This window comes from Dendrobates tinctorius, unplaced genomic scaffold (genome assembly GCF_039654945.1).
Source record: "Dendrobates tinctorius isolate UK_male_01 unplaced genomic scaffold, ASM3965494v1 ptg000081l, whole genome shotgun sequence".
Taxonomy (NCBI): domain Eukaryota; kingdom Metazoa; phylum Chordata; class Amphibia; order Anura; family Dendrobatidae; genus Dendrobates; species Dendrobates tinctorius.
The window spans coordinates 11,218,193-12,208,743 of NW_027361749.1; the positions used below are offsets into that span (position 1 = coordinate 11,218,193).

The following is a 990,551-nucleotide window of genomic DNA, read 5'->3' on the forward strand; positions in this document are numbered from 1 at the left end:
ATAAAGCATGTGGGAACATGATGCGGGGAACCTGGTTATGGTAAAACTTTTGGCTCTGCCACACAGGGATAGATTAGGTTAATGTGTTGGGGTGGTAGGCCAGTCTGAATAAATGCGTTTTCAGGACACGCTTAAAATTGTGGGGATTGGGGACTAATCGTATTGACCTGGGAAGTGCATTCCAAAGAATTGGTGCGGCACGTGTAAAGTCTTGGAGACGGGAGTGGGAGGTTCTGACTATTGAGGATGCTAATGCTAATTGGAGATCAGGAGTCACGTGCTCAGGTCCTTCTCCAGATCTCATTGGTCCATCTCAGATCTGAAAGCTTCCGGAAGGTCCCGGCTATAAAAGGGCTGCATGGCCACTCGGCCATGCGCTAGTATAGACTCTAATTGCTACTGTGTGAATGTTGATGGATGCATGGACTGCAAGTGACTCATTAAGATTCCCCTCCCTCTGATATTACGAGTGTGTATAGGGATTTAGTAATAAAGTCAGCGCCAGTCAGTGGCAAGCTATAGGCCACAGTACTCATCCACCACAGTGCTAGCGTCCGACAGTGTGCCTGCTTCCGGTCATTGTTGTATAGCGGCAGTGTCTGTCACCGCGCTGCAGTCAGCAGCTTCTCTTGGCATCCGCGGTTGCGACGCCACACGCACGGTAGGTCTAGACGGACGCTGACCCTGAGTCTGGGCCTAGTCCTGTGACCATATACAGTGCGTGCACACCGCTGAGACCTGTGAGGTCAACAGGCTCGGCATTTATGTTTATGCCTTAGGCGCCTCTGTGATTATAACAGAGCTCGCCAGCACTCGCGGGTGACGTTCAACCCGCGTGTACCATACCGCCATATTGTGCGTCTGCCATTATATAGCAGCAGTTTAATACCTCTGTGGACCCCGGGCGGCGAACGTACTTTCTGTTATTTAATATTTAGTGCGTTACGCCATCCCTAGCATGATTCAATATCTCGATCCGTTAGCCCCTTTCCCCCATGTTTTTTCTAGACCTATTTTCACCAACCAGAGCCTAGTCTATTCACTTTTGTCTCATTACTCCAAATCACCGTTTCCAATCTTGCAAAATCAAGAGGTTGTTTCTTATGAAAATATTGAAGTTGAGGCTTCTTCACTTTTTTTCGAGCCACCTTTCCAGACTTCTGTAACATGCGTCACATGGTGCTTACATGGACGTTTGTTATCTCACTATTACGAAGCATACGAGGCACCTCCACTGCCACGTTTGTTGTGTCAGAATTGACCTTGTGATGAGTCGACTTGTTTACTCCAATATTTTGCCTGGATGTCCACCTCTTGGTTTTTGAATGGATGGACGGACTTCATTTCTTATTCTTACAACTATCATGGCACTCACATGCAGTTTGGCAATTTTGTTGACCGAGAGACCACTATAAATGATCTAGATAATGCTGTTTTCTCTTTTCCTTATTACGGTACTTTTTTTCATGGCTGCTCCTTGATTTGAACCAGTGACCTTTTGCTTCACTGAACTATTAGGGAATGTGAGAGCAGGTTGTTATTTGTAGTATACAGGAAGAAAAAATGTTTTCCACCACCAGAAGAATAGTAATAATAGAGTGACATGAATAACATGACAAGAATCTGCACAGCTAATCGTATGCTAAATAACGTATTTTTTGGATTATAAGACGCACTTTTGTTCCCCCAAATTTTGGGGGAAAGTGAGGGGTGCGTCTTATAAACTGAATCTGTATGCTGCTGTGCTAAAGAGTAGGGTGGGGCGGCTCTGGCATGGTGTCAGGGGGCTGGGGTGGGCTGGCTGCGGGCTGCAGAGACAGCGGGTGGACACATGCTTCCACTCATTAGGCTCATGTAATATTCACTACACCCGCTGTCCATCACTTCGGTGCTGAAGCCGCGCCAAGTTGGTAGACAGGGAAGCGGCACATATTGCATGTGCCTGCACTCTCCCCCCCACTGCCCCGTCACTATATTCACCTTCTGATGCTGGATGCCGTGCTCCCAGCTCCCCAGTGGCTCTTCCTGTGTCTGTGCTGACATCCTCCTCCTGCAAGGGCGCGCAGCAGCTGCTCATTCAGGCACTTCATGGTAGCTTCTGTCATGATCCATGCTGGATTATGACAGGTTTTGAATAAGTAACCTTTTTTTCCTTTGAGCTGGTTGCGTGGAGTTGGTTTTGCCCCCGGTGGCCATTGGGGTTATTGCACGGTGGTGTCTTTTGTTCTAGTTTGCCCCCGGTGGTGGTTAGTGTTATTGTACATGATAATGAAGCAGGTGTGATTCCTTGGGTCCTGCCTATAAAGGTGTAGCAGGTGGTTTCACTCACTGTTGGTGATATTGCTCACTTCCAACCAAGACTGGTGAAGGAAGGAACTACAGAGAGCAGCTCAGGGGAGCTCTGGTGTAAAGTCTGGTGAAGGAAGGAATTACAGCGGTGTTCCTTGCAGCTCTGACAAAGCTTGGAGAAGTAGCAGCTATTCTGGAGGAAAGCTGCATTCTGGTGGTGGACTCTGTTGCTGGGAGCAATAGCAACAGAGCAAAGCTAAGTGGTGTTTCCCTGTTTGTATTTTTCCCTGGTGTGTATTAGTACAGCGGTGGGGCCAGTGCCTACACCACCCAGCTCCCTGGCAAGGGATAGGTGTAGGGTGTGCTAGGGTGACAGGTTCCGGCTCGTCGACAGGTGAGGAGCCTGTATAGGGAACGTTAGGAGTGTGAGGGACACTGACTCAGGGGAGTGCAGGAGGTCTCCACGTCCCAGTTCCCTATCGCAGGGCCCACCGTTGTAACGGTTTCCCCTTCCCCCATGTCTTGTTGTTTTAGTTACCAGCCTGCGGGTCGTGTCACACAGGACAGTTGCACATGTCATGTCTTGTTGTTTTAGTTTCCGACCTGCAGGTCGTGTCACACAGGACGGGTCCACGTGACAGCTTCAGGACCTTCCATGATGTGACCAATAGGACCTGCGGTCACGTGACTCCCAGTGTGCACTGCGAGTCACGTGACCGCAGGTCCTATTGGTCACGTGACAGAAGGTCCTGAAGCTACAATGAACTGCCTGAATGAGCAGCTGCTGCCGCACACCCTCGCAGGAGGAGGATGTCAGCACAGACCCTGGGGATATAGGGGAGAATATAGGGACGGGGGGCCCGTGTACATGCCAGCAGGGGGGAATATAGGGACGGGGGGCCCATGTGCATGCCAGCAAAGGGGAATATAGGGACGGGGGCTGTGTGCATACCAGCAGGGGGGCATATAGAGAAAGGGGGGCCATGTGAGTGCCAGCAGGGGGGCATATAGTGACCGGGGGGACCATATCCAGGATGTTATGGGGAGGCTATGTGCCAGTGTAGGGAGGGGGACCCCCACAGAGTGTCCGGGCCAGAACCAAGGGGACCGCCATCTGGGTTCCTAAGGGAACAGTACCCGGAGAGCAAAGGAGGAGAGTGGACTGCTGAGAATGACAGGACAGCAAGGGGAGGGGCGAGTATAAAAGGGACAGGGAGCACGCTGGGGAGTCAGTTGGCGGAACGGCAGACAGGAGGCAAGAGACTGTGGGAGTCTGAGAGAGCCAGAGTGACAGACTGTGACGAGAAAGGAGACCATCGGCAGAGGAGAGACTTACTGCGGTCTGCAGAGAGTGGGCGCCGTACCTACCAACAAGAGACTGTCGCTTCACTCCGATCCGGGGTCTCTTCCTGCCCACGGTGGACCGCAGCTCTTACCGCTGTACTTCAGCCTGTCGCGGCTGGTCCGCCACCCCTCGCAGCAGCTGCCGCTCCACTCCAGCCCGCAGCTGCGGCCTGCCCGCTGCCGCCCCACTTTATCATCGGCCGCAGTGGACGTCACCCCGCTGCAGTCGGCGGTTGGGGCCTACTCCTTCACCTAGGCCCAAGCCATCTGACGTCTCTTGCAAGCCTCAATTAATTGTCAGCTTTAATAATCTGACTCGTGCCCTGCAGGTTCTGCAGACAGCATTATATTCTTCTTTAGATATGCCTCCCTCTTTCCATTTTATAAACATTTCTTTCTTCCTTTTTATCATGTGCTTAAGTTCTATGTTCATCCATCCTGGTTTCCTTAAATGCTTCCTATTCTTCCCTCTTTTTGGAATTGTTAACGATTGTGCTTTGAGAATTTCATTTTTCAAGATTTCCCATCCTTCCTGGACATTTTTGTCCTTAAGGATATCCAGCCATTGGATCCCTCCAATTCTCTTTCTGAATCCCTTAAAATCTGCCTTTCTGAAATCTAACCTTGACGTCTGAGTCTTCAAAGGTCTTCCTCCTCTAGTTATTCAAAATTGTAAAATAGCATGGTCGCTACCTCCTAGGGTCCCAGCCACTTTTACCTCCTCAACCATTTCCTCCCTATTTATAAGGATTAGATCCAAGGTAGCAGTTCCCCTTGCTTTCTCCCCTATCTTTTGGAAGATAAAGTTGTCAGCAAGAGAGGAAAAGAATTTCCTTGACCTGTTAGTTTTGCCTGAGAGAGATTCCCAACAAATGTCTGGATAGTTGAAATCTCCCATGACAACTATGTCATATTTTTTTGGAGAACTCGGCCATTTGATGCATAAAGAGTTCATCCATATCTTCAGCTTGCACAGGCAGCCTGTGGTAAATGCCTATAATGGTGTCCTTTCCATTGTTCTGTCCTTGTATTCTTACCCAAACAGTTTCCACAGAACTCCCAGTCTCTGAAGCTTCAATCTCTGTGCAGATATACATGTTTCTAACATACAATGCGACACCTCCTCCTCGTTTATCAAGTCTGTTTCTAGCAAATAAGTTGTATCCTTCTAGCCTTGTATTCCAATCATGTGTATTGTCCCACCAAGTTTCAGTGATTCCAATGACATCATATTTCTTTTCCTGCGTTAGTAGTTCCAATTCTCCTTGTTTGTTGCCCATGCTTTGTCCATTAGTATTGAAACATTTTAGTTTGTTATTGGTTTCTCTTTTTCCAATATTTTTATTATTTAGATTCTTTCGTCTTTGTTCTTCCATTCCACTTCTAATAGCAGAGTTCTCAATAGCATTCGTCAGGTGTATGGCTTTTTCTGGCCTTTTGCTTCCCTTCCCGCATTGTTCGAGTTTAAAGCTCTCCTGATGAGTGTAGCAAGGCGACTTCCAAATACATGTTTTCCTGTCTTCGCAAGGTGCACCCCATCTCTAGCAAGTAGTCCATCGTATAGGTAATTCACTCCGTGATCCAGAAATCCAAATCCTTGCTGACGGCACCATCGACGTAGCCAGTTGTTCACTTGCAGAATCTTATTCCACCTCCTTGTTCCATGGCCATCCACTGGGAGGATGGAAGAGAAGACCACCTGCGCTCCCAATTTTTTCACTTTCTTACCTAAGTTTTCAAAGTCTCTGCAGATGATTTCCAGGTCGTTTCTTGCTGTGTCATTTGTCCCCACATGTATTAGCAGGAATGGATAGTCATCTGTAGGTCTGAAGAGTCCTGATATCCTGTCAGACACATCTTTAATTTTTGCACCTGGAAGACAGCACATTTCTCTTGAAGTTATATCCGGTCTGCAGATAGCGGCCTCTGTTCCTCTCAACAGGGAATCCCCCATGACCACCACTCTCCGTTTCTTCTTCACAACATTTTTCTCTCTCCATCCAGGATGACTTTGAGGGCGTACAAGGTTGCTGTTTGTGGGCAAAGTCTGATCCTGATGTATTTCTTCATCGTTCTCCTGTGTAAGAGCCTGGTACTGGTTCCTGAGCAGTATGGGTGCCGACTGCTTCCCGATACTCTTGCTTCTCTGGGTCACATTTTTCCATTCCTCTGTTTCTTCAGGTGCACTTCGAATTTCTTCTCTTTCTGTAACATGAAGAGATAATTCTGCTCTTTCTAAGAACTCTTCACCTTCCTTAATGATTTTCAATGTAGATAACCTCTCTTTGAGATTTTGCAACTTTTCCTCCAACAGGGACACAAGCTTGCATTTGTGGCATGTGAAGTTTGGCTTTTCCACTGGTAAGTCTGAACATGTAGCAAGAAATGCAGCTCACCAAATGGCTCCTGGCTTCTTCCATATTGTTATTATTAAAGAGATTTCAAAGCAATGAAAAATGAGACAAAGTTCGGCGCGCGGTTTACCGATTTCCTCTTTTCAGCTGCAACGGCCAAAATCCAGTGATCGTTGAGCTCGCGAAGACTCTTCACTTATCGCAGAAGGCACTGGAAATATGCAAATTATCTCCTCAGGGCTCTTCCCCCTATAGTAACCGGCCCTTGCCGGATTAGTCGTGTTCACTTTTAAAATGTTTGTTTGTGCAGAGTCCCTGCGAGGACAATAGCTGTTATTAATTTTTGGCTGCTTAGTATAGCCCTAGCGGCTTAAGTTCATAAAAGTTCTATAGCCAAAGTTCAATTCAGTCTCGCGTCTCGTCACTGCATCCTGCATACCTGCTGTTTACCTACATTTGGCGTAGTCGGCAGGATGCAGTCTCCGAGCGCGGACAACGACGCCCCAGACCAGGGCAGGGCCGTGAACTTGACAGACAGCGAGGGCCCCCACTCCAGCATTTCGTTGGGGGCTATGCTGAGCAACCTGCCTAGGTTTTCCGGTTCCAATACCATGCTATGGAGCTGGACAGAACGGATGCGGGAGCTCTTTCGGTTGCACCCGATGACTCCTGACCTGGAAGCCGAAGTAACTTTCATGGCCTTAGATGGGGAGGCTCAGAATTCAGTAATGTTGAGGCAACACCTTTGATAAAGTTTTACAGATTGTAAAACAGACCCATGGGGATCCAACTAATGTGGGAGAGTTAAGGACCCGGTTGTTCAGTCGGATGCAGGGAGAGGGGAAGACCATCACCCAATATATGAATGTCCTCCAAGAGTTGCATATGCCCATCGAAAGAAAGGACGGTGTAGGGGTAGGACCTATTGACATTACCCTACGTGACCTATTGGTGACTGGACTGCGGGACCCGTTAATAAAGCAGGCATTACGGGAGCAGGTCAGAATGAATCCCCGTTTAGACTTTTCAGAGGTGGGAAGTCAAGCACGCGCTCGAGAGCAAGAGCAGGGGATGGCGGTCCCCGTGGGAAAGGTCCGGAGTGTAGAGGCCTCCGTGAACGCTATTGAGGAGCCTCAATGGGTGGAGGAGATGAAACAAGAAGCCATGGAGCCATGCTACTCTGAGCGCTTGCCTCCTGGCATACTGGTGGCCCGTTCCCTGACCACAATGCAAAAAGGGACCGTCCTGGTGCGCTGCGTCAACCTTGAAGACCAAGACATCGTCCTGAAAGCTCGGACCGAACTGGCCAAGCTAGTAAGGCCTTTGGAAGAAGTGCTGCCAGCCCATGCGGTTCAAATGAGAGTGCAATCTGAGGACCCTTGGGAAGTAACTATCCGGACTCTACAGGCTACCGAAATCTCGACTCAAGAGAAGGGTCGAAACATCCTGGAACAGATGCAGGCCGAGCTCTCCGGACTAACTTCAGCTCAGCTTTCCCAGATAGTAACACTGCTCGGACAGTACCACGAGGTATTTGCTAGTCATGAGGAAGATTTTGGGTGTACCACCGCCATCACCCATAGAATTCCCACGGCAGGGGCGGCCCCCATCCGAGAATGATATCGACAGATTTTTCCACAACTCTACCAAGAGGTGAAAACTTTGCTGGCCCAAATGCTACGAAAGGGAGTTATTCGAGAAAGTCAAAGCCCCTGGGCGACCCCCATTGTGTTGGTTCGCAAAAAGATGGCACCGTACGATTCTGCCTGGACTATCGAAAGCTGAATGCTTGCACCATTAAAGACTCATACCCACTACCCTGAATAGAAGAATCCTTGTCCGCCTTGGGGAAGGAGATGTATTTTTCGACTTTGGACCTGGCCAGTCGGTACAGGCAGGTGCCCATGTCAGAAGAAAACAGGGCTAAGATGGCGTTCATACTGCCTATGGGACTATTTGAGTTCAATCGTATGCCGTTCGGACTGGCCAACACCCCGGGGACCTTTCAGCGGTTGATGGAGCTGTGTCTGGGAGATCTCAATTTGGAGGCCACATTGATATACTTAGGCGATATCATCATCTATGCTGCCACATTTGAGGACCACCTGAAGCGGTTGGGGCAGGTACTCGGCCGGCTACAAAAGTACGGGTTGAAGGTAAAACCCCAAAAATGCCACCTATTTCGCACCCAGATCGAATATCTGGGCCATGTCGTCTCGGCAGAGGGCGTAAGGCCGTCCCAGGAAAAGGTTGCTGTCATTCAGGGATGGCCTACCCCTGAGATGATATAAGACATGCGGGCCTTCCTGGGGTTGGCCGGATACTACCGTCGTTTCGTAAAGAATTTTGCATGTCGAGCTCGAGCCCTACACGACCTGCTGAAGGGGGCTCCCGCTGGGGCAAATGGACGAAAAATCCAGTGGCAACAACTTCAAGAAGAGGCCTTCCAAGACCTTAAGTCTGTGCTCTCGGATGCTCCGGTGTTAGCTTATGCGGATTTCTCGCAACCGTTCATCCTACACACTGACTGGAGTCTTCACGGGCTGGGGGCTGTGTTGTCACAAGTTCAAGGCGGCCGGGAGAGAGTGATCGCTTATGGAAGCCGCTCACTCCATGATTCTGAGCGCAACCCTGACAATTACAGCTCCTTTAAGCTCGAGCTCCTCGCAGTAGTGTGGGCCATGACGGAGCGCTTCGCAGAGTACCTGGCGGGTTCCGAAGTAGTGGTGCGGACCGACAACAACCCGCTGGCTCATTTGGAAAATGCCAAATTGGGGGCTCTGGAACAAAGATGGGTGGCCCATTTGACGAAATTCAACTATAAAATTATCTATAAAAGAGGGGCCGAGAATGTACACGCTGACGCCCTCTCCAGGATTCAACATACAACCCCAGGGAAGAGTCGAGACGATGAACTAGAAGGGGAAGAGATACCGATCTCCCTCACCACTGCCATGCTCACAGCTGCCACCCAAAAAGTACCTCCCTTGCTGGAGCAATCCCAGGATAAGTGGATCCAACAGCAGCAAGAAGACAAAGAAATTGGGCTTCTCCGGAAATGGGTAGCCGCTGGTAAACTGCCCACTGACTCCCAAAGACAGACTTTGACTCAGGACATGTCGCTGATGTTACGACAAGGGGAGAGGCTGGTTTTCCGAAAGGGATTATTGCATCGTAAAATGACATCACGAACAACATCTATGACTATTTGGCAGGTAGTTGCGCCCGGAGCCCAACTTAACGAACTGGCTCGAGAAGCCCAAGAAAAAAGGGCTCATTTCGGAGCTCAAAAGACCTTGCAATGGTTACCACAGATAATTTATCATCCACGCTTGCATGCTGTTGTGGACGAGACTTGCCGGACCTGTTGCCTATGCGAATTAGCTAAACCGCCCGCACAGCGAGCCTCAGTACAAACAACCGTGACCTCAGCGCCCCTCAAGCTTCTGACGGTGGATTACCTGACCATTGGTCCCGCATTCCAGGGGTATGAACACTGCCTCGTCATGGTAGACCATTTCACTAAGTTCGCTGTGGTCACCCCCACTTGAGACCAGACCGCGGAGTCGGCCTCCTCCGCAATTTGTAGAAACTTCGTGCATTGTAATATGCTACGCCCATGTATTTCCACCGACCCAAAACAACCTGAACCTGCTCCTCAGGTCTATGAACCATTGCCTGTGTTCTGGGACCCGGACGACGAAGAAGACTTCCCCACAATAACCAGGGGCTCTCTACTCAATGACAAACCAATTGACATAATTAGCCTGCCCGAACCAGCTAGCCCACCACTGGCCACCACCCCAGAAGACTCCACCCTAGTCAAACTAAGACGCTCCGAGCGGTCAACAGACGGCAAACCCCCTGACTGATACGAACAAAAACAACAAAACTGGCAACAAAAACTGACACCTCTGCAGACCAACCCAAGTATACTGAGGCCTTCACCCGAGGACTGGCGAGCATACAGGATGGGGGAGTGTAGGGAGGAGGACCCCCGCAGAGTGTCTGGGTCGGAACCAAGGGGACCGCCATCTGGGTTCGTAAGGAAACAGTACTTGGGGAGCAAAGGAGGAGAGTGGACTGCTGAGAGTGACAGGACAGCAAGGGGAGGGGCGAGTATAAAAGGGACAGGGGCCGCGCAGGGGAGTCAGTTGGCGGAACAGCAGACAGTAGGCAAGAGACTGTGGGAGTCTGAGAGAGCCAGAGTGACAGACTGTGATGAGAAAGGAGACCATCGGCAGAGGAGAGACTTACTGCGGCCTGCAGAGAGTGGGTGCCGTACCTACCAACAAGAGACTGTTGCTTCACGCCGATCCAGGGTCTCTTCTTGCCCACGGTGGTCCGCAGCTGTTACCGCTGTACTTCAGCCTGTCGTGGCTGGTCCGCCGCCCCTCACAGCTGCTGCCGCTCCACTCCAACCCGCGGCTGCGGCCTGCCCGCTGCCGCCCCACTTCAGCCCGCAGCTGCGGCTTCTTCATCATCGGCCGCAGTGGACATCACCCCGCTGCAGTCGGCGGTTGGGGCCTACTCCTTCGCCTAGTCCCAGGCCGTGCACGTGGCCTGCCAACCGTCACTCCTGGGAACTGCGACACAACCCTGCTTGGAGACTGGAGTCTCATTGAACTCGCTTACGATCAGAACCCTGCTGTTTCTACAGGGGGTCACCTCATCAAAGGACTTCCTCAGGGCCTGTTGTGCCCCATCTCCTCCTGGGCGCTGGGCACCCGAAGACTATGACAGATCCTCAGCAGCTGGGCCCAGCGGCTGCGACGCCAACGCAGCCTCATCAGAGATGCCGAGGGACGTCAGGACGGATAAGTGACACTATAAGAAATAAGGACCCGTAGTCGGCCATATCGCGGCCCTATAGTAACTGGTCCTTGCCAGATTAGTCGTGTTCACTTTTAAAATGTTTGTTTGTGCAGAGTCCCTGCGAGGACAATAGCTGTTATTAATTTTTGGCTGCTTAGTATAGCCCTAGTGGCTTAAATTCATAAAAGTTCTATAGCCAAAGTTCTTTTCAGTCTCGCCACTGCATCCTGCATACCTGCTGTTTACCTACACCAGCACAAGGGGGCAATGTGCCAGGATGGGGGTTATATAGATAACAGGGTGAGGGACATATATATGATTTGAAAGACGGTCACTGGCATTATAAGACACACCTTCATTTAACATGAAAAAAAAAATTCTAATTTTCTTCACCAAATTTGGGGGTGCGTCTTATAATCAGGTGCGTCTTATAAAGTGAAAAATACGGTAGTTGCAAGTCAAATTTATGTATGCGATAGCCAAGAAGATTGTCTATAAACTGATGGTAGTCTCAGATTATTGGATGGTGAGACATGGAGCCTGAAAGTCAAAAGTTCAAAACATTGTTACCCTTTTGCTTGTCAGTGTATAATGCACCCAGTGTCCATGTGCTTTTGTTACTTTCGTATAGTACTCAATTACCTACATCTTTATATACTTTATAGTGCACCTGTGCAAACAGGTAGTCATTCACTTCTTTGTTATATCAGCTTCTTATTGTAGCCCACAACAAACATAATAATATCCCACTGGCGAAAATTAATAAATTCATTTCTTGCACTAGTGCACTTTCTATAAACACCCGTGTTGTGTGGATGCCACTTAGGAACCACTATATTATGGAGTTTTATTCTTCGTTTTTGTATTAAGATGTGATATATCTGCTGCTTGCACTGCTGCACTTTATAAGTGGTCATAGACATTCTGTACCTTGGGCACACTGTGTACTTACTTTATATGCTGGATTCTTTGTTCCTGCGTCCCTCACACTAGAGGCATCTGTTTTCACCATTTGTTTGTTGTTAATGTTTTTTCTTAATAAAAGTATAATTTATTGAACCATGTTCATAGAGTTCACTGTATCCACCTAGTTTTCTACGATTGGGAATTATAATATGTGGCACTTTTTTTATTTACATTTAGCGTTCTAACGCTCTTATTTGGTTTGGAACTACTTTTCCATTTGATTTCGTAGTGCCTTAGTATGTAAGATCTTGTATCCTGATCCTGAGCTGAGCTAGGGAAAAATTTTAAAAAACGTTCTCTTTAGGGAATGTGCACATGACATCTGTTTCAGATTGTATTTGACCTGAAATCTGCAAGAAAAACACTTAAACTAATCCTAAAGAGAATGAACAAATGCTCTGCAATGTCATGATGCGTTGCTGTTCATATGATCAGTCTTTTAGAGCTTCATGTAACCACTTCAGGCCTTGAAAGCTGTGAAGCTGCTAAGGCTGGTTTCACACTTGCATTTTTTTGCGCTGTATTTTAGCGCTAAAAAACGCATGCGCTTTTTCCTCCTATATTTTGCATGGGATGCGCTTATGTGCGCATACACATGCGTTTGTATGCGTTTTTATGCGCATACTTTTTTTGTGGTGTGCGCTCGGGCGCACAAAATGCATCCTATTGCATTTTTTGGGCGCCCGACTTGCCTCGAAAAAACGCATGCGTGCGCAATGCATTTTTTTACAGCAAGACACCCATTGTAAGTCTATGGGTGCACATACGTGCGCATTGGCATGCTCATGTATGAGTTTTTTTGCGCATGCGTTTTTTTGTTGACCATTGGTTAGACAATGGAAATTAGGGGTTTGGGTTAGAGTTAGGGTTAGTTAAGGGGGTTTAGGGTTAGGGTTTGGGTTAGGGATAGTATGGTTTGGTTAAGGGTTAGGGTTAGTATGGTTTGGTTAAGGGTTAGGGTTAGTATGGTTTGGTTAAGGGTTAGGGTTAGGGTTAGTAAAGTCATGGTTTGGGTTAGTGTTAATCCTAACCCTATCTTGATTTTTTTGGTGAGGCCAAGTAATGTTGGAAAAAAACGCAAACGCGGTAAAAACACACTAAAAACGCATACAAACGCATAAAAACGCTGCGTTTTTTTCATGCATGCTCATAAAAATGCTTGAAAAAAACACAGCATTTGTATGCGTTTGTATGCGTTTTTTCCATGCGTTTTTTTGCTGGAAAAACGCGCTGCAAAAAAAGCAAGTGTGAAAGTAGCCTTAGTGAGGCTTAGGCCCATTTACTTGAGCATCAGCTGATGCTCATTCTCTGCATCAGAACAGACCACCCCCTAAACCGTACAGGTTTGCTTTGGTATTAGTTTCTATAAGTAAATCAAAAGTTGCTGAGAACAATGGTTGATAAAAGCTTAATCTTAGAGAACACCTTTAGTGTGTGTGCACATCTTTTAGCGTGGGTGTACCCACTGAGTTTTGGTAAGAGGAAAATGCCCAAGACACTCTGGCATATTTTGTCCTAAAGCGTCTTTTTCTGGCATTGTTTCAATACTATTTTTTGGTTGTTTTCAACAATGTTTTTTTTTTTTTTGGAACATTTTTATATAAACTATCGAGCAGCGGAAGCCGGCTAAAGAATAGACAGGTCACTTCCCTTACACTGTCAGCACACTTGTACTGGGGTCGCAGCAGTCTAAGGCACAATTATAATTAGCCTATGTTTCATATTTCTATGTTCACACCCTGTAAGGTCATTAAAGCATATAGTGAAGTTAAGGAGTACCAAGAGGGCGGACAGTGAGGTGCTCAGAGACCAAGCAGGATCCTTGACCAAACCATGACAGACACTGAATGTATTAAAAACAGTTTAATGTATTAACAGGTCTTCCAATATGGTGGTAATAAATGTGAAATGTTGCAATACATGAATAGGCAACAACAAACCCCAACCAGCACAACTTCCTCCACATTATAGTGAAATGTGGTGCACCAAGTCCTGTGTCGGCGCCTGCCCCCCACCTCCTCCCTATTTGTTGCAGTGTGGCACAATTCTCTCACACTCAGTATCTTCAGTGCTCACTACTGCGTTTTATCACACAGGCCCACTATACTTTTGCTTCCACCAAAGCAGCCCGGACAGGCATCTGCCCACTTATCCTGGTCACTGTCTCCTAACTGATTGTGGCATGATTTCAACGGCTCCTTAAAGGGGTTTTCCAAGAAACAAAAGTTGATTTTAATCAATACATCTTGGAATAATAATAATAACTTCCACAATTGGATGAGTTTAAATAAAATGTTCGTTTGCCAAGATAATCTTGTACTGTGTACTGTGTAATGGCTGTAAAACACAAAATTTGAGCTTGGTTTGAGTTGATACACATGCAGCATATAAATGCATGTTGACATTGGCCATAAAACCTAAAACCTGCAAAAGACAAAGTGAGCAAAAACCCTTCTGTAACTAAATAAGTAAAAGCAAAAGTGCATCTAAATAATACAGAGTTTTTAGTGATACTGTTTTTGATCAAAAGTAGCATGAAAGCTATCCCACCACGACACAGTAACTCTGTTCGGGATAGTCCTACACTGTCTAATATCAAAAACAGTATCACTAAAAACTCTATTATTTAGATGCGCTTTTGCTTTTACTTATTTAGTTACAGCAGGGTTTTTGCTCACTTTGTCTTTTGCAGGTTTTAGGTTTTATGGCCAATGTCAACATGCATTTATATGCTGCATGTGTATCAACTCAAACCAAGCTCAAATTTTGTGTTTTTCTTTGTATTTTTGCATTCTGTGCAAGCTGGGGTGTGGCCTCCCTCTCCTGAGCTGGAAATTGTATATAAAGCTTCCCCAGACTGGTGTCTACTGTTTGGGACCCAGTCCTTTTGTCTGCCCTTGTTCACACATTGAGGTCAACTTTGACACAAGGCAAGGTTTTTAATATTAGACAGTGTAGGTGTGGCGCCCCTGAGGCTTCAGTCTCCACAGAGGTACTGCACCTTCTCCTAAGGTGTAGTGCCCCACCATCCAGGTAGGCTGGGAACTCCTTTCCGCATTCCAACACCTGCACCCCACACCCAGGATAGTTCAGCAGGGACCCATCCATGCTTTATGCTGGAAAGGTCAGAGGGTGCCTTTTGTGGTCCCTGGCTTCGTAACATGAGAGGTGCTGGGGAGGCGGGTGGAGTTAGATATAAAAGAGTGGGAAGAGTGAAAGTTAGTGGTTAGTCGGTTAGAGGAGAGAGAAGAGAGAAGATGGGTGTCTGAGGGATGTGCTGCAGCAGGTCCCAGTGATCTGGGCTGCTGGCACGAGAAAGACCAGAGAAAGAGACTGATAAGATTGATAACCTAACCTTCCATAAATGAGATCGAACAGATCGGAACGAAGGAGAACAGAAGGACGGTGGGAAGCAGATTGAGAAAGAGAGAGAACCCTTCCAGTCCAGAGAGCGCAAAGGCCGGGGCCCGGTCCCCGAGGTTCATTGGATCTTTATGTCCGGCAACAGACACCGGAGGAGTAGTGAGCCGTTAACGCCTTGCTCCCATCATAGACTTGGGACACAACAGCAACTGAATAGAGAGCTGGGACACAGCGAGGAGTCCCCGAAGCAGGCTACAGCTGTCTGTCATACAAGTAAAGACTAGGAACAGCTAGAGAGAGGCATTCCAGGGTAACTAAGTACTGGAGTGCTTCGTACCTAAAGGCTAAAGGCGCTTTGGAGGAGTCGTTCAGTAAGGTACATGTTGGCGGAGTGTGGAAGAGAGAATCCTATCCTGCCTGGAGGTTGGCTGGAGCCCTGACCTGGAGAACACAGTACGGAGGCAGGCAGTTGTGTGAACTGCAAACAGTGAGTAAAGCTTTGGAACCGCATACTCTGGTGTTCTCCAGCTATTCCAGCACCACTACACCTGGGTACCAGCCTCCATACATTCTGCACCTCTCCTCATCCATTGCACCTACACTGCCCTGGGACTACAGCTCCACCTGTGGGGAGCTATACCATCTCTGCTGCACCACACCATCAGTCCCAGCGGATCTGTATGCAGCGTTGGCTCAACATCTTTCTTGCCAAACACCATGGGTGGCGTCACGAACTATCCATATAAACTTTAACACCATTAACATCACCGCCATTGATATTGGGCCCCCAGGGCCACGGACCGTGTCACCGCTGCTGTGACACATTCCCGCCTTGACAGCGGCCCGGTACCGAGTACCCCGCTGCCCTGGGTGTGTGAGGGCGACCCATAGGACTATCCCAAACAGAGTTACCGTGTAGTGGTGGGATAGCTTTCATGCTACTTTTGATCAAAAACAGTATCACTAAAAACTCTGTATTATTTAGATGCGCTTTTGCTTTTACTTATTTAGTTACAGCAAGGTTTTTGCTCACTTTGTCTTTTGCAGTTTTTATTTGTAATGGCTGTGTCTGACCATGCAGGAACATGGTCTGATCATACCACAGCTCCTGGGAAAAGGAGGAAGAATTACAGCGCTGGATCACAGCGGATTCTTTTTGTGAGGTAAAACATTTCCCCGCCTGTTTTTAAACAATGTTTTACTTTGGAAAGACTCATTTGTGATCCCATGCTGTAATGTCTGTATACTATTGTTTCCTTCTTTGCCTGGGAGATGTGGCATGATCAGAGCATGTTCCTGTACAGTCTGACACAGCCATTACACAGCACACAGCAGGGGCACATTTATAAGATTATCTCAGCACAGGAACATTTTATTTAATCACATTCAGTTGTGGAACTGATCATTATTCCAAGATTTATTGATTAAAATTAACTTTTTTTTCATGTGAAAACTCCTGTAAGTCCTGCCCCACTTTTTCCTTGCTGTTGGCTCTGTGCAGTAATCACCGTGTAGTCACTATTGTCATTCTCCAGGGAACAATGGAGTCTCTGGTTCTCACTAAGGCTGGTTTTACATTTGCGGATGGAGGGCTGTGGACTTCCTCCCTGAAGCCTCGCCCCCACCATGCCTCCTCTGGTTAGCTCCGCCTATTTCTGCATGTGGCTGCCTGCGGACTGCATACCCTATCTTTAACATTGGGTACGCAGGCCGTGCCGCAGTATGCGGATGCCGCCGCATGCGTCGTTTTGACGGTGCGGCGACCCACGTAGAACGCATCATGTTGGAATTTTATGCGGGCGCCGCATCGTCAATGTTAAAGATTGGGTACGCAGGCCGCCAGATGCAGAAATAGGTGGAGCTAACCAGAGGAGGCACGGCGGGGGAGGGGCTTCACGGAGGAAGTCCGCAGTCCTACGTCCGCAAATGTGAAACTAGCCTAACATTTGTCAGCTCTCCACTACGCAAAAAATCAAGGGGAACCTGATCCGGCCCCACAGAATATAACTTCCCTTAATGTGCAGTCTACCACCATTATACCTGCACATGTATCTATCCAAGGTGGTTTGTGTAAGATTTTACTTCCATACTGTGCTCTCAGTTGGACAGTATTTAACACATAAAAGCGTACTTTTGTATGTGCAGAATCCATAGCTCTCCATAACCCGACCCAAAGAGACAAATTCTATTAGCTTGCTCATATACTGAGTGAGCAGAATGATGTGAGGCTCATTGCTTATACAGACAGCTCAGGCTAAGTTATCTTGGTATCATGGCAACTCCATTGACTTTTGCCACATGACATCAGCCTCTAATAACGACACAGGAGACGGTCGAGCTACTGTTCGCAGTGCGAGTCACATAGTATCCCAGAGGCTGCAGAGCCACATGAAGCGTCACTGTACTGGGATGACACAAACACGTACACTCATGGGATTTCCACTCACTGTCCCGGGGTTAGAAAAAACCTCCTCACTGGCAGCTGTCCCTTATTTGTTGCTCCAATAAACAATAATTACGTCCCGAGCTAATGATGTCATTTTTTTTCTTTTTTAAGGCTCGACCCAGAGGGGTCTCCATGGAAACCCTGATTGAAATGAACCACCTGGATATGTCGCTCTCTGGATCACACATATAGTAATTCTGTTTCTCGCCTGCATGCAGCATGAGCGGCTCACAAGTGCTGTCCTACATCTCTTAATGGGACAATTGTGATATGTGTGATATAGGCGCCCAGTTGTCTCCACAGGAAAGTACAAAAATGTATAGTACATGGGGGTCTCACCAATGGACCTATCTTTCAGGGGAGAGGTATTCTGAATTCTTATTCATTTACATTGGAATTCTGAACTCCTCTTCACTCACAGAAATGTGTGTCAGGGCCCCTTATGCAAGAAAGGTGAAGGGCCCATTGGTGGGACTCATATCTACCATACATATATGACCTAGCCAGTGTAAGGGGGTGAGATAGAATTACCTCTTTGCATCCCATCTTCTATTTGTCTTTTATCTGTTGATGTTTACATTTGCTAATGTTAATAATGTCTATGATAAATGCCTGCGGTATTGCTACATAGTAATATGTATTATCGCTCACATTCATGGTACTGTCACATTTATACATGTGTTACCATTCTTTGGAGAACTGTATTATGTTGTATTGTGTTTCTTAGTGTCATATTGTATGTGATGTAATATGATGATGTGTACTGATGTTCATGTACAATTTAGGGTAAGTAAAGTGCATTCTTTTGGGACATTAGAGGAGAGCACTTTAATATATAGTTCTTATATATAGGGTAGGTGTAGTTCTTTTGTGGGCCACTAGATGGGGGCATACTAGTGTGCACTGTAGGTATAGCTTGTAGGATGTTTATAGGGGGTTAAGTCAGATGGGGCCAGGGTGCCCAAGTGTCCACATGGGCTATAGGCACGGATAGCTTGGCAGCCACGTAATGTTAAACCGCTGTAGCCCACGTTACCCACGGCCATTGTGTATCATAGCAGTGGGCCGGTACAGGAAAGGAAAGATGTGGTGACTTATCGCCTGGGGAGATGCCTTTAGGGCAGGAGTCAGGTGGACTGAGGAGATGAAGGAAGTTGGAGCTTCGACGAGAACGGTACAGACGGGCCGGATGCTTTACAAGAGGCAACCAAACCAGGTGACTGATAATTTTGAGTCCGAGGTGAAACAGGCAGAAGGAATTATCATCATGGCACGGTCAGGCCAGGAAGGAACTGTGGAGCAGTCTAGAATGGTCCGGTCCAGGGTGTACTGCACAGAAGCGACAGGCAAGCAGGGAAAGATGAGGAAACAAGTGAATGTCATGATATGCCAACCATGGATATAACGTGTGAAGTATTAAGTAAAGAGAATGTTCAAGTTATCCTGGACTGTGTCTCCATTACTGGGGGTCGCCTGAAAGAGGGGCCGTCATCTCCTGGGAAGTGCCCAGGGAAGTCTGAATTTGTAGATGCAGGTATGCTGAAGAGAAGAATACAGTTTTCTGTAGGTGAAGGACTGGACATAGATGTTACAGTATCTCAGGTCACGACTACAGTTCTGTCCTCCCCTTACACCTGCACGGTCCTGCTGAATCCTACTTTATATGGCAATAACAAATATGGCAGAGATATGATCTTAGGTGATCAAAGATGGAGCTTTAATTAAAATGGATGCATTGTGAATCTGGAGTAAATTGAATTTAACTATGTATTTTCCATATTTTCCCATAGTAATACATCTCAGCCTTGTAAAATATGAAGGAGTGAAATTCACCACAACATGGGCAGTCCGTGGCACTGTGAATCTCACATGATACCATAATTTAAAAGAGAAATGGGGGGATGGACATGGCCGTGGATCTCTCACAATGCGGAATTGTGAATCTGGTGGAAGCTGCATTTCACTACAGATCCTTCTCACAAAATGAGAATATCATCAAGAATCTAATTTATTTCAGTTCTTCAATACAAAAAGTGAAACACATATATTTACAAAAAGTGGAACTCATTATATAGAGTCATTACAAACAGAGTCATCTATTTCATGTGTTTATTTCTGTTAATGTTGATGATTATGGCTTACAGCCAATGAAAACCCAAAAGTCATTATCTCAGTAAACTAGAATACTTTATAACATCAGCTTGAAAAATTATTTTAAACCCTTTACTCCCAAGGGTGGTTTGCACGTTAATGACCGGGCCAATTTTTACAATTCTGACCACTGTCCCTTTATGAGGTAAAAACTCTGGAATGCTTACATGGATCCTGGTGATTCTGACATTGTTTTCTCGTGACAGATTGTACTTCATGTTAGTGGTAAAATTTAATTCATATAACTTGTGTTTATTTGTGAAAAAAAACGGAAATTTGGTGAAAATTTTGAAAATTTTGCAATTTTCCAAATTTGAATTTTATGCCCTTAAATCACAGATATGGCACACAAAATACTTAATAATTAACATTTCCCACATGTTTACTTTACATCAGTATAATTTTGGAACCAAAATTTTTTTTCGTTAGGAAGTTATAAGGGTTAAAAGTTGACCAGCGATTTCTCATTTTTACAACACCATTTTTTTTTTTTTGAGGGACCACATCACATTTGAAGTCACTTTGAGGGGTCTATATGATAGAAAATAAACAAAAGTGCTACCATTCTAAAAATTGCACCCCTGTGGTACTAAAAACCACATTTAAGAAATTTATTAACGATTCAGGTGCTTCACAGGAATTTTTTAAATGTTTAAAAAAAATGAACATTTAACTTTTTTTCACAAAAATATTAATTCAGGTCCAATTTTTTTTATTTTACCAAGGGTAACAGGAGAAATTGGACTGCAAAAGTTATGGTGCAATTTGTCCTGAGTATGCTAATACCCCATATGTGGGGGTAAACCACTGTTTGGGTGCATGGCAGAGCTCGGAAGGGAAGGATCGCTGTTTGACGCAAAATTGGCTGGAATTGTGATCGGGCGCCATGTCGCATTTGGAGAGCCCCTGATGTGCCTAAGCAGTGGAATCCCCCATAAGTGACCCCATTTTGAAAGCTAGACCTCCTAAGGAACGTATCTAGATGTGTGGTGAGCACTTTGAACCCCCAAGAGCTTCACAGAAGTTTATAAAGCCTGGGCACGAAAATAAAAAATCATATTTTTTCCACAAACATGATCTTTTAGTCCCCAATTTTTTTATTTTCCCAAGGGTAACAGGAGAAATTGGACCCCAAAAGTTGTTGTCCAATTTGTCCTGAGTACACTGGTACCCCATATGTGGGAGAAAACTATTGTATGGGCACACGTCGGGGTTCGGAAGGGAAGTAGTGATGTTTTGAAATGTAGACTTTGATGGAATGGTCTGCGGGTGTCATGTCATGTTTGGAGAACCCCTGATGTGCCTAAACTCTGGAAACCCCCCACAAGTGACCTCATTTTGGAAACTAGACTCCCAAGGAACTTATCTAGATGTGCGGTGAGAACTTGGAACCCCCAAGTGCTTCACAGAAGTTTATAACGTAGAGCCATAAAAATAAAAAAAATCATATTTTTTTCCAAAAAAATGATATTTTTGCCCCCAAATTTTTATTTTCTCAAGGGTAACAGGAGAAATTGGACCCCAAAAGTTGTTGTGAAATTTATTCTGAGTAGGCTGATACCCCATATGTGGGGGTCAACCACTGTTTGGGCGCATGGCAGAGCTTGGAAGGGAAGGAGCACCGTTTGACTTTTTCAACGGAGAATTGGCTGAAATTGAGATCAGACGCCATGTTGCATTTGGAGAGCCCCTGATGTGCCCAAACAGTGGAAAGCTCCCAATTCTAACTCCAACCCTAACCCCAACACACCCCTAACCCTAATCTCAGCCCTAACCCTAGACCTAACCCTAACCATAACGGGAAAATGGAAATAAATACATTTTTCAATTTTATTATTTTTCCCTAACTAAGGGTGATAAAAGGGGGTTTGATTTACTATTTCTGGCTGGTTTTTATGTTTGGCAGCTGTCACACGCTAAAAGACACTTTTTATTGTAAAAAAAAGTTTTTGCATCACCACATTTTAAGAACTATAATTTTTCCATATTTTGACCCACAGAGTCATGTGAGGTCTTATTTTTTGCAGGACGAGTTGACATTTTTATCGGTACCATTTTCGGGCACGTGACATTTTTTGATCGCATTTTATTCCGATTTTTGGGACACAGAATGAACAAAAACCAGCATTTCATGAATTTCTTTTGGGGGAGGCATTTATACCATTCCGTGTGTGGTAAAATTATAAAGCGGTTTTATTCTTCGGGTCAGTATGATTACAGCGATACCTCATTTATATTTCTTTATGCTTTGGCGCTTTTATACAATAAAAACAATTTTATATAAAAAATAATTATTTTTGCATCGCTTTGTTCTGCGAGCTATAACTTTTTAATTTTTTCGCTGATGACACTGTATTGTGGCTCGTTTTTTGCAGGACAAGATGAAGTTTTCAGCGGTACCATGTTTATTGATATTCGTCTTATTGATCGCGTGTTATTGCACTTTTTGGTCGGCAATATGATAAAGCATTGTTTCTTGCCCTGTTTCTTTTTTGAAGGGGTTCACTAAAAGGGTTAACTAGTGGGACAGTTTTATAGGGCGGGTCGTTACGGATGCGGCGATACTAAATATGTATACTTTTATTGTTTTTTTTATTTACAAATAAAAGAATTTGTTAGGTAATTTTTATTTATTTATTTAAGAATTTTTAAGAAATTATTTTTATACTTTTTTTTTTACTTTACAGTGATGTCCCCACCTGGGACAATATAATAAAGTGTCAGGCTTTGCAGTGCACTGTGTCAGATCAGCGATCTGACAGGCACTGCTGGAGGCACTGGGAAAGCCGCCTCCCTACAGGACCCCAAAGGCCCTTGTGGCCATATTGGATCCGGGGGCCTGCAGGGAGAAGGCTCTCGGAACAGCGCGATCACATCGCGCTGTTCCGAGGGTCTCAGGGAAGCATACAGGAACCCCCTCCCTGTGTGATTCTTCCCTATACCCTCGGTACACTGCGATCATGTTTGATCGCAGTGTGCCAGGGGTTAATGTGCCAGGGGCGGTCCGTAACCGCCCCTGGCACATAGTGCTGGGTGTCAGCTGTGATAATCAGCTGACACCCGGCCGCGATCAGTTGCGCTCCCTCCATGAGCGCAGCTGATCGCGTGTGATGTACTATTCCGTCCATGGGACTTAAGTCCCAGGTCACATGGACGGAATAGTATGTCCAATGTAAGGAAAGGGTTAAAATCCAAAATGTTGGCCTACTGAGTTCATTAAATGCGCTAAATACTTGGTCGGGCTCTTTTTGCATCAATTACTGCATCAATGCAGCGTGGCATGGAGGCGTTCAGCCAGTGGCACTGCTGAGGTGTTATGCAAGCCCAGGATGCTTTGATAGCAGCCTTCCGCTCATCTGCATTGTTGGGTCTGGTGTCTCTTCCTCTTGACAATATCCCATAGATTCTCTATGGGGTTAAGTTCAGGCCAATTTGCTGGCCAATCAAGCACAGTGATACTGTTCTTTTTAAACCAGGTATTGGCACTTTTGGCAGTGTGGCAACGTGCCAAGTCCTGCTGGAGAATGAGATTTCCATCTCCAGAAAGCTTGTTGATAGAGGGAAGCATGAATTGCTCTAAAATTTCCTGGTAGACAGCTGCGCTGACTTTGGTCTTGATAAAACACAGTGGGCCTACACCAGCAGATGACATGGCTCCCCAAACCATCACTGATTGTGGAAACTTCACACTAGACCACAAGTAGCTTGGATTTTGTGCCTCTCCACTCTACATCCAGAGTCTGGGACCTTGATTTCCAAATGAAATGTGTAGTGACCCAGTCCAGAGTATGTCTGTCCCTTTAAGTAATACTGAATTGTGAGTAGCTTCTGTACACTACTACTCACTCTCTAACTGGCTCTCTATTTGTAATTCTCCATTTCTAGTCACCTCCATTTTAGATGCAATGCATTTCTCGTTTGCTGTGTTCTATCACCATCAAATGGTGAAAGTGTACAATGACTGAATTATTGTTTTGTAAGGATCTGAGATGTGAATTCGGTCTCCCATTGGCCAGCTCCTAGTCACATGGTCAATAGGAGGAGCTGTTTTTCCAGACAAGTCTAGAATGTTCTTTAGTCTGAGGGATGCCTTCAGGGAGAGTAGAACACACGTGGAGGAGTTTTTTTACCTCAAGATCTCCTGCAGGCGTAAATGCCTAAGTTCCCTCTAACCTGTACAGACATCATTTTATTTCTGACAGGATTCACCACATCTAAAGTCTTTATGACAGGATTCACCACAGTTTCTACATTCACCTATAAGTACTTGTGCATGTGACGTGACACACTGTGGAGATAACCCCAAGTACAGGTCTGTAACCTCTAATTGCTGTGTCTACCTCGCTCTGTAAAATACCAAAAGACACTGACCAGTGCTCTTAAAGCTCCAGACCCCAATCAAATTTCAGCATCTAAGTGTAAACTGTAATTGCCGTGGACTACCCATGAGAGACTGTTCCTTATTTGTTCCAAGTTATAATTCCCGTTCCTGCTGAAGTAAAAGCAAAAAAGCCACTGTTATTCCCGAGACCAGTGTGTGTCATAATTCCTTCGGCTGCGGCCACCATGTAGGGGTGGATAGCAGGGAACGTTCATCCTGGTCATTACAAATGCAAAATTTACTTTCATCTGAAAACAACACCTTGGACCACTGAGCAACAGTCCAGTTCTTATTTTGCCTCGGCCCAGGTAAGGCCTGTTTCACACATCAGTTTTTTCCCATCAGTCAAGATCCGCCAATTTCTGTAAAAAACGGATCCGCCAAAAAAGGGCGGATCCGTTTTTTACACCCATAGACTTACATTATTGGCGGATCCTGACTGATGGTCGTCCGTCACACCCGTTATTGTACGGATCCGCCAAGATTTTAGCGGCTCCCAGGCGGATGAGACGGACCCTGCAACTTTTTTTGCAGTGACGGTCCGCTATTTTCACTCCGGGAGGCAATTTAACCCTTGACTACCATCCCGGGAGCCGCTAAAATCTCTCTCTCTCTCATCACGTCCATGCGAGATCCCGCCGTTTTCTTCTCGCGGCCATCTCTGCAATTCCGCGAAATCGCGCCGTTATCTTCTCACGGCCATCTCTGCAATGCCGCGAGATCACGCCGATCTCTTCTCGCGGCCATCTCTGCAATGCCGCGAAATCGCGCCCATCTCTTCTCGCGCCCATCTCTGCAATCGGGAGCGGGTTCCTTTAACTTCTAACCTTCCCCGGATCCATCCATCCGCCACTCCGGTGACACCTGTTGCTGTCAGTCCGCCTGCGGATCCGTTTTCCGCTATTTTGGCGGATTTCAACTGACCTTAAAAACTGATGTGTGAAACAGGCCTAAGACGTTTCTGGCATTGTCTATTGGTCATGAGTGGCTTGACACAGTGATTGAAATGGAAATTTCATTCTCCAGCAGGACTTGGCACCTGTCCACACTGCCAAAAGTACCAATACCTGGTTTAGAAACAACAGTATCACTGTGCTTAATTGGCCAGCAAACTCGCCTGACCTTAACCCCATAGAGAATCTATGGGGAATTGTCAAGAGGAAGAGGAAGAGACACCAGACCCAACAATGCAGATGAGCTGAAGGCTGCTATCAAAGCAACCTGGGCTTCCATAACACCTCAGCAGTGCCACAGACTGATTGCCTCCATGCCACACCGCATTGATACAGTAATTGATGCCAAAGGAGCCCCGACCAAGTATTGAGAGCATTTACTGAACATACATTTCAGTAGCCCAACATTTTGGATTTTAAAATATTTTTTCAAGCTCATGTTATGTAGTATTCTAATTTACTGAGATAATGACTTTTGGGTTTTCATTGGCTGTAAGCCATAATAATCAGCATTAACAGAAATAAACACTTGAAATAGATCACTCTGTCTGTAATGAGAATAAAACCTGTATAATCATGTTTAATGTTAAAAACACAAAAAAGGGGTATTAGGGTCCCTTGTCATGATTATTTACCCATTGTTCTTTGCATGAAAGTGGCACCATTTACCTTCCATTGTGTCACTTACTTTGGCCTTTTATTTTAAATCGCCAGTCTGTTCTGTTTCAGTTTCAGGCTAAAACTAACCATCTGACCGACTGGAATTTTTGTATATATTTGTCCTGTTCTCACTTATGTGTCTTTTGTATAAATAAATTTATATATACGAATTGGTTTGGACTCCATTGTTCTCCTCTAGAGATACTAATAGTTAGGTACTCTGGCTAGCTGGGACTAGAGCCAAGCCGAGTATTCATTTTGTTGGCAGTCAGCTGGGGAAGCTGAGCAGAGTGGATTGTGTTAGAGATGCAAGAGGAGACTGCACAGGTTGTGTTCACCAAACTGCAAGTATCATTGATTGCTATGGACAATAGCCGTTTTGTGTGACCAAACTGGGACTAGCTCAGCCATGTCTGAGACACTAATTAATGTGAGCCCACTGACCCTAAAGCAGGACCTGAATTGTCATCTGGTTGAGACCCCAATACTGCTTTGTCTTCATTGGAAAATGACTGTGATTTTTGTTATGTATGTGCCAGGAAAAAGCTGTTTTCATTTAATAAGCTGTGCAAAATTATGGAGTTCAATAGACCTCACACTGCTTTGGCATTGGAATCTGGTGCCAGTGTGAAATCTAGTGCCTACCTGAGGGCGTAAATCCCTACTATATATATATATATATATATATATATATATATATATACACACACACACACAGTATATGTGTGTATATGTACATTCTATCTTTACATCCTTGCATTCTTTGTTAACCCCCTTCCAACGTTGGGCATAATAATACGCCCATGTCAGACTCCTTCCCTTTGATGTGGGCTCCGGCGCTGAAAACCAAAAAAGAACCTAGACATGTTTGGTGTCTATGAAGTCGTAATGCCCTGGAGAATCATAATGGTAAGCCAGTTTTAGCATTTAGAGAACATGGTTAAAAAAAACTACTGTGGAATTGCACTTTTTTTTGCAATTTCACTGCACTTGGAATTTTTTTCTTGTTTTCCAGTACACAATATGTTAAAACCAATGGAGTCGTTCAAAAGTAAAGCTTGTGCCGCAAAAAACAAGCACTCTCATGGCTTAAAAAAGTTTTGGGTCTGGGAAGAAGGGGAGGAAAAAACAAAAATGCAAAAAATGGAAAATGGCCCAGAGGTTAAGGGGTTAAAGGGAACCTGTCAAGTCCCCCATGCCCTCCAACTCAGCAGCATTCACTTATTTATGAGTAAACTCTCCGCCTAACCATCCCTGTATAACGTTTTTCTGTAAAAATGAGGTTTAAAAAAGCATTTATATTGTCCCTGTTTTCTATGCTAATAGGGGCTTTGAGTAGTTGCTGGGGCGTTAGTTGCTCCAGAGTACTCGGCCCTCTTTCCATGTGATCACTCCCCTGTGGGCCTGATAACAATTTGTAGGAGCTATCGTCATCTCCAGCGTCTGCAAATCTCACGCACAAGCACCACTCATTTCGACAGCATCACTGCACCACCTCTACAGCTGGGTGTACGTTTCAGGGCTTTAGAGGCGCACTATGCAGTTCAGAAGATGGCTTCCGGTCATGCACAGTACACCTCTGAAGGCGGGAAGAATACACCTGGGTTTAGAGATGCAGTGAAGCTGATATGTGCAGTGCATGTGTGCAGATTTGCAGGAGCTTGCGAGGGCGACAGCTCCTATAAATTATGTTATCACGCCCACAGAGGCGTGATAACATGGAAAGAGGGCTGACTTAGTCTGGGGCAACTAACAATCCATGGACTCTAATAAGCATAAGAAACATTGCCAACATAAATCCTTTTTTTTAAACCTCATTTTTACAGAAATACCTTATAGAGGGACGGTTAAGCAGGGAATTTAATGAATGAATGCTGCTGGGTTGGAGGGCATGGTGGACCTGACAGGGTCCCTTTAAAGTGTTTGCATTTTTTATCTTCCTCGTAATGCTACACAGTGATGATCTGGCAGTAATTTGGTTAAAGGAGAAACAATGAAGCAAGAGCATTTTGGTTAGAGCATCATGCTAGAGAGGAGATTATTGCGTGGTTGACTATTACGAGCAGTTATTTAATACAATTAAAAAAACATTCTTTTGATGCATGCCATGATCTGTGAGGACCGCCACCATCTGATTACTGCATAAATAAACAAGGAGCTTTTATAAAGACTGAAAATTGGGATCAATGATCTCTATAAAATATGTATGGAAGTATTCACAGAGACCCGTGATGAGGAAGGATTCTAAGAGAACAACAGCGAACTAAAGTATGTGGTCATTAGATCCCTACCTGTCTTCGTTCTACACTTTCATCCATTCATTCATTTATTTTTACTAATATTTCTGTAGGTAATATTGATTAACTCCCAGTTGGTGTATTTTCCCGTAAGTGAATGAATTAATGATTTAAACTTTCTACTAAGATTTCATATTTGCGGAAACATTTTTTCACTTATACGCATTACTGTCAGACATATTGCAGTGTTTTATGCTTTACATCAGTTACTGATTGTGATAACAAGCATTTATCTGAATATAACATTAAATTCCAAAACATCTAGTCACTATGGATCACCCCCAGGGCTGTGGGATACTCGGTACCAGGCCGGTGTCTTAAAGGGATAGGTGGCGGTGACCCGGTCCATGACCCTGTGTGTCCATGTAAAATGGGTGAAATGTAGCTGAGTAGCTGAATAAAGGTTATAGGTAGATGATTTGTGACGCCACCTGTGGTGCTCGGCAAGGAAGGTGTTAAGCTGACGCTGCGGTGCTGATCCTCTGGGACAGAGGAGCAAAGATGTAGTAGCTCTCCACAGGCAGAGCTGTAGTCCCAGGGCAGTAGTAATAGGTTTTGAGGTAAATGGTGTAGTGTTAAGCACATAGATGTAGCAGTGCTGAGTGGGTTGCGCAGGAAGAAGGCGGTGACACAGCTGAGTGCAGTTCCAATTCTTTTACTCACGTTTCTGGCACAGACAGGTGCCCGCTTCAGTGCTGCTGCCTCCAGGTCAGGGACTCAGCCAATTCCCAGGCAGAAGGAATTAACCCTTCCAGCAATCCCTTTCATGTGCCTGTTCTGAATGTCTCCTTTCTAGCGTTAATATGAAGTACTTGTAGTTCTGAATTACACTCAAGTGCCTCCTTCTTGATGCTACTTAAGCTCCACTCGTATGACAGGTGGCTGTAGCCTGCTTCGGGGACTTCATCAATCATGTCCCGGCTCACGCACAAGTTGCCACTGTGTCTTCAAGTCTTTGGTGGAAATAGAGCGGTCTCAACTCCTATTCCTCCGGTTTCTGCTGCAAGATCATTAGTATGACAAACAGCCTTGGTGTCACGGTCTGTACTGTATTGGAGTCTATATTATTGCAACCACTAGGGGGCACAAAGGCAGATATCGTAGTCAGATGACAGCCGGTGTCGGTACACTGGAGAGGCAGTTCGGTAGCAGAGGATCAGCAGAAGGAAGCACTTGACTAGAGGCTGGAAGCACAATAATCTCACACTGCAGCAATCACAAGGCCAGGTTTATATAGGGCGTGTAATTAGCAATCAGAGGGCCAATTAGAGAACACAGGGTGGAGCCGATCAGGAACAACAGTCACTGGTATTTGGGTTTTAGCAAGGAGCTGTCCAGCTGGCTTGAATAGCTCAGGAGGTAGAGCTGCTGGGTCGTGAACAGGAGGTGTCATGATCCTAGGTGGATCTGACAGTTTAAATGCACAAAGTGAACTTTTTTTCCTTTGGCTTGGTGCCAAAGTGGGTTGATTGCCCCCGGTGGCCATTAGAATTATTACACGTGGTGTTTCATTCTAAGTTGCCCGGTGGTGGTGAGTGGTATCGCACCTTAGTTTTAGGGTTAATGTGCACGCAATTACAAATCAGGTGTTAGGCTCTATAAAAGGGAGCCAGGTGGGTTCAATCACTGTTGGTGATATTGTGTGTTAGTCATTCACAAGGAAGCCTGGGTGAAAGAAGGAGCTGAACATGAGTCCTGCACAGCCCAGCCAGAGGGGACGAGTGGCAGCTAGGTGGTCTGCAAGAAGGGCTGGCATGGCGTGGTGGAGTCACAGTTCATGGTGTTTGCAGGAAGTGCTTGCATGGCTTGGTGGAGTGACAACTATGGAGAGAGTTGCACTCAGCATGCGGGACTTGGTTGCTGAGAGCTGGACTCAAGCATGCTGGACTTTTTGGGCAGGACCTGAACTCATCTTTGGGACTCTGTTACTGGACAGCTGCAACTGGTGGTGGACTCTGCTCCAAGGCTACACTATGGTGAAGGATCCAGTTATGGTGATGGATCCGGGTGGAGGATAAGATGCACACAGGTGGTGGGCGCTGTTGCTAGGAGCGTACGCAACAGAGCAAAGCTAAGTGGTGTTTCCCCTGTTTTGTCATCTTTCCTCATGTGTGTTTTAGTGCAGTGGTGGGATTAGTTTCCGCACCGACCAATTCCCTAGTGAGGGTTTAGGTCAGGACAAGCTAGGGTTTTTAGGTTCCTGTTGCGCGCCCGGCATAGGGAACGTTAGGAGTGCAGGGACACTGGCTCAGGGGAGCTTAGGAGGTCTCCACTTCCCTATTCCCTATCGCAGGGCCCACCATTGTTAATGTTTCCCAGCTTTCCCTTATTGTTTAAATTCGCCTTACTGGAGGCGGGGTTTCCAGACTTGTATATACGTGTAATGTTTAAATTCGCCAGTTGGAGGCGGTGTATCCAGCTGCACGTGTTTATTCTTTAAATTCGCCCCACTGGAGGCGGTGTATCCAGGGTCACGTGTGTCATATGGGTTCGCCTAGCAGTACTCGCTGCGTCCAGACACACGTGACCGTGACAGGAGGTACTAGGTTCAATTCCTGACAGTACTCCCCTCCTTCCAGGATGATCTCAGGGCCTGTTTTATCTGGATATCTCCGGTGAAAGGCTTTTGTAAGTCTAGAAGCATGAACTTTGTCCTCTGGTTCCCAAGAATTTTCTTCCTGTCCGTAACCTTTCCATTGCACCAGATAATGTAAATTACCTCTAATTCTCCTAGAGTCCAGAATCCTCTCCACAATATGTTCTTCTTCATCAAGAACCTTTTCTGATGGAGGAGGTGGCTGAGTTCTTCCCGGAAATGGATTCTCACAGAATGGTTTGAGTAAGGATACATGGAATACTGGGTGAATTCTCAGATTACTAGGAAGTTTCAAACGGAAAGCAACTTGGTTAATTTGTGCCGAGATTTGAAAGGGTCCAATGAATCATTGACCCAATTTAGCAGATGGTACGTGAGTTTTTAAATTTTTAGTGGACAGCCAAACCTTGTCACCCACCTGAAAAGTAGGCGGGGCTCTCCGATGTCTATTTGCTGCTTTTTTATAGTCCTCCTGGGCCTTCTGCAACATCTCAATTAATTTCTTCTGAATCTCCTGCAAGTTTGCAAGTCTGTCGGTAACAGCAGGGATGGAAGTGTTAACTGGAAGGTTAGGAATCATCACTGGATGTAAGCCATAGTTAGCATAAAATGGACTTTGGGATGTAGAACTGGGTTTCGAATTGTTATAAGCAAATTCAGCTGTCGCTAAATAGTCCACCCAGTCATCTTGAAGGTATGAAATAAAGCAGCGGAGGTATTGTTCGAGAGTCTGGTTAGTCCTTTCCGTCTGACCGTTGGATTTAGGGTGGAATGCAGTAGACAAATTAACAGTCACTCCCAGAACTGTACAGAAGCTCTTCCAAAACCTCGATGTGAATTGCACCCCTCTGTCAGAGACTACATTGTCAGGAATTCCGTGCAGCCTAAATACTTCTGTAATCATTAATTCTACGGTTTGTTCTGCTGTAGGAATCCCTTTAGTTGGGATGAAGTGGGCCATTTTTGTGAGTTGATCCACCACAACAAGGATCACAGTCATCTCTTTAGAAGGAGGTAGATCCACGATAAAATCCATTGAGATTGATCCCCAAGGCCTGGATGGAATTGGAAGGGGTTGAAGAAGTCCTAACGGAGAAGATCATGGTGTCTTGCTTCGTGCGCATGTTAAGCAGGAGGAAACATACTTCTTCACATCGTTCGTACAACTAGGCCACCAAAATGATCGAAGCAGTAGTTCTTGGGTCTTCTTAACTCCAGGGTGTCCTGCGAGTTTAGAATCATGGACTAGTTTGAGAACTTACAGTCGCACAGCTCCAGGAACATATATTCTGTGGTTCAGCATCCAAAACCCATCCTTAAAAGAGAGATTGACATCCTTCTGGGGATGGTCAAGAAAAGGGTCATCTTGGTATCCATCTTTAATCTTGGTATAAAAAACTTTAGAGTCCAGTATTCCCCCAAAATTTTTAGGGTATAGAATGGTACCGTCAGAGTTTGACCCCTCCTGAGGTTCAGAAAAAATCCTGGACAGTGCATCAGCCTTGCCATTTTTTGATCCAGGCCGATAGGAAATTATAAAATTAAATCTGGAGAACAAGGCCCATCGTGCTTGTCTTGCAGACAATCTTTTAGCTGTATGGATGAACTCCAGATTCTTGTGGTCAGTGAGGACAGTCACTGGATGATTGGCACCTTCCAAAAGGTGTCTCCATTCGGAGAAGGCAGCTTTAATGGCTAACAGTTCTTTATTTCCGATATCATAGTTCCTTTCTGCAGATGACATGGTGTAAGAAAGAAAAGCACATGGGTGAAGCTGCATCTTGTCTCCAACTCTTTGAGATAACACGGCTCCTACCGCAGCGTCTGAGGCATCCACTTCCACAACAATAAAAAGGTATTAAAAAATAAACAAATTCTGTATAACTTGTCCATAAAAGTTCGATCTGTCAAAATGTAAAATTATTTAACCTCTACAATAAACATCATGAGGCAAAAAAATTTGAAACACCAGAATTGCCGGCTATTGCAAGAAGGGGAGGAATAAAAGCGCAAGAGCAAAAATTGACTGTGGCGGAAAGGGTTAAAGAAAACAATTCTATATGAAAGGTGGATTATAATCACCTATTCACATGAACACAGTCAGTGAGCTATTAATAACAGTTTTCAAGTTTAGTATTATTTTCAAATGCAATGACAACTTCAGAAGGCGGGAATGTTCCAGTGTGTTAATGTCATTCAATTTGGATCCTGCATGGTTATACTTAACTGAACAAACCTATCTACTATAACAATCTAGGTGACAAAATGTGTCGGTATTTTGTTGTACGTTACAGGAGTGCAAAATGTGCTGAAAAGTTAAAGATTTATCCAAAACATCATAACATTTTTAAAAGAGCAACCAATGTAATAAAAGCAATGATCAAACCGCCGATTGGATATGAAGCCAAGTACACAAAGACTAGTAGCAATGCAGGAGGGTACAGACAAGTGAACCAATTCACAGAACTCTGGTCCAGCGGCCACGTCTATAGTCCATGACTGCCAGACAGGAGCGTGTGAACATCCTCCTACTCGCCGGCATTCCAGAGCCTCTACTGACTAATAGACCTGGATCGACATCATGTGTTTGTTAATTATATGTTGATGGGCCTACAAATCTGTCCAGTAACCATGAACTTCTAAGCTGGCTGCTGGACCAGGGTACTGAGAATTGATTCACTCCACTCTACTGGTGAGTTATGTGTCTTCTAGTATTTTTTTTATTATGTTGATATGTTTGATAACCCTTTAATTAAAAAGGTTGGCCACTACTTTTTTTTTATTAATGACTTATTCTTTTTGTCAGTCTAAAGGCGTAGCTAAGGGTTCAGCTCACGATGGGGGCGAAACATCTGAGTGGGCCCCTAACTGGTAACTCTGATCACAACTATGGTGGCGCAGCCTAATTGTGGGTATAGGGGAAACTCAGCAGATTGGTAGCTAAGCTACTGGATAGACCATCAATAGCTGATCAGTGGAGGCGTGACTACTAGAGTTGAGCGAAACGGGTCGAAAAATTTCAAAAGTCGCTGACTTTTGACCCTAGGATGAGGTTGGCCACGAGGTCGGCGACTTACGCGCCAAAGTCGCGTTTCAAAAGTTTGTTTTGCGCTCTTTTTCAGCCAATCAGGATCCACGGACACTGTGGGCAACGTTATGACATAGGCAGGGGTCACCACCATCTTTCAGAAGGGCATGCAAGTGGTTGGCTTGCTTTGGTGGGCGTCACAGGGGTTATAAAAGGGCGTGCACGCCGACCGCCATCTTACTTCTGCCGATCTTAGCATAGGGAGAGGTTGCTGATTCTGTAGGGAGAGCGTTAGGCAGGGAAGAAGAAAAAAAAACTGCTTCTGCTGCTAGCGATTTTGCCTGTGCAACACACCAGTCACTGTGTGTGCAGTGCAAGGGGAGGCTATATTGTGGTGGATCAGCGGTGTTGGTTGTTAGGCTGCCTTCTAAGGCTTCCTGACAGCTGCATTGCTGTTTCCCCACTGCTCTGCAAACTGCTTTTTTAAAAGCAATCCCAATTTTTTTTTTTGTCCTGCTGAGGTACTGAGCGTGCATTTATTCACACCATACAGCGGTGTACGCTCCTCACACAGTACCGTGTAACGGCTGTTATCACAGCCACAGTGAAGTTATCTGTGTGTCACTGTGGAATGATAAGTGGAGGACTTGTTCCGTTCTTACAGACCTACACTCTAGGGAGATTCCTATTCTGCCCAATTCTACAATTCACTTTTTTTACACCTGTGCCATCGAGCCTGTGACGTAGCGCTCTGATATTCAGTGGGCCTCACACAATCCAAAAGTGTCCAGTGTCCACAAGTGTCTGCAGAAATTCAAAATCTCCCTTATCCTGTAGTCACTTTTTTCACACCTGCTGCATCGAGCCTGTGACATAGCGCTCTGATATTCAGTGGGCCTCACACAATCCAAGTGTCCAGTGTCTACAAGTGTCTGCAGAAATTCAAAATCTCCCTTATCCTGTAGTCACTTTTTTCACACCTGCTGCATCGAGCCTGTGACATAGCGCTCTGATATTCAGTGGGCCTCACACAATCCAAGTGTCCAGTGTCCACAAGTGTCTGCAGAAATTCAAAATCTCCCTTATCCTGTAGTCACTTTTTTCACACCTGTGCCATCGAGCCTGTGACATAGCGCTCTGATATTCAGTGGGCCTCACACAATCCAAGTGTCCAGTGTCCACAAGTGTCTGCAGAAATTCAAAATCTCCCTTATCCTGTAGTCACTTTTTTCACACCTGTGCCATCGAGCCTGTGACATAGCGCTCTGATATTCAGAGGGCCTCACACAATCCAAGTGTCCAGTGTCCACAAGTGTCTGCAGAAATTCAAAATCTCCCTTATCCTATAGTCACTTTTTTCACACCTGTGCCATCGAGCCTGTGACATAGTGCTCTGATATTCAGTGGGCCTCACACAATCCAAGTGTCCAGTGTCCACAAGTGTCTGCAGAAATTCAAAATCTCCCTTATCCTGTAGTCACTTTTTTCACACCTGTTGCATCGAGCCTGTGACATAGCGCTCTGATATTCAGTGGGCCTCACACAATCCAAGTGTCCAGTGTCCACAAGTGTCTGCAGAAAATCTAAATCTCCACTGTCCTATAGACACCTTGTACCTTGTTTTACATTACTATATAGTTTGTTGGATTTTGTCTACATTTCTACCAAAAATGAGGAAGGCTGGTGGAAGAGGCCGTGGAATTGGGCGTGGGTTGGCAGCTGGTAATGATGGTGTTGGTGGTGGATCTGATGGTAGTGGCAAAAGCAAAATAGGACCGAATGCAGGAGGTGTTGAGTCTGCGTCATCGTCTGGCTCCATAAGGCTTCAAAGGCTTAGTTTTCTAGGAGTTGGCAAACCGCTTTTAACGCCAGAGCATCAGGAAAAAGTTTTGTCTTACATTGCTGACTCAGCCTCCAGCTCTATCGCCTCCTCTTCTGAAGTTGTAAAAAGTAAAAGCAAAGAGTCGTCATTGGAGGCTCATGTTCATGAACCACACCTTTCCTTGTGTCCTTCACCCCAACCAAGATTGAAGGATGACGCAGGCCATACTACTGATTACTCCATGGAGCTGTTTTCACATACCATGCCTGGATTATCAAGTGAAATGGTGAATTACCCAGGCCAAGATGAATCTGACATGGAGTGCACTGATGCACAGCCGCTGATAGATGATTCTGCTGGTACATTCACTCAGAGCACTACATTGTCCTCGCAGTGTACAGAGCCAGATTCTGACCCTGATGAGACTCAGGTGCCCCTTCCCGCACACTATACCACCATACACGGTGACACAGAGGAAGGTGCACATGACATTGAAGAGGAGGTGATGGATGACCCAGTTGTTGACCCAGATTGGCATCCATTGGGGGAAGAGGGTGCTGCTTCCAATAGCTCAGATGAGGAGCATCCACAGCAGACATCGACATCGCAACAGCTGTTATCTGGCAGGCCCGGAGCACTCCAAAGACAGGTTCCAAAAATCAAAAGAGTTGCTGGACAGCTTGTCCAGAGGGTCAAAACATCACAGCGTGCTAGGCCGCAAAATGTCTGCTAAAGTAGGAAGAGTGCAGTGTGGCACTTTTTTGAACAAAATCCTCATGATCAGGCCAAGGTTATCTGTAAGAAGTGCGCAAAGACCTTTAGCCGAGGGAAAAATCTGAAAAATTTGAATACCAGTTGCATGCTTAGACATTTAACCAGCATGCACTTGCAAGCGTGGACACAACCCCAAACCTCAAGTGCCACATGTGCAACTGATCACAAAGAAGGTAGTCAGCAACGCTACATTGTTTCCCCCACTGTAAGCCCACCGGTTAGCACAGCAGCAAATGTTGAGGTGTCGTTGCAAGGCCACAGCAGTCAGGGAATCCCACTGTTATATCAACGAAATACTGAATCTAGGCCATCAGAAAGAACACCAACTCCATCACCATCATCAACCCTCTCTCAGTCCGCCCTGTCCACCGCTACTTCCACCATATGCAGCTCTCAAGTCCAGCTCACCCTCCCAGACACTATGAGTAGGTCAAGAAAGTACTCAGTCTCTCATCCGCGTACACTGGGTTTGAATGCCCACATTGCCAAACTAATCTCGTTTGAGATGATGCATTATCGGTTGGTGGAAAGCGCAGCTTTCCGCGAACTCATGGCCTATGCAGTACCACGCTATGACCTACCCAGTCGCCACTTCTTCTCTCGCAAAGCCATCCCAGCCCTCCACCATCATGTGAAAGACCGCATTGTCCATGCACTCAAGCAGTCAGTGAGTGGAAAGGTGCACCTCACAACTGATGCATGGTCCAGTCGGCATGGCCAGGGCCGTTACGTGTCCATCACTGCGCACTGGGTTAATGTGGTGGATGCAGGGTCCACAGGGGACAGCGGTGGTGGGACAGTGCTGCCTAGCCCACGGTATAGGAAACAGTTGGCTGTAGGCGTTCCACCCTCCTCCTCCTCCTCCAGAAGCGAAAGCTCGTCCACAGAGTGCAGTCGTACGAGCACTCCATCTGCAGCTGCCACTGTTGCACACGAGGTGTCCCCCTATCGAGCAGCTAGTGGAAAGCGTCAGCAGGCTGTGTTGCAGATGATGTGTTTGGGCAACAGACACACCGCCGAGGTGCTGGCCGAGTACTTGAAGCGACAAACTGAGTCATGGCTGGGCAGTGTACATCTTGAGGCAGGTAAGGTAGTTAGTGATAACGGCCGTAATTTTGTGGCAGCCATAGCCCTTTCAAAACTCAGCCACATACCTTGCTTGGCTCACACCTTGAACCTGGTGGTGTAGTGCTTCCTCAAAAATTATCCGGAGTTAACAGCCCTGCTCCATAAGGTGCGAAGACTGTGCGCGCACATCCGCCGGTCGCCTGTACACTCCGTTCGTATGCAGAAGCTGCAGCGATTGCTCCACCTTCCCAACCACCGCCTCATTATCGACATTGCAACAAGGTGGAACTCCACCCTGCACATGGTGGAGCGGCTGTGCGAGCAGAGGCAGGCCATAATGCATTTGTGGGAGGATACACGGCCAGGCACTTTGAGAGCAGACATGGAGTTGACAGGTGTGCAGTGGTCGAAGCTGAAAGACCTCTGTAAAGTCCTTCAGTGTTTTGAGGAATGCACACGGCTGGTAAGCGCAGACGACGCCATCCTAAGCATGGGCATCCCACTTATGCGTCTGCTCATGCAAACTTTGACGCACCTTAAGGAGCAGGCGTCTGCAGCCAATGTTGACGAGGAGGAAGAGGTGGAGGGAATCCTTGATGACATTCAGCCATTGTCTGCTCAGGGACCTCTCCTGGTCAAGTTGGAGGAAGAAGAGGAGGAGGAGGATGATGATGGGGATGATTACTTAGGGGAGGAGGATGCATCTCGTGGGGCAAGTGAAAATGTTGGCGTGGCAAGGTCTGGTACAGGGTTTGTGTGTGACTGGAGGGATTTGAATTTGCCAGAAAGTGCTCCTCCAACCAGCACTCGCAGTGCATCATTGACACCGGGAACATTGACCCACATGTCAGATTATGCCTTGCGGATCCTAAAAAGGGACCCCCGCATTGCCAAAATGATGAACGATGATGACTACTGGTTGGCCAGCATCCTGGATCCACGCTATAAAGGCAAATTACAAAACATCATGCCACAGGAGAACCTTGACCTAATATTGGCTAATAAACAAACAACTCTGGTAAATCGGTTGCTTGAGGCATTCCCAGCACACAGCAGCGGTGATGGTTCTCACATGAGCCGTACGGGCCGGGGGCAGCTTGGCAGAGGTGTTCATGGTGCACACAGCAGAAGTGGCGTTGGAGACAGGGGTTTCATGACAATGTTTTGGACTGATTTTTCAAGTACCGCTCACACAACTGGTAATACAGCATCGATGGAAAGTGACAGGAGACAGCAGTTGTCAACTATGGTTACAAACTACTTTTCCTCCCATATCGATGTTCTCCCACACAGGTCATTCCCCTTTGACTATTGGGCCGCTAAACTGGACACCTGGCCTGAATTGGCACAATATGCCTTACAGGAGCTCGCTTTCCCAGCTGCAAGTGTGCTATCGGAAAGAGTCTTCAGTGCAGCTGGATCAATCCTGACAGAAAAAAGGACCCGTCTGTCAACCCAAAATGTGGATGATCTAACCTTCATTAAAATGAACCATGCATGGGTTTCCAAGGATTTTGTCCCACCTTCCCCTGATGACACATAGGGTGACAGAAAAATGGCTTGCTTTGGTCCACCTCTTCCTGGGACTTGACCTATTTCGCCTTTTGCATCAGCTGAATGTCCAACATCAACATATGCCACTTTCTAAAACTCCCTAACTGTGCTGCCTCCCCCCCATGGCCGGGGTCACCACCTAGCGCACGACACCATGCGAGTGCCGTTGCCCTGGACAGGTGGGTAGGCCAACTCTTGGGCGCGGGCACTGGCACAGGGTCCCTCATAGTGCAATCAAGTGTCTCTGACGGTGGTGGTGCACACCCGCCATCAGACACACCGCCGTAATATGAGGGGCCCAGTGCCAGTACCGACGCCCACGAGTGGGCCCCCCTTGCTTGGGCAGGGCCCCAGCATTTGCAATCTTTACCTCTCCCTGCTCCTCCGCTGTGTAGTCTGGGCCGTCAAATCCATACTGTGCCTGATACCGTCTGAGCCTGCCTCCTGATGTATAGACATATATTTTGAATGTGTACGCTATCCATACATGTTATCCTGTGATACGGTACCCTTTCTCACCTTTGTGCAATCACGTGCAAGCCATACTGGGCCTAACACCATCTGAGCCTGCCTCCTGATGTATAGACATATCTTTTGAATGTGTATGCTATCCATACATGTTATCCGGGGATACGGTACCCTTTCTCACCTTTGTGCAATCACGTGCAAGCCATACTGGGCCTAACACCATCTGAGCCTGCCTCCTGATGTATAGGCATATCTTTTGAATGTGTACGCTATCCATACATGTTATCCGGGGATACGGTACCCTTTCTCACCTTTGTGCAATCACGTGCAAGCCATACTGGGCCTAACACCGTCTGAGCCTGCCTCCTGATGTATAGACATATATTTTGAATGTGTATGCTATCATACATGTTATCCGGGGATACGGTACCCTTTCTCACCTTTGTGCAATCACGTGCAAGCCATACTGGGCCTAACACCGTCTGAGCCTGCCTCCTGATGTATAGACATATATTTTGAATGTGTACGCTATCCATACATGTTATCCTGGGATACGGTACCCTTTCTCACCTTTGTGCAATCACGTGCAAGCCATACTGGGCCGAACACCATCTGAGCCTGCCTCCTGATGTATAGACATATCTTTTGAATGTGTACGCTATCCATACATGTTATCCGGGGATACGGTACTCTTTCTCACCTTTGTGCAATCACGTGCAAGCCATACTGGGCCTAACACCGTCTGAGCCTGCCTCCTGATGTATAGGCATATCTTTTGAATGTGTACGCTATCCATACATGTTATCCGGGGATACGGTACCCTTTCTCACCTTTGTGCAATCACGTGCAAGCCATACTGGGCCTAACACCGTCTGAGCCTGCCTCCTGATGTATAGACATATATTTTGAATGTGTACGCTATCCATACATGTTATCCGGGGATACGGTACCCTTTCTCACCTTTGTGCAATCACGTGCAAGCCATACTGGGCCTAACACCGTCTGAGCCTGCCTCCTGATGTATAGACATATATTTTGAATGTGTACGCTATCCTTACATGTTATCCTGGGATACGGTACCCTTTCTCACCTTTGTGCAATCACGTGCAAGCCATACTGGGCCGAACACCGTCTGAGCCTGCCTCCTGATGTATAGACATATCTTTTGAATGTGTATGCTATCCATACATGTTATCCGGGGATACGGTACCCTTTCTCACCTTTGTGCAATCACGTGCAAGCCATACTGGGCCTAACACCGTCTGAGCCGGCCTCCTGATGTATAGACATATCTTTTGAATGTGTACGCTATCCATACATGTTATCCGGGGATACGGTACCCTTTCTCACCTTTGTGCAATCACGTGTAATCCATACTGGGCATGAGAACGGCTGGCGAGCTGTTAAGCAAGCTACAGCACCTGTGGTTTGCACACGTAAGTTTTTCATTTTTTCAGGAATGACGGTTAGGCCTAATTCCGGAACTGCGGTTGACCTGCACTTACTGGGAAATCATCGTTCGCGGGTAATAATTGTAATCAGTGATCCCCATCACTAACGTTGTTCAGCGGGTTATCTGCACCTGTAAGCGACAAACGCTGGCCTTTTCAGTGTAGCGCACATGCAGCCACGGACATGTAAGGGCATGACACACCAGTTATTGGCCAATCTCATGTGCCAGAGCCTCACGTGTCCCTCTAGTAAGCCGGACTCTGACCGCGGGGCATGACCGAGTCTCGTTCGTTAACGGAATTAAGCTTGCAATGTGTGCATCTGTTCTGTAGCTGGCATGGTTGAGGTTTCCCAGGTGGAGTCGAATTTAACCGTAGGCTCCACTCCTGGTGGTGCCCTTCTGGACATTCCTTTAAGGTTCAGCTTTGCAACCATACTGCCCACGTAAAACAAACACTTTGCCTTCATGAACGCTGTTTGGAGGGTCATGACTCGTGGGAATAACGCCGCCCAATCAGTTAACCTGCTAGAGAGATCCTTCGTTGCTTCCAAGCATGACATCACACTCCCTAGGAGGAAGGTAATGCCACTGTGGCGACCGTACTCCTGGGGGCGACACAAGTGCACTGATGCCCAGCCACTGCTCGATGAATCTGCTGGTACATTGACCCAGACCACTATATTCCCCTCGCACGCTACACGGCCTGAATCTGACCCTGATGAAACTCAGGTTACCCTTCCCATATACAGTTCCATCTTACACGGTGACAAAGAGGAAGCTGCAGATGAAAGTGCAGGTTCGGCCCACCCGCCATCAGACACCACCGTACTATCAGGGGCCCTGTGCCAGTGCCGTCGCCAACGAGTGGGCCCCCCCTGCTTGCTCAGGATCACAGCACTTGCAAGGTTGAAATACTGTGCAGTGAGATGGAAGATGGGGATGACGAGGAGTCCAGACTAGTACAGGGATTCCCTAGCGAGGAGACTTATTTGATTGTTTTCAATGTTGGGACAGCAATTTTTGGGGAGCACTATACTCTGGAGAATGATAGATGGGGCCCACCATACACTGGAACATTCCAAAGGTGGACATCAGACACTGGAGCAGCATTTACAGGGCCCATTATACACTAGAGCATTAGAAATGGGGCCCATTATGTTTGGAGCATTATTTGGGCCCATAAGACAGTGGAGCTTCATCCATGGGGACCAACATATACTGTAGCATTATGTGGAGCTCATCATATACTGTTTCAAACATTATATGGGACCAATGATTCTGTATGGAGAAATAGATGGGCCTCGTCATGAGATGTAAAAAGTGAAGTATTTTTCATTGTACTATACCGCTATTTCTCTGCCGTATCGGAGCATGATGAGTTGTGGTATGTGTTAAAGGGGCGCTCTTTCGCCCAGGGCACATGAAAACCTGGAGCCAGCCCTACCCCCCCACAACTTTAGCCAAATAACCCCCATTTTTCAGTGCGTAACTTGTATTATGAAGTTAATTAAGGTTGACAAGCTTAAGTAAGAAGAATTGATGCTTTTGGCATTCAAATGGGCACTGTAGGTGTGTTTCCTGTCCTCCTCTCACTGCCGACTTTTATTCCCCATTGACTTACATTGGGTTTCGTGTTTCGGGACGACCCCGACTTTTCCCTATAATCGGCCGATCTTGCTCGACCCGACTTTTGGAAAAGTCGGGTTTCACGAAACGAAACTCGACCCTAAAAAACCAAAAGTCGCTCAACTCTAGTGACTACTATATTTCGGCAGCATCTGAGAACTCTCGGCAGCTGCCCCCGGTAACTGCTGATCAGTTGGCGTACCCGGTGTCGCCCCCCCAAGATCAGATATTGATGGCCTATCCTAAGGATTGGCCATCAATTAAAAAGAAGTGCCCAAACTTTTTAAGTGTTTTTAAAATCTTATTCATCTTTCGATAATTTCTTATAAATTAATCTATTATTTTGGGACAAAATATAGGTTTATATGTGCAGGTTGAGCCAAATTTATTACGACACTTAACCGCTTTGATTCATTTGCTACAGTGATCACTTTCACCAACTTCTATACGCCAATATCTCCTTTAGTATTTTCAAAGTAAATGTGTTGTTAACTTTGCAAAGAAAGTTTGAGAATATTGCTACAAATTTGATTTATATACAGTAATTTGTTCCGTTTTGATGTTTCATTATCTAGTGCTCTGTAACCCGGTCATGTCGGTGCAGTACATGCCGGCTGAGGTCTGTCTGTAAAGTTTCAGTGCTGCGCACATGTAAGCGGCAGTCTGCGGGTTAAATTAGTAGGCTGCCTTCACTCTTCAGGTACATGGGATGAGTAATGTTACCATGGAAACTAACTAACTGGCTGGAGGTACCGTGAACCACAAACTCTTCCCCACAATCTCTTTTTACTGTTCTAGTATATGCATAATAAATAATGGACCAAATGGAGTCCAATTAATCAGGCGCAGGAAGCACCTTCCACCACATCTGCTCATATATTCTCACATACATGAGCACATTCCAGTCTGCACCCCTGCTGTGGAACATTTTACTTTAAGACTCATTTGGGTGGCAAAAATGTTGTATTGGGTCGGCATAAATTATTGGCACTGACTAATCCTTGGTACTAATCACAATGCAATCAGAGACTAGTAAGGACAAATTTATGATCTGCATCCAAAACAGGTGTTGTCCAAGATCACAAGGATCTGAAGCAAGGTCGGGGGTAAACCTAATTTTCATGAAATATGATCAACAGCGGCACTGAATTTATTAAAGCTTTCGCCTCAATAAAATTTGAACCTCATCATGTCAAGTGCTAACTAGTGAAGATGTGCAGATACATTAGTATTTAGAAGACTCATCTGCTAGAGAGAGTCTTGATGTGAGTTTATTTTCCCCTTCACCATTGAGGTCTGATGAACTCCCTCTTCTGGTGAAGGAAGGTAGTGAGGCTGATTACCAAGCACCTGAGCATGATGATGACTGGGTGACTGGAATTGATGACTTGATATAAGGCAGCCGACGCCCTTCTGCCTTGCTGGTGATCTCTCTGAGGGATTCTAGGTGACCAGTCTGATTCCTGCTCCTCAAAAGCTAAGTTTTTTGCTCTGCTTTTTGCATTTGTGTTTTGGTTTTGTTTTGCCTTGTTTTTCTGGATTTCTGCCATTCCCTGCTGGGGTGAGCTGAATTCCTTTTTGCTCTGTCTTCAGAAAATACCTGAGTACTGATATAGTCTTTTGAAGCCTAGCGTCTTCAGGGCTTTTTTCCCTATCAGTCTGTTGGCTCTTGTGTTGATAGGGTTTTGGCGGATTGCAGACAGCAGCTTTTCTATCCTTTTCTATTTAGTTAGCTTGGGCCCCATCATTTGCTCAGCCTATCTTTCTATCTGTGTGAGTGTTTTTTCATCTTGCTTCACCGTCATTATATGTTGGGGGCTGCCTATTGCTTTGGGGTCTGCTCTGGGGCAGTTTAGATTTCCCTTTCTGTCTTTAGGCTATTTAGTTCTCCGGCTGTGATCGAGGGGTCTAGGGCACCATAGGAACACCCCACCGGCTACTGCTAGTTGTTGTTGATAGGTTCAGGGGTCTGCAATCCGATAGCTGCCAGCTTCTCTGGTTTTCTGGACTTAGCTAGTATTTCTGTTTTTGCCTCCTACGGTGACTCATTCATAACAGAGTCTCCTGGTAAATCATGGTCTCTGAAAATGAATGCAAAAAGCAACAACTCTACGGCTGCCTTATGGAAGAGTCAAGGATGCAAGAAAACTTTACGACAATACTGAGTGGGGCACCATGTAAGGAACCACGGACAATGCTGATACAGTGTAGGAGAGATTATACATGTACTATTTCCAATGCGCTTCAGTAAGTGCAGCTTTATGGGAAAGTGCTAATAATAATATTAATAATAATAATAAAAATAAATGTTATTTCTATAGCGCCGACATATTCCGCAGCACTTTACATTTCAGAGGGGACTTGTACAGACAATAGACATTACAGCATAACAATAATCACATAGATCTTAACAGATACCAAGAGGAATGAAGGCCCTGCTCGCAAGCTTACAATCTATGAGGAAAAATGGGAGACACGAAAGGTGGGTGGTAACAATTGCCCTGATTGTATTGACCAGCCATAATGTTAAGTGTGTAACAGTACGGACACAGAGGGCTAATGGATGCATAAAGCATGTGGGAACATGATACGTGGAACCTGGTTATGGTAAAACTTTTGGCTGTGCCTCACAGGGATAGTTAGGTTAATGTGTTGAGGCGGTAGGCCAGTCTGAATAAATGCATTTTCAGGGCACGCTTAAAATTGCGGGGTTTGGGGACTAATTGTATTGACCTGGGTAGTGCATTCCAAAGAATTGGCGCAGCACGTGTATAGTCTTGGAGACGGGAGTGGGAGGTTCTGATTATTGAGGATGCTAACCTCATATCATCAGCAGAACGGAGGGCGTGGGTAGGGTGGTATACTGAAACAAGGGAGGAGATGTAGGGTGGTGCTGAGCCATGGAGAGCTTTGTGGGTGAGGGTAATAAGTTTGTACTGGATTCTGGAGTGGATGGGTAGCCAGTGTAATGACTTGCACAAGGTAGAGGCGTCGGTGTAACGGTTGGCGAGTAATATGATCCTGGCTGCAGCATTCAAGACAGATTTGAGGGGGGAGAGTTTGGTAAGGGAGGGAGGGAGACCGATTAGAAGAGAGTTACAATAGTCCAGACGAGAATGAATAAGAGAAACAGTAAGAGTTTCTGCGGAGTCAAAAGTAAGAAAAGGTCGAATTCTAGAAATGTTTTTGAGGTGCAGGTGATGTGGATTTTTTGGTTGGGTGAAATTACCCCTGTGTGCACTGTGGCCTGTCCTGATTAGACAGAGTCTTATTGAGCGCTCAAGGAAGGAAAGACGCCACACATTGTTAGCAGCAATACCTTCTAGCAGAACTCTGGAAACTTTATTCATATTCATGGTCATGATCAGTTCGTATAAAGGAGTGGTTACTCATTAACATAAAGGCTTTACATCTTAGCTAATTGGTCAGTTTAAATGCATGAACATATATGGGTGTCCGACCTGGGGTTATTTAGACACCACATGATTTACTGTCCAGAGTCTTGCACTCGTCAGCAAGTCTCCAATATCGGCCGGACCATCTGGCCTTGCTTCCTCATTCCCTATGTCTGCTAGATATTTCTCAAGTCACAAGACAATGAGATGACTGGGTAGCAGGTTATTTCCACCAACTAGTTATAAGGTTCAAACTGTAATTATGTATCTGTGTGCATATAAGAATATATGAGAACATAAGTATATAGCAGTATAAGGAGTATATAGCCTATAGCAGGCAAGTGAGATCTATATGAAATACATATACATATATATTTCTATAACAATCCCCCCCTTAGATATCACTTGCCCTAAAATCCTGCTCCTGGCCCAAAGCGCTGCAACTCTTTTATGCTGCCAGTGGACTGACATATGCCTAGTGCATACATCCTCCTCTGTACAGACTTTCGCAAATAGGCGGTCAGGAGATCTGTCCCTAAAGGGGGTGTGGTGCAATGTAATCAAAGTCTCTTAGTTAGCAGTCTATGCAGTCAGTGCATGTGTATTCTCCATCAGGTAGGTAATTTATTCTGTCAGGTAGGTCATCCACAGCATCATTCCAGCTCAGGTGTGTCCTCTGGTATGAAGGCTTTTTTCTGCAATGCGGTGCGTGGATCCAGGTGGGGGTTCTCCCTCCAGGTTGGTGGCGTCAGCACTTGGTGAAGGGCCATCGGATCTGGGATCGAGTGCTTCTTTTTATGGACTTTTTTCACCAACACTCAGCAGTCTCCTTACTTCAGGGTGTGCATACCAGGCACCGAATCTGGACTTGGCAATGAAGGAGAGAAACTCAAGAATGGACATTAGCAAAATTCTTGATAAATTCAATTACACATGCAGACAAAGTATTATATTGCATAGTCAACTGCTAAGTGAAGAATACCCCTAAACTGGGTTTTTTACCCAAATAAAGTTTCACATTGGTGACAGCTTTTTTCTGAGCCTACGGGAGTGTCTAATGCCAGGGTTTGTCTGTCTCTTGGGCAAATTTTTTAGCATGCTGCTCTTAAGTGTCCCACCTAGTCTATGGTGTGGGATGGTGAGTAGTGTGTAGGCCTAAGTCTGACCCTACTGCTGATCAGGTCTCTTGTGTTAGGTTTGCTGTGTATGCGGGTCCCTGATCACTTGCTATTGCTTCTGGAAACCCCATATCTGCACACTATTTTTGAGAGTAGCTTCTTTGCAGTAGTCTTCGCCAACTGGTTCCTTACTGGGAAGTCTTCAGGCCAGATGATGTGGGGGAACTTTTCCCGCTTGTCCGATGTTAAATTTGTCGGTGGCTGAACAGCTGCTGGGAATCTTCGCTGTTGAGGTGTGAGTTGAGTCCAGTTAGGTCATTCATCTGTGTCTTCAATTCTGTGTGGGGGCCATGTGCCCATTGAACCACCGTAGGGTACACACTTTGAGATAGACTGGGTCTGTCTTGAGGTAGACATTTTGAGGTAGACGGTTTGAGGTAGACTAGGCCTGTCTTGAGGTAGACGTTTTGATGTAGACACTTTCTTGGAGCCCAGTGCTTTTGGCCTTCAGCATCCAGCTTTCCTTCTCCTCCTTCCGAGTCTGATCCTGTTACTTCTTGTACAGGTTTCAGGAAGTCATTTTGTCAGGTTTAGTGACTGGGTTGTGGTAATTGACATTCTCTGAGCTGATTGTGGGATTTTAGCTGAGGTTTCGTCTCTGTCCGCGCCTCCCTCTGTATGAAGACTCGGGTTAGACTGTGTCAGAGGAGGGCTTGGGACTCTTTGCATTGGTACCGATCCAGCCGACATTCTCCGGGGATGAGGGGGAAGGTCAAACTGTTGTAGCCTTGGGATGCCTTCGTACTCATGCAGCTCGTCTCAGGGAGTGTTGCCGTGGACTGCCAATCGTAGGACTGTGCTGGAGAAGAAGCTTCCCCACGAGAGGGTGGTGGAGGACAATCTTCTGGAATGTTCTCCATCAAATACGTCCTTTCTGGTAAAGGTGGGCACCATTCTTCTGCCTCAGAATTTATATCCACGTCAGAGTCTTCATCCTGGAAGTAATTCAGCTTGTTGGCTGGTGGAGAGGAGGCAGCACTTCTGTCCAATTCAGAGATGGCATCATCAACGGTTTTCCCATTGACTTCTGTTTGCCAGGTTTTCTCGTCTTCAGTCGTCATGTAGTAGCCGTCCGGCTCTACGACCTCTCCCATTTTCCATATTGTCTTCCTCCGGCTGCTTTTTTGGCTGCCACGTCTGCCATGTTGATGCCCCGTGTCTCTACTGTGTTCAGTTTTCCGTGTGCCTTGACCTTCAACACTGCCACCACTTTTAGTAGTTGAAAGGCGTTCAGCAGGTCTCTGATGGCTCCATGGTGCTTCACGGTCGATCCGCTTGCTGTGATGAAGTTTCTTGCAGCCCAGATGGGTCCGAAGTCGGGTGCCATGTCATGCGAGTACCTGGAAGTTTTTGTTCTTCGCAATCTGGCAGGTCTTTCGTCAGCTCTATTAGCTCCGCTTCTTGGGCTCTTGGGCTGACAACCTTCTGGACCATAGAATGTCTTGATTGCTGGTCGCTGCACATCCCATGTGGAACCTTCCTTCATCATCTGCAAAACTGGAGCCATCTACGGTATCTTGCAGATTTTTCATCTGAGGGTCCGTATCCGCATCCCCCTTGGGAGTGGGAGTAGAGACAGGTAATGGCTGAGAGCACTGAAGAGTGGTGCAGAGCAGCCTTGTCAGGAGGGCGTGTGCTGCGGGTATTGTTTTCATGCAGGAGGGCCCCCCCCTTGCAACTGGATCCAGGCCGGCTGAGAGGTAGTCTAGAGGCCTCTGGTTTTCCTCCTTGGTCAGGACGGGATGGCTTCTCGTACTTAGTGAGGCCTAGAGTTGGCGCAGAGACTATGAAGTCTTTCAGTTTCCTGTACGAGATGACGGTTGCAATGCGTTGATGCAATTGTACAGAGGCTGCATTAAGCCTGGAGCACCAGGGATCCAAGTTCTGTAGTACGAGACTAGACTAAGGAAGGCCTGCATCTTCGGAGTTGTTGAGGGAGCCAACTTCTCCTCCGCGGCCCTCCGGTCATCTGTCAAGTGTTTCGTCTAGTGGGCGATACGGTGTCTTCAGGAACTAGCTTTTGACACCACTGGACTCTGTTTTGCAGAACTTACGTTGCTGCTCCGTCAGGCAGAGTAGAGGAGGCATGGAAAGCGCTGTGCGGGTAGCGGTGTCGATGACTTCTGCATACTCCGCAATCCAGTTGATGGGGACGGAGGGCAATGCTCTGGCGAGCTGTGAAAGGCTGTTTCGGGCCCTCTTGGGCCTCACTGTCCATTTGTTCCGCAGCCCCCTTGTGCGTTTTCAGGAACTGGTCATCCAGGTGAGGGGGAACATTGAGGGGAGCTTTGGGCAGATCCATCACCGTGAGCACCGTTGCTGTGGCTGGCACGTTTGTCAGCAGAGTGTGCAGATCTGGCACAACTGGGGTTTCAAACACGGTTGCTTCGCTCACAGCCCTCAGGTTATGCACCATTCAATCTGGTCTGGTTCTCCTTTCACAGTCTTCCTCTTGATCGAGAGAAGCTGGGACCGCATGATGATTCCCATGGGTGAGGTGGCTCAATCTGGCCTTGCTCTTCACAGTGCCGTGAGTGACTCCCATCTTCTGGCACAGGGCTGGCAGGAAACCAAACCGTTTGCTGGGGTCCTTTTTTTTTCGTCAGAGGTGACGTTCAGCTGAGCTTTCTTGCTCTCACAGGGGGTCTTTTGCTGGGGCGTCTTCTTTACCAGCCAGCACAAGTTCCTTTCACCCAGCTTGATCTCAGGTCAGTATCTTGTTAATCAATTTGAGGAGCTGAGTGGCTGTCTTCTGGTCCAGGGCCTGGATTAACTTCAGGGAACACCTTCAGCAGTGCAGCCATTTCACGAAGCAGGTGTGGTCCCTCTGGGTTGAGAGTTTTCCTGGCCCATGTCAAAGTTCTTATGCCATTTCTTGAACAGCAGTTCCACTTAGACCTCCAGTTGGTCAGAGGCAGTTTAGCTCTGGGTGATGAGCTGCGGATGCTGGGCCTTCGGAGCGTCCGGGGTTGCAGACTTGAGTGACACCCGCACTGGCGCAACTTGAAGTCTCCCTTGGGCCATAGGCTTCTGGGTGCTATGTCCAGCACCTCCTTGGGTAGGCTTGCACCGGTTATTCGAGCGAGGCTCTTGTAGGGCCACCAGCATGACTGATTCTTCTTGGGTCTGAGGTGGAGAAGAGGTCAAGGTCACATCTTCATGGGACACTTTGGTCACCTTCAGTTCCTGCAGTAGGTCTGCGCTCATCAGGTGGGGTGGGCAGGTCTCCACCGTAAACTGGAACAGGATGGAGTGTCCTGGCAGTGTCCTCATGCTCAGGGGCTTGCAAGCTGGGGAACGTCTGTCTTGACCTTTAATCCCCATACAAGACACAGAGTGTTCTGATAGACTGGTGGGGTCGGGGATTTTCACTTCTGACTGCACCAGTGTCCACAAGGAAAGATATGACAGCCCCCAGTGATTTGAGGTATTGGGTCCACTGACAGGGTTTCACATGTCAGGGGCGTGACGTCTGGCGGACCTGGTTTTGCATCTGTCCTATGGACAGGGTTCTTCATTGTCTTCTGTGTTTCTTTCTTGGCCTATTCCTCTGCGTGATGACCTGGGCTGCCGGGGTGCTGTGCACTGGTTCTGGAAATGGCCAAGGTTGCCACAGTTGAAACACCTGACAGGTCTTCTGTCTCTGCAGGGTGGTTGCTCCTTCATGTCAGTGGCCATCACGGGAGGGCCTGTCCTCCATACTCCTAGGAGGGACTCAATTCTTCTGGCTACTGTAAGCAGGACATCTACTGCTATTGTCCTGTACTCAGGCCTGGCCACTATCAGTAGTTTCTTGATTAGTTCTCTTAGTCCATGCACAAAGGCCTGTGCCAACATTTGTCCGTGTACCTGATCATGAATAGTGAAGCCTAATATTTGGAATACTTGCCTCACTCTGCCATGAAACTCGTCTACAGACTCTGTCTCGGCTTGGCTCATGTTATGCAGGCTGAGTGCTTGTCTGGCGTTGGTTCACTCTCTAAGCTGTTCAATTAGCTTTGATCCTGATTCCCAGGAATGCACATCTAATTCTGATGGAAGCTTGAAGTGTTCCTTCATGATTGGCCAGAGTGTTTCACCTGCTTTAATCTCCATTATGGACCAGAGATCACTCCAGGTTGCAGCATATGTCTGCTGGCTCTGCTGCATTCTTCGGTAAAATGGCATGGGGTCCATATCTGGGTCTGGCGGGTTTTTTAGAATACTGAACACCTGACTAGGGGTGAAGGGCACATAGTGTAAGAGTTCTGGCTCTATCTGCCCCTGCCTTCTTGGTGTCTATGAGTTTCCCCTAGTACTATGCAGCATAATCTCCTCTTCATGTTCATCAGAGGAGGAACCGTGCCACTGTGTGATTGTCTTTCTGTGTGTGTATACTTCCCCCCCCTGAGACTGGAGCTCCGTGTGGCACATAGGATCTTCAGTCTCAGCAAGTGCAGTGTCTGATGGCCCACACCTCCCTTCTCCTATCTGTTGTATTGGGAGGGCACCTGTGTTGTCATGTGTGGGGGGTGATTCACTTTTATTCTCCCGGTGTCATAACTGTCTCCTTAGAGAGAGTGCCCTGTGGAACTAGGGACACCTCATTGTCTAGATCTGGCACTGGGCCAGCGGGTGACGATGAACTGAGAGGTGGGAGAGGAAAAGAAAGAGAGGGAAGATGTCCAGGTGTATTTGTGAGGACCTATCTGAGTGGGTCAAACTCCCCCGTTATAGGTCTACCATCAACCATAAACACAAATCTGTCACAATTTCCCACCAACTCTCCCACCCGGATGTTAGACACACAGGACCACAGTAGACACTTAGCTTATCCCAGGGTTTGGATTTGAGCGTGGACTTTTTAACACTACCTGGGTTTGGTGACCACACTGACCGGCTAGAGTTGCTGACCCGGACTGGGCACAGGGAACATTCAGGTAAGATAACTAGATTTTCTTACCTTACTTATGGAGTTGCGCAAATCTCCGTTCCCATGAGCCAAGACCTTGGCCGGCACCTCTGTCCTCTCTGGTCAGCAGGATCCCCGTGCGTTTTCGTCCACGGCCTTGAGTTGGGCGGCAATTGATGTGGATTTTTTGGTTGGGTGAATTTACCCCTGTGTGTTCTGTGGCCTGCCCTGATTAGACAGAGTCTTATTGAGTGCTCAAGGAAGGAAAGACGCCACACATTGTTAGCAGCAATACCTTCCAGCAGAACTCTGTAAACTTTATTCATATTCATGGTCATGATCAGTTCGTATAAAGGAGTGGTTACTCATTAACATAAAGGCTTTACATCTTAGCTAATTGGTCAGTTTAAATGCATGAACATATATGGGTGTCCGACCTGGGGTTATTTAGACACCACATGATTTACTGTCCGGAGTCTTGCACTCGTCAGCAAGTCTCCAATATTGGCCGGACCATCTGGCCTTGCTTCCTCATTCCCTATGTCTGCTAGGTATTTCTCAAGTCACAAGACAATGAGATGACTGGGTAGCAGGTTATTTCCACCAACTAGTTATAAGGTTCAAACTGTAAATATGTATCTGTGTGCATATAAGAATATATAAGAGTACATAAGTATATAGCAGTATATGGAGTATATAGCCTATAGCAGGCAAGTGAGATCTATATGAAATACATATACATATATATTTCCATAGCACAGGTAACAAGAGCGAGCCAGTGATCGTATGTGGGGGGCAAAGGAAAGCTCGGAATCAAGTATGACCCCAAGACAGGGGGCATGTTGCTGGGGACTAATAGTGGAACTACACACGGAAATGGCAATTTCGGGTATAGGTACATTAGTAGCTGGAGGAAACACAAATAGTTCAGTCATGTATTATATCTACATTTCGGCAAAATGCCATGTTTTACAACTCTGAAACAAGTAGAAAAAAATGTGATGGTCTGATATCTTTAAAGGGGTTTATCAAGAATGCAATTTTTTATTATTTTACGTTACTTATATTGCTTCATCACACTCCATAGCGCTTTACACACATTATCATTGCTGTCCCCATTGGGGCTCACCATCTAGATTCCCCATTAGTATGCCAAAGGAGTGCGGGAGGAAACCAGAGAAAACTCACGCAAACATGAGAACATACAAACTCCTTGCAGATGTGGTCCTTCCTGGAAATTGAACCCAGGACCCCAGCACTGCAAAGCAACAGTGCTAACCAGTGAGCCACCATGCTGCCCTAATTTTTGCATCTGTTTAAAAATTACAAACAAACAGATATTATTTACCTTCCGCACCATTAGCGCCGTTTCTCCCTCACTGCAGCGGTCTTTGAAGAGTAGCTGCAGTGGTGAGATTAAGACTACATCACTCTTGACAGTTGCAGTCAATCAATTGGCTTAACAGTCTCGTGTTGTATACCTCAGCATCACTGTGATTGGCTGCAGCGGCCACATGCACTGTAGCCATTATTAAAATACTGTAGCCTGTAGACAGAGATCATGACAGTGGTGGAGAGCCGGAACTGAATGCATCTATGTTATTTTTATACAGTTGCAGTTTATGGGGTCAAAAATGTAATCCTTGGAAAACCCATTGAAAGGGTTCTTCCTGTCCTAGCCTGGATTAATGATGCCATGCGGGCATGGGCAAAGGACATGGGGTATGGAAATGGTTCTATGGGATTTACAGAAACAGTGTAGGCTGGTTCTCTAGCCTCCCTCCAGCAACGGCCATTCCTTTGACAGAATTATTCCCATCTCAGCCATGTTTTTGGCCACCAGTAGGTGTGCCACCAATTTTACACCATTATCATCACAAGGCATTGGGTATATTAAAATCATTCACCGCTCTCTAAGACTTTATAAGGCAGAAGATAAAAATGAATGTTGAAAAATACATCAAAATACTGGATGGAAAATAACTACAGTCTGTAAGATAACTGTGATTTGTGAAGTTTATTTTCGTAGTGATCTAGACCTGAAGCCAAACATGCACAGAAATGGCTTAAACACAAAGTTAATATTCTGGAGTGGACAAGTCACAGTGTAGACTTTAATTCAATTGAGATTGTGCAGTTGAAACCTGCGGTTTAAGTTATGTTCTTTTTCATTTGGAACATGAATAATTTAGCAGTGCTGCTATGTAAGATGGCGATAGAGACCTATCCTCACAAACCTAAAGATCAACCTCACTTTTAGGGTATGTGCAGACGATCAGTAAATGCTGTGGGTTGGACGCTGTGTACTTGTGCAGCGTCCAACCGCAGTGGCCAGATGTTACAGTGTAGTGGATGGGATTTCAAGAAATCCACAGATGCACGCGGATCACCCGCAGAGACCGACATGTGATGCATCTCTCCAGACCACAGCATGTCAATTTCTGTTGCAGAGACGCTAGTCTCCGCAAGAGAATTTTCACCATTAGAATCTATTGGACGCGGTGAATCCACATGGTTCAGTGAACACATGCGGATTCACCTGCGTTCAATAGATGCGCTTTGGTCGAAGTGAACACGCGCTGCATCCAAAGCGCTGCCACTTCCGGATCGTGTGCACCCAGCCTATTGCTTGGTTTTTTGTTTTTTAGAAATTAACAGTAGAAATTAAGTTAGAAAATGCTATAGCATATCCTATTAGAGAAATATGGCTGTTTCCTTACTTTTCTATCATTTCATCTCTCTCTCCACTGATCATGTACTCTCAAAAACTTCTCTAGGCTCAGTATTTATAAGCTCAAACCAGGAGCGGAACAGTAAGGCCGGAGTCACACTAAACGTATTGAAAATCGGTCCAAGTCTCCCTGCCGAGAGTCGCAGGAGTGTAATGTGAGTGTCAAGAGAGTACAATCCGATTTCTCACACCTAGCATCCGATTTAAATCCGAATGCAGTGCGATTGCTATCCGACCGCAATTCGATTTGAACATGAGCCTTTACATACAGCAATTCTCTGCCATTTACACATCATCTTCAAAGGAAATATTCTTCAAAACACACACACACACATATATATATATTATATAGATAGATAGATATACCGCGTACAGTATAATCACAGAGTGACAGGTTAGGATAGAATAGATATAAACACATAGACTAGATATATATATATATATATGTCAGTGACACACACACACACATATATATATATATATATACACTGTGTTCCAAATTATTATGCAAAAAATATTTCCTATTTTCTCTAAATTACCTATATGAATTGCAGTCATTGTTATTTTACAGTCATCTAATATTCTAGTATAATTGCAATGTTTTTGTACAAACTGCCTATGAAAACAGGAGAGGGAGGACTGGGAGCTTGCATCGCATCCAAATGAAAACCACTTTGATCGAGGTTACAATAATCAAATTGTCAGCAATGCTTTCCATAAAGTGATGAACAAACCAAGGTTTACCAGTTTAAAGGAAAAATCCTCAGCTTGTGCTGATCATATGGTGACTTTTTCAACGCCATTCAGCCCCCAATTCAATCAAATTAAAGAAATTGTGAAAAAATATCTGCCCGTCACAAACCAAGACACTAAATTAAGACAAATCATACAATCTGGCTGCCGTTATGTTGCCCGAAGGGGAACTAGTTTGGCAAATTATCTTTCTCCCAGTCTTTTAAAATCACCAGAAAAAATTTGGACTTGGATTACTTCCACTGGATTTTACAAATGTGCTGGTTCCAGGTGCAATGTTTGCATACATGCAATAGACAAATCTAAATTTATTTTTTCATACCAAGGTTTTTCTCAACAAATCACATCTTTCATCAATTGTGACAGTCAGTTTGTCGTTTATTGCATTTGTTGCACAGAGTGTAAGATTCAGTATATCGGCTGTACTATACGCAAACTAAAAAAAAGAATAGCTGAACATATCAGAAATATAGAACAAAGAAACGCTTCCTATTCAGGAGCAGTAAAACACTTCGTTCATGCTCATCATAGCAATATGGATTCATTTGCCTTCTATGGTCTAGAAAAGGTTAAAACTCCTGCACGAGGTGGTGATAGACACAAGCTATTAAATATACGTGAAGCTTTTTGGATATTAAAATTAGACACTAAATCTCCAAACGGTATGAATTTCAGGAACGATTTGTTCTATATTTATTAATGAAATTTATGCACTTATTAGTTTTTTCTGTCAAAAATAATTTTACAGTGATCCGTATTTAGTTTATTTTGCGTATTTATTTTGTTATACTAGGAAAGCATAGAATTTATCTCATAGCTCCTATTTTATTCATATGTTTATCAAGCATTCTGCAATAGTTCCACCATTGATTGCTATGTGTTTACAACTCATTTTTTTTTTATTTATGTGCTAAAAATTCCATTTGATTGTCATCAAGTTTATATATTGCTTGTAGGCACTTATTCACACCTCTTGCATGGAACATTTTATTCCTGCGTATCTATAACTTATTTTTCAAGTCCAAAAAAACTTTTTCCCCTTTTTTTTTTTTTGTTTTTTTTGTTGACTAATTCTTTATATTGTTTGCAAGCACTCATTCATACTCTCTGCATGAAATATTTTATTATACGTGCAAAAAACTCCATTTGATTGTTATTAATTCCATATATTGTTTGTAGGTACCTATTTATACCTTTTGCATGGAACCACTCATTCCTGCGCATCTATAAATTATTTTTGAGGTGTAAAAAAAAAAAAAAAAAAATTCTTTTTGATTCTGACTAACTTTATATTGTCCATAGGCACTCATTCACACCTTTCGCATGGAATCATTCATTTCTGCGCAGAAAATCCATTTTCCATTGGAAGATTACCTTGGAGTTATTTAATTACTTTTAGATATATCCATTTATATTATTGTACCTTTTTTTTTTTCCTTGGGAATTTCAATCCTGGAGTGATCTGTATCATTGCAAGGAACCGTTCACTTTTCCTTTCATGTGTTGCCACTTTTTGTAATTAATTGCAAGCTTTGTGATTGGTTTGTAACCTGTATAAATTTTTCTATGCATATTGTTTTTATTTACCTATGACTAAGGGTGCCTTTGTGCACCGGAAACGCGTCAGGTGTTTTTTGCATTTTAATATGGCATATTAGCCTAATAAAGTTTTTTTTCCTTTATGCCGGTGTGCTGAACGAACTTTTTCTTCTTGTGTCTATGAAAACAGTATATTTTTAAAAAAAAGAAACACTCAAAATGCATGTTCCAAATTATTATGCACAGCAGAGTTTTCAACCTTTTTATTTTTATTTTGAACAAAAAAATGGTCAATTGTGAAATTATAAGCATTATCAGCTTATTACAAAATTAAATCAAACAGTTTTCAAGTCAAAACTTTATTCTAGGTGATGTTACATTTGCACATAGGACCCCTTGTTCGAAAGAAGCTTCTGAACTCTCTCGTCCATTGAATTTGTCAGTTTTTGGATGGTTTGTGCTTCAATTTCTTTGCATGTGGACAGAATACCCTCCCAGAGCTGTTGCTTAGATGTGAACTGCCTCCCGCCATCATAGACACTCCTTTTGATGATGCTCCAGAGGTTCTCAATGGGGTTGAGGTCAGGGGAAGTTGGTGGCCACACCATAAGTTTGTCCTCTTTTATGCCCATAGCACTCAGAGATACAGATGTGATTTGCAGCATGAGTCGGTGCATTATCATGCATGAAAATGATCTTGCTGCGGAAAGCACAGTTCTTCCTCTTGAACCATGGCAGGAAGTGCTGTTTTAGAAACGCCACATAGATTATGGAGTTCATCTTTACCCCTTCAGGGATCCTAAAGGGGCCGACAATCTCTCTCCCCATGATTCCAGCCCAAAACATTACTCCACCTCCTCTTTGTTGGAGCCTTAGCCGTGTTTTCATGGGGTGTCCATCAACCAGCCATCCTCCACTCCATCCATCTGGACCATCGAGCGTTGCACGGCACTCATCGGTGAACAAATCAGTTTGGAAGTCAGTCTTCATGTATCGTTTGGCCCACTGGAGCCGTTTCTGCTTGTGTGAAGTGGATAGAGGTGGTCGACAGGATGGCTTACGCACAGCTGCTAACCTCTGATGGACCCTGCATCTTGTTGTTCGGGGGATGCTGGAGGCACCAGCAGCTTCAAAAACTTGTCTGCTGCTATGACAAGGCATTTTTGCAGCTGCTCTTTTAACCTGACAAAATTGCCTGTTGGAAAGAGTCCTCAATTTTTCCTTATCAGCACGCACACGTGTGTGCTGGGAATCAGCTACATACTTCTTGATTGTGCGATGATCACGATGAAGTGTCTTGGCAATGTTGATTGTAGTCATGCCTTGACCTAAATACTCCACAATTTGTTGCTTCTCAGCAGCTGACACATCCTTTTTCTTTCCCTTTTTGGCAAAAAATGTAGGCTGCTTAATAATGTGGAACAGCCTTCTTAAGTAGTCTTGCCTTTATTTGGACACACCTTCCAAACTAATTTGCACAGGTATCTGCAATTGCTTTCAGTGATATCAAGAGCCCTGACACACATCACCATCAATGAGTTTAAATGACAAACAAAAAAATTCTAACCTTATCACTCCTAAACTCTTTTTGCATAATAATTTGGAACACAGTTTATATGTATTTATATTGCATAGATAGATAGAATAAAAGCCGGTGATTTTTCTGACATGTTCTATAAAATCACTGCAGGAGCCGACAGGAGAGAAGAGATGGATTACATACAGTAAATACAAATAGAATAGGTAGATATATATATGTCTGTGACAAATACAATTAGTAAAGTGTCTGTGCGAATTACTGTACATGTATTTAATTAATAAAAGATTATTTATCGGAAAAGAATGGTGTGGGCTCCCGCGCAATTTTCGTAACCAGCAATGGGAAAGCCGATGGCTGGGGGCAGATGTTTATAGCCTGGGAAAGGGGTAATACCCATGGAGCTTCCCAGTCTATTTATATCAGCCCACAACTGTATACTTAGCCTTTGCTGGCTATTAAAATGGTGGACTCCCCCCAAAAAATGACTTGGGGTCCCCCTATAACTAATAACCAGCAGAGACTATTCAGACAGCTACGGGCTGATATTAATAGCCTAGGAAGGGGCCATGGATGCTTGCCCCTCAGCTAAAAACATCAGCTCTCAGCCACCCCAGAAAAGGCGCATGTCTAAGATGCGCCAATTCTGGTACTTAGTTTCGCTCTGTAGCGGTGGCAAGTGGGGTGATAGTTGGGGGGTTGATGTCATCTTTCTATTGTCATGTGACACCAAGCCCCGAGGTTAGTAATGGAGACGCATCAATAAGACACCCCCAATACTAACTCCATAGTCACATTGTAAGAAAACACAAACACCAAGAAAAAAGTCCTTTAACCTCTTACTTACCGCTGACAGAATAGTACATCAGCGTTAGTATCCCATGCTTTGAGGTGGGCAACAGCGGTGAGCCCACCTCAAAGCCGCGACATGTCAGCTGTTATGAACAGCTGACATGTGCCCACAATAGGCGCGGACGGAATCGCGATCCGCCCGTGCCTACTAACTAGTGATCGGGGGTCAGCAACACATTGCCATGACAACCAGAGGTCTCATAGAGACCTCTATGGTTGTTGATGGCAGATTGCTATGAGCACCACCCTGTGGTCGGCGCTCATAGCAATGCAGTAAATCTGCTACATATAGATGATCTGAGCATCACCTATATGTAGCAGAGCCGATCAAGTATGGCATGCTTCTATCCTCCTAAGGAGGCTATTGAAGCATGCCAAAAGTTAAAAAAAAGTGTTTAAAAATTAAAAAAAATAAAAAATAAAAGTTTAAATTACCCCCCATTTGCCCCAATCAAAATAAAGCAATAAAAAAATCAAACCTACAAATATTTGGTATCACAATTGCCCGATCTATCAATAAAAAAAAGGATTAACCCGATAGCTAAACGGCGTAGCGAGAAAAAAAATCAAAACGCCAGAATTACGTTTTTTTGGTCAACGCGACATTGAATTAAGATGCAATAACGGGCAATCAAAAGAACGTATCTGCAAAAAAGTGGTATCATTAAAAACGTCAGCTCAGCATGCAGAAAATAATCCCTCACCCGACCCGAGATCACAAAAAATGGAGACGCTACGGGTCTCGGAAAATGGCGTAAATTTTTTACTCCAGAGATATGGGAGCTTAACTGAGCTTACTCCAGAGATTTGGGAGCAGAACGGAGCTTACTCCAAAGATTTGGGAGCAGAACGGACCTTACTCCAAAGATTTGGGAGCAGAACGGAGCTTACTCCAGAGATATGGGAGCAGAACTGAGCTTACTCCAGAGTTATGGGAACAGAACCGAGCTTACTACAGAAATATGGAAGCAGAACAGAGCTTACTTGAGACATATGGAGCAGAACTGAGCTTACTCCAGAGGTATTGGAGCAGAACCGAGCTTACTCCAGAGATCTGTGAGCAGAACCGAGCTCACTACAGAAATATGGGAGCAGAACAGAGCTTACTCCAGAGGTATTGGAGCAGAACCGAGCTTACTCCAGAGATCTGTGAGCAGAACCGAGCTCACTACAGAAATATGGGAGCAGAACTGAGCTTACTCCAGAGGTATTGGAGCAGAACCGAGCTTACTCCAGAGATCTGTGAGCAGAACCGAGCTCACTACAGAAATATGGGAGCAGAACAGAGCTTACTCCAGAGGTATTGGAGCAGAACCGAGCTTACTCCAGAGATCTGTGAGTAGAACCGAGCTCACTACAGAAATATGGGAGCAGAACAGAGCTTACTCCAGAGATATGGGAACAGAACCAAGCTTACTACAGAAATATGGAAGCAGAACAGAGCTTACTTGAGAGATATGGAGCAGAACTGAGCTTACTCCAGAGGTATTGGAGCAGAACCGAGCTTACTCCAGAGATCTGTGAGCAGAACCGAGCTCACTACAGAAATATGGGAGCAGAACAGAGCTTACTCCAGAGGTATTGGAGCAGAACTGAGCTTACTCCAGAGATCTGTGAGCAGAACCGAGCTCACTACAGAAATATGGGAGCAGAACTGAGCTTACTCCAGAGGTATTGGAGCAGAACCGAGCTTACTCCAGAGATCTGTGAGCAGAACCGAGCTCACTACAGAAATATGGGAGCAGAACAGAGCTTACTCCAGAGATATGGGAGCAGAACAGAGCTTACTCCAGAGATATGGGAGCAGAACAGAGCTTACTCCAAAGATTTGGGAGCAGAATGAAGCTTACTCCAGAGATTTGGGTGCAGAATGGAGCTTACTCCAGAGATATGGGAGCAGAAACGAGCTTACTACAAAGATTTCGGAGCAGAACTGAGATTACTCCAGAGATATGGATCAGAACGGAGAATACTCCAGAGATATGGGAGCAGAACGGAGCTTACTTAAGAGATATGGGCGCAAAACCAAGCTTACTACAGAGATATGAGAGCAGAACCGAGCTTACTACAGCGGTATGAGAGCAGAACCGAGCTTACTACAAAGATAAAGGAGCAAAACCGAGCTTACTACAAAGATAAGGGAGTAGAACCGTGCTTACTACAGAGATTTGGAGCAGAATTGAGCTTATTCCATAAATATGGGAGCAGAACAGAGCTTACCACAGAAACATGGGAGCAGAATCGAGCTTACTATAGAGATATGGGATATATATAGTATATATATATATATATATATATAGTGCGATGGCCCCAGTTCCCACCATAAATTTAGTGCGATGGCCCCAGTTGCCCATATATATAGTATGAAGGCCCAGTTCTCCCCACATATCTATTATGATGGCCCCAGTTCTCCCCACATATCTAGTATGATGGCCCTAGTTCTCCCCATATATAGAGTATGATGGCCCCAGTTCTCCTCACATATGTACAGTAGTATGATTGCCCCAGTTCTCCTCATATAAATAGTATGACGGCCTCAGTTTTCCCTTATATATATAGTATGATGGCCCCAGTTCTCCCCACATATCTATTACGATGGCCCCAGTTCTCCCCACATATCTATTATGATGGCCCCAGTTCTCCCATATATATAGTAGGATGGCCCCAGTTCTCCATATTAAAAATAATGAAGTTTATACTCACCTCATCCTGATTCCCGGCACTGCAGCCTCCATTTTCTCTTCCGGTCTGCAGAGCGGCATGAGACAATAATGTCATCACGCCACCAGTGTGAGCAAACTGAAGTCTCAGGAAGTTGCGGTGTGCAGCTTATGAGACAGACCAGGGCTTCCACTAGGAATTTCGGGGCCCCATACTGGCAAGATTTTCGGGTCCCTTGAGACTCCGCTCAGGTTCCACACCAGCTCAACCTCCACCGTCCCACCACCCACTCTTGGAAAAACCCAACTTCACCACCACATCCTCACCGATCAGATATTAACAGTTCCCATCAAACACCAGATCACATTCATAACCAGCAGCTTTTGTTCTGGCCAAATAAATTTTAAGCTGATACCACGACACGGTAGACTATTTGGGCCGGGCCCTACTCTACTCTAAACCATTAAAAATAAATATATATTGATGTATTTTTCTTTAAGGGAATGAGTCACATACATTTACATTTTTTTTAAACAACCATTAATACCACATGCAAGGGACAAATATAGTCACACAATGACCAGTCCACATATTACCATCACATAGTGACCGAATAATACCACATACAAGGAACAAATACTGCCACACCTTGGCGAGACCACATATTACCACCACATAGTGATCGAATAATACCACATACAAGGAACAAATACCGCCGCACCATGGCCAGACCACATATTACCACCACATAGTGACTGAATAATACCACATACAAGGAACAAATAGCGCCATACCATGACCAGACCACTCATTACCACCACATAGTGACTGAATACTACAATACTGATCATTAACTAAAAAAACCCACAATAATAAGTGCTATTGTATACAGGAACTCTGTATTTACTGTCAGTGTACAGGTAATATATTAATATTAATATTTATTTATATAGCGCCATTGATTCCATGGTGCTGTACATGAGAAATACAGTGATCACTGGTGACATTATACACAGGAGCTCTGTATATAGTGTAAGTTTACAAGTAATACAGGGATCACCAGTGACATTATACACAGGATCTCGGTATATAGGGTCAGTGTACAGGTAATACAGTGATCGCCAGTGACATTACACACAGGAGCTCTGTTTATAGTGTCAGTGTACAGGTAATAGAGCCTTAAGCCGTGACATTATGCACAGGACTGCTGTATATAGTATACAGTGTATGGTGTCAGTGTATAGGTAATAGTGATCACCAGTGACATCATACACAGGAGCTCTGTATAAAGTGTCAATGTATAGGTAATACAGAGATCACCGATGATAATGTACACAGGAACTCTGTATATAGTGTCAGTGTACAGGTAATATAATGATCACCACTGCCAGTGACATTATGCACAGGAGCTCTGTATATAGTATACAGTGTATAGTGTCAGTGTACAGGTAACACACTGACTCACCAGTGACCTCTCTAGCTGAAGTCCTTCATCTGTGCTTTTCTTTTTCATCCAGCACAGACCGCCATCACTTCTTACAGCCAGGACTTGTCTCTGCATAAAATAACACAGTTACCTAGAGCACCACTTACAGAGCACATTCCTCACTTTTTCCCTTTCTTCTACACTACACATCTGAATACAGAGGTGCACCCACAATCAATATATACTTGGTTATTATGCAACCCACCATTCCAAATATAAATTATAATCCACCATTGTGCACCCACTAACTATAAATAGCCACTTTCCCCATTTAATATATAAATTAATTAGCACCTGTTCTCTTTCCCCCAATGTACCTCCCGCTCTAACCCTACCCCCGATTCATTAAATTTACATGCCCCTCCCGCCTCAATTTATTGTCATGTCTTTCTCTCCCACCCTCTATTCATTATCAACTGCTCTACCCCACATTCAGTACATCATTTACTTCCTCACTCTCAAAATTCATTATTTGTTCTCCCCATAGATCATCATTTACTCTCCCCAGCCCCCACCTTCAATTAATCATTTGATCTCCTCACCCCCCACCTTCAATTAAATTGCTGTGCCCCATCACTCACACTGAATTCATCATTTGCAGTCCCTCGTCCTCTTCCCCACTTCATTATTTGCAGTCCCCTCACTTTAATTTGAAGTCCTCCTACTTCATCCATTGCAGTCCTCTATCACCCCTTCACTTCCTCTGCCATGCCCCGTCATCATTTGCAGCCCCCTATCCCCTTCCATTTCATCATGTGCAGGGAAGGGGACTGCACACTTCATCATGTGCAGTCCCTTTCCATCCCACTTCATCATGTGCAGTCCCCTTCCCGCCACTTCATCATGTGCAGTCCCCTTCCCCCCACTTCATCATGTGCAGTCCCCCTTACCCCCACTTCATTATGTGCAGTCCCCTTTACACCCCACTTCATCATGTGCAGTCACACTTTCCCCCCCACTTCATCATCTGCAGTCCCCCTTACCCTCCACTTCATGTGCAGCCCCATTCTCCCCGTCATCATGTGCAGTCACTCTTACCCCCACATCATCATGAGCAGTCCCCCTTAGCCCCCACTTCATCATGTGCAGCCCCACTCCCCCCATTTCATCATGTACAGCCCCACTCACCCCTTCATCATGTAAAGCCCCACTCATCCCCCTTCATCATGTACAGCCCCACTCACCCCCTTCATCATGTACAGCCCCACTCACACCCTTCATCATGTACAGCCCCACTCACACCCCTTCATCATGTACAGCCCCACTCAACCCCCTTCATCATGTACAGCCCCACTCACCCCTCTTCATCATGTACAGCCCCACTCACCCCCTTCATCATGTACAGCCCCACTCACCCCCTTCATCATGTACAGCCCCACTCAACCCCCTTCATCATGTACAGCCCCACTCACCCCCCGTCATCATGTAAAGCCCCACTCACCCTACTCCATCATGTACAGCGCCACTCACCCCCTTTATCATGTACAGCCCCACTCACCCCCCTTGATCATGTGCAGCCCCACTCACCCCTTCATCATATGCAGCCCCACTCACCCCACTCCATCATGTGCAGCCCCACTCACCCCCTTCATCATGTGCATCCCCACTCACCCTCTCACCCATTGAATTCATTTTATGAAGAAAAAAAGTCTTCCATACTTACCTCACAGCCGCTCCCCAGCAGCGCCTCTCTGCTTCCAGGGTCCGGTACATGTCGGTGTACGCGATGACGTCATTGTGCAGGCCCGACACCTGACCCGGAAGTACAGAGGGAGGGAGCGGGAGCTGCACAGCCATCAAGGTGACGGCCGTGGACAGCTCCTGGCCCAGGCATGATACACTGTGACACGGGTGGCCCTGTACAGGTGCTGGGGGAGCGGCTCAGGGGGCATTTGCCTCTCTGCCACTTGGCCCAGCCTGCCCCTGAAGGTATACCCAATTTACACCTTTGTGGCACAATAACAATCTGCCTGAAATTCTTAAATCGCAAGACTTTGCACACTGGTGGAAAATGGGTAATTATATTTATCATGTCTTAGAAGAAGGCACCTGTGACCCCTTTACCCCCGAGGGTGGTTTGCACGTTAATGACCGGGCCAATTTTTACAATTCTGACCACTGTCCATTTATAAGGTAATAACTCTGGAACTCTTCAACGGATCTTGGTGATTCTGAGGTTGTTTTTTCGTGACATATTGTACTTCACGTTTGTGGTAAAATTTCTTCGATAAAACTTGCGTCTATTTGTGTAAAAAATGTGAAAATATTAAATTGGCGCACTGCTAATCATACAGAGTAATTACGTGGGTGCAATTTAATGGTCAAACGTAGTAACAACCAGAACAAGGAAAAAGAAGACCATTATGATGAATGCACACCACAATTGTAATTTGTGGATAGAAAAAGCTTTATTGACAACACTGCATGAAAACATCTAAAAACAAAGGAACAAACCGCATGTGCCCTGCTCCTATATACAATAGATAATATACAAAATATGCAGCAGCCCTATATGGACCAGCAACCTGCATGAAAACAACATGTGCTAGAAGTTCATATGTATACCCACAATAGGAAGAGGGTCTAAGCCAGAGAAACCATGTGATAACCTGGATATACAAAAAATTGTATATATAAGTACAATAGTCAAGCAAAATTAATTACATTGCAGTAGACCCAAGAATACAATATACCGCACATGCTGTCTGCAGTAATTGAGCGCTCCTGAAAGAACCATCACAGCCTCATAGTGTGGCAAGAAGTGCCATGTATACAGAAAATATGTGACAACAGCACAAGGAAAAAAGTGCTGAACATATAAGACATGGTACAACCCGCATGCATCAAGGGTAATATGGTAGACAAAGATGGAAAGTAAAAGCACAGCAGTGCTTATGGAGAGGATGCGAGGTAGTCTGTGGGGCTCATGAGGAGTGCACCTCACATGTAAAGGAGCGAGTCACCAAGGTTCCATGCTGGAGGGCCCAGATGAAGGAGACAGTGCACAGAGGCGGAAGGACTGCTGTGCTTTTACTTTCCATCTTTGTCTACCATATTACCCTTGATGCATGCGGGTTGTACCATGTCTTATATGTTCAGCACTTTTTTTAATTTTTTTTCCTTGTGCTGTTGTCACCATGTTAGTATACTCTTGACATGGTATTACATGGGTATTATTGCCACTATTTAGTGCACATATTTTCTGTATACATGGCACTTCTTGCCACACTATCAGGCTGTGTTGGTTCTTTCAGGAGCGCTCAATTACTGCAGACAGCATGTGCGGTATATTGTATTCTTGGGTGTACTGCAATGTAATTAACTTTGCTTGACTATTGAACTTATATATTTCAATTTTTTGCATATCCAGGTTATCATATGGTTTCTCTGGTTTAGACCCTCTTCCTATTTTGGGTATATGGCCGGAGTCACACTAGCGATTAAATCGGACGAATGCAATGCGTTAAAAAATCGCATTGCATTCGTCCCAATGTTATTCTATGGTGCTGCTCACATCATGCATTTTTTTATCGGATCCGTTCCTCGGACCGAGACAATCGCAGCATGCTTCGATTGTCACCGATTTTCGGATCGGATTCACCAATGCAAGTCTATGGATGCGATTAAAAATCGCATTGAAAATGCACCACACGTGTGACTTGCGATTAAATCGCAAGACTTCTCCAGGTCAACAGGAAAGAGCATCAGGCATTGGCATTGGATGTCAATTTGATGCTTAGATGCGAATAAAATCGGTTCATCGCCGGAAAATGGGATGACAGACGGATCCCCGGACAAGAAATCTTTGTGCGATTTCGTACAGTTAAAATGGGACCGATTTTTTAATGGTTGTGTGTGACTCCAGCCTATATATGAACTTCTAGCACATGTTGTTTTCCTGCAGGTTGCTGGTCCATATAGGGCTGCTCCATATTTTGTATATTATCTATTGTATATAGGAGCAGGGCACATGCGGTTTGTTCCTTACCACTGTTTTTAGATGTTTTTATGCAGTGTTGTCAATAAAGCTTTTTCTATCCACAAATTACAATTGTGGTGTGCATTCATCATAGTGGTCTTCTTTTTCCTTGTTCTGGTTATTTGTGTAAAAAATGGAAATTTGGCGAAAATTTGGAAAATTATGCCCTTAAATCAGCACGATTTTGGAAATAAAAATTTTTTTGTTAGGAAGTTATAAGGGTTAAAACTGGACCAGTGATTTCTCATTTTTACAACAAGATTTACAAAACCTTTTTTTAGGGACCATCTCACATTTGAAGTCACTTTGAGGGGTCTATATGGGAGAAAATACCCAAAAGTGACACGATTCTAAAATCTACACCCATCAAGCTGATCAAAACCACATTCAAGAAGTTTATTAACCCTTCAGGTGTTTTAGGAGCAGAAGCAACATGGAAGGGAAAAATGAACATTTAAATTTTTGGTCACAAAAATGATCTTTTAGCAACTTTTTTTTATTTTCACAAGGGTAAAAGGAGAAAATGAACATATAAAATTGTTGTGCAATTTCTCCTGAGTACACTAATACCCCATATGTGGGGGGAACCACTGTATGGGCGCACGGCAAGGCTCGGAAGGGAAGGGGCGCCGTTTGACTTTTTCAAACTAAAATTGTCTGGAATTGAGATTGGAGGTCATGTCGCGCTTGGAGAGCCCCTGATGTGCCTAAAGAGTGGAAACACCACACAAGTGACCCCATTTTGGAAACAAGACCCCCTAAGGAACTTATCTAGATGTTCAGTGAGCACTTTGAACCTACAAGTGTTTCACTAAAGTTTATACTGCCCGGGCGTGAACATTTTTTTTTCCATAAAAATGATTTTTTTAATCTCCAAGGGTAACAGGAAAAATTGGACCCCAAAAGTTGGTGTCCAATTTGTCCTGAGTACGCTGATACCCCATTTGTGGTGGGAACCACTGTTTGGGCGCACGGCAGGGCTCGGAAGGAAAGGAGTGCCATTTGACTTTTTCAAACTAATATTGGCTGGAATTGAGATTGGACACCATGTCACGTTTAGAAAGCCCCTGATGTGCCTAAACAGTGGAAACCCCCCACAAGTGACCCCATTTTGGAAACTAGACACCCTAAGGAACTTATCCACTGTACGGTTGGAGGAGTTGATCAGAGAGATCAACGCCCCCTATGTTTTTGCTGTACCCCAGTACATAGTCCGGTTTGCTGACCTGTGTAGAGGTACCTTGTACAGTGCTGAGGGCGCTGCCATCACCGTATATGGTGGTAAGGAGAAGGGCATCCCTCTTGTCCTTGTACTTGATCACCAGCAGGTGGTCGCAACATTGGGCTCTGCTGTCACCCTTTCTGACCATCTGCCCAAGTAGTATTTTCAGGAGGCCTCTCTGATTTTTGCAGACAGTACCGCAGGCTGCGGTACCCCCACAGAGAGGGATTTGAAGAGTGGGATGCTGGTATGAAAGCTATCGGTGTAGAGGTGACAACCTTTGTCCAGCAGTGGGTGCACCAAATCCCACACAATTTTCCCACTCACTTCAAGGACAGGGGGGCACTCAGGGGGTTCAATCCTGGTATCCTTTCCTTCGGAAACTCTAAACTTGTGGGTTTACCCTGAGGTACTCTCACACAGTTTGTAGAGTTTAATTCCGTATCTGGCCCTCTTGCTGGGCAGGTATTGACGAAATCTGAGCCTTCCTATAAAATGAACTAAGGACTCATCCACGCAGATGTCCCTTTGAGGCACGTACACTTTAGCAACCTTTTTGTTGAAGTGTTCGATGACCGTCCGAACTTTGAACTGACAGTCAAATTTGGGGCCATCTCATGGGGGACACTGCTCATTATCGGTATAATGCAGGAATTTGTGGATGGTCTCAAAACGCATCCGAACCATGACCATTCAGAACACTGGAGTGTTGTATAAAATATCAACACTCCAATATTGTTGATTTTTTGGCTTCTTCAGGATCCCCATGTGAAGGACATGGCCCCAAAACTGCATCATTTCAACTGCGTCTACAGGAGACCAGTTAGAAAATGATGAACCGGGGCTTTGTGCCAAAAATTGACGAGCATATAAATTAGTTTGGTGGCTGGTGGTGCCAAACTTGATTCCTGATTCTGCCACAAAATCAGGAATCAGTGACTCGTAATTTTTGGGGGACGAGGTCCATACGGGGTCCGTAATGGGGTGGGTTGGTTCATCTTCTGGCCTGGGACATCCGCAGGACCCAAGGAGGAAGATGAGGAGGAGGAAGTGGAAGAGGATGAGGGTGAAGAATTAGAAAATTAAAGAAATGTGGGATCCTCTCCCTCGCTATCAGTGTCGGAGGCAAGGAAAACATATGCCTCCTCCAATGAATAGTGTTGTTGGGACGAACGTGACGAGCGGGACTTTTTTGTGAATATGGTACTTTGTGTGTACTTTATTTAAACCTGTATGTGTGTGTGGGGGGGGGGTGATAGTGATTCGTGTAAACTTTTATCTGAAAAGAAAAAGCTAAAAGAAAAAAAGGAAATGGGGAGTAAAAAATGCCTGTGAAAAGAAAAGTGTAAAACAGCAGGCACGTGCTCTGATAAGTGAACTGCGTCATCAAAGTATGGCACCTGCTGAATGTGTGCACAGAGGTGACGCAAAGGGGGGTGAAAAAGAAAACGAGCATGAGTGTTTATCGGTGAACTGCATCACCAGTCAACGCTCGACGGCTGCTAAATGTGCCCACAGAGTCAGTGCAAAGGGAGGTAAAAAAGAGGGGGGAAGGGGGACGCGCAGAGGTGGCACAAAAGGGGGAGGAGTAAAAAAAAGGGGAAAGAGAAGGAGGAAGGGGGTGGGGCGATTGGGGTGGATGAAGAGAGATCGGGCAGGGATCAGGGACTAACACTTACGGTTGTAGTCTCTCTTCTTTCTTCTGTCTTCAGCAGAGATTGTGGTGTCACAGGCTTCTGAGGCACCACAAGGCCCAGCACAGAAGCAGATCTGGTAGTGTGACCGCTCTGCAGGAATTCTCAGCTAGCATGAGGACCTACAGAGCAGTCACACACAGGTCAGAGACAGGTGATAGACACAGAGCAGTCATACTGCTGTTGTGACCTGTCATTGGTGGGATCGATGATCACAGCTCCAATTCTAGGCAGGTCTCCGGCAGGTCACCAGCAGGGCACAGCACGGTCACACCTCGACTGTGCCCTGTGATTGGCGCGATCGACGATTACATCGATCGCGCCCATCAGCAGCTGCAGGCCATGCTAGGCCTGTCCTAGGCACTGGCCTAAGAGCGGTGCTATTACAGCACTGATCCAAGCAGGTACCGGCAGGGCACAGAGCGATAGCACCGCTGCTGTGCCCTGCAATGGCTTGATAGATGTGATTGTCGATCGCACCAATATGAGCAATTTTGGCCAATGCCTGGCGTCACCAGGCACCGGCCTAGGATCGAGTACATCGGTACTCGATCCTAGCCTGGGAACTCACTGTTTCAGCCAATCTGATTGGCTGAAACAATGAGAAAGGCTGCGATTGGCTGTTAAGAATTGAACAGCCAATCAAAGCGATTGGGAGGCTGGGTGGGCGGGGACAACCTGTGGGATGCCGACATCATCTTCCTACAGGTACCATGGCGTCGGAATTTTAATGCGATCACCGCGACTTAAGTCGCAGTGTCACATTAAATTGCATGACGTACTATCCCGTCCCTGGTCAGACAGGCCCAGGTCACAAGGACGGGATAGTACATCAAATGTCAGAGAGGGGTTAAAAGTTGTGAACAACTACAATTAGATTTTAATCTGTCACATAACCAATTTTATAAGTATTTACAACTTCGGCACGCCTTTAATACACAAAATAAATAGACAACCCATAAGTATAAGTAACAGTTCCTTTATTGCGACGGTAATGGAAATATCTTCCTCTAGAGGGTTATCCCTCATTTATAAATACCTAATATCAAACTATCTGAAGTGATTCCCTACAGGACGCTCGAATAAATGGGCAGAGGATGTAGGTAACTTAGATGAAAGACAATGGAATACAGTTATGGAACTCACACCATATCTATCATTACATGAAGCACAAAGATTGTCACAATTGTATCTCATACATACGAAATATAGAGCTCATAGTTTCCTATGTAAAATAGGAATAAGATCGGATCACAGTTGCCCAAGGTGTAAAAGAGAAATTGCTCATTTAATGAACATGTTTTGGGAATGCCCAGTTCTGGGTAATTATTAGAAGGGGATACGTAAGCTAATTTATAAAATATATAATATCAACCCACATAATAAACCCTAAAATATGTATCCTTGGAATGTTAGAGGACAAAATGGATTTCAACCTGATACAAATAGGTATGTCCAGAATTTTATTTCAGGCCATAAATTTTGTAACTACCTGATGGAATCAAAGTGTACTTCCTTCATTATCAGAATTTAAAAATAGAATTAATTCCATAATCAGAATGGAGAGGTATATATAAGAAAAAAAAAACTACTATGCAGAAATATGAAAAAGTGTTGGACCAATGGTTGGATACTCCCGGGTTACCATCCACACAATTGCTCAGAGATAAAATGTCAGTCTTAGTGGTACCGACATAAGTATGATTAATGGCAATGAAGATTAAACTAAATTGACAGTACACGGTATTTTAAGACATGCAGTAAAGGATAAAGTACGTACCGCATTCAAGATTTTCAGTTGGGATCTGTGGCTGGGTGGATTATAGTTGGGGTATAACAAAGTATGTCTGTGTGTTGTTTTTTTATATAACTTTCTTTTTCTTCTTTTGTATGTAATATCTAAATGCCTGATTGTATTTATGTTTGAAAAAAAAAAGTTTGTTCAAAATTACTATTATTGTGAACAGTTGAGCAAGGTGAAAATGAAATGATCTCTAAAACGCCTAAAGTTAAAGATGACACATTCCTTTGTATTTTAGTTAAATATATACAGTATATGTTATCATATTTTACATTTTAGAAATTACAGAAAGGAAAATGGGCAAAGTTTGGGCACCCTTGGAGATTTGTGTGCTCTAATAACTTTTGCCAGGATTGCAAACCTTAATTAGCCTGTTGGGATTATGGCTTGTTCACTATTAGCGTTAGGAAAAGACAAGTGATGTAAATTTCCCAACTTTATTAAAAACCCATCCTCCTCTAACCTTGAGCCAAAAAACTGGTTAGAGGCCCACAAAGCAGGAGAAGGTTATATGAAAATAGCACAGCATTTTTGAGTTGCAAATACAGGTCCTGATCACCATAGTAGGCATCCTAGTGTTCAGAGAACAGGAAACACGGCGTCAGAGTGTAGGGCAATCACAAAAACAGGAGAAAATTCAACTCAACGAACTTGTGAACAAATTTCTTTTTTTATTCACCAGAAGTGCTCAGTGGAGGATAAAACAGAATCAGTGTTGCAAATTACATAATATGCGACATCAACGCGTTTCAGGTGTTTGTGCACCCTTATTCATGATTTACCCTTTTACCTCCCAAGGCTGTTTGCACCTTAATGAGAGCCCCTGATGTGCCTAAACAGTGGAAAGCCCTCACAAGTGACTCCATTTTGGAAACTAGACCCCTCAAGGAACTTATCTAGATAATAATAATCTTTATTTTTATATAGCGCTAACATATTCTGCAGCGCTTTACAGTTTGCACACAGATGTGTGGTGAGCACTTTGAACCTACAAGTGATTCACAGAAGTTTATAACGTAGATCCGCGAAAATAAAAAATTAATTTTTTTCCACAAAAATTGACTTTTCACCCAAATTTTTTTATTTTAACAAGTGTAACAGGAGAAATTGTACCCCAAACGTTGTTGTGCAATTTCTCCTGAGTACGTTGAGACCCCATTTGTGTGGGAAAACTACTGTTTGGGCACACGGCAGGGCTTGGAAAGGAAGGAGAACTGTTTGCATTTTTTAACCAAAAATTGCCTAGAATCGAGAGCGAATGCCATGTTGCGTTTTGAGAACCCTTGATGTGCCTAAACAGTAGAAACCCCCACAAGTGACCCCATTTTGGAAACTAGAGACCAAGAAAAGTAGTGTGCAAAAAAGGTCATGATCACCTACACAATAAAGGCAATAATAAGAAAAAATAACAATTTCTTATTAATACACACAAGACACACCAAAGAGACAAAATTTAAAAACAATTAAAAAAAAAGCCAAAGAATTGGCCCCATAGAAAAACCACCCAAGGTCCATGTGAGGACCTAAAGCTCACCTCCTCCAATGTGCTAGGCAATAGAAAACATGAACTGATCATGAATTAACACCTCTAGTTTGTAAACTACACATATAATGGCCATTATAATTTACACACATCCAATGTTATATTGACTATTGCACATAAGCACAAAAAACGTGCTGAAATGTAAAGAATCAAGAGCCAGTAGACTACAAACCAGTAAAATCAATGGATCAAATGCTCAAGGAATCATCAAGATGAACCTAATGCCAGCAAGATATAAAAAGGAGGGGGGAGAGAGTACCCCACTTGTATCGCCACCTGACAGCTTCCTCTGGAAGCCATGCTGCCAGGTGTCGATACGCGTGGGGTACTCTCTCCCCCCTCAAACCTCAAAACGTTTATGGGTCATGGCCATGCGGAACAGTTGAGTGTTATACAAAACGTCAACACTCCAATATTGCCGAAGTTCTGGCTTCCTCACTAACCCCATGTACAGAACCAGGCCCTAAAACATCAAAATTTCTACTGCATCTACAGGGGTCCAATTAGAAAATAATGAAGGGCAGTTTTGTGACAAAAATTGCTGGGAGTACAAATTTGTCTCGGCCACGATCAAGTTTACAAAATCCTCAGAGAAAAAGACTGAAAAAGTCTATTTCTGTAAGGCCGGTGGTGTCAAATTGAATTCCAGATTACACCACAAAATCAGGAATCTGTGGCTAATAGTCTTCGGGGGGGAGGTCCATACTGGGTCAGTAATGGCAGGCGCTGGTTTCTGTCGTATGGGTTCAGTATCACTTGAGGAAAATGATGTGTCGTAAAAATAAAGAAAGATGGTATTCTCTCCCTCCGTCAGTCTCGGAGGCAAGGAAAACTTATTGGAGAAAAAAGGATTTAGTTCAGCTCACTCCTCATTGATGCTGCAGCAAGGTCCGAGCAAGGACACGTCTCCACTTGGACGTCTTGGAATACTTCATAGAAAAAGGAAAGTCCAGCTCAAGGAGTAAAATCCAGAATTTTCTTTATTTATTTAATTAATAACGTTATTCTGAGTCTAAGAGCGTATACCGCTCGAAACGCGTACAGAACCTCTTGGGCACTTTCTGTGCGGCTATCCCATGTCAGGGTAAAAACCGCAATGATGACTATAGCAGCCATGCTTCTATTTTAATGAAATAAATAAAGAAATGTCACGCCGTTCTGTTTGTATTTGGTTGTCGGCGTGACAATGCATGTGTTTGCTTTAACCCCTTACTCCTTTCCCCCTAATTGAGCTGGAATACTGCTGGTGGGTCGCCCTCCCAGGGCTGTGGGGTACTCAGTACCGGGCGGGTATCAGTGGGATGTGTCACAGCGGCGGTGACCCGGACCGTGGCCCTGCGCGCCCAAGTAATAGGAAGATGTGAATGGTGGAATGTAGTTAGATGAATAGTTCGTGACGCCACCTGTGGTGCTCGGCAAGGGAGGTGTTAAGCCGACGCTGCAGGCAGATCCTCCGGACAGATGGTGTGGTGCAGCAATGATGTTATAGCCCTCCACAGGCAGGGCTGTTGTCCCAGGGCAGTGTAGATGTGGGTACACTTAGATGGTGTAGTGTCTGGAGCAGGGGATGTAGCAGTGCTAGGCGGACGGACGCAGGAAGGAATGGAGGACACCATGGCATGTAGTTTCAACGCTTTACTCACAGTCTGTAGTGCCCGCTTCCGTGCCGTGTCCTCCGGGTCAGGGACTCAGTCAACCTCCAGGCAAGATGGAAAGCTCCCTTCCACACTCCACCAACTTATGTGCCTTTTCTGAACGTCTCCTCTATAGCGCCTTTAAGTGTGAAGATCTCCTAGTACTGTGTTACACTCGAGTTCCTCCTGACAGATGTTCCCAAGAACTCTACTTGCACGGCGGACAGCTGTAGCCTGCTTCAGGGATTCTCTACTCCTGAATCCCGGCTCTCTATCCGTGTTGCTGTTGTGTCCTCAAGTCTTAGATGGGAGTAGTGCATTTACAGCCCACTACTCCACCGGTGTCTGCTGCAGAACCATTAGTGCCCATACAACCTCAGGGACCGGGCCCCGGCCTTGCGCTTAGAACTTCTAGGCAGGGTTCTTCCTCTAACCCACGTCCTCTATGTTCCCTTTCACTCCTACATTCTGTACTTGTCTTTCCCTTCTATGGAAGCTCAGGCTTCGGTTCAAGGTCCTTCTCCTTCTTTCCTTTCCTTTCCTTTCCCGTGCCAGCTTGCTCAGGTCACTGAGGCAGCTGTAGCACTCCTTCCTCCATTCCTCTTCCAGGGATCCCCACTCCTCTCCGAGTGGCTTCCTTCCTCACTGACCTCCTGTCAGACTCCACCTGAACTGAACCTCAATCCTGTAACCATCCCACTCTTTTATATGAATTCTCAACTTCATCCACCTCCCAGCACGTCTAGTGTTCCAAGCAGGGAACCACCAAAGGTGCTCTGCCTCTCTCTAAGCAAGGAGCCGCAATGTGGTTATGCTGAACTACTCTATTGTGTGGGGTGCGAGTGTTGGAGCATGGTCAGGAACCTCCAACTTACCTGGATGGTGGGGCACCACACCTTAGGAAAAGGTGCAGTACCTCTGTGGCGACTGAGCCTCAGGGGCACCACATACCCCCCGTTAAACACAGCACGTCCGCGGGCTGCAAGGTAAACAAAGTTGACAGTACAGGAACATACAAAATTTTTGCAATGCTGAACAAACATTTCTTATACTATACTTCCCAATATGTGAGGCACTCATTCTTGAACGTTGCAAACAATCCTTCATTTTCTATCTAAAATTCTAAGTCTAAAAGGTGTAATTTTTCATACTATACTCAATTCAAATTGCCATTATCTGCTACTCACTATCACTTCAGTATTCTTCATTTTTCCATCTCTAGTACACTTTTCTTTTTCTCTCTCTAGTGCACATTTTCTACTTTCTTTCAAGTGACAACCGTGATGCCTGGTTCATCATCTATATTTTCAATTCTTTATTCAAATCTCTAATCTCTGTATCAAAACATTCCTAATTCTATATAAAAGCCATTTCCTAGTTACCAATACTCTTATAAGATATATCATTATCAAATATTTCACAAACTTTTCAACAATTCTTGTAAGTGCTGGACACCGCTCCCAGCCGGGATCTCTTGCAGTGTCTTTGAGGTAGACGGAATCTTCGCAAAGTGTCCATATGTAAAACCAAGAGAGGGCACCTAAAGAGGTGCAACTATTTACAATTGCAGTTCTGGACCATTCAACGTTCATGATCTCCTCAGTTCAAATATAGAGGCTGCCAACAACACAGGGCAACTCTGGAAAAAAAAAAAAATTAACCATGAAGGTCAAAAATAGAACAAAAGGCACAACGGTGCAAATTAACCCTCCTGGGTTACGAGAGTTACTGTAAGTTATTAGTGCTAGTCCCCTCCTGGGGTTCTGGAAGCTGCTAATGGGGTACTGCTACCAGATGTAACACCCTGGGTATCTTCATTCTGCTGGTTATTTGCTAGTTCCAGTGCGCTGGTGCGTGGCCTAGCACCGAGGGATGCCACAGCTTGCTGGCGCTGATAGGCGACCATATGGGGACTCGGCAGCCAAGGGATCCCGAGGTCACTATCCCAAAGCGACCTACCCTCATCCAACCCGCGAAGATGCCGAATCATGCGCGCCTGTTACAGCCGCACCCTTCTCAGTGGAGACCTCCTCCACCTCCCCATTTCCGACAGTCCAGTGCCCCCAGCTGACTCTTCCAACTGCTCCATTTCAAGTTCCCGCAAGCCCGCCTCTGACAACGTGAAGTCGAGGGGAAACCCATTAGGAGGGCCGGGGTATATACCTGGTGCCTCTCGGAGGTGCGGTCTCTGCTCCGATGCAGGCATAGTGGCAGTGGACACTGCTTGGTGGGACACCGGGGACGGCGGTGGAGCTAACGGCAGCTCTAGGTCCGCGGGGGGTTCCTGTAGGGACCTGCGCAGCCACGTCAGGTCCGGACGGGGGCTTCTCTTCATCTATCTCAGCTCCCTGTGCTGTGTACAACTCCTCCGGTAGTAGCGGCAGGGAGGGAACAAAGTATGCTGCCGGTGGCGTGGCAGCGGCTCCAGGCTCCACAGGGTCTCCCTGGAAGAGGTCCGGTGCAGCAGCGGCGGGTACCGGTGTTGCGGGTACCGCAGGTGTAGGCCCCTCCTGGGCACGCTGCAGGTTCAATGTCCATAGCGCTTCCTGCCACAGTTGCAGGCGGCGCGTCAGCTGGGCAATTTCGTCCTCCAACTGCTGACGGTTCATCTCCACTACTGGGTTGGAGCCTTCAGCCATGGCGCCGGCGAGATCCACGTCCCCGTGCTCCGCAGGCCTCCTTCCATCTCCCTCCCAGATGGCGTTCTGGCGCTCTTCTCCCTCCTCTCTCGGCCCCTTTCCCGCCAATGGCTTCTGTCCCTCCTTCTTGGGGCGGAGTCTTCTTCCAGCTCCTCCATACCAAGCCAGTATAAGAACCCCTCGGGGGGTGGGCCATGTTGCTGTCACATAGTAATTCAGGCAGGGGAGGCCCAAGACTTTTCGCGGTCTTTTCCTAGGACCTCCCATCTCGTCACGCCCTTCTTCTCCACGCCAACGGCCATTTTTAATGTTCATTTCACAGTCTATTAAACTGGGTCTTCTGCACATTCTCAAAAGTTTTAAGTCCAACAAATCTTAGCCACACAGAACCCGATGGCATCGGGTCTCGTCATCCTGTTCGTGACGCCAAATTGGGTGACCCTCCCAGGGCCGTGGGGTACTCGGTATCGGGCTGGTATCAGTGGGATGTGTCACAGCGGCGGTGACCCGGACCATGGCCCTGGACGCCCAAGTAATAGGAAGATGTGAATGGTGGAATGTAGTTAGATGAATAGTTTGTGACGCCACCTGTGGTGTTTCACAAGGGAGGTGTTAAGCCAATGCTGCAGACAGATCCTCCGGGACAGATGGTGTGGTGCAGCAATGATGGTATAGCCCTCCACAGGCAGGGCCGTTGTCCCAGGGCAGTGTAGATGTGGGGACTGTTGTGAGCTCATTTTCTCGTTCACCTTTGATGTCTGATGGACTCCCTCTGCTGGTGAAAGGAGGTGGTGAAACTGATTTGGATGGGAGAAACCTGTCATCTGAACAGGTGGATTGCGATTGGACATCCGGAATCTCTGAGTGGATATAGGGCTGCCGACGCCCTGTAGGGTTGCTGGTGATTTCTCTGCTCTGAACTCTGGCCTCCAGTTCAGTTCCTGTCATCTGAAAGCTAAGTTTTGCTCTGTTATTGTTCCATGAGATTTTGTCTGATTTGCTTAGTTTTGTGTTCAGCCAGCCCCGGTTGGGGCTTTGCTGAATTTCCATTTTGTCCCTAATCGGTTAAATCTCTTTTGCTCTGTCTTCAGAATATATCGGAGTGCTGATATAGGGATTTTGAAGTCTAGTGACTTCAGGGCCGTTTTTCTTATCAGACGTGTTGGAACATTTTTGGTAGGGTTTTTGCGGATTGCAGCTAGCATCTTTTCTGTCCTTTCCTATCTAGTTAGTTGGGCCCCATCGTTTGCTCTGCATGTCTTTCTGTCTGTGTTTGTGTTTTCATCTGTTTTCACCGACAATACATGTTGGGGGCTGTCTATTGCTTTGGGGTCTGCTCTGGGGCAGTCTAGATTTCCCCTTTCTTCCTTTAGGCTTATTTAGCTCTCCGGCTGTGACGAGGTGTCTAGGATCACCGTAGGAACACTCCACGGCTACTGTTAGTTGTGTGAATAGGATCAGGGGTCTGCAATCCGTTAGCTACCAACCTCTCCGGTTTTCTGGACTTAGCTTGCATTTTTGCTTTTTCCTCCTCCGGTGACTCATTCATAACAGAATCACCAGCCATACCGCAGATTCTAGGGTACTCAACAGCAGGAAAGAATTGTAAAAAAAAAAAAAAAAAAGGTGTCAGAATTTTTTTTTTTAAGTATATTTTTCCTCTTTTTCTCTGGGGCCGTAGGAGGAATTTTTTCTTAATGGACATTAAGCAATTGTCTGATCGTGTGGAGCAGCTTACTGCTGAAGTGCTGGGAATTTCCGCCTGTCTTGCTCATTCACATGCTGCTGAACCAAAGATCCCTACTCCTGATGTGTTTTTTGGGGATCGGTCTAAATTTTTGAATTTTAAGAATAATTGTAAATTATTTTTTTTGCCTTGAAGCCTAGCTCATCGGGGAGCTCTGCGCAGCAAGTTAAAATTGTCATCTCTTTGCTGCGCGGCGATCCCCAGGATTGGGCGTTTTCTTTGACACCGGATGATCCTATTCTAACTAATGTTGGACGCATTTTTTCAAGCCTTGGGGTTGTTGTATGATGAACCTAATGCTATTGATCAAGCTGAAAAAGCCCTGTTGGCATTGAGCCAGGGTCAGGATTATGCAGAGTTGTACTGTCAAAAGTTCCAAAAGTGGGCGGTCCTTACTACCTGGAATGATGGTGCCTAGGCAGCTCTCTTTCGGAAGGGTTTGTCAGAAACTGTAAAAGATACTATGGTGGGATTTCCTGTTCCCTCTGGTCTTGACGATTTTATGTCATTAGCCATTCAGGTTGATCGGCGTTTACGTGAGCGTAAAATTACACGAGAAATGTTGCCACCTGTAGAACAAATGTCTGAACCTATGCAATGTGATAGAGTTTTTTCTAGGGCGCAACGTCAGGAGTTCAGAAGGCGTAATAAGCTGTGTTTTTTCTGTGGAGATGCCTCTCATATTATTTCTGTCTGTCCTAAACGAGAGAAATGTTTTGCATACACATTTGATGTGGGTGGTGTATAACCTAAGTTTCTTCTGGCAATTACTCTGATCTGCTCCCTGTCCACATTTTCCGCTAAGGCTTTTGTGGATTCAGGAGCGGCTCTGAACCTGATGGACTTGGATTTTGCTAAACGCTGTGGGTTTCCTATGACACCTCTGCAGACGCCTATCCCTTTGAGGGGTATTGATGCTACTCCTTTGGCGAAGAATAAGCCTCAGTTTTGGACCCAGGTGGTAATGCGGGTCGCCCCAGACCATCAAGAAAATTGCAGATTTTTGGTGTTGCATAATTTGCATGATACCATTTTTCTGGGGTTTCCCTGGTTGCAAATCCATAATCCAGTTTTGGATTGGAAATCTGTGTCTGTGGTGAGTTGGCGTTGTCGGTGTGCTCTTAGTGACGCTCCTGTTTTCTCCACCTCTCCCCAGTCGCATGATGTTCCTGACTATTTGGCTGATTTTTATGATGTATTTAGTGAGAATAAGTCTGCGTCTTTGCCTCCTCATAGGAGTTATGACTGTGCAATTGAGCTGAGCCCTGGGTGTAAATTTCCCAAGGGTCGACTTTTCATTTTATTTGTACCCGAGCACGAGGCTATGCGATCTTATATTAAGGAGTCGTTGGAGAAGGGTCATATTAGACCATCCTCTACACCCTTGGGTGCTGGGTTTTTTTTTGTGGCCAAGAAAGATGGTTCATTAAGGCCTTGTATTGACTATCGTTCCCTCAACAAAATTACTGTTAAATATCAGTATCCGTTACCCCTGATTTCTGATCTATTCTCCAGAGTTAAAGGTGCTTGCTGGTTTACCAAACTTGACCTCAGGGGGGCGTATAATCTTATTCGCATTAAGCATGGGGATGAATAGAAGACGGCTTTTAATACTCCGGAGGGACATTTTGAGTACCTGGTGATGCCTTTTGGGCTCACTAATGCCCCTTCTGTCTTCCAGTGCTTCATGAATGATATTTTCCGGGACTTTGTGGATAAATTTTTGATCATCTATCTGGATGATATTTTGATCTTTTCCAGGGATTTGGACTCTCATGTGGAACATGTTCGGACTGTGTTCCGGATTTTGAGGGAGAATTCCCTGTATGTTAAGGGATCGAAATGCCTTTTTGGTGTACAGAGGATTTCATTTTTGGGATTTATTTTGTCTCCGTCAACTATTGAAATGGACCCGGCCAAGGTACAGGCCATTTATGATTGGGTTCAGCCCACTTCTTTGAAGGCCCTCCAGAAGTTTTTTAGTTTTGCTAATTTTTATCGTAAATTTATAGCTAATTTTTCTGGTATTGCCAAACCATTGATTGATTTGACTAAGAAGGGTGCTGATGTGCTGAATTGGTCTCCAGAGGCTGTTTCTTCCTTTCAGGAGCTGAAGTGGAGGTTCACTTCTGCTCCAGTTTTGCGGCAACCTAATGTCTCACTCCCGTTTCAGGTAGAGGTGGACGCTTCTGAGATTGGTGCAGGAGCTGTTTTGTCCCAAAAAGATCCGGTAACATCTAAAATGAATCCCTGTGCTTTCTTTTCCCGAAAGTTCTCCCCATCTGAACGCAACTATGATGTGGGGAATTGGGAACTGTTAGCCATGAAATGGGCATTTGAGGAGTGGAGACATTGGCTGGAGGGATCTAGACATCAAGTCGTGGTCCTCACTGACCACAAGAATTTGATTTACCTTGAGTCGGCCAATTGCTTGAATCCTAGACAGGCTAGGTGGGCCTTGTTTTTCACACGTTTTGATTTTGTGGTCTCTTTTCTTCCAGGCACTAAGAATGTCAAGGCAGACGCCCTCTCTAGGAATTTCTTTGCTGATTCTCCTATTGTGACCAAGCCTACTACCATCTTAGGCGAGGGGGTAGTTCTTTCTGCCATCTAGCCCGATTTGAGACGTGCTCTGGAAGAGTTTCAGGAGGACAAACCTGAGCGTTGTCCCATTGGAAAATTGTATGTTCCTGACCAGTGGAGAAAGAGAGTAATGTCTGAAGTTCATTGCTCCGCATTGGCTGGTCATCCAGTTATTTTTGGTATTAGAGATTTGGTGAGTCGGTCTTTTTGGTGGCCCGCCTTATCTCGTGATGTCAGGAATTTTGTGCAGTCCTGTGGGACTTGCTCCCGGTCTAAACCTTGTTCTCGCTCTAGTGGGTTGTTGATGTCTTTGCCGGTGTCCAGGAGGCCATGGACCCATATTTCAATGGATTTTATTTCTGATCTGCCTGTCTCTCAGAGAATGACTGTTATCTGGGTGATTTGTGATAGATTCTCTAAGATGGTCCATCTTGTACCACTCCCTAAGTTGCCATCTTCCTCAGAGTTGGTGCCCTTGTTTTTGCAACAGGTGGTTCGCTTGCGTGGGATTCCTGAGAACATTGTATCTGACAGAGGAGGTCAGTTTGTCTTTAGATTTTGGAGGACTTTTTGTTCCAAGCTGGGAATTCAGTTGTCCTTCTCCTCTGCGTTTCACCCTCAGACCAATGGGCAGACGGAGAGAACAAACCAGACTTTGGAGTCTTATTTGAGATGTTTTATCTCTGCTGATCAGGATGATTGGGTCTCATTTTTGCCCTTGGCCGAATTTGCTTTAAATAATAGAGCTAGTTCTGCCACTTTGATGTCACCTTTTTTTTGTAACTTTGGGTTTCATCCTCGATTCTCTTCAGGGCAGGTGGAGTCTTCTGCCTGCCCAGGTGTTGACACTGTGGTGGAGAGAATGCACCAGATTTGGGACCAAGAGGTGGATAAGTTGTCTCTCTCCCAGGAAAAGGTCCAGCGGTTTTCCAACCGGCATAGGACCATTGGTCCCCGGTTTAAGGTGGGTGATATGGTTTGGTTGTCAACAAAGAATATCTCTATGAAGGTGGTTTCTCCAAAGTTTAAACCTAGATTTATTGGACCTTACAAGGTTTTGGAGATTCTTAATCCGGTCTCTTTTCGATTGGCTTTTCCGCTTACATTTAAGATCCATAACGTGTTTCATAAATCTCTGTTGAAGAGGTTTGTTGAGCCAGTAGTTCCTGTGGTGGCACCTCCTGACCCTGTATTGGTTGAAGGTAATGTGGAATATGAGGTTGAGAAGATACTGGATTCTCGTCTGGCTAGATGGAGACTCCAGTATTTGGTTAAGTGGAAGGGTTATGGCCAGGAGGATAATTCTTGGGTCTCTGCATCTGATATTCATGCCGAAAGATTGGTTCGTGCTTTTCATCGGGACCATCCTGATCGGCCTGGTGGCGTGGATGAGGGTTCGGTGACCCCTCCTCAAGGGGGAGGTACTGTTGTGAGCTCATTTTCTCGTTCACTTTTGATGTCCGATGGACTCCCTCTGCTGGTGAAAGGAGGTGGTGAAACTGATTTGGATGGGAGAAACCTGTCATCTGAACAGGTGGATTGCGATTGGACATCCGGAATCTCTGAGTGGATATAGGGCTGCCGACGCCCTGTAGGGTTGCTGGTGATTTCTCTGCTCTGAGCTCTGGCCTCCAGTTCAGTTCCTGTCATCTGAAAGCTAAGTTTTGCTCTGTTATTGTTCCATGAGATTTTGTCTGATTTGCTTAGTTTTGTGTTCAGCCAGCCCCACCGGGGCTTTGCTGAATTTCCATTTTGTCCCTGATCGGTTAAATCTCTTTTGCTCTGTCTTCGGAATATATCGGAGTGCTGATATAGGGATTTTGAAGTCTAGTGACTTCAGGGTTGTTTTTCTTATCAGACGTGTTGGGACATTTTTGGTAGGGTTTTTGCGGATTGCAGCTAGCATCTTTTCTGTCCTTTCCTATCTAGTTAGTTGGGCCCCATCATTTGCTCTGCCTGTCTTTCTGTCTGTGTTTGTGTTTTCATCTGTTTTCACCGACAATACATGTTGGGGGCTGTCTATTGCTTTGGGGTCTGCTCTGGGGCAGTCTAGATTTCCCCTTTCTTCCTTTAGGCTTATTTAGCTCTCTGGCTGTGACGAGGTGTCTAGGATCACCGTAGGAACACTCCACGGCTACTGTTAGTTGTGTGAATAGGATCAGGGGTCTGCAATCCGTTAGCTACCAACCTCTCCGGTTTTCTGGACTTAGCTTGCATTTTTGCTTTTTCCTCCTCCGGTGACTCATTCATAACAGAATCACCAGCCATACCGCAGATTCTAGGGTACTCAATAGCAGGAAAGAATTGTAAAAAAAAAAAAAAAAAGGTGTCAGAATTTTTTTTTTTAAGTATATTTTTCCTCTTTTTCTCTGGGGCCGTAGGAGGAATTTTTTCTTAATGGACATTAAGCAATTGTCTGATCGTGTGGAGCAGCTTACTGCTGAAGTGCGGGGAATTTCCGCCTGTCTTGCTCATTCACATGCTGCTGAACCAAAGATCCCTACTCCTGATGTGTTTTTTGGGGATCGGTCTAAATTTTTGAATTTTAAGAATAATTGTAAATTATTTCTTGCCTTGAAGCCTAGCTCATCGGGGAGCTCTGCGCAGCAAGTTAAAATTGTCATCTCTTTGCTGCGCGGCGATCCCCAGGATTGGGCGTTTTCTTTGACACCGGATGATCCTATTCTAACTAATGTTGGACGCATTTTTTCAAGCCTTGGGGTTGTTGTATAATGAACCTAATGCTATTGATCAAGTTGAAAAAGCCCTGTTGGCATTGAACCAGGGTCAGGATTATGCAGAGTTGTACTGTCAAAAGTTCCAAAAGTGGGCGGTCCTTACTACCTGGAATGATGGTGCCTTGGCAGCTCTCTTTCGGAAGGGTTTGTCAGAAACTGTAAAAGATACTATGGTGGGATTTCCTGTTCCCTCTGGTCTTGACGATTTTATGTCATTAGCCATTCAGGTTGATCGGCGTTTACGTGAGCGTAAAATTACATGAGAAATGTTGCCACCTGCAGAACAAATGTCTGAACCTATGCAATGTGATAGAGTTTTTTCTAGGGCGCAATGTCAGGAGTTCAGAAGGCGTAATAAGCTGTGTTTTTTCTGTGGAGATGCCTCTCATATTATTTCTGTCTGCCCTAAACGAGAGAAATGTTTTACACACACATTTGCTGTGGGTGGTGTATAACCTAAGTTTCTTCTGGCAATTACTCTGATCTGCTCCCTGTCCACATTTTCCGCTAAGGCTTTTGTGGATTCAGGAGCGGCTCTGCACCTGATGGACTTGGATTTTGCTAAACGCTGTGGGTTTCCTATGACACCTCTGCAGACGCCTATCCCTTTGAGGGGTATTGATGCTACTCCTTTGGCGAAGAATAAGCCTCAGTTTTGGACCCAGGTGGTAATGCGGGTCGCCCCAGACCATCAAGAAAATTGCAGATTTTTGGTGTTGCATAATTTGCATGATACCATTTTTCTGGGGTTTCCCTGGTTGCAAATCCATAATCCAGTTTTGGATTGGAAATCTGTGTCTGTGGTGAGTTGGCGTTGTCGGTGTGCTCTTAGTGACGCTCCTGTTTTCTCCACCTCTCCCCAGTCGCATGATGTTCCTGACTATTTGGCTGATTTTTATGATGTATTTAGTGAGAATAAGTCTGCGTCTTTGCCTCCTCATAGGAGTTATGACTGTGCAATTGAGCTGAGCCCTGGGTGTAAATTTCCCAAGGGTCGACTTTTCATTTTATCTGTACCCGAGCACGAGGCTATGCGATCTTATATTAAGGAGTCGTTGGAGAAGGGTCATATTAGACCATCCTCTACACCCTTGGGTGCTGGTTTTTTTTTTGTGGCCAAGAAAGATGGTTCATTAAGGCCTTGTATTGACTATCGTTCCCTCAACAAAATTACTGTTAAATATCAGTATCCGTTACCCCTGATTTCTGATCTATTCTCCAGAGTTAAAGGTGCTTGCTGGTTTACCAAACTTGACCTCAGGGGGGCGTATAATCTTATTCGCATTAAGCATGGGGATGAATAGAAGACGGCTTTTAATACTCCGGAGGGACATTTTGAGTACCTGGTGATGCCTTTTGGGCTCACTAATGCCCCTTCTGTCTTCCAGTGCTTCATGAATGATATTTTCCAGGACTTTGTGGATAAATTTTTGATCATCTATCTGGATGATATTTTGATCTTTTCCAGGGATTTGGACTCTCATGTGGAACATGTTCGGACTGTGTTCCGGATTTTGAGGGAGAATTCCCTGTATGTTAAGGGATCAAAATGCCTTTTTGGTGTACAGAGGATTTCATTTTTGGGATTTATTTTGTCTCTGTCAACTATTGAAATGGACCCGGCCAAGGTACAGGCCATTTATGATTGGGTTCAGCCCACTTCTTTGAAGGCCCTCCAGAAGTTTTTTAGTTTTGCTAATTTTTATCGTAAATTTATAGCTAATTTTTCTGGTATTGCCAAACCATTGATTGATTTGACTAAGAAGGGTGCTGATGTGCTGAATTGGTCTCCAGAGGCTGTTTCTTCCTTTCAGGAGCTGAAGTGGAGGTTCACTTCTGCTCCAGTTTTGTGGCAACCTAATGTCTCACTCCCGTTTCAGGTAGAGGTGGACGCTTCTGAGATTGGTGCAGGAGCTGTTTTGTCCCAAAAAGATCCGGTAACATCTAAAATGAATCCCTGTGCTTTCTTTTCCCGAAAGTTCTCCCCATCTGAACGCAACTATGATGTGGGGAATTGGGAACTGTTAGCCATGAAATGGGCATTTGAGGAGTGGAGACATTGGCTGGAGGGATCTAGACATCAAGTCGTGGTCCTCACTGACCACAAGAATTTGATTTACCTTGAGTCGGCCAATTGCTTGAATCCTAGACAGGCTAGGTGGGCCTTGTTTTTCACACGTTTTGATTTTGTGGTCTCTTTTCTTCCAGGCACTAAGAATGTCAAGGCAGACGCCCTCTCTAGGAATTTCTTTGCTGATTCTCCTATTGTGACCAAGCCTACTACCATCTTAGGCGAGGGGGTAGTTCTTTCTGCCATCTAGCCCGATTTGAGACGTGCTCTGGAAGAGTTTCAGGAGGACAAACCTGAGCGTTGTCCCATTGGAAAATTGTATGTTCCTGACCAGTGGAGAAAGAGAGTAATGTCTGAAGTTCATTGCTCCGCATTGGCTGGTCATCCAGTTATTTTTGGTATTAGAGATTTGGTGAGTCGGTCTTTTTGGTGGCCCGCCTTATCTCGTGATGTCAGGAATTTTGTGCAGTCCTGTGGGACTTGCTCCCGGTCTAAACCTTGTTCTCGCTCTAGTGGGTTGTTGATGCCTTTGCCGGTGTCCAGGAGGCCATGGACCCATATTTCAATGGATTTTATTTCTGATCTGCCTGTCTCTCAGAGAATGACTGTTATCTGGGTGATTTGTGATAGATTCTCTAAGATGGTCCATCTTGTACCACTCCCTAAGTTGCCATCTTCCTCAGAGTTGGTGCCCTTGTTTTTGCAACAGGTGGTTCGCTTGCGTGGGATTCCTGAGAACATTGTATCTGACAGAGGAGGTCAGTTTGTCTCTAGATTTTGGAGGACTTTTTGTTCCAAGCTGGGAATTCAGTTGTCCTTCTCCTCTGCGTTTCACCCTCAGACCAATGGGCAGACGGAGAGAACAAACCAGACTTTGGAGTCTTATTTGAGATGTTTTATCTCTGCTGATCAGGATGATTGGGTCTCATTTTTGCCCTTGGCCGAATTTGCTTTAAATAATAGAGCTAGTTCTGCCACTTTGATGTCACCTTTTTTTTGTAACTTTGGGTTTCATCCTCGATTCTCTTCAGGGCAGGTGGAGTCTTCTGCCTGCCCAGGTGTTGACACTGTGGTGGAGAGAATGCACCAGATTTGGGACCAAGAGGTGGATAAGTTGTCTCTCTCCCAGGAAAAGGTCCAGCGGTTTTCCAACCGGCATAGGACCATTGGTCCCCGGTTTAAGGTGGGTGATATGGTTTGGTTGTCAACAAAGAATATCTCTATGAAGGTGGTTTCTCCAAAGTTTAAACCTAGATTTATTGGACCTTACAAGATTTTGGAGATTCTTAATCCGGTCTCTTTTCAAGTGGCTTTTCCGCTTACATTTAAGATCCATAACGTGTTTCATAAATCTCTGTTGAAGAGGTTTGTTGAGCCAGTAGTTCCTGTGGTGGCACCTCCTGACCCTGTATTGGTTGAAGGTAATGTGGAATATGAGGTTGAGAAGATACTGGATTCTCGTCTGGCTAGATGGAGACTCCAGTATTTGGTTAAGTGGAAGGGTTATGGCCAGGAGGATAATTCTTGGGTCTCTGCATCTGATATTCATGCCGAAAGATTGGTTCGTGCTTTTCATCGGGACCATCCTGATCGGCCTGGTGGCGTGGATGAGGGTTCGGTGACCCCTCCTCAAGGGGGAGGTACTGTTGTGAGCTCATTTTCTCGTTCACTTTTGATGTCCGGTGGACTCCCTCTGCTGGTGAAAGGAGGTGGTGAAACTGATTTGGATGGGAGAAACCTGTCATCTGAACAGGTGGATTGCGATTGGACATCCGGAATCTCTGAGTGGATATAGGGCTGCCGACGCCCTGTAGGGTTGCTGGTGATTTCTCTGCTCTGAGCTCTGGCCTCCAGTTCAGTTCCTGTCATCTGAAAGCTAAGTTTTGCTCTGTTATTGTTCCATGAGATTTTGTCTGATTTGCTTAGTTTTGTGTTCAGCCAGCCCCGGTTGGGGCTTTGCTGAATTTCCATTTTGTCCCTGATCGGTTAAATCTCTTTTGCTCTGTCTTCGGAATATATCGGAGTGCTGATATAGGGATTTTGAAGTCTAGTGACTTCAGGGTTGTTTTTCTTATCAGACGTGTTGGGACATTTTTGGTAGGGTTTTTGCGGATTGCAGCTAGCATCTTTTCTGTCCTTTCCTATCTAGTTAGTTGGGCCCCATCGTTTGCTCTGCCTGTCTTTCTGTCTGTGTTTGTGTTTTCATCTGTTTTTACCGACAATACATGTTGGGGGCTGTCTATTGCTTTGGGGTCTGCTCTGGGGCAGTCTAGATTTCCCCTTTCTTCCTTTAGGCTTATTTAGCTCTCCGGCTGTGACGAGGTGTCTAGGATCACCGTAGGAACACTCCACGGCTACTGTTAGTTGTGTGAATAGGATCAGGGGTCTGCAATCCGTTAGCTACCAACCTCTCCGGTTTTCTGGACTTAGCTTGCATTTTTGCTTTTTCCTCCTCCGGTGACTCATTCATAACAGAATCACCAGCCATACCGCAGATTCTAGGGTACTCAATAGCAGGAAAGAATTGTAAAAAAAAAAAAAAAAGGTGTCAGAATTTTTTTTTTAAAGTATATTTTTCCTCTTTTTCTCTGGGGCCGTAGGAGGAATTTTTTCTTAATGGACATTAAGCAATTGTCTGATCGTGTGGAGCAGCTTACTGCTGAAGTGCGGGGAATTTCCGCCTGTCTTGCTCATTCACATGCTGCTGAACCAAAGATCCCTACTCCTGATGTGTTTTTTGGGGATCGGTCTAAATTTTTGAATTTTAAGAATAATTGTAAATTATTTCTTGCCTTGAAGCCTAGCTCATCGGGGAGCTCTGCGCAGCAAGTTAAAATTGTCATCTCTTTGCTGCGCGGCGATCCCCAGGATTGGGCGTTTTCTTTGACACCGGATGATCCTATTCTAACTAATGTTGGACGCATTTTTTCAAGCCTTGGGGTTGTTGTATGATGAACCTAATGCTATTGATCAAGCTGAAAAAGCCCTGTTGGCATTGAGCCAGGGTCAGGATTATGCAGAGTTGTACTGTCAAAAGTTCCAAAAGTGGGCGGTCCTTACTACCTGTTATGATGGTGCCTAGGCAGCTCTCTTTCGGAAGGGTTTGTCAGAAACTGTAAAAGATACTATGGTGGGATTTCCTGTTCCCTCTGGTCTTGACGATTTTATGTCATTAGCCATTCAGGTTGATCAGCGTTTACGTGAGCGTAAAATTACACGAGAAATGTTGCCACCTGTAGAACAAATGTCTGAACCTATGCAATGTGATAGAGTTTTTTCTAGGGCGCAACGTCAGGAGTTCAGAAGGCGTAATAAGCTGTGTTTTTTCTGTGGAGATGCCTCTCATATTATTTCTGTCTGCCCTAAACGAGAGAAACGTTTTGCACACACATTTGCTGTGGGTGGTGTATAACCTAAGTTTCTTCTGGCAATTACTCTGATCTGCTCCCTGTCCACATTTTCCGCTAAGGCTTTTGTAGATTCAGGAGCGGCTCTGAACCTGATGGACTTGGATTTTGCTAAATGCTGTGGGTTTCCTATGACACCTCTGCAGACGCCTATCCCTTTGAGGGGTATTGATGCTACTCCTTTGGCAAAGAATAAGCCTCAGTTTTGGACCCAGGTGGTAATGCGGGTCGCCCCAGACCATCAAGAAAATTGCAGATTTTTGGTGTTGCATAATTTGCATGATACCATTTTTCTGGGGTTTCCCTGGTTGCAAATCCATAATCCAGTTTTGGATTGGAAATCTGTGTCTGTGGTGAGTTGGCGTTGTCGGTGTGCTCTTAGTGACGTTCCTGTTTTCTCCACCTCTCCCCAGTCGCATGATGTTCCTGACTAGAGTTGAGCGATACCGTCCGATACTTCAAAGTATCGGATCGGAATGGATTGGCCGATCTTAAAAAAAAGTATCGGTATCGCCGATTCCGATACCGGAAGTCCCATTCAAGTCTATGGGACTTCCGGTATCGGAATAAGAAAAATCCTGTTTTTCCCTTGTACAGCCTCTCTGGGGTCTGTACGGGCCTTTCGGGGGGCTGTGCCGGCCTGCCAGGGGGTCTGTGCAGGCTCCGGTGGTCTGTGCAGGCCTGCCGGGGGGCTGTGCAGGCTCCGGTGGGCTGTGCCGGCCTGCCGGGGGGCTGTGCAGGCTCCGGTGGTCTGTGCCGGCCTGCCGGGGGGCTGTGCAGGCTCCGGTGGGCTGTGCCGGCCTGCCGGGGGGATGTGCCGGCCTGCCGGGGGGCTGTGCAGGCTTCGGGGGTCTGTGCAGGCATCGTCCGATGGGACTACAAGTCCCATCGGGCGATGCCTGCTACCATGACAGTGATTGACACATTAGCCAATGATGGGACAGTAGTAGTCCCATCATCCGGCTAATGTGTTGAATGTAAAAAAAAAAAAAAAAAATTACATGCTACATACATACAACATGCATACTACATACATGCTACATTCATACTACATACTACATACATGCTACATTCATACTACATATATACTACATGCAACATACATACTACATATATACTACATGCAACATACATACTACATATATACTACATGCATGCAACATGCATACTACATATATACTATATGCTACATACATACTACATATATGCTACATACATACTACATATATACTACATGCATGCTACATACATACTGCATGCTACATACATACTACATGCTACATACATACTACATATATGCTACATACATACTACATATATACTACATGCATGCTGCATACATACTGCATGCTACATACATACTACATGCTACATACATACCACATATATACTACATACTACATGCATGCTACATGCTACATACATACCACATACATACTACATACATACTACATGCTACATACATACTACATATATACTACATGCATGCTACATACATACTACATGCTACATACATACCACATATATACTACATACATACTACATGCTACATACATACTACATATATACTACATGCATGCTACATACATACTGCATGCTACATGCATGCTACATACATACTACATACATACTACATGCTACATACATACCACATATATACTACATACATACTACATACAATACATTCATACAATACATACATAGACATACAGTACATATAACATAGAGTAACATACTTACCAATACTTGTCACATTGTTCCCCGAAGCCATTGTCTTTTACGGAATAAATATTAACATAACAAACCACAAAAATACTCACCCACGATCCGAAGCAGTCCACGAGTGTGTCCCACGACGATCTTCGGTAGAGAACTGCAGCATCAGCTGTTGCTGCCGTTCTCTACGGGCTGCAGGAATCCAATGACGGAAGGTAGGTATCCTTCCGCACTGTATTCCTCCGCCACTTAAAAAAAAAAGTCCCTAGTTTCACTTTATGCCATTGCTGTGTGGGAAATTCCCACGCAGCAATGGCATAAAGTGAGACTAGGGACTTTTTTTTTTTTAAGTGGCGGAGGAATACAGTGCGGAAGGATACCTACCTTCCGTCATTGGATTCCTGCAGCCCGTAGAGAACGGCAGCATCAGCTGATGCTGCAGTTCTCTACCCAAGATCGTCGTGGGACACACTCGTGGACTGCTTCGGATCGTGGGTGAGTATTTTTGTGGTTTGTTATGTTAATATTTATTCCGTAAAAGACAATGGCTTCGGGGAACAATGTGACAAGTATTGGTCAGTATGTTACTCTATGTTATATGTACTGTATGTCTATGTATGTATTGTATGAATGTATTGTATGTAGTATGTATGTAGTATATATGTGGTATGTATGTAGCATGTAGTATGTATGTAGCATGCATGTAGTATATATGTAGTATGTATGTAGCATGTAGTATGTATGTAGTATGTATGTAGTATGTAGTATATATGTAGTATGTATGTAGCATGTAGTATGTATGTAGCATGCATGTAGCATGCATGTAGTATGTATGTAGTATGTATGTAGCATGCATGTAGTATGTATGTAGTATGTATGTAGTATGTATGTAGTATATATGTGTTATGTAGTATGTATGTATGTAGTATGTATGTAGTGTGTATGTAGCATGTAGTATGTATGTAGCATGCATGTAGTATGTATGTAGTATGTATGTAGTGTTTTTTTTTTTTTTTTTTTTTAACATTTAACACATTAGCCGGATGATGGGACTACTACTGTCCCATCATTGGCTAATGTGTCAATCACTGTCATGGTAGCAGGCATCGCCAGATGGGACTTGTAGTCCCATCGGACGATGCTTGCACAGACCCCTGGACATCAGCACAGTCCCCCGGCAGGCCGTCACAGCCCCCCGGCAGGCCGGTACAGACCCCCACAGGGTGCACAGACCACCGGCAGGCCGGCACAGCCCCCCGGCAGGCCGGTACAGACCCCCACAGGGTGCACAGACCACCGGCAGGCCGGCACAGCCCCCCGGCAGGCCGGTACAGACCCCGGGCAGTCCACACAGCCCCCCGGCAGGCCGGCACAGCCCCCCGGCAGGCCGGCAGAGACCCCCGGCAGGCCGGCAGAGACCCCCGGAAGGCCCGAAATGACGGCGCATCATGATGCGCACACACCGCGCATCATGACGACGTCAGGCTGTCAATCAACTTTGAACTTCCGATTCCGATGCCGACTTCCGATATTGAAAAAATATCGGAAGTCGGTATCGGAATTCCGATACAGCAAGTATCGGCCGATACCCGATACTTGCGGTATCGGAATGCTCAACACTATTCCTGACTATTTGGCTGATTTTTATGATGTATTTAGTGAGAATAAGTCTGCGTCTTTGCCTCCTCATAGGAGTTATGACTGTGCAATTGAGCTGAGCCCTGGGTGTAAATTTCCCAAGGGTCGACTTTTCATTTTATCTGTACCCGAGCACGAGGCTATGCGATCTTATATTAAGGAGTCGTTGGAGAAGGGTCATATTAGACCATCCTCTACACCCTTGGGTGCTGGGTTTTTTTTTTGTGGCCAAGAAAGATGGTTCATTAAGGCCTTGTATTGACTATCGTTCCCTCAACAAAATTACTGTTAAATATCAGTATCCGTTACCCCTGATTTCTGATCTATTCTCCAGAGTTAAAGGTGCTTGCTGGTTTACCAAACTTGACCTCAGGGGGGCGTATAATCTTATTCGCATTAAGCATGGGGATGAATAGAAGACGGCTTTTAATACTCCGGAGGGACATTTTGAGTACCTGGTGATGCCTTTTGGGCTCACTAATGCCCCTTCTGTCTTCCAGTGCTTCATGAATGATATTTTCCGGGACTTTGTGGATAAATTTTTGATCATCTATCTGGATGATATTTTGATCTTTTCCAGGGATTTGGACTCTCATGTGGAACATGTTCGGACTGTGTTCCGGATTTTGAGGGAGAATTCCCTGTATGTTAAGGGATCGAAATGCCTTTTTGGTGTACAGAGGATTTCATTTTTGGGATTTATTTTGTCTCCGTCAACTATTGAAATGGACCCGGCCAAGGTACAGGCCATTTATGATTGGGTTCAGCCCACTTCTTTGAAGGCCCTCCAGAAGTTTTTTAGTTTTGCTAATTTTTATCGTAAATTTATAGCTAATTTTTCTGGTATTGCCAAACCATTGATTGATTTGACTAAGAAGGGTGCTGATGTGCTGAATTGGTCTCCAGAGGCTGTTTCTTCCTTTCAGGAGCTGAAGTGGAGGTTCACTTCTGCTCCAGTTTTGCGGCAACCTAATGTCTCACTCCCGTTTCAGGTAGAGGTGGACGCTTCTGAGATTGGTGCAGGAGCTGTTTTGTCCCAAAAAGATCCGGTAACATCTAAAATGAATCCCTGTGCTTTCTTTTCCCGAAAGTTCTCCCCATCTGAACGCAACTATGATGTGGGGAATTGGGAACTGTTAGCCATGAAATGGGCATTTGAGGAGTGGAGACATTGGCTGGAGGGATCTAGACATCAAGTCGTGGTCCTCACTGACCACAAGAATTTGATTTAAGTTGAGTCGGCCAATTGCTTGAATCCTAGACAGGCTAGGTGGGCCTTGTTTTTCACACGTTTTGATTTTGTGGTCTCTTTTCTTCCAGGCACTAAGAATGTCAAGGCAGACGCCCTCTCTAGGAATTTCTTTGCTGATTCTCCTATTGTGACCAAGCCTACTACCATCTTAGGCGAGGGGGTAGTTCTTTCTGCCATCTAGCCCGATTTGAGACGTGCTCTGGAAGAGTTTCAGGAGGACAAACCTGAGCGTTGTCCCATTGGAAAATTGTATGTTCCTGACCAGTGGAGAAAGAGAGTAATGTCTGAAGTTCATTGCTCCGCATTGGCTGGTCATCCAGTTATTTTTGGTATTAGAGATTTGGTGAGTCGGTCTTTTTGGTGGCCCGCCTTATCTCGTGATGTCAGGAATTTTGTGCAGTCCTGTGGGACTTGCTCCCGGTCTAAACCTTGTTCTCGCTCTAGTGGGTTGTTGATGCCTTTGCCGGTGTCCAGGAGGCCATGGACCCATATTTCAATGGATTTTATTTCTGATCTGCCTGTCTCTCAGAGAATGACTGTTATCTGGGTGATTTGTGATAGATTCTCTAAGATGGTCCATCTTGTACCACTCCCTAAGTTGCCATCTTCCTCAGAGTTGGTGCCCTTGTTTTTGCAACAGGTGGTTCGCTTGCGTGGGATTCCTGAGAACATTGTATCTGACAGAGGAGGTCAGTTTGTCTTTAGATTTTGGAGGACTTTTTGTTCCAAGCTGGGAATTCAGTTGTCCTTCTCCTCTGCGTTTCACCCTCAGACCAATGGGCAGACGGAGAGAACAAACCAGACTTTGGAGTCTTATTTGAGATGTTTTATCTCTGCTGATCAGGATGATTGGGTCTCATTTTTGCCCTTGGCCGAATTTGCTTTAAATAATAGAGCTAGTTCTGCCACTTTGATGTCACCTTTTTTTTGTAACTTTGGGTTTCATCCTCGATTCTCTTCAGGGCAGGTGGAGTCTTCTGCCTGCCCAGGTGTTGACACTGTGGTGGAGAGAATGCACCAGATTTGGGACCAAGAGGTGAATAAGTTGTCTCTCTCCCAGGAAAAGGTCCAGCGGTTTTCCAACCGGCATAGGACCATTGGTCCCCGGTTTAAGGTGGGTGATATGGTTTGGTTGTCAACAAAGAATATCTCTATGAAGGTGGTTTCTCCAAAGTTTAAACCTAGATTTATTGGACCTTACAAGATTTTGGAGATTCATAATCCGGTCTCTTTTCGATTGGCTTTTCCGCTTACATTTAAGATCCATAACGTGTTTCATAAATCTCTGTTGAAGAGGTTTGTTGAGCCAGTAGTTCCTGTGGTGGCACCTCCTGACCCTGTATTGGTTGAAGGTAATGTGGAATATGAGGTTGAGAAGATACTGGATTCTCGCCTGGCTAGATGGAGACTCCAGTATTTGGTTAAGTGGAAGGGTTATGGCCAGGAGGATAATTCTTGGGTCTCTGCATCTGATATTCATGCCGAAAGATTGGTTCGTGCTTTTCATCGGGACTATCCTGATCGGCCTGGTGGCGTGGATGAGGGTTCGGTGACCCCTCCTCAAGGGGGAGGTACTGTTGTGAGCTCATTTTCTCATTCACTTTTGATGTCCGATGGACTCCCTCTGCTGGTGAAAGGAGGTGGTGAAACTGATTTGGATGGGAGAAACCTGTCATCTGAAAAGGTGGATTGCGATTGGACATCCGGAATCTCTGAGTGGATATAGGGCTGCCGACGCCCTGTAGGGTTGCTGGTGATTTCTCTGCTCTGAGCTCTGGCCTCCAGTTCAGTTCCTGTCATCTGAAAGCTAAGTTTTGCTCTGTTATTGTTCCATGAGATTTTGTCTGATTTGCTTAGTTTTGTGTTCAGCCAGCCCCACCGGGGCTTTGCTGAATTTCCATTTTGTCCCTGATCGGTTAAATCTCTTTTGCTCTGTCTTTGGAATATATCGGAGTGCTGATATAGGGATTTTGAAGTCTAGTGACTTCAGGGTTGTTTTTCTTATCAGACGTGTTGGGACATTTTTGGTAGGGTTTTTGCGGATTGCAGCTAGCATCTTTTCTGTCCTTTCCTATCTAGTTAGTTGGGCCCCATCGTTTGCTCTGCCTGTCTTTCTGTCTGTGTTTGTGTTTTCATCTGTTTTCACCGACAATACATGTTGGGGGCTGTCTATTGCTTTGGGGTCTGCTCTGGGGCAGTTTAAATTTCCCCTTTCTTTCTTTAGGCTTATTTAGCTCTCCGGCTGTGACGAGGTGTCTAGGATCACCGTAGGAACACTCCACAGCTACTGTTAGTTGTGTGAATAGGATCAGGGGTCTGCAATCCGTTAGCTACCAACCTCTCTGGTTTTCTGGACTTAGCTTGCATTTTTGTTTTTTCCTCCTCCAGTGACTCATTCATAACAGGGGACGGACGGACGCAGGAAGGAATGGAGGATACCAGGGCATGTAGCTCCAACTCTTTAGTCACAGTCTGTAGTGCCTGCTTCTGTGCCGTGTCCTCCGGGTCAGGGACTCAGTCAACCTCCAGGCAAGATGGAAAGCTCCCTTCCACACTCCGCCAACTTATGTGCCTTTTCTGAACGTCTCCTCTATAGCGCCTTTAAGTGTGAAGATCCCCTAGTACTGTGTTACACTGGAGTTCCTCCTGACAGATGTTCCCAAGAACTCTACTTGCATGGCAGACAGCTGTAGCCTGCTTCGGGGACTCTCTACTCCTGAATCCCAGCTCTCTATCCGTGTTGCTGTTGTGTCCTCAAGTCTTAGATGGGAGTAGTGCATTTACAGCCCACTACTCCACCGGTGTCTGCTGCAGAACCATTAGTGTCAATACAACATCAGGGACCGGGCCCCGGCCTTGCGCTTAGAACTTCTAGGCAGGGTTCTTCCTCTAACCCACGTCATCTGTGTTCCCTTTTACTCCTACGTTCCGTACTTGTCTTTCCCTTCTATGGAAGCTCAGGCTTCAGTTCAAGGTCTTTCTTCTTTCCTTTCCTTTCCTTTCCTTTCCCGTGCCAGCTGGCTCGGGTCACTGAGGCAGCTGCAGAACTCCTTCCTCCATCCCTCTTCCAGGGATCCCCACTCCTCTCCGAGTGGCTTCCTTCCTCACTGACCTCCTGTCAGACTCCACCTGAGCTGAACCTGAACTGAACCTCAATCCTGTAACCGTCCCACTCTTTTATATGAATTCTCAACTCCACCCACCTCCCAGCACGTCTAGTGTCCCAAGCACAGAACCACCAAAGGTGCTCTGCCTCTCTCTAAGCAAGGAGCCGCAATGTGGTTATGCTGAACTACTCTATTGTGTGGGGTGCGAGTGTTGGAGCGTGGTCAGGAGCCTCCAACTTACCTGGAAGGTGGGGCACCACACCTTAGGAGAAGGTGCAGTACCTCTGTGGCGACTGAGCCTCAGGGGCGCCACACTGGCTGTTACCTTTATGGAGCCTGCTCAGTTCCCTGCTCTGCTGCGTAGCTGCACATGTGTTGTTAGGTCTTTGCTTTGCTGCTTGACCATCCGCATGTGCGGTCCCTGGTGGCCGCTGTGGAAGCTGTCCGCAGGTTGTGAGGTCATTTGCAGCTGGTGCATGACTTTCCACGTGTGTCTTGGCTGGCAGCCATGGCCAGGTTCTCTAAGCTGCAGTTCCTGCACTTATTGTGCTGCAGTGGTTTCTGTGTGTGCTTAGGGCGTGCGCAGCCACACCTTCCCTGCTTTTATCAGGGTTAGTGTATGTGCTTGAAATGATGTTCCCAGCCAATTGCTGAGGGGCAGCTCCTTTATAAGCTGACCCTGCCCTATGGGTGGGGCCAGAGCTACTCACAACTCACAAAGCTCCTGGACTTTGCCATGTGTGTTATGAATGAGTCACCATAGGAGGCAAAAACAGAAATACTAGCTAAGTCCAGAAAACCAGAGAAGTTGGCAGCTATCGGATTGCAGACCCCTGAACCTAACAACAACAACTAGCAGTAGCCGTGGGGGGTTCCCACGGTGCCCTAGACCCCTCGATCACAGCCGGAGAACTACATAGCCTAAAGACAGAAAGGGAAAACTAAACTGCCCCAGAGAAGACCCCAAAGCAATAGGCAGCCCCCAACATATAATGACAGTGAAGCAAGATGAAAAAACACTCACACAGATAGAAAGATAGGCTGAGCAAATGATGGGGCCCAAGCTAACTAAATAGGACAGAATAGAAAAGCTGCTGTCTGCAATCCGCCAAAACCCTCTCAAAAACAAGAGCCAACAGACTGATAGGGAAAAAACTCTGAAGACGCTAGGCTTCAAAAAGACTATATCAGTACTCAGGTATTATCTGAAGACAGAGCAAAAAGGAATTCAGCTCACCCAGCAGGGAATGGCAGAAATCCAGAAAAACAAGGCAAAACAAAACCAAAACAGAAATGCAAAAAGTAGAGCAGAAAACTTAGCTTTTGAGGAGCAGGAATCAGACTGGTCTCCAAGAATCCCTCAGAGTAATCACCCGCAAGGCAGAAAGGCGTCGGCTGCCTTATATCAAGTCAGCAATCCCAGTCACCCAGTCATCATTATTCTGCTCAGGTGCTTTGTAATCAGCCTCACTACCTTCATTCACCAGAAGAGGGAGTTCATCAGACCTCAATGGTGAAGGGGAAAATGAACTCACAACAGTACCTCCCCCTTGAGGAGGGGTCACCGAACCCTCATCCACGCCACCAGGGCGATCAGGGTGAGCCCGATGAAAGGCACGCACCAATCTTTTGGCATGAATATCAGAGGCAGAGACCCAGGAATTATCCTCCTGACCATAACCCTTCCACTTAACCAAATACTGGAGTCTCCGTCTAGCCAGACGGGAATCCAGTATCTTCTCTACCTCATATTCCATGTTACCTTCAACTAATACAGGGTCGGGAGGTGCCACCCTAGGAACAACTGGTTCAACAAACCTCTTCAACAAGGACTTATGAAACACATTATGAATTTTAAATGTGACAGGAAGAGCCAAACGAAAAGAGACCGGATTAATAATCTCCAAAATCTTGTAAAGTCCAATAAATCTAGGCTTAAAGTTAGGAGAAGCCACCTTCATAGCGATATTTTTTGATGATAACCAAACCATATCACCAACCTTAAACTGGGGACCAATGGTCCTATGTCGGTTGGAAAACCGCTGGGCCTTTTCCTGGGAGAGAGATAACTTATCCACTACTTGGTCCCAGATCTGGTGCATTCTCTCCACCACAGTGTCAACACCTGGGCAGGCAGAAGGCTCCACCTGCCCTGAAGAAAATCGAGGATGAAACCCAAAGTTACAAAAAAAAGGTGACATCAAAGTGGCAGAACTAGCTCTATTATTTAAAGCAAATTCGGCCAAGGGCAAAAATGAAACCCAATCATCCTGATCAGCGGAAATAAAACATCTCAAATACGACTCCAAGGTCTGGTTTGTTCTCTCCGTCTGCCCATTGGTCTGAAGGTGAAAAGCAGAGGAGAAGGACAACTGAATTCCCAGCTTGGAACAGAAAGTCCTCCAAAATCTAGACACAAATTGAACTCCTCTGTCAGATACAATGTTCTCAGGAATCCCGTGCAAGCGAACCACCTGTTGCAAAAACAGGGGCACCAACTCAGAGGAAGATGGCAACTTAGGGAGTGGTACAAGATGAACCATCTTAGAGAACCTATCACAAATCACCCAAATGACAGTCATTCTCTGAGAGACAGGCATATCAGAGATGAAATCCATTGAAATATGGGTCAATGGCCTCCTGGGGACCGGCAAAGGCATCAACAACCCACTAGAGCGAGAACAAGGTTTAGACCGGGAGCAAGTCCCACAGGACTGCACAAAATTCCTGACATCACGAGACAAGGCAGGCCACCAAAAAGACCGACTCACCAGATCTCTAGTACCAAAAATACCTGGATGACCAGCCAATGCAGAGCAATGAACTTCAGACATCACTCTCTTCTTCCACTGGTCAGGAACATACAACTTTCCACTGGGACAACGCTCAGGTTTGTCCTCCTGGAACTCTTCCAGAGCACGTCTCAAATTGGGCGAGATGGCAGAAAGAACTACCCCTTCGCCTAAGATGGTAGCAGGCTTGGTCACCACAGGAGAATCAGCAAAGAAGCTCCTAGAGAGGGCGTCTGCCTTGACATTCTTAGTGCCAGGAAGAAAAGAGACCACAAAATCAAAACGTGTAAAAAACAAGGCCCACCTAGCATGTCTAGGGTTCAAGCGTTTGGCCGACTCCAGGTAAATCAAATTATTGTGGTCAGTGAGGACCACGACTTGGTGTTTAGCTCCCTCCAACCAATGTCTCCACTCCTCAAATGCCCATTTCATGGCTAACAGTTCCCGATTCCCCACATCATAGTTACGTTCAGATGGAGAGAACTTTCGGGAAAAGAAAGCACAGGGATTCATTTTAGATGTTACAGGATCCTTTTGGGACAAAACAGCTCCTGCACCAATCTCAGAAGCGTCCACCTCTACCTGGAATGGGAGTGAGACATCAGGTTGCCGCAAAACCGGGGCGGAGGTAAATCTTCGCTTCAGCTCCTGAAAGGAAGCAACAGCCTCCGGAGACCAATTCAACACATCAGCACCCTTCTAGTCAGATCAGTCAATGGCTTGGCAATACTAGAAAATTTTGCTATAAATTTCCGATAAAAATTAGCAAAACCCAAAAACTTCTGGAGGGCCTTCAAAGAGGTGGGCTGAACCCAATCATAAATGGCCTGTACCTTGGCCGGGTCCATTTCAATAGTTGACGGAGACAAAATAAATCCCAAAAATGAAATCCTTTGTACCCCAAAAAGGCATTTCGATCCTTTGACATACAGGGAATTCTCCCTCAAGATCCGGAACACAGTCCGAACATGTTCCACATGAGAATCCCAATCCTTGGAGAAGATCAAAATATCATCCAGATAGATAATCAAAAATGTATCCACAAAGTCTCGGAAAATGTCGTTCATAAAGCACTGGAAGACAGAAGGGGCATTAGTGAGCCTAAAAGGCATCACCAGGTACTCAAAATGTCCCTCCGGAGTATTAAACGCCGTCTTCCATTCATCCCCATGCTTAATGCGGATAAGATTATACGCCCCCCTGAGGTCAAGCTTGGTAAACCAGCAAGCACCTTTACCTCTGGAGAATAGATCCGAAATCAGGGGTAACGGATACTGATATTTAATAGTAATTTTGTTGAGGGCACGATAATCAATACAAGGCCTTAATGAACCATGCTTTTTGGCCACGAAAAAAAAAACGGCACCTAAGGGTGAAGAGGATGGTCTAATATGACCCTTCTCCAACGCCTCCTTAATATAGGATCACATAGCCTCGTACTCGGGTACAGATAAATTGAAGAGCCGACCCTTAGGAAATTTACACCCCGGGCTCAGTTCAATTGCACAGTCATAACTCCTACGAGGAGGCAAAGACGCAGACTCATTCTCACTAAATACATCATAAAAGTCCGCCAAATAGTCAGGAACATCATGCGACTGAGGAGAGGTGGAAAAAACCGGAGCCTCACTAAGGGCACACCGACAACCCCAACTCACCACAGACACAGATTTCCAATCCAAAACTGGATAATGAATTTGCAACCAGGGAAACCCCAGAACAATGGTATCATGCAAATTATGCAACACGAAAAATCTGCAATTTTCTTGATGGTCTGGGGCGACCCGCATTACCACCTGGGTCCAAAACTGAGGTTTATTTTTTGCCAAAGGAGTAGCATCAATCCCCCTCAAAGGGATAGGCGTCCGCAGAGGTGTCATCGGAAATCCACAACGTTTAGCAAAATCCAAGTCCATTAGATTCAGGGCTGCTCCCGAATCCACAAAAGCCTTGGCGGAAAATGTGGGCAGGGAGCAGATCAGAGTAATTGGCAGAAGAAACTTAGGTTGAACACCACCCACAGAAAACGTGTGTGCAAAACGTTTCTCTCGTTTAGGACAGACAGAAATAATATGCGAGGCATCTCCACAAAAAAAACACAGCTTATTACGCCTTCTTAACTCCTGATGTTGCTCCCTGGACAAAACTCTATCACATTGCATAGGTTCAGACACTTGTTCAACAGGTGGCAACACCTCTCGTGCAGTCCTGCGTTCACGTAAACGCCGATCAACCTGAATGGCTAATGACATAGAATCGTCAAGACCAGATGGGACAGGAAATCCCACAATAGTATCTTTTACGGCTTCTGACAAACCCTTCCGAAAGAGAGCTGCCATGGCATTATCATTCCAGGTAGTAAGGACAGCCCACTTTCGGATTTTTTGACAGTACAATTATGCAGAATCTCGACCCTGGCTCAATGCCAACAGGGTCTTTTCAGCCTGATCAATAGCATTAGGTTCATCATACAACAACCCCAAGGCTTGAAAAAATGCGTTCACATTAGTCAGAATAGGATCATCTGGTTTCAAAGAAAACGCCCAATCCTGGGGATCGCCATGCAGCAAAGAGATGACAATTTTAACCTGCTGCGCGGAGCTCCCTGACGAGTTAGGCTTCAAGGCAAAAAATAATTTACAATTATTTTTGAAATTCAAAAATTTAGACCGATCCCCAAAAACACATCAGGAGTAGGGATCTTTGGTTCAGCAGCATGTGAATGAGCAAGGTAGGCGGAAATTCCCCGCACTTACGCAGCGAGCTGCTCCACACGATCAGACAATTGCTTTATCTCCATTGAGAGAAAAAAAAATTCCCCCTACGGCCTCAGAGATATAGAGGAAAAAATATACACACTTTTTTTTTTTTTACAATTCTTTCCTGCTATTGAGTACCCTAGGATCTGCGGTATGGCGGGTGATTCTGTTATGAATGAGTCACCGTAGGAGGCAAAAACAGAAATACTAGCTAAGTCCAGAAAACCAGAGAAGTTGGCAGCTATCGGATTGCAGACCCCTGAACCTAACAACAACAACTAGCAGTAGCCGTGGGGGGTTCCTACGGTGCCCTAGACCCCTCGATCACAGCCGGAGAACTACATAGCCTAAAGACAGAAAGGGAAATCTAAACTGCCCCAGAGCAGACCCCAAAGCAATGGGCAGCCCCCAACATATAATGACGGTGAAGCAAGATGAAAAAACACTCACACAGATAGAAAGATCAGCTGAGCAAATGATGGGGCCCAAGCTAACTAAATAGGACAGAATAGAAAAGCTGTTGTCTGCAATCCGCCAAAACCCTCTCAAAAACAAGAGCCAACAGACTGATAGGGAAAAAAGCCCTGAAGACGCTAGGCTTCAAAAAGACTATATCAGAACTCAGGTATTATCTGAAGACAGAGCAAAAAGGAATTCAGCTCACCCAGCAGGGAAAGGCAGAAATCCAGAAAAACAAGGCAAAACAAAACCAAAACAGAAATGCAAAAAGTAGAGCAGAAAACTTAGCTTTTGAGGAGCAGGAATCAGACTGGTCTCCAAGAATCCCTCAGAGTAATCACCCGCAAGGCAGAAGGGCGTCGGCTGCCTTATATCCAGTCAGCAATCCCAGTCACCCAGTCATCATCATTCTGCTCAGGTGCTTTGTAATCAGCCTCACTACCTTCCTTCACCAGAAGAGGGAGTTCATCAGACCTCAATGGTGAAGGGGAAAATGAACTCACAACAGTACCTCCCCCTTGAGGAGGGGTCACCGAACCCTCATCCACGCCACCAGGGCGATCAGGGTGAGCCCGATGAAAGGCACGCACCAATCTTTTGGCATGAATATCAGAGGCAGAGACCCAGGAATTATCCTCCTGACCATAACCCTTCCACTTAACCAAATACTGGAGTCTCCGTCTAGCCAGACGGGAATCCAGTATCTTCTCTACCTCATATTCCATGTTACCTTCAACTAATACAGGGTCGGGAGGTGCCACCCTAGGAACAACTGGTTCAACAAACCTCTTCAACAAGGACTTATGAAACACATTATGAATTTTAAATGTGACAGGAAGAGCCAAACGAAAAGAGACCGGATTAATAATCTCCAAAATCTTCAATCCTCAATGGTGAAGGGGAAAATGAACTCACAACACATGTGTGTCTCGTGTCTGTGGACCTCGTCTGTCTCGGTTATGGTACCAAATTCCCTGCCTTGATTCCTGCTTTGTCCTGTTCCCTCGCCCTGCCCCGGAGGCAGCATATCCAGGCTTGAATCCTTGATCCTGTACGTATCCTGTACCTGACCATGTCTGAACTGTCTGCTATGTTGTGTTCCTGGAATCCATAGAATCATAGAATCATAGAATCATAGAATCGTAGAGTTGGAAGGGACCTCCTGGGCCATCTGGTCCAACCCCCTGCTCAAAGCAGGATTCTCTAAATCATCCCAGTTAGATGTCTGTCCAGCCTCTGTTTGAAGACTTCCATTGAAGGAGAACTCACCACTTCTCGTGGCAGCCTGTTCCACTCATTGATCACTCTAACTGTCAAAAAGTTTTTTCTAATATCTAATCTGTGTCTCCTCCCATTCAGCTTCATCCCATTGCTTCTAGTCTTTCCTTGTGCAAATGAGAATAAAGTTGATCCTTCTACAATGTGACAGCCCTTTAGATATTTGTAGACAGCTAATCCCTCTGTGTTTGGAGCCCTGCACCCAGTGACTCTGAGACTCTTGTAACCGGTGTTCCTGCTGAGCATCTACTATGCTGTGCTCTGACTACCATGCGGTGCTAGCTCCATGAAGGCCCAGTAATCCTGCGGTGTTAGCACTATCACGCTTGAGTTCCTTCCTAGGTCCGATGTCCGCAGCCTGATGACCGCTGCCTGGAGCTGGATGACTGCAGTGGTGCCGGTAGGTCGTGTTGGATGTCTGGAACCAAACGACTGATGTCTGCCGGTGACTCTGATGTCCTGTGGGTGACCCTGATGTCCTGCCTGCATCTGGATGACCTCGTGTGTCCTGATGACCTCATGTGTCCTGATGTCCTGATGACCTCATGTGTCCTGATGTCCTGATGACCTTGTGTGTCCTGATGTCCTGATGACCTCGTGTGTCCTGGTTTTGTCTATGTACTGTGACTTTACTTTAAGTAAACTTTACTTTATTTATACCTGAAGTTGTGCGGTGTCATCAAGTCCTGCATGTCCTTGTCCACATGCTCAGCTGCCACAGTATCCCAGTCACTGACCTTCCCTAGTTCGGGTAGGCCCGGGTCCCCCTCTGTGGTATAGAGGGTCGATATTGCGTCCCCGGGGGATGCCCACCCCCTCGCCATGGCGTGGAGGTGCCTGCTGGGCCGCGTCTGCGACTGCAGTCGTAACAAGAAAATTCTGGATTTTACTCCTTGAGCTGGACTTTTCTTTTTCTATGAAGGAAAACTTATGCCTCCTCTGCTGAGTACTGGGTTTGGGACAACTGGGATGACATTTTTTCACGTAAGTGGTGTACCAAATTTTATTCACGTGTGTGTGTGTGTGTGTGTGTGTGTGTGTGTGTGTGTGTGTGTGTGTGTGTGTGTGTGTGTGTGAGTATTTGGTGTAAACTTTTTTATTTAGAAGAGAAGAAAATCTAATCCTATCAGCTAATCAGAAATAATTTTTTTACTCTCTTTTCACACAAAAGAAAACCAAAACAAAAAAACAGCCGAAGGTCGATCAGTGATGTGTTGCTGATCAGCATTCGACAGCTGCAGGACGAATGCATGGATGTGATTCTATCCCTAACTAAATTCCGTAAAAAATATTGTAATAAACAATGATTACTACGATATATTTTTACTGTCCCTAATGTAAATTTTTTTTATTGTTTTTTTTAAAAAACAAAAACAAAACCCAACAACCAGAGATTGATCACTAATGTGCGTCAGTGATCAGCACTCGACGGCTGTAGGATGGACGCACAGATGATTCTTTTTTTCCACGCTGACAGTAACCCTATTCCTTTAAAACCACTACACCGATGCCTCTGTCCTGTGCCAGTCACTACCCTGGTTTCCCTTCCGATCCAGAGTTCAATATAAACTTATCACTCTCATCCACAAAACGTGCCATGGTTCAGCACCCCCTTACACCTCCCTCATCTTAGTCTATCACCCTATCCGTGGTCTCCGTTCTGCTAAAATCCTTCAATAATCTGAACTTCCCATTCCCGTCTCCAAGATTTCTCGTGTGCTGCACCAGTTGTTTAGAACACATTACCCAAGACAATTGAATCTGAACTTCCCATTCCCGTCTCCAAGATTTCTCGTGTGCTGTGCCAGTTGTTTAGAATGCACTACCCAGGACAATTCTATTACCATATTTTTTGGACTATACGATGCACCAGGACAGGTTGATGAGGGGAGCCTGCTGAGGGCAGGTTGCTGAGGGGAGGCTGCTGAGAGCAGGTTGATGAGGAGAGGCTGCTAAGGGAAGGTTGCTGTAAGGTGGATGCTGAGGGGAGGTGAGACTGCTGAGGGCAGGTTTCTGAGGGGAGGCTGCTGAGAGCAGGTTGTTGAGGTGAGGTTGCTGAGGACAGGTTGCTGTGAGGAGGATGCTGAGTTGTTGAAGGCAAGCTGTTTAGGGCAGGCTGCTGAAGACAGGTTTCTGAGGTGAGACTGCTGAGGGCTGGATGCTGAGGAGAGGCTGCTGAGGGAAAGCTGCTGAGGGCAGGCTGCTGAGGGGAGGATGCTGAGGGCAGGCTGCTGACGAGGTGGACAGGGTGGAAAGGCTGCAGCGGGCAAGGTGAGGCTGAGGTCATGGCGGGCAAGCTGAGGCAGTCATTAAGTCATTAGCTTCCTCTTGACTCGACGGCGGGCGCGGTGGTGTGTGAGTAAGTAACTTATGTCCATGTATTCATTTGTCCACCATTTTAGTACATGATTGTATGATACAATAATTCACTCCTCTTCACACTTCCAGCCCCCAACCAAAATCTATAAGCTACTGGATGATCCTGAGATGCTGCAGAACCAAATGCTCAATTAGAACATCAGGCAGCAGCGCTCAGGATCATCCAGTAGGTTATACATTTTGGTTGGGGGCTGGAAGTGGGGAGAGGAGAGAATGATTGATGCAAGTGGATGTATATGATTGGGAAACATCTTTATTATTCTATGGTAGTGTAATTATTGAAAGAGGAAAATTGGTCTGCACTCCAACTGCAGTGCATGGACTGGGCGTCGATCTCATGACTCACATCCTCATACATGTTGTGAGGCTGCGGAGTTCAGGTCACAGATCGGCGGCCAGTCCATCCACTGCAATCTGAGGGCAGACCAGTATTCACAGTCGGCTGAATGAGTCTTAAACGGGTTGTCCAGTCTAAATTCACAAGCCTGCAGTCCCTCTATGTGTCACTCTATGTGACTACAGGCTTGTGAATCGTACACACTGTGCGCTGTGAGGATTCACCGATGTCAGAGCCAGGAATGGTGGTCATGTGGCTGCAAAGACGCAAAATGCTATATAGGCGCAACCTCACTTCATATAGTTGCATTGTGAGAGGCTTTAGTCAGATTCTGGCTGGGAGTCTGCATGTCACCTCATTATCATAACAAGCAGGATTAAAATGATTACAATGAGAGATAACAGAATCCACCATTAACAGTATGTAGTGTCACAGCTCACCTCTTCTGCATTCCTGCACAATAACTTCTACATGTCACTAAACATGAGAACATGTATAGAAAACTCTCCCAAGCAAATAGAGTCCCCTACTGTCTAGTGATATATACATGCGTATGTCCAATGTCCATATCTCAAAAAAGGCAAGACAGCAGCTACCATAAATGTGCAGAAAACAGAATAAAATAATCTGTAATCACAAATACAGATTATACAAAAATGATCACAATCTGGTTTCAATTAGTTTAAAAAATATGTGACTAATTCCCTGAAAGAAAAATAAAGAAAAAAATACCTAAAAAGAGTATTGGATATTTTAACAAATATTTAATAGGTTAGAGTAGACTATGGCCTGGCCAAAAGAGTCTACCTTGTCGTGGTGGCGGCTTAGAAATTTTTTTTTCAAAACAAATGCTGCGGGCTATGTACAGTATGTGGTCCGGTGTTCGATGGGAAATGTTAATGAGTGATTGGTGTGGACCTGGTGCAGAAGTGGAGGTTTTCCAAGAGTGGACGGTGGGACTGTGGAAGGTTCAAGGGGTAGAGGCGGAGCTGGGGTGGAGGCGGACCTAAGGTGCAGGCGGACCTGAGGTGCAGATGGAACTGGGGCAGAGCCTGGGCAGAGTCTCAAGGGAGCCCTACCTCCATGCACTGTAACAGAAATGCTACTCCAGTCTTGAAAGATAACTTTTTCTGGTTCCTCGCTGAAAGCTCTGAGGAAAAATCGCACAAAAAGTACAGCAGCATCTTTAAATGCACAGTGGCAATAAGTGTTCATGAAATCACATCCAATTATTATAGTTATAAAAAGACTCAGATAGCTTTTATCAATCACACAAAAGTCTATTAGTTTACACTGCATGCTGGTCTGTATATAACAGATCAATGACATAGAAAACAGTGGCGACATCTCTGCAGAGACCGGCAGTCCTTGCATAGTACAGATCACTTAACAGCACCATCTTGTGGTCAATTCAAGAATGTGGTTTAGTTTGGAGAATTGTTTTTATTCCAGACATTGGTTAAATATTGTTACCATGAATAACATGACAATTCCTATGTACCTAAATACTTCATTTTCATATATATCATCTAAGATCTGTTACTTTTCAATCTGGGTTTTTTAAGTGCTAAACATGGACACAATATGATGAATGTATGTACAATGTACAGTATCAGTTCCAAATTGATTCTTATTCAACAATCCAATACAGCTGAGAGGATATGTGTATATGTGTCGGTCTCCTTTTTGAAGTCTAAGGGGGTCATTGGCTTGGCTATTTTAAAAACCCTGTGTATTATGGCTTCTGCCCTGAAGTGCATATGGTAGCAGTATGCATAGCACACTCTTCATTTTAGTTTCCAATTTAAAAAAGCTAATAATTTCTGCACAATATTCTTCTTTCAGTTCTTCTACACCACAAATATAGTCACCATTCCTTAAACGCTATGCCATAATCCCGCTGCCTGTCTTTCTTTCCCCGTTTGATTTTCCTCAGATATGGCTACTGCCAGATAGGCTTGGATAACAGTGTGGATAGTCTGTTCGCTGTCACTTTGTCATCCATTTTGTAGAAAAAGAAAATGAGGCTGTTACGGCCTTGAGTTCTTACCCATCTGTCTCCGCCCCCCAGCGCATCTCCGACATGGTCCCACGCCGCTCCCCGTCTATCTTCTCAGGGTCGCGGCGCGTCTGCGGTTCGCGCATGCTCGCTCGCGCTTCCCCCGCCACTGGGCTTCCTGGGAGGTTGTGACCTGTGGCCCCGCCCCATCATGGCGGCACCCACCGGGTATTTCTGCTTGGCGTCTCTACCGGTAAGACGCCTGTTTATCTAACGCGGTGGCGCTAGCATCCTTTGCTTGGTGTCATTCCTCGTCCTTAGGCCCCTTGTCTCTGCCTTGTCTGTCAGCCCTGTAACTCTGTCCTTGCCAGTCTGCCCTGTGTCTCAGCCTTGTCTGTCTGCCTGGCATCTTTGCCTTGTCTGTCAGCCCTGTGACTCTGCCATTGCTAGTCTGCCCTGTTTCTTAACCTTGCCTGTCTGCCCGGCATCTCTGCCTTGTCTGTCTGCCCGGCATCTCTGCCTTGCCTGTCAGCCCTGTGACTCTGCCTTGCCTGCCTGCCCTGTGTCTCTGCTGTACCTGCCAGCCCTGTGTCTATCAGTCTCATTTTGTCCTTCCTCTCTTTCAGCATCAAGCCCCTGCCAGCCCCAGGTCCTCCCACGTTCTGTCTTGCCTCCCGTAGTCCTCTGTTCTTGGTACCTACTGGCTCATATCTATACTATGTCCTCACCTTGCTCTTCCTCCTTATCTCTCCTGTGTTGCCCTAAGTCGCCCCTTTGGCTCCAGCCATTGTGGTTCCATCTCCTTTGAGCCTGCCCCTAACACTCCCTGTATAGGGGGTGGTCTTCACCTGGTCCACTCGCCCTCGGGGGCTCTGGAGCCACGACCCAGAGGGTCCACTTTCGGGTTTCTCCCTAGAACCCTTACAGTGGCACTGAAAACAGATGGAGGTATTGGCAGCATTAGGTTATGTGCCCAGTGCGTATGCAGAAAATTCCTGACTAAAAACCGGACTCCTTCCCAGGAAAAACGCGTTTTTACGTGTTTTTTTCCGAAGCATCCACATTCTCATAGAATATAGTTGGAAATGCGTTTTTTTTTTTCAGCAAAATTAATGAACATGCTGCATTTTTTTCCATGATGCGTTTTTTTGCGTGGAAAAAAAAACACATGATGTGCACAAAAATTGTGGAATGCATTATAAGAATGGGATGCTTAATGTTTGCGTTTTTTAAGTGTTTTTGCAGGGAAAAAAATGCTTTAAAAATGCGAAAAAAACACTTACGAGGGCACACAGCCTAACAGAGTGCATTAGGTATTGTGACTATAGCTCTAAGGCTACATGCACACATTGAGTATTTGGTGAGTTTTTTACCCCAGTATTTGTAAGCCAAAACCAGGAGTGGGTGAAAAATGCAGAAGTGGTGCCAATGTTTCTTCTATTATGCTTTTCCTCTGACGCGTTCCACTCCTGGTTTTGGCTTACAAATACTGGGGTAAAAAACTCACCAAATACTCAATGTGTGCAAGTGGTCCAAGGCCGATGTCACACTAACCGTATGAAAAATCGGTTCGAGTCTCCCTGCCGAGAGTCGCACGAGTGTAATGCAAGTGTCATGCGAGTACCATCCGATTTACATCTGAATGTAGTCCGATTGCTATCCAATTGCAATGCAATTTTAACATGAGCTTTTACATAGAGCAATTCTCTATGTCATTTACACATCGTTCTCAAAGGAAATATTCATCAAAACACACACACACATATACTGTATATATATATTACATAGATAGATAGAAGATAGAATAAAAGCCGGCAATTCAGCAGCCGCATAATGTAAAATAACAGCAGGAGCCGACAGGATAGAATAGATGGATTACGTACAGTAAATACACATAGAATAGGTAGATATACAGATGTCTGTGTCAATTACAATTAGTACAGTATGTGTGCAGCTTACTGAACATGTATTTAATTAATAAAAGAAAATTTTTCTGAAGAAAACGGTGTAGACTTTTGGGTAATTTTCGTAACCAGCAGAGGGAAAGCCGATGGCTGGGGGCTGATATTTATTGTCATGATCCAGGATGGGGTTTCGCTTTGGCCCGTCCTGGTCTGACTGGGGGTTAATTGTTCCGCCTCTCCCTGGCAGAGGGCGGCTATTTAATGCTCACTGGACCTAGGTCCGGTGTCAGTTATACTCCTGCCCTCGGCTGAGTTAGTTGACCTTGTGCGTATGTGTGCCTTGTGTCTGATATCTTGCTTGCTTGTTTGGTTTTGATCTGGTTCTGTCCCTGTTACGAGTTCTGCCTGTCCCTCTTGTACTGCGCTACCTCTAGTGTATGACTCTCTGCTTGTGACCCGACTTCTCTCTGCTCGTCCCCTTGGTACCGCGTCGCCCTCTTGTGTATGACCTTTGGCTTTGTCTGACCTCCGGTCTGTTTATCCCTCCTGTACCTCACTGTCCGTACTGTGTATGAACTCCGTTTTGCCTGACTCTGAGTTTTCTGTCTACTCTGAAAGCAGGATGCTAAGCCCCGCCCCCTTACAGTCACATTACCGTATCATCACTCAGGTCCTGTGCACCTATACTTTCTGGCTGTCCTGATCCCCAGGGGTCCCTACAGTGCGGGTGAGTCCCTGCTCAGCAGAGGCTGCACGCCGGTGCTGTCAGGATCCTGATATTTATAGCCTGGGAAGGGGGTAATACCCATGGAGCTTCCCAGGCTATTAATATCAGCTCACACAAATCCTAAAAAAATGACAGAGTCCCCCTATAATTAATAACCAGCAAAGGCTATGCAGACAGCTGTGGGCTGATATTAATAGCCTAGGAAGGTAAAATGGATACTCTCAGTCTCTAAGATGCGCCAATTCTGGCACTTAGCCTCGCTTATCCCACTTGTCCTGTAGCGGGGGGGTTGATATTGTCAGGTCAGGTGACATCAAGCCCTGAGGTTAGTAATTGAGAGGTATTAATAAGATGCCCCCATTACTAACCCCACATTGTATGAAAATACAGACACCCAGAAAAAAGTCCTTTAATTGAAAGAATGACAGACTCCTTTAATCTTAATTAAACCATACTTAGGAACTCGCCCATTCCCCCAACTCCCTTGTAATCTGCAAAAGAGTTAAAAATAAAAAACAACAATATTCCTCACCTTTCCACAGAGATGCTGCTATTCCACTTGTCCAACGACGGGTCTAGCTCTGCTACATCTAGATGGCAGCCTGTCATCCAGCAGAGACACTGAGCATCGTGTGCTCAGTATCTTCCTATGATTTCCTATTCCCCATCTGAGAGCACCTCGAGCGTGAGAAAGGTCTCCTGCTTGTGGTGCCGTCAGACAGGTACTGCAAGTTCACAGCCAATGAGCTCACTTCTCCTTTCTGACGTCAATGCAAGCACCGTGGGAAAATTTCTTCAAGGCTTTCTTCACATGTATGTTTTAATAACATTTTTTGGCTTGATATGTCTTGTGTTTTTATAAGCGTTTTTTGGGTGGCTAATTTTTACTCAGACATATTTTACATGTGTTTTCTTCTTGTATCTTTTAATTTAATATAGAAAATCCTATGTGAAAATGCATAAAAAGCCAGGCTTAGAACATGCTGCATACAAAAACATACTGTTCAACACCAGAAGAAGCACCATGCATGTTCCAGCGGTAATTTGCACATCTTTCTCTGGAACATGCATGTAGACGGGTCTTTGGGAGAAACTATATTTATCATATGATTTCAATAGACTTGTGGCAGTTGCTTATTGCACCACTGTTACCCGGAGTTTGATGTAATCATGATTTTGTTGTGTGCGGTATTGGATATTGATGTTCTTCCATTCTCTTCTTCCTCATTCTTGGACCACGATATTCTGCATGTCATTGTCATTTTAATTATATTTCAATAAAACTTGTTTTCTTTTCTTTGGTGGTTTGTGGCTACTCCATCAGTGGCGGTTTCTTCAGCTTTTGACACTTTATAGGAGCACTCCACTCCTTTATTATTTTTCACTTATTAGGGGGGACACTTAAATTGGATATGTTCCCAACCTGGATACAGTTTATGTGCTATAGAAATTTTTTGATAGTAAAAACATATGTTTGTATTGTGTTTTTCCCCTTAAACTTATACTGTAGATTCCAAATGGCCACAAAATGTTCAAAAAATAAAAGCTGGAAAACACAAGAGAAAACTTTTCTTAAAACACTGAGGCAAATGTATCAATTTTAGCAAATCCTTATTGCGGTCTTAAACTGCGCCATATTTATTGTAGTGATTCATGCTGTTTATAAATCTGGCGCATCTTTAGACTGTCTAGTCAAGGTTTATATCACCTGGTTAATTGAATACTGTCACGCTAAACAGCTAAGAAGGGGGATATAAGGAGAGCATAGACTTATCACCTACATAAAATAACATGGAAATAAAAATGCATGATAAAATATATTATAAAATATTAGCATAAAAAATGAATGAATAAAAAGTTTGCTTAAAACTGTGAAATACAAACAAGAAGGCAACTGTGTGACGTAATGAGGTAGATGATTGTAATAGTATATACTGGTATTAATAAACACCTGTACAGGGCAATACAAAATTTGCTTTAGGTAGGTCATGCCAGTAATAGTCCCCCAGGCAAATACTGCATATATTCAATGATCCATAGATGCTGGAGACTTAGTCGTCCAAAATTAGAAACCCCACTTTAATTTAATAGGAAAAAAATGATAAAGAAATAATACTGTGTGGAGGGTTTGTGTCAGAAGCCACGTACCTGATACCCCCGGTGAGTAAGTCTTTTGTGGAGTGCAGGCAAGCGGGGCTCGCGGCATCCGGAACGCAGGCAACAGCGAGATGTCACGGTCTCGAGGGATAACAAAGTCTCGCGGTCATTCGTGCAAAGGATCACAGGGACCGGAGCGTGGAGAGAGGCAGGATGGCTGAACGGGACGTCGGAAGGTGAGAATAACTATATTTTTTATTTTTTTAATTATTTTTTACACCTGATCGCTGGTCTCCCGCCTGTCACACACAGCGATGCGTGCTGGCCAGCGGGAGACCAGCGACCAAAGAAATGTCCAGAGGTTTCTTCCAGCGATCAGCGATACCGGCAGGGGGGCCGCTCGCTGATCGCTGTCACACACAGCGATCTCGCTGGTGAGATCGCTGTTACGTCACAAAAGTTGTGACTCAGCAGCGATCTCGCTACCGAGATCGCTTAGTGTGACGGGGCCTTTAGTATTTTAGCAGACTCAATATATGCCAAATTTTTATGGTCCGTGATCACAGTGACAGGATGAATAGCCCCCTCCAAAAAGTGCCTCCATTCTTTAAATGCCAACTTGATCGCCAGAAGTTCACTATTACCCACATCGTAATTTCTTTCGGCTGGAGAGAACTTCTTGGAAAAGAAGGCACATGGCAGGAGACTGGTCAAAGTGGCAGGTCCCTGGGACCCCACCTCAGAAGCGTCCACCTCTACAATAAAAGGCCTGGACACGTCTGGCTGCACCAGGATCAGAGCGGACATAAAGCATTTTTTCAGTACCAAAAAGGAGTCCTTGGCGGACGCAGACCAATTTTTTACATCCGCACCCTTGCGTGTAAGATCGGTGAGTGGTTTAACCACCTGTGAAAACCCCCTAATGAATTTCTGATAATAGTTAACGAATCCCAAGAAGCGCTGGAGATCCTTAAGATCCCGGGGTTGAACTCAGTTAACAATAGCCTGCACCTTCTTGAGATCCATGCAAAACCCCTCACAGGACACAATTAAACCCAAAAAAAGACAGTTCTTGTACAAAAAACGAACATTTCTCCAATTTGACGAACAATTGCTTTTCCCTGAGTCTTTAGAGAACTGTTCGTAAATATTGCAGATGAGAATGACTGTCAAAGGAATATATCAAAATGTCATCCAGATAAATAAAGTAAGAACAAAACGGCCTATAAGGTGAGCAAACACTACAATGATGAAGTTCTGGAAAATAGCGGGAGTGTTAGTAAGGCTGAACGGCATGACTAGATTCTCAAGAAGTCCCTTTGATGTGAGAAACGCTGTTTTCCACTTGTCCCCTGCCCAAACCCTTACCAGATTATAAGCCCCCGGAGATCAAGTATGGAGAACCATTTAACCCCTGAAAGCTCATTACACAAATCAGGGCTAAGGGGAAGAGGGTTTGTGTTTCTCACAGTTATCTTGTTGAGTTCCCGAAAGTTGAGGCAGGGACATAAACCGCCATCTTTTTTCTTTACAAAAAAGAACCCGGCAGCCACAGGAGAGATGGAAGGCCGTATATGCCCCTTGCGGAGGCTTTTCGCAATATACTCCTTCATGGCTAACCGCTCCGGGCCAGACAAATAAAACAGATGGGCTTTAGGCAGCTTAGCCCCTGGAACTAGCTCAATGGCACAATCAAAGGGTCTATGTGGAGGTAAGACCCCAGTCTCGATTTTGGAGAATATGTCTTAGAAATCCTTCAGGTACTCCGGAATACCCTCCAGACAGACAGACGACACAGACAGATTTTACAGGTTCAGCTGGTAATGCAGATTCACAACACAGGTTGACACAGTTAGGACCCCAATGAACAATCTCCCCCATCTCCCAATTGATGACTGGGTTATGGCATTGTAACCAGGGCATACCCAACACCAACCCGGCAGGCAGATTATCCAGGACAAAACAACTTGTCTTTTCAGCATGGCCTGAGCCCACCTTCAGTGAAAAGATCTCAGAGACATAGAGAATCCCTTCCTTGGTGAGGGGAGAGGAGTCAATGGCCACCACTTTGACAGGAGTCTTGAGTCTAACTCTCCCTATCTTGCATTGAGAAATTAAACAAGGGCTGATAAAGTTGATAGATGAACCGTAGCCCACAAAAGCTGTAGAAAAAGGACAACCGTCTACTAGCAGTTCCACTTGCAGCAACACTTTAGAGAATGAGGAAAAGTGTATCTGAGGGTCTGGGTAGTCTCCTCGACAACTACTCAGACCTAATCGTTTGACACCATCTTGGACGATGAAGGACAGGAGGGACAGTCTGTCTTCCAGTGTCCAGAACCTCCACAATAGAAGCACAACTGCTTCTCATGGCGCTGTCTCCTCTCCTTCTCCTTAAGAGTGACAGCGCCCACCTCCTTGGCCTCAGATGTGGGACCGGCTCCTCTTCCACTGGGGTACAACGGGACCTCTAATTGCATCACACTTTTTGCCCGCAGCCTGCGGTCCATATGGACAGCCTGCGACATAGCGTCCTCCAGGGAATCTGGTGGAGGATGGAGTGCTAGGGCATCTTTCAGACATTCAGACAGGCCTCTACAGAATAAGCCCCGGAGGGCAGCATCATCCCAAGAGACCTCAGCATCCCAGCATCTAAATTCTGAGCAAAACGACTCAGCTGGGTGCTTCCCCTGACACAAACTCATCACCATGTCCTCAGTCAGCTGCACCCGATCAGGGGCATTCGAAGGAAGAGAAAATGTCCAAGCCTGCGGTGCTCCCATTAACAGGGACATAACGACTCCCACCCTCTGACTTTCATTCCCAGAAGAGCGGGGTCTCAATGAAAAAATATCTTACACCCCTCTGTTCTGGCCTCTGAATAGGGCAAAGAATGTTTGTATTATATGCTGGGTTAACTATAGCACCATCTAGTGGTGGCTGAATTTATAGCAGTGCCTTTGATAGAATTTACAGTCTGTGACAGAAGCAATGCACATGGGATTGAAGCAATGCTTTGTGGGAAGGAAGCAATGTATTCTGGGACAAAGAAGGGCCATTTTGCTTCTGTGTATATCATAGGATGCATGTGTTTACCTGTCCTCCATCTTAACTCTCCAACTTGAGTTCATTATCCGGGTAAAGCATATCTGGTAAGCTTAATCTTTCTTACAATGCAGTGTGTGCAGAGAGTTTATCAGAAATGTAATTAGACACCTGTGTTTTCTATGTAGGTTGCATCACACTGAATGCTTCTGTATTTGTGTTAGCTGTAATCATCTGCCCAATACTTATGCATGTCATTTGTATTCTTACAGTTTTACCGCATGTTCTATACTCTTCACCAAATAAACAAGTTAGACTACAGAGAACTGTCTGCTTATTTTGGAAGACAGAGCTGTGGTTTATGCTGTATGCTGGCGTGCACAACGTGTCAGCATGCCTGAAGGCAGAACAGTAAAACAGATTGCCAGACGCCTGCGATAGTGAATTCAGGCTGTAAGGGACTGCTATCACCCAGACTGCTCCGCATACGGGTACTACAGCAGCCACCATATAGTCATTCTCAATCATGACAACTATAAGTGTTAGGGTCGGCGGAACGCACCAGATATAAATAATGGAAGGCGCGTTCGCCGCCCGGGGTCCACCGTGCGGTAGATGACAAGACCGCTGTTGGACAATGGCAGATACGCTAGAAGTGCGAAACAGCGCTCGGGTTAACGTCACCCGAGAGCCTGAGAGCGGACTCTGTTTAGTCACAGAGACGCCAAAGTATGAACTAGACGTAAAGGCTGAACCTGTTAGCTGCACAGGTCAGCCGGCGTGTGGCGTCGCAGCTGCGAACACCAAAAGCTGCTACTACTGCAGCGCGGCCGTAACTGAAGCCGCTAAGCGACGATGCCGGAGGAGCCGGGCACCGACGGACGCTAGTGTAGGTGAGGAAGGCTCAGTGGCGTGTAGCCTGCCACAATCTGGAGCTGACTAACCCAACATACTGTCACCATTCGTAATATCCGAGGGAAGGGGTTTCATAATAAGTCAGACACCAGTCCATGCATCCATCACCATACACACACAGCATAATATGCTACACTAGCGCATGGCCGAGCCGCCATGCAGGCTTTTTATAGCCATGCGCTTCCGGGACCTTCCAGTACTATAGGAAGGACCAATCAGATCCGACATAGGACCTTCACATGTGACCCCTGCTCTCCACTGAGAGGACAAGTTGCGGGCATGCCCAGTCGCACGGCGCGAGGACTTAGCCTCTAGAGCAGTTCCCTGCAAAGCAGGTTGCGTTATCATTGCTGCACCAGAGGTGGCAGCAACATCCAGGCTCACAGAACGAGTCTGCGGGGAATGCCTGGCTCGCCGAGATTGCTGAGCAGGAGTCCGAGCGGTCGGAGGAGAATGGGAGACCGCAGGATGTCTGGCTCTGGATTCCTGCTGTGCAGTGCCAGGAATCCGACGCCTAACATTACCCCCCCTCCCAGGGCCCCCCCCCCGCCGAGCCTCACTGCGCCCAAAGGCCGCGATCAGGAGCGGTGCGTGAATATTTTCCACCAGCTCCCAGGTCCGAGCCTCGGGCCCATGACCCTTAAAGTCCACCAAATAAAATTTTTTGCCACGGACAAACCTGCGCCCCACGATGGCGTTAACCTCAAACTCATCAGACGATAAGTCTGATGACCCGGCAGATGACTCAGAAAACCGGACCATGTGAACTGGTTTGAGGAGGGACACATGGAACACGTCCGAAATGGCCAAATGTGGAGGTAGAGCCAGGCGGTAGACCACCGAGCTAAGTCGCTCGAGGACCTTGAATGGTCCAATGTATCGCGGTGCGAACTTGGGAGACTCAACCCGCAGTTTAATGTTTCGGGTGGAGAGCCATACCATGTCGCCAGGGGAGAAGCTTGGCGCAGGCCGCCGATGCATGTCGGCGGACGCCCTCATCCTTTCTTTAGATGCCCGGATAGCATCCTGAGTGCGATCCCAAATGTCCCGGGCCTCCACTGCCCAGTCTGCCACCCTGGAGTCAGTGGAGGACACTGGCATCGGGACAGGGACACGTGGATGTTGGCCATAGTTTAGGAGAAAGGGCGTCTGACCAGTGGAATCAGCCACCGCATTGTTTAGGGCAAATTCTGCCCAAGGTAGCAAGGATGCCCAGTCATCCTGCCTGGCAGAGACAAAATGTCGTAAATAGGTGACCAAGGTCTGATTGGCTCTCTCGACCAAGCCATTCGTCTCGGGATGGTAAGCGGAGGATAGATTTAGCTCGATGCTGAGTAAACTGCAGAGCTCCCTCCAAAACCGAGACGCAAACTGGGGACCACGGTCACTCACGATTTTGTCCGGCATGCCATGTAGACGGAATACGTGTTTAATGAACAAGGTGGCCAGACCTCGAGCGGAAGGCAGGCGTGCGAGTGGCACCAGATGCACCATTTTGGAAAAATGGTCGGTGACCACCCAGATGACCGTACTGCCACCAGACTTGGGCAGGCCAACTATGAAGTCCATGCCAACCATCTCCCATGGTCTATCTGCCACTGGCAGGGGAAACAACAGCCCCGCCGGCCTCTGTCTAGAGGGTCTGTTCCGAGCACACGAAACACATGCCTGCACGTACTCCTTGACATCTCGAGCCATATGTGGCCACCAATATGACCTTGCCAGGAGTTCGGCGGTCCGTTTTTTACCAAAATGGCCACCCACTCTGGAGGCATGTGCCCAGGCGAGGACCTCCGGCCGTAGCTGAGGAGGCACCAAGGTCTTGCCCGGTGGTACCGACTCGAGCGCAACTGGAGCCACGGTCGTAAAACTCTCCGGCGGGAGAATTAACCGAGGCTCAGCTTCTCCTTCCTCCGCTGAGACCACTGAACGTGAGAGAGCATCCGCACGGACGTTCTTCTCTCCAGAGAGGTAGTGGAGGGTGAAGCGGAATCGTGAGAAGAAGAGCGACCACCTGGCCTGACGGGAATTCAGGCGTTGGGCCGTCTGTAGATAGACCAGGTTTTTATGGTCCGTATATACCAGAAAGGGAAACCGGGCTCCCTCCAGGAGATGTCTCCATTCAGAAAAAGCCAACTTCATGGCTAGCAGCTCCCTGTCGCCGATGGAGTAATTTTTCTCCGCCGGTGAGAAGGTCTTGGAATAGAAGAAGCAGGGGTGCTTCCGACCTTGAGCATCCTTTTGATAAAGGACTGCTCCTGCACCGACGGAAGAAGCGTCTACCTCAAGGATAAACGGCTTATCCACATCGGGACGATGTAATATGGGAGCGCCAGCAAAATGTGATTTTATAGCCGAGAAGGCCTTGGAGACATGTTCTGACCAAGCATTGGGGTTAGCTCCTTTCTTGGTGAGAGCAACCAAAGGAGCCACCAGTGTGGAAAAGTGTGGTATGAACTGGCGGTAGTAATTCACGAACCCCAAAAAGCGCTGCACCGCTTTGAGGGAATGGGGTTCCTGCCAGTCCATAACCGCTTGTAGTTTGGCCGGATCCATGGCCAGCCCCTGGGCCGAGATGATATAGCCCAGGAACGGCAAGGACTCCTGCTCAAACTGGCACTTCTCCAGCTTGGCAAATAACGAGTTCGCCCGCAGACGGTCAAAGACCCTGCAGACGTCTCTCCGGTGGGTGGTCAAATCTGGCGAAAAGATGAGTATGTCATCCAGATAGACCACCACCGAGGTAGAGAGCATGTCGCGGAAGACGTCGTTGACAAAATCTTGGAAGACAGCTGGGGCATTACAAAGGCCAAAGGGCATAACCAGGTATTCGTAATGGCCATCCCTGGTATTAAAAGCTGTCTTCCATTCGTCTCCTTCGCGAATGCGGATCAGGTTGTATGCACCCCGCAGATCTAGTTTAGTAAAGATCCGGGCCCCCCGCAACCTGTCAAATAACTCCGAGATCAACGGTAGGGGGTATTTGTTTTTAACCGTGATAGCATTGAGACCTCGGTAGTCGATGCAGGGGCGTAGCTCTCCGTTCTTCTTCTGTACGAAGAAGAACCCGGCACCAGCCGGTGACACCGATTTTCTGATGAAACCCCTAGCCAGGTTCTCCCGGATATACTGGGACATAGCCTCCGTCTCAGGGAGTGATAAAGGGTAAACACAGCCTCGGGGAGGCTCTGTGCCTGGCAGGAGATCAATCGGGCAATCATAGGAACGGTGCGGTGGGAGCGTCTCCGCAGACTTCTTAGAGAAGACGTCCGCGTAATGGTGGTAGGGTTTGGGGAGCGAGGAGAGATCCGCAGGCACTTCTGTGGAAGCCACCTGAACGCTGCCCCTCAGGCACCTTCCCTCACAGTCCTTGCCCCAGCCCAGTATCCTCCCTGAAGCCCAGTCAATATGCGGGGAGTGGCAACGAAGCCAGGGAACTCCGAGGAGCACCTGATCGATGCCATTGGGCATAATTAGCAGGGACAGAGTCTCCCGATGTGAGGATGAAATAGAGAGTCCGAGTGGGGCTGTCTGATGGGTCACCTGAGATGGTAACGGTGCCCCATTTACCACCCTGATGGTCAGAGGTTGGGGGAGTATCACCAGAGGGATAGCGTGTCTCTGGGCAAAAGTCGAGGACATAAAGTTCCCCTCGGCCCCGGAATCCAGGGTGACCTCTGCCTCCCAGGAGGAGGACCCACTATCTAATGTACCCCGGAACACCGGTTTGGGTGAAAAGGGTCCCACCTTGGATTGACCACCACCTACGGCCACTGAACGTGGTCGTCTTTTCGGCCGCTGAGGGCATGTGCCAGCCGAGTGGCCCAACTGTCGGCACTGATAACAGCGCACAGAGGTTCGCATCGGACGCAACTTAGTGCCGGTGCGAGACACCTCCATAGGCTCAAAGGAGAGGTGCTCCTGTGCGGGAAATTTCAGCGGCTCAGAAAAGGTGGGAGCCAAATTAACCCTACGTTTGGATTGCGCTCGTTCCAACCCGCGCTCCGTGTAGCGGAGATCAATGCGGGTGGAAACGGCGATCAACTCCTCCAAACTGGTGGGAATCTCCCTAGTAGCTAGAGCATCTTTTACGTGCTCAGCCAGGCCTCTCCAAAACACCGGGACCAACACTTTGTCCGGCCACTCTAACTCGGAAGCCAGTGTCCGAAACTGGACAGCATGATGGCTAACCGAAAGTGACCCTTGTGTTAAAGATAACAGTTGGAGAGCCGTATCGTGGGTGACCCGTGGTCCCAAGAAGACTTGCTTCAGAGCCGCGAGGAACTGAGCAGCCCCCTGTACCACGGGATCACCACGTTCCCACAATGGCGTGGCCCACTGTAATGCCCGGCCAGACAACAGAGAGACAATAAATCCCACCTTAGCACGCTCCGTAGGGAACCGTGCAGCCAGCAACTCCAGCTGGATGGAGCACTGACTAACGAATCCCCTACAGGAGGCACTATCACCCGAAAACTTATCGGGGAGCGGGAGGCGAGACATTGTCGGCAGGAGCAAAAGTGTGGGCGCACGTGAGACAGCCTCAGCGACTGTCTGAGCAGCAGCTAGCGCAGCATTCGCAGCTGAGTTGGTGCTCTCAATAGCCGCCAACCTGCTCTCCAGCTGCCGAATGTAGCGCTGCAGCTGCTGCACGTCTGCCATTGCCAGCCAGACCCTGGCGCTAGTGTAATGTTAGGGTCGGCGGAACGCACCAGATATAAATAATGGAAGGCGCGTTCGCCGCCCGGGGTCCACCGTGCGGTAGATGACAAGACCGCTGCTGGACAATGGCAGATACGCTAGAAGTGCGAAACAGCGCTCGGGTTAACGTCACCCGAGAGCCTGAGAGCGGACTCTGTTTAGTCACAGAGACGCCAAAGTATGAACTAGACGTAAAGGCTGAACCTGTTAGCTGCACAGGTCAGCCGGCGTGTGGCGTCGCAGCTGCGAACACCAAAAGCTGCTACTACTGCAGCGCGGCCGTAACTGAAGCCGCTAAGCGACGATGCCGGAGGAGCCGGGCACCGACGGACGCTAGTGTAGGTGAGGAAGGCTCAGTGGCGTGTAGCCTGCCACAATCTGGAGCTGACTAACCCAACATACTGTCACCATTCGTAATATCCGAGGGAAGGGGTTTCATAATAAGTCAGACACCAGTCCATGCATCCATCACCATACACACACAGCATAATATGCTACACTAGCGCATGGCCGAGCCGCCATGCAGGCTTTTTATAGCCATGCGCTTCCGGGACCTTCCAGTACTATAGGAAGGACCAATCAGATCCGACATAGGACCTTCACATGTGACCCCTGCTCTCCACTGAGAGGACAAGTTGCGGGCATGCCCAGTCGCACGGCGCGAGGACTTAGCCTCTAGAGCAGTTCCCTGCAAAGCAGGTTGCGTTATCATTGCTGCACCAGAGGTGGCAGCAACATCCAGGCTCACAGAACGAGTCTGCGGGGAATCCCTGGTTCGCCGAGATTGCTGAGCAGGAGTCCGAGCGGTCGGAGGAGAATGGGAGACCGCAGGATGTCTGGCTCTGGATTCCTGCTGTGCAGTGCCAGGAATCTGACGCCTAACAATAAGGGCATGTGCAATAGGATATTACATGATAAAACCACGTATGGCAAACTACGAAGGGACCCTACTGATGAATTCAATGGTAAACTTGAATGTATACTTAATGACGCATTTGAATCTGGTGTCATTTCAAAAAATGAAAAGAGATTCATGCTTCAAAAGACACCTACTATCCCCGTTTTCTATGCCCTACCAAAAGTGCATAAGGGGTTATCCCCTCTCAAGGGACGCCCCATTGTTTCGGGCCATGACTCTATTTCTCAAAATTGTGGCATCTATATAGACAAAGTATTACGTACATTTGTCACAGCTTTACTGTCGTACATTAGAGACACTTCAGATCTGTTACTTAAGATCGAAGATATGTCCCTTGATGACAATGTACTCCTAGCCTCTATTGATCTTGAGGCATTGTACAGTAGTATTATCCATAACATGGGATTGAAAGCAGTAGAATATTTTTTGAAGTCTAGGGGAGTACACTGTAATGCACACAGTAACTTTATCTGTATCTTGCTTGAATTTTTGTTGACACACACAACTATTTTCTGTTTGACGGCGTGTACTACCACCAGCTCAGGGGCACCGCGATGGGCAGCCCTTGTGCGCCCACGTATGCCAATATGCTCCTGGGCTGGTGGGAAGACACTGTCGTCTTTGGAGAGGACCAGACAGCCTGGTGGTGCCCCCAGATACAATTCTGGGGGCGCTACATAGATGACATAAATTTTTTGGATGGGGGACATGTCCTCCTTTAACAATTTTGTGCAAGAACTGAACCAGAATGATCTGGGTCTTAGGTTCACCTCAGAGGCCGATTCTGAATCCATCAATTTTCTGGACATCAACATTCAGAAAGGAGCTGAAGGCACGTTGGAAACTAAGATATTCAGGAAGCCATCCTCAACCAACAATTTGATGGATTGGGAGAGTAACCACCCATTGAGCTTACGCAAGGGCATTCCCAAAGGACAATATCTAAGGGTTAAAAGGAATTGCTCAAAACCATCGGGCTTTTATAGACAAGCTAGGGAGCTCAAGAATAGGTTTCTTGATAGAGGATACCCAGAGAAGGTTCTCCAAGATGCCTTCAAAGAGGTAGAATCATGCACAAGGAGTAATCTTTTACATTCCAAAGAAAAAGAGAAAGAAAGATATGTTTGTATCATTGCAACTATGATAGATGCTCCTGGAAGGTATGTAAAATAATCAGCAAACATTGGGGAAATTTAAATGCGGATAGTGAAATCTTGCGACCTATAGGAGGGGCAGATCTATTGGGGATCAATTAGTGCACAGCCTTTATACCCCACTACCTAAAAAGAACACTTGGCTAGACAGAAGATCTGTGGGAACCTTTAGGTGTGGAGCTTGTTCTTTTTTCAAGTTCATTGAAGTTGGGAAAGACTTTTGTAGTGTGTCCACAGGCAGAGTTTATCAAAACAGACACTTTGCCAATTGTAAGACAAGTGGGGTTATTTACCTACTCAAATGCTCATGCCCACTACATTATGTGGGCAAAACTAAGAGGGAACTAAGGAGATGGATCGGTGACCATGTGGGTGACATACGTCACGCCAGGGACACCCCAATCTCCAGGCATAATAGAGAAACACATCAGGGTGATCTGGACTCATTCTCATTTTGTGTTATTGAAGTTATCTCACCATCAATACGTCGAGGGGATTGGAATAAGAGAATCTTGCAAAAAGAATTAAGGTGGATTCATAGATTGGAGACAGTATCTCCAAAGGGTTTGAATGAACAAATACAATTCAATTGCTTCCTTTAAATACATGGTCTGCTATATGTCTTCTGTCTCTATTGCCTTTTTACCGCACTGGACCTTAGGATATATTTTCTTCCGCCCCATGTCTATCGGCCTGAAGTGGCCATCATGGTTATATCTGTTCCTAATGTAGGAATATTGTATCTTGGGTCTCCATAAAAACTATGGAGGAAATATCCTGCCACTATAGAGTATGATAAGTGATCTTGTCTGTCTTGGGATCATTAAATGCTACGTGAATGGTTATATTTTATAAGCAAGGGACAAACATTTTGGTAAACTATTTGTTAAATTACCACTCTATAAGGGGTCCTAATTATAATATCTAGATAATTGAGGCTTAAACCTTGTGAGAAGTATCAGCTACATCATACATCTTAATATGGTATATTTTCACAGAATAGAAGCTTAGAAGAGAAATATTGACTATTTATGTGCATTAACATATTCATTATATAGATCCTTGTTGTGCCACTGGGTTCATGGATTAGGGGTTGTGCAGGTGTAATAGACATCCACAGCCCAAATTTTGCTGTAACTGGGGACATGGATGGATAGATGGCCGGACAGGCGCACCTCTGTGATGCTTGGATTGTATGCATAACGTTAATGGACATGCGCAGATCGCGGTTTGAGTCCTCACATGCATGACGCTAATGGACATGCGCAGATTGCGGTTTGAGTCCGCACATGAGACGGGTATTGGCCTGGTGGGGACTCACTTCCGGTTCTGCGCACTTCAAGCAGGTATGACTCTGACTTCCGGTCCTGCGTACTTTAAGCAGGTATAACGCTGACATCTTAGTTCATGCGTAGTTCGTGATTTGAATCCTCACATGGGGCAGGTATGGGCATGGTGAGGACGCATTTCCGGTCCTGCGTACATCAAGGAGGTATGATGTTGACATTTCAGTCCATGCACAGTGGCGCTAAGAGGACTTGGACACCTCCCATCTGCGGTACTATCACACAGTAAGCAGTGTATACACATAGTGTGGCCATTGACACCTTGAAACCGAAAGCAAAACACAGCATCTAACGAGCTGACACGCATGCTGGATAATCAGCTTGTAACATCAGCTGTGACTCACCCTGAGCACTTTATAAAATGGCGGACAGCGGTCGCATACTCTGTGCATCATACCAATATAGGGGATTGTCCCAGACTATCAAACCGCATCCTCCATCACTGCATACAAAAGCTAAGAACTCCATTCTATTATTCTACTCCTGATGAACCTGGGAAGAGGGGAAACGCGTCGAGTTTACTTTTGGAGTCACGTTTGCTTGCTTTATTTGATCTATTATCAAGTTGTTCAATTCAATGATTACATGCAAACCTTACTTTTTGTATTATGGGCGAGCTATTTAAACCCCCTTATACTGTGAATCGCACGATTGCGTGCAAACCAGATCTCTATAGCTGGAGTCTATCTTTAAAGTGATGGTTGTTAATCTGCTCCAGAATTTAACATGCTGTGATATTAGGCACATGCAAACTATATTAATCTGAGATTATCTTATTTATTTTTGACTGGGTTATTTAGCCGTGTCTTGCTATAAACCGCATGATTACATACAAATTGTATTATTATACCCAAATGTTGTGTTTTGTTGTGGACATGTGCCGCTATTTTGACTGATGTATATAATGCAGGTTTGGTGAATTTTTCACAGGTTTAAGGTTTTTTTTTTGTTTTTGGTGTTTTATATACTATTACATTTACCAGTGTCTTGTGTGCCTCATACCTGAGGAGATATTGAGATTGGCTATTTGGTATCTGATACTCTCTTGGCAGACTTTTATATTTCCCTACTATACCTATATCACTGAACAAATTCTAATTTCATCCCAGGGGAGCGTTACTGAGTTTTTTATAGGTTCAGGAATCAGGGCATTAGATGTGTAGGATCCTCATCAGTATAGGTATCCCTAAGAAATAGATTTTACTATAGGGACTAAAAGGGATCTATTGATTTTTGACAACACACTAAATAGAAGAACATCTCTGAAGACAAGCCAAGAAGATTTCATCAAGACAAATCTCCTCTTTCTCACCTAGTTTTTCTATTTCTTATCACGTCCCTGCCACTATAGGGCCCTATAGGGGGTAGCAGGGAGAGCCGTCGTGGAGTGGGGGGGCCAATTGCGCAGGTCCTAGGGCTCCAACCTCCTCTGACAGGAAGGGACACACAGGCCACAGTAGGGACAGGCACCTCCCAATTGTGTTCATTCTTTTGGGTATGATGTTATACTAACTTTAGTGTTATTTAAGCTGTATTTTTGTAATAAAGTTTGACATTTTAAAGGTACATGAGATAACTGTGAGCCGTTGGATTTTGATCTCGTACCAAAACTACTTTTAGATACTGTGAGTCTACAGCAGCCACCATACAGCCGCAGGAGACAAGTCCAGGGCCCAGTAAAACAGATGCTAGGCGCCTGCGATAGTGAAAAAGACTTAAGGAGCCGCTGGTCGCAAGCGGTTGTTACCCGGGCAATACGGCACCGCTATCACCCAGACTGCTCTGCATACGGGTACTACAGCAGCCACCACACAGCCGCAGAGACAAGAGCCCAGGGCTCAGTAAAAGACCGCCGGTCGCACGTGGTGATTGCATAGACTGTACGGGACCACTAACAACCACACTGCTCCGCATACGGGTATCATATCAGCCACCATACAGCCTCAGAACGCTACTGCAGCCGCCAAGAAGTGCTACATCTTTCCCGCCATACATAGACTGTTTCCCACCAATATACTAAGCAGTACTCAGCTAAACGCACAATGTCTCGGAAAAGTACATCCTCACTAAAAACTTTCACAAGCAAGCTCCAGCAGGTCATCCTTAGCAGAGCAAGCTGCTGTTGCTCGCGCCGAGGCTGAGGCAGCCAAAGTGAGTTCCTCCTTCGCCGAACGAGAGATGCATCTCAAGCTGAGACAAGCAGATCAAGATACAGAAACCGCCCGTTTGCAGGCAGTGAGAGAGGCGGAAGCTGCACGCCTTCAAGCTGAAACCGCACATCTGCAGGCAGAGAGAGAGGCGGAAGCTGCACGCCTGCAAGCCAAAACTGCACGTCTGCAGGAAGAGAGGCGGAAGTTGCACGCTTGCAAGCCGAAACTGTACGTTTGCAGGCAGAGAGAGAAGCGGAAATTGCACGTTTGCAAGCAGAGCTAGAAAGACTTGCGGCAAACAAAGAGACAGCAGCTGCAATAGCTATAAAGCAGAGAATTTGGAAGCTATTAAAGATCCTGATTATGAAAGACGCAGCAACATTCCTGGACCAGATCTAGAGCAGCAAGATCCAGCGCAACGCGTCGCAGACTACATCCGTCAACATTCTGGCGTAGATGACAGCCCTGGTGCATCATATCGGTCAGCCCATGCTGATTACCAGCGATCCAACCCTGAGCTTCACTACCATAAGCGAGGAGACGTCCAGCACAAAGATGTCGACTACAGCTACCGTTCCACCGAAAAGAAGGTACAGCTTCCATCCCGCCTTAAAGAGACACCTTCTTCACCAACAAGGTACCGCACAGACTATCCGGAGTCACAAGCGTCTTACAGGTATGGTGATGCACCACACACTAGACATGACTATTACACACTGGCTCGTGCCAGTACTGGCAGAGCCATCAAGGACATTGCAAAGTTCCTTGCCCGCCAAGAACTGGTTACAAAGGGACTTGTAAAGTTCACTGACAAACCCGAGAACTATCGGTCATTGCGAGCCTCGTTCCAGAATGCCATTCATGGTCTGGACCTTTCTTGTAGTGAGGAGTTAGATCTCCTGGTACAGTGGCTCGGAAGCGAGCCAGTCGAGCATGCCAAAAGACTGAGAGACATTAATGTAAAGCATCCTCGCACAGCCCTACCTAAAGTGTGGGAAAGACTCGATGAATGCTATGGTTCAGTAGAAGTCATAGAGAATGCTTTATATAAAAGAATTGAGAATTTTTCTAAGATAGGACCTAAAGGTTATCTAAAGCTTAGAGAACTGAGAGATTTATTGAATGAGTTGCAGGTTGCTCAGCAGGAAGGAGACTTGCCCGGATTGGCATTCTTAAGGGCCTGTCACACTAAGCAATATCGCTAGCAATATCGCTATAACTTGTGACGTTATAGCGATATTGCTAGCGATATCGCTGTGTCTGATACTTACCTACGACCTCTCCCCCGCTGGCTATCGCTGATCGCGCTTGAACCTCCAGGACTGTTTCTCGTCGGCAGCGTCCTGTGGAGAGACGAGCAACGAGCGTGGAGCCGGGTGGGAGGACGCAGGATCGCCTAGTGTGACAGGTAAGTAGCGACCCCCGTCCCCAGCGATGTCGCTGGTGAGATCTGCCTGTGTGGCAGCTCACTAGCGACCACATAGCGATGTACCAGCGATCCTGACCGCATCATATCGCTGGTCGGGATCGCTTGTACATCGCTAAGTGTGACAGTACCTTTAGACACCGCTAAGGGTGTCAATCTGATAATACAGAAACTTCCTTACAACCTACAAGAAAAGTGGATTACATGTGGTTCAGAGTATAAACACAATCATAATGTATCATTTCCTCCTTTCACTGTATTTGTTGATTTTGTCACCAATCTAGGATTAGAAATTACCCTAGTTTTGATTTTACTCTGTCGTATTCCACTGACACTGGTGTCAAATCTAGTAAGACACCCGTGGCAGTCCACAAAACTAACATTGATCCACAGGCCCTTCTCACAAGGTGAATAAACCCCCTCCCAACAAGAGCAAACCTCAAGATGTCAGTAAATATTGTCCTCTACACAAGAAACCACATCCTCTACTAAAGTGCAGAGCCTTCAGGGAGAATTCTTTAGAGGATCACAAAGGTTTCGTCAAGGAGAACAACATCTGCTTCAAATGTTGTGCCACAACCTGTCACTTCACCAGGAACTGTGAAGCTAGCGTGAAATGTGCAGAATGCAGCAAAATGGATCACAATACAGCCTTGCACCTTGGATCACCTTTAACAGTGTTGTCGCAAGCAGAGGAGCGCGATGAGAAGCAGAAGGACACTGACGAAGACACCCCTGAGGTCAGCTCTAAATGTACTGAGATCTGTAGAGGACTCACAGGAGGAAGGTCCTGTTCAAAAATCTGCCTTGTCCGAGTTTATCCTGCAGGCCGCAAGGAAAAAGCCTTCAAGATTTTCTGCAATCCTGGATGACCAAAGTAACAGGTCTCTAGACAGGTCCATCTTCTTTGACAACTTCAGCATCGTAGGCCCTGGTTCTCCCTACACTCTGTGGACATGTTCAGGTACCATTGAGATGGCCGGGAGAAAAGCAACCGGCTACAAAGTGGAGTCCATAGATGGCCAGATCTGCCTATCATTACCGACCATCAGGCCCGGATTGGCCACTTACCCAACCGGGCATTTTCCCGCTGGGCCGCCATTTTCATGAAGTTATGGGCCACTTGCCGCTGCCGCTCTTTTTTCCTGCCGCCGGCCCTTTAAATTTTCTGGCAAGGCAGCAGGCAGCGGTGGTTAAAAACGTGCCGCAACGTGGTGACGCTGCACGTCGTCGGTCAACAAGGCCCCGCCCCCGGACCGCAGCAGGAGCAGGAGGAAACCTGCTCTGTCTCTGGCGGCCGCGGCCATTTTTAATTTGAGCGCGTGGCGTGGGCGACCCATGATGTGAGTGACTCAGGCGAGCGGCGCCGGCGAGCCTCCACTGTGCCAGCCATCCAAGAATTGCACACACACTGCACGATGTGAGAAGGTGGATGTCACCTGCGAGCTGGCTGGGCTGAGAGTAGCTTCTTAGATGAGGTCAGCAGAGCAGGGGGCCGGGGCAGGAGGTCTCTGGCATGGTAGGATCTTGCCTTGTTGTCGTGTCTGCAGTCGCTCTGAGGCATGGTGAGTTGATAATATTGCCCAGCTTAAAGCTTGACACAGATCGGGTCGCACTGTCAATGATGTCTGCAGTAATAGTGTAATATATAGCATGACATATTACACTGTAATAATAATAATAATAATAATCTTTATTTATATAGCGCCAACATATTCCGCAGCGCTTTACAGTTGAACAGTTTCAAACACAACAGTCATAAGTAACAACGTTAACAATACAATAATTAAAGCGAAATAAGACGACCCTGCTCGTAGAGCTTACAATCTACAATGAGGTGGGGGAGATACAAAGCACTGGTTTGTATTTACAATGATGTATTTACAATGACTGTCCAGCCATCTTCAGGGGGTGGGGGTTAGATGGAGATAGTGAATGGGCTACACACACACAAACATAACATGACTTTGATTACTGAATGTGATAGGCCGCTCTGAACAAATGTGTTTTGAGCGAGCGCCTAAAACTATGCAAATTGTGGATGGTCCTAATATCTTGGGGTAGAGCATTCCAGAGGATTGGCACAGCACGGGAGAAGTCTTGGAGTCGGGAGTGGGAGGTACGGATTAGGGCAGAGGTTAGTCGAAAGTCATTTGCAGAGCGCAGCGGTCGGTTAGGCCGATAGACAGAAATGAGGGAGGAGATGTAAGGGGGTGCCGCACTGTGGAGAGCTTTGTACACTGTATATAACATCCGATGTCTGTACACATAGTATAACATATATTAGGGATATAATATACTGTGTGCACAGACATCAAATGTTATATACAGAATAATATGTGACTGCTCTCATATCTGATGTCTGTAGCCACAGTATACAGTAGCGTAGCTACCATGGTGCAGCTTGTACGGTTGTCCCGGGCCCCTGCGCTCAGGGGGCCCATCCAGAGCTACACTGCCCTTACTGTAATTAATCAGCATGTACAATGCACCTACACAGTTAAAGGGAATCTGTCACGTCATTTTTCACATATAAGCTGCGGCCACCGCCATTAGGGGCTTATCGACAGCATTCTATAATGCTGTAGATAAGCCCCTGATGTAACCTGAAAGATAAGAAAAACAAGTTAGATTATACTCACCCAGAGGCGGTCCGGGTCTGATGGGTGTCGCAGATCTGGGTCCTTGCGATAACGTCCTCTTCCTTGCTTCGTGCCGCGCTCCTGCGTAGGAGTACTGATTTGCCCTGTTGAGGGCAGAGTAAAGTACTGCAGTGCGCAGGCGCTGGGCCTCTCTGACCTTTCCCAGCGCCTGCGCACTGCAGTACTTTGCTCTGCCCTCAACAGGGCAGAGATTTACGCTTGCGCAGGAGCCACAACAGAAGCAAGGAAGAGAACGTCATCGCATGAAGATGGGAGGCACCGGACCCGGACCGCGACACCCATCGGACCCGGACTGCATCGGACCGCCCCTGGGTGAGTATAATCTAACTTGTTTTTCTTATCTTTCAGGTTACATCGGGGGCTTATCTACAGCATTACAGAATGCTGTAGATAAGCCCCGAATGGTGGTGGCTGCAGCTTATATGCGAAGAATGAGGTGACAGGTTCCCTTTAAGCCCTGCAGTAGAGCAGGGAGACACGATCTTCCGGCACTACCGCTCTCTGTTCTGTAGATGTCAGATTGCTTTATGCCTCAGGTCTACAGAATGACGCACCCTGAGGATGTCAGAGTTCTGGTGCAGTGTTGTCACCATGCTGCGCCTGGACTCTTATGTTTGGTGCAGGAGTCGGTGCTGTTACAGCACATTGCCTTTCCACTGGATCCTGGGTTACAGAGTATATGATATTTTTTTTTAATTAAAACTTGTGGTGTCATGTGGGGGCATCATAAAAAATAGGGGAACCTTATACATAGTGTGAGGGACCCCAAAACTGTGTGGGAGCCATCATAAATTTTAAGAACTATTTCAGCAGCCATGATATAGCTTGTGGACTAATGCAGGGGCCATTATACAGTTAGGAGGCTAATTTGCGGGTTTCACTATACAGATTGGGAGCTCATGTGGGGGGCATTGCACAGTTTCAGGACTAATGCTGGGACCATTATACAATTTGGGAACTAATGTGGGGGAGCATTATACTGTACAGTTTGGGAGCTAATGTGGGGGCCATTATTCAGTTTGGGGACTAATTCAGGGACCATTATACAGTTTGGGGACTAATGCGGGGGCCATTATACAGTCTGAGGGTTACTGTGGGATTCATTATTCATTATTTTAGGGGAGCAGTGGGGACATCATGCTTTGTGTAGGGAAGCTGTGGGCCCTTCATACTTTGTATAGCGGAGCTGTTGGACCACCATACTGTGTATTGGGGAGCTGTAGGCCCACCATACTGTGAATTGGGGAGCTGTCGGACCATCATACTGTGTATTGAGGAGCTGTCAGACCACCATACTGTGATTGGGGAGCTGTCGAACCACCATACTGTGTATAGTGGAGCTGTGGAACCACTGTACTGTGTATAGTGGAGCTGTGGGCCCATCATATTGTATATAGTGGAGCTCTGCGACCACCGTACTGTGTATAGTGGAGCTGTGGAACCACTGTACTGTGCATAGTGGAGCTGTGGAACCACCGTACTGTGATTGGGGAGCTGTCGGATCACCATACTGTGTATAGTGTAGCTGTGGAACCACATACTGTGTACAGAGGAGCTGTGGGGGTGTCATACTGTGTATAGTGGAGCTGTGGAACCACCATATTGTATATAGTGGAGCTCTTGGACCACAATACTATGTATAGAGGAGCTGTGGGACCATTATGGTACTGTGTATAGTGGAGCTCTGGGACCACCATACTGTGTATTGTGGAGCTGTGGAACCACCGTACTGTGTATAGTGGAGCTGTGGGCCCATCATATAGTGTATAGTGGATCTCTGAGACCACCGTACTCTATAGGGGAGCTGTGGAACCACCATACTGTGTATAGTGGAGCTCTTGGACCACGATACTGTATATAGAGGAGGTGTGGGACTACCATTCTGTGTATAGTGGAGCTGTGGAACCAACCACTGTACTGTATATAGTGGAGCTGTGGTCTCATCATACTGTGTATAGTGAAGCTCTGGGACCACCGTACTATGTATAATGGAGCTGTGAAACCACCGTTCTGTGTATAGAGATGTGAAACCACCGTACTGTGATTGGGGAGCTGTGGGACCACCGTACTGTGTATAGTAGAGCTGTGGAACCACCGTACTGTGTATAGGGGAGCTGTGGGCCCATCATTCTGTGTAGAGGGCAGTTGTGGGAACATCATATTGTGTATAGAAGAACTGTGGGTGTATTAAACTGTATATAGGGGAGCAGTTTCCCTATCATAATGTATATAGAGGAGTTGTACATTGGGGACTACTGAGACATTAGTAGATGTTAAGTGGGCACTTAAGAAGCATAATTGTTATAGAAACACTCAGAATACAATGGCCATCATATGTGTACATAGCACATTATTACTTTCTTAGGGGAAAATGCAGATAATGTTTTCTAGGGCATTTGCACAGTGCATTAATATTTTCTAGGAGGGCAATATTACCATCTATAGGGCATAAAGGAGGCATTATTATGTGGGGCAGTAAGAGGGTTATTGTGCCATACAGCAGGTGCAGTAATAGGGACAGGGCAGAGTCTCAGTGTTGGGGTATCAGCAGGATGCAGCGCTAAGGTCCTGGGTTCAAATCAAGAGCAATAAATAGGACTGAGCTGTAATATTGGATACAGCTGTGACTATATGTTATACAGTCACCATGTGACAAGTGGGCCTGTGTACCTTCACATCCCAGGGCTGAATTTTAGTCCCAGTCCAGCCCTGCCGACCATCCTGGAGTGCAACCAGATTCCTGACAACAGGTCAAAAATACCTTCACGGGAGGTGGCGAGACATCACCCCCATCTAAAGCATATAGCCCACCTGATACCTGAGATGGATCCAGGAACCCCAATAGCTCTACTTCTGCGAAGAGATATACTACAAGTCCACAAGGCTAGAGAATGTATAAACAGCTCCAGGAACGCTCCGTACGCACAGAGGCACGACCTTGGATGGGTCATCATAGGAGACGTCTGCCTAGGAGGAGCACACAAGCCGGTCTTAGTCGACAGCATACTTACCAATACTCTTGAAAATGGACGTCCGTCTCTCTTCCAGCCATGTAAGTGTAGCTTCCTGGTAAAAGAATTGCCACACAATGTTCCTCTACCTTGTCCATTAGCTGATCCTTCCTGTGAAGACCACTCATTTGACGGCGACCAAGATCACATAGGGTGCACAGTTTTCCAAAGAACAAGACAGGACAACAAGGTAGCAATGTCCATAGAATACAGACTGTTTTTGGACATCATGGATCGAGAGATGGTAAGGGATGAGTCAAAGAGTTGGATGGCCCCTCTACCATTTAAACCCCAGAGGCAATACCCAACAACAGAGAACCTGTCTACGGTCGATTTGTCTCCCTCAAACGCAAATTTCAGAAGGAACCTGAAATGAGAGAGCATTTCTTTGCCTTCATGGAGAAAATACTTCAGAATAGCCATGCAGAAATTGCACCCGTACTTCAAGATTCCGAGGAATGTTGGTATCTACCCATTTTTCTCGTGTATCATCCTAAGAAACCAGGTCAGATAAGAGTAGTATTTGACTCAAGCGCCAGATATGAAGGTGTCTCGCTAAACAATGTATTTTTGTTTTGCCCAGACCTCAACAACAGACTTCTAGGAGTACTTCTTCACTTCCACAAAGATGCAGTGGCATTCATGGCTGACATACAAGAGATGTTTCATTGCTTCCTTGTCAAAAAAGAACATAGAAACTATGTTCTTCTGGTACCACGATAATGACCCCTACAAGGACATCGTGGAATATTGGATGAAAGTACATATCTTCGGGAATGGCCCTTCCCCTGCTGTCGCCATCTATGGTCTCAGACATTCAGCCAGAGAGGGCGAGGCAAATTACGGGTCGGATGTTAGATCGCTTGTGGAGAAGGATTTCTACGTGGACGACAGCTTTAAATCCACACCCACAAATGATTCGGCGGTCAGTCTCCTAAAGCGGACACAGGAAATGCTAGCTTTGTCCAACTTGAGGCTGCGCAAAATTGCTTCCAACAGCCAAAGAATGATGGCAGCTTTGCCCTCTCAAGATTACTCAACTGATCTAAAAGACTTTGATTTGGACACGGACTCCCTTCCCATGCAATGGAGCCTTGGTTTGCTCTGGGATTTGAAGAGAGATGCATTTACCTTTCGGATCAAGGAAGAAGAAATCCTTTCACACGTAGAGGCATCGTATCCGTGATAAACAGCCTGTATGATCCTCTAGGATTTGTAACCCCTGTAACTACAAGGTAAAATGATGTTGAGAGACTTCACCCAAGAGATGTCTGAATGGGATGATCTGCTTCCCACGGAGAAGAGAAATCTGTGGGTAAGATAGAAGAAATCTTTAGAAGCCAGTTGTCAGATCTTTATGTGGCACGACCATACGCTTCAGTGCCATCAACAGAAGTCAAGACTCAAAAGCTCTGTATCTTCTGCGATGCCTCAACCAAAGCGATTGCAGCAGTAGCATATCTGAAAACTACCGACATCAGGGATAAACGCCATGTAAGGCTTGTTATGAGCCGGACAAAACTAGCGCCAGTCCAGGAGCACACAATACCCAGACTGGAACTCTGTGCGGCTGTGCTAGCAGTAAAGTTAGCTGAACTTATCTTGACAGAAATTGACCTGGAAATCAAGGACGTTGAGTTCTACTCAGACAGCAAGGTAGTGCTCGGGTACATTTGCAACGAAACTCGACGCTTTTATGTTTATGTCAGCAATCGGGTGCTAAGGATCAGGAGATCCACTTGCCCTAAACAGTGTCCACACACCACAATCCTGCGGACCATGCAACTAGATCCATTGAATCTGGACACCTTAAGGACACAACCTGGTTTACAGGCCCTGCATTCTTATGCCGTTCAGTGTCTTACAGTGACAAATCAGACACCTTTGAACTGGTAGATCCAGATGCAGATGAAGAAATCCACCCTCAGGTATCTGCTCTAAGTACGGTGACTTCAGACAATCACCTCAAATCCCACCATTTCAACAGGTTTCCAATCTGGACCTCGCTTGTTCGTGCCATTGCTTGTTTAATTCATGTGGCTCAGTCTTACAAGTTAACACCACCCACCAGTCAGAAGTCTTGTAAAGGTTGGCACTACTGCAAGCACACCTTTACCGCTCCAAACCTGGAAAATGAAGTGGCATTAGTTAATGCCAAGCGGGGAGTGTTCTGCCCTCTGAATAGGGCAAAGAATGTTTGTATTATATGCTGGGTTAGTTATAGCATCATCTAGTGGTGGCTGAATTTATAGCAGTGTCTTTGATAGAATTTACAGTCTGTGACTTTAACAGATGCAATGCATATGGGATTGAAGCAATGCCTTGTGGGAAGGAAGCAATGTATTCCGGGACAAAGAAGGGCCATTTTGCTTCTGTGTATATCATAGGATGCATGTGTTTACCTGTCCTCCATCTTAACTCTCCAACTTGAGTTCATTATCTGGGTAAAGCATATCTGGTAAGCTTAATCTTTCTTACAATGCAGTGTGTGCAGAGAGTTTATCAGAGATGTAATTATACACCTGTGTTTTCTATGTAGGTTGCATCACACTGAATGCTTCTGTATTTGTGTTAGCTGTAATCATCTGCCCAATACTTATGCATGTCATTTGTATTCTTACAGTTTTACCACATGTTCTATACTCTTCACCAAATAAACAAGTTAGACTACAGAGAACAGTCTGCTTATTTTGGAAGACAGAGCTGTGGTTTATTCTGTTTGCTGGCGTGCACAACGTGTCAGCATGCCTGAAGACAGAACACCCTCCTTAAAGACTTTAAACTCCTTTTTATCTCCAGAAAAAGTGTCCGGCAACTTAACCGGGCATTCTGGGGAAATCAAAGTAACATCTTGAGCCCCCACCCCGTGCGTTCCTGAAGACAGAGCCCCCTGCACAGTGCTAGCTACCTGTTATTGGGACTGAACCAAAGTTTGTTGTTCCATATTCAGCTTTTTGAACATCTGATTCAGGTGCTTCATCTGCTCAGACAGGATTCTCAATGGGTCCATAATACCCCCAATCACCAAGGGAAACACTTATGGTCAGTTATAATGTCAGAAGCCGCGTACCTGATACCCCCCGGTGAGTAGGTCTTCTGTGGAGTGCAGGCAAGTGGGGCTTGCAGCGTATGGAACGGCATGCAACTGCCAAGGTACAGGACCTGCTGCACGTGACCGCAGGGGGGAGGGACCAAGGCAGCGCCAACCACTGGGTTCCAGGAGATGATAGCGGGAGACGGTGGAGTCCGACAGGACTACAGAGAGACCAAGTGAGTAAAGGACCGCCGGGTATGAGCGCCAGAAGCGGGGAGGGTAGTCAAGGCCAGGCTGATGTGTCAGAAACCAAGAGAGGCAAATAACAGTACTGGAGGGACAGGCAGAATGGGTAGTCTCAAAACACGCAGGAGTCAGGAACCAGACAAATCAACAGACAGTACCAAATCAGCAGACAAAACCACAATGGAGAAACGGATTGGGTAAAAACATCATACAAGAACACAGGCACAAGGCACAGGCATACAAGGGTCAACTAACTCAGCCGAGGGCAAAAGTATAACTGACAAGGAGCAAGGCCCCACAGAGGCTATAAAAGGCCCTCCCCAAGCCAGAGAGGCTACCAGCCTTAACCCCTGGAGCGCTGACCAAACAACTACAAAACAGGCCATGACAGTTTCAATCCTCGTCATCAGAGGGAGGATAGGAGCATGTCGGCGTCTTCAGCGCTCCTGCGAGCGTTAGAGTCCCTGCGGCACATTGTGACGCTGAAAGACTTCCTTGAAGGTGATGGAACCAGGGTGCTCCGGCTGGTAGCATCCCAGGTAAGCGGCCAAAAGAGTCAGTGGCCTGTGACGTCAGTTAAGTGGAATACAGAGTCCTGCAGTGTCCATTTGCCAATATCTACTACTTCATTAGTGTATGCTGGCTAGGAGCCGCAGGATGAATTTTAAAACTGGTACTGGTCACCCCCCCCCACTCAATTGCCACAACAAATCAAGGAAGAAAAAAAGAGGGATTTCTCTGTCTGAGAGAGTGGCATTGGATATTGGAGATCTATAGATAAAAATGTATATGATTATATTGTATATGTGTGCACCTTTGTTTGCAAAGAGAAAGATAAAATAAGTAAAAATAATATATATATATATATATATATATATGTGTGTGTGTAAAGGAGGAATTTGAATAATATAAGAATACAAAATGGAATTATTTGAGAATAATTTATAAACAAAAAAGGATCACATAATAGTGGTTAAACATTAATTTATTCCAACTTCCATTATACCAGAATGAGAGGCCTTTATGAATCACAAAACAGAAGACAAATCCAGCTCAACAAACTTGTGAACAAACTTCTTTCTTTATTCGCCAAAAGTGCTCAGCATTTAAAAATTTAAAGTGGTCTCAATACTTTCCTTACCCACTGTATCCACCCCACAATACTGAACACAAACCACATATTTAGATATGTTTAGGGCATCAAATGTTTGTTAAGAGTGTTTCTTTAAATGCCCAGAGATTCATTATACTGCACGTTCATAGACAATGCTGCAAGAAATACATTCATGTCCATATGTTGTGGCTGACGGTATATCAGCTATATTTTCATTCAGAAATGGAGAACTGAGAACTCCTCCTCGAATTGTAAGTAGACAACATATTTATCATTTTAATGTATTATCTATTGTATAATCTGTGACAGGTCCTGTTTAAAGCTGGAAGGCTAGGAGGCAAGTTGTTTGAATAAAATATTAGGTGACACATGGGACATGTTTAGCAGCAGGAATAATAAGTATACGTGGATCATGAAAGGCAGAAGTCCATGACAGATAAAGGAGAGCAGGACGAAGGTGGTATTTGGAGGAGGAGGCAGGAGCAAAATTTTACGTAAAGTCATAAATTTAAAAATAGTTTATGAATCATTGCAATCATTATAAAGGGATACAAAAGGAGCAATAGCTAAAATAAGGAAGAACCAAAACATGTTTTTTGTAGATGAATTAAAGTACAAACCTTGAAAGTTTAAGGCCGGAGTCACACACAACGAACAAAAAATAGGACCGTTTTTACGGACCAAAATCGCACAAATCTTTCATGAACAGTGATCCGTATGTCATCCGATTTAAAGGCAAGGATGTGATTTCGTTGCATCTAATCATCCGTTTGACATCCGTGTGACATCCGTCTGCTGAGATTTTCTCGCAGGCTTGCAAAATGGACATATACAGTTGTGGCCAAAAGTATTGACACCCCTGCAATTCTGTCAGATAATACTTCCTGAAAATGATTGCAAACACAAATTCTTTGGTATTATTATCTTCATTTAATTTGTCTTAAATGAAAAAACACAAAAAGAATTGTCCTAAAGCCAAATTGGATATAATTCCACACCAAACATAAAATAAAGGGTGGACAAAAGTATTGGCACTGTTCGAAAAATCATGTGATGCTTCTCTAATTTGTGTAATTAACAGCACCTGTAACTTACCTGTGGCACCTAACAGGTGTTGGCAATCACACTAAATCACACTTGCAGCCAGTTGACATGGATTAAAGTTGACTCAACCTCTGTCCTGTGTCCTTGTGAGTACCACATTGAGCATGGAGAAAAGAAAGAAGACCAAAGAACTGTCTGAGGACTTGAGAAACCAAATTGTGAGGAAGCATGAGCAATCTCAAGGCTACAAGTCCATCTCCAAAGACCTGAATGTTCCTGTGTCTACCGTGCGCAGTGTCATCAAGAAGTTTAAAGCCCATGGCACTGTGGCTAACCTCCCTAGATGTGGACGGAAAAGAAAAATTGACAAGAGATTTCAACGCAAGATTGTGCGGATGTTGGATAAAGAACCTCGACTTACATCCAAACAAGTTCAAGCTGCCCTGCAGTCCGAGGGTACAACAGTGTCAACCCGTACTATCCATCGGCATCTGAATGAAAAGGGACTGTATGGTAGGAGACCCAGGAAGACCCCACTTCTTACCCCAAGACATAAAAAAGCCAGGCTGGAGTTTGCCAAAACTTACCTGAAGAAGCCTAAAATGTTTTGGAAGAATGTTCTCTGGTCAGATGAGACAAAAGTAGAGCTTTTTGGGCAAAGGCATCAACATAGAGTTTACAGGAGAAAAAAAAGAGGCATTCAAAGAAAAGAACACAGTCCCTACAGTCAAACATGGCGGAGGTTCCCTGATGTTTTGGGGTTGCTTTGCTGCCTCTGGCACTGGACTGCTTGACCATGTGCATGGCATTATGAAGTCAGAAGACTACCAACAAGTTTTGCAGCATAATGTAGGGCCCAGTGTGAGAAAGCTGGGTCTCCCTCAGAGGTCATGGGTCTTCCAGCAGGACAATGACCCAAAACACACATCAAAAAGCACTAGAAAATGGTTTGAGAGAAAGCACTGGAGACTTCTAAGGTGGCCAGCAATGAGTCCAGACCTGAATCCCATAGAACACCTGTGGAGAGATCTAAAAATGGCAGTTTGGAGAAGGCACCCTTCAAGTATCAGGGACCTGGAGCAGTTTGCCAAAGACAAATGGTCTAAAATTCCATTCCAGCAGAGCATTGTAAGAAACTCATTGATGGTTACCGGAAGCGGTTGGTCGCAGTTATTTTGGCTAAAGGTTGTGCAACCAAGTATTAGGCTGAGGGGGCCAATACTTTTGTTTGACCCATTTTTGGAGCTTTGTGTGAAATGATCAATGTTTTGCTTTTTGCTTCATTCTCTTCAAAAAATCAAAGATCAAAAAATGTCACGTGCCCGAAAATGGTACCGATAAAAACGTCAACTCGTCCCGCAAAAAATAAGACCTCACATGACTCGGTGGGTCAAAATACGGAAAAATTATAGCTCTCAATATGTGGTGATGCAAAAACTATTTTTACAATAAAAAGCGTCTTTTAGCGTGCGACAGCTGCCAAACATAAAAACCGCCATAAATAGTAAATCAAACCCCCCGTTATCACCTCCTTAGTTAGGGAAAAATAATAAAATAAAAAAAATGTATTTATTTCCATTTTTCCATTAGGGTTAGGGCTAGGGTTAGGGCTAGGGCTAGGGTTAGGGCTAGGGCTAGGGTTAGGGTTAGGGTTAGGGCTAGGGTTAGGGTTAGGGCTAGGGTTAGGGCTTGGGTTAGGGCTTGGGTTAGGGCTGGGGCTGAGATTAGGGTTAGGGGTGTGTTGGGGTTCGGGTTGGAGTTAGAATTGGGGGTTTCCACTGCATGGGCACATCAGGGGCTCTCCAAATGCAACATTGCGTCTCATCTCAATTCCAGCCAATTCTGAGTTGAAAAAGTCATATGGTGCTCCTACCCTTCAAAGCTCTGCCATGCACCCAAACAGTGTTTTACCCCCACATGTAGGGTATCAGCCTACTCAGGACAAATTGCAAAACAATTTTTGGGGTCCAATTTCTCCTGTTACCCTTAGGAAACTAAAAAATTGGGGGCAAAAATATCATTTTTGTGGAAAAAAATGATTTTTTTATTTTCACGTCCGAGCGTTATAAACTTCTGTGAAGCACTTGGGGGTTCAAAGTGCTCACCACACATCTAGATAAGTTCCGTGGGGGGGTCTAGTGTCCAAAATGGGGTCACTTGTGGGGAGTTTCAATAGTTTAGGTACATCAGGGGCTCTCCAAACGCACATGACACCCGCAGACCATTCCATCAAAGTCTGCATTCCAAAACGTCACTGCTTCCCTTCCGAGCCCCGACGTGTGTCCATACAGTAGTTTTCTCCCACATATGGGGTGTCAGCGTACTCATGACAAATTGGAGAACAACTTTTGGGGTCCAATTTCTCCTGTTACCCTTGGGAAAATGAAAAAATTGGGGACTAATTGATCATGTTTGTGGAAAAAATACGATTTTTTTATTTTCATGCCCTGGCATTATAAACTTCTGTGAAGCCCTTGGGGGTTCAAAGTGCTCACCACACATCTAGATAAGTTCATTAGGGGTTCTCGTTTCCAAAATGGGGTCATTTGTGGGTGTTTCCACTGTTTAGGTACATTAGGGGCTCTCCAAAGGCAACATGACACCCGCAGACCATTCCATCAAAGTCTGCATTCCAAAACGTCACTACTTCCCTTCCGAGCCCTGACGTGTGTCCATACAGTAGTTTTCTCCCACATATGGGGTGTCAGCATACTCAGGACAAATTGGACAACAACTTTTGGGGTTCAATTTCTCCTGTTACCCTTGGGAAAATAAAAAAATTGGGGACTAATTGATCATGTTTGTGGAAAAAATACGATTTTTTTATTTTCATGCCCTGGCATTATAAACTTCTGTGAAGCCCTTAGGGGTTCAAAGTGCTCACCTCACATCTAGATAAGTTCCTTAGGGGGTCTAGTTTTCAAAATGGGGTCATTTGTGTGGGGTTTCCACTGTTTAGGTACATTAGGGGCTCTCCAAAGGCAACATGACACCCGCAGACCATTCCATCAATGTCTGCATTCCAAAACGTCACTACTTCCCTTCCGAGCCCCGATGTGTGCCCATACAGTAGTTTTCTCCCACATATGGGGTGTCAGCGTACTCAGGACAAATTGGACAACAACTTTTGGGGTTCAATTTCTCCTGTTACCCTTGGGAAAATAAAAAAATTGGGGACTAATTGATCATGTTTGTGGAAAAAATACGAATTTTTTATTTTCACGCCCGGGCGTTATAAACTTCTGTGAAGCACTGGGGGGTTCAAAGTGCTCACCACTCATCTAGATAAGTTCCTTGGGGGGTCTAGTTTACAAAATGGTGTCATTTGTGGGGGGTTTCCACTGTTTAGGTACATCAGGGGTTTTCCAATCGCGACATGGTGTCCGATCTCAATTCCAGCCAAAAACTTCAAATGGCGCTGCTTCCCTTCCGAGCTCTGCCATGCGCCCAAATAGTGGTTTACCCCCACATGTGGGGTATCAGCTTACTAAGGACAAATTGCACAATAACTTTTAGGGTGCTGTTACCCTTGGAAAAATAAGAATTGAGGGTGAAAAGATCATTTTTGTGGAAAAAATATGATTTTTTAATTGTACGGCTTTATGTTATAAACTTCTGCGAAGCCCTTGGGGGTTCAAAGTTCTCACCACACATCTAGATAAGTTCCTTAGGGGGTCTAGTTTCCAAAATGGTGTCATTTGTGGGGGGTTTCCACTGTTTTGGTACATCAGGGGTTTTCCAATCGCGACATGATGTCCAATCTCAATTCCAGCCAAAAACGTCAAATGGCGCTGCTTCCCTTCTGAGCTCTGCCATGCGCCCAAATAGTGGTTTACCCCCACATGTGGGGTATCAGCGTACTCAGGACAAATTGCACAATAACTTTTAGGGTCCTGTTACCCTTGGGAAAATAAAAATTGGGGTGAAAAGGTCATTTTTGTGGAAAAAATATGATTTTTTAATTGTACCGCTGTACGTTATAAACTTCTGTAAAGCCCTTGTGGGTTCAAAGTTCTCACCACATATCTAGATAAGTTCCTTGGGGGGTCTAGTTTCCAAAATGGGGTCACTTGGGGGGGGTTTCCACTGTTTAGGTACATCAGGGGCTCGCCAAACGTGACATGGCGTCCGATCTGAATTCCAGCCAATTTTGCATTGAAAAAGTCAAACGGCGCTCCTTCCATTCTGAGCTCTGCCATGTGCCAAAACAGTCGTTCCCCCCCATAAATCAGGTATCAGCGTACTCAGGACAAATTGCACAATAACTTTTGCAGTCCAATTTCTCCTGTTACCCTTGGTAAAATAAAAAAAATTGAACCTGAAGTATTTTTTTTGTGAAAAAAAGTTAGATGTTCATTTCTTTTTAAATATTCAAAAAAATTCCTGTGACGCACCTAATGGGTTAATAAACTTCTTGAATGTGGTTTTGAGCACCTTAAGGGGTGCAGTTTTTAGAATGGTGTCACTTTTGGGTATTTTCTATCATATAGACCCCTCAAAGTGGCTTCAAATGTGATGTGCTCCTAAAAATAAAATGGTGTTGTAAAAATGAGAAATCGCTGGTCAACTTTTAACCCTTATAACTTCCTAACAAAAAAAAATTTTGGTTCCAAAATTGTGCTGATGTAAAGTAAACATGTGGGAAATGTTAGTTATCAAGTTTTTTGTGTGCCGTATCTCTGTGATTTAAGGGCATAAAAATTCAAATTTGGAAAATTGCGAAATTTTCAAAATTTTTGCCAAATTTCTGTTTTTTTCACAAATAAACGCAAGTTATTTGAATGAAATTTTACCACTATCATGAAGTACAATATGTCACGAGAAAACATTGTCAGAATCACCGGGATCCATGGAAGCGTTCCAGAGTTATGACCTCATAAAGGTACAGTGGTCAGAATTGTAAAAATTGGCCCGGTCATGAACGTGCAAACCACCCTTGGGGGTGAAGGGGTTAATATTTCATATAGTTCTATATAGCAGAATAGCCGCTGAAACATTTGCCGGCTTTTGTAAAATCATTCCCCAACCCTACATGAAATGACACATGGTTTACATACAGTAAACCATTTCATTTCATGTCTTTCACTAGTAATTAGATGAGGGTTTGTGTGAAAAATTGGGGAGTTATAGGTGTTAATTTAAGGGGTTAATTCGTTGTAAAAAAATGCGCGGGCTCCCGCGGTAATTTGTCAACCAGAGAGGTAAAACAGGTCAGTGAGGGCAGATTTTAATAGCCTTGAGAGGGACCATTGTTTTTGGTCCCCCCCGGCTAAATCTGCCCCAGACACCCCAGAAAAGGCATATCTATAAGAAGTGCCTTTTCTGGCACTTATCCTCTCTATTCCCATTGCCCTGTAGAGGTGGCGAATTGGTTAATAACAAAGAGTAAATGTCACGATTCGATTGTAAGGTGACATTAAGCCGATTAATAATGGAGAGGTGTCAATAAGACACCGATCCATTATTAACCCTAGACTATGAAAGGGTTAAAAAAACACACACAGACATTAATTAAAAAGTCTTTTAAGGAAATAAAGACACAAAGTTTTTGACAAATTTTTATTGCTCTGCTATTCCAAAATTAAACCATGAGGACCAGTGATAATGCGACCAACCCCACTGTAAACTACTTCAGAATGAATTAGTTCAGCTCTGCGCAGCGTCACTTGCTGCCTGGAGATGAACTAATTACCGTGGGAAAGTTTCTGCTTCTTTTCCCACGCTCATTAGTTCACCTCAGGTCAGCCAGGGAAGTCCCCCCCCCCGCAGCCTCAGTGATGTCAGCGGGAGTCCCCGGCTGACCTGATGTGAACTGATGAGTGTGGGAAAAAAATCAGAAACTTTCCCATGCTAATTAATCTCCAGGCAGCCAGTGAGGCTGCGCAGACCTGAACTAATTAATTCTGAAGTAGTTTACAGTGGGGCTGGTCGCATTAGGACCGGTCCTCATTGTAAACTATTTAACCCCTTGTGAAGGATTACAACGTGGGACATGACTGAACAGCGGAGAGGTAAGGATATTGTTGATTTTTTTTGTTGCAGAGCATGGTTTAATTTTGGAATAGCAGAGCAATAAAAATTTGTCAAAAACTTGGTGCCTTTATTTCATTAAAAGACTTTTTAATTAACGTCTGTGTGTTTTTTACCCTTTCATAGTCTAGAGTTAATAATGGATCGGTGTCTTATTGACACCTCTCCATTATTAATCTGCTTAATGTCATCTTACAATCGAATGGTGACATTAACCCTTTGTTATTAACCCATTCGCCACCGCTACAGGGCAATGGGAATAGAGAGGATAAGTGCCAGAAAAGGTATTTCTTATAGATGCGCCTTTTCTGGGGTGTCTGGGGGCAAATTTTTTTAGCCAGGGGGGGGCCAAAAACAATGGTCCCTCTCAAGGCTATTAAAATCTGCCCTCACTCACATGCTTTACCTCTCTGGATGACAAATTACCGTGGGAGCCCACGCATTTTTTTACAACGAATTAACCCCTTAAATTAACACCTACAGCTCCCAAATTTTACACACAAACCCTCATCTAATTACTAGTGAAAGACATATAAAAAAACATGAAATGAAATGGTCTACTGTATGTAAACCATGTGTCATTTTATGTCGTGTTGGGGAATGATTTTACAAAAGCCGGCAATTGATTTTGCGGCTATTCTGCTATGTAGAACTCTATGAAATATAAATATATATATATATGTGTCTAAATGACACATATATATGTATTTTATGTGTCTATATCTATTCTTTCGTTTCTTTATTAAACCTGTCAGTGTGATTTTACTGTATTGCAAAATGAATTGCCGGCTTTTGGTAAAGGACACTGGGTGCGATTTTTTTATCGCATTGCACTCGTCCGATTTTCTCGCTAGTGTGACTTCGGTCTAAATGTTGATATTTTCTATCATAGAAATACTGACAAATGGAATTGATGTGCGAAATACAGAGTGAATTAGTTTAAAGTGAATGTCCACCCTTAAATTCTCTCTTTTTAATCTTAATATCATAAAGTTTCTATACTGATTAATTTCTGTACTAGTAGGGCTGATTCTATTGCTCTTCTAGACAGAATCATCTTCTTTATTATTGAGCACACTTTTACATTCTGCACATTAATATTCGGCCATGATCTAGAAGCTTGGCTAATTAGCCAAATGCCACTTAACAATGCTTTATCGATACCAATGAAGACCTTATGGCTTGATATTACTGGTGTTATGGCTAATATTTTATACCTTTTTTGATTTAGACATTTAGACAATTACACATATCTATACTTTTAGGAAAATTAAGACTTAAAAGTTATAGCAAAATGTATTTCCAAGAGATGTTCTCATGGCAGGGACAAAAGAATGTTTGTAGTTTTGTACTTATGATAAACGTGATACTTAGAGATGGAATGCGACTGTGACTTTGGATCTTTACTTGTGTTATCAACACCTGTGGGTTAGATAAGCAGGCGGAGAGAGGAGAGAATTCAAGACAGTGGAGTATCTTTTGTCACGGCTCCACCCCTCAGGGTGTCTGGGATGCAGTTAATAACAGCTCGGCCGTCCAATCTGGTACAAGGGCGTTCTGAAGCTATCAATACTTTGATTGACATCATGGACATCTAGTCTGGTTCAGGGGCGTGCTGAGCTGTCAGTGTGTTTTTTGACGGCTCGACTAGCCAATCGGTAACTGGGTGGCATCAGCAGTGTCCAGGTGTTCACTATTCCAGATAAATGCCGTGCTTACTTAACTGAGCAGCTTCTCCCAGACCACTGCCAGACATACATTCATCTCGTGAGGTTTGTGCATTGTGCTCCCTGTGCCTTGAGTTCTATATGCTTGATCTGTTGCCTGACCTTGGCCTTGGACTATGTTCTGACTATTCACCTGTTTAACCCCTTCAGCTCTCATCCATTATCCTCCCGGTACTCTGACCTTTGAACCTTATCTGACTACACTTTGGTCTCTTCCTTCTGTTCATGATGTACCCTCCAAGCTTCTGACCTTGGACTCCTTGACCACTCTGACTCACGGCATGGCCGTAAGAAGTAACTAGTGTCACATTACATCTGGCCCATAAGTTTTTCTTTTTCGCCTGTATGGATCCTGTTCACATGCTTTGTGACCAGGTGGCGAATTTGATGCAGATGACTCAGGATCTGACGAAGCACTGCCAGAGTCTGGAGTCATCGCAATATTAGTTGCAGAGTCAGATAAATACGATAACTTGATGAAGGCCTCCCATAGCGCCTCACTGCCGGCAGTGGCTGTGACGTCAGTACCCTCTATTGCACAGTTGGTCTCTCCTGAACCTGTCATATCCCGCTCTAATAAATTTTTGGGAGAGAAAGCCCAGTTTAGAGTATTCAGGGAGAGCTGTCAGTTATTTTTTACCCTGCGCCCCCGGTCATCAGGGGAGAAGTTCCAATGGGTGGGAATAATCAAGTCCCTACTGCGAGGGGGTCCTCAGATCTGGGAATTTTCTTTGTCCCCACAAGCCCCCGAACAGTTTTCCATTTATACGTTTTTGACAGTTTAGGTCTGATATATGACGAACCCGACAGAATCCAGGTCGCGGGAGGCTGAGATCATGAACCTGGCACAAAGGGGTCCCACAGCTGAGGACTACTGTACTGAGTTCCGGCAGTGGTCCACCAAAGTTCTATGGAACGATGCTGCTCTCAGGTGCCAGCTCCAAAGAGGCCTTTCCGAAACACTCAAAGATGCTCTAGTCTTCCATTGCGCCCCATGTTCTCTGATGGAGGCCATGACTCAGGCCATATGAATGGAGAATCCGCAAAAGACATGCTGAACAGCAGGCTGCATGTTATACTTCCCTGGAGCAGGTCCATTTACCCGAGGTTAGAGTTACCGGTCTTTGTGTTGCGGAGAAAAGACGGAGAAAAGATCTCTGACTCTATACTGTGGTCTCTCTGGACATTTTCTTAAGAATTGCCCAACTCATCCTCAAGCCACCAAACCATCGGGAGAGCGTCTGAGCCTGGGTGATGACTGAGGAGGTCACCCAGACTCCCAGGTACCTTTTTCTTCCTCTGATAAAGTACTGATAAATACGATGATTTCCTTCGAGAACCAGGTGTTATCAACATTGGCATTCATTGTCTGTGAATCTACTTCTAACTTTATTGATTCGGGGCTGGTTCTGTCACGTGCCCCGTCCTGTGTGACAAGGCCAGCAGGCCGGTAACTGATACAACAGGACGCGGCACGTGTAATTGTCCTATGTGACGCGGCCCGCAGGCCGGTAACTACTACAATAAGACAAGGGGAATAGGGAAAATCTGGGTAACAATAACAATGGTGGCCTTGCGATAGGGAGTCAGTTTCTCCACACTCCTAACGTTCTCTAGGCCGGTTCCGCACCGGGCGCCGATCAGGAACCTCAAAACCCTGACTCGCCCTGCACCTAAACCCTCACTAGGGAATTGGTCGGGGCGGAAACTAATCCCACCACTGCACTAAACACACATAAGGAAAAGTGACATAACAGGGGAACACCACTTAGCTTTGCTCTGTTGCTTACGCTCCCAGCAACAGAGCCCACCACCTGCGTGCATCTTTTCCTCCACCATGTCCATCATGTGGGTGCACTGTCCAGAAACGGATCTTCTCAGCACCATAGTGCAGCCTTGGAGCAAACAGAGTCCACACTTGCATGCAGCTGTCCAGAAACAGAGTCCTGCCAATGAGTCCAGCTTTTCTGCCAAAGAGTCCAGCATGCTTGAGTCCAGCTCTCAGCAACAACGTCCAGCATTTTGAGTGCAGCTCTACACCATAGCTGCCACTCCACCAATCCATGCACGAACTCCTTGCTGACACCATAACTGCGACTCCACCACACCATGCCAGCCCTCCTTGCAGACACCATAGCTGACACTCCCGGACTCTCACTGAGCTGCCCGTGACTCTCCTTTAGCTCCATCCTTCACCCAGGCTTGCTTGCAAATGAGGACCTTATCACCAACAGTGATTAACACACCTGATACTCTCTTATAGAGCACTCACACCTGTAACATAATTACTTGCACAAACTAAGGTAACCAGAGTGTAATGACCCTAATGGCCACCGGGGGGAAAACTACAACTGAAATTACCACAGTGCAATGACCCTAATGGCCACTGGGGGCAAAACCACCTTTGGCACACAGCCAAGGGAAAAAAAAGGTTACTTTGTGCATTTACTCTGTCAGATCCAACCTGGATCATGACAGGTTCTGAAGATAAGGTTAGGTACAGTTAGTTTAGAAAGACCCATTCAAATCATAGTCTTTGACAAGACACTGTTAGCTCACAATTTGGTCAAGAGAGCAACTGTGTATTTCACTCTCCAAGTGGGAGCACTCCACTCTGAATCCATCTCGTGTTTTGTTTTGGATAATTTACCTGTTGGATTGGTACTGGGGTTTCCATGGTTGCAGACTCACAATCCAGTTATTGATTGGTGTCGGAAGGAGATTGTGAAATGGAGTCCCAACTTTTCCAAGAAATGTCTACAAAATGTACAAATATGCTCCGCTAGTCTGGATGGTCTTCCGGGTACCTGAAGGACTTTGGAGATGTGTTCTCAGAGAAAGAGGCAGAGATACTACCTCCCCATAGTCCTTATGATTGTGCTATTGACCTTATTTCTAGCGCCAAACTGCCAAAAGCTCGCCTTTACAATTTGTTGGGGCCTGAGTGGGCAACCATGAAGGAATATGTTAATGAGAGTTTACTGAAGGGTCATATCCGTCATTCCTCCTCCCCTGTAGCTGCTGGATTTTTCTTTGTTAAAAAGAAAGATGGTGTTCTCCGTGCTTGCCTTGATTTCCAAGATCTAAACAAGATCATGGTTAAAAATACCTACCCACTTCCACTCATCCCCAACCTATATAATCAGCTTCTGGGGGCCAGGGTGTATTCTGAACTTGATCTTAGATGGGCTTACCATTTGATAAACATGCAGAAGGGTGATGAGTGGAAAACAGCGTTTTTAATGTCTGATGGTCTGTTTGAAAACCTTATATATAGAAAATATGGGGAAAGACAACCAAAACCCCAGGAAAATAGAGATAATAGCTGAAAAAAACCTGAGGCCAAATAAGATTTTAGATATACAGATATCGAGTGTGCAAATTTCTTTTATTCGTCAGTCACACAGACATCCCAACGTTTCGGCAAAACATGCCTTTTCGATTGTATTTTGTTTAGATAAATACCCTTGATAAAGGCATGTTTTGCCGAAACGTTGGGATGTCTGTGTGACTGACGAATAAAAGAAATTTGCATTCTCGATATCTGTATATCTAAAATCTTATTTGGCCTCAGGTTTTTTTCAGCTGTTTGAAAACCTTGTCATGCCTTTCGGATTATCTAATGCACCTGCTGTGTTTCAAAATTTTATGAATGATATTTTCTCTGATTGCATTGGAAGATTTATTGTAATATACCTCGATGACATTTTAATTTTCTTGCCAGACTTGGACACTCACAAGGAACGTGTCCATGTGGTGTTACAGAGACTGAAGGACAACTCTCTGTTTGCTAAATTAAAGAAATGTTTTTTTCTGTTGAAGAAGTCTCTTTCTTGGGGTTTATGTTGTCAGCAGAAGAGTTTAAGATGGACCTGGGAAGGTACAGGACATAATTGATGGGTTCAACCTCGTGATTTTAAGTCTTTGCAGCGTTTTCTGGGATTCGCCAACTATTATAGAAACTTTATCAAGGGTTTTCAGAAATTGCTAAACCATTTACTGACCTTACACATAAGGGGGCAAATCTCAAGGTTTGGTGCCATCATGGCTTTTGAAAGATTAAAAGAGTGTTTTATTTCCGCGCCCATTTTAATCCAACCTGAACTCCAAGAACCGTTCATTGTGGAGGTGGATACTTCGGAGATCGGAGTGGGGGCAGTCTATTTGCAGGGGCCCAAAACTCTGACTAATCTGCATCCATGTGCTTTTCTTCCTAAAAATTTTTCACCGGTTGAGAATCGGGAGTTACTTGCTGTCAAATTGGCCTTTGAGGAATGGAGGCATTTTTTGGAGGGGCGGTTCATCCAGTTACGGTGATCACAGATCAGATCACAAGAATTTAGCTTACACTGAATTGGCCAAAAGGTTGACTCCTAGACAAGCCAGATGGTCCTTGTTTTTCTCTCTATTTATTTTTTCTATTACATTCAGGCCTGGTTCTAAGAATGTGAAAGCTGATGCTTTATCTCGTAGTCTAGATTCTATTTCTCCTCAGAACCTCCATCATCCATTATTCCTCAGGGTATTGTGGTGTCTATGGTAACATCAGAGCTGGAAGAGGAGATTCATAAAGCCCAGTCGTTGGCTCCTTCTACTTCCCCAGAGTCCAAGTAATTTGTGCCTGTATACCTAAGATTGTGGGTGTTAAAGGAAATTCATGATTCCATATAAATGGTCATCGTGGGGTTACTGCCACAAGGAAAGCCATTGCTAGACTTTTTTGGTGGCCATCAATACATAAGAATATTAAGAATTTTGTATCTGCTTGTGAAGTCTGCGCACATGCCAAAGTCAGTCATAATCGGCCGGCTGGGGAATTGGCTCCATTGCCTATTCCAGAAAGACCATGAACTCATTTGTCCATGGATTTCATTACTGATTTGCCTCTGTTTGATGGGAAGACTGTTATTTGGGTGGTAGTTGATCGATTCAGCAAACAAGTTCATTTTGTTCCTTTGTCAGGATTTCGTAATGCAGAGACACTCTCCAGGTTGTTCTTCTCTCATAAGGAAGATTACATTGGATCCCTCTGAACATTGTGCCTGATAGGGGAGAACAATTTATGTCTAAATTTTGGAGAGCATTTTGCAATAAACTAGGGACTGACTTGCCATTTTCATCTGCTTATCACCATGAAACCAATGGTCAGAGTGAGAGGACAAATCAATCTTTGGAATAGATTTTAAGGTGCTTTGTGGCAGCATGACAGGAGGACTGGTCTTCGTTTTTACCTCTCGCTGAGTTTGCTTTCAACAGTCGAGTAAATCAAACTACCAGAACGTCACCATTTTTCTGTAATTATGGTTTTCATCCCCATTTTACCACATTTTCTAGGATTAGTTCTGAATGCCCTGGGGTAGAGGTTGCCGTGCAGAGACTTGGGGATGTCTGGAGGGAGGTTCAAAAGAATATTGGGACTGCTCAGATTCACCAAAAATGAAAGGCTGATAGAAGACGGTCGGTGGGTCCTGCTTTTAAGATTGGGGATAAGGTTTGGTTGGCGTCTAGGAACATTAAACTTAAAATGCCATCGGCGAGGTCGGGTCCAAAGTTCATTGGTCCATACGAGATCCTACAGGCGGTCAATCCTGTGGCATTTAAGTTAAACCTTCCACCATCCCTTCGTATTCCATAAATCCCTATTAATGGAGTATGTCCCTTCTGCATTGTCTGCCTCCTCTGATTTCAGTAGACGGTGGCCTGCAATATGAGGTTCAGAGGGTTGTGGATTCTCGGAGGGTCCGTAATTCTCTCCAGTACCTCATCCACCGGAGGGGATATGGACCACAGGAGAGATCCTGGGTCCCTGCTCAAGATGTGAAGGACAATCGGTTAGTCAGGGTCTTCCATCTAAAATTTCCTGGGAAGTCTGGGGGTCCAGTGACCCCCCTAGAAGAGGGGGTATTGTCATGGTTCCACCCCTCAGGGTGTCTGGGATGCAGTTACTGACAGCTCAGCCGTCCAATCTGGTACAGAGGTGTGCTAAAACTGTCTGTACTTTGATTGACAGCATGGCCATCCAGTCTGGTTCAGGGGCATGCTGAGCTGTCAGTGTGTATATTGACGGCTTCACTAGCCAATCAGTGACTCAGAGGCGTCGTCAGTCTCCAGGTGTTCACCATCCCTAGTAACTGCCATGCTTACTTTACTGAGCAGCTTCTCCCAGACCACTGCAAAACGTACATTCATCTTGTGAGGTTTGTGCGTTGTGCTCCCTGTGCCTTGAGTTCTTTATGCTTGATCTGTTGCCTGACCTAGGCCAACCCTTAAAAAGCAACCCCATAGCATTAGCCGTACTCCACCAAACTTTACAGTTGGAATAATGGAGCCAAACTTGTAACGTTCTCCTGGCATATCAAAAGACTGACCATCATTTTCAAACAGAAATCAGGTGTGAACAGGTGCTTACTAAAAGTGACCATCTCCATATATAACCAACAAATAAAGTAGCACTCTGTAACTCTATAGCATGCAAACATGACATTTGAATTGCACTACTGCTCTAGAAAGTATGAAAAATGGAGACTACTTAGAGCATAAATTGGCCAATTCATGTGTACCCAGCAGCCGCGAAAAGGCGATTCTCGTTGCTGGGAACCTGTCTAATGTGAATCTTCTCTTAGACTGAAGTCTACATTTATATAGACTTCATTTATATAGGAAGGTAGTATCCTGTTATATTTAAAAACACATGAGGCTGAGGTGTGGAATGCTCAGTCAGAAGGCCTATGTATGCAAATATCAAAAGAATGACCATCTCCATATACAGTATAACCAACAAAGTAGCACTCAGTAGCGCTATAGCATGCAAACATGAAATGTATAAAATTTGAATTCCATTACTGGACTAGAAAACATGAAAAATTGAGAATACTTCGCGCACAAATTGGCCAATTCTTATGTACCCGGCAGCCATGTATTTGATCACCTACCAGACAGCAAGAATTATGGTCTCACAGACCTGTTGGCTTTTCTTTAAGAAGCCCTCATACTCTGCACTCATTACCTGTATTAATTGCACCTATTTGAACTTGTTACTTGTATAAAAGCACCTGTCCACACACTTAATCAAATCACACTCCAACCTCTCCACCATGACCAAGACCAAAGAGTTGTCTAAGGAAACCTGGGACAAAATTATAGACCTGCACAAGGCTGGGATGGGCTACAGGAAAATAGGCAAGCAGCTTTGAGAGAAGACAACTGTTGGCACAATTGTTAGAAAATGGAAGAGACTCAGGATGACTGTCAATTTTCCGCTGTCTTGGAGTCCATGCACGATCTCACCTCGTGGAGTAAGCATGATTGTGAGAAAAGTCTGAAATCATCCCAGAACTACATGGGAGGACCTGGTCAATGACCTGAAGAGAGCTGGGATCACAATCTCAGTAACACACTATGGCGTCATGGATTAAAATCCTTCAAGGCACGGGAATTCCCCCTGCTCACACCAGCACATGTCCAGTCCCATTTGAAGTTCGCTAATGACCATCTGGATGATTCAGAGGGGGCACAAGATAAGATTATTTTGTGAGATGAGACCAAAATAGAACTTTTTGGTATCAACTCCACTCGCCGTTTTTGGAGGAAGAAGGATGCGTACAACCCCAAGAACACCATCCCAACAGTGAAGCATAGTGGTGGAAAAATCATACGTTCGGGGTGCTATTCTGAAAAGTGGACGAATGCACTGTATTGAAGGATGGGGTCATGGATGGGGTCATGTATCATGAGATTTTGGCCAACAACCTCCTTCCCTCAGTAAGAGCATTGAAGATGGGTCACAGCCTAGCTAGTCTCCAGATCTGAACCCAATATAAAATCTTTGGAGGGAGCTGAAACTCAATGTCACCAGTGACAGCCTGGAAACCTGAAAGATCAGGAGAAGATCTGTATGGAGGAGTGGGCCAAAATCCCTGCTGCAGTGTGTCCAAACTTGGTTAAGAGCTACAGGAAATGTCTGACCTCTGTAATTGCAAAGTTTTCTGTGGCAAATATTAAGTTCTCTTTTTTACTGTATCAAATACTTAGTTCATGCAATAAAAAGCAATTCAGTTATGTAAAAATCATACAATGTGATTTCCTGTTTTTTGTTTTTTTTTAAATTCTGTTTCTCGCAGTTGTAGTGTGCCTACAATAAAAATTACAGACAACTTAATTCTTTGTAGGTAGGGAAACTTGTAAAATCGGCAGTGTTTCAAATACTTTTTTCCCCACAGTAGGTGACCTCTCAGATTGAGCCTTTTCTTTTTGTTTCCATCTAGTTCAGATGCCATGATGACTTTTCACATCTACAACTATTCTCTCCAGATTCCCTTTTATACGGTCTTCTGCAGCACATCCTGATATAGTGCTCTTTAAAAATAACAGTTATTAAAATGCCCACTGCATAAAAAATATTGCTGACATTGTTATAGGGGTATTGTCCCACAACTCTGTATTAATGTCCCCAATAGAGTTGAGCGACTTTGGTCGGATCGGGTTTCATGAAACAAAATTTGTTTCAGATGAAACTGGTCCAACTAGGGCAAAAAAAGTCGGAGTTTCATCCGAAACCCGACCCCAATGCAAGTCACTGGGAAATAAAAGTCGGCATTGTGCGGATGACATTCATCCACTCAATGCCGACTTTTATTCCCCATTGACTTGCATTGGGGTCGGGTTTCGGACGAAACTCCGACTTTTTTTGCCCTAGTCGGACCAGTTTCATCTGAAACAAATTTTGTTTCATGAAACCCGATCCGACCAAAGTCGCTCAACTCTAGTCCCCAATCCTAGGCTCCTTCCTGGTATACATGGTCCCACCATCCTTCCATAAATGGCCCCACCATCTTAGTATACATGGCCCCACCATACTAGTGTTCATGCCTCCACTATCCTGTCATATATGGCTTATGTTGCCCCATCCTGCCTGGAATATATGGCCCCCCCATCCTGGTATATATGGCCCCCCCATCCTGATATACATGGCTACCCTATCCTGGTATAGATGCCCCCCATCCTGGTATAGATGGCCCTATTCTGGCTGATATATATGGCCCCCATCCTGATATATATGGCCCCATTCTGGCTGTTATATATGGCCCCTCATCCGGGTATATATGGCCCCATCCTGGCTGGTATAGATGATCTCCTATAAAGGTATAGAAGGCTCTCCATCCTGGTATAGATGGCCCCCCCATCCTGGTATAGATGCCCCCCATCCTTTTATAGATGGCTCTCCATCCTGGTATATATGGCCCCAATTACACCTCATAAGTACAAAAATATATGTATTCTACTCACCTTCCCTCTTCTCCTTCGCAGCGCGGCGTACTGTTTTGATGCCAGCAGCATGCCAGTACTGTTTTTGAGCCAACTTCAGCGTGTAACAGTGTGTGACATCACTGCCATATGCCCCCACATGCCGATGTCAGGTGCCAGAATATTCACTGCTCCCCACATCTGAGATTATGGGTGTGGGGAGCAGTAAATATTAATTTTTCTTAAAAGCGGACACACATGATCGCCTAGCCACTGCAGGAAGCCAGCGGCCGCAGCTGTCATATTTGCCCACTAATAAGGAAAGTGAATATTCATAGTTAGGAGAGCAGTGAAAATTCTTTTTCTAAAATAGCGGCCACACTGTTAGTCGGAGCCGCCGGCTCTCATCTCCTGTGACACTGCTTCTCATCCTCTGCCGCAGCCACTTCCCCCAAATAGCCACAGCTGGACTATCTTTTTTTTGCCCCCAAAAGTGTGCCCCCCTCAGGGGAACAGAGGGTAGGATCCTAGGCGGGTGTCTACCCTGCCTTCTCCTCATTCCAGCCCTGGGCTCATGCTGTACATAGGAGGCTATATGGGGCTCATGCTGCATACAGGAAGCTATGCAGGGCTCATACTGAATGCATGAGGATATGTGGGGGCTAATACTGAATGTAGGAGGCTGTTATGATTGAGTCACCGTAGGAGGAAAAATAGAAATGCTAGCTAAGTCCAGAAAACCCAGAGAAGTTGGCAGCTATCGGATTGCAGACCCCTGAACCTATCAACACAACTAGCAGTAGCCGTGGGGGGCTCCTACGATGCCCTAGGCCCCTCGATCACAGCCGGAGGACTACATAGCCTAAAGACAGAAAGGGAAATCTAAACTGCCCCAGAGCAGACCCCAAAGCAAAAGGCAGCCCCCCACATATAATGACGGTGAAGCAAGAAGAAAGGACAAAACACAGACAGAAAGATAGACTGAGCAAAGATGGGGCCCAAGCTAGCTTAGATAGGAAAGGACAGGAAGGCTGCTGTCTGCAATCCGTGAAAAACCCTATGAAAATAAGAGCCAACAAACTGACAGTAAAAAAAGCCCTGAAGACGCTAGGCTTCAAAAAAGGCTATGTCAGTACTCAGGAATATTCTGAAGACAGAGCAACAGGCAAAAGGAGATTCAGCTCACCCCAGCAGGGAATGGCAGAATCCAGAAAAGCAAGGAAAACAAAACACTAATGCAAAAAGGCAAAGCAGAAATCTTAGCTTTAGATGAGCAGGAATCAGACTGGTTTCCTAGAAGTCCACAGAGAAATCACCCGCAGGCCAGAAGGGCGTCGGCAGCCTTATATCCAGTCATTAACTCCACTCAGCCAGTCATCATCATCAGCCCCAGGTGTTTGACAATCAGGCTCACTACCTTTCTTCACCAGAAGAGGGAGTTCCTCGGGCCTCAGTAGTGAAGGGGAAAATGAACTCACAACAGTACCTCCCCCTTGAGGAGGGGTCACCGAACCCTCAACCACGCCACCAGGGCGATCAGGGTGAGCCCGATGAAAGGCACGCACCAATCTTTTGGCATGAATATCAGAGGCAGAGACCCAGGAATTATCCTCCTGACCATAACCCTTCCACTTAACCAAATACTGGAGTCTCCGTCTAGCCAGACAGGAATCCAGTACTTTCTCTACCTCATATTCCATGTTACCTTCAACCAATACAGGGTCTGGAGGTGCAACCCCCGAAACAACAGGTTCAACAAACCTCTTCAACAAAGATTTATGGAACACATTATGGATTTTAAATGTGACAGGAAGAGCCAAACGAAAAGAGACCGGATTAATAATCTACAAAATCTTGTAAGGTCCAATAAATCTAGGCTTAAACTTAGGAGAAGCCACCTTCATAGCAATATTTTTTGATGATAACCACACCATATCACCAACCTTAAACTGGGGACCAATGGTCCTATGTCGGTTGGAAAACCGCTGGGCCTTTTCCTGGGAGAGAGATAACTTATCCACCACTTGGTCCCAGATCTGGTGCATTCTCTCCACCACAGTGTCAACACCTGGGCAGGCAGAGGGCTCCACCTGCACTGAAAAAAATCGAGGATGAAACCCAAAGTTACAAAAAAAAGGTGACATCAAGGTGGCAGAACTAGCTCTATTATTTAAAGCAAATTCGGCCAAGGGCAAAAATGAAACCCAATCATCCTGATCAGCAGAAATAAAACATCTCAAATATGACTCCAAGGTCTGGTTTGTTCTCTCTGTCTGCCCATTGGTCTGAGGGTGAAAAGCAGAGGAGAAGGACAACTGAATTCCCAGCTTGGAACAGAAAGTTCTCCAAAATCTAGACACAAACTGGACTCCTCTGTCAGATACAATGTTCTCAGGAATCCCGTGCAAGCGAACCACCTGTTGTAAAAACAGGGGCACCAATTCAGAGGAAGACGGCAACTTAGGGAGTGGTACAAGATGAACCATCTTAGAGAACCTATCACAAATCACCCAAATAACAGTCATCCTTTGAGAGACAGGCATATCAGAGATGAAATCCATTGAAATATGGGTCCATGGCCTCTTGGGGACAGGCAAAGGCATCAACAACCCACAAGAGCGAGAACACGATTTAGACCGGGAGCACGTCCCACAGGACTGCACAAAATTCCTGACATCACGAGACAAGGAGGGCCACCAAAAAGACCGACTCACCAGATCTCTAGTACCAAAAATACCTGGATGACCAGCCAAAGCAGAGCAATGAACTTCAGACATCACTCTCTTCTTCCACTGGTCAGGAACATACAACTTTCCACTGGGACAATGCTCAGGTTTGTCCTCCTGGAACTCTTCCAGAGCACGTCTCAAATCGGGCGAGATGGCAGAAAGAACTACCCCTTCACCTAAGATGGTAGCAGGCTTGGTCACCACAGGAGAATCAGCAAAGAAGCTCCTAGAGAGGGCGTCAGCCTTGACATTCTTAGTTCCAGGAAGAAAAGAAACCACAAAATCAAAACGTGTAAAAAACAAGGCCCAACTAGCCTGTCTAGGGTTCAAGTGCTTAGCCGACTCTAGGTAAATCAAATTCTTGTGGTCAGTGAGGACCACGACTTGATGCTTAGCTCCCTCCAACCAATGTCTCCACTCCTCAAATGCCCATTTCATGGCTAACAGTTCCCGATTCCCCACATCATAGTTACGTTCAGATGGAGAGAACTTTCGGGAAAAGAAAGCACAGGGATTCATTTTAGATGTTACAGGATCCTTTTGGGATAAAACAGCTCCTGCACCAATCTCAGAAGCATCCACCTCTACCTGGAATGGAAGTGAGACATCAGGTTGCCGCAAAACCGCGGCGGAGGTGAATCTTCGCTTCAGCTCCTGAAAGGAAGCAACAGCCTCCGGAGACCAATTTAACACATCAGCACCTTTCTTAGTCAAATCAGTCAATGGCTTGGCAATACTAGAAAATTTTGCTATAAATTTCCGATAAAAATTAGCAAAATCCAAAAACTTCTGGAGGGCCTTCAAAGAAGTGGGCTGAACCCAATCGTAAATGGCCTGTACCTTGGCCGGGTCCATTTCAATAGTTGACGGGGACAAAATAAATCCCAAAAAAGAAATCCTCTGTACTCCAAAAAGGCATTTAGATCCTTTGACATACAGGGAATTCTCCCTCAAGATCCGGAACACAGTCCGAATATGTTCCACATGAGAATCCCAATCCTTGGAGAAGATCAAAATGTCATCCAGATAGATAATCAAAAATTTATCGACAAAATCTCGGAAAATATCGTTCATGAAGCACTGGAAGACAGAAGGGGCATTAGTGAGCCCAAAAGGCATCACCAGGTACTCAAAATGTCCCTCCGTAGTATTAAACGCCATCTTCCATTCATCCCCATGCTTAATGCGAATAAGATTATACGCCCCCCTGAGGTCAAGCTTGGTAAACCAGCAAGCACCTTTAACTCTGGAGAATAGATCAGAAATCAGGGGTAACGGATACTGATATTTAACAGTAATTTTGTTGAGAGCACGATAATCAATACAAGGTCTTAATGATCCATCCTTTTTGGCTACAAAAAAAAAAACGGCACCTAAGGGTGACGAGGATGGTCTAATATGACCCTTCTCCAACGCCTCCTTAATATAGGATCGCATAGCCTCGTGCTCGGGTACAGATAAATTGAAGAGCCGACCCTTGGGAAATTTACACCCCGGGCTCAGTTCAATTGCACAGTCATAACTCCTATGAGGAGGCAGAGACGCAGACTCATTCTCACTAAATACATCATAAAAGTCCGCCAAATAATCAGGAACATCATGCGACTGAGGAGAGGTGGAAAACACCAGAGCCTCACTAAAGGCACACCGACAACCCCAACTCACCACAGACACAGATTTCCAATCCAAAACTGGATTATGAATTTGTAACCAGGGAAACCCCAGAACAATAGTATCATGCAGATTATGTAACACCAAAAACCTGCAATTTTCTTGATGGTCTGGGGCGACCCGCATTACCACCTGGGTCCAAAACTGAGGTTTATTTTTAGCCAAAGGAGTAGCATCAATCCCCCTCAAAGGGATAGGCGTCTGCAGAGGTGTCATCAGAAATCCACAACGTTAAGCAAAATCCAAGTCCATTAGGTTTAGAGCTGCTCCCGAATCCACAAAAGCCTTGGCGGAAAATGTGGACAGGGAGCAGATCAGAGTAATAGCCAGAAGAAACTTAGGTTGAACACCACCAACAGAAAACGTGTGTGCAAGGCGTTTCTCGCGTTTAGGACAGACAGAAATAATATGCGAGGCATCTCCACAGAAAAAACACAACTTATTACGCCTTTTGAACTCCTGACGCTGCTCTCTGGAAAAAACTCTATCACATTGCATAGGTTCAGACATCTGTTCAACAGGTGGCAACACCTCTCGTGCAGCTCTGCGTTCGCGCAAACGCTGATCAACCTGAATGGCTAAAGACATAGAATCGTCAAGACCAGAGGGAACAGGAAATCCCACCATAGTATCTTTTACGGCTTCTGACAACCCCTTCCGAAAGAGAGCAGCCAAGGCATTATCATTCCAGGTAGTAAGTACTGCCCACTTTCGGAATTTTTGACAGTACAATTCTGCAGAATCACGACCCTGGTTCAATGCCAGCAGGGTCTTTTCAGCCTGATCAATGGCATTAGGTTCGTCATACAACAACCCCAAGGCCTGAAAAAATGCGTTCACATTAGTCAGCATAGGATCATCTGGTTTCAAAGAAAACGCCCAATCCTGGGGATCGCCACGCAGCAAAGAGATGACAATTTTAACCTGCTGCGCGGAGCTCCCTGACGAGTTAGGCTTCAAGGCAAAAAATAATTTACAATTATTTTTGAAATTCAAAAATTTAGACCGATCCCCAAAAAATACATCAGGTGTAGGAATCTTTGGTTCAGCAGCATGTGAATGAGCAAGGTAGGCGGAAATTCCCCGCACTTTCGCAGCGAGCTGCTCCACACGATCAGACAATTGCTTTATCTCCATTGAGAGGAAAAAAAAAAATTCCCCCTACGGCCTCAGAGATATAGAGGAAAAAATATACACCTTTTTTTTTTTTTTTTTTATACAATTCTTTCCTGCAATTGAGTACCCTAGGATCTGCGGTATGGCGGGTGATTTTGTTATGATTGAGTCACCGTAGGAGGAAAAATAGAAATGCTAGCTAAGTCCAGAAAACCCAGAGAAGTTGACAGCTATCGGATTGCAGACCCCTGAACCTATCAACACAACTAGCAGTAGCCGTGGGGGGCTCCTACGATGCCCTAGGCCCCTCGATCACAGCCGGAGGACTACATAGCCTAAAGACAGAAAGGGAAATCTAAACTGCCCCAGAGCAGACCCCAAAGCAAAAGGCAGCCCCCCACATATAATGACGGTGAAGCAAGAAGAAAGGACAAAACACAGACAGAAAGATAGACTGTTGTGAGTGCATGTTCCCCTCCGTCACTGAGGCCTGGTGAACTCCCTATTCTAGTGAAGGAAGGTAGTGAGCCTGATTATCAGGCACCTGGGACTAATGAAGACGATTGGCTGAGTGGAGTCACTGACTGGATTTAAGGCAGCCTATGCCCTTTCTGCCCTGCGGGTGATTTCTCTGTGGACTCTTGGACACCAGTCTGATTCCTGCTCTCCTAAAGCTAAGTTTTCTGTTTTGCCTTTTGCATCTAAGATTTGTTTTTGTTTTTCTTGCTTTTTGGATTCTGCCACTCCCTGCTGGAGTGTGCAGTGTTCCGTGAGCTCTGTCTTCTGAAAGTACCTGAGTGCTGATTTAGTTTTTGAAGCCTAGTTGCTTCAGGGCCATTTTTATTTCAGCTTGTTGGCTTTTGTCTCTGATAGGGTTTTGGCAGATTGCAGACAGCAGCCTTCCTATCCGTTCCTATCTAGGTAGTTTTTGGGCCCCGTCTTTGCTCAGCCTGTCTTTCTGTCTGTGTAAGTGTTTTCATCTTGCTTCACCGTCATTATATGTGGGGGGCTGCCTATTGCTTTGGGGTCTGCTCTGGGGCAGTTGGATTTCCCCTTTCCTTCTTTGGGCCTGTGTATCTCTCCGGCTGTGATCGAGGGGTCTAGGTCATCGTAGGAGCCCCCCATGGCTACTGCTAGTTGTGTTGATAGGTTCAGGGGTCTGCAATCTGATAGTTGCCAACTTCTCTGGTTTTCAGGACTTAGCTAGCATTTCTGTTTTTGCCTCCTACGGTGACTCAATCATAACAATAGACTGAGCAAAGATGGGGCCTAAGCTAGATTAGATAGGAAAGGACAGGAAGGCTGCTGTCTGCAATCCGTGAAAAACCCTATGAAAATAAGAGCCAACAAACTGACAGTAAAAAAAGCCCTGAAGACGCTAGGCTTCAAAAAAGGCTATGTCAGTACTCAGGAATATTCTGAAGACAGAGCAACAGGCAAAAGGAGATTCAGCTCACCCCAGCAGGGAATGGCAGAATCCAGAAAAGCAAGGAAAACAAAACACTAATGAAAAAAGGCAAAGCAGAAATCTTAGCTTTAGATGAGCAGGAATCAGACTGGTTTCCTAGAAGTCCACAGAGAAATCACCCGCAGGCCAGAAGGGCGTCGGCAGCCTTATATCCAGTCATTAACTCCGCTCAGCCAGTCATCATCATCAGCCCCAGGTGTTTGACAATCAGGCTCACTACCTTTCTTCACCAGAAGAGGGAGTTCCTTGGGCCTCAGTAGTGAAGGGGAAAATGAACTCACAACAGGAGGCTATGTTGGGTTCGCACTGTACATATGGAGACTATGAGGAGCTCACACTGTATATAAGCAGCCTATGTGGTGCTCACACTGTATATAGGGAGGTTATGTAGGGCTCTCACTGTATATAGGAGGCTACGTGGGGGCTCTTACAGTATATAGGGTGATGTCACCAAACTTAAATCTGCTCAATATTAAGAGATTCAATGAATATACATAATTATAATTAATATGTTAATAATAATATTGAGCATCATTAATTTCAGCCTATTGGTTCGGCCCTCCACAACAGTCACGGTCTCTCATGCGCTCCTTCAGCAAAATTAATTGCCCAATTCTGCTTTTACAGAATTACATACAAATTTAGCAAGCTCTTTGGATTATCCCTTGGTTTACAAACATTTGTAAAGATTAAAAACACATGTGACATGCACAACTGTGAACAAGTCAGTAAGACAATGTTCACACCACCCACTAACTGAGACACAACAAGAATACAGATTTGCAAAAATACTCTGCAGTAAAATATATGACAGTAATCAGCAAGTGCTGGATAACAAATACAGGGTATTTAGTCGATACGTTTTTTTTTGCAAAAAATGTATACCAAGCTGCTTCACCGCGTCAAGGTAACCCATATTGAAGCAGTCCCTATCTAATGTATTTAAAACCTGAACATCTGAACAGTGTCTAAAATGAACAGGATTCGGACAGGCGCTTCTTAGTATGGGCTTGTGGTGCAAGACAGCTCTTTTGTGCATGCCACACAAGAGAGGGGTGGGGTCTCTCAAACCATGCTAGGCAAGGAAAAAACGGATTAAAAACACATGTGACATGCACAAGTGTGAACAAGTCGGTAAGACAACGTTCACACCACCCACTAACTGAGACAAAACAAGAAAAGAGATTTGCAAATATACTCTGCAGTAAATTATATGACAGTAATCAGCAAGTGCTGGATAACAAATACAGGGTATTTAGTCGATACGTTTTTTTGCAAAAAAAAGTATACCAAGCTGCTTCACCGTGTCAAGGTAACCCATACTGAAGCAGTCCCTATCTAATGTATTTAAAACTTGAACATCTGAACAGTGTCTAAAATGAACAGGATTCGGACAGGCGCTTCTTAGTATGGGCTTGTGGTGCAAGACAGCTCTTTTGTGCATGCCACACAAAAGAGATGTGGGGTCTCCCAAACCATGCTAGGCAAGGAAAAAACAGATTAAAAACACACGTGACATGCACAAGTGTGAACAAGTCGGTAAGACAACGTTCACACCACCCACTAACTCCTTCAGGAAAATGAATTGCCCAATCCTGCTTTTACAGAATTACATACAAATTTAGCAAGCTCTTTGGATTATCCCTTGGTTTACAAACATTTGTAAAGGCAGACTACATAAATATTTTGGGGAATTATGAATTCTGAATATACAAACAATAACCTTTAATTGCTGAAACCGTATTACCACTAAATAAAAGCATCATGATTCTCATCAATGTATTATTATTTTTTTAATAATTATAAAAATATACATTGAGTTCTTGCTGTTGCTTTCAATAATGATGTTTAGTAAAGTGTAAAACAAGGGCTCTACGAATAAATGCTGATACAGTGTGATTCTAATATTGCTTAGTGGCTCTGAGTAATTGACAATTCTCAGAATTAAGTTCGCTGCATGACCCATATGTGGTCAGTGATTACAAAGCATTTAATCCATTTGGTAAGATGTTCATTGATTTTTTTTTCAATTGGGTAATTAAACTGACTCTCTACACATAACTAAACTGGGATCTGTGCAATTACAATGCTATACCACACACTAGAAGCCAGTGGTCTTTACCAAAGAAACTCTGCATATGGTTATCATCTTGTATGGCTGCTACCAAACATAGCTGTGGCTTTATTTATTTAAGCGTGGCTAAATAAAATGGGGATCCCATTATAACCGTGGACGTGCTGCTCCCATTCGCTTCCAAACTCCTGGAGCAGCACGTCCACGCTGAACTTTCCTTCCACCTCTCATCTAACTTGCTCTTTCACAATCTACAATCTGGCTTCTGTCCCCATCATTCCACTGAGGCTGCCCTGACCAAAATTACTAACAACCTACTTATAGCCAAAGCTAACGAACAATACTCTATACTCCTCCTTCTACACCTGTCCTCTGCTTTCGACACAGTTGACCACTGCCTCCTACTACAAATCCTCTCTTCCTTTGGCATCAAAGACCTTGTCCTATTCTGGACCTCCTCATACCTTTCCAACTGTACATTAAGCATCTCTCACTCCCACACTACCTCCTCGTCCCACCCTCTCTCTGTTGGAGTCCCCCCAAAGCTCTGTTCTAGCTCCCCTACTCTTCTCAATCTATACACTTGGCCTGGGACAATTCATAAAGTCCCATGGCTTCCAATACCACCTTTATGCTGATGACACTCAGATCTGGCCCAGACGTCACCTGTCTGCTGTCCAGAATCCCAGAATGTCTGTCAGCCATATCTCCTCCTCTCGCTTCCTCAAACTCAATGTGGACAATTCTGAACTCTTGATCTTTTCTCCATCTCACAGATCTTCCTTACATGGTCTATCTATCACAATAAATGACAAGAAAAACAAAAAAAACTGAACTGGAGTAGACTTGAATGACATGCATGATGTAAAAGCAAGTTCACACTGGCCATAAAAGCAAGCAAAACCAAAAGAAAAAGCAATGTGTGTATATACCCTAATGAAAATAAATAAGTAAAAAAGCAAGTGCATTAAATAACATAGGGTACTTGGTAAACACTATTTTGATCAAAAAAGTATAAAGCTGTCCCACCACGGCAAGGTGTACCCATTTGAGACAGTAACTACACTAATGGTTAAAACCTACCTAGTGTGAATAGTGGCAGAGTCTCTGGGTCCCAAACGGACACCCAGCTTCAGAGGGACTCCCACCTCTCATCTAACTTGCTTTTTGACAATCTACAATCTGGCTTCTGTCCCCATCATTCCACTGAGGCTGTGGGTCGCCCTCCCAGGGCTGTGGGGTACTCGGTACCGGGCCGGTGTCATCGGGATGTGTCACAGTGGCGGTGACCCGGTCCGTGGCCCTGGGCGCCCAAGTGATAGGAAGATGTGAATGGTGGAATGTAGTTAGATGAATAGTTCGTGACGCCACCTGTGGTGTTCAGCAAGGGAGGTGTTAAGCCGATGCTGCAGACAGATCCTCCGGGACAGATGGTGTGGTGCAGCAATGATGTTATAGCCCTCCACAGGCAGGGCTGTTGTCCCAGGGCAGTGTAGATGTGGAGACACTTAGATGGTGTAGTGTTTGGCGCAGAGGATGTAGCAGTGCCAGGTGGACGGACGCAGGAAGGAATGGAGGACACCAGGGCATGTAGTTCCAAAGCTTTACTCACAGTCTGTAGTGCCCACTTCTGTGCCGTGTCCTCCGGGTCAGGGACTCAGTCAACCTCTAGGCAAGATGGAATGCTCCCTTCCAACACTCCGCCAACTTATGTGCCTTTTCTGAACGTCTCCTCTATAGCGCCTTTAAGTGTGAAGATCTCCTAGAACTAAGTTACACTGGAGTTCATCCTGACCGATGTTCCCAAAAACTCTACTTGTACAGCAGACAGCTGTAGCCTGCTTCGGGGACTCTCTACTCCTGAGTCCTGGCTCTCTATCCGTGTTGCTGTTGTGCCCCCAAGTCTTAGATGGGACTAGTGCATTTACAGCCCACTACTCCACCGGTGTCTGCTGCAGAACCATTAGTGTCCATACAACCTCAGGGACCGGGCCCCGGCCTTGCGCTTAGAACTTCTAGGCAGGGTTCTTCCTCTAACCCATGTCCTCTGTGTTCCCTTTCACTCCTACGTTCCGTACTTGTCATTCCCTTCTATGGAAGCTAAGGCTTCGGTTCAATGTCTTTCTCCTTCTTTCCTTTCCCGTGCCAGCTGGCTCAGATCACTGAGGCAGCTGCAGCACTCCTTCCTCCATCCCTCCTCCAGGGATCCCCACTCCTCTCCGAGTGGCTTCCTCTCTCAGACTCCCCGTCTGACTGAACCTCAATCCTAAAACCTTCCCGCTCTTTTATGTGTATTCTCAATTCCACCCACCTCCCAGCACGTTTAGTGTTCCAAGCAGGGAACCACCAAAGGTGCTCTGCTTCTCTTTAAGCAAGGAACCGCAATGTGGTTTTGCTGAACTACTCTATTGTGTGGGGTGCGAGTGTTGGAGCATGGTCAGGAGCCTCCAATTTACCTGGATGGTGGGGCACCACACCTTAGGAGAAGGTGCAGTACCTCTGTGGCGACTGAGCCTCAGGGGCGCCACAGCTGCCCAGACCAAAATTACTAACAACCTACTTATAGCTAAAGCTAACGGACAATACTCTATACTCCTCCTTCTACACCTGTCCTCTGCTTTTGACACAGTTGACCACTGCCTCCTACTACAGATCCTCTCTTCCTTTGGCATCAAAGACCTTGTCCTATTCTGGATCTCCTCATATCTTTCCAACTGTACATTCAGCATCTCTCACTCCCACACTACCTCCTCGTCCCACCCTCTCTGTTGGAGTCACCCCAAGGCTCTGTTCTAGGACCCCTACTCTTCTCAATCTATACACTTGGCCTGGGACAACTCATAAAGTCCCATGGCTTCCAGTACCACCTTTATGCTGATGACACTCAGATCTGGCCCAGACGTCACCTGTCTGCTGTCCAGAATCCCAGAATGTCTGTCAGCCATATCTCCTTCTTCTCTCGCTTCCTCAAACTCAATGTGGACAAATCTGAACTCTTGATCTTTTCTCCATCTCACAGATCTTCCTTACATGATCTATCTATCACAATAAATGACATCACGCTTTCCCCCGTACAAGAAGTCCGCTGCCTCGGAGTAACCCTTGACTTTGCCCTGTCCTTTAAACCACGCATCCAAGCTCTTTCCACCTCCTGTCGCCTCCAGCTCAAAAATATTTCCAGAATCCGTCTTTTCCTCAACCCTCTCTACTAAAATTCTTGTGCATGCCCTCATCATCTCCCGCCTCGACTATTGCAACATCCTTTTCTGTGGCCTCCCTGCTAACATCCTCGCACCTCTCCAGTCCATCTTTAACTCTGCCGCCCAACTAATTCATCTCTCTCCTCGCTACTCCTCCGCTTCTCCCCTCTGCAAATCTCTTCACTGGCTCCCATTCCCTCAGCGTATCCAGTTCAAATTACTAATACTGACCTACAAAGCCATCCATTTCCTGTCTCCTCCATATATCTCTGAACTAATCTCCCGATATCTCCCCCCACGTAATCTCCTCTCCTCCCAAGACCTCCTTCTCTCCTCCGCACTTATTTGCTCCTCACCTAATCACTTCCAAGATGTCTCCTGAATATCCCCCATCCTCTGGAATTCTGTGCCCCAACACATCCAACTATCGACCACATTTGGATCCCTCAGACGGAACCTGAAAACCCGCCTCTTCAAGAAAGCCTACAGCCTGCAATGACCCCGCTGTCTCCTAACCACTACCGGAGCTACTGCAACCCCCCAACCTACTGTCTCCTTCCTCACCATCCTGTAGAATGTAAGCCTGCAAGGGCAGGGTCCTCTCTCCCCTCTATATCAGTCTGTCATTGTTAGTTTGTTTACTGTAAGTGATACCTGTAATTTGTATGTAACCCCTTCTCATGTACAGCACCATGGAATCAATGGTGCTATGTAAATAAATAATAATAATAGCCACTTTTCATTACATAAATAATACTGCCACATGTATACCCCAATGTGTAATGTAAGCAATACAAGAAAAGCAACAGAATAAATGGTTGCTATATAATGTTACGTGCATGCTGCATCTTTTAGATACTTGAGTACACAGCGCATTTTTGAGGCAGAGAACGCTTCATGAAAACATTGGCAGTGTTTTTCCTAAAGCCTCTTTTCTGACATCTTATTGGACGTCTTTTGCGATGGCGATTGGTGTTTGTTTTTTTATTAGCCGCCATAAGAATGGACTGGTCACTTCTAATAGCAGCTTCATGGATTTCAAAGCCAGAATTACTGTAGTTACAAAAGACTGAACCTTTTTTCAAGCAGTTTTGACAATGCAGTGACATATGTTCATGTTTTTAAGCACTTTTTCAGATGGGTTCTTGAAAAAAAACATTGTGTGCATATACCCTAAGCAATATGCATCTCTCATATTGGTAATGGACAGGCAGTGGCAGATTAAACCATATACCATGGGCACTTCCACAAAGTAAACACTCTCTTTTTCACTGCTGCACTACAATGTCTGTAATCCATAATGTTTTGATAGCCATTTTAAAGAGAACATGTCATGTTAAAAATTATATCTGATCTGCAGGTAGGATGCTACAGAGCAGTGTTCCTCAACTCCAGTCCTCAAGGGATGAGCGAAGCGAAACTGGAAAGTTTGTGGTCCGTACCACATTACCAAAACCCAAACACAGACTTTTACTGTACTTCTGAGTGGCTCCCCTGAGGGTTCAGTCGCCAGAGGTACTGCACCTCCTCCTGACGTGTGGTGCCCCACTACCCAGGTAAGATGGGGACACCTGACCAGACTCCAGCACCTGCATCCAGCATGGAAACCTTAGAAAAGCAGGGCACCCTCTATAACCCCTGCTTGGTTCATGAAGGGTGCTGGGAGGTGGGTGGAGCTTAGTTTGCACTAGAGAGGGGGGAAACTGACAGGAAGTTAGGTCAGTTCCCCAGAGGGGGAAGCAGAGAGAGGATGTTTATGCAGCAACCTCCTGTGAGCTGGAGCTGCTGGGAAGGAAAGGAAGTGAAAGATCAGTTCTTCAGAAGGGAAGATAGAAAAGGACGAAACGTGAGGAGGAGAGCTGGGGACTGGGGCTGGAGCAGAGCCCTTCTCTAAGTTTAATGCGCCAAAGGCCGGGCGCCGGTATCCGAGACTGTGTGAATACTAATGGTTCTACAGCAGAAACCGGAGGAATAGAAGTTGTGACCACTTTATTCCCACCTAAGACTCGATGACACAGTAGCAACGTGTGTGAGCCGGGACATGATTGTAAGGATTACCCGAAGAAGGCTACAGCTGCCTGTCATGCGAGTGGAGTTCTAAGTAACAGTAAGAAAGAGGAACTTGAGTGTACTTCATAACTACAAGTACTTCAGATTAGCGCTAGTAAGGAGACGTTCAGCAAAGGCACATACGGAAGGGAGTGCTGGAAGCGTGTGCTCCATCTGCCTGGGAGTTGGCTGAGCCCCTCACCTGGAGAAAACGGCACTGAAGCGGGCACCTGTGTATGCCAGAAACGTGAGTAAACCTTTGGAATTGCATTCAGCTGTGTCTCTGCCTTCTTCCTGCGTCATCTTTCAGCACTGCTACATCTCTGTGCCTAACCACTACACCATCTACCTCAACACCTACCACACCTGCCATGGGACTACAGCTCTGCCTGTAGAGAGCTATTACACCTCTGCTGCATCCCACCATCTGTCCCAGAGGATCTGCACTTCAACGCTGGTCACCTCTGACCAGATACCACAGGTGGCATCACGAACTTATCTATACATGTACTTTATTCCACCTATTTTACATGGACACCCAGGGCCACAGACTGGGTCACTGCCACCGCGACACTTTAAGACTCCGGCCTGGTACCGAGTGAGAACCCCTGGGGGTGATCCATCTGTTTTCCTGTTCGGGTTCGCCAGTCTAATAAAGCTTGTTGAAAGGCTGAGCACAGACAAAGAACATGCTTTTAGCTTGTGGGCACTTCTGGAGCCATCACAACCATGCCAAGTATAGGGATAGGATGCAGCTGGAGTGAGGGACAGATTCTGACTGCGCACTCTGCAAAAAACACACTGTGTGTACACTGCAACCCATATCTGCGGGAGTATTGTGCTAGTACTGTGATAAAAGCCACTGTGTATTCTCTGCAAACCCATCTGTGAGAGTACTGTGCTAAAATCCGTTGTGTGTGTACTCTGCCCCAACCTGGCCTGTGGGAGTACTGTCCCTTAATCCACTGTGTGTACTCTGCACCCCTCACCTGTAGGAGTACTGTCCTTTAAGCCATTGTGTGTACTCTGCACCCCTACCCCCGCATCAGGGAGTACTGTCATTTAAACTGCTGTGTGTACTCTACACCCTCCGCTTGCAGGAATACTGTCCTTGAAGCCACAGTGTGCACTCTGAAAAAAAACACTGTGTGTACTCTGCAACCCATATCTGTGGGAATACTGGACAAGTACTGTGAGAATTCTGTGCTAAAACCCATTGTGTGTACTCTGCACACCCCCGGCCTGTGGGAAAACTGTCCTTTAAGCCACTGTATTGTACTCTCACCAGTGTCTGCGATAGTATCATTTGCAACCAAAAGTTTTTATAATCTTCAACTGTTTTGGTGTGAGTGATGTGCATCTAAACATATTTTTGTACTATTATGCAACCATGTCTGTGATAGTACTGTGCCAAAAGCCTCTGTGTGCATTCTTTAACCCATATGTGTGACAGCACTTTGCCTTCAGTCACTGCATATACGCTACAACCCTGCCTGTGGGGGTACTGTGTCCCATTGTCTGGATGTGACATTTTAAATCAGCTTTCTCAGGGAAATGTGTAAACATGCTCTGTGGGTGAAATTTGATATCACCTGTGAGATAAATGTTTAAACATGCTCTGTGGATGAAATTTGTTATTAACTTCTGTGAGATAAATGTGGAAACATGCTCTGTGGTTGAAATTTGTTAAGACCTTCTGTGGGATAAATGTGGAAATGTGCTTTCTGGGTGAAATTTGTTAACAGCTTCTATGAGATAAATGTGGAATCCTGCTCTGTGGGTGAAATTTGTTATCAACTTCTGTGGGATAAATGTGGAAACATGCTCTGTGGGTGAAATTTGTTAAGACCTTCTGTGGGATAAATGTGGAAACGTGCTTACTGGGTGAAATTTGTTAACAGCTTCTGTGAGATAATTGTGGAAGATATTCTGTGGGTAAAATTTGTTATCAGTTTCTGTGTGCAAAATTTGTCCTCAGCTTGTCAGGACTTGAACCCAGCGGCTCTTGTGCAGCAGGCAGCAGCTCTTCCCTCTGAGCTGTTCAGCTCTCTGGACAGTTCCTTGCTAAACCAGAAACTAGAATCTGTGTGGCTCCCGATTTTCTCCATCGTGAGTTCTTGATTGTCTCCAATCCAAGTTCCTGATTGACTCAACCCTGTAATCTCCTGATTGAACATCCTACTTAAACTTGGCACTGTACTTCGTTCCTTGCAAGATTATTAAGCTCCCAGCCTTTAGTCTAGCTTCTTCCCACCTGCTGTTTATACTGCTGCTCTGTGTACTGACCTCTGGCTATATCCTGACTACATTACCTGCTTATCCTCCCGACTATACTGCTGCTCCATGTACCAACCTTTAGCTATATCCTCACTATGTTACCTGTTTATCCTCCCAACTATACTGCTGCTCCATGTACCGACCTCTGCCTATATCCTGATGACGCTGATGACGGTGCTACCTCTAGTCACTGCAATATCACTATTCCAACTCAGGTCAGTCCATAACATAACCTCTCTGGGGAATATGTGATAACATGCTTTGTGGGTGAAATTTGTTATTAGCTGTGTGTGCCTTAAAAATTATTTTACTCTACCTTTATGTCCCAGCATAAAGCTCATTAAAGGATTTAACTATTCTTTCCATTAACATAGCCTCTAAATTGTCATGAATGGCTATTTTTTCTTGCAAAATCAGCTGCTGACTCAGTTGAGAAGTGGTAAATTTGCTTGACTGCTGATTTCCTTAGATGTGGTACACGTTTCTCAAAATGTTTCCAGAATAGAACTGATTCTACATTATCCTTGTGTACTCTGCAACCGCACCTGTGGTCGTTTTGAGATTGGATAGCTGAGAGTACTTCCAGTTTCTTCACTTTGTGTTCCACCAGGTCCCCTCTTAATCATGGCCACAGTTCGAACAAACAGAAATATAGAAAAGGAGTGAAATTCCATTATCCCTTGCTGAAGTATTTAGGTGTGGTTGCCTGCTTTGAACACTATTTTTTTCAAGTGAAACACATCAGGGACCCGGAACCCTAACGCAACAGCATGGAGGAAGTGTCCCAAGGTAGAAGGGATGGGACTAGCAGTAGCAAACCTAGCGTCAGGCCACCAGCTTTATCCAGAATCAAACTATGAGCCTTTTATGTGCAGATGCTCTACTGTAAGTTACTGAAGATGAAGGTTTGGCTCTGTGAGTGAAATTTGTAATCTGCTTCTGTAGGGGTACTCTGTTCATGCTCTGTGGGTGAAATTTTTAACTGGACTACCAGTAACTCAATCCAAGGTCATATTAACAGCTTTTCATCAGTGGCATTTGTAACAAATGCTAATGGAGGAAACATTTTGAAGTTCTCGGGGTACTTTGCCACATTGTCTTGGTGTGAAATTTTTAACTATCTTTCTTAGGGAAATGTGAAAACATGCTCTGGGAGAAATTTGTTATCAGCTTCTGTGAGATAAATGTGGAAACATGATCTATGGTTGAAATTTTTAATCAGCTTTCTCGAGGAAATGTAGAAACTGTAACATCCCTGCCGGCATCACTGCATGGCTTTCCATCTCCAATCAGGCAGATACACCATCTTACTTACCATTCTGATCCATGCTGTGAGTTCTGTCCTCTGCCTGCTCCATGCTGTGGGCCTCATGTCTTTGCTTGCTGCATACTTCCTGGCTGTATGCTTGGGGCAGCGGCGCCGTTACTTCCTGAGTCTTATAGAGACAGTGTGCATGCCTCTAATTTGGCCCCAGCCTATTGCAAAGAGGTATCGGGTACTTAAGGTATTTCCACCCATAGGGAGATGCCTGAGCAACAAACTGTCAGTCTTTACTTTGCTGCTGAGTTGCCAGGTCCTGTCCGGTTTTCTGCCTCTCTGGGGGCTGCATACCCAGACCCATTTCTATGCTCTGTGTGTCTTGTGTTCCACCTCCCTGGGGGCTGCAGGCACAAGCCTGAAATCTTTGTCATGTACTTGGTCCCGTGTCTGTCCTTGTCTGTACTAAGAAGTCCGTTTCTTGTACCTGTTCATGTCCTTGCCTGTTTCCTTCCCTTCTCAGCTGTGTGTAGCCTTGTCTACTCCTTCTGCTCTGCTCTTCGCTCCACACCCTGAGGCTCTGCTCTTCACTCCGCATCCTTCTGCTTTGCTCTTCGCTCCGCACCCTGCGGCTCTGCTCTGCTCTCGCTCTGCACCTTGCGATTCGGCTCTGCTCCCGTTCCGTGTCTTATGGTTCCGGTCCCTCCAGTCTGAACTGGTTCATACCTGCCTCTTATCCTACCCGTGCCTGCCTGCCAGAGTGCCAGCTGTCCCTGCCTGCCAGAGTGCCAGCCGTGCCCATCTGCCTGCCAGAGTGCCAACTATGCTCACCTGCCTGCCAGAGTGCCAGCCATGCCCGCCTGCCTGCCAGAGTGCCAACCGTGCCTGACAAAGTGCCAGTCGTGCCGGTCTGTACTTGCCTGCACCTGTCATTAGTGTTCCGCCCCTAGTGGAATCAGTTGCTACAGCCAGACACCGCCCTGGAGTGGCACCTAGCAGGCACCTGCCGCTCAAGCCTGACCTCATCACTAGATGCTCCAGTGAACACCAAGGTAGCTGCTTAGTCACGCACCTCCAGGGTACATTACAGTCTGTTTGAAAAATCGGCACCTCACAGGCCCTCAACTGGCAGCTTCATTAAATAGTACACGCAAAACGCCAGTGTCAACGTCTACAGTGAAGAGGCGACTCCGAGATGATGGACTTCAGGGCAGAGTGGCAAAGAAAAAGCCATATCTGAGACTGGCTGAAAAAAGAAAAAGATTAATATGGGCAAAAGTACACTGACAGAGGAAGATTGGTAAAATGTGTTATGGACAGACGAATCCAAGTTTGAGGTGTTTGGATCGCACAGAAGAACTTTTGTGAGATGCAGAACAACTGAAAAGATGCTGAAAGAGTGCCTGACGCCATCTGTCAAGCATGGTGGCGGTAATGTGATGTTCTGGGGTTGCTTTGGCTGGGCTGTGAGCACAACCCACATCTGTGGACGTCAGGCCCTCAGACCATCCTCATGGAGTCAGTTTCTAACCATTTGTGCAGACACATGCACATTTGTGGCCTGCTGGAGGTCATTTTGTAGGGCTCTGGCAGTGCTCCTCCTGTTCCTCCTTACACAAAGGCTGAGGTAGCGGTCCTGCTGCTGGGTTCTTGCCCTCCTACGGCCCCCTCCACATCTCCTGGTGTACTGGCCTGTCTCCTGGTAGCGCCTCCAGTCTCTGGACACTACGCTGACAGACACAGCAAACCTTCTTGCCACAACTCGCATTGATGTGCCATCCTGGATGAGCTGCACTACCTGAGCCACTTGTGTGGGTTGTAGAGTCCGTCTCTGTTAGGAATCTGGGTTCTATGTTGCCTATGCGGGAATCCAGATTCTCACATTTGTCTCCAGAGGCTAAGTCCTTTTTTCCAACTTCTGAGCATGCCCACGGGACGAGCTCCCATTGGAGTTCAGGAGTCAGGTGCTCAGGTCCTGCTCCTGATTCCATTGGCTCAGCTCAGGGCTCTGGAGATTTCTGGCAGGTCCCGTACGCTATAAAAAGTGCGCATGGCCGCTATGCCATGCGCTAGTATTTTCATACTGCTGCTGAATGTATGGTGATGGATGCTTGGACTGGTGGCTGACTTATTATGAAACCCCTTCCCTCTGATATTACGACTGTGTGAGTGATTGGGCAGCCGCCAGTAGCAGCGCTAGCGTCAGCATGCTCCAGCTATTTCTGTCTCAGCAGCTAGCGTTCGGCATCGGGCCAGCGTTATCGCGGTGTCTCCGCTGAGGCCCCGTTCTCACCATGCTGCGTCTGCAGTTCCTCGAGCATTCGCAGTTGCGTCGTCTCGCACCTCTCTCTCATGGTAGGTCTAGACGGAGTTGTCCTGACGTCTAAGGCTACTCCTGTGACTATTTATACCATGTCTGCTCCGCTGGAGTCTGTGACCTAGAACAGACTCAGCGGTTTTGTATGCTTTAAGCGTGCAGCTCTGTGACTTTAACAGAGCTTGCTTTGGTGCACTCTGGGTGCAGTTAACCCCGTGCACATTAACGCCACAGTGCGCTGCCTCTCTAGCAGCGGTCATATCACCTGCCGCACGGTGGACCCCGAGTGGCGAAGGCACTTTAATTATTTATTTTTTTTAGTGCCTTCCGCCACTCCTAACGTAATACTAGCGCCAGGGTCTGGCTAGAGATGGCAGATCAGCAGCAGCTGTTACAGCTTGTGCGTCAGCTCGAGGCTCGTCTTGCCACCCTCGAGAGGTCTCTCGCAGCTGCGCAGGCCACAGATGCTGCTGTTCAGGCACTCACAGATGCCGTAGGGCGTATGTCCGTGTCCTCCCTTGTGCCGACAGTTACCCGCCTCCCGCTGCTCGAAAAATTTTCTGGGGATGGCGCCTCCTGCAGGGGTTTTATCAGCCAGTGCGCTATACACCTGGAGCTGCTGGCTGCGCAGTTTCCTACAGAGCGGGCTAAGGTGGCCTTCATTATCTCCCTACTGTCGGGCAAGGCTCTGGAATGGGCTACGCCTCTATGGGAACGTGGTGACCTCGAGATTCAGACTGCGGACAACTTGCTAACAGCCATCAAGCAAGTATTTCTCGGTCCTCGGGTCACGCACGATACGTCTCTGCAGCTGCTCGCCCTTACTCAGGGGTCGCTCTCGGTTAGCCAGTATGCCGTCCGTTTTCAGACACTGGCATCCGAGTTGGAATGGTCCGACAGAGCGCTTATCCCCGTTTTTTGGCGAGGTTTAGCAGATCACGTGAAGGATGCTCTCTCCACTAGAGAGATCCCCACCAGCTTGGAGGAGCTAATCTCCGTCTCCTCACGTATCGACCTCCGTTTTTCGGAGCGCGGTATGCAGCGGGCTCACTCCAAGTGAAGAGCTGTCTCAGCTCCTAAATTTTTTGTACCTCCTGAGCCCATGGAAGTGTCTCGTACCGATCTCAGATTCTGATCAGGAATCTATTTGCGGTTGTCACCATATATGTGCAGTTTCTCCGGAGACCAGCTCCCCGCAATGGTCAGAGTCTGAACCGGTCACTGAGACTTTTGTCCCTCCTCATCTTAGGGCTCAAGTTCTCACATGGGCGCATGCCTCCCATGCGCCTCAACATCGAGGTTACATGCAAATCTCGAAGCTCTTGGCTGGAGCGTATTGATGGTCTCATAGAGCTCGATATATTAAGAAGTTTATTTGGGCATGCACCCTGTGTGCTCGGGATAGCCTTCCCGAACGGAGTGTGGCTACGCCCGCCGTTACACGGCGGCCTTCTCCTAAAACTCCCACTCCTATTGTCTCCTGGGTGTCTCTCCTGAGACCTTGCGATCTCGTCTCCCCTGATCGGAAGGTTCAGGGAGGGGGGGGCCCTAGGAGGGGGGGTAATGTTAGGAATCTGGATTCTATGCTGCCTATGCGGAAATCCAGATTCTAACATTTGTCTCCGGAGGCCAAGTCCTTTTTTCCAACTTCTGAGCATGCCCACAGGACGAGCTCCCATTGGAGTTCAGGAGTCAGGTGCTCAGGTCCTGCTCCTGATTCCATTGGCTCAGCTCAGGGCTCTGGAGATTTCTGGCAGGTCCCGTACGCTAAGAAAAGTGCGCATGGCCGCTATGCCATGCGCTAGTATTTTCATACTGCTGCTGTATGTATGGTGATGGATGCTTGGACTGGTGGCTGACTTATGAAACCCCTTCCCTCTGATATTACGACTGTGTGAGTGATTTGGCAGCCGCCAGTAGCAGCGCTAGCGTCAGCGCGCTCCAGCTATTTCTGTCTCAGCAGCTAGCGTCCTGCATCGCGCCAGCGTTATCGCGGTGTCTCCGCTGAGGCCCCGTTCTCACCACGCTGCGTCTGCAGTTCCTCGAGCGTTCGCAGTTGCGACGTCTCGCACCTCTCTCTCACGGTAGGTCTAGACGGAGTTGTCCTGATGTCTAAGGCTACTCCTGTGATTATTTATACCGTGTCTGCTCCGCTGGAGTCTGTGACCTAGTACAGACTCAGCGGTTTTGTATGCTTTAAGTGTGCAGCTCTGTGACTTTAACAGAGCTTGCTTTGGTGCACTCTGGGTGCAGTTAACCCCATGCACATTAACGCCACAGTGCTCTGCCTCTCTAGCAGCGGTCATATCATCTGCCGCACGGTGGACCCCGAGTGGCGAAGGCACTTTAATTATTTATTTTTTTAGTGCCTTCTGCCACTCCTAACAGTCTCATGCTGCCACGAGTGTGAAAGCACAACCAACATTCAAAAGTTAAAAAAACATCAGCCAGAAAGCATTGGTACTGAGATGTGGTCTGTGGTCCCCACCTGCAGAACCACTCCTTTATTGAGGGTGTCTTGGTAATTGCCAATAATTTCCATCTGTTGTCTATTCCATTTGCACAACAGCTTGTGATATTGATTGGCAATCAGTGTTGCTTCCTAAGTGGACAGTTTGATTTCACAGAAGTTTGATCTACTTGGAGTTATATTCTGTTGTTTAAGTATTCCCTTTATTTTTTGAGCAGTGTATATACAGCATATATATATATATATATATATATATATATATATAGTGCTTGTCACAAAATTAGAATATCATTAAAAAGTTAATTTATTTCATTTCTTCAATACAAAAAGTGAAACTCATATATAATGCAGAGTAATTACAGAGTGATCTATTTCAAGTGTTTATTTCTGTTAATGTTGATGATTATGGCTTACAACCAATGAAAACCCAAAAGTCATTATCTCAGTAAATTAGAATACTTTATAACACCAGCTTGAAAAATGATTTTAAAATCCAAAATATTGGCCTACTGAAATGTATGTTCAGTAAATGCACTGCATACTTGGTCGGGGCTCCTTTTGCATCAATTACTGCATCAATGCGACGTGGCGTGGAGGCGATCAGCCTGTGGCACTGCTGAGGTGTTATGGAAGCCCAGGTTGCTTTGATAGCAGCCTTCAGCTCGTCTGTATTGTTGGGTCTGGTGTCTCTCATCTTCTACTTGACAATTCGCCATAGATTCTGTATGGGGTTAAGGTCAGGTGAGTTTGCTGGCCAATCAAGCACAATGATACTGTTGTTTTTAAGCCAGGTATTGGCACTTTTGGCAGTGTGGACAGATGGCAAGTCCTGCTGGAGAAAGAAATTTCCAGCCTCAAAAAGCTTGTCGGCAGAGGAAAGCATGAAGTGCTCTAAAATTTCCTGGTAGACGGCTGCGCTGACTTGGTCTTGATAAAACACAGTGGACCTACACCAGCAGATGACATGGCTCCCCAAACCAACACTGATTGTGGAAACTTCACACTAGACCTCCAGCAGCTTGAATTGTGGCCTCTCCACTCTTCCTCCAGACTCTGGAACCTTGATTTCCAAATGAAATGCAAAATTTACTTTTATCTGAAAACAACACCTTGGAACACTGAGCAACAGTCCAGTTCTTTTTCTCCATGGCCCAGGTAAGACACTTCTGGTGTTGTCTATTGTTAGGAACGGCGGAACGCACTAAATAAAAATATAAATAAGGGGCGTTCGCCGCTCGGGGTCCACCATGCGGTAGATGGTATAACCGCTGCTAGCTTGTGGCAGAGCAATATGGCGGAGGTGCGCACGGGGTTAACCTTCACCCAGGTGCACAGAACAGTCACTGTTTAGTCACAGAGATGCCACAGAACATAAAGTGCTGAGCCTGTTAGGGTCACAGGAACTCAGAGAAATAACACTCACGGTAAATGGTCACAGGAGTAGCCCAAGATGGCGGCACTAAGTCCTTCTAGACCTACAGTGTGTGTCCGTATGTATAGCGTCGCAGCCGCAAATGCTCAAGAGGGCTGCTATTGCAGCGCGGCATGGATACTGCCGCTCAACGACACCGCTATGGCGCAAGCGCAATGTCGGACACTAGCAGCTGTGGCTATGGAGCAATAGCGCGCTGGCGCTGGTACTGGCAATAACTCAATCCCTCACACAAGCGTTTTATCAAAGGGTAGGGGTTTCAAATGAGTCATTCACCAGATCATGCATCCATCCTCATTCACACAGCAGCAAGTATGACTATACTAGCGCATGGCGGAACAGCCATGCATGCCTTTTATAGCAGCCGGGAACTTCCGGGAGCTTCCAGATGTCCGAGATGGACCAATGAGATCTGGAGCGGGACCTAAGCACATGACTCCCGATCTCCAATGGGAGATCGTCTCATGAGCATGCTCAGAAGGCAGATGGAAGAACTTAGCCTCTGGAGAGATTTGCTGCAAGGCAATCTCCTCTGCAATCTCTTCTGCAGTAGATAAAGTGCAGGAGACTGCAGAATGTGAGGGTCTGGATTCCTGCATAGTAACCACAGAAATCTGACTCCTAACATCTATTGGGTATGAGTGGTTTGACACAAGGAATGCGACACTTGTAGCCCATGTCCTGGATACATCTGTGTGGTGGCTCTTGAAGCAATGACTCCAGCAGCAGTCCACTCCTTGTGAATATCCCCCACATTTTTGAATGGCCATTTCTTAACAATCCGTTCAAGGCTGTAGTTATCCCGGTTGCTTTTTATAGCACACTTTTTCCTTTCACTCAACTTTCCATTAATATGCTTGGATACAGCACTTTGTGAACAGCCAGCTTATTTAGCAAAGACATTTTGTGGCTTATCCTTCTTTTGGAGTGTGTCAGTTACTGCCTTCTGGACATCTGTCAAGTCAGCAGTCTTCCCCATGACTGTGGAGCCTATTAAAACAGACTAAGACACCTTTTTAACCCCTTTACCCCCAAGATTGGTTTGCACGTTAATGACCGGGACAATTTTTACAATTCTGACCACTGTCCCTTTATGAGGTAGTAACTCTGGAACTCATGGATCCCGGTGATTCTGACATTGTTTTCTCGTGACATATTGTACTTCATATTAGTGGTAACATTTTATTCATATAACGTGTGTTTATTTGTGAAAGAAAATGGAAATTTGGCGAAAATTGTGAAAATTACGCATTTTTCCAACTTTGATTTTTTTATGCCCTTAAATCACAGAGATATGGCACACAAAAAACTTAATAAATAACATTTCCCACATGTTTAATTTACATCAGCGCAACTTTGGAACCAACATTTTTTTTTGTTAGGAGGTTATAAGGGTTAAAAGTTGTCCAGCGATTTCTCATTTTTACAACACCATTTTATTTTTAGGAACCACATCACATTTGAAGTCACTTTGAGGGGTCTATATGATAGAAAATACCGAAAAGTGTCACCATTCTAAAAACTGCACCCCTCTAGGTGCTCAAAACCACATTCAAGAAGTTTATTAACCCTTCAGGTGCTTCACAGGAATTTTTTGAATGTTTTAAAAAAAAATGAACATTTTACTTTTTTTTCACAAAAAAATTACTTCAGGTCCAATTTTTTTTATTTTACCAAGGGTAACAAGAGAAATTGGATGGCAAAAGTCATTGTGCAATTTGTCCTGAGTACGCTGATACCTGATATGTGGTGGGGAACCACTGTTTCGGCACATGGCAGAGCTCAGAAGGGAAGGAGCGTCGTTTGACTTTTTTGACGCAAAATTGGCTGTAATTGAGATCGGACGCCATGTCACATTTGGAGAGCCCCTGATGTGCCTAAACAATGGAAACCCCCCCACAAGTAACCACATTTTGGAAACTAGACCCCCCAAGGAACTTATCTAGACATGTGGTGAGAACTTTGAACCCCCAAGGGCTTCACAGAAGTTTATAACGCCCGGGCGTGAAAATAAAAAAATCATATTTTTTCCACAAACATGATCTTTCAGTCCCCAATTTTTTTATTTTCCCAAGGGTAACAGGAGAAAATGGACCCCAAAAGTTGTTGTCCAATTTGTCCTGAGTAGGCTGATACCCCATATATGGGAGAAAACTACTGTATGGGCACACGTCGGGGCTTGGAAGGGAAGTAGTGACCTTTTGGAATGCAGACTTTGATGGAATGGTCTGCTGGTGTCATGTCGCACTTGGAGAATCTCTGATGTGCGTAAACTGTGGAAAGCCCCCCAAGAGTGACCCCATTTTGGAAACTAGGCCCCCAAAGGAACTTATCTAGATGTGTGGTGAGCACTTTGAACCCCCAAGTGCTTCACAGAAGTTTATAACGTAGAGCAATAAAAATAAAAAAAATCATGTTTTTTTCCACAAAAATGATATTTTTGCCCCCAATTTTTTATTTTCCCAAGGGTAACAGGAGAAATTGGACCCCAAAAACTGTTGTGCAATTTGTCCTGAGTAGGTTGATACCCCAAATGTGGGGTTAAACCACTGTTTGGGCGCATGGCAGAGCTTGGAAGGGAAGGAGCACAGTTTGACTTTTTCAACGCAGAATTGGCTGGAATTGAGATCAGACGCCATGTTGCGTTTGGAGAGCACCTGATGTGCCTAAACAGTGGAAACCCCCAATTCTAACTCCAACCCTAACCCCAACACACCCTTAACCCTAATCTCAGCCCTAACCCTATCCCTAACCCTAGCCCTAACACTAACCCTAGCCCTAATCCTAATGGGAAAATGGAAATAAATACATTTTTTTTAATTTTATTATTTTTCCCTAACTAAGAGGGTGATAAAGGGGGGTTTGATTTACTATTTTTAGCGGGGTTTTTTGTTTGGCAGCTGTCACATGCTAAAGGACGCTTTTTATTGTAAAAATAGTTTTTGCATCACTACATTTTGAGAGCTATAATTTTTCCAAATTTTGACCCACCGAGTTATGTCAGGTCTTATTTTTTTGGGACGAGTTGACGTTTTTATTGGTACCATTTTCGGGCACTTGACATTTTTTGATCGCTTTTTATTCCAATTTTTGGGACGCAGAATTAACAAAAACCAGCATTTCATGAATTTCTTTTGGGGGGTGCGTTTACACCGTTCCGTGAGGTAAAATTGATAAAGCAGTTTTATTCTTTGGGTCAGTATGATTATAGTGATACCTCATTTATGTCTTTTTTTATGTTTTGGCGCTTTTATGCACTGAAAACAATTTTATGTTAAATAATAATTATTTTTGCATCGCTTTATTCTGCGAGCTATAACTTTTTTTATTTTTTTGCTGATGATACTGTTTAGCAGCTCTTTCTTTGCGGGACAAGATGATGTTTTCAGCGATACCATGATTATTTATATCCGTCTTTTTGATCGCGCGTTATTGTACTTTTTGTTCGGCGGTATGATGATAAAGCATTGTTTTTTGCTTTGTTTTATTATTTTTATTTTTTAAGGGGTTCATTAAAGGGGTTAACTAGTGGGACAGTTTTATAGGGTGGGTCATTACGGAATCGGTGATACTAAATATGTGTACTTTTATTGTTTTGGGTGTTTTTATTTCCAAAAAATGAATTTATTAGGGAATATTTTTTATTTAAATTTATTTAGCGATTTTTTTATAAATTATTTTTACACATTTTTTTTTTACTTTATTTTATTGTCCCAGGGGGACATCACTGTAATGTGTCAGATCGCTGATCTGACAGTTTGGACAGCACCCTGTCAGATCACTCTGCACAGGCTTCCTCTGTGCCTGCTCTCTGCAGGCACTGAGGAAGCCGCCTCCCTGCAGGCCCCCGCTGCGCTGCTCCAGGGAAGAAGACCCTTGGAGCAGCGCACCACATCGCGCTGCTCTAGTGGTCTCAGGGAAGCACGAAGGGAGCCCCCTCCCTATGCTTCCCTAATCCCCCGGTACACTGCAATCATGTTTGATCGCAGTGTGACAGGGGTTAACGTGCCTGGGGCGGTCCGTGACCGCCCCTGACACACAGTGCCGGGTGTCAGATGTGATACTCAGCTGACACCTGGCCACGATCAGCGGCGCTCCCCCCCGGGGGAGCCACTGATCGATATGACGTACTATCCCGTTCATGGGAATTAAGTCCCAGGTCACATGGACAGGATAGTATGTCCAATGGCAGAAAGGGGTTAATGCTTAGGAAGCCTTTGCAAGTGTTTTTTGTTAATTATTATAATTTACTGAGATAATGACTTTTGGGTTTACATTGACTGTAAGCCATACTCATCAACATTAACAGAAAAAACACTTGAAATAGATCACTCCGTTTGTAATGACTCTATAGAATCAATCAATCAATCAAATTTATTATCGCCAAGTACATATTACATATATACAAGGAATTCTTTGTGGCAAAGAGGCAACATAATATATAACAACAGATACAACAAGTAACATCTAACAAGACAGATACAGTATATAGTCTACACATGACGATTTAATTGTTGAACAGAGAGTGGATAGAAGCTGTTCATATGGCGGTTGGTGCTGCATTTGGGGACTCTGAAGCGACGTCCTGAAGGGAGTAGTTGGAATGAGGAGTGTCCCGGGTGAGAGGGATCGGATGAATATATATGAGTTTCAATTTTTGTATTGAAGAACTGAAATAAATTAACTTGATGATATTCTAATTTTGTGAGAAGCACATATACAGCACTGGAAAAAATTAAGTGACCACTTTCAAATGTTGAGTTTGTCTGATTTTTCTCTTTATAGGTATATTTTTGAGTAAAATGTAAATTGTTCTTTTAGTCTATAAACTACTGACAACAGGTCTCCGAATTTCCAAGCAATAAATTTTGTATTTTTTCTCTGACAAAGAAAAATGGTCAAAATGAAAAAAAAAGCAATAGTGTTTTCAGACCTCAAATAATTCAAAGAAAACAAGCTCACAATCATTTAGAAACAACAATACTAATGGTTTAATTCAGGAAGAGTTTTTGTGGAATAACAATGATTTTTAAAAACAGCTTTCATGTGTCTTGGCATGCTTTCCACTAGTCTTTACTGATTCACACTATAGGAAAGGAAAAAAGCGCAAATAGGGTCTTATCTGAGAAACATGGTAAGAACCGTATTAAAATTCTACTCCATGATATAGGAGAGGTATAGCACAAGAAATTATCAGTCAGCTGCCGCACATCCAAAGTTCAAACCAGTGACCGCCGAGACATGTAGTTAAATGGAGCTTTTTTATGGATTCAGTGAACTGCTGAACATAACACACAATTACTCGTGCATTAGAAGATCGATGCTTTATTCATTTCTTTTTCCCAACGCGTTTCGAAGTGCAAATCACTTCTTCCTCAGGGGATGATGTACAGGATAAAATAGCGTAGCTTTACAAGTTAAATACACTTGACATTTGAAAAAAACTGGCGCCAATAGTCACATGTTTTTTAGAAAAAAGTCAAAGTTCATACTATGACGTATACACTTATCACATGATTAAAATCGATCATTCCATTTAAAATAACATTATTTCTTTATTACATTTGCAGATAAAATATGTATATTATGTATATCAAAAAATATATATCACAAAAACAAAGAAAAAGAAGACAAAAAAAGAAAAACGCGTTGGGAAAAAGAAATGAATAAAGCATCGATCTTCTAATGCACGAGTAATTGTGTGTTATGTTCAGCAGCGCACTGAATCCATAAAAAAGCTCCATTTAACTATATATTCCACTAGTCTTTCACACTGCTTCTGGCGCAAATATTAACACAGTTCTTCTTTGTTTGATGGCTTGTGACTATCCATCATCCTCTTGATTACATTCCAGAGGTTTTCAATGGGTTCTGGTCTGGAGAATGGGCTGGCCATGACAGGGTTTTGTTGTGGTGGTCTCTTAATTTTTTCCAGAGCCGTATATATACACTCCTCAACATTGCAATACCGAGAAGGAAAAGTAGTGGAATGAAGATTTTCTAAGAACTATTGAGAACAATGTTCTAAAGTGCGCAGACCACTTTTCACCTGGTAATGTCCGTTTATGTAGCAATTTTGGTTACTAATTTTCATCGTTATTAAATGAATTAGACATCTCCAAATGTCCTCAATTAGCTGTGTGTCTTATTCATCATTTATTACTGTCCCACACTCTGGTGTGCAAAAGTAAAAATGTTTGGGCCAATCTGTTTCTTGTCGTTTTGAGGGTGCTCAGATGCTAAAAAATATCTATTTTTAAGAATTAAATGTAAGTTTGAAAATATCGACAACAAAAATGTAGTAGTGTAGAATAGAGAACCAGGTTACAAGTGCTGCTGAAGCATAAGGAGGTTTGCGTGTGAAAAGAGAGAGGCTTCCCCGTGGCGGGCTGAGTGAGAGAGGTCCTGCACTGCGCCGCGAGCAGCGATACGCCACGCGGCAGTGATAAGGGTTGAGTGCAGTAAGGACCCAGGTAGCATCACCGAGCGTGCAGGTCATAGCATGCAGAGCGGGAGTTTGTTGGGAAAGGCTCCTGTCCGCAGAGCATAGATCCAGGACGTGCGCAGTAAAGACTCACAAGTACCAGCAGACGTGCAGGGAGACGCGCGCGGGGAAGAGTGTTGCAGTGCGGATATCCAGGTAACGCCGGCTTCTCAGAGGCACTTACGCCGATTGGAATATTGCAGATAGCTTCACTCTTCAGCTCTGCAGTTAGATGGACTAAGGGCTCAGTGGGCAAAACCGGTGACCGCCCACTGCCGCCAGAAGTGAGACCGTGTTTGGGGCGAGGATGCCTGAAGATGCTGCACCAGCCTCCGTTGGTATCTCACCACCTGTTAGACCTCCAGAGAGTAGCGGACAGCGGATCTACGATAAGTTAAACCTGATATAAAGACTGTATAGTTGAAGAGCAGTTGTACTGTTTATCCTGCTTCCCCTTTTCCCTGTTATCTCCCTGCAAGGAGTTTATTACTGCTAATTAAGTAAATAATAGTTAACCCCTGCTCCACGCCTCTGTGTCACTGCATCCAAGTACCGGTGTTACAGTAGCATTCATAGAGCTAGGGGTTTTGTTACAATACACCGGTAAGGTCTTTTTTATGGAGAAATTAGGTTTTATTGTATTTTAAGCTTGTGTCAGTCTGCGCTAAAAATGATGACTAGTAGTATGGTTCGCAATACCAGATTGGTAAAATAGTAATTGGCGGTCTTCAGTAATGGAGTGGCTTATTTGTATGCTGTGAAGTGTTGTATGGCTACTACGAGGGCTGATGTAGGTTTCTAGCATTTGTGGTTGGGTAAATGTAGTAAAGGTAATTTTTCAATTCCGCTGAGCACAAAAATTATTTGTATTTAAAAGTAAAATGGCAACTGTACTTAGATGACTAAACCATCCAGGAGTTCCGACATTTGTCATCTTCCATCACTTGTTCCAGTTACATTTATAAATTCATCATATGGTAAAAAATGACCCCTGGGTTCCATTATCCCGCTTGTGAATTAATAACATCAATTTGTGAAACCCGGCTTCCATGTGTATCTATGAATCATTCATTCTCTTATCCTTTTCTTTGGAGATGCAAAAGAATTTAAGTGCTGGGATAATATTGCTGGTATTTCTTTTTTTTCAATAATAAATACTGTGTTATTCTTTGCCCTATGCTTTATACTTGCAATTCATCATTATTTTTGGGATAGGATTTTTTTTTAATTTCAGTAAAACTAAGATTTATTTGTAAACTGATATTGTTAAGAAAATGTATTTAGAACATGTCTTGTAATTAGAAGCAGTCAGATGTGCGTATTTCTATCAATGTACTCAGCATTTTATTAGGACTATAAATACTGGCCCTTCCCTCGATTTCCTGGAACATTGAAGGGATTGTGTCAGCAGGTTTTTGAAACCTCATCTGAGAGCAGGCAAAGATACACTGATCCAGCGATGTGTCACTTAGATTACTGGATGCAGCAGTTCTAACACTATCGGAGATTTTAGATTTAGCAATGTAACATGGCTGAGAAAGCTAGCCCCGCCCACACCAGGCTCTCTGTATGCAAAGTCTATAGACAGTGAGCTGCTTATCATAGAAGAGGCAGAGCCGGACTTGCAAGGACTGGGCCAGTTAGCCACAGCAATGTTAGTCACAAGGTGATTAAAGCTTCAGTGTAAGTAAACAGCACACAGCCGAACATGTGACATATTGTTGACTTCAATGTTTTAATCCCTACCTCACGCTGTCCTCAGATTACATAGTAAAAACCTTCTGACAAATTCCTCAGGACATAGTATTATTTACCTCTGGAACTACAAGAGTCTTTATTGAGTTATGTCTGGTGGTTTATTAGTATTCATCATCTCATACATCTAGAGTGCCAACCTCCATGGTTTGGTTTCAGGGTGCATTAGGGACAATTAGTCCTTTTTTTGGCATCCTACCTTGGATTTATTTAGGTCTGGTTGCCCTTTATTAATAGGCCCATCCCCCTTCTATGTTTCTTTTAGAGCTTTTTTTGCAATTTTGTGCTTTAAATGAAAGTAATAAAAGTTATATTTTGGGGTTTATTCTATGTCGGTTGTTGACAGATTCACTTAAAAAAGAACCTATCATCAGGTTCATACTGCCCAAACCAACTTGGCGCTGATGGGATGGTTTTTAAGCTTTTGTCTGTTTAATGGCCAGTGTGAATATGCTCCTACACATTGCGTATATACTAGCCTATACTTCACCTCATTTGTGTCAGTTTTGGGTGAGTACTCTGTTTCAAATGGCTGCATTTTTCATCTAAGAACTTTTCTAATGTGGCATCTTTAGGGTAGAAGCATCTTATTAATAGTGGGTCGCCCTCCCAGGGCCGTGGGGTACTCGGTACCGGGCCGGTGTCAGGGGAATGTGTCACAGCAGCGGTGACCCGGTCCGTGGCCCTGGGCGCCCTAAAATCAGTGGAAGTTGTAATGTAATAGTTCGTGACGCCACCTGTGGTGCTCGGCAAGGGAGGTGTTAAGCCGACGCTGCAGACAGATCCTCTGGGACAGATGGTATGGTGCAGCAGTGATGGAATAGCCCTCCACTGGCAGGGCTGATGTCCCAGGGCAGTGTAGTTGTAATGGTTGTGGAAAGGCGCAGGCAGTGTAAAGGATGGTACCCAGATGTAGCAGTGCTGAGCGGGTTGGCGCAAGAATGAATGGAGGACACCGAGGCTTGCAGTTCCAAAGCTTTACTGACAGGGTACACAAGGGTGCCTGCCTCCGGGCCGTGTCCTCCGGGTCAGAGACTCAGCCAACCTCCAGGCCAGATGGAAAGCTCCTCTCCAACACTCCGCCAACATGTACCTTTCCTGAATGACTCCTCTATTGTGCCTTAAAGTATGAAGATCTCCAGTACTGTGGTACACAGGAGTTCCTCCTGTCAGATGATCCCAAGAACTCTACTCGTATGGCAGACAGCTGTAGCCTGCTTCTGGGACTCCCTTCTCCTGAGTCCCGGCTCTCTAATCAGTTGCTTTTGTGCCCCAAGTCTTTGATGGGAGTAGTGCATTTACAGCCAACTACTCCACCGGTGTCTGCTGCAGAACCATAAGTGTCCATACAACCTCGGGGACCGGGCCCCGGCCTTGCGCTGAGAACCTAGAGGCAGGGTTCCTCTTCCAACCCACGTCCTCTCTGTTCTCCTTACTCCTTCATTCCGTACTGGTTTTTCTCTCTCTTATGGAAGCTTAGGTTGCAGTTCTACGTCTTTCTCCTTCCTTTCCTTTTCCGTGCCAGCTGGCTCAGATCACTGAGGCAGCTGCAGCACTCCTTCCTCCATCCCTCCTTCCAGGGATCCCCACTCCTCCCGAGTGGCTTCCTTCCCGACTGACCTTCTGTCAGACTGACCTGTAATCCTACACTTTCCCACTCTTTTATATCTCTCAACTCCACCCACCTCCCAGCACATCCAGTGTTCCAAGCAGGGAACCACCAGAGGTGCTCTGCTACTCTCCAAGCACTGAGCCGCAATGTGGTTGTGCAGAACTACCCTGTTGTGTGGGGTGTGAGTGTTGGAGTGTGGAAAGGAGTTCCCACCTTACCTGGATGGTGGGGCACTACACCTTAGGAGAAGGTGCAGTACCTCTGTGGCGACTGAGTCTCAGGGGCGCCACATACTCCCCCGTTAAACACAGCACGTCCGCGGGCTGCAAGACAACAAAGTTGACAGTACAGGAACATACAAAATTTTAAAATGCTGCATAAACATTTCTTATACTAAACTTCCTAATATAGGAGGCATTGTTTCTTGAACGTTACAAACAATTCTTAATTAACTGTCTACATTTCAAGTCAAAAAGGTGCAATTTTTCATACTTTACGCAATTCTAAGTGTTGTTATCTGTGACTCACTATCACTCAAGTATTATTCAGCTTTCCTTCTCTAGTACACATTTCCTTTCTCTTTCTAGTGTACCTTTTCTATTCTCTTTCAAGTGACACCTGTGATACCTGGTTCACCATTCACATTTTCAACTCTTTATTTAAATCTCTCATATCAAAACATTTCTCACTCTATATAAAAGCCATTTCCTAGTTGCTACTATTCTCATAAGATACATCATTATCAAAAATACTTTGCATTAAAACTTTCAAAAATTATTCTTGTAAGTGCTGGACACCGCTCCCAGCCGGGATCTCTTACAGTGTCCCTTGAGGTAGACATCATCTTCGAAAAGTGTCCTTATGTAAAATCTTGACATCATCTTCGCAAAGTGTCCTTATGTAAAACCAAGAGAGGGCACCTAAAGAGGTGCAACTATTTACAATAAAAGTTTTGGATCATACAGCGTTCATGATCTCCTCAGTTCCAAATGCAGAAACGCTGTCAATCAAAACAGGGCAACTCTGGGAAAACCAAAAACTAAACCATGATATGGAAACAAAAGGCACAACGGTGCTAAATAAACCCTCCTGGGTCACGAGAGTTACAACTTATTTTTAATGCTGGTCCCCTCCTGGGGTTCTGGAAGCCGATTGAGAACTGCTACCAGATGTGGCATCTTCATCTTGATTTTGTCTACTTGCCATACGCATGTACTCTGCCTCCCAAAGGGTGAGATAGGGACTGGTCGGGGTAATGGAATGGGCCATAGAAACGTCCACTGCCTGTGGAGATGGCACATCTGCTACTTCCGATGGCTCTCCTGCTGCCGTTGGTGACTCAGCCGACACCGTCACTGGTTCCTCGGGGTCCGACTCTTCCGTGTCCATCGGGACTTCAGTCAGTGGTACCGCAGTTGGGGATCGTCGGCAGAGATCAACTGGGCCATCCCTATCCATGGGTTCCTTTCCCAAAGCTAGGGTCAACCCCGGGGCAGTATTCATACCTGGCGTTTCCAGCCACGGTTCCGGCTCGGTACCTGGTGGTAGATGGCTGCACCCGCGACTCCCGGGGTGACTGATGGGATGGGCCGCAGTTGGATCCATGCCGGGGCCCGGCCGGTCTCGGCCGGAGTTGCCGATGGGGGTCGGTACAGCCGTGCCCGGTCCAGGCGGGGACGCTGTCCTGGGCCTTCATTCTGCTCTAGCGTCCTCATATATCTTCTCCGAACGGGGCTCAGCCAATGACAGCATCGGGTGTGAGGTGGTGGCGGCCGCGGCTGAGGGTGTATCAGAGGTCGCAGCCTCTGCAGGGGCGGCCTGGGAGCGAGCGGCCTCTCCTCCCCCTGTTCTTCTGACTTCTCCTCTCTCTTCATCATGGCGTTCTGACGTTCTTCTTCCTGCCTCGGCCCCTTTCCCGCCACTGACTTCTTCTGCCCCTCCTTCCGGGGGCAGAATCTTCTTCCACCGCCTCCATACCGAGCCAGTATACGAACCCCTCAGGGAGTGGGCCATGTTGCTGTCGCATAGTAATTCAGGCAGGGGAGGCCCAAGACTCTTCGCGGTCTTTTCCTAGGACCTCCTATCTCTTCACGCCCTTCTTCTCCGCGCCAGTGGCCATTTTTATTATTCATGTCACAGTCCATTAAATTAGGTCTTCTGCACATTTTCAAAAGTTCAAAGTCCAACAAATCTCAGGCACACAGAACCCGATGGCATCGGGTCTCGTCATCCTGTTCGTGACGCCAAGTTAGGTCGCCCTCCTAGGGCCGTGGGGTACTCGGTACCGGGCCGGTGTCAGGGGAATGTGTCACAGCAGCGGTGACCCGGTCCGTGGCCCTGGGCGCCCTAAAATCAGTGGAAGTTGTAATATAATAGTTTGTGACGCCACCTGTGGTGCTCGGCAAGGGAGGTGTTAAGCCGACGCTGCAGACAGATCCTCTGGGACAGATGGTATGGTGCAGCAGTGATGGTATAGCCCTCCACAGGCAGGGACGATGTCCCAGGGCAGTGTAGTTGTAATGGCTGTGAAAAGGCGCAGGCAATGTAAAGGATGGTACCCAGATGTAGCGGTGCTGAGCGGGTTGGCGCAAGAATGAATGGAGGACACCGAAGCTTGCAGTTCCAAAGCTTTACTCACAGTCTGCGGTACACAAGGGTGCCTGCCTCCGGGCCGTGTCCTCTGGGTCAGAGACTCAGCTAACCTCCAGGCCAGATGGAAAGCTCCTCTCCAACACTCCGCCAACATGTACCTTTCCTGAATGACTCCTCTATTGCGCCTTAAAGTATGAAGATCTCCAGTACCGTGGTACACTGGAGTTCCTCCTGTCAAATGTTCCCAAGAACTCTACTCGTATGGCAGACAGCTGTAGCCTGCTTCGGGGACTCCCTTCTCCTGAGTCCCGGCTCTCTAATCAGTTGCTGTTGTGCCCCGAGTCTTAGATGGGAGTAGTGCATTTACAGCCAACTACTCCACCGGTGTCTGCTGCAGAACCATAAGTGTCCATACAACCTCAGGGACCGGGCCCCGGACTTGCACTGAGAACCTAGAGGCAGGGTTCCTCTTCCAACCCACGTCCTCTCTGTTCTCCTTACTCCTTCGTTCCCTACTGGTCTTTCTCTCTTATGGAAGCTTAGGTTGCAGTTCTACATCTTTCTCCTTATTTTCCTTTCCTGTGCCAGCTGGCTCAGATCACTGAGGCAGCTGCAGCACTCCTTCCTCCATCCCTCCTTCCAGGGATCCCCACTCCTCCCGAGTGGCTTCCTTCCCGACTGACCTTCTGTCAGACTGGCCTGTCATCCTACACTTTCCCACTCTTTTATATCTCTCAACTCCACCCACCTCCCAGCACATCCAGTGTTCCAAGCAGGTTACCACCAGAGGTGCTCTGCTACTCTCCAAGCACTGAGCCGCAATGTGGTTGTGCAGAACTACCCTGTTGTGTGGGGTGCGAGTGTTGGAGTGTGGAAAGGAGTTCCCACCTTACCTGGATGATGGGGCACTACACCTTAGGAGAAGGTGCAGTACCTCTGTGGCGACTGAGCCTCAGGGGCGCCACAATAGCGAAAACTTATTTCTTAAAAATGTTACTCAATTTGAATGAATGTGAATATCCCACCACAATCTGTTTAACTGTGACTCAGTAGAAAATAATAATGCTCTTCATTACTGCAGAAGGCACATTTTACTGTGCAAGTTGCACCATTTTCTTGCATTGTGCTTGATACGGAACGTCGCTTAGACCTAGACGTTTATCACTATGTCTATTACAGGTTGCATTAAGTGTCTGAATCATTCGGAGGAATCATTTTTTATTAGCTTAATGTTTTTTGTGTGTGTGTGTGTTTTTTCAGATTATGCAAAAACTGTGTTTGCATATAATATAATTTACATTATTGTTCATTTGATTTGGATATTAGCAACTTTGCTTAGTGTCATAACATAACTGACTGTGAAGAGGAATGTGTATTAATATGATTATGCATAAAAATGTAATGGCTTGTGTAGTCTTATGTCCTGCGGAAAGTAAAATTGTGTAACTAAACCATCTTGACTATGATGCCAACTATGCTGCTGGAATTTCAATAAGGCAAGCTTTTGCCCTAGATCTTTTGAAATTCTTTAATAATAGTGGTAATGGCTTAAAATCTCCAGAAGATTTCAGAGCAGAAGGCATCCAAGCAAAAACTGTACTCTGGCATTAGCGAATGACAGCAGGCGTGCTGGTACCTTGATTTGTGCTCTATGTGAAGAATAATATCCTATAGGAGCTTCACAGTCTGTTAGAAGAGGGCAACATGCAGCAGGTAGCAACATTAAAGGCAACCTGTCATATCCCCAAATGCAATTAACCTGCAGGTTAATAGCGTTACAATGCTGTCCTGCTGAAAGTGTGGCTACGGAAAGAGAATAAACTTTATTCCTCCAGCTTTCAGTCACAGAGGTGTACCCGAAGCGGCTACAGTCATCGCTCACAGCATTTTGAGCTGCAGCTATAAGCACGTTGACAGCTCCTGGAGGAGACCATGTGTGCAGAGCGAGCTGTTAATCAAGGTGCCGTGGCGTACTGACAAATTCCGTGAGCGCGATGGCAGTAGCCACTCTAGGCACGCCCTTATGACTGAAAGCCGGAGACTCACGAGATGAATAATGTCATTTTCTCCGAGTAGTTACATGTTCAGTAAGGCATCAGGACAGCATTGTAACAGCGTATAATCTTATATCTGCAGATTAATAGAACTTGGTGACAAGATAGATTTTATTAAAAATTCAAGGTTCGATAAGGAGTAAATTCAATCATTGCCAAACTAAAGCCGACTCCATGCAATATACACCATAAAATTGGTTCGGGTGGAGGACCATTATTTGGGGCTAGGAAGTGTCATTAACTATTCACACAGCAGTTGTACTCTCATTTAGCTCTTTGTCCATAATTGGTTTTCTTTCATAAATCACCCACAGATAGCAATAAACATGACAATAAATGTGGTAAGAGCCTATAGAGAATGGGATTATAGTGCATATGCCCTACATGCTGTACTTTATAAATCCAATAGGATGATCATGTAAAAAAAAGTGCAGATTCAACTAAATAAAGGAGAATTATTGATAAAAGAATTTATTCTTAATTGAAAATATTAAAAAGGTAGGACATACAGTTAAGCCAAATGGAGGGCATCACATATGAGCAAAGGGCACAAAATATATATAGATGCAAGAGATTATAAAACCCTTATCATGCAGGAGTAGTGCTATGATAACACTCAAATGACCCTAAGAAGTACTATAATGACAATTGAAATGTCTAAACCCAGGGGCACAAGAGGTGGCAATAATAACAATAAGTACATCCTATTGAAAAATAACAAAGTTGTATGAAAAAGGTATATGGATTGAAAGATTACCCATGCTGGAAGGTGTATGCCAAGTCCCCGATGTGCGTTTTGGCTCTATAACCTTCTCCTGGGGGAGTGGCTGTGCAAAATACCCAGCATCCATAAATATAAACATGTGGCCAATGGCATCAAGCATTTGTAAATTACAGATCATGTGGAAATGAAATGCCAGTGTGTATTGGCACATGAGAAAGCCGGCACCCACCCATCAATCCCATGATCAGAAGCGTCATGATGATGCCGTGAGCATGAAAGTCAGAGCAACGATGGGATTGATGGGTGAGTGCCAGCTTTTTTTCACAGGAAAGATATATATCTTTGTACCGTGTTAGTCAGTAGATAGAAGAATATTTAGAATTGAGAGTCCTCAGTGGTTGATACCTTTTAATGGCTAACTGAAAAGATGGTAACACATTGCAAGCTTTCGAGACTTCTCAGGTCTCTTCATCAGGCTGGACTAATACAATGATATTTTAATCATCTGGATGGAGTCTGAGTAACAGCTAAAGACATTCCACGAACAGATTAATCAATTTCATTCCACCATCAACTTAACACTCAACTATTCCAGCACTGAAATTAACTTTTTAGACACCATCATTAAGCTAAAGAACAATGAAATAGAGACATCCCTGTATCAGAAGCCAATCGACTGTCCAACATACCTTAAATGGGACAGTTTCCATCCAAACACATAAAAAACTCTATTGTCTACAGCCAAGCCATCAGATACAATCGTATATGTTCCAACCCCATGGATAGAGACAGACACCTTGGTCGCCTCAGAAAGACCTTTTTGAATAAGGGCTACCATCCAAGAACAATTGAAAACCAAATTACAAGGGCCACCAGAATGTCAAGGAATCACCTGCTACATTACAAAGCTAAAGAAGAAAATAACCGTGTGCCTCTAGTAGTCACTTACAACCCAAATCTGGAAGTGCTAAGGGGAGCTGCACGGAAATTACAATCTTTACTGCAAAAAGATGCCCGATTACAATCCATATTTCCAGACCCCCCACTGCTGTGTTTAGGCAGCCCCCAAATCTAAGAAGCATCATTGTCAGAAGCTCCCTGTCCTCTCCAACAGCTGCAGGAACCTTTCCTTGCAACCAGAAAAAATGCAAAACCTGTCCATTTACAATGGCAATGGACAAAATAAAGATCCCCAACTCACATCAGTTCTACAAGATCCCAGGTACTTTCAGCTGCGTCACATCTAATATGGTGTACTTAATTATTTGTAATGAGAAGAAAGTTCGTTCGGCACACCGGCATAAATGAAAAAAAAACTTTATTAGGCTAATATGCCATATTAAAATGCAAAAAACACCTGACGCGTTTCTGGTGCACAAAGGCACCCTTAGTCATAGGTAAATAAAAACAATATGCATAGAAAAATATATACAGGTTACAAACCAATCACAAAGCTTGCAATTAATTACAAAATGTGGCAACACATGAAAGGAAGAGTGAGCAGTTCCTTGCAATGATACAGATCACTCCAGGATTGAAGTTCCCAAGGAAGAAAAAAAAAAAAAAGAAAAAAAGAAAAGAAATCAATCAATCATACAGTCAAACATATAATTAGTTGATATTAGACAGATCATACTTGAATTTTATACAACTGGAGAATTTAATTGTACATAGAGAAGACTTTTTTTTTACAATAATATAAATGGATATATCTAAAAGTAATTAAATATCCAAAATGATCTTCCAATGGAAAATGGATTTTCTGCGCAGAAATAAATGATTCCATGCGCAGAAAATCCATTTTCCATTGGAAGATCATTTTGGAGTTATTTAATTACTTTTAGATATATCCATTTATATTATTGTAAAAAAAAATTTGTTCTCTATGTACAATTAAATTCTCCAGTTGTATAAAATTCAAGTATGATCTGTCTAATATCGACTAATTATATGTTTGACTGTATGATTGATTTATTTTCTTTTTTTTTTTTTTTCCTTGGGAACTTCAATCCTGGAGTGATCTGTATCATTGCAAGGAACCGCTCACTCTTCCTTTCATGTGTTGCCACTTTTTGTAATTAATTGCAAGCTTTGTGATTGGTTTGTAACCTGTATATATTTTTCTATGCATATTGTTTTTATTTACCTATGACTAAGGGTGCCTTTGTGCACCAGAAACACGTCAGGTGTTTTTTGCATTTTAATATGGCATATTAGCCAAATAAAGATTTTTTTTTTTTCATTTATGCCGGTGTGCCGAACGAACTTTCTTCTTCTTGTGGATATCTGCTGTGCTCACCAGCGAATTCGTGCACCCACCTGTGGATTAATGAACTCAGCCCAAAGTGGTTTTCATTTGGATGCGATGCAAGCTCCCAGTCCTCCCTCTCCTTAATTATTTGTACTAAATGTCCAACTGGGGGTCTGTATGTGGGGGAGATAGGGCAAAAACTGAGAACAAGGATGAATTCTCATCGTCACACAATACGAGAAAAAAGAATGGATCTACCTGTGACAAAACATTTTTGTATCCCTGGTCATAGCATGATGGACATTAAATTACTTGTATTAAAAGGAAACTTCAAGTCTCAGAGAGAGAGAGAAGAATCTCTGAGTACAAATTTATGAAAACGCTCGACACATTCAGTGCAGGTATTAATGTGTCGCATGGATTTATGTCTTTTTACATCAATTAAGGAATTTGCTCCTCAGACCTTCTGGGGTCATCACAACACAGAACCAGACCGCAATCAGAGGGCAATAAAACCTTCACACTGCTTATCTATGAACTGCTCCAATATTTATGCTTATCCCTCTCCCATAATGACTATTCCGCTTCACATCACTTGTCTTATCTATTGCGTTATTTCTGTGCTGTCTTGTGTATAAATATGTGATTCTTCAGATTTTGTATTAGTCTAGCCTGATGAAGAGACCTGAGGAGTCCGAAAGCTTGCAATGTGTTACCATCTTTTCAGTTAGCCATTAAAAGGTATTGTTACACCGCTCCGCCATACTCACCCGGCCTCCGCTCCCACGCCGCAGTCGCCCTCCGCTCCCACGCCGCAGCCTCTCTCCACCCGACGGCCGCGGCGGTCACCTGAGACAGACCCGCGACCGATGCCTTCCCTGCATGCTATGCGCATGCGCCATAGGCCGCGGCCGCGCCTCCTTCCTGCTTCTTATGCTCCGGCTGTGCCCTGACCCGGAAGCACATTTGGACCAATGGCTGACCTGACGGGGCCATATCAGGCCGCTTCCCCCTGAGGGAGGCGCCTGATCGTTGTGTTTCCTGACACTCTGGCCTCGCTCCATCGTGCACACTCTGCTCCTGCAGTTCCTGTCTCGGCTGCTCCTCACAGCAGCTTCTCAGTCCTGCTACCCGTGTTCCTGTCGTCCTACTCCAGTCCTGCCTTGTGTTTCTGCCGTCCTACTCCAGTCCTGCCTTCACTGTTCCTGCCGTCCTACTCCAGTCCTGCCTTGTGTTCCTGCCGTTCTACTCCAGTCCTGCCTTCACTGTTCCTGCCGTCCTACTCCAGTCCTGCCTTGTGTTCCTGCCGTCCTACTCCAGTCCTGCCTTCACTGTTCCTGCCGTCCTACTCCAGTCCTGCCTTGTGTTCCTGCCGTCCTACTCCAGTCCTGTCTTCAGTGCTCCTGCCGTCCTACTCCAGTCTCAGTCTTACTCCGGTCCATCCTGAGCCGCCCCTCTCGGTACCGGCTACCGTGGTACTCGAACCCCTGGGCCTGCTCCTAACGGTCCCTGTATAGGGGTCGGTTCCACCTGGCAGCTCGCCCGGGGTCCCTCGGTGCCACGGTCCAGAGGGTCCACTCTCGGAGCTCCCGCTCCTGACCACCCACGCTAACAGTACGATCAGGCCATGGACTCCGCCGGTACTACGGCTGCTACCCAGAAAGAGTTGCTATTTCTACGGGAGAATCAGGGGCGCATTATGTCAATCATGAAGTCGATGGACACCCGTTTGTCGGCCTTACAGGTGGCCGATCCTGGAAATGCCACTCAGCTGGCCAGTCTCCAACAGGAGCTGGGCCAGCAGCAAGATACTCAAACCCACATTTTGTCCTACATGGCCTCCTTTGATAGTCGCTTGTCGGCCCTCCAGGCTGCCGCTGCAGTGCCGACTCCTCCCCCTGCGTCTGCTGCTCATCCGACGCCCCGCCTCGCCAAGCCGCCTCGTTTCACCGGGGATCCCAAGCTCTGTAGGGGGTTCTTAAATCAGTGTAGTCTCCACTTTGAATGGCTGCCGCAGCAATATCCCTCGGACCGGGCCAAAGTGGCCTTCATCATGTCCCATCTGGAGGGAGAGGCCCTTTCTTGGGTAAACCCGCTCTGGGAACGTGACGACCCGGTCGTTTCGAGTCTCCCGGTTTTCCTGGATACGTTTCGTAAGGTTTTCGATGAGCCAGGCCGGTTAGCCTCTCTCACTGAGTCACTCTTTAACTTACACCAGGGCTCTCTCACGGTCGGACAGTACGCTATTCGCTTTCGCACTATTTCCTCTGAGCTCGGCTGGAATAACGCAGCTTTGGTGGGGGCATTCTGGCGCGGTCTTTCTAGTAAAATAAAGGATGAACTCGCTGGTCGAGATACCCCGTCCACCTTAGAGGACCTTATCTCGCTGGCTACCCGCATTGACCTGCGCTTCCTGGAGCGCGCTCGGGAGTCAGTGAGAGACAGGCGCTCCTCCAGGTCAGTTCCTCCTTTCACTCAGTCGGCCAGCTCACGTTCAGTCGGACCTTCTTCCCTCTCTTCGGGTGAGCCCATGCAGATAGATCATCTCAGGTTGGCCGAGTTACGTCAGAGAGAGAGACGGGAACAAGGTCTGTGCCTCTATTGCGGTCATTCGTCACACTATATCCACACCTGTCCTAAGAGACAGGGAAACGACTCCACCTAGGTCAGGTAAGAGAGGCCTTCCTAGGTGATGATGATGATTCCTCTCAACCCCTTACGATTTCTGTGCTTTTGGTTTCAGGAGGGAGGCGTGGTTCCGAGGTGGCCTACGTGGATTCGGGCTCAGCGGGTAACTTCATTCGGCCGGAAGAGGTAGACAAATACCAAATTCCTGTAGTCACTCTATCTAACCCAATTCAGATTGCCACCGTGGATGGCAAACCGCTACAGGTGACTGTCACCTTGGTCACTGAAGAGGTGGAATTGCAAATCGGAGCCTTACATCGAGAGAAGATAGCCTTTTACGTTTTACCTAAGCTCTCTCATGCCATTCTACTCGGTCTTCCATGGTTAAGGACTCATCAGCCTGTTCTCGACTGGTCTTCTGGGGAGATACTCCGCTGGGGGCACCCGTGCCAAGCTCGCTGTCTGACTCCTGTCCGCCTGGCGGCCGCTCCACGGTCACCTCCAGACCTCCCGGGTCTTCCTCCAGCTTACAGCTCCTACGCCGATGTTTTTGATAAGAAGGAAGCAGAGGTCCTCCCTCCACACCGGCCGTTTGACTGCCCAATTGAACTTGTTTCTGGTTCAACCCCCCCAAGGGGCAGAATCTACCCTCTGTCTCCCGTGGAGACCACCGCCATGTCCGAGTACATCCGAGAGAACCTCGCCAAAGGCTTTATACGGAAATCCTCTTCGCCCGCGGGAGCCGGGTTCTTCTTCGTCAAAAAGAAGGACGGGACTCTACGGCCATGCATTGACTATAGGGGCTTGAATGAGATTACCATCAAGAACAGGTACCCTCTTCCACTCATTCCGGAACTGTTTGACCGTCTCAGAGGGGCTCGGGTCTTTACCAAGCTGGACCTCAGAGGAGCCTACAATCTGGTCCGTATCCGTGCAGGTGACGAGTGGAAGACCGCTTTCAACACTCGAGATGGCCATTACGAGTACCTGGTCATGCCCTTCGGTCTTTGCAATGCTCCTGCAGTCTTTCAAGAGTTCGTCAACGAGATCTTCCGGGATCTCTTGTACTCCTGTGTGGTCGTTTTCTTAGACGACATCCTCGTCTTCTCGCCGGACCTCTCGTCCCACAGAAAGAGTGTCCGCCTGGTGCTTCAGCATCTTCGGGAGAACCGTCTGTATGCAAAGATCGAGAAATGTCTCTTCGAACAGACCTCTCTGCCATTTCTGGGATACATTATCTCCGACGCTGGTCTAAGGATGGATCCCGAGAAGTTGTCTGCCATCCTCAAATGGCCTCGCCCCGTCGGATTAAAGGCGATACAACGATTCCTCGGGTTCGCCAACTATTACCGGCAATTTGTCTCCCACTTCTCCGCGATCACAAGACCCATTTCTGTGCTCACCCGTAAAGGGTCTACTTCCAAGGATTGGTCTCCTGAGGCAGAGGAGGCCTTTCTGTCCCTAAAACGGGCTTTCTCCACGGCTCCGGTCCTGCATCGCCCTGAGAGCGATCGACCTTTTGTACTCGAGGTGGACGCTTCCTCGACTGGTGCCGGGGCGGTGCTGTCCCAGAGAACCGCCTCCGGTCGCCTGCACCCTTGTGGCTTCTTCTCGAAGGCCTTTTCTCCATCCGAGTGTAACTACTCGATCGGTGACCGGGAACTTTTGGCCATCAAGTTGGCCTTGGAGGAATGGCGCCACCTCCTGGAAGGAGCTGTCCATCCTTTTGTCATCTTCTCGGACCACAAGAATCTGGCCTATCTCCAGTCTGCCCAGAGACTAAACCCTCGCCAGGCCAGATGGTCTTTATTTTTTGCCCGATTTGATTTCGAGCTCCGATTCCGTCCCGGCAGCAAGAATTCCAAGGCCGACGCCCTGTCCAGGGTCTTCCAACCACACGAATCCACGGAGGAACCATCACATATCATTGATCCCACTAGGATCATCACCGTGGCTCCAGTGAACTGGCTTACTCCTCCGCCTGGCAAGACGCTTGTGCCAGACAATCTCAAGCAAAAGGTTCTTCTATGGGGGCACTCCTCCAAACTGGCCGGCCATGCCGGAACTAAGAAGACCCTTGATCTTATCAAACGTCACTACTGGTGGCCCTCACTTCGCCAAGATGTACTCGATTTTGTGGCTTCTTGTCCATCCTGTGCAAAGAACAAGGTACCACGGAGATCTCCGTCTGGCTTGTTGCTTCCGTTGCCTGTCCCTACGGTTCCTTGGGAGAACATCGCCATGGATTTCATCACCGACCTACCCTGCTCTGCGGGCTGCTCAGTCATTCTGGTGGTGGTGGATCGTTTTTCCAAGATGGCTCACTTCATCCCTCTGCCCGGTCTTCCCTCAGCGCCGGAGCTGGCCGAGATCTTCATTCATCAAGTCTTCAGGCTTCATGGACTACCTCGACGCATTGTGTCTGACCGAGGGGTTCAGTTTACCTCCAAGTTCTGGCGTTCGCTTTGTAAGCTTATGAACGTTTCCCTCGACTTCTCCTCGGCCTACCATCCACAGTCCAACGGACAAGTAGAGCGTACCAACCAGACGCTTACGGGATACTTACGCCACTTCTCTAACGCCCACCAGAACGATTGGGTCAGCTTACTCCCCTGGGCAGAGTTCGCTTATAACAACCATGCTGGTGAGTCTTCGGCCAAGTCTCCGTTTTTCATTGTTTTTGGCAGACATCCTGGTGTCCCTCTTCCGATAACCCCTGCCTCTGAGGTACCCGCGGCCAATGCCTTGTCCTCGGAATTTTCTAAGATTTGGGCTGAGACCAACACATCACTCAAGAGATCCGCTGATCAGATGAAGAACTATGCAGACAAAAAGAGGTTGGATTCTCCTCCGTATCGTGTTGGCGACAAGGTCTGGCTCTCCTCCAAATTCGTCCGACTAAAACTGCCCTCCTACAAGTTGGGTCCACGCTACATCGGTCCGTTTGAAATTCTGGGACGTATTAACGAAGTTGCCTACAAATTGAGGTTGCCTGCTTCGCTCCGGATCCCGAACACCTTTCACGTCTCTCTCCTGAAGCCTGTGGTGCTGAATCGTTTCCATTCCTCGCTTGATCTTGGTCCTCAGCCGGTGGGTGCCGACGACGTTTTTGAAGTGCAGGACATCCTCGCTGTGAAAAGGGTTAGAGGTAGGACTTTCTTTCTCGTTGATTGGAAGGGCTTTGGTCCTGAGGAGAGATCCTGGGAGCCTCGGGAGAATATTAATGCTCCCCGTATCCTCAAGAGGTTTCTTGTTAATCTCCGGGGGGGGCGGCTTAGGGGAGGGGGTACTGTTACACCGCTCCGCCATACTCACCCGGCCTCCGCTCCCACGCCGCAGTCGCCCTCCGCTCCCACGCCGCAGCCTCTCTCCACCCGACGGCCGCGGCGGTCACCTGAGACAGACCCGCGACCGATGCCTTCCCTGCATGCTATGCGCATGCGCCATAGGCCGCGGCCGCGCCTCCTTCCTGCTTCTTATGCTCCGGCTGTGCCCTGACCCGGAAGCACATTTGAACCAATGGCTGACCTGACGGGGCCATATCAGGCCGCTTCCCCCTGAGGGAGGCGCCTGATCGTTGTGTTTCCTGACACTCTGGCCTCGCTCCATCGTGCACACTCTGCTCCTGCAGTTCCTGTCTCGGCTGCTCCTCACAGCAGCTTCTCAGTCCTGCTACCCGTGTTCCTGTCGTCCTACTCCAGTCCTGCCTTGTGTTTCTGCCGTCCTACTCCAGTCCTGCCTTCACTGTTCCTGCCGTCCTACTCCAGTCCTGCCTTGTGTTCCTGCCGTTCTACTCCAGTCCTGCCTTCACTGTTCCTGCCGTCCTACTCCAGTCCTGCCTTGTGTTCCTGCCGTCCTACTCCAGTCCTGCCTCCACTGTTCCTGCCGTCCTACTCCAGTCCTGCCTTGTGTTCCTGCCGTCCTACTCCAGTCCTGTCTTCAGTGCTCCTGCCGTCCTACTCCAGTCTCAGTCTTACTCCGGTCCATCCTGAGCCGCCCCTCTCGGTACCGGCTACCGTGGTACTCAAACCCCTGGGCCTGCTCCTAACGGTCCCTGTATAGGGGTCGGTTCCACCTGGCAGCTCGCCCGGGGTCCCTCGGTGCCACGGTCCAGAGGGTCCACTCTCGGAGCTCCCGCTCCTGACCACCCACGCTAACAGGTATCAACCACTGAGGACTCTCAATTCTAAATATTCTTCTAGCTTTTTTTCATACACTCTTGTTATGCTTCAATAGGAAGCTCTTATTGTTATATTATTTTCAATAAAGATTAAATTCTTTTAGCAATAATTCTCCTTTATTTGGTTGTATCTGCACCTTTGCTGTATGATCCTCATATAACTTTTGGGGCATTACTATATGCATTAGTCTTTTATTTTGAGTACTAATGGGTTAATCTACTAAATATATTAGGCACAGTTATTTCTTTGTACTCGTACAAACTGCTTACATTCGTTCTGTAGAAATGCAATGCAGACACAGCCATATTAGTTTCAGATACATACTTGCTATATCACACATTAATTTATTTAGGGGAAAATATTTTCATGGCATTTAATATGGCCATAGTTTGTCAGGAAAATATAAATAGGGTGATGTGTGCTGCTATTTTGTGAACATTGAAAAGTTTAGGATCATCTGATCACAACGGATAGATCAGTGCAGTGGTTCTGGTATGTGACCTAATGAACATTGAAATCAGGCTCCTTATCGTGTACCTGACAATAAATGATAGTTGCATCAGCCAGACTTATAAGGCAAACATAAAATCCAGTTTATATATTTAGTATAAAACATGAAGAATGCAAATCACTCTATTCTCTCTTGCCAGTTAACCCCTCTTATAATGGGATTATGTGAATATCTATAGATGGGGCTGTACACTCTACTCTTGTCTTATATGAGGAAAGGTCATGTTTAATGACGCAGAAAGTCAGCCTGTCCTTGTAGCGTTTGTAGAGATGTGCAGAAAGGACCTAGCAGCAAACAGCACATGCCTTTATTGATCAGCACTGCAGCGACTAGAAATGTCAAAATGTCGTTGCTTTATGCTCCATTATGATTCATAGAGATTACTAATCATTTCTTTGAAATGAGAACATTTTAGTGTCTTGTTATTTTTTTTTTTGCCGTAGTCCTTAGGGACAATACATGGCTGTAAAAATTGCTCTTTGTTTTTTTTATCCCTGAACATGTCCTAATATCTTGAGAAATTACATGCAAATGAATTCTCTTTCAATGCCAGCAGGTGCCAGCTGACAAGAAGAACCAGCACCATCTAAACCCTTAATAAAGTACAGAAAAATGTATTTCCTATACATCATTATCAATCATTAACATTAGTTCAATGTCACCAGACATTTTGAGTTAACATTGTTTGAATGGGTCTGCTAAAAATGTAAAAAAAAAAAGGGATCCGCATATTACATTTACCCATGGAGCTTCCGAGGCTATTAATATCAGCTCAGATCTGTATACTTAGCCTTTTCTGATTATTAGAATGGGGGAACCCCCAAAAAAATGACATATAGTAGGTCCCCCTTTATTTAATAACCAGCAAAGGCTAGGCAGACAGCTGTGGGCTGATAGTAATAGTCTAGGAAAGGGTCATGGATATTGGCCCCGTCCAAGACTAAAAACATCAGCTCTCAGACACCCCAGAAATGGAGCATGCATAAGATGTGCCAATTCTGGAACTTAGCCTCGCTCTTCCTACTTACCATGGTATGGTGGCAAGTGGGGTGATAGTTTGGTGGGTTCATGTCACCTTTGTATTGTCAGGTGACATCAAGCCCAGAAGTTAGTAATGGAGAGTCATCTTTGAGACGCCCAAATTTCTAACCCCAAAAGTGATATTGCATAAAAAATACCCCTAATAAAGTCATTTCATTGAAAGAATGACACAGACTTTAATGAACTTAAATTAAACCATACTTTCATCATCGCCCAGTACACTGAGGCCAATGTCCCCTGTAACAGAATTAAAATAAACAACCATATTCCTCACCTGTCCACTGAGAAGATAACAATCCATTTGTCCTGTGATGCATCTAGCTCTGATACATCTAGATGGCAGTCTGCTTTGTTGTGTGATGCGACTATACAGCCTGCAATCCAGCATAGATACTGAGCTGTGCATGCTTGCTCCACTCAGTGCCTTGCGGTTAACTCCTTTTACCTCACTGACGTCGCTGCCTGTATGAGAAAGTTCACGGGTCCTGGGAGTTCGCAGCCTATGAACTCAATTCAACTCACTCACGTCAGTGAGAGTGCCGTTATAACTTTTCCCACGGCGCTCGCGATGCCGTCAGTAAGCCTGTGCTACCTCCATCTTTATCATGGGGCTGCTACCTCCTGCAATGCATTAACTCCTTAAGGACCAATGATGTACATAGCATGTCATGAGCAGGTGTCAATTTCCGCACCATGACGTGATATGTCCATCATGACTTTAAACGGTCACTGCGTGTAAACACATAGTGACAGTTTTGTGCCTATATCATCTTTCCCCGCACTCAGAGTGCTGTGATCGGTCAGTTAATCTGTATAGGTATAATGCATTGCAATGCTGGTGCATTGCAATGCATTATACCTGAGATCAAAGTGAAAAAAAGTAAAAAATCCCATAGGGACTAAGTACAAAAGTTAAAAAAAAGTTTTAAAAAATTGTTAATATATGTTTTTATAAAATTACATAATAATACGCCAATAAAAACACATTTTTATGTAAAAACTAAAAATAAGCAAAAAAAAGTTCACATATTTGGTATTGCCGCGTCCTTAATGACCCGATCTATAAAACTGTCGCACTAGTTAACAATTTCAGTGAACGCCGTGAAAAAATTTATAAACATGGCAAACTATGATTTTTCATCATACTTCTGGAAAAAACATGGTATTAAACCTGATAAAAAGTCGAATGTAAATAAAAATGCTTTGGGTGGAATCACACTAGCTATTTTAAAATTGGTCCGATTTTGATGCAGGAGAGTCGGATGAGTGTAATGTAAATGTCATGCGAGTGTCATGCATTTTTCATGCGAGTACAATCCAAGTTTTCACAACTAGCATCCGATTTACATCCGAATGCAGTACGATTTTACATAGAGAAATTCTTTAAATCATTTACACATCATTTTCAAAGGAAAAAATGATGAAAATTTCCCACGGTGCTCACGCTGACATCACATAGGTGAAGTGAGTTCACTGGCTGTGAACTCTCAGGACCTGTCTGATGGCACCATGACCAGGAGAACTTTCTCACGCTCGTGGTGCCCTCAAACAGGTAATAGAAGTTCAGTGGGAGACACTGAGCACACGGTGCTCAGTTTCTCTGCTGGATGACAGGCTGTATGGTCGTATCATGCAACCATGCAGCCTACCATTTAGATGTAGCAGAACTAGACCTGTCTTGGGACAAATGGATTATCATCTCTGCAGAAAGGGGAGGAATATTGTTTTATTTAGCGCCTTTGCACATGATGAGGACGTTGAGGGAATGGGACGAGGTCGCTGTTGCATCACAAAACTTGTGACTCAGCAGCGATCTCGCTAGCGATCTCGCTTAGTGTGAAGGGGGCTTTATTCTACCTCTTTCCATATATTGCCCCTCAGTGTCAGGAGTCAGATTTCTGCTCGTACTATGCAGGAATCTAGAGCCTCACATTCTGCAGTCTCCTGCTCATTGTCTACTGCAGAAGATATTGCAGAGGAAATTGCCTTGCAGCAACTCTCTCCGGAGGCTAAGTCCTTCTTTCCATCTTCTGAGCATGCTCGTGGAACGAGCCCCCATTGGTGTTCGGGAGTCAGGTGCTCAGGTCCTGCTCCTAATCCCATTGGTTCAGCTCAGAGTTCTGGAGACTTCTGGAAGGTCCCGTTTGCTATAAAAAGTGCGTATGGCTGTTCTGCCATTCGCTAGTATAGTCAATGGCGGATCTTAATAGGGGCGGATGGGGCGGTCGCCCCGGGCCCAAGGTTTTTTGGGGGCCCAGGGCAGTGGCGTATCCAGGGGGGGCAGGCAGCAGGGGGGCGCAGTCGAGCCGCCCAGCCGCCTAATGCAGCGGTCCGCAGTATGCCAGTAATTCTCTATCTTCCTCCCCCCCCCCGGCGGCTGTGTTCTGCCGCTACCAGTCCTGGGAGTCGGCGGTTCTCTGTGTCGGCTGTCAAGCTGACAGCCGACGGAGAGAAGGAGGCCGCGCCGACTCCCAGGCAGCAATTGTACTTGGCGTCTATAGACGCCAGTACAATTGAAGCTCTGACCGCCGGGTCAGAGCGACGTCAGCAGCGTGATCAGGTCATGTGATCACGCTGCTGACGTCACTCCCGGCGCCCAGAGCAAACGCTGGTGGTAAGTGTGCTCCTCTGTGGAGCTGAAGAACCACCGAAGATGGGGATGGGGGTTAATGAGCGGAGATGGGGGTTAATGAGTGGAGAGGGGGGTTAATGTGGGGGTGGGGGTTAATGAGTGGAGATGGGGGTTAATGAGTGGAGATGGGGGTTAATGAGTGGAGATGGGGATTAATGTGCGGGGGTTAATGAGGAGATGGGGATTAATGTGCGGGGGTTAATGAGTGGAGATGGGATTAATGTGGGGATGGGGGTTAATGAGTGGAGATGGGGGTTAATGAGTGGAGATGGGGGTTAATGAGTGGAGATGGGATTAATGTGGAGATGGGGGTTAATGTGTGGAGATGGGGGTTAATGAGTGGAGATGGGATTAATGTGGGGGTTAATGTGGGGATTGGGGTTAATGAGTGGAGATGGGGGTTAATGAGTGGAGATGGGGGTTAATGAGTGGAGATGGGGGATTAATGAGTGGAGATGGGGGTTAATGTGTGGAGGGGTTAATGAGTGGGGATGGGGGTTAATGTGTGGGGGGGATTTGGAGTGGGGGTACATAATGTGTGGGGGGATTTGGAGTGGGGGTACATAATGTGTGGGGGGATTTGGAGTGGGGGTACATAATGTGTGGGGGGATTTGGAGTGGGGGTACATAATGTGTGGGGGGATTTGGGAGTAGGGACGAGGGGTTATTGAGTGGGGATGGGGGGTACTTAATGTGTGTGGGGGATTGGGGATGGGGGGATTTGGAGTGGGGATGGTATTTAATGTATGTGGGGAGATTTGAGGACACAAAATGAAGAGTATGTATGAGGAAACAGTATGGGGGATGGGTGCAGACAGTATGGGGAGCGAATGGGTGAATGCATGTGGACACAGTATGGGGAGTCGGGGATATGTGTGAGCAGACAGTATAGAGAGTGAGGGGGTAAATATATGAGGAGACAGTATGAGGAAGGAGGGGAATAGTGTGAGGAGACAGTATATTGCAGATATTTGTATTTAGGGGCATTATAATGACACTTCTATCTTTAAGGGCATCGTGTGGAGATTTGCTGCAGAAGACCGTTGAAGATGTAAGTCTGCAGAGGCCGCTGTGGATGAGAAAACTCATCATGGGGTCTGGACAAGAAGAAGAAAAGGAGAACGACTCCAGAGATGACGTCATCTATAAGGTACCTGGATGTAAATATTATTTGTGATATTGACTAATTCTCATGTTTTTTATTTATGTCAGGAGCATTACAGGGGTTGTCCAGGTCTGTGCTGAGTCTGCAGACATTCTATGTGACTGCAGACTTCTGAATTCTCACAGTGCTCACTGAACGCTGTCAGGATTCTCTCGTGCTGGTAATTTACATACATGCGGTCACATGCTGACTAGACATGTGTGGCCTCACTCAATGAAAGTGAACGGAGCGAGGCCGGGCACGTCTAGTTGGAATGTGGCCAGAAGTATATAAATCACATACTTGTGTTGACATGACTGTACATCGGCAAGGGAGAATCCTAAAAGTGTGCAGTGCATTCGTTGTGAGAATTCAGAAGCTGCAATGTCAGGATTCAGCTCTGCAGGTTCCAGTACTCATCACATGGACACCTCACTTGACACGCTGTCAATTCCCGCACGGGGACCGCAGCGCTCAGGTGGGAAGAGGGGTACAGGGGCCCAGGTTTTATGAACAGCCCCGGGCCCATAGTCCACTTAATCCGCCACTGAGTATAGTCATACTTGCTGCTGTGTGTATGTTGATGGATGCATGATCTGGTGAATGACTCATTTGAAACCCCATTCCTATGATATTATGTCTGTGTGAGGGAATGAGTTATAGCCAGTATTAGCGCCAGCGTGCCATTGCTGCACAAGCACACCTGCTAGTGTCCAACATCGCGCCTGCGTTACTGCGGTGTTATCTTGCGGCAAGTCCCACGCCGCGCTGCTGTAGCAGCTTTAGTGTGCGTTCGCAGTTGCAACACTGTGCACACAAGTGTTTACGGTAGGTCTTGGCGGATGCAGTGCCGTCATCTTGAACAACTCCGGTGACCATTTACCGCTTATGTGCCGCTGAGTCTCTGTGCCTCTAACAGGCTCAGCGCAGTTATATTTTTTATTTGTATTAGCAGCTCTGTGAGTACAACAGAGATTGCTTTTGTGCACCTGTGTGATATCTAACCCTGTGCACACTACCGCCTGATTGCTCTGCCACCACCTAGCAGCGGTTCAAACATCTACTGCACGGTGGACCCTGAGTGGCGAACGCACTTTATTTATATTTTTTATTTAGTGCATTCCGCCACTCCTAACACTCAGGGAGTCCTTGCTATGCTAACCTTTTGTCCCCAGGTATGTACAGTATGGTTTGTGTTATCTGTTAAATTGCCCCAGTGTCCAGTAATTTGGCAATACCACAGTCCTGCCCTGTATTACTATGTATAAATATCATTGATGCTAAATATGAAGTGCTTACTATATTACATCGAAGCTACGCTAATGTAACGGGTTTCCCCAAAATTACAGAAGGAGGGGGTGCTATATTTGTCAGTACAGAATGTGCTCAGAGCAATTGTTCATTCCTTTCCCACACATCTTTCAAATGTGTTGCCTGCCGCAAGGTTGATTTTATTCTTTCAACAAAACATTGCTAGTAATTCATATTTACAAACATTGATGACAATTACAACTGGCATATAACTAAAGATGAGTATTTTTGTAAGCTAAGGCCTGTTTCACACTTCCGTTTTTGACCATCAGTCAAAATCCGCCGTTTTTGCAAAAAAAACGGATCCGCCATTTTTTTGGCGGATCCGTTTTTTTCCCCATTGACTTGCATTACCGGCAGATCTTGACGGATGGCCATCCGTTGGATCTGTTTTTTTGCAGATCCGTCAATTTTTTTGCGTCCGCCGAGATGCCTGAACGGACCATGTAACGTTTTTTGTACTGCAGGATCCGCATTTTTATACAGCGCATGCCCGGAGGAATGAAGTCAGGAGGAAATTTAACCCTGAAATCATTTCTTTCAGCCAGAGAAAAAATTCTCTCTCTCTCTCCAGCGGTTCCTTTAAAATTCTTCATGTCATCCGCTCAATGCCGACTTTTATTCCCCATTGACTTGCATTGGGGTCGGGTTTCGGACGAAACTCCGACTTTTTTTGCCCTAATCGGACCAGTTTCATCTGAAACAAATTTTGTTTCATGAAACCCGATCAGACCAAAGTCGCTCAACTCTACTAAACAGTATTTCGTATATAAAGCTCAAGTGTGTATGTATGTATGTGTGTATGTGTGTGTGTGTGTGTGTGTGTGTGTGTGTGTGTGTAGGAGGACCCCCATATAGTGATTGGGCCGAAACTAAGGGGAACGCCATCAGGGTTATTGAAGGAACCACATCAGGAGGATTACAAAGGGAGACATGCGACTGAAGTTGTCAGGGCAACAGGGGGCGGGGCTAGGGTAAAAGGAGCAGGGGGCGCGCTGCGGTGGCTGTTGGGAAAGTGTCATGTCGGACGCTGTTCACACCACAGCGTCCGGCAGGCAGAGGTAGTTCCACCTCCAGCCACTATAGACTCAGTGGCGCCGGCTTGATCTTCAGGCTCTCGGGGGTTAATCCTGCTGGAGACCAGGTTGGAAGGTTAGTCTTTAAATAGTCTTACTGGCATATGGGCGTCGCCGATTATAGCTTGTGTTTCATACCAAGTGGTTCCGTCTGGAGTGGAGGTGTTCAAGAGAGAGAGATTCATATCTGGTGTCGTATGATCCGTCGTTATCCTTTCTCCTTCCCATATTTGTGTTTAGTTGTGCCCTGTTCACATTACTGTTTATTCCTGTGTGTGTGTGGCGCAGTGCAGTTTAAGTTCTCCCTGTCTGTCATTATTTGTGTGGGAGCTTTGGTGGTGTGTCTCCTCACTGGGTGGAGGGTGGAGGGTTAAGTGCAGGGCTGAGCAGGAGATAAGGAAAGGTCGGAGGCTCAGGCATTTGCACCTTCAGCAAAAACCCTGGGTTGAGGGTCAGACAGGGTTTCCCCTAGTAAAAGGGACACCACAGGGGCCCCGGGTATTTCAGCCTTAGTTGAACTAAGCCCCCGTGACATTATAATCGGCCCACATTTTTTCAGGAGTCCATGGATCCATTAGATTCCATAACCCGCCAGTTGGCGGCGCTGTCCATACAGGTCTCCAAGTTGAAAGGGGCAGTTCAGCAGCAGGGCCTGGTAGTAGCAAAGGTGCAAACGGCATCTGCAGGTATCGGTGCAGAGCCGAAGTTTCCGCTGCCAGAACGATTTTCAGGCGATCGCAGCAAATTTGTCGTATTTCGGGAGGCCTGCAAATTATACTTCCGCATGCGGCCAATCTCCTCGGGTAATGAGGCCCAGCGAGTAGGGCTGGTGTTGTCATTACTGAGTGGTGACCCCCAAGCATGGGCATTTTCCTTACCAGCTGACTCTGCTACATTTCATTCGGTCGATAATGTTTTTTCTGCCCTCGGGCTCATTTACGATGACCCTGACCGACTGGCTCTAGCGGAATCTAAAATCCGCGCCCTCCGCCAGGGGGAGCGTTTGGCAGAAGACTATTGTTCGGAATTTCGCCGCTGGGCTGTAGACACACAGTGGAATGACCCAGCACTGCGGAGCCAGTTTATTCATGGAGTATCAGGGAGGGTGAAACAAGCCCTCCTGATGTATGAGACTCCGGCATCATTGGAGTCTGCCATGAGTTTGGTGATACGTATTGATCGCCGTTTTCGTCAGGGGGCACAGGAGACGCTACCTCTGGGGGAAAACAGAGGTGCAGGTGTGGTTGAAGTAGATGAGTCCCCTGAACTTATGCAGATTGCTGGCGTGGCACAGGTTCAGCCTCGCGCTCCGGGATTCCGGAAGCCCGGAGCATGTTTCTACTGTGGTAAAGGAGGTCATTATGTTAACGTTTGCCCGGTACTACCTAAGAGGGTCACACCGGCGGAAAACTGTTAAGCTCAGAGGGTATGGAGGAGACCCAACTGAGCGTATGCATATCCTCCATGATGGTATCTCAATGTATGCTCCCTGCCAAGGTTATTATCGCCGACAGAGAGCTACCTATATCAGTGTTTGTGGATAGCGGTTCCACCACCAATCTCATAGATGAGGAGTTAGCACACACCGCCGGGTTTAAGATCGAAAAACTTCCTCACCCCATACAGGTGGTGACCATTAATGCTGTTCCCCTCCCTCAAGGGGAGATTACTGAGTTTGTGGCAGAGGTGAAACTCCACATTGGGGTCCTACATTCTGAGTCGGTTACATGTAGGGTCCTCCGTAATCTCCCAGCTCAAATGGTCCTGGGTTTTCCATGGCTGTCCAGGCACAACCCGGTAATTGATTGGAAAACTCAGGACATAGTACAATGGAGTGGTTTCTGCCAAGACAATTGCTTGGCCACATGTGTGTCCGCCGTGACGCCCAGCCTGCCGGAGGCTTTGCAGGATTTCGCGGATGTTTTCTCTGAGAAGGGTTGCTCAGAACTGCCTCCACATAGAGCCTATGACTGTGCGATTAGGTTAAAACCCGGGGCCAAATTACCTAAGGCCAGGATGTTTAATATTTCTGGTCCTGAGAGACAGGCTCTGAAAGACTACATCGCGGAGAGTCTGAGCAAAGGTCACATCCGGCCTTCGTCCTCGCCTGTAGCCGCGGGGTTTTTCTTCATTAAGAAGAAAGATGGGGGTTACGCCCGTGTCTGGATTTCCGAGAGTTAAACCAGATTACTATCCGTGATCCCTACCCAATGCCGTTGATCCCGGATTTGTTCAACCAGGTAGCGGGGGCGAAATGGTTTTCCAAGCTGGACCTCAGGGGGGCGTATAACCTCATAAGGGTCCGTCAGGGGGATGAGTGGAAGACGGCGTTTAACACTCCTGAGGGTCATTTTGAGAGTCTGGTTATGCCGTTTGGGTTGACCACCGCGCCTGCCGTTTTCCAACATTTTATTAATGATGTATTTGCTCATGTCCTGGGGAGATTTGTGATTGTATACCTGGATGATATCCTCATTTATTCTAGCGATCGGGACACTCATTTGGAGCATGTTAGGCAGGTGTTACAGTTGCTCCGGGAGAACCAGCTCTATGCTAAGCTGGAAAAATGTTTATTTTTTGTCCAGGAGTTGCCCTTTTTGGGATATATTGTGTCCGCAGCCGGTTTTAAAATGGACACCGCTAAGGTGCAAGCGGTGCTGCAATGGGAGAGGCCGGAGAGTCTGAAAGCACTCCAGCGGTTCCTTGGGTTTGCGAATTATTATAGGAAATTTATAAAACACTTTTCGACTGTCGCCAAACCGCTCACGGACATGACAAAAAAGGGTGCCGATCTGGCGAACTGGCCTGAGGTGGCTATACGTGCATTTGAGCGTCTGAAGAATAGTTTTGCTTCAGCCCCCATTCTGGTGCAACCAGACGTGACTAAACCTTTTGTGGTAGAGGTTGATGCGTCGGAGGTGGGAGTGGGGGCAGTACTCTCTCAAGGCTCGTCCTTGAGCGAGATGCATCCATGCGCCTACTTCTCCAAGAAGCTGTCGCCGGCCGAACGGAATTATGATATCGGCAACAGGGAGTTGTTGGCCATCAAACTGGCTTTTGAGGAATGGCGACACTTCTTGGAGGGGGCGGCTCACCAGGTCACAGTTATCACTGACCATAAGAATCTGCTCTGCCTGGAGTCGGCCAAGCGTCTGTCTCCTAGGCAGGCTCGCTGGGCATTGTTTTTTACTCGTTTCAATTTTCTTGTGACGTACCGTCCCGGGGCTAAAAACACCAAGGCGGATGCTTTGTCTAGGTGTTTTCCGGGGGGAGAACCTCGGGAAGAGCCGGTACCCATCCTCCAGAAAGGGGTAGTGGTCTCGGCTCTCACGACTGAGGTAGAGGCGGAGATTGCCGAGGCCCAAGAGGAGGTACCACCAGGTCTTCCCACCAACAAATCATTTGTACCCCTGCATCTTCGGCTTAAGGTGTTGAAGGAACACCACGATTCGGTACTGGCTGGTCACCCAGGGGTGAAGGGCACCTTAGAGCTGGTATCGCGTCGTTTCTGGTGGCCCAAAATCCGGCAGGACGTGGTCTCGTACGTGGCAGCTTGCATCACGTGCGCTAGGGCTAAGTCACCCCGAACCCGTCCTGCTGGCACGCTACAGCCTCTGGGGGTACCCAATAGGCCATGAACAGAAATCTCCATGGATTTTATCACTGACTTGCCAGCCTCGGCAGGGAACACGGTCATCCTGGTGGTGGTTGACCGTTTTTCAAAGATGGCGCATTTTGTGGCGTTGTCTTCTTTGCCCAATGCTAAGACGTTGGCTCAGGTATTTGTGAAGGAGGTGGTCAGACTCCACGGAGTACCGTCTGACATAGTATCTGATAGGGGTACGCAATTTGTGGCGAGGTTTTGGAAAGCTTTTTGCTCAAGGTTGGGGATCAAGTTGTCACATTCATCGGCGTTTCATCCACAGTCTAATGGACAAACTGAGCGCATGAACCAAAATCTAGAACAGTATTTACGATGCTTTGTGTCCGACAACCAGGAGGAGTGGTCTACTTTCCTTCCTCTGGCCGAATTCGCGTTAAATAATCACCGCCAAGAGTCATCAGGAGAGTCTCCATTCTTTTGTGTGTACGGTCAACATCCTCAGTTTTGTACCTTACGTCAGGGTGACTCCGGGGGTGTCCCGGAGGAGGATCAGCTAGGAGCCCAATTGTCATCAGTCTGGAGGCGGGTGAAACAGCGTTTGTTGAGCATGAGTGCCAGGTACAAACGGGTGGCTGACAGTAGACGCGTGCCAGGTCCGGACCTGTGTGTGGGTGAATGGGTGTGGTTAGCTACGAAGAACATAAAACTCAAAATCCCATCTTTAAAACTGGGTCCAAGGTTTATTGGGCCTTTTAGGATTTCTGCCATCATTAACCCAGTGGCTTATCGGTTGGAACTTCCAGCGGTGTACAGAATACATAACGTTTTTCACAGGGCTTTATTGAAAAAGGTGGTAGGCTTGGTGGACACGACGCCGATGCCACCTCCAGTCATGGTGGATGGCGATTTAGAGTTCGAGGTCGCCAAGGTAGTGGACTCTCGAGTAGTACGCCGTACTCTTCAGTATTTGGTGCACTGGCGGGGGTATGGTCCGGAGGAGAGGTCTTGGGTTCCAGCCTCAGACATACATGCGGATCGGCTGGTCAGTTCTTTTCACCGTCGTCATCCGGACAAGCCGGGTCCTATGAGTCTTGAGGGCCCTGGGGTCCCTCGTAGAAGACGGGGTACTGTCATGTCGGACGCTGTTCACACCACAGCGTCCGGCAGGCAGAGGTAGTTCCACCTCCAGCCACTATAGACTCAGTGGCGCCGGCTTGATCTTCAGGCTCTCGGGGGTTAATCCTGCTGGAGACCAGGTTGGAAGGTTAGTCACGCCCACGGTCTTTAAATAGTCTTACTGGCATATGGGCGTCGCCGATTATAGCTTGTGTTTCATACCAAGTGGTTCCGTCTGGAGTGGAGGTGTTCAAGAGAGAGAGATTCATATCTGGTGTCGTATGATCCGTCGTTATCCTTTCTCCTTCCCATATTTGTGTTTAGTTGTGCCCTGTTCACATTACTGTTTATTCCTGTGTGTGTGTGTGGCGCAGTGCAGTTTAAGTTCTCCCTGTCTGTCATTATTTGTGTGGGAGCTTTGGTGGTGTGTCTCCTCACTGGGTGGAGGGTGGAGGGTTAAGTGCAGGGCTGAGCAGGAGATAAGGAAAGGTCGGAGGCTCAGGCATTTGCACCTTCAGCAAAAACCCTGGGTTGAGGGTCAGACAGGGTTTCCCCTAGTAAAAGGGACACCACAGGGGCCCCGGGTATTTCAGCCTTAGTTGAACTAAGCCCCCGTGACAGAAAGAGCGAGCGAAAAGGCATGAGGCAGGGTGACTTGCAGGGGCACCGAGAGGAGCCTGAGAGTAGAAAGCTGTGCATTGACCGACAAGAGAGATGTGAGAGACTGTTACCAGAGACTGCTCCCCGACCCCGTTCTGAGAGAATTATCCCTGCTGCCCCCCGCCTTGGTGGGTGAGGAACTTTACCTCAGGTTGTGGCCGTGAGTACACGTAACCAGGTCACAGAGGCCTGGACACTTCCCCCCAGCCTTCCCCCATCACGCCGACCCGGCCGTCACCGGCCTGAAGATACGCCACCTCGTCACAGGCGAGATTAAAGGCCCACTACCCCGGCTTTGGGAGAGACTCCTTGATAAAGGACGGCTACAGGTCATCTGGGGAACTGCGTCATCACCGCGCGCCACCATCATCGCTTTCTTCAGGGCCTGTTGCGCCCCACCAGCATCGCTTTCTTCAGGGCTTGTTGCGCCCCACCGGCATCGCTTTCTTCAGGGTCTGTTGCGCCCCACCGGCATCGCTTTCTTCAGGGCCTGTTGCGCTCTACCGGCATCGATTACTTCAGGGCCTGTTGCGCCCCATTGGCATCGCTTTCTTCAGGGCCTGTTGCGCCACATCGGCATCGCTTTCTTCAGGGCCTGTTGCGCCCCACCGACATCGCTTTCTTCAGGGCCTGTTGAGCCCCATTCCTTCCTGGAGTAGCGAGGCTTCAGGACAGCCGCCTCAGCGACCTCTATACGGCCGCGCTCACGAAACCAGCAGTCCCTGGAAGGCTAAGTGGCATTATAATCTTGTTAAGATTGTTGAGTCCCCTCGTGGACTGTTTGTTTTTGTCCTTAATTTATGCTTGTTCAGTCAAGCCCAGTGGCTACAGTTAGATAAAAGTTATTTCACAAACCACCATCCGTCTAGTGTCTCGTCACTGCATCCTGCAAACCTGCTCAACCCTACACTTGGCGTAGTCGGCAGGATGCAGTCCCCGAGCACAGACAGTAGTGCCCCAGATCAGGGTAGAGTTGTAAACTCCACAAATGAGGAGGGTCCCCGTATCAGTATATCCTTGGGGGCCATGCTGAACAACCTGCCTAGATTTTCCGGCTCCAATACTATGTTATGGAGCTGGACAGAGCGAATGCGGGGGCTCTTCCGGATGCATCCTATGACCCCTGATCTGGAGGCCGAGGTGGCACTCATGACACTGGATGGGGAGGTGCGGAGGTCTGTGATGTTGAAACCTCTGGGGAACCGCAACACGTTTGAAAAAGTGTTACAGATAGTAGAACAGACCCATGGGGACCCTACAGATGTGGGGGAGTTAAGAACCCATTTGTTTAGTCGGATGCAAGTAGAGGGGGAGACGATCACAGAGTATATGAATGTTCTCCAAGAATTGCATAATATGGCTATAGAAAGGAAAGACGGAGTAGGGGAAGGACCTGTTGACATTACCCTACATGATCTACTGGTGACTGGACTGCGAGATCCACTAATAAAGCAGGCATTACGGGAGCAGATCAGAATAAATCCTCAAATAGACTTTTCAGAAGTGGGAAGTCAGGCACGGGTACGAGAGCAAGAGCAAGGGATGGCGGTCCCCGTGGGGAAGGTCCGAGTTGTGGAGGTCTCCTCAAACGCAGGTGAGGAGCCTCAGTGGGTGGAGGAGATGAAGAAAGAATTGAATACTAAGGGCAAGTTGGCCGAAGTAAAGAAAAGAACCGAAACTGGGACTGGGCGACCTAGCTTTAATTTCGGCCCCTGGGGGCCACGTTCCCCGCGGGGGGGTCAGCCTATACCAGCTCGGTGTTATGAGTGTGGAGAACCAGGCCACTTCGCCCGTGAGTGTCCGCGGCGTGGGAGATACCCACCCCGGTGGCCATTAAACTAAAGGGCTCCGGGCTGGGGGGACGCCGCTCGGAGCCGAAAACCACAACTAGGGGTGGTGGAAGTCCCGAAGATTTGGTAGCAAAGTGTCCGGTAGTTTGGTCAGAAGTAGAGGGCCGGGCCGTCCGGTGTCTGGTGGACACGGGGTCACAAGTAACCACTATGCCCGCAGTGTACTTTCATCAAAACTTTCCGGAGGCAGCAAGGCCTCAGTGGGGGCCCATGATTAGACTAGTAGCCGCCAACCAACTGCCGGTCCCGGTTGCCGGGGTAGTGTCGGTCCAGGTGACGTTGTGCGGTAAACCCCTTGGCCGCAGAGGGGTGGTGCTGACTCAAGGAGAAGCTGATCAACGACACCCCGTCACCCTAGGCAAGAATATTTTAAAAGAGTTTGGTAACCTGTTGCTTAATGATCCCACACAAAAGATACTGAAGCAGTGGGGTTCTCGCACAGCTCAGGGACAGGTATTCCAGCAGCTGGTGCAAGGTGCGCAGGTGCATCAGGACTGCCAGGAGGGTGAGGCTCTGGGCAAGGTCATCGCGTCAGCGGCACCCCTGGTTGTGCTACCTCCTGGACAGACAGTGGTGGCCCTGCCAATTCGGGCCCCGATACCTTTGGAGGGCGTGGAGGTGCAGGTGGAGCCGTGTCACTCAGAGTACTTACCTCCTGGCATACTGATGGCCCGTTCCCTCGCTACGGTGCAAAAAGGAACCATCCTGGTACGCTGCGTTAACCTTGAAGACCGAGATACCATTCTGAAAGCACAGACTGTACTGGCCAAACTAGTAAAACCTTTAGAAGAAGTGCTGCCCGCTCCTGCGGTTCAATTACGAGTACACCCCGAGGATCCTTGGGAGGTAACAATACGAACCTTACAGGCCCACGAAGTCTCGACACAAGAGAAGGGCCGAAATATTTTGGAGCAGATGCAGGCTGAGCTTTCTGGACTAACTGCAGCCCAACTTTCACAAGTAAAAGCATTGCTGGGACAGTACCATGAAGTATTTGCTAGCCATGAGGACGACTTTGGGTGTACCACCGCCATCACTCATGAGATCCCCACAGCAGGAGCGGCCCCTATCCGAGAACGATATCGACAGATTCCGCCACAATTCTATCAAGAGGTGAAAACTTTGCTGGCCCAAATGCTGCAAAAAAGGGTGATACGGGAAAGTCAAAGCCCCTGGGCGGCCCCAATCGTGTTGGTCTGGAAGAAAGATGGTACACTACGATTCTGTGTGGATTATCGTAAATTAAATGCTTGCACTATTAAAGACTCATACCCATTGCCCCGTATAGAAGAATCCCTGTCTGCATTGGGCATGGCAATATATTTTTCAACCCTGGACTTGGCCAGTGGGTACTGGCAGGTGCCCATGTCAGAAGAGGACAGAGCTAAGACGGCGTTCATAATGCCCATGGGACTGTTTGAGTTTAATCGGATGCCATTCAGGCTGGCCAACGCCCCCGGGATCTTTCAGCGATTGATGGAGCGATGTCTAGGGGATCTCAATTTTGAGGCCACGTTGATCTACCTGGACGACATCATTGTCTATGCCGCCTCCTTCGAGGACCACCTGAAGCGGTTGGGACAGGTACTCAGCCGGCTGCAAAAGTACGGGTTGAAGGTGAAGCCTCAGAAAAATGCCACCTATTTCGCTCTCAGATTGAGTATCTGGGTCATGTCGTTTCAGCAGAGGGTGTGAGGCCATCCCGGGAGAAGATTGCTGCTATCCAAGAATGGCCTACCCCCGAGACGGTGAAAGACGTGCGGGCCTTTCTGGGGTTAGCTGGATATTACCGTCGTTTCGTAAAGAATTTTGCATGTCGAGCTCGAGCCCTGCATGACCTGCTGAAGGGGGCTCCCGCTGGGGCCAATGGGTGAAAAATCCAGTGGCAACACCCTCAGGAAGAGGCCTTCCGAGACCTCAAGGCTGCACTTTCGGATGCCCCAGTGTTGGCTTATGCGGATTTCTCTCAGCCGATCATCCTGCACACTGACGGGAGTCTTCACGGGCTGGGGGCTGTGTTGTCACAGATTCAGGATGGCCGGGAGAGGGTGATCGCATATGGAAGCCGTTCAATCCATGACTCCGAGCGTAACCCAGACAATTACAGCTCTTTTAAGCTCCAGCTCCTCGCAGTGGTGTGGGCTATGACGGAGAGATTCGCAGAGTACCTAGCGGGCTCCGAGGTGGTAGTGCGAACTGACAACAACCCACTGGCTCATTTGGAAAACGCCAAGTTGGGGGCTTTGGAGCAGCGATGGGTGGCCCGGATGGCGAAGTACAATTACAAGATTATTTACAAAAGACGGGCCGAGAATGTTCATGCAGATGCCCTCTCCATCCCGGATTCTACATACAACTCACGGACAGAATCGAGACGAAGAATTAGAAGGAGAGGAAATACCGTTCGCTCTTACCACTGCCGTGCTCACCAATGTTGATTCAAAAGTATCTTCCCCAGAGGCCCACAGGAGCATCCTGGAACAATCTCGGGATAAGTGGATACAACAACAACAAGAAGATGAAGAAGAAGTTGGACTTCTCCGGACATGGGTCGCTGCTGGTCAATTACCCTCTGATACTCAATGGCAAACTTTGACCCAAGACCTGTCACTGATGCTGCGACAATGGGAGAGACTGATTATCCGAAAGGGACTACTGTACCGTAAAATCACTGCGCAAACAACCTCAACGACTGTGTGGCAGGTGGTTACGCCCGGAGCTCAAATACACGAACTGGCTCGAGAGGCTCACGAAAAAGGGGCCCACTTTGGAGTCAAAAAGACTTTGCAATGGTTACAACAGAAAGTTTATCACCCACGCTTGTCGGCTGTTGTGGACGAAGTTTGCCGTATCTGCCGCTTATGTGAATTGGCCAAACCGCCCGCTCAGAGAGCCGCAACACAGACGATTGTGACTTCAGCACCCCTTGAGCTCCTGACGGTGGATTACCTGAACATTGGGCCCGCATTCCAGGGATACGAACACTGCCTCGTCATGGTGGATCATTTCACCAAGTTCGCTGTGGTCACCCCTACTTGAGACCAGACTGCGGAGTCGGCCGCCTCCGCAATTTGCAGAAAATTTAAACAAGTGTACGGCTGTCCTTAGCGTATACATTCCGACCAGGGATTATGTTTTTTGGGGAAAGTTATGGAGGAACTACATCATTTTTATGGGATTGACAAATCCCGGACCACACCATATCACCCGCAAGGGAATGGGGCTTGTGAGCGATTTAATCGAACATTGGTTCAAATGCTACGCACTCTGGAGAGTGACAAGAAAGCTCGTTGGCCTGAATATGTTTCTGAATTAGTAAGGGTTTATAATAATCGGGTACATCGAGTTGCAGGCTATACTCCTTATTCCCTGCTGTTTGGATGAGAGGGTAAAGGGATCACGGAGGTAGAGTTGGACCCCGAAGAGCCTCGGCCCTGGACCGGAGTGTCTTCTTGGGTCCGAAATAATCGCCACAGGCTGCAAACTCTTCACCGAATTGTACATACCAAACTTCAAGACTGGGAACACCCAGGGAAGAATACAACTTCCCCTCCTCATCTCCAAAGCGGGGACCGTGTGCTTGTACTGGATCAACGCCCCCAGAACAAACTGGAGTCATGTTGGGAAGAGAGTCCTTATCCGGTACAACGCCGTATCCATCCAGAAGGACCTGTGTACGAAATACGGCCCGAGCAGGATGAAACACTGCCCACCCGCATTGTGCATCGTAATATGTTACGCCTGTGTATTTCCACCGACCCGAAACAACTGGAACCCATCCCGTTGACATCCGAACCGGAGTCCATATGCTGGGACTCGGACGACGAGGATTTCCCTCCAGACCCCAAGGGCCCTCCACCCAATTATGAGCCAGTTGACACAATTAACCCGCCTGCATCATGCAGCCCACCGACATCCACCACCCCAGAAGATTCCACCCCAGTCGAACTTAGACGCTCCGAGCGGTCAACAGCCAGCAAACCCCCCGAACGGTATGAACAAGACCAGTTCCTATGGCAACGAATATTGACATCTTTACAGGCCAATCTCAATAGACTAACGCCCTCACCCGAGGACTGGCGAGCTTACAGGGTGGGAGAATGTGGGGAGGAGGACCCCCATATAGTGAGAGAAAAGGCAGGAGGCAGGGTGACTTGTAGGGACGCCGAGAGGAGCCTGAGAGTAGAAAGCTGCGCATTGACCGACAAGAGAGACGTGAGAGACTGTTACCAGAGACTGCTCCCCACCCCCGTTCTGAGAGAGTTATCCCCGCTGCCCCCCACCATGGTGGGAGAGGAACTTTACCTCAGGTTGTGGCCGTGACCAGGTCACAGAGGCCTGGACACTTCCCCCCAGCCTTCCCCCATCACACCAACCCGGCCGTCACCGGCCTGAAGATACGCCACCTCGTCACAGGCGAGATAAAAGGCCCACTACCTCGGCTTTGGGAGAGACTCCTTGATAAAGGATGGCTACAAGTCATCTGGGGAACTGCGTCATCACCGCGCGCCACCATCATCGCTTTCTTCAGGGCCTGTTGCGCCCCACCGGCATCGTTTTCTTCAGGGCCTGTTGCGCCCCACCGGCATCGCTTTCTTCAGGGCCTGTTGCGCCCCACCGGCATCGCTTTCTTCAGGGCCTGTTGCGCCCCACCGGCATCGCTTTCTTCAGGGCCTGTTGCGCCCCACCGACATCGCTTTCTTCAGGGCCTGTTGAGCCCCATTCCTTCCTGGAGTAGCGATGCTTCAGGACAGCCGCCTCAGCGACCTCTACGCGGCCGCGCTCACGAAACCAGCAGTCCCTGGAAAGCTAAGTGGCATTATAATCTTGTTAAGATTGTTGAGTCCCTGCGTGGACTGTTTTGTTTTTGTCCTTAATTTATGTGTGCTCAGCCAAGCCCAGTGGCTACAGTTAGATAAAAAGTTATTATCGCAGCTACAGCCACAAAATTAGGCACAGTCACACGTCTGGACCCCGAGAGTGTCCTAGGCTATGTTGTGAGGCGAAATTTTAACCCCGCGCGTTCCAATTCACCAAACAATTTTGCCCCTATCTACATAATGGGGAAAAAGTGTGTGTGTGTGTGTATCAAGGCTCGCCCCTCATTACGATGTCATAATGGTTGCCATGGCGACACTGATGTCATCATAGGTTGAAAGCCCCGCCGCTCATTATGATGTCATAATGGTTGACCATGGGATGGAGGATGTGTGATGGGTATATGGGCACTGGACTATGGGATGGAGGATATGTATGATGGGTATATGGGCACGGGACTATGGGATGGAGGATGTGTGATGGGTATATGGGCACTGGACTATGAGATGGAGGATATGTATGACGGGTATATGGCCACGGGACTATGGGATGGAGGATGTGTGATGGGTATATGGGCATGGGACTATGAGATGAAGGATGTGTGATGGGTATATGGGCACTTGACTATGGGATGGCGAATATGTATGATGGGTATGTGGGCACAGGACTATGGGATGGAGGATGTGTGATGGGTATATGGGCATGGGACTATGGGATGGAGGATCTGTGATGGGTATATGGGCACTCGACTATGGGATCGTGGATATGTATGATGGGTATATGGGCACGGGACTATGGGATGGAGGATAATTATAATTTTCTATAACTAACCACAGTTAGTTACTATGCCCGGGCAGCGCCGGGCTCTTCAGCTAGTACTTTATAAATCAAGACTCAATAAAATAATATATAAGCAGTGTTAAAATATAAATAAGGGTAAAGTCCAATATGTGCCAATACTAGGTTCCCTTAAGTATACCTTGTCTCATGCTAGACAAAGAATTATTTTGAGATTCACATTTATACTTCAGTGCTTACATTGTTCAGTACATGAAATGTCACAATTAGAGTTGAGCGACTTTTGTTTTTTTAGGGTCGAGTTTCGTTTCGTGAAACCCGACTTTTCCAAAAGTCGGGTCGAGCAAGATCGGCCGATTATAGGGAAAAGTCGGGGTCGTCCCGAAACACGAAACCCAATGTAAGTCAATGGGGAATAAAAGTCGGCAGTGAGAGGAGGACAGGAAACACACCTACAGTGCCCATTTGAATGCCAAAAGCATCAATTCTTCTTACTTAAGCTTGTCAACCTTAATTAACTTCATAATACAAGTTACGCACTGAAAAATGGGGGTTATTTGGCTAAAGTTGTGGGGGGGTATGGCTGGCTCCAGGTTTTCATGTGCCCTGGACGAAAGAGCGCCCCTTTAACACATACCACAACTCATCATGCTCCGATACGGCAGAGAAATAGCGGTATAGTACAATGAAAAATACTTCACTTTTTACATCTCATGACGAGGCCCATCTATTTCTCCATACAGAATCATTGGTCCCATATAATGTTTGAAACAGTATATGATGAGCTCCACATGATGCTACAGTATATGTTGGTCCCCATGGATGAAGCTCCACTGTCTTATGGGCCCAAATAATGCTCCAAACATAATGGGACCCATTTCTAATGCTCTAGTGGTGTATAATGGGCCCTGTAAATGCTGCTCCAGTGTCTGATGTCCACCTTTGGAATGTTCCAGTGTATGGTGGGCCCCATCTATCATTCTCCAGAGTATAGTGCTCCCCAAAAATTGCTGTCCCAACATTGAAAACAATCAAATAAGTCTCCTCGCTAGGGAATCCCTGTACTAGTCTGGACTCCTCGTCATCCCCATCTTCCATCTCACTGCACAGTATTTAAACCTTGCAAGTGTTGTGATCCTGAGCAAACGGGGGGGCCCACTCGTTGGCGACGGCACTGGCACAGGGCCCCTGATAGTACGGTGGTGTGTCTGATGGCGGGTGGGCCAAACCTGCACTTTCATCTGCAGCTTCCTCTTTGTCACCGTGTAAGATGGAACTGTATATGGGAAGGGTAACCTGAGTTTCATCAGGGTCAGATTCAGGCCGTGTAGCATGCGAGGGGAATATAGTGGTCTGGGTCAATGTACCAGCAGATTCATCGAGCAGTGGTTGGGCATCAGTGCACTTGTGTCGCCCCCAGGAGTACGGTCGCCACAGTGGCATTACCTTCCTCCTAGGGAGTGTGATGTCATGCTTGGGAGCAACGAAGGATCTCTCTAGCAGGTTAACTGATTGGGCAGCGTTATTCCCACGAGTAATGACCCTCCAAACAGCGTTCATGAAGGCAAAGTGTTTGTTTTACGTGGGCAGTATGGTTGCAAAGCTGAACCTTAAAGGAATGTCCAGAAGGGCACCACCAGGAGTGGAGCCTACGGTTAAATTCGACTCCACCTGGGAAACCTCAACCATGCCAGCTACAGAACAGATGCACACATTGCAAGCTTAATTCCGTTAACGAACGAGACTCCGTCATGCCCCGCGGTCCGAGTCCGGCTTACTAGAGGGACACGTGAGGCTCTGGCACATGAGAATGGCCAATAACTGGTGTGTCATGCCCTTACATGTCCGTGGCTGCATGTGCGCTACACTGAAAAGGACAGCGTTTGTCGCTTACAGGTGCAGATAACCCGCTGAACAACGTTAGTGATGGGGATCACTGATTATAATTATTACCCGCGAACGATGATTTCCCAGTAAGTGCAGGTCAACCGCAGTTCCGGAATTAGGCCTAACCGTCATTCCTGAAAAAATGAAAAACTTACGTGTGCAAACCACAGGTGCTGTAGCTTGCTTAACAGCTCGCCAGCCGTTCTCACGCCCAGTATGGATTACACGTGATTGCACAAAGGTGAGAAAGGGTACCGTATCCCCGGATAACATGTATGGATAGCGTACACATTCAAAAGATATGTCTATACATCAGGAGGCAGGCTCAAACGGTGTTAGGCCCAGTATGACTTGCACATGATTGCACAAAGGTGAGAAAGGGTACCGTATCCCAGGATAACATGTATGGATAGCGCACACATTCAAAAGATATGTCCATACATCAGGAGGCAGGCTCAGATGGTGTTAGGCCCAGTATGGCTTGCACATGATTGCACAAAGGTGAGAAAGGGTACCGTATCCCCAGATAACATGTATGGATAGCGTACACATTCAAAAGATATGTCCATACATCAGGAGGCAGGCTCAGACGGTGTTAGGACCAGTATGGCTTGCACGTGATTGCAAAAAGGTGAGAAAGGGTACCGTATCCCAGGATAACATGTATGGATAGCGTACACATTCAAAATATATGTCTATACATCAGGAGGCAGGCTCAGACGGTGTTAGGCCCAGTATGGCTTGCACGTGATTGCAAAAAGGTGAGAAAGGGTACCGTATCCCCGGATAACATGTATGGATAGCGTACACATTCAAAAGATATGTCTATACATCAGGAGGCAGGCTCAGACGGTGTTAGGCCCAGTATGGCTTGCACGTGATTGCACAAAGGTGAGAAAGGGTACCGTATCCCCGGATAACATGTATGGATAGCGTACACATTCAAAAGATATGTCTATACATCAGGAGGCAGGCTCAGACGGTGTTAGGCCCAGTATGGCTTGCACGTGATTGCACAAAGGTGAGAAAGGGTACCGTATCCCAGGATAACATGTATGGATAGCGTACACATTCAAAAGATATGTCTATACATCAGGAGGCAGGCTCAGACGGTGTTAGGCCCAGTATGGCTTGCACGTGATTGCACAAAGGTGAGAAAGGGTACCGTATCCCAGGATAACATGTATGGATAGCGTACACATTCAAAAGATATGTCTATACATCAGGAGGCAGGCTCAGACGGTGTTAGGCCCAGTATGGCTTGCACGTGATTGCACAAAGGTGAGAAAGGGTACCGTATCCCCGGATAACATGTATGGATAGCGTACACATTCAAAAGATATGTCTATACATCAGGAGGCAGGCTCAGACGGTGTTAGGACCAGTATGGCTTGCACGTGATTGCACAAAGGTGAGAAAGGGTACCGTATCCCAGGATAACATGTATGGATAGCGTACACATTCAAAATATATGTCTATATATCAGGAGGCAGGCTCAGACGGTGTTAAGCCCAGTATGGCTTGCACGTGATTGCACAAAGGTGAGAAAGGGTACCGTATCCCCGGATAACATGTATGGATAGCGTACACATGCAAAAGATATGTCTATACATCAGGAGGCAGGCTCAGACGGTGTTAGGCCCAGTATGGCTTGCACGTGATTGCACAAAGGTGAGAAAGGGTACCGTATCCCCGGATAACATGTATGGATAGTGTACACATTCAAGAGATATGTCTATACATCAGGAGGCAGGCTCAGACGGTGTTAGGCCCAGTATGGCTTGCACGTGATTGCACAAAGGTGAGAAAGGGTACCGTATCCCCGGATAACATGTATGGATAGCGTACACATTCAAAAGATATGTCTATACATCAGAAGGCAGGCTCAGACGGTGTTAGGCCCAGTATGGCTTGCACGTGATTGCACAAAGGTGAGAAAGGGTACCGTATCCCAGGATAACATGTATGGATAGCGTACACATTCAAAATATATGTCTATACATCAGGAGGCAGGCTCAGACGGTGTTAGGCCCAGTATGGCTTGCAAGTGATTGCACAAAGGTGAGAAAGGGTACCGTATCCCCGGATAACATGTATGGATAGCGTACACATTCAAAATATATGTCTATACATCAGGAGGCAGGCTCAGACGGTGTCAGGCACAGTATGGATTTGACGGCCCAGACTACACAGCGGAGGAGCAGGGAGAGGTAAAGATTGCAAATGCTGGGGCCCTGCCCAAGCAAGGGGGGCCCACTCATGGGCGTCGGTACTGGCACTGGGCCCCTCATAGTACGGCGGTGTGTCTGATGGCGGGTGTGCACCACCACTTGATTGCACTATGAGGGACCCTGTGCCAGTGCCCGCGCCCAAGAGTCGGCCTACCCACCTGTCCAGGGCAACGGCACTCGCACTGTGTCGTGCGCTTGGTGGTGACCCCGGCCATGGGAGGAGGCAGCACAGTTAGGGAGTTTTAGAAAGTGGCATATGTTGATGTTGGACATTCAGCTGATGTAAAAGGTGAAATAGGTCAAGTCCCAGGAAGAGGTGGACCAAAGCAAGCCATTTTTCTGTCACCCTATGTGTCATCAGGGGAAGGTGGGACAAAATCCTTGGAAACCCATGCATGGTTCATTTTAATGAAGGTTAGATCATCCACATTTTGGGTTGACAGACGGGTCCTTTTTTCTGTCAGGATTGATCCAGCTGCACTGAAGACTCTTTCCGATAGCACACTTGCAGCTGGGCAAGCGAGCTCCTGTAAGGCATATTGTGCCAATTCAGGCCAGGTGTCCAGTTTAGCGGCCCAATAGTCAAAGGGGAATGACCTGTGTGGGAGAACATCAATATGGGAGTAAAAGTAGTTTGTAACCATAGTTGACAACTGCTGTCTCCTGTCACTTTCCATCGATGCTGTATTACCAGTTGTGTGAGCGGTACTTGAAAAATCAGTCCACAACATTGTCATGAAACCCCTGTCTCCAACACCACTTCTGCTGTGTGCACCATGAACACCTCTGCCAAGCTGCCCCCGGCCCATACGGCTCGTGTGAGAACCATCACCGCTGCTGTGTGCTGGGAATGCCTCAAGCAACCGATTTACCAGAGTTGCTTGTTTATTAGCCAATATTAGGTCAAGGTTCTCCTGTGGCATGATGTTTTGTAATTTGCCTTTATAGCGTGGATCCAGGATGCTGGCCAACCAGTAGTCGTCATCGTTCATCATTTTGGCAATGCGGGGGTCCCTTTTTAGGATCCGCAAGGCATAATCTGACATGTGGGCCAATGTTCCCGGTGTCAATGATGCACTGCGAGTGCTGGTTGGAGGAGCACTTTCTGGCAAATCCACATCCCTCCAGTCACGCACAAACCCTGTACCAGACCTTGCCACGCCAACATTTTCACTTGCCCCACGAGATGCATCCTCCTCCCCTAAGTAATCATCCCCATCATCATCCTCCTCCTCCTCTTCTTCCTCCAACTCGTCCAGGAGAGGTCCCTGAGCAGACAATGGCTGAATGTCATCAAGGATTCCCTCCACCTCTTCCTCCTCGTCAACATTGGCTGCAGACGCCTGCTCCTTAAGGTGCGTCAAAGTTTGCATGAGCACACGCATAAGTGGGATGCTCATGCTTAGGATGGCGTCGTCTGCGCTTACCAGCCGTGTGCATTCCTCAAAACACTGAAGGACTTTACAGAGGTCTTTCAGCTTCGACCACTGCACACCTGTCAACTCCATGTCTGCTCTCAAAGTGCCTGGCCGTGTATCCTCCCACAAATGCATTATGGCCTGCCTCTGCTCGCACAGCCGCTCCACCATGTGCAGGGTGGAGTTCCACCTTGTTGCAATGTCGATAATGAGGCGGTGGTTGGGAAGGTGGAGCAATCGCTGCAGCTTCTGCATACGAACGGAGTGTACAGGCGACCGGCGGATGTGCGCGCACAGTCTTCGCACCTTATGGAGCAGGGCTGTTAACTCCGGATAATTTTTGAGGAAGCACTGCACCACCAGGTTCAAGGTGTGAGCCAAGCAAGGTATGTGGCTGAGTTTTGAAAGGGCTATGGCTGCCACAAAATTACGGCCGTTATCACTAACTACCTTGCCAGCCTCAAGATGTACACTGCCCAGCCATGACTCAGTTTGTCGCTTCAAGTACTCGGCCAGCACCTCGGCGGTGTGTCTGTCGCCGAAACACATCATCTGCAACACAGCCTGCTGACGCTTTCCACTAGCTGCTCGATAGGGGGACACCTCGTGTGCAACAGTGGCAGCTGCAGATGGAGTGCTCGTACGACTGCGCTCTGTGGACGAGCTTTCGCTTCTGGAGGAGGAGGAGGAGGGTGGAATGCCTACAGCCAACTGTTTCCTATACCGTGGGCTAGGCAGCACTGTCCCACCACCGCTGTCCCCTGTGGACCCTGCATCCACCACATTAACCCAGTGTGCAGTGATGGACACGTAACGGCCCTGGCCATGCCGACTGGACCATGCATCAGTTGTGAGGTGCACCTTTCCACTCACTGACTGCTTGAGTGCATGGACAATGCGGTCTTTCACATGATGGTGGAGGGCTGGGATGGCTTTGCGAGAGAAGAAGTGGCGACTGGGTAGGTCATAGCGTGGTACTGCATAGGCCATGAGTTCGCAGAAAGCTGCGCTTTCCACCAACCGATAGGGCATCATCTCAAACGAGATTAGTTTGGCAATCTGGGCGTTCAAACCCAGTGTACGCGGATGAGAGACTGAGTACTTTCTTGACCTACTCATAGTGTCTGGGAGGGTGAGCTGGACTTGAGAGCTGCATATGGTGGAAGTAGCGGTGGACAGGGCGGACTGAGAGAGGGTTGATGATGGTGATGGAGTTGGTGTTCTTTCTGATGGCCTAGATTCAGTATTTCGTTGATATAACAGTGGGATTCCCTGACTGCTGTGGCCTTGCAACGACACCTCAACATTTGCTGCTATGCTAACCGGTGGGCTTACAGTGGGGGAAACAATGTAGCGTTGCTGACTACCTTCTTTGTGATCAGTTGCACATGTGGCACTTGAGATTTGGTGTTGTGTCCACGCTTGCAAGTGCATGCTGGTTAAATGTCTAAGCATGCAACTGGTATTCAAATTTTTCAGATTTTTCCCTCGGCTAAAGGTCTTTGCGCACTTCTTACAGATAACCTTGGCCTGATCATGAGGATTTTGTTCAAAAAAGTGCCACACTGCACTCTTCCTACTTTGGCAGACATTTTACGGCCTAGCACGCTGTGATGTTTTGACCCTCTGGACAAGCTGTCCAGCAACTCTTTTGATTTTTGGAACCTGTCTTTGGAGTGCTCCGGGCCTGCCAGATAACAGCTGTTGCGATGTCGATGTCTGCTGTGGATGCTCCTCATCTGAGCTATTGGAAGCAGCACCCTCTTCCCCCAATGGATGCCAATCTGGGTCAACAACTGGGTCATCCATCACCTCCTCTTCAATATCATGTGCACCTTCCTCTGTGTCACCGTGTATGGTGGTATAGTGTGCAGGAAGGGGCACCTGAGTCTCATCAGGGTCAGAATCTGGCTCTGTACACTGCGAGGACAATGTAGTGCTCTGAGTGAATGTACCAGCAGAATCATCTATCAGCGGCTGTGCATCAGTGCACTCCATGTCAGATTCATCTTGGCCTGGGTAATTCACCATTTCACTTGATAATCCAGGCATGGTATGTGAAAACAGCTCCATGGAGTAATCAGTAGTATGGCCTGCGTCATCCTTCAATCTTGGTTGGGGTGAAGGACACAAGGAAAGGTGTGGTTCATGAACATGAGCCTCCAATGACGACTCAGTGCTTTTACTTTTTACAACTTCAGAAGAGGAGGCGATAGAGCTGGAGGCTGAGTCAGCAATGTAAGACAAAACTTTTTCCTGATGCTCTGGTGTTAAAAGCGGTTTGCCAACTCCTAGAAAACTAAGCCTTCAAAGCCTTATGGAGCCAGACGATGACGCAGGCTCAACACCTCCTGCATTCGGTCCTATTTTGCTTTTGCCACTACCATCAGATCCACCACCAACACCATCATTACCAGCTGCCAACCCCAGCCCAATTCCACGGCCTCTTCCACCAGCCTTCCTCATTTTTGGTAGAAATGTAGACAAAAACCAACAAACTATATAGTAATGTAAAACAAGGTACAAGGTGTCTATAGGACAGGGGAGATTTAGATTTTCTGCAGACACTTGTGGACACTGGACACTTGGATTGTGTGAGGCCCACTGAATATCAGAGCGCTATGTCACAGGCTCGATGCAACAGGTGTGAAAAAAGTGACTACAGGATAAGGGAGATTTTGAATTTCTGCAGACACTTGTGGACACTGGACACTTGGATTGTGTGAGGCCCACTGAATATCAGAGCGCTATGTCACAGGCTCGATGCAACAGGTGTGAAAAAAGTGACTACAGGATAAGGGAGATTTTGAATTTCTGCAGACACTTGTGGACACTGGACACTTTTGGATTGTGTGAGGCCCACTGAATATCAGAGCGCTATGTCACAGGCTCGATGGCACAGGTGTGAAAAAAGTGACTACAGGATAAGGGAGATTTTGAATTTCTGCAGACACTTGTGGACACTGGACACTTGGATTGTGTGAGGCCCACTGAATATCAGAGCGCTATGTCACAGGCTCGATGGCACAGGTGTGAAAAAAGTGACTACAGGATAAGGGAGATTTTGAATTTCTGCAGACACTTGTGGACACTGGACACTTGGATTGTGTGAGGCCCACTGAATATCAGAGAACTATGTCACAGGCTCGATGGCACAGGTGTGAAAAAAGTGACTACAGGATAAGGGAGATTTTGAATTTCTGCAGACACTTGTGGACACTGGACACTTGGATTGTGTGAGGCCCACTGAATATCAGAGCGCTATGTCACAGGCTCGATGCAGCAGGTGTGAAAAAAGTGACTACAGGATAAGGGAGATTTTGAATTTCTGCAGACACTTGTGGACACTGGACACTTGGATTGTGTGAGGCCCACTGAATATCAGAGCGCTATGTCACAGGCTCGATGCAGCAGGTGTGAAAAAAGTGACTACAGGATAAGGGAGATTTTGAATTTCTGCAGACACTTGTGGACACTGGACACTTTTGGATTGTGTGAGGCCCACTGAATATCAGAGCGCTATGTCACAGGCTCGATGCAGCAGGTGTGAAAAAAGTGACTACAGGATAAGGGAGATTTTGAATTTCTGCAGACACTTGTGGACACTGGACACTTTTGGATTGTGTGAGGCCCACTGAATATCAGAGCGCTATGTCACAGGCTCGATGGCACAGGTGTGAAAAAAGTGACTACAGGATAAGGGAGATTTTGAATTTCTGCAGACACTTGTGGACACTGGACACTTGGATTGTGTGAGGCCCACTGAATATCAGAGCGCTATGTCACAGGCTCGATGGCACAGGTGTGAAAAAAGTGACTACAGGATAAGGGAGATTTTGAATTTCTGCAGACACTTGTGGACACTGGACACTTTTGGATTGTGTGAGGCCCACTGAATATCAGAGCGCTATGTCACAGGCTCGATGGCACAGGTGTGAAAAAAGTGACTACAGGATAAGGGAGATTTTGAATTTCTGCAGACACTTGTGGACACTGGACACTTTTGGATTGTGTGAGGCCCACTGAATATCAGAGCGCTATGTCACAGGCTCGATGGCACAGGTGTGAAAAAAGTGACTACAGGATAAGGGAGATTTTGAATTTCTGCAGACACTTGTGGACACTGGACACTTTTGGATTGTGTGAGGCCCACTGAATATCAGAGCGCTATGTCACAGGCTCGATGGCACAGGTGTGAAATAAGTGAATTGTAGAATTGGGCAGAATAGGAATCTCCCTAGAGTGTAGGTCTGCAAGAACGGAACAAGTCCTCCACTTATCATTCCACAGTGACACACAGATAGCTTCACTGTGGCTGTGATAACAGCCGTTACACGGTACTGTGTGAGGAGCATACACCACTGTATGGTGTGAATAAATGCACGCTCAGTACCTCAGCAGGACAAAAAAAAAAATTGGGATTGCTTTTAAAAAAGCAGTTTGCAGAGCAGTGGGGAAACAGCAATGCAGCTGTCAGGAAGCCTTAGAAGGCAGCCTAACAACCTACACCGCTGATCCACCACAATATAGCCTCCCCTTGCACTGCACACACAGTGACTGGTGTGTTGCACAGGCAAAATCGCTAGCAGCAGAAGCAGTTTTTTTTTCTTCTTCCCTGCCTAACGCTCTCCCTACAGAATCAGCAACCTCTCCCTATGCTAAGATCGGCAGAAGTAAGATGGCGGTCGGCGTGCACGCCCTTTTATAACCCCTGTGACGCCCACCAAAGCAAGCCAATCACTTGCATGCCCTTCTGAAAGATGGTGGTGACTAGAGTTGAGCGATACCGTCCGATACTTCAAAGTATCGTATCGGATGGTATCGGCCGATCTTTAAAAAAAGTATCGGTATCGCCGATTCCGATACCGGAAGTCCCATTCAAGTCTATGGGACTTCCGGTATCGGAATAAGAAAAACCCTTTCCTGCCCTTGTACAGCCTCTCTGGGGTCTGTACGGGCCTTTCGGGGGGCTGTGCCGGCCTGCCAGGGGGTCTGTGCAGGCTCCGGTGGTCTGTGCCGGCCTGCCGGTGGTCTGTGCAGGCTCCGGGGGGCTGTGCCGGCCTGCCGGGGGGCTGTGCAGGCTCCAGGGGGCTGTGCCGGCCTGCCGGTGGTCTGTGCCGGCCTGCCGGTGGTCTGTGCAGGCTCCGGGGGTCTGTGCAGGCATCGTCCGATGGGACTACAAGTCCCATCGGGCGATGCCTGCTACCATGACAGTGATTGACACATTAGCCAATGATGGGACAGTAGTAGTCCCATCATCCGGCTAATGTGTTAAATGTAAAAAAAAAAAAAAAAAAATTACATGCTACATACATACAACATGCATACTACATACATGCTACATTCATACTACATACTACATACATGCTACATTCATACTACATAAATACTACATGCAACATACATACTACATATATACTACATGCATGCTACATACATACTGCATGCTACATACATACCACATATATACTACATACATACTACATGCATGCTACATGCATGCTACATGCTACATACATAACACATATATACTACATGCATGCTACATACATACTACATGCTACATACTACATATATACTACATGCATGCTACATACATACTACATGCTACATACTACATATATACTACATGCATGCTACATACATACTACATGCTACATACATACTACATATATACTACATGCATGCTACATACATACTACATGCTACATATATACTACATATATACTACATACATACTACATACATACTACATGCATGCTACATGCATGCTACATACATACCACATACATAACACATATATACTACATGCATGCTACATACATACTACATGCTACATACATACCATATACATACTACATGCATGCTACATACATACTACATGCTACATACATACTACATATATACTACATGCATGCTACATACATACTACATGCTACATACATACTACATATATACTACATGCATGCTACATACTACATGCTACATACATACTACATATATACTACATGCATGCTACATACATACTACATGCATGCTACATACATACTACATGCTACATACATACCACATACATACTACATATATACTACATGCATGCTACATACATACTGCATGCTACATGCATGCTACATACATACTACATACATACTACATGCTACATACATACCACATATATACTACATACATACAATACATTCATACAATACATACATAGACATACAGTACATATAACATAGAGTAACATACTTACCAATACTTGTCACATTGTTCCCCGAAGCCATTGTCTTTTCCGGAATAAATATTAACATAACAAACCACAAAAATACTCACCCACGATCCGAAGCAGTCCACGAGTGTGTCCCACGACGATCTTGGGTAGAGAACTGCAGCATCAGCTGTTGCTGCCGTTCTCTACGGGCTGCAGGAATCCAATGACGGAAGGTAGGTATCCTTCCGCACTGTATTCCTCCGCCACTTAAAAAAAAAAAAAAAGTCCCTAGTCTCACTTTATGCCATTGCTGTGTGGGAATTTCCCACGCAGCAATGGCATAAAGTGAGACTAGGGACTTTTTTTTTTTTTAAGTGGCGGAGGAATACAGTGCGGAAGGATACCTACCTTCCGTCATTGGATTCCTGCAGCCCGTAGAGAACGGCAGCATCATCTGATGCTGCCGTTCTCTACCCAAGATCGTCGTGGGACACACTCGTGGACTGCTTCGGATCGTGGGTGAGTATTTTTGTGGTTTGTTATGTTAATATTTATTCCGGAAAAGACAATGGCTTCGGGGAACAATGTGACAAGTATTGGTAAGTATGTTACTCTATGTTATATGTACTGTATGCCTATGAATGTATTGTATGTATGTAGTATATATGTGGTATGTATGTAGCATGTAGTATGTATGTAGTATGTATGTAGCATGCATGTAGCATGTAGTATGTATGTAGCATGCATGTAGTATATATGTAGTATGTATGTAGCATGCATGTAGTATATATGTAGTATGTATGTATCATGTATGTAGTATGTATGTGGTATGTATGTAGCATGTAGTATGTATGTAGCATGCATGTAGTATATATGTAGTATGTATGTAGCATGTAGTATGTATGTAGTATGTATGTAGTATGTATGTGGCATGTAGTATGTATGTAGCATGCATGCATGTAGTATGTATGTAGTATGTATGTAGTATGTAGCATGTATGTAGTATGTATGTGGTATGTATGTAGCATGTAGCATGCATGTAGTATGTATGTAGTATGTATGTAGCATGCATGTAGTATGTATGTAGCATGCATGTAGTATGTATGTAGTATGTATGTAGTATGTATGTAGCATGCAGTATGTATGTAGCATGTATGTAGTATGTATGTAGTATATATGTAGTATGTATGTAGCATGTAGTATGTATGTAGCATGTAGTATGTATGTAGCATGTAGTATGTATGTAGCATGCATGTAGTATGTATGTAGTATGTATGTAGTATATATGTAGTATGTATGTAGCATGTAGTATGTATGTAGCATGTAGTATGTATGTAGCATGTAGTATGTATGTAGCATGCATGTAGTATGTATGTAGCATGTAGTATGTATGTAGCATGCATGTAGTATGTATGTAGCATGTATGTAGTATATATGTAGTATGTATGTAGCATGCATGTAGTATGTATGTAGTATTTTTTTTTTTTTTTTTTTTTTTAACATTTAACACATTAGCCGGATGATGGGACTACTACTGTCCCATCATTGGCTAATGTGTCAATCACTGTCATGGTAGCAGGCATCGCCCGATGGGACTTGTAGTCCCATCGGACGATGCTTGCACAGACCCCCGGACATCAGCACAGCCCCCCGGCAGGCCGGCACAGCCCCCCGGCAGGCCGGTACAGACCCCCACAGGGTGCACAGACCACCGGCAGGCCGGCACAGCCCCCCGGCAGGCCGGTACAGACCCCCACAGGGTGCACAGACCACCGGCAGGCCGGCACAGCCCCCCGGCAGGCCGGTACAGACCCCGGGCAGTCCACACAGCCCCCCGGCAGGCCGGCACAGCCCCCCGGCAGGCCGGCAGAGACCCCCGGAAGGCCCGAAATGACGGCGCATCATGATGCGCACACACCGCGCATCATGATGACGTCAGTCTGTCAATCAACTTTGAACTTCAGTTTCCGATGCCGAATTCCGATATTGAAAAAATATCGGAAGTCGGTATCGGAATTCCGATACAGCAAGTATCGGCCGATACCCGATACTTGCGGTATCGGAATGCTCAACACTAGTGGTGACACCTGCCTATGTCATCACGTTGCCCACAGTGTCCGTGGATCCTGATTGGCTGAAAAAGAGCGCAAAACAAACTTTTGAAACGCGACTTTGGCGCGTAAGTCGCCGACCTCATGGCCGACCTCATCCTAGGGTTGGGTTTCGTTTCATGAAACCCGACTTTGCCAAAAGTCGGCGACTTTTGAAATTTTTCGACCCGTTTCGCTCAACTCTAGTCACAATATCTTTTTTTACAATGAGTTGAATAAATATCATGAGATTTATATTCATAAAATATCAAAAGGTAGCAGTTACTTGTCCAAAGTGTACAACACCTTAAAAATTAAAGCCCTGACTATTGGTTAATAATAATGGAGTGATTACTAGGGATGACCAAACCCGAACGGTAACGTTTGAGGCTCATACCGGACACCTAGCATCCAGTACTGAACCTCAAATACGGACTTCTACGCGTAAGTTGTTGCTACTGTTTGGGTTCACCAGCCTAATAAAGCTTGTTGATAGGGTACAGCACAGCCAATCAACACATTCTAAGATTGTGAGTACTTCCGGCTCAATTAAAGCTATGCCAAGTAGGCGCATATAAAGGCCAGATCATGTGTTGTGTCACCATTTTGACGCCTTGTGCCCTAACAGCCTGGTGTACAGTCCCATAAGTGCCTGGTGCATCGTACCCTCACAGCCTTGTGTAGAGTGCCCTAACAGCCTGGTACAACATGCTCATAATACAGGCTGGTGTATCATGTCCTTAATACACCCTGGTTCAGTGTGACCGTAATTCAGGCTGGTGCAGCGTGCCCATGATGAAGCCTGGTGCAGCGTGCCTGAAATACAGCCTGGTATAGCATGTCCGTAATAATGCCAGGTATAGCATGCCGTGGTACAGAGTAACAAGGTGGCATGAGGTGGTAGTCGCGGGTGAGTCTACTACAGCAGTCAGTCCACACCCCGGCCCCTTCCACATAAAACACAGACAGGACAGATACAGCCTCCAAGAGAGTTATCTCTTCTCCTCGATCACTGTAGTACAGGCATTCAGGATTCCAGGAACACAGTTATGATCCAACAAGGAAATTATTTGTGTACAAACGAGGAAGAAAAGAGTAAAAAATAGTAGTTGCAGTAAATCCAATAAAGGATCCTGCTCTGTCCCATAGCTAGTCACTGCAGTGTCAGCAGCAGTAGAAGTGGAGTTGTTTCAGTGGTCGGTATCTGGACGCTTATAGTCCCTTCGGCGGAGCACTCACAAAGTCCTGTTGCTCTCTTCACTGCCCATGGGTCCGGGGCAGCATTCCTCTCCCCTCCAGGGGAACCTTTGGCTCCTGTCACTGCTGAGCACCTGCCCAAGGCAAAGGCGACTGACTGGAAGCAGGAGCTTCCTGCCCCCTTTTCTGGCTGATAGACCAGTCCACATTTTAGCCCTTCCTGTCCCTGCCTCTAACATGTACAGGACAACACAATACAGTTCAACAGTTATACTTTACAGACTAAAAGAGACATCACACGTTGCATTAACACACATGGGAAATATTGCAAACACAGCACACTAATACATATCAATGTATAAATGGTACATCACATTTAACATATAGGTACCGCATAAAGTGCATGGGACCAGCACATGGGAGGGAGAGGCAGATGAGGGTACCTGCCACAACCTTACAACAGAATGGTGTAGCGTGCCCATAATAAAGCCTGGTGTAGTATTCCCGTAATACAACCAGGTGTTACATTCCTGTAATTCAGTGTTAGGCATCGGATTCCTGGCACTGCACAGCGGGAATCCAGAGCCAGATATCCTGCAGTCTCCCATTCTCCTCCGACCGCTCAGACTCCTGCTCAGCAATCTCGGCTAGCCAGGCATTTCCCTCAGACTCGTTCTGTGAGCCTGGATGTTGTTGCCACCTCTGGTGCAGCAATGGTGACGCAACCTGCTTTGCAGGGAACTGCTCCAGAGGCTAAGTCCTCATGCCGTGCTACTGGGCATGCCCGCAACTTGTCCTCTCAGTGGAGAGCAGGGGTCACATGTGCAGGTCCTATGTCGGATCTGATTGGTCCTTCCTATAGTACTGGAAGGTCCCGGAAGCGCATGGCTATAAAAAGCCCGCATGGCGGCTCGGCCATGCGCTAGTGTAGCATATTATGCTGTGTGTGTATGGTGATGGATGCATGGACTGGTGACTGACTTATTTGAAACCCCTTCCCTCGGTTAATACGAATGGTGACAGATTGTTGGGTAGTCAGCTCCAGATTGTGGCAAGCTACACGCCACTGTGCCTCCTGCACTGCACACTAGCGTCCGACGGTGCTCGGTCATTCCGGCGCCGTCGTTCAGCAGCCATAGTTATTGCCGCGCTGCGGTAGCAGCGTCCTTGGCGTCTGCGGTTGCAGCGTCACTCGCTGGGTATCCTGTGAAGTGAACAGGGCCAGCGTCCTCATACATTTCTATTGTGTTAGCGACTGTGTGTGAACAGAGCCGCTCTTAGCGTTCGGGTGACGTTAACCCGAGCGCAGTACCTCACCTTTTGGTGCATCCGCCATTACTCAGCAGCGGTCTTGTCACCTACCGCACGGTGGACCCCGGGCGGCGAACGCACCTCCTATTATTTATATATGGTGCGTTCCGCCGACCCTAACATTCAGTCTGGTGTAGCGTGCCCATAATAAAGATGGTGTGGTGTGCCCCAAGTCATGCAGCAGTCTGTTTTTTTGATGACTCTGCTGGCTGTAGTTCGGCAGCCCATCCACTTAGCCCTGCCCCAGAAGTGGAAAAGAATGAGTGCACTGATGTCCAACCACTTATGTTGCAGGATGAGTACATGAGAGGGCTAATGGACACGGTCAGCGGAGCACCGCAACACGTCTCAAAGGATAACAAAACACAACGTCTTTCTGCAATGCGCAGACTGGTAAGGAGGGCAAGGGTGAGAAGTGGGTGGAAGATAATGTGGGGGATGATGAGGTCCTAGACCCCGCATGGAGAAAGGCCATCCTAGTGACGTGCACAGTTTGGGGGAAGAGAAGGTGATCAGCGCAGCTAAAGAGGGAGCAGGGTGTGAAAACACAGCCGGCGGGCCTTAGTCAGTATGTCGTCTGCCGCTGCCCAACTCACCCAGGAAATGAGCAAACCAAAGCCATCTCAAAGGAGCTCCCTGGCGTGGCATTTCTTCAGTCAATGTACTGATGAGAAGACATGGGTGGTTTGCATGCTGTGCCATCAGAGCCTGAAGTAAAGCATAAATGTTCTGAACCTGAGCACCACCTGCATGACAAGGCATCTTATTTCCAAGCATGAGGTGCAGTGAAGTACACACCTTAATAAGCAAGACAGATCTGAGCCTCCTCTTGCTCCCTCTTCTGCTGCAGTCTTGACCTCTTCCTCCCGCTCATGGTCAACAGTGCCACCTGCTTCCCAGCAAAGATAGAACATGACAGCACCACTACCACCAGCAATATTACTGGGCATCTCAGCAATGTCCCATGGAAGTGTTCAACTCTTTATTCCCCAAACCCTCCAGAGAAATAGGAAATACCTCCCTACCCACCCACAAACCATGGTCCTAGATAACAGAATTTCAAAATTCATGTGTGGAGAGAAAAGGGCATAGAATTTCAGTAAAAGAACATCTCATCAATTATTAAGCATGAGGGTGGATCATTCATGCTTTGAGGTTGGGTAGGGTTCAGCAGGTTCGCAGGATGCAGTGACGAGGCACGAGACTGAGTGTGGTTTGTGGAAACAACTTTTATAAACTGTAGCCGCTGGGGCTATATTGAGCAAACAAAAGGGGTTAACAATAACCAGTCCACGCAGGGACTCAACAAACCTAACAACACTTTCTTATTATGGATGCGACTAACCCGGTTTGCCCGGGGTGCTATATTCCATGTATGACCAAACTGGGGGTCCTTATCTACTATAATAAACTTATCTTTCCAGGGGTCTGTCAGGTTCACAGGTGTGGCCGCGTAGAGGTCGCTGATGCGGCTGCCTTGACGCCTCGATACTCCAGGATGAAACTGGGCGCAACAGGCCCTGAAGAAACTATGCTGGTGGGGCGCAACAGTCCCTGAGGAAGCTATGACGGTGGGGCGCAACAGGCCCTGAAGAAACGATGACAGTGGGGCGCAACAGGCCCTGAAGAAACAATGCTGGTGGGGCGCAACAGGCCCTGAAGAAACGGTGACTATGGGGCGCAACAGGCCCTGAAGAAACGGTGACGGTGGGGCACAACAGGCCCTGAAGAAACGATGACGATGGGGCGCAACAGGCCCTGAAGAAACGGTACCGATGGGCGCGGTGATAACGCAGTCTCTAAATGTAACCGTTCACCAGTCTCTGCCCAGAGTCCCTCAGCAAACCAGACAGGGGCCTCTACTGCCGCCTGTAGCGAGGTGGCGCCCCCTGGGGCCTGTGATGACAGAGCTGCAGCTGTGGGAGAAGGCAGGGGGGCAGTGTCCTGACCGCTGTAAAGGAATAGTCTCTAGTCGCAGCGGTCAGTGGAGGTCGTGGACCTGTCACAGCAGGATGGGAAACAGCGGGGGCGGCTGTATGTGACCGTATGAGGGGAGCGGCCGCCGGTGCAAGGCTCTCACGTGTCACTAGTCGGTAAGTCTGTAGCTTTCCTTTCACAGGGCCCTGTCGGTCTCTCCACAACACACCGTCCGCTCCCACGGCTTCCTGTCTGTTGTCCTGCTCTCTGTCAACTGCCACTTCAGCGCGCCCCCTGCTCCTTCTACCCTTGCCCCGCCCCGTTTCCCTGACAACTTCAGTCAAGTCTCTCCCTTTACTGTTCTCCCAGTATCGTTCCCTCAGGAACCCTGATGGCGGTCCCCTGGGTACCTGCCCGGTCACTGCATGGGAGTCCTCCTCCCTACAGTTGTGTTGCAGCCAATGACACTGGGAACACTTCATGGATAGAGGGAAGAATGGATTCAATTACATTTCAACAAATTCTTGAAGCAAACAGAACACCATCTGTAAAAAAGCTGAAGTTGAAAAGAAGATGGCTTCTACGGTTCCATGACAATTGTGTACAAGATAATTGTGTACAGGCCAATTGTGTCCAAGGACAATTGTGTACAAGGACAATTGTGTACAGGGCAATCGCCTTGTACACAATTGCCTTGTACACAATTGTCATTGTACACAATTGGCCTGTACACAATTGTCTGTACACAATAGTCCGTACACAATTATCTTGTACACAATTGTCCTGTCACCGGCTTCTACATATTGATAATGATCCTAAACACACGTCAAAATCCACAATAGACTACATCAAAAGGAGCAAGCTGAAGGTTTTACAATGGCCCTCACAATTCCCTGATCTGACCATCATTGAAAATCTGTGACTAGACCTCAAAATAGCAGTCTGTGCAAGACAACCCAGGAATCTCACAGAATTGGAAGAATTTTCCAAAGAAGAATTGATGAAAATGCCTCAAACAAGAAATTAAAGACTCTTCTTTTGCAACAAAAAGCATTTACAAGCTGTGATACTTTCAAATCGGGGTGCTACTAGGTACTACCCATGCCAGGTTCCCATACTTTTGCATTGGCCCATTTTCCTTTTTGCACTTTTTAAAGTGCAAAAGATGAAAATACAGTATATAATGTATACAGACTGCTGTATATACAAAATATAGGCGATACATCTACTGATGTATATATGTGATACTGCAATTATACACAGCAGTAGCAGTATCGCCTATATATTGTACTAGCTGAAGAGCCCGGGCATGGTAACTAACTGTGGTTAGTTATAGCAAATTATATTTCCCCCTCGCACCTCTCATTTTTTCCCCCCAACTTCCCGTTATGAGCACAGTGGTGTAGTCCATGAGGCTCCTCCCTTTCCCTTGACATCGTGCCTCACAGGAGCAACTCCATTATAGACACGACGGAGCTAGATGTGGCCTGTGCCTGCCGCGCACTGATACTCTGAAAGCGGAGGCCCTGATTGTAGCTCTCAGCGGCTGGGACATCACAGCCGGTGAGTTTTGCAGAGTGGCTGTAAAGGTGAATGTTTCTCAGCCTGTGTGCGCTAATGACGTAGGTCGTGTGGACAGGGCTTTGCGTGTGTAGTACTGTGGCTATGCGGAGTGGGTGTGGCTTGATACACACACACACATACATACATACATATGTACATATAACATTATACAAAGATTTATAATGAATTGTGAGTGGGGAGGAGGCTGTATACAGATTTGAAATTAATTGAGGGTTGAGGACGCAAAGTCTCTAATAGCCTCCTCCCTCAATTTATTATACAGTTAAAACCAGAAGTTTACATACACTATATAAAAATACACATACGCATGTTTTTCTCAATATCTGACATGAAATCAGAATAAATGTTTCTCGCTTTAGGTCAGTTAGGATTTCCATAATTATTAATATTTGCCAAATGCCAGAATAATGAGAGATCGTTTTAAGGCATTTTTATTACTGCAAAGTCAAAAGTTTACATACACTAAGATTACTACGCCTTTAATCAATTCTGGATTGTCCATATGATATCATGTGCTTGGAAGCTTCTGTTTTTTGGCAACATCTTAGTTAATTAGAGACATACCTGTGGATGTATTTAAATGCACACCTGAAACACACTGCTTCTTTGTGTGGCCTCATGGAAAGTCACATGACCATATTGACCAAAAAATAAAAAAAGTTATGGCTCTGGGAAGAAGGGGAGCAAAAAACAAAGCGCAAAAACTGAAATACCCCTGGCCACTTAATAGTGGCTAATGGGTGCAGAAAATCTGCAACATCAAAAACTCACCAAAAGCTCTTTATGGGAACGTAGCTTTAACAGAACATTCTGATAATTTTGCAAGTTTAAATTCTCACTATCAGTTCTTGATGTGGCAGATTTTCTGAACTATTTCTGCACCGATCAAGCAAAATTGGTCACTTGAATCTTTTAAGAAATATGCAGTGTAAAAAACTCACCAAATGCGCATCGTGGAAACATAACTTTACATTTTCTATTGATATCTAACTTTAAGACTATGTGCACACGTATGCAGAAAATTTCTGCATGAAAACCGGACTCCTTCCCAGAAAGCGCGCGTTTTTTTCCGCGAGTTTTCCCGCACGTTTTCTGCGCGGTTTTTGTGCAAAAAAAGTGCATTTTTAATGCAGGTCTTTCCGGAGTAGTCCAAGCCTCATAGAAAATAGCTAGAAATGCAGAATTTTCCTCGTAATTGATGAGCATGCTGCGTTTTTTTCATGGAAAAAAATGCATCAATTTGCACAAAAAGTGCAGAATTCATTAAAAAGAATGGGATGCTTCTTTTAACCCCTTCACTACCAAGGGTGGTTTGCACGTTAACTACCGGGCCAATTTTTACAATTCTGACCACTGTACCTTTATGAGGTCATAACTCTGGAACGCTTTCATGGATCCCGGTGATTCTGACATTGTTTTCTCGTGACATATTGTACTTCATGTTAGTGGTAAAATTGCATTCAAATAACTTGCGTTTATTTGTGAAAAAAACGGAAATTTGGCGAAAATTTTGAAAATTTCGCAATTTTCCAACTTTGAATTTTTATGCCCTTAAATCACAGCGATACGGCACACAAAAATCTTAATACATAACATTTCCCACATGTTTACTTTACATCAGCACAATTTTGGAACCAAAATTTTTTTTTGTTAGGAAGTTATAAGGGTTAAAAATTGACCAGCGATTTCTCATTTTTGCAACACCATTTTATTTTTAGGGACCACTTCACATTTGAAGCCACTTTGAGGGGTCTATATGATAGAAAATACCCAAAAGTGACACCATTCTAAAAACTGCACCCCTTAAGGTGCTTAAAACCACATTCAAGAAGTTTATTAACCCTTTAGGTCCGTCACAGGAATTTTTTGAATATTAAAAAAAAAATGAACATTTAACTTTTTTTCACAAAAAAATACTTCAGGTTCAATTTTCTTTATTTTACCAAGGGTAACAGGAGAAATTGGACTGCAAAAGTTATTGTGCAATTTGTCCTGAGTACACTTATACCTGATATGTGGGGGGAACCACTGTTTCGGCGCATGGCAGAGCTCAGAATGGAAGGAGCGCCGTTTGACTTTTTCAATGCAAAATTGGCTGGAATTCAGATCAGACGCCATGTCACGTTTGGCGAGCCCCTGATGTACCTAAACAGTGGAAACCCCCCAAGTGACCCCATTTTGGAAACTAGACCCCCCAAGGAACTTATCTAGATATGTGGTGAGAACTTTGAACCCACAAGGGCTTCACAGAAGTTTATAACGTACAGCGGTACAATTAAAAAATCATATTTTTTCCACAAAAATGATCTTTTCACCCCCAATTTTTATTTTTCCAAGGGTAACAGGACCCTAAAAGTTATTGTGCAATTTGTCCTGAGTACGCTGATACCCCATATGTGGGTGTAAATGACTATTTGGGCGCATAGCAGAGCTCGGAAGGGAAGCAGCGCCATTTGACGTTTTTGGCTAGAATTGAGATCGGACACCATGTCGCGATTGGAAAACCCCTAATGTACCAAAACAGTGGAAACCCCCCACAAATGACACCATTTTGGAATCTAGACCCCCCAAGGAACTTATCTAGATGTGTGGTGAGAACTTTGAACCCCCAAGGGCTTCACAGAAGTTTATAACGTACAGCAGTACAATTAAAAAATCATATTTTTTCCACAAAAATGATCTTTTCACCCTCAATTCTTATTTTTCCAAAAGTAACAGGACCCTAAAAGATATTGTGCAATTTATCCTGAGTACGCTAATACCCCACATGTGGGTGTAAACCACTATTTGGGCGTATGGCAGAGCTCGGAAGGGAAGCAGCGCCATTTGATGTTTTTGGCTGGAATTGAGATTGGACACCATGTCGCGTTAGGAAAGCCCCTGATGTACCAAAACAGTAGAAACCCCCCACAAATGACACCATTTTGGAAACTAGACCCCCCAAGGAACTTATCTAGATGTGTGGTGAGCACTTTGAACCCCCCAGTGCTTCACTGAAGTTTATAACGTCCGGGCGTGAAAATAAAAAAATCGTATTTTTTCCACAAACATGATCTTTTAGTCCCCATTTTTTTATTTTCCCAAGGGTAACAGGAGAAATTGGACCCCAAAAGTTGTTGTCCAATTTGTCCTGAGTACGCTGATACCTCATATGTGGGAGAAAACTACTGTATGGGCACACGTCGGGGCTCGGAAGGGAAGTAGTGACGTTTTGGAATGCAGACTTTGATGGAATGGTCTGCGGGTGTCCTGTTGCGTTTGGAGAGCCCCTGATGTACCTAAACAGTGGAAACCCCCCACAAGTGACCCCATTTTGGAAACTAGACCCCCTAATGAACTTATCTAGATGTGTGGTGAGCACTTTGAACCCCCCAGTGCTTCACAGAAGTTTATAACTGCCGGGCGTGAAAATAAAAATATCGTATTTTTTCAACAAACATCATCTTTTAGTCCCCATTTTTTTATTTTCCCAAGGGTAACAGGAGAAATTGGACCCCAAAAGTTGTTGTCCAATTTGTCCTGAGTACACTGATACCTCATATGTTGGAGAAAACTACTGTATGGGCACACGTCGGGGCTCGGAAGGGAAGTAGTGACGTTTTGGAATGCAGACTTTGATGGATTGGTATGCGGGTGTCATGTGCGTTTGGAGAGCCCCTGATGTACCTAAACTATTGAAACTCCCCACAAGTGACCCCATTTTGGAAACTAGACCCCCCACGGAGCTTATCTAGATGTGTGGAGAGCACTTTGAACCCCCAAGTGCTTCACAGAAGTTTATAACGCCTGGGCGTGAAAATAAAAAAAACATTTTTTTCCGCAAAATTATATTTTTGCCCCCAATTTTTTATTTTCCTAAGGGTAACAGGAGAAATTGGACCCCAAAAGTTGTTTTGTAATTTGTCCTGGGTAGGCTGATACCCTACATGTGGGGGTAAAACACTGTTTGGGCACATGGCAGAGCTTGGAAGGGAAGGAGCACCATTTGACTTTTTCAACGCAGAATTGGCCGGAATTGAGATCAGACCCCATGTTGCCTTTGGAGAGCACCTGATGTGCCCAAACAGTGGAAACCCCCAATTATAACTCCAACCCTAACCTCAACACACCCCTAACCCTAATCTGAGCCCTAGCCCTAACCCTAGCCCTAACCCTAGCCCTAACCCTAACCCTAGCCCTAACCCTACCCTAACCCTAACCCTAGCGGGAAAATGGAAATAAATACATTTTCTTTTAGTTTTATTATTTTTCCCTAACTAAGGGGGTGATAATGGGGGGTTTGATTTACGATTTATTGCGGTTTTTATGTTTGGAGGCTGTCGCACGCTAAAAGACGCTTTTTATTGTAAAAATAGTTTTTGCATCACCACATATTGTGAGCTATAATTTTTCCGTATTTTGACCCACCGAGTCATGTGAGGTCTTATTTTTTGCGGGACGAGTTGACGTTTTTATTGGTACCATTTTCGGGCATGTGACATTTTTTGATCGCTTTTTATTCCGATTTTTGTGACGCAGAATGAACAAAAACCAGCGTTTCATGAATTTCTTTTGGGGGGTGTGTTTACACCGTTCCGCGTGCGGTAAAATTGATAATGCGTTTTTATTCTTCCGGTCAGTACGGTTACAGTGATACCTCATTTAGGTCGTTTTTTTATGTTTTGTCGGTTTTTTGCAATGAAAACAATTTTATATAAAAAATAATTATTTTTGTATCGCTTTATTCTGCGAGCTATAACTTTTTTATTTTTTTGCGGATGATGCTGTATGGCGGCTCGTTTTTTGCGGGACAAGATGACGTTTTCAGCGGTACCATGCATATTTATATGCGTCTATTTGATCGCGCGTTATTGCACTTTTTGTTCGGTGGTATGATAATAAATCATTATTTTTTGCTTCGTTTTTTATTTTTATTTTTTAAGGGGTTCGCTAAAGGGGTTAACTAATGGGACAGTTTTATAGGGCAGGTCATTACGGACGCGGCGATACCAAATATGTGTACTTTTATTGTTTTTGTTTTTTTTATTTTGAAAAAATGGATTTATTGGGGAATATTTTTTTTTTTTTTACTAATTTATTTAGCGATTTTTTTTTAAATTATTTTTAACACTTTTTTTTTTTTTTTTACTTTATTACCTTGTCCCAGGTGGGACATCGCTGATCTGTCACATCACAGATCACTGTGACAGATCAGCGATCTGTCACAGGCACTGCTGCAGACTTCCTCATGCCTGCGCTTTGCAGGCACTGAGGAAGCCAGCTTCCTCAGGCCCCCGTCGCCATCTTGGATCCGGGGGCCTGTAGGGAAAGAGCCCCCCGCAGCAGCGCTGCACATTGCACTGCCGTGGGGGGCTCAGGGAAGCACGGAGGGAGCCCCCTCCCTGCCGATGCTTCCCTTTAACCCCCGGTACACCGCGATCGCGTTTGATCGCGGTGTGCAAGGGGTTAACGTGTCGGGGGCGGTCCGTGACCGCCCCTGACACATTGTGCCGGGTGTCAGCTATGATAATTAGCTGACACTCGGCCGCGATCAGCGGCGCTCACCACGTGGGCGCTGCTGATCGCGATGACGTAATATTCCGTCCATGGTAATTAGGTCCATGGTCACATGGACGGAATATTACGTCAATTGTAGGTAAGGGGTTAAGCTTTTTTTTGTATAAACGCGAGAAAACCGCAAAAAAACGCATACGTGTGCACATACCCTAAGGCTTTGTTCCCACAATGAGTTTTTGAGGTTGCAGATTTTCTGTGCCACTTCTGCACCTATTAGGTAAAATAGTTTACTTGCATTTTTTTAGAAATACGCAGCATAAAACATCAACAAAAAGTAATTGTGGGAACATAGTCTTACCTTTTGTATTGATGTCTAATTTTAAGGCCACGTGCACACGTTCAGTATTTGGTCAGCATTTGACATCAGTATGTGTAAGCCGAAACCAGGAGTGGAACAATCAGAGGAAAGTATAAAAGACCTGTTGAAGCATGTGTAACGTGAAACAGCTGTAGTCTTTTTCCCTGCATGTTGCTCACGTACCTAGCCATCATACTGACCTTGTCCAACTAATTCAATAAAGGACTATGGTTTTTTAACGGATTCCAAGAGTGCTGCATTTTTCTTCATTTTTTGGCTTTGTACTACGTGTGGTGTCGTGCAAGCACCGGACTTACGGTTTTGAATATCACCCAGACGCCCGGATTTCAGACATCCATATCTCCACCAGTGAGTAGACTTTGCTTTAGTACCGTTTTGCTGTTTTTTTCTGTTTGCTGTATAATAGAAACACGTCACCACTTCTGTATTATTCACAAACTCTTGGTTTTGGCTTACAAAATACAGAGGTAAAATACTGACCAAATAATGAGGTAAACCACTGGCCAAATACTGAGGTCAAATACTGACCAAATACTGAGGTCAAATACTGACCAAATAATGAGGTAAAATACTGACCAAATAATGAGGTAAAATACTGACCAAATACTGAGGTAAAATACTGACCAAATACTGAGGTAAACCACTGGCCAAATACTGAGGTAAAATACTGACCAAATACTGAGGTAAAATACTGACCAAATAATGAGGTAAACCACTGGCCAAATACTGAGGTAAAATACTGACCAAATACTGAGGTAAAATACTGACCAAATACTGAGGTAAACCACTGGCCAAATACTGAGGTAAAATACTGACCAAATACTGAGGTAAAATACTGACCAAATAATGAGGTAAACCACTGGCCAAATACTGAGGTAAAATACTGACCAAATACTGAGGTAAAATACTGACCAAATAATGAGGTAAAAAACTGACCAGATACTGACCAAATAATGAAGTAAACCACTGGCCAAATACTGACCAAATACTGAGGTAAAATACTGACCAAATAATGAGGTAAAATACTGACCAAATACTGAGGTAAAATACTGACCAAATAATGAGGTAAACCACTGGCCAAATACTGAGGTAAAATACAGACCAAATACTGAGGTAAAATACTGACCAAATAATGAGGTAAACCACTGGCCAAATACTGAGGGAAAATACTGACCAAATAATGAGGTAAAAAACTGACCAAATACTGAGGTCAAATACTGGCCAAATACTGAGGTAAAAAACTGACAAAATACTGAGGTCAAATACTGACCAAATACTGAGGTAAACCACTGACCAAATACTGAGGTAAAATACTGACCAAATAATGAGGTAAACCACTGACCAAATACTGAGGTAAAATACTGACCAAATAATGAGGTAAACCACTGGCCAAATACTGAGGTAAAATACTGACCAAATAATGAGGTAAAATACTGACCAAATACTGACCAAATACTGAGGTAAAATACTGACCAAATAATGAGGTAAACCACTGGCCAAATACTGAGGTAAAATACTGACCAAATACTGAGGTATAATACTGACCAAATAATGAGGTAAAAAACTGACCAAATACTGAGGTCAAATACTGGCCAAATACTGAGGTAAAAAACTGACCAAATACTGAGGTCAAATACTGACCAAATACTGAGGTCAAATACTGACCAAATACTGAGGTAAAATACTGACCAAATAATGAGGTAAACCACTGACCAAATACTGAGGTAAAATACTGACCAAATAATGAGGTAAACCACTGGCCAAATACTGAGGTAAAATACTGACCAAATAATGAGGTAAACCACTGGCCAAATACTGAGGTAAACCACTGGCCAAATACTGAGGTAAAATACTGACCAAATACTGAGGTAAAATACTGACCAAATAATGAGGTAAAATACTGACCAAATACTGAGGTAAACCACTGGCCAAATACTGAGGTAAAATACTGACCAAATACTGAGGTAAAATACTGACCAAATAATGAGGTAAACCACTGGCCAAATACTGAGGTAAAATACTGACCAAATAATGAGGTAAAATACTGACCAAATAATGAGGTAAAATACTGGCCAAATACTGAGGTAAAATACTGACCAAATACTGAGGTAAAATACTGACCAAATAATGAGGTAAACCACTGGCCAAATACTGAGGTAAAATACTGACCAAATACTGAGGTAAAATACTGACCAAATAATGAGGTAAAAAACTGACCAGATACTGACCAAATAATGAAGTAAACCACTGGCCAAATACTGACCAAATACTGAGGTAAAATACTGACCAAATAATGAGGTAAAATACTGACCAAATACTGAGGTAAAATACTGACCAAATAATGAGGTAAACCACTGGCCAAATACTGAGGTAAAATACAGACCAAATACTGAGGTAAAATACTGACCAAATAATGAGGTAAACCACTGGCCAAATACTGAGGCAAAATACTGACCAAATAATGAGGTAAAAAACTGACCAAATACTGAGGTCAAATACTGGCCAAATACTGAGGTAAAAAACTGACCAAATACTGAGGTCAAATACTGACCAAATACTGAGGTAAACCACTGACCAAATACTGAGGTAAAATACTGACCAAATAATGAGGTAAACCACTGACCAAATACTGAGGTAAAATACTGACCAAATAATGAGGTAAACCACTGGCCAAATACTGAGGTAAAATACTGACCAAATAATGAGGTAAAATACTGACCAAATACTGACCAAATACTGAGGTAAAATACTGACCAAATAATGAGGTAAACCACTGGCCAAATACTGAGGTAAAATACTGACCAAATACTGAGGTATAATACTGACCAAATAATGAGGTAAAAAACTGACCAAATACTGAGGTCAAATACTGGCCAAATACTGAGGTAAAAAACTGACCAAATACTGAGGTCAAATACTGACCAAATACTGAGGTAAAATACTGACCAAATACTGAGGTAAAATACTGACCAAATAATGAGGTAAACCACTGGCCAAATACTGAGGTAAAATACTGACCAAATAATGAGGTAAACCACTGGCCAAATACTGAGGTAAAATACTGACCAAATAATGAGGTAAACCACTGGTCAAATACTGAGGTAAAATACTGACCAAATAATGAGGTAAAATACTGACCAAATACTGAGGTAAACCACTGACCAAATACTGAGGTAAAATACTGACCAAATAATGAGGTAAACCACTGGCCAAATACTGAGGTAAAATACTGACCAAATAATGAGGTAAAATACTGACCAAATAATGAGGTAAAATACTGGCCAAATACTGAGGTAAAATACTGACCAAATACTGAGGTAAAATACTGACCAAATAATGAGGTAAACCACTGGCCAAATACTGAGGTAAAATACTGACCAAATAATGAGGTAAAAAACTGACCAGATACTGACCAAATAATGAAGTAAACCACTGGCCAAATACTGACCAAATACTGAGGTAAAATACTGACCAAATAATGAGGTAAAATACTGACCAAATACTGAGGTAAAATACTGACCAAATAATGAGGTAAACCACTGGCCAAATACTGAGGTAAAATACAGACCAAATACTGAGGTAAAATACTGACCAAATAATGAGGTAAACCACTGGCCAAATACTGAGGCAAAATACTGACCAAATAATGAGGTAAAAAACTGACCAAATACTGAGGTCAAATACTGGCCAAATACTGAGGTAAAAACTGACCAAATACTGAGGTCAAATACTGACCAAATACTGAGGTAAACCACTGACCAAATACTGAGGTAAAATACTGACCAAATAATGAGGTAAACCACTGACCAAATACTGAGGTAAAATACTGACCAAATAATGAGGTAAACCACTGGCCAAATACTGAGGTAAAATACTGACCAAATAATGAGGTAAAATACTGACCAAATACTGACCAAATACTGAGGTAAAATACTGACCAAATAATGAGGTAAACCACTGGCCAAATACTGAGGTAAAATACTGACCAAATACTGAGGTATAATACTGACCAAATAATGAGGTAAAAAACTGACCAAATACTGAGGTCAAATACTGGCCAAATACTGAGGTAAAAAACTGACCAAATACTGAGGTCAAATACTGACCAAATACTGAGGTAAAATACTGACCAAATACTGAGGTAAAATACTGACCAAATAATGAGGTAAACCACTGGCCAAATACTGAGGTAAAATACTGACCAAATAATGAGGTAAACCACTGGCCAAATACTGAGGTAAAATACTGACCAAATAATGAGGTAAACCACTGGCCAAATACTGAGGTAAACCACTGGCCAAATACTGAGGTAAAATACTGACCAAATACTGAGGTAAAATACTGACCAAATAATGAGGTAAAATACTGACCAAATACTGAGGTAAACCACTGGCCAAATACTGAGGTAAAATACTGACCAAATACTGAGGTAAAATACTGACCAAATAATGAGGTAAACCACTGGCCAAATACTGAGGTAAAATACTGACCAAATAATGAGGTAAAATACTGACCAAATAATGAGGTAAAATACTGGCCAAATACTGAGGTAAAATACTGACCAAATACTGAGGTAAAATACTGACCAAATAATGAGGTAAACCACTGGCCAAATACTGAGGTAAAATACTGACCAAATAATGAGGTAAAAAACTGACCAGATACTGACCAAATAATGAAGTAAACCACTGGCCAAATACTGACCAAATACTGAGGTAAAATACTGACCAAATAATGAGGTAAAATACTGACCAAATACTGAGGTAAAATACTGACCAAATAATGAGGTAAACCACTGGCCAAATACTGAGGTAAAATACAGACCAAATACTGAGGTAAAATACTGACCAAATAATGAGGTAAACCACTGGCCAAATACTGAGGCAAAATACTGACCAAATAATGAGGTAAAAAACTGACCAAATACTGAGGTCAAATACTGGCCAAATACTGAGGTAAAAAACTGACCAAATACTGAGGTCAAATACTGACCAAATACTGAGGTAAACCACTGACCAAATACTGAGGTAAAATACTGACCAAATAATGAGGTAAACCACTGACCAAATACTGAGGTAAAATACTGACCAAATAATGAGGTAAACCACTGGCCAAATACTGAGGTAAAATACTGACCAAATAATGAGGTAAAATACTGACCAAATACTGACCAAATACTGAGGTAAAATACTGACCAAATAATGAGGTAAACCACTGGCCAAATACTGAGGTAAAATACTGACCAAATACTGAGGTATAATACTGAACAAATAATGAGGTAAAAAACTGACCAAATACTGAGGTCAAATACTGGCCAAATACTGAGGTAAAAAACTGACCAAATACTGAGGTCAAATACTGACCAAATACTGAGGTAAAATACTGACCAAATACTGAGGTAAAATACTGACCAAATAATGAGGTAAACCACTGGCCAAATACTGAGGTAAAATACTGACCAAATAATGAGGTAAACCACTGGCCAAATACTGAGGTAAAATACTGACCAAATAATGAGGTAAACCACTGGCCAAATACTGAGGTAAAATACTGACCAAATAATGAGGTAAACCACTGGTCAAATACTGAGGTAAAATACTGACCAAATAATCAGGCAAACCACTGGCCAAATACTGAGGTAAAATACTGACCAAATAATGAGGTAAAAAACTGACCAAATACTGAGGTCAAATACTGGCCAAATACTGAGGTAAAATACTGTCCAAATAATGAGGTAAAATACTGTCCAAATAATGAGGTAAACCACTGGCCAAATACTGAGGTAAAATACTGACCAAATAATGAGGTAAACCACTGGCCAAATACTGAGGTAAAATACTGACCAAATAATGAGGTAAACCACTGGCCAAATACTGAGGTAAAATACTGACCAAATAATCAGGTAAACCACTGGCCAAATACTGAGGTAAAATACTGACCAAATAATGAGGTAAAAAACTGACCAAATACTGAGGTCAAATACTGGCCAAATACTGAGGTAAAATACTGACCAAATAATGAGGTAAACCACTGGTCAAATACTGAGGTAAAATACTGACCAAATAATCAGGCAAACCACTGGCCAAATACTGAGGTAAAATACTGACCAAATAATGAGGTAAAAAACTGACCAAATACTGAGGTCAAATACTGGCCAAATACTGAGGTAAAATACTGTCCAAATAATGAGGTAAAATACTGTCCAAATAATGAGGTAAACCACTGGCCAAATACTGAGGTAAAATACTGACCAAATAATGAGGTAAACCACTGGCCAAATACTGAGGTAAAATACTGACCAAATACTGAGGTCAAATACTGACCAAATACTGAGGTAAAAAACTGACCAAATACTGAGGTCAAATACTGACCAAGTACTGAGGTAAAATACTGACCAAATAATGAGGTAAACCACTGGCCAAATACTGAGGTAAAAAACTGACCAAATACTGAGGTCAAATACTGACCAAATACTGAGGTAAAAAACTGACCAAATACTGAGGTCAAATACTGACCAAATACTGAGGTAAACCACTGACCAAATACTCTAACTCTTCTGCGATTTTTAGTCAGGGGGACATACCCAGCCTGCTGCCCTGGTAGGGAGGATATCCGTGCTGGGCTACCTGCACCTACACATACAGACTACATCTGCCTGCTACAATCCCCTTTTAGGCTAAGTGCACACGTACTTTTTTGCCCTGCGGATTTTTCAGCGCAGAATTGAAGAAATCCGCAGGTCAAATGACCTGCATTTTTCCTGCAGATTTCTTCCTTTTTTCTTGCGGTTTTTGTGCGGTTTTCCCCTGCGGATTTGGAGAATGGAGCAGGTGGAAAACCGCACAAAAGAAGTGACATGCTGCATATTTTGAACCACGAGAAAACCGTGCGGAAAAATCCGCAGCGTCTGCACAGCGGTTTTTTTTTTCTATTGATTAACATGCTACTGTACATCACAATGCGGATATGCAGCGTTTCTGCGTGGTAAAATCCGCTGCGGATCCGCTGGAAATCTACATCGTGTGCACATCAATCCCAGAAAGGCTGCAAAAAGCGTTCTGCATGTGGAGTGAGTGTGGCTTGATACACACACATGCTCAGTTTTATATATATAGATATACAAAAGTCTATATACATTATATAGGTGATACTTCTACTGGTGTTTATTATACATTATATACTGCTACAATACTACAATTATGCAGAAAAGTTCCAGTATCACCTACTATATATATTGTATATCCAGCAGTTGCAGTGTCACCTATATATTTCATATACAGCAGTTGCAGTATCATTTATATATTGTATATACAGCAGTCAATATTTATTATACAGGTAAAACTGACTGCTATATATACATTAAAACTGTTTCTATCTTGGGACTCATCCAGATCTCTGAGATGGAGAGGGAAGATGAAGAGCTGCAGTGCATCCAGCATCAGGTGTGTAGAGCAGAGGATCCCTGGGACTGTTGAGCAGAGTGCAAACTCCGCTAATGAAAAAAACTTTCTGGGGCGTGGCCTGACTGGCAATGGTGCTGGCTGCATAACTTGTGAGCTGCTCTAAATCGGTTCAAATAGATTCATTCCTCCTTCTCTCCTGGCTGGGGTTGTGAGTTTTACCTGCGTGCCTCCCAGGAACAAGATGACCAGAGGGAAAGCTGCTCAGCGTCCTTCTCCAGCCAAACTTACAGACTTCTTCCCCAGAGACAGCAGCATGGTGAAGGGGAAGATGGCAGCTTCCCCTGCCTCCACTTCTTCCCGCTCCTCCAGAAGAGCCTCAGTGGTGAACTCTGACTCGGCGCCGGACCAGTCAGACTTCCCGCTGACTAAGAAAACAATGCAGAGCCTGCTGGTCTCACTGAGAGCTTCTTTACAGGAGGATCTGAGAGGTATGCTGGCAGGGATCCGGGAGGACATAACGGCTATAGGGGACAGAACGGATCATTTAGAATCTAAAATGGCGGAGCTCACCAAGTCTCATAACGACCTTATAGACGCCCACTCTACTTTAGAAGATCACGTTAGTGGCCTTCAAACTAAAGTTACAGATTTGGAGGATTGGTCACGCCGTAATAATGTAAGGATTCGTGGAATCCCCGAGTCGGTACCAGATGGGGAGTTGTCAGAGTTTTTACAAGGTCTGTTATCTGAGGAGCTCCCTGAGACTGAATCGGCCAGTCTCATGGTGGATCGGGTCCACAGAGTGCCTAAGCCTAGATAGCTCGGAGCTGACATCCCACGTGATACCCTGGCCCGGTTACATTTCTTTAAGACTAAAGAAGCCTTCTTGTGAGCTCTGAGGAGACAGCCGGTTTTATCCCCAAGATATGCAGCCTTGTTGGTATTCCCGGATCTATCTGCAGGGACACTTGCAAAAAGAAAGGAATATGCTCCTCTCACTAAAGCTCTCAGAGATGCTGGAATAAAATACCGCTGGGGCTTTCCAGTCAGTCTCTCAGTTTCACACAACGGTGCCCTCCATGTTTGCCGGTCTCCTGCTCATCTAGCAAAACTGATGGAATCCTGGAACATTCTCCCACATTGTGAGGCTGCAGGTCACCCTCAAGATAATTCCCAGTTGGAAAAGATCTCAGAGGAATGGATCCAAACCTGAAGTTGAGAGCCAGCTCACTGTTGCTCAAGATCCTGGTCTATATTTTTTTTTCTTTCTTCACCAGCTGCCCCCAAGTTGGCTCAGTTTCATTTTTAGCCACCAGCTACCCCCTTTGTGGTGGTGGTGATACAGCTTCTTGTTAAAGCTGTCTATTTGACTGCATGTTTTCTTCATGTTATTTTTGCTAGCTTCTGCTCCTTTCCTTCTAGTTATCATGCTTTTTTTCCTCACCCACAGCTTCTCCATCTTCCTCTTCCATTTCCCTTCCTTCCTTCCTTCCTTCCTTCCTTCCGGTAACATAAATATTCTGCATGATCTGAAATGGGGTTAAAGTTCTTATCGTAGAACACTAAAGGGTTAAATTCCCCGGATAAGCGTAACATGTTATGGAATGAGGTTCACAAGTCAAAGTGTGATATTCTATGTCTACAGGAAACTCATCTGGTTGCAGCTTACAATTTCAGGCTCAACAATCGGTTGTTCCCTCATAATTTTCATGCCAACTTTAGTAAAAAGCGGGCTGGGGTTAGTATTTTTATTAAACATACAGTGGCGTTTAAGCTGGATTCTGTACATTCTGACTCAGAAGGCAGATTTCTGATTATAGTGTGCTCCCTGAACAATGTGAAATACACTCTGGCCGGGGTCTATGCTCCTAATATAAGGCAAATCGGATTTCTGCGGAAATTCCTAAAAATCCTGGACCAAACAGCTGTGGGTCATAAAGTAATCTGTGGAGATTTCAATATCCCTGTTTCAAAACAACTAGACTGTTCCGCTAATACTGCTCATAGGAAAGAAATTGGCCAGCTTTTAGCACAACATTACCTTCACGATGTTTGGAGATACACCCATGGTGAAGAAAGGGACTACACGTACTATTCTGCTAGATACTCCTCTTATAGCCGCATAGATTATTTTTTAGTGGATAGTAGCCTCCTGGCTGAGTGCTCGGAGTCTCAAATAGGAGTCATATCATGGTCTGACCATGCGCCCGTCTCCCTAACAATTAATGAGGGTCATAATTCCTCAATTTTTCATAGATGGAAAATAAATGATTCCTTGCTCTCTAAACAACATGTTTTACAAGAATTATCTGGGGGGTTATCAGAGTTTTTTCTTCACATAAGGCGGTAATTAGGGGAATTTTTATTAAAATTGCTGCTTGGGGAAAAAAAGAAAAGAGAACAGTTGACAGCAAATATTCTTGGTCAGATTCAAACCTTAGAATCACTAAATAAAACTGGCCCCTTACCCTCGCGCTCAGCCCAATTAAAAGAGCTAAGGTTACAGCTAAGGCAAATTCTTATCTTCAAATATGAAAAAAATCTTAGAGCTTTTAAAATCAAACATTACTCTTTGGGAGATAGAGCTGGTTCCATTTTAGCTAGGAGGGTCAAAAGTCGGGAAATGAAGTCCAGGATTGAATTTTTGCATACCCCAGAGGGCTCTATAATTAAAAATCCTATTCACATTGCAAATGCCTTTGCAGACTATTACCAGGGTCTTTACAATTTAAAAGATGACCCGTCCACCCCTCAGCCAACGAAACCTGCTATTGAGGCCTTCCTAAGTAAACTACACCTGCCTAGTCTGTCTCAAATGGACCTGGAGGTTCTAAATGCCCCCTTTTCTATAGAAGAAATCCATAAAACGGTCAAAGCTACAAAGACACACTCTGCTCCAGGCCCAGATGGATTTTCTAATTTATACTATAAACAATTTGTGGATCTCCTGGGTCCTTATTTGTGCAGGACTTTCACATACTGGCAAAATCAATCCTCGGTCGCCCCTTCCAATTTAGAAGTGATAATTACTACCCTCCCTAAGCCGGGGAAGCCCCCCACCTCTCCGGGGAACTTTCGCCCTATCTCACTGCTCAACTGTGACCTTAAAATATATGCAAAAATTTTGGCCTCTCGTTTACATAAGATCCTTCCCTCCTTGATAGCTCCAGATCAGGTGGGGTTTGTTGCCGGAAGGCAGTCTAAAGACGGGACTAGACGTTTGATTGACCTTATAGCTGTGATAGAGAGTAGGAGGGTCCCCAGTGTTCTCCTGTCCCTTGACGCCGAAAAAGCCTTTGATAGGGTGCCCTGGGGATTCCTAAAGAATGTTTTGGAGAAATTTGGATTTCGGGGACCAATTTTATCTGCAATTCTCTCCCTGTACTCCAATCCTAACGCTAAGGTTCTCGCTTCAGGGTTTGCCTCCCGTAGTTTTTCTATATCTAATGGTACCCGTCAGGGGTGCCCCCTTTCCCCAATAATTTTCGCTTTGGTGGTGGAGCCTCTGGCGGAGTACATTCGGTTGCATAAGGGTATCGTGGGGGTGGCAGTTGGTAAAGTTGATCATGTTGTGGGTCTGTATGCTGATGACATTATTATTTCCTGTTCTGATGTACAGAGTTCTTTAATATACTATCGGATCTTGAGGAATTTTCTGCTGTTTCATTTTATAAACTTAATGCAAATAAATCCCTAATTCTTCCCTTCTTTGTTCCCCGGGCTGAAAGGGAGAGGCTCGCCACATCCTTGCCATTTCGTTGGGTGGACCATAGTATTCCCTATTTGGGAATCCATCTTACAACAACTAAACAATTGGTAAGGAAAAATATCTCAGAACTGACCAAAGAATTTGGAAAAGAGCTCCCGTGCTTTTCTGCATTGCCTCTATCGTGGTTGGCCAGAATTCACGCTTTTAAAATGTTATTTCTCCCAAAGCTGATATACCTTTTTAGATGCCTCCCTTTGAAGATTCCGAGATACTCCCTGTCCGGTATACAAGGCCTTATCCGCAAATATATTTGGGCTGGGAAGAAATCTAGAATACCCCTTCAATCACTTCACCCCCCATTTGGGGAAGGCGGAATGGGTGTGCCTGATGTGGTAGCATAGCACACGGCGGCGGTTTTAGAGTCTGTCAGGGACTGGTGGAGAGAGACGGAGGATCATAGATGGCTGCAGATTGAGGGATTCCTAAGTCCACTAGGTTCAACAAAAAAACTGCTGGGGGCTTTGATTCAAAATCGGTTGGTCCCGCATTCCATACTGGGCACGGTCGAGACTGTGAGGTGGCACTGGAGGGATTGGTCATCGGAGCTTGTGGCCGGTCTGATTTGGAGGTTGCCCTTTATGGACGTTAGGGCTTGTGTTCCTGATGTTGACCTCAGGGCTTGGGATCAGTTGGGGTCCCTGCGTTTGTCAGATCTTTATGACAAGGGTTCCCTGTTACCTTTTCCTGAGCTGATGTCCAAATTCAACCATCCAAGGCAGGTTTTCTACCAATATCTTCAAATTAGACATTTCCTAAGCACTTTCCACCTGAGTTCCTCAGCATCAGGACATAGGTGTTTGGCAGACTTTCTATTGAAAGACTCACCACCGGTCAAGGGCTTGTCCTTATTATATCGCTACTTTGCTTCTGATATGGAGGGGAAGACACCAACATATATGACAAAATGGGAAAAAGAGCTGTCTCTCCCCTTGCCGCCTCGGCAGTGGCATGTGGGCTCCCGGATGGTCCTGGGGTCCTCCGCCTGCCTTAACCATTTGGAACAGATTAAGAAAGTACACATGGGTTCGTATAGGTGCCCAGCCCAGATAGCTAGGTTTGCGGAGGATTACTCTCCCCTCTGTTGGAAGGGTTGTGGCATGGTGGGGACAATAGGACATCTCTGGTGGTCTTGCCCTTTAATTCATAGTTTCAGGGGTCAGATCTTTGATCTACTGGTAGAGGTTTGTGAGACTAGACTCCCTCCCTCATCTCAAATGGGGATTTTACACATGGGCTTGGACGCTTTTCCTGCTCCCATTGCTCAATGCATCTCTCACATCCTAATCTCGGCCAGACAGTGTATCGCAGCTAGGTGGAGGTCCCCTGAAATTCCTGCTCTGGAGGAGGTGATTGCTAAAATCAACGTGCACTTCCACTATGAAACTCAATTAGCCAGCAGAGTCTCTTTGGCCTTAAAAATTCAAAAACGTTGGGCGATGTGGTCGGCCTCTGCCAGGGCCTCTCCCCCTCTAAAGTGGTGATAGCCTGCTCTTGTAATAGGTTGGACAGGTAGTTCCGTAACCGGTGGTTTAGAACAACTCTCTTTTTCTGTGCAATAAATGTACTTACTGTATTGTTGTAAGTTACCTCCCCGCCCCCCCCTTCCCCCTTTTCTTGCAATGTATGATGTTATGCCTTGTCTTGTTTTGTGCATTGCCTTTCTTGTTGTTTGAAAATTCAATAAAAATCTTTGGATTAAAAAAAAACAAACTTTCTGATGTTGGTACTGTCCAGCGTCAGATAGAGCACTGTGCGTGCCGTGGTGACACTTTAAAACTTTTGAATAAATGCTCTGTGTGCACATGCTCTCTCCCTTGCATGCGCTGACAAAGGATGCCGCGGTGCGCAAGGCGGCCTTGTCAGCGTGTGCAAGGGAGAGATCACACTCGCACAGGGCATTGGATCAAAAGTTTTAAAGGGACAGCAGCCCACTTTGCAGTTCAGAGCCGCTGGAATATGCTCGCCTTGGCAGATTGCCAGTCCAGGCCTGAATGATTGTGTCCATGGTCTCAAATGGATGTATATCTAAATGTACTATACAGTTATATTGGAATTAACTGCACCTTATGCTCAGTACTATAAGAAATACTTAAAATAATGAAAAATGCTCAAAGTATGCATGAAGTACTTTTTTTCCTGCAAAAAATGGGAAGTCATTGAAATCTGGCTGAGAATTGTGCCTTGTGTTATAAAAAGAAGCCAATTATGCAGATGAAAACTGAGCCTAGGGCAGTCCCAAGGAAATATGATGTAAAAAAATATATTGTGTAGGGGAATAAAAGGATTATACATTTCATAATTTATTTTACAATAATCAGAAAAGAAATTATTTGATCAATGTTCAGGAAGCCTTTAACGTATCAGAGATTATATGTATTGCATTGCTCTAGTCAGGCATTCTGCAGATAGTATAATGCACCCTATAATCCTCCATATAGTATAATGCTCTCCCCATAGTCCTCCATATAGTATAATGCTCTCCCCATAGTCCTTAGTCCTCCATACAGTATACTGGACTCCCCATAGTCCTTCATATAGTACACTTCACTCCCCATAATCCACCATACAGTATAATGCACTCTCCATAGTCCTCAATACAGTTAAATGCAGTCTCAATAGTCCTTTATATAGTATAATGCACCCCATAGTCCCCTATATAGTATAATGCTCTCTGTATAGTCCTCCACATAGTATACTTCACTCTCCATAGTCCTCCATATAGTATACACTCCCCTTAGTCATCCATAGAGTATACAGCAGTCCCCATAGTCCTCATTAGAGTATGCTACACTACCCATAGAACTATTAGCAAAGCCACAAAAGAAGACTAAAAGCCTCCAAAAATTCAAATTAAACCGCAGAAAAAAAGACAGCACAGCTTACCTGCCCAGATCTTGGAACAAATGCACTACAGGATGTAGCCAGCCCATATAGCAAGATGTTAGCAACACAGGTGCAAAATATTAGATCAACAACCACTCTCCACCTACGCATTCCTGGAGGGGGTGACTGCCCAGTATACACTTGCACAATAAAGGCCCGCATAGGGCGCTGTTCAAATAAGGGTACTGCTTAGTGTCTGGTTCACATCCTATTAGTCACGCCCCTAATTTTTGATTAGGCAGGCTGACCAGTACACTCTCAATGCATCCCAATGTGAACACCCCTCATACGAGACCAGAGCGGAGAAAAAGTTTTGGTGTTATCGTTCATATTCTCTGAAAAAAAAGACAAAGCAAACATTCAGCTGGGGTATGAAAACCTTTGAGCACAGCTGTACATGAAGGTACTGTTAGGAATGGCGGAAAGCACTAAATAAAAATATAAATAAAGTGCGTTCGCCGCTCGTGGTCCAAAGTGCGGTAGGTGGTATAACCGCTGCTAGACGGTGGCAGAGCAATATGGCGGAGGTGCGCACAGGGTTAGCCTTCACCCTGGTGCACAAAGCAGTCACTGTTTAGTCACAGAGATAGCAAAAACATAAAGTACTGAGCCTGTTAGGGGCACAGGAGCTCAGAGCAATAACACACACAGTAAGCGGTCACAGGAATAGCCCGAGATGGCGGCACTAAGTCCTTCTAGACCTACCGTGTGTGTCCAAGTATATAGCGTCGCAGCCGTGAACGCTCAAGTGGGCTGCTACTGCAGCGCGGCGTGAATACTGCCGCTCAACAACACTGCTATGGCGCAGGCGCAATGTCGGACGCTGGCAGCTGAGTATGGAGCAATAGCGCGCTGGCACTGGTAGTAACTCAATCCCTCACACAATCGTATTATCAAAGGGAAGGGGTTTCAAATGAGTCATTCACCAGATCTCATGCATCCATCAAACATTCACTCAGCAGCAAGTATGTCTGTACTAGCGCATGGCAGAACAGCCATGCGCGCCTTTTAGAGCAGCCGGGACCTTCCGCATGCCTCCAGATCTCTGAGATGGACAAATGAGATTTGGAGCAGGACCTGAGCACATGACTCCCAATCTCCAATGGGAGATCATCCCATGAGCATGCTCAGTAAGAGGAGAGAAGGCTTTAACCTCAGGAGAGATTTGCTGCAAGGCAATCTCCTCTGCAATCTCCTCTGCAGTGGACAAAGAGCAGGAGACTGCAGAATGTGAGGGTCTGCATTCCTGCATAGCGACCACAGAAACCTGACTCCTAACAGATACTGAATATATTGTTGGAACCTCAGGCCAAAATTTCCCCTGCCACCTTGTTAAAGGCCATTCCAGCATCTAGATTCATCAGCATTGAGGATGGTCATGATGTGTCTTGGGCAAGACTGTGGCTGCAAATGCCGGGCGTATATTGGCCACACTGCTCCATCCCTGGGTAAAGCCTGTCTGAGTCTCACACAGAAGGCCAGGCAACAACATTTGTAGACGGTTTGCTATGATCTTCACCAGGAGTTTATAATCATGGTTAAGCAGTGAGATTGGGCAGCATGATTGTGGCAATAATGAGTCTCTGTTAGGTTTAGGGATAACTATGGTGCGTGAGTATATTGATTGATAGAAGCCCCCTGAATGAAAGCTGCATTGAAATGGTTAATCAAAATGGGTACTAAGTCAGGGGATAGAATCTTATAATATTCAGCAGAGAGACCATCAGGGCCTGGGATCTTACCGTTGGATGGGTCTGTTATAGCTTATCTCGCTTCATCTTCCGTTATCATTGAGTCTAACATCACTTGTTATTCAGTGGTCAGGGATGGGAGATTAATCAAGCTAAAAAAAAACAGTTATTCGCCAGCAGGATGGAAGGGGAGGCTCTGTATAAAACCTCATAATAATCACTGAAAATTTGCGTGATCTCTAAACGGTCTGTCATCTGTGAGCCCATGACGAGATTTTGCAGTTTAATAACTGGCTTGTAGGGTTGCTTGTGTCTAGTTAGGGTAGCTAATAATTTGCCCATCTTATTTCCCCAGCAGTAAAATTTATTTAGGCTTAATTGGACCTGCCAGTGTGATTGGGAATGCATAAAAGAGTCCAGGAGATGTTTGGCCATAGAATAAGCTTGTTGTGCATTGGGGTTGGGGTCAGGGTGAACATCTTCTGAGTCTGAACAAGGGAGGTATGTAAAGCATTACATTTCTTTCTGTGTGCTTTCCTCCTATGACAGATAACCAATGATATCGCCTCTCATAACAGCCTTAGATGTGACAAAAGCATATTGTCAGTGTGGATAATGTTCTCATCTAGGAAGTCATTCCAGTGTAATTTAAGAAAGGCTTTGAAATCATCTGATTCTAACAGGTAGGACGGAATCTTCCAATGTTGGGTCTGGGGGCTTGGAACCGCTAAAATCAGGAACAGTGAAATAGGAGCATGTTCTGAGATCAGTATTGGGTGGATGCGGGAATCCTGATGTTGGGTAAATAGCTGTGTGCTAAGAGAAAGTAATCAATACAGGAGAAGGACTGATGGGTAAGAGATTGCCATGATACTCTCTAGCTGCGAAATCTGTCATTCTTCATGTGCCGTAGAGTGAAAGCTGTTCCATGAAGTATAGGAGGGAAGTGGTGGCTACTGAGGCCTGTGGAGAGGGCGAGGAATGGTCTAAGGAAGCACATTGTACTAAGATAGTCTCCTCATACTATTACCTGGTTAGGCCGAAGTCCCCAAAAAATCTGGAGAATCGATATGTAGAAGTAATGTTGGTCATGGTTAGGAGCATAGAGATTGACCAAGAAGTATATGGGTCGCCCTCCCAGGGCTGTGGGGTACTCGGTACCGGGCCGGTGTCAGTGGGATGTGTTACAGCAGCCGCGACCCGGTCCATGGCCCTGGGCGCCCAAGTCAATGGCGGAATGTATATGTAGTTAATAGTTTGTGACGCCACCTGTGGTGCTCGGCAAGGGAGGTGTTAAGCCGACGCTGCAGACAGATCCTCTGGGACAGATGGTGTGGTGCAGCAGTGATGGTATAGCCCTCCACAGGCAGGGCTGATGTCCCAGGGCAGTGTAGTTGTAGTGGTTGTGGAAAGGCTCAGGCAGTGTAAAAGATGGTACCCAGATGTAGCGGTGCTGAATGGGTTGGTGCGAGAATGAATGGAGGACACCAAGGCTTGCAGTTCCAAAGCTTTACTCAGTCTGCGGTACACAAGGGTGCCTGCCTCTGGGCCGTGTCCTCTGGGTCAGAGACTCATCCAACCTCCAGGCCAGATTGAAAGCTCCTCTCCAACACTCCGCCAACATGTACCTTTCCTGAACAACTCCTCTATTGCGCCTTAAGGTGTGAAGAGCTCCAGTACCGTGGTACTCTGGAGTTCCTCCTGTCAGATGTTCCTAACAACTCTACTCGTATGGCAGACAGCTGTAGCCTCTCTCGGGGACTCCCTTCTCCAGAGTCCTGACTCTCTACTATTCAGTTTCTGTTGTGCCCCAAGTCTTAGATGGGAGTAGTGCATTTACAGCCAACTACTCCACCGGTGTCTGCCGCAGAACCATAAGTGCCCATACAACCTCGGGGACCGGGCCCCGGCCTTGCACTGAGAACCTATAGGCAGGGTTCCTCTTCCAACCCACGTCTCCTTTCTGTTCTCCTACTCCTTCGTTCCGTACTGATCCTTCTCTCTCTTATGGAAGCTTAGGTTGCAGTTCTACGTCTTTCTCCTTCTGTTCCTTTCCCGTGCCAGCTGGCTCAGATCACTGAGGCAGCTGCAGCACTCCTTCCTCCATCACTTCTTCCAGGGATCCTCACTCCTGTCCGAGTGACTTCTTACCTGCCTGACCTTCTGCTAGACTGAACCTGTAATCCTACACTTTCCCACTCTTTTATATATCTAAACTCCACCCACCTCCCTACACATCCAGTGTTCCATGCAGGGAACCACCAGATGTGCTCTGCTACTCTCTAAGCACTGAGCCGCAATGTGGTTGTGCAGAACTACCCTGTTGTGTGGGGTGCGAGTGTTGGAGTGTGGAAAGGAGTTCCCACCTTACCTGGTTGGTTGGGCACTACACCTTAGGAGAAGGTGCAGTACCTCTGTGGTGACTGAGCCTCAGGGGCGCCACATACCCCCCGTTAAACACAGCATGTCCGTGGGCTGCAAGACAACAAAGTTGACAGTACAGGAACATACAAATTTTTTTTAATGCTGCATAAACAATTCTTATACTAAACTTCCTAGTGTAGGAGGTACTTATTTTTGAACGTTACAAACAATTCTTATTTAACTATCTAAATTTCAAGTCAAAAAGTGCAATTTTTCATTCTAAGTGCCATTATCTGTGACTCACTACCACTTCAGTATTATTCAGCTTTCCTTCTCTAGTACACGTTTTTTTATAATTTTTCTCTCTTCTAGACGCAAGACGCTGAGCGCAAGTACCTGGTCCGTCACCTGTCAGGTTCAATTCTTTATTCTCTATCAAAACATTTCTCACTCTATCTAAAAGCCATTTCTAAATTACTAATACTCTTATAAAACACATTATCAAATACTTTACAGTAAAACATTCAACAATTATTCTTTTAAGTGCTGGACACCGCTCCCAGCCGGGATGTCTTGCAGTGTCCTTTGAGGTAGACATCATCTTCGCAAAGTGTTTTTATGTAAAACCAAGAAAGGGCACCTAAAGAGGTGCAACTATTTACAATAAAAGTTATTGGATCACTCCAAGTTCATGATCGCTTAGTTCACTAGGAAGGCTGCCAGTTGCCGGATGGTGGCTTGACACTGGGCCCAGTTCTCCTCTTCCTCCCACTCTTCCTGGGACAGATCCAGGCTGGTATGGTACTGCGGCGCCACCTTCAGGGGTTCCGGTGTTCCCCCCGGGGACTGATGTCCCAGACCAGATCTAGCATGACCTGGCCAGCCGCTGCGACCGTGGTGCACCCCAGGGCCTTCCCAGTTGTCGGGACATCAGACGTACCTGGGGCCTCCTGGCGGTGTGGTCTCTGCTCCGGTGCAGCAGCGGCAGTCAACACAGATGTAGGCCCCTCCTGGGCGTGCGGCCTGCTCAGTGTCCATAGTGCTTCCTGCCTCAGTTGCAGGCGATGCGTCAGCTGGGCAATTTCGTCCTCCAGCTGCTGGCGGTTCATTTCCGAGATCGGGTCGGAGCCTTCAGCCATGGCGCCGGGGAGATCCGACTCAACCTCCGCGCGCTCTCCAGGCCTCCTTAACTCACTCTCCAAAATGGCGTTCTGGCGTCCTTCTTCCTGCCTCAGCCCCTTTTCCGCCACTGGCTTCTTCTGCCCCTCCTTCCGGGGGCGGCGTCTTCTTCCAGTGCCTCCATGCCAAGCCAGTATACGAACCCCTCGGGGGGTGGGCCATGTCGCTGTCACATAGTAATTCAGGCAGGAGAGGCCCAAGACTCTTTGCGGTCTTTTCCTAGGACCTCCTATCTCTTCACGCCCTTCTTCTCCGTGCCAGCAGCCATTTCCAATGTCCATTTCACAGTTCATCAAATCAGGTCTTCTGCACATTTTCAAAAGTATAAAGTCCAACAAATCCTAGGCACACAGAACCCTATGGCATCGGGTCTCGTCATCCTGTTTGTGATGCCAAAATTGGGTCGCCCTCCCAGGACTGTGGGGTACTCTGTACCGGGCCGGTGTCAGTGGGATGTGTCACAGCAGCGGCGACCCGGTCCATGGCCCTGGGCGCCCAAGTCAATGGCGGAATGTATATGTAGTTAATAGTTTGTGACGCCACCTGTGGTGCTCGGCAAGGGAGGTGTTAAGCCGACGCTGCAGACAGATCCTCTGGGACAGATGGTGTGGTGCAGCAGTGATGGTATAGCCCTCCACAGGCAGGGCTGATGTCCCAGGGCAGTGTAGTTGTAATGGTTGTGGAAAGGCACAGGCAGTGTAAAAGATGGTACCCAGATGTAGCGGTGCTGAATGGGTTGGCGCGAGAATGAATGGAGGACACCAAGGCTTGCAGTTCCAAAGCTTTACTCACAGTCTGCGGTACTCAAGGGTGCCTGCCTCCGGGCCGTGTCCTCCGGGTCAGAGACTCAGCCAACCTCCAGGCCAGATGGAAAGCTCCTCTCCAACACTCCACCAACATGTACCTTTCCTGAACGACTCCTCTATTGCGCCTTACGGTGTGAAGAGCTCCAGTACCGTGGTACTCTGGAGTTCCTCCTGTCAGATGTTCCTAACAACTCTACTCGTATGGCAGACAGCTGTAGCCTCTCTCGGGGACTCCCTTCTCCGGAATCCTGGCTCTCTATTCAGTTTCTGTTGTGCCCCAAGTCTTAGATGGGAGTAGTGCATTTACAGCCAACTACTCCACCGGTGTCTGCTGCAGAGTCATAAGTGTATATACAGCACTAGGATATCCACTTCCCAAATTGTTTAACCAGCCAATGGATAGAATAATTAAAATATACCTTTTATTGATTTTTATAAAATAAAGTGCAAGGTGCTCAAGTAACGTTAAACACAACAAAGAAGAACGCATAAATGAAAAAAGCTAGTATTGCCGTTTTTATTGGAAACCGGTGTCATGCCATCAGTATGTTCCCCACCTCCTCCTGATGAGGAGAGGGAAACTGGTATGCCATATTGGGGAACATACTGATGTCATGACACCGGTTTCCAATAAAAACGGCCAACGCTATGATATGATAAGCCTAGAGACTATTTTGAGAAATTCTTATGTCTTTTGAAAAGGTTGGTTGTTCTGGACTGATTTAAAATACCCAATGAATATGCTTGATAATTGGGATACTCAGTAACGATGGGCAATACTAGCTTTTTTCATTTATGCGTTCTTCTTTGTTGTGTTTAACGTTACTTGAGCACCTTGCACTTTATTTTATAAAAATCAATAAAAGGTATATTTTAATTATTCTATCCATTGGCTGGTTAGAGTCATAAGTGTCCATACAACCTCGGAGACCGGGCCCCGGCCTTGCGCTGAGAACCTATAGGCAGGGTTCCTCTTCCAACCCACGTCTCCTCTCTGTTCTCCTACTCCTTCTCTCTCTTATGGAAGCTTAAGTTGCAGTTCTACGTCTTTCTCCTTCTGTTCCTTTCCCGTGCCAGCTGGCTCAGATCACTGAGGCAGCTGCAGCACTCCTTCCTGCATCCCTTCTTCCAGGGATCCTCACTCCTGTCCGAGTGACTTCTTACCCGCCTGACCTTCTGCCAGACTGAACCTGTAATCCTACACTTTCCCACTCTTTTATATATCTAAACTCCACCCACCTCCCAACACATCCAGTGTTCCATGCAGGGAACCACCAGAGGTGCTCTGCTACTCTCTAAGCACTGAGCCGCAATGAGGTTGTGCAGAACTACCCTGTTGTGTGGGGTGCGAGTGTTGGAGTGTGGAAAGGAGTTCCCACCTTACCTGGATGGTGGGGCACTACACCTTAGATGAAGGTGCAGTACCTCTGTGGCGACTGAGCCTCAGGGGCGCCACATATATTTTGCCAGTTATTTCCACTTTCAAAATCAGATATCTACCCTGGCTATTGCTAATAGAATCTTGAATGGAACATGGCAGGCCCTTCTTAATAAGAATGGCTACTCTGCATGATAATGAAGTACTGTATGCAAGGCAGCATAGCAATTGCCTATCCAGGGTGCTAATAATTTACCAGGCTTGTCAGCCCTCCAATGTGCCCCTTGAAGAGAGATCACATCTGGCAAGAATCGTCTCAGATGGATTAAAACTTTTTTGCATTTAAGAGGAGTGTTAAGGCCCGCCACGTTCCATGACAAGAACCGCAAGTATGGTAAGGTGTAGGTGATGTTGGAGACTGGTGTCTAAGGTTTATCCTTCCTGGGTCCCAGGGCTAGGTTTGAGTAGTATACAGCAACAAGGTGTGTTCATCTCGTTCGGTCCCAGCGAGCCATAAACATGGACAAATATTAAAGGTGGGGAAAAGCATTGGAGTGTAAAAACAGTAAAAAACAGAGAAAACAATATACTTAACTTTACGAATTCGTGATAACAGCTCGCCAAGAATATACCAGGCGAGCCATGTCATCACCGAAGAGAATATTCCATTACGGAAACAACAGTCCCCCTACAATTAAAGATAGCATGTATAACAAGTGCTATAGATCATCCCACTGCGACATCTCCAGCACAACGGAATCTTCTCTCCACCACCTCTGGGTCTTCGTAAATAGTTACACAATTTCCATCTTGGACTTTCAGTTCAGCTGAGTAGAGTAGGTGAACACTACTGTTTTCTTGAATTCATAGACGACAAATAGGTACAAATGCCTTGCACGTTCTATCATCATTGAGTTTATACGAAGGTTCAACTGGAGGGCAGCAGGGAAATTTTGGTAAGGTATTCCATAAGACGTTCACCGCCCATTGACTCCGGGATACCCACAAAACGCAGATTGTTTTCCAAGTCCTCTAGCTTACCATGCATTTCTCGCTCTGTGGCTAGACTTTGTTGGAGATAGGTCCTCAGTTCTGTAAGCTGTTTTCCAGTGCTGCAATTTTTTGAGAATTGGTGTTAATTTGAGCCTTGGCTATAGTGATGGAAGCATGGAGAATGTCAAAACAGTTTGTCGAATAGTGGCATCAGTAGTTTGGAGACTTCTTGGACTACCAAAGCTTTGAGGGAACGTACCTCCTGCAGCACCATACATGTAAGGCGGATGTTGTGAAGGGTTAATAACCTCATTAATAGCAGGAAACGTGTATAAGTGTGGGTGTTAGGGACGGTGGAACGCCCTAAATAATAAATAATAGTGCGTTTGCCGCCCGGGGTCCACCGTGTAGAAGGGGTTACACTGCTGCTAGGTAATGGCGCGCACTCAATATGGTGGTATATCGCATGCGGGTTGAACGTCACCCGGTGTGCGCTGGGCGTACTCTGTTGACTCATAGAGGCGCCAAAGCAATAAACATAAATACCGAGCCTGTTGGACTCACAGGTCTCAGCGGAATGCACGCACGGTATATGGTCATAGGACTAGGGCCCAAGACACAGGGTCAGTGTCCGTCTAGCCCTACCGTGCGTGCGGTGTCGCTACAGCGGACGCCGACAAGTGCTGCTGCCTGCAGCGTGGCGACTGACACAGCCACTATACGACAATGCCAAGGAGGGGGTGCACTGTCGGACACTAGTTCTGTGGAGATATGCACTGTGGCCTGTAGCGTGCCACTGACTGGCACTGACTCTATGACTAAGTCCCTATCCACACACGTAATATCAGAGGGAGGGGAATCTTAATGAGTCATTCGCAGGTACATGCATCTGTCATCATTCACACAGGTAGCAACTAGAGTCTATACTAGTGCATGGCCGAGTGGCCATGCAAACCTTTTATAGCCGGGACCTTCCGGAAGCTTCCAGATCCCTGAGATGGACCAATCAGTTCTGGAGAAGGACCTGTGCATGTGACTCCCAATCTCCAATGGGAGATCATCTCGTGAGCATGCTCAGTGGAGCGATGGAAGGACAGCCTCTGGAGTGGCTTGCTGCTGATCAGCCTGAGCTGCTATTGTTGGCCCAGAGGTGGAAGCAACAGCCAGACCCACAGAGCTGGTCTGAGCAGAGTGTCGGGAACGACAGAGCTGCTGAGCAAGCTCCTCTGCAGTCGAAGGAGAGTGGGAGACTGCAGAATGTGAGGCTCTGGATTCCTTCTGTGCCGCTGCAGGAACCCGATGCTTAACATTACCCCCCCTCCTAGGCCGCCTCCCACCTAAGCCTTCCAATCCATCAAATAAAGTTTTTTGCCATGTACCACCCTGCGTCCCACAATGGCACTGACCTCAGACTCGTCTGAAGACAAGTCTGATGCCCCGGCAGATGACTCGTAAAATCGGGACATGTGAACAGGTTTGAGATGGGACACGTGGAAGGCGTCAGAGATGGCTAAGTCGCCAGAAGCAAAAGTTGGAGCGGGGCGCTGATGCGTGTCGGCAGGCGCATTCATTCTCTCTTTAGAGGCTAGAATGGCATGCGGGGTGCGACCTAAACTGTCGTGAATCAGGTTGCCCAGACTGCCACCGGCAGGGGATACCGTAACCCAGCCGGCCTCTGCTTAGAGTACCTGCTCCAAGCGCAAGAGGTGCATGCCTGAATGTATTTTTTAGTGTCCCGAGCCCTGTGCGGCCACCAATAAGACCTTGCCAGGAGTTCTGTGGTTCGCTTGTAGCCAAAGTGACCACCCACCCTGGACGCGTGTGCCCACACAAGAACCTTGAGCCGCAGGTGAGGCGGGACAAAGGTCTTGCCCGGCGGCACTGACTCGAGGACGACCGGAGCCACGGTTCTCAGATTCCCAGTGGGGGGGCTTGGAAAGATCTGCGGGCACCTCCACAGAGGCTACATGGACGCTGCCCCCATGCACCTTCAAACACAGCCCTTGCTCCATCCCAGTATTCTCCCCGAGGACCACTCTATATGAGGGGAATGGCAACGGAGCCAGGGAACCCCGAGGAGCACTTGGTCGATGCCCTCTGTCATAACGAGCAGAGACAGAGTTTCATGGTGAGATGGTGGAATTAAGAGCCTAAGAGGTGCTGTCTGGTGGGTAATCTGGGATGATAAGGTCAAACCTCTCCAGAACACAGGGACGAGGGTTTTATCAGGCCATTCCAGCTCGGAATCCAGTGTCCTGAAACGGACGGCGTACTGGCTGACCAACAGTGATCCCTGTAAAAAAGCAAGTAACTGGAGAGAAGTGTCGTGAGTGACCCGGGGCCCCAAAAAGACCTGCTTTAGAGACTTGAGAAACTGAGCTGCGCTCAGAACCATGGGGCTGCTGAGCCAGCTCCTCTGCGGTCGAAGGAGAATGGGAGACCGCAGAATGTGAGGCTCTGGATTCCTGCTGTGCCGCTGCAGGAACCCGATGCCTAACAGTGGGTATTTCTATGCATGGTGCTCATGCTAGATACTGAATAAATCAAGATGTTTTGAAAAGCTTTTTTCAAATCTTTCGTTATTTGCATATCATTCACATTTGTATCCATCTTGTTACCTCCATAATTCCACAACTTTTCCTGCTTGGTATTGTGACTTCAGTGTTGAGGAGTGTGTTATGAGGAGAATACTATCCTATTGAGTCATTTAGGCTTTTCTGTGTGTAGGTTTAAGTTTTGTGGACTGAACTAAAAAAGAAAATTTAAAAATCAGATTTCTAGAGCATAAAAGCACCATAGGGAATACATCTATTAAATATCGCATGTCCCGTCATTTTATAGAAAGACATCAGAGCAACTCATTTAATCTCAAACTGACAGGTTAGAAACATGTTCTTTCATTTTTGCCACAAGCCAAAAGATTTAAGATGTGGTGCCAATAAGAATTATAGTATGTCAGTTTAGACTAGAAGGGCTGAATGCAAGAATAGATGTTGGTATGTTCATCTAATAGTTTACTAATTTGTAGATATAAAACATTTCTTCACCCTAAAAAAGGGAAGAAAAAAAAAGAAAAATAGCTGCTACTAAATACAGAAAAGAGGTTAGCTTTATAATGTTTTTTAAATCTCTACTGCTTTGGTATTATGCACCCCCATAATCTGGCAGCCCTCCAGGACCACACAATCTTTGGATTTTTCTTCTCACCCTTTCAGATCTAGAAGCGCTTTAGCACTTTAATTTTGCATTAATGCAGCAGCATGGGGTCTTATTTGTTGCAGGGCAAATTGACAACATGTACCTCTGTTCTCATTATGGGAGATTGTGACATATTATGTCACTATTTCATTTCAAAAGCTAAGTCAACAACTAGACTTATTTCCTAAATAAATTCAGCCAAATTGAAGGTGCCCTCATTCCCAAAAGTCGTTTATTATTATCTGAGGTCTCTGTAGGCACCAAAATATAATAAATGAAGCTGAAGGAAGTGCTTAAAAATTAAGAAATGATTGTACTCCTGTCCCTCCCTTCTGGTGCTGAACAGGCCTCACACAGTAACATGGGCACATTGAACATGATTGATGTCAATGGCATCGGTTGCCACTGGCATGAGGCCTTGTTAGTGCTCAATAATTCAAAGACTAGAAGAAATGGGGGGAGGACTTGGGTGGGGAAACTATGGCAGCAGGACAGGTGAGGGGCATGCCTAGGACAGTTGTGTAAAAGATCATATTTTTTAACCCTCAAAAGAATTTCGCAAAATGGAGGCTGGCCGGCCGTAATTTTGCTGGTTTTGTGCAAATTAAATCCAAAAAATTTCAATATCACCAGAATCTGAAAGTTTTGGGAAAGTCATAATAAATTTGATTAATTCTGAACTGATTTTCTTATCTCTTTTAGTGTTGTGTTTTTTGTTAGTGCTGTGTTATAGTTTTATGCTTGCTTGTTTTTCAAAATGTAATACTCTCTAGCTGATGAATAATTTTGTATCATCTATAGAATCATAGAATCATAGAATGTTAGAGTTGGAAGGAACATCCAGGGTCATTGTGTCCAACCCACTGCTCAATGCAGGATTCACTAAATCATCCCAGACAGATGTCTGTCCAGCCTCTGTTTGAAAACTTCTATTGAAGGAGAACTCGCCACCGCTCGTGGCAGCCTGTTCCACTCATTGATCACCCTCACTGTCAAAAAGGTTTTTTTTCGAATATCTAACCTGTACCTTCTGTGATCTATTAGTATACCCAAGTCTTTTTCACACGTGCTGTTGCTTAGTTCTATTCCTCCCATTCTGTAGATGTAATTTTTGTTTTTCTTGCACAGATGTAGAATCTTGCATTTCTCCTTGTTAAATACCATTCTATTAGTGGCTACCCACTTAAGCTCAAGCTTATCTAGCTCCTTCTGAATCCTTTCTATGTCTTCTCTAGTGTTAGATATCCCTCCTAGCTTTGCATCGTTTGCAAGTTTGATTAGTTTACCTTCAGTACCCTTATCTAGATCATTTATAAAAATACAGCTGAAAAAAGAGCGGTACTCACTAAGTCGATTAAAAGTAAAGTCATTTATTCCATTCTTTGGGATATGGACAGGGTATGCAGGGAAACAGAGGAGTGCAGGGAGAAAAGGTGTGGATGTTTCACATTAATCCAACGCTTCTACGGGTCCAGGTGTGTAATTACTAAGGGTAAAGATGTAGAAGCATTATGCTTCAAATCACCTTTTCTTTTTTCAGTTGTGTTACACTATTTTTATTAGCTGAGCACCGTGTACCAGTCGAAATGCCACTAACAAATCACTAACTTTGGCTGTAACATAAATGCATAAATATCGGAGTTACTAGTGCCATGACAATTTCTCTATTTTTATCATTTATAAAAATATTGAACAACACTGCGCCGGGTCAGAGCCTTGTGGTACTCCACTTGAAACACTCTTTCAATTTGGATGTGCAACCATTGATCACCACTTTTTGAGTATGATGACTGAGCCAGTTATGAATCAACCTAACCATAGCTTTGTCAATTCCACACGTGGTCATTTTTTCAATAAGGATAGTATGAACTACTTAGCCAAATGCTTTGCTAAAGTCAAGATATACTGTATCTACTGCTTTTCTCTAATCCACCCAGTCAGTGATTCCATCATAGAAGGAAATTAGATTAGTCTGGACTGACTTGTTTGCTACAAACCCATGCTGGCTCTGGTTAATTACTGTATTCTTATCCAACTACTTACATACTATGTAATAATTTGTTCAAATATCTTTCCTGGTATAGAAGTAAGGCTCACTTGCCTGTCATTTCCAGGCTCCATCTTCTTTCCTTTTTTTTGAAGATAGGGACATTTGCCCTTCTACAATCTTCTGGGACTTCTGTTAGGCTACTTTCACACTTGCATTTTTTTTGCGCTGCGTGCGCAGTGCAAACGAGCATAAAAAACGCATCATGCGTTTTTTATGCGTTTTCTTGTGTTTTTGCGCATGGTTTATACAAAAAAATGCATGTTTTTTTTGCATTGACGTGTGCATGACTATGCACACATCAGCGCTCCCATAGACTATAATGTGTTTTTGGGTGAATTTCGTGCGCATTACGTGCGTTTTTTTGAGACAGGTCGGGTGCACAAAAAATGCAACAGGATGCATTTTGTGCACCCGGGCACACACTACAAAAAAACGCACGCGCATACAAGCGCGTACAAATGCATGACTATGCGCACCCATGTTAAGTACAGGGAAAAAAATGCATGCGCATTTATGCTCAAAAACGCAACGCAAAAAAAACGCAAGTGTGAAACCAGCCTTAGCCTGGATTTTTCAAAGATTCTGGAGAATGGTTGTGCAGTTTCCTCTACTCACTCATTCAGTACTCTAGGATGTAACTAATCTGGACCAGGAGATTTAAATTTATTTAAATTAGCTAAGTGTAACCGCACCATCTCTCTGTTTATAGAAAGTGTGGATTCTTTTATTCCTTCGATAGCTCTGTGAAGATCAATTGATGTTACAATTGCTTTCTCAGAGAACACAGATGCAAAATAACAATTTAAAAGTTTGGCCTTCTCAACATTATTTTTGACCACTTCACCCTTTTCATCCTATAAAAATCCTAATGCATCTTTGACTTTTCTTTTACTTTCGAGATACCCCCAAAATCATTTTTATTGCTTTTTATCTCCCTTGCAAGCTTCATTTCATTACTGGCCTTAGCTCTTCTTGATCTTGATTCCCTGCAGAGAGCATTATATTCTTCCTTAGATATGCCCGCTCTTTTCATTTACCATATTTTTCGGACTATAAGACGCATCGGACCATAAGACGCACGCCAAATTTTCAGAAGGAAAATATGGAAAAAAAATAATTGCGTCAACTGGGGGTCCATCTTACAGTCCAAATTCAACTTCCCGAGGGAAATCAGTAGCGCTGGTGGAGCTTAGTCACAGGGAGTGTTTGGTGGTCCAGCGATGATATGACTCCTTTCCCAGAATGGAGTGGCAGGTTCTGCAGTGCTCGTGATGCGGGGGCTCTGCCAACATTTTGTGAAAGCCTGGAGCCCCGCACATCCCCACTACTGCGATGCGGTGGCCTCCGGGAAAATGGCCGCCGGGACAGCGCAAGCGCAGATTGAGATCCCAAGATCTCAGGACAAAATCTCAACTGCTGAGATCTGAATCTGCGCATGCACCGCTTCCGGCAGCCATTTTCCTGGAGGCCACCCATCACAGCAATGGAAGTGTGAGGGCTACAGGTTTTCAGAAAATGTTGGCAGAACCGCTGCACCACTGCGCACCGCCAAATACTGCCACACCAGCCTGGGGAGTGTGATCATCGCCCTGCAGTGTCGGACCGCCACACAATCTCCCAAATCCTGCTGCCACCACACTACTTGCAAGTATATGCCGACTATAAGAAACACCCCCATTTAACAAGTTTTTAAGTTCTGTGTCCATCCATCCTGGTCTCTTTAAATCCTTCCAATTCTTCCTTCTTTTCAGGATTGTTACTGATTGTACAGTGAGAATTTAATTTAGCAAAATCTCCCATTCTTCTTGGACATTTCTGTCCTTTGGAATATCTAGTCATTGGACTTTTCCTACCCTCTTTCTGAGTCCATTAAAATCTGCCTGTCATGGGTTTTACCACAAAAAAGGAGCCTGAAGACAGCAGTGTCTGATTTCTCCTACTTCTGCACTGATTAGAAGCACTTCACCTTCATATTGAACAGTGGAAGTTTCTTTTAGCAGTGCAGGGGTTAATCTGCTCAGTTGCTAGCTCCTGGAAGCTTTCCTGCATTAAGGCTCAGCTGTTCACTGTTAGCCACTCCCATTTCCTATATGATCTGGGCCCTGGCTAGGACTCATTGTCAGAGTTAGCCTTTGCTGAACGGCTAGTGGTTGTTATTGGAAAAGACATTTGTGGGATTTATCTGTGAATGTTGCTAGGTTTTGAGTGTGTTATAATTCCCTTTCTTCTCCTACTTTAGGTTTAACCCCATTCTCCACTCCCTGGTGCATTCCTCTGTGGTCTGTGTGAGCATATTTGTATGTCTGGTATTTTTCGCTGTCCCTGTTCGTATTACCTTGTTAGTCTGGTTGGTGTATTACAGTACACTACTACTGCCCTCTTCCCTGGGTGGGGGAAGGGTACAGTTGAAGGGCGGATTCAGGAGCTAAGGCAAAAGGTACGTGGCCCCAGCATCTTCACCATCAGACATCAGAAGTGATCCGGGGAACAGGGTGAGCTAGGACATCCCTAGCGTTAGGGATAGAGAAGGAGCCCATGGTCCTGGGACACCCAACAACAGAGTCATAACAGTGCCTTTCTAAGTCCAACCTTAAAGGCCGAGTCCTCGCTAGTCTTCCTCCTCTTGCAATCCAAGATTTGAGGATAGCATGATCACTGTCTACTAAATTCCCAGCCAAATATACCTACTCAGCCATTTCTTCCCTGTTGCTAAGAGTTAGGTCCAAAATTGCAGATCCTCTTGTTCTCTCTTGCTAGTACCTGTCACTTATGTTTTTGTTTCTGTCACTGTGAATCTCCGCACCTTCTTTGAGTGCACCAAGGGAAGATCAGCTGCTGCTCCAATGTTTCAACCCAAGTTCCCTGTGTAAATCTACATCCCTGAACAGGAATTAAAAGGTGAAGGTCAGGAGTCAAAGTACCTAGCTAGTGAAAAGCTTGTTGAAAGCCCTATTTAGAGCTACCAGCAACCACACACAGAGCCACCATTAAGATTATCATGTGGTTTTCCAAATTCTTTGAAAAAACAAACTTTAAAACATACGCATTATAAACACATATTCTATGGAGCATCTTATGGGGCAGCATATGGGGCATAATCTATGGAGCATCTTATGTGGCAGCATATGGGGGCATAATCTATGGAGCATCTTTTGGGGTAGCATATGGGGGCATAATCTATGCAGCATCTTATGGGCAGCATATGTGGGCATAATCTATGGAGCATCTTATGGGGCAGCATATGGTGCATAATCTATGGAGCATCTTATGGGGCAGCATATGGTGCATAATCTATGGAGCATCATATGGGGCAGCATATGGTGCATAATCTATGGAGCAGCATATGGGGCATAATCTATGGAGCATCTTATGGGGCAGCATATGGGGGCATAATCTACAGAGCATCTTATGGGGCAGCATATGGGGGCATAATCTATGGAGCATCTTATGGGGGCATAATCTATGTAGCAGCATATGGGGCTTAATCTATGGAGCATCTTATGGGGCCATAACCTATATGGGGCATTTTATTCTTTGGAACATCTTATGGGGCCATTATTAACCTTTGTGCAGCATTATATGGGGCGTATTTTGTATGGAGCATTTATGGGGCCATCATGAACTGTATAGAGCATTATATGGGGCTCCTGATTCAATATGGAAATTCAGAAACATTTAACCTACTGATGTCTCAATTAATTTTACTTTAATTGGTATCTATTTTTATTTTTTAAATGTACCAATGTAGAGTCGGCGGGCCGAGCCGAGCTGGGGGGTGGTCCCTCTTCTTACCACGCAGAGACGAAACAGAGACAAGATGGAGGCAAGTTCAGGGTGCAACAGGTCCAAGTTTATTCACGCTCGCTGTCCTCCTGACGGCCTCAAAAGCACACTGTACTTTCTTCACCTCACGGCCCTCCGTTTCCAGAGCCGCTTCTCACACCATACTTTACACTAGGAATGTGTCCGTACACACCGTCCCCTCCTCACTCGTCCGTCACTGTGGCCGCCTTAGGCCCGTAAACCAACAGCGCTTCCACTGATCAGTCGTCATGTCAAATACGGTGTCTCACACCCAGTGCCTCGTCCCTTCTGCGGTTCTTCCTGTCAGGACCACCCCCCTGACGTTCTCTCTCCTCAGTCCCCCTGGTTTAGATTCTCCTCACAGCGCACAGACTGTCGCAGTCCTCCTGTCACTGGAGCTCCCCCTGGGGACTGGAACCTTCTGGAACCCTCCCTCAGTATTTATAGCTCTCCCGGTCCCCTGTCACTGTAACCCCGCCCCCAATGACCAACGGTTTCTAAAGCCCTAAGCTGTCGTCAAGTCCTTTGCTCAAACTCCTCCTTGCCATCTAATGGTCAACCCAGGGTACTGCACGTCCACTACACTTTCCTAGCTGTTTCCCCACTGTAATAACTGACACCTACCTACACTGTGCAAACCTTTCCTTCTTCACTCTGACTAGTCCGTCCGTCCGTCAGGTCACCTTCCCTACACCAGTAGCTGCTGCATTTTCCACCCTTGGCTCATACGCGAGTCAATAAGTTTTCCCAGTTTTTTGTGGAAAAACTAGGGGGGGGTTGGCTTATACTCAGGTCGGCTTATATGCGAGTATATATGGTATTAAATAACATTTAGCACATGTCTGCTTCACATTAGCATAATTTATAAAACATGCTTTTTATGTTAGGAAGGTAGAAGGGTTAAGAGTTCATCACACAACAAGATATGGCCTTACCAAAACCCTGTCTGATAACAAATGCACATACAGTTGTGGCCAAAAGTATTGACACCCCTGCAATTCTGTCAGATAATACTGAGTTTCTTCCTGAAAATGATTGCAAACACAAATTCTTTGGTATTATTATCTTCATTTACTTTGTCTTAAATGAAAAAACACAAAAAGAATTGTCCTAAAGCCAAATTGGATATAATTCCAAACCAAACATAAAAAAGAGGGTGGACAAAAGTATTGGCACTGTTCGAAAAATCATGTGATGCTTCTCTAATTTGTGTAATTAACAGCACCTGTAACTTACCTGTGGCACCTAACAGGTGTTGGCAATAACTAAATCACACTTGCAGCCAGTTGACATGGATTAAAGTTGACTCAACCTCTGTCCTGTGTCCTTGTGTGTACCACATTGAGCATGGAGAAAAAAAGAAGGCCAAAGAACTGTCTGAGGACTTGAGAAACCAAACTGTGAGGAAGCATGAGCAATCTCAAGGCTACAAGTCCATCTCCAAAGACCTGAATGTTCCTGTGTCTACCGTGCGCAGTGTCATCAAGAAGTTTAAAGCCCATGGCACTGTGGCTAACCTCCCTAGATGTGGACGGAAAAGAAAAATTGACAAGAGATTTCAACGCAAGATTGTGCGGATGTTGGATAAAGAACCTCGACTAACATCCAAACAAGTTCAAACTGCTCTGCAGTCCGAGGGTACAACAGTGTCAACCCGTACTATCCGTCGGCATCTGAATGAAAAGGGACTGTATGGTAGGAGACCCAGGAAGACCCCACTTCTTACCCCGAGACATAAAAAAGCCAGGCTGGAGTTTGCTAAAACTTACCTGAAAAAGCCTAAAACATTTTGGAAGAATGTTCTCTGGTCAGATGAGACAAAAGTAGAGCTTTTTGGGCAAAGGCATCAACATAGAGTTTACAGGAGAAAAAAAGAGGCTTTCAAAGAAAAGAACACGGTCCCTACAGTCAAACATTGCGGAGGTTCCCTGATGTTTTGGGGTTGCTTTGCTGTCTCTGGCACTGGACTGCTTGACCGTATGCATGGCATTATGAAGTCAGAAGACTACCAACAAATTTTGCAGCATAATGTAGGACCCAGTGTGAGAAAGCTGGGTCTCCCTCAGAAGTCATGGGTTTTCCAGCAGGGCAATGACCCAAAACACACTTCAAAAAGCACTAGAAAATGGTTTGAGAGAAAGCACTGGAGACTTCTAAGGTGGCCAGCAATGAGTCCAGACCTGAATCCCATAGAACACCTGTGGAAAGATCTAAAAATGGCAGTTTGGAGAAGGCACCCTTCAAATATCAGGGACCTGGAGCAGTTTGCCAAAGAAGAATGGTCTAAAATTCCAGCAGAGCATTGTAAGAAACTCATTGATGGTTACCGGAAGCGGTTGGTCGCAGTTATTTTGGCTAAAGGTTGTGCAACCAAGTATTAGGCTGAGGGTGCCAATACTTTTGTCTGGCCTATTTTTGGAGTTTTATGTGAAATGATCAATGTTTTGCTTTTTGCTTCATTCTCTTTTGTGTTTTTTCATTATAGACAAATTAAATAAAGATAATAATACCAAAGAATTTGTGTTTGCAATCATTTTCAGGAAGAATCTGAGTATTATCTGACAGAATTGCAGGGGTGTCAATACTTTTGGCCACAACTGTATAGCAGGATGCAGCAGGCCTCCACTAATAAAGGCAAGGGGCAGCTCAGGTGCAAACTACCGATAAAAACAACCACCCCACACCTAACAAACCATGGTGGTTTTGGCTGCCTAGTAGGAAAAATGCACATAGATAAGGCTTGCATAGGACGTCAGTCACACATATAAGTGTGATGCAAAGTGTCTGGCTTGCAACCTATTAATGACGCCCATAGTATCAGGCGGGCTGCTACAGCACTATAATATGCAACACACAGTGACAGACGCCTAAATAGACCAAGCCAACAGAAAGAGGCCCGACTGCATCCTGCAAAAAATGATATGATAAGTGCAAAAAATCAATGCATACAATGAGTACATTAAATGAGGTATTGGTTAATATTTTGGCCAAAATAGATAGAGCCTGCAAGCCAACGTCAAGGCTCCTCATAATATTGCAGGTCCCTAAGGTCGGGGTCCCACTGGCGAGGAATACGGCCGAGTGAGAGGCGCTAAAAGCACGCATTAGACACGGACCAATGATTCTCTATGGGGTCCTTCGCACCAGCCGTATATTTCTCATCCGTATTCTACGGTCCGTGCCAATCGCAGCATGTTGCGATTGTCAACGTACTACGGCCGTAGTACGCCAATGCAAGTCTATGGGTTCGCAAAAAATACGGATTACACACGGACCACACATGTGACTTGCGAGAAATATGCACCCGGTGTCTTTTAGCAAAGCCGGCAATTCAGTGCGCTATACAGTAAACTCACACTGACGGTTTTAATAAAGACACGAAAGAATAGATATAGACGCATAGAATATATATATATATATATATATATATATATGCATTCTATGTGTCTATATCTATTCTTTGGATTCTGTTAGAAACCCTGTCATAGGGCTCCATTATATGTCCATTTTGCAAGCCTGCGAGAAAACCTAGCCATACGGATTACATACGGATGCTTACATGCGCAAAATGCGCAACCACACCTTGATTACGGATGACCTACGGAGCACTGTTTAGGGGCCATTCATCCGTATTACGCATGTAAAATACTGACCGTATTTTGCGTCGGTTAGTGCAGTGGTCCCCAACCTTTTTTGCACCAGGGACCGGTTTCAAGCAAGACCATTCTTCCATGGCCCGGCAGGGCGGGGATGGAGGTGTGGCAGGGGCGGGGCTTTGGTCATAAGGGGGTGGGGCTATGGACGCGGTTGTAGTGTAGCAGTGCATACTTATAATTAAATAACATTTATAATGTGACTCAACTCACCATAGGTTTTGAATGAGTGCTCCATCACCCCCATCCTTGTCTGCTCCATCACCCCATCATTGCCTTCACCCCATCACTCCCTTCTCCCCATCATTGCCTTCACCCCATCACTCCCTTCTCCCCATCATTGCCTTCACCCCATCACTGCCGTCTCTCCATCATTACCTTCACCCCATCACTGCCGTCTCTCCATCATTGCCTTCACCCCATCACTGCCGTCTCACCATCATTACCTTCACCCCATCACTGCCGTCTCTCCATCATTGCCTTTAACCCATCACTGCCGTCTCTCCATCATTGCCTTCACCCCATCACTGCCGTCTCTCCATCATTGCCTTCACCCCATCACTGCCGTCTCTCCATCATTGCCTTCACCCCATCACTGCCGTCTCTCCATCATTCCCTTCACCCAATCACTGCCGTCTCTCCATCATTGCCTTCACCCCATCACTGCCGTCTCTCCATCATTGCCTTCACCCCATCACTGCCGTCTCTCCATCATTGCCTTCACCCCATCACTGCCGTCTCTCCATCACTGCCTTCACCCCATCACTCCCTTCTCCCCATCATTGCCTTCACCCCATCACTGCCGTCTCTCCATCATTGCCTTCACCCCATCACTGCCGTCTCTCCATCACTCCCATCAATGCCTTCTCTCCATCACCCCAGGCATCATGGCCTTCTCTCCCCATCACGGTCTTCTCCTCATGTCCCCATCTCCTCCAGGGCCAGGCTCCACCTACACAAACACACACACACACACACACACAGACATACATGTACACACACAGACAGACATACATACATATACACACACATTATATATACACACACACACACACACCACCTCTCACCTGTCCGCAGCATCGCCCGCGCTTCCTCGCTCTGACACAGCAGCGGCGCGCTCCTCTCTGTGTCAGTCAGAGACAGGAAGCGCGGGCGGCGGGCAGGAAGCTGGACGGGTCCTTGCAGCTCCGCTCCTGCTATTCCCTCTTGCAGGCAGCGGAGCTGCTTGGATCGCTCCCTGGCCGCCGCTACACGAGGGCAGTCAAGAATTGCTGCGCGCTGCCCCAGCCCCCGCTACGCCACTGACCGCCCCTGGCTCCCCTTTTGTCCGCGGACTGGCAAGGGCACTGCAGCGGCCCGGTGCTGGGCCGCGGACCAGCGGTTGGGGACCCCTGGGTTAGTATGACCCCGGCCTAACACTAATGTCAAAACAGCTAACATAGAAAAAGTTCAAAAAAACTCAACACAACAAGATATGGCCTTACCAAAACCCTGTCTGATGACAAATGCACATATAGCAGGATGCAGCGGGCCTCCACTAATAAAGTTTTTTTTTATTTTTTTATGTTAGCTGTTTTGACATTAGTGTTAGGGACCTGCAATATTATGAGGAGCCTTGACGTTGGCTTGCAGGCTCTATCTATTTTGGCTAAAATATTAACCAATACCCCATGTACTCATTGTATGCATTGATTTTTTGCACTTATCATATCATTTTTTGCAGGATGCAGTCGGGCCTCTTTCTGTTGGCTTGGTCTATTTAGGCGTCTGTCACTGTGTGTTGCATATTATAGTGCTGTAGCAGCCTGCCTGATAATACTATGGGCGTCATTAATAGGTTGCAAGCCAGACACTTTGCATCACACTTATATGAGTAACTGACGTCCTATGCAAGCCTTATCTATGTGCATTTTTCCTACTAGGCAGCCAACCCCACCATGGTTTGTTAGGTGTGGGGTGGTTGTTTTTATCAGTAGTTTGCACCTGAGCTGCCCCTTGCCTTTATTAGCGGAAGCCCGCTGCATCCTGCTATATGTGCATTTGTCATCAGACAGGGTTTTGGTAAGGCCATATCTTGTTGTGTGAGGTTTTTATGAATTTTTTCTATGTTAGCTGTTTTAAAAGTTTATCAGCAATTTCTAATTTTTCCAACTAAATTTACAAAAGCAAGTTTTTTTAGGGACCACATCGCATTTGAAGTGACTTTGTACAGCCTATATGTTAGAAGATACCCAATGGTGACCCCTGCAACCCGAAGTCTGTTTTTACCTTCGTGACCATTCCAAATTTTACAATTCTGCCCAGTGTCACTTTATGTGGTATAACTCTGGAACAGTTCAAAGAATCCCAGTGAATCTGAGATTTGTTTTTTGTTCATGACACATTGTACTTTATTTTACCAGTAAAATGTTGGACAAAATTGTTTGCGTATATTTGTGAAAAAAAAGAAATTTGTGAAAGTTTTGCAATTTTAAAACTTTCAATTTTTTATATCCTTAAACCAGTTATTCATGCTGCACAAAATAATTGATAAGTACAATTTCGCATATAAGGTATCTTCTTTACATCAACATCATTTTTTAGACTTTTTTTTTAGGAAGTTAGAAGGGATAAAATTTATCAGCAATTTCTAATTTTTCCAACAAAATTTACAGAACATGAGTGATGCGCTACAGGAGAGGCTTGCTGAATTTAAAGGGTCTAAGAGGAGCAATGTAATGCAGGATGAGGCTACTCAGAACTATTGAGGTTCTGCAGGAGTGTACTGATCGCGGTTGCAGAGGTTGCAATTGGGCCCAGCGGGTGAGGGGCCCTCCGCTGCCGGCACAAGCTTAAAATGGATGTGCATCCTCGGACACACATTCAACTGAAGTGTGTTGTGGCACAGAGATACGCTCGGTCCGTGTGCTGCAATTCATGCTGCAGGCCAATCAAAGACCAGCAGCTTAGGTTGGCATGCACGTGACTGGAGGTGCATTGCAGTGACATCATGTGCTCCCGTCACTTTCAGGCTGAAGTCAGCTGCCGGCTTCAGAAGAGAATGCCGTGTGGCAGGGGAGGGGAGGCAAGGTCAGTATAATCGCTTATTTCTTTTTGTATTCACTAAAGAACAAAGGCAGAATGGGGGACATATACCAGGATATGGGACATATATACCAGTATGGGGGATATATAGCAGGATGGGGTATAGGTATAAAAGAAAGGGACCCAGGATAAAGGACATATATGCCAGGATGGGAAATATACAGTCATGGCCAAAAGTATTGGCACCCTTAAAATTGTTTAAGAAAATGAAGTATTTCTCCCAGAAAATAATTGCAATTACACGTTTTGTTATATACATGTTTATTTCCTTTGTGTGTAATGGAACAACACAAAAAAATACAAAAAAGGACCTAATTTCACACCAAAAAAGGGTCGGACAAAATTGTTGGCACCCTTCCAAAATTATGGGTAAAGAACTTTGTATCAAGCATGTGATGCTCGTTCAAAATCACCTGTGGCAAGTAACAGGTATGGACAATATGAAAATCATACCTGAAACCATATAAAAAGGGGAGTGTTGTGAGTTCATTATCACCAGTTGTGAGTTCCCCTTCTGGACTCCCTCTGGTGGTGACGGGAGGTGGTGCGGCTGGTTTGATCGGTGGAGATCTGCCACCTGAGAATGAGGATGACGATTGGATCTCAGGATTCTCAGATTGGATTTAAGACAGCCGACGCCCTATTCAGTTGCTGGTGATTCCTTCTGGCTTGTCAGCTCTTGGTTTTCAGCTCTGTTCCAGTCATATAAAGCTAAGTTTTTCTGCTAATGTTCACACTTGATTTTGTTGGTCTATTCAGTTTTTTGTGTGGTCTGCCAGCCCCGGCTGGGGGCTGAGTTGAATTTCCCTCTTATCAGTATTTTGCCAATTGTTTTTTTGTCCCTTACTAGTTCGGTCTCTTTTTGCTCTGTTTCAGAATATTTCAGAGTGCTGATATAATGGGAGAAGTCTAGTGACTTCAGGGTTAATTTTGCTATCAGAAGTGTTGGACATTATTTTTGTAGGGTTTTTTGCAGGTTGCAGATAGTGCCTTCCCTTTCCTTTCCTGTCTAGTTAGTTTGGGCCCCATTATTTGCTCAGCCTATTTTCCTGCCTGTGTTTGTGCCTTCATCTTGTTTCACTGTCAATACATGTGTGGGGGCTATCTATTCCTTTGGGGTCTGCTCTGGGGCAGTTAGTTTTCCCTTTTCTTGCTTTAGGCTTATGTAGTATTCTGGCCGTGATGAGGCGTCTAGGTTCATCGTAGGCACGCTCCACGGCTACTGCTAGTTGTGTGGTCAGGGATCTGCAATCTGCATAGTTACCAACCACTCTGGTTTTCTGTGGCTTAGCTTGTTTGCTTTTTTCTCCACAGTGACCCATTCATAACAGAATCACAGCCATACCGCAGATTCTAGGGTACTCAAAAGCAGGAAAGAATTGTGAAAAAAAAAAACAGTGTCAGAATTTTTTTTTTTTTTATATGTATATTTTTTCCTCTTTTTCTTTGGGGCCGTAGGAGGATTTTTTTTTTCAAATGGAGATTAAGCAATTGTCTGATCGTGTGGAACAGCTCACTGCTGAAGTGCGGGGAATTTCCGCCTATCTCGCTCATTCACATGCTGCTGAACCAAGGATCCCTACTCCTGATGTGTTTTTGGGGATCGGTCTAAATTTTTGAATTTTAAGAATAATTGTAAATTATTTCTTGCCTTGAAGCCTAATTCATTGGGGAGCTCTGCGCAGCAGGTTAAAATTGTCATCTCTTTGCTGCGCGGCGATCTCCAGGATTGGGCATTTTCTTTGACACCTGAAGATCCTATTCTGACTAATGTGGATGCATTTTTTCAAGCCTTGGGGTTGTTGTATGATGAACCTAATGCTATTGATCAAGCTGAGAAAGCCCTATTGACATTGAACCAGGGTCAGGATTCTGCAGAGTTATACTGCCAAAAATTCCAAAAGTGGGCGGTCCTTACTACCTGGAATGATGGTGCCTTGGCAGCTCTCTTTCGGAAGGGTTTGTCAGAAACCGTAAAAGATACTATGGTGGGATTTTCTGTTCCCTCTGGTCTTGACGATTCTATGACATTAGCCATTCAAATTGATCGGCGTTTACGTGAATGCAAAACTACACAAGAGGAGTTGCCACCTTTTGGACAAATGTCTGAACCTATGCAATGTGATAGAGTTTTGTCTAGGGCGCAACGTCAGGAGTTTAGAAGGCATAATAAGCTGTGTTTTTTCTGTGGAGATGCCTCTCATATTTCTGTCTGCCCAAAACGAGAGAAACGTTTTGCACACACATTTGCTGTGGGCAGTATACAACCTAAGTTTCTTTTGGCAATTACACTGATCTGCTCCTTATCCACATTTTCCACGAAGGCTTTTGTGGATTCAGGAGCAGCATTGAATCTGATGGATTAGGACTTTGCTAAACGTTGTGGTTTTTCCATGACGCCTCTGCAGACGCCTATTCCTTTGAGGGGTATTGATGCTACTCCTTTGGCGGAGAATAAACCTCAGTTTTGGACCCAGGTGACGATGCGGGTTGCCCCAGACCACCAAGAAATTTTAAATTTTTGGTGCTGCATAATTTGCATGATACTATTGTTCTGGGTTTTTCTTGGTTGCAAGCTCATAATCCAGTTTTGGATTGGAAATCTGGGTCTGTGGTGAGTTGGGGTTGTCAGTGTGTTCTTAGGGACGCTCCTGTTTTCTCCACCTCTCCTCAGTCTCATGATATTCCTGATTATCTAGCCGATTTTTCTGATGTATTTAGTGAGAAAAAGTCTGCAGCTTTGCCTCCTCATAGGAGTTATGACTGTGTGCAATTGAGTTGATGCCTGGGTGTAAATTTCCCAAGGGTCGGCCTTTCAACTTATCAGTACCCGAACATGATGCTATGCGATCCTATATTAAGGAGTCATTAGAGAAGGGTCATATTAGACCATCCTCGTCACCTTTAGGTGCTGGGTTTTTTTTGTGGCCAAGAAAGATGGTTCATTAAGACCGTGTATTGATTATCATTCCCTTAACAAGATGATGGTTAAATATCAGTACCCGTTACCTCTGATGTCTGATTTATTCTCCAGAGTTAAAAGTGCCTGCTGGTTTACTAAGCTTGACCTCAGGGGGGCGTATAATCTTATTCGCATCAAGCACGGGGATGAATGGAAGACGGCGTTTAATACTCTGGAGGGACATTTTGAGTACCTGGTGATGCCTTTTGGGCTCACTAATGCCCCTTCTGTCTTCCAGTCCTTTATGAATATTTTCCGTGACTTTGTGGATAAATTTTTGATCATCTATCTGGATGATATTTTGATCTTTTCTAGTGATTGGGATTCTCATGTGGAACACATCCGGACTGTGTTCCGGATTTTGAGAGAGAATTCCCTGTTTGTTAAGGGATCGAAATGCCTCTTTGGTGTACAGAGGATTTCATTTTTGGGATTTATCTTGTCTCCATCGACTATTGATATGGACCCGGCCAAGGTACAGGCCATTTATGATTGGGTTCAGCCTACTTATTTGAAGGCCCTCCAGAAGTTTTTGGGTTTTGCTAATTTCTATCGTAAATTCATAGGTAATTTTTCTGGTATTGTCAAACCACTGACTGATCTGACCAAGAAGGTTGCTGATGTGCTGAATTGGTCTCCTGGGGCTATCTCAGCATTTCAGGAGCTTAAGCAGAAATTTACTTCAGCTCCAGTTTTACGGCAACCTGATGTCTCACTTCCATTTCAGGTGGAGGTAGATGCTTCAGAGATTGGTGCAGGAGCTTTTTTTGTCCCAAAAAGACCCTGTGACTTCTAAGATGAATCCCTGTGCCTTCTTTTCTCGAAAGTTCTCCCCATCTGAACACAACTATGACGTGGGGAATCGGGAATGGTTGGCCATGAAGTGGGCATTTGAGGAGTGGAGACATTGGTTGGAGGGAGCTAGACATCAAGTTGTGGTCCTCACCGATCACAAGAATTTGATTTATCTGGAGTCGGCCAAACGCTTGAATCCTAGACAGGCTAGATGGGCCTTGTTTTTCACGCGTTTTAATTTTGTGGTCTCTTCCGGGCACTAAGAATGTTAAGGCAGACGCCCTTTCTAGGAGTTTCTTTGCCGATTCTCTTAGTGTGACCGAGCCTACTACCATGCTAGGTGAGGGGGTAGTTCTTTCTGCCATTTCGCCCGACCTGGAGGAATTTCAGGAGGATAAACCTGAGCATTGCCCTATGGGAAAATTGTATGTTCCTGACCAGTGGAGAAAGAGAGTGATGTCTGAAATTCATTGCTCCGCATTGGCTGGTCTTCCAGGTATTTTTGGTACCAGAAATTTGGTGAGTCGGTCCTTTTGGCGGCCTGCCTTATCTCGTGACGTCAGGAATTTTGTACAGTCCTGTGGGACTTGTTCTCGGTCTAAACCCTGTTCTCGTTCTAGTGGGTTGCTGATGCCCTTGCCGGTGCCCAAGAGGCCATGGACCCATATCTCAATGGATTTTATTTCTGACCTTCTTGTCTCTCAGAGAATGACTTATCTGGGTGATTTGTGATAGATTTTTGAAGATGGTTCATCTTGTACCACTCCCAAAGATGCCATCTTCTGCTGAGTTGGTGCCCTTGCTTTTGCAACAGGTGGATCGGTTACATGGGATTCCTGAGAACATTGTGTCCGACAGAGGAGTCCAGTTTGTATCCAGATTCTGGAAAGCCTTTTGTTCCAATCTGGGAATTCAGTTATCCTTCTCCTCCGCGTTTCATCCCCAGACCAATGGACAGACTAAGAGCACAAACCAGACCTTGGCGTCTTATTTGAGATGTTTTATATCTGCTGATCAGGATGATTGGGTCTCATTTTTGCCCTTGGCCGAATTCGCGCTGAACAATAGAGCTAGTTCTGCCACTTTGATGTCACCCTTTTTCTGTAATTTTGGGTTTCATCCTCGGTTCTCTTCAGGGCAAGTGGAATCTTCGTCCTGCCCAGGTGTGGACACTGTGGTTAAGAGAATGCAGCAGATATGGGACCAAGTGGTGGATAAGTTGTCACTCTCTCAGGAAAAGGCCCAGCGATTTTCCAACCGGCATAGGACCATTGGTCCCCAGTTTAAAGTGGGTGATATGGTTTGGTTGTCGTCTAAGAATATTCCTATGAAGGTTGCATCTCCTAAATTTAAGCCAAGATTTATTGGACCTTATAAGATATTGGAAATTCTTAATCCTGTTTCGTTTCGATTGGCTCTTCCAGTTACGGTCAAGATCCATAACGTATTTCACAAATCTCTGTTGAAGAGGTTTGTTGAGCCAGTGGTTCCTATGGCAGCACCTCCTGACCCTGTGTTGGTCGAAAGGCAATGTGGAATATGAGGTAGAGAAAATATTGGATTCTCTTTTGGTTAGACGGAGACTCCAGTATTTGGTCAAATGGAAGGGTTATGGTCAGGAGGATAATTCTTGGGTCTCTGCCTCCGATATTCATGCCAATAGATTGGTTCGTGCTTTTCACCAGGCCCATCCTGATCGGCCTGTTGGCATGGATGAGGGTTCGGTGACCCCTTCCTCAAGGGGGGTTACTGTTGTGAGTTCATTCTCACCAGTTGTGAGTTCTCTTTCTGGACTCCCTCTGGTGGTGACGGGAGCTGGCGCGGCTGGTTTGATCGGTGGAGATCTGCCACCTAAGAATGAGGATGATGATTGGATCTCAGGATTCTCAGAATGGATTTAAGACAGCCAATGCCCTATTCAGTTGCTGGTGATTCCTTCTGGCTTGTCAGCTCTTGACTTTCAGCTCTGTTCCAGTCATCTAAAGCTAAGTTTTTCTGCTAATGTTCACACTTGATTTTGTTGGTCTATTCAGTTTTTTGTGTGGTCTGCCAGCCCCGGCTGGGGGCTGAGTTGAATTTTCCACTCTTATTTATCAGTATTTTGCCAATTGTTTTTTTTGTCCCTTACTAGTTCGGTCTCTTTTTGCTCTGTCTCAGAATATTTCAGAGTGCTGATATAGTGGGAGAAGTCTAGTGACTTCAGGGTTAATTTTGCTATCAGAAGTGTTGGACATTATTTTTGTAGGGTTTTTTGCAGGTTGCAGATAGTGCCTTCCCTTTCCTTTCCTGTCTAGTTAGTTTGGGCCCCATTATTTGCTCAGCCTATTTTCCTGCCTGTGTTTGTGCCTTCATCTTGTTTCACTGTCAATACATGTGTGGGGGCTATCTATTGCTTTGGGGTCTGCTCTGGGGCAGTGTTTTCCCTTTTCTTGCTTTAGGCTTATGTAGTCCTCCGGCCGTGACGAGGCGTCTAGGTTCATCGTAGGCACGCTCCACGGCTACTGCTAGTTGTGTGGTCAGGGATCTGCAATCTGCATAGTTACCAACCACTCTGGTTTTCTGTGGCTTAGCTTGTTTGCTTTTTTCTCCACGGTGACCCATTCATAACAGGGGAGAAGGTGACTCAGTCTTTGCATTGTGTATCTGTGTGTGCCACACTATGCATGGAGAACAGAAAGAGAAGAAGAGAACTGTCCGAGAACTTAACAACCAAAGTTTTTGAACAACATCAACAACCTCAAGGTCACAAGTACGTCTCCAGAGATCTTGATGTTCCTTTGTCCACAGTGCGCAACATAATCAAGAAGTTTACAACCCATGGCACTGTAGCTAATCTCCATGGACATGGACAGCAGAGAAAATTGATGAAAGGTTGCAATGCAGAATAGTCCGGATGTTGGATAAGCAGCCCCAATCAAGTTCTAAAGAAATTCAAGCTGTTCTGAAGGCTCAGGGTACATTAGTGTCAGTGCGAACTATCCGTCAGCATTTGAATAAAATTAAACACTATAGCAGGAGACCCAGGATGATACAGGGACTTAAAAAGTGAGACTGCAGTTTGCTAAAATGTTCATGAGTAAGCCAAAATCCTTCTGGGAAAGCATCTAGGTGGACAGAAGAAACAATGATAGAGCTTTTTGGTAAAGCACATCATTCTACTGTTTACCAAACACTTAATGAGGCCTACAAAGAAAAAGATACAGTTCCTACAGTCAACTATGGTGGTGGTTCAAAGTTGTTTTGGGTTTGTTTTGCTGCCGCTTCTACTGGGTGCCATGACTGTTGGCAAGCCATCATGAAATCTGAAGATTACCAAAGGATTTTTGGTTGCAATGTGGTGCCCAGTGTCATAAAACTGGGTTTTATGTCCTAGGTCATGCGTCTTGCAGTAGGAAGCACCCAGAAATGGATGGAAACAAAGTGCTGGAGAGTTCTGAAGTGGCCAGCAATGAGTATGGATCTAAATCTCATTGAACACATGTGGAGAGATGTTAAAATTGCTGTTGGCAGAAGGAACCATCAAATATAAGAGACCAGAGCAGTTGCAAAAGAAGAGTGGTGTAAAATTACAGTTGAGAGGTGTAAGAAATGTGTTGATGGTTATAGGAAGCGATTGATTTCAGTTATTTATTCCACAGGGTGTGCAACCAAATATTAAATTAAGGGTGACAACAATTTTGTCTGGCCCACTTTTGCATTTTTTTGTTAAATGATATCTGTGAGGACACAACATTTTATCTTAACTAACCAGATGTCTATTTTCAGTAAGCCAGGAGTTATTGACTGTTATCTATATGTTGACTTTTGAATTTGAAATGCAGGATAATTGAACAATGATGTTTGTTGATTATACATTGTCCAGGCCAGCTAGTTTGTTGACTTGCAAAACAGAGGAGGAAAAACTATGCAAATAGATTATGGTAAATAATCAAATACTGCAAGTTGATCTCATCACTATTCTTCGCTTTTTACCTGTGAATGATTGCTTCAAGAGTAGTTGTGGACTATAAAAAGGGGATATATGCCTCTGTGAGATAGGTAACCATATACATCTAGACAGCTAAGAGATCATGAGATCCAAAGAACCAGAGACTCTTTACAAGACAGCAGCTAAGACATATCATGGCTCCATCACGAGGACCACAGATTTGACATTCTACAGGATGTCAGATTAGGGAACCACTGCCTGGACTGTAAGAATAAAGATCTGCTCCATTGACCATCAATGAACCATGGATAAGTTTGGGGTAGTCAGGATTTGGACCCATTGATCACCTGAGCCCCATGGATACGTTTGGTAAAGCGAGGAATGGGACCCACCGATCACCTGGCTCCATGGAGATGTTCAGAGAAGCCAGGTTGTGACCCTCTGGTCAGCTGGCATTATACCTCAATGGACTGTCAGCTTCCTAAGCTTGTCGTTACCTCATCTCTGTGCATGTCACAGGTGTTTTAGTTGGCCCTGAAATATCTGAAGTCACAGCTGCTCTTATCTCTGCATTTCAGCGGAAGGGTGTGACTCTGTAATGTGCACCATCTTGGGTATTTTGCTGGGACTGTTCTATGTGTTATTTTCCTAATTTGTGGTTCAATAAAGTTTTACCCTCACACTATGATGTCTGAGTAGTATTATGCACACTGTAAAAGGGTATTCAGTGGGATAATCCCTGGTCCCATTACTCCACTTTATGGTGGCAGCGGTGGGATACTACTCAGCTCGGCGAATCTGGAGGAGATGCATGGGACTGGTTTTCTCAGACACCGTCCAGGGCTCCACAACCAGGGAGGTATACAGACAGACCCAGCAGATCGTGGATGATTCATGCACAGCAGGTTTCGGATGCCAATATGTCCAACCCCGCCAGCTCTGCCTTGGGAAGATGACCAGTGTGGATGTATAACCTCAATAAGAAATGGCAACCACAGGAGCTGTGTAAGTTTCTACGGATTGAAATCTCTGAAGCCACAGCTGCTCTCATCTCTGCGAGTCAGCGGAAGGGTGAGACTCTTTAATGTGCACCATCTTGGGTATTTTGCTGGGACTGTTCTATATGTTATTTCCTTGTTTTGTGGTTCAATAAAGTATTGTGGGATGGTTCATGCGGTTTCGACCAGTGGACTCGGAGCACCCACTGGCCTCCATGTCTCTACAATATCCAGTTTGCCTTTTTATCTTTTTTTTGTGTTGTTCCAATACACACAAAGGAAATAAAAATGTGTATAATAAAACGTGTATTTGCAATAATTTTCTGGGAGAAATACTTTCTGGAACAATTTCAAGTGTATCAACACTTTTGTCCATGACTGTACAATTGTTAAGGTTCCTACACTGTGACTGCCTTATCCACATGTATATATTCGGCTAATTCATAAAGATTTTCTGGAGCAAAGCATCTTAAAATATCTAAATTTTTTGGCACAAGTGGGTAGTACTTGGCGAGGCCTGTCCAGTAAATTCATTGAAATTTACAACACTTTATTGGCATAAATTCCGTTAGAAATGTAATTCCCTGACTGAAGTAACATTTCCGGCTGAAGCGCACAGCAGTAGTAAGATGCACCTAATTCATTAAAAGTATTGTGTTCTGTAACTATGTAACACCTGCACAGGGAACTGTCAGAGCATCTACCGGGATGCTGGAGCTTACACACTCTAAGAAGAGTTTTGCAGTGGCTGTTAAACAGGGACCTACAGACACTAATCGTTTTTCTCCTGAGTGGCAGAAGACTACAACTCCCAGGGATCCTTGTTCCAGTGAGATGATAGAAGAAGGGAGGAGGAGGGACATGGGGGAGGACGCTGTGGAGAAAGTGAAAGTAAATGTGCAGAGGAGAGAGAACGTGGCTGCTGCTGATTATGAGAGACAGAGTGGTGTGGATCCTGATTCCCCTAAGTTGTAGAGCGTGGGGGACCCCGTGGAGATACCTGTGTTGCTGGAGAGAGCAAAGATCCAGAGAGTCTGACCGGCACTCCCATCAGATAAAGGTCTAAATCCTGCAGCCCCCAGCTGGAGTTCAAAGAATCTTCCAGTCATTAGAGACACAGTGAGTGCCCTTATGAGACTTGTGGTTCTATCAGCGCTATTTACAGTGAGTACAAGGCAACATAAACTATTGACATCAATGTTCACCTAAGTGCACCCACGTTTGTTACTTTGCGCGCCAACATCCGCGGCAACTGGGCCCCAACTTTTGGACTGAGTAAATACAGAAGAGGGGGACTTTGCCACGTTATATTTGCAGGGTTGGAGTTTAATTAGACGGTGATGTGTATATGACTTCTATAGAGCACAGTTAATTGCATTGTATGTTTATTCCTTTAAACCTACCTCATTTCTGCTTTATAGCAATAAATCTGTTAAGCTGTTTTACTTTTGCTTCCTGAGTGTGTACCGTGCTGTGGCAGGGGTTTCCCGAATCAGCCCCTGGCAGAAGATAACAGTCCTTCTGCAGCCCAGAGACAGAGCTCCAATCAAGATTCGGGTGGAGGCACTGCGTACAAAAGAGGTGAGACCCTCTATAACACCCAGGGTACAGTGGTAGCCCTAAAGGGGTGTTACAGTGGAGGCACTGCTGAGATTTCAGAACTAACACAGGAGTATTTACTATGGAGACTTTAAAAAAGCAAGAAGGGTATTTGTGGTGCGAAGAGATTGGGGTTGCAGTTGAACAAAGCTTTGCAGTGAGTGGTGAGCTCCGTGATGCGTCTGATGAGGAGATACTGAAAATAGTTAACCGACTCACTGAACTTGCCCACCCTAAAGTGGTCGACCTCGGGAAAGAAAAAGGGGGACAATTACCCACAGCCCTGATCTCAACAGGGCAGATTTTAAGGAAAGAATATTTCCCATCCATGATAACCGTTTCCCCAGAGCATGGTAGACAATGGAAGATCACTTGGCCTATTGAGTCCGAAGTGGAGACCCGGCAACAGGGATCAACCACTCAGCCTAGAAAGACTAGTGTAAGTCTGCCCTCTACTCCATTTAGGGCCAGTCAGGAAGAGACAGCTGCCCCTGCTAATGTGCTTATGACAGCGATGGAAAAGTTAGTCAGTCAGTTCGCAAAGATGCAGCCAGAGGGGAACTACCGTCGCCTAAGAACTTTTTTGGGTGCCCTCCCCACCCCTGCTGGAGAAGAAGGCTATGATACTTGGAGGGATGTCACTTTGCTGTGCATAGAAGAGTGGCAGTGCACCGATGCTGTGAAGAAGCAGAGAATAGTAGAAAGTTTGAGGGGTACTGCTATGGAAGTGGTGCAGGCTGCTTGGCGGAGCAAGCCACAAGCAAGATATCCGACTATCTCTACCGACTAGACAAGCTGGTTCATAGAATAGTATCTAAAGGTGGAGTCTGTCCTAAAGAAGTTGATCAGTGTCATCTGGAACAAGTACTCCAAGGAGCTCTCACGCATGATCCAATTGCCCAGCGGATGAGGTCTTGTGATAGAGAGAAGATTCCTGGTTCTTTTCATGAGCTGCTTAAGGAAGTTCGCAAGGAGGAGGCTATTTTGGCAGAAAGAGAGAAGACATCCCCTCGGGTGACTACTGTTGCCCTGAAGCCAGCAGCCGACTGCCGAGAGATGGAACTGCTGACAGTCATCGAGAAACAGGGGGAGCAGATTACACAATTGTTATGTGCCCAGGCCAAGACAATACAGCAGCTACAAAATGCTGCAGCGGTAGCCGAGAAGAAAACCCTGGTTTCAGGAAGCGAGAATGATGACCTCTGTAGAGTAAAGAGTAGGAAACCAGAAGGGTGCTTTGTTTGTGGGACTCCAGACCATTTGGCTCGTCAGTGTCCGAAGAAGAGGAGCTCAAAGAACTCTTCATGTCTTCCCCATCACACTCAGTCAGAGGCAGTCAGAAAACGGGAAAGGGGGCCAGTAGAACCCCATACTGCGCCCCCATCATAAGCTAAGACCTACTCTACCGCCCCATCCATTAGTGCCTCATCAAACACACTGCCTGAAGGTTTAGTGGGACCAGCCCCACATGTCTCCGCATATATCAATGGTCAACCCTGTACAGTATTGCTGGATAGCGGATCTCAAGTGTCCATCATCTTCGAAGAATGGTATAAGAGATATTTGTCGTTTCGAGGTCAGAGTACCAGGGGGATAATGGATCAGAGCTGAAGAGGTTAAACAGGCGGATGATCAGAACGAAGTCCAAGGACAGGCAACAGATCAAGTATACAGAACTCAAGGTACAGGGAGCACAAACTGACTTGTGAAATGTACGTCTGGCAGTGGTCTGGGAGAAGCTGCTCAGTTATGTAGGCATGGCAATCAACCGGGATAGTGAACAGTTGGAGACAGCTGACGCCTCCCTGTCACAGATTGGCTAGTCGAGCTGTTAGTCAACACACTGACAGCTCAGCACGCCCCTGAACAAGATTGGATGGCCATGCTGTCATTCAAAACACTGACAGCTTCAGCACACCCCTGTACCGGATTGGACAGCTGAGCTGTCAGTAACTGCATCCCAGACACCCTGAGGGGTGGAACAGTGACAGTACCCCCTCTTCTAGGGGGGCCTCCGGACCCCCAGGCTTCCCAGGAAATTTTAGATGGAAGGCCCTGGCTAACCGATGGGCCTTTACATCTCGATCAGGGACTCAGGATCTCTCCTCTGGTCCGCATCCCCTCCAGTGGATGAGGTACTGGAGGGTGGGGGGAATTAGGGACTCCCCGGGAATCCACAACCCTCTGAATCTCATACTTCAGGCCACCGTCTACTGAAATCGGAGGACCTGGGGATGAGGGAGACAATGCAGAAGGGACATACTCCTTTAATAGGGATTTATGGAATATTTTTGGGATGCGAAGGTATGGAGGAAGCTTTAATCTAAATGCCACAGGATTGACGACTTCTAAGATATCTCATATGGACCAAAAAACTTTGGAACTAACTTCGCCAACGGCACTTTAAGTTTAATGTTCCTAGATGACAAACAAGCCTTATCCCCAATCTTAAAAGCAGGACTAACCGACTGTCTTCTATCGGCCTTTTGTTTTTGGCAAATCTGGGCAGTCCCAATATTCTTTTCAACCTCCTTCCTGACATTCCAAAGTCTCTGCACAGCGACCTCCACCCCAGGACATTCAGAAATAATCCTAGAATATTCACCAAAATGGGGATGAAAACGATAATTACAGAAGAATGGTGAGGTTCCGGTAGATTGATTTACTCCACTTTTGAAAGCAAACTCAGCGAGAGGTAAAAACGAAGATCAGTCCTTCTGTCGCGCTGCCACAAAGCACCTTCAAATTTGTTCCAAAGATTGATTTGTCCTCTCAGTCTGACCATTGGTTTCAGGGTGATAAGCAGATGAAAATGACAAGTCAATCCCTAGTTTATTGCAAAAAGCACTCCAAAATATTGAGACAAATTGTACTCCCCTATCAGACACAATGTTCAGAGGGATCCTATGTAATATTACAATATGAGAAATAAACAACCTAGAGAGTGTCTCTGCATTAGGTAATCCTGACAAAGGAACAAAATGAGCTTGTTTGCTGAATCGATCAACTACCACCCAGACAGCAGTCTTCCCATCAAAAATAGGCAAATCTGTAATAAAATTCATGGAGAAATGAGTCCATGGTCTTTCTGGAATAGGCAATTCCCCAGCTGGCTGGCTATGACTGACTTTGGCGCATGCGCAGACTTTACAAGCAGATATCAAATCTTTTGTAATAAACTGCAGGTGCTGAGGATGTCGCCACGGATCCGAGACAGACCAAGAGTTAAAGGTTTATTTACAGGGACTTTTCTCTCCACTCAGGGAGGAGCAGTAGGGGGTTAAATGTGACAGAGTAAACAGTAAAGCAGCAAAATGATACTAAAGAAAGCTATATAAAAGTTATGCAGAGTTGAAACGGTTAAACTAGGATTATTATAAATTATCAGTCCGGGGAAAGCATGATTGAAGGGTCTCATTCTCCCACGTTGGCACCGACAACAGCGGCGCTTGCAGTCGCTACAGTCTCTCCTCTGAATGAAGTTGGGGCCTCCAGGGGTTAAAGCAAGGAGCAGGGAGACGATGCGAACCTGAATCTCCCCTGCTCTGAGTCTCTGTATGATACCCCATCTGTCTCTCTGCAGGAACGATACTGCACAAACTATGAAGTCTCTTTACCACACTCAGGGGCTCAGTCTTGTCACTGCGTTCACAGGGACTGCGCGCTCGGGTCACTGTCTCGGCACTGTCAGGGGGAAAGTCTCCTCTGGTCACGGAGGCTACTGAGTCCACGTACTCACATACAGTGCTGTCAACGCCTTGTCCTTCAGTCCCAGTCCTTTGACAGGGAGTTCTCTATCTCTGGGAGCACGGTGCTGCAGCCTGCTCTATGTCTGGCGCGCTCTGGTCTGTCTGGTGCGCGCTGCTTTTGCACCGTTTCCCAGCACAGCTTCCTGTCCAGAACACCTTCCCTTTTGTCACAGCCCCCCACGGTCACATGGTTCAGTCGGTCCAGGCCAGAATGTCATCCCCCCCGGCAACCCTGCTGTCTGGCTAGGTGGTTCCGGATACATAGCAGAAGAGGTAACCCCTTTTAGGCTATTTTTCCTCTTCACCCCCTTACATTCCCACGCTCTTTTTGCTCAACATTCCAAGGGCGAGATTTTCTGTAGTTCCTGTTGACAGTTTTCCAGTCCCTGAACAACTTGTCGCCAGACAAATTGGTCTTGGTTAAAGCGAACGGGGGGTACACCAGTAGTTGAATGCTCAGAGTGTCACAAATCAGAAGGAGCAGCCGTGTCAATTGTTACGGGAGGAACCATGGCCTGAGTCGCTCCCAATGGATTGGCAGTTTCAGGCACAAGCCTCCCTTCCGTGCCCCTCGGAGGAAATTGGGAGTTTTCCTCGTCTTCAAAATCAATGTCAGTCAATGGAACTGCCTGTGGGGCAATAGGTACTTCTTGTTCCCGGTTAGGATCCTGAGACAGACACGACCGTAACATATTTCGGTGCAACGTACGTATAGGGGCTCCCTCTTCTGTTTCCGGCTGGACCTCATAGATGGGGCCTTTATCATTGACTTGACGTTTGACCCTGTAAGGGCCCTTCTCCCTACGGTACCCTAATTTGTTATGAGGGCGCTTTTCTCGCAGTAAAACTCGGTCTCTAGCCCGTAGAGTTGTCCCCCGTAGAGGAGTGACTTGAGGATGCTCCAGCTGAAACAAGATGCATGCAAACAAAGCAAAGCGTATAACATTAATAATGAAACATTAATTCCTGTTTCAGATTTAAACCATTTGGATAACACGTGTAAAGATTTAGCATTCAATATGCTTCCATGTCCAAGAGACATTTTCTGATATCAACATCCCTGGCATTAGCAGCTAATCACTCTATTCCAAAAATTTGCATTGAGGTGGTATCTTTGTTGTGCTGTGAAATAAAGTCTCTGGATGCATGGGAGATGGTACGATTTGTATTGAAAGTGTTGTATATATCTTTGAGATGTTCTGATGTACTTTTTTTCAGTTTTCATATAGTGCACCCCACATGCAATTTATTACATAGGGTACATTTTATAACAAATTACATGATCACTATTGCAATTGATGCATTGTTTGATATTAAATACTTGAGTTTGATTACTATTAAAAAAGGTTTTGATGACCGTTGCGAGGCGGCATATGCCGCATATATTTAGACAATATTTTAAAAAACCTTACAATCAAGCCAAGTGTGACGTTGTTCCATTCTGTTAGGAAAACTGAGGGATGAGATATTTCCCAAAGTTCTGGCCCTTTTAGGCCTCTTTCACACATCAGTTTTTTGCCGTCAGGAGCGATCCGGCTTTTTTTTGTAAAACCGGATCCGGCAAAATGCAATGCCCGATCCAGTTTTTCCCCATTGACTTGCATTAGCGCCGGATCGCGCCGGATGGCATTGCGTTTCATCCGTTTTTTGCCGGATCCGGCAACTTGTCTCATTCCGGCGTCTGGAAAAAACGGCTACTGTAACGTTTTTTGTCTCCGGCGAAAAAGCCGGAAGCGCCGGATCCGGTGCTTCCAGCTTTTTGCTACAATGAAAGTCTATGGGCGCCGGAATGCGCCGGATCCAGAAAAAGACGGATCCAGCCACCGGATCCGTTTTTTTAAGTCTGCGCATGCTCAGATCCAATTGTCCAGCCCCCAGGAAACAGATATAACCTGCTAGACGGATCCAGCAAAAAAACGGATCCGTTTCTACAGTTCTCCAAAATTTATGCCGGATCCGTTTTTTCTAAAAATAGCCGGATCCTGCCTGACGGCAAAAAACTGATGTGTGAAAGTAGCCTTAGCTACCACTTGGACACCAGGACCCAGGATTTGAGACATAGCCGCATCATCACACAACACTGGTAAATACTTCATAACTATATTTCTTATTCGATAGTATTGGCTTAACAATATAGTGTATATCAGCGGGGGCTCTATGTTACCCAAATCAAATTCTAGGATTTCAGCGAGTCGGGACAATAAAACTTAACCCTTATTAAACTGATAAAAACTTATCCTATATAAAGTGCAAGAAGTGCAAAAATGCTAGTGCGAAAAAAGGGCAAATAAAATTACAAGATGCAAGATACCACCATATGTTCTACAATACTGACAAAGAGAACTTGCCACAACATTAGTGATTCTGGGTTCTCTGTTTAGTCTGTTTATACCACTTTAGCAAAATGCTCAAATGTCACTTGCGATCCCCATTCTCGTTATGGGTTGCCTGTATAACGATTCAGTGTATTTCATGTCATCACAGTTAAACAATATCCTTTTAGGCAACTGTGCAATAAATTTCCATATGCATATATAAGTAGATTCTGTCCTAGGGAGGCACTTTATACCATTCGCTCCCCAGTGATCATATATCCATCAATATATGCTACCATACATGGATTAAATGGCGGTATTATTCATGCAACAAACTCTACAGGTACCATACAACACGGGACATTATTTCCTTGTATGTCCCATTCTTATAACATACAATTTTGCTCACTAAATAGAACATATGAATACATTTATGCCTTCTTTCAACATTCACTTTAAGGCATACGTTCTATTCTCATAGCGAGTCCTATACAGTGTTGGTAACGCATTGGGAGACACTATTCATAAAAGAGGCCACTTGGCAAGGCAATGGGCCATATGTACCGCTGAGGCTGGGACCCCCTGAACTCAACTGCAGGAATCGATGGCTACTACCGGTCCTTCACATGAGTATAATTTTGATAACACTGTATGGGACTCACTATGAGAATCGATAGAACGTATGCCTTAAAGTGAATGTTGAAAAAGGGCATAGATGTATTCATATTGTGGTGTAGTGACCACTGTGTCCACTAGGGGGCGCTGTGTGGGTATCCCAGGACAGGCGTATAAGCATTTCCAGTGTCCTGATAGGAGTAGGATGCTGAATGATCGTAATGTATCTCAAGGTGGGTGGCCTTGAGATGAAGGCTTGCTTATGTGCTGATCAGCAGAGCTGATCTTTCGTTCCAATGTGCCAGGGGTGTGTCTGAAAATACTGGTAGTAAAAGACTATGTGAGTGTGAAGGACCTTTGATGAAGTCATAGCTGTCATGATCCCAGTGCGGACTGGACCCGCACGTTTGGGGTTAATGTCTGGAGCCCAGTACTGGTGGACCTGTACTCCTGGGGTTAATGTTATGATCCCAGTGCAGGCTCTTACCTGCACACCTGGGGCTTATTATTGTGGCCTCTCCTTGGTTCGGAGAGAGCTTCTTATAGCCCCAGGAAGCGCCAATCCCTGTCAGTTATACTTTCGCCCTTGGCAGAGTGTGTTGACCCCTGAGTGTGTTTGTGCTGTGTTCTTGTTTGCCCGATACTTTGGTTTTGACTCGGTCTGTTCTCTGGATACTGCTTGTTGGATTCTGTTTTTGTACCTTCTATGTCTGTTTGGCTTTGACCGCTGCCTGGCCCCGACTATCCGTTCTGTCTCATCCTTGGTACTGTACTGCTATTTGTGTATGAACCCCGTTTGTCTGACCTGAGGATTCCTATAGTTGTGTCCTGCAGTACCTCTGCAGCAGGACGCTAAGCCCTGCCCCTTTCAGTCACATGACCGTAGGTCCTTTGCTGCTTGCTAACTTCAGCATCCCAGGTCCTGTCTGCCGGAGTTTTCCCCGCTGTAGCAGACACCGAGCCCCTCTGCAGTGTGGGTGAGTCCCTGTTCAGCCAAGGCTGTCCGCCGGCGCTGACCGGACCGTGATAATAGCCATGTGACCTGGTGGGCGTGGCTACGGACCATATAAGGTGGCCAGGGTAGGTCAAATGAGTGAATGCTTGGACCCGGTTGGTCCGTTGTGGAAGGTCCCGCTGGGACATAGGGCTTCCTGCCTGACAGCCCGTGAATGCTGTGAGTAATGGCTGCAAGCATCTGACAGTTCCCAGGGAGAGGGAATGAGCATCTGCAGTGAGCTGAAGCAGCCAAGAGGTAACCCTGACGGGGTGAGATATGTGTGTTGTGAGTTCATTTTTCCCTTCACCATTGAGGTCTGATGAACTCCCTCCACTGGTGAAGGAAGGTAGTGAGGCTGATTACCAAACACATGGGCAGCTAGATGATGACTGGGTGGCTGGAATTGAGGACTGGATATAAGGCTGCCGACGCCCTTCTTCCTGGCTGGTGATTTTCCTGCTGGATTCTTGGAGACCAGTCTGATTCCTGCATCTCAAAGCTAAGTTTTTCTGCTCTGCTTTGTACACTTCAGTTTTGTTTTTGTTCTGCCTTGTTTTTTGGGAGTTCTGCCATCCCCGGCCGGGGGTGAGCTGAATTCCATTTTTGTCTCTGATCTGTTGATCTTTTGCTCTGTCTTCAGAATATACCTGAGTGCTGATATAGTCTTTTGAAGCCTAGCATCTTCAGGGCCTGTTTTTCCTATCAGTCGGTTGGCTCATTTTGATAGGGATTTTGCGGATGGCAGACAGCAGCTTTCCTATCCTGTCCTATGTAGTTAGCTTGGGCCCCATCATTTGCTCAACCTATCTTTCTATCTGTGTTAGTGTTTTCATCTTGCTTCACCGTCATTATATGTTGGGGGCTGCCTATTGCTTTGGGGTCTACTCTGGGGCAGTTTAGTTTTTCCCCTTTCTGTCTTTAGGCTATTTAGTTCTCCGGCTGTGATCGAGGGGTCTAGGGCACCGTAGGAACCCCCCACGGCTACTGCTAGTTGTTGTGGATAGGTTCAGGGGTCTGCAATCCGATAGCTGCCAACCTCTCTGGTTTTTCTGGACTTAGCTGGTATTTTGTTTTTTCCTCCTTTGGTGACTCATCATAACATCTGTGAGGCTGAAGAGCCTGAGCACTGGACATTGCGTGACCTGTGTGATCACAGGCTTAACAGAGGGAAGCTCTGTCATGAACGCTATGCTGATTATATGAACTTTATGTTGCTGCTGTGGGTTTATGATGCCTGAATAAACCGCATGGATTGTTATTGTTTTATGGAAAACCCGTGCCGGATGTGATTATTTGGCTGCCAAGCGAGTGTCCCCAACCTTGAATGACAGCGGTACCTTACAATATGTTAAATTTAGTGAGCAAAATTATATGTTATAAGAATGGGACACACTAGGAAATAATTTCCCGTGTTGTATGGTACCTATAGAGTTTGTTACATGAATAATACTGTGACATATAGGGAATGACGTGCTACAAGAGATGACCCTCTGGGTCGTGGCACTGAAGCTCCCATGAGCGAGCGGACCAGGTGGAGCCGACCCCTATACAGGGATCATTAGGGGCATACCCGAGGGAGTCAAGTACCGCGACAGCAGGTACCAAGAGGGGCAGCTCTTGAGGGGTTGGTCTGAGCCTGGTCAGGGATGGGAAGACGGGGCCACTAAGACGGATGACCTGGACTGAGGCAAAGGCTCAGGAAACAGAATGGGACTGAGAGATCAGGACAGGTCAGATAGACCGGGCGGGGCAGGTAATCCGCACGGAGCGGGTAGCCAGAACAGAGCGGGTAGTCAGGAAGGAGCAGGTAGTCAGGACGGAGCGGGTAGTGAGGACGGAGTGGGTAGTGAGGACGAAGCGAGTAGTCAGGACAGGCCAGAATTAGCGTACAATATGCACACGGTAATCAGGCGCCTCCATTATGGAGGAGCCGCCTGATATACCCGGTGCTGGTGCCTGATTGGAGCGCTAACCCCTCTGGGAAGATGTAGAGAGGGTTAAGAGGGGAGAGGAGTCTGCGACCTTAGGCGCATGCAAGGGGCTGGAGCAGGCTGGATGCAGGGGGAAGAGGAGACACCACGCTGGATCCCCGGGCGGCAGGATGACAGGCAGGGGGAGCAGCGTGGCACGTGGAGTGGGGGGTAGAGAGGACCTGGGAGCGGCGGCAGCAGCAGCGGGCGCCGGCATGACAGTACCCCCCGTTTACGTCTCCCCCTCCTGAGGTTGGCCAAGAATTTGTTCAGAATGTGTGGAGCATTAACGTTCTCTCAAGGCTCCCAAGACCTCTCCTCAGGACTGGACCCTTTCCAATCGATAAGAAAGAAGGTCTTTCCCCTAACCCTCTTCATGGCCAGAATATCTCTTACTTCAAAAACATCGTCAGCCCCTATTGGCTGAGGAGTAACGGGAGGTGCAGGGCAATACCGGTTGAGGTTGACCGGTTTCAGAAGCGAGACGTGGAAAGTGTTAGGGACCCGAAGTGAAGCAGGCAACCTCAATTTATAAGCTACGTTGTTGATGCGTCCAACAATCTCAAAGGGACCGATGTACCGGGGACCCAGCTTGTAGGAAGGGATTTTCAAGCAAATATATTTGGTCGAAAGCCAGACTTTGTCGCCAGGATGGTATGGTGGAAGATCCCTCCGCCTTTTGTCTGCATGTCTTTTCATCCGGACTGCGGCCTGTACGAGGGCTTCTTTGGTCTCCCTCCAGACTTGGGAAAACTCCAGGGAGAGGGCATCAGCAGCGGGTACGCCAGAGGATGAAGACAAAGGAAGGGGTACACCCAGGTTCTAACCAGAGACCACAAAGAATGGGGACTTGGTGGCAGATCCACTAGAATGATGATTATGGGTGAACTCTACCCAAAGAAGAAGAGCTACCCAATTATCTTGATGGGCTTTAGAAAAGTTGCATACGTAAGAAGTCAGAACCTGATTAATTTGTTTGACTTTCCCGTTGGTCTGCGGATGATAGGCGGAGAAAAAATCCAGAGATATGCCCAAGAGCTTACAAAGCGTTCTCCAGAAACGGGAGGTAAACTGGACCCCTTGATCAGACACGATCCGCTGAGGAAGTCAGATTTTAGCCAATTCAGGGGCCGTGGGCAAAACAAGCAAAGGGACAAAATGGGCCATTTTTGAAAAACTATCAACTACCACTAAGATAGTTGTGCATCCGGAGGAGCGGGGCAAGTCAGTGACAAAATCCATGGCGATATGTTGCCAAGGAGCCTCGGGAACAGGCAAAGGATTTAGGAGGTCGGGAGGCAACCGTCTTGGTACATTGTTTCTTGTGCAGGTTGAGCAGGAGGCTACAAAATATGACACATCTTGATGGAGGGAAGGCCACCAGTAATAGCGGGAGAGAAGAGCGAGAGTCTTCTTGGTACCAACATGTCCTGCAATCTTGGAGTGTCCCCAGCGTAGCACTTCTACTCTTCTGTCTCGCGGAATGAAGGTCTTGACAGACGGGACAGGAAGAAGACTTATGGGAGCTACTGTAATGAATCTGGCAGGATTGATGAAATGCAAAGGGACCTCCTCCCCCTCTGGTGACTGCAGGGACCGGGAAAGCGCACCTGCCTTGGCATTTTTGTCACCGGGTCAAAAATGGGGCCTGAAGTCGAAATAAGAGAAAAACAACGACCACCTGGCTTGTCTGGAATTGAGTCTCTGAGCCGACTGAATATAGGCTAGGTTCTTGTGGTCAGTGAATATCATAAAGGGGTGGACAGCCCCTTCCATAAGATAATGCCACTCCTCCAGGGCCATCTTTATGGCCAGCAATTCTCGATCTCCATTTGTGTAATTGCATTCTGCGGAGGAAAACGACTTGGAGAAGAACCCACAAGGAACCAAGCGCCCTGAGGACGTCTTCTGGGAGAGAATCGCCCCGGCCCCCCATGGAGGAAGTGTCCACCTCTAGGACGAAAGGCCTACTGACCTCTGGCCGATGCAGAACAGGAGCTGTGGCAAAGGCCCGCTTCAGGGCGAGAAAGGCGTCCTCAGCTTCCGGAGGCCAAATGTTAGGTTTCACTCCCTTTCGGGTAAGGGCAGCGAGAGGCTTGGTTACTGAAGAGAAGTGAGGGACAAATTGCCTATAATAATTTGCGAAGCCCAAGAATCATTGGATGGCTTTAAATCCGACTGGACGCGGCCATTTGAACACGGCGGACAATTTCTCTGGATCCATCCTCAACCCAGAGTCCGTGAAAATATACCCCAAGAAGGGCAAGGAGGTCTGCTCAAACTGGCATTTCTCTATTTTAGCATTGAGTTGATTCTCCCATAGGTGTTGCAGGACCAGTCGAACACTCTTCCTGTGGGAGGGCAGATCGGGTGAAAAGATCAGGATGTCATCTAGATATACCACGACACGAGAACAGGAGATCCCGGAATATTTCATTAACAAATTCCTGGAAGACTGCCGAAGCATTACAAAGTCCAAAGGGCATGACCAAATATTCATAAAGGCCATCCCACTTGTTAAAGGTGGTCTTCCATTCGTCTCTGGCACGTATTCGGACCAAATTATAGGCCCCCCACAGATCTAGCTTGGTAAAGATCCGGGCCCCTCGCAGGCAGTCGAAAAGCTCAGGGATAAGTGGAAGAGGATACCTATTCTTGACCATGATATTTTTCAAGCCTCGGTAATCGATACAAGGTCGAAGGGATCCATCCTTCTTCCGGACAAAGAAAAAACCGGCCCCCGCAGGGGAAGACGATTTCCGGATGAAGCCCTTGGCTAAGTTCTCCGATGTAATCTGTTGTGGCTGAGGTTTCTTCCGGAGACAGTGGATAGGTTCTCCCCCTGGGAGGGGTGGCTCCAGGAATTAGCTCAATTGGGCAGTCGTAGGCCGAATGGGGAGGAAGGGTCTCTGCCTCCTTTTTATCGAAGACAGCCGCAAATGTCAATGGGTACTTGTTGAAGACTGGAACGGGTAACAGGCAGCAGACAGCGTTCATGGCAACAGTGACCCCAGCGAAGGACCTCCCCCGAGCGTCAATCAAGGACTGGCTCATGCGACCTGAGCCAGGGCAGGCCAAGGAGCAGGGCGTGAGATAAATTGGGCAAAACATAAAAGGCTATTTTTTCCTGATGCAGGGCTCCAATTTGCATCTCCAGTTCGAGTGTAACCATGATGATGGGCACGGGTAGCGGTTTGCCATCCACAGAGGTAATCATGCGTGGATCTTCAAGGGTTACAACTGGAAACCGGAACTTGTACACTTCTTCAAGCCGAATGAAGTTGCCAGCCGCACCCGAGCCCACATACACCTCCACAGATCTATGACCCCGACCTAGGACAATTAGAGCTGAAATAGTAAGGGGTAAAAAGGAATCAGAGTCACCTAGGGAGGCCTCTCTTACCTGGCCTAGGTGAAGGAGTTTCCCAGTCTCTCCAGACAGGAATGCAGAAAGTGGTTAGCTCCACTGCAATAGAGACACGAACCCTGCTCTAGTCTCTCCCTGCGCCACTGCTCAGACAATTTTACGCAGTCCACCTGCATAGGCTCCGCGGAAGAACTACTGGAAAGCTTGGTCGGACGAGGACTAGGAACTCTGTTAAACCTAGAGGGCCTCCTTTCCCTAATTGACTCGAGAGAGCGTTCCTGGAACCGTAAATCAATACGTGTGGCCAGGGATATAAGGCCCTCTAAAGTGGTGGGGGTGTCCTGACCAGCGAGCTTATCCTTTATCTTACCTGAATGCCCCCTCCAAAAGGCCCCTACCAATGCCTCATTATTCCACCCCAGCTCCGAGGATAGTGTTCGGAAGCGGATAGCATATTGTCCCACCGTAAGAGTTTCCTGTTGGAGATTGAAAAGGGACTCAGTGGTAGAAGCCAAGCGCCCTGGCTCATCAAAGACTCGACGGAAGGTGTCCAAGAAGGTTTGTATAATAGATACAACTGGGTTATCCCACTCCCACAGGGGGTTCACCCAAGCTAAAGCCTCCCCCTCGAGATGGGACACAATAAACGCCACCTTGGCTCGATCAGATGGATATTGCTGGGGCAAAAAGCTCAAAGTGTAGGTGGCACTGGTTCAGAAAGCCCCAACACAAATTGGGATCCCCGCTATACATAGGAGGCTTTCCCAAATGTGGCGGTGGGTGAGGTGCAGGGTCACTGAGCGGGGCAGAGGCCGCAGCAGAGGACTGGAGAGAAAGTAAACGGTCATCTTCGGAAGCCACGTAGCTCAGGATACAGGACTGAGTATCCCGCTGCTGCACGAGCTCCTGCTGGAGCCCTGCCAGCAGGGGAGCGTTCCCTGGATCGGAGGTCTGTATGGCAGACAGCCAGGTGTCCTTAGACTATAATGAAGGACATGATCCGGGTCTGATTCTCCCGCAAAAAGAGCAATTCTTTTGGGTTGCAGCTGATGTACCAGCGGAGTCCATGGCCTGATTACACTGTGACGTCTAGGGAATGAAGTGCTACGAGAGTGGACCCTCTGGGTCAGGGCACTGAATCTCCCATGAGCGAGCGGACCAGGTGGAGCCGACCCTTATACAGGGATTGCTAGGGGCAGAGCCGAGGGAGTCGAGTACTGCTACAGCTGGTACCAAGAGGGGCGGCTCAAGAGGGGTTGGACTGAGCCCGGCCGGGGCTGGGGAGATGGGGCCACCAAGACAGATGACCAGGATGGAGGCAAAGGCTCAGGAAACAGAATGGGACTGAGAGATCAGGACAGGTCAGATAGACCGGACGGGGCAGGTAATCCGCACGGAGCGGGTAGTCTGGACAGAGCAGGTAGTCAGGACGGAGCGGGTAGTCAGGACAGAGCAGGTAGTCAGGGCGGACCAGGTAGTCAGGATGGGCCAGAATTAGCGTACAATATGCACATGGTAATCAGGCGCCTCCATTATGGAGGAGCCGCCTTATATATCCTATGCTGGTGCCTGATTGGAGCGCTAACCCCTCCGGGAAGGTGCAGAGAGGGTTGAGGGGAGAGGAGCGCGCCCGCGACCTAAGGCGCATGCACGAGAAGCAGGGGGAAGAGGAGACACCACGCTGGATCCCCCAGGCGGCAGGATGACAGGCAGGGGGAGCAGCGCGGCGCGTGGGGCGGTGAGTGGGGGGCAGAGAGGAGGACCAGGGAGCGGCGGCAGCAGCAGCGGGTGCAGGCATGACAAATACCGCCATTTAATCCATATATGGTAGCATATATTGATGGATATATGATCACTGGGGAACGAATGGTATTGAGTGCCTCCCTAGGACAGAATCTACTTATATATGCATATGGAAATGTATTGCACAGTTGCCTAAAAGGATATTGTTTAACTGTGATGACATGAAATACACTGAATCGTTATACAGGCGACCCATAATGAGAATGGGGATCGCTAGTGACATTTGAGCATTTTGCTAAAGTGGTATAAACAGACTAAACAGAGAACCTAGAATCACTAATGTGGCAAGTCTTTGTCGTTATTGCAGAACATATGGCGGTATCTTACATCTTGTAATTTTATTTGCAATTTTTTCACATTAGCACTTTTTGCACTTCTTGCACTTTTTATATAGGATAAGTTTTTATCAGTTTAATAAAGGTTAAGTTTTATTATCCGCTTAACGATATAGACCGCAATTCTAATTTGGGTGGTGCATTGTGCCTGTTGCGTGGCGATGCAGCTGCATTAATTCACAATAGGTCTGTTATTTTGTTATTGTCTACAATTTTAGATGCTCTATCCAGAGTCCAAGTAGGATATCCCCTATTAGACAATCTTGCTTTACATTCCTCAATTTCCTTATTACATTCATTAGTGTTACTACAGTAGCGTTTAATACACGTGAATTCCCCCTCTGGTATTGCCTTGACAGTATGCCGGGGATGACCGCTGTAGGCGTGTAGAATAGTGTTGCCTGACATGGGCTTAAAATGAGTGGAGGTAGATGTATTGTGATGAGTTCCCTCTACAGTAGATTGAGATCCAAAAATGAAATATTGTGTTGATTGAATATATAATAATAATCTTTATTTTTATATAGCGCTAACATATTTTGCAGCGCTTTTACAGTTTGCACACATTATAAGTAAGAGAAAGATTGTACGGATTATTGTTGATGTACTGGACAAAATTCGGTATGGCAGACACATCGCCCCTCCAGATAAGGTGGAGGTCATTGATGTACTGTATTTGCCATACCAAAAGACGTCCAGCAAAAAGAGATTATTGACACTGTATCGATAATTTCCCAAAAGGACATAAGGTTCGTAAGGGAAGGCGAATATTTTACACACATTGAGACAACTTTGCATTGCAGAAAATAATTTTGAAGGTACATGAAGTAATTATGAGACATGAGGAATGAAATAAGATGTGTAATAAAGTTGCATGAAAATTATTTGTACCTGTGTACCTAAGATTGCGTCTGTGGCAGGAGTTTCATGATTCCTTTTTGAATGGTCATCCTGTAGTCACAGCTATGTGGAAAGCTTTCACTAGGATGTTTGGTGGCCATGTATAAATAATGAAATTGAAGAGTTTGTATCTGTTTGTGAAGTTTGCACATATATTAAAGTCTGCCATAACCGTCTGGCCTGGGAATTGGCTCCATTTCCAATTTTAGAAACACCATGGAATCATCTGTCCATGGATTTTCCCGTCTAGTTGGAAAACTGTTCTTTTGGTTAGTGGTTGACAGATTATGTAAACAAGCTAATTTTGTTCCTTTATCAGGGTTACCTAATGCTGAGATACTCTCCAGGTTTGTTTTTGTTGTCATATGTGAGGCTACTTTCACACTTGCGTTTTTTTGCGCTGCGTTTTTGCGCATAAATGTGCATGCGTTTTTTTTACTATATTTAACATGGGTGCGCATTGTCATGCGTTTGTATGCGCATGCGTTTTTTTGTAGTGTGCGCCCGGGCTCACAAAATGCATCCTGTTGCATTTTTTGTGCGTCCGACCTCTCTCAAAGCATGCGCACGCAATGCGCACGAAATTCACCCAAAATCCATTAAAGTCTATGGGAAAGCATGCGTTTTTTGCAAGAACCGTGCGCGAAAAAACAAGAAAACGCATTAAAAAGCATGATGGGTTTTTATGCGCGTTTGCACTGCGTACACAACGCAGCACAAAAAACGCAAGAGTGAAAGTAGCCTAAGATTGCATGGAATTCCTCTTAAAGGGAATCTGTCACCGCATTTGACCTATCTAAACTATTAATATGGACATATATGTCATAGAATGATGAAAAAAGTCCTATGTGTATGCCTCATCACAGCTGTCTCATTGTTGAGAAATTATCTTTTATCACTTTATATAAATGATCTCTTCAGGCTCTGGGGAGGATTGTGCCTGGAAAATAAATATGCCTCCAGAGATTATTTTACATGAAGGGGGAGTTACCAGTGTGAGACAAGTAACTAACACAGAACAAGAAAAACAAACTTTGTCTTCTTTCAAACATTTTTTGCATCTCTTGCTGTATTGCAAGAATATTGCAATATTTTAAACTGGAAGCTGAAGCCGAGAGGAACCTGCACATGTGTCAGTGATAATCAGAGTTCTGCAGTGAGATCAGGAGAGCAGAGAGCGGCCATCATACATCAAACTGGTAACTCCCTCTTTATGTAAAATAGGAGTTATCTTCCAGGCAGCGTCCTCCCCAGAGCCTGGAAGAGGTCATATATGTAAAGTGATAAAAATAGGTAATAGACCTACCGGTACTGATGTTTCCAGGAGTCCATCCTGACAGCACCACGGAGGACGTCCTCCTCCTCCTTACAGGGACAGGAAAAGCACACGAGAGGTTAAAAGGCCATGTCCCACCACCTCTCCCTCAGCGATTTAACAAGCACCACCACGTGGATAATGCAAGTTACAATTTAATGAAACAATCATATTACAGCATATGACAAGAAATAATCGTAAGATAACATAAATAGGGAGGGAACTACCCGTGCTGTCAGGATGGACTCCTGGAAACATCATTACCGGTAGGTCTAATACCTATTTTCCAGGACGTCCACCTGACAGCACCATGGAGAGTACCAAAGCACCTCCTCAGGGTGGGATTACCGCCTGGAGAACCTTTCTCCCAAATGCGGTCTGTTGACCAGATAACACATCAAGCTTATAGTGCTTACAGAATGTATTAAGATTGGCCCAGGTTGCTGCTCTACAGATTTGATCGACTAAGTCCCCCACCCGTTCTGCCCTTGAGGCCGATACTGCCGTTACATTGTCGGATAATATGCGAACGTGATGATTCCTCAGTACCGCCTGGTTTCGCCGCAGCGCTTCCCAGACCGCGTAGAGCTCTCTGAAATTGGAGGATCTGGCCCTGATGTCTACTGGCCATCTTCCCTGGAAGATCTTCCCTCCTATGAGGGCTCCCCATCCCCATGTACCGGCGTCTGTGGTGACTACCACGTATGGAGAGGTTGTCCATAGTATGCCCACCTGAAGGTTTCTGGGCTGTGTCCACCACCGTAAGGACTCCTTCACCTGTTCTGGCAGCCGTAAGGGTTTATCGAGCGACGCCTGCCTTCTGTCCCACTTTGCGAGGATCTCCCTCTGTAATGATCTCGAGTGGAACTGCGCCCACCGTCATGAGGCCCAAAACTTCCATTGCCTCTCTTATGGAGCCTTGCCGCTCCAACAGGTCTCCAACCCTGGCCTGAATAGATCTCTGCTTCCTCTCTGGTAGCCGGGATATTCTGCTGGCCAAGCCTAGAAGGACTCCGAGAAATACTTTCTTTGTCTCTGGCCTGAGGTCCGACTTCGTCCAATTGATCACCCAGCCGAGGGACTCCATTACGGTCGTTGCTCTGTTTCTGTCTCGAATGAGCGCTTCTTCTGATCTTGCCACCAGTAGGAAGTCGTCTAGATATGGAATGATCACGACACCTTGATCCCTCAGGTAGGCTACCATCTCCACCACCAGCTTTGTAAAGATTCTGGGAGCTGAAGCTAACCCAAATGGAAGGCACTGGAACTGGAAGTGGCAGGTCCAGGCTGGCAAACTGACCACAAACCTTAGTAGCCTCTGGGATGAGGGATGGATAGGGACCTGATAGTATGCCTTCTTTAGGTCTAGGGTGCACATGACTGCGATCCGGTCTATTAGGAGTATTGCGGATCGGATTGATTCCATCCGGAATCTCTTGTATCTGACCCAGGCATTTAGTGGCTTCAGGTTTATGATGGTGCGGGCCTCGCCGGATGGTTTTGTGATCGAGAACAGGGAAGAGTAATGCCCTCTCCCTCTTTCCGTCGGGGGAACTGGTACTATCGCTTTTGAGTTGACCATGTCCAGAAGATCCGTCCACATTGCGGAGTCCGCCGGGACAACGGTGGGGGTGATATATCTGTCGGGGGGAGGAGAGTAGAGCTTCATCATCAGGGCATGATGAAGTGAGCTGGGACAGCTCAGGAAACGCGTAGGCACCAATAAATTTCCTTGAATCATATTTACAGCAGCGCAGTGTGTCATTGCACCTTAAAGCCATCTTCACTTACAAGTCCTTGGACCCTGTGCAGACTGCAGCAGCTGTTTCATGCGTTTGTAGGTGTTGTGACCGAAGTTTCACAACCCTATCAGGTGAGTCTCTCCTTGCCTCACCATTACAATTGTGTTTTAAAGGTTTCACACAGTGGATGCGCCCTGTTTTGTTTCTTTTAGATCTAGATGTTGACACGAACAGGGAACCTTTGTTCCTCCCACCTTGGCTGTATGAGCTCCTATACGAGCCTCTATTGGACCTAGCCTGCCCCCTGAAGTCAGTCTGTCTCCTAGAGAAGGAGCCTGTCCGAAAGGACTGGGGCCGCTTGGGTTTTTCCTCTGGGAACCCTTTATTTTTGTCGGACACTAGCTCTAGAATGTTATCTAGGGCTGGACCAAATACCCTCAGGCCCAAGAAGGGGATGGCGTTTAGCTTTGTTTTAGAGGCGTTATCGCCCAACCAGGATTTAAGCCAGACTGCTCTTCGGGCTGCATTAGATAAGGAGCTGTTTCTGGCTGCAAACCTCACTGACTCCGCCGACGTATCCGACAGGCGGATTTCATAAGGGGAAGTGATGCTAGGATCTCTGATCTAGGGTTCTTGCTGGTTAGGTGCTCCTCCAACTGCCCCATCCACAAAAACATAGATCTGGCCACCGAGGTGGCTGCTATGTTGGCCCTAATAAGGGCCGCCGACGTCTCCCATGCTCTTTTAAACAAGACGTCCGCCTTCCTATCCATCGGGTCTCGGAGACTTGACGAGTCCTCAAATGGGATGGCCGTCTTCTTGGTAACCTTGGCTACTGGAACGTCTATTTTAGGGACTTCATCCCATGCCCGTGTTTCCTCGGGATCAAAAGGCAGTCTATTCTTAAAGTCTCGGGAGAGTATCAACCGACGTTCTGCCTCTTTCCACTCCTCTTGGACCATTGTCTTGATGTGCTCACTTACGGGGAACACGACCTGTCTCCGAGCCACCAGTCCTCCAAACATTAAGTCCTGTCTGGACTGCGGTTTAGGGATTTCCTCCATTTGCATAGTATTTCTGACTGCCTGGACCAACTTGTCCGTGTCCTCCAGTCTAAACAGGTACTTCCTGCCCTTATCCTGTCTATCCCCCAGGATCTCGCCTTCTTCCTCCTGATCTGAATCACGGAAGTCGGACTCCTCGCTAGGGCTTGCTTCCGAAAGTAGATCTGCTTCCCACCTTGGGTGCTTGCGGCTCGGCCCCGGGCTGGGGGACTGATGCCGTGCGAGGCTGGCTCTAGAGGCCTGGACTTCCTCCCTTATCAATGATCTCATCTCGGAAAGGAGGGATGGTTGTTCCTCGCCTATGATCCTTGAGGTACAGGGCCCGCTGTTATGAATGGGTCACCGAGGAGGAAAAAATAAACAACAAGCTAAGTCTCAGAAATCCAGAGAAGTTGGTAACTATGCAGATTGCAGATCCCTGAACTTAACCGCACAACTAGCAGTAGTCGTGGAGCGTTCCTACGATGTTCCTAGACGCCTCGTCACAACCGGAGAGCTACATAAGCCTAAAGCAGGAAAAGAGGAAAACTAACTGCCCCAGAGCAGACCCCAAAGGAAAGACAGCCCCCCACATGTATTGACAGTGAAATAAGATGAAATTACAAACAAAGGCAGGAAAATAGGCTGAGCAAACGATGGGGCCCGGCTAACTAAACAGGACAGGAAAGGAAAGACACTGTCTGCAATCTGCCAAAAAAACCTACAAAAATATTGTCCAACACTTCTGATAACAAAATTAGCCCTGAAGTCACTAGACTTCTACACCTATATCAGCACTCTAAAATATTCTGAGACAGAGCAAAATGAGGCCAATCCAATAAAGGACAAAAAGCAGCTTGGCAAATACTGATACATAGGAGTGGAAATTCAGCATAGCCCCAGCAGAGGCAGGCTGACCACACAAGAAACTGAACTGACCAACAAGCGCAAGTGTGAACAATAGCAAAAAACAAACTTAACTTGAGAAGACTGGAAGAGAGCTGAAGTCCAGGACCTGAGAAGCAGACTGAATCACCAGCACTAGGATAGGGCGTCGGCTGTCTTATATCCAGTCTGATACTCCAGAGATCCAATCATTATCTTCCTCATCAGGTGGCAGATAACTACCACTTAAACCAACCTCACTACCTCCTGTCACCACCAGAGGGAGAACGGGAGGGGAACTCTCAACTGGTGGAGCCGAAAATGAGTTCATAACAGCCCGCATAGGGTCTTGTTATAGGTGTCTGGCAGCTTTACCCTGCATACAGGGCATCAGACGGACTTGGAGGTGGCTTTAGCCGGGTCCTTCACCCCAGAGGGGGATTCTGCTGGGGTTCCCTTATCCTAATAATACAAGATGGGGTAACAGTCTCAGTCCCGGGCTACGGGAATGGGTATGGGGAGGGTGGTTTGCGCCATGCGCACTTACCCCTCCACCTGCCGGAGCATTTCCTTCCATCCTGCGCGATCTGTGCTTCCAGAGCGGTGCGGATCTCTAAGGCACGCGCTGGAATTCAAACCCGGCGTGAGACGTCACCGGACATGACGCGCGAACTCGCGCGATAGGCCGCCTCCTTCCACTTCCTGCCCGGGCTGCGCCTGTTCTCCTGCCGCCGGTGCCCGCTCGGCCAGCCGCCTGCGGGGAGCTGACCCCCGCCTGCTATGGCGGACTGCTGGAGCCGAAAGGCAGCCTTCCGTTCCTGTGCCGACCACGCTGTCTTCCTGTCAGTGCCCGTTCGGCCAGCCGCCTACGGGGAGCCGACCTTCGCCTGCTATGGTAGTGTATCCTGGAGCCGAGAGCCTCCCACAGGGAGGAACGGCTCCCTCCTGGAGCGTCGTCCTGCTCCTGGCCTTTGGAGCAGAGGGACTCCCCCCTCGGGGAATTTCGGCCCCGGGACCTCTTGACAGGGGAAGGATTGGACTGGCCGCACGATCCCCTGAGCCCCTCCGGTAAGTTCACAGCGGTCTCTCGTGTGTCCCTCCGTGCAGGGACAGGAAAACACTGAGGGAGAGGGGGTGGGACATGACCTTTTAACCTCTCGTATGCTTTACCTGTCCCTGTAAGGAGGAGGAGGACGTCCTCCATGGTGCTGTCAGGTGGACGTCCTGGAAAGATGATTTCTCGACAACGAGACATCTGATATGAGGCATACAAGGATAATTTTTTCAGCAGGCTATAACCGGTAAGCCCATATTAATCGTTTACATAGGTCAAATGTGGTGATAGATTCCCGTTAACCTTGTGTCTGATAGGAGAGAACAAATTGTCTCCAAATTCTGGAATGTTTTCTGTAAGAAACTGGGGATTGACTTGTCATTTTCCTCTGACTACCACCCTGAATCCAATGGTGTTTTGTTGTGGCTCAGCAGGAGGACTGGTCTTCGTTTTTACCCTTTGCTGCGTTCGTTTAACAGTCAAGTCAATCAGTCTACTGGAAGCTCACTTTTTTTGCAATTATGGTTTTCATCTCCATTTTGATGAATTTTAAAGGATAAGTTGTGAATGTCCTGGGGTGGAGGTCGCCACCCAGAAGCTTGGGGGTGTTTGGAGGGAGGTTCAGAAGAATATTGGGGCCGCTCAGATTCACCAAAAACAGATGGCTGATAGAAAATGTTCAGCGAGTCCTGTCTTTAAAGTATGTGGTAAGGTTTTGATGCCATCCAAAAATATTGAACTTCACACCTATCTTCGCCGACAGTACGTTAAGTTTATCGGTCCCTATGAGATTCTGTAACTGGTCAATCCAGTGGCTTTTAGGTTGAAGCTTCCTCCATCCCTTCAAATCCCTAATGTCTTCCAGAGGTCCCTGTTAAAGGAGTTTGTCTCCCTCATCCCCGCCTCCTCCAGTTTCTGCCAATGTATGCTGAGTTAGCAGTATTATTAGTGACAACCCAATCTCCCAATCTGAGTCAGGGCTATTTATCTTGCAAGCATTATCAGACTTTGCTAGTTGTAGCTTATCTCAAGTCGTGTGCGTTTGGTCTGTGCTCTAAGTTCCTGTTTTCTGATTTTTGTTGAACGAACTTGGACCTTGCCTTTGAACATCCATTTGCCTAGCCCATGTCTTGATCTGCTATGTTCTTTGAATTCTGACCCCAGACTTTGACCTGACTACGCCGTTGTCTCACCACTCTGTTTATGATGAGCTCTCTTGGTATCTGACCCCTAAATAATAATAATTTTATTTCTATAGCGCCAACATATTCCGCAGCACTTTAAATTTCAGAGGGGATTCTTAACTAACCTGACTCACAGCTTGTCCGTGTCACATATTCATTATATAGGAGACATTGGAGCTGGTAGAAATACATTACATAGGAGACACTGTGGCTGGTGCATATACATCATATAGTAGATTCTGGGGCTGGTGCACATACATCATATAGTAGATTCTGGGGCTGGTGCACATACATCACATAGGAGACACTGGGGCAGGTGCATATACATTACATAGTTACATAGGAGACAGTGTGGCAGGTGCATTTACATGACATAGGAGATGCTGAGGCTGGTTTATATACATTACATAGGAGACACTGTGGCTGGTGTATATACGTTACATAAACACTGGGACTGGTACATTAACACTGCATAAGAGACACTGTGGCTGGTGCATATACGTACATCACATAAGAGACACTGTGGCTGGTGCATATTATACGTACATCACATAAGAGACACTGTGGCTGGTGAATATTATTATTATTTATATAGCGTCATTAATTCCACGGTGCTGTACATGAGAGGGGGGGTTACATACAAAGTTATAAATATCATTAACAGTAAACAAATTTACAATGACAGACTGGTACAGAGGGGAGAGGACCCTGTCCTTGCTGACATACATTCTAACGGATAGTGAGGAAGAGACAGAAGGTCGGGGGTGCAGCAGCTCTGGTGGTTTTGAGGCAGCGGCTCAATATAATATACATCACATAGTAGACACTGGGTCTGGTCCATATAAATTACATAGGAAACAATGGGGCTGGTGCACATACTTTACATGCGAGACACTGGGGCTGGTGCACATACAGTACATTACGTAAGAGACACTGAGGCTGATGCACATGTATCTCATAGGAAACAATGGGACTACTGTCTACATCAGAAGGACAAGAGCGCAGAACGAACTAAGGCCGGTTTCACATTAGCGCTTTTTCAGCGCGCGCACGGCCGGGGGTAGCTCCGCCCCCGAGCCGGCTCTCTGCCCGGCGTGCCCGCCCCTTGCTTGTAGCGCCGCCTACTAGCGGACAGCGGCGCCTGCGATCGGCGCACCCTATCTTTAGCATAGGGTGCGCAGATCGTGCACAGGCCGTGCGCTAGTTGCGCTTTGACCTGCGCTGCGCACTTTTGACGGTGCGCCGTGCGCGCCAAAGTCAAACTTTTCGGATTTTGGCGCGCACGGCGCACCGTCAAAAGTGCGCAGCGCAGGTCAAAGCGCAGCTAGCGCACGATCTGCGCACCCTATGCTAAAGATAGGGTGCGCCGATCGCAGGCGCCGCTGTCCGCTAGTAGGCGGCGCTACAAGCAAGGGGCGGGCACGCCGGGCAGAGAGCCGGCTCGGGGGCGGAGCTACCCCCGGCCGTGCGTGCGCTGAAAAAGCGCTAATGTGAAACCGGCCTAACTCTGCTCACAAAGAATGCCCTAATGCTGACACTGGCTAGCATCAGGACGTAATGCTTCACTGCATGAATCACAGCATTCAGTAGTGAATGCTGCGTGCCCAAGCTTGCAGTGTAAAGGGAAATTAAAGAGCCAGCAGCCAGCAAAATGGGGCCATCCATTGGCGCAGGCCAACTTGACAGATCCCTGGTGTACCGGTCTACTGCGGGTGGACGACGGACTGCCAGCTTCCCGCATACCTCTGTGTTTGAAGGTGACTCACATCCTCAATCGGAGACTGTAACGTGCACAGGGCACAGTGAGAAGCAGGTGACTAGGTCAGAGCCCCTTAGCCAGAAACCTGCATACACCGTGGAGTGTACTCTCGTTCCCGCGATCCCTTATACTGGACTGAGCGCAGCTTGTGGCGTTTGGGAGCGTGGGAATCTCCCACAGCCTTCAAGGATCTCTCACCCTGCCCGTGGACTGGAACACCCCGTCTTCTACAGACACCACTGAGACGTCATGTGCCGCTGTTGTAAGTACCACCGTTGGAGAACCGAGACGTTGCAATCAAGAAGACTACAGACTGATAAGTTTGACCTTCTCCCCTCTATCAAACTCTAGTTCGTTCCTGCCCTGTCCTCCATCCTAACATACCCTGTTTCCTCACTCTCCCTGCATGGAGTATCCCTGTTAATAAAACCCTGTTAACTCTTGATCTGTCTCCTATCCGTGATGACATCCCACATTCCTGTGATTTCTACACACGTTGCGGTTTTGATGCATCTTTGTATGAAATGGGAAGTTTAAATGTGTCCAGTTTGGGGCATTTATTTCACTGCTAAACCTATTTAATCCTGCTTGGAATAACTGCAGTAAAAAGCTGAAACAATTGGCAAAACAGCCACAAAGATAACAAGGCACAAATTGGTGCGGGTGTGTTATTCAGACATACCATAACCGACCCAAAACCGCAATGTGTGAACAAATGAAGCCAAATGTGATTTCTGGGCTCTGCTACCTGGTGCCTCCATCACATGGGGCGTCCTGACCCCATGCTGATCCCATACACAGCCATTATTGTGCATGAGGAGGAAGGCGCGGTAATCAGCACCAGCTCCGCCGTGACGGGCTCCGGAGAGCGGGGTGTAGGCAGCGGTGCCGGGAGTCCTCGAGCTGCTGACATGACACCACAGAGATGCTCTCAGCCCAGTATCCTGCACTCCCCATTGGGCGGTGAGGAGAAGGCAGAGCCGCCTGCAGACGCAGCGCACTGTGCGTAAGACGCGTTGGTGAATACAAGGTGAGGCTGCACATAGCATGACGTACTCTGGCAGCCGGGCTGGGAGACGCAGAGACCGCAGCGGGGAGGGCGATGCAATAGGCAAAGTAAACAGAGAAGAGCGGCAGCAGTGTCGGCTGCTCCAGAGCCCGGACCATTGGATTAGGAGCCGTGAAGCCCGAGTGTAGGCAGAAGTGCAGAGCATGTCCCGGGAGCGGTGTCTGCGGCGTCCCCTGAGCGGTAAGGAGCGCGGCGCATACACGGTGACCTTCCTGCACGGGATCGCACAGGTGCACGGCGCTGAGCAGGCGGGGACAGGGAGGCAGCATCTCCGGTGTGTGCGAATGGCCGCTCATGGATTGCATTATCACAGCGGAGGGGTAACCCAGCCCCTGTGCCGGACGGGTGCTGCTCTGAGGTACATAATGCAGCCATAATGGGGAGTATATGAGGACAGGAATCTGGAGGTGGCCCTGAACCTCCCTGTGCCCCGCAACCCTAGTGTTCATCTCCTGCTTGACATCCGCTATTCTCCAGTCCAGACCGTATATAGACATTACTCCACACAGCCCGGAGCTGCCTGCTCTGTGCCTGCCCTGTGTGCCTGCCTGTGTCCCTGCTCTGTGCCTGCCCTGTGTGTCAGGCGTGGGGCCACAGCACGGGAGCACTGTGTGTGGGGGCCTCATGGAGATATATAGGGAAATGCTGGTTACATGGTCATATATGTGGGTATATGCTACATATAGCATCTGTGTGTATAGGTACATGCTATATATATAAACATGCTGTACACAGTTGTGTGTATGCTGTATATATGGTCTGTGTGTGTATATATGTGATGTGTGAATATACATGCTGGACATCCATTATATGTAGGTGGTTACGTGGTACTTGTATGGTTATTACATTGTATTTCTGTAGGTTCATGCTGTGTGTACTCGGTCCCTATATTGTATGTGTAGGTACTTGCTGGGTGTGTTTGTATGTAACATATATAGTGCGTGGATGCCTGCTGTGCACACGGTCATTATATCGTATATATGCAGGTACCGTACCTTGAGGATATACACTGTACAATGGATTTTGGGCTCCTATGTGTAATCCCTGTCATGTTTTGCCTAGATGTATCCAGTGTGTTTTTCATGTAGCTGTTTGTGCAGTTGGGTGATTCTCTCTGATGGGTCCGTATATGAGATCTATGTAGGTCAGTCTTGAGGCCATATACTATGCACATGATGGTGCGTGTGTAATCCCTGTAGTTTGGCTGGGTGTGTGTAGTCTCCATCTAGTATTGGCTCTGTACGTGTAGCACACACTACGAGCATCACAGTGGGCTAATGCAGGTGACGTCAGTGTAACAATGAGAATGGCTGGTTAGTATTACATCAGCGCCAGCTTCTCTTCGTGATGGATTTCTCTCTCCGCAGCCTTATACAAACACTTGACTATGAGTTTGTATTTGGGCTGGCATTGCATTCTATCACTGCTGGTATAGCAAGGATCCCCATCCTGTCCGCTGTCTGCTTATTAGCTGTGGCTATACACAGGGAAGAAGCAATGGTGAGTGCAGACCCTGCAGTGGCTTGCTACTCTGTATGCTTTGGTGGGAGTGGGGGCTGTCACCTGTGATTTAAGAGAGCGGCAGTGCATTGTCATGCTCCATGCACAATTATGTAATCCGGCTAGAATTTCACTTTTTGGAATCTATAGAGATTCTTATCTCTTATATGAATCATGGTGATATCATCTTATAGATGTATTTTTTTCCTTTATAGAATAGCTCATGTATTTCTTCACACATGCCATAGTGCAGTTTTGTTCACTACACCATATAATGGAGTATTTCTGTATCTAGGTCAGTCCTGTGTTCATAATGTACCGTAATTGAAAATTATGTTGGTTAAGGAATACGGTGTGAGACGTGTCGGGGATCACGTGGGCTGAACTGATTTTGCCATACAAAAACTGTTCTAGAAACCTTATATAATCTTTGAGAGGGCAGCCTTTATGATGGCTTCCTATATCAGGGATAAAGGATTGGTAAATGTGTAGGTTTCCAGAATTTTACTGTAGGCATTAAAGTAGCACAAGCTGCAGCATTTGTATCCTCAAACAATCAAGTACTATAAAAACATCAGTCAGCCGAATCGTATGGCTTTTGCAGATTTCACAAGCGTTAAAAAAAAAAAAATCCATTGCTGACTCTTTAGATCCTATCAAGTAAATAATTTTAGGATATATTAACACGTGCAGCTGAGGCTCTGTCCACATCACATTCCTGGTATATGACTATATGGAGGTAATGGCCCAAAAAATAAATATGCAGTGGACCATTGTATGGGTATATGGTCAGCTGCTCCTTTAGGAAAAAAAAGATAGGGCAGCACATCCCAATCCAGCCAAAATGTGCACAAATGTTTCACTTTCAAATATACACCAAACAATATATCAATTTTGGACACTTCCCCTTCACCCACTATTAAAATGTATCCCTCTGACAAAGATGCCTCTGCTGCACTGTTATTGTATCTGCCTAAGGCCGGGGTCACACTGACGAGGAATACGGACGAGTGAGAGGCGTTAAAAGTACGCATTACACACGGACAAATGATTCTCTATGGGTTTGCTCCCAACAGCCGTATATTTCTCGGCCATATTCTACGGTCCGTGCCAATCGCAGCATGCTGCGATTGTCAGCGTACTACGCGCGTAGTACGCCAGTGCAAGTCTATGGTTGCGCAAAAAGTACAGATTACACACGGACCAGACATGTGACTTGCGAGAAATACGCACCCGGTGTCTTTTAGCAAAGCCGGCAATTCAGTGCACGATACAGTAAACTCACACTGACAGTTTTAACAAAGAAACGAAAGAATAGATATATATACACACAGAATACATATATATGCATTCTATGTGTCTATATCTATTCTTTGGTTTCTGTTATAAACCCTGTCATAGGGCTCCATTATATGTCCATTTTGCAAGCCTGCGAGAGAATCTCCGCATACGGATGGTGACATGCCCAAAATACGCAACCACACCTTGCTTACGGATGACATACGGATCACTATTTAGGGGTCATTCATCCGTATTACGCCTGTAAACTACGGACCGTATTTTGCGTCGGTTAGTGTGACCCCGGCCTAAAAGATGGACACCTCCTTAAAGTAGAGTTCATATTCTGGACTCCATTTGAATGATCGTAGTCCATATTTACAATGGGAACCATTCTGAGTACAGCTTCTCTGGTATTCAGACGGAAACTCCAGAGTCAAAAACAAGGTAAAAAACGTAGTTTGAACCCTTCCTCGGAGATAATCAGTAGTAAATGCAATGTCTCGATGGCAGAAAATTTGTGCACATTTATTCTAAATTATTAATTGTGCAATACCCAGTCTTATAATTGTCTGAGGAGTTTTATACTGGTACCAATATTTATCACTGTTGCTGATGTTTGTAAGTAACAAAAACACTGAAACAAATGGAATACAACTCAACAGAGCTGCTAATGAAGTGCTGTAACAATTTGTCATCCGCTGATCCTTATGCTTTGGTGGAGAGCAAATAGTTTTTTACTATCTATGTTAATTGTGAGAGTGTTGCAGGCCAAAAATTCCAATAGAAGAAATAAAGGAAGGTCCGCAAATCCTTTATTGTACAATCAATTCAAGTTCATTCTCCTGTGGCTCAAATTGCACAAACATGGTCAGTCTGAATAGCAGTCCCTCACTCCCCACCATTGTAGACATGTAAGGATAGAAAAGATCTTCAAAGTGAAACGGCTCTGTAGTAATGTTCTGCCCCAGAAGAAGCTGTAACAGCGAAACCTGGGGTTGGGCACTTGCGAGCTGCAAGGACTTTTATATAATGTGTTGGGTTTTGTAATTGATATTGTGTATATAAAAACAAGTAATGTTCAATCATCCAAGTGTAAGGTCTGCTCACTATGGTATCACCGCTACTATATCCTTAGGAGTATAAAGGGCAATATTGGGAGTTTTAGTAAAGTTGCACTGGAGAACTACAAGAATCGGTGGACAGCCATTGCAACATAGCTGTTCCACTTTGGAAACCTTTTGTCCTTGCGTGTATACAAATATATGGTGGCTGAAAACTGCTATCCGGACAATGACCATTTGTGCGATGTGAGCCACAGGAGCGCAGACTGATCTCTAAAGAATTGAGTTCATGTATATTGGACAAGAATATTTGTTTATAAAACTGTACAGTGGAGCATGGATAAAAAAGTAAGCCGTAGAAGGTTTCTTTTTCGCAGATTGCGACGATACACAGTATATTCCACAGTATACCTATGTGGGGAAGGTTTGGCACCGATACTTTTATTTATCTCTCATTGTAACAAATTGGGTGACCAGTGATCTCTAGCGCTACGTGGTCTGCCAGTTGATGTGGTTCATAAACACTCTCACTTCTCGATAATACTGCTCACAGGCTATGTTCACACATGGCGCATTCTTGCAGTGTTTTTTACTTTAGCAAAAAATGTGTTGTATTGTACTAGCAAAGTAAATGAGCTTTCTGAAATCTCATTCATGCTGCTTTTTGTTTCCACTTTTTTTTTTTTTTTTGAAATCTGCAACATTCAAATGAATGGGGAAAAAACCACATACTGTGTGCATCGTTTTTCTTTCCATCACTCTGGTTATCGCTGCAGAAAAATCTGCAGAACAGTCACTGCGTAAGAATCATTCCCTCAAAGAAGGAATATTTAGAAATCAAGAAATGTCTCAAGCTGGCTAGTTATAACGGTGAGATTGTCTTACAGTAGCACACTCACATTAAATGAGCTCTTTACAACGAGCCATTGTTTCACTAATGTTTGTAAAGCAGACGGCATGGTTCCAGGCTTGGGTTATACAATGAGACTGAAGGAAAAAATTGAACACCGTGATTAAGAAGAGTGTCCCAGTACTGTATAGTGTACCGTATATGTTGGAAAGTCCGGTTTGTTTTGCGTGTATACGTCTGTATTGTCTATATCTATTTTAGAATGTTTTAGTTTTTATTCTTAAAGGGAATGTGTCCTCTGAAAATGATGTATTATTTAAATCAGTTTTTTGTGTTAAAATCAATCTTTAAATGTTTTTCTTTTTTGCTAATTTTTATATTTTAACCACTCTTTTCACATTAGAACACTAGAGCTTTTGTAGATTGAGACTTCTTGCAGTTTCAGGAAAACTACATGTAGATTAGCAGCCATAAACTGGCATCTAATAAGTGTGTGCAAAGCTCATTATGAAGGCAGGGGGAGCTGGTCTTGTGAACGGTCTTGCCTTACCAGCTGTATATAGAAGTGTTAACTGTCATTATAAAAAAGCATTTGATGATAATGAGACTGCTGAGCCCAAAAGGCCAGTGGGAAAATTGTCAGATGTCTATTTTTGTTTTTTTTCTATAGATCATGATATGAAAAAAAAAAAATGGCTAAACCATTAAGTAGATTTTAAGGGCTCATTCAGACGTCACATTTTTGTATACAAGTGCTATCCGTGCTTTTCATGGATAGCACTCGAACTTATACTAGTCAATAGGGCTGTTTGCATGTCCATGTTTTTTCCCCGAAGCAAGCAGTCTGCGCAAAATTGAGGAGAAATGTTCGATATTGATCCGAGTGTCAGATCGAAATCGGGAATGCAAGTCTATGGGTCCGTGAAAAAAACAAGCAGTACTCAGAGAACGTGCTGTGGGCTTATTATGTACAATGGAAAAGCCCCTTATAAAATAATTAAAACCCAAAAACTACAGCGCAACAAAATGTTTAAAATGTTATGTGAACAAATCTCAGTAAATGCCCCCATTCCTTATTGCTTGTTACTTTCCTCGTGCTTTGTACCAGACGTTCAGGTAAGATTTGATCCGTTTCGCTCCTGCTGTTCTTTTCTTCATCGCCAGCAGGGATCTTATATTTGGTGGCTGCTGTTTTAAACTTTATTTGAAAATCTTTTTGATTTAGTTTTAGCATCTTCATTTCCACATGACTGGAAAGTAGAATACATTTGTAAATTTTAAGTCTTCGTATGTAATCTAATATATCTGGAGTACATATAAAGTGGTCTTGTTTCGATATTGATCCGAGTGTCAGATCGAAATCGGGAATGCAAGTCTATGGGTCCGTGAAAAAAACAAGCAGTACTCAGAGAATGTGCTGTGGGCTTATTATTTACAATGGAAAAGCCCCTTATAAAATAATTAAAACCCAAAAACTACAGCGCAACAAAATGTTTAAAATGTTATGTGAACAAATCTCAGTAAATGCCCCCATTCCTTATTGCTTGTTACTTTCCTCGTGCTTTGTACCAGACGTTCAGGTAAGATTTGATCCGTTTCGCTCCTGCTGTTCTTTTCTTCATTGCCAGCAGGGATCTTATATTTGGTGGCTGCTGTTTTAAACTTTATTTGAAAATCTTTTTGATTTAGTTTTAGCATCTTCATTTCCACATGACTGGAAAGTAGAATACATTTGTAAATTTTAAGTCTTCGTATGTAATCTAATATATCTGGAGTACATATAAAGTGGTCTTGTTTCGTGTACAGAAAGCATCCAGTGTTTTGAATGCCTCATCTTAAAGGGACCCTGTCATCTGATTAATTTTGCCCAAACTTCAGGCTGCACAAGTTCGACATCAGCTGCTTTGTTGCAGCCAGGTATGTTTTACTAGGGAATGCAGTGTTTCATGGAAATAATACTGGATATAAGCTAACCTGTGCATCTAGAATGACTAGTCCTAGGCAAGTCTTTGGGGGCTTCTTCCCGCCCCCTCACCCTGACTGACGGGTCTCTCACTATGCACACACAGTGTCCTTTTTATCTAAGCAAATGTGTTAATATTAAATTTTTCAGTGTATGGGTATTAGAAGAGGTCTGAAAATAACACATGAATAATTAAGCTGCGTTCCAGTTCAGCCGGTGTGCGATGACAGGATTCCAATTAACTGTGTCGTATTGTGAAGTAAAAAGGCTCTTTGATAAGTTATGTTCTCGAGTAAACAGGCTTACATGTTACCATGGTCTAAAATAATTTTAGGTTTCGTATATATCTTTATTAAATGGCCATGGGTACATTTACATGAGGTTACATCGACTGTGCAGATTTTGCAGGACAAAATCTTCTTGTTGACCATCACTGGCAAATAGAAATCCTTTATGTCATTAAAGCAATTTTCCACTTGAAATAGAGTAGACCTCAAATGCTATTATGTGCCTAAAATAACACAGAGAGCAGGTATTCACCCTCCCCAGGTCTAGCGCCGGCTCTCCACCATTGCTCAGGTCTTGATGTGCTTGGAAACAGCATTTACGTCACGATCGCGCTCATCACCGCAGCAAATCACTGAGCTCAGCGGCTCATGCCTTCTACCACAACCAAGCTGATGAGCTCAGTGATTGCCTGCAGTGGTGATGCGCACTGTTGGTGTGTTGTCACTGCTGCAGCCCAAATGCCTATACCTAATTAGCAGCGTGGAGCCATCAGTGGACTTGAGGAGGGTGCGTACCTGCTCTCTTTGTTATTTTAGTTAATATAAGAGTGTTTGTGCTCCACTTTCCTTTAAGTGGAAAACCCCTTTCAAAAGGGCATGTTTGCGGCAGTAAAATAAGTTATACTCGCCTCCGGTGCCAGCACCGTTCCAGCGGTGTCTGCACTGGTTCTCTTGGGATTGGATGCAGGGCTCATGTGACATAAGACATAACAATCGGCCCTAGCTTCACTCTCTCTGCCTTTGGACATATCAGACATCAAGAGGAAGTCAGACCTGCGGCTGGTGACTCACTTCCTCTTGATGTCTGATACGTCCGAAGACAGGGAGAGAAAAACTAGCCCTGATTGAGTGCAGGACTCGCATGACATAACAATGTCAGCACTGGAGGGAAGTATAAGTGTTTTACTGGTGCAAATATGCTGATTGAGATGGGGTTGTCCGAGTAGTGGACAATCCCTTTAAGTAAGCATGTATGATGTGTTGAATTTGGTTGATCTTAAGCATAGTAAGGTATTCTGGTGAAATGTAAGAAATAAAGTTGTTTATTTTATACAGTTTTGCATATTAGATTGTATGTTTTCCATAAAATACAATGCTCTTTATTCAGGGTGATTTATTCCCTACTTAACCTGGAAAAATTGATGTAACTTCTAAAAGAGGCTGTCGACTGTACTGAAATTTGGAATGCAAATACTTTGGTTCATGAGATGGGAGAGTGCAGTGAACCACAGCTACAAGAAACATCCTCTTTCCAAGTGGCCTCGCCAACTTGTTGCCCCGTTATTGTCAGTGGTTCCAGACCTTCACCTATCGGTCTATTCGTGGAACACTGACAAAGCCTGGTTTCATGTATATGGCTATGACAGTTCACAAAATACTCATATTTGGGCAGCTGACAACCCCTTCGTGCGTCATCCATAAAAAGTTGGTATTTGGTGTACCATTTCCAGGAAGCGCATAATTGGCCCAAAATTTTTGAAGCAATAGTGACTACAGCGGTGTACAGGGAAATCTTCCAAACCTTCATCAGTCGGCTGGATGATGAGGAAATTAGAGTGGGCTACTTCTAACAGGATGGTGCAACGTGTCACACGTCGGTTGTCAGCATGACAGAGATTGAAGCCTTCTTTGATGTCAGAATAATCTCCAAGGTACTGTGGCCACCAAGAAGGCCCGATTTAACATTGCTGGATTTCTTTCCTTTGGGGCCATTTGAAAGGTCGGGTGTACAGTAACAAGTTATAAATATTACAGGCTCCCCGCCGAGGGAACATACTGCGAGAAATTCAGGCTATGACCCCAGACGTTCTGCAGAATACATTCAACAATATGCAACAGCGTGTGCAGGCGTGCGTGGATATGAACGGTGGACACCTGCTTTAAAACATAATTTTCTCATGAACCAAGGTGTGTGCCTTTCAGTACAATAAATCGTCTATTTTAGAAGTTACAGCAATTTTTCCAGGCAAAGTAGCGAGTGAATGAACCTAATAAAAACAAAATAGTGTTGATATATCAAACCTGATCACCAATCTCATCCAGATATGCATATGTAAATTATATATATTTTTATACATGCATATCTGGATAAGATTGGTGATTAGGTTTGATCTACTAAGACCTATATCAACACTATTTTGTTATATTCCATTGTAATTTAAAAGTAATATGGCCCCTCTTTATTCCAGCGGCTTGTTTTTATTCTGCTGCAGTAAAAATCCTACTTTGCAACTTGGCTCCCATTTGTGTGACACTATCGCTCTGTAGGCAGCCTGTATGTTTTCTGATGGCTAATTTGCTCAGAGAGTTATTCTTCATACAGTGCCTGATATCATTTGGAAATGGGTCATAAGCATATTGCTGCACAGGGTCACGACTACATGTATGAGCGATGCCGCCTACCAGTTCTGAGTGTTCTTCGTTATTTTATCTTTGTATCCGTATATTTTCCTTATAAGAATACTATATACTATATTCTGTATCGTATCCACGCTACAAACGTCTGTGAATATTCTGGCCAACATACTATTTTTACATGACGCCAAGCCACGCTTTGGCAGGGAATAGCTGTTCTTCTTAAAAGGTTTTTTCTAAGCTTGCGATTGGGCTCTCTTTAACCCAAGTGCAAACAAAATAAGTGCAGCATTTCTCAAGTCCTTTCTGAAAGGGCCTAAGTTCTCTGTCCTGTTCCCCAACCCTCCAAGCCAGATAGACTTGGAAAAGTGAGGTACAAGTGCCCACCATGCAATCTTGAAGTGGACCAGAAGAGTTTCCTTCCCTCTGCTGAGATTATTTTCCATTTTTGGAAAAATAGATTGAAATAAAGTGCAAAACTAAATTGTGCTCATGTAAATATTTAAAAAGCATCCTAGATGTTGGTTATAACTAAAAGGGATACAACTTAGAGCCCTCAGTATCTAATACATGCAATGGTAATTTTAATTGTTTCATGTTACAACTAATAAACATACAAAGCATTTGTCTGTGTCCCAGGGAATCCGTCTTCAACCACTTTCTCCTAATAATTCTGATAATGAGCCACTTGGCTGCAGCAGGAGCCTCCCCCCAATTCATTCCCTGTCTGCAATAGAACACAAATATTCGTGACTTATTGCCAAAGTTCCACCGCCTCAATTGTTCACCAGCAAAATATTGAAGAGATCTGCAGGAAATTAATGTAGGATCTTTACAAAACATATCTAAAGAGCATGTAAAAAGTCCTGAAGGCTAATAAACTATAAAGCAAGAGTATTTCCTGCTTATTTTCATCAGGCATTTCAGAATGTACTGTTCCTTAAAGACTATCCTTGTAAAGGATGGATATGCTACAGATTTTCTGTCTGGATTTCCACATGTAAAATCACTTAATAACTGTCTTGTTTATATGAAAGTGCCTACTGAGATAGCTGACAAGCATTGATGAGGACCACCCACTGGCCTGCTAACCATAGGGATAGAAATTTCAGTCAAATGAGTATAAGGTTATGTTTCCACACTGCGTACTTGCAGCGCTTTGGACGCAGCAGACACCCCGCTCCGCCCAAAGCGCCGCCCCCTGTTGTACACGCAGTGATTCCGAATGTGTTCACTGACCACATCCGGAATCACTGCATCATATCCATAGACCGGGTTGTTTATCTTGCGGAGACAGAGCGTCTTCACAAGATAAATAGACATGCTGCAGTCTTGAAACATGTGCCGCATGTCTGGTTATGCAGGGCCACCAGATGCAGCCCTGCACGCATAGTGGAGATGGGATTTCATAAAATCCCCTCCACTATGCTGTAACACCTGGACGCTGTGACTGTACGCAGCGTCCAATCCGCAGCAAATACTGAAGTATAACGCCACATGGAAACCTACCCTTAGGCTACTTTCACACTTGCGTTAGGAGGCGCAGCGCATGGCCGCCATGCAGCTCCTCCCCCTGCCGCGCCCCCTCCGGTCAGCGTCTCCTCCGGTCAGCGTCTCCTATTCGAGCATGGCTCTGCATACGACCTGCGTACCCTATCGTTAGCATTGGGTACGCAGGCCGTGCGCTGGTATGCTTTTGGGTATCGACATTTTGTAATGATTTATTATTGCACTAAACTTTGGCAAAACGCTAACTATGCAGCAAAGTTGTCAAACAGCATGAGCCACTTTTATAAACTTGGCTCATTGCAGACTCTACAGTCTTAGTTTAGTCTATTTTACATTACACGGGATTAGTAAATCTGCCCTGTTCTTTTGGCTGTAATTAAAAAAGCTTTTTAATGTTCAGAGTGTGCTGTTAATAGTTATGTTAACATCTCATCCCGTGATCTTATTAACAGAAAAAATTGCTAAGTGAGTCCAGCAGCCTTGATATTTTTCGGGAAGTTCTTACTTTTACTGCAGATATCAGGTATTGTTTTGGGATTGTATGAAACATGCCTAACATCCTACAATGTGATAACAATAAAATGTCCTTAACTCGCCTTTGAAATCCTTCTCCTCCTTTCAGCGCCACTTGCTTCAGATGTCCATGCCAGTCCTGGTCATGTGCCATACATCATTATTGACTGCTGCAACCAATCGCTACCCTCAGTGATTCTGACTACAAAGGGTAGTGATTGGATGCAGCAGTCACGAAAATTATGAGTGACTTGTGACCAACTGAAGGACTGGCGTAGACCACCAAAGTGGTGGCACTGGAAAGGAGTGGGATGTGGAAGAAAGATATACGGTAGTTATTTTTGTTACTACATTGCCTACTGTTATGCAAACTTCATTAAAGACACTTTCTTTTGATCCTCATTTGATTACTCGCAAAGGAAGAATTATTTGTGTCTAAATATCATTATGTAAGTAGAAACCTCTTATTACAAGGGGAACAACACTTTCCAGAGGACAGGTGGCCGCCTTCTAGTCGTATAAGCTACGGGCTGTACGTTCTGTTCATATTCTTATGAAATGCATATTAAAGCTACTACATTCAAGTATTGTGTTTCTCCGAAAATAAAACAGGGTCTTATGTTAGTTTTTGCTCCAAAAGATGGGTAGGGCTTATTTTCAAGTTAAGTCTAGTTTATATTTAAAGAACAACCAGATTTATTATTGAACAAAAAAATCAATATTTATTCAAATAAAATAATGTCATCACATTCTGGAACATCATAACTGGGCAAATCCTGAATTCCATCATGAATCTTGGGATCCTATTTTCTTCTTCCATGTACAATAATTTACTATTTACACAGGCTAACGAAGAACGATAGGGTTATTACAACCACTAGATCATTCTGTCCCAATACATATATTATCGGAAGCACATCTCATGTTTACACCGGGCAATGTGCTAATGAGAACAATGGTCCTGATTCTTTAGGACTGGCGTTGTGCAGGTCAGTTTTAATTATCGGTGCCGGTGGAGTAAGATGCACCTAATTCATTAAAATGGGCATTCCACTTAATTTAAATTAGGAATTTTAAAGGTGCCGTGTGCCTGTAGCAGAAATGTACATATACACTCATACACTGCACATACATAAGTGTGTGTGTGTATATTTATATATATTTACACACACACTGTCTAAGGAGCCATAAGATTTCTGCATCTGGTTACTCGAACCCTTGCATTGATTAGAACGGCTTCACATTCCTTTTAGCAAGGCAGGTTTTCCTTGCTCTGTTATTGCAATGGTTAATCAGTTCTGTCTATCTCTTGGAGCTCTCCCTCCTGAATTGTCTTAGCTGTTCTGTGTTGGCCACTCTCCTCTGGTATATATGCTCATCATTTGCACTTGGGAGTTGTCAGTGATAGTTTACCACTTCCTGGTTTGTATTTGAAGGAGAAGTTCAGTGTCTAGAGTAGGTGGAGTGATTTTTTTTTTTTTATTTCTGTTTTCAGTTGGTTTGTGTGTTTATCTCCCTATCCTCTACCCATTTAGTTTCTCCCTTATTCCCACTCAGTTGTTTTGTGAGTGTATTTGTATGATTGTAGTTTTCTTTTATCACTGTCTGTTTACCCCGTCTGGTTTGTGTTATCCTATACACTTCTGTCCCATACCTCCCTGGGTGGCTGAGGAAAGAGAAAAGAGCTAGTATCGGAGCATAGCAAGGTACAAGACCCCAGCTTCTCCATTATCTGGGGTAACCTGAGGGACAGGAATAATCTAGGGTTCCCCTAGTTTGAGGGACAGAGTAAGTGCACATTGACCTTAGCAATTATGTGACACACAATGCACATGCACAGGTATATACAAACACTTTATATACATACCAACCTGTCTTCTCTTCAGCGCTAGACTCCTGCACTCCTGCATCAGTATCCCAAAGAAATGCTAAGGGGCCCTAAGAGAGTGCGAACCCTGGCCGATTGCCCATTTTTAAAAACGTCAGCCCTGAAAGTGACTAGAGTTTATTTTTTGAGTTGGGTTTGTAGTTCAAGCATATTCCAAAAATGCTACAAAATCATGCTGGGACTTATTTTTGGGCAAACACTGTGTTTGTGAAAAAGCGGACATGTAATATAAAGAGAAAAATATTACTATAGTGTCAAGTCAATTTTAGAAGCTTTAGCATGCTTTTTCTGGAAGCTTATAATTTTCATTGTCAATATGGATAACCTCCTAAGAGTCCATAAATACAGAACAAAGAAGCAATTTCTAATCACTAGGAAAGCAATACCAGTGAGACTTCATTACATGTGTAATCTATGCCAGCCGGGACTTGCTGCATATTTAAGAAGTTTGGTGTAAGATTACTTTTGTCCTCCAATCCTATAAAATCTGTTGCGGTGATGACATTTTTTCTACACATCTGTGCACAATATTACAAGCTGCAGAGCAGGATTTTTATTGCTAAGGGTTTTTTAGAATGCCCAGCATAAGAGTAACCGATTGAGACATAATCCCTAGGAGGAAACAGCCTCTCTTGGCCTAAGGACCAGATGAATTGTTGTTTTTTTGTCTAAACTAAACTGAATTTTAATGCTCATACAAGATAATATTTGTTACTGATTTTTTTTTATGGAAGATGCAGGAAAAAATATAGTTTTCATTTTTATTTTATATTTTTTTTTTAAGATAACTTTTTGATGTAAGAATTCCTTATACGTTTTGCTTTATTGGGGCTGAACTCCAAATAATAAGCGGGTCTCCGTGACATGTTTTGTGAAACAACGTACTCTCCCCTAGAAACAAGTCTCAGTCAGTAACTTTGTTTTACAATTTATATGGGAACATTGCATTATTTATTTATTCCTGTGTAATCCATGAGAATAAAATAAATATATAAAATCAAAGAAACAAGGCAGTACATTATGAGACATTGGGTGCCTGCCGTTTTTTCTAGTTATGGCCATTTAACCCATTAACGTATTCGTTTATTACATTTTAAAAAAGCATTAGGCCCATTAATCATAGTTTGTTTTTTTTTACAATATTTTAATGAAATACTGTTAGAATTGTCACACAATTTCTGCACAACTTGTAGTTGCAAACAAATATTGTGACTTAGTTCTGACCAGTTCTGTCAACCTTTTTCTTACAAGTGGGCAGCATTTTTCTGGGTTTGGGTGTAGACTACATATTAATTCCAATATACGCCAAAAAAATAGCATCAATTATGACAAATGTACCCCAGTTCCTGACTGCAGTACATTTTACAGTGGCGCATGGCAGCTGAGAGATGCCCCAAATTCCTTAATAAATTTGGCGTATCTTAGGCAAGCCCTTCATCAAGATGGTTTTACAGAACACCGTGTTAGGGATGGGCGAACGTGAACTGTATAATTTGGGGTCCATACTGAACACCTTGTGTCTGTGCATGAAGCCTGAGCACTGACTTCTCCCTGCAATCCGTTACTGTTCGGGTTTGGCAGTCCGAGCATCCGGAGGGCATCATTAGAGGGTGGCAATGCAAGAAACTGAAGTAACTACAGCGCCACCCCCTATGATGTCCTTTTCCAGGAGGAGTGATAGACGCTGCAGGGAAGAAAGCATAGCATCACCCTCCTGTGACGTCCTGTTTGAGACTCCTGTCAAATTAAATATCACAGGAAGGCAAGTAAAACCACATTTAGTGATGAGCTAGATAGAAGTGTAAGTTATTTATTAATAAAGCTTATTGCAAAAGTGGTTAGGGTGTAAAGATAGATATTTAGAAAGTAAATTTTAGGCACTGTATCACCCTTTTAATATTAAAGACCTTTGATAGTTAGGGGCCCCAATTTTTCAGTGTGGGCCACAATTGTCCAGCTACACCATTAGTAAAACCCATCTGGTTTTTGCTGCACAGTTTGAGGCGACATGGCAAGAACTATGGCACAGCTGCCATGTGTACATTTACCCTAGGGCAGTGATGGCGAACCTTTCCGAGACCGAGTGCCGAAACGGAAACCCAAAATCCACTTATTTAACAGAAAGTGCCAATATGGCAATTTAACATCACATCACAGAAGACCTGCAAAATACGCTCTCTCACACTCACTCTCTCAAAATATATACATGCACGCACTGCCCCTCTGCAAAATCTATACCGATACACACACTCCCTCTGAATAAGCAGCCCCCCCCCCCAAAACTAAACTTAATACATTTAATGTCCAGCTCCTACTGGAGCTCTTGCCAGTGCACGCCCGCACTGTCTTTACTCCTCTTCGGCCCTGGAAGCAATGTAGCAGGTTGTCATTTGACAAGGTTTTGGTGAGGCTATTTTTGCAGATGTGTTTTTTTGAGTTTCTCTGTGTTAGCTGTTTTGAAATTAGTGTTAGGACTCGCCAGTTAATGGGGACCCTTGGCATTGGGTTGCGAGTTTATCTGTTTTGGCCAAAATAGTAACCAATACATAATTTAATGTATTTATCATGTGCATCATTTTTTCATCTTTTTATTACTTTTTTTTTTTTCATTTTTTTTGCTGGATGCAGCTAGGCCCCTTTATGTTGGCTTGGTTTTCTGTGTGGTTCATATATAGTGCTGGACAGCCCGCCTGCTAATACTATGGGCATGATCAATAGGCTGTTTATCCAGACACTTTGCATCACACTTACCTGTGTGACTGCGTCCTATTCAAGTCTTATCTGTGTGTATTTTTTCTACTAGGCAGCCGACCCCTCTGTGATTCAGGTGAGTGGGTGGTTCTCATCAGTAGAGTGCACCTGTGCTGCTTCAGCCTTTATCAATGGGGGCCTGCTGCTAGTGCATTTGACAAGGTTTTGGTGAGGCTATTTTTCATGATGTGTTTTTTTTGGGGTTTTTTTAGCTTCTCTGTTACCTGGGGCTGACAGCATCGCCGGGGGGCACATAGCTTCAGGGGACAGAGATCATATGGGAGCACAAATATCAGGGGGGCACAGGAATCACAGGGGGGCACATAGATCACAAAGGGGCACAAAGCTGGGAGCCACAGAGATCACAGGGGGGCATATAGCTGGGGGAGCAGAGAGATCACAGGGGGAACAGAGATCGCAGGAGGCACATAGCTGGGGGGCACAGAAATCAGAGGGGGACATATAGCTATGGGGCACAGAGATCACAAGGGCTATATAGCGGGGGGGCACATAGCTGAGGGGCACAGATCACCAGCGGAAAGGCACAGAGCTGCGTGCACAGAATCCACCAGCACACAGGCACAGAGCTGCTGGCACAGAGATCGCTCTGGACTCTCTGGCAACAGCAACCCGTCCAGGACGGGAGTGCATTGGGCGCTAATCCCTCCCACCCAGATGACGTCATCATTCATGCGTAGGCAGCGTTCTGTAATGAACGCTGTGCACTTGGAGGGTTAAAGGGCTGGCAGGATACGGCTGCAGACCAAGCATTGCGGACTCCGTGGACCTGCCCGCGGGCCGTATGAGAAGCCAGCGGGCCGGAGGTTCCCCACCCCTGGTTTAAATATATTAGTGTCTAAAAGACGCAAATACATTTGAACATCGGAAGGGAGTGGAGTGTGTGCGGCGGCAGGACTGGCATGCGTGCCCACAGAGAAGGCTCTGTGTTCCCCCTGTGGCACGCGTGTCATAGGTTCTCCATCACTGCCCTAGAGACTAATTCACACAAACATTTTTTGTCACCTTGTCTAAACTGAATACAGTCACATACTACAGTTATAACAGGCTGAGCTGTAATTGACAGCTTTTGTGCTTCTGATGTAGTGAAATTAGGGATTACTAGAAGCATCAAGTTCCTTTGATAGAGTAATAATTCCTTGTTATGACTTCAGTGACTTTCTGTGTGTCGTCTTCCTATAGCTACTGAGTGCCATCATTGTATCAGAAATGTGTTCCCTGTACCAATGTTCCAGTTTTTCTGAGCAGCATTTTACCTTAGTTTTGTGTGTGCAGTCATCAATCTAGTTTGTCCAGATGCAGTTTTTAGTCTATATGCAGCTTATAATGTTGGTACAGTTTTTTTCTTGGATGCATAAACGATCATTGAGGTTACATTTCACAGCAAGTTGGTCGAAAGTTATCTATGGAGACCCCAAAATATTAACGCATTTGGTTGAAGTATTGTGATTATATTCTATAATGAAAAAGTAACTGTGCATTTAAAGAGGCTATCTGGTCCAGACTGCTAAGTCTGCAGTCACTCTGTATGACTGCAGACTTAGAAATCCACCAGTTCACTCACTAGACTGGGCCTGGGCAGGAGTATGTATAATGCATACAAACCCCCTCCGGTCCCGGGGCAGAAATCGGTGAATCCCCCCAGCACACAGTGCATGCACTTGGGGGGGAGTCATAAGACTGCAGTCACATAAAGTGACTGCAGACTATCGATTTGGGACCAGAGAACCCCTTTAGTGTTTGATAAATTTTTGCTGTTATATCATAGTCTCAAATAGTGATGAGTGAACGTGCACCGATAAGGGTTAGCATATAAGCATGCTCGGATAACACGAGTGTCTTCAGCGTGCTCAAAAAATATGTTCAAGTCTCCACGCCTTCATGTGTCACGGCAGTTCGACAGTGGCAACACATACAGGGAATCCCTGCATGTGTAATGGCTATTAAACAGCCGCGAGACATGCAGGCACGGAAACTCGAGCATATTTTTTGAGAAACCCCGAAGACAGTTGGTTAGCACAGGAGCATGCTTAGATTACACCTTATCGGGCACGTTCGCTCAAACTAGTCTCAAAACATTCATTGCATTTTTAAAAGCTATTGACCCCTTTAACATGGAAAAAATGTTTTGTTTTTTTTACATGTTAGTGGTCTTTTTGTTAATAAAAATTACTCCCCTTTTTAAAAAAGACTGAGGAAGGTAAACTGAAGTATTTTCTATCCGTTGACTCTTAATGATGGATCAGTAAAAAAACAGCTGAAATGCTAAGTATTTCTTTCAATTTTCAACTGTTTTTAAAGAATCCCCATGGACTTCAATGCCTAAGTTTGGTCTGAATAACCCCCCATCATGGAGCTACATCATAAGTGTTCAGTTTAGTTACTTGATTTTATCTTTTTACATAAAGACTAGCAAATTTAAACACATTATTTTTTTCAAGACCACTTTCAACATTCGAGAGCGTGACTTGCCATCTGAGTCAGAAGTGAGTGAAAGACACGAGGAGGAGGCAGGAACATTTACAGAACTGTGATCAGGGACTGAAGAAGAAGAGCAGGCGGCCAGCAGTAGTCCTACTGTGGCCTTGGACACATCCCTCCCTGCGGCACCTATAACCACGCATGTCCTGCAGAAGAAAGAAGGCCCTCACCAACATCTTATGTCTATGATGAAGGTGTTGGTGCCTTTGGCCGATGCCTCGCCCTCAGTCTTTGCCAGGTCCCGGCTGAACTGAAACTCAGAACTCAATCGGCCATGCTTTTTATGTTGGAAGCTGTGATGCCTCCAAATGACCCCGAGGTTGTCTTCGACTTTTTTGAGCGGGATCATTTTAGGCGACAGAGCAATCCACCCTTTGTCACTTTCTTGGCCTCCTAGACAGCACCACCACTTGCCCCATAACCATATGATCATGGTGCAGGACCTTAGGCGCAAATGCCTTTCCGCCAACCAGAAGAAAGGTAGCGTCAAGGGTCAGAGTACCATGATAACAAAGAGGGACCAGGCACACATCGGCGTCAATGAGAGTACCCTCATGATCCAACATGTGGCCCAAGTGTCCAGGGGACCTATGACCCTCCACAGCCCTCCAAATACCATCCATCTTACACCCATGGCCTCTCTGCATCTTTGAATGTGACACCCCCACACCTACCTACCCACCATCATCCTTCCAATAGTCCCACCAGCCTGGCCTGATCACTCACATCCTATTATAATTTATAAGATTGAAATTTATGTTGTTTGTGAAGATAACAAACATTCATTTTCATAACGGCAGAGGTTTTTTTTTTTTTTCTTTTTAACAGTTTAAGTTTTTTTTTGCATAGTATGAAGTAAAAATTGCTTTGGAAAACAAGTGTCTGTGTTGTTTGAATTCACTACTCCAATTGGAGTGAACAATTTTAAAATATAACTTTTAATAGAAAATAAAGTGACTAAAAAATCTAATTGTTCACTGTGCTTATATTGATTTAATATGGAGATATCGAAAAGGATGATGCCTTGTTTGTGGGAAAGTTTTAACAGCAACACGCTGTATTTTAGTGGGCACAATTCATGTTATATTTGTTATTAATGCTGACTTAGTCGCTGCGGTTATTTATTAGATCCATATTCCTATATAGACGATGAAGAGATTTTAACAGCAACACACTGTATTTTAGTGGGCGCAATACATGCATCTTATTAATGTCTTTTAAGGATGTGCCATAAGTGCAGTAGATTAATTATCGGGATCCCCAGGAAGTGGGTATAATAGGAGTTGTACGGCGTATGTAAGCATTCCCATTTGCATCGGAACAAATGACACCCATGTGAGTCAAGAAAGCTCTACGCGTTTCATCATTATTTGTTGCTGCTATGATCGTCAGGGGCTAGCAGTCATCACCAGATTATTTGTTATTAATGATAGATAGTATGGGCATGGTTGCAGGCCATGTATGGCGGCCAAACTGGCGTGTATTTAAAAGGAGTCTGTCACCCCATTCTTGGCCTATAAGCTGCGGCCACAGCCATCAGGGGCTTATCTACAGCATTCTGTAATGCTGTAGATAAGCCCCCGATGTAACCTGAAAGAGAAGAAAAAAGAGTTAGATTATACTCACCCTGGCGTCCGGTCCGGCGCCTCCCATCTTCATACGATGATGTCCTCCTCCTTATTTCTCCCTCGGCTCCTGCGCAGGCGTACTATATCTGCCCTGTTGAGGTCAGAGTAAAGTACTGCAGTGCGTAGGTGCCGGGAAAGGTCAGAGAGGTCCTGCGCACTGCAGTACTTTACTCTACCCTCAACAAGGCAGAGAAAGTACGCCTGCGCAGGAGCCGAGGGAGAAGCAAGGAGGAGGATATCATCGTATAAAGATGGGAGGTGACGGACCGGACTGCAATATCCACCGCTTCTGCCCCCCGGTGAGTATAGTCTAACATGTTTTTCTTATCTTTCAGGTTTCATCTGGGGCTTATATACAGCATTGCAGAATGCTGTAGATAAACCCCTGATGGCGGTGGCCGCAGCTCATAGAGCAAAAATGGGGTGACAGATTCCCTTTAGGCTATGTGCACACGTATGCAGAAAATTTCTGCATGAAAACCGGACTCCTTCCCAGAAAACGCGCGTTTTTGCATAAAAAAGCGCGTTTTTTCCGGAGCGGCCCCAGTCTCATAGAAAATAGTTAGAAATGCAGATTTTTCCGCAAAATTAATGAGCATGCTGCGTTTTTTACTGCGATGCTTTTTTTCGCGGAAAAAACTCATCAATATGCACAAAAAGTGCAGAATTCATTAAAATGAATGGGATGCTTCTTTTAAGTGATTTTTAAGTGTTTTTGCCAGTAAGAGTGCGCACACTCTTAAAGGTGAGCTAGTCCCATCCTCTGCTGTCAGCGTTCTCATTTGCATCGGTGGTAGAGGTGCTGAACATGACCAGAAGCCTATCAATACGCTGGAATAGCAAGAGGGTCTCAAATTTGTTAGTCATGCAGGGAACCAAAAAGTTCTCCTAAATTTTACACATGGCAAATCATATGCTAGAGTTACATTTCACATGCTTCACCCCTCATTCAGTTAGTGTTCAGGGATTGTTAGGGGAGCGTCAGATGGCTCAGAAGCCGATACATCTCGTGTAGTAATTGCAAAGAGTTCCAGTCGTAATGTCATTGATATTATTACTGTAGTGCTATGTGTATGCCGTTCATCTGGCAAACAAAAAAAGCTGCGATAACTAAAATATCTGTGTTGTGATGGGGAAGCAGGTAAGCCGCAGTCGATAGAAGCAAAAGGTTAGGTTTCTCTTCTATGTGAGTGGAGCAAAGTAACGTCACCAAGTTATAAAATGCGCAAAAGTTCGATACTAGAATCATGATTGTGGTTATGAAGGATTTAATGTAATATGAAATATTATAAGGTTATTTATATTCACAGTGAACTATATTGTGTTTGATAGCACTTTTTTTTTTTCATTTTCCAAAAAAGGAAATACACAAATCATAATAAAAATAAACATATTTTGTACACAGTCTTGCACAATAAATTAAATATTTACATTATCGCCACATGTGGCTGAACCCTTTGGAAACCAAGAAAAAACTCAGACATAGATGATAGAAAGATATCTATTAGCTACCTATTATATAGATAGATACAAATTAGTGAAGGAGAGAGGCCAGCAGCAATGTCCTTTTAGTTATAGTGTACTCAAGAAAAAGACTCATCCAGACTAATCGAATAAGAAACCTCTACACCACAAAGAAGAAAATGGGACTTGTAGATCTTGCTGTAGTGTTATTTATTTTGATCCAGCAAGGATTCAAAACAGATATGGTCCACAGTTTCGACCAAGAGTGGTCTTTTTCAAGGACATCTCTGTGTAGCAAGAGCTGGGAACCAGGAAATTTATCCTTTAGTAATCTTCAAATTTCATAATGCCTTGCACCCAGTGCTAGAGGAAGCAGAACAACCCTAAAACATCTTTGAACATCCACCATTTTTGACTGTAGATACTGTGTTGTTTTCTTTGTAGGCTTCAATCTGTATTTGGCAGACAGCTTTTTGGTAAAGCACATCATTCTACTATCTTTGTCTCAACTGTCCACAAGGTTGGCTTATGCACGACCATTTTGGCAAACTGCAGTCTAGCTTTTTATGTCTCTGTGTCAGCAGTGGGTCCCCCTGGTTCTCCTGCCATAGTTTCATTCAAATGTTGACGGATAATTCACGCGGACACTGATGCACCCTGAACTCGCAGGACAGCTTTGATTTTCTTTGGAATCTGATTGGGGTTGCTTATTCACCATATGGAGTATTTTGTGTTGCAGCCTTTCACTAATTTTTCTCAGCCGTCCATGGAGATTAGCTACAGTGCCATAGGTCTGTAAACTTCTTGATTATGTTTGCACGATGGGCGAAGGAACATCAAGATCTCTGGAAATGAACTTGGAACCTTTGTATTGTTGATATTTTTCAATAATTTTGGATCTCAAGTCCTCAGACAGTTCTCTCATCTTTCTGTTCCCCATGCTTAGTGTGGCAGACACCCATTGTAAAGACTGAGGCAACTTCTCCCCTTTTTATCTGGTTTCAGGTGTGATTTTCATATTGCCCACACCTGTGACTTGCCACAAGTGAGTCTGAACGAGCATCACCTGCTTGAAACAAAGTTATTTTTCAAAATTGGGGGTATGGTGCAAATCAATTATATTTTTGGGTTTTGTGTGAAATTCTGTCCAATTTGCCCTTTTTTCTCTGTGTGTATTGGAACAATAAAAAAAAAAGGAAATAAACGTGTATAAACCAATTGTGTAATTGTAATTAATTTTCCTGGAGAAATACTTCATTTTTTGGAATAATAAATAAGGGTGCCAACACTATTGGCCATGACTTCAGATAGAATAGATAGATATCCTGTAGATATATAATTTCGCAACCTCCCTACATATTATACACTTGCACCCTTTAGTGCCTTTCATGTGAATTTTACTGTCCAGCTTTTTAGGCTTGTTTAATCAAATAAATGGAAAAAATGAATTATGGTTCCTCCTATATTAGGAAACCTACATATTTTAAAATTGCACCATTTAGTGCCTTTCATGTTGAGTTTATTCTACAACTTTTTATGCTTCTTTAACCTAATAAATAAATTAAAAAATGACTTGGGGTACCTACCCCCTTTTCTATGAAACCAGCAAAGGTACAGCAGAAAGGTGTGAACTGATAATAGCAATAATAATTTTATGTTTATGGCGCCAATATATTCCGCAGTGCTTTACAATTTAGAGGGCACTTGTACAGACATTAAAAAGAATTACATAATCACATAAATCAGCAGATTCCAAGAGGAGTGAGGGCCCTGCTCACAAGCTTAAAATCTAGGGGAGACAAGAAAGGTGGATGGTAACAATTGCTTGTATTGTACGGTCCGGCCATCAATGTAATAAAATGGGGTGTTCACGTATTGCTGCACGAACCGGTCACAAACCAGTATGTGTACGGACACAGAGGAATATTTAAATTAATAAAGGGGGTGAGAACAGATGATACGAGGCTCCTGGTTTTAAATACCATTTTATACGAGCAAAACAGGGATAGTTAGATAAATATGTTGAGGTAGTACGCCAGTCTGAAGAAATGCGCGTTTAGGACACGCTTAAAGCTGTAGATATTGGGCATTAATCTAATTATCCTGGGTAGTGCATTCAAAAGAACTGGCGCAGCACGCGAGAAGTCTTGGAGATGGGAGGTTCGTATTATTGAGGATGTTAATCTTAGGTCATTAGCAGGATGGAGGGCACAGGAAGGGTGGTAGACTGAGACAAGGGAGGAGATGTATGGTGGTGCTGAATCGTGGAGCGGTTTGCGGATGAGAGTGATACGTTTATATTGAACTCTGGAATGGATGGGTAACCAGTGCAATGACTGGTAAAGGCATCAGTGTAACAGTTGGTGAGGATTATAATCCTGGCCGCTACATTCAGCACAGATTGGAGAGGCGAGAGTTTAGTAAGAGGGAGACCGATTAGAACAATGTTACAATAGTCCAGACAAGAATGAATAAGAGTTGTAGTAAGAAAAGGTCAAATTCTAGAAATGTTTCTGAGATGTAGATGACAAGATCGAGCCAGTGACCGGATGTGAAGGGTGAATGAAAGATCTGAATCAAGTATGACCCCAAGACAATAACATGTTGCTGGGGAGTTATGGTATAGCCACACATGGAAATGGCAATTTCTGGCATATTTAGGTTGGTGTCAGGAGGAAACACAAGGAGTTCAGTTTTTGACAGGTTCAGTTTTAGATTGAGAGAGGACATTATGTTGGAGAAAGTGGTAAGACAATCACTGGTGTTTTGTAATAATGCAGGCATGATATCAGTAGAAGTGTATAAGTGGGTGTCATCAGCATAGTGATGGTACTGGAAACCAAATTTACTGATATTATCAGGCTGGGAAAGTCACTGGTTATTGGACCCTTCCCAGCCTAAAAATATCAGCCCACAGCCAGCCCAGAAGTGGAGCATCACATGAGATGCTCCAATTCTGGTGCTACACATTTGCCCTGGTGCATTGGAAATCCTGATAATGTTGCTTGGGTTTGATGTCAGCTGTGAATTGTCCAAAACCATAGCTGGCATCAAGCCCTGGTGTTAGTAATGGAGAGGTGTCTATAAGACACCCCCATTACTAACCTAGTACTAAATAGTAATAAAACACACATCCAAAATAGTTTATTTTAAAAATTACTTGACACTTTGCCTGGTTTATAGTTTTCTTAAAAAAAAAACAAAAAAAACATGCAGGTCCGACATAGTCCAGGGAACCTAACATAGTACACAAATGGAAACCTGAACCACATATAAAAAGAGAGCTAAAAACATCAATTTATTACCGTATATACTCTTGTAGAAGTCGAGATTTTCAGCACATTTTTTGTGCTGAAAATGCCCTCTCTTTTCATTTTTATTCCCTTAAATAAGAGTTGTGACCCAAAATGGTTAATAAATTAAATTTATTCGGACTCCCATGACAGCACCACGAGAGAGGGGATCCGCCCTTTAGGAACAGGAAACCTACAGATACAAAAAGGGCGGCACCTCTCCCACGCATCAGTTGGTTTCCTGTTCCTGAAGGGACGGGATCCTACAGAAGACCAGGATCCCAGGCCGGCCGGCCGATACAGGTAGCGGGGGGGTCTCCTACCTCGGCCTGGTGCGGATCCCTGGAAGACGCCACGGTGGCCCAGGATGGGTAGCACGGCGGTGGCGTAGTCAGGGAGCGGCGTCCGGAGGATGTCCGACTCCAGAATAAAGGCTGCCGCCGGTGAGTATGTTTCCCCCCCGGGGGCCCCCGGATCCGGCGGCGCTGGTGCGTTGGCCGGCGCGCTGCGGGGGACGCTGCGACCGGGGAGCGCGGTATCCCGAAGCTCCCGGGCGTCCCGCGTGACTTCCGGTCGGGCGGGGTCGCGGTGACGTCAGGGGGCGGCCGGAGGAGGTGCTTCCGGGTCGGCGGCGCCACTGCGCATGCGCGAGAAAAACAAGATGGCGGCGCCCATCGCAAACGCCGATGAGCGTCGGCTCTCCGGCCCGGTGCGGCGCCAGCTGGGGAAGGGAGCCCTATTAGGGGGGGAGGGGCGCGGCACGCATACTGCTGTCCGGAGGAGGGGTATATAGGCAGGACCCGGGCAGGGTGCCTTGCCTTGGCCACATTATTGCGAGCAGTAATGGAGAGCGAGCAGCGGCGGCAGCAGCAGCAGCAACGACGGCAGCAGCGACAAACATCTCTGCCGCCCCTGGATGACCTTCGGCAGGTCAAGCAGAAAAAGAAAGAGTCACGTGACAGTGAACGTGCGGGACGAAATGACCAGTCCAGCCATAAAAGCTCCTCTAAGCAGACAGGAGCATCGTCTGAGAAGAATCCCCCTCATCCGGTACTTGATAGTGGCACTGGTAAGTGATCTTCGTGAAAGTTCACTCAGTGATGGGGCCCCCCTTCTGTGCTTTATTCTAGGGGAAGAAGGCTTCAGGTAAAACTAAACACAGGGAATGCGCACTCTGTGCATGCCCATTACCGGACTCATGCCCCAAAAGATTGTGCCCCCCCTGTATTCAGCAGACAGTGGCGGAAGAGTCGCCCGCGGTAGCAGCGAGTTTGAGAGACATTGTTAGGGCAGAAATGAAGGAAACCCTAAAGTCACTGTCCCAGCCGGAAACTATAAAGGGCGGGGTCCCGGTGGAGTCCGATTCCTCGGCAGAATGGAGAAGTAGAGACTCCCAGGCTTCATCTCCCTCGTCCTCCTCAGAAGAAGAGGACTCTGGGCGGTTTTGTCTGCCTCTTGACCGGGTAGACAAGCTGGTCAAAGCAGTCAGAGGGACAATGGAAGTAGAGGAGCCTAAGCCCCAATTATCCATGCAGGATGTCATGTTCAGGGGGCTGGAGCAGAGGAAGCATAGAGTCTTCCCGTTAAATCAGAAGATCCAGGATCTAATCCACAGAGAGTGGAAAAAAACGGATAAAAGAGGGTCGCTACCACCAGCCCTCAAACGCAGATATCCCTTCGACGATCCGGCAGTAAATACTTGGGACAAGGCCCCCAAATTAGATGCGGCCATTGCAAAGGCATCGAAAAGATCCTCGCTGCCCTTTGAGGACATGGGATCCCTTAAAGATCCCCTAGACAGGAAGGCAGACACCTTCCTTAAGAATACTTGGGAGATGGCAGCCGGTTCCTTAAGACCAGCAGTGGCGTCAACATGCACAGCCAGGTCCATGATGGTCTGGTTGGACCAGTTGGAGTCACAATTAAAACAGGGTACGTCAAGACAAACAATTCTTGGGGCCCTACCAACAATCCAAGAGGGAGCAGCCTTCCTAGCAGATGCCTCGGCGGATGCAGTAAGAATGGCAGCCAGAGCAGCAGGTCTCTCTAATGCGGCTCGTAGAGCCCTGTGGCTAAAGTGCTGGCAGGGAGACATTCAAACCAGGGCGAAGCTTTGTACTATTCCGTGTGAGGGGTAATATTTGTTCGGCGCAGTCCTGGACGAACTGCTTGAGAAGGCTGGGGACGACAAGAAAAAATTCCCAAATCTCTGGCCTACATCCTACCGACGCCCATTTGGTAGAAGGAGATTCCGTCTGGGGAGAAGGCCCAATTCTTCGCCTACTAGAGACCGTCCCAGATGGGAAGATAGAAGGAGAAGAGGTACGGGCTACATGTTTAGACGCTCGTCTAGAGATCAAAAGAGACAGAATCAATGACTAGCAATTCCCGTGGGAGGTAGACTATCATCCTTCCTTCCGGCATGGTCACAGATTACAAATAGTGACTGGGTGCGCAATGTAATATCCACCGGGCTTAGATTGGAGTTTACCCAGGTCCCGCGGGATACCTTTAAATCCACTCCTTTAAGATCTTCACCCCTTGAACAAGCAGCTTTAGAAGCGGAGGTCTTGAGCCTATGCCAGAAAAACGTCTTGATAGAGGTTCCGGAAGCTGAGAGAGGAAGAGGGTTCTACTCTCCCTTATTCCTGATCCAAAAACCTGATAAGACATTTAGAACGATCATTAACTTACGTTTCCTTAATAAGTTTTTGGTGAACCGTACTTTTAAGATGGAGTCCATCAATACGACAATAAAAATATTGTTTAAAGGGTGTTTTATGGCAGTCATAGATTTGAAAGATGCGTACTATCATGTACCTATCCATGCAGACTTCCAGCAGTTCCTGAGGGTGGCGGTTTCAATAGACGGCACAGTCCGTCATTATCAATATAGAGCCCTTCCCTTTGGTCTCTCAGCAGCGCCCCGGGTATTTACAAAGATAGTGGCCGAAGTGATGGCGCATTTACGGGAGGTGGACATCCTGATTGTTCCATATTTGGATGATTTTTTAATTGTAGGAAAATCAGGGGGCCATTGTACATCCCAGATAGAAAGAGCTAAGTCCAGGTTAGAAAACCTCGGATGGATATTAAACTAGGAGAAATCCCGACTCCAGCCCTCAAAAATACAAAAGTTTCTAGGCTTACTATTAAATTCAGAAACTCAGCAGTGTCTGTTGCCATTGGATAAAATGCAAAAGATACAGCAGCAGGTTCTTCGGGCGGTTGATAATCCTTCTATGACCCTCAGACAGGCCATGTCCCTGTTGGGATCTCTAACCTCATGCATCCCAGCAGTTAGGTGGGCACAATTCCATACTAGAGCCCTTCAGAAGGATGTCCTATTTAATAGCAGGGCCTTAAGACACTCCTTACAAGGTCAACTGTTGCTAAGCCCCTCGACTGTCACATCGCTTAGATGGTGGCTCGATGATGAGAACCTAGCCTCAGGGGTGCCCTGGATAACGCAGATAACCCGTGTTATAACCACAGACGCTAGTCCCTTCGGTTGGGGGGCCCATATGGGGGACATAGTGGTACAGGGACAGTGGGATTCGGATTCGGAGATCTCATCCAACCAAAGAGAGCTATTGGCGATAGAGCAGGCAGTCAAAAAACTCATTATGTACCTACAGGGCCATCACGTGAGGATACTCTCGGACAACCAGGTAGCGGTAGCATATATCAACCACCAAGGTGGAACCCGCTCCGACGCCCTGATGCGGACAACAGAACGTCTCCTTCAAATAGCAGAGGGAAGTTTTCTATCTTTGACGGCGCTCCACATCAGAGGGAAAGACAACGTAAAGGCAGACTTTCTAAGCCGCAAGGCTCTAAAGCAAGGAGAATGGGCTTTGAACAGGGATATTTACCACCAGATTGTCCGCAGATGGGGTCGGCCAGAGGTAGACCTCTTTGCCACCAGAGAAAACAGAAAAGAAAAATCGTTCTGCTCTCTGAATCCCAGGGAAAATCCACTAGCAGTGGACGCCCTCCTGATAAGATGGAACTTTTCTCTGGCATACGCCTTCCCGCCATTAAATCTTCTACCTCTGGTAGTAAGGAAGATCAGGGAAGATCGGGCAAGAGTCATATTAATTGCCCCCTTTTGGCCCAGGAGGACCTGGTTTGCATGGTTGAGGACCATGTCTGGATGCGATCCCTGGGTGCTGCCGAACCTTCCGGATCTCCTCTACCAGGGGCCAGTCAGCCACCCACAAGTAGCGAGACTCCATTTGACGGCGTGGTCTTTGAAAGGTCACTGTTAGAGGATAGAGGGTTCTCCAAGAAGTTAATTGATACCCTCCTAAAAAGCAGGAAATTGACTACCACTAACATTTATGCTAGGACCTGGAAGTGATTCCTGTCCACCTTTCAGTTTGACGCCAGAGACGGAATTCCCACGAAACATATTCTGGAATTTCTCCAGAAGGGTCTCGAATTGGGTCTCTCCACAAGTACATTAAAAGTACAAGTTTCAGCCTTAGGGGCCTTGTTTGCATGTGATATTGTCAATAACTATTGGGTAGCAAGGTTCATCAAAGCAGCGGCTAGATCGAGACCCATACACAGACAGATGTGTACCTTGGGACTTAAATTTAGTCCTTACGGCCTTGACAGAAAAACCATTTGAACCTCTGGATTCGGCCTCATTAAAGATTATATCTCTTAAGGCAGCTTTTCTAGTGGCGATAACATCTGCACGTAGAGTGAGCGACATACAGGCACTTTCCAGATTGCCCCCTTACACAGAGTTCTTACAGGATAGAGTAATCCTATGGCCAGATCCAGCATACCTTCCCAAGGTAGCATCACAATTTCACAGGACACAAGAGATAGTTCTGCCTTCCTTCCTCCCTAATCCGACCAACCCTAAGGAGCAAAAACTTCAGGCATTAGATATTAGGAGATGCTTACTTAAATATTTAGCAGCCACGGATCCTTGGAAGAAGGAGAATGCATTATTCCTATCCTTCCAAGGTCCCAGGAAAGGTTGTAGGGTATCAAAACGCACATTAGCGAGGTGGATTAGGGAGGCTATCTCTCTTGCCTACACAGCAGGTGGAGGTCCGGCTCCGCAGAACCTGAGGGCGCATTCCACTCGTGCCATGGCATCATCTTGGGCAGAAAGATCTGGAGTGTCAATTGATCAGATATGTAAGGCGGCCACCTGGTCATCTCCTTCCACCTTTTTTAACCACTATCGATTAGATATGGGTGCCTCTTCAGATCTCACCTTCGGGCTAAGGGTGCTGCAGGCTGTAGTCCCGCCCTAAATTAGTTTACATCTCTGTAATTCTCTCGTGGTGCTGTCATGGGAGTCCGAATAAAGTATTAAGTTACGTACCGGTAACGGTATTTTTCGGAAGCCCATGACAGCACCCTTAGTTCCCTCCCTTGTTCACATATAGGGGTGCACTCCTTTAGAAGATTGTCCACAATTTACGGTATGTGGGAGATGGTGTAAAAAAATATATATATATTTCTGCTATATAGGGTAGATAGGTTGTATATATTATATGTTGTGTACTAACCATGGTAGCCTCTCAAGCTCTGTAAACCAACTGATGTGTGGGAGAGGTGCCGCCCTTTTTGTATCTGTAGGTTTCCTGTTCCTATAGGGCGGATCCCCTCTCTCGTGGTGCTGTCATGGGCTTCCGAAAAATACCGTTACCGGTACGTAACTTAATACTTTCCCACATGTCTACTTTACATTAGCACAATTTTTGAAACCTAATTTTTTTTGTTAGAAGGGTTAAAAGATGACCAGCGATTTCTCATTTTTCCAACAAAATTTTCCAAACCATTTTTTTAGGGACCATATCACACTTGAAGTGACTTTAAAGGGTCTTTATGACAGAAAGTACCCAAAAATGACACTATTCTAAAAACTGCACCCCCCTCAAGGTGCTCAAAACCACATTCAAGAACTTTATTAACCCTTCAGTTGCTTCACAGGAATTGAAGCTATGTGGAAGAGAAAATGAACATTTAATTTTTTTCACGAAAAAATTTACTTTAGACCCAAACTTTCTTTTTATATTTTCACAAGGCTAACAGGAGAAAATGGAACACAAAATTTATTGTGCAATTTCTCTTGAGCATGTCGATGCCTTATTTGTGGGGGAAATCTTGTGTTTAAGCGCACAGCTGGGCTCTGAAGGGAAGGAGCGCCATTTAACTTTTTGAATTTGCTGGAATAATTAGCTGACAACATGTTGAATTTGGAGAACCCCTGATGTACCTAAACAGTGGAAACCCCCCACAAGTGACCCCATTTTGGAAACCACACCCCTCAAGGATTTTATTTAGGGGTATAGTGAGCATTTTGAACTAACAGGTAGGACACAGAATTTGATAACATTAGGTTGTCATCTTAACTATGTCATCATTAGTGTTGAGAACAAGTGCTCACTACTCCAGTTTCTCAAGTAGCAAGCACTTGTGCTCAATAATAGCCATCATATTGTCATTTTTTTTTTTTTACTTTTGAAAAAACACAATTCCAACCCTAACAACAAAGAGTGGAAAAAGTAATAAAAAATATTTTAGAATTTTTATGTAACTAAGGGGGTGACAAAGGGGGGAATTTGATTTACTATTTTTTTTTTCTTTTGATCACTGTGATAGGTTCTGTCACAGTGATCATAAGGAACTGATAGGAAAAAATGTCCTGTTGTTGCTGGGTACTGGCCGGCAGACCACATGCGCCCACCATTTTTATTTATTTATTTATTTTTTCCAGGAAGATGATGCATAGTGCTGGTGGACGGTCAGGAGGGGCTCAGGGGGCATCATTTTCCTCTGACATATATTGATGTCATGTCAGAAGAGAAAATTCATTGTAACAGTGGGCACAATTTTTTTCGTAATCTGACCGTGATCATGTTCTCCAGAGTCTTGTCTACCCCGGTAGCCGGAGATTTTCAGACTCTGGGGGTGGTGCTACAGCCTTTTTTCCGATCGCCGTTTTAAAACGGCAATGAAGGATTAAGTACCCCTAGCGGTCGCCATTTTAATGCGTATCAGCGGTCGTTAAGGGGTTAAGCCGGGGGGCGAACATATCGTGTGTGTGTGCAACCTGGGCAGCTGCACAGGGGGCCCAAGGGATGAGGGGGCCCATTTCCACCTCCAAAGTAGGGGAAGTTGTGCATTTATATTGCTGCAAAAGGCCCTTATCCTGTCCTTGCGCAGAGGCTCTCTCCTGTTTGTCTGCTGGTGGTTTAAGCGTCTCAAGAATATTACCACATAAACACGAAGGTCAGAAGGTGAAAACTGGCTTTGGGATGACTGGGTTAATTGGCAGTGGGGTTTTTTATATTGCTATCTTTATTTTAAAAATTAGTAATCTTGCAATTGTCACGATGGCCCTTGGGGCTTTTTTAGACTCCTAATTTCTATCCTTTGAGGAAGAGTTTCCACCTTGGTTCCATATTATCGAAGGCAGGATTACACTGACAGGTAACAACCATATACAAAGCTGATAATACGAGCCACCATTCCCACTAGTGGTAACCCTGACCCTGCTCTCCCTCCGTTCACAATGACCTTTACCTTTTCACATACTCATTCGACCCTTAAATACAAACGATAGTGTGGAGATCCAACTAATGTGTCTAATGCAGGGCTGTGGAGTCGGTAAGCCAAACCTCTGATTCCGACTCCCCAATTTCCATGACACCGACTCCACCAAAATGGGCTCTGACTCAGTCTCCACAGCACTGGTCTAATGTACATATGGCACTTCCTAAAACTACAGGAAGGTAGAGTTAAAACTCGGCTGGATGTATGGGCACATATAGAAAAAAATTGAATTTGGGGGGGGCCACAAGTATGAAAATCACATGAGTGACGCAGCCATGTGATGACTGTTGGAACCTGCCGAGCTGAATCCTGACAGTGAGGAAATTACACGCTGTTAGGATTGGTATGCCACAGGGCTTAACATAGAGTGAGTGCAGACTCATCACAAACTTGGACAACCCCTTTAATGCTTCTAACAATTAAAAATATGAGAATTAGGATCACAAAAGCACTTGCATTCAGGTACCTTATAGATGACATTGTCTCTGGAGTTATGATTAGTAATGGGGTGCTCACTGTATAATGTTGGTGCTCAGGAGTAAAAGTAGCCAGATAAAAAATGTAAAAAACTCCGGCACTCAGTGAAAAAATTATTTTATTATGTGATAATTAATTCACAGTCCATCAGACCCAAAAAAGGAAAACAGATAATTTGTCAACATTTCGGCTTTAGAAAGCCTTTCTCAAGACATATCTGAAACAACATCAGTATAAATTTACTACATTGAAATATTGAAAGAACATTCCACAGAAAAATAAAATCCATCAATAGGTCAATGTTTAAGTCACATGTTATGCATTCATATGACATGTTTCATTCATGAAAAAAATACTAACACAAATGAAAACTAAACAACAAAAAGCGCATTCCTATTCTATTCCACTACCGAGGAGCCACCGTCCGTTAAAGCGATAGAATACATGCTGTGATGATTTCCTCTATTATTATTATTATTATTATTATTATTAAATATCCACATATATAGTCGTCATCAAGACAAATAAAAAAAAGGTAACTGGTATAATACCTGTGAGGGACAGGGTCCTAAATCCAATGTTGTGGAATTCACAAAAGTTCCACTTAATTCATATATGGAGATGCCATCATCTAATAAAAAGTATTAATTAGTATAATGTGCTGATATAGAGAAACAAAAATGTGTGGTCATGGCTAGATGAATTCCCACATAGTGTTATAGTGCTGACGGTAGAAAAAAGTCCCATTAATTAATTAATTAATGCGTCCGTGTCGGTAAACTACTTCTGGGGTAGGTGGCCGACGTGTGGGAGAGTGAACTGCGCAACTGTGGCCGAAGACTGACAGAAGGGGCCGAAAAACACCTCCGTGTCTTACCAGTGTATTCCGAAGCAGGGGCTGCACTGGGGATAGTGAACTGCGCAGGTGCGAGCCGAGAACTACCGGAAAAAGCCAAAAGTGCTTCTGTGCTTGTCGTTGCATTTCATGGCAGAGACTGCGCCTTCATGTCGTTATGGGGAAAAAGAGAAAGTGTATTAAGACTTGATAGGAAGAATTCATTGTGTTTATTTTAACAAATGAATGAATAAGTTCCATAAAGACTAATAGGATCTGAATAAGGACCATATAAAGGAAAAATACAACAAAATATCACATGATTAATATTAAGCTTAAAATATAAGCAAAATAATTAATATTTCATATAAAAAACTAATATACAGTATCTGCTGATGACTATTATGTGATCTGGGAAAAAAAGAAAACCATGTCACATACTCATTATATCACATAAACAATTTTATTCAATACTGTTAGGCTATGTGCACACGTAGTGGAACTCTCGCGGAAGTTACCGCGAGAATTCCGGAATTCCATTCCGCGGGAAAATCGCATTTTAAATTTCCGCGATTTTCCCACGGAAAAACTAGCGATTTGCAAGCGTAATTAGCTTGCAAAATGCTAGTGTTTTCCAAGCGATCTGGAGCATCGCTTGGAGAACTGATTGACAGGTTGGTCACACTCGTCAAACATAGTGTTTGACTAGTGTGACCAACTTTTTACTATTGAGGCTGCCTATGCAGCATCAGTAATAAATGATAAAATGTAAAAAATAATAAAAAAAAAATATTGTTATTCTCACCTTCCAGCGTCCCGCACAGCCTTCCCGCTTCTCTCCACGCTCCCGCTCCCAGTAATCCTTTGCACGAATGACCGCGAGACGTCATCGCGGTCATTCTCACAAAGGATTACTGGGACCGGGAACGTGGAGAGAGGCGGGAAGGCTGCGCGGGACGACGGAAGGTAAGAATAACAATATTTTTTATTTTAATTCTATTTTTACAGGGATATGGTACCCACAGCCCGGAGGACAGTTTCCTCTCTTCCGGACTGTGGGTACCATCCGCAAATGTTCTGCTTACTTTTCGCATGATGGGCACAGCCACATGCGGGAAGTAAGCGGAACGATGCAATCCGATTCCGCTAAATTAATGAGCATACTGCGTTTTTTACCGCTAAGCGATTCCGCCGCGGAAAAAAATGCAGCATTAGCACAGCATTGCGGAATCCCATAGGGTTGCATGGGATGCTTATTTTTCGCGGCAAAATCGCGCATTTAAAACCGCTGCGAAAAAAACCGCGACGTGTGAACTCAGCCTTACAATGCTGGTTATATTAGTAGAACACTGACTATGCGAAGTAAAAATGGGGATAGCACCCTAATATGACAAAAAGTAATGTACTCTACATAAAAATTAGTGGTACCCGCTCTCAATACTGATATGCTTCATACTCCCTGTTCAGCCCTAATGGTGTGAGTGTTTGCAGAGTAATGGAATGTTCTTTCAATATTTCACTGTAGTAAATTTTTACTGATGTTGATTCAGATATGTCTTGAGAAAGGCGTTATAAAGCCGAAACGTTGACAAATTATCTGTTTTCATTTTTGAGTCTGATGGACTGTGAATTAATTATCACATAATACAGAGATTTTTTTCACTTCGAGTGTCGGAGTTTTTTACATATTGTCTCTGGAGTTGTTCTCTTTCTTTTCTTCTTCATCTTACCCTTAGGGTGAGTGCACATAGTGCGGATTGTGCTGCGGATTTTTCAGCATGGATTTGCAGGTAAATCTGCAGGTAAAATAACCTGCGGTTTGCCCCTGCGTTTTGACACTTGTACCATGGAGCAGGTGTCAAACCGCTGCGGAATCTGCAGAAAGAATTGACATGCTGCGGATTTAAAACCGCGGAAAAATCCGCAGCATGTGCACTGCAGTTTTTAAATTCCATTCATTAACATTGTACTGTACATTGCTTGCGGATCCGCAGAGGCAAATCCGCTGTGGATCCGCAGCAGAATCCACACCGTGTGCACATACCCTTAGAGATAGCAATGTCATTATAATGCTCCTGATTGAAAATATCTGCCCTACACTGAGCCTCTGAATAAATTGGCCCATTACAGTAAATCTCCCCCAGGCCTGTTAGGCTTTGTGCCCACGTTGCGTTTTTTTTAATGCGTTTTTGCCGCTGTGGAAACGCTTAAAAAAACACTAATAAAACGCACCCCCATGCAATCCTATGGGATTCTGCAGTTGCTGTGCCCATGCTGCGGATTTTACCGCTGCGGAATCGCATAGCTGTAAAATCCGCAGCATGTTCATTATTTTTGCGGAATTGCAGCGATTCCTCCATAGGATTGCATTGAAACGCTCACTTTATGCATGTGGCTATGCCCACCATGCGTAAAGTGAGTGCTTCATGTGCGGGTGGTACCCAGGGTCTGGAGGAGAGGAGACTCTTCTCCATGTCCTGGGTACCATATCCCTGTAAAAAATAGAATTAAAATTAAAATATCGGGATATACTCACCTTTTGATGGCCCCCGGAGCTCTCCCGCAGCTCAGCCACGCTGTCAGCATCTTCCAGTCCCAGGAATGCATTGCACGAATCACCCCAGATGACGTCACAGTCGCGTGACCGCGACGTCATCTGAGGTGATTCTCGCAATGTATCCCTGGGAACGGAGCTTGCCGGCAGCGTCGCTGAGAGGCGGAACAAATCTGGGGGCCATCAGAAAGTGAGTATATCACTATTTTTTTTTTATTTTTTTTTTACATTCTATCTTTTACTACTGATGCTGCATAGGCAGCATCAGTAGTAAAAAGTTGGTCACACTTCTCAAGCGTTATGCTTGAGAAGTGTGACCAACCTGTCAATCACTTTCCAAGCAATGCTTCAGATCACTTGGAAAGTGCTAGCATTCTGCAAGCTAAAAATGCTTTCGAAACGCATGCGAATTCCGCATGCGTTTTACCCACGACGGGGAGTTGCAGAAATGCTGTGGACATTTCCGCAGCATTTCTGCAACGTGGGCACATAGCCTTATAGTAAGTCTCCCCCCAGGCAGTAAATAGCCCCCCCCACACACACACACAGTAACTACACACACACACACACACATACATACACACACACACACACACACACACACAGTAAATACACACACAGTAGATACCCTCACACATACAGTGAACACCACACACACAGTAATCACACACACCCTCCCAATCTTCATTGTCTTCAGCATCACTACCGTTGAGCACTTACCACCAATGTGCGCCTCTGGGTGCCGGCGAGTTACATCAGCAGTGTGATCATATGACCTGATCACATTGGTGGAGTCGCTCTGACCTGGTCTGAAAGACGCTAGTACAGTTGATTACTGGGAGCCTGCGCACTGCAGCTTCTCTGTGTTGGCTGTCAGCTTCACAGCTTGCACAGAGAACTGCCGACTCCCAGTCTGGGGGGTGACAGTTCAGCTGATATAAAACGCTGCCGTCAGCGGCCCCCTGGACCAGGCAGGCATCACCAAGGGGTCTACAGTGCCTTTGGGCCGCATGTGGCCCGCGGGCCGCGTGTTTGAGACCCATGGTCTAAAGAAAAGAAAAGCTCCAGTGGCCAGTGTGAAAATTGCAAGATTTCTATTGTTTTATTTTAATACAGATTTGGATATGTAAGGGAAAAAACACATTGGCAATAATGGTTAAAAACTACATTTAACAAAAAATCCCAGTTTAAACAAGAAGTCGTTTTCTGATTAAATCTTCTTCCTAATGTTTTCTATGAGGAATACAGAATATCTATGCATAACTAGGAAATGTTGCTTAAAAGGTGATGAAAATAGTCCATTTTCATATACATCATTGAGGCAGAAGGGTTCCTATCTCGGAAACTACTATGTGTCAACGTGAAAAAATGCAAACCATGAGCCATTCTCTATATTGCAAGCAGCAATACAGTCGCAGCGACTTTCCACTGACCAGTACCAATGTGCATACAATTTGCAATGAATTTCTAATACTATTATTGACAATTAAAGTTGCGCTTCCGTGATTTAGAAAAAATCTGTAACATAATACATAACACTCACCTCCCGATTCCCTGCAGCTCCTTTTCCAAAATTATCAGGAGCCCTGTTGGTCTCTTGTACTTCCTGTTCCAGACATCAGGAGAGTGGGAGAACTGTAACACATACTGTGTGTGTGTGTGTGTATATATATATATATATATATATATATATATATATATATATATATTATATATAATTTTTTTTTTTGTTTCAGGTCGGCTCACTCACCAGTCCCCCCAAGGTAGACACAGGAACACTGATATTAAAGTTACTAGGTGGTTTATTGCTGCATAAACCACAAAGCAAAGTAATAACAAAAAAAACAGCATTTCTGGAACAAACGAAAATAAAAAGTTCATACAAAAAATCCTCCCCAGCGTGGCGCCAGCCCTCTGGGACACAACACACTTCAGTTCCCACCGGAGCTTGAGTCTGGAGACTTCCCTCGTCCAAACACACAGCAGAGAAAAAAAATATCTGGACCTTTAACTGTGGCAACCACACCCTTGAGGTTGAGATATGATGAGTAGGCATCCCACCCACCTCTCACCTACTCAAAAAAACCCAAACCCTTGTAATGATTGGAGAGAAACGTATGGGTTTCAGATCACGGAAGAAAGCAATCTTCGTGACATTTACCTCCCCTCACATGCAGCGCCAGTGAGCCTGTCACAAAATGAATATATATGTTTGGGGTTGCTCACATCTGTTTTTATAAACAACAACCCGCATACGGTTGATGCATCACAAGGTTTTAAAAAAATGCATTTTATTTTATTTCTTAAGTTGGTTATTCTTAATAAGAGAAGAAACTCCCTGAAAACTGACAAGTGACAGACCACTGATACATGATAGTGAGGTCCTGTTATAGACATCAATTTACACCAAGTAGGTTAAATGAGAGATGAAGTTAAATGAAACATTTTTTGCTGATTGTTGATCATTTTGCATATTTAATTGTCATTAGTATAATTTGCTTCTATCCCTATCAATGTATTGTTTGTGTATCTGCAGATATTTATTTAGCCACATCTTTCCCTGCAGCTCTGTACACAGATTGTATTCACTTGCATCAGTGCAAACATTGAATGTCATAATGTACAATAATGGCTTCTGCAGTTTCCATGGAAATCTGGAAGAGTCCTAAGCATTCATCTAAGAAATCGTGTTCTTTGGTATGAAGAATTGTTAGTGATTTCTGCTTTATCTTGTCGTGATCGAATATGAATTACTCGTGATGGAGCCCCAATTATAGCAAGAGGGTGGCCAGAAAACATGAGAAACATAGGACCAGGATAAATGGTAGTCATCATTATGGTATATGTGAAGATCTGAGGTTGTGGATTGCATTAATCACCTAGGCAAGTTAATTATGCAATTAGTTTTATTTCTTTCATCCATGGTCACATAGCAATTCCTGGTAGATGGCCACCATGAGATACCCCCAGTCCACAAGATCCCAATCCAGAACTGGTAGTTCCACTACCCTCGTACCAGGCGATACCCACTCTCTTCCAACTTTTGTTTGACCCACAGGTTTTGTATCTTCCACAGGTATACTTTGCATTCACAGCCTTTGCGCCTCCAGATGACTCATACTACGACAGTAGCACATGTAACCAGCCAGAAACAACATATTGTACAGTCCCAAAAAGTACACAAGATGGTGCAAATTTCAGAGTCTCATCCTTATGCTGGCTCGTTGAGGATTATAATCTCTCTGAGTTTGGGGCATCCAGGGCCAACTACCCCAACCAGTAGCACACCGATTTTGGCGGGCATCCACAGAGAGGAGGTAACGGCAAGCTTTGGAGTCTGTCCGAGCAAAGTGAGTTATATCACCAGGTGACATGATTGTCCCAACCTGGGTTCTCCAAACGTCTTTGTGGATTCAGTGATGGGCATTGGGGCAGATCTGTATTCCTCCAGATGGAACCATGGTTCCCTTAGACTGTTCCTGAAGAGTGTCTCTACAATGGTAGCCAGAGCCTTTACACCCACAGCACCCATTCAGGATATTTTTCCACATGATTGAGGGGAGGTGAGGGAGGTAATCATTCATTATTCGCTTGTTCAATTAACTTGCATATTTGTTCTAAATTGTGTAGATTAGTAAACTGCAGTGGGCTGATGCAATAAGTAATCAGCAGGTAATCCACAAGTTTAACATACAAGAGTCTACGCATAGTCTCTTATGAAACACTGCCCCAATTGAGGCCTCTGAGACACTAACAAGTAATGGAAGGATTGCTTTACCTGATTACCAATCTTGTGTCTTGCCTTATGTATGCATAAGATCTGCCTCACACATCTACCTCTGCTTACTGTCACTGGATGAAAACCTTGATTTGTGAGGCTGAACACTTTCCAGGAGATATTTGTGCACCTTAACCTGACGATCGAGCAAATCTCTAATAAAACACAACAATAAGATCGACATAACTAGTTCTCCGTGCTGGAAAAAGTTGCATCCTTTAAAGCCATGGTCTCCACTCTACGTCCATGAGTCTAATAATCTTTAGCCTATGATCATCTCACAGTATACTTTGTTGCTATCTTCTGAATAGTTAGGCTGTGTGCACACGCTGCGGATTCCGCTGCGTTTCCGCAGCGGTTTTGGCCGCTGCGGACACGCAGCAGTTTTAGCTGCGGTGTACAGTACCATTCATTTGAATGGAAAAACAAAAAACGCTGTGCCGACGCTGCGGAAAAAAACGCGCGGATTTGCTGCGGTTTTGAATCCGCAGAAAGAATTGCATGTCAATTCTTTCTGCGGAAACCGCTGCGGGTTCCTATCTCCACCATTGTGGAGATAGTGAATCCGCAGGACCAAACCGCAGATAATCCGCAGGTCTTTGGACCTGCGGATTATCTGCGGTTTTTGCAAAATCCGTGCGGATTAATCCGCAGCGGAATCCGCAGCGTGTGCACACAGCCTTATCTTTGTCCTCGGTGTATTTTTCTAGACTGTGTGATTCTACCATAATGTGCAATATTATATTTATACACCTACATGAAAGGAATATATGTTAACCTTATCTTTTTTTTTTTTTTTTTATAAACTGTTTTTTTATTTGCTAAAGTTTTTTTTTTTTTTTTTTTTTTTTTTAAAACATAAACGTGAAAGGTTACATTTCAGGAAAAAGAAAAGAAAAAAGAAAATTCCTTTTCTATCAGATTTGACAAGACTTTTAGACAGGGGAGACGTAGGGAAAGGTAGGGAAGGGAAGGGCATGAAGGGGTGTTTGACACATTTTGCATACAACACATCTAATCAGCATATCAAGTTATGTAAACTGTGCTCACTGGCGGTTAAGTTCAGTTGTTCACAAAAAGGACCCAAGGTGACCATGTCCCTTGGTATTTTTCCAGCTGGAACCTTATCTTAAAGTCTACAGCAGCAATGTTTTATGTCTTGGTTATCCACCTAGTTAGTTCATTGATAAACAATATGATAAAGGCAAATACAGAAATTCTATAATATGCTTCGAAGGACAACTCTGTATGGTACCAAATACCATGTAAGAATAAAGGTGAGAGTCTTTGTTGCACAGTTGTCCAGGGTCTGTGCTCTGCTTCTTACGCCAGGCCCACTGAACTTTCTTGTGTTCCACATCTGGCTTTGCAAGTAGCCCAGCGTGCTCCCATGTGTTGAACTTCCTAGGCCTACACAAGGCCTTAAGACTTTTGGTATGTCTTTTAGCTTGTCTGTGCACAGTTCCCCTGTCCACAGGCTTAAGTACGTCTCCTGCCTGCCTGTGGTTTCCAGTCCCTAAGTTAAATATCTGTGGCTTTCAGTACCACTGCAAACTGCCTAGATTCTCTTGGACGTCTATCTTTAATAATAATAATAATAATAATAATAATAATCCTTATTTTTATATAGCGCTAACATATTCCGCAGCGCTTTACAGTTTTGCACACATTATCATCACTGTCCCCGATGGGGCTCACAATCTAAATTCCCTATTAGTATGTCTTTAGAATGTGGGAGGAAACCGGAGAACCCGGAGGAAACCCACGCAAACACGGGGAGAACATACAAACTCCTTGCAGATGTTGTCCTTGGTGGGATTCGAACCCAGGACCCCAGCGCTGCAAGGCTGCAGTGCTAACCACTGAGCCACCGTGCTGCCCAATCTTTCTGCGGCTTTCATGGTTTGCAGACTTTCTAGTTCCTCCAGAGTTCTGTCTGTTACCCGTTTCCCTGTTCCCAGTCTTCTAGGACCTTAGCTGTGTGTCCGCCAGCAGTATTTATTTAATAGTATTTAGACTTTCCTGTTTCTCTGAGTATTGTCTGCGTCTCCATGATGCCTATTGTCTGCCTGTGGCTTCCAGTCCTTGAGTCTACAGTATAGCTGTAGTCTTTGGTAACACTGCAATCTGCCTACGATCTTCTGTAATGATACAATGTTCCTGCGGTCTTCCATAACTCTGCTTGAGGTCTTTCATAACTCTGCTTGAGGTCTTCCATAACTCTGAAGTCTGCCTGTGGGCTGCTGTAACTCTGCAGTCTGCTTGCTGGCTTCCCTAAATCTGCAGTCTGCCTGTGGTGTTCAGTAACTCTGCACTCTGGCCGCAGTCTTCAGTAACTCTGCATTCTGGCTGCGGTCTACAATTTGCTGCACCAAAACCCATGTGCCTGCCCTGCCCAGACCTTGGGCTTATAGGATTCACCTCACTCAGGGACCCCCCTTCTCCATGTCAGTCTTAACACTCAAAGGTGTCTGTTGATAATAAGTAGTAGATGGCTGCCAGATCTTTACCCTCTGATTTTGTGTGCTGGGAATAATTATGTATAGCAGTTACAAGAGAAAAAAAAAAAAGAATTCTCTGGTAGGAGTCTTACACAGTTAGGAGGATCTGAAATGACCATCAAAGAAGTACACTTAATTGAAGGTGTAAAAGCAACGTATTTCGGGGGCCAACCCACTTCATCATCATTCATCACCGCTGAATAGTGTTTTAAATCTAACAAAGGGTACTGTCTGTCCACAAAATGCTTTTTTTTACCTTCAATCCTTCAATAATGAGTAAGGTACTTCTAAAATGATCATTTCAGAACCTCTTACTGTATAAAACGCCAACCAGAGAATTCCATTTTTTCCTTGCAACTATGGTGTGACCGAGATCGATATCTTAAAGGTCAATTCCTACCCTGCAGATTTGGTTGTGGAATGTGTTGCAACGGGCCCATTTGTCAGAACCAACCCCTTACAATGTAAGGCTTACATGAATGAAATTGATTTTTCAGTCATATAAATTTCTGCAGCAAAACCTGCATCATGCAAATGAACCTTTTTAGACTTTTTTTTTTTTCTCCCTTTACATATTACTGAAGTTGGCCATGCACGTTAACTAAAAATCAGCCATCTATCTAATACACATTAGAACAGGGGTCCCCAACCTGTGGCTCGCAAGCCCATCAATTGTGGCTCTCGGCTGTCTGGCAGCTTGGTGCATTAGCTCCAGTTCTAGCAAACGGGTATGAAGAGCACATATCAAAATGGTGAATTTTGTGAGTAGCCCTGCAAAGAAGAGCAGACCTGGATGCACATATACTGGTCTTGGGGGTTCAGAGAAAATTTAATTATGCTACGCTGGAGACAGGATGATACTACTGATCAGAGGATGTGCTTGAATTGTGCTGGGAGTGCTTGATGGGGAGGGTGCTGGGAACCCCGGAATCTTGGTATACTGCAGTAGTCCCTAATTTCTTTTTAAATATTTTTATTTAAGTTTTTCATAAAACTGGGAGGGGGAACAGAACAGGAAAGGGAAGGGGGAGGGAGAAGGGTAGTCCCTAACCTTTCTGACCTTGAGAGCCACATTCAGCTAAAGGCCCCATCACACATAAAGATGCACCAGCGATCCCGACAACGATACGACCTTGTCGGGATCGCTGGTGCATCGCTGCATGATCGCTGGTGAGTTGCCAAACAGGCAGCTTCACCAGCGATCAGCACCAGCGAGGACGCTGGTCTCTAAGGTAAATATCGGGTTACTAAGCGGCGCGCGTCACTTAGTTACCCGATGTGTACCTTAGAAACCTGCGTGCTCGCGCCGGGAGCTGCCAGCACGCAGGTTTCTAAGGTACACATCGGGTAACTAAGTGACGCGCGCCGCTTAGTAACCCTATATTTACCTTGGAGTCCAGCTCCCAGCTCCTGCTTAGAGCGCTGCGAGCCTCGCTGATCGTTGGCTCCCGCTGCCACACGCAGCGATGTGCGCTGGCTAGCGAGAGCGCAACAATGAAAAAATGGCCCAGGACGGTGCTGCACAATCAACGATACCCGGCGGGGGGGGCTGGTCGCTGATCCGTGTCACACACAGCGATCTTGCTGGCAAGATCGCTGTGGTGTCACAAAATCAGCGATCTCGCTAGCGAGATCGCTGTGTGTGACGGGGCCTTTAGAGAGAGGGCCGCGAGCCACATTCAGCACTGAGAGAGAGTCACAAGATACATCCAGCTCCCACCCCTTTCAAAGTAGTATCAACCAAAGCCCCCATTACAGGTGTAATGATAACCAAAGTTTTTCCACAGAAATCACTCCAAAGCAGTACACTGAGATCCGTTACCACAATACCCCAATTCAGTATTCTCCCATCAAGCACTCAAAACACACTGTCACATCCAGATTTTAGCACCTCCTCTAACAGGTAGTACCATCCTCCAGCGTACCATACCTAAAACATCTCTAAACCCCTGAGACCAGTAAAATGCATCCAGATCTGCCCTTCTGTGCAGGGCTTCTCACAAAATTCACCATTTTGAAATGTACTCTTCATACCTGTTTGCTAGACCAGGACCTAATGCACCAAGCTGGAAGACAGCCGCGAGCCACAATTCATGGGACCGCGAGCCACATATGGCTACCGAGCTACAGGTTGGGGACCACTGGTATACTGCTTCAGGGTGACTTCTGTTGAAAAGCTTTGGTTACAGTATATTCATTATTCCCATAATGAGGGCTTTGGTTACATTACTGTGATTAGGGCAGGATCTGGATGTGGTTCGCAACCCACTCTTGGAGCTGAATGTGGCTTGCGGCCTTCTCACTGAACTGAATGTGGCTCTCAAGATCAGAAAGGTTGAGGACCACTGCATTAGAACCACACTAAAAGGAGGAATGGATGTTTTGGACAATATGCCCAGTCATTTCTTCTTTCACTGAGTGCCAAATGAGGTAAGTGAGTATTTGACCATATCATAATTTTTATGCAGATTTTTTCCAAGCTGTATCAACTGTGGCAGGGCTAAGGGTCGTGTAATCGATGGGAGATATGTGCCTCATAAATGGCTTGTCTCTATAATGTAAGGCATAAGTAAAGCGTACCAGATATTATCATTGTTGTTATTTGAAGGACCTGTGGTGAGGTCACAGTCAGGTGACCAGTCAGCTGCTGAGTTCGTGGGTGTGGCTACAGCCTTATAATGTGGCCTGCTCCTGAACCAGGGAGTTGTGTGTGGGGAGGACTAAGCCTCCCATGTGTGCTGAGACTCCTGCTCTGAGTCTACAACTATGGACATTTTGTGTTATTTTTCCTGAGCTAAAGGCTACTTTTTGGTGTTACGTTGCCTTGTGCGTTTATGACGTGAATAAAGTGCAAGCACTGTTGAAGATCCTGTCTCATATTTGTCTCCCGCTGCACCTAAGCGAGCCACATCCCCACAATTGGTGGAGAATGCGGGCAGCGGTCCCAGCAGAGACTTGAGACAGTTGCTGCATGTCCTGGGTGAAGTTTGCAGCGGGGCAACAAGCACTGCCTGGAATCATGGAGGACCTGCTGAAACACCTGGTCCAGTCCCAGGCACTGCAGCAGGAAACCAACAAGCTGTTGTTACAGCAGATCCAGCAAAGCCAGCAAGAGCAGCGGCAGCAGTTCCAGCAGAGCCAGCAGGAACAACGCAGCAGATGCAGCTTCTGGCAACCGCCATCCAGGAGGGCAGGACGAGCGCCCCAACCCCAGGTCGGGCTGATGCCACCGACGTCGAGAAGGCGGTAAGACGCGCATTACAAAAAATGACCCCTGAGGATGATGTTGAGGCCTTCCTGACGGTGTTTGAAAGGGTGGCTGAGAGGGAAAAACTTCAGCCAGAGCGGTGGGCGGAGGTACTGGCCCCATACCTAACGAGGGAGCCCCAGAAGGCGTACTTTGACCTGACGGTACAAGATGCCAGAGAGTATCCCAAATTAAAAGCGGAAATTCTCGCCCGCTTGGGGGTAACAATGAATACCAGGGCACAGAGAGGTCATCGTTGGGCCTATCACCGAGACAAACCCCCGCGCTCCCAAATGTTTGACCTGTTGCACCTGGTCCAGAAATGGCTGCAGCCAGAGTCGGCTTCCCCGGCACAGATGGTACAGCGAGTTGCGATGGATCGGTTTGTGAATTCTCTGCCGAGACCTCTACAGACTTGGGTTGCCCAGGGTGATCCCCAAAATGCGGATGAACTGGTTGGGCTGGTCGAGAGATACCAGGGGATGGAAGGTTCCTTGGGGAAGCAGCCCATTCCGTATTGGGGGTCCCAGCAGGGGGCGGAGTCACAAAAAGGGGTGGTGCGTCCAAGGTCAAAAGGGGTGGGGGAGGCGGTGCCCATGGTCCCCTCGGGTGTTATTTGCTGGAAGTGTCATGGGCCAGGACATACAGTGCCTACAAGTAGTATTCAACCCCCTGCAGATTTAGCAGGTTTACACATTCGGAATTAACTTGGCATTGTGACATTTGGACTGTAGATCAGCCTGGAAGTGTGAAATGCACTGCAGCAAAAAAGAATGTTATTTCTTTGTTTAATTTTTTTTTAAATTGTGAAAAGTTTATTCAGAGGGTCATTTATTATTCAACCCCTCAAACCACCAGAATTCTGTTTGGTTCCCCTAAAGTATTAAGAAGTATTTCAGGCACAAAGAACAATGAGCTTCACATGTTTGGATTAATTATCTCTTTTTCCAGCCTTTTCTGACTATTTAAGACCCTCCCCAAACTTGTGAACAGCACTCATACATGGTCAACATGGGAAAGACAAAGGAGCATTCCAAGGCCATCAGAGACAAGATCGTGGAGGGTCACAAGGCTGGCAAGGGGTACAAAACCCTTTCCAAGGAGTTGGGCCTACCTGTCTCCACTGTTAGGAGCATCATCCGGAAGTGGAAGGCTTATGGAACTACTGTTAGCCTTCCACGGCCTGGACAGCCTTTGAAAGTCTCCTCCCGTGCCGAGGCCAGGCTTGTCTGAAGAGTCAAGGCTAACCCAAGGACAACAAGGAAGGAGCTCCAGGAAGATCTCATGGCAGTGGGGACATTGGTTTCAGTCAATACCATAAGTAACGTACTCCACCGCAATGGTCTCCGTTCCAGACGAGCCTGTAAGGTACCTTTACTTTCAAAGCGTCATGTCAAGGCTCGTCTACAGTTTGCTCATGATCACTTGGAGGACTCTGAGACAGACTGGTTCAAGGTTCTCTGGTCTGATGAGACCAAGATCGAGATCTTTGGTGCCAACCACACACGTGATGTTTGGAGACTGGATGGCACTGCATACGACCCCAAGAATACCATCCCTACAGTCAAGCATGGTGGTGGCAGCATCATGCTGTGGGGCTGTTTCTCAGCCAAGGGGCCTGGCCATCTGGTCCGCATCCATGGGAAGATGGATAGCATGGCCTACTTGGAGATTTTGGCCAAGAACCTCCGCTCCTCCATCAAGGATCTTAAGATGGGTCGTCATTTCATCTTTCAACAAGACAACGACCCAAAGCACACAGCCAAGAAAACCAAGGTCTGGTTCAAGAGGCAAAAAATCAAGGTGTTGGAGTGGCCTAGTCAGTCTCCTGACCTTAACCCAATTGAAAACTTGTGGAAGGAGCTCAAGATTAAAGTCCACATGAGACACCCAAAGAACCTAGATAACTTGGAGAAGGCCTGCATGGAGGAGTGGGCCAAGATAACTCCAGAGACCTGTGCCGGCCTGATCAGGTCTTATAAAAGATAATTATTAGCTGTAATTGCAAACAAGGGTTATTCCACAAAATATTAAACTTAGGGGTTGAATAATAATTGACCCACACTTGTATGTTTAAAATTTATTAAAATTTAACTGAGCAACATAACTTTTTGGTTTGTAAGATTTATGCATCTGTTAATAAATCCTGCTCTTGTGTGAAGTTTGAAGGCTCTAACTTATTTGCATCTTATCAAACCTGCTAAATCTGCAGGGGGTTGAATACTACTTGTAGGCACTGTATAGCGGCCCGTTGTCCCCAGACCACCGAGCAGATGGACTGCAGCATGGGACGCCGTAGTTCATACTACACATATCCAGCCTGCAGTGTGAACTCGCTACCTAACAAGGGGCCACAAGCGTGTCCCGTGAAGGAGAACGGTCGAGCAGTAATGGCGCTTCTGGACTCCGGGAGCTTGGTGACCCTTGTGAGGGCCAGTTTTCCTCTAAACATACTCCCGGGTAAAAAGATTGGTGTTCGGTGCATACATGGCGATGCAAAGGACTACCCTATGGCTAGGGTGAATATTGAAACGGCGCATGGCACCGAGTCGCATGAAGTTGGCGTTGTTCGAGACCTGTTGCATTCTATAATTATTGGCCGGGATTTCTGTCTGTTTTGGGATCTGTGGGGGGTGGGTTCTGAGTGTGCTAGCCAGAGCAAGGAACCAATCCACCCCACTGAGGTATCGCCACCACCAGACGCAGACGAGTTTCCTTTATGTGTCCTTGTTGGGGATGAAGAGGAAGGGTCCCCTGTACCTGACATCCCGGAGTTAGGAGTGGCCGGGGAGAATTTTGGGACTGCCCAACATAGGGACCCCACACTAAGGGAAGCCTTTAATAATGTCACATCATTAATGGGGTTGCACAAGAGCCGGGAGCAGACACAAGGTTTCCCCATTTTATGTTGAGTGGGGAATTGTTGTACCGGGTCACGAAAATAAGGGAGGAGGTGGCAGAGCAGTTAATCGTACCAGGCCCCTATAGACGAAAAGTGTTGGACATGGCCCATTCACACATCTTGGGGGGACACCTGGGGGTGGAAAAAACCCAGGAACGGATTGTACAGAGGTTCTATTGGCCTGGGTGTCACCGGGAAATTGTAAACTATTGCAGGTCCTGCCCGACATGTCAGTTAACTGCCCCCACATCTCATTTTCGGAACCCTCTTGTGCCACTGCCCATTATTGAGGTGCCATTTGAGAGAATTGCCATGGACTTGGTCGGTCCCTTAGTTAAATCAGCTCGGGGCCATCAGTATATATTAGTCATCCTGGACTATGCCACACGATATCCTGAGGCCATTCCCCTGAGAAACTCCTCCGCGAAGAGTATAGCCCGTGAGCTAGTCCATGTGTTTTCCCGGACGGGTTTGCCGAAGGAGATCCTGACCGACCAGGGGACACCTTTTATGAGCAAGGTGATGAGAGAATTGTGCAGAGTCTTGCAAATTTCCCAGTTGAGGACTTCAGTGTACCATCCGCAGTCAGATGGCCTTGTTGAGAGGTTTAACAAGACCCTGAAGAGCATGCTGAGAAAAGTCATAGAGGAAGATGGTAGAGACTGGGATTGTCTCTTACCGTATTTACTATTTTCTATCCGTGAAGTTCCCCAGGCCTCCACGGGGTTCTCCCCCTTCGAGCTTCTGTACGGCCGGCATCCGCGAGGTCTCCTAGATATAGCCAAGGAGACCTGGGAAGCCGAAGTCACGCCCCACAGAAGCGTCATTGAGCATGTGGCACTGATGCAGCAGAGGGTTGCGAAGGTGATGCCCATTGTTAAAGAACATCTCCGCCAGGCACAAGAGGCTCAGGCCAGGGTCTACAACCGGTCAGCCAGAGTGAGGCAGTTCAATCCGGGAGACCGAGTTCTCGTGCTAATCCCGACGGTGGAAAGTAAGTTCTTGGCCAAGTGGCAAGGGCCATATGAGGTGGTGGAGAAGCTGGGAGACGTAAACTACAAGATCCACCAACCCGGAAGACGGAAGCCATACCAGGTTTACCATGTTAACCTTATCAAGCCATGGCAAGATAGAGAGCCAGCGGTAACTCCGGGCTTGCTGGGCAACCTAGAAGGGGAGGTTGGAGCCGTTACCATAGCGGAGACTCTATCGAAGGCCCAGAAACAGCAGTGCCGGGAGTTACTCCAGAAAAACAGCGACCTGTTCTCAGAGTTGCCGGGGTGCAAGAAGGTGGTGGTGCACGAAATTCTTACCGAGCCACATGTGCGGGTGAACGTGAAACCCTATCGTATTCCTGAGGCCCGGCGAGAGGTAATCTCCAAGGAGGTGCAGCGTATGTTGAAGCTCGGGGTCATTGAGGAATCCAAGAGCGGCTGGTCGAGCCCGATTGTCCTGGTCCCAAAACCTGATGGTGAATGGAGGTTCTGCAACGATTACCGAAAGTTGAATGAGGTCTCCAAGTTCGACGCTTATCCCATGCCACGCGTTGATGAGCTCATCGAGAGACTTGGACCGGCCAGGTACATAACCACTTTGGATATGACAAAGGGATATTGGCAGATTCCCATGGCACAGGAAGCCAAAGAGAAGACGGCATTCTCCACACCAGATGGGTGCTTCCAGTATGTCCGGATGCCGTTTGGCCTACAGGGAGCTCCGGCAACCTTCCAGAGGGCGATGGATAGAATCCTTGCGCCTCATAAGCTATATGCTGCCGCATATCTGGATGATATCGTCATCTTTACCCCAGACTGGGAGACTCACCTGGAAAAGGTTCAAGCAGTGTTTGACGCTCTAAGAGAGGCGGGGTTTACAATAAACCCGAAGAAGTGTGCCTTGGGGAGAGAAGAAGCCAAGTACCTTGGATATGTAGTGGGGCGTGGCGAGATCAAACCCCAAATCAATAAAGTGGACGCAATTCAAACATGGCCGAGACCTCTGTCAAAGAAGCAAGTCAAAGCCTTCCTGGGGATTGTGGGATATTACAGGAGGTTCATCCCAAACTTCGCCACAATGGCTGCCCCTCTAACTGATCTGCTTAAGGGGACAAAGTCAGTGATGGTCAGCTGGTCCGAAGAAGCAGAGTCAGCCTTCCAAGAAATGAAGGGAGCTCTTTGCAAGCAACCCGTTTTGGTGGCCCCAGACTTTAAACGTGAATTTGTCCTCCAGACAGATGCCTCAGATGTCGGGGTAGGAGCAGTCCTCTCCCAAGAGATACGTGGGGAGGAACATCCTGTTCTCTACTTGAGTAGGAAGTTGACTTCTTGTGAGTGAAATTACTCAGTTGTAGAGAAGGAGTGTTTGGCCATAAAATGGGCATTGGACACATTACGGTACTACCTGGTGGGACGGAAGTTTAGGTTAATATCCGACCATGCCCCACTCAGGTGGATGAGGGAAACAAAGGCCAAGAATGCTAGGGTCACCCGCTGGTTCTTAGCCCTACAAGACTTCAGCTTCCATGTAGAGCATAGGGCCGGGAAGCTACATGGGAATGCCGATGCCCTCTCCAGAATCCCTTGCCTGGTAGGTGAAAGTGCCAAGCCCCATGACTTTAGGCAGAGGGGGGAGGTATGTGGCAGGGCTAAGGGTCGTGTAATCGATGGGAGATATGTGCCTCATAAATGGCTTGTCTCTATAATGTAAGGCATAAGTAAAGCGTACCAGATATTATTATTATTGTTGTTGTTTGAAGGACCTGTGGTGAGGTCACAGTCAGGTGACCAGTCAGCTGCTGAGTTCGTGGGTGTGGCTACAGCCTTATAATGTGGCCTGCTCCTGAACCAGGGAGTTGTGTGTGGGGAGGACTAAGTCTCCCATGTGTGCTGAGACTCCTGCTCTGAGTCTACAACTATGGACATTTTGTGTTATTTTTCCTGAGCTAAAGGCTACTTTTTGGTGTTACGTTGCCTTGTGCGTTTATGACGTGAATAAACCGCAAGCACTGTTGAAGATCCTGTCTCATATTTGTCTCCCGCTGCACCTAAGCGAGCCACATCCCCACACAACTTTAATGCTTATTGGATGAAGCATATCAGGTGATGTGCATTTGTTTAAAGGGAATCTGTCACCTATTTTTTCGCATATAAGATGCGGCCACCGCTATCAGGGGCTTTCTGTAATGCTGTGGATAAACCCCCAATGTAACCTAAAAGATAAGAAAAACGAGTTATATTATACTCACCCAGGGGCTGTCCGGGTCCGATGGGTGTCACGGTCCGGGTCCGGCGCCTCACATCTAGTGATGACGTTCTCTTCTTTGCTTCCCGTCGCGGCGCAGGCACTGTTGAGGGCAGAGCAGAATATTGCAGTGCGCAGATGCCGGACCTCTTTGACCTTTCCCGGCGTCTGCGCACTGCAGTACGTTTTTCTTATCTTTCAGGTTATATCGGAGGCTTATCTACAGCATTACAGAATGCTGTAGATAAGCCCCTGATGGTGGTGGCCGCATCTTATATGCGAAAAAATAGGTGACAGATTCCCTTTAATGAGGGACAGTGTGGCCTTAAGGGTACAATACCTTTAATTATGCACATCTTGATTATTAGTTAGCTTGTTTTTCTCAGGCAAAAGAGTGTTAACTGACTCTGAAAAATCAAACATGTTTACAAGTCTTACAGAGGATGCAGCACTCTTGAAATTGGTAAGATATTGGAGCATGATCACAAAACCATCAAAAGTCTTGTTGCAAATAGTAAACAGGGTTGTAAAAAATGTGTTCAGAAAAAGACGCATGTTGCCGTCCAAAGATTTCAGAAGAATCAAACATGAAACGACTGGGAACCCATTATCCTCCAGTGCTGTCATATTCCAGAACTGCAACTTCCTGGAGGCCCAGAAGTACAAGGTGTTTATTGCTCAGAGACATGGCGGAGGTAAAGAAGGCTGAAACCGACCACTACTGAATACACATTAGTTGAAATGTTAAGACTGGGTCAAGAAATAGCTGAAGACAGATTTATCAAAGGTTTCATGGACTAATGAGATGAGTGACTCTTGATGGACCAGATACATGGGCTTGTGTTTAGATTAGGAATGGGCACATACCTTTACCTTAAGATTATTTGCTCAATTTTAAGCACTTTGTTCACACCCAGTTTGCCCATGAAGCTGTGACAAGTATAACTCGCTCAGGTGTGCACGTACAGGAGATATTGCTTCAGCCTTGGACTATTTGACGGTTCATAGGAATGGCTTTGCCTAGATGACTAGTAACATGTAATTGGCAAACAGCACACTTGGTTGTGATTTTGTTTTTCAGACAACACGATGTCATACAGTTTAGGGACAATCCTAATGCTAAAGTTTTAGAATAATGGTTTGGTGGTGTTTAAGGGAGCCTAACCTACTGATGGGTTCCCCCTTTTTTTATTACATATTTTGGGCGTCAATGTTCAATCTTTTGTACATTAAAGGGAATGAGTCAACAGATTCATTCTCGCTGATCGATGAGCAGCAGGAATCGAACACTGGTAGCATTTCAGAATAACGCAATTTAGAAAAGCTTCTTCCTGCCTTGTTCCAGTTGACTGATTTTCTTCCTATGAGTGCACATCGGGAGAAACTTGTCAGTCATTTGAGACAAAGAGCAGTTGGCCAGGGACACATCTGAGAAACAAAGGCCCCAATTCACTAAAACTGCTGCCCACCTCTTAATGAATCAGGTGTGTTGTAAAAGTGACGTGTTCCTCTCTGCGCCTTGCCACATAGATTACTCCAGTTAGTGGCTACGGTAAGATTTGTGGCATAAGGTACACCGCAGCACCTCATGAATTAGATGAGCAGACACGGCCACACCTCTTCCTGCCTTAAGGGCATGTCACACTAAGAGATATCGCTAGCAATATCGCTATAACTAGTGACGTTATAGCGATATTGCTAGCGATATCTCTGTGTCTGATACTTACCAGCGACCGGCTCCCCCGCTGGTTATCGCTGATCGCGCGAGAACGTTCAGGACTGTTTCTCGTCGTCAGCTTCCTGTGGCGCTTCCTGCTGTGAGGACGAGCGACGCGTGGAGCCGGGCGGGAGGACGCAGGATCGCCTCGTCTGACAGGTAAGTAGCGACCCCCGACCCCTGCGATGTTGCTGGTGAGATCTGCCTGTGTGGCAGCTCACTAGCGACCACTTAGCGATGTACCAGCGATCCTGACCGCGTCATATCGCTGGTCGGGATCGCTGGTACACCGCTAAGTGTGACAGTACCTTTAGATCTGTGTTTTTTTTGGAGCTGGACGAAACTGGTGTGAAAACTTCAAAGGATAATTTTGCATATTTTAAAAACGACTTATGCCTGTTTTCTACCTTTAAAAGTTTAGATGAATTGGGGCAATAGGCCCTGATGGTTTTTGCAAAGTATGTTTACTCTGAAACACAGCAGCATTTCACTGGTGGCAGTCACGTAGCCTGTGCTTGATTCATGCTGCCCATTATTCAGGTAGCATGAATCTAATGACTGTCTCCCTTTAATACCCCTGGAAAGCCACCAGCAGGGCACATCGTTGCCTGATCTTCACTTTAATGAGCACTCTGGAAATTACTGAATAAGGCCACTGTGTAATGTGCATTTTTTTTCTCATTACTTTACTTCAGTTGTTAAGAGTTTAATTACTGATTACAATTTGTAAAGTTTCTGTCAAAATGGTAATTTTAGCGCACAGTATCAAATGTGTGGCTTCCGGCATAAAAACTTAGAGTGTAATATGTACACATTTCTAAAAGCTTAATGTGCCATCTGTAATTGTGCATTAAATTAGATTTGATGTTTGAACTTCATGAATATTTTTTGTTGTAATGAAGATTACTAGCGAAGCCTGTGAAAACCATTGTAGTTATTGTTACGTGGACTTAAAGTGAACCTGTCAAAATAAAGAAAAAAATGTGGTATCTGGGGGCAACTTCTATTAGTACATAGTAATTCATGCATGTTATTTTTTGTTTTAAGCATATACCACTTCCTGTAATACAAGTAAAAAAAAATTTTTTGTAGCAATTGATGGTAATGATATTCTGTTAAGGTACTGTAACACTTAGCGATGCACCAGCGATCCCGACCAGCGATATGACGCGGTCAGGATCGCTGGTGTATCGCTAAGTGGTCGCTAGTGAGCTGCCACACAGGCAGATCTCACCAGCGACATCGCAGAGGACGGGGATCGTTACTTACCTGTCACACTAGGCGATCCTGACGTCTTCCCACCCGGCTCCACGCTCGTCGCTCGTCTCCAGTCTCCACAGGAAGCCCAGCAGGAAGCCGACGACGAGAAACAGTCCTGGACGTTCTCGCGCGATCAGCGATAACCAGCGGGGGAGCCGGTCGGAGGTAAGTATCAGACACAGCGATATCGCTAGCAATATCGCTATAACGTCACAAGTTATAGCGATATTGCTAGCGATATCTCTTAGTGTGACAGGCCCTTTAGTCTAGAAGTGTTTGCAGTTTACCAGACATGAATAATCATGGCTTATTTCCTTAGGCCGATTTCACAAATCAGTTTTTTGGTTTGTGTTCTACTTTTGCAGATAGTTCACCGACCACACGTATTATGGTGGGTCCCAAATATAAAGCGAACTCGGAAGATGTGCCCTCACCTTGTGTCAAATGCCAGCTGTAATACGTAGCTGGCATCTGCCCATAATTATAGTGGCTGACTGCTGTAGTTAAGCCACTTAAATGCCATTGTCAATCTCTAACAGTATCACACCATAATTCCAGGAGTGGGATCAGTATGTAGTTCTCTTGTGAAGGCTTCTTCATGGCATTGTCCATGTGGTCTCCAGGACAATCTCTAGCTATCATTGTGTCGAGGAGAAAAGCAGGATGCATTGCTGAAGAGCCTCTATTGCTATCTTGCTCTGCTCCGTGATGGTCTTTGCACAAAATTGGGCTATGAGCTACTGTAGATGTTCATTGACCTCATACCACTGCTCTCAAATGCCTTCTGATAGTTTGTGTCGAGCAGGGTTGAACATATCACTGGTGCAACTGTTTGAGAGGTTAGTCTTGGTATGTGACGTCTATTTTTACTTGCAGTAGAGAATGGATCACTACTCTCCATTCTTTGAATCTGATGAGACTTCATGGATAATGCAATGAAGAGGCCTAAACACCAGTCCATGCTTCACACCAGTTCAACTCTTAGGATTATGGTGGTGTGTGGCATAACATACAGTAGCAAGCTCCTCTAGTCTTCATTCCAGGTACACTAACTGATTAGAGTTACATTGATTTGATCATAGAACCAGTAGTACCAGGGGTTTACACTGACAGCTTGGGTCCCCTGTGCAAGAAATCTGTCTGGGCCCCCTCCTTTTATGGCGTCAAAGCCACGTGTGTGTGTATATACTAGCTGAAGAGCCCGGTGCTGCCTGGGCATAGTAACTAACTACGGTTAGTTATAACAAATTATAATTCTATATATATAAAGCTGAGTGTAGAGCCCCGCCCATTCCGCATAGCCACATTCACTATAATATCCCACATCTTCCCGTCAGCCAGAGTTACCGGACTACTACCCATAATATCCCACAACAACCCGTCAGCCAGAGCCACTGAACTACTACCCCTAATATCACACATCATCCCATCAGCCAGAGCTACCAGACTTCTACCATAATATCCCACATTATCCCATCAGCCAGAGTCACCGGACAACTACCACTAATATCCCACATCATCCCATCAGCCAGAGCTACCGGTTTACTACCCATAATATCCCACATCATCCCGTCAGCCAGAGCCACCGGACTACTACCCATAATATCCCACATCGTCCCGTCAGCCAGAGCCACCGGACTACTACCAATAATGTCCCACATCATCCCATCAGCCAGAGCTACCGGTTTACTACCCATAATATCCCACATCATCCCGTCAGCCAGAGCCACCAGACTACTACCCCTAATATCCCACATCAGCCAGAGCGACTGGACTACTACTCCTAATATCCCACATCATCCCATCAGCCAGAGCCACCGGACAACTACCACTAATATCCCACCTCATCCCGACAGTCTGGAGTCAGAACTAGAGCGCTGAGTGGGACGGTCCTAACTTCCATACTGGGGATCCCTTTAAGAGAGGACTGGCGTCAGAACCAGAGCACTGAGTGGATTTGCCCTAACTTCCATACCGGAGATCCCTTTAAGAGAGGCCTGGGGTCAGTACCAAAGCACAGAGTGGATTTTCCCTCACTTCCGTACCGAGGATCCCTTTAAGAGGGGACTTGGGTCAGAACCAGAGCGCTGAGTGGATTTGCCCTAACTTCCATGCCAGGGATCCCTTTAAGAGAGCCTGGGATCAGAACCAGAGCGCTGAGTGGATTTGCCCTGACTTGCATACCAATGATCCCTTTAATTGAATCAGAATCAGAGCTCTGAGGGATTTGCCCTAACTTCCATACAGGAGATCCCTTTAAGAGAGCCTGGGGTCAGTACCAGAGCATTTGAAGGCAATTGTCCTGACTTCCATACCGGGGATCTCTTTAAGAGAGACCTTGGGTCAGAATTAAAGCGCTGGATGGATTTGCCCTGACTTCCATACCGGAGATCCCTTTAAGAAGGGCCTGAGGTCAGTACCAAAGCGCAGAGTGGATTTGCCCTAAATTCCATACCAATGATCCCTTTAAGAGACCCTGGGGTCAGAACCACAGAGCTGAGTGGAACTGTCCTAACTTCCATACCGGGGATCCCTTTAAGAGAGGCCTGGGGTCAAATCCAAAGTGCTGGATGGATTTGCTCTGACTACCATATCAATAATCCCTTTAAGAAGGAAGATGTACCTACGGGATGGAGGATGTGTGATGGGTATATGGGCACGGGAGGGGGGATTCATTTGTCATGTGCTCTCTGCTCCTTTCAGGGGGGCAGACAATGGCTGGGCTGGGAGCTTATGTTCCCGAAGAGGCTATATTTCTCCCACCATGCCAGTTTCTGCTGAGGTCTTGTCAAGTGGGAACACTGTTGGTCATAGCAACCAATCACAGCTCAGCTTCTTTTAACCAGCTCTGGTGAAATGAGAGATGCTTAGTGATTGGTTGGTGATACACACACACACACACACACATTCATTTTATATATATATATTCTTATATTCTAGGTTCTTCAAAGTAGCCACCTGTTGCTTTGATTACTGCTTTGCACACACTTGGCATTCTCTTGATGAGCTTCAAGAGGTAGTCACCGGAAATGGTTTTCACTTCACAGGTGTGCCCTGTCAGGTTTACTAAGTGGGATTTCTTGCCTTATAAATGGGGTTGGGACCATCAGTTGTGTTGTGCAGAAGTCTGGTGGATACACAGCTGATAGTCCTACTGAATAGACTTGTTAGCTGCTTTTTTCTTGCCATAATACAAATTCTAAGTAAAGAAAAACGAATGGCCATCATTACTTTAAGAAATGAAGGTCAGTCAGTCCAAAAAATTGGGAAAACGTTGAGTGTCCCCAAGTGCAGTGGCAAAAACCATCAAGCGCTACAAAGAAACTGGCTCACATGAGGACCGCCCCAGGAAAGGAAGACCAAGAGTCACCTCTGCTGCGGAGGATAAATTCATCCGAATCACCAGCCTCAGAAATTGCAGGTTAACAGCAGCTCAGATTAGAGACCAGGTCAATGCCACACAGAGTTATAGCAGCAGACACATCTCTACAACTGTTAAGAGGAGACTTTGTGCAGCAGACCTTCATGTTAAAATAGCTGCTAGGAAACCACTGCTAAGGACAGGCAACAAGCAGAAGAGACTTGTTTGGGCTAAAGAACACAAGGAATGGACATTACACTGTGTGCAGAATTATTAGGCAAATGAGTATTTATCGGTCGTCCATGACAGCACCACCTGAGAGAGGGGATCCGCCCTTCAGGAACAGGAAACCTACAGATACAAAAGGGCGGCACCTCTCCCACGCATCAGTTGGTTTCCTGTTCCTAGAGGACGGGACTTCCTTCAGATCGTCCATCATGGAGTCGTCGAGGGATTCCCAGGCCGGCTGACCGACTCAGGTAGCGGGGGGATCTCCTACCTCGGTCAAGCTCGGGGTACCTGGAAGCGCCACTGTGGGGCCGGGTAGGTCGCCACGGCAGTGGTTAGAGCAGGCGGAGCAAAGGGTCCGGTGGACAGCCGTCTCCAGAATGCGGGCACCAGGTATGTATGCAGGCCCCTCCTGATGCGTTTTCCCCCGGGGTCCGGTCTCAAACCCCCTCCGGCCGGGTCGGCGGTTGCGTCCGGTCGCCAAGCGCAGGCTGGCGCGCATGGGGGCGGCGGGCATACCGGAGCCGGGGGCGCCGTGCCGGCTCCTTTCCGCGCGCTCCCGCGGCCTCTGACGCGCGGCGGAAGTGACGCGGTGGAAGGGGCGGGGCCGGGAACGCCAAAACCGGAAGTCGGGTGCCGGCCGCCTTCCTAGTGTGCGCCGCGTGTGCGCGGCGATCCGGGGGGACGCGCGGTACCCGAGGCGGTGGGGGGGGACGGTTCATGCGGGGGAAGGTCGCGGGAGGGTTCCTGGGGGAGGTGCCGCGCCAGTGCCCTGCTGACCGGATACTGGGAGGCCTTAAAGGGCAGGAGGTGATGCTGCCGGGGTGCTTCTGAAGGCCCAGCGATGGATGACAGAACCCCCCATAGAGCAGCAGGACGTGCAGGAGCACCCACAGAAGGAGGCCTCGGTGAAGCCTCATACGAGTGGAAGCGGACGAGTGAGCAGAGCCGCAGAAGTTCCTCCAGTCTAAAGGATTCCCCCTGCCTCCCTCCGTGATCCGGTACCTGCCTCATCTGCATGGGTAAGAGATCTCCGTGAATGTACCCTGATGCAGTGTTCCCTTATGCTGGTTTCGCAGGGGAGGAAAGCTACGGTAAAACAGAAGCACAGGGAATGTGCGCTCTGTAGTTGCCCCTTACCAGACGGCCACCCCAAAAGACTATGTCAGCCATGTGTGCGACAGACGGTAGGGGTTGGAAGGGGACGGGGGCACAGGCATAGACTGACAGGCCCTTGCACTCTCCCCCATCCTTACAGGGACAGAGATGAAAGCCCTATCTAAAAGGGACTCTTCTAGGGGGAGAGAATTTAGTTTCTCAGGGTCGGAGTCCTCAGCTGCCCCTAGGAACAATTACTCCTCGGATTCCCCGGCCTCCACTTCATCCTCTTCGGATGAAGACTCAAGCCGATTCTGCTTCCCATTAGACCAGATGGACAAGCTAGTTAAAGCAATAAGGTCCACCATGGCAGTAGCAGACTCAAAGCCAGAGCTTTCGGCACAGGTAATGTTCGGAGGTCTAGATCCCAGGAAACACAAAGCTTTTCCATTAAATGATAAGGTCCAGAGCCTGATAGAAAGGGAATGGAAGAGACCCGAAAAAAGGGGCTCCTTACCACCTGCCTTCAAACGGAGGTACCCATTTGATGACCCAGTGGTAAACAGATGGGATAAGGCCCCTAAGCTGGACGCGGCAGTAGCCAAAGCCTCCAAAAAGTCCTCCATACCGTTCGATGATATGGCCTCCTTAAAAGACCCGCTGGATAAAAAAGCGGATTCCTTTCTAAAGGGAACATGGGAGATGTCAGCAGGCGCCCTAAGACCAGCGATAGCTGCCACTTGTATAGCCAGATCCGTGATGGTCTGGCTAGATCAACTAGATTCCCATCTGAAGGACGGAGCCCCAAGAGCATCCAGTCGGAAAACTCTACCGATCATCCAGAGTGCTGCGGCTTTCTTGGCTGATGCCTCAGCAGACTCGGCAAGGATGGCGGCTAGATCAGCTGGGTTATCAAACACAGCTCGAAGGGCCCTCTGGTTAAATTGCTGGCCAGGAGATATCCAGGCCAGGTCACGACTCTGCTCCATTCCATATGAGGGGAATATCTGTTTGGCCCCGTCCTGGACGAACTTTTAGAGAAAGCCGGGAACGATAAAAAGAAGTTCCCCAGCCTCCCGAATCCTTCTTATAGACGCCCCTTCACCAGGAAAGGATATTTCCATAGAAGGCCGTCCAGAGATCAGGGCAGATGGGACGACAAAAGAAGGAGAGGTACAGGTTTCATGTTCGGAGGAGGGGGGCGCCAGGAATGTCCATCACGTGACACTAAAAAACCGCCCCAATGACTAGATGCTGTGGGGGGAGACTAGCTGCCTTCTACCCAGCCTGGTCGCTGATCTCTAGCAGCAACTGGATACTGGGGGTGATAGCTGCGGGTTTACGACTAGAGTTCACCCGGGTTCCCCTAGATCGATTTAAGGTCACCCCTCTCAGGTCTTCCACATCAGAACAAGCTGCCCTGGAGGCCGAGGTTCATGAACTTTGCCACAAGAAAGTCCTGACTATGGTTCCAGAGGGAGAAAGGGGGAAAGATTTCTACTCCCCTCTGTTCCTGGTCCGCAAGCCAGACGGCTCCTTTAGGACTATAATTAATCTCAAGTCCCTCAAACGATTTCTTGGTTATACGGCCGTTCAAAATGGAAACAATCAATTCAACAATAAAGTTGTTGTTTCAAAACTGCTTTATGGTGGTGTTAGATTTAAAAGATGCATACTACCATATACCCATTCATACAGCCCAGCAGCGCTTCCTCAGAGTAGCGGTTCAGTTAAATGGGTCAGTTGAACATTTCCAATATGCGCCCCCCCCCCCCTTTGGGGTGGCAGTCGCTCCCCGGGTGTTTACTAAAGTGGTGGCGGAAGTTATGGCCCATCTACGTGAATCTAACATTCTAGTAGTCCCCTACTTAGATGACTTCCTGATTATAGGGAAAACGGCAAAACATTGTAAGGAACAGCTACAGAGGGCAATGTCGGCCCTAGAGCGGTTAGGTTGGCTGCTTAATATCAAAAAATCTCGGTTACAGCCGATGAGAATTCAGCAATTTTTAGGCCTGATTCTAGATTCTGAGAAACAGGCTGCCTCCGGAGAAGCTTGTTCGCCTACACTATCAGATCCTAAACGCTGCCAATAACCCCACCATGTCCCTCAGGAAAGCCATGTCCCTTCTGGGTTCCCTTTCCTCCTGTATCCGGCGGTCCAGTGGGCCCAGTTTCATTTAAGAACACTACAGGGGAGGTCTTACTGCATCAAAAAATCCTTGGAGGTTACTTGGAGGGCCAGCTAACCTTGTCCCGAAGCACAAGGGAGTCCCTAGAGTGGTGGCTAGAAAAGGATAATTTGTCCAGAGGGGTTCCCTGGGAGTGTGACATATCCCCCATAGTCACTACGGATGCTAGCCCTTCCGGTTGGGGGGCTCATATGGGTGAAGTCCTAGTCCAGGGCCTATGGGACCATCACCAGATAAAAATGTCATCTAATTTGAAAAGAACTGACAGCAGTAGAGCAGGCAGCTAAGAAGTTACTTATGTATCTGCAGGGCCATCATGTGTGAGTGTTCTCCGACAATCAGGTCACAGTGGCTTATGTCAACCACCAAGGTGGGACTCGTTCCAAACCCCTGAGGAATGTGGCAGAACGGTTGTTCCAACTAGCAGAACAGCCATTCTAAGCTGAATGTGCATGCCCTCGTCAGAGCGCAGCCGTTAAGCAGCTTGAGGCCGGGCCAGTACCGGCATGGGAGACTGGCTGGGAATCCCTTGTCCTGTTGACATAAATGCCGCAACCTACTAAAACAAGGAGAATGGTCCCTAAACAATTCGATCTTCGACCTGATTATACAAAAATGGAGACAGCCAGAGGTAGATCTCTTCGCCACCAAGGAAAACAGGAAATTAAGACTATTCTGCTCCCTAAATCCCAGAGAGAACCCCCTGGCGGTAGATGCCTTTCTGATAAAGCGGGACTTCAGGCTAGCATACGCCTTCACTCCCCTATCGCTACTACCCTTGGTGTTGAGAAAAATCAAGAGAGACAGAGCAAGGGTCATAGTCATTGCTCCATTTTTGCCCAGGAGGGCATGGTTCTCATGCCTCAGGACCATGTCGGTGTCCGATCCTTGGGTTCTTCCGGACATCCCGGATCTCCTATCCCACGGCCCAGTCTTCCACCCTCAGGTGGCTGGCCTACATCTGACGGCATGGAGTTTGAGCGGGCACTCTTAAAAGAAAAAGACTTCTCCCCAGACTTGATTAACACCCTACTTAAGAATAGGAAGGCCATTACTACCAAGATCTATGCTAGAATTTGGAAGAAGTTCCTGCAGCGCTCTGAAATAGTTGCTGGGGGTTCAACTTCAATAAATCAGATCTTAGAGTTTCTTCAGAAAGGTCTGGATATGGGACTTTCCACTAGTACTCTTAAAGTACAAGTATCAGCTTTGGGGGCTCTCTTTAGCTGCAACATCGCAGATAATTACTGGATCAGTAGGTTCATTAAGGCAGCAGGTAGGTCCAGGCCAGTAGTGAAGATAGATTCATGCCATGGGACTTGAATCTAGTCCTTACGGCCATGACGGAAGCTCCATTCGAACCTATTTCATCAGCTTCCATTAAAAATCTGTCCCTCAAAGTAGCCTTCCTGGTAGCTCTAACCTCAGCTCGCAGAGTAAGCAACATCCAGGCATTATTTAGGCGTCCTCCTTATATACAGGTTAGGACGGGTAATACTCAATACCTGATCCGGCGTACTTACCTAAAGTGGTTTCTAACTTTCATAGGACTCAGGAAATAGTCCTTCCATCCTTCCTCCCTAATCCAGCTAATGAGAAGGAAGAAAAACTACATACCCTGGATGTTAGGAAATGCCTCATAGAATATCTGGCAGCTACCGATCCTTGGAAGAAAGATAATACCCTATTTATTTCCCACCAAGGCCCTAGGAAAGGTTGTAGAGTGTCAAAAAATACACTAGCCAGGTGGATTAGAGAAGCAATTTCTGTAGCATACACTTCAAAAGGCAGGTCGCCACCTGGGAAGCTGAGGGCGCATTCCACCAGAGCCATGGCGACCTCGTGAGCCGAGAGATCAGAAGTCTCCATCGACCAGATATGTAAGGCGGCTACTTGGTCCTCTCCGAGCACCTTTTATAGTCATTATAGGCTAGACCTGGGTGCTTCCACAGACCTCTCTTTTGGTATAAGGGTGCTGCAGGCTGTAGTCCCTCCCTAAATAGTTATTACTCTCTGTAATTCTCTCAGGTGGTGCTGTCATGGACGACCGATAAAGTCTTAGTTACTCACCGGTTAACGGTATTTTTCGGAGTCCATGACAGCACCCGTATATTCCCTCCCTTTTAGTCTATTTTGGGTGTGCACTCCTTCCTCTTATACGTACACGGGTAATTTAAATAGTCGTGTATAGTATTGTATATAAGTTATGCTATTAACCATTGTGGTTCTCTGTGCTCTGTAATCCAACTGATGCGTGGGAGAGGTGCCGCCCTTTTGTATCTGTAGGTTTCCTGTTCCTGAAGGGCGGATCCCCTCTCTCAGGTGGTGCTGTCATGGACTCCGAAAAATACCGTTAACCGGTGAGTAACTAAGACTTTTTGATCACATCATCCTTTTTACACATGTTGTCCTACTGCAAGCTGTATAGGCTTGAAAGCCAACTGCCAATTATGTAAATCAGGTGATTTGCATCTCTAATGAGGAGGGGTGTGGTCTAATGACATCAACACCCTCTATAAGGTGTGCTTAATTATTAGGCAACTTCCTTTCCTTTGGCAAAATGGGTCAGAAGAGAGTTTTGACGGACTCTGAAAAGTCAAAAATTGTGCGATGTCTTGCAGAGGGATGCAGCAGTCTTGAAATTGCCAAACTTTTGAAGCGTGATCACCGAACAATCAAGCGTTTCATGGCAAATATCCAACAGGGTCGCAAGAAGTGTGTTGATAAAAAAAGGTGCAAAATAACTGCCCATGAATTGAGGAAAATCAAGCGTCAAGCTGCCAAGATACCATTTGCCACCAGTTTTGCCATATTTCAGAGCTGCAATTTTACTGGAGTATCAAAAAGCACAAGGTGTGCCACACTCGGGGACATGGCCAAGGTAAGGAAGGCTGAAAAACTACCACCTTTGAACAAGAAACAAGATAAACCGTCAAGACTGGGCCAAGAAATTTCTTAGGACTGATTTTTCTATGGTTTTATGGACTGATGAAATGAGAGTGACTCTTGATGGGCCAGATGGATGGGCCCGAGGCTGGATCAGTAAAGGGCAGAGAGCTCCACTCCGACTCAGATGCCAGCAAGGTGGAGGTGGGGTACTGGTATGTGCTGGTATCATCAAAGATTAACTTGTGGGACCTTTTCGGGTTGAGGATGGAGTGAAGCTCAACTCCCAGACCTACTGCCAGTTTCTGGAAGACTCCTTCTTCAAGCAGTGGTACAGGAAGAAGTCGGTATCATTCAAGAAAAACATGATTTTCCTGCAAGACAATGCTCCATCACATGCATCCAAATACTCCACAGCGTGGCTGGCCAGTAAAGGTCTAAAAGAAGAAAAAATAATGACATGGCCCCCTTGTTCACCTGATCTGAACCCCATAGAGAACCTGAGGTCCCTCATAAAATGTGAGATCTACAGGGAGTGAAAACATTACACCTCTCCGAACAGTGTCTGGGAGGCTATGGTGGCTGCTGCACACAATGTTGATTGTAAACAGATCAAGCAACTGACAGAATCTATGGATGGAAGGCTTTTGAGTGTCATGGTAAAGAAAGGTGACTATATTGGTCACTGATTTTTTTTGTTTGTTTTGTTTTTGAATGTCAGAAATGTTTATTTCTAAATTTTGTGTTATATTGGTTTACCTGGTGAAAATAAACAAGTGAGATGGGTATATATTTGGTTTTTATTAAGTTGCCTAATAATTCTGCACAGTAATAGTTACCTGAAAAAACAGATATCCTTCTAAGATAGCCAAATCTAAAAGAAAAACACTCCAACTTCCAAAAATATTAAGCTTTGATATTTGAGTCTTTTGGGTTGATTGAGAGCATAGTTGTTGTTCAATAATAAAAAGAATCCTCTCAAATGCAACTTGCCTAATAATTCTGCACGCAGTGTAGACCAGTGGAAATCTGTACTTTGGTCTGATGAGCCAAATTTGAGATCTTTGGCTCCAACCACCGTGTCTTTGTGCGACGCAGAAAAGGTGAACGGATGGACTCTACATGCCTGGTTCCCACCGTGAAGCATGGAGGAGGAGGTGTGATGGTATGGGGGTGCTTTGCTGGTGACACTGTTGGGGATTTATTCAAAACTAAAGGCATACTGAACCAGCATGGCTGCCACAGCATCTTGCAGCGACATGCTATTCCATCCGGTTTGCGTTTAGTTGGACCATAATTTTTCAACAGGACAATGACCCCCAAATACACCTCCAGGCTGTGAAAGGGCTATTTGAACAAGGAGAGTGATGGGGTGCTATGCCAGATGACCTGGCATCCACAGTCACCAGACCTGAACCCAATCGAGATGGTTTGGGGTGAGCTGGACTGCAGAGTGAAGGCAAAAGAGCCAGCAAGTGCTAAGCATCTCGAACTCCTTCAAGACTGTTGGAAGACCATTTCCGGTGACTACCTCTTGAAGCTCATCAAGAGAATGCCAAGAGTGTGCAAAGCACTAATCAAAGCAAAAGGTGGCTACTTTGAAGAACCTAGAATATAAGACATACAGTATTTTCAGTTGTTTCACACTTTTTTGTTAATTATATAATTCCACATGTGTTAATTCATAGTTTTGATGCCTTCAGAGTGAATCTACAATTTTCATAGCCATATATATATATATGCACACATACTGTGTATACATAGCCACACACATGTGTGTATATATATTACAGTCTCCTTTATTATGTATATTGCTGTCTCTTACACAGTGCCCTCTCTTATGTACAGTACCGTCCCTTACATATTGAATTATATAGAGCCCTGTATTTTGTTACATACCGTCCTGTCTTGTTAGCTGTATAATGCAATGATGGCTGATGGAGCCTGGGAAAGCTTCCTTTCTAGTGGAGGAGCTGATGGATTGGTAGTTTGATCACTGGCTCCTCCTCCTCCTATAAAAAGGGACGGCACCATATATAACTAGAGAGGATGGTATGTAATAATGGACAGTGTTGCACATAATAAAAGAGGAAACTATGTAACTAAGGATGGTGTTATACAGAATTAGTGAGTACACTATATACTAAGGGACTGTGTTAGACATAATAAGCGATAATAATGTCTTCCTCCACCTCCCCCTGTTCCTAAGGCCATTAAAAGTCCCCCTTTCTTTCTTCCATCCCAATCCCCCACATCCCTCATTGTCCTCCTCCCCTTGCATCCCATTATTGTCCTCTCCCCCACCCCATCATTGCCCTCTTCACCACCTCCATCATTTTCTTCTCCCCACCACTATCTTTGCTTTCTCCCCATCACTCCCATCATTGCCCATTCCACCACCTCAAACATTTCCTCCTCCCCAACCACCCTCATTATTGCCCTTTCCACCACTACCATCATTGCATTCTCCCCATCATTATTTCTTTTTCCCCCACCACCCCATCATTGCCCTATCCACCACCACCATCATTGCCTTCTCCCCATCACCCCCATCATTGTCTTCTCCATCACCCCATCACTGCCTTCCCCCCATCACTCCCATCATTGCCTTCTCCATCACCCCATCACTGCCTTGACCTGAAGCGTCTCTGGTCTTGTCTTCCTTTGAGCACATCTGGGACATCATGGGTCCGTCAATTGCAGTGTGAAAGCTTTGATTTCCCCTAGTGCATTCAGCACAGCAGAACATTCCTCAGACAACCATTAATAAACTCATTGACTGCGGCCAATGTATGTAAGTGCGTATTGTTCTGCACGTGCCACTCATATCTTTTGAAAATTTGGTTTCAATTTTTTCAGAATTTGCTTTTCATTAACATGTCTAAGATCCTGTTATTTTAATAATTCCACCATTTTTCCTTTTTGGTGTTGCAATTTCATTGTTGATGAGTGTGGTATGTATGTCACTTATGGTTGAGAAGCCTGGACTGTACGATGACAGAGAAGTGTATGCAATCTACCCTTGATGAGTGAATACACAGTTACGTTGACTTTCCCTTTTCATCTCTTATTAGTTACACTGACTTTTGCCCATGTGATCAGTGCTTACTCGCTAATCAGAGTAATTTTGCCAAAGAGATCAACTCTGAGCAGTCTCAAAAGGTGACCAGTGTGGGTCAGATTATTGGGTTTGAAAAACCCAGGTTATTGTACTAAAGGGAAATGTAATATCTCTATTGCAATATGGTTTGTTTCAAAATAGCCATTTGGGTTATTTTAAAAGCTGATGTTTGTCTTGGTCATAAATTATTTTATAGTACTATAAAGGGTACAGTGACAAGGTTATGCTATGTATACTGGTGTGAATGATTGCTTCACTTTCAAAAGCCCGTATACTAGTTTTAAATATAGTTTTCATTACTTTATATAATGACTAGATGGTGGCCCGATTCTATTGCATCGGGTGTTCTAGAGTCTCTGTTAAAATAAAAAATAGTTATATACTCACCTTCCGACGGCCCCCAGACTCTGTCCCTCCTCTCACCACGCTCCCGTCATCTTCCGGTCCCAGTAATGCTTTGTGCGAAACACTGCTGATGACGTTGCGCTCTCGCAAGAGTGACGTCATCTCCGGCCCTTCTCACTAATCATTACTGGCACCGGGAGATGCCGGGAGCGTGGTGAGAGGCGGGACAGAGTCCGGGGGCCGTTGGAAGGTGAGTATATAACTATTTTTTATTTTAACAGAGACTCTAAACTACCCGATGCAATAGAATTGGGCCATCATCTAGTGTATTATACTCATGTTACACCCGGAGCTGCTGTCACTGTTCTGCTGTTACCTAATGTATTGTACTCTCGTTACAGCAAGAGCTGCAGTCACTGTTCTGCTGTTACCTAATGTATTGTACTCCAGTTACTCCCAGAGCTGCAGTCACTGTTCTGCTGTTACCTAATGTATTGTACTCCAGTTACTCCCAGAGCTGCAGTCACTGTTCTGCTTTTACCTAATGTATTGTAGTCCAGTTACACCCAGAGCTGCAATCACCGTTCTGCACTTACCTAATGTATTGTACGCAAGTTACACCCAGAGATGCACTGTTCTGCTCTTACCTAATGTATTGTATGCAAGTTACACCCAGAGCTGCAGTCACTGTTCTGCTATTAACTAATGTAGTGTACCCCAGTTACTCCAAAAGCTGCAGTCACTGTTTTGCTATTACCTAATCTATTGTAGTCCAGTTACACCCAGAGCTGCAGTCACCGTTCTGCTCTTACCTAATGTATTATACTCCTGTTATAGCCAGAGCTGCAGTCACTGTTCAGATCTTACCAAATGTATTGTACTCAAGTTACACCCAGAGCTGCAGTCACTGTTCTGCTCTTACCTAATGTACTCCTGTTACACCCAGAGCTGCAGTCACTCTTCTGCTGTTACCTAATGTAGTGTACTCTAGTTACACCCAGATCTGCAGTCACTGTTCTGCTGTTACCTAATGTATTGAACTCCAGTTACACCCAGAGCTGCAGTCACTGTTCTGCTGTTACCTAATGTAGTGTACTCCAGTTACACCCAGAGCTGCTGTCACTGTTCTGCTGTTATCTAATGTACTGTACTCCAGTTACTCCCAGAGCTGCAGTCACTTTTCTGCTGTTACCTAATGTATTGTACTCCAGTTACACCCAGAGCTGCAGTCACTTTTCTGTTGTTACCTAATGTATTGTACTCCAGAATATGTACAGGACTGTGCCTGTGTAATGAGCGATGCAGCAGTGATGCCTTTAACGGCTGTACTGTGCCTGTACAATAAGCAATGCAGCCGTGTTGCCGCGACGACTAAGCAACTGTCGCTGATTGGTCGCGGCCTAACTGCTGCGACCAATCAGCAAGGCAGGATTTCCATTACAGACCGACAGAATTAGACAATTATATAGTAGATTTTGGAATGTACTGTTTTCTCAGTGTCTGGGTAGCACTTAATTAAAAACTTCCATCTAATTTGTATTATTTCCAAACTGACATTTTACTAATGAGTGTGTAAGCGGAAATTGCCCAAAGTGAATATTAATATACGTTAACTGTTTTTATGTACGTAAAGGATCTATTAGACTAAAGACTTTATACATTAAAGTAGTTGTGAATTGATGGATAATTTTGCTTCACTAGAATTCTGCATATCATGATTACTTTGTTTTGTCATTTTTCAATGTCACCAGATATTTAGATTTTTGAATGTGCTTAGTTTTAGGTAATTAGCCTAAATTATAGTTGAGAAAATGAGCGCACTAAGGGGCAGTAATACTAATGTGCAAGCAATCATAAGGAATAAACAGTAGGTGTTAATAGTTCCTACAACTTGTCTCTACCTTACGGGCAGGTTTAGCGCCAAACTCCTTGATTGTGAAGTTCCACTGGCTTGTTAATGCACCCTTCATCCCATTACTGCATTGTGCTCTCTTTCTTAAAATGACTTCTCAAGGAGGAGAGTGACCAGACCTGCCCTTGAGTCTCCTATTGAAAAAAAAACCCAATGCAAATAAGAAGGCTGTTTTTCGTTTGGAGGAGGCTGAAGGAGAGGTCTGGTCACTGTTCTTCCGTCAATCTCAAATTTTAAGAACACGAGTGAAGTGTGGAAGGCTGAGCTAACAAACGCATGGCACTTCACTTAAGAGAACAGCACTTAATCTGTGATAATTTATTGGGAAGTGCCACAAAATCATGTCCCAAATATGTTTAATAAAATAGACAACTCTTTAAAGCGTTTACACCTATTTTTGAATCCGCGCATCCATCTTATTCATTCTCTAAGGCTATTTGCCCACGTTGCAGAAATGCTGCGGAATTGTCTGCAGCATTTCCGCAACTCCCCGCCGCGGGTAAAACGCATGCGGAATTCGCATGCGTTTTCCCACAAAACACAAGCATTTTGCAAGCGTTTTTTAGCTTGCAAAATGCTAGCGCTTTTCTAGCATTGACGCGACACCGCTACGTCATCAGAGGTAATTCGCATAATGCATCCCTGGGAACGGAAGTTGCTGTCAGCGCCAAAGAGTGCCGGGAGGACTCCAGGGGCCGACAGAGGGTAAGTATACCCCTATTTTTTTATTTTAATTCTATTTTTTACAGGGATATGGTACCCAGGGCATGGAGGAGAGTCTCCTCTCCTCCAGACTCTGGGTACCATCCGCACATGAAGCACTCACTTTACGCATGGTGGGCATAGCCACATACGTAAAGTGAGCGTTTCAATGCAATCCTATGGTGGCGGAATCACCGCGTTTCCGCAGAATTAATGGACATGCTGCAGATTTTACCGCTGTGCGATTCCGCAGCAAAAAAATCCACAGCATTGACACAGCAATTGCGGAATCCCATAGGATTGCATGGGAATGCATTTTGTTAGCAAAGGCACAGCGGAAACGCTTAAACGCAACGTGGGCACACAGCCTAAGAGATTGCCAGAGATAGTTGAGTACTGTAGTAGGTTATTTTTGGCAGTCTCTTAGATAATTATTGTGGAGATGCACATTCTCAACCCCTGCTCAATTCAGACAATGAAGAGACCCACTCTCGAGATCATCCCAAAAAAATCCATTTAATAAACTAAATTTAATGATTACCAAAAGCATTCCCCATGTTGTATATGCAGCAATAAACTCCTTTGAACCTCAAAGTACATAGGATCATTCATACCAGGGGTGGAATTCGGCCGGTTCTCCCCCGTTCGATGGAACCGCTTGTTAAAAAAGCAGCCGGTTCCCCGAACTGGGGAGATTCAGAGCCGCAATTCAGTACTGGCGATGCAAGTAGCTCCGCTGCCTGCAAGAGAATATAGCAGCGGAGCTGCAATGATCCTTCCTGCCTGCCACCCGCGCTTCTTGTCTGACACAGAAAGGAGCGCCTCGTATGACGACATCATTCAGCGGCCGCTGCTGTGCCAGAGCGAGGAAGCGCAGGCGATGCTGTGGACAGGTGAGAGGTGCTGCTGTGTGTGTGCTATGTTTGCGTGCTGTATGTCTGTGTGTGTGTGTAGATGGAGCCTGGCCCAGGAGGAGAAGGCAATGATATGATGGGGAGAAGGCCGTGATGGGGAGAGAAGGCCATGATGGAGTGATGGGAGAAGGCCATGATGGGGTGATGGGGAGAGAAGGCCATGAAGGGGTGATGGGAGAAGGCCATGATGGGGTGATGGGGAGAATGCCGTGATGGGGAGAAGGCAGTGATGGGGTGATGGAGAAGGCAATGATGGAGTGGTGGGGGAAAAAGAAATGATGATGGGGTTGGTGGGGGAGAATGCAATGATGGTGTGGGGGATTGGGATGGGAGGAAGTGGGACTTATAATGGCCTTAGGAACAGGGGGAGGTGGAGGAAGACATTATTATTCCTTATTATGTCTAACACAGTCCCTTAGTATATAGTGTACTCACTAATTCTGTATAACACCATCCTTAGTTACATAGTTTCCTCTTTTATTGTGTATAACACCGTCCCTTATTACGTACCATCCTCTCTAGTTGTATATGGTGCCGTCCCTTATTATATAGCTTCTGCTGTTCTGTATAGTGTTGTCTCTTACATAGTGTATTCTTGTTAATTTTGTTATTCACAGTGCCCTGTTTTATTACATAGTTCCCTCTCTTTTTAGATATAAAATGACTGCTGATCGAGGAGCCGGTGACCAAACTACCAGTCCATCAGCTCCTCCATCAGAAAGGAAGTTTTCCCAGGCTCCATCAGCCATCATTGCATTATACCGCTGACAGGACAGGACGGTATGTAATAAAAAACAGGGCTCTATATAATTCAATACGTAATGGACGGCACTGTACATAACAAGAGAGGGCACTGTGTAAGGGGCAGCAATATACATAATAAAGGAGACGATGTAATATATATACATGTATGTGTGTGTGTGGAGAGAGAGATATAGAATATATATATATATATATATATATATATATATATATATATATATATATATATATATATATATATTATAATCTCTCTATCGATCAGCCGAAGAGCCCGGCGCTGCCCGGGCATAGTAACGAACTGTGGTTAGCTATAGCAAATTATAATTATCCTCCTTACCATAGTCCCGTGCCCATATACCCATCATACATAACCTCCATCCCATAGTCGAGTGCCCATAACCCATCACACATCCTCCATCCCACAGTCCCATGCCCATATACCCATCACACATCCTCCATCCCATAGTTCCATGCCCATATACCCATCATACATATTCGCCATCCCATAGTCCCGTCCCCATATACCCATCATACATATCCGCCATCCCATAGTCCCGTGCCCATATACCCGTCATACATATCCGCCATCCCATAGTCCCGTGCCCATATACCCGTCATACATATCCTCCATCCCATAGTCCAGTGCCCATATACCCATCACACATCCTCCATCCCATAGTCCCGTGCCCATATACCCGTCATACATATCCTCCATCCCATAGTCAACCATTAGGACATCATAATGAGCGGCGGGGCTTGCAACCTATGATGACATCAGCGTCGCCATGGTCAACCATTATGACATCATAATGAGGGGCGGGGCTTGACACACACTCACTTTTTCCCCATTTTGTAGATAGGGGCAAAATTGTTTGGTGAATTGGAACGCGCTGGGTTAAAATTGTTTGGGGTTAAAATTTCGCCTCACAACATAGCCTAGGACACTCTCGGGGCCCAGACGTGTGACTGTGCCAAATTTTGTGGCTGTAGCTGCGACGGTGCGGATGCCAATCCCGGACATACACACATACATGCATACACACACTTGAGCTTTATATATTAGATATCTAATATATAAAGCTCAAGTGTGTGTATGCATGTATGTATGTGTGTGTGTGTATGTCCGGGATTGGCATCCGCACCGTCGCAGCTACAGCCACAGAATTTGGCACAGTCACACGTCTGGGCCCCGAGAGTGTCCTAGGCTATGTTGTGAGGCGAAATTTTAACCCCAAACAATTTTGCACCTATCTACATAATGGGGAAAAAGTGTGGGTGTATCAAGCCCCGCCCCTCATTATGATGTCATAATGGTTGCCATGGCGACGCTGATGTCATCATAGGTTGCAAGCCCAGCCGCTCATTATAATGTCATAATGGTTGACTATGGGATGTAGGATGTGTGATGGGTATATGGGCATGGGACTATGGAATGGAGGATGTGTGATGGGTATATGGGCACTCGACTATGGGATGGTGGATATGTATGATGGGTATATGGGCATGGGCCTATGGGATGGTGGATATGTATGATGGGTATATGGGCACGGGACTATGGGATGGAGGATAATTATAATTTGTTATAGCTAACCACAGTTAGTTACTATGCCCGGGCAGCGCCGGGCTCTTCAGCTAATATATAATATATACAGTTGTGGCCAAAAGTATTGACACCCCTGCAATTCTGTCAGATAATACTCAGTTTCTTCCTGAAATTGATTGCAAACGCAAATTCTTTGGTATTATTATCTTCATTCAATTTGTCTTAAATGAAAAAACACAAAAGAGAATGAAGCAAAAAGCAAAACATTGATCATTTCACACACAACTCCAAAAATGGGCCAGACAAAAGTATTGGCACCCTCAGCCTAATACTTGGTTGCACAACCTTTAGCCAAAATAACTGCGACCAACCGCTTCCGGTAACCATCAATGAGTTTCTTACAATGCTCTGCTGGAATTTTAGACCATTCTTCTTTCGCAAACTGCTCCAGGTCCCTGATATTTGAAGGGTGCCTTCTCCAAACTGCCATTTTTAGATCTCTCCACAGGTGTTCTATGGGATTCAGGTGTGGACTCATTGCTGGCCACCTTAGAAGTCTCCAGTGCTTTCTCTCAAACCATTTTCTAGTGCTTTTTGAAGTGTGTTTATTCGGACTCCCATGACAGCACCACGAGAGAGGGGATCCGCCCTATAGGAACAGGAAACCTACAGATACAAAAGGGCGGCACCTCTCCCACGCATCAGTTGGTTTCCTGTTCCTGAGGGGACGGGATCCTACAGAAGAATTGGATCCCAGGCCGGCCAGCCGACACCGGTAGCGAGGGGGTCTCCTACCTCGGCCTGGTTCGGATCTCCTGGAAGGCGCCACGGTGGCCCAGGATGGGTGTCACGGCGGTGGCGTGGACAGCAGGGAGCGGCGTCCGGAGGATGTCCGTCTCCGGAATTAAGCCGCCGCCGGTAAGTATACCCCCCCCCCGGGGATTCCCGGCTCCGGCGGCGCAGATATGTTGGCAGCGCTGTGCAGGGGGCTGCGACCGGGCGCTGCTCCGGAGCTCCCGGGCGTCCTGCGGGGCTTCCGGCGTTTCCGGGGTAGCGGTGACGTCAGGGGGCGGGCGGAGGAGGCGCTTCCGGGTTAGCGCGCCACTGCGCATGCGCGGCGATTCCAAGATGGCGGCGCCCATCGGAAACACCGATGGCGCGCGGTCGGGCGCCAGCTGGGGTAGGGAGCTCCGTTAAGGGGGGGGGAGGGGCGCGGCATGGATACTGCTGACCGGAGGAGGGGTATTTAGGCGGGACCCGGGCAGGGTACCTTGCCTTGGGCACATTACTACATGCAGCAGTGTGCAGCAGCAGCAGTGGTAATGGAAAGCGATCGAGAGCAGCAGCAGCAGCAGCGGCAGAAGCAAGGGCAGCAGCGGCAAACATCACTGCCGCCCCTGGATGACCTTCGGCAGGTCAAACAGAAAAAGAAAGGGTCCCGTGACAGTAATGCGGGACGAAGTGACCAGTCCACTCGTAAGAGCTCCTCCAGGCAGACAGGAGCATCGACCGAAAGAAATCCCCCTCGTTCTCCGGTACTTGATTGTGGCACTGGTAAGTGATCTTCGTAAAAGTTCACTCAGTGACGGGACCCCCCTTCTGTGTTTTTCTTTTTCTAGGGAAAAAAAGCTACAAGTAAAAATAAGCATAAGGAATGCGCACTCTGTGCATGCCCATTACCGGACGCGTGCCTCAAAAGATTGTGCCCCCCCCTGTATTCAGCAGACGGTGGCAGAAGAGTTGCCCGCAGTAGCGGCGAGTTTGAGAGACATTGTCAGGGTAGAAATGAGGGAAACCCTAAAGTCCTTGTCTCAGCCGCAAAGTCTAAGGGGCGAGGTCCCGGCGGAGTCTGATTCCTCGGTAGAGTGGAGAAAAAGCAGAGACTCCCAGGCTTCATCTCCCTCGTCCTCCTCAGGAGAAGAGGACTCGGGGCGATTTTGTCTGCCTCTTGACCGGGTAGACAAGCTGGTCAAAGCAGTCAGAGGGACAATGGAGGTAGAGGAGCCTAAGCCCCATTTATCCATGCAGGATGTCATGTTTTGTGGGCTGGAACAGAGGAAGCGGAGAGTCTTTCCGTTAAATCAAAAGATACAGGATTTGATCCACAGAGAGTGGAAAAAAACGGACAAAAGAGGGTCGCTACCACCAGCCCTCAAAAGGAGATACCCCTTCGACGATCCGGCAGTAAGTTCTTGGGACAGAGCCCCCAAATTAGACGCTGCCATTGCGAAGGCATCAAAAAAATCCTCGCTCCCCTTTGAGGACATGGGATCCCTTAAAGATCCCTTAGACAGGAAAGCTGATACTTTCCTGAAAAACACCTGGGAGATGGCGGCCGGGTCCTTAAGACCAGCAGTGGCTTCAACGTGCACGGCCAGGTCCATGATGGTCTGGTTGGACCAGTTGGAGTCACAACTAAAACAGGGTACATCAAGACAGACAATTCTTGGGGCCCTACCGACCATCCAAGAGGGAGCAGCCTTCCTGGCAGATGCCTCAGCGGATGCAGTGAGAATGGCCGCCAGAGCAGCAGGTCTCTCTAACGCAGCTCGCAGAGCCCTGTGGCTAAAGTGCTGGCAGGGAGACATCCAGTCCAGAGCAAAGCTCTGTGCGATTCCATGTGAGGGCGTATATTTGTTTGGAACTGTCCTAGACGAGCTGCTTGAAAAGGCGGGGGACGACAAGAAAAGATTCCCAAACCTTTCATCAGCGTCCTACCGTCGCCCATTTGGTAGAAGGAGATTTGGCCAGGGGAGAAGGCGCAACTCTTCGCCTGTTAGAGATCGACCCAGATGGGAAGACAGAAGGAGACGAGGTACGGGCTATATGTTTACACGCTCGTCGAGAGATCAAAAGAAACCAAATCAATGACTAGCGGTTCCCGTGGGGGGTAGACTGTCATCCTTCTTCCCGGCATGGTCACAGATTGCGAATAGTGACTGGGCGCGTAAGGTAATATCCACCGGGCTTAGGTTGGAATTTACCCAGATCCCGCGGGACACCTTTAAACTGACCCCCTTAAGATCTTCTCATCTCGAACAAGCGGCTTTAGAAGCGGAAGTCTTGAGCCTATGTCAGAAAAATGTCCTGGTAGAGTTTCCAGAGGCTGAAAGGGGAAGAGGGTTTTACTCTCCCCTGTTTCTAATCCAGAAACCTGATAACACATTCAGAACGATTATAAACCTTCGTTCCCTTAACGAGTTTTTGATTAATCATACATTCAAAATGGAGTCCATTAATACAACAATAAAAATATTGTTTAAAGGTTGTTTTATGGCAGTCATAGATTTGAAAGACGCGTACTATCATGTACCTATCCATACAGACTTCCAGCAGTTCCTGAGGGTGGCAGTTTCAGTAGAGGGCACAGTACGTCATTTTCAGTATAGAGCCCTTCCCTTTGGTCTCTCAGCAGCACCCAGGGTTTTTACAAAGTTAGTGGCCGAAGTTATGGCTCACTTACGAGAGGTTGACGTCTTAATCATTCCATATTTAGACGATTTCTTGATTGTAGGAAAATCGGTGGGTCATTGTAAATCCAAGATAGAAAAAGCTAGATCCAGGTTAGAAAACCTGGGATGGATTTTAAACTACGAGAAATCCCGACTCCAGCCCTTAAAAATACAGAAATTTTTAGGGTTGATACTAAATTCAGACACTCAGCGGTGCCTGCTACCACTAGATAAATTACAAAAGATACAGGAGCAGGTTCTTCGGGCAATGGATAATCCATCTATGACCCTCAGACAGGCCATGTCCCTGTTAGGTTCTCTAACTTCATGCATCCCAGCAGTAAGGTGGGCACAGTTCCATACCAGAACCCTTCAAAACGACGTCTTGATTAATAGCAGGGCCCTTGGAGGCTCCTTACAGGGTCGGATGTGTCTAAGCCCCTCAACTGTTACATCACTGAGATGGTGGCTTGAGAGGGAGAACCTAGCGTCAGGGGTGCCCTGGATAACACAGATAACCCGTATTATAACCACAGACGCAAGTTCCTTCGGTTGGGGAGCCCATATGGGGGACATAGTGGTACAGGGCCAGTGGGATTCTAATTCTGAAATCTCATCCAACCAGAGAGAACTATTGGCGATAGAGCGGGCAGTCAAGAAACTCATTATCTACCTGCAGGGCCATCATGTGAGGATACACTCGGACAACCAGGTAGCGGTAGCATATGTCAACCACCAAGGTGGAACCCGCTCCAGCGCTCTGATGCAGATAACAGAACGGCTCCTCCAGATAGCAGAGAGAAATTGTCTATCTTTGACCGCGCTCCACATCAGCGGAAAGGACAATGTAAGAGCAGACTTTTTAAGCCGCAAGGCTCTAAGACAAGGAGAATGGGCTTTGAACAAAGATATTTACCGCCAGATTGTCCGCAGATGGGGCCAGCCAGAGGTAGACCTCTTTGCCACCAGAAAAAACAGAAAAGAAAGATTGTTCTGCTCTCTGAACCCCAGGGAAAATCCCCTGGCGGTGGATGCCCTACTGATAAGATGGGACTTTTCTCTGGCATACGCCTTCCCACCATTGAATCTTCTTCCTCTGGTAGTCAGGAAGATCAGAGAGGATCAGGCAAGAGTCATACTGATTGCCCCCTTTTGGCCCAGGAGGACCTGGTTCGCGTGGTTGAGGACCATGTCGGTAGGCGATCCCTGGGTACTGCCGAACCTTCCGGATCTCCTCTACCAGGGGCCAGTCAGCCACCCACAAGTAGCGGGACTTCATTTGACGGCGTGGTATTTGAAAGGTCACTATTAAAAAATAAAGGGTTCTCCAAGAACTTAATTGACACCCTCCTAAGAAGCAGAAAATTAACCACCACTAATATCTATGCTAGGACCTGGAAACGCTTCCTGTCCACCTTTCACTTTGACATCAGAGATGGAATTCCCACGAAACATATTCTGGAATTTCTCCAGAAAGGGTTCGAATTGGGTCTCTCCACCAGTACGCTAAAAGTACAAGTTTCAGCCTTAGGGGCCCTGTTTGCAGCTGATATTGCAAAAGATTATTGGGTAGCAAGGTTCATCAGAGCAGCGGCCAGATCGAGACCTATACACAAAGACAGATGCGTACCATGGGACTTAAACTTAGTCCTTACAGCCATGACAGAAAGTCCGTTTGAACCTTTAGATTCCGCCTCACTAAAGATTATATCTCTTAAGACAGCATTCCTGGTAGCAATAACATCCGCGCGTAGGGTGAGCGATATACAGGCACTTTCCAGATTGCCTCCTTACACAGAGTTCTTACAGGATAGAGTAATCCTAAGGCCAGATCCAGCATACCTTCCCAAGGTAGCAACACAATTCCACAGGACACAGGAGATAGTTCTGCCTTCATTCCTCCCTAACCCAACCAACCCTAAAGAGCAGAAACTCCAGGCGTTAGATATTAGAAGATGCTTACTGACATATTTAGCAGCCACGGATCCTTGGAAGAAGGAGAACGCATTATTCCTATCCTTCCAAGGTTCCAGGAAAGGATACAGAGTATCAAAACGCACATTAGCAAGGTGGATTAGGGAGGCTATCTCTCTTGCCTACACAGCAGGTGGCTGTCCTGCTCCACAGAACCTGAGGGCACATTCCACTCGGGCCATGGCATCATCCTGGGCGGAGAGATCTGGAGTATCAATTGATCAAATATGTAAGGCGGCCACCTGGTCATCTCCTTCCACCTTTTTTAACCACTATCGGTTAGACATGGGTGCCTCCTCAGACCTCACCTTCGGGCTAAGTGTGCTGCAGGCTGTAGTCCCTCCCTAATTTAGTTTACATCTCTGTAATTCTCTCGTGGTGCTGTCATGGGAGTCCGAATAAAGTATTAAGTTACGTACCGGTAACGGTATTTTTCGGAGGCCCATGACAGCACCCTTAGTTCCCTCCCTTGTTCACATATAGGGGTGCACTCCTTAGAAGATTGTTCATAGAATCACCTTATGTGGGAGATGGTATGAAATAATTCTGTTAAATAGGGTAGATAGGTTGTATATATCATATGTTGTGTACTAACCATGGTAGCCTCTCAAGCTCTGTAATCCAACTGATGCGTGGGAGAGGTGCCGCCCTTTTGTATCTGTAGGTTTCCTGTTCCTATAGGGCGGATCCCCTCTCTCGTGGTGCTGTCATGGGCCTCCGAAAAATACCGTTACCGGTACGTAACTTAATACTTTTGGGTCATTGTCCTGCTGGAAGACCCATGACCTCTGAGGGAGACCCAGCTATCTCACACTGGGCCCTACATTATGCTGCAATATTTGTTGGTAGTCTTCAGACTTCATAATGCCATGCACAAAGCAACCCCAAAACATCAGGGAACCTCCGCCATGTTTGACTGTAGGGACCGTGTTCTTTTCTTTGAATGCCTCTTTTTTTCTCCTGTAAACTCTATGTTGATGCCTTTGCCTAAAAAGCTCTACTTTTGTCTCATCTGACCAGAGAACATTCTTCCAAAACGTTTTAGGCTTTTTCAGGTAAGTTTTGGCAAACTCCAGCCTGGCTTTTTTATGTCTCGGGGTAAGAAGTGGGGTCTTCCTGGGTCTCCTACCATACAGTCCCTTTTCATTCAGACGCTGACGGATAGTACGGGTTGACACTGTTGTACCCTCGGACTGCAGGGCAGCTTGAACTTGTTTGGATGTTAGTCGAGGTTCTTTATCCAACATCCGCACAATCTTGCGTTGAAATCTCTTGTCAATTTTTCTTTTCCGTCCACATCTAGCGAGGTTAGCCACAGTGCCATGGGCTTTAAACTTCTTGATGACACTGCGCACGGTAGACACAGGAACATTTAGGTCTTTGTAGATGGACTTGTACCTTTGAGATTGCTCATGCTTCCTCACAATTTGGTTTCTAAAGTCCTCAGACAGTTCTTTGGTCTTCTTTCTTTTCTCCATGCTCAATGTGGTACACACAAGGACACTGGACAGAGGTTGAGTCAACTTTAATCCATGTCAACTGGCTGCAAGTGTGATTTAGTTATTGCCAACACCTGTTAGGTGCCACAGGTAAGTTACAGGTGCTGTTAATTGCACAAATTAGAGAAGCATCACATGATACTTTTGTCCACCCTCTTTTTTATGTTTGGTTTGGAATTATATCCAATTTGGCTTTAGGACAATTCTTTTTGTGTTTTTTCATTTAAGGCTAGTTTCACACTAGCGTTTATTCCACGCAGCGCACGGCCCCGCTAAGCCCCGCCCCCTGCCGGCTCCCTGCCCGTCCCATCCGGTCATCGCCGCCTACTATCGCACATGGACGCTTGCGATCTGCGCACCCTATCTTTAGCATAAGGTGCGCAGATCGTGCGCTGGCCGTGCGCTAGTAGGATTTTGGCGTGCGCTGCGCACTTTTGAAGGTGCGCCCATGTGCGCCGAACGCAGCATGTTGCATTTTGGCGCGCTCGGCTAGTGTGAAACTAGCCTAAGACAAATTAAATGAAGATAATAATACCAAAGAATTTGTGTTTGCAATCATTTTCAGAAAGAAACTGAGTATTATCTGACAGAATTGCAGGGGTGCCAATACTTTTGGCCACAACTGTGTGTGTGTGTGTATATGTGTGTGTGTATGTATATATATATATATATATATATATATATATATATATATATATATATATATATATATATATATATATATACACTCACTGGCCACTTTATTAGGTACACCATGCTAGTAACGGGTTGGACCCCCTTTTGCCTTCAGAACTGCCTCAATTCTTCGTGGCAGAGATTCAACAAGGTGCTGGAAGCATTCCTCAGAGATTTTGGACCATATTGACATGATGGCATCACACAGTTGGCGCAGATTTGTCGGCTGCACATCCCTGATGCGAATCTCCCGTTCCACCACATCCCAAAGATGCTCTATTGGATTGAGATCTGGTGACTGAGGAGGCCATTTGAGTACAGTGAACTCATTGTCATGTTCAAGAAACCAATCTGAGATGATTCGAGCTTTATGACATGGCGCATTATCCTGCTGAAAGTAGCCATCAGATGCCTGTTCTTAGCTGAGAGGAGTGGTACCCAGTGTGGTCTTCTGCTGCTGTAGCCCATCTGCCTCAAAGTTCGATGCACTGTGCGTTCAGAGATGCTCTTCTGCCTACCTTGGTTGTAACGGGTGGCAATTTGAGTCACTGTTGCCTTTCTATCAGCTCGAACCAGTCTGCCCATTCTCCTCTGACCTCTGGCATCAACAAGGCATTTCCGGCCACAGAACTGCCGCTCACTGGATTTTTTTTCTTTTTCGGACCATTCTCTGTAAACCCTAGAGATGGTTGTGCGTGAAAATCCCAGTAGATCAGCAGTTTCTGAAATACTCAGACCAGCCCTTCTGGCACCAACAATCATGCCACGTTCAAAGGCACTCAAATCACCTTTCTTCCCCATACTGATGCTCGGTTTGAACTGCAGGAGATTGTCTTGACCATGTCTACATGCCTAAATGCACTGAGTTGCCGCCATGTGATTGGCTGATTAGAAATTAAGTCTTAACACACAGTTGGACAGGTGTACCTAATAAAGTGGCCAGTGAGTGTATATATATATAATGTAGCTTTGCCGCCATAAAAGGAGGGGGCCCAGACATATTTCTTGCACAGGGACCCCAGGCTGTCAGTGTCCGCCCCTGGGTACTGCCACTAACTTCTCTCAGTCTCCTCTCATGTTGACCGCATCAGTACTGACTACTCCGCCCACGGCCCACACACAACCCTGGACGTGACGGTGACATCCCTTAAGCTAGCATAACCACGCCTTCTAGCCTGGCAGAGCTGGATGGTTACTGACCTCACCGCTTGCGATTGCGCGCTTCCTCAGGAGAGCAGCTGGCTAGAATGTTCACTGGTTACTGATCTCATTGCAATTATTTTATTTCAACTGTTTGACTGCGCCCCTACTTGTATATGTTTGAGGAAAAGGTGTTTGTAAATGGGTGAGGCTTAAAATGGGTGTGGCTTTCCTACACACAAACACAGAACCTGTAGTAAAAAAAAATTGAATCCCACCCCTGATTCCAAAGTGAAGCCCTCATAAGGAAAATCTACATAGAACATTCACGTAGAGCATGAGAGCGTCAAATTTGTTTCTTTGAGCATTTGGTCCATTTTTCCCGTACCCTTGTAGTTTATGTTGCATCCATGGAACAAGTTATAGGGGTTAGTTTTGGGGACAAAGCTGAATTACTTATTTTTAATCTTGAGTTATAAAGTATTTGCCTTGATCAATCCCAAAGTGAATTAAGGTACCGTATATCTACTGTAGAAGTCCAGTGTTAATCAAGTGCTTGTATGTTTATTCATTCACTTCCTATGATCAACTGTAAAACTATAGCAGCACTCTGAGATTTTACATTTCAGGGAAAGCGTGAAGCATAGCCTTTTTCCCGAAACTTCATCTGAGTACAGTAGTTGCTTCCTGTGGAAGATTACATTGATCTGCAGGGACTGGAAGTCTTGCATGGAAAAGCTAATCACTGAAGTGAGCCTAATGAAAAGCAGAAGAGAAACAGAAAAGCAGCCAGGGATATGTATGTAATGGAGGAGAGAGATGGATATGATTGGGTACAATATAACATGAGTGATCTAAAACGTGACCATTATATGTTTTGTGCCTTTCAGTACTTGCTGCCAAGGTCTTAAAGTGCACCTGTCACCTGTTTTGGCCGCTATAAGATGCTTCCACTGCCTTTCAGGGCTTATGTACAGTATTCTATAATGCTGTAGATAAGCTCCCAGTCCGTCCTGAAAGATAAGACAAATAAGTTTTATTATACTCACCCAAGGGGGCGGTCCGATGCGGTCTGGTCCAATGGGTGTCGTAGGTCCGGGTCTGGCGCCTCCCATCTTCTTGCAACACTGCACTCCTGCTTGCTTCATTGCTCCCGGCATCACACTTCTGTGCAGACGTACTTATCTGCCCTTTTGAGGTGCTGGGCCTCTCTGACCTCTCTGACCTTTCCCTGCGCCTTTACATCAGTACAATTTTGGAATCAATTTTTTTTTTGTTGGCAAGTTGTAAGGGTTAAGAGTTGACCAGCAATTTTTCATTTTTTCCAACAAAATTTGCAAAACCATTTTTTTAAGGGACCACCTCATATTTGAAGTCATTTTGGGGGGTCTATATGATATAAATTACCCAAAAGTGACACCATTCTAAAAACTGGCACCCCTCAAGGTGCTCAGAACCACATTCAAGAAGTTTATTAATCCTTCAGGTGCTGCACAAGAATTTTTGGAATGTGGGGAAAAAAAAGAACATTTAACTTCACAATTTACTTCAGATCAATTTGTTTTTTTTAAATTTTGATAAGGGTAACAGGAAAAAAAGAAACCCAAAATGTGCCAATGCACCTTATGAGGGAGAAAACCACCGTTTTAGCGCACAGCAGTGCTCGGAAGGGAAGGAGCGCCATTTGATTTTTTTTTTATGCAAAATTTGCTGTATCAATTGGCGGACGCCATGTCGCGTTTGGAGATCCTCTGATGTGCCTATCAATCCCCCACAAATAACACTATTTTGGAAGCTAGACCTCTCCAGGAACTGATCTAGACTTGTGAAGACAAATTGAACCCTCAGGTGCTTCACAGAAATTTATAATGTTGAGCTGTGAAAATAAAAAAAAATCAAATTTTCACCACAAACATGTTTTAGCCCCAAATTTTGCATTTTCATAAGGGTAACAGGAGAAATTGCACCATGCAATTTCTAGTGCAATGTTTTCTGAGTATGCCGATGCCCCATATTAGGGAGAAAACTACTGTTTGGGCACACGACAGGGCTCGGAAGGGAAGGAGCGTCTTTTGACTTTTTGAATGTAAAATTTCCTGGAATCATTAGCAGACATGCCCTGTTTGGAGAGCCCCTGATGTGCCTAAACAGTTTAAAACCCCCACAAGTAACCACATTTTGGAAACTAGACCACTCAAGTAATGTATTTAGATGGTGGTGAGCAACTTGAATCCCCAGGTGCTTCACAAAAGTCTATGACGTTGCGCCGTGAAAATAAAAATTACATTTTCCCCACAAAAATATTATTTTGGCCCCAAACTTTGCATTTTCATTAGGGTAACAGGAGAAATTGCACCATACAATTTGTTGTGCAATTTCTCCTGAGAATGCTGATACCCAATATGTGGGGGAATACTACTTTTAAGGCACAGTGCAAAGCTCAGAAGGCACCATATTGGAGTTCAGCTTTTGCTGGAATGGTTTGAGGGTGCTATGTCACATTGCAGAGCCCTTGAGGTGCCAGAACAACAGAAATCCCCTATATGTGAACTCATTTTACAAACTGCATTCCCCAATGAATTCATCGAGGGGTGCAGCGATCATATTGACACCACATGTGTCTCACAGAGTTTTATACCAATGAGCAGTGAAGAAATAATAAATTAAATTTTTACCACTAAAATGTTTTAGCCTCAAGTTTTAATTTTTCTAAAGGCTAATAGGATTTTTTTTTTTTTTTTTTTTACAATAAACAGAGGTCCATTTTTTCCTGAGTGCGCCTATACCCTACTTGTAATCTGGAAATATTTTTCAGACACAGTGCAAAGCTCAGAAGGGATGGAGCGCCAGATTTTACTGTTATGGTTTGCAGATGCCATGACCCACTGGGAGAGCCCATGAGGTGCCAGAACAGCAGAACCCCCCGCGACGGAGTCTTTATATAAACTTAATGTACCGTAACTGTCCAAAAGTTTAAAAACTTAGATGTGATAACTGTACTTAAGTAACCATACAAACATCTGACTAAAGATCTACAAACACTGTAGCAGCGAACTTTATGAAAACCAAAATTTGTGTATGTTTCAAAATTTTTGGCCATGACTATACATTGCTCTTTACAGTTGTCAAATATATGTACAGTGGCATGTAAAAGTTTGGGCACCCCAGGTCAAAATTACTGTTATTGTGAACAGTTAATCAAGTGGAGGATGAAATCATCTCTAAAAGGGATAAAGTTAAAGATCACACATTTCCTTTATATTTTAGGCAAAAATAAAAATATACATTTTCATCTTTTACATTTTAAAAATTACAAAAATGAATAAAAATGGGCCAATGCAAATGTTTGGGCACTCTGCATGGTTAGTACCTAGTATCACCCCCTTTTGCAAGTATCACAGTTTGTAAATACTTTTTGTAGCCAGACAAGAGTCTTTCATTTCTTGTTTGAGGGATTTTCATCATTTCTTCCTTAGAAAATTCTTCCAGTTCTGTGAGATTCCTGGGTCGTCTTCATGCACTGCTATTTTGATGTCTAGTCACAGATTTTCAATGATGATCAGATCAGGGGACTGTGAGGGCCATTGTAAGACCTCATTGTTTGCACCTTCTTGCATCTATTCTGGATTTTGACATGTGTTTAGTATCATTAGCCATTTGTAGAAGCCATCCTCTTTTCAACTTCAGCTTTTTTTTACAGATGGTGTTCTGTTTGCATCAAGAATTTGTTGAAATTTAATTGAATCCTTTCTTCCCTCTACCCGTGAAATTTTCACCGTGCCATTGACTGCAACACTATCTCAAAGTATGATTGATCCACCCTCATGCTTAATCGTTGGTGATTCTGTGCCCCTTTTACTCCACCTGTACCTTTTGATCACTGTGGCCAAAGAGTTCTATTTTAACCTCATTGGTCTGCAGGACTTGTTTCCAAAATGCATCAGGCTTGTTTAGGTGGTCTTTTGCATACATCTGGTGCTTAATTTTATGGTGAGGATGCATAAGAGGTTTCTTTCTGAAATTTTGCTTGGTCTTCCAGACCTTTTGTTGACCTCCACCGTTCCTGTTAATTGCCATTTCGTAATTACATTTCGAACTGAGGAAAGGGCAACTTAAAATTGCTTTGCTATCTTCTTATAGCCTCCTGCTTTGTGTGCCTCCACCATTTTGATTTTCGTAGTGCTTGCTAGGCACTTGCTTAGAATAACCAATGGCTGCTGTTTTTTTGCCGTAAGGTTAGAGGAGGCTTGTATTTTTATAAAGCTGTGAAGTTTGCATCACCTGGCCTTTCCTAACGATGATCGTGAACAAACCATAACTCTACAAGGCTAAATAATGTCTGAAACCTTTGTCAAAGTTATCTGAGCACACAAATCTCCAAGGGTGCCCAAACTTTTGCATCACACCATTTTCCTTTTTGTATTTTTAAAAATGGAAAAAAATACAATATACATACATTTTTTTTGCCTAAAATACAAAGGAAATGTGTCACCTTTACCTTTAGGCCTTTTAGTCATTATTTAAGCTTCGACTCTCTTAACTGTTCACAATAACAGTAATTTTGATCAGGGGTGCCCAAAGTTTTACATGCCACTGTATATAATATTGTATAGTAGTAATTAATCTGAATTTAATGCATATTAGAACATCACAGTGACTGTTTTCTATGTAAATTACATATATAACCTGTTATGATTTATATGAAAATACATATAATAGCATAATGTCACAATAGCTATACTGTCTAGATCATAACGTCTATGTAGAACAAAAAAATAGAAAAATACAGCGTACATTTCTATCATATGTAGAAATTATGCATAGACACTAAGCACTGTGATGTTATGGAGTAAAAGCGGAGTGATGGGTTTACCATTAGTATGTACTGAATCTTATATTGTCTTATGTAAGCACATTTAGCCTATGCTGGGAAAATCTCTCGGCACATATGCTGAATTAACCCCTGAAGGACCTGGGATATTTCCATTTTTGCATTTCCATTTTTTGCTCCCCTCCTTTTCAGAGCCATAACTTCTTTTTTTCGACAGCATGGCCATTTGAGGACTTCTTTTTTGCTAGACAAGATGTACTTTTGAACGGCATCATTGATTTTACCATATTGTGTACTGGAAAACAGGAAAAAAAAAAAATCAAAGTGCGGTGAAATTGCAAAAAAAGTGCAATTCCACAATAGTTTTTTTTTTTTTTCGACCATGTTCACTAAATGCTAAACCTGCCATTATGATTGTCCAGGTCATTACGGGTTCACAGATACCAAACATGTCTAGGTTCTTTATTATTTAAGTGGCAACAAAAAATCCAAAGTTTGTCAAATAAAAACAAAAAAAGTCAAACGCTTTTACCCTGGATACCAGCGTGCTCGCTGGTCCTGATCGCTGGTGAGTCTGCCTATGTGACAGCTCACCAGCGATCAGCTAACTATGTCCCAGCGATCCCATCCACGTCGGATCGTTGGTGGGACCGCTGGGACATTGAAGCATGTAACGGGGCCGTAAGGTAAACTATTTCAGACCAAATCAACTACCCCCCCCCCCCCTGCTGTTGTTACATTGTAATTGTGTATTTTTTTCATAAGCTTTCTTGTTCAGAATAGTCGATATTTTTTCAGACATAAATTTTTTTTCCACTAAATAATTTGATCCATTTGTCCTTTTTTTCCAAAAATGTTTTATCGTGTCGCATATATCTTATATTGGTTCCCTAAGACCTTGCATTGTTCATGCTTGTATGGTGGAGGCAAAGCTAAACTTTGGGATCCTGCAAAACACAGCATAAAAAAGCCAGCATAACTTTCTTTTTGTCTGCAGCTTTTTCACGGCCAAAATTTTGGCTGCAGAATAAAAAACAGCAAAAAAGCAACATGTGAACATAGCCGTATGGGTAATAAACGTTGAAGTTTTTCACACTCTGTAAAGTCCCCCTTACATCTTAGATGGCAATTATTTTGGCTAATCCTTTAGCCAGCAACTATCTCAGCTGTCTCTCCCATACACAGGAGAGCTCACTCATTCCATTGCCATTTGCTCCTGTGTTCTTTATGAGAGCGCCCCTGCCATATATGACTTGTGGCAATTTTTTTCTGGGAAGGTAAGTATCAGCAATCCATAATCAGAAGTGACAAATCCTTAAAACTCACAACAATCATCTGTTTGGTGCCCCCATACACATTAGACTGTCGGCCAAGCATTTTTTAGTCTGTGTATGGTGTCCCTGAGGTCTAGATGCTCCTTCCCTATCCCTTAAGCTAGGAGTGCCCAAGCTATCCCTGCTTCCCAGATTACTTCTGATGGTGAAGACGCCTGGGCCATGTGCCTTGCACAGTTCCTAAATCAGCCATTATCTGTGCCCTCCACCACCCAGGGATGTGGAGAGTTGTAGTGTATAAGAACCAGACTAACAAGGGAAGACGTACAGGGGTAAATGAAAATACCAATCATACAAATATGCACTTGCTAACACAGGGAAGTAAGGGGTGGAAAAACCAAATAGGGCAGGATGATGATATGCACACAGACAAATCGCAAAGCAACAGTCTTCTGAACAACACTCCAAATGCCTCCTCAAACAGCCAACAGCTCCAGAACCAGGCAGTATGAAACTTACACTGGTAATCTCTGATTACCAGAGGTATTTTATAGCAGAGGGGAGTAGCCAACACTGAACAGCTCAGACCATCAAAGCAGGAAATCTCCAGGAGCTCTCAACAGAACAAATTAACCCCTGTACTGTTAGCAGAAACCTGTTCTGTTTAATATGATAGTGAAGCGATTCTAATCTGTTCAGGAATACGTTAAATCAGACACCGCAGTCTTCTGGACCCTCTCTGTCACGGTATACCCGTGACATTGAGGCTGTTTTAATCTTCACAATGCACCTCATATGAGATTTTGACCCATAAGCACTACACTACATAAGCACAGCAAGCTGAGCCATTCACAAGCTGGCTCGTCTGACAATCTGTTCTATCACACAGTGAGATCCATCCTTAAAGGTCTTCTTTCAAAAAATCCTGATAAATCGTTTTCAGGTCTATCATGGTGGTATACAAGCGAGCAAGGCTGAAAATTATGTCTTCCAAAATCCTCCTGGACACGAGTAAACATGGTCTTCATGTTTTACTTGCTTTTTTATTGCTTTTATTAGCAAAAAAGTTACAACAGTTTGAATAAAAATATGGAAGATAATGCAATACTAAAATATGGCAATGTGAATATGCTCTTGGGCTGCAATTTCACCTCCATTTTTTTTCGTGCAGTTTTTTAAGACAAAGCCAAGAGCAGGTTGAAAAATAGGTGGCTTCTGTGTATTTCTTTTACAGATGTTTTGGTGTATGATCCTTTGACTTTGCCGTGTAAAAATCTGACCGTGGAAACCCAGGTAAAGTTTTACATTTTAGAGGGATGTCGGTAATATTAACTCTCCTAAGTTGTCTATATGGTCATGCAGGTTAAAGGAAGCAAAATAAAATGATACTTTGATATCTGCGATCCATTGTCTTATTCCAAAGAAATCCACGTTTTTCTTACATGTAAACGAGCTGTTCCAGGCTATGGGCTGGACACTGATCTGCATGAAAATCTGCCTCCAGAGATTATTATAAATAAGAGGAGGAAGTACCAGTGTGATGTGTAGTGGCAGCTCTGATCTCCCTGCAGAGCTGTGTGTGACTATAACTGACAAATCTGCATGTTCCTTTCAGCTTCCATCTCATAGGCAGCCTGGGTTGCAATATTGATGTAATACTGCAAAGCTGTAAGAGCTGCAGCTACTAATGTTTTTGTATAAACTTGATTTAATGAATATTGAGGAATGTTCTGCCATGCTGAATGCATTTGGGCACAAAAATCATCAAGATCCGCTTTTGGCAGCTCCCTTTGCAATTGCTGACAAATGACATCCCAGATGTGCTCGATGGGAGACGAGTCTGATAACTCTGTATGCCACTGTAGCACAGGGGGTGTGATGTGTAATGTCAGCTCTGCTAACCTGATCTCACTGCAGAGCTGTGTGTTATTATAACTGACACATCTGCAGGTTCCTCTCAGTGCTTCATCTTCCATCACAGGCAGCGAGTATCACAATACAGCAGAGCTGTGAGAGCGGCACCTGCTAACCAGTTTGTAAGAAGACAAAATTCTGCTCTACTGTTCTGTATTAGTCACATGTCTCACATTGGTAGTGCCACTTTTTTATTTACAATAATCTCTTAACATTTCATTTACATATAAGAAAAGACGTGGACATCTCTGGAATAAAGCCCCCGTCACACATAATGATGTCCCAGCGATCCCACCAATGATCCGACATGGATGGGATCGCTGGGACAACGTTAGGCTGATCGCTGGTGAGCTGTCACATAGACAGGACCAGAGACGCTGGTTTCTAATGTAAACATCGGGTATCCAGGAGCCGCGGCTCCTGGATACCCGCTGTTTACCTTGGAAACCGGCGTACACGCTGGTTTCCAAGGTAAACATCGGGTATCTAGGAGCGAGAAAAACATGAGGGATGGAGGGCACAGCTAGTAATAACACGGGTTCACCACGGATGTACAAGAAGCCATTGTATGAAAGAAAAGAAAAAGGATACATCCAAAAAAGGGAACTCCAGTACAAAATATCAAAGTGAAAAAATGTATAAATTTTATTGACAACATGTACACAAACAGCGAGATAAAAACACTTAAAAACACACAAAGAGCATGTCACAGTCATGTAATACTGAAAAAGTGACTGTCCCACAAGAGATACCCCTATGAGGCAACAATTTAATTAAAGTATAGATTTAGCAGGCAACTGGCCAAAAAGCCAAATATGAAATATCTATGACGCTCAACATATAAATATAGATTATATGTAATAGAAAAGCCCCGAATAAGGGCAAAACATTAAACACAGCACCATGCAGCAAAGGTACCCAGCAATTCAAAACAGCCAAAAGAATGTATTCAGGCTGTACAGGGATTGATAACCCTTTAGGTCAAAGAAAGAAAAAATGGGAAACTTTTACATATTCCAAAGTGAAGTGCTGACAAAGAGCAATCAAAAAGGATAAAAATACCCCAATAACAGGTGAAGCCAGTGGTCTGCGGGGTAAATCAGAGAGGGAACCGCACCCCACGCGTATAGCCACGTGCGTGTGGCTTTCTCAAGGGAGGATGAAGCGCGACAGTCACTTTTTCAGTATTACATGACTGTGACATGCTCTTTGTGTGTTTTTAAGTGTTTTTATCTCGCTGTTTGTGTACATGTTGTCAATAAAATTTATACATTTTTTCACTTTGATATTTTGTACTGGGGTATCTAGGAGCCGCGCGACTCCTGGATACCCCTGTTTACCTTGGAAACCAGCATGTACGCCGGTTTCCAAGGTAAACAGCGGGTATCTAGGAGCCACGGCTCCTGGATACCCGACGTTTACATTAGAAACCAGCGTCCAGCGTTGCTGATCGCTGGTCTCTCGCTGCCACACGCAGCGATGCGTGCTGGGCAGCGGGAGACCAGCGATCGAAAAACGGCCCAGGCCGCTCGAGCATGATCAGCGATAACCGGCAGGGGGGCCGGTCGCTGATCCCCGTCACACACAGCTGTACATCATATATATTTCCGAGAACCCCAGACCAGGGGAAACACCTGTCTGGGTCTTGAGTCATTCTATCACCCACAGGAAGGGAGATACATAGAACAGCTACTAGCAGCTAGGTAGCAAAATTGTGTTTAGTCTATATGATCTTTCATAGGTTTTGGGAGACTTATCTACAAACCTCCTGGGTAGGAGATTTAGGTTCAGCCCAGAGGGCAGGAGGGGAGTTACCCAGAGGGTTAAATGCTCGTGTGCAGTGCAGCATTTTCCCTGGCTTTCTCTCTGGGAGGTCACAAACACATCATGTGAGGATAAGTCACCTACAGAGGGCATCATAAGCCTCCCGTGTGGCAGGGCCTTTCAACTAACTGGTAACTGACTATATGTTCTGTTTATATCCTTTGTCCTACCCCTATTATATTTGCATATCTGACCATTATAAGTGTATAATCATTGTGTATATATAGTGTATTATCTAGTATGCCCTTAAATATATAATTTAACCTAGGGCTGCTCTTTTATCTTGATCCACGTATCCACATGTCCGTTCCTCGGCCTAATCACACGCTACTGGGGCTGGTCTCTGACCCAATATAACCCTGTTAACGGACCAGGCATATTTCGAACGAGGAACTGGTAGCAGTCCTACCGGGCTGATAAGGTTCTGTTTCACTGGAGCTAGTGAGAGGGGCCTCTCAGCCTGTCAGAGCTGTGGGCGAGTGTGGTCCCACATCAGTTACTGTGTGGGACACTTTCTCTCATTCCCTGTACCTCCCTGAGCCTGTGTGGACAGGGGGGGGAGCTCAGTAAAACTGTGCCAAGCTGACCTTGCGTATCCCTAACCGGTTTGGAACGTCACTTTGGTACAAGTAGGGAGACCTTACCACGTGATCCCGCTGACATAATATTGATGTTAGACGGCGAGGCGAAATGTGGCTCCTTCACGTTTTCTTCACACAAGGTATAATGTTTTTCAGCTTCCTGTGACCTACATGCCCATATAGACGGCTTAGGAGGGTTGATCCTTTTGATTGTTCTGCTGCTCATTGTTCTGTAATAGATTGTATAGAGTAGTAAAATATTCACAGATTTATGTCAGCTGCCTTAACTTCGTGTCCCTGATGCACTTAGGTCTTTAATCAAGAAAGTTGCCTGTAGCCTAGCAACTCTAAATAGTGATTTCTGCTCTGGAGTCGATTGAAATAGTACAGCAAATATATATCTATAAGAGGCAGGTTACAACATTATTCCATGATTCTTCTCATTCACAAAAACATTCCTATTTCTATCAGTGTTTCTGATCAGGTTTTATCAGTTTTTAGCTTCATTGTTTCATTAGTTTTTCTGGAGTACAATAACCAACTTTCTCAACCTTCTCCTTGCAAACAGTGATAAACAGCAACAGATCTAGGATCCAATTAGGATTGCATGTGTTCTGACTTTGTCCATGTTCGATAGACTTGTATGGATGAATCTATTCAAGATGGAGGCAAATGGACGTGTCTTTTTTTTTTTTTTCTTTTTTTTTGTGGCGGTCCACTTGGACTACAAAAAAATATATGAACCCATGAAGGGATTGATAGACTACAAGGGTGAGTCTAAAATAATCTGCAGTCTGACTTCAGAATTTATTTAATTTTCTGTAAAATAATGAAAATATATTTAAAAAAAAAATCTCATTTCTTTTCAATATAACTTGTCCATCTGTCAACTAACTTTCGTATTAAAAAATATTTTAGGCAGAGCTGCAAGCCATGAATGTGCCGCTGTCTTCACCTCTTCATCAGATGTGAATCTTCGTCCCTGTTGGACTTCTTTCAGAGGACATAATCCCTTTGCTGTCTTCTATTCAACAGAATCCGTTCATGTGCACCCTCATTGCTGTCATCAGTCATGGATGGGTGTCTGCCTCCTTTTTTATGGCTGTCATTTGTGCGACATCCTTGCATTTCTCTATACATTCGCACATGTTTCTTAACAATAAAATACTTTTTTTTCCATACTGTGCACAAAGGCATCGATAAATATCGGCACCAGACTTAACCTCGGACTGCAAAAAACTTATTCTGATCTTTCGTGCAAATCCCCAATTGGGCATAGTCACAAATGAAATGGTGTAACACATTCAAACCTGCCCAGTAGTGACTGGGGAGACAGCGACCTCATACAGAGTGCATTGATAAGTCAGTGTGGCCAACAGAAGTTTTATTATAACCGGAGCCCTTATGCAATGGACACTTGCTCTACGTTGGTAAAACGCGTACGTCTGACTGAGGCCTGAAATAAGCACCGGTGATACTTTAGTAACAGTAACAATGTTACTACCTAAAGTACGTTTGCTTTAGACAGTAACATTTCTGCCATAAGAACTTTGATTGGTTTGATCGACTGGCGTGGCCATGCCCAATCCCGCCCCGAGACCTTCTCATCTCTGACCGTTATATTGGAGTTGCCAGATGCTGGCTTGGTAGCTCCAAAAGTGAAGCAATTTTAGCGCACCTTTGTTGCACAAATATTTTAAAACTTTTCAAAATAGTTTTTCCTGGCGTTAACACTTTGATGAAGGGCCAAAGTATTACAAACATAAATTTTTATTAGACACTAAATATGATAAATGAACACTCGTAAACCATCATAACTGATTCCTGCAGGAGAAGGTTTTCCAGTGCAAATTGGGGTTAAATATTTTCTGCCTTTTTCCTTTGCTATGTGTAACAAAGAGATAGATATAAGAAAAGCGTGTATTACTAGTGCATTACTTTTTTATATGTATATACAGTATTTTAGCCTTTTTTTACTCTCACCTTCTCTCTGAACTTGTGTATCATTCTAGGCATCGTTCATTTATAACATATCTCCCTTTTGTAAATTGTTTCTAAGATACTAGTTACGTCAGGATTTTCAAGGCCCTTCCGATGGATTTTAATAGTTCTATAAATTTTAATGTGCTCAAAATGGATCCTGTTATCAAACATTGAGCTGCAGTTAACAATGGCCATTCTATTAAAAAAAACGTGTAAAAGTGAATGTAGCCATTATTCTGGAATGGAATAGAAGTACTTCAAGCTAATTAGTATGTATTGAATTGTACATTATGAAGAAGTGTTAATGATGAATGACATTGGCAGGGTCTCTGCTGTAACAGACAGCTTGGACAATTGGCAGTGCCACTTGGCATGTTTACTAGCACATACTCTGAGTCATTTGGTAGTACTTTAAAATTGAACAGTTATAAATGTATACTGTAAATTATTGTGGCGTATTTCTCAACGTACAGTCCAGTACCTCATTAACCAGTATCCATTATTACACTGGTATAAATAGTGAGATAACAATGTGTTAATGTAGTTTATTTAATATAGCATAGTTTGTTTTTTTTTTACAGGGAAATGGAGAAGGATTAGTAGTAACAGGTCATACAGTGTGTGCGTGTGTATATATAGATATAATATAAAGACCGTCTTGGAGAAAAATGCTGTAAAGTAAGAATGTTTTTAAAAATAGGAGTATTATAGTTTATTTACAAAATGCAAAGTGAATGAACAAAAAAGCAATTTAAAGCGAACCGGTCATCAGGATTTTGCTAAGTAAACTAGAGACCTTGTCAGGTTGGCACCTTTATACTGATTAAAATGATGCCTGAGGTGAAGAAATCCGTCTTGTGGTTATGCAATCTGATAGAAGTTTTCAGTTAATGCCATGCTCCTGCTCCCGGGGCAGCCTGTGGGAGGGGTCCTTTTTTTTGTGCTCTGGCCGCATCGTCATTATTGTGACTTAAGTGACAGGTCAGTGACCTGCCCCGTATTTTAAATACTGCGCTTGCGCAGCAAAATGGCAGCGGTGCATGTACAGTAGCATCTATCGCTTGCCAAATTTTTAGAACCAAATTTATTTTTTGCTCCTACAAAATGTTGACGGCGCATGCGCCGTAGCATTTCCAATCCTTCTCAAACAAACTGCCTCCTGTTACAGCCAAATATTTGAATCAGATCAGCAGTTCACAGCACCTGCTTTTTTCTGTGCCCTAGTTCCTATGTTTTTGTGCACACTAGAGTTTTTAGCATTGATTTCATGTTGAATGTATGGCTTTTTGGCCTCAATCTTTCTATGAAGACCACTTCTGGCCAGATTTTTCCAAACCTTAAGGTACTGTCACAGTAAGCGATATCGCTAGCAATATCGCTATAACTTGTGACGTTATAGCGATATTGCTAGCGACATCGCTGTGTGTGATACTTACCTCCGACCGGCTCCCCCGCTGGTTATCGCTGATCACGCGAGAACGTTCAGGACCGTTTCTCGTCGTCAGCTTCCTGCGGCGCTTCCTGCTGTGACGACGAGTGATGCGTGGAGCCGGGCGGGAGGACGCAGGATCGCCTAGTGTGACAGGTAAGTAGCGACCCCCGACCCCAGCGATGACGCTGGTGAGATCTGCCTGTGTGGCAGCTCACTAGCGACCACTTAGCGATGTACCAGCGATCCTGACCGCGTCATATCGCTGGTCGGGATCGCTGGTACATCGCTAAGTGTGACAGTACCTTTAGATGGGTGTAGCTTTCTCCCACTGTTTGCTGCCACTGCTAAGCTGATGATGCTGCTAGATATCTTCCAATTCTGAAGGTAAACAGGCATGATGTGTCTTTTATCAGCCAAACTAAATTTTCTTTCCCATTCACTGTGTCTACCGTGTGAAACGTTGTCCATTTCTACTTCAAAAGAACTTGAGCAGCACATCTTGGAACCCCAGTCTTCTTTGCAATCTTTGTCTGGGAGAGGAAAGCACCTTGTGTCTTGTTTCTATACCCAGTCTACTGAGTCTTGCCATGGCATGGTGTAAGGCTGGTTTCACACTAGCATTTTTTTGCGCTGCGTGTGCATACATGAGCATGCCCCCTATGTTTAACATGGGTGCATATTGTCTGGCGTTTGTATGCGTTTTTGTGCGCATGCTGTTTTTTGCAGTGTGCGCCTATGCGCGCCGGACACACCCTGTTGCATTTTCTGTACGCCCAACCTGTGTGAAAAAAACAAATGTGCACGAAATGCTCAAAAAAACACATTACAGTCTATGGGAACGCTGACGTGCGCATGGACATGTGCACGTCAGCGTTTAAAAACGCATGTGTTTTTAGAGTCAAACTTGTTAACAGGCATGCGCAAAAAATAAGCAAAAGCATACAAAACGCTTGATGCGTTTTTTATATGCATTTGCAATGCGCACGGAACACAGCGCAAAAAAACGCTAGTGTGAAAGTAGCCTAAGAACTGTGAAATTAAGCTGTCTTCCACAACCTCACCTTTTGTAGTAAAGTTTGGCTGTTCCTCACCAAGTTTAAGCCTTCTATTTAGCAGTTTAATGTTTAAAGCCGTCTCACATAGCGAGATCGCTAGCGAGATTGCTGAAGCGTCACCGATTTTGTGACGCAACAGCGACCTCGCCAGTGATCTCGCTACATGTGACACATAGCAGCGACCGGCCCCCCCGCTGGATATCGCTGATCATGCTCGAATGTCCTGGGCCATTTTTTCATTGTCGGTGTCCCGCGCGCATCGCTGTGTTTGACCCCGACGAGCGACCTCGTTGGCGACGCAGAACTCAGGGACGCAGGCGGGAATCGTCAGAAAAGCTGCTGTGTGACAAAGTACCAACGACCGCCGAGGTCGTTACGGATCGTCGCTGAAGAGATCTGCCTGCTTGGCAGCTTACTAAGGGTGGTTTCACATTAGCGCTTTTTAAGCGCACGCACGGCCGGGGGTAGCTCCGCCCCCGAGCCGGCTCTCTGCCCGGCGTGCCCGCCCCTTGCTTGTAGCGCCGCCTCCTAGCGGACAGCGGCACCTGCGATCGGCGCACCCTATCTTTAGCATAGGGTGCGCAGATCGTGCGCAGGCCGTGCGCTAGTTGCGCTTTGACCTGCGCTGCGCACTTTTGACGGTGCGCCGTGCGCACCAAAATCGAACTTTTCGGATTTTGGCGCACACGGCGCACCGTCAAAAGTGCGCAGCGCAGGTCAAAGCGCAACTAGCGCACAGCCTGCGCACGATATGCGCACCCTATGCTAAAGATAGGGTGCGCCGATCGCAGGCGCCGCTGTCCGCTAGGAGGCGGCGCTACAAGCAAGGGGCGGGCACGCCGGGCAGAGAGCCGGCTCGGGGGCGGAGCTACCCCCGGCCGTGCGTGCGCTTAAAAAGTGCTAATGTGAAACCAGCCTAAGTTAATGACTATGTTTCAACCTACAAATGAAACTGATGTTCATTATCACTTTTTTGGTGTCATTGGTTACTCATACACCTGGCTATAATCCTGCTAAAATCCCTGACTTTGTGCAAGTGTACTGGGAATAATTTATACTGCTTACAAAGCAAAGGGAGGTCACAGCAAGTAATTTATTTTCATCTCTCTTTTGTTCATTCGCTTTGCATTTTGTTAAATTATAAAAATAAATTAACGCTTCTATTTTTGAAAGCATTATTTTACAAAATTTCTTTTAACACCTGCCTAAAACTTTTGCACAGTACTGTGTGTGTGTGTGTGTGTACCTCCTTATTCTTATTTTTCAGCCCTCCTTGGCTTTTTGTAGTACTCACTTTGATAATATGTGTACTTATTAATAGATGTATTAATTTATTATATTATTAGAACTCTCTTATTTGGTTTATTTAGTATCTTGAACCTTCATGTATTGCATGTATTTTTGGGGGGAACTTTACACAGAATGTGATGTTTTGTATTTTTCTTGCCAATGGGTTTCCCATCCTATATGTTATGTATTTTTGACCTCAACACTTATGGTGTTTTGGTAGGTCTTGTATTTTATTTTGTGCTTTTATGCACTTGTTAAATGTTTTTATTGGATTTTTTGCCACATCGATTACTTTTATTGATTCACCTAATAAACTACCGTACATTGTCAGTATTCCTGACCCACTTAATAATAATAATAAATTTTATTTCTATAGCGCCGACATATTCCGCAGCACTTTACATTTCAGAGGGGACTTGTACAGACGATAGACATTACAGCATAACAATAATCACATAGATCATAACAGATACCAAGAGGAATGAGGGCCCTGCTCGCAAGCTTACAATCTATGACCCACTTTCTATAGTTGCGTTTTTCTCTTTAGTGTGTTGCTCTACTGGTTTTGTTTGCTATGTGGGTTTGTAGCACCTATTTTTCCATACTGCGTGGGTAGTGCCTGCATCTTCTCCTGTCTACACAGAAAAATGCCTAATAGGCGGCAGTACACATTAAACAGTGCTCTTCATGGACACGCTCTGTCTTCCTACATGCAATATATAGCATATAGACACATATGTCCTTGATGTGCTCTGTACCTTTTTATGACCCTGAAATTGGGCTCAGCGTGCCCCACATAAGGTATAAGTGAATGCAGTCTACATGAGCAGTGCTTGGAACGTTCATGCTACACGTGTAATGCTACATACAGGCAGGTCACCTACCAGAGTTTAAGCATGTACCATCAGAAATGCCTTAAAAACCCCTCTGAGATACTCATTTATCAGCTAGATCATGGGTGGGGAACTCTTCTTCAGCTCCTTGACAGATTCTCAGTGACTGCAGATCTTAGCCCAGCAGCTTTGTTTTGCCAGACCTTTAATTCCTTCTCTCACTGAGAGCATGAGCACGCTGCATTCACAACTGAGCCCTGTGGTGCATGTAATGAAAAATTGCATCCTGACTCTGGCCAGTGCCAGCTTCTGGATGTACTTTGTGGGTGGAGTTAGCCTGTGATAAGCTCTTGTTCCACAGATTGACAGCAACGTCAGCCTCAGTATCTCCTATGATGTATATATTCCAGACCTAGTGTCTCCTTTGATGTATATACTCCAGACCAAGTGTCTGCTGTGATGCATATGCTCCACCTCGGTGTCTCCTATGTGATGTATATGCTGCTTCCCCAGTGTCGCCTATGTGATTTACATAGAGTTGTCTCACTTTCTCCTATGCAATGTATATGGCAGTTTCTATGTGTCTCCTATGTGATGTGTATACAGTGGCATGTAAAAGTTTGAGCACCACTTAACAAAATGACTGTTATTGTGAATAGTTAAGCAAATATCTCTAAAAGGCCTAAAGTTAAAGATGAAGTTTACCCCAAAGGTCAGATAATATTTGAATGTAACTGTAGAGTTGGCCCCTAGAATCAATTTTAATGGTGGGCTCTTGTCACCATAGTGCGACACTACCAGCAGTTGCTATTATGGGATTTTTCTCTGCACCAAGGCTAAACTTTTGGTTGGTTGAATAGCCTACTCCTGATTGGCACTGCTCTTTAGTACGGGCAAGAGCTCATTACACTGTACTGTATAGCAATCTGCTCCAACCTGAAATTAAATGGCTGATAGAAATATTTAGGCTGTGTTCACACACAGAGTTTTTTTAGCGGTTTTGACTATAAAACCGCTAAAAATAAGCTTCCCATTAATTTCTATGCATTTTGCACTTTTTGTGCATATTGACGCGTTTTTTACCGCAAAAAAAACGCATCACGGTAAAAAACGCAGCATGCTCATTAATTTTGCGGATTTTTCTGGCTTGTTCAATGCGTTTTGAAAACGTGCCGGAAAAAAACGCATCAAAACCGTGCAAAAAACTCAACGAAAACGCGCGGAAAACGCGAAGACAAAAAAGGCGCGGTTTCTGGGAAGGGAGTCAGGTTTTTGAGCAGAAATTTTCTGCTACGTGTGCACTTAGCCTTAGAGAGATGTTTTTCTTTCTTAAATTGCCGTCTAAACATTGGCAATTGAATCGCACTCCAGGAAAGTGCCTACTTTTGCCTGCCTCCCATCCAGGTCCTGGCTTGGAATTCCATGCCCACTCAAATTGCTAGCATAGGTGACACCGACCTTCCCCAATACACAGCCACAGAGATAAATTGTGAGTGTAGCATGTGTTGTGACACCCCATACAAACTAAATAGGAGTTACAGTCAATCTTTTTTATCTGGGGAAAGCTATATTTCACAACTCTGGTTTCTCAAAATTCTTTTTATTAGGGGATTTATACAGTATAGCAGATAATGGGTCAGGAAGGCAAACAAAGGAAAAGAGGAAAGTGGTTGGGGAGGAAGAGGAGAGAAGGAAAATGAAGGGAAATTAAGATCATCTTAACATAGTTGCACCACAACAATTAACATACCAAGTTCAAAAACAACATAAAAGTATAAATTAAAAGTATTCTGGCAAAGTAATAAGACGTCATATAAAGAGGCTTTTCTTGCTTGGAGAAAAAAAATTACATTCCAAGAGGACCATTTGGAATTATATTTAGGTAGAGAGTTATTCCTTAAAGCTAAGGACATTTCAAAGGAGTTATGGGAGAACATAATATCAATCATGTCGGAAACAAAGGGAATATCCATCGATTTCCACTTTGATGCAATACAGGTTTTTATGACAGAAAAAATATGTAAAGAAACGTGTCTAATATTTTAAGGGAGGTGATCAGCTTCCAGAAAAAGGAGAGGCAATTGGGGAGAAATGTTGACGGGAGACTCATTTATCACAACTCCAGTTTCAATGGATTTCAAAGCAGACTCCTGATCAGCCAGAAGCAGAATTTGAGAGAGCCCAGAAACTAAAGCCGGCCATACACTTTAGATGGCGGTGGGCCGAATGCTTCAGCCAACAGCTGATTCTCCCATACACAAGAGCACTTGTTTGTCAGAGCGTTCCTATGGTCTTCATTTGTAAGCCATCCGCTGGCATGTTGGTCAGTGGCTTATCTCCGAGAGAAAAATGCACTTGGCATTCTGAAATCAGAGATTGCCCGATTGACATCTCTCCCGACAATCTGTTGGCCTGCGCCCACATATGCAGACTGTCAGCCGGAATCTATTGATATTGTCTGTGTCTGTTGCCATTAGTCTAATGTGTATGGGGGACTTAAGATAAATGCATGTCGGAATATATTACAAATGGCCTGATGGGACCTAACATGATTCACCATGATTCATTACAATGGATACATTTTTATAATGGTTAAATTTTTAATGTAGAAACTGCTTTCACACTTTCTCTTTTATTGGCCAGCGACAGAATATGTAGTCTCTCACTTTTAAAGCCTATCCAGAGACGTAGCTAGGGGTACAGCTAAGGAGGCGGGGGGCAAAACTGTGGTTGCGCACACTGATTGTGGGTATAGGAAAACCTCAGCAGACAACCATGCTATTTACAGAAAATAAATCTCTTTACAAAGGTCAACACTGATATTACTGCCATGTGGTGACCATACAATGGTAGTCAAGTCCTATAGAACATAGAAGTGATTACAGTACACTTATTTAAAGTAATTTATAGATGACGTTCTTTCTGATGGAGTAGTTCACTTTTCCTGTCTTTCTGCTGCCCCCAGACCAACATGACAACTTTTACAGCACTGACTTGTATGCAGAGATTACCGCAAAGACACATTTGACCTCTCACATTTAGGCTATGTGCCCACGTTGCTTTTTTGAAGCAGAATATTCCTGAACGGAAACGCACACCCTCTTCCCGGGAAAACGCATGCGTTTTATGAAGCGCTTTTGACGCTTTTCTTAAGCGTTTTAGCATGCATTTTCCTATTCGTCTTTGCAATACAATTGTATGTATGCAGAAACGCACGCGTTTCCGCAAAATTAATGAACATGCTGGGTTTTTTTCCGCAAAGCGTTTCCGCAGTGGAAAAAAACACACCATTAGCACAACATGTGCGGATTCAATTATGATTACATGGGATGCTTTTCTTAAGCGTTTCCGCTGCAGAAACGCACGTCTAAAAGCGTTGTGAAAAAGCGCTGTGAAAACGCAACGTGGGCACACAGCCTTACTGCACCTGGATGGTTCTTACCAATGTCACTTTTTAGTAAAAGGCGTACAATGTGGTGTTTGCCTACCTTTTTACTAATGCCAACTTTATATTTGCTCAAATTGTACATTACAACTAAGTTTTTAGGCTGCACTATTCTTTCCAAGAATAAAGGAAACTGGATACATTTATCCTAATGAATTTATCGTAGAACCCTTGCACATCAAGTTTTGTAAATCTCTACTCACAATTGAGAAAACCTCACATTAACATTTAGACAAGTTTAGAGGATAAAATAAAAATAGTGAAGAGTCCGTGTGTTAATATACTCACCCATGGTCTTTTTGTCCGGTATCCAGCTCCGTTCTGCTCCTCTTCTGAGTCACATGATTACAATTCAGACTCTCCGGCTCACACTGCGATCTGTGTGACCAGGAAATGGCTTTTACAAGTTAAACCTATTTAGCGTCCGAACTAGAGCCCTTCCATCCCATACCGTGCCCCCGGAAGAAGCACTATTGCGAAACGGCGCTCGTCGGGGGTGGAGGTGAATGCAGCAACCTGTGTAGCCGCACTGACCCTGGTACCACTCTTAAAGTGGATAACTAACCTTATTTCCACTCTATCCTGTTGAGGGCAGAGCAAAGTCCTGCAGTGAGCAGGTGCTGGGCCTTGCTGACCTTTCCTGGCACCTGCGCACTGCAGTACTTTGCTCTGCCCTCAGTTGGTTTTAAATTTGTTATTGTTTGTTATTTAATAAAGATATTTAATTTTGACCTTTCTCCAATCACTTCTTATCTTTATGGCACCATGCCATAATAGATCATGTTGATCCCTTCCATAGCCTTACTTTGTAACAGGCTTCCAGCACAGTTTGATGATCCTGAGTCTGAATTGTCATAATGGGAAGAAGAGCAGAACGGCACTGGATACCAAAGAAGATGGTGAACGGGTAGTTTATTAACACGCTACGGTACCATTTATACAGGTATAGGGAAAAGCAAAATTAACGGGATTGCTTATTTAAAAAAAAAAAAATGAGGGAATGTTTTCTCTTTTCGGTGGGTCAAGATACAGTCTTATAAAGGGAAAGTGTCATGATCTGCTGAGTTCGTGGGATCAGGTAGTTTAGAGGTTAATCTGACAGCCTCACTCTGAGATTCTGGGAGGCTTTTTATAGCCTCATTGTGGGCTCACTCCTTGTCGCTTATACTCAGACCTTGGCCGAGTGTGTGACCCTGGTGTGCTTTGTGACTGTGATACTTTATGCTTGCTTGGTTTTGATCCGGTTCTGTCCTTGTTACGAGTTCTGCCTGTTCCTTTTGTACTGCTCTGCTATTCCCGTGTATGACTCTTTTTGCCTTGGACCTGGCTACTCTCTCACTGCCTCCCTTGTACTGCGTTGCTATCTCTGTATGATTCATTGCTTACGTTTTGACTATTCTCTGCTTGTCCCTCTGGTACCGCTCCGTCCTCCCCATGTATGACCCCCGCTTGTCTGACCTGAGTTTCCCTAGCCTTTGCTCCAGGATTCCTGTAATAGAACCCTATCCTGCAGCAGGACGCTAAGCCACGCCCCCTGTGGTCACATGATCGTAGGTCCTTGTACTGCTAAACTACTTTCAGTGTCGCAGGTTCTGTTGTCTGAACTTTCCCTGCAGTATCGGACCCCGGGTCCTCCCGTAGTCTGGGTGAGTTACCCTGTTCAGCCGCGGCAGGCCCCCGGCGCTGACAGGATCCTGATAGAAAGTGTTGGAGAGCTGCATTCATTTTCCTGGTAAAATGTTAGGTTAGGCCTCATTCAGACATACATGATTTTTCTTGTATGTAAAAACATGGACTGTTTTTCATTAGTGTTTGTATCAGATTCTCATCAGTGTTTGGGCAATCAGTTTTTATCAGGGTTTCATCAGTAATATTTCACAGACGTAAAAATGATTAAAATTACAATCAGTCTCCTCTGATTTACAATGTTGGGGTTCGCTCCCATCTGCTTATAAAATTGGCAGGTGCAATGTGAGAAAAAAACTTGCATTGCACTTGCACCAATGTTATTAAATCAGTCAGTGTTCATCTGCGATTTTTTTTTTTCCGCACCTGGAATTGGGGTGAGGAAAAAAATCGTAGTATGCTCCATATGGCCTCTTCAAATGGCCAAGACTCACCAATGCAAGTCAGTGGGTGCGATAAAAAAAATTGCACGGAACACAGACCATACATGTGCAGTTCGATTGTTATGCACCCATCTCATAGGAAACCCGACATTTCATCAGCCAAGTACATTAAATTCACAGCGTGAACCGTAAGAATAGATAGCTAGAAAGTTGTCAGTGAGATATACACTGCTCAAAAAAAATAAAGGGAATACTTAAACAACAAAATATAACTCCAAGTAAATCAAACTTCTTTGAAATCAAACTGTCCACTTAGGAAGCAACACTGATTGACAATCAATTTCACAAGCTGTTGTGCAAATGGAATAGACAACAGATGGAAATTATTGGCAATTATCAAGACACACTCAATAAAGGAGTGGTTCTGCAGCAGGGCTGTGGAGTCGGTAAGCCACAGTTGCGACTCCGACTCCTGGATTTTATCAGGCTCCGACTCCGACTCCTGGATTTTATCAGGCTCCGACTCCGACTCCGGCTCCGACTCCGACTCCTTCATAAATGGCCAATTCATAACAACAAATTTACTGTTGTAAAATATTAAACATCGTGCTTATTCAGTTTCTCACCATCATATAAGTAATCAGACCACTTAGAGCAAAAACTACATTTATTAGAATACAATTAGAATATAGCAAATAACTTTTATAAACTTTTTTAAACTGTAAGTAAATATGCAATAAACACTTTTATGCAGTTAATAAGAAGAAATCTATAAATTTGTCCTCAGAAAAAGTATTGCCTCTGTCCGATCCTCCTTCATGGATGCCCTCAAATCTGATCTAATTATTTTGAGAGCAGAGAACAACCTCTCTACACTAACTTGTGTTGGTGGCAAAGCAGTAACCACTCGGGCAACATCTCTGGCAATGTCAGGATACAGAGGAATCGCTTGTTGCACTGTTATTTTTGATGAACGGTCAAATTTCTCAATTTCTTTTAGTGCACATGAAAAATTCTGCTGAAATGTACTGGCTGTATTCCTTGATGGGGATGACTCTTCTATGCGGGAACGCTTTGCATGGTCCTTGTGATCCAAATATTTTTCAAAATTAAATTCTTCATCAGTTGATGATGAGGGTGAAGATGTGGCAGGACGACCAAATTCTTCTTGTTCCTCCTGACTGTTCTGCAACCCTTTCATCCTTACTGCTATTTCAAACAGAGCTTCTTTTCCTTTACTTAGCTGTTGATCATCTAGAAGAATCCGATTCATTGGGTCTACATAAACAGCTGCCAAAAGAATGTTATTTTGTAATAGTAGCTCCTCTCTCCGTTTCATTGATGTAGCAATGCCACTTGCAATTAACCCTCCTCTTTGGGACAGGCGAAACATCAGGTTCTTCCACTCCTTTAAGAAAATACCTGGAGTTAAGTCCTCTGCTTGTAATTTTTTAGTCACTGTAAATGGGTGCTCTAGCAATTTTTCCAGCTCAGTCACCTGATTCCACTGACTTTCATTTAGCGTCAGTTGAGGGTTAGCCATGTCTACAAGAAAGGTTTTCAGTTCAACCAAGCGCTGAATCATTAAGTAAGTACTGCCCCATCGTGTGGCTTGATCAATAATTGCCCCTTTTCCAGCACGTCTCTTCAAAATTGAGTCAACTTTAGGGGTTCTGGCAACAGTAGCCAATTTTCTCACCTTGCCAATCAGTGCAGCAGCATGTCCTTCTTGCAGACTGTCTCTTATAGCCAGCTGTAGCGTATGCACAACACAGCGCATGTGATGAATGAAAGAACATATTGACACAGTTTCAACAAGATCATCTAAACTATCATGTTGCTGTTCATCTGAAGCAACTTCAGTTTGTTCCTCAGTTACAATACTGTGTTCCTCTATTTCAAACATTTGTGTCTGTGGACCCAGAATGTTCTTCTAGCTGCTGGTCACCATCATTACTCTCATTCATTAGCTTAATAGTGCTTATCATATTTGAAGCATTGTCAGTTACGACAGAAAGAACTTGCTCTTTTTTAAGTTCATAGTCTTGCAGAACCTTTTCCACCAAGACCTGGAGAAACTCACTGGTGTGATGAGCTTTGGTGTCTTTTACTGCCAATGTCTTGGTAACTATTTCATTTTTGTCACAAACAAATCGGACATTGATGGCAAAATAGTTCACTCTGTGACGTGTGCAGGCATCCATTTTAAGAAACAGAAAGCGACCCTTGAGAGTTTTTTTAAGTTCTTCCTTTTGTTTAAAAGCTTCTTCAATTACTAATTTTCTAATACTCTCTCTCTCCAGAGAAACACCAAGCTTGCGGGCCATTTCCCCATTCAGACACATAAAAGCTGGTCATGAAAATAATGAATTAGGCACACTATCCTTTACAACAAGCTCTATGATCTGTTTTTTAAATGTATCTACTGTCATTGTCACAGTAACTTTGTCACTGACAAAATATCTTGCAACTGATTGCTGCAAAGTTCTCTGCTCCTTTGTTTGGCTGGAAGAGCTGGGCACTGGTTCATTGGTTTGGATGCAGTCTTTCTCATCCACTGCTTTCAGTACTTCTGGATGAAAGCGCTGTAAATGTCTCTTTAGATTAGAAGCTCTGGTAGGAGCATTTTTATCTTTGCCTGAATATGCACTCATCTTGGCTTCACAGCATTTGTTTTCGTCTGGATCATTTGTCAAACACTGACAGACATAATGTTTTCTATCTTGAGTGATGGTGAAATGTTCAAATACAGCTGATTTAATGTGATGCTTCTTTGACATTCTCAGGTTTTTAATTCTGCATTCACAATCCAAATGACAATTGTTTTTCCTAAAAACAATTGTACAAAATTATTGCCAGGTCGTACAACTGATATAGTGGTCAGTAATACTGTTATTATTCCTCATGTACTCACAGTTAACTGATGCAAAGTTTGTTGAAAGGATAATACTTCTTACAGTCTTCCTCTTCTGAGTAGCAGGCAGCTGTGAGATGCTTGGAAGACGCACACCTAGTATGATCTAGTCTAGAGGAGGAGCTTTACTACTAAGAATTTGCAACACATTTTCACTTTCAGTTTCATACATTGTAAGTAGGGGGGTTGGGGCAGCATGAGGTTAACCAAGTATAAGATTAGATAAGGGCAGTGGAGAACAGTGACACACAAGAAGTAAGAAATGTCTCTATCTCCAGCAGAACTGCTTATCACTGTTGTTCATAGTTTGATAGAACATATATATTTGAGTAACATTTATAAAATTCATATGAAAGTTCAATTATGAAATATTAATACATTTTTTTAAAGCTGGAGTCGGTACATTTCTACCGACTCCGACTCCAACCAAAACTAACTCCGACTCCGACTCCACGACTCCGTCTCCGACTCCACAGCCCTGTTCTGCAGGTGGGGACCACAGACCACATCTCAGTATCAATGCTTTCTGGCTGATGTTTTAGTCACTTTTGAATGTTGGTTGTGCTTTCACACTCGTGGTAGCATGAGATGGACTCTGCAACCCACACAGGTGGCTCAGGTAGTGCAGCTCATCCAGGATGGCACATCAATGCGAGCTGTGGCAAGAAGGTTTGCTGTGTCTGTCAGCGTAGTGTCCAGAGGCTGGAGGCGCTACCAGGAGACGTGGAGGGGGCCGTAGGAGGGCAACAACCCAGCAGCAGGACCGCTACTTTGCCTATGTGCAAGGAGGAACAGGAGGAGCACTGCCAGAGCCCTGCAAAATGACCTCCAGCAGGCCACAAATGTTCATGTGTCTGCACAAACGGTTAGAAACCAACTCCATGAGGATGGTCTGAGTACCTGACGTCCACAGATGGGGGTTGTGCTCACAGCCCGTGAGGACGCTTGGCATTTGCCACAGAACACCAGGATTGGTAACTTTGCCACTGGCACCCTGTGCTCTTCACAGATGAAAGCAGGTTCACACTGAGCACATGTGACAGATGTGACAGAGTCTGGAGACGCAGTGGAGAGCGATCTGCTGCCTGCAACATCCTTCAGCATGACCTGTTTGGCAGTGTGTCAGTAATGGTGTGGAGTGGCATTTCTTTGGAGGGCCGTACAGCCCTCCATGTGCTCACCAGAGGTAGCCTGACTGCCATTACGTAACGAGATGAGATCCTCAGACCGCTTGTGAGACCATATGCTGGTGCGGTTGGCCCTGGTTTCCTCCTAATGCAGGACAATGCCAGACCTCATGTGGCTGAAGTGTGTCAGCAGTTCCTGCAAAATGAAGGCATTGAAGCTATGGACTGGCCCGCCCATTCCCCAGACCTGAATCCGATTGAGCACATTTGGGACATCATGACTCGCTCCATCCACCAACATCACGTTGCTCCACAGACTGTCCAGGAGTTGGCGGATGCTTTAGTCCAGGTCTGGGAGGAGATCCCTCAGTAGACCTTCCTCCGCCTGATCAGGAGCATGCCCAGGTGTTGTAGGGAGGTCAAACAGGCACGTGGAGGCCACACACTATACTAAGCATCATTTTGACTTGTTTTAAGGACATTACATTCCACTTTAATTTTGTGTGTGACTCCAAATCCAGGCCTCCATTGGTTAATACATTTGATTTTCATTGATGATTTTTGTGATTTTGCTGTCAGCACACTCAACTTTGTACAGAGCAAAGTATTCAATGAGACTAATTAATTCATTCAGATCTAGAATGTGTTATTTGAGTGTTCCCTTTATTTTTTTGAGCAGTTTATAATTAGTACAGTGCGTGTGTAGCTTATTGTACATGTATTTATTGAATATAAGATTAAATGAAAAAAATGGCGTGGGGTCTCCCTTATTTTTAATAACCAGCTGAGGGAAAGCAGACAGCTGCAGGCTGGTGTTATTATTTTGGGAAGGGGGCAATAAACATGGAGCTTCCGAGGCTATTAATATCAGCTCACAGCTGTCTACTTAGCCTTTACTGTTTATTAAAAAAGAAGGGTCCCCCAAAAAATGGCATGGGAATTCAGTTCACTCTTCAGAGGTGAAAATATTGTCCATTCTACTGTATGTAAATCATAGTAAACTGTGTTTTTTTTTTTTTTTATGCATAGGCATCAACTGAAAAAAAAAACTAATTTTTTTTGTATGGAGTCAGTGGGCAGTATATAACTACATAGTGGCATATGCAGCAGGTAAATGTCATAATACTGACAAATGATACATCTGATGGAAGGTTTGGATGTGATGGGAACAGATTCTGAAGTATTATGTATATTTTTTTCATTTGGTTAAAGTTAGAGATTGTCCAGTGCTTTTATTTTTATGGCCTATCCTTAAGATAGGTTATCAGTATCTGATTGGTGTAACATCCTGACTTCCCGGCAATTGGTTGTTCTTGGTATGTGCAGCAAGCTATAGTACTTAGTTGCAGAGCTGCACAGCTTTTTCAGCTGTGTCGTGGTCATGGACAGGTACTGGCAGACCCCCACGATCATATGCTGATGACCTATCCTAAGGCGAGAGTCACGCCGCCGCATTTCCACTCATCCAAGAGTGGATCACACTCTGATTACGGTTTGGTCAGAGTGTGATCTGATTTTCTCGGATGAAGAAAAGATGGGAAAGAAAAATGTCCCATTTTCTCCATTCTGTCAGTGCGCGGAAATCGAACTGCACATAGATGTCATCTAAGTGCACTGCAATGTTTTCAACTGACTCATTGACTTGCATGGCTGCATGTGATCCAAGTATTGGATGCAAATCATGCATGCTGCGATTTTTCTTTTACTCAGATACGGTCTGAGGAAACAAATCGGACATGTGCATTGCCTCACAGAATAGCATTGGTCCGCGGGCTACCCGATGTTTTGTTGGCTAACACTCGGACCAACAATACGATCAGCTGCCCAAGCCATAAACCTAGGCAGTCAATAGAAAGCCTTTGACAACCCTTATAAAGAAAACTACCTATTTAGGTAAAGTTTTTACTCCATGTAAATTATATATTTTCTATATTGGTTCTTTAGATTTTAAGATGCAGTCTCTTGTTCCTGTGGGAGATAAGCAGCTGCAAATGCAGTCGGACAGCCGATTATTCCTCTTTCCATTGAAATAAACATGCATGCTCTGCCAAGCATGCATGTTTATGGTGGAGCAAGAAATGAGCACTCGGCTGTGACTTCGTATTGACCATTACTTTGCATTCAGAGTTTGAGCTTTTTTTTAGCAGGTGCTTTATGTTCAGGGTATTTTTTCCTCAGTGGAGGAACATTTGGTTTACCATCTTCTAGCTCTGACAGTCCTGACATTTTTTTTTTTTTAATGATGATCATGCTTTTAATAAACAGGAAGAAAATGATGCATCTGACATGGGGAATTAATAGGAATACATTCACTCATTTTGAGAAATGGATTCGTGTATTTTATATAATTTGATTTTCTGACAGGTTTTGCTTTATTTAGCTTGAATTCCTTTTTAGAAGAAGGACATCATTATTTAATGGTACATGTAATATTATGAATGATAGCCTTTAGGCAATGCACTTTGCATAAGAACTAGAGGATGGAAAAAATGTTTAAAAAGGCAACATTTTGCTTCTGTCTGTCTTCTTGTATTGTTAGGATGCTCCCTGGGTGAAGTCTTTTTCAAATCCTACTGGATAAAGCTAGATTTTAATCCATATATTTTTAAATATCAATTCTAATAACCTCTGTACAGTTTCTATGTTTTATCTTAATGTTTTTGATTGGAGCATTATTGAAAAGTCCACATTTCAGGTTTGCAGATTTTGCATAGCTCGAGGGCACATCGCAGATGTATTGGCTGATGGCACTTAAACAGAATGAAAGCATTTGTTATCTTTGCACATTCATCGGGACAGACATGATAGAGGAAGTTTGTAGGAATGTATTGCTGGGGCGGCAGAGAGATTATATTGTCAGCTGCTGAGCAATTGTAACTGATGCAGAAGAACATGTATTTTTTATCACAAAACAAGCTGTAACCTAAGCAGAAATGGATACATCACAAAGCAATAAAACCTTCATAACATACTGGGCTCTAATATCAATGTTGGAACCAAAAATAATGAACAATGAAGTTACCGTATTAACATATTTATTATTGTATATTCATCACAGCCAAAGGCGAATACTAGATCCTTTTGAAAGAAATCTTAATGTAGCAAAATCTGTTTAAAGGGGTCTTTCACCATTTCTTTAATTTTTAGATATGGCCATAGTGTGCTATAAAAGTAAGCTCTAGCACATACGTATGGATCCTGCAGATCTCATCTAGTATCCTCCCTGAAGTTACTTAAGTGCACAATTATATAATTATATTTTGATTATGTAATAGTGAACCGTTCACCTTGATGAACGCTATTTATGGATTATTATTCCGCAGGTAAATGAAATTATAATACTGCTCAGCCGTGTGATTAAAGGTGCGGCTACTGGGAGAAAAGGAACTTATTTCCACTTATTAGCCACAGGCTTTGGTCTTTGGAGGCGTGCACGGAGCAACAAGTCTACCCTCATGAAATCGCTCACAGCTGTAGGCATGCCCGGGCATTTTAGCAGTTCTCTCTGCAGAGTGTATGTAAAGGACGAGCTGTCAATCATAATCTTAGCGAGTAATTACAGTCACCGTTTACAGTATACTTAGCAATGATTATTATAACCCCTCCTTACATGCCCCTATGACTGAAAGCCAGCTCCAGTGAGGAATTAAGTTCCTTTTCTCCCAGTAGCTACATTTTCAACAAGGCATCCAGACAGCATTGTGTACACTATTTACCTGTAGATTGTCCCTATATCTGCAGTTATATGGTGTTTTTTCCTAAATGTTTAAAAAGTTCCCTTAGTCTGTTTCAGTAGGCTGCACAATCATGGGGAAGACTGCTGACTTGACAGATGTCCTGAAGGCAGTCACTGACACACTCCACAAGGAGGGTAAGCCAGAAAAGGTCATTGCTAAAGAGGCTGGCTGTTCACAGAGGGCTGTATCCAAGAATATTAATGTGTGGTAAACAAAGGTGCACAAGCAACCGGGATAACTGCTGCCTTGAAAGGATTGTTAAAAGTCCATTCAAAGATTTGGAGGAGATTCACAAGGAGTGGACTGCTGCTGGAGTAATTGCTTCAAGAGCCACCATACACATATGTATCCAGGACATGGGCTACAAGTGTCACATTCCTTGTGTCAAGCCACTCACGACCAGTAGACAATGTCAGAAGCGTCTTACCTGGGCCAAGGACAAAAAGAACTGGACTGTTGCTCAGTGATCCAACGTGTTTTCAGATGAAAGTAAATTTTGCATTTAATTTGTAAATCAAGTTCCCGGAGTCTGGAGGAAGAGTGGAGAGGCCACAATCCAAGCTGCTTGAGGTCTAGTGTGAAGTTTCCACAATCAGTGATGGTTTGGGGAGCCATGTCACCTGCTGGTGTAGGTTCACTGTGTTTTATTAAAGGGAATGTGCCGTGTTTTTTCATAATTTAATGTAAAAAAGAAAATGGTATAAAAAATATTGTCCCCTAAGCTTGACTCAGTGGTGGGTATGGTTTTTTTTTTTTTTTTTTTACTGTATTAATGCAGCCACTGGGGGCTGCCATCTTACCTTTCTGGCTGCTGAATGACACTTTCCATGCTCATTTACGGCAGTCCCTGGGCATAAGAGAGAAGTCGGCTCCTGACCACTATCTGTATCATTGCAGCAGCATCAGCTGTGAACTGGGCACGCCTCTGTGGGCATCTCAATTCACAGCTGTAGGTGTGGCCAGGCGCCATCTTATTAGAGCCCAGTGCTTTCCTTTTAGCTCCATTTACACTCTATTGCAAGCCCTGTTATGCCGGATGCAGGGCTTGGATGTTCACTCTGCATATACCAGCTGCAGGAGAGGATACAGACCAAGCTGCTCTTTCCAAAACACCCGACCAGCTGCAGCCCCTGCACTTGCAAAACATAGGAGGAGCTGCTCCCTGCTCTTTCAAAACACTTGGCAATCTGCTGAACATCTAATCCTCTCCTGTGTGATACTGACTGCTGAGCCGTGTATGTAATCCTCTCCTGTGTGATTACTGTCTGCTGAGCCATGTATCTAATCCAATCCTGTGTGATACTGTCTGCTGAGCTGTGTATCTAATCCTCTCCTGTGTGATACAGTCTGCTGAGCCATGTATCTAATCCTCCTGTGTGATACAGTCTGCTGATCCGTGTATCTAATCCTATCCTGTGTGATACTGACTGCGGAGCTGTGTATCTAATACTCTCCTGTGTGATACTGTCTGCTGAGCCGTGTATTTAATCCTATCGTGTGTGATACTGACTGCGGAGCCATGTGTCTAATCCTCTCCTGTGTGATACTGTCTGCTGAGCCGTGTATCTATTCCTATCCTGTGTGATACTGACTGCGGAGCCGTGTATCTATTCCTATCCTGTCTGATACTGACTGCGGAGCCGTGTATCTAATCCTCTCCTGTGTGATACTGCTGAGCCGTGTATCTAATCCTATCGTGTGATACTGTCTGCTGAGCCGTGTATCTAATCCTCTCCTGTGTGATACGGACTGCTGAGCCGTGTATCTAATCCTATCCCGTGTGATACTGCTCTCCTGAAATACTCTGTACTGCTGTCACCCTGCTGGTTTTGTGTGTGATCTACATGGTGGTATTGTGTAAGATCTATATGGCGGCATTATGTGTGAACTATATGGTAGTATTATGTGAGAACCCTATGGCAGTATTATATGCTAAAAGGGGACAGAATTCTAGGGTGGTTCTGGCTGAGCACCTGCACATGGGTCAGGGGTAATAGTTAGGTGCAGTCAGGGGAGCGCTGGTGAGGCAGCTGAAGAGAGAGGTCTCACTTTTTTCGTTACTATATGGCTACATTTCCCCCCATCCTGCTTCCCAGCGTCACCCCGGACTGCGCCTGTCGCCTCGCTTTCGCACATCGCCAGGACAGGATCTGAGGAGGGGAATGGAGATGTGTCCAGGCGATGTGTGAAAGCGAGGTGACAGGGGCCTGATATATGCTGGAAGGAGCAGGGTGACAGCAGCACAGAGTATTTCAGGAGAGCAGTGTGCTGGTCTATGGGGGGCACCCTGTTCGGTGCCAGGAATTGTACATAGAGCGCTGTGTTTTATACACATGGATGGACCGTCTGCGTCTGTGCTCCACAGAAATCCAGGAAACATTTCTGCTGATTGATGACCTGTTCTGATCCAAACTTTGCATGCAAAGACAGTCAGTAACTTTGCAGGCCCCATCAAAATGGCTGCTCACTGTGTTCCTGGATGTCATCCTCTCTTTTCCCTTAGCAAACACCCAGAAGGGGAGGAGAGGAGTGACATCACACTCATGTCAGCAGATTCCGCCCATAATTACTGCAGGGCAGTAATGGGAGCTAGTTGTACACTAGGTTTTTGTGCCAAATTTCAGTAGCTGCTCCCCCTAGTGTTAACAAGTGGAAATGCCAAACTTTTTAAAATTATTTTTCATATTTTACAAAATTAAAAACAAATGATAATATTTTTTAAGAAAATATCTCCAACCAGGAATTAATCCGCACAGCAAGAAATTGCATTCATTGTGCACATGCCTCTGTGAACTGCTGCCTAAAAGTGAGTGTAGTATAAGAAGTTCTCCATAGCAATAGGCACAACAACTTCACCAAAAAAGAAATACAGATGGCACTCACCGGTTAAAATCTTCTTTATTCTATTTCTTTAAAACATCGGCATAGGGAGGATGGGAGCAGGACTTGAGATGACGACAGCTGTTTCGCGCTGCAGTGGCCCTTCTACTGTTCTCCCTTTAGGACCAAAGTCAACGCAGCCGTCAACCAGGAAATTTTACAGCACTCCATTCTTCCCTCTGCCAACAGGCTTTTTGGAGATGGAAATTTCATTCTCCAGCAGGATTTGGCACCTGTTTAAACTGCCAAATGTACCAATACCTTTTTTAAACATAACAGTATCACTGTGCTTCATTGGCCAGCCAACTCGCCTGACCTTAACCCCATAGAAAATCTATGAGTTATGGTCAACTGGAAGATGAGACACCAGACCCAACAATGCAGACAACCTGAAGGCTGCTATCAAAGCAACCTGGGCTTCCATAACACCTCAGCAGTGCCACAGGCTGATCCCCTCCATGCCACACCGCAGTGATGCAGTAATTGATGCAAAAGGAGCCTCGACCAAGTATTGAGTTCATTTACTGCACATACATTTGAGCAGGCCAACATTGTGGATTTGAAAATCATTTTTCAAGCTGGTGTTATAAAGTATTCTAATTTACTGAGATAATGACTCTTGGGTTTTCATTTCTGTAACCCATAGTCATCAACATTAACAGAAATAAGCACTTGAAATAGATAATGCTATAGAATATATATGAGTTTCACTTTTTGTATTGAAGAACTGAAATAAATTAACCTTTTGATGATATTCTAATTTTGTGAGAAGCACCTATATGTTAACCATAGGCTCGGATTCATTTTGTCTGTGTTTTGGGCAGCATGAATCGACTGACCGCTTCCCTTTAACCCCTTAATGACTGCCGATATGCCTTTTTAACGGTGGCAATTAAGGGTACTTATGCATCAGTGCCTCTTTTTAACGGGACTGAGAAATAAGTGTATAGCGCTCCCCAGCGGCAGAATTTCTCCGGGGTCTTGGCTACCAGGGGTAGCTGAGACCCCAGAGAACATGATTCTGGTCGATTTTTACCAACCCCAGTGTTGTGGTCGCCGTTATTAACTGAATAATGGTGACCGCAAAAATAAAGTCCAATTTTCCATTTAATTTTTCTCCTCTGATGTGATCCCCCAATCTCCTCAGTACCTCTGGTGTCCCTGCATCACCCCCCGCCCTCCCGGAAGTCCCCCGGAAGTCCCCTTGCCGCCGGTGTCTTCTTCCGGGAGAAAAAGGCGTGTGCATGGGCAGTGCGCCCAGAGATCTGCCAGCAGCAACAATAGGAAATTTTTCCTGTTGGATCATTTTGATCACTGTGATAGACAATGATGAAAACAAAAAAGTAAATCAGGCACCCCCTTAGTTAGGTAAAAATAATAAAATAAAAAAATGTTTTTTTCCATTTTACTATTAGGGTTAAGGTTGGCCAAAAGTTAGGGATGTGGTTAGGGGTGTGTTAGGTTAGGTTTGTGGATAAGGTTATGATTGGGGGTTAGGAGTGTGTTGAGTCTATGGTTAGTTTTGGGATTAGGGTTAGAGATGTGTTGGTGTTAGGGTTAGCGTTAGAATTGGGGGGGTTCCACTGTTTAGGTACATCAGGGGGTCTCCAAACGTGACATGGCGCCACCACTGATTCCAGACAATTTTGCGTTCAAAAAGTCAAACTGTGCTCCCTCCTTTCTGAGCCCTGCCATGCACCCAAACATTGGCTTTCCCCTACATACGGGGTATCGCTGTACTCAGGAGAAATTGCACAACAAATTTTTTGGTCCGTTTACTCCTGATACCCTTGCGAAAAATAAAAAATGGTTCCAAAGTAAATTTTTTGTGAAAAAGTAAAATGTTCATTTTTCCCTTCCACTTTGCTTTAGTTCTCATGAAGCATCTGAAGGGTTAATAAACTTCTTGAATGTGGTTTTGAGCAACTTGAGGTGTGCAGTTTTTAGAATGGTGTCACTTTTGGGTATTTTCTGTTATATTGACCCCCCCAAACTCACATCAAATGTGAGGTGGTCCATAAAAAAAATGGTTTTGTAAATTTTGTTGGAAAAATGAGAAATCGCTGGTCAACTTTTACCTTAACCCTTATAACTTCCTAACAAAAAAAAATTCCAAATTGTGCGGATGTAAAGTTGACAAGTGGGAAATGTTATTAACTATTTTGTGTTTTCCGCCCCCTACATTCGACAGAAACTACACTCATCAAAGTGACCAATGACCTTCTGACAGCAAAACGTAATGGTGACCACTCTCTGCTCATTCTTCTCGACCTTTCTGCAGCTTTCGACACTGTTGACCATCCTCTCCTACTCTCTAGGCTCCAGTCACTAGGCATTAAGGACACTGCTCTTTCCTGGTTCTCCTCCTATCTTTCCGACCGCTCCTTCAGTGTTCTGTTTTCTGGCTCCACTTCATCTCCTCTTCCTCTCACTGTTGGGGTACCTCAGGGCTCAGTCCTTGGCCCCCTTCTCTTCTCTCTCTATACGGCCCCAATTGGACAGACCATCAGCAGATTTGGCTTTCAGTACCATCTTTATGCTGATGACACACAACTGTACACATCATCCCCTGACCTTACCTCCGCTGTACTACAGAACGCCACTGACTGTCTGTCTGCAGTCTCCAACATCATGTCTGCTCTCTATCTGAAACTCAACCTCTCCAAAACTGAACTTCTTCTGCTCCCACCATCTACTAACCTCCCTAAATCTGACATTTCCCTCTCTGTGGGTGGCACCATAATAACACCCCGACAGCAGGCACGCTGTCTGGGTGTTATGTTCGACTCCGATCTCTCCTTCACCTCCCATATACAATCTCTTGCCCGCTCATGCCGCTTACACCTAAAGAACATCTCTAGAATCCGCCCTTTTCTCACCATGGAAACAACAAAAACTCTCACTGTCGCCCTGATCCACTCCCGCCTGGACTACTGTAATGCTCTATTAATTGGCCTCCCTCTCACTCGACTCTCCCCTCTCCAGTCTATCCTTAATGCAGCAGCCAGGGTTGTCCATCTGGCTAATCGTTACTCAGACGCGTCCGCTCTTCGCCAGTCGTTACACTGGCTGCCAATTCATTACAGGGTACAATTCAAAGTACTTGTTCTCACCCACAAAGCTCTCCACAGTGCGGCACCCCCTTACATCTCCTCCCTCATTTCTGTCTATCGGCCTAACCGACCGCTGCGCTCTGCAAATGACTTTCGACTAACCTCTGCCCTAATCCGTACCTCCCACTCCCGACTCCAAGACTTCTCCCGTGCTGCGCCAATCCTCTGGAATGCTCTACCCCAAGATATTAGGATCATCCACAATTTGCATAGTTTTAGGCGCTCGCTCAAAACGCATTTGTTCAGAGCGGCCTATCACATTCAGTAATCAAAGTCATGTTATGTTTGTGTGTGTGTATCCCATTCACTATCTCCATCTAACCCCCACCCCCTGAAGATGGCTGGACCGTCATTGTAAATACATCATTGTAAATACAAACCTATGCTTTGTATCTCCCCCACCTCATTGTAGAATGTAAGCTCCACAAGCAGGGTCGTCTTATTTCGCTTTAATTATTGTATTGTTAACGTTGTTACTTATGACTGTTGTGTTTGAAACTGTTCAACTGTAAAGCGCTGCGGAATATGTTGGCGCTATATAAATAAAGATTATTATTATTATTATTGTGTGACTCTGACTTAAGTGTACAAAAATTAAAAGTTCGAAAATTGCAACATTTTTTTTTTGCCAAATTTCCGTTTGTTTTTTTTCATAAATAAGTACAATATGTCACGATAAAACAATCTCAGAATCAGTGGGATACGTTGAGGCGTTCTAGAGCTATAACCACATAAAGTGACAGTGATCAGAAGTGTAAAAATTGGCTTGGTCACTAAGGGGTTAAACATTAACTGATGAAATCTTGGCTATACACAAGCCATTTGGTGCTAGTTTACTGGTTATTTGCATTTGAACAATTATGGAGACAATGTACAGCTGATAACAATGATTTTTTTTTTGTCAGTGTAAATGATCTAATTACCCAATGAATGAGTGGTTTGCTCATTCAGTGGGTGATCACAGGTATGTTTACAAAACTGGATAATTGGAAAGGAGCGAATGCTAGTTAGCTGATTTTATCTGCTTTTCTAAATGCTCCATTATTGTGTCATCTGTCATTTTTATATTATATTGGTATCTCGTTAACCCCTTTAGTGACCGGGCCAATTTTTAAAAATCTGACCAGTGTCACTTTGTGTTAATAATTCTGGAACGCTTCAACATAATCCATTGACTTTGAGATTGTTTGTTTTTTTCGTGACAAATTGATAATGGTAAATTTATGTTGATATTTTCTGCATTTATTTATAAAAATATCAGAAATTTTACAAAAATTTCAAAAAATGTGCAATTCGGCAGCGGAGCGTTAGCTGCATGTATTTCTATGCAGTTTTAGAATTTAGTGAACTTAGCAAAAAAGCCAAACAAAAAAACAAGTGTGGCATTAATAATAATAATAATAATAATAATAATAATTTTATTTCTATAGCGCCAACATATTCCGCAGCACTTTACATTATAGGGGGGACTTGTACAGACAATAGACATTACAGCATAACAATAATCACATAGATCAAAACAGATACCAAGAGGAATGAGGGCCCTGCTCGCAAGCTTACAATCTATGAGAGTGCACTTTTTTTGCAATTTCACCGAACTTGGAATTTTCCCGTTTTCTAGTACACGACATGGTAAAACAAATGATGTTGTTAAAAAGTACAACTCATCCCACAAAAAATAAGCCCTCACATGGCTATATTGATGGAAAAATAAAAAGGTTATGGCTTTGGGAAGGAGGGGAGCGAAAAACGAAAACGCAAAACCAAAACGATAAAAGCTCCAGGGGTTAAGGGGTTAATAAATAACATTTCCATCATGTCCGCTTTATATCAGCACCATTTGTAAAATGTTCCTTTATTTTGTTAGCATTTTAGAAGGTTTAAAAACGTAGCAGTAATTTTTTTCTTTTTTCCAAGGAAATTTACAAAACTTATTTTTTTAGGGACCTACTAAGTTTTGAAATTATTTTAGGGGTTCTATATATTGGAAACCCCCAAAAGTGAAGCCATTTTAAAAACAGCACCCCTCAATATATTCAAAATTGCTTTCAGCTAGTTTATTAACCCTTCAGGTGCTTTTCAGGAATTAATTTAAAGTGGCATGACATCAATGAAGAAGTTTATTTTTACCACCTACTGTATTTTTCAAACTATAAGATGCACTTTTTTCCCAAAAAATCTTGGGGGAAAATGGGGGGCGTCTTATAGTCGGAATATACTTAGGCTGGGTTCACATCGCATTAGGTGCCATCCGTTTAACGCATCCGTTACTAAGCGCCACTAACACTATGTAACGGATGTGTAAACGCACCTATTGGCATCTATTGTGGTAATGCATCCTAACGCATGTCCAAATCGGCATTTGTTGGCAATGATGCGTTACTTTGTGACGCACCTTCGAACTCTGTCTACCGCGTTTTGGGGTGCGCTGGGTCTAACACACAGCAAATGGACGCGTTAGCTGTGCATAGACCTCTATTGCTAAAGCATGCTAATGCAATGCTACCATGTGTTAGCGCAATCGGTCAAGAAAAGACAAAAAGGACATCAGCGTTAGCGCATCCGTTTAACACATACGTTAAACGGATGGCACTAACGCGATGTGAACCTAGCCTTACAAGTAGTGTGGCGGCAGCAGGAGTCAGACAATTCTGCGGCAGTCTGATGCTGCAGGGTGATGATCACACACTGGTGCTGAAGTATTCGGCGGTGCACAGAGGTGCAGAGAATTCCTGATCTGACCTCTGCACCAACTGTAAAGTATAGAGCAGATCTAATTCTAATTACATTTTCAGTGTCCCTTTCATTTCATGGCGGTCAGCTTGTTGGGAGCGGGATACAGCAGAGCACATTGTAATTACAAACACCTCTACAGCCCTCCTCTCCTAATTCTCCCCCTCCAGATCTTTCAGGTTTCGGGGCTATCACTGGGCAACATGGAGTTTCAGCTCCCTGCAAAAATTTCTATTGGGTTCAGATCTGGAGAATGACTGGGCCACTCCAGGGCCATGAAATGCTTCTTAGTTAATTGCCCTGGCTGTGTGTTTCCGGTCATTGTCATGTTGGAAGACTCAACCACGACCCATCTTCAATGCTCTTACTTAGGAAAGGAGGTTGTTGCCAAAAATCTCACAATATATGACCCCATCCATCCTCCCTTCAAGAAGGTGCAGTCGTCCTGTACCCTTTGCAGAAAAACACCCCTAAAGTATGATGTTAACCCCACCATGCTTCACGGTTGGGACATTGTTCTTGGGTTTGTAGTCGTCCTTCCTCCAAACATGGCGAGTTGAGTTGATACTAAAAAAGTCCTATTTTGGTTTCATTTGACCACTTGACCTTGATCATCCAGATGGTCATTGGTGAACTTCAAACGTGTCTAGACATGTTCTGGTGTGATCAGGGGGACCTTGTATGGCCTGCAGGATTTTAATCCATGATGGCATAATGTGTTACTAACGGTAATGTTTGAGACTGTTGTCCCAGATATTTTCAGGTCATTGACCAGGTCCTCCCATGTAGTTCTGGGCTGATTCCTACCTTTCTCAGAATCATCCTTACCCCATGAGGCGAGTTCTTACATGGAGCCCCAGAACAAGGAAGACTGACAGTCAGCTTGTGTTTCTTCCATTTCCTAATGATTCTCACAAGCTACTTGCCTAATGTCCTGGACCCTATACCAGCCTTGTCAGACCTACAATTGTGTCCCTGGTGTCCTTCGATAGCTCTTTGGTCTTGGTCTTTGATCAAATACTTATTTCATGCAATAGAAAACAATTTAATTATTAAAAAAATCAATCATGCAATGAGATTTTTTTGATGTTATTTCTAGATTCTGTTTGCCACATTTCAAATGTACCTACGATAAAAATTACAGACGTCTCCATTCTTTGTAGCTGTGAAAATTTGCAAAATCGTCAGTGTATCAAATACTTATTTTCCCCACTCTATCTATATATATATATATATATATATATATATATATATATATATTATATACCCCAATATAATCACTGCCAACTCCACAATAGCTAAAGGAACTACTAGCTGCGACTGAAAATCATTTATACAGGTCAATTTGACACCCGTTACACATAGCTTATAACTTGAGATGTGCGATTTACAGAGCAAGAGGAGCGAAGCTATTACGTTTTATATATTTAATCCGGAAAGATAGGCAATGTTTATAAAAAAAAAAATACAAAGATGATATGAAATTGTAACAAAATAATACGGTATATGCAGTCATTTGAAAAGAAAAGGATAACAGAAGAAAAAGTACTAACCTGTGTCCTGGTAATGGCTCAGAGCTTTAGTGGAGGGAGGTACTTCTTTGACAAACAGACAGAACCACAGCAAACCGTACCTTCCAGGACTGACAAAAGACCAAAACCCAAACTCTGATTTTTATTAGATTAATTTTACTCCAAAATACCTCCCCTTGGTGAGCTCAAATGGGGGCTGGTCGTGGCGTGTGCTAAGTCTTTTAGAATTTTGTGAGATCCCCAACTTTCAGGATGTCTTCGCCCCTGGAGGTCCCAGGTGGGAGATATCATCATGTTTCCTATCGCGATTTTACATTTCTATGTAGCTTAAACAAGGCATGGATAACAACATCCATCTGATTTGATATTAAGTTGGATGTTTTCGGCTGGCCATAAAGTGATGTGAGTGAATGCTTTATGTTCATCCCTTCGTTACAACACCAAAAATATATTTCCCATAAATATTGGATCAAGTCATAAATATTGGTTCAAGTCAAACCTCAGTATTCATCACTGACCACGACTCCAGAGTGAGATAAAACCTTTGAAGAGATCAAGCTCTTGCCTCAGAAGTGTACTTCTCCGCCTCTGAGTATACAAACCCTAGCCTTTTTGGCTGGTTCTCACCAGATTACTTGTTGTAATTACCAGTTCATGGCAGGAGGCCCTGCCTCAATGTATGTTGCAGTGTCAGCTCTTTCTCACTTCCTCAGTTATAATTAATCCAATATGTTCAGTGTGAGGATGATAAGTCTCCTCTCCAGAGACGTTGTGGATTTTATAATTTTTCTCTATGACAGTGAATATGTTCTTATTCAGATTATGACACCTTTACTTGCCTCATAGCCTTGTTATGATAGATCTTGTCTGCTGTGTACATACATATGCCCTCATCTGGATGCTTTGATATCAAGGACTTTTAGTATTATTTATATAGAGGAAAGGGTGGTCTTTACACAGCAAGTTGGCCATGGTCCATGCTAAGGACCACAAAAAAACCCCTTCAATTTCTCTGCGTTTTGGGTTTACTGCCCCCTGGTGGGAAGATTTTGTAAATTCGACATTGTGTCCTAGATGAATATTCAATGCTCACTAGTAGTGGAAATTGTTCTCCTGTTACTGAAAGGGATGCAATGTTTGGATTGTGGATGTCATCAGCCAAACAAAAAGGGGAAAAATGAGTAAGAAGATCATCTTGACACAACTTGTTTATTCTGTTTTCAACTTTATAAGTGAAGAGCAAGATTCATTAATTAGACTCATAAAAGCTTCCTCTTGATTTATTGGCATTCCTCTGTACCATTACTTAGTTTCACTGGATCTTTATTGGATTTTCATGCAGAGGCGACAGTTCGTGCCTGGAGACCAACAGTCCAGAGGAATGTGCTTTAAAGCCCAGCTCTCAGTAAATTGCTGTCTTGTGTCCTCACAATTGAATAGAAAGGGCTTGTCTTCCTTTTTCAGGTCTCCCTCTGACAATCAGGGAAAGCTCCTCTTTCATCCTGTAAGATAGGCTGGAGACAGCTGAACGATTATTTCACTAGATATCCTAGAAAAGACAGGGCGAAGTGGGGGAGGGAGGCCGAGGGAATGTACAGGCATCGGTGGGGATTGGTCAGCTCTGCAAAGTCATCTGTCTACAGAACTACACTGCTATGTGAAACCGAATCACTGGCAAGTTATAGATAGACGCAGAATATTCATCATCTCCAGCCAAAACCCAAGTCCAAATCCAATGTTCGTCTGTTTCTGTGTTGGCGTTGTCGCCGTGTTCTAGTCTTTTGTGTTTTTTTGTTTGTTTTGTGTTGTGGAGACTTTTGATCGAGCCTGCGTTTATTTTTGTATGGGTTGTGCAAACAGCTAAGAATACAGAGAGCGGCCCTCAAAGACATGGTGCAAACTATCGGGTAAGTACTACAGCTTTCTTGTGCTTTGTAGTGTAGCCGGTGGCATATGAAAGTCCTCTGTGATAGTGGCGTGATGTGGCAGCAGGTTAACGATCTGAAGACCAGTGGAGTAAAAAGGCGACCACAGGTTACTGTATTACGTGTGGCAGGTAGTAGGAGAGTCAAGTTGCTTCTAGAGGATTGACACTATACAGTATTTTATTCTATGTAGGGAGTAACAGGATTTATTATATGTGATCTGCACAGATTTATAGAATTCTGTTCACTTTAGTCACATGTAATGCTAATCAGAAATTCCATGAGATTAATGAGAAGGTGTCATTGGTCAGTCTATGAGCTAAAAACTAAACCTTTCATTAATGCCTGAGTGACGCATATTTAGGTACTTTTGGCGCTGGGAGAAATTACTTGTAACCCGGCGTACCCTGCTGTGCCTGAGAAATGTAACTGATTTGTGTTGCTGTGTTCATGTCAAGGCGATTTATTCTAATAGAGTAACGTGGGCATATGCAAATGTCGTGAATGGGTCGCTATGGTACCATTATATTTTTAGAGAAGTGATATCACTACCATGAGTTACTCTGATGGCATTTCCTAACTGTGAGTGGCTGAAACCAATGTAGTTGTGGCACCTGTTAAAAGACATAAAGCAAGAAGTCATGTCAGTAGCCTATGACTTTGTCTGGATGTTTTATCCAATGGTTTTGTACCTTTGTACTTTGTCATGTTTATTGCTGATATATTTATGATATGTAATAACGTTCCCAGAACAGTCCTTATTCTTGTGTCTGTTAGTGTCTAGATAGTGGATCCAGTTGGATAAAACACATTAGGTGGGCTGTGCTGCTGGAGTAATCTAATTCTTCAACAATGATAAGGTTTTTTTTTATCACAACATGTGTAAAGGGCATGTCACACTAAGAGATATCGCTAGCAATATCGCTATAACTAGTGACATTATAGCGATATTGCTAGCGATATCGCTGTGTCTGATACTTACCTACGACCGGCTCCCCCGCTGGTTATCGCTGATCGCGCGAGAACGTTCAGGACCGTTTCTCGTCGTCAGCTTCCTGCGGCGCTTCCTGCTGTGAAGGCGAGCAACGCGTGGAGCCGGGCGGGAGGACGCAGGATCGCCTAGTGTGACAGGTAAGTAGCGACCCCCGTCCCTAACGATGTCGCTGGTGAGATCTGCCTGTGTGGCAGCTCACTAGCGACCACTTAGCGATGTACCAGCGGTCCTGACCGCGTTATATCGCTGGTCGGGATCGCTGGTACATCGCTAAGTGTGACAGTACCTTTAGGCGGCCAGGGTGGTATTCGTGGCAGCGGGCTGTACTGTTCCCAAACCCTGGAGCCCCACAGGAAAAAAACAATGTCCTTTTTGCTGCACGTGCTGCACACGCAGCAGAACACTCACGGCTACTGTCAGAGTTCCTTCCAGTTCTATCATTCCGGCTCCTGATTTCCCAGTTCCACAAAACACTCCTGAATTACAGTCTTTTTCCAACAGTTCAACTTTACTTATCAAAAGGACACTGATCAACTTGGCAGCACAATTCACACAGAGCCACGTATCCTGTACTTTCCCTGCCTTCCGGGCAGACTCTATTCCTTCTGTAATCTCTCTTTCCTCTCGGCGTTCACGGCCCTACCTCTAGTTAGACTCTGTTCTGTCTGTGCCTTTTCTCTGCCATCCGGGCAGTCTCTTTGGACAGTCCTATCTGTGCCTTCCAAGTCACCAGCTCCCTGTCAGCCCTTCGGCCGGTTCCAATTGGTAAAGGTGCCGGGAATGCCATCTCAGCTGCTCCTGCCCTGGTCTTCGACCCCGGATCCTTCCTGGGGATGGTCCTGCTGAGCTGGTGCCTGACTGTACTACTCTCCACTTGGCGCCCCTTACTGCCATGGCAAACATCCCCACAGCCAGTCACATTTTGATCCACTGCTTCTCGTATAACCTGCCCTGGGCAAGCTGCCCAGGCCTCTGCCTCTAATCAGAAAGTGCCTGTCCTATACCTCCCTGCTTTGTGCTGCTCTGCTAAAACTCCTCCCCACTGAATAACCCCTTGCTGCCTGTACCTAAACTGACACTATTATCTATCCTGTGCTCTCTCTCTAATATGCCCCCCTCTATTCTAAACCTGCTATTACTCTACGCTAACTGCTATCCCTAATCTTAAACAAATACACAATGAGGAGCCACAGATAACTGTGAACAGTGTCCAGAGGAGAGGAGGCACGTGAGGTTCCCTGCCACCTCCTTACACATGTTTCAGTACTATATCGGCGTTTTCATCAATACCTAAAAGAAAGATGCCAGTACGGCGTTGAAATGCATTGTGTATGAAAAAACTTTATTATCATCTTTGTTGAACAGTTGGATTACTCCAGCTGCGCAGCCGAACACAACGTGTTGCACTTTGTTGCGGGCGTGTCAAAATGACACGTTGATGCGTCCGCATACCCAATGTTAAAGATAGGGTACGCAGGACGCATGCAGTCGTAGGCAGAACTGAAGGAAGAGGTGCAGCAGTGGGCGGGGCTTAATGGAGGAAGAAAAAAGGAAGTAGGCTGCCATCCGCAGCCCTGCCGAACGCTAGTGTGAAGCTAGCCTTAGGGTCCCGTTTCACTTAGTGACGCACCAGCGATCCCGACAACGATACGAGCTGGTAAGGATCACTGGTGCGTCGCTAATTGGTCGCTAGTAAGCTGCCAAACAGGCAGATCTCTTCATCGACGAAGCAATGATCCGCTTTGCGATCCGTGTAACGATCTCGCCAGTCGTTGGTACCTTGTCACACAGCAGCTTTTCAGACGATTCCTGCCTGCGTTCCTGAGTTCTGCGTCGCCGACGAGGTCGCTCTTCGGCGCCAAACCGATGCGCGCTGGACAACAGTGATCAGAAAATGGCCCAGGACATTCAAGCACGATCCGCGATATCCAGCAGGGGGCCGGTCATCGCTGCATGTCACATGTAGCGAGATCGCTGGCGCGTCACAAAATCGGTGACGCTTCAGCGATGTCGCTAGCGATCTCGCTCTGTGAGAAGGGGGCTTTAGAAAGTAAAATTGTGTTAAAGAGCTCAGACAAGTGAACAACGTGACTCGGGGCTTGAAAAGAAACGGATTAGACAGGCTAAAAGTAAGGAAGCTGAGACATCAGAGCAACGGGAATGTCGTCTTCACAGGAATCGGATAAGGCAGGCTGAAGCAAGGAATATGGAAACATCTGAACAAAAGGATGAACGTTGTGAAAATGACCGCATATGACATTTGCAACTTGTGCAAAGATTTAGGCAGGCTGATTTGAGTTTGGAAGCATTTCACTACAACCCAATTCAAGACTATAGGTCACATCATAAAGTCATAATTGGCAAAATGGACATAATATGCAAACATTGTCAAGCAAAGAAGTTTATCTTGGAATCGCATGGTTCATGCTGCTCAAATGGCAAAGTCAGTTTGCACCTTTAGATCAACCTCCTGAACCACTTCTTTCATACATGTCAAGAACAACTCCCCATTCCAAGCATTTTCTGCAAAACATTAGGAGATACAATTCATCTTTCCAGATGACATCCTTTGGTACGACAGCTGTAATCCAGGAAGCAGGATTTATGCCAACTTTTAAAGTCCAGGGCCAAATATATCACAAAATCGGTTCAATGCTTCCTGTAGCAAATGAAGATCCAAAGTTTTTACTTTAGCTACCATAACCAACAATTTAACGTATTTTCCAAGAGCGAAGCCGCGGGTATTATACTAGTAGAAGTATATAATGTTCAGCCATAAAAATTAAAAAAATCACATTTTTCCCACCAAAATGTTTTTAACACAAAATTTAGCATTTTCACAAGGGAACCAGGAGAAATTGCACCGTACACTTTGTGTACAATTTCTCCAGTGTACACCGAAAAAGGAAAAAATAATTGTATTTTGTAACACCATTTTTTGTTTTAGCAAGAGATTTTATATTTCAGGGAAATGGGTAAAAATGGCACCAAAATTAAATGTGTCCGACAAATTCTGCTGAATGTAGAAATGCCCCATATGTGGCTGTACAGTACTGCTTAGCCACGTGCTGAGACTTGGGGGGGGGGGGGGGGGGGGATGGAGCGCTATTTGCATCCTCAAGCACATATTTTCCTAGAAAAGTTTGCGGACTCCATATACTGAGCTCCTAAGTGTTAGAAGAGCAGAATCGCCCCTGAAGCGACCCTATTATGGAAATTATACCCCTTTGGGGTGTTGTGATGATTTTGACTCCATGGGTGTTTTCCAGAAACAAGCAGAGAGAAAATTGCAAACTGCCATTGTAGTCATCAGTACATTGTAGTGTCCAGATAATGCTTATGGAGACATGTACCTATAAATTAGGCAGGCTGTCATTGCTACCGAAATGCTAAACCTGTGGATGCTAAACATGGTTTAGGCACACTGTGGGACAGAATTTGCTGAATTTTTTTTTTTTAGTGGGGGCAAGAAACCATAACGCTTTTCCAGAACTCTTGTATTACCAATAACATGGAGGCCCCATATATTTTCGTTCCATTTGGGATGACATGTATCCGGCGCTGTACTCTGAGCACATACATCTGGGTTTTCATTTAAATCTCCGAGGGACGTGATTCAAATGAAACCCCGAGGGATCCACTCACTATAATGAGGCAGCAGAGTTATTTTGGACTCCGTCTGGCCTCTGTTCAGCGTTGCTCTTCTCTTCAGAAGTGCGCAAAAGTGTGGCGGACTGCGCTTTTTTTCACACCTAAAAAGTCGGACACTGCCAGATCACAGGTCAGAATGGCGTCCACGGTGCCTCCAACACCTCATTATAGTGAATCTTCCGCTGGGGGTTCCATCCGAGTCACGTATTTCAGAGATTTACACGGAATCCCCGATACAACCGCTCAGTGTAGAGCGTAGAATAAATGTGAGCCTAACCACCTAGCCATACTGCGATCTTTTGGGAGGCAGAATTAAAAAATCAACAGCAAGTGAAGAATTGGTGCAATTTCAGCAATATCATTTTTATATCTTTTTTTTGTTTGGCTGCTGTCAAACACTAAAAGACACTTTTTATTACAAAAAGCCCCCACTATATTTAGATAGCTGTAATTTTTCCATATTTCGGCTGAGTGTTATGTGAGGGCTTTTTTTTGCAGGATGAGCTGTCGTTTTTATTGGTACCATTTTTGGGCACATGACTTTTTTTTATCTCTTTCAATTTAGATTTTTAAGAGAATGAACAAAAACCAGCAATTCAGGAATTGTTGTTTTTGTCTTTTATGCCCAGTATGATAACAGTGATACCACATTTATATATTTTTTTTTTTATTTTTTGGCTCTTTTGTGTAAAAGTTTTTTTTTATAGTAAAAAGAATTATTTTTGCATCTCTTTATTCTGAGAGCTATAACTTTTTTTTCTATTTTTCCTCTGATGGAACTTTATGGCAGCTTGTTTTTTTGCGGGACAAAATGACAATTTTCAGCGGTACCATGTTTATTTATATCAATCTTTTTTTTATTGCGTTTTATTTAGTTGGTATGATGATAAAGCATAGTTTTTTACTTCGTTTTTTTTACGGTGTTCACTGAAGGGGTTAACTAGTGGGGCAGTTTTATAGGTCTGGGTCTGGTCATTAAAAACACACCACATGTGTTTTGTTCCTGTAGATTTTGTCTAATGCAATTCTGTGTAGAAAATCCGTAGTCGACGTACCAGTAAGAGAAAGAAATGGACATGTTGTGGATTTCGATCACGTTTTCACTGCTTAAAAAAAAAAAAAAAAAAGCACTGTGGACATGAAATCTCAATAAAACCGGTCCACTTTGCTGAACCCTTAAAATTCAGCATTTTTGTTTTAGCAAAAATATGCTCCAAAATCTCAGCGTGGAAGCTTAATATACGGTAAGAGCAGGAGCATCAGTTTTGCCAAATAGGATCAGATTATAATTAGCAATTGTGTTTAAGGCTACTTTCACACATCAGGTTTTCGGCGTCAGGCGCGATCCGGCGTCGTGCCGGAATGCCGGATCCGGCAAATGTTTTGTAAAACCTGATGTGCCGGATCCGGTTTTCTGCCGGATCCGTCTTGTTCTTGACAGACAAAACCGGATCCGTCTCATCCGGTTCATCCGTTTTTCTATCCGTTTTTTCGACGGATTACGCCGGATCCGGTTTTTAAAATTGACCCTTGTGGCCCCTCAAGGCAGAGTACACTGGCAGGATGACAGAGTGTGAAAGATTTGTGCCCTAACCAAACTTGTGTACCTTCTGGACCAACAGTATATACCTTTGCCAACCAAAGTTGGCTATCTTGTCATGGTCTTACTATTTTTAGCTTTAGGCCACAGGTGTGTACCTGGTTGTGTTTTATGCAAAGTATTTCACCTTTTAACAAAAGTTGTGTACATTGTTAGGAAATCACCAACAATAAACACAACTTTTTAGGTGAAATACTTTGCTTCAAACACAACCAGGAACACAACTGTGGCAAAAAGCTAAAATTTACCCACAGTTATATACCTGGTTTTGAATACCTTTTTACCTTTGAAATACCCTGTATTTAACCTTTTTTTTAAACATAGTTCGCCGCAGAAAGAAAAGACAGACAACCATTGTGAAACGATAATTTAACTTTTATTTAAAATTTTTTTTTTTTTTTTTAAAGTGCAAAAAACTTTTTTAATAAAGGTTTTAAACCCAATGGGCATTTTTATTAAAAAACACACATTACAATTCTGTGTATTGTGGGGTGGAAATACTGCTGGAGGGGCTGCGGGACACTTCGACACTGGGTGTGTGGAGAGAGGACTGGGATCGTGGTGGGGAAGGAACAGTTAGAGGTGAAGGTGTGGAAAAAACTACAGAATGGGTGGACATGTGGGAAGCAGAAGAGGTGGTGGGTGGTGGAGTGCAGGGTTGGGCAGGGACTGTAGGAGCAGATGATGTTGATGGAAAGTTGTATGGGGAAGGAGTTTGGTACGGGGAAGGAGTTTGGTACGGGGCAGGTTGCTGGAAGTGGGGAGATGACTGGTACTGGGGAGGTTGCTGGTACTGGTGAGGTTGCTGGTACTGGGCAGGTTGCTGGTATGTAGTAGGAGGGGGAGGATGAAAAGTGGCTGGAGGGGGTGCAGATGTAATAGGAGGGGGAGGATGGAAAGTGGCTGGAGGGGGTGCAGGTGGAGGAACTACAGTGGTGGGAGGTGGAGGTTGGGAGGTAACCTGCTGTAGAGCACCGTGGCACGAATGCATTACATGCATCTGCTGGGCAGGAGAGAGCGTTTCCATGCGCTCCACAACAGACCTGAAAAAGGTGTGGTTTGGCGAAGATCTTGCTTCTGAATGCATGGTTTGCAGAAGTGTCTTCACCTCCAGAATGCTGGAGTTGATCTGCTGAAAGCCTGCGGAGATTTGCTCTGACAAGACTTTGAGACAGTTCTGGAAAGATGCATTCAGATGCAATAACTCTTGCGCATAACTCTTTTCCTGACCCCTCTGCCGCTGCCGCCCAGTACCCGCAGGTGTACTAGAGGCGGCAGGGGCAGAAGGGTGGGGTAAAGGGAAAGCGATCTCCTCACCAGCAGCTTCATGTAATGTAGGCGGCCACGATGCTCCTGTGCTGGTGGATGGGACAGATGGGTCGAATGTGTGGGAAGGCAGGGAAGGTGCAGATGTACCGGGGCGGTCGAAGTGTCCCTCGGTGCCGGTCTCCTCAGGGATCGCCTCAGAAGGGTCCAATCGTGCAGGCTCCCGAGTGCTGCTCACCGTGCTGTGGAATAAAGAGAAAAAAAAACAATTAAAATACTGACATGGTATGGCCCTGGCTGAAAAAAAAAAGTTACATCTTTTTCACATGTGGTGTGTAATATTTACCTTCTGGTGAGCATTGTTTCCCGGAGGAACGACAGGGCTTGTGCGTACTTGTACTTGCTCCTGCGTCCTCCAGATCCACTCGGGGCCCGCATCTCTTTATTGAACTCCTTCTTGAAACGATCCCTCACAGACCGCCACCGATTCACAATTCTGTTCCCTGAAACGAGAAAGGAGTGGTTAGTATACAACATCAGTGTTTCACAAACTCCAGTCCTCATGGTCCCCAGGGGTCATGTTTTCAGGATTTCAATAGTAAATAGAAATCCTGAACACATGATCCGTGGGGACCACGAGGACTGGAGTTCGGGAAACACTGGTTTACATCAAGCAACCGTTACTGTATATACTTACGCTCTTTAATCTGGTCCCGAGCTTCGAGGTCCTCCCAGCGGCCCACAAGGAGAGAACAGATTTCCTCCCAGAGTCGTCGGGTAATGATCAGGTCAGCATGGCGGTGGTCAGCCATATTCCAGAGCGGCTCCCTTTCTCTGACGAGATCGATGAGGCGGTCCACATCAATCCCTCCATCCTCACCGTCAGAGTCGGGAGCACGCTGTGAAGGCTGTGAAAGAAAAAGACAAAAATAACATAATTAGCCTCCACAAAAGAAATGAAATAAAAAGTGCAAAAAAACAAAGCAAAAATATTTATACTTACACGCTGGTGACCGCCGCGTTGCTGTCGCCGACGACCCTGGGAGGCACTGCGAGGACCTCTTGGCCGAGCACCAGATTGGGAAGACTAGAGAAGAAAACAAAAAATGTTATGAGTTTGGATGTAGGCATTTGTTTGCTGTGTGTGGTCTGCAGAACATTGTTTTCTATGTGTTGTGTGTAGTGTGATGTTGTGTTTCTGCGTTTGATGCAAAAAACTTACGAATTGTGAGCCCACTCCAAGCGTCTGTCCACCCCTTCCTTCTTCTTCTGGGAGCTCCTCTTCATCTTGTGATTCCTGTTTTGAAATAAAAGGCAATGAATAGACATATATTACAGAGATGATGGATTTTGGAAATAAAAACTTACCGTCAAACGCTGACGATGCGAGGGAGGGCTCCCAGAAGAAGATGTGCTGTCCTGTTGATGGCCAGACTCCATGGCTGTGGGTATTGCTGCTGCCAGTGATGCCATTTCTGCTGCTGCTGCTGCTGCTGCATCTCTTTGGCGGCTGTTGAATAAAGAGAAACAAAGGGCCAATGAATATCTTGATATTCCATGGCCCTAGTTTGGAGGAATGGGGGATTTGATAATTACCGTCTCTCATCTGCTTCTGGACTCCCCTCCCGTTCAGCATGCTGCTCCATTTGGGGTGTTGCTGATGGTGCTGCTGCTGCAGATGTCTGCTGCCTTCTCCTGCGCCTGGTTGCTGTCTTGGGTGGCATGTTGGGTGTGGCTGAGGGTCCCATTGTCTTCCTTTTATATATCTCCTGTGGGCAGAGCTACTGAGCATGCTCAGACCAAAAAAACCGGATCCGGCCACCGGATCCGGCTTTCGCCGGATCCGGCGCATTGCGGCGCTCATAGGCTTTCATTGTGTGAAAAAGCCGGACGCGCCGGATCCGGCGTGTCCGGCTTTTTCGCCGGAGACAAAAAACGTTACAGTAGACGTTTTTTCCAGACGCCGGATCGCGACACATTGCGACACATTGCCGGATCCGGCGAAAACCGGATGAAACGCATGGCCATCCGGCGCAAATGCAAGTCAATGGGGGGGAAACCGGATCCGGCATTGCATTTCGCCGGATCCGGTTTCTGTCAAAAGCGACGGATCGCGCCTGACGGCGAAAACCTGATGTGTGAAAGAGGCCTAAGAAAGCTTAAGCTTAGAAAGCGATGTCAGAGATAAAGGGCTGCAAAAAAATTTTTTTCAAGAGCTGTTTTGGTTATTCCACATAATCTTTGTTTTTGAGTGCGCTGAATCCGAAAATGACCTCCATTTTGTCATAGGACATCACGTTTTCTGACAATTTAAGTAACTATGTTAAATAAGACAATACCTCAAAATAAATGAAAATAGACTCATAAAATTAATTTTTTATTACAAATGTTTAATGAAAATCATTTTTTTTAACTGCAATGAGCTCGCTAACACACACTAAAATCAATTCTTCTTCCCTGTGAGGCTTCTCTTGGTACATTTACGCTTGTGAGTAGCATCTGTAATGTCTCTCTGAAGCGTCCAACAGTAGTCTGCCTTCATTGTAATGCTCCATCTTCCCTGGTATCTTCTTTCCATCTCTTTAATGTCCTGGTGGAATCGTTCACCTTGCTCTTCACTCACAGCTCCCAAATTTTCAGGAAAGTTGTCAAGGTGGTAATGGAGGAAATGCACTTTGAAACTCATCAGGCAACCTAAAGCTTGAAATGCTTTCAGCATTCGTCCGACGATTTTTTTGTAGTCAGGGTCTTTGTTATTGCCTAAAAATTTCTCCACGACCTCTTTAAATGCAATCCACCCTTCTTTTTGAGGATGCGTCATGGTATTGATAAACTCTTGATCAGCTATAAGCCTTCTAATGTCTGGTCCGACGAACACACCTTCCTTCAATTTTGCCTCCGAGAGGCCTGGAAACTTGGTGACCAAGTATTTGAAGCATTCTCCATCTTTTGGATGTGATTTTACGAATTTCTTCATCAATCCCAATTTGATGTGGAGAGGTGGTAGAAGAACTTTATGGGGAGGAACCAAAGTTTCTCGGAGGACATTTTTTTCACCAACTGTGAGCACCCTCGGCTGCCAATTCTTCTTGGTCCAGTGATTTTGTCTCGACTGTCCCATAGACACAGAAAACAAAGGTATTTGGTATACCCAGCTTGTTGCCCGAGCAGCATGCACAAGACTTTCAAATCCCCGCACACTTGCCAACCGTGGTCTTCATATTTAAGTTTACGAAAAACCAATTCCAAGTTCTCGTAGGTTTCCTTGAGGTGTACGGAATGACCTACAGGGAAGGAAGCATAAAAACCACCGTTGTGGAGTAAAACAGCTTTGAGACTTCTTTTTGAAGAATCTATAAAAAGACGCCATTGCGCTGAATCATATTGGATTTTGAATTGACCCATCAAACCTTCGACATCGATGCAATAAACCAACTTATCTTCCTGGACAAAGTAAAGAACGAACTCGTCTTCACGATGTCTGAACCATGAAAAAGACACTCCTGGCAACAATAAATTCTTGCTTTTGAGCCTTGATCCGAATAACTCAGCGGCATCTCTGGGAAGATTCAATTCTCTTACCAAATCATTCGTCTCCTCCTGGGAAAACAATTTTGGTCTTGTATCATCTTCAAAGTCAGAACTTGTTTCATCATCTGGTTCAGGTATGACTCCACCTTCATCGGAGCTAGTTATCTCTTCCAAGGTAGCAGGGGCCTTGGGTACTGGTATATCTGTGCCATGGGGGATGGGACGAATTCCTGAGTGAATATTGGAGTATGAAAAGGAATGCTTCCATTTTGAATTATACCCTTTCACATTGCATGAACAAAAGTAACAATCGTCACTATGGTTCTTTTGCTCTCGCCATACCATAGGAATCCCATAACGGAAAGCTTTTTTCTTACCCTTGAACCAATTTCGGAGGTCCTCAACACACCGTTTGCACACTTTATGAGGTGCCCAAGCTTTATCTTGATCTCCAAGCTTTAGTCCGAAATATGCAAAGTATACTTTTTTCACAAAGTCTGTAATATTCAGCTGTTGCCTCAACACTGTATATTCACCACAAATGTAACAGAAACTGTCAGGCGAATTAATACACTTCCGCTGAGCCATAATGCTAATTTTGGGAAACACTGATGAATATGACGAGCTAACACGAACTGAGATTAAAAAGTGTGAACAGGCGAGAACCAAGATAAAACAATTGAAACAAGCCCGGGCATGTCAGAGCCCGCTCGTTCAGCTTGCAACATGTTGATGCTGGTTTCATTAGCTCACTCTGCAAGTTCTTTTCTTTGAAAGTTATATTTTTTTGGCATTGTATATCTTCAATGCATTGATGTGAATTAATTAGTAGTAATTGACTTTCAAAACCCTAAGATAAAAAAAAACAACAAAAATTGAGAAAAATTTACAAAATTTGAGGAGCATTTTGTGGCATCCTGACGTCCAGGATTTTTTTCAATATTTTTTTCGTTGTCAGCACACCAAAATACATGGAAATTAGATGAAAATAATCAAACCGCTTTTTAGTCGCAGACCTGTGTAATGCATGATAGTGTAATTAAATCAATAAAAATAAGAAGGCATTTTCAAGTAATAAGATAAAAGTCTGAATAGGTGAGAGTATATACATAGGGATCATTCTGATGATGGTCTTTATGGTCTGTAGAGAATCAGCCTTTACATTTACCTCCCAGACTGGCAACTATGCAACAGATTTTGAAAAAGATGAGATTTATCATTTTCATCCATTATTTTTATGGATATTTTCTGCTATGCAGAAGTGGAATATTAATACTGGTGTGAAGTTATACAGCATAAAGGCGCTTTTTCACTGGCAGATGATTGGGTAAGCAAGTGTTCAAAAAAGTCTTCGTTCCAAATCATTGGCATGTTTAAACATGGCTGTGATCAGTCAATGAAATCTTTTATATGGGGCCTAAAATTTAATGCTGTCAGTAACACATTTTCTCTGTATAAACTGGCAATGTGCAGCCGACAATATGCAAACTGTTTAGGAACCAAACTTTTTTTTTTTTAATTTTATAACTACGTTTTTATTAGAATTTCACAAATTTTTGACAAATGGACAAAAGTCCAGACACACAACAACAATCAAAAGGCATGTGAAGTATGAAATAAGAAAGTTACAATGACAAGACGACAGTACGGGACAGGACACAGTAGATGAGGAAACTCCCCTATAAAATAAAACACTTTTATAATGAACACAAGTTGGGTCAATCCTACCCATATTCTCGAGCCAGTCCCAATACTAAGAATCCCTCATTATACCTTGGTTAGAAAATTACAGCAAAAACCATACAAAGAAAAACAAGGGGTTTATCATGGGAAAAGCCTCCTATATACGGAAAAGACAGGATACCCACACAAAGGAAGGGGGGGAGAGTATAAAATCAGAGAAGAGTATGGACCAAATGCATTAAAGATGACCTAGACATTTCTCTGAGCCCAATAGTAATCCCATGGTGCCCATACAGAATCAAAATTATCCACTCTAGCATTCAGAAGAGCTGTCATATATTCCATCCTTCAAATATCATTAATTCTATGTAACAAATGCTGATGGACAGGAGGAGAGGTCTGTTTCCAATTAAGGGCAATCAGACACCTAGCCGCAGTTAGAATATGTAGTAACTTGTGTTTAGTATCATTATCTATTTGTAGAAGCCGTCATTTATTCAACTTCAGCTTTTTTACAGATGGTGTTATGTTTGCATCATGAATTTGTTGACATCTCATTCTTCCCTCTACCCGTGAAATGTTCCCTGTGCCACTGGCTGCAACACAACCCCAAAGAATAATTGGTCCACCGCCATGTTTAATGGTTGGCGAGGTGTTATTTTCCTCACATTATTTGCCCCTTTTTTCTCCACACATACCTTTCATTATTATGGCCAACGAGTTCTATTTTACAGGACTTGTTTCCAAATTGCATCAGGCTTATTTAGATGTTCTTTTGCATACTTCTCACACTGAATTTTATGGAGCGGTTTTCTTCTAATGACTCTTCCACGAAGGCCATTTTTGTGCAGGTATCTCTGAACAGTAAGACAATGTACCACAGCTCCAGAATCTGCTAAGGGTATGTGCACACGATCAGGAATGGCTCAGGACTTGACGCAGGTGAAATCTGCATCTGAGGTCCCTGGCAGGTCACCTGTGTTTTTGATGCATTTTTTTCATTACATGCGTTTTTATTTTCACTTGAAATAAAGCTAATTGAAAGTTGGCTATCTGATTGCAGATATATTGGGGGTATGTGCACACGGTCAGTAAACTTGAACGCTGCGGGCTGGACGCTGCAAACATCCACAACGTCCAACCTGCAGCGTCCAGCTGTTACAGCATAGTGGATGGAATTTCAAGAAATCCTATGCCCACTATGCGTGCACCGACACCCGCAGAGATGGACATGCGGTGCGTCTTTCCAGACCGCAGCATGTCAATTTATGTAGCGGAGACGCTCAGTCTTCGCTGCGTAAATTACCCATAGACTTTCATCAGATGCGGTATAACCGCATTATCTTCCTAATCACATTAGTATTAAGTGCGGGAATGCAGCTTAGGGTATGTGCACACGTTGCGGAATTGGCCCTGCGGATCCGCAGCAGTTTTCCATGCGGTGTACAGTACCATGTAAACCTATGGAAAACCAAATCCAATATGCACATGCTGCGGTTTATTTTCCGCAGCATGTCAATTCTTTGTGCGGAATCCGCAGCGTTTTTACACCTCTTCCATTATAGGAATCCGCAGATGTAAAAAGGCAGGGGAAATCCGCACTAAAACTACAGAAAATCGGCAGGAAATCTGCACTAAATCCACAGGTAAAACACAAGTCATTTAACCTATGGATTTAACCAAATCCGCCCAGAAAAATCCGTAACATGTGCACATACCCTTACTACTCAGGTGTACTAATTTACATGATAGCTTACCTTGTTTCAGCTGGAAGTTCACCTACACTGTAGTTCTTGTGATCGATCAGCTGACTGCGAGAACTGCAGTGCACGTGACCGCCGGGGACGGGGTTATCTCCGGTCATTTGCCAAGTTCTCACGATCAGCTGACCAACTGTTCCTGTTAATTGCCATTTCGAACTAAGGAGAGGGTAACTTGAAAACACTTTTCTGTCTTCTTAAACCCTTCTCCTGCTTTGTGGACCTCAACTATTTTCATTTTCCGAGTGCTAGGCAGCTGCTTAGAAGAACCCATGGCTGCTGGGTTTTTTTGCCACAACGTTAGAGGAGGCTGCTTTTTTTTTTTTTTTTTTTTTTTTATAAAGCTGGGAAATTTGCATCACCTGGCCTTTCTTAACGATGATGGTGAACAAGCTATAATCGTAATATTCTAATTAAGGTCTGAAATCTTGGTCAATGTTATCTGAGCGCACAAATCTCCAAGGGTTCCAAAACTTTTGCATCGGCCCACTTTCCTTTTTAAAATGTAAAAAAATTGAATTTTTTTGTCTAAAATACAAAGGAAATGTGTCATCTTTTAACTTTAGGTCTTTTAGAGATCATTTCATCTTCAACTTGCTTAACTGTTCACAATAGCAGTCATTTTGATCAGGGGTCCCCAATCTTTTATATGCCACTTTGTCATCCCACACTTGCTTAAGTCATCTGTCCATGTTGCCTGGAATAATGGAAGTTGATAGATCGAAGACTTGCTCCCAGTCTTTGTTTAGAAAATGACAGGCTCTATAGGGTCCGGGTTTGAAGATAAACTACTACATTATCTTGACTGCCGGCTCAGGCCAGAAAATAGCTGCCTGCTGTTTGTACATCGGTGATCAATTAATGTGATTGCATAATAGTCCATACAAGGGTATAGAAAACAAAGACGCGGTCTGAAATCAATCGCATTTAGGAAACAATTATATTAAACGCGTTCGTAAGTGTCTGACGTCTGAATGTTTCCGCTTTGTAAGGCTCTTCTCAGCCTGCTGCAACGTTTTTCTCTAGTATAATAACAGGCACTATGAAGGAAAACAGAAAAACCTAATGTAATAGTGCCAGTGAATAGTAATAACATAATAGTGCTGATGTGAACACTGGCCAAAATTGTAGGCACATTTCCCATATTGAGGCTGTGTTCACACGTTGCGTTTTTTTTCCGCGGATTTACCAAAAAATCCGCTTAAAAGAAGCTTCCCATTCATTTTAATGCATTTTGCACTTTGTGCATATTGATGCGTTTTTTCCGCAACAAAAAACCCGCTTTGCGGTAAAAAACGCAGCATGCTTATTAATTTCGCAGAAAATTCTGCATTTCTTTTTATTTTCTATGTGTCTGGGGACGCGTGAAAAAAAACCGCATAAAAACGCGCGTTTTCTGGGAATGAGTCCTGTTTTTATGCAGAAATTTTCTGCATACGTGTGCACGTAGCCTGAAGCTGCACTTTTCAGATGTATCAATCCTATTGAGTATTATCACCATGAATATACACTCCCATGGTGTAATTGTCCTCTTATCCCTTGTCCTTCGCTGTAATTTGTGATTGGAGGAGCCTACCGCACTAATTCTTTATCTCACCATGTAAATAAGGAAGAATGAGGTCATGCATGTTCCCCTCTTTCCTCTTTTTATTTCTATAGTAAGAGGTAATGGAAAAAAAAACCATATAAACTATTTGTCTGTATCAAGCGTAACTATCATGGTTGCAGCAGTCGCCACTGTGGCTGGGCGCGGGGGGAGTAAGGGGCCCAGCAGGTCAGACCATGATATCTCCCAACCATCCCGATTCTTGCGGGACAGTCCCGTTTTTGACACCCCCCCCCCGTCTCCCGCCCGGGGCTCTATTCTTCCTGCACTGCACTGAGCCGCCACGCCCCCCCATGCATCGACCCCATCCTCACCCTCCCAGAAACGCACCGCAGCCTGCAATGATGTCCTAGGCTGTTCTGTGGCTGTGCACACAAGACCGGTGATGAGGAGCGGAGGAGTCAGGGGACACATGATCAGGGGCCTCCGTGTCTGCACTCTACAGGACTCTGCTGTGCTGGTTGTCATGGTGCTGGATTAGGTAAAGTTTCTGTGTGGGGTCAGGAGGGGTTTACAATGTGGATGTAGCAGAGCTGTGTGTGTACGAGGTGTACGGAGCAGAGCCGTGTGTGTGTGTGTGTGTACGAGGTGTACGGACCGGAGCCGCATGTGTACGGAGCGGAGCTGCGTGTGTACCAGGTGTACGGAGTGGAGCCGCGTGTGCACGAGGTGTACGGAGCGGAGCCGCGTGTGTACAAGGTGAGCGGAGCAGAGCCGTGTGTGTGTACGAGGTGTACGGAGCGGAGCCGCATGTGTACGAGGTGTACGGAGTGCAGACGCATGTGTACGAGGTGTACGGAGTGCAGACGCATGTGTACGAGGTGTACGGAGCGCAGCCGCGTGTGTACGAGGTGAGCGGAGCGCAGCCGCGTGTGTACGAGGTGAGCGGAGCGCAGCCGCGTGTGTACGAGGTGTGCGGAGCGCAGCCGCGTGTGCACGAGGTGTACGGAGCAGAGATGTGCGTGTAGTTTGGCATGGAAGGGGCCCCATTTGAAAGTTCGCATCGGGGCCCATAACTTTGTAGTTACGCCACTGGTATCAAGAATTTGCTTTTTAAGGCTATGTTCACACGTTACGTTTTTGTTGCGTTTTGTTCTGCAGGCCAAACCTGCTCCCTTGGCTGTAAAGAAGCTGCTTACAAAAAGCAGGTTTTGCTGCGATTTTATCAGGTGCGTTTGTCTCTTGTGCATGCTGATAAAGATAACACATAAAATAAAATATGATGCAACATCCTGAAGTTTTTGCACTAAAAACGCAGCATTTTTGCACTTGCTCATTGGTTTCTATGGGTCGAAAAAGCGCTGCAAAAATGGTAAAGGAGTGTCATGCAGCAGTTTTCCAATTCACTTAGGGGAAAAAAAAACTGCCTGTGTATGAGATTTCTGAACTCTCATAGTTTTGCTGGTACTGTAAAACGCAGCTTAAAATTTGCATTCAAAAAGCAGCAAAAATGCAACATGTGAACATAGCCGAAAGCAGTTTTGATGCCGAATAAATGTAGCCGTTATCACCACCATTCTGATATGTAATGATGGAAAGTGAATGCGTCTCATTATATCATATACATAGTGCTACTTTGTTTAGGTACATTATATAGCAATAAATGATAAGGTTTTTTTAAGCTTACAAGAATGCCTCCTTCCAAAAATGCTACATTACTACAGATTCCTCCAGACCTGTCATTTCCGCTGGTGGCAGGAAGCATGTGCTGGACTTGTTAGCTCATCTTGGTTTCCCAATCTGCTTATCAACCTATAAGGCTATGTGCACACGCTGTGGATTCACCTGCGTGTTTTTCCGCGCGGATCCGCAGGTAAAACCGCAGGTAAAGTGACTTGCTGTTTATCTGCGGATTATCCTGCGGTTTTGCCCTGCGGTTTCACACCTCTACTATGTTAAAGGTGTGAAACCGCTGCTGAATTCGCACAAACAATTGACATGCTGCAGTTTGTAAGCCGCAGCAAAACCGTGCGGAAAAAACCGCAGCGTGAGCACAGCAGATTTGAATTACTGTACCATGTCTGCGGAACTGCTGCGTTTCCGCAGAGCCAAAAACGCTGCGGAAACGCAGCAGAATCCGCAACGTGTGCACACAGCCTAAGCCAACGTGATAGCATCAGCCTGTTCCCTGGCCTCCCTTCTCATCTCCTGTGTCTGTCAGTCGGAGTGAATGACCTCACATTATTTTCAGATTTTGGGTGCAGCACATACAGGAGTGAAACCTCAGAGCTTATACTAAATGGGAATGTCCATTAAGCACACTATGTAGCACAGATATTCAGGAGGATGTTTCTGGGGTGGTAGTGGCTAGATATGGTATTACCTGTAAAAATGTCTACTGAAATCACATCATCAAGACCTAATTCAACCACAAGATGTTCTATACGTGTTTGGCTTTTAAAGGGAATCTCTCATCAGGTTTTTGCTACCCCATATGACATCAGGATAATGTAGGGGCAGAAACCCTGATTCCAGCAATTTTTTTTTTCACTTGCTGGGCTGTTTGCTGTAGTTCTGATAAAATCACTGTTTTATCTGCTTCATATGTAGAAGTTCTCTGAATAGTGATCTCTGTACAAACCAGTCCACACCACTGATTGGCAGCTTTCTGCCTATGCAGAGTGATTACAGAAAGCTGCCAGTGTTGTGGGTGGGGTAATACAGAACTTGTGAATATGCTTGACCACCTGGTATCCGGTTTACTAGTCCTCCAGTGATGATCTACAAAACAGCGGTTGAATTAAAACTACACGAAGAAGCCCAATTAGTGATACATTGCTGGAATCGGGGTCTCTGTCTCTATATTGTGCTGCTCCCAGATTAGGTGGCAAAAACCTGGTGACAGATTGCCTTTAAAGAGAACCTATCAGTATGTTTTTACATATGGAAATAATGGTATAGCTTTGAGGGTGCGTGATCACTTGTAAACATGATAAATACGTAGACGGATTTCACTTGCTATCTCTAGATTCCGCACTATATTTTCCATCAGGGTGGATTTGATTTAAATCTAACTGATTTAAATCACGATTTAAATCACTAGTCAGTAAGGCTTGATTTAAATCAGTGATTTAAATCAAAGTTTCTACCTAAACTAGTTCTTGCTACTTTAACATGCAAGTAGATGAAGATTTTTAGAATCACTTTTTATATTACTTTTTTCTCCCCAGTTTAATGGGTTAATCATTCATATATGGACACCACTGTTCTGTTGTACTTAGGAAGGAGAAAAATAATCCTGACCTTAATAACAATTTAAATAGATTTATTCAACTGAAACAATAACAACATTACAGCATAAGTTATTTGCTTAAACAAACATCCATGTTTGTTAACTAATTTGGCTAAACAAAATATATATATATTTTAAGAAACTTAGACTGTCAGCCCAGCCGACACATGAAAAACTTAAATACTACTGTCCCTGCTGTCCGCTGTAGCTCACTTGTCGTCATCTTCATCATCATCTTCTTCTTTGTTCCTATTCATAATCTGGAAAAGAAAAACAAGCTTTCCTGCTTTATTGGGTCCCAACCGATTTCTCAATTTAGAATGAATGAGTCCAAAGGAAGAGAATATTCTTTCAACGCCTGCAGAAGAAGCTACTGCTGTTAAAAGTGAAATCATTACTTGAACAGTCTCTAAATCCAAGCGCTTAAGTGACTTCCACCTGTTTACTGGTGTGACTTTCCTTAAAATATCTTCAGCAAACATATATTTCTTGAATGGTTCCCCCTTAGCTCTGAAGTTTATTATAGTTGGCATTAAAGATGGATGATTGCTGGATACCCATGTCATAGCTAACTCCTCTTCCTCAGCACTTAGGTTTTCACCCTGATATTGGATATTGACAATATTTGCCAAAAAATGAGCTGGAGTCAGTGCTTGTCCCATTCGTTTGTTTACTGCTTGTAATTTAATTCTGTCCATGTGTAGTTCTGTTTTTAAGTGTTCACTCAGTTCCTTCCAAATTTCAACAGCATCCGCAATAAAACAGCTATTTTTCTGTATTTTGTTTAAAGCTTGAGAGATGGGTTTCAGGAAGCTCAGCATATGTTCAACATTTCTCTTAAGCCCAATGTTGAGGATTTTGGCCGTGACAGTGCCATCTATTTTATCTCGATTTTCTTCACAAAGTGTCATCAGAATAGGCCAGTTTTTGATATACTGCTCAAAACAGTCTACCACAGAGTTCCATCTAACATCTTGTGGGAGCGTTAGCTTGGTTCCACCCATCCTTTTCAGAGCTGCTGCAGCAAAATGATTATTACGGAAGTATTTAGCAATTTCAACAACATTAGCCTTTATTTCTGGAACACTTAAGTCTTTGGCTAAGAGGTGCAGCAAATGAGCACTGCAACCATATGTTATTAGCAGCTTTGTGTTCCCTCCCTGCTCTTCTAAATCTCTTCTCATCTTGGATACGTTTGCAGCATTGTCAGTGACCAAACTGCGTACTAGACATTTGAATTTTTGTTCACATGTCGTTATAGCTTTTACTGCCACTTCTTGTAAGTATTCTGCTGTGTGTGCATTTCCTGACGTATCAGTTTTTTTTGTGCAAGGAAGACTTTACCTTCTTCTGTTGTTATACAAGCACATACAATAGGATCATTGTGGACATTACTCCACCCATCAATACTTAGGTTAACAATTTTACCCTCCAGAGCTGTTGCACATTGCTCCATTTCTCTGTCATACACTTGATCCAGCAGTTTCCCTGCAACATCAGCTCTACTGGGTGGACTGTATCCTGGTCTCAGTGACTGAACCATATTAATGAAATGTGGGTTCTCAGTCAGACGGAAAGAAGAGTTCGTTGCATAAATAAACTGGTCAATTTTTTTATCAATCAACTCTTTTTCTAATCTGCTAGTTCTTATCACAAACCTATGGTTCCAGGAGGTAAAGGTTTTTTCTTCCTTTTGGGTGATGGTGATATGTGGCTGTGGGTGTCTGATGATGATGCTGCTGCTGCTGCTAATGAAGCACTATCCTGGATGGATAACTCTGAAACTGTAGAACAGGATGATAGTGATCTTGGAGGTGGATAGTTTCCAGAATCCATGAATTCCCCTAAACAAAAAAAGTCAATGCTGTTATTTTATTGTTTATACAATTTCTGCTTATTGTACACAACACATCACTGCCCCTGCCCCAAAAGGAATATTTGTTTTTCTTCATAACTGTACCAAATGACAGTATCATGCAGTAATAATAAGAAATATAATTTTTCTCACACATGACAGTTCAGTCTTTAGAAATAGGATTCAATAAAAATGTTTACCAACCTGAAGATCCTGCCTGTTCAGAAGTGTTTCTTTGGTCATCTTCATCACCGCACTTCTCATGATGTTGCCTCATTCACGCCACCAGGCCTTGCATCTCTTTGTTGCATCGTTTGCATTTTGCACGCATGCCTGCCTTACCGATAGGCGAAGGAGCTTCATTAAAATATTCCCAAACTGGGTCTCTTTTACGGCCTGCTGCCATTATAAGGAAAGAATGTAATAAACCTCATATCGTACACACAAACAGATCCAGACTTGTCTGTCTGTGGCTATGCTGCAGTATTGTGCTCAAAGTTTCACTTTCATTTTCTTGTCTGCTTGCCCTTCCTCCTCCTCACACTTAGATTCACATTCTTCTTGTGTTGTGCAGATCTATTCCACTCCAAACAATCAGAAACATATTGTCTAACTTCTTGGACTTGGCACTGAAGGGGTTGATTCTGTATTCATAGGTTTGTAGAACAATAGGATTAAGGTCTTTTTCTCAACTCTGTTCATGTTGTAACATTTTTGCCGTGAAGAAGAGGCTGGGACCTCTGCGGAGTCAAATTCAGTTTTGAGAACTGCGTAAGTAAAGCGAGCGTCTGTGATAATATAGGAGAGAAACTGCCCACTAATCCTACAGAAACCTCTGGAAGAGCATGGCATTGTGAATGTTACACATATACAGCCTTTATTCTACTGAGTTAAACAACTCAGCTTTATCTCATGATGGAAGAACCTTTGGATGGTAAAATATTTTCCTCAAAAAGCAGTTTATTGAAAAAAATCCGATTTAAATCCAAAAAATCCGATTTAAATCAAAAAAATCCGATTTTTTTGATTTTTTTTAAAAAAACATTGATTTTTATCCACCCTGTTTTCCATTGATTAGATGTGTAATTCCATCCCTTATCCGCAAGAAGCAATAGCCAGTATTTGATCATCCGCCCTGGAGTTGGATTGGGATCTACACTCTCAATCACTCCACTTCTGACGCTGCCTGGCTCCCCCGCCAGTCTATATACAGGCTTGTGATGTGTTGGTCAGCGATTGGCTGCAGCGGTCACATCCTTGTCCCGCCAGATGAGGAAGTGCAGAGACCGTCCGGATAATCCAGGCAGTGTTAGAAAAGGGGCGACAGGCGTCAGCACCCTGAGTGCGATTTATTTTATTTTGCTGCATACCTCTGTGTGGTTACTGAAACAGAAACCATCAGTGGAGGAAGCCCCTTTAATATTGGGAGATTCAGACTGGTATGTGATGGTCTCTCCCCCATTAAAATCCTTCATGGGTAACAGGATTTCATAGCCGTGATATAGGGTGGAAAATACTTACTACTGTAAAGGCAGGTTTTTTTTTTTTTGTAGTAAATGTCGGCCACAGAAGCCATTTACTTAAAAAAAAAAAAATTAAAAAAAAATAAAATTTTTTTTAAATTACTAAAATAATTGTGTTCTTCTGAAAGTTGCCAGAATCCAGACTAAGCATGTTATACCAGTACTGAACGGTTAGGGGCGATTAGGTAATTGCTTACATCAGTCTCCGTTACATCCAGTGACAGCTGAGGCAGAACAATACGTTTTATCATCTTTCACAGGTAACATTTTCTTTAAGCAAAACGTCGAGACAGAACTTTTAATGGCAGCTTGTCATTTTTCATTTCTTTGAAAAGGGATCTTTCCTGGCTGGCTGCAGCAATGCAGGTCTAGCGTGTTCAGTGCGCGGCGCATTGTTCTTCATTTCCAGAGCATGTGCTCATACATGCTCGGCAGATGTCTGACTGCAGCGTTGTTTTTCTTATTAGTGATGGGTCAAATGGCCTTTCACTATGTTAATCTTTTTTTTTTTTTTTTTTTTGTTTGTTTCTGCCAGTGCCGAGCTGTAGATTTGATTGGCATTAGAATGCTACATTCCTAATTTCTCCACTCTGGCGATTCCAAGCTCAGCCTGTATGATATGGCTCCTGTAAAACGGCATGAAATAATGGGGGTTTATAATAATGGTAAATTCGGCACACAATACCCGGCAAGAGAGAGAAAAGTGACATCACTTCTATTTATTAAACCACACTAAATTCCGCCATTCATTTTGGCCGTACTTTTTGACTTTCTATTCAACGTATTCCTATATGTATTTGTATTTTTTTCCCCTCCAATTTAAAAAAAAAAAAAATTCTATTTATTGTAATTTCTTAAAAGTTTTGTTTTTGCCATATGTACTCTATGAAGAAATCAATATATGGGGAACAGAGCGCACAGCAGGGTGATACCCTATGGAGGGAGAGTGGGTACGTGTTTGGTTAACGCTCACCTGTTGGATATGTGACGGCACAACTCCTATGTAGGCCTGAAGAAAAACAGCGGCTGGTGGATAGATCCCCCAGGAAATATTAGATCCAGGTGGATAAAGCACATTACGTGGGCTGCGCTGCTGGAGTAAATCGATTCTTCAACAACGATGATAATAAGGGTTTGGTTTTTTTAATTCCCAATGCATGCCAATGCCGTACTGGCATAGTTATCAAGTGAAAAAAACAAACCAACCTGAAACGCGTTGTGGCTGTGTGCCCATGTTGCATTTTTTAAGCATTTCCGCTGCTTTTTTGCCACCGTGGAAATGCTTAAAAAATGCTAACAAAACGCATCTCATGCAATCCTATGGGATTCCGCAGTTGCTGTGCCAATGCTGCAGATTTTTACGCTGCGGAATCGCATAGCGGAAAAATCCGCAGCTTGTCCATTAATTTTGCGGAATTGCCGCCATAGGATTGAATTGAAGCGCTCACTTTATGCATGCGGCTGTGCCCACCATGCGTAAAGTGAACGCTTCATGTGCAGATGGTACCCAGAGTCTGGAGGAGAGGAGACTCTCCTCCATGCCCTGGGTACCATATTCCTGTAAAAAATAGAATTAAAATAAAGAATAGTGATATACTCGCCTTCTGTCGGCCCCCCCGGAGTTCTCAGTGGCGCTGACTGCAAGTTCCTTTTCCAGGGGTGCTTTGTGAGAATGACCTCTGATGACATCGCAGTCACTGAGGAAATTGGGGGCCGCCAGAAGGTGATTATATCCTTATTTTTTATTTTTTTATTATTTTTAACATTCTATCTTTTACTATTGATGCTGCATAAGCAGCATCAATAGTAAAAAGTTGGTCACACTTGTCACGCACTATGCTTGACAAGTGTGACCAACCTGTCAATCACTTTTCCAAGCGATGCTTCAAATCGCTTGGAAAAGCGCTAGCATTCTGCAAGCTAAAACGCTTGTGTTTTGCAGGAAAATGCATGCGAGTTCCGCATGTGTTTTACCCGCGGCGGGGAGTTGCAGAAATGCTGCAGACAATTCCGCAGCATTTCTGCAACGTGGGCACATAGCCTTATTATCATCACTGTTGAAGAATCTGCTTACTCCAGCAGTGCAGCCCACCTAACTTGTTTTATCTAATGGCGGTCTATGCCATACATACCAGGAAAATCTTCTGACATAGGCATCAAAAATACTCTAATGTTGTGTAACATTAAGTGATAATGATAAGTAAGCGACAACACCTCCTCTATTCTAGTTTCCAGGGTGAATAAATATAATAATTACTGTATGTGATTAATATGAAAAATGTGCTTTATTCGAATAACACCGCAGCTAATCCAGTCTTCGGCATCATCTGCTAAATGTGGACATTTTTGATGAGAAGACTTTTTAGGTTTAGCATTTTTTTTTTTTTGCTTTTAGCATGAGAAGGTGTCAGTGGATTAGGATAGTCATAAACTGGTATTTGGCTTAATTTCCAGTCCCCTGTGTTTTCTGAGAATAAAATGAAACCATTGTTGAACTTGCCTACAAAAGTCTGGCACGGTTCTTAGCGGAGAGTGGTATCATATGCTGATTCGGGGTTAACATGTATTTTGTAAAAATTAACTCCATAATATCTGAGTCCCAGTGGCAACTTGCAGTGGCTAGATTTTATTATGAGTATTGTCTCCTGTATGTTCGGCAATTGAGTTTTGTGGTGGTTAAACATTCAGGAACAGCTTAGAAGGACCTGTCATCAGAATTCTAGACCCACAACTAATGGCATGTATGTAAACATGCTTTACTGCTGATTAAATCTTTACCTTTACCTGTCCTGTAGAAATCCGGTTTGTTGCTTTAGAGAAATCCATAGTTGAAATTGTATGCTAATGAGCTGCAAGTGCAGTGGGCGAACACTGAACTTCCAGCATTCCTGCCTTCCTCCCTATTCCTTGCATCCTGCCGGCATCCAGTTTCATCAGTTTTTGTCACGTGCATATAAAAAATTAAGGTGTCTGAAGCTTCATGTAAGGGTATATTTGTTGCAGATTTCATCCTATACATTGAATACAATAGCCACACCACATGGTCACGCTACGCAGTTTTTGTGTTCAGTTTGTGGATGAAATTTTGTGAAATCTTATCTACTTTCATGACAATGTAACAACCCAGAGATGGAAATGTCACGGTCACGCGTGGCTGGACACAGCGCCTCCAGCAGGGCGGATTTAGATGAAGCGTGACCCTGGATACACCGCCTCCAGTGGGGTGAATTTAAATAATAACACGTGCAGCTGGATATGCCGCCTCCAACAGGCGAATTTGGGTAATACACGTAACATGTAAATCAGGAAACCCCGCCTCCAGTAAGGCAAATTTAAACAATAAGGGAAAACCTGGGTAACAATAACAACGGTGGGCCCTGTGATAGGGAACGGGGGTTGGAGACCTCCTGCACTCCCCTGAGTCAGTGTCTCTACACTCCTAACGTTCCCTAGGCCGGTTCCGCACCGGGCACCGCTCAGGATACCTTTTAACCCTAGCTCGCCCTGCACCTAAACCCTCACTAGGGAATTGGTCGGTGTGGAAACTACTGCACTAAACACACATAAGGAAAAGTGACAAAACAGGGGAAACACCACTTAGCTTTGCTCTGTTGCTTACGCTCCTAGCAACAGAGCCCACCACCTGCGTGCATCTTTTCCGCCGACCGGGTCCAACACCATAGTGCAGCCTGTTATGATGAGTCACCGAAGGAGGAAGAAAACAAAATACTAGCTAAGTCCAAAAAAACCAGAGAGGTTGGCAGCTATCGGATTGCAGACCCCTGAACCTATCCACAACAACTAGCAGTAGCCGTGGGGGGTTCCTACGGTGCCCTAGACCCCTCGATCACAGCCGGAGAACTACATAGCCTAAAGACAGGGGAAAAACTAAACTGCCCCAGAGCAGACCCCAAAGCAATAGGCAGCCCCCAACATATAATGATGGTGAAGCAAGATGAAAACAGTAACACAGATAGAAAGATAGGTTGAGCAAATGATGGGGCCCAAGCTAACTAGGACAGGATAGGAAAGCTGCTGTCTGCCATCCGCAAAAACCCTATCCAAAATGAGCCAACCGACTGATAGGAAAAACAGGCCCTGAAGTCGCTAAGCTTCAAAAGACTATATCAGCACTCAGGTATATTCTGAAGACAGAGCAAAAGATCAACAGATCAGAGACAAAAATGGAATTCAGCTCACCCCTGGCCGGGGATGGCAGAACTCCCAAAAAACAAGGCAAAACAAAAACAAAACTGAAGAGTACAAAGCAGAGCAGAAAAACTTAGCTTTGAGACGCAGGAATCAAACTGGTCTCCAAGAATCCAGCAGGATCACCAGCAAGGCAGAAGGGCATCGGCTGCCTTATATCCAGTCCTCAATTCCAGCCACCCAGTCATAATCTAGCTGCCCAGGTGTTTGGTAATCAGCCTCACTACCTTCCTTCACCAGAGGAGGGAGTTCATCAGACCTCAATGGTGAAGGGAAAAATGAACTCACAACAGCAGCCTTGGAGCAACCAGAGTCCACCACCTCCATGCAGCTGTCCAGAGACAAAGTCCAGCACATGTGTCCAGCTTTTCTGCCTAAGAGTCCAGCATTTTGAGTCCAGCTTTCCAGCGACAGAATCCAGCAAACTGAGTGCAGCTCTACACCGCAGCTGGCACTCCACCAAGTTTCGAAGACATTCTTCACTGGCACCATAACTGCGACTCCACCAATCCATGCCAACCCTCCTTGCAGACACCATAGCTGACACCCCAGGACTCTCACTGAGCTGCCCGTGACTCTCTTTCAGCTCCATTCTTCACCCAGGCTTGCTTGCAAATGAGTAACTATCACCAACAGTGATTAACACACCTGATACTCTTTTATAGAGCAATCACACCTGTTACACAATCACGTGCACAAACTAAGGTAACCAGAGTGCAATGACCCTAATGGCCACAGGGGGCAAAACCACCTTTGGCACACAGCCAAAGGAAAATAAAGGTTAGTTTGTGCATTTACTCTAGCAGATCCCACCTGGATCATGACAGGAAACTTCAGATAGAAAATCTGCTTCGTACCTATAACAGGTGAATATGCCTCTAAAGGGTTATGCTTCTGGTGTAACCACCTGCGCACACAGACCATTTTCTTTCTTCTGAAGCAGAGCTGTGTTGAAATATTCAGCATTTACCATTTACCTCTGATTTTTAAATTTGCCCCTTAGAATGTAATATGTAAAAGGTTGAAAACTGCACAATTTGCACAAATATGTGTGTGTATATGTGTGTGTTTGTGTATATATATATATATATATATATATATATACAGTGGGGAAAAAAAGTATTTAGTCAGTCAGCAATAGTGCAAGTTCCACCACTTAAAAAGATGAGAGGCGTCTGTAATTTACATCATAGGTAGACCTCAACTATGGGAGACAAACTGAGAAAAAAAAATCCTGAAAATCACATTGTCTGTTTTTTTTTTCATTTTATTTGCATATTATGGTGGAAAATAAGTATTTGGTCAGAAACAAAATTTCATCTCAATACTTTGTGATATATCCTTTGTTGGCAAAGACAGAGGTCAAACGTTTTCTGTAAGTCTTCACAAGGTTGCCACACACTGTTGTTGGTATGTTGGCCCATTCCTCCATGCAGATCTCCTCTAGAGCAGTGATGTTTTTGGCTTTTCGCTTGGCAACACGGACTTTCAACTCCCTCCAAAGGTTTTCTATAGGGTTGAGATCTGGAGACTGGCTAGGCCACTCCAGGACCTTGAAATGCTTCTTACGAAACCACTCCTTCGTTGCCCTGGCGGTGTGCTTTGGATCATTGTCATGTTGAAAGACCCAGCCACGTTTCATCTTCAATGCCCTTGCTGATGGATGGAGGTTTGCACTCAAAATCTCACGATACATGGTCCCATTCATTCTTTCATGTACCCGGATCAGTCGTCCTGGCCCCTTTGCAGAGAAACAGCCCCAAAGCATGATGTTTCCAACACCATGCTTTACAGTAGGTATGGTGTTTGATGGATGCAATTCAGTATTCTTTTTCCTCCAAACACGACAAGTTGTGTTTCTACCAAACAGTTCCAGTTTGGTTTCATCAGACCATAGGACATTCTCCCAAAACTCCTCTGGATCATCCAAATGCTCTCTAGCAAACTTCAGACGGGCCCGGACATGTACAGGCTTAAGCAGTGGGACACGTCTGGCACTGCAGGATCTGAGTCCATGGTGGCGTAGTGTGTTACTTATGGTAGGCCTTGTTACATTGGTCCCAGCTCTCTGCAGTTCATTCACTAGGTCCCCCCGCGTGGTTCTGGGATTTTTGCTCACCGTTCTTGTGATCATTCTGACCCCACGGGGTGGGATTTTGCGTGGAGCACCAGATCGAGGGAGATTATCAGTGGTCTTGTATGTCTTCCATTTTCTAATTATTGCTCCCACAGTTGATTTCTTCACTCCAAGCTGGTTGGCTATTGCAGATTCAGTCTTCCCAGCCTGGTGCAGGGCTACAATTTTGTTTCTGGTGTCCTTTGACAGCTCTTTGGTCTTCACCATAGTGGAGTTTGGAGTCAGACTGTTTGAGGGTGTGCACAGGTGTCTTTTTATACTGATAACAAGTTTAAACAGGTGCCATTACTACAGGTAATGAGTGGAGGAAAGAGGAGACTCTTAAAGAAGAAGTTACAGGTCTGTGAGAGCCAGAAATCTTGATTGCTTGTTTCTGACCAAATACTTATTTTCCACCATAATATGCAAATAAAATGAAAAAAAAACAGACAATGTGATTTTCTGGATTTTTTTTTTCTCAGTTTGTCTCACATAGTTGAGATCTACCTATGATGTAAATTACAGACGCCTCTCATCTTTTTAAGTTGTGGAACTTGCACTATTGCTGACTGACTAAATACTTTTTTTCCCCACTGTATATATATATATATATATATATACACATATAATCTTTAAATTTTTTACTCTTTATTTCATTGCAGCCATTAGGTAAATTAAAAAAAGTTCAGTTTTTTTCACATTAATGTACACCCTGCACCCCATATTGACTGGAAAAAAACAGATGTAGAAATTTTGGCAAATTTATTAAAAAAGAAAGACTGAAATATCACATGATCATAAGTATTCAGACCCTTTGTTCAGACACTCATATTTAAGCCACATGCTGTCCATTTCCTTGTGATCCTCATTGAGATGGTTCTACTCCTTCGTTGGAGTCCAGCTGTGTTTTATTAAACTGATAGGACTTGGTTTGTAAAGGCACACACTTGTCTATATAAGACCTCACAACTCACAGTGCACGTCAGACCAAATGAAAATCATGAGGTCAAAGGAACTGGCCAAGGAGCTCAGAGACAGAATTGTGGCAAGGCAAAGATCAAGGTTACAAGAGAATTTCTGCAGTACTCAAGGTTCCTAAGAGCACAGTGTCCTCCATAATCCTTAAATGGAAGAAGTTTGGGACCACCAGACGTCTTCCTAGACCTGGCCGTCCAACCAAACTGAGCAATCGTGGGAGAAGAGCCTTGGTGAGAGAGGTAAAGAAAAACCCCAAGATCACTGTGTCTGAGCTCCACAGATGCAGTAGGGAGATGGGAGAAAGTTACACAAAGTCAACTATCGCTGCAGCCCTCTATCAGTCGGGCCTTTATGGCAGAGTGGTCCAATGGAAGCCTCTCTTCAGTGCAAGACATGAAAGACTGCAGAGAGTTTGCTAAAAAACACATGAAGGACTCCCAGACTATGAGAAATAAGATTCTCTGGTCTGATAAGATTAAGATAGAACTTTTTGGTCACAATTCTAAGCGGTATGTGTGGAGAAAACTAGGCACTGCTCATCACCTGTCCAATACAATCCCAATAGTGAAACATGGTGGTGGCAGCGTCATGCTATGTGGGTGTTTTTCAGCTGCAGGGACAGGATGACTGGTTGCAATTGAAGGAAACATGAATGCGGCCAAGTGCAGAGATATCCTGGATGAAAACCTCTTTCAGAGTGCTCTGGACCTCAGACTTAGCCGAAGGTTCGTATTCCAACAAGACAATGACCCTAAGCACACAGCTAAAATAACAAAGGAGTGGCTTCAGAACAACTCCGTGACCATTCTTGACTGGCCCAGCCAGACCCCTGACCTAAACCCAATTGAGCATCTCTGGAGAGACCTGAAAATGGCAGTTCACCATCCAACCTGACGGAACTGGCGAGGATCATCAAGAAAGAATGGCAGAGGATCCCAAATCCAGGTGTGAAAAACTTGTTCCATCATTCCCAAGAAGACTCATGGCTCTACTAGCTCAAAAGTTTGCTTCTACTCAATACTGAGCAAAGGGTCTGTATACTTGCCCATGTGATATTTCAATTTTTCTAATAAATTTGCATAAATCTATATATTCATGCATATATATATACACTCACTGGCCACTTTATTAGGTACACCATGCTAGTAAGGGGTTGGACCCCCTTTTGCCTTCAGAACTGCCTCAATTCTTCGTGGCAGAGATTCAACAAGGTGCTGGAAGCATTCCTCAGAGATTTTGGACCATATTGACATGATGGCATCACACAGTTGGCGCAGATTTGTCGGCTGCACATCCCTGATGCGAATCTCCGGCTCCACCTCATCCCAAAGATGCTCTATTGGATTGAGATCTGGTGACTGAGGAGGCCATTTGAGTACAGTGAACTCATTGTCATGTTCAAGAAACCAATCTGAGATGATTCGAGCTTTATGACATGGCGCATTATCCTGCTGAAAGTAGCCATCAGATGTTGGGTACATTGTGGTCATAAAGGGATGGACATGGTCAGCAACAATACTCAGGTAGGCTGTGGCGTTGCAACGATGCTCAATTGGTACCAAGGGGCCCAAAGAGTGCCAAGAAAAAATTCCTGACACCACCACCACCAGCCTGAACCGTTGATACAAGGCAGGATGGATCCATGCTTTCATGTTGTTTACGCCAAATTCTGACCCTACCATCCGAATGTCGCAGCAGAAATCGAGACTCATCAGACCAGGCAACGTTTTTCCAATCTTCTACTGTCCAATTTCGATGAGCTTGTGCAAATTGTAGCCTCAGTTTCCTGTTCTTAGCTGAGAGGAGTGGTACCCAGTGTGGTCTTCTGCTGCTGTAGCCCATCTGCCTCAAAGTTCGACGCACTGTGCGTTCAGAGATGCTCTTCTGCCTACCTTGGTTGTAACGGGTGGCAATTTGAGTCACTGTTGCCTTTCTATCAGCTCGAACCAGTCTGCCCATTCTCCTCTGACCTCTGGCATCAACAAGGCATTTCCGGCCACAGAACTGCCGCTCACTGTTTTTTTTTTTCTTTTTCGGACCATTCTCTGTAAACCCTAGAGATGGTTGTGCGTGAAAATCCCAGTAGATCAGCAGTTTCTGAAATTCTCAGACCAGCCCTTCTGGCACCAACAATCATGCCACGTTCAAAGGCACTCAAATCACCTTTCTTCCCCATACTGATGCTCGGTTTGAACTGCAGGAGATTGTCTTGACCATGTCTACATGCCTAAATGCACTGAGTTGCCGCCATGTGATTGGCTGATTAGAAATTAAGTCTTAACACACAGTTGGACAGGTGTACCTAATAAAGTGGCCAGTGAGTGTATATATATATGTATATATATACACTCACTGGCCACTTTATTAGGTACACCTGTCCAACTGTGTGTTAAGACTTAATTTCTAATCAGCCAATCACATGGCGGCAACTCAGTGCATTTAGGCATGTAGACATGGTCAAGACAATCTCCTGCAGTTCAAACCGAGCATCAGTATGGGGAAGAAAGGTGATTTGAGTGCCTTTGAACGTGGCATGATTGTTGGTGCCAGAAGGGCTGGTCTGAGAATTTCAGAAACTGCTGATCTACTGGGATTTTCACGCACAACCATCTCTAGGGTTTACAGAGAATGGTCCGAAAAAGAAAAAAAATCCAGTGAGCGGCAGTTCTGTGGCCAGGAATGCCTTGTTGATGCCAGAGGTCAGAGGAGAATGGGCATACTGGTTCGAGCTGATAGAAAGGCAACAGTGACTCAAATTGCCACCCGTTACAACCAAGGTAGGCAGAAGAGCATCTCTGAACGCACAGTGCGTCGAACTTTGAGGCAGATGGGCTACAGCAGCAGAAGACCACACTGGGTACCACTCCTCTCAGCTAAGAACAGGCATCTGATGGCTACTTTCAGCAGGATAATGCGCCATGTCATAAAGCTCGAATCATCTCAGATTGGTTTCTTGAACATGACAATGAGTTCACTGTACTCAAATGGCCTCCTCAGTCACCAGATCTCAATCCAATAGAGCATCTTTGGGATGTGGTGGAACGGGAGATTTGCATCAGGGATGTGCAGCCGACAAATCTGCGCCAACTGTGTGATGCCATCATGTCAATATGGTCCAAAATCTCTGAGGAATGCTTCCAGCACCTTGTTGAATCTCTGCCACGAAGAATTGAGGCAGTTCTGAAGGCAAAAGGGGGTCCAACCCGTTACTAGCATGGTGTACCTAATAAAGTGGCCAGTGAGTGTATGTGTATATATATAATGTAACAGTTAACAAGACACATTCTATATATTTTGCGAATTTTTATAATGGTTACAGTAAATTCTTGTGTGAGGATTTGCTTGCTTTGTCTATGTAAAATTTGTCATTCTCTTGTATTTTACAATGGGGGGTTTGAGATTAGATAATGAAGAGGAAACAGGAGCCCTAGTATTGACACTGTCTCTGACAATTATCTGGTATTGATGAGGCTGAAGAATGGCAGCCCTGCTTTGTATTATCTCTGGGGAACATGAGGGAAGAGTAGCCATTATTTGCTACAAAGGAAAACCTCCAGATGTTTCCCTATCTTAACATATAAGTGATGGTGTCAGCAGTGAGTGTTTCCTAGGCTCTGAAAATCCAGATAAATCATTTCACTTAGAGCCTGAGAAGGTGTTTAACCTGCTTGTGTCCACCACAAATGGTGACTGGCCCCAGCTCTGACTTCCAGGCTCCAGACCTCCCTCTTGCGCTTTTAGTTTAGCGTTAAGCACAATTAGTAATGGGAATTACATGCTTCAGATCTGTTTCCTTACAAAACATAGTTGCTAAAAGATCACAAGGTTAATAGTTTCCCCCCCTTACTACTTATGATTTATAGCTCCATTATTAGTAAAATACCAATCCTTTGTTAGATGACAGGTTATAAGGCTTATTCCCCTTAAACAGAAAAATCGGAAATGTTGCCCCATCATGGTAAAAGCAATAGTCTGGCCATACATTCTCCAGTCTACCACTGTAATTATACGAGTCCCTCGTGGGATATAGTCGCCCCTTTAAACTGAAGAGTTACATGTAAATTACATACTATGAAAACATGTCATTAGAGCTGGATGAATAGCCTAAACCCTTATTCTCACATAGGTGGTGGGCAAAACAGTGATAAAGTCGATGGCACTCTCCAATACCGCCTTGAGTTCTCAGTAATATACCGTATTTATTTGAGAGGCTTTGTTCACATTTATGGCAGACAATCCTGATTTTTTTCTAGGAACAGAGAAATTGAGTTCTGTTAGAGGAAGGCTCTATTACATAATGGATGCACATATCACCAATGGGCTTCATTGACTATAATGGCGTCTGTTATTTCTGTTACAGTGTTCTTCAGTTTACAAAAAAAAAACTGTGAGTAAGCTGCTGCCATGCACCTCTGGCGGCAACTTAACACCCAAGGGAACAGGCTCGAGCATTAAAATTTAAAGGGAGTTGGTCAGCACAGAATGACTGTTGAAACCAAGTACTGGCGCTCAGTAATCTAATATATATCGGAGCTTTTACAGCAACCCTCCACCCTGGGATATTTTTTCTGTATAGTCACTACGCCTGGCGATATCTGTTTGTTGCTGTCTGTGCTCAGATCAGCTTTTTGTTCCTGTGCTTCCAAGATGGCCACTGCTGCAGTGACATGGAGAGTGCAGTAGTAAGTCTGATCCACGCCTTCTCTCTGCCGTGGAATAGAAATGTATAGTGACTAGAGTTGAGCGATACCGTCCGATACTTCAAAGTATCGGATCGGAATGGATCGGCCGATCTTAAAAAAAAAAAAGTATCGGTATCGCCGATTCCGATACCGGAAGTCCCATTCAAGTCTATGGGACTTCCGGTATCGGAATAAGAAAAATCCTGTTTTTCCCTTGTACAGCCTCTCTGGGGTCTGTACGGGCCTTTCGGGGGGCTGTGCCGGCCTGCCAGGGGGTCTGTGCAGGCTCCGGTGGTCTGTGCCGGCCTGCCGGGGGGCTGTGCAGGCTCCGGTGGGCTGTGCCGGCCTGCCGGGGGGCTGTGCCGGCCTGCCGGGGGGCTGTGCAGGCTTCGGGGGTCTGTGCAGGCATCGTCCGATGGGACTACAAGTCCCATCGGGCGATGCCTGCTACCATGACAGTGATTGACACATTAGCCAATGATGGGACAGTAGTAGTCCCATCATCCGGCTAATGTGTTGAATGTAAAAAAAAAAAAAAAAAAAATTACATGCTACATACATGCTACATACATACAACATGCATACTACATACATGCTACATTCATACTACATACAAGCTACATTCATACTACATATATACTACATGCAACATACATACTACATATATACTACATGCATGCAACATGCATACTACATATATACTACATGCAACATACATACTACATATATACTACATGCATGCAACATACATACTACATATATACTACATGCAACATACATACTACATATATACTACATGCAACATACATACTACATATACACTCACTGGCCACTTTATTAGGTACACCTGTCCAACTGTGTGTTAAGACTTAATTTCTAATCAGCCAATCACATGGCGGCAACTCAGTGCATTTAGGCATGTAGACATGGTCAAGACAATCTCCTGCAGTTCAAACCGAGCATCAGTATGGGGAAGAAAGGTGATTTGAGTGCCTTTGAACGTGGCATGATTGTTGGTGCCAGAAGGGCTGGTCTGAGTATTTCAGAAACTGCTGATCTACTGGGATTTTCACGCACAACCATCTCTAGGGTTTACAGAGAATGGTCCGAAAAAGAAAAAAAATCCAGTGAGCGGCAGTTCTGTGGCCGGAAATGCCTTGTTGATGCCAGAGGTCAGAGGAGAATGGGCATACTGGTTCGAGCTGATAGAAAGGCAACAGTGACTCAAATTGCCACCCGTTACAACCAAGGTAGGCAGAAGAGCATCTCTGAACGCACAGTGCGTCGAACTTTGAGGCAGATGGGCTACAGCAGCAGAAGACCACACTGGGTACCACTCCTCTCAGCTAAGAACAGGCATCTGATGGCTACTTTCAGCAGGATAATGCGCCATGTCATAAAGCTCGAATCATCTCAGATTGGTTTCTTGAACATGACAATGAGTTCACTGTACTCAAATGGCCTCCTCAGTCACCAGATCTCAATCCAATAGAGCATCTTTGGGATGTGGTGGAACGGGAGATTCGCATCAGGGATGTGGTGGAACGGGAGATTCGCATCAGGGATGTGCAGCCGACAAATCTGCGCCAACTGTGTGATGCCATCATGTCAATATGGTCCAAAATCTCTGAGGAATGCTTCCAGCACCTTGTTGAATCTCTGCCACGAAGAATTGAGGCAGTTCTGAAGGCAAAAGGGGGTCCAACCCGTTACTAGCATGGTGTACCTAATAAAGTGGCCAGTGAGTGTATACTACATGCATGCAACATACATACTACATATATACTACATGCATGCTACATACATACTGCATGCTACATGCATGCTACATACATACTACATACATACTACATGCTACATACATACCCCATATATACTACATACATACTACATACAATACATTCATACAATACATACATAGACATACAGTACATATAACATAGAGTAACATACTTACCAATACTTGTCACATTGTTCCCCGAAGCCATTGTCTTTTACGGAATAAATATTAACATAACAAACAACAAAAATACTCACCCACGATCCGAAGCAGTCCACGAGTGTGTCCCACGACGATCTTGGGTAGAGAACTGCAGCATCAGCTGTTGCTGCCGTTCTCTACGGGCTGCAGGAATCCAATGACGGAAGGTAGGTATCCTTCCGCACTGTATTCCTCCGCCACTTAAAAAAAAAAAAAAGTCCCTAGTCTCACTTTATGCCATTGCTGCGTGGGAAATTCCCACACAGCAATGGCATAAAGTGAGACTAGGGACTTTTTTTTTTTTAAGTGGCGGAGGAATACAGTGCGGAAGGATACCTACCTTCCGTCATTGGATTCCTGCAGCCCGTAGAGAACGGCAGCAACAGCTGATGCTGCAGTTCTCTACCCAAGATCGTCGTGGGACACACTCGTGGACTGCTTCGGATCGTGGGTGAGTATTTTTGTTGTTTGTTATGTTAATATTTATTCCGTAAAAGACAATGGCTTCGGGGAACAATGTGACAAGTATTGGTAAGTATGTTACTCTATGTCTATGTATGTATTGTATGAATGTATTGTATGTAGTATGTATGTAGTATATATGTGGTATGTATGTAGCATGTAGTATGTATGTAGTATGTATGTAGCATGCATGTAGCATGCAGTATGTATGTAGCATGCATGTAGTATATATGTAGTATGTATGTAGCAAGTAGTATGTATGTGGTATGTATGTAGCATGTAGTATGTATGTAGCATGCATGTAGTATGTATGTAGTATGTATGTAGTATATATGTAGTATGTATGTAGCATGTAGTATGTATGTAGCATGCATGTAGTATATATGTAGTATGTATGTAGCATGTAGTATGTATGTAGCATGTAGTATGTATGTAGCATGCATGTAGTATATATGTAGTATGTATGTAGCATGTAGTATATATGTAGTATGTATGTAGCATGTAGTATGTATGTAGCATGCATGTAGTATGTATGTAGTATGTATGTGGTATGTATGTAGCATGTAGTATGTATGTAGCATGCATGTAGTATGTATGTAGTATGCATGTAGTATATGTAGTATGTATGTAGCATGTAGTATGTATGTAGCATGTAGTATGTATGTAGCATGTAGTATGTATGTAGCATGCATGTAGTATATATGTAGTATGTATGTATGTAGTATGTATGTAGTATATATGTAGCATGTAGTATGTATGTAGCATGCATGTAGTATGTATGTAGTAGGTATGTAGTATATATGTGGTATGTATGTAGTATGTATGTGGTATGTATGTGGTATGTATGTAGCATGTAGTATGTATGTAGCATGCATGTAGTATCTATGTAGTATTTTTTTTTTTTTTTTTAACATTTAACACATTAGCCGGATGATGGGACTACTACTGTCCCATCATTGGCTAATGTGTCAATCACTGTCATGGTAGCAGGCATCGCCAGATGGGACTTGTAGTCCCATCGGACGATGCTTGCACAGACCCCCGGACATCAGCACAGCCCCCCGGCAGGCCGGCACAGCCCCCCGGCAGGCCGGTACAGACCCCCACAGGGTGCACAGACCACCGGCAGGCCGGCACAGCCCCCCGGCAGGCCGGTACAGACCCCCACAGGGTGCACAGACCACCGGCAGGCCGGCACAGCCCCCCGGCAGGCCGGTACAGCCCCCCAGCAGGCCGGCAGAGACCCCCGGAAGGCCCGAAATGACGGCGCATCATGATGCGCACACACCGCGCATCATGATGACGTCAGGCTGTCAATCAACTTTGAACTTCCGATTCCGATGCCGACTTCCGATATTGAAAAAATATCGGAAGTCGGTATCGGAATTCCGATACAGCAAGTATCGGCCGATACCCGATACTTGCGGTATCGGAATGCTCAACACTAATAGTGACTTTTCAGTCCCTGGGTGGAGGGTTGCTTTAAACAGATTTTTCCTTATCAATTTTAATGTGCCTTCACACCATCTGTTGTATTTGAAGCTACAAAATGTTTGTGGGCTCTGGCTGAGACCATGACTGCAGTCAAAAAAGACGATATGACTATGTTGCTAAATCCTTATTCATGGTGACTTGCAGTAAGATCAGCCTCAGTTATTTATGCTCTGGCTTCTGCCTTCAGTTTCCAGGGTGTAAATGTGGGGAAGTTTAGCTGACGGACAGGTCTGTCTGTAGTAAGAAAAAATGATTCACCGCACTCAGCAACTTGATAGTATGCAAATAATTCGTAAATTTATTCAAAGTGTCCAATCCATCAAAGAATGTGCCCAAACAAGATTAGAATATGTACAATCAAAAATACCCATGTACAATCAAAAATACCCGACTTTTCGATCCTCACGGATCTTAATCATGTGGAACACTTAATGTAAATAGTAGCAGACCTAGGGCACTTGGAAAGGATATATGTCCCCTTAAGGTAGTTGTAGGTACTGAAAGGCTTAGATAATGTTGAAAAGGGCTCAAGCAGATGCTGCCAGATTTTTGTAGTGGAGGTACCATATATTAATTTTGGCTTGTAGTAAGGCGGTTTTAGCCTGGGGCTGTAATGGCCGTCATGTAATAGTTTCCACCTGGTGGATCCTTGAGATAGGGAGACAAGCAGTAGAGGCGGCGCTCCCGCAGCCTCCCATTCACCCCAGGACAGGGTGCGGGAGTGCCGCCTCTACTGCTTGTCTCCCTATCTCAAGGATCCCCCAGGTGGAAACTATTACATGACGGCCATTACAGCCGTGTTGCCGGCGCGGAACCGACCTGTGGCCGTCCCTGCCACGCTCCATCTTCCGGCAGCGGCCTATCCATCAGGACCTGCTGCCATTTCGGCCCCTGCTGCGGCCTGCTCCGCGGCCTACCCGCTGATGCCTGTGGCCGCCTCTGTCCCGTCCGTGACTGGTTGCGGCCTGCTCCCCAATGTCCGCAGCCGCCTCTGCCCCATTCTTGACCCCGACTGCGGCCCGCCCACTGGACTCTGCAGCCTACACCGGACCCTCCACCTGGGATGCGAAGATTAATGAACAGAAGGAGGCCAATGTCTTGTCTCTTTTTATGGAGGCTCATACCCCTCAGGGTAGGTGAGACAGGGTAGGTGAGACAGACTGAATATGAGTCAACAGTGTGATGCAGCAGCAAAAAAGGCAAATGCAATTCTAGGATGTATTAACAGAAGCATACAGTCTAGATCACGTGAAGTCATTATTTCCCTCTACTCCTCTTTGGTCAGACCTCATCTGGAATATTGTGTCCAGTTTTGGGCACCACATTTTAAAAAAGACATCAACAAACTGGAGCAAGTTCAGAAAAGAGCGACCAGAATGGTGACCGGTCTGCAAACCCTGTCTTATGAGGAAAGGTTGCAGGATTTGGGAATGTTTAGTTTGCAAAAGAGAAGACTGAGAGGAGACTTAATAGCTGTCTACAAATATCTAAAGGGCTGTCACATTGTAGAAGGATCAACTTTATTCTCATTTGCACAAGGAAAGACTAGAAGCAATGGGATGAAACTGAATGGGAGGAGACACAGATTAGATATTAGAAAAAACTTTTTGACAGTTAGAGTGATCAATGAGTGGAACAGGCTGCCACGAGAAGTGGTGAGTTCTCCTTCAATGGAAGTCTTCAAACAGAGGCTGGACAGACATCTGACTGGGATGATTTAGCGAATCCTGCTTTGAGCAGGGGGTTGGACCAGATGGCCCAGGAGGTCCCTTCCAACTCTACGATTCTATGAGTTGGAGGTGTGGGCACCGTTACACGAGAAGGAAGAGGCAGCCATGACTACCCCTCAATCATATGGGCGGCTTGTATATACTAACACCGCAAAAGGCTATGGATTTATCCGGGACCTCGCCACCGGCCACAAAGACTACCTCACTGTGACCCCCGTCAGACATGGACGGGCTCTGCGAGAAGGATACCCGGTCTCCTATTGCAACGCATACTGCCTCTGCGGCTGCTATGTGGTAGCAGTCATCACCTACCCTGAGGGGTATGAGCCTCCATAAAAAGAGACAAGGACTCCTGGGTCTCGGGCATAAGGGACACTCGAGGCCCGGAACATTTCAAGCATCCCGGAGGCTTCACAGCTGTGGAGTTCCCTGCTAATTGGCGAAAAATCGGCCATCAGGAGGTGGCCTGGAGTATCCTTCTAAATGGACTGCCGGGACTGTCGTGCGCCGTTGCATGACCTAGGGACAGTTTGAAGTCCCCAAGTGGGTAATAAGTGCCCACTCCTGGTGTAACGGGGATGCATACGGGAGAGTGCTCTCCTCAAAGGAAGCAGGAGCACCAATGTTCATAATACTTATGTTTTGGTTAAAAGTTAAAATGTTATGCCTAAAAAAAAATGAACTTTGATAGAATTAAGCATGGCATAGTAAAAGCTATAGACGATTTTGAAGATGTTATGCTTTGAAAAGTGCTAAATGGAAAATTTACAGAGTGATATTCTAGTACGGTTAGAAGTAAGCATAAGATACAGTGGGGAAAAAAAGTATTTAGTCAGTCAGCAATAGTGCAAGTTCCACCACTTAAAAAGATGAGAGGCGTCTGTAATTTACATCATAGGTAAACCTCAACTATGGGAGACAAACTGAGAAAAAAAAATCCAGAAAATCACATTGTCTTTTTTTTTTTAATTTTATTTGCATATTATGGTGGAAAATAAGTATTTGGTCAGAAACAAAATTTCATCTCAATACTTTGTGATATATCCTTTGTTGGCAATGACAGAGGTCAAACGTTTTCTGTAAGTCTTCACAAGGTTGCCACACACTGTTGTTGGTATGTTGGCCCATTCCTCCATGCAGATCTCCTCTAAAGCAGTGATGTTTTTGGCTTTTCGCTTGGCAACACGGACTTTCAACTCCCTCCAAAGGTTTTCTATAGGGTTGAGATCTGGAGACTGGCTAGGCCACTCCAGGACCTTGAAATGCTTCTTACGAAGCCACTCCTTCGTTGCCCTGGTGGTGTGCTTTGGATCATTGTCATGTTGAAAGACCCAGCCACGTTTCATCTTCAATGCCCTTGCTGATGGAAGGAGGTTTGCACTCAAAATCTCACGATACATGGCCCCATTCATTCTTTCATGTACCCGGATCAGTCGTCCTGGCCCCTTTGCAGAGAAACAGCCACAAAGCATGATGTTTCCACCACCATGCTTTACAGTAGGTATGCTGTTTGATGGATGCAACTCAGTATTCTTTTTCCTCCGAACACGACAAGTTGTGTTTCTACCAAACAGTTCCAGTTTGGTTTCATCAGACCATAGGACATTCTCAAAAAACTCCTCTGGATCATCCAAATGCTCTCTAGCAAACTTCAGACGGGCCCAGACATGTACAGGCTTAAGCAGTGGGACACGTCTGGCACTGCAGGATCTGAGTCCATGGTGGCGTAGTGTGTTACTTATGGTAGGCCTTGTTACATTGGTCCCAGCTCTCTGCAGTTCATTCACTAGGTCCCCCCGTGTGGTTTTGGGATTTTTGCTCACCGTTCTTGTGATCATTCTGACCCCACGGGGTGGGATTTTGCGTGGAGCACCAGATCGAGGGAGATTATCAGTGGTCTTGTATGTCTTCCATTTTCTAATTATTGCTCCCACAGTTGATTTCTTCACTCCAAGCTGGTTGGCTATTGCAGATTCAGTCTTCCCTGCCTGGTGCAGAGCTACAATTTTGTTTCTGGTGTCCTTTGACAGCTCTTTGGTCTTCACCATAGTGGAGTTTGGAGTCAGACTGTTTGAGGGTGTGCACAGGTGTCTTTTTATACTGATAACAAGTTTAAACAGGTGCCATTACTACAGGTAATGAGTGGAGGAAAGAGGAGACTCTTAAAGAAGAAGTTACAGGTCTGTGAGAGCCAGAAATCTTGATTGCTTGTTTCTGACCAAATACTTATTTTCCACCATAATATGCAAATAAAATGAAAAAAAAACAGACAATGTGATTTTCTGGATTTTTTTTTCTCAGTTTGTCTCCCATAGTTGAGGTCTACCTATGATGTAAATTACAGACGCCTCTCATCTTTTTAAGTGGTGGAACTAGCACTATTGCTGACTGACTAAATACTTTTTTTCCCCACTGTATATAGTTAAAAAACAAACAAACTGTGTTTAGTATATAAAGCCAAATTTGAAATGTTAAAATGTTATTTGAAAAATGCTGAAAATGTTCAACAGGTCCCGGGTACGTGGAGTATGCCGACCATGACTCGATGAGACAGGAAGAAGGTAGACAAACCAGGGTACATGAGTCAGGCCCCCAGGAGATAAGATTGTCGGGGACGACAATGGCTAAAGGAAGGGGGAATGTGGGGTGGTTGAGCTGATGGACAGGTCTGTCTGTAGTAAGAGACAGGGAGAAAGCGCAGTGTAGGCTGAGATAAAGAGAAAAGGGTGTCATGTGGTAGTTTGACCATTAGAGGGCAGTGGGGAGCTTAGGAGAGAGTGGTTATGTAAGTGCCATGGGTCAAGGTAACTGCCATTGGTCAAAGGTTACTGTCAGGTGATGGTGGGCAGAGCTACCAGGGCTGGTAGAATAAAGGCTGAGGGAAGGTTCTAGAAGTCTTCAGCCAGGGGAGCTCACTAGATAGGAGGGCCTTCCGTAGAAAGACGGTATAAGGCCCTCAGAGAGTAACTGACAGTTGAGACGGTCACGGGGGGTGGCCCAAAGGACAATAGCGGCAGACGGAGACGGTCTGAGAGTACCAAGTGACGGTGTACTTTGAATGGTGAAGCACTGTGGTGGATGTGCCTAGGGCAGCCATAGTGGACAGAGTCACAAAGGACGCCATGACGTACAAAATAAGAAGTGAAGGTACCTGGGTCTGTGTATAAAGGAAATGCAAGATTCCTGTGGCGGAGTGCAGAAGTCGTCAGAAAGGCGGTGAATAAACACGGACCTGTTGAACTCAATTTCTGTCTCAGTCTCAAGTCTGTCGGCGTCAAGAAGCGGGTCACCCCCCATTCCTGTAGGATCACCTTCCCCGCACCTATCCTACATAAGGTTGTGAGGCTGGTTTCACATTAGCATACCGGGGCTCTGCGGAGGGCTGTGTACTTCCTCCCTTAAGCTCCGCCCACTGCTGCAGTTCTTCCGTTTAGGTCCGCCTACTTCTGCATGCGTTCCCAACGTAATAATTTTACAATACCTTTTTTTAATAACACTTCCTTCTGCCATTACTATTAGGGTATTTTCACACATTTCGGTTGGAAATGTGTCCATTTTAACACAAAATAGGGTAATTAAAAAAAAAAAAAAAAATTATTCTGTTACCAGACTATGGTTTTATGTACAAAAAAAACATGATATAAAACGTTGCAAACCGTAAAACGCACACACTTCTTTACAATGTACAAAGTGTGATAACATAAAGAAAGTGCTCTGTGTATAATGATAGGAGACATCTGGAAAAGTAGAAAACAGAACTAGACAGTGAATCTGTGGTATTTGTGTATGCTTTTTTTATGAAAATGTACATTGGTTTCGATCTAATCCATCTTCTGGGCCGGGAATCATAACGCGTAGCATTAATTATAGGATTGTACTGACTGCAGCATCTATTTCTGAGTTGTGGATTATATATATTTGGATCAGAGCCGTTAGTCACTAATACTTTTGTTTTCCTGCATGTAGTCTTCACAGCGTAGGTTTGTGTGTTATATCAGTAACTAAGCCGTTGCCTATTAGTTATATTTATCTACTGTACACATATAAATAGCTGGCTTTTCAGTCCGTACCGGGAATTCTTCCCCGGCCCACGTGTTCTCAGTTGGATGAGTGTTACATTTCACTCATCAGGGCAGGCTGCACTTTGTTTGGATGCCAGGTATTTGCTCAGAATAACAATACGCCTATGGCCTCATTCAGACGTCAGGGATGGTTCTTGATCAGTGTTTGCTCAGTGTGTCAGATTTTATCGTCAGAGTTTCAGCAGTTCTGCTCATATGCAAAAACGGAAAAATAAAATGATGGATGTTTCTCAAGCTTCTCCTAGCAAACAAAATAAAAAATGGACAACAGACGGATGACATCTGAGAGCTGAGTGTTTTGTTTCTTTTTTTATAAGGACTCCTAGACTTTCGTTGGTGAGTTTGATCAGTGACTTGGATTAAAATAGAATATACCTCCGTGGTTTGGTACACCGATATGTGAACAGTCCTGTAAGCTATCGTGGGTACGAGTTCTCCCCATGAAAAACTCACTACTGACGTCTGAATGAGCCCTTAAATGGAACATGTCACCAGACAAAATGCTATTAACCTGGGGTTAATCTGCAGGTTTATAGTGTTAGGCCATGTGCACACAGTGCGTTTTTGATGCGTTTTCGCAGCGGTTTTTCCATGCAGAAATGGGCCAAAAAAGCTATGGAAACCTTGTGCAAGCTAATTCAATGACAATCCTGAAGTGTTGTGCACATAATCAGTAATTTTTCCTTTGAGTATTTCCAGTGCTTTTTTTTTCTGAAGCATGTCCGTTCTTTTGCAGCATTTTACACACATTGACTTCAATTGAGTCAGTCAAATCCGCAGCAAAAACACGGGTATAAAAATGTTTGCAGATTTGCTGTGGCTTTGCTGAGTTTTTCAGCAGTAACACTTCTTCTGCCAGTAAGACCGTCAGTCAGAGTGCTGCAGGGTCATGCTGTCAGATGTCAGCGTGACCCGCAGCTGTGACCTGCGGTAAAAAGATTACTGCTGGTCAGCAGGCGTGGGCTGATGAGACTACTCCACCAATCAGGCTATGTCTTTTGTCACTGATAGCAGAAGCCGGTGATGCAAGACATAGTCTCTCGTCAGCCGGCGCCTGTGCTCACACTTAAAACAAACAAAAAAAAGACATATATAAAATAATTACAAACATATTTTAAAACAAATAAAACACACATTATACTCACCTAATGTCTAATCCCCGATGTCCATGTCTCCCAGAAATAATTAAAAATAATAAACCATATACTCACCTGTCCGCCGTAGTTCACATAATCCCAAGTGTCCCACGGCTATCTCACATGTAAAACAGTCACATCGGGAGATATGACTGCTCTACCCGGCCGCCGGCGATATGAGTTCTTGTAATGCATGGTGGAGTGGCAGCTATGGTGTCAGCGAGGAGTTCTTGCAAAGCTTAGTGGAGTGGCAGCTATGGTGTCAGTGAGGAGTTCTTGCAAAGCTTGGTGGAGTGGCAGCTATGGTGAAAGCTGCACTCAGATGCTGGACTCTGTTGCTGGAAGAGAGCTGCACTAAGATGCTGGACTCTGTTGCTGGAAAGCTGCACTCAGATGCTGGACTGTGTTGCTGGAAAGCTGCACTCGGATGCTGGACTCTGTTGCTGGAAAGCTGCACTCAGATGCGGGACTCTGTTGCTGGAAAGCTGCACTCAGGTGTTGGCTCCAGTTGGAGGAAAAGATGCACTCAGGTGTCGGCTAAGTGGTGTTTCCCTGTTTGTCACTTTCCTCAATGTGTGTTTTAGTGCAGTGGTGGGATTAGTTTCTGCACCGTCCACTTCACTAGTAAGGGATTGGTTCAAGGCGAGCTAGGGATTTCTGGTATCCTGATCGGCGGCCGGTGCGGAACCGGCCTAGGGATCGTTAGGCGCATGGAGACACTGACTCAGGGGAGTGCAGGAGGTCTCCACATCCCCGTTCCCTATCGCAGGGCTACCATTGTAATTGTTTTCCTGGTTTTCCCCTTTATTCTGAAATTCACCCTCCTGGAGGCGGTGTATCCAGACATACGTGTACTACTGAAATTCGCCTGCTGGAGGCGGTGTATCCGACTGCATGTTCTATTATTTAAATTCGCCCTGCTGGAGGCGGTGTGTCCAGTCACACGTGACCAAGGCACTCTGCAGCCTCGCTCGCTTCTCCACTGTCTCCCTTCCTGTCTTCAGCGGTCACGTGGTACCGCTCATTACCACTCATGAATATGCGCATATTCCTGAGTTTAATGAGCGTCACCACGTGACCGCTGAAGACAGGAAGGGAGACAGTGGAGAATCGAGCGAGGCTGCAGAGACCGCTGCAGGATGGGTGAGTATAGCAATATTCACCTGTCCCCCGGTCCATCGCTGCTCACCGCTGTCTCTGCTGCATCCTGTGTCAGTGACGTTTAGGCAACAGAGGGCACGGTGATGTGATTAGTGAGCGCCGCCCCTCTGCTGTCTGAACAGTCACTGACACAAGAAGCAGCGGACAGCGGTGATGGACCCAGGAGAGGTGAGTATGGCTTTTTTTTTTTTTTTCAACTTATGGGGGCATATTCTATGGAGCAGCATATGGGGGCATATTCTATGGAGCAGCATATGGGGGCATAGTCTATGGAGCAGCATATGGGGCATATTCTATGGGGCAGCATATGGGGGGCATATTATATGGGGGCATAGTCTATGGGGCAGCATATGGGGGCATAGTCTATGGGGCAGCATATGGGGGCATAGTCTATGGAGCAGCATATGGGGGCATAGTCTATGGATTCCACCCTCGGCTTATACACAAGTCAATAAGTTTTCCCAGTTTTTTTGTGGCAAAATTAGGGGGGTCGGCTTATACACGGGTCGGCTTATACACATGTATATACAGTAATAATAAGTTTGCAGGAAAAAAGTTGCTTATGTAGCTTCATTCTGTTAACACTCCTATATAGGCTGGTGACAGTGTGTGTGTGTTTTCTTTCAACATAGTAATGAGGGTGTCGGGCTGACACCTTTTCATTACTAAGCCTAGGCAGCTGCTGACACCAAGCCCTAATCCTATTACTCTGATGCCACTGCATCAACACGAAAAAGGTAGTGTTGAACCCAGAAATTACATCACAAAACTTTTTTTTAATATCTATATTTAGCTCAAAAAAGCTTTCATTGCTGTACAAAAACGCATGCAAAAATGCATCAAAACTTGCATTTTTGCCGCACTGTTTTTGCTGCCAAGAAATGCAGTAATTTCTGCAAGCAAAGCAAATACTCAACAAATCCACATAGCCTTACTAAACTGCCCGGCACCGGCACTTAGCCGAATGCTGCGGGGAGAAAATTAAATTTGTTTCCCCTGCAGCTTTCCGGTTTAGGTCACTGGGGAACGGTGCCAGTTCAGTCACCGCTCTGAGTATAGAGAGAGGCGGTTGTAACCGCACCCCGGCTCTGACTGACTCTGGCTCTGCATTGGGGCCAGCTGTCAGTAAGTGTCAGGGCGTGGTTACAGCTGCCAGTCTCTATGCTCCGAGTGTTGACTGAAACCGGAACCCTCTGGGGGAATAAAGTTCATTTTCTCCCTGCAGTGTTTGGCCAAGTGCCGGCCGACCTGGCAGGGTAAGAATGCTATCCTTCTGCAGATTATTAGTGTTTTTTCTGGTGACATGTTCCCTTTAATATAGAGGAATATTTGAATCCAGTAGATTGCTGTTCAGCCTGACAACTAGGAAGTATGACATTACGGTAATCTAATCTGTGTGTGTAACATGTCATGATCCAGCGTGGATCTGACAGATTAAATGGATAAGTGAACTTTTTTTTACCTTTGGCTTGGTGCCAAAGTGGGTTGATTTCCCCCCGGTGGCCATTAGAATTATTACACGTGGTGTCGTTCATTCTAAGTTGCCCCGGTGGTGGTGGGCGGTAGCGCACTTTAGTTCTTTGGTTAAGTGCACGTGATTAGGTAACAGGTGTGAATGCTCTATAAATGAGTGTCAGGTGTATCATTCACTGTTGGTGATATTGATTGTGTGTTAGTCATTCACAAGGAAGCCTGGGTGAGGAAGGAGCTGAACATGAGTCCTGCGCAGCCCAGCCAGAGGGGACGAGTGGCAGCTATGTGGTCTGCAAGAAGGACTGGCATGGCGTGGTGGAGTCACAGTTTATGGTGTCGGCAGGAAGTGCTTGCATGGCTTGGTGGAGTGATGACGATGGAGAGAGTTGCAGTCAGCATGCGGGACTTGGTTGCTGAGAGCTGGACTCAAGCATGCTTGACTTTTTGGGCAGGAGCTGAACTCATCTTTGGGACTCTGTTTCACATTAGCGCATTTTCAGCGTGCGCACGGCCGGGGTAGCTCCGCCCCCGAGCCGGCTCTCTGCCCGGCGTGCCCGCCCCTTCCTTGTAGCGCCGCCTCCTAGCGGACAGCGGCGCCTGCGATCGGCGCACCCTATCTTTAGCATAGGGTGCGCCGATCGTGCGCAGGTCGTGCGCTAGTTGCGCTTTGACCTGCGCTGCGCACTTTTGACGGTGCGCCGTGCGCGCCAAAATCAAACTTTTTGGATTTTCGCAACTAGCACACGGCCTGCGCACGATCGGCGCACCCTATGCTAAAGATAGGGTGCGCCGATCGCAGGCGCCGCTGTCCGCTAGGAGGCGGCGCTACAAGGAAGGGGCGGGCACGCCGGGCAGAGAGCCGGCTCGGGGGCGGAGCTACCCCCGGCCGTGCGCGCGCTGAAAATGCGCTAATGTGAAACCGGCCTTACTGGACTTCTGCAATTGGTGGTGGACTCTGCTCCAAGGCTGCACTATAGGCAGGAGCTGAACTCATCTTTGGGACTCTGTTACTGGACTTCTGCAATTGGTGGTGGACTCTGCTCCAAGGCTGCACTATGGTGAAGGATCCAGTTATGGTGATGGATCCGGGTGGTGGAGAAGATGCACACAGGTGGTGGGCTCTGTTGCTAGGAGCGTACGCAACAGAGCAAAGCTAAGTGTTGTTTCCCCTGTATTGTCATTTTCCCTCATGTGTGTTTAGTGCAGTGATGGGATTAGTTTCCGCACAGACCAATTCCCTAGTGAGGGCTTAGGTTCAGGGCGAGCTAGGGTTTTTAGGTTCCTGTGCGTCGTCCGGTGCAGAACCGGCATAGGGAACGTTAGGAGTGCAGGGACACTGGCTCAGGGGAGTTCAGGAGGTCTCCACTTCCCTATTCCCTATTGCAGGGCCCACCATTGTTAATGTTACCCAGGTTCCCCTTTATTATTTAAATTCGCCTTACTGGAGGCGGGGTTTCCAGACTACTTTATGTATAACGTGTAATACCTAAGTTCGCCTGTTGGAGGCGGCGTATCCAGCTGCACGTCTTATTTAAATTCGCCCCACTGGTGGCGGTGTATCCAGGGTCATGTGTGTCATGGCTTCGCCTTGCAGTACTCGCTGCGTCCAGACACACGTGACCGTGACAACATGTATATATAACGTGGCACTTGTCCATGTTCACCTGCGACCATCTGTTACAACAGTAATACACGGAAGGTGATCTGACCCTGAATGCAAGAGCTGCATTCGTTTTCTGTTATTTTCAGCATTGTGTATACGCCATGGCTGTCTTCCCAATGGCAGATTAACAAGCGTTTGTCACCTATTGGCTGGCTTATGAATATATCACCTTATCACGTTGGATTAATGTAATGTGAAATCTAGTTTTTCCTGTTTTCAATAAGTATTAGTCTTAGTTATTTACACACATAGCAATATTTTGGTAGCTTGCGATCTGTTAGTGGATTGGTCAGCTGTACAATGATTTTCTGTCTGAGACTAGTGGTTGATTTCTTACAGGATTTTGTAATTTGGGTAATATACAGTAGGGCAAAAAAGTATTTAGTCAGTCAGCAATAGTGCAAGTTCCACCACTTAAAAAGATGAGAGGCGTCTGTAATTTACATCATAGGTAGACCTCAACTATGGGAGACAAACTGAGAAAAAAAAATCCAGAAAATCACATTCTGTTTTTTTTTCATTTTATTTGCATATTATGGTGGAAAATAAGTATTTGGTCAGAAACAAGCAATCAAGATTTCTGGCTCTCACAGACCTGTAACTTCTTCTTTAAGAGTCTCCTCTTTCCTCCACTCATTACCTGTAGTAATGGCACCTGTTTAAACTTGTTATCAGTATAAAAAGACACCTGTGCACACCCTCAAACAGTCTGACTCCAAACTCCACTATGGTGAAGACCAAAGAGCTGTCAAAGGACACCAGAAACAAAATTGTAGCCCTGCACCAGGCTGGGAAGACTGAATCTGCAATAGCCAACCAGCTTGGAGTGAAGAAATCAACTGTGGGAGCAATAATTAGAAAATGGAAGACATACAAGACCACTGATAATCTCCCTCGATCTGGTGCTCCACGCAAAATCCCACCCCGTGGGGTCAGAATGATCACAAGAACGGTGAGCAAAAATCCCAGAACCACGCGGGGGGACCTAGTGAATGAACTGCAGAGAGCTGGGACCAATGTAACAAGGCCTACCATAAGTAACACACTACGCCACCATGGACTCAGATCCTGCAGTGCCAGACGTGTCCCACTGCTTAAGCCTGTACATGTCCGGGCCCGTCTGAAGTTTGCTAGAGAGCATTATCACAAAGTATTGAGATGAAATTTTGTTTCTGACCAAATACTTATTTTCCACCATAATATGCAAATAAAATGAAAAAAAAACAGACAATGTGATTTTCTGGATTTTTTTTTCTCAGTTTGTCTCCCATAGTTGAGGTCTACCTATGATGTAAATTACAGACGCCTCTCATCTTTTTAAGTGGTGGAACTTGCACTATTGCTGACTGACTAAATACTTTTTTTCCCCACTGTATCTGGGAAAGTGTTATCAGAAAATGACCTATTGTTTCATTCAGGTTTGTGCATTAAATGCATTTTTTTAAAAACTCTTCGTAATGTTTTTTGTTGTTGTTGTTGCCATTTCACAATCTTTATTAAAAGAAATAAATACCGTATTAGAAATCTTGCAAATTTTCACACTGGGCACAGGGTTTTTTAGACTCTAAACATCCTGTTTGTTGTTTGACGAAATCTACATGTACATAAGCAGCAATGATTGTGTGCAAAGGTCATTGTGAAGGAAGGAGGAACAGGTATGCTGTGACATCACCTATTGTGATTGGTGGATCCGGGGTCATCCGCTTTGTATAGAGGCGTTGCCTGTCAATGTGACACTGTAATCCTGCCTCTAATACTAAGTAAACTGCTGTTAACTTCCTGAAGTATGGAAGTACGAATCTGAGATGTGACAATTGCAAGATGACTAAGGCTGTGTGCACACGGTGCGGATTCTGCTGTGGAATTTTTCGCGCAGATTTTGCAAAATCTGCAGGCAAAATGGCATGCGTTTTACCTGCAGTTTTTGTGCGGATTTCCCCTGCAGTTTTCACCTGCAGATTTCTATAATGGAGCAGATGGAAAAACTGCTGCAGAACTGCACAAAAGAAGTGACATGCTGCAGTTTTAAATCTGCACCAAATCTGCGTGGAAAAACCTGCAGCATGTGCACTGCGTTTTTTGTTTTACATAGCCTTAAATGGTACGGTACATCACTTGCAGTTCTGCTGCAGTTCTGCAGGGCCAAATCTGCTGCAGAACTGCACCAGAATCTGCACCGTGTGCACATACCCTAATTGTTTTTTTAATTACTACTTAGCACTTGGTATCTGGGGATCCTGATGGTTGCTTGAACACTTGGTGTTCAGTGTGTAAGGGCCAGTGTCTGTCAAAATAATTTATCACTATTCCTAGTGACTATAATGCCTGGTAGTCGAGTGGTTTTTGTAGTCCCCATTGATTCAGTGTTTTTTTTTTTAATAATCCCTGAATTTATTTTCTAGACAAGAATGGATAGCTGCACAGACCCCTGCAATATTCTTTCTAGAATTTTTTTTCCAATATGATCATCAAGATAAGTGATGGAAAAATAAATCTATCAATATGGCCGTGTGAGGGCTTGTTTTTTTGGGACGAGTTGTGCTTTTAAGTGTCACCATTGATTTTACCATATCGTGTACTGGAAAACGGGAAGAAAATTCCAAGTGCTGTGAAATTGCAAAATATGTGCAATTCCACAATTGTGTTTTGTTTTTGTTTTTATTTACCATGTTCACTAAATTATAAAACTGACCTGGTAATATGGTTCCTCAGATCATTACAAGTTCACCGATACCAGACATGTATAGGTTCTTTTTTTTATTTAAGTGGTGAAAAAAAAATCTCTGAAATTTGTAAGAAAAAAACTAATTTGCTTATATTGCCATTTTCCGAGACCCATTGCATCTCCATCTTTTGGGATCTGGAGTTGCGTGTTGGCTTGTTTTTTGCATCCTGAGCTTACTTTTTTATTGAAACCATTTTAGGATAGATACGATACTTTGATCCCCTCTGATTGGCTTTTATGGCAGTGTTGCAGCGGGCCAAAAAAGTAATTCTTTAGTTTTGATTTTATACCTTAAAGATCGTGAAGGGGTTAAATAGTATAAAAACTGTCTACAGTTTCCTTAAATTATTCTTGCTACACATCTATCTGTCTTTCGGTTTGTCTGTCTACAGAAAAAGAATCAAATTGCATCAGTCCAAATAAATTGTGTGTGCAGGACTCTTGGGGTGCAGACGGACGGCCATATTTGTGCGAGGATTACATCACAATCTTCCAATGACCGTCTGCTGTCCTGACCTGAGAGAGGTCATGTGAGATGTCTTGTCAGTCTATGCACTGCGATGGGATCCTCGCACAAGAAATTCAGCCGTCTGACTGTGCCCTTAAAGGGAACCTCTCATGTCCCAAAATGTTCTAAAGCCGTGCGGCCGCCGCACTGAAAGCTTGACTGTCGGGAGTAAATGCACTCCTACCAGCCAGCTTTTAGTCGTAGAGGTGTGGCTTCAGTCACTGATCAGTACACAGTGAGCAGCAGCTGTAACCATGCCCTGATACACTGCTGACCCTGCTGTCAGTCAGTATCAGTACAGGGCTGGCTGTCAGTCAGTGCGTGGGCATAGTTACAGTCAACACTCACTATGCATGGAGTGGTGACTAAAGCCTGCCGGCTGAGCCTCTATGACTGAAAGCCTGAGACTGTCGGGAGGAATAAACATTATCTCCTGTCAGCCGGGCTTTTCAGTGCAGATTAACCCCAAAGCTACAGGTTAATAGTTTTTTTTTTACATGACAGGTTCCTTTTATGTTTCAAACTTCAAACCAACATAAATCACACACTGAGCCAAAATATTGCGTCTTACAGGGCTAATAAAGTCTGTGATTTTTTTGCACTTTAATGTTATGGACTTCTGTCTCCTTTTTGGTATTCTATCTATCATCATCTTGTGGATTAAAATGCATGATATTAATAGATGTTTATGTACCTTGTGTGTGATCATTCGCTTAGTCCCAGTGTTGAAGTGAATGATGTATCACTAGCACTCACTGTGTGAACATTTTTCATTTGTGTAGTCAGGACATTGATTGAAAGTTATCTGCTTTGTCTCAGCTTTGCACACCATGATCTTTCCAGTATTCTGGAGTCAAGGTAGAAGTTCTGAACCCAAGGTCTTTGCTTCTGTTGTAGGTACAGTGTGTATTTCATGTTCACATAAGTGATTTAAGTGATTATGGTACATCTAGAATGTGTGTCTATGTAGAATTTTTTTTCTATACAATTAATGTAAAAACATATTTAAAGACATTTTATGTTCCATGGGGCATAGAAAAAGTGGTGGAAAGCACCTTTGTGACTTAATTATTTTAGTTACAGTGATCTAGCTCACGTTAGATGATAAAGGTGCTTTATAGCCAGATGACCATCGGGCGCTGCTCTGCCATTGGATAGTGGCGATTAGCGCGGGGTGCTCAAGTTCCCATGTGCACGTATTTTCCACATGTCACTGGAAGTAGCAATAATTTGATATGATTATTGCACTTATGCGGCTTTTTTATGCATTCACCCCTTTTCTTTGAGATTTTAGGGTATGTTTCCACGGTCAGTAAACGCTGCGGGTTGGACGCTGAGTACCTCCGCAGCGTCCAACCCGCAGCAGCCATATGTTACAGCATAGTGGATGGGATTTGAAGAAATCCCATGCCCATTATGCATGCACGGACGCCTCTGGCTTCCCTGCGGAGATGGACATGCGGCACACCTTTCCACACCAGAGTATGTCTATTTATGTAGCGGAGACCCTCTGTCTCCGCTGCGTAAATTACCCATTCACTATTATTAGATGTTATAAAACCACATTATTTTCCTAGTCACATGTGTATTAATTGCGGAAACGCAGCTTACTACGCATGTGTACTAATTTAAAAAAGGTGTACTTTGTTTCAGCCGAAAGTTCGCATACACTGCAGTTCTCGCAATGAGCTGAACTGCCGTGCATGTGACCGCCGGGGATGGGGTTATCTCCAGTCACTAGCCAAGTTCTCACGATCAGCTGACCGCGAGAACTGCAGTGCACGTGACTGTCGGGGACCGAGTTATCTCCTGTGATCATCTTCAAGCTCTGCTGTGTCTGGATGTCAGGCTGAGTGGTGGCATAATGCCACCGTTCAGCCAAAGTCATACAGATGTAGCAGAGCTGGCCTCGTCGTGGAAAAGTATGTATATCTTCTCGGTGAACAGGTAAGGATATTGTTGCTTTTTTGTTTTAATTCTCTTTCAGGAGAACGAGGGTGTCAGTGGACCCTTCACAGTCCGGATTCCGCCCCCTACATTCGACTGAAACTGCACTCCTCAAAGTGACCAATGACCTTCTGACAGCAAAGCGTAACTGTGACCACTCTCTGCTCATTCTTAGCGACCTATCTGCAGCTTTCGACACTGTTAACCACCATCTCCTACTCTCTAGGCTCCAGTCACTAGGCATTAAGGACACTGCTCTCTCCTGGTTCTCTTCCTATCTTTCTGACCGCTCCTTCAGTGTTTTGTTCTCTGACTCCACGTCATCTCTTCCTCTCGCTGTCGGGGTACCTCAGGGCTCAGTCCTTGGCCCCCTTCTCTTCTCTCTCAACAAAGCCCCAATTGGACAGACCATCAGCAGATTTGGCTTTCAGTATCATCTTTTTGCTGATGACACACAACTGTATACGTCATTCCCCGTCCTTATCCCCGCTGTACTACAGAACGCCAGTGACTGTCTGTCCGTAGTCTCCAACATCATGTCCGTTCTCTATCTGAAACTCAAGCTCTCCAAAACTGAACAACTTCTGCTCCTGCTGTCTACTAGCCTCCCTAAATCTGACATTTCCCTCTCCGTGGGTGGCACCACAATAACACCGCAGCAGCAGGCGCGCTGTCAGGGTGTTATGTTTGACACCAATCTCTCCTTCACATCCATATACAATCTTTTGCCTGCTCTTGCCTCTTACACCTAAAGGACATCTCTAAAATCCGCCCTTTTCTCACTATGGAAACAACAAAAACCCTCACTGTAGCATTGATCCACTGGATTACTGCAACGTTCTATTAATTGGCCTCCCCATTACTCGACTATCCCCTCTCCAGTCCATACTTAATGCAGCAGCCAGGGTCATCTATCTGGCTAATCGGTACTCGGACACGTCCGCTCTTCGCCAGTCCTTACATTGGCTGCCCATTTATTATAGGATCCAATTCAAAGTACTTGTTCTCACCCACAAAGCTCTCCACAGTGCAACACCCCCCTACATCTCCTCCTTCATTTCTGTCTATCGGCCTAACCGACCGCTGCACTCTGCAAACGACTTTCGACTAACCTCTGCACTAATCCATATCTCCCACTCCCGACTCCAAGACTTCTCCCGTGCTGCGCCAATCCTCTGGAATGCTCTATCTCAAGAAATTAGGACTATCCACAATTTGCATAGTTTCAGGCATTCCCTCAAAACACATTTGTTCTGAGCGGCCTATCAAGTTCACTAATCAAAGTCATTCTATGTGTAAGTGTGCATGTGTAGCCCATTCACTATCTCCATCCATCCCTCACTCCCTCAAGATGGCTGGACCATCATTGTAAATACACCACTGTACTTTGTATCTCCCCCACCTCATTGTAGATTGTAAGCTCTCACGAGCAGTGTAGTCTTATTTCGCTTTAATTAATTGTGTTGTTAGCATTGTTACTTATGACTTGTGTTTTGAAACTTTTAAACTGTAAAGCGCTGCGGAATATGTTGTTGCTATATAAATAAAGATTATTATTATTATAGGCGATCCAGTGAGTATGGTTTAATTAAGATCTATTAAAGGAGTCTGTGTCATTATTTCAATTAAAGGACTTTATTCTGGCTGTGTCTTTATTTACCATGTAACTATAGGAAACCGACAAAAGACAAAATGAAAAAAACCCTGCTGTAATTAAATAAAAAGAAAAAAAAAGTGCATTCAAGTAATACAGAGTTCTTAGGAATACTGTATTTGATTAAAATATAGCATAAAAGCCATGCCATCGACAAGGTGACTCTGTGGTCGGGGTGGTCCTACACTGTCTAATATTAAAAATGTTATGTATCAAAGTTGATGTCAGTGTGTGCATAAGGGCAGACAAGGACCGGGTCCCAACCAGTGGACACCAGTCAGGGGAAGCCTTTAAATACAATTTCCAGCTCAGGAGAGGGAGGCCACACCCTAGCTTGCACAGAATGCAAATATACAAAGAAACACAAAAATTGAGCTTGGTTTGAGTTGGTATACATGCAGCAGCATATAAACGCATGTAACTAAAGGATTAATAATGGATAGGTGTCCTATAGGTGCTTCTCCATTACTAAGCCGTGTGCTTGATGTCGCCGGACAATACATAGGTGACATCAACCCCACAAATATTACCCCACTTGCCACTGCTACAGGGAAAGTGGGAAGAGCCGGGTAAAGTGCCACAATTGGCGAATCTTTGGATGTGCCAATTGTAGAGTGGCTGCGGGCTGCTGTTTTTAGACTGGTGAGGGCCAAAATCCATGTGCCTTGTCAGCCTGAGAATGCCAGGCCACAGCTGTCTGCTTTTTCCTTGGCTGGTTAACAAAAATAGAGGGACCCACGCTATTTTTTTTGGAGGGGATCACACAATTTTTGCTAACCATTCAAGGTAAGCAGACTACTGCGGCCTGGTATTACCAGGCTGGTAAGGTTCATGGATATTGGATCCTTACCAGCCTGAAATACCAGTCCCACTAGTCTGCTTTACTCTGGCTGGTTAACAAATATAGGGGGACACCATGCCATTTTTTAAAGTTATTTATTAAAAGGAGGGGACCTCTGTCTGTGCTTTTCTCCACTTCCTCTGTCATGTACTTCCAGCTGTGCCACAAGATTCACAATTATGTAAATTAGTCCACATGTGTAGTAGGCCGGGATCACACATGCGAGGAATACGGCCGAGTCTCGCATGGTAATACCCGACACTGCTGTCAGCACACGGGAGCAGAGCGTGCGGCTCCATTTATTTCTATGCAGCCGCGAGCTTGGTTTTAACCTGCGAGACACGGCCGTATCTCGCTGTGTGTGATCCCGGCCTAAGCTGCGTTCCCACACTTAATGCACATGTGACTAAGAAGATAATGCGCTTTTACTGCATCTAATTTAAGTGAATAGGTAATTTGTGCAGCTCTCTGCTACATGAATTAACATGCTGCAGTCTGGAAAGACGCGCCGCATGTCTGTCTCTGCCGGTGAGCCGCAGACATTGGTGCACATATAGTGGGGGGCATGGGATTTCTTGAAATCCCATCCACTATGCTGTAACAGCTGGACGCTGTGGGTTGGACGCTTCAGATGTACGCAGTGTCCAACCTGCAGCGTTTACTGAACATGGGAACATACCCCAATATATCTGCAAACAGGGAATCCCTTTTTTTTTCCCCTTCCCAGAAGCCAACTTTCAATTAGCTTTATTTCAAGTGACAAAAAAACGCATGCAATGAAAAAACGCATGCGGAAAAAAGCATCAAAAACGCAGGTGACCCGCCAGTGACTAAAATGCAGATTTGTTGCAGATTTCACCTGCGTCAAATCCTGAATAATGAGCCATTCCGGATCATGGTCATGGGTCACCGTCCCAGGGCTGTGGGGTACTCGGTACCGGGCCGGTGTCAGCGGGATGTGTCACAGCAGCGGTGGCCCTGGACGCCCAAGTATTAGGGGAGATTGAATGGTGGAATGTAGTTAATGGAATAGTTTGTGACGCCACCTGTGGTGTTCGGCAAGTGAGATGTTGAGCCGACGCTGCATACAGATCCTCTGGGGCTGGTGGTGTGTTGCAGCCAAGATGGTGAAGCTCCCCACAGGTGGAGCTGTAGCCCCAAGGAAGTGTAGATGTCGGGGTAGCGGTGTAGAAGCTGGTACCCAGATGTAGCGGTGCTGGGTGTGTTGGCGCAAGAATAATTGGAGGACACCAGGGCTTGTAGTTCCAAAGCTTTACTCACAATCTGTAGTACACACATGTGCCTGCCTCCATGCTGTGTCCTCCGGGTCAGGGACTCAATCAACCTCCAGGCCAGATGGAATGCTCCCTTCCAACACTCCGCCAACATCTGCCTTTCTGAACGTCTCCTCTTATAGCGCCTTCAAGTGTGAAGTACTCCTAGTACTGAGTTACACTGGAGTGCCTCCTGACAGATGTTCCCAAGAACTCTACTTGTACGGCAGACAGCTGCAGCCTGCTTCGGGGACTCCTTACTCCTGAGTCCCGGCTCACTATCCAAGTTTCTGTTGTGCCCCCCAGTCTTAGATGGGAGTAGTGCATTTACAGCTCACTACTCCACCGGTGTCTGCTGTAGGACCATTAGTATCCATACAACCTCGGGGATCTGGCCCCGGCCTTGCGCTTAGAACTTCTAGGCAGGGTTCTCTCCTAACCCACGTCCTCTGTTGCCTTTTACTCCTTCGTTCCGTACTAGTCTTTCCTTCTTGTGGAAGATCAGGTTTCGGTTCAATGTCTTTCTCCTTCTTTCCTTTCCCGTGCCAGCAGACCCAGGTCACTGAGATCTCTGCAGCACCTCCTTCCTTCATCCCTCTCTCAGGGATCTTTTCTCCTCACTCCTCTCTGAGTGACTCACTGACTGACTGACCTCAAATCCTAAACCCTCCCGCTCTTTTATGTATTCTAACTCCACCCGCCTCCCAGCACGTTTCGTGTTCCAAGCAGGGAGCCACCAAAGGTGCTCTGCTACACTCCAAGCAGGGAGCCGCAATGTGGCTTTGCTGAACTACTGTGTTGTGTGGGATGCAGGTGTTGGAGCGTGGTCAGGAGCCTCCAACCTACCTGGATGGTGGGGTACCACACCTCAGGAGGAGGTGCAGTACCTCTGTGGCGACTGAGCCTCAAGGGCGCCACATTCACATACCCTTAAAGTGAATCTGTCAGTAGCATCAACCCTCCTAAAGAAGTCTATATGGGCATGTAGGTCATAGAAGCTTGAATAGCATACCTTGGTATCTGATGTCTTATTCCAGAGAATTCCTCATTTTTTTTCTTAAATGCAAATTACCTGTTAAGATATAAGCCGGACACAGATCGCCCCATCCCCCCAGAATCTGCCTCCAGAGCTTATTTTAAATTAAAGTAGATATTACCAGTGTGAGACATGTAATGACTGACACTTTTCTCTCATCTCATACTGCTAATGCAGATTTAGCGCAGTGGTTTTTGTTTTTTTTTATTAGAGAAATGGTGGGATTCTGCAATTAAAAATGCATTAATATTTTTTTCATGTGTTTTTTTTTTCCAGATACCCATTAGAAAAGAATGCACAAAAATAATTTTTAGGCTATGTGCACACGTTGCGGATTTTGATGCGGATCTGCAGCGTTTTTGGATGCACGGAAATTGCATCAAATTGGCAGTGTAGTGCACAGGCAATGTTAGTGAATGGTAAATTAAGAATTGCTGTGCACATGCTGTGGAAAAATCCACAGATTTCCAGCAGGTTTTTCTCTCTCTCTCTTTCTCTCTCTTCCCAGAAGCACAAGGGATAAAATTCACAGATGAACTCCATTCCCAATACCACCTAAAAAATCCGCACTGCAAAAAAGCATTACAATCCGCATGAAATCCACAAGCGTTTTGCCCTCCGTTTTCTGCCAAGAGATGCGGATTCTGTGCAGAAAATTCTGCAGGCTAATCTGCAACGTGTGCACTTACCCTTAAAGTTGACCTGTCACGAGGTCAAAAGTGGCCAATTTTTACTCGTTTTATTACCACTGCTTTGCCTTGAGTATTTTGCTCTTCTTTTTTTTTTTTTTTTTTAAATAATCTGCCATACGATGTTTTTTCCTGTGGTAATTTTTATAGTCTTTACCAAGTGGGTGTTACTCACAGGGCAATAATGTAGAGCTGCCTAGTCATACCCCTAGAGAATGCTGTGAGCCATGCCTGCTTGTACGGAAAAATGAGCATGAAATAAAAAGATCCCTCTCTGTCTAACCATATGGCAGATTAAAAAAAGAAAGAAACAGACCTTTGAGGGGCACAGCGGGCATGAGCTTTCATTAAATTACATCAACACTGCTTGAACTTTTAAAATCGGCGGATTTGCTGCACAAAAAAAGTCAACTTCAAAACGAACACCATAAAGGACCAGATTAAGTACTTTTGACAAGAAATTGTTAAAAGAGCTAAAGTACAATTAAATATACTTCAATATTTTCATTCATAGAAACTCTGTTTAATATGCTTTAGGCTACGTCCCCAAGAAGAGCTTTTGGTGTGTTTTAGACGCTACGCATTTTTGCTGCTTGAAAAATGCGGCGTCTGAGGCTATGTGCAAACTATCCATAAACGCTGCGGGTTTGACGCTGCATACTTGTGCAGCATCCAAATGTTACAGCATATTGGATGGGATTGTAAGAAATTCCATGCCTATTATGCGGCCAGAGACGTCCGCGGCTCACCATTTCTCTTGCGGAGTCGCGAGTCCATTGGTTGCAACACAACCCTTATGCATGATTGAACCAAACCACCCCCATGCTTAATGGTTGGTGATATGTTCTTTTCCTGAAATTCTGTGCTCTTTTATTTCTCCACACAGACCTTTGATCATTGTGGCCAGAGAGTTCTATTTTAACCCCAGTGGTCCACAGGACTTGTTTCCAAAATGCATCAGGCTTGTGTGACAACACCATGTTTATTCTTAATTATGCCAGACATATTATTCAGTAGGCCCAGGAATATGAGCTATTGTTCATATGAATCTGAACATTGACTCTTGTAGGTTGATCTGATGTTTGCCGATTTGTTGAATAGTTGCTGATTACCTATTGTATCAGTCCTTGCAGCTTATTGTTCTGCTGTCCTTGGAGGACAAAGATGCAGGTTGATTGAGCGATCTATGTGAATTACCCATTGTATCAGTCCATTCAGCTTGTTGTTCTGCAAACGTTAAAGGACAAAATATGCAGATCATTTGAACAAACTAACAATGAGATGTGACTTCCTCCCACCTTCCCCCAATTCTGTGTAAAAATGTCCAAATAAGAGCTGTGAACTATAAAAGGGGGATGTACCTCTGTTTCCAGAAACTCTATAGAACAACAGACAGGGAACCATAAGTCCAACTGGAGGAATACAGATTTGATCCACTGTCCATCACTGAACCCATGAATATGTTTGTCCCAACCTGGCTTCTCCAATCAGGTGACCTGGCCATATACCTCAATGTATTCTTGTCAGCTTCCTAAGCTTGCTGCTATCTCCTTTTTGTGGGTGCCTGCTAAAAGCGGGCATGGGTTTGGGGTAATTTGCCCTGTTCTAACTCCTGACGAGCCAAGAGTGAGACTCTGTAATGTGCACCATCTTGTGTATTTTCTTGGACTGTACTATATTTTATTGACTGTTGTTGATCCAATAAATTCTTACTGTAGTGTGTTATCATCATCCTGTGTTGTCTGTGTAGTATTCTGCCCACGAGAAAGAAGTGTGGTGGTTCAGTGGGGTAAGCCCTTGCTCATGCATTGTTTCTAAATATAGCCAGGCCAGGGTACGAGAACACCCACTGATCGTCGTGTCTCCACAGCTTGTTTAGATGTACTTTTGCTTACTTCTGATGCTGAGTTTCATGGTGAGGATGCAGGAGAGGTTTTCTTTTCATTACTCTTCCATGAAGGCCATAATTGTTCATGTGTCTCTGAACAGTAGCACAATGTACCACAACTCCAGGGTCTGCTAAATCTTTCTGAATGTCTTTTGCAGTCAATCAGGGGTTCTGATTTGCCTCTCTAGCAATCCTACAAGTAGATCTCATTGAAATTTTGCTTGATCTTTCAGACCTTGTCTTGACATCTCCTGTTCCTGTTAATTGGCATTACTTAATTACATTTCACACTGAGGAAAGGGCAACTTGAAAACGCATTGCTATCTTCTTATAGCCTTCTCCTGATTTTTGTGCATCTACTGCTAGGCAGCTGCTTAGAAGAACCCATGGCTGCATTTTTTTTGGCACAAGGTTAGAGGAGGCAGGGTTTTTATAAAGCTAGGACATTTGCATCAACCGGCCTTTCCCAACAATGACAGTGAACAAGCCATAACCCTTAAAGGCTAATTAAGGTCTGAAACCTTTTTCAAAGTTATCTGAGCATATAACTATCCAAGGGTGTCAAAACTTTTGCATCAACCCATTTTCCTTTTTTGTAATTTTTAAAATGTAAACTGTAAAAGCATATATATAATATTTTGCCTAAAATACAAAGGAAACGTGTCATTTTTACCTTACTGCCTTTTAGAAATCATTTCATTTTCAACTTGCTTAACTGTTCACAATAACAGTAATTTTGATCAGGGGTGCCCAAAGTTTTACATGCCACTGTACGAGTTTCTTCAGCATAGCTAGATTTCTCTTGACATCATCATATACTGAAATAGTAACTGCACAAAATGGCAAATGACAGCAGTTATGATCCTAGAAAATTATGGCTCTGGATTCTTTATTGTCAAGTCAGGAGCATGCACATTACGCATACCGCTATGCTAATGTTAGCATATTATGTCACATAATGCAATACTGATTGGAAATGATGCTATTACCTGTCACATAGACTGTCATTATGCAAATTAAGAAATAAATGCAGGAGATTTAAAATATAAGTCGTTAATAGCTTTTCCATGTGTAATCTGAGACAATAATGGACACACTGTGGACTGTAAATTCCCTCATTCACATATGCAGGGTGAGCCATGTGTATGGATACACCTAAATAAAATGGGAATGGGTGGTGAGATCAACTTCCTGTTTGTGGCACATTAGTATATGTGAGGGGGGGAAACTTTTCCAGATGGGTGGTGACCATAGTGGCCATTTTGGATCCAACTTTATTTTTTCCAATGGGATGCTGCGGCAGCTGGATTTTGTAAGTGTGCCATTTGTGAGTAGCTAATATCCGCCTAAGGCATGTTCGACTGATGCCAGATCAGCATGCTGAATTTGCAGAATGGGAAAAACAAATATTGGAACAGGACCCTAAGTTTACACAGAACATTATGTTTAGTGATGAGGCAAACCTTTTTGGGGTGGGCCATTTATATATACACCTAAATAAAATGGGAATGGTGACCGTTTTCTTGTGTAGGGTGTCTTGCATTGAAATCTGCTGCAATGACCCGAGTACTGCGTTCACCAGACATCAACACAAATTCTATCCACTCCTCACGTGTTAACCTCTGCGACAGGTGAATGGCTGTAAACAAAGAGAAACTTGTAAATAACTCATGAAAGAATAAAGTTATGTTAAAACCAGGCACACCATTGCTTTTCTTGTGAAATTCTCAATAAGTTTGATGGGTAATATGACCCTCTTACCATTGGAAAAAATAAAGTTGGATCCAAAATGGCAGACTTCAAAATGTCTGCCATGGTCACCACCCATCTTGAAACATTTTCCCCCCTCCCATATACTAATGTGCCACAAAAAGGAAGTTGATATCACCAACCATTCCCATTGTATTTAGGTGTATCCATATACATGGCCCACCCTGTATTTCTGGAGGAATGTCAGTGATTTCTCTTAAAATCCTGAACATGTGGACATGACCTTTATAGCAGGAGTGGGCAATTAATTTTACAAAGAGGCCACATGAGAGATTGTGCCTTTTGTAGAGGGCACAACCAACAGGCACAACTTTATTCTCATTATTATTGTTTTATTTAAATTTTTATCACTTAATATTGAGCACCATATGTTGTATTGATGCTGACGCTAATACATGTTACTGTGGGACTTACTGTAACCTGTATTCTTACTGTATCTGTAGCAGATAAAACCATATGATTTACTGCTCCTGTTTTTCAGCCCTTGTACCTTGATCAACAGCTCCCAACACAAGATGAAGGCCTCCGACAGTATGATGTTACCACACAGCCCCCCACACAGTATGATGTCACCACACAGCGCCCCCACACAGTATGATGTCACCACACAGCCCCCCACACAGTATGATGTCACCACACAGCGCCCCACACATTATGATGTTACCTCACAGCCCCCCACACAGTATGATGTCACCACACAGCCCCCCACACATTATGATGTTACCACACAGCCCCCCACACATTGTTACCACACAGCCCCCCACACATTATGATGTTACCACACAGCCCCCCACACATTATGATGTTACCACACAGCCCCCCACACATTATGATGTTACCACACAGCCCCCCACACAGTATGATGTCACCACACAGCCCCCCACACAGTATGTCACCACACAGCCCCCCCACACAGTATGATGTCACCACACAGCCCCCCACACAGTATGATGTCACCACACAGTCCCCCCACACAGTATGTCACCACACAGCCCCCCCCACATAGTATATCACCACACAGCCCCCCACACAGTATGTCACCACACAGCCCCCCACACAGTATGATGTCACCACACAGCCCCCCAGACAGTATGATGTTACCACACAGCCCCCCACACAGTATGATGTCACCACACAGCCCCCCCACACAGTATGTCACCACACAGCCCCCCCCACATAGTATATCACCACACAGCCCCCCACACAGTATGATGTCACCACACAGCCCCCCACACAGTATGATGTCACCACACAGCCCCCCACACAGTATGATGTCACCACACAGCCCTCCAGACAGTATGATGTTACCACACAGCCCCCCACACAGTATGATGTCACCACACAGCCCCCCCACACAGTATGTCACCACACAGCCCCCCCCACATAGTATATCACCACACAGCCCCCCACACAGTATGATGTCACCACACAGCCCCCCAGACAGTATGATGTCACCACACAGCCCCCCAGACAGTATGATGTCACCACACAGCCCCCCAGACAGTATGATGTTACCACACAGCCCCCCACACAGTATGATGTTACCACACAGCCCCCCACACAGTATGATGTCACCACACAGCCCCCTCACACAGTATGATGTCACCACACAGCCCCCTCACACAGTATGATGTCACCACACAGCCCCCCACACAGTATGATGTCACCACACAGCCCCCACACAGTATGTCACCACACAGCCCCCCCACATAGTATATCACCACACAGCCCCCCACACAGTATGATGTCACCACACAGCCCCCAAACAGTATGATGTTACCACACAGCCCCCCAGACAGTATGATGTCACCACAAAGCCCCCCACACAGTATGATGTTACCACACAGCCCCCCACACAGTGTGATGTCCCCACAGTTTCCCACAAGTACTGACTGTTATCTATATATATAGTTGCCTTAAATTGTCTGTCATCCACTTCCGTCTGGATGTCCCCAAATCCCACAATCCACCGCGCCGCACCGGAAGTACACCGACCACCATTTTGGAACACCCAAGTGATGCCGCTCGGATCCAGGCCGCCGTTGCTATCTCGAACGCCGCTGTGATCCCGACCACCGCTGGGATCTCAGCCGCTGCTCGGATCCAGGCCGCCACTGCGATCCCGACCGCCTGCCGCTCGGATCTAGGCCGCTGCTTCGATCACGAGGCTGTGAAAGGGGTGTAACGAGGGGGTGTAATGAGGGGGGAGTAATGAGAGGAATGCCGCCACCGGACCCCCGCCAGGACTCACCGCCTGACCACACGCGTCGGATCCCGCCGCTGCCTGCCCACCCACCTCCGTGCAGTCACAGCCGGCAGGAAAGACCGCGGCTTGAGGCCTGTGCTGGAGATAGGGTGCGGCCACCCTCTGGTGGTGCCGCACACCATCTCCAGCACAGATCGCAAAACTCAGTCTTTCCTGCCGGTTGTGACTGCACGGAAGTGGGTGGGCCACCACCCCCAGCGCCACAAAGCGGCTCCCATTGTGATGTTACTGCCCTCCCGATTTAGTGACGTCATCACACCTCTTGCTCTCTCGGTCAGCCAGGCCCAATTGTAGATAAGGGAGCTGACGGCTTCCTGTTCCATCATTGTATTCACCTTTGGATGCAGATACAGTGAATCTGGGACAGAGGGATGCCACTGTTTCCAGCTCTGTCTCTCCTCCGCGGGCCACACAGGAACAGACACAGGCCCGCATTTTGCCCAGGTCTGCTTTATAGTAAAACCTTATTCAGAAAGTCAGTATCCCATTGTATACAGATAGAGCGGAGCTGAATTCGTCAGGTGACTGTTATGCTGCTGCGCTACCTTCCTTGTGTAACCAGACTACAGTAGTGGGGGACAGATTTGGACTACATTGGCGTTGGAGAGAAATTAGCTTGTTTTCATCCAATTTTTGCTCCTCATTTCTGTTTATATATCATTGGTGTAGTATCCGTTTTATTTTTCTGATGTGCAAAAAAAAAAAATCTAAGCTTTTCCTACCGTAAATACCGGACAGGCTTTGTGATACTTTTCACAGATAAACAGATTAATATGCAAGGCCCAACTCCTTGCACGTAGCAGAGCGCAAGGTGATGTAGGTCTGTCTCTGGAAGAGGCAGCGGCAGATTACCTTGCACCAGAGGGAAGGGGAGGGGGAGACCCTTTGTCATTTGCCTGTACAGGAGCTGCTGGATTCGGGATTACTATAGCAACAGACCACATGATAAGGTGTATTAAATTGCTGCGCTGTGATCACGCTCACAGACACAACCACGTTTTTTTCTTCTTTCATTGAAGTTGAAGGTTACTGTTCTCCCACCATGTACAAGTTTCCTGTTCTCTCATATAACCGAGCGGAGTGACGCGGAGTTCATGACTATATACAGTCAGGTCAGTCTTGGCTTTGCGCAAATCCACATATATCTGTGACTGCAAAAGTATTAACTCTCGCCTTTCTGCAGATTTCAGAGTCATGTACAGTTTACACAAGTAGCATTTTCAATGTTTTAGTGTCTTTTTTTTCTGTGTGACGATTCCTGCGTTTTTTCATATATCTGTCATGTAGCATTACATTGTTTCCCCATAAAATCTTCTGCATGAATTACCGCAGCATTACAGGACATAATGGACTTTGTGAGGACGTTTGTCACTTTCTTTCCTGCTGTTGATACAGCAGCCCACTTAGTATAATATACACTCACCACAATCCCTGTCCTCAGGAGGGTTCACCGAGCCTAATCTCCCTGTGTCACACACGCATTAGGGTCAGTATCATGGGGAGTTTCTTGCTTTAGGGATGCAAGGTGGCCACGTAACGTTCTATCACAAGCACAATGTCTTTATTCACTGTTTGAACTTTCTCATATAACATTTTTTGGATGTTTTCTTATTAGAGAATAAAGGTTTGTAAATACTTTCTGAATGTGCCAAATACATGTTTCAAGCAATATATCTGGTGGAAGATTGTATTATCCATAAGAATATTTATAACTAGTGGAAATCAAACTGAGTATATTCTCAGACTCTTAAAGAAGGTGTATGCCATTTCCCTGACAACTCCTTCTCTTTCAGCATGTTTTGCACCGGTAAAATAATAACTTATACTCACCTTCGATGCCAACACTGTTTCAGTGGTGTCAGCGCTGGCTCTCCCAGGGATTGCATGACATTAAGTCACACAATCCGTGTGGCCAGTCAGCACTGACTTCCCTCTCTCCGCCTTTGGATGAATCGGTGGACAGCTGCAGCTCTCACTTCCTCTTGATGACTGATTTGTCCAAAGACTGAGACAGTGAAGCTGCTGTTTATCATCCGCAGGGATCGCGGGACCTAATAATGTCACACAATCCCCAGGAAGCCAGTGCTGCCACCTTTGAATGGCGCCAACACTGGAGAGGAGTTTAAGTGTTTTTATGTTACTGAGTGAAAATATGCTGATTGAAAAGGGGTTCCGAGTAGTGGACAACCCCTTTAACCACTTCATGACCAAGCCTATTTTGACCTTAATGACCAGGCCATTTTTTGCAATTCTGACCAGTGTCCCTTTATGAGGTAATAACTCTAGAATACTTCAACGCATCCTAGCGATTCTGAGATTGTTTTTTCATGACATATTGGGCTTCATGTTGGTGTTAAATTTAGTTCAATAATTTTTGCGTTTATTTGTGAAAAAAATCAGAAATTTGGCAAAAATTTTGAAAATTTCCCAATTTTCAAATTTTGAATTTTTATTCTGTTAAACCAGAGAGTTATGTGTCACAAAATAGTTACTAAATAACATTTCCCACATGTCTACTTTACATCAGCACAATTTTGGAAACAAATTTTTTTTTGTTAGGAAGTTATAAGGGTTAAAAGTTGACCAGTGATTTCTCATTTTTACAACAAAATTTACAAAACCATTTTTTTAGGGACCACCTCACATTTGAAGTCACTTTGAGCAGTCTATATGGCATAAAATACCCAAAAGTGACACCATTCTAAAAAATGCACCCCTAAAGGTTCACAAAACTACATTCAAGAAGATTATTAACCCTTCAGGTGCTTCCCAGGAACTAAAGCAACGTGGAAGGAAAAAATGGACATTTTAATTTTTCCAACAAAATTTTCTTTTATCATTATTTTTTTTCATTTTCACATGGGCAATAGGATAAAATGGATCCTGAAATTTGTTGGGCAATTTCTCCTGAGTACACCGATACCTCCTATGTGGTCATAAACCACTGTTTGGGCGCACGGCAGGGCTCCGAAGGGAAGGAGCAACATTTGACTTTTTGAATGGAAAATATGCTGGAATATTTAGGGGTTGCCATGTTGCGTTTGGAGAGTCCCTGTGTGCCTAAACATTGGAGCTCCCCCACAAGTGACCCCATTTTGGAAACTAGACTCCCCAAGGAACTTATCTAGATGCATAGTGATCACTTTGAACCCCCAGGTGCTTCACAAATTGATCCGTGAAAAAAGTACCTTTTTTCACAAAAATTTTCTTTTAGCCTCAGTTTTTTCATTTTCACATGGGCAACAGGATAAAATGGATCCTAAAATTTGTGGGGCAATTTCTCCTGAGTACACCGATACCTCGCATGTCGTCATAAACCACTGTTTGGGCGCACGGCAGGGTCCGGAAGGGAAGGAGCGCCATTTGACTTTTTGAAAGGAAAATTAGCTCCAATCGTTAGCGGACACCATGTCGCGTTTGGAGAGCCCCTGTGTGCCTAAACATTGAAAACCCCCCACAAGTAACACCATTTTGGAAACTAGACCCCTTAAGGAACTTATCTAGATGTGTAGTGAGCACTTTGAACCTCCAAGTGCTTCACAGAAGTTTATAAAGCAGAGTCGTGAAATTCAAAAATATTTTTTTCCTCCAAAAAATATTTAGCCCGCAATTTTTTTTTTCCACAAGGGTAACAGGATAAATTGGACCCAAAAAGTTGTTGTCCAGTTTGTCCTGAGTACGCTGGTACCCCATATGTGGGGGAGGACCACTGTTTGGGCACACGTCGGGGCTTGGAAGGGAAGTAGTGAGGTTTTGAAATGCCCACTTGATGGAAGGGTCTGCGGGCGTCATGTTGCCTTTGCAGAGCCCCTGATTTGACTAAACTGTGGAAACCCCCCACAAGTGACCCCATTTTGGAAACAAGACCCCCCCCAAGGAACTTATCTAGATGTGTGTTGAGCAATCTAGATAAGTTTTTTTTTTTTCAATAAATGATTATTTAGCTCGCAATTTTTTATTTTCACAAGGGTAAGAGGAGAAATTGGACCCCAAAAGTTGTTGTCCAATTTGTCATGAGTACGCTGGTACCCCTTATGTGGGGGGGGAACCATTGTTTGGGCACACGTCAGGGCTCGAAATGGAAGTAGTGACATTTTGAAATGCAGACTTTGATGGAATGGTCTGCGGTCGTCGTTACGTTTGCAGAGCCCCTGATGTGCCTAAACAGTAGAAACCTCCCAGAAGTGACCCCATTTTGGAAACTAGACCTTCCAAGGAACTTACCTAGATGTCTGGTAAGCACTTTGAACCCCCAAGTGCTTCACAGAAGTTTATAACGCAGAGACGTGAAAATAAAAAAATCATTTTTTTTCGCAAAAATAAATTTTAGCCCCCAATTTTTTCCCAAGGGTAACAGGAGAAATTATACCCCCAAAGTTATTGTGAAATTTGTTCTGAGTAGGCTGATACCCCATATGTTGGGGTTAAACCACTGTTTGGGCACACGTCAGGGCTTGGAAGGGAGGGAGCACCGTTTTGACTTTTTGAACGCAAAATTGGCTGGAATCAATGGTGGCACCATGTCACGATTGGAGACCCCCTGATGTGCCTAAACAGTGGAAACCCCTCAATTCTAACCCCAACACACCCCTAACCCTAATCCCAACCCTAACTATAACCCTAACCACAAGCCTTACCCTGATTCTAACCCTAACCCTACTTCCACCCTAATTCCAACCCTAACCCTATTTCCAACCCTAACCCTAGTGTGACAGGTAAGTAGCGACCCCCGCCCCCTGCGATGTCGCTAGTGAGATCTGCCTGTGTGGCAGCTCACTAGCGACCACTTAGCGATGCACCAGCGATCCTGACCGCGTCATATCGCTGGTCGGGATCGCTGGTGCATCGCTAAGTGTGACAGTACCTTTAAACTAATACCTTGTTGAAGTACTCTTTCCATTTACGACACAATCCAGTTTTTTTTTAGGTAGGAGCCTATCAGCATGGCACATCTAGAATTGGCAATCTTTTCCCATTCTTCCTTGCCATATTGCTTCAAGTGTGTCAGATTGCGACGACATCTCTTGTATACAGCGCTCTCTTCAGGTCAACCCACAGATATTTAATTGAATTCAGGTCTGGACCCCAGCTGTGCCATTCCTAAACTTTGATCTTCATCTATTAAAGCCATTCTTTTGTTAATTTGGATGTATGCTTAGGATTATAGTAGAGCTGAAACGTGAAGTTTATCTTCATCTTCAGCTTTTTAGCAGAAGCCTGAAGGTTGTGATGTAAAATTGACAGATAGTTGGAACTGTTCATAATTCCTACCATCTCGACTAAATACCAAGTTCAAGCTACTGAAAAACAGCCTCCTTCTTTTGCTGATGTGCAGTGTTGGCTTTACACCAAACATACGTTTTGGAATTATGGCCAAAAATCTCAACCATGGTCTCATCACACCATAATACGTGACATGTGAAAAATATGGGAGATTGTTGTCACATGGAATACACAACCTGTCCTTGCCAGAAATTTCTGCAACTCCGTTAATGTATTTATAGGTCTCTTGGCAGTCTCCCGGACCAATTTTCTTCTCTTTTCATCAATTTTTGATGGATGTCCAATTCTATTTAATGTTACTGTGGTGCCAAACTTAATCGATTTTTTTCATGACGATCTTCACAGTGCTCAATGGTATGTCTCCTGACTGATAACTTTCAAGAATGACATACCTTTGCTGTATTGTAAGCTGTTTACGGACCATGGATTTTGCTGTAAAATGCAGCTAAGAAAATATCTTGAAAATCTTACTAAAACAGCTATACTTTATATGGAAATGATCTGAATCACTGTAAATAATGGCAGCTGTGTACTGATTACTCTCTAACATGATTTTAAATGTGATTAGTTTATTCTAAACAAAACCACATCTCCAATTAAGAGGACGTTGACACTTATGCAACCACATCATTTTAACTGTATTACCGTAGTTATATTCCCTGTCCAATTTTTTTTTTCTTAGTGGATTTGTACAGATTATGGGTGACACAAAAAAATGGGCAAAGCCCTGAAATTATTCTTCTTACTATGATTTTTTTCCCATAACAAAAAGCTGGCATTTTAACATAGGTGTGTTGACTTTTTATATCCACTGGATTTTTCAATTATACGTCTCGCAGTTAATGATTTAATTTAAAGGCAATCTGTCACCTCATTTTTGGCCTATGGAATGCAGCCACCGCCATCAGGGGCTTATATCTACAGCATTCTGTAATGCTCTAGATAGGCCTCCGATGTAACCTGAAAGATAAGAAAAACAAGTTAGATTATACTCACCGGGGGGCATGGTCCGGTGCGGTGGGTGTCGCGGTCCGGTCCGGCGCCTCCTATCTTCTAGCGATGGCGTCTTCCTTCTTACTTCTGCCGCGGCTCCTGCGCAGACGTACTTTACTCTGCCCTGTTGAGGGCAGAGTAAAGTACTGCAGTGCGCAGGCACCGGACCTCTCTGACCTTTCCCGGCAGATAAAATACCAAATTGAAATCGCAATTAGTTATTAGCAGAAAAGAGCGCAGACTGCTCCATAGAAAAAGAAAAAAGGTCCAGCTTTGCAAATTCAAGTCCAATTTATTGTTAAAAACAAGTCCAAAACAGAGCAAAAAATAGTGTGTTCACATGAGTAACAAAAGGTTTTTGAGAAAGAATAAGCTATTGTTCGAAACGCGTAATCTACTACTTGTTACTCATGTGAACACACTATTTTTTGCTCTGTTTTGGACTTGTTTTTAACAATAAATTGGACTTGAATTTGCAAAGCTGGACCTTTTTTCTTTTTCCTTGGTTACTGCGTGAAGACTGCACGTGGTCCGGGTTATCCACTACACATGCCTTCAGGTGAGCTGGCTTCTTTTTCTCTTTTTGAATGCTCCATAGAAAGTAACAGCAATATCTAGGAAAAGAAGCATTTACTATTTAATTATCAGGTTAGGAATGTTAAAGTGGTGGCAAAAGAAAATTGCAGATGAAAGGGAAATGCATGCAGGGATTCAGTGAGCTCGAAGCAGTGGCGTAGCAACTGTTTGTGGCGCCCGGGGCGGTCGAAAAATTTGCCGCCCCTTTGGTCGTTGATAATTCGAAAGCATCCGAAGAGCCCACACTACACTCAAAGATCTAATTTTTAGTCTGCTACTAACTCTGCTGTTATTATTTCTAAATTTCTAGACATTTATCTTCTTGCAGTTCTCTAAATATATGTATGTCTTAGCTTGATGATGCTGGATGAAGACCTAGTGGCTTTTTTAATAATAATTTTTAATAATGTGACAGAAAAAAAAACAAAGTACAAATTATTTTGGCGTACAGGGGGCGGACAATGACAGCTTGGGGCCCCTGTGCAAGAAATGTGTCCTTGCCCCCCTCCTTTTATGGCGTCAGAGCTATGTGTGTGTGTGTATGTATATATAGATAGATAGATAGATAGATAGATATTGATATTATATAGCCACACACATACAGGTATATATATTACATAGTCTCCTTTATTATGTATATTGCTGTCCTTACACAGTGCCCTCTGTTGTTATGTACAGTACCGTCCCTTACATATTGGATTATATGAAGCACTGTTTTTTATTACATACCGTCCTGTCTTGTTGGCTGTATAATGCAATGATGACTGATGGAGCATGGGAAAGCTTCCTTTCTAATGGAGGAGCTGATGGACTGGTAGTTTGGTCACCGGCTCCTCGATCAGCAGTCATTTTATATCTAAAAAGAGAGGGGACTATGTAATAAAAGAGGGCGTTGTAAATAACAAAATTAACAAGAATAAACTATGTAAGAGACAGCACTATACATAACAGCAGAGAAAGCTATATAATAAGGGACGGCATCATATATAACTAGAGAGGATGATGCGTAATAAGGGATGGTGTTATACATAATAAAAGAGGAAACTATGTAACTAAGGATGGTGTTATACAGAATTAGTGAGTACACTATATACTAAGGGACTGTGTTAGACATAGTGAGTACACTATATACTAAGGGACTGTGTTAGACATAATAAGCGATAATGTCTTCCTCTACCTCCCCCTGTTCCTAAGGCCATTATAAGTCCCCCTTCCTCCCATCCCAATCCCCCACACCCCTCATTGTCCTCCTCCCCTCGCATCCCATTATTGCCCTCTTCACCACCTCCATCAATTTCTTCTCCCCCTCCACTGTCTTTGCTTTCTCCCCCACCACTCCCATCATTTCCTCCTCCACCACCCATTTATTGCCCTCCCCATCACCCCCACCATTGCCTTCTCCCCATCACTCCCATCATTGCCTGCTCCATCACCCCATCACTGCCATCTCCCCGTCACTCCCATCATTGCCTGCTCCATCACCCCATCACTCCCATCATTGTCTGCTCCATCACCCCATCACTCCCATCATTGCCTTCTCTGCATCACCCCCATCATGGCCTTCTCCCATTACCCCCTCCAGGCCTTCTCCCATTACCCCCTCATGGCCTTCTCTCATTACCCCCTCAAGGCCTTCTCCCATTACCCCCTCAAGGCCTTCTCCCATTACCCCCTCAAGGCCTTCTCCCATTACCCCCTCAAGGCCTTCTCCCATTACCCCCTCATGGCCTTCTCCCATTACCCCCTCATGGCCTTCTCCCATTACCCCCTCATGGCCTTCTCCCATTACCCCCTCATGGCCTTCTCCCATTACCCCCTCATGGCCTTCCGTCACCCCAGGCATCGTGGCCTTCTCTCCCCATCACAGTCTTCTCATGTCCCCATCTCCTCCAGGGCCAGGCTAACCTACAGACACACACACACACACACACACACACACACACACACACACAGACATGCATATACATACACACACAGACATACATACACACAGACACCACCTCTCTCACCTGTCCGCAGCATCGACCGCGCTTCCTCGCTCACACAGCAGCGGCCACTGAATGATGACATCATTCAGCGGCGCTCCTCTGTGTCAAACAGGAAGCGCGGCCTCCGGGCAGGAAGCAGGACGGACCCTTGCAGCTCCATCCTGCTATTCCCTCTTGCAGGCAGCGGAGCTGCTGTGATCACTCCCTGCCCGCCGCTGCACTGCACTGTGCCTCCGCGCTTCTCCCACAGAGAGGAATTGCTGCTAGTGCCGCGCCGCCCCCACACATGTACCGCCTGGGGCGGACCGCCCCCCACACGCTACGCCACTGGCTCAAATTACTTGACGGTTTCGCATCCATATATGTTCCATTGCATCACAGGCTGACTGTCCTGTGGATTGAGTAGGAAGGATAATTACATAGCTTGTAAAGTGTACTTGATGAGTGTACCACAGTGAGATGGTACAATGACTAATGCAAATGTCTATTGTGAAAATCAGTTAGCTGTGTATATTTCTGTTTATAAACTACATGGTTCTCAAAAAGGACCAATTAAACTAAGTCATTGTGAAGCGGATTGGTGGCATATTCCCTTACAAATTTACCTGCGATACATCTTTGACAAGCCTCTTAAGTAGTTTAGGTTTGTGTGGGATCTCCCTAGTAAAAGGCCCAGCAATGCGTGACCACATGATGATTAAGTTGGTGCAGATTTGTAAATCCCAGTAATATGTGATAACTGTCCTAACATGAATTTCACATTTAAATACAATTCTGGATTGTCTAGAAATACTGTTTACTTCCAGGTATTTGGTTAATCTGCTGGTAAACAGGGTCAAAACCCTGCCTGCCTGCCATTCTGGAGGTTACAGGGCGGAAATGAACTTATATCCTCCCTGCAGCCGCTTACTTCCAGTCATAGGAATGGTGTAATGCCTGTCACCGTTGATGGACAAGCCGCGAGGCAAGATAGTCAAATGTTCTAGGGTCAGACACCAAGAGAGCACGTAATAAGCAAAAGGGAAAGATAAAGGCAAAGTCAGGTCACGGTATGAATTCATAGTATCGGATCAGAGCAAAGGAGTAAAGCAAGCAGATAGTCCAAACTAGGTCCAAAGTCAGGCAGCAATAGAGCAATGAGCAAAACCAGGCAAATAGCACCACAGAGCAAATGCAGAGATCTGAGCTGAGCTAAATAGCAAGGAATTCATTAGAAACAGGGAGCACCTCCCAGTCTCTGATTGGACGGCTGAGCTGTCAGTCAAAGTACCGACAGCTCAGCACGCCCCTGTACCAGATTACACGACTGAGTTGTCATTCAACACACTGACAGATCAGCACACCCCTGATTGGGTGACTGAGCTATCGCTCACTGTGCCCATAACCCCCTGAGGGGAGGAATCATGACGGGTGGTGCAGGGAGTGATTACAGTCATTGCTGACTATACTGTGACTGCTCTGTAATCTCTTCTTGCCACTTTGTCAGTCTGCTCTACACACTGCACAGCTTGCTGTCAATCAGATTGCCAGGGAGTAATTATAGCTGTGCTCATTGTGTAGTGAATATTGACTGTAAGGGCTCATACTTACTTGTGAGAGACTCGCACGATTCTCGTGCGAGTCTCTCGCATGAAAACCTGGCACTGCTGCTGGAACTCGGACCGGAGCGTGCGACTACATGCATTTCTATGCCGCTGCACGCTCCGGTCCGAGTGCCGGCAGCAGTGCCAGGTTTTCATGCGAGAGACTCACACGAGAATCGTGCGAGTCTCTCGCAAGCGAGTATGAACCCTAATGCTTCTGGACGTGAGTAGCTGCAGGAAGAATACAACTTTATTGTTTCTTTAGAGAATATTTTTAACATGGTTTATCCAGCCTTTGGATACAAAACGTCACCAATTTAAGCTGTACTATGAAACTGGTGAAGCTTTATATCTACACAGCTTGATACCTTCAATTGCTTTGTCTGGACCTCTAGTCAAGCAGGGGCTTATACTTTCCGTGTGGAGGATCCTCACAGCCAATCTACAGGAGCTGGTGAACTTTGTGCTTACCTCCAATATTACCCTACATCTGCAAGTAAGTAGCGTTTGGACATTATGGATTCCTTTTATCCCTGTGATAGTCGGAGAACTATTAGAGTATGTACACACAACATCTTTTTCAGGCAGATTCTGCTCTGAAACCCATCTGAAAAAGAGCTAAATAAGCGCTCAAAATAATTAACACATACATTTCCATATAAAAACAACTTGCTGTGCATATGTTCAGTCTTTTACGTGTCTTTGAAGCACTTTGGTCTTCCTAAGATGCCAAGTAGTAAAGAACTGACCTTTTCCTCTAGAAAGATGCTCTATACTTAATAAAAGTCAGAGGGAAGTCTCAAAAGATGCTTTGGTGTCTTAGTGTTTTGCCCAAATTTTTGTTTGAAATGTTCTAACGGTTTCTTCTTTATTGATCAGAGTTGCGTTAATAAATAAAAACAACCAGAAAACGCCAATAAAAAAAGACACTGTAAAAACACAGAGATAAAACCTAAGAAAAAAAATGCGGTCAGTCAGAAAAGCACTTGAGAAACAACAACCATGCAAAAGAAAAAAAAACTTTACAGAAGATGCTTCCGGAAAATACTGTGCTGGCATTTGCTAAAGAATCCTCTGTTTACCATCCATCTGTCCACATGAAAAAGACGTATGCTCATACCCATGGGGTGACGTCTTCCCACCTGTATAATTTTTGTGGACTTTCTCAAACTCCTGGGTCAGTGCTGATTCTGCAAATTAATACTAACGTAGGGTTGCAGTACGAAATGCCTTGGGGAATTGCACAGCCGCCTGTGACGGTCAAGCCTGGCACGTCTGAAATGTTATTTTTAAGGCTTTTTAGCTGAATCTTCTAAACCTCAACAACAAACCACATGGCTCTTTAGGTCTCTATATCCACAGAAGGATATGGTCATGTGCTCCTGTTTATCCTTATTCATAAATATTGCAAATTCTCATTACCAACTTTCCCACATTACCTAATCCATGTGATTTTTGAGGCCTACACATATAATCCATGCATTCTTAGCCTGTTTGACTACAGGATTGTTACACTGAATCTCATCCAGATGGAAGCTTAGTCTGATTTTATAGGTTGGAGACCTGGTACTGCGCGTTCACATTTCTATAATACATTTTAATTAGTTAGAATTGTCCATTTATTAATGTGCCTAAAATAGAGGGGTTGAAGACCAGATTGGATCGTGACAGTAGGGTTATTTAGTAATTGTGGTTGTGATTTGTTTTCTCCTTGTTAATACTTGTTAATTGGGTTAGTTTCTGGTTCAGTTGTGATTTCTCTGTTTTCTGGTTAAAGGAGTTGTATCAACTTTGGAAGCTATCAATTATGAATGGGATAAGAAATAACTTGGCACTCACTGTTGGTCAGACTGATGGGGCCCCCACCAATCATGAGAACTGGGGCTCAGTGCCCTGTGTGAATGGAGCCATGGTTGATCATGCGCTCTTGCGCTTCATTCATTCTTAATGAGAATGATGGAGATCAAGGCTTTGGAGTCGGTCAGCCAAACCTCCGACTCTGCCAAAATGGGCTCCGACTCCATGACTCCGACTCCACAGTCCTGATGGAGATAGCAGAGCACTGTGTTCAGCTGGGCTTCAGTATTTCCATAAGAATGAATATCCTCAATGGACATAATTGACCACCGCTCAGTTCACACAGGAAAAAACCCAGTTATTGGGATTAGTGGGGCCAATGTTAATAACCCCAGCAACCAGGATAACATCAACTGGATAGGGAATAACTTCCTCCTTCAAAGGAACGTTCTATGGTCAGCTAGTACATTGCATTGTATTGTCCTGTGCAGAGCAGTCCTTACAGTGGTCACATGACAGAACATTTGTTATATTGTACAGACTAATCATGTGTAGCTGCTGCATGTTTAGCTGTGGCTGGTCACTTACAGAGTAGTGGGCACTGCAGGTCCACAATGATTAGAAAAGTGTTTCTGAGCTAGTCACTGCACTGGTGGCAGAGCAGGGAAATTGATTCTCTCCCTGCTCTGCCGCAGAATGTAACTGTGATGTGCATGCCGATACAGTTACAGTAGTGTAGTTCCGGGTGGGCCCCCTCAGAGTGCGGGGACCGGGGCGACCTCCCCCTCTCCCCCCCCCCCCCGGTAGCTATGCTAATGGTGAGTATTTTAAAAGCATTTTTTCTTGTCTTGCAGGCAGAATTGGGGGCATATTTACAGCATATTAGAATGCTGTGTATCAGCGCCGGGATAAACCTGGTGGCAGGATCCCTTTAACATCTTTCATGCCTTGCTCCCCAAGTCAGCATTTGATGTGTTGCTGCTGAGAAAATCTTATTTTGGCCACATTATCTGAGATGCCATCCATCTGCCAATCTGCCCACTGCTGCTCAGTTGCACACACAATAATTCTACAGTAATAAATGCCAATGTTATTCAGCTGTTGGGAGAATGAGCAAATAAATGATGACTCACGCTTTCTAATTTCATGGCTGTTATTAGAATATGTTCATTAATTACTGTGCCCCAGGCAGTCTCTTGCCTTGCAGAATGCTTACAGATTGCTGCATTTTGCAAATGTTTTCCAAAAGTAATATAAAAAAATAGCTATTAAATCGCCATGAATTTCTGCTAACTGTTCGCCACTTTGATTTGGGGACAGTGACTTCATTTTCTTATTCCTATTTGCTTATTTCTTTGCAGAAATTCTCCGCTACTAAAATCACAAGTTTTATATGTGTGCCAGCCTAGGGCAGTATAGTAGCTCTTTGCAGCTGTCTCCTCCACTGGCACAGATATGCTCTGGGTAATGTAGAAACCTCAATACCACTATATGGAAAAAGGGGGTTAGTAGTTTTATGTCGTCAGATAGGCAGATGATGTGCTCAGTCTGTGTGCTAAATTGTACAAAGTACATCACTTTATGAGAACAGATCTCTGTACTGTGACAGAGCCATTGGTTTACATACAATGAACCCCAAATGAAATATGGGAAACTGGTTAAGGTGTCAATTATTGGGAATGAACCTTCCTAGAAGCACACGTTTCCCAATGTTCGGCTAAGCTACCAATCACCATGTGAGCAAGCAGAATACTCGCTCATTGGGTAAATTATTGTAAAAATCATTATTTTCGGCTGCTTAAACAGGAAATGCTGCTGAGAACAGTGACCATCTATATGTGTGGAACAGTCTTATTACCAATCGTGCGCATAGGAAGTATAAGCGGCTTGTCTAAACGTGCTATTAAACGACTGCCAATCATTGGTTAATTTACGGACACCATCTATTCTGCCACTGATGTACATGGGTGAGATGTGTCTGAGGGATGTGAACCCAGTTCTCTGTAAAAGCATTGGCAGAAAGCGTTACTCGCTAACTTGTGCTACTATTCCTGATGATCTGCGCGTTATTAGTCCGGAAGGATGATGCAGTGATGAATACAACTGGTTTTATTCACCGTACCTTGATGAGATGAGGTGAGATATCAGGGAAGATGAAGGGATGAAGATGAGGTAGAAGTTAGTACTGCAGGTTAGAAGCACGAAGTTAGAGGTAACAGGAGAATCCTTTCTCCAGTCCTGAAGCATGTGTTGTCCAAGATGGCACTGACCAAGAAGAAGGAAGTGAGATAAAGATAGGAGGAGTTGCAGAAAGAAAAGTATTATGGGTAAAGCACACAAATACAATAGATGGAATTAAACCATATAAATTAGATAATGTCCTGTAATGACTGAAAATCTTGCAGCAAAAGACTTAGCTAACAGCACACCATCCACCAGTGTAAATATACCCTTAAAGGGGTTTTCTGTAAATACATTTTTTTATTATTAGCGTATATGCACAAGATCAGTAAATGCTACAGGTTGAACACTACGTACTTGTGCAGCGTCCAACCCGCAGCGTCCAGATGTTACAGCATAGTGGATGGGATTTCAAGAAATTCCATGTCTACTATGCATGCACAGATGCCCACAGCGACGGACATGCGAGACCCGAGCATGTTTATTTATCTTGTGTAGATGCGATTTTCTGCAAGATAAATGTCACCCGTGTAATGTATTGGACGCAGTAATTCCACACGGTTCAGTGATCACATGCGGATTCACCTGTGTTCAATAGCTGGCAGTGCTTTGGATGCAGCGGACATGTGCTGTGTCCAAAGCGCCGCTGTTTCCTGAACGTCTCTGCACATACCCTTAAAGTTTTGTGTGTTGAAGGATATATACAGTACAGACTTATGCTTAAGCTTCCTAGGTCCAGCGCGATCTCTCCATGGCTAAAGCAATGCTGTCACTATTGCTGTGCACATGTCTGCTGCACAAGAGAAATAATAAAGCTTTGTTCACACGTTGCATTTTTGCTGCATTTCTAAATATTACAATACCAGTAAAGTCTGACATTTCAGAAATCTCATGCACACACATTGGTTTATTTTCCTAACTGATTTGGAAAACTGCTGTGTTTTTGCAAACTGCAGCATGTCACTTCTTTCAGCGTATTTGCATTGCTTTTTGACCCGTAGGAGAAAATAGTTAAGTGCAAAAACGCAGCAAAAAGGCAGGTATCAGTTTTTGCTGTAAAAACCTAAGGAAGTTAAATCATGTTTGGTTTTTTTTAGGGGGGCCGCTAAAGTTTTATTAACATGAACAAGAGACAACAAAAACACAGCCGCAAAAACGCAGCAATACCTGCTTTCTGTAAACACCTTTACTGCAAAGAGAACAGGTTTTGCCTGCGGAAAAATACGCAACGTATGAACATAGCCTAAAAAGTATTTGTTTTTTTTAGTACTGCAGTATGCCAGAGCCGAAAAATATATCTTTGAAGCCATGTGCACATAAGGCTGGGGGTGCGTTTGTGGCATCCCGATGCACTGTGTGTATAGCTGAATATGCTTCTGTGTCCCACAAAAAAAGAACACCACCAGCGGAAAGTTGTAGAAGTGGAGCTCAAACCTTCATCCTCTAGACTGTTTCCCTTATGAAAGTAAATGGTTCTATCAGGGAGAAGATTTGAGACTTATTTTTTCTTTGGAGTTGAAGACATGACCCCTGGATTGGGTGTTCAGTGTAGAGCACCATTATAATGGTTTGTATAGAGATCCGATAGCTGCTGTTGAGCAGGCGCTAGCGGCACCATCTTGCTGCAGAAGAAGAAAAATGCCCTCCGCCAAGATGTCGCCGCATGCGCAGTAGCAGCTCTTGGAGATCTTCGATAGCTCCGATCACCTCACCTCTTTTGCTGCCCAACTATCTGTCCGGTTAAATGTGTCATTAAAGGTTAAAGAAAAACACTAGTTGTTCACACCCAGCAGGTTTGGCTACCATACAAAATAAGAATTGACTTTAAAAAAAAAATGTGGTATGTGATATTTACCCTCCTTGCCTTCAGTTTTGTAGATGTTTGGTTAATAATGTGACCTGATCTTGTATGCCTGAGAAGATTGGATATGCTGACATCATTATCAGATGACCAGTTGACTGCCCTTTATGGTGGTTGGCCTCAGTAAGACCGCTGTTTTCCCACCACTATTCCTCCCAGTACAAGGGCTTTGGGCTTTGATCATTGTGTATATCCTTCCTTGCTGATTGCATTATACATAGACTTGTGTAGGAGCACAACATGTGCATGGATATCTCTGAGAGGATGTGAAAATCATATTGACTTGCAAAAGGCTTACATAATTCATAAAAACACTTTTGATTCGCATGAATTAAGCATTTCTCCTTGTTTCCTGCACCGTGAGGATGAGCGGAGCATTATTCATAGCTATTCAAGGGTCCCTTCTTGTGAGTTGGAAGTCAGCATTTTGTACAGCAGTAGCCATGAAAATGTTATTTTAGTTGACATTTGTTTAGTGGAAATGCTGTCTGGAATAACTTACCAAACGGAAGTGAGAGAGAGCCTCCTGTTCAGTCAGAACTGAACACGGTGAGGAGGATATGATAAGAGCTGGTGGTCCATAATACTATCAAAAACATGGTGTAGTTGTCAGCCCCCTCCATCACCTCTTATATCAGACTTGTGAGTGACTTCATAGGGTAATTAACTGTGATACAGCGATTTTACTACAATAAATTGGTTATTACTATTTATTGGCCAGGCCATTTACAAAGGACTCAGAATCTTGGTTTACCTACTCCACAGCCCTGCTTACTAAGACTCAGCCCCTTGAAGGGTTTGTTCACTACTCAACAATCCCTTATTAATAGCTAAATTATGCAGCTTAAATAGGAAAACTGTGCAGTTACCTCCCGAGGAGGAGCAGCACTGAGATAGGAGGAATGGCGCTTGTCCAGTTGGGTTATTGGAACGATGCCGGTCTGGTTGGTACGTTTTTGCAATGGTTTGGCGCTGTTAATAAGGGTTTGCCAAGAAGTGGACCTCTGTAATGCATGTATTGTAGTCCTCTGGTAGCTCTTTTTTTAATGATCTGTACATTTTGCACTTGCCTTTCTGGAAATTTACTCCCTGTAACCTCGATCTGTGATAAGCCTGTGATAGACGAGTGTTCATATATTGCAGCCAGTCTGAATAGAAGGGCAAAAGAGAGCAGCTGCCTGAACCAAAGAAGAGATGTGGGTAATACATAACATGCTGATCTCTGGGGGTCTAACCTTTGGGAACCCCAGCAATCTTGAGAGCTGAATGGAGTGGTAGTTGATCATTCACATCACAAGCCCATACATTGCGTATGGGACTGCTGGAAAGAGCCGAGTACAGTTCTCAGAGGAGTTACACATGCTTTAATGTCACTCGATTCCCATGTCATTGTAGTTTTAGGAATCGGTAGGAGCACAGCGATCTGCAAGGTATCACCTATCCCACAAATACAGTTGTGGCCAAAAGTATTGACACCCCTGCAATTCTGTCAGATAATACTCAGTTTCTTCCTGAAAATGATTGCAAAAACAAATTCTTTGGTATTATTATCTTCATTTAATTTGTCTTAAATGAAAAAACACAAAAAGAATTGTCCTAAAGCCAAATTGGATATAATTCCACACCAAACATAAAAAAGAGGGTGGACAAAAGTATTGGCACTGTTCGAAAAATCCTGTGATGCTTCTCTAATTTGTGTAATTAACAGCAACTGTAACTTACCTGTGGCACCTAATAGGTGTTGGCAATAACTAACTCACACTTGCAGCCAGTTGACATGGATTAAAGTTGACTCAACCTCTGTCCTGTGACATTGTGTGTACCACATTGAGCATGGAGAAAAGAAAGAAGAACGAAGAACTGTCTGAGGACTTGAGAAACCAAATTGTGAGGAAGCATGAGCAATCTCAAGGCTACAAGTCGATCTCCAAAGACCTGAATGTTCCTGTGTCTACCGTGCGCAGTGTCATCAAGACGTTTAAAGCCCATGGCACTGTGGCTAACCTCCCTAGATGTGGATGGAAAAGAAAAATTGACAAGAGATTTCAACGCAAGATTGTGCGGATGTTGGGTAAGGAACCTTGACTAAAATCCAAACAAGTTCAAGCTGCCCTGAAGTGCGAGGGTACAACAGTGTCAACCCGTACTATCCGTCGGCGTCTGAATGAAAAGGGACTGTATGGTAGGAGACCCAGGAAGACCCCACTACTTACCCCGAGACATAAAAAAGCCAGGCTGGAGTTTGCCAAAACTTACCTGAAAAAGACTAAAACGTTTTGTAAGAATGTTCTCTGGTCAGATGAGACAAAAGTAGAGCTTTTTGGGCAAAGACATCAACATAGAGTTTACAGGAGAAATAAAGAGGCATTCAAAGAAAAGAACACGGTCCCTACAGTCAAACATGGCAGAGGTTCCCTGATGTTTTGGGGTTGCTTTGCTGCCTCTGGCACTGGACTGCTTGACCGTGTGCATGGCTTATGAAGTCTGAAGACTACCAAAAAATTTTGCCGCATAATGTAGGGCCCAGTGTGAGAAAGCTGGGTCTCCCTCAGAGGTCAATAGGTCTTCCAGCAGGACAATGACCCAAAACACTCTTCAAAAAGCACTAGAAAATGGTTTGAGAGAAAGCACTGGAGACTTCTAAGGTGGCCAGCAATGAGTCCAGACCTGAATCCCATAGAGCACCTGTGGAGAGATCTAAAAATGGCAGTTTGGGGAAGGCACCCGTCAAATATCAGGGACCTGGAGCAGTTTGCCAAAGAAGAATGGTCTAAAATTCAGCAGAGCATTGTAAGAAACTCATTGATGGTTACCGGAAGCGGTTGGTCGCAGTTATTTTGGCTAAAGGTTTTGCAACCAAGTATTAGGCTGAGGGTGCCAATACTTTTGTCTGGCCCATTTTTGGAGTTTTGTGTGAAATGATCAATGTTTTGCTTTTTGCTTCATTCTCTTTTGTGTTTTTTCATTTAAGACAAATTAAATGAAGATAATAATTCCAAAGAATTTGTGTTTGCAATCATTTTCAGGAAGAAACTGAGTATTATCTGACAGAATTGCAGGGGTGTCAATACTTTTGGCCACAACTGTAGGTGAGAACTTGGTATCATCATACTAACCATTTAGTCATATAAATCCATATTTTGTCAGAAATCACCAGCTTTTGGCCACCATGTTTTCTTCTTAGGTCGCTATTCGTTCAAATATATTTAGATTTATGACTTCAGCCGTAGAAGGGGCTTGTTCATCTTCCCTGCTGATTCTCTCTATCTGTCACCAGAAAATAGCAGACTATATTTTTTCTGAAACCTCAAAGAATTTCATAAAATATTATACCTGGCTGCTATCATTTAGCCAGGCTTCGATTCATGCTGTCCGTAGTTTGGGCAGAATGAGTAGACCGACAGGTTCTCTTTAAAGCGAATCCTGTCTCCAAATCTCCTTGTCCAGTGTTTGGTTTTCTAAATCTTAGATTAAAAGGATTGTGTAATTTGTACATGTGTCGTCTACTTAGGTGGTCCGTGAATTATCGACGTAGGCTTTGGCGGAAAAGGCAGATTTACTGCAATGAGGAAAGTTTAATTAGGTTTGGCAGCCTCTAAAAACATTTTTATTTTTCTGTAGGCTCAGACTTATCTTGTGCGATAGCTGTATGCACTTTGAGTAATATTAATAAGTACACACTTGCCAAGTGCTGGGATTAGCTGTAAGCCACTGCAGCAAATCAGAATGCATGCAACCTGAGTCCTTTAAGAATTTTTTCCTTATTTCATAACTTCTAAGCACAGTACCTCGAGCATACCAAATTCTGAGCGCTTACTATTGAGAGATGATTATAACGCTGTCATGCAAAATCACGATGCATGTTGAGTTCAGAATGACCGGAACTACTCTGCTGTCAGGTATATATGGACCTTTTGTATTCATGATGTATTTAATTCATAGTGTTATAACTACAATTTTGTGTGTATGGTTATGGACTATAAAATGAAAAAAAAAAAAAAAAAAAAATGATTCGGAGTGCACAGTCACCTGAAACGCGTTGATGTTGCATACCATGTAACTTACGTCCCTGATTCTCTCTTATCCTCCACTGAACACTTTCGGTGAATAAAGAAAGAAGTTCGTTGAGTTGGATTTTCTCCTGTTTTGTGAAGATGAACCCAAATTTGTAGGACATCCCATTCTTCTCTCAGACATTTAGGCACTTCTTTTTAGAAATCAACTGTGCTCACAGTTGTATCTTCTACCTTTAATTGCCATGAGAATGTTTTGTAGTAACTTTTCACATCATTTCTATCTTTGTTATCTGTTCAGTATATTTAACATTGAAGATCAAAGATGAAAATACTGTAATACTTTCCCGTTTAAAAATACCTACAGGAGTTATTCCGACCAACATTTATCACTTTTCCAGTGGATAGCTCATAAATCAGTGGACGCCAAGACACGTACCAAATGCTCAGAGAGAAAGCCAGTAACTCCTATATAGAGTGGTATACAGCAGATGGGTAATAAATGGGATCTCCAAGAATAGACATTTCATGAGGTCCAGTGAATAGTACTATAGCAGACAGTTTCCTAGTTAAAAAATGTTTCTGCACAGACCAGAGGACAAGAAATGGAGCACTCACCTGGTCTTTCTTGTTGAATTCCTTTAATCCATATTAGATGATATCAACATCTCAATAAGGTGCATGGTGCGGTGTGCAGGAGAGTGATCAGGTGAACAAGTTCGTCAGTTTTTTAATGGGATTGTGTTAATGACTACAACATAATCCCAAGTGGGCCAAACTACATTTTTACGATCTGTTGGTGTTATGTTAGAAACCAAGTTCCTGTGTATTTTGTAGGTAGTTTAGTGTTATGTAGGTATGTTACTGTGAGGTTTTGTCACTGTTGGTTTTTGAAGTCGTCATTTTCTATATCCGGTGTCATCCAACATTTGTGGCTACTTCGTTATTTTACTTAATGAACGGTATTCAAATAGAAACGTTTGACACCAAAAGATTGATGTGTTATAATTGTCAAGTTTATCAAAGCCAAATAAAAGAAAAAATCTAAAAATTCAGGTTCGTTGACATTAACCCTTCTCACGCTAATAGGCCCGAAGCTCTGATCTTTGTTGCTGTTTGTACGGTCCTTGCACTGAGTGTCTTGTCCACACCATAGCGAAAGTCATTACAAATATTTGGCACGCAATCTGCTCTTCAGGATAGTAGTGAAAGATATATTCTCTCAGCAGAACCAAAAATATTTATTTTAGACCACTGCGTTCCCTCCATGGCAGTTCTTAAGATCCCTCCAGAACAAGAGCCCGGCCAACAAAATTAGACCCCAGCTCATGGGACCTCTTTGAGCAATGTCGGACTGGAGTGCCAAGATCCCACCAGTAACCAACTCCAGGGCCCCACTTTTCAGCTACATGCAAATGTGACATTAACCTCAATTACAATTTTATGTTATAATGAGCTGGCTCGATAGGTAAATGAATAAGATGCCGCCTTTGCCTTTTTATAGTGATTCTAGCATATTGTGCCAAGTACTTCTCATATAAGGGGGTGGTGGCCCACTCCTGCACAGCGGCCCACCGGAGGATTCTCCTGTTCTCCTGTGGGCCAGTCCAAACCTGCCTTTGAATCGGACATTTCCAGCTGAATGTGTACTGTATAAATGATGTTAAATATATTATGTAATGTATCGTTTGTATATTTCTGAATGTCTTGTTGTAAAGACGTTCGCAAACTGTAATGCTAATAAATAATGTGACATTCTTAGATAATCGCCCAATTTCTTGTAATGAGTGCCTTTATTTAGCAGCATGCACAAGGAATATGTCGGTATTTTCGCATTCTGAGTTACCAAATCTTTTCAAGAGCCTAATGAATCTTTTTTAATGTCTTGCAGTAAATATCCCCCCTTGTTTCGCTTCTCATCTCCTGGTGCTTCATCTTGATTTTGTTTCTTTACAGAATGATTGAAGACTGTGGGAAAAGGGGGAATAACATGGCCGACAGAAGGCAGTTGTTTGCAGAAATGCGTGAGTAGCATCTTTTAGCTTTTACATTATCATAGTCCTTTGTTACAGACTGACTGAATTAAAGGACTGTTCCAGCCGAAATCATTTATTCAGATAGTCGGGGGTCCTAATTTTGGAATCCCTGGTGATCTTTAGAACAAGGGATCCTGGTTCCTTGCTCTGCTTTATTACCTTAGCTACATGATTGCAGAAATAAAAAGTCTGAGGATGAGTTGTGCACTTTTGAAGTCTATGAAAGCAGTGTAGACAGAAGCGCTGCGCTCGGTTGTTTCCTGTAATGGAAACGCCTTTACGTGGAGTAGCAGCGCAGACAATGCTTCATGCAGCTATAGTCTAATGCCGGTACATTACCTGGGTATCTGTCTCCTGTGTGTCACTTGGGGGGATCCTTACACACAGGAGACAGATTGCTTCAAAATCCACAAATAATGATAATGGCAAACATGAAAAATACTCTTGAGTGAGTTAAATGTTGCATGTCTATGAGTGACTAATAGCACAGTTTTGAAGGCTTTGGGTTTCTATATAATATGGACCAATGCACTAGCTATGTTATCTACTGTGCCATCAGGGCAACTGTCATTGGGATTTTTTGTTCTCCAAAACTGTATAAACTCATTAGCGGCAGTCTGCATTACAGTAAATTAAGCACAGGACTTAGTAAGAGACTTTGCGCTAAGAGGTGCCATACCTTTAGTTTAAGTTTGGAGTAAACCATCTTCATGTTCCCATACAAATGAGGTGCTTGAAGTAACATGGGTATGGCTCAATGGTTCCCAGCACCGTTCCTTCAACAGTTTCATGATCTGTCTCGAGGCTGTCAATCAGTACTGCACCTCAGGGCTAGCCTGTGAAACTGTAGGATTGAGGGTGCTTCAGGCCATGTGGGCCCCTTCAGGGTGCCCAGAGCACCTCCACTTCATAGGAATAGGCTATGTTTACCCTAGTGTCCAGGTTCCTTTTTCTCCTTTGGCTAAGGCTAGTTTCCCACTAGCGTTCATGGGCGCAGGGCCGCCGCTAAGCCCCGCCCCTGGCCACGCCCCCTCCGGTCAGTTCCTCCTCTGATCGCATGAGGCTGCATGCGATCAGCGTATCCTATATTTAGCGTTGGATACGCTGATCGTGCGCTGGTCTGATTTTGCTGGCGCTGTGCCCAGCGCACAAAAACACGCTGTGTTGCATTTTTGTGCTCTGGGCGCAGTGCCAAAAGGGCGCAGCGCCAGCAAAATCAGACCAGCGCGCGGTCAGCGCACGATCAGCGTATCCAACGCTAAATATAGGATACGCTGATCGCATGCAGCCTCATGCGATCAGAGGAGGAACTGACCTGAGGGGGCGCGGCCGGGGGCAGGGCTTAGCGGCAGCCCTGGACTGCACCCAAGAATGCTAGTGTGAAACTAGCCTTACAAATACAGATGTAAAATACTGACAATATACTGAACGTGGCCTTAAAGAGATCCTTTTCAATTTTTTTCATATTTGTTTTTGCTCATAAGCAAGGCAGATTAAACAGGTTGTCTGGGAATTAACATTTGATGACGTATACATAGAAAAGGTCAATAACACAAGATTTGTGGTGGTCCAAAACCCAACACCCCCACTGACTACCTAAAATCTACTTTGGCAACAGTTGGATATAGGTAATAAAGGGGCAGAACACACCAGCCCCATACATTGCTTTGTGGCCATGGCCAAGGGCTGTACTTAATCTCCTACAACTCAGTGGTAGACAAGCAACAGTATTGGGCAGCAGCCACTAAGAAGTTTACCGGGGCTGCTATATTCTGTCTCCAGAATGGATTTCAGGTGACCCGTGGGGAGCCGAGTGTTGGATCACCACTAGTCTCATACAGGTCATCAATTGTTACGTCCTGAACAACTTTTTTAAGTGATTCTGCCAAAAACATTAGAAACATAATACGAACTAGTAGCATTTTTCATCAGAAAAAATCCATAGGAATGATTCTCTCTGTTCTTCTAATAAAAAGAAGGATATTGGAGCACAAAATAAATAAAGCTGTAATTTCGAAACTCGCTTTCATAGCAGAAATAACTGAGAATTTGGAAACATAATTGGGCCAATTCTATAAAAACCTTTAGGTGAAAAAGCCTTAGTGTTGCTCATAGCAAGTAATCAGATCACTTTTAAAACCTGCCCTTGAAAAATGAACACATGATATATTTTCAGGCCCATTTGTTTTCAGTAGATTTTTTTTATTATGACATCTATGAACATAAATAATTGGTAACAGAGGAATGAGAATAATAAGCACTACATAATGAACATTTTCATTCCAATGGGAATGATTACTTTTATGGCTTTATACTAAGTTAAAGGGAAGTGTTTAATGTAAAATAACCTTTTTTTATTACATTAGGTTTTTATATTAAATGTTTTTTATTCTAATTTTTTTATTTTTTATTTTTCATATCACTATATAAAAATAAAACACAAATCTTGCAATTTTCACGCTGGCCACTAGGTCTAATGCTAGACTTGCACTTCTTTTGCTGCACAGAATACCTTTCAGCAATGTCATTATCATCACAGACAGGATTACAATGTCTATCGAAACAACTACATCCGAGTTAGTCTGTTGCTGGTAATTTCTACATAAAGAACAGGAAGTAGGAGTCTAATATTAGTCCTATCCATAGGATAGGTCATCAGTATCTGATTGGTTGGGGTCTGACACCAGGCACCCTCGCCAATCAGCTGTTCTCCAACTCAAATCAATAGGAGGCGGATGTACTGAAGCCTGTCGTGGCCACACCTTGATTTAACATGTCCCTTTTGTCACATTATTTTCAGGGGTACCATCATTTCTGGCCAGGCCTATTTCATGAGTTTTATTTTTTAAATTCTGTGGAAGCATGGTTGAAAAGAAATGTCTGACTTTCATTTGTTCATTTTTATAGATTTTTGATTTATTATTACTTTTGTCAGATTCAAGTTATTTCTGTGACCATTGTGGGTTTTTCTGTCATTAAATAAGGGGTACCAACAATTTTGACCACGTGTATAAGTGATGGGTTCCTAGTTAGTGATTTCCGTCAATTAGCTGAAGCATAGAGTTGCCATAATGAGCAGTACCCACTCTGGAGGAATCAACTGTACTGGAAGCAGATGACCAATTGATTTCACGAGGCACCCCACATATTGCTTCCTTTTTCTTGTGATGATGCTGTAGGGATGAACACTTGTTGCTAAGTTTCCACCATAACTTACAGCTGCCTGCTTGAGGGTCTAGCAGTGAAGCAACCTTTGCTCACCTCAAAACTCTGATCAGCCCCTACGACTACATCGCTTGTGACTGCTGCAGCCAATCGCTAGGCTCAGTTATGATGCCAAGGTTGTCAACAAGAGCCCGCTGAGCAGTGACTGGCGGCAGCAGTCACGAAATCTGTAGTTGTGATGTCCTTGCTGCGGCCTGTCAACCTAGACTGAGGGCAGTGCTGGTTAGCCGACGCTGGAGCGGGGAGGGTAAGAAGAGCTGTTGTTATATTTACCCAAAGCCTTTACAGTAAAGAAATAATTGTTGGAAAACCCCTTTAAGGAATAATCACATCTGTTACAGGACTGAGCCTGAACAAAAGAAAAGTAGGTAGAGTAGAAAATGAGGGGTTACCTTATATGGTTGCCAAATTCTGTACTAGGCCTCATTCAGACAGTCGTGTTGCACATACGTGGGGTATCTTTTTTTTTTTTTTTCATGGATACAGCTTGTACCCATTATAATCTATGGTGCTATTCACATGTGCATATTTTTTCCATGGATCGTGTGTCCATGCAAAACTCACAGAGACATGATTGTTTTTTTTCTGGTATTGCAGATAAAAAGTGCCAATACAAGTCTATGGGGGGGGGCATGTGAAAAAGACGTAAAGCATGATGGCAGCTATGCACAATCTGTGTGCTGTCTGTATTTAATATTGTAAAGGATAGGAGAAGCTTTGTCATTTCTCCATCCGTGAAAACCACTGATAGTAAAAAGACACACGGATCTTACACTGACACTGATCCAAAACAGTGATGACACCGGTACCATTTTATCACGTACATGCTTAATCTTCGATGTGTGAATGAGGCCTTAGATTTGCCTAAGCACAAGTACTGCTTCTATGGGGGAATACTCTATTATACAGGACATTTCACAGCATGTCACATTTTTTCCTCAAGAAAAAAAACTTTTCCTCAAGTTAGAAAGGTCCTATATATAAAAATGTGAGGCCCATGAAGGCTCAGCAGGGTTTGGTAGGATAAAATGGACACAATGATTTAGATATGTACAACACAAACTATAATATTCTCTTGTCCTTGTGGCCTAAACTATACTGCGGTGTCGGGGATGGTGTAAAGGGCCTGTCACACTAAGCGATATCGCTAGCATTATCGCTGTAACGTCACAGGTTTTGTGACGTAGCAGCGATATTGCTAGCGATATCGCTATGTCTGATACTTACCTCCGACCGGCTCCCCCGCTGGCTATCGCTGATCGCACGAGAATGGCCTGGGCCGTTTCTCGTCGTCAGCGTCCTGCTGGGCTTCCTGTGGCGCCGACGCGTGGACGCGGGCGGGAGGACGTCAGGATCGCCTCGTCTGACAGGTAAGTAACGACCGCCGACCTCTGCTATGTCGCTGGTGAGATCTGCCTGTGTGGCAGCTCACTAGCGACCACTTAGCGATGCACCAGCGATCCTGACAGCATCATATCGCTGGTCGGGATCGCTGGTGCATCGCTAAGTGTGACAGTACCTTAAGATGCTCCGCTCTCTGGTTTTTGTTTAGCGATGAAAAGATATGGAGCATATAACATGTTAAACGCGTAATGTGTGAATCCATCCTAGGTCATATTGAAGCCCATGTTCATCAGTGCACCGTAGGTTGTAACCATCTAATGCGACCCATTTATTTTCCTACTAGGGGCTCAAGATCTGGATCGTATTCGCTTGTCTACGTATAGAACGGCATGTAAAATTCGATTTGTACAGAAGAAATGCAATTGTGAGTAAGCAAATATTAAATAGTGCAGAAGTCATGATAAATGTTATGTGTGACTATGTAGTAATACAACCGTAAAAAATAACCACTGGCACTGCTACCGACATCTGAAATAAATAGCCGGTGATGATTATATAACCATGAAGGTGCTCGGCACATCACAAAACAGCCCATGGTCATCACGTCAAGAAGAAATAAATGTGCCGCCCTCACCGCCTGAATAATGGTTCCTTCTTTATAAGCAATCCACAAATGCAGGATATTAAAGCATGATCTCGGCCTGCGGTCATTTTGCTTTGGCGACTTTTTGTACTGAAATTTCTTAACTGGGTCTGGTCAGTTACAGGGAAAATCTAGGCAGGTGCTGAAATGGTTAAAGCAGAAGCAATCTAAGCTCAGATGATAGTGCCCTATCATTTCGTTATGCGATTCTCAGTTACTATGTAACATAATACATTTATAGCATTGTGTGCGCCATTTAATATTACATCCTGGTCTAATCCGTGTTTACGCTCTTAATTCTTGGCGCCTCTACATATTTGATATTCACTCTGCATTGACATGAAATATCCATTCTCGGCTTGCTGCGCTCGGCACATATCGCCATTATTCAGTTAGCATGAAACTTAGGCTAGTTTCACACTTGCTTTTTTTTGCAGCGCGTTTTTCCCGCAAAAAAACGCATTAAAAAAACGCATACAAATGCATACAAACGCTGCGTTTTTTTCCAGCATTTTAATGCGCATGCAGGAAAAAAACGCAGCGTTTTTGCGCGTTTGTATGCGTTTTTTGTGCGTTTGCGTTTTTTTACAGATTTTGGAAAAACCCCACAAAAAAGAAAAAACAACCATTCAACAACACACAAGACCAATGGGACTTCATTGTGGGTGTGGTATGTTAATATATATACACCCTGTCTACAGTATTCTTCACATTTGCTTGATTCTTCTCGTGACCATGGATCTGCGCTGGAAGAGTTTTCACTTCAACTTGGATTTGGACATCGCGATGGCTCAGGCGTATGCAGTTGCTTGCCATGAACAAAGGAAGAGAGAGAGGCAGCGAAGACGGCGGCGTATGTGGATACATCCGATTGTTGAACTCCGGGAGAGCCGTGGGGCATACCATACCCTCTACAGCGAGCTCCAGTCAAACCCGGAGAAATTTACAGATTATATCCGGATGTCCCACGAAAGTTTCATGGATTTGCTTGCTCGTGTCCAACAATCCATCCGGAGACAGGACACACAGCTCCGTCGTGCGATTCCTCCTGAGGAACGGCTACTGGTGACATTACGGTATGTTTTAAAAACAAAGGGGTGTGGTCTGATGTTTTTTTTTGTAAATTTAGTATTCAAAACCTTGGGTAATTAGTTTTCGTGAATGTACTAATATTTTTTTTATAGTTTTTAAAAATAATATACATAAATATTAATTTTACTTCTTTGTCTGTTCACAGATTCCTGGCGACTGGAGAAACCCTATCCTCACTACACTTCCAGTACCGTATTGGAATCTCTACCTTGTCTGGAATTGTTGCTGACACCTGCCGGGCTCTCTGGAATGTTCTTTGCCCAGAATTTATGCCCCTGCCCACCGCTGAAAAGTGGATGGAAATTGCTGACAAATTCTGGACAGTATGCAATTTTCCCAACTGTTTGGGAGCTGTTGATGGGAAACACATACGGATCATCAAACCCCAAAGAACGGGATCTGAGTACTATAATTACAAAAAGTACTTTTCAATAGTACTCATTGCAATTGCGGATGCCGGATGTATGTTTGTAGCAGTGGACATTGGAGCATTTGGCCGTGGTAATGACTCGCAGGCTTTTAAAAACTCAGACATGGGCCGGAGGTTGTATGGCAACCAATTTAATTTCCCTATGCCACGGCCTCTTCCTCACACCGAAGCTCCGCCACTGCCCTTTGTAATGGTTGGCGATGAGGCTTTTCAAATGTGCGGAAACTTACTGAAACCCTACTCCAGCCGGGACTTGGACCACACCAAAAAAATTTTTAATTACAGGCTGACCAGGGCCAGAAGAACTGTCGAGTGTGCTTTTGGGATTCTTGTTTCCAGATGGCGAATTCTGGGCACGGCCATTAATCTTAAACTTGAAACAGTCGATGAGGTGGTGAAGGCCTGTGTGGTTCTACATAACTTTGTGATGGCTAAAGAGCACCCGACCTTTGAACTGGACGATGATGCTCCTAACCCATTGCCTGAATTCACTCAGCACACTCTCAGGTCATCCGTTGAAGTTGGCCAAATGAGGGACAAATTTGCGGCCTACTTTATTTCTGATGTAGGACGGGTGCACTGGCAAGATGAAATGGTGTAATGTTGTTGTTTATGGTAATAAAAATCCTTATTTGATACCATTACTGAGTGCACTATATTTTTTAAACTCCGATTAATTAAAAAACTTCCCATGTATAACTGAATTTTGTTATGTTCACACACCTGGGCAGGTAAATACACATACGAGTTAAAATGCAGCATTGCTAGTCTGCGTGAAATATATTGGAATGAGCAAAGCTGCAGGCCATGAATCAGGAAACCATTTTTTTTCAAGATAAAATTGTGCAAATAGTTTAAAACAAAGTATGTGATTTTCTCAAAACACAACACTCAAAACCCAACCCCAATGAAAGTCCATGGGGAATACAAGTCAGCATTGAGTGGATGAATGTAATCTGCTCCATTAAAAGTTATTACACTAGGCCTTTGAATGACTATACTAGGCCGTGGTATTTCAAATATGAGTATACTAGGCCTTGGGGCTAGTAGTATATGTGAAATACCACGGCCTAGTATAGTCATACCAAGGCCTACTGTAATAACTCGATTTTTAACAACTAGCATCTTGTTTCAACAAAAACAAACTGGTGAAACTAGAAAGAAACTTATTTTTTAGACAAGTTTCAACAGTTTGTTTTTCATGAAACCAGATTCTATTTGGTAAAACTAGAGTTATTACACTAGGCCTTGGAATGACTATACTAGGCCGTGGTATTTCAAATATGAGTATACTAGGCCTTGGGGCTAGTAGTATATGTGAAATACCACGGCCTAGTATAGTCATACCAAGGCCTACTGTAATAACTCGATTTTTAACAACTAGCATCTTGTTTCAACAAAAACAAACTGGTGAAACTAGAAAGAAACTTATTTTTTAGACAAGTTTCAACAGTTTGTTTTTCATGAAACCAGATTCTATTTGGTAAAACTAGAGTTATTACACTAGGCCTTGGAATGACTATACTAGGCCGTGGTATTTCAAATATGAGTATAGTAGGCCTTGGGGCTAGTAGTATAGTAATATGTGAAATACCACGGCCTAGTATAGTCATACCAAGGCCTACTGTAATAACTCGATTTTTAACAACTAGCATCTTGTTTCAACAAAAACAAACTGGTGAAACTAGAAAGAAACTTATTTTTTAGACAAGTTTCAACAGTTTGTTTTTCATGAAACCAGAATCTATTTGGTAAAACTAGAGTTATTACACTAGGCCTTGGAATGACTATACTAGGCCGTGGTATTTCAAATATGAGTATACTAGGCCTTGGGGCTAGTAGTATATGTGAAATACCACGGCCTAGTATAGTCATACCAAGGCCTACTGTAATAACTCGATTTTTAACAACTAGCATCTTGTTTCAACAAAAACAAACTGGTGAAACTAGAAAGAAACTTATTTTTTAGACAAGTTTCAACAGTTTGTTTTTCATGAAACCAGATTCTATTTGGTAAAACTAGAGTTATTACACTAGGCCTTTGAATGACTATACTAGTCCATGTTATTTCACATATGACTATACTAGCCCTTGGGTTGGTTTTTAACATGTATTTACCCATCAGTGTGTGTGAGCGGCGCAAACAACATTAATGAAACTTATTAATGGTGAACCACAAATGTAAATTTATTTTTTATCACAAAAAAAAAATTTAAAAATTATTTTTTACGGCGTTTGGGGGCAGATGGTTTCAATTTGGGGGTGTGCAGGGAATATGCAACACTTGCAGTTGAAGACGGTGTTTGAGGGGAAGGGGCAACAAAACTTGTGGGGGAAGGTAGTCCAGTTAAGGGAATTAAACTTGGAACACTTGTAGGAGAGGAAATCTGTTCAGTTACATTAGTTGTAATGGCATGTCGCCGTAGGCTTGTGTGCCTGGACCGACTTTGGCCCAATGCCCGCCTTGATTGATTTCGCCTTGAAGTAGGGGCAAATATGGAATGTAGGTCCCCCGTCTGCTGGTATGGCTGCTGCTGCTGAGGTGGCGGCTGCTGCTGCAGAGGTTGCGGCTGCTGCTGAGGTGGCGGCTGCTGCTGAGGTGGCGGCTGCTGCTGAGGTGGCAGCTGCTGCTGAGGTGGTTGCTGCTGCTGCTGAGGTGGCGGGTGCTGCTGAGGTGGTTGCTGCTGCTGCTGAGGTGGCGGCTGCTGCTGAGGTGGCTGCTGCTGCTGAGGTGGCTGCTGCTGCTGAGGTGGCGTCTGCTGAGTTGGCTGCTGCTGCTGAGGTGGCTGATGCTGCTCTTCTTGTTCAGTGCTCGTCCTTGCAGGAGGACTGGTGGCGGCAGTGATGGCCCAGGTTTGCAGAGTGGTGGTGGCAGGGCTACTACATGTTGTTGTAGCGGCAGGGCTGTTCCATGTTTGCCTAGTGGTGGCTGAGCTCCACGCATGCATGGGATTGGCGGTGGTGCTCCAGACAGGAGCAGCGCTTGCCATGGTGGTGTCGGTGAAGTGACCAGCTGCACTCAGACTTGTGGTGGTGTAACGGTGGGTGTCCAGCCTTTGAAGAGAGGTGTCCGTGCAGTGGTATGCAGCACAAGTCGGTAGTGAGGTGAAGCGAGTCAATGGTGGCACAGGTGGAAAGGACACCACTGACTGCTGACCGTACCGATTATGCTGCATAGCCTGCAAGAAAGCATTGTTGCAGGCCTGCAGCACATTCAGCTGTTGATCAGGACTAAGGTGTTCCGCCATGCCCTTTTCAATCTTACTAAAAAAATGGTGTGCTGGTCTGTTGAGGTCGGCCTCCAGACGGTCAAGGCGCTGTTCTACAGAATTGAAGCGGTGTTCAAAGTGGTTAAAACCACGTTCCATCAGTGCAAAACCGCTTTCAACTCTGTCGGACAGTGACTTGAGGCTGGAATTAAATGTCTCGCTCAAATGCATAAACTCGGGCAAGACATTCCTGTCCAAGGCCCTCTGCCGCTGGCGGGTAGTGCCCGCATAACCAGTGGCAGAGACCTGGGACAGGGGAACACCTGATGGCCCAGCTTCCTGGTCACCAGCTGTGTGTGTGTGGGACCTGCAAGGTGCTTCCTGGCTGTCGGATGGCTGGGACGGGTCAGAGGACGTCCGACGAAGGACCGCTCCAGGGCCAGGTTGCAGGGTGCTGCTCCAGGTGCTGTGGAAGAAAGGAAAATCATTACTACCATGCCTTTACAAGAAGCATCAGCTGTGGATTAGAAAAACACAGATTAATAAAAATAAAAACCCAAAATGTATAATACTTACGATCTTGTGGCAAGGACCGGTCGTAGGAACTGCAACGCGTGATAGTGACGGTATCTAGTTCTGGTCCTTGACGCAGATCCACTGCGAACCTGGCCCTCAGCACGAACATCACTGTTGAAGCGGTCCTTGATCGAACGCCAACGTGTTCGGACTTTGTCCACTGTTGATAAAAAAAAACAGTGCCGTCAAGTACAACAGTCACTGCTTCACAATTTAGCAATACAATACTCAAAGCAGTTACTGTACACCCCGATGACACTGTTGGGTTTCCTGCTAGAATACACCTAGCACGAAACCCAACAGTGCCGTCAAGGACAACAGTCACTGCGGCACAATGTAGCAATACAATACTCAAAGCAGTCACTGTAGACCACGATGACACTGTTGGGTTTCCTGCTAGAATACGCCTAGCACGAAACCCAACAGTGCCGTCAAGGACAACAGTCACTGCGGCACAATGTAGCAATACAATACTCAAAGCAGTCACTGTAGACCCCGATGACACTGTTGGGTTTCCTGCTAGAATACGCCTAGCACGAAACCCAACAGTGCCGTCAAGGACAACAGTCACTGCGGCACAATGTAGCAATACAATACTCAAAGCAGTCACTGTAGACCACGATGACACTGTTGGGTTTCCTGCTAGAATACGCCTAGCACGAAACCCAACAGTGCCGTCAAGGACAACAGTCACTGCGGCACAATGTAGCAATACAATACTCAAAGCAGTCACTGTAGACCCCGATGACACTGTTGGGTTTCCTGCTAGAATACGCCTAGCACGAAACCCAACAGTGCCGTCAAGGACAACAGTCACTGCGGCACAATGTAGCAATACAATACTCAAAGCAGTCACTGTAGACCACGATGACACTGTTGGGTTTCCTGCTAGAATACGCCTAGCACGAAACCCAACAGTGCCGTCAAGGACAACAGTCACTGCGACACAATGTAGCAATACAATACTCAAAGCAGTCACTGTAGACCACGATGACACTGTTGGGTTTCCTGCTAGAATACGCCTAGCACGAAACCCAACAGTGCCGTCAAGGACAACAGTCACTGCGGCACAATACAGAGCAGGGAAATACTCACTAAACGCCTTTTTGGCGGATGCTGTGGCGCTGTCCCAGCCATCCATCAACGCTGCGGCCACCTCATTCCATAGCCGCCGTGTCACCACATTGTCCTTGTACAGCCGGTCACGGCTGTCCCACAACGGCGAACGCTCCTGGACCAGGCTGATGAGCTGCTCATTATCCAGGTAGACGTCTTCATCCCGTTGTGGAACCTAGACAAAACACATTCATTAGAATAATCAAATTTAAATTGACTAAAAAGTTACAAAAAAAGAAAAAAAAAAAAGAGTAAAAATAGAAGATAAAAAAAAAAAAAAAAAATTTACAAATCATTTGATACTTACATTACGTATCACCACCGGGACTTGGCTTCGCTGCTCCTGCTGTTCGCCCTCACTATTCCCGTCCGCAGATGATGATGACGATGTCTGAAAGTTGAAAAAAACGTAAGAGATTTGGAGAAGCAGCAGATATACTTACCAGATGCACGAAAATAATCACCTCACGGTCTGCTTGCGCCAATTCCTGCCGCGATGGGGAATACTCCGATTCTGAAGACATACTGCATGTAAAAATAATAAAAATCATTAGTACATACATAATTTAAAAGGACAGGCATATAATGTAATATACTCACATTCTTCGCTGATATAATGTGTTCTTGGTTGAATGTCTGCTCTTCAATCTGTCTAGTGTAGTAGTGGCAGAGTTTTGGCAGGCACCTCCTTTATATAGCCTTTTTTTTTTGGACTTTAGAAGATTCTAACTAGGATAAAAAGTGGACACCACCCAAAAAACGCTGCGCTAAAAAAGCGCATACCTGCGCATGCCAGTGCGCACGTATGCGCATCCATAGGCTATAATGGCCATTTTTAGCGCAAAACGTGCGCATACGTGCGCATGCGATTTTTTCAAGGGCCAAAAAATGCAACATGCAGCGTCTGGAAAATACCATCGCACACCCCAAAAAAACGCAGCGCATGAAAATCGCATACATGCGCTTACAAGTGCGCAGGTATGCGCACCCATGTTAAATATAGGGGAAAAATCGCATGCGCACGTATGCGTTTTTTTCCAGCGCTAAAAAACGCAAATGTGAAACCAGCCTTACACCTCAAGATATCCTCCTAGAATTATGCTAACTGCACTCACACCATACTGTAGTTCCTGCAGTCCTAGGATGAAAAACATTTTTAATTTGCAGATTAGGTAAGCAAACACAATGTAACTACAAAGTGAAAGGCAGCCAGGAGATAGGGGCTTCTACTGTCGGCACTGAAATGAACTCACCAGAAATACTACAAATTACCTGCTGGGTTGTTTTTTGTGAGTTCTGTGCAGCACTCGGAAGCATAGAAACAAAGGGTCAATCTGATGTGTAAGCCTGAATAGTCCAAGAATAAAACGCTAAAGGGTTCTTAAATGGATAAAAGTGGAAAGCGCTTGTAAGAACATGTTACTTTGCAATCTGTTATTAAAAATCCTCTCCATTCTCAAGGACTGCAAGATTTTTAATGTTTGTTTACTGCCTGTTGCCTAGGTTACCAGCTACTACTGCAGTGTAGCAGTGGTGGCCTGAGATACACAGTTCTTACAGGCTCTTTCCAACAGCTTGTAGCCCGTGCTCTTAAGCTGACCAGACCAATGGAGCGCACTGTTGGCTCCTAGTCCCGACCAGCTTCAATGTCCCTGAACGCCTCCATTACTGCCTCGACAAAGCTACCTCTGCGCCTTACAACATCGACAAGCACACAAATCAGGCCAGTGGTGCAATAGTCCTGCTGGTCTGAGCTGTCTGTCAAGAAGGAGCAGAAACCCCACATTCCCTGGCAAATGGGAAGCTGTATGTTAGTGTGCACTGCTGCAGAAGAAGTTAAGACCACCCCTTTAAAAAAAAGTTGATATTGCACATACACTTTAATTATCTGTTGTTTTTAACTTTACAGAAAAACATCATTTCTGGGTATTATATGACTTACAGTGGCTTGTGAAAGTATTCACCCTCTTGGCATTTTTCATTTTTGCTACCACACAAACGGGAATTTTTGAGAGTTTGCATCAGTTCATGTACAAATCATGCCTACAGCTGTAAATATTTGTTTTTTTTTCATTGTGAAGTGAGCAACAAATATGACAAAATAACTGAAATCTTCTGTGTGCATAACTATTCACCCTGTGAAGTCAGTATTTTGTAGAACCTCCTTTTGCGGAAATAACAGCTGCAAGTTGCTTTAGATAAGTCTATATGAGTTTTTCACATCTTGCCACTGGGATTTTTGACCATTACACAAGGCAAAACTCCTCCAGCTCCTTCAAGTTAGATGGTTTCCTCTGGTGAACAGCAATCTTCAAGTCTGACCACAGATTCTCAATTGGATTGAGATCTGGAGTTTGACTAGGCCACTCCAAAATACTTAGACATTTCCATTAAACCTCTTGAGTGTTGCTTTAGCAGTACGCTGTGGGTCATTGTCTTGTTGGAAGATGAACCTCTGGCCCAGTCTCAAATGACTGGCAGACTGAAATAGGTTTTTCTCAAGAATATCCCTGTATTTCGCACCATCCATCTTCTCCTCAACTCAAACCAGTTTCCTTCTCCCTGCTGCGGAAAAATATCCCTACAACATGATGGTGCCACCACCATTTTTCACTGTAAGGATCTTGTTCTTGGGGTGATGAGCTGTGTTGGCTTGGCCCTAAACAGCGTTTACCTTGGTGGCCAAAAATATACATTTTGGTCTCATCTGACCACAGTACCTTCCTCGATGCATTTGAGGAGTTTCTCACGTGTCTTTTGGAAAACTCAACATGAGTCTTACAATTTTTGTGTTGTAAGTAAAGGCTTTTTGTTCGCTTTTCCATAAAGCCCACCGCTGGAGTGTACGGCTTATTGTGGTCGTATGGACAGATACTCCAAGCTCTGCCGGGGAACTCAGCAGCTCCTTCAGGGTTACCTTTGGTCTCTGTGCTGCCTCTCTGATTAATGCCCTCTTTGCCCAGGCTGAGAGTTTTGGTTGGCAACCCTCTCTTGGCAGGTTTGTTGTGGTACCATGTACTTTCCATTTGATGTTAATGGATTTGATGGTTCTCTGGGGGATCATCAGAGATAGGGATATTTTTTTCTAACCTGTCCCTGACCTGTACTTCTCAACAGCTTTGTCCCTGACTTTTACTTCTCAACAGCTTTGTCCCTGACTTTTAGGTAGATGTCCTTGGTCTTCATGGTGTTTGGTTAGTGATCACTTTTGCTTAATGGTGTTGCAGCCTCTGTGGCCTTTCAGAAAAGGTGTGTATATACTGACCCGCAAGTTTCAATTAGATGGCACTCAGGTGGACTTCCTGTAACTAATCATGTGACTGGTGAAAATAATTGCTTGCATCAGAAATTTTTAGGGGTTTCATAGCAAAAGGGGTGAATACATGTGCGCATCGCAATTGTTAGGTACTTGATCCCATAAGTTTAATTGATGCCTATATTTTTCTCACTTCACGAACTTTACTATTTAGTGTTGATACATCACTCACAAATCAGACTATAAAAATATTTAGACACAGATTGTAATGTAACAAAGTAGGTAAAAAGCCAAGCGGGTGAATACTTTCCCAAACCACTGTATATGACTTGTATCTTGCATTGGGTCACCAGTTTTCATGCAGTTTCTATTGCTCGCTAATGGGTGGAGACTAGCTGCTATGATGTCTCCCATGCACACTGTACGCAGAGACATGAGAGATTCCTGCAATCTTGGCTCTATCTAGCCCAGGTTCAGAGGCTGATACAGCATGGTCTGCATGCAGCACTACTCACCAGTGTAGCTGGGAATCCAACTCTGGAGTGAGAAAATGTTTACATGAATGCATCATTGTCTCTTTGCCTATGTTTTTTTTTCTCTGTTCTTCTCGAAACTTTATAGATTTCTAATGGATTTTAGCTCTGTTCTGAGTGAATAATGAGTTCAGGAGGCAGATAGGAGAAGTGGCTTAAAAATGGAGAAAAAAGCATATATTCATGATAAAATATATTACCAAATAAAGTTTCTTATTTGCGTGTTTTATTGATTTGTATAAAGCTTGTTGAACAACAGTGACCATTTAGTAGTATGTATTTTGAAAGAAAGCATTTCTGCAGTTGGTTTTAGTAAAAAGAAAAATTCTACATTTGTATCCTCCAGAGTTTACATGTATTTCAATGCATTGCAGGCCTCTTGATTCTGACATGCGGATCACTGATGGGTCAGTGTTCAAACACTCTCTCCTCTCTTGAATGCATTTCTTATCTAAGCTAAATACAACAAGTACAATAAAATAACCTGGCGTATAAATTGTGTGGGTGTTTTTTTAGGTAGTGACAGAGGAATCACATCTTTCTTGGCTGCTGGAGACTCAAAATGAAAACATAATTAGCACTGCATAAAATAAATCCAAAATTTATGTAATTACTGAAAGTTCATGATGCATCTGTGAATTGAGGCAACTCATAACTTATCATACAGTAGATTTACCTTCTTCAATTGTGAAAAAAAAAAACCTGTTTTATTGCATATGCAAATGAGAGATGCTCAGTGAACCTTTGATGTGGCCAAGGGCTTAGTGCGACATTCATCACCAATTACCATGCTTGGTACCTCCTCTTAGATTTATTCACAGCACCTGCTTGCCCTGAGCAAGCACTGCACTACATAAGCGGAGCAGGCGCACACAGGCAGTGTCAGTGCAAGTGCTCTCTTTCCTCTCTCCTATGTGTGGCACTCGCTCACTGCACACATGATCACAGAGCGACTGTTCTTCTACTGATGAGAGGAGATAAGGATTACAACATGCCCACATGGACAACGTGTGTATTCTGCTCCTGTAGTGTCAGTGTGGACCTGGCATTTAGGCAGCGCTCGCTCTGGGCAAATCATTTCTGTCGATCAAGCGAAGGCCAGGTTCACATAGAGTTAATGCAGTCCGTTCAACGCATAGCGTTGACGGACTGCATTAACACTACTCCCTCCCGATCTCGCTGCAGACCGCGTCCGAGGGTCCGTCACAGAATGACGACACATCGCTAACGCATGCTGATTATGACGTGTTAGCGATGTGCTCGTCTATAGCAGTCTATGGGTGCGTTAACGCATCCGTTACGTAGCATTAATGCCACTATGTAACGGATTCGTTAAACGCAGCACCCGAACGCTATGTGAACCCAGCCTAAGGGAAGCTATGACGCATGTTGATTAGCAAGGAAAGTTGCACTGAGCCCTTGGCCATGGCTGAGTTTCATGGGTGTCAGACTCCGTTTAAGGACTAGCTCACATGAGGATAGACATCAGGCGAGGTTTATCAGATAGCAATTGGACCAATGTTATTCTATGGGGCAGTGTAGATCTGCTCTTTTCTTTCTAATGCCGATACAGCACGAGAAAAAAAATCGCAGCATGCGGCAAGTAGCTGTACAGTTGGGTCACACGCACCCATTCAAGTCTATGGGTGCAAGTAAAACATCGTAATGCACTTAGATAAACGTACAGTCCAATTTCCACAGATAATGGAGAAGATGGAGAAATTAAAGGGAACCTGTCACAGTAACCTACCGAGAGTGTCAGGTCAGCGCCGTTATACTGATTAAAATTGTACTTTAGTTGATGAAATCCGTGTTGTGGTTGTTGTTTAATCCTTACTTTCAGTTTTGAGTTAATGATATGCTCGTTCTCTGGGGCTGCCGGTGGGGGGGGTCTTCATATGGTGCTCTGATTAGATATTCATCAGTATGGCTTCTGACAGGTCACTGATCCCTTCAGGCAGGTGCCAGCTGTGGTGCTTGGGCTGCAGCCTGATCACATATGTACTGTACATATACCTTAATTAATTTTTTATGTAATCCTGATTTTCATAATAAAAATCTGAAAATGGCGCTGGCCACGCTTTTGCAGAAACAGCTATTGGTGATCCGCTAGCTGCTACTGCACAGGCGCTGGCGGCGCCATCTTGCTAGAGAAAAAAAAACAAATCCTCCTCCAAGATGTGCCGGTGGTGCCTGCACAGTAGGCATCATCTTGCTAGAGGAAAAAAAAAATTCCTCCTCCAATGTGGCGCGTGCGCAGTAGCAGCTATCGGCGATAGCCAAAAGCTGCTTCTGTGCAGGAGCCAGCGGTGCCAACTTGGAAGAGGATTTTTTTTCTTTAGCAAGATGGCTCCGCCTGCGCAGTAGCAGCTATTGGATCAAACAGATTTTTTTTTTTAAATGAATATCAGGATTGCATCAAACTAATTATATGTACAGTACATACTGTATGCAATCATGCTGCAGCGCAGTCACCTATGCTGGCACTTGCCTGCAGAAGCGTTTTTTTTTTCTTCCAAGCTATAAATATATAATACTCATTATGTAAACTAGGGTGCAGGTCAGTGAGGGAACAGTGACCTGTCAGCAGGCTGTATTATGAATACCTAATCAGAGCACCACATGAAGACCCCCGCACAGGCCGCCCCGGAGCACAATCATATCATTAACTCAAAACTGAAAATAAAGATTAAAGAACAACCATAAGATGGATTTCATCAACTAAGGTGTCATTTTAATCAGTATAATGGCGCCGACCTGACACTGTCTGTAGGTTACTGTGCACAATCCTGCTGACAGATTCCATTTAAGTTCTCTGTCTTCTCCACACCTGTTATATGATACGATTCTTTCACGTGAGAGATTCTGATCACAGTAAACTGACACTCGGCTTACACTCTGACAGAGTTTAAGCCAAGTATCCTTGCCATAATAAATTCAGTTCTGTAAGAAGAGAGAGAATCATTTTTCATGTGAGCGAGCCCTAATTGTGCAGATTTCTAAATGGCTCAACTTTAACATGATGGTATAATTATTAAATATCACAAGATTTTCCAGCAACTTGCGTCCATTTTGTTTTTCTTCTGTTTTTCTTTCCTTTGTCTTATTACCCAAACTTTGCAAGAAAATCTCATATAAGATGTGCCACATACGTGTGACTTATGGTATTAAAGAATGCAACTGTTGCACTACAGTTGAAGCTGACAGACACATGCAGATGCAATAATAATGACGCTGAGTCACTTCTCACAGACAAGCAGTGAGACGGGGTAGACAAGCAGTGAGACGGGGTAGTCAATCAGTCCGATGTCAAAAGCCAAGAGGGTATGTAATAAACAGAGAGTAGAGAAAAGGCGTTGTCAGGTAACGATCCAAGGACAAAATTCGAGGAGGACAGCGGATCAGAACAAAAGGGTTAAACAGACGGAGGGTCAGAACGAGGTCCAAGGTCAGGCAATGAAGGGTCATCAAGCAAAACACTAGGCACAGAGAAAACCATCCACACTTAGCTGAAGCTACGTCTGGCAGAGGTCTGGGACTAACAGCCCAGCTAAGTAGCAAGGCAATCACCTGGGACAGTGAACACCTGGAGACAGCCAGCACCTACCAGTCTCAGATTGGATGGCCAAACTGTCAATCAAAACACCAACAGCTCAGCATGCCCCTGCACCAGACTGGACACTGAGCTGTCAATCAAAGTTCTGACAGCTTCAGCACACTCCTGCACTAGATTGTACTGCTGAGCTGTCAGTAACTACATCCCAGACACACTGAGGTGTGGAACCGTGACACAAGGTTCAAGAGGATGTTAGATAGCCAATTGAACAAACGTAGTAGTTTAATGTTTGGGTTTGGGCCCTGCATGTTTAATCTTCTACAATTGTCCGGACTGATATATGAAGAATCCAAATAACATGGTAATTGCCTATTTAAGATAATAAATTTAAAAAAAAATGTAACCATTACCTGTGTATAATATTAATTTACTATGTGCACAACATTGTTCTACAACCATTGTTATGTGTTTTTTAATGAACATTTCTTGTTTCCTTTCCAGTATATAGCCAAGAAATTAACTAGTTATTTTATTTTATGGGAGGGACATCTACTGGTCAAATGGTGAACTGGAACAGCCACAGTTCTTGGGCAGAAATGTCATTTCCTAAGTGCTCATGTATCTGTTATCCAGGAATGTTTGCATTTTACATCTGATTGATGTGGACCCTGCAGGACATATTCACATTTTCATAACCATCGTTGCATGTCTTAATTTACAATCTTAATCCAGATAAATTGAGGCGGGCTTGATGTATCACTGATGCTTCCAGATAGTATCATTACATCCCCGTGTCCCTCATTAATCTCCTGGGTGCTCTGCTTAGAGGTGCAGTGCGGGAGGGGTAATAGTCATTGGTGATTATTATTCTGCTATGCAGGCCAGATATAGCGGTCCTCGGTGACCGTGTTAGTTTGCTCTTGCCCAACATTTAGCGTGTATGCTAAGAAAGCTTCCGACATACAAGCTATGGTGATTTTTTTTTCTAAATTTTTTTCTGCTTCCAGCTGGCCAGAATACATCAGTACGCCACAATAAGAAAGCATGGAATAGTACAGTAGACTGTTCTTTCCATCTTGCTGGATGCAGTAAAAAAACATATTTTTTAAACAGATATGTATTTTTTTTAACTTAGAAGTATATAGATAACAAATACATATGTCAGAGATTCCATTCAACATACACATTAAGAACGTATGCTTTAAACAGAGGCTGGTGTGAACATAGTCCTACACTTGATGTCTGATACTTGTTATATATGACTATCTCGCAGGAGCCAGAACTGTCGATCAAGGAGGGGGGTGCAGAGATACCGGTATAACAATTATGTGGGAAGGTGCGCAGAACCATGCGGCCGCGCTAAGGGTGCGCCAAGAACCTCATTAGAATATTCGAGTAAAGAAAGATTTCTGGCCAACTCAGCCACCAATGGACAGTTGTTAATGGGCTGTGTCTCCTACGAGGGGCGCTGCTTAGCTTGGACACTTGTTTTGTGCTGACAGACTACCTTAAATAGTGAAGTACTTTCGCAACTAGTACAAATTGTCTCTGAACAATTGTGGCAAATTATGGTATCATGTTGATTAGTTTGTGAAAATCAATGTTATGCAAGAGGAAAACGTGACTAGGTTGTCAATCAGATAAAATGCAGTTTTCACTTATGCATTCTGTTTCCCTTCAGGATATTGTATAGGGTTAGAAAAGGACACTAGTGACAATTGTCCATCTGCCTGGTTTGCTAATATAAGCAGAGTTGTAAGACCTTACACAACACAACTCATGGACATGTTAAGGGTACTGCTACACTTAGCGATGCACCAGCGATCCCGACCACGATATGACCCGATCAGGATCGCTGGTGCATCGCTAAGTGGTCGCTAGTGAGCTGCCAAACAGGCAGATCTCACCAGCGACATAGCAGCGGTCGGGGGTCGCTACTTACCTGTCAGACGAGGCGATGAAGACGTCCTCCCGCCCGTCCATGCGTCGCTCGTCGCCACAGCAGGAAGCCCAGCAGGAAGTGGCCGACGAGAAACAGCCCAGGCCGTTCTCGCACGATCAGCGATAATCAGCGGGGGAGCCGGTCGGAGTTAAGTATCACATGTAGCGATATCGCTGCTGCGTCACAAAACTAGTGACGTTATAGCAATATTGCTAGCGAGATCGCTTAGTGTAACGGGCTCTTAAGGGCCAATGTTACCAATGAGAGGATACGTTCCCTCTATCAGATTTCGGAGGAAGGCTTCTTTTTTCTATTTGTAGAGTGAGGTATACATCTGTTTCTACCTTCATCCTGATCAGACCATTGGTTTAACATCCTCTGTATTATCAGATTGAATTCTGTGATGATATATACATAGGCATAGGTAGTGTATAAGCTCTACACAATCCGACCTTTTAGTTTTAGAAGGCGTGGGGTCATATTTGTAGCTGTTGTTTTTTATTTTTGCAAAATATTATGTTCTGCTGCAAAGTTACATTATGGCCCCCATGTTTGCACTGGGCTGAGTTGCATTTTGACAATGTACCAGATGTCTACGTTCAGAAATGTAGAGATACAGTGGTATATGATATATTTTATAATCTTTATTTGTCAGAGAGTAGCCATTGCACAAAGTCTAAATAAATGGTTTTATTAAAGAGTAATATAAGGTTCAGGTGCTGCGCACGTTACGCTTTTCTGGCTGCTGCGATACATTTCATTTATAGAATGTGGCAGAAAGCCATGAACGTTTCCAGGGACTGCTTTTCTGCGTAAACCACAACTGCCAATCACTGCAAAAACCCGAGACGCTGATCAGATTTACTTTTATTATACAATGAAAAAATATCTGAACCATCAAATCCACTCAAAGCAAAGCACAAAACAAATATCAGCACAAAATCCTCACAGCACAAATGGATGTAGATCTGTGAGCCAACTTTAACTGCAAAATCCCCAGCGATAGCAAAGTGTGCAGCCCAGAATAGCAGTCTGCAGCCGTAATATTGCTATAAAAAATCTATGACCCCCAATGGAAATGGGGTGATTAAGGCTGCATTTTCTGGAACATACTCCTAGTAGGTGATGACATTCAGTTTTTAGTAAGTCTGTATTCTCCCCAAGCAACTCTACATTTAATAGCTTTATCAGATATAATAATATAATGATTTCAATTATTCTTAATTGCTTTCTAACTCCCACCTCATCTAAAGTGTGAACCAACACTAAATCCAAGTATTTCTCTGTTTAAAGGGAATGTCAGCAGGTTTTTGCTATGTAATCTGAAGACAGCAGGAGATAGAGGCTGAAACACAGAATTCAGGGATGTGTCACATATTCTGCAGCGCTTTACAGTTTGCACACATTATCATCGCTGTCCCCGATGGGGCTCACAATATACATTCCCTCTCAGTATGTCTTTGGAATGTGGGAGGAAACCCACGCAAACACGTGGAGAACATACAAACTCCCTGCAGATGTTGTCCTTGGTGGGACAATTTGTTGTTTACTAACTGTGAAGGATTTATTACTAAGAGATTATCATTGCCGGACTAGTCTGGCAACTAAGCACCTCACTGTCTATGGACTTTGTACATGGAGAGTCTGATTGTGGGTGGGGTTAGCTTTCTCAGCTCTGCTTTATTCTAAATCTAAATCTCTGATTGTGTCAGAATCACTGCACCCAGTAATCTAAGAGATACATTGTTGGATTCAGCTTCACTTTGCCCCCATCAGGCTGCTCTCAGGTGAGGTAGCAAAAACCTGCTGACAGTTCCCTTTAAGTGCTACTGGCCTTGAAAGGAACTTTGAAATATTCACTCAACACATGGATTTTATTGGCTAGTTGTTACACAATAAACTACTGTCTGTGATCAAGATAAGGAATGTGCACACCTGCATGATTTATAGGAAAGCGAACATCAGAAAATGACCTATTGTTTAAATCAGGTTTTTGTGTTACATGTATAGTACTGTGCAGAAGTTTTAGGCCGGCATAGAAAAACGCTTCAAGGTAAAAATACTTTAAAAATAGAAGTGTTATAGTTTATTTTTATCAACAAGCAAAATGAACAAACCAAATATTGATTTAAATGTATTTTTTTTTATAATCCTTTGCGCTAAAAACAGTATCAGTTCTTCTAGTTACACTTGTACAGAGTCAGGGATATTGTAGAATTATAGCTAGGTGTATGAGTAACCAATTGTACCAAACAGGTGATAATGATCATCATTTTCATATGTAGGTTGAAATAATCATCTGAACAGAAACAGCCATGTATGAGGCTTAAATCTGGGTGAGGATTAGCCAAACTGTGCTACAAAGGGGAAATTGGGGAAGACCGTGTAAGGTCACAGGTCATGCATGCACCATATCAACACTGATTTCAGCAACAAGACACAAGTTAGTTAACCTGTACCAGCAAAGTCTCTCCCAGTAAAATATTTCAAAGCAAACTGGGGTTTAATGATGTGCTATTTTAGTCCCATTTTACGGTAGCTTACCAGGGGGCGGCGGTGGCAGGAGTGGAGCAATACTGTGTTCCCTGGTTTGGGAGAAGGGGGTGGCAATGCGCTGTGAGGCTGCCGTCACTGGGCTCTCCTAAGATAGTGACGCTGAGTGAAGTCCCTTACTTATTGATTTCTCTGCATTGGGCTTCCGGGACATGGCCACCTCCGGTGGTGCATGCCTAGATCAAGATCTCGGGAGGCAAGACCTTCAGATTATAAGATGCACCCACATTTTCCTACAAAATTTGGGGGAAAAAAGTGCATCTTATAATCCGAAAAATACAGTAGTTTATTTTTTTTAAAGCATTATTATTTTGCAGCATTTTTTCGGCAGACTCCTTATCAGTGATCAGTGTGAAAATTGCTATTTTATATGTAACATTGATTGAGATTTATAAAATAAACAATAGGTAATTTTCTGTTTATTGCTTTCCTTTAAAGGGAATCTGTCACCTATTTTTTGGCATATAAGATGATGCCACCTCCATCAGGGGCTTATCTACAGCATTCTGTAATGCTGTAGATAAGCCCCCAATGTAACCTGAAAGATAAGAATAATGAGTTATATTATACTCACCGGGGGGCGTGATCCAGTCCGGGTCCGATGGGTGTCGCGGTCCGGGTCCTCCCATCTTTTAGCAATGACGTCCTCTTCTTTGCTTCCTGTCGCGGCACCGGCGCAGGCGTACTGCTCTGCCCTGTTGAGGGCAGAGTACTGCAGTGCGCAGGCGTCGGAAAAGGTCAGAGGGGTCTGGCACCTGCGCTCTGCAATACTCTGCTCTGCCCTCAACAGGGTAGAGCAATACGCCTGCGCTGTGACGGGAAGCAAGAAGAGGATGTCATTGCTAGAAGAAGGGAGGACCCGGACCGCGACACCCATCGGACCCGGACCGGACTGCCCCCCCCACCGCTGAGAAGGAATATAACTCGTTTTTCTTCTCTTTCAGGTTTCATCGGGGCTTATCTACAGCATTACAGAATGCTGTAGATAAGCCCTTGTTGGCGGTGGCCGCATCTTATATGCCAAAAAATAGGTGACAGATTCCCTTTAAGTACAGGTCCTCATATAAACTCCAACAGGTTGTAGTTTTGAAGCCAAATGAGAAATGGTCCCACTTTTATTTCCAAACACAGTTAATTAAAGCTGAAGCTGCTCTCCATATGTGTATTTATATTGGCACCTGTCGGATTTCAGAAATGTGGGAGTCTCGAATCATTCTTTCAGCTCAGCAAGAAACTGCTTTCTGCAGCGGCAAAAGGGAAATCCGGCGATGTCACAACTGAATAGTCATTAGCAGTCCTAGCCTAAAACCTGCCTTTTATTGATAATGTATTGTGCAGCCTGGGTAGAATAACAATACTCCTCCATTCTTGGGTTTTACAGTCTGTATTCGGTATGGAGATTACGTATCACGCAGTACGGTGAATTTGAACTTTCTCTACATAAGAGGAAAGATTGCTGGATTTGTTTAGTGAAAACCAACACAAAAGACTGAGCAAACGAGTAAAGTATTAAGCCCCCATCTCACATAGCAAGATCGCTGAAGTGTCACCGATTTTGTGACGCAACAGCGACCTCGCCAGCGATCTCGCTACATGTGGCACATAGTGGTGATTGGCCCCCCTGCTGGATATCGCTGATCGTGCTCGAATGTCCTGGGCCATTTTTTCATCGTCGTCTAGCCAGCATGCATCTCTGTGTTTGACCCGACGAGCGAACTCGTTGGTGACGCAGAACTCAGGAACGCAGGCTGGAATCGTTCATAAAAGCTGCTGTGTGACAAGGTACCAATGACCGCCGAGGATCGCTGGATGGTTGCTGCGTCGCTAAAGAGATCTGCCTGTTTGGCAGCTTACTAGCGACCATTTAGCGACGCACTAGCAATCCTTACCAGGTCGTATTGTTGTCGGGATTGCTGGTGCGTCGCTAAGCGAAACGGGACCCTTAGAGAGACAGACTCCGAAACTAATCTACCAACCAACATATGAAAACAACTGCACACAAAGGTCTCATCAAAGCTAACAATTTACTAAATATACTTAAAAAAAGATTTAAATACAAAAGACATACATATACCAAATCAGAATGTTCCTAGAAGTGGCACCAATAACATGTACAAAGTAAGAGATGTAAAGTAACACAGCAGGTTTCAAATAGGACAAAGAACCCCATCTATGTAATAATTCAAGTCAACTAACAAGTGTCATGACTGGTACTAAATAGTTTAGTGAAAAAATGCAGAAGGTAAGTACTTACAAAAAAGATGGTATGTCAGTGAAAAGAGGGGGGTCTGGTACGTGTCCTGGTCCACCTGCCTCAATGCACGTTTCACCAAGAGGCTTCGTCAGCCCCTTGCCCCCCTTCCTGATTTTCTATTCTTTTGCATGTTTGTCATACTTAAATATTTTAGATCAGTAAACAAATGTAAATATTAAACAAAGATAACACAAGTAATCACAAAATGCAGCTTTTAAATGAAGTTCTTTATTATTAAAGGAAAAAGAAATCCAAACCTACAGGGCTCTGTATGCAAACGTGATTCCCCCCCTTTAAAACATAAACTGTGGTTTATCACATGTTTTTGAAGAACAGTTTACATTCCCTAGCTACACGCAGTCCTGATTACTGCCAAACATGTTCTCAATCAAGAAATCGCCTAAATTAGACCTGCCTGGCAAAGTGAAGTAGACCAAAAGATCCTCAAAAGTTAGACATCAGACAGAAATTCTGGAATAAATTATAAACAAAGTAATTGAGATCTAGAGTCTGGAAAAGGTTATAAAGCCATTTCTAAAGTTTTGGGACTCCAGCGAACCACAGTTAGAGCCATTATCCACAAATGGCAAAAACATGGCAAACCTTCCCAGGAGTGGCTGGCAGACCAAGAGCACAGCGATGACTCATCCAAGAGGTTACAAAAGACACCACTACAACATCCAAAGAACTACAGGCCTTTTTTTGCCTCCGTTAAGGTCAGTGTTCATGACTCCACCATAAGAAAGAGACTGGGCAAAAATGGCCTGCATGGCAGAGTTCCAAGATGAAAACCACTGCTCAGCAATAAGAACATAAAGGCTCTTCTCAGTTTTTCCAGAAAACATCTTGATGATCCCCAAGACTTTGGGGAGAATACTTTGTGGATTGATGAGACAAAAGTTGAACTTTTTGGATGGTGTATGTCCCATTACATCAGGCGTAGCAATTTCAGAAAAGGAACATCAGCGGACCCGTGACAGAACAGTGTCATATGACAGCAAACAATGCTGAAATGGCGCTACTGTGGTACGTGAGTATCTATAGCTTTTTATTTTCTATGGGTCTTGAAGTGAATAAGTTGGTACTTAGATAATGGCAAAACAAGTTATACATTTTTCTTTTTTTTTTTATTTACCGTGTATACTTGTGTATAAGTTGAGTTTTTCAGCCCCTTTTTTGGGCTGAAAAAGACCCTCTTGGCTTATACACGAGCCATACACCTGAATGCCGGCGAGGGAGGGGGAGCAGGAGACATGATACTCATCCTCCTGGCGTCTGTATATTCGGCTCTGCAACATCTCAGTCCCGGCTGTTTGCATTTCCCTTCCTGTCTTCCCATAGGAGTGGAGCCGCATATTCATGACTTTAATGAGCGGTACCATGTGACCGCACAGGAAGGGAGATGCAGACAGCCGCTACAGAAATGTGTAGCAGAGCCAAATATGCAGACGCCAGGAGTGTGAGCCAGCCATGCCATATTCACCTCTGTCTCCCGGGTCCTCTGGCTGTGACGCTCAGGTCAGTGGGCACGATGATGTGACTAGTGCACGCCCTCTGCCTGAACAGTCACTGTTCATACAAAGCAATTGAAAAATTCCAACGCATTCTCCAAAACAAAACCCCTCGTATGGGAAAAATTAAAAAGTTATGCTGTTTTGAAAAATGGGTGGAAGCAATAAGCAAAAACACAAAAATTGAGTATAGTGGAAAGTGGTTAAGCGCAACAAAAAATTGCCACCAGAAGAATATACATCTGATCCATGGATCCACAGCATAAACATGTGCAGAAGCATTTAAAGGGCTGGTTTGGTCACAAGATATTGGTGTCCTATCCTTAGAATAAAGCTGTTCTGCAGACCCCAACAGTGGCCGCTACATGTTGAATGTAGCTACACAGTGCAACTCCATCTAGTGTGCTTACATCCAGATGTCAAATGCCCTTAAAGGTCATCAATATCTTGTTGCAGGAAAACCGCTTTAATCTCAAAATATGGATTTGCTGAGATAGATAAATAAATGATAAATATCACATTGGGGAAAGCAGTGGGATTGGCAGGAGAGTAGTGGTAAAACGTTCAGTAGCTAGGTGCCCACACTTGTGCTATTTTATTACTTTCCTGTTAGGCATATTTCATGTTTCATAGAAAGATCTATTAGAAAGTGAGTGGAGAAACACGGTAAGTAATAGAATAGATTATAACTACCATTTGTAGGGGTAGGAGAAAGAGATGACAGAACAAGGGGGGGTACTTAATTAAGGCAACAGCAGCTGTTACTATGTACTTCAATTGCAGCTTCCAGCTGATAATGACCCAACTAGCCATGTTGGATTTTAATAATTTGCCAGCCCACTCAATGGTTGGTAGAATAGAAATAATAGATTTAGCTTTTCAAAAAGATTTTCTAGATTCTACCGCCTCCAAAGCTTTCTGTCATACAGGCTAATTAGCTAACGACGCCTTTAATTCATATTCTCTGGATGTAAGTTTTATAAAAAAATACACTAATAGCGCCCATTGGGCATACATATTATAATACTATATTTTATTTATCATGTCATTAACACCTGCGCAATTCTTAAGCCATTGGCATTACAAATAACATTTAAGGAGGCGCTGTCACTTCCTCTGACATCTGTTTTAGAAAATCTATGTATCCGGTGTAAAATTACAGTTCTGCTGCATTTTCTGAATTGCAGTGTCCTGTATCATGCCTCCTAGAAATGTATAAATTAATGGACCCCAAAAAAGGTGTTGCCATTCTCTTGTCAATTTGTCATGTCCCTAGTCCCTAATGTAAGCGCATTAACACCTGACGACCAACGGCACTAAATGACCACGAATCGGGTACTCGTTTGCTAATCAGTGGCTGCTTAATTACTTTTCCATATATGACATCCTGGCATCTCATATGTTTCCTTATTTTTGAAGCAGCCTCAAAAGTTGAGCCTGCATTATTGTCAATCATTATTATTATGGCTATTATTCAGCCATCATCAGCCTCTAAAAGCGAAGGGAGGTGATCTCTACCCACTGCTGTTAACTTCTGAAATTCTGCTGTCATGACCCGGTTTGGCAGCATTAAACGACCACCGATCGGCTAATATTTACTGAATGGCAGACGTTTAATAGTCTGTTTACAGACCGCATTTAGCAATGTGCTCTCTAATGATATGTAATAGATTGTTCAATGCCATAGACTTTCATTGTTCTCGGCAGTGCAAGTCCTGTTTACACAAGATGATGCATTGCCAAGAATGATTATCTTTTGTGAAAATCAAAAGATAATTTCACATGATGAACAATTTGTCTCTTTAGAGAGGAAGAGGACTAGAACTCTAATGCCACCTATAGCAAGTTGCAACCCTAAAAGTCAATATCGACTCTCTAACGAGATTTGTTACATGACTTAGGATAAAAGCCAAAAGCTCAATTTGCAGACACTGTTTCAGGGTACTGCCCCTTGTCAGTGCAAAGTGTGAAATCTTATTTACAAGCGTTTTGCTCATTCATTGGGTGATCGACGATCTCTTTAGACTGCAAGATTATCATGAAATAGAGTTCCTAATCACATTCATTCATGATAATCTTGCAGTGTAAATGCACTTTTAGAAAACTAGCTTTGAGTCGGACAAGAATGGTAAAGAAAGAAAAAAATGACTATTTTAAACCAGGGAGCAATGATTCCAGCTCTCAATCCAATTGAAAATCCTTAGAAGAAAGATAAAATCTGCTTTTAGGAAAAAGAGGCTAACATTCTAGGGCTTGAGAAACTAAAGGGCCTTTCTCACATAGCGAGATCGCCAAAGCGTCACCAATTTTGTGACGCAACAGCGATCTCGCTTTGTGTGACAAATACCTGCGACCGGCCCCCCTCCCCCTGGATATCGCTGATCGTGCTCGAATGGCCTGGGCCATTTTTTCGTCGTTGTCGTCCCGCTGGCCGGCATGCATCGCTGTGTTCGGCGCCGACTAGCGACGTCGTTGGCGACGCAGAACTTATGGACGCAGGCGGAAGTCGTCAGAATCGCTGCAGTGTGACACGTGACAGCGACTCCCAACGGATCGCTGTATCGCTGCTGCGTCGCTGGAGAGATCTGCCTGTTTGGCAGCTCACTAGCAACCATTTAGCGACGAACAAGCAATCCTGACCAGGTCGTATCGTTGTCGGGATCGCTGGAGCGTCGCTAATTGTAACGGGACCCTTATAGTGGAAGAAACAACCAGCAGAAAAGTGCAAGATGACTACAAAATACATGTCACTGTTGTCATTGTTTCCAGCGGTTGGGCAAACAAGTGTAAGCAGGTTACTGGGGTGCAACATGCAGACAAGGACAAAGCAAAGTAACCACTTAACTATTTATTCTCCAGGTGTGAATATAGAAAAGGGGTGATTTGAGCAAAGAGTAGTTCAGGGATAGCAGGGTAATTACAGAGTACAATATTCATTATACAATAATATCACAGTTGTTATCAACGCACTATAACTCTTGCAGATAGTTTACTACATTCCATATATCTAATTTTTTATGAGAGCAATGTCCACAGTCCTAATGGTACCACTATAACAATCCCCTTTATATAGTTGACCCTATTGGGGGTCTCCCATTCTTCCCACTAGGCTACAAATGTATTTGATTAAGTTAATCAATGCCCTCTGTGCCTCTCATACTCTCGATGGTCCCCAACCTGTCTGTTACACCACCCCGACTGACCCCTATATCATACATCAATGTCAGAAGTAACGACCCCAGCTCACTCTCACCTCTCAATCACTCCAGTGCAGGGGTCCCCAACCTGTAGCTCGGGATCGCGACTGCCAGCCAGCTTGGTGCATTAGGTCCAAGTTTAGCAAACAGGTATGAAGAGTACATCTCAAAATGGTGAATTTTGCGAGTAGCCCTGCACAGAAGAGCAGATCTGGATGCGTTTTACTGGTCTTGGGGGTTTAGAGATGTTTTAGGTATGGTATGCTGGAGGATGGTGCTACCTGATAGAGGAGGTGCTCAAAGCTGGATGTGACTGTGTGTTGGGAGTCCTTGATGGGAGAATACTGAATGGGGGTATTGTGGGAACCTCTGGATTTCAGTGTACTGCTTTGGAGTGATTTCTGTGGAAAAGCTTTGGTTATCATTATACCTGTAATGGGGGCTTTGGTTGACACTACTTTGAAGGGGGTGGGAGCTGGATGTGGCTCGTGCCCCTCTCTCAGTGCTGAATGTGGCTCGCGACCCTCTCTCTAAGCTGAATGTGGCTCTCAAGGTCCAAAAGGTTGGGGACCACTGCTTCAGTGGATGTCCATTGCCAGATTGGAGTCTCCACTCGTTCTTTAGGGCTTGACCTGCGACAGTCATCTGGCGGGGCAGGACAGATGAGAGCTAGGTCTCAGGTCTTGACAGGCGCAATCTGGCTTGATTATCTTCACCGATGCAGGGCTAGGCCTCAGATCTTGACTGGCGTAGTCTGACTCACAGGTCTTAACCATCGTCAACTCGGTCCCCTTCACTGACGCCCCCGGGCCCACACTAGTGACTCAGCCTTTGTGTCTTTCTCAGCGCATATCCTGCTGGTCTCATTCATTGGCGCCAAACTCTTTTCCTCCTTGTCGCTCCGGTCTTTTATATCTGCATCACAGAAGTCTCGTGTCACAATCCATTTTTGGATCTGTGTCAGATTCTGGATTCTCTTATATAAACTTTTTTCCTTTCAGGTCATCGGTGGGTTAATATTAGTTTTTGCCACTGGTGTTCCTACAACTTTAGTTAGTCTGCTGGTGGGTATCCCCCCCCCCGGTGGCCGCTGGTGTTACTGCATTGTGACTAATTATCTATGCAGGTGGGTGCCACTCCCACCTCCCTTTTTAAGGCCACCTGGTGCTGCAGCTCACTGTTGGTGATACACTGCCTTTTGGAGACCAACCTTCTGTTGTGGTTCAGCTTATCAGGAGCAGTGGTGCTTCAACTGAATGCTGATCGGGTGCCTTACTCTGCTGCTCGGAGGATTGGCAGCAGTTTTGTTTTTTAGTTTATTTAACCCCGAGGTGTCTGTCTTATCTTTTCCTTTGGTTTTTGGTGTAGTAAACTTTTTTCCCTGTCTTACCTCCTGTGGAGGGGGTTGAGGGTTTAGCTCAGGGCTAAACAGGAGATAGGGACAGGTCGAAGACTTGGGCCTCACTACCATCAAGTGTACCCCCAAGTTAAGGAAAGTCAGGGCACCTCCTTAGCCTGAGGGGCAGTTCAGGGGCCCAGATTCCTCGTCCCCTGTTTTCCCACTACTGCCCCGTGACATCACATGATCCGGTGGTCACTTTGCACCCATCCTCCCTTCAACACCTCCTCTTTCTTCTCATTCTGCAGGGTTCTGTCTGAGTAGTAGTAGATGGTAGTCTCTAATCCCAAATGGTGCTTACCTCTGGGGAATCTCATCTTTCATTGGACACTCTTACACAAATGATAGAGAAGGGTGCCTTTAGTCCTGTTTATGCCTTTAACTCTGTTTCTCTTTTTTTTTTTTTTTTTTAAATAAAAACATGTATGGTCAACGTTATTGTTGAATACATTGGACATGCTATTAAAATTTCTAATGCAAATGCAGCAACAGAAAATATCCACTTATTTTAGTAGATATTGGCTTATTTATAACAAACAAGCAAGGGTGCCAGGAATGCTGATCACAACTGCGAGACAGATGTTAATATGCAGCAGCCAACAGAAAGGAATTTTTCTGACCAGGCCAGGACATAATGTGAACTTAACAAAGAATATACAAAGAATATAGCTGTACTTTTTATTCAAGGAATTCATATAATATTACATTTCTCATGTAAAAATATTTTGAGCTGCATGGAGTTGTCTTGTTATTGTATTACAAGTAATTGCAACAAGTGTCCTAAACTTTTCTAACTTGCTGTATATTTCCATTCAGTGCATCTTGTAGATATATGGAACATTATTGAAGCACTCCGGGAAAATTCACTTAACAATCTGGATCCTAATGTAGAACTGAATGTGGCACGTCTGGAAGCTGTTTTATCAACTATATTTTACCAGCTCAATAAGCGGATGCCTACAACTCACCAAATTAATGTAGAACAATCGATCGGCTTGTTGTTAAACTTCTTATTGGCAGCCTATGACCCGTAAGTATTTTTCTGCTGTAAAAATATAGGAGCTGTATAATAATCTGTGCATATGTGGGAGATCCTAACTGTATAGGGACCATTTGGCTTCAATTAAGAAAGTTGTTATCTTAAAAACAACTTAGCAGTTCTTACAAAAATGCAAGTGGAAGTGAAATTACATTTTAAGACATTTCTAATTCAGAGAAGCAGATTTTACTTTCATTTTTCTTGAGTAAGCTCAAAATCTTGTGAAATTCTCTTCTCTAGGAGATGCCAACCATCGGGGTAAGATTTGATTCTATATAGCATCTGAATGGGAATGGAGCCTTGGGCTCAGATCTGCAGGTGCATAGACTACAATGTTAGCAATGGATTCACCTATTTTTCCTCAATATCTCCATTGAGCGCATTAAAAAAAAAAAAGGTAAATTATTTCACTAGTGCATCCCAATGTACTAGGAATCCGTGAAAGACAAGTTTACCTCCCCTACAGTTATGATATTTCATACAAAATATTTATTAATTGTGTAATAAAATCCCGTTTATTTTGCAGTCTAGCTGAAGGAAGAGAATATTGCTGCTTCTAAAGGGTTACTCTGCTGGAGGACAGAGAACATAGCTGTGTCTAAAGAGTTAATTTTGCTTATACAAGGGTTTCTTACGATATACTGTATAGAGGCAGTAGAGTACAAGGCTGTAAGATTTACATCTGCTGTTCTATCCTTCTGTTGTTCCATGATACATTCTTAAATAGATTGTTATATAATAACATTCAGCACCGCGTCGGACTGGAACACCTTGGGCCCACCAGAGAAAATCATTCTTGGGCCCCACTATGTAGCTACATAAAAATAAATGCAAGATCACCAATTGTGCGGTAAAACACGCTAATATCAGTGTATAATATAAGGTAGTACATATTTTAATTATGAAGCAGGTTGGGGTAGCCTCCCTCATAAATTATAATGCAGCCCCCTCATAAAATATAATGCAGCCCCCTCATAGAATATAATGCAGCCATCTCATAGAATATAGCCCCTCCATAGAATATAATGCTGCCCCTCATAGGATATAATGCTTCCCAAAAAAAGAAAAAACGGGCAAAAAGCCCTAGCCAGCTCACCAACCACCACCAAAGCATGAACCTTCGTCCAGACTCAGACGTGCAGTAACAGGATAAGAAGAGGCGTTCCAGCTTCTAAAATGAGTCCATTTATTTCAAACGATTAAAACTTAATACACAGGTGTACTCCTCATGATATTGTGGATGCGCAAACACGGCACTTGGGTAACCAGCAACGCGTTTCGACCCTTCAATGGGTCTTTGTCACCTCATAGGGTATAATGCACCCCCTCATAGGGTATAATGCTGCCCCCCTTCATAGGGTTTAATACTGCCCCCCCTCATAGGGTATAATGCTATATATAGATATAGAGATACATAGATAGATATTGTTAGGGATGGCGGAACGCACAAAATAATAAATAATAGTAAGTGCGTTCGCTGCCCGGGGTCCACCGTGCAGAGCTGTTACGCTGCTGCTACGTAATGGCAGATGCACAATATGGCGGTATAACGCACGCGGGTTGAACGTCACCCGGTGTGCGCTGGGCGGTCTCTGTTACTTCACAGAGATGCCGAGGCGTTAAATACAAAGACCGAGCCTGTTGACGTCACAGAACTCAGCAGAATGCACGCACGGTATATGGTCACAGGACTCGGGCCCAAGACACACGGTCCGCGTCCCTCTAGACCTACCGTGCATGCGGCGTCACAACCGTGGACGCCAATAAGTACTGCTGACTGCAGCGCGGCGACAGACACTGCCGCTATACGACAATGCCCAGTAGCAGGCATACTGTCGGACGCTAGTACCGTGGATGATATGCACTGTGGCCTGTAGCTTGCCACTGACTGGCACTGACTCTTTCACTAGTTCCCTATCCACACACGTAATATCAGAGGGAGAGGAATCTTAATGAGTCATTTGCAAGTCCATGCATCCGTCATCATTCACACAGGTAGCAACTAGAGTCTATACTAGCACATGTGACCCTTTTATAGCCGAACCTTCTGGAAGCTTCCAGATCCCTGAGATGGACCAATCAGATCTGGAGAAGGACTTGTGCATGTGACTCCCGATCTCCAATGGGAGATCGTCTCGTGAGCATGCTCAGTGGAGCGACGGAAGGACTTAGCCTCTGGAGTGGTTTGCTGCTGAGCAGCCTGCGTTGCTATTGCTGGCCCAGAGGTGGCAGCAACAGCCAGACCCACAGAGCTGGTCTGACCAGAGCGTCGGGAACGACGGGGCTACTGAGCAGGCTCCTCTGCGGTCGATGGAGAATGGGAGACTGCAGAATGTGAGGCTCTGGATTCCCGCTGTGCAGCTGCAGGAACCAGATGCCTAACAACAGATATAGAGAGATAGATAGAAGATAGATGATAGATGGATGGATAGATATGAGATAGATAGAGATAAGTAGATAGACAGATATAGAGATAGATGGATAGAGATGGATAGATATAGAGATAGTCCATCAAAAAAGAAAGCAGCACACCATGTTAGTTTTCAATAAAGTGCTTTTTTAATAGCCCATATGGCTATGTGTCCATGCAGCAACGTTTCGGTTCAATGGGTGTGAACCTTTTTCAAAGCATCATAAAGCCATAAAAACAGGATGAAAGTGGAGAGCCCAACTTCAGCCGACTTCTGTATCTCTCTCTCTCAATGGGCCAGAGCTTTTACAGCAACATTGGAGAGAACAGTTTTAAATTTGTCATTAGTCTAATAACTTATATTATACACACACATTGTGTGTATATAGGGTGGGTTGTTGACAAAAGTTTTGAGACTAATGGAAATTTTGGTTTTCACAAAGTTTGCTGCTTTAGTGTTTTTTGATCTTTCAATGAGCTGTTTCTATGTTTACTGACGTGAACGTATAGGCTTTTGATAGGTTTTTAACCTCTTATTGACAAATTCGCTGCTCAAAAAATAAAGGGACCACTAGACACTCTTACTGAGCAGACACATGGATGTTAGTGACCTTCCTATCATTTCTACCTGTTGTTCATTCCATTGGCACAACAGCAGGATAAATTGAATCACAATCAGTGTTGATTTCACAGAAGTGTGATTGACTTGGAGTTACATTGTGTTGTTTAAGTGTTCCCTTTATTTTTTGAGCAGTAAAAAGTTTGTGTAAAGACTCAATATTTACAGAGTTGACTCTTATTTTTCCAAGATTTGTTACAGTTTGCCCTGACATGCTGGATATCGGCTTCTGAGCCAAATTCTGACTGATGTCACCCTACTCTTCCCTATTAATTGTTTGGAGTTTAGCACAATTTCTGTGTTTTTGTTTGTCCATCCACTTTTTGAGGATTGACCACAGGTTCTCAATAGGATTGAGATCTGGGGAGTTTCCTGGCTATGGACCTAAAATTTCAATGGTTTGTTCACCATGCAACTTAGCTGTCACTTTTGCCTTTTGACATTGTACTCCATTATACTGAAAAAAGAATTGCTCATCACATTTGTCTTAAATCTTTTGGAGGATGTATAGACCCCAATCTTTGTACTTCCTGCAGAGTGTTAGTCTGTCCTTAATATTTTTTCTTGGAGAGAAGTGACTTATTTGCTGCTCTTCACCAGATCAACAACCAAAACTCTTTACCTCACTGTGCATCCAGATGCACTGACACCTGACTGTTGCCATTCCTGAGAAAGCTCTGTACTGGTGTTAAACCAATCCCATAGTTGAATCTTCTTTACGACTCAGTCCTGGCACTTGGACCTTTTTTGAAGCCTTCTTCACAGCGATTGAACCTCTTTTTGAAGTTGTTCATGATCTGATAATTGTTTAATTTAGGGGCAATCTTAGAAATAGCAATGTCCTTGCCTGTAAAACCATTTTGATGCAAAGCATGTGTGTGTTTCCTTGGAAGTAAAAAATGGTTAACAAAAGAAAACAACCAGCCCTCTTTTAAAGCGACCAGTCGGTCCCTCATAGAATGATATCAGAAGCCTTGTCCTTGTTCACATTTTCTTCTGAGCTAACTAGGAGTTCACTTAGATGATGAAAATCAGTTGAAATAGGGTTTTAGAGATCAAGTTAATTTTCTTGGTAAAGAATGACTGCAATTTTTCACAATTCATCTGACCGATTTAGTGTTAATGCAAAGTGCTGCTATGAAAATTGAAGTAGCAACCTTTATGTGAAAACCAAACTTTGTGTTAGTCTTAAAACCTTTGGACACGACTGTATTTATGAGTGTGTATGTGTGTATATATATACACACATACATATATATATATATATATATATATATATATATATATATATATGTATATATTTATATTGTGTATATTTGTATTGGATTTGAAAAAGGGTTATAATTTGGTATTTTGTGTCAGAAGGTTTCCCAGTGGATGATAAGTGTTCTTTGTAATTGTCCTATAGACTCCAAGTATGCTATATTGATAACTGCAAGGTGTGGTCTACTAGAGAATCTCTTCTTATAATACTTGATTGCCTGGAAGCTAGCAATTTTTATTCTAATCAAAAATGGAGTGGCTTCTTTAGATTGGTTGTCTTTAAACACAACCTTAAGGCCAAGGCATTGGTGATGCTTGAATATCTCAAAAAAAGCATTACTTACCAATTGAAGCCCCTGTTGCCACCTCTCTGTTCCTGCTGTCTATGTCAACATCACCGCTAAAGCCAGCTATTAGCTGCAGCTGACACCGGTGAACAAGAGTAACATGGGGAGCAGTGGGAAAGATGGTGCAAGAAAGGCAGAAGCATAAATAAGTAGGTATTTTGTTATTTCAAAACAATCACTATTTATGGAGCGATTACCGTATGTTGAATCAGATAACCCCTTATACCAACTAAACCAAATGTAATCCGTTAGCACTCAGTCTTGGCTACATATGCAGCATTCATCTTGCAGATGACTTGTCTAGGCTTCTGTTGTCCCCAGGTCAGCTATGTGCTCCCAGCTCAGCTGTATGCTCCCAGCTCCGCTGTATGCTCCCAGGCCAGCTGTATACTCCCAGGTCACCTGTGTGCTCCCAGGTCAGCTGTGTGGTCCCAGGTCACCTATGTGCTCCCAGGTCAGCTGTGTGGTCCCAGGTCACCTATGTGCTCCCAGGTCAGCTGTGTGCTCCCAGGTCAGCTGTGTGCTCCCAGGTCAGCTGTGTGCTCCCAGGTCAGCTGTGTGCTCCCAGGTCAGCTGTGTGCTCCCAGGTCAGCTGTGTGCTCCCAGGTCAGCTGTGTGCTCCCAGGTCAGCTGTGTGCTCCCAGGTCAGCTGTATGCTCCCAGGTCAGCTGTGTGCTCCCAGCTCAGCTGTATGCTCCCAGGCCAGCTGTATGCTCCCAGGTCAGCTGTGTGCTCCCAGGTCACCCATATGCTCCCAGGTCACCTGTATGCTCCCAGGTCAGCTGTATGCTCCCAGGTCAGCTGTATGCTCCCAGGTCAGCTGTATGCTCCCAGGTCAGCTGTATGCTCCCAGGTCAGCTGTATGCTCCCAGGTCAGCTGTATGCTCCCAGGTCAGCTGTATGCTCCCAGGTCAGCTGTATGCTCCCAGGTCAGCTGTATGCTCCCAGGTCACCTATGTGCTCCCAGGTCAGCTGTATGCTCCCAGGTCAGCTGTGTGCTCCCAGGTCTGCTGTGTGCTCCCAGGTCAGCTGTGTGCTTCCAGGTCAGCTGTGTGCTCCCAGGTCAGCTGTGTGCTCCCAGGTCAGCTGTGTGCTCCCAGGTCAGCTGTGTGCTCCCAGGTCAGCTGTGTGCTCCCAGGTCAGCTGTGTGCTCCCAGGTCAGCTGTGTGCTCCCAGGTCAGCTATGTGCTCCCAGGCCAGCTTTATGCTTCCAGGTCAGCTGTATGCTCCCAGGTCACCTATGTGCTCCCAGGTCAGCTGTGTTCTCCCAGGTCAGCTGTATGCTCCCAGGTCAATTGTGTGTTTTTAAAAAAATTATATTAATGTTATACTGAAAGAGATCACTAAGAAAATGATATATTTCTATTACAGTATTTTTGTTTTTCTTTTCTCTCTATTGCACAGGGAAGGACATGGTAAGATCACAGTTTTTGCAGTCAAAATGGCCTTGGCCACACTGTGTGGGGGAAAAATTATGGACAAATTGAGATGTAAGTCCGTGCTTCACATTCTTCATTTATTATGTGTTAAGGGACTTTTTATGGCCTGCTTGAAAAGGAGAAGGTGGGCAAACAGGAATGGTGCATGGCTTCGTTTTAAAGGGTGTGACATAAGATGCAACATAGTTTCCCCAAATTTCTAGAGAGCAGGATGTATGGCCAGAACATTGTGTTCCAGCTGTATGTACATGTGACCATTGCAACATATCACAGGCGCCGCAGTGTTGCATTTTACACCGCTGTAGCTACTGATTGACTGCAGCAGTCACATACCTTTTCTGCTAAATGTGGAAGCATGGAGACGAGTGGGGATAGCCATGAACAAGAGTTGTAATGGATCGGGAAGGTGAATATTATTTAGCATGTTGCAATAGGGCTATTTTTTGGGGGAGGGAGATCGGTGGAAGTCATGGGAGTGGTTAATTTAAGGGTGGACAGTCCCTTTAAAGGAGTTTTGATTTAACTATGGACCTAAGAATGAACAGTCAGGTAGTTGCCAGATTTCTGCTGACAAGTGGCGGGCACAGGCCGCTCTTGCTGGCGATCCTATGGCTTCCACTGACGTCATGTTGGCAGAGCAGCTGCTTTTCTTCCACTCTGATCTGTTGATGGGATGTGACTGCCAATGTTGTGCTGCCTAACCAGCCCCATAACAGAGCAGACCGGAAGAGGAGGAGCTGCTCTGTTGATGTGAAGCAGCTGAATAACCAGCAAAAAAATCAAATAGGCCCTGATAAGCCCTTTAATAGTACTTTTTTACTGACTGTTATGTTGCATGTAAGTTCATAAGCTTATAAATATTAATTATTGGTGGGCTACTTTACAGCCCATAAATGGGCTTACCTCTCAGTGACTTGCTAAATACACATATTAGTGGAGCGTTTCAGCAAGACGGTGTTGATACTTTATTATCCTTATAATTTTTGTTTGTTTGTTTTGGCAGACATTTTCTCACTGATCTCTGATTCAAGTGGTGTTATGGTTTTTCAGAAGTATGACCAGTTTTTGAAGGAAGTTCTAAAACTGCCAACCGCTGTGTTTGAAGGACCTTCATTTGGTTACACAGAGCAGTCTGCAAGGTCTTGTTTCTCACAGCAGGTATGAGAATACAGCATCAGGATTACGCGGAGCTTTATAAAATAATGGGTCCCATTCATCAAGACCGGCAATTTTCTTCCCTGTCTTGATCAAGGGGTGTGGAGGAGTCAGACACTCTGGATTCATTAATGGGCGCACGCCTCCCATTAAATCAGGAGCGTCTGACAAGTGGCATGCATCACACCAGAAACCTTACACTAGTCCCTGACTGGAGTAATATTTCTGGTGTAACTAGTCCCTGACTGGAGTAATATTTCTGGTGTAAGGAATGCTACAGCTCTTCATGAATTAGATGAGCTGTTGTGTCATGTCCTCGCCGCACCTCATTCCACCCAGCTTTGTCCTTTTTGGCTGGGCTGGGAGAAACTGGCGTGAAAATGCCAAACGTTGCACAGTTTAGGCACAACTCTGAGTTGCGCCAAAATTTTACAGCCTTTCAAAGCTTTTACACCACTCTTTGGGCATAAAATCTAGGATGAATTGGGACCATTGGCTTCTGTTTATAATTGATGCCATGATTGATCCAAACTGGCACTAGCTGGGCATTCTGGTATGTTTTAATGGCAAGAACAGCGCTGGAAACTCTGTAGTTCTTGCAGTTAAAGATATGGAATAGCAGACTAATCCCCTAAAGGAGGCTATGAATATGAGTGTGAACAGAGTGTAAGAATAAATAATAAAATCCAAAGTTTAGTGACTGTGTGTTAAACAAGATATTACAAATTAAATGTACAGAAATTGCCTATTTGGTTAGCCTTAAAGGGGTTCTCCCATGAACAACCCCTTTAAAATAAATCAATGCTGTTTTTAGCCAGAAGCAAATATTTATATGGGATGCCAACGAGATCTTCACATTTTCGATCTGTTGAAGGGAGAATATTCTCATTTGAACTGTTACAGTATATCCTTTTTATTAGTTTATTAAAGCAGTTAAATGGTTTTCTGGCTGATTGTATAAAATTGGGTGTAAACTAAAGGCACATCATACCTGTGGGTCTACAAATGTGTGTGGCTCATTTTAGAATAAAACATTTTATCATTACGTTTTGTTTCCCTGTTTCCTCCTGCTGGAATCCGTTACTGGTTTTGGCAAAAAAGTATGGAATGGAACATGGACCTCAGATACAGGCATGTAAACCTGCCCCTAAACTGGCCACTTCAGAATGACATGACAAGTGATATTTTTTTTGGAGAGGAAATACATTGTTTATAGCTCCAATTTACAAGAAAGTCACCTAATGACATAACAAATGTTTTGCCCAGAATGTAACTTTGAACAAAAGTTTCACGTATTTTATGCTTTTACTATTTAAAGAATGTGCCATAAAAATGACCGATTGCTTAAAACGGGTTTCTATGTTACATGTGGTTTTTTAAGTTTGATAATGGTTTATTTTTTTTTTTTTTTAATTTTCCAGATCACTATATTAAAATATCACACTGGCCACTAAACCTAATATCAGATTGATTAATCTTGTTCTTTTCAGCAGCCACATGGATATAACCAGCAATAGACTTGCTCCAACCCTATTGACTTTCATTCAAAGGGTACTCCCATTTCCAAGATCTTGTCCCAATATGTAGTAGGTGCAGTAATAATAATATTGGCAAATACTTCCAATTAAAAATGTAGTCTAGTTTTTCTGATTCTCTATCTCTTTCCTCATGTGTAGGCATTGAAGGACCTTAGTCGTTATGACTACTATCAAGTAGCTAACTGTCACTTTATCAGTGGTCATAACCATGGATACCTAAGGTCCTGCAGTCCTGCACATTAGAAAGAGACATAGCGAATCAGAAGAACTACACTGCAGTTCTAATTGGAGGTACAGTTAGGTCCATATATATTTGTATTTGGACAGAGACAACATTTTTCTAATTTTGTTTCTAGACATTACCACAATGAATTTTAAACAAAACAAATCAGATGCAGTTGAAGTTCAGACTTTCAGCTTTCATTTGAGGGTATCCACATTAAAATGGGATGAAGGGTTTAGGAGTTTCAGCTCCTTAACATGTGCCACCTTGTTTTTAAAGGGACCAAAAGTAATTGGACAATTGACTCCAAGGCTATTTCATGGACAGGTGTGGGCAATCCCTTCGTTATGTCATTCTCAATTAAGCAGATAAAAGGCCTGGAGCTGATTTGAGGTGTGGTTCTTGCATTTCGAAGGTTTTGTTGTGAAGGAAACATCTGGTCAAAGGAGCTCTCCATGCAGGTGAAACAAGCCATCCTTAAGCTGAAAAAACCCATCCGAGATATTGCTACAACATTAGCAGTGGCAAAATCTACAGTTTGGTACATCCTGAGAAAGAAAGAAAGCACTGATGAACGCATCAATGCAAAAAGACCTGGGCGCCCACGGAAGACAACAGTGGTGGATGATCGCAAAATAATCTCCATGGTGAAGAGAAACCCCTTCACAACAGCGAACCAAGTGAACAACACTCTCCAGGAGGTAGGCGTATCAATATCCAAATCTACCATAAAGAGAAGACTGCATGAAAGTAAATACAGAGGGTTCACTGCACGGTGCAAGCCACTCATAAGCATCAAGAATCAAAAGGCTAGACTGGACTTTGCTAAAAAAAAATCTAAAAAAGCCAGCACAGTTCTGGAAGAACATTCTTTGGACAGATGAAACCAAGATCAACCTCTACCAGAATGATGGAAAGAGAAAAGTATGGCAAAGGCGTGGTACAGCTCATTGTCCAAAGCATACCACATCATCTGTAAAACACGGCGGAGGCAGTGTGATGGCTTGGGCATGCATGGATGCCAGTGGCACTGGGTCACTAGTGTTTATTGATGATGTGACTCAGGACAGAAGCAGCCGAATGAATTCTGAGGTATTCAGAGCCATACTGTGTGCTCAGATTCAGACAAATGCAGCCAAACTGACTGGTCGACGTTTCATACTACAGATGGACAATGACCCAAAACATAAAGCCAAAGAAACCCAGGAGTTTATTAAAGCAAAGAAGTGGAATATTCTTGAATGGCCAAGTCAGTCACCTGATCTCAACCCAATTGAGCATGCATTTCACTTGTTAAAGAATAAACTTCAGACAGAAAGGCCCACAAACAAACAGCAACTGAAAACCACCGCAGTGAAGGCCTGGCACAGCATCAAAAAGGAGGAAACACAGCGTCAGGTGATGTCCATGAGTTCAAGACGTCAGGCAGTCTTTCCCAACAAAGGGATTTCAACCAAGTACTAGAAATGAACATTTTATTTACAATTATTTAATCTGTCCAATTTCTTTTGGTCCCTTTAAAAACAGGGTGGCACATGTTAAGGAGCTGAAACTCCTAATCCCTTCATCCAGTTCTAATGTGGATACCCTCAAATGAAAGCTGAAAGTCTGAAATTCAACTGCATCTGAATTGTTTTGTTTAAAATTCATTGTGGTAATGTCTAGAACCAAAATTAGAAAAATGTTGTCTCTGTCCAAATATATATGGACCTAACTGTATTTGCTGATATTATTATTATAACACCTACTGCATATTGGGATAGGATCTTGGAGATGGAAATGCCCCTTTAAAGTATTTTTTGAGAAACCTGTGATCTGAGCAAATTTCACTGTGAAAAAGTGTGAGGAGGCGATTTGTGACATCACCTATTGTAAATGGCGGGATCCTATGTTATAGATGTGTCACCTTTCATCGTAACCCTGCCTGTGATGATGACCTTTTTCCTAAAATAAGAATACCAGTGCACATAGGGTATTAACTGACAAAAACAAAACCGCAGAACATATATTTTAGCTGCTAACCCGATGGCATTGTGCTAAATGCACGACAACTCAGAGGGCATATCAGTCACGTAGTAGGATGCTACGTCCAGGGGTCCCACAGGATTCTGGATAGCATGCCAAGACACATGCAGAAGAAAATTACCTCCCGAATCTGCCCTGCTTTCCCAAATCGAAGACAGTGAGATGCTACAACGTAGAACTTCTTTACAAAAGAAGTTCTTCATCGTTACACCTTATTGTGTGCGTGTGTCTTTAATCTAGGAAAGCAGCGCTAATTAAGGAGGTTGTTGTCTTTTGCATGTGTCTTGTGATAATAAGACTGCTGAAATGTCATCTGTATAGTAAAAGAAGGGTGAGTATTATATTAGTTAGTCTGTGTGAAAGTTCCAAGCTTTTGTCTTTTTTTGGATTCTAAATAGTACAGTTGTGCAAAAATATTCACAGGACCATGATCCAGAGGCCATGACTGTAGTCTGTGGTCGACCCGACCAGAGCCTTGCGAACCTCCTACGTGCCGACATCACAGATTCCTCTTCTAATTAGTAGGCCTGGTGCAACATCCCCATTGTTGCACACTGCACATATGACAGTGCCTCGGTCCTACTAATCAGAAGAGCTGCTGGGTCCTTACAGGTAGGAGGTTGTTCACAAGGAAGTGGTCTGGCTTTTATGGACTGCTAACCTAGCTGTTGGACTAGGGTCCTGCAAATCTACTAACTAAAACTCTATTAGGTAGTGATATGAAAATTGAAAAAAATAATGCTAAAAACCGTTAACACATTTAACATAAAAGATCTATTTAAGGAATTGGTCATTTTTTATGACCCATCCCATTTAAGCTATATTTCTTCTGACATTGTTGTTCATTATTTTTAAAAACTCATGTAAAGGCTAAAGGGTTAAAGGGGTTGTCTGGTCTAAAATGACAAGTCTGCAGTCACTCTAGGTGACTGCAGACTTGTGAATCATCATATATTGCTCACTAAGCACTGTGTGGATTCTCCGGTGTTAGCGCCAGCATACTGCTGGCCAGAATCCGGCTAGACTGTTTCCGGTGTGCTCGATACGTGACCGCCGTACCCGTGCTGACACCAGAGAATCCTCACAGCACACTCTGTGAGGATTCACAAGTGTGTAGTCACATAGATTGATAGCAGACTTATCATTTTAGACCAGACAACCCTGTTACGGTTGCATTACTTGTATCTAGTGTTCATGCAGCCAATCATGTGGCCATTCTTAACTGGTTGTAGTAGCGTTTTCCCTCATTTAATTATCATTGTAGGCACAACTATGGGAATAGCATGCATAAGATTTTAAGGTACAGATCCGCAAGAGGGGAGAGAGAAAGAGGTTCTGACAAATAAAAACTGTTCTATTGTATATTGTACACCAGTACCAAGACATAATGCAAATACAATTCATAGCAATTAGTCTTACTCATTAATATTTCAGCTATACGAATGTGTTAATATTGATTTTTCTTATTTTTGTTTTTTTTTTCAATCCAAACAGAAAAAAGTTATCTTAAATTCATTTTTGGACACACTTATGTCTGACCCACCACCTCAGTGTCTTGTCTGGTTACCTCTTCTGCATCGACTAGCGAATGTAGAAAATGGTAAGTAGCGTCTTCAATAAAGCTTTGCACTATGTAGACATTCTTTGTTTTTCTTAAGATCGAGTATCCATATCAGATCCATGAGCATCTAAAGGGCCTGTCACACTAAGCGATATCGCTAGCAATATCGCTATAACGTCACTGGTTTTTGTGACTTTATAGCGATATTGCTATGTCTGATACTTACCTCCAACCGCTCCCCCGCTGGTTATCGCTGATCGCGCGAGAACAGCCTGGACCGTTTCTCGTCGTCAGCTTCCTGTGGCGCCGACGTGTGGACGCGGGCGGGAGGCCGTCAGGATCGCCTCGTCTGACAGGTAAGTAGCGACCCCCGACCTCTGCTATGTCGCTGGTGAGATCTGCCTGTGTGGCATCTCACTAGCGACCACTTAGCGATGCACCAGCGATCCTGACCGAGTCATATCGCTGGTCGGGATCGCTGGTGCATCAGTGTGACAGTACCTTAACTCCCAACAACTAGACTGATCAGTGGGGGGTCTGGCTCCCGGCACTCACACCGATCAGCAGACTGAAAGTTGAGTGATGTTATTATTTATTATTATAGCGCCATTTATTCCATGGTGCTTTACATGTGAGGAGGCGTATACATAATAAAAACAAGTACAATAATCTTAATCAATACAAGTCATGACTGGTACAGAAGGGTAGAGGACCCTGCCCACAAGGGCTCACAATCTACATGGGATGGGTGATGATACAGTAGGTGAGGGCAGAGCTGGTCGTGCAGCAGTTTGGTGGATCGGTGGTTACTGCAGGTTGTAGGCTTGACGTAAGAGGTAGGTCTTCAGGTTCCATTTGAAGGTTTCCACGGTAGGCGAGAGTCTGATACTGTATGTTGTGGTAGAGCGTTCTAGAGGTGGGGGGATACACTGGAGAAAGCTTGTATGCGATTGTGGGAAGAAGAGATAAGAGGGGAGTCAAGAAGGAGATCTTGTGAGGATCAGATGTTGCATGCTGATAGGTATCGGGAGACGAGGTCACAGATGTATGAAGGACACAGGTCGTGGATGGCTTTGTATGCCATGGTTAGGGTTTGAACTAGAGTCTCTGGATATTGGGGAGCCAGTGAAGGGATTGACAGAGAGGATAGGCTGGGGAATAGCGGGGATAGATGGTGGATTAGTCGGGCAGCAGAGTTTAAGATAGATTGGAGGGGCGCGAAAGTGTTAAGGTCCCGTTACATTTAGCGATGCACCAGCGATCCCGACAACGATACGACCCGGTCAGGATCGCTGGTGCATCTCTAAATGGTCCCTAGTGATCTGCCAAACAGGCAGATCTCACCAGCGATGCAGCAGCGGTCATTACTTACCTGTCAGACGGCAGCTCTGGTGACGACTTCCTCCCGCGTCCATGGAGTCGCTCGTCGGCGCCAGCAGGAAGCCGACATCGAGAAATGGACCAGGACGATCTTGCGCGATCAGCGATATCCAGCGGGGAGCCGGGTCGGAGGTAAGTGTCACATGTAGTGATATCGCTGTCACAAAATCGGTGACGCTTTAGCGATATCGCTAGTGATCTCTCTATGTGTGAAGGGGGCTTTAGAGTGGAGGCCACACAGCAGGAGGTTGCAGTAGTCAAGACGGGAGACTATGGGGGCTGTGTGTGTTTGGAGACAGAGGATTGTATGTTGAGGAACAGTTCTGAGGAGGAGGTGAGATGGAGGGAGAGAGAGACAGTTCCTTACTAGGTGTAGGGATTAGGGGGGTTAGCAGAAAGTGAAGGATTTTAGGGATCAGAGTGAAGACAAACAGAAACATTGTTTACAGTGACCAAGTATCCAGTTAGCTTCAGTTCGCTTCTGGTTAAATTCTTCCATAATTCCACACACTCCTAGGATGCACTCTGCAGACTGATGTCTTGCAGATGTATGGTTTGCAATATATTTGTTACAAAGTGCATTAAGGTGTGAAGCAGAGAGGAGTGGTCTGTGCTCATCTTGATCACATAATTAAGAGTGGACCAGATGCATTTGATCAAGCTAAAGTAAACAAGGTTATAAATAACATTGGGGTAAAGCAGGGGTTAGTTGAAAGACATGCCAATTGAATGCCAGCAGCAGAAGTAAAAACAAGTCTATGTGGAAAGCTGGATAACGTACCAAATTGTTTGCAAGAGGCTGAAATATGGGAAAGTCAATGTGGAAAATCTGGGTAATGCACCTGTAGGAAGAATAGAGAAATGGACATGTTGATTAGAGTGCGATGGTGGCAGATGGCAGGTTACAGTCTGTATACATCATATTAAATTCTGGATTAATTCTTCCATAACTCCACACTTCTATGATGCACTTATATGATTATATGATGCACTCTGCAGACTCACTTCAGAGTGCAGTGATATGTCACTTTTATTGTGATCAATATGTTTTATTAAACATATTTTAAAAGATATATAAGTGAATCAAAAGCAATAAAATCTTAGTATAGTGATAAAGTGAAAACATATTGGCCATGTAGGGCCTTTTTTTAGAATTTGGAAAACATGTGAAGTCTTATATAGCGTAAACAAGATAACCGTAACAAATTATGTTGTGAAGGAATCACACCTATTAGGGTCCTTCACTTGACACTTAAGGTTTTCAAAGAAGAAAAATTAAAAAGAGGAAAGGGAGAAGAAAGACGGAGGTGAAATGTGAGGGAACATAGATGGAAAGAATATCAGGTCAAAAGTAGGATTTCAAAGCACTGATCCGGTCTATTCAAGGACCCAGCCAACATCACCTTTATTATTTACCAAGCATAACTGTGCATCTTTTGCCTCAGCTATGCCTGGAATTACTGTTCAGTCTCATTCACTAGTGGGACCGATAGCACAGAGCTGCAGTACAAGACATAGCACCTATGAAGTGTACAGCGCTGTATATGATAAACCATGAAAGGGACACAAATGTCAGAAGTCAGACCTCTACTGTTCGGGAATCGTAGGGAAAATAAGTATTTGATACACTACCGATTTTGCAAGTTTTCCCACCTACAAAGAATGGAGAGGGCTTTAATTTTTATCGAAAGTACACTTCCACCATGAGAGACAGAATTTAAAAATAAAAACCAGAAAATCGCATTGTATGATTTTTACATGGAGAGCCCAACGCACAGGCTCTCCATGCATGTGCTGTGACAGTGACACAGCTGCGACACATGCAGCTGCGGCGCCGATCAGCTGTTCAGCCGGCACGATCCAGGAAGCCAGGTTCCCTCTGCAGCTTATTCGGTGTGCGCTATAGCTTGCCGAACAAATTCGCTCAACTCTAGTATTCAGTGCAGGGTAGGAGGGCTTCTTATAGAAAATCTAACAGGTCTGTGAGAGCCAGAATTCTTGCTGGTTGGTAGGTGATCAAATGCTTATTTCATGCAAAAATACAATTTAATTATGTAAAAATCATACAATGTGATTTTCTGACTTTTATTTTTAGATTCTGTCTCTCACAGTTGAAGTGTACGTACGACAAAAATTACTGACCTCTCTATTTTTTGTAGGAAGGAAAACTTGCAAAATCGTCAGTTAGACAGGTTAATAATACGGATTTTAATGAATGCCAATTCCCAACAATCAGCCTCTATAAAAATAACGGCGATCGCCTGATGCACAAGAAAAAAATGCTCATTCTTAGGGTGATCAGATCTTTTATGCTGGTATAAAAATATCAACCGTACATCACCTATATAAGCCAAAGATCTGCTTCCAATAGCATTCTGGTGAATGTGGATAGTTTGATCATGTCAACGTTCAGTTTGCTCCTATGTGTATTCAGCAGCCTGTGTAAACAGGCGAGTAAATCGGTGCCGATCAACTTAGTTGACTGGTTCATGTTAAAGTGCATTGACGGGTTAAAGCCAAGTTGTCTAAATGCACCATCAGAGATTTCCTGTCTCTGGGTCTAAAGACTGGAGCTTTAGTGATGCCATTCACCAATTGACAGTAACGTGAATCGGAGGTTATGTGATATCGGCTGTCAGCTTGTAGAGGAAGTTGCTAAATGGCATAATCTAAAAAGATGAAAAAAGTAAAGCATATTTTGGAGGATCACAGGGTGTGTTGGGTGAAGACATTTGGCCTCATTTATCAAACGTGCCTAAGAGAGAAACTTTTTGCAGCCCATAGTGACTAATCAGAGCTCAGCTATTGCTTTTGAACAGCTCTGGTAAAATAAAAGCTGCATGTTGATTGGTTGCTACGGGCATCAAAGACAGTTCTTCTTTTAGACAGTTTTGCTAAATCTTCCCCTTAATTCCTCATTTGTCAGATTGGCTTATAGAAGCTACAAACAGTTTTGCCAAATCTATCCCAATAACCTTACAGTACATAATATAGTTATGTAAAGATAGAATATGCATTTGGTGACCGGAACTCCTTAACGTGAGCCTGGCAGAAACTTTCACCATTCAACCCCCAGCCATTAATATGATTGTGTGGACCTTTAATATATAAGCCAATGGGGATCCAACAGCGAGAAATCGCATTTTGAAGTTGTGTCTGGAAATGCACTAGGGTGTGACGATGCACTTCTGGTTTTTCAGCCTCACCTGGTAGCCCCCTTCCCTGGCTGATTGACAGGTCGTTTGCTTTGGTACCCGGCCCCAACCTGTCAATCAGCTAGAGGAGGGTGCTCTTAAGTAAGAAATGTACTGTGAGGCTGAGAATCTAGAAGTGCATCGTCACGCCCTAGTGCACTTCCAGACACAATGTGATTTCTCGCTGCTAAATCAGCACTCTGGGGTCATAAAGGGATCGACTTAAAGGGCTACAAAATCATATTAATGGGGAAAGTTTCTGACAGACTTCCTTTAAGAAACAATTGGGACGCTCCTTTCCGTAAAGTAGGATATTCCATTTCACCGCTGAAATAAAGAAGTGACTGTCATTTCCTTATGTGACGGGTGTAAAGTCTGTAATATAAATGGGCAAGAAGAGAGGTCTGACCAGATAATAACCAGTCACTGTTATGTTTTAATTGTAAAAAATCTTATTTGTCTGTCCCAGTCTTCCACCCTGTCGAGTGTTCCTATTGCCACAGTGAGAGTATGATGGGTTTCCGCTATCGCTGCCAGCAGTGTCACAATTACCAGCTCTGTCAGGACTGCTTCTGGAGGGGACATGCCAGCGGTTCCCATAGCAACCAACACCAAATGAAAGAGTATACGTCATGGGTAAGAGAAGGTTCACTGAGCTCAGCAGCTGCACCATACAGAGGCGCACACAAGAATGGACTAACCCAGAGCAAGGCAGGGCCGGCAATGAATGTAGTGAGAGAGGGCGAGAATTACTGTGTTTATGACTCTGCAAGACATTGGTTTATGAATGGCGCACGTGTAAGTATCTAGCTTGGTGCGGGAGGTGTTGTGGACTATGTGCTGGTACTACTCACCGGATAGTATCAGGTATTGTCATTCATCCTCTTATTACAGATCTGTGGCGTCAAAGTTGTAGAATAGACCGGTTGTATGTCTTTGTATGCAATATGACAGTAGAAGTGTGTGAGATGGGTAGAAATAGAAGTCTAAAATTATGGATGTAACTTGTAAGACCCGGTGCTGCTATGCAGGAAACATCCATCCAGCATCTGTTTTAGTCACTGGCTTTTCCATTGGAAATGAGGACAAGGGTTAAAAAAGATGTATAGGCGCCAACATAGAAAATGGGCAAAATGGTGACCGCTTGATGGCAGATTTGGGTCTGGTAAAACACTGCCATGTGCTAGTTTGTAACCATGTAAGTCAATGAACACAATCAAGTTTACCAAGTCGTGAAGAAATTTATAACACTAGTCATAGTTCACTGATCTGTGGAAAAAGACTGGATAAAATGTAGCTTCTAATTACAGAAAATGATATACATTCATTAGATGTGTTTTGCTGTTGACAGAAATCCCCTGCCAAGAAGCTCACTAATGCACTAAGCAAGTCTTTAAGCTGTGCTTCCAGCCGTGAGCCTCTGCACCCCATGTTTCCTGATCAGCCTGAAAAACCTTTAAACCTGGCTCATATTGTGTGAGTATCTAACTTATTGGCCATATACGGCAGCCGTCGCCCCTGTATGCCAGCTCCGCTTTTAGAGGTGTCCTCTGGCACCACAGATCTATAGGTTGCTGGGAATTGTTTGTTAGCCTTGGGTATAAAAGCAAATGCAAATCCTTTGTGTCCCATATCTTTTATGAAGCTGAGCAACATGCTCAAGGTCGACATTCTGAGTGAATAACATGTTTTTTACTTGGTGACCGTAACCATGGGACTGAGGGAATATAGTGAAAACCTCTAATGTACAACGTGTAATACACTTGTTATTGGTGACCTCAATATATCTCGTCAAATGAATAGATTTACATATCCCACTCAATGCCGTATACTTTTTTATCACAAAGAAAGTTATTACATTTGTACCCACCATCAGTAAAGAGCTATAGCTAAAAACTTTGCCCTTATAAAAATCCCAAACTATACATACCGTACATAGAAAACAATTTTGCCTGCTGGGAATATGCTGGGACAAAACCTCTTTAATCTTTTCACGCCTTGGCTATTTCTTGCAATTTTGTTTTAATTTTTTTTTCCCCCCTTCTTCCCAGAGCCATAACTTGTTCATATTTCCATCAATATAGCCATATGAGTGCTTATTTTTTTGCTAAACGAGTTGTACTTTTGAATGGCACCATTGATTTTACCATATAGTGTACCCGAAAGAAAAAAAATTCAAAGTACGGTGAAATTGCAAATAAAGTGCAATTCCACAAGTTTTTTTTTATTATTATTGAATTTACCATGCTCAATGTATAGTAAAATTGACTTGGCAATATGATTCCCCAGGTTAGTATGAGTACGCTGATACTAAACATGTTTTCTGTTTAATTAAGGGGAAAAAATAAATTCCAAAATTTGCGTGAAAAAAGTTTGCGTTTATCACCATTTCCGAGACCCATAACAATTCTATTATTCGGGATCTGGGGCTATGAAAGGACTTATTTTTGAGCCCTGAGCTTACATTTTGATTGATACTATTTTGGGGTAGATACATTGTTTTCATCTCCCCGTATCGCTTCTTATTGCAGTGTTGCGGTGGCCAAAAAAACGTAATTCTGGCGTTATGATTTTTTTTTTCTTGTTTCGCTGTTTACCGATCAGATTAATTTATTTTAATTTTGATAGATCGGACATTTCTGAACACTACAATACAAAATGTGTATGTTTTTGTTTTATTTTCAGTGGGACAAAAGGGGGTAATTTGGACTTTTGTGGGGGGTTTTTTTAATATTTGAAAAAACTTTTTTCTCTTTTTATTGACTTTAGTAGCCTAACAATAGGCTAATATCCATTTAAAGATGAAAATTCTATTATTGCCTTAACTAAAAGGAAACCGTTAATGCTGGTTACAAACAAGCATCAAAAATTAGTAGCATCCATTAGAAAAAATTCAATATCCTATCGAAGATGCCTTATAAATACACAGGGATTTAAACAAGTGGGGAGGGAAGTGGAAAGAAAACCTGAATACTTTCCCTTGCACTTTTTTCGTAATGATACCACCACCTTGCCGTGGAGATTGACACCCTAATGATGCATGCAAGTTGTGGTGCCCCCGCTCATCATCGTCTTGTCCTGGATGGCCCTAGAGACCCCTTACAAGTGGGGAAATATAAACAACCAAATGAAACAATATATAAAGTGACAGTGCAAAGGGTGAGAATATTGGCAGCACCACAATATAACCTACCATAAATGAAAAAAGATTCCAAAGAGTCCAATTAGAAATACAAACATGTGTAGGAGACTTGAAGCTGCGATCATCCGATCGGTGGGCTACACACAGCAGGGCTTCAGCTCTGCTATGTGTAGCAGAAATCACAATCTCCTATTTTATTCCTTCTGCTCCCTTGAGTATTCAGTTTTTGTTTTTTAAACCTGCCATACAGTTCCAGTTATTTGGGCGTTTTAATTTAGTGCGCCCCTTATGCTAATTTTTATGGTCTTTAGATGGGGGTGTTGCTTGCACAATTCTCTTGGGGTGCAAGGTGGAAATCTTTAGTCTTGTCTGAGTAATTAACCCTCTTGATAAAGACCATTAAAATTTGCGTATTGGGTGCGGTAAAAAAACAAAAATGGCCCATATCTCTGGAACTGCGTGATGGATTTAAAACAAACAAACGCATTACTCAGGGGAGCAGTGACCATAAAATGCCAGTGCAAACTGGCCTCTTTTGATCCGATGATGGGTCTTCTTTCAGTCTATGAGAATTGTGTAAACTGTTACCAGGGTTAGGATAATGTGACCTTAATTCCCTTTAAGACAGTCAAAAAATAACTTTCTATATTGTATAATGTAGGCTCAGATGGCCGGAGCTCTGTCTCTGCACTGTGTTTCTATCTTTTTATATACTGTATACATTTTATATGCCATTGTTCTTTATGTTTGTTTTTATTATTTCTGTACATTGCCATGGAGGTTAATCTACAAATATATCATCTCATTTTCCAGATTTGTTTTTTTATAAATATATGTACTCAATATTTAATTTGTGTCTATAACTCTGTACTTTCTTTTCTGCCGTCAAAAAGGGACACTTGGTGAGTATTGTGACCTGCGACCATTCTAGCTGGAGATCACTGCCATGCTCATCGTTAGTCTATAGATCGTGCATTGTGTTCAGCATCCATTGACATTTACGGTACTTTCCTTCCTTCTCCTGCACACAGTTTCATATACACTCATTCATTCTTCTTCCGTTTTTTCATCTATGCTTGACCCCTTAGTTGTACAAAATGTAATAGTACGTTGTGAAAATATCCCACGCACAGGATTTTTTTAATTTTTTTTTTACAAATTATATGCAGGAAATGGCTTATTTCTTCTGATGTCAGTTTTATTACGTACCGTAAGATGTGTGCACATGTTGAATATTTGCATCAGATTTTTCTGCAGCCAAATCCAAAGTGTTGGCAGGAAAACGTTTGCAGAAAATTCACGTGTTTTTACGTGCTTTATTGATACTTTTTTTTTTTTTTTTTTACATTTGAATGGGTGAATAGGCGAAAAGCATGGCAAATACACTGGAAGAACTGGAACGATGCGGATTTGAAAAAACGCTTTGATGCTTTAAATCTACAGGAAAAAATAAGGAGCATGTGCATGAGAATTCCGAAATCTCATTGTCACGGGGGCTTAGTTCAACTAAGGCTGAAAGACCCGGGGCCCCTGTGGTGTCCCTTTACTAGGTGAAACCCTGTCTGACCCTCAACCCAGGGTTTTTGCAGAAGGTGCAAATGCCTGAGCCTCCGACCTTTCCTTATCTCCTGCTCAGCCCTGCACTTAACCCTCCACCCTCCACCCAGTGAGAAGTCACCACCAAAGCTCCCACACAAATAATGACAGACAGGGAGAACTTAAACTGCACTGCGCCGCACACACACAGGAATAAACAGTAATGTGAACAGGGCACAACTAAACACAAATATGGGAAGGAGAAAGGATAACGACGGATCATACGACACCAGATATGAATCTCTCTCTCTTGAACACCTCCACTCCAGACCGGAACCACTTGGTATGAAACACAAGCTATAATCGGCGACGCCCATAGGCCAGCATGACTATTTAAAGACCGTGGGCGTGACTAACCATCCAACCTGGTCTCCAGCAGGATTAACCCCCGAGAGCCTGAAGATCAGGCCGGCGCCACTGAGGCTATAGTGGCTGGAGGTGGAACTACCTCTGCCTGCCGGATGCTGTGGTGTGAACAGCGTCCGACATGACAGTACCCCGTCTTCTACGAGGGACCCCAGGGCCCTCAAGACTCATAGGACCCGGCTTGTCCGGATGACGACGGTGAAAAGAACTGACCAGCCGATCCGCATGTATGTCTGAGGCTGGAACCCAAGACCTCTCCTCTGGACCATACCCCCGCCAGTGCACCAAATACTGAAGAGTACGGCGTACTACTCGAGAGTCCACTACCTTGGCGACCTCGAACTCTAACTCGCCATCCACCATGACTGGAGGTGGCATCGGCGTTGTGTCCACAGAGCCTACCACCTTTTTCAATAAAGCCCTGTGAAACACGTTGTGTATCTTGTACACTGCGGGAAGTTCCAACCGATAAGCCACTGGGTTAATGATGGCAGAAATCCTAAAAGGCCCAATAAACCTTGGACCCAGTTTTAAAGAAGGGATTTTGAGTTTTATGTTCTTCGTAGCTAACCACACCCATTCACCCACACACAGGTCCGGACCTGGCACGCGTCTACTGTCAGCCACCCGTTTGTACCTGGCACTCATGCTCAACAAACGCTGTTTCACCCGCCTCCAGACTGATGACAATTGGGCTCCTAGCTGATCCTCCTCCGGGACACCCCCGGAGTCACCCTGACGTAAGGTACAAAACTGAGGATGTTGACCGTACACACAAAAGAATGGAGACTCTCCTGATGACTCTTGGCGGTGATTATTTAATGCGAATTCGGCCAGAGGAAGGAAAGTAGACCACTCCTCCTGGTTGTCGGACACAAAGCATCGTAAATACTGTTCAAGATTTTGGTTCATGCGCTCAGTTTGTCCATTAGACTGTGGATGAAACGCCGATGAATGTGACAACTTGATCCCCAACCTTGAGCAAAAAGCTTTCCAAAACCTCGCCACAAATTGCGTACCCCTATCAGATACTATGTCAGACGGTACTCCGTGGAGTCTGACCACCTCCTTCACAAATACCTGAGCCAACGTCTTAGCATTGGGCAAAGAGGACAACGCCACAAAATGCGCCATCTTTGAAAAACGGTCAACCACCACCAGGATGACCGTGTTCCCTGCCGAGGCTGGCAAGTCAGTGATAAAATCCATGGAGATTTCTGTCCATGGCCTATTGGGTACCCCCAGAGGCTGTAGCGTGCCAGCAGGACGGGTTCGGGGTGACTTAGCCCTAGCGCACGTGATGCAAGCTGCCACGTACGAGACCACGTCCTGCCGGATTTTGGGCCACCAGAAACGACGCGATACCAGCTCTAAGGTGCCCTTCACCCCTGGGTGACCAGCCAGTACCGAATCGTGGTGTTCCTTCAACACCTTAGGCCGAAGATGCAGGGGTACAAATGATTTGTTGGCGGGAAGTCCTGGTGGTACCTCCTCTTGGGCCTCGGCAATCTCCGCCTCTACCTCAGTCGTGAGAGCCGAGACCACTACCCCTTTCTGGAGGATGGGTACCGGCTCTTCCCGAGGTTCTCCCCCCGGAAAACACCTAGACAAAGCATCCGCCTTGGTGTTTTTAGCCCCGGGACGGTACGTCACAAGAAAATTGAAACGAGTAAAAAAACAATGCCCAGCGAGCCTGCCTAGGAGACAGACGCTTGGCCGACTCCAGGTAGAGCAGATTCTTATGGTCGGTGATAACTGTGACCTGGTGAGCCGCCCCCTCCAAGAAGTGTCGCCATTCCTCAAAAGCCAGTTTGATGGCCAACAACTCCCTGTTGCCGATATCATAATTCCGTTCGGCCGGCGACAACTTCTTGGAGAAGTAGGCGCATGGATGCATCTCGCTCAAGGACGAGCCTTGAGACAGTACTGCCCCCACTCCCACCTCCGACGCATCAACCTCTACCACAAAAGGTTTAGACACGTCTGGTTGCACCAGAATGGGGGCTGAAGCAAAACTATTCTTCAGACGCTCAAATGCACGTATAGCCACCTCAGGCCAGTTCGCCAGATCGGCACCCTTTTTTGTCATGTCCGTGAGCGGTTTGGCGACAGTCGAAAAGTGTTTTATAAATTTCCTATAATAATTCGCAAACCCCAGGAACCGCTGGAGTGCTTTCAGACTCTCCGGCCTCTCCCATTGCAACACCGCTTGCACCTTAGCGGTGTCCATTTTAAAACCAGCTGCGGACACAATATATCCCAAAAAGGGCAACTCCTGGACAAAAAATAAACATTTTTCCAGCTTAGCATAGAGCTGGTTCTCCCGGAGCAACTGTAACACCTGCCTAACATGCTGCAAATGAGTGTCCCGATCGCTAGAATAAATGAGGATATCATCCAGGTATACAATCACAAATCTCCCCAGGACATGAGCAAAGACATCATTAATAAAATGTTGGAAAACGGCAGGCGCGGTGGTCAACCCAAACGGCATAACCAGACTCTCAAAATGACCCTCAGGAGTGTTAAACGCCGTCTTCCACTCATCCCCCTGACGGACCCTTATGAGGTTATACGCCCCCCTGAGGTCCAGCTTGGAAAACCATTTTGCCCCCGCTACCTGGTTGAACAAATCCGGGATCAACGGCATTGGGTAGGGATCACGGATAGTAATCTGGTTTAACTCTCGGAAATCCAGACACGGGCGTAACCCCCCATCTTTCTTCTTAATGAAGAAAAACCCCGCGGCTACAGGCGAGGACGAAGGCCGGATGTGACCTTTGCTCAGACTCTCCGCGATGTAGTCTTTCAGAGCTTGTCTCTCAGGACCAGAAATATTAAACATCCTGGCCTTAGGTAATTTGGCCCCGGGTTTTAGCCTAATAGCACAGTCATAGGCTCTATGTGGAGGCAGTTCTGAGCAACCCTTCTCAGAGAAAACATCCGCGAAATCCTGCAAAGCCTCCGGCAGGCTGGGCGTCACGGCGGACACACATGTGGCCAAGCAATTGTCTTGGCAGAAACCACTCCATTGTACTATGTCCTGAGTTTTCCAATCAATTACCGGGTTGTGCCTGGACAGCCATGGAAAACCCAGGACCATTTGTGCTGGGAGATTACGGAGGACCCTACATGTAACCGACTCAGAATGTAGGACCCCAATGTGGAGTTTCACCTCTGCCACAAACTCAGTAATCTCCCCTTGAGGGAGGGGAACAGCATTAATGGTCACCACCTGTATGGGCTGAGGAAGTTTTTCAATCTTAAACCCGGCGGTGTGTGCAAACTCCTCATCTATGAGATTGGTGGCGGAACCGCTATCCACAAACACTGATATAGGTAGCTCTCTGCCGGCGACAATAACCTTGGCAGGGAGCATACATTGAGATACCATCATGGAGGATATGCATACGCTCAGTTGGGTCTCCTCCATACCCTCTGAGCTTAACAGTTTTCCGCCGGTGTGACCCTCTTAGGTAGTACCGGGCAAACGTTAACATAATGACCACCTTTACCACAGTAGAAACATGCTCCGGACTTCCGGACTCCCGGAGCGCGAGGCCGAACCTGTGCCACGCCAGCAATCTGCATAGGTTCAGGGGACTCATCTACTTCAACCACACCTGCACCTCTGTTTTCCCCCAGAGGTAGCGTCTCCTGTGCCCCCTGACGAAAACGGCGATCAATACGTATCACCAAACTCATGGCAGACTCCAATGATGCCGGAGTCTCATACATCAGGAGGGCTTGTTTCACCCTCCCTGATACCCCATGAATAAACTGGCTCCGCAGTGCTGGGTCATTCCACTGTGTGTCTACAGCCCAGCGGCGAAATTCCGAACAATAGTCTTCTGCCAAGCGCTCCCCCTGGCGGAGGGCGTGGATTTTAGATTCCGCTAGAGCCAGTCGGTCAGGGTCATCGTAAATGAGCCCGAGGGCAGAAAAAACATTATCGACCGAATGAAATGTAGCAGAGTCAGGTGGTAAGGAAAATGCCCATGCTTGGGGGTCACCACTCAGTAATGACAACACCAGCCCTACTCGCTGGGCCTCATTACCTGAGGATATTGGCCGCATGCGGAAGTATAATTTGCAGGCCTCCCGAAATACGACAAATTTGCTGCGATCGCCTGAAAATCGTTCTGGCAGCGGAAACTTCGGCTCTGCACCGATACCTGCAGATGCCGTTTGCACCTTTGCTACTACCAGGCCCTGCTGCTGAACTGCCCCATTCAACTCGGAGACCTGTATGGACAGCGCTGCCAACTGGCGGGTTATGGAATCTAATGGATCCATGGACTCCTGAAAAAATGTGGGCCGATTATAATGTCACGGGGGCTTAGTTCAACTAAGGCTGAAAGAGTCGGGGCCCCTGTGGTGTCCCTTTACTAGGGGAAACCCTGTCTGACCCTCAACCCAGGGTTTTTGCTGAAGGTGCAAATGCCTGAGCCTCCGACCTTTCCTTATCTCCTGCTCAGCCCTGCACTTAACCCTCCACCCAGTGAGAAGTCACCACCAAAGCTCCCACACAAATAATGACAGACAGGGAGAACTTAAACTGCACTGCGCCGCACACACACAGGAATAAACAGTAATGTGAACAGGGCACAACTAAACACAAATATGGGAAGGAGAAAGGATAACGACGGATCATACGACACCAGATATGAATCTCTCTCTCTTGAACACCTCCACTCCAGACCGGAACCACTTGGTATGAAACACAAGCTATAATCGGCGACGCCCATAGGCCAGCATGACTATTTAAAGACCGTGGGCGTGACTAACCATCCAACCTGGTCTCCAGCAGGATTAACCCCCGAGAGCCTGAAGATCAGGCCGGCGCCACTGAGGCTATAGTGGCTGGAGGTGGAACTACCTCTGCCTGCCGGATGCTGTGGTGTGAACAGCGTCCGACATGACACTCATTCACTTTGCAGTAAAATGCTACATTTTGGCCGTGGCAAATACACAGCGTGTGAACAAGCCCATTGATTCAATTTGACATTTTTAGAGATTAATGATTACCTATAAAATTAACATTACATGTTGAAGATTATAATAAAATATTATTAATGGTGTTGTCTAATGAAAACATATTATCCCACCGCTGGTAACCGCACCAATTGGGAGATCGGCGCCATTTTCTCCCCATTACAAAATGCAGCGCCAGTTCAGAACCTGAATGCCGCAGCTCCATTTGTTTTCTATGGGCCTGATGCAAAAATGCCAGTGCAGCACTTGGCAGCCCCATATGTAAAGAATGGAAAAGTGGTTGAGCATGTGCACTCCCGCTCTATTCTAAAGAGATCCAATCAACTGGACCTCAGCAATCAATAATTTATTACGGGGTAACATATATGCCACCAGATTTGTAGTACCTCATCAGAGAACAGCATAATGATGGGGACCATGGTTCTAGCGCTTGGTCACTTACTTGGCTGCTTGGTGTCAGTTTTGATAAAACACTATTTTATTAATAGATTATCACTAAATACTGAACTTGCAGAATGATGACTTGTATCCATGAGTTCTCGGTCGCTTGCAGCTTAATTAATACCTGTGCACAGTGTAGAAAGAAAGCTGTCAATCATTGATGTGGGTGGTGTGACAGGGTCACTGGCACAGTATATGAGGATAGATATGTGGGACTGCGCGTAATGGCGTCAGTGATGTGAAACCAGAGTATTTTCCTCCAGCATACTATGTGTTGTGAGCGTTAAGTTAAAGTTGCAGACATGGGCTGGTTTTATGTGGATATCTATAGAATGGGTGGGAGGATGCCCACCTTATCTCCACCTGCAGAGTCGGCACAGCCGTGTGCTACCAGGACCTGTGTGATGTCAGTCATCTGATCAGTCACATGGTCTCGGTTTAAATAGCTGGACTTGAGAGGCAGTCGGTGTGTTGTTGTTATGATTAGGTCACCGAGGAGGATAACCGGGAAATAAGCTAGGCAATCAGAACACCAGAAAGGTTGGTAACTTAGCGGATTGCAGACCCCTACACCTAACAACACAACTAGAAGTAGCCGTGGGATGTACCTACGATGCCCTAGACGCCTCGGCACAGCCAAAGAGTTAACTAAGCCTAAAGCAAGAAAGGGGAAAGCTAAACTGCCCCGGAGCAGAACCCCAAAGTAATAGCCCCCAAACATATATTGCCGGTGAGACAAGATGAGGCACAAACACAGGCAGAAAATGGAGTAAGCAAATGATGGGGCCCAAACTGTCTAGATAGCACAGGACAGAAAAGATACTGTCTGCAATCATGCAAAAACCCTAAAAAAATCCAACACGTCTGATATGCAAAAATACTGAGACCACACAACCTCTCCCCCACTAGATCAGCATTCTGGTGTGAACTGGAAGCAAAATCAAAGACACTGCTGTAACAGGGGATTAGCAATACTGAACAGACTGACATAAGCTGTGACATATGGAGCGGGGTCCATCACCGTTCCCAGCAGGGAACAGTGCTGAACCCACAAAGCGAAGCAGAAAGCAGAGAGAGACAAAACTGGATGAAATGCAAAAAGATTCCAGCAAACAAATAACTTATCTGAACGATGCAGGACCAAGCAGGGGACAAGCAGATTTCAAGATGCACAGGAAGAAAAACAAATCACCAGCAGCAACTGAGGGAAGCTTGCTCACTTAAATCTTCCCAGTCTGTAAGACCTGACTTCCACTCATCGTCTTCAGGTGATGGACTTCTATCAACCCGACCAGCTCCACTACCCGCAGCCACCACCAGAGGGAGCCCAATCTCAGAAGTCAGGTTGAGTGTTCACAACAGTTGTAGTTTGGAGAGGAAAGACTCCAAACAGCAGCTCCAGGTGGAGCTGAAGACTCATGGTGGTCTGGACTTTGCTATACGTTATCTTTTTTTTTGTTTTCCCGTTATGCCGGAAAGGCTATGTTTACTTTGCTGAACCCTGCTTCGGTTTATACTGTTCCACAATAAACCAGCAGGTGATTTACCACAAGAAGCATTCGTGTGTCTACCATTGGAAAGCAGCTGAGTGAGTCAGACCCTCAGCAGTCAGAGAACTGGTAGGTCTGCAACAGATAAAACAGTGATTTTATCAAAACCACAAACGCAGCCTACTAAATGACACATCACTGGAATTGGGGTCTTTTTTTTTTCTTACATCATGTTGCTCTTAGATGGGGCAGCAAATATCTGATGAAAGCTTCCCTTTAAGAAAGTGTTAACATTTAGGATTGATTAAGTCTGTATGATTTCTTTTTTTTTCTTCTCATAAAAAAGAAAACAATTAAAAGGGTTTATAGTACCGTAATTAGTAACAGAGCGCTATGCAGACTTTCAAGTAGCTGACATCAGCTGTCCACGGCACAGTACTTGACCAATAGCAGCCGTAGTTGTATTGCATGAAGAACATTCGGATGCCAACCCTCTGACACAGCATGTAATGTGAAGAACTCGAGCAGCCTGTGACCATCACAGAGATCCGCGAGCACAGGAAAGCCGAAACTGGAGCTGCCTAATGTAATGTAATATGGCGGCAGCGCAGAGGAGTTTTACTTCCGTGGACTGGTTATTGTATCAAGTATTCTGTCTCTGCACGACTTCCATTGAAGAATGACACCATTAGGGAGTCGTACATTATATTCTGTGCAATGTTCGACAAGCTATGAATCTAAAGAGTTACTTTTCTTGTAGGCCTCCAAGACCAGTTACCAGCATGAACGACACGATATTTTCTCACTCCGTTCCCTCAGGAAGCTCCTTCACCAACAAAATGTAAGTATCAGTCATGTACACACATAAGCAATGTGCATTATATACCTGTAGTTGTACGGTGGATTAGTAATTGGATGCTCAGCTCACTTGTCACTTTGTTTGCGGCGTCTAAGTCTTAGGCTTCTTTTACATTTACCGTCTTTTTGCTGGCCATATTTGCAGCCCCAATAGATTTCTATGGGGCCGCAAAATCGGCCCGCAAAAATTCCACGGTGCGCCGTGTGCTGTATGGCCATGAGGGCCGTATTTGCGGCTGTGAAAAAAGATGAAATCTGCTCAATCTTTTTCACGGCTTACAGACACGGCCCCCATTATGGGGCCGCAAAAACAACGGAAGTTTGTTTTTGCGGTGCACTGTCACATCAGGTTTTGCGGAACACTGTTTTTTTTCCAATACTTTTTCCATAGTATTGGAAACCTTAAAAACGACGATCCACAAGTTTTTGCGGCAGACCGTGAAAATTGCAGCGATACGGCCCGCGAAAATGGCCTGGAATAATGGGCCGCAAAAAACCTGGTAAGTGTAAAAGAAGCCTTTTCTATATAACTATGGTACAAATCTTACAGTACTGTATGGATAGATCTGTCTATTTCTTGCGCGTGGAAAGGGAATATAATGCAGACAAGAACTGCGGGCCCAACTCATCACAGCTTTTTCAACAGAAATCTGGCATAAAAAGATTTGAAAAGTCACTTTTGGGCAACATGAGGTTGTGCAAAAATGTTGTGACTTTTGGCATTTTCATGCCATTTCCACCCAGCGCCTGCCAAAGTGAGCAGTGCAGGGGTGAGAAGACCCCCACTTGTCAAATTTACGATGAGCAGCAGCGTTCCTGATGCTACAAATCTTACTCCAGTCCCATGTGCCTCTTAGTAAATCAAGTGCCCCACACTCCATTTTGCCTCTCATCAAGACCAGTGCGGGGGCCTCAATGTTTAAAGAAGTTGTGCAGTTTTAGCCTACAAGTCTGCGTCACTTTATGACTGCGGATTTGTAAATCCTCACATTGTGAGTATTTTCTGGTAACGAGTGGTCATGTGACTGCAAGTATGCGGTTTGCACAATTTCAGCCACATTCCAACTAGACTTTATACACTTGCATTGAGCAAGGCCATATACAATCTAGTTGGCACGTGACTCCATGTATGCAAATCGCATACTTGTGGTCGTGCCCCCTCCTCTCCCGGCACCAGGGAACCCTCAAGACAACCCCTTTAACCTAATGCCAAAGCTATGAATGCAAACTATGCTGCAATACATTAGTGCGTGCTGCATGCTTTGGCTTCTGTTTTGAGACCATCGGGCTCTTACTGCATTTTCAGCTTGTATTCTGGGTATTTTATGAAGATGCGGTAGTAGAAGATGATCTTTGGATCCACAATAGTACTTGTGACATTTTCTTGTAACATAACCATGGACTCCACTGTTTAACTCATTCAGGTTACCAGACAATGTAAGTGTAACTAGTGGCATCACTGACGAGCATTCTCTGATACAGATGTATGTGTGTCAGCTGCAGAACATCCCACGGTCAGTATGAGAGAACTAAACCACTAACCGCCTTAGTTCAGTAGGCCGTACACTAAACCATTAGCATCTGGAACTGGTTAGATGCGTCTAGATAGGCCATGATGGCAGCTTCGTAACGTTACCATAGACTGCATGTCGTATTTTTTATAGTGACATTATTTGATGTCACCGGTGACTCCTCTGAAAGCAAACAGTTGGTGAGTGTTGCGTCAGATTGAATATTTTCACGGTTGGACTTCGTATTTCTTTATAGCACAAGTAAAGATGAGTTTGAGTTCAATAATTATTCATCATTTGTAATCAATGGCAAACCTGTATACAGGATACACATTTTATTCTGTATTTGTTCTTTACAGTAATGTATTAAAGGGAATCTATCATTAGGTTTCTGCTTCATCTTCTGGGAGTAGCATGATGTAGGGACAGAGACCTTGATTCCAGCAATGTTTCACTTACTGGGCTGCTTGCTGCAGTCTTGAAAAAACACTATCTGCTGCAGATCTCGCAGTTCTCTGAATGATGAGGTCTGTATATTCCCACCCACACCACGGATTGAATACTTTGTGTACACTGTGCATAGGCAGAAATTTGCCGATCAGTGCTGGGTACAGGGTTATACAGAGCTCATGTAGATTGTCGATTACATGGCAGCAGGTTTAATGGTACTATAATGATAATTTCCTGCTGATAAAACAGCTACTTTTATCAAAACTGCAGCAAGCAGCCCAGTAAGTGACACATCACTGAAATCAGGGTCTCTGGCTGTATATTATGCTGCTCTCAAATAAGGTGAAATACCTTGGTGACAGATTCCCTTTATGATTATTTTGGATATGCAATGTGATTAAGATTTAGTAGGATAAAAGGAACCTAAAAGCTGCCACGCACTGAAGTACGACATCGCTTTTTAAAAACCGAATGTCGCCACTTCCATCACGTATACTAAAAATGAGCCTCATAAATCCTGAAACAGATGTATGCAAGTTGGGGAAAATGTCTTTGTCCTATAAGGCGTGATTTGCTCTATACCAGCAGATCTGAAGGAATAATTGGCCAGAGACTAAAAGAGATCTGTTGGAAAACTGCCTCCTCTTTCTGCTTGATGTGACATCTGTATTACCAGGCAATAATATAAGTAGCTAAAGTAGATAAAAAAAGAAAGTGGTTAGTAAATGCAGACAGCATGTTTGCCATGGTATTCTGATTTATCCATTGTTTAATTGATCTTACCTGGTATCTGACATTGACTGGAAGAAGCCTGTATTGGATTATAGTATCAAATATTAAAGAGTAACCGTCAGGTTAATTTATTCATAAATCAATACTACATGTGAAAATAAGAACCTATGTAATATATCTTATTAGAATAAGATATCTATGTAATGTAGCTTATTAGAACCCTGAACTGATCATTCAATCTCAAAATTCTGAATTCATGGGGAAAAAAAATCTCTCTTCTGTAAAACAGATTTTCCCATTACTGAGCTAGGAGATGACAGTTGGTGCTCATGAACTTCTATGGAGAACTGTAACTTGCTTCAGGAGAACTTGCAGCAGAATTCCAATGTCTGCTTCCAGCTCCTCCCTCCATAGAATATTAAAAGAACCAAATGTCGTGTCTTATTTCCGTAATGGTGAGATTTGTCTTCACTGAATATAGATTTTGCAGATTTTACCTGGGAATTGAGAAAGAAAGATCAATTCAAGTAGAGAACAAAGCAACATTCTCTTAAAATATCTTACAGTTTCCTATTTTCATGTGCACTATTGACTTCTGAAAATAAATAAAACTGTTAAGGCCCTGTCACACTAAGCGATTTTGTGACACATCAGCGATCTCTCCAGCGAGATCGCTGTGTGTGACGGGGATCAGCGACCGGCCCCCCTGCCGGTTATTGCTGATCGTGCTTGAGCGGCCTGGGTCATTTTTTCGATCGCTGGTCTCCCGCTGGCCAGCGCGCATCGCTGCGTGTGGCAGCGAGAGATCAGCGACGCTGGTTGCTAATGTAAACGGCGGGTATCCAGGAGCCGCGGCTCCTGGATACCCGCTGTTTACCTTAGAAACCGGCGTACACGCTGGTTTCCAAGGTAAACGTCTGGTATCCAGGAGTCGCGCGGCTCCTGGATACCCGACGTTTACATTAGCAACCAACGTCTATGTGACAGCTCACCAGCGATCAGCCTAACCGATGTCCCAGCGATCCCATCATGTCCGATCGTTGGTGGGATCGCTGGGACATCGTTTAGTGTGAAGGGGCCTTTGCTCTTTAAATACTCCAGGTGCAACTGTAACCTCTGCACCGCCTGAAGGTGTGTTCCTTTGCACCGCCTGAAGGTGTGTTCCTTTGCACCGCCTGTAGGGTGTGTTCCTTTGCACCGCCTGTAGGGTGCGTTCCTTTGCACCGCCTGTAGGGCGTGTTCCTTTGCACCGCCTGTAGGGCGTGTACTGTTGCACCGCCTGTAGCTGTGTTCCTGCCTACTCTCATTAGTACTACACGCCCATTAGAGCTTATGTTTGTCCTTTAATGCAGACATCTGGATAATGTGTTTTATGTGCACTTTGCATGTGTTTTTTAGTTCATTCTAGCTAGGGTGATAAACATAAATGCTGTTTAGCTAGATATTTGGATTTGTCATGAAGTTTATGACTAGCATTGTTAGGCTTTTGTTCACACGTCCAGTTGTCATCCATTTTAAAGGAAATCTTTCAACAGGTTCTTGCTTTTTAATCTGACAGCAGCTTGATATAGGGCAAGTGAGCCTAATTCCAATGATGTATCACTTAGTTTACTGGGTGCAGCAGTTGTGACACAATCAGAGCTCTTAGATGCAGTAGAATGTATCAGAGCTGAGAAATCGAACCACGCCCACAACCAGGTCCTCTATGTACAATGTATACTGACAGTGAGCTGCTTATCACAGAAGTGGGCAGGGTCAGACCAGGGCTCACACACTGCTGTAGTCCAACAGTGATTATCTCCTAGTGATAAAACCTTGATTGTATGTAATCAGCAGCGCCCAGTCAAAAAAGGGACATATGGCTGAATTCAGTGCCTCATACAATCCTCACATTACATAGCACGGGATCCTGTATAAGAAAAAATACATTAAAATTGGGTCAAAAACGGATGCACGCTTTGATTTCTGTTTTGCACATGGTATTGTTTTCTATTTATAATCGACTCATTTTTTTCTGGAGGTTTCTCTGCCCACCTCTAGTGTTCTGGGCATGTGCAGTGCTAAAAAACAGATCAGTTAATGGATGACATAACAGACAACCATCCGCTATAATCCGTTTCCTATAGACTTTAATGGAAAATGGATCAAGTGATTAGTCATTTCTTTGGTCAGGATCAAATCTAAGGACAAGATCTGCTTGGGGTTTTTATGTTTTCTCTGTGTTTGATTAGGTTTCCTACCTTTTCTCTGGTTTGCTCCCACACTTCATAGACATATTGATAATGGATTTACATTGTGAATTCAAATGGTGACAGTGAGAGATGTAAAGCAGGTCAACATAAGAGCAAAATGATCTGGGCAAATCGGATGTGCTGTGTTCTGGATAGTTTCATTTAATACCCCAAAGGTTTGATTACTATGCAAATGTTAAAGTCATCATTATCTTCCCTCTTCCAATCAATAGTCGCCTTTCTGCTCCCAGTCGGTCTTTGTTGACATGACTGAAGTCATGACATCACAGCAGCAGCACATTCACTGCAGCCAATCACTTGACTCAGTGGTCATGCAGAGGTAAACATCATGACACTTGAGACCAGTGATTGGCTGCAGCAGTCACATGCTGTAGTTGTGACATCTCCCCTGCTGCGTTGTGAAAAAAGACTGGCCGGGGGAGTGGTGAAGAGCGGCCGCTGTAGTAGCTGGGGGTAAGTTATGATGATCATGTTCTTTTCATTTGGGTCCTGCCATTCGGCCTTCGGAGTATTCTGTTTTGGGGAAAAAAACCTTTTCAAGTTGGGGTAGAGAGTAATACTAATATTATTAAAAAACAATGGCGGTAGATATGAAAACTTTTATATTTACTGCGTATTGTGAGCGATATGGATTTTCTACACTTTGTGACACCTTTCTAGTCCACTACAGATTCATTGGTTCTGTGATTGTCCTCTGGTGTTTAGTAGGCCTCAGCAGTCTTGGTTACTGATTGGACTGGTCACATGACTAATACGGCATGTGATTTGCATCTTAAAGGGGTTATCCACTTTCAAGAAAGTGGACCCCAAAGTGTGTAAAATACCTAAAATAACAAACTCTGAGTAGTGTCTGCCAGCACCTCCACATGGTTCCCCTCCTCCCACCATGCGGGGATGCCGACTTACTCACCTCCCAGGACGCAGCAGCTTCCTCACGCAGGTAGGTCCACTTCCTCCCTTGTGCATACCGCACAGTGCTCCGACAGCGTGCCTACTGTGCGCTCCCAGGTTCTTAAAGGGGCAACACATACACATGTTAAAATGCTAACAGCTGAGAGGCATTTAGTTAATGTGTGCACATGCAAGGTGTCTCCCAGCCAATAGCTGGTAGGTGTCTTGTGTAAAAGGCACCCTCCTCAATTGGGAGGTGCCTGAGCAAATCCTATAGTTTGAATTAGGTGGTTTGTAGTGTGCAACTGTATGTTGCCAGGTCCTCGTCCCTATTCTATTATTACTGTTCCTGTGTTCCCATAGTTTATTATAAAAGTTATTACCGTATTCCGTGTCCCATTAGTCCAGTATAGTTTTTTCGTGTTCCTGTCACCGCTGCGGTGGCATCCTGTTCCTGAAACTGCGTCTGCGGTATCTGTACCCAAACCCTGGTCCCGGTGCGGCCAGTCCAATGTCCGTTGTTCCTGGTCCTACTGCGGCCAGCTCTAGAACTGTTCCTGATATCTACAGGTGTGATCAAGAACCTATCTTCTACTGTATATTAAAGCTGTCCATACAGTCCGTGAATCTCTGGTTGTGTCTAGTCAGTGACCTCGGTCACCTCTCCCCTGTTCCCTGGGATTGGCAGCTGTAGTAAAGGCACCTGCCTAGGAGTGGTACCTGGCAGCTATCTGCAGCCCGTCTGTCTCCACCATCAGGAGCTCCTAGGCATGTCCGGCCCTATGGCACAGTGAGTCCACAAACCACTTGCGCCACCTGTGGGCATGAAACTCTGCAGGAGTGAAGACGTGTCACGGGTGCACGTCACCACCCTAGCCAGTCACTGAGCTCAGTGCTTGTACTGTGAGCTCAGCGTTGCATGAGTCCTCAGCTCGAGCCGCTGAACTCAGTGACTGCCTAGAGTAGTGACATGCACTGTTGACGAGACTTTTCTGCTACAGCCAAAATACCAAGACTGGAGTAGCTGCCTGGAGCTGGTGGTGGACCCAGGGAATACCTGCTGAGCTATTTTAAGTATTTAAAGGGAACCTGTCCGCAGGATTGTGCTCAGTAACCTACAGACAGTCAGGTCGGCGCCATTATACTAATTACAATGATACCTTGGTTGATGAAATCCGTCTTGTGGTTGTTGTGTAATCTTTATTTTCAGTTTTCAGTTAATGAGATTCTGGTGCTGTGGGGGGGTCTTTATGTGGTGCACTGCTTAAACATTCATCTGTTTGGCTTCTGACAGGTCACTGATCCCTCACTGACCTGTCCCCTATTTTAAATACTGCGCTTGCATAGTTAATATGCTCTTTACAAAAAAGCAATGTAACTCCTGCCATTTTAAGAACTTTTTTTTTTACAACAAAGTGTAAGGTAGCGCTGTCATTCAAGGTTGGGGACACTCGCTTGGCAGCCAAATAATCACGTCCGGCACGGGTTTTCCATAAAACAATAACATTCCATGCAGTTTATTCAGTCATCATAAACCCACAGCAGCAACATAAAGTTCTTATAAACAGCATAGCGTCCATGACAGAGCCTCACTCTGTTATCACTGTGGTCACACAGGCTACGCAATGTCCAGTGCTCAGGCTCTTCAGCCTCACAGATCTCACCCCGTCAGGGTTACCTCATGGCTGCTTCAGCTCACTGCAGACGTTCATTCCCTCCAGGGAACTATCAGACGCTTGCAGCCATTACTCACAGCCTTCACGTGCTGTCAGGCAGGAAGCCCCATCTCCCAGCAGGACCTTCCACAACGGACCAACCGGGTCCAAGCATTTACCCATGTGACCTACCCTGGCCACCTTATATGGTCCGTAGCCACGCCCACCGGGTCACATGGCCACGACCTCATCACAGGTCCTTCACACTCACATAGTCCTTCACTACCAGTGCCCTCAGACACACCCCTGGGTGGATTTGTAGGTAGCTGGTTCCACCCATCTCTCCAGCTACCTGAAGACTTCCTTAAGACATTGACATGGAACCTCAGCAGTATCACTGCTTATCAACACATACACAAGTCTTCATCTCAAGGCCACCCACCTTGAGATACATTATGATCATTCAGCATAATACTCCTATCAGGACACTGGAAATGCTTATACCCTTGTCCTGGGACACCCACACAGCGCCCCCTAGCGGACACAGTGGTCACTACACCACAAAAGCTATAATTCTAAATAGCATGAAAACAGCATATTAGCTGCCTGCCTGATGAACATGATTTTTTTTTCTAAACCATAATTCTATGCAGCATGTAAAATAGGGGGCAGGTCACCGAGGAATGTAAGCAGAGCACCACATGAAGACCCCCCCACAGATTTCATCAACCAAGGTATCATTTTAATCAGTATAACAGCGTCAGCCTGACACTGAGTAGGTTTCTGAGCACAATCCTGTAGATAGGTTCACTTTAACACAGTTTGGGGTCCAATTTATTACAAGTGGACAACTTCTTCAAAATGAACATTTTCAATATTTGAGCTTTTAAAAATTATTATTTTTCATAGATATACAGTACTACTCCTCTAATGGGAAACACTACAAGAATCAGTTGATCTATTTGGGGCATGCTCTTGGAATTCTACTGATCACCAAAATAATAGTACCCTGTAGCAGCTGCTACATGAAAAAAGTGTTAGGTGATACCCATGATTAGTTTTTGACGAATATGCGTTTTTAGGGCATTTTCCGCGTTTCGGTAAATACTTTCGTCAAGGTGACTACTTTAGTCTACCGAAACACGCATTGGTGTGGGCGCCACACTTACTATCAGGATCCTACACAAGTATATACCTATATGATTTTCTTTGAACCTAGTCAAATTACCGCTATTGCTATACATATTACGCTATGCACATTTAGCACTTTATTTATTAATTCAGCTTTATATTGAGGCCAAAGTAACCAAACCAGAATCCGAGTGTCTGACAGCTAAAAATCCCACTGCTTCCTGATTATTTCTCACATTGGCCTGACAGTGGATTTCCGATAAGAATCTCATGTCCGTGGTCGGCTCCATTACCTAATTCCTTTTGAACATCTTTTTATTACCTAGATATAAAATGGACGGACTGCTTCTTTCTCGTCTAGACTACTTTAATTTTGCTAATGAGTATCAATCATCCCCGTCGTCTTCTGCTAAATTTCTTTTTACATGAGATGATATTTTGGGCTTCATTTAATTCTCTGTAACCAGTGGAGCGATGACTTTACATTCTGGAGCGTTCAGTCACCACTTGTTTATCGTGCCCCTTTGTTCTTCATGTGACAATGTTCTGTCTCGTTAACCAGCTCTACTCAAAAGACGTCCGATACAGAGCAGAGCAGACAGCTGGCTATGGCTGCTCCAATTTTGCTTAAAGGCAAAGGGTAAGTTTCCGAACGGCCTGTAGTACGTGAATGTGCATGCTGTGCCCTAGAGCAAGCAGGCGTGTAGTGGTACGTTTATAATCCTACTAATCCATACTAATGACCGCTCAAGTCGTTCCAAATTCTGGCATAATTTCGAAAAGTCACAAAAATTAACTGGATGGGATCCCTGTAGTGAAATTATTTCTATTAATTTTCTGCATTTATTGTAATATATTATTATCAATGGATTGCTTAGGACGGGAAAAAAAAGGACATCTTTATTTTTATTCATTTTTTTTTTTTTTGCTAAAAACCGAGCTACCTTTGTCCATTGGTTGCCAGTTTATGTAGCTCAGTCCTATTCACTGACATGAGGAACAGCTAGTATGCCAGATCTAGTGGATTTATAACCACAGTGTGATTCGGCTGTAAGGCTGTGTGCACACGCTGCGGATACTGCTGCGGATTCATCCGCACAGATTTTGCAAAATCCGCAGATAAAATCCGCAGATTAGCCTGCGGTTTTGCCCTGTGGTTTATCATCTCCACAATGGAGGAGATGGTAAACCGCTGCGGAATCCGCAGAAAGAATTGACATGCAATTCTTTCTGTGTATTTGAAACCGCAACAAAATCCACGAGGAAAATTCCGCAGCATCTGCACAGCGGTTTTTGATTTCCATAGGTTAGAATGCTACTGTACAGCACAGCAAAAAACTGCTGCGGATCCGCAGGGCCAAATCCGCTGCGGATCCGCAGCAGAATCCGCAGCGTGTGCACAGAGCCTAACAGTAAGAACGCGCTGTTTTCCCAAAGTTCTCAGATTCATCTCCATTGTAGCCATGAGCTTTGCTGACAATGTCCTATGGGATCACACTATTATCATAGCCACACAATGTCTTCCACTATTCGCTGCTCCACCTGCTGTTGTCATGCTTGTCTTTTATCACTTGATTAAAGCCAATTTGGCCTTAGAAAACAGGAGGATTTAGAGGCCAAGGTCTCTTCCGCATGTGGTCAGAGTGGCCGATGAGATCCCTCTCCTCTGCACAAGAGGCGTAGTTGCTTTTCCTACAGTGATCTGCCAGTTTACAGCCTCTTTTGCAGCAGTAGTCCCTTATAATGAGGCTATGTGACGTGGAGGGCGCAGACAGCGACTGCTGGAAGTTTTCAGGAGCAGCAGGATATACAGAATTACCTAATGCAAGAGTCCTTCCTGAAAAATCCCCCATCAAAATCACCTTTTCTGCTATTCTGGCCACATATAATAGCAATAAATGTGACACTATGTGGCCCCGGTGAGTACAGTGCATCCATTGCTAACTAGTATTACATCTTACCAGCTGCCTTTTGCAAATCTGTAACCAAGCTTGGTGATGTATTCTTAGGCCTATGTTCACACGTTGCGTGTTTGCTGTGTTTTTCAGGTACATTTGTCTCTTGTGCATGCCGATGCAGTTTAGTGCCTGTTGTTTCTGAGTTTTCTGCACCCAAAAAAACGCAGCAAAACCTGACACCTGCTTTTTTTGCTGCGTTTTTGAAAAAACGCTGAAAGGAGTGTCATGCTACAGTTTTCCAATTCAATAAGTAAAAAAAAAACAACAATGTGTGTGCGTGAGATTTCTGAAATCTCAGTTTTTGCTGGTACTGTGAAGAGAAGCTTTTAATTTGCATTAAAAAAGCGCAGCAAAAACGCAACGTGTGAACATAGCCTAAAGGCCCCTTCACACATAGCGACGCACCAGCGATAACGATCCTACCTGGCAAAGATCGCTGGTGAGTCGTTACGTGATCGCTAGATAGCTTTCAAACAGTCCAATCTCATCAACGACGCAAGACAGACCAGCGATCTGCATAACGACCTCGTTGGTCGTTGAGTACCTTTCACGCAACTTAATTGTAACCGATTCAGACCTGTATCGTTGAGCTCTGCGTCGCTAACGACGTCGCTCGTCGTATTTAAGCTTCAAACACAGCGATGAGTGCTGGCCAGCGGGACGCCAACGATGGAAAAATGGACCTGCTCATTCTAGCTCGATCAGCGATAGCCAGCGAGGGGTCCGGTCGCCGCTACATTTCACACTTGGCGAGATCGCTAGCGATATCGCTGTTGCGTCACTATCGGTGACGCTCGAGCTATATCGCTAGCGATCTCGCTATGTGTGAAACCCCCTTTACTGTTTTGATAAGGTAAAAACAGGAGGGGTTGAGTTTTATGACGGTGAAAGAAGCTTTTAAAATAAGACTGCATTTTATATTTTATATGTACCTACTTGTTGTTACCATGTACTGATGAGAACAGGTTAGTCATGATTTGATGTTGTGAATTCCCTATTCGCAAGGCTTTGCAGGCCCTTTGCTCGTATACAGCATCATGTTGGGTTGATTGTTTCCACACAGATATTTTATTAGGATAGAACGACTCCTTTATCTGTTTTGATCTTTGCAAACTAAAACCTTCCTATAGAGGAGTTATCTTTGCCATCCTGGTGATGGGTCATGACTGTTATTTCAAGAACTTTCCTAAGAACTAGAATAAGATATTTTGTAAGTTAAACTGTGCCTCCATTTATAAAATAAGATAGAGAGAAAGAGACCCTGATTCCAGTAATATGTCACTTAGTTTACTGGGTGCAGCAGTTGTGATCGAATCACAGTTTCCTCTGCTGCAGATCTAGCAGAGCTCTGAATACTGAGCGCTGTATAACCTCGCCCCCCAACACTCATTGGTAGCTTTCTGTGTCCAATGTATATTAACAAAAGTTGCTACTCAGTGTTGGGGGTTTGGTTGCACTAGGAGGCACAAGACACCTAATTTTGTAGTGATAATTTCCTCCTGATAAAACACTGATTTTATTGAAACGGCAAAACACAACCCAGTAAGTGACACATCACTGTAATCACGGTCTCTGTCCCTACATCATTCTGTTCTATCAAATAGCAAAAATTATTAGGGTATTTTGCTTTTAAACTTCAATATGGACTGGCTATGATTTGTGCTGATCTCCATCTAACTGGACAGGAGCAGCCATTTGGGTATGGAAGGGTCCTGCAGTGGTGGCTTTTTCACTAGTGGTGATCGTCTAGGGGTCAGTGGAGGATACTCTTTCTCCTACAGTCTACTTAGGTGCATCCTATAGCATGGACCAACCAAAATGTATTAAATGCAAAATACCCAAATATATTCCAACTCCATGAGTTCATTCATCCTCATTTTTCACAGTCTTCTACTAGGCATTGCTCCTACTGGCCAGTTTCCTACTCCACACTGATGAAGGGCAATACCCAGAAACAGCTGTCTGTGGATGGATACCATGTTTTGGCATAGGTGGTTTCCTTCATTGGAGACTGCCCTTCCCGTGGTTGTTCCTTCCCGGGGAAAGACCTGGCTAGTCATTGCTTGCGTTAAGAAATATGTGATGGTGTCTCTGCGGCTTGTGTTTTGCATGCTATACAGAAAAGGACAGCAGGTGGCAGCAGACCAAATGCAAAACTGAATACAAAGAGAGGTAACATAATACAATTATATAAGCATACAATCATAACCTTAGATGGAATAGCACACTCCCTGTCTGAAATTCCGTAAGGGATTTCACTATATTAATGTTTTTTGTTTAAGTAAAGTTCAATAACCTAGAAAGGAAACACAAATATACATGCAATAATAACTTCAAAATGAGGTAGATGACAGTCAGTTCCTGAGACAATCCAATGGTACCCATCTTCGGATCGGAGAAGCCACACTAGGCCAAACTGTCTCCGACCCACCGGTAATCCAATGGACGAAGTAGTAGGGCAGTGTTCTGTTCGTGGTTCATCCTACCAGAACGTTCTCAAATGGTAGTGATTTATGGCAAACGTGCCAACCGTGACAGTCTTTGTCTCCACATGAGCTGAGATAAGATCTCACAATGTGGACTAACCTTGCTACGGTCTTAAGAAGTTTGATCCCATTAGAGAAGTATTTGAAGCGCTGGCAACCGAGGCTGGAGGTTGGTTTAGTGTTCGTCGCCAAAGCACTGACCTCAGAGCGGACTTCTGGATGCCATCCGGACACGTTCACGTCCCTTCTGTTCCAACACAAACATAGGACCTGAAAGCCAAGAAGAGTTAGCAAAGGACCTTATAGACATAGGTCTAGTGGCATGGTCAGCTGGATTAAGTTCAGATGAGATATAGTGCCATTGCTCAGGCTTGGAAGACCTCCTTATTCTCTCGATGCGGTTACTGACATACACGTAGAAGCGCCTTGTTTGGTTGTAGATGTAACCTAAGACAACCTTACTGTCACTGTAGTATTGCACGTCATCTATGTTGGTGTCCATCTCGTGCTGTATAAAGTCTCCGAGTTCTACTGCAAGCACAGTCGCACAGAGTTCAAGCCTGGGAATAGTGTGATCGGGCTTGAGAGCCAACTTAGCCTTGCCGAAGACGAACCCAACGTGATCTCGATTGTTGGGTCCCGTCACCTTCAGATAGGCAACTGCTGCAATGGCCTCCGTGGATGCATCTGAGAACACATGGAGTTCCTTCCTAGTGCTAGCAGCAAGTGAGGTTCTGGCATGGCATCTTGGTATGTGGATCTCATCCAAGGCACACAAAGACTGTTTCCAGGTTTCCTATTTCAGTTCCTTCTCAGGAGGGAGTGGGCATCCCAGTCCTTGACGGGTTTGGAAAGCTGTCTCAGAAGGGATTTACCTTGTATGGTAATTGGTGCTACGAACCCCAGTGGGTCGTATAAGCTATTCACCACTGACAGGACACCACGTTTAGTGAATGGTTTGTCTGCACAGTTGATTTAGAAACTGAAGGTATCGACTGACAGGTTCCACCTCAAGCCTAAGCTTCTCTGCACAGGCGGACAGTCTGGTCCCAGGTCTATATCCTTGAATTCTGGTGCGTGGTCACTTGAATCAAAGGCTCTCATGACAGCCTGGCTGTTTGAAGCAATTTTGTGCAATCTAAGCTTAGCTTGGTACAGCATACCTTGGGTCCTCTTGAGTAGATCGATAGCCGCTTCTTCTGTGGGTAGAGATTTTAGTCCATCATCTACATAGAAGTCTTTCTCTACAAAGTCTCTGGCATCTGTTCCATATTCGGTCTCTCCTTCTTGAGCGGTTCTCCGCAGGCCATAGGTTGCCACTGCGGGGAAAGGGCTGTTCCCGAATACGTGCACCCTCATGCGATACTCCACCATCTCTTTGCTGGGGTCATTGTCCTTGTACCACAGGAACCTGAGGAAATTCCTATGGTCCTCTCTGACTATGAAACAGTGGAACATCTGTTCAATGTCGGCGGTGATGGCAATGGGCTCTTTCCGGAACCTCATCAACACTCCTAATAGGTTGTTTGTAAGGTTAGGACCCGTGAGGAGGACATCATTGAGAGATACACCTTGATGTTTGGCGCTTGAATCAAAGACAACTCTAATTTGCTTAGGTTTCCGTGGGTGATATACTCCGAATGAGGGTAGGTACCAGCACTCCTCGTTTTCCTTTAAGGGAGGCGCTGACTCCGCATGGTTATTCTGGAATATCTTTCTCATGAAGGTGACAATGTGTTCTTTCATCTCCAGTTTGTTGCTAAGTGTGCGCTGGAGAGAGTTGAATCTGGACAAGGCTTGTTCACGATTGTTCGGGAGTCTTACCCTGGTAGCTCGGAAGGGTAGGGGAAAAACCCAGTGATTAGTCTCGTCCTTAAGGAACTCATTGTCCATTATCCTGACAAATTCCTTGTCTTCCATTGACGGGGCTACATTGTTGTCATCCTTAGTTGTATGAAACACCGATCTTCCCAAGTCGTCTGCATAGGGAGAAGGAATGACATCAGGCAGTTGTACGGGATCTGGAGGCTTCTCTTTCACCTCATAGTGATGAGGGCATGGTTTGCAGAAAGTAGCTCGTCCATCTCTGCATACATAGGTCTTAAAGGAATCGACTCTTGTTCGGTCCAAGCACACATTTCCTATGATTACCCACCCCAAGTCGAGTCTCTGTGCGTAGGGGGAGTAGTCAGGACCATTGCACTGTTGGCGGACCTTATGTATCCTTAAATTGTCTCTGCCGAGCAGAAGTAGGATTTCAGCATCTGTGTCCATAGGTGGGATAACGCTGACTAGGTGCCTTAGGTGTGGTTGGTGGAACGCAGCTTCTGGGGTAGGGATCTCATCCCCTTGGTCGGGTATTTGATCGCATTCGATTAGCGTAGGTAAGGGTATTTCTACGCCTCCGTTGACAGGAGAAGCAATGAAACCTTGTGCCCTCCTGCCGCTGGTCTCTATGCGGCCTGAGCAAGTATTCAGAGTGTAGAGCGTTGCTGGTCCCTTGATTCCAAAGGCTTCAAAGAACTTAGGTCCAGCTAGGGATCGATTGCTCTGATTGTCAATGATGGCATACATTTTTACTGCCTTCTCTGGTTGCCCTTCTGGATAAACTCTGATTAGGCATATCCTGGCACAGCATTTATCACTTTGGCTCTCCCCACATACCTCTGAGCATGAGCAGGAGACAGCTGTGTTAGAATTGGCGTTATACTGTGGCTCCCCGCTATGGCTTGTAGCCGGAGTAGAGGTAACTGCGACTGCTGGATCGCTGGTGGCTGAGGTTGGATGCAAAGCTGAAGGGTGTTTGTCACTATGATGCTCTTCACACTTAATGGCAGATTTACAGTCTGTGGCCATGTGTTCTAATGAGGCGCAGCACTTGAAACATACCCCAAGTTCGCTGAGGATTTTCTTGCGCTCCTGCATAGTTTTGGACCTGAAGCCTCTACATTTATTCCGTGATTGCGTTTTTTTGTGAATGGGACACTCACGATTGAAAGACTTCTCTCGATGGAATAGTGTACTGTTTATCGGCAGTTACTGCAGATGGTGGCAGGTTTGTCTTTCTGACACTTATACTGCTCCTCAAGTCCTTGCATCTATGTGAGACGCTTTCATACCTTGATGACGGTATTGCTGGAGCTGTAGTGTTAGACTCCAAGAAGTCTAGGCTAGGGTCGTTCCTCATTTGGGCCTGTTCGTCGACAAACTTGCAGAACTGATCGATCGGAGGAAAGGTGACATCATGTGATCTTTTGTACCTGGAAACTCATACTGCCCACTTCTCTTGCAGACTATGCGGCAACTTTGAGACGATTGGGTTCACCCCATGGGCAGTGTCCAGGTAGCATAATCCAGACAGACGAGGGTCTCTTTTTACAAGTTCCAGTTCCATAAGCAGATCGCTTAAGTCCAGAAGCTTGTGGGCATCCTTAAGGTTGATCCTTGGAGCGTTCTGCAGTCTCTTGAAGTGGGACTTTTCTATGGCTTCAGCGCAGCCATAGGTTCTTTCGAGTCTCAGCCAGGCAACAGCGAGACCTGCTTCAGCTCGCCCCACGTAGACGGTCCGAAGACTCTTGATACGGTTTGTGGAGTCAGGACCCAACCATTTTACCAGGAGGTCGAGCTCCTGTTCTACAGATAGGTTAAGATCAGCAATGGTGGCCTTGAAGGTCGCTTTCCAGGCTCTGTAGTTCTCTGCACAGTCGTCAAACTTTGAGACGCTAGTGCTGATTAGATCTTTTCTCACCATAAACCTGGCAAACTCAGACATGTCCAATCCTTCACTCCTTGACACCGTGTTAGCTTGTGTTGCCCCTCGGGCGTATAAGCTGTGTGGCGTGGAAGGGTGAATCGTTCCCGGGTAGAATGATGTTGCTGCAGGGTTGAGCTGTGGTTTAACCTCTGGAGATTTTGATGACTGCGGCTTGAACTGTGGAGATGGACTGGAATGCGTCCTGTGGTCGTCTTGTGATGATTGCTGCTCCTTAGGGGACACATTATGGCATTGGTCTTGGGTCTCTGCAGATACTGTGGGTAACACTGGCACCGTAAGTTGGGCTGACTTGGACGTTTCCACATTGTTGGGTTGAACGTCGCTGGAGAAGGTGTGTGCTGCAGATATCTGTTTTTGCACATAATCACTGGTACGGACGGCTGGGTCCTCTTCTTCCAGTGGTGGTAGGCAAATCGGGTCGAGGGTTTGATTCAATGCTTGCTCAAGTATTTTTACTTCAGCTAATGCGATTTTTTTTCCTCCATTTCTGTTTGAAGAATCTTTGCCCGAGCCTCTGCTTCTGTTTGAAAGATCTTTGCTTGGGCCTCTGCCTTTGCTTTCTTGGCTTTTGCCTCTGCCTCTGCTTTCTTGCTTTCTGCCTCGGCTTCTGCTTTCTTGGCTTCTGCCTCTGCCTCTGCTTTCTGCCTCTGCTTCTGCTTTCGCTTTCTTGGCTTCTGCCTTTGCTTTCTTGCTTTCTTCCTCTGCTTCCGCTTTCTTGGCTGTGTAGGAGCATCTTAGTTTGGATCGCTCTGCGTTTAAACGGGCCTCTATGGTTCTGTCGCTGAGGGCTGAAGTTCTTGAGCAGGATGATTTGTATGACCGAGCAGAGTGTCTGGATGAGCCTGACCTGTGAGATCCAGCTTCTTGCAGATAAGCGATACGGAGCTCCGCTTTATCTTTTGGTGTCTTGCACAGCGGCGTCCCTTTCTCTTTCTGTGGAATCCACTTTGCTTAATTCTGATGAGTCTTTATCAATATTAGAGTCTTTTAGGAAGGCAACGTACCTTGCGGACAGTCTCTTGTATCTTCCGTGGGCCATGTCTAGCTGTTTTATAGTGTCCTGTAGACTCGCTGCATCATTTTTGTGGCGTTGGATGCTTGACATGAGGGAGGTGACTCGTTCCGATAGGTCGTCCAGGTTGTCATTAAACTCATCCTTTGTACTGTGATAGTTTTCGATGACCTTTATGGTTGGTTTGACAGAGCGTCTAGGTCGTGAGTCTTGTTCTGTTTCTGAAGCTGGCTCTGTTTCCCCATCTTCATAATGGACAGTATCGGGTAGTATTTGCTCTGTTTCAGCAGTGGGAGACTGTGCATGGTCTTTTTCGGCCATTTTGATTTAAGGTGCACTGTCTCTCTAGGAAACTGAACTTTTGAACTGGGGGCTGGAAATCACAGTGCAGCTTGGTTAAGACGTCCTGACGAGATCCCCAATGTGTTTTTAGAGAATTGTGGGGTTTTGCAGTCCGACAATCAGCAGCAATGTTGTATAATATACAGACAGTCTCTATGCACAATGCGGTCTGGGGTGACGCTGCAGAGTTTCTTAGCAGAGCAGGGTTTGCAGTATGTGAGCGGGCAGGCGGGTTAGGATCTAAGGGTGATTTTTGCCGGGCTTCAAGGCAGTTTTTTGACTGTTCAGTCCCCACATGAGGCGAATGGAGGTGTAGTTGAGTGGAACTGGGAGAGATTCCTACATTCCGTTTCCTCGATGCAGAGCAGACAGGACCATTGTTGCTGTTTTGCTGTTCATGCGTCCGGAGAGATGATACACACCAGATATTGTGAAGTCCACACTTGTTTATTGGAAATCTGGACATACAGCCTATGATTGGTAATCCAGAAATGCAGGTGTAATAACCCAGGTGGTACAGCAAGATGTGTGCAGCAAGATGATTCAGCAAATTGTGAGTGTGTGTGGTCAAAAAACTGATGCCTTCCACAGCCTGGTAAGCGTGTCTCTCCCGGGTGAAAAAAAACTAAGTAATGGCCACCGACAGGAAGAGGAGTCACCTGACCTGGAAGTGGAAGGCATGTACTAGAATTAATTAGCTGCCGTCTGCTATACAGAAAAGGACAGCAGGTGGCAGCAGACCAAATGCAAAACTGAATACAAAGAGAGGTAACATAACACAATTATATAAGCATACAATCATAACCTTAGATGGAACAGCACAACGTGGATGATTTATGATGTAACAAAGTTTCCCAGGGGTCTCTAGTAGCATAGGTATTGAAGATAGTGCCAGCCACATTGTATATTCGAGACCAGATGCGAGGCACACACAGTTGCTCCCCTGGAAACAATTGGCAGGATCACTAGGGACCATGAACCAGCGCACAAGGACTTTATTCCTTTTCTTTAGAGATTATTTATGTAGCAGTAATAGATCACGACCCATCTATTATTCCAGGAAGCTCTGTCTCGTGTGCCCACCAAGTCCGCCTAAATCTTTAAAATTGTTTAAAAAAAAATGTGACCTCTTTGTCCCTGTTTTTATCCATTGTGACACTTCTCATTGTTTTAGCTCGGTCCCCGTGGCTTTCCACATTTTGCATATACATTGGGAGGTGCTTCTAACATATAGAAATGTGTCACACATGTTGAGTTCTAATATCTTGAACTTGAGAGAGTCTTTTTGTCATATATTTGACCAGTATACATCAGTGTCTACTTTTCAATACAACTGGATGCCCTCCACTGAAAAAAACAAAAAAAAAAAAACAATAGCATTGTATTGGTGAGCTCAGCCAAAGACTGATGTCACACGAGCGTTTAAAAAAAATCAGTCCGATTTTCATCCAGAAAAGTGGAAAGATTTTTTTTCTCACTTCTCTTCCGCGTGTAATCCTTTTTTTTTTTTTGTTAACTCTACAGCTATTAACCTTTTCCAGGACCATTTACATCTTCCCATCTTACAGAACTGCAATGTATCTGTAACAATCAGATGCCATACTGATGGTCTAAATGGCTTTTTTTTCTCGCACCAGTCCAATTTCACGTCAAATTGCAGCATGCCGAATACAGCTGAGAAAAATACGCAGATCTGCACGGCCCCATTGAATAACATTGGTCCGAGTGCACTCGTCTGATTTATACAGTCGTCTGAGTGATCCCAAACAGTCTGAAGTGTAATAAGTAATATACAGTATATTAACAAAGCCTTGATGCCACGTAAGTCTATCATCAGATGGACCATCAATGTCACCAAGCTTGGCCAACACTCTGTGTATTGGGACCTCCCTCCTCAATATCATGTGATCCAGCAAGATAAGCTGCCAGAGGGGTTTGTCAGCGGCTTTCTTGTAGAGCACACAAGGAGCGTTAAGTGTGTATGTATTAAGTGTGCAAGTACTCCTTTGTATGAAGGAGGCGGCAGAGCTGCCAGATAAACGCCCGGATGGACCGTTGTCTAACAACTGTCTGTTGTGTATGAGCCCGTCAGGGTTTCTATCAGTTTCTGTGTAGGACTCCTTGTTGGCGCGCTTTCCTTGGCAGTCTACATAACTGAAGTTCTTAGATGGCCGTGCTTTCGATGTCCTGTAAATAGGTGGCTTTCAGGAACTAATGCACGATTCTCATGTTTTAATATCTGGCGTAGAGGTGATGTCTTCTTTTGCTGCATGCCTCTTTCTCTGCTTTTGCTTTCCCAGCATGCGCACCTTTATAGTTTTCATTTGTTTAATTTCTTCATTTTTTTGCATTGAAGCCTTTCCTATTTCCAAACCATCCTTCTAGGTTACAGTACAGCCTGGATGTGGCAGACAGGCTGGCTGATGAACATGTTCTCATCGGGGTATATGCCAATATGCTGCAGAACAACCTTTCACGGTTAGTTGAGGCTTGGCAAATGTCTTGTTTGTACACCATGGAGGTTGACGCATATGATGGTCACTTGTTGATGAAACTTCAGCGTGTGCTCAGGTGGCCGGCTACGGGAAGAGGTCTGTGCAAGAAGGGACTGCGCTTGCATCATGCTCTCGATACCAGTCATGGTTATTCCATTTCACAATTTATTTTTTACTCCAATATTCATCTGATTTACAAGTGTGATTACTTTATTCATTTGTCCGTATTGTTTAGTTTTTAGCAAGTTTTCATAATTTAATTGAAATGAGTCTCTTATGTATTTTCACGTATCACAATATCCCAGGTATGATGGATGCAAAGAACCTGATGTAATCAGAAACCTGTCTACAACCCACAGCAGCCTCCCATCCCGAGCACCTCAATCCGCCCCCTGGCAGCTCGCAGACCCACACCGGCGCCGCACTTGTTAGCCCACTTCAGCACATGGCGTGTTTTTGTTTTTACGTTTCGCTGCAACAATTTGCAACAAAGTACAGTGCAATATATTTGCCATTTTATAAAATCCCATTAACATGCAGCAAAATAGCCGGGTGCAGATTGCTTTGCAATTTCTTTGGGATTTTCAGAAGGTTCCATCCTTTTGTAATGCACAGATCTGTCTTAAAATTCACATCTGAAATTTTTTCACATGAAGGTAGATAAGAGTAGCATAGGGGCAGAGACCCTGATTCCAAAGGGAAATGTGTCAAAAAATGTGTACATTAACAGCCATGATATTTTGTTTGTTAGGTCATGGGCGTATCATAGCCTCTGCAAAGAGCAACTCTTGGTCTTCCTCAGCACAACCTCCTAGTATATGTTTGTTACATAAACCATTAATTCGGTCCCATCATTTTTTGCCTTATACTACTTCTTATCTATATTTAAAAAATGTGTTTGATCTGTTGGGGTATTCCCCCCAAATATCTGTAGCTTTTTTATTAATTTTTAAAGGGAATCTGTTACTAGGTATTTGCCACCTAAGCTGAGTGCAGCATGATGTAGGGGCAGACACCCTGATTTCAGAAAAGTTTCACTTACTGGGCTGCTTGCTACTGTTTTGATAAAAAGTTTTATCAGGAGGAGATTACCACTAGAGGACTATTAAACTTGTGATATGTTGTCCTCTACATTCATGAGGGCTGTGTAACTCGCCCCCACCACTGATTGGCAGCTTTCTGCCTATGCGTTCAGAGAACTGCTAGATGTGCTGTAGAAAAAAAGTGTAATGTTATCAAAACTGCAGCAAGCAGCCCAGTAAGTGATACATCACTGGAATCAGGTTCTCTGCCCCTACTTCTTGCTGGGGTAAAATTCGGTGACAGATTCCCTTTTAAAGGTACAGGTCCAAAGCCTGAAGCTGCGCTACTGATTCTTGTGGATTCAACTCATCATCTGTTCCACAAATATACAAATGGGGTAGGTGTATGAATTGTTGTCCATAGCAAACAATTATAACATAGTGTCCATTTTTCAATTGCACTATAAGTTTGTGTGCACATGTGGCCGAAAGTCTGTCAACAGTGAGGGCCAATAGCTGCTGGATTTTGTTGTGCAGCCATGTTGCCATTGGCCCCACCATGGATCGGAGCTTCAGCCGTGTAGCTAGCACCTACATGGGGATGCACCCTTAGGCCTCTTTCACACTTTCGTTTTTGACAATCAGTCAAAATCCGCCAGGTTTTGAAAAAAACGGATCCGCAATTTTTTTTTGGCGGATCCGTTTTTTTCCCCATTGAGTTGCATTACTGGCGGATCTTGACTGATGGTCATCCGTTGGATCCGTTTTTGTGAGGATCCGCCAATTGTTTTTCATCCGCCGGCATGCCTGGACGGACCATGCAACGTTTTTTTAGTGGTTGGATCCGCATTTTCCATTGCGTATGCCCGGAGAAAGGAAGTCAGGGAGAAAATTAACCCTGAAATCCTTTCTGGCGGAGGAAAAAAAATTCTCTCTCTCTCTCTCTCTCGCCCCCCCTCTCTCTCTCGCCCCCCCTCTCTCTCTCGCGCCCCCTCTCTCTCTCGCGTCCCCTCTCTCTCTCGCCCCCCTCTCTCTCTCGCCCCCCCTCTCTCTCTCGCCCCCCCCTCTCTCTCTCGCCCCCCCTCTCTCTCTCGCCCCCCCTCTCTCTCTCGCCCCCTCTCTCTCTTCCCCTCTCTCTCTCTCTTCCCCTCTCTCTCTCTCTTCCCCTCTCTCTCTCTCTCCCCCTCTCTCTCTCTCGCCCCCTCTCTCTCTCTCTCTCTCTCTCTCTCTCTCTCTCTCTCTCTCTCCTTCCCGGCCAGCGGTTCCTTTAAATTTCCTCATTCTGCGGATCCGTCAAAAAACGGATCCGGTGGCATCCGTTCACATCAGTTAGGAACGGATCCGCTTGTCCGCCTTTTTGGCGGATTTTAACTGACACAAAAAACTGAAGTGTGAAAGAGGCCTTATACATTGAAGGTGCTTTGTGATTGGTTACTATGAATAACTTTTCCTTTTAGACAGTTTTTTATCAATGTTCCTTAATAATTGCCTATTTATCTAAAGGCGTATTTTACTTGTCAGATATTGATGGCAAATCCTCAGGATGTTTTATGTATGTGTGATAGAAGAGAGCCAAACTTTGGGACCCGCACCGATCTTGAGAATATCGGTCTCCTGATCCCGGCTATCTCACAACTGCTATGAACAAATATCCTGTGGATAACGGAGGCATAAATGTCTGACATGTAAATAACCCTTAAAGCCAGTTGTGATGTAAATATCGATGGGGATAGTAGTTCTGAATCCACGTACTATCGTGAATGACTGTATGAAGTGGCTGAATGCAACAAGTGCATCTATTGTTATTTTGGTGCTTCAGTTGTTATATCATCCTCTATTCTCATACTACAAAAGCTGCCTAAATATAGCGAGTGTGGACAAGTTACACCTCAGAAAGGCAACCAATGATTCTTGGGGAAAAGACCAAGGAAATTGGTCATTATAAATGTATAGACTTGTAATATAGTATAACTTTAAGGCCACATTCACACATTCATTATTTGGTCAGTTTTTTACCTCAGTATCTGTAAGCCAAAATCAGGAGTGGGTGATAAATACAGAAATGGTGACGTGTTTCTATTAAGGCCCTGTCACACACAGCGAGATCGCTGATTTTGTGACGCCACAGCGATCTTGCCAGCGACATCGCTGTGTGTGATATGGATCAGCGAGCGGCCCCCCTGCCGGGTATCGCTGATCGCGCTCCATTGTCCTGGGCCGTTTTTTGATTGCTGGTCTCCCGGTGGCCAGCGTGCATCGCTGCTTGTGGCAGCGAGAGACCAGCAATCAGCGAAGCTGGTTTCCAATGTAAACAGCGGGTAACTAAGAGCCGCGCGGCTCTTAGTTACCCGCTGTTTACCTTGGAAACCAGCGTGCTCGCTGGTCCTGATCGCTGGAGGGACTGTCTGTGACAGCTCACCAGCGATCAGCCTAACGATGTCCCAGCAATCCCATCCACATCGGATCGTTGGTGGGATCGCTGGGACATCGTTATGTGTAACGGGGCCTTTAGACTTTTCCTCTGATTGTTCCATTCCTGGTTTTGGCTTACAAATAATGTGGTAAAATACTGAGGTAAAATACTGATAGTGTGCATGTGACCTTACCGGCCAAGAATTTTCTTTGTTGCCCAGTACAATTGTACAAATGTGACAGTTCACTGTAAGGTAATGGACATTTCAAGTGGTTGTAAAGAAATTACTTGCAGAGTGTTTTTGTTCAAGATAGTAGTATTTCTCTCTCACCCATGACAGCACCACGGAGAGAGGGGATCCGCCCTTCAGGGACAGGAACCTACAGAAAAAGGGCGGTACCTCTCCTCCGCCTTCAGTTGGGTTCTTGTCCCTGATGGAGGGACCCACAGTAAGGCGTACCTGCGTACCCAAGGAGTCCGGGGCCGGCCTGTCCGGTTATCGGCAGCGGGGAGGCCCCTGTCACGGCAGGTGCGGTGCCCGAAGCCGCCACCGCCGGGGCCGGTGCGGGCTGCCGAGTGAGCGGGGGGGAGAGACGCCGGAGTCGCCGCTCCGGAAAGGAGATTGGGGCTCAGCGGGACCCGGTGGAGCGTGGGCAGCGCCATGGTACGGAGAGTACCAAGATGGCCGCTGCCCCGGAAGTAGAGCCAGCGACTTCCGGGTCCCGGAACCGGGCGCATGCGCAGGAGCGCGCTTCCCGACCAGCGCGTGCAGGGGGAGCGGTGACGTCATGCGGCGCTAAATTTAAAAAAGGTGAGGTGCAGAAACTCCTGGCTGGAAGCGATCCTAATAATGGAGGATAGCGACCAGCAACAGGAGCAGAGGCAGCAGCTGAAACAGCAGCAGCAGCACCACCAACACCACCACCGACAAAAGGAACGAAACACAGAGTGCCGTTCCAGCAGTCACTCCACGCGGCGTAGCACGTCAGCAGCGAGGAGCAAAACGCCACCAGGAGATCAGCCTATACAGGACCTGACTCCGTCTCCCGAACCGGTACCTGCAGCCGCGCGTCTTTTTTTGGGGGGTAAGTGATCTTCGTGAATGTCACCCTTGTAATGCAATCCCTCTCCCTTATTAGGGAAAGAAGAAGGCTAAAAAGAACAGGGAATGTCCCACTGGCGCTAAACCCCTACCGGTATCATGGGAGAAAAAACTATGCGAGTCCTGTACAAAAGAAATTGTTTGTCAGGAGACTCCGGATTTCGCATCTGACCTAAGGGCCGCAATTAAATCAGAGGTTCAGAGTGCCCTCGAATCCCTTAAACATAAGGATAAAACGAGGAAAAAAGACACGGTAGAAACCTCCCAGTCAGATTCTTCCACATCAGGGGAAATCTCGTCTAAATCCTCAGAATACGGCTCCTCATCCTCAGACGAGGAAACAGGAGGGCGCCATTGTTTTCCCCTAGAAGAGGTAGACAAACTGGTAAAAGCGGTAAGATATACCATGGGGGTATTGGACCCAAGGCCGGATAAGACAGTCCAGGACATAATGTTCGGGGGGCTAGGCCAGAAAAAACGGAGAGTATTTCCGCTAAACGAAATCGTCAAGGGTCTAATCAAAAGGGAATGGGATAAGCCAGATAGGAAAAATACTACGGTCCCTTCCCTTAAAAGGAAATATCCCTTTGAGGAGGAGGCATCCACATCTTGGGATAGAGCCCCGAAACTCAATGTAGCAGTTGCTAAAGCCTCAAAGAAATTCGCCCTTCCCTTTGAGGACATGGGCACCCTCAGGGACCCCCTAGATAAGAAGGCAGATACCTTTCTAAAGGGGGCTTGGGAGTCTGCAGGCGGTAACCTCAGGCCAGGGATAGCGGCTACATGTACCTCAAGAGCCCTAATGGTATGGGTGGACCAACTTGAGAAACAGCTGAGGGAAGGGACACCAAGAGATAAAATGTTAGACTCTATCCCAGTAATAAGGGGAGCGGCTGCATTCCTAGCAGACTCATCGGCCGATTCAGTCAGACTATCGTCCAAAACAGCAGCACTTTCAAACACGGCCCGAAGGACACTATGGCTTAAAAGTTGGCCAGGGGACTTTCAGACCAAAATGAAATTATGCTCCATCCCCTGTGAAGGAAAATTCCTTTTTGGGGAAACGTTAGATGACATCCTCCAGAAAGCAGGGGACAAGAAAAAAGGATTCCCAAATTTAGGGCCAGCGGCATTTAAAAGACCCTTTCGGAATAGGAGTTTTTTTCAGAGAAGACCACCAAGGAAACAAAAGTGTGATGATAAAAGAAGAGATAGAGGCTTCTTCTTTAATAACTCTCCCCGGGACAAAAAGCCCTCCAAGTGACAGTACGCCAAGGGTGGGGGGAAGGTTATCCTTTTTCCTTCCAGCCTGGAGGAGAATTTCAACAAACCCATGGATAATAAACCTAATCCAGGAGGGCCTAAGGATAAACTTTTTCTCTCTCCCGCCTCAAAAATATATAACAATGCCGCTGAGATCCAGCATGCGAGAACAGGAAGCGCTAGAAAGCGAGGTTCTAGGCCTAGTAAAAAAAAAGGAGTCCTCCAGGAGGTCCCCCTGCAGGATATGGGCAGAGGGTTCTACTCCCCTCTTTTTCTAGTGACCAAACCAGACGGCACCTTTCGTACAATTATAAATCTAAGAAAACTAAACAAATACGTCAAGAACCAGAGCTTCAAAATGGAGTCGATCAAATCTACTACCAAAGTCCTGTTCCCAAACTGCTTCATGACGGTGTTGGACCTCAGCGACGCTTATTATCACGTCCCTATCCACAAAGACTCCAGGAAGTATCTGAGGTTAGCCGTCTCAATAAAAGGCAAGGTGAAAGAATTTCAGTACAGAGCCCTGCCGTTCGGAATATCGATAGCCCCGCGAGTATTCACCAAAATAGTAGCGGAAATGATGGCTCATATAAGGGAACAAGATATAATAATAATCCCGTATCTAGACGATTTCCTAATAGCGGGCAGCTCGGCTCAGAAATGCAGGGAACAGAGAGACAGGGTGATGAACACTCTACAAGACCTGGGCTGGCTCCTAAATCTAAAAAAATCAAGATTGGAGCCCAGCAGGGTACAAAAATTCTTGGGCCTAACACTAGACTCAAACATTCAGGAGTGTCGCCTCCCAAACCACAAAAAGGAGATCGCTCAAATTACAGCAAGAGCAATCCAAAATCCCTCCATGACACTAAGGAAGGCCATGTCACTGTTGGGTTCACTATCTGCCTGCCTACCAGCAGTTCAATGGGCTCAGTTACACACGATAAATCTCCAGTGGGACGCATTGGCCAACCAGGCAGTAATAGGGGGACACCTAGAGGGTCGCATTACCCTAAATTCAAGCACTATTCATTCCCTAGCTTGGTGGGGAAACCAGGAGAACCTGTCCAAAGGGATCCCCTGGGTACCAAAGATAACACACATAGTGACAACAGATGCCAGTCCCACAGGATGGGGAGCGCACATGAACAACAAGGTGACTCAGAGCGTATGGAGAAATCAAGAACTAAGAGCCTCCTCAAATGAAAAGGAGCTTCTAGCAGTAGGCTATGCCCTAACACACTTCCTACCCCTACTCCAGAACCACCATGTCCGTATCCTTTCGGACAATCGGGTCACAGTGGCCTATATAAATCACCAGGGGGGAACCAGGTCCCGAGCCCTAATGGACACATCCGCCAAAATCCTCAAACTAGCGGAGGCAAACCTGTTATCTCTGACAGCCCTACACATTCGCGGTATAGAGAATCAAAGGGCAGACTTTCTGAGCCGCACCCAATTACGACAGGGGGAATGGGTACTAAAGCAGTCCATTTTTCGGCAGATTGTAAAAATGTGGGGGACCCCAGACGTAGATCTGTTCGCCGACTTCGAAAACAAAAAAGTAGATGCCTTCTGCTCCCTAGATCCCAGGGGGAATCCTCTAACTCTGGACGCATTTATGCTCCCATGGACACAGAATCTAACATATGCCTTTCCCCCAATCATGCTCATTCCAGCAGTCCTAAAGAAAGTCAGGGAGGACAGGGCAAGAATGATACTGATAGCCCCCTTCTGGCCCAAAAGAACCTGGTTTTCCTGGCTAAGAATGCTCTCAGTAACCGACCCATGGGTCCTACCAGATCTCCCGGACCTGCTATCGCAGGGCCCAGTGCTACATCCTCAGGCACCGAACCTCCATTTAACAGCATGGAATTTGAAAGGGCTCTGATGAGGGACAGGGGTTTTTCAGAAAACCTGATAACTACATTACAAAAGAGTAGGAAACCGGTTACAATGAGAGCTTATGGTAGAATATGGAAAAAAATTCTATCCACCTCTAGGGCAAAGGTTCAGGACGGGGTTCAGATTGATAAGATCCTAGAATTTCTACAAGAGGGCCTAGAACAGGGTTTGGCAGTCAACACATTAAAAGTACAAATAGCGGCATTAGGCGCCCTCTATAACCATGATGTGGCAGGTGACCCCTGGGTAGCACGGTTTATTAAAGCCGCAACCAGATCGAGGCCAATAGCCAGTCAAAGATTACCATCATGGGACCTGAATCTTGTACTTTCAACACTGACAGGCCCTCCATTTGAACCAATTCACTCGGCACCCCTAAAAATCCTATCTCTTAAAACGGTGCTTCTGGTGGCACTAACATCAGCCCGAAGAGTGAGCGATATTCAAGCCTTGTCAGCGGGGCCTCCTTTTACAAAAATTCTAGAGGATAGAGTCATCTTAAAACCTGACCCAGCCTATTTACCTAAAGTGTCATCACATTTTCACAGGTCCCAGGAGGTAGTCCTTCCTTCCTTCTGCCCAAATCCAAAAAATAAGGGGGAAGAAAAGTTTCACACTTTAGATGTTAAAAGGTGTCTAGTACAGTACTTAGAGGCCACCAAAAAGTGTAGGAAGGAAGGCTCTCTCTTTGTATGTTTCCAGGGTCCTCGGAAGGGGCTCAAAGCATCCAAGAGTACCCTGGCAAGGTGGATAAGGGATGCAATTGCCCTGGCATATTCATCCAGCGGGAATACCATCCCAGAAGGGCTGAGAGCTCATTCCACAAGGGCAATGGCGACCTCATGGGCTGAAAGATCTGAGGTATCAATAGAACAAATCTGTAAGGCGGCCACCTGGTCATCACCTTCGACCTTTTTTAGGCACTATAGATTAGATCTAGCCTCTACATCTGACCTGACCTTCGGGAGAAGGGTCCTTCAGGCGGTGGTCCCTCCCTAAGCTACCAATCTCTGAAATTCTCTCCGTGGTGCTGTCATGGGTGAGAGAGAATAGCTTAGTTACTCACCGATAACGGTGTTTCTCGGAACCCATGACAGCACCCGCTTATTCGCCTCCCCTTCACGAGTATGGTGAGCACGTTTTATTGTTAGTAGAGTGTTTCCATTTAGGCACGGTGCTTTGATAAGTAAGCAGTATTATAATATTGTGTATGTATTTCTGTTGTCTAACTAACCTGGAGACCCTCTGATGCTCTGTAACCAACTGAAGGCGGAGGAGAGGTACCGCCCTTTTTCTGTAGGTTCCTGTCCCTGAAGGGCGGATCCCCTCTCTCCGTGGTGCTGTCATGGGTTCCGAGAAACACCGTTATCGGTGAGTAACTAAGCTATTTTTTATTCTGTTGTCTCTGCATTTATGACTACTACTTGGTAAAAATTGTGGCCAATGATAAGTTGCTATTATGTGAATCCTCTAGAGTCATGGTGTTGATTTCTGACATACACATCGGGTGAACGTCAACTGAACCTGCAAATTTCTGCCAAACCTGCCAACCATCTAACATTTATGGGAAGGGTTTTGACTCTAACAGCAGATGTTGGATTTCAACACTCTTAATCATTTGTTCGGAATAAGACAAGCCCCTGCATAATATGTCTGGCAGCGGCTTTCTCGCCTCTCCCTGTTAAGCATGCAGGCCATGCCAAGACCAGCGAAGCATGTCAAGCAAGCATTCAGCCGACAATTACCTAGTGTATACGGCTACCGTGTGTCTAAAAACGTATTTATGTAATTTGTATAAAGAGCCGCAGGGTATGGCTATGTTCACATGATGTATTTTTGCTGAGTGTTTTTTTTAATGCAAATTTTAAGCTGCATTTTATCGTTCCAGCAAAAGTAAGGAGATTTCAGAAATATAGTGCACACACATTTTTTTTCCCCTAACTGAATTGGAAAACTTGCGTTTTTGAAAACTGCAGCATGTCACTTCGTTGAGGTTTTTGTCAGTGTTTTTCACCCATAGAAAGCAATGGTTAAATGCAAAAACGTAGCAAAAGAGCAGTAAAAAAAAAGCAGGTATTAGGTTCTGCTTATTTTTTTAGTGAAAAAAGCAGGTACATCATGATATGAAATCCACTTATTTTTGTGAATTTCCCCAAGTTTAAACCATAATGTTCACATGAGAATGGCCGTTAGGATTAGTACTGATTAATTCATTTAGTGATATTTGCTAAAGTAAATATTGGCCGACCAAGGTGTGAAATTGAGCAATACCTGATCAACTCAAAGTGTGAAAGTAAACAGTGTCCTACATAGACAATGCTCTGCCTATGTCTTAAGGCCCCGTCACACACAGCGATCTCGTCAGCGAGATCTCAAGGTGTGACGGGGATCAGCGACCGGCCCCCCTACCGGGTATCGCTGATCGCGCTCCATCGTCCTGGGCCGGTATTTGATCGCTGGCCAGCGCGCATCGCTGCGTATGGCAGCGAGAAACCAGTGACGCTGGACGCTGGTTTCCAATGTAAACATCGGGTGTCTAAGAGCCCGCGCGACTCTTAGATACCCGATGGTTACATTGGAAACCAGCTTGCTCGCTGGAGGGGCTGTCTAACGATGTCCCAGCGATCCCATCCATGTCGGATCGCTGGGACATCGTTATGTGTAACGTGGCCTTTAGGCTGGGATCACACATGCAAGGAAAACGGGCGAGTCTAGCATGTTAATACCCGGCACTGCCGCCGGTACTCAGGAACGTGCGGCTCCATGTATTGCTATGTGGCCGCCCTCTCCGCTCCTGAGTGCCGGCGGCAGTGCCGGGTATTGACATGCGAGACTTGGCCGTATTCTTCCCATGTGTGATCCCGGCTTTAGGTAAACTATTCCTGACCAATTCACCTCCTTCAGCTGTTACATTTATAATTGTGTATTTTAATGTATACTAATAACAATTTGTGTATTTTTTCAGGAACTCATGTGAACTTTTTTGTTCAGAATAGTCGCTATTTTTTCAGACATAAAAATCTTTTTTCCACTATATAATTTGGTGAAATTGCCCTTTTTTCAAAAAGTGGTTTTATGTTTTCACATATGTCTTGCATTGGTGACCTGGGTTCATGCTTTTGTGGTGGAAGCAAAACTGAACTTTGGGATCCTGAAAACTCAGCAAAAACTCAACAAACAACTCGTAAAAACCTGCTTTTTGTAAGAAGCTTCCTTACTGCTAAGAGATCAGGTTTGCTTGCAGAAAAAATTTGGCAAAAATGCAACGTGTGAACATAGCCTATGACTTATTTTTATTTTTTTTTTTGTTACTGTTAAATTCAATTTACCAGATAAAAGAACACTTAAATTACTGTGTGTAGGACAGTGACAATATTACTCGCTATGACAATGCAGTCCTCTGGGGTCCATTGTCACAGAGGCATAACTTTGTGATTTTCCTGCTCATGTGTTCATCACTCAATGTAGAAATGTTATTGTGACTCTTTTCTAGTAACATTTTTCTCTAAAACTTGAGATACATTTGTGCAATTTAAATTATGCAAAAAAAATAAAATCTGTCCCATACCTTCCCTGCTGGTTCACTTACAAGCAGTTGTTGCCTCTTAGAAGAAGTGCCTTATGTTGGAAGTTAGGTCAATGCTAGATGTATGTGGTGTATATCCTATATAATAGGAAATCCCCAAATCGTGGAGATCCCTGCATTGAACGCAGTAAAATACTGCAGTTACATTTGTTTTACATGATAAATCGCAAAGATTTATACTTCTTAATGGTTATTTTTCTGTTGGTTGAGTGACTCAGAGTGAAGACATTTAAATGCCTGTATCCTCTTTTCCTATCTCCCCTGCCCTGGAGCTGTGGTATGATCAGACCACACAGCCATTACACAGTACACAGCAGGGGCACATTTATAAGATTTTCTGAGCACAGGAACATTTTTTTAACACATCCAATTGTGGAAGTTATTATTATTCCAAGATTTATTGATTAAAATTAATTTTGTTTGTGGGGAAAATCATTTAAAATAAGTTATCTTTCTGACTTGAGCATCATCATGTGTTTTGTAAAGTCAGTTTGATTTTTCCAACCGAGTAGAAAAATGAAAGAGAAGTCCTCATGGCCATGTAGTTATGAAGTAGCCTGCTCCATAGCATACAAACATCTTTACACGGTGACATTAGCGCCACTGGGAATATGATGCAACTTTCCCTCCTTGGTTAGTGGAAATGCGTGTGAATCCATGGAGCTGCAACTGCTACTAAACTGGACTATACAGTAAAGTTTCATGTGTTACAATACTATGATGAATGGTGATTTCATGATGTCCGATTGTATGTAACAGAGTACAGCTTCCCTGGACAAAATACGCAAAATATGTGAATTACCAAATGGTCTTTACTTAAACATTTTCTCTCCAGGTAGAAATCTTTGCAGCACATTCCAGCTTACATTTGCTCTTGGTGGTAGTTGAGCATATTCTGAAAGTGAAAATACATTCCCACACATGCTGCCTGGATTTCTTGCTTGTGATGTAATAAGTTTCCAGGTGTAAAATGTTGTTTTTCCTCTTTCTTCCTGTCCTACATTCCTTTGCACAGAATGCTCGACAGTCCCAGCCGCCTAGATGAAGAACACAGATTGATTGCCAGATATGCAGCGAGACTGGCAGCCGAGACCACGTCATCAGTAAGTACAGCTCTCTTAGACTAGGGACAAGCAAGTTACATTTTTGTAAGTCTTTCCATGTTCCAATATCTAGTACAGTTGTGACCAAAAGTATTGACACCCCTGCAATTCTGTCAGATAATACTCAGTTTCTTCCTGAAAATGATTGCAAACACACATTCTTTGGTATTATTATCTTCATTTAATTTGTCTTAAATGAAAAAACACAAAAAGAATTGTCCTAAAGCCAAATTGGATATAATTCCATACCAAACATAAAAAAGAGGGTGGACAAAAGTATTGGCACTGTTCGAAAAATCATGTGATGCTTCTCTAATTTGTGTAATTAACAGCACCTGTAACTTAGCTGTGGCACCTAACAGGTGTTGGCAATAACTAAATCACACTTGCAGCCAGTTGACATGGATTAAAGTTGACTCAACCTCTGTCCTGTGTCCTTGTCTGTACCACATTGAGCATGGAGAAATGAAAGAAGACCAAAGAACTGTCTGAGGACTTGAGAAACCAAATTGTGATGAAGCATGAGCAATCTCAAGGCTACAAGTCCATCTCCAAACACCTGAATGTCTACCGTGCGCAGTGTCATCAAGAAGTTTAAAGCCCATGGCACTGTGGCTAACCTCCCTAGATGTGGATGGAAAAGAAAAATTGACAAGAGATTTCAACGCAAGATTGTGCGGATGTTGGATAGAGAACCTCGACTAACATTCAAACAAGTTCAAGCTGCCCTGCAGTCCGAGGGTACAACAGTGTCAACCCATACTATCAGTCGGCGTCTGAATGAAAAGGAACTATATGGTAGGAGACCCAGGAAGACCCCACTTCTTACCCCGAGACATAAAAAAGCCAGTCTGGAGTTTGCCAAAACTTACCTGAAAAAGCCTAAAACGTTTTGGAAGAATGTTCTCTGGTCAGATGAGACAAAAGTAGAGCTTTTGGGCAAAGGCATCAACATAGAGTTTACAGGAGAAAAAAAGAGTCATTCAAAGAAAAGAACACGGTCCCTACAGTCAAACATGGCGGAGGTTCCCTGATGTTTTGGGATTGCTTTGCTGCCGCTGGCACTGGACTGCTTGACCGTGTGCATGGCATTATGAAGTCTGAAGACTACCAACAAATTTTGCAGCATACTGTAGGGCTCAGTGTGAGAAAGCTGGGTCTCCCTCAGAGGTCATGGGTCTTCCAGCAGGACAATGACCCAAAACACACTTCAAAAAGCACTTGAAAATGGTTTGAGAGAAAGCACTGGAGACTACTAAGGTGGCCAGCAATGAGTCCAGACCTGAGTCCCATAGAACACCTGTGGAGAGATCTAAAAATGGCAATTTGTAGAAGGCACCCTTCAAATATCCAGGGACCTGGAGCAGTTTGCCAAAGAAGAATGGTCTAAAATTCCAGCAGAGCATTGTAAGAAACTCATTGATGGTTACCGGAAGCGGTTGGTCGCAGTTATTTTGGCTAAAGGTTGTGCAACCAAGTATTAGGCTGAGGGTGCCAATACTTTTGTCTGGCCCATTTTTGGAGTTTTGTGTGAAATGATCAATGTTTTGCTTTTTGCTTCATTCTCTTTTGTGTTTTTTCATTTAAGACAAATTAAATGAAGATAATAATACCAAAGAATGTGTTTGCAGTCATTTTCAGGAAGAAACTGAGTATTATCTGACAAAATTGCAGGGGTGTCAATACTTTTGACCACAACTGTATAATGTTTATTTAGTGCATTTTAGTGCTTTTTCTCCTTCTCCTCATTGGGGGACACAGGTACTGTGGGTGTATGCTACCACCACCTGGAGGCTGACACTTAGTGAAAAAAAGAGGATAGCTCCTCTACCGCCGTATACACCCTCACCCCGATTGCGGGTGGAAACCAGTTCATGCTTAGTGTCTGTTGGAGGCACACGTCTGTTTTTTGCTTCAGACGGACCATATTGAAAGGGTCCGATCTCCCCAAACCAACAACGGGTGAGCACGTTTGAGTGTCGCCTCCACGTATCCTCTCCCGCAACGTTGGACATGTCTGGTCTTTTTTCCCCCAGACTTTATTTTTTTCCTGCCATGAAGATAAGACAGGGGCAACGGACCCTATTGAAAGGGTCTGATTTCCCCAAACCATCAACGGGCGAGCACGTGCGAGTGTCGCCTCCACATATCCTCTCCCGCAACGTGGGACACGATGCCAGACTTAGCCCTGACCACCCCAAGGTATTGAAACAATGGGCTATACAGAGGCACAAGCATAGTCTGTGCGGCCCCCACTGCTCCACCAATGCTAGACTGCGGTGCTGCAAGGCGGCGTACGGTCCCTTTCCTCATCCCGGGTAAGGAACAATGGAGTCAGGGTGCCTGCACCATCCTGGTTGTGGCCCACCTCCCCTCTACCTGTTCTGGAAGGATCTTCGACAGCATCGTCATGGAGGGGATGGCTGGGGAGGGCTCCTGCAGCAGCGTCCACACGGCTGCAGCCCTCAGCCTTGTGCGGTCAGCGAAGGTAGTCCCCTTTCCTCCCCCCCTGTCGCGGGCAGGCACTAAAAATCCAGCCAGCGGCTTCGGCCGGTGCTAGACCACGGGCGGAAGTCCCGCCCCCCATCTCCGCATCACTTCCGGGGGCCCACCCCCATGGCCTGGGCGGACGCCGGATAAATTGAGCCCCCGGCTTCGGAGCATGGCTAGGCCGCAACCGGAAGTACCAGCAGAACGCTGCTTCCGACAGCCCGCCTGCAGCTGAGGTGCGCAGAGGAGCAGCGCTCGGCGCGTCCAGGACACATGGGGACACAGGACTGGTGTAAGTGCAACCCCAACCCCTGAGCCATGCTACGTGTAATCGAGGGGTAGTATTGAGGCCAAGCAGATACAATATGGCCGGAAAAGTTAAGACGCACACATTCCTATACGCTGCATGCACCTCCTGTCGGGCCGCTTTTCCGCGGGCGCAGAGCAAACAATTATGCGAAGCCTGCGATTCCGAACACGCCCAGGAGCCCTCCCCTGCGACCGGGCCCAGTGTTCCAAGTCCCCCGGAATGGGCCCTATCACTGTCGCAGTCTATGGCATCGCTTACAAAGGCGATCAGGTACCTTCGCGCCCCAGATAGGGGCAGGGGTAGCGGCTCGCCTGTCTTGGAGGGGTCCTACACCTCACAAGAGCCTCCGGCCTGCAGGGGCCACTCTCACTCCAGGCAGACGTGGGGGAAACGAACCCACATGGCATCTCCTGGCCCATCCGGTGCCTCGGCATCTGTGAGTTCTGCGTCTCGCTCTCCACCAGTAGTTGAGAGCGGGCAAAGCTCAGATTATGACTCGGACGAACCCCTGGACCTAGGTTCCCCGGGATGGTGAGAAACGGTGGACAGCCTTATCGAAGCGGTCAATCAGACGCTGGGGATTGAGGATGATTCCACCCTGGCTTCAGGCCATAAGGTGTCTTTTAAGCGGGCTAAGCGGCCGCATAGAGTATTTTGCACTCACCGAGTTTGAGGACATAGTGCAATGACACAGGGAACGGCCAGACAGGCGTTTTTCGGGCCAGATGGCACTCGAGGCGAGGTATCCGTTTGCCCTGGATCTCTGTAAGAAATGGAAGGAATCCCCAACGGTGGATCCGCCCGTGTCACGCTTGGCCTCTAAGACCTTGTTGTCTGTACCTAGTGGTTCTTCTATTAAGGATCCCACGGATCGTCTCATAGAGAGCTTGGCCCGCTCAGTGTTTGAAGCATCAGGATCAGCACTCTCTCCCTCGTTTGTGGCAACGTGGGTAGCCAAGGCCATGATTTCTTGGTCAGAATCATTGAACAGAGCCTTGCAGAATAGGGACCTACCTACGGAGGTATCAGAGATCGCGAGTCAGATCGCTATGGCCGGGGACTACTTAATCAGTGCTTCTTTGGATGCGGCCAATTGCGCGGCGCTTGCGGCCACAAACGCAATTTCTATTAGAAGAGCGCTATGGTTAAGGACATGGCCGGCCGATTCTACCTCCAAGAAGTCCTTGACTTCCCTGCCTTATCAGTGCGGCTCCCTATTCGGAGAAAGATTAGATGAGCTCATCTCCGATGCCACAGGGGGAAAGAGTAGTTTTCTCCCTCAACAAAGGGTCAAGCCGCCGTTTCGCCACCTGTTTCAGGCACGGTTTCGGGCCTTTCGCAACCCCAGGTGGACTACAGCAGCCGGCTCCGCCGCTCCAGGTCGCTCCAACCAGGATAGGGAGCGACAGGTCTCATATAGAGCCAACCCGTTGGGGAGGATGCGTGCTCGCCAGGCCAGATCGAGGGAAACCAGGTCCCAAAGATCCTCAGCCAAATGACTCGAAGCATTTTTTAGGCGACATCAGCAAAGTAGGCGGCCGCCTACTCTGGTTTCGCCACGTCTGGGTCACCATCGCACACGACTCATGGGTGACAGAGCTGGTGTCCTCAGGGTACAAGATAGAATCATTTTGGGGGGTACCTGACAAACTCTTTCCCATCTTCCCAAAGGGGAGACCCGGGCAAGGGCGTTACTAGGAGCCATCGAGTCACTCCAGCACAGCGGAGTGATTATCCCCGTCCCGGAGCACGAGAGGGCTCAGGGCTTCTATTCCAACCTATTCTTGGTCCCCAAAAAGGACGGGACCGTCAGGCCTGTTTTGGACCTGCAGCTCCTGAACAAATTCATCAGGATCAGACCTTTTCGAATGGAGTCTCTCCGTTCAGTTATATCGGCCATGGGGCAGGGAGAATACTTGGCCTCTATCGACATCCAGGACGCTTACCTGCACATCCCCATTTTTCCTCCGCATCAGAAGTTCCAACGCTTCGCCATCAATGGCCTACATTTCCAGTTTGCAGCGCTACCCTTCGGGCTAGCCACCGCCCCCAGGGTGTTCACAAAAGTCATGGCAGTCGTCATGGCCATCTTGCACTCTCGGGGCATAGTCGTCTTTCCGTACCTAGACGACCTCTTGGTCAAGGCCCCTTCGTTTCGGGCATGCGAGGAGAGTGTCAGCATCACGCTGGATACCCTTTCCCACTTAGGGTGGTTAGTCAACATGAAGAAATCATCCCTTGTCCCAGCCCAGAAGATTTCTTTTTTAGGGATGATCTTCGACACCTGCCGAGGTTTGGTATTTCTCCCTCGAGACAAAGCCCTAGCACTCCGGCCACTTCTCCAACCAGTCCCTCACACCATTTGTTTCGGGATGAGGATACTAGGAAAAATGGTGGCAGCAATGGATGCGGTTCCATTCGCCCAATTTCATCTTCGCCCCCTGCAGCACGCCCTCTTGTCATCTTGGGACAAGAACCCATTCACGCTCGATCACTGGTGCTGGTTATCCTCTCAGGTCAGGCAGTCGCTCGATTGGTGGACAGTAAGTTCTTCCCTGCTTCAGGGGAAGTCTTTTCCCCCAGACCAGTGGTTAGTAGTCACAACCGACGCCAGCCTCCTCGGCTGGGAAGCGGTTTTTCGCCATCACACGACCCAGGGACAATGGTCGCAACAGGAGGCACGCCTCCTGATCAACTTGTTGGAAATACTAGCGGTCTGGCTGGCTCTGCGACAGTTTCAGCACCTTCTAGCACCTGGATGCCTGGGACCTTAACCTGGTCCTAAGTGTTCTGCCGGAACCTCCATTTGAACCGCTACAAGATGTTTCTTTGTCGTACCTTTCCTGGAAAGTGGTATTCCTTGTAGCCATAACTTCTATCAGGCGAGTCTCAGAGCTGGCGGCCCTGTCCTGCCGAGCACCGTTTCTCACCTTCTACAAGGATAAGGTGGTCCTCAGACCAGCTCCCCCCTTTCTGCCGAAGGTCGTTTCCTCATTTCACATTAATGAGAATATTGTCTTGCCTTCATTTTGTCCAGCACCGGTACACCGCGTGCTAAAGGCTCTTCACAAATTGGACCTGGTAAGAGCCCTCAGGAGGTACGTGTCGCAGACGGCACCCTTTCGGCACACAGACACGCTGTTCGTGCTCCCCGAGGGACACAGGAAGGGACTCGCAGCCTCAAAATCGACCATAGCCATGTGGATTCGTCTGACTATTCAGGAAGCCTACCGCATCAGGGGTGCGCCGGTTCCAGCAGGGATCAGAGCACACTCTACTCGGGCAATGGGCGCCTCTTGGGCGCTTCGACACCAGGCCTCGATGGAACAGGTTTGCAAGGCAGCAACCTGGTCCAGCCTGCACACGTTTACCAAACACTACAATATCCATACTTATGCTTCGGCGGATGCGAGCCTGTATAGAAGGATTCTCCAAGCAGTGGTGGTGCACCTTTAGACACAAGGTGCTTGTAGCTTGGATCGGTGAGTCAACTTTCCACCCAGGGACTGCTTTAGGACATCCCACAGTACCTGTGTCCCCCATTGAGGCGAAGGAGAAACATGGATTTTTGTGATAAACTCAACGTAAAATCCTTTTCTCCGAGACGCTCATTGGGGGACACAGCACCCACCCTGATAGCCAATTGGCTCTTGTTTATTTAATTAATGTGCTTTTTTGTTGATATTAGGGTGGTTCTTTTCAAGACATATTGTTATCTGCATTAAGGCTGATTTTTGTTGTTCTCCTACTGCTTTTGCACTAAACTGGTTTCCGCCCGCAATCGGGGCGAGAGTTTTATATGGCGGAGGAGGAGCTAACCTCTTATTTCACTTAGTGTCAGCCTCCAGGCTTCGGTAGCATACACCCACAGTACCTGTGTCCCCAATGAGCGTCTAGGAGAAAAGGATTTTACGGTGAGTTTATCACAAGAATCCATGTTTTTATAGCACAGTAATACATGGCGTGCTCGGATGGTGGGACGTCTTGTGCCAGGTGGAGCGGGTGCTCGTTTGCCTGATGCTACCAAAGCCCTGAAGGAACACATTCTTCCCCTTAAATGTGGCGGTCAATGCCCGGGCACTGATGGGTAGCCATCGCCAGCACATCCTAACACACTTGCAACTCTCCCCTTGTCACCCAATTCTGCAATCTATTAGTACCTTTAAGGCCCCACCAAAGTTTTATACAGCAATATAAGTTTTTCAGGGTATTAAAAGAGCAATAAAATAACCCTATGGTGGGATTTAAAAAAATCAATACAATTCAATACAACTTATAGAAATAAATATATCTAGCCTAATATATAAAAAAAAAGCTTTAGTATTTTTTAAGAAGAGTATACATGATTGGTATTGTTACACCTGTAGTAATAACTCAACTATAAAATGATCATAAGCAGCAGTACTCAATGTCAAGCAGCAGCTGCAAAAGCAAACAACATTTATAAAAATATATAAAGAGAGTGAGATCATGGGATTTTCTGTATGTATTATTATCCCTCTACAAATCACTTATAAGGCCACATTGGATTCAGTTTTGGGCTCCACATTTAAAAAAAAAAAAAAAGATATTGCGATGTTGTAGTAGATGCAAGCTGAGCCCACATTTTTACCGCCTGATGATGGCTGAACTGTTCAACCATCATGTGCCTCTATCAACCGCGGGTGGAGTGGTTCTCCTGTGACTTTTAACATGTTAAATGCCACTGTCAATCTCTGACAGTGTTATCTAACACGCGCTGGCTTGGAGATGGGGGCGTCATTCCATGCTCCTGTGATGTGACCACTGGGCGCCAATGGGTTGCCAAGACACCTGGGGGTCCCCTGAAGACCTCCATGTTTCTAATGTCCCTTAGGAGGACTAACAAGTAAGAAGTGGAAAAAAAAAAGTTTTAAAAATATGAAAAAATAAAACGTCCAATCTCCCCTCTTTTGCTCCATTATAAATATAGCAATTGGAAAAAAATACTCTTATTTGGTATCACTGCATTCTTAAAAATATGATCTAACAAAATCTAAAATAAATTAATCTGATCGTTAAACGGTGTAACGAGAAAAAGATCAAAAAGCCAGAATTACATTTTTTTTTTTTAGCCACCACAACATTGCAATAAAATGCAGTGAGGCGATGAAAACATCGTATCTACCCCAAAATGGTATTAGTAAAAACAGTAAAATTGTCAGCTCAGGGCACAAAATTTAAGCCCTCACCCAGCTCCAGATCCTGGAAAATGAAAATGTTACAGATCTCGGAAAGAGGCAACACAAGCAATTTTTTGTTTTACAGATTTCTGAATTTGTAAAAGAAAACAAAAATGAACCCCCCACTGGAAAATAGCCTGGTAATGAAGGGGTTAAAAAGCCTCTCCATGAAAAATCTGGCTATATATCAATTCATCTCATAGTACCTCTCACCTAGAAGGCTCCAAAGGGCAGGACCTGTACCTATCAAACATTAGTGGCTTTTCCTGTGGCCAGGTCATAAATGTATAGGATTGAAGAACTTGTTTCAAATCTGTACGGAATCCATTTTCTTCTTAATTCACCATGTAAGAGGAACAGTCTGCTGATGATCATGTTCTGAAAATTAGGCCTGAGTGCCGGCGGCAGTGCCGGGTATAAACATGCGAGACTTCGGCCGTATTCCTCGCATGTGTGATCCCGGCCTAAATAGCATTTCTTGAAGCAAAACAGCGTGAGACCATTTTCTGGCTTTGTTTGTCTCATACATTCAGCACATCTTGCGGTAGAACATCTATTCCTCTATAGGGTGTCGTTGTGCGGCTTCTGCCCGGGAGATTCTTGATAAGAATGTTTTGTTTTATTGCAGCAGAGTCAGCAGAGAGGCCCAGACATCTCTTTTACCATCGATGCAAATAAGCAGCAGAGACAGCTTATTGCAGAGCTGGAAAATAAAAACCGGTACAGTATCTGGTATTTGTTTTATGGCTCCTTTTATAGACACTCAGTTAAGTAAAGTGATTGCACTGCAGGGAAATGGTACTACTACCTGGGATACGAGCGTGATTGTTTGGAAATGCCTCTGGACTACATGCTATAGAACTGCTAATCATTTCTTTCAGCTTATTTACACATTTGAAATGGTGAACTCCTCTAATGGCACATTTACATTGGAAAGTATAAATCAGAGCTAAGGTTCCCTTTAAATGCTACACAATCTACAATCAGCAAATAAAAGCAAATTACAATAAAAACCATTTGCTTATATTTAGACTTGTGTTCTGTGAATATGGCAGAAAAATTGTATTTCTAAGCAAGTAAATATGTTCTGAGGGTTTCTTGGCTCTGCATCACAGTCTAAAACACTCTACCAAAGGTGGATCAGTTGCACCCAAATTTCAGTCTTACAAATAAAGAGTACACTGTGAGAAAACAAAGTGAATAACTTAATCCAAAATGCAAATTAAGCTAAGTTTGCTTCAACAATTTTCAAAAATGTTTAAAGGGAATCTGTCAGCAGGCTTTTGCTATGTAATATGAGGGCAGCATGAGACACAGATTTCAGCGATTTATCACTTATTAGGCTGTGTGCTGTTGTTTCCATACAGTGAATGTTTTATCAGCAGGAGATTATCACTGCCTGACTAGGTGCTCATGTGCATCCTGGACCAACTCTGCCCACACCACTGATTAGCAGCTCACTGCCAATATACAATGTGCACAGAACAATGCTAATTTGAGGTGTGGATGGGTTTAGCTTTCTGAGCTCTGCTACATACTACATCAAAGAACTGTGTCACAACTGCTGCACTCAGTAAACTAAGTGATAGATCGCTGGAATCAGGGTCTCTTTTCTTATATTATGCTTCTCTCAGATGAGGTAGAATAAACCTGGTGACAGATTCATTTGAAAAGGTAAATGTATTTAGAAAGATGGTAATAACCCTTTAACAAAGCATCTTGATAACATGATTTCTTCATTTTTACATTGAGGGCAGATAAAGAAGAGAATTAATCTGAAGTCTCACTGACCCTCTTCTCATATAATAAAACTTATTTTAGATTAACTAACTAATATCTATTTGTAAACCTTAAGTGGAGAATTCCAGATTTCTTTCTTCATACAGAATGGTGATAAATGTCCACATATTATATGACACAGTAACATTTTATTCCATCTTTTTGCAGAGAAATATTACAGGAAATACAGAGGTTGAGAATTGAACATGAACAGGCCTCTCAGCCCACCCCAGAGAAAGCACAACAGAATCCCACTCTTCTGGCAGAACTCCGCCTGCTCAGGTAGCAAAAGATAGAATCCGCCGCTATGAAGCCGAGTATTTACCTTCCGTCCCTATCTATACCGTTACTGAGTGTGCAGAACCGCCATCATGGCCACAGAATTGAATCCAAGCCTCAAACAAAACAAAGAACAAACCAGAGTATAAAACCCTCTGTTTGTAAAGCCTAAAATAATGTCACATAGTGCTCCTGTTGTCACACCATTACGAAATGGATTTTGGCACTTTAGATGACCTTTCATTTCCCATTTATTCTCTGTGCCAACACCAGAACTCTTTGCTTGTACAGTATGTCTACAACTACATGAGACACCGTGTAACCAGAGATCATAAGTAAATTCATGGTTTCACACATTAAAAGAGTCATATGAAAGAAAGACAGAGCTAACATTAATAGTCATGCCCCTGTGTGCGATACGTACCCCGATATAATAGTGGGTAAAGGTAATCTTTAAAACCAAGCTAAACAGCAGCGAGAGGTTAAAGGGGCTGTCTTGTGAAAACAAGCTATCTCATATCCTTGGGATCTATGGGGGGGCCATCCGCTGGGACCCCCACCAATCAGCAGAACAAGGAATTTTTATTCCCAGTGGGGAACTTTTATCTGGTCTAGAATGAATCTGCAGCACTCATGCCCAACAGCTGCCACTCTCGCTTTCAATGGGGCTGCTGGAAAAAGTAGAGTGTAGCACTTAGCAGCCCCACACGGCATGAGCAGAGAGGTGAGCAGACATGTGCATTGCTGCGATGTATGAGAACATGTCTTCACATAGTAATATGTATTGTGCTTGCAAAGAGGGAACTTTACTGAAAGACCTCATCTGTACAGTACCTGCCTGATCCTTTAGTTTCATGTTATGCGGATCTCTCTGCCCCGCCTACCTACATTTTAGATCTCATATTACAAGACGGGTCAGTCAGAAGGCAGCACATAGGGGTTTCTAGTCTGCAACCATGAAAGCACTTAAATTTAATCAGGGAGAAAAAACAGCTTACCCTTGGAGTAAGTGCGGCATTCCATACAGCATGTAGTGCAAGAAAGGGAGATCCAGTGCTCATCGGAAGAGAAAAAGCTGTACTGCTTTATTGTCCGCAAATTAAAACCCACTGCTGTACTTGGCTTTCTAAGCCCAGAATTTCCGTCTCACACTAAAGTGACAATAAACATGTAGTTGTATATCACTGATATATTTTTCCATTCATTTACTTGAGCACATACTCCATTACCACCAAAGCTGTGAGATAACGGCTGTCGACTAAGGGAGAGACAGAAAGGTTGATTGTAATCTATGATAATTAATGCATGGTGCGCTTTCTGATCTGATTCGTATCATTCTTCAGACAAAGAAAAGATGAACTTGAGCAGAGGATGTCCGCATTGCAAGAAAGCAGGAGGGAGCTGATGGTGCAGCTTGAAGGGCTCATGAAACTTTTGAAGGTGAGGGATAGAAGTTATTTTTACAGCTCTAGTGGAAGTTAAGGGGCTTTTACAGTATTAGCAACATGGCTCTTTATCGCCCAAAACATTGCCACACTTGGCTTGTGTCCAATATTACAGCATAACTCTGCCGGGGTTAACGAGACAGAGCTTGAATATTGCACATAGGGCCCGATAAATCAAAGTGTTTACACTAGAAAAGTGGCAAAAAGCACATTGAAGAGTTGCTAAACCTTTGCGCCATGCGGAGTGGCGCAAACGTTTTGTGATTTTTGGCATTTTCATGCCGGTGTGAAGCAACTCCTTCAAATATGTGAGGCGGTAGAATGGGCATGGCTACACTCTCCCGCCAAATACAGCAAAAATGCTGCTGTTTCCTGTACCAGAAACGTTACTCCAGTCCCTGACTAGAGTAATACTTCTGGTGAGGCTCACAGAGGTGCAACACCGTGATAAGATGCCACTTAATCAATCTGGCACATCTTATGCCTGCATGTCCCTCATTAAGACTGGCATTAGAAACCCAAGTCTTAACGCATCTGGGCTAGACATGTGTTGTCCTGTTTTTTACAATAAGTAGCCATATTTTTCTAATTCTTTACAACCTTTGTAAATTGATCGCTCTGTATTTGTAGCAATAATAATGGGAAGCCTCCTATATATTAATGGACCTTCATATTCTGTTTTCTGTTGCGTATGACCATTTTGCAGGAACAGGAGCTGAGACAGGCTGTAAGTCCTCCTGTATATTCCCATCACTGGGTGCATGTCTTGTATTGGCATGGGATGTGAAAAATGGTGTATTATTTTAACAAAATTAACAAGAAGCTAACAATCATATAAGTCTCTTAGGTGCTTTAGAGATCATTAAGTGCTTTTGTGTAATTTTGTTATGACATTAATTAAAACCTTTCTATGTCCGTTGCTATTATGAATCATCAGTATTGTATTTTTTGGGTATCACTTGTGTGCGTCCTTAATCTAGATTCACTTGTGTTCACAGTTGCCTGAATGCTATGGTCCTTAGGTTTTTTGCTATTTTATGTCTGTGTAGTTAATGTATTGGAGTTTCAAACAATTGTTCTTTGCCCTTCTGTTTGTCGGCTCTGCAATAAATGCATATATCACTGCTGGATTGGAAAATGGACATGGTCTAAATAGCTGCTGAGGACAACGCCTTCACTATTGTTCTGTGTGGTTCTAAGTAATAATTATACAAATCACAGATGGTGAGATGCACTCCATTTCTCTGAGCCTTAGTAGATGCCATTTATTTTTCAGAAATGAGTGGAAATTGCAAGTGCAGAAATCTGTGAACAATCTGCAACAGAAAAGGCATGCAGCAGATGTGAAAATCCTTAGCGTGCCCTAAAATCCACCCATAGGCGTTCCTCTAAATGCGTTAACATCTGCTTAGTCCTCTTTTCTATACATATCTAGAGATACAAAGAAGTATTGTGCAAATATTATATTTCTATGTGGCAATAATTGTGAAGTTAATATTGTCCTGAACGTTGACCATTAGTGTGTAGGACTGATGCTGCATGGCTAGTAACACGACACCTACGTGGGTCAGAAGCTGTCGCCGTGCATGCTGCTACTTCCATATGTGATACAATTGTGATGTCTGTTGTTCTGTTACTTTACTCCTGTTATACTATGACCTGCATGACTTGTTTGGACTCCGATTTATCTACTGAATTCATGTTAATCACAAATCGGGCAAACCACAATTTTGAGGGCGGCGTCATCTGATATTTTCAAAATCATTTATTCTGTCACTTGGTTTTGTCTCTAGAAAAGTAGGGTGATAACTATTACGGATGGGGCTTCCCGTCCGGAGTCAGGAATCCATAATGACAATACGTGATTGGGCTCCTGCTATTATGAACAACAATTCCTAAGTTACAAACAGATAATAATGTACATCTTTTCTTGTAAATCCATTTTCCCCTGATCATTGTATGTCTTTTTCAGACTCAGGGGGCTGGCTCTCCTCGCTCCTCTCCCAGTCACACCATCAGCCGGCCTATTCCAATGCCTATACGGTCTGCATCGGCTTGCTCCACCCCAACACACACTCCTCAGGACTCTCTCACAGGGGTTGGCGGAGATGTGCAAGAGGCTTTTGCTCAAAGTAAGTTATAGCAGAATATGACTAGCCTTGTACTATCAGTTTACAAACCAATTAGGCCCCATGCCTGTTGTCACCGGATGTGTCCCATGCAGAGATTGCTGCCAAAAACGGCAAAAATACAATTACCAGAAAAGGTAAAAAAAGAGTAGAAGAGTGGGTCCCGCATATTAACGTATAGACTGCTTACCATGTAACACACATCTATACCATAAAGAGAAAAAGACTTACAAGCAAAGTAGGTTGCCCATCCAACATGAATCATTATTTGAATATATTTCACAATCACACAATTCCAATCCCTTACAAGGTCCAAACAGCATTGGAGCCTGGCGCTAATAAATAATAATAATAATAATAATAATAATCTTTATTTATATAGCGCCAACATATTCCGCAGCGCTTTACAGTTTAACAGTTTCAAAACACAAGTCATAAGTAACAACGCTAACAATACAATAATTAAAGCAAAATAAGACGAAATAAGACGACCCTGCTCGTGAGAGCGTACAATCTACAATGAGGTGAGGGAGATACAGAGTACAGGTGTGTATTTACAATGGTGTATTTACAATGAAGGTCCAGCCATCTTGCAGGAGTGAAGGATGGATGGAGATAGTGAATGGGCTACGCACGCACACTTACACAGAGAATGACTTTGATTAGTGAATGTGATAGGCCGCTCTGAACAGGTGTGTTTTGAGGGAGCGCTAACCCATCATATGGTTAAGGATCATCCTACATTGCTGGTAAATGAACAGATTAGCCACATAATTGTGAAAAATCCGACCAAAAAGTACAAAAGTCAGTGAACATTACTCCGAGTGATAAAGATTATATACGAGAATGTAAAAGATGAGATGTACAAACAGTAAGACATAGTTAAAATATGACGCAGTGTCAGGTGGTGAGTAGGGTAATTCACAGAAGTGAGCAGTAGAACCATAGCAAAACAATGCGATTTGCAAAATCATTGTGATGAAGCATCTCATTTTAATAACATCAAGTCAGAAAGAAGAGCCCACACGTATCCATCCTTAAACAGCGTGTCCAGACTTGGGATGAAACTCTGTAGTCACTTTATCTGACTGCAGACTTCTGAATCCTGACAGCATGTGGTGTACGCGTTATCAGGTGTGTAATTTGCATATTTCTGTTTACATTTGGCAAATGAACGCTGGTATGCAAATCACGCACTTTTGGCTCATGACTCTCCGCACTCACCAGCAATAACAGAGAATCCTGCCAGCGTATGCACCACACGTTGTCAGGAGGGTTTCACATTGCGTTAAGGCACCAGTTTGGTGGCCCTGTCGAGGCTTACTTCTGAACCCCTGCAAAACGGGATTCAGACATATGCGCCGACTGGGCCATAGGCTAGAATGGTGTCGGCAGGGAGAACTTGCACTCTGCCATGCATTATTTCCAAACGTGTACGTGTACAGGAGGCGGACACCCAGTCGTAGTAGACTGCATCTGAACGCAGTGTGAAAGCACCCTTAGGATTCAGAAGTCTGCAGTTGCATAGAGTGACCGCAGAGTTTCATCCTAAACCTTAACAATATTATGGATTATGGACCAGGTTGTGGTGCTGTATGCGATTTTAAAGGTTTTTTCATTGTATTGTCTTGAATTATATTCAAATTAGGATTCATGATAGAAGTGCAGACTACTTGCACAGAATGGGTTTTTTGTTATAATTACCTAATGTCTTAGCTTATGACTATAAGGCTGTTGTACAATTTCAGGTTGAAATTTGCTTTAAGTGTTACACAAAAGTGTAAATGCTAGAGTAGCTGTCCATGCAACAAAAAATCGTTTCGACGCCCGCCACACTTTCACTAGTATTCCTCTTTCTGGTGTGAATTTGGTGGGCTGTGCGTGGCCCTGCACCCTTTTGCTAAATTCTGGCCACATCATCCAGTTATCCGCCCCATAAGTGATAATGTTCGCCTCCAGACCCCAATTGTAGATCCATTGGACCAAACAAGAAGAAACTTAACACATTTCCTTTATATTTGTTATTTAAATAAAAAGCATTCAAGCGTTTTTAAAAATGATCAATGGTTCCCGCTGTGAACAGCTCCTAGAGTATTCCATATATTATTATCTTATGGCAAAGAAGCCTGGTCTGCTCTGGAGATCTCAGTTTTCTTACTCCAGGCAGAGTGACTTGTCTTTTGAATTAATTTTACGTACATAAAAAAAAATTTGACCATATTTTTGTATGGAACATTTATGTACTTGTACAGGTAATCATGATGCACCCTTAGACGTCTCTTCTCAAGACTAAATTAATTTAATTATTTTAATCTTTCATTATATCCAACATTTTCAATGCCCCTTATCAGTTTTGTGGCTTAAACCTTTTTTAGCTCCAGTGAATCCTATGCGCACACATAGGCAGAGACCTGTCAATCTTGTCCCCACCTCTCTTGTTTGGACTCGCAACATCATGGTGTAGTTGGCAACAGCTCGATTATTGAAACTGTAAGACGGATGTAAATTTTCATTTTTAATATTTGATAAAAAGAAGCAATGAAATAAAATGGCCGTGGTACCGCTTACTTTGTTTTACAAGTGTATGACAGCTTTGTGGAGCACCATATCTAAAATAAGAGTTGTGTGATATGGAGGTCTACACTTTTAAATTGGAAGTCACATCCTGCCCAAATTCCAGTGGAGCTCCTTCTAGTTTCCTTTCACACATGGTTGGGCTAGTATGGTTGGAAGCCAATGAATCGATTTTTTTTTTTTAAGTGTGGGGTCACACTAGTGCACCTGAAAAAAGCCATCTTAGACGCAACAAACTCCTATGATCTCAGCGGGCTACACTGGTACAGAGGTTGTACGGACAGTTTATCAGTAGTGATGAGTGAGTATGCTCGTTACTCGAGATATCTGAGCATGCTCGGGTGTTCTCAGAGTATTTTGGCGTGCTCGGAGATTGTTTGTTTCGCCGCCGCTGCATGATTCGTGGCTGCTAGACTGCCTGAATACATGTGGGGATTTCCTAACAAACAGGCAATCCCCACATGTATTCAGGCTGTCTAGCAGCTCATCCAAAATACTTGAAGTACAACCAAGCATGCTCGGAAATCTTGAGTAACAAGCATACTCACTCATCGTTATTTATCAGCTCACGTTTTGCTGTGGGTATCATTGTCATCAGCTTTTCTTAATTTGACATTTTAGGTGCAAGAAGAAATCTAAGGAATGACTTGTTAGTGGCAGCGGATTCCATAACCAACACTATGTCTTCTCTAGTAAAGGAGCTTAAATCAGGTAAAAATGGCTGCACTGACTAAACGCTTTGGCTATTAGTTAAAGGGAAAGACCTGCATTACATGGGTAATGAACAGAGTAATCGTCTCACAGTTGGGTAAAGGGCTGCACACTGAGGGATTTTATTTAGGATGTGGATAGAAAATATTTACAGTAGTTTCTTTTCTAGTTTACTTGGCTAATTTTGGCCTTACTCGTAGGCCCTATCAATCCACTTACTTACTAAATAGGCGATAAGAATACGCGAGACCAAGGCTGGCATGAAATGGCTGAGAGGCTTTTAATAGGGTTACTTAAATAATTAATCCAATTTATATAATACATTATTTAATAAATAACATCAAAGATTTTCAAAGTCCACTTTAAAAAGACCAATAAACTCAAGGATCAACTTTAAAACGACTATCTTTCAACACCGGATACAGGGTGGCCACCCCCAAACCCCTCAGCTATTTCTAAATCGGGGTTTGCACACTTTTATTGAAAATATCCAACCCAATAGCATCTAAGTGGACCTCGTCTTTCCTATACAGCCCTGTTATAAAACCTTCTAGGTCAATGTGTCTATGGGAAAACCCACCCACCACCAGCAGAAAACGTTCTAATGCTTTATTGAATCTTTTGCGAATGGATTCTAGAAACTGCGGATTCGCAGAGGACCATATCAAGCGTGGCACGATCTCAGAGAAGACAATAGTGGCATAAGGAAACTTAGAGTGTACGACTTTTAAATCGTGTCGCAGTTGCCACAATAAATCAGCATGCGTATTCTTACAAGATCATTACCAGCTAAGTGCACGATAATCAAATCAGAATTGGGCAACTGGTGAGAGAAACTATTCAATGTAACCCAGAGAGCTTCCCATTTCATGCCTCTGCACCCGTACCACCAAATACAAACGGTATCGTGATTGAAAGAAAGATTGTCCGTATAGTTTCGTCCTTGGGCCCTCATCCTCGCCCAGTGGACGAATGAATGTCCCATAATCCAGACATACTTTCTACCTGTAAATGAAACAGCAAATGTTAGATGATACTATCAGGCTGAATGTACAATTTAACCCTCCCAGAAGCCCATCTCCCAATTTTCTTAATCTTACTTTCTGCTACACCCATCCTAACTGCATCCGTCGCTGTGCCAATGCGAAACGAGTGGGATGAAAATTGAAGATTCTCCAACCCCAGCTTAGCCATGCAACGTCGTATCACCGAATTGAACTGGAACCGAGTCAATGGAACCCCGTTCTCATGGATAAACAATAGGCCGTCAATCCTAGGGCGAACCGATAACCAGTTGGTTATATTAGCATGGCGGTAGAGTTCCGATCTTGGTATAGACGAGGTGTACCGATACACCTTTCCCGATCTAGTTCGTTTTGGACCTGCGAGCCATAATGACCACCTTGTTTGCCATTATAGCAATGTCCTTGACAGTCATCCCCGAGGGCCAATATCTGCTGTAACAAATCAACTCCCCTATGCAGAACACGTCAAAAAATGCCAAATAGAAACAAGATTTAAACAGAATAACTTCGAATGTATTCAAACAAACAGAATGTAAAACCGCCCACATTCGAGACATTAAGTCAATAGAGATAGCTCTCCTTCCGTCCATTCGGAAGTGCTCTTTCTTCAAACCCTTTAAGAATTGTTTAACTGGAAATAAAAGCAAAATAGAAAACGCACCATGCAACCTCAGAAAAAATAATACTCCAGATGCCACTTTGTAAATGCTGGAATGGCTACCAGTCCTTCCAAAAGACGTAGGGTCATCGAAACCTGAGCTGACAGAGGTGAAACCCATTCCAATGCACAAAAGTGCAACCACTCCATCCATGCAACTGAATATGCAGCCCAGGTTACAGGACCCAGGGACCGAAAAATGTACTCACAGGCTACCTCGGACATATTTGCCACAGATGTGCCGGGCAAGGAGTGCCTTCCCGTTCAGTGCCCGGAGGGGCGTAATCTGACTCCGTCCAATACTGAAGAAAGAAAGAGAGTCGTTTACCATAACAGTTGGCTCGCTTCCCAAAGATGCTTTCAGCCAAATATTAAAATTCAAACAGATCAGAACCAACTGCCTTAATAACTCTGCAATGTCCAGACACTTTGACAACAGCATATTAATGGTACCCACTAGACCTGGGCTGTCCGACAGCAAGGTTATTTTTTAATTAAACAAACTCGGACACCAAAGAGTCACGGCAACTAAGACCGTAAAAACCTTGTTCAAAACCAGGTGACTTCTGTCACCTTTGCTGGCTGTACGAACCAGTAATAACTCCGCCACCCAAAGCTGACCGAACCGGAGGCAGAAGTTTTTTAAAACATTTGGACACCTTGTGTATTTTACTACAGTAGGAACATTTGTGGTGAAAACGGCAAGTGTTCGGCCACTTACACCCGGCATCATTAAATGAGAAGCAAATTCCTGTTTTAAGCAGTTGCTGCGACGCTGACCTCTGAGTTACGTGACGTTGGGGAAGCATTAAGTTAATCCAAAGCCCGACGTCTTTGACTCTCCAAACATACTGTAGGATGAACTGCTATTTTTTGCCAGAAGGCCTCATCATAGGCCAGCCAGGCTGTACCCCCGAAGTTGTGGAACGCATCTAAAATGACTAGGGTTTCACACAGCAGCTTTGTCCCTGACACTTCTATATGTGTATAAGTATTTAGTTCTCCTCATCAAAAGTCACACAGATAATTGCCTTGATAAAGGCCATACTGGCAGAAACGTCGGCGACATTGGGTGACTGATATATGTTTTGAATAAACTCCTATCTGCAATACATATTTTTGACTCAGGTTTTACATGATTGTTGATATTTGCTTCCTGACGGCATTGACTGACTTTCCCCATTTTTGATTATAGCACAGTGAGAACATACATGTCCAGCACATGGATCAGTGGTTAGCACGGTTGCTTTGCAGCGCTGGAATCCTGGGTTCAAATCCCACCAAGGACGTCTGCAAGGAGTTTGTATGGTCTCCCCGTGTTTGCGTGGGTTTCCTCCGGGTTCTCCGGTTTCCTCCCACATTCCAAAGATATACTGATAGGGATTCTAGATTCTGAGCCCCAATGGGGACAGTGATGAGATCAGTAACGTGCTGTGGAATATGATGGTGTTATATAAGTAAGTAAATAACATAAATGTACAAACTCCTTGCAGATGTTGTCCCTTATAGGATTTGAACTCAGGACCCGAGCACTGCAAGTGTTGACCACCGAGCCACCTTGCCCAATCACACTCCCTTTATAAAGATTATAAACTTAGTGCTAAATAAAAACACCCATGTTTGTGGATTTGGGAAAAAAAAGTCATACTCAAAGGAATCAGCGAGAATAAAATAAGAGCAAAACTCTTGTGACCAAACCTCTATAAATACAATACATGGGCTGATGACCCTTTTGTCCAGCTATAGACGAAGATCAGCAGAATATATTGGTTTTGCCACAGCCGTGGTTTAACAGTGGTAAACAGGACAGTAAGAATGAGGAGAATGGGGACATGGCTGAATTTCAGGGACACTACAACTAATTTCTATACCAGTTCTAATTATCTGACCAGTTTTCACAGGTGTATTTGTCCATCAGGAGGGTGTTTTACAGCTATCGAAGAGCTCATACAGTTTTATTTTTTCCTTAGAGTGGAGGTGCTGTTCTAGTTCTCATGTAAGAAAGTATATGAATAACTTACAGTATGTAGCTAAAGTTCTGGGAAATTTGTAATTGAAACATACCATTGCTCAGGCTAAGTTCACATGTTGAGGTATTAATGAGTTTTTGATGCTTCATATTTTCACGGTGCAATAAACACAGCATCTTACAGATCCGGTGATGGATTTTTAAAAAAATTTGCAACATGGTAATTGCTTCTTTTGAGAACTCCGAGTTTTTTCTGTGGCTTTGCCACATAGAATTGCAGTAGATGCGCAAAATCTGCGAGTAAAATACGCATAAAAGCTGCACAAGACTATATAAATATAGTTTGTCAAAGCCAAATACCAGGAAGTATCAAAAACAAAGCAACTTATTTTAAAACATTACATACCAAAAAAGACAAATACAGCATCCTCAAAAATGCGATAAAAACGCGTGTAAAAAAAAACACTCAATATGACTTATTGTGAAAATGTACTCGCAGACTCTAGAAACTAGAATGCAAATCTTTATAAAGGTTTTGTGGGGTTTCCTTTTCCATCGTGTCATTACTTCTTTTTTTGTAGAGGTGTTTTAAGTACTTTAATTATTGTACTATGTCAATAGTTACAGTATTTCGAGATGACAAAACCCACAGTGTCCTTTAAGTGCGGCGGCTTTCATAATCACTATGTTTATGTCACTTTGATCATTCAAGATGAAATGCACATAAGGTGACAGCTGCACCAGGTCGGAGCTATAAGTACTAGCACAAAAGGCGCAGTCGTTCTTAAAGTGTTTTATCAAATACAAAATTACTCAAAACTATGGTAAGAAATATCATTAGACACTGCTCACAATTCACTAGGATTTGGGAGGTTGTTCAGTAACTTTTTAAAAAGGGACAAAACCCATCTTATTGTTAAGGTACCATAATTGGTCTTCAGATATCCCTGGATCCCATATTTTATCTCCTAAATTTTCCACCATTTCAGATTGGCCATAAATCCAAACAGCTCCTGCTACACATGGCACTGCTGCTAGATGTCTGACATAATAAAAATGGAGTTTGGTGCAACCCCCATAAAATAATGAATTACACGAGCAGACACAAGATGTATGAAGCATGGAATACCTTACCCCCCTATTAAATACTACAGATGAGCACTTTAAAGTAGTCTGGTTTCCTTGGGGCACATATTGGGTACAAAGGGATTGGTACTGTACACAGCTATGAAAAATTTAAGAAGTTTATGCTGAGTTAGGATTGTTCTCCAATTCCCTTTTTCCCTTCTGTGTCAATCACCCGTCCTGTTGTTGTCCTTGTTCAAATAGAATAATAAGATGTGGACTACTTGGTGTTGAGTCCGTTGATTGTTGATTTGATTTTCAGTAGAATTTATATGTATTGAATGCTACTACCTTGAGTTTTTCTTCTGTGACTATTTTGAAAATTCAATTAAAAATCAGCTATAAAAAAAGGACAAAAACGCTTGATAAATGGAACAAACTATATTCTAAACTTTCCTAGAATTTATACTCATCTCGATTGTGTGAAAGGCTCAAAAACATTAGGGGAAAATTATTATTTACTATATTGCTATTAAGTGAACGGTGCTGATAAAGTATTTCAAGTGAAACTGAATGGAAAGCCATTGCTATTTTTGGATATATATATATATATATATATATATATATATATATATAGTGCCTTGCGAAAGTATTCGGCCCCCTGGAACTTTTCAACCTTTTCCCACATATATCAAACATAAAAATACCAAATGTAAATTTTTGGTGAAGAATCAACAAGTGGGACACAATTGTGAAGTTGAATGAAATTTATTAGTTATTTTAAATTTTTGTGGAAATTCAAAAACTGAAAAGTGGGGCGTGCAATATTATTCGGCCCCTTTAACTTAATACTTTGTTGCGCCACCTTTTGCTGCGATTACAGCTGCAAGTCGCTTGGGGAATGTCTCTATACGTTTTGTACATCGAGAGTCTGAAATTCTTGCCCATTTTTCCTTGGCAAACAGCTCGAGCTCAGTGAGGGTGGATGGAGATCGTTTGTGAGCAGCAGTTTTCAGCGCTTTCCACAGATTCTCGATTGGATTCAGGTCTGGACTTTGACTTGGCCATTCTAACACCTGGATACGCTTATTTGTGAACCATTACATTGTAGATTTTGCTTTATGTTTGGGATCATTGTCTTGTTGGAAGACAAATCTCCGTCCCAGTCTCGGGTCTTTTGCAGACTCCAGCAGGTTTTCTTCAAGAATGGTCCTGTATTTGGCTCCATCCATTTTCCCATCAATTTTAACCATCTTCCCTATCCCTGCTGAAGAAAAGCAGGCCAAAACCATGATGCTGCCACCACCATGTTTGACAGTGGGGATGGTGTGGTCAGGGTGATGAGCTGTGTTGCCTTTACGCCAAACATATCGCTTAGCATTGTTGCCAAAAAGTTTGATTTTGGTTTTTTTCTGACCAGAGCACCTTCTTCCACTGGTATGTCTCCCAGGTGGCTTGTTGCAAACGTTAAGCAACACTTTTTTATGGATATCTTTGAGAAATGGCTTTCTTCTTGCCACTCTTCCATAAAGGCCAGATTTGTGCAGTGTATGACTGATTGTTGTCCTATGGACAGACTGACACACCTCAGCTGTAGATCTCTGCAGTTCATCCAGAATGATCATGGGCCTCTTGACTGCTTCTCTGATCAGTCTTCTCCTTGTTGGAGATGAAAATTTAGAGGGACGGCCGGGTCTTGGTAGATTTGCAGTGGTATGATACTGCTTCCATTTCAATATGATCGCTTGCACAGTGCTCCTTGGGATGTTTAAAGTTTTGGAAATCATTTAAACTTCTCCACAACAGTATCACGGACCTGCCTGTTCTATTCCTTGGTCTTCATGCTGCTCTCTGTGCTTCAAACAGAACCCTGAGACTATCACAGAGCAGGTGCATTTATACGGAAACTTGATTACACACAGGTGGATTATATTTATCATCATTAGTGTCACGGTCACGTGAGTCTAGACGCAGCGAGTACCGCAAGGCGAACCCCTATGACACACGTGACCCTGGATACACCGCCTCCAGTTGGGCGAATTTAAATAATAAGACGTGCAGCTGGATGCACCGCCTACAACTGGCGAATTTAGGTATTACACGTATTTATACAATAGTCTGGAAACCCCGCCTCCAGTAAGGCGAATTTAAATAATAAAGGGGAACCTGGGTAACATTAACAATGGTGGGCCCTGCGATAGGAAATAGGGACGTGGAGACCTCCTGCACTCCCCTGAGCCAGAGTCCCTGCACTCCTTACGTTCCCTATGCCGGTTCCGCACCGGGCGACGCACAGGAACCTTAAAACCCTGACTCGCCCTGACCCTAAACCCTCACTAGGGAATTGGTCGGTGCGGAAACTAATCCCACCACTGCATTAAACACACACAAGGGAAAATGACAATACAGGGGGAACACCACTTAACTTTGCTCTGTTGCGTACGCTCCTAGCAACAGAGCCCAGCACCTGCGTGCATCTTCTCCTCCACCCGGATCCATCACCATAACCGGATCCACCACCATAGTGCAGCCTTGGAGCAGAGTCCACCACCAGTTGCAGCTGCCCAGTAAACAGAGTCCCAAAGATGAGTCCAGCTTCTGCCAAAAAGTCCAGCATGCTTGAGTCCAGTTTTCAGCAACCAAGTCCAGCATGCTGAGTGCAACTCTCACCATTGTCGCCACTCCACCAAACCATGCAAGCACCTCCTGCTGACACCATAAACTGCGACTCCACCACACCATGCCAGCCCTCCATGCAGACTCCATAGCTGACTCAACCCCTCTGGCTGGGCTGCCCAGGACTCTCATTCAGCTCCTTCTTTCACCCAGGCTTCCTTGAGAATGACTAACTCACAATATCACCAACGGTGAGCAAACACACCTGACACTCATTTATAGAGCATCACACCTGCTTTATAATTACGTGCACATTAAACCAAAGAAACTAAAGTACACTACCGCTCACCACCACCGGGGCAACTTAGAATGAATGACACCACGTGTAATAATTCTAATGGCCACCGGGGGCAATCAACCAACTTTGGCACCAAGCCGAAGGGAAAAAAGTTCACTTTGTCCATTTACTTGTCAGATCCACCTTGGATCATGACAATTAGTCATTTAGGACAGCATTGGATCATTCAGAGATCCACAATGAACTTCTGGAGTGAGTTTGCTGCACTGAAAGTAAATTGTCCAAATAATATTGCACGCTACACTTTTCAGTTTTTGAATTTCCAAAAAAGTTTAAAATAACCAATAAATTTCGTTCAACTTCACAATTGTGTCCCACTTGTTGATTCTTCACCAAAAATTTACATTTGGTATCTTTATGTTTTAAGCATGATATGTGGGAAAAGGTTGAAAAGTTCCAGGGGGCCAAATACTTTTGCAAGGTACTGTATATCAGTTATACTGAATTCTTGTAATTGTATTTTTGCAAGAAATAATAAGTTGATAAAAACTTATGACCTTAGGCTATGTTACAGTGGTTTTCCAGGACTATTTTGTTTTTATTTTTTACTAACAACTAACAGGCAGATAGTTGCTAATTACCTGCCGATCTTTACTGTCTGAGAGCGATCACAGACAGTTTGTGCCAGCAATTCAGCAGCTTCTGCCGACATCACATTGACAGAGCAGCGGCTTTTCATCCTCTGTGCTCTGTTGACGTGGCGTCATTGCCGACGTCATGCTGATTGATAATTGGCTCCCGACTGCCTAACTGTGGGGAGTCGGCTGTCAATCAGCATGACTTCAGCAGTCACGCCCAGTTAACAGAGCAGCCAGGAGGAAAAAAGAGTTACTCTGTTGATGTGAAGCAGGTGAATAGCCAGCAACAGCGGTCGGTGACCGCTCTGAACTTGTGCCGGTTAGAACAGGCAGACAGTTGCCTCTGTTATCAAAATACCTGCCTGTTAGTCCTGGACAAACTCTTTAACATAGTGTTTTTGAAGCACCATTGGTTGTTGTTTTTTTCACTGTTTTTGTGTGGATTACATGTGAGATTTTTCTACAATATGTTTTTAATAAAGCTATTTTATTTACCAAAAATGCAGCATAAACCAATGCCAAACCCCAACAAAACCTGTTTGCTGCATTTTCTCAGCATTTTTACATTTTCACATTGCCATTTATGGGTCAAAAAATGCTGGAAGAACACTGCAAGTATTGACATACTGCAGATTTCAAAAACGCTGACGTAGCCAAGGTCTATTTTTTAGTTAACGCCCGAACAAGGCTAGGGATTTATGTTTATGGTTTGTTTTGGTACTGTGCAATGAGTGGAAATAAACGTCCCGTTGTTTTGACACAATAATCCAGTACCTGTGTGAACGCTACCTACTGCTGAGCGGGAATCCCTACAATCTTCAATTATACATGTGTAGGGTTCAGCAAGTTCGCAGGATGCAGTGACGAGACATGAGACTGAGTGTGGTTTGTGGAATAAACTTTTATAAACTGTAGCCGCTGGGGCTATATTGGGCAAACCAAAAGTGTTAACAACAAACTGCGATTAACTCGGTTTGCCCGGGTGCTATAGGCCACGTATGACCAAACTACTGGTCCTTATCTCCTCTATTAAACTTATCCTTCCCGGGGGTCTGTTTAGGATCATAAGCGTGGCCGCGTAGGGGTCGCTGATGCGGCTGTCTTGACGCCTCAATATTCCGGGCCGGAACTGGGCTCGACAGGCCCTGAAGAGACGATACCGGTGGGGCACACCAGGCCCTGAAGAAACTGGGCCGGTGGGGCGCAACAGGCCCAGAAGAGACGATGCCAGTGGGGCGCAACAGGCCCTGAAGAGACAATGCCAGTGGGGCGCAACAGGCCCTGAAGAGACAATGCCAGTGGGGCGCAACAGGCCCTGAAGAAACGATGCCGGTGGGGCACAACAGGCCCTGAAGAAACGATGCTGGTGGGGCGCAACAGGCCCTGAAGAAAAGATGCCGGTGGGGCGCAACAGGCCCTGAAGAAACGATGCCGGTGGGGTGCAACAGGCCCTGAGGAAACTATGCCGGTGGGGCACAACTGGCCCTGAAGAAACTATGCCGGTGGGGCGCAACAGGCGTCTCCTTGCGGCTCTCGTCCCACCGCGGAGTTATGACGCAGTCTCTAAATATAACCGTTCACCGACCTCTGCTTGGGGCCCCTTAGCAAACCGGACGGGGGCCTCTCCTGCCGCCTGTAGCGAGGTGGCGCCTCCTGGGCCCGGTGATGACAGGGCCGCAGCTGAGGGAGAAGGCAGGGGGGCAGTGTCCTGACCGCTGTAAAGGAATCGTCTGTCGTCGCAGCGGTCAGTGGAGGTCATGGACTTGTCACAACAGGGCGGGAAACAGCGGGGGCGGCTGTATGCAACCGTATGAGGGGAGCGGCCGCTGGTGACCGGCTCTCACGTCTCACATGTCAGTGAGTCCGCAGCTTTCCTTTCACAGGCCTCGGTCGGTCTCTCCACAACACACCGTCCGCTCCCTCGGTTCTCTCTGCTCACACGGCTCCCTGTCTGTTGTCCGGCTCTCTGTCAACTGCCACTTCAGCGCGCCCCCTGCTCCCTTTAAGCTTGCTCCACCCCCTGTTTCCCTGACAACTTCATGCAAGTTTTTCCTTTTACTGTCCTCCCAGTATCGTTCCCTCAGGAACCCTGATGGCGGTCCCCTGGGTACCTGCCAATTCACTGTCTGGGAGTCCTCCCCACACTCCTCCACCCTGTAAGCTCGCCAGTCCTCGGGCGAGGGCCTTAGTCTATTGAGCTCAGTCTAGGGGTTTCAATGTTCGTTGCCATATGAATTGATCTTTCTCATATCGTTCGGGGGGTTTGCCGGCTGTTGACCGCTCGGAGCGTCTAAGTTCAACTGGGGTAGAGTCATCTGGGGTGGTGGACATCGGTGGGCTGGTTGGTGCGGGCGGGCTAATTGTGTCAGATGATTCATTACTGCGTGGAGGGCCTCCGGGTCCTGTGAGACAATCTTCGTCGTCGTCCGGGTCCCAACATACGGAAGACGGTTCGGATGTCGACGGGGTAGGCTCCGGTTGCTTCGGGTCGGAGGAAGTACATGGGCGTAACATATTACGATGCACAACACGAGTGGGCAGTGTTTCATCCTCCGCAGGTCGTATTTCATACACCGGTCCGTCTGGATGGATACGGCGTAAGGCCTGTTTCACACTTCCGTTTTTTTCAAATCCGTCAAAATCCGTTGGTTTCCGTAAAAAAACGGATCCGCCATTTTTTGCAGGATCCGTTTTTTTTGTCCCATAGACTTCCATTACGGTTACCGCGGATCCGTCAAAAAAACGGATCCGGTTTTTTAAAAACGGATCCGTTTGCATCCGTTTCCGTCAAAAAAACGGAAACGGATCCGTTTGGTGGACACAAAAACGGAAGTGTGAAACAGGCCTAAGACCCGATAAGGGCTTTCTTCCCAACGCGGCTCCAGTTTGTTTTGGGGGCGTTGATCTAGCACAAGCACCCGGTCCCCGCTTTGGAGGTGAGGAGGCGGGGTTGTATTTTTCCCTGGGCGCTCCCAGTCTCGGAGCTTGGTGTGTACAATTCGGTGAAGCGTTTGCAGCCAATGACGATGATTTCGGACCCAAGACGACACTCCAGTCCAGGGCTGAGGTTCTTCGGGGTCTAACTCCACCTCCGTGATCCCTTTACCTTCTCGCCCAAACAACAGGGAATAGGGGGTATAGCCAGTCACTCGATGTACCCTATTGTTATAGACCCAAACTAATTCGGAAACATATTTGGGCCAACGGGCCTTTTTGTCAATCTCCAGAGTGCGCAACATCTGAATCAATGTCCGATTAAATCGTTCACAAGCCCCATTCCCTTGCGGGTGATACGGTGTGGTCCGGGATTTGTCAATTTCATAGAGGTGATGTAGTTCTTCTATGACTTTTCCCAAAAAACATGCTCCCTGGTCAGAATGCATTCGTTGAGGACAGCCGTATACTTGTGTAAAGTTTCTACAAATTGCGGAGGCAGCCGACTCCGCGGTCTGGTCTTGAGTAGGGGTGACCACAGCGAACTTAGTGAAATGATCCACCATAACGAGACAATGTTCGTATCCCTGAAATGCGGACCCAATGGTCAAATAATCCACCGTCAGCAGCTCAAGGGGCGCTGAGGTCACAATAGTCTGTGTTGCGGCTCGCTGAGCGGGTGGTTTGGCTAGTTCACACAACCGGCAAGTCTGGCAAATTTCGTCCACAACAGCCGGCAAGCGCGGGTGGTAAGCTTTTTGTTGCAGCCATTGCAAAGTTTTTTTTGTTCCGAAATGGGCCCCTATTTCATGAGCCTCCCGAGCCAATACGTGAAGTTGGACTCCTGGCGTAACCACCTGCCAAACCGTCATCGAGGTTGTTTGTGATGTTATTTTACGATACAATAATCCCTTTCGGATAACCAACCTCTCCCATTGTCGCAGCATAAGAAACAGGTCTTGAGGCAAATTTGGCCGTTGAGAGTCAGTGGGTAATTGCCCAGCAGCGACCCATGTCCTGAGAAGGCCAACCTCTTCGTCGTCTTGTTGCTGCTGTATCCACTTATCCCGGGATTGTTCCAGTATGCCCCTTGGGGTCTCAGATGAAGATATCTTTTTATTGCCAGTTGTGAGCACGGTAGCAGTGAGAGCGAACGGGATTTCCTCCCCTTCAAATTCTTCGTCTCGATTCTGCCCTGGAGTTGCATGTCGAATCCTGGAGAGGGTGTCTGCATGGACATTCTCGGCCCCTCTTTTGTAGATAATCTTATAGTTGTACTTCGCCATCCGGGCCACCTATCGTTGTTCCAGAACCCCCAATTTGGCATTTTCCAGATGAGCCAGCGGGTTGTCAGTTCGCACTACCACCTCGGAGCCCGCTAGGTACTCTGCGAATCTCTCCGTCATAGCCCACACCACTGCGAGGAGCTCGAGCTTAAAAGAGCTGTAATTGTCAGGGTTACGCTCGGAGTCATGGAGTGAGCGACTTCCATATGCGATAACCCTCTCCTGGCCATCCTGAACCTGTGACAACACAGCCCCCAGCCCGTGAAGACTCCCGTCAGTATGCAGGATGAACGGTTGAGAGAAATCCGCATAAGCCAACACTGGGGCATCCAAGAGTGCAGCCTTGAGGTCTTGGAAGGCCTCTTCCTGAGGGTGTTACCACTGGATTTTTCACCCATTGGCCCCAGCGGGAGCCCCCTACAGTAGATTGTGCAGGGCTCGAGCTCGACATGCAAAATTCTTTACGAAGCGACGGTAATATCCGGCTAACCCCAGAAAAGCTCACACATCTTTCACCGTCTCGGGGGTAGGCCATTCCTGGATAGCAGCAACCTTCTCCCGGAATGGCCTCACACCCTCTGCCGAAACGACATGACCCAGATACTCAATCTGAGAGCGAAATAGGTGGCATTTCTGAGGCTTCACCTTCAACCCGTACTTTTGCAACCGGCTGAGTACCTGTCCCAGCCGCTTCAGGTGGTCCTCAAAGGTGGCGGCAAAGACAATGATGTCGTCCAGGTAGATCAACGTGGCCTCAAAATTGAGATCTCCCAGACATCGCTCCATCAATCGCTGAAAGGTTCTGGGGGCGTTGGCCAGCCCAAACGGCATCTGATTGAACTCAAACAGTTCCATGGGCAATATGAACGCCGTCTTGGCCCTATCTTCTTCTGACATGGGCACCTGCCAGTACCCACTTGCCAAGTCCAGGGTCGAAAAATATGTTGCCTTCCCCAAGGCGGACAGGGATTCTTCTATGTGGGGCAGCGGGTATGATTCCTTGATAGTGCAAGCATTCAGTTTACGATAATCCACACAGAATCGTAGTGTACCATCTTTCTTCCGGACCAACACGATTGGGGCCGCTCAGGGGCTTTGACTTTCCCGTATCACCCCTTTTTGCAGCATTTGGGCTAGCAAAGTTTTCATCGCTTGATAGAGTTGTGGCGGAATCTGTCGCTATCGTTCCCGGATAGGGGCCGCTCCTGCTTTGGGGATTTCATGAGTGATGGCGCTGGTACACCCAAAATCGTCCTCATGACTAGCAAATACCTCATGGTACTGTCCCAGCAATGTTTTTATCTGTGAGAGTTGGGCCGCAGTTAATCCAGAAAGCTCGGCCCGCATCTGCTCCAAAATATTTCGGCCCTTCTCTTGTGCTGAAACTTCGTGGGCCTGGACGGTTCGTATTGTTACTTCCCAAGAATCCTCGGGGTGTACTCGCAATTGAACCGCCGGAGCTGGCAGCACTTCTTCTAGCGGCCTTACTGGTTTGGCCAGTACAGTCCGTGCTTTCAGAACGGTGTCTCGGTCTTCAAGGTTAACGCAGCGTACCAGGATGGCTCCTTTTTGCACGGTAGCCAGGGAACGGGCCACCAGTATGCCAGGAGGTAGGCGCTCCGAGGGACACGGCTCCACCTGCACCTCCATGCCCTCCAAGGGTATCGGGGCTCGAATGGGCAGGGCCACCACAGTCTGTCCAGGAGGTAACACAAGCAGGGGAGTCGCTGGTGTGATGACCTTACCCAGAGCCTCGCCCTCCTGGCGGTCCTGATGTACCCGTTCTGCCCGCACCAGCTGATGGAATACCTGTGCCTGGGTTGTGCGAGAACCCCACTGCTTCAGTATCCTCTGTAGGGTCATTGAGCAGTAGGTTGACGAACTCTTGTAGCACATTCATGCCTAGAGTGATGGGGTGTTGCTTATCAGCTTCTCCTTGAGTCAGTACCACCCCTCTGCGACCAAGGGATTTACCGCACAGCGTCACTTGCACCCACACCACCCCGGCAACTGGGACCGACAGTTGGTTGGCAGCTACTAGTCTGATCACGGGCCCCCACTGAGGCCTTGCTGCTTCCAGGAAGTTCTGTTGAAAGTACGTTGCGGGCATAGTGGTTACTTGTGACCCCGTGTCCACCAGGCACCGAACGGCCCGGCCCTCCACTTCTGCCGAAACCACCGGACATTTTGCTACCAAATCTTGGGGACTTTCACCACCCCTAGTTGTGGTTTTCGGCTCCGAGCGGCGTCCCCCCAGCCCGGAGCCCTTTAGATTAATGGCCGCCAGGGTGGGTCTCTACCACGCCGCGAACACTCTCGGGCAAAGTGGCCTGGTTCTCCACACTCAAAACACCGGGCCTGTGTAGGGTGACCACCCCACGGGGAGCGTGATCCCCAAGAGCCGGGGTTAAAGCTAGGTCGTCCAGTCCCGGTCTCGGTTCTTCTCTTTACTTCGGCCAACTCGCCCTTAATACTTTTCAGCTCTTGCTTCATCTCTTCCACCCACTGAGGCTCCTCGACTACACTCGCGGAGGCTTCCACACCTCGGACTTTCCCCACGGGGACCGCCATCCCCTGCTACTGCTCTCGAGCACGTGCCTGACTCCCCATCTCTGAAAAATCTATTAGGGGATTCATTCTGATCTGTTCCCGCAGTGCCTGTTTGACTAATGGATCTCGCAAACCAGTCACCAGTAGGTCATGTAGGGTAATGTCAACAGGTCCTGCCCCTACCCCGTCCTTTCTTTCTATAGCCGTATGCAATTCTTGAAGGACATTCATATACTCTGTGATCGTCTCCCCCTCTATTTGCATCCGACTAAACAAACGGGTTCTTAACTCTCCCACATTAGTTGGGTCCCCATGGGTCTATTCTACTATCTGTAACACTTTTTCAAAAGTGTTGCGGTGCCCCGGAGGTTCCATCATCACTGACCTCCGCGCCTCCCCGTCAAGTGCCATGAGTGCCACCTCGGCCTCCAGATCAGGGGTCATTGGGTGTATCCGAAAGAGCCCCCGCATCCGCTCTATCCAGCTCCATAACATAGTATTGGAGCCAGAAAATCTAGGCAGGTTGTTCAGCATGGCCCCCAATGATATGCTGGTATGGGGACCCTCATCATTTGTAGAGTTTACAGCTCTACCCTGATCTGGGGCACCACTGTCTGTGCTCGTAGACTGCATCCTGCAGACTACGCCAAGTGTAGGGTTCAGCAGGTTCGCAGGATGCAGTGACGAGACACGAGACTGAGTGTGGTTTGTGGAATAACCTTTTATAAACTGTAGCCGCTGGGGCTATATTGGGCAAACCAAAAGTGTTAACAACAAACTAGTCCACGCAGGGACTCAACAATCCTAACAACACTTCCTTAATGTAATGCGATTAACCCGGTTTGCCCGGGTGCTATAGGCCACGTATGACCAAACTACGGGTCCTTATCACCTCTATTAAACTTATCCTTCCCGGGGGTCTGTTTAGGATCACAAGCGTGGCCACGCAGGGGGTCACTGATGCGGCTGCCTTGACGTCTCGATATTCGGGACCGGAACTGGGCTCGACAGGCCCTGAAGAGACGATACCGGTGGGGCACACCAGGCCGTGGAGAAACTGGGCCGGTGGGGCGCAACAGGCCCTGAAGAGACGATGCCAGTGGGGCGCAACAGGCCCTGAAGAAACGATGCCTGTGGGGCGCAACTGGCCCTGAAGAAACGATGCCGGTGAGGCGCAACAGGTCCTGAAGAAACGATGCCGGTGGGGCGCAACAGGTCCTGAAGAAACGATGCCGGTGGGGCGCAACAGGCCCTGAAGAAACGATGCCGGTGGGGCACAACAGGCATCTCCTTGCGGCTCTCGTCCCACCGCGGAGTTATGACGCAGTCTCTAAATATAACCGTTCACTGACCTCTGCTTGGGGCCCCTTAGCAAACCGGACGGGGGCCTCCTGCCGCCTGTAGCGAGGTGGTGCCTCCTGGGTCCGGTGATGACAGGGCCGCAGCTGAGGGAGAAGGCAGGGGGGCAGTGTCCTGACCGCTGTAAAGGAATCGTCTGTCGTCGCAACGGTCAGTGGAGGTCGTGGACTTGTCACAACAGGGCAGGAAACAGCGGGGGCGACTGTATTCGTCCGTATGAGGGGAGCGGCCGCTGGTGACCGTTTCTAACATCTCACGTGTCGGTGAGTCCGCAGCTTTCCTTTCACAGGCCTCGGTCGGTCTCTCCACAACACACCATCCGCTCCCTCGGTTCTCTCTGCTCACACGGCTCCCTGTTTGTTGTCCGGCTCTCTGTCAACTGCCACTTCAGCGCGCCCCCTGCTCCCTTTAAGCTTGCCCCGCCCCCTGTTTCCCTGACAACTTCAGTCAAGTTTTTCCTTTTACTGTCCTCCCAGTATCGTTCCCTCAGGAACCCTGATGGCGGTCCCCTGGGTACCTGCCCATTCACTGTCTGGGAGTCCTCCCCACACATGTGTGTCAAAACTAACCTTGTCTGGGTGTGTGTGTATGTATGTGTGTATATATGTATATATATATTATATGAAGCTCAATGTGGGTGTGTATGTATGTATGTCCGGGATTGGCATCTGCACCGTCGCAGCTACAGCCACAAAATAATAATAATAATAATACATTTTATTTTTATAGCGCCGACATATTCCGCAGCACTTTACATTTCAGAGGGGATTTGTACAGACAATAGACATTACAGCATAACAATAATCACATACAGTAGATTATAACAAATAACAAGAGGAGGGCCCTGCTCGCAAGCTTACAGTCTATGAGGAAAGAGGGAGACACGAAAGGTGGGTGGTAACAGTTGCCCTGATTGTATGGACCAGCCATAATGTTAAGTGTGTAACAGTACAGACACAGAGGGCTAATGGATGCATAAAGCATGTGGGAACATGATGCTGGGAACCTGGTTATGGTAAAACTTTTGGCTCTGCCACACAGGGATAGGTTAGGTTAATGTGTTGAGGCGATAGGCCAGTCCGAATAAATGCGTTTTCAGGACACGCTTAAAATTGTGGGGATTGGGGACTAATCGTATTGACCTGGGAAGTGCATTCCAAAGAATTGGCGCGGCACGTGTAAAGTCTTGGAGACGGGAGTGGGAGGTTCTGACTATTGAGGATACTAACCTCAGGTCATCAGCAGAACGGAGGGCGCGGGTAGGGTGGTATACTGAAACAAGGGAGGAGATGTAGGGTGGTGCTGAGCCATGGAGGGCTTTGTGGGTGAGGGTAATAAGTTTATACTGAATTCTGGAGTGGATGGGTAGCCAGTGTAATGACTGGCACAAGGTAGAGGCATCGGTGTAACGATTGGTGAGGAATATGATCCTGGCTGCAGCATTCAAGACAGATTGGAGAGGGGAGAGTTTGGTAAGAGGGAGACCGATTAGAAGAGAGTTACAATAGTCGAGACGAGAATGAATAAGAGAAACAGTAAGAGTTTTTGCAGAGTCAAAAGTAAGAAAAGGTCGAATTCTAGAAATGTTTTTGAGGTGCAGATGACAAGAGCGAGCCAGTGATCGAATGTGGGGGGCAAAGGAAAGCTCGGAATCAAGTATGACCCCAAGACAGCGGGCATGTTGCTGGGGAGTAATAGTGGAACCACACACAGAAATAGCAATGTCGGGTATAGGTACATTAGTAGCGGGAGGAAACACCAGGAGTTCAGTCTTTGACAGGTTCAGTTTCAGATATAGTGAGGACATGATATTAGACACAGCGTTTAGACAATCGCCAGTGTTTTCTAGAAAGGCTGGCGTGATGTCAGGAGAAGAAGCGTATAATTGGGTGTCATCAGCATAGAGATGGTACTGGAAACCAAATCTACTGATTGTTTGACCAATATGGGCAGTGTACAAGGAGAAGAGGAGGGGGCCTAGAACCGATCCTTGAGGAACCCCAACAGTAAGGGGAAGGTGAGAGGAGGAGGAACCAGCAAAAGAAACAGTAAAGGAGCGGTCGGAGAGATAGGAGGAGAACCAGGAGAGAACGGTGTCCTTGAGGCCAATGGAATGGAGCATAGTGAGGAGGAGCTGATGATCCACAGTGTCGAATGCTGCAGAGAGATCCAAGAGAATTAGCATGGAGTAATGACCATTTGATTTAGCTGTTAGCAGATAATTAGAGACTTTAGTGAGGGCAGTTTCGGTGGAGTGTAAAGAGCGGAAACCGGATTGGAGAGGGTCGAGAAGAGAGTTATCAAAGAGATAGCGGATAAGACGGGAGTGGACCAGGCGTTCCAGGAGTTTAGAGATGAAGGGAAGATTAGAGACAGGTCTATAGTTAGCGGCACAGTTTTGGTCGAGGGATGGTTTTTTAAGTAGTGGATGTATGATGGCATGCTTAAATGAGGAGGGAAAAATACCAGAAGAGAGAGAGAGGTTAAATATTTTAGTTAGGTGAGGGGTGACAGCAGGGGAAAGGGACTGGAGGAGATGTGACGGAAATGGGTCACTGGTGCAAGTAGTTGGGCGAGAAGATGCAAGGAGCCTGCTTACTTCTTCTTCTGTGACTGGTTCAAAATCAGAGAGTGAGTTAGATGCAGTGGGGGAGGGAGGACAGTGCATGGTATGAGGGGATTTGGAGATAATTTCCTGTCGGATCTGGTCAATTTTTTCTTTGAAGTAATTGGCCAGATCGTCAGCTCGGAGCTCCGTGGTTGGGGCCTGTACTCTTGGATTGAGTAGAGAATGAAAAGTGTCAAAGAGACGTTTCGGGTTGTTGGACAGTGAGGTGATGAGGGTGTTGAAATAGGTTTGTTTGGAGAGGTGAAGGGCAGTGTTGTATGTTCTAAGCATAAACTTAAAATGGATGAAATCTTCGTGTAGATTGGATTTTCTCCACAGACGTTCGGCGCACCTGGAGCACCGCTGCAGGAAACGTGTTTGCACCGTGTGCCAGGGTTGTCGCCGTCTGTGTTGTGGTGTTCTATTTATAGGGGGTGCAAATTCATCCAGGGCACTTTGAAGTGTTTCATTGTAATGCTTCAATGCAGAATCAGGACATGAGAGGGAGGAGATAGGGGCCAATGAAGACTGCAAGTTCTTCAGAAGTTTCTGGGTGTTAATGGCCTGTATGTTTCTATAAGTCTGGACAGTGGGGGTGACCTGAGCAGCCTGGCAGTTCTTTATAGAGAATAATCACAGTCACACATCTGGACCCCAAGAGCGTCATAGGCTATGTTGTGAGGCAAAATTTTAACCCTGCGCATTCCAATTCACCAAACAATTTTGCCCCTATCTACATAATGGGGGAAAAAGTGAAAGGAAAAGTGTTGGAGGCAAATTGACAGCTGCCAGATGTGAACAAGGGGGACTTAAAGAATGAGAGCGATGGCACCAAAGAGTATATACCGTACAGTTGCTAAGGTGGGGCCCTGACATGGGATACTCACCACACACGGGGATATGAACACACACACAAAATGTGCCACACACTACCGCGTGCTTCAACAAATATACCACCCTCAGCACACGTTTCACCACACACACACCAAACTCGCCACATAAAAGTCGAAAAACAAAAGTCGCCACTCAAAACTCGCCACGCTGTCCCAGAGCTGTTTAAAAGATGAAAAATGAGCTGTGATTGGCTGCTGTCAGCAACAGTTTTCTTTGTAAACAGTTGTGGTAACTGAGGCCTATTATTCTTATCATTTCTATGGTGTTATCGTCCTTCTGTAAAGCTGGAAATAGCACAATTTATTACCGTGCCAACACAGACCACCCTCTGACACAGACTGCAGAGGGAGCCCAGTATCACACAGGATAGGATTAGATACACAGCTCAGCAGTCAGTATCACACAGGATAGGAATAGATACACGGCTCAGCAGACAGTATCACACAGGATAGGATTAGATACGCAGCTCAGCAGTCAGTATCACACAGAATAGTATTAGATACACGGCTCAGCAGACCGTATCACACAGAATAGGATTAGATACACGGCTTAGCAGTCAGTATCACACAGGATAGGATTAGATGCACGGTTTTTATGTGCAATATAATCATTATAATTTGTTATAACTAACCACAGTTGGTTACTATGCCCAGGCAACGCCGGACTCTTCAGCTAGTATATATATATATATATATATATATATATATATATACACACAGTGGGGCAAAAAAGTATTTAGTCAGTCAGCAATAGTGCAAGTTTCACCACTTAAAAAGATGAGAGGCGTCTGTAATTTACATCATAGGTAGACCTCAACTATGGGAGACAAACTGAGAGAAAAAAATTCAGAAAATCACATTGTCTGTTTTTTTTTCATTTTATTTGCATATTATGGTGGAAAATAAGTATTTGGTCAGAAACAAAATTTCATCTCAATAATTTGTGATATATCCTTTGTTGGCAATGACAGAGGTCAAACGTTTTCTGTAAGTCTTCAGAAGGTTGCCACACACTGTTGTTGGTATGTTGGCCCATTCCTCCATGCAGATCTCTAGAGCAGTGATGTTTTTGGCTTTTCGCTTGGCAACACGGACTTTCAACTCCCTCCAAAGGTTTTCTATAGGGTTGAGATCTGGAGACTGGCTAGGCCACTCCAGGACCTTGAAATGCTTCTTACGAAGCCACTCCTTCGTTGCCCTGGCGGTGTGCTTTGGATCATTGTCATGTTGAAAGACCCAGCCACGTTTCATCTTCAGTGCCCTTGCTGATGGAAGGAGGTTTTCACTCAAAATCTCACGATACATGGCCCCATTCATTCTTTCATGTACCCGGATCAGTCTTCCTGGCCCCTTTGCAGAGAAACAGCCCCAAAGCATGATGTTTCCACCACCATGCTTTACAGTAGGTATGGTGTTTGATGGATGCAACTCAGTATTCTTTTTCCTCCAAACACGACAAGTTGTGTTTCTACCAAACAGTTCCAGTTTGGTTTCATCAGACCATAGGACAGTCTCCCAAAACTCCTCTGGATCATCCAAATGCTCTCTAGCAAACTTCAGACGGGCCCGGACATGTACAGGCTTAAGCAGTGGGACACGTCTGGCACTGCAGGATCTGAGTCCATGGTGGCGTAGTGTGTTACTTATGGTAGGCCTTGTTACATTGGTCCCAGCTCTCTGCAGTTCATTCACTAGGTCCCCCCGCGTGGTTCTGGGATTTTTGCTCACCGTTCTTGTGATCATTCTGACCCCACGGGGTGGGATTTTGCGTGGAGTACCAGATCGAGGGAGATTATCAGTGGTCTTGTATGTCTTCCATTTTCTAATTATTGCTCCCACAGTTGATTTCTTCACTCCAAGCTGGTTGGCTATTGCAGATTCAGTCTTCCCAGCCTGGTGCAGGGCTACAATTTTGTTTCTGGTGTCCTTTGACAGCTCTTTGGTCTTCACCATAGTGGAGTTTGGAGTCAGACTGTTTGAGGGTGTGCACAGGTGTCTTTTTATACTGATAACAAGTTTAAACAGGTGCCATTACTACAGGTAATGAGTGGAGGAAAGAGGAGACTCTTAAAGAAGAAGTTACAGGTCTGTGAGAGCCAGAAATCTTGATTGCTTGTTTCTGACCAAATACTTATTTTCCACCATAATATGCAAATAAAATGAAAAAAAAACAGACAATGTGATTTTCTGGATTTTTTTTTCTCAGTTTGTCTCCCATAGTTGAGGTCTACCTATGATGTAAATTACAGACGCCTCTCATCTTTTTAAGTGGTGGAACTTGCACTATTGCTGACTGACTAAATACTTTTTTGCCCCACTGTATATATATAATATGTACTGTGTATGTGTGTGTGTGTGTGTATATGTGTAATATATATATACATGCATGCATGCATGCATACATACAAACACACAGACACACGCACTGCTTACAGCCCAACACTGTGCAGGGTGATTGGCAATTGACAGAGAACACCAAGATTGACATTGGTGCCCTGTGTTCAAAAGACGTCATGTGCACATTCTCTTAGGGTCAGCGTCGGACTGGAACACCTTGGGCCCACCAGAGAAAATCATTCTTGGGGCCCACTATGTAGCTGCATAGAGTTAAATACCAGACCACCAATTATGCGGTAAAACACGCTAATATCCGGGTATAATATAAGGTTGTACATGTCTTAATTATGTAGCAGGAGTTGGGGTAGCCCCCTCATAGAATATAAAGCAGCCCCCTCACATAGTATAATGCAGCCATCTCATAGAATATAATGCAGCCATCTCATAGAATATAATACTGCCCCCCTCATAGGGTATAATACTGCCCCCCTCATAGGGAATAATGCACCCCCTCATAGGGTATAATACTGCCCCCCTCATAGGGTATAATACTGCCCCCCTCATAGGGAATAATGCACCCCCTCATAGGGTATAATACTGCCCCCCTCATAGGGAATAATGCACCCCCTCATAGGGTATAATACTGCCCCCCTCATAGGGTATAATACTGCCCCCCTCATAGGGAATAATGCTATATAGATAGATAGATATAGAGTTAGATAGATATAGAGTTAGATAGATATAGAGTTAGATAGATATAGAGTTAGATAGATATAGAGTTAGATAGATATAGAGTTAGATAGATATAGAGTTAGATAGATATAGATAGAAAGATAGATGTAGAAATAGATAGATATAGAGATAGAAAGTAGATAATGGATAGAAAGTAGATAATGGATAGAAAGTAGATAATGGATAGAAAGTAGATAATGGATAGAGATAGATAGAGATAGATAGAGATAGATAGAGATAGATAGAGATAGAGATAGATAGAGATAGAAAGAAATATAGATAGATAGATCGATAGGTAGATAGATATAGAGATAGATAGAAAATAGATAATGGATAGATAGATATAGAGATAGATAGCTATAGATAGAAAGATATAGAGATAGATATATAGATAGAGATACATAATAGATAGAGATAGATAATAGATAGAGATATACAGATATAATAATAATAATAATAATAATATAGACATATATAGATAGATATAGAGATAAATATATATAGATAGATGGCTATAAATAAAAATAGATATAGAGATATATATAGAGAGAGATAGATAGATATAGAGATAATAGATATAGAGATAGATAGATATAGAGATAGATATAGAGATAATAGCTAGATATAGAGATATGTATAGAGATAGATAGATATAGAGTTAGAAAGATAGACAGATATAGAGAGAGATATAGAGATAGCTAGATAGATAGATGGATAGATAGATATAGATAATAGAGATAATAGATAGATATAGAGATAGATATAGAGATAGATGGATAGATCAATAGATAGATAGATAAAGAGAGATAGAGATAGATAGATAATGAGATATAGAGATAGATACAGAGATATAGTGTTAGATAGAAAGATAGATATAGAGATAGATAGATATAGAGATAGATGGATATAGAGATAGATGGATATAGAGATAGATAGATATAGAGATAGATAGAGATAATATATAGATAGATTAGATATAGAGATAATAGAGAGAGAGATATAGAGAGAGATATAGAGATAGATATAGAGATAGATATAGATATAAAGATAGATATAGATAGATATAGATAGAGAGAGCGGTAGATAGAGAGAGAGATAGATATAGAGAGAGATAGATACAGAGATCGATAAATAGATAGAGAGATAGATATAGATAATAGATAGAGATAGATAAAGATAGATAATATAGAGATAGAGTAAGATAGAAAGATATAGAGATAGCTAGATAGACATAATATAGATATAGATAGATATAGAGATAGATAGCAAGATAGATATAGAGATAGATGTAGAGATAGAAAGATAGATATAGAGATAGAGCGATAGAGATAGATAATAGATAGAGATAAATAGATAGATAGAGAAAGATAGATAGATATAGAGATAGATATAGAGATAGAAAGATAGATAGATATACAGAGAGATAGATATAGAGATAGAGATAGAGAGATATAGAGAGAAATAGATATAGATATAGAGATAATAGATATATATAGAGATAGATAGATATAGATATAGAGAGAGATAGATACAGAGAAAAGATATAGAGATAAATAGATAGAGAAAGATAGATAGATATATAGATATAGAAAGATATAGAGATAGAGCGATAGATAGATATATATAGAGATAGATAGATATATAGATAGATAGCTATAGAGAGATATAGAGATAGAGCGATAGATAGCGAGAGATATAGATATAGAGATAGATACAGAGAAAAGATATAGAGATAGATAATGGATAGATAGATAGGTATAGAGATAGATAGATATAGATATTAGATAGAGATATATAGATAAAGATAGATAGATATAGATGGTAGCTAGATAGATAATAAATATAGAGATAATAGATATAGAGATAGAGTAAGATAGATAGATATATAGATAGATATAGAGATAAATGTAGAGATAGAAAGATAGATATAAAGATAGAGCGATAGATAGAGATAGATAGATAGAGATAATAGATAGAGATAGAAAGATAGATAGATATTAGAGAGAGATATATATATAGAGAGAGAGAGATAGATAGATAGAGACAGATAGAGAGAGTGAGAGAGATATAAAAAAAAAAAAAAAAAAAACAATACTCACCTCTCCTCCTCGCTCCCACGCTGATCCCGGCTTCAGTGTCAGGAGCTGCCCCTCTGCCAGACACACAGCGGGTGCGCGATGTAGTGACGTCATCGCGCACTGGCTGTGAGCCAGGAGCAGAGAGGACTGAGGGCGGCGCCGGCCCTGATGCAGAGCGGCTTACTGGGCTGGGGGCGGGGCCTCTGGGGGTGGAGACCTGAAATGATATTCACTGCTTCGCAGTGAATATTCATTTCTCTTTAGCAGCGGGGACAGGGGCTCCTGCCTCCTGACACCCGCTGCTGCTCCGCTGGCAGGGGCCCCCATAACAGCTGCATGGTGTGCGACACACCACTGGCTGGGGGCCCCTGGAGTAGCGGGGGCCCTAGGCAACTGCTGGCCCTGTATGCCAGCAGGTGCCAGGGCCCACCAGATGCCAGGGCCCACCGGAGAATCCTCCAGTTCTCCGGTGGGCCAGTCCGACGCTGCTTAGGGTTGAAATAAACCTCAATGTATACAGTAGACTTGTCCATAGGGCTTCATAAGTTCAACAGAACCAAGAGAGTGTCCTATTGGGCTCAGTCTGGTCACTCTACACGAGTATATCACAAAAAATGAGTATGGGATATTGCAGAAGACTTCACTATTTCATCTCACAGTCTAGTACTGAAAGAACGTTACTTTGCAGTATGCTCTTTTTTATTTTTAATGTACATGAGAAGCAATGAATGACGTATGACATCTGTGTGCAAATCATGAGCTTTTCAGACCATTTTCATGATGTATCTGTTAAATAAGTGCCATTATAGTTTATGAACGTTGGACACCACTGCTGGGCTTCAGTCTCTGCTTCCATTTACCACATGCAAGAAATAAAAGACACAGCAACCTCAAACAAATCAAGGCCACAACTCTCTTCTGTTACTGAAAAATAACAGTGAGTTAGACATTACCTTGTCATTAGCTTAGAACACCAGTGAATGCATACCTCACTACCATGGACCACCATACAAGAAGGCTTTGCCCCCACCACTACGCTAGGCTATCAGAGATTAGCATCACCTACCCTACCCTTTTCATTTAGAGAAGACATAACATACTTAAGATAGGGTGTCATGGTCTAGTCATGTGATTCATGCTCCATTTTTGTCTTTTCTAGATGTGGGAAATGAAGCAGAAGGCAGCGTGAACGCAGAGTACGGGAGAGTTCACTTTGATGACTTGGTCCCGTCTCCAACCTCAGAGAAAGCTTTCCTTGCTCAGATCCATGCCAGAAAACCAACACACAACCATAATTCATCATCAGCTGCTGGAAATATTCGCGCAGATATGTATGAAACTGTGATCAGTCAAGCCATTGTTTTTAGTATTTAGTAGTTTGGGATGTATTCTTACTGCTCATTTACTGAACAAGCCCATAGACTGCCAAAAGATTCTTTTCAGCATTTGTCAGGCATGTGCAATATAAGTTGCTATAGCTGAAAAGACAAAGAGCAGCCTCCCTGCACCTTTATATGCAGCCTCCCTGCACTTTTATATGCAGACCCCTGCACCTTTATATGCAGCCCCCCTGCACCATTATATGCAGCCCCCCTGCACCTTTATATGCAGCCTCCCTGCACCTTTATATGCAGCCTCCCTGCACCTTTATATGCAGCCCCCCTGCACCTTTATATGCAGCCCCCCTGCACCTTTATATGCAGCCCCCCTGCACCTTTATATGCAGCCCCCCTGCACCTTTATATGCAGCCCCCCTGCACCTTTATATGCAGCCCCCCTGCACCTTTATATGCAGACCCCCTGCACCTTAATATGCAGACCCCCTGCACCTTTATACGCAGCCCCCTGCACCTTTATACGCAGCCCCCTACACCTTTATAGGCAGCCTTCCCTACACCTTTATAAGCAGCCCCCCTGCACCTTTATATGCAGCCCCCTTGCACCTTTATATGCAGCCCCCTTGCACCTTTATATGCAGACCCCCTGCACCTTTATGTGCAGCTCCCCTGCACCTTTATAGGCAGCCCCCTACAACTTTATAGGCAGCCTTCCCTACACCTATATAGGCAGCCTTCCTTGCACCTTTATAAGCAGCCCCCCTGCACCTTTATATGCAGCCCCCTGCACCTTTATATGCAGCCCCCTTGCACCTTTATATGCAGCCCCCTGCACCTTTATATGCAGACCCCCTGCACCTTTATGTGCAGCTCCCCTGCACCTTTATAGGCAGCCCCCTACAACTTTTTAGGCAGCCTTCCCTACACCTATATAGGCAGCCTTCCTTGCACCTTTACATGAAGCCCCCTAGCACCTTTATATGCAGCCCCCTTCACCTAATTAAATGAATATTTGGCTGCCTGCTATCATTCCCGACCCCATACACATGACCACTCCTGTATTATCTATAAAGGAGTCACTGCCACACTCATCTGGCGGCTGCTTATATCCCGGAGAACAGAAGGATAGCCATTTGCAACCTGATGTGCCGGATCCTTCTCTCCTACATAATTTGCCACATGAAAGTAAGGAGATCCAATACATGATGGACTGTTGGCCGATCCTGTCAATGCTGCAGGTTTGGCCAACTTTAGTCTAATGTGTATGGCGGCCTTGCTCCTTAGGCTGTGTCCACACGTTGCATTTTTTTTTGCGTTTTCGCGGCGATTTTAAACGCGCAATTTTGCTGCGAAAATGCAAAAAAAAAAGCATCCCATGAAATCCTATGTGATTCTGCACATGCTGTGCTCATGCTGCACATTTTTCCACAGCGGAATTGCATTGCGGACAAATACGCAGCATGCTCATTCTTTGTGCGGAATCACAAGACCGCAACGTCATCAAAGGTCATTGGTGCAATGCATCACTGGGAACGGGACCTGCCGGGAGCATCACGAGGATCGGGAACGCTGCACGGGACGTCGGAAGGCGAGAAAAACACTTTTTTTTTTTTTTAATTATTATTTTTAACATTAGATCTTTTTACTACTAATGCTGCATAGGCAGCCTCAATAGTAAAAAGTTGGTCACACTCGTCAAACACTATGTTTGATGAGTGTGACCTACCTGTCAATCAGTTTTCCAAGATGCTATAGATCGCTTGGAAAACACTAGCATTCTGCAAGCTAATTACGCTTGCAAATGGCTAGTTTTTCCGTGGGAAATGGGCGGGAATTAAAATGCGGTTTTCTCGCATATTTCCCGCGGAATGGAATTCCGTAATTCCCGTGGAAATTTCCATGGAAATTCTGAAACGTGTGCACATAGCCTAAAGGTTAGAATGGGAGGTCCAAATATCTGCAGCCCCTCTAAGCAGGAGTTTGAAGAGACTGCAGAATTCTTCCATATTTGCTTCAGTTGCATACTGGTGTATATTCGACTGCGTTGTATTTTTTTTAGCTTCTGTATAGGATATTTTAGCATTGTTCTATTAAAGTGAATGGAACAACGTCGCAAGATATTGAAAGGCTGCTTCAAAAAATACTGAGCAGAATTGGCCTGCATCTTCCTCAAATACTGGTCAGAGAGCAAGAGAGCACTGAATAGTTTATTTTGTCATTAATATTTATGCTAAAACAGGACAGGAAGGTATGTGTGTACCTCCACAGGTATTCTATTTACGATTAAAACTGACTGATTTTTTTAAGGAATCAGCATCAGCTGAAATGACCAATTTTTTTTTTTTTTTTGCAGAGTTCCTGAAGATGCATACAACAGACACGATGATGAAACTTATGAGAATGACTCTGTGCGCCAACTTGAAAATGAACTGAAAATGGAAGAATACCTGAAACAAAAGCTGCAGGATGAAGCCTACCAGGTAAACAGAACTGTACTGTTTCTACCTCAGGAGACACATGGATCTAAACAAGTGGGGAACATTAACCAAGAATTTTCTCTAGAAATGACTCAGGCATAATTTACACAGAATAGTTCTCATTCATATAAGAACCTGTTCTTGGTAACAAATGTGAGCAATACAAGTGGAGAACATCCAAAATCTTGAGCGTTAAATGAGCTACATAGAAGATTGAGTTTAAAGTGGGCATTTCTCTCTCTGGATCATCGCTGATATCCATAGATTAGATACAAAGCCTTGAAAAATTATTCATACCCTGTGAACTTTTCCAGTTTTTTTCACGTTACACACACACAAATTTAAATGTATTTGGTTGAAATGTGATCTACCAAAACAAAGTAGCAAGTATTTGTGAAGTGTAAAAGGAATGTATACATGGTTTTCTAATTATTTTAAAAATATAAATTTCCTTCCTGAATAAATACTTTACAGGACCACCCTTCACTGCAGTTACAGCTACAAGTCTTTTGGAGTATATCTCTACCAGCTTTGCACATCTGGAGGCTGAAATTTTTGCCCACTCTTCTTTGCAATCTAGCTCAATGAGATTTTGATCTAAACCAGGTATACGGAACCTCCAGGCCCGAGGGCCACAAACTATGTCCTTCTTTCTCCGGCCCTTGGGCAGATTCCCGGGACTCCAGTGCTTAGGCCAGCAGACCCTTTAATTCCTTCTGACATTGAGAGCACGCAAATGCAGTGTTCACTACTGAACCCTGCGGCACATGCAGTGAAGGATTACGTCCAAATTCTGGCCAGTACATGACGTACTTTGTGAGCGGAGTTAGTCTGCTCTGTGCTCTCATCCCACTGATGAAGACTGCAACCCAAGTGTATCCTCTGTGATGTGTATGCTGCAGCTCTTGTCTATTTAATTGGGTGCAGCCCAGTATATCCTTTGATATGATGAGTCATGGTGTCTCCTTTGTGATGTATACACAGCAGTCTTGGTATCTCCTATGTGGTGTATACAGCAGTCTCGGTGTATCTATGATGTATAACTGCATCCTCATAGTAACCTATGTGATGTATATACAGCAGTCTCGGCGTATCTGTGATGTATAACACATCCTCATAGTAACCTATGTGATGTATATAAAGCAGTCTCAGTTTATCCTATGTGCTGTATAGGGCAGATCTCCCACTGCTTGAGTTCTATAAATGTAACTTGAACAGCCACGAATTTCCCACTGTGAGGAGACCTGCAGTGTAATAAATGTGTGTTTGGAACACCTTACGGTTGAGATCAGTTATTTACAAAACTTATCACAAAGAGTTGACTGCACTCCAGACTGTCATAGACCTGGAAAAGATTGTGCGAGTAGCAACATCATCGTTATCACCTAACATCACATGCCTCACCAAAGAGAAGCAGTTCCAGCCATCACATTAGGGGTGAGTTAAACATTTGGCCAAATATAGCAGGATTAATTTCAAGTTGGTAATTTTGTATGGTCCATGAATGATGGTATAAATATCCAAATAGTTCTCGACAGAAAAAAGGTTCCTCTATCCTGAATTAAACCATTCCATTGTAGCTGTGGCAGTATGTTTAGGGGCATTGTCCTGCTGAAAGGTGAACCTACTCCCCAGTCTCAATTCTTTTCTTTCAGCCTCTAATAGGTTTTCTTCCAGGATTGCTCTGTATTTCGCTCCATCCATCTTCCCATCAATTCTGATCAGTTTCCCTGTTCCTGCTGAAGAAACGCATCCCCACAGTATGATGCTACCACCACCATGTTTGACAGTGGGATTGTGTTTTCAGGGTAATTTGCAGTGTTAGTTTTCTAAAAACTGCAAACGGGACTTCTTATTACTTACTTTTAAAAATGTATTTTTTCTTTTCACTCTTCCATAATGGCCAGATTTATGGAGTATACTACTAATAGTTAGTGTTCTCCTTGCTTGGGATGTCAGTTTAAGTTCACTTGAACATCTTGGTAGGTATGTAGTTGTGCCATACTCCTTTCATTTTTTAATTGGATTGAACAGTGCTCTATGAGATGTTCAGGACTTGGGCTGCTTTTTTTTTTTATAACCCAACCCTGCTTTACTCTTCTACACAACTTTATCCCTGACCTGTCTTGTGTGTTCCTTGGTTTTCATGATGCGGTTTGATCCCTAATGTCCTCAAACAAACCTTCACAGAACAGCTGTAGTAAGTAATACTGAGAATAAATTGTACCCAGGTGGACTCAAATTATTAATTATTTGACTTTTGGAGGCAGTTGGTCACTCAGATTTATATTTAGGGGTATTAGACTACAGGGCGCTGAATACAAATGGACATCACAATTTTCAGATTTATATTTTTCAAATAATTCGAAAACCATGTATCATTACCTTTATACTTCACAAACACTAGCTACTTCGTGTTGGTATATCATATTAAATCCCAATAGAATACATTTAAGTTTGTGGGTGTAATGTGAAAACGTGCAAAAGTTCACTGGTTTAAGTACATTTTCAAAGCACTGTATTTTGATTTCAGTTAGTGCCATATACTGCTCCATTTTTGTTTGTGCCCTCTGGGAGGATCCGAGTTGTGGGTGGTTTTGAGCGCCATCTGCAACCAGTTAGTTGTAGCAAATCCACTTGAGTGTGAGACTTAGTGAAGCTAGTGAGGGAGCAGGGAGACAAGGGTTCGCTTCTCTGACATAGTGTATAACTGTATCCATATGATGAAAACACAGATACAATTAAAAGAAGTGAGTGTAGGGCATCCAGGCAGGCCCCCTTTCCCAGTCACATCCCCTGTGACCGCAATCGTTACAACCCTGATAATCGTGTTCAGTGATGCCCCTTATATGCTTCAGATTGTCTATTGAGAATCTGAATTTTGATGCTGCCGATGCAGCTCATCGGCCGATAAAATCTAACAAACCCAATCAGAGATTTCAAGATTACAAATGTTAGTCCGCTAAAACGAACAACTTTGATCTAATTTGTATGAGCACTCTTAGGACAGCATTAATACTTATGTCATCATCTGGCCCTTTTCTCCTATAGGTCAGTTTGCAGGGCTGAATGCACTGTTCTCTTTCCTTCCCCTCAAAAGTGAGTATTTTTTGCTATAGCACTACATTTTTTTTATGAGTAAGTTGAGGAGAAACCACAGTATAAAACTCATCTGCCTGATTATGTAATGAATGAAATAACGTATGAGACTTGTTTTTATGTAGTCATTGTGAATATTGAATGGTTGTGACTGTGAGGACTCATGGAGGAATGTGGCATCATCTGGACAGCAGAGGGCACTCAGTGCCTAGTGAGCAAAGCATTGCTAGCAACCAAGACACTTAAGGGAATGTACACATATATTTTTAAGAGTACGTCTACATAAAATAAATCTATTGCAAATATCAATTGTGGCAAAATCTGCATAAATCACATGCAGATTTTTTTATGGATTTTGCGGCAATTTCTCTACCGATTTAACCAAACTCAATGACAGAGATAATATTCGCAGTGTATATTCACATGCTTGGATGTTAAATCTGCACAGCGGTTACTTTACAATTCAGATTTTTTTTTTTCCACAGATTGTAGATGAGTTTTCATAAAGATGAATTCACCCTACTGGTACTGAAAAAAACCTAACACAGCAGAGTTTCCATACGGAAAATCTGGATATATAATCCGTTGAGTGTAAGACCTATGTGAACATACCCTAAGCAGCCCTAACATTCCAAAGTTTAATATGAATATATAATGGGTAATAAAGAACCATTGTATAAAAAAATTTTGGGCTAATTGTCACTCTGTGGCGATCTTTGGACTGTCCCTGGAACTGGGACCCTAACTATCCCTGTCCCGGGGGAATTCATGAAGGTAGAGAGGACTGAGTCTCCGTCCTTACTATACTCCTGTTAAACCCTGATCTGTCCCCTTCCCCAACCGATGAGGCATGGGACAGAAACCGAAGGTAAACAAGACACAAAGACAAAACGGAGGATAACAGAAAACCACTATCATACAAAAGCACTAACCAACAATAGGGAGCAGGATATGGACAGGAAGGAATAAACTATATGGGAACAGGGACCAGGAGATAAGCAAACACATACTACAGCAAACCACAGAACACTTCTACAACAACTCTACTCCAACCACTTAGCTTCAGCACACAGCACAGGAAGAAGAATATTTCATTGGCAGGGACAAGAAGGTCTGAGCTGTTTATATTGGTAGAGGTAATGACCAGATCAGAAGCAGCTGAAATGGAGCTGCATGTTTTTAACCAGCATAGAAAGGGTCATTAACCTCTTCAGCACCAGAAAAAATAAATCCATTTAATATGGAACACAAATCACACCATCTCTAAAGAAGACCTGCAATTCATTACCTGACGTGACTGTCTATCTCTAGATCTTCCAGGGGGAGGTGACACCCTCGCGACACTGATCCATCAAGACTAACATTTCTCTTTCTCCTTCGTCTCATTGGGGGACACAGGTACTGTGGGTGTACGCTACCGCCATCTGGATGCGAACACTAGGCAACAACACAAGGTTAGCTCCTCCCCCGCCGTATACACCCTCGCCCTGATTGCGGGTGGAAGACAGTTTTTTGCTTAGTGTCTATGGAGGCACACGTCTGATCCTTTTTTCTCCAGACTTTTTTGTCCATGAAGATTAGACAGGCGCAACGGATCCTATTGAGAGAGTCCGATTTCCCCAAACCAACAACGGGCGAGCACGTGCGAGTGTCCCTCCACGTATCCTTTCCCGCGACGTGGGACATGATGCCGGACCTAGCCCTGACCACCCCTAGGTAGAGAAACCATGGGCTATTCAGAGGCACAAGACGGTCCGAGTGGCCCCCACTGCTCCACCAACGCAAGACGAAGGTGCTGCAAGGAGGCGGATGGTCCCTCTCCTCGGCTGAAGCTGGACGGAGTTAGGGTGCCTGCACCGTCCAGGATCCCCACACCACCCCCCGCTCCCTGGTTTGCTGTTCACTCTGAAGGGCCTACCTGGAGGTGAAGTGGACAGCCGCATTTAAGGTACGGGCGTGCAGGGGGCTCCTGGGCAGCAGCGGCAGGCAACGGTGTGCGTCCCCCTAAGGCTCTCCTCGTGTCCATAGTGGGAAGAGTAGCGGTGTTTTATTGCCGTCATCACCGGCGCGGCACTGTCGCCGCCACTGCGGCGCCGCGGGCGGTGGAGAAAAATTGAGCCCCCGGTTTTTGGCCAGTGTTAGGCCGCGGCACCGCGGGCGGTGGAGAAAAATTTAGCCCCCGGCTTTTGGCCGTGTTAGGCCGCGGCGGAAGTACCGCCCTCGGCGCGCTGCGTCACTTCCGGCAGCCAGCCCCTTGAAGCCTGGGCGGGCGCCGGATAAATCCAGGCCCCGGCTTCAGTGCGGGGTAGGCCGCGACCAGGAAAGAGGTCGGTTTGCCCCACAGAGGTGCAGGGGGTCGGGCGCGCAGTCGGAGGATGCAGGTCCGGTGAGTGCAGCTTCGCTGCGGAGCCCACTAAAACAGCAAGGGGGCCTCCCCTCCCCCACCCCTCCCTCCCATTGAGGCAGAAAAAAAAATTTTTTTTTGATATATAAAACGCCTGGCAGGCACAATATGGCCGGGAAAGGGATGACGCACACTTTTCTCTACTCTGCAAGCATTTCTTGTACGGCCCCGTTTCCACGAGCGCAGAGCGCTAAAGTGTTCGATGCCTGCGACTCCGAACGCGCCCAGGATCCCCCCTCGGCGACTGAATCCAGAGAGCCGAATCCTCCAGAATGGGCGCTATCATTGTCCCAGTCTATGGCCTCGCTTACAAAGGTGATCGAGTCCCTTCATGCCCCAAAGGGAGTCAAGGATAGTGGCTCGCTTATCTGGGAAGGGTCCTCCACCCCACAGGAACCTTCGGCCTGCAGGGGCCGTTCCCATGCCAGACAGAGGCGAAGGAAACAAACCCGTACAAGGTCTCCTGGCCTATCCGGTGCCTCAGCATTGGGGAGTTCAGCATCACGCTCCCCTTCACCAGCGAGCGGGAGCGGGCAGAGTTCAGATCGTGACTCAGACGAGCCACTTGATCTAGATACCCCGGAATGCCGGGAGACGGTGGACAGCCTCATTGAAGCTGTCAATCAAACCCTGGGGATTGAAGATGATGCTACCTTGGCCGCGAGCCATAAGGTAGCCTTTAAGCGGGCCAAGCACCCGCATAGAGTATTTGGCACTCACCCAGAATTTGAGGATATAGTGCAGCGCCACAGAGACCGCCCAGACAAGTGCTTCTCGGGCCAGAAGTCTATAGTGGCAAGATACCCATTTGCCCCGGAACTCTGTAACAAATGAGCGGAATCCCCAGTGGTGGACCCGCCAGTGTCGCGCCTGGCCTCGAAGACCTTGTTGTCAGTGCCTAGCGGCTCGTCCATTAAGGACCCCACGGATCGGCTCATAGAGGGCTTGGCACGATCAGTTTTTGAGGCATCGGGTTCGGCGCTCGCCCCTTCGTTCGCGGCGACGTGAGTATCCAAGGATGATGTCATGGTCAGAGTCTTTGAATAACGCCTTGCAGGATAGAGGCTTACCTGCGGAGGTGTCTGAGGTCGCAAGTCAGATTGCTATGGCTGGAGACTACTTAATTAATGCTTCTTTGGATGCGGCTAATTGTGCGGCATTTGCAGCCGCTAACGCGGTAGCCATTAGGAGAGCCTTCTGGTTGAGAACTTGGCGAGCCGATTCAATTTCCAAGAAGTCCTTGACTTCCTTGCCCTATCAGGGAGGCCGCCTATTCGGGGAGAAGTTGGATCAGCTCATCTCCGATGCGACAGGAGGGAAAAGCAGCTTCCTCCCGCAGCAAAAGGCAAAACAGCCTTTTCGCCAGGTCCCGACACGTTTTCGAGCCTTCCGCAACACCGGATGGATGGCAGCAGCCAGTTCGGCCGGCCCACCTCGCTCCAACGAGGATAGGGAACGACAGGTCTCATATAGACCCATTCCGGTGGGAAGGATGCGCGCTCGCCAGCCCAGGTCAAGAGGAGCCAGGGTCCAGAGACCCTCAGCCAAATGACTCGGAGCCCTTGGTAGGCGACAGCAGCAGGGTGGGCGGCCGCCTGCTCTTTTTTCGCCATGTCTGGGCCGAGGTAGCACACGACTTATGGGTGGTAGAACTGGTGACTTCAGAGTACAAAATAGAGTTCATCAGGTACCCTCCAACACGGTTTTTTCTCTCCCGACTTCCCAAGGTGGAGCCCCGGGCGAAAGCGCTGCTAGGAGCCATCAATTCACTCCAAAACAACAAAGTCATTGTTCCCGTACCAGAGCACGAAAAAGCTCAGGGTTTTTATTCCAATCTGTTCGCGGTCCCCAAAAAGGACGGGACAGTCAGACCGGTTTTGGACCTGAAGCTCCTAAACAGGTTCATCAGAGTCAAACATTTCAGGATGGAATCTCTCTATTCTGTTATATCAGCCATGGAGCAGGGAGAGTACTTAGCCTCGATCAACATCCAGGATGCCAACCTGCACATTCCCATTTTTCCTCCGCATCAAAATTTTCTTTGGTTCGGCATCAATGGTCGACACTTTCAATTCGCAGCACTCCCATTCGGGATAGCCACCGCACCCAGAGTGTTCACAAAGGTAATGGCAGTCGTGATGGCCGTCTTACACTCGCGGGGCATAGTCTTCCTGCCATACTTAGACGACCTCTTGGTGAAGGGTCCCTCATTTCGGGCGTGCAAGGAGAATGTCAGCATTACACTGGATACACTCTCCCGCTTAGGCTAGTTTCACACTAGCATTTTTGAGCGCAGCGACGGCCTGCGCACGGCCGCCGCTAAGCCCCGCCCCCTGCCGCGCCTCCGATGGTAGCTCCGCCTACCGGCGCATGACGCTGCATGCGTCCTGCGTCCCCTATCTTTATCACTGGGGGCGCAGGCCGTGCGCAATATGCGTTTGGCGGCGCATGCGCCTTTTTGACGGTGCGCCGACCTGCGCCAAACGCAACCTGCTGCAGTTTGGTTGCGCTCGGCGCACCGTCAAAAAGGCGCATGCGCCGCCAAACGCATATTGCGCACGGCCTGCGCCCCCAGTGATAAAGATAGGGGACGCAGGACGCATGTAGCGTCATGCACCGGTTGGCGGAGCTACCGGCGGAGGCGCGGCAGGGGGCGGGGCTTAGCGGCGGCCATGCGCAGGCCGTCGCTGCGCTCAAAAACGCTAGTGTGAAACTAGCCTTAGGTTGGCTGGTCAACAGGAAGAAATCATCTCTGGTCCCAGCTCGGAGGATTGCTTTTCTAGTAATGGTCTTCGATACCTCCCAAGGGTTGGTAATTTTCCCTCAAAACAAAGCCCTAGCGCTCCGACAAGGAGTCCAGAAGCTCCAGCAGCCGGTCCCTCACACCATTCGGTTTGGGATGAGGATACTAATGTAGGGAAGATGGTGGCAGCAATGGAAGCAATTCCGTTTGCTCAATTTCATCTTCGACCCCCTACAGCACGCTCTCTTGTCAGCATGGGACAAGAACCCGTTCACTCTCGATCAGAGGTGCCGGCTATCCTCTCAGGTCAGGCAATCACTAGAGTGGTGGACGACCAGATCCTCCCTTCTTCAGGGGAAACTGTTCCCCCCCAGACTGGTCACGACCGACGCCAGTCTCCTCGGCTGGGGAGCAGTTTTTCGCCACCACACGGCCCAGGGCCGGTGGTCGCAACAGGAAGCTCGTATCCCTATCAACTTGTTGGAAATACGAGCGATCTGGCAGGCGCTGCAGCATTTCCAGCACCTCCTAGAAGGACGGCCCATTTGGATACAGTCAGACAATGCCACGGTGGTGGCTTATGTAAATCTTCAAGGGGGCACGCGCAGCAGGGCAACCATGCGCGAGATAGCACATGTGCTTCATTGGACCGAGAAGAACCAGTCGGTAATTTCGACAGTCTACATCCCAGGCATAGAAAATTGGGCAGCGGACTTCCTCAGTCGACAAGAGGTTGTGGCTGGGGAATGGGCTCTGCACCCCGAGATATTTTAGCAAATTTGCCAACGATGGGGAACACCGGATGTGGATCTGATGGCGTCCAGGATGAACGCCAAGGTACCTGTGTTCGTCGCTCGGTCACGAGACCCACGAGCGTTCGGGGTGGATGCGTTGGTCCCACCATGGAACCAGTTTCGCCTTCCATACCTGTTTCCCCCATTGCCATTGCTTCAGAGGGTCGTCAGGAAGATCAAAGCAGAGGGGGTCCCAGCAATTCTGCTGGCACCAGACTGGCCCCGACGGGCATGGTACGCAGATCTTGTGCAGCTGCTCACCGACGTCCCATGGCGACTGCCAGAGCGCCCAGATCTACTACACCAGGGACCAATCTTCCACCCGAACTCAGGGGCCCTGTGTTTTGACGGCATGGCCGTTGAATCTTGGATTCTAACTCAAGCAGGTTTTGAGCGTAAGGTGGTCGCTACAATGGTCAGCGCCAGGAAACCGACCTTGGCGAGAATTTACCACCACACCTGGAAAGTTTTCTTCACTTGGTGTCGAGAGCGGGGTCGTTCGCCCCTGACATTCTCTATTCCCAACATCTTGGCCTTTCTTCAATCAGGCCTAGACTCGGGGCTGGCCCCGAGCTCCCTTAGGAGACAGATATCGGCGTTGTCCATTATTTTCCAGCGAAAGATTGCTACTAATATGCAGGTAAAGGACTTTCATCCAGGGAGTCTCTCATCTAGTACCTCCCTATTAGGCGCCGATGGGCACCTGGGACCTTAACCTGGTCCTGAGTGTTCTGCAGGAAGCGCCTTTTGAGCCGCTACAGGATATTTCATTATCGTTCCTCTCTTGGAAGGTGGTATTCTTGGTAGCCATTGCCTCTGTTAGGCGAGTCTCGGAGTTGGCGGCTCTGTCTTGCAGAGCACCTTTTCTCGCTTTCCACAAGGATAAGGTGGTGCTTAGACCAGCTCCCCCCTTTCTTCCGAAGGTGGTGTCCTCTTTTCACATCAATGAGGATATTGTCTTGCCTTCGTTCTGTCCGGCACTGGTGCATCGCGTGGAGAAAGCTCTTCACACCTTAGACCTGGTGAGAGCACTCAGGAGGTACGTGTCACGGACGGCACCTTTTCACCAGACGGATAAGCTGTTCGTGCTCCCTGAGGGGCACAGGAGTGGACTCGCGGCCTCAAAAGCGACCATAGCCAGATGGATCCGTCTAACTATTCAGGAGGCCTATCGCATCAGAGGTGCACCAGTTCCATCAGGGATCAAAGCGCACTCTACTCGGGCAATGGGCGCCTCTTGGGAGCTTCAGCATCAGGCCTCGGCGGAACAGGTATGCAAGGCAGCGACCTGGTCCAGCCTGCACACACTTACTAGACATTACAGTATCCATACTCAGGCTTCGGCGGATGCGAGCCTGGGTAGAAGGATTCTCCAAGCAGCAGTGGCGCACCTTTGAGCGAAGAGGTGCATGCAGCTTGGATCGGTGAGTCAATCTCCCACCCAGGGACTGCTTTAGGACGTCCCACAGTACCTGCGTCCCCCAATGAGACTAAGGAGAAACATGAATTTTTGTGAGTACTCACCGTAAAATCCTTTTCTCCAAGACGCTCATTGGGGGACACAGCACCCACCCTATTAGCCAAGTTGGCTCTAGTTTATTTAATTAATGTGTATTTCTTTTGTGAATATCAGAGTGGATTTTTCTTTGCCAGACATATTGTTTTCGGCATTAAGGCTGATTGTTATTGTTCTCCTACTTCTTTTGCACTGAACTGGCTTCCGCTCGCAATCAGGGCGAGGGTGTATACGGCGGGGGAGGAGCTAACCTTGTGTTGTTGGCTAGTGTCAGCCTCCAGATGGCGGTGGCATACACCCACAGTATCTGTGTCTGCCAATGAGCGTCTCGGAGAAAAGGATTTTATGGTGAGTACTCACAAAAATCCATGTTTTGTCTCATTGGGGGACACAGAAACTGTGGGTGTGTGCTGCTGTCACTAGGAGGTTGACACTATGCATGAAAAAAATGTTAACTCCGCCTCCGCAGTTTTCACCCCTCTGACCGGCTGTAGGACAATCCGTTTTGCTTAGTGTCAGCAGGAGGTGGACAGAGGTCTTTCGCAGACCCATGCCTACCTCAATGTGCGTCGTTCCTTTTCAGGTAACCATGGAGGGATACAGACTAGATATGCTACATCTGTATTCCCACACCGGGATTATGAGTACGGCGTGTACTGCCACCCCGTCTCCTCATGAATTCCGCGGGCAGGACCCTATCCCCTAACACAGGACTCGTGTTCAGGTGGCAGCTCCGGGTCCTGACCTTCGTCTCCCATTACTCGCCCACCAGAGCCTGATGATCGAGAGAGACGCCCTGCAGAAAAGGTTTGGGACAGCAATCTTTTCATGCAGATAAACCGACCCCTGTTACGGGGTGAACTGAAGGAAAGAGGCTGCAGCGTTGTATGATCTGCTCACCAGCCGCTCTGGCTGAATGTGACCACTCTAATCAGCACTCGGGCTTGCAGCCCATGGCTCTATACTTAAAGAGCCAACACTTACTTTCAAGCAAGCGGTGCAGCACGGTTCCAGCCTCCTCCTGTGGCAGCGTTATGGCCCTGGGCTCCAGCAGGAGCCCAACACGGCCGACGCCAGATTCTGGCTCCTGGCAGGCTCCGCCCCCCGGCTTCCTCTTCCTGTACCAGCGCCATCTTGGTGCTCCAGGAGGCCAGAGCAGGGCCCCGCCCACCACTTCCGGGCAGAGATTTCATAAGGCTTTTAGGCAGGGCTGTTCACCTCGCTCTCTCTCATCAGCCTTCGGGCGGCAGATGCGGTGGGGACACAGGTCGTGGGTATGTGAGTACTGCACTAATAATAATAATAATAATAATAATAATTTTATTTCTATAGTGCCAACATATTCTGCAGCACTTTACATTATAGAGGGGACTTGTACAGACAATAGACATTATAGCATAGCAATAAACACACAGATCAAAACAGATACCAAGAGGAATGAGGGCCCTGCTCGCAAGCTTACAATCTATAAGGGAAAAGGGGAGACACGAAAGGTGGATGGTAACAATTGCTTTTATTGTTTTTATGGTTTGGACCTTCCCTAGTGTAAGAATCGGGTGTTCCTGTTGCTGCATGAACCAGTTAACAGTCTAAATATGTAACAGTACAGACACAGAGGGCTATTAAATGCAAAAAGCATGTGAGAACATGCTGCGAGGAACGTGGTTATGGTAAAAAATTTAGAAATGAGCCACATAGGGATATTTACGTTAATGCGTTGAGGCAATAGGCCAGTCTGAACAAATGAGTTTAAAACTGTGGGGTTTGGGGATTACCGTATTTTTCGGACTATAAGACGCACCGCACCATAAGACGCATTCCAAATTTTGGGGTGGAAAATAGGGGGAAAAAAATAATGTGTCAAATGGGGGTCCGTCTTACAGTCCGAATTCCGTGGGGTGGCTGTGCTCTGTGGGGTGGCTGTGCTCTGTGGGGTGGCTGTGCTCTGTGGGGTGGTTGTGCTCTGTGGGGTGGTTGTGCTCTGTGGGGTGGTTGTGCTCTGTGGCGTGGCTGTGCTCTGTGGGGTAGCTGTGTCCGTGGGCTGGCTGTGCTCTGTGGGGTGGCTGTGCTCTGGTCACAATATACTTACAAATCTTGTTTCTGCGGTCCCGTGGTGGTGGTCCAAATGCAGCCGCTCTGTGGTTGCTGCGACGCAGAGACCTCCGGACAGATGGCCGCCAGGGGCCTCCAGAAAGATGGCCGCTGCTCAGTTTTGGATCTCCGCAACGAGATCTTTTCCCGAGATCTTGTCCCGAGCTCTCGGGAGACGAGATCTCTGGATGAAATCTCATTGCCGTGATTTGAATTTGAGTATGCGCCGCTCCCGGCGGCCATCTTTCTGGAGGCCACCACGCTGCATCAACGGAGCTGCGGGGGGCTTTCGGGCTTTAACGAAATGACGGCGGAGCCCCCCACGCAGCACAGAGCCCTGCTGCAGCCACACTACAGAGCCCCGACCCCACCGCACCACAGAGCACAGGAAGGCTGCATTGGGACCGCCGTTACGGGACCGCCGCAACAGGATTTGTAAGTGTATTGCGACCATAAGACGCACCCCCATTTTCCCCAAAAAATTTTGGGGAAAAAAGTGCTTGTTATGGTCCGAAAAATACAGTAATCGTACTAGCCTGGGTAGTGCATTCCAAAGAATTGGCGCGGCTCGTGAAAAGTCTTGGAGACGGGAGTGGGAGGTTCTGATTAATGAGGATGTTAACCTCAGGTCATTAGCAGAACGGAGGGCACGGGTAGGGTGGTAGGCTGAGACGAGGGAGGAGATATAGGGTGGTGCTGAGCCATGGAGGGCTTTGTGGGTGAGGGTAATAAGTTTATACTGAATTCTGGAGTGGATGGGTAGCCAGTGTAAGGACTGGCACAAGGTAGAGGCATCGGTATAACGATTGGTGAGGAATATGATCCTAGCTGCTGCATTCAGGATGGATTGGAGAGGGGAGTTTAAGAGGACCGATTAGTAGAGAGTTACAATAGTCCAGACAAGAGAAACATTAAGAGATTTTGCAGAGTCAAAAGTAAGAAAGGGTCGAATTCTAGAAATGTTTTTGAGGTGCAGATAACAAGAGCAAGCCAATGATCGGATGTGGGGGGTGAATGAAAGCTCTGAATCAAGTATGACCCCAAGACAGCGTGCATGTTGCTGGGGAGTAATGGTGGAACCACACACGGAAATGGCAATGTCGGGCATAGGTAGGTTAATAGAGGGAGGAAACACAAGGAGTTCAGTTTTTGACAGGTTCAGTTTCAGATAGAGGGAGGACATGATATTAGAGATAGCAGTAAGACAATCACTGGTGATTTCCAAAAAGACAGGCGTGATATCAGGAGAAGTGTATAATTGGGTGTCATCGGCATAGAGATGGTACTGGAACCCAAATCTACTGATTGCTTGACCAATAGGGGCAGTATACAAAGAGAAGAGGAGGGGGCCTACAACCGATCCATGAGGAACCCCAACAGTAAGGGGCAGATGAGAGGAGGAGCCAGCAAAAGATACAGTAAAGGAGCGGTCAAAGAGATAGGAGGAGAACCAAGAGAGAACGGTGTCCTTGAGGCCAATGGAACAGAGCATAGTGAGGAGGAGCTGATGATCCACAGTGTCAAATGCTGCAGAGAGATCCAAGAGAATTAGCATGGAGTAGTGACCATTAGCTTTAGCTGTTAGAAGATCATTAGAGACTTTAGTGAGGGCAGTTTCAGTAGAGTGTAAAGAGCGGAAACCAGATTGGAGAGGGTCGAGGAGAGAGTTATCTGAGGTTGCTCCCTCACTCCACACTCTACCCCCGACGGTCGGCACCAGGTAAAACCTGTCTGTATGCCCAAGGAAGAGCAATCCAGCTCCTCATCCTCATCCACTTCAGTGACCTTGGTCAAATATTTTGTATGTACCAAATGCAATGTCAGGCTTCCTTCAAGTCAGTCCTCGCCAGTCTGCTCAGATTGCAGCAGACCTACAATGTCACCTACGCTCGAGAGCAGGTGCAACCCCTCCGCTTTGCCTGTCAGAGTTCCCACATTACCCCTGGAGCAGGAGGAAGCCACCTTGCCTGCCGCCCAGGGGCCATCCATCGCCACGGGAGACAGCGAGTGTCCAGGATGAGCCTCTTCCTTATCTAGGTCCGTTGCTGACCTTACCAAGGTATCACAGACCTTGGTAATGGTGCTTAACAGATTGCCACTTCAGACTCCAGTGGACACAGGTGCACCAAAGGAGCCTCCTTTTGGGCCTTCTAGAGGCCGTAAAAGGTTTAGACAGGACCACCAACCCAGGTCACCTTCTCACTCCATCTCACCACCAGAATTCCTCTGGCCGTCTGCCTCCTCCCGGTCCTCATCCCCGGAATCAGGCGAGGCATTATCAAAGACACACTCAGAGGAGGGTTCTGAGTACGGGCTAGAACGGTCCCAGGGTGTCAAGGATATGATTCAGGGCCTCATTGCCGAAGTCAATGAGACTTTTAACATTGGGGACACCACATCAAAACCTAATGATCAGGTTTTTTTAATTTAAGCGTCATAAGTCCCCCTCTAGGGTCTTCGCCTCCCACAAGGATTTTGAGGAATTGTTGGCCAGGGAAAGGGAAAACCCAACCAGGCGGTTTCAGAGAGGGAGTTGTTTTGGGATTCTATATCCCTTCCCTCAAGATCTCACCGCCAACTGGACCGCCTCCCCTTCGGTGGACCCACCAGTGTCCAGACTCGCTACCAATACAGTCCTCCCACTCGCCAGTGGGGCAGCCCTAAAAGATCCCAATGATAGGAGGATAGAATCCCTGGCAAAATCCGCCTTTGAGGCAGCAGCCGCTACATTGTGTCCAGCCTTCGCCTCAGCCTGGGTAGCTAAGTCTGTTACAGAATGGGCCAAACACCTCAGACAGGACATATTGGCCGGGGCACCACCAGCGGAACTGGCGGAGTTCGCAGATCAAATCTCTCATACCGGGAGGTATATGGTATCAGCTGCGTCTTGTGCAGCTCAAGCATCCAGTAACATGGTAGCCGTCCGGCGGACGGTCTGGCAAAAGGCTTGGCAGACTGATTTGTCCTCAAAGAAATCACTGACCAATCTGCCGTTTCAGGGCACCCGCCTCTTTGGGTCAATGTTAGATCAAATCATTAAGGATGCAACAGGGGGAACAAGCTTCCTTCTCCCTCAGGCCAAGCCTCGTCGATATGTTTTCATACGTAGGGCTTAGCCCTTTCACCGTACCCCAGGGACAGGCACTTATGCTCAGGGCCCGCAGAGGTCGCAAGCACCGAGAGATAGGAGGAAGGTATCATTTCGGGCCACCCCATCATGGCATTCCCACAGTTCCAACAGCAGAGCTACCAGGTCAAGGCCGGGCAGAGCCACTTCAGCCTGACACCAGCAGGGAGTCCAACTCCCTTAACAGTACCTCTCCCAGACTAGAAAGCCGCCTTCTCCTCTTCAGAGATGTCTGGCAGAATTCAGTAGAGGATATCTGGGTAAGGGAGGCAGTATCAACAGGATGCAAGATAGACTTCAACGCGCTTCCGCGACATCGCTTCTTTCTATTGCAGCCACCAAAGACGCTGCTATGGCTCTAGGTTTCTTTGCGGCAATCGACTCTCTCCTTAACCCAGGAGTAATCGTCCCCGTTCCCGAGTAGGAACGTTTTACCGGCTTTTACTCAAGCCTGTTTGTGATACCAAAAAAAGGATGGCTCAGTTCATCCCATACTAGACCTCAAAAGGCTAAACAGATGGGTCCGCTTACACCATTTCAGGATGGAATCGATTCGGTCGGTAATTATGTCTATGGAGGATCAGGAATTCCTATGTTCCATAGATATCCGGGACGCATACCTACACGTTCCCATTTTTCAGGGACATCAGAGGTTTCTGCGTTTTGCTGTCCAAAGGCAGCATTTCCAGTTTGTGGCCCTGCCATTTGGGCTGGCAACAGCCCCCGGAATTTTTACAAAGATTATGGCAGCGATGGTAGCTATATTAAGGGTCAGAGGCATAATATTGGTACCATATCTCGACGATATTCTCGTCAAGGCGCCCTCCTTCGCTCAGGCCCAGGAAAATCTAGCGGTAGTTTTAAACACGCTGTCCCGGTTTGCTTGGATCATAAACAGGGAGAAATCCCACCTAACACCAACACAACGCCTAGAATTCTTAGGAATGGTAATCGACACCCGCCGCTCAAGGGTCTTTCTCCCAGACAGAAAGTGGATTACCCTCCAGCAGGGAATTCGCTCTCAGTTGAAATTCCGGCTTCTACCCTTTCGCGCTGCCATGAGAGTCCTGGGAAGAATGGTGGCAGCGTCAGAGGCAATACCCTTTGCCCTGTTCCGTTCCAGGATACTGCAGAGGAACATCCTCCTTCAGTGGGACAGGTCCATCTCTTCGCTGGATCGCCCTTTCCACCCTTCCATTCAGACCAGGGAGTCCCTCAAGTGGTGGCTGACCTCCCCCTTGTTCATCTGGGATGGTCTTTTCCCCCTGTCCACTGGCAGGTAGTAACTACAAGTGCAGTCTCCTGGGCTGGGGTGCGGTATTCCGCCACCTGACTGTCCAGGGACGATGGTCGAGGCAAGAATCCTCACTATCAATCAACATTCTAGAACTGAGGGTGGTCTTTCTAGCACTTCTACATTGGGAAAGATACCTCAACAACCAGCCAGTCCGGAGTCAAACGGACAATGCCACGGTGGTGGCATACATCGATCACCAAGGGGGAACCAGAAGTTCACGGGCACTGGCCGCGGTATCCAGAATCTTCAACTGGGCAGAAACCGCAATTTCGGCAGTTTACATTCCCGGCACAGACAACAAGGCCGCCGACTTCCTCAGTTGGGAGGGGCTCGCGGCAGGGGAATGGTCCTTACATCATGAAGTGTTCCGTCAGATATGCCAGGGGCGGTGGGCGCCTCCTGGGCGGGGACTCCAGATGTGGACCTCCTGCCATCGCAACAGAACAGAAGGGTCCAACAGTTTGTCTCAAGATACCGTGATCCTCTAGCAATAGGGGTCAACGCGCTGGTCATTCCCTGGACACAGTTCAGACTCCCTTACCTGTTCCCTCCCCTTCCTCTCCTGCCCAGACTGCTAAAAAAGATCAAGGCGGAAGGGGTGCCGGTCATATTGATCGCCCTGTACTGGCCCAGGAGGGCCTGGTTCGCAGAAATTATCAATCTTCTCACAGGCACCCCCTGGAGACTCCACGACCGATCAGATCTCCTGGCTCAGGGGCCGTTTTACCACCCGAATTCTCAGTTGCTCAATTTGACAGCATGGCCGTTGAAACCACAATACTGAGAGCAGCGGGTTTTTCAGACCGAGTCATTAATACAATGATCCAGGCTAGGAGCCTTCCTCTTCCAGGGTCTATTATCGAGCCTGGAAGGCCTATTTTGGCTGGTGTGAGTCTAGTCACATCACACCTATGCCCTGTTCCCTGCCATCTGTCGTAGCTTTTCTCCAGGCAGGGTTAGATGGCAGTCTGGCCCTAAGTTCCTTGAAAGGCCAGGTATCTGCTCTCTCTATTCTTTTTCAAAAAAATTTGACCTCCCGCTTACAGGTTAAGACCTTTTCTGCAAGGAGTGGCACATACGGCCCCTCCTTACAGATCCCCTGTGGCTCCATGGGATCTTAACTTGGTCTTGGAAGCCTTGACAGGTTCACCCTTTGAACCCCTACAGCAGGGGTGGGGAACCTCAGGCCCCAGGGCCATTTACGGCCCTTGATGACCTTTTATCAGGCCCCCGAGAAGATTCTCAGGGACCGCATTCTTGGGCAGGGAGCTGTATTTTGATTGCCACAAGCTCATTAATTTCTTCTTGCTCTGTTGGCACACACACGCAGTGTTCACTACTGAACATTGAAGGGCATGCAATGAAAGATTAAGTCATGAAACCAGTGCCAGAGTCAGGATGTACTTTGTGGGCGGAGTTTGTACGGCCCCCGAAGGATGGTATAAATATCCAGATGGCCCTTGGCAGAAAAAAGATTCCCCACCCCTGCCCTACAGGAATCTCCCATGTCTTTGTTGTCCTGGAAGGTGGTATTTCTCGTAGCCATCACCTCTATCAGGTGAGTTTCAGAATTAGCGGCATTGTCCTGTCGCCCTCCATTCCTAATTATGCACCAGGACAAGGTTGTTTTGCAGCCTCCTCCTAACTTTCTTCCCAAGGTGGTATCGGCCTTCCACCTGAACGAGGATACAATCCTTCCGTCATTTTGTCCTGCTCCAACCCATCCTCTGGAGCATTCTTTGAATAAGCTAGAGGGCGATAAGGATCTATCTGACCAGGACCGCTCCCTTCAGGAAGGCGGACTCGCTCTTTGCTATCCCCAATGGGGTGAGAAGAGGCCTGCCGGCCTCTAAGGCAACAATTGCCCGCTGGATCAGAATGGCAATTCTGTAAGCCTACCAAGTAAAGGACAGGGTGTCCCCTGCTGGGGTCAAGGCCCATTCAACCCGGGCGGTGGGCGCCTCCTGGGCGGTACACAACAGGGCATCAGCCATGCAGTTGTGCAAGGCTGCCACATGGTCGTCCGTGCATACCTTTTCAAGGTTCTTTAAGGTCCATACCTATGCTTCAGTGGATGCCAGCCTAGGCAGAAGAATCTTACAGGCGGCAGTGGTGAGTTCTCCGACCTGAAGGAAGTTTCTGTCTTTTCCCACCCCAGGGACTGCTTTTGGATGTCCCACGGTTTCTGTATCCCCCAATGGGATGAAAGAGAAAACAGGATTTTGGTTGCTTACCGTAAAATTTGTTTCTCAGAGTCTTCATTGTTGGACACAGCGCCCGCCCATGATTTTATTACGTGTAATGAATATATGATGACTTACATGATAATGTCTCCTCCTGCTTTTTCACTAACTGACTGTCCTACAGCCGGTCGGAGGGGTGTATACTGCGGAGGCAGAGTTGACATTTTTTCATGCATAGTGTCAACCTCCTATTGACAGCAGCACACACCCACGGTTTCTGTGTCCCCCAATGAAGACTCTGAGAAACAGATTTTACGGTAAGCAACCAAAATCCTGTTTTTTCATGCCGGTCTTGATGAAATGTGCTAGTCAGACGTTCCTTATTCATTAATTGAGATCGTTGGACAAGTGGGGTTCTTCTCTGTGCGCTTCACCACATACCCCACTCCAAGATTTGTGGCCTAGCGAACGTCACTGCTCGTCATGAATTGGGTTCTTAGTAATTATCCAGATGTAATGTATTTATCTAGGTAATGTAAGCTGAATCTATCCTGTTTTTACTTTGTTCCAGAAAAGTCGTAGTATGGAGAAGATGCACGTAGCATGAGAAATCGTGGATGTCAACCATCTATCCCGCAGGAAAAATGCAGGTTGACCTCACCTGCTGCATCTTCTAGTACAATGAACCCCATCAGAATCCACCGGAATGTAGCAGAGCACATTTGTTCTAAGCCGTGTAGTTTGTAGATGTGTGTTATAATTATTACTTTCCAAAAGAAAACAAAAACTTTTGTTTGATCTTAAATTATATTTCTCATTTTTAAAAAATATAGCCATTTGCACATACTTCTTCATTGTCATATGTCAGACGTAGACAAGCTGTCAATCAATGCAGATTGCCAGGCTGTCTCGTCTTTTGAGAAGTGAAATCTCCCTTACTTCCAAGTGGAAGGAAAAAGAAGTATTCAGACAAGCTTGTGAATGCACTGTAGCGAAACACTGAATCTATCAACCAGGTGTATGCAAATGTCTTCTCTGTCACTCGCCAAACTACCAGAGGAGATCCTCTCTCACCACGTCGTGGTGGACCTCAGAAGCCAATGATTTGTATGATAGCAGCTGTTACTACTATTTGTCTGAGTGCCTTAGTTCCATTTGAACCTACTCAGCCACTTATCTAGTAGCAGTATGGAGGCAAACGTCACCCTTGAATCGTCAGCCATTGTGTAATGCATGGTCTTGCTGCGGTAAAGCCCCCTCTTTTTTAGCTGGGACTATAACAACTGAGACAGCTACTGGCTCCCGCAGCCGGCAGTGAACATGGATGTGATCACTTCTAACGAGAACAGCACTTTTTATTTAATTCTACTACAGCAGGATTTGCACTCTACGTGGGACTGCAATCCTGGATATCAGTTTGGAGCGGTGATGGCAGTAGAGCAGCAGTTGCTTAGAGTTCCTTACATCTATTTAAGTCACTGGATAGAATTGAATGCATTGATTCACATTTATTTTTATTGGTTCTGAAAAGGTACAGAGATTTATGTGTACAAAGCCCATTGAAATAAAATAATAAATTTAGGGCTAATTGTATAATTTTTGTATTTCTTTTCCTCTCAAGAGCTCACAAATCAGCCATATACGTTTTTAGTGTATATATCTATATATAAATATATATATTTTTCATTTTCAATAGAGACACTATCATATACAAAAAAAGTAGACAAATTATACATTGTGCTAGAATCTAGTTTTTGCAATCTACACAGATGCTATTAAAACTGTGAACTATGTTTTGAGCTACTCATTATTAACCCTCTCACTGCTACTGGGCACAGCATGCCCGACCTTGCCAGCTGAAATGATAACGCTGTTTATAACCACAGGTGCCATAAAATCCCCAAAACATATTCTCTACCATATTGCTGTTGTCTCACATTTTTCTTTTCGGCGTTATTTTGTGGTTTGTTGCTCATATATAATATGAACTGTGTTTTTTAAAACTGTTTTGCTTTTTTTTTAAGCCTTTGTAGGTCACTGTTACAGCATTGCAGCATGCTTGCGAGTAAAGGAAATCTGTCCCTTAGGGTTAGCAACGTGATATTACGAGGTCCTACTGACGTGATAACATACACACAAATATGCAGCAAAATGTCCCCCTACATATAAGCGGCAAGTATACGTTGTTTTCTGAATGCCTTATGGCCGCCAGACATTTTGCATGCGTGCTGGGGGCAAGTAAGGGTAGCAGTGAAAAGCACAAGGGCTTGCATGACAATAAGGGAAACACACAATCCTACTAATGAGATGCACTGGATTATGGCTGAGGAGGGCAGGAAAACTGTCATGTAGTAAATGTCTGTGTACACAGTGGAATTTATTTGTCATGTTAGAAAATTGTTGACTTTTCATTTTCTATGTTAGTTGTTAAATAAAGCCGGTGTGGAATATATCTCTGAAAGGAGCTGTACTTAAAGGCTGTGGACACCTTTTCACTAACATTTTCCTTCCTAAATGATAAATTAAGCAACTTCTTTTCATTAAAAATGTCCTATGGTTTTGCATTTGTAGAGCCCAGTGTATTAAGGCTGCTCCTGAAATGGATCAGACAGGACACTACTCCTGTGCTCCTCTCTGCGGTGACTTGCTCAACATTTCCTCTCTTGTTTTTTAGACGTATCCGCAAGTAGAGGAAGAATATTGTGCAAAGCAGAGCACAGCGTGGAGTGGGGGAAAAGCGAGTCTTCAGAGAGGGCAGATCACACAGACTATTCTGTTATGTAGATCTTTCATTGAATGTAGTAAAGGTCAGGATAAATTCCTACAGCGTGAAAACACAGATTTTCGCTGCATTTTCACTTGTGAAAAATCCACTACATTTCACAGTGGCAAAATAGCGCATGAGATTTTCAATAATCTCTTCCACATATTGTGCAATATATCCACAGCATAAATTGACAGGAGCTGTGGGTTTGGGATCAGGCAGCAAGTCGATTTTTGTCGCAGATATTAGGTGCGAATTTGACCCTTTGCAATGCAAAGATAGAAACGTGCAGCTTCCCTGCCCCGACTTTGTAATTATATCCAAAAAAAGGAAAAAAAAAAGCCAGCTCACCTGAAGGCAGGTGTAGTGGATAGCCTGGACCACGTGCAGTCTTCACGCAATGACCAAGGAAAAGGGAAAAAAAAGGTCCAGCTTTGCAAATTCAAGTCCAATTTATTGTTAAAAACAAGTCCAAGACAGAGCAAAAAATGGTGTGTTCACATGAGTAACAAGTAGTAGATTACGCGTTTCGAACAATAGCTTGTTCTTTCTCAAAACCAAAGAATTTGCAAAGCTGGACCTTTTTTTTTTCCTTTTCCTTGTAATTATTTCCACAGCAGTAAATGTGGCACCACGGCTACGGGAGGACCACACTGGAGATGCTATGTGCGAAAGTAGTCTTAGATGTAGAAAAATAAAGTTATACTGATACACGAGAGCTAGTGAAGGCAACAGCATTTTGGGTTCACGGAAATCATGTCCAACATTTATTACTGGGAGAGACAAGTCTGAAAATAGCGAGTTGCAAACAAAATATGAAGGGAGGGTCTGAAAATGAAAGAATAAAGTGGTCCTTAAAGTGTAAGAATCCTGTTGCAGGGGCCCCTAACCTTTAGTAGAGCAAATAAAAATGGTGCACGAGTGTAGCCAGGGTTTCCTGTGTATGTGGAAATGGGTTCTGAACAAATGCAAGCATTTTTACAACCGTAAACGAGGAGATCCTGGATTGTTACCTGACAAATCTATTTAAGGGTATTTCCTAATTTTACCACCCATAGGTCATGATTGTTGGAAAATCAACATCATCCCTCTTGATAGTTGCTCAGGACATACAGCTTTCCTCTGCTTAAGAACAGTCTAAGTGCAGCCCAGATATCCACGGCACAGTATTTTGCATTTAATGTGGAATAACCATTCTGGGAGAAAAATATTGTATTGTGTCCCATTCCTCGCAGATCCCTATAATCTGACACTACCAGCACTGATTGGTCATGTCCTGTAGGTATACAGCCTATTGACAAGGGCAATGGTAACTCCTAGTTGTCAATTATATATTGGTACTAACCAAACAGACTAAGGAAGCATATTGCCATAAAATACGCATTGCTTTATTAAAGTACATATAAGACACACATACAAGATAAAAGGAGATGTGTATACCAGGGTATCACAGATACATGGCATCCAAAAGTGGAAATAATGGGGCTCAAAACACAGTACTATGCCGCCAGAAAGAAAAAATGCAATATGATCATAATGTGGGCGCTGGATTGTAATTTACTAAAGTCATGCGCCCCAATGTATCATATACTGCTATATTAGTCTACACAGAAAGTCTGAATATGAGCATAGTCCTGACGGTAAATTAGGAGATATGGTACAAACAAGTTTTGTGACGCAACAGCGATCTCACCAGCGAGATCGCTGTGTGTGACACTTATCAGCGACCGTCCCCCTGCCGGGTATCGCTGATCGTGCTCGAATGGCCTTGACCTTTTTTTGATCATTGGTCTCCCGCTGGCCAGCACGCATCGCTGTGTGTGGCAGTCGGGAGACCAGCGAGCTGGAGCCTGGTAACCAAGGTAAACATCGGGTTTCTATGCGTCACGCGGCACTTAGAAACCCAATGTTTACCTTGGTTACCAGCTCCCTGCACCAGCACTCTGGTTTCTAACATACACAGCGGGTAGCTAAGCGACGTGCATCGCTTGTTACCCTCCCATCGCTGGTGCTGATCGCTGTGAAGCTGCCTGTTTGGCATCTCAGCAGCGATCCTGACAAGGTCATATCGTTGTCGGGATCGCTCGTGTGTCGCTATGTGTGACGGGGCCCTAAGCCGACACTGATCAGAGTTTGATCAGAGTGCCATTAGTATAATGGAGCCGATTCTCCAGAGAGAATCAACACTCGTGACACTGGCCTGAAGGTGATTTTGAAGATGACTTTTCAGTTTTCCTGACGTGTTTTCTTAAACCATTGCATTACTGATTATTTCATATTTATGGGGCACTTTTTTAACCCCTTAGTGAACATGCCAAATTTTTTAAATCTGACCAGTTTCACTTTGTGGTAATAACTCTGGAACGCTTCAAAAAATCCCACTGATTCTTAGATTGTTTATTTTGTGCCACATTATAATTTATGCTAATGGTAAATTTAGAGCGATATGTTTTGTGTTTATTTACAAAAATATCAGAAATTTGAGAAAAATGTAAAAAAAAAAAAAAAAAAATAGCAATTTTGAAACTTTGAATGATTGTCCCTTTAATCCAGATAGTCATACCATGGAAAAAAACATTAATAAATAATATTTCCCTCATGTCTGCTTTAAATCAGCACCATTTGTAAAATGTTCTTCTATTTTGTTAGCATTTTAGGAGGTTTAAAAATGTAGTAGCAATTTTTCATTTTTTTCGAGGAAAATTGAATAAAAAAAAATTTTGGGGACATATCCAGGTTTGAAATTCCTTTGGGGTTCTTATATTTTGGGAAATCCCCAAAAGTGCTACCATTTTAAAACCGCACACCTTAACATACTGAAAACTATTGTCTGGTAGTTTATTAACCTTTCAGGTGCTTTTCAGGAATTAATACAAAGTGGCATGACAGGAATGAAAAATGGATTTTTACCAACCACCTAAATGTCGCTAACGTCTGTACATGTTACTGTAGCCGGCAGACTCTAAGGCCGGGGTCACACTGGCGACGAATACGGGCGAGTGAGAGGCGTTAAAAGCACGCATTACACACGGACAAATGATTCTCTATGGGTCAGCTCCCAACAGCCGTATATTTCTCGGGCGTATTCTACGGTCCGTGCCAATCGCAGCATGCTGCGATTGTCAGCGTTCTACGCCCGTAGTACGCCAATGCAAGTCTATGGGTGCGCTAAAAATACGCATTACACACGGACCAGATGTGTGACTTGCGAGAAATACGCACCCAGTGTCCTTTAGAAAAGCCGGCAATTCAGTGCGCGATACAGTAAACTCACACTGACAGGTTTTATAACACAAACGAAAGAATAGATATAGACACATATAATACATATATATACATATATATATATATATATATATATACTGTATACACATGTCATTGAGACACATATAGAGTCTTCATAGCAGAATAGCCGCTAATTCAATTGCCGGCTTTTTTTTATTTTTTTTAAATGTATGGGCTCCTGCATTGACAAATTACCGCGGGAGCCCACACATTTTTTTACAACGAATTAACACCTACACCTCCCAAATTAAACACATCAACCCTCATCTAATTACTAATGAAAGACATACAAAAGAAAACATGAAATAGTTTACTGTATGTAAACCATGAGTCATTTCATGTCGGGTTGGGGAATGATTTCACAAAAGCCGGCAATTGAATTAGTGGCTATTCTGCTATGAAGAACTCTGAAATATAAATATATATATATGTGTCTCAATGATGTGTGTGTGTGTGTGTGTGTGTGTATATATATATATATATATATATATATATATATATACACATACACTCACTGGCCACTTTATTAGGTACACCTGTCCAACTGTGTGTTAAGACTTAATTTCTAATCAGCCAATCACATGGCGGCAACTCAGTGCATTTAGGCATGTAGACATGGTCAAGACAATCTCCTGCAGTTCAAACCGAGCATCAGTATGGGGAAGAAAGGTGATTTGAGTGCCTTTGAACGTGGCATGATTGTTGGTGCCAGAAGGGCTGGTCTGAGAATTTCAGAAACTGCTGATCTACTGGGATTTTCACGCACAACCATCTCTAGGGTTTACAGAGAATGGTCCGAAAAAGAAAAAAAATCCAGGGAGCGGCAGTTCTGTGGCCGGAAATGCCATGTTGATGCCAGAGGTCAGAGGAGAATGGGCAGACTGGTTCGAGCTGATAGAAAGGCAACAGTGACTCAAATTGCCACCCGTTACAACCAAGGTAGGCAGAAGAGCATCTCTGAACGCACAGTGCGTCGAACTTTGAGGCAGATGGGCTACAGCAGCAGAAGACCACACTGGGTACCACTCCTCTCAGCTAAGAACAGGAAACTGAGGCTACAATTTGCACAAGCTCATCGAAATTGGACAGTAGAAGATTGGAAAAACGTTGCCTGGTCTGATGAGTCTCGATTTCTGCTGCGACATTCGGATGGTAGGGTCAGAATTTGGCGTAAACAACATGAAAGCATGGATCCATCCTGCCTTGTATCAACGGTTCAGGCTGGTGGTGGTGGTGTCATGGTGTGGGGAATTTTTTCTGGGCACTCTTTGGGCCCCTTGGTACCAATTGAGCATCGTTGCAACGCCACAGCCTACCTGAGTATTGTTGCTGACCATGTCCATCCCTTTATGACCACAATGTACCCAACATCTGATGGCTACTTTCAGCAGGATAATGCGCCATGTCCTAAAGCTCGAATCATCTCAGATTGGTTTCTTGAACATGACAATGAGTTTACTGTACTCAAATGGCCTCCTCAGTCACCAGATCTCAATCCAATAGAGCATCTTTGGGATGTGGTGGAACGGGAGATTCGCATCAGGGATGTGCAGCCGACAAATCTGCGCCAACTGTGTGATGCCATCATGTCAATATGGTCCAAAATCTCTGAGGAATGCTTCCAGCACCTTGTTGAATCTCTGCCACGAAGAATTGAGGCAGTTCTGAAGGCAAAAGGGGGTCCAACCCCTTACTAGCATGGTGTACCTAATAAAGTGGCCAGTGAGTGTATATATATGTATTCAATGTCTATATCTATTCTTTGGTTTGTGTTATAAACCCTGTCATAGGGCTCCATTATATGTCCATTTTGCAAGCCGGCGAGAAAATCTCAGCATACGGATGGCATACGGATTACATACGGATGCTTATATGTGCAAAATATGCGACCACACCTTGCTTACGGATGACATACGGATCACTATTTAGGGGTCATTACGCCTGTAAACTACGGACTGTATTTTGCGTCGGTTAGTGTGACCCCGGCCTAAGGCTGCTATTTGGCTATGAATTGCCATGGCAAACATCAAGACCACACAATCATGATCTCAGGGTGCTGATGGGGATAAAGAGGGAGCCCTCACACTCTGTTAACCATTTATATGATGTAGTCATTATTGACAGCAGCATCTAAGGGGTTAAACAGATTTGGATAGTGCAAACGCTGATTGTGGTTGATGCAGCAAGTTGTCAGCTATAGTGTACAGCTGCTGGATTGTTACTTGTATGGGGATGCTGTTCTCTTATATCTCAGGTCAGTTAAAATACATATTGGCTGTCATTAAGGGGTTAAAACGCCGCATTGTGCAATTCTTGGTATTCTGCACAGAAATGTATAACTATAAATGGACAAGTGAGTGTTACTAGTGGAAGGCTTGTGCCTACTCATTGATAATGCCCAATCATCAGTGCTAAGTGTCAGAACGTAAAGGGACACACCCCTTTCATACGGGAAATAACACACGGTGGTGAATTTATTAATTTACATGAGGAGCCGCATGGTGCAAAGTTCCAAAGAATGATGCTCCACCAATGTTACTTCATACAGAATACAATCATTTTCTGAAACCAGACATACAGTGCAGACAAGGGCCTTTTAAGTATATAATACTGGAAAGTAGTTGGTCCGTAATATCTATAGGGGCGATAGGTTGGTAGGGACAGGGACAAAGTTCAAAGTACATCCAACAGTTACCTTTTGCTAAGGGCGACTACAGGAAAGGACCCTTATATCACACTGCTTGACATGCATCTTGTTTAAAGATGTTATACAGATATGCTGCTGTGTTGGAGTTTAATTATAATGTACGGGATTGCAGATAATGAATTGAATAGATGTTGTCCTTCAAGGCCAGACTCACACATCCAAGTTTCATGGATGACCGGACATATATGAAGCTGCCGAGTTTGGGTCAAGAAGACCCCTATAGCCTCTCCATGCGTTGTGTTGCAGACACAGTTGCGAAAAATGGATGTATAAATCCGGCCTTGGTTCCTTTCCAGGTGCCTGCCAATTCAATGTGAATGCATAATCTGAAAAGCGTTGTCATATGTATGCACTGATTGAAGGTTAAAGGGGTTGTCTTCTTTCAGAAAAGTTTTCCTATAAGTTCTAGTAGTAAAAAATAAAGTCTCTTACTTACTCTGCTGAGTTTCGCTGGCTACTCCCCAACCCTGTTGTCTGTAGTCTGACGTCATGTCGAGAGCGCTGCCGACAGCTAAGCTCAGTGGCAGTCAGTGAGCCCATGCCATTGCATTGGCAGAGTCACTCAACTCAAATACAGATGTCTGTAGCACTGTCAACATGATATCAGCGCTACAGACAACTGACATTGGGAGTAGCCACAGAAGCTGCTGGACCTGGGCAGCGCAAGTAAGGGCATTTTTTTATCTTAACTACTAAGGGCACTTATAGAAAAATCTTTTCAGAAAGTGATTCACCCCTTTAACCTCACAAAACCAAGGTTGTTTACATTTGTATGTTTTAGACTGAACTCTTGTTGCTTTAAACCTCTGTATCCAGATACCTCCATAAGGATGTCCTCAATTGAAAATCATGGGGCGGTTGATAAATCTGGGGGATGAATAAAGGTTTGTGTATTGTGTACTTGATAATTATTTTATAAGGTCTTTTAGCGCTTCAGGGTTTTTTTTATTTTTACTTTGCTTCGCTAAAACAAATCCTGAAGTGGTTTTGTTACTGTTCAAATGTGTTTATTCCAACTTATCTTAAAAAATTTAGTAGTAGTAATTCTTTAATCTGGTGTCACCCAGCACTTAGCTTTTATCGTAACTCTTTCATGCTGCAAGATCTCAGTAGATCAGAAAGAATGGTTATCTAGATATTTAAAAATGTTGTGAGTGGCATATCATTGGACAATATCTAGGTTTAAAGTTTACTTCAAGAAAAATATATCCTTTTACATTTCACATAGATAATTGGTGGAGATTCATGTTATGGGACCATCTATGGTTCCCAGTGCTCCAAAGACCTGGAATCCCTTTCAGTAGAGCTGTGTTTCACAGTCTCTGACAAAGCTCTCATAATAAAGTATCTTTGTAGTTAAGAGCACCCGATTTTGCGCTTGGGGTCCTATATTATCCATTGGTTGAAGAACACTTGGAATTTTTGGCATGCCTCTGGCTGGAGGGTACCAGTTATTTCAGCAGAACTTTATGGCAAGCTTCACACAATCTACAATGGATCCCTTTGTGTTTCCAATCATGTATGGTTCAGGCTATATCATTTTGCAGAATTTATATTTGTATTCTTTGATCTTTTTTTTCCCCACAGTTTCTTGTGATGTTATGTTCAGAGATATGATAATCTGACTCTTGAGGTGCCATTAATTCCAGATTACAGAATATTTACTATACACTATATAATAACTGCATGGTATTCTATAATATCTGTTTTTATCTATTATGGTTTATAGCTTTTGTTTCTTTGATTTGTTTTCATGACCTAAAAATGAGTTGAAGAAAAAGTGCCATGAAAAAATAGATGAATGGTATGTCACAGTCATTGGTGCTTTCATATGAGAAGTCGGTGTAAAGGCTTATTCAGACGTCTGTGCCAATCGGTCTGAGCACTGACCATCGCTGCATGGACTGGCCGCGGCTCTCCCAACCAGACACTCACCGCTTCATGTATTTCTAGAAAGTTGTCACTCTTGGGTCAGGAGATCCATGGCAGTCCAATCTCAGACCGATTTTCACACTTTTCTGAATGAGACCTAAGGGTTATCTGCAGGGAGCTTTCTGGAGAAGTGTTTGGCAATATAGGATCAGCCATTTCTACCCTTTGAGACTGAAATAATATTTCCAACTATTATTTTAAGTGATTCATGTAGCCTACTTTAGACCGTGGTAAACATATGTAGGGTTTAACCATAGAACAGGCTGGATTCCAGATATTGCTTTTTTGAGGGTTACAGAATGTATACAGTGAGGTAATTTAGAATGTAGAATATTTGCAGTTTTTAGCATATGATTTGCGTGGCCTTCATTACGATACTTTACTAGGATACTTTTGTGTTGTGTTTTCCTTTTCCTTTGCATGGGTCATGTAATAGTTAGTAAAGGTATTATTTCTAGTGTTTACTTCCCACCTTGTAATACTCATGTCAAGTGCACAGAGTAAAGGAGCTCAAATTTTGTGGGTTGAAAAGGGTATTAAGAAGTTTTATTATTCTTATTACCTGTGGAGTGATTACCCCACTGATTCCGTTGGTTTGGCACTGAAGAAGCTGGAACATGTGTTCAGCCCACAAAACAGCTGCTAAGTCATTGTGCAGGAAACAGATAAGTTCATTGTAGATAGACCTTGTAAATATGGGCAGCCTCAGGTTGCGTCGTTTATCAAGTGGAGTCATACTAATAGACAAAGCAGATATGAGTGATCCTCAATATTGGAACAGGCCTTGTACCTTCACAACCAAAAATAGCAAACTAAGAAAATCTCAAGGTTACTGATAATTGTAATTCTATAACTAGTGCACTTGACCACTTGAAAACCGCAACAACAGAAACACTAAAAAATTTGACAATTTTCATTGGTATTGTCACAAATCTACTACTGTATGGAAAATTTTGTATTGCTGTTAAGTATTGTTTTGTGTGTGTTGGAACCTACATGGGACATGTCCTATTTTTAAGTGGTTATAACTGTGTGTCTATATTTTGGAATGGAATTATTTCTTCATTAAAATCGATTTTTAAAAACCTTACAGATTTATTTTGTGACTTTCTATTTATGCTGCTGTACTGTTATAATTTGTACAACTACAATAGCTTGCGAAAGTATTTTCCCCATCCCCTTAGCATTTTTTGTGTTTTGCTACCTCACAACCTGGAATTTTACTGTTTTTCTTGAGAGTTTGCATCAGTTCATCTAAATAACATGCCTACAAATGTGAACATTTGGTTTTCATTTTATTGTGAAGCAAACAACAAATAGGACAAAATAACTGAAAACTTCACTGTGCATAACTATTCACCCCCTCCATTCCAAAGTCAGTACTTTGTAGAGCTTCCTTTTGTGGCAATTACAGCTGCAAGTCATTTTGGATAAAGCCCCCTTTACATTTAGCGATGCACCAGCGATCCCGACCACGATATGACCCGGTCAGGATCGCTGGTGCATCGCTAAATGGTCGCTAATGAGCTGCCACACAGGCAGATCTCACCAGCGACGCAGCAGCGGTCGTTACTTACCTTTCAGACACGGCGATGATGATGTCCTCCTGCTCGCGTCCACATGTCTCTCATCGGCACCAGCAGGAAGCAGCCGACGAGAAATGGACCTGGACGATCTCGCGCGAACAGCGATAGCCAGCGGGGGAGCCGGTCTGAGGTATCACACATAGCGATATCGCTAGCAATATCGCTCGTAAAGCCCCCTTAAGTCTCTATGAGCTTTCCACATCTTGGCTAAAACTGCTCCAGCTCCGTGAAGTTAGATGGCTTCCTCTGGTGAACAGCAATCTTCAAGTCTGACCACATATTTTCAATTGAATTAAGGTCTGGGCATTGGACTAAGCCACTCCATAACATTTACACGTTTCCCCTTAATCCACTCAAGTGTTGCTTTGGGTCATTGTCTTGATGGAGGTGAACCTCCATCCCAGTCTCAAATCACTGACAAACTAAAACAGGTTTTGCTTAAGAATATCCCTGTATTTCGCACCATCTTTCCCTGGAATCGGACCATTTTCCCTCTACCTGCTGCCAAAAAACATCCCCATAGCATGATGATGCCACCACTATGTTTTTTACTGTGGGGATGGTGTTCATGGGGTGGTGAACTGTGTTGGTTTGGCGCCAGACATAGTGGTTACCTTGGTGGCCAAATAGTTCAATTTTGGTCATAAGACCACAGAACCTTCCGCCATACGTTTGGTGAGTCTCCCATGATGTGGGGAGTTTACTATGATAGCCGAGAACGGAGTAAACACCCTTCTATGCCTGTCATATGATCTCCTCTGTGACATCCATACAACGGCCGGGCATCATAGACAACAGTGATTTTCAATATATAAATCAAACAATCATAATCCTCTAAGGCAGGGGTGGGGAATCTTTTTTCTGCCAAGGACCATTTGGATATTTATACCATCCTTCGGGGGCCGTACAAACTCCGCCCACATCCTGACTCTGGTTTCATGACTTAATCTTTCATTGCATGCCCTTCAATGTTCAGTAGTGAACACTGTGTGTGTGTGCCAACAGAGCAAGAAGAAATTAATGAGCTTGTGGCCATCAAAATACAGCTCCCTGCCCAAGAATGCGGTCCCTGAGAATCTGCTCGGGGGCCTGATAAAAGGTCATCAAGGGCCGTAAATGGCCCTGTTGCCTGAGGTTCCTCACCCCTGCTCTAAGGGGACTAACAAAGTAAACAGTAAAGAAATTTTTTTTTATGAATTTGAATTACTCCCCTTTTCCCAAGTTAACACTATAGAAATTTTAAAAAAATCACTTTGTATTAGCATGTTCAGAAAAGTCCTTTCTATGAAAATTAATTCAGTTTGTTAAAACTGTAACGAGAAAAAAAAAATCTAAATGCCAGAAATGCAGGTTTTTGGTTTACGGAACTCCACAAAAAAATGCAATAAGAGGCGATCAAAGCATCACATATACCTCAAAATAGTAACAATTAAAACATCAGGTTACCACACACAAAAATGAACCGTCACACGGCTCTATAGACCAAAAAATAAAAATATAACATTTTGAAAAAGGCAACTCAAGATGATTTTTTAAAAATTAATTTTAAAACAAAAAACATGCAAGTTTGGTATCCTCATAATAGGACTGGCCTGAATTATGATATTTGTCATTTTTACTGCAGAATGAACACTGAGAAAACAAAACACAAACAAAAATTGTGGAATTGTTTTTTTTTCTGAATTTCACTTATTATACATTTTTATAGCACCATTTATTCCATGGCGCTTTACATGTGAAAAGGGGCAAATATAGACAAGTACAATAAATATGAGCAATACAAGATACACATAAGTACAGAAGGAGAGAGGACCCTGCCCGCAAGGGCTCACAGTCTACAGGGGATGGGTGAGGATACACTAGGAGAGGGTAGAGCTGGTCGTGCGGCAGTTCAGTAGACTGAGGATCACTGCAGGTTATAGGCTTGTTGGAAGAGGTGGTTCTTCAGGTTCTTTTTGAAGGTTTCTATGGTAGGCGAGAGTCTGAGGTGTTGGGGTAGAGAATTCTAGAGTATGGGGGAAGCACGGAAGAAGTCTTGTATGCGGTTGTGGGAAGAAGAGATAAGAGGAGAGTAGAGAAGGAGATCTTGGGAGGATCAAAGGTTGCGTGTGGGTAAGTACCGGGAGACCATGTCACAGATTTATGGAGGAGACAGGTTGTGGATGGCTTTGTATGTCCGTTAGGGTTTTGAACTGGAGCCTCTGGACGATCGGAAGCCAGTGAAGGGCTTGGCATAGGGGAGAGGCTGGGGAATAATGAGGAGACAGGTGGATTAGTCGGGTAGCAGAATGTAGAATGGATTCGAGTGGTGCCAGAGTGCTGAAGGGGAGGCCAGAGAGTAGGAGGTTGCAGTAGTCGAGGTGGGAGATAAGGGCATGCATTAGTGTTTTTGTGGTGTCATGGTCAAGGAATGCACGGATACGGGAAATATTTTTGAGTTTGAGACGGCAGGAGGAGGCTAGGGTTTGGATATGTGGCTTGAAAGAGGGCAGAGTCGAGGATCACCCCGAGGCACCAAGCATGCGGAACTGGGGAAAGTGAGCAGCCATGGACATTGATGGATAGGTCTGGTGGAGGGATAGAGTGAGATGGGGGAAATATTATGAATTCTGTTTTGTCCATGTTCAGTTTTAGAAAGCGAGCAGAGAAGAAAGCTGAAATAGCGGACAGACATTGTGGGATTTTGGTCAGTAAGGAGGTGAGGTCAAGTCCAGATAGGTAGATCTGCGTGTCATCGGCATAGAGATGATACTGCAAACCGTAGGATTCTATGAGCTGTCCCAGGCCAAAGGTGTAGATGGAGAAGAGTAGGGGTCCTAGAACTGAGCCTTGAGGAACATCGACATAGAGGGGGCGAGGTGAGGAGGTGGTGTGGGAGAGACACTGAATGTTCGGTCTGTTAGATATGATGAGATCCAGGATAAGGCCAAGCCTGTGATACCCAGAGATGAGAGAATCTGAAGCAGGAGGGAATGGTCCACAGTGTCGAAGGCAGAAGACAGGTCCAGGAGAAGGAGGACAGAGTAGTGTCGCTTGCGCTTGGCGGTTATTAGGTCGTTGGTGACTTTAGTTAGGTCAGTTTCAGTTGAGTGATGCAGTTGAAAGCCTGATTGTAATAGTGGTCAAAGAGGGAGCAGGAGGAGAGGTGGGAGGACAGTTCAAGATGGACATGCTGTTCCAGTAGTTTTGAGGCATACTTCACTTGGAATGTTTTTTCCCATTTTCCAGTACACAATGTGAAAAAATGCGTGTCATTCAAGTTAACATAGTAAGGCCGAAAAAAGACATTAGTCCATCCAGTTCAGCCTATAAAATTCTGTCAGAATAAATCCCCAGATCTACTTCCTTCTAAAGAACCTAACAATAACTGTAAGATACAATACTGTTACGCTCCAGGAAGACATCAAGGCCTCTCTTGAACCCTTCGACTGAGTTTGCCATCACCACCACCTCAGGCAGGGAATTCCAGATTCTCACTGCCCTAACAGTAAAGAATCCTCTTTTATGTTGGTGGAAAAACCTTTTCTCCTCCAGACTCCGAGAATGCCCCCTTGTGACCGTCACCTTCCTTGGTATAAACAGATCCTCGGAGAGATATTTGTATTGTCCCCTTATATACTTATAATGGTCATTAGATCCCCCCTCAGTCGTCTTTTTTCTAGACTAAATAATCCTAATTTTGCTAATCTCTCTGGGTATTGTAGTTCCCCCATCCCCTTTATTAATTTTGTTGCCCTCCTTTGTACCCGCTCTAGTTCCATTATCTCCTTCCTGAGCATCAGTGCCCAAAACTGTACACAGTACTACATGTGCGGTCTAACCAGAGATTTGTAGAGAGGCAGTATAATGCTCTCATCATGTGTATCCAGACCTCTTTTAATGCACACCATGATCCTGTTTGCCTTGGCAGCTGCTGCCTGGCACTGGCTGCTCCAGGTAAGTTTATCATTAACTAGGATCCCCAAGTCCTTCTCCATGTCAGATTTACGCAGTAGTTTACCGTTCAGTGTGTAATGGTGATATTGACTCCTTCTTCCCATGTGTATAACCTTACATTTATCACTGTTAAACTGCATCTGCCATCTTTCGGCCCAAGTTCCCATCTTATCCAGATCCATCTGTAGCAGAATACTATCTTCTCTTGTATTGACTGCTTTACATAGTTTAGTATCATCTGCAAATATCGATATTTTACTGTGCAAACCTTCTACCAGATCGTTAATAAATATGTTGAAGAGAATAGGTCCCAACACTGACCCCTGCGGTACCCCACTGGTCACAGCAACCCAGTTAGAGAATATACCATTTATAACGACCCTCTGCTTTCTATCACAAAGCCAGTTACCCATTTACACACATTTTCCCCCAGACCCAGCATTCTCATTTTGTGTACCAACCTCTTGTGTGGCACGGTATTAAACGCTTTGGAAAAATCAAGATATACCACATCCAATGACTCACCTTGGTCCAGTCTATAGCTTACCTCTTTATAAAAACTGATTAGATTGGTTTGACAGGAGTGATTCCTCATAAACCCACGCTGAAATGGCGTTAAACAGTTATTCTCATTGAGATAATCCAGAATAACATCCCTCAGAAACCCTTCAAATATTTTACCAACAATAGAGGTTAGACTTACTGGCCTATAATTTCCAGGTTCACTTTTAGAGCCCTTTTTGAATATTGGTACCACATTTGCTCTGCGCCAGTCCTGTGGAACAGACCCCATCGCTATAGAGTCTCTAAATATAAGAAATAATGGTTTGTCTATTACATTACTTAGTTCTCTTAGTACTCGTGGGTGTATGCCATCCGGACCCAGAGATTTATCTATTTTATTCTTATTTAACTGGATTTGCACCTCTTCTTGGGTTAGATTGGTGACCCTTAATATAGGGTTTTCTTTGTCTCTCGGCATTTCACCTAGCATTTCATTTTCCGCCGTGAATACCGTGGAGAAGGTGTTTAATATATTAGCTTTTTCCTCATCATCTACAACCATACTTTCCTCACAATTTTTTTAATAGGCCTACGCTTTCACTTTTGATTCTTTTACTATTGATATAGTTGATGAACAGCTTGGGATTAGTTTTACTCTCCTTAGCAATATGCTTCTCTGTTTCCTTTTTGGCAGCTTTAATTATTTTTTTAGATAAAGAATTTTTCTCCTTATAGTTTTTTAGAGCTTCAGCGGTGCCATCCTGCTTTAGTAGTTTAAATGCTTTCTTTTTACTGTTAATTGCCCCTCTTACTTTTTTGTTTAGCCACATTGGGTTTTTCCCTATTTCTCGTCCTTTTATTCCCACAAGGTATAAACTTCTTACAGTGCCTATTAAGGATGTTCTTAAACATTTCCCATTTATTTTCTGTATTCTTATTTCAGAGGACATTGTCCCAGTCAACCAGATTAAGGGCATCTCTAAGCTGGTCAAACTTTGCCTTCCTAAAGTTCAGTGTTTTTGTGACTCCCTGACATGTCCCCCTAGCGAAAGACAAGTGAAACTACAATATTGTGGTCGCTATTTCCTAGATGCCCAACAACCTGCAGATTTGTTATTCTGTCAGGTCTGTTAGATAGTATTAGGTCTAAAAGTGCTGCTCCTCTGGTTGGATTCTGCACCAATTGTGAAAGATAATTATTCTTGGCTATTGGCATAAACCTGTTGCCTTTATGGGTTTCGCAGGTCTCTGTTTCCCAGTTAATATCCGGGTAGTTAAAGTCCCCCAAAACAAGGACCTCATTATGGGTTGCAGCTTCATCTATCTGCCTTAGTAGTAAACTTTCCATGATTTCTGTTATATTTGGGGGTTTGTAACAGACCCCAGAGAATTTTGTTACTATTTTTCCCTCCATGTATTTCGACCCATATGGACTCAACATCCTCATTCCCTTCGCTAATATCTTCCCTTAAAGTGGACTTTAGACAAGACTTTACATAAATACAATCCCCTCCTCCTCTCCGATTTTTACGATCCTTTCTAAACAGACTGTAACCCTGTAAGTTAACTGCCCAGTCATAGCTTTCATCTAACCATGTCTCAGTTATTCCCACTATGTCATAGTTACCTGTAGATATTTCTGCTTCTAGTTCTTCCATCTTGTCAGGCTTCTGGCGTTTGCGACCATGCATTTTAGAGAATTTTGCTTTGTTCCAATCTCCCTGTTGATTGTTTTAGAAATTTTCTTACCTCCCTTCTGAGTATGTTGTCTTGGATCTTCTTTGCCGCACCTCATATCATTCATCAGTACAATATCTGGCTTCATGTTCGTGTCTAACGTTTTTCTTCCCATCCCCTCTTCTTCTAGTTTAACGCTCTCCTGATGAGTGTAGGTTTGTTGAGGTGCAGTCCGTCTCTGGCGAGGAGTCAATCGTACAGGTAATTCACACCGTGGTCCAGGAATCCGAATCCTTGTTGTCTGCACCATCGTCATAGCCAGTTGTTCGCATCAAGGATCCTGTTCCATCTCCTGGTGCCATGCCTGTCTACTGGAAGGATAGAAGAAAAAACTACCTGTGCATCCAGTTCCTTTACTTTTTTCCCCAACTCTTCAAAGTCCTTGCAGATTGTCGGTAGGTCCTTCCTTGCCGTGTCATTGGTGCCAACATGTATCAGAAGAAATGGGTGGATGTCCTTGGAACTGATGAGCTTTGGTATCCTGTCACATCCTTGATCTTCGCACCTGGGAGACAGCATACTTCTCTTGCTGTTATATCCGCAAGAGACAATTAGTCCCTCAAGTACAATTAATCCCTCAAAAAAAAAAAAAGAAAAGCTCTAACATGATTTTATCAGCAGAAAAATAAAAAGTTACAGCTATTGGAAGAAAGGGAAAAAGAGCGAAAAAAAATGAAAAATTGCTAAGCCATAAAGGAGTTAAAGTCAAACACTGAGAAATCTGGTCCAAGCTATTGCTATTCTTCTTTCCTCTTGATTGTTGCTGACTGCTTATAATTGGATAATTGGGAGACTAAGTACACACCCCCATTGAAAACTGTCTTGGGGTATGTGCACACGCTGCGGTTTTGGCCCTGCAGAACTGCAGCAGTTTCGCAGACATGGTACTTTACCATGTTAGCCTATGGGTTTTCAAAACCGCAGTGCTCACGCTGCGGATTTTTACCTGTGGAAAAGCTGCGGGTTTTTTTCCGCAGCATGTCAATTGTTTGCGGATTCTGCTGTGGTTTCACACCTTTAACATAGTAGAGGTGTGAAACCGCAGAGCAAAACCGCAGGTCACTTTACCTGCGGTTTTACCTGCGTTTCCGCGGGAAAAAACCCGCAGATGAATCCGCAGCATGTGCACTCACCTTTAAACCCACTTGGACTTGGTGAAAGGGCTTCTTTAAATGGAAACAGATGCTTTTCCACATTGAATCCACAAAACAATATAGTTGCAGAAGCTTGGTCTCAAATGGTGACTGGGCTTCAGAATTAGTCAGTAGTCCATGTCAAAAGTTTTTCTCCTGAATACCATAGAGTATATATAAAAAAAGAGTCACTGAAGTTGCTAAATCAGTCACTATACAAACCTTCTGTCTAGATTGCCTTCCCATTATACCTCAGCAATTATGAATAGGGTCTCTCCTTGTGGAGAGTGACATGCCAGTGTAAGGAGACTTATGGGCCATGCAATGTTCCTCTGAGAAATTAACTATGTAGATTTTGATTTGGCTTGTATCCTCAGTAATGTGGCAAGTCTCGTGAAAGGGTCGATATTGATTCTTAGGATTGCTATTTCCAATAGGTGGCACTAGAGATCAAATCGTCTTCCTCTCTAAAAAAAAAAAAAAACAATATGCATAAAACAATGAAAAAGCAACTTTACCAGTGAAGAACAAATTGAGAAGCCTCATGTTATATAAAGTCTTCTTAACACGTGATGTAAACCTGGCCTGACGCACATTGTGTAATACATTTTATGTAGCTTTTCCCAACAAATTTATTACCTGTTAATATGAAAAATGCATAACATAAAAAATTTAAACGGGTGGTCTAAAACATGAATTTTTCATCCTAAATGCCTATGTATTTGTTGCCATAATCTAATCTATTTTCTAATATACTTTAATTGAAGAGTCCCTATCATTCCCTTACTATACTATCTAATTTTTTTTTCCAATACTTTTAATAATGCTTCATTTGCGACTTCCAGTGCATGCTGGGATACTCAACTGAAGTGTCCTCAGGGGACAGAGGCTGCAGTCACTGAGTCCCTGCCCCATCCCCAGTGGCGTACCACCAATCCTGGCAGGTCACACGGCTGCAATGGGGACTGTGAGCCGAGAGGGACCATTGCCAGCACAAAAACTGCCCCCCCCAAGCATCATTGCACATTCAACTGTATCTGCATCCTGGATGCCTATACAGTTGAAAGTAATGCTGAAAGAGTCAGTTGACTCTCCCTCATCATTCTTCCTTGGCATCTGATGTTTCAGTGCAACGGGTGTGATGACGTCACTACATGGCAACTGCTGCACTAAGATGTGGTGCACTTCAGAGCAATCACTGCAGAGAGCATAGCAGGGGGAACGAGGAGAGGACAGTATTTAAATAAATAAAAACTTGTGGCCATAATACCGTATGGAGGACTATGGAGCATACATTGTACTATACAGAGGAATATGGTGGGAACAATATACTATATGAAGAGCAATATACTGTATGGAGGACAATGGGAGGGCATTATACTGTAGGAAGGACTATGGGGAATGCATTATATTATACAGAGGACTTTGGGGAGTGCATTATACTATACAGAGGACTATGTGGAGTGCATTATACTATATGGAGTACTGTGTGGGGTGCATTACACTATATGGGGGTGTACATTATACTATATGGAGGATTATATGGCGCAGTATACTGTATGGAGGACTATGGAGCTCATTATACTATTTGGAGGGCTATGTGGGGGCCATTATAATATTTGGTGGGCTATGTGGGAGCCTTTATACTGTATGCAAACAATACTAAAGTGTGAAGGTTTGTGTGCGGGGTCAATCATACTATTTGTAGGACTAGTGGAGGTCATTCTAAAGAGTGGTGAGGTGTATCGCCATTATACAGTATGTAGGCCCATACCACTGCATGGAGGGCTGTGTGGGGGTCACAGGGGATCTTACTATGCCAGGAAGGTGATGTGGGGTTTAGTAGGGTCATCATACTGTGTCTTGAGGAAGTCACTGTGGGGGCATCATACTGTGTTTGTGTGGCATTTTGTTGGTATCATACTTGAGTGCAATGAAAGGGGAATCTAGGGCTTCAATGGGAGGAAAATTACTTTGTAAAGGCTGCAAAGTTGTGAGAAACTCTTCTGTAACTCCACCGAATATTCATTTTTTGGGGGAAAGGGCATTATACGATATGGAGAAATATGGGGTACATTATACTGCATGGTGGGCTGTTGAGTGTGAATTAGACTAAATGGAGGACTGGGGAATACAGAGGACTATGGGGAGTACATTATTATACAGAGGACTATGGGGAGTGTATTATACTATACAGAGGACTTTGCGGCATGCATTATACTATATGGAGTACTATGCGGGGTTCATTATACTATATGGTGGACTAAGGGGAGTGCATTATACTATATGGAGGATTATGGAGCACAGTATACTGTATGGAAGACTATGGAGCCCATTATACTATATGGAGGGTTATGTGGGAGCCATTATAATATTTGGAGGGCTATGTGGGAGACTTCATACTGAATTCAAACAATTTTACATTGTGAGGGTTTGTGTGGGGGATCAATCATACTGTGTGTTGGGCTATGTGGGAGTCATTATACTGTTTGTAGGACTATTGGGGGTCATTAAAGTGTGGTGAAGTGTGTGGCCATTATACTGTATGTAAGCCCTTAACACTGCATGGAGGGCTGTGTGGGGGTCACAGTTGGGGGATCATACTGTGTTGGGGTCACAATAGTATGCCAGGAGGATGTGGTGTACAGTAGGGTCATCATACTGTGCCTGTGGAGGAAGTCACTGTGGGGATATCAAAGTGTTTTGTGGCACTTTTGTTGGCATCATACTTTGAGTGCAATAAAAGGGGAATCTAGGGCTTCAGTGGGAGGAAAATTACTTTGTAAAGACTGCAAAGTTGTAAAATTTGCTCTTCTGTAACCCCACTGAATATTAATATTTTTTTTTGTTGGGGGGGGGGGGGCCCATGATTTCTATGTATGTCCCTGCCTCACCTGAAACGAATTGTCATTACTGACCTCTGTTTCAGGGATTGGGTTAGTTCCTGCTCCTCTCAGCATGCGTCGGTTGTCAATTCCGATGTATGCTCAGAAAATTCTTGTCACAGTGTAATGTGGCAAGAATCTACTGAGCATGTGTCGGAATTGACAACCAACGCATGCTCTGTAGAACAGAAACTAGCCTAGCCCCTGAAAAGGAGTTCGCTGATGACGCGTTTCTGGGAGGGAGCAGGGGCTGCAGCAGTGACCACAGCCTCTGCCCCTTGATGACACTTTGAGTATCCCAACATACATTATGATTCTCAAGCAAAGCGTAATAAAAAATGAAGTAGAAAAAAATGAAACCGTTAGTATAGTGAGGGAATGGTAAGGACTTTTTAATGAACGTATAATAGAAAATAAATTTTGGCATTTATTAGATAGGCATTTAGGATGAAAATTAATTTGTTTATGGGAAAACCCCTTTAATTTCTTTATTTTATCATTAGGCTTTACTATTCACTGTATCCACAAGTAGTTTTACAAACCGAGAAAAGTGGTGCATGTAATGATTTTCCGAACATCGTCTATACGGGGTATAGAAATGATCAAAGCACATTTACTTCTGAACATAATATGACCTGCAAAGACAGCTATAGCAAAACAATAGGATTTGATAGCACAGATAGTCATGTGCATCCTCAGGAGACTCTTTACTCTTAAACAACATATTTGCCACCTGCTGATCACCTCGGGCCCCCGGGGAATGACAGAAACAGGTTGGCCTGGGAATATTGTTTACCTGATAAATGCTGACTAATTACAGATCTTGTAACCCGGTTATTTTATATAATGTCATAACAAATTGATGATGTTAATTTCTGATGGCTTGATTTACAACCAAAATAAAGCCAATAAAAGTAATATTGAGGAGCTACATCAGGGCTCCAAGAGGCTGCCCACCCCAATAATCTAGACTCTACAGTCTGGACTAGGCTTACACACAGATTTCTGAAGTGTTTTTAATCTTAAGAAGGTTAGTATCGGGCTGAAATGCGTTATTATACTGAAACATTAGAATGAAGGATATTTCTTTTAAACCATAACCACATCTTAGTACCTCATTGGTGGCTACGTGCAGGAGAAGATCTCTTCTTCACATCATCTGACACAGATTTTGGCCAATCGGCCCAATCTTAGAGATAATGACGCTGGGCGGGCTGTTTACACCCACAGATGTTTTGTTAGGATAAAATCAACTCGAACATACTAAATTAAAACCTATTCAATAAAAAAGTTATTTTTCTCGAAAACCTAGAATATCTAAAAAGGCATTGGAGTAATTTGCTTACATACGGTTCCAAAAAAAATCAGCTAATAAAGTCTTGTGTTGTGATCAAATCATTCTTAATTCTGCTCCACGTGATGGATCCGGTCAGCGCCCACAATTGGCTTGATTGTTCCTTCTCTGCGCTTTTCGAAGTGTTGCTTAGCAACTGACCCTTCCGAGGAAACAGGAGTCTTCCTCCACATTTACATGTTGCCGTAAACGGAATGTGACTTACACTGGCTTCTGGGAGTGATACACCATGTGATCGATGTCTGGATATAGAGAAATCCCATCCGTGCGAGTATTATCTGATTTACACCAGTCTGTTATATTGGGGCTGCTATGTAACAGTTTGAGCACGAAAATAACAAAGATTTATGTGATAGCAGCTATTTACCAGTCCATGATGAAATGGCTGAGCGACTAATGTCTTCATATGCACAGTGTACAAGAATTTTGAAACGATAAGGGCATGTTTACACGTTTTTTACAGAGCATTTTTCAAGGGGGAAGAAATGCAGTTTATAGTAGCAGCGAAATAAATGATATTCCTAAAGTCTCATGCACATGCTGCGTATTATTTTCATACAGATTAAAACCATTCGGGTGCTCTAGTATAGCATTTTGGCACCCGCTCAGTGGCCCCCCTTCGGGGCTTATGTCCGAACCCCCGGCATAACGGGATTCAGACGGGGCCATAGACTATAATGGTGCTGGCAGAGCGGATGTGCACTTTGACATGCATCTATTTGGGGTGTGTACACCTAATGGAGTCCGAGTGTCTGCTTCCAGTAGAGGCCACTGAACAGGTGCCAAACCGCAATGTGAAAGCACCCTTAGGCTGCACCCATGTCATCTTTTAGGCACCAGTGCATTCGCTGAGTTTTCCCAGGCGGCGGGGTTTTGCTGTGGTTCTTGCAACTGTTCTGCTTTCTAATCTTTTCCTCCACATTGCCAAGTACAGTGAGCGCGCAGCTTCCACTAGGATGAATGAACAAGTTACTTTACCCCTGAAGCGATTAGAAGATGAGACATAGGAAGGAACATGTGCACAGCAATGTTGTTTTGAGACTGCTGTGCATTAGATACCGTCAATGTTTTTTTTCCAATCTGCAGTATGTCAATTCTTACAGCCTTTTTTACAGTTTCTCACCTATTAAAATGAACAAACAAATGATGCAATTAACCCCTTCACGACTTATGCCGTACTAGTACAGTGCATGTCGTGTCTCCCCCTTTGATGTGGGCTCCGATGCCGAGCCCACATCTTTTCCAGCACATTTCAGCTGCTTTGAACAGCTGACATGTGCCTGCAACAGCCACAGATGGAATCGCAAACTACCTGCGGCTGTTAACCCTTTAAATGCTGCTGTCAAACTTGGACAGCACATACCATAAGGATACAGCCTTACCAAAACCTGTCTGATGACATGCATTTCTAGCATGATGCAGCAGCCCCCCCTAATAAAGGCAGGGCCAGCACAGGTGCAAACTACTAATAAAAACAGCCATCGACACACCTACCAGATTATGGAGGGGTTGGCTACCTAGTAGAAAAAATTGCACTATATATATATATATATGCACCCACAGGGACAAACGCCCTAATACACCAAGCCAGCAAAAAAGGTCTAGCTGCATCCTGCAAAAATTTTACACAAAACCCGAAAAACATAATTCTCCATATAGTATAATGCACTCCCCCATAGTCCTCCACATAGTATAATGCACTCCCCCATAGTCCTCCATATAGTATAATTCACTCCCCACAGACCTCCATATAGTAGAATGCTTTCCCCCACAGTCCTCCACATGGCATAATACAATTCCCATAGACATCAATATAGTATCATGCATCCCATAGTCCTACATATTGTATAATGCACCCCCATAGTCCTCCATATAGTATAATGCACACAGTATAATCCTCCATAGTATAATGCACTCCCAAATGTCCTCCATATAGTATGCACTCCCCAAAGTCCTCTATATAGTACAATGCACTTCACATAGTCCTAATATAGTATAATCTACACCCCATAGTCCTCCATATAGTATAATGCACACAACTTAATCCTCTATATAGTATAATGCACTTCCTATAGTCTTCCATATAGAATGCACTCCTCAGTCCTCCAGATAGTATAATGTACTTCCTATAGGCCTCAATATAGTATAATGCATCACATAGTCCTCCATATAGTACAAAGCACTCCCCATAGTATAATGCACCCCACAGTCCTTCATATGCACACAACTTAGTCCTCCATATAGCATAATACCTTCTCTATAGTCCTCCATACAGTATAATACATTCTCCATAGTCCTCCATGCAGTATAATACATTGCCCATAGACCCCAATAGAGTATAATGCAGCCCCCATATAGTACACACACTATAATGCTCTACCCATAGTCCTTGATAGAGTATAATGCAGTGCCCATGTAGTAAATACAGTATAATACATAGCCTATAGTCCTTGATATAGTATAATGCAGTCCCCATATTGCATAATGCAGCTCCGATATAGTATAATGCACTCACCATAGTCCTTGATAGAGTATAATGCAGACCCCCAGAGTATAAAACAGCCCCATACAGTATAATGCAGCCCATATACAGTACGTATAGTATAATACACACCCCATAGTCCTCCAGTATTGTGGTCACTGATTTAAAAAAATAAATATATAATACTCACCTCTCCCCATTCCACAATCTCTGCAGTGTCTACTCAGCAGCATCACTGCCCAGCATAGCATGGCGCACGATGAAGTGATGTCATCGCGCCCGCTGCAACAGAAGCAGAGGGGGAATGGAGAGGCAGCGTCACCTGACTCTCCTCCATCCTTGCATTCAACTGTATTGGCATCTATGATGCTGATACAGTTGAATGTGTGATGTGGAGGGGCTGGAGCTGGCACCGGGCCTCCCAGACTCACGGGCCATGTGGTGTGCCACTATTAGCAGCATGCCACTGGCTGGGGGCCTCTGGGGAAGTGGGGGGACCAAAGGCAAATGCCTAGTTTACCTGCCTTGATTCCAAATATATACTCTAAAAATTCTTCTTTGTTTTAATGCACTGTGAAGTCATGCCCTTTCCTTAGAAAAGCGTCCCCCCTCCCCTGAAAGCACTGCTGCTCTCATCCTAAAAATTGCTGGAGATAAAGGTACATGCAAGATGACACCTCAATCAGTAAACTCCATTGAAACACAATGTACACTGCACGTGCCCTAGTTTCCTGAAATGCCAACTCCTGCACAATCACAGATAAAGTCACTCAGTCATCTTACTACCAAGCTGCCATCTGTTTATTGTTCCTTTAAATTAGGTCATTTAGGTTGTTGTAGCAAGTATGGACTGTTAAAATTTACTCACCTACTGCTACTTGTTAACTTGACCTACTTTAAATGGAATGGGGCGTTCAGGCTGACTCATCTTTGTGCTAAATTGGTCCCAGCTATTTAAAACTTTTCATAGCTGCTCCATACTCATTCCACTCTGGTCAGGTTCACACTTTGCTTAGTGCTCATTTTTCACCCAACACACGGAGTAAAAATTAGGATAAAAAGAAAATAAAAAAACAAAACATTTTAATGTATTAACATTTTACACAATTGTTAAGCTTTAACACCATGTGGAAAGTGAAAAATTGTCGTAGAGAAAAATTGTAAAATCCATAAAGATATCTCCAGAGAGAGGACCTATCACCCTCACATTGAACATATGGAAGCAAATATAACTGGGGAAGTGAGAAAGAGCTGACCCTTTAACTTCCATTGAAGTAGGCTGCGTTGCCATGAACAGGTAATTACCACTAGGGATAACTTACGAGAACAAGCCTAGGATTTGTATATTCAGAGGCGGATAAGTACAAGGGTTTCCTCTGTTCAAATAAATCTCACGACTTTCTGGAGCTAGTTGTCAGTGATGAATATTGGGGTTTGCAGTGATCCAATATTTATAGGAGATATATTTACGGTGTCGTAGCAAACTGACAAACATATAACATTCACTCACATTACTATTAGGTCGGTAAAAGACCTACAATTTAATATCAGTAAGATGGATGATGCTATGAATGCCATGTTTAATCATGATAGGCAAAATCGTGATAGAAAACATGACAACAATATCGCCTACCTGGGTCCTCCAGAGTCGAAGATATGCTGAAAGCTGTGGATCTCATAAACTTCTAAAAGACCCAACACATCACACAACCAGCGGCCATATTAGTTCACCAAGGGGAGGTATGTGGGTGTAACCTTGATCAAATAAAAATCATGGATCATTTGTCAGTTATGGAAAGTACAGCTTTTTGTTGTTCTGTCCGTTTTCCTCAGCTAAGCTCTGAGCCATTTAAATGACATAGTTTTAGCACTATTTATTTTCTTATCCCTTTATTCCCCCATGTCATTGTATATACCGCATTGTTTTGCAACACCTTTGCATTTTTTTTTATTTATAAACACTGGCCTACCTTTCCAGATTAAATTTATAAAATTTAATAGCTCTTTTGCTTGGTAAACCTCACCGCTGAAACCATACATTACCTGTAACATGTGTCTAATCGGCATATGCAAATAATTATTGGCGGCAGCTAGTAGCTCCTTTTGTTATTGTGGAGTTGGCAGTGATTGTATTGGAGTATTATACAGTTGTGCTCAAACGTTTACATACCCCAGCAGAATTTTTTCTTTCTTGGCCTTTTATCAGAGAATATGAATGATAACACCAAAACTTTTTCTCCACTCATGGTCAGTAGTTGGGTGAAATCATTTATTGTCAAACTACTGTTTTTTACTCTTTTTTAAATCATAATGACAACCCAAAACATCCAAATGACCCTGATCAAATGTTCATGTACACTGGTGATTTTGGCCTGATAACATGCAATAGTAAGAAAATGGAAAAAATACAAAATGACTGTCAATCGACATCGATCTGGGGCACCATGCAAAACTTCATCTCGTGGTGTATCCTTGATCATGAGGAAGCTGAGAGACCAGCCTAAAACTACACAGGGAGAACTTGTTAATGATATCAAGGCACCTGGGACCACAATCACCAATATAACCATTGCATCAGTGCCCGCAAGGTCCCTTTGCTCAAGAAGGCACATGTGCAGGCCCGTCTGAAGTTCGTCAATAAATACCTGGATGATTCTGTGAGTGATTGGTGCTGTGGTCAGATGATACAAAAATTGAGGTCTTTGGCATTAACTCAACTCACCATGCTTGGAGGAAGAGAAATGCTACCTTTTGTGAGTTCATTTTCTTGTCTACCAGTTGAGTTCTCCTTCCAGGCTCCCTCTGGTGGTAACAGGAGGTAGTGAGGCTGATTTAATCAGTAGAGATCTGCCACCTGATAGTGAGGATGACGATTGGACCTCAGATTGGAATTAAGACAGCTGACGCCCTACACTGGTGCTGGTGATTCCTTCTGCTTGTCAGGTCTTGGTTCTCAGCTCTGTTCCAGTCAGTTCAAGCTAAGTTTTTCTGCTAATGTTCACACTTGATTTTGTTGTTCTATTCTGTTTTTTGTGTGGTCAGCCAGCCCCGGCTGGAGCTGTGCTGAATTTCCACTCTTATTTATCTGTATTTGCCAATTTGCTTTTTGTCCCTTATTAGATTGGCCTCTTTTTGCTCTGTCTCACAATATTTCAGAGTGCTGATATAGTCGGATAAGTCTAGTGACTTCAGGGTTCATTTTGTTATCAGAAGTGTTGGACATTATTTTGTAGGGTTTGGGGCAGATTGCAGACAGTGTCTTTCATTTCCTCTCCTTTCTAGTTAGTTTGGGCCCCATTGTTTGCTCAGCCTATTTTCCTGCCTGTGTTTGTGTTTTCATCTTGTTTCACCGTCAATACATGTGTGGGGGCTGTCTATTCCTTTGGGGTCTGCTCTGGGGCAGTTAGTTTTCCCCTTTTCTTGCTTTAGACTTATTTAGTCCTCCGGCCGTGACGAGGCGTTTAGGTTCATCGTAGGTACGCTCCACGGCTGCTGCTAGTTGTGTGGTTAGGATCAGGGATCTGCAATCTGCATAGTTACCAACCTCTCTGGTTTTTCTGGGCTTAGCTTGTTTAGGTTTTTTCCTCCTCGGTGACCCATTCATAACAGCTACCTATGACCTAAAGAAAACTATCCCTACTGTCAAGCATGGAGGTGGAAACATGTTTTTGGGGTGTTTATTTACTAAGGGCACAGGACTACTTCACCGTATCAATGGGAGAATGGATGGAGCCGAGCCATGTACCGTAAAATCCTGAGTGACAACCTCCTTCCCTCAGCCAGGACATTAAAAATGGGTTGTTTGGGTTTTGTGAACAGGGTTGATGAAGATGCAAACATAAGGTTGGAACTTAAAAGAATGTTATATCAAGTCAGGAAAATTATAGCACCACACTGGTTGGACAGGGCGCCAACAATGTTTGGGGAATTTATGGAAAAAAATTAATACTGCTATGTCTGGAAGGAATATATATATAAAAAAAAACCCCTGCATAAATTCTGTAAAAAATATGGGAGGTCTGGAAAATTCACCAAGGAATGAATATTATGTCCTTATTTGGGGGTGCTGGGTAATATTATTACTTGTGTCGAGTTAAATATGTCTGATTAAGGTCCTTGGAGTGCTGCATTTAAAATCTGTTTCCAAAATGTCCATTCTGTTCCAGGTGGAAAAGGTTCACATCACGTTTTAGCAGCCCGTTCAACGCATAGCGTTGACGGGCTGCTAACGGTATAGCATTATGCTATACCTGCTAGCGGTGACGGAGCCTCAGACACTGCATGCCACGTCCGAGGCTCCGTCAGCGAATGACGGCACATCGCGAACGCGTGCCGCTTTACGTCATGCATCGCGATGCGCCCGACAATGGGTCTCAATGGCGGCATTAACAGACTGCCTATAACGCAGTGTGACCCCGGCCTAAGGAACTTGGAGACTTGGGACTTATTTCTCATAGCTAAAAATGCAGCATGCTCATTAATTTCCACGTAGCTCCGCGTTTTTAGCTGTTTCCAATGTTCCCAGGAAACGCGTCAAAAACGCGTGGCTTTTGTGCAAAAATCGCGCAAAAAACGTGCATTGCCGCGCGTTTTCTGGGAAGGAGTCCGGTTTTCTGAGCATTTAAAAATGCTAATGTGGGCACATAGCCTTCAAGAAAAAAAAAAAAAAAAAAGGGTCATGGCTGGGTCTTCCAGCAAGACAATGAACCAAAACATACAGCCAAGGCAACAAAGAAGTGGCTCAAAAAGAAGCACATTAAGGTCATAGAGTGGCCTAGCCAGTCTCCAGACCTTAATCCCATAGAAATCTTATGGAGGGAGTTGAAGCTCCGAGTTGCCAAGCGACAGCCTCAAAATCTTAATAAGAGTATAACGTGGCACAACCTTATCTGATGATGCTCAAGTGGGGTCCCAGACCTTTACAATAATGGCACACAAGTGGATGAAAGTTGAACAATTTTAATGAGGTCCAAAAGTGGTACATTTATCGCAATTACAGCGATACCAGATTTATCTTTTTTTTTTTTTTATGTTTAGCTTCTGTCACATTCTAAAAGATATATTTTTTTTTTTTTGCAAGAAGTTTTTGCATCGTCATATTCTGAGAGCTATAATTTTTCCATATTTTGGCCAACAGAGTCATGTGAGGGCTTGTTTTTTTGCAGGACGAGGTGATGTTTTTATTGGTACCATTTTCGGGCACATGGATTTTTTTTTTTTCGCCTCGAGAAAAAATTCACCAAAACTGAATAGTTCAACAGTGTCTTTATATGCACAGTGGGAAGTAGATTTCATGACATCACATCCGCTTTGTTTGGACATTTAGGTCATGTTCACAAGTAGCGTAAATGCTGCATTTTTTTCTGATGCTTTCTTTGTGCAAATATTCTGCTGCATTTAACTGTCCAAGCAAATCAGATGTGATTTCATGAGAGCTCCACCCACTGTGCATATGCCGCTTTGTTGCTTTTTTTTCCTCTACAGGCTTATATGCGGAACCTTGAAAAAAATAATTCATGTAAAAAAAATTCAGCTGATTTTTTAAGTGCAGAATTACATAGTAACATAGTTAGTAAGGCCGAAAAAAGACATTAGTCCATCCAGTTCAGCCTATAAAATTCTGTCAGAAAAAATCCCCAGATCAACGCCCTTCTAAAGAACCTAACAATAACTGTAAGATACAATATTGTTATGCTTCAGGAAGACATCCAGGCCTCTCTTGAACCCTTCAACTGAGTTTGCCATCACCACCTCCTCTGGCAGGGAATTCCAGATTCTCACTGCCCTAACAGTAAAGAATCCTCTTCTATGTTGGTGGAAAAACCTTTTCTCCTCCAGACGCAGAGAATGCCCCCTTGTGACCGTCACCTTCCTTGGTATAAACAGATCCTCGGAGAGATATTTGTATTGTCCCCCTATATACTTATACATGGTTATTAGATCGCCCCTCAGTCGTCTTTTTTCTAGACTAAATAATCCTAATTTTGCTAATCTCTCTGGGTATTGTAGTTCCCCCATCCCCTTTATTAATTTTGTTGCCCTCCTTTGTACCCGCTCTAGTTCCATTATATCCTTCCTGAGCACCGGTGCCCAAAACTGTACACAGTACTCCATGTGCGGTCTAACCAGAGATTTGTACAAAGGCAGTATAATGCTCTCATGTGTATCCAGACCTCTTTTAATGCACCCCATGATTGCCTTGGCAGCTGCTGCCTGGCACTGGCTGCTCCAGGTAAGTTTATCATTAACTAGGATCCCCAAGTCCTTCTCCATGTCAGATTTACCCAGTGGTTTACCGTTCAGTGTGTAATGGTGATATTGATTCCTTCTTCCCTTGTGTATAACCTTACATTTATCATTGTTAAACTGCATCTGCCACCTTTCGGCCCAAGTTCCCAACTTATCCAGATTCATCTGTAGCAGAATACTATCTTCTCTTGTATTGACTGCTTAACATAGTTTAATATCATCTGCAAATATCGATATTTTACTGTGCAAACATTCTACCAGATCGTTAATAAATATGTTGAAGAGAATAGGTCCCAACACCGACCCCTGCGGTACCCCACTGGTCACAGCGACCCAGTTAGAGAATATACCATTTATAACCACCCTCTGCTTTCTATCACTAAGCCAGTTACTTACCCAGTTACACACATTTTCTCCCAGACCCAGCATTCTCATTTTGTGTACCAACCTATTGAAGTGGCACGGTATCAAATGCTTTGGAAAAATCAAGATATACCACATCCAATGACTCACCTTGGTCCAGTCTATAGCTTACCTCTTCATAAAAACTGATTAGATTGGTTTGACAGGAGCGATTCCTCATAAACCCACGCTGATATGGCGTTAAACAGTTATTCTTATTGAGATAATCCAGAATAACATCCCTCAGAAGAAACCCTTCAAATATTTTACCAACAATAGAGGTTAGACTTACTGGCCTATAATTTCCAGGTTCACTTTTAGAGCCTTTTTTGAATATTTGTACCACATTTGCTATGCGCCAGTCCTGTGGAACAGACCCCGTCGCTAGAGTCTCTAAATATAATAATGGTTTGTCTATTACATTACTTAATTCTCTTAGTACTCGTGGGTGTATGCCATCCGGACCCGGAGATTTATCTATTTTAATCTTATTTAGCCGGTTTTGCACCTCTTCTTGGGTTAGACTGGTGACCCTTAATATAGGGTTTTCTTTGTCTCTCAGCATTTCACCTAGCATTTCATTTTCCACCGTGAATACCGTGGAGGTGTTTAATATATTAGCTTTTTCCTCATCATCTACAACCATACTTTCCTCACAATTTTTTAATGGGCCTACACTTTCACTTTTGATTCTTTTACTTATTGATATAGTTGAAGAACAGCTTGGGATTAGTTTTACTCTCCTTAGCAATGTGCTTCTCTGTTTCCTTTTTGGCAGCTTTAATTATTTTTTTAGATAAAGAATTTTTCTCCTTATAGTTTTTTAGAGCTTCAACAGTGCCATCCTGCTTTAGTAGTTTAAATGCTTTCTTTTTACTGTTAATTGCCCCTCTTACTTTTTTGTTTAGCCACATTGGGTTTTTCCTATTTCTTGTCCTTTTATTCCCACAAGGTATAAACCGCTTACAGTGCCTATTAAGGATGTTCTTAAACATTTCCCATTTATTTTCTGTATTCTTATTTCTGAGGACATTGTCCCAGTCAACCAAATTAAGGGCATCTCTAAGCTGGTCAAACTTTGCCTTCCTAAAGTTCAGTGTTTTTGTGACTCCCTGACATGTCCCCCTAGCGAAAGACAAGTGAAACTGTACAATATTGTGGTCACTATTTCCTAGATGCCCAACAACCTGCAGATTTGTTATTCTGTCAGGTCTGTTAGATAGTATTAGGTCTAAAAGTGCTGCTCCTCTGGTTGGATTCTGCACCAATTGTGAAAGATAATTATTCTTGGCTATTAGCAGAAACCTGTTGCCTTTATGGGTTTCGCAGGTCTCTGTTTCCCAGTTAATATCCGGGTAGTTAATGTCCCCCATAACAAGGACCTCATTATGGGTTGCAGCGCATTCTGTCTTAGTAGTAAACTTTCCATGATTTCTGTTATATTTGGGGGTTTGTAACAGACCCCAAAGAGAATTTTGTTACTATTTTTCCCTCCATGTATTTTAACCCTTATGGACTCGACATCCATATTCCCTTTGCTAATATCTTCCCTTAAAGTGGACTTTAGACAAGACTTTACATAAAGACAAACCCCTCCTCCTCTCCGATTTTTACGATCCTTTCTAAACAGACTGTAACCCTGTAAGTTAACTGCCCAGTCATAGCTTTCATCTAACCATGTCTCGGTTATTCCCACTATGTCATAGTTACCTGTAGATAAATTAAAGCTTTGCAGCAGAAATGCAATAACTGGAAAGGATTGTTACAGCATTGTGATGTGTATACACCCACAGAACACGTGCAGAAAACAAAAGCAGCACTATTTACGCAATGTGTGAACAAGGCCTTAAAAACACAACAAAAGCAAGAACTCAAAGTGAAGCTTATGTAAAAATGAGAAAGCTTTGGCTGCTACAACTGTGAACAAAAAACTAAATCCATAGGTTCCAAACATCCGGGATACAGGGGCACAGCCCCGGATTTGAGTGTTTGACCTGCAGTCCCGGGTGTCTGCTGAATGTCCCTCTCTGCCACCACCCCTTATGACATCTCCTCCTGCCAGGATAGAAAAAACTTGTAAATGGGTGTGGATTGGTGTGTTATTGTGGGGTGGGGTGTGGTGACGGGGCCAATTTTTTAATGTCACTTTTTGTGGAGATAACTCTGGAACGCTTCAACAAATCCCATTGATTTTGAGATTGTTTTTTGTAGTGCATTATAATTTATGATAATGGTACATTTAGGTTGATATGTTTTGCATTTATTTATAAAAAATATCAGAAATTTGACAAATGTAAAAAAAATTGTAATTTTCAAACTTTGAATGATTATCCCTTTAATCCAGGTGGTCATACCACACAAAAACATTAATAAATAACATTTCCCTCATGCCTGCTTTACATCAGCACCATTTTTAAAATGCTAATTTATTTTGTTAGACTTTAAGAAGGTTTAAAATTGTGGCAGTAATTTTTCATTTTTTCAAAGAAATTTACAAAATTTATTTTTTTGAGGAACCTATCCAGGTTTGAAGTGACGTTGGGGGTCCCATATATTGGGAAACCCCAAACGTGATACATTTTACAAACAGCACCCCCTAACATATTGAAAATTTCTGTCAGATAGGTTATTAACCCTTAAGGTTATTTTCAGGAATGAATGCAAAGTGGTGTAGCAGGAATGAAAAAGTTGTGTTTTTTTTACCACCTAAATGTCTCTGACTTCTGAACTGATCGCTATAGCCGGGAGACTCTAAGGCCGCTATTTGGCCATGAACTGCTATAGCAAACATCAGGACCACACAATCATGATCTCGGTGTGTCAATTAGATTAAAGCGGAAGCCCCCACAATACATTAACCATTTATTTGATGTAGTCACTTTTGCCAGCAGCAACTAAGGGGTTAAACAGATATGGACGGTGCCAACACTGATTGTTTATAATACAGCACGTTGTCAGCTATAGTGGACATCATATAGCTGCTGGATTGTCACCTGTATGGGGATGATATTCTCTTATATCTCAGGTCAGTAAAAAGACGTATTGGTGGTCATTAAGGGGTTAGGGACGTGATCAAACTTTGCCACACAGCAAATAGTGGGTTATCCAAAAACCTTTGTCGGACAAGATGTAACCCAGGAAATTAAACTTCTTGAACACAAAAGACTATGCTTGCTTGCATAACTGATATGGTCATGATGACATTTTCCAGGCTCACGCCATACTGATCCATTATCCAGACATGCCACCTACAATTTGGTGCTTTTAGGACACAGTGCAAAACCCTTGCCCATAACTCAAGGTATGTCAGATGCTTGACCAGCTACCTATCCATGTTTGAGGTTTTTTTCTGATCTCCTGCTTCCTCAAGCTATGTCACAACTCATATCTCTTCATGAGGCCTAACATCTGTTGCATCACAAAGCTAATAAAATTACATAAGTCACACATTAAAGGGAGGCCCAAATCAGATCTTGGCTGTGTTAGTGCAGCATTGCATGTTTTACTCTGAAAGACTGTGGCGTACTTTGAAGAGCTATCCGGGGACTGTGGATCCAATTCATTCAAGAAGCACTCAATTAATATTTAGAAAATTAGGAAGGGGAAAGGGAAATTTGTGCTCACCAAAATAGTCCTGTAAGCCGGTCGTGCCTAGGGATCAAATGGCTGACCACCATGTGTTGCAAACATGAAGAGAGAAGGAAGATCCGGCACTGGAGACTTAATAAAATCCACGATAAGTTTTATTCACATAATTTCATGATAAAACCATAAAGGGGAAAACAGACCCCCCACGCCTGACGCGTTTCGAACCTTACACCAGGTTCTTCCTCAGAGACATGAAACAAAACAGTTCACAAAATGATTATAAACATTCCTAATCAGCAGAGGGACTCCACACATGTGTATAATCAAAGAGGCAGACAACTAAGCCCTCAAATCACTGGTGGAGTCACTCCCTTGCAAGAAGAAAGAAAAAAAAAAGGAAAAGACCAATACAACAATGGACAAGACATAGAATAAATAAAAACATGTGCAATACACACGTATAAATGCATAAATACATAGCAACTATCAAATGGCAAACAAAAAAAAAAAAAAAAATAAACAGCAAAAATCTCAGCACTCATTAGAAATACATAAGATCATTTCTATAATTTAGACCTTGCGGATATCGTGCATCAAGCGCAAGTATCCAGAAGGCTTCCCGACAGTGTAGTAAATGTTCCCAGTCACCCCCTCTGGGGGGTTTCAATACCCGTTCTATTCCCTTAACTTTAAGACTGCATAAATTACCCTTGTGTATTTCAAGGAAATGTTTGGACAAGCCAGACACATTCCTACGACTGGACATAGACTCTGGATTAGAGGCGGTGATGTGCTCACTTAGTCTCCTCTTCAGGCTGCGTGTGGTACAGCCAATGTAATATAAACTGCACAATGTGCACTCTGCCATATACACTAAGTGTGTGGTGTTACAATTCATGTAGGTTTTAATTTTGTAGGTTTGTTGTGTACTAAAATTAACAAATCTATCTGTAATATCCATATAGCGGCACAAACCACACAATTTTTCACCACACTTATAATTGCCCAAGTAATTTAACCACGTAGGTTTAGTGCAATCAGACAAATACAATGAGGGGGACAAAAAATGACTCAAATTTTTAGCTCTCTTTGGAACACACCTATGTCCACCAGCCAATATCTGCGATAAGACTGGATCTTGATGCAGTAAGGGAAGATGTTTATTTATGATTTTAATAACACCCTTGTAATCTGAACTGAAAGCGGTAGAAAAAGTGGGAATATTTTTATTTTGATTAGTGTGTACCATGTCATTCTGCAATAAACTACTCCTAGTTTTGTTATCCACTTTCTTAATAGCCCTGTTTAACATCCAGTTCTTATAACCCCTTTTTGATAGCCTGGTGCAAATTTTACGACGCTCGGATTCATAAAGAGCGTCATTAGAGCATGATCTTTTAGCACGGATAAATTCACCCAACGGTAAATTTCGTATCACATGTGGTGGGTGACAACTATCCGCATGCAATATGGCATTACCACTGGTATCTTTTCTATATAGGGAAGTATTTATATTCCCCGTTTTGACATCTCCCATAATTTTAACATCCAGATATGTGGCACAAATGCCATGTATTTCGTGGGTGAATTTAATATTCAAAGAATTAGTCCCAATATACTCAAAAAACTTAAGCATGCCAGGAGAGGGAGATACATCACAACGATCAAACCACAATAGGATCACGTCATCAATGTATCTCCCCCACCACAATACATTGTCTAAATAGGGATTATCCATAGTATATATATATTTGTTCTCCCAAAAGGACATATATAAGTTGGCCAGAGTAGGAGAGAATTTTGACCCCATCGGGCAGCCACACACCTGAAGATAGTACTTAGTGTCAAATTTGAAAAAATTGGTGTTCAAAAGATGTTGTAACGCCATAATGATAAATTTTTTAAGATCAGAACTGAAATTACTTTCTTCAGTCAAAATGGTGGAAACAGCAGATAATGCCAAATCATGAGGTATACATGAATATAGAGCAACAACATCACATGTTATCCATGTGTGGTGAGGACCCCATGCAACCTCCTGAAGTGCCTGCAGAAGCTGTTTGGTGTCTCTAATGTGACCTGGTGTTTTCAAAACCAAAGGTTGTAATTTTCTGTCTATCCACTCGGAGAGTTTTTCATTAACCCCTCCAATACCGGCCACTATGGGCCTGAAAGGTGGAGGAAACACGCCTTTATGAATTTTGGGTAAGGCGTGAAATACAGGACACACTGGTTTATCCACATATAAAAAATCAGCCATGCGCTTGTCCAATACTCCCAAAGCAAGACCCTCCTGCAAAATCACAGATAAACCCTGCTGGATACAGCTTGTAGGATCATTGTTGAGAGGATGATATGTATTAATATCAGATAACATGGATAAAATTTCATTGCGATATAGTAGTGAGTCTAGAATCACCACTGACCCCCCTTTGTCTGATTGGCGGACTACTATATGTTGGTTCTTACTTAGTAAATGAAGCGCATGCTGCTCAATTGCAGATAAATTCATACAAGACTGCACATCTGAATCCAACAGAGATTTAACATCACGTTCTATTGCCCTCTGGAAAGTATCCATAATGGGCACTCTAGATATCAGGGGATAAAAAGTGGGGTTAGATATCTGTACATTTGTGTCACATTGTACTGCTGTATGTTGATTTGTGTTCTCCAAACAAGACAACATGTCAAACAAAATTTGATCTCTAACAGGAGCAGCAAGTGGCAACAAATCAACATTGTTTGAACTCAAGGATGATATATCAGAAAATTGATTACCAATACCAGAATCAGGAGTAAAGAAATGTCTCTTAACTGTTAATAATCGCACGAATCGATTGACATCACATAATGTTTGAAACAAATCCCCTCTACATGTAGGAACAAAGGAAAGTCCTCTCTTCAAAACACTCAGCTGAGCTTCACTTAGTATGGTAGCTGAAATGTTTATAACTGTAAACTCATCAGACGCAGCAATGTTACCGTTTATTTCCTCCAATGATTCACATTCCGCAGACCATATTGATGCTTTCTTCTTACGTCGACGTCCACCTCGCCTTGTTTTCTTTGATCGTTTTTTGCATGTGATGTTAAAGGTAACACCCGATTAGAGTCCATTGAACCCTCAGAAGTAGTAGGTGAATTAAAAGACTGTTCACATGAGGAAAAACTGACGTTGTTACTACGGAATGATTGATTCCTCTTGAGAATAGATCTAGGCTTATACGGAGTGAATTGTTTCCAAGCATAAACCATATTAGAGTCATAGTCCCTGCGATCACGCAGGAACTTATTTTTCTTGGACTTGGTAATGCCGCTTTCCAAATTATCAATATTAGCATGTAATCGTTCATAGCTCTTAGAAAATGTCATATGATCAGAAAATACATCCAACTTAGACTCCAAATCTTTGATGGAAGCTTCAATGTTGGTCAATTTGACAGATTCTTCCTCCACAATAAGAGACATTAGTTTCAAAGAGCATTCACTCAAAATATCATTCCACTTCTGTAGAAAGGTATCATTATAAATCACAGTCGGTACCTTTTTTAATCTCAAACCTCGCGGTATCATCTTATGACTAACGTATTTCTCAAGAGTCACTGAGTCCCACCAGGTTTTAGGTGCTGTTTCCACCATTTTGACTGAAGAAAGTAATTTCAGTTCTGATCTTAAAAAATTTATCATTATGGCGTTACAACATCTTTTGAACACCAATTTTTTCAAATTTGACACTAAGTACTATCTTCAGGTGTGTGGCTGCCCGATGGGGTCAAAATTCTCTCCTACTCTGGCCAACTTATATATGTCCTTTTGGGAGAACAAATATATATATACTATGGATAATCCCTATTTAGACAATGTATTGTGGTGGGGGAGATACATTGATGACGTGATCCTATTGTGGTTTGATCGTTGTGATGTATCTCCCTCTCCTGGCATGCTTAAGTTTTTTGAGTATATTGGGACTAATTCTTTGAATATTAAATTCACCCACGAAATACATGGCATTTGTGCCACATATCTGGATGTTAAAATTATGGGAGATGTCAAAACGGGGAATATAAATACTTCCCTATATAGAAAAGATACCAGTGGTAATGCCATATTGCATGCGGATAGTTGTCACCCACCACATGTGATACGAAATTTACCGTTGGGTGAATTAATCCGTGCCAAAAGATCATGCTCTAATGACGCTCTTTATGAATCCGAGCGTCGTAAAATTTGCACCAGGCTATCAAAAAGGGGTTATAAGAACTGGATGTTAAACAGGGCTATTAAGAAAGTGGATAACAAAACTAGGAGTAGTTTATTGCAGAATGACATGGTACACACTAATCAAAATAAAAATATTCCCACTTTTTCTACCGCTTTCAGTTCAGATTACAAGGGTGTTATTAAAATCATAAATAAACATCTTCCCTTACTGCATCAAGATCCAGTCTTATCGCAGATATTGGCTGGTGGACATAGGTGTGTTCCAAAGAGAGCTAAAAATTTGAGTCATTTTTTGTCCCCCTCATTGTATTTGTCTGATTGCACTAAACCTACGTGGTTAAATTACTTGGGCAATTATAAGTGTGGTGAAAAATTGTGTGGTTTGTGCCGCTATATGGATATTACAGATAGATTTGTTAATTTTAGTACACAACAAACCTACAAAATTAAAACCTACATGAATTGTAACACCACACACTTAGTGTATATGGCAGAGTGCACACTGTGCAGTTTATATTACATTGGCTGTACCACACGCAGCCTGAAGAGGAGACTAAGTGAGCACATCACCGCCTCTAATCCAGAGTCTATGTCCAGTCGTAGGAATGTGTCTGGCTTGTCCAAACATTTCCTTGAAATACACAAGGGTAATTTATGCAGTCTTAAAGTTAAGGGAATAGAACGGGTATTGAAACCCCCCAGAGGGGGTGACTGGGAACATTTACTACACTGTCGGGAAGCCTTCTGGATACTTGCGCTTGATGCACGATATCCGCAAGGTCTAAATTATAGAAATGATCTTATGTATTTCTATTGAGTGCTGAGATTTTTGCTGTTTATTTTTTTTTTTTTTTTTGTTTGTCATTTGATAGTTGCTATGTATTTATGCATTTATACGTGTGTATTGCACATGTTTTTATTTATTCTATGTCTTGTCCATTGTTGTATTGGTCTTTTCCTTTTTTTTTTCTTTCTTCTTGCAAGGGAGTGACTCCACCAGTGATTTGAGGGCTTAGTTGTCTGCCTCTTTGATTATACACATGTGTGGAGTCCCTCTGCTGATTAGGAATGTTTATAATCATTTTGTGAACTGTTTTGTTTCATGTCTCTGAGGAAGAACCTGGTGTAAGGTTCGAAACGCGTCAGGCGTGGGGGGTCTGTTTTCCCCTTTATGGTTTTATCATGAAATTATGTGAATAAAACTTAGCGTGGATTTTATTAAGTCTCCAGTGCCGGATCTTCCTTCTCTCTTCATACTCAATTAATATATTGCAGTCATCATATTATATGGCACTGTGTACTTACAATTGCTCATTTTGCCTTTCTACCCAGTTAACTATTCTGTATTTTTTGCTCTATGTAGAAAAAGGAAGAGTCCCTTGTCCCTGCATTTATCATACAGTATGTACACTTTAAGAAGGTTCCTGTCTTATACTGAGTAAATAAACCAGCCAAGGAGTTCGGTAGCAAGGAACTGTGTATTTTCTCTGTTCCGTTAAGCCACTCCAGATTTTGAGGACAATGTTGGCTAATCGCCTGCAATGCTCAGGTATAGAATGAAAGGTAAAGAGTCCACAAGCTGCTGACTCTTTCTACTCCTGGGAAATTTGCTTTGTGAGTGTTCTGCCTTCTTCCAGGTATGACGCTGTGTGGATTCCAGCATACGGCTTAACCTTTCATCCACTCCCAGAAACAAGACTGTTTAGGTGCTTAAGTCTATTATTTATTGGGATGATATGGACAACAATGGGAGATAACAGATGGTATAGTAGAACACAGTAGTAGATGAGATCAGGGGGTTGTTGTACAAAGTTGTAGATGATATCAGAGATGTTTGAACACAGCTATGGATGATTCAGATATTGTTGTACACAATGTGGATAATTCAGGCAAAAACTATGAGACAGAATGCAGCATGTCAGTACTGGTAGATAATATACAATACACAAATACTGGCAGGTAATCACAGCAAGTACAAGGTACTATCACAACAGCAGCAATGATACAGGATGCTGTTATCATGGTAGCATGCATTATATAGAACCTGAGCAATATAACATACACAGCAGTAAAGGAGAAAGGTATCTAAAAACTAGTGGCTGCCAGCTTGCACTCACTGACAAAAAGATGCATATCCAGAGGATGCATATAACTATTATACAGTGTAATAACATTACAGGAGCAGAACATGCATTGCAAACATCATGGGGGGCTGCATTATGGCTGCTAACACAAATGCAGAGCACATAATTGCATTAATCTTATCAGAATCCGCTTGTATAAGCAGTGGTTTTGCAGAGAGCTGAGCACATGTGAGCTACTCAGAAGACCGACTCAAAATGGTTACATGTTGTTGACCAGGGAAGGAAGAAGGGAGGTTCTGAACAGTTAACCATCTGGGAAAACAGAAAATTCCAAATATATGAATAAGAAAGAGAAGGGGTAAAATATGACACCTACTAGCGATAGCTGGAACAGCACTTAAAAATATCTTGCTCCACAGAATGGGCAGAACACTCCCCGTTTGGCATCAACGAATGCCACTATTTGGCTCTTTTGGGGATAATAAAAGTACAAGTTCAGTAACTGGCCTGAGGAACAGTTTGTTCTCCCCAAGTGTGCTCACTTTGACCTCTACCTTGCACACTTTCCCGTCCTTGCTGGGAAGAGGCTTGGTGACTAGGCCGAGTGGCCACTCATTAGGATGTGACTGTCTTTGACAAGTACCACATCACCTGGTTGAATGTTTGGGCGGTCTTTTTGCCACTTTGTCCTGGTTTGTCGAGTGGAGAGATATTGTTTCTTCCATCTGTCCCAGAAGACATTGGACACACTTTGTACTTGCCTCCATTGGCGTCTAAAGAGGTCCTTATCATTCAATTCTCCGAGTGGAGCTCTGAGGACACAGGTTTTCTACGTGAGTAGCATTGTCGGAGTAAGGACAGTCGGGTCTCCGGAATCGCTGGAGAGTGCTGACAGTGGCCTGGCATTCATGATTGCTGATACCTTGGCCAAGAACGTAGTTAAACTCTCAAGTGTGAGCCTGGTGTTCGTTGGTAAGAAGATAGAGTCCAGTATCTTGCGTGCTACACTTATCATTCTCTCCCAGGCACCTCCCATGTGCAAAGAGTGTGGCGGATTGAAAGTCCAGGTGCTTCCTTGCTCGCCTAGGTACCTTTCAACATTAGCGATGTCCAAGTTGGAAGGGATTTGGAATTCTCTTGCCGCTCCAATGAAATTCGTACCTCTGTCGGAGTGAATATGCTTCACAGTGCCTCTGATTGCGGTGAAGCGTCGAAATGTATTTATAAAACTTGAAGTGTCCATAGATTCGATTACTTCGACATGAACAGCTCTGATGCACAGACAAGTGAATAGAACTGGCCAACACTTTTCTTCAGTATTGGATTTCCTAGTGCGTCGAGTAGCCACGGACCAAGGACCGAATACGTCTAGTCCAACATTGGTGAAGGGGGGTTTGATACTGAGTCTGTCGGATAGAAGATTGGCCATCTTAGGATTTTGGAACGAGCCACAGAGTTTGCCACACGTAACACAGTTGAAAATGAGTTTGCTCATGCTTCTCTTTGCACCGACTAACCATGGACCAGCCGCCCGCAGATTCCCTTCGGTGAACAAACGGCCTTGGTGTGTCACTAAGTCATGATGATGCTGAATGAGCAGGGTGATGACGTCCAGGAATTATTACAGTGTGTTTCTCTGAAATTTCTACCTCGACTTCTTGAAGACGGCCACCGACTCTCAGCAGCCCGTCTTGATCAACAATTGGATTGAGCTTCTTTAGCAACGCTGTCTCCAGGAATAGGTTGTCCTTTGTTGAGGTTGTCTTTGACTGTGTATCCATGATGTCCAGGAACATCCTATCTTCTATGGACATCGCTACCTTGTCGTCCTCCTTTGTCCTGTGGAATACTGTACCAGGGCAGTTTCTAGGGAATTTTGCCAACAGGGCGAACATCGAAATAGCGCCCCCCGATATTACACACACACACACAATGCATAGGACCCCAGTTATTAGCACCACCCCTCCCCGATATTACACACACACAGTGCTAAGTACCCCAGATATCCATTCCCCACCCCCCCGACCCCTGATATTGTACACACACACACAAACACAGGCTAAGTACCCCAGATATTACCACCAACCGCCACCCCACCAATATTACACACACACAAACAGAAGGCTAAGCACCACAGATATTACCACAAATCCTTCCCCCCGCCCCGATATAACAAACACAACCAGTAGGGTAAGCACCCCAGATATTGCCTTCAAACACCCCCCGATATTTATTTTATGAGCCGCAGCATGTCAATTTCTCTTGCGGAAACGCTAGAAATTTCAACAATAGAAATGTATTTGGATTCAGTAAATCCGCACGTTCAGTTCCTGAGCAAACGGCTGACTCTGCCCCGGGGCCTGGTGATGAGTGGAGCCTGGACTGGTGATGGGGAGGGCCCGGACTGAGGACACATTCAGTTACTGAGCGAATGGCTGAATCCCGCTACTGTAGCCCAGACTGGTGAGGAGAGGTGCCCGATATGGTGAGAAGGGCCCGGACTGGCGAGGAGAGGGGCCTGGTCGAGTGATGAGAGGGGCCCGGACTGAGGACGCACGTTCAGTAAAAATAGGCGGCACACAGAACGGGATCAGGGAGTCAGCAGTAATTTGAACAATCTGTTCCCCCAAACTGGACGAATCCCACCCCTGGTTATGTCCTTTCCTGACAGCCTATAACATCGTAGGCTGCAGCCAATAGAAAAGTGACACACAAACAATAATGCATCCAATTTTGTCATACATGACAAGCAGCATTGGCATGCATTGCCAATATACTGCAGCCAGACAAGAGGGGGGACAGTGCAGGAAATAGGGGTAAGTCAGGCCAGTGTCTTAGGCCGGAGTCACACTGGCGAGGAATACGGGCGAGAGGCGCAAAAAGCAAGCATTAGACACGGACAAATGATTTTCTATGGGGTCACTCGCACCAGGCGTATATTTCTCATCCGTATCCTACGCTCCGTGCCAATCGCAGCATGCTGCGATTGTCAGCGTACTACGCCTGTAGTACGCCAATGCAAGTCAATGGGTGCGCAAAAAATACGGATTACACACGGAACACACGTGTGACCTGTGAGCAATACGCAGGTCTTTTGGCTGGTGAGAGGAAATGGGCCAATCCATCATCAGGAAGCCTAGACATACAAATGAGCTCAAAAACCGCTCCAGACATCCAGGAAGTACGCCTCCACGGAGTACAGCAGCAGCATGGCGTCCACATACATTAATGTTGAGATGCTAATTGTGCTGGTGCAGGAGCGTCCCGAAATATGGGACCCACGCGATGCAAATTATGCGAACCGGACAAGAAAGGAGGTGTCATGGAGGCGCATCTGTCGCCAGATGTACCATGACTTTGGTGACAGACCACGTGATGAGCAGCATAAAATTCGTAAGTGCAACCATAAAAACATCATTAACCTTAGCGCGCGCTAAAAAATGATTCTACAATCAGCACCCCCCTTCCTGTGCATGTACTTTTATTAGCCTCATGAGGCCGTTACATTTGGATATGACACGTAGCTTCACACAGCCATAATTAGGGGTTAGGCCACAAGCTCCTCATCCTCCTAGCAAATAAAATTAGTTTAAGTGTAGCTAATGAGACCCTGTGTATCGGCCCAATTACATATGCCACCATGGGTAGAACGCACACCCCAGAAGGCCCCCATGCCTAGACTACTGTTAGAAAATGTGACCTCTCAAATATGTGATTTTGACAATCTTTCCTGTCACATTGCAGTGGAAGATGTGATGAAACGCTGGCGAAGCATCCGGGACCAGTTCCGCCGGGAACGCCAGCAGCGGTCCAGGAGTGGGGATGCTGGACATGTGAAAAGAAAATACATATACTATGACCGGCTGAACTTCCTCGCCCCAATTCTGGATCTGAGACCGTAAGTACATACCTCACACCACATTACACAAATACATTACACAAATACTTTACATGGACAAAAATATTGATGTATTTTTGCCTCTGTTCTATTTCAGAACAGAACTCAATCCAACCTTACGGATCGAGGAACGGCCTCAGAGGCAGAGCCCATTATAGATCCTGTAGGGGATGAGGTGGCTGGCCCATCTTCTCCCTCTACAAGAAGGATGGCTGAAGATGAGGCATCACAAGACCACACAATGGCTGGCCTACACACAACACCACCAGGACGGTCTGCTGCTGCCACCTCACCCATCCTGGAAGAGCCGGGCAACTTGAGCAGCAGCCCAACTGCCCAGATCAGGTCCTCCCCACAGGCTGCTCTAGCATCACGGCGAACAAGAAGAAGACGCCAGGTCACTATTCAAGAGAGCAGGACCAATGTGGACACAGGGGTGCTCAATTATTTGTCCAGAGTCACTACAGATGATGGGAAGGAGGCCTATGCACGTAGCCTCACCCTTTATCTCCGTGCCCTTACCCGTGAGGTCAGGCTCCGTATTAGGGGATGTATTCAGATCCTGCTTGATGCAAGCACCCCCCCAAATACCCCATATGAGGTTTTTGAATTTCTGGAGAGGTGGCAGCTCTCACCACGAAATTTAATGCGCATGAGACCATCCACACAGATGCTTGCTCAAGCAGGGTCTGAACAGCCCCTAATACGTGGGCCAACACCTCAACCCCTTCCTCCCCCTACCCAACCTTCTATTCCGCAGCCCCAAATGTCTTCCTCAAGCCAACCCCACCAATATGGCCACTTGTACCCACCCAGTGTTGGAGGCTGGTCCCAACCTGGTTGGGGACGATCTGGCTATCTTGGTGGGTATGAGCCACGGGCCTACCAGAGCCAACAAGAAGCCCCTCACCATCATCATTACTCTGGCCAGTATCCCAACATTTCCAGGAGGCTGGACAATTCCAGCATCATGGGCAACAGTATGGCCCCACACAGGGCGATGTTGGCCACAATGTCCAGCAACACCCACAGGCTGTTCTTCCACGTTCCCCTTCCCCAACATATGAGGATTTATGATTCTGATGGGTGGAGATGTCCAGTGAGATGTAACTGGTGCTCCTAATATAAATGAAAAAACAGGTGTTCTCCTTCACCAACATTTAGAACATAATTTAACATTCACATTTTTAAACTATGTTTTCCAAACATATGAAACAATCCATCATGACAGGCAACGCTACCTCACGCCTTTCAGACAGATATTACATGTGTGTAGAAAAGAAAATATTTAAATGCGCTATACTGTAAAATGAAAGGATGAAAATACACTACTCACTTGCTAACGCCTAGGAAAGGCGTGCTCGCCTTAGTTAAGTAGTCACCTTTTTTGTTAGCAATCTCTAGTACAAAAATTCTAGCCGACCAGCATTCAGAATATCACGCTCTCTCTATGTCTTAACAAGTGAGTTTTGTATTTTCATCCTTTCCAGTATAGCATGCTTAAATATTGTCTGTTCTACAGACAGGTAATATCTGTGTGAAAGCTGTGAGGTAGCCTTGCCTGTCATGGTGAAATCTTTCTATGATTGGATAACATTATGAGGAAATGTGAGTGTCATCTTGTTGCCTTTATTTTGGTGATGGAGCTCACCTTTTGTTGGCAAATCTAGGTTAATCTAGTCATGCAGCAATGTTGTTATTGCCTAATGTTTGTTGCTGTTTTGTTATGTAATGTTAATTTTACAACAAGTTAAAGAAGGCACAAAGGGTCATTTTGGCCATTGCCAAATTTGTCTTATGGCAATATTATGTTTGCCTTTAAGCAAAACAAAAAAAAAAAGGCAAAACTAAAAATTTGTCTACTCTAGTTAACGTCTCTGTGTGATTTTTCACAATCCCTCACAACATACTAACAGACACCAACCAATGCAATGAAACACTCATAGAATCATAAAGGCTTGAGTAATATATATTTAGACACACTTAAAGAAACAAATTATAACACACATAGCATGCTCTTGCCAAGAAGTTGCCCCCTCAGGTGAGATAAAGTAATTAGTGAAAATATCACGCACTTTTAGGCCAGAAAGCGGTCTACGTTGAGGGTTCATAGGTGGTCTCACCCTGCGCACATTGTCCGGCCTACGCACAACACCATCAGAGGAGGAACAATCATGTATCCTGGTGAAGTTATGCAGAACAACACAGGCTTTCACAACTTCATTCACATTTTGCTCACTCAACTGAATGGCAGACTGGAGTACCCGCCATTTGGCACAAAGAATCCCAAAGGAACACTCCACCAGTCGCCTAGCACGTGATAGGCGCAAGTTAAAAATTCTGCGCCTGTGGTCAAGGTTGCGCCGGGGATATGGCCTCATGACATTGCGCGATAACTGAAAGGCCTCATCTGCCACAAGGACATAAGGGACTGATTGTTCGGGGGAGCCTGGTAGCTGGCGTGGTGGTGGTAGATCCAACTGGTTGGTGCGTAGCCGCTGAGCCATTATGGAAGTATTGAAGACTCTAGAGTCTCCCGTCCTTCCATAGGCAACAATTATAAACTTGTATTGAGGGTCTACCAGAGCCAACAATACAACAGAAAAGTATTGTTTATAATTGAAGAATTGGGAGCCTGAGTTCGGCGACTTACGCACCCTGATATGTTTGCCATCCAGGGCCCCAATACAATTTGGAAACTGGCAGTCCTCCTCAAAGTCCCTTGATATCCTTAACCAGTCTTCCATCCTGGTCTCGGGCATGACCACTTGATGGAGTCTTGTCCAGATTTGTGCACATGTAGACCTCACTATGCCTGAAATGGTTGACTTTCCAATGAGAAACTCATGGTGGAGGGCGGCATAAGACAGGCCAGTGGACAGGAAGCTGTAGAACAACAGAAATAGTAAAGTTTAGAATGGCTAAAGTAAAAAAAAAAATCAGTTACATGCCGACCAAACTTGTTAGGAAATGAGAGAGAAGAACACACACATATTTGGTGGCACAATGACTAAGTGATATGCAGGACATATTAGATGTAACATTCTGCTGTGTCAGGTGAAACATATTTGGAGTAAGATGAGGGCATTAAACTTTGTCCAAGAAGGCCAAAAAACATAATTTAGAACACTCATTTGGAACATAGAGAATGTGGTTGTGTAGTACATACCGTATTGTGAGTAGAAGTACTCTGCAGATATGGCTTTGCGCATCCTTGTGTCCTGAAAGGTTATCCCAGGGCGCACTGTCTCCAAGAGTCGATCAAATGTGGAAATGCTCATGCGACAGTACTGGTAAAATTTATCCGGATGCTCCCGCAGAGAAGAATAGAGACGGTGAAAATGACCTCTTGTGAGTCGTTGCCTCAAAAGTGGATGGACCCACATGCGTCTCCTCCTCCGCGGATCCACTATCACAGGATATGGTTGCCCAAAGCGCCGTGACAAAAGCCAGGTAAAGAGAACCTGCTCAGTTGTATTGAATCGCAGACCCTCTGCCATGCTGCACAAAGAACACCAACACACCTCGTGAAAGCAAGGTGACAAATGTACAGAATGTAGGCATCCACCTGTTTCTGAGTGTCTAAATAGGGTGCAGGCTAATGATTTAAATTGTTTGCAGGCCTCAAAACTGTTAAATGTCCATTTTGCAAGGCTGCGAGAAAATCTCGCCATACGGATTGCATACGGATGCCACACGGATTACATACGGATGCACACATGCGCAAAATACGCGACCTCACCTTGCTTACGGATGACCTACGGAGCACTATTTAGTGGTCATTCATCCGTATTACGCAAGTAAACTACGGACCATATTTTGCGCAGGTTAGTGTGACTCCGGCCTTATAGTCATCCCCCCTCACCTCTCTCTCTAGTGTCTCATTTTTCTTGTCTTCTGCCTCTGTCTTTACCGTCTCCTGCTTCTGTCTCTCTCTTGTCACTGTCTTCTCCCATCTTTTCTTTCTTTCCTGAATCTGCAGGGTTGTCTGTGGCTCCACCCATTCCGTTTAGCCCCGCCCCTCCATGTTGTTCCACACTCCACAGCCTGATAGCTGTTACGCTGCTGGAGGGGAGAGATCGGCTGCCCGACTCCTGGCTCCGCAGCTGACTTGCAGGCTAGGATGAGTGATATAGCCTGTGTCAGGACTGCTCCTGCCCAGCCTGCACTGCCACTCAGAGTGCTACAGCTCAGGGGGTGGCACAGAGCTCCTGCTGCAGGAAGATTGTGCTGCCCCCTGAAAGACCATGGGAGCGCAGATGCCGACATTAGAACAGGACAAGAGCACTTTTTCTTGCCGATTCTGCAACTGATTCTGCAGAAGCGACTGAATTCCACCCCTGATCAAAAATAAAGTGTATTTTAAATTGCCCGGTGAGCAAAAGAAGAGGAGCACCGTGTCTCAGCCAGTCCGGGCCCCTCCTCTTCAGCGGGCCCTTACACAAGTAAGGCTAGTAATTCCCTGATGGTGGCCCTGGCTAAGCACTAGGTAGGCGCCTCTGGCTTGGGTGGTGCCCCGGGCGATCGCACCCCCTGTCCCCCCCCTAAAAACGGCCTTGTACTGTCTTTTTCACCTTCACAGGCGTGGTCTTCATTGGTAGGTGCTGAGAAAGGGCAAGGGAGTGGAGTGCTGTTTGGCAATTCCTTTACCAGCAGACTATTGTTGCATGGCCGGAAGAGAGATGGACGTCCATTTTCTAGTGTGCAGGTAAGCATACTGTTGACTGAGGCCGGCTTGTGTGCTCCTCCTAGACAGACGTCTCCTATGATGACCCATCCAAGGTCGAGCTTCTGTGCATACGGAGCGTTCCCGGAGCCGTTTATACATTTTCTAGTCTTGGACTCGTAGTATATCTCTTCCCAGGAGTAGAGCTATTGGGGTTCCTGGATCCATCTCAGGTATCAGGTGGGCTATACGGTTTAGATGGGGGTGATGTGTCGCACCTCCCGTGAAGGTATCTCTGACCTGTTGTCAGGAATCTGGTTGCACTCCAGGATGGTTGGTAATGATAGGCCGGTTTGGCCATCTATGGACTCCACTTTGTATCCGGTTGCTTTTCTCCCCGCCGTCTCAACGGTACCTGAACACGTCCTCAGGGTGTAGGGAGAACCAGGGCCTAGAATGCTGAAGTTGTCAAAGGAGATGGACCTGGCTAAAGACCTGTTATTTTGGTCATCCGGGATTGCATAAATCTTGAAGGCTTTGTCCTTGCGGCCTGCAGGATAGACTCGGACAAGGCAGATTTTTGAACAGGACCTTCCTCCTGTGAGTCCCTTACAGATCTCCGTACATTGAGAGCTGACCACAGGGGTGTCTTCGTCAGTGTCCTGCTTCCCATCTTGCTCTCCTCTGCTTGCGACAACGCTCGTGGAGGTGATCCAGGGTGCAAGGCTGTATTGTGATCCGTGCTGGTGCATTCTGCACATTTCACGCTAGCTTCACAGTTCCTGGCGAAGTGAGAGGTTGTGGCACAACATTTGAAGCAAATGTTGTTCTCCTTGAGGAAAACTTTGCGATCCTCTAAAGACTTCTCCCTGAAGGCTCTGCATTTCCGTAGATGATGTGGTTTCTTGTGTAGAGGACAATTTTTACTGACATCCTGGGGCTTGCTCTCATCTTGAGGGGTTTCATTCACCTTGTGAGGAGGGTCTGTGGAAACAATGTTAGTTTTGTGGACTGCCACGGGTGTCTTACCGGGTTTGACACCAGGGGCAGTGGAACATGACAGAGTAAAGTCAAAACTAGGGTCATTTCTGATCCTAGATTGTTTGGTAACAAAATCAACAAATACAGTGAAAGGAGGGAATGATACATTATGATTTTGTTTATACTGCGAACCACATGTAATTCACTTTTCTTGTAGGTTGTAAGGAAGTTTCTGTACTATCGGATTGACACCCTTAGCGGTGTAATGCCAATCCGGGCAAGTCTCCTTCCTCCTGGGCAACCTGTAACTCATTCAATAAATCACTCGGTTCTCTAAGCTTTAGATAACCTTTAGGTCCGATCTTAGGAAAATCATCAATTCTTTTATATAAAGCATTCTCTATGACTTCTACTGTCCCATAGCATTCAAGTCTTTCCCACAGTTTACGTAGACCTGTGCGGGGATGCTTTACATTAATGTCTCAGTCTTTTGGCATGCTCGACCAACTCACTTCCGAGCCACTTTACTAGGAGATCTAACTCCTCACTACAAGAAAGGTCCAGACCATGAAGGTATTTTACATAATCTGGTGAAAACACCGAATGTGCACATGCTGCGGATTCTGCTGCTGATACGCAGTGGTTTTGGCTCTGCGGATCTGCAGCAGAATTAGCTGCGTTCTACAGTACCATTATAATCTATGGAAAATGGAAACCGCAGTGCAGACGGTGCGGAATTTTCCACGCGGTTTTTGCTGCGCTTTCCAATCCGCACAAAGAATTGACATGTTATTCTTTTCTGCAGATTACACAGCGGTTTGCCATCTCCTCCATTGTAGAGATAGTAAACCGCAGGCTAATCCCCAGATAAACAGCAGGTCTTTTGACCAGCGGATTTTGCAAAATCCGCACGGAAAAATCCGCAGCGTGTGCACATACCCTATGGGTCTGGGATGACTGGTTCAAGGCAGATCTCTAGCCACTTCTTCCTGCCTCAATCTCCATGGCTGACAGAACTCCCCATATGTTCATATTAGAGGAAACCTGTCAGTAAAATGTAAGCAGGAAGGGAAGAAGTTGCCGGACAGATGTCTTGGATCAACCATGCAAGACATAATAGGGTACAATTGATTGAATTCAGATGTAAAACATCTTAAGTCGCAATTTTTTTTTGCAGAAGTCAGAAGATGTCCAAAATATCACAACCATGAATGGCGTTCCGGAACGAGGCTCGCCATGACCGATAGTTCTCAGGTTTGTCAGTGAACTTTACAAGGCCTTTTGTAACCAGTTCTTGGCGGGCAAAGAACTTTGCAAAGTCCATTGTGACTCCGTCAGTGCTGGCACAAGCCGGTGTGTTATAGTCATGTCTAGTGTGTGGTGTATCACCACACCTGTAAGGCACTTCTGACTCTGGATAGTCTGTGCGGTACCTTCTTGGTGATGAAGGTGTCTTTTTAAGGTGGGATTGGAGCTGTACCTTCTTCTCAGTGGAACGGTAGCTGTGGTCGACATCACTGTGCTGGACATCTCCTCACCTACGGTAGTGAAACTCGGGGTTGGATCGCTGGTAATCGGCATGGGCTGATCGATATGATGCTTCAGGGCTGTCATCCACGCCGGAATGTTGACGGACGTACTCTATGATGAGCTGGATCTTGCTGCTCTAGATCTGGTCCGAGAATGCTGCTACGTCTCTCATAATCAGGATATTTCATAGCTTCCAAATACCCAGCCTTAGCTATTGCGGCTTCTCTCTCTTTGTCTGCTGAAAGTCTTTCTAGCTCTGCCTGCAGGCGTGCAGTTTCCGCCTCTCTCTCTGCCTGCTAACGTGCAGTTTCAGTACCTCTCTCTGCCTGCAAACGTGCGGTTTTGGCTTGCAGTTTCCGCCTCTCTCTCTGCCTGCAAACGTGTGGTTTCGGCTTGCAGCTTCCGTATCTTGATCTGCTTGTCTCAGCTTTATATGCATCTCTCATTCCGCGGAGGATCTTGCTTTGGCCGCTTCTGCCTCGGCGCGACATATGAGTATATTGGAGGGAAACTGAGTCTAAGTGGCGGGCTTCACCGTGGCAGGAAAGATGTATCACTTCTTGGCGGGCTGCAGTAGCGTTCTGCGGCTGTGATATCCATATGCGGAGCAGTGTGGGTGTTAGCGGTTCCGTACAGTCTATGCAATCACCGCGTGCGACCGGCGGTCCTATACTGAGCCCTGGGCTCTTATTCCCTGCGGCTGCTGTAATACCCATATGCGGAGCAGTTTGGGTGGTAGCGGTGCCCTATAGCCTGTGTAACCACCGCCTGCAACCGGTGGTTCCGTTTTTACTGTTCTGCCTTCTTCCACGTATGACGCTGTGTGGATTCCAGCATGCGGCTTAACCTTTCATCCACTCCCAGAAACAAGACTGTATGGGTGCTTAAGTCTATTATTTATTGGGATGATATGGACAACAATGAGAGATAACAGATGGTATAGTAGAGCACAGTAGTAGATGAGATCAGGGGTTGTTGTACAAAGTTGTAGATGATATCAGAGATTGTTGAACACAGTTATGGATGATTCAGAAATTTTTGTACACAATGTGGATGATTCAGGTAAAAACTATGAGACAGATAATGCAGTATGTCAGTACTGGTAGATAATATACAATACACAAATACTGGCAGGTAATCACAGCAACTGGCTGCTAACACAAATGCATATCACATAATTGCATTAATCTTACCGGAATCCGCTTGTATAAGCAGTGGTTTTGCAGACAGCTGAGCTGAGCACATGTGAGCTACTCAGAAGACCTGCTCAAAATGATTACATGTTGTTGACCAGGGAAGGAAGAAGGGTGGTTCTGAACAGATAACTATTTAGGAAAACAGAAGATTCCAAACATATGAATAAGAAAGAGAAGGGGTAACTTATGACACCTACTGGCGATAGCTGGAACAGCACTTAAAAATATCTTGCTGCACAGAATGGGCAGAACAGTGAGTAAAGCAATTGTTTGGGATGCTGTACACTAGGAACAGCTCTTTTGAGTCTGGACTTTCATGTACAGTTAGTGGCCAGCCAACCTAGAATTTGTATAATTTATGTTTTTGCTTTTGCTGAATTATATACGGAGCTAATAAAACCATTTGTATCCAGTTGCATCAAATGTTCTTGTGGATTTTGAAGTGCGCTAAAATTGAGCTCCTGTTTCTACATAGATCTTAGAAGGATTCAGCTAATCCGTTTTTAATCACGTGATGTCATAGACCTAATGGAAAACAAGAATTATCTGGGTAGAAAGGCACAAAAAGCAATTGTAAGTACACAGTGCTGAATAATATGACTGCAATATATTAAAAGGATAAAAATTTTGATGGGATGAGTGCTTAAGAGTAGTGTTGTGAATATCAGTTTTGGAGGGATCCTGACAGCTCATAGGGAATCAGTATCAGACATTGGCTATATAATGTCAGCGCTATATGAATAATTCTGACTCCGTGCCGGTGTTTCAGAAAAAAACAGTTTTATAGCCACTGTGCGTGTATAAGGCCAGGATCACACATGGGAGAAACTCGGACGAGTCTCGCATTTTAATACCCGGCACTGCTGCCGGCACTGGGTAGCAGAGCTTGCGGCTGCATGTATTTCTACGCAGCCGCAAGCTCCGATCCCGAGTGCCGGCGGCAGTGCCGGGTATTAAGATGTAAGACTTGTCCGAGTTTCTCGCATGTGTGACCCTGGCCTAAGGAGAAACCCGTCACTCAAAGGCAGCTGGTGGGGAGAAGTCACTGGGGACCCACCTGTCAGACTAGTCTCTTGTGCGGTTCGGGTTGTGCCAGTAGATCGAGCAGTGTACATCAGCTGACAGATTCACTTTAATGAATCAAGTCGCTGATGCAAAACGTGCCTAATTCAATAAGAAAAGTATCTTACAAGTGCTGTGTTGCTCTGCTGGAAATGTACTCCAGTGAATGAGTGGAGTACATTTCTGGCATAGTTTAATACGCTAAAATGGCATAACTTGTCCCAAAAAATGCATGCGCACGCAATGCGCACAAAATTCACCCAAACACCCATTATAGTCTATGGGTGCGCTGATGTGAGCATGGTAATGCGCACGTCAGCGCAAAAAAATGCATGCCTTTTTTTAAAAAAAAAATGCGCAAAACCGCAAAAAAAGCACTCAAACGCATGATGCATTTTTAAGTGCGTCTGCACTGCGCACGGTGCGCAGCGCAAAAAAACGCAAGTGTGAAATACCTTCAAAAATTGCTGTTTTGCAACATTTGGAATTTTGACACCATTTTTTTCTCCAGCTACACCAAAATGTGTGGAGGCGGGGAAAAGTTAAGGTGGAAAGTGGCCATGGCGCCCAATATATTTATTAAAAAGTTGAGCCACAAATGCTAATCCAGTCTGGATGAAAGTAAGATTTCTAGGAAGGAGGACAGTACTGAGATGTGCCAAATTCATTAAAGAAGCACTCCCACAAAATATTTTGTGTTGTAAATGTGTGTGTTCCTGTGGTGCATTGTGTAGTAATATACTCACCTATCGCCACTGTCTCCGGTATCCAGCGACGTTTTGCTACGCTGCTCACTGACGTCACTGTAATTGTGACTAGCTGGCTCCTTCTATGCGCTATGCAGGAGCCGGGAGTCAAATTTACAATGAAAGCCTATGGAGACTCGTTCTGATGCTACATAGGCTTTCATTGTAAAAGTGTTCCACGTCACGCAGAGCATAGCGTGACTCCAGCCAATCTGCAGAGCACAGACAATAAGCAACAGAAAAGAATGGCACTGCACAACAGAGACATCGGCGATAGACAAGTATCTTACTACACTCACCCAACACTACATGCACGTACAAAAGATTTAATACATAAAAACGTTGTGGGAGTGCATCTTTAAAGAGCAAGCGCCTCTTAATGGATAAGGCACAGCACATACCTGCACAACTATTATTAATACTGGCATATGAAATGTTAATTTTAACCTGCAGATATGGGGCTAATCTCCAGGTCAATAGAAATCTCAACCTGCCCGATGCCTGCACTTAGACCTCCGCTGCTGGGAGGAAATGAACTTTATTCCTCCTGCTAGTGTTCCGATGTCGTCCATGGTTGTCACCGCTGTGTGTATAGAGAGCGTCAGCTGTAACCGCGCCCCTGGCACTGACTGACAGCAGCTCATGATTTGGTTCAGTTGTCAGTAATTGCTGGAGGATCAATTACAGCCACCACTCACTATACCTAGAGCGGCTGACAGAACCTGCGCCGGTGCTGACCATGTGACAAACAGGAACACTGCTGGGATGAGTAAAGATAATTTCCTCCTGGCAGTGGGGCAGGTTCAGAACGACGCTACAAACCAGCAGATTAACTCCATATTGGAGGAATCCAATGGCTGGATATCCTTAAAGACAAAAATGTCCAGGAAGGATGGGAAATCTTGAAAAATGAAATTCTCAAAGCACAGTTGTTAACAATTCCGAAAAGAGGGAAGAATAGGAAGCATTTAAGGAAACCAGGATGGGTGAACACAGAACTTAAGCACATGCTAAAAAGGAAGAAAAAAAATGTTTATAAAATGGAAAGAGGGAGGCATATCTAAAGAAGAATATAATGCTGTCTGCAGAATCTGCAGGGCACAAATCAGATTAGCTAAAGCTGAAAATGAATTGAGGCTTGCAAGAGATGTCAAAAGCAATAATAAAGGATTTTGGGGATATGTCAAAAGTAAAAGAAAAGTCAAAGATGCTATAGGATTTTTACAGGATGAAAATGATGAAATGGTAAGACAGGATGTTGAGAAGGCTGAACTTTTAAATTCCTATTTTGCATCTGTTTTCTCTCAGAAAGGAAATGTAACACCAACTGTTATTCACTGTCTTATTAAGGGAATAGAAGAATCCAGGATATCTATAAACAGAAAGATAGTGAGGAAACACTTAGCTAACCTAAATGAATTCAAGTCTCCAGGTCCAGATGAATTACACCCCAGAGTACTGAAGGAGATAGCAGAAGAAATTTCTGAACCACTCTCCATAATCTTTGAAAATTCTTGGAGAACAGGAGAAGTGCCAGAAGACTGGAGAAGAGCAAATGTTGTTCCTATCTTCAAAAAGGGGAAGAAGGTGGACCCAGGCAACTATAGGCCGGTGAGTCTGACTTCTATACCAGGAAAGATCTTTGAACAAATTATTAAACAACATGTAAGTCAATACCTGGATAAGAATGAAGTGATCAAACAGAGTCAGCATGGGTTTGTAACTAATAAGTCATGTCAGACTAACTTAATTTCCTTCTATGACGGTATCACTGATTGGGTGGATCAAGGAAATGCTGTAGATATAGTATATCTTGACTTCAGCAAAGCATTTGACAAAGTCTCTCATACAATCCTTATTGAAAAAATGACTAAGTATGGAATGGACAAGGCAACTGTTAGGTGGATTCATAGCTGGCTTAGTGATCGGACCCAAAGAGTGGTCGTAAATGGCTGCACATCCAGTTGGAAGAATGTCTCAAGTGGGGTACCACAGGGCTCTGTCCTGGGCCCTGTATTGTTCAACATCTTTATCAACGATTTAGATGAAGGAATTGAGGGTAAACTGATTAAATTTGCTGATGACACAAAGCTAGGAGGGATAGCTAATACTAGAGAAGAGAGAGATAGGATTCAAAAAGATTTAAATAAACTGGAGAAGTGGGCAGTAACTAACAGAATGGTTTTTAACAGGGAGAAATACAAAGTACTACATCTGGGCAATAAAAATGAAAAAAGCATATATAGAATGGGAGGAATAGGGCTAAATGACAGCACATGTGAAAAAGACTTGGGTATACTAATAGATCACAGACTGAATATGAGTCAACAGTGTGATGCAGCAGCAAAAAAGGCAAATGCAGTTCTAGGATGTATTAACAGAAGCATACAGTCTAGATCACGTGAAGTCATTATTTCCCTCTACTCCTCTTTGGTCAGACCTCATCTGGAATATTGTTTTGGGCACCACATTTTAAAAAAGACATCAACAAACTGGAGCAAGTTCAGAAAAGAGCGACCAGAATGGTGACTGGTCTGCAAACCCTGTCTTATGAGGAAAGGTTGCAGGATTTGGGAATGTTTAGTTTGCAAAAGAGAAGACTGAGAGGAGACTTAATTGCTGTCTACAAATATCTAAAGGGCTGTCACATTGTAGAAGGCTCAACTTTATTCTCATTTGCACAAGGAAAGACTAGAAGCAATGGGATGAAACTGAATGGGAGGAGACACAGATTAGATATTAGAAAAAACTTTTTGACAGTTAGAGTGATCAATGAGTGGAACAGGCTGCCACGAGAAGTGGTGAGTTCTCCTTCAATGGAAGTCTTCAAACAGATGCTGGACATCTGACTGGGATGATTTAGCGAATCCTGCTTTGAGCAGGGGGTTGGACCAGATGGCCCAGGAGGTCCCTTCCAACTCTACGATTCTATGATTCTATTCTATGATTCATATCTGCAGGTTAATAGCGTATTTTCACATGACAGGTTCCCTTTAATGAACCAGGGCAGTAGACCCCGGCCCACTCTTCTGCATGTAGCGTGTTGGAGAGTCAGGCAATTCTGCAATAACGCAGTCAGGTGGCGAACAGCCGCTGCCAGCCCCCCCCCCCCCGTCATATAACCACAGTCATGTCGCATTCACTATAGCACTGGCATTAGGACTGCTGGCAATATAACACATGTGGCGGCATTACATCACACCATGACACATACAGCAGAACAACCAGGTGGGATTTCCACTGAAAAAGGGTCAAGGGTAACCCATGGTAACCAATAAAGGCTATTACAGGCCACAACGTCACTAGGTGGGTGGCAGGCACTGGCAGCACTTTTTGTGAGAGAGCACCACCATGTTCCATCCCCCTAAGGGTGTGTGCAGACGCTGCGGAATCCGCTGTGGATTAATCCTAACGGATTTTGCAAAAACCACCTGCGGATTATCTGCGGTTTTGCCTGCGGTTTGGTCCTGCGGATTCAGCATCTCCACAATGGTGGAGATAGGAACCCGCTGCGGATTCCGCAGAAAGAATTGACACGTCACTTCTTTCTGCGGTTTCAAAACCGCAGCAAATCCGCGCGGATTTTTCCGCAACGTCTACACAGCGTTTTTTTTTTTTACCGTTCATTTGAATGGTACTGTACACCGCAGCTAAAACTGCTGCGGGTCTGCAGCAGCCAAAACCGCTGCGGAAACGCAGCAGAATCCGCAGCGTGTGCACATACCCTTACACCTCCGCACACTACAGAAAACTTAGGCTATGTGCACACACTGCAGATTCACTTGCGGGTTTTTTCCCGCGGAACCGCAGGTAAAATGACCTGCGGTTTTGCTGCGGTTTGGCCTGCAGTTTTGCTCTGCGGTTTCACACCTCTACTATGTTAAAGATGTGAAACCGCAGCAGAATCCGCAGAAACAATTGACATGCTGCTGAAAAAAAACCGCAGCTTTTCCGCAGGTAAAAAACCGCAGCGTGAGCACTGCGGTTTTGAAAACCCATAGGCTAACATGGTAAAGTACCATGTCTGCGGAACTGCTGCAGTTCTGCAGGGCCAAAACCGCAGCAGAACCGGAGCAAAAACCGCAGCGTGTGCACATGGCCTTAGGGTATGTGCACACGCTGCGGTTTTGGCCCTGCAGCAGTTCCGCAGACATGGTACTTTACCATGTTAGCCTATGGGTTTTCAAAACCGCAGTGCTCGCGCTGCGGTTTTTTACCTGTGGAAAAGCTGCGGGTTTTTTTCCGCAGCATGTCAATTGTTTCTGCGGATTCTGCTGCGGTTTGCCACCTATTCCATTGTCCAGGTGTCAAACCGCAGGCCAAACCGCAGCAAAACCGCAGGTCACTTTACCTGCAGTTTTACCTGCGGTTCCGCAGGAAAAAACCCGCAGGTGAATCTGCAGTGTGTGCACATACCCTTACAGAGAAAGGGTGAAACACGGCCCCTCTGGGTGACACTCCCCCCCTCAGGGTGACATACGGCCCCTCTGGGTGACACTCCGCCCCTCAGGGTGTCATACGGCCCCTCTGGGTGACACACAGCCCCCCACCCCGCTCCGTCACTCTGCACAGACCTGTGCTGAGGGCTGAACGTTTCTATAGAAGCACGGCCAGGCGCCGGCTCTCCTCAGTCTCCTGACGCTGCGTCGCTCTGCGTGCATCTGACGCACCTCAGCCTGCAGCTGGGAAACTGAACAGAACAGACACGTCACGCACCCTGCTGGCTACGCCCACAACAGCCGGCTTCCCCAGACATCCAGCGGTGTGAGGCGAGTGGGTGTGTCCCTGAAGGACACGTGACCTAGCAGAAGGGCTGGGTGGGTTGGGCGTGTCGCTGAGGCTTGACAGAGAGGGAGGGGAAACAACAAAGCGGAGGAGCCGGCAGCAGCTGTCACCGAGTTGGAGTCCGGGTGAGGCGCGACGGCAGCGGCAGGTGAGTCAAGTGCAGTCGCGGCTGTAAAGTGCTGATGTGCGGCCAGTGCTTACACCTGTCATGCGTGTACCTGTGCTCCTCCACGCGTGGACCGGTCTGCACCCGTGCACATTTTGCCGGCTCGGGGACTATGGATGGGTAAGAGATGTATGTGAGCGTCACACCACAGCCACACACTCCGGCAGCGGACTCCTGCCCACAGCTGTACACAGCACGCGTGGGTCTGCCCGCATGGCCATACAGCTGGCAGCTCTCTAGAAGTGACTGATGTGTCCGGGGCAGGACATATGACTAGGAAGTCACAGCAGGGCAGGCTGCGGAGCTGTCACCCGGAGTGGGTCAGCCGTGGTCATCGTGGGCTTGGCATTGCTGGGCCCACACCTGCCACACATGGCATTGCTGGGCCCACACCTGCTGCCACACATGATGGCATTACTGTGCCCTCTCTGTACGTCACATACTACCACTTTCACAAGTACTGGAGTGCGTAAAGTCCCTGTTTTCTCCCACTTCCCTGCTCTCTTTGGTGAATACACATTACTGGGGACCATTGTGAGCTCCTCATGGGGACGGCAGCTCCGCACTATTGTGTATTAATAATTAGTTATTCCAGCCCCTCTCCCTATTGCCCCCAGAGATCAGCCCCCAGCCACTAATGTATGCTCTGAGTCAATGATCAGGCACATTTAGGGATTGATTGTGGGGGGGGGGGGGGGGGCCTGGTGTCGGTGCCCTCCTGTGACATTACAAACAATGGCTATATGGTTACAGCGGAGAGGTCGGAGCAGCGTCAGTGCAGCACTATTGCTTTTAGCCAGAGCGGCTTTATTCTCTAGGGAATGACTTGCACTAAAGACAAATCCTGTTTGTGCAAAGTACGGCCCTCAATACTTCCATAAATGACGCTGCAGGAAGAAGACTGTTATTACTTAACAGCACTTATAGCGGCGCGGTCTACAGAATCGTTACAGCATATTGTTTGCATGGTGGTAATCTGTAGGCTTGGGTGTTTAGGGACGTAACTGGTTAATGAGACCTAATATTAGCAAACTAACTTTTTACAGGATGTTAAAGCAAATCTAAGCAACAAGCCGAGTAAATACATCCGCGACTCCTATACAGTGCCCACATCATCTCAACCTGCAGATCACCGTGACGTGCTGTCAGACGCCTCAGCTGCAGATTGCTTAATGCTCGTCTGTGCCCATTCATTCCCCCGCTGTGTCATCTAATAGGAATATGAAAATGATGAGGTTTCCCCACACTGGAATGTATTTACATGTCAATTAGACTTTTCACTAGTGGGCTATGGCAGCTGGGATCCTCACTTGAAAGGCGTAGACGAGTCTGCTCATTCATTGTATAGAGGGTCCGACAGTGCTGACATGTCAGTCTTGGATTACACATGAAATAACAATGCTGGATCATCCTTTTCGCGTGACTTCGTGTCTCTCTGTTAAGGCTCATTCACACGTCAGTATTTTGCATCAGTGTTTGTATGCCAAAGCCAGGAATGGAGCTTACTGAGAAAAAATATAATTGAAAGACTGACTCCTGTTCTTTGTTTTGGAGACACTCCTGGTTTTGGCATACAAATACTGATGAAATACTGCTCAAAAATACTGATGTGTGAATGAGGCCTTAGACTGTGTGCACATGCAATTTTTTTTAGGTGGTCAAAAACTACAGTTGTGGCGAAAAGTATTGACACCCCTGCAATTCTGTCAGATAATACTCAGTTTCTTCCTGAAAATAATTGCAAACACAAATTCTTTGGTATTATTATCTTCATTTAATTTGTCTTAAATGAAACAACACAAAAGAGAATGAAGCAAAACATTGATCATTTCACACAAAACTCCAAAAATGGGCCAGACAAAAGTCTTGACACCCTCAGCCTAATACTTGGTTGCACAACCTTTAGCCAAAATAACTGCAACCAACCGCTTCCGGTAACCATCAATGAGTTTCTTACAATGCTCTGCTGGAATTTTAGTGATACAGACAAGGCGTGCACTCTGTGGATATGAGGTAGGTGCAAGCTGAACCTGGAACTTAGTCCAGACAGTCATCCAGTGAAGAGAAAACAGCTGCACTCTGGGAAATTTTGATTTTCAATGCAAAAAATTTTTTTTATTATTGAAGACACCACAGGGGAATAGTGCGTTGAGGTAACGTTTCGACCTTATGTCGGGTCTTTTTCAAACCTCACTTAAAGCACAAGAGAAAAAAAAGCAATCACGGCAGTATGAATGTGCAGGAGGGGCTAAAGTGCCATATGTAGAAGTCCGGTCTGGCAGGGACCAGGCAGAGGTCCTAAGATGAGCTGGAAGCGTGGGGCAGCTACCGCCGTCTGTGGTGTAGTGTCACTGCTGGAATTTTAGACCATTCTTCTTTGGCAAACTGCTCCAGGTCCCTGATATTTGAAGGGTGCCTTCTCCAAACTGCCATTTTTAGCTCTCTCCACAGGTGTTCTATGGGATTCAGGTCTGGACTCATTGCTGGCCACCTTAGAAGTCTCCAGTGCTTTCTCTCAAACCATTTTCTAGTGCTTTTTGAAGTGTGTTTTGGGTCATTGTCCTGCTGGAAGACCCATGACCTCTGAGGGAGACCCAGCTTTCTCACACTGGGCTCTACATTATGCTGCAAACTTGTTGGTAGTCTTCAGACTTCATAATGCCATGCACACGGTCAAGCAGTCCAGTGCCAGAGGCAGCAAAGCAACCCCAAAACATCAGGGAACCTCCGCCATGTTTGACTGTAGGGACCGTGTTTTTTTTCTTTGAATGCCTCTTTTTTTTCTCCTGTAAACTCTGTGTTGATGCCTTTGCCCAAAAAGCTCTACTTTTGTCTCATCTGACCAGAGAACATTCTTCCAAAACGTTTTAGGCTTTTTCAGGTAAGTTTTGGCAAACTCCAGCCTGGCTTTTTTATGTCTAGGGGTAAGAAGTGGGGTCATCCTGGGTCTCCTACCATACAGTCCCTTTTCATTCAGACGCCGACGGATAGTACGGGTTGACACTGTTGTACCCTCGGACTGCAGGGCAGCTTGAACTTGTTTGGATGTTATTCGAGGTTCTTTATCCAACATCCGCACAATCTTGCGTTGAAATCTCTTGTCAATTTTTCTTTTCCGTCCACATCTAGGGAGGTTAGCCACAGTGCCATGGGCTTTAAACTTCTTGATGACACTGCGCACGGTAGACATAGGAACATTCAGGTCTTTGGAGATGGACTTGTAGCCTTGAGATTGCTCATGCTTCCTCACAGTTTGGTTTCTCAGGTCCTCAGACAGTTCTTTGGTCTTCTTTCTTTTCTCCATGCTCAATGTGGTACACACAAGGACACAGGACAGAGGTTGAGTCAACTTTAATCCATGTCAACTGGTTGCAAGTGTGATTTAGTTATTGCCAACACCTGTTAGGTGCCACAGGTAAGTTACAGGTGCTGTTAATTACACAAATTAGAGAAGCATCACATGATTTTTCGAACAGTGCCAATACTTTTGTCCACCCTCTTTTTTTATGTTTGGTGTGGAATTATATCCAATTTGGCTTTAGGACAATTCTTTTTGTGTTTTTTCATTTAAGACAAATTAAATGAAGATAATAATACCAAAGAATTTGTGTTTGCAATCATTTTCAGGAAGAAACTGAGTACTATCTGACAGAATTGCAGGGGTGTCAATGCTTTTGGCCACAACTGTACATGTTTTTCAATGGAAACTGGCTCAGGAAATGCTCCTTTTTTCGGGAGGTTTTGGGAAAGTTTTTAATTTCCTAAAGGGGATTTTGAAAACTTCTTTTCAAGCGTTCCTGGAGACTTTTTTTTTTTTTTTTTTTTTTTCCAGCCTCCTAGATTGGACAGTGCCTAGTTTGGAGAGTACTCTATCGGGAGATGCTTCAGAGAAGTGACACATGCACTTTTTTTCCACTGGAGTTTTTCAAAACCTGAAGCGGACAAAAATGCTCAAAAGACTGACCATGTGACCAGCAAAGTAGCTTTACAATACAAATGAATGAGAAGAATTTTTCTTAAAGTAGAAGACCCGCTCCAAAAAAGCCTGTGTGCACATATCCTTAGGTCTAGTCACACACTTGGTATTTCACAAAAATTTAGGCACCAATTCCAAAGTCGGCCTTTATTAGTGTCAGACAAGTCCAGAATCCCTACTGGTAACACCAAGTTTTCTATTCTATGCTTCAAAAAAATGCCTGAGAACTTAAATATCATAGGGAATACAGTACCGACATGGACATATCTGGAGAGATGACAATCGCAAGCATGTACATGAGCATGAGAGGACATGTTGGCATGGTCGGCTTTCCATCTGTCTAACCTCTGCTGGGACCATTCATTTCTCCGCTTAATGAGATGGAGTCTCCGCAACTAGGCCTCAACAATCATAAGCGTCATGGCCGTTCTCATTATTGTATTTCTAGCTCATTAGTGCATAACTCTTCACAGATGTTAACTATACAAACTGTGATCTCTTAATAGGACCAGGAGAAAAGTGTGTGATGATATGTACATTGTAAGAAGGTTCCTGTCTAATACTGAGTAAATAAGCCAGCCAGGGAGTTCAGTAGCAAGGAACTGTATTTTCTCTGCTCCGTCATGCCACTCCTGGTTTTCAGGATAATTATGGCTAATCACCTGCCATGCTCAGGTATACAATGAAAGGGTAGAGAGTCCACAAGCTACTGACTCTTTCTACTGGTGAGGCTGGTGGAATTATTTAGAAAATCGGTGTCCTAAAAGTCGTTTAATGTTGAAATAAGAACTGGGACTCGAGCAATTCTCATTTTATTATTAAGTAGTGAAACTTTCAGGAGTTGCTTTTTAAAATAAGTACACCTGTCTTGTTATACTTAGATTACCGTATATACTCGAATATAAGTCGAGATTTTCAGCCCAAAAAATTGGGCTGAAAGTCCCCCTCTCGTCTTATATTCGAGTCATATACAAAGGGGGTCAGAGGGGGAGGGGGGGCGTGGGTGTCAGGTCATACTTACCCGTCCTGACGCTGTGTCTTGAGCCCCCAGCTTCTCCCCGTGCTCTCTCTTCCTGCCTTCAGCGGTCACGTGGTTCCGCTCATTAAAACTCATGAATATGCGCATATTCATGAGTTTTAATGAGCATTACCACATGACCGCTGAAGGCAGGAAGAGAGAGCGCGGAGAAGCTGGGGGCTCAACAGACAGCGTCAGGACGGGTAAGTACAGCGATACTCACCTGTCCTGCGTCCATGGCTGCTTGCTGCTGTCCAGCGTCGGACTGGCCCACCGGGGAACCGGAGGATTCTCCGGTGGGCCCTGGCATCTGGTGGGCCCTGGCACCTGCAGGCATACAGGGCCAGCAGTTGCCTAGGGCCCCCGCTGCTCCAGGGGCCCCCAGCCAGTGGTGTGTCGCACACCATGCAGCTGCTATGGGGGCCACTGCCAGCGGAGCAGCAGCGGGTGTCAGGAGGCAGGAGCCCCTGTCCCCGCTGCTAAAGAGAAATGAATATTCACTGCGAAGCAGTGAATATCATTTCAGGTCTCCACCCCCAGAGGCCCCGCCCCCAGCCCAGTAAGCTGCTCTGCATCAGGGCCGGCGCCGCCCTCAGTCCTCTCTGCTCCTGGCTCACAGCCAGTGCGCGATGACGTCACTACATCGCGCACCCGCTGTGTGTCTGGCAGAGGGGGCAGCTCCTGACACTGAAGCCGGGATCAGCGTGGGAGCGAGGAGGAGAGGTGAGTATTGTTTTGTTTGTTTTTTTTATATCTCTCGCTCTCTCTATCTGTCTCTCTCTATCTATCTATCTATCTCTATTTCTCAATATATCTCTCTCTCTCTATCTCTCTTATATCTATCTATCTTTCTATATCTATTATCTATATCTATCTCTATCTATATCTATCGCTCTATCTTTATATCTATCTTTCTATCTCTACATCTATCTCTATATCTATCTCTATATCTTTCTATATCTATCTATTATGTCTATCTATCTCTATATCTATCTATCTTACTCTATCTCTATATCTATTATCTCTATATTTATTATCTATCTAGCTACCATCTATATCTATCTATCTTGATCTATATATATCTCTATCTAATATCTATATCTATCTATCTCTATACCTATCTATCTATTTATCTATCCGTTATCTATCTCTATATCTTTTCTCTGTATCTATCTATCTCTATATCTATATCTCTCGCTATCTATTGCTCTATCTCTATATCTATCTTTATATCTATATCTATATATCTATCTCTATCTATCTCTATATCTATCTCTATTTCTCTCTATATCTATCTCTATATCTCTATAGCTATCTATCTATATATCTCTATCTCTATATCTATCTCTCTATCTATCTTTCTATCTCTATATCTATATATCTATCTATCTTTATCTATTTATCTCTATATCTTTTCTCTGTATCTATCTCTCTATATCTATATCTATCTATCTTTATATATATATATCTATTATCTCTATATCTATATCTATATCTCTCTATATCTCTCTCTATCTATCTATCTATCTCTATCTCTATATCGATCTCTCTGTATATCTATCTATCTTTCTTTCTCTATCTATTTATCTCTATCTATTATCTATATCTATCTATCGCTCTATCTCTACATCTATCTCTATATCTATCTTTCTATCTATATCTATCTATATCTATCTATTATGTCTATCTAGCTATCTCTATTATCTATATCTACCTATCTCTATATCTTTCTATCTTACTCTATCTCTATATCTATCTGTTATCTCTATATTTATTATCTATCTTTATCTATCTATCTCTATCTATATCTATCTCTATCTAGATACAGGAAAGATGTATATCTTTGTACCGTGTTAGCCAGTAAATAGAAAAATATTCAGGATTGAGAGTCCTCAGTAGTTGATACCTTTTATCTCTATCTATTTATCGATCTCTGTATCTATCTCTCTCTATATCTATCTCTCTCTCTATCTACCGCTCTCTCTATCTCTATCTATCTTTATATCTATATCTATCTATCTCTATATCTATTATCTCTATATCTATCTACCTATCTATCTCTATATCTATCTATATATATATATATCTGTTTCTCTCTATATCTATCTCTATATCGCTCTCTCTATAGCTATCTATATATTATCTCTATATCTATCTATATATTATCTCTATATCTATCTATCTCTATATCTATCTATCTCTATATCTGTTATCTCTATATCCATATCTATCTCTAGATCTATCTTTCTATCTAACACTATATCTCTATATCTATCTCTATATCTCATTATCTATCAATCTCTATCTCTCTCTCTTTATCTATCTATCCATCTATCTCTATATCTATCCATCTATCTCTATATCTATCTATCTATCTATTATCTCTATTATCTATATCTATCTATCCATCTATCTAGCTATCTCTATCTATCTCTATATCTCTCTATATCTATCTTTCTAACTCTATATCTATCTATCTCTATACATATCTCTATATCTAGCTATTATCTCTATATCTATCTCTATATCTATCTTTCTATATCTATCTGTCTCTATATCTATCTATCTATCTCTATATCTATTATCTCTATATCTATCTATCTCTATATATCTCTATATCTATTTTTATTTATATCCATCTATCTATATAAATTTATCTCTATATCTATCTATATATGTCTATATTATTATTATTATTATATCTGTATATCTCTATCTATTATCTATCTCTATCTATTATCTTTCTCTATCTATATATATATCTATCTCTATATCTTTCTATCTATAGCTATCTATCTCTATATCTATCTATCTATCTATCTATCTATCCATTATCTATTTTCTATCTATCTCTATATCTATCTACCTATCGATCTATCTATCTATATTTCTTTATATATCTATCTTTATATCTATCTCTATGAATCTTTCTATCTATATCTATCCATTATCTACTTTCTATCCATTATCTACTATCTATCTCTATATCTATCTATTTCTACATCTATCTTTCTATCTATTTCTATCTAACTCTATATCTATATATCTATATAGCATTATACCCTATGAGGGGGTGCATTATTCCCTATGAGGGGGCAGCATTATACCCTATGAGGAGGCAGCATTATACCCTATGAGGAGGCAGCATTATACCCTATGAGGAGGCAGCATTATACCCTATGAGGAGGCAGCATTATACCCTATGAGGAGGCAGCATTATACCCTATGAGGAGGCAGCATTATACCCTATGAGGAGGCAGCATTATACCCTATGAGGAGGGCAGCATTATTCCCTATGAGGGGGGCAGTATTATACCCTATGAGGGGGGGCAGTATTATACCCTATGAGGGGGGCAGCATTATACCCTATGAGGGGGGCAGCATTATACCCTATGAGGGGGCAGCATTATTCCCTATGAGGGGATGCATTATTCCCTATGAGGGGGGCAGTATTATACCCTATGAGGGGGTGCATTATACCCTATGAGGGGGTGCATTATTCCCTATGAGGGGGGCAGTATTATACCCTATGAGGGGGGCAGTATTATATTCTATGAGATGGCTGCATTATATTCTATGAGATGGCTGCATTATACTATGTGAGGGGGCTGCTTTATATTCTATGAGGGGGCTACCCCAACTCCTGCTACATAATTAAGACATGTACAACCTTATATTATACCCGGATATTAGCGTGTTTTACCGCATAATTGGTGGTCTGGTATTTAACTCTATGCAGCTACATAGTGGGCCCCAAGAATGATTTTCTCTGGTGGGCCCAAGGTGTTCCAGTCCGACGCTGCTGCTGTCTGTCATCGGTCAGTGACTTCAAACAGCAGAGGGCGCGGTGACGTGGTTAGTGAGCGCCGCGCCCCCTGCAGTCTGAACGTCACTGACTGATGACGTGGCAGATAGCGGTGAGCAGCCATGGACGCAGGACAGGTGAGAATCTGACACCCAGCGACGGAGAGGTGAGTATGTCATTTTTTTTATTTTTACATGCAGCAGCAGCGGCAGCACATGGGGGAACAATCTAAGGAGCTTCTTATGGGGGCAGCATATGAGGGCACAATCTATGGAGCTATTTATGGGGGCAGCATATTAGGGAACAATCTATGGAGCTATTTATGGGGGCAGCATATTAGGGAACAATCTATGGAGCTATTTATGGGGGCAGCATATGAGGGAACAATCTATGGAGCTTCTTGTGGGGGCAGCATATGAGGGAACAATCTATGGAGCTTCTTGTGGGGGCAGCATATGGGGGAACAATCTATGGAGCTTCTTGTGGGGGCAGCATATTGGGGAATAATCTATGGAGCTTCTTCTGAGGACACCATATGGGGGAATAATCTATGGAGCATTTCCCACCCTAGACTTACAGTATACTCGAGTCAATAAGTTCTCCCAGTTTTTTGTGGCAAAATTAGGGGGGTCGACTTATACTCGGATCGACTTATACTCGAGTATATACGGTATATTGAAAAACCTGGTTACAGAATTGCCTAAATATTGCACATGTTATTAAGCTTGATGAAGTTTTCTGGGATTATACAAAACTGGCCTAAAATAAGGTTAAAGTGAACCGGTCACCAGGTTTGTCCCCATATGAGATAAGACCACCAGCTTTCAGCCTTTATATGTAACATTCTAATATGCTGTATATATGCCCCCAATCCGGCCTGCAACAAAAGAAAAACACCTTTTACTATACTTGGCTACAGGGCTGTCCGGTCCGATGGGCGTCACTGTCTTGGTTTGACGTCGTCTTTTGATGACGTCCTCCTTCCGTGCTTTGTGTGGATGGCAAGTCCTACATTATCCACATAGTCTCCCTGGCGTCACGCTCCTGTGCAAGTGCACTTCTCTCTGCCCTGCCTCGGGCAGAATAAACTGCTGCAGTGCACATGCACCAGGGATCTTTGACCTTTTCCGGTGCCTGCGTACTGCAATACTTTGCTGTGCTTTGGTCAGGGCTGAGAAGTACGCCTGCGCAGGAGCATGATCCCAGGACACTGTGTGGATAATGTAGGGTTCGTCATTCACACGAATCACAGAAGGAGGACAGTATCAGAAGAAGAACGCAGGTGCCAGACCAAGACTGTGACACTCATCGGGCCAGACTGCCCGCTCCACTGGTGAGTATAATAAAATCTGTTTTTCTTTTGTTGCAGGCCAGATTAGGGGCATATACAATATACAACATATTAGAATGCTACATATAAAGGGACAAACCTGGTGATAGGTTCCCTTCAAAATAAAGGGAAAAAAAAACTTACCCCCTCAATCCTCTGTCATTTCAGCACCATTCTGTTGCACCCCCTTCCCCTTATCCTGTTAGTGTCAGAAGTGATGACTTTCCATCCATCAGTCATCTAACTTCAGCTGTACATTGTGCAAATGCAAACATCACTCCTCGGGTCAGTGACTGGTCAGTCAGCGCATGATACTAAGGCTGTTAGCGAGCCTGGGCCCCAGGTTCTACATCACACAGCTATAATCTCATGAAGCCGCACCATAAAAACCTCATTACAAGATCACTGAAAGTCAGCCATAAAGCCACTATAGAGCAGTCATCAGGGGGGTAAGAGATATTATCACCTTCTAAACCCTTATTTTATATTGCTACAATGCATTTAAAATGAAGGAAATATAAAAATATTGCAACTAGCCTTAATTAAAAATATCTGACCACTTTCATGTATGAAGCTCTCATCCACACCCATGTGTCTCCATGGTTACAGACACCAGACAAAGGGTTATAGTGTGATCTCATCATTATTTTACCTTCCATAAGTGACAGATGGAAATAGAGTATGAATGTAAGCTCAGATTTCCGATATAGATTTATAAGTGTAAGTTATTCTTCTCTTACACAACTCTGTTTTAATGAACTTCCTTCTTAAATATCTCTTCACACTTGAAGGAATCCTCCAAACACTAAGGCCCTATTCACACTGCATTTCTGCAATGCTTTAGTTAGGCGATCTGACTAAAATGGGGATCAGACGAATCCGTGATTGGGCCATAGACTCCAATAACGCAAAGTTTAAAGAAACTCGTTGTTTGTTTTTTTGCTGAATGTGTCTGTGTTTCAGACTGGCAGAGAAACATAGCAGAAATGCATTGTGAACAGCGACTAAGAGCATTGTCTTGTACAGTAAGTCTCGCACTGCAAAAAAAAAAAAAAAGTTATTGGGTCTACAAAGAAGTGTAAAACTTTCCTTTATACGGTAACTTTCTCTTGCAAAAACTTAAGAACTGCACCGAGTCGTGTCCACACTATGTACAGTTGTGCTGTAGTCTTCAAGGCTTTTGATAAAGAAGCGGTTTTGGGAAAAGTGTATTGTCCATTGTTGTTGTATTTGTCAAACTGATGTGTTAAAGACCTTTCATAGGGATTAGTCTCCTACAGGGAAAATTCCTAATGACTTTCCTTTATGCTTCCTTGATTGAAAAGCTAATCTTTCCTCTTCAGTTTGTATGCTGCGGTTTCTTTTGCAGATTGAGTTTACATACACTAGAGAAAATGTAATGTCACAAATTATATTTACATAAACACTAAACCTAAAAATGAATGATGGAAGTAAACAGCTGAAAATCTCGTTCACATTGGTTGTCAGTAGTGATGAGCGAACGTGCTGGTATATAAGGTGTTATCCGATCACACTCGTGTGCTAACTGAGTGTCTTTGGCGTGCTCGAAAAATGTGTTCGAGTTCCCCTGAACCTGCATGTGTTGTGACTGTTGAACAGCCGCGAGACATGCAGGAGCGGGGACTCAAACATATTTTTCGACCACGCCGAAGACACTCGGTTAGCACCCGAGCATGCTCGCTCTTCACTAGTTGTCAGCCTTCAAGGTTTTCTGCATATTTCTAAAGCAAACAGTCTTGTAGAAATCCTGTACACGGGGTGGAGAGAGGATTCTGCTGCAGCCAGTTGTCTTACAGCCGTGCACAGGATAGTGAACAGGTAGAGGAGAACATGGCTGGGCTCCGGGGACACACACAAGGATTCTTTATGTATCTGATTGAATTGCAGAATGGGGCAAAAAGGGGGAAAGGAAAATGAGGAAATCAAAGGAAGTTTTCCTTCTTTCTGCATTTGCACATTAATAAACTGTGTAGAAACTTTTTTTTTTTTTCTTTCTTAAATTTCCAGTTGATCATCTGATGGGGAATGTATTTTCTGGCTTTTGAATGCAACTGTAGTTAGGGAGGAAAACAGTTATTTTTACTATTGCAAGAGGTTTTCTAAAACCATTTTGCCTTAACTAGCCTGACTACGGGTGGTCCATGCTCTGTCCTAGGTTTCCTTCTCCAGCACTGAAGAATGCAATGTGAGTATACAGTGCTGGTGACGGAAACCTAGGGGACAGCATGAGTTATGGCTGTTCAATGCTGCTACTGAGAGTCAAAATCACTAATGGAACTGATTTAGAAAAATGATATTGTAGACTTCTCTGTATAACTGGAAGCACACTTTAATGGGACGGTATGCCGGCTTGGGAAATCCCTTTTTGTTAGATGTAACTTCAGTCTATGTAACCTCTTTAAAGGCTTAGTGTCTAGGTTTTCGAAAAACCATGTGATATTTAAAGTAGTTTTCCAGGCTCATTTTCACTATGAAATAAATATTGGTTCCCTTTTTTAATGTGCCTACAAACCTACCCCTATACTTTTTTTTTTTTTTCTTTTTCAGACAGTTTTTCTGTCCCTTCATAGTCCACTAAAGACACAACCGTAGCGCTCGCCTCTCAGGCAGCCCTATTACCTCTAGTCCTAGCTCCAACATGCAGTGCCCACCCACCACTCCTACCCAGGACATTGATCTGCATAATGCCTACACTCCTAGCTCACCTACACATGCCCACAACAGCCCTCCTGAGACTCCAAGTGCTGTACACGGTCTACCAGCATGCAGGAGCAGTGGAGAGTGCCAATGTAAAAGAACTGTCAAAGCTCTCATGGACTAGTCACCCCAATTCATGCAATGTCACTATAAGGCTATGTTCACATGTTGCGTTTTTGGTTTTTTTAATGCAAATTAAAAGTTGTGTTTTACAATACCAGCAAAAGTTATGAGATTTTAGAAATCTCATGCACACACATTTTTCTCTTTCCCCCATGACGGCACCACGGAGAGAGGGATCCGCCCTCAGGGACAGGAAACCTACAGATGAAAAAGGTGGTACCTCTCTCCGATGTCAGTTGGTTTCCTGTCCCTGACTGGGAACCTACAGCACGTACCTGGAAGTCGTCGCAGGATTCCGGGGACCGATCCAGACCGGCAATAAAGCAGCGGGGCTCCCTGCCTCGGCTGGGTCGAGGCCTTGAACAGGCTCCCCCCCCCCCCCGAAGCACCACCATTGGGGTCGGCGGGCCTTGAGGGTGAGTGGGGAGAGGCAGTGAAGAATCCAGGAAGTCTGGCGATCCCGGGAAAAAAGAGGGGAAAAAAAAAAAGGGGGCCTCCTGCAGTATAGTGACGGCGGTCAGTACAGGAGAGCCCAGCCGATCTGATAAGGGGCCGGGCAGGTGGCGGCGGTCACCAAGGGCCATACAGCAGAGCCTGCCATACCCGGGATGGAGGGGGGCCACCGAGAGCCGGGAAGAGGGCAGGCCTCTGCAAAACACAGCGGCGGCGGCCACCGGAGCCTGGTGTGCAGTGCCGGGAGGCCGCAGTAAACCGGCGCCGGACACGCGGTATACCGGAGGAAGGGGGCGCGCGCGCCATGTCAGCTCCCTTAAGGGAAAGGGAAGCGCGGTACACCGCTGGGTGATCGCGCGGTGCGCATGCGCGAGACTTCCGGCGGGCCGCGGTACTTCCGGCGGGGCGCAGGGATCCCTGGGAAGGGGGCGGCAGTGCGAAATTTAAAAAAAAAAATGATGAGGCTTTAAAAAGCACACTGAAAGAGAAGGAAGCGGTCACCATGAGTGGGAAACCGCAGAAGGAGAAGGAGACACGGAGGTGGTCCCCGAAGCAGGGACCACAGCAAATGCAGCGCCATCACCAACAGCACCAGCGCGACTCTTCCCAGCAGCGCAGCAGCAGCGGTCACACGAGATCGCGGCGCTGCCAAAGCTCCACCATGGCAGCACAGCCAGTAGTGGATTCAGCAGTGGAGATAATCCCTACGCCCGAGACTGTATTGTTCGTTCCACAGGAGGGTGAGTGATCTCCGTGAATGCCGTCTTCTAATTTGCGACTATTAATTTTTCTTTTTCAGGGCGTAAATGCACTACCAAACCTAAACACGTGGTATGTGCTATATGCACGGAGGAACTACCCCCTAAATGGGAGAAAAAGCTCTGTGCGGCTTGCATAGAGAAGACTATACAAGAGGAATCCCCGGGGTTTGCCTTAGACCTCAAAGCATTAATAAAAACTCAGATCGAAGACGCCCTTAAGGGCGCCAGGACCTCAAAGAAGAAACGCCAGTCCAGGCATTGATCCCCGGAGTCGAGTGTCGGTGAGTCGGGAAGTGAACTATCCGACTCAAGCGATTCATCATCCTCCCAATCCTCTTCGTCATCCTCAGAAGGGGGACGCAGCTGCTTTCCCATTGAGGAGACGGACGCCCTGGTAAAGGCCGTGAGGACAACTATGGGGCTGGTAGACGAATGCCCCAAGAAAACAGCCCAAGATATAATCAGAGGGCTAGAGCAAAAGAAAGGGAGGGCTTTCCCGATTAATGAGAAAATCCACTCCCTCATCAAGCGAGAGTGGAAAAAGCCAGACAAAAAAGTCCTCCTAACACCAAAGAGAAAATACCCCTTTGACGACCCGGCCTGCTCCTTCTGGAACAAAGCTCCTAAATTAGATGTAGCGGTCAAAGCTGGAAACCTTCTGCTCAATCGATCCCCGGGGGGCCCAGTAGCGCTAGAAGCTTTCACGATACCCTGGGGTTATCAGATGGCCTACGCCTTCCCACCAATATCTCTCATCCCCTTAGTACTAAGGAAAATACGGGAAGACAAGGCAACGGTAGTGGTAATAGCGCCCTTCTGGCCACGGAGAATTTGGTTCTCCTGGCTGAGGAGAATGTCCGTAACGGATCCCTGGGTTCTACCAGAAACTCCAGACCTGCTATCCCAGGGACCAGTGTATCACCCCCACATAAAAAATCTACACATGACAGCTTGGCTTTTGAGAGGGAGCTCCTAAGTAACAAGGGCTTCTCGTCAAACTTGGTATCCACACTACTACAAAGTAGAAAGCCAGTAACCACCAAAGCATATGGCAAAGTGTGGAAGAAGTTCATGTCAGTGTCAGGCTCTTACCCAACGGGCGAAATCCCTGTAGCCAAGATTCTGGAATTCCTTCAGAGGGGGTTGGAAAAGGGGTTAGCTACCAGCACCTTAAAAGTACAGGTGGCGGCCTTGGGAGCTCTGTATAACCATGACCTAGCCAAAAATAGATGGATTATGAGATTCATTAGAGCCTCAAGTAGGTCGAGGCCGATCCCTCTACACCCCCCCCCCCCCCGGGATCTAAACCTGGTGCTAAACGCACTAACCAAATCTCCCTTCGAACCCCTAGCGGAGGCTCCCTTAAAAATATTGTCACTTAAGACTTCCCTCCTCGTAGCCTTAACTTCTGCTCGCCGTATTAGTGACATGCAAGCTCTGTGTGCCCACGCACCCTTCACGCAAATTCTGGATGATAGGATAATTCTTAAAGCCGACCCAGCATATCTCCCCAAGGTGTCGTCACAGTTTCATAGGACTCAGGAAATTTCCCTACCCTCTTTCTGCCCCAATCCCAAAAACAAAACAGAAGAGTTGTTGCACACTTTAGATGTAAAAAGATGCCTGGTCCAATAGTTAACAACCACGAGGGAATTTAGGAAGGATAGGGCTCTGTTTGTTTGCTTTCAGGGTCCTCGGTAGGGTCAAAAAGCATTGAAGGCCACACTGGCGAGGTGGATAAGAGAAGCCATCACCCTATCCTACTCCTCTTGCGGGGCGGCCATACCGGAGGACGTAAGGGCCCACTCAACCAGGGCAGTGGCATCATCCTGGGCAGAGAAAGCTGGCGCTTCAAAAGATCAGATATGTAGAGCTGCCACTTGGTCTTCCCCCTCTACATTTTTCAAACATTACCGTCTAGACTTTACCTCCTCTTCAGATCTCACCTTTGGGAAAAGGGTTCTGGAGGCGGTGGTCCCTCCCTAGATGTACAATCTTTGTAATTCTCTCTGTGGTGCCATGAGGGAAAGAGAAAATCGTAGTTACTTACCGATAACGGTATTTCTCTGATCCCATGACGGCACCCGTACATCCCCTCCCTTTCACACACACAGGTGTGCACATAAGAGTGAGTTAGTTAGCGTTAGTACTTAGCCACGCGGTGCCTTTGTTAAGCTTAATTTGATTAATGTTGGATTTTTTTTTTTATAACAGTTTGAGTTGCAGCTGAGAGTTCTGTGTAATGCTCTGTAAACCAACTGATGTGGGAGAGAGGTACCGCCTTTTTCATCTGTAGGTTTCCTGTCCCTGAGGGCGGATCCCTCTCTCCGTGGTGCCGTCATGGGATCAGAGAAATACCGTTATCGGTAAGTAACTACGATTTTTTTTTTTTCCTGACTGAATTGGAAATCTGCTTTTTTTTAAAATTTCAGCATGTCACTTCTTTCAGCACTTTTGCAGTGTTTTTTTCACCCAGAAAAAGTAATGAGTAAGTGCACAAATGCAGCAATCAGGTTTTTCTGTTTGTGTGCTTTTTTTCACAAAAAAATACAGCAGTATGTGGTCTCCTCACCTGAGAATAGCAGTTAATATTAACACAGTTTCATTAAATTAGTGATATGTGTAAAGTAAACATAGGTGTGAAATTGAACGATACTTGACCACCTCAAGGGCTGATCAAAGTGTGAAAGTAAACAGTGTCCTACAAACTCAGTGCGCTGCCAATATCTTAAGTAAACTATTCCTAACCAATTCAACTCCCCCCACTGTTAAATTTTTAAATGTGAAATTTTTCATGAACTCATATAACCATTTTTGTTCAGAATAGTCACTATTTTTTTCAGGCATAAAATTATTTAGTGGAAATAAGATTGTCAAATTGCTTGTTTGGTGGAAAAACAGCAAAAAAGGCAGAGATGCGTACCTGCCCAGGCCTCCAAACAAATGTACTATCAGGATGCAGTGGACCCATATAGTGAAGATGGTGGCAACACAAGTGCAAGAATACTGATGTCACAACTGCTCACACCCTACCAATGCATGGAGGGGGCGGCTGCTTGTTATATTAATGCACAATGAAGACTTGTATGCGGCGCTGTTCACACTATGGCAATGCACAGCATCCAGATTAAAAGTCTATTAGTTACGCCCTTCTATTAAATCAGGCAGGCTGCCCAGCGCTATCCAAATGCATCCCATGTGAACAGACACCACAGATTACAAAACCAAATGGGCCCAACTGCACCCTGAAAAATAAAGTGCAAAAAACACATATAAAAATGTGAGGTATAAGTTGATATTTTGACCAAAATATGTAAGCTCGTAACCCTCGTCACAGGTCCCCACGCTTACGAGTCCTAACACTAAACAGTAATAGCACAAAAAGAGGACTTGGTCGATTCGGTCTTGTAATCTGTGGTGTCTGTTAACAAATGATTTACAGTACAATGTTATTCAATGGGGAAAAAAAATGCCGTGCACATGCTGTGGAAAAATCCATGCGGAAACGCAGCTTTTTTTCTCCACATCATGTCAATTCTCTGTGCGGATTCTGCAGTGTTTTTACACCGATTCCATTGTAGGAATCCGCAGGTGTAAAAACGCATGCCAAATCCGCACTGAGTCCGCATTAAAATGTGCAGATTTTGACCTGCGGATTCTGCCAAAATATGTAGATTCCACGCGGAAAATTCCGCACAGCAATCCGCAACATGTCCACATACCCTTACAAACACATTTTTTTTTTGCAGTTCTCTGAGCTCTGCTGTATTGTAACAATATTGCTCCACTGTCTTCCTGTAGTATGGAAGCTGAAGCTGAGAGGAGCCTGCAGATGTGTCAGTTATAGCCATATGAAAATCTGAGGAGAAAGAATGGCGCCAATTAGAGCCTTATCCAGTGGATGATTATCAGAATTGGTATGAATGTATGCTGACCTGATCCAGGGTTGTATGGCTGCTGCAGATCCATGGGTAACTTCACCAGAAATGACAAATACAAATGGAAAATTTGTTGTCTATATCCACGCTGCCAGATGATGAAGAAACGTCAAATGTATAATAAGAGGTTTTCTTTATTTTCTTTATTTTTGTACGTTTTGAAGTGTTACCCTCTTCTTCCTCTTGAATCAAAAATCCATACTTAGTATGGGTTGATCTTACTGACAGATTCCATTTTAACTTGTCCAGCCCTCTTCCTATAAAGGAGATTGGAATGACATGTGCACAATTCCAGCACTACCCAGAAGTACCCAGGTGCATTGTGGGCTCGAAATGTTACAAGAAGTGTCGGGCTGCGTTTTTGCAGTTACAGAAACACTGTAGTAAGTACATTTGAAAGAGAATATGGACCCGATTCATCAAGACTGGCGTTGTTCATGCTGGTCTTAATAAGGAGGTGTGCTGGAGCTGTATGCGACTTCATGAATCAAAAGCTGTGGACGAATGACATTTTCGCAGCAAATGCCACCGGTTGTCCCACCTCAGCTCTGCCAACTTTGTCCGCCTTTGCCCACAATTGAGCTGGCAGCATCAAAAGAGGAAAAAAAGGTTGAATAATGTTTCGAGACAGATTTTTATTCTGCATTCTTATAATTCAGTATTTGCGTCGGTGCCAAATGTAGGTCCCTCCGTCTTGTCAGTACCTTGGACAGTGGAGCCACCTGTAGAGGTTCCATAACAATTTATCAGTTAGTAACTTTCAGAAAGGCTAGCCAGGGTGAAACAGTGATGGCTTATAGGTTTAAGGTTTATATTTCTTGGCTTCTGTTTGCCCAAAAGAAATTGGGTGGTGATCTGATATCTTGAAGGCAAACTATTGTAATATAATGAATTGCTCCGGGCTTGCAGGACTCCTTTACTCAAAAAGAGTTTTCAATATGAAAAACATTCTAAAGATCATTTCAGTAAACCATTTACAGTAATTATTTCTCTTTAACTTAGAGATTATAATTTGCTCAGCTTCAGTCGTCATTTTTGAAAAAGTGACGTTATGTCATGGCACATATTGTGTAAAAAAATCAATGCAATTGAATTACATGACCGCAAATTCAGTGTCTCAGTTACAAGCCAATACTGAGCTCATGGAGCAGTATATAATACACTAGGTCTTTTCTGTGATGCATATAGACACATCTTGTATTTTGAGATATATATATATATATATACATATACATACACAGTTTTTGTTTGCAATAGCTTTGAAAGTAGACTTATGAACTGGTCATGCATTTGCTGTTATGGTACACCTTGTATATACTACTAATAGACAAGGCTAAACATGCCAATCAGTGTCATCTAGTAAGTAAGCTCAGGTTCTGATATTGTAATAGGATTCTGCCAGGGGCAAACCTAGACAGAAGGGCCTCTATGCAAGAATATGGGGCTTTTGCAGTCCAATAACTGTTCATAATGCACAATTCCACCTGTTTTGGAGGTAGGTGTAGCCACCCTTGTATAAAAAAAAAAAAATCCACCTCACCATAATAGACATCCTACGGTGTTCAGAGCACAGGAAACGCTGTGTCAAGGCGTGGAGCAGTCAAAAACAAGAATAATCCAGCTCAAAGAACTTGTGAATAAACTTGGTTCTTTATTCACCAAAAGTGCACAGCAGAGGGTAAAACTGCATCAGCGTTGTAAGTTACATGATATGCGACATTGAAGCCACCCTTACCTTTTAGACCCCTGTACATCTGGACAGGTTGCGCAAATAGTATGTCCACCCCATATGGTACATCAGGGGACAACCTTTTCTGAAGCTGTGACAGTGGATGGTACACTAGTACATCTTTTTCTTACTGTGTCCTCAGCCTCCACAGCCAAACATACTAGTTTCTAGCAGGGCTGTGGAGTCGGAGTCGTGGAGTCGGAGTTAGTTTTGGTTGGAGTCGGTAGAAATGTACCGACTCCGACTCCAGCTTTAAAAAAAAAATGTATTAATATTTCATAATTGAACTTTCATATTAATTTTATAAATGTTACTCAAATATATATGTTCTATCAAACTATGAACAACAGTGATAAGCAGTTCTGCTGGAGATAGAGACATTTCTTACTTCTTGTGTATCACTGTTCTCCACTGCCCTTATCTAATCTTATACTTGGTTAACCTCATGCTGCCCCAACCCCCCTACTTACAATGTATGAAACTGAAAGTGAAAATGTGTTGCAAATTCTTAGTAGTAAAGCTCCTCCTCTAGACTAGATCATACTAGGTGTGCGTCTTCCAAGCATCTCACAGCTGCCTGCTACTCAGAAGAGGAAGACTGTAAGAAGTATTATCCTTTCAACAAACTTTGCATCAGTTAACTGTGAGTACATGAGGAATAATAACAGTATTACTGACCACTATATCAGTTGTACGACCTGGCAATTTTGTACAATTGTTTTTAGGAAAAACAATTGTCATTTGGATTGTGAATGCAGAATTAAAAACCTGAGAACGTCAAAGAAGCATCACATTAAATCAGCTGTATTTGAACATTTCACCATCACTCAAGATAGAAAACATTATGTCTGTCAGTGTATGACAAATGATCCAGACGAAAACAAATGCTGTGAAGCCAAGATGAGTGCATATTCAGGCAAAGATAAAAATGCTCCTACCAGAGCTTCTAATCTAAAGAGACATTTACAGCGCTTTCATCCAGAAGTACTGAAAGCAGTGGATGAGAAAGACTGCATCCAAACCAATGAACCAGTGCCCAGCTCTTCCAGCCAAACAAAGGAGCAGAGAACTTTGCAGCCATCAGTTGCAAGATATTTTGTCAGTGACAAAGTTACTGTGACAATGACAGTAGATACATTTAAAAAACAGATCATAGAGCTTGTTGTAAAGGATAGTGTGCCTATTTCATTATTTTCACGACCAGCTTTTATGTGTCTGAATGGGGAAATGGCCCGCAAGCTTGGTGTTTCTCTGGAGAGAGAGAGACTATTAGAAAATTAGTAATCGAAGAAGCTTTTAAACAAAAGGAAGAACTTAAAAAAACTCTCAAGGGACTCTTTCTGTTTCTTAAAATGGATGCCTGCACACGTCACAGAGTGAACTATTTTGCCATCAATGTCCGATTTGTTTGTGACAAAAATGAAATAGTTACCAAGACATTGGCAGTAAAAGACACCAAAGCTCATCACACCAGTGAGTTTCTCCAGGTCTTGGTGGAAAAGGTTCTGCAAGACTATGAACTTAAAAAAGAGCAAGTTCTTTCTGTCATAACTGACAATGCTTCAAATATGATAAGTACTATTAAGCTAATGAATGAGAGTAATGATGGTGACCAGCAGCTAGAAGAACATTCTGGGTCCACAGACACAGAAATGTTTGAAATAGAGGAACACCGTATTGTAACTGAGGAACAAACTGAAGTTGCTTCAGATGAACAGCAACATGATAGTTTAGATGATCTTGTTGAAACTGTGTCAATATGTTCTTTCATTCATCACATGCGCTGTGTTGTGCATACGCTACAGCTGGCTATAAGAGACAGTCTGCAAGAAGGACATGCTGCTGCACTGATTGGCAAGGTGAGAAAATTGGCTACTGTTGCCAGAACCCCTAAAGTTGACTCAATTTTGAAGTGACGTGCTGGAAAAGGGGCAATTATTGATCAAGCCACACGATGGGGCAGTACTTACTTAATGATTCAGTGCTTGGTTGAACTGAAAACCTTTCTTGTAGACATGGCTAACCCTCAACTGAAGCTAAATGAAAGTCAGTGGAATCAGGTGACTGAGCAGGAAAAATTGCTAGAGCACCCATTTACAGTGACTAAAAAATTACAAGCAGAGGACTTAACTCCAGGTATTTTCTTAAAGGAGTGGAAGAACCTGATGTTTCGCCTGTCCCAAAGAGGAGGGTTAATTGCAAGTGGCATTGCTACATCAATGAAACGGAGAGAGGAGCTACTATTACAAAATAACATTCTTTTGGCAGCTGTTTATGTAGACCCAATGCATCGGATTCTTCTAGATGATCAACAGCTAAGTAAAGGAAAAGAAGCTCTGTTTGAAATAGCAGTAAGGATGAAAGGGTTTCTGAACAGTCAGGAGGAACAAGAAGAATTTGGTCGTCCTGCCACATCTTCACCCTCATCAACTGATGAAGAATTTAATTTCGAAAAATATTTGGATCACAAGAACCGTGCAAAGCGTTCCCGCATAGAAGAAGAGTCATCCCCATCAAGGAACACAGCCAGTACATTTCAGCAGAATTTTTCATGTGCACTAAAAGAAATTGAGAAATTTGACCGTTCATCAAAAATAACAGTGCAACAAGCGATTCCTCTGTATCCTGACATTGTCAGAGATGTTGCCCGAGTGGTTACTGCTTTGCCACCAACACAAGTTAGTGTAGAGAGGTTGTTCTCTGCTCTCAAAATAATTAGATCAGATTTGAGGGCATCCATGAAGGAGGATCTGACAGAGGCAATACTTTTTCTGAGGACAAATTTATAGATTTCTTCTTATTAACTGCATAAAAGTGTTTATTGCATATTTACTTACAGTTTAGAAAAGTTTATAAAAGTTATTTGCTATATTCTAATTGTATTCTAATAAATGTAGTTTTTGCTCTAAGTGGTCTGATTACTTATATGATGGTGAGAAACTGAATAAGCACGATGTTTAATATTTTACAACAGTAAATTTGTTGTTATGAATTGGCCATTTATGAAGGAGTCGGAGCCTGATAAAATCCAGGAGTCGGAGTCGCAACTGTGGCTTACCGACTCCACAGCCCTGGTTTCTAGATCACTTCGGTGCCTGGTTTCCCAATTTTCCATCTTGTTAAATATCAATATGGGTGAATATGACATCACTGTTAACATCCCAATCCTCCCTAGCTGCCTCTTTGTTTCTAGTTTTAACCTCTTTTCTAGGCCTTTTACATCTTTCTATCATCTTACCAACTCTAACTATACAAAACTGGTAATACTCTTCATCAGTTTTCTAGAACATATATAGGACCTCAAACAGTAAACAAATCCCCCTCATATAGAGCACTTATGTAACCTATTAAGTCCAAAAGAGAGATAAGGGATCCAAATATATAAAAACAATATCAAAGTTTATTAACACATTATTGCTTCTACAAAACAAGGGTTTTACCTAACTAGGCAAACCCTGTATAATATAACAAATATAGACAAGAAAACAATCAAGAGAAAAACAATACACCCCAAAATTTAGGCATAAATAACATGGCATTTAAATGGTCTCATCAAATAAATGACTAATACATATCAAATAATCAGCAGCTCAAAGAAGTAAGTGCAAATGCTTCTAGCTAAATTAGAATATCAAAAAGTTAATTTATTTCAGTTCTTCAATACAAAATGTTAAACTTATATTAGTCATTACAAACAGTGATCTGTAAGCCATAATCAACATTAACAGAAATAAGTGTAACAACCCTGCTGGCATCACTGCTTGGCCTCCCATCCCCCACACACCAACTTACTCACTACTCCAGGTCATGGTCATGCTGTGATTTCTGTCTGCTGCCAGCTCCATGCTCTGTGCCTCTTGCTTCCTGTCTGCTTTCTGTATGCTTCCTGGCTGTGTGCATAGGGGGGCGGCGCTGACACTCTGGTTCTTATGGAATCGGTGTGCACCTGCCTAATGTGCTACCGGCCAATCGTCAAGAGTTCTCTGGTATTTAAGGCAGCGCCACCCAGTGGGCTCTGCCCGTGCAATGTGTTAACTCAGTTAGTATCTTGCTACTGAGCTCGCCAGGTCCTGTCCTGTGTTTCGCCTTCTCTGGAGGCTCCACTCTTAGCTTTGCGTTGTACCTGTCTGTCCGCCCTCCAGGAGGCAGAATATCTTGGTCCCTGTGTCTTTGTCCCTGTAACTTGTCTCGTGCCATTACCTTGTGTAAACTCTGTCCTACCTCTGTCTCTTGGTCTCGTCTGTGGCTACTTTCCCTGTAGTGTCTATCCTTGTGTTCCCTGACTCTGCCTGTGCTCTTGCAGCTCTGCTTATGCTCTGTACTCCTGCAGCTCTGCCTGCTCTGTACTCTTGTGACTCTGCCTGTGCTCTGCACTCTTGCGGTTCAACCTGCTGTGTGAACAGGCCTTAACCAGTGTCTCAGCCGAGCCCGCCTGCCTGTGTCTCAGCCGAGCCCGCCTGCCAGTGTCTCAGCCGTGCCTGCCGTGCTCACCTACTTGTCTGCTACTCGTGCCTGTCGCCCGTACCGTCTCCTCAAGTGGGATCAGCAGCCACAGCCAGACACCACCCTGGAGTGGCACCTGGAAGCTGTCTGCTGCACAAGCCTGACCTCACCATCAGAGGCTCCAGTGAAAACCAAGGCAGCTGTCTTAGTCATGCCCCTTCCAGGGTAGTCTGGTTTGTGGCGCAGTGGGGCCACAACCCCCTGGCTCACGCCCTTCAGTCAGGGTCTGAGCGTGACAATAAGCACTTGAACTAGATCACTCTGTTTGTAATGACTATATAGTTAGTTTCACTTTTTGTATGGAAGAACTGAAATTAACATTTTGATCTAATTTAGTGAGAAGCACCTGTATTACAACATATGCTAGTATGTATAACATATGAGGATCTGAATATGATATAATTAATCACTATATAGTGTGTATAAACAAATTGTTTATACAGGTTATTTGAATTCATGGTGCGCAAGTAGAGGGGTACAGAGAAGCATTGACGCACATTTCACCGCCTACACGTGGCTTTGACAAAAGGTAGTAGGGCATTAAGCCCATGGTGTACCCCAACTGGTAATACTCTTCATCAGTTTAAATTTTCATTTTTTTTTTTTTTTTTTTTTTTTTTTTTTTTTTTTTTTTTAAAATTTTTAGCCACAATCTTCTTCATTGTCGGGACACTCCTACTTGTGACAAGCTTATTTGCACACCACAGTGTTAATGCAAAGTGGCACTCCCTAAACTTCTCAATAGAATCTCCCGACATAAACTGTGGCAACCATGGCATAACCTCAAACTTATTTTCAGCCTAAAGCTGGAGTCACACATAGCGACCCCGACAACGATATCAACTTGTCAGGATCGCTGGTGAGTCGCTATGTGATCGCTGGTGAGCTGTCACACAGACAGCTTCACCAGCGATCAGCACAGCGACGCCGAGCGCGCGGCGTCGCTGTGTTCGTTAGTTACCAGCGCGCTGATGCAGGGAGCTGGTAACTAACGTAGACATCGGGTATCCCTTGGATACCCAATGTGTACGTTAGTTACCAGCGATGCGTGCTGACCAGCGACAAAAGAAATGTCCAGTGGTTTCTCAGAGAGCTCAGCAATACCGGCAGGGGGGCCGATCGCTGTCACACACAGCGATCTCGCTGGTGAGATCGCTGTTGTCACAAAACTTGTGACTCAGCAGCGATCTCGTTAGCGAGATCGCTATGTGTGACGGGGCCCTAACATCCATTAAGAAAATCTCAGCTCCCAGCAAATTTCCTCAATTCTACTTTTATACCTAAAACCTATAACTCTGTGCTCCTCACCTTGTCAATCAAGCCTTTTCTCCCTGTCTGAGTCATAAGTAGAGTTGAGCAAATTTGTTCGGGTTCCCTGTGTGAAAGCCTGTGTGTTGGGCTGTCTATGCATGTGTTGTGACTGTCACACAGCTGCGACACATGCAGCTGCAGCGCCGATCAGCTGATGAGCCGACGCAATCCAGGAAGCCGGGTTCCCTCTGCAGCTTATTCAGTAAGCACTATAGCTTGCCGAATAAGAGGGAACTCAAACAAATTCGTTCAACTCTAGTCATAAGGTGCAGGTGCTGATCTTTGATCACAGCGCTAAAGACCTGTTGGCGGTTTCAAAGCCAGTCATCTATTAACCTGCATAATTCAAATATCCCCCTGCTTTCTCAAAATATTTTTGCAGTCTGCACCAGTTCTCTGGAATATACGACGCCAGATATTCACTTGAATTCCTAACATCCACAGTTTTAAGCCTTACCCAAGAGGTATCGTTTCGCCTTGTGGAGAGTGACACGTTAAGCGTGCCAAAACTTAAAGCCGCAATGCTCCTCTAGGAAATATTCAAATTGTCTCTTCAGAGAGGACGAGGACTAGAACTCTAGTGCCACCTATTGGAAGTGTCAATCCTAAATGTCAATGTTGACCCTTTAATGAGCCTTGTCACATGACTTGGGAATAAAAGCCAAAACCAGAATCTCAATGGTTTGGCTTTTATCCTAATTCATGTGACAAGGCTCGTTAAAGGCTCAACATTGACATTTAGGATTGATACTTCCAATAGGTGGCACTAGAGTTCTAGTCCTCTTCCTCTTTGAAGAGACAATTTGCAAGCCTTAGGCCTCTTTCACACTTCAGTTTTTTGCATCAGTCAAAATCCGCCAAAAGGACGGATGGCGGATCCGTTTTAGTACTGATGACAACGGATGGTACCCGTCCGTTTTTTTGACGGATCCGACAAATGAAGAGTTTTAAAGGAATCTCAGCCGAGAGAGAGAGAGATTTTTTTTTTTGTCCGGCACCCAGAAAGAATTTCGGGTTAAATGAGTGTCTGGAGGATCCGCCACAGAAAAAAACGTTGCAAGCTCCGTTTTGAAATCTTTGAGGATGTGACGGACAGGAGCTTTTGGCGGATCCGCAAAAAAAAACGGATGCAACGGACGGCAATCCGTCACAATCCGCCAATAATGGAAGTCAATGGGGAAAAAAAACGGATCCTCAAAAAATTGCGGATCCGTTTTTTTCAAAACCTGGCGGATTGTGACTGATTGTAAAAACTGAAGTGTGAAAGAGGCCTTACCCTTAAAACAGCTATCTTTAAGTAGGTCTATTAAATTCACCTATCTTACTCTTCTAACTTGAAGAAAACACTTCTTATTGGTCCATACACAGATACAAGTTGGTAATCTTTTCACACAGTCTTGCGTGTACTGCGCAAATTTGGTATAAGATAAAGCTGCACCATTGTAGAAAGCAGGCAGTTTTATCTCGTTTATCGTCCATGTTTCCTCATGTAAGCAGGGCCCTCATCACTCATTTGATTTGCTCCGTTGAGGCTTATGCCTGTAACCCCCTCAACATGGAATTTGGACATATGTGCTGACAGGGCCTTAGACTAGGTATTCAGAAAGTGAGTGTAAATCAAGGTGTTTGAGATTTCTGCGAAGTTGTGCAAGTTTGTAGAGTGGAAATTATTTAATAATTTATTTTTAAAAAATGGGTTCCCCCCTATTTTTGATGACCAGCCAAGGTAAAGCGGACAGCTGGTGGCTGGTATTCTCAAGCTCGGAAGGTCCATGGATATTTGGCCCTCCATAGCCTAAAAATAGCAGCCCTCAGCCACCCCAGAAAAGGTGCATCCATTAGATGTATCAATTCTGGCGTTTTGCCTGGCTGTTCCGCTTGCCATGGTGCGATCGGTAATATTACCGCAGTTCATCAGCTCTGAACTGCAATAACCTTACTGATGTCAGTGCTCGTCGCAGCAGCCGGATTCACAAGCTAATGTCATTGTGTTCTAGCTGCTTTGCTGAGTGGTAACAGTACAGATGACAATGCTCAATACTGCATCCGAATGTAGCAGAGTTTGGGATCATTGTGGACGTGAGATGGATTTACGGCGGACTCCTTTTGGATTATTTTATTTTTTAAAGGTAATCTGTAAAAGAGCCTCTGGGAGTGTGTTTTACAATTAAAGGACTTTTTTCTGTGAGTGTGTGTCTATTGCTTTTGACTGCGGCGTTAGTAATGGGTGTGTCTAACAGACACCTCTTCATTACTAACCCCTGGGCTTGATGTCAGCAGACATTACACAGCTGACATCAATCCCAAAACCATTGTCCTGCTTGCCAATGCACCAGGGTAAGTGAGAAGAGCCAAGGCTAAGCCCCAGAATTGGTGCATCTAATAATTGCACTATTTCTGGAGTGACTGAGGGCTGATGTTAGTCTGGGAGGGGGGGGGGCAATATTCATGGCCCCTTCCCAGCTTATTAATATCAGCCCTCAGGTTTCTACTTGGCCTTTACTGGTTAATAAAAAAAAAAAAAATGTTGGACCACATGTAATTTTTTTTTGGGGGGGAGAGGGGTGTCTCCCTTTTTTTTTTTTTTTTTTTTATCAATAAAGGCTACATAGACAGCTGTGAGCTGATATTAATAGCCTAGGAAGCGTCTTGAATATTGGCCTCTTCTCAGAATGGCAACACCAGCCCTCAGCTGGGTATTTAAAAATAAGGGTGACCCCAACACACACTTTTTTTCTTTCCTTTATTTTAGTTTAATACATGTACAGTAAGCTACATGCACTGATTATATATCTCCCTGACATTTCTTTCTATGCACAGGTGCCAGCTGGTGCAAACCATCATCAGCGTCGCCTGCTCTCGCTGATATCAGTGACAGCAGGTGACGCTGATGAAAGTAGTATGTGGTAACCTGTCACAGCTGGTTCCAGCAGCTGGCTCGCATGCTGTCCTCTGTGTGACATCTTGGGAATCTGCAGCGGTCCGTGATACCCAGCTGCTGTGACCTGTGGTAACTTCAGTAAGGATACCACCCGGCAGAGGCATCCACTGTCTCATAGATGCCGGATGTTCGGGCCCCTTATTCACTCGAATGGGGTTCGGGATCAAGTTCAAGTACCTTTCTCGTACCCAAACCAAACTTTATAAAAAAAATTAAAAAAAAGTTAGACCGAACCTGACGGACCCAAACATCCAAGGGTCTGCCCATCCCTAGTCCTAACTATTTTAAAGGGAACCCGTCACCATGAAAATGCCGTCAAATCTGCACATAGTTAGAATGTTATATGGTGGTGAAGCAAAATACTGCTTATTATTTTAATAGGACACCAAATCATGACATCTTTCCTTTTTAAAGGGTTTATAAGAATTCTGCACGTTCTAAATACTGAACAACTGAATGTCTGTCCATGGTAACTGTTCCTTTAAACTGAATATCTCAGAAGACGGAGGGCACCATTAGGGTTGGGTGGATATAATTGCTCTGAACCTTCTGTCCCAGGAGACATTGCTTTGTTCTTGCTTTGGTGAGATCCTCTAATAAGACAGCTATGAATTGTAACTAGACTTTGACATTAACCTGTTGTTTACTTTCACACTTGGCAGCACTAGGTCTACATTCAAATTTATATAAAAAGAAAAACCACCACAGTGGTGCTATATGCCACACTGAAAGAAATAGGGCAGTGAGCGTGCTGGAGGCGACATGCCTGTCAGAGGAAGAGTAAATTATCTATAATTTCCGGGTCAATAGTGCAGTACTTTATAGGACAGAGGGGGCTCACGGGCTGCGCTCTGCTTCTTATTTGCTACATTTTTGTGAAGATTGGGTTTCTACGCGTTGGGGACATTACCATGCTGCTTCTTCATTGTGTGCCTTAGCATGCCACTTTATATAGACACTATTTCCAGCTCGCTCCTCTCGTGTGTGTCTACAACACTGCTGTCTCTGCTTGGCACCCAGGGACTGTCATACACAGGAGGTGGGTGCAGGGAATTGGAAGAGAAACGTAGAGTATCAGTCTGAGTATTTCTAAAGCATCATGTGCTGTATGCTTATCTTGGGAATAAGCTACAGATACATGTAATGTAAAGGGTCTTTACACGTATATTATAAATGATCTGTAGAGAATAAGGTGGTTTGATAGGTTATTATGGGTAAACAATCCAAATTTTATATAATTATAATTTGATGTTTCACATCTATGTGTATGAGTTTGTTTTTATATGTACTAGGTTGCATAGGTATTTTTATTTAAATCACTAGGGCGTTCATATACCATGTGTGTATATACGTGTAATAATATATATATATGACTGTCGAGTTTCACATGAAAGTTCTTTTTTTCTGTCCATTTTGAGAGTTTAATGGAACCAACAAATGTAATGCTCCAGATTCTCAACTAGCTCAAAGGAAGGTCAGGTTTATAGCTTCTCTAATCAGTCAAACTGTTTTCAGCTGTGTTTTCTCTTTTTAAATCATAATGACAACCCAAAACATCCAAATGACCCTGATCAAAAGTTCACATACCCCATTTCTTAACACCTTGTATTGCCCCATCTAACATCAATCACAGCTTGAAGTCTTTTTGTGGTAGTTGTGGATGAGGTTCTTTATTTTCTCAGATGGTAAAGCTGCTTGGCAAAAAGCCTTCAGTTCCTGTAAATTCCTGGGCTGTCTAGCATGAACTGCGTGCTTGAGATCTCCCCAGTGGCTCAATGATATTGAGGTCAGGAGACTGAGATGGCCACTCTAGAACCTTCACTTTGTTCTGCTGTAGCCAATGACAGGTCGACTTGGCCTTGTGTTTTGGATTGTTGTCATGTTGAAATATACATGTACGTTCCATGTCCATCTTCCGGGCTGATGAGTGCAAATTTGCCCCCACTATTTGCTGATAACATGCTGCATTCATCTTTCCTTCAGTTGTGACCAAGTTTCCTGTGCCTTTGTAGCTCACACATCCTCAAAACATCAGCGATCGACCTCCGTGCTTTACAGTAGGAATGGTGTTCCTTTAATCATAGGCCTTGTTGACCTCTCTCCAAATGTAACGTTTATGGTTGTGGCCAGAAAGATCAGTTTTGGTCTCCTCACTTCAAATTACTTTGTTCCAGAAGTTTTGAGGCTTGTCTCTGTGCTGTTTTGCGTATTGTAGGTGAGATACTTTGACATTTGCACGGAAATGGCTTTCTTCTGGCGACTCGACCATGCAGCCCATTTTTTCCCTTCCCCATGACTGCACCGTACATGAGAAAGGGCATCTACCCCCAGGAACAGGAAACATGCAGCAGAGATAAAAGGGGGTGGCACCTCTCTCCTCAGTTTTGGTTTCCTGTTCCTGCAGGTGGATGCCTGTGGCATGCAACATACCTCCCAGGGGCATCCCCCTCTGATGGCTGCTGGTCCGGAGACCAAGGTCCGTGGTGTGGGGGCTGCTGGGCGCGGTGGCATGTGGCCTTCATCCCAGCGTCTTGGGGGCTGCCATATCGCGAGCCTTATCCTGCCGCTGGACTCCCCCAGCAGCCGCTCCTGGCCAGAGGCTGGGCCGGGGGTGGGTAGGGAGCGTGTCCACCATGATGCTGGCGCCGAATGGTGGAATGACTTCCGGGGTCACGCAGGAAGTGCATCACACGCTAGGCGGAAGCAGTGTGCTGAATGCTCCCGGGTGGAGTCGCTTCAGTGGCGTGCACACCGCTCCCCCTCCCCAAATACCATATAAACAAGCGATACTCGTGGATGCAGTGGCAGCAGCCTCTTTCAGGAGCATGGCGGACCCCGCAGTAGAGCCGCTCGGTACAGAGCCGCTCATACCGACAGAGGAAACGGACCCACAAGCTACAGTGGTAGCAGGGGCTCTGGTGGGTGAGTGCCTTTGTAAGGCAGACATGTCGGTAATGATGGTTTTGTATCATGGGTTTTTTTAGGGGAATAAGGCCACATCCAAACAGAAAAACAGGGAATATGCGCTTTTTGGCAAGACCCTCCCTAAGGCATATGGGAAACGAGTTTGTCGCTCATGTATTAACAAAACAGTGGCCGAGGAGTCACCATCTCTATTGCAAAGCATAAGATCTAATATTAGGGATGAAGTAACATCTACAGTGAAAGAACAAATGAGGCAGCACATGGCACTCAGTTCCGGGAACCCCCCCTCCCCCACCTGCAGATATCCAAATCCCTGATGTGGAGTCTGAGGACGAACCTGGAGAAATAGGCCCCTTTTAGGACTCTGATTCGGGGTCCTTGGATGAGGAATACGGCCATCCGTGTTTTTTATCCGAGGACATCAGAAAATTACTCAAACTGGTCAGATCCACTATGGGGGTTGAAACACCTAGAGAGCAACGATCAATCCAGGATTCCATGTTTAGTATCCTGGAGGGGAAGCAGCATAGAGTCTTTCCTTTCCCTGATAACCTGTTAAATTTAATTAAAAGGGAATGGAAAAAGCTGAACAAAGAAATGTCGGTGCCACAGACCCTGAAAAGTAAATACCCCTTTGATGAAGAAGTCTGCGAGAAATTGGAAAAAGCACCTAGACTGGATGCCGCTATTTCTAGCACATCTAAGGGAATAGCTCTGCCATTAGAGGATATGGGTGCTTTAAAAGATCCCCTTGATAAGAAAGCTGATGCCTTCCTGAAATCAGCCTCGTAAGCATCAGCATGGTCATTCAAACCTGGGGTAGCCGCCACACATATATAATTGTAGCCTGCATCTGGCAAAGGTTTATTTATCTAATAAAGATGAGTACAGGCCTCTCCCCTCTGTTTCACACCTGCATGCATTTGTAAGCAAATATATTGTGAAAAATCGGTCTGCAATAGACTTCAGTCTGATCATGCATCATCCAAGTGCAGCATCTAAGTGTACTGCTATGAATTGGACCAGAATTGAAACTGAAAGTAACTAGATATTTAGTTACAATAAAAAATGCTTGTTTCCACTCACCCTATAGTCCTTCACTTCCTACTAATCCTCCTAATTCCTATACATAGTAATGAAGTGTTTTATCTCTTCCTCCATCTTCCCCATACATTTCATCTCACAACAGTTCCGCAACATGCAATCCTTTGTGACCAAACACAGCCACCCCATGCCCTCTTCCGCTCACAGCCAACTAACATATTCCTCCTCACTGCCAGTGGTATTTCTCCAAATCCTGGTCGTCCTCACCACCTATCCAGTTACTTGTACCTCACATTCACGATATATCACAAATTTCTGAACCTTTTTTTCCTTATACCCATTCACCGAGCCCCCGCTTGCCCAGTCCCTCTAACAGGAGCTCTATGGAAAGCTCGCTCTGTTTGCAACAAACTTTTTTTTTTTTTTTTTTATACATGCATGATCTTTTGATTACTAACAAACTCTCCTTCCTCGGCATCCCCTAAACTTGGATTCTTCAGAATCACTCACTCTAACACAGCTGCAATTTCTTATGGTGGATTCCATCTTTCTTTCACCCCTCACCCACCCCAGCAACAAGCATGGTGAAGTTTTGGTTTTCTCCTGTCAGATAAATGCGCCTTCACCCCAATTCCACTGCCAGCCTTCATTACTCTCCCTTCTTTTGAGGTTCACTGTGTGCACATCTACTCCCCTGCCAACCTCCCACAGGCTGCCATTTAAAGCCCCCCTGACCCAGCCACCACTTTTTTTGACCACTTCACCACCTGGCTACTTAATTTCCTTTTCACTGACCTCCCCACAATCCTCATGGGTGACTTCAACTTCCCCTCTGACACTTCCCACTAAACTGATTCTAAGCTTCTATCTCTCACTTCCTTCTTCGGGCTTGCTCAATGGTCTTCCGCAGCAACTTGCAAACATGGCCACATACTGGACCTCGTCTTCACCCGCCTATGATTCGTATCTAACCACTCCAAGTCATCTCTCTCGGTCTGACCACAACCTACTCACATTCTTTTCCCTCTCCTTTCTAGGTGCACAATCCCTACTCCACAAACTTGCATACCCTTGCAGAAGTCTCAAACATCTCGATTTACACTTTCTTTCTGAATCCCTTCTCCCTCTTGCAGACATAAGTTCCTTATATACAGTAACACAGATGCTGCTGACACATAACACCACAACAGCTGCAGCTCTCTAATGGGTTGCCCCCTTACACATACCAAAGCTCACACAATCAACAGGCAACCCTGGCACACCAGCCTGACTAAAGACCTGAGGCAGGTTTCCAGGGTTGCGGAGTGCTGATGAAAAAAAATCCCATTCCAACAAGCACTTCATCACATTGAAACAGTCTCTCACTACTTTCAAGTCCACACTCACTGCAGCTAAACAAACATACTTCTCATCTCTCATATCCTCCCTGTCTCACAACCCTAAACAGCTATTCAATACTTTCAATTCTCTCCTCCATTCCCCAGTGCTGCCTCTATCTCATCTCAGCTGAAGACTTGGCCTAATTTTCCAAGCAGAAGACTGATCACATCAGAGAAAGCTTTGGCCTACATTGCCTACAGCACCTAACTATTCGGCCACCTCCTCTAAAACAGTGTTCATCCCAACCCTATTCCATTTCTTCAACTTATCACTAACAACTGGTGTCTTCCCCTCTTGCTTCAAACATGCCACGATTGAACGCATTCTCAGAAAGTCCTCCCTTGCCCCATCCTCTGTGTCACTTGTCCACTATGCCTCAAAACTACTGGAACAACATGTCCATCTTGTACTGTCCTTCCACCTCTCCTCCTGCTCCCTCTTTGACCTTTTACAATTTTAGCTTCTGACCGCAAAATTCCACTGAAACTGCCCTGACTAAAGTCACCAATGACCTACTAACCGCCAAATCAAAGCGACACTACTCTGTCCTCCTCCCCCCTCTGCCTTCGACATAGTGATCCATTCCCTCTTACTACAGACTCTGTCATCTCTTGACATCACAGACACCTGGCCCTAACAGACTGGACATTCAGCATGTCCTACTGACACACTTCCTCCTCATCTCGCCCCTATCTGTTGGTGTACCCCAAGATTCAGTTCTGGGACCCCTGCTCTTCTCCATCTACACCTTCGGCCTGGACAGCTCATGGTGTCCCTTGGCTTTGAGTATCCTCTCTATGCTGATGACACACAAATCTACCTCTCTGGATCCGATATCATCTTCTTACTAGCCAGAAACCCACAATGTCTGTTTGCTGTTTCATCCTTTTTCTCTGAAATTTTTTGCCCCCCGCCCTTCATAGGGCAACAAAGTTATTTGTTATCTAATATTGAGGCTATGCAGGGCTGGATATAATATCTGTATAGAATATAATCCCCCCCATAGAATATAATGCAGTCCCCCCCATATAGTATAATGCAGCCCCTCCATAGAATATATGGCAACCCCCTCATAGGATATAATCCAGCCCCTTATATAGTATAATGTAGCCCCTCCATAGAATACAATGTAGCCCTCCTCATATAGTATAGTGCAGCCCCCATAGACTATAATAAATTTAATACAGCACCCCTATAGAATATAATGTAGCCCCAAATAGAATATAATACAGCCCACCCACCTCCCCATAGAATATAATGTAGCCCCCCCATATTATATAACACAGCCTCCCCTGTTATGATTGAGTCACCGAGGAGGAAAGCAAGACCAAGCTAAACCAGAGAGGTTGGTAACTAAGCGGATTGCAGACCCCTGATCCTATCCACACAACTAGCAGTAGCCGTGGAGCATACCTACGATGATCGTAGACGCCTCGACACAGCCGGAAAACTAAATAAGCCTAAAGTAAGAAAGGGGAAATCAAACTGCCCCAGAGCAGACCCCAAAGGAATAGATAGCCCCCAAACATATATTGTCGGTGAGACAAGATGAAAACACAAACGCAGGTAGGAAAATAGACTGAGCAAACGATGGGGTCCACACTAACTTGACCGGACAGGAAAGACTCTGTCTGCAATCACGCAAAAAACCCTGCAAAAAATGCCCAACACGTCTGATAGAAAAACACTGAAGTCACTAGACTTCACCCACTATATCAGCACTCTGGCCTCTTTTTGCTCTGCTTTCAGAATATACCAATCTAATAAGGGACAAAAACAAACTGGCACATACAGTAACATAAGGATGGAAATTCAGCACAGCCCCAGCCGGAGCTGACTGAACACACAAAACTGAAATAGACAAAACCAGATCAAATGTGAACAATAGCAAAAGAACACTTAGTTTCCAGCTCAGTCCCTGCATGCTCAGCTAAGACCTCGGGAGGCAGGAGAAAATCACCAGCAGGGATAGAGGGAGTCGGCTGTCTTAAATCCAGTCATCCTCCTCATTATCAAGTGGCAGTAACCACCAGAGGGAGCCTGGAATGAGAACTCGCGACCCCTCTGTCAATATAACCAGCTCCACTACCTTCGCTAGTAACCAGAGGTAGGCCAGAAAGCGAATTCACAACACTCCCCCCTATAGAATATAATGTAAAATGTACCTCCCATGGTATATAACAGAGCCACATAGTATATAGCCCAGAACCACATGATATATAGCCCAGACCACCATGGTATAATACAGCCCCGCATGGTATATAGCCCCCCCAGAATGGTATAATACAGCCCAGCATGGCATATAGCCCCCCCAGCATGGTATAATACAGCCTAGCATGGTATATAGCCCCCCAGCATGGTATAATACAGCCCAGCATGGTATAATACAGCCCAACATGGTATAATACAGCCCAGCATGGTATAATACAGCCCAGCATGGTATAATACAGCCCAGCATGTTATATAGCCCCCCCAGCTTGGTGTAATACAGCCCCCCCAGCTTGGTGTAATACAGCCCCCCCAGCATGGTGTAATACAGCCCCCCCAGCATGGTGTAATACAGCTCCCCCAGGCTTGGTATAATACAGCCCCCCCCCAGCATGGTATATAGCCCCCCCCAGCATGGTATAATACAGCCCAGCATGGTATAATACAGCCCAGCATGGTATAATACAGCCCGGCATGGTATATAGCCCCCCAGCATGGTATAATACAGCCCAGCATGGTATATAGCCCCCCCAGCATGGTATAATACAGCCCAGCATGGTATAGAGCCCCCCCAGCATGGTATATAGTCCCCCTCCAGCATGGCCCCACAGTCCAGCATGGTATACAGCCCCCCCAGCATGGCCCCACAGTCCAGCATGGTATATAGCCCCCCAGCATGGTATGATACAGCCCAGCATGGTATATAGCCACCCCAGCATGGTATGATACAGCCCAACATGGTATATAGCCCCCCAGTATGGTATAATACAGTCCAGCATGGTATATAGCACCCCCCAGTATGGTATAATACAGCCCAGCATGGTACATAGCCTCCACAGCCCAACATGGTATATAGCACCCCGCAGTATGGTATAATACAGCCCAGCATGGTATATAGCACCCCCCAGAATGGTATAATACAGCCCAGCATGGTATATGGCCCCCCCAGCATGGTATAATACAGCCCAGCATGGTATATAGCCCCCCAGCATGGTATGATACAGCCCAGCATGGTATGATACAGCCCAGCATGGTATGATACAGCCCAGCATGGTATAATACAGCCCAGCATGGTATAATACAGCCCAGCATGGTATATAGCCCCCCCTGCATGGTATAATACAGCCCAGCATGGTATATAGCCCCCCCCAGCATGGTATAATACAGCCCAGCATGGTATATAGCCCCCCCCAGCATGGTATAATACAGCCCAACATGGTATATAGCCCCCCCAGCATGGTATAATACAGCCCAGCATGGTATATAGCTCCCCCAGCATGGCCCCACAGTCCAGTACTCACACTGATTTAAAAAAAAAAAAAAAAAACACACTCCTCACCTTCTCCTGCCTGTGTTGCTCCTGTCTCCTCTCCTGCACTGCCTGGTACACAGTGAGAGCGCGATGATGTCATCGCGCACCCGCTGTGTTAGAGGCAGAGCGGGGAATGACGGGAGAGGGAACGTCAGCTGACGCTCTCTCCTCCTCCATCATTGCCTCCTTCAATGCGGGGGGAGGGGGTGGAGTCGGTGCTGGGGGCAGGCGAGCCCCCCTGCCTCACAGGGGCCCCATAGTGGCTGCGTGATGTGCCGCTGGCTGGGGGCCCCTGGGGGAGTGGGGGCCCTAGGCAGCTGCCTGCCCCTAACGCTGGCCCTGCTCAGGAGGAGTCAGACCCGCTCCCGCAGCGCTGCTCTCCTCTTTGCTCTACACATGGCTAATTTGAATTTTGAAATAATTAGCCATGCGGTGCTGGAGGGGAGGGGCCCCCCTCTCCCCCGGGGCCCCCGTTCAATGCACGGGCAGTAGGTCCTCCCCTGCTCCAACATACCTATTCTATGGCTGCACACTGCCTCAGAATAATTCTTGACTCTGACCTCTCCTTTAAACCACACATCCAAGCCCATTCCACTACCTTCCAACTCAAAAATATTTCCCGTATCCGCGTATTCCTTAATCAAGACTCTGTAAAAGCACTAGTTCATGCCCTCATCATCTCCCACCTTGATTACTGCAACCTCCTGCTCTGTAGCCTCCCTTCTAACACTTTTGCACCCCTCCAATCTTTCCTAAACTCTGCTCCCTGACTAATCCACCTGTCCCCCTGCTATACCCTTCATTGGCTCCCCATTGCCCAGAGACTCAAGATTATAATAAAGTACATGTGTGTAATATAATATTTTTAGTGGAAAATGATAATATCCCTTCTACTGAATGTGGAAAATGTAAAACCTGTCATAGGGCTCACATCTTCCATGTGCCATTTATTTTGATGTCCTCTTAAGTGACATAGCGTGTGTGACCCTTTAAAGGACTGGGGGCCACTGCTACCTCTCTCCTCCTAATGTGATGCCATTGGTGCATTATGCATTTGTGGGGTTTTACCCTTCTTAAGACACCCCAATCTTACTAACTAGGAAATAAGGACACCACATAGGATGGAAAAGGGTTAAACCAATGCCAGAGCCCTCCTGTAAGGGGGGTGGCTACAGGTCACATCACAGATTTCCAACAAAGGCCTCTATAGAACAGCTTGTTGTAGCTTCAAAACCACAAGTAATGGCACTGTTAAGAACACGACAGTAGTGTCATTGTATGTGGATACATTTCGTACCAGCTTATCTTAGGTCTGTTTCTATTGCAGGGCAGCGATCTTGTTGGAGACTTTTATTTTGGTGAATAAGCTGAATGCACGAGGTAAGGGATTTTGTAATATTGTTTTGGATACGGTGCTGTGTAAGTTATTTTGTGTGAAAATAGTCTTTTTTTTGGTGGGATTACATGAAAAACATACTACTTCTAACACAATTTTTTCTTCATGTTTTAAAGAATGTTATCTGATTTATTAACTTTTACTATGACTTTTCTGCGTATAAGTGGTGTAGGAAGCAAATAGTAATGTACGTGTGTGTGTATTATAGCTGAGCAAAATGATTCGGAGAACCCTTGTTCTGCAGCCATGTTGGACGCCGTGGCATCCAACAACTTTTCACAGCCTACCAGCATTTTGAGTGCCCCAACTGATTAGTAGACCTCTGCAGTGTCATGATATGACGAGTAGCAGGAAGTTCTTGGGGCTCTGATCCGCTGCTACTAAATTCCACACGGCAACTGGATCATAATCTTGCAAATCATTTTTGTGTGCGTTTGTGCCATTGTTAGTTTCTTGTCTGTAATTTTATATTTGTATTTTGCGTGTAAGGCCTCTTTCACACTTCAGTTGTTTGACGTCAGTTGCAAACCATCAAAGTGCAAAAACGGATCCATTTCCGCTACGCAACAAACGGATGCACCGGATCCGTTTGTTGGACGGATCCGCTGTAGCCGCTAAGTGCTTGAAATTTAAAGCGAGAGAGAAGTTTTTTTTGTCTGTTCCAGAACGGCTTTTAGGGTTAAAATGCATGACAGGAAAGATCTTCCAGGCATGCGCAGTTTAAAACCGCGGATCCGATGCTGAAAAAGTTTCCTTGTCCGTCTACTCAAGACGGCGGACGCTAAAATTCAAACAGATCCGTCAAAAAACGGATGCAATGGACGACCATCCGTCACAATCCGCCGCTAATGTAAGTCTATGAGACAAAAAAAGGATTCCGCAAAAAAGACGGATCCGTTTTTTTAAAAAAAATAGCGGATTTTGACTGACCTCAAAAGACTGAAGTGTGAAAGAGGCCTAACGCCTTCTTCTTGGAAACCACAACTTGGTGCTGGATCCATCCTAGAAGACGGCTACATTCCGTTGTTTTGTCACAAATGATACTTTGTTCACACTTGAAGCTGTAAACCTAGTCTTTTATTATAGCACTGAGTATCTAAAATACATATCTGTATAGAAGGCTGCTCTGTAGTTATATCCAGGGGTGCAGGTAGTCCTAGCACACTCAACAGCAAAACCACTACATGTTAAGCACTAACTGGAGGGCAGCCAATCTTCAAAGTGGCAATTGAGAACCCATTATAACATAGACTGAGCTACGTGATTAACCACTGTATGCAGGTTTCTGGGATACACATCCCTCTGCATTGTATGTGTATAGTGCACTGCTGTACTATTTAATTCCCTTGGCCTTACTGCTGAATATTTGGCTGCAATTGTACCCATCAATCCAGTCACCACACCACCCAATGCTCAGAAATTAGACTTGCCAATGAAGGACACTTTTTTGGAGATTTATCAAGGACTACACTGGGTACAAGCTGGCACTGTCTCTTCTGTTTAGTATCTTGTGCTGCACTACCGAGGACGTGCACCATGTTGGAGAATACAGCATAGTTCTGCTGATTGTCATTCCTTTCAGCCGTCCAGCAGCTTTTATAAAGGCAATATAACATAGCCTTATAAATGTGACCTTCTCAAGTGCACAGTCAGCTCAATGGGTTATTAATTCCATTCTTTGTAATTGGTTCCAACTATTTAACGTTTTTGTAATTCGTATGGTCCAAATTATTTTAATAGCGGAAAAGTAATTTTGGCTACTTTTGCATATACAAGTTGCACAATCTAAGTTACAGCTGTTTTTGCCAATTGGTGAATCATTTTAGTTCCTCCTGTTGGGATCGAGGGTTTATTAAGAAAATAGGGTGGGCTTTTTTTTCTATACAGCAATAAGTGAGGTTAAAATATAACTTTTAATATACAGTATGTAACGTAAAAGCTCCCAAATAGTTGTCACCAAATAGTGGTTTAAAAAGATGGCGATTCAATCTGTAATCCCCGAAGGAAAATTGGTACCACCCAAACGCATCATACAGGATATAAAACGTTGCTAATCTATCAAGTCAGGCAACAGTTTGTATAAAGGATACAGCATAGATTAACAATTAGCACACAATGCCATAGCCAATTGCATACATATATTTTTCTGACTAAACCTAAAAAGGTTTATAGCTACAAGGTACAAATAGATGAGATATAAAAACAGGAACAAACTCACCGGTTTATGCAGACGGCCAGGAGTCTCCAGGGATACTCTGTATACATACAGGGAGGTAGCGATGGGAGGACAATACCCTGTCATATGCCTCAAAAACTAACCATCATCTGATCCCCAGACTCCTGCCCTAACCAGGGCAGTCCACAGCTCACCCTATATTGCACATGCCCTGCACTTTCCCAACGCGTTTCATCCAAGTAAATCTTCAGGGGACTAACTTGTTAAAAAGTGCCATAGTGCTAAAGCTCAAGAGACATAGATCCTCCTACTCTCAATGCTGTCTTCTGTCTGCAGAGAGTGGAGGAAAGAGGGCATATTTATATGGTAAGATATCAAACCATCCACACCTGATGCCACAATCAATCAATCAATGTGTATACTCACTCCCCATATCTGGCATACCAATCGTCCATCATTAGGCGGTTCAGCTTCTGTGGAACGCACGCCGAAAACGGCGCTTACTCCGCCCACACTAGCGTCACGGGTACAGAGCAAATCAGGAGAAAGAAAAATGCCCCACTTTCGGTGGAACCACCAAGATGGAAGAGTGCCCCGCTTCCGGTGACGTTTTTTTTAGGGGCGCTCCGCCCACAATGAAAATGCCACACTTCCAGTCAGTGGACGTGTTACAATAATGCCCCACTTCCGATGATGTTTTGTTTGCAGCACCGCCCCTTGTTCCTGTCAGCGAACCGAGCGCTGACCAGCGCAGCCACAACAAAGGAGGGGCATGTACTCCCATCAGTGACGCCACTACCGGAGCCAGAAAAATTAACCCCTTTCCAAACAACGTCCGTCCAGCAGAATATCCGCTGAAAATAACAATTATGAAAACAATCACCTGTATAGTGAATTGTATCATGGGCAGGAGACAATGGTCTGCCTAGTATCAAATAACAAGGAGGAGAAGTAGTAGGGAGTAAAGTGTGCACATGACAAGTCATTGAAGATAAATGCCAACAGGAAATGCATATATCAATGTATACATATGTATATACATATACAAATCCTGATAATAGGTGACGAAATAGTGATTCAGGCTTAATTACATTCCGAAATATGGGTCAATAAAAAGGAAAAAGGAGGGATTCAAATAAAACAGCTATAATTGATTTGTTCATTGAGGCCCTAAAAAAAGTCACCGGAAGCAGGGCACTCTTCCATCTTGATGGTTCCACCGGAAGTGGGGCATTTTTCTTTCTCCTGATTTGCTCTGTACCCGTGACGCTAGTGTGGGCGGAGTAAGCGCCGTTTTCGGCGTGCGTTCCACAGAAGCTGAACCGCCTAATGATGGACGATTGGTATGCCAGATATGGAAAGTGAGTATACACATTGATTGATTGTGGCATCAGGTGTGGATGGTTTGATATTATCTTACCATATAAATATGCCCTCTTTCCTCCACTCTCTGCAGACAGCAGACAGCATTGAGAGTAGGAGGATCTATGTCTCTTGAGCTTTAGCACTATGGCACTTTTTAACAAGTTAGTCCCCTGAAGATTTACTTGGATGAAACGCGTTGGGAAAGTGCAGGGCATGTGCAATATAGGGTGAGCTGTGGACTGCCCTGGTTAGGGCAGGAGTCTGGGGATCAGATGATGGTTATTTTTTGAGGGATATGACAGGGTATTGTCCTCCCATCGCTACCTCCCTGTATGTATACAGAGTATCCCTGGAGACTCCTGGCCGTCTGCATAAACCGGTGAGATTGTTCCTGTTTTTATATCTCATCTATTTGTACCTTGTGGCTATAAATCTTTTTTGGTTTAGTCAGAAAAAATATATGTATGCAATTGGCTATGGCATTGTGTGCTAATTGTTAATCTATGCTGTATCCTTTATACAAACTGTTGCCTGACTTGATATATTAGCAACGTTTTATATCCTGTATGATGCGTTTCGGTGGTTCCAATTTTCCTTCAGGGATTACCCATTGAATCGCCATCTTTTTAAACCACTATTTCGTGACAACTATTTGGGAGCTTTTAAGTTACATATACTGTATTAAAAGTTATATTTTAACCTCACTTATTGCTGTATAGATATATTTTGGGGTGAGTGATAATTGTCATTTTTTGACAAAAATTGGCATTTGTTTGCTGTATTTGTTGGGCTTTTTTTCCCAGAATTTGGCATAAATTTGAGCCTACGTTCTCTAATTGGACAAAGCCCAAGACAAATGGGGTGTGCTTTTTGTTTTATGTACTTAATTTTTTTTGGAATAAAACCCACATTGTTTAAATACTAATACTGGAAGTTAAAAAAAAACATTTTAATGTTATTTTGCTGAAATTCAATAATTTTCTTATCAACAATTAAATGCTAGTTCATTGAGGCAGTGAAAAGGGGAATGTATAAAGTAAGAAAAGAGATCACTACTACTCAGTTAACATCACGTTAAGGATATGAATGAAGTACGGTACATTTCTTTTATATTCCAAAGAAAGAAAAAATCTCTACATTATAGAGGACTTGTCACTTAGAGAACTTATTTTTCCTCCTATTTTATTTTTTCTTCCTCTCAAAGTATTTAAAGGGAACACGTGACCAAATTTTTCCCATATAAAGTAGGGCCAGCAATGTAAACCCAATGTAACAGCATTTCAGAATTCCGTATACGTGTCCCCAATGTGCTCGCCATAAACCAAAAAAGGTGTTTTTTACACTCTCCTATGGGCCGGCCCCGTCCATTAGGCATCACTGTTCTTGATCTGGCGCCTCCTCTCTTCTTGCTTCATGTGGATGACGCATCCTACGTCATCCACACAGTGTCCTCGGCATTGCACTCCTGCGCAGGTGCTCTTTGCCTTGTTGAGGGCAGAGCAAAATATTGTGCTCATGCACTGGTGCTCTTTGGCCTTTACCCACGTATGCATGTTATAGTACTTTGCTCTGCCCTCGGCCGGGCAGAGAGAAGTCCACCTGCTCAAGAGCGTTATGCAGAGTACACTGTGTGGATGACGTAGGACACGTCACCCACATGAAGCAAGAAGATAGGAGGCACCAGATCAAACCAGCAACGCCCATGAGACTGGACCGCCCCACCCCGTAGGGTAGTATAATAAATGCCGTTTGTTTTGTGGAGAGCGCATTGGGGACATATAGAATACTGTCACATAGGGCTACTTTATATGGGAAAAACCTGGTAGGTCCTCTTAAGATTTTTGATTATTTTTCATGCAGCATCCCCCCACTCCTGCCTCCTCCAGCAGCGACCCTGGGACCGTGCTTCACTGCAGTCACCACCCCCCGGTAAGCAATAAGACGCATGGATTATAAGAAGCACCGCCATTTTATTTTTTTTTTTAAATCCTATTTTTCTCAAAATTTGGGGTGCGTCTTATAATCCGAAAAATTCGGTATGTAACTTTTCAAAGCTTTTTACACCAGAATACTAGCATAATAAACTTTGATGAATCAGGCCCTTTATTTTTATGGGCATGGCTTTCAGGATTCCCCGGGGAGGTGTCTTTAGGCTTCTCCATATAATTATTCTGGGGTCCATGCCCTGTTTGATAAGACAATAAAAATTGGCACTCAATGAAAAGGCCCATTTCTCTGGTACCGTATGGTAGATATTATTAAAAAAAAAAAAAACCAGGACAACAGCTGCCGACTTCTGACCAGGTTGCAGGTCCTCTTTGAATGCATGTATGTATAAAATATACATATAAAAAAAATTTCAATATTAAATGAAACATATCCTGAAAGAGAAAACACTTTCCACAGACATTGAACCCCCCCCCCAAAAAAAAAATATGAATACATAAGATATTTTTGCATACCAAACCTATGTTTTTTGCCATAGCTCATAATCCTAATGGTGTGAATGGAGCCTAAGTGTTGTGATAATGAGTTCATCCAGCAGGTGGCAACATTTCTACTGTAATTAGAAGTCTAGCGTATACAGCGTGCTGATCTGGCTGCACAGCTTCCCAATGTCTTCTAGGACATGTCATTTGCGCCTCTGCCTTATATCAAGAGGCTGTTTTTGTGGCCATTGTTTATAAGCTGCAGTAGCATGGCATCTGGGGGAAATGGCACACGAAGCCAATAGAAACATGTTATTGATGCTGTTACACCATATAACAGATGTATATGCTTGAAATTACTGGATTAAGGGGATTCCTGGTAAGAGTAAGATTATATTTTACCAAGATGTGACATTTGCAGCTTAACTCACTACAATGCAATCTTTACTTTGATTTGGGTCTCTTTAAACAACATCAGGTCCAATAGTTTTTCTTTAGGGTTTAGAAGGAATTAAAATTCTGCATTTTCTGAAAAGAATGAAATAGCAACATTATGTACATATATAGATATTAACATTCTTAAAGCTGATGTAACTAAATTCAGCCTATTTAGGCTAGTTTCACATTAGTGTTTACGGCCGCAGTGTCGGGCTGCGCACGGCCGCCGCTAAGCCTTGCCCAATGCCGTGCCTCCACTGGTAGCTCCGCCTACGGACTCATGACGCTGCATGCGTCCTGCGTCCGCTATCTTTAGCACTGGGGACGCAGGCCATGCGCAGTATGCATTTGGCGGCGCATGCGTCCATTTGAGGCTGCGCTGAGCGCACCAAATTGCAACCTGTTGAGTTTGGCGCTGGTCGGCGCAGCGTCAAAAGGACTCATGCGCCGCCAAACGCGTACTGCACATGGCCTGCGTCCCCAGTGCTAAAGATAGGGGATGCATGCAGCGTCATGCGTCCGTAGGCGGAGCTACCGGCGGAGGCGGGGCTTAGAGGCGGCCGTGCGCAGCCCGACGCTGCGGCCGTAAACGCTAATGTGAAACTAGCCTTAGTGATGTGACAAATACATGTTTTTGTTTCTGTAATCATCTGCTGTGAATATACCCCTGGACTCTTTCTTTGGGAAAAACCATACTGCATTTGTATGTGTGCATGCTTTGGTGGCTTACATTTAATTTAGTTTTTGAGGTTACCTTGGAAAATCTGTCACTGCGATGCCAATATTAAAGTAATAATAATTCACTAATTATGCAAATGTCACAATCGCCAAATGCTTGTTGACAACATTTGTGTGTTTGGGAATCCTTTCCATTTATCTATTTGGGGTTGTTTCTTGCAGCATGTGCGTAGTGTTCTAAATACATGAAATAATCCCAGAATAAACTGCCATACAGTATGTGAATATTCCCTAAGGTTATGTGCACAGAGTTGTTCTGAGGTCATTTAAAATGACGAGTTTTCTAGTGGAAACTGTTTCAGGAAATCCTTCTTTTTTGTGAAGTTTTTGAAGAGGGTTTTTTTTATTTTTGCAGACTTTTGATTGAATTGTTCCTGCTTTTGGAGTGGATTTCATCATAGAGGTGATATGTCATTTCTTTACTCCTACCAGGCATTTTTCAAAACATGAAGTGGGAAATAAGATGCTCAAAACACTGAACATAGGACAGAGTGATATTACAATAAAAATTATTGAAAGGAAAAAAATGAGACTAGTGCACATAGGGTGATGAAGTATAGGGTAGAGGAGGTAAGGGGGACGCTCGCCTGACCAGGTTGTGCATGTCACAACCCCATTAAATGCTGTAGCTGAGCCAGGTATGACAGGGTTAAATCCTAGGGAACAAAACAAAAAGAAAAAATGAAATCTGAGCACTTATGAGGAGGGGAAGAAAAGCACACAAAACACTTACACTATATGGATATCTTGAATGTGGACAACTGTTAATGCTCAGTCGGCCTCATCCTACCGTGTCTGGACATACAAATCTTGTGCCATGTTGTAAGACAGATGGAAAAAAGCAAAAAAAAAAAAAAAAAGGAACGGCAGCTGAAGAGAAGAGCAGTTTTTAAGCACTGTGGTTCTTGATAAGATGCACCTGACTGAATGAGAGCCAAGGCCTGTGTTCACTAGGTGTGTCTGTTTTCTTGATGTTGAACAGAGTCGAGTGTGCTGCTTGTGAGTGTCCAGTCAAAATGTGAGCTGTAGCCAGAGTAGCTCTCTGAATGGACACTGCAAAGGTCAGCTAGGAAAGCTGAGTTGTCTGTGTGTTGGAGCTGCAGAGTAACATGTGGAAGCTGCAGTATGCTCAGTGTGAACTATGCATGGAGTTTAACACTTCTGGTCGGCACTGGAAGCTCAGCCTGCAGTTGATACTGAGACTGGTAGGACTGTAACCTCTTGTAAAGGTTGCTTTGGGACATAGGACTCTAATCTGTTCTGGTGAGCCTGCACTGACCTACAGTATGTGCCTCCTGAATGAAGTGTTTATTGGCTGTTTTCCCTTTCTACTCAGAAGAGGCTGTCTTGGTTATGAATCCCTTGGAGTTTTATGAAGTCAATAAAATTGCACATATTTGGACCAAATGGCGTTGCCGGTGTAAACGCTAGCTACTGGGTGGTTCAGTGAAGGGTAGAGGAAGTTTGGGGGCGTAGTATACAAATCCTGCAGTCTCGCCTGTGGATAGAAGGAAATCTTTATCTGCAAATATATTGAGGAAGAAAAGAAGATGGACATTTTTGGTTGATCACACTGCTTCTTCTGTTGGAAAAGTAGTTGTTACAGTCTTTGGCAGTATTGTAGTTTAATTACGTGTTTCATGTTCGTGCTGAAATTTTTTACTTTTTTTTATTGAATACTAAAAATTAAATATCTTAAATACTGAAAATATAAAAGGTGTGTAGTCTATTTTTGTTCGGTACGAACTTGAAATGCGTAATAAAGCTACTCTTTAATACGACCACAGCATGGAACAGCTACCTTTACAACAGCAGCAGGTGCATAGAGCTGCTATTGTCACCACCAGATTTGACATGGCATTACCTATGCCACACACTTATCACCTATAAGGCTGTGTCACCTTGTATGCTGCTTATTCCATAGTATGTTTAATTCTAGTCAATAATACTCTACATCGTGCATCTGTTATAGAATTATGGCATATATGTGACGGATTAGTTCTAAACACTGTAGTGTTGTGGTCTGGGATGTTATGGCTGTTTGTACTTTTAAAGTGTTTTCAAATGTCTTGTTAATAAATTACTATTTTACTTAGGTCATCCTTGTCTTTGCATACTTTTCTTTTTCTATATACTTGATTCCCTTTTGGTATGTGACAGGTAAATCCCAAGTGTATTTATGGTGGTGCCCTCTTCCACCTTGTATCTGTCCTTTATCCAACAGCAGCACGGTCAACTAGAATGTCCATCTCCTTTCACTCCACAATAAAAGTGAGAGCTTCTCCCAACCACCCATCCTCGCCTGCTCTAAAATAATCCTCAAAAAAACTTCTACATGCTCATACCCTTAGTCCTGTTTTATAGCTAAACTTTGAGATTTCCACTGCATTGTCCGCATCACTGGACACAAGCTTGATCTTGAGTTTGGTCTTCCTGATCGGTTACAGTTTTATATGGAATCCCATGAAACCCATGGGCAAGAAGAGTTTGTATTTAGCTTTATTATTTTATTCTCCCAACCCAGAGACCTACAAAAGGGCTCCATGAGAAAACTGAGAAGGATTAAACCCCAAAAATAGAATTTTTGGTGAAGTATTAAATTGCAACTAAAAGTAGAATATATTCCATATAATTAGTCAAACATTTTGATTACCCATAACCCGGCACGTGAAGGCTCCGGGAAGCTTGGCATTGTTGGCCACTGCCAGGGGCGCCATTAATCCAACTTGCCTCTTATTGGGTTAGCTTACACAGTACTGCCTGACTTGGTGGCTAGAACAAGACATATAACACTAACATGGTTTTATGGAATCATAATCTGATTAGTCTATGAAACTGGGCTCTTAAAATCTTCATTTTCTTCTACAGTTAACAACTTTTCTCCTCTCCATCCACCTCCAGTGTGAGATTTCTCAGTTTTTCGTCTATAGATAGTTTCTAAAATAGTGCATGGTCCCTCTGGGAAGAAGGCGGAACCAGATGGCATGGCTGGAGTAGAATGATTATACTAACCATCAGTGGCGTATCCAGGGGGGGGCAGCCGGGGCAGTTGCCCCGGGCGCAGGCAGCAGGGGGGCGCAGTCGGGCCGCCTAATGCAGCGGTCGGCAATGTCTCTCCCCCGGCGGCTGCGTTCTGCCGCCCCCCCGGCCTGAGAGTCGGCGGTTCTCTGTGTCGGCTGTCAGGCTGACAGCCGACGCAGAGAAGGACGCCACGCCGACTCCCAGGCAGCAATTGTACTGGCGTCTATACAGACGCCAGTACAGCTCTGACCGCCGGGTCAGAGCGACGTCAGCAGAGTGATCAGGTCATGTGATCACGCTGCTGACGTCACTCCCCGGCGCCCAGAGAAAATCCTGGTGGTAAGTGTGCTCCACTGTGGAGCTGAAGAACCACCGAAGATGGGAGATGGGGGGGGGGGGGTGTTCATGAGTGGAGATGGGGGGATTTGTAGAGGGGATGGGTGTTAATGTGTGGGGGCGTTAATGAGTGGGAATAAGGGTTAATGTGTGGGGGGTTAATGAGTGGGAATAAGGGTTAATGTGGGGGGTTAATTGATGGGGGTTAATGTGTGGGGGCATCAATGAGTGGTGATGGGGGTTAATGAGTGGGGATGGGGTTAATGTGTGGGGGGTTTTGGAGTGGGGATGGGGGGGATTTAATGTGTGGGGGGATTTAGAGTGGTGATGGGGGTTAATGAGTGCGGATTGGGTTAATGTGTGGGGGGATTTGGAGTGGGGATGGGGGGGATTTAATGTGTGGGGAGATTTGAGGACACAAAATGAAGAGTATGTATGAGGAAACAGTATGGGGGATTGGTGCTGACACAGTATGATGGGTGCAGACAGTATGGGGAGCGAACGGGTTAATGTAAGTGGACACAGTATGGGGAGTGAGGGTGATGGGATGTATGTGGACACAGTATGGGGAGTCGGGGATATGTGTGAGCAGACAGTATAGACAGTGAGGGGGTAAATATATGAGGAGACAGTATGGTGAACAGGTGGGATGTTAGGAGACAGTATGAGGAAGGAGGGGAATAGTGAGAGGCGACAGTATATTGCAGACATTTTTATTCAGGAGCATTATAATGACACTTCTATCTTTAAGGGCGTCGTGTGGGGATTTGCTGCAGAAGACCGGAGAAGATGGAAGTCTACAGAGACGGCTGTGGATGAGAAAACTCATCATGGGGTCTGGACAAGAAGAAGAAAAGGAGAACGACTGCAGAGACGACGTCATCTATAAGGTACCTGGGTGTAAATGTTATTTGTGACACTGACTTATTCTCATAGTTTTATTTATATTAGGAACATTACAGGGGTTGTCCAGGTCGGTGATCAGACTGCAGACATTCTATGTGACTGCAGACTTCTGAATTCTCACAGTGCTCACTGAACGCTGTCAGGATTCTCTCGTGCCGGTAATTTACATACATACGGTCACATGCTGACTAGACGTGTGTGGCCTCACTCAATGAAAATGAACAGAGCGAGGCCGGGCACGTTTAGTCGGAGTGTGGCCAGAAGTATACAAATCACATACTTGTGCTGACATGATTGTACATCGGCAAGGGAGAATCCTAAAAGTGTGCAGTGCATTCGTTGTGAGAATTCAGAAGCTGCAATGTCAGGATTCAGCTCTGCAGGTTCCAGTGTCATCACATGGACACTTCACTCATATGCGATTTTCATACTTGGTCATGTGACAGCGAGCCTCTCTTCCTGCTTCTCTCAGTTTTTTACTGAACATTGAGAGCATTAGGGAGAGCAGCTCGTGGGTACATGGCTAAGTGTGCAAGTCGCATATGTACTTGGCTGGGGGGGGCGCTGAACCGAATTCTTGCCCCGGGTGCCAGAAAGCCTAGATACGCCTCTGCTAACCATATACACTGAGAACCATGGAGGACATGCACCATCATTGATTCACTGGTTTTATTAGTTGCTAGGTAACTGCTCTGGCTTCTGTCATAATCTGGTTTGTGAAGTTATTATGTGTGATTGTGCTTTTTGTCTGAATGTTGAATTTTTTTTATTTCTTACTATAACTTCAAATTATACTGAAAATTGTAGCAAATAGGTTTACAGTACAATGTATGCAGAGGCCCGTACACAGTGCTGATGCATGTAATAGTTAATTTTTGCTTCTATGTAAAAATGGAAGAAGCTCCACATTCTCACATTTTCATCAGATTCCCCTTTGTATATATGGATATGGGGTCTGTGACTGCACGGAGAGGATTGGTTGCATGTAACTGTGCCGCCAACTGCTTCCTATAAGCAGGCACTTCATGTCAGAGCTGTGGTCCAGAAGGTACAGTGATTACAGTAGTCTTTCCATTTCGTATAGTGGCTTGTGTTTTTCCTTTTACACATGCCCCACATTTACGGTAAATATGCTCTTGGCGTCCCTGTTGGCATGCTCATACTTGCTGGATACACTGCAGATTTTCCAAGTAGACAGTGCACAACTTATTACCATCAAAGTGAATGTGATTTTACCAACTTTTATTCGCACACAGAATGTCAAGTTGATTTTCACTTGATATTCAGCCCATGGAGGGAAAACAAATCCATTGGAAAATCACAGACAAATTTGTTGAAATTCATGCAGATTTTGCTGCTGATTTGTTGCTTTTTCTTCCATGTACAAGTCCTTCTGTATAATGTTTTTTGACTGCACAACTTTTTGTGGCAATGGAATGATTTCCAGTTAGTATATTTAGCGTTCAGTCTAAAGTTTTACAACATGAAAGCTTTTCTTTCAATTAAAGGAAATCTGACTTCTTTCATGCTGCACCAGTTTTCTGGACTGCACTACCAAGGACGGTCCAATTAATACTTAGCCAAAACTCACTTCACTAACCAATTAATACTTAGCCACCACTCACTTCACTAACCAAACTCTTCCTTGTTCCCCCTTTATAGATTACCTATAGAATCTGGTTCCTCCTATTCATCTGTCTCCGCATCCTCCATGCACCCAATAGCACATGGCAACTGCACTTAGATTGGTACTGGTCAGTGACCGGATCATGCGGCGTATTTTAAATGCTCTATTTATTATAATATAATGATGTCTGGATCACACATGACAAACACTTTCTACCTGTTGAGTCCCCCCTATTTCCTTGTAGAGTGTAATTAGAGATGAGCAAATATCTTCGACTCCCTCCTCATTCAGCAAGCTATAGCGCTTACCGAACAAGCTGCCGCGGGAACCCGGATACGTAGATCGCTCCTGCTGATCTGCTGTCCGGCGCCACAGCTGTATGTGTCGTGGCTGTGTGACAGTTACAACACGTGCATGGAGAGCCTGTTTGTTGGGTTCTCCATGCATGTGCTGTGACTGTCACACTGCTGCGAAACATGCAGCTGCAGCGCTGATCAGCAAGAGCACTCCAGGTATCCGGGTTCCCGCGGCATCTTGTTTGGTAAGAGCTTCAGCTTGCTGAATAAGGAGGGAGCCGAAGATATTTGCTCATCTCTAATTGTAAGCTTGCGAGCAGGACCCTCACTGCTCCTGTAGCTGGTGTACTGTGTGTTACTTTGTAATGTGTTTGTACATGCCCCCGCTTAATTGTAAAGTGCTGCGGAATATGTTGGCGCTATATAAAAACAATTATTACTGTTAGTCTGCAAGATTCACCCCTCTCCAAAGTATTTATATGTGCATGTAGCTTTTTCAAAGACAAGTTCAGTAATACATTTTACATGGCCAGTCCCTTCCTCCGTTAATAAGTAATCGATATGCAAATCTAGTCCCTGCTTGACTGAAAGCCTCTATACTGTGTGACTTCAGGTAAATCAGAAATTAACATGAAGCATACCCCTCAAATGATCAAAAATAAGTCTAAGCTTATAGAAATAATAATAATTGGTAATGATATAACCAAATATGCCAGCACAAAATCAAAAGGGTGGGGTGACTTGGTAATGAGCCCACAATAGATTCAATATTTGACAGAAAAAGGTTTTTATCAAGTAAATAAGTCACAATAAAAACTTGAGTTTTCAGTAGAAAGTGTCGTAACCGGTTGGCGATTACAATAAGGCCATGGAGGGAATAACAACGTATCCAAAGAGAAAAACATGCAAAGTACAAAATAATAGCAAAGGTATTGTGCTGTAATAAAGGTAGATATAAGGATAAACCTCAATGTAAAAGCTTACCCGCAATAGTCTTCTCCTGCTGGAGTGACACCAGAAGCCGTAAGTCGAGCAGAAGGAGGTGGCACTCGGCAGGGAATAGAGCTGGAGTGACAGAGGCTTCAGACCTACACCCTCATTTGCAAATAAATGCAAATGCTGATTTCTCCGGAACAGAGGAATGTACTAGGCGTATAATGGTATTGCTGAACTTGTCCTTGAAAAAGCTACATGCACATATACGGTAATTAGTTTGGGGTATGAAATACCGCTGACAGATTCTCTTTAATGTTTTGGCTTTGTATGATTTTTTAATTTTTTTTTTTATTTTTATACTAAAGCTGGAAAAAGTGTTTGTTACGTACTGTAGAATAAATGTAATCTTTATGGTTTCTTAAATACACCTCTTAGATGTTCATGTGAAAGGTTTACAAATTAGAGTGGACCACCAAAGTTAAGTTATCCTAGTTTGATTTATTTGTTTTAGGAATGACTTGTTTTAAGCTTGATCTTAAGCTAAATCAAAGCTGGCTATGCCCACGTTATCCCCTTGCTTTAGCAAACCAACGCTTCTGGTTTACTGGGAGCTTTCAAGTAAAGTTCATCTGGTTTTGTTTCTAGTTGGTTTACAGCAAACGTTTTATGTAGAGATTACAAAGTTTAAAAATGTAATTGTTCTGCAAATAACATTTTTCCATTCTTCCAAAGTGTGTTTATTTCCTTTTTTTTTTTTTTAAATCGACCTAATAAACATCCTTTTTACTGGGCACACTTAATGCACTAGTTTAAACTCAAAGACGTGGCTTTTTTTTTTTTTCCGTACAAAAATGTTAAAAGAAATGTAAATTGTCTTTATAAGGTCATGTACAGCAATTATCCCATCAAGATCACAGGATACAGGGAGGGTGAGGTGGGAGAGAGCTACCTAGTAATTCACAAAGGGTTCATTTACATTAAATATATGATCAGCAGTCATTTACCAGCCTGTTTAGGCAGGCAGACCGTGCTTCCACTGCGCACAGAATGATCAGCAATACATTGTTTTATGTGTATGGACTGACCTTGTTCTCGGCAGCACATCTACTGTTTACATGGAACATTGTGCTGCCGAGAACAATGATTTTTAAGCAAGCAGTGTTTTACTCCTTTGTCAAGTGTTTGATTGCCTGTTTGCACCTTATCATTAGGAAACAATTATCTACCGTATTTTATTTGCACCTTAATGCTTTGATAATGAAGTGTCATTTTACTGTGTGTAGGAGTGCAGGTGTCCTGTGACCCTGGTATCTGAGCACGCCTAAAAGCAATGCAGTAAAAACATATGGGTGCCTATTAGAAATTTGCATTGGGCCCTAGGAGAGCCATTCCTGATTGTCAGGGGTCCAATTTATTTTACTTTTGCTTGTACTTTACTCTTGCCTTTGTCCCGCTTGCATGGCCATTTAGAAAAAGCGTGGTGTCATTAACTACTTCTCGACATATCAAAGGCTGCAAAAATTTGTGGATACCATCCGCGCTGCTGTACAAATGACGGTCCAGGCTAGTTCATGGTAAAATATTGATGGTTTTAATCTCAACGCGTTCCAAGTTCCAAAGTCAACAGGACTGCTTCCTTAGGAGATGCTCTTCCATCTCCTAAGGTAGAAGTCTTTTTGACTTCGAAACGCTTTGAGATTAAAACCATCAATATTTTACCCTAAACTAGCCTGGACCGTCATTTGTACAGCAGCGCGGATGGTATCCACAAATTTTTGCAGCCTTTTTTTTTTTTTGCGCATCTTTTTCCTACAGTGTATTTGCTGCTACTTCACGGCATATCTTATGTTGTGGCATATTATAAGCTGAAGCACTGCTATGTATAGCACTTGGACGATCACAGCTTCAAGTCTCTTAAAAGACTATTAAGTAAATTAAAAATATGAAAAAAAAAACACAAAACCATAAGTTCAAATCCCCACCCTTTAGCCCCATTGAAAATAAAAATTACACATTTCTTATCTCTGCTTTCAGAGATGTCCGATCCATCAAAATATAAAGTATGTTAATCAGATCGGTAAATAATGTATCGAGGGGGGGAAAAAAATCAAAATTTGTTGTTGTTTTTTTGCCACCACAACATTGCAATAAAATGCAATAGGAGGCGATCAAAGCATATCTACCCCAAAATGGTATCCATAAAAATATCAGCTCAGGGCGCAAAAAATAAGCCATTACTCAGCCCGGGGTCTCGGAAAATGGCAACAAACAAACTTTTTCATACAAATTTGAGATTTTTTTTTTTTTTTTTTTTTTTAAATGTCACCACTTAGATTCCAAACATGTATAGTTTATTTATTTATTTTTATTTATGTACTTGTACTGTCCTGGGGAATCATATTGCCAGGTTTGTTTTACCATATTGTGAACACGGTAAATAAAAAAAAAAAAAAATCCAAAGCAGCAATTTTGGAACTGCACTTATTTTTGCAATTTCACTACTCTTGAAATTTGCTTCCTGTTTTCCAGTACACAATATGGTAAAACCAATTGTGCCATTCAAAAGTACATCTCATCCCTAAAAAAAAAAAAAATCAAGCCCTCAAATGGCTACATTGATGGAAAAATAAGTTATGATTGTTTCTAAATGGGAGGAAACAACAAAAACAGAAAATGACCATGGCGTGAAGGGGTTAAGAGATTGTCAAAGTGCTTTCCATGAGTTCTGAGGGGTCACAATGACTGGTCAAATGCTACTCCAGTGGTCTCATGTTGTACATTCTAGCATCACCTTTTGACACCAGTGATTTGCTGTAGTAGTTGCTATGATATACAGACTGTCGCTTTTGCATTAAAAAAAAAAAACTAACAAAGATTGGGAACCGTGAAAACTGTTGATCTGGGTCATTTGGATGTTTTGGGTTGTCATCAGGGCCGTACTGGGACTAAAATTCAGCCCTGGCATTTGAAGTTACACAGGCCCACTAGTCACATGGTGACTATATAATATTTTTGTACAGTTGTAGGTTACAGTCCTATTTATTGCTTTTAGGTACAGTACTCCTCCCAAAGCTCTGTCCCCTTTTGTACGCACGGTGACAGAATTCCTGGCTGAACTGCTATCCATCGGGCAACCAGACCCCCTGGTCATAGCTGCCCCTATCATACCTCCCAACTTTTGAAGAAGGGAAAGAGGGACAAAGACTGCGGCGAGCGCAGCTGCAAATTTTAGGCCACGCCCGGCCACATTCATTTCACAACTAGTCACACCCATATCCACGCCTAATCGTGCCCATTTAGCACTGCTGATCACACTGGTACTGAGGGCACAGTGGCTGGCATTATGGGCACATTGACTGGCACTAAGGAAGAGAGAAAACAGAGAGAGAAAGAACAGAGAGAAAGAAAGAGGGGAAAGAAAGAAAACAGAGAGAGAAAGAAGTAAAGAAAAGAAAGAGAACAGAGAGAAAGAAAGATAGAACAGAGAGAGAGAAAATGAGGGAAAGACCGAACAGAGAATGAGAAAGAGAACAGAGAAAAAAAGAAAGAGAGCAAGAAAGAAAAAGAGAGAAAGAAATAAAGATTCTATAAAGATACTATAGCAGCCCGGCTCCCATTGTAGTGCCCACCTGAGCCTCCCGATGCAGGACATTCATGATCCTCTCACATGGCCGGCATCCCCGATTCCAAGGCGATCCTGCTGTCTGCGCTGTCGGAGAGGACACGGTGATGGATCTGAAGCATTCCTGGTTCCGTCACAATCTCCTCAAGAAATTATCTCATTTCCGGTCAGCTTCCAGCACATCACTTCAGGTGGAACATCATGTGTGTGTTTTAAAATGCTCCTCGTGGCTCCGCCGTGTACTCCTGTGTCCGTGCGAAAAGCCCGCTTTGTATGCTTCGTACACACTGGGCTCCACTCTGTACATCCCGTACACATATGGCTCCACTCCGTACCCACACGACTCCGCTCCGTACACCAAGTACGCGCGCGGCTCCTCTCCGTACACCAAGTACGCGCGCGGCTCCTCTCCGTACGCCTCGCGCGCGGCTCCTCTCCGTACGCCTCGCGCGCGGCTCCTCTCCGTACGCCTCGCGCGCGGCTCCTCTCCGTACGCCTCGCGCGCGGCTCCTCTCCGTACGCCTCGCGCGCGGCTCCGCTCCGTACGCCTCGCGCGCGCACACGGCTCCGCTCCGTACGCCTCCTACACATACTTACCTCATCCAGCACCATGACAACAGCACAGCAGAGTCTTGCAGACACCAAGAGGCAAGGCTGAGTGTGCAGGACATGTGATGAGGTCACAGGAGGGGTGGAGTCAGGGGTCACATGATCAGGGGTCTGGACAGGCTCCTGATCATGTGACCCCTGACTCCTCCCCTCCTGTGACCTCATCACATGTCCTGTGAACAGAGAAGAGAGCAGGCAAGCGACGCTGTGAGTGGCTGTGGGGGGGGAGGTCTCATGCTACAGCGAGGAAGGGGTGCATGGGGGGGGCGTGGCGGCTTATCTCCCTCCAGTGCGGGAGGGTTGGAAACTATAACGACCGTGCCCGCAGATGGCCGGCGGCAGGAGCAACAGCCAGGCCGGTGGCCGCATCAGCTGGCAAGCGGCCAGATGATCGGGCGATGCCGCCAGTGGCCCACATGACAGTGGCCCAGTGGGAAAATGCCCGGTTGGTTATATTACCAATCTGGGCCTAGTTGTCATTATGATTTAAAAAGAGAAAAAACAGTAGTTTGATAATAAATGGCTGCACCCAACCACTAGCCATGAGTGGAGAAAGTTTTGGTGTTATCATTCATATTTTCTGAAAAAAGGCCAAGAAAGCAAAAATTCTGACGGGGTATGTAAACTTTTGAGCACAACTGTATATTCTCACCTGATAAATCACCTGCTTTTTCAGCACTACGGTCTTGGTGCTCCCCAATCTTTGATTTTTTTTTTTTAGAATTATTGTCTTAAATTTTGATTAAATCCCTTTTATGTAACTGTCATTTAGTTATTGGGCACCAAGTTATTTAAATACTAAATGCAATCATGTTTTTGTTTTTTATAAAGCCTGTCTCTTGTCGTTTTTCAGCAGTTAATTTATAACTTTTTCATACTTAGTTACCTTGAGTCATTGAAGAGTTGCATCAGCATGGTTATCCACAGGATAGCTTTTTGATCTGCAAAATAGGGAATTTTCATCACTGTTGAGGACTTTTTAACCCTGTTAGAATGAAGCTGATGTAAAATATTATATATAAAGTTATCACCCGCAAATTCCCAAGCTCGACAACCCATCCTATCTTCCAGGCGATCTCTCTGGCCTGGAAAAAACTGTCCACCCCTAAAAGAGGGACTTATAAAATAAACATCCTCAAAAAATTATCTCTTGTATTATTATCTTCTATCATGGGTCACAACCTGAATTGTATCTGGAAAGAACTAGGAGTCAACACTCTAGGGGACATTTATGATGGAAGCAAATTCTTAAAATTTGCAAATTTAAAAAATAAACGCAATTGGTCATCAACAATTTTCCTTGAATATCAAATCTTAAAAGATAACATATCGGCATTCCTCAAACTTAAACCAATTTTTACTGAGACGACTGTCAAAATCCTTAGTAATATAGATCACAAAATCTTCTGGAGTCATAAATTTATCTATGAATGTTTCAATCAAATGTCAACCCCCCAAAACAGCGCCTTTATGCTAAGATGGGAGAAGGATGCTAGGTCTACGCACTCCCTGGACGAATGGGAAGAAGATTTCACATTATCATATAACTCAACACTATCTATGCCACTTCAGGAGACCCATTTTAAGGTGGTATCTAGGTGGTATTACACCCCTGTTAGAATGGCACACTTTGGGACATCCAACTCTCCATTGTGTTGGAGAAACTGTGGCAACAGAGGAGACCTCTTCCACATATTCTGGGACTGTCCAATAACCAAATTGCTTTGGCATCAAGCATCCAAGATTATTGAGAAACTGTTAGGTAAACCTTTTATACTCTTCCCCCCATTTAGCATTACATTAGTTAAACTCAGATTGCATAGACTCTTCTTTGAAACCTTTAGTCCTACACATTTGTTTAATTATTAAGAACTCGATAGCATATCACTGGAGGGGTCATTTCCTCCCAAAGATAGAAGACATCATATCTCTACTGGTTCAACACAGATCATATGAGCTCAAATTTGCTCTTGCACATGACCAATTTAAAAAATTCCACAATAAATGGTCAAGATGGGATCACACATTCCCATCGTCTATCCAATAAGTTACAATTTAGCTGTGTTTTACATTTCTCTGTTGGCGTTATACAAACCATTATGCTCAATGGTACCACATGTTTGCTCACTGTTTACTGTTTTTGTATGTTTTTATCCTATATTCCGCCTTCCTTCCCCTTCCTTGTCCTACCCCCCCCCTCCCCTCCCCCTCCATTTCCAACTTCTTTCCCTGTTCAAGTCAAAAATAAAATTTTTTGGAAAAGAATGAAGCTGATGTGAACGTGCCCAACCACCGCTCCACTCCTTATCTATGGGCTTCCAGAAAATAGCAGAATGCCTTGCTCTGCAGCCCCATAAGGAATGAATAGAACATTGGGCGAACCATTACATTGGGGATAAAAGGGCAACTTTCAGCTGATTGGTCCCAGCAGTTAGAACATCCACTGATCAATAAGTTATCACCCACCATATCGATAAGTGATAACTTGTTTTGAAAGGACACCCCGTCAAGGATTAACTGCTGAAAAGCTGCATAAAGGACCGCTTTTAGTAGGCCGGGATTTAGTAGGCCGGGATCACACATGCGGGAAACTCTGACGAGTCTTGCATGTTAATACCTAGCACTGCCGCCGACACTCAGGAGCGGAGCATATGGCTCCATGTATTGTTATGCGGCCGCATGCTCCGCTCCCGAGTTCCGACGGCAGTGCCGGGTATTGACATGCAAAACTCTGCCGTGTTTCTCGCTTGTGTGATCCCGGCCTTAATCTGCAGATAACCACTTCAGATGAAAAAAACTGATGATCTTTAAGTGGTTGGTAGCCACCCCAAATTGCCACAGTCTGATTTATCAAAAGCTTATACACCACCCATAGGACAGGGGTAACTTACTGATCACTGGGAGTCCCACTGCTGAGATTCCCAATGATCCTGAGGCTTTAAAACTGTTTTCTGTAGGACCCCGTCTGGAATGGAGCAGTGGTGCACATGATCAATCTCCACTGTACTTGTCTGTGAGACTGTCAGGAATAGCTGAGCTCCGTGACTAGATACTAGAATATCAGTGTAGAATTCTATTTCATCCTTTGTGCAGGAGATTGATAACGATATACTTGTCTCTTCCTACATATTTTAATATCAATACACCAAAGCTAATATAAATCTCTAGTTTTATATTACATGAAGACAACCCAAGTGTGGCAGTCTACGTGTCAGATCCTGAACCAACTAATTGTCTCACCTGCGCATCCTAGAAATCTAGAAAGAGACACTGTCGATTAGACAGCTGCTGCCTTCAGGCAAGTTCTCAGTTTACCTTAGACACCTGGCTGCCAACACTGTGCTTGGATGGCTTTGTCTTGTGATGTTAACTATTTTCCTTTAAAAAAAAAACTTTGAAAGAGTAATGTCATGGTTACTGGGAGATTGCTTTCCAGCAGTGCTGCTGCATATACAGTAGCTCTTTAGCTACATTTCTTGTCTGCTATTTAAATCTTTTCTACACCTGAGATGTAATTTAGATAACAGATCACAAAATTACCATCAGGAGCAACGGAGCATAACATATTAAAAAAGACCTACTCTATTGGTTAAATCGCCTCTGCCTCATTATAAAAAACCCACAATTGTATCCAGTCTGCATCGGATTTACAGTATCATGTATAATGTAGATATTGCTACATGCTGAAAAGTTATGCAACTTTCTAATATTCTCTGCTACCATTCATCATTTTTAGGATCTCCAGTTTTTGCCGATGAGTTTTTTTTTATAAGTTATACAGAACTTGGACAACACATTCTACCTAATAGCAAAATGTGAATCCTCTACTAATACAACCTGGTGTTGTGTGCTATCCAGACCTCAAGAACTACTCATGTCAGAGGCATTACTGCAACGCATCATGATCCATGGTACTCGCAATCTCTGTTGTAGCTCATCCAAAATGTGTTCTGTGTGACTGAGGTCAGGGCTCTGTGTGGATTAGTCACGTTCCCCCCACACCAAACCTCCCCAACCATGCCTCTGTGGACTCTGTTTTGTGCATAAGGGAATATAGACACCTACAATTGTCTGTTTTCTGGACAAATATGATTTCTGTAGACTAGAACTAAGAGGCTGTGGCCAAACAACCTCCTAGGAATATCCCTCCACCAACGTCAGTGTAGTGCCTTTAGGCAGGTAAACATGTCCAAGCATCTGTCAAACCAAACCTGGTCCATTAGACTGCCAGATAGACATGTGACTTGTCACTCAACAGAAGTTTCCGCTGCTGCAGAGACCAGTAGACTCATGATTCATCCAGTGCTTGGCATTGTGCTTGGTCATGTAAGGCTTGCATGCAGTAGCTCAGCTGTGTACAGTTTTCTTTGCTAATGTTAATGGCAAAGGAGGTCTGGAGCTCTGCAGTTATGGAGTCAGCAGAGCATTGGCCAATGCTAATGGCCGAGTAGGTCTGCAGTTAGGGAGTCAGAGTGTTGGCGACTTCTATGTACCTGCTCACTCTGCTGCCCTGTTCCCTAAATTCACATGGTCCACTTTTCAGTAACACTACTCACAATTGATTGTGGAATATTTGGGAAGCGTTTTCATGAACTGACTCGTTTACACCAGTGGTATCAAGAGACAGGATGACTCTCAAATTCAAATGAACTCTTTACACCTTTAAATCACAAATGTTTGACAAGGCAGACTGCATTGCCAGGGGCTGGATTTTAGAAAAAAAGATAGATATGATATAATGTTAGACGCCTATGGCAATTGTAATGAACAGTAACCTTGAATTACGGTATTTTATTATGAGGGGTGTCCCAATACTGTTACCTGTATACTTTATTTCTGTTTATACAGCACATGCTACAGTATTGCAGCTGATATGGAGAATGTAGTGCTACGCTTTATAGCAGTAATTGTAAGCATAGAACTTTTGGAGGTAAATGGCCAGAGAGTACTGTTGTTGGGTTAGGTTTGCCTTTGCAGCACATTTATAGGCTCAAGTGTACTATTTTTTTAAAAAACATCATTAAGTGCATGCTACAGTAAATTTGGTGAGTTTCAGAAACTCCTGAATTCAGAGCACAATTGATGGAAAGGATGTAAAAAGTTGATATCAAGTCTGTTCCATTACATGCAGTAGTGCCACTGGAAAAATGTATTTTATGACGTAGTGTGAACAGTCGCCCTCTGCTGACAAAGTCCCACCGCTCGGTGTCTCATGGCGGGGCCAATCATTTATATCCCCCCCCCCCCGCTTGTTTGACAGCCCAGGCTTCATTGAGCCAGAGAGGAACGGAGATAGATGGGGAACCAAGCAAATGGGAAGGTGTATATAAATGAACAGCCCCGCCATGAAGCCCCAAGCACCTGTACTTGTCTTGAACAGTCATCCTGTGCTGACAGTCACTTTAACATTTGATAACTCATAGATATATCTGAGTTCTTGATTGGTGGATGACGGAGCACTGAGACCTCCACAGATAACAAAATAAGTGGAAGCGCTCAGAAGAGCATTACTATTCTATCCTCCAAGACTAAAAAAATGGGCTGCACAGACTTTCTATCTTTCCTTCAGTTTAATGATCTGTAGAGATCTAAGCACTCATATATCCACCAATCAAAACTTCTTACTTTTATAAAAGTAGATAATGTGTTGGTTACACTTCCAGTATGCATTTTGAAAAGTTTCTTGGCGGGGGGGGGGGCTTACTAATTACTAAACCAAGGCCCCAAAAATATGTATCACGTTCTATTAGGCTTCTTTTACATTTACCGTGTTTTTGCGGCCCCAATAGATTTCTGTGGGGCCGTAGAATCGGCCCGCAAAAATTCCACGGTGTGCCGTGTGCCGGATGGCTTTGAAAGCCGTATTTGTGGCCGTGAAAAAAGATTGCGCCTGCTCAATCTTTTTCACGGCGTACGGACGGAAGTTTGTTTTTGCGGTGCACCGTCATTTCCGGTTTTGCGGAACGCCGGTTTGTTTTTTTTCCTCTTCCACTACTACTTCAATAGTATTGGAAAACTGAAAAACGGCGATCCGCAAGTTTTTTGCGGTCCATTATTGCGGCAGACCGTGAAAATTGCGGTGATACGTCCCACAAAAACGGGCCGCAAACAACTCTGTAAATGTAAGTAGACTTGTCTTCCAAGTTAACAATGCATGTACTGTACATGGTAGTGATCTCTACAGCTGTATACTGTTTTGTAATTTGCTAAGCACATAAGTAACATTATTCACTTCTCAAAGTTGTGCTTGCTGCCTCTAGAGATAGTTAAACTTCTCATTTTTGCTTCATTGCTCCTTGTTAAATCTGACATGGTGCAGAAACAGAAATTAGGAATTCTGTATGATTTCAACTTCAGCCTGTTTGGTTAGAGGCCAGAGGAGGAGAATAGGCTTTTTCATAAAGCAGAACACCAGTGTTGTAACATATGGGTGGTATGTATTGCTTTATGGAGGAAAAGTATATTTTATTAAGCATCGGCGTCCTATCTTGTCATCTGTCTCCCAGGAGTCATCTTACTATATATTTAGACTTGCTAACTACACTGCAACTATATCCCACATATAGAGCGTCGTGTTTTATTACAACATGGGCAGAATAGATCTCCATTGAGCCATTTGTTTGTCTGGTCATTGGGGAAATAGTACGATGCAGCAGTATAATATATACTATTTGTATCGTAGGAGTAACATTTATAATTTAGAGCTTTGTAATTTTGATTTTATTACACAATTAAATATTTTTCAGTATAAGAAATATTAATATAGCAACCATGGCTGGAATTTGCTATTCTTCTGTTCAAAGCAGAGATGCTTTGCTTTATAGAGCTCTTCTAATCTTTAAAAGTTGGGTTAACTGCGGTAAGATTTATTTCTGAGAAGCTAAGTTTATCCGAGCTGATGAGACATACATTTTTTCGTAATCTTGGAATTAAAAAAAACAGTACTTTATCAGGATATTAAAACATAGAGGGATCAGGGCCTATTGGCTTAATGTAATGTTTGTAGCTATATTCCTCTGTAACCCAATCTTGCATACAAACACATGACCAGGCGCCTCCTTATGTGATGTCACACTTCACATCCCTCTTATGCCCTCTGCTCCCTGGTTTTACCCTTCTCTTCCCATCTCTGGAGACATCATGTTTCAAATGCTGAGCAGCAGAGGTTGGGGAGCAACTGATCAGTGTTTTCACAAGCAGAGTGTGAACGATTACAGCAGTACTTTGTCATTTAGGGAGATTCCTGGAGAGTAGTAGAAGTAGTAGTTCGACAGCATTACAACTACTGTACCGTACAGAGATGGTCATCCTAATGAGCTGTAGTGTCTACACTGTAAATATTTTTTTATATTATTTTTTTTTATTTTAAGCTTGAAAAACTTGTGTTCCCTTATTCATTTTAGTTCATTGTTTGGGTTTTTCATAGAAAATAAAAAATTATTTTGCAAATTGTCAGGCAACAGCCGCGAGATCCCGCAGATCTCTCCTCACCGTTGCAAAATGATCTTAAACCAGGCCTCTGCCGCTTCCAATTGTCAAGACCATTACGCATTTCGCTGACTATTGATTACTGAGGCTGTTCTCGCTACTAGGCCGGATATTGGGTAGCTGAAGTATAGCATATACACATCCAATTTCAACACATGTGCATACTCCAGTATGGCCACTCGCATGCTTTCCCAATAACCCACGAAAAAAACTAGCTGCTGCCACCAGACATTAATACAAGCCGATTAGACACTCAACAAGTAGTGTATGGCTTCAGGGGTGCAGTTTACAGAGCAAGAGGAACAGAGCTGTTACATTTCATATATTTAATACAGAAAAGTAGGTAGTGTTTCTAAAAAAGAAAAAAAAATGACAAAGATGTTACAGAATGGGAGCAAAACACTACAGTATTACAATCCCTTAAAAATAATCGCGCTAACAAAAGAAAAGTATCACGGAAATGGCTTGGAGCTTACTGTAGGGAAGCACTCCTTAGTGCATTTGACAGAACCAAAGAGCACTGTGTCTTCCAGGATTGACAAATGACAAAAAGCCAAACTCTGATTTTTAGTAGATCAAGGTTATGCTCACATACCTTCCCTTGGTGAGTTCATATGGGGTGCTGGTCACAGGATGTGCTAGGTCAGAGGTCTCCCCAACCCTTCTGACCTTGAAAGCCTTATTCAGTCATGAAAGAGGAACGTGAGCCACATTCAGCTACTGCCCCATTCACAGTAGTGACAACCAAAGCACCCATTACAGGTATAGTGACACCCAAAGCTTTTTCACTGAAGTCACACCAAGGTAGTATGCCAAACTCCAGGGTTTACTTTCTTGCCCCTATTCAGATATTCTCTTCTGTGCAGGGATACACCATCTTGAGATCTAGCTGGCAGACAGCCGTGAGCCACCCATGTGCTCGCTAGTCACATGTGGCTCTCGAGCTACAGGTTGGTGACACCTGTGCTAGAGTATATGAATCCTAGAGTTGGTGGCTGGCTCTCAGCAAAACCCTACCTCAATAAAGGTTCAAGTGTCAACCCTTTTGACTTCCCCAGTTATAATTAATCCCTTATTTTCAATGAGCTTGTGATATCTCCCCTCTCTGGAGAGGTCTTTATAGATTTTATAATTTTTCTCTACGACACAAATCAACTAATCTACTATATAATTGTATATCTAATTCTGTCTGTCTGAAACGGAAATCCCGCCTCGCTGATTGGGACCGGAAGATGCTGGGGCAGGAGTGTGCGTGACAATGGTGCATGCGCATAGCGCTATCTATCCGGTGCCATTTTCCTGAAAACACATTTGCAGTGTGTCTTCAGGAAAATGACGCCGGACAGCGCGGTATGGGCATGCGCGTACTCCGGCGCCAGTGCCACACCCCTCTCGGCTCCCCCAGCCTCCGGCAGAACGGGACGGCGCTGGACCACAGGAAAGATGGGCGAGTATAAATGTTTTTTTTTGTGTATGTGTGCAGTTTCCTAGGGGTGAGGGGGACAATGCATACCAGGAAAGGGGGGGGTGATAGGACCATGCATACTAGGAAAGGGGGGGGGACCATGCATACCAGGAAAGGGGGTGAGGGTGACCATACATACCAGCAAAGGGGGGGATGGGACCATACATACCAGCAAAGGGGGTGACTGGACCATGCATACCAGGAAAGGGGGGTGAGGGTGACCATGCATACCAGGAAAGGGAGGTGAGGGTGACCATGCATTCCAGGATAGGCGGGTGAGGGGATCATGCATATCAGGATTGGGGGGTGAGAGGTTCATGCATATCAGGATTGGGGGGTGCATTATTGCATTATAATTAAATCTTCATAAATAAACTGCATACATATTCTAGAATAACCGATGCGTTCGAATCGGGCCACCATCTAGTAATGATATAATATCTCTAATGACCAAAACTAGCAGGGTTCTTTATGATAGTACATTTGAGCAGTTGCTCATGGTTTTTAAAAAGCACCCATCATTGGAATATTTTAATTCAAACTTCTGCTGTTCCTTTGAACCTGGAACACTGTTGTCCAGATGCTAGTGACAGCCAGATCCTGCTCCCTTTCTCCACAACAGTGACACCCAGAGACATTATTACCGGTATGATAACAGCCCAATGTCTCCAAAGAAATCTCACTGCAGCAGTATACGTACATCCAAGGGTTCCCACCTTACCGACATATGTTATTCTCACATTGGGGACTGCCACCACACTATGGAATCCAGTTTCAAATAACCCTTTAATTTACAGTATCATTCTGTCTCCAGTTTAGCACTTAACTTATCTCTCCAATCCTTAAGCCAGTATATGTGCATCTAGATCTGCTCTTTTGTGTGGGTCTACTCACAAGTCACCATCTGGAGACCTGCTATTCATAACTGTTTGTTGGACCTCGTGCTAATAGAACAAGCTGACAGCACCCGTGAGACACAAGTGGCTCCTGAGCCACAGATTGGAGACCCCTGCTGTACGGTAATTAGGATACAAATTTTCCCTTCAACAAACTGACTGCATGCCACAGACCTTCTGAGTAGTGATGAACGAGTGTGCTCGTTACTTGAGTTTTCCGAACATGCTCGGGTGATCTCCGAGTATTTTGGCGTGCTCGTAGATTATGTTTGAGTCTCCTTAGCTGCATGATTTGTGGCTGCTAGACCGCCTGAATACAAGTGGGGATTCCCTAACAAACAGGCAATCCCCACATGTATTCAGGCTGTCTAGCAGCCACAAATCATGCAGCTACGGGGACTCAAACATAATCTACGAGCACGCCAAAATACTCGGAGATCACCTGAGCATGCTGGGAAAACTCAAGTAACGAGCACACTCGCTCATCACTACGTCTGAGTGTTTTCTTTTTCTCCTTTAGTACAAAAGTTCTATCATCTATGCCCAGTTGGTTGAAGGGAAAATTTGCATCTTTATTTCTGGATGCCATACCTTTGGATTTGAGGGGCGCTGAAAACAAAAGAAAAACTGTTCAGAATCATTGGAACATTAATTGTAACACGTATTCGGATTTAAATTAAAAAATCCAGCGGCAGGTCCCTAAAATCTCTGCTTGCAGTGCTTCAATCAGATTTTCATTTAGTTTTACTGGGTGAAACTGTCCTGATGTGAAAGACACTCAAATGCAGGACAGAACACAGCTCTGTGTGCATTAAACTTTTTATGTGTTAATATCTGAGCATAGTATGGCTACCTCATTACTATGTAAGAATCCTATGAGACCCCAGAGGAGAACACGGACATCCTATTCTAAACCTATGATCACTCGATCTGGCAGCAATTATACTGGGTCACCTTGCAGAACTTTGCTGAGGTTAGACTCGTATTGTTCATCACAGGACGCCCTCCTAATCTGAAAGATAAGTGTACAGAGACACTTTATGAAATCTTCTTACTGTGCCGCCAAATGTCTCACACCTTCATAGAAAACACTTTCTCGCACATTCTTTTCATGTGTGGTTTACTTCAGTGTTGGCGGAAACAGAAAAATCTCATGAACATGAAAAACATCTGGAATGTCTCTGCAACATAGAAAAAGCTCAGCATTATAAGCTTAACCAGACCCCATGCACCTCGGAGAAAGAAGAAATATGTTGTTGTGGGAATAAAAGAAAAAATTTTTTCCACGCACAATTCTCTCACATCAATACCCGGCACTGCCGCCAGCACTTGGGACCGGAGTGTGCATGTATTTCTATGCAGCTGAACGCTCCGGTCCGAATGTCGGCGGCAGTGCCGGGTATTGATGTGAGAGACTTGCGCAAGTTTCTCGCATTGCACTCGCAAGTGTGACCCCGGCCTAATTTGGAGGATCTCGTGCATCAGCCGGGAATTAGCCGCCCTTGGTGCATTTACTGCTTCATTTACACTCAGGCTTCATCTTTCATGTACATGTTTTATCCATATTTTTCACAGATATGGTTCATGAGGCTGCAGACAGTTTTGGGAACTGTGTCATCTGCTGGTGTAGGTCCACTGTGTTTATGATTCAATACCAATGTCAGCGCAGCCGTCTACCAGGACATTTTAGAGCACTTCATGCTTCCCTCTACCGACAAGCTTATTGGAGATGGAAATTTCATTCTCCAGCAGGAGTCTGCACCTGTCCACACTGCCAAAAGTACCAATACCTGGTTTACAAATAACAGTATCACTGTGCTTGATTGGCCAGCAAACTCACCTGACCTAAACCACATAGAGAATCTATGGGGTATTATTAAGAGGAAGATGAGAGACACCAGACCCAACAATGCAGAAGAGCTGAAGGCTGCTATCAAACCACCCTGGGCTTCCATAACACCTCAGCAGTGCCACAGGCTGATCGCCTCCATGCCACGTCGCATTGATGCAGTAATTGATGCAAAAGGAGCCCCGACCAAGTATTGAGGGCATTTACTGAACATACATTTCAGTAGGCCAACATTTCGGATTTTAAAATCATTTTTCAAGCTGGTGTTATAAAGTATTGTAATTTACTGAGATGACTTTGGGGTTTTCATTGGCTGTAAGCCATAATCATCAACATTAACAGAAATACACACTTGACATAGATCACTCTGTTTGTAATGACGCTATATAATATACGAGTTTCACGTTTTGTATTGAAGAACCGAAATAAACTGTTTGATATTCTAATTTTGTGAGATGCACCTGCATGTTCTCCCCGTGTTTGCGTGAGATTCCTCCGGGTACTTCAGTTTCCTCCCACACTACAAAGACTGATGGGGATTGTGAGCCCCAATGGGGTCAGCGATGATAATGTCTGTAAAGTGCTGTGGAATTAATGGCGCTATAGAAGTGAGTAAAATAAATAAACTAAGAAACGTCATGAGTGTTATTTCAGCCAAAATATTCAAATAAAAAAAATAAATAAATAAAATACAAAAATTAAATGGAAGGATCTTTTAGTTTTAAATTTCTGGGAGTTTCTCGCATTGCACTCGCAAGTGTGACCCCCGACCTTATTCCACATCTAGCACCACCCCCATTTGCTTGATTGACAACTGTTCTGATTGTGTAGAAAGTATTCTTGAACTTCGAGCATTTATCTTGATGACCTGAAAGCCATGTTCCCGCGTAGTGGAAAATACTGCGTTTTTTTCCTGTTGCTCTTGCTTTTTCGTTTTTTTTTGTTCTTCTTTTTAGCCATAAAGTCTGCTGTGTTTACCAGTTCACGCAAAGTGGATGTGATTTCCTGAAAACTCCTGCCCACTGTTCGTTTTAAAGACGCTGTTGAACTGGGCTGTTTGCGATTGCTTATTTTGGTGTAGACACCTGCAGAAAAAAAAACGCAGTGTTTTTGCTTGTAGGAACATGGCCTAAATCTTCTACACAGGTCCCCTTTTAATTCCGGTAGATCAGACCCTCGTTCCCTTGTAGTTCTCTTCTGTTAACCTGTTCAGTTGCACAGACTCCCTTGTAAGCCTGGAATTTCTCTGTAATTGTGGAAATGATTGCCGGTGTCTGACAGATGATTCTTTTTCCATGTTACCTTGAATTTACTTGGTTACTCTGGAAACCTGCTTCAAACACAGAGTTTATAAATCTGCTTATAAAGCACAATAACAAGCACTGTCATAATCTGTCAGGTATGTTTTGTGTTCTACAATGTGGCTCTTATAGGTTTTTAGCTATATATATATGTGTGTGTGTAAATTTTTTTATTTTTTTTTTAAAGATATGTGGTATTACTATTTTTAGTCCTAGAAATATTTTAAAATTTGGAACTTTTCTTACTCCAGAACACCTTGAACCAGATGTAGTACTGACATATGACTAGACTTAGGCTGGTTTCACATTAGCGTTAAAACAACGCTGCGCACTGCGTTGGTAAGCCCCGCCCCGATCCGGCTCCCTGCCCGCCCCATCCGGGATCACCGCCTACTATCGCATTTGCACGCATGCGATCGGCGCACCCTATCTTTAGCATAGGGTGCGCAGATCATGCGCTGCCAGTGTGAAAGTAGCGTGCTGCGCAATTCTGACGGTGCGCCGTGCGCGCCGAAATGCAGCATGTTGCATTTCGGCGCGCACGGTGCACCGTCAAAAGTGCTAAAGATAGGGTGCGCTGATCGCATGCGTGCAAATGCGATAGTAGGCGGTGAACCCGGATGGGGCGGGCAGGGAGCCGGATCGGGGCGGGGCTTACCGACGCAGTGCGCAGCGTTGTTTTAACGCTAATGTGAAACCAGCCTAAGGGAGACATTTTTATTATAGTTTGTATCTAAAAGCCTCATGAATGTTTGGTTGCATAGCGTTAAGACCCATTATAATGCCTGGCTATTACCAATAATCTCAAAATGTCCAATGGTTCTTATTTACATACCACAATGTCAAAAACAATTTGTTCCCATAGCCATTAAAACACCTCTACTATGAAAGCTTTTATCCTCAATATATTGCAATCATCACATTATATACAGTATCACTCTGTGCTTACAATTGCTCATTTTGCCTTTCTACCCAGATAATTACTTTTCTCTGCTGTATGTAGAAACAGGAAGTCTCTTGTCCCTGCATGACTCATTCCCCTCTTCAACTCCTGACCCAGCTGTTCCGCCCTGTTCCCCCCTGCCATAGACTTTTGCAGTGACTCATGACTTATGCAGAGAAAATTGACCTCCTGTTTCTACATAGAGCTTAGAAGGATTCAGCTAGTCAGTTATTAATCATGTGATGTCATAGACTTAATGGAAAAGTGAAAAATTAACTGGGTAAAAAAAATCAGGAAAAATGAGCAACTGTAGGTACACAGTGCTGTATAATATGATGATTGCAATATATTAAAAGGATAAAAATGTTAATGGGAGGAGGGTCACTCATCCTATTTAGATGAGATTATTTATTATGCTTTGCTTATATAACACTGTCATATTCTGCAGTGCTTTACATACATAATCATCGGTTTCCCCATAGGGAATCTATATTGGGGCTGACAATCAGAATATGTCTTTGTAATGTGGGCAGAAAGCCACTAAAACACGGGGAGAACATACAAACTCCCTGCAGATGTTGTCCTTGGTGGGATTTGAACCCAGGACCCCAGCGCTGCAAGGCTGCAGTGCTAACCACTGAGCCACCATGCTGTCCATAGCATTCTCACTTGTTTGCATTAAAGGGGTTGTCTGGTACAAATCGATAAATCTGCACTCTGTGTGACTGTAGTCTTATGACTCCCTCCAGTGCACACAATGTGTGCTGTGAGGATTCACCAGTTTCTGAATCTGGATTGGGGGGTTTGTATGCTTTTTCATACTCGGCTAGGGTCTGTTTAGTGGACGTGGCCTCACTCAATTCACTGGTATTGAGCGAAGCTGCGCCCCAACAAATGATGCGGCCATGCAGTAGGCATGGCCAACAAGACGGTGCTGAGTCACTCCATACAAGTGTATGGAAGCGCCCCTGGCCAGGAGTATGTATAACACATGCATATTTTCCGGTCCCATGTCAGAAATCAGTGAATCCCCACAGTGCACAGTGTGCGTTGGGGGAATTCATAAGTCTGTAGTCACACAGAGTGACTACAGACCTATCGATTTGGAGGGGACAACCCCATTAAGGACTTACTGATTATCTGCTCACTCATTGGTCCTTGAAGTAACTTATTTGGTTATGTTCTTTGTGCAAATTATCTTGCTATTCTCCAAAAGATTTAATTTTAGGTTGAATTATATATTTTAACACAGAAGTGCTGAGTATGAAAATGTGAATAATGCCTGATTTTAAAGAATTTCTTAGCTTGACTGCAAACTTAGTTTTTTTTCTTTCCTTTTATAGTCTTCACAGAGCGAATCCAACCCTAACTGGAGTAAAAAGAATAATACCAGGAGCCTTCAGTCTATTAACCTAGATGTACTTTCCCTTTGTAAATTATACTTTTTGATTAAGCAAGAGTTGACATTTTCTGTATTTGTCTTATACCTGCCCTACGTTCTCATGATGAGCATTTGGTGAGTTTTAGATCTTGCAGATTTTCTGCAGCATTTCTGCACCTATTAGGGTATGTGCACACACTGCAGATTCACCTGCGGGTTTTTTCCCGCGGAACCGCAGGTAAAACCGCAAGTAAAGTGACCTGCGGTTTGACACCTGGACAATGGAATAGGTGGCAAACCGCAGCAGAATCCGCAGAAACAATTGACATGCTGCGGGAAAAAACCCGCAGCTTTTCCGCAGGTAAAAAAATGCAGCGTGAGCACTGCGGTTTTGAAAACCCATAGGCTAACATGGTAAATTACCATGTCTGCGGAACTGCTGCAGTTCTGCAGAGCCAAAACCGCAGCGTGTGCACATACCCTTAGGTAACTTGCCTGTTTTTCATTGCATTTTTTAGTGCTTTTGTATGCGTCTCTGATGCTGCTCTGTCTTCTTGGCAAGTCATGTTTCAGATCAAGCTTTTGTTGTTTTTCATACTTTCTGGCATTTTGGATTTGGCAAAACGTTATTGATATAGTCATGTGGGGATTATATGCATTTTTACTTTTACACATTTTTTTTAGCATATTCAGCTATGTTAACCATATTGTTCCAAACATAATCTGCATATATTCACTTCCATATCGGGAAGTGAGCATGGACAGGACGTCATCTCTGCAGACATCTGCTGGTTCATACACACAGACTGCAGGTGTCGTTTACCTGTCCTGTTGAGTGAACAGTATTAAACAAGACATGATACCTTTTGCTTGACCCGCCAGCTGGCAGGTACCTGTAGTCATTACATACCCAATGCGTAGCGTAAGGAGACGGATTACCCTTGCAAGGATCTTATGTTAGACTGTAGTTTCTAGATCTCGAGCGTTTCCATTCGAAGGATTAGCAGTGCTTTAGAGTTCATTGGCACATTGTCAGAGTTCCTCGTGCAGAGAGCAGCAAGATCGTTCACATTTCCAATAGTGCTGGCAGACTTGTTTTCCAAGAATCCTGCAAAAACCTTTCTTCAGGGATTGGCTGTGCAAATGTTTTTGTTTTGGTTAGGAGAAGAGATAAAATTGCATCATTTCGCATATTAAAATTGGCTATAAATCAGACCTACTCTATTCCTAGCTCCATCTTTGTCTGCCATCCAATTATAAACATTAGATTTAAAATTTAAAGATTTAAAATAGAGCAAACAAGGCAAGTCTTTGTTGTCCGACCACCACAATCCCTTTGTATACCAGACCAATGCCCTTCCCCAATAACTTCCCTCTCCAAAATCACTGAAGGAGAGCTTGCTCATCTTCTCTCCAAATCACACCTCACCACCTGTGCACTTGACCCCATCCCATCTCACTCCTCCCCAACCTCACCACTCCACTAATACCATCCCTAACCCATCTCTTTAACCTATCATTAACTTCTGGTACCTTCCCCTCTGTTTTTCAAACATGCCACAATCACACCTATCCTCAAAAAGCCAACCCTTGCCCCGAGCGCTATGTCCAGCTATCGCCCCATATCTTTGCTCCCATTTGCTTTCAATCTCCTTGAGCAGAACGTCCACCCTGAACTTTCCTCTCACGTTGCATCTAACTTGCTCTTCAACAACCTGCAATCTGGCTTCCGTCCTCAAAGATTCCACTGAGACTGCCCTGATCATACTTACTAACGACTTTCAGCCAAAGCTAACAGACGGTTCTCTATAGTACTCCTTCTAGACCTGTTATCTGCCTTTGACACAGTTGACCACTGCCTCCTACTATAGATCCTCTCTTCCTTTGGTGTCAAAGACCTTGACCTATGCTGGATCTCCTCATACCTTACCAACCGCACATTTAGCGTTTCCTACTCCCACACTACCTCCTCATCTCGCCCCCTCTCTGTTGGCATCCCTCAAGGCTATGTCCTAGGACCCACTTCTCTTCTCAATCTATACCCTTGGCCTGGGACAACTCATAAAGTCCTATGGCTTCCAGTACCATCTATATGCTGATGACACTCAGATCTACCTCTCTGGCCCAGATGTCACCTCTCTTCGCTCCAGAATCCCTGAGTGTCTATCAGCCATATCCTCCTTCTTCTCCTCTCACTTCCTCCAGCTCAATGTGGACAAATCTGAACTAATTATCGTTCCTCCATCTCGCATACCTTCCCTAACTGATCTATCTCACAATAAATGAATTCACACTTTTCCCTGTCCTGGTAATCCACTGCCTCAGAGTAACCCTTTACTCTGCCCTATAGTTCGAACCACACATCCAAGCTCTCGTCACCTCCTGTCACCTGCAGCTCAAAAGTATTTCCAGAATCCATCCTTTCCTCAACCCTCACTCTACCAAAGTGCTTGTGCATGCCCTAATCATCTCCCATCTCAACTACTGCAACATCCTCCTCTGTGGCCTACCTTCTAAGGCTTGGTTTCACATTTGCGTTAAAACAACGCTGCGCCCTGCGTCGTTAAGCACCGCCCCGGCTCCCTGCCCGCCCCATCCGGGATCACCGCCTACTTTCGCATTTGCACGCATGCGATCGGCGCACCCTATCTTTAGCATAGGGTGCGCAGAGCATGCGCTGCCAGTGTGAAAGTAGCGTGCTGCGCACTTTTGACGGTGCGCCGTGCGCGCCGAAATGCAGCATGTTGCATTTCGGCGGGCACGGCGCACCGTCAAAAGTGCGCAGCATGCTACTTTCACACTGGCAGCGCATGATCTGCGCACCCTATGCTAAAGATAGGGTGCGCCGATCGCATGCGTGCAAATGCGAAAGTAGGCGGTGATCCCGGATGGGGTGGGCAGGGAGCCAGCTCGGGGCGGGGCTTAACGACACAGGGCGCAGCGTTGTTTTAACGCAAATGTGAAACCAGCCTTACACTCTTGCACCCCTCCAGTCTGTCCTTAACTCTTCTGCGTGTCTAATTAATCTCTCTCGTTGCTACACTCCTGCTTCCTCTCTTTGAAAATCCCTTCACTGGCTCCCAATTTCCCAGTATATCTAGTTTAAACTAATAACACTGACCTACAAAGCCATCCATAACCTTTCTCCTCCGTATATTTCCGAACTAATCTCTCAATATCTTCCCTCATGTAATCTCCAGTCCTCCCAAGACCTCCCTCTCTCCCCCACGCTTATTCGCTCTTCACCCAATCGCCTCCACGATTTCTCCCAAATATCTACCATCCTCTGGAATTCTGTGCCCCAACACGTCCGGTTATCTACCACATTTGGATCCTTCAGATGGAACCTGAAAACCCATCTCTTCAAAAAAGCTAACAACCTGTAATGACCACGCGGCCACCTCAACACCTTCGGAGCTACTGCAACCCCCGACCTACTGTCTCCTTCCCCATAGTCCTGTAGAATGTAAGCCCGCAAGGGCAGGGTCATCTTCCATCTGTACTAGTCTGTTGTTTCTAGTTTGTTTACTGCAAGTGATATCTGTAATTTGCATGTAACCCCTTCTCATGTACAGCACCATGGAATCCATGGTGCTATATAAATAATAATAGATTGTTGGTGGATTGTCAAAAACATTAACCTTGTGTTGTATGGGCATCTCTGACTGCAACTTTACAATATGGTTGCCAATACTCTCCAACTTAGTGACTCATGTATAAAGCCCTGTACGGATCCAGTTTTACATAGGTCCTTTACAATAAAGCTAGGAAATTTTAGTGTTCGTACTGCAGTGGAGCAAAAAGATTTGCAGTACCCTAGTATATTGGCCATGTTAGTAGTCCGTGGCCACCGGTCCAGAGCATTGTAAACTGCCTACTAACTTCATCTCTATTGCCATTTTCGATTAGTAGGCTCCTCCTAGGGCATCATGTGTTTGTAGCACTAGAACAGAATGATGTTGCAGAGTTTACTAGTCAGCAGAGAGGTGCCAGTGAAGCTGGAGTGTTGCAGTGGTCTGGTACATGCCCACAGACTTGCTTTTTGCTTAATTCTGGTTTGCAGTGTAGCTGTGCATTTCACTTGTACCTCACGCTTTAGTTTTTCTGTAGAATATGTAAGTGAAAGTTCTAACTCTCTCATACGGAACTTATGTTTTCAGTATGGGAAGGTGTACATATGTAATTTGGTATGAGTGGCCACTACACATACTGTGCCTTAATGGCCATTACTTTTATCATGTTGTACAAAGGCATCATTTCTCGGTTCTGGTTCTCCTCTGAAAAGTATGCCTAAGGCTGCATTCACGCACAGTACAATTAGGTTGGACAGTGACACAAGTTTTGGTATTTTAGCTGTTTACCAAAACACATTATAGATACATTTATATGATCAATCAATATGGGCTTAAAGTGCAGATTCTCAGCTTTAGTTTGAGGGTATTCACATCCTAATTGCAGTAAGGCTTTAGGAGTTATGGCTCTTTAATTTGCAACTGCTTTTTTTTTTTTTAAATGGTACCAAAAGCAATTGGACAATCTCAAAATTTCTTTAATAGGCTGCATGGGCTATTTCCTCGTTAATCATCAGCTGTTGCTGTGAACTCACAACATTCGGTTAAAGGAGCTGTCAATGAAAGAGCAGCAGACTGTCATTAGGCTGAAAAAAATAGATCCGTCAGAGAGAAATGAAATGTTGGGAGTCAAATCGTGGTGATTTGATCACTTTCCAAACATTTCTGAACCTAACTGTATCTGTAGTATGTTTCCATGTGCTGTCCATTTCAAGAGACAGTCCACTGACCCATAGCATTTCATTGTTCCATACACACATCTCTTTTAAAAGTGGATCCATATGTCTGATTTGTAAGACTTGGAGCATGTTCTATTTTCATATGTTTTGTGGATCAGACTAAACTCTATGGAAATCCATTAAACATGGGTGAAAAGTTTTTAACTGTTACATTAAGAGTTAGTTGATAACTAAAAGTCCAGACAGAATATTTCCATCAGCTTTTAAAAGTAGATGAATACAGGATTAATGTCACAAGGATGGAAAACTCAGCCAGTACAGATAATACATGAGAAAAACTATCCTATTAACACTGATTTAATATAGACACAGGCATGTGCATGCAGCCTAATTGAGGACATTGCCCACTACTGGCTGTGAAACCATAAAATGGCTGTTGCTTTCCCTGCCCACATCTTTTATAGTGCCTGTGTTGTTCTCCCCTGATAGGATACGCTAGACCATATGATGTAATGGCTTGATATCTGCAAGGCATTTTTTTGAGTCTGCTTCCTTCAGCAATGTGTGAAATGGTGCCAATCTTTTTTTTTTTTTTTTTTTTTTTTTTTTTTTTTTAATCCGCTTGAATCCATATGTAGATTGTTTAAATTTTGCCGTGATCTACGATCTTCAGGAACTTCAAATCAAAGTGAATTGGCAAATGAGTGGATTTGATCACTTACATTTTAGCTAAATAGCCATCATATTTATATAAAAGGGAATTATACTTCTAAGAAACTGCATAAATCAATAGCATAAGTATATATAAGAAACTTTGTAATGTATCTTATTAGGGAAATCCTCTTCCTTTTATCCTTATCAGGCTCTTTTTACCTCCCTGTGCTTCCTGAACTTGTCATCCACTGTGAAAAAATCCGCTCAAGACAGCCATGCTCAGAGAAGTACTACAGCTTATTACTACATCCAATTACACTCTCTAAGAGCGAGGGTAGAGGACTTTTGAGGAGCGTAATGCAGAGCTCTGAGTGGTTTACCTCACATCAGAGCTTGGTTCAGATCAAGACAGCTCAGCTCTGCTGTAAAATATTCTCCATGATGCTGCAGCTTGTCTCTGAGTTAAATGGTGACTGAAGAGCAGGAATTCCCCTCTCTATGCTGCATGTCTGTAGGAGAAACCACTGCAGCTCCTCTAACCCCGCAACTTCCAGTGGATTGCAAATTACAGATGTAGCAAGCAGAGGTGAGAATAGGTGAAAATGCAGGATCTAAGTCACACAATGACAATGTTATTCTGAAAAGTTACTTAGCTACCCTTTAAAAAAAATCATGTTATTTTAACAAATGTCCAATTATGAGACAGTTCAATTATTTATTTTATATTTTTTTCCAGTTTTTTCACATTTAAATTATCTGTTGTACATTTTTGACAAAGACTGCATTTTTCTTAGCTACTTTGACTACTGAAGCTTTTTCATGGTTTATAAATCTGTGTTCTACTTCTTCTCTGTAACCCATATAGAGTTGATGAATGTATTTCATGCTTCTTATTTAAAGGGAACATGTCCCTTCCAGACATAAAAGGTAGGGAAAGTGGGACAAGTTTTCTTGACACCCTAGGCAAAGGCTTACTGGGTGCACACCGCTTTTTTTGACTGTAGTTTAGACATTTTGTGCCTTCTGGTCTTTGTTTCTGCTGTCCTCAGCAAGATGTTTCATGCAAATCCCAACAATGTTCCTAGGCCGATAAGCCAAGAAGAGGTAGTGTTTTAAGATGAGTGACTCTCCGAAAATTCAAATTTGGCAGATTTGATCGAATTGAGTTGTGAAATTTGATTCACATAAAATGTGTTGTATGCAAATCAAATGTACGTTATTATGCCCCGTGGTCTCTAAGCACATAATTAATATGGAGGGTTGTGATTATTCTCTTGAGCTGATCAGACATACTTGAATTGAGCTCTTATTTATCCTGATTGTCACAGGTGTTAGAGGCTGCAGACTGTTGATCTACTTCTGACTGCAGAAGGTCTCAGAAGTTTATTTTGCAGATTTCTTCCTGGGCCTTCTGACTTTAGGACCCAGTGGCAACCTCCCTCAGCTCTATTTGACATACCTGGATTGGTGTGTATATAACTCCCATCTTGCTGCTGGAATGCACGGTTGATATTTCTATTTCCAATTTCCTGTTGTAGCTTGGAGCTATAGCAGTCAGCTATGTTCCTCTCTAGTGTTTGGAGGACATCTGGGTTTCTCTCTGCGTCTACTCAAGCTAAGTGTTACTCCTTGTTTGTGTATCCCATCTGTCTTAGTGGTAGTGGGAGTTGGCTAGCGCTTATCCTGTCCTTCCGGGTGCAGGACTTATCGCCAGGGTCAGGCAGGAATTGGGTATCCTGCTCGGTGATGGGTGCGGAACCTATATAGGGACGATTGGCTGGATATACCTCAAATAGTAATGGGGGATTTTACTAATATTTGTAAGCCAGGTAAAGAACATGCTAAATATGGCTAAAACAAAATAAATTATGCTCACTCAGACTCCTGCACTTTAGCCCTTCTCCTATGGTCTTCTGTCTGTCAGGCTTCTTCGACTATCTCGTGCGATTTCTTCCTTCTGCTCATCTATGGCGCTGAGTAAGCAGCATGTTGTCATAACATATCAATGACTAGCCAGGGCCAAAGATGCTAGGAGCTGGAAGGGAGACCATCGGATCCGAGAGACTTGTGGCTACAATTTTTTTTTTTTTTTTAAATAACCTTTACTGACTCTCTAAACGCAAACAAAATGGCAGCTGGTCAGCTGCTGTTTTGATGGATTTGCATAAGCAAATCTAAAAAAATATTGATTTGGCTGAATTCGAGTTTTTGTAACGTTAGAAACCAATTAGAGTTGATTGGTGATTTAAAGTTAATATTTCTTAATAAAAATAGTCTCCCATAAAATGTTTAAATGGTAAGTAATTTCTAGCATTTTACCTTGGAACGAATGTTCTTTACGTAAAGGGAATGTATCTGCTATAGTATTTTTAATATTTAAACCATGCTGATGAAATAAATTTAATTTGCATGATTTATCAGTTCTGCCATACTTGGCCTTTAAAAGCTCTGCTCTTCAGCTTCTTCATGTACCAGCAGTAGAAAGGCTTTGACTCAATGATTTCTATGGGTGAGCTTTGTAAGCATGCTGCGAGTTTAGCAACAGCCATGGCATAGGTAGGTGAAATGGGGGGTTAGCTGTATCCATTGCCCATTGTGAATGGTGAATCTTAAAAAAAAAAAAAAAAAAAAAAAAAAAAATAAAGCAAAATTTCAGGGCTTTTTTATTTTTAAATATAAAGTGTGATATGAAAAAATTAAACAGAAAATACCTTTTAACATTAAATTGATTTAAACATTTGGGGGGGGTTATGACACATTCCTTTTAAAGTAGATGAATATTGAACGTACATACGCCTTGCGTTCCATTCCTGCCTGTCTTAAGTCTCTAGCAGTATCATGCTGACATTTTGTTACCTAATCGCTGAGCAATTCCTTAAGTGTCTTGTAAAACCCATCAGTTTTAAATGCAGCAATGATGAAGTCACTGGGTGGTGCGTTGTCTCCATCACTTTTTACTAATTGGTGTGTGACTAGTTTAAATCTTTTCCAACATAAATTTGTTACACCTTTTCATTTTTAAAAACATTATAAACTGCTTTTTCTTTCTGCACACAACTTTATATCACAATTCCCTTGAGATCTGACTGGTGGGAAAATTCTTTTAGAAGAAATAATATTTTTTTTTCTCGTATACAGTATAATACAGATTTTACAATGTTTATTTTATAAATCGTGAACACAATTTCCATTGCTCACATGCCCATCCCTTGGTATTTAATGCAGCTTGCCAATTCTGAGTAGCTGATGAGAAAGCTTCACTACCATTCCTATGATCCTGAATTCCAGTAAGCTAGGCCTCTTTCACACTTCAGTTTTTTACAATCAGTCACAATCCGCCAGGTTTTGAAAAAAAACGGATCCTCAATTTTTTTTGAGGATCGGTTTTTTTCCCCATTGACTTACATTAATGGCGGATTGTGACGGATTGCTGTCCGTTGCATCCGTTTTTTTTGAGGATCCGCCAAAAGTTGCTGTCCGTCACCATCCTCAAAGATTTCAAAACGGAACTTGTAACGTTTTTTTTTTATCTGGCGGATCCTCCAGACACTCATATATATCTCTCTCTCTCTCTCTCTCTCTCTCTCCCCCCCCCCCCCCAGCGTTACCTTTAAATTTCCAGGATCCGTCTCAAAACGGATCCTGTGCCATCCGTTCACATCAGTTAAGAACGGATCCGCTTGTCTGCCTTTTTGGTGGATTGGAACTGATGCAAAAAACTGAAGTGTGAAAGAGGCCTTAACTGGTAACTACAAGTAGCATGTTTTATTCACATACAAGTGTATTAAAACCTATAACATATGAAAACATATAAAGGGGTTATTCAGGTCTATATATTTTTTTTCCACTATGGGCCTAAGAACTAACAGGCCAGTAGTTGCTAACTACCTGCCTGTTGTGTCTGGCGCCAATCTCTGCCGGCACGCAGCAGTCACAGACCGCTCCTGCCTGTGATCCAGTGGCTTCCGCTGACGTCCTTTCGACAGAGCAGCTGCTTCTCTTACTCTCTGCTATGCTGACATGGTGTAACTGCCGACACCATACTGATTGACAGCCGGCTCCCCACTGCGGAACAGCGCGGAGCCGGCTGTCAATAAGCATGATGTTGACAGTCGCGCCCTGTCGATAAAGCAGCCCAGAAGAGGAGCTGCTCTGTTGACGTGGAGCAGTTGTTCGCCGACAGGAACGATCACTGAGCGCTCTGAGCCAGCGCCGAGTAAAATGGGCAGCTTGTTGCCTCTGTTAGCAATTAGCTTTCTGTTAGTTTTTGGGACCATATTGTAAAAAAGAAAAAAAATGAAATGGTCTTGGACAATGTTTTAAAAAGTATGTCACTTACACTTGTACACAGTGCTGGCTGGAGAAATGCACCAGCAGTGAACCCCACAATAGGAACAGAGTGGAAATTGTATGTATAACATAATTGGGAGATAAAAAAAAAAAGTTGTCCATTAGTCTTTAACACTTTATTAATGCACCAGGAGCCTAACCAGGAATGATTGCATCAGAATGGAGAAGCAGCCTCGGTCCATAGGGGTGAGCATGTTTATCAATGTGCATGGGGGGGGGGTGCAAATATTGAACACTTTTTTTTTTTTTTTTTAATTGTCGCACCTCCCCCTTACGTTTTCATCTTCTAGCTTGTAGATGTGCTGAGAGATCGTGATGGGAGACCTCTTTTCTTTTCCTTTTTTCACAATTTTTCTAACAAAAATTCTGAGCATGGATTTGGATATAAAATGATGCATTGTGTATAGCCCTGAAATCTCAAAGCTCTTGATTTATGACTGCATAGGTGCTGAGGTTAGGAGGCATGTTTAATTGCTTATCCAGTGTCAGTATATCTCGCTTGAATGTACGGAAATTGTCAGTACCCCAATTAACTGTGTTTTCTTTGGAATGCCAGAGCCTTTTAAAGAAAAATATACCTGGCTGAAATCTTGCAGCCCAAACTCTGATTCATGCTGCCCGTGGTTTGGGAAACATGAGTCTGCTGACAAGTTCCCTTTGGCCGGGTGCACACGATCCAGAAGTAGCAGCGCTTTAGACTCGGCACATGTCTTTTGTGTCCAAAGGGCTATTAAACACAGGTGAATCTGTATGTGATCACTGAACCGTGCGGAGTCACAGCTTCCTATACATTGTACGGGTGACATTTATCTTACGGAGGTTCGCGTTTCTCCAAAATAAATATACCTGCTGCAGTCTGGAAAGAGGCACCGCACGTACGTCTCCCGTCTCCACAGGTGAGCAGCTGGTGACATGGAATTTCTAGAAATCCCATTAATTATGCTGTAACATCTGGCCGTGGCGGGTTTGACGCTGCATAAGTACGCAGCGTCCAACCCACAGCGTTTACTGACCATGTGCATATACCCTTTAACTTAAAGGGGTATTCCTATCTTCAAGATCATATCCCAATACATATTGTAATAATAACAATAGCAAATCCCCCCCAATATGAAATGTAGTATAGTTTTTATTTTTATTCACCATGTCTCTTTCCTTATTTGTAGGCATTGCAGGACCTTAAGTATCCGTGGTTACGTCCACTGATAGAGTGACAGTTAGTGAGATAGTTGCTAGAGGTTGTAACCACGGATACCTAAGGTCCTGCAATGCTTACAAAGGAGGAAAGAGAATAAATGATCAGAAAAATTATACTACATTTCTAATTTGAGGTATTTACTAATTTAATTATTAGACCTGCTACATATTGGGATGGGATCTTGGAGATGGGAATACCCCTTTAACCTCAGCCTGTGACAATGACACGAAGGTGTCCTAAATGATTAACAGTTTATCACAGTTATTAAACACTTACATTTAGTGGTTTAGGGCTAATACATGCGTGATTAGCGAAACACTCCCACAACAAGTGTTATATAATAAATGTGTGTGTATATGCATGAAATGTGGTGGGAGTGTAGTAGTATACTCGCCTACCGCCGCTGATCTTCTCTGACGTCATCACTCTGTAGATTGGCCCGGTCACTGTGTGACACAGAAGGTTTTTTTTTACAATGAAAGTCTAAGCGAGTCTCCATAAGCTTTCATTGTAAATTTGACTCCCGGCTCGTGCATAGCGCATAGAAGGAGCTGGCTAGTCAGAATTACAGTGACGTCAGTGAGCAGCGGAGCAGAATGGCGCTGGATACCGGAGACAGCGGCGATAGGTGAGTATATTACTACGCTCCCACTACACCACACGAACACACACAATTACTACATAAAAAAAGTGGGAATGCTTCATTAAAGAGGGTGTATGGAGGAATATTTGTTCTACTATTCTTCCCATCAGGAACAACAGAAATCTGATGTAATTTAATTATATTTCTGGCATGAATAGACTCCGGGCCCGATTCTGGTATAAAATACCATGAAATGTCACAATTTTTAGCATAACTCAAAGTTGGGACAAAATTTTGTGACTTTTGCCATTTTTATGCCAGTCCCGGCCAGCTTTGCCCAAGTGAATGCAGTTTGAGGCCAGCCTGGCAAATTCATCAAAATTTATTCCACCTTGTAGTATAAATTAGGCAGACATTGACTCCAGTCCCAGGCAGGAGTAGCATTGCTGGTGATGGCGCACAGCAGTTGTAAGATGCTCCTAATTCATTAATCCAGCGGTGCCTTTATTGGGCCAGCCACTTTTCTGCTGTTCTTTCTTTCTCCAGATGTGATAGTTGTACAGCTCCTTTTTATACATAAGCCATATTAAAATGAACTAAAAAGTTTAGCAAAAATGCTGTAAGGTGAAGGTGGTAGTGATTTTGCAGTTTGTGTGTGTGTGTTCTGTAAATGCCGCTCCTGCAGTAAAATCTCCACTCATGTAACATGTGAGGGTAGTGCCTGAATGAGACCGCAGAACCAGTCTGCCAAAATATCTGCTGACGTAGCCATATAAAATAACATTGTGTGTACTGGCACCAAGTCAGCAGTGATACTATGACTCAGGCACATACATGGTGCACAAATGAAAGAAAATTGCTGTGAAACTGACTGCAAGGGAAAAAGGATTTTCCCACCAACTACTTTTAAGGCAGATTAATGTGTCATGAATGTCTGATCAGTGGGGGTCTGACTACTGGGACCCCCTGCTTTTATTTATATTACAGCCATCCCTTGTCATTCCTGAATGGGTCATGCAGTATATACAATGAAGGGGCTGCAGCCCTCTGACCGTTTCCTCCAATCAGCCATGTGGAGCTTTATGTTGGCCTTACATATTTTATATATGGACGCTCCTGACCAAATTTGCAGGATTGGCTGACCATTATAAAATGTGTAAGGCGGGTTCCTGGCTCTCCCTGGATGGCAAATGTCTTTACTTCCCATAGTAAGACATATGCAATTAGCTGAGCATTATAAATGGCTATTTAGGCATGAATGACTGACCACCTCAAGAAATGGCTGTGGCAGTAGAAATAGTTGTTTTGGACTTTTTAAGCTGGCCATACAATTTAATTTAAAAAAAAAAAAAAAAAAATTCCCAATTTCCCCACTTTGTTATTGGTGATCTATCTTTACCCGTGCGCATATCGGCACTGTCCGGTTGTAAAAAATGTACAGAGTGGAGCACCGCTGCTTCGTCACGCGTTTTAGTAACCCCTGTCGGGTACTGCAGATTAACTCCTATCATTTTAATAGGGGCTGATCTGCAGCACCTGGCAGCGGCCACTTAAAAAAGATAAAAATGTAATGGGAGTGCATTTTTAATATATTGCAATCATGTTATATACCACTGTGTCCTTACAATTGCTCGTTTTGCCTTTGTACCCAGTTCATTTTTCTGTTTTCCATTAGTCCTATGACTTTACGTGATTAAAAACTGACTAGCTGAAGCTCTATATAGAAACAGGTCAATTTTCCCTGTGTGACTCATCGGTCACAGCAAAAGTCAGGGGTAGGAGTGGAGCAATTGGGTGAGGAGTTGAAGAGGGCATTGATTTCTGCAGAGACAAGAGGCTTCCTGTTTCTACATGGAGCAGAGGAAAGAGAAGAATTTACTGGGTAGAAAGGCAAAATGATCAATTGTAAGTACACAATGCTATATAATATGGTGACTGCAATATATTAAGGGAATAAAACTTTCATGGTAGAGGCTCTTTAATAATGTGAGGAGCCCAACAGTCATACCCTCACTTTTGCCCCCCAGTTTTCAGCCATCACTGTCATGACTCCGCTTCATTCAAATCAGGTTCTAATTTTTCACATATGAGGATATCTGTGTATAAGGCATCTCCAGGATGTGGATTGTTCTTTTTGCCTATAATACCGGGTGAGTCATAAAGGACGGACGTTTTTAAACTAATCATAAAATCGTTAAATATTTATTAAATATAAATGTATTCACAGATTTGGTTACGTATACTAATAGCATTTGACAAATTCAAGTGTGGAAAACAACATCTGCCATGTGGTGGCCATTATCAGTGATGCATTTCCAAAGGCGTTCTTGGAAGTTGGCATCAACACGTTCCAACACAACTCTGTCGATTTGGGCAACTTCCACTCGAATAGCTTCCTTCAGTTCTTGTAATGATCGAGGCTTAAGCTTGTATACACGTGATTTGAGGTGACCCCATAAGTAATAATCGCACATGGACAGGTCTGGGGACCTAGGAGGCCAATTAATATCGCCAAACCTGGAAATGATGCGACCAGGGAAGAGAGGGCGAAGAACGTTCATTGTTGCTCCGGCTGTGTGGGCCGTTGACCCATCTTGTTGAAACCACACACTAGAGATGGGGATATGTTGCCGTCGTAACTCAGGAACAAAGAAGTTATTTATCATGGCGATATAACGTGAGTTCACGGTAACAGTATTGCCATTATCGCCTTCGAAAAAGTACGGACCGATCACGCCATATTTGCCCATAGCGCACCACACCGTTACCTTAGGGCTGTGCAGCGGTACGTGCCGTTCGTGGAGCCCCCGGTGGTCGTTTGTTCATTAGTGTACCTCGTGTACGGAGTCCTTCAACCCAACGTAGGATAGTGTTACGAGCGGGAACAGCTTGATTTCTGTGAATATTGAAATGACGCCGAAACTCACGCTGAACGGCTGTGATACACTCATTATTCTTGACAAAACTGTCGTACGCAAAAACGCGATGTTCTATCGTCCACGGCACCATAGCTTAAACTGAAACTAAAATAAAAACAATGCTTTCACCTCACAAACATAACCCCGCCTCCCGCACATGTCTACCTCCACCTGGTGGTGAGTTATAGCCACTTCAAATACATCCGTCCTTTATGACTCACCCGGTATATTAAGTCACCGCATTATTGGAATACTCCCTACGCTGAATTACAGCAAGCAGGTTATCCATCTCTATAACTATCAGCTTGTCTTTTTTATGCAGTTAGGGGGAAAAATGCTGGTCACAAGCTCTACAAAACTGAGATGTTTTATTAGCTGAAGTTTTTAAGGGAATCTGTAACCAGGTTTTTGATAAATAATCTGAGAACGGTATGATGTAGGGACAGAGACAAAGATTCCTGCTGTCACTTACTGGCTACTTGCTGACATTTTGATACAATCACTATTTTCTCTGCTGCAGATCTAACAGTTCTCTGAATGCGGAGCTCTGTCTAACCTCGCCAACACCGCTGATTGGCAGCTTTATGTGTACATGATACATTGGCTGAAAGCTGCTAATCAGGGGTGGGGTTACACAGAACTATTGACTAGGAAACCCAAAGTACCTATTACTATAGTGATCTCCTGCTGGTAATATATTAATTTTAATGAAACCACAATACACAGCCCAGTAAGTGGTACATTTGTGGACTCAATGTCTTTGCCCCTACATCAGGATGCTCTCAGATTACATAGCAAAAAACTGCTGACATGTTTCCTTTAATATATCTGCTACCTTCCAATATTTTTATTTGCTTGCAATACAAAAATCTATTTCTGTGCGAAGTAATAAATAATGTATGAATATAAGTCATAGACTGCATTAAGTCAGTTTGCAGAGTTCTTTGCTTTTTCTTGAACATCTTCCAACTCAGGTTTCCCACCTACAAAGAATGAAGAGATCTGTAATTGTTATCTTGGGTACACTTCAACTGTGAGAAACAATCTAAAAACAATCCAGAAAATCACGTTGTATGATTTTCAAATAATGAAATTGCATTTTATTACATGGAATTTGATCACCTACCAAACAGCAAGAATTCTGGTTCTCACAGACTGTTTGTTTTTCTTTAAGAAGCCCTCCTACTCTGCACTTATTACCTGTATTAATTGCACCTGTTTCAACTCGATACCTGTATGAAAGACACCTGTCCACACACTCAATCACACTCCAAACTCTCCATTATGGCCAAGACCAAAGAGCTGGACAAAATTATAGACCTGCATAAGGCTGGGATGGGCTACAGTAGAATAGGCAAGCAGCTTGGTGAGAAGGCAACAACTTTTGACACAATTATTAAAAAATGGAAGAACTACAAGATGACTGTCAATCTTCCTTTGTGGGGTAAGGATAATTCTGAGAAAGGTCAGGAAGCGACAAGAACTACAGGGGAGGACCTGGTCAATGACGTGAAGAGAGCTGGGACCACAGTCTCAAACATTACTATTAGTAACACATAGGACATGCAATGTCCCCCTGATCACGCCAACACATGTCCAGGCCTGTTTAAAGTTTTCCAATGACCATCTAGATCAGTGGTTCCCAAACTCCAGTCCTCGCGGACCTCAACAGGTCATGTTTTCAGGATTTCCATAGTGTTACACATGTGAGAGAATTCCTGATGCCTTGATGATACTTCCATCACCTGTGAAATACTAAGGAAATCCTGAAAACATGACCTGTTGGGGTCCGAGAGGACTGGAGTTTGGGAACCACTGATCTAGATGATCCAGAGGTGGCATGGGAGAAGGTCATGTGGTCAGATGAGACCAAAATAGAACTTTTTTTTATAATCTCCTCTTGCTGTGTTTGGAGGAAGAAGGATGAGTACAACTCCAAGAAAACCGTCCCAACCATGAAGCATGGTGGAGGAAACATTATACTTTGGGGGTGCTTTTCTGCAAAAGGAACAAGACGACTGCACCATATTGAAGAGGGGATGGATGGGGTCATGTGTTGCGAGATTTTGGCCAACAACCTCCTTCCCTCAGTAAGAGCATTGAAGATGGCCTGAAACACACAACAAGGGCAACTAAGGAGTGGCTCCGTAAGACGCATTTCAGCTTAGCCAGTCTCCAGACCTTAACCTAATATAAAATCTTTGGAGGGAGCTAAAACTCAATGTTGCCCAGGGACAGCCCCGAAACATCTGGAGAAGATCTGTATGGAGGAGTGGGCCATATCCCTGCTGCAGTGTGTGCAAACTTGGCTAAGAACTACAGGAAACGTCTGACCTTTGTAATTGCAAACAAAGATTTCTGTACTAAATATTACGCTTTGTTTTTCTATTGTATCATTGTATTTTCATGCAATAAAATGTAAATTAATTATGTAAAAAACATACGCTGTGATTTTCTGTTAGCTTTTTTTATTTTTAGATTGTCTCTCACAGTTGAAGTGTACCTACGATAAAAATTAGACCTCTCCATTCTTTGTAGGTGGGAAAACTTGCAAAATCAGCAGTGTATCAAATATTTATTTTCCCCACCGTATCTCCACCCCTCCCTTATTTGATTGACAGCTGTGGCTTCGTAGAGCCTAAGAAGGGAGGAGAAAGAGGGGAAACAAGCAGGGGGGAGGTGTATATAAGTGATTGGCCCTGGCATGACGTACCGAGCGCCTGTACTTGGTTTGAACAGTCATCCTGTGCTGACAGTCGCTTTAAAACTATTACATGCTGTTGCCTGCGTTTGAATAATAAAGTAGTGCCTAAAAACATAATTGAGCAGATTTACTGAATCTAAATTTTGAGGGGGTGTGAATTCTGGCATAAAAGCTTTGAAAAGTCGCATATTGTAGGCACAATTCAGAGTTGCGCCAACTTTTTTTTGACTTTTGTCATTCTAATGCCAGTTTCATCTGTGACAAAATGGAAGGAGCTGTGGTGGAATGTATGCATGACCGCTTCTTTTCAAATACGTGGCGAGCAGCGGCATTTGCTGCATAACAAGGTGCTGGAGTAGGACTTGCAGCGAGGCGCACACAGAAGTATATGCTGCCTCTTCATGACTCAGGAGCGCCTGACTCTAGCACGCATCCTCATCAAGACCAGTGTGAATAACACCCGTCTTGCTGACTCTGGCCCTTAGTCTAGGCCATTTTTTTCACATTGGCACCATTCTTAGTTACTTTACAACAGTAATTTGTGGCCAATTTTGATGCACCTTGTTGCCTTTTATGCTATGCCACTTTTTCCTACAATTTACGCCATACTACTTTGTTCAGTAAGCCAAATAAGTATAATAAATGTGGTGGATGGCATGCCGCATGTAGTATAGAATTCTTTTTTTTTTTTTTTGTCATAAATTAAGAATTCTGGCACATTTAGCATCTTTATGACTGGTGGGGGGTTGACCTCTGCATCTCTCATTGATCTTAAGAATGAAGAATATGCAGCTCTGGTTTATTTTTGTGACCCCTCTGCCCTTTTTACTGGTTTTCCTGGGTAGCACATCCCCAGCTAGCTACTATGTGGACCACAGTGCCGTCAACATTTAAAGCTCCACTCCAGCGGGGGGGGGTTTTTATTTTGCTGTTGGAGTAGTGCCACAAATGTAAGTTCCCTGCACATTTTACCACTCTCACCACCCCATGTCTTCATCTGTTAACGGCGCTGTTCTGGTTGGTCATCTGCAGGTTGTGTCCTGCTGGATTGCTCCATTGTTTTCTGGGTGAGACGAAAATCACAACTAATTGTCAGTCTATGACTTACACTGAGAGCTTGTGACCGTTAACTTTGACTTCTAGTCAGTCAGAAGCTGCGATCACAAAATTCTGGAACAGGACTGGAACGGCCCCGGGTAGAGCTGAAGACGCTGGCTGGTGAGTATAACACTTTGGTCAGGAAACGTAAGAGTACTGGCACCACTACAGCGCTGAAATAAAACCACTGGAGTAGGTTCTAGTGAATGGGACAACACCGTCCCTCAAGTAAAAAATAAACTATGAAAACTATGGGCAAGCCAAGTACAAACCAGCCTGACACCCGTGAAAACATTGACGAGGCAGCATTGTTTTGGTAATGGTGCCAAAAGTCAGACCGGAACGGTTCTGAAATTGGTGACCTATCCAGAGACTGGATTATGTCACTTAAACCTTATTTCCAGGGCCATAATTTTGGGGGGGATATAAGAGATGTAAATTTTGTGCGAAGAAAAGGATCGTATCTTAATGGCATAACCAAGTGAACAGTTATATATTTTTTTTAATCAGTGAAACATTATTATGTGTGGAGCCTAGTGTAACGACTTCAGAATGTTCTATCAATGCTTGTTCAGCTTTGAGACTCTAAGTAGTGAGACAGTATGACTAACCCTTTCGAGTCCTATTTCTGTATGGAATGGAATAGATTAGCAGTCTACAGGGGAGAACACATTTGCACATTTTCCAGATTTGCCACATTCTGCTCTTGTCATTCATGGCAGTCGAATAAAGCATGACTTGTTGTAGTAGGACCTATGCAGAGCATTGCCAGCTGGAGATGGGAAGCTACAGTGAAAGATGCCCGCTGCCTGGCGTTAGGCCTGAGCGGAAAGAGCTGTGAACGTGTGGTCACCACTGTGACTGCTGTGTCCATGTAGCAGCTTCTGTGAAGCTGTATGCTCTAGAGAAAGCTGTGGCCATTCTTCATGTCTAGCTTTAATGTTTTATAAAATTCTGGATATGTTATATATCTTTTGTCTTATTGTATGTGCGTACGCATTCTGCCATTATACACATTTTGTCTTAACATGCAAGAGTAAGTAAAACCTTAGTTGACATTTAAGATGCACTTTTAAGTATAGTTGAGGCTATGGTAGCCTAAAGTTTACCATATGTTTGGCTATTTAAAGGGAATCTGTCACCTCATTTTTAGCCTATGAGCTGCGGCCACCGCCACCAGGGGCTTATCTACATCATTCTGTAATGCTGTAGATAAGCCCCCGATGTAACCTGAAAGACAAGAAAAGCGAGTTAGATTATACTCACCCAGGGAGTCCGGTCTGATGGGTGTTGGGGTGCGGTCCGGCGCCTCCCATCTTCTAGTGAGGACGTCCTCCTACTTACGTTCTCCTTACAGCGCACTGCGCCGGGTAAGGTCAGAGAGGTCCGGCGCCTGCGCACTGCAGTACTTTACTCTGCCCTCAACAGGGCAAATCGGTACGCCTGCGCAGGAGACGCGGCAGAAGTAAGAAGGAGGACGTCATTGCTAGAAGATGGGAGACGTGGCATCGGACGGTGACACCCATCGGACCGGACCCTGGGTGAGTATAATATAACTTGTTTTTCTTATCATCGGGGGCTTATCTACATCATTACAGAATGCTGTAGATAAGCCCCTGATGGCGATGGCCGCATCTCGTAGGCCAAAAATGAGGTGACAGATTCCCTTTAAAGTATTTGGTCGTGTTGACAAAGGTTGAAACTTCTATAGATATACCGGTAGTTATATTGTACATGCAAGGCGCACTGTCAGCATGTGGTCATTGCACTGTAGCCGTGTCGTGTCAAAGTTTCTTTTAAGGCTATGTTCACATGTTGCTTTTTTTGTAGCCTTTTTTGTTGCGTGTTGTTTTTTTTTATTGCAAGTTTTAAGCTGCCTTTTACAGTATCAGCAAAGTCTATGAGATTTCAGAAATCTCCTGCACACGCTTTGGTTTTATTTTCCTGACTGATTAGGAAAATTTGAAAACTGCAGCATGTCACTTCTTCTTTCAGCGTATTTGCAGCGTTTTTTTTTCACCCATATGAAATAATTGATAAGTGCAAAAACGCAGCAAAAAACGCAGGTATCAGTTCTTGGTGCTAAAATCCTAAGCACATTAAATCAACCTTTTTTTTAATTTTATTTTTTTTTTTTTTGGGCCACTGAACTGTATCAATATGCATAAAGATAGGAAAAACATAGCAATAAAAACGCAGCAAAGCCTACTTTTTGTAAGCAGCTTAAAATTAGCATTTAAAAAAGCAGCAAAACCACAATGTGTGAACATAGCCTTAAGGCGGGATTCTGGTTGTACCAAATTATCACTTAACAACAGAATAGGCAATAACTTCTGGGGTCTGAAGGTTAAGGTCTTGATCGCCAGAGTACTTTTTGTCCCCCATTTACATGGAGCAGCAGTCAGCCATACATAAGGCTGCATCATTCAGTCTTTACAGAACTGCCGGTGAAAGCGGAGCATTGCACTTGAGCGATCTGTAATTCTGTAGGCTTTGAATGAAGCAGCAGCACATTGTTTATGTGCAGGGTCAGAAAACATGACATAATTGAAATTATTCATCCTTAAATCTAGGCTGGGTATCTCACATATGATTGTCAAAAGACCTTGGACTACAATAGCAAAATCACATTGTGTCAAGGTACTGTTAAAGGGAATTATCACCAACCATTGTCACCTAATCTGAGAGCAGTAAAATCTAGACAGACCCTGATTCGAGTGATGGGTCACTTACTTGGCTGCTTGATAAAATTTTGATAATCTGCTGATAAAATCATTATCACTAGAGGACTTGTAGACCTTCTTCCATTTAGTGCTCTGTATAATCCGCCCCTAGTTTACAGAAAGCTGCCAATCAGTAGTGTGGGTGATGTTTTACAGAGCTCAGCATTCAGAGAACTGCTATAATATGCAGCGGCGAAAACAGTGATTTTATCAAAACTGCAGCAATCAGCCAAAAAAAGTGACACATTGCTGGAATCCGTTCCTGCCCCTACATGATGCTGCTCTCAGATGGGGTAGCCAAATCCTGGTGGCTGATTCCTTTGAACGGGAGATATTCGCTGAGTGTGAGATTGGTATTAAAATTCCCATGCATAGTACTAAGCGGTAATTCATATCAGAAGTTGCACGCTTGCACTCCTATTACTAAGAGAACACAGCATGAGCTCACCATATGGAATGCCAGTGTCTGAACGCGTCTGCCGGCCTGATGAGGTGTGCTGGCAATGTTTTACTAGAATCTAATGCAAGAATATATCATATTGTCATAATGTGTTCTAATATCATGTACTATCCTGATGCTATAGATATGAGCAGTAGATGCTTGCTGATATGTGCTAATCTCAAAGTAGTGTGCCACATAAATGTCTATCATGGATCTATTCCGAGATGAGTAATATTACAAAACTAGGCACAATTTAAAAAAAAAAAAAGAAAAAAAAAAGGTCCTTTCCAAAAAACCTCGCCACACCTGTCTACAGGTTGTGACCAGTATTGCCATTCATCTTAATGAGAGTTAATGGGGCTGAGCTGCAATAATGCCCACAAGTAATGGACAGGCGTTGGATGAAACCCATACATGTTTTGTTCTTTCAAGCCTAGACAAACCCTTTAGCCTCCATGTACAAGGAAGGAACTGGAAACCTGACGAGGAGAAATACCTTTTAGATATAGCATGACATATGTAGTCAGCCAGCAGACCACCAGAGTGTGCTTAATAATAATGTTATTCCTATAGCGCCAACATATTCCACAGCACTTTACATTAAGCCGGGGCATGTACAGACAATGAAGACAATATAAAGTAACAGTACACCTGATACAGGAGGAGTGAGGGTCCTGCTCGTCTCACAAGGTTACAGTCTAAAAGGAAAGGTGGTTGCGACACAATAGGAAAAAGTTTGTCATGTGTGGTCCTGCCATCATTATAATGGGGCATTTCAGATAAGCTGCAAGATCCGGTATCTGTCTAAGTACAGTTACCACGTGTATTGGGTGCATGGAGGATGTGGAGACAGATGAATAGGAAGGACAAGAGTTAGGAAAGTTTTAGAAAGAGGTAACATGAAATAGTTGGATCAGTGAAGTGAGGTGATAGGCCTGTTTAAAGAGATATGTTTTAAAACGCATAAAAATGTGCAGGTTAGGTATTAATCGGCTCATCTGGGGTAGTGCATTCCAGAAAACTTTCGCAGCACAAGCGAAGTGCTGGAGACTGAAGTGGAAGGTTCGGATTATGGAAGGATGTGAGTCTTAGTTGCAGAACAGAGAGCAGTGGTAGGATGATAGACTGAAATAAGGGACGAGATTTATGGTGGCATAGAACTATGGACAGCTTTGTGGGTTTGAGCAATGAGTTTATATTGTACTATAGTGGATGGTCAATCAGTGCAATGCCTGACACAAGATGGGGGCACCGGTGTAGCGGCTGGACTGAAATACGGCCCTGGCTGCCACATCCAGGATGGGTTGGAGAGAACGTTTGGTAAGGGGAGAGAATGATCTGTAAAGAATTGCAGTAGTCCAGGTGAGAATGCAGAAAACTTACTGCCGCTCTTATTCTGTTTCAAAGGTGAGAAAAGGTCAAATTCTGGAGATGTTTTTAAGATGGAGGTGACATGAGTGAGTGAGCGGATATAGGGAATAAAGGAAGGTTCTGTGGTCAATATCCCTCAAGATCGCAAGCGTGCTTCATTTTCTTCTCGTTTCAGTAAAGAAGGAATAATTGTTGCGTCGTCTTCTGATCGTTTATACAATTGTATGCCACCACAAGAGAATGAATGCATTGTTAAATATCGTTCCTCTGATTAATTGAACTTGTCACATGTTCTGCTCCAGCGTTAAACACTAGACCTTCTCTAATTGGACATGTATATTGTTGCCTGCATTGTATATATGACATATATTTAGTACAAATATGACAATTTGCAGTATCGGCTTGTCACATTTGTGTTGGGATATTTGGAGTCATTGGGGTAACGTAAAGCTCGTGGGCCCCAATGCCGATTCTCTAGTAGGGCCCCTATTATGGCTCAGTAATAGTATTGGTATTCTGATATGGGCCCGGAGGGGACTGCAGCCCCTGTATCTATGGCGGGTTGTGTATTTATGATGCAGGGATGGAGCTTTGCCATGCCTGAGTGAGGTGCCGTGTGGCCAGGAGGAGTGGAGCCATGGCCAGCAGGTTTCCAGCCCTAGCCCTGCTTGCTGCACATTGCTGGAGAATTGTCTTGCAGTGAATAGATCTTTGTGTGCACAGCTGCATATGAAAGGGCTGAAAGGAAATGGTTAGAGGAAAAGCTGCCTGAGCTGCAGCACAGAGGGAGGAGGAAGAGTTGGAGGGGTGTGTAAGGGATGGAGGAGAGGGAGGAGGGGGATGTTGTTTTCATCCTTGCTGCTTTATAAGCCGGTGTGCCATTTGCACTCCTCCCATATGTTGTGTGTGTTTCTCTTCTGATTTTGGATCCCTCCATGTGATCATAGTGTGGATTCAGGGACTAGATTGCAGGGATCTGGTGAGTTAGCCGGTTGCCATGGTGAGGCACCTCGTCATGTGATTAGGATGCTGCTCCAGGCTGTTTTGACGTCAGGCTATAGACAGAGCTAGAGAGGGAGGAAGAGAGAAGAGATCCGTGGCAGCAGCAGCAGGGTCTCAGCCGAACCGGAGCTTACAAGCTGCAAAAAAAGGGGGTCTGCTCTTCAGAAGCCTCATTCTTCACTGCCGTCCGTTTCCTTTTTTTTTTTTTTTTATTTTAATTTAATCCTATTGAATAATTCCTCCCCAGTTGCTGGGACAGCTCCAATGCCGGGTCCTACCCAAACGCTGTCCCCAAATGGAGAAAACAACAACCACGACATCATTCATGATAATGGAAGCATCATCCCTTTTCGGAAGCACACCGTGCGGGGCGAGCGCTCCTACAGGTAATCCACTGTGTTGTATGGAGCGGAGCATGGGGGCATTTTATTGGTTGTCATGTATCTGCATTGTCAAAGCCGGTGACATTCGGAGGTTGGACACGTAGGGCTGGATGTGAAGGCATATTGGGGTTGTATATGGGATGGGGGAATGAGCGCTCCATTGGAAAAATGGCAGATGAACTCCTTAGATGCCCCAAATGCTGAAGGTCTTTTCCATCTCCAGCTCCGCAAGGCTTCCATGTCACCAGGCGTGTGCTGGATTTGGCTCTGCCTCGTAGCTGGAAGGTTATGTAATCGGAAAGCAATTGATGGCTGCTTACTGTAACAAGAAAGGTGCTAGCATCCGACACATCCTCCTTTAGAAGGAGGCAGACGAAATTTGCACCCTACCAATTATATGATATCTCGGAGAAGCCATGTTTGAGGTCAGCAATGGCTGGCATTACAATTCGGGAACAGTCACGTCTGCTCTTATAGGTGAAGATTGCGCCTTTTCTTTCTGTGAAGTCTGTGCATAATAGACCGTTGATGAATTCAACTAATTGGGGCTATTGTCCTCCCACATTTTTGGTTGATTTGTGTGTGTGTGGGGGGGGGGGCGCGAAAGGGAAGGGCAAGGGAGCTGAAGAGTCCAGAGCCTTTCTGGCAGCCTGCAGTCATCATTTTTTTTTCCTTTTCCTTCTTGATATAGATCAAAAAATGGAAGGAAATGGTCGTGAAACAGAAGTCTTGTGTCGTCTCTCTCTATCCTTACTGGGCTTAGCTGCAGCTTGCAATGCTCCACGCCAGATTGATAGGGCTTTGTAAAGGGCCAGCTTTGTCATTGGTGGAAGGGGTGATTCTAGAGGTCAGAGGGTCATGGCTTTACTTAACCCGTTTCTTCCCTGTGACTATTCATCATGGTGTTCAGTGTCTTACGAGGTGGTCTTGCATTGGAGCAGCGTTGATTTATGTATTTTTGCCCACTGCAGTGGATCATGATAGCGTCCACCTACCATCCATACATTTCGGTCTCTCCATGCGAGATCCAAATAGATTCATGTTTAGAAGACATCTCCAGCGGTCAGTTCTTCACAATGTGTGTGTAAACATCTTTTCTTCATGGGCTATTTTCAGACCTATTGAAGAAAAATGAATTGCATCAGTGCTTCTGGGCAGGGAAGCAGCCCTCGCGGCAGTCTGCTTCTACACACAGTATTGTTTGGCTGGTGGCGTGTTTGTCACAGCAAGGTGAGCGTGCTAATGTGGAAAGGAATCTCTAAGGGGGTCGTAGGGGGCCGTTTTCTTCTGCTCTGCGGGCTGTGTTTTCATGCAATGGAAATTACCATATCTGATGGATGGTCAGTAGTGATTAGATAAAGCAGATCATTTATTACCAAAATATGGTATGTGCAGATATAGGCAACTGGTCGAATAGTGGCAGATTATGTTCCCCTCTGCGCTTTGAGTTGTCATGTCCTTATACTAAATTTATGCAGTCATCGGATTCTTCTCACATTGCCAATCACCTCCACCATACTGAAGCAAAGATACGTCATGCTGTCAGATCATTGACATCTCGGCACTGCTTCATGGGAATGTGAGAATGCTTAGACTACTGTTTCTTATACTTCATGAACACATCTTGCTAAATGTGGACCGCCAAATGAAATTGTGATTTGCATTACCGTAGTACTGTACCGTAAAACCAGTAGGACTTAAGGTATTGGACCATTAGTTGTCTGGGTTTTCGTTTAGATTCTGCTGTACTGTCCAATTGAATTTGTTTACAAACAGTCAGAACTAAATGAATGTTATAAGTTATTATTGGAGGTCTCTCCCGTTTTTTGAAAACTAGGAAATGGGGAAAGTGTATGTATACGCACGCCTAGTCATACTATGTCATTGTGATAGTAGTGTAATTTTCCCTTGTTTTTCTCATGCCATATACAGTTTGATATCCCTGTCCTTTTACACTTGACCACTATGGAGAATAAATCTGTGTCACGGTGGTACTGGCGGTAATGGCTGTGTTCGTTTCTACAAGAGGGAGAGAGTACCGAAGGAATAAACACTCGACATGTCCACAGGCCATGACTAATAATTTGCAGAAAATAAAAGCATAATATTTTGGGAGCATAATATAGTAAGGTAGAGAACGGTTTGCCGAATAACATCCAGCTGTTCCATGTATTAGAAGCCACCCCAGATGCCCAGGTGAGGAAGATCTGTGGGCAGTCTCTCCATTTGCCATTCCTACAACTCTGCTCCATAAATATGGCCAGTATACAGTGGCATGTATAGTTTTCCAAATATTTTGGGAAGAGAAGATGAAGAAACTTTTTTCTGCAGGGTTTAGTAGTGCTTGACCGGGCCATAGATATTGAGGCTTAATTTGTCCATACGCCTAAGAACAAAGTTAACTAAGCCTGCAGATTTCATCAACTGTGTATGATGGCCTCCTGACTTGTTCCTCAGAGAATATGGATGGGGAAGAAGCATCGGGAATATTGAATGGAATGTCAATGTCCAATCCTTTTGCTCTCAAGAAAGATACACCGCCATGAAGTGGCATACTACCCCCTTACCATAGAGAACACAAGCATACTTCGCTTAGCCAAGTAAGCATGAGTGCGGGAAGGTTGAGAAAAAGCTATTGGCCTAACAAACATTCATCAGACAGACTGTGTATGACCTTTTTGATACAGGAAAGATGTATATCTTTGTACCGTGTTAGCCAGTAGATAGAAAAATATTCAGAATTGAGAGTCCTCAGTGGTTGTTACCTTTTAATGGCTAACTGAAAAGATGGTAACACATTGCAAGCTTTCGAGGCTATGCAGGTCTCGTCTAGCCTGATATAGAGACCTGAGTAGTCTCAAAAGCTTGCAATGTGTTACCATCTTTTCAGTTAGCCATTAAAAGGTATCAACTACTGAGGACTCTCAATCCTGAATATTCTTCTATGACCTTTTTGATAATTCTCCGACCTCCTTGTGTTCATATAATGATAGGTATGTTTATGGCAGTACATTTCTACAAGCTTCAGATAACCTTCTGACTTAAGTTGTTTACTTCTTGATAAATATCAGGACTGATATAAGGCAGGAGCAAAAAAATGCATGTTCTGGATCCTACACCGTAACTGTATCGCGGTCGTTACAGGATAAAGCAAAGTCAGCTTTTATGTAGATAAATGTGTAAATAATGTTTAAAGATGAACATAAACTCCTGACTGTAGTGTAACTGTGTGTATTAATAGTTAACTCGCATTTGATTAATTTTTGTGAGTAGATCACCAGTGGATTATTGAGATGGTATACAGTATACAGATGTGTATACTTACAAGCAGCACATTGCGTTCTCATAAGCCAATGAAGACAGTCATGCATCTTGCTTTTGTCTGCCACACCATGAGGATGTACAACTTAATAGGTAATTTAACTTTGTATCTGGATGTTATTAAATGACCTCTATTATGTATTAGTCACTATAGCAATAAATGCCAAAATATATAGTGTAGTAGTAATAACTGGAAACTTTGTATCCTGCTAAACTGCCACTAGCAATAGCTAGGAGACCTGGAAACCTGCTAAAGCATACCATTAGGTAGCAGTTTAGTCTCTACATGAATGGAGAAATTAACTTTTATTCTTGCGCACTTTTCTCCTTTAGGCATTTCGCAGGCAGTCCCTAAATCCGTCATGTTCTCCAGTCTGTGCAGTAGGTGCTCCAAAACCGTTCCCCTCTGCTTGAGTGACCGCTGTAGGCCCCTGGTTGGACCACGATCAGGAACTACTGCGAGTTTGACGCTACGTATTTATGCAGCATCAAACCCGCAGCGTCCAGATGTTACAGCATAGTGGATGGGATTTCAAGAAAACCCATGCACACTATGCATCCAGATGCCCACGGATCACCGGCAGAGACGGACCTGTAATATGTTGAACGTGGTAAATCCGCATGGTGCAGTGAACACATGCAGCTTTACCTGCGTTCAATTGGCCTTATTTGGACGCAGCGAACATATGCTGTTTCGGATAGTGGGCAACCGGCATAAAGTTTATAGAGTGCTTCTCTTAGAGACTGGTGAACCCTTTAGTGTTGGACATTACCTCCAGATAACTCTTGGGAGCTTGTCTCTTGATGAGCAAAAAGATAACAATTAGACTTTCGGCAGAACCGTTGATATTATTGGATTTGGCCGACATTGGAGAAATGTGTATGTAGGCCTTAAGTCCGTGGGGTCCATTAGTCCAAAAGTGTTGTAGATTACAATATTCCATTAATTAGTACCCAACAAAAAAAAAAAATTTAAAAAATATTTTTTTTAACATGGTAGCCAACGGGTGACTGTCGCCACTATAGGGCATCCATTTTGTTTGTCAAAGATGTATGTCGTAAGATTTTTATGACTTGACCAATAGATCTGTGCCAAAATAGCCTATTGCTGACAGATGTGTGTGACTCAGTGGTATCCATCTCTCAAAGGCTACTATGACTTTTGTTTAATAGTTGCATCATGAAATCTCATCAACTGGCTTGATGTTATGTTAGACCAACGCCATTATCGTGTGAGTAATGGATGTGCCATGGAGAGCATAATTCCATAATATGACATCTGACAGAGCATGCCATTTTTTTTTCTGGCAGTTTCCTACAAAAGCTAAAACCTGCATACCCCTTTTGTATAAAATGGGACTCATACGAATATGCACTAATGGTCCTGTAATATGGATATATGGGTTAAGCCTTGGGTGTATAATAATTACCACGTTTCCATCTTTTACAGAACCACTCGCTAATTTTTATTTAAATCCCGGTTCCCCATTTTGCCCAATAAACCCGAAGTCCTCCTTTTTGACTGTTGGGTGGTCTATGTAATGTCACACATTAACTATATAGTATCGTCCTGTGGCATTCAGTCCAAATATTACTTTTAGTAAGCCGACAGTCGGTGAAGTGCCAGTTCTGGTCATTGAATATGTGGTTTGAAATTTAGGGTTAAAGCTCTGCAGTCAGCCGTCTATTTTTGTGCATCATTTAGCTTTTTTGCCAGCTGTGGTATCTGTATAGATGCCATGTATCTTCCTGGCTAGACAGCTCAAAATATAAATATTATAGTGAGATGAAGCTAGACACACCAAGGATTTTATGTGCATATTTGCTTTTCTTGTTCTTGGCAGTGCGCACAGATGTTTTAGGATTCTCATTCTTTCTGCCAAGCACCTAAGTGTAATAATATGGACACTTAGTATGATCTAGTAAATTAGTTTCTTGGATTTCTGGGCATTATCCAGGAAGAAACATTTGGCCTAACCCTAATAACAATCCATTTTGTGATGAGCGAGGAATGTATTTTATTGGTGAAAACCAAACCTACTTCTTACAGGAGTTTCCGGTGTCCTGTAAAGAAAGCTTACTCGGTGTAAAATGGCGAGCCATGGGAATCTGTTGTTCCTTGTGATCCTATTCTGCATAATGTATGCCGCTATCATTGTCTATCGGTAGTTTTTCTTTGCTTCCTGATTGTTCGCCTAACCTAGCGCCACAGATGTTATGTTTCATGGGTTTTGTTCACAAAAGAGAAAATCTTCTATACCTTTCATGTATCTGATTTGTATGCGAACTCCTGACTCTCGCCCAACAGATCAGGTTGGCAAAATTCAGATGCCTAATACTTTTTGTTTTTATCGGAGATGAGCCGGCACTCCGCCACACTGGTCTCTATACAATAAAAATACATGTACCGGGGCATTCATGTATGAGGGAGTTAGGAATGATGGCTGTCAGCAGTGCGAGCATTCAGTGCTAATGGGCACCTTTAGTCTTATATTGGTGAAGTTAAGGTTTTAAGAAAACAAAACCCTTCAGCATTGCTTGGAAGTTTATTACAGAGTATTGGACTCAATCTGTATGTGAGTACTGTACTTTGTTATTGCATTGTCTCATTTTCTCAATTCTTAAAGGCTTATTCTCATCTCCTAAGATGAATATAATTGGAAAGTGTACAAGAACATTCCGATTTTTTTAAAAAAAATTGCGATTATTAAAAGCAAGTGTCTCCAAACATGTACAGTGCTTACAAGTTCTTCTCTATTGAGCTTGTAAACTCTGCACTGAAGCAGCCTCATCCTGGCCGTCCTCAGTGCTATGGTTCTCCACCAATGCTGCTGTGTGCAGAGGCGAAGTTGCCTCTTATGATAAACTCGAACATTGGTCTGAACGTCTGTCAAGCATGAGGTTGGGAAGGAGTGTACGCCTAAAATGCAATCATGGGATAAAACCTTTGGGTGGTCTTTGTAATGTCCCACATTAACTTTATAGTATCGTACTGTGGTCAAACACCTTGGGTATTACCAACCGCATTTCTTCCTGACCTCCCCATGAACATAAATGCTCAGTTTAGCAGAGTGTGCATGTGTTTTCAGTAGGAAGAGGGGGAAATAACAGCATCTGCCCGGCCCCATAGGTGGCTTTTTTTCTTATGAGAACAATGACTCGTTGAAATCCAGCTACCCCAACATCTTCTTTTGGGGAGTGCCAAAACACAACACCCTCATTCACATTAGATGGTCAACTGGTCCCACTGTAATTGGTGGGTTCAGCCAACAGTCCTCTAATGAGTATGGTTTTTCTAGTGTCATTAAAAAATAATCCTATTTTGGAACAATAGCACCCTTTTACAGGAACTAACAAGGTGTTAGCTCTGTTGAAATTTGCTTTATTACTGGAAGTATGCTGAACTATTTGCAGCTTTATTTTTTAAACTGGGAATAAGAAACACATGCGTCTATATATATATTTTTTTTTTTTTTTTTTTTTATTTTGCATTCAAGAAAAATGAGATCCGGAGAAATTGCAGCAAAAATAAAAAACAACAAAACCTTTTGGTGTACAATGAGACCTAACTTTGTTGATTGGCTCCTTTTGTATCTCGCCACATATGGGATTGGTCTGTGTTGAGTTGAACGATTTTCTTTTATAGCTGAAAGTTAAACATGTTTCTGTAATGCATTTAATAGCGGAGTGCGCGCTCCGTGTAGGGTGGACGGAGCCACAAATGGGACCTGTTTGTAAATGGTAAACATCTGCTATCCATTTTCTCCTGTAAACTCTCACATTTCTGCTTGTTCTCTGCAGCTTCATGGAAAAAGAGTGAACAAGGGACTGCTTATACAAAGGGTCCCTTCCTGCACATAAAATCCTCGGGTTTCCTTGACCATTAAATCTTAAAATGCGAATTGATACACAAATAAAACAGGAGGCCCTAAGGAGCTATTACTTTGCACCAATTACACATCTGCTCGAGGCGTCCCATCGTGTACTGAAAAGATGCGCTGGGGCCGGGTGTAAATCGTGCTGCACAAAGTAAATATTGGCTCCTTATTCACCCCAGAGATATGCTGGAGTTTCTCATTTTCGCCTACAAACTTCCTCTTCTATAGCTCCTACAATGAAGGATGTAAGAGATGGGCCGACCATCATGCAATGCCTACATGCCACTTGAAATACGTTTTGGACCTTAGTTATATATTCTACTTTTTTGATGGGTTAACTCTTCAACCCAGATCCAATTAATTAAGTGTAAGCTAGGCCCATATTCCTATTAAATATGGATGTTCTAATTCTCAACCAATATTTTTGTTCTCATCTTACTATGTGAATATTCACTTTGACCACCATTGTTGAGGCACCACGGGGAGAAAATCTTCATTATTATAACAATTAAATGGTCTCTCTAGTATTACAAGTCCTTCACTTACCGTCATGAATATGATTTTGTATATTGGTTTAAAACCAATATTTCCCAATATCAAAATTGCGACTTTTTTTTATTTTTCGTTCACATAATCTTTTTGTTTACTTTGACACTTTTATCTGTCTTCTAATGTAAAATGCAGCAGTCGCATCCCAATAAAAGAACACTTATGATTTTTTTTTTTCTACCAATATTCCAGGTAATGGTTCTTGGCCAATTAGTTTTTACCATCCACCTGGCTACCTTGTTTTTAGAGAATATATGCCCCTCACCGCCATCGTTAACCGCCTATCCCAGAGATCATTGCTTTCTCTGTTGTTGAAAAATTCCCTTCCCCCAGTGCAATTATTTTCTTTTCTAGTCTCTCCTTCTGTCTCCTGTGTCCTGTGTGTGCTCGTGTACCAAGGTGCACAATTATGTAATACGTCTTTGTCACTGGTCAGTTTGAGCAGATAAGATGCAGAAAAAACTGGGGCAAATCGGTGTGCCTTATACCTAGAATTACATTAAAACATATGGAAATTATTGACAGGCCTTTTGTTGCAGTATCCATTGTCATATCATGTTGTTTTGCTGTGTAATAAAGCCACTTTACGTGCCCGTACATATTGAATAAGGTTGTCGATTAAACAACAATCTTCTGGTGAACGATTGTTACTTATGGTGTTGCCATTCACTTTTTAGTCCATGTTGGCCGCTTGATTCCTTTTATCTGGCCATGCATGTTCAAATATGCTGGGCGAAAAATAAAATGATCTTTCTTGGATTAATCTTTTCGATATATTGTTCATAGAGTAGCAACTGTTGCAAAAAAAATTTCAAATGATGCCAGTTTTTTCCATCTGAAGTTCTGACATCGGATAAGTAACAAGATCATTTGTTAGTTTGAAAAAGTCAGTTCCAACCAAAATTATTGACTAATCAACTATAAACTAATGTATATGGCCTCCATTAGTGATGCAACCACTTGACCAGGAAACTGCAAGCTCCTCGGTCATAGTTCATGACCCTTGTCATGAACAAACACTTACCGCCAGGTGTGGACATACATTGGTGCAACCTGTGCAGCTGCACAAAGGTCCACGATGTCGTAAGGAGGCCCAGTTCCACCTCTAAAATAGTGAAAAGTGGCTTTATGATGAGCTATTGGACTTCAAAGGGCCCATATATTGTTTTTGCACAGTGACCCTTTTCTGTCTGTGTCCAACAGTGCTTACCGCCTCCGCCAGTTTTTCAAGAACACCACTTGCTTGCGACACATGTAACTCAGATGATAATGTAATGGAAGACTCTGCTTCCCACACTTGCTTGTCTACTCGCCTATTGCAATAGGTTGACATTGAGCTAAGCGCACCTTACAGCCAGTTCTCACATTCACACCACACTTTTCACTGCCACCACTCGTTATTTTGATAGGCTGGTAAAATGCCTACATTGGGTTACACACTGCGACACGTGCCACCCAGCTTTCTCGAGCACTTGAAGGTGCTCTTCTTGCACTCTGACATACACAGGCTAACAAAACCAAGCTATTTGTCATGTAGTGTCAAAGAACTGAGGGCATCTACCAGATCCCTCAAACTAGGGGCGTTCTAGTCTATCCCTGTGCCCCGGAATACTCCTGAAGGTGGAGACTCCGGGTTCTGGTACCTGTCTATGCTCTTAACCCTTATCTGATCCTTTCCCCGCCCAGGGAGGTGAGAGCTTAAGTATGTAAGAAAACACTAACCAGATAGGGTTAACAGACATGGATGAAAGAAAACTACAATCATACAAATACACTCACAACAGAGTGGGAAACCGGAGTAATAGGAAGGAAGAAACCAAATCTGAAAGGATAAGGAAAAATAACAAACTAACTCCACATAGCAATCTCCAGAAAAACTCTCCAAAAGCAAACTCCAAACACTGAACTTTTTCCTTCACCAAAGCAGAAAGTAGAACGATCATTGGCAACTTCCAAGTGCCAGTGGTGAAATTCTGGATAACCAATTGTTAATTTGGTAACTGCGCTATTGCTCCCCTCTCTTTACTGTTTCAAGTGCCAGTGGTGAGCATATATACCTGAGGGGAGTGGCCAACACTGAACAGCTCAGACAATTCATGATGGAGAGCTCCAGGAGATCAATTGAATTGATTAACCCTTGCCATAACAGCAAGGAAACCTGCACTGTTTTATAGGATGGTGAAACAGTTCTAATAAGTGCAAGAGTTTGTGTAACCAGACTCAGCAATTGTCTGACCCCACTTTGTTGCGGTATCTTTGAGACACTATTCTTGCCCATCTTCAGGGGTTGTAGGTTTGTTTAGTTCAGCAAGGACAAACTTACTACATTTTAGATTTAACATACAATGACAAGTACAGTGCTTGCAAAATAAAGGATAGTAAAAAGACAAAGGCAAAAACAATATAAAACAATAGGGATAAAACCCAGAAAACATCTTACGAATTAGGCCTGTTTCACACATCAGTTTTTTTGGTCAGTCAAAATCCGCTAAAATGGCGGACAGCGGATCCGTTCCTGTACTGACCACAAAGTTTGGCACCGGACCGTTATTTTAGCGGATCCGTCGAAGGAAGAATTTTAAAGGAACTGCTGCCTGGGGGGGGGGGGGGGAGAGAGAGAGATAATTTTTCAGCCACCAGAACAGAGTTTAGGGTTAAATTTGCGGCTGAGTGAAGTCTTTCAGGCATGCGCAGTGAGAAGTGCGGATCCGGCCGCCCGAAAAAAAACGTTGCATGGTCCGTCCGGGCATGTCGGCGGACATCAAAATTTTGGCGGATCCGCTAAAAAACGGATCCAACGGATGGCCATCCATCAAGATCCGCCGGTAATGCAACTCAATGGGAAAAAACGGATCCGCCAAGCAAAATGGCGGATCCGTTTTTTTTGCAAAACAGCGGATTTTGACTGATGGTAAAATACGGATGCGTGAAACAGGCCTTAGATGTGTAATACTTGTTACCTCTCCTGGGGTCTGACAATGATATTCCTTAGATGACATGTTATAAAGAGTCTCATTAGACCCTTACTCCTCCCTCAGCTGAGGTATGAGGAGGGCAGCTGAATGGATTGACTCTAATCCAGTTTTAGGCCATATTTCTGGTGTCTGTCATAGTTTCCCCTAGGAGAGGCAATATGGCCATCATCTGACCAAACCTCCTTCAGGCAGTCTATACATGCCACACATTAATATGATATATCCATAATTCAGAAAGTTATTGCATTTCTGTGGGTTGCCAGCTACCAAATCTTTTGCAATTTTATCCACAGATGTGAAGATGTTCCCTCATCATAGATATATCCATAGAAAGCTCGTGTTTTATTGCTATGGCATGGAAAATATTGTACTTCCGTTGTCATGGGAGGCCTCTAATATGGAGCCATGTGATTTGCCTTCAGGGCAGTATTCTTAACCCTGCATTGTTTAACGCCTCTTTTTAGTAATGAGGATGTACACAGTCCAAGTTTGCCAACTGGTAGCTACTTGTTAGTTAATTTATATACACACTCCATGTCTGCTCTCCATCAGATAACCTGCTTCAGTTACCTATTCACAGTGGGGGGTACAGGCAGTGCTCCAATGCCCCCAGCATTAAATCTGTGTAACTATAACTCTATTCATAGCAATCCAGGTTTTGGCATTTGAGAATGTTTACACATTGAGAAAGATGTATTAATACTAAGGAAAAGTAAAAATCCTCAACAGCCCATTTTTGATCAAAGCTGCAATGTTAATACCGTAATTCCTGTGGCCAACTGATCGACTTTTACTTGATATATTTTTTTTTTTATAAATTTAGCCTATAGTCAGTTAACATGCAAACATAACTGGATCACAAAAGTTTACATATTTGGAAATTATGAACTATACTGTATCTGCACTGTAAACACCTATAGTTTCCAGCCTGTCTTTGTTTAGGTACGAGTTTTAGAGTACAAGAACATGACTGTACTATTAAAGGCGTCACTATGTGTTTTGTCCTGATAATAACCTTTATTTATATAGTGCCAAAATAAGCTTCTATTAAATAAAACTAAGGGGTGGACCCTGCCCATAAGTGCTTAAAATTTACAATAGAGTAAGGGTAATAACAGATATTCCTAGGAGAGCCTACTATTTTTAGTATGTTTGCCAATAAAAATATAAACTCCACTTTTCAAATGTCAGTTTTTCGTGTACGAGTTCTGTCTGGTTTTCTCAGAGAGAACTCGTCCTTATTATAGTCTATGGGGCTGTTCATGAGCCGAGTGATGTACACAAAATCAAAGACATGTCTGATTTTTAGATCGGAGTCTTGTATCAATCTTGCCAAATCAAGTCTATAGGTCCCTGAAAAAAATCGAACAGCACTCTGATGCCATCCCTGTCCGCCCTGTCCATTTTTCACAGACTGTTTGAGAAATCTTTATATTTTTATTTTATTTTTTTTCATCTGAAAAAGATTGATGAAACTTTTATGGTAACTATTTACCAAACTCGCATGAAGCTCTGATGATATAGGCTGCTGAAACATGAACCTTTTTTGCGTACGAGAAAAATCCTGACGGAACCTTAAAGAGGTATTCCCACCTCCAAGATCCTATCCCAATATGTAGTGGTTTTAGATAAGCTTGAATAATGGGCAGCAACATATAGAATGGTATTTAACGGGGAGAAATGCAAGATTCTACATCTGGGCAAGAAAAATCAAAATCACAACTACAGAATGGGAGGAACAGAACTAAGCAACAACACGCGTGATAAAGACTTGGGTATGCTAATACATCACAGTCTGAAAATGAGTCAACAGTGTGATGCAATAGCAAAAAAGGCAAACGCCGTTCTAGGATGTATTAAAAGAAGCATAGCGTCTAGATCTTGTGAAGTAATTATCCCCCCTTGGTCAGGCCTCATCTGGAATACTGAGTTGAGTTCTGGGCACCATTTGGATGTTTTGGGTTGTCATTCTGATTTTAAAAGAGAAAACACAGTAGTTTGACAATAAATGGCTTCACCCAATCACTAACCATGAGTGGAGAAGAAGTTTTGGTGTTTATCATTCATATTCTCTGAAAAAAAAGGCCAAGAAAGCAAAAACTCTGCTGGGGTATGTCAACTTTTGAGCACAACTGTGTATGTATGTATATGTGTGTATATGTATGAGTATATGTATATAATATTATATATATTGTTAGTATACTCATGAAATAGGCCTTGACAGAAATGATGGTAACCTTAAGTTAATATTTTATTGCACAACCTTTTCAGGCAGTCAAACGATTCCTGTAGCTGTCAATGAGACTTCTGCACCTCTCGACAGGTGTTTTGACCCACTGCTCAAGAGCAACTGCTCCAATTGTCTCGAGTTGATGGATGCCTTTTCCAGACTGCATGTTTCAGCTCTTTCCAAAGATGCTCAATAGGATTTAAGTCAGGCCACTTCAGAATAGTCCAAAGTTTTCCTCTTAGCCATTCTTGGGTGTTTTAGCTGGGTGTTTTAGGCCATTATCCTGTTGCAAGACCCATGACCTGCGACTGAGACCAAGCTTTCTGACACTGGGCAACACATTTCTCTCTAGCATCCCTTGATAGTCTTAAGATTTCATTGTATCCTGCACAGATTCTAGACACCCTGTGCCAGATGCAGTAAAGCAGCCCCCGAACATAACAGAGCCTCCTCCATGTTTCACAGTAGGGACAGTGTTCTTTTCTTGATATGCTTCAATTTTCTATCTGTGAATATAAAGCTGATGTGCCTTGCCAAAAAATTCCATTTTTTGTCTCAGCTGTCCATAGGACATTCTCCCAGAAATTTTGTGGCTTGTCAACACGTAGTTTGGCAAATTCCAGTCTGGCTTTTTTATGATTTTTTTTTTTTTTCAACAATGGTGTCCTCCTTGGTCGTCTCCCATGAAGTCCATTTTGTCTCATACAATGACGGATGGTGCGATCTAACACTGATGTTCCTTGAGCTTAAAGTTCACCTTTAACCTGTTTAGAAGTTTTTTTCTGGGCTCTTATGTTAACATTCGTATTATCTGTCTCTTTGATTTGTCAGCAATTTTCCTCCTGCGGCCAGGTTCAGGGAGGTTGGCTACAGTCCCATGGATCTTACATTTCTGAATAATATGTGCAACTGTAGTCATAGGAACATCAAGCTGCTTGGAGATGGTCTTATAACTTTTACCTTTAACATGTTTGTCTATAATTTTCATTCTAATCTCCTGAGACAACTCTTTCCTTCGTTTCCTCTGGTCCATGTTGCTTGTGATACCATGTCACCGTGGCAACACGGTGGCTCAGTGGATAGCACTGCAGCCTTGCAGAGCTGGAGTCCTGGGTTCGAATCCCACCAAGGACAACATCTGGAAGGAGTCTGTATGTTCTCCCTGTGTTTGCGTGAGTTTCCTCCGGGTACTTCGGTTCCTCCCACATTCAAAAGACATACTGATAGGGAATTTAGATTGTGATCCCCATCAGGGACAGTGAAGATAATGTGTGCAAACTGTAAAGCGCTGTGGAATATATTAGCGCTGTATAAAAATTAATATTATTATTAATGTCACCAAACAGCACAGTGAGTATCTGTAGCCCTCTATACAGGCCCACTCACTGATTTCAAGATTGTTGTGATGCTAATTAGTGTACACACCAGGATTTAACATGTCCATTCTGTGTGTGTTAATATGTATGTATATAATTATATTATAAAAAAAAAAATGTAATCACCAGATTGCCAACATGTCATGACAAAAGAGTAGGCGACTAAGACTCTTGTCTCTGGAATCCTCTAAAATGCCCCCTTTCCCTCACTTTTTCTTTATATACTCCTATATTCCCCCTTGTAGTGTCCACTCTCTCACCCTAATGACACAATACCATAACCTCCAATCATTACATTTTAGCCCAGACCCAGTCACTGTCCGGTCATAGGGGCCACTATCAAGTTTAAATCCGGCCCATTCTATTATGACTGATTTTGTATCAGTTTCCCCCAAAGTACTTGGCTGCATAATGAACTTACAGACACTCTGTGGTAGCAAAATGGAAAAAACAATTGACTGAAGACAAATTAGAAAGTTGCTTTGCTTTCCATTTAGGATGCAAATCACTAAAAACTGTATTTGTGAAGATAGGTCAATGCAACCAATAAATTCATAGTACTAAACCTGAAAAGTGTTTGGTAAATCAATGTATGGCCAGGTACTTTTGTTACATGCTACATATGTTATATATTTTGCTAATATATGTGTGTATGTAGCTAGTGATTTTCCATACAGTATCTTGTTGGAAAGGTCAGAGATTGGTAGCGCACATCAAGACGTAACATTAATATTCTTTTATGAAATGTCTGAATACATTGCTTTTGCTAATGCTTTTATAATGTCTCATTCGTGCTCTATAATACTATATAATAAGTGCTCTGTAATAGCAGGATTATTATGTAATACACTGGATTAATTGCATGTGAAAACATGTTATTAACAGGACAGATTAAACGCCCATCAAGCTACTACTTTCCCTTGGAAGTAAAAACAGAAGATTTGGGTTATTTTGCTAATACGTCAATCTGTTAAAAAATCAGCCTCAAATAGAGACCAGCAGGGCATCCTGCTAAGGCGTACAGGATGTATGAGGCCAAGGAATGTTTGTATTAAATATGGTATTCTGTGGAGCAGGATACATAGCCATCCACTGACAAATAGTCATGTTGTGAGCAGTTATTGATTCTCCTAATGCATTGTGCTACTTCTGGTACTGTGATTGCACTTCACCCTGCAAAAGCAATGTATTTGTGCAGTCTTCATCTGCTCAGTCCCTGCATGCTCAAGCTAAGTGTTCTTTTGCTATTGTTCACATTTGATTTGGTTTTGTCTATTTCAGTTTTGTGTGGTCAGCCAGCCCCGGCTGGGGCTGTGCTAAATTTCCATCTGTATTTTAATACAGGAAAGATGTATATCTTTGTACCGTGTTAGCCAGTGGATAGAAAAATATTCAGGATTGAGAGTCCTCAGTAGTTGATACCTTTTAATGGCTAACTGAAAAGATGGTAATACATTGCAAGCTTTCGAGACTAGTAGTAGTAGTAGTAGTAGTAGTAGTAGTAGAGTAGTCTCGAAAGCTTGCAATGTATTACCATCTTTTCAGTTAGCCATTAAAAGGTATCAACTACTGAGGACTCTCAATCCTGAATATTTTTCCATCTGTATGTTACTGTTTGTGCCAGATTGTTGTTTTTTTTTGTCCCTTATTAGATTGGCCTCTCTTTGCTCTGTTTTCAGAATATACCAGAGTGCTGATATAGTGGGCGAAGTCTAGTGACTTCAGTATTTTTTCTATCAGACGTGTTGGGCATTTTTTGCAGGGTTTTTTGCGTGATTGCAGGCAGTGTCTTTCCTTTCCTGTCCTGTCTAGTTAGTTTGGACCACATCGTTTGCTCAGCCTATTTTCCTACCTGCGTTTGTGTTTTCATCTTGTCTCACCGACAATATATGTTTGGGGGCTATCTATTCCTTTGGGGTCTGCTCTGGGGCAGTTTAGATTTCCCCTTTCTTGCTTTAGGTATATTTAGTTCTCCGGCTCTGTCGAGGAGTCTAGAATCATCGTAGGTACGCTCCACGGCTACTGCTAGTTGTGTGGATAGGATCAGGGGTCTGCAATCCGCTTAGTTACCAACCTCTCTGGTTTTCTGTGGCTTAGGCCTGTTTCACACTTGCTTTTTTTTGCAGCGCGTTTTTCCCGCAAAAAAAATCATTGAAAAACGCATACAAAAGCATACAACTGCTGCGTTTTTTTTCAAGCATTTTTATGAGCATGCATGAAAAAAACGCAGCGTTTTTATGCGTTTGTATGCGTTTTTAGTGCATTTTTACCGCGTTTGCGTTTTTTTCCAACATTAGGTGGCCCCTCACACTAACCCAAACCATGACTTTACTAACCCTAACCCTGACCCTAACCCTAACCCTTAACCAAACCATACTTTACCCTAACCCTGACCCTAACCCTTAACCAAACCATACTTAACCCTAACCCAAACCCTAACTAACCCTAACCCTGACCCTAACCCTTAACCAAACCATACTTAACCCTAACCCTGACCCTAACCCTGACCCTAACCCTTAACCAAACCATACTTAACCCTAACCCTGACCCTGACCCTAACCCTAACCCTTAACCAAACCATACTTAACCCTAACCCTGACCCTAACCCTTAACCAAACCATACTTAACCTTAATCCTAACCCTGACCCTAACCCTTAACCAAACCATACTTAACCCTAACCCTGACCCTAACACTGACCCTAACCCTAACCCTGACCCTAACCCTTAACCAAACCATACTTGACCCTAACCCTGACCCTAACCCTTAACCAAACCATACTTAACCCTAACCCTGACCCTAACCCTGACCCTAACCCTAACCCTGACCCTAACCCTTAACCAAACCATACTTAACCCTAACCCTGACCCTAACCCTTAACCAAACCATACTTAACCCTAACCCTGACCCTAACCCTGACCCTAACCCTAACCCTAAACCCCCTTAACTAACTAACTTTACCCAAACCCCTAAATTCCATTGTCTAAACTAATGGTAAAAAAAAAACGCATGTGCAAAAAAACACATACATAAGCATGCCAATGCGCACATATGCTCACCATAGACTTATAATGGGTGTCTTGCTGTAAAAAAAACGCATTGCGCGCGCATGCTTTTTTTGAGGCAAATCGGACGCACAAAAAATGCAACAAGTTGCATTTTGTGCGCCCGAGCGCATACCACAAAAAAACGCATGCGCAGTAAAACGCGTACAAACGCATGTGTATGCGCACATAAGCGCATCCCATGCAAAGTATAGGGAAAAAAAACGCATGCGCTATTTAGCGCTAAATTACCGTGAAAAAAAACGCAAATGTGAAACCAGCCTTAGCGTGGTCTTACTTTCCTCCTCGGTGACCCAATCATAACACTATACACTATATACAGAGCTCCTGTGTATGTCACTGGTGATCACTGCATTACCTGTATGCTGACAGTATATACAGAGCTCCTGTGTATAATGTCAATGGTGATCCCTGTATTACTTGTACACTGACACTATATACAGAGCTCCTGTGTATGTCACCAGTGATCACTGTATTACCTGTACACAGACACTATTTATACTAGTATTGTCCAGACAAAATAATATTCTAGCACTTCAAAAACATATGAAATAAAAAAACATACCGGACTAGCATAGTACCAATTGCCGGAACAATGAAGAGATCCAGAAAAAATATATTAAAATAATCATTTATTGATGATGTATAAAAAACATGAAAAACATTAAAAAAAATGCCCAAAAGAAGGCGCAAATAGCCCTATATCAATCAGATGTGAACAGGCATAATGAGGCACAGAAAGTCACATATAAAGGTAGATAATGAGCACTATAAGTGCCTTAATGTATTAACTTAAATGGCACAATACATGTAGTGGTTAAATATGACAACAACATGACGCTAACGTCTAAGTCCTCATGCAAATCTATCTTAACTGACCACTTTGAAGTATATAATAAGGCCAGATAAATATGCTTTAAAAGTACCTGATCTCAATAGACTCAATTAAAGATGGGCACCGCAGCCTCCTCCACCCCAACGCGCGTTTCACAGCAAGCTTCTTCCGGGGGCGTGACACTGCATACTAAGTACCGATCTCCTGTGTATAATGGCACTTAGGCCGGGGTCACACTTGCGAGAAACTCGCATGAGTCTCGCCTCTCAATACCCGGCAGTACCACCAGCACTCAGAACCGGAGCTCTCAGCTGCATAGAAATGCATGCAGTCGCACACTCCGGTCCGAGTGCAAGTTTCTCACAAGTGTGACCCCGGCCTTATGGTGATAGTATTGTGTTTTTTTTTTATTAATGATCACTATTGTAGTATTTAGTAATTATGCTGTGGTAATATGTTGTCCAGCCATGGTGTGGCGGTATTTTGTTCCTTGTATGTGCTATTGTTCGGTCACTGTGTGGTGGTAATATGAGGTCTGGACATGGTGTGGTGGTATTTGTCCCTTGTATGTGATATTATTGGTTATTTTACAAATTTAAAAATAAAAATATACCTAAATTGTATTGGATATTTTAACAAATGTTTACTAGGTTAGAGTAGAGTAGAGCTTGGCCAAAAGAGTCTACCTTGTCGAGGTGGCAGCTTAAAAAATCTTTTGGCCAAAACAAAAGCTGCTGGCTATATGTGTGATCTGGTGATGGGAATTGTTAATGTGTGGTTGGTGAGAAGTGTTTTTTCCAAGATAGAGCAGCGGGGCTGTGGACAGTTCGAGGGGTGGAGTCTCAAGGGGGCCCTGAAAATTTTGCCAGTATGGGGCCCAGAAATTCCTAGTGGCAGCCCTGATTATGGCCATGTCTTTACTGTTTATTGCAAAATTGGGGTGACAGGTTCTCTTTAATTCATATCTTTGACATACTTTTATGCATTGCAGAGTGGCTCTTGCTGCTCTTTCTAATAGATTGTTGTCATATCTGAAATTCTCTTATAAAAAAAACAATGTTGATAGATGATCTAAGCGGGACTGAATTTCTAACCTCTAGCACATTTTATTCCAGCATCTGTATTTGATTCAGATTCACCACTGCTGGAGTTCTAGGACCTCATTGTGTGACGTTACACAATGATATGAGAAAAGGCCTCCTGCATTAGCACAGCCTGCCCTGGATAGAGGAATTAATGCTTAAATCAACACCAATTCTAGAACATAACAGATGGCTCCCTCATCAATGACGGAGAATGCCAATATTCCTGTGTTGTATGCTCCATGCATTTGGCAGTAGTTATTAATGGTGCTAGTGACCTAGAGCTTAGAGAGTGAGTCGCTTCTGCGGATGAGTCTCTTACATCAGAAGACACTGATAAATCTCTATTGACGCGGTCAGACCTGTAATGTTTTTACACGTTTCCGGAGCTCTTACACATGTGTAACATTTGACCCAAACCTGTTAATGTTGTTAGAGCGTATGGCTTATGCTGCATGATTTATCCAAGGTTCTGACACTGTCCACGAAAAATGTAAAAAATGACCTTTTAAATATTGTGCTCGGGTCTCATCAACTGAGGGGTAACATCTGTTACGGAAAGAGCAACCTGGAAAGCAGATCAATGTCCCTATCCCTAAATCGAGCACTTAATGGTCGGACGCTGTGTCCATAATACATATTTATTAAACGACCTATAATTTAATATTCTGACGCGCCATAAATATCGTTACCTCAATACGGACAGTTGGTAACTACACCGACCATTACAGTAATTAGAGAATCCTCTGATGGGCCTCAAGGCTTATTTGGGGTACACAAAAAAGATGCAAAGAAATTAAAAAAAAAAATAAAAAAAAAAAATGTTGTAACATAAAGAATAGTTAAACATCATTTCCATCTAAATATTAAGTGCTCCTCAGCTGGTGTCCTTCGTCCAAGTTGTTAGAAGAAGAAGAAAGGGCTGTAGAGAAGTTTTATGTTCTAATAAGCATTTGTGAAGGGGAATGCTACTGTAGCGGGCAATGACCGTGTACCGGAGCGTGAGTATCTATACTCTATGCCCGTCTTGGTCTCTGGCAATGTTCTTGTGGCTTCTTTGGTTAGTATTGGTACAACTTCCACTTTAGTTCACCTTTCTTAGAAAAGCATTTTTTTTTCCCTTTGCCTTGTTTTAATGAACATACTCCTTGTAAAAAGTAAGAACTTTCCTCTATAAAGTGAAGCCGTTTGTATTGGCTCATCTTTGAAGTCTGCGAAATTCATTAATAAAAGCCAAACATTTTTCTCTCCAATGGTAAAGTTCAATTCTCTCTTTAGATGTAAGGTTTATAAGCTTTTTATTTCCCTTAACAATCTACTTATTGGCTATATGCCTGATGGTCTTTGCTCTTTCCTTTTAGCTGTATGCTAAATCTATATTGTACAACGCTATGGAAAGACTTGTAGAAAACAATGTGGGGGCCGCCATTTTTTTTTTTTTTTCAAGATGAGCTAGAGTTTCTTAGAATGCGGTCCACCAATCTTCTAGCACCTATTAACACTTCAAAGAAATCCACTCTGTGTCCCATGTCTTGGTTAAATTTGACTTTCTAATTTTACATTAGTTTCATATGATTTAAGTTAAAGGGAGTAGGTCACCACGTTTTTGCCAACTAATTTGATAGCGGCATAATGTACGCCGAGACCCTGATTCCACCAATACTGGGCTGTTTAGGTTAGTTTTGCTAAAATCGCTCTTTTATTAGCAGGAGATTATCACTAGAGAACTAGTAAAGCTGCTGCCAGGTCGTCAAGCATATTCAAGAGCTCTGTATAACCCCGTCTCACCGCTGAATGGCAGCTTTCTGTTTACACTGTGCATGGGAAGAGAGCTCCACCACTATGACTGAAAGCCGCAAGGGGCCGGGAGGAATAAAGTTAATTTCCTCCTTGCAGTCGGGCTTTCAGTGCAGTGACTGCACGACTTCAGAACACTGTTGACCTGCAGGATAACCACATATCTGCAGGTTCACAGCATTTTTTGACATAACGGGTTCCCTTTTAATTTTAGTTTTATATAGGTTCTCATTTATGAGAATATGGAGACATAGTCTAGTCATGCATGGTTATCTCTTTTGACTTTACTAAGATCTTGATCTTCCTATTCGTATCACCTTGTACTCATGAGTGGTGTTACTACTGCAAACTAGAATAAGAATAAATGACATCATACTGTAATTCTTTTGGTATGTGTGTAATTATCTTTCTATAATGAGTAGATACTCGCAGACCTACAGTGAGCCTGAGCTGCTGCCAAAATTCTACTATTCTATGAAGACCGGCCTTTGATCATCATGTTACAGTCCACTGCTGACTCCCCGTGTAAATGCCTTCTACAGCTTAGCACGTTAGCCAGCCTTTCTGCTTATGATACCGCTGAAATAGTGACTCAATAAAAAAGTTATAAACAGTTAGGTTTTGGGATTATTAGATTTTTCTTTCTTTTAATTACTGTATGTAGCTTCAAGCCACACAGGGTTTGTACGTTGATGCTGATAATTATAATAGTAGTAATAATATTATTATCATCAAAATCTTGTTTGTAAGAATAATTGCTTACTCTCCTCTTGTTTCATTTCTATTCTATTATGCAAGCTGACTGTCCAATTTCTAAAAAAAAAAAAAAAAAAAAATTTCTAAGTAATCCCTCACGACTCGCTGACCACCTCTAGGAACTAGAACTGGACCTCTCTATTCTGGTCCTACAGACATGTGACCATTGCAGCAGTTTTATCAGTTTTATCAGTCAGTGGTCACAGCACTCTCCAGTAGAGGAAGCAAGGAGATTGGCTTGAGATTTGAGCAGTGCTATATGTTTTTGGGTTTTTTTTAAAGACAATGCCATGTCCTATTTTGGAGTAAGTAAACATCGGTAGACAACCACTTAAAAAATGTAAAATATGGTAATCATTTGTTTTCGTTCCAAGAGGTGCCTTTCCGTTAGGATCACCTACCGTACATGTCTGTCCCTTCTAGGCCTCTTGGTAAGTTTTTCCCTGATGAGGCAATTTTAAACTTCTTGGTGTAAATACTTGAGACTCTCTTTTATTCCAGGTGAAAAAGCGGTCACTAGGGAGCACTGAGGAACAGACCACTGGGGATTTTTAGAACTATAGGAAAGGTAATGCCATGGCAGCTCCAGCCGGGTACCCTCATAAGAGTAATAGAAGTGCAGGAAAATTTGAAACAAGGTCAGAGGAGCACTCAAGAAGGCTACCTGATGAAGACTGCTTCTAACTGTCAAAACGCATTGTGGAATAAAGCAAGAAATCCCTAAAACTGTGATTGCCTTTTTGAGCGCTCCTCTGACCGTGTTTCACTTTTTCCTGCTCTTTTATTCCAGGCTTTCTCTTTTCTCTATGTATTAAGTTTGGAAGCCATGTTTTTTCTGGAACGAATGATTGTTCTTTTACGCCATATATTTTACAAAAAATCTTACTGAGCAAGTATAGGAAAACAAGCCATGGCTGTCAAATATATAATTGACTTGTGCGATTTTATCAATCAGATTTCTTTTGTAAACATGAAATACAGTAGCTGTACAGTTACGAGTATGCGTCATGTTTACCAATTATATTACATTATAACTAATTTGATGTTGTTTAGGGTAATGTATTTTATTCTTTCATCACTGATAGGTACATTTATCTGTTTTGTGCACTAGATATACTGTTGTGCTCAACAGTTTACATACCCTGGCAGAATTTTTACTTTCTTGGCCTTTTTTCAGAGAATATGGATGATGACACCAAAACTTTTTCTCCACTCATGGGTAGTGGTTGTGTGAAGCCATTTATTGTCAAACTATTGTGTTTTCTCTTTCTACATCATTATGACAAACTAAAACATCCAAATGACCCTGATCAAAAGTTCACATACCCCATTTCTTAATACCGTGTATTGCCCCCTCTAACATCAATGACAGCTTGAAGTCTTTTGTGGTAGTTGTGGATGAGGTTCTTTATTTTGTCAGATGGTAAAGCTGCCCACTATTCTTGGCAAAAAGCCTCCAGTTCCTGTAAATTCTTGGGCTGTCTAGCATGAACTATGCGCTTGAGATCTCCCCAGAGTGGCACAATGATATTGAGGTCAGGAGACTGAGATGACCACTCCAGAACCTTCACTTTGTTCTGCTGTACCCAATGACAGGTCAACTTGGCCTTGTGTTTTGGATCGTTGTCATGTTGAAACGTCAAAGTAAGTCCCATGTTCAGCTTCTGGGGAGAGGATTCCAAATTTGCCTCCAGTATTTGCTGATAATGTGCTGCATTCATCTTTCCTTCAGCTTTGATCAAGTTTCCTGTGCCTTTGTAGCTCACACATCCCCAAAACATCAGCGATCCACCTCCATCCTTTACAGTGGGAATGGTGTTCCTTTCATTATAGGCCTTGTTGACCGCTCTCCAAATGTAACATTTATGGTTGTGGTCAAAACGTTCAGTTTTGATCTCAACACTCCAAATTATCTTGTTCCAGACGTTTTGAGACTTGTCTCTGCTGTTTTGTGTATTGCGAGATACTTTGTGGCATTTGCGCAGTAATGGCTTTCTTCTGGCGAATCGACCATGCAATCCATTTTTCTTCAAGTGTCTCCTTCTTTTACGTCTTGAAACAGCCACACCGCTAATTTTCAGAGAGTCCAGTTTTTAGCTATGTTATTTGTGGGTTTTTCTTTGCATCCCAAACAATTTTCCTGGCAGTTGTGGATGAAATTTTTGTTCGTCTACCTCACTGTGGTTTTGTTTTTACAGAGCCCCTGATTTTTCCATTTGTTAATCACAGTTTGAACGCTGCTGACTGGCATTATCAATTCCTTGTATATCTTTTTGTATCCCTTTCCTGTTTTATACAGTTCTACTACCTTTTCCCGTAGATCCGTTGACAATTCATTTGCTTTCCCCATGACTCACAATTCAGAAATATCAGTGGCTGGATGAAAGATGCAAGAGTCTGTCGGGATCCCAGAAACTCACTCAGCTTTTATGCACAAACACTCATTACAAGCAAACAGGTCACAGGTGAGGATGTTACCTTTAGTAGTCATTCAAACCCATTTGTGTCAATTTCTGTGCTTGTTATCAGGCCAAAATCACCAGGGTATGTGAACTTTTGATCAGGGTCATTGGGATGTTTGGGTTCTCATTATGATTTAAAAAGAGAAAACACAGTAATTTGATAATAAATGGCTTCACCCAACCACTAACCATGAGTGGAGAGACTGCTGTTATACCCATAGCTTAAACATAACCTTTCCCTCTTAATCAATACAATTAAATACACCAACAATTTGACCTTTTTGTGGACGGGGTCGACCACGGCTTTTAGTATTCTCTTTATCAACAAACTTTTAACCGTTCTCTCATATTGCCATCAATTTTTAAAACTCTCCAACACGGTATGTACCTCCGGACTCCCGGAGGACAAGTACGCCGTTGGAACAAACTCAGAACTTGTACTTTTTTACCGCCAGCCGTGACTTCACATTTCTCCATCTCTTCTTTCCTTATTATTTCACAATTGACACAGAAGAAAATGAACCAAAAGAAAATCATAACATCATATTTGTTAGGGAGGGTGGGAGGGAAACGCTGTCAGCGGTATCCGGTGAAGAGGAAAGGCACAGGGATGAGAAGAACCTTATACCCCCGACCTAATCCATATACTTAACTAAGCAGGGGTATAAAAAGGGGAGGAGAAACAAAAGGGGGCATCAATCCTATAATAACATACCACCCAGTAACTGTCTCCTCCCCCACCTTTACACAGATGAGCTTTCCCAGTTTAACTCATCGCATACCTCCACTTATTAGAGAACTGAGGGAAATGGGGGTTATCTCGCACTTTTCCCACAGTCAGGGACTGCTTCCTTATACAGCTCGTGGTCCTACAAAAAGTTTTGGTGTTATCATTCATAGTCTCTGAAAAAAGGCCAAGAAAGCAAACATTCTGCTGGGGTATGTAAACTTTTGAGCACAACTGTATGTTTCTAAGTTCGAATGTCTATCAATGGAATGGGATTGGTGGGAATTGTATGCGAGATATCAACATGGATGCATGTGGACACCTGACGTGTGTTCATAAGCAACAGGAAAACCTTGACATGGTTGCTGTTTTGTGTTTTGCCATAGTTACTCTTTTAGTAAAGATTTAACAATGGACTTGGCTTATCTAAAAACATCTGTCTTGTACATCTGCATGTAAAAAGTTATATTACATGGAAACTGTATTACGTAGTCATTGTTTTGTAGGACATAAATATTCAGAAGATTGTTGGAAGGCTGTACACAATATAAATTATGGATGTCCTCCTGTTTTACTTTGAGATCTTTCCCCCACATACGCTGTACACCTGACATCACCCATATAAAACCAGTCTGATGTCATATAAAGTTACCAATCTTGTGACCAAAATTACCCCAAGAGCGCAGCGGTGACTCATCCAAGGGGTCAGAAAAGACCCAACAACAGCATACAAAGAACTGCAGGCTTCGCTTCCCTCCGTTAAAGGGAATCTGTCACCTCATTTTAGCCCTATCAGCTGCCAGCACTGCCATCAGGGGCTTATCTACAGCATTCTGTAATGCTGTAGATAAGCCCCCTATGAAACTTGAAAGATAAGAAAAACAAGTTAGATTATACTCACCCTGGCGTCCGGTCTAATGGGAGGCGCCAGACCGGACTGCAACACCCATCTTCATACGATGACGTCCTCTTCCTTACTTCTTCTGCGGCCCCTGCGCAGGCGTACTTTATCTGCCCTGTTAAGGGCAGAGTAAAGTACTGCAGTGCGCAGGCGCCGGACCTCTCTGACCTTTTCCGGTGCCTGCGCACTGCAGTACTTTACTGTGCCCTCAACAAGGCAGGTAAAGTACGCCTGCGGAGGAGCTGCGGCAGAAGTAAGAAGGAGGACATCACCGCGTGAAGATGGGAGGCACCGGACCGCGACACCCACCGCACCCAACCACGCCCCTCGGTGAGTATAATCTAACTTTGTTTTTCTTATCTTTCAGGTTTCATCAGGGCTCATCTTCAGCATTAAGGTACTGTCACACTTAGCAATGCACCAGCGATCCCGACCAGCGATATGATGCGGTCAGGATCGCTGGTGCATCGCTTAGTGGTCGCTAGTGAGCTGCCACACAGGCAGATCTCACCAGCGACATAGCAGGGGTCGGGGGTCGCTACTTACCTGTCGGACGAGGCGATCCTGATGTCCTCCCGCCCGCGTCCACGCTTCGCTCGTCACCATAGCAGGAAGCCCAGCAGGAAGCTGACAACGAGTAACGGTCCAGGACGTTCTCGCGCGACCAGCGATAACCAGCGGGGGAGGTTATAGCGATATTGCTAGCGATATCGCTTAGTGTGATATGCCCTTTACAGAATGCTGTAGATAAGCCCCTGAAGGCAGTGCTGGCAGCTGATAGGGCTAAAAATAGGTGACAGATTCCCTTTAAGGTCAGTGTTCATGGCTCCACCATAAGAAAGAGAGTGGTCAATTCTGCATGGCAGAGCTCCAAGACAAAAACCTCTGCTGAGCAGTAAGAACATAAAGGCTAGTCTCAGTTCTGCCAGAAAACGTCTTCATGATCCCCAAGACATTTGGGAGTATACTCAATGGACTGACGAGACAAAAGTTGAACTTTTTTGAAGGGTGTATGTCCCATTACATCAGGCATAGAAGTAACATCGCATTTCAGAAAAGGAACACCGTACCAACATTAAACTATGGTGGTGGTAGTGTGATGGTCTGGGGTTGTTTTGTTGCTTCAAGACCTGTAAGACTTGCTGTGGTAAGTGAAACCATGATTTCTGCTGTATACCAAAAAATCCTGAAAAAGAATTTCCGGCCATCTGGTTGTGACCTCAAGCTGAAGCCCACTTGGGTTATGCAGCAGGACAATCATCCAAAACACACCAGCAAATCCACCTCTGAATGGCTTAAGAAAAACAAAATTAAGACTTTGGAGTGGCCTAGTCAAAGTTTTGACCTTTAATGTGATTGGAATGCTGTGACAAGACCTTATAAAGGTGGCTCATGCTCGGAAACCCTCCAGTGTGGCTGAGTTACAACAATTCTGCAAAGATGAGTGAGCCAAAATTCCTCCAGAGAGTTGTAACAGACTCATTGCCAGTTATCACAAACGCATGATTGCAGTTGTTGCTGCTAAGGGTGGCTCAACCAGTTATTAGGTTTAGCGGGCAATCACTTTTTCACATGGGACCCTGTAGGTTTGGATTTCTTCTTCCCTTAATAGGAAAGACCTTCATTTAAATATTGCATTTTGTGTTATTTGTCTAATATTTAAAAACTGTTGGGTGATATGAAACACTGAAGTGTAACAAACATGCAAAAGAATAGGAAATCAGGAAGGGGCAAACACTTCTTCACACAACTGTATATGGGCCCTTTGCAGCCCTAGATCTCATTACCTCTTGGGCCCCTGTGCGTCTGTGCAGGTTGCACCAATCATTTGTCCGCCCCTGGTCTTAACCCTATCCTTTATAATAGCCCATTGTCTTCTATGAAGTCTGTTTCCCTCCTATCTTCACCTAACTTACATAATATGGAGTGTCTCCTTAAGGCCTGTTTCACACATCCGTTTTTCCCCATCAGTCAAAATCTGCCGTTTTGCAAAAAAAAAAAACGGATCCGCCATTTTTCTTGGCGGATCCGTTTTTTTCCCCATTGACTTGTATTAACCGCGGATCTTGATGGATGGTCATCCGTTCGATTCGTTTTTTTACGGATCTGCCAAGATTTTGCCGTCCGCTGAGCGGACAGGACGGACAATGAAACGTTTTTTTTCCCCGGCCGGATCCGCATTTTCTATTGCGCATGCCTGGGAGAAATGCCTGTGTCGGAAATGTAACCCTAAACTCAGTTCTGGCGTCTGAAAAAAATTCTCTCTCTCGGCAGCGGTTCCTTTAAAATTCTTCCTTCGACGGATCCGTTAAAACAACTGTCCGGTGCCAAACGTTGTGATCAGTACAGAAACGGATCCGTTGTCCGCCATTTTAGCGGATTTTAACTGACTAAAAAAACTGATGTGTGAAACAGGCCTAATGCATTCCCCCGCAGCGTGTGAATCTAAAGTCCACCCTTCACAGGTTAATGTCTTGTACAGTCTGTTTCCTTCTGTCTAAAGGTTTGCTGGAAAACAAGGACCGTCATTTCCGCCTGTGATATAACTAGGCCTGTATGATGAAACACATGTTTGATGACTTGGAAGGGGTTCCCTAAAGACATGGGAAGGCTCTCTGGTAGTAATTTGTAGTAAAATTCCTCCGTTCCCCTGGCAGTTTTAAATGTTCTTGAGGAATTTTGGTTACAATGGACCAATTGAGTTCAGACGGGAAGCGTCACTTATCCTTCAGAAAAAGAAGAGCAAGACATGTTTTACAGAAGTATTTCTTGGTGCAAGCACATAACAACAAAAAAAAACTTTTTAATTAAAAAGTAGATAAAAACATTTATTTCTAAATGTACAGGTTTTAAGTGCGCATTATTGGGCACACTAATGTCACATGTTTTTAAAATATATGCAAAGCTTGAACAGCTACGGTACATGTATGGTGTTAGGATTTTGTTTTAGATACGCATAGACTGCCATAAATGAGAACATTTGGGAACCGAATCTTAACGCAATCAGTATTGTTGGAAATAGTGACCTATATTCTGTGGTTTGGCACAAAAATTGTGCAGCACTTTTTAGATGTGGTGCCTGGCTTATGTTTGTATTTATACCAGAAAAGTAAAAGAAAACTTTGGTAAAGCTGCCCAGTGCATGTAATATAATGTTCAGTAGCCATGTCTGTAGTCCCTGGCTGCCAGGACCAGAGCACTGTGAACCAAGTTCTGCCAGCACATCCTCTGATGGCCTGGGTGCCTTGTGGCACAAAATAGCAATGTTGGGGGCCTATTAGTCAGACGTCGAGCCTAGAATGCTGCAGCTAGTCACAAGTTCGCAGTGCTCTGGTCTGGCAACCACGGACTACAGACATGACCAACGGACCAAATCTTTTGAGCTTTTAACTCTATTAAATACATTTTTACCATAAAACTTTTAATACACCATTAATGGTCTAAGGCTACAATATTGCCGGTTTTTCCATATGCTGATGATGGAAACAAATGGCACAGTGATTCTATAGTGCTGCTACCACGTCTTTCTAGCAAAGGTCACAGTAGCCACCATGATGAGCAGACTTTGGTGGCGTAGCCTAGTGATATGCTACCAATGTTGGATTGGTAAAAATGATCAAAAAGAATCTGAGGATTACAAAGAGCCTCCTACTTGCTGGAATTCCAAGTGCCTCTTCTGATCCATAGACCCGGAGTGACGCACTCATGATGTCATGCCGGCGTAGTAATCGGAAGAGGCACTAGGGATTCTGGCAGGTACAAATATATTTGCAGTGCTCTGATCTGGCAGCCACAAACTGCTGACATGACGACTTCAGGAGGGTCTTATAAGTAATTAAATCATCTGTTCTGATTGGCAGATGTTCCTTGAGACACTGAGTACTGTTTTGTAGACCAAATAAAGGAGTTGTTCAGGTTTATGAAAACATGGCTACTTTCTTCCTGCAGCAGCGCCAGATCTCTCCATGTGATTGTGTGTTCCAGCTTAGTTATATTAAAAGTGAATGTCTGTGCCGCAATATCATGGATAACTTATGGACCAATGTGGAAGGAAGCATGATTTTCTAATCCTGTATAACCACTTTAAGTTTATATTTCCATATAAATTATCCAAACATGTTAACTGCTACAGTGTTAATGTGCACTTAATGTATAAGCATGTCATGATTTTGGCTTTATTTGCTATGGAAGTCCCCTTCCGAGCCTTCGTTCCAAGGCTTTTACGTATGTTCTCTGAACAAGGAGCATGTGCTTTGTGCTAGTTGCTCAGAGTGGCTTCTGATGATGAGAGGTTGCATATTATCCTGCTGAACAATACAGTGGCGTGTAAAAGTTTGAGCACCCCTGATCAATATCACTGTTATTGTGAACAGTTAAGCCAGTTGAAGATTAAATTATTTCTAAAAGGACCTTAAGGTAAAATTACATATTTCCATTGTGTTTTAGGCAAAAAAAATATATACTGTATTTGTTTCATTTTAAAAATTAAAAAAAGAAAATGAACTGATGCAAATGTTTGGGCACCCTTGGAGATTTGTGCTCTCAAATAACTTTGACAATGTATAAAACCTTAATTAGCCTGTTGGGGATATTGCTTGTTCACCATCATTGTGAGAAGAGGTCAGGTGATGCAAATTTCCCAGCTTAATTAAATAAAACCCAGCCACCTCTAACCTTGTGCCAAAAAAACAGCAGCCATGGGTTCTTCTAAGCAGCTGCCTAAGAGCAGATGCCCACAAAGCAGGAGAAGGCTATAAGTAGATAGCAGAGAGTTGTCAAGTTGCCCTTTCCTCAGTACAAAATGTAATTAAGAAATGGCAGTTGACAGGAAAAGTGGAAGTCAAGATAAAGTCTGGAAGACAAAGAAATATTTCAGTGAGAGCTGCTAGTAGGATTGCTAGAGATAGAGAGGCAAATCAGAACCCCCAAATGACTGTAGAAGACCTTCAGAAAGATTTAGCAGACTCTGGGGTTGTGGTACATTGTTCTACTGTTCAGAGACACCTGCACAAATAAGTCCTTCATAGAAGAATCATCAGAAGAAATCCTCTCCTGCATTCTCACCATAAAGAAGTATACAAAAAAAATCTAAACAAACCCTGATGTATTTTGGAAACCAGTCCTGCAGACCTATGTGGTTAAAATGGAACTCTTTGGCCACAAGGATCAATGCAAAATGTGGAGAAAAATGGGCACAGAATTTCAGGAAAAGAACATCTCGCCAACTATTAAGCATGGGTGCGTATCAGTCTTGCTTTGGGGATGTGTTGCAGCCAGTGGCAAGAGGATAGAATTGCGGGTAGAGGAAAGAATTAATTCAGCCTTGCAGCGCTGGGGTCCTGGGTTCAAATCCCACCAAGGACAACATCTGCAAAGAGTTTGTATGTTCTCCCTGGGTTCTTCGGTTTCCTTCAACATTCCAAACACATCCTGATAGGGAATTTAGATTGTGAGCCCCATCAGGGACCGGGCCAATAATGTATGTAAAGCGCTGTGGAATTAATGGCGCTATATAAATGAGTAACATAAATAAATTATTCAATGAAATTTCAACAAATTATTGATGCAAACATAACACCATTAGTAAAAAGCTGAATTTGAAAAGAGGATGGCTTCTACATGTCAAAATCCACATAGTCTACATCAAAAGGTGCAAGCTGAAGGTTTTACATTGACCCTCACCCCTGATCTGAACATTATTGATAATCTATGGCTAGACCTCAAAATAACTGTGCATGTAGATGACCCAGGAATCTCACAGAACTGGAAGAGGAAGAACGGATGAAAAAAGCGTTTACAAGCGATGATACTTTCAAAAAATGGTGCTACTAAGGTACTAGCCATGCAGGATGCCCATATTTTTCTATCTGCCCATTTTCCTTTTTAGAAACCAGGACGGATTGGTGGACTTGTTCGCTCTGCTGTTTGATATCATCAATTTCAGAAAATTAGACATATGGTTTTATTCAACGCTTTTCGAAGTATAATACACTTCATCAGGAAATTTTATTTTTTTTTCCTGAGTAAGAAATGTATTATACTTTGACACGTGTCAAATAAAGCCATATGTCTAATTAATTTTCTGAATTTAATGTTTTCAATAAACAGCAGAGAGAACAAGTCCACCAATCCTTCCTGGTTTTGTATTGCAAGTGGTTTGAAGACCCATGGATCCACATCAGCTGTACAGCAATCTAAAACACACTTTTCTAGGGATCAGGTGAGAATAATCTGCTATTCTTAATTCTGGATATTTGTCAGATAAGTCCCTATTGCGCTATATTTTCTGCAGCCTGTCTACTCCATTTTCAACTAAAAATGGCACAATGCATGGCAATTACAGTACATCACATCAAAAAGAGCACACCCACTCAGCAAACAGAGAAAATTGACTTTTACAGACACCAACAGAGCAGAATAAATCTTACAATTTGCACATTAGATAAACAGTAAGCTGTAAATATAGATTTAATGTGCAGCAGTTTAATAAGAAGTGAATGTGATTTTTTTAATCTAACAGAAAATTACAATGACTGATATCAAAAACTGCATGTGTGAATTCAGCAGTGACACCTTTTTTGACCGTTGAGCAAGTATACAGCTTCCTATTGACGTGGGACATATTACTGTCACAAACGTCAGTTCCCAATATAGCTCAAACATATATATATATATATATATATATATATATATATATATATATATATATATATATATATCTCTGCAAACTCATGATATGAAATGTGGTTGCACCACAATGAGACACTAGTTCTGGCACAATGTCCCATGGATGTGGGGATGGAAGGCCGGCTGACAACTTCTGTGACAGCAGCGTGGCGGGCTTGGCTTCCAACAACTGCTACCGGTGCTACGCTACATAGGCCCGGTCTAGGTCCATAGATTCTCTTTCCGTATTGATTAGGTCAGACTAGAAGCATTTGAGTGCAAATGTACATTGCTTTATTTGTGCAGTTCGCTGTATTCACAGTCGGCAAAGGCCAGTCTGCCTCGTGTAATATTAAAATACGGTAGGTATTTGTACTTTGCTGTCATATTGTGTTTTTCGCCAAAAATGATGAACTCATGTACTGTGCAGTATGGTGTCTTCTCTTCCAGCCTGCTTGCCCACGCCACTCCTGATTTACTAGAGCATTTTACTCAATCCCATTAGTGACTTGTAATCACTTCAGTGTATATTCTCTTAAAGAGACTGTCGGGGGCCGACATCAGCAGACGTTCATAAACCTGCATGTGTTAAGATGAGAAAATATACTGAAACAAATTACTCATATTGTAACAATTTCTACCACACCCTTATGTGGCATTTTACAGGAAATCCGAGAAGCTTCTGTCAGAACTGTCCTTTTAAGACCCAGCGAGGAATGATCTAGCACAATAAAACCGTTATACTGGGCAATCAATGCGAGATTTCCCATTAGCCTTCAGTCTGCACCCAGGAGATTTAACAGTGCATTTAATAGAGTGAGATTTCACTAGAGACATAGATAAAAATAGTTCCAAGTGTTCCTGAAAGACATCTGTATAGGTTGCTTTGCTATAGCAACATGTCTGCAGTACTAGGCTTTGAAAAAGAACACAAGTAGATGGGTCAGAAGCCGAAGGCTATAATGCGGACCCTCCTAGTAGTTCTGTATGTATATGGAAGGGAGTAGTGATCTGTACATGAGCTGGAAGACCAGAAATGCATGAAAAGTACTCTTAAAAGAATTCATGTGACTTGTGGTCTGAAGACAAAATGTTCCATCCGAGATAGAAAATATCTTCAGAGCAAGAATGTATGGAACCGTCTGTCATATGTTGCAAGCCAGCTGGGTCTGATATTATAGAATTATTTCTGTATTGAATCTAGAACAGAACATCTGTGACTAAGGCTACATCGTATATAGTTGGTGTGTGCGCTGTAGAGGGTTCACTCTCTTGGGCAGCCGCTTGGAAGATTAAGCCACAATGTTTTTTAGATCACACACTGGTTGCACAATACCAAAACAAAACCATAAATATAAAATCCCAAGCCTTGTCCAAGCACTAACTAAACAATATAGTCCATGGCTACTCGAACATAGTTGAGCAAGTCTCACAACCACTGTCGTCTATTGCAACCAGCGATGCTTGCAGTTTGGTGCACACGGCCATTGCGGTCTCTCTTCAGAGAGTTTCTGGCTTTTCTCTCTCCAGCTCCATCACAACATAATCCACTCTGGTCAGCTTCCCCAGCTGACTGCCTCAAGTGAACACATGGCCTTGTTCTAGTCCTAGCTATCCAGGTGCACCCATCCAGTACCTGGAGTGCTACAATTTAACCCTCTCCTAGCTGGCTTTCCTATTGTGTGTATGCATATATGTGAACCCAAAGTTACATTGGGTAAAGGGTACAGTCGTAGCTAAAAATTCGGAGACTGGAAGGAATTTTGCTTTTCACAAATTTTTTTTTTATTTTACTGCTTTTTACAGTTTTACAACTTTTATTGTTGACCAATTCATCAGGCTTATGTAAAGACAAAATATTTACAACGTTAACACTTATTTATGTTTTTTTAGACTTTTACTATTCACCCTCACATACTGGATATCACCTTCTGGGCCAAATCCTGACTGACTGACCACAGTTACTCAATGGGATTGAGATTTTGAGGATTTTTATGGCTCTGGTCCCAAAATGTCAATGTTTTGTTCACCGAGTCACTTAGTTCTCTCTTTTAATAATAATAAATTTTATTTCTATAGCGCCGACATATTCCGCAGCACTTTACATTTCAGAGGGGATTTGTACAGACAATAGACATTACAGCATAACAATAATCACATACAGTAGATTATAACAAATACCAAGAGGAAAGAGGGCCCTGCTGGCAAGCTTACAGTCTATGAGGAAAGAGGTAGACACGAAAGGTGGGTGGTAACAGTTGCCCTGATTGTATGGACCAGCCATAATGTTAAGTGTGTGACAGTACAGACAGAGGGCTAATGGATGCATAAAGCATGTGGGAACATGATGCGGGAAATCTGGTTATGGTAAAACTTTTGGCTGTGCCACACAGGGATAGATTAGGTTAATGTGTTGAGGCGATAGGCCAGTCTGAATAAATGTGTTTTCAGGGCACGCTTAAAATTGTGGGGATTGGGGACTAATCGTATTGACCTGGGAAGTGCATTCCAAATAATTGGCGAGGCACGTGTAAAGTCTTGGAGACGGGAGTGGGAGGTTCTGACTATTGAGGATACCAACGTCAGGTCATCAGCAGAACGGAGGGCACGGGTAGGGTGGTATACTGAAACAAGGGAGGAGATGTAGGGTGGTGCTGAGCCATGGAGGGCTTTGTGGGTGAGGGTAATAAGTTTATACTGAATTCTGGAGTGGATGGGTAGCCAGTGTAATGACTGGCACAAGGTAGAGGCATCGGTGTAACGATTGGTGAGGAATATGATCCTGGCTGCAGCATTCAAGACAGATTGGAGAGGGGAGAGTTTGGTAAGAGGGAGACTCTTTTGCCTTGTGACATGGTGCTCCATCATGCTGGATAAAGCATTGTCATCAAATTGCTCCTGAATTGTTGGGAGAAGTTGCTCTTGGAGGATGTTAGATACCATTCTTTATTCAGATTGTCTCCTAAAGAGAATTTGGTTCATCACCAGTGGAAACTTTCTTAGGAATGGCAGCACGCAGGTGTCAGTGCATATACACACACAGTGAGGTGAAGGCATTTGGGGCTGGCCTGGTGTAAAGAGGGGCAGCAAAGAAGCCACGTCTCTCCAAGAAAATAATCAAGGACAAACCGCAGAAATTACAGCATTTGTACTGCAGAGGTCTGGGGTAAAGTTATTTTTTTCTGACGAAACCCCCTTTAGACTGTTTGGGACATGGGGAGGAATGACCAGATATGAAAAGGTGAGCATTACCCATGATTCCTGTGACATGCCAACAGTAAAGCATCCTGAGATCACTCGTGTGGGTGAGGGTCTACTTAAAATTCTTCATCCATGGCAAAGTTGTATGTAAACATCCTACAAGAGCAACTTAACCCAACAGTAAAGCACCATTTGTTGATGAACAATACATTATCCAGTGTGATTGAGCACCATGTCACAAGCCAAAAGTGATAAGTAAATCAGTTGTTCACCATGTATAAAAATTAAAAGCTGAAATGCAAAGAAAAAATAGTGGTGGTGCCACCACTGGGAACCTGCTAAAATGGCGCTTGCAGTGGTAAACTCTGACCTGCACATTATAAATTGTAATGTGTTATGTCTTGGCACTCGGTAACAATGGTTTTACATGATGGCCTCGTCGCGTTAGCAGATTATGCATTGACTGATGCTTCCTCGCGGTGTTCAGTTTATCTGTGATCATTCAGTATTGTGTTATTACCAGCACTGCCAGCATTTTTATCTGGTTGTTTTACTGAGTGTTGTGATATTGGTCACCATTTCCTGATCTGTCTTGGCTCTGTCCTCTAATTCAGTAAAGCCAGCCTTTCCTCATTAAAACTCTCCACTTCAAGCCTTTGTTCCTTTCCTGTTCCCCCTCTGACCTCTATGTGCAGACAAAAATGTTCCTGCAGTTTTGTAATAGAAAATGTGCTGGCAAACCAGAAAACAAAGAATGTGTTTTACTTGCATGTTTTCTGTTGGGACGTATACTAATGGTGCTAGAAGTGGTATGTATGTAGCTATATGTCTTATATATCATTTTGCTAGGATAAACTGCTAGTTGCTGATCGCTGCTTCCGATAATAAAGGAGCTGTAGCACTGCGGCGTTTTGAAGCGTTTTCCCTCCATAGAGCGGCTGCTGTATAGACGCTGTGCAGACATTGCAACTTCACTCATTCCGGTAAAAATGGCACAAAGATTTCTGCTCCTTAGTTTGTGATTGTGGTTGTCCCAGCTATTGGACCCCCACAATCAGCAGGAACTGCATATGCTGCCAATATGTAGTTTATTTGCTACCTGTTAAAGATTCTCAGGATGGACGATAAGGTGCATTTGCTTCTATATATGTGTCCGTTACCTGAGATGTAAATATAACAGTCATTTTACTTTCCAAAATTACTTGTTTTTGTTTGGGCTGAGCAAAAATTAGGCTAAAAGTACTAAATGGGTTAAATAACACTAGAACCATTACTTGCCAATCATTGGTCTTAAGGGGTTGTCTGGATGTAGGCTACATTTTGTGACTGCAGAATTGTGAATCCTCACATTGGTGACCCTGTGCGCTGTGAGGATTCTCCGGTGTTGGTAGCAGGCAGCCATGTCGCCACTAATATGCAATTTATATACTTCTGGCTATTCCAACTAGACTGTTTCTGGCCTCACTCAATTCACTTGCATTGAGCACGGCTGCATCCGTATTACTACATGTATGCAAATCATATACTTCCGTTCCTGGCACCGGAGAGTGTTTGCAGTGAGAATTCACAAGTCTGCAATCACATAGAGTAACAGAAGATTTGTGCCTTTAAAGCTACTGTCACATTTAGCGATGCACCAAAGATCCCGACCAGCGATATGACGCGGTCAGGATCGCTGGTGCATCGCTAAGTGGTCGCTAGTGAGCTGCCACACAGGCAGATCTCACCAGCGACATCGCAGGGGTCGGGGGTCGCTACTTACCTGTCAGATGAGGCGATCCTGACGTCCTCCCGCCCGCGTCGCTCGTCATCACAGCAGGAAGCGCAGCAGGAAGCAGACGACGAGAAACGGCTCAGGACGTTCTCACGCGATCAGCGATAACCAGCGGGGGAGCGGTCGGAGGTAAGTATCAGACACAGCGATATTGCTAGCAATATCGCTTAGTGTGACAGGCCCTTTAGGCCAGACAACCCTATTAATGGTCTCATGCCATGTCATCAGCGCACCACCATTGTAGGGTAGTAAGCAGACTAACGGCAGAATCTGCAGTGACGTGACTGGGGATTTATCATGAATAGGCTGAGCTGCTAATAAATAAAAAAAAAGTGATTGCCTTTGTAAATACTCATGAAGCAATTTTTGAAGGCTCTTTTCACAAAAGTGGTTTATTTCATGGTAGAAAACTCTAGCCTGGATCTTCTGAGGGACAGATAGTACTGTGGCCTTATGGACCCCACTGACCTTTAATGGGGTCTGTCAGGTCCCTTGGTGTTGTCTGTTATGCAGGGAAGAATAATGTTGCATGTGTCGCGTTTCTGCCTGTTGAAATGAAGACATTTGAGATAAAGGCTCTGAAGTCTTACATGGTGGAGCTGTACTTGAATTAAATATTTCAGCTATTGGGAAGTATAATTATGTAGATATGTCTGATTTCTCATTTATTGATAAGTATTTTGGGTGTTCATTTTTATCTCTGTAATGTTTTCAAGTTTTTGTTAGATTGTGTGAAACGCATGTGTAGAATGTGGAATTTTGCCTTGATGCTCTATTGTGTTAACAATCTTCTTATAATAGCAGCTATCAGTTCTTGGAAGTGAAATCTGTTGAAATTGTGTACTGGAATGGCTTTGTGACTTATCCAAGTCTGTAATAGCTTCTGTTAAATGTTCCCCCATAATGATCTCGCATTCTTACAAATTACTTGGCGCTGTTGTAGATTGACCAGCCAATTTAAGTATTGGGACATTTTGGAATAGTCTTTGCCACTTATAATACAAGTTGGGACTTTTCAAACTGCAACAGCAGACTTTGCACCATTATTTACTTTTATAGAAAAGAATGATGGAGAGCAATTGCATCTTTTTAATATTTTCAGTAGGTTCATATTGGCAATTGGAAACTTAAAGAAAAATTATGAAGATTATGCTGTGCATTTCAGACTATTTCTGCATTGAAAAAAAACATACGGTCTTCGCGTGTCATGTCACACTGAAGATAAACAAGGAATGAGCTGTAGTACCCCCAGTACCCAAATTATTAGAGTTGCATATCTGTTTTTTACTAACTTCTGGTAATTGAATATCAAAAACTAATTACTTACTTTAAAGAAGTATTCCCTCAATTCAAAGTTATTCTCTATCCATTGGCTTAGGGACAACTTTCTGAACACTGGTGGTCTTCCGTGCTCTTGAGAACTGGATTCTGGATCCTGAGAACAGCCCATCTGAATGGAGCGGAAGTGTACATGCTCAACCTCTAATTGTATCATTGTCGGAGATAGCCAACCACTTTACTGGGATGTCGCCAGCAGCCCAATAAAGAATGCATGAAGTGTATGTAGGTCAAGCATGCCCACCTCTACACCTTTTATTAAGGTCTCTGTAGAGATAACAAAAAACTTGATTCCTGCTCACCCAGTTGCTCTATGCTCATCCACCTGGGACTCAGACACCGGCCTCGCCCTGGCCTCCCATCAGGGATAATAGAAAAAATTGGAGTCTGGCTCAACAGAACTAGATTTTTCTTTCTCTTTCAAAAGAAAATATAGTGCATACAAAAGAAAATTTTCATGATCAACATGACCCAGTTGACGCGTTTTGACTGCGCTAAGCAGTCTTACTCATGACTGCTTAGTACAGTCGAAACGCATCAACTGGTTCGTGTTGACCATGAAAATTTTCTTTTGTATGCACTATATTTTCTTTTGAAAAAGAAAAATCCAGTCCTGTTGAGCTGGAGCCTCATTCTTGGGACCACTGGGGGTCCTGACAGTTCAACACACAGTGATCAATAAGTTATAACTTTCAATTGTGCAAATACCTCTTAAGCAAAAATTTTCAGTATATACAATATACTAATATATGCAAATATTTAAAAATGTATTATTAAAAAATGTTCCTTAAATGAAAGAGACAAATTGTTTTCAGTCTGGTAGAGTTTTATGTCTTGAGGGGGGGGGGGGAGTCTTAAACTATTAAAATCATGCAGAAAGCCTGATAAGCCACGAGCTAACTGCTCATAAGAAAGCACTACCGAAAGGAAATGGTAAATGAACGCCGCACAGCACTATAAATAGTACACGACAGAAAAGCATTTTCCAGCCAAAGGACTATAAATAATTATACTGCAGTACGGAGGCCAGGTTAGTACAGCGGTAATGGCTTCCCAAAAACAGTCACTAATGAAAATGCTTGATATATGACCACAGACCACCTATGTAATCCTCTAATAGATTGTTAGAATGTTAGCGGACCAACCACATGCCATTATATGCACTCCGCTGTGTATTTTTTGGACGTCGTCTTTCCTAAGTTTGTTCTTTTGTTGTGCATTAGTTGCAGCGGGAACCATTTCCCCATGATAGACATTACAGATTGTAGAAAAGTTTTATCCACATGTTGGCAAAAAAGCACATTAGCGAGGTTGCCGACCTTTTGGGACAATTTTTTTTTTTGTAATTGAAATGCATGTGTACTAGGCAGAAAATAATTTTTGCCATTTGGTGTTGATAAAATGTTTGCACCATTTGTTTTGTATAGCATCTGTATTACACTCTCTATTGTTGGTTGCAAAAATGGCTAACTGAGAATCTGTCAGTATGTAACTCGATCTGTCTTTTTTTTTTTCTAGCGCCTCTCAGACCACAACAAAAGTTCAAATTCTAAAAAAATGAACTGATCTAAATCATCCTACAAAAGTGACTTTTAATTGGGTCAGTCTGTGAGTGTTTGTTGTAAGCGAAAGAATAGAGTTGCATGTGGTGCTGTTCATTCAGTCAAAACTGACAGATTTTGTGGCAGAAGCCCGGCCGCTGATGTACCCACAGTGCTATTATGTATTGGGCATTACAAATTGATTTTGTACTTGGATCCCTTTCATTATCAAAGGAGTTGGAAGTGCATATCTTTTAACATGTTTATCTATAATTTTCTTTCTAATCCCCTCGGACAATGCTCCTCTTAGCTTTCTTTGTTCCATATTTAGTGTGGCACATACCATGATACTAAACAGCACAGTGACTACTTTTCACCCCTTAAAGGCAACCTGTCAGCAGTTTCGGCCGACATAACATACGGCCATCACCTTCCAGGGCTTATATACAGCATTCTTTAATGCTGTAAATATGCCCCCAACCCGACCTAGAAGAACTGAAAAATAACTTTTATTATACTTGCCTGCTGGGCAGTCCGATCTGATGGGTGTTGCTGGTCCTGCTTGCTTCTTGTGGATGACACGGCCCTGCATCATCCACACAGGCTCCCCGGCATTGTGCTCCTGCGCAGGTGTACTTCTCTGCCCTGTTGTGGGCAGAGCCAAGTACTGCAGTGCGCAGGTGCCGGGGCTTTTTTACCTTTTCCGGCACCTGCGCACTGTGCAATTGTGCTGCAATATATACAGTGGGGAAAATAAGTATTTGATACGCTACCGATTTTGCAAGTTTTCCCACCTACAAAGGATGGAGAGATCTATAATTTTTACCGTAGGTACACTTCAGCTGTGAGAGACAGAATCTAAAAATAAAATTCATAAAATCTCATTGCATGATTAAGTAATTAAATTGCATTTTATTGCATGAATTAAGTATTTGATCACCTACCAACCAGCAACAATTCTGGCTCTCAAAGACCTGTTAGTTTTCTTTAAGAAGCCCTCCTACTCTGCACCCATTACTTGTATTAATTGCACCTGTTTGAACTCATTGCTTGTATAAAAGACATCTGTTCACACAATCAATGACACTCCAGCAACTCCACCATGGCCAAGACCAAAGTGCTGCCTAGGGACACCAGGGACAAAATTGTAGATCTACAAAAGACTGGGATGGGCTACAGGGCAATAGGCAAGTAGCTTGGTGAGAAGGCAACAACCGTTGGCACAATTATTAAAAACTGGAAGAAACACAAGATGACGTCAATCTTCCTCAGTCTGTGATTCCTTACTATTCTTAGGATCAGTATTAAAAGCATCTATCATAAGATTCCAATCTTAATGTCATGTTTGTCTTTACAGCTGGGGAATGGCGGTCAACGTGTACTCTACCTCGATAACCCAGGAGACTATGAGCAGACATGACATCATTGCATGGGTGAATGACATTCTGTGTTTAAACTACACAAAGGTCGAACAGCTATGTTCAGGTATGAGATCCACTCATTAAATTAACCGATTTGACATCATACATATGTCATGTGTAAAACCCTGTATTTATTAATGGGCAAACAGTCTCGCCGCAGGGCACGTGCTTTTAGCATTACTAATACCAATAATAATGTGTTGATCCATTTCCCAATGCCACCGTCTTACAAATGAAAAACATTGCCATTTCTCTACTTTATTACTGTAATGTTTAACAATGTAGTATTTGTGATAGATTTGGTGTATTGATGTGATGGAATTAATAGACTGAGGGATGTTGATTTGTGAGGCCGTAAACGTTGGTCAGCCATACAGTGCTTTATTATTCTGAGAAGTAATAGAATTCTAATTACAAGGCAGGAAGGTGACTGAATTTTCAACATGTACTGGAAGTAATTTTGAAATGTATGGCACTAAAATTAAACAGAAAAATCAAGGGCATGTATATCATACCATGAGAATCTTCTGATTAAATGAACACTATGTTTGAAACATTTTCTTGTTTGCTTTATCTCCTACAATTGAATCTGAGAAATGTATAAAGAAATGCTCCCTCCTCCGTCTCACTATGCCATGTCTGGCTATATGTCAAGTAGCTGCAGCAGGAACCACCCGTCACCTTCTGTCCCCTCTTATCATGGCTTTACTTGAACAAAAACATGTTATTCCATGCCTCTTGTAGAGGCCCTTTCACAAAAAAAATCATACTGAACTGGACACGTAATGTAATAGTGGCTGCAGAGGTGAATAAAAAGGTTTTTGTTTTTGAAAATTTAACTTTTCTGATGCAGAAATATTCAAAGTATTTGGTACCTTATGAGTCCAAATGGGTGTTAGAGATGGATGACTACTTCTTCTCCCTGTATGATGCTGACCAATCATAAGCAGGAAACGGCAAAGCAGAAAAAAAGTACACCCCCTTTCCACGATAACTTAGAGCAGGTTTCTCAGTGTTTGAAATGTAATGATACAGCTCTGATCTCCTAGTTTAACAATCTGCATGAGTGTGTGTGGGGAGAGGGGGCGGTGCAGCTGAGTTGATCTGTGTCACATTACAAACCCTTCTTTCATTGCACGATCACTTCTGCTGTACCGCCCCTCTCCCCACAATGTCAGGAGCTGAGGTCTCAAAGTGTCAGCATCACACTTATGCCTGTTCTGCTCAACTAGTTATTGCTTTGCAGTTAGATCAGAGCAGGGTGTCGTTATATCTCACATAAAGTATTCCAGGATAGGTAGGTTACTTCTGTGTGATGCATATTGATCTCACTTGCATAGTGATTACAAGTTGCTTGAGCACAGCAGACTTTATTACATCTCACACACTGAGAAACCTAAGCCATGTTTGGGGCGTGTTCTTCTTCTTCTGTATTGCTGCCTGCTTATGATTCGTTGGCATCATAAAGGAAGAAGTACACGCCCCCAATGAAAATGATTTAATGCCATCAACTTCCACATAACAAAAGTTGACTAAGTAGTTACCAAATCCTTTGACTGCAACTATCCCTGCAATGGAGAGGTGAAATGAAAATGGGGAAAAAAAAGGTTTAATTTTGCTCTGCAGCCACTATTACATTGTGTCAAGTTAAACATGAAAGATTTGGTGAAAGGTCCTGTTTAGCTAACCTATTGTCACTCTGCTATCCTGGATAAAAAAAAAATGGAGCATATGAGCAAGAAGGTAGTGACCCCTTGTATTTTTTACAGGATTTGTAAAAGACTATTTTTATTATTTATTAAATCATCCAGATTTTCAGTGTATTTATACATCTTAAGCATTAACATATTGAAAATTATGACTTTAAGAATGAACACGATGGAGTGCCCTGTGCAAATTTTTTTGGGCACATAAAAATGTGTTGTATATAATTGGAAAACTCCTTTATTGCAAATTTCCAAATCATTTTTCTCTAAACCAAGTGTAAGAAAACAACACCACTGTGGTAGAGTCAGGTGCACTGTGCACTGGGGAGAGACTAGTAAAAATGTATTTGTCATTTTGTAGCATTACTACTTGTTTTAGATAACAGATATAAAAGTTGTGTAGTTTAGATCGCTAAGAGAACTTTGTTTAGGGCTAGCCTAGTTCTCAGTTAAATGTCTTGTGGGGAATAGCAGCAGTCTGTAGTTAAAATATGAACATGCTTCTTATAATTAGCAAATTATGTGACACATACTTAACTTAATTTTCTGCTTCCTTGACTAAATTGGTGTGGGTGAATTAGTTACTGTCACTAAGGAGGACAGCAGTTGAAAGTAAAATGGTATTTTTGAACATTCTGCAGTTTTACAAGAGCACGCAATACTCGTGTGTGTGTGTGTGTGTGTGTGTGTGTGTGTGTGTGTGTGTGTGTGTGTGTGTGTGTGTGTGTGTGTAGGTGTAGGGGATGGGGGCTTTGTAGTGTTGCATTAAATGACTTGGAATGTCTATTGAATGTAATGTGTGTGGTTATGACTCCTTTATACCTAATGATCAAAGGCATTTTCCAGTTTTATGTAAATAAACCTTATTTGCTATACAAATTAAGTTTTACCACTTGAACTAACTGCAAACAAATTTATTGAAACTGTTCAGTAATTAAAACACAAAGTATAACTTTTCTCTACATTTTATGTGGATGTTAAACCTGCTTTAAAGGGAACCGGTGCTCTCTTGAATCAAAGTAGCATATCTGATAAACCAAAGTACCTGAAGAGGTGAACTGAGGAACTGGGAATGGATATTTCAGAGACTGACTGGTAAAAGGCCTTCATATTCTCACATAAGCTCTCTATGGCATGTGCAGCTCAGGAGAAAAACGACAAGATACTTTACGTGCTTGTACCGGTACCCAGTAAAATTACGTGCCATTTTTCCCTTTGTCTCGGATCAATATTGGCGTTGTAGTACAGAAAGACATACCATGATACATATTTGGTGGAGTTGCAGTGGTATAAAAGCACTTTTGGGATTCTACAGTGTGTCCGTAAAGTCATGGTGCACTTTTGACCAGTCACAGGAAAGTATACAAGTATACCATGATCCCCGAATCTGACACCCTTAGACTTTTACTTTTGGGGTTATGTGAGGCAACGTGTACATTGAACGTATCAATGACATTAATCACTTAAAACAGAGAATCACAGACGTTATTCACTCTGTTACACCAGACGTCCTTACCTGTGTGTGGCAAGAACTTCACTATTGTTTGGATGTGTGTAGGGCAACAAATGGAGCCCACATTGCACTGCATTGAATAGGTATGAAACTGGCAGAGTTTTTCTTTTATTTTGAGTAATTTCACATTTCTATCGTTTTTTGTTGCTTTCCAGTGACTGGTCAAAAGTGCACCATTACTTTACAGACACACTGTACTTTCTCTGTCTACCACCCTATTGGCAATAGTAAACTGGTTAACTTCCCCCAAGCAGCCTTGCTATACATTCTTCCGTAGTCCGTTAAATCCCAGAAGGCAGGATTATTGAGATGTTCTTTAACAGCAGCTCATGCAGTAATCCCGAGATATTGGAAGTCGACTCAGTCCCCCTCCTTGGGGAAATGGCTTGTCTCCATAAGATGGAAGACCTTGTTTCGGAGTTCAGTGGCTCATCTAATAGGTTCTTGGGAATCTGGAGCCCTTGGATCTTGTTCTTGGATTCCCCTGGAATTCCATAGAATATTTGGTTCCTCATAAAAGATGGTCTCTAATATCTCTCCCTCTCCCCCCTTCCCTTACACTTCCCTCCTTTTCTTCTCCTCTCTCTTCCCACTTTTCTCTGTCCTCTCTCTGCTCTAATCCCTTACTTAGTGATAGATGCTTTTTATTTAATCCTCAGAGATTTAGTGTTGAGGACACTAGACTTGACTTTTATTTTATTTGATTTTTTTGTTATTGAAAGATATGTGGATTTCATTGCTTTCATCCTCTGAGGTAACAGGAATTGTTTTGTTTATAATCTTTGAGTCTAAATATTTGCGTTATTTTGTGAATGTTTTTATTTTTTAGAATCATATGAAAATTTCAAGGAAAAAATAGATTATTGGAAACCAGCTATCGGATTCATGCTGCCTGAACCAAGGATAATGCCAATCAAACACCGGCTGCATAATAGCAACCAAACATGACTTGCTCTAAAACGCTGCAGCTTTCCGGAGTAAACATTCTGTGACGACTCCTGGAGTGGACCCTCTGGGTCGTGGCACCAACCCACTTAGGGCGAGCTGACCTAGTGAGGACCACTACAGGGAGTGTCGGTCGTGGCACCAACCCACTTAGGGCGAGCTGACCTAGTGAGGACCACTACAGGGAGTGTCGGGGCAAGCCCAAAGGGGGTAAGGTGCCACGACTGCTGGAACCAGGTGGCCGACTCACAGGAGACACGAGTGAGTGTGTCTGCAGGAACGTGCAAAGCGTGGACACAGGGACACGCAGGGTACAGGACGGTACAGGGCGAGTGTACGGAAGCACGGAGAGTACAGGACAATACAAGGCGTGTACATGGGAGTGCGCTAGATACACGATGGTGCAAGGCGGGTACACATATGGCGTGCAAAGACAAACACACCCGGGTGCGAGCAAAGCAGGGCGCCTGCAAAGGAGCACGCCAGAGGACAGGTAGGCAGAGCGTGTGCAATGACGCACAATAGAGCACAGAGCAGAGTGTATGAACGGAGCACAAGGCAGAGTACAAGAACAGAGCGCAAGGCAGGGGACCCGAATACAGCGCACAGCCAGGCAGGGACCAAGCAGACCAAGCCAGGAAGCACAACAATAATCAGACACCTCCCATAGGAAGAGGTAGCCTGATATAGGGCATGAGCACTTGGACTTCCGAGTCAGGTCTTCCAGGACCATAGAGAGGATACAGCGGTAGGCAAAGCTGAGAAGAGTGCGCATGTGCACTAGCAACATTGAGCAACCATGGAACTAGGTGCCAGAGGTGCGCGTGCACACCTGACGGGATGCCTGGAGCGGCCGTGGCATCGGAAGTGGTGATGCTGAACCCATGGTCCTGCCCCCAGGTGAGAGCGATGTGACAGGCGGCGTGACACATTCTTTGGAAGCCCAGCCTGAGACTATAGGCCCGATTCATCAAAGCTTTTAGGCTAGAATTCTGGGGTAAAAATTTGGAAAAGCAGAACATTTTGGTGCAATGCGAAGTTTCGCTAAACTTTTGTGACTTCTGGTGTTCTCATACCATTTTTGCCCAGCTCCGGCAAAATGGTGACTGCCACTTCACACCTTGCCTGATTCATTAATAGGTATGTGAATCTTAATGAATCAGGGCTACAACCCAACTGTGAAAAACCCTTGTCTTGATGGATCGGGCCCTAATTGTCTCAGCTGACTAGTCTGAGTTGGATCTCAGCCGGTTTCTCCTCACCCTGCTCCAGTTGACTGATCTGTATCTGCCTATGTTCACTTATAGTGAGAGACCGGTCAGTCAACTGGAGCAGGGTGAGGAGAAGATGCCTAGGACCTGTTGGCCAAGCCGGATTTTCAAAGTATGATTATTTTGAAACGCCACAGTATTTAACTACTACAGTTCACAAGTCTCTCCATATGACTGTACATAAGGAAACACCTCTCTGTCAACTAAGTGCTACAGTGACATAGACTAGACGGCTGACATAGTCCCTGGTTAGCTCTTCCAACAATGTCTATTCTAGAACACTGTAGCGTTTCAGAGTAAATCATGCCTCTTTGCAGTTTTTTTATTCATGCTGCTTATGGTTTGGGCATCATAAACCTGATGACTGTTTCCTTTTAAAGTGTGCTTGTACTTTCATCTGACTTTTCAGATTATGCTCTCATGAGGAATAACAATGTTTCTAGCCATCATTGAATTCTAAAATGTGTTGTCGTCCCATCTCAACATGCTTGTTTATGGGGTGTGGTCTTGGGAAGGGGAATCAATTAAAATGTTTGCTATAGCGCCACACACTTTATAGTTAGTCTTTTGTTGACAGCTTTCCTTTTATAAATATTTACTATTAAATTACTCATCAGCTACTGTGACTCCGAGTGGAAAGTAATAATCCCCAAAGCTTTTTATTTAAGTAATCCAGGAAATATTCCCCATAGTGTAAGGACACTTACTGACAGCGCCTAACCTGGACACATGTTCTTGGTGTGTGATGTCACATTCTGATATATAATCCAGTATTACTACTACTGTGTGAAGTCAATGTTTAGGTCATTATTACTGGATGACCTAGGATTACTAGTACATTCTGTTTTTTGAGATGTTTTCATGGGTGCAAGGCTCTCTGGCAGCAGTGGTTAATGAGGGCTCATTCCTCATTATCGTGTTGTATGTGTAAACATTCTGAGGATGGGAATGTGCACATTAAGCTGCTCCTAGTCCAAGATGTCTTACTCCTCCATGTGGTTTGTAACACAACTTTGCAATGTTAGCACTGACATGGCTTTTTTCTTGAGACACTACAGATGTTTGTTATTCGTATAGTCCAACCAAAAATATAACCAGTTACACTGTGCAGACCTTGGCAAATTGCGGCCCGCAGGCCACTTCCGGCCCTCTGGCTGTCCCAGTTCGGCCCGCGGACCGAGACAGCCGAAGGGCTGGAAAACAGTTGCCCACGGGCCCCACTTTGCCCTCTTTCTGGCCACTTTTTCCACCAATCAGGGTGTGAAACAGCTGACGCAATGACGTCATTTCATTGTGTCAGGTGTGTACTGTGGAGAGTCAGCGCATTGGAGAGGGGAACAGAGGCAGAACGCCATGGGAACGGGACCGAGGTGAGTAAGTGGTGGTCTTTTTTATTTTTATTTTTTTTTCATGTGTATGGGATGTTTGGGTGGACATGGGGAGCCTATGGGGGTCTCAATCTGGACAGGTGGAGGCTATGGGGGCTTCATCCTGGGCATAGGTAGGCTATGGGGGGCCTCATCCTGGATATGGGGAGGCTATGGGGGCCTCATCCTGGACATGGGGAGGCTATGGGGGCCTCATACTGGACATGGACAGGCTATGGGGAGAGTCTTATCCTGGACATGGGGAGGCTATGGGAGCTCTCATGCTGGACAAGGGGAGGCTATGGGAGCCCTCATGCTGGACCGTGGGAGGCTATGGGGGTCTTATCCTGGACATAGGGTGGCTGTGGGGCTCTCATGCTGGACATGGGGAGGCTGTGTGGGGCTCACGCTGTTTATGGGGATGATATATAGGAGGGGCTGTATTGGGGTTAAAACGATCTATGTCAGCATACTTAATTCTGCTCAATATTAAAAGGGATCTTTAACCTATTTTTTCTACTATCAGCTGCCGGCACCGTAATTAGGGGCTTATCTACATAATTCTGTAATGCTGTAGATAAGCCCCCGATGTAACCTGAAAGAAGAAAAACGAGTTATATTATACTCATCCAGGGGAGGTCTGGGTCCGGTCTTGGTCCGATGGGTGTCGTGGGTGGTCTGGGTCCGGTGCCTCCCATCTTCTAACAATGACATCCTCTTCTTTGCTTCCCGTCGCAGCTCCTGTGCAGGTGTACTGATTTTCCCTGTTGAGGGCAGAGCAGAGTCCTGCAGTGCGCAGGCACCGGACCTCTCTGAACTTTCCCGGCGCCTGCGCACTGGAGTACTTTTTCTTTTTCAGGTTACATCAGGGGCTTATCTACAGCATTACAGAATGCTGTAGATAAGCCCCTGATGGCAGTGCTGTCAGCTGATAGTCGAGAAAATAGGTGACAGATTCCCTTTAAATGATATAATTATGTTATTGATAATTACATTAATTGTATTTAATATTGAGCAGAATTAATCTCTGTCCTAATGGTTTGGCCCTCCACAACAGTCATGGTCTCTCATGTGACCCCTCGGGAAAATTAATTCCCCACCCCTGAGATACAGCAGTAATCTCTGGGTGTTTATGGCAAGATAACTTCATTAATTTGGGGGACGGGGAAATTCAGCAGACCATATCATTCCAATTTTGCAACAACCCATTTCCTTGTGAACATTCTGTAATCAAAGCATAATGTGAGTAATGGGACAGCTCAGATTGTTTGGCCAATATTACATTTTTTAAATCTTGGCTCAACTGAATGGGTAACATTCTGGGAGGATATTACACTCTGTGCAGAATTATTAGGCAAATTAGTATTTTGATCACATCCTCCTTTTTACACATGTTGTCCTACTGCAAGCTGTATAGGCTTGAAAGCCAACTGCCAATTATGTAAATCAGGTGATTTGCATCTCTGTAATGAGGAGGGGTGTGGTCTAATGACATCAACACCCTTTATAAGGTGTGCTTAATTATTAGGCAACTTCCTTTCCTTTGGCAAAATGGGTCAGAAGAAAGATTTGACTGACTCTGAAAAGTCAAAAATTGTGAGATGTCTTGCACAGGGATGCAGCAGTCTTGAAATTGCCAAACTTTTGAAGTGTGATCATCGAACAATCAAGCGTTTCATGGCAAATATTCAACAGGGTCGCAAGAAGCGTGTTGATAAAAAAGGCGCAAAATAACTGCCCATGAATTGAGGAAAATCAAGCGTGAAGCTGCCAAGATGCCATTTGCCACCAGTTTTGCCATATTTCAGAGCTGCAACGTTACTGGAGTATCAAAAAGCACAAGGTGTGCCATACTCAGGGACATGGCCAAGGTAAGGAAGGCTGAAAAATGACCACCTTTGAACAAGAAACATAAGATAAAATGTCAAGACTGAGCCAAGAAATATCTTGACTGATTTTTCTAAGGTTTAATGGACTGATGAAATGAGAGTGACTTTTGATGGGACAGATGGATGGGCCCGACACTGGATCAGTGAAGGACAGAGAGCTCCACTCCAACTCAGAGGCCAGCAAGGTGGAGGTGGGGTACTGGTATGGGCTGGTATCATCAAAGATGAACTTGTGGGACCTTTTCGGGTTGAGGATGGAGTGAAGCTCAACTCCCAGACCTACTGCCAGTTTCTGGAAGACACCTTCTTCAAGCAGTGGTTCAGGAAGAAGTCGGTATTGTTCAAGAAAAACAAGATTTTCATGCAGGACAATGCTCCATCACATGCATCCAAATACTCCACAGCGTGGCTGACCAGTAAAGGTCTAAAAGAAGAAAAAATAATGACATGGCCCCCTTGTTCACCTGATCTGAACCCCATAGAGAACCTGTGGTCCCTCATAAAATGTGAGATCTACAAGGAGGGAAAACAGTACACCTCTCCGAACATTGTCTGGGAGGCTGTGGTGGCTGCTGTACGCAATGTTGATCGTAAACAGATCAAGCAACTGACAGAATCTATGGATGGAAGGCTTTTGAGTGTCATCGTAAAGAAAGCTGGCTATATTGGTCACTGGTTTTTGTTTTTTTTTGTTTTGTTTTTGAATGTCAGAAATGTTTATTTCTTAATTTTGTGTTGTAATATTGGTTTACCTGGTGAAAATAAACAAGAGAGATGGGTATATATTTGGTTTTTATTAAGTTGCCTAATAATTCTGCACAGTAATAGTTACTGGAAAACAGATCTCCTCCTAAGATAGCCAAATGTAAAAAAAAAACCACTCCAACTTCCAAAAATATTAAGCTTTGATATTTGAGTCTTTTGGGTTGATTGAGAACATAGTTGTTGTTCAATAATAAAAAGAATCCCCTCAAATACAACTTGCCTAATAATTCTGCACGCAGTGTACAAATGCATGATGACTATGGGCACATTTATATAGTATATGTTATTGCTTATCTAGAGTTAAAATAAAAATATATGGCATTACGTTTCTTTCTGTAAGCCCTATTCCTTAACTAATGTTCAGCTTTTCCACATGGTGTACAGTTTGCAACCTGCTCCTAGTTTCAGGGTTTTCTGTCCCTCCTGGTAATACATTCTGGATGAGAGGTCTGCATCCAGGATCCTGCTGCTTTTACTAGTTTTTATGCATTAAAGTGAATCTGTCAGCAGGTTTTTACTATTTAATCTGAGAGCAGCATGATGTAGTCATAGAATCCTAGAATGTTAGAGTTGGAAGGGACCTCCTGGGCCATCTGGTCCAACCCCCTGCTCAAAGCAGGATTCGCTAAATCATCCCAGTCAGATGTCTGTCCAGCCTCTGTTTGAAGACTTCCATTGAAGGAGAACTCACCACTTCACCTGATACCAGCAATGTGTCACTCACTGGGCTGCTTGTAGTTTTAATAAAATTGGTGTTTTATCAGACGGAGATGATCACAAGAGGACTAGTTATCTTTTGCCATGTAGTCTTCCTGGTCTGCTTTCATCCCGCCCCATCACTGATTGGCAGCTCTGTGTGTACTGTATATTGAAAAAGCTGCTAATCAGTGATGTGGGTGAGGTTATACTGAGCTCAGAATTCAGAGATCTGTTAGATCTGCAGCAGATAAAAAAGGGGTCTTATCAAATCCAAACCAATCAACTCCATAAATAACTCATTGCTGGAATCGGGGTCTCATCCCCTAAATCAGGCTGCTCTCAGATTACATAGAAAAAACCCTTGTGACAGATTCCATTTATGTCTCTTATTGGTATCCTTTTCTACAACTCTTGAAGGATTTCTTGTGCTGACTGGAACAGATTTTGTGGATTGACAGACACCAGAAATTTCACCCCAGCCCGTGATTGGAGTGAGATTTCTGGCATAGTGCACAGAGGCGCACCCAGCTTTTCGGGCGCTCTGGATTTATGAAGACTAGAGGCAAGAACCTCTTCATGAATTAGGAGCGTCTGACTCCAGTACGCCCCATGAAGACAAGTGTGAACGCTGGTCGTTATAAATCTGGCCCTGAATGTTATTGGTTGTTTGTGTTTTGTTATACTCAAGATTGTAAAAATTCAATAAAGTGACAAAAACTCAACACGTGAGCAGTACATTCATAAACATCAGGCAATAAAATATCACATCCAAGTACCAAAAGACTTCTAAGTAAAGCAACTCTATATCCATATAATTCAGGAGAAAAGAAAAAACAGGGAAGAGAGAAATAAGCAAAAATATTCCCTACTCTTCTTTTTTTTTTTTTTTTTCTTGTTCTACTAAACTGCTGTGTTTTAAGCCAAGTCTATAACTGGACTTAAAGTGCTGAACCTTCAGCTGCATAATTGCAGAGAACAATTCACAGGAGGCAATGCCAAGCCCTATTAGGTAGTCCGATGGCATTATATTGTTTAGATCTTCCACAAATTCATACCTGGAAGAGACAGTAGTTCTATTTACAAGGTATGAGACTACGAGCTGCCCTGTCCTAGAGAAGAATTTGAGCGAAGAGGACCTTTTTTTCATGGGCCAATCCCCCTGGTATTAACCGTGACATAATGCCAGAGAAGGCTGTACAGTACAGAACTATAAGTGACCAGCTGGATAACCTGAACACATTTAGGGGCATGCTCTACAGATATGAAGGTAGGATTCCGTGACCAGCGTACACCACTGGCACATATGCATGTCGAGCACTGGAGATGCTGTCCTCAGACTTTTTGTAGCTTTTTATAGACCCCTATAGTGTTCATTTCCTATGAAAGGAAGCCAAAGGGTAATGTGCATGTCAGGAAGCAGATACTGTATATGTAGATGTCTTGCGTTACTGGAATATTCCAGCGAGGACTACTTTTATTTGTCATTTTACAGCAATAAGACATTGTAAATACGGTAATCTTTCCAAAAGCCAATTGCCAGGATATTCTGTTAATATATATTTGTTCAAGGGAGAGGGCGTGAGCACAAGCAAATAGTAATGAGATGGAGAAATTGAGCTCAAAGTGGGGTATTCGTTACTCCAGCTGTGGATGAGGGGGACATTGACAGTGGCGGAGCTGCAAGTCACAGGAGGCAGGAATCGGCTGCTGCAGCTAACGCCTGTGCAGGCTGTTAAAGAAAATGAATATTCACTACTCCCCACGGCCATAGCCCCTGCCACCTTTTTGCACTGAATCCGGCGCCTTCAGGTGGGAGGGACTATGGTAGTGGGGAGCAGTGAATATTCATTTTCTTTAATAGCGGCACACTGTTAGCCGCAGCCTCCAGCTGCTGGGCAATCACGTTTGCCCACTATTAAGGAAAATGAATATTTGCTGCTCTCCACACCCATGAGAGTAGGGAGCAGTGAATGTTCATTCTCTTTAATAGCGGGCACACGTGATCACCCAGCCACTGCAGGAAGCCAGCGGTTGCTGCTAACAGCGTGCTTGCTGTTAAAGAATATTTACTGCTCCACATGCCCATAGTACCGGACATGGGGAGCAGTGAATATTCCAGCAGCTGACGTGTGTGTGGGTATGTGTGTGGTGGTGGGGGGGCACATGGCAGTAAAGTCATGCAATGTTACATGCTGAAATCAGCTGCTGGCATCAGAACAGGACACCACGCTACAAAGGAACAGAGGGAAGGGGAGTAAAATTGTTTATTTTTGTATGTGTGCAGCGTGATAGGGGCCATATATACCAGAATAGGGATGAGGAGGCCATGTATACCAGGATGAGGGGACCATGTATAACAGGACGGAGATAAGGGGGAGCCATGTATACCAGAATGGAGACATATATATCAGGATGCGGGGACATATACCAGGATAGGGGATATTACCACTATAACAGTGTCAGCAGCGGATCCCCCCTCCATAACCACATTTTTTTTGCTTCAATTTTTTTTTAATTTTCTCCTTCTAAAACCTTTTTCCGCAGAGAAATCGCAGCTTTTGGCAGAAACCGCTGGGGGAAATATTCCTGCGGATTCCTAGTTTTTTTTCCAGCGGATTTTATGCAGGTTCTCGTGCGTTTTGGCAGTGTGGGTTAGAAAGAGAGAGAGAGATACGGTCCCGGAATGGAAGCGGTTGCGGAAAACCGCAGCGAATCTGCGGAATTTTCCGCAGCATGTGCACAGCGAATTTGGCTTTCCATAGGTTTACATGGTACTGTAAGCCGCATGGAAACTGATGCGGATCCGCGGGACCAAATATGCTGCGGATCCGCAGCAAACCCGCAACGTGTGCACACACCCTAAGGCTATGTGCACACGCTGCGGTTCTGCTGCGGTTTTGGCCGCAGCAGAACTGCAGCAGTTCTGCAGACTGTACAGTAGCATGTTATCCTATGGGATTAACATTCTGCTGTGCACATGCTGCGGATTTTTAATTGCGGGGAAAAGCTGCGGTTTTGAATGCGCAGAAACAATTGACATGTCAATTGTTTCTGCGGATTCTGCTGCGGTTTGCCACCTATTCCATTGTCCAGGTGGCAAACCGCAGGTAAAACCGCAGGTCGTTTTACCTGCGGTTCTGCAGATAAAAATCCGCAGTGTGTGCACATAGCCTAAATGTACAGTACAACGTCTTAGGTGTGGGAAAAAATGCTGCAGAGTGCAATGGGCACCGTGAAATGGGTAACGTTGAAGGCCATTGACACAGGTGTTGGCCAAGGAATCTTAGTGCAGCAGCTAAAAAAACATATCATGCTACCTTTTCTTCTAAATTCATAGATGTCCAGCAGTGCCATCAACTCAGAACTGGCAGTAAACATTGGGACCCAGCTGCACCCACTTTATATTCAGGGAAGTTTTTCGAGACGTGGTCTTCATTGAATAATTGTTCCCAAAAAGCCATGCATTCAGTGTGATAACAAGGCTGTCATTCAGCTTTACATAAAAACGGGTTACAGAAAAATGGCAGCAGGTGCTCTGCACTAAAGAGTCAACATGTGAAATATTTGGCTGTAACAGACTGCAGTAGCTGCAGTCAACAGTGAAGATGGTGGAGGTTCATTGGAAGTTTGGGACTGCATTTCCTAAAATGTCATTGTGGATATGGTCAATATTAACGGTTTTCTCAATTCTGAGAAATTCAGGCAGATAATCCTCCATCAGGCAATACCATCATGGAGGCATCCAATTGTGTAAAAAAATTTTGCAGCAGGAAAATTAGACTAAACATACAGCTAATGTCATTAAGAACTATCTGCAGCATGAAGAAGAATAAGAAGTCCCAGAAATGATGATTTGGCTCCACAGATCCCAAATCTCCACATCGAGTCTGTCTGGGCTTTCAAAAGGACAGAGAAGGATTTTGCGCAAGCCATCATCCATAGAAGATCTGTGATTAGTTCTCTGACATGTTTGGAACCACCTCCCTTGCCAGGTTCCTTCAAAGCCTTTGTGCAAGTGTACCTAAAAGAAGTGATATTGTTTTGAAGGCAAAGGTGGTAACACCAGATATTGATTTTTATTTAGATTTGCATTTTGCTAATTGATAAAAATGTACTAATATAACTGCTATTTTTTTAAAGCATTTTTACATTGCAGCGTTTCCACACCTGTCTAAAAATTTTTACTGTATGCATTCAGAACTTTTAAAATAATGTATAACTAGCTTGGCCCGTGCAAAATTTTTGCACATTGGTCGTCAGGGGCGGAGCCAATTTCAGAAAAAGCAAACTGGTCAAATGTAAATGTATTTCATGAGCTGATGAACACCGCAACTGGGTCAGGAGTTGTAGAGGGGGGGTGATTTTTTTCAGGGACAAAAGACTTCCAGATCCACATAGATCAGAGAAAACAGAAGAATTAGCTGGGTAGAGAGGCAAAATGAGCAATTGTAAGTACACAGTGCTATATAATATAATGTTTTCAATAAAAACATTGATGGGAGAGTTTTTTGTTTTTTTTTAAGTTCGGTCAATTTGGTTGCCAAAACGTACCTTACATTCTGATAGCCCATACAGGCTTTTTTAATTACCGTAGATAATTTTTAATAAAGTCTTTTTTTTTCCCTTTGCAGTCTTTTAACATTGACCTTCAGTAGAAAATACAGCTAATGTCTGTTCAGATTAAATTCCCAAGAGGTGTATTTTCTATTTTAGTATGGTGTTCGGTCTACTGAGAGAAACCGATTTATCAGCTGCTACAAAAACATGAAAATACTCCTCATATGGATTCAAAGAAGTGGGCAACTTCTCCACTACTCGCCTCTCTGCACCAACAGTTATTTCTCCCATTCCAGTTTTATTTTAAGATCCGCACAATCCTCTTCATTTACGAAAAGTGAATCTACTGTGGTTACAAAGAAGTACTGTATTTCGCTTGATTACAGTCATGTTCATTAGCTAATTGCTACTTTAAACATTTTGAAAAATGTTGGTTCCAGAGAAAAACACCGCTTTAGACCTTTTATGCTCTGAAACCATGTTGCATTTGCGATCTATGGGCAGAATCTGGCTGTGTTCACATGCAGTACTTTTTTTTTCCCCCTGCTAATTAAAAGCTTTTTATTTACACTACCAGCAAAAGCAATGAAATCGCACTGCATTTTGCCGGTAGTTTCAGATATTTCAGAAATCTTTCCAGACTGAGCTGAGTGTTTTTTAAATTTGCAGCATTATAATTCTTTTGTCCGTTTACAGAAAACAATGAGAAAGTGAAACAAAGTGCTGCAATGAAAAAAAAAAACACTCAACAAACTTTTCTGCATCTTTTTTGGTGAATAAAACTTAAAAGAAAAAATGCCTCAAAGCATTTAAATTGCCAAGAGAGCAGGTTGTGGCTTCATGAAAAATACCCCAAAAAACAGTGTGTGTGAACATGGCTTTTCAGATGTATTTGTAGTAGAATAAATCTATTGACAGTAGTAGAGCCTGGGTCTATGTAGTAAAGTCATAAAGTCCTATTTGGCTACTACTGCTCGATAGATTCCCCAGTCTGTCCTCTTGGCAAGGATCTATCTTCTGGAGGTGTGAATCTGTTGAATGTATGCACCTTATTATGTTAGTATGGTGCCGGAGGCTGGATAATTACACTATACAACTACATTAGTCCCTGAATAGTTTTCCTGACAAAGCATGATTAATCACTGCAGCAAAGCATATTGTAAATTGCTTTTGCAGTATCTCTCAACATCTGTATTATGCATAAATCCAGTCACCTGTTATCGCTGTTTTCCTTCTGATCTGCCTTGTACACATTGCGCTGCGAGGAAATGTCAATGAATACTTTCTCCTGTGCCTTAATGTTTTTCAGATTGGCACATAGACAAATGTTTTGGATTAATATATAACTTTCCTTTCCATTTGTGCTGGCGTCCTGAGTGGTATGGCTTTGTAGAACTTCCTGGCTGCCCTTAGATTACTTAGACATGTTATGAGAATCACCTGTGCTGTAGCCTGCCAGAACAAACAAGTGCAAAATTAAATACAAAATAAGTTAAGATTAAAAACTCAAAATAAGCATTGTGGTTTATAATATTTACTTAAAGCATCATGAGATTTCACTATATAAACTACATTATTATATAGCTATCTCAGACCTGATGAGACTGGTGTATTTATGTGGAAGTTTCATGTCAGAATGGCTACATACACCTTATAGAAAGTGTAAATGAAATCTTCACCTCCTCGCCTGATTGACAGCTCCTCAGTGTCCCTCTTGCTGCTGAAATCTCACACTGCTCAGAACAAGCTGCAGCTGTCAGTCAGACTGTGTGGGCAGAGACTGAATAAATTTGGGAGCCAAATGATTACATGAAGGAGTAGCCAATATCCAATCAGTGGTAGGAAAGTGGAATTAAATCTATATACTGACTGTGGGTATGTCTGGACAGAACCGCAGTAGATCCTGACTTGGTTCACCTGGGACTTTTTTTCTCTGGATGTTATGTAAGGGAGGGCCAGGTCTGTAGTGGTGACCTGTACTCTGGTGGCAGCTGCACCCAGCCCTTCCCCTACATGAAATAACACTATGCTCCTCAGCATACCTGCATCTCCAGATCCATCTTCACCTGGGCACTTCCCAGGCCATAACGGTACCCTCTTGTAGGCGACCCCCATCAATGGAGACATAGTCTGAGACAACTTTAACTCCTTCTTTACTTAGGATTTCGCACATTACATCCACAGTTGGTACATCATAACATTTGCTTACTTCCTGATCTTTCCCTTGCTTGCTGTCACTTCTGTGCAGTACATGCCCGGACCAGACTGTACAAGACTGCTTCCCAGTTCCTTCCATGTCTGACCTCACCATAATGAAATTTCCTTCAGCCTGTTTCGCCCCAGACATGAATTCATCAATCACTGCGTTTGGTGGCTACTGGTAAAGCATCCGGCCCGTCTGTACCGATCTCGTCGAAGTGCCAACTCCTTTCACTTCCTTTGTCTAGCCAACTTCTGCCCTGAAAGCATTGGCCCAGGTGGTAAGACTCCACATCTTCCTTTTCCTGTTCTGACCCACTGCTAAGATCTGCAGTGGCCGTGGGTAACGTGGGCAATAATGACTTAACTTTACGTGACTGCCAAGCTGTCCTGGGCCTACTGCCTATGTGGACTCTTGGGCGCCCTGGCCCCGTCTGACTAAACTTCCCTAGAAACTTCTCTCTTACTACCCGGTAGCCCCTCCTACAATTAACCCTCTGCAAACATCTTATCAGCTATATCTATAAGGCCCACTAGTATGTCCCCATCTAGTGGCCCATAACAGAACTACACTTACCCTATGTATAAGAACTATATACTAAAGTGCCCTACTCTACTGTTCCCAAAAGGATGCACTGACATACCCTAAGCTGAACATAAATATGCATATGCATCACATTATATAATACAAAGGAATGCAAAGCAATATAATACTGTCTCTACAACATGGTAACACATATATAATGTGGCAGTTGAAGCGCTGCAGACTTTTTGAACTATGAGCTATAGACTTGGGATTTGGGGACTTACTTGCAGCAGCTACACTAAAGCTAATGGATTGATGTGGGATAACTGCTATCTATATTTTTGATCAATATTCTAATAGTGGAAAATTGCCTTTAAATATAACATTACTGTAGTTAACTCAAATTGGGTGCGAACTGTCAAACCTCAGCTGATTTTTGGGTATTGGTGACCTATCCTGAGGACATATCGTCAATAATAACCTAGTAGTAGAAAACTCCTTTAGAAAATGTAGTTACCCAACTTTTTTTTACATCAAGGTCCCTACCACTACATGAACACTTTATTTAACCACGGCATAGTAGTGTAGCTGCACAAGATTTTGTAGCTGCGGTAGCAGGAATCTGGTTGTTGGATACAGCCGTAGTCACCATAGAGAAAGCACCGATGGTTAATTATGGTCTGTGCCTTCTCTATTGCTGACGAAGCTTTGTGTATACAATAAGTCATGTGATCTCTTTGTATAGGGAGGGAGTTTGAGCTGCTGGGTCATACACAGCAAGTAGGCTGCATTTCCCCTGTAACTTGGGCTATTAATACCATATTTAAATATATTGAATAATATATTTTTAATATATTGAAATAAAACACCCACCTCCCCATAGGATAGGACAGGCTCGGACTGTCCCATTGTGGAACAGTGGAAACCCCCGGTGATCTCCTGTGCAGATCTAGGCCCCCAACCTTACTGTATTTATTTATTTTACGCATTTATATAGCGCCATTCATTCAACAGCGCTTTACATACATTATTGGCACTGTCCCTCATAGGGCTCACAATCTAAAATCCCTATCAGTATGTCTTTGGAGTGTGGGAGGAAAACGGAGAACATGGAGGAAAACCAGACACACACGGGGAGAACATACAAACTTCTTGCAGATGTTGTCCTTACTGTATGGCAGTACTTGTCATAATTCATTTGGTTCTCTCTGTACATAAAAAAGCAGCATCACATTCAGTAACCAAACTACCTAGTTTATTATATAGAGATATAGGTAAATTTGTGAACCAGGGTCATGTAATATTTGTTTGCAGTTGAAAAGTTGGCCCCGAAAGTCAATGATACTGGTGGGCCCTTGGCACCCCAGTCAGACACTGGGATAGGGCATCAATATCAGATTGGTGGGGATCCAACACCCGGCAACCCCACTGCTCAGCTGTTCATAGCTCTACGGAAGATGGATACATGTAAACCATGTACAGTACCGGAACAGCACAGCTCTATACACTGCATAGTGGCCACCCTCAGGTACTGCGCGAGTGTTCTTGTGTTTTTAATGGGGACAGGGAAAGCAAGCAACTGGCAGACACTTCTGGCAGCAGCCTGTCTCTGAGAATGCAGGAACTATTCTTACCTCCCCCAACATAATCAGTTACAGGATAGTAGGGAAGCCCCTCCAATCACATTAGGTGGTCTTTAGGCACTACTAACATTTGTGGGTTGGGCCAACTTTAATCATATGTGTAATGGGGCCTTCTGTATTGTGCAACTTCACATCTGCCATGGGTAGGACAATTGGGCCAACATCTTCAGAAGACATTCGGCAGATTCAGTTGCAGCTTTAAGGATTGTTTCTGTCTTGGTCCCATGGTCACTTTGCTATATCTTAGAAGCAACGCATGACGGCACTGTAAGTACTGCTAGAATATTGTCTTGTCTTTACTGTGCACATAAGTCTGCTCATAGGAGCTGGACTTTCTGGGATTGTGCGGTTAGATGGGACATCTCTCCCCGGTACAGACGTCTTGTATTAGTAACAGCAATGTTTACTTTCTCCGAACATATTAGCTGTTCTCCTCCATAAGGAGCTGGCCGGCACGCCTGAGCACTGTGTGATGACAGCACGCTACTGTTCCAATCTGCTCATACCCTCTGTATGACTCTCCTGGCTTCTCTCCACAGGTGCGGCCTACTGCCAGTTTATGGATATGCTCTTCCCAGGATGCATAAGCCTAAAGAAGGTCAAGTTTCAAGCCAAGCTGGAGCACGAGTACATTCACAATTTCAAACTGCTACAAGCCTCATTTAAAAGAATGAATGTCGATAAGGTATAACTTTGCCAGACAAAAAAATGGTTCATAGTTCCTGCTGTTATTGCTGTCTGCAGAAAGTTTTGGGAGAATGCAGTCTAGCTGGGTAATGACTAACATAGTCCGTGGCACCGGGCCAGAGCACGATGTGTATCTCATCAGCATCTCCTGGGAAAATCGCAAAGCTGTCAGGTTTTCCTGAGACCAGGCATCTGTCATTCAGTATGTTCTATGTGAGCATGGTTACGCAGGCCCTCATTCCTTATTGGGGCTATATTTTTACTATTGCCTAAAGCTATGTAACCTTGTAAGTTTACTTAACCCCTTAATGATGCAGTCTATTTTAGTTTTTGCTGTTTCATTTTCTCCTCCTCTTCTTCCAAGGGCCATAACTTTTTTCTACAAATGTTGAAACTTCCATATGATGGCTGATATTTTTGCAGGACAAGTTCTAGTTTTGAATAATACAATTTTTTTTTTTCCACTGAAAATGGTAACAAGAAAAAAAATTCCAAATGAGGTGAAGTGGTGGGAAAAAAACCCACAAAGCATTGTTTTTTGGATTTTATTTTGCTGGTATTCATTATGCAATAAATTGAATAAATTAACCTTGCAGAATGATTCTTCAGGTCAGTGTGATTAGAGTAGTGCCAAGCATGTACAATACTTTTAACTGCTGTGGAATATGTCGGAGCTATAGAAATAAATTATTATTATTATTATTATTATTATTATTATTATTATTATTATTATTATTATTATTATTATTATTATTTTATTGGCTTAAAAAAATTCTGAGCTTTCTTAAAAAAAAGTGTCCTAGACCTGTTTTTTTTTTTTTTTTTTTCCTTTGATGGTGCTGTACGAGAACTTTTGTTCTACACTAGATTTTCATGTTTACCAGCCGCTGTATAAAATTACAAAGAAAAGACAATGGACTGATTTGCAGTGTCTGGGATGGACCACCAAACTGACAAGAGCGGAGATGTTTTGCCTTGTACACCGTATACATCCGTCCGGTGACTGTAACTTCTGATTGATGGGGTTGCAGGTTGTCAGATCTTACTGACGGATCTGATAGTGTTGACCTATACTAAGGATAGGTCATCAATATCATAGTATTGGAAAGCTCATGTAGCTCACTTGCTGAATCCCCTGTAGCTCCAGCGCTGGCAGTCCCCGCTGGGTTCTGTTTACATAACCACTGCAGCCAATAACTTTGGGTTAGGTCTCATTCACACAAGCGTATAATGGCAGAAAATATTGCATTGCACGCTGATCAGTGTTAGTAAGGCTAGGTTCACATTAGCGTTTGAGTCTGCAGCGTATCATCCGCATGCAAAATGCATGTTTACGCAGCGTTTTTATGCACATCATCTTGCGCATGACGGGGAAAAAACACTGGGTGTGCATGTGTTTGTATGCGTTTTTGCATGTTTGCGTTGTTTATGTGCATGCGTTCGATATGACACCAGACAAAAATGGGCGAGTCTCATGGGATTCCTAGATGTATTTTGAATAACGCATGCGCACGCATGTCCTTGCGTACCAATGCGTTCCCATAGACAGTAATGTGGTTTTTTTACGCACTCATCCGCATGCGCATGCCTGCGCATATTTGACAGATTTTTGACGCCTCAAAAAATGCAACATGTTGCGTTCGTCAGACACCGCCGCACACCGCGAAATTTCGCATGCGTACGCAAAAGCATGTGAACGCATGTCCCTGCGTACACCATGTTAAATATATGTACGCATGACGCATACGGATCAAATGCTGCGCACACAAACGCCAATGTGAAACCAGCCTAAATGAGTCTGTGCTCATCTAAGAGTTTTTTCTCAACTCTGATCAGGCTGAGAAAAAATTTGTAGCATGCTGTCATTGTCTGCGAGAATCGGATTACACTTACCAATGCAAGACAATGCATGAAAAAAAGATCGGCACACATACCATGGGTGTTTCTTCTGATTTTTATGCACTTATCTCAAGGGAAACTCAACATTTAATCAGCCACTAGTGATGAGCGAGTATACTCGTTGCTTAGGTTTTCCCGAGCATGCTCGGGTGTGCTCTGAGCATTTTGGCATGCTCAGAGATTGTTTTCTTCGCCTCTGCTGCATGATTTGTGGCTGCTGGACAGCCTGAATACATGTGGAGGTTCCCTAACAAACAGGCATTCCTCACATGTATTCAGACTGTCCAGCAGCCGCAAATCATGCAGCTACGTCAACAGAAACTAAATCTCTGAGCACACCAAAATACTCGGAGGACACCCAAGCATGCTCGGCAAAACCTGAGCAACGAGTATACTCACTCATCCCTACTGGCCACCATTATCTTGGGCCTAGAGTTTACTAGCACTTCACAGTTTGCCACTGGAATCCTTTTCCATTCCTCTATGACATCACGGAGCTGGTGGATGTTGGAGACTTTGCGCGCCTGTACCTTCAGTTTCAGCATGCCCCACAGATGCTCAATAAGGTTTAGATCTGGAGACCTTCTTAGCCAGTCCAGCACCTTTACCCTCAGATTCTTTAGCACAAGGCGGTGGTCATCTAGGAGGTGTATTTGGTGTATTATGTTGGAATACTGCCTTGCTGCCCAGATTCCAAAGTGAGGGGATCATGGTCTGCTTCAGTATGTCACAGTACATGTTGGCATTTAAGGTTCCCTCAATGAACTGTAGCTCCCCGCAGCCGGCAGCACTCATTCAGCCCCAAACCATGACAATCCCACCACCATGCTTGACTGCAGGCAAAACACACGTCTTTTTACTCCTCACCTGGTTGCTACCACACACGCTTGGCATCATATGAACCAAATACGGTAAGTTTATTTTTGTTCCAGTAATCCATGTTAGTCTGCTTGTATTCCGCAAAAGGTTTGCGAGTTTTGTTGTGCATCATTAGAAAAGGCTTCTTTCTGGCATGACTGCCATGCAGACCAATTTGACTCAATGTGCGGCATATGGTCTGAGAACTGACAGGCTGACCCCACCCCTGTAACCTCTGCAGCAATGCTGGCATGATACTGAGAGCATGTGTACTCCACGTCTTTGGTCAACCATGGCGAGGATTGTTCTGAGTGAAAACTCTTGTTAAACCGGTGTATGGTGCTGGCCACCGTGTTGCAGCTTGGTTTCAGGGTGTTGACAATCTTCTTATAGCCTGAGACCTGGTAACACTAAAGAGTCACATGACAATGGGGAGGGAAAATGGCTAATTGAGCACGATTTGGCTATTTTCACTAAGGCTAGTTTCACACTAGCATATGGCCGAGGTGCGGAGGGATGCGGGCTTCCTCTGTGAAGCTCCGCCCCTGCCACGCCTCCTCCGTTCAGCCCCGCATCTGTAGGCATGCGGCCTGTGTACCCTATCTTTAGCATTAAGTACGCAGGCCATGCAGACGAATGCGGATGCCGCCGCATGCGTCTTTTCGACGGTGCAGAGACCGCACCAAAATGAAACTTTTTGCGTTTGGAGCAGGTCGCCGCACCGTCAAAATGACACATGCGGAGACATCCGCATACATCAGCACGGCCTGCGTACCCAATATTAAAGAGAGGGTACGCACGCAACATGCTGAGGTAGGCGGAGCTGACGGGAGGAGGTGCGGCCGTGGGCGGAGCTTCACAGAGGAAGTCTGCAGCCCTCCGCACCTCGGCCATACGCTAGTGTGAAACTAGCCTTAGACATTAATGGCTGTGTGTTGAGTTATTTAGAGGGCACACCAAATTTACACTGCTATACAAAAGCTGTACACTGACTACTTTATACAACTGTACACTTTACTAAGCATGGGTGGAGATGTCTGGTAGTGCCTTTATAATGCCACATCCCCCCCCCACGCTTCCTTGCTTGCACATAATAATAATAATAATAATAATAATAATAATAATAATAATAATAATAATAATAATAATTACCTGAATTTATTACAGTGCAATTTGGTTATTCTTCTTTGGAACGGAGATGGTGTTTTGCTTATCTCCTGCTGCTTAATTTCCATATATCTCCCTTCCTCTTCAAATATACTAAAATTACAATTTTATTCTCCCTTTTTATAATTTTATAAACAGCCATAATCCTCATGTTAGTTTTTCTTCAGGAAGGCATTACATTGCATGATATTTTTTCAACTATAATCAAAAGAGTGATCCTAAAGGAGAAATAGCAAATTGGTGAATAATGCAGAGATCTGTTAGTTTCATGTCAAGATAACGCTAAAATTAAAGATGGTAGCAGTAAAAATTATATTTTCTGATGGGGCTTTTAAAGTTGTACTAAAGACTGAACTAAAGTGTAGCATTTGGGTGTCATGTCAGCTGTCTCCATATTATTAAAGGTAAAGAAAATGTACAGTTTACATGCGCAGGCAAAATGGAAGAAGCGTTGATTTTTTTCACTTAATTTTTATTTACATTGCAAAAAATCTGTAATGTAGTCTAATATCAGTTACTTTATACAGCAGGCGTTCACAACCTGTAGCTCAGGAGCCACATGTGGCTCGTGGGCCCGTGACGTGCGGCTCGGCTCGAGGGCCCATGACGTGCGGTTTTGCTCCTGTATACATTGTATATATTTTTTCAGGAATTCTTTAAGGATATGAAGAAGGTATAAGTGTGAGAAGGTATAGAAGTGGCCTATAAATATCCCAGATGTCAGTTCGATGGATCATTTACTGTATGGCATAAGTAAGCTGAAATTAACAAGTCAGATCCATGGAGACAGAACGTCACAAATTAAAGGGGTCGACTACTTACTCTTGTTAGAGCAGCTTTCCTCACAAACTGACCAGCACTTCAGTCCATACAATGGCTACTGATGGAGGCGCACGTGACCAGACCTGTCCATCAGCTGCCTCCAATAGTAAAATACATGCTTCTACATCAGTAGCCATTATTTGATTTGGACAGAGGTGTTGGTCAGTTTGTGAGGAAAGCTGCATTAACAAGAGAAAGTGACAGACGCCTTTGAGGCTATGTGCACACGATGCAGATTTCCTGCGGATCCGCAGCGGATTTTTCCGCGCAGAAACGCTGCAGATCCGCACTGTGACTTACAGTACAATGTAAATCAATGGAAAAAAAAGCTGTGCAGAAAATTCAGCACTGAATTGCTGCGGATTTAAAAGAAGTGCATGTCACTTCTTTTGTGCGGATCTGCAGCGGTTCTGGACCCCTCCATGATAGAAATCCGCAGTGGCAAAAACTGCCGAAAATCCGCGGCAAAGCCGCTTAAAAACAGCGGCAAATCCGCGGCTGCGGATTCTGCCAGGAGATGCGGATTTTGTGCAGAAAATTTTGCACCACTTTTCCTACGTGTGCACATAGCCTAAGACCTCCATATAAATAAGAGAAAGGTGGCGCCAGTGAACAATTGTCTTATCAATCAGTCGTATGGCAATCGTTTGTTGGTTGTAAAAAAAAAAAAAATAATAATAATTGCATCTCTGACTGAATTAGCCATGATGGATTTTTTCTTGACCGGTGATTCTGATCAACCAAAAATATTCAGCATGCCCGATTGGTCTTTTGAGCTATGACAAACATTCATCAGTCAGTCATCGGATGAAACAAAGTCATTTGTTTTACCTGAGTAACTAACAATCATTCGTTATGGTCAAAATTGGCCTTTTCCTCCAACTTGTAACTGCTGTGTATGGGGGGCTTTAACAGATCATAGACCATCTACTGCTAATGATACCACTGGAAAGCTTCAAAAAGCTTAAGGAGTCCATGCTTTAATGGGTCAGAGCTGTTTTTACAGCATGATCAGGATCTACACGGTATTTTAATATCATGGCTGAACAGTGCAAATCTTACTTGGTATATACAGTTGTGGCCAAAAGTATTGACACCCCTGTAATTCTGTCAGATAATACTCAGTTTCTTCCTGAAAATGATTGCAAACACAAATTCTTTGATATTATTATCTTCATTTAATTTGTCTTAAATGAAAAAACACAAACGAATTGTCCTAAAGCCAAATTGGATATAATTCCACACCAAACAAAAAAAAATGAGGGTGGACAAAAGTATTGGCACTGTTCGAAAAATCATGTGATGCTTCTCTAATTTGTGTAATTAACAGCACCTGTAACTTACCTGTGGCACCTAACAGGTGTTGGCAATAACTAAATCACACTTGCAGCCAGTTGACATGGATTAAAGTTGACTCAACCTCTGTCCTGTGTCCTTGTGTGTACCACATTGAGCATGGAGAAAAGAAAGAAGACCAAAGAACTGTCTGAGGACTTGAGAAACCAAATTGTGAGGAAGCATGAGCAATCTCAAGGCTACAAGTCCATCTCCAAAGACCTGAATGTCCCTGTGTCTACCGTGCGCAGTGTCATCAAGAAGTTTAAAGCCCATGGCACTGTGGCTAACCTCCCTAGATGTGGACAGAAAAGAAAAATTGACAAGAGATTTCAACGCAAGATTGTGCGGATGTTGGATAAAGAACCTCGACTAACATCCAAACAAGTTCAAGCTGCCCTGCAGTCCGAGGGTACAACAGTGTCAACCCGTACTATCCGTCGGCGTCTGAATGAAAAGGGACTGTATGGTAGGAGACCCAGGAAGACCCCACTTATTACCCCGAGACATAAAAAAGCCAGGCTGGAGTTTGCCAAAACTTACCTGAAAAAGCCTAAAACGTTTTGGAAGAATGTTCTCTGGTCAGATGAGATAAAAGTAGAGCTTTTTGGGCTAAGGCATCAACATAGAGTTTACAGGAGAAAAAAAAGAGGCATTCAAAGAAAAAAACACGATCCCTACAGTCAAACATGGCGGAGGTTCCCTGATGTTTTGGGGTTGCTTTGCTGCCTCTGGCACTGGACTGCTTGACCGTGTGCATGGCATTATGAAGTCAGAAGACTACCAACAAATTTTGCAGCATAATGTAGGGCCCAGTGTGAGAAAGCTGGGTCTCCCTCAGAGGTCATGGGTCTTCCGGCAGGACAATGACCCAAAACACACTTCAAAAAGCACTAGAAAATGGTTTGAGAGAAAGCACTGGAGACTTCTAAGGTGGCCAGCAATGAGTCCAGACCTGAATCCCATAGAACACCTGTGGAGAGATCTAAAAATGGCAGTTTGGAGAAGGCACCCTTCAAATATCAGGGACCTGGAGCAGTTTGCCAAAGAAGAATCGTCTAAAATTCCAGCAGAGCATTGTAAGAAACTCATTGATGGTTACCGGAAGCGGTTGGTCGCAGTTATTTTGGCTAAAGGTTGTGCAACCAAGTATTAGGCTGAGGGTGCCAATACTTTTGTCTGGCCCATTTTTGGAGTTTTGTGTGAAATGATCAATGTTTTGCTTTTTGCTTCATTCTCTTTTGTGTTTTTCATTTAAGACAAATTAAATGAAGATGATAATACCAAAGAATTTGTGTTTGCAATCATTTTCAGGTAGAAACTGAGTATTATCTGACAAAATTGCAGGGGTGTCAATACTTTTGGCCACAGCTGTAATAAATGCACCTATGTAACGTTATACTCTGAATACGTTTCCACCCACCAGTATTCCAAAAATACACTGGCTGGAGATTACTGTAGATATCTTATCACTTGTTAACATGACTCTCCTATTATCTAGGCTCTCACAAGATAAGCAGTAGTGTTTTGGCTACTGATTCTCATGGTTCAGTGGTTATGTTCGGGGTGAACTAGTGCTGCACATTAGAATATCAGTTGCTTGTACAAATATCTGTAGAGAGGAAACCTAAATGAAATAAAACATTATTTCAGATGTAGTTTTCTATTTTCCGAGGTGTCTGCACTGTAGGAGAGGGGACATTGACCCGTCATGTTGTGCTCCCCGCACCCTTTTGGGTCCTATGGGTGTTACACAGCTGCCTACTGCTATAGAGGCAGAGGAGGACCATTAGTCTCATGGCATGGTTATGTGGCCAGAAAGGGATATTCACAAATGCCAAACAGGATGAAATCCTCCTGATCACCAAAGCATATTCTATATAAAGGCATTTTACTGAAGACCGATGCCCACGCCAGGTTACCAACTCCAGAAATTAGTGGTCAGTCCCTACAAATAAGGGACTTTTTTCCTAGTCTCCATGAAAAAGAAAAACCTCCATCGGTTCTATTTATTATTATTATTATTATTGTCCATTCAGTTATCCCCATATTACAGCTGGCAGTAAGTGCTGCTAATTACTTTATATCCGTATATTGAGCTATACAATTCATAGTAGTTCTCCATTTTGTCCGTAATAATGGTCTGTGAGTTTTAGGTAAATATTCATACCTGTTAATCCTGACTCCTCTCCCCTTGGCGTAACTGTAGACAGCCAGTATGAAGGGATATACCCCTATATAGAAAACAAATCCTACAAGGATTATTATAAAATTTAATTTGCATAGAATGGACCCAGAAAATAAAATTACAGCTGGTAAATGCAGGCGGAAAAGCTGCTCACTAGCGGATAATAATTATTTACTCATTTGTAATTTCTGACACATGTCCCATTAGTGGTTTTAGGGTGTTTGCTCTGTGTATTTATTTTTATTTCTTTTACTCGCTTACATGTCGGCACTGTCCCCATTGGTGCTCACAATCTAGAATCCGCATCAGTATGTCTTTGGAGTGTGGGAGGAAAACTGGAGAACACGGAGGAAAAAAAAAAAAACACATAAGATACGGCCTTCCCAAAACCCTGTCTGATGACAAATGCACACCTAGCAGGATGCCGCGGAACCCCACTAATAAAGGCAGGGGCAGCACAGGTGCAAACTACTGCTAAAAACAGCCACCCCACACCTACCAGACTATGGAGGGGTTGGCTGCCTAGTAGAAATAATTGCACATTGATATGGCTTGCATAGGATATATATTTTATGACCAATGCTGGTGAGTTTTTTTTATTTTATGCTTACTTTAGAATTGCTGCAGATTATCCTCAATGTAAATCAGCAGCAGTTTACAGTTCATTGCATGTGGATTAGGCCTGTTTCACACTTCAGTTTTTTGTGTCAGTTAAAATCCGCCAAAAAGGCAGAAAGCCGATCCGTTCCTAACTGATGTGAACGGATGCCACCGGATCCGTTTTTTTGACGGATCCGCCAAATGAAGAATTTTAAAGGAACCACTGCCCGGGAAGGAGAGAGAGAGAGAACTTTTTTTTCTCTGTCCGCCAGAAATGATTTCAGGGTTAAATCTCTTCCTGACTTCATTCCTCCGGGCATGCGCTGTATAAAAATGCGGATCCTGCAGTAAAAAAAAGTTACATGGTCCGTCCAGGCATCTCGGCGGATGCCAAAAAATTGACGGATCCGCAAAAAACCGGATGCAACTGATGGCCATCCGTCAAGATCTGCCGGTAATGCAAGTCAATGGGGAAAAAAACGGATTCGCCCAAAAAAATGGCGGATCTGTTTTTTTGCAAAAACGGCGGATTTTGACTGATGGTAAAAAACGGAAGTGTGAAACAGGCCTTAGGTGTTTAAAACCCCATATATAAATATGTAGCAAAGAAAGATAAAAATAAAATGATTGGAGCTGAAGGCATGCTGTGTAGTTTTGAATGCACAATGTGTTACGCCTGTGATTTGGGCAGGGAATAATCTGCTGCCAAATCCATCAGGTTTTGGTGCTGGTTTGCAGCGCGGGTTGCTTATTTTATTGTTGCTCCTGTGCTATATTTCATTGACTCGTTACTGGTTACTTTCCAGGTCATACCTGTAGAAAAGTTGGTCAAAGGGCGATTCCAAGACAACCTGGATTTTATTCAATGGTTTAAGAAATTCTTTGATGCGAACTATGATGGTAAAGAATATGATCCCATGGAAGCCAGGCAAGGACAGGACGCCCTGCCACCCCCAGACCCGGGTGAACAGATCTTCAACCTGCCAAAAAAGTCTCATCATGCCAACTCCCCCACAGCAGGTACGACCTATATCAGGCCAACCGCATGCTTTTTCTAGATAACCATTTTATAGCAATCTTTTCTGCATACAATCAAAGAGATGATGATTTTATATAAATGTGTACAGGGAATTCTAAATCGGTAATAGTAGATGGACACTTGGTGGTGCTGAGCTGAATCTTCAGGAATGGTGTTCTGTGACCCCAGGAAGTTAATTTGCCTGTGATTGGTAATGCCTGAAGAATGTGCGTTGCTCTAAGCATCATTCCTCGCAGGATCGGGGATGATTTTCAGCATCCCCTTGCGGCATTGTCATGTCATGGTGTATATATAATATGCTCTTCCTCGGGGTCTCGGTGACCTTATCTGACCCCTGTTCAGACTCACAAAGTTGAATCTGAATTCCAGTATTGTTTCAGTCACTCTTGTTTTCTTCTCTGACATCAGAGGCTACAGATCTGTCTCTCCTGAGTTTATATCTCTTATTCATACGATTATCTGACAGATAAACCATGGAGTCATTACAAAATCCGTTTTAACAAATTACAGACATTTGATTTTCAAAAGAAAAATTTCTCTTTTATCCCTTGTTTATTTTGAGCAAAACATTTTAGTGATTGGGGCAATGCTGCATTTAATAACAAAAAATAAATAATATATACCATATTTATTTTTATTTATTTTACTCATTTATATAACACCATTAATTCCACAGCGCTTCACAGACATTATATCAATGTATACATGAATTTTAGTATAATTATGGTATTTGACTCCTTAAATTATTAATTGATATCCGTAGTGGCTCAAAATAATTTGGCTCTACCACAATCTGTTTACTTTTCTATTCGGCTGTGTGCACACGCTGCGGATTATGTGCGGATTCATCCGCGCGGATTTTGTAAAATCCGCAGGTGAAACCGCAGGTCAAAAGACCTGCGGTTTTACCTGCGGATTGCTCTGCGGTTTTGCCCTGCGGTTTTTCATCTCCTCAATGGAGGAGATGGCAAACCGCAGGAGAATCCGCAGAAAGAATTGACATGTCAATTCTTTCTGCGGATTGAAAACCGCAGATAATCCGCGCGGAAAATTCCGCACCGTCTGCACTGCGGTTTTTGATTCCCATAGGGAATCATGGTACTGTACACCGCAGCAAAAACTGCTGCGGGTCCGCAGCGGCCAAAACCGCTGCGGAACCGCAGCAAAATCCGCAGCGTGTGCACACAGCCTTAGTATGAGATCAGACTTTTTTTTTTTTAAAGTGCCTGTATAACCAGATAGTTTTCTATACTTTTTGGTTTATGCAAAACAGGTAGTTTCTATAAAAGTGTTAAAATTACCTTTGGCTCCTTTCACATTGCATTTTTGTCCACATTGGTGAGTCCTGTCGGGACTTGCATCCATTGACTATAATGGTTCCAACAGTCAACATGTTCTCTCACATGCATCATTTTCAGTCGTATACACCTACTGGAGGCGGACTCTCAGACACGTAGTAGTTGTAGAGTGCGTCTGAGTGTCCACCTACACCAGGCGTATGCACCTGAAAATGATACGTGTCCACGCACATGTTGACTCTGCCAACAGTTCTAAAGTCAATGACCCCTGTCGGCGCATACATCTCAATCCCGTTTTGCGGGGAGTACGGTCGCAAGCCCCAACTGGACCAACGAACATGGGCAAAAATGTAATGTGAAAGGAGCTTTAGGCCTTACTCAGATGTCCATTTTCTATCTCGCATAAGGTTGAGGTCGGCCTTTCATCACTGTGTGACTTTTTATCATTAGTGTCTCATCAGTGCTTTACTCGTATGCAAAAATGAAAACCAATAACTGCAAAGCTTCTCCACCTTCCCATTGCAGTGATAAAAATGGGCAGCACATGAGTACTGTGTGTGCCATCTACAATCTCCCATGGACTTGGGATTTGGATCTGTGATTGCGTATCGCGGCCTGAAATTAGTATACGCATGACATTTCCTGTACGATCTTTCTCCTGGTTGGTTGCTACTGCCATGCGCTCTTTTGCTACTGCCATGCGCTCTTTTGCTGTGTTCTCGACTTCTTGTCCTGCAGGGATATACGGTAACATCCTTATCGACTTGCATAATTATTGGACGGGATCCACCTGATTCTCCTTTACAAGCTTTACTCTTTGTTTCGTACAGTTTTTTTCAGGACACTTTGGCTCAAATTCTGCAAGTTGTTCATGCCGATCTTGATGCGGGAACATGGTGGAGTGAGACACCCCTGATTCATTTAAAGAGGCACGCCTCTTAATTAGGATAGTCTCAAAAAGGGTCATGTGCCTCCATCCCTCACTGGAGTAAGATGTAGGGCGTATGTCACAGCTGGTCAGGAATTAGACCAGTGGGTGTCACCCATCATGTCCATTTTGATGGAGTTGGCCACACCTGGCATCAAAACTCCAAGTTGCAAGATTTTTGGCAAACTCTCGTGTTGTACTTGCTCGGCTTCATACTTTCTGGTTTTTCTCCAAAGCTATAATTCTGCACCCGATGGTTGATGGTTCATTGTTTTACCAAATGAGAGATACATTTTTTTGTAAAACAGACCGGGCTGGTGGGGGGATTCAGTGCTGGTGGGAAATAATAGACACATACCTTTGTGTCTGAGGTAATGAACGCTTTCAGTACAAGAAGCATGCAGTCATGTGAACTGGAACATGTCCAGATACAAAGTGCCTGTCCAACAGCAGCTATTGCATTCCTCTATGTGAACCATGACTGACCACAGCGGATAGGATCTGTATAGTGTGGCAGGAAATGACCATTGTGTGTGCACAGAGATGGAGAACAGATGATCCGATGGCGCTGCTAAAGCTATATCAAAGCCATAAGGATAAGACCAGAGCAAACTCTACAGCTCTACATCAGTGCAAACATATATACAAAATACCCTTTAATGAAGGACAGGATATCTTTTGCTTCCCCCATCTGAGAGAATCATAAAGTAGGGGCAGAGGCTTTGATTCCAGCAATGTGTCATTTACTGGTCTTCTTATTGCAGTCCTGTCTGCTGCAGATCTATCAGTTCTCTGCATGCTGAGCTCTGTATATTTCCGCCCCCACTACGGATTGGCAGTTTTCTGTGTACACCGTGCATAGGCAGAAAGCTGCCAATCAGTGGTGGGGGCAGGATTATTCACGCTCATGAATATGGAGGATTACATTGGAGCAGCTTTACTACTCCTCTAGTGATAATCTCCTGCTGATAAAACACTGATTTGATTGAAACAGCAAGCAGCCCAATAAGTGACACATCACTGGAATCAGAGTCTCTGTCACTACATTGTGCTGCTTTCAGATCAAGTGGCAAAACCTTGTGACAGATTCCGTTTAAATAGCAGTACTGAAATGCAAACATGTATTTAGTAAAGGACGAGCTCAGAACAGTTCAGTAGTGTTAATGTTATCACAGACATGACATTGGTACATCCTATAGCGCTGCACAGAGGCCCAGTAGGTTAAGAATCTGGCTGCCATCTTTAAAGCAGCACTATTAGATTGTGTATATGAGAATATGAGACTGAGGTAATGGATTTTAGAGCTCCCATTACTGCTGGATTGTTAGCGAGCGAAAAGGAGATGCTCTATTATGAGCTAACATAGTAATTGGCACATTTACTGTTTGCATTGGGGCTTTTTGCTGCCTGTGTCTTCTGATTATTATAGATGTGCAGATTAATCTGTCTTTATAAGGATGAACTTTATTAGGTCATCTCTTGTATTTGTGAAGCTTTTTGTAAAATATTGATATTATGAAAATACATTTTACTCCATATATATGCTGCAGCTGATGTATAGGAGGTTTTCATTAGTTGCCGTCTATAATTTGCAATTGGAGCTAAAAGAACATACTGTTAGCCATTGATGCTTTGGAAGAAAGTGGCTAATATTGGGAGTAATTCTTCTAAACCAGGGTTCTCCAACTCCAGTCCTCAAGGCCCACCAACAGGTCATGTTTCAGGATTTCCTTAGTATTGCTCAGGTGATAATTGCTTCATCTGTGCAATACAAAGGAAACCCTGAAAACATGACCTGTTGGTGGGCCTTGAGGACTGGAGTTGGGGAACCCTGTTCTAAACTACAACGGTTAGGGAAGCACAGATGATGCAGTTCTTAAATATGTTCAACTCAATTTATGAGGTAAAATTATATAAAAGTATACCCCTGTTTCAAATATATGTAACTAGAAAAAGTAAAATCTTTTTGTCTCCAAATTAGTAATAAAAGCACTGTCCCTTTTAGAGAGGGAGACTGAGGTTGGTTCTCCAATGTCTTACTGTCTTGACAGCTGTATGAGCCTTCCTACATCAGAGCTGGGAGATACCACTGCTCTGTAGGAGAGGGGTGTTAAGCCAGCCTCAGGGCTTGCGTGACATGTTGCATGAGCACTGGGAAGAGCGAGTGCCGACACTGCTGTAATGGCCCCGGCACTGGGGGGGTATGCATATGTTATTATTTTACTTTGGGGGAAACGTAGGTAATCAGAGGGGGGTGTCCAAGAAGTGTAGTCTTTAGGGATAAGAAAATACTGTATACTCTGACGGGAGTGAATACGCAGGCTTATATTCAGTCCCCCATAAATGCTGAACTTCAGTGATTTAATTTGGTTTATTTATAGCTCCTTCTTTTTTAACTAAAAATTGACTTCGACAGATGGCCATGTGTGATGGATGGCAAGTATGGTAATTTATCTGACGTTCCAAATTTTACTCTGCAGAGACCCCTACTGGTGCCTTCTCTTTATTACACACACTTTACAACCATGGCTTAGATTAGAATTAGTATTTATTTCCCACTGACTAAATAGTACACATGTCGTCCACATATCACCTAAGTCAGACCCTGAGGTAACAGCCAATAAACCTGTCAGTATGTTTTTTGGATTATGAAAAAACATCAATCGGAGGCACAGACGGCTGATCTCATACTGTTGTCCTTGAAGACAAAGCCCACACTGTTCCGCCTTCTTTAATTAGGCGGCATGAACAAGGGCAGGTAGTTTTTTCTCTACGAAGTTTAACATCACATTTTAGGATGTTCACAGAGATGTGTATGATCCTCCGTACCAGCTGGGATCTGGCAGATGGCACATCGGCTTGTGAACCGTGTCCTCCAGTCACTGGAACTTGTCTAATGAAGAGTCACGGTCTCACAGGGGTCTTCTTCATAAGCGCTACCTGCATGTCTCTAACAGAGGACTGCGTGAGCGACCAAAGGACCCCGCTTTAAGGAATAATTGTCCTGATACATGCTTGCCTTTTTGTGCAGTGGAATTCTAACTGTTGTTCTCATGTATCCACTTTTTTTTTTTAAAATTTGGTTGTAATGGATAGCAAAAACCCTGTAATTTAAGTGATATGATGAGACGTCTGCTCTATACCGTGTCTGATTAATACAGGAGTCATTACATGCAAAATTCACATGGAGCCTACTGACTGGCACAATACATACAGGTGCTTCTCACAAAATTAGAATATCATCAAAAAGTTAATTTATTTCAGTTCTTCAATACAAAAAGTGAAACTCATTATATTATATAGCGTCATTACACACAGAGTGATCTATTTGAAGTGTTTATTTCTGTTAATGTTGATTATGGTTTATAGCCAATGAAAACCCAAAAGTCATTATCTCAGTAAATTAGAATAATTATCAAAAAACACCTGTAAAGGCTTCCTAAGCCAAAGGTTCCTTAGTCTGTTTCAGTAGGCTCCATAATCATGGGGAAGACTGCTGTCTTGACAGATGTCCAGAAGGCAGTCATTGACACTCCACAAGGAGGGTAATCCACAAAAGCTCATTGCTAAAGAAGCTGGCTGTTCACAGAGTGCTGTATCCAAACATGTTAATGGAAAGTTGAGTGGAAGGAAAAAGTGTGGTAGAAAAAGGTGCACAAGTAACCGGGATAACTGCAGCCTTGAAAGGATTGTTAAGAAAAGGCCATTCAAAAATGTGGGGGAGATTCACAAGGAGTGGACTGCTGCTGGAGTCATTGCTTCAAGGGACATCACACACAGACGTATCCAGGACATGGGCTACAAGTGTCGCATTCCTTGTGTCAAACCACTCATGACCAATAGACAATGCCAGAAGCGTCTTACCTGGGCCAAGGAGAAAAAGAACTGGACTGTTGCTCAGTGATCCAAGGTGTTTTCAGGTGAAAGTAAATTTTTGCATTTCATTTGGAAATCAAGCTCCCAGAGTCTGGAGGAAGAGTGGAGAGGCCACAATCCAAGCTGCTTGAGGTCTACTGTGAGGTTTCCACAATCAGTGATGGTTTGGGGAGCCATGTCATCTGCTGGTGTAGGTCCACTGTGTTTTATCAAGACCAAAGTCAGCGCAGCCGTCTACCAGGAAATTTTAGAGCACTTCATGCTTCCCTCTGCCAACAAGCATTTTGGAGATAGATATGTCATTCTCCAGTAGGACTTGGCACCTGTCCACACTGCCAAAAGTGCCAATACCTGGTTTACAAACAGCAGTATCACTGTGCTTGATTGGCCTGCAAACTCGCCTGACCTTAATCCCATAGAGAATCTATGGGATATTGTGAAGAGGAAGATGAGAGACTCCAGACCCAACAATGCAGACGAGCTGAAGGCTGCTATCAAACCAACCTGGGCTTCCATAACTCCTCAGCAGTGCCACAGGCTGATCGACTCCACGCCACGTCGCATTGATGCAGTAATTAATGCAAAAGGAGACCAAGTATTGAGTGCATTTACTGAACATACATTTCAGCAGGCCAACATTTTGATTTTAAAATCATTTTTCAAGCTGATGTTATAAAGTATTCTAATTTTCTGAGATAATGACTTTTGTGTTTTCATTGGCTGTAAGCCATAATCATCAACATTAACAGAAATAAACACTTGAAATAGATCATTCTGTTTGTTTGTAATGACTCTATATAGTATGCGTTTCACTTGTATTGAAGAACTTAAATAAATTACCTTTTTGATGATATTCTAATTTTGTGAGAAGCACCTGTATTTTCCAGGCATCCTTAAGGGCCTGTCACACTAAGCGATATCGCTAGCATTATCGCTATAACTTGTGACGTTATAGCGATATTGCTAGCGATATCGCTGTGTGTGATACTTACCTACGACCCGCTCCCCCGCTGGTTATCGCTGATCGCGCGAGAACATCCAGGACTGTTTCTCGTCGTCAGCTTCCTGCTGGGCTTCCTGTGGAGAGACGAGCGTGGAGCCGGGCGGGAGGACGCAGGATCGCCGAGTGTGATAGGTAAGTAGTGACCCCCGTCCCCAGCGATGTCGCTGGTGAGATCTGCCTGTGTGGCAGCTCACTAGCGACCACCTAGTGATGCACCAGCGATCCTGACAGCGTCATATCACTGGTCGGAATCGCTGGTGCATCGCTAAGTGTGACAGTACCTTTAGGATAGATCATGAATATCAGATCAGCAGAGGGTGCGAGACCCTGTACTGATACCATTTAGCTGCTTGTGGTGTAGGCAGCAGCTGGATGTGAACAGTTGTGAAGCAGAACAGCACAGCACCATCAGGGTTTTAATAATTGTGGATGTCCAGCACCAAACCACAGCCACAAAGTAGAACAGGGGTTGCAAAGAAATTGGGAGCATTTCAGCTTTAGGGTCTGCATTCAGAGAACTTGCTGGAATAGAGTGCACAAAAATAAACCTTAATTTTTCAATACTTGCTGCTAAAATAGCACAGTAAGTACATATCTACTTGCTATAGTGTGTGTTTGTGCACATTCATTTGTTTTAGCAATAGGTAGGCAAGGGGTAAATCCTAGCTTTACAAGCTTTGATTAGGGTACCTGGCAAACTCTGCATATAAGCCGGATAGGTGTTCATCTTCGGCAGTCAGCTCAGAGAAGTTGAGCAGAATGGAAGGGTCTTGGAGCTGAATGAATAAAGATGTGATGCTGGGCTGTGATGTGCGGTGAAGCTGCGCCCACAGCCCAGTCACTCGGGGAAACCGGGTCCCACCTTGGTGATGCCGGGTCAGCTTCCAATTCCGGAAGATGACCTGACATCACCGGACATCAGAGGCAGCTGCAGCTGGGGAGGTCACGTGATGGGGATAAGCGGCCAGTGATGGCGCCGCTCTCAGGCACATTTGGAAACGCAAGGTATTTGTAGAAAGCCTTATTTCCAAGGTTTATATCCATCTGCCCACTACACATTGTAGTGGACAACCCCTTTAAAGGGAATATGTCACCACATTTGACCTATCTAAGCTATTAATTATTTTTTTTATTAATTATTTATATTACTACAACTTTCCTGATCTCACTGCAGAGCTGTGTGGGATTATACATGACACATCTACAGGTTCCTCTCTGCATCAGCCTCCATCTCACAGGCAGACAGGGCTTCAATATTGTTACAATACAACAGAGCACAGAGAGCTGCAAAAAATGTGTTTGCAAGAAGACAAATTTAATTTCTAACGTTTTGCATTAGTTACTTGTCTCACACTGTTAACTCCCCCATCATATACAATAATCTCTGGAGGCAGAGTTATCTTCCAGCCAGTGCCCTCCCCAGAGCCTGAAAGAGGTCATTTACATAAAGGGATAAAAGATTTATCAACGGGAAGGCATCTGATATGAGGCATACAGGTAGGACTTTATCAGCAGTCTATAACCTATATGCCCATATTAACCCCTTCCCGACCTGTGACACAACGTATGCGTCATGAAAGTCGGTGCCAATCCGACCTATGACGCATACCCTGTGTCATGAATTCAAAGCCCCCCTGCGGGTCGGGTGACCAGGGTCAATGAAAGGTCACCTGACCCGCAGATACAGGGGGCTTTGTAATTCACCACAGGGGGCGTGGCTTCGCCCCCACGTGGCTACGATCGCTCTGATTGGCTGTTAAAAGTGAAACAGCCAATCAGAGCGATGGTAATATTTCATCAATGAAAATTGATGAAATATTACAATCCAGCCATGGCCGATGCTGCAATAGCATCGGACATGGCTGGAGACACCGATTCGACCCCCCCCCCCCACCGGCGATCGCCCCCCCCGCCACTGAATGACAGCGGCGATCTGCCGCCGCTGTCATCATCTGCCTCCCCTCCCATTCCCTCCGCTCCCCGCCAGCTTCTGATCCCCCCCCTCACCCACTCTCACCGCCCCCGGCACCTTCTAAGTCCCCCTGTCGCTCCCGGTGTCCGGCGGGTCCGGTTCATGGGCGCCGCCATCTTAGAAAATGTCGGGCGCATGCGCAGTGCGCCCGCCCGAATCTGCCGGCTGCAGATTCCATTATTTCATTTTGATCACTCTCACAGTGATCAAAATGAAATAAAAAGTAAATGAACCCCCCGATTATCACCCCCATAGGTAGGCAGAACTAATAAAATAAAGAAAATATTTTTATTTTTATTTTTCCATCAGGGTTAGGGTTAGGGTTGGAAAGAGGGTTAGGGTTGGAAAGAGGGTTAGGGTTGGAAAGAGGGTTAGGGTTGGAAAGAGGGTTAGGGTTGGAAAGAGGGTTAGGGTTGAAAAGAGGGTTAGGGTTGAAAAGAGGGTTAGGGTTGAAAAGAGGGTTAGGGTTGAAAAGAGGGTTAGGGTTGAAAAGAGGGTTAGGGTTGAAAAGAGGGTTAGGGTTGAAAAGAGGGTTAGGGTTGGAAAGAGGGTTAGGGTTGGAAAGAGGGTTAGGGTTGGAAAGAGGGTTAGGGTTGGAAAGAGGGTTAGGGTTGGAATTAGGGTTAGAATTAGGGTTAGGCTTGTGGTTAGTGTTATGGTTAGTGTTGGGGTTAGGGGTGTGTTGGGGTTAGGTTTATGGTTAGGGTTGGGATTAGGGTTAGGGTTGTGGTTAGGGGTGTGTTGGGGTTAGGGTTGGAGTTAGAATTGAGGGGTTTCCACTGTTTAGGCACATCAGGGGGTCACCAAACGCGATATGGTGCAACCTTTGATTCCAGCCAATTTTGCGTTCAAAAAGTCAAACGGTGCTCACTCCCTTCCAGGCCCCGACGTGTGCCCAAACAGTGGTTTACCCCCACATATGGGGTATCAGCATACTCAGGGAAAAATTGCACAACAACTTTTGGGGTCTAATTTCTCCTGTTACCCTTGGGAAAATAAAAAATTGGGGGCTAAAAAATTATTTTTGTGGAAAAAAAATGTTTTTTTCTTTTTCATGTCTCTGCATTATAAACTTCTGTGAAGCACTTGGGGGTTGAAAGTGCTCACCATACATCTACATAAGTTCCTTGGAAGGTCTAGTTTCCAAAATGGTGTCACTTGTGGGGGGTTCCACTGTTTAGGCACATCAGGGGCTCTGCAAACGTAATGACGACTGCAGACTATTCCATCAAAGTCTGCATTTCAAAACGTCACTACTTCCATTCCGAGCCCTGACGTGTGCCCAAACAATGGTTCGCCCACACATATGGGGTATCAGCGTACTCAGGACAAACTGGACAACAACTTTTGGGGTCCAATTTATCCTGTTACCCTTGTGAAAAAAAAATTGCGGGCTAAAAATCATTTTTTTTTGAGGGAAAAAAATGATTTTTTATTTTCACGGCTCTGCGTTATAAACTTCTGTGAAGCACTTGGGGGTTCAAGGTGCTCACCACACATCTAGATAAGTTCCTTGGGGGGTCTAGTTTCCAAAATGGGGTCACTTGTGGGGGGTTTCTACTGTTTAGGCACACAGGGGCTCAGCAAATGTAACATGACGCCCGCAGACCATTCCATCAAAGTCAGCATTTCAAAATGTCACTTCTTCCCTGCTGAGACCCAACGTGTGCCCAAACAGTGGTTCCCCCCCACATATGGGGTACCAGCGTACTCAGGACAAACTGGACAACAACTTTTGGGGTCCAATTTCTCCTGTTACCCTTGTGAAAATAAAAAATTGCGTGCTAAAAATTCATTTTTTGAGGAAAAAAAAGATTTTTTATTTTCATGGCTCTGCGTTACAATCTTCTGTGAAGCACTTCGGGGTTCAAGGTGCTCACCACACATCTAGGCAAGTTCCTTATGGGGTCTAGTTTCCAAAATGGGGTCACTTGTGGGGGGTTTCCACAGGTTAGGTACATCAAGGGCTCTGCAAATGTAACATGATGCCCGCAGACCATTCCATCAAAGTCTGCATACCAAAACGTCACCACTTCACTTCCGAGCCCTGACGTGTGCCCATACAGTGGTCATCCCCCACATATGGGGTATCAGCGTACTCAGGACAAACTAGACAACAACTTTTGGGGTCCAATTTATCCTGTTACCCTTGTGAAAAAAAAAATTGCGGGCTAAAAATCATTTTTTTTGAGGGAAAAAAATGATTTTTTATTTTCACGGCTCTGCGTTATAAACTTCTGTGAAGCACTTGAGGGTTCAAAGTGCTCACTATGCATCTAGATAAGTTCCTTAGGGGGTCTAGTTTCCAAAATGGGGTCATTTGTGGGGGAGCTCCAAAGTTTAGGCACACAGGGGATCTCCAAACACGACATGGTGTCCGCTAACGATTGGAGCTAATTTTCATTTCAAAAAGTCAAATGGCGCTCATTCCCTTCTGCGCCCTGCCGTGCACCTAAACAGTGCCCCCTCCCCCACATATGGGGTACCAGCGTACTCAGGACAATCTGGACAACAACTTTTGTGGTCTAATTTCTCCTGTTACCCTTGTGAAAATAAAAAAATAGCGTGCTAAAAAATCATTTTTGAGGAAAAAAAAAATGATTTTTTTATTTTCACTGCTCTATGTTATAAACTTTTGTGAGGCACTTGGGGGTTCAAAGTGCTCACTACACATCTAGATAAGTTCCTTAAGGGGTCTAGTTTCCAAAATGGTGTCACTTGTGGGGGAGCTCCAATGTTTAGGCACACAGGGGCTCTCCAAAAGCGACATGGTGTCCAATAACGATTGGAGCTAATTTTCCATTCAAAAAGTCAAATGGCGCTCCTTCCCTTCCGGGCCCTTCCGTGCACCCAAACAGTGGTTTATGACCACATATGAGGTATTGGTGTGCTCAGGAGAAATTGCCCAACAAATTTTAGGATCCATTTTATCCTGTTGCCAATGTGAAAATGAAAAAACTGAGGCTAAAAGATAATTTTTGTGAAAAAAAAAGTACTTTTTTTTTTTTTTACGGATCAATTTGAGAAGCACCTGGGGGTTCAAAGTGATCACTATGCATCTAGATAAGTTCCTTGGGGGGTCTAGTTTCCAAAATGGGGTCACTTGTGGGGGAGCTCCAGTGTTTAGGCACACAGCGACTCTCCAAACGTGACATGGCAAGCGCTAAATATTCCAGCATATTTTCCATTCAAAAAGTCAAATGGCGCTCCTTCCCTTCTGAGCCCTGCCGTGCGCCCAAACAGTGGTTTATGACCACATATGAGGTATTGGTGTACTCAGGGGAAATTGCCCAACAAATTTTAGGATCCATTTTATCCTGTTGCCCATGTGAAAATGAAAAAATTGATGCTGAATGAAATCTGTGTTGGAAAAATTAAAATGTCCATTTTTTCCTTCCACATTGCCTTAGCTGCTGTGAAACACCTGAAGGGTTAATAATCTTCTTGAATGTGGTTTTGAGTAGCTTGAGGGGTGCAGTTTTTAGAATGGTGTCACTTTTCGGTATTTTCTGCCATATAGACCCCTCAAAGTGACTTCAAATGTGAGGTGGTCCCTAAAAAAAATGGTTTTGTAAATTTTGTTGTAAAAATGAGAAATCACTGGTCAAATTTTAACCCTTATAACTTCCTAACAAAAAAATATTTTGCTTCCAAAATTGTGCTGATGTAAAGTAGACATGTGGGAAATGTTATTTAGTAACTATTTTGTGTCACATAACTCTCTAGTTTAACAGAATAAAAATTCAAAATTTGAAAATTGCAAAATTTTCAAAATTTTTGCCAAATTTCTGATTTTTTTTCACAAATAAACGCAAAAATTATCGACCTAAATTTACCACTAACATGAAGCCCAATATGTCACGAAAAAACATTCTCAGAATCGCTAGGATGCGTTGAAGCGTTCCAGAGTTATTACCTCATAAAGGGACACTGGTCAGAATTGCAAAAAGGCCAGGTCATTAAGGTCAAAATAGGCTGGGTCATGAAGGGGTTAATAGTATAATATGAACATACAGGTTTTATATGAGAACCACATGAAAAATTGATGATCAGAAGGCAGTCATCTAATATATAAAGCTCAATGTGTGTATGTTTGTATGTATGTATGTGTGTGTGTATGGCATCTGCACCGTCACAGCTGCAGCCACAAAATTTGGCACAGTCACACGTCTGGACCCAGAGAGCGTCCTAGGCTATGTTGAGGCGAAATTTTAACCCCGCGCGTTCCAATTCACCAAACAATTTTGCCCCTATCTACATAATGGGGAAAAAAGTGTGTATGAAGCCCCGCCCCTCATTATGATGTCATAATGGTTGCCATGGCGACGCTGATTCATCATAGGTTGCAAGCCCCGCCGCTTATTATGATGTCATAATGGTTGACTATGGGATGGAGGATGTGTGATGGTTTTATGGGCACTGGACTATGGGATGGAGGATATGTATGATGGGTATATGGGCACGGGACTATGGGATGGAGGATTTGTGATGGGTATATGGGCACTGGACTATGGGATGGAGGATATGTATGATGGGTATATGGGCACGGGACTATGGGATGGAGGATGTGTGATGGGTATATAGGCACTGGACTATGGGATGGAGGATATGTATGACGGGTATATGGGCACGGGACCATGGGATGGCGGATATGTATGATGGGTATATGGGCACGGGACTATGGGATGGAGGATGTGTGATGGGTATATGGGCACTGGACTATGGGATGGAGGATATGTATGATGCGTATATGGGCACGGGACTATGGGATGGAGGATGTGTGATGGGTATATGGGCACTGGACTATGGGATGGAGGATATGTATGATGGGTATATGGGCACGGGACTATGGGATGGAGGATGTGTGATGGGTATATGGGCACTGGACTATGGGATGGAGGATATGTATGATGGGTATATGGGCACGGGACTATGGGATGGAGGATGGGTATATAGGCACTGGACTATGGGATGGAGGATATGTATGACGGGTATATGGGCACGGGACCATGGGATGGCGGATATGTATGATGGGTATATGGGCACGGGACTATGGGATGGAGGATGTGTGATGGGTATATGGGCACTCCACTATGGGATGGAGGATATGTATGATGGGTATATGGGCACTCGACTATGGGATGGAGGATATGGATGATGGGTATATGGGCACGGGCCTATGGGATGGTGGATATGTATGATGGGTATATGGGCACGGGACTATGGGATGGAGGATATGTATGATGGGTATATGGGCACAGGACTATGGGATGGAGGATAATTATAATTTGTTATAACTAACCACAGTTAGTTACTATGCAGCTAGTTATATATAAAAATACAATTTTTATTAGATCAAGATTAAAATCATACTACCAAATACTGGAACAGATAGGAAAGTACAAAGCACTCATTGCTCATAGCACTCAAAGGACGCAAAGGTCCTGGGAAAACAGCTACCACAACTATAAAATTAGGACAGGGAAGGTGCCAGTTACTTATGCAGCTACACAGGGTAACAGAAAGATATGTGCCCTCCATCACCTAAAACAACTCCCTATAATCAGATTTATAACACAGTATTATGCCATGCTGCACAGTGGCAATATATCTCCATATTAGCCAATAATGGACGCCATGTGACCACCCAATAGCCCAACATACAATGACCTTCAGAATAGATAGTACATGGTAAATTACCTATTGGTATCAGTGGTACCGGGTGCCGTTCCCTCCTGGGCCAGCGCGTCCGCCCTGACGCGCGTTTCGGACTCCTTTCTCAATCTGATTATAGGGAGTTTTTTTAGGTGACGGAGGGCACATATCTTTCTTATTACCCTGTGTAGCTGCATAAGTAACTGGCACCTTCCCAGTCCTAATTGTATAGTTGTGGTAGCTGTTTTCTCTGGACCTTTGCGTCCTTTAAGTGCTATCAGCAATGAGTGCTTTGTACTTTCCTATCTGTCCCAGTATTTGGTAGTATGATTTTAATCTTGATCTAATAAAAATTGTATTTTTCTATATAATGATTGCCTTCTGATCATCATTTTTTCATGTGGTTCTATGTAGTAACTGATGATAGGCTGTAGTAATCCAGTCACATACATGGTTAATAATCATGTGCGTTTGTCAGACCTGTTGGTATTTAGGTTTTATATGAGGTAAAATGTGGTGACATATTCCCTTTAAAGGGGTTGTCTGAGCCATTTTTTTCTATACTGCTAAGCATTTATTGGTAGGTAGCTGCTAAATCTGCCAGTGCGCCTCTGCTGGGTATCAGTGTCACTGCACGTGAAATATAAATTGGACTAGATCAGTGGATTTGCACGGAGTTAGGCAGCAAGGAATCGACTGTCAATCGGCATGAGGTTGCCAGTGACGCCCCTTTGATAGGGCAAAGAAGAAAAGAAGTAACTAGTCTGCCGATGTGATGTCACAGGAAGTGTGAGAATTACCGCCAGGAACGGTGCCCAGCAGATCAGGCAGGTAGTAAGCGGCTACCCGCCAATAAGTGCTTAGCCACATAAAAGAAAAAAGTCCCAGATAAGGCCTTTTTTATGTTTTGTGGGGGATTTTTCATAAAGCTCTTTAGTCTGTTTGGAGAACAAAAAAAACAAACAAACCGTGGTGGTAGACAAACCCTTTAAATGTCGCACATTTTTTTGAAATTGGGTTAATGAAACTCCAGATCTTAAAGAGAGACTGTTACCATAGCAATTTCTTTCTTATGCTGTATAATTCAGTCAAATTAACATCTGCGATTCCTGAATCATTAATATCGTTAGCATGTTATACGCCAATACGAATTATATGCTCCATTTTCCTTCTTATCTGGATGTATCCGAGTCCTCTGCCGACCAGCTGACATCAAGCCTTCTGCAGGCCATGCTGCGCAATACGTGAGCTGCTGAGAGTTGTAGTCCTGTCCTGCTTATATGTAAATATGTGACAGACGCTGTGCAGTGTTACCCATGTATCAACCCCCCGAATCATTAATGTAAGGTCTGCCCATGTGGAATATTAAGATTATTTTAGGTGTATAACGCACAGTTGTAGAACGTGTTGCTTTTGCGGTGGTGTGTGACTTACCCCTGGGGGAAATCTGTTGGGCTGATTCCATGTATTCGCTGTCGTATCTCTTTAGGATGATCTGCTCTCTGACAGCAGTAAAGGTCACATAAATGGTTTTAGCCTAAAGATGCCATTTTCTCCTGCTGCCCTCATGGAGCATGAGATTCAGTGAAGATGGTGCAGTCAGCCTTCTCCTCCCCCGTTTCCCCATGAAGGTACTCTGAGAGTCTGATGACTCATAATAGTGTCTGGAAAATGCCACTAGATTAAGGGATTGCTAAAAATAAGCACCTACTGCTTGAAAGGGAAAAATAAGATTGGCAGCAGGCCCTGCATGTTTGGGTCTCTGCTCCTCTGTGAGAACCATCTGTAACAAGGCGAGTTACCAGATCTGCTGCATTTAATCATCTTGGTTAAAAAAAAAATGTTAAAATGTCTGAACCATCCTCCTAGACTGCCATTATTGAACCTTTTTTATTTTATTATGAAAAAATGTCAACGTCACCCAGTGATTTATAATATAATAAAGATTATTGTAAGGCATCACTATGGTTCATCTTCAGCAAGTGTAGTCATAAAGGATTCTGACCACAGTCCTGTTGATCTTTTCATATAGTCGTTGGATACCTGTACCTAACGTAATATAATAATCACAATCTTATTTTATGGAGTTCTACAATTGTAAGGCTGTGATAATGATAATGCACAATGTAGTGCAGGATTAAAATTATATCCATACACATAGGTAATCTTGCAATTTATGGCTGCCTTAATGGCATTAAAGGGAATCTGTCAGCAAGTTTTTGCTATGGAATCTGAGCGCAGCATCAGGTAGGGGAAGAGAGCCTGATACCAGCCATGTCTTACTTACTGGGCTGCTTGGTGTAGTTTTGATAGAATCCTTGTTTTCTCTACTGTAGATGTAGCAGTGATCAGAATGGTCTAACTCCGCCCACACCCCTGATTGGCAGTGTGCAGACTGTGCGCAATGTATACTGTAAGCTGCCAATCAAGGGTGGGGGTGGGGTTACACAGCTTAGCTTGACTCGTTTGCACGTGACACCTAGTCAGGCACTGATTTTCTCCTGCTGATAAAACACTATTTGTATTTAAACTACAACTCGCAGCCACATAAGTGACACATCCCTGAAATCAGGCTCTCCTTTCCTATATTATTCTCCTTTCAGATTAAATGGCAAATCCTGCTGAGAGATTCTTTTTACTATTATTCAAATGAAATATATTAAGGCAGATTAAATTCTCCCGAGTATCTCAATCAGCTGTCTCATGTCAATGGCTCCGGCCAACACTGCTACCATTAGGGGTAACACGATTCATCACGCAGGCCATGATTATTACTGCCTAGGGCAACTGAAGATGATTCGATTTTCAGAGAATAAAATAAACCCTTGCCTGTTATATCTGTGTGCCAGGGAATGATCTCTACACATTACATCGCATGGTCCTCTGCAATAAGTACCATCTCACATACAGTGGTCTGCAGTTATGTGGTTGATTCACTACAACGCTCAGAAGAACCACATAGATTGCTCATGCCAATCGGTAGTACCGGAAAAGGGTTCTGTAATGTGGAGACAGGCATTTTATTACATGTTGTAAATTGAGTTTTGAGACCAATGCCTCCTGTGATTCAGGCGATTGCCTCCCGTGCTGACTTGCTGGTCAAACAGGTATTCTAGAGTATAATAATAATGTAAAATGCATGTATTCCGGAATGTTGCGGTAGATTGGGCTTTTCATTTTGTGATAGTTCTTGCAGTTAATAATATATAAGCCACGATAAGGACATGGCAGAGTCAGGAAGCAGAAAGCATGGGTTGGACTACATGGAAGTGAGTGAAATAAAAGATGTGCAGAATGTGATAGACAATCATATGGGTGCACAGGAATAGTGAAAAAAAAACAGTAGTTCTTAAAAAAGCAATCATTGTTTTAATTTTTATTTCATAAATCAATAGTACACCTGAAAAGAAGCAACTTTGTAGTACATCACGTCCAAGAACGTTATTTCTTTATTTTCCTGGATTAGTTGTTTCCTCTAAATTCATGGGTGATATCTGTGATGACGGAGATAGGAGATGACAGTTGGTTCCTTTTAAGATTTTATGGAGGAGGAAGGAGGAGCTAGAGGTCTCCTGAAAGACAGTTATTCTCCATAGAACTTTATAAGCACCAACTGCCATTTCATGCTTTAGTAGTAGGAATATATGTTTTCTTCGAACACCAGATTTTACAGATAAATTGAGAATTTTGAGAATGAATTATCAGTCCAGGAGAAATGAGCAGATTTCTCTGATAAGATGTATTACAAAGTTTCTCATTGTCTGGTGTACGATTTGATAGAAGAAAAAAAAAAAGGATTGCCTTGCTTGAATATGATTGGATATTGAACTGAACACAATTAATAAGAAGCAGGTCTCTTCCATTGCCAACTTTCACATAAACCACGTAATTATTTCTGTAATGCTACAACCCCACATTGTATTAGGCAAGAAGCCTGTGATCCACAAAGCCGCAAAAATTAAAAGAATGTAAAATATTTCTAATGAAATGAGCACAAAGATGACACCAGAATAATATCCAGATGGTAAAGACACCCTGCGCAGTCCAGCTTGTTAGTGAGAATGCGGGCGAGACGGGTGTGCTTCTGTTTAGCGGTAACTTTTGGTATCTCTGCCCGATGGACTGATGCACTCATTAATAATGTGTGAAATTGTGTTATGTGAAGATGCTTTAACTTTTCAGCAGTAGTGACTCCACCATCGCTATTTCTATCTACTCCACTGTAACCGTTCGCTGTAGACCAATGGGGAGTGGGGAATAAGCTGCGGTCAGACCCCTCTGAGGTTGACTTCTAGCTTGTGGCAACCAAAGTTCAGGCATGTTCCATGCAGAAGTTTGGAAGATATCCTAGACAAATTCATCTGCTGAACCTGCCGAAATTGTTGGGATTGGACAAATGTTCTTGTGTGAAGCCAGCGTTAGATGTTCCTAATGCAGTAATATATTTCCACTAACCTACTATCTATTCCTGGCATTTCCTGATTAATAAGGGTGCGACTAGTGGAGACTTTTGCCCAATTTTCCAATTTATTCAATCTTCGAAACTTGTTGGGGAGAGGATTTCTTTTGACCCTTCCGTCCATATAGTCAGGTGTCCTAGTTTATTTCCCAGTGCAGAAAGTAACATACTAATGAACATGGTGGTTCCAAAGTCCTACTTTTCCGACATTTGTATTTGTTGGGAAACATAATGCATGGACTTCATAAACGTGCTGTTTGGCCTAAATAACATATTTTTCAATGCATTTATGATATAAGAAACATCCCCCTCATATTTCCACAAAATGTCTTTCTGCAGTAAAAAGTAGGTTATATCTACTGAGGATTATACAATCTGTAAACTTCAAAAACAGAAGTAAAAAAACACCCCTCCCTTGTGGTTGGAAACTATAGGAAGTTGCGTTTTCTGAGATATAGATACAAGAAGCATGCACCGAGTAACTAATACATTTCTTGACACTCATTGGTCATGTAAAGTTAGACTAGCCATCTAGGGAGCTTCTATCTCTCTAAGACAAGGAACAACATTTAAAGCTTGGAAGAAGTCAGGAGCCAACCTTGATATTTATTTAATAAATGCATACAATTGAGGTAGTTTTTCCTTATCAAATGTAACAACCTTTTCATATGGAAACCATATTAAAGGACTTGTCCTAAAAAACTAAGAATATTTTAATTAATGGATCTTAGGAGTCAGATCACATGACTAGAGCATTCAGTAGCTCCTCATGGGCAGGAGCATACATTGAATCATGTGGCACCATAGTAGAAGTCCTAATTTCCCCCCCCCCCCCAAACCCACCCCCCCCCCAAAAAAAAAAAAACAAAACTGCCCCTTAAACTCAGTATGAGACCCCCACAGTGAATTCCTCCACCGTACCATTCACACACATGGTATGATGACCCCACTGTACACCCCTCTCTATCCTCTGCAAAGTATGGTGACCCCAACACAGTATGATGCCTCAACTGTGACTCCCGAAACAGCCCTCCACACAGTATAATGAGCCCCACGTGGCCTTCCAAGTATTGGCCCCCACATAGCCTTTCACTTATTATAATGGGTTCCCATATAGTCCTCCATACAGAATAATGACCTCATACAGTCCTCTATACAATATTATGTGCCCCACATAGTCGTCCATACAGTATAATAGCTTCCACATAGTCCTCCATATAGTATAATGGGCCCCACATTAGAAAAATACTTCTCGTTACACCTCTGCTCTGGACTCAGCAGCAATTGCTCTGAAGCTCTTCACTGCTTGGCACAGCGGGCGCAAAGTAGTCAAGTCATGACGCCTACTGCGCCAAGACTTCAGACAAAGAGAGAATGATGGGGGAGTGAAAAGCTACCCTCTTCCATCATTGTAAAGCGCATTTCCAGGTGGGGGTGTGGGTGGTGCCGGCATCGCAGAGTAAATTTAATCACTCTGCAGGCCAGATTTGGCCCACGGGCCAGAGTTTGACATGTATGCTCTAAGAGCTCCACTGACAGAGCAAATCTCCACTTATGTCAGTGTCTCAATGAGTGGACTATGCATATCATCTGTATGTGAACTATATATGTTGATGGATTTTTTTTCATAGTTTCTTGTTTTGTTTTGTTTTTTACTCAAGGCGCTGCAAAATGCAGTCCTATTGCAAAACCCGGCACCACGTCATCTCGCCCATCATCTGCAAAAAAAGCGGCACCCAGTTCTTCAGTAAAAAGTGATAAAGATTTGGAAACACAAGTTGCACATCTTAATGAACAGGTAACTGTGTATGGTCATTGAAATGCATAAACTGCTACACCCATATGGTAGTCCTACTGTATAATTCAGGGTCTCTAACCAGTGGTTCATGGCCTCATGATGTTTGGCTCGTTGTGGTCTCCCTAGCTAGGTGAATTAGCACCAGGTTTAACAACCAACTCTGAAGTGCAAGTCTCCAGATGGTGGCTTTTGCAAGTTCCCCTGCACAGAAGAGCAAATTTTGATGTGCATGTACTGACCTTGCGGTTGGAGGAAAAAAAACTGTGTTGTGATGGCCAATCCAGCTCTTTTGGGTGATCAGGATCATTTGGCTCTGCACATCAGAAAGAGCTGACTTTTTGCTTCCTATTAGATATGTGTTCACCCATAAGGAGAACACATTAAAGGTAAAATGGCCACTGATCAATGCCATTGGATCCTTGCTCACTTGCAGCCAGCCAATATTTAAGGGTTGGAAGCGTTTCAGTTGCATTGGTAGCAAGCACTGTTGGAGCCATTCCGATGCTACAAGTGGCTTTCACTGAGGTGCCGGCTCTCATCACTCAAAGCTGGAGATAATATATTACTGCAAGTTACTAGAGGTGATTTGAAGTTGGATGCCGTAGGGTAGTGGGAATGGTTAGTGAATGGGGGTTAGGTGGGAACGCCTGGATGTCCTGGTGCTGCCAGTGCGATTTGTGTGGGTTGGATGTGGCTCTCTACTCTCGAAGAGCTAAATGTAGTTCTCTAGGCCTAATCATTTCTGCTATTACTTATAGGTGCATTCATTAAAAATTGCCCTAGAGGGAGTGGAGAAAGAAAGAGACTTCTACTTTGGAAAGCTAAGAGAAATTGAACTGCTGTGCCAAGAACACGGACAAGAAGGTGACGACCTTGTCCAACGGCTAATGGACGTGCTGTATGCGACAGATGAGCAGGTAAATAACTTTATGCAAAGCTCAAAAAGCCTATTGATCTGCCACATGTAATTGCTTTGTAATAGAAGTAACCTAGTTTTTTGGTCCCCAAATATCTAAGGATACTATACTTAACATACTATTCGCGTTCAAAGCAAGATACAAAGTCCTCTATTGCGCCTTTTAGTGTGAAGAACTCCAGTACTGTGGTTCCCTGAAGTTCCTCCTGTCAGATGTTCCTAACGACTGTACTTGTATGACAGACAGCTATAGCCTGCTCGGGGATGCTCCTGGATCCCGGCTCTCTATCAGTTTGCTGTTGTGTCCCAAGTCTTGGATGGGAGTAGTGCATTTACAGCCAACTACTCCACCGGTGTCTGCTGCAGAACCATAAGTGTCCATACAACCTTGGGGACTGGGCCCCGGCCTTGCGCTGAGAACCTATAGGCAGGGTTCCTATCCAACCCACTCCTCCTCTCTGTTCCCCTACTCCTTCTTTCCGCGCTGTTCCTTCTATCTCTTATGGAAGCTTAGGTTGCAGTCCTACGTCTCTCCACCTTTCTTACTTTCCCGTGCCAGCTGGCTCAGGTCACTGAGGCAGCTGCAGCACTCCTTCCTCCATCCCTTCTTCCAGGGATCCCTGGCTTCCTACTCCGCCGACCTTCTGTCAGAATGAACTGAACTCTAATTCTAAACTTTCCCACTCTTTTATATGAATCTCAACTCCACCCACCTCCCAGCACATCTCGTGTTACGAAGCAAGGAATCACCAGAGGTGCTCTGCTACCCTCTAAGCATGAGCCGCAATGTGATCAGTGCTGAACTATCCTGTGTATGGGATGCAGGTGTTGGAGTGTGGAAAGGAGCTCCCAACTTACCAGGATGGTGGGGCACTACACCTTAGGAGAAGGTGCAGTACCTCTGTGGCGACTGAGCCTCAGGGGCGCCACATTAGGACAACCCCCTTCTCAATTACTATATCCCTCCTTATAAAATGGCAACAGCCTATTCTCACCGCTGGTGCCATTCCGGCAATGATTGTATTGGCTCTTCCGGGGCTCACGTGACGTTGTTATGCCATGTGAGCCCTGCAGCCAATCAGCGGCTGCTTCACTCACTTCTTTCAGATGAAACTGACACCCATAAGAAATGAGAGCTGCTACTGCTCTCAAACCTCCTCCGAATATCTGTTACGTCCCAAGGAATTGAGAGAATAGAATCTCTAGACTATGCCACGTTGTATGATCATGGGGGTCTGAAAGGTCATGGAAATAAAGAGATCACAGTGCTGATTCAGCATGGTGTCTTATTAACTGGTACCTGCACAACGACACTTGGCTGCTAGCGGTGCAATGAACTGCGATGTCCAGAGAAAACTTGGAAGGGGAAGCGTGCGGCCTCTTCATCCCCAGGTTCACCGGCAGCCCTAGTGGTTGGATGTAGATGATTAGTCTAAGTGCTGTCATACCCGAGCGATAGGCCGTCATTTTATAAGATGCGAAAACCCATTTACATGATTTATGTCATAACACTCATTTAAAAACCTTTTCATTTTGTAGCTCGGGAGGATTTTACACCAAGCTCCTTACCTTACTGTCTGCACCACATGGCCTGTTACACGGGTGGATGTGATCAGTGATAAGTCGCTCTATTATAGCTGATTGTTCACTCTCTCAACTTGTTTATACCGGGCAGTGATCGGGAACAATCATTCTGAGCACCTGTGGTAAAGGCCCTGAAGGCTGTGAGTTCCCATAGTTGTGTAGCAAGTTATGGTATTCGGACTAAAACCACAGTGTCCTCTATAGACAATGTGATTAGAGATTGAATTTCCCCTCTGATTGTGGTTGGAATGTGATTTCCATCCTTTGCCGTCATTATTATAATCTCACTGCAGTCGTTTTCTGCTGGAGGGCAAATTACTTGTTTCACATGACTGACAAATGTCCATGTGTCTGTGTAAAGGTCCAAGATGGAGGGATAGATGGATGGGTGGATGTAATAGACAAATAGCCACACTAGTGGCCCAGGTATATGGTATAAGAGGCGATCATGGTCACACTGTGCAGGTTACTTCTAGTTTTCCCTTTCTGAGTAATATCTGACATTGCCAGATATTAAATGGCATTGCCCATAGCAGCTGGTTACCTATGTAACTACCGTTGCCAATTGCTGTAGAGGAATCCGCTCATATAGCATAGATTGCTATGGAAAAATTCATTCCATTTGTCTTTGTGCTGTTGTGTTGTTGTGACGGGGTGCTTTTTATTTGCTCTCTTTCTTTGAGGCTTTTTGCTTGATTGTCATGTTCAGATTGTGATTTTCCTCACCCAATGTCCTCATCTGACCTGTGGATTACTGTAAATCCGTTTCCTTGCTTGAAAATTCATCAGTCTTCTGGATGGTTGTTTGTGTATTTGCTAGTGTGTCTCACACAGAGATGTGAACAGTCGAATTCTTACAGTAATTAAAATGCCTTTTTTAGTGATTGATTAGCTTGGTTAAATATAAGTTAATGGGAATGAGATTAAAAAAAATGACCAAACTGCTCCTTAATAGAAGCTGCTAATACGTGACTGAATCTGGAGAAAATGAGCAGAAACGAATAAATGATATTAACTGTATATGTAATAGTTAACTAAAATGAACGTCTATCGATGTCTTTTGCCCCTGTGAGAATTAGATTTTTCAAAAATAAATGTAAAAGCTTGAAGATATGTCTAATGAACACATCTGCCCGGCTGCAGCCGATCCTGCAACTAGGTCACTCGTAATAAAGAGCACTTTGGTTTTCTTGTGCTGCCACCTTGTGGCTGCAAGTGGCGCAGGCTGTAGTATATTCATCTGTGTTCTTGTACAAAGTTCCTTTAAGCAGCCATGAAAATGGAGCCAAACCTAGAAATGCCATTATGACCTCAATGGGTTACATGTGAAGAAGCAGTACAGTGAAGCCTCTTAAAATAATATTTTCGTGGTGCTTAACATAATATATACAAGGGACATCTTAAAAACTCCTTGGTATAATGCAGCCCAAAATTTGCCAAATACCGGTTATCCACATCCACTCCTCAGTCCGATTGCTGTAAGGATCCACTGCTTGACCTTTGGCTGTTAATCCAAAGACTCCTAATGTGTTCTTGGCTACACAGAAGACTAGTCTCCTTTTTCAGTCCTTAATGTACAATAAGCGAAGGCATTATTTCATGATTTTATGGCTTTTATTACCAAGTACTCCAATTCATTTGATTAATGTATTCATATCACCAGCAGAAACATGGGTAAAGTGTTATTTCTTCTCATTTCTAGCGGTGACACTACTTCCCACTTTACCTCTAGAGATCACTATGTCATCTGCATATCATAATATTCTAAATGAGGTTTAACATTTGTTCTTTTTTGACATTTTGATTTCTTTTTTGCATTACAAAAATAATAAGTCATCATACGCTTTTTATCAATGCTGTATAAGTGGGACGTTTCTCTGTAATTTCCATAGAATATTAAGATTTTGAGCATGGATCCAAAAATATCAAAATGAGTGATTCTCGCCTTTAATGGGATTGTCTGGTCTTGGTACAAAAGGCTAAAGGCACTCGATGTGATTACCGACTGCTTAGGCCTGATGGCATGGGGCGCACATGCTGTCATTATTCCCTGTTGCTACTGCGAGTTGGCTGTCACATGCCGATAAGATGCATTTGGTTTCTAATAGACATTTCTAGTGAAATGTGACCGCCTGCTCGCACCAACAATACCAGGGAGTCATGACAGAGTGCATACCACACACTCACACAATTATGCAGTGATGTAGAGTGACTGCAGACTTTGGCCAAACTTGGACAATCGCCTCCACTGCTGGTCCTGTGCTGCCTCCTCCTTGGTCCCACGGCAGTGTTTTTACTCGGCTGCCAGTGTCCACTTCTCAATGCTGACTCTGGGTGATTAGAGACTAGTGAACTAATGACAAAAAATCATTTTATACCATTGTCATCTGTTAAAAAAAAAAAACAAGATTGAAAAAAGAGGACTCATCACCTCTGATGACCACACGTAGCCACAATTCCAGAGCATTATCTTTTTTTTTTTTCATAATATTCAGGAGCAAAAAACAGATGAACGCCTCAACTCTGTCTTACTATTCCATTTATCCACGCTGCTTTTTCTCACCAGCACTGGACGTGTTAGATATTAGGTGGTCTAATTGCCTCTGCAAACCTGTCTCCAACCTCATTCTTCCATGATATTCAGATGATCACCTATCCAACAAAGTCATTGAAAGTTTCAAAGAATCTGAGGGTTTCCAGGGATTATCTGTAAACATTGGATGGGACTTTGTCATTTAAAATCTTGTTCAACTGTTCTATGCGTTTATTTGATCAAGAATTCCCAACTACAAATGTTTACTTCTACACAGGGCTCTGGAAGGAAGTTGTGCAGAACCAGGGCTGCGGAGTCGGTGTCCATTTTGGTCAGGGAAATTGAGGAGTCCAAGACTGTGGTTTGGCTACTGACCCCACAGCCCACATTCTACACAACTTCCTTTCTGAAGTACTAAGATCAAGTTGGCTTTTATACTTAGTTTTCCTGTAAGTCACTAAAATATATATTTTTTTTTCCCTATGTAGGAGGGCCAAACAGATCATCATGATGGCGATGAGCATGACCATGTTCAAGATGATCCACAGCAGCAGGACGAATACTGACCCCCACCTCCTCCCTTCCACCCACCTCACTGTTGTCATTTCACGTGGAACTTTCTTTTAAGAGAGCAATGTGTGGCCAGTCACTCTCGGCACACCCCTACCATGTAATGTACTATAGTGAGCGCCAGCAAACCACTGCATTCTGTACCGGTTACTTCCCTGAAGCGTGAAGTTTACAGAAGTTATTCCAGCCCATGAAGACGGAGAGGCGTGGGGCTACTCGGCAGCAGCTTGTATCACTTGACTGTTTCAAATTGTTTTCAAATCTTTTCCCATATTTTTTTTTATTTATTTGTAATTGAGCTATTTTCCTTTGTTTCCAAACAGCTTGCTTCTAATTGTAATATCGTACAATATTTATATATACATGTTATACATAGGAACCATCACTACCACGTGTCACGAATGTAAAAGTGCAAAGTTAACATATAAAAAAAGGAAAAAAAAATAAAACCACATGTCCCATATTAATGTATCATGTGAAGGAGACAGGATTGCTGGCATGTAGGTGAGAAAGTGTTGACCCATTTTAGGGGGTATGTTTTGGTTAATATAAACTAAAGGGAATAATTGCACTGAATACATGAAGATCTGATTACGATCCTACATACAGCTAACATTCACCCATCCGATAACAAAAGTCTCCCAATATCTGTGAGACTTCAGGAAGGAGACTTTTGTTCTAGGTAATGTATATGTTCCTAGGTCTTCCATAACATCAGGATTTTCTCTTTTGTCTTGTGCAAGATCTTAAAATTCCTGAGCTGCGTCCATTTTTCACCCCTAAAATATTAATCACTTCCCAATACAGCTCTTTTGTTGACATCATTTACATTCTCTTCGTTTTTTTTCTCAGAGTTTATTTTGTTACTTTTTTTTTGTTAAAGGAAACCATTTGCAATACATAGATTAGTTATGGGGATGTTGGTGTCAGACTGAAGCATGCAGGGCTCATGCAGCCGTGAACATATTGTTGAGGTACATATGGGATATTATATGCAGTATTTTTTTTTATTATTTTTTTAGTATACATACATACTTATATGTTGTCTTGCTATTTAATAATTTGAGGTATTGTAATAAAAAACAGTTAATTTTATCCCACATTTATCTTCTATCCTGCATTTGCTGAAGGTTTAGGAGGCACCACAATATCCCAGTCTGGTCTGACACTAATGTTGTGTTATTTGGCCTGGCTGAACACTCATCTTTCAAAGATATTTGTATTTGATATACAACTATAATGCCAGCTATATGACATGTACCACAACTAGCTGTCTACATACTGTCAGGAGCTATTCTTTACACTGCTGGAGAACTGATGGCTATATACATTAGGTTTCTCAGTTTTGGCCACCAAATATCTACCTTGGCTTTCAATACACAAGCATGATTAGCTTGGATGACTTTGGACGTGTTCTTAGGCTGGGTTCACATTGCGTTAGGGCATCCGTTTAACGGATCCGTTAAACGGATGCGCTAACGCTGATGTCAATTTTGACATCTTTTGTGTCCTAGCGCTAACGGTATGCGTTAACGCTAGGTAGCGCTCATGTGCCATGCGCTACCTAGCGTTAGCCCATACAGTTCTATGCACAGCGAACGGGTGCGTTACTGCCAGTGCACCCAAAAACGCTGCAAGCAGCGTTCGAGGGAGCGTCATGAATTAACGCATACTTGCTAGGATGCGCTACATTCATTGCTAGCAATGGCGGCGTTAACGGGTCCGTAACATAGCGTTAGTGCCGCTATGTAACGGATCCGTCAGCGCATTGCCCCCTAACACAATGTGAACCCAGCCTTAGTATGAAGAGGCGAGGCAGCCCCGGCCAGACTTCATCAAGCAGTGGCTTATTTCATCTAACTAAAAGGATTGATCATTTGTGTTTCTTCCCCAGCTCTCATATCCCCCCAATATCGCCTGTTGGAGGGGGCCCATACATATATTAGATTGTCAGCTGGTCCCACCAGAAAGGCAGCTATATGCATCTAGTGTGCATGGCCAGTTTAAAAACTATAGCGCACAGAAACGGTCATGTAAAGAGGAATATAACAACATAACTTCTCCATATAAACATTTACCCATTTGCCATAAAATGCAGTAATTCAATATGGCAGCAGCAATATTCTAAGGTGAACTATGCTTGTTAAGCCGTTGTAGTGCACTATATTTCTCTGAATGCAGTATTAATGGACTTGAGTATACAATGACACCAGTAATAATAATAATATCTGTCCCATATATGTACTACCTCTACTATTTAGCTTGGATGACTACCTGCTTAGCAAGCATCGTGGAAGCTGTTTGTATATTCTTCATGAAATGCCTCTGATGTCTGCAGTAAAAGACATTTTGTATCACAATCCAATATTCGTAAATGTGTAACATGTTATAAATGCTATAAATGGGCAAATATCTCATGATGGTCAATAAGACGATCGCCCAACTCTGAAAATTAGATGCGTGGGGTTTATCACACAACTCATGCCTTTGGATCTAGTCCATTCTTAGGGTGCTTGCACATTGAGTTTTCGTCCACGTTCATAGGTCCCTTCGGGACTTGTGTCTAAACCCCTCCCATCCCCCATGCAAGAGAGCATTCGGCCATAGGTGCTGTTGAGGCCATGAACTATAATGGTGTTGACAGTCAACTTGCGCTCTGGCGTACATAAGTTTTCGGCGTATACGCCTACTGAAGGCGGGCCCTCAGACAAAAATGGTGCATGTCAGAGCACACATTGACTCGATCAACCCCATTATAGTCTATGCGGGGGGCTCCCACGCTAGCCTCGATGTGACCAATGAACATAGACAAAAATGCTGTGTGACAGCCCTTAGGCTTCAGCATTAGGAAATCTAGGCTAGCCCTCAAAATGACTTTATCTGTATATAGATACTGTAGAAACGGCATGTTAAAAGCGGAGATAATTTGGAAACTGACAATTAATTGAGACTGTTTTCTATGGATTGTACTGCTGTATATTTTCAATGCCTGTTTTTTTTCTGACATTTTTTCAGTTTTTTTCTGTTTATATTTTTATTTTTCTGGTTAACGCACCATACAAAATTATATATGAAATGTAATCTGAAAAGAATGTAAACTGTAAACATATGTATTGTTAAATATAAATAGGTAATGAAGTCCTGACTAGGTGGAAAGAGTCTTATTCGGATGTATCACACTCATTTTACCATACACATGACTTGTCGCATGATAGAGTAGGTTTTTTTGTCTATGAATATGTGAATAACTTGCGTTTTATCTTTTTACATATTTAATAAAAAAAAATGTATATGTTATAAAAAAAATGCCAATTTTACCAACTATTCAAAATGGGGCAAATTGTAACTTTTGTCTGTCTGTTATTAAACCGCCACAGTCATTTTAAAATGAATTTTGTCTAGTTACACTTTCAGCTGAAAGGATATGGGAGAAATGATCATTAATCCTATCTGATTAATAAAACACAGCCCAGTTATGAACATTATTGGTTCACTGGTTTTACTCGTAGAAATGTTAATGTACATGTTGTAATGGTAAAAGCAAGAAAAATGTGTAACAAACTCTGTTGAATTTCTAAATCTCATAAATACCTTGAACAGGGAGTAATGCCAGTAGAGAATCCAGCAGGAAGGAGGAACATACGTCCTTTTATACTTTTCATTCCTCTTCAACCCATTTCTGACTTTGGCTAAATAATCTGAATGAAAAACTGCCATAAAACAAAAAAAAAATGCAAAAATTGCTAGAACTTATGAGTTTTGTTTGTCCATCTCAGAATATGTTGTAACAGTTGAAGTTTTTAACTGCACATGTGAAAAACCTCCTAGGTTAGGTGTTGGGGACTGTACATGTCATTCTTGTGCTTTAACATTACGTATGTTAAGTGTACAGATAGGCCAGGAAATTTTCTAATGTTCCCCTAGATCAGTGTTTCCCAACTCCAGTCCTCAGGGGCCATCAGCAGGTCATGTTTCCAGGATCTCCTTCTCATTGCACAGGTGATGGAGTTGTTACTCGTGCAGGTGATGGAATTATCACCTCGGCCATAATAAGGAAATCTTGAAAACAAGGCCTGTTGGTGGCTCATGAGGACTGGAATTGGGAAATGCTGCCCTTGATCGTCAGGCAGATCTATACCAAAAGAGTTTGTATTTATTGAGAGAGAGATTAAAAATCAGAGTTGTCTGTGCTTATGAATATAACTGTATGGATATATAATACAAAGTGAACTTAAAGTGGTTGTCCCCTTTCAGAAAACTTTTCTTCATAGACTGCAGAAGCTATAAAGATAAACTAAAAAAAAGATATTTTTACCCTCCATGACTCCAGCGCTGGCTCTTTCATTATGTCCCGTTTATTTCAACAGCCCTGCAGCCAATTTGCTCTGTCAGCATAGACGGCACTGGCTGCTAAAGTCACTGTTTGGCCGGGGTCACGCTTGCGAGAAACTCACACGAGTATTGCATCTCAATACCCGGCAGCTGCCGGCACTTGGGACCGGGAGCTCTCAGCTACATAGAAATACATGCAGCCGCACACTCAGGTCCCAAGTGCCGGTGGCAGTGCCAGGTATTGAAATGTGAAACTTGTGCGAGTTTCTCGCAAGTGTGACCTCAGCCTTTGGCCGAAGACAGAGACTGGGACAGGCAAGGAGTTGGTGCTGCTCCCAGGGAATGTGAGTAATACTGTTTGTTTGCTTTTTTTTTTTTTTTTGTTCATCGCTTTCGCAGTCTATGAAATAAAGTTTTTTGAAATGTGTACCGTATTTTTCCCCCCAAATTTGGGGGGAAAATGGGGGTGCATCTTATAATGCGGATATACCTTACTGGCCACGGTGGAGCAGGGTCCCAGGGTCGCTGCTGGAGGAGGCAAGAGTGGAGCGTTGCTGCAGATTGCAGGCTGGGATGAGGGGGTGTTCCAAAGTGTGCCGCTGCAGGTGTTCGGTGGTCTGGGGGCTCTGCCGACATTTTGTTAAATCCCAGAGCCACCGCACTCACATGGTTACTGTGCGGGGGACTCCGGGAAAATGGCTCTCGAGATCTTGGTGCCCAAATCTGTTTCTGCGCATGCGCCTCTTCCAGCAGCCTTTTTCCCGGAGTCCACCTCACAATTACAATGTGAGTACAGGCAGGGGCTCTGGGCTTTCACAAAACGTCGGCAGAGCCCCCGCACCACCGAACACCTGCAGCGGTGCACAACTGAACACCCCCTCATCCCAGTCTGCAGTCTGCAGCAACGCTCCACTCTTGCCTCCTTCAGCAGCAACCCTTGGACCCCGCTTCACTGCAGCCACCACCCTCGCTAACCAATAAGACGGATGGATTTTAAGAAGCGCCACCATTTTATATTAAAAAAGAAAAAATTTCCTATTTTTCTCCTCAAAATTTGGGATGTGTCTTATAATCCGCAAAATACGGTAATTTATTTGCATATAGTTATATAATATATACATGGACAGTCGACTCTGCTTTTCAAGCCATCTGTCAAGAAATAAACACTTTTTTGGTGTATGTCTACCGAATAACCTAAGTGAATAGGAAAATACGGCACTTCTGGAATTCTGGTGGTGCACAAGTAGGATAACCAAATCCGTCAGCTGTGATGTAGAAATACTTGGCACTCATATAGGTGTGTTCAAGAACTTATTTATTGAGTGAAGAAATTCCAGAAAAAATTAGACTTTTCGGTCAATACCTGAGTTTCATCAGTCATCTGGATAGAGATTTGTGTGACTGCGTGCTGTGTGAGAGTCTGCAGTGTCCATTGCTAAGACAGGAAGCGATTGAAGAGGAATTCTCCTCTTCTATATTGGTGAAAAAAAAACTGGTCTCCTCCAGCTGCAGAGAATGCCCCCCTTATGACCTTTGTATAAACAGATCCTCGGAGAGATATTTGTATTGTCCCATTATATACTTAGACATGGTTATTAGATCACCCCTCAGTTGTCTTTTTTTTTTCTAGATTAAATAATCCTAATTTTGCTAATGTCTCTGGTATTGTATTTCCCCCATCCCCTTTATTAATTTTGCTGCCCTCCTTTGTACTCGCTCTAGTTCTATTATAACCTTCCGTTTCCAAAAACTGTACACAGTACTCCATGTGCGGTCTAACTATGGATTTGTACAGAGGCAGTATAATGCTCTCATCATGTGTATCCAGACCTCTTCTAATGTACCCCATGATCCTGTTTGCCTTGGCAGCCGCTGCCTGGCACTGGTTGCTCCAAGTAAGTATCATTAACTAGCATCCCCAAGTCCTTCTCCATGTCCGATTTTACCCAGTGGTTTATTCGGACTCCCATGACAGCACCACGAGAGAGGGGATCCGCCCTATAGGAACAGGAAACCTACAGATACAAAAGGGCGGCACCTCTCCCACGCATCAGTTGGTTTCCTGTTCCAGAGGGGACGGGATCCTACAGAAGATTTGGATCCCAGGCCGGCCAGCCGACTCCGGTAGCGAGGGGGTCTCCTACCTCGGCCTGGTTCGGATTCCTGGAGGACGCCACGGTGGCCCAGGATGGGTGTCACGGCGGTGGCGTGGACAGCAGGGAGCGGCGTCCGGAGGATGTCCGTCTCCAGGAATTTAGCCGCTGCCAGTAAGTATACCCCCCCGGGGATTCCCGGCTCCGGCGGCGCACATGGGTTGGCAGCGTTGTGCAGGGGGCTGCGACCGGGCGCTGCTCCGGAGCTCCCGGGCGTCCCGCGGGGCTTCCGGCGTTTCCGGGGTAGCGGTGACGTCAGGGGGCGGGCGGAGGAGGCGCTTCCGGGTCAGCGCGCCACTGCGCATGCGCGGCGATTCCAAGATGGCGGCGCCCATCGGAAACACCGATGGCGCGAGTTCGGGCGCCAGCTGGGGTAGGGAGCTCCGTTAAGGGGGGGAGGGGCGCGGCATGGATACTGCTGACCGGAGGAGGGGGTATTTAGGCGGGACCCGGGCAGGGTTCCTTGCCTTGGCCACATTACTACATGCAGCAGTGTGGAAAGCGATCGAGAGCAGCGGCAGCAGCAAGGGCAGCAGCGGCAAACATCACTGCCGCCCCTGGATGACCTTCGGCAGGTCAAACAGAAAAAGAAAGGGTCCCGTGACAGTAATGCGGGACGAAGTGACCAGTCCACTCGTAAGAGCTCCTCCAGGCAGACAGGAGCATCGGCTGAAAGAAATCCCCCTCGTTCTCCGGTACTTGATTGTGGCACTGGTAAGTGATCTTCGTGAAAGTTCACTCAGTGACGGGACCCCCCTTCTGTGTTTTTTTTCTTTTTCTAGGGAAAAAAAGAGACAAATAAAAATAAGCATAGGGAATGCACACTCTGTGCATGCCCATTACCTGACGCGTGCCTCAAAAGATTGTGCCCTCCCTGTATTCAGCAGACGGTGGCAGAAGAGTCGCCTGCAGTAGCGGCGAGTTTGAGAGACATTGTCAGGGTAGAAATGAGGGAAACCCTAAAGTCCTTGTCTCAGCCGCAAAGTCTAAGGGGCGAGGTCCCGGCGGAGTCTGATTCCTCGACAGAGTGGAGAAAAAGAGACTCCCAGGCTTCATCTCCCTCGTCCTCCTCAGAAGAAGAGGACTCGGGGCGATTTTGTCTGCCTCTTGACCGGGTAGACAAGCTGGTCAAAGCAGTCAGAGGGACAATGGAGGTAGAGGAGCCTAAGCCCCATTTATCCATGCAGGATGTCATGTTCGGTGGGCTGGAACAGAGAAAGCGGAGAGTCTTTCCGTTAAACCAAAAGATACAGGATCTGATCCACAGAGAGTGGAAAAGACCGGACAAAAGAGGGTCGCTACCACCAGCCCTCAAAAGGAGATACCCCTTCGACGATCCGGCAGTAAGTTCTTGGGACAGAGCCCCCAAGTTAGACGCGGCCATTGCGAAGGCATCAAAAAAATCCTCCCTCCCCTTTGAGGACATGGGATCCCTTAAAGATCCCTTAGACAGGAAAGCTGATACTTTCCTGAAAAACACCTGGGAGATGGCGGCCGGGTCCCTAAGACCAGCAGTGGCTTCAACGTGCACGGCCAGGTCCATGATGGTCTGGTTGGACCAGTTGGAGTCACAACTAAAACAGTGGTGACTGGGCGCGCAAGGTAATATCCACAGGGCTTAGGTTGGAATTCTCCCAGATCCCGCGGGACACCTTTAAACTGACCCCCTTAAGATCTTCTCATCTCGAACAAGCGGCTTTAGAAGCGGAAGTCTTGAGCCTATGTCAGAAAAATGTTCTGGTAGAGGTCCCAGAGGCTGAAAGAGGAAGAGGGTTTTACTCTCCCCTGTTTCTAATCCAGAAACCTGATAACACATTCAGAACGATTATAAACCTTCGTTCCCTTAACGAGTTTTTGATTAATCATAAATTCAAAATGGAGTCCATTAATACAACAATAAAAATATTGTTTAAAGGTTGTTTTATGGCAGTCATAGATTTGAAAGACGCGTACTATCATGTACCTATCCATACAGACTTCCAGCAGTTCCTGAGGGTGGCAGTTTCAGTAGAGGGCACAGTACGTCATTTTCAGTATAGAGCCCTTCCCTTTGGTCTCTCAGCAGCACCCAGGGTTTTTACAAAGTTAGTGGCCGAGGTTATGGCTCACTTACGGGAGGTGGACGTCTTAATCATTCCATATTTAGATGATTTCTTGATTGTAGGAAAATCAGTGGGTCATTGTAAATCCCAGATAGAAAAAGCTAAATCCAGGTTAGAAAACCTGGGATGGATTTTAAACTACGAGAAATCCCGACTCCAGCCCTTAAAAATACAGAAATTTTTAGGGTTGATACTAAATTCAGACACTCAGCGGTGCCTGCTACCACTAGATAAAATACAAAAGATACAGGAGCAGGTTCTTCGGGCAATGGATAATCCATCTATGACCCTCAGACAGGCCATGTCCCTGTTAGGTTCTCTAACTTCATGCATCCCAGCAGTAAGGTGGGCACAGTTCCATACCAGAACCCTTCAAAACGACGTCTTGATTAATAGCAGGGCCCTTGGAGGCTCCTTACAGGGTCGGATGTATCTAAGCCCCTCTACTGTTGCATCACTGAGATGGTGGCTTGAGAGCGAGAACCTAGCGTCAGGGGTGCCCTGGATAACACAGATAACCCGTATTATAACCACAGACGCAAGTTCCTTCGGGTGGGGAGCTCATATGGGGGACATAGTGGTACAGGGCCAGTGGGATTCTAATTCTGAAATCTCATCCAACCAGAGAGAACTATTGGCGATAGAGCGGGCAGTCAAGAAACTCATTATCTACCTGCAGGGCCATCATGTGAGGATACACTCGGACAACCAGGTAGCGGTAGCATATGTCAACCACCAAGGTGGAACCCGCTCCAGCGCTCTGATGCAGATAACAGAACGGCTCCTCCAGATAGCAGAGAGAAATTGTCTATCTTTGACCGCGCTCCACATCAGCGGAAAGGACAATGTAAGAGCAGACTTTTTAAGCCGCAAGGCTCTAAGACAAGGAGAATGGGCTTTGAACAAAAATATTTACCGCCAGATTGTCCGCAGATGGGGCCAGCCAGAGGTAGACCTCTTTGCCACCAGAAAAAACAGAAAAGAAAGATTGTTCTGCTCTCTGAACCCCAGGGAAAATCCCCTGGCGGTGGATGCCCTACTGATAAGATGGGATTTTTCTCTGGCATACGCCTTTCCACCATTGAATCTTCTTCCTCTGGTAGTCAGGAAGATCAGAGAGGATCAGGCAAGAGTCATACTGATTGCCCCCTTTTGGCCCAGGAGGACCTGGTTCGCATGGTTGAGGACCATGTCGGTAGGCGATCCCTGGGTACTGCCGAACCTTCCGGATCTCCTCCACCAGGGGCCAGTCAGCCACCCACAAGTAGCGGGACTTCATTTGACGGCGTGGTATTTGAAAGGTCACTATTAAAAAATAGAGGGTTCTCCAAGAACTTAATTGACACCCTCCTAAGAAGCAGAAAATTAACCACCACTAATATCTATGCTAGGACCTGGAAACGCTTCCTGTCCACCTTTCGCTTTGACATCAGAGATGGAATTCCCACGAAACATATTCTGGAATTTCTCCAGAAAGGTTTCGAATTGGGTCTCTCCACAAGCACGCTAAAAGTACAAGTTTCAGCCTTAGGGGCCCTGTTTGCAGCTGATATTGCAAAAGATTATTGGGTAGCAAGGTTCATCAGAGCAGCGGCCAGATCGAGACCTATACACAAAGATAGATGCGTACCGTGGGACTTAAACTTAGTCCTTACAGCCATGACAGAAAGTCCGTTTGAACCTTTAGATTCTGCCTCACTAAAGATTATATCCCTTAAAACAGCATTCCTGGTAGCAATAACATCCGCACGTAGGGTGAGCGACATACAGGCACTCTCCAGATTGCCTCCTTACACAGAGTTCTTACAGGATAGAGTGATCCTAAGGCCAGATCCAGCATACCTTCCCAAGGTAGCAACACAATTCCACAGGACACAGGAGATAGTTCTGCCTTCCTTCCTCCCTAACCCAACCAACCCTAAAGAGCAGAAACTCCAGACGTTAGATATTAGAAGATGCTTACTGACATATCTAGCAGCCACGGATCCTTGGAAGAAGGAGAACGCATTATTCCTATCCTTCCAAGGTTCCAGGAAAGGATACAGAGTATCAAAACGCACATTAGCAAGGTGGATTAGGGAGGCTATCTCTCTTGCCTACACAGCAGGTGGCGGTCCGGCTCCACAGAATCTGAGGGCACATTCCACTCGGGCCATGGCGTCATCCTGGGCGGAGAGATCTGGAGTATCAATTGATCAAATATGTAAGGCGGCCACCTGGTCATCTCCTTCCACCTTTTTTAACCACTATTGGTTAGACATGGGTGCCTCCTCAGACCTCACCTTCGGGCTAAGGGTGCTGCAGGCTGTAGTCCCTCCCTAAGGTAGTTTACATCTCTGTAATTCTCTCGTGGTGCTGTCATGGGAGTCCGAATAAAGTATTAAGTTACGTACCGGTAACGGTATTTTTCGGAAGCCCATGACAGCACCCTTAGTTCCCTCCCTTGTTCACGTATAGGGGTGCACTCCTTTAGAAGATTGTTCTTAGAATCACCATATGTGGGAGAGGGTATGATATAATTCGGTTAAATAGGGTAGATAGGTTGTATATATCATATGTTGTGTACTAACCATGGTAGCCTCTCAAGCTCTGTAATCCAACTGATGCGTGGGAGAGGTGCCGCCCTTTTGTATCTGTAGGTTTCCTGTTCCTATAGGGCGGATCCCCTCTCTTGTGGTGCTGTCATGGGCTTCCGAAAAATACCGTTACCGGTACGTAACTTAATACTTTCCCGTTCAGTGTGTAATGGTGATATTGATTCCTTCTTCCCATGTGTATAACCTTACATTTATCATTGTTAAACCGCATCTGTCACCTTTCGGCCCAAGTTTCCAACTTATCCAAATCCATCTGTAGCAGAATACTATCTTCTCTTGTATTGACCGCTTTACATAGTTTTGTGTCATCTGCAAATATCGATATTTTACTGTGTAAACCTTCTACCAGATTGTTAATAAATATGTTAAAAAAAATAGGTTCCAACACCAACCCCTGTGGTACCCCACTGGTCACAGCGACCCAGTTAGAAAGCAGAGGGTGGTTATAAATGGTATATTCTCTATCACTAAGCCAGTTACTTACCCATTTACACACATTTTCCCCAGACCCAGCATTCTCATTTTATGTACCAACCTCTTGTGTGGCACGGTATCAAATTTGGAAAAATCAAGATATACCACGTCCAATGACTCACCTTGGTCCAGGCTATAGCTTACCTCTTCATAAAAAAAACTGATTAGAATGGTTTGACAGGAGCGATTCCTCATAAACCCATGCTGATAGGAAGTTAAACAGTTAGTCTCATTGAGGTAATCCAGAATAACATCCCTCAGAAACCCTTCAAATATTTTACCAACAATAGAGGTTAGACTTACTGGCCTATAGTTTCCAGGTTCAGTTTTAGAGCCCTTTTTGAATATTGGTACCACATTTGCTTTGCACCAGTCCTGTGAAACAGACCCCATTGCTGTAGAGTCACTAAATATAAGAAATAAGGGCTTGTCTATTACATTACTTAGTTCTCTTAGTACTCGTGGGTGTATGCTATCCGAACCTGGAGATTTATCTATTTTAATCTTATTTAGCCGGTTTCACACCTCTTCTTGGGTTAGATTGGTGACCCTAAATATAGGGTTCTCTTTGTCTCTTGGCATTTCACCTAGCATTTTATTTTCCACCATGAATACCGTGGAGAAGAAGGTGTTTAATATATGAGCTTTTTCCTCATCATCTACAACCATTCCTCACAATTTTTTAAGGGGCCTACACTTTAACTTATGATTCTTTTACTATTGATATAATTGAACAGTTTGGGATTAGTTTTACTCTCCTTAGCAATGTGCTTCTCTGTTTCCTTTTTGGCAAAATTAGTTGTTTAGATAAACATACAGGGCAGCGGGGGAGGGGGCTCGGTGTGCTGGGCCAGCCGTGTCTGCCACAGCATGCACAGGAATATTGGCGTTGAGACATGCCCACCCATCTGTTTCCAGAGCCCGGAACTGAGGAAGAATTCAGATTCTCATGTGACCAGAAGAGCAGCGCAGGTTACCGCAGAATTTGCAAAAGCAAAGTATTAAAGTGCTTATCTGTGGCATTTAGTTCACTTGAAAGGGACTTGTAAAGTAATGGCCAACTCCTTTCATTTAAACAAAAAAATCACATCTACACTGATTTTCCATATTGCCACAAAATGACCTGCTTACATATTTTTTTGTGTTTTTGCTGGTTCAGGTGAAAGTTTTACGAGGTACAAGACATTTGATATCACTGTCATGTTGACTGGATTAATATACTGTATATACTCGTGTATAAGCCGACCTCCCTAATTTTGCCACAAAAAAACTGTGAAAACTTATTGACTCGCGTATAAGCCTAGGGTGGAAAATTCAGCAGCTACTGGTAAATTTCAAAATTAAAAATAGATGCCAATAAAAGTAAAATTAATTGAGACAGCCGTAGGTTAAATGTTTTTGAATATCCATATTGAATCAGGAGCCCCATATAATGCTCCATACAGTTCATGATGGGCCCCATAAGATGCTCCATAGAATATGCTGCCCCCATAAGATGCTCCATACATTAGGCCCCCATAAGATGCTCCACAGAATATGTTCCCATAAGATGCTCCACAGAATAGGCCCGCATTAGATGCTCCACAGAATAGGCCCCCATAAGATGCTCCACAGAATAATCCCCATATGCTGCTGCAAATAAAAAAAAATGATATACTCACCTCTCCGTTGCTGCTGGCTCAGGACCTGGCACCTGAGATCGTCACCTGTCCACGCTGCTCACCACTGCCACATCATCTCTCATTGACGTTCAGGCAGCAGAGGGCATGGCACGCACTAACAACGTCACCACACCCTCTGACCTGAATATCACAGAGGACGCGACACAGCGGTGAGCAGTGTGGGAACGGGTACAGGTGAATATCGCTATACTTACCCCTTCCTGGCGTGGTCTCTGCAGCCCCGTTCTCCCACGGTATCCGGCGCCCGCTTTCAGCGGTCACGTAATACTGCTCCTTACAGACATGAATATGCGCATATTCATGTCTGTAATGAGCGGTACCACATGACCGCTGAAGGCAGGCGCCGGAGACCGTGGGACAAGCAGGGGGGCAGCAGAGACTGCACCAGGAGGGGGAAATATGATCTCTGACACCCCCGCCCACCCTACCCCGGTATATGACTCGCATATAAGCCAAGAGGGGGACTTTCAGCCCAAAAAAATGGGCTGAAAATCTCGGTTTTTAAGCAAGTATATATGGTAATAGCAGACTCGTTGCTCTAAGGCTGGAGTCACACATAACGTATAAAAAAGGTCAGTTTTTCACAGACCAGAATCGCACAAATGTTTCATGAACACTGATCTGTATGTCATCCGATTGTAATGCCAGGATGCGATTTTCTTGCATCTAAGCATCCGTATGACATTCGTATGGTGAGATTTTCTCGCTGGCTTGCAAAATGGACATATAATGGATCCCAATGACAGGATAAAACACAAACGAAAGAATAGATATATACACATAGAATACACATGGTTTACATACAGCAAACCATTTAATTTCATTTAGTTTTTTTATATGTCTGGCTAATAATTAAATTAGGGTATGTGTGTAAAATTTTTGACATCTAGGTGTTAAATTAACGGGTAAATTCATTAAAAAAAATTGCGTGGGCTCCCACGGTATTTTCTCCGCCAGAGAGGGAAAGCAGATATGAATAGCCTAGAGAGGGACCATGGTTATTGCCCCCCCGGCTACCCCAGAAAAGGCACATCTATGAGATGCGCCTTTTCTGGCACTTAGCCTCTCTATTGCCATTGCGGGAGCTCATGCAATTTTTTTCTGCGATTATAGCCTTAAATTTAACCCCTAGAGTTCCAAATTTTTCCTAACACAAACTAATAAATTTAGTAAACACTGACATATATAAATTGTTTGGATATGACATGGTTTACTACATGTAAACCATGTGTCATGTCATGTCGGGTTCTGTAATGATTTTTCATAAGCCAGCAATTGATTTTGCGGCTTTTATGCTATGTATAACTATGAAATATAAAAATATATGTGTGTCTCAATGACGTGTGTGTATATGTGTGTATGTGTATATATATATATATATACACACACATATATACAGTATATAAATATGTATATTTATATAATATATAAAGCTCAATGTGGGTGTGTATGTATGTATGTCCGGGATTGGCATCCGCACCGTCGCAGCTACAGCCACAAAATTTGGCACAGTCACACGTCTGGACCCGGAGAGTGTCATAGGCTATGTTGTGAGGCAAAATTTTAACCCCGCGCGTTCCAATTCCCCAAACAATTTTGCCCCTATCTACATAATATGGAAAAAGTGTATGTATTGGCATCTGCACCGTCGCAGCTACAGCCACAAAATTTTGCACAGTCACACGTCTGGACCCCGAGAGCGTCATAGGCTATGTTGTGAGGCAAAATTTTAACCTTGCGCGTTCCAATTCACCAACAATTTTGCCCCTGTCTACATAATGGGGAAAAAGTGTGTGTGCATCAAGCCCCGCCCCTCATTATGATGTCATAATGGACAAGGCAACTGTTAGGTGGATTCATAACTGGCTTAGTGATCGGACCCAAAGAGTGGTTGTAAATGGCTGCACATCCAGTTGGAAGAATGTCTCAAGTGGGGTACCACAGGGCTCTGTCCTGGGCCCTGTATTGTTCAACATCTTTATCAACGATTTAAATGAAGGAATTGAGGGTAAACTGATTAAATTTGCTGATGACACAAAGCTAGGAGGGATAGCTAATACTAGAGAAGAGAGAGAGAGGATTCAAAAAGATTTAAATAAACTGGAGAAGTGGGCAGCAACTAACAGAATGGTTTGTAACAGGGAGAAATGCAAAGTACTACATCTGGGCAATAAAAATGAAAAAAGCATATATAGAATGGGAGGAATAGGGCTAAGTGACAGCACATGTGAAAAAGACTTGGGTATACTAATAGATCACAGACTGAATATGAGTCAACAGTGTGATGCAGCAGCAAAAAAGGCAAATGCAATTCTAGGATGTATTAACAGAAGCATACAGTCTAGATCACGTGAAGTCATTATTTCCCTCTACTCCTCTTTGGTCAGACCTCATCTGGAATATTGTGTCCAGTTTTGGGCACCACATTTTAAAAAAGACATCAACAAACTGGAGCAAGTTCAGAAAAGAGCGACCAGAATGGTGACCGGTCTGCAAACCCTGTCTTATGAGGAAAGGTTGCAGGATTTGGGAATGTTTAGTTTGCAAAAGAGAAGACTGAGAGGAGACTTAATAGCTGTCTACAAATATCTAAAGGGCTGTCACATTGTAGAAGGATCAACTTTATTCTCATTTGCACAAGGAAAGACTAGAAGCAATGGGATGAAACTGAATGGGAAGAGACACAGATTAGATATTAGAAAAAACTTTTTGACAGTTAGAGTGATCAATGAGTGGAACAGGCTGCCACGAGAAGTGGTGAGTTCTCCTTCAATGGAAGTCTTCAAACAGAGGCTGGACAGACATCTGACTGGGATGATTTAGCGAATCCTGCTTTGAGCAGGGGGTTGGACCAGATGGCCCAGGAGGTCCCTTCCAACTCTACGATTCTATGATTCTATGATAATGCCCCAATCTACATAATGGGGAAACAGTGTGTGCGTATCAAGCCCTGCCCCTCACTATGATGTCACAATGGTTGCCATGGCGACGCTGATGTCATCAAGCCCCGCCGCTCATTATGATGTCATAATGGTTAACTATGGGATGGAGGATGTGTGATGGGTATATGGGCACTGGACTGTGGGATGGAGGATATGTATGACAGGTATATGGGCACGGGCCTATGGGATGGTGGATATGTATGACGGGTATATGGGCACGGGACTATGGGATGGAGGATATGTATGATGGGTATATGGGCATGGGACTATGGGATGGAGGATGTGTGATGGGTATATGGGCACTGGACTAAGGGATGGAGGATATGTATGACGGGTATATGGGCACGGGACTATGGGATGGAGAATATGTATGACGGGTATATGGGCACGGGACTATGGGATGGAGGATGTGTGATGGGTATATAAGCACTGGACTATGGGATGGAGGATGTGTGACGGGTATATGGGCACTGGACTATGGGATGGAGGATATGTATGACGGGTATATGGGCACGGGACTATGAGATGAAGGATGTGTGATGGGTATATGGTCACTCGACTATGGGATGGCGAATATGTATGATAGGTATATGGGCATGGGACTATGGGATGGAGAATATGAATGATGGGTATATGGGCATGGGACTATGAGATGGAGGATGTGTGATGGGCATATGGGCACTAGACTATGGGATGGCGAATATGTATGATGGGTATATGGGCACGGGACTATGGGATGGAGGATATGTATGATGGGTATATGGGCATGGGACTATGAGATGAAGGATGTGTGATGGGTATATGGTCACTCAACTATGGGATGGCGAATATGTATGATAGGTATATTGGCATGGGACTATGGGATGGAGAATATGTATGATGGGTATATGGGCATGGGACTATGGGATGGAGGATGTGTGATGGGTATATGGGCACTCGACTGTGGGATGGAGGATATGTATGATGGGTATATGGGCACGGGCCTATGGGATGGTGGATATGTATGATGGGTATATGGGCACAGGACTATGGGATGGAGGATATGTATGATGGGTATATGGTCACTCGACTATGGGCTGGCGAATATGTAAGATGGGTATATGGGCACGGGACTATGGGATGGAGGATATGTATGATGGTATATGGGCATGGGACTATGAGATGAAGGATGTGTGATGGTTATATGGTCACTCGACTATGGGATGGCAAATATGTATGATGGGTATATGGGCACGGGACTATGGGATGGAGGATATGTATGATGGGTATATGGTCACTCGACTATGGGATGGCGAATATGTATGATAGGTATATTGGCATGGGACTATGGGATGGAGAATATGTATGATGGGTATATGGGCATGGGACTATGGGATGGAGGATGTGTGATGGGTATATGGGCACTCGACTGTGGGATGGAGGATATGTATGATGGGTATATGGGCACGGGCCTATGGGATGGTGGATATGTATGATGGGTATATGGGCACAGGACTATGGGATGGAGGATATGTATGATGGGTATATGGTCACTCGACTATGGGCTGGCGAATATGTAAGATGGGTATATGGGCACGGGACTATGGGATGGAGGATATGTATGATGGTATATGGCCATGGGACTATGAGATGAAGGATGTGTGATGGTTATATGGTCACTCGACTATGGGATGGGGAATATGTATGATAGGTATATGGGCATGAGACTATGGGATGGAGAATATGTATGATGGGTATATGGGCACGGGCCTATGGGATGGTGGATATGTATGATGGGTATATGGGCACAGGACTATGGGATGGAGGATATGTATGATGGGTATATGGGCACGGGCCTATGGGATGGAGGATATGTATGATGGGTATATGGGCCTGGGCCTATGGGATGGTGGATATGTATGATGGGTATATGGGTACTGGACTATGGGATGGTGGATATGTATGATGGGTATATGGGCACGGGACTATGGGATGGAGGATAATTATAATTTGTCATAACTAACCACAGTTAGTTACTATGCCCGGGCAGCGCCGGGCTCTTCAGCTAATATATATATATATATATATATATATATATATATATATATATTGTGATAAAACACACCGGGATCGCCTCTGCTGGGGTCAAAGGTCACGTGCACTCGGCATAAAACTCAGGCGCAGAGCTGGGATTCGGGTGTAACTGACCCTGGGTCAGGTTTATTAACGGTGAAAGCAATGCAAAAGGAAATAAAACATAAAACAAATCCTTGCCTGTCCGGCACTAACTAAACAATGGACAACCTAACTACCAACTGGCGGGCTTCTCCCGTCCAGCCAAACCACAGTTGCAGTGGGCACTGCTTCCACTCACGTGTGTCTCTCACACAGTCAGGCTCTCTGTGTTCCCAGGCTGAGACACTCACACAACCACCTGGCATCCTTTTATATCCACCTCCCATTATTCATTAGCAAGCAGGTGCGATACTGACCAGACTAGGCCACATAGGAAAGGAATCTGGGCGAGATATACCTGCCCTCATCCACTATTCCCACATGATTCTCACATATCCCCCCTTCTGCTCAGACCACTCCGGTCGAGCAATGACACCCGCCAAACAGTGCACTCGGGACAGGGCATCTGCATTTCCCATCTGTACCCCTGGGCGGTGCTCCACCATAAACGTGTAGGCCTGCAGGGCAAGGAACCACCGGGTCACCCGGCTATTCCGTTCCTTGTTCAAGTGCATCCACTTGAGAGGGGCATGGTCAGTGATCAGCCTGAACTTTCGGCCCACCAGGTAATATTTGAGGGCCTCTAGAGCCCACTTAATGGCGAGGCACTCTTTTTCTACGACTGCATACCTTTGCTCGTGTTTATTCAGCTTCCTGCTGAGATAGAGGACTGGGTGTTCCACTCCGTCCCTCACTTGTGAGAGTACGGCCCCGATACCGGTATCAGAGGCATCCGTTTGTACCACAAACTCACTGCGGAAGTCCGGAGTCACCAGTACGGGCTGAGAGCAAAGTGCCCGTTTTAGGCTATGGAAGGCTTCTTCAGCTGCTAAACTCCATTTAATCATGACGGAGTCTTTCCCTTTTGTAAGATCCGTCAGGGGGGTAGCGATGGCTGCAAAATTGGGTATGAACCGGCGATAATAACCGGCGATCCCCAGGAAGGCTTGCACCTGCTTCTTGTTGACAGGTCCTGAGCCAGTCCTGAACCGCCTGAATCTTATCAACCTGGGGTTTAACAACACCCCTCCCAATTACATACCCCAAATACCGGGCTTCTTCTAGCCCGATGTGACATTTCTTGGGGTTCGCGGTTAGACCTGCCTCCCACAGGTCGTCAATCGCAGCTTGTACTTTCTGGAGATGAGTCTCCCAGTCCAAGCTGTAAATGACAATGTCGTCCAAATAGGCCGAAGCGTACTGCCTATGTGGCCTCAGGACTCGATCCATCAGCCTCTGGAAAGTCGCCGGTGCTCCGTGCAGTCCAAACGGCATATACACATACTGAAATAGACCTTCTGGGGTAGCAAATGCTGTCTTTTCTCTGGCAGCCTCCACCAGAGAGATCTGCCAATACCCCTTTGTTAGGTCTAGGGTCGTAATATACCGGGCTTTTCCTAACCGATCTATCAACTCGTCGACCCGGGGCATGGGGTAGGCATCAAATTTTGAGACCGCATTCAGTTTCCTGAAGTCATTGCAGAACCGGATGGTGCCGTCCAGTTTAGGAATTAGCACAATCGGGCTGGACCAAGCACTGTGCGATTCCTCAATGACACCTAACTCTAACATTGCCTTCACTTCTCGGGAAACGGCTACACGGCGCGCTTCTGGGATTCGGTAGGGCTTTACGTGAACTGTGACGCCAGGCTCCGTTACGATGTCATGTTTTATTAGCGTAGTCTGCCCGGGTTTTTCTGAGAAAAACTTTTGGTTGTGAAGTAGAAACTGCCTGACCTCAGTCTTTTGCCACTCCGAGAGAGTCTCTGCAACCCGTACCTCCGGTACGGTATGCGAGCAGACAGGACGGGCCAGCTCCGCTGACAAGGCAGACAGATCCTTCCAGGGCTTTATCAGATTTACATGATAAATCTGTTCAGGTTTCCGTTTACCAGCCTGGTATACTTTGTAGTTTACTTCACCAACTCTTTCCTTGATCTCAAAGGGGCCCTGCCACTTTGCCAGGAACTTACTGTCCACCGTGGGGACCAGGATCAACACCCTATCTCCGGGTGCAAACGTACGGATCTTGGCGCCCCTATCATAGATTCTTTTTTGGGCTCCTTGAGCCTGTATCATGTGTTCTTTGACGATAGGCATAACAGCCGCAATACGGTCCTGCATTTGTGTGACGTGATCTATCACTGTTTTAAACGGAGTGACCTGACCCTCCCAGGTTTCTTTTGCAACATCTAACAGTCCGCGAGGACGTCGGGCGTACAATAACTCGAAAGGCGAGAATCCCGTGGAAGACTGGGGTACTTCCCTGATGGAAAAAAGCAAATACGGAAGTAAATAGTCCCAGTTCTTCCCATCCTTGTCTATCACCTTTCTCAGCATCTGCTTCAGAGTTTTATTGAACCGTTCGACCAACCCGTCTGTTTGAGGGTGATACACGGATGTGCGTAACGGTTCAATTTGTAACAATCGGCAGAGCTCCTTCATTACCCTGGACATAAAGGGGGTCCCCTGGTCGGTGAGTATCTGTTTTGGTATACCGACCCGACTAAACACATGCACCAGTTCCTTGGCAATCGTCTTGGTGGCCGTGTTACGCAAAGGGATGGCCTCCGGGTAACGAGTGGCATAATCCAAGATGACCAGGATATGTTGGTGTCCACGTGCAGACCGTGGAAGGGGCCCAACTAAATCCATCCCAATCCTCTCAAACGGGACTTCAATAATAGGTAGGGGTACCAAAGGGCTACAGAACCGGGGCTTAGGTGCAGAGGCTTGGCAGTCAGGACAAGACTCACAATATACACGAATATCGTGATGCATGCCTGGCCAAACAAAACAGTGTAATATCCTTTCGGTGGTTTTCTAGACTCCCAGGTGACCTCCCATCACATGTCCGTATCTTCCCCCTTTTTCTCTACCTGATAGAGTAAATCATTCTCCAGAACCATGTAAGGATATGCCAGCCTAGAGCCAGGTTCTACGGGTACCCCATTTATCACTTTTACATTTGTCCTAGCCTGAGAAAGGGTAGGATCCTTTATTTGCTCTCTTTGGAAGTCATCTTTCTGAACTTCTAAATCCGGCAAACGGGGAGGTGGACGACTGTCGGCTTCCTCCTCTTCCCCGGTCTCCTCCGTATCACCCGCCATGACTGAAAACGGGAACTGCAGGTCATTTCCCGCAGACTCTTCCCCAGAGTCTTCCGGGGAGACCTCTTACCGGGGTTCGGGACCCACACGCGCCCTGGGAGAAGAATCATGTACACCATTACCCGAAGGCATCAACTGATTCTCCCACAATTGCCAGAAGTGGGGAAAATCCCGGCCCAGGATAACATCATGCAATAACGCCGGGACGAGTCCCACTTTATGTTGCACAGACCCATAGGAAGTTGTAATGCATATGACCGTGGTGAGTTACGAACAGGTGTCTCCATGCACACACGTTACAGAAAATTTGTCTGATGGTCCAGTCGGGGCTGACACCAGACTGGCCTTCACCAGAGTCACCACACTTCCCGAGTCTAAGGCCTCTTTCACACTTCAGTTTTTTGCATCAGTTATAATCCGCCAAAAAGGCGGACAAGCGGATCCGTTCTCAACTGATGTGAACGGATGGTACAGGATCCGTTTTTAGACGGATCCTGAAAATGCAGAAATTTAAAGGAATCGCTGGCCGGGAAGGGGGGAGAGAGAGAGAGAGAGGGGGGAGAGAGAGAGAGAGAGAGAGAATTTTTTTTTTTTTTTTGTCCGGCACCCAGAAAGAAATTCGGGTTAAATCAGTGTTTGCAGGATCCGCCAGAGAAAAAAACGTTACAAGCTCCGTTTTGAAATTTTTGAGGATGGTGACGGACAGCAACTTTTGACGGATCCTCACAAAAAACGGATGCAACGGACAGCAATCCGTCACAATCCGCCATTAATGCAAGTCAATGGGAAAAAAACGGATCCTCAAAAAAAATTTGAGGATCCGTTTTTTTTCAAAACCTGGCGGATTGTGACTGATTGTAAAAAACGGAAGTGTGAAAGAGGCCTAACAATGCCACCACATTTTTGCCATCAACAGTTAAATCACACAAGTGTTTTTCCACATCCTTTTGACCGGCATTCACACTCACTACCCGTGCAACCATAGACACGCGGTTTTTAGAGTCTGTGACGTCGCACTGCATGGGTTCAGTAGTGACCGGACTGTTCGCAGCACTATGTCCCATCTCTTGGCAGCGGAAACACCTAACGGGCCCCTTGCTTAGACCATAGTTCGTTACTCTCGGCCTCGCAGTGCGGGCAGTCCCATTTTCCTCCCCCACTGTCTTAGGGATTTTTCCATCTCCCCTACTCCCTGGAACAGTCTTACCGGTTCCACGTGGAGATAATGAAGAACGAGGTGGGATAGCATCGTCTCTGAGTCCTTCCGCCACGGAGTAACGTTCAACCAGATCCACCAGTTGATCTGCCGTCGTAGGATTTCCATGGCTTACCCACTTCCTCAGGGCTGGCGGTAGAGCTCTCAGGTACTTGTACATGACGACTCTCTGGATTATCTCTGGCGCTGTCAACACCTCGGGTTGTAGCCACTTCTTCGTCACGTGGATCAGGTCGAACATCTGGGACCGCGGTGGTTTATCCGGCTGATAAGTCCATTGATGCACTCTCTGTGCATGGACAGCGGTCGTCACTCCCAGCCGGGCCAAGATCTCGGCTTTCAATTTGTCAAAGTCCTGCGCGGCTTCAGGCTCTAAGTCATAATAAGCCTTTTGGGCCTCACTGGAAAGAAACGGGGCAATCAGGCCGGCCCATCGTGCCTTCGGCCATTTTTCTCGCACCGCCGTCCGTTCAAACGTGGTCAGGTATGCCTCGACGTCATCTTCGGTCGTCATTTTCTGCCAGTACCGACTCACGTGAATCACTCTCGACTCGGCTTCCAGGTTAAGCTCAGGTAAGCTTGCCAAGCGCTGCGCCACCTGCTGGAGAAGCGAACGATCGGTAACTGTCATGTCCACCAACTCCTTCAGCTGGGCCATCATCACCCGATTAGCTTCTTGCTGGACGGCGGTGGACTGTACCAGCGCTTTCACCACATCCTCCATGCTCATGCTTGCAACGTGATGCCCGCGTTCTCCACCACAATGTGATAAAACACTCCGGGATCGCCTCTGCTGGGGTCAAAGGTCACGTGCACTCGGCATAAAACTCAGGCGCAGAGCTGGGATTCGGGTGTAACTGACCCTGGGTCAGGTTTATTAATGGTGAAAGCAATGCAAAAGGAAATAAAACATAAAACAAATCCTTGCCTGTCCGGCACTAACTAAACAATGGACAACCTAACTACCAACTGGCGGGCTTCTCCCGTCCAGCCAAACCACAGTTGCAGTGGGCACTGCTTCCACTCACGTGTGTCTCTCACACAGTCAGGCTCTCTGTGTTCCCAGGCTGAGACACTCACACAACCACCTGGCATCCTTTTATATCCACCTCCCATTATTCATTAGCAAGCAGGTGCGATACTGACCAGACTAGGCCACATAGGAAAGGAATCTGGGCGAGATATACCTGCCCTCATCCACTATTCCCACATGATTCTCACAATATATATATATATATATATCACACTGAGTTATTTTACAGAGTTTTCAAAACAAAAACTGACTGAGTAGAAACTCTCAAGTTTTTGAGGAGCTTTGTTCTTTTTAGTAGGATTTGGGTATGTGCAGACTTGCAAATTTGCCTGCGCAGATTCTTTCTCTTTTGGCAGAAAAGGTAGGTAAAAATCCATGCGTTTTTGATGCGTTTTTGATGCAGGTTTTCATGCGGGTTTTTTTTCGTGCGGATTTGTATGTGCTTTTGTTAACTAAATAAAGAACTATTATTTAACAAAAAAAAAAAGAATTGTCATGTCCTTTCTTTGTCAATCCTCTTCTTTTACATACTTCATTGAATACCATATCATCACATATCATATTCACATATAATATTCACAAAACAAATATAACTGAATATCTATAGATAGATAGATATCTCTCTCTATATATAATATATATATATGGTATATATATCTATAGATATAAAAAATAGGAAACAACAACACAGGAAAAAATAGGGTGCAAAGCCTCCCAGGCACGTACCAGTCCTTGTAAATAGAAATCAAAAAAGATGGAGGCAGCACACCATATGAAATTTTAGAAAGAAGTGTTATTTAATAGCCTATATGGCGACGTTTCGGTCTTGAGTGCAGACCTTTCTCAAGCTTGAGAAAGGTCTGCACTCAAGACCGAAACGTCGCCATATGAGCTATTAAATATTACTTCTTTCTAAAATTTCATATGGTGTGCTGCCTCCATCTTTTTTTATTTCTATCTATGGATATATCTATGGATAGATAGATACTGTATATAATTCCTAGACCGATGTTTAGTAATGAATGTAATAAAATGGTACATAAAGAGTTAAGTAAAGACGCATAAAATCTGCATTTAACGCAATATCTGTTTAATTTAATTTTTTTTTTTTTTTTTTAAATGGAAAAAATGGCGTGGGCTCCTGTGCCATTTTCAAAACCAGAACAGGGAAAGCCAGCGACTGGGGGCTGGTGTTTATAGCCTGGGAAGGGGGTAATACCCATCGAGCTTCCCAGGCTATTAATATCAGCTCACAGCTGTATAATTAGCCTTTACTGACTATTAAAATAGGGGAGCCCCCAAAAAATGATGTGGGGTCCCCCTATAATTAATAGCCAGAAAAGGCTATGCTGACAGCTGCGGCCTGATATTAATAGCCTAGGAAGGGTCCATGGATATTGGCCCCCCTGGCTACAAAAGCCAGCTCTCAGCCGCCCCAGAAATGGCGCATCTCTAAAATGCGCCAATTCCAGCACTTAGCCTCTCTCTTCCCACTGCCCTGTAGCGGGTGGCATATGGGGTAATAGTTGTGGGATTGATGTCACCTTTGTATTGTAAGATGACGTCAAGCCCAGCTTAGTAATGGAGAGGCGTCAATAAGACACCTATCCATTCCTAATCCTATAGTTAAGGGGTTAAATAAAAACACATCCAGAATAACGTATTTTAATTAAATAAAACACAAGTTTCCCACATTTATTATAGACCTAATTCCTGCGACGCCCTCGATCACCTGCAAAGAAAAAATTAATAAGCCAACACAAATGCTTCCTGTTCTGACGTAATCCATTTAATAACGAGTGTCCCATGATGATCTCCCCTATAGAGCAGTCACATCAGGAAATATAACTGCTCTACAGGGCCTCTGATGACACACTGACTGGAGATAATACTCCCGCAGTATTGTTCATTTGAGTTCATGTTCTCACTTTACGGCACTACTGCTGTGTGAGAATTTTCTCATGTAGTGGTGCTGCAAATGACAGGAGGAACTCCGGTGACCTCTAGGCGGCAGATTGATCCACAGGGGGAGGATTATCTCCGGTCACTGTACACCAGAGCCCCTGTACAGCGGTCACATCTCCTGATGTGACAGCTCTACACGGGAGATCATCATGGGACAATCTTTATTAAATGGATTACATTGGAACAGGGAATATTTGTATTTGCGATGGTTTATTTTTTTTTTTTTTTGCAGGTGATCGAGGGTGTCGGGATTAGCTGTATGGTGAGTATGTGTACTGTATGTGTGTGTGTTTTTTTTTTTAACTATTCAACACAGTAGCCGTATGACGGGACTACTACGGTCCCATCATCAGCAAATGCTGTCACTGTAGCAGACATACCCGGATAGGACTAGTAGTCCTATCGGACGATGCCTGCCTTCACACAGACCCACACACACACAGATACAAACAGACACCCGCAGACAGACACGCACACATTCTTGGCACACACAGTCTCTGTCCACACACTCTTCCTCCTCCCGATCTGCAGCATTTCTCGCTCGCAACTCCGCAGCAAAACAGCAAATCTTTTTACACATGCGGTTTTGCTGCGGATTTGGCTGACTCAATGGTAGTCAATGGAGGCAGAAATGCTGCAAATCCGCAAAAAGAATTGACATGCACAACAATTCTGAATTTCCCATAGACTAACATTGGTTGTGCACTACACTGCGGATTTGATGCAATTCCCCGCGTCCAAAAACGCTGCGGATCCGCAGCAAAATCCACAGCGTGTGCACATAGCCTGTGAACGTTTCCACTCCAAAACCTCCTAAAAACTCTGCATGTTTAAGACTCCATGCACACTTTGTCTTTTAAATGCCAGCACAGCAGCCGAGCTTTCACAAGCGAAGACACTGTGAGAACAGTGTATCGGTCCATAGCCTGCTGTCAGTGAGTGTCGGGGCATGATTACAGCCGCAGCAGCTGTGAGCGGTGACTATAATTGCTCCAGGCACGTCGCATGACTGAAAGCCGTAGGCTTCCAGGAGAAATAAAGTACATTTTTTCCCTAGTGTTTCACTTTCAGTACTGTGGCCGGGCATCTTCATGACTCTATTAATCTATAGATTAACCCCATATCTGCAAGTTAATAGCGTTTTTCTACCTTACAGGCTTTAAGGCTTTTTATGCATTTCATACTTTTCTTGTATTTCTAGGGAGGGGGTGGTTGGGGGCACATTACCACTTTTGTGTCCATCACTAAACATTCTAGAGCTTTCATCTGTATATATTGTATGATATCCTAGATCCCCAGTAACATTTTTTTTTATACATTTCTCATTTCCTTTACTTCTGATCTGATTGAACTCTAGTCTTTCAATTTCAATTGGACTAGGTTTTTTGCTATTATTATTATTGTTCATGTTATTGAAAAAGTGTTTATTATTTTTCAAGCAAAATTACTTTGCCTACAAAAAAATAAATCTCTCAGAAAACTGCATTGGCTGCGCTGTGCGGAGCACCTGTTCTCCGATAGTTTCACTGTTGTGTAGACGTGGGGGTCAGTGGGTGCTCTTGTCCGCTGGCCCAGCTGTCTTTAGAAAGACTGCATGCTCATACCAATGAACGCCCGTGCCCTCTTCCCGTGGGCAGAACACTACTCAGACAACATAGGGTGAGGGTAAAACAGTAGGACAATAATTAATTTAGCCACCAACACACAATAACATGCAGAGCAGTCCCAGCAAATACCCAAGATAGTGTAAATTACGGAGTCTCACTCTTCCGCAGACTCACTGGGACTACAGCTTCTCCCAAGGCCAACTACCGCCACCATTGATTCACCGATTTTGGTGGGCCCAACAGAGAGGAGGTAATGACAAGGTTAGGAAGCTAACCAAGAGCAGTGAGGTATGTGGCCAGGTGACCCGATCTGGATTCTTTAAGACATCTCTGGGGTTTCACTTATGGTCAATGAAGCAACCCTGTGTTCTTCCAGCTGGGGCTGTAGTTCCCTAAGCTGATATCCTGTAGAGTCACCCAGACCAGAAGAAAAAGTCTCTTTATATAGTTCACAACTGGCCTTCAACCAGCATCCAGAGATCAGAGAGAGATGTGAATGAGGCCAACCTGCACTGTTTGACTATGTAATCTATTTGTATAGCTTTTCCTTCTCTGTTTGGAATGCAAACAAACTGGTTGGCATGGGCAATGTATGTAATCAACATATCAGCAAACATTATTGTTCAGTGGCCATGCATTATTGTTTTGCAAAGATAATAGAAAATAAACTGTAGGAGATAATATTACAGGTAGCCATTCACCCTACAAGAAGAGTTTATACTTCAGACAACAGTTCATGATTCTGGGCCTACTCAATTTATGTCTGGCATAATTAAGAAGAAATGCTGTGTTGTCACAACTGTCTTTCAATGCACCAGAGGAGGAACTAGTAAAACTGTGAGAGAAGCATGCTTTGATTTGTGCTGCCCCACCCATCGTGCTCTAAACAGCTAATTTGCATAATAATTATAAGCAAAATTGCTTCCAAAATATCCAGCAGACTTTTAAGCGAAGGGTATGGTTTCTTCGCCCAAGATCCATTACATGGACGTGTTCTTACGTCGATATTGATTTCGGAGCTCACACAATGCCTATAAGTATTTAATTGATTGTGGGTATTGGGAGAAAGCATACTGTGGTTAGAGCAACCTGAAAGATGTTGTTACCATTCATTTCCATAGTGACCCTTCAAAACTGACCATCATTCTTTAACAATGCACCCTTATTGATTATTGCCTGCTTAAGGACAATAGGATTAAGTATCAAGGGGTCGTGAAATAACAAGATATACTAAGCCCAAACCTATTGGCCCAGTACATGCAGATGTTACAGTCACCGGTCACTATACAGTAAGTGCGCTGTAACCTTTCCCCTGCAGTGTGTGTACAGTGTGTGTGCAGAGCCGGCTGTCAATCAATAAGCCGGGGAGTGATTACAGCTGTGCTCACAGTATAGTGATTGGTTACTGCAATGCCATAATAACTGGAAGCAAGGGGCTGCTGGGAGAATAAAGCCTTATTTTCTCCTTGTAACTATGGCTTCAGTAATTTGGTTACACAGGATTTAAACACTATGGATCAGATACATCAAGACGGCAGTTGTTTACATCGGTCTGGATGAGGAGATGGACTGGAGTCAGACGTTCATTATTCATGAAGAGGCAATAGAATCATCTTGAATCATCATGAATCAGAAGCACCAGATGAGTGACCTGCACCACAGTGTGCACCTCACCACAAATCCTATTCCAGTCCCTACTGGAGTAAGTGTAGCTCCGGCATCCCTGCACGCTGCTCCTGGACCTGGCAACCATCCAGCACTTTCTCCCTCCTCTTCGGCTACTGCCCAGGTTCCGCACGCAGATCTCCGGGCATTGTGCTTAGAGTGCACATGCATTCGCTCCCTCCTTCTTAAAGAGGCTGCGTGTACTGTTCTAAAGGGTCCCCAGCCAATGGTTGGGAAATACTTATTATTTAAGGCACCTCCACCTGCATGGAGGTGCCTGTGCAACAGTGTTAGTTTGTTCCCAACATGCTTGCTAGTTCTCAGGTCCCTGTCTAGAGTGCCTGCCAAGTTCTGCTAGTGCCTGTCCCTCCCTAACCTCCATGCCAGTACCTGCCTTTTCAGTCTTTATTTCAGCCCGTGCCGTGCCAATCTGTATACCATCATACCCATCTACATCTGTGGTTCCTGTGTTCCTGCGGTGCCTGCCTGTAGCAGTTGTTTCTCTAACTGGGCTGCTCCAGCTTCCTATCCCTTGGGGGTCAACTGCCGTGTGTCCGTGGTCTGCCCCTGGTGTCCATAGGGAGCTAAGCTTAACCTCACCAGGGGCTCTAGTGATGAGCTCACATAGTCCTGCCACTCCAGGCTCTCCTTGGACCATGGCACATTGGTTCCATCACTCCCTTTACAGTAAGATTTGTGAAATAGCAAATGTCACTGCTTGACTTGAATTTGATCAGCGGCGGTCGCTATGCCCCCTTCCCAGTTCCATCTACTGTCGACGCTGGGTTAAAATGGAGTGGGAACTTCAAAAATCGCATAATTTTAGCACAGCCGACTGTTGTGCTAAAATTAGGAGACTTTTCAAAGCTTATTACATAAATATTACATAAAAGCTTTTATGAATATAGCCCTATATCACTGCAGATTAACCCCATGTCTGCAAGTAAATAACGTATCTCATGGCAGCCTGTTCCACTCATTGATGAACGTCACTGTCAAAATGTTTTTTCTAATATCTAATCTGTATCTTCTCCATTTCAGTTTCATTCCATTGCCTCTCATGTTTCCATGTGCAAATGACAATAATTATGATCCCTCTACTCTGTGGCATCCCTTCAGATATTTGTAGACAGCTATTAAGTCTCCTCTTAGCCTTCTTTTTTGCAAGTTAAACATTCCCATATCCTTTCACTGTTCCTCGTAAGTCCACTCACCATCCTGGTAGCTCTTCTCTGAACTTGCTCCAGTTTTTCAATGTCTTTTTTTTTAAATATGGTGCCCAGAACTGGACACTGTATTCCAGATGAGTACACAGTATTCCAGATGAGGTCTGACCAAGGAGGAGTAGAGGGGGACACTTTCTCAGTGAGACTGCAAATTCAAATCCCAGATCACTCCATAAACGCAAACCCTTTTCTCGATTCTTTGTCCCTATTTACTCTGGATGCCAGAGAACGTAGTACTGAAGCTGCATCACGTAAATCAAAAGAGACCCAGGGTACGAGGAGCAATGAAGTTAGGTCAGCAACTCATTG

At 44.4% G+C, this 990,551-nt stretch overlaps 2 protein-coding genes and 1 long non-coding RNA gene across 22 annotated transcripts; 2 read left to right on the forward strand and 1 right to left on the reverse strand.

Annotated features, from left to right (window-relative positions):
• The first annotated feature begins 327,693 nt into the window (after positions 1 to 327,693).
• DTNA (dystrobrevin alpha) lies at positions 327,694 to 705,577 on the forward strand. Of its 17 annotated transcripts, none has more exons than XM_073583762.1 (25): positions 327,694 to 327,925; positions 541,898 to 541,965; positions 546,890 to 546,970; positions 574,630 to 574,843; positions 580,896 to 580,981; positions 581,934 to 582,088; positions 583,187 to 583,216; positions 587,366 to 587,471; positions 592,476 to 592,642; positions 593,358 to 593,482; positions 604,797 to 604,877; positions 606,319 to 606,408; positions 614,079 to 614,156; positions 625,475 to 625,567; positions 637,894 to 637,981; positions 646,611 to 646,702; positions 647,930 to 648,043; positions 649,384 to 649,480; positions 650,192 to 650,212; positions 651,458 to 651,617; positions 654,810 to 654,899; positions 681,105 to 681,276; positions 683,636 to 683,762; positions 686,811 to 686,858; positions 703,585 to 705,577. In XM_073583762.1, exons 2-24 carry the CDS (start codon positions 541,899 to 541,901, stop codon positions 686,826 to 686,828), a joined length of 2,352 nt encoding a protein of 783 aa, XP_073439863.1. In that variant the 5' UTR covers positions 327,694 to 327,925; position 541,898; the 3' UTR covers positions 686,829 to 686,858; positions 703,585 to 705,577. The 17 variants fall into 17 exon arrangements, with proteins under 17 accessions (XP_073439863.1, XP_073439862.1, XP_073439858.1 ...); XM_073583761.1 differs by lacking the exon at positions 327,694 to 327,925 and adding an exon at positions 327,932 to 328,144; XM_073583757.1 differs by lacking the exons at positions 327,694 to 327,925; positions 703,585 to 705,577 and adding exons at positions 328,187 to 328,322; positions 694,899 to 696,171.
• A 16,482-nt stretch (positions 705,578 to 722,059) lies between these two features.
• On the reverse strand, positions 722,060 to 764,610 carry LOC141096880 (uncharacterized). The gene is made up of 2 exons (XR_012233804.1): positions 764,519 to 764,610; positions 722,060 to 723,064 (listed from the first exon to the last, which is right to left on the reverse strand). It is a non-coding gene; the product is annotated as an uncharacterized lncRNA (long non-coding RNA).
• A 119-nt stretch (positions 764,611 to 764,729) lies between these two features.
• MAPRE2 (microtubule associated protein RP/EB family member 2) lies at positions 764,730 to 963,404 on the forward strand. 4 transcript variants are annotated; one of them, XM_073583746.1, is made up of 9 exons: positions 764,730 to 764,877; positions 803,698 to 803,750; positions 811,268 to 811,315; positions 903,594 to 903,721; positions 923,277 to 923,422; positions 933,100 to 933,313; positions 954,185 to 954,321; positions 955,080 to 955,238; positions 959,843 to 963,404. In XM_073583746.1, exons 4-9 carry the CDS (start codon positions 903,601 to 903,603, stop codon positions 959,918 to 959,920), a joined length of 855 nt encoding a protein of 284 aa, XP_073439847.1. In that variant the 5' UTR covers positions 764,730 to 764,877; positions 803,698 to 803,750; positions 811,268 to 811,315; positions 903,594 to 903,600; the 3' UTR covers positions 959,921 to 963,404. The 4 variants fall into 4 exon arrangements, with proteins under 4 accessions (XP_073439847.1, XP_073439846.1, XP_073439848.1 ...); XM_073583745.1 differs by lacking the exon at positions 811,268 to 811,315; XM_073583747.1 differs by lacking the exons at positions 803,698 to 803,750; positions 811,268 to 811,315 and having other exon boundaries at positions 764,734 to 764,877.
• Positions 963,405 to 990,551: the final 27,147 nt, after the last annotated feature.

Bases quoted from the DNA above. Each gene is read 5' to 3' on its own strand.
- DTNA (XM_073583757.1), top strand. From the start codon at position 328,249: ATGGCCGCTCATGGATTGCATTATCACAGCGGAGGGGTAACCCAGCCC. The intron at 648,044-649,383 runs GTAGCAAAAGAT...ATCATTCTTCAG, and splicing joins GCAGAACTCCGCCTGCTCAG to ACAAAGAAAAGATGAACTTG. The intron at 650,213-651,457 runs GTAAGTCCTCCT...TGTCTTTTTCAG, and splicing joins AACAGGAGCTGAGACAGGCT to ACTCAGGGGGCTGGCTCTCC.
- MAPRE2 (XM_073583744.1), top strand. From the start codon at position 861,646: ATGCCGGGTCCTACCCAAACGCTGTCCCCAAATGGAGAAAACAACAAC. The intron at 861,768-903,593 runs GTAATCCACTGT...TTGTCTTTACAG, and splicing joins CGGGGCGAGCGCTCCTACAG to CTGGGGAATGGCGGTCAACG. The intron at 923,423-933,099 runs GTATAACTTTGC...GTTACTTTCCAG, and splicing joins AAAGAATGAATGTCGATAAG to GTCATACCTGTAGAAAAGTT.